At 42.5% G+C, this 990,266-nt stretch overlaps 13 protein-coding genes, 1 long non-coding RNA gene, 5 other non-coding genes and 1 pseudogene across 35 annotated transcripts; 11 read left to right on the plus strand and 9 right to left on the minus strand.

Moving 5' to 3' along the window:
• Positions 1–18,392: 18,392 nt before the first annotated feature.
• Positions 18,393–27,881, minus strand: CEP19 (centrosomal protein 19). 2 transcript variants are annotated; one of them, XM_049776018.1, is made up of 3 exons: positions 27,690–27,881; positions 21,372–21,566; positions 18,393–18,754 (listed from the first exon to the last, which is right to left on the minus strand). In XM_049776018.1, the coding sequence occupies exons 2-3, from the start codon at positions 21,505–21,507 to the stop codon at positions 18,393–18,395; spliced, it is 498 nt and encodes a 165-aa protein (XP_049631975.1). In that variant the 5' UTR covers positions 21,508–21,566; positions 27,690–27,881. The 2 variants fall into 2 exon arrangements, with proteins under 2 accessions (XP_049631975.1, XP_049631976.1); XM_049776019.1 differs by having other exon boundaries at positions 21,372–21,569.
• PIGX (phosphatidylinositol glycan anchor biosynthesis class X) lies at positions 26,338–54,128 on the plus strand. Its single transcript, XM_049775620.1, has 8 exons — positions 26,338–26,388; positions 27,696–27,958; positions 28,043–28,383; positions 31,043–31,106; positions 40,610–40,751; positions 49,494–49,707; positions 51,080–51,180; positions 53,970–54,128. Exons 1-8 carry the CDS (start codon positions 26,338–26,340, stop codon positions 54,111–54,113), a joined length of 1,320 nt encoding a protein of 439 aa, XP_049631577.1. The 3' UTR covers positions 54,114–54,128.
• Positions 54,129–70,839: 16,711 nt separating this feature from the next.
• On the plus strand, positions 70,840–139,629 carry PAK2 (p21 (RAC1) activated kinase 2). The gene is made up of 15 exons (XM_049776032.1): positions 70,840–71,084; positions 104,371–104,575; positions 107,218–107,318; positions 108,427–108,574; positions 110,468–110,499; positions 111,842–111,949; positions 113,717–113,849; positions 118,178–118,241; positions 120,013–120,061; positions 121,119–121,231; positions 122,417–122,534; positions 126,771–126,870; positions 131,930–132,126; positions 137,207–137,344; positions 139,324–139,629. Exons 2-15 carry the CDS (start codon positions 104,389–104,391, stop codon positions 139,408–139,410), a joined length of 1,575 nt encoding a protein of 524 aa, XP_049631989.1. The 5' UTR covers positions 70,840–71,084; positions 104,371–104,388; the 3' UTR covers positions 139,411–139,629.
• On the plus strand, positions 119,241–119,389 carry LOC126012466 (small nucleolar RNA SNORA57). Its single transcript, XR_007496933.1, has one exon. It is a non-coding gene; the product is annotated as a small nucleolar RNA SNORA57 (small nucleolar RNA).
• A 222-nt stretch (positions 139,630–139,851) lies between the features above and the next one.
• Positions 139,852–141,985, plus strand: LOC126012203 (uncharacterized). The gene is made up of 2 exons (XR_007496787.1): positions 139,852–140,610; positions 140,805–141,985. It is a non-coding gene; the product is annotated as an uncharacterized LOC126012203 (long non-coding RNA).
• Positions 141,986–160,877: 18,892 nt separating this feature from the next.
• On the minus strand, positions 160,878–161,934 carry LOC126012163 (E3 ubiquitin-protein ligase RNF113A-like). The gene has a single exon (XM_049775990.1). The coding sequence runs from the start codon at positions 161,932–161,934 to the stop codon at positions 160,924–160,926; it is 1,011 nt and encodes a 336-aa protein (XP_049631947.1). The 3' UTR covers positions 160,878–160,923.
• A 4,374-nt stretch (positions 161,935–166,308) lies between these two features.
• SENP5 (SUMO specific peptidase 5) lies at positions 166,309–208,438 on the plus strand. 4 transcript variants are annotated; one of them, XM_049775948.1, is made up of 11 exons: positions 166,309–166,446; positions 169,746–169,829; positions 180,995–182,520; positions 188,964–189,069; positions 189,187–189,325; positions 189,946–189,993; positions 194,692–194,769; positions 197,359–197,496; positions 204,082–204,165; positions 205,909–205,959; positions 207,109–208,438. In XM_049775948.1, the coding sequence occupies exons 2-11, from the start codon at positions 169,822–169,824 to the stop codon at positions 207,217–207,219; spliced, it is 2,289 nt and encodes a 762-aa protein (XP_049631905.1). In that variant the 5' UTR covers positions 166,309–166,446; positions 169,746–169,821; the 3' UTR covers positions 207,220–208,438. The 4 variants fall into 4 exon arrangements, with proteins under 4 accessions (XP_049631905.1, XP_049631907.1, XP_049631908.1 ...); XM_049775950.1 differs by lacking the exon at positions 189,946–189,993; XM_049775949.1 differs by lacking the exon at positions 169,746–169,829 and having other exon boundaries at positions 166,316–166,446.
• A 4,307-nt stretch (positions 208,439–212,745) lies between these two features.
• On the minus strand, positions 212,746–224,391 carry NCBP2 (nuclear cap binding protein subunit 2). The gene is made up of 4 exons (XM_049776020.1): positions 224,238–224,391; positions 218,256–218,437; positions 214,334–214,472; positions 212,746–213,120 (listed from the first exon to the last, which is right to left on the minus strand). Exons 1-4 carry the CDS (start codon positions 224,313–224,315, stop codon positions 213,049–213,051), a joined length of 471 nt encoding a protein of 156 aa, XP_049631977.1. The 5' UTR covers positions 224,316–224,391; the 3' UTR covers positions 212,746–213,048.
• Positions 224,392–224,993: 602 nt separating this feature from the next.
• NCBP2AS2 (NCBP2 antisense 2 (head to head)) lies at positions 224,994–225,336 on the plus strand. Its single transcript, XM_049776022.1, has one exon. The coding sequence runs from the start codon at positions 225,037–225,039 to the stop codon at positions 225,334–225,336; it is 300 nt and encodes a 99-aa protein (XP_049631979.1). The 5' UTR covers positions 224,994–225,036.
• A 6,185-nt stretch (positions 225,337–231,521) lies between these two features.
• PIGZ (phosphatidylinositol glycan anchor biosynthesis class Z) lies at positions 231,522–249,049 on the minus strand. Its single transcript, XM_049775974.1, has 3 exons — positions 248,940–249,049; positions 242,501–242,683; positions 231,522–233,327 (listed from the first exon to the last, which is right to left on the minus strand). Exons 2-3 carry the CDS (start codon positions 242,616–242,618, stop codon positions 231,784–231,786), a joined length of 1,662 nt encoding a protein of 553 aa, XP_049631931.1. The 5' UTR covers positions 242,619–242,683; positions 248,940–249,049; the 3' UTR covers positions 231,522–231,783.
• LOC126010897 (radixin-like) lies at positions 236,202–237,506 on the plus strand (annotated as a pseudogene).
• A 24,961-nt stretch (positions 249,050–274,010) lies between the features above and the next one.
• On the minus strand, positions 274,011–303,335 carry MELTF (melanotransferrin). Its single transcript, XM_049775621.1, has 18 exons — positions 303,287–303,335; positions 301,891–302,045; positions 301,031–301,130; positions 300,505–300,687; positions 298,323–298,479; positions 296,958–297,025; positions 290,170–290,357; positions 288,925–289,105; positions 288,305–288,456; positions 285,022–285,118; positions 283,548–283,742; positions 282,574–282,733; positions 282,408–282,475; positions 281,190–281,377; positions 275,957–276,271; positions 275,168–275,592; positions 274,349–274,480; positions 274,011–274,248 (listed from the first exon to the last, which is right to left on the minus strand). Exons 1-18 carry the CDS (start codon positions 303,333–303,335, stop codon positions 274,011–274,013), a joined length of 3,051 nt encoding a protein of 1,016 aa, XP_049631578.1.
• Positions 303,336–321,452: 18,117 nt separating this feature from the next.
• On the minus strand, positions 321,453–974,915 carry DLG1 (discs large MAGUK scaffold protein 1). Of its 13 annotated transcripts, none has more exons than XM_049775930.1 (27): positions 533,784–533,835; positions 532,285–532,334; positions 531,329–531,460; positions 512,964–513,130; positions 465,113–465,277; positions 417,178–417,276; positions 405,830–405,883; positions 400,229–400,279; positions 398,604–398,728; positions 394,569–394,738; positions 392,170–392,306; positions 389,293–389,437; positions 387,089–387,209; positions 383,424–383,580; positions 370,381–370,483; positions 365,712–365,826; positions 356,828–357,004; positions 355,147–355,213; positions 349,174–349,207; positions 340,258–340,299; positions 339,123–339,158; positions 336,145–336,195; positions 332,039–332,140; positions 331,599–331,771; positions 328,652–328,761; positions 327,747–327,838; positions 321,453–323,244 (listed from the first exon to the last, which is right to left on the minus strand). In XM_049775930.1, the coding sequence occupies exons 2-27, from the start codon at positions 532,328–532,330 to the stop codon at positions 323,138–323,140; spliced, it is 2,778 nt and encodes a 925-aa protein (XP_049631887.1). In that variant the 5' UTR covers positions 532,331–532,334; positions 533,784–533,835; the 3' UTR covers positions 321,453–323,137. The 13 variants fall into 13 exon arrangements, with proteins under 13 accessions (XP_049631887.1, XP_049631885.1, XP_049631898.1 ...); XM_049775928.1 differs by lacking the exon at positions 533,784–533,835 and adding an exon at positions 532,918–533,010; XM_049775941.1 differs by lacking the exons at positions 349,174–349,207; positions 533,784–533,835 and adding exons at positions 349,907–350,006; positions 532,918–533,010.
• Positions 451,733–451,843, minus strand: LOC126012284 (U6 spliceosomal RNA). Its single transcript, XR_007496803.1, has one exon. It is a non-coding gene; the product is annotated as a U6 spliceosomal RNA (small nuclear RNA).
• Positions 493,203–493,309, minus strand: LOC126012858 (U6 spliceosomal RNA). The gene has a single exon (XR_007497210.1). It is a non-coding gene; the product is annotated as a U6 spliceosomal RNA (small nuclear RNA).
• On the plus strand, positions 645,365–645,497 carry LOC126012556 (small nucleolar RNA SNORA51). The gene has a single exon (XR_007497012.1). It is a non-coding gene; the product is annotated as a small nucleolar RNA SNORA51 (small nucleolar RNA).
• BDH1 (3-hydroxybutyrate dehydrogenase 1) lies at positions 761,971–788,399 on the minus strand. The gene is made up of 7 exons (XM_049775622.1): positions 788,395–788,399; positions 786,762–786,890; positions 778,540–778,618; positions 775,962–776,081; positions 769,327–769,468; positions 764,692–764,844; positions 761,971–763,019 (listed from the first exon to the last, which is right to left on the minus strand). The coding sequence occupies exons 1-7, from the start codon at positions 788,397–788,399 to the stop codon at positions 762,550–762,552; spliced, it is 1,098 nt and encodes a 365-aa protein (XP_049631579.1). The 3' UTR covers positions 761,971–762,549.
• On the plus strand, positions 807,967–808,073 carry LOC126013003 (U6 spliceosomal RNA). Its single transcript, XR_007497341.1, has one exon. It is a non-coding gene; the product is annotated as a U6 spliceosomal RNA (small nuclear RNA).
• Positions 854,467–880,017, plus strand: APOD (apolipoprotein D). The gene is made up of 4 exons (XM_049776015.1): positions 854,467–854,607; positions 873,154–873,275; positions 876,227–876,315; positions 879,579–880,017. The coding sequence occupies exons 1-4, from the start codon at positions 854,485–854,487 to the stop codon at positions 879,812–879,814; spliced, it is 570 nt and encodes a 189-aa protein (XP_049631972.1). The 5' UTR covers positions 854,467–854,484; the 3' UTR covers positions 879,815–880,017.
• PPP1R2 (protein phosphatase 1 regulatory inhibitor subunit 2) lies at positions 915,977–940,203 on the plus strand. Its single transcript, XM_049776011.1, has 6 exons — positions 915,977–916,147; positions 924,205–924,312; positions 930,491–930,568; positions 930,958–931,049; positions 936,963–937,136; positions 939,955–940,203. Exons 1-6 carry the CDS (start codon positions 916,026–916,028, stop codon positions 939,999–940,001), a joined length of 621 nt encoding a protein of 206 aa, XP_049631968.1. The 5' UTR covers positions 915,977–916,025; the 3' UTR covers positions 940,002–940,203.
• Positions 974,916–990,266: the final 15,351 nt, after the last annotated feature.

Raw genomic sequence — 990,266 nt, forward strand, 5'->3', positions numbered from 1 at the left:
CCCAAAAATAAAAAAAAAATGTTGTTGTTGTTGTTGTTGTTGTTGTTTTGGGCCACAGCAGGTGACGCTCAGGGGTTACTCTTGTCTCTGTGCTCAGAAATCACTCCTGGCAGCATCATATTGGATGCTGATGATAGAACTCGGGTTGACCAGGTAGGCAAAGGGTTGACCTAACACAGCCCTACCTGCTGTGCTATTGATCTGGCCCCCAATGGTGAATTTTTTAATCATTGTGTCTTTCCTTTTGATAGCTATTCACTTGGGTACTCTCTCCTTCCCCTCACTGGCATTTAAGATCTTGTAAATAGGTACAATGTGTTCCTCAGACTTCAGAGAAAAGAAAGAGCAGAGATGTTGGATCCCCGCTATTTGTCATCCCCAGTATGCAATCAATCTCTAGGACACTGCAACCAAGTGTGGGCGATCCTCTATGGGCCTCATTGCAACAACAGCAATAACAACTTCTCAGAGCAGCTGGGGGCTATTGAGCATCACTGAATGGCTCATCTTGTCCCTTCCTGATTGATGTCATCATTTCCCCCTGGTAATTTTGGATCCACTCACCCACATCCCTTCCTTTTTTTTTTTGTTTCTTTTTGGGGCCACACCCGTTTGACGCTCAGGAGTTACTCCTGGCTATGTGCTCAGAAATCGCCCCTGGCTTGGGGGGACCGTATGGGACGTCGGGGGAACCTCGGTCCGTCCTATGCTACCGCTTGCAAGGCAGACACCTTACCTCTAGCACCACCTTCCCGGCCCCACATCCCTTCCTTTTTAGTTGCTTTTCTTGGAGGCCTGTTTTGGTGAGTTTATGACCAAACTTGACATCTTTGGAGGGATCTTATTTGTCCAGAGTTGGTTTCTTTACCCCATAAATGCTAAATCTCTATGCTGTTGCAAAATGTTGGGCTTCACTGTTAATGTTTGTGTTTTATTTTGTAGATTTAATCACTGAATCTTTTGGGGGAACTTCCTTCCTGTCTGCATGGCCATGGAGCTAAGATTTAAGAAGTGCCTGAACTCCGGTGCTTGGGAGATTGCTTCCTGTCAGAGGGCAGTTGGTGTTTGAATTGCAGTCAAATCTTCTAGGTTCTCCTATTACTGGGTTTCAGTATTAGATTCTAGATCCTTCTTCCGAGTTGGTGGTGGATGACAGTGATGATCACCTATAATGAGGCAGTACATGTGACCCCTTTTGAGGAACTTTTATCAAATAAGGGAGGGCTGCTGATTGATATGTCCTGTTTTGGGCCATGAATGACTAAAATATTTATCAGATTATTATTATTATTATTATGTCATAAAATTATTATTGTTTTTGAGATATTTTCTTTATCTCAGTCCCATGCTAACCTTGTCTATATACAGGTTATGTTTTTGAACCAATGCTGGCAAAGTTTTTTCACCATCAGTTCCTGAGCTCTGATATGTAGAAAGTTAGGCCCAGAGGGGCCGGAGAGATAGCATGAAGGTAGGGTGTTTGCCTTGCCTGCAGAAGGCTGGTGATTCTAATCCTGGCATCTCATATGGTCCCTGAACCTGTCAGAAGGGATTTCCTATTTTTTTTTCAGGAGGGATTTCTGAGTATAGAGCCAGGAGGAACCCCTGAGCACTGCCGGGTGTGACCCAAAAACCAAAAATCCAAAACTAAATAAGTAAAGTTAGACCCAGATATAGGTGTGGAAAAACATCTACTGTGAGTCCAGGAGGAGAGCACTAGAGAAACAGGAGGTCTAGGAATCAGGCTGATGATTCCTCTTCCTAATTGCTGCTAATTCCTTGAGGTAACCTCAAGCCAGGTATTTCATCCTGGACATGTCCTTCCTCCCCTATAAACTAGGATCCTCCCTAGGTAACTTCTGTCCTCCCTTGATCAATCCTAAGGAGTTTTCTGGTGGACTATGTGGATGAAGTAGAAAGCAATTACTGGGACAGAGAGAGAGCATGGAGGTAGGGCATTTGCCTTGCATGCAGAAGAAGAATGGTGGTTCGAATCCCGGCATCCCAATTGGTCCCCCATGCCTGCCAGGAGCAACTTCTGAGTGTAGAGCCAGGAGTAACCCCTGAGCGCTGCCGGATGTGACCCAAATAAACAAAACAAAATAAAAGCAATTGGACCCGGAGATATAGCACAGCGGTGTTTGCCTTGCAAGCAGCCGATCCAGGACCAAAGGTGGTTGGTTCGAATCCCGGTGTCCCATATGGTCCCCCGTGCCTGCCAGGAGCTATTTCTGAGCAGACAGCCAGAAGTAACCCTTGAGCACCGCCGGGTGTGCCCCCCAAAAAATAAATAAATAAAAGCAATTACAAATCTTTATTAAAAAAAAATTTTGTTTTTAATGGAGGTAGGGTGATCAGATGCCTCACTCTCTATCTGTGGGGATAGCAATGGAGCGACTTGAATTAGACCTACTAGACTAGCTTGCTGATGGCCCAAAGACCCAGCCTTACTTTCTGCAACTTACTCCCAGCAGTCTATTATCGACTTGGGACTTCCAGATGTGTGAAAAGGCAGATGTAGATGGACTTCTTTGTTTGCTTTTGGAGATATTGACATTTTCTGTCTAGTGCATGGATTTTGGACTACTTCTATCAAGGGCCACCCAAGGGGGCCTGGAGAGATAGCACAGCGGTGTTTGCCTTGCAAGCAGCCGATCCAGGACCAAAGGTGGTTGGTTCGAATCCCGGTGTCCCATATGGTCCCCCGTGCCTGCCAGGAGCTATTTCTGAGCAGATAGCCAGGAGTAACCCTTGAGCACTGCCGGGTGTGGCCCAAAAAACAAAAAACAAACAAACAAACAAAAAAAGGGCCACCCAAGGGATGCTGACCAGGTAACCACCCCCATTTATTTGCTTTTGGCTCATGCATGGCAGTGCTCAAGAGCCACTTCTGGAGCCGAAGCTATAGCACAGCAGGTAGGGTCTTGTATGCAGCCAACCAGGGTTTGATCCCCAGCATCTCATATGATCCCTGAGCTTGTCAGGAGGGATTTTTTTTTTTTTTTTGGTTTTTGGGCCACACCCGGTGACACTCAGAGGTTACTCCTGGTTATGTGCTCAGAAATCGCTCCTGGCTTGGGGGACCATATGGGACGCCGGGGGATCGAACCGAGGTCCGTCCCTGGCTAGCGCTAGCAAGGCAGACACCTTACCTCTAGCGCCACCACGCCGGCCCCAATCAGGAGGGATTTCTGAGCACAGAGCCAGGAGTAACCCCTGAGCCATCAGGTGTAGCCCCCAAATAAACAAACAAAAAAGAGCCACTCCTGGCTCTGTCTGCGGGTCATTCCTGGAGGTGCTTGGGGGAACCATATGCAGTACTAGGATCTCCCTCATGCAGTGCTTTACTCCCGTATTATCTTTGTGGTCCCATAAAGCCTCTCTGAAAGGAGCTGGAATTTCCCTTTGCCACCAACCATCCCCCCGCTGAGGCAGGCAAATACTGTAGTTCAAGAAGAAGATTAGAAATTACCAAGAGCGTTGGATGGCTGTGCTAGAGAACTGCCCACGGCTTTCTTGGTTTCAGTCATCAGGAGTTCAAAAAAAATAGCAGCATCACCACCCAGCCCCACATGCTCTAGTCTAGCCTGTCGTCCTCTCCAGTGACTTCCCTCTGATTTTTAGGTCTTCTAGGTCTGTTAACCTGAAAGAGCATTCATACACTTGCTCAGGGTAGAAGGGACTGGTACTTTAAGACTGAATGCACGGCAGTATCTCACTCCCTGCTTCATACCCTTCCGTGTTCTTTAATGAGGGGATGGACACCAAAAACAAGACTTTTATGGATTCAGAAGTATTTACCAATCCCCTAAAGTGTGCCAGGTACTGCTTCATTCTGGAGACACAAAGCTGTTTAACTGTGTAATAGTAGTCACTTCTTATCATTTCCATCTCCCAGATCCTTCTGTTCTAATTACTTTTAATTAATTTCTGTTCTAATTACTTGTTTTGTTTTTGGGTCACACCCAGCGGCTCTCAGGGGTTACTCCTGGCTCTGCGCTCAGAAATCACTCCTGTAGTGCAGGGCCAGTGGCGCAATGGATAACACGTCTGACTAGGGGTCAGAAGAAATCACTCCTGGCAGGCTTGGGGGACCATATGGGGTGCCGAGAATCAAACCGGAAATAGAACCAGGATTGTCCGGGATTGGCCTTGTGCAAGGCAAACACCCTACCACTATGCTATTGCTCTGACCCTACTTCAAGCCTTTTTTAGTGAAGTCAGGGACCTTATAACAAATTGCTAGGCCAGGAGAGGGAGATAGAGCTGGGTTTGGGACCAGGGTAAGGTCAGATGAGGGCCAGGTAAAGGAATAGATATACAAAGTAAAGGGTAAGCAGTCCTGTGGGCCCCTGGGTTCTGAACATTTATCAAGAGAATGCAGCGGTTCCAGATGCCTGACGTTGGTTCACGCCTGCCCCCTGGTGGCCTTCCTTAGAAGTAGGTTGTGTCCCATCCCACGGAGAAAAAACGGGAAACCATAAAACAAAAATCCGGACACGCCTTCCTTGTAATGCTTTCCAGCTTTTTCATTGCGAATTCCCTTGCCTCTTCTATGATTTCCCCCTTCAATTACTATTTGTAGTCCACACACGCCATTGGAATTTCCAGGACTCATCCAATTGTCCAAGAGTAACTTGCTTTCATTTCCAATTTTTCTTCTTCAGCTTGCATGAATTTGTGGAGCAAATCCATGTTTTTGAGTCTTTCTATTAACATGACTTTTGGTGTGTGCCAGGGCTGGAACCCAGACTTTCAGGCATGCAGGGTGTGTGCTCCACAGCTAAACCCCAGCTTAAGTTTTTAGGAGCTGGAACCGGGAAGGTGGCGCTAGAGGTAGGACTGACCGCGGTTCGATCCCCCCCCCCCCCCGGCGTCCCATATGGTCCCCCCAAGCCAGGAGCTATTTCTGAGCGTATAGCCAGGAGTAACCCCTGAGCGTCAAACGGGTGTGGCCCCCCCAAAAAAAAAGTTTTTAGGAGCTACGACTAGGATCAAGTGAAGCCATGGAAAACATTTTTTAAAATCCAGCTGGGGGTTATTTTAAAATCTTTAACTGGGGCCCGGAGAGATAGCACAGTGGTGTTTGCCTTGCAAGCAGCCGATCCAGGACCAGAGGTGGTTGGTTCGAATCCCGGTGTTCCATATGGTCCCCCGTGCCTGCCAGGAGCTATTTCTGAGCAGACAGCCAGGAGTAACCCCTGAGCATCGATGGGTGTGGCCCAAAAACCAAAAAGAAAAAGAAAAAAAAATCTTTAACTGATGGCCCCCAAATAAAAATAAATAAATATAAACTAAATTTTAGGTTCTGTTGAAATTGTCCTATATAAGTTGGAGCCAAAGTAAATTTTTGAGTTGGTGCTTTCAAGGGCAGCTTTAGAGACATGAGTTCTTTTTTTTTTTCTTTTTTTCTATGCACAGTTTGTTTTTCAATTGAGATCATCTTACATTTACAAGTAATATCCAATAGTTAACATCCAATGGATCAATGTGGTAATTGAAAGACATAATACTGAGAGGATTTAGAGTGCAAATTCTGGGATCTGATGACCTTGGTTCAAATCTCAGCGCCCCCTTTAATTACCTGGCTGTCCTTGGCTTTGTTTTTTGTTCGTTTCTTTTAGTCTTGGAGCCACACCAGGCAAAGCTTAGAGCTTACTCTGGCTCTGTACTCAGGAATTACTCCTGGCAGTGCACAAGGTTGGCCACCTGCAAGGCAAATGCCCTATCCACTGTGCTGTCTCTCTGGCCATTACCTGGCTGTCCTTGGGCAAAGTGTTTAACTCCTGTGCCCCCCCCCCCCGCCCGTTTCTTCATCCGTAAAACTAAGGACATTAATAATTTCTATCTCCATAGGGATTTTATTAAATAAGTTAATAGGCCCAAACCACTTAGCACAGGTCTGGCACTTGGTAAGCATTAGCTTGAACTTATTATAGTTCTTCTACTTTTGTGTTGAAAGCTATAACTCTACAACCAGAGAGATGGTTCAAAGGGCTTGCGCAGCATAGTACTGTATGTGGGAGCCCTGGGTCAGGTCCCCACAATACATAGTCCCCCCCAGCATCTCAGGAATGACTCCTGAGCACTGCAGGGTATGGCTCCAAAATCAAAAAATTCTGAAACTCTCCAGAAATTAAACTTAAAAAATTGAAATATTCACTTAAGTTTCCTCTTTACTACTTTCATCAAAATCCTCTCCCCCACCCTTTGTTTTTTGGACCATATGTGTGATTACTCAGGGCATACTCCTGGTTCTGCACTGAGGGATCATTCCTGGCTGTGCTCAGGGTACCAGGGTTCAAACCCATGTCAGCCATATGTAAGGCAAACATCCTACCATTGGTGCTATGACTTCTAACCCATCTCAACCTCTTTTCACAGACAATTGTTTATCTCTTTGTTGCACTGTGATTATTCTTCAGTGATTTCTACTGAAAGTTGGGTACATGCCTCCTATATGTGAGGCCCTGGGTTCAATCCTTTGACCTTCAAAACAGACCTACAACATTAAATGTTCTCATATCTTTTATAAATTATGAAATTTAAATTTACTCATGATTTGGCAACTCACTTAGCCCCCAAACTGGGACCTTCTCCCAAGGCACTACATCTTTCCCCAAGGGTATTACAGCACATTGGCTGGGTGAGTGGCTATCTGGCTGCTTTCCAAGTTTCCAGTATTATTTTCTCTCTTTACACATTCTTTTCTTCTGGTGACCATCTAGCTGAAGGCTGCAGAGCTTCCTCTTTCCTCAGCAGCTCATTTCCTATTGAGCAAAGCTTCTTCCTCAGGTCAGCTCTTGCCACACCCTGCAGAGTGGGGGCTTTTTCCACAGAAAGCAGAAGTGGGAAGATCTTTCCTGAGCCTCCCGGGTAAACAGGCTTTTCCCCCTGTGGCTGATGCCCACACGGCATGGCTCAGGCACCCCAAAGGGATGCCTAAATGGTTTAATAACCTGATACTATCAGATCAACATTGGGCTGAGCACAGGTTCATTGGCAGGTAGGTCAGGTTTGAGCCCCTGAGCACTGCCCACCCCCAGCAGAGAAGTAACGGCTCCCGAATACTACCTAGTGTGATTTCAAAACTAAAAATCAAACAAAAAAACATTTCTGGAGGGTAACTCAGAACACTAAAGTGGATGGGGGCTGAAGAACAGTGGGTAAGGCATTGACTTTGCATATGGAGAACCCTAGTTTGATCCTCAGCATCCCATATGGTCCCTGAGCACTGCTAGGATTGATTCCTGAGTTGCAGAGGCAGGAGTGAGCCCTGAGCACATCCAAGTGTGGCCCCGAAACAAAAAAGAAACTTCAAGTGGCCTTGAATTTGATCCCCAATGTTGTGTGTCTTCATTGCAGTTCTAGCTGGGGCTCCATAATAAATAAACATATAAATGCATTTTTCTCTTCTAGAAGAGAACAGTGAAAAAAAAAAAAAAGATAAGAGAACAGCGCTTAAACAGAATCTGGCCAGAGCAGCATGTGATGAGGCATTCCCTCCACTGACTAAGACATTAAACCTCAATTCCCACAGCACAGAATTACATTAGCTTCTTTGGCAGCTGCTCTTCAGTCTGTTCTTACTGAATCTGCTAGCAATTAAGCCCCCTCTGTCTGTTGCACGTTTATTGCCACTAAGTGAATTTTCTTCCCTACTGTGCCCCTCCTGCAGTTGTTTCTTTTCTTTTCTTTTTTGTTTTTTTTTTTTTGTTTGTTTGTTTTTGGGCCACACCCGTTTGATGCTCAGGGGTTACTCCTGGCTAAGCGCTCAGAAATTGCCCCTGGCTTGGGGGGACCATATGGGACTGCCTGGGGATCGAACTGCGGTCCTTCCTTGACTAGCGCTTGCAAGGCAGACACCTTACCTCTAGCACCACCTCACCGGCCCCTGCAGTTGTTTCTAACAGTGCTAGAATTTTCTTTTTTTTTTTTCTTTTTGGTTTTTGAGCCACATCCAGCAATGCTCAGGGGTTACTCCTGGCTGTCTGCTCAGAAATAGCTCCTGGCAGGCTCGGGGGACCACATGGGACACCGGGATTCGAACCAACCACCTTTGGTCCTGGATTAGCTGCTTGCAAGGCAAATGCTGCTGTGCTATCTCTCCGGGCCCTTTTTTTTTTTTTTTTTTGGTTTTTCGGGCCACACCCTTTTGACGCTCAGGGGTTATTCCTGGCTACGTGCTCAGAAATCGCCCCTGGCTTGTGGGGACCATATGGGACGCTAGGGGATCAAACCGTGGTCCTTTCCTTGGTTAGCACTTGCAAGGCAGACACCTTACCTCTTAATACGATTTTTTTTTTTTTTGGTTTTTCAGTGCTAGAATTTTCATAGTTATCTCCATGTTTCATCTTGTTGGTATTCAAGTCATGTCACTCAAATCTCTTTTTAAATTTTTTTCTTTGCTTGGTTTTGTTTTGTGTTGTTGTAGTTTTTGTTTTTGTCTGTTTTTAGGGCCACATTCAGCAGTGCTCAGAGGATAATCTTGGATCTGTGCATAGGGATCGCTCCCTATGTGCACAGGAACCGTAAGAGATACTGGGGATTGAACCTGGGTTGACTGCATGCAAGGCAGTACCTACCTGCTATACTATCATCACCCCAGGTCCTCTTATTGTTGTATATGAGCCACACCCTTAAGTGTTCAGGGGCTGCTCCCAGCCAGTTGTTCAGGTTATTTTTGGCAGGCAGTGCTTAAGGAACCATATGCCATGTCAGGTCCTAATCAAGCATCCTGCAAGTGAAGCATGCACTCAAGCTGATGAAGCTATCTTTCTCACCTCTACAATTTTGACCCTGTTCGACGCACTATTCTCTACATTAGTGCCATGAATTTTAGCGTTAATACTGTATATACGAAAGACCACTCATAGCTTTTGGGTTTGTTTCTTTGTGGGGCCTATACCTAATAGTGAGCAATTTCTGAGCGCATAGCCAGGAGTAACCCCTGATCATCACCGGGTGTAGCCCCAAAACAAACAAACGATCGAAAACCAACAAGGGGCCAAAGAGATAGCATGGAGGTAGGGCATTTGCCTTGCATGCAGAAGGACGGTGATTCAAATTCCAGTGTCCCATATGGTTCCTCAAGCCTGCCAGAAGCAATTTCTGAGAGTAAAGCCCGGAGTAGGGTGTGACTCAAAAAACAAACAAAAAAAACAACAACAACAAAAATAGAAAATCAGTCTTCCCAAGCCAGGAGTGATTTCTGAGGGCATAGCCAGAAGTAACCCCTGAGCATTACTGGGTGTGACCTAAAAAGAAAAAAAAAAAAATTAGTCAAATCCTACAGCCATTTGTTAGGTAGAAAAGGGCTCAAAGGGGGCTGGAGCAGTGGCATGAGCAGTAGGGCGTTGCAGGCACTAAGCTAGGACTGACCACAGTTCAGTCCCCTATGTCCCATATGGTTCCCCAAGCCAGGAGCGATTTCTGAGCGCAGACCAGGAGTAACTCCTGAGCGTAACCAGGTGTGGCCCAAAAACAAAACAAAACAAAACAAACAAACAAACAAACAAAAAGATGAAAAGAAAATGGTTCGGAGGACTGAGCACATGATATACAGGCAGGAGGCTCAGGTCTGCTGGTCCCAGGAACAACCCATTCAAGAAAAAAGCTGAGAGCAGTCCACCAAGCACCACTAGTTCGTTGTTGTTGTTTTTGCACTACTAATTTTTTTTTTTTTTTTTGGTTTTTGGGTCACACCCGGTGGTGCTTAGGGGTTACTCCTGGCTGTCTGCTCAGAAATAGCTCCTGGCAGGCACGGGGGACCATATGGGACACTGGGATTCGAACCAACCACCTTTGGTCCTGGATCAGCTGCTTGCAAGGCAAACGCCGCTGTGCTATCTCCCCGGGCCCATGCACTACTAATTTTTTAGCCCAATTAACCCCCCCATGGTATTTCTAGAGACTTAATATCTGATCTGTGTTTTCCTTAATTTCTCAAAACTCTTGCTTTAGATTTTATGACTTCATGACTATTTTTTTTCTGATTATATAACTTTGCTATTAATCTGAGTTAAAAAGTTCAGATGCTGGATTTCACTCTTGCTGAGATGGACTTGTTATATTATTAAAAGACACTCTTTCCAGTAGCGTTCATTGCTCAGTACCTCCCATTTGATTAAGTTTCCTCCTAACTTTATTTATGTATTTATTTATTTATTTTGGTTTTGGGGCCACACCTGGCAGTGCTTGAGGGTTCTCGTGGCTCTGAACTCAGAAATCGCTCATGGCAGGGTTGGGGGAACATATGAGATGCTGGGAATCGAACCCAAGTTGTCCCAGGTCAACCACGTGCAAGGCAAAAGCCCTACAGCTCTGCTATCACCCCTGCCTGTTTCCTCCTAACTTTTGAAGACTATATCTAGTACTTGATGTCAAGGTTCATTGTTTTGTTCTGCTTCTGCTCCTATTCTTTTTTTTTGAAGGGGGAGGGGAGGACCCAGAAATGCTAAAGAGTTACTTTGGCTCTACACTCAGGGATTACTCCTGGTAGTGCTTAGGGACCATTTGTGGGCTTTGAGCAAGGCAAGCGCCTTACCTGCTGTACTATCTCTCTTAGGCCCCTGGCCTATCCTTGATGGAGTCCATATTGGATTCAGAAATGGAAAAGACCAATGGAAGAAGCTTCTTCCTCTGTTTCTATTTACAGGGTGCATGAAGAAATGCAAATGAATAAATGGTCTAAATGGGAGTTGTCTTGAACACCCTTGGCCCCAGAATATAGCGAGGAGAAGGAAAAAAAAACCTGAGTGGAAGAGGAGAAACACAAATATGAAAGAATGGGAGCCAGGGGCCAAGCGGTCTCAGGTACATTGGTAGTGTTATAAAAGGACAGAACGAGGGCCCGGAGAGATAGCACAGCGGCGTTTGCCTTGCAAGCAGCCGATCCAGGACCAAAGGTGGTTGGTTTGAATCCTGGTGTCCCATATGGTCTCCCGTGCCTGCCAGGAGCTATTTCTGAGCAAACAGCCAGAAGTAACCCCTGAGCACCGCCAGGTGTGGCACCCCCCAAAAAAAATCAAAATAAAAAAAAAGGACAGAACTAAATATCCAAGCCAAAGGCAACAACAATGGAATCAAGAGACCCAAACTAACAATCTAAACTTAAAATGGGTCTGTTATACTGGCAGTCTAGGAGACAGGGGGTTGGTATGGGATGCCTTTAGGGAGCTTTGGTGGAGAAAGGTGGGCACTGTAGTGGGATTGGCCCTGATCCATTGTATATCTAAATATTAACTATGAAGAACTTTGTGATCACAATGACTTCAATAATTTTTTTGTTTTTGTTTTTGGGTCACACCCAGCAGGGCTCAGGGGTTACTCCTGGCTCTAGGTCTGTCCTGGTTTGGTTGCATATAAGGCAAATGCCCTATTGCTGTGCTATCTCTCCAGCCCCCTTTTCTTTTTTAAAAATATTTATTGAAATTAGGGCCCGGAGAGATAGCACAGCGGCGTTTGCCTTGCAAGCAGCCGATCCAGGACCAAAGGTGGTTGGTTCGAATCCCGGTGTCCCATATGGTCCCCTGTGCCTGCCAGGAGCTATTTCTGAGCAGACAGCCAGGAGTAACCCCTGAGCACCACTGGGTGTGACCCAAAAACAAAAACAAAAAAAAATGAAAACATAATAAAATAAAAATATGTATTTTCAAGAGAAAAATATTTATTGAAATCGGGGTTGGAGAGATAGCATGGAGGTAGGGCATTTGCCTTACATGCAGAAGGACAGTGGTTTGAATCCCTGCATCCCATGTGATCCCCCGAACCTGCCAGGAACGATTTCTGAGCATAGAGCCAGGAGTAACCCCTGAGTGTTGCGGGTATGGGTATGACCCCCCAAAAAAAAATTAAGGGCTAGAGAGATAGCACAGTGGTAGGGTGTTTGCCTTGCACATAGCTGATTCAGGATTAATGATGGTTCGAATTCTGGCATCCCATATGGTCTCACACTTGCCTGGAGCAATTTCTGAAAGAAGAGCCAGAGGTAACCCCTGAGCGCCTCTGGATGTGACCCAAAAACAAACAAACAAAAAACATTGAAAAGAAGAACTCATGAGCCAGGGAGAGAGTACAGGAGATAAGGCACTGTCTCAAATGGAGTCAACACTGCCTTCTCCCCACTACCCAATATGATCACCCAGAACCCTAAGAAGAGAGCCAGAAATAGCCCTTAAACAATGTATAGTTGGGGTCGGGCGGTGGCGCTAGAGGTAAGGTGCCTGCCTTGCCTGCGCTAGCCTAGGACGGACCGTGGTTCGATCCCCTGGCGTCCCATATGAGCGACTTCTGAGCGCATGGCCAGGAGGAACCCCTGAGCGTCACCGGGTGTGGCCCCAAAACCAAAAAAACAACAACAACAACAACAACAACAAAAAACAATATATAGTTCAAACCTCCCATAAAAATAAAATGAAGAAATAAATTATTTTATTTAGAAAAATATCCCAAGAAAGGTTTTAGACGTAGTACACTCAGTTTTTCTGAGTTTCTTTGTACTGTCCTCACCAATGATGAAGAACAAAGACCTGGGCCTGGAGAGATAGCACAGCAGCATTTGCCTTGCAAGCAGCCGATCCAAGACCAAAGGTGGTTGGTTCAAATCCCGGTGTCTCATATGGTCCCCCGTGCCTGCCAGGAGCTATTTCTGAGCAGACAGCCAGGAGTAACCCCTGAGCATCACCGGGTGTGGCCCAAAAAACAAAATAAAAAAAGAAGAAGAAGAAGAACAAAGACCTAAGACTGCTTTGAAATGAGTCCACTGTTTTCTATTGTTCCATGTAGTCATATGATCAGATCCATAGAAGCAGAGGGCACTTTCTTCAACAAATAAGCCAACAGTTTTCCACAAGTCCTTTACATCTTATTGACCAGAATTGTTAACATGCGTATCTCTAAACCAATCATCGACAAATGAACCACTGGAAACTAATTGGGATTTGCTTCTGGATTTGAGACTTATGTGGAAGAGGTTAAACTCACACATATTGGGCATCTGATGGCAATGGAAGGCTTACGTGGTGATGAGGAAAATGGGTCCCTGCCCATATTGCAAACAGGCTAACTTCAAACAGACTAATACCAGAGAGTAAGAGCTGCCAAGGGCAGCTGAGTCTTGGTGACATGACAGAAGCATTGAATGCATTTGGGATGTCCTTGAGATAGTCATTATCTAGCTTAATAACCTTGGTATTCTGGGAACAGATTCTAAATGTGCTCATGTCCTTGAGGTGGCCCAGATCCTGCTTTGCAAAATAACTTGTTTTGGAATTTGTACATTTGTTTTGTTTTGGTTTGGTTTTTGGGTCTCACCCGGCAACGCTCAGGGGTTACTCCTGGTTCTACGCTCAGAAATCGCTCCTGGCAGGCTCAGGGAACCATATGGGATGCCGGGATTCAAACCACCGTCCTTCTGCAGGAAAGGCAAACGCCTTACCTCCATGCTCTCTCTCCGGCCCCGGAATTTGTACATTTGTATTCTCCTGCCAGCTGCCTGCAAATGCCCAACTTCCAACAGATATTCTATAAAAACAGAGCTTTTGCCCCCCCATTTTTTTTCTGGGTCCAGTTGGAGCAGGAGCTCAACTGGGTCCATTAGCCTTCTTCTTCTTCTTCTTCTTCTTCTTCTTCTTCTTCTTCTTCTTCTTCTTCTTCTTCTTCTTCTTCTTCTTCTTCTTCTTCTTCTTCTCCTCCTCCTCCTCCTTCTCCTCCTCCTCCTCCTCCTCTTCTTCTTCTTCTTCTTCTTCTTCTTCCTCCTCCTCTTCCTCCTCCTCCTCCTTCTTCTTCTCCTTCTCCTTCTCCTTTTCTCCTTCTCCTCCTCCTCCTCCTCCTCCTCCTTCTTCTTCTTTTTAATTATTGGTTCACACCCGGCGGTGGTCAGAGGTTACTCTTGGCTCTGTGCTCAGAAATCGCTTCGAGGGCCAGAGAGATAGCACAGTGACAGGGCGTTTGCCTGTCGAACCGAAGATTCGAACAGAAGGTAGTTTGAATCCCAGCATCCCATATGATCCTCCGTGCCTGCCAGGAGCGATTTCTGAGTGCAGAGCCTGGAGTAACCCAAGCGGCAACGAGTGTGGCCCAAAAACCAACCAACCAACCAAACAAACAAACAAACAAAAGAAATCACTTCTGACAGGCTCAAGGAACCATATGGGATGCCAGGAATTGAACCTGGGTCTGCCCCAGGTCTGCAGCATTCAAGGCAAACGCTCACCGCTGTGCCATCTCTTCGGCCTCGAGGTCCACTAGCATTAATATACAAGTGCTTTCCCTCTTCTCAAGCATGCTACTTGGTTTTTCACTGGCTTCAGGTGAAAATTTCTGCAACAGTGGCATTAGGACCATTAACAGTCCATCATTTTGTTGTTTGTTTTTGGACCACACCTGTCTCAAAGTCTTATACCTGAAGTCTTACTCCTGGCTGTGCTTCAGGGATGATATGTGGTGTCAGGGATCAAACCCAGGTTAGCTGTGTGCAAGGTAAGAAACTTACCTGCTCTATTATCTCTCTGTCCCTCTGCTGAACACTTTTAATCTTACTCTTTCCCCTCAACTCTCTTTTCCACCCTAATTACTCATTCACTCCTCTAGCTCCTCCTCTGTTGTATCTTTTTTGTTTTTTATTTTTGGGTCACACCTGGCAGCACTCAGGGGTTACTCCTGGCTCTAGGCTCAGAAATCCACCCCGGCAGGCACAGGGGACCATATGGGATGCCGGGATTCAAACCACTGTCCTTCTGCATGCAAGGCAAACACCTTACCTCCATGCTATCTCTCCGGCCCCTCCTCTGTTGTATCTTATGCAGATGCAGGTGGTTCTGCCTGCGCCACAAAGGAGAAGACTGAAGTCATAAACTTTGATCTGGTACCATAATTGAGCTTCTCATTCTTTTCTCTTGCTCTTCTCTCTTCTTTTTTTTTTTTTTTTGGTTTTTGGGCCACACCCGGTTGACACTCAGGGGTTACTCCTGGCTATGTGCTCAGAAATCGCCCCTGGCTTGGGGGGGACCATATGGGACGCCGGGGGATCGAACCACGGTCCTTCCTTGGCTAGCGCTTGCAAGGCAGACACCTTACCTCCAGCGCCACCTACCCGGCCCCTTCTTTTTTTTTTTTTTTTAATTTTATTTATTGATTGATTGGTTGTTGGGCCACACCCAGTGGTGCTTAGAGGTTACTCCTGACTCTGCACACAGAAATCGCCTGTGGTAGGCTGGGGGACCATATAGAATGCTGGGAATTGAACCGGGTCCCTCCCCGGTCAGTGGCATGCAAGACAAAAACTTTACTGCTGTGCTATCTCTCTGGGCCCAACTCTTCTCTCTTCTTTTGAGCCTCCTCTTTGTTGGCATCCTGGGGAGTTTCCACCAAGTAGATACTCAACAAGAGGATGTTTAGTGATGAATGCATATATTTAGTCCCTTCTCTAAGTTTTTCCAGTTCTTTTTTTTTTTTTTCTTTTTTGGCCACACCCAGTGACGCTCAGGGGTTACTCCTGGCTATGCGCTCAGAAGTTGCTCCTGGCTTGGGGGACCATATGGGACGCCGGGGGATCCAACCTCGGTCCATCCTAGGCTAGCGCGTGCAAGGCAAATACCCTACTGCTGTGCCATTGCTCCGACCCCTCCATTAGCTGTTTTTAATTTTTTATCAAGGTATAACTTTTTGTGTCATTAAATTCACTTCTTTTGTTGTTGTTGTTATTTGGGCCACACTGGTGGCACTCAGGGGTTACTCCTTGGTTCTGCACTCAGAAATCGCTCCTGGCTTGGGGACTATATAGGATGTCAGAATTCGAACCACTGTCCTGAATCGGTTGCGTGTGAGGCAAATGTCCTATCGCTGTGCTATCTCTCTTGCCCCAACACTTTTTAGTTTTGGCGCTCAGAGGTTACTCCTGGCTCTACACTCAGAAATCACTCCTGGCAGGCTCAGGATACTATATGGGATGCCGGGTGTCGAATCCAGGTTGGCCGTGTGCAAGGCAAACACCCTACCTGCTGTGTTATTGCTCTGGCCCAGATTTTTCTATTGTCTGATGATGTTCAATTTTGGGGGTGGGGGATTTGGTTTTTGGGTCACATCCAGCAGCGCTCAGGGGTTACTCCTGACTTTATGCTCAGAAATCGCTCCTGGCAGGCTCGGGGGACCATATGAGATGCCGGGATTCAAACCACCATCCTTCTGTATGCAAGGCAAATGCCCTACCTCCATGCTATCTCTCCTGCCCAATGCTGAATATTTTTTCATGTTTTATCAGTAGTTTGCAGATCTTCATTGTTGAAATGTCTAGGCAAATGTCTTGCTAATTTATTTCTCTTGGGGCCAGTAGTACAGCCATAGGGCATTTGTCTCGCCAACCAGGGAATGACTTGGGTTCGATCCTCAGCATCCCATATGGTCCCAAGAACCTTCCAGGAGTAACCCCTGAGCATCATCGGGTGTGATCCCAAAACCTATATATATATATATATATATAGTAATAAGTTGCTTATATGTTAGTTACAATATGCATGTGTGTGTGCGCATGTGTACTCACTTACAGGCATGTGTATACCAGGACTTCATACATACAAGGCAAGTACTGTACCATTGAGCCCAGTGACAAGTTGGTTGCTTTTCTTAAATTTATGATCTGCTCCCTTTGGTAAATATACATTAAAATCCTGAAGCTATAAAAATAACATCCTAGGGGGCCGATCGGTGCAAGGGGTAAGGCATCTGCCTTGCCCATGCTAGCCTAGGAGGAACCTTGGTTTGATCCCCTGGAGTCCCATATGGTCCCCTAAGCCAGGAGTGTGTGGCCCAAAAACCAAAATAAAAAATACCCTAATACATTTATGGTAACAAGAATGGAGATGGGCAGAAAGAGTAATAAATTTTAGTTTTATTTTAATCAGCATTTATTTTCTTGCACAAAGCATAAGCTTTCTACAAATATTCGCATATTAAGCAAGATGTATCTATATACACATAACCTTGTTTATCAAAGAACCACCTCTTTTAGATCCAGAGTCATGAATAGGCCTAAACTGGCAGGACTTTTTATGGGTAGATTCCCATTTCACACATAAACCTCATATCTATGGAAGAAGTTCAGGGTTTCAAAGTGTCCTTAGCATTTACTATCTGATAACTGAACAGCAGAATTCCCCTGATGTCCATTAAATGACATCCATCTGTAGGGCCTCTGCAGAGGTATACTTCTACTTCAGAGTTCAGTCCATTTGAAACCGTGAAATGTACATAAAGTCCTAAAACATATGGAATAATTCCCTGGCAATCACTGAGTACAATTATATTTTCTTATTGTTTGTCAAATAAAAATTCTAATTCCCAGGCTGGAGAGATAGCACAGAGGGTGGGGCACTTGCCTTGCATGCAGCCTACCCAGGTTTGTTCTCCAACATCTCTTATGGGCCCCTGAGCAGTACCAGGAGTAATTCCTGAGTGCAAATCCAGGAGGAGCCTCTGAATATCTCTGGGGTTACTAAAAAATTAAATATATATATGAATACACACACACACACACACACACACACACACATATATATATATATTTTTTTTTAACTCTCAGGGTCATTGCAATATTATAGCAGGCAAAGAGCTTGCCTTGGATGTAGCCAAACTTTGGGTTTCATCCCCAGTACTACATGTGGTCTTCCTGGCCCACCAGGACCAGGTGGACCCCCAAACAACAAAAAATTCTAGCTCCCTTCTCTTGAGCAGCTTTCTCCCTGCTTCGATATATGAAATTTAACATAAGCTTTTCCACAAATACTATTACTTAAGGGGTAGAGTATCCTTTATCACAGGATAAAGTCTTTTCTAAATATTCTACCCTATAGTCATCTAGATTCTGACCCTCCTTAGTCTTAAGTCATTAAGTCTAATTTTTTGCTGCCTAATACTGTCAATTAGCTTTATTACAAGTTTTTAGTTTATCACTCAGTTAGATTGTAAATTCCTTATAGGCAGATCTTATATTCTGATTTTTCTATATTCCTCATGCATTCACACAATTATTGTCCTAGATAGATCTGATTCTGAAAAGTAATAGTCAAGGCTGAAAATATATCTCAATGGGCTGTAGCACATGCTTTCAAGTAGGAGACCTAGGTTTGATCCCTGGCACCAGTAGGGATCCAAACATAGACAGGAATGACCATTGAGCACTGAGTCAGGAATAGCCCTTGGACATTGGCAGGTGTGACATCAAAACAAACCATCAGAACAAAAGTAATAAGATCAGTGCCATTATGACCAACATAGATATATTAGGGTTCTTCACAGATTTTTTTTTCTAGAGCCATTCTATGTTCTCTGAGTAAATAAGAGTTTTCTATAAGTCCACTGAATTTTCCCCCCAATGAATTTTTGCGTGTCTGGTATCAGGACTCATCTGCTGACTCTGTGTCCCAGCCACAGGACTGCAACTGTTCATCTTGTGGGAACTCAACCTCAATGTCATAAACAAAGTTTGGATCATCTTTCTTCTTCTGATTTTTCTCAAAAAGTTCATCCATGATACTCTTCCGTTTGGCAAGTTCCTTATCATCAAGTTTGTTCATGTCTTCCTCGGGGTCAATGATTGTTTCCTCTTGAATTTGCTGGATCGTTTCTTCCAAACTTTGCCCCCATAAGTAACCTCGTAAAACACTGAATAATTTTCCTAGTTGCCTTAAAGATACTTGTTCCAGGTAACTCTTGTGTCGTGGATTATTTTTCAATTGTTCAGCAGCTCTGCTGCAATCTAGGAGAAAAAGCAAAACTATGTTACCCATACAAAGTATTGATACAGCACATGCTACTCAAAGGCAAACAGCTAAGTGGTTCTGTTGGGTTTCTCTTACAGAACTATTGCTTACAGAGAGATTTTGGACAAGAGGACTGTATTCTGAACCAGAGAGATAGCATGGAGGTAGGGTGTTTGGCTAGCATGCAGAAAGAGGTGGTTCAATTCCCAGCATCCCATATGGTCCCCCAAACTTGCCAGGAGTGATTTCTGAGCGTAGAGCCAGAAGTAATCCCTGAGCACTGCCGGGTGTGACCCCCTCACCCCCCCAAAAAAAAGCAAGAAAGAAAAGAAATAAAAGAGGGATGTATTCTGAATTTCCTTAACACTTTGAAATATGAAACATGGGGCCGGACAGATAGCATGGAGGTAAGGCATTTGCCTTGCATGCAGAAGGTTGGTGGTTCGAATCCCGGCATCCCATATGGTCCCCCTGCCTGCCAGGGGTGATTACTGAGCGTAGAGCCAGGAGTAATCCCTGATTGCTGCCAGGTGTGATCCAAAATCCAAAATATATATATACTACCAGCAATGACAGAAGCCACATCTAGTGGTGCACAGGGACCCAAGCCCTGTGCATAAATCCCTGTACTGTAGATTAAAAATATAAAGTATAGGGGCCACAGTGGTGTCACAAGTGGTAGGGCATTTGCCTTGCGTGCTCTAACCTAGGTCAGACCGTAATTTGATCCCCCTGGCATCCCATACGGTCCCCCAAGCCAGGAGAGATTTCTGAGCAAATAGCCAGGAGTAACCCCTGAGTGTCACTGGTGTGGCCTCAAAACCAACCAACCAACCAACCAACCAACCAAACAAACAAACAAACAAACAAACAAAATTATATATGTAAAGTATAAAGCCCACATGTTGGATGAGTCCTCCCCTGGCAGGGTGCTTCTAATCCCTCAGGCTGGCGGGTCTGATGAAGCAGGGTAATGGTGGAGAAATAATTCACAAGCAGTCAGTTAAAGTTTCATTGGAGTCAGCTTGCTTTTATTCCATGGCCTTTCTCTGCCATATGCTTTTCCTCATATGTGCTTCTCTGCTAAGTTTTGTGTGTGTGTGTGTGTGTGTGTGTGTGTGTGTGTGGTTTTTGGGTCACACCCGGCAGTGCTCAGGGGTTACTCATGGCTCCATGCTCAGAAATTGCTCCTGGCAGGCACGGGGGACCATATGGGACACCGAGATTCAAACCGATGACCTTCTGCATGAAAGGCAAACGCCTTACCTCCATGCTATCTCTCCGGCCCCTCTGCTAAGTTTTCTGCTGCCCCTCTCTATCTGCTTTTTGTTGCTTCTTCTCCTTCTCTCTTCTCTTCCCCTCAGCCAAACTTTTTTCTTCTTTATTTAAAACAGCCCACCCCATCCCAGGTGTGTGGGGGTCTGATAATCCAGGTGGGATTAACATCTCAGAAGAAGAGGTTAGGGAAACAGGAAGTAGGGGGGAAGGGTTACTTTACACTGTATCAGAGATGTTCAACACAGTACTAGGGAAATTATCTGAGGGGAAAAAAAGTGGTAAACAGCTTGAGATATATTAGTACTGGTTCTAGGAAACTATCAAGACTATAAAAATATGGGGCCGGAGAGATAGCATGGAGGTAAAGCGTTTGCCTTTCATGCAGAAGGTCATCGGTTTGAATCCCGGCGTCCCATATGGTCCCCCGTGCCTGCCAGGAGCAATTTCTGAGCATGGAGCCAGGAGTAACCCCTGAGCACTGCCGGGTGTGACCCAAAAACCACACACACAAAAAAAAAAAAAAAAAAAAAAAAAAGACTATAAATAATGGGAGTGGAGAGATAGCATGGAGCACACACACACACACACACACACACACACACACACACACACACACACACTATAAATAAAACACACACTTGCAGGGGTAACCACACACACACACACACACACACACACGAACTATAAATAAAACACACACTTGCAGGGGGAGAGAGGCAGTTAATACTATTGAACAGTGACATCTCATTGAATCCACTCTCATTCTAAAGGGTGAGATTATCAATTTCCTTTTATAGAGGAATTTAAAGCTTAAGGTGAGGAATTCGTTTACTAGGTCACACAGTAATCTGATAGAAGTGAGATCTGGACTGAGATCTAACTCAGAGGCCATGATACTAATAGAGACTCAAACTCTCAAACTGTTCTTTGTGTTTTTGCTTTGGGGCTAGACCCAGAGATGCTCAGGGCGTATCTGGCTCTGCACTCAGGGTTCACTCCTGGCAGCTTGGGGGACTATATTAGATTGAATCCAGGTCAGCCTCATGCAAGGCAAGTCCCCTACCCATTATGCTATTGGTCTGGCCTTCTCTAATTGTTCTCACTAAATGGTTTAGTGACTTCACATACATAGACAATACTTCAGGTAGAGAGATAGCACAGCAGTGGCATTTGCCTTGCAAGCAGCCGATTCAGGACCAAAGGTGGTTGGTTCCAATTCCGGCATCCCATATGGTCCCCTGTGCCTGCCAGGAGTTATTTCTGAGCAGACAGCCAGGAGTAACCCCTGAGCACCCCCCAAAAAAGAATATTTAAATTACATAAAACACGAGGTACCTGAAAACTTGGAAAAATTACGGACTGGCATGATCCGCTGGCGACTTTTCCCCTTGATTTCATTCTCGTAGATTAAGATAATAGCTGGAGGTTGGAATCGAATTCCACATTTTTTGGCAGTGCACATCATTCTCATACAAGTCAGGGTAAATCAGAGGAAATCTGATGAAAATGTGTTAGTCACATAATGACTTCCTGCTTAAGGGAGGAAAAATGAAGAGTTAGATAACCACACTCCTGCTCCTGCTTGCCAGCACATCTGGCTTTATTTTAGTTCTAGAGGTGCATGCTTAGCCTGTCAGGCTTTAATTCAGTTCTAGAGGTGCATGTTCAGCCTATCAAGCTCAGTGTCTTAAGAGCTACCTTAAATTTCAGTCTGTTGGATCCCTGGTTCCTGTGGGGTGGTGGTGGTGGTAGATTTGTTCAAACATGAGCCAGGAAATGCAATTCAGGTTAGACCTCTTAGGGCTCTGTATTCTTTATAAAATTAATGAATAACGTTTAGTATTAGGGACCACACCCAGTGAGCTCAGAGGCTACTCCTAGCTTTCTGCTTCAGGGTTGTTTCCAACAATGCTTGGGGGAAACCATGTATGAGGCTGGAGATCAAACTGAGATTGGTCACATGTCAATCAAGTGCCTTAACCCCTACCATTTCCCTCCAGCCCCTCTATTGTATTTTTATCCAAAAATTAAATATGCTTCAATGAGTCTGCCCAAGAATTAACCTACAGGATATTTTAAATTTACCAATCATTTGAGTATGTACAAGCATTCTCTATGCCAAGTACCAAATCTTTGAAACTTAAATAATATCTCCTAAGCTCACCAGACCAGATTTGCCTCCTTTGTATTTTCCCAATGGTTTTGCTCATGACATAGTTTGTAATCACTTAATCTTTTACCTTCCCTACTTATGAGGACAGGGAATTCATAATTTACCACAATATTATACTACAATCCTAGAACATAGTAGGCATCCTATGCATATTAGTTTAGTTGCATGTGTTAATGCAAGATATAATCCCTTTACATGCTCTGAGAGTTTACAGACTAGAGATCTAATTTTTTCCCCCATTAAGATCGTTTTATTCAATTCCTTTGGAGGAATCCTTCATTTATGTGTAATACTGTCTTTGTGAACATACTGTGGTGGGAAAGAAGAGTGAAAAGGGCAGGAATACAGGAATACAGATGAGGCCCCGCAGTGAAAGGGGAAGGACAGGTGGGGATCAATGCGGGTGCATAAAAAAGTGGATCAAACACTCCTAAAATTCATTTGGAACAATAAACACGCACGAATAGCTAGAGCAACCCTTAGGAAAAAGAATATGAGAGGCATCACTTTCCCCAACTTTAAATTGTATTACAAAGCAATAGTCATTAAAATAGCATGGTATTGGAATAAAGACAGACCCTCAGATCAGTGGAATAGGCTTGAATACTCAGAGAATGTTCCCTAGACATACAATCACCTAATTTTTTGGGGGGTTTTGGGCCACCCGGCAGCACTCAGGGCTGTCTGCTCAGAAATAGCTCCTGGCAGGCACGAGGGACCATATGGGACACCAGGATTTGAACCAACCACCTTTGGTCCTGGATCAGCTGCTTGCAAGGCAAACGCTGCTGTGCTATCTCTCTGGGCCCAATTACCTAATTTTTGACAAAGGAGCAAGAAATGCAAAATAACGCAAGAAAAGCCTCTTCAACAAGTGGTATTGGGACAACTGGTCAGTCACTTGCAAACTCAGACCTCCATCTAACACCATGCACAAGGGCAACTCCAAGGACCGGAGAGATAGCACAGTGGTAAAGCATTTGCCTTAGACGCTGAAGGACCGTGGTTTGAATCCTGGTATCCCATATGGTTCCTGAGCCTGCCAGGAGCGATTTCTGGGAGTAGAGCCAGGAGTAAGACCTGAGCGCTGCCGGGTGAGACCCAAAAACAAAACAAAACAAACAAGCAAACAAACAAACAGAAAAAAAAACAAGGGCCAACTCCAAACGGATTAGAGACCTTGATATCAGACCTGAAACCATATGGTATATAGAACAACTTTAACCAATTTTCTTTCACTAAAGTATTTTTTTTGATAACTCCATTACTCATTGTGTTGTAACAAGCAATATGAAATAAATTGTTTCCTGCCTGTTAAGGGAGCAGTCTTGGAGGGGAGGGTGAGCTGGGGACAATGATAGAGGAAAGGTCATTGTGGTGGTGGGATAACTGTTAGAACACTGAAAGCCTGAAACAACTGTTATGAATAACTTATTAAACCATGATGTTTAAATAAAGTTTCAAAATAAAAAAAATAGGCCATCTAGATGTGTATAAGATACTCTCAGAATACGTGCAAATGTCAAACAATTTAAAGTGAAAATACTATTTCTCTGGCCCTGAATTTCTGTTTTTGTCTCTTTTGCTTTGGGGCCACAGTCAGAGGTGCTTGAGAGCTATTTACCCTGAGCTCTGTTCCTGGGGGTTAGTCCCATTGGTGCTATGTGGTGACAGGATGGAACCTGGGCCTCCTGTATGCAAAGCATATACTCAGACCATTGAGCAGTCTCTCCAGTCCAGAATTTCCACTTTTAAAAATTCCTGTGTAGGGGCTGGAGCAGTGGCACAGGCGTTAAGGCATTTGCCTTGCAGGCGGCTAACCTAGGAGGACTGTGGTTTGATCCCCTGTGGTTCAATCCCCTGACATCCCATATGGTCCCCCAAGCCAGGGGCAATTTCTGAGCACATAGCCAGGAGTAACCCTTGAGTATCACCAGGTGTGCCCCCACCCCCAATTCCTGTGTAATATAAGAGCTTACTAAACCTTCTGCCAACATCTTAATGATTTCACTGAGATACAATAATTTTCAAAAGTTAACTTGTCACTGTACTTCTTTATTTTACATTTTCTTTTCTTTATTTTTCTAGTCTTTTCTTAATAACTTAACTTTCACTTATCTGGAAACAAATGTATTACGGTCAACTATGTGATACATTTTCCTTAAATAAATTAAATAAACAAACAAAACAAAGGTAAGAGACATAAAATGCATAAAATAAGGAGTCAGACAAAATACTGCCCCAAATTATAGCAGATTTACTAAGTGACTGATAATGATTCACAAACAGTGATTATTCAAATGAATCCCTATGTTGAAATAGGACAGAGATTGAAAAGAAGGGCAAGGTATTTGGTTTTATACCTTTCAAGGATTATTTTTGCAAAATGCTTTTTGAAGTTGGGATCGGAGGCAGACCCGGGTTCAACCCCCTAGCATCCCATCTCCCCCCATTCCTCTGCCACCAGGAGTGATTTCTGAATACAAAGCCAGGACTAACCCCTGAATGCTGCTGGGTGTGGCCCCAAAAAACAAACAAATTTTTTTGAAGCCAAGAGGGCAGGAAACCATTCCTATTAATAAATAACGAGGGGCCGGAGAGATAGCATAGCAGTAGGGTGTTTGCCTTGCAAGTGGCCAAGTCAGGACCAACAGTGATTTGAATCCTGGCATCCCATATGGTTCCCTGTGCCTGCCAGGAGCGATTTCTGAGGGCAGAGCCAGGAGTAACCCCTGAGCGCAGCCGGGTGTGGCCCCAAAAAATTAGAAAACAAACAAACTAAAAATAATGAGATAAAAAAACTTGCTAAGGTCACACAGATAATAAATAATATGGTCAAGAACAGAAAACCAGAATTCTGTCTTCTTTACTAGTGAGTAACAGGCTATCATTTTGGCTGTGGCATTTACTATAGATGGTGAACTTAGAAAAGCATTTAACTGTTCTGAAAAAGTCAGTCAAGATTTAGGACATTTGAGACCAGAGCAGTGGTGTAGAGCGGTAAGGCATCTGCCTTGCCGGCGCTAGTCTAGGATGGACTGAGGTTTGATCCCTGTGTCCCATATGGTTCCCCAAGCCAGGAGTAACCCCTGAGCATCACTGGGTGTGGCCCAAAACACCAAAAAAAAAATATATATATATATGCATATACATATGTGTGTATGTGTTTCCTCAGTTAAAGGAAACTCATGCTTTGCATTCTGGTACTCTGAATCTCAAATGTATTCAGAACCCACTGAGAAAGAAGTAGAAACTAAGTCCATAAATGTGAAGGTTGAGGGCCCGGAGAGATAGCACAGTGGCGTTTGCCTTGCAAGCAGCCGATCCAGGACCAAAGGTGGTTGGTTCAAATCCTGGTGTCCCATATGGTCCCCCGTGCCTGCCAAGAGCTATTTCTGAGCAGACAGCCAGGAGTAACTCCTGAGCAACACTGGGTGTGGCCCAAAAACCAAAAAAAAAAAAAAAAAAAGTGAAGGTTGAAACAAAGAACTGGCCATTAGATCACTGAGGGGAACAGCAAGATCCACAAAAAATGATGACTGAGATCATGGACAATTTTGTGATGCACTAATCAATATAAAATAGAAAAAATTTTTTTGTTTTGTTTTTGGGTGACACCCGGCAGCGCTCAGGAGTACTCCTGACTCTGCTCAGAAATCGCTCCTGGCAGGCTCGGGCCATCATATGGGATGCCTGGATTCGAACCACCGACCTTCTGCATGCAAGGCAAACACCCTGACTCCACGCTATCTCTCTGGCCCCAGAAAATTTCTTATTTAAATTTAAAAGAAAAATAGAGACTGGAGCAGTAGCACAGGTGTTTGCCTTGCCAAAACTCCAGCATCTGACAGGAGTGATTTCTAAACTAGGGTTTAGGGCTCCTGCCTTGCAGATGTGTAGCCACAAGTTCAAATCCCTAGTGCCCACATGTGCAGTGCTCCATTCTGGCAAGCTGTGCTCCACATCACCAGGACTGCAAGCAATTTCTGGCCACAGTGGGGCCATGTATAAGTAATGCATAAAAGGATGCGACCTGCCCCGCCCTTCAATTACAATTAAAAAGATGTGTGTTGGCCTAGAGCAGTAGTACAGTGGTAGGTCATTTGCCTTGCACCCGGCCCATCCGGGATGGACCTAGATTCGATCTCCGGCATCCCCTATGGACCCCCAAGTCTGACAGTAGGGATATCTGAGATAAGAGCCTGAGCACCGCCTGGCACAAACAAACAAACAGACAAAAAGATGTGTGAACACTATGACCAGGAAGAGCAATGGCCAGAGAGAAGCAAAACCCAAACTGTGCCTCGACCCTCTGCATGTGTGTGCAATTTAAGCAGCACAAACTCCATCCAGCAAGCTAGATGAGTGTGCACATCACCCCGAACCCCACTTCTCTTTGTCATGACATCATCAACACATGATGAGAAAAGGCTTCTTTGTATTTTAATATTTTATTCTGTTTAAAGTGTTAAATAAGCCTGCGATTTCTCTGCCCCTTTCCCTAGGCATCTGGCTTAGATTTCTTCCATATAATGCTTCATGATTTCTCTATATCTTTTCTTCCTTCCTTCCTTCCTTCCTTCCTTCCTTCCTTCCTTCCTTCCTTCCTTCCTTCCTTCCTTTTATCCATCTATCTTCCTTCCTTCCTTCTTTCTTTCTCCTTTCTTTTCTCTCTCATTCCTTTTCTTTCTCTTTCTTCTCCTTCCTCCTCTCTTCTCTCTCTGTCAGCTTCGTGCAAGGGAAGCACCGTACCCACTGTGCTATCACTCCAGCCCCTCTCTCCATCCTTTTCAACAGCAGGTTTTGGCACTATTTTCTATCTTAGCCGGTAGCTAAGCCGGAGGCTTTCTTCTTTGGGACGTCCTCGGCTCTGCTTGGATCATCCTCGAGGCACCCTAGACCTTGCAGATTCAATGCATCAAGACAGACACCACGTTTACCTCAATCTTCCAAGACTTCAACGCTTTTCTCTCCTAGGGGTCAGGCACAGTCTTTTTTTATTTGTTTTTGTTTTTTTGGGTCACACCCGGCAGTTCTCAGGGGTTACTCCTGGCTCTACGCTCAGAAATCGCTCCTGGTAGGCTCGGGGAACTATATGGGATGCCGGGATTCGAACCACCATCCTTCTGCATGCAAGGCAAACGCCCTACCTTCATGCTATCTCTCCGGCCCCCAAGCACCCAATCCTTGTCCAGAGACATCATTTACAACTATCATTGTCATGGTGGTTCCTTCTCTGCCCTAATTGCACTCTCCCACTTTTATTTTAATGCATTTATTTAGGTTTTTGGGTCATACCCAGCAGCACTCAGGGGTTACTCCTGGCTCTATGCTCAGAAATCGCTCCTGGCAGGCTCGGGGGACCCAATGGGATGCCGGGATTCGAACCACCGTCCTTCTGCGTGCAAGGCAAAACGCCTTACCTCCATGCCATCTCTCCAGCCCCACACGATCCACTCACGCAAGGCCGACGGTCTCACCTTCAGAGAAGTACGAAGGAGACCTTATCCTCGGGAGGCCGAGATCCAAACGGTCATTTCCCTAGCCTAGGCTGTGGAGCACAAGCGGGGCTGAACCTTGAGCGGGGCGGAGCTGGAGCCCGCAGGAAGACAAAGCCAGCCAGCGACCCGCCGCAGAGCGGGGACCAACCGTCGCAAGACGTCTCCAGCTGTCAAAACTTGCCCGCAGTGCTTGAGCCCCACCGGCGCAATCGTGCGCGCATTGAGCGGCTCGAGACGTCCCAGCTTCCGTAGCAGGGGGCGGGGCTTAGCCCAGCCGTTGCCGCAGCAACCGCCCAGCTTGCCGTCAAGACGCATGCGCTGCTCCTGTCTAGCCCCGCCCCTAGTGGTGAGGAGCCAATCAGAGGTCGGATCCGGCGGCTTTCCCGCGACGTCATTCCTTCGCGCGTGCGCCCTGGAGAGGCGTGGCCCAGGAATTTGCACGCCGCTGCTAGTCCGCGGCCTGGGTCTCCAAGTCCTGAGCAGCGTGGTGGCGAGAGCCGGCGCGGCGCCTCCTTCGTGCTTCGATCCCGGCGCTCTCCTTGGGCGCCGCCCGCCGGCGACCTGGCTGCCGGTGCGGTCACTTTCCAGGCGGCAGCCTGGCTGCTCCTGTGGGCGGCCTCGGGGCTTCCCTCGCCCCCGGCCTGGGCGTCCACCCCGTCCCCGACCGACGCAGGTACTGCCGAGGCCCGTGACAGCTCTGCGAGCGCTGGCCTGGAGCCCGTCAGACCCGGGTTGGTGATTCGGAACCCCAAGCGGGCCCCCGCGCCCCCCGGGAGTGACCCCTGAGCGTAGCAGAGCCAGGAGGAAGCCCCGAGCATGGCCGGGTCAGGCCCGGCCGCAGAAACCACAGCCAGGAGGACCCCAAAGTTGGCTCTGGAAGCCCGGGGTAGGATCCCGGCCTGCTTGGGATCCCTCTAGTCGTTCGTTCGTCGCCCTGCTCCTGGACCTGCCCAGAACCGCAGGGCGAAGTGTGGACTTGCAAAAGCAAGAGCCGAGCCCGTGCCCCTTGGCTTCCCCTGACTGCTTTGGGAAGCTGAGTTTCAGGGTATTGAGGGTCCCCAACTCCCACCACCTCGGTGCATGCCATCCTCTGGGCTACGGAGGTTCGAGTCTGCTGGTTCCGAATAGAGAGAGATTGGTTCTGTGTTACCGACACCGTCGTGGTTTGAGCTAGGGGTCACTGCTTTGATTCTTTGTAGCCAGCGTGGGGTGCTAAGTGCTGTGAATCCAGCCATTCCCTTTGGTAGGGCAAGGGAGGTCAGTGCAAGCAGGTGAGTTTATCTGCAATGAGAGAATATTAGGGTTGTATTAAAAAAAAACAATTGAGGCCATAGCGGGCAGTGCTCAGGGTTTACCCCTGACTGCACTCAAGAATTATTCCTGGTAAGCTTGAGGACCATTCGGGATCCCCAGCGAACTTGGGTTAGCCGCATGCAAGGCAAAATGCCCTACCACACTGCCTAGTCTCTGGCGCCTGGAGTAGTTGTATTTTATCAAAGCAGTGCAACTCTTTTGCGAGATAGTACATAAAATTTCCTAATTTATTTTAAGAAAGGATTATAAAATCCTTCATAAAGCAAACTTCATTATTAAGAAAAATGGTTTGGTGATCTCTTTAAAATAATGTTCCAGGGACTGGTGTAATTGTATAATGGATAGGGCGCCTACCTCCCTCTACTTTTGCTCGAGGCAAACCCAGATTTGATAGCCACATCCCATTTGGACCCCTGAGCACCGCCTGGAGTAATCCCTGAGTTTCACCGGGTGTGACACCAAGTCAAAAAAAGTTTTCAACTTTGGACATGTTGTAATTAAAAGATCAGTTTCCAGAGCCAGTTTAGGCCACAATACCGGGTGTGTTTGGTTTTGGGCCTCTTGGAAGTGCTAATGGTTTTACAGTTCCGTGCCCTGGGCTCATTTTAAGAAGAGGTGCTTGAGAACTTGACACAGCCATCAGACCTTCAGCTCCTGCATGCAGCATTTGCAGCTGTCTCATTAGCTTATGAAAAAATCTTGAAAATGGCATTAGATGCATCCAATTTTGAAATTGGTACTTTTGCCTTACGCTTTCTGGTCTATATTTCAATAGAATTGAACTTGGTTTGATTTTTTTTTTTTTGGCTAATTCATAGTAGTAGGTAGTTATAAGCCCTTACTCTACTCTCCTTCATCCCATTAAAATTAAATATGAGGAAGCATTTGGATTTGTGTAAGAGATTCCTAAGATAATTTGGGATATTCTTCAAAGCAAATAAAAATATTTTAAAAAGCTATAAGAGGAGGTATCTTAGATTTTTGACTGTCAAATAAAATAAGATTTTTTTTTTCGGTTTTTGCATCACAGCCAGTGGTTCTGCTCTCAGAAATGGCTGCTCCTGGCAGCCATGGGGGACCATATGGGATGCTGGGATTCAAACCACCGTTCATCCTGGATTGGCTGCGTGCAAGGCAAATGCCCTATTACTGGGCTACCTCTCTAGCCCCAAAGAAATTTTGCTTTTTTAATAGTCACTTGCTTAGTTATATGACTTAGAGTCAGTTTCTCTTTATAAATTAACCCTGGGGTGCACAGTTGAGGCACTTGCCTTGCGCACAGCTGATCTGGTTTCAATCTCTGACATCTCATGATCATGATCCTAAGCCTGCCAGGAGTGATTCTTGAGTGCAGAGCCAGGCTGGTGTGGCCCAAAAAGAAAAAGTAGCCTATGTTGCTTTATGCTGGGTCTTGACTGCAGGGTTTTATATATGCAGTGTGAGATTGGAAACTGCAATTTAACTCCGAAGTCAATTTTCCTTTTTCTGCTTTGATTTTTTTGTTTGTTTTGGATGGAGGAAGCAGAGGTGTGCATCCAGTAATGCTAAGAATATTCCTGGCTTTCTTCTAAGAGACTGAACTGGGTTTAAACAAATGCCTTAACTATTTGTCCAATTAAAGCCAGTGTTCTTAACTATCATACTATAGTAGTGCTACATTTACAGCTCAAATTGCATGTGTTTAAAGTTTTTTTTTTCTTTTTTTTTTTTTGATCTTGGGCCACACCTGGCAGCACTCAGGGGTTACTCCTGGCTCTACGCTCAGAAATCGCCCCTGGCAGGCTCGGGGGATCATATGGGATGCCGGGATTTGAACCACCATCCTTCTGCATGCAAGGCAAATGCTCTACCTACCTCCATGCTATCTCTCCGGCCCCTAAAGTTTTTATTTTATTTTTAGGTTTGTTAGATTTTGCAGGCAAGTAAAATCTATTTGATCATTTCATTACTTAGTTATTTCCTTGACTTTCATTGAGTGCTTATTTTATTGAAAGGAATAAATCTTTTGGTTTTTACAGGCATAGAGGCCACTTGTTCTGAAATTACTGTGAGGCAAGAAGTTTTGAAAGATGGTTTTCATAGGTAAGTTGCCTATTAGTAAGATGACACCCAACTTTTTTTTTTTTTTTTTTTTTTTTTTGGTTTTTGGGCCACACCCAGCATTGCTCAGGGGTTACTCCTGGCTGTCTGCTCAGAAATAGCTCCTGGCAGGCATGGGGGACCATATGGGACAACGGGATTTGAACCAACCACCTTAGGTCCTGGATCGGCTCCTTGCAAGGCAAACACCGCTGTGCTATCTCTCCGGGCCCAAAACCCAACTTTTAAACAAGTTCCCCCAATTTCCTCTTTTCTTTCACCTAGCTCTTTGGTATGTAAAAGTCCACCTGGATCTTACTCCACCCTCCCTCACCCAGTTGAACTGGTACCGAGAATATAGAAAGAGTAGTCTGGCTTTTGCTCAGGCAGAGGTACCTTGAGGAGAGACGCAAATTGACTCCATGACTCTCTTCTGGTTGGTTTGGTTTATTATTCCTTTGCCACTAGCTTACCTGTATCAGAACCATCCACCTGGGGGTGGAAATACACATGTGGGGTGATTTCACAGCGTGTAAGAATTTATTTTACACCTGTTGATATATATATTGGTTTTTGGACCACACCTGGTGAAATCACTCCTGGCTTGGGGGACCATATGGGATGCCAGGGAAATTGAACCACGATCTGTCGTAGGCTAATGCTCACAAGGCAAATGCCTACCTCTTGCGTCACCACTGCAGCCCCACCTGTTGATATTTTTTGGATTTTTTTTGGGGGGGGGTCACACCCGGCAACGCTCAGGGGTTACTCCTGGCTCTATGCTCAGAAATCACTCCTGGCAGGCTCAATGGACCATATGGGATGCCGGGATTCGAACCACCGACCTTCTGATTGCAAGGCAAAATGCCTTATCTCCATGCTATCTCTCCGGCCCCCTTGTTGATATTTTTATATCAAAAAGCTTTATAAGGGCCGGGAGATATAGCACAGCGGTGTTTGCCTTGCAAGGAGCCGATCCAGGACCAAAGGTGGTTGGTTCGAATCCCAGTGTCCCATATGGTCCCCCATGCCTGCCAGGAGCTATTTCTGAGCAGACAGCTAGGAGTAACCCCTGAGCACTGCCGGGTGTGGCCCAAAAACCAAAAAAATAAATAAATAAAAAATAAAAAAAAAAAAGCTTTATAAGCTAAAGCATAAAACCCCAATAGTTGAAAACAAGGTAAATTGAATGTCTTTTGTTTTTGTTTTTGTTTTTTTTTTGGTTTTTGGGCCACATCCAGTGGTGCTCAGGGGTTACTCCTGGCTATCTGCTCTAGGTCCTGGGTCTGCTGTTTGCAAGGCAAACGCCCACTGTGCTCTCTCTCTGCCAACGTCATTTTTTTTTTTTAAAGCTTATCACTGGCAGATTTTTTACTTGTGTTTCAATGTAAAAATCATCCCACGTGCTGTATCTTTAACCCCAGGTGAAGGAGTCTAATGCAGTCACTGCACAAAATAATCCAAACCAGGCTGAGGATGTGTAATCTGGCAATATTCTCTCTCTCATGGAGAGCAAGTTGCCTGCCAGAACAGGTTTTTTTGTTTGTTTGCTTTGTTTTCTTTTTTGAGTACAGAGACCAGCCCCAGGTTGGGGAGTAAGGACAGATAACTCAGGCTATTCTGAGTCAGTCCCATCCCTGTTAAGATGTAAGACAATCTCTGTTTTAGGGTAAAACCAAGTTGTAAGTAGAAGGATACAAAAGTAAAATAAGGTGTAATCTAACAGTTCACAGTTTGAAATAATGGTATAAAATAGCCAGAGAGGAGAAAAACAACAACTGCTTATTATTTGCTATGTGTGTATACCTGTGTGTTGCCAGAATCTATATACACAATAGTAAGTTTAGTTTTCACAGTTTGATAACAGCTTTTGTTGAAAATCTATGTCAATTTGTAGTGAATCAATATGTTAACATTTAGAAGTGTCCTCCTGCATAAATACTATATGTCACCTTCATTTATTTAGGCTTTGTCAGTCTCAGGTTATATATAAATCTTGCACATATTTTGTTAAATTTATTCTCTAAATATCATGGTTTTGAGATGAAGAGAATTATTTTAAAGTTTTTGTTTCTAGTTGTTTGTTACTATTAATAGAAATAATTGATTTTTTTTTGTCTCTTCATACACAGTTTGCTGAAATCACTATTCAATGCTTATGTGTGTATGCGTAATCAGTTCCTTAGGGTATTCTGTGTATTTGAACTTGAATTTGCAAATGAAGAAAATCTGTATGCCTTTTACTTACTTTTCTTGTCTTTTTTTTTTCCTTTCTGTGCTGGTGATCGAACCCAGCCTTCATGCATGCAAGGCAAGTGCTTCTTTATCTGTGTGTGTGTGTGTGTGTGTGTGTGTGTGTGTGTGTGTGTGTGTGTGTGTGTGTGTTTGGGTCACACCCAGCAGCTCCCGGCTCCCCTGGAACTCTTTATCTGTGTGTGTGTGTGTGTGTTTGGGTCACACCCGGCAGTGCTCAGGAGTTATTCCTGGCTCAAGGTGTGTGTGTGTGTGTGTGTGTGTGTGTGTGTGTGTGTGTGTGTGTGTTTGGGTCACACCCAGCAGCTCCCGGCTCCCCTGGAACTCTTTATCTGTGTGTGTGTGTGTGTGTGTTTGGGTCACACCCGGCAGTGCTCAGGAGTTATTCCTGGCTCAAGGCTCAGAAATTGCTCCTGGCAGGGGATCATATGGGACACCAGGGTTCAAACGGATGACCTCCTGCATGAAAGGCAAACGCCTTACCTCCATGCTATCTCTCCAGCCTCTTCTTTATCTTTTTGAACTAGTAAGATACTGTATATACTGATGTATAAGCTGAGTTTTTCTGTCACAAAATTTGTGCCGAAAAAGCCTGAACTCAGCTTATACTCAAGTCATACAGGTTATTTGATTCGGTGCAGGTGCACCCAACTAGATGCACGTAGTCTCCAGTCGTCTTCTGCTGTCTGCTGAAGGGGGTGGTGCTTCAGCTCAGTCCATAAATTGTGGCTGAAGAGGTAGGCGGCTGAACTGATCTGTATGCCACTGAACTACATATATTTTGGGGGGGGGGCCACACCCAGTGATGCTTAGGGGTTACTCCTGGCTATGCACTCAGAAATCACTCCTGGCTTGGGGGACCATATGGGATGCCAGAGGATCGAACCCAGGTTCATTCTAGGTTAGTGCATGCAAGGCAAACACCCTACCACTTGTGCCACCTCTCTGGCCCCAGCCACTGAACTATTTAACCCACAATATTCTGTACTTTATATGAGCCAACAGCAGTGATGATGATATCTATGAACTCAGTGATGATAACAATGTCTATGCTGATACCCTCACATCAGATACAGCTGTTTGGACGGACATTCAGATGATGAGGAAGAGGAATCCAATTTTGAAGGATTTTAACTTTTGTGATTTAGTTTGATTACCTGCTAAGCTATGGTTTTCTGTACTTTATTTAAAATTTTAAAGTTATTGTTGTTACTTTACAGTTTTTCTTTAGCAATAAATATTGAAAAATATTTAACCTACTGAGTCCTCAAGTATTGTAATTGTTTTGGGTATATATTTTTATTTTTGAAATTTACCAATGGCTGCTGCATTTTTCATCTTGGCTTATACTCGAGTTACTAAGTTTTCCCAGTTTTTAGGGTAAAATTAGGGGAGGTTGGCTTTTACTCATGTTGGCTCATACTCAGGTATATACGGTATTTAAAATAATTTTGAACAAAAATGGTGAGATGGGGGCTGGGCGGTGGCGCTAAAGGTAAGGTGCCTGCCTTGCCTGCGCTAACCTTGGACGGACCGCGGTTCGATCCCCCGGTGTCCCAAATGGTCCCCCAAGCCAGGAGCAACTTCTGAGCACATAGCCAGGAGTAACCCCTGAGCGTTACTGGGTGTGGCCCAAAAACCAAAAAAAAAAAAAAAAAAAATGGTGAGATGGAGCTGGGGCAATAGAACAGTGAACAGGGCTTTGCCTTGCACCTGAGCTAGATTCTGTCCTCAGCACCCATATGATCTCCTGAGAGACCCATATGGTCTGCCAGGAGATGCTCTGAACATAGATAGATGTGGCTACCCCAAAATATACAATTTTATTTCAAATTCAAGAGATTGGAGAGATAGTACGGTGGGTACAGCATCTGACCTCGCATGCATTTGACCTGGGTTTGATCCCCAGCATCCCATATTGTGTCCCCCCCCCACCATCACTGGGTGAGGCCCCAAAACAAAACAAAAAACAGTTCAAGGGCCAAAGCAGTGGCACAAGTGGTAGGGTGTTGCCTTGCATGTGCTAACCTAGGATGGACTGCGGTTCAATCCCCCTGGTGTCCCATATGGTTCCTCAAGCCAGGAGAGATTTCTCAGTAGCCAGGAGTAACAACCCCTGAGCATCACCAGATGTGGTCCCAAAACCAAAAAAAAAAAAAAACAAATAAAAATCAAAATCATTATTAGTGAAAATATTCTAAATCTAAAACACATTTTATTAAATTAATTTAGGTGGGATTTGGCTGTGGTAGATCACATATCTTTGCATGGGTAAGGCCCTGATTTGATCTTTTGCAGTGCCAGTTTACCAAACATCAAAACTTTTTTATTTTTATTTTTATTTTCTATAGCCTATAGTTGGGCAAAATAATCTCACAAAAATCTATTTTTTAATACTGTGTATTATAGTAGATAATTAAATATTTTCTAGATAATTATATATCTCATGGTTTATTAAATACCTTAGCAAAACTGAAAAAAATAATGGTTATATGGATTCTAACTATTATAGTGTACAGTTGAGAGCAGTCTGAACTTGAAGAATATTTGAGGCATAATTACTCTCTGGTTGATGGGAATGTTGCTGGGTCATCAAATTCTCTTCTGATGAGGACTGGGAATAGCTGGGTGACTACATAACTTTGTATTTAAGTCTGTTTTCTTCTAAGCAGGCCTACAAATTTTGTTAGACTTCTTTCTATTTTCATTTAGCTCAACATATATTCTAATTTGCTTGATGATATTTTTCTTTGTACACCCCAATTATTTAGACATTCTTTGATTTTAAGACTTTAGTAAAATTTCCAGGAGTCTTATCTTCCATTAATTTTTTATTTGTTTGTTTATTTTGGATTTTTTGGGGGGGTCACACTTGGTGGCGCTCAGGGGTTACTCCTCGCTCTACACTCAGAAATCGCTCTTGGCAGGCTCAGGGGATCATATGGGATGCTGGGATTTGAACCACCGGCCTTCTGCATGCAAGGCAAACATCCTATCTCCATGCTCTGTCTCTGGCCCCTGGCTTGTTTTATTTCTGTTGAAGAATTCAAGTTTGAAGGAAATTATTATTATTTTTTTACCACACCCAGTGATGATGAGAGATCATTTCTGGAAGGGCTTGGGACAATATGGGGTGCAAGGGATTGAAACTGAGTCAAGCTGTGTGCAAGGCAAATGTCCTATATCCTGTTCTACCATTCCACCCAGGAAAGGCTACTTAGTAAGATGGATTTATCATCTTCCTTATTCTTTTTTTTTTTTTTTTTGGTTTTTTTTGGGCCACACCCCTTTGACGCTCAGGGGTTATTCCTGGCTATGCACTCAGAAATCGCCCCTGGCTTGGGGGGACCATATGGGACGCCGGGGGATTGAACCGCGGTCCGTCCTACGCTAGCGCTTGCAAGGCAGACACCTTACCTCTAGCGCCACCTTCCCGGCCCCATCTTCCTTATTCTTATAATAAGATGAAGTTACTTTGTTTTATTTTGTTTTGGGGGCAACACCTTGTGCTCTGAGGCCATACCTGGGTCAACTGTGTTTAGGGCCCACACCAGATGGAACTTGCTGGCCAGGATTTGAACTGTGTATTTTAAGCCTTAGGCTTAAAATCTTAAAATCTGTACTAGTTCTCTGGTTACCCTTTCTCCCCTTTTTAAAAACACTTAACTGTATGAATGTTTTGACAATAGTTGCTTTTATTGGGGGTGGGGACATTGACATCTGGCAGCACTCGGATGTTACTCCTGGCTCTGTGCTCAGAATTGCTCCTTGTAGGCTCGGGATCAAATGTGCCTGGGATTGAGCCCAGGTCTGTCAGGGTCGGTTGTGTGTAAACAAATGCCCTACTGCTTTGCTATTGCTCTGGACTGTCTGACTATATATCGTTTAGAAGCTGCTAATGTATACTTTCTGTTAATGGGCTTTTTATCCTTGTTATTCATCACAGTTTTCTCTTTTTTGGGGGGGCATAGTCACTTTTTTTGTTGTTTTTGTTTCAGGGCTTATTCCTAGCTCTGTGCTTAGGAATCACTCTTTGTGGGCTTAGGGGACCACATAGGGGTGCCAGGGATGAAACTTGGTTTGCTGAGTAAATGCCCTAACTGCTGTACTAGCTCTGGGTCCCTGGTTAGTAACTTTTGATTGGATATACTGAACAATGTGAAGGTTATGGCAATGAACTTTTGTCAGTGTATGGATTTAGTTCTTTTTAAGTGATTAGGTTTTTGTTTTTGTTTTGTATTTTGGTTTTTGGGCCACACCCAGTGACACTTAGAGGTTACTCCTGGCTATGAGCTCAGAAATTGCTCCTGGCTTGGTGGACAATATGGGATGCCTGGGGATCAAACCTTGGTCAGTCCTAGGTCAGCTCATGCAAGGCAAACGCCCTACCACTTGTACCACCACTCCCACCCCTTAAGTGATTGGGTTTTTGTCAAGAATTAACGTACTTGTTTATCATTCTTTTCTTTCTTTCTTTCTTTCTTTCTTTCTTTCTTTCTTTCTTTCTTTCTTTCTTTCTTTCTTTCTTTCTTTCTTTCTTTCTTTCTTTCTTTCTTTTTTCTTTTTTTTTTTTTTTTTTTTGGTTTTGGTTTTGGTTTTGGTTTTTGGGCCACACCCGGTGATGCTCAGGGGTTACTCCTGGCTATGCGCTCAGAAGTCGCTCCTGGCTTGGGGGGCCATATGGGACACCGGGGGATCGAACCGCGGTCCATCCAAGGCTAGCACAGGCAAGGCAGGCACCTTACTTCTAGCGCCACAGCCCGGCCCCCATTCTTTTCTTTTTTTTTTTTTTTTTTTTTTTTTTGGTTTTTGGGCCACACCCGTTTGACGCTCAGGGATTACTCCTGGCTATTCGCTCAGAAATCGCCCTGGCTTGGGGGGACCATATGGGACACCGGGGGATCGAACCGCGGTCCGTCCTACGCTAGCGCTTGCAAGGCAGACACCTTACCTCTAGCGCCACCTTCCTGGCCCCCCCATTCTTTTCTTTCTACCTGATTTTGTATAAGTCTAAAATTAAAATTGCTCTCACTTCAACAAGGCTAATTTGGTTACTGTGGCTCTTTGTTATTGGTCTCTGCTTTGGTTGAAGTGTACCCATTTCCTAAACCTATATAAACTCTTAGATTATTTTCTTCTCTCATTTCCCTGATTGTTTTCTTGCCAATCTTCATGAAATTGTATCTTACTCATGTTTACCTTAATAGCAACAAATGCCTCCAAGTGACCCCAGTCTGACATTTTTCAATTCCCTTAAGCAAAGCCACCTTGCTTTGGCTCTTCTTTCTTATCCTTGGTTCAAATATACCAGACAAAAAGTTAAGACAGTTCTACATTTAGGTGTATAATTTATTTCAGATCAGTTCCTACACAGAGCTAGGCTAGAGGTTCATTTTTTGTTTGTCTTTGGAGTCAGATGTTGTGGTGCTCAGGGGTTCTTCCTGGCTGTGCTCAGATGTGCTGCTTCTCTGTGATTGGGCACCGGGGATTTGGACTAGAGGTGACAGGAGTGTAAGGCAAGTACTTTAACACCTGTATCATCTCTCTAGTCTCCAAAATTCACTTTTTTCTATTTATGATTTTTTAATTCCTTTGGTTGGAAAGATTAACCTTTCCCCCCCCCACACCAAATTATATTGACACCTTAACTGAAAATGTGTATGTGTCCATTCTTAGTTCTGCTTCTTAGATCTTTATTTTCACATTAATAATATATGTCTTGGGGCCGGCGAGGTGGCGCTAGAGGTAAGGTGTCTCCCTTACAAGCGCTAGCCAAGGAAGGACCGCGGTTCGAACCTCCGGCATCCCATATGGTCCCCCCAAGTCAGGGGCAATTTCTGAGTGCTTAGCCAGGAGTAACCCCTGAGCATCAAACAGGTGTGGCCCAAAAAACCAAAAATAAAATATGTGTGTGTGTGTGTGTTTTATGCAGGTATGAAAGATCTAATAGGTGATTCTTTTTTGGGGGGAGGGGGGCCACACCCGGCGGTGCTCAGGGGTTTCTCCTGGCTGTTTGCTCAGAAATAGCTCCTGGCAGGCACGGGGGACCATATGGGACACCGGGATTCGAACCAACCACCTTTGGTCCTGCATCGGCTGCTTGCAAGGCAAATGCCGCTGTGCTATCTCTCCGGGCCCTAATAGGTGATTCTTATTTGTAAATTACTTTATAATGTTTTAAAAAACTGAATTGAAATAGTTTTCCAGGGGCCGGAGCAATAGTGCAGCGGTAGGGCCTTGCACATGACTGACCCAGGATGGGTTCGATTCCTGGCATCCCACAGAGGCAGGAGTGACCCCTAAGCACTGCCAGGTGTGACCCAAAAGCCTAAATAAATAAATGTTTAAAAACAAAAAAAAGAAGGGCCCGGAGAGATAGCACAGCGGTATTTGCCTTGCAAGCAGCCGATCCAGGACCAAAGGTGGTTGGTTCGAATCCCGGTGTCCCATATGGTCCCCTGTGCCTGCCAGGAGCTATTTCTGAGCAGACAGCCAGGAGTAACCTCTGAGCACCGCCGGGTGTGACCCAAAAACAAAAACAAAAACAAAACAAAAAAGAAATATAGTTTTCAACTAATTTGTTTTTCTTTTCTTTCTTTTTTTGTTTGTTGTTTTGGGCCACACCCAGTGGCACTTGGGCTTCTCTTGGCTCTGTGCTCAGAAATCACTCCTGGCAGGCTTGGGGGACTATATGGGATTCCAGGGACTGAACCTAGGTTGGTCACATGTAAGGCAGACCTGCTGTGGCATTGCTCCGGCCCCTGTTTTCTCACTAATTTGAATGAATGTCATGACTATCCCATTTAACAATTGTGTTTGTTTTTGAATTTTGGGTCACACCCGGAAGCACTCAGGGGTTACTCTTGGCTTTATGCTCAGAAATTGCCCCTGGCAGGCATGGGGGACCATATGGGATGATATGGGATGCCGGGATTCGAACCACCATCCTTCTGCATGCAAGGCAAACGCCTTACCTCTATACTATCTCTCCAGCCCCTCCATTTAATAGTTGAAAAAAGAGGTTTAAGGGGCCGTGCCGTGGCGCTAAAGGTAAGGTGCCTTCCTTGCCTGCGCTAGCCTTGGACGGACCGAGGTTCAATCCCCCGGTGTCCCATATGGGCCCCCAAGCCAGGAGCAACTTCTGAGCACATAGCCAGGAGTAACCCCTGAGCGTTACCGGGTGTGGCCCAAAAACCAAAAAAAAAAAAAGAAAAAGAAAAAAGAGGTTTACTTGAAATCTGTTTGTCTTACAGAGACCTTTCAGTAAAAGTGAAGTTTGGAGAAAGCATTGGTACCTTAGAGACCTGCCAAATTTTAATTAAACAGCACATTCCGAAAGGACTTCTTGTGGATCCATATGAGTTGGCTTCATTACAAGAAAAAAACATAACACAGGTACGACAACCAGAGCATTTTTATTTGGAGAAAAATGGTTTTAGGGTTATTTTGTTATGAGGCAAAAATAGCTCACACTGCAGTGATTTTTCTATTTATTTTTTCAAAGCATATAATGTAGCATTTGGATGGGGTGGAAGTCACTCCTGTTGGTCCCTGGGGCCATGTGGTGCCAGGGATTAAACCTTGCTCTTTTGTATGTGAAGCATGTGCTCACACTTTTTTTTTTTTTTTTGGTTTTTGGGTCACACCCAGCAGTGCTCAGGGGTTCCTCCTGGCTCTATGCTCAGAAATCGCTCCTGGCAGGCACGGGGGACCATATGGGATGCCGGGATTCGAACCACAGACTTTCTGCATGAAAGGCAAACGCCTTATATCCATGCTATCTCTCTGGCCCCCTGCTCACACTTTTCAGCTCTCTTTCTGGCTCTAGGTAGGAACTTCTAAGAAGTGAGTGATGACTGTCATCATGGTAGGAATAAGCTAATTAAACTGAGCTTCTTTAGTGGTTTTTGGTAGGATTATTTATAGTATAATAACTAAGAAAATTATATATGCTTTGAGAAATGAGTGATTACTAAAGTAATTCTTTATGGGGGAGGGGGCACTCAGGGGTTGCTCCTGGCAGGCACGGGGGACCATATGGGATGCCGGCATTAGAACCAATCTTTGTCCTGAGTCAGCTGCGTGCAAGGCAAACTCCCTATTGCTGTGTTGTCTCTCTGGCCCCTAAAGTAATTCTTCAATAGTAATTTTGTAAAATTGAAAATACTAGGCACTGGGGCCGGAGACTTAGCATGGAGGTAGAGCGTTTGCCTTGCATGCAATGGTTCGAATCCCAGAATGGGTTCAAATCCCAGAATCCCTTTTGGTCCCTCGAGCCTGCCAGGAGCGATTCCTGACCATAGAACCAGGAGGAACCCCTGAGTGCTGCCAGGTGTGACCCAAAAACCAAAAAAAAAAAGACAAAAAACAGAAAATATTAGGCACTAGCATCAGAATAATTTCGATATGGGAAGAAAATATTTATTTGGTATTGTTTGTTTTTTTTTTTAGCCACACCTGGTGATGCTTAGGGGTTATTCTTGGCTATGTGCTCTTGGGGGACCATATGGGATGCCGAAGGATCAAACTGCAGTCCATCCTAGGTTAGTGTGCGTAAGGCAGACACCATATGTCTCTCTTTTTTTTTTTTTTTTCTATCTTTTTTTAGCCAGTCAAATTGAGCAGTGTGGGGGGGGGGGGGGTGTTATATACCAACTTTTGTGATACTAACGTTAATAAGTTCTGATAAACCACTGCTATCGGACCAGCCACCTTATGTCTCATGCTACACTCAGGCCCCTTGGTTATTTTCCTTTTTTTATTTTTCGTTTTTTGTTTTTGTGTCACACCCAGCAGTGCTCAGGGGTTACTCCTGGCTCTACACTCAGAAATCGCTCCTGTCCGGCACAGGGGACCATATGGGATCCTGGGATTCGAACCACTGTCCTCTATGCAAGGCAAATGCCTTACCTCCATGCTATCTCTCCGGCCCAGTTATCTTCTTTTTTTTTTTTTTTTTTGGTTTTTGGGTCATACCTGGCAGGGCTCAGGGGTTACTCCTGGCTCTATGCTCAGAAATCACTCCTGACAGGCTCAGGGGACCATATGGGATGCTGGGATTCAACCACCGTCCTTCTACATGCAAGGCAAACGTCTACCACCATGCTATCTCTCCAGCCCCAGGATCAATTTCTGAGCACAGAGCTAGGAGTAACCCCTGAATGCAGCCACCGGGTGTGACCCGAAAACAAAACAAACAAACAAACAAAAAAAACTGCTGGCAGAAATGTGGGGAGAAAGTGCTGTAGGCAGCTTCTGTCCTACAGCCATCAGTGAGGTTTTGGTGAATCCACTTTAGGGAGAGTGGGTTGCACGGACGGTGAAATATGAAATATAAAATAATGAAACCACACACAGAGAATGTAGGGTCAACATGTTTTTCTGGCAGGAGTGTGACAAGTTTAATTTTTTGAGTCAGAGGTAAAGAATAATTATAAGGAGTAACCCCTGAGCACCACCGGGTGTGGCTCCAAAACCAAAAAAAAAAAAAAAGAATAATTATAATCACAAAGCATAGTACAACAGTAATAATACCTAGGCTATGGGTGTGACTGTAAAGATTCTAGGTTACAAAGGAAAAGGTTACAACTCAAGGCAACTCTTTGCAAGCTTACTTTAAATGCAAAATTAGGATTAGGAGGGAGTAGAAAATATCTAGGAACTTGATCTTTCCTGGATTGGACTCTATTGTTTTAGAGGTTAAGTAAAGGGAGGAGCCAAATCCCCAAAAATGAGTTTCCCTATTTCTAAAGGAGGGTCAATAGTCAATAGCCAGGATCTACATTCTGGTTACACCCTTGATTACCAGAAAATGCAGCTGCAAGGACATATTTGAAAAAGAGAGAAAAAGTATTGTCTTTGCTTTTAGGACTGGCTATTATCCAGAAAATGGGTTCTCAAATAAACTGGTGCTGGAATTTCTGAGCCAAATTATTTGATAGAGGCCATTATTTTGCCTGATAAATACAAAGGAGAGATAGTCAAATACTGGCTAAAATGTAATGTCAGGCATCTCTTCCTCAACCATCCACGCAGGGGAAAAAGGCATCCACAGCGGGCCTTTTGAGGAACCTCATGAGGGTTAAATTAGTTCTACCTACCAGGAAAATCTGAGGATACATCTGGTAGGCCGAACCCCCCTAAAAGTTTAGGTATGCCCTGGCAAGAAAGGAACTCTCATTCACTACTGATGGGAATGCCATCTAGTCCAGCCTTTATGGAAAATAGTATGGAGATTCTGCAAACAACTGGAAACTGACCTCCCATATAATCCAGCTATACCTATCCTAGGGATATGCCCTAGGCACACAAAAATACAATTCAAAGATGCCTTCTGCATACCTATATTCATTGCAGCACTATTTACAATAGTCAGAATCTGGAAACAACCCAGATGCCCAACTATAGATCAGTGGCTCAAGAAACTGTGGTATAACACACAATGGAATACTTTGCAGCCATCAGGAATAATGAAGTCATGAAATTTTGCTATACATGAATGGACATGGAAACTATTATGCTAAGTGAAATAAGTTAAAGGGATATGTCAACAATGTTATACATTTTCTTTAAATAAATTAAAAAGAGGGGCCTGGAGAGATAGCACAGTGGCGTTTGCCTTACAAGCAGCCGATCCAGGACCAAAAGGTGGTTGGTTCGAATCCCAGTGTCCCATATGGTCCCCCGTGCCTGCCAGGAGCTATTTCTGAGCAGACAGCCAGGAGTAACCCCTGAGCACCACCAGGTGTGGCCCAAAAAAACAAAATAAATAAATAAATAAATAAATAAATAAATAAAAATAATAAGAAAAATAAATAAGTCAGGGGGCGAGAGATAGACACAGATTAGTCTCACTCATCTATGGAATTTAAGAAAAATAAAAGATTGGGCTGGAGCGATAGCACAGAGGCAGGATGTTTGTCTTGCCAGCTGCAGACAGCTGGGTTCAATTCCCGGCATCCCATGTGGTTCCCGGGCCTGCCAGGAGCGATTTCTGAGCACAGAGCCAGGAGTTAACTCCTGAGCGCTGTGGATCTGGCACTAAAAAAAAAAATAAAGAAAAAGAAAAGACATTGTAATAATACCCAGAGACAATAGAGATGAGGTCTGGAAGGACCAACTCACGATATGAAGCTAACCACAAAGAGTGGTATGTGCAGTTAGAGAAATAATTACACTAGCAACTATCATGACAATGGTAGTATGTGAGCGAAATATAATGCTTCTCTTTAATACAGGCAGGGAGGATAGGGAGATGGAGGCATTGGTGGTGGGAAGGTTGCATTGGTGAATGGGGGGGCATTCTTTTTTATAACTGAAACCCAACTACAAACATGTTTGTAAATAAATTTAATAATTAAATAAAGTTATTATGGAAAAAAACTAAAAAAAGAAAAAGTACTCAACTAAAGTAGAAGAATGGATATAATAAAGGTTATGGGGAACAAATATGAAATTAGAAAGTGGAAATGCAAAAGGGGAAAATCATTGCAATGAAATTATTTGAGATGAAACTGATAAAACTTTAGCCAGAACAAGCATTTAAAAATTGTTTTATAAATTTTATTATTCATTAATCTATACATTTTTGTTCGCTGTGGTGCCATACCCGGCGGCACTCAGAAGAACTCTTAGCTCTGTGCTCAGGAATTTCTTGTGGTGCTGAGGGACCATATGGGATGCCAGGATTGAACCTGGGTCTGGCATACAAGGCAAACATCCTTCCTGTTGTACTATCTTTCCAGCCCCTCATAATTTTTATTTTTAAATTGTTTATTTTTCTTCATTGTAAAGGGATACCCAGCATCGCTATGGCATTACTACTGGCTGTGTGCTCAGAATCATTTCAGCAGATTAGGGGGACCATATAGGATGTTAAGGATCGAACCCAGGCCGGCCACGTGCAAGGCATACATCCTAAATAACTGCTATCGCTTCGACCCCAAATTGTTTCAATTAAAAAAAAAGTCCCTCCCCAGGGAACACTCCTGGTGATTATATTGCCAAGCGGTACAGACCAGTTAATTCATTGCTCTAGCCTGCTTTGCCATACCATTCTGATCCTGTGGTGCTAGAGACCATCAGGGAATCATTAGCTGACTCTGGGGATTGAATTTGGGCTCTTCCATGTAGGAGGCACATTTCCTATCTCTTTAAGTTATTTCCTTTGCCAGGAGATTTTGAGATTAAGTTATTCAAAGGTACTTTTAGTATCATGAGGGATGTTTCTCTGGTAAAGGTGGTGCCTTATTCAGTGACTTAGTTATGTCCCGGGTGGTATACTCTTGGTGGTATTTATGGGGGGACCATATAGTACAGGGATCAAACTGGGGCCAGTTAAGACTAAGACCTGATTTGAAAATAATCTTTAGTTTGGGGGCTACACCTTGTCATACAAAGGGATTACTCCTGGGTCTATACTCAGGAATTACTTCTGGCAGTAATCTGGGGACCATAAGGGATGCCAAGAAGCAAACCCAGGTCAGCTACATGCCAAGCAAGTGTCCTACTCTCTACTATTTCTCCAGCTACTGAAATTTTTTGTTAGTTTGTTTTTGTTTTTGGGTCACACCTGGTGGTGCTCAGAGGTTTACTCCTGCCTCTATGCTCAGTCATCACTCCTGGTGGGCTCAGGCAACCACATGAGATGTTGAGTTGGCTGTATACATGGCAAAGCCCTACCTGTTATACTATGGCTCTGGGCCCTGAAATTCTATATTTTTAAAGTGGCCCTGAAAGGCCTGGTGAATATTAATATTATGGCATAATTTCATGGCTTAATTTCTTTAGAAGGGAATGTATTACTCTGAGTCATCTCATTTTATCTACTGTTAAAGGTTATTTCTTTTGGTTTGGTTTGGTTTGGTTTGGTTTTTGGGCCACACCCGGCAGTGCTCAGGGGTTACTCCTGGCTGTCTGCTCAGAAATAGCTCCTGGCAGGCACGTGGGACCATACGGGACACCTGGATTCGAACCAACCACCTTTGATCCTGGATCGGCTGCTTGCAAGGCATTCGCCGCTGTGCTATCTCTCTGGGCCCAGGTTATTTGTTTTTAATAATAGAAACTTGATGTTCTAAGTAAATACCATCAACTGTCCTTCCTTATACTATCAATAATAAATCTGTTCTTTTTTTCCTCTAGGGTCCCTCAAAAGTCAGCAATAAAACCCAGCACCTCACACGTACTTGTCATGTGCTCTGCCCTAAGCTTGGTTGCCTTTAACAGTAGAGAAAATGAGATGACTCAAAGTAATACATTCCCTGCTAGTCATTAAAAAGTTTTCAGGCACCAGCCATATGCTTGACAAATATTTGCAATGGGATAGTGATTTAATTTGATCACTTCAGGTTCCTTCTGACTCATAAGATGATCTAACATTCTATTACTCCATGATTAACACAGAAGGAACATTGTAAAAAAAACTACATTTGGTTTCACTATCAAATAATTAGGATGCGGGGCTGGAGAGATAGCACAGCGGTGTTTGCCTTGCAAGCAGCCCATCTAGGACCAGGACCTAAGGTGGTTGGTTCGAATCCCAGCGTCCCATATGGTCCCCCGTGCCTGCCAGGAGCTGTTTCTGAGCAAATAGCCAGGAGTAACCCCTGAGCACAGCTGGGTGTAGCCCAAAAACAAAACAAAACAAAAAGAAATAATTAGGATTCCTGATGAAATGGAGAGAAGCTAATACAGTACCTCTCCTCTCCTTCCCTCCCCTCTTTCTTCTCTCCCTTCCCCTCTCCCTCCCTTCCTTCCTTGTTTTTGGGCTACATCCAGCTGTGCTTAGTTTTCACTCCTGGCTATGCTCAAGGATCATTCTTTGCTGGGGGGGGGGGGTAGGGGGGCGGGTTTCACACCCCATGGCACTCGGGTTACTCCTGGCTCTGCACTCAGAATTCACTCCTGGCTTGGGGACCATATGGGATGCCGAGGATGAAACCCGAGTTCGTCCTGGGTCAGCCGCATGCAAGACAAACACCCTACCACTGTGCTACCACTCTGGCACCAAGGATCATTCTTGGAAGTGCTCAGAGGACCATATGAGGTTGAACCCAGGTCATCCACATGCAAGGCAAAACCATTACCCATTCAACTATCTCTCCAGCCTCTAATAATATTTTTTTCTTTGAAATACAGCTTTGCGTAGTCTAGAGAGATCATTTATACACACAGATTATATGTATATAATTGTGTGTGTGTGTTAGTCATACACACTGGTGAAGGAAGTGTTCTATTTATGACTGAAAACCAACTACAATCATGCTTGTAATCATAGTGCTTAAGTAAAGATTTTTTATAAAAATAATAAACTCATACATAGAATTCCTCTCTACATGTCTTATTTTTGTGCATGTCTATATACATGTATCTAAGCATAAATGTATATATACAGATATATAATATATGCACATAATTTAGTAATATATTATGTAATTTAGTAATAATAATACACATAATTAGTAATCATGTGTTTGATATTTTTGTTTGTTTGTTTTTGGATCACACCCAGAAGCACTCAGGGGCTACTCCTGGCTCCACGCTCAGAAATCGCTCCTGGCAGGCTCAGGGGACCATATGGGATGCCGGGATTCAAACCACCATCCTTCTGCATGCAAGGCAAATGCCCTATCTCCTTGCTATCTCTCTGGCCCTGCTGTGTTTGATTTTTTGTTTGTTTGTTGTTAAGCCAGAACAGCTGCTCTTGGGAGGGGAACTTGTGGTGCTGGGGTATCAAATCTGGGACTCCAAATATTTGAGCTGTCTCCCTAGTTCCATAGTTCCTAGTTTGCTGTGTGTGTGTGTGTGTGTGTGTGTGTGTGTGTGTGTGTGTGTGTGTGTGGTTTTGGATCACACCCGGCAGTGCTCAGGGGAAACTCCTGGCTCCATGCTCAAAAATTGCTCCTGGCAGGCACAGGGGACCATATGGGATGCTGGGATTTGAACCAATGACCTTCTGCATGAAAGGCAAACGCGTTACCTCCATGCTATCTCTCCAGCCCCCCATATTTGCTTTTTTATGTTTTTTAACGGCAAGAGAGATAGAACAGGGGTAAGACACTTGCCTGGCATACAGCCAACTCAGGTTTAGTCTCTGGCTCCTTTGCCCCTGACTAGGAGTGAAGTGTTAAGCTAGGAGGAAGCCCTGAGTACTGTCGGGTGTACTTTACGGTATCTCTATTTAAATAATTATCAGTTTTCCTGATCTTTGGAGTGCTAACCTTTGCATTGACTTCCTGACCATCATGCTTCGTCTTCCTGTCATTTGACTTGCTCCTCTAAGAACAGGAAGTTACCAAAATGATAGCGGTCCTTTTTTAATTCAATAAATAAAGTGTTAATTAATTTATTTATTTTGGTTTTAGGGTCACACCCAGTAGTGCTCAGGAGTTACTCCTGGCTTTATGCTCAAAAGTCATGCCTGACAGGCTCTGTGGACTACATATGATGCCGGGTATCGAACTTGGCTTGGTCTGAGTTGGCTGTGTGCAAGGAAGGCACAATGCCCTACTCGCTATACTATCACTTTGGTGATATGTTAACCATTTTTGCCATAACTAGTACTATTTTGTCACATCATCTGAATAGACATGGAAATTCTGTAGATAGAATTTTTATTAATATGAGAAAATTTGGCTCCTAGAGGGTAGTTTCCTCTTAGTAAAAACACTTACTTTTAGGGCCTGGAGAGATAGCACAGCGGCATTTGCCTTGCAAGCAGCCGATCCAGGACCAAAGGTGGTTGGTTCGAATCCCGGTGTCCATATGGTCCCCCGTGCCTGCCAGGAACTATTTCTGAGCAAATAGCCAGGAGTAACCCCTGAGCACCGCCGGGTGTGGCCAAAAAAAAAAAAAAAAAAAAACACTTATTTTTAAAGGGCAATAATTTTGTACTTCCTGCTTGAAATTGAGGGTGGAGAGACTGGAGAGTTCAGTGAGCTCTGGCCCATTCTGTCTCAGGACTATTTTGTCCCTGAGCACTGCTGGGAACAACCACTGAGCATGGAACAGCGAATAGCCCCTCAGGACTGCAACTTCTGTGTGTGATCAGAACTAACTAAAGAAAAGACAAAAAGTAATGAAAATATCCTTCATTAATTCCTTTTCTTGGATTAATATTTATTTCCTGTTTGACAGGCAGTGATGACTTCAAAAGATTTTAATATAGAAGCTCCCAGTTATTTATCCAAAGAATCTGAAGTCCTCATTTATGCCAAAGAAGATTCACAGTGCATTGATTGTTTCCAAGCTTTGATACCAGTGCACTACCGCTACCATCGGCCTCATAGTAAGGATGGAGAAACCTTCGTTGTGGTCAATAATCCTGATTTATTGATATATTGTGACCAAGGTAAGGGTTGTTGCAAGTCTTTTCTGAGGTTTGAAAATAAAAAAATTGGACAAGTCAAAAGCTTGTATATATTTTTTTCTGTTCTTTTAACTTTCTGGTTTAAAATAAGCAAAGCTAGAGAAACATTTCACTAGTATATAAACTATTACGATGCAGATATCCTTGTAACTATTGCAAATAGAACGTCAGTTATCCCAACTACAATTTCAGGTGTCCTGTTCCAATCATATCCACCGCCTTTCCTCTAAGAATAATGTACTACCCCAAGGCTGGAGCAGTAGTACAGCAGTTCGAGTGTTTACCTTGTATAATGCTGACCTGGGTTTGATCCTTGGTATTCCATATTGTCCTTTGAGTATAGCCAATAGTGATCTCTGAGTCCAGAACTAGGTGTAAACCCTTAGCACCACTGGGTGTGACTCACCCCCTGAAAAAAAAGAATGATTTACTTTCTTGACTTTTTTTTTTTTCTCGTTTTTGGATCACACCCAGCAGCGCTCAGGGATTACTCCTGGCTCTGTGCTCAGAAATCACTCCTGGCAGGCTCAGGGGACCATATGGGATATCAGGATTCGAACCATTGTCCTTCTGCATGCAAGGCAAACACCCCATCTCCATGCTATCTCTCTGCCCCATTCTTGACTTTTTTGGGAAAGGTCACACCCAGCAGTGCTCAGGACTAGCACAGGGAACCATATGGGTTGCCTGGGAACAAATTCAGGTTGGCTACATGCAAAGCCTTACCCCTGAAGTACTGTTACTCTGGTCCTATATGTTACATTTTAGATGATTACTGTTTTGGGGGGGGAAGCCACATCCGTTGGCACTCGGGTTACTCCTTGCTCGGTGCTCAGAAATCACTCATGGTAGTGCTCAGGGGACCATATACGATGCCAGGGATCAAACCCGGATCAGCATTGTGCAAGATTACCTTTTTTTTTTGTTTGTTTTTGTTTTGTTTTGTTTTGTTTTGTTTTTGGGCCACACCCGGTAACGCTCAGGGGTTACTCCTGGCTATGCGCTCAGAAGTTGCTCCTGGCTTGGGGGACCATATGGGACACCGGGGGATCGAAACAGGTCCGTCCAAGGCTAGTGTAGGCAAGGCTGGCACCTTACCTCTAGCGCCACCGCCCGGCCCCCCAAGATTACCTTTTAAGTGTCCTAATGTCCTGGTGGAATTTGTTAAAGAGAGTCTATCATTTTGTATTGTCTTAGTCACTCACTTTGAATCAACTACTAAAGCAAAGCAGCATGTGACAAATGAGTCCAAGTTATATCAAAATCCTCAAATTCACGTGCACCAATATAAAGACTGATCTGAATTCTAGTCCAGATTCAGGTTTTTTGATGATGTTCTACCTTCTTTTCTCAGAACTTCCAATTTTGAAATGCTGGGGTCAGTCAAAAGTAGCACTTCCTTGTGCTTTGAAGAGTAAGGATATCTGCCTGTGGAACAATATGAAATATAAATCAGTAAGCTAATATTTTATGTTGCTTTGGCATTTCAGGAATTAGCATCTTTTGTTTGTATTTGTTTTGAGGCCACATCCTTTGGCGCTCAGTTATTCCTGTCTCTGTGCTCAGAAATCACTCTTGCCAGGCGTGGGGGACCTTATGGGATGTTAGGAATTGAATAGGCAAATGCCCTACTCCTATGCTGTATAAGAATTAACGTCTGGGTCGGAGAGATAGCATGGAGGTAAGGCGTTTGCCTTTCATGCAGAAGGTCATCGGTTCGAATCCCGGAATCCCATATGGTTTCCTGAGCCTGCCAGGTGCGATTTCTGAGTGTGGAGCCAGGAGTGACCCCTGAGTGTTGCCGGGTGTGACCCAAAAACCAAAAAAAAAAAAAAAAAAAAAAAAAAGAATTAGCATCTTAGGGGCCAGAGAGATGGCACGGAGGTTGGGCATTTGCCTTGTATGCAAAAAGACAGTGGTTTGAATTCTGCCATCCCATATGGTCCCCTGAGTCTGCCAGGAGCGATTACTGAGTTTAAAACCAGTAGTAACCCCTGAGCGCTGCCAGGTGTGACCCAAAAAACCAAACCAAAGCAAAACAAAAAAGTATCTTATATCCCCTACAGTATTCTGCTGTAGAAAGCTATTAATATTTTTTTTAAATATATCTTTGCTACTTATGGCAGTAGTGGGTGTTAATTTTTTTGTTTCGTTTTGTTTTTGGGTCCCACCTGGCAGAGCTCAGAGGTTACTCTTGGCTCTGTACTCAAAAATCACTCTGGGGGCTGGAGAGATAGCATGGCAGTAAGGCATTTGGCTTGCTTGCAGGACAGTGGTTCGAATTCCGCCATTGAGCACTGCAGGTGTGACCCAAAAACCAAAAAGAAAAAAAAAAGAAATCACTCTGTCAGGCTCAGGGGACCATATGGGATGCCAGAGATCAAACCCAGGTATGTCCCGGGTTGTCTGCGTGCAAGGTAAATGCCCTACTGCTGTGCTATCGCTCCTGCCCAGGTCCCCTTTTTTTTGGTTTATTTGGTTTTTTTGTTTCAGGGCCACACCTGGTGACATTCAGGGGTTACTCCTGGCTCTGCTCTCAGAAATCATTCCTGGCAGGCTCAGGGACCATATGGATACTGGAGATTGAACCCAGGTTGGCAGCGTGCAAGGCAAACACCCTACCCGCTGTGCTATCACTCTGCCCCCAGTGATTCCTCATTTGTATAAAGTCAAAGAATCAATTTAGATGCTGCTGGAGATTCAGGGTTATTCTCATAAGCCCATGCCTCCTTGTTCCATTGTGTAAGTAAAGCTAATATACTTTATAAAGGTATGGGACAGTAAAGAAAAACAGTGGCATGTCAGTTTGGTTTGGTTCATCAAGAATATCTTTATTCAGGGGCCGAAGTAGTGGCACAGGCAGTAGGGTGTTTGCCTTGCACGAGCTAACCTAGGATGGACCATGGTTCGATCCCTGACATCCTATATGGTCCCTTAAGCCCTGAACGATTTCTAAGTGCATAGCTAGGAGTAACCCCTGAGCGTCACAAGGTGTAGCCCAAAAAAACAAACCGCTGTAAAACATTTGCCTTACCATATGGGACGCCAGGGATCTAGCCACGGTCCGTCCTAGGTTAGTGCATGCAAGGCAAATGCCCTACCACTTGTGCCACTGCTCTGGCCCCCATTTTTTTTTTAAAGATTTTGTTTTATGAACCATTCCAGGGTGGATGCTGGGGGTAACATGGGGTTCCAATGTACAAAGCATGTGCTGTAGCCCTTTATTCTATCTCCTTCGTCTCTCTCTTTTAAAACAAAAATTCCTGGGGGTTTGCCGAGAATAGTATAGCATGTAAGGCACTTGGTTTTTTGTTTTTTTGTTTTGTTTTGTTTTGTTTTGTTGTTTGTTTTTTGGGCCACACCTGGTGACACTCATGGGTTACTCCTGGCTATGCGCTCAGAAGTCGCTCCTGGCTTGGGGGACCATCTGGGATGCCAGGGGATCGAACCGCGGTCCGTCCAAGGCCTCTAGCGCGCCACCGCCCAGCCACAAGGCACTTGTCTTGTATGTTGCTGACCAAGGCTTAAAACCTTTGCAAGGTAAGGGCCCTAACCTCTGTGTTCTCTCTCTGGCCTTTGAAAAAAAATTAAAAGCTATTTGGGTAAAGAAACAACAAAATGGGCCCGAAGAGATAGCACAGCGGTGTTTGCCTTGCAAGCAGCCAATCCAGGACCAAAGGTGGTTGGTTCGAATCCCAGTGTCCCATATGGTCCCCTGTGCCTGCCAGGAGCTATTTCTGTCTGAACAGACAGCCAGAAGTAACCCCTGAGCACTGCCGGGTGTGGCCCAAAAACCAAAAAAAAAAAAAAAAAAAACCAAGTGCCTTACATGCTATACTATTCTCGGCAACCCCCCAGGAATTTTTGTTTTAAAAGAGGGGTTCGACCCCCAGTGTCCCATATGATCCCCCAAGTCAGGAGTGATTTCTGAGTGTATAACCAGGATAACCCCTGAGCGTCACTGGGGGTAGCCCCCCCAAAAAAAAATACTCTGAAAAAATGTCAGAATTTAATGAGAATTTAATTCTAGGACTTGAGAATATTGTGAGACTTGAGTAATTCTGGGAATTAGATGAAATAGTGAATCCAAAAGAATTATTCTAACAGTTACTCAAACAATACCTTAATCCACATATGATGTTTTATTAACTAAAAGATGTTCAAAGGAAAAAAAGTTGAAGAAATAGTTATCTTGCATGGGATATGCATTTTAAGTTCTTGTTTTTCTGTTCCTCTCTCTCTAGGTCTATAAGAACGTGGCTGTACAGGTTCCAGTAGGCCTGACTGTACATACTTCCTTAGTCTACTCCGTGACTCTGCTTGTTACCATCCTGTGTTCTTCTTTGATCCTTATGGCTGTTTTCAAATATGGAGATTTTTCCCTATAAAATGTTTGCACTTGGGCCCGGAGAGATAGCACAGTGGTGTTTGCCTTGCAAGCAGCCAATCCAGGACCTAAGGTGGTTGGTTTGAATCCCGGTGTCCCATATGATCCCCCGTGCCTGCCAGGAGCTATTTCTGTCTGAGCAGACAGTCAGGAGTAACCCCTGAGCACTGCCGGGTATGGCCCAAAAACCAAAAAAAAAAAAAAAAATGTTTGCACTTAAAATAAGACCTACCCATTAACGACTAGAGAATGATGCAATTATGTCATTTCTTTTGTTATTTTTGGCAAAAATGTGTTTTCTTAGGAAATTCTGGGTCATTCTGAACAGATTTCCAAAATTTAATGCTGGGTAGGCCTTTGATTCCTTAAATGTTAGGGCCAATAGAGGATGTTTAATTCTACTAATGTTTGTTTTGTGAGAAGTGACTTACTATTTTCACTTGGGCTAGGAAAATGAGTTCTTTTTCTGTTAGATCCCATTTAAAAAGTCATAACTAAAAATAATTTAGACAGAGCATCTTGAAGTCACTTTCAGAGTTTCCAAAGCAGTCATTAAAATAGAAAAAAATTAAATTATTAATATTAAAATTGTTTGGGGCCGGGTAGGTGGCGCTGGAGGTAAGGTGTCTGCCTTGCAAGCGCTAGCCAAGGAAGGACCGCGGTTCGATCCCCCGGCGTCCCATATGGTCCCCCCAAGCCAGGGGCGATTTCTGAGCACATAGCCAGGAGTAACCCCTGAGCTTCAAACCAAAAAAAAAAAAAAAAAAAAAAAAAAAAAAAATATTAAAATTGTTATTCCTTGAAGCTTTTTTCCTTTTTTTTTTTTTTTTGCCACACCTTTATTCCTTGCCCAGGCTCAGGAATCACTCCAATGCATTCTCGGCAGACCTGATAGGCTGCCAGGGATTTAACCCGACTTGAACATATACAAGGCAAGTGCCCTGTTGCTCTGGCTCCTGAACATTTCTATTCTTTATATTGTGTAGTACTTATTTTGAACATATTGATTTTGACAGATTGATAAGGAGCTCGATGAAATTGATCACTAGAATTGAATTTTTATTTAGCATTAAATCTGTCAGAAAATTCTGATTGTCATTTTAAAGAATATATTAAGTTGTACATTTATAATCTTTGTATTTTCAGATTGTTGTTTTTGGATTTTTTGGGAGAGCCACACCTGGCTGTGCTCAGGGTGTACTTTTAGCTCTATGCTCAGGGATCATTTCTGGCAGCCTCAGGGATCATATCTAGTGTCAGAGATTCAATCATATATAAGGCAAGCATTGTACCAACTGTACTAGCTCTCTGATCCTAGGTGTTCGCTTTTGCTTTTTGTTTTTATTTTTCATTATTAAAAACAAAAGATCTGGGGCCGGGCAGTGGCGCTAAAGGTAAGGTGCCTGCCTTGCCAGCGCTAGCCTTGGACGGACCGCGGTTCGATCCCCCGGTGTCCCATATGGTCCCCAAAGCCAGGAGCAACTTCTGAGCGCATAGCCAGGAGTAGCCCCTGAGCATTACCGGGTGTGGCCCAAAAATCAAAAAAAAAAAAAAAGATCTTGGTTTAATGTTATACCTCAGGGAAAAGTACAAAAAAGAAATGAAACTGAGTTTCATAGCTAATTAAAAAAAATAAAAGGCAAGTATGCACCTTTTTTTTCACTTAGGGGAAATAAGTTTTAAAATAGAAGACTAGCCAAGGAATGGGCTGGCATTGTTTTAAATAATGTAATGAGACATATGTTTATTATACTGTTGCTTCTTAATTTCCTAAAATATTTTGGTGTTCTTTTGGGAATAAATATTTAAAATAGGATAAATATGGCTTGACTAGTCATAATTCTTTTTTTGTTATTTGTATGTGGACTCATTGGGAATTCACTACCAAATCTTTCCCTTCAGTGTGAGGGCCTGAGGGAGGGAACACAGTGCTGTTCAGGCCTGCTGTGCTTGAGGCTTCTAGGGCTATACCCAGACATGCTTGGGTGCCACCAGGACTGCTGGCAATGATGCCCAGTGGACCCTGTGCTCAGAAATCACTCCTGAGAGGCTCGGGGGACCATATGGGATGCTGGGATTTGAACCACTGTCCTTCTGCATGCAAGGCAAACGCCTTACCTCCATGTGATCTCATGACCCTGAAACATGAAATATTGAAAAGTGCTGGGGCCGGGCGGTGGCGCTAAAGGTAAGGTGCCTGCCTTGCCTGCGCTAGCCTTGGACGGACCGCGGTTTGATCCCCCGGTGTCCCATATGGTCCCCCAAGCCAGGAGCAACTTCTGAGCGCATAGCCAGGAGTAACCCCTGAGCGTTACCGGGTGTGGCCCGAAAACCAAAAAAAAAAAAAAGAAAAGTGCTGTAAAGCCAAAATTTTAGAGATGTTTAAAATGACTAAAATTTCAACCCATTTGACTTTAGCATTTTCCTTTTTCTTTATTTTAGTTCTTGGGCAATATATTACAATGCTATGGAAACCCTGGCATTGAACTCAAGCTTCCCACATGTCCTCCAGCTTGTTGAGCTCTCTTCAGCCCTGTTTAGTATTTTCTTATAAGAAAACATTCTAAGATTTATAAGCATTTCTTACACTCTGGATCAAAAAAGTGGCACTGATAATAGATCTATATATAAGACAAAATTTATTGATGGCATTTTTCAGTATGGTTAAACAGGATGGGCTGCATGATACTTTATTTGGAGTGGAGGCTTCACTGGTGGTGCTTAGGTCTCTATCCTAGTGATGCTCGAGGGACCATAGGCTTTGCCAGTGATTGAGTCAAGGTCAATTATAGGCAAGACAAAACACCTTAACCCCCTTACCATCTCCCTGGCTCCTACATGGTATCTTCTAATTTCAGGTGCACATGTCTTGTGTTTGTGTCTATATACATATAATATACATTGTATTTACATGTGTATATATAAACACATGCCTATGTATTTGCATATTAGAACCAAATTTTGTTACTGTTCAAACAAGTTTTTTTTTGGGGGGGTGGGGAGAACCACACCTGGCAGTGCTCAAGGGTTATTTCTGGCTCTGCACTCAAATTGCTCCTGACAGGCTCAGGGGACCATGTGGGATGCTGGGGATCCAACCTGGGTTAGCCATTTACAAGGTAAATGCCCTCCTATTTGCTATTGCTCCGACCCTTAAACAAGTTTTGTTTTATTTTGGTTTTGGGGTCATACCTGGCAGCACTCGGGTTACTTCTGGCTTTGCACTCAGAATTACTCCTGTACAGAGACTGGCACACATCACAAAGAACAAGATCAGTGCTGGTGGGCATGTGGAGAGAAAGGAACTCTCATTCACTGCTGGTGGGAATGCTGTCTAGAAAAGCCTTTATGGAAAAAAATATGGAGATTCCTTAAAAAACTGGAAATTGAGCTCCCATATGATCCAGCTATACCACTCCTAGGGATATACTCTAGGAACACAAAAGTACAATACCTCACACCTATATTCATTGCAGCGCTATTTACAATAGCCAGACTCTGGAAACAACCAAGATGCCCTTCAACAGATGAATGGCTAAAGAAACTGTGGTACATATACACAATGGAATATTATGCAGCCATGAGGAGAGATGAAGCCATGAAAATTTCCCATACATGGATGTACATGGAATCTATGATGCTGAGTAAAATAAGTCAGATGGAGAGAGACAGAATAGTCTCACTCATCTATAGGGTTTTTTTTTTGTTTTGTTATTTGGTTTTTGGGTCATACCCGGCAGAGCTCAGGGGTTACTCCTGGCTCTATGCTCAGAAATTGCTCCTGGCAGGATTGGGGGATCATATGGAATGCCAGGATTTGAACCACCGTCCTGCATGTAAGGCAAATGCCTTAACTCCATGCTATCTCTCTGGCCCCATAGTTTTTTTTTTGTTTTGTTTTTTGTTTTTGGTTTTTGGGTCACACCCGGCAGTGCTCAGGGGTTACTCCTGGCTGTCTGCTCAGAAATAGCTCCTGGCAGGCACGGGGGACCCTATGGGACACCGGGATTCGAACCAACCACCTTTGGTCCTGGATCGGCTGCTTGCAAGGCAAACACCGCTGTGCTATCTCTCCGGGCCCGCCCCATAGTTTTAAGAAAAATTAAAGACATTATTGTAATAATGCCCAGAGACAATAGAGATGAGGGCTGGAAGGACTGGCTTACAATATAATGCTTGCCACAAAGAACGGTGAGTGCAGTTAGGGAATACACTAACAACTATCATGACAATCGTTTTGTTTTTTTTTTAATCGTTTTATTCTTTTTTTTTATCATGACAATCTTAATGAGTGAGAGAAGTAGAATGTCTCCAACTCTGATACAGGCAGGGGCTGGGAAGGAGGGGGCATTGGTGGTGGGAATGTTGCACTGGTGAAGGGGAGTGTTCTGTTTATGACTGAAACCCAACTACAATCATGCTTATAATCATGGTGCTTAACGATTAAAAAAAGGAGGGGGGGCAGAGAGATAGCATGAAGGTAGGGTATTTGCCTTGCAGAAGGACCATGGTTTGAATTCTGGCATCCCATATGGTCCCCCGAGCCTGCCAGGAGCGATTTCTGAGCGTAAAGCCAGGAGTGACTCCTGAGTGCTGGCGTGTGTGACCCAAAAACCAAAAAAAAAATTAAAAAAAAATTTTTTTTTTTTGGTTTTTGAGTCACACCCGTCAGTGCTCAGGGGTTGCTCCTGGCTCTATGCTCAGAAACCACCCCCAGCAGGCACAGGGGACCATATGGATGCCGGGATTTGAACCAACGACCTTCTGCATGAAAGGCAAATGCCTTACCTCCATGCTATCTCTCCGGTCCCAAATTTAAAAAAATTTAAAAAGTCACTCCTATCAGGCATGGGGGAGCATATGGGATGCCAGGATTCAAACCACTGTCTGGGATGCCAGGATTCACCACTGGTTTGGCTGTGTGCAAGGCAAACCGCCCTACCACTGTCCTATCTCTCTGGCCTCCCTTAAACAAGTTTTTAAGTTAATAATTAGACTTGTAGATAGAGGAGGCCGGAGAGATAGCATGGAGGCAGAGCGTTTGCCTTGCATGCAGAAGGACTGTGGTTCGAATCCTGGCATTCCATGTGGTCCCCGTGCCTGCTAGGGTTGATTTCTGAGCATAAAGCCCATGTAACCCTTGAGTGATGCCAGGTGTGACACAAAAGCCCCCAAAAAAAGTGTAGATAAGGGCCCGGAGAGATAGCACAGTGGCGTTTGCCTTGCAAGCAGCCGATCCAGGACCAAAGGTGGTTGGTTCGAATCCCGGTGTCCCATATGGTGCCCCGTGCCTGCCAGGAGCTATTTCTGAGCAGACAGCCAGGAGTAACCCCTGAGCACTGCCGGGTGTGGCCAAAAAACAAAAAAAAATTGTAGATAGATATGTGATTCAGAATTCATTAATTTATACAGGTAGCCTCTTTAAAAAAATTTTTTTTTACTGGTTTTTAGACCATATTCGGCAGCTCAGGGGCAATATCCTGAACTCAGTACTTAAGGTCACTCTTGGCATTCCAAAGGAATTGTGTCATTCTGGCAAGTGAAGCATGTACTCTAGCTCTTTGAGCTTTCTCTCTGTCCAACCTCACATCTTGTAGTAGTTGCAGATGACGTGTGTATATACATATATACTTAATTTATGATGTATAATATCTAATTAGTTTTTAGTGGTTTTGCAGGAAGTTACATCCATCAGTGCTTAGTGCTTACTCTTGGTTCTGTGCTCAGATATCACTTCTGCTGGTGTACAGAGGAGGAACCATATCAGTGTCAGGGCTAAGATCCAGGAAGGCTAAAGTGCCCTACCCATTCACTATACTATCCCTCTAGCCCACAGATGACATTACATTTGATATAATAGAATGTTTTTATATTGAATTCTTTATATTTTGTTATTTGAAAAATGAACACATGCTTTGGTTTTAAAATCAGCTTTATAATTCTTTGGGTTTTGTTGTCCTTGTTTATGGACAAGAAAATGGTTGCATGTTCAAAAAAGAAAAGGAAAAAGAAAATTACTGTTCTTTTGACTACCATTCTTTTTTGTTTGTTTATTTTTTGGACCACACCCAGCGGCCCTCAGGGGTTGCTCCTGGCATTACTCTCAGTAATCACTCCTGCAGGCTGCGAGACCATAAGGAATGCCAGGTATATCCAGGATCAGCTGCGTGCCCCACCGCCCACCCTCTCTCCTTCCCTCCCTCTCTCCCTCCCTCCCTTCCTTCCTTTCTTCTTTCCTTCCTTCTTTCCTTCCTCCCTCCCTTCCTCCCTCCCTCCCTCACTTCCTTCCTCCCTCCCTCCCTCCTTCCCTCCTTCCTTCCTTCCGTCCTTTCTTCCTCTCTCCTTTTCTCTTTCCTTCTTTTCTTTCTTCTCTTCTCCTTTCTTTTCTTTCTTTCCTCTCTCCTTCCTTCCTTCCCTCCCTCCCTCTCCTTTCTTTTTCTTTTTCTCTCCTTTTCTCTTTCCTTCTTTTCTTCCTTCTCTTCTCCTTTCTTTTTCTTTCTCTTTCTCTTCTTTCTTTCTTTGTTTTTCTTTCTCTTTCTTTTATTCCTTCCTTCCTCCCTCCCTCTTTCCCTCCCTTCCTTCCTTCCTTTCTTCTTCCATTTTTCAAGGAATTTGAGGCCAACCTGATGGTACCTAAGGTTTTTCCATATTGTGCACTAGAGATCACATTTGCTGCCAAATTTGATATATCACTATATAAACTTCAGGTCTTTATTTTGTTTTGTTTTTGTTTTTCTTTGTTTTGGGGCCACACCTGGTGATGCCCAGAGGTTACTCCTGGCTATGTGCTCAGAAATCACTCCTGGCTTGGCGGACCATAATGGAGGCAGGGGGATCGAACTTTGGTCAGTCCTAGGCTAGCTCAAGCAAGGCAGACGCCTTACCCCTTGCACCACCACACTGGCTTCAAACTTCAGATCTTTTATAGTTTCATTTATTTAACAATACAAAGATTACATTTAATAGCTACAAGATATAACATCAATAATTTCTTAGATTCTTTTTTTTTTTTTTTTTTTTGGTTTTTTTTTTTTTGGGTCACACCCGGCAGTGCTCAGGGGTTACTCCTGGCTGTCTGCTCAGAAATAGCTCCTGGCAGGCACGGGGGAACCATATGGGACACCGGGATTCGAACCAACCACCTTTGGTCCTGGATCGGCTGTTTGCAAGGCAAACACCGCTGTGCTATCTCTCCGGGCCCAATTTCTTAGATTCTTAAGAAGTTCGGCTTATGTACCATGGTTAAAAGTAAGCAGTCTTTTTTTTTTTTTTTTTTTTTTTTTTGGTTTTTGGGCCACACTCGTTTGACGCTCAGGGGTTACTCCTGGCTATGCAACTCATAAATTGTCCCTGGCTTGGGGGGACCATATGGGATGCTGGGGGATCGAACCGCTTGCAAGGCAGACACCTTACCTCTAGCACCACCTTCCCAGCCCCAAAAGTAAGCAGTCTTTGTTGCAGAGTAAAATCTAAAAACCTGTAACTTATATAGCATAGAAAAGCATGTCAATGTTATTGATTTATTTCCTATAAATCAGTTCTTCAGCCAATATATTATTTATGACCACTAGAAGATAACTTAAGCAGGCATAGCAAGACTAAAAGGATCATATATCTTTATTATTTCATCCCCAAAACAGTTACCTGAGTAGGACTCTGAAGACTTAGATCTAAACCACAAGTGAAGTTTTTATGATGCTCCATTATTTCAAGACGAGGGTCAGGTTTTGAAAAGTTCCAGAGTCACACAGAGACAAGAGAGGAGAGCTGGAAGGTCCAGCTCAAGACATGAAGTTAACCACAAAGAGTGATGAGTGCAGTTAGAGAAATAACTAAATTGAGAACTATCCTAACAATGTGAATGAATGAGGGAAGTAGAAAGCCTGTCTCAAGTACAGGTGTCGGTGGGGTAGGGAGGAGGGGGATTTGGGGATATTGGTGATGGGAATGTTGCACTGGTGAAGGGGGTTGATTTTACATGACTGAAACCCAACTGCAATAATGTTTGTAATCAAGGTGTTTAAATAAAGATATTAATTTTAAAAAAGTTCCAGAATTTTATAGTAAAAGCATAGGAACATGAGGCCAGCACAGAAGTATGAAATGGTGAAAATTTCACTCTCCTAATAGCATTGGTGTGACCAAGAAGTTCAAACACTGGTTGTCTTACATTTCTCAATTCCCAGCCTCTCAAACTACACTCAACTGCCCCTGTTATCAGCAATTTTCATTATACTTGCATCAGTCACAACTCAAAATTTCTTTTTTTTTTTTTTTGGTTTTTGGGTCACACCCGGCATTGCTCAGGGGTTACTCCTGGCTGTCTGCTCAGAAATAGCTCCTGGCAGGCACGGGGGACCATATGGGACACCGGGATTCGAACCAACCACCTTTGGTCCTGGATCAGCCGCTTGCAAGGCAAAGGCCGCTGTGCTATCTCTCCGGGCCCACAACTCAAAATTTCTGCCTGGTGTGCTGGAACCACAATTTTGACTCCTGTAGTTTTCACATCCCAGATTCTCAAGAGTTTGATCACTATGTGTCAGTAGCATTGAATACAAAGAATATTCTCCAAAAGGAAGATGAGCATGTGAAGAAAAGGAGGCCAACTACATGCTAGACATTTATATTTGTTTACTTATCTTCACAACATCTGCTGACAAGGAACTTCATTACATCTCCACGTTGCTAGGGATTTGAAGTATATAAAATTCAAATCAGCTGGATAAAAGGTCAGTATTGTCTATCCAGCCCTATGCTATGTTCTTTTGTCTGTAAATAAGATAAAAGCCACCTCATCTAAAGGTGGTGCTGGAACAGTGAGAGTTAGAAAACATTGTTTCTTTGTAGGGCTTGTCTTTTCTTTCTGGTTGCTTTATGCTATACTGCAATTTTGCTTAAGGTTTATGTATCCTGGCTGAGATTTGCTCTGATTTGCTCTGGAATCTGAAGATTTTGTCTTTAATAAATTTTGGAAAATTTTTAACGATTGTCATCATTTATTGCTCCTTTGCTTTGTTTCTCTCTGTTGGAATTCTCATCATTGAGCGTAAGGAGATCATCACAGTTTAGTACCATCTCTCAATTTTTTTCTTCACATATCCTTATTTCCAGGCTCTGAGTAATTTGGATAGATCACCTACCAGTTTTCTGATTTTCTCCTTAATGTATCTAAGGTGCAGTTTAATCCCAACTAATTAGCTTTCTTTTACAAAGATGCTTGTTCATTTAAATTAATAAATAAACCCAATGTTTTTTTTTTTTTTTTTTTTGATGTGTAGGTCACACCCAACAGCGCTCAGGGGTTACTCCTGGCTCTATGCTCAGAAATCACCCCTGGCAGGCACGGAGGACCATATGGGATGCCAGGATTCGAACCACTGTCCTTCTGCATGAAAGGCAAACGCCTTACCTCCATGCCATCTCTCCGGTCCCAAACCCAATATCTTTTTTTGTTTGTTTGTTTGTTTTTTGGGCCACACCCGGCGATGCTCAGGGGTTACTCCTGGCTGTCTACTCAGAAATAGCTCCTGGCAGGCACGGGGGACCATATGGGACACCGGGATTCGAACCAACCACCTTAGGTCCTGGATCAGCTGCTTGCAAGGCAAACGCTGCTGTGCTATCTCCGGGTCCAAAACCCAATATCTTATCCCACCTCCTTCCTACTAATTTTTTTTTTTTTTTTTTTTTTTGGTTTTTGGGCCACACCGGTGACGCTCAGGGGTTACTCCTGGCTATACGCGCAGAAGTCGCTCCTGGCTTGGGGGGCCATATGGGATGCTGGGGGATCGAACCGCGTCCGTCCAAGGCTAGCGCAGGCAAGGCAGGCACCTTACCTCTAGCGCCACCGCCCGGCCCCCCTACTAATTTTTAATAATTGTAATGAACTTACTTGGGGGCCACACCTGGATGTGCTCCAGGTTTACTCCTGTCAGGAATCACTTGTGGCAGTACGTGGGTTACCATATGCAGTGCTGGAGATGGAACCAAAGTCTGCCATATGCAAGGTAAGCAGGTACTATCTCTGGCCCCATGAACCTACTTTATATTCTGTGATCAATCATTTTGATAGCTAAAGTTCCAGAGTTCATCTTTTTTTCTTTTTTGGCTTTTGAGTCACACTCAGCAGCTCTCCAGGTTACTCCTGGCTCAGCACTCAGAAGACACTCCTGGTAGGCTTGGGGGACCATATGGGATGCCGGAATTCGAACCTATCTGTCCTGTATTGGCTATGTACAAGGCAAACACCTTACCACTGTGCTATCTCTCGGGCCCTCTTTTTTAAATTTTCTTTTTTTTTTTTTTTTTTTTTTTGGTTTTTGGGTCACACCCGGTGGTGCTAAGGGGTTACTCCTGGCTATCTGCTCAGTAATAGCTCCTGGCAGGCACGGGGGACCATATGGGGCACCGGGATTCGAACCAACTGCCTTTGGTCCTAGATCAGCTGCTTGCAAGGCAAACGCCGCTGTGCTATCTCTCCGGGCCCTTTTAAATTTTCTTAAAAATCATTTATAATTTGGGGCCCGGAGAGATAGCACAGCGGCGTTTGCCTTGCAAGCAGCCGATGCAGAACCAAAGGTGGTTGGTTCGAATCCTGGTGTCCCATATGGTCCCCCGTGCCTGCCAGGAGCTATTTCTGAGCAGACAGCCAGGAGTCACCCCTGAGCAACGCCGGGTGTGGCCCAAAAACCAAAAAAAAAAAAAAATCATTTATAATTTATTGAATCACCATGGATTATTAAGTCACAAAGATATTTGTGATTAAGTTGCAGAAGTACAACATTCCAACACCCATCCCTTCACCAGTGTCTACTACTCTCCACCAGTATCTTCAGTTTTCTTCTTGCCCCCAGCCTGTCTCTGGCAGGTACATTTCCCTTCTTTTATTGTTCTAATGTTCCCTTCTCTAATTTTTCCATCCCCCATCCTCACCCCTGGGCTTCATCTTTGTTGAATGGTTTGCTTTGATTCACTCACAGTGACTTATACAGGTGTATTCTAATTACATTTGGTTACTTATTTATTTTTTGACTTGGGGCCATACCCAGCTATGTTCAGGGCTTACCCTTGGCTCTCTACTCGGGATCACTCTGGGCGGTGCTCACAGGACCACGTGAGATGTTGGGGACTGAACCCAGGTTGGCCCTGTACATGGCAACAACCATGCCACTCATACTTAGTTTGTAATCCTATTCATGGACATCTTTTTACACATTTGTGGAGTGAGGATTTGCCCTAGTATTCACAGACCACTGTATTCTTTTCCTCTTTTGAGATGCTAGGGATTGAAAGCTGGGCCTCACACATGCAAGGCAGGAGCTCTACTGCTGAGCTATATTTCCTTTCTTGAGAGCTTATTTGGGGGTTCTATACCCTCGACCAAAGAACGGTCCGTCTCTATTCGGGGAAGGCCATCCTCTTCGACCAAGCACGCAGCTTCGGGAGAAACGCACATGGAGCGGTGAGGGAGGAAGGGGATACCCGCCTAGCCAGCCAGATCAGCCGAATCAATCCTGGCGATCAATGGGGTGACAGATGTCACAGCCAGATCTCCCTCACATCCTACATCTCCTTTCTTTTAGGACCTTTCCCTTGACTTGAGATTTCTCAGACAGTGCAGGTACTGTGATTTTTGAATGTTCACATTCTATTTTGTTTGTTTTCTTTTCCCTCCCCACACCTGATAGTGCTCAAGGATTATTCCTGGCTCTGCACTCAGGAATCACTCTGGATGGTGCTCAGGGGACCATATGGGATGCCAGGAATTGAACCTGGGTTGGCTACTTGCAAAGCAAGTCCCTTACCTACTCGCTGTACTATTGCTGCAGCATTGAATGTTCACATTCTTGTGTGTGTGTGTGTGTGTGTGTGTGTTTTGGGTCACACTCTACAGTGCTCAGGGGTTACTCCTGGCTCCAGGCTCAGAAATTGCTCCTGGCAGGCACGGGGGACCATATGGGATGCCAGGGTTTGAACCGATGACCTCCTGCATGAAAGGCAAACGCCTTACCTCTATGTTATCTCTCCGGTCCCGAATGTTCACATTCTTAGGTGAAGAAAAAATTGTGGCTATGAATTCTAAGAGGAAAACTATCCCTGTTTATACTAAATGTATGCTAAAATATAAATGTTTTGGAGCCAGTGAAGTGGCGCTGGAGGTAAGGTGTCTGCCTTGCAAGCGGTAGCCAAGGGAGGACCATGGTTTGATCCCCCAGTGTCCCATATGGTCCCCCCAAGCCAGGGGCAATTTCTGAGCGCTTAGCCAGGAGTAACCCCTAAGCATCAAACGGGTGTGGCCTGAAGAACCAAAAATAAATAAATAAATAAAAAAAAATAAATGTTATTATCTCCTGGGCTGGTGTAGAGGATTTCTACCTCCTTCACCCCCACTCTATTTTACAGGAGAATAGCTCTTTAGGTTACCTAATCTTATGTAGAAATACAGTTCCACTTCCTTGTACTGGTCCAAGGATTTGTCTTTGATCTTTTGTCTCCTGTGCAACCAATAGATACATGGAGGTGCCTAAGATGGGTATTACCCACCGCACAATCATGACTTCATCATCCAGTTTACCACTCTGGTTTCCTGTCCTGTCTTTTGAGTTGTGGCACTTGAAAGACAAGCAAATTTACTTCCACTTCTTTCTTAAAAACTTCGTTATATCTTTGACTGAATGCAATACTTAATCCAACATTTTTGTTTCTTTTTGTTTGTTTGTTTGTTTGTTTGGGCCACACACATTTGATGCTCAGGGGTTACTCCTGGCTAAGCGCTCAGAAATCGCCCATGGCTTGGGGGAACCATATGGGACGCCGGAGGATTGAACTGCGGTCCTTCCTTGGCTAGTGCTTGCAAGGCAGACACCTTACCTCTAGTGCCACCTCACCAGCCCCTTATGTGTCTTTTAATAATGGAACCATATCTAATATTGTGCTGTATTACTCCTTAATTTTTTTCTACTGTGGTCTGATATAGTTTTTTTTTTTGTTGTTGTTTTTGGGTCACTCCCGGCAGTGCTCAGGGGTTACTCCTGGCTGTCTGCTCAGAAATAGCTCCTGGCAGGCACAGGGAACCATATGGGACACCGGGATTCGAACCAACCACCTTTGGTCCTGGATCGGCTGCTTGCAAGGCAAACGCCGCTGTGCTATCTCTCCGGGCCCTGATATAGTTTTTTTTATGTTTTTTTTTTGGGGGGGGGGGGTTTGGGTCACACCTGGCAATGCTCAGGGATTACTCCTGGCTCCATGCTCAGAAATTCCTCCTGGCAGGCACGGGGGACCATATGGGACGCTGGGATTCGAATCGATGACCTTCTGCATGAAAGGCAAATGCCTTACCACCATGCTATCTCTCCAGCCCCATGTTTTTTTTTTTTAATCTACTCCTGTAAATAAGCACTGTTTGATTACTAATTTCCATTACTTTCTCCTTAATACCAATCATAATTACTGCAGAATTCGTTCACTTCCCTTCTACTTTTGCATGTCTATATACTCCATTCTGTATACAGTAGTTTAATCAGGAACCGGAGAGATAGCATGGAGGTAGGGTGTTTGCCTTTCATACAGAAGGACAGTAATTCGAATCCCGGCATCCCATATGGTCCCTGAGCCTGTCAGGAGCGATTTCTGAGTGTAGAGCCTGGAGTAACCCCTGAGCGCTGCTGGGTGTGACCCAAAAACAAAAACAAAAATAGTTTAATCCTTTTAGGAGCTAGAGTGATAGTACAGTGAACAGGGTGTTTGCCTTGCACACTCTCCTGATTTCCAGATAGTCTCCTTAGCCCACCAGGAGTGGTCCCTGAACACAGAGCCAGGAGCAACCACTAAGCAATGCTAAGAGTGGCCAAAACAAACAAACAAACAAACAAACAAACAATCTCATTTTAAAAGTATAAATCAGGGCCCTGAGAGATAGCACAGTGGCGTTTGCCTTGCAAGCAGCCGATCCAGGACCAAAGGTGATTGGTTCGAATCTCGATGTCCCATATGGTCCCTCATGCCTGCCAGGAGCTATTTCTGAGCAGATAGCCAGGAGTAACCCCTGAGCAACGCCGGGTGTGGCCCAAAAATAAATAAATAAATAAATAAATAAATAAATAAAAGTATAAATCAGAGAACATTCTTAAAATTCTAAAGTAGTTCTTAGAATAAGTATGAATTCCTTTTTATTATTTTTTCATACTAATAAACTCCATACAATGATGTTAAAAAAATCTTTCATGAGTTAACACTTTCATAGCCATATTATCTGAACAACAATAATAAAATCCTTCATGATACATATCACTCCACCTTTTTGTTTTGTTTTGTTTTTTGGGTCATACTCAGTAGCGCTCAGGGGTTACTTCTGGCTCTATGCTCAGAAATCACTCCTGGGAGGCTTGGAGGACCATATGGGATGCTGGGATTCAAACTGCCGTCCTTCTGCATGCAAGGCAAATGCCTTACCTCCATACTATCTGGCCCGCCACCTTTAAAAAATAAAAAAACATGTGCCAGCTACATAATCCCTGTAAAGTGATCAAAGCAAGCCGTAGGCTTCCTCCTTCTGTTTTCTGCAATGGTTTACCTTGTATACTTCTTGTGAATCTTTGTTTTGTCACTTCCTCATCTCTAGAGGCTGGAGAGGTGGTGTAAAAGGCTGGAGCATAGGACCTTAGAATTGATTCCTATTACTGCATGATGCGACCTCTAAATTTAGACACATTCACAAAGGTCTTATCTGGCTACCCTATCAATTTTCTGCAGTTTTACCTCATACTCATATATGAGGTAAAAATTACTCAAGGAGGGCTGGTGTTTGCCTTTCTTTTTGGACCACACCCGGCAATGCTCAGGGGTTACTCCTGGCTGTCTGCCCAGAAATAGCTCCTGGCAGGCACAGGGGACCATATGGGACACCGGGATTCGAACCAACTACCTTTGGTCCTGGATTGGCTGCTTGCAAGGCAAACACCGCTGTGCTATCTCTCCGGGCCCAGGCGTTTGCCTTTCATGCAGGAGGTCATCGGTTCAAATCCCGGAGTCCCATATGGTCCCCCATACCTGCCAGGAGCAATTTCTGAGCCTGGAGCCAGGAATAACCCCTGAGCACTGCCGGGTGTGACCCAAAAACAAACAAAAAAAATTACTCAAGGTAAATTTAATTACTGCTTTAATATTTGTATACACAGAAAACATTTGCCCTTGCATTCCTTATACCTGAGCAGTTTTTGCTATACATTTAAACACTGATTGATGACTCCTCTATGGATAAATCAGCTCTTAATTTGCAATGAGGTGGGATTATGCAGTAAAACAGCCATAAATATGTAGGCTTGTAGGTGAAAACACATGGCTGGATAAAAAAAAAAACCCTGCTATATATACACAATGGAATCTACTCAGCTATAAGATAATAGAAAATTATGTAATTCGCTTCTATGTGGATGGAACTGGAGGGTATCATGCTAAATGTTAGCCAGGGAGGAGAGATACATATAGAATGCTCTCTCATGTGTATTATAACCCACAGCATGGAAACATCAAAAAGCAAAAGAATCAGGGCCAGAGAGATAAGCACAGTGGTAGAGTGGTTTGCCTTGCACGCAGCCGATCCAGGACTGACAGTAGTTTGAATCCTGGCATCCCATATGGTACCCCAAGCCTGCCAGGAGTAATTTCTGAGCACAGAACCAGGAGTAACCTCTGAGTACTGCCAGGTGTGACCCCAAAACCAATAAAAAAAAGAAAGAAAGAAAATCTAAACAGAATCTAAGCTTTGCTTGTATAGAGCAAAGCATACCAGAGCAGTGAGATTAGAGGAGTGGAATGAAGATGATTGGGTGAAGTGGACAGGAGATTGGAGTGATATGACCACTATAATAGTGGGTCTGGTGTCCGAATGTTATATGCATGAATTCCTGCCATGGATTGAAGTGTAAAATGCAAATCACAGTGACTAATAATAAAAGAAAAAGCAAAATAAAGAGCTCATAGACCAGGTAGGCTACTCAGTGGCTAAGGGGTCTGCTATGTAAGTATCAATCCCCAGTGCTACTGCATGCCCCACTGTCACGACACTGTCACGACAACCCTGCTTTTTCTGCCGAATAGCTCTGCTGTGATCTCTGGCACTACAGCAATTTCCAGCTGCGCCCTCAAAGTGTGTGTGAGCATTGCATTGAAGCTGAATGTGTGATTCTTCAGAACCCAAAATGAAATAAAATGTTTTCTGTCAAAAACAAAACAAAAAAATCCACAATGGATAATGGATGAATCATAAGGGGGAAAAAAAAAAAAAACCCTTCTGGCGCCGGAGAGGCCGGAGAGATAGCATGGAGGTAAGGCTTTTGCCTTGCATGTAGAAGGGCGATGGTTCGAATCCCAGCATCCCATAGGGTCCCTTGTGCATGCCGGGGCTGATTTCTGAGCACAGAGCCAGGAGTACCGGATGCGACCAAAAACCAAAACCAGCCAACCAAACAAAAACCCCTTCTGTGGCTGGCAGCTTCGCCTAACAGCCGCATTCCTCTTTCAGCATCCTGGTTGGGCCGAAAAGACAGACAGACGCGCCGGGAGAGACAAAGCCTCGTTGAGCCGGGAACGCGCGAGGCCCCTTGAAAACTACAACTCCCGGCACGCCCCGCGCGGCGCGGCCCGGCCCCATTGGTGGGCGGGGCCAGGAAGCGCCCGTCGGGGGCGTGTCCCCGCCCGCCCCCGGGGTTTGGCCACGCGCGGCGGCGGCGGTGGTTCCGCTTCCCCTCGGGCCCGGCCGGTCGCCATTGCCGAAGGCTGCTGCCCTGCCTCCCGCCCGACAGCTCGCCCGCCCTCCGTCTCGGGACCCTGGCTGGGGCTCGCCGCGTCGCGTCCGGCGCCGCTTCTCCTCCCGTCGCTGTCCGCGCGCGTCCCCGGAGCCCGAAGCGCTGGGACGGAGGCGCCTGGCCGGGCCGAGCCGAGCGGGACCTTCCCTCTGCCGGGCACGGTGAGTGCAAGCCGGGGCGGACGCTCCTTCCGCCCGCCTCGCCCGTCAAGGCCCGGCCCGGCCCCGCCGCCACCTGCGGCCGCTGCGGGCCGGATCGGGCCGGGCCAGGGCAGGGAAGGGCGGCGGCTCATTGTCCTCCCGCAGGCCCTCGCCTGCCTCGCCTCGCCTCGCCTCGCCCGGGCGCCCAGGCCGCGTCGACGGGCTGCTGCGGGGTCCCCGTCGCCCCCAAAGCCCCGCCGGCCCCGGGCTCCGTGGCTGCAGCCACGCCTCGCCTCGCCTCGCCTCCCTCTTCCGTCCCCCGCGCGCCTCTTCCTCTTCCCACCTCACTCGGCCCCCCGCTTCTCCGCGCCGTCGCCCCACTTTGCCCCGGAGTCCCAGGGGGCTTTGGAGCGCCTCTGCCTTTGCATTTATTTCCCTTTCCTTCGGGGAAGCCTCCGGGGCACCGGACACCTCTTGGGGTGCTCCTCGCCATCCCACTTGGCGCCGCAGCCCGGACGTTGGTTTGTGCTTTAGGTAACTTAGTTGCTGCTGGCCTTCCTTTTCTTCTTTTCTTTTCTTTTCTCTTCTTTTCTTTTCTTTTCTTTTCTTTTCTTTTCTTTTCTTTTCTTCTTTTCACCATGTTTGATTTTTTTTTTTCTTCTCTGGCTTTTGGGTCCCACCCAGCAGCGCTCAATTAGGGGTGCCTCCAGGCTCTACGCTCAGAAATCACTGCCTGGCAGGCTCGGGGGACCACATGGGATGCCGGGATTCGAACCACTGGCCTTCTGCACGCAAGGCAAAACGTGCTGTCTCTCCGGCCTCAGGTTTGGCTTTTTTGGAGAGCCCGCCCGGGCACACCGCACACACTCGCACAGTTCGTTCCGCCAAGACTAGAGACCCTCACCCGGGGAGGGAGGAGATGGCCATCGCCAGTCTGGGGCCTCCAAGGCCTCTGCCCGTCTCTCTGCCCCGGTTCCTGCCCTCACAATGGGTGTGGGTTCTCTAGGCGTGCTTTGCTTCTTCGTAGGAAAAAGAAAAATCAACCAAAGCCCATTGATTAAGATTAATCTCAGCGCCGCTTGCTTTTCTTCTCTCACCCCTCCGTAAAGGTGAATGCGAATGGCTAGTAAGCCCCTTAGGATTCCACCGAGCCGAGTTGTGTTTTGGATCAAAGTTGTTTCTTATGCACGTCACTTTTTTTTCCCCTTTCCTCCACTGTTCTAACTCTTCCGCTCTTGTAAGTCGGCAGGATATTGAAATAGCAAGAATTCGCTTTGGGTGTTGTTGTTTGTTGTTTTGTTTTGTTTTGTTTTGTTTGGGTAGGGCTATCCAAGAGAGAATCAGGTTAAATAAAGTCAGATTGGGGAGGAAGACCGTGTGACTAGTAATTTTTAAAGCAGGTTAGAACTTGTCTGATTTGCCAGAAGCTCAGTGGTATTTGGAAAACACACTTTGTGCTGTGTAGGTAGTCAGTTGTGTGTGTGTGTGTGTGCGCGTCAAGGGGGTGAGTGCGGGGAGAGAGAGAATGAGAATAGATGTGAAAAGCTTTGCTAATGTACTTGAATGTTACCGACATTGACCTCAGGCATCTCTTTTATTTATTTATTTATTTATTTATTTATTTATTTATTTATTTATTTATTTATTTTTGGTTTTTGGGAGACACCCGGCGGTGCTCAGGGGTTACTCCTGGCTGTCTGCTCAGAAATAGCTCCTGGCAGGCACAGGGGTCCATATGGGACACCGGGATTCGAACCAACCACCTTTGGTCCTGTACTGGCTGCTTGCAAGGCGGCTATCTCTCCGGGCCCTCTTTTAATTCTTTTGACTTTTTTTGTTTCAATTTTGACTGTGGTTTAGGGGGCCACACCTGGCAGCGCTCTGGGCTTACTCCTGGCACTTAATTCTGATGGGCACAGGGACCCATATAGGATGCTGGGGATTGAATTTAGTTGGCCAGTGGGCAAGGCAAGTGCCCTACCCATTGTGCTGTCTCTGGTCCTAAATCTCTTGGCAATAATTATCGTGTTCAAAGGACATTGATTTACATTCACATTATAAAAAAAGAAACCTAAAAAAAAATGTGTCTTGTAAGATATGTAGGTCTTTTTTTTTTTTTTTTTTTTTTTTGTTTTTGGGCCACACCTGGCGATGCTCAGGGCTTACTCCTGGCTGTCTGCTCAGAAATAGCTCCTGGCAGGCACGGGGGACCATATGGGACACCCGGATTCGAACCAACCACCTTTGGTCCTGGATCGGCTGCTTGCAAGGCAACGCCCCTGTGCTATCTCTCCGGGCCCAGATATGTAGGTCTTAAATCTGATTCCAGATTCTGGTGAAGGAGGTTGACCTAAGTCCATTTTGTGTTTTTGCTAAATGGTTCATTATTCTCTAAATGAATAAGTACTGAGCGTCAGTATTGTGATCATTTGGTAATACTAGTTATTCTTTATGGGAGATCCTGTTAGTTATCCTGTGGGAATGTGGGAGCCTGATACTTGATCTGATGATGTCAGTCCATGCTGCATTCAGGTGATAAAAGTTCCAAGATGTTCTGCTTCCCTTGGGCCTTGGTTCCTGATTTACCTTTATTCAAAGACTTACTCAGTCTCCTGGACTTTGTGATATTTAGTGCTAACCTTGCAAAACCAGATTCATAAAAACAGTAGGTTTTTAGGTGAGTTACCTACTAAAGGAATGAATGGTGGTTCTTATACTTTCTATTCTTTACAATAGGTGGGTTTCCATATAGACATTGAAAACAGTGATTTATATTTCTTTTCAATTATACTCTTTCAAAGCAATGTAAAACTTGTTAAGACAGCTAAGAAACTTTAAAATTCATGCTATATTTTTTTTGAAGAAAAGAGATCTTGTTTATATAGCTAAAGATAAAGTAGGTTTCTGTTAAATTCTCCCTATCTTCAGTCTGCCAGTGTGAAGTATAATTTTTTTTTTTTAAATATCCGATTGTGCTCTGGGCACTCTGCTCAGGGACCACTCTTGGGTTTTTTTTTTGTTTTTGTTTTTTGTTTTTTTGTTTTTTGGGTCACACCCGGCGGTGCTCAGGGGTTACTCCTGGCTGTCTACTCAGAAATAACTCCTGGCAGGCACGGGGACCATATGGGACACCGGGATTTGAACCAACCACCTTAGGTTCTGGATTGGCTGCTTGCAAGGCAAACGCCACTGTGCTATCTCTCCCAGCCCTTGTTTTTTTTTTTTTTTCTTGGTTTTTGGGTCACACCCGGTAGCGCTCAGGGGTTACTCCTGGCTCTACACTCAGAAATCGCTCCTGGGAGGCACAGGGGACCCTATGGGATGCCGGGATTTGAACCACCATCCTTCTGCATGCAAGGCAAAACGCCTTACCTCCATGCTATCTCAACGACCCTAGGGACCACTCTTGGAGTTGCCCAGGATGGAGCCAAAATTAGCTGTGCACAAGAACAGTGTCCTGAGCCGGAGAGATGGAGCCAGGAGAACAGTGTCCTTTTTTGTTTGGGTTTTTTTTTTGGGGGGGGTCACACCTGGTGTCTCAGGGTTACTCCTGCCTTTTAGAGCAGTTCTTGGAACCATAAAGGTTGCCAGGATTAGAACCTTAGTAAAAGGCAAGCATCTCACAAGACCCCTGTCTTAATCATTGTACTATTTGTCTGGTCTCAATGTTTCTTTTGACTTTACAACTTCTAATTTTGAATAAAACCTGAAAGTGAATCATCCACGTTGAATTTAAGGACTTGGGGTTCTGATCAGTTCTTTTTTGAAAGCCCTTCTAGAGAACTAATTTTATATTAATTAGGGTATAAGTTACTTTCAAATCTGAAAAATTAAGTTACTTACAAATCTTGAATTGTTCCTTGTATTATTCTTGTCCCTGAGAGAACAGAAATAAAAGGAAGTTGCCCTGCTGCCTCATTACCTTCATTAAATGCTGATTGTTTAATTATATGATGAGAGATCAGTTTTTTTGGGGGGGGGCACACCTGTTTGATGCCTAGGGGTTACTCCTGGCTAAGCGCTCAGAAATTGCCCCTGGCTTGGGGGACCATATGGGACGCTGGGGGATAGAACTGTGGTCCTTCCTTGGCTAGCGTTTGCAAGGCAGGCACCCTACCTCTAGCGCCACCTCTCCAGCCCCGAGAGATCAGTTTTACTAGTTCACTTTCAGAAGACTCATTATCTTGTTTTTTTTTTTGGTCCACACCCTGTAAGGCTCAGGAGTTGCTCCTGTCTTGGGGGACTATATGGGACACCGGGGGATCGAACCGAGGTCCGTCCAAGTCTAGCGCAGGCAAGGCAGGCACCTTACCTTTAGCGCCACCACCCGGCCCCTCATTATCTTGTTTTAAGAGTAGTCTGTCTGAACCAGAGCAATAGCACAGCAGGTAGAGCATTTGCCTTGCATGCAGTTGATCTGGGTTTGATTTCTGAACACAGAGCCAGGAGTAACCCCTGAGCGATTCTGGGTGTGGCCCAAAAAAACAATAACAATAAAAGGATAGTCTGCCTTGGTGAATTTTTTCTCATAGAGTGCATTCTGTACCTAGAAACGAATTTATAATACCTGAAACTTGTTTGATATTATAATGCAGTGCTGTTTCAATTAATTTTTTTTTCAAAAGTAATTTAAACATTCTTTCAGAAGTTAAGGGTTTTGTTATCTGTAAGGGCCAGTGTTTAGCATTCCGTGTCTCAAGTGATTGGCAGCTAGAGCCTGGATTTGAATCCTGACTTTTCCACTTGAATACCCTAAGCAAGATAAATGTTTCTTTCTTTGGAAGATTTGATTTTTTTTTAAGTCTATAAATGGGACATTTATAAGGTATAATGCAAATTTTATGTGACTGTTCATAACAAATAAGACAATGCAGGTAAAGAACTTAAACAGATGCAGTATTAAATTGCTTAATAAGCATTAAATCAATACTCCATCTAAATAGGTTTTATATTTAATTGCTTTTACAGAAAATATGATACTCCCAAACATAATCTGAGACTAACTTCTGAAAGAGGTCAGATCAAAGGGCCAAATGTTTGCTGCTAAAACTGTTAAGTGAGAAGTTTTTCAGGTTGGAATGTGGGTCAACAGTAGGGCGCCTTGGGCACAGTCTATGATACTGCAAAAACATTTTTTTTTTCTTCAGGAAAATTAAGTTTCACTAATTAACATTTACCTTGAGGGGCCAGCCAGGTGGCACTAGAGGTAAGGTGTCTGCCTTGCAAGCGCTAGCCAAGGAAGGACCGCGGTTTGATCCCCCAGCGGCCCATATGGTCCCCCCAAGCCAGGGGCAATTTCTGAGCGCTTAGCCAGGAGTAACCCCTGAGCATCAAACAGGTGTGGCCCGAAAAAACCAAAAACCAAAACAAAACAAAACAAAAACATTTACCTTGAGACATATAAACATTTATGCTATTGTTAATCAGAAAAAATTTCACACTGAAGTGTTGGGATTTTTTAATATACCTAAATCATAAAAAACAACCTTTATTCACTTTGCATCGTTTCTTCTCTACCCCTTGCATTATTGTTGTTGTTGGTTTTTTTATATTTGTTTGTTTTCTTTGGGGGGGGGTCACACCCGGCCGCTCTCAGGGGTTATTCCTGGCTTTATGCTCAGAAGTCACTTCTGGCAGGCTCAGGGACCATATGGGATGCCGGGATTTGAACCGCTGACCTTCTGCATGCAAGGCAAATGCTCTACCTCCATGCTATCTCTCCGGCTCCTTTTTTTTGTTGTTGTTGTTGTTTTTTAGGTTTTTGGGTCACACCCGGCGGCGCTCAGGGGTTACTCCTGGCTCTGTGCTCAGAAGTCAATCCTGACAGGCTCGGGGGACCATATGGGATACCGGGATTAGAACCAGGGTCTATCCTGTGTTGGCCGCTTGCAGGGCAAATGCCTTAGTTGCTGTACTATCTCTCCAGCCCCTTGCTTTATTGTTGTTAACAGTATCTGCAGTGATAGGCTGCTTTTAAGCCTGGCTTGATGCTCACACATATTTTAAGCAGTACTCACAGTGACCCTTTAGGCTGCAGGACTCCCACACTGTGCTTCTGCTTTATTGGTTGGGGGAGTGTCTTTTACTCCTTAAATTGCAGTGCTTGCACCAGTGATTGTCTGAGCACTCAGCCTATGAAACATTGGAATGTATAATCCAGTGTCACTCTCAGGCCCCTTCACTGTCCCTGTGAACCTAAACATACTTTCTTAGATCTTAAAAATGTTTTTTTGGACTGGATAGAATGGGTATGGTATTTGCCTTGCACACGGCCTTCCTGGGTTCTATCCTTGGAGTCCCCATATGGTCCCCTGAGCTCTACCAGGAGTAATTTTTGAGTATAAAGCCAGGAGTAAGTCCTGAGAGCCCCTCCAAAAAATGTGTATTTCTCATAGAAAGTTTTTGGGATGGGGGTCTTCGGACCATACCCAGTGATGCTTAGGACTTAACTCCTGGCTGGCTCAGGGGTCCATATGGGATGGGGATTAAACCCGGGTTGGCTGCATACAGGGCAAGTTTCCCAACTATTGGGGGACTGTCTGGAAAGTCCACTGCCCCCAAGGGGGGGAATAGAAATCCCATATTCCCTATCCGGAAAGGATAGGAGATGCTGTTCCAGTTGTAATAGTCCGCAATAAATATTTCACACAAATATAAAGGTTATAAGAGGCAAGAAACTCACATTACAAGCTGTTCACCCACAAGCCAGCAGTCCTCATGTGGAACTGCAAGCCTAGAGGGAAAAAAAGCCCCCTCTCTAGCAATTCTGCCTCCCATTTATTTAGTACCAGGCAAACCCCTCCCCCCAGGAGGAAGGGAAAAGACAGGCAGAGAGAACACAGATAAAAATGGTAAATATATCAAAAGTCTCCACATTTACCTCATAATTCCCCCTTTTTTTTAAGTCTTTAAAAAATAAAAACAAAATGGAAAATATGTAACAGGCCCTGAAAAGACAAGGAAAAAACTAAACAAAAGCAGCAATTTGCAAAGGCGCATCAAAAGGAAAAAATGTACAAAAAAAATTTTAGACATAAAAAAGGGTGTTTTTATCAAAAAACATGTGTCCAGGAACTAACTTTAGGCTCCAGACAAGATTATTTCACAATCCCCAAAGTACCTATAAGGTTCTCCAAAAGTCTTCCTTTGTAGACAAGATGACAAAGTCAGAATTCAGAGATCAGAGATCTGATGGATTATGAAGATCTTATGAAGCCATCAGAGAGTCACATGGTAATCCACAGAGATCCTAGGAGGATACTTAAGGAAGTCCACATTGCAGACAAGAAGAAGTTTTATTTCAGGTCATTACCAGGATGGCACGAAAGCCCATTTTGGGGCACAGTTAATCCTAAAAGCTTTTAAAAAAGCTATTGGTCTACTTATGGCCATTTTGCTGGGCACAATCAACAAGATCCTCATGAACTATTGTTTTTCATAGATAATCTACATCAGGATTTGATTAAGTTACTAGACAAGAAAGATCTTTAAGTGGAAGTGCTAATCACCCTATGGACAACAGTGAAAATTCAAAGCAGTCTGAGCAGAAAACACAAACATTCTCATTAATCTTATTTATGTGCTTTTCCAAAGACATTTCAAAACCTGCCACCAAGAATCTGAAGTTTTTGAGATGTTTATTCATTTGTCTCTACCTGTAACATCTACAGATACATGCACATTACAAGATTATCTTTTTTTTTGTTTTTGTTTTTGGGCCACATCCAGTGATGCTCAGGGGTTACTCCTGGTTATGCACATAGAAATCACTCCTGGCTTGGGGGATCAAACCTCTGTCAGTCCTAGGCTAGCGCCAGCAAGGCAAATGCCTACTGCTTGCGCCACTGCTCAGTCCCTGTGAGATTATCTTAATATTTTTGTTGTTGTTGTTTTTGGGGGGTCCACACCTGGTAGCGCTCAGGGGTAACTCTTGGCTCTAAACTCAGAAATCGCTCCTGGCAGGCTTGGGGGACCATATGGGATGCCGGGATTCGAACCACTGACAAATGCCTTACCTCCATGCTATCTCTCCGGCTCCCTTGAAATGTTTTTCTTTGGATGGCAAGCAAATTAAAGAAACTACAAACCTGGGGCCGGAAAGATAGCATGGAGTTAAGGCTTTTGGCTTGCATATAGAAGGTTGGTGGTTCAAATCACAGCATTCCATATGGTCCCCTGAGCCTGCCTGGAGCGATTTCTGAGTGTAGAGCCAGGAGTCCTGAGCTCTGCCAGGTGTGACCCAAACACCAAAACAAAACAAAACAAAACAAACCTGCAAACTTATGTGGATTTTCCTTTAGAAGGCTTCAGTTTATCAAAGTTCACCCTGAGATAAATGGTGTCCCATATGGTCCCCCCAAGCCAGGGCGCTTAGCCAGGAGTAACCCCTGAGCATCAAACGGGTGTGGCTCAAAAAACAAAAACAAAAAAATTGTACTTCTCAGTACAGGAGTAACGTCTGAGAAGTACAATGTTTTTTTTTTTTTTTTCATTTTGTTTTGGTTTTGGTTTTTGGGTCATACTCGGCAGCACTCGGGTTACTCCTGGCTCTGCACTCAGAAATCGCTCCTGGCAGGCATGGGAGACCATATGGGATACCGGGATTCGAACCACCTTCGGTCCTGGTTTGGTTGCTTGCAAGGGAAACGCCCTACCACTGTGCTATCTCTCAGGCCCCTCAGACACCTTACCTCTAGCGCCACCTCACCGGCCCCCAGAAGTACAATTTTTTGTTTGTTTTTGTTTTTTTTGAGTCACACCTGGCAGTGCTCAGGTGTTACTCCTGGCTCTGTGCTCAGAAATCGCTCCTGTCTTGAGGGAACCATATGGTACGCTGGAATTTGAACCACCATCTTTCTGATACCTCCATGCTATCTCACCAGCCCAGAGAAGTACAATTTATCATTAGTTTCAAACCATTATGGTGAATTTTATTGCGGACTCTCTACATCATATTGTAAAAAATGATGTGCCACTTCAAGACAACTTTAGATTAATTTTGACAATTAGAAGATCACAAAAGTTGGGTCCGGAGAGATAGCACAGCCGCGTTTGCCTGCAAGCAGCCGATCCAGGACCAAAGGTGGTTGGTTCGAATCCCGGTGTCCCATATGGTCCCCTGTGCCTGCCAGGAGCTATTTCTGAGCAGACAGCCAGGAGTAACCCCTGAGCACCACCGGGTGTGACTCAAAAACAAAAAAACAAAAACAAAAAATAAATGCCTCACCTGTTGTGCTATTGTTTTAGGTGGGGGAGGGGCCCTTTTTCTCCTAAATAGTACCCGCCCCACTCCTCACAGTGGCATTCAGGACTGGTGGTTTTGTCCTCAGCATTGTGGTACATCAAAGGCCAATAGGTAGTCAGTAGAGGGCAGGAGCAAGTGGTGCTGGGATCAGACCCTAGGCCATATACAGGTTAAGCATGAACTCTCTCTCTCTCTCTCTCTCTCTCTCTCTCTCTCTCTCTCTCTCTCTCTCTCTCTCTTCCCTCTCTCCTCCCTCTCTCCTGGATTTTTTAAGATTTTGGGGGGGCCTACTTAGCTTAGTACTCAGAGGTCACTCCCTATGGTGCTCAGGACCAAGTTACACAAGTGATTTCCTGCCCTTGAATTGTGGGGGGCCACAACTTGACTCACTTAGGGGTTTCTCCTGGCTCTGTGCTCAGACTTACTTCTGGTAGGCTTGGGGTACCATTATGGGATGCCAGGATTTAAACCTGGGTCGATTGAGTGCAAGGCAAATATGTAGTGCTTTCGCTCTAGCCCCCGACCTTGATTTTTAAAATTAAAACATCTGATTATTATATATTCTGTTCTTTTGTGATAATGGTGGTGGAGCATTGGATGACACCTGCACAGAACTTCTGACTGTATTTAAGGGGGTCAGGAGCATTCCTATTGATACTCAGGGGACTATATGTGTGATGGGAAGATGAGAGCAGGAAGCAAGCAAGGCAAGAAACTTAACTTCTGCACTATCTCTTGGCTGTGAATTTTTTTCTTTTCCTTTATCAATACATTTAGTACCTCATTTTTGTTTTTTTGTTTTTTGTGGTTTTTTTTGTGTGTGTGTTTTTGGGTCATACCCGGCAGCACTCAGGGGTTACTCCTGACTCTACGCTCAGAAATCGCTCCTGGCAGGCTCGGGGGACCATAGGGGATGCCAGGATTCGAACCACCAAACTTCTGCACGAAAGGCAAACACCTTACTTCCATGCTATCTCTTAGGCCCCTCTCATTTGTTTTTTTAAGTAGTTATGATATATAGTGATACATTAATTATTCCTGGTCATGTATTATCTCTAGTTTTGAGCATTTAAAATGGGAGCCTAATTGAAATTTCTTATATAGTGTGAATACACATGTATACAAGTATTTTTTTTGTGGGGGAAGGATTGGGTTACACCTGGTGATGCTCAGGGCATACTTCTTCCTCTGCTCTCAAGAATTACTCCTGGTGGTGCTCTAGGTGCTATGTGGGATGTCAGGGATTAACACTGGGTCATTTGTGTACAGTGCAATCACCCTATCTGCTATACTTATTAATTTATGGACTGTAGGGTAAATGAAGCAGAGTTGTTATCTTTTTTTTTTTGGTTTTTGGGCCACACCCGGCGGTGCTCAGGGGTTACTCCTGGCTGTCTGCTCAGAAATAGCTCCTGGCAGGCACAGGGGACCATATGGGACACCGGGAACCAGCCACCTTTGGTCCTGGATCGGCTGCTTGCAAGGCAAACCCCACTGTGCTGTGCTATCTCTCCGGGCCCAGAGTTGTTATGTTAATGAACACTTGAATAATAAGAGTTGGTATAGGGGCCAGAGAGATAGCATGGAGGTAGGGCGTTTGCCTTGCATGCAGAAGGACTTTGGTTCGAATCCTGGCATCCCATATGGTCCCCCGAGCCTGCCAGGAGTGATTTCTGAGCATAGAGCCAGGAGTAACCCCTGAGCGCTGCTGGGTGTGACCCCCCCCAAAAAAAAAGAGTTGATATAAAATAATTACATAGGTTTTGGGGCTGGAGTGATAGCACAGTGGTAGGACATTTGCCTTGCACACTGGTCAATCGGGAACAGATCCGTGTTCAATTCCCAGCATCCCATGTGGTCTCCCGAGCCTGCCAGGAGCAGATTTCTGAGCACAGAGCCAGGGGTTAACTCCTGAGCGCCTCTGGGTGTGGCCCCAAAATCAACAAAATAAAATAAATTGGGGGGAGGATTTTGGAACATAATCAATAGTCCTTAAGAAAATATATGCAGTGCCAGATGAAACTGGGGCCTGCAATTGTCTTGCAAGTAGAATCATTTTGTATCTTGCCTTTTTACTTAATATTATATCTGGGAGGATATTATTATTATTATTATTATTATTTTTTTTTTTTTGTGTGTGCCACACTCAGCAGTATTCAGGGGTTACTCCAGGCTCTGCACTCAAGGTTCATTCCTGGCGGTGCTCGGGGGAACCATATGGGATGCCAGGGATAGAACCTAGTGCAAGGCAAGCACCCTACCCACTGCCGTTGTTCTGGCTCCTGTATCTGGAGATATTTGTTTTGTTTTGTTGGGGAGTTACACCTGGCAGTGATGAGAGGCTACTCTTCACTTGGTGTTTGGAGGATCACGTGGGATTCACTGAGATGAAACAGGCCTCCTTTATGCAGGTCTTAATCTCTGATTCTTCTTCTTCTTTTTTTTTTGGTTTTTGGGTCACACACAGAGGCTCAGGGGTTCCTCCTGGCTCCACGCTCAGAAATCACTCCTGGCAGGCTCCGGGGACCATATGGGATGCTGGGATTCGAACCAATGACCTTCTGCATGCAAGGCAAACACCTTACCTCCATGCTCTCTCCAGCCCCATTCAAGAGCCTTTCTTTTTAAGTTTTATTATTTCCCAAAAGCTCATTGCCAGGGACTATATCTGTCTTTCAACATTCTCTACTGTCCTCTTAGAATCAGTTCCTTAAAATCTTTAAGTTACATGGCTAAAGGTACATGTTCCATAACTTCTACATGCTGACAGGACATAGATCATAGTTATGTAAGGGTGTGAAACTTATGTTAATAACAGTATTAATAGGACCCATGCAATAGTTAATTGGATGCAACCACCTTTGGGGGGGGCGGAGACACACCCAGCAGTGCTCAGGGATCACTCCTAGCAGGCTCAGGGGTCCACGTAGGCTGCCAGGAATCTGGGTTTGCTGCATGCAAGGCAAGTACCCTACCTACTATTCTGTCTCTCTAGTCCCCAGATGAAATCATCATCCTTAATAAAGTTAGTCAAATTTACTTACTGCTAGGCATAGAAAAATAGATTAATTTGTATTTTTAAGTTATAACAGCTTTGTTAATACATATTACTATTATTTCTGATAAAGTACAAAGAAATAACTGAATTTTCTATTTTCGCTCTCTTTATTTTTGGCCACACCTCAGGGTTTATTCTTGGTAGTGCCTAGGGGACTGTATATATTGTCTGGGGTCAAACTCAGGTTGGGGGCCAGAGCGATAGCACAGCAGTAAGGCGTTTGCCTTGCACACAGCTGTTGGATCCAGGTTTGATCCTCTGCATCCCATATGCTCCCTAGAGTCTGCCAGAATCAATTTCTGTGTGAAGAGCCAGGGTTAACTCCTGAGTACCTCTGGGTGTGGCCCAAATTCCCCTCTCCCCCCCCAACCCCAAATAAACCACTCAGGTTGGGTGCATGCTAGGTGGCAAGTGGTAACAGTTGTACAAGTCTCTCAGGCATAAGAAATAATAAATTTTTAATGCTTACTTTTTTATTACCATATTAGATTTAAACTTTTTTTTTTTTGTTTTTTGTTTTTGGGCCACACCCAGCTGCGCTCAGGGGTTACTCCTGGCTATCTGCTCAGAAATCACTCCTGGCAGGCAGACAGGCAGGCAGGCACGGGGGATCATATGGGATGCCAGGATTCGAACCACCTTTGGTCCTGGGGCGGCCACTTGCAAGGCAAAGGCCCTACCACTGTGCTATCTCTCTGGCCCCTGGATTTAAAGTTTAACAACTTTTGGTTTTGTTTTGTTTTTTTTTTTTTTTTTTTTTTTTTTTTGGTTTTTGGGCCACACCCAGCAGTGCTCAGGGGATAATCCTGGCTGTCTGCTCAGAGAAAGCTCCTGGCAGGCACGGGGGACCATATGGGACACCGGGATTCGAACCAACCACCTTTGGTCCTGGATCGGCTGCTTGCAAGGCAAACACCACTGTGCTATCTCTCCGGGCCCTATTTATTTCTACTTTAATAGAAATAATTGGCGAAAATCTCTGTGATGTGATTGAAATAAGAGAGGTAATACTTATTTTGGAATGTCTTTGGAATTTTTACAATCACTGTATTGGCAGCTGCTAGCTTTAGAGAGAGATTATTATTTTATTTTGATCTGCTTTACAAAAAGCCTCCTGAATTTTATCAGGTGTATTTTTTTTTTAACATTTATTTAGGGTGATAAAGTTTTTCTTTTGACTGCTGATAAGAATATGGGATAATAGGGCCCGGAGAGATAGCACAGCAGCGTTTGCCTTGCAAACGGCCGATCCAGGACCAAAGGTGGTTGGTTCGAATCCCGGTGTCCCATATGGTCCCCCGTGCCTGCCAGGAGCTATTTCTGAGCAGACAGCCAGGAGTAACCCCTGAGCAATGCCGGGTGTGACCCAAAAACCAAAAAAAAAAAAAAAAAAAAAGAATATGGGATAATAAATATATTAATATCTGGGGCTAGAATGGTGGTGCACGCAATAGGCAGTTTGCCTTGCAATAGCTAACTTAGGACGGACTGCAGTTTGATCTATTGGCGTCCCATATGGTCCCCCAAGCCAGGAACGATTTCTAAGCGTTTAGCCAGGAGTAACCCCTGAGCATCTCTGGATGTGGCCCCAAAATCAAATAAAAACAAACCCCCAAAAATTAATATCTAAAGGTACCCTAAGGCATACATTTCAAGTAATCCAAACTGTTCATGGTAATCCACTATACAAAACTTCAAGAATGGAGGATAATTTTATAGAGATTTAGTTTAATAAGTGTATGAAACTTTCATAGTTATTTGACATTTTTATTTTGCTTTCCTTTGGGGGTCATGTCAATCCTCATGACCTAGCCTCTGCATTCAACTATCACTTTTGGCAAGAAGGGCTCAGGAGGCCATATGAGATAGTGGGGATTGAACCTAGGTCGGCTGCATGCAAGACAAATGCCCTTCCTGCTGTACTCTTGCCCCTGCTCCATAGTTAACTTCTCTGTTCAGGCCTTGAGGAATCCTTACTTAGTCATGGGCTACTTTTTTTTTTTTTTTTTTTGGATTTTGGGTCACACCCAGCGATGCTCAGGGGTTACTCCTGGCTGTCTTGCTCAGAAATAGCTCCTGGCAGGCACGGGGGACCATATGGGACACCGGGATTCGAACCAACCACCTTTGGTCCTGTATTGGCTGCTTGCAAGGCAAACACCGCTGTGTTATCTCTCCGGGCCCTACTTTTTATAATTTGTATTTCCCGAGACTTTTTTTTTTTTTTTTTTTGGTTTTCAGGGCCACACCTGGCATTGCTCAGGGGTTACTCCTGGCTGTCTGCTCAGAAATCGCTCCTGGCAGGCACGGGGGACCATATGGGACATCGGGATTCGAACCAACCACCTTTGGTCCTGGATCGGCTGCTTGCAAGGCAAACGCCACTATGCTATTTCTCCGGGCCCCCGAGACTATTTTTATTGCATCTTCAAAGTTTGTTATTGTACAGAAATATATAATTTGTCGGGTTTTATGTCATTAATTTATAGTTTTGTTGTTGTTCATCTTAATTTGAGTTGCTGGACTTTTTTTTTTCTTCTTTCTGGGGGAGTTTTGTGTCACACCTGGTGGTGCTCTGGAATCGGGGTCAATGTGAGTGTGGGACATGTGGGCCCTGCATGTATGGGAGATGGACAGGTTAGTACATGCTCTGCAAACACTTTTAACTCCATACCATCTCTCAAGCCCTTGCTTGATGTTTTTAATACCTGATTTTGTTTGAGGTTTATTCTGTTGATGGTCCCTGAGCCTGCCAAAAGAGAATTCTGAGTGTAGAGCCAGGAGTAACCCCTGAGCTTCACTGGATGTGGCCCAAAAACAAAAGAAGTTACACTTCTGACTGTGGTGCTCCCGGGGTTGCATATCAGATTGGAGTGCTTCACATTTGGCTATAGGATTTACAAAGGTTTGTGCTCTAGTTGTGATATTGGCACACACGCTAACGCAGAGTTATATTCCGTAGTTAAGATACATATTATAAGGTTTTGCTTACTGGGGGATTTTGTAGTGTTTTCACATGTGCTTGCCAAGGGTCATATCCTTGCCAGGGTCACACCCCTTTGTGTACTCAATATCTAATAGTGATGCAGTTGGAAATTGTGTGCAGTGCTGGAAGTCACAAACAGCAGAGCTGCCAGGGTATCTGCCAGCACATGCGGAATTACCAGAGATTTGAATTTGTGACCCTGAACTTGTAAGGTGTCATTCCAAACTATTGGCACCGTTCCTCTAGACTCCCTGCTCTTTTTCAAGGTTTAATTAGGCCCTGTGATGTACAATACTGCTAATAATAAATAGATTTTCAGGCATATAGTGTTCCAATATTGCATTCACCACCAGTGTCAAGGTCCCTCCACTAGTGTTTCAAGATTCCTTCCCATTTCCTCACCCCACCCTCCTGCCAGACTCATTTCTGTAGGCTGGAGACTTAGGGTTGGTACCATTGGCCATTTGATACTCCTTTTTTTGCGGGGTGGGGGGGCGGGGGCGGGGGGGGGGGAGGCCACACCCAGTGACACTCAGGGGTTACTCCTGAGATATCATAGATATCTCACTGTTGTTTTGATTCACATTTCCCTGAGGAAGAGAAATGTCAATATAACTTTTGGCTATGTATATGACTTCTTTGAGGACTTGCTCAGGGGTTACTCTTGGTTCTGCACTCAGGCATCACTCCTGACAGGCTCAGGTGGCCATATGGGATGCCTGAGATCTAACCCAGGTTGGCTGTGTGAAAGGTAAGCACCCTCCCCACTGTACCATTGTTCTGGCCCCTTGTCTCTGGAGGTTTGTTTTTTTTTTTTTTTTTTTTTGGGCCACACCCGGCAGTGCTCAGGGGTTACTCCTGGCTGTCTGCTCAGAAATAGCTCCTGGCAGGCACGGGGGACCATATGGGACACCGGGATTTGAACCAACCACCTTTGGTCCTGGATCGACTGCTTGCAAGGCAAATGCCGCTGTGCTATCTCTCCGGGCCCGGAGGTTTGTTTTTTTATTTCTTTGGTTTTGGTTTCGGTTTTGGGGCCACACCGGCTATGCACTCCTGGCTTGGGGACCATATGGGACGCCAGGGATTGAACCGAGGTCCAAGGTAAATACCCTACTGCTGCGCTATTGTCCGGCCCCTCTGGAGGTTGTTGAAGCATTTTCTAAGTCTTCTAAAGGGCTTTGGTCATTGTGTTAGTTGTTCTAATGTGATTTACAAAACTTCTCCCCAGTTTCTAATGGTTTTTGTTTATTTGTTTGGTTTATGATTTTGGGGCCACTCCAGCAATGTTTAGGATTTATTCTTGGCTTTGTGTTCTGGGATTACCCCTGGTGTGCTTGGGGCCTATATGAAGTACCATGGATCGAACCTGGTTCTGCCATGTGCAAGGCAAACAACCTACCAGCTGTACTCTCCAGCTCTCATTCTGATTTTTTTGTTTGTTTGTTTGCTTTTGGGCCACACCTGGCAGCGCTCAGGTGTGTTGGTTACTCCTGGCTTTGGGCTCAGAAATTGCTCCTGGCAGGCTTGGGGGACCATACGGGGTACCGGGAATCTAACCCAGGTTTGTCCCAGGTCGGCCACGTGCAAGGCAAATACCCTACCTCTATGCCATCTCTGGCCCCATGTTCTGATTTTTTCTTTTAAAGTTTTGTGAGGGCTTTATTAATCCAGGGGATATGGTTGAGTAGCAGAACCATGCCTTGAGTATGAGACCTCAGGTTCATTTCTGGCATAGCAAAAAATTAAAAATGCCCTAGCTTCTCCTTCCCACCTTCCTCTACTATCAGTTTCCTGTATAATGCGTGGTTTTATTACAATAAGTGGACTCTAATATATGTGTTGCTGAAGTGAGACACAATTAGTGGACTCTAATCTAAAGTTTATAGTTTACAGTTAAGCTCACTCTGTGGTGGTATTGTTTGTTTGTTTGTTTTGGGGCCATGCCCGGTAGCACTCGGGTTACTCTGGCCCCCTGTTCGGAACTCGCTCCTGGCAGGCACAGGGGACGTATGGGATGCCGGGATTCAAACCATCATTGTTCCTGGGTGGCTTGCAAGACAAACGCCCTACCGCTGTGCTATCTCTGGCCCTGTGGTGGTGCTTTGATCAATGTATTCACTATTGGCAGTATACAGAGCATTTTCCCAGCCTTTAAAATATCTGTGCCCACCTTCTTCCTAATCTCAGCTCAAAATTTTTATCTGGTGATTTGATGCATTATTGTGTAGTGTATGTTTTATGTTTTATGCTGCTAAAGGTCTTCATTGTGATGATACCTTATCATTTATGATTGTTATATTTAATAAGTTTGAATCTTTCATTTTATTTACCTTAATTTTGTTTGTGCTGTTTTTTTTTTGTTTTTGTTTTTGTTTTTTTTTGGGTTTTGGGCCACACCCGGCATTGCTCAGGGGTTACTCCTGGCTGTCTGCTCAGAAATCGCTCCTGGCAGGCACGGGGGACCATATGGGACACCGGGATTCGAACCAACCACCTTTGGTCCTGGATCGGCTGCAAGGCAAATGCCGCTGTGCTGCTGTGCTATCTCTCCGGGCCCTGTGCTGTTTTTTTGTTTTTGTTTTTGGTTTTTGGGTCACACCTGGCAGTGCCTCAGGGGTTACTCCTGGCTCTATGCTCAGAAATCACCCTTGGCAAGCACAGGGGACCATATGGGATGCTGGGATTTGAACCAACGACCTTCTGCATGAAAGGCAAATGCCTTACCTCCATGCTATCTCTCTGGTCCCTGTGCTGTTTTCTTTATTCAGTAAATTACCATCCAAAATCGTCTCTCCAGGACATTTTGTTTCACTTCTGTCTCTTAAATTACATTTGTAGTTTTTAGTCCAAATGAAAACTTAACACTTAATAGCTTTTTGGGTGAGTTAGTCACACCTGGCCATGCTAAGGGGTTACTTCTGGCTCTGCGCTCAGGGGACCATATTGAACTAGCTGGGTTGGCTACATGCAAGGCACCTACCTTCACCCCCCCTTCCTTTTTTCCCCTAAGTTATCCCTTAAGCCAAGTTATCATTGTTGATGTTCTTTGCCTTTCCATTCCCTACTTAACAGGCAGTTTTTTAATATTTTCTTATCCCTTCCCCTTTCCTTCACTGTTCATGCAATTCTAACGGTTGTGGGAGCGGGGAAGGTCACAAACTTTCAGCTACTGTGCTTACCAGAAAGGACTGTGGCATTTGCACATCTTTATTGCAATTCTGATCGGGTATTTCTGGTACTGTACACTTCTGCAGTGTTTATGAACATTTGACTACAATGTGACTTGAACTTTCTTGTGATGCCTGGTAGCTCTGCTAGCACCAGAGATTGAACTTAATCACTGAACCGTTCCTCCCAGTGGTGGCTAATCTTTTTGAGCCTGCGTACCCAAACTGCCACACAAAACCAAATAATTTCCTAAAAAGTGCCAACACGTCAATTAAACCTTAATCACAAGATTTTAGTATCTAAAAACTCTGCGACGTACGCCACATATCATCCTGCGTGCCAGCTGCAAGGCCTTCTCGTACCACTGCAGGCACGTGTGCCATAGGTTCGCCATTGTGGCCTAGGCCCTCTGAAGGGTTTTTTTGGTGGGGTTTTTTTTTTTTTTAGACTAGTCAAGTGAAACAGGTGGGAGTGGAGAAGGAACAAAGAAATCTGTAACTGGCTGTGATCAATTAGTTTATTTATTTATTTATTTATTTATTTATTTATTTATTTATTTATTTATTTATTTATTTATTTTGGTTTTTGGGCCACACCCGGCGATGCTCAGGGGTTACTCCTGGCTGTCTGCTCAGAAATAGCTCCTGGCAGGCACAGGGGACCATATGGGACACTGGAATTCGAACCAACCACCTTGCAAGGCAAACACCGCTGTGCTATCTCTCCGGGCCCATAGAAGAGTTTTCTGATATTGTTGTCTCAGTCACAGTGAATTAAAAATTCAGACAATACCTAAGTTTTTGGTCTCTACCATCTGACATATTTTAGGCACTAAACTATTTGCAATGAAAAGAAACTATAGGCGTAAGAGTGAGCTTTTTTTTATTTCTCTTTCCTTTCTTGACCCTGCTAGTATTAAAAATAGGTTTCTTGCCCGGAGAGATAGCACAGCGGCGTTTGCCTTGCAAGCAGCCAATCCAGGACCAAAGGTGGTTGGTTCGAATCCCGGTGTCCCATATGGTCCCCCATGCCTGCCAGGAGCTATTTCTGAGCAGACAGCCAGGAGTAACCCCTGAGCACCGCTGGGTGTGGCCCAAAAACCAAAACCAAAACCAAAAAAAAAAAAAAAAGATTTCTTGGGTAGGGCAATAGCTCAAGTGGTAGAGCCGATGCCTGACACGTGAGAGATCCCGAGTTGGATGCTTGACACTGCCTATGACACTGCATATGTCCTCCAATCACTGGCTGTGGCCCTGATAAAAGAGATCTCTGGGAATGGAATTGAAGAAAATGTTTGTGTCCCCCCCCTTAGATATTTTGTTTGTTTGAGATGAGTTTGTGTTATTATTTGTTTTGTTATTTTCACCATACCTGCAAATTCCCTCTGGCTCTACAAGTAGGAATGGATCACGCAGACTATATGAGATGCTGGAGATTAAAACTGCATGCAAAGCAAATGCCTTACCTGCTATTCTATCTCTTTTCTTTTTCTTTTTTTTTTGGGGGGGCACACCCAGTGGTGCTCAGGGGTTACTCATGGCTATCTGGCAGGCACAGGGGACCATATGGGACACCGGGATTCGAACCAACCACCTTTGGTTCTGGATCCGCTGCTTGCAAGGCAAATGCCGCTGTGCTATCTCTCCAGGCCCTATTCTATCTCTTTTAACTACTTTATTCTTTGTTTTTTTGTTTGTTTGTTTGTTTTGTTTTGTTTTTGAGTCTCACTCGGTGTGGCATTCAGGTTATTCCTGGCTCTGTGCTCAGAAATTGTCCCTGGTAAGTACTGGGGACTATATGGGATGCCGGGATTCGAACCATTGTCCTCTGTCCTGTGTTGGTCCGTCCTGTGTTGGTTGCGTGCAAGGCAAACACCTTACCGCTGTACTATCTCTCTGGCCCCCTAACTACTTAATTCTTTATGAGAATAAACAACCATTTGAAACCAAGCCTTCCGCTCCCAGTTTGCCTCTGCAGCTGTCTGCCCTGTTCTGCCCTGTCTTGGCTCCTTGTTTGATAATGAAGTATGCTTGCTATACCAATTACCTTCTGGAGAGGAATACGTTCCATTGTAAAGTGAGATGGATTGAGTAGTTAGAATTGAGATGATTTTCAGGGCTGGAGAGATAGTACAGTGGATGTGGTGTTCTCATTGCCTGTGGCCAAATTGGGTTCACAACCCTATCATCCCCCAGTGCAGAGCCAGGAGTGCCCGCCCTCCAAAAAAGTTTTTAACATGTTTTTATCCTGGTGGTTAAGATGAGAGTTGCTGAGGCCAGAGCGATAGCACAGCGGAAAGGTGTTTGCCTTGCATGCAAACCAACACAGGTCGGACTCCGGTTCGAATCCCAGCAACTCCATATAGTTCCCTGAGACTGTCAGGAGTAACTCCTAAGCACTGCCAGGTGTGAGCCCCTCCCCCCCCAATAAACCCAAATAGATGAAGGTTTGCTGGTTCTGTTTTATCAGCTCTGAAAATCAAGATAAATGTATTCAATTTTCTTTTCTTTTTTTTTTTTTTTGGTTTTTGGTTTTTGGGTCACACCCGGCAGTGCTCAGGGGTTACTCCTGGCTCTACGCTCAGAAATCACCCCTGGCAGGCTCAGGGAACCATATGGGACGCCGGGATTCGAACCACTGACCTTCTGCATGAGAGGCAAACGCCTTACCTCCATGCTATATCTCCGGCCCCTCAATTTTCTTAACTTAAGAGCTAGAACAAGAAAAATAAAATTGAGAGTATATTTTCAGAATTTCCTAAGTTTCTCCTAGGATAAAAGATTTTTTTTTTCTTTTGGTTTTGGTTTTTGGGCCACACCCGGCAGCACTCAGGGGTTACTCCTGGCTATCTGCTCAGAAATAGCTCCTGGCGGGCACGGGGGACTATATGGGACACTGGGATTCGAACCAACCACCTTTGGTCCTGAATCGGCTGCTTGCAAGGCAAACGCCGCTGTGCTATCTCTCCGGGCCCAGGATAAAAGATTTAAAAAATAAACTTGGTATGGGATCAGGTTTAAATAACTCAAAAGGTTAGAAAATGTGCCTTGCATACATCAAGCTCCAGGTGTGATCCTTCTGCCAGAAAGGTTATTCAAGTACTGTTGGAGTGGCCCTAGAGGCCCCCAGCATCACTGGACCTGAGCAGCACTGCATTGCTAAATTAAGTACTAATTAGCTAGCAAAAGCAGGCTGAGTATTGTTGAGAGTGGCCTCTAGGCCACTGAAACAACAAAACAACAAACCCTTGGTTCTGATGTCATCACAGATAAAACTTTCATTCAATGATTTGTTCATTCATAAGCAATTGTAGTTATTCATGAACTAGACACAGTGCTAAGTAAGATAGAATACTTACTGGACTGTATATTTGTGCAGTTTGTAGCCGGGAAGAAAGACATTGGGTGGGGCCAGAGTGGTAGGACAGCCTTGCGGCTGATCCAGGACAGACCTGAGTTCGATCCCCAGTGTCCCATATGGTCCCCCAAGCCAGGAGTGATTCTGAGCACACAGCCAGAAGAAAACCCTGAGCGTCACTAGGCGTGGCCCAAAAGACAGAATAAGAATAAAACAAAACAAAACAAAAAAGACACTGTGTGAAGAGGGAACCATGTGATGTATGTTAAGAATATTCCTGGATGGATTTGTGGAGGTGCCTTAGATTCCTGAGCAGGTGACACCCAGGATTGTGCTTTTATAGTAAGTATTTGACAGATGGAGGTGGTACTAGAAAGTTAGATAACTAACTAATCTTGCTTTGTCCAGCTCAGGCCTTTCCTGGCTTTAGCACTGAAACCCAATGTCTCAGGAAAATGTCTCAGGCACAGAATATTGGTTCCCTAACTGGAAACCTCTGAAAGGGCTTGTGTGGAGGCCTAGAGTAATGGTAGAGAAATGGAAAGAATGCTTAAGGCTTAGGTTGGGTTTTTTTTTTGTTTTTTGTTTTTTTTGGTTTTGTTTTTTTTGGTTTTGGGCCACACCCGGCGGTGCTCAGAGGTTACTCCTGGCTGTCTGCTCAGAAATAGCTCCTGGCAGGCACAGGGGACCATATGGGACACCGGGATTCGAACCAACCACCTTAGGTCCTGGATCACCTGCTTGCTGTGCTATCTCTCTGGCCCCATTAGGTTGTTTTTTGTTAGTTTGTTTTTGTTTTGGGGCCACACCTGCAGTGCTCAGGGATTGTTACTCCTGCATCTTTTTCAGAAATTGTTCCTGGCAGGCTCGAGGGACCATATGGGATGCCAGGAATTTAACCTAGGTCTGTCCGAGGTCAGCCTTGTACAAGGCAAACAGACTACTGCTATGCTATCTCTCCAGCCCTATAAAATTTAGTTGGAAGAGGAAAAGATGCGAACTAATGTGCTGAGTAATTTAGGGGCCTGTTTAATTATTCTACTTAGGCTACATGTAATTAAGGAGACTGAAATGATCAAATTTAATAGTTTTGGAAGTTGCTTCTAGGACTGGAGAAATAATAAAGCAGATTTGGTACTTAACTTGCTCACTCCAGTTTCTATCCCCAGTACCCTATATGGTACCCTGGTGCTGCCAGGAGTGATTCCTGAGCTCTGCCAAGTATGGCTCCAAAAACAAAAACAACAGTTGATCACAGAAGTATGAAAAAATATACTTGGAGGGACTGTATGTGGATTAGGAAATAATAGTCATTAAATCACAGGCTGTAGTTACTGAGAAGTTTTTTTTTTTTTTTTTTTTTTTTGGTTTTTGGGCCACACCCGGCGTTGCTCAGGGGTTACTCCTGGCTATCTGCTCAGAAATAGCTCCTGGCAGGCACGGGGGACTATATGGGACACTGGGATTCGAACCAACCACTTTTGGTCCTGGATCGGCTGCTTGCAAGGCAAATGCCGCTGTGCTATCTCTCCGGGCCCTACTGAGAAGTTTTAACTAAGGTGTTTTGAGAGGCATGGACAGTTTTTGAAATTGGAAGTTTATAATAGAAGTGGGGACACAAAAAAAAAAAAAAAAAAAAGGGGCCGGAGAGGTAGCATGGAGGTAAGGCGTTTGCCTTTCATGCAGGAGGTCATCAGTTCGAATCCCGGCATCCCATATGGTCCCCTGTGCCTGCCAGGAGCAATTTCTGAGCCTGGAGCCAGGAATAACCCCTGAGCACTGCTGGGTGTGACCCAAAAACCACAAAAAAAAAAAAGAAGTGGGGAAACCAGGGCCAGGGAGATAGCATGGAGGTAAGGCATTTGCCTTGTATCAGAAGATTGGTGGTTCAAATCCCAGCATCCCATATGGTCCCCCGAGCCTACCAGGAGTGATTTCTGAGTGTAGAGCCAGGAGTAGCCCCTGAGCACTGCCGGGTGTGACCCCTCCCCCAAGAAAGTGGGGAAGCCTGGGCCAGAGAGATAAGACAGCAGTAGGGCTTTTGCCTTGCACATGGCCTATTCAGGATGGTCAGTGATTCGAATCCCAGCATCCTGTGAGCCTGTCAGGAGCGATATCTCAGCACAGAGCCAGGAGCAACCCCTGAGCACTGCTGGGTGTGACCCAAAAACCAAAAAAAAAAAAAAAAAAAAAGTGTGAAAACCTGAATTAGAAGGTTTTTATAAGTTACTTTCTTCCAATATTGGTTATTTCTTGAAAATGGAAAAATCATGGAGCCACTCAACCAATAGGAAGTCCAGCGAGTTGGGTACTTACCTTACACAACTGACCTAGGTTTGATCCATAGCACTATATGTGGTTCCAAGCTAGGAATTAACCTTGAGCATCATTCGGAATGGCCCCAAACAAAACTGAAAGAAAAAAACACTGATGGCATGGGGGGATAGTATGGTGGGTAAGGTGCTTGTTTTGCATGCAGGTTCAATCCCTGCCACCTCATGGTCCTGCAAGCCCACCAGGAGTAAGTCCTGAGTACTACTGGGTGTAGTCCAAAACAACAAAGGTGAGGAGGGCCCTTTTACTCCCATATTTTTCCTGTTCCAGAAATTCTACAAAGTCAATAATACAGATAATACTTCTTTTTTTACATACGTAACTGTCGATCTTTCTTTGCTATGAGGAACAGTGGCATAGAATATTGGAGGCATGCTGGGGCCGGGCGGTGGCGCTGGAGGTAAGGTGCCTGCCTTACCTGCGCTAGCCTAGGAGACGGACCGCGGTTCGATCCCCCGGCGTCCCATATGGTCCCCCAAGCCAGGAGCGACTTCTGAGCGCATAGCCAGGAGTAACCCCTGAGCGTCACCGGGTGTGGCCCAAAAACCAAAAAAAAAAAAAAAAAAAAAAAAAAAAGAATATTGGAGGCATGCTGAAGTAATAGAGCAATCCTTTTTCTAACATAGAATTATAGCTGTCACCTTCAGAGTATCTCTTGAAAGACTGTATCATTATTCTTTTTTTTTTTTTAATGGTCACAACCAGTAGTGCTCAAGGATCACTCCTGGCTCTACACTCAGAAATCGCTCATGACAGGCTCAGGGGACCATATGGGATGCCAGGATTTGAACCACTGTCCTTCTGCATGCAAGGCAAACGCCTTACCTCCATGTTATCTCTCCGGCCCCTGTATCATTATTCTAATATCAGCCACATACAAGGCAAGAGACTTACCTGCTGTACTATTGCTCTGGCCCTATCTGTGGTATATTATTTAATTATTTTGGTTTTGGAGCTACACCTAGTAGCACTTGAGGGTTACTACTGGCTTTTAGTTTGGAAATTGCTCCTAGCGGGCTTGGGGGACCAAATGGAATGCCAGGGATCAAACCCGGATTGGCTATATAAAAGCAAACACCCACTGTGCTATCGCTATGCCCCCTATGGCATACTATTTACGGTATCTTCTTTAATGGAGGCAAACCCTCTCTGTATCTTTTGCCTCTTCTTCAGCAGCCCTTGGACTGCAACTTTTTTTTTTTTAACTCTTGGCAGATTCTGAGGACCAAATGGGATACTGGGAATTGGACGTGGGTTGGCTGTGTGCAAGTAAATGCCTTACCTACCCATTATGCTATCATTCTGGCCCCTTCACTGCAACTTTTATCTGTGCCTGTGGTTTGTTCTTGTTCCTTAGAGTAAAAAAAAAAAAAAAAAATATATATATATATATATCTATGATAAAATTCACTCTTGGATGTTTATGCCAATACTCTACAGTACTCAGGTACTTAATTACCAATTCTACCTAGAGGTTGCTCTAGATAGTTCTCAGTGGTTCAAACTTTGTTGTTGCTATGCACAGAAAACCTGGCTGCAAGCAAGCCTCACAGCTAAAACAGTGACGACCTCACTCAGGCACGCACTCACGCAAGCCCTTGTCATAACCACCAGCAGCACAGCAACAGGAAGGGGGCAGGGAAAGAAATGAAAACGATAAAGAGAAAAAGAAATTTAGTACCAAGTGGAATCTCACCACGAATCTCTTAATATTTCTAATCAGGATTCTTGAAATTCCAACATAATTATTTTAGTAATATTTGTTTTTTTTTTTTCAGGGATTGACAAGGAGCCCCACATGTGAAAAATGTGCCTTAAGTGTCTATATTCCTCCAACATAATTTTCTTGTTTATGATTCACCTAGTTATAATATTCTGGTTCTGAGCAAACTGTCTTACCTTGTTGCTCACTTGTACTTAAATTATTTCCATAAAATTAAATTATTTGCTCTTGGCCCCATGATAACCTTGCAGTCTAAATAGCTCATAAGCAGTGAGTTATTCATTATTGTATTTACAAGGTCTTGGAGGTCTAAATATGTGGGCTGGTCTTGACTCTGAAGTCTGATGATTTAGTGACTTCAGGACTGTATATATTTTTACATTTTTGAGCTTGAGCAATAGTACAACAGCCAACCTGGATTCCATCCCAGGCACCCCATGTGGTCTCCCAAGCCTACCAGGAGTGATTTTTTTGAATGCAGAACCAGAAGGAAAAAAATTTTTTTTTACTTTTTTTTGGGGGGGGGGCACACCCAGAAGTGCTTAGGGATTACACCTGTCTCTGCTCAGGGACCATTCCTAATGTGCATAAAGGTCCATATATAGGGTGATGGTATCAAACCTGGGTCAGCAGCATGCAAGGCAAGTGTCCTATTCACTATCATTCTCCCCCACCAGATCTGCATTCATTTTGCTTGATTTTGTTTTGTTTTGAGGCACACATGACGGCTCTTGGGGGTTACTCCTGGGTCTACACTCAGAAATCACTCCTGGCAAACTCGTTGGGAACCATATGGGATGCCGGGGATTGAACCTGGGTAGGTCCACATGCAAGGCAAACACCCTACATTCTGGCCCCAAGGTCTTGCAACCTTTTTTATTTTTTTTTTTGGTTTTTGGGCCACATCCGTTTGACTCTCAGGGGTTACTCCTGGCTATGTGCTCAGAAATCGCCCCTGGCTTGGGGGGACCATATGGGACGCCGGGGGATCGAACTGCGGTCGGTCCGTTCCTTGGCGCGCTTGTAAGGCAGACACCTTACCTCTAGCGCCACCTTCCCGGCCCCAGGTCTTGCAATCTTAATGCGATATTTATGCTTTAGGTAGTGAAATGTTGGATAATCATATCAGTGTATTTGTGAATCATTTGTTAGTATCTTTTTTGGGGGAGGGTACACCCGGTGGTGCTCAGGGGTTACTCCTGGCTATCTGCTCAGAAATAGCTCCTGGCATGGGACACCGGGATTCGAACCAACCACTTTAGAACCTGGATTGGCTGCTTGTGAGGCAAACACCGCTGTGCTAACTCTCCGGCCCCAATTTGTTAGTATCTTTATGTTAAGAACATTGTTAGATATCAGACACAGAGAAGTGATGAAAGTGTTTTTGCCAGCGTGAATATTTTATAATCTTGACAAGAGATGAAATGTTAAAAGCAGGGGCCAGGGAGATAGCATGGAGGTAAGGCATTTGCCTTGCATGCAGAAGGACGGTGGTTCGAATCTTGGCATCCCATATGGTCCCCCGAGCCTGCCAGGAGTGACCCCTGAGTGCTGTCCAGGTGTGACCCAAAAACCAAAGAAAAAAGAAAAGAAATGTTAAAAGCAGGTGACTGCAGTTCAGGATTGTATATCATATTGATTGATGGATCACTAAAGAGCAGAAAGGTTATTGTGATGCTGCATTGACAAAGCTTGCTGTACATCGCCCTCTGGGATGTTGGGAAAAGCTGTACTAGGGGAATGTAAGAGAAAACTAAGTGAGGCTGCTGCTACCCCCCTAGAACATAACCTGGTGCCTGGTGAGCAAGCACACAGGAATCAGGAAGCTAGGCTTCTTCCTTGTCTCTCCAGTGCCCTCTACAGATAGTCTTTAGTGGTGCCAACTTGCAAACGAAAACTATTTATAGATCCCAAATTCACTTTCAGAGCAGGCAAAAGGATAGATTTTAGAATTGAGAAGTGGGATAGTGTTAGTAGTTAGTAGTTAGTGTTAGTAGTTAGTAGTGGGATAGTGTTAGAGATGCTCAGAGGAGGAGTTGAAATCATATCATGTCATGACAACAAAGGAAGTAGCATTTGACAGCATTTGTAAAATGAGTACAGCTTTTTTTTTTTTTTTTTTGCCCCCCTTTTTTTTGGTCACACCCAGCAGCAGTTACTCCTGGCTCCACCTCAGAAATCGCCCCCGGCAGAGGGGACGAGGACCATATGGGATGCCAGGATTCGAACCACCGTCCTTCTCCATGCAAGGCAAACGCCTTACCACTGTGCTATCTCTCTGGCCCCCACATGCTGGCTTTTTCTTTTTCTTATTTTTGGTTTTTTGGCCACACCCGGCATTGCTCAGGGGTTACTCCTGGCTGTCTGCTCAGAAATAACTCCTGGCAGGCACGGGGGACCATATGGAACACCGGGATTCGAACAAATCACCTTTGGTCCTGGATCGGCTGCTTGCAAGGCAAACGCCGCTGTGCTCTCTCTCCAGACCCATGCTTGCTTTTTCTAATTGAAATTTTTCTCATTTAAAATCAGTATGCATCTTATAAAAATTAAAATAGATTAAAAAAGTAAGATAAGTATATATTGTCTATATTCTAAAAAGAAAGAAAAAAAAACTCAGCTTTATTGGTCTCTTTGTTCAGGGAATCACTCCTGACTGTGTCTTGAAGTCTGTTTCGAGTAATTTGTATGCCTGTGCCATATTAGTTTTGTTCCATTGGTTGTCTTGATCCATTGGTCTGAGTACCTTTATCTCCCCACATTGTATTTGCTGCTCCTTAGGGGTGATATACCAGTGTTTGGAAGAGCTAGAGTGGCAAGTAGGGGTTTGAGATAGTGAGAATCTATGAGGTAGGGTACTTGTAAGCAAGTTTAAGAGCATCTGGATATCATGACTATGTGTTAAAGGTCATCAGTGCCCAGAAAACACTGGGTTGCTCTTGATCAGAGCTGGGCATGCTTGGGTGGGTTTCACAGAAGTCTGGGCCTCAGTCCTGCCTTGTGACCGAGTGGGCAGGGAGTGTTGGCAAGGAGCTGAATTGGTGTTTTTCTTGACTAAGTTGTCATTCTTTCTCCAATCTGTTAGGTTACACTCTTTATCTTTTATTGAAATTGTCAGGATTCCAACACAATTTCTGTGTTGATCCATTTTTGTGTAGACTTGCTGTGATGGGAAAGGCTAACACAGATATTCCTTAACTGTCCACTTAGCCCTGAATACGAATTCCTCCACTCCCCTGCTTGTTTTGGGGAGATGATTGGGGCCACTATGGATATACCCTGCAATGCTTGGGGAAGCCATGTCCTGTACACACCAATAATTTGCTCCCAAAAAATGTGTATTAGAGGAAACCTCTCATTAGGGTGGGGCTATGAAAAGTTGGTGCTGGGAATCATATTCAGAATTTCACACATGCAGGTCATATGTTCTGTTGCTAAGCTATATCCCAGGGTGATCAGGGGTACTCCCAGTGATTTTCTTTTTTTTTTCCCCAGCCGATTTTCTTTCTTTTTAAACTTGTTTATTGATTGATTGATTGATTGATTGATTGGTCTTTGGGCCCCACCCAGCTATGCTCAGGGGCCATTCCTGGCTCTGCACTCAGAAATCAACCCTGGCAGCCTGGGAGACCATATGAGATGTCAGCAATTGAACCGGGTCCCTTCCGGGTCAGCCGCATCAATACCGTGACATGTCTAAAGTAGTACTTAGAACTAAGAGGAAAAAAGTTTTGGGTTTTTTTTGGGGGGTGAGGGGAATCACACCCGGTGGCGTTCAGAAGTCGCAACTGGCAGGCTTGGGGGACCATATGGGATGCCGGGAATTGAACTGGAGTCTGTCCAGGGTTGGCCACGTACAAGGCAAATGCCCTACCGCTGTGCTACCGCTTTGGTCCTGAAAATTTGTTTATTAGCAAGAAAACACTTTGTGGTTTTTTTTTTTTTTTGGGGGGGGGGGTCACACCTGGCAGCGCTCAGGGGTTACTCCTGACTCTGCTCAGAAATCACTCCTGGCAAGCTCAGGGGACCATATAGGATGCTGGGATTCCAACCATCGACCTGCATGCAAGGCAAACGCCTTACCTCCATGCTATCTCTGGCCCAAGGAAATACTTTTTAGCTATTTTTTAAATTTTTTTCTTTATTTACACTTTTTATAACACCTGGCAGCACTCAGGGGCTACTCCTGGCTCTATGCTCAGAAATCGCTCCTGGCAGGTTCAGGGGACCATATGGGATGCCGGGATTCGAACCATCGACCTTCTGCGTGGAAGGCAAACACCTTACCTCCATGCTATCTCTCCGGTCCCATTTCTTATTATTTTTATTTTAACATATATATATATATATATATATATATATTTTTTTTTTTTTTTTTTTTGGGTTTTTGGGCCACACCCGGTGATGCTCAGGGGTTACTCCTGGCTATGCGCTCAGAAGTCGCTCCTGGCTTGGGGGACCATATGGGATGCCGGGGGATCGAACCTCGGTCCATCCTAGGCTAGCGCAGGCAAGGCAAGCACCTTACCTCTAGCACCACCGCCCGGCCCCTATTTTAACTTTTTTTTTTTTTTTTTTGTTTTTGTTTTTGGTTTTTGGGCCACACCTGGCATTGCTCAGGGGTTACTCCGGCCTGTCTGCTCAGAAATAGCTCCTGGCAGGCATGGGGGACCATATGGGACACTGGGATTCAAACCAACCACCTTTGGTCCTGGATCGGCTGCTTGCAAGGCAAACGCCGCTGTGCTATCTCTCCAGGCCCTGTTTTAACATTTTTAAATTTAGGTTTGGGGGCCACACCCGGCAGCTCTCAGGGGTTACTCCTGGCTCTGGAAATCACTCCTGACAAGCTCGGGGGACCATGCGGGACACTGGGGAATTGAACCCTGGTCCATCTAGGGTCGACTGCTTGCAAGGCAAACGCTCTACCCGCTTTGCTATTGCTCCAGCTCCTACTTTTATTATTTTAGATCTCAGATATTTAAAGGTTTTTTTTGAGGGGTGGGCCACACCTGGTGGCGCTCAGGGGTTACTACTGGCTCTGCACTCAGAAATAGCTCCTGGCAGGCTCAAGGGACCTTATGGGAAGTGGAAAATCAAACTGGGGTTTGTCCAGGGTTGGCTACGTGCAGGGCAAATGCCCTACCACCCACCGTGCTATCGCTCTGGCCCAGATTGTTGGAATTATATGAAATATAAGTAGTGTTGTATTATTAAATGTGTATGGCACTGAAGATCTAAGGTTTATTTTCATATATAGGTAAAATGAAAGCAAAATTGTTCACCAGTTCATATACAAAGGGTTGTAGGTGCTCCACATAGATAAATTTAGTGATTTCTTCTAGTTGGACTCCCCGATCTCAAATCCCACTCCTTTTTTCATTTGTATAATTAGCTTCCCCTGGTCTCCTTCAGTAGACAGTTGAGGAATTGTTTTGTGTTTGAGTTGTGTCACAGTTAAACAATGGGCCTGTTAAAAGAGTACAGTGTGTTTGGGGCATGCTTTTTTGTTCGCCTACTTGTTTTCCACTGAAAAGTAGCAAAATATGTATGAGTAGATTTGGGGGAAAACATTTAAGTATTGGTGGAATCAGAATTTTTTATGTATATTTTCTGGGTAAGATATGTATACTACCATATTCTCATTTGGTCCTTTTTAGACATTTGATAATGTACATTGTCTCTATGCAAAAGAATTAAGCCACTGTATGGATATGGGTTGAGACAAAGAACTTTTATTTTTTGTTTTTTTGGGTCACACCCAGCGGCACTCGGGTTATTCCTGGCTCTGTGCTCAGAAGTATCTCCTGGCAGGCTTGGGGGTCCATATGGGATGCCAGGATTTAAACCAGGGTCCGTTCTGTATTGGCTGCGTGCAAGACAAAAGCCTTCCCGCTGTGCTGTCTCACTCTGGCCCCAAGACAAAGGACTTTTAACTGTATACCTGCTAGGAGAAAAGTGTAAATCTTCACAAATATGTTTGTCTATGACTCATAGAGTTTATTAGTGAAATGCTACATGATATGAGATCTAGGGTGTGGTACTAGAAATAAAATGAATATTGCTAAATACAGAGGTCTCAAACTTGTTTAGCCTATTCCCCCCTTTTGAGAAAAAAAATCTCAGTGTCCATCTGGAAGTGTACCTTTTTAAAGCAAACAAATAGAAAGCACCTCTAGTTGCTTAGGGGTGGAGACTGTATCACCCAGTTTTGGAAACGTCTAAGACATGAACAATCTCTGCTAAATGTGATGGGATATAGTAGTAAATATAGGTGTATAATGGTGGTGATAACATAGTTCTTGTCTGCTAAGCACTTGAAGTTTGGGCTGAGAAGTTTGCTACCTTCAGTAGCAATTACAGATTCACAATTGTTATATATTAACAATGAAAGACATAACATAATAACAATACATTTTTCTAGAAGAGTGTGAGATTAAGAATTATTAGTAACATTGAATTCTGGTTTTATTTCTTTCAGTAGCTATGAAAAGAAATTCTCACACATTATACCACTTTTTAGATCCCACCCCCATTTCTATTATTCCCTTTCTTTTCCTGCTCTGCAAGGGATTGTAACCAGGACCTTATACATATACAGTATATACTTTACCATTGAGCCAATTCCCCACTTCCTATTTCTTTTTTGCACCAGTTTAATTTCATTTAGGCATTCTTCCTACCTAACTATGCTCAGAAAGTTTCTTTTTTCTCTTTGCTTTTTCTCATTCTTCTCTGTATAGGTTGAAAAATACCTTTCATTGTGGCACATAAAAAATGCTAGGGGGCCAAAATTAGTGTAGCAGGTAGGGCACTTACTTTCCTTTCTGGATTGATCGCTGCCATCCCATATGGTTCCTGGTGCACTGCCAGAAGTAGAGCCAGTGATTAAGCTCCTGAATATCACTGGATGCCCCCCTCAAAAAAAGAGAATGTTTTGGGAATACTCCTATCAAGATCAAAAGCTATAAGATATAGAGAGGATTAAATATTTATCCAACTCAATTCTGTGTGTGTGTGTGTGTGTGTGTGTGTGTGTGTGTGTGTGCGCGCTATTTTGTTAACTTCCTTGGGGTCATTACTTACATTTATGTTAAATATATGTGTCTTCTTACTGAAATTTCCAAATTTCACTCTTAATGGATAATGGGTTTTAGAATTCTCAAATGGGAGAATGATTATTGTTTTGTGCTTATCTGTACTACTTTTTGTTTTTTCTTTGGGGCCGTGTTTGGTGGTGCTCAGTTTACTTGTGGCTCTGTTCTCAGGTATCACTCCTGGCAGAGCTTGGGAGACAATAAGGGGTACCAAGGACTAAAGTTGGATCAACTGCGTGCAAGGCAAGCTCTCTATCACTATATTGTCTGTCTAGTCCTTATTTATAATGCCTTTTAATTCTGTTATTTACTCTTCCCTTTTGCCTATCTGTTTTAGGCATACATAATTTGAATCATGTCTGATAACGGAGAATTGGAAGACAAACCTCCAGCGCCTCCTGTGCGAATGAGTAGTACCATTTTTAGCACTGGAGGCAAAGACCCTTTGTCAGCCAATCACAGTTTGAAACCTTTGCCCTCTGTTCCAGAGGAAAAAAAGCCCAGGAATAAAATCATCTCTATATTCTCAGGCACAGAAAAAGGTAAGTAGTTCCTGTGATTTCAAGAGTCTGTTATTACATATAGCTTTGATTGTGACACAATAAGTATTTGTTGTTTATGGTGAAAGTAAAACAGCTAAGAAAAACAATTTCTGGTGATATACAGTCACTATTACAAATATTAGTTCATTTGATAATAAAAGAATCAAACTAAAGTTACTGCTCATCCTGTTTTTTATGTTGAGTGAATTGAATTTGGTTCAGCCACTTTTTTTTTTTGTTTGTTTTTGGATCACACCTGGCAGCACTCAGGGGTTACTCCTGGCTAAGCGCTCAGAAATTGCCCCTGGCTTGGGGGGACCATAAGGGACGCCGGGGATCAAACCGCTGTCCTTCCTTGGCTAGCGCTTGCAAGGCAGATACCTTACCTCTAGTGCCACCTCGCCGGCCCCTTTTATATTTATATTTTTATTTATTTATTTTTTTTGGTTTAACATCTATAACTTTTCGGACATCCTCATATAGTGACAATTTTGCCCACTGGCTTTGTTATTTGATTGTTTGATATTCCCCCTTTGAGATCTGTTTTATAAGCAATACTGGTAGAAAAGTATCTCTGTATAGATTTCATGTTTGAACCAAGTTACGGGGAATGTTGGACTTTATTCGTTGGCCTCCAGATGCACCAACAATATCTTGTGGCATTGCTTCTCTTTTGCATAGGCACATTAAAATGGGAAAATAATACATATGCAAACAAGTTCTTATCTAATAGAGATGGAAACACAAATTTGGTAGTGTAATTAGGCCTTTTACCCTGAACATTGGCATAATGATTTAGCTTAGGCCTCAGAAGAATGGGCATTGACCACACACACTTGAACAATGGATACCATCTATGGAAACAACCACAATTGTCTATAACATTACCAGGATCCAAGCCTCTACCAGGGAAGACCTACCAATGCTTTGGCATTGACTTACTCCAAAGAGTGCTCCCAACACCCAGACGACTCAGCAACAGTCTGCTTGCAGGGCAGATCGCTCCACATTTAATGGTATGCTGAATCTAGAGGATGCTCCACATCAGCCTGACATCAATGAAAGAAATGCACAGAATCCAGAATCTTTAAATATAAGAATCTGATACCAACAATAGCTAAAGTGTGAAAAAGTTTCACTGGGACCACGGAGAATGACTCGGGTTGGACAGACTGGTATGCCTGGAACCCAGAGTCGGTTATCCAATAAACTTCTGGGGTGAGGCCTTTTTGTAATCAGGTCAAGATTTTTTTTTTTCATTTTCCCCATTTTTCTGGACCTATGCAAACATTGGCGATTTACTATATTTTTACTATATTTACTATATTTTTTTATTCTTACCCTTTAAGGAAAAAAATACAATTTACTGAACTTAAAAACAAATAACTGTAGTAGAATGCCTGTCTCGAATGCAGGCAGGGGATGGGAAGGGGGGAGGGGGAATTGTTACACTGGTGAAAGGGGGGTGTTCTGTTTATGATTGTAACCCAACTATGATTATGTTACTTAAGTAAAAAATATATTTAAAAAAATAAATAAATGTCTTCCTTAGACTAGACATCTGTAATCAGACTTATAGAAGAATATAGCATCATCATCAACTTTGTAAGACTGAAACTCAATCATACACAACTTTGTCGTCATGGTATTTAAATGAAAGAAAAAGAATTTAAAAAATAAAGAGAATATAACCTCTTTTCCAACAATATGCTTAACTAAAGGGGATGCTGAACAGATAAAAAATAAGAAACAAGTATTTTAATAGTATGTGAAGTTGTTTTTCTGTCAATTCTGAGAGGTATATAAAATACAAGATTAGGGGCCGAAGAGATAGCATGGAGGTAAGGCGTTTAAGGACAGTGGTTCAAATCCTGGCATCCCATATGGTCCCCCAAGCCTGCCAGGCGCAATTTCTGAGCGTAGAGCCAGGAGTAACCCCTGAGCACTGCCGGGTATGACCCAAAAACCATAACCAAAAAAAAAAAAAAAAAAATTAAAATTAAAAAGTCACCAAAAAAAAAATAAGTACAAGATTATAGGGACCGGAGCGATAGTGCAGTGGTAGGGCGTTTGCCTTGCATGCAGCTGGCCCAGAACAGACCTCAGTTTGATCTCTGGTGTTCCATATGGTCCTCCAAACCAGGAGCAATTTCTGAGTGCATAGCCAGGAGTAATCCTGAGTGTAACTGGGTGTGGCCCAAAAACCAAAAAATATATATATATATTTTAGTTAGTTGGTAAATATTTTGTATACAAGTATACAGTATACAAAATATAAAATTATAAGTCAGGAGATAAAAGAAAAGGTCTTGACTTGAGATTACTCATAATCTAATAGAAAATGATAGACGTGGGCCCGGAGAGATAGCACAGTGGCATTTGCCTTGCAAGCAGCTGATCCAGGACCAAAGGTGGTTGGTTCGAATCCCGGTGTCCCATATGGTCCCCCGTGCCTGCCAGGAGCTATTTTTGAGCAGACAGCCAGGAGTAACCTCTGAGCATCGCCGGGTGTGGCCCAAAAACCAAAAAAAAGGAAAGAAAGAAAAAGAAAATGATAGATATGTGTATTTCAGTAGAGGTAGCAAAATTTATGCCACGCTTATTTAAATAGGTCTTTTTTGTTTTTTAAAAATGACTTCTAGGAAGTAGGAAAAAAGAGAAAGAACGACCAGAAATTTCTCCTCCATCAGATTTTGAGCACACAATCCATGTTGGGTTTGATGCTGTTACTGGAGAATTCACTGTAAGTATATCTCAGTAAGACTCTTGTGTGCCTTTCAAACGTTTCCCCTGCAGTATTGTTTGAAGTAATTTTTCCATCCACTTGTTAACTGATTTCTGAGTTCTATTCTCTTATAAAAGTGTTGTCACTGGATCTATCTTTATTTTTATTTTTATTTTTTTTTGTTGTTTTTTGGGTCACACCTGATGACGCTCAGGGGTCACTCCTGGTTATGTGCTCAGAATCGCCACTGGCTTGGGGGACCATATGGGACACTGGGGAATCTAATGGCGGTTCGTTCTAGGTTAGCACACTGCAAGGCAGACGCCTTAATGCTTGTGCCACCACTCCAGCCCCTGGATCTATCTTTATTCTTTTTTTTCTTCCATTTTGGTTTTTGGGCCACACCTGGCAATGCTCAGGGGTTACTCCTAGCTTTTTTCTCAGGAATCACTCTTTGAGGATATGGGAGACCATATGTGATGCTGGAGATGAAAAACCCTAGGTCTACTGTGTGTGTGCAAGAACTAGTGCTATTGCTCCGGCCTCTAGCTTTATTCTTTAAACCTGATAAAATTATGCAAAACTAGATTTAAAAGTAGATTTTTAGAAAACTGTCTTTTAGGCGGCCGGAGAGATAGATAGCACAGCAGTAGGATATTTGCCTTGCACGTGGCCAACCCCGCAAGGACTCTGATTCCCAGCATCCCATATGATCCCGCGAGGCTGCCAGCTGCCAGGAGTAATTTCTGAGCGCAGAGCAAGGTGTGACCAATGGGTGTGGCCCAAAGCCCCCCACCCCCCAAAAATACCCTGCATTTTAGAATTATGTCAGACTTATTGTCATTTGCTTTATGTATTTTTTATTTATCTCTAAAAAGTTGTTTGGTTTTTTTGTTTATTTGAGTTTTTTGGGGGGGTCACACCTGGCAGTGCTCAGGGGTTACTCCTGGCTCTGTGCTCAGAAATCGCTCCCAGCAGGCATGGGGACCATATGGGATGCCGGGATTCGAACTACCGTTCATCCTGAATCAGCTGTGTGCAAGGCAAATGCCCTACCACTTTGCTATTTCCCCGGCCCCCTAATAAGTTATTTTAAAGAAGCAACTAATTTCTGTATTTTTTTCAGGGTATGCCAGAACAGTGGGCTCGATTATTACAAACTTCCAATATCACCAAACTAGAACAAAAGAAGAATCCTCAGGCTGTGCTAGATGTCTTAAAGTTCTATGACTCCAACACAGTGAAGCAGAAGTATCTGAGCTTTACTCCTCCTGGTAAGAAAGAAATCAGATAATTGCTTTTTGTTTTGTTTTGTTTTTGAGTCACACCTATTGGTGCTCAGGGATTATTTCTGGCTCTGCACTCAGGAATTATTCCTGGTGGACTAAGGGGACCATATAGGATGCCTGGGATCAAATCCAGATCGGCTGCATGCAAGACTAACACCCTACCCCTGGGCTATTATTGCTCCTTCCCTGAAATCAAGCAGTTTTCAAAGAAACTTTAGGGAAAATGTTAAATTATGATTCTTGTATCTACTTTCTTCCCTGTGTATTTGCCTTGTGGAACCTGATTGGGACAGCTCTTTTTTTGTTGTTTGTCTTGTTTTTATTTTTGGACCACATCCGGTGGTGCTTGGGGGTAACTCCTAGCTCTGTATTTGCTAATTACTCTTGATCATGCTCGGGGAACCATATGGGATGCCAGGAATTGAACCTGGGTCAGCTATGTGCAAGCAGATGTTCTATCTATTGCTTCAGCCCCTGATAGGGCTAGCTATTAAGCATAATTAGGAGTCTGGTAATTATGTGAATGTCTTAATTTTATAGGGGCTGGAGTAATAGCACAGCAGTAGGGCATTTGCCTTGCATACAGCTGAACCCAGACCTGGGTTCTATTCCTGGCATCCCATGTGGTCCCCCAAGCCTGCCAGGAGTGAGTGCTGCCAGGTGTGACCCAAAAACCAAAAAGAAAAAGAATTTTGGGACCGGAGAGATAGCATGGAGGTGGTACATTTGCTTTGCATTCAGAAGGACCGTGGTTCAAATCCCAGCATCCCATATGGCCCCCCTGCCTGCCAGGAGTAATCTATGAGCACTGCCGGGTGTGACCCAAAAACTAAAAACCAAAAAAAAAAAAAAAAAAAGAATTTTCCTTTGGAGGCTCAATGGTAGGGCATATATTGCACATGCTCGAATCCTGGTAACGACCATTTTTTTTCTTTGAATGAAGTCTGAATAGTGGTTTGAATACTTCTTTCTTGAAAGAATATTAAATGAACTTAAATTTTACTTGAATAAGTACAGATTTTACAAGTATAGTTTCAATTAACTTTTCAAATAATTAAAGCTTTTTTGAATAATTTGAATATAAAAATTATATACCTAGTTATGTATGTAATTAATGATTTTTTTGGTGTGGTATTGGGATTGAACCCAGTTGGTCACACATGAGGAATGTTCTCTACCAGATCCCCAGCCTGTAATTAAAGTATTTTTAGAATTTATTTAAACTTTTGTTTTGTTTTGTTTTATGAACCTGCCTGATAGTGCTTGGGTGCTCCTATTGAGGAGAGCTCAGACTACAGGGTAGTATCAGGAATTGATCCTGAGGCAGATGTATGCAAAAACATCTCCTTAACCTTTAGGTGATATTTAAATAAATTTATTGAGTTTATTGAGTTCATTTTTTTAAATTGAGAAAGAGAAGAAAGAGAAAAGTGACCACATAGGGTACAGAAGCTCAAACTGAAGTCACCTGCATGCATGCAAGTCAAGGCAAGCACCATACAAATACTATTTATCTGGCCCCTGTTGAGTTGAGTTTAGATTTGAAATTAACTAGCTCAGTTATTTATAAATACCTTTTTTTTTGGGGGGGGGGTCACACCCAGGGGCTCTCAGGGGTTACTCCTGGCTCTGCGCTCAGAAATCGCTTCTGGCAGGCATGGGGGACAATATGGTATGCCAGGATTCGATCCACCATCCGTCCTGGATTGACTACTTGCAAGGCAAAATGCCCTACCGCTGTGCTATCTCTCCAGCCCTGTTTATAAATACTTACTTGAAAACTAATAGTCTTTTTTATTATGCTTTATAATTTTTCATTTCATATGGAGTTGTTTTGTGTTTTGAATTAACAGCATTATCTTTTGCTTTTTTCTTCAGAAAAAGATGGCTTCCCATCTGGTACACCAGCAGTAAGTTTATGTTATTTCTTATTACTCTTGTTCTAATGTAATTACTAAACAGTGTTTGTTTTTCTTTCTATAATTACAGTGGCTGAAGAATTAGTACAGTAAATAGGCCACTTACCTTGTACACAACTGACCAAGATCATTTCCCTGGCACTCTTTATGGTCCCTTGGCCTATCAAGGGTGATCTGTGGCCCAAACACCCCCAAAAGTAAATAAACTGCATGTGTCAGAAAATTTTTTAAAAACTTAATTTGGTGGGAAGGGAGTAGTGTAGCTTTGGGCCACACCTTGCTGTACTCAGGACTAATACTCTTCACTCAGGGATCACTCCTGGCTGGCCCTGAGGTGCTAAGAATTGAATCTGGGTCAGCTACATGGCAAGGCAAGCACCCCAACCACTGTACTTTTGTTCTGTTCCTGAGAAATAAAAGACAATTTCTTGGGGCCAGAGCAATAGCGTGGTGGTAGGGCATTTGCCTGCACGCAGCTGACCCAGGATAGACCTTGGTTCAATTCCTGGTGTCCCATTGGTCCCCCAAGCCAGGAGTGAGAAAACATGTCAAGTAGCTGCCTAGCACACAGGTGACATGCTTCTATATAAATGCTTAAGCTTTCCTTTTTGTGAATCTTAGGCATAACTCAGAACATCTTTGTTCTAGGTCATAACAAGTAATTCTTCACTGTTTTCTAAGGGTACTTATGGGTCCAGGAACATAGCTCAGCATTAGAACACATGCTTTGCATATATATAGACCGTATGTTCGATTCCTGGAACTGCTAGAATAACAATTTTTTTTTTGTGTTTGTTTTTGGGTCACACCCAGCGTTGCTCAGGATTTACTCCTGGCTGTCTGCTCAAAAATAGCTCCTGGCAGGCACGGGGGACCATATGGGACACCCGGATTCGAACCAACCACCTTTGGTCCTGGATCAGCTGCTTGCAAGGCAAACACCGCTGTGCTATCTATCTCTCCGGGCCCTAGAATAACAATTTTTTTAATATTTTAAGCAGTTTATTGATTGATTGATTGATTGATTGGCTTTTGGACCACACCTGGCAATGCTCAGGGGTCACTCCTGGCTTTGTACTTGGGGGAATCATATGGGCTGCCAGGAATCAAACTGGTTCCATCCCAGGTCAGCCACATGCAAGGCAAATGCTGTGCATCTCTCCGGCCCAGAATAACAATATTTTAAAAAATACTTGGATTTACTGTATATGTTTTGTTCATAAATTTTCTATAATAGTTGATTTTTAAATTAGTTTGTGTTAAAAAGAGAGGGAGTCATTTCAGCATATTTTTTGATTTGTCATTCTTACCTTGCTCATGTGATAAATCATAGCTCAACACCAAGGTATCTGAAACATCAGCAGTAGTGACAGAGGAAGATGATGATGATGAAGAGGCTGCTCCACCAGTCATTGCCCCACGACCAGATCATACGAAATCGGTGAGTAGATCTGATAGATCAGGGATCTCAAACTCAATTTACCTGGGGGCCGCAGGTGGCAAAGTCAGGGTGAGGCAGGGCCACATAAGGGATTTCGCTTACTGAATATTCGCAATAAAAAATCGCATTAAACATTTGCATACCCCGAACGGAACTGCTCGGGGTATGCGAGTGTTTAATGTGATTTTTTTCTTACTAATGCGATTTTTATTGCGTTTATTCAGTAAGCGAATAATCGCGAATACTGTGATATTTGAAGGCCACAAAATGTTGTACGGAGGTCCACAAATGGCCCACGGGTCACGAATTTGAGACCCCTGTGATAGATGAATTGGGTTTTGTATATCTGTTCTTTTTTTTTTTTTGGGGGGGGGACCACATCCATTTGATGCTCAGAGGTTACTTCTGGCTAAGCCTCAGAAATTGCCCCTGGCTTGGGGGGACCATATGGGACGCCGGGGGATCGAACCACGGTCTTTCCTTGGCTAGCACTTGCAAGGCAAACACCTTACCTCTAGCGCCACCTCACCGGCCCCATAAATAACCAGATTCTTTTTTTTTTCTTTTGTGGGGGGGGCTGTTTCGGAGCACACCCGTTTGATGCTCAGGGGTTACTCCTGGCTAAGCGCTCAGATATTGCCCCTGTCTTGGGGGGACCATATAGGACGCCGGGGGATTGAACCACAGTCCTTCCTTGGCTAGCGCTTGCAAGGCAGACACCTTACCTCTAGTGCCACCTCGCCGGCCTGTGTATGTTTGTTCTTATGTGTGACTTTACCGCTTCCCTCTTTGTGTGTGTGTGTGTGCCTGTTCTTTGTGACTTTCTTTACCTCTTCCCTCTTGTGTGTGTGTGTGTGTTTTCCGTTTTTCAGGCCACATGCATTTGATGCTCAGGGGTTACTCCTGGCTAAGTGCTCAGAAATTGCCCCTGGCTTGGGGGGACCATATGGGACGCCAAGGGATCGAACCGCGGCCATTCCTTGGCTAGTGCTTGCAAGACAGACACCTTACCTCTAGTGCCACCTCGCCGGCCCCGTGTGTGTTTTGTGTGTCTGTTCTTTTTTTTTTTTTTTGGTGGTTTTTGGGCCACACCCGGCAGTGCTCAGGGGTTACTCCTGGCTTCTGCTCAGAAATAGCTTCTGGCAGGCACGGGGGACCATATGGAACACTGGGATTTGAACCAACCACCTTTGGTCCTGGATTGGCTGCTAGCAAGGCAAATGCCGCTGTGCTATCTCTCCGGGCCCTGTATGTCTGTGACTTTCTTTACCACTATGTGTGTATGTGTTCCTTTTACCACTTCCTTCTCGTGTGTGTGTGTGTGTGTGTGTGCGCACACGCACGTGCAGATCCAGGAATAATCAAGCCTTGAACCTCATTAGATATGGCCTACAAGGAAAACAAAAAATAAGATAGGGGACTATAGAGATACTCCAGAAGATAGATCACTTGCTGTGCACACAACCAATTGAGTTTGATCCCCAACATCTTTTTGTGGCCCAAAAAGAAGAAAAAGCAATCAAAGAATTGAATAATGTGTCAGTAAGATTATGTAAAAATAAATTTTCAGGGGCCAGAGTGATAGCATGATGCATAAAGCATTTGCTGTGCATGCAGCCTACTTGGCTTCATCCCTGGCAAATTTTATGGTTTCCTGAGCCTGTCAAGAGTAATTTTTGAGCATAAAGTCAGAAATAACCCCTAAATGCTGTCGAGACAAAAATAAAAAATTTTCATCGGGTCTCAGTAATGATTGTCTCTCTGCAGATTTATACACGATCTGTAATTGAACCTATTCCTGCAGCAATTGGTGATTCTAATATTGACAGTGGTGCCAAGTCTTCAGACAAACAGAAAAAGAAGACCAAAATGACAGATGAAGAGATTATGGAGAAATTAAGTATGTTTCCTATATTTCCCTTTATTTTTAAGTGGCTAATACTTTTTAAATGTTGACCCAGGGCTGGAGAGATAGCACAGCGTCGGGCATTTGCCTTGCATGCAAATGCCAACCCAGGATGTACCGGGATTTGATTTTTGGCATCCTATATGGTCCCCTGAGTGCCGCCAGGTGTGGCCCTAAAACTAAAAACTTAAAAAAAATTGACCCAGATGGATTTTAATTTGTACCTTATATTTTAGTATAAGATCTAAGAATGAATTGTTTTCTCCTAGGAATTGTGCTTCAGTGAAAAGCCAAAATACATATTATTACATATTATCTGATTATTTTGTGTTGACTTGGGATTGCCACTTTTTCTTGAAGATATTGTTTGAAATGTTATCAAAGAAAATTTATAAATATGTATATATTTATAAAACTTACTATTTTCATATGTGTTGGCATATATATTTACTTTTTTTCTTTTTCCCTATCATCAACTGTTATTGGTTTAGATCAAGCATTGGATAATGCTTGATACAAAGATAACACAGTACTATAGCAATGCTAAATACTGTTCTATAGCATCTAAAGTTATAATAAACTCTGACCTAGAGAGATCAAGGGGATGCTTTAACAATAGTAGGAATTGAAGTTATTTAAATGCCTATATAAAATAGCATTATTTATATATGCTTGATATGCCTTTCTTCTTTTACAAGTAAAAATTTTTTACCTTCCTGTGGAGCTGGAGAGATAGCATGGAGGTGAGGCGTTTGCCTTTCATGCAGAAGGACGGTGGTTCGAATCCCGGCATCCTATGTGGTCCCTTGAGCCAGCCAGGGGCAATTTCTGAGCATAGAGCGAGGAGTAACCTCTGAGCACTGCTAGGTGTGACCAAAAAAACCAAAAATAAAAAGAAAAAAATATTTTAGGAATTTTTTTTGAAATTTAATGTAGTTTTCTATTTTTGACTTGTTTGCAAAGAGAATATATTTTGGTTTTATGTCTGATATCCTAATTTTGCAATTATTTTTTAGTTATAACTTTGAACATCCCTAACATACTTTGCTTGTGGGAGCTACATTAGTTCATATTAGAACAATTTTTATTTTATTAGAAAGTATTGTGTAAAATATAATAAATGTACAAACGGTGTGCTTTTTATTTTTATAAAGAAGCAGTTGGGGGGGGGGCCAGAATGGTGGCACAGGGCATTAGGTGTCTGCCTTGTACGCGCTATCCTAGGATGGACCGAGGTTCAATCCTCTGGCGCCCCATAGGAGCGATTTCTGAGCACATAGCCAGAAGTAACCCTTGAGTGTCACTGGGTGTGGCCCAAAAACAAACAAACTAAAAGAAAAGAAGTAATAAAGGGTGGGGGAAATAAGATTGGTCAGGTGGGGCCGGGCGGTGGCGCTGGAGGTAAGGTGCCTGCCTTGCCTGCGCTAGCCTAGGACCGCGGTTCGATCCCCCGGCGCCCCATATGGTCCCCCAAGAAGCCAGGAGCAACTTCTGAGCGCATAGCCAGGAGTAACCCCTGAGCGTCACAGGGTGTGGCCCAAAAAAACCAAAAAAAACAAAAAAAAAAAAAAAAAAAAAGATTGGTCAGGAACACTTGCCTTGTATAAGTAAAGATGAATTTTGTTTTCAGGATTTTTTTTTTTTTTTTGGGTCACACCCAGCGGTGCTCAGGGGTTACTCCTGGCTGTCTGCTCAGAAATAGCTCCTGGCAGGCACGGGGGACCATATGGGACACCGGGATTCGAACCAACCCCTTAGGTCCTGGATCGGCTGCTTGCAAGGCAAACACCGCTGTGCTATCTCTCCGGGCCCATTTTCAGACTTTTTGAGGGTGGTTTGGGCCTCACCCGGTGGCACTCAGCAGATACTCCTGGCTCTGTGCTCAGAAATCGCTGCTGGCAGGCTCGAGAGACCATATGGGATGCTGAGAATTAACTGGGCCCATCCCAGGTCAGCCATATACAGGCAAGGGCTTTACCGCAGTACTACAGCTCCTGCTCCATATTTTCTGGTGTTATGGGGTTTTGGGTTTTGGTTTTTGGGTCGTACTCTGCAACATTCTGCTTATTCCTGGCTCTTTGATCAGAAATCGCTCCTGGCAGGCTCTGGAAGCCATATGGGATGCCGGGATTTGAATCAGAGTTAGTCTGGGGCCGCGTGCAAGGCAAACACCATACCGCTGTACTATCTTTCTGGCCCTTTCTGTTTTCTGAGGCTTTCCTGCATCTCATCTTGATATTTTGCTGCTGTTATTCTTCAGAGTAAATATATTTTTCATTTCTGTAATTTTTAATGTAGTTTTTGCATTTTGGTTTTCATACTACTGTGCTTTGCTAACTCTGCCATTATTTCTTGGGTCCTGGAACAACCTTTATAATTAAAAATAGTTGCCCAAATATATTAAAAGGTAGACGTTACAGAATTTAAAACTACCGAATTTTCCCGTGTATAAGACGACCTCCCTAATTTTAGACTTCCTCTCTGAGTCTGGCCAATCTGAGCAGGCTTTTTACAGTGTAGATTCGGGTACAGAACACTGTATAATTTGCATGCATAAAAAGCCTGCTTGGATTGGCTGAGTTAGAGAGGCGGTCCGAGCAGCCTTGCAGTGGTTGGTGCAGGATCGAGTTGGAAAATTTGTTTCATGGCAATATCCAGACAATTTTCGTTTAGCGGCATATAAGACAACCCCAATTTTTGGTTGACTTTTTTTTTTTTTTTTTTTGGTTTTTGGGCCACACCCGGCGGTGCTCAGGGGTTACTCCTGGCTGTTTGCTCAGAAACAGCTCCTGGCAGGCACGGGGGACCATATGGGACACTGGGATTCGAACCAACCACCTTTGGTCCTGGATCGGCTGCTTGCAAGGCAAACGCCGCTGTGCTATCTCTCTGGGCCCGACTTTTTTTTTTCATTTCAAAATTTGTCTATACGCCGGAAAATACGGTACTGTTTATTTTTTTGTTTTTTATTTTTTGTAATTTGTTTTTTGGGTGTGGGTTTTTTTTTTTGTTGTTGTTGTTGGTGTTGTTGTTGTTGTTTTGGCCACACCTTGGCAGCACTTGGTTTTGTGCTTAGAAATTGCTCCTGGCAAGCTTGGGGGACCATATAGGATTCTGGGAATTGAACCTGGGTTTATCCCTGATCAGCTATGTGCAAGGCAAATGCCATATATCTGTGCTATTGCTCTGGCCCTAAAACGTTTTGTTTTTGGGTTACATTCGGCGGCGCTCTAGGGTTATTCCTGTCTCTGCGCTCAGAAGTTACTCCTGGCAGGCATGGGGGACCATATGGGATTCTGGGATTCAAACCACTGTCTGTCCTTGATCAGCCTGCGTGCAAGGCAGATGCCCTCCAGCTGTGCTATCTCTCCGGCCCCTAGAATTATTAATTTCTGCCATTATGTTATTTGTGGTAGTGAGCAGTTTCATGACATAATTATGGGATGGTGGCTTTATAGACCACACCCAGCAGTGAGATGTGGTCTAAACACTTTGGCTCTGTTTGTGGGGTTTGCTCACTGTTTGAGATCCATCATGGTAGGGTGCTGGTGATAGAACCTAGTATTCTCCACGCAGAGCAGGACTTCCATTGTTTTGAGCTCTTTCTCACTCTCATTCACTATTTTAAGACTAAGCATCCCCATTACTGTGAATTCTTTTGTTTGTTTTTTTGTTTTTGTGTTTTTGGTTACACCCTACAGCACTCGGGTTACTTCTGGCTCTACGCTCAGAAATCGCTCCTGGCAGGCTCAGGGGACCATATGGGATGCCGGAATTTGAGCCACCGTCCTTCTGCATGCAAGGCAAATGCCCTGTCCCCGTGATATTTCTCCGGCCCCCAGTACTGTGAATTCTATTTTGTCTCAGACAAGCTAATGCAGATCTGATTATGGGTTGGAGTGATAGTATAGTAAGTAGGGCTCTTGTCTTGCTTAAAATATCTTCAGATGGGGGCCGGAGAGATAGCATGGAGGTAAGAAGTTTGTTTGCCTTGCATGCCGAAGGACGGTGGTTCGAATCCCGGCATCCCATATGATCCCCTGAGCCTGCCAGGAGCGATTTCTGAGTACAGAGCTACGAGTAACCCCTGAGCACTGCTGGGTGTGACCAAAAACAAAACAAAACAAAACAAAAAATATCTTCAGACAATTTTTGTTATGGTATTTTAATGTTTTGGTTTTGAAATTGACATGGCTTTTGAGATTATATGAAAAGAATGTTTTAAACTATAGGTGTTTAAAGAAATTATAATTAGTTTATATATATATATTTCATACCTCTTGACTGGGCTTCCAACGTTTTGTTGTTTTTGTTTAAAATAGGAACTATTGTGAGCATTGGTGATCCTAAGAAAAAATATACCAGATACGAAAAAATCGGGCAAGGGTGAGTATGTGTGACTATGTTACTATGATAGTCACTGCATTTAGGTATACAGCATGACATGCTTTTTGCTTGCTAATATTGCACACCTATTGTACCCTTTGAATAGGACCTTTAAATTTCTGCAAATAAATGATAATATTTATTTTTGGATGATAATTTTAAAGTTGGTTTTTGTTGTTGTTTTGGATTTTGGACCACACTCAGTAACACTTGGGTTTCCTGTCTCTGCACTCAGAAATCGCTCCTGGCAGGACTGGTGACCATATGGGATGTCGGGAATCAAACCCAGATTGAGTTTGCAAGGCAGACACCCTACCCTGTGCTATTTCTCCAGCCCCTAATTTTAAAGTTTTAGGTATTTTATGATCTGGGCCAGAGAGTGTTCAGGATATACTTTGCATATGGACATTCAGGTTCTATCCTTGGCCCTGCATGATTCCCTAAGTACTCTCAGGAGTGAGTAGCACCCTCTCCACCTTGGTATTCTTGTGTGTTGTTTTAGCACCACACAGAGGTGCTCAGAGAATCATGCTTCGCTGTGGATGAAACCTATGTCTTTGGGTATTATTATTTTTTTTTTTTTTGGTTTTTTTTGGGTCTCACCTGGCAGTGCTCAGGAGTTACTCCTGGCTCCATGCTCAGAAGTCGCTCCTGGCGAGCACGGGGGACCATATGGGACGCCGGGATTCGAACCGATGACCTTTTGCATGAGAGGCAAACGCCTTACCTCCATGCTATCTCTCCGGCCCCTTTGGGTATTATTTTAATGCTCAACTTGAACTCTTGAGTTTCTGATGTTAACTAATTTCTGAGAAATGTTTTATGACTAGTAAGAGGAGTCTTTTGCAATGCTTATGAAATTTTAATAAAAACGAAATGAATTGTGTACCTCCCAGTCCCTTTAAATACCCATCACCAATCCTCCATCGAAAAATTAAACCACAGACAAATACATAAGATGAAATACACATGCGAGGTTTAAAAATAAGTTCAATATACCCTCCTTTTCTTGGTGGGCATTGGGGGTGTGGTCCCAATGCTCGTAATGTCCGGAGGTAGAGGATAAGGGCTCCGTGCCCCTTGGTGTCATGTCTTCGGTGCTGGCGGTTTGCAACCCACCGGTTCTATTCTCAAGCGCTGGGACATGGGAAAAAACACAATATTCTGTAGTGACAAATTATTTTTTATCTTTCATAGTTAAAATATACAAATATATATTTAGAAATTATGCACATGAACAAGTACAGATCACTTCTGGGAAGAAGGATTTTTTTTTTTTTTTTTGGTTTTTGGGCCACACCCAGCGGTGCTCAGGGGTTACTCCTGGCTGTCTGTTCAGAAATAGCTCCTGGCAGGCATGGGGGACCATATGGGACACCGGGATTTGAACCAACCACCTTTGGTCCTGGATTGGCTGCTTGCAAGGCAAACACAGCTGTGCTATCTCTCCGGGCCCAGAAGGATGTTTTGAAAACAACATTTTTCATTTTTATTACTATTATTTCTTAATCAGTGTCATAGATTATATGCTATTTTCTATATTTTTGTAGGTCTGAAATTTATGACAATTTTCAAACATAAATTTGGCTACTAAATCCTATTTTTTTTCTTGTTTTTTTTTTTTTTCCTGAAAGTTTTACTTTCTTCTTTCAAAATTAAGTTTTCAGTGTTCTTTAATCCTTTTTTTATTAGTTGAAGTCTAAAGTTTTTGGATGTTATAAATTGCCATCATTTAGAAACCATAAGTCTGGTTGTGTATTTTTTGTCCTAGGGCTTCTGGTACAGTTTTCACAGCTACTGATGTGGCACTGGGACAGGAGGCAAGTATTCTTTCTATTTCTGGGTAGTACCGTTGTTGTTAGTAGAAGGCAACTGAAGAAACAAGTTACTACTGCTTGTAATCATGATTTAGTGGAATATATGGAAAGAATCACTGCATTTTATAGTCTTTTCTAAGAGGAAAGAGGGAATTGTGTATTTAGTTTGATAAATATCTAACAATTATTTTTTTAGCTGGGAATAAAAAGAGGATTCTTAAACAACACTGGGATAACCTAGGTTGGTCAGTCAGCATAAAGAGAAATAAAATATCGAGGGCTGGAGTGATAGCACAGTGGGTAGAGCATTTGCCTTGCATACATAGCCAACCCCTGAGAGCCGCGAGGTGTGGCCCAAAAAATAAATGAGAGATAGAGAAGGAAAGGGAGGGAGGGAGAAAAAGAGAGAGAGAAAATATTAAGTTGGGAGTATAGCTTAATGGTAGTACAGTTGAGTTTGTCCTAAGGATTGATGCCACATAAAAATTGAAGAAAAGCAAAGAAAGAAATTATTTATAAAAAGTATTGCAAGGCAATATATAGGCAGTGTTTCTGTTTGTTTTGGGGGGCTTTGGGGTCACACCTGGTGGCACTCAGGTATTACTCTGGCTCTTCACTCAGAAATCGATCCTGGCAGGTTTGGGGGACCATATGGGATGCTGGGAATTGAACCTGGGCCCATCGAGTTGCTAAGTGCAAGACAAACAACCTACCACAGTGCTATTTCTCTGGCCCAGTATAGGTAGTATTGAAGTAAAAATAATTCCATGGATAAGATAACATCTTACATAATATCTACAATGTCCTGCCATAGAATCATTGATTCACTACAAGGTGTTTATAATGTTCTAAGTTAGGGAGCCAGAATGATAATACAGTGGATAAGGTGATTTGTCTTGCATGTGGCCAACCTGAGTTCAACTCCCAGTATCCTACATGATCCTTGAAAATGCCAGGAATAACCTCTGAGCACCACCAGGTGTGACCCTCAACAATCCTAATACTCTACTAAGCTAATTAGGAAACTTGTTTTGACCCTCCTCCCCCCTTTTTTTTGTAGGTTGCTATCAAGCAGATAAATTTACAGAAACAGCCAAAGAAGGAATTGATCATTAATGAGATTCTGGTGATGAAAGAATTAAAGAATCCCAATATAGTTAACTTCTTGGACAGGTAAATGTGAATATTTTCTAGACAAAAAATGAGGCCAGAGAGTGGATAAGATGTTTGGCTTGAAAGCAGTTAACCTGGGGCCAGTGAGGTGGCGCTAGAGGTAAGGTGTCTGCCTTGCAAGCGCTAGCCAAGGAAGGAAAAGAAAGAAAAGTAAATTTGGGCTTGGGGGCTCAGTGGCTCCTTTCAGTTGTGGGGGTGGAGGAGTTCTCCATGCAGTGCGAGGGATTAAACCTGGGGTTCCCACAGACAAAGCATATGCTTCAAACTGCTGTGCTATGTCTTTGACTATTAAAGTAGTATATAATGTCACTATAGTATAATTTAAGGTAAGCCATGAATTTTGGAGTCTATTATTCATATTCTGGTGTGTTCCCTTTTCAACTGTGAGATCTTATGTATAATCAGTCTTGCTTGCTCTTATTCCTTTATCTGTAAAACAAAACAAAAACTACTTACTATGTGCCAGAGCGAAAATACAGTTGGTAGGGTGCTTGCCTTGCATGCAGCCAATCCAGATTTGCTCCCTGGCACCCCATATGGTCTCTGGAGCACTACCAGGAGTGATCCCTAAATGAAAAAAATTTATACCACAAGGGTTATTTTAATTGGAAAAATCATTTTATATACTTAAGTTAAAATTCTGGGGGCTGGGGCCGAGCGGTGGCGCTAGAGGTAAGGTGCCTGCCTTGCCTGTGCTAGCCTTGGACGGACTGCTGTTCGATTCCCCGGTGTCCCATATGGTCCCCCAAGCCAGGAGCAACTTCTGAGCGCATAGCCAGGAGTAACCCCTGAGCTTTACCGGGTGTGGCCCAAAAACCAAAAAAAAAAAAAAATTCTGGGGGCTGAAACAATAGCAGCAGTAGGGCATTTGCCTTGCATATTGCTGACTTGAGATGGACCTGAGTTCAATTCCCAGCAATCCTATGGTCCCCTGAGCCTGTCAGGAGCTATTTCTGAGCACAGAGCCAGGAGTAACCCCCGAGTGCTACCGGATATGCACAAAAACCAAAATAAATAAATAAAATTCTGGGCATCTATAAAATAATTTGAGATAATCTTAATGACCTTTGCTTTTTGTGTTGAATAATAGCAGCTTGCTAGTTCCAATGCCTCGCATTTGAATTCTTTAACACGTGTGTTATATGTTTAGAGAAATAAAAATATGTGTGTGTGACTTTGTTTTAGTTACTTGGTGGGAGATGAATTGTTTGTGGTGATGGAGTACCTTGCCGGAGGGTCACTTACTGATGTTGTAACGGAAACCTGCATGGATGAAGCACAGATTGCTGCTGTGTGCAGAGAGGTGAGTTGGAACCCTTTAATGCATTTTAGTGATATGTGATTCATTAGCAGAAATTTTAAAAAGGCTATTTTTAGGGGTTGGAGAGATAGCATGGAGGTAGGGCGTTTACCTTGCAAACATTGGTTCAAATCCAGGCATCCCATATGGCAGTGATGGCTAATCTTTTTGAGCCTGCGTGCCCAAACTGCCGCACAAAACCAAAGAATTTTCTCAAAAGTGCCAGCATGTCAATTAATAACAAGATTTTAGTATTTAAAAACTGTGCGGCTCATGCCACATATCTTAATTGCGGACCTTCCCGCGTGCCAACTGTAAGGCCTTCGAGTGCTATAGGTTCGCCATTGCAGCCTTATGGTGACCTCAAGCCTGTCAGGAGTCATTTCTGAGCATAGAGCCAGGAGTAACCCCTGACCTCTGCAGGTGTGACCCAAAAAACAAAAAAAAACAGTCTATTTTTATGCACAGGTAATTTTTGTTGCCTGAGATACATTGAATTCTCTACAAGTTACCTTCATACTATTTTCTCCTATGCAAGAGTTTACCTTTTCTTTCATGTATAAAATAGCTCTGGAAAGAAACATGCCCAATTTAACAGGCATATATTAGTGAAATGATCATTATAATTTATCCAGGCAAGATATTTTGTTATTTTATGCCATTAACCATTTAAAGACTATCAGGAAAAGCAGAAAACATCCACCTGTGTTAATATATCTGCTCCTGGTTTCAGTGGTCTCACTGAAGGTAAAGAAACTTTCTTTATATTTATTAGCAGAACTTAGATTTAAGTTTGCCTACCCCAGAATTCTTCCAAATTACCCAAGTCAAGTAAAAATAAGCTTTCATTATCTTTTTTTGTTTGTTTGTTTTTGTTTGTTTTTATTTTGTTTTTGGGCCACACCCAGCGGTGCTCAGGGGTTACTCCTAGCTGTCTGCTCAGAAATAGCTCCTGGCAGGCACGGGGGAACCATATGGGACACCGGGATTCGAACTAACTACCTTAGGTCCTGGATCGGCTGCTTGCAAGGCAAACACCCGCTGTGCTATCTCTCCGGACCCTTTCATTATCTTTTTATGTATTTTTTGTTCTGTTTTGGGCCATACCTTGCTATGCTCAAGGGTCACTCCTGGCAGAGAACTCAGGGCACCCAGTTTGGCTTTTTTTTTTTTTTTTTTTTAAAGGAAAATACATCACATACTTGACACAATTGATAATAATACATTTGTTTCAGGAAGAAAAAGGCAAAGTCCAGTTTGGCTTCTTGCAAAGCAAGCTTCTGAGCCCATGAACTGTTCTTGTAAATTTACCTTGATAATACATAGCTTACCATTTTACCTTTAATAAACAATGTTCTGAATGAGGTTTTTGTTACTAATGATATAAAAAGCTTTGTTACTTTTCTAAATTTTCTTTCTTTCTTTCTTTCTTTCTTTCTTTCTTTCTTTCTTTCTTTCTTTCTTTCTTTCTTTCTTTCTTTCTTTCTTTCTTTCTTTCTTTCTTTCTTTCTTTCTTTCTTTCTTTCTTTCTTTCTTTCTTTCTTTCTTTCTTTCTTCCTTCCTTCCTTCCTTCCTTCCTTCCTTCCTTCCTTCCTTCCTTCCTTCCTTCCTTCCTTCCTTCCTTCCTTCCTTCCTTCCTTCCTTCCTTCCTTCCTTCCTTCCTTCCTTCCTTCCTTCCTTCCTTCCTCCCTCCCTCCCTCCCTCCCTCCCTCCCTCCCTCCCTCCCTCCCTCCCTCCCTCCCTCCCTCCCTCCCTCCCTCCCTCCCTCCCTCCCTCCCTCCCTCCCTCCCTCCTTCCTTCCTTCCTTCCTTCCTTCTTTTCATTCTTTCTTTCTTATAAAAAACTTGATTGATTGCTTGGTTGGTTTCTGGCCTAAACTCAGTGGCGCTCAGTGGTTCCTCCTGGCTCTGCACTCAGAAATTGCCCCTGGGGGCCCGGAGAGATAGCACAGCGGCGTTTGCCTTGCAAGCAGCCAATCCAGGACCAAAGGTGGTTGGTTTGAATCCCGGTGTCCCATATGGTCCCCCGTGCCTGCCAGGAGCTATTTCTGAGCAGACAGCCAGGAGTAACCCCTGAGCACCACCGGGTGTGGCCCAAAAACAAAAAAAAAAAAAAAAAAAAAGAAATTGCCCCTGGCAGGCTGGTACATATGGGATGCAAGGAATCGAACTGGGTCTCTCCCGGGTCAGCCACATTCAAGCAAACGCCCCACTACTGTGCTATCTCTTCGGCCTCATATTTTTCTTTCTTTTTTTTTTTTTTTTGGTCCCATATTTTTCTATATTTTCTATTTATACTCAGTTTAAATTAAGAAATATGTGGCATGCAAATACTTAAAATCTGATACATTTGAGGGGGGCTGGCCACACCCAGTGGCACTTGGGTTACTCTTGGCTCTGTGCTCAGAAATTGCTCTTGGCAGACTTGGAGGTCCATCTGAGATGCCGACTTGCATGGATCGGCTGCATGCAAGGCAAATACCCTATCTACTGTGCTGTTTCACTGGCCCCTAAAATCTGATATTGAGGCCAGAGTGATAGGACAGCAGGTGCTTAGGGAAGCACTCCAGGAGTAATTGCTGAACACATAGCCAGGAGTAACCTGTGAACATTGCTAGATGTGGCCCCAAAAACAAAACAAACAAAAAGAAATAAATTTAGGAGCCGGAGAGATAGCATGGAGGTAAGGTGTTTGCCTTGCATGCAGAAGGACGGTAGTTTGAATCCCGGCATCCCTTACGGTCCCCAGTGCCTGCCGGGGGCGATTTCTGAGCATAGAGCCAGGAGTAACCCTTGAGTGCTGCCGGGTGTGAACCAAAAATCAAAGAAAAAAAGAAAAGAAAGAAATTTAATATTATATTTAAACAAAGGGGGTTGTTTTTGAAACATGGCATGGAAGAAAAGGAATTGCTCTTTTCATTATTGTTTAGGTTGTAGATAGATTTTTGTAAAATCGACTGTAGAGAAATGAAGGAAAATTCTTCCATCATAGCCAGATGGAACCAGACCTCCAAGGTCTTGCCCACATTTTAGTTATTTTTACATTGATTTATAAATTTTCTAGATTCAGGGGCAGGAGAGATAGCATGGAGGTAAGGCATTTGCTTTTCATGCAGGTCATCGGTTCGAATCCTGGTGTCCCAGTTGGTCCCCCATGCCTGCCAGGAGCAATTTCTGAGCATGGAGCCAGGAGTAGCCCCTGAGCACTGCCGGGTGTGACCCAAAACCACACACACACAAAAAAAAAATTCCTAGATTCAAATGGGAATACTCTAGTTTAACTTTACTATTGAAATGATATCTAAAGAGATCTGGGGCCAGAGCCGTGGCACAAGCCACAAGGCATCTGTCTTGTCTGAGCTAGCCTAGAACAGACCACGGTTCAATTGTCCGGCATCCCATATGGTCTCCCAAGCCTGGAGTGATTTCTGAGCTCATAGCCAGGAGTAACCCCTGAGCGTCAGTGGGTGTGGCCCAACCCCTCCACCAAAAAAAAGGAAGATGTATATATTTACCAAGTGCTGCATACCTCTAGGAGTTTAAAAATTGAAAAGGCTGGGGCTGTAGAGATAGTAAAGCTGGTAGGCAGTTGCTTTGCATATGACTGACCCAGGTTTGATTCCCAGTGCCCCAGATGGTCTCCCTAACACCACTAAGAGTGATCTGGGTAGGTTACATCAGGAATAAGCCCTGAACTGAGCACCCCTATATATGGCCCCAAAACCAAAAGAAATGGCCTAGAAATTTATAGACCTACATGTTACTTATAAATTAAAACACTGAAGAATTGACGATAGTCTTAGAATTTTTAGTTATTAATGGCAGAAAAATTAAGACATCAGGGGCCAGACCAGTGGCATAAGCGGGAAGGCTTTGCCTGCGCTAGCCTAGGACAGACTGTGGTTCAATCCCCCACCATCCCATATGGTCTCCCAAGTCAGGAGCGATTTCTGAGCGCATAGCCAGGAGTAACCCCTGAGCGTCACTCGGTGTGGCCCCGAAAACCAAAAAAAAAAAAAACAAAAATTAAGACATTATATAATACTGCTTTGAATAAAGAGTAAAGGGTTCCAGGAATGCAATCTTAATTCTTTAGGAGGTTTTATTTTCCATGATTTTGCACAAAAGTTTTGATGGGTCTTCTATTGAATCCTTGAAGCAGTGCTGAGTACCAGACTGCTGTGAAACCCCTCTTCGGTTTTTTCAAAGACTGTTCATTGATTATTTTTCTTCTGTTCAGTGTTTACAGGCATTGGAGTTTTTGCATGCTAACCAAGTGATCCACAGAGACATCAAAAGTGACAATGTACTTTTGGGAATGGAAGGATCGGTTAAACTTAGTGAGTAATGAACACTTAGTGCTTGCTAGATACTATAATTTTCTGCCTTTTGACAACCTCTTTTTAGAAAGCTCTTGTTGAAAAGCCTCTTCTTTTTGGGGGGTTAGGGTTTGTTTTTTGTCACCTGGCAATTGCTCAGGAGTTATTCCAAGCTTCGTATTTAGCGATCATTTCTGGTGTTGCTTATGACAGAGATCAAAACCTGGATCAGCCACATGCAAGGCTGGCTCTCTACTCTCAATCCAGCTCCCTGAAAAGCCTCTTCTATTAATATTTATAATTGGAATGGTGTTGGGAAGCATGAGGAATAGGACTTGCATTTGGATGGCTAGAGTTGAAGATAGAACCAGCTTCAGAAATCTTTATTTTGGGGGTTGGGGGTTTGGGCCACACCTGATGATGCTCAGGGCTATGTGCTCAGAAATCGCTCCTGGCTTGGGGGACCTTATGGGACGCTGAGAATTGAACCAAGGTCTGTCCTGGGTCAGCCCCATGCAAGGCAAATGCCCTACTACTGTGCTATCACTCCGGCCCCCAGAAATCTTCTTAAGTATTACATGTGAGGTACTGAAACAACCTAGGAATGTTGGTGCTGGTGTCCAAAGGTTAATTTGAATTTACTTACTACAGTCTCATTCTATTCCTCTTTAGACTTGCTAGAACATGGTTTAATTTGGAGGAGGACTTGACTCTGACTTTGGGTATGACCAGAACAAATTGCACATAAGCTACTTTCATCTTATTTTCTATTTTAATCATGAAAAAAATGTCAGTATCCATAACTGTCCTTTGCTCTGTTACTGTTGTCTCTCAGTGCTATCCATAGACTATTGGAGTACTCAGCAAGAACCCCCACTTTGAGGGAGTGGAAAGAGGGGGAGGGAGCAGAATGAGGGGAAAAAAATGTCTACCCCATAGGTTACTGATGGTGGAGGTGGTGGAGGAAAAGAAAACTGGGAACATTGATGAAGGGAAATAAGCATTGTATTACTGAAATTCAATCATGAACAACTTTGCAATTAAAAAAATTTATCAAAAACCCAAATGTATTATGAACAACCTTTTGTTTAAATAATTTAAAAAATAAAAAGAAATCAACACTCATTTATTTTTAGAGAAGCATATAAATTGATCATACTCTTTTTTTGGAAAATACTTTTCCCGGTTACTTCATAGGTATATAATATTAGGAATACTTTACCTACCCATTCCTTAAGTTCTTCAAAATGCGAATAATAGTAGTAGTAAATGTGCCTATCTCAGTCATTCTTTTTTTTGGGGTTGGGGGTCATACCCAGCAGTGCTCAGGGGTTACTCCTGACTCCATTCTCAGAAATTGCTCCTGGCAGGCACCGGGGACCATATGGGACTCCGGGATTTGAACTGATGACCTACTGCGTGAAAGGCAAACACCTTACCTCCATGCTATCTCTCCAGCCCCTATCTCAGTCATTCTTAAGATTATATTAAATATATTATTATTTAAATAATATCTTTAAAAAATAAAATTTGAAAAAATATCCTAAATAGCTCAACGGACTGGAGTGGTTGTATACTTTGCATGTGAGAGCCCAAGATTAAGTCCATGGCACTTGAGTCATTAATGTAAGCAGACTGTCCTAGTTATGTAAAATATTAGTTCTTAGAAATAATTTATATGCAAATATACCGTATTTTCCGGCGTATAAAACGACTTTTGAAACAAAAAAAAGTCAACCGAAAATCGGGGGTCATTTATATGTCGAGTATATCCTGAAAAATGTTTCAATATGCCGCTAAACGAAAATTGTCTGAATATTGCCACAAAACGAATTTTCCAACTTGATCCTGCACCAATCACTGCCAGGCTGCTCGGACTGTCTCTCTAACTTAGCCAATCCAAGCAGGCTTTTTTTTTTTTGGTTTTTGAGTCACACCCGGCGGTGCTCAGGGGTTACTCCTGGCCGTCTGCTCAGAAATAGCTCTTGGCAGGCACGGGGGACCATATGGGACACCGGGATTCGAACCAACCACCTTTGGTCCTGGATCGGCTGCTTGCAAGGCAAACGCCGCTGTGCTATCTCTCCGGGCCCCCAAGCAGGCTTTTGATGCATGCAAATTAGACAATGTTCTGCTGCTCAGATTGGCTAGAGTCAGAAAGAAAGTCCATTACAGTATAACCTTTGAACCTTTGCTTGTTGTGATTGGCTCACTGTGGTTGAGCACAGGAACACATGCAGCACAGGAACGTTCTGTCTGATACTGCGAATATAGGCCTAAACCTATGGGGTTTTTTGTTTGTTTGTTTGTTTTTGGTTTTTCGGGCCACACCCGTTTGATGCTCAGGGGTTAGTTACTCCTGGCTAAGTGCTGAGAAATTGCCCCTGACTTGGGGGGACCATATGGGACGCGAGGGGGGCGTGTCGAACCACAGTCCTGACCCTTGGCTAGCGCTTGCAAGGCAGACACCTTATCTCTAGCGCCACCTCGCAGGCCCCCTAAACCTATGTTTTAATTGCAAAATTAGGGGGTCGTCTTATACGCCCAGTCATCTTATAAGCCGGCAAATACGGTATATGAAAGTTTAAACGTTATTAGTAATTACATACTTAATGCAATAGTTCGAATAGTGGAAGAATGGAATAATTTTTTATTCTAACCGTTATTTTCCACTGAATTTAAACTGAGTGCTAAACTAGGGGTTCTGCCCCTCAATTGTAAGATAAGCTAGTTAAAGCAGAATGGAAAGACTTGCAGGTACAATTGTAGGACATGTTTCATCTTTCTCAAGTCTTGGCCAACCTAGATGCATAGTTATTTCGTTATTTTTCTTCAGAAGTAGTCACTACTAATTGTTCAGTTCACAACTTTTAATTCAAAAGTGTCCATCTGGGGCCGGAGAGATAGCACAGCGGTAAGGCATTTGCCTTGGATGCAGAAGGTCGGTGGTTCAAATCCCGGTACCTCATATGGTCCCCCGAGCCTGCTGGGGGTGATTTCTGAGTGTAGAGCCAGGAGTAACCCCTGAGTACTGCCAGATGTGTCCCCAAATACCAAGGAAAAAAATAGCTTTTGGGGGCCGGGCGGTGGCGCTAGAGGTAAGGTGCCTGTCTTGCCTGCGCTAGCCTTGGATGGACCGCGGTTCAATCCCCCGGTTTCCCATATGGTCCCCCAAGCCAGGAGCGACTTCTGAGCTCACAGCCAGGAGTAACCCCTGAGCATCACCGGGTGTGGCCCAAAAACCAAAAACCAAAAAAAAAAAAAAAAAAAAATAGCTTCTAAAAAAAACACATAAAAACGAAGTGTTCCATCTTTTTCTTATAGATCTTTTTTCAATTTTATTAAAAATATGGGACTTGGGCCTGGAGAGATAGCACAGCGGCGTTTGCCTTGCAAGCAGCCGATCCAGGACCAAAGGTGGTTGGTTCGAATCCTGGTGTCCCATAGGGTCCCCCGTACCTGCCAGGAGCTATTTCTGAGAAGACAGCCAGGAGTAACCCCTGAGCACCGCCGGGTGTGGCCCAAAAACAAAAACAAACAAACAAACAAACAAAAATGGGGCTGGCAAAGTAATACAAAGAGCTAGTGCTCCACGAAGGAAGCCTGAATTCAATCATGGTCACCACATAATTGCCTCAAAACTTACTGGCTATCCAGTTGATTTTATAGTTAACATTTGAAATAGAAGGGGTTAAAGGAGTGGCATTCATAGACAGAAATACACTATGCTTAACATGTTTAGATAAATAATCCTGTTGTCCTCAGCTTACAAATGAGATTCATATATAACTTTTCATTCCCTGGGTGCTGGTAACACAACAGAACCAGGAAGGTATAATTTTCTTGCATTCAGCTGTCCAGTTCAATTTCTGTGCATATGTATATACTCCAAGCCCCACTGGGAGTAATACCTGAGTAGATAGCCAGATGTAAGCCTGGCGCATGTCTGAGTGTGTCTCAAAAGAAAAACCTGAAGAAAACCATACCAGTAATATAAATAGTAGTCCATTAGTACATAATTTATTATGCATATTATACACTATATTCTTATAAGCTAAAATATTAAAAAAAAATTGGGACTGGAGCAGTGGTATAAACAGGCATCTGCCCTGCAAGCACTAGACTGGACTGTGGTTCGATCCCCCGGCATCCCATATGATCCCCCAAGCCAGGAGCAATTTTTTTTTTTTTTTTTTTTTGGTTTTTCAGGCCACACCCATTTGATGCTCAGGGGTTACTCCTGGCTTGGGAGGACCATATGGGACGCCGGGGGGATCAAACCGAGTCAGTATCTTTCCTTGGCTAGCGCTTGCAAGGCAGACACCTTACCTCTAGCGCCACCTCGCTGGCCCCACCACGAGCAATTTCTGAGCATACAGCCAGGAGTAACCCTTGAGTATCACCGGGTGTGGCCCTAACACCCCCCAAAATATATGTATATATAAATCTTAAAATGTTTTGTTTAAATTCACACCTGACCGTGCTCAGTGGTTACTCCTGCCTCTGTGCTCAGGGATCACTTTTGGTGGGCTTAGGGGACTATATGGGATCCTGGGGATCAAAACTGGGTCAGCTGCATGCAAGGCAAATGCCCTACCTATTGTATTATCACCCTTGCCTCCAAGATAAATTTTTTGGGGCCACACCCAGTGATGCTCAGGGCTTACTCCTGGCTTTTTGCTCAGAAATTGCTCCTGGCTTGGGAACCATATGGGACACTGGGAGATTGAACTGCAGTATGTCCTAGGTCAGCTGCATGCAAGACAGATGCCCTATGACTTGCACCACTGCTCTGGCCCCCAAGATAATTTTTAATGCTGTGGTAGGGCATTTGCCTTGCACGTGGCCAACCCAACCCAGGGTGGACTCCGGTTGATTCTAGGCATCCCATATGGTCCCCAAGCCTACCAGGAGTGATTTCTGAGCACAAAGCCAGGAATAACCCCTGAGCACCACCTGGTGTGGACCAAAAACAAAACAAAAATTATTAGGTCTTTATATTTTAAGTAATGAATCATGAAATCTTCATAAAAATCATTTCTGGTCTCTATTAACTAGATATTTTGTGTTTCTTTTATAGCCGACTTTGGTTTCTGTGCCCAAATTACTCCAGAGCAGAGCAAGCGAAGTACCATGGTTGGGACACCATATTGGATGGCGCCAGAGGTGGTTACAAGAAAAGCTTATGGCCCCAAAGTGGACATCTGGTCTCTTGGTATCATGGCTATTGAGATGGTTGAAGGAGAGCCACCGTACCTCAATGAAAATCCCCTGAGGGTAAGGCCAATTAAAATGCATGCTTTATTTGAAGAGAGAAACTCTTTTAGAATGTAATTGAGAATTTGTCTGTGCTGGATACTGGCTGAGAGTTTAGGGTTCAGAGATGACAAAATGTAATCTTTGCTCTCTGAATAATAAAAATTAATTGCTTCAAGGTTTTTAACATAGTTTGTTATATAAGTATAGCATAGATACAAGTAATCTAAGTAATATAATAAGTTAGCTCAAAGAGCTGAAACACATGCTTTGCATTTGCAAAGCCCCAACTTCATTTTGGTGGGGGCAGGGGTTTGGGTCACACCTGGCAATGGTCAAGGGTTCCTCCTGGTTCATCACTCAGGAATCACTCCAGTGGGTGGGGCTAGGAGGACCATATCAGATTTCTGGAATTAAACCTAAGTCAGCCTCATACAAGGCTAGCACCTTACTCTTTGTACTATCTCTCCAGATCCTTCAAAGCCCAAGTTCACTCCTTGACATCACATCCCCCATCATCTTCCTACTCTCCCTCCCTTTTAAATTACCTTTTATGAACTAGAGATTCTGCATATGGCTGACCCTGGTTTTTTTTTTTTTTTTTTTTTGGTTTTTGGGCCACACCCGGTGACGCTCAGGGGTTACTCCTGGCTATGTGCTCAGAAGTCGCTCCTGGCTTGGGGGACCATATGGGACACCGGGGAATTGAACCGTGGTCCGTCCAAGACTAGCGCAGGCAAGGTAGGCACCTTACCTTTAGTGCCACCGCCCGGCCCCTGACCCTGGTTTAATTCCCAGTACCACATGATCCCTAGAGCATGGCTAGGTGCAGTTTGGTGTGGGTAATCCAAACAGGGCTTAAATACTATAGTATTTTTTTTTTTTTTTTGTGATTTTTTGGGTCACACCCGGCAGTGCTCAGGGGTTATTCCTGGCTCCAGGCTCAGAAATTGCTCCTGGCAGGCACGGGGGACCATATGGGGTGCCGGGATTCGAACCGATGACCTCCTGCATGAAAGGCAAACGCCTTACCTCCATACTATCTCTCCGGTCCCCCTACTATAGTATTTTTGGTTCTTTGCATTGAACTACTCTTTGATTACCAGGTCAGGGCAGGACCCATTAATCCAGCAAACTACTATTTTTGTTGCCCTAGAATCACTAGGAGTGGGGCTTCCAGGCCTCCCGAGAGCCGCTTGGGATACCCCCCCAAGTGTTATCGTTTATGGATCAGTATTATTAGTTATTAAAATACAAAGCCATATTCCCAGCAAGATGCCATTTCACATCTACAGAACCACTATTATTTAAAAAAAACAATAGTGTGGGGACAAAGAGAGAGCACAGCAATAGGACATTTGCCTTGCATGCAGCCGATTTAGGATGGATGGTGGTTCGAATCCCGGCATCCCATATGGTCCCCATGCCTGCCAGGAGTAACCCCTAAGCGCCAATGGTTATGACCTTCCCCAAAAATTAGTGTGTTGGTCAGAATATAAAGAAAATTGAGGGGCCGGGCGGTGGCGCTAAAGGTAAGGTGCCTGCCTTGCCTGTGCTAGCCTTGGACGGACCGTGGTTCGATCCCCCGGTGTCCCATATGGTCCCCCAAGCCAGGAGCAACTTCTGAGCACATAGCCAGGAGTAACCCCTGAGCGTTACCGGGTGTGGCCCAAAAACCAAAAAAAAAAAAAAAAAAGAAAATTGAAATCCTCGTTATGACTTCCTTTCAAAGAGCACTATACATAAAAGGGTTAGGGAACAGCTACTTTATCTAAATATTTTTTAGTCCGAAACCTTAAACACTGACTTATTAAGTTGTTTATAATATAGTTGTTTCAGGCATTCAGTGTTTCAACACTACTTCTATCACCTCCCCTCTACTATTTTTCTCACTCATCCCTATAGCCATAGCAAAGTAATTTACTTTATATTGCTTGCTACAACAGTGCAGAAAGTGGAATTATCAAAAATTCAGTAAGAGAAAATTTGAAATTTTGATTTCTGGGGGCCACACCCAGCGATGTGGCTCAGCACTCAGGGGTCATTCCTGATGGGTTTAGGACCATACAGGATGCTGGGGATCAAATCTGTGTCAGCTGTGCAAGGCAAACACCCTACCCGCTGTGCTAATGCTCTGGCCCCTTTGAAAACTTTTTATCTAATAGTGGTGTTATTAAAATCATTGATGAAGGATTTACTGAGCTGTTTGTTGCTAGTTGAGCCTTCTGTGTTATTGTTTTCTCATTAAAATTAGCAGACTTCTATGTAAATTTTCCATCTAATTTGCTGTGCTGTATATTGGGCTGTCAGTACTGTGAAGTTAGGAGGTGTCATGGGACTGCACATGTGATACACGTTCCAGAAGCTGTGGAATTCAGATGATTCAGTGCTTGCAAAGGCGCCAGAGATCTCAGCTTGGAGATTGGGCTTCTTGGGACAATTTAGTGGCAGCATCTTTAGAGATTAGTCATGGAGTTGTGAAGCCAGGCCATTTATATGCAGAACAATGTCCGGTGTGGGTGGGGCTCTAGGCCTTTCAGTAGTGCCAGATCTTGGCCCACCCTATCCCGAGGGGGGGGGGCAGAGGGTGAGTGACTTTATAATGAAGCAGTCTGGCAGTCACTGCTTCATTCATGTGACCAATATATGTTCAGTTGTAAATCATTCAAAGGGCCAGAAAAATAGTACCAGAGTGAAGGTCCTTGCTTTAGCACAGCTCATTTTAACTTAGTCCTTAAAACCATATAAATTCCACCAGGAATATAATCTGAGCCCAGTTGGGTGTGTTCCTCCAAAGTAATAAGTCCTATTGATATCTTTAATATCTTTAATATGATGTAATAAAGATGGTATGTTAACTGTTATCTTCCTCACCAAAATCCATAATTTCTCGCTGTAATGAGAAAAAGAAGAAAAACATTAGAGGGTCATCCAACAGTATAAAACTTGATCTATTCTCTAGAATTCAGGGATCCTCAAACTTTTTAAACAGGGGGCCAGTTCTGGGGCCCGGAGAGATAGCACAGCGGTGTTTGCCTTGCAAGCAGCCGATCCAGGACCAAAGGTGGTTGGTTCGAATCCCGGTGTCCCATATGGTCCCCCGTGCCTGCCAGGAGCTATTTCTGAGCAGACAGCCAGGAGTAACCCCTGAGCAATGCCGGGTGTGGCCCAAAAAAAAAACAGGGGGCCAGTTCACTGTCCCTCAGACCATTGGAGGGTCTGACATAGTAAAAACAAAACTTATGAACAAACTCTTTTTCTCTTTTTTTTTTGGCCACATCCGGCGGTGCTCAGGTGGTCCTGGATCGGCTGCTTGCAAGGCAAACACCGCTGTGCTATCTCTCTGGGCCCATGAACGAACTCTTATGCACACTACATATATCTTATTTTGCAATGAAGAAACAGAACAGATACAAATACGATATATATGGCCCGTGGGCCATAGTTTGAGGACCATGTCTCCAGATCATCAGGGTTATCAAAGGAAATGAATGTATGAAAAATTGTCAGTCAAGAAGATCCTAGGAAAACACTACAACTTAAGTGTAATAGAATGCAGTGATCATCAAACATCTGTCAGTACACTGGTGTGAGTCCAGTGTAGGTGTAGGTGTAGGCAGTTTGAAAACTAGGACCAGAGAGATAAAAGTGCTTGCCTTGGGGTGGGAGTGATAGCACAGCGATAGATAGGGCGTTTGCCTTGCAAGGGGCTGATCCAGGACCAATGTTGGTTTGAATCCTGGCAGGCATATGGTCCGCCCCCCACCCCCCCTCCTGTCTGTGCCTGCCAGGAGCAATTTCTGAGTGTGGAGCCAGGAGTAATCCCTGAGCGCCCCAAGGTGTGGCCCAAAAAACCAAAAACAAAACAAAAAAGTACTTGCCTTGCACACTGATCCTAGTTAAAATCCTACCACACTGGTGGTCCCCCATCCTCCAACCTCCACTAGGAGTAATCCTTGAACATAGACTCAGGAGTAACCCCTGATCACTACAGGGTGTGGCCCCAAAACCAAAACCAGTAGACTTTAAGTTAGGTTTAATTGACCTCTTTGTGACCCAAGCCCATGGGTTTGTTGCCATTCAAAATGTCTATTAAGGAGGAGGTAAAAAAAAAAAGTATTACTGTAGTGTTAAATAATGCTACATATTACCTTGTTTTATTTCTGTGTCTAGACAGATAAGTGGGATAATCTGGTATTTGTTTTTATTTCACTTAATAAATTCCCTCCAGTTTCATCCAAGGTGCAGTAAACTGCAAGATTTTATCTTAGAGCTGAGTGGTATTCTGTTGTATGTTTATTTATACCACAACTTCTTTATTCACTCATCTGTTATTGTTATATACCCTGCCTATTTTGCTTGAGCGCTGCTGGGTGTGACCCCAAAACAAAACAAAACACACAAAAAAATTAAAAAAAATTTTTGTGGAGCCAGTGAAGTGGCACTAAAGGTAAGGTGTGTGCCTTGCAAGTGCTAGACAAGGAGGGACTGCGGTTCAATACCCCTGTATCCCATATGGTCCCCCCAAGCCAGGGGCAATTTCTGAGCACTTAGCCAGGAGTAACCCCTGAGCATCAAACGGGTGTGGCCCGAAATACCAAAAAAAAAATTTTTTTTTTGTATGTTTTTTTGGGAGGGGCTACACCTGGTGATGCTCAGGGGTTACTCCTGGCTATGCACTCAGAAATCTTTACTGACTTGGGCGATCATATGGGATTCCAGGGATTGAACCCAGGTCCATCCTGGGAGAGCTGTGTGCAAGGCAAATGCCCTACCGCTGTGCTATCACTTCGCTCCTTAAAAAATTTTTTATTTTTTTTTTTTTTTGGTTTTTGGGTCACACCCAGCAGTGCTCAGGGGTTAAAAAAATTTTTAAAGGTATTTAAAAGCTTTTGTAATCTTTATGTAATAAGGCACCCATTTGGTCATTAAGATTATTTTGCACAAGCCAGGGAAATAGTACAGGGTTTTGGCCACATGTCTCACTTATATGCTGCCAATTCTGGTTCCATCCCCATCATCAGATTCACACGTTTGCTAAATTACTCACTTGACCTTGTTAAACTACCTTAAATGTATCAAGGATATTTTTCCATTGTAGGCCTTGTACCTGATAGCAACTAACGGAACCCCAGAACTTCAGAACCCAGAGAAGCTATCCCCAATGTTTCGGGACTTCTTAAATCGGTGTTTGGAGATGGATGTGGAGAAGAGGGGTTCTGCCAAAGAATTATTACAGGTGAATTTGGAAATGTTATGATCTTCCAGGAAAAAAAAATCAGCTTTTTTGAAGTAAATGCTCTAAAATTTACATTAATTAATAATGCATCTGGAGCCGGAGAGATAGCATGGAGGTAAGGCGTTTGCCTTTCATGCAGAAGGATGGTGGTTTGAATCCCGGCATCTCATATAGTCCCCCATGCCTGCCAGGGGCAATTTCTGAGCATGGAGCCAGGAGTAACCCCTGAGTGCTGCCAGGTGTGACCCAAAAACCAAATAATAATAATAATAATAATGATGATGCATCACCTACTTCAGATTGGAATTTTATCCACTGGAAGTAAATTACCCACAGCACGATTCGTTTTCACATATTATCAATTCTCAGAAGTTTTCACTGCTATCCCGGAAATCTGGCCACTTCATTAATTCTGTATATAAGAAGCATAATAATATACTTTTGGTTTCAAAAGTGCATGTGCTGATGATTGTTAGATGTTTGAAAGAGCTGAAGCACATGCTTTGCATGAAAGAGCTTCAGGTTTGATCCCTGATACTGCACAGTTCAGAGTACTGTTAGGAGCAACCCCTGAGCACCACCAGGTGTGACTCTTCCCCCAATTCCAAGAGAAACTAGGGTGCAAGTATTAAGTCAGGAATATAGTTCTGTGCTAGATTGTGCCTCACATGTACGAGGCCCTATGTTTGATTCCCCAGCACTTCCTGGGCCAGGGGGCCAGGGAGAGTGAATCATACTGATTATGGGGCGGGGTAACAGGCATTGAAATATGTGTTTAATAAATTATAATCCAGGGCCGAAGAGATAACATGGAGGTAGAGCGTTTGCCTTGAATGCAGGACAGTGGTTCAAATTCTGGCATCTCATATGGTCCCCCAAGCCTGCCAGGAGTGATTTTTGAGCACAGAGCCAGGAGTAACCCCTGAGCACTGCTGGGTGTGATCCAAAAATGAAAAAAAAAAAATTTTTTTTTTTTTTTTTTGGTTTTTGGGTCACACCCGGCAGTGCTCAGGGGTTATTCCTGGCTCCAGGCTCAGAAACTGCCCCTGGCAGGCACAGGGGACCATATGGGATGCCGGGATTCGAACCGATGACCTCCTGCATGAAAGGCAAACGCCTTACCTCCATGCTATCTCTCCGGCCCCGAAAAAAAAAAAATTTATATATATATATATATATATAATAATCCATTAGGTACTGTTGGAGGACTAAATTGAAAAAAGAAACACTTTGTTTCTTTTTTTTTTTTTTTTTTTTTTTTTTGGTTTTTGGTTTTTGGGTCACACCCGGCAGCATTCGGGGTTACTCCTGGCTTCATGCTCAGAAATCGCTTCTGGCAGGCTCGGGGGACCATATGGGATGCCGGGATTCAAACCAATGACCTTCTGCGTAAAAGGCAAACGCCTTACCCTTCATGCTATCTTTCCAGCCCCAACACTTTGTTTCTAAACCAATAACAATAATCTTTTTTTGGCTCCCCCCCCCCACTGTGTTGGTAGTGGGGGGATGCCTGGGGACCCCTATAGAGTCCACCTGGCACCCACCTTCTGGCCACCTGGGCCAGCACCCAGGGAAGGCCTGGAGTTCAGGGGAGAAAGAGGGGGATGTCTGGGGGCCTGCCAAGCCTCCCAGCACCCTTTAAGCTAGGGAGAAGGCCCTTGGCCTGGGACTTCCCCAATCCCCATGCCTGGCCAAGAGCTAGCCTCCAGAACCAAAAAGGTAACCCGAAGCCAGATATCTGCCTGCCCTCCTCTCTGTGCCCCTCCCCCCTAGTGTAGGGAGGGGGGAAGCCTGAGGACCCCTATAGAGTCCACCTGGCACCCACCTTCTGGCCACCTGGGCCAGCACCCAGGGAAGGCCTGGAATCCTGGGGAGGAAGAAGGGGACGCTAGGACCCTGACAAGCCTCCCAGCACCCCCCAAGGTAGGGAGAAGGCCCCAATAACAATAATATTTCTTTATTTTCTTTTTTTCTGGCAGCATCCCTTCCTGAAACTGGCCAAACCATTATCTAGCTTGACACCACTGATAATGGCAGCTAAAGAAGCAATGAAGAGTAACCGTTAACATCATTGATGTGACTTCATTCTCTTTGTTTTTTCCTCTTCATTTTCTAAAGAAGTCTTTTAATATATGAAAGTTACTACTCGTTGGGGGGTGGTGTTTGTAAAGAAATGGTCTGTATAACATTGAAAAAAGCAAACTATTTCCTGAAGACAACCAAGAAAAAATTGTAAAAACAGAGTGTCAACTGTTGTTGAATCCCTTCTTTAGGGTCCAAAGGAATTGTGGTCTGTGATTCACTAGCCGTTGCTCCTTTCAGTAGTCAGCCTATTGGGGCTTTTTATCGTGCTAGAAATTTGCATTTTATTTTGCTGACTTTACTGTAATTGAACCTGTTCATTATCCCATTTGGGGTATTTTCTGTACTTGAATTCCAGATTCAAGTTTTTCAAAGTATTTGATTCATCTGTTACTCTTCTTCATAAACTCCCCTCCACTTTGAGATTTCCCCCTCCCTCCTTAACTCAAGGCAAGCGTGACGAATTATGTAGTTCCTCTTAGTGACAAGGGAGCTTGATAACAGTTTGACTTTTGTGTAGAAGTTAGGTCCAGTTATTGTTACAATATTTCGGTTCAAAATTTGAACTGAAGGAAGGGAAATGTGTGATTTTTACCTTTTTTTTTAACAAATGTGAAAGAGTCAGTTTTAGAAATGTGTGGTTAGTTTGGCATTTGCTACATGTATAGAAAGAAAACTAATTATATTTATAACTAAATCATTGAGATAGAAAAATAATCCCATTGACTATACACCTTTATAGTTTTTTTTCCCCTTTCTGATCATATAGTCTTCAGATTTGGCTTCAGGAACCAAACTATATACTGGTTCCAACTTGGACTTTATGACTGGTTGGTGCCATTACTTTCTCCTCCCTTTTTTCTTATTTTGGAAATAAGTTTCTGTATATGTTGTAATATTAGTTTTTTATTTTTAACCCTTTCTTATCCTATTCTCCAACTGGCTACCCCAGCATGGTAAATAATATAATAACCATTGAATTTTCAGAATTTAAAAGTTAATCTTATTCTTGTTTTTTCCCTTTTTTTCTATTTTCCATTTAAAGGAGAAAAATATTTGAGACTAGCAGAAACAGTGAGAGAATTAAACCTTGGTGAGCTCTAAAATAAGAAAGATTCATCAACGAAAAATGTCAAGTAAAAGAAGCAGCAGCTTCTGATAAGAAAACTGGAGGGTTTTTTTTTGTGGGGGGCGCACAACTGTTTGATGCTCAGGGGTTACTCCTGGCTAAGCACTCAGAAATCGCCCCTGGCTTGAGGGGACCATATGGGACACCGGGGGATTGAACTGTGGTCCGTTCCTTGGCTAGCGCTTGCAAGGCAGACACCTTACCTCTAGCTCCACCTCACCGGCCCCATAAACTGGAGGTTTATTCTAGGTTACAATGTCCCCAGACCCATTACCAGCATTAGTAAAATGAATCTGAGAGAGCTTCTGTTTCTAAGTACTTACTGATCAATTCGTGCATCATTTGAGATGTTTAATTACTTTTTTCAAATAAATGTTTTTTAAAACAAAAAAAAAAGTAAGAAAATTTATATGTGCTTATTGATAGAAATGTCCTTATTTTCATTTTAAAGATGAAGAGGTCTGTGACCAAGTACACTCTTCCTTCCCACAAACACTTTCTCCTCTCTCTTTGTTACTACTATTTGCTCTATGGACAGTATCAACCACCTTAACATGCCAAGAATCTTGTAAAAAGGAAATATGTGCTTTGTTTCTGACCTTTTGTTTCTACCATACTCTCCTAAGGAACTTCACACCTATTTTCTGTCCTGCAGAAGTACAAAGTATGAATAAAAATCATTTTGATGTTTTGGAGTACTAGGGAAACTAAAAGTTTTTGTTTTCTATCATTCCCATCACACCTGTGTTAAGGTAATAGATATAATAGAAGTGACTTTTAGTTAATAATGCAGGGAGATTTTTACACAAATTGGTAAGATAATGAAACCTATATAAGCACTTAATGGTCTGCTTTTAGTTAAATTCTTTCTCTCATTTTCTCTGAATAATATTGACCTTCTACAGCTGTTACTAAATTACTTTACAGAAGCAAGCTGATTTATTTCTGATGGACAGCTACAGTGCCTCTTATGTTCCACATAAGAATATTCTTTGTAAATAGTTGGATGGATTATGATAAAGAAGATGCTACCAGTGAGAAAGCAACTAGATGATAAGACTGATCATCACTCAAAAAGGCACTTCCATCCATGCCAGAAAGACTATTCATTGAATACAGTGCCAATACTCCATTTTTATGCCTGTGACTCAACAGAGGTCTTTCAGTTTATAGAAAAAGTTTGCTATTTGTATTTACGACTTTGATGGTTAAACTGCATGTCCATTGCTGGCAACGGACTTTGTCATTAAAATCTGGCTCCTCGTTTAAGGGAGCTACACTGTGGATTTTAGTCTTTACTTACTTGGTTAAACTAACTTGTTATAGAAATATACTTCAGTTCATTCTGAAATGTGTCATTTTCAACACAGTAACTTAAAAGCAATACAGGCTTGTGATTTCTTAATTAAATTAAAATGTTCAGATCTTAACTGAAAGAAAAATTATATCTAAATCAAGATTCCTGGATCTTTTTTATTGATTGCCTTTTGTCCTCACTTTAAAATGAAAATTTCCTTTTAAATCTAAAAGTTTGCCTTAGTCTTCTTATTTTATTAGAACAATACAGCCCTATTACTTATTTATTATATTTAGACTCTCCAGTAGTCTTTAATTCCTTTTGATGCTCTAAGTAGAGTGATTGTGATTGTGACGACCTCAGAGGTCAAGGCTAACACATTCTTTCTTCAGGTGTTGAATACTAGGCACACAATAACAGTTCTCTTTACTGCAACATAAAATGCTAAGCTGCTTAAAATATATCTAGTTACCATCAGCGCTAAAGGAACCTTTAACGTGTTTTAAAACTACCTGGAGTATTTCTTTGTAGGGTTCACTTAAATATAAGTTTGTCTATACTGTAGTCAAACCTGATAGGGGGAAAAGGATGCTTAAACTGCATTTTTTTTTTTTTTTTTTTTGGTTTTTGGGCCACACCCGGCATTGCTCAGGGGTTACTCCTGGCTGTCTGCTCAGAAATAGCTCCTGGTAGGCACGGGGGACCATATGGGACACCGGGATTCGAACCAACCACCTTTGGTCCTGGATTGGCTGCTTGCAAGGCAAACGCCGCTGTGCTATCTCTCTGGGCCCGCATCTTTTTTATTCTAAAATTTTTTAATGTACTGAGATTATTGCTAAATAACAGAAAATAATTATAGTGGTGGTGGGGAGAGAGTACAGTAGGTAGGGTACTTGCCTTGCACTGGGCTGACCCACCTTTTTTTTTGGTTTTTGGGTCACACCCAGCAGCGCTCGGGTTCCTCCTGGCTCTATGCTCAGAAATCGCTCCTGGCAGGCTCGGAGGATCAGATGGGATGCTGGGATTTGAACACTGTCCTACTTCATGCAAGGCAAGTGCCCTACCTCTATGCTATCTCTACGGTCCCTGACCCACCACATTTGATTCCCAACGTCTCATGTTTCCCAGAGCTGCCAGGATGCTTCCTGAGTGCAGCATCAGAAGTAGCCCCTGAGCACTGGGCTTCTCCCTCCCAACAACACATCATATAATACAGCGAAATTTTCAGATTAAATACTATTTTTATAATAGAATTTCATAGTAATGTAAAAAGCAAATATCTTCTGTTTTTTTGGCTTTGGGCCACACCCAGTGACGCTCAGGGGTTATTCCTGGCTATGCGCTCAGAAGTCGCTCCTGTCTTGGGGGACCATCGAACCGTAGTCCGTCCTAGGCTAACGCTGGCAAGGCAGACACCTTACCTCCAGCACCACCGCGCCGGCCCCAGCAAAGTAGCTTCTTTATACCACTGCTCCCACAAGAGCAATTTTAATTGGGATTTCTGCATTGAATGTGGGTATATCTATGAGAAGAAAGAAAACAGCAAATATGTGTTTATTTGCAGATATTCACGCACACATATAATGCATGTTTTCAAAACCTGAGCATTCACAGATGGCCACTTATGTTGAATCACTGTGGATGATCTCAAAGGACTCAGCCCTAGGCCTGGCCCAAGATAACTGTAGGCTTTCTCAGTCTCTATTTCAGAATATCCAAATGAAGAGAAAGACATTCTATCAAGCACATTTTCTTAGGGAATTGTCATTTGTAATGGAACAACTTTGATAGGAATATGCTGCCCTTTTTTCCCTCTTATTTTGGTAGATAGAAATGAAATTAAGTGAAAATTTACCTTTTGTTGTCTTCAAATTTTATATTGCCTTTTTAATTTAATCCTATTTAATGTTACATCATTGACTTTAACTGCTGTATTTGATGACTGTTCAATAATTTTATTCTTTAAGGGCTAGAAATAAAAAGTTTTAATGTTTATTTTCCCTTTCTTAAACTTTAATTATTTAGGTCAGCTCAGAAAAAGTTAATGTGTCATGGTGTTTTATGCGTGTTCTTGGTTTGGATTTTTTTTTTTTTTTGGGTGTACCCAGCAGCTGTGCTCAGGTGCTATTCTGGACTTCATCCTCAAGGTTACTTATATCAGTACTTAGATATACATGAGATATGCTAGGATCAAACAAGGATCCTACAAGTAAAGAATGCAGTTCAGGGGCCGGAGAGATAGCATGGAGGTAAGGCATTTGCCTTTCATGCAGGAGATCATGGGTTCGAATCCCGGTGTCCCATATGGTCCCCCGTGCCTGCCAGGAGCAATTTCTGAGCCTGGAGCCAGGAATAACCCCTGAGCACTGCCAGGTGTGACCCAAAAACCAAAAAAAAAAAAAAAAGAATGCAGTTCAGTTATTTGAGCCATCTCCTCTGAGTATTAGAAATTTTGGGGATTTTTTTCGTATTCTAGTATTTTAAATACATTACAAAGATCCACATTGTAAAGGTTAACAGAAATTTATGCAGAGTAGACAGCTTTCTCCCTTCTAAATCAGTTTCAGAATAAAATTTTTAGAAATGTCCTGGCTCTTCTGATATATATATATATATATATATATATATATATATATATATTTTTTTTTTTTTTTTGGTTTTTCGGGCCACACCCATTTGATGCTCAGGGGTTACTCCTGGCTAAGCGCTCAGAAATTGCCCCTGGTTGGGGGGGACCATATAGGATGCCGGGGGATCGAACCATGGTCGCTATCTTTCCTTGGCTAGTCCTTACCTCAAGCGCCACCTCGCCGGCCCCTCTTCTGATATTTTAATTTAATATCTTTATTTATTTATTTATTTATTTATTTATTTATTTTTTTTGGGTCACACCCGGCAGTGCTCAGGGGTTATTCCTGGCTCCAGGCTCAGAAATTGCTCCTGGCAGGCACGGGAGGACCATATGGGACGCCGGGATTCGAACCGATGACCTCCTGCATGAGAGGCAAACGCCTTACCTCCATGCTATCTCTCCGGCCCCTAATATCTTTATTTAAACACCTTGATTACAAACATGATTGTGGTTGGGTTTCAGTCATGTAAAGAACACCCCCCTTCACCAGTGCAACATTCCCATCACAAGTGTCCCAAATCTCCCTCCTCCCCATCTTCTGATTTTTTGAATATATATAAACAACTTAGCCTGAAGTTAGTCTTACCTGACTGAAGTAAAATAATTTTATCAGGATGTTTGTATTAAATTTAGCACAAAGATCTTTTAAAAGTACATTTTTTAAAGGCTTCATTTTAGGCATCTAGAGTGAGAGAGAGAGAGAGTGAGTGTGTGTGTGTGTGTGTGTTAGGCATCTAGAGTGAGTGAGTGAGAGAGAGAGAGAAAGAGAGAGAGAGTGTGTGTGTGTGTTTGGCCACACCTGCCAGTATTCAGGTGGTATCAAGAAAGACTTCACTATAAGAAAACAAAATGAAAGACGATAGGCTTAATCTTTTAAGCATGTGCTCAATCTTTACTTATGAAAAATATTCTCTGAGGCTGGATCCAGGATGGACGGTCGTTTGAATCCTGGCATCCCATATGATCCCCTTAACATGGCTGGGTGTGACCCAAAAAACAAAAAAAAATTTTTTTTTCTTAGCTTAGAATGAAAGGCATAGGCAATACCTATTTAAAATGTACTCATTAACAGTATAACATTTTTAGTGCTTTGAATTTATAAGTGCTCAAAACTTTGTCTAAGAATTTTAAAGTGTCTGAATAATCTTTTTTCGGGGGGTTTGGGGCCACACCCGTTTGACACTCAGAGGTTACTCTTGGCTATGCACTCAGAAATCACCCCTGGCTTTGTGGGGGACCATCTGGGATGCCAGGGAATTGAACCTTGGTCCATCCTAGGCTAGAGCTTGCAAGGCAGATGCCTTACCTCTAGCGCCACCTCTCCGGCCCTGCATAATTAATTTCAAAAGCACTATTTGTAGGCATTTAATATATATACTACTTTGTTTATGCTTTTAATTTTAATCAGGGAGTTACTTTTTATACTAAAATTGTTTTATTATTATTATCATCATCATCATCATCATTATTTGCCTTTTTGGAACTATACCTGGCAGTGCTCATGGGTTACTCCTAACTCTGCACTCAGGAATCACTCCTGGCAGGCTTGGGGAACCAGGGGTCAAACTCAGGTTGGCCACATGCAATGCAAAATAACCCTAGCTACTGTACTATCAGTCCGATCGTTTCCAATATTTTAAATTGACTTATATGCTTGCAGTTGTTCTTTCTTTTTTGTTTTTGGGCCACACCTGGTGGTGCTCGGGTTACTCCTTGCTCTGTATTCAGAAATCTCTCCTGGCAGGTTCGGGGGACCATATGGGATGCTGGTAATTGAACCCAGGTCTGGGTTCAGCAGTATGCAAGGGCATACGCCCTAATGCTGTGCTATCACTCCAGCCCTTCCAGTTCTGTAATATTTTAGGGATATTACATTTTTGTTATTGTTTCGGACCACACCCAGTGATGCTCAGGAATTAATCCTGGTGGTGCTTGGAATCGTGATGCCATGGATCTAATCCCTACTTGAAATTCTATCTCTCTGGCCCTCGGGTGTGTAACTTTTTTTTTTTTTTTTTTTTTTTTTGCTTTTTTGAGTCACAGCAGCATTCAGGTTACACCTGGCAGGTTTGGGGGACCATGTAGGATGCCAGGGATTGAGCTTGTGTTGACCATATATGAGGCAAACACTCTACCTACTGTGCTACCTTTGGTTCTTATGTCTATTTTTATATATAGGACTTAACTGAACCTATCACCAAAACTCCAAAAAGTATAAAAATATTTTACGCTGTACTATTTAATAGGCTTTAAAAAAAAAAGGCTTTTTGTCTTTTGAGAAATAAAGCAATAAAGGAAAATGTCTTTTCAGGCCTAATTATCTTTTTTTTTCTCTCTCTTTTTTCTTTTTTTAAACTTTATTTTTTTAATTATGAGAACAAAGATGCAAAGAAAGAGGACAAGGTAAAGTTACAGTGGAAGGACAATCACCCATAAACAGAATTCTGAGAAGTCCCCTTGCTGATATCTTAACTTTGAACTTTCAGCCAAAGAACATAAGATAAATAAAACAGAACCCATGTACTATTACTTTGTCCTTCAACTCCCCAGATTGTAATACATTATATTTCTTAGCAGCACACAAAGCAATCTAAAGACATAAAACTTATGTAACTCCTTAAACACTTAAACATTAAAGGCATAGTATTTTTTTACATTTCCATGCACATGCATATTAGTTTAAGTTAACCTCAAACATTTAAGTGGTTTATTTTTACGTGTTTTTTTTTTTTTTTCGGGCCACACCCATTTGATGCTCAGGAGTTATTCCTGGCTAAGCGCTCAGAAATCGTCCTGGCTTGGGTGGACCATATGGGACGCCTGGGGATCGAACCGTGGTCCTTCCTTGGCTAGTGCTTTCAAGGCAGACACCGTACCTCTAGCACCACCTCGAGGGCCCCTTAAGTGGTTTATTTTTTAAAGGATTAGCGTCAAAGTAGCACAGTAAAAACGGTGTTAGAGTGGCAATTATTGTTTGCATAGGCCCACCAAAATATGGGGGACATGCAAAGGAAAACGGCCTAAATACAAGGAGACCCTACCCCTGAAGTTTCCTGGCATAAGACCAACTCTAGGCTCCAGGCAAGCTAGTTTGTCCAAGACGTCTGTAGTGCCAACACTTATTTTTCACACAGTCTCTGTTGGTATCATGTTTCTTGTATTAAAGATCTTGGAATCTGCATATCCTACATTGAAGTCAGGATGTGGAGTGTCCTCTAGTTTCACCTCAAAAAGGGCAATGCAGAGAGCCCTGTCCTGTAAGCAGGTCGTTCATGTTCTTAAGTCTTCTCAGTGTTAAGGGAAGGCTGTTTTGAGCAGGTCGATGTCAGAGCATCGGTAGGGTCTTCCCTGGTATAGAGGATTGCTTCCAGGTGATGTTATAGACAAACTTGGATGTTTTGTGGATAGCTTTCCTGGTTCAGGGGTGATGAAGAATGACCATTCTTCTGAGTCCTGTGCCATGTCATTATGTCAATGTTCAGGGTGTAAGGTCCCATTGCACTACAAGATTTGTGTATTCCAATCTCTATTAGATAAGATCTTATTTGTATGTATAGTATTTTCCCATTTTAATGTGCCTATGCAAACAGGGAACAATGCCACGTGGCGTTATTGGCGCATATGGGGGCCATAAGAACAAGTCCAGGCCCGGAGAGATAGCGCAGCGGCGTTTGCCTTGCAAGCAGCCGATCCAGGACCAAAGGTGGTTGGTTCGAATCCCGATGTCCCATATGGTCCCCCGTGCCCGCCAGGAGCTATTTCTGAGCAAACAGCCAGGAGTAACCCCCGAGCACTGCCAGGTGTGGCCCAAAAACCAAAAAAAAAAAAAAAAAAAAAGAACAAGTCCAACAATCCCCAAGACATGGTTCAATCATAAGCATTAAACTGGGGGAGTCTTTCACAAAAATTCCTTATTGAACAACTCACAAAGAGAAGAAAAGATAAAAAGTGGGTAGAGTCATCACTGTATAAGAGAATATATAGTAAGACATAGCTGTCAGAGAAAAAACACATAAAATATTCAAAAGACATGCGTGTCCATTTTATGTCTTTTGAAATAGTTGGGGGTTGTTAGATCCAATGCACGGCTTTGGTCTGTGATTAGGATTGTGCAGAACTGAAGTTAAGAGTAATGTGAGTTACTGATGATTGGGGGGTGAGAGAGTTAAGGAGTAAAAATGAGCTTTGTAGGGGTGTGCGAAAGGTCAGAATACAAAATGGACATTCTGCATATGCAAAACATAACTTAAGGATAGGGAATACTCTTAATATATACTGTGCGCCCCTGCGCGGTTTTGAACATGTAGACTGGTAAGAAATTGCCAGTGACAACCTTAGTGCAACCAAGCAAATCTCATCACACCCAAGTTAGGACCCACCATTTCTGGCTGCCTGGGCTGACACCCAGGGAATGCCTCTTTTCAGGCCTAATTATCTTTTTTTTTTTTTTTTTGGGCCACACCCAGCGGTGCTCAGGGGTTACTCCTGGCTGTCTGCTCAGAAATAGCTCCTGGTGGGCACGGGGGACCATATGGGACACCGGGATTCGAACCAACCACCTTTGGTCCTGGATCGGTGGCTTGCAAGGCAAACGCCGCTGTGCTATCTCTCCAGGCCATCAGGCCTAATTATCTTAAGCTTTCAACAATATCCCATTGTTCAAATAATTATGAAGGAATTGTAATAAACAAGGCTAAGTCTCCAGTTTTATGTTTCTCTTCTGCTGAAATTATTCCACAGCTTTTAGCTCTGGACACAGTCAAACTTAGATAGTTCCACAGGTTTTTCTGTTTTTTTTTTTTTTTTTTTGGTATGTGTGTGTGTGTTTGGATTTTGGGCCACACGCAGTGACAATTGGGTTACTCCTGGCTATGCGCTCAGAAATCGCTTCTGGCTTCGGGGGGGTGGGGCATATGGGACGCCAGGGGATCGAACCACAGTTCGTCCTAGGCTAGCGCAGCCAAGGTAGGTGCCACCGTTCCAGCCCCCATTTCTGTATTACTTTAAAGACTTTCTGTTGTGGCAGTTGAGTATTTGAATTTGGTCATACCATCCCTTTCTCCATTTTTCTCTTAAGAGAGGTGACAGTTTTTAAATTAGTATTGTGTATTTACCATATGACTAGAGTGCTGAGTACTGTTCTCTTAAGACTACTAGTTTGGGGGGCTGGAGAGATAGTATGGAGGTAAGGCGTTTGCCTTGCATGCAGAAGGTATGTGGTTCGAATCCTGGCATCCATATGGTTCCCTGAGCCTGCCAGGAGCGATTTCTGAGTGTAGAGCCAGGAGTAACCCCTGAGCGCTGCTGGGTGTGAACAAAAAAAAAAAAAAAAAAAAAAGACTACTAGTTTGGGCCAGAGCGGTGGCGCAACAGTAGGGCGTTTGCCTTGCAAGTGGCTGACCTAAGATGAACCTCAGTTCGATCCCATATGGTCCCCTGAGTGCATAGCCAGGAGTAACCCCTGAGCCTCACCGGGTGTGGCCCAAAAACAACAACAAAAAAATGACTGCTAGTTTATTGACTATGATTATATGTAGTTGTCACCTTTTTTAAATTGTCATTGGCAAATATCCTTCAGCCAGCCAGCATAACCCCTGAGGTTCTGCTCCCCATATTCTACCTTCTCCCTTGCCCTCATATTGCTGACTTAACTTTGTTCTGTCTATGATCTGCCTTTCCTCTGTAACCCCTAAAAACAGTGTTGATGGCTTTTGTTTCCCCTTATTGTGGGGATCCTTCCCTGATTCTTCACCTGTCAGGCCAGCAATTCAATGTGAGAGCCTAAGGATTTGGTTGTTGGGGACTTTGCAGAATTGCACAATAAACCTTAGATTTTCTCAGCTAATCTGGGGGTGGAGTGCTGCATCTGCACTTACTCATTGAAATTTACTTGCTAATGTCACTGTTCAATATTGAATTTTTAAGACCATATTTTTACTTTTTGGTTTGGGGGAACCACATCTGGCTGTGCCCAGTGCTAACTCCTGGCTCTGTATTCAAGAATCACTTCTGGCAGGGCTCGAGGACCATTATAGGGTGCCAGGGATTGAATTCAGGTGGGCAGCATGTAAGGCCAGAGCTCTCCCTGCACTTCGGCTACTCCAAGAAAATTTTAAACCTCAAAAAGACGAACTCGGGGCCGGGTAGGTGGCGCTGGAGGTAAGGTGTCTGCCTTGCAAGCGCTAGCCAAGGAAGGACCGCGGTTCGATCCCCCGGCGTCCCATATGGTCCCCCCAAGCCAGGGGCGATTTCTGAGCACATAGCCAGGAGTAACCCCTGAGCGTCAAACGGGTGTGGCCCAAAAACCAAAAAAAAAAAAAAACAAAAAAACAAAAAAACAAAAAAAAAAAAAAAAAAAAAAAAAAAAAGACGAACTCCCTGTTTGCTCACTAGGGCTTTTTGAGAACTTAGGCAGGGTTAAGGCACTTGCAGGCAGGCAACCCTGGTTCAATCCCAGCATCACATATAGTCCCCCAAGCACTGCCATGGGTCATTCCTAGCATGGAGCTAAGCATAATTTACTGAGCATCACAGGCCAAGGGTAAAACAAAAGGAAAATAGAGAATGTCTGCAGTCTGCTTGTTATATGGGGCTCTATTCCTCATTTTTAAGTGTATGACGAGATGTGTTTGGTGCTCAGGTCAGAATATGATGTACAGTGATGGATTTAATAAGCATTTAGTCAGCATAAATCTATTTCACCTTTTAGTATATAATATGCAAGAATTTTTTGGGCTTGGTTAGAAAAAATCATTGGTGAGGACAAAAGCAAAATCTTGTACCAGAGAGATGGAACAGGAGATAGGCAGTGTCTTGTATAAGTCAGTCCTTTTTGAATCACAATCTCCATATATGGTCCTTTCAGAACTGCCAAGGGTCACTCCTGCGCACAAAGCTAGGAATAGCTCCTGAGCACAGCTGGTCTGGCATAGAAACAAACAAAAATTCATAAGAATGTCATGACTATTTGTTGGTGCTGGCTCTAATTGTGGAAGGCAGTTGTGCTCATCATGACTACCAATGCTTCTTAGCTCTGCTTTTTGTATTAAACCACGTTCACATGAGCCACCTATGTTATGTGCTAGAATACACTTATGTTTTCCCTTTGATTTTGGATTACTCTGACTCTGCACTCAAAAATTACTCCTGGCAGGCTGGGGGATGGGGGACATATGGGATGCTGTGGATCAAATCCGGGTCAGCAGCATGCAAGGCAAATGCCCTACCTGTTGTGCTGTGGCTCCTGCCCCCCATTAGAACACACTTCTAACAGACTTATGGTCTGGTAATTTTTTTTCATCTTGAAATGTTTTTGTCCCCAAGTACATTACTGTTCGAACCCAGGGGCTTTGTTCTCAGAACGGTGCAAGTGGCAGAGGAAAGCCAGCCAACCTTTAAAATCTGATGCAGGTAGATCCCAAGCCCTGTATAACTTTCAGCACCCCCAGGAGTGAGACCTTAGCACAGCCGGGTGAGGTACCCAAATAAAAGGCCGAAGACTCTTGATCTGAGAGACAGCTTTGACAGGCTGCGTGCAGGAGGTTCTGGGTCAATCCCTGACACTGCTTGTTCTCTTGAGAAATACTGGGCATAGTCTCAAAACAGCCTAAAAAGGAACAACAGACTTTTCTTGTCCGGGAATTAAAAGTCAATGTGTGTCTATTATCAAGAAAAAGGTGATTTTTTAGGGGCCAAAGTAATAGCACAATGGTAGGGTGTTTGCCTTGGACTGCCCATCCAGGTTTGATTCCCGGCATCCCAGATGGTCCCAGATGGTCCCGAGCCAGCCAAGAACGATTTCTGAGTATGGAACCAGAAGTAATCCCTGAGCACCGCTGGATGTGGCCCAAAAACAAACTGGTTTTGGTTTCTGAATCATGAACAGCAGTGTTGAGATACGGGCATATGTATTGAAGATTGAACCTGGAGCTCCCATAAAGCATGAACTCCGGTCCTTGAGAAACTTGTACCTCTCCCTGATATTGATTATAACTCCTGCCTGCATGTCTGTCTTTGGCGTTAGGTGCAGAGATTTTAAAAAAATACTGCATTGGGGGCTGAAGCTGTATAGCACAGCGGTAGGGCATTTGCCTTGCACGCAACCAACACTGGACGGACCTCGGTTTGAATACCAGCATTCCTTGAGCCTGCCAGGGTTGACTTCTGAGCGTAGAGCCAGAAGTAACCCGAGTGTCGCCGGGTGTGATCCCACCAAAAAAAAAAAAAAAAAGAAACAAGTGCATTTATGGGCTGGAGTCATAGCACAGCAATATGGCATTTGCCTTGCACACAGCCGACCTAGAATGGACCCAGGTTTAATCCCCAGCATCCCATATGGTTCCCCCACCCCACCCCCACCCCCAGCCTGCCAGGAGCAATTGAGTGTGGAGCTAGAAGTGATCCCTGACGGGGCCGGAGAGATAGCATGGAGGTAAGGTGTTTACCTTTCATGCAGAAGGTCATCAGTTTAATCCCGGCGTCCCATATGGTCCCCTGTGCCTGCCAGGAGCAATTTCTGAGCACGGAGCCAGGAAAAACCTCTGAGCACTGCCGGGTGTGACCCAAAAACCACCATAAAAAATACTGCATTTATGCAAGACAAATTGTTCTTCTGAGGCTAGAAATTTTTGACTCAGTAGATTATTTTATTTTATTTTTTTTGTTTGGTTTTTTTTTGGGTCACACCCGGCGGTGCTCAGGGGTTACTCCTGGCTGTCTGCTCAGAAATAGCTCCTGGCAGGCACGGGGGACCATATGGGACACCGGGATTCGAACCAACCAACCACCTTTGGTCCTGGATCGGCTGCTTGCAAGGCAAACGCCGCTGTGCTATCTCTCTGGGCCCTGATTAATTATTTTGAAAAACACATGGCTATTCAATTTCTGATAGACTTGTTGAAAAAATAACATTACTTGTGTTGTTGCTTTATATTCACTGGTCCTATTTTGTGTTTTATCTGATAAAAACATCTTAGGGCCAGAGAAATAATACAAGGATTTAGTATGGGTTATAAAACTGTATTTTTTTTTGTGGGGGAGGGATTTTGGGGCCACACCCAGTGACATTTAGGGGTTATTCTTGGCTATGCCCTCAGAAATCACTCTTGGCTTGAGGGACCATACAGGATGCTGCAGATCAAACGAGTTCCATCCTGGGTCGGTCACATGCAAGGCAAATGCCCTATCCTTGCACCATCATTGTTAGCTAGTACAGTGCCTTAAGGGAATGACACCAGTTCGATCCTGGGCACTGCATATTGTCCCCAGACATTGCCAGGAGTGGTCCCTGAATATTGCAGAGTATGGCCCAACCCCCACCACCACTACCCTCCCCTGCCCCCAAATTTTACCCTATCTGTGCTCTTTTTTTCATTAGAGTAGCAGTTCCATTAATATCCTTTTTTATTTCTCCAATAGATATTTAGTTATGTATAGCATCATAGCTGCCTTGCCAATATTTTTTTCTTTTTTTTTTTTTTGTTTCTGTTTTTGGGTCACACCCGACAGCGCTCAGGGGTTTACTCCTGGCTCTACACTCAGAAATCACTCCTGGCAGGCATGGGGGACCATATGGGATGCTGAGATTCGAACCACTATCCTTCTGCATGCAAGGCAAACACCTTACCTTCATTTTATCTCTCCGGCCCCTTTTTCTGTTTTGTTTTGGTTTGGTTTTGGTTCTCAGGTCACACCAGGTGCTCAGGGATTACTCTTGGCTCTGTGCTCAAGAATCATTCCTGGTGGGTTGGGGCCATATGGGATGCCAGCTATTGAACCCGGGTAGGCCATGTGCAAAGGAAATGCCTACCCACTATGCTATCACTCCGCCGGGTCCCTCAATTTTTTTTCTTTTAATGAAGTAGTTTGCACTGGCTCCTAACATTAAAAGGCAAATCCCACATTTTCAAATTTATATCATGTGGACCATAAAATTAAGGAATACCTTAATCAAACTATTAAAACTTCAATTAAACAAATTCAGTTAACTAAACTTAAACAATTCAAACTGATTCTGGTTGCTTTGGTGTATTGTTATTAAAATCTTTAAGAAATTTTGTAAGGGCCGGAGAGATAGCATGGAGGTAGAGCATTTTGTCTTTCATGCAGAAGGATGGTGGTTTGAATCCTGGCATCCCATATGGTCCCCCAGCCTGCCACGGGCAACTTCTGAGTGCTGACCCAGGAGGAACCCCTGAGCGCTGCCAGGTGTGACCCAAAAAAAAAAATTTTTTTTTTGTAGTTAAAACTAAGACAACATTAAATGTTTCGTAAACTTAAGGATACTAGCAACTTTGTTGAAAACTGCTTTTCAACAACAACAACAACAACAAAAAAAAAAACGGGACCGGAGAGAGAGCATGGAGGTAAGGTGTTTGCCTTTTATGCAGGACAGTGGTTCGAATCCCGGCATCCCATATGGTCCCCCATGCCTGCCAGGGGCGATTTCTAAGCATAGAACCAGGAGTAACCCCTGGGCGCTGCCGAGTGTGACCCAAAAACCAAAAAAAAAAAAAAAAAAAAAAAACAACAAAAAAGAAAAGAAAAGAAAACTGCCTTTTTTTTTGGCTTTCGGGCCACATCCAGTGGGCTCAGGAGTCGCTCCTGGCTTCCTGGCTTGGGGGACCATATGGGATGCCGGGGGATGAACCGTGGTCCATCTTAGGCTAGCGCTGGCAAGGCAGACACCTTACCTCTAGCGCCACTGCGGCGGCCCCAAGAAAACTGCTTTTCAATAAACTATAAAAACATTAAATATTGGGCCCGGAGAGATAGCACAGCGGCGTTTGCCTTGCAAGCAGCCAATCCAGGACCAAAGGTGGTTGGTTCGAATCCCGGTGTCCCATATGGTTCCCCGTGCCTGCCAGGAGCTATTTCTGAGCAGACAGCCAGGAGTAACCCCTGAGCACTGCCGGGTGTGACCCAAAAACCAAAGAAAAAAAAAAACATTAAATATTGGAATTTTCACTGAAATCATTGTTTTCACATCTTTGTAGTGATGATTGTTTAAGTGCTCAATTTATTTTATTCATTTATAGATCTCTTTTGTAGTGAATTCCAGTACCACTTGTGTCATTCAGAAACATGGCTAAGGGCCTGGAGAGATTGTACAAGTAGGGTGCCTGCTTTTCAAGTGGCTCTTCAGGGTTTAATCCCTGGCATCCCATATAGTCTCTCTAGCATGCTTCAATGATCACTCCTGGTGGGGCATGAGAGAATATATATGGATCAGCCTCATGTAAATTAAGTGCCCTACTTACTATTGTGTAGGTCCCATATGAATTTTTCTTTTTTTTTTTCTTTTCTTTTTGTTTGGCTTTGTTTTTTGGACCACACCCAGTGATGCCCAGGGGTTACTCCTGGCTATGCACTCAGCCTATGGTCAGGCTGGAGAGATAGCAAGGAGGTAGGGCAGTTGCCTTGCATGCAGAAGGGCAGTCGTTTGAATCCCGGCATCTCAGATGGTTCCCCGAGCCTGCCTGGAGTGATTTCTGAGTGTAGAACCAGGAGTAACCCCTGAATGCTGCTGGATATGACCCCAAAACAGAACCAAAAAAAAAAAGGAATTGCTCCTGGCTTGGGGGACCATATGGGACGCCAGGAGATCGAACCACAGTCCATCCTAGGCTAGCGTGCTTACCTTACTGTTTGTGTCACTGCTCCGGCCCCTCTTCTTTTTTAAAATTGTTTTATTTTTATTGCAACCATTGTGATTTACAAAGTCCTTCATAGTTGAGTTTTAGATATAGAATGAGTCAGGGCCAATCCCACCACCAGTGTTAACTTTCTCCACTCATGTTCTGAAAGTGCATCTCCTACCACCCCAGACTGCCAATATAATAGGCCTATTTTAAGTTTGGGTTATAGTTTGTTTTAAAATTTGGGTCTCTATTTTATTGTTGTTGATTTTGCCTTGGATATTTAGTTCTGTCCTTCTATAATACCATCCACACACCTGAGACACTTTGGACATATAGGCCCCCATTTTTCATATTTGTTTCTTGCTCTCTTCTCTCCTTCTAATCGCTATACTCTGGTGCTAAGGCCCATATGAACTTTTTTTATTTGTTGATTGATTTTTGGGCCACATCCGGTGGTGCTCAGGGGTTACTCCTGGCTTTGCACTCAGAAATCACCCCTGGCAGTCTGGGGACAATAGGAATCAAACAGGGTCCCTCCTGGGTCGACCACATTCAAGGCAAACACCCTACTGCTGGGCTATCTCTCCATATGAACTTTTTTTTTGTTTGTTTTTTGGGCTACTCCTGGCTCTACACTCAGAAATCATCCTTGCCAGGCTCGGGGGACCATATGGGATGCTGGGATTCGAACCACTGTCCTTCTGCATGCAAGGCAAACACCCAGCTGCTGCGCCATCTCTCCTGTCCCTCCATATGAACTTTTTTTTTTTTTTTTTTTTTTTGTGGTTTTTTTTTTTTTTTGGGTCACACCCGGCAGTGCTCAGGGGTTACTCCTGGCTCCAGGCTCAGAAATCGCTCCTGGCAGGTACAGGGGACCATATGGGATGCCGGGATTCGAACCGATGACCTCCTGCATGAAAGGCAAATGCCTTACCTCCATGCTATCTCTCCGGCCCCTCCATATGAACTTTTATTTTATTTTATTTTATTTTATTTTTGGGCCACACCCATTTGATGCTCAGGGGTTACTCCTGGCTAAATGCTCAGAAATTGCCCCTGCATGGCAGGCACCTTACCTCTAGCGCCACCTCACTGGCCCCATATGAACTTTTTTTTTTTTTTTTTTGGTTTTTGGGCCACACCCGGCATTGCTCAGGGGTTACTCCTGGCTATCTGCTCAGAAATAGCTCCTGGCAGGCACGGGGGACCATATGGGACACCGGGATTCGAACCAACCACCTTTGGTCCTGGACCGGCTGCTTGCAAGGCAAACACCGCTGTGCTATCTCTCCGGGCCCCCCATATGAACTTTTAATATAGCAAAAATAATGAGGTCGGAGAAATAATAGAACACAGTTGACCTGGGTTCAATCCCTAGCATCCTCTATAGTCCCCAGAGCCCCACCAGGAGTAATTCAAGAGTCAGGAGTAATCTCTGAGTACAGCCAGATGTGACCCAAAACAAAGATAGTGAAGAACTAAATTTTTTGTTGTTCAAGGTGAAAAGGAAGGGACAGGAGCCATAATACAGAGAGGATCAGTGGGTCATTGGCCTTGCTTACAGCTGACTCACATCCTTGCATCGCATTATTCTCTGAGCCTGCCAGGAGTAATTTTATTTTAGTTTTTTAGTATATGTGCTGCCAAAGTCAGCATGGTAATTTTTTTTTAATATATAAAATCTTTATTTAAGCACCATGATTACAAGCATGGTTGTAGTTGGGTTTCAGTCATAAACAAGATACCCCCTTCACCAGTGCAACATTCCCACCACCACCTTTAGAGATTTTTAATTTTTGTGTTTGTTTTTTTGGTCACATCTGGCAGCGCTCAAGGGTTACTCCTGGCTCTAAGCTCAGGAATCACTCCTGGCAGGTTTGGGGGACCATATGGATGCCGGGATTTGAGCCACTGTCCTGCATGCAAGGCAAACAAACACCTTATCTCCAAGCTATCTCTCTGGCCCCAACCTTTGGAGATTTTTAAAAGAAGGGCAAAGGGCAACTAAAGTCTCCTAACTACCCATAACAATATAACAGTGGAACTGAAGGGGGAATGAATAAGTGGAGTTTAGGAAAAAGGGGTGAGGGGAAGATGGATACACAGTTGAAAGGAAAGATGCAGCAGGACCTAGACTAGAAAGAGGAAGCCAGTTTCCTTTTGCCAGCTGCTGTGAGCAGCTACATTCTGTAGTTTTTTTTTAGGTTTTGGACCACATCCAGCATTGCTCAGAGCTTACTCCTGGGCCGGCATTCAGGAAGCACTACTAATGGGGATAGGGAGACCCTATGAAGTGCTGGGGAGTGAACCCAGAGTGGCTGTGTGGAAGGCAAATGCCCTACCCACTGTATTTTCTCTCCATCCCCCTAATCCAGTATTTCAAACGTTCCTGGAAACCCCTGGACTCGTTCTGAGACTTGGAAATTGACACCTTTCCAAGACCATAAATTCTGCCCTAAAATAAGTGGCAAGACCTGGACAGATTGTTATATGTATAATCTGATATAGATAGCTCCCACCGGTTTAAGTGGAAATGGAAGATGTCTTTTTTTTTTTTTTTGGGGGGGGTCATACCTGGCACGCAACTTCAAGTGTTCCACACCGACACCATTCAGCACAGCCAGGCCCGCTCTGCTGCTTGGTACTCGAAGGTGGCTGAAGAAGTCACCTCAGGAAAGGGGTGTATGCCAGGTAAAAAATACAAGTTATGGGCCCGGAGAGATAGCACAGCGGCGTTTGCCTTGCAAGCAGCCGATCCAGGACCAAAGGTGGTTGGTTCGAATCCCGGTGTCCCATATGGTCCCCCGTGCCTGCCAGGAGCTATTTCTGAGCAGACAGCCAGGAGTAACCCCTGAGCACCGCTGGGTGTGGCCCAAAAACCAAAAAAAAAAAAAAAAAAAAAAAAAATACAAGTTATGGGGCCAGAGAGAGAGAGAGAAAGCACAGCTATAGGGCGTTTGCCTTGCATGCAGAAGGACAGTGGTTCGAATCCCAGCATCCCATATGGTCCCTGAGCCTGCCAGGAGCGATTCTGAGCATAGAGCCAGGAGTAACCCCTGAGCGATGCCGGGTGTGATCCAATAAATAAATAAAGTCTAACTAGATATTGTTCTAGGCAAAGCTTGAAACAATAAACTGACATACAGGACAGCCCAAGCCTCAAACCCTGGGCAAAGGGTAGGGCCCAGGAAGCCAAGAATGCCTTGCTCTTGTCATTTATTAAACTAGATATTGCTCCTGGTAAGCCTTGAAACATAGCATAGCATAACTGAGGGAACAATGAGCTGAAATTCAGGTGGGATGGGAGAGATGTTTGAAATTGCTGCATTTTCTCTTAATGATTTATTGAATGATATCTCAAAACATATTCTGAAGTGTACCTTTGTAGTGTTTTTGAACAATTTTATAGTTTCAGTAAGTAATAGTGATTTTATAACTTTATTAGGTAGTGGGTGTGATTCAAATAGGATTATACTAGTAATTTCTGTTTTTCCTTGCTTTTGGGGACTTTTGAGTTGATTCTTAGCTGATATACGCTCTATCATTATAGGCTGCGATTATAAGGTAAAAAGACCAGGCCTGTAGAGCGAACCAGACATTAGAGCACCCACGTCCCCTCCCCTAGCGCTGACTCTCCACAAGACATCTTAGATCACAAGAGGAAGGGACTGAAATGAGAAGGTCCTTGAAAGGGATGACTACATGTGTTTACTATTTAATCAATAACCTAAAGCACACAGATCAGAACCTACCCAAAGACCACCTGAAGGGTCCAACCCATATCTCTGCATTCCATCAGGATGAGTGAGGACTGGGATGGCTAGTGTCAGAGGGTGGCTGGAATAAACAAGGAATCGTGCCTTTTTCTGCTTGAATTATAAGTTATGTGAACCAATAAAATGTTTGAAGTTTTAAACCTTATTATCATATGGATTACTATAAAAGTCCTGGGTTTCTAAGACTCGGGGTCCACTGGTGAACTTGCTGTGTCAAGAGACAGTGTACCCCAGAGCTCTGGAGAAATAAACCTGCTTTGCTTTTGCTTTCTCTGAAGGTATTGTTCGTGGTCCTTATTGAGGTGGTGGGCTTTTCTGAGACCCTGGGCCCGAGGCTGTCTCGGACCTTGGGCCTTCCCAGGCCCTAGGCTTTCCTGATCCCTTATACAAAAGTAACTTTTTTTGGGGGTGAGGGGGATTTGGGCCACACTCAGCAGCGCTCAAGGTTTATTCCTGGCTCTACGCTCAGCAATCGCTCCCAGCAGGCTTGGGGGACCATATGGGGATCAAACCGGGGTCCGTCCCGGGTCAGCCTCTTGCAATACAAACACCCTACCACTATGCTATCCCTCGGGCCCTCTGAGTAACTTCTGGAGTGGCCCTGGGATACAACAGCAATAACAAACCCAAGGGCTGGAGCGACTGCACAGCGGGTAAGACACTTGTAGCCAACCAGGGTTCAATCCCTGACATCCCATATGGTCTCCAGAGCCTACCCGGAGCAAACCCTTAGTGCCGCTGGGTGTGGCGCCCAAACAAAACTTAAAAATCCAGATGCTATCAATTTACCTCCAAGAGATCCCTTGTTTGCCACTTTTCTTTATTTTGTGGTTTTTGGGTCACACCCGGTGGTGCTCAGGGGTTACTCCTGGTTCCATGTTCAGTTGTTGCTCCTGGCAGGCACGGGGGACCATCTGGGGCGCCGGGATTCGATGTTTGTCACTTTCAGGAGCGAGGAATAAGTACACGTTGAGCTCTGCCCAGCCAGGGTTTATTCTGAGAGCCGAGCATTGGCGACAAGTCAAGTCACCAGGGTGGGACCCACATCGGGATCCTCGGGGAGGTCGGGAGCGCCCTGGTCTTGCCCAGAAGCTCGACGCTTCTCCAGTTTGGCCGTCAACTCTCTGGCCGGGTTGAAGACGCCGTTGGTCTGCCGGTCGCACACGTAGCAGCGCGAGGTGGTGCGGTAGTGCTGCAGCGCGCAGCTCTCGCAAAAATAATGCCGGCACTTGGTGACCACGGGGGCCTGGAAGGGCTGGCGACACAGGAGGCACTTGAAGGGGATCCCCTCGTCGTCGTCGCTGCGGACTTCGTAGTTCTCATCCTCGCAGAGGCCGTAGCGGCCCTCGCCCAGCTCCCGCTCCATCTGCCAGCCGGGCTTGTAGTCCGAGCGGTCGTGGAGGAACTTGCAGCTGTCCCCGAAGCCGCAGAAGCCCGTCTCCTGGTAGTCCTTGCAGAGGTCGGGCTGGTAGTCCCAGCGCACGGTGGCGCGGAGGTGCTCCGGGGCGCGGACCGGGCCCTGGCGCGGCCTCGGGAGCGTCTGGTAGTGGCGGAGGCCCTGGTAGACCCGGCCGTCGCCCTGGCCGGGCCGCGCCTCTCGCATCTCCCGGCCGCGCTCGAGGACGGCCCGGGCGTCGCGCTCCGTCTGCGTCTCCGTGTGCAGCTCGTTGGCGGCCGTGGCGCCCATGTCCTCGGGCCCCACCGGCCGGGCCGAGCGGGTGGACTTGTAGACGACGCCCAGGCCCTCGGACTCCCGCGCCTGCTGCTCCTCGCTGCTCAGCTGGCCGCACGACGCCTTCTGCTGGCCAACGCCTCGCGTCGTCTGGATCATCGGGCCGTGCAGGGGCCGCTTCTTCCCGGGCCGCACCACGGTGGTGTGACCTTCGTCGCTGCTGCCGTCGCTGCCCTCGGAGGAGTCGGGCCCAGGAGCCGGGCGCTTCCGGAGGCCGGCGACGCCTTTTCGCCTCGGCTTTATCAGAAGGAAGGGGCAGACTTCATCTGCAGGCTTCCCAGAGGTGGCTTCTTCGGCCATCTTCGAGGTCCAAGCTGCAGAGTGGGCCTGGCCGTGCTGGATGACGTCGGGTGGCGCGTCAAGTTGCACGCACGCACGCATGCACGCGCGCGCCGAATCCCTGGACCAAAGGGCCAGGAGTCATTTCTTTTTTGGGGGATTTGTTTTGGGGGTCACACCCGGCAGAGCTCAGGGGGGCTACTCCTGGCTCTATGCTCAGAAATCGCCCCTGGCAGGCTTCGGGGACCATAGGGGATCCTGGGATTCGAACCACCGTCCTTCTACATGCAAGGCAAACGCACTACCTCGGTGCTATCTCTCCGGCCCTGAATTAATTTTTGTACCTTTTCACTGAGTGAATTATTTCCTGCGGATCTCTACAACTGGAACTGTTCCCCTTGTTCTAATCGGTCAGGGGAATGGGAACTGCCTTTCCTGTCTGGGAGCTCGGTGGGAATCAAACCTCAGCCAGTCTCCTAGAGAATGTGACACTTCAGGCGTTTGCCTTGCATGCAGTAGAACGGTGGTTCGAATCCCGGCATCCCATGTGGTTCCCCCGAGCCTGCCAGGAGCGATTTCTGAGCGTAGAGCCAGGAGGAACCCCTAAGCACTACCGGAGCTACCCAAAAACAAAACAAACAAAAATGGATTCAGGAAATCCAGTGCTCAAGCAAGGAATTCAAACCACAAAAGCTTTTTTTGCTCCTAAGATGGAGTGCAGCTCAGTGGAAGAAGACCAAAGAATGAGCTCCTGCCTTCCTCAGACCTCTGCTTTTATTGACAAGAATCAGTCACAGGCCTGAGCTCTGCTGGGTGTGACCCAAAAACCAAAAAAAAAAAAAAAAAAAAAGAATCAGTCCCACCCTAAGGTGAGAGCAGAATACTAAATAAGGAATAATCCAATTTTTTTTTTTTTTTTGGTTTTTGGGCCACACCCGGTAATGCTCAGGGGTTACTCCTGGCTATGCACTCAGAAGTTGCTCCTGGCTTGGGGGGCCATATGGGACGCCGGGGCAGACACCTTACCTCCTCTGCTGGCCCCGTCAATATTCTATCACCAGGTCACACCCTAGGGTGGAGTACAATGAATGATTAGGGTAGGATCAGTAACCCAACAAACACCCTACCTCCATGCTATCTCTCTGGCCCCAGGAGTAATTTCTAAGTGCAGGATAGGAATTATCTCTGAGTGTCCAGGTGTGACCCCCCCCCCCCAAAGTGTCAAGAAAAATTAGCTAAGGCAGAAGGTACAATTGGTAATTCATAGTCCAAGGAGTTTAGGGAAAAACTTAATTTGACATTATCTCTAGCTTCCAAAGAATGGTGTTGGGGGGGGAGATGACTTTCATAACTGTTGTTAAATGCAATTTAAATGTAATTGCAATTTCTTGGTGCGATTCAATGAGGCAGCCTCCCAGAAAGGACAGAAGGTGGTTTACTTTATCCCGGCTGTACCAGAGTCACCATACACACACACACACACACACACACACACACACACACACACACACACACACACACACACACACACACCACATACCATGCACACACACACACACCATGACGCTACACTGAAAATTGTATACAAGTAATACAGAAATGTGATTGTTTTGTAAATTACAGCACCTCAGACAAAAACAGTTCCCTAAGCCAAATCCAAGTTTCTTTCGTAAAGGTTATATTTTCAGGCCACGTTTTATGTATGAGTCAGGCCTAGATATTTATAGCCATGTAGTACAAGCAATTGGGGGGTGTGTGGCCTCTTTTTAAACCATACTCAGTGGTGCTCAGCTGCTCCTGAAGGGGAGCTCTAGGAGCCGTATGTGGTGTCAGGGATTAAACCAGGTTTTCCACATGCAAGAAAAATGCCCATACTTTATCTTGAACCTGACATTCTTGGAGTATGTAACCAAAATTGTTTTTTGTTTCCCTCTTTTTTTTTTTTTTTTTTGGTTTTTGGTTTTTGGGTCACATCTGGCATTGCTCAGGGGTTACTCCTGGCTGTCTGCTCAGAAATAGCTCCTGGCAGGCACAGGGGACCATATGGGACACCAGGATTCGAACCAACCACCTTTGGTCCTGGATCGGCTGCTTGCAAGGCAAATGCCGCTGTGCTATCTCTCCGGGCTCTGTTTTCCTCTTTTCTAACCCATTTTTATTCGATAAGATCTTTTTCTCTGCATGAAAGACCAAAAGAGACCAATCTTATCAGCATGTCCTATACATATTTAAGGAAGAATAATCCTAGTTCTGCAAAATTTTCCATAATGCATATATATCACTTCCCAAAGCTAGCATAACTGATACCAAAATGGTGTGAAAGGAAAATCTGAGGCAATTCCATCCACAAATGTACAATGTTGACTACTGAACAGTAAATCAGATAAGGGAGAGTATATATTTTAAGTCTGTTATCAAATAGGGTTATGCAGGAAATTACAGGGGGCCGGAACAATAGCACAATGGCCATCCTTGGTTAGATCCCAGGCATCCCATATGATCTGAACCTGCCAGGAGAAATTTCTGAGCATAAATCCAGGAGTAAACCGAGGGTGGCAGGGTGTAGCCCCCTCCAATCGATATTACACAAGTACATTATGACCAGTCTGGGTGGATGAGAGGAAGGTCAGGCTGGGTCTTAGACATGCTTGTACCTGCAAGTTCTAGAGTTTACAAGTACTTAGTGCCTCCTGTGTGAGAAAATGATTATAATGCTAGAAAAAATGATTGCAGGAATGGGCAAGATAATAATACTAGGGTTAAAAGATGTTTGCAAAAAAAAAAAAGATGTTTGCCTTGTATGCCCATGGTTCAATCCCAAGAACTCACATGATTCAACTCCACCCCAGCCCTGCCAGGAGTGATCTCAGCACTAAGACCTGAGCACAACTGATGTATCCCAACTTCACCCTTCCTATAAGTAATAAAATCCTATGAAGGATACATTCAGGAGGTCTCAGATAACTTCCTGTGCATATGCTTTACCATTTACACTTCTCTCTTACCTCTAAATATAATCCTGTATGGCCTGTGATAACAACTTGAGTGGTGGCGCACATGTCTCCCATGGATAAGATGCTCCCTTTATTTTTCTTTTGTTTTTGACCACACCCAGCGGTGCTCAGGAACTACTCCAGGCTCAGCACCCAGGAATCACACCTAATGTGTTCAGAGGACCATACGAGATGCCAGGGATTACGGGTAGGCTGTGTGCAAGGCAAGATCCCTTCCCACTCATCATTCAGGCCTCAAGATGCTTGGGTCTAATCATGTACCCTCCATGAGAGGTGGGACACAGGCAAACCGATTCCAATAAGTCGAGTTAAGACATCTTGGGAAGCGGGGGAGAGTGGGTGCGAGAGAAGAGAGTATTAGGGAGGGCTGAGAGGGAAACTGGGGACGTTGGTGGCGGGAAATGTGCACTGGTGAAGTGTTGGTGGCGGGAAATGTGCACTGGTGAAGTTCGTCGTACATTGTGTGACTGGAAATGAATCATGAACAACTATGTGTGGGGAAAAAAACTTACAAATCTTGGGCCCCGAGCAGTAGATAGCACAACGGTAGGGCACTTGCCTTGCATGTGGCTGACCCAGGACGGACCTCGGTTCGATTTCTGGCGTCCCATATGGTCCCCGGAGCCAGAAGCTATTTCTGAGCGCACAGCCAGTAGTAACCCCTGAGCGTCACCGATGTGGCCCCAAAACCAAAAACCAAAACAAACAGAAAAAGACTTACGAACCTTGTAACCACGGTGTTTAAGTTAAAAAATAAAACGGGAAGGAAAAGATTGGGCGAGGGCTCAAAGGGCGGGAATGCTGACCCTTGGGGCAAAAAGGAGCAGGGATTTCAGGGGACACAGGGCGTGTGATTGCTGGTTCAAAGGGCGGGAATGCTGACCCTTGGGGCAAAAAGGAGCAGGGATTTGAGGGGGACAGGGCGTGTGATTGCTGGCTCAGCCTCAGGCCTTGGGGTCGAGAGACGAGGTCTGGGAGAGGATGGAGCAAAAGCCACCACGTCCAGGGGCCAGAGAGGGGCATGCAACTACGGCGCTAGCCTTGCAGCGACTTCCATCCTCGACATCCCATCTAATCCCGAGTACCGCCGGGCGTGATCCCCTCAAAAGCAAAAGAACGGAACCCCTCGAGTGAGTCCAGCCCGCAGTGTGCACGACACCTCTCGCACTGGGACTGAAGGAGTGCGGTCCGCCAGCATGGACAGCGGGCGAGTGCGGGGCAGACGCACCGCAGCCGGAAGTAGCAGTGGAAAACCACGCCCCTCGGTGGGCGGAGCTCGCGCCGCGCGTGCGCACTGGAGCGGAACCGCAGACGCGGCGGTGACGCAATCAATGAGCGCCGGCGTCGCGGCTGCGGCTTCCTCTCGAGGAAGCGCGGCGGTGGCGGCGGCGAGCAGGCCGATCAGCAGCTCGGCGGTGACGGGCCTGCGGAGGCGGAGGCGGGGCCGGGGTCCGCGCCGCTGCCGTTCTGGGGCTGGAGAGCCGGAGTGGGCGCCGCCGGCCGCGAGCTCGGGACGTAGGTACGCGGGCGTCCGGGGTGGTCCGGCGGCCAACGACTTCCGCGGGTCCGGCCGGACGGCCAGCTCAGCAGCCAGCAGCCCGGCCCGCCCTCCTCCCCCACGCGGCCGGCCCAGCTGGGAGCCGGCAGCCCGGCTCTGGTCCCGCGCTCCTGGCGGCCCGGCGGAGGGCAATCCGGCCCCGCTGCTGTTTGCTCTCGACCTTTGCTTGCACGACGCGCGGCTGCTGCTGCTGCCCCCGGGTCTGCGGGGCAAGGGGACTCCTGTTCCCGTGCTCTTGTCCGCTCCCTCGGTGCCCAGGCTTGTCTCACTCGGTGGAACACAGCCCGCTTGAGGTCCTCCTCCTCCTCGCCCCGCGTTTGGGACCCAGGTTCGAAAGCTCCTGCTCTGGGACCCTGGGACATTCGTTTCTTAATTTGGCATAGCCACGCGTGGCGTGGAGTTTTCTTCCTGCGAAGGGAAGCGAGGGCGGAGGGAGAGTCCAATGGCACGACGAAGGAAGGAAGGATGTTTGCTCATCAGATGTGTTCTCGGGATGGAGAACATCCAGCAGGGAGACAGAGGGTCAGGGAGACAGAGCCTGACTGTCCAGCTGGTTACCCGACCAACTTGAGTCGGGTTTCATTCCCGGCGCCACGTGTGGCCTTCTTAGGCCCAGGAGTCATTCTTTTTTTTTTTTTTTTTTTTTTTTTTTTGGTTTTTGGGCCACACCCGTTTGACGCTCAGGGGTTACTCCTGGCTATGTGCTCAGAAATCGCCCCTGGCTTGGGGGGACCATATGGGACGCCGGGGGATCGAACCGCGGTCCTTCCTTGGCTAGCGCTTGCAAGGCAGACACCTTACCTCCAGCGCCACCTACCCGGCCCCCAGGAGTCATTCTTGAGCGCAGAGCCTGGAGTAAGCCCCTGAGCACACTCTGGTGGGTGGGTGTGTTCCACCCCCACTTCCCCAGCCCCTGGCCTGAAGAATAAAAGTAGGACAGGAGAGATAGTATTGGGGGTCTAGTGCTTTTCTTGTTTGCAGTTCACTCAGGTTCAGTCCCCGGCACCGCACTTACACCCCTGGGTTCCCACCAGGAGTGATTTCTGAGCACTGCTGGGTGTGGTACCATATATATGTGTGTGTGTATGTTGTGTGTATACACGCATATACATGCATATATACATATATGACACTTCCTGATTTTATTTTTTTTACCTTGAATTACCTGGTGTGAAAAACAGTACTAAAGTAGACAGCGGAGTCTAGCGTGATTAGAGTCAAACTGCAAGTCTCTGTTAGAGCCTTACGAAGAACTGTACTCTTTCAGTCAACCCCAGATGTTTCATGCTTAATGATCAGACATCATTAGTATAATAGGGGTGAACCACATCAGTAAAGAATAAATACAGAAACCCTAGTCATTTGAGAGAGCTCCGAGTTAATAGGAGGTAGAGTCTTTATATTGGAGCGAGAACATTTATCTCTCCAAGTATACTACACACTGAGTTAAACATCTGGTTAATTAGTGTCCCTTGAGAACTTGTTTTCAATTTGTCTTTAAATATTTGGTTGCCCTCCCCCGGTCTTGTTGTTAAAAAGTGCACTCAACCAGTTGAACTACATCCAGATCTAAATCTTTTTTTTTTTTTCCCTTTTCTTTCTGGTTCACACTTGGTTTTTGAAAATGGGTCAACCGCATGTAAGACAGGTAGCTTACTCCTGTACTATCACTCTAACCCTAAATCTTCAATTTTGGTTTGTTTTTATGTCATACCCAACAATGCTCAGGATTAACTTCTGGCTCTGCTCAGGGATTAATCCTAGTGGGCTCAGGGGACCATTGGGATGCTGGGGATCGAACCCAGATCATCTGTGTGCAAGGAAAATGCCTTACCTGCTTTACAATTGTTCTGGTCCCAAATCTATAATTTTGGGGGGGGGGCTTTGGGGCCACAGCTGACAATTCTCAAGGATTACGCTGGCTCTGTTCCTGTCAGTGTTCAGGGGACTATATGGGATGCCAAGGATTGAACCTGAGTTGACCATGTGCAAGACAAGCACCCTACTCATTGTACTATTGTTCTGGCCCCCAAATCTACAAACCTTTTCTTTGTTTGTTTGTTTGTTTTTTTCAGCCACACCCAGTGACGCTCAGGGGTTACTCCTGGCTTGGGGACCATATGGGACATTGAGGGATTGAACTGTGATCCATCCTAGGCTAGCGTGCACAAGGCAGACAGATACCTTACATCTTGCGCCATCGCTCCGACCCCTACAAACCTATTTTTGTTTACTCTTTTTTTGGTTTTGGTTTTTGGGCCACACCTGGTGGTGCTCAAAGGTTACACCTGATTCTGCACTCAGAAATAACTCATGGCAATGCTCAGGGGACCATATAGGATGTCAGGAATTGAACCTGGGTTGGCTGTGTGCTAGGCAATGCCCTCACTGTGCAATCTCTCTGGCCCCAAAATCTACAAATCTGATCTTAGCTATTTTATTTTAATTTTGTAGGGACTACACCTACCAGTGCTGGGAGACCATCTGGGACAGGAATTGAATCTAGGGCAATGAACCACATTCCAGTCTTCAGCTATTGGGTTGTTCCTTCATGCCCTCTTACATGAGGATGATTTCGCTTATTTTGTTTTAAATGTTATTTTCTACTATCAACCTTTCATTCTTATTTTTGGGGGGTGGGTAACCCCTTTTCTATTTATTGCCAATAGCTGTTTCTTTACACTCTTTCTTTCGGTTTGTTTGTTTTTCGTTTTTTGTTTTTTTGTTTTTGGGCCATACCCAGCAGCGCTCAGGGGTTACTCCTGGCTCTATGCTCAGAAATCGCCCCTGGCAGGCATGGGGGACCATATGTGATGCCTGGGATTCAAACCACTGTCCTTCTGCATGAAAGGCAAAATGCCTTACCTCCATGCTATCTCTCTGGTCCCACTCTTAATATCTCTAGGAGGGCTGGAGAGTACACAGCAGTAGAGCATTTGCCTGCATGCAGCTGACCCAGGACAAACCTGGGTTTGATTTCCAGCATTTCTTATGGTTCCCCCGAGCCTGCCAGGAACAGTTTCTGAGCATAGAGTGAGAAGTAACCCCTGAGCGCCACCAGGTGTGGCCCAAAAAACAAAATAAAAAATTATCTCTAGGAGAAAACTTTTTCATACTGATGCCTAAATTAACTGTAGCATCACTGTGTTGCAGATTTTACCCAAATATTTATTTCTTAAGGATCATTCAAATTTAAGGATATCCTGTGGTTAATCTGTTGAGCTCACTTTGTTTCCTCTGTATGTGTTTTATCTTTGAAGGAATGTTGGTATTTGGTGAACATGAATTCACAGCTGCATGACCAGGAATATGGGGACAGAAATATAAAGAGAGCCCATGTGGAGGTAATTATTACATGTGCTCTGAGTACATGCTGGAATTATTGATTTTAGGTTGCACTGATTGACCTTTTTAATTGGAGAATTATTAATAATAGTAACTTAGTCTTTTTTTTGGGGGGGGGATTTTGGGTTTCGGGTTACTCTTGGTTCTATGCTCAGATATAGCCCCTGGAGGGGCCGGGCGGTGGCGCTAGAGGTAAGGTGCCTGCCTTGCCTGCGCTAGCCTTGGACAGACAGCGGTTCGATCCCCTGGCGTCCCATATGGTCCCCCAAGCCAGGAGCGACTTCTGAGCGCATAGCCAGGAGTAATCCCTGAGCGTCACCGGGTGTTGCCCAAAAACCAAAAAAAAAAAAAAAAAAACAAAACAAGGGGCTGGAGAGATAGCATGGAGGTAAGGCGTTTGCCTTTCATGCAGGAGGTCATCGGTTCGAATCCCAGCGTCCCATATGGTCCCCCGTGCCTGCCAGGAGCAATTTCTGAGCATGGAGCCAGGAGTAACCCCTGAGCACTGCCGGGTGTGACCCAAAAACCACAAGAAAAAAACAAAACAAAAAAAAAACAACAAACAAACAAAAAAGAAATAGCCCCTGGCAGGCTCAGGGGACATATGGGATGCCGAGATTCCAACCACTGTCCTTCTGCATGCAAGGCAAACATACTACCTCCATGCTATCTCTCCGGCCCCGTAACTTAGTCTTTTGAGCTACTTTGATTTCCCAAGGAAGAATCAAGGAATCTTCAAATCTTGGTGCTTGTAAGCTGGGTGTTAGCATATTCAGCATGTAAACACTCATTAGTGTATATTTAACAATTTCAGTATAATACTCTTGAAAATATGCTGTAGGCATTTGGAAATGTGGGAGAGTGACATTTGGATGGTTTTTATTGAGTATAGAAAGAATATCTACATGATTTAACCAGCTACCTTATTTTTAACCGAAACTGCTGCTCCCAATTCCTAACCTTTTTGAGACTATTCTATCCTTTGGGTTACTTTTCCTCTTGCAAACTTGAAATGACTTTCTTTATTTGGGTGGGGGGAGGGGCATACCCGGCAGCACTCTCTGCACTCAGAAATCAATCCTGGCAGGCTCAGGACCATATGGCATGCCGAGAATCAAACCCTGATCTGTCCTGGGTAGGCTGCATGCAAGGCAAATGCCCTATCTCTGCACTATTGCTCTGGCCAAGCTTTTTTAGATATTTTTTTTTGGTTTTTGGGTCACACCCAGCAGCGCTCAGGGGTTACTCCTGGCTCTATGCTCAGAAATTGCTCCTGGTAGGTTTGGGGGACCATATGCGATGCCGGGGTTCGAACCACCGACCTTTTGCACGCAAGGCAAACACCTTACCTCCAGTTATCTCTTCGGCCCCTTTTTTTAGATCTTTAAGTCAGTTTGCATTTTAACTTCCACAGTATTTTTTTGCTGTTGTCATATTTACCATATGTGTACATTTGCCATTTTTTTATCATCTTAATTTGGGAGAATAGGGAAATAGTATAATGGGTAAGGCTCTTGCCTTGCATGTCGCCAACCCCAATTTGATCCCTGGCACCCCATATGGTCCCCTGAGCCTTACAGGACTGATACCTGAGTATAGAGCCAGGAGCAATCCTGAGGACTGCTGATGTGGCCTAAAAAAAATGTTAAACTTTTGGTTTTAAGACATTTATTTTGTTTTTGGTTGGGGGGTGTAACACTTGGCGGTGTTCAGGAGTTACTCCTGGCTCTGCGCTCAGAAGTCACTTCTGGCAGGCATGGGGGACCTTATAAGATGCTGGGATTCAAACCACTGTCTTGGCTTCACTGTGTGCAAGGCAAATGCCCTAACGCTGTGCTATCGCTCTAGCCCTAGACCACTTTTTGACAGTGCTCAGGGTCTATTCCTGACTCTATGTGCACAGGGACTACTGCTGACTGGACTCAGAAGGAACCCCTGGCACTACTCAGGTGTTCAAGATAAAACCCTATGTAGTGTCTGGGATCAAGCCTTTCCTGCATTACTCATCTCTCTGGTTCCAAGGCAAGGAAATGCCTTAACCCCTGTACTATTACTGATCCCTACATGATTTTAGTCAGCCTCCCTCTTCCCTTCCTCCTCCCTTTCTTCCCTCCTTCCTTCCTTCCCTCCTTCCCTCCCCTCCTTACCTCCCGGTGAGGGATGCCGGGAATCGAATCTGGGTCTATCTTGGGTCGACCACATGCAAGGCAAATATCCTACCGCTGTGCTATCTTTCTGGCCCCATGCTTTTTTGGGGGCCACACCCGGTGATGCTTAGGGTTTATTTCTGGCTATGTGCTTAGAAATCCCTCCTGGTGAGGGGGACCATATGGGACGCTGGGGATTGAACCCAGATTAGTTCTGGGTCAGCCACGTGCAAGGCAAATGCCCTACTGCTGTGCTACCACTCAGGCCCCCCACCCATTTTTTTTTAAATAAAAAAAGGCATTTTGTTTTGTTTTTGTTTTTGGGTCACACCCGGCAGCGTTCAGGGGTTCCTCCTGGCTCTCTGCTCAAAAATTGCTCCTGGCAGGCTCGGGGGACCATATGGGATGCCGGGATTCGAACTACTGTCCTTCTGCATGCAAGGCAAATTACCTACCTCCATACTATCTCTCCGGCCCCTAAAAATAGCTTTTTTTTTTTTTTTTTTTTTTTTTTTTTTTTGGTTTTTGGGCCACACCCTGTGACGCTCAGGGGTTACTCCTGGCTATGCGCTCAGAAGTTGCTCCTGGCTTCTTGGGGGACCATATGGGGCGCCGGGGGATCGAACCGCAGTCCGTCCTAGGCTAGCGCAGGCAAGGCAGGCACCTTACCTCCAGCGCCACCGCCCGGCCCCAAAAATAGCTTTTAAGATCAGGTAGTGTATGTAAATTATATCTTAGAAAAAAAATTTTTTTTGCTTTTTGGGCCACACCCAGCGGCACTCCCGGGTTACTCCTGGCTCTGCTCTCAGAAGAAGGCTCGAGGGAAACTATATGGGCTGCTGAGGATTGAACCCAGGTCTGTCCAGGGTCGGCTGCTGCAAAGCAAACATCCTACTGCTGTGCTATTGCTCTGGCCCTAGAACATTAAAAAAAATTTTTTTTTTGCCCACCCCCTTAAATGTTTTATTTTTAATAAGGTTTTAGGAAGAAATTAAGTAAAATGTGTCAGTACGATCTCCCATCTTTTGAGAGGGCATACCTAGTGGTGTTCAGTGCTTAATCCTTACTCTGTGTTCAAGGATTACTCCTAGCAGACTCAGGGGAAACATATGGGGTACTAGGAATCAAGCCTGGATTAAACCCTAGTCATCTGCTTACAAGGCAAGCTCCTTACCTACTATTATCTGTTTGGCTACTGGAATGTAGGGAGAATTTTGTTGGTTTGTTTTGTGGCCACATGATATTCAGGGGTTATTCATGATTCTGAATTTAGGAATCACACCTGGTAATGCTCGGGACCATATGAGATGCTGGGGATTACACCTGGGTCCCAGGATTGCTTGCAAGTACCTCTACCAGCTGTACTAGTCATCTAGTCTGAAGATTTTTTTGTTTGTGTTGTTTTAGGGCCACTCTCGGTGGTGCTCTGGAGTTACTCCTGGTTTTGCACTCAGAAATCACTCCTTGCAGGCATAGGGGATGTTGGGAATATAACCCGGGTTCTTCCCGGGTCAGCTCTGTGCAAGGCAAACCCCTATCCTTTGCTATCACTCTGACCTCCTTGTCTGAAGATTTTTTTTGGGGGGGGGGCCACACCCTGCGGTGCTCAGGGGTACTCCTGGCTGTCTGCTCAGAAATAGCTCCTGGCAGGCACGGGGGACCATATGGGACCCCGGGATTCGAACCAACCACCTTTGGTCCTGGATCAGCTGCTTGCAAGGCAAACACCGCTGTGCTATCTCTCCGGGCCCGAGATTTTAAAGAATTTAATTCTGTGCTTTCCCCTTTCAATCAGTATTTTGATTGACCCCTAAATAATGTATTTCTGTATGATTTTTTTTCTTCAGGAAGCAACTTAGCTTTTATTGAGCAAAATTTACTTAGATGGGGAGTGCAGAGAAAGAAAGGAAATGTGTGTTTAAGAGAATTGAGCTTCTCAGGAGTAGAAAAAGCAGAGAGATGGTATTCAAAGCCTGTATCATGTTCTTAATAAATCTTACAAGAGGACCTAAGGTACTTGCTTGTACACAGCAAATTCAAGTTTGATAATTGGCACCTCATATGGTGCCTCTGAACCCCACCAGTAAGTACACAGGTAGAAGTAAGCTCTGAGCACTGCTGCATGTGGCCTTAAAACCAAACAAACATATGTATACATATTTAGGGAGAGGCTGGCAATGTGGGGATTTAACTCAGTGGTAGAGAACATACTTCAATATGTTTACGTCCTGGATTTCATCCCCAGCGTCTATGCCCTCCCCCCACATCAAATCAAGATGAAGAAAAATATATAGGATGGTTTGAAAGTCTTTAAGAAATGTATTTCCAGATCTGAACTTTTTTTCTCCTTTTACATATAATAAACACAGTAGTTTGAGATTTAGTATCTAGAGTAGAGAAAGAACATAGTCCCCTGGATTGGAGGGTATCATGTATCATTGACAGTGGATAATCTCCTTTATAAAGAAAATAAGTGGGGGCCGGGCGGTGGCGCTAGAGGTAAGGTGCGTGCCTTGCCTGCGCTAGCCTTGGATGGACCGCGGTTCGATCCCCCGGTGTCCCATATGGTCCCCCTCCCCAGGAGCGACTTCTGAGTGCATAGCCAGGAGTAACCCCTGAGCGTCACCGGGTGTGGCCCAAAAACCAAAAAAAAAAAAAAGAAAAGAAAAGAAGTGGAAAAAAAAAAGAAAAGAAGTGGAAAATTTATATACCAAAGAAGAAACCTCTAGCATTTTCTATGTTTGTTCCCACAATCCTGTCCCCTTTTGTAAATTCTCATTACTCAAAGCAGTCCCTTTCAAGTCTGTAGATTAAATCTTAAATGCTGCTTTTGATTTATTTCTTAGATTAATAATTTAGTTGGATCTAAAATTCTTTTTTTTTTTTTTTTTTGGTTTTTGGGCCACACCCGGCGTTGCTCAGAGGTTACTCCTGGCTGTCTGCTCAGAAATAGCTCCTGGCAGGCACGGGGGACCATATGGGACATCGGGATTCGAACCAACCACCTTTGGTCCTGGATCGGCTGCTTGCAAGGCAAACGCCGCTGTGCTATCTCTCCAGGCCCTGGATCTAAAATTCTTTATTCAAAATACTCCCTCCCCCCCCTCCGGAAATCTTGATGATATTAGAACATTTTCTTGGGTTGGAGGAATAGCAGAGCAATACGGCGTTTGCCTTGCACATGGCCAACCCAGGATGGACCCAGGTTCAATCCCTGGCATCCCATATGTTCCCTCAAGCCTGCCAGGAGCGATTTCTGAGTGCAGAGCCAGGAGTAAACCCTGCATGCCACCTGGTGTGACCCCCCCCCCCCAACAAAAAAGAACATTTTCTTCTAGTTTTCCATCTGGCTATTAAGAATGTACTTTTTTGGGCCAGAGAGATAGCACAGTGGTAAGGCATTTGCCTGGCATGTAGCTGGCATTCCATATAGTCCCTCCTGCCTCCAGGAGTGACTTTTGAGCACAGAGCCAGCACTGAGCGCTCCCGGTGGCCCGAAAATAAAAGAAAAACATGGATTTTTTTTTTTTAAGATTAGAAAGAGACATTTTATTTTACTAAAAAGTAAAGCAGGGCCCACAAAGTACAGGGGGTAAGGAGTTTGCCTTGCACTAAACCAGCCTGTGTTTGGCCTTCTTGAGCCTCCCAGAAGTGATTTCTGGACACAGAGCAAGGAGTAAGTTCTTGGTTTTGACTATTATTTTTCTTAACTATTTCCATGTGTTCCTGAAGTTATGTGTGTGTTTACATATATATGTGTATATAACATTATGATACATATAGCATTTGTTCTTGTTTTTGTATAAGAAAGGGATATTGCAGGTTCACTTCCAAACTATTCAGTAAGTCTAATACAGCAATAGAGAAAATCATGTTAATTTTTGGAGGAAGGAGATGGAGTCACACTTTGTGCTCAGGGGCTATTTCTGGCCTTTTGCTCAGACTTGACTCCTGGTTATGATTAGAGGATTGGTGTGTGGTACCAAGGATTCAAACCAGAGTTGCAGGAGAGAGTGCAAGGCAATCATTTTTTGTGTTTTCACAGCACAGTTTGGCAAGTTTGCAGTAACCTATGTCTAAAGAAAAAAGAGGTATACTTTAATTTAAAGCTACTTCATCAGGGGCCTGGAGAGATAGCACAGAGGCGTTTGCCTTGCAAGCAGCCGATCCAGGACCAAAGGTGGTTGGTTCGAATCCCGGTGTCCCATATGGTCCCCCGTGCCTGCCAGGAGCTATTTCTGAGCAGACAGCCAGGAGTAACCCCTGAGCATCGCCGGGTGTGGCCCAAAAAACAAAAAAAAAAACCAAAACTACTTCATCGGTAAAAAAATGTTAACCATCATTGAGCAAGTAAGTCATTTTTGCTGCTGATAGGTCTATAGAAAATGCAGTATTTTGGGGGTTTTTGGGTCATAGAACTTAATCTGGCTGCACTCACGGAATCACTCCTAGTGGTATTTAGGGGAACTATCTGTGGTACTAGGAATGAACCTGGGTCAACTGTGAGCAAAAGCAAGACCCCTACCTTGTATACTATTGCTTTGGCCCAAATAAAAAGTTTCTTTGAAGTACAAGAGTAAAGTACAATAAAATAAGATAGACCTGTATTCATTTGAGCACAGAACCATAATTTAAGGAGAGCACCTTAGAGCATCTTGCCCTTCATAGTCACTCAGAAAGCTTTGGCTGGTTGTAGGGGCCTGAGCACAAGTGGTTGTGGTTCAGATCTGCCCCCCCCCAAAAAAAAAAGATCTTTGATAGATTGTGCTCTCTATTGAGATTCTGATATTGTGAGCATTTATTAAAATGTTCTTTGTGTCTGGCTATTTGAAACAAAATTACATGCCCTTTCTAAAATATTACTGTAAAAAATTAAAAATAAAAAACATTACTGTATGGAACAACTGTTACTCTTCAGTGGTTTCTAATCTCTTTTCCTTCCCCATTCTTCATTTTACAAATGAGAACACAGAATCTGGGCATCTAATTTAAAAACACTTAGCTGTATGAAAAGTAGAGTGAGAAAATTTTCCTTTTCCTTTTGACACCCTGCCCTATTTATTTTATCAGAAACAGATTTCAAGGCCAGATGGATGGTACAGAGGTTAGGTTAGTAGCCTAGCACCACATGGCCTTCTCCATTTTGTTCTGAGGCACTACATAAGGTGTCTCCCAGTAAGGCTAGGAATGATCCCAGGTAAGCCCTGAGTATAGTCAGTTGTCGTCACCAAACAAAACAATAAAAAAATAAACTGCTTATGAGCAAGTGGTTCTTTGTTTTCAGTTTTGGTTTGGGACCCACATGTGGCTCTGCTCACGGCTCACTCCTGGTGGGTTTGGGGACTGAATGGGTGCTGAGGATCAAACCTGGGTCAACCACTGTGCTATCTCTTTTGTCCTTTTTTTGGTAGTTTTGGGGTTTTTGCCACATAGCATTGCTTAGGACTTACTTTTGGGTCTGTACTCAGTGATCTACTCTTGGCAGTTCTTGGGGAACTAAGCATGATGCCTAGAATTGAACTGGAGTCCATCACATGCAAGGTAAAAAATCACCATAACCCCTTTTCTATATTTCTGACCCTAGGAAATGACACTTGAATCACTTGCCAAATTGTTTGCAAGTACAGTTTTCATGTCTTTGTTCCCCAACTTTCACTGTGGTGGAAATTTTTTTTTTTTTTTTTTTTTTTGTTTTTTGGGCCACACCCTGTGACGCTCAGGGGTTACTCCTGGCTATGCGCTCAGAAGTTGCTCCTGGCTTCTTAGGGGACCATATGGGACACCGGGGGATCGAACCGCGGTCTGTCCTAGGCTAGTGCAGGCAAGGCAGGCACCTTACCTCCAGCGCCACCGCCCGGCCCACTGTGGTGGAAATTTCACCTAGTAAAAAATCAGTAAAAATCTGTAAAATCTGGTTTTTCTGGTAGTCTTCAGTAGAACTTCATTTGTTTTATTTTCAAGTTCGTAACTTAAATTGTTATAAATTCAGATTTCCCTCTCTAATATAATGTAGACTGTGCCTATGAACCCTTTAATAGACCAAAAAAAAAAATGAATTGGAGGAGTAGTTAGTATTAAATTGTATGGAAACATTTCCAGACCTAAATTACTGAAAAACCATACCAAATAACATGAAACAAAATAATGCTAACATATAGGAGTTGTGTGATATATACACTGCCTCTAGTCTTTTTTGGAAAAAGGGGGAGAGGAGGAGAAAGAGATGTCTGCATAGAGGCAGATTGTGGGTGAGGTAAAGAGATAGGAAGAGAAACTGGGACATTGGTGGCTGGAAATGAACAACTGAAGAGATGGATGTTAGAACAGTGTATAACTGAATAACCATCAACAGCTTTTTAACTATCTCAGGAAGATTCAGTTAAAAATAATTTAAATCTTTCCTGGGAAGGAGCTTTGCCTAGATGTGCACACTACCAAAGAACAGGTGCTACAAATGTTGAGCATGTTTTTTTTTTTTGTTTGTTTGTTTTGGGTCACACCCAGCAGCGCTCAAGGGTTACTCCTGGCTCTACGCTCAGAAGTCGCTCAAGGCAGGCTCAGGGGACCATATGGGATGCTGGGATTTGAACCACTTCCTGCATGCAAGGCAAACCGCCTTACCTCCATGCTATCTCTCTGGCTCAAACATGGTTCTAACCCTTTGACTTTTTGTCATAAAAAGCGAAAAACAGAGGCTGAAGCGATAAAACAGTGGTAGGGCATTTTCTTTACACATAGCTGGCCCAGGACAGACATGGGTTCGAGTTCCCTGGTGTCCCATATGGTCCCCCAAGCCAGGAGCAATTTCTGAGCGCATAGCCAGGAGTAACCCCTGAGCGACACTAGATATGGCCCAAATACCCTCCCCCCAAAAAAAGGGCAAAAAACATTTCTTTTGATTAATGAAAATAAATACTAATGTAAGTCTTTTGTAAAAATGTGAAATGGCATAATGCTAATTCCCAAAAAGTGGCAGGGCTGGGCCAGAGTGATGGTGCAAGCGATAGGGCCTCTGCCTTGCAGGCGCTAACCTAGGACAGACTGCAGTTTGATCTCTGGGTGTCCCATATGGTCCCCCAAGCCAGAAGTGATTTCTGAGTACATAGCCAGGAATAACCCCTGAGCGTCACCAGGTATGACCCAAACAAACAAAATGACAGTACTGGGGCCAGAATGATAGCACAGTGGGTAGGGTGTTTGCCTTACATGTGGCTTACCCAGGTTCAATCTCTGGCATTCCAGGAGTAATTTCTGAATACAGAGCCAGGAGCAGTGCCAGTTGTGGCCCCAAAACAAAAAGTGTCAGTACCTTATACCAAAAAAAACGGTAGGAACAATCAGTGCTGGTGGGGATGTAATGAAAAGGAACTCTAATCCACTGCTGGTGGAAATATAATCTGGTTCAACCCCTGTGGAAAATGGTATGGAAAGTTCTAATTAGACTTTAAACTTGGAATTAAACTACCATATAACTGCAATTACATTTTTTTGGTATCTACCTCCAGGATTTAAAAACTTTGATTCGGGGCCAGAGAGATAGCACAGCGGTAGGGCGTTTGCCTTGCACTCATTCAACCCAGGATGGCTGATGGTCTGAATCCTGACATCCCATATGGTTCCCTGAGCTGCCAGGAGTAACTCCTGAGTCCCTCAGGGTGTGACCCAAAAAAAAAAAATTAAAACTTTCATTCAAAAGGATGTTTATACACCATTATTCATTTTTTCACTTAGAAAGGTATGGAACCAATCTAGGTTTCCAACCACAAATGGATTATGATGACATAGTATATATACATATGTGTGTGTGTGTGTGTGTGTGTGTAAGTATGATGGAATACTATATAGTTTAAGGATGATGAAATTTAGAAGTATGCTGAACCTGTTTGAAATGGAAGATATATTGAGCAGAGTAAGCCAGAAGAAGGACAAACACAGAATGATCTTATTTATTGCTGCTGTATAGAATAGCTGGATGGGTAAATGTAATATAAACTCCATACCTTAGGGAGAAGGACAGGAAAGGAAAGAAACGAAGATGGGAAGGAAGAAGATGAGAATGGGAAGAAATGGAGAAATGGGGATTTGGGCTTCAGTTGTATTGGTATTGTGGGAGACTGGTATCTAAATCCAAACCACAGACTCAACAGCACTGAAAATATGAATTTTAAGTTAAAATCATTAAACTTGGCTGGTGAGGTGGCGCTAGAGGTAAGGTGTCTGCTTTGCAAGTGCTAGCCAAGGAAGGACCACGGTTCGATCCCCCGGTGTCCCATATGGTCCCCCCAAGCCAGGGGCAATTTCTGAGCTCTTAGCCAGGAGTAACCCCTGAGCATCAAATGGGTGTGGTCGAATAAACAAAAACAAACAAAAAAAACCCCCCAAAGCAACAAACTTTATAATGTGCTTATCAAGGTGGCAGGCAGGGGTTGGGTGTTGAGGGATAACGGAGTATGGGAACATTGATGATAGAAGTTGATTCTACAGGTGGTGGAATTAGTGTTGAAATATTACATGCCTACATGCCTATAACTCAGCTAGTAATAATTTTGAAGATAATGATTCTTTAGCAAATCAAAAAATTTTTTAGGGCAGAAGCAGTAGTGCAGTGGTATGGCATTTGCCTTGCACACAGCTAATCCAGGAAGGACCTCCGATTCCTGGTGTCCTATATGGTCCCCCAAGCCAGGAGCAATTTCTGAGCAAACAGCCAAGAGTAACTTTTTTTTTTGGGGGGGGGGGCCACACCTGTTTGATGCTCAGGGGTTACTCCTGGCTAAGTGCTCAGAAATCACCCCTGGCTTGGGGGAACCATATGGGACGCCGGGGGATAGAACCGCGGTCCTTCCTTGGCTAGCGCAAGGCAGACACCTTACCTCTAGCATCACCGGGTGTGGCCCCAAAACACCCCCCAAAATATATATATGTATATATATATATTTTTTTTTAAAGTCAGTACATTATATATTGTTATGGCTTATTTTTAGGGTTGAAAGTGACTTTTTTTCTTTACCTTACAGCTGCATCCGAATCTCATTATGCATCAGAACAATGAAAAAACAGAGGAAAACTCTATGGAGAAAAGGAATTCACATAGCCTTTTATGAAAAATGGAATACTGGATTTAGTGGTTTTAAGAAGTTTTACTTTTACCAACACTTGTACATTGTAAAATCCAAGTTGGGACAATCAGTTAGTTGGAGCAGGCAGCTGAAAAATTTCCAGTGCAGAAAGAAGGTCCTTCAACTCCAGAAAACATGGATCCAAGATGAACTCCTTTTTGCTAAGACAAAGTCTAGTGTGGCGGCTCAAAATATTAGTGCTGTGTCCTCTAAACTGAAAAGAAAAGACAGTAAAATCCTCATTTCTTCCCCGAGGACCCTTCTGAAATTCCAGACAAAGAAGTTGCTGGCATCAACAGATAATTCTGACCATGAATGCTGTAGAGAGAAAAATCTCCTGAAGGCAGTTGTAGACTTTCCAGCAAATAGTGTTTTAGGTCAGGCCAATGGTCAGAGATCTAGGACAGAGCTACAAGCTTCTGAGTTTCCCATGAAGTTCATTGGGGAGAATCAAAGTCCAGGTGAGAGTGGCACAATTGTAGTCACCTTGAGCAACCACAAGAAAAAGCGCTTTTGTTATGGCTGTTACCACCACCGGAGTGGGGGACCCCTGATTCCAAAAAAGTTCCAACTTAACCAACATAGAAGAATAAAATTATCTCCTCTTAGGATGTATGATAAATTATCCATGATTAGATTTCGGTACAGGATTCTCAGATCCCAGCACTTCCGAACAAAAGGCAAAGTTTACAAGCTAAAAAAGGCTCAACGAAGCTGGGTGCAGGTCACTGGGGACCATCAAGAGACCCTAAGGCAGACTGGTGAGGGTGGCAGTTGCAGCCCATTCCATTCCCCAGAACCTAAAGACCCTTCTTGTCAACATCAACCAATCTTCCCAGATATGGACAGTAATGCTGTGGTGAAGGGAAAGAATGCTCTCGTGCCTGATGGCCACCCTAAAGGAAACTCTTTCTTGGGAAAGGAGCTTAGTTTAGATAAAACATTCCCTGACCAACAGAATGGCAGTGCCACATACACCTGGGACCAGTCACCCTGTTCCTCTCCGAAGTGGGAATGTACAGAGATGATGCATGACATCCCCTTACCAGAACATCATTCTAGTCACATGTTTATCTCAGAAACTGAAAGAGCAGTTAAAACTCTGGATCAGAAAATTCGGACAGATGTCATCACTGATGACAGAGAACTATCTGTGTCTGAGGCAGATGAGTCTGTGAGAAGTGTAGACGGGCCTTTATCTGAAGAGCCTGTTCAGAATGAGAGCTCCTGCCAGATGGATGAGGACGGATCTCTCAAGCAGAACATTCTTAGTTCTAAGTTGCTGGACCACCCTTACTGTAAAAGCCCACTGGAAGCTCCTTTGTTGAGCAGTGGGATCAAATTAGAAAACCAAGTGGAAGGTGAAAAGATCACTCAGAACCCCTCTCCCGTGGATGATGAACAGCTGTCAAGTTGCCTCTCGGGTATGCACTCTTTCTTTGTTCTCTCCCAAACCACCAGCCCACACTTGCTGTTCTTTAACCTTTCTAGTAGAACCATTCCACATCTGGATTTTCCCTTAAACATTCATTCAGGTATTTTTTGGGGTTTAGATTTTTGGTGTTTGGGCCGTACTAAGTGGCACTCAGGTTACTCCTGGCTCTTTGCTCAGAAATTGCTCCTGGCAGGCACAGGGGACCACATGGGATTCCAGGAATTGAACTCGGGTTCGTCCTGGGTCGGCAAGACAGCACACTACCGCTGTGCTATTGCTCCAGTCCCTCATTCAGTTTTCTGCAGTCTTATGTTACTGTGTTATATAAATATATAAAGGTACTCCTTTATACTTATAGAATTGTTTCTATAAGTTCTTAGTAGTAGAATTGATAGACCACCAGAGAGATAACACGGAGGTAAGGCATTTGCCTTTCATGCAGAAGGACAGTGGTTCGAATCCCAGCATTCCATATGGTCCCCTGTGCCGGCCAGGTGGTCGTGGAAAGGGTCTGCACCTGAAAAGGAAATGGGTGGGAAAAAGGGGACCACCAAGAATTCTGATTATGGCGTCAATTGATTTTTGAAATGCCACGACTTAAATAGTTTTTACACAAAGGGAGGAGGGAACAATGCAAACATTTGTCAAGCATGCATTTGTCATCATGCGGTTCAAAAGGTTTGGCATGTGCCTGTTAATTTAATTTAATACGTTTCCTGAGGAACATCCTATTATCACACCAAATACTCTATAGATCTGAGTTTCCTGAGACAGAAGAGTGTGACCTATGGTTCTTTTGATCTGCGTCAACTCATGGCCAGTTGGCACGTTCAATGTATAGCTCAATTAAAGGACAGGCCTGTTAGAAAATGGCAGTTTGCTACAAGATGGCTGTGCTTATGCCAAGACTGTGAGGGAGAATCTGGCTCCCTACAGTCCCCTGTGCCTGCCGGGGGCGATTTCTGAGCCTAGAGCCAGGAGTAACCCCTGAGCACTGCCGGGTGTGACCCAAAAACCAAAAAATAAATACAAAAGAATTGATAGACCACTCATGAAAAGTTTTTAAAAAAGTTGAACTAGTTCAATACTTATTGAACTTTATCAGTCTTAATGATTGTGTAGTTTCTTGTTTTAATTTGAACAATTAATTTTTGTGGTGGGGGGTATCTGAGTCACACATACCATTGCCTAGGAGTTATTCCATAGCCTATTATGATGTCATTTTGAGCATGTAGTGTTGGGAATTAAACCAGGTTTTGCTGTATGCAAGGCAAGTGCCTTAACTCCTATACAATATCTCTAGCCCTAATATGAGTATTAAAGTTTTGTTTTTTTGGTATTTGAGCACATCTGGCAGTGCTCAGGGGTTCCACCTGGCTCTATGCTCAGAAATCACTCCTGGCAGGCTCGGGGGACCATATGGGATGCCGGGATTTGAACCACTGTCCTTCTGCATGCAAGGCAAATGCACTACCTTCATGCTATCTCTCGGCCCCGAGTATTAAAATTTCAGCATATATATATTTGTTTTGTTTTGTTTTGTTTTTTTTTGGTTTTTGGTTTTTGGGCCACACCCGGTGGTACTCAGGGGTTACTCCTGGCTGTCTGCTCAGAAATAGCTCCTGGCAGGCACGGGGAACCATATAGGACACCGGGATTCGAACCAACCACCTCTGGTCCTAGATCAGCTGCTGGCAAGGCAAACGCCGCTGTGCTATCTCTCCGGGCCCAGTTTAAGCATATTTTTATGTTATAGTTTGTACTGTATTTTTCGGCGTATAAGACAACTTTTGAAACAAAAGTCAACCGAAAATCGGGGGTCGTCTTATATGCCGAGTATATCCCGAAAAATGTTTCAATATGCCTCTAAATGAAAATTGTCTGAATATTGCCACAAAATGAATTTTCCAACTCGATCCTCACCAATCACTGCAAGGCTGCTCAGACCGCCTCTCTTTTTTTTTTTTTTTTTTGGTTTTTGGGCCACACCCTGTGCCGCTCAGGGGTTACTCCTGGCTATGCGCTCAGAAGTTGCTCCTGGCTTCTTGGGGGACCATATGGGACACCAGGGGATCGAACTGCGGTCCGTCCTAGGCTAGCGCAGGCAAGGCAGGCACCTTACCTCCAGCGCCACCGCCCGGCCCTGGACCGCCTCTCTAACTCAGCCAATCCAAGCAGGCTTTTGATGCATGCAAATTAGACAATGTTCTGGACCGGAATCTACACTGTCAAAAGCCTGCTCAGATTGGCCAGAGTTGGGGCCGGGCGGTGGCGCTAAAGGTAAGGTGCCTGCCTTGCCTGCGCTAGCCTTGGACGGACCGCGGTTCAATCCCCCGGTGTCCCATATGGTTCCCCAAGCCAGGGGCAACTTCTGAGAGCATAGCCAGGAGTAACCCCTGAGCGTTACCGGGTGTGGCCCAAAAACCAAAAAAAAAAAAAAAAAAAAAAGATTGGCCAGAGTCAGAGAGGAAGTCTATGACAGTATAACCTTTGAACCTTTGCTTGTTGTGATTGGCTCACTGTGGTACATACAGTTGCAGCACAGGAACGTTTTGTCTGAACAGTGAATATAGGCTTAAACCTATGTTTTAACTGCAAAATTAGGGGGTCGTCTTATACGCCCAGTCTTCTATACGCCGGTAAATACGTTATATATTTTTTCCCCAGAATTCATTTTTTTTTTTTTTTTTGGTTTTGGGTCACACCCGGCGGTGCTCAGGGGTTACTCCTGGCTGTCTGCTCAGAAATAGCTCCTGGCAGGCACGGGGGACCATGTGGGACACCGGGATTCGAACCTTTGGTCCTAGATCAGTGCTTGCAAGGCAAACGCCTCTGTACTATCTCTCCCGGCCCCCCCCCCCAAAATTCTTAATTTATTCATTTCTTGCATTTGAAGTATTCCCATTGACATCTTTGGCCTGTGATTCTTTGCTATAGTCCTTAACCACAACTCAACTGCAGCCAACTACTTTACAGGTTTTTTTCTCTCTGTTAATTTTACAGAGGCCGACCCATTCTCCTATTTTTTTTTTTTTTTTTTGTCATCAACTTTAATCAGGTTGATCTTTCAGGCACCTGAGCCTCCACCTTTGCGCAAACCTGAGGTAGCAGGGAAAGAAATAATTTTCTTTTTTTTATTTGATTTTGGGGCCACTCTTGGCTGTGCTCAGGAATTATTTCTGGCAGTTCTCAAAAGACCATATGGGATGCTGGGAAGCAAATCTGTGTTGCCACGTTCAAGGCAAATGCCCTGCCTACCTTTTTTTTTTTTTTTGCTTTTTGGGCCACACCTGGTGACGCTCAGGGGTCAGTCCTGGCTATGCGCTCAGAAATCGCCCCTGGCTTGGGGGACCATATGGGACTTGGGGGATTGAACCTCGGTCCGTCCTAGGTTAGCACGCGCAAGGCAAACACCCTACCACTTGCGCCACTGCCCACTCTTCTCTCTCCAGCCTTTATGTATTTATTTTGGAGGGGCATACCTGAAATTGCTCAGGGCTGATTCCTGACTATGCTCAGAGATAGATTGTAGGGCTCAGGGGACCATATATGCTATTAGGGATTGAATCTGGGTCAGTCACATGCAAGGCAAGTGCCCTACCCACTGTATTGTTCCTCTTGCTCACCGTTGCTCATTTTTATTCTGCATTATTGATACACTTTTATGAACTTGAACATTATTCTGATTTTAAAGATATTCAATTTAAAGTACAAATGTTTAAAATTTTTCTCATCAAAATAAAAAATTTTAGTACTGACTTTGTATATTTTATTTTTCTTAACAGAAAATTTCTATTGTAAATAGTGAGATTTAAATAATTTAAAGATTTAAGTGTTCACTTATTTGGTGTTTTCATACTTTTTGCTTCATACCTTTAAAAGTTTTGTTATCTTCTCCATTTAAGTTGGTTTAGCTTTTCAGAAGAATGTGAGCGCATGCTTTGCTTTGTACCTGGCACCTTGTACAACTTGAGCTCTGCCATGTGTGGCCCAAAAACAAAATAAAATGTTTGGGGGTCTGGATTTACAGTACAGCGGATAGAGTACTTTTCTTGAATGCTGTCAACTTGGCTCAGTCGCTTACATTTGATATGGTATCTTGAGCCCTGAGCACTGCTGGGTGTGGTCCAAAAACCAAAAAAAAAAAAAATAAAAGTATTTAGAATGTGTCTCCACTATGAACTAAAAATTATACACTTTTCTAAATTATATATAGACAATATTTTTAGGAGTTCTATTTGTGTTTTCCCCTTCTTTGTTGTGCTCTGTGGTGTCCAGGGTTGATAGTGTAGCAGCACACCAAGAGTCACATTAGCAGACACTGGGCTATTTGCTATGTGGACCTGTGCTGGGGATCAAAATAATGGCTTCAAGCATGGTCCAGTATTTTTTGTTTTTAAGAATTACTTCGGGGGAGGGGGGATGATAGCACAACCAAAAATCAAAAATTAAAAAAAGAATTACTTTGGGCCTGGAGCAATAGCATAGCAGTAGAGCATTTACCTTGCATGTCGCTGACCCAGGACAAACCTGGGTTTGATCCCCGGCATCCCATATGGTTCCCTGAGTCTGCCAGGAGTGATTTCTGAGCACAGAGCCAGAGTAACCCCAGAGCACTACTAGGTGTGGCTCCAACACCTTACCTGCTATGCTATTGTTTTGTCCCCAAGATTTAAAAATTTTTTTTTGGGAGGGGGGCCCACACCTGTGATGCTCAGGGGTTATTCCTGGTTCTGCACTCAGAAATCACTCCTGTGTTTGGGACCATATGGGACAAGGGGAGGAGGGGATCGAATCGCGGTTCATCCTAGGTTAACGTGTGCAAGGCAAACGCCCTTCTGCTTGCGTCACCACTCTGGCCCAAGATTTAAAATTTTCTTTTTTGTTTTTTGGGCCACACCCAGTGACACTCAGGGTTATTCCTGGTTCTGTGCTTGGAAATCGCCCCTGGCTTGGGAGACCATATGGGACACGGGGGGATTGGATTGCAGTCCATCCTAGGCTAGTGAGGGCAAGGCAGAGATGCCTTACCGCTTGCGCCACCACTCCAGCTCCAAGATTTTAAATTTTTTTTTTTTTTGGTTTTGGGTCACACCCGGCAACACTCAGGGGTTACTCTTGGCTCTACACTCAGAAATCGCCCCTGGAAGGCATGGGGGACCATATGGGATGCCGGGATTCAAACCACCGTCCTTCTAAATGGAAGGCAGACGCTTTACCTCCAGTTTATTTCTCCGGCCCAAGGTTTTAATTTTTTAACAAAAATTTTTTTTTTTTTTTTGTTTTTGGGCCACACCCGTTGACGCTCAGGGGTTACTCCTGGCTATGCGCTCAGAAGTTGCTCCTGGCTTGGGGGACCATATGGGACGCCGGGGGATCGAACCGCGGTCCGTTCAAGGCTAGCGCAGGCAAGGCAGGCACCTTACCTCTTGCGCCACCGCCCGGCCCCAACAAAATTTTTTTTAATGAGGCTAGAGATACAATGGCTAAAGTGCTTGCCTTGCATGTAGCTGACCTGGAGTTGATCCCCAGCATCCCAGATGGTCACTGAGCACTGCTAGAAGTGATTACTGAGCCAGGAGTAAGCACTGCTGGGTGTGACCCAAACAAAAAAATAAATCTTTGGCCAATTTGATGGTTGTAAAATGGTTCCTTGAGGTGTTGAGGCAGGCTCGAATAATCAGAATGGCTGAGAACTTTTGGGGGGCACACCCCTCGATGCTCAGGGTTTACTCCTTTTTCTGCATAAGAGGGCTGGGATCAAAACTCAGCTGTGTGCATGACAAGCACTTTGCTCACTGTTACTATCTCTTTGACCCCTTTTTTGATTTTTGGGCCACACCCGGCTGCGCTCAGGGGTTACTCCTGGCTCTCTACTTGACGGGCAAGGGGGACCATATGGGATGCCAGAATTCGAACCAATGTTGGTCCTGGGTCGGCCGCTTGCAAGGCAAAAGCCTTACCACTATGCTATCTCTCTGGCCCCTAGATTTTATTCTTTAAGAAACAATTCTTCCTCAAGGTTAAACTACTTATAGAGTTATCACTGAATGATAATCCCACTGTGCATATATACACATCATCTTTGTCTACTCATCTGTCCCATGGTACTTGGGTTGTTTCCAAATCTCATATCCTTGTTTGTTTTGGGGGCACACCTGGTGATGTTCAGGGACCATTCCTGGTGGCCCCAGGGGCTAAAGGGTACCAGGGAGCAAACCCAGGTCATCCGTCTGCAAGGTGAGCACTGTACCCACTGTATAGTCACACTGATCCCATATTTCCAAATCATGTAAATAGCACATCAATGAACATAGGTATGTATGATGTATGAGGTAATAATAGATTGTTATCTGTAGGTTAAGAACTAGTAGAAAGATTTTGCTAAAAATTATTTTTCCATTTTAATTTTTATTTCTTCATTTATTTAAGGATTCCTAGATGAGGTTATGAAGAAGTATGGCAGTCTGGTCCCACTCAGTGAAAAAGATGTACTTGGACGATTAAAAGATGTCTTTAATGAAGACTTTTCAAATAGGTTTGTCTCTAATGCTTAAGATAACCTTTGAATATGAAATTGCTGACCTTTTGATTAAGAAATGTGACAAACTGTAGAAGTCATAATTTGTACCTTTAAGATTTTTTCTTATTTCAGGAAACCATTTATCAATAGGGAAATAACAAACTATCGGGCCAAACATCAAAAATGTAATTTTCGCGTCTTCTACAATAAGCATATGTTGGATATGGATGATCTTGCAACCCTGGATGGTCAGAATTGGCTGAATGACCAGGTTAGTGTATGTTGGAGAGTTTCTGTGTGGGGAAATCTCAGAGAATAACATACAGTAAATTTTTTTTTTTATTTTGTTTTTTGGGGCCACACTTGGCAGTGCTCGGCTTTCTGTGCTCAGAAATCACTCCTGGAAGTCTCTGGGGACCATATGGGATGCCCCTGCCATTGGCCAGTGCAAGGCATACTCCTTACCCAATGTACTATCACTCCAGCCCCTCATATAGTACATTTAATTAATAACCTCTAGTTTGGCCTCAACAGTATTCAGTATTTGATTTTTGTTTTTATTTTGTTTTGGTTTTGGGACCACACCTGGCAGCACTCATGGGTTAATTTTAGTTTTGCGCTTAGGAATCACTCGTTGCAGGCTCAGGGGCCATATTGAACGTGGCAAGGCAAACATTCTTCTCACTGCTATTGCTCTAGCCCCTCTCAGTTTTATTTTGGATCAAGTATTCTTTTTATTCCTTACTAAAGTGGCTCATTCAGTAATTCTGGTATCCAAAAGATTTACTTTTAGCAGTATATGTATGTATGTTACTTATTCTGAGTGGCATGTTCTGAGTTTTATGTATATACAGGAGTGATAAACTTAATTTTTATGTTGACTCTTTATAGGTAATTAATATGTACGGTGAGTTGATAATGGATGCTGTCCCTGACAAAGTAAGTGAAACTTATTTTCTTGTAAAAGAAAAGCTTGGTATTCTATTTTAATGTAATTATTTGATATGCCTTAAATTTTTAGGAAGGGGTACATTTAGTTTTGGAAAGGGAGTAAGTTCCAAAAAAATTTTCTACAGAAGATTGGTTTCTGTATAAGCTAGTGCTTTGCTTAATTTCTCCAAATTGCCTATGTTTATATTATTGTTTTTGGTGTCTTTTGGGGTGGAGGTTCCACACCTGGCAACACTCAGACCTTATTCCTTTCTCTGCACTCAGGAATTACTCCTGTTAGTATTTGGAGGACCATAGGGATGCTGGTGATCGAACCCAGGTTGGCACCTAATCAGTTTGGTCCTCTGTTACTGTCTTTTTTTTTTTTTTTTTTGGCTTTGGGTCACACCCATTAGCACTCGGGTTACTCCTGGCTCAGTGTTCAGTAATTGCTCCTGGCATCGGAGACTGTAATGGATGCCAGGATTCAAAACACCATCCATCCTGGATTGGCCCTACTGCTGTGCTATCACTCAGCCCCTGGGGTAGTTACTTTTTGGTTGTTAGTGGAGATATACTCAAAAGAACCTATTTGCTTTAAGTTTTAAATTTAGTTATTTTTTTTTAAACTTTATTTATTGATTGGTTGGGGCTAGGGGTTACTCCTGACTCTGCACTCAGAAATCTCCCCTGGCAGACTTGGGACCATATGGGATGCTGGGAATGGAATCGGGTCCCTCCTGGTTTGCTGCATGAAAAGCAAATGCCCTATCACTGTTCTGTTTCTCTAGCCCCTAAATTTAAAGTTTTAATCTCTTTTAGAGGGTTGTAAAACAGTTATTTATGTTCACTTTTACTTGGATAAATCTATGCAAGTTCAAATGCAAACTGCCCTACCTTAAACTCTTTTAAGAACTTGGTTATGATGTGGTGCTAGAGGTAAGGTGTCTGCCTTGCAAGTGCTAGCCAAGGAAGGACCACAGTTCGATCCCCCTGGCGTCCCATATGGTCCCCCCAAGCCAGGGGCAATTTCTGAGCGCTTAGCCAGGAATAACCCCTGAGCATCAAATGGGTGTGGCCAAAAACCAAAAAAAAAAAAAAGAACTTGGTTATATGGTGCCAGAGAGATAGCATAGCAGTAGGGCGTTTGCTTTGCATGCAGAAGGACGATGGTTCGAATTCCAGCATCTCATATGGTCCTCCAAGCCTATCAGGAGCGATTTCTGAGTGCAGAGCCAGGAGTAAGCCCTGAGCGCTGCCGAGTGTGACCCAAAAACAAAAACAAACAAAGAACTTGGTTATATATTAAAACTCAGAAAGTTTAAAAATTTTCTTTCTACCATCTGGTTTGTATATTTTGTTATAGCAAAAATGTGAAACAATACAATAAAGCAAATCTTGGTAAATGAAAAAAAATTTTTTCTTTCTCATTCAAATACTTGATAGAAAGCTATTTTAAAACTTTTATAAACTGGGGCCGGAGAGATAGCATGGAGGTAAGGCGTTTGCCTTTCATGCAGAAGGTCATCGGTTCAAATCCCGGCGTCCCATATGGTCCCCCAGGAGCAATTTCTGAGCATGGAGCCAGGAGTAACCCCTGAGCACTGCCGGGTGTGACCCAAAAACCAAAAAAAAAAAACTTTTATAAACTGGTTTTATTTACTTTTTTTTTTTTTTTTTTGGTTTTTGGTTTTTGAGTCACACCCGGCAGTGCTCAGGGGTTACTCCTGACTCCACGCTCAGAAATCGCTCCTGGCAGGCTCGGGGGACCATATGGGACTCCGGGATTCGAACCAATGACCTTCTGCATGAAAGGCCTTACCTCCATGCTATCTCTCCGACACCTATAAACTGTTTTTTTTTGTTTGTTTGTTTGTTTTGGTTTTTCGGTCACACCCAGTAGTGCTCAGGGGTTACTCCTGGCTCTATGCTCAGAAATCACCCCTGGCAGGCTCCGGGGACCATATGGGATGCCGGGATTCGAACCATCATCCTTGTGCATGCAAGACAAACGCCCTTATTTTCATGCTATCTCTCTGGCCCCCTATAAACTGGTTTTATAAGCTTTTTTACTCTTTGCTTTTTTAGGCCACCTCCAGTGGCTTGGGGGGACCATATGGGATGCCAGGGATTGAGTCCAGGTTGGCCACATGCAACGGAAACACCCTACTTGCTGTATTATTGCTCTAGCCCCTTTATAAATTTCTTTGTTTTGTTTTTGGGTCACACCCAGTGATGCTCAATGGGTATGCACTCAGGATTACTACTAGTAGTGGGTAGGAATACCTTAAGGGATGCCAGAACTCGAGTCAGCCACATGCCCTTCCTGCTCTTTTGTTTGTTTGGTATGGTTTTTGGACCACACTTGGCGGTGCTTAGTGGTAACTCCTAGCTCTGTGCTCAGAAATTGCTTCTGGCAGGTTTGGGGGACCATATGGGATGTCGGGAATCAAACCTGGGTCCATCCTGGTTAGGAGTGTGCAAGGCAAATGCCCTCCTGCTGTGCTATCCCTCTGGCCCCCTACCTGTTACTCTTATCACTCCAGCCCCATCTGAACAGAATGTTGCACTGGTGAGAGGAGGTGTTCTGTTTATGACAAACCCAACTACAATCATGCTTGTAATCTTAGTGCTTAAATAAATATTTTTAATATATAAAATAAAACTTTTTATTAATCTTATTAAGCAAGTAAATATAGTGAACCTCAGATTCTAACAGTATTTATGAATATGGGTAAAATGTCTTTTTACTTTACACTTAAAAGCATAAATTATTATATGGTTTTTGCGACAGGGAACCTCCCAAGCAATGCTAAAGGAAGCCCTGAGCCACTCGCAGCAATACTCTGCTTCTGGCCAGTGGTTCAGTTCAGGTGTCTGTAAGTTGCCATGTCTCTTGGGCCCCACAGTGCTGGAGATCACCCTGTTGGTCTGAGTTGGTCTGAGTTGGTCTGAGACCTCCCGGGCTACACCTGGCAGTATTGGTGTGCTATGAGGTTCCTGGGATTGAACCTTTGCATGCACATGCAAAGCATGTGCTTGAGCCCTTTGAACTACCTCTCCATTTTATACCTATTATGTATTTATTTATTTGGTTTGGAGCCACATATGATAGTGCTCAGAGCATACTCGTAATTCTATGCTTAGAAATCACTCCATATGGGGCTGGCGCGGTGGCGCTAGAGGTAAGGTGTCTGCCTTGCCAGCGCTAGCCTAGGATGGATCGCGGTTTGATCCCCCGGCGTTCTATATGGTCCCCCAAGCCAGGAGCGACTTCTGAGCGCATAGCCAGGAGTAACCCCTGAGCGTCACGGGTGTGGCCCAAAAACCAAAAAAAAAAAAAAAAAAAAAAAAAAGAATCACTCCATATGTGGTGCTGGGATTCAAACCAGGGTCAGTTGTAAGACAAGCACTTTAATTAATCTCTGTATTTTCTCTCCAACCAATTTATGCATTTTAAATTAGAACCATAATTTTGATGACCTCATTCTTGCATAGCTTCATTTAACATTGTCGGTTTATTTGGAGACATCTTTAAGGCATATGTTGACATAATTTGGTATAGAATTAGCTGTGGAGTATATAATGTTTTTTCTCTATTATAATCATTATTTTTAAATTTTTTTGTTTTGCTTTTGGGCCACGCCTAGTACCGACTTCCAGATTAGTGCTTGGTGATTGCCCCTAGCATTGCTGGAGACCATGTGGTGCCTTGATTGTACTCAAGCCTCTTGCATTTAAAGCATGTGCTCATCTTGTTGAGTTAGCTCTGTAGTGCTTGCTAAGTTTTTTGCCTTGCCCTATTTGGGGAAACAGGTTGAGCCACTTCTGGCCCAGGGCTTACAATCTGCTCTGTGCTCGGGGATCGACTCCTGGCAGTGGTCAAGTTGCCATATAGTGGGGCCGGAGAGATAGCACAGCAGCATTTGCCTTGCAAGCAGCCGATCCAGGACCTAAGGTGGTTGGTTCGAATCCCGGTGTCCCATAGGGTCCCCCATGCCTGCCAGGAGCTCTTTCTGAGCAGATAGCCAGGAGTAACCCCTGAACGCCGCTGGGTATGGCCCAACCCCTCCCCTCCCCCAAAAAAAGATACCATATAGTAGTGCCAGGGCACTAAGGTCTACCACTATGTTCAAGCAAGCAAGCACTTTAACCCCTGCTATTGTTTCTCCAGCTCCAGCTCTCCAATAGCCCTGCTATTGTTTCTCCAGATCATTATTTGTAAAGAAAAGTTTTGGGATTTTATTTGGGGGGCTTTACCCAGCAGTGCTGATGAGTTACTCTAGCCCTACACTCTACACAGGAATCACCCCAGGTGGGCTCAGAATATGGGGTGCTGGGGATCAAACCTGGGATGCCATGTGCAAGGCAGCTGTGCTATCACTTCAGCCCCTGTTAAAGTTTTTGTTACCTTTTTGTGTACATTCTACTCAAGGATTTTCAATTCCCATTTTTTTTTTTAATGTTAAACCTGACATAGTCTGGGGTTGGAGAGATAGCACAGCGGTAGGGCATTTGCCTTGCATGCAGGATGGTGGTTTGAATCGCAGCATCCACTGTGGTCACCTGAGCCTGCCAGGGGTGATTTCTGAGAGTAGAGCCAGGAGTAGCCCCTGAACGCTGCCAGGTGTGACTCAAACCCCCCCCCCTCCAAAAAAAAAATCTGACACAGTCTAACATGGTACTTGCATTTGGTGTCTCTTACAGGTTCACTTCTTCAACAGCTTTTTTCATAGACAGCTGGTAACCAAAGGATATAATGGAGTGAAAAGATGGACAAAAAAGGTAGTTTGTTTGTTTGTTTTTTTAAATTCAAAATTTAAAATACATGGAAGCCAGGGATTCAACCCAGATCTCCAGCTTGCAAGGCATTGTGCTTCACCACTGAGTCATGTTCTCAGCCTTTGCTCTTTTTGTTTTGTTTTGTTATTTTGGTTTTTGGACCACACCCAGTGGTGCTCAGGGGTTATTCCTGACTCTGCTCTCAGAAATTGCTCCTGGCAAGCTTGAGGGACCACATGGGAGGCTGGGTAGTTAACCCAGGCCTGTCTTGGGTCTGCTGCATACAAGGCAGACGTCCTACTGCTGTGCTATATCACTCTGGCCCCTCTGCAGTTTTTAAAGCAAGGATTTTATGCATTTGAAACTATTTCAAGAAGAATGTTAGATATTGTTGTTGTTATAATGCTTTCTATGTCTTTACCTTGTGTCCTATGACCTTAAATTATCATAGATGGTCATGTCTGTAAGTAGTGACAGTTTCATCTCTTCCTTTCTGATATGTACACCCTTTCCCTCCTGAATTGTATTGACTGGCAAAAACATGGTGTACAGTGTTAAATAGAAGAAATGAGAGGGGTCATATTTGGCATGTTGTCAACCTTAGGAGGAACCATCCTATTTTTTCACTACTATTTCTGATGTCAACTGCACACCTGGGAGGGCTTTCTCCTGCTTCTGCATTAGGATGAATCCTGACTTGGGCAACTGACCATATTGTGTGCTGGGGTTTGAAGCTGGGTTGGCTGCATGCAAGGCATTAGCTTTCAGTTACTTTGTAGATGATCTTAATTGGGTTAAGGAAGTTCTTTGCTGAAAGTTTCTAATTATAAATGGATATTGAGCTTGGTCAAATGTTTTCCTTGCATCTAAGGAATGATCCTAAGTTTTTTATTTTAAATTTTACTTCATTTGTTAAAAATATTATTTTTAATATAATTTATTTAATTAAATTACTGTGAGAAACAGTTACAAAGTTGCTCATTATTGAGTTCTGTTATAGAATGCTCACCACTGCACATTTCCCACCATCAGTTTCTCCATTTTCCCTCCTGCCCTCTATGGCACACATTTAAAAATAATTTTTTTATGAGCCTGGTTGTGGTTAAGGGGGCATCAGGTGATGCTTTGGTGCCATCCAATGCTGGAGATAGAGCATGTTGTAAGCAAGGTATATTAGGTCTTGAACCAGGTTCCCAGCACTGATTTTTTTGGGGGAGGGGATTTTGGGGGACTATATGGGATGCCAGGGGATCGAACCACAGTCTGTCCTGGGTCAGCTGCATGCAAGGCAAACGCCCTACCGTCTCGCTATCACTTTGGCTCTGCCCAGCACTGGTTTTTGTTGTTTTTGTTAGGGGGCCAAAAGTGGCTGTGCTCAGGGCTTACTCTTGACTCTCTCAGAGATCACTCCTGTTGGAGCTCACAGGACCATATGTCTAGGATCAAATCCGGTTGACTAAGCTATATTGCCCTTGCCATTATTTTTCATCTTATTCCTTTAATGGGAGGCAGACTGAAAAAGTCACACTTAATCTTGAATCAGCAAGTCTTAGGGCAGGTAACGTGGTGGTTGGGTTTGGAGCCATACCTGGTGGTGCTCAGGGACTTCTGACACCATTAAGTTCTCAGGTGGCCATTCAGTACCAGGGATTGAATCTAGGACCCCAGCATGCACTCAGCCCTTTGATCTGTCTTCCAGCCCATGATGGGAGGGGTTGTGAGCTCCCAAAGAGTGATTAGAGAGTGTGGGCCACAAGGGCTATTCTGCTGGGAGAACGGGGGGGGGGGGGTCGGGGGGGGGGGCTATGAACATTAAGTTGAAGACCTCAGTGAACTGGGCCAGTCACACCAGAATACATGGTCTTTAACTACCATGTTGACCTCATATGTAGAAAGCAAATAGTTAATGCTCTGTGTGTGTGCATGTGTGATTGCGTGTCTGTGAGCATGCACAGCAGATGAGGGGAAGACAGCTATACCTGGTGCTGCTCAGGGCTGCTTGGTGTTTTGGGGATCACATGGCCATACATGGGGAAAACTGTATCAATGTCAAAGATCAAACCTCTGGCCCAGCATATGTTGTTTTTTAATGGTGTGATTCCTTCTTCACTAAAAGTCTAGTGAAATACATGTACCAGAAAATCAATTAAATTATAAAATAAAGAGCTGTTAAGCCAGAAACTAGCTCAAAGAGCTAATGCATATACTTTGCATGTGTGAGGCTTAGGTTCAGTCCCCAGAACCAATACTAGAGTTCCTTGGAGCAGCCTCCAGCAAAGTAGGCTTTGTACTTCCAGGTAGGTTCCCCATTCCCACCAAATCATGTTGGGCTGTTGGTAAGCACAGATTTAGTAGAAAAAGTAGAGATAGTGTTTCTTGTGTCTTGTTTTACTTAATATGTATTATAGCTTAGTGGCTACAGGCATGAACTATAGGCCAACATTTGGCTTTACATTTTGACCTCATTGCTTGCTTCTGTTAACCACCTTGGGGAAGTCAAAAGGCAGGCAAGTCAGTGTAGATTGCTGTGTGTGATTGGTTTGGATTGCCTGTGGTAAGAGCTGCATTTCTTTGTCTTTTTTTCCCAATTAGGTGGATTTATTTAAAAAGAGTCTACTGTTGATTCCGATTCACCTGGAAGTCCACTGGTCTCTCATTACTGTGACCCTTTCTAACCGAATTATTTCATTTTATGATTCCCAAGGCATTCATTTTAAGTTTTGTGTAGAGGTAAGTTAATATACTGCCTAGATTTTCTTTTGAAGGACCAAATATTTCCTTAGCTTTAGATAGAACAGCATAGGTCAGTATCATAAGTCTGCCATGAAACACTCAAATGCTGCCAAGGAAAGAACTGCGAAGAGCAGCTTTAAGATCTGGAGCACTTGAATATTCTGCCCTATTTGGATATCTACAGTATTTTATCCCCCCAATTTTTCCATTAAAATGGTATTTTGTTCAGTTTTTGGCTTCTGGTTTCAGGGGCACATATCAGTGCTCAGGGGTTACTCCTAGCTCTGCACCCAGGAATTACTCTCAGTATTATTCAGGAGACCAAATGGGATACTGGGGACTGAACTTAGGTTAGCTGTGTCCAAGACAGAAGCCCTACTTTCTGTACTATCTCTCAAGCCCTAGAATTATGTTTTGAATGCAGATAGAAATAATTTTACGGGGCCGGTGAGGTGGCGCTAGAGGTAAAGTGTCTGTCTTGCAAGCGCTAGCCAAGGAAGGACCGCGGTTCGATCCCCCAGCGTCCCATATGGTCCCCCCACGCCAGGGGCAATTTCTGAGCCCTTAGCCAGGAGTAACCCCTGAGCATCAAATGGGTGTGGCCCAAAAAACCAAAAACCAAAAAATAATAATTTTACTTATTTTTTTTAAACTGAATTAAAATTAGCGTATGTATTCAAAATAAATGCTTCTGGAATTACTAGTTATATAACTCAGGAGAACCAACTAGCAAAGTAATAGGTTTCAATTCTAATCTGATAGAAATCAAAACAAGAAAAATCACTCAGATTTTTCCATCTAGTAAATAGTTGGGAAATACAGTGAAGAAAAAAGATTCTTGGGGCCGGAGAGATAGCACAGTGGTGAGGGTGTTTGCCTTACACACAGCAGACCCGGGTTCGATATCTGACATTCCACATGGTCTCTGCAGCACTACCAGGAGGGATTTCTGCGTGTAGAGCCAGAAGTAACCCCTGAGCACTGCCAAAGTATTGCCAGGTATGGGTTCTCCCCCCAAAAAAAGAAGGAAAAAGAGATTTCATTTTCAAAGTCAGCAAAGCAAATTATCCACAAATAAACTTTAGCAAAAAATGCCAAGGTTAATATAGAAACTCTATAGGTTATTTAAAAAAAATATAATTATATGGAAAGATAGGTAGAGCTATACTGGAGAGAGACCAGTTATCCCCACGGTAATAGGTATTAATTTATTTCAGATTTTAAATGAGATCTGATAAGCTTGATTTATTAATATGCATAATCATGTATGATAAAAAATTGGGGGAGGCCAGAATGGTAGTATGAGGGTAGGGCATTTGCCTTGCACATGGCCAACCCGGGTTTAATCCCTAGCATCCATACTGTGCCTTGCTCACTGCCAGGAATAATTCTTGAGGGGCCAGAGAGATAGCACAGCGGTAGGGCATTTGCTTTGCACACAGCGGATCCGGAACGGATCCCAGTTTGATTCCCGGCATCCCATATGATCCCCTAAGCCTGCCAGAAATAATTTCTGAGCGCAGTCAGGCCCCCAAACCAAAAGGGTGTATTTTGGGAAGGTATACCTGGCAATGCTCAGGAGTTATCCCTGGCTTTGTGCTTAGGAATCAGCAAAGAGAGTAAGCATGTAAAGGCATTTGCATTGCTCGCAGCCAACCCAAGTTTGATCTCTAGCATCTGTACTGTCCCTTGCGTACTGCCAGGAATAATTCTTGAGGGACCTGAGAGATAGCACAGTGAGTAGGGAATTTGCCTTGCCAGGAGGCCGACACCGGTTCAATTACTGGTATTTCATATGGTCCTGCAAACCTTCCAGGAGCTATTTCTTTGGTTTGTTTTTTGGTTTTGGGCCACACACAGCAACACTCAGGGGTTACTCCTGACTGTGCACTCAAAAATCGCTCCTGGCTTGGGGGATCATATGGAATGCTGGATCGAACTATGGTACGTCCTAGGTCAGTGTGTGCAAGGCATATACCCTACCACTTGCGTCACTGCTCTGGCCCTGGTTTGTTTGTTTGGCGTCACACCTGGCAGCGCTCAGGGGTTATTCATGGCTCTTCGTTGAGAAATCACCTTTGGCAGGCTCCGGGGACCATATGGGATGCCAGGAATTGAACCCCATCTATCCTTGGTTGGCGGCGTGCAAGGCAAATGCCCTATTTACTGCTGTACTATCTCGCCAGTCCCCAGGAGCTATTTCTAAGCACAATGCAAGGAGTACTTCCTGAATGCCACCATGTGTGGCTCAAAACAAAACGAAAAAAAAAAGTAAGAAAAGGTATTATTGAAAAGACTGATAACTTTGACCAAATCAATTTTTAAAATTTTGGAATGTCTTTTTTTGTTTGTTTGTTTGTTTTGGTTTTGATTTTTGGGCCACATAACCATCAGTCAGGGTTACTCCTTGCATTGCACTTAGATATAGCTCCTGTCAGGCTCATGGGACCATATGGGATGCCAGGAATCAAACCAGGTCCTTCCTAGATCAGCTACATTCAAGGCAAACTCCCTACTGTTGTGCTGTCACTCCAGCCCATAATTTTGGTATGTCCTAAAGCTCAAAAATAATGAACTGGAGCAATATATGGTGGATAGGGAATTCACTTTGCATGTGTCAAACTCAGGTTTGGTCACCTCCTGGCATCCCAAATGGTCTACTGAGTATTGCCAGGAATAATTCCTGAGTACAAAAGCAGGAGTAGTCACTGATAGTTGCTGGATGTGATCAAAAAATTAAAAAGAAATTTATTTTTGTTGTTGTTTTTTGGCTCAGGAGTTACTCCTGGCTCTCCGCTCAGAAATCGCTCCTGCCAGGCTTGGGGGACCACATGGGATGCCGGGATTCGAACCACCATCCTTCTGCATGAAAGGCAAACACCCTTACCTCCATGGTTTCTCTCTGGCCCAAAAAACCGAAAAAAAAAAATTTTTTTTGTTTTTGGTTTTTGGGTCACACCCGGCAGCGCTCAGGGGTTACTCCTGGCTCTGCGCTCAGAAATTGCTCCTGGCAGTCTTGTGGGACCATATGGGATGCTGGGATTTGTACCACTGTCCTAAGGCAAATGCCCTACCGCTGTGCTATCTCTCTGGCCCCAAAAAGGAAAAAAAAATTTTTTTTGATTTTTGGGTCACACCCGGTGGCACTCAGGGATTCCTCCTGGCTCTATGCTCAGAAATCTCTCCTGGCAGGCTCGGGGACCATATGGGATGCCGGGATTTGAACCACCGTCCTTCTGCATGAAAGGCAAATGCCTTACCTCCATGCTATCTCGCTGGCCCCTCAAAAAAAGGAAATTTTTTAAATAAAGAAATGACTTGGGCGCCGGCGAGGTGGTGCTAGAGGTAAGGTGTCTGCTGTGCAAGCGCTAGCCCAGGAAAGATTGCGACTGCGGTTCGATCCCCTGGCATCCCATATGGTCCTCCCAAGCCAGGGGCAATTTCTGAGCACTTAGCCAGGAGTAACCCCTGAGCATCAAATGGGTGTGGCCCGAAAAACCAAAAAAAAAAAAAATTACTTGGAGAAAATGTTTGTGACATGTACAATATAGTCATAACTAAGAATAAATATATAAAGAACTACCAATGGAATTAAAACTTTTAGTAGAAATGGACAAAAGATAAATAATTTTAGGAAAACCTGTTAAACACTTAGAAAGATGCTCAACTGAGATAAATAGAAATTAAAATTAATACTGTATCTGGGATTTGTTTTTGGTTTGGGCCCATACCTGGCAGTACTCAGGGGACTACATGTGATATCAAGGATGGAATCTAGGTTGGATGCATATATCTACCCACTGTAGTCTCTTTGTCGCTGAACTTAATTTTTGTTACTTGTTTTGGGGCCATACCTGCTGACGTTTGGGTTACTCCTGGGTATGCGCTCAGAAATGGCTCCTGGCTTGGGGGACCATATGGTACCCTGGGGATGGGGGATCGAATCAGGGTCCATCCTGGATCGGCCCCGTGCAAAGCAAATGCCTACCACTATGCTATCGATCTGGCCCTGAACTTAGCTTTTTGCCTTTTATATTAGGAATGGTTTAATGCTTTAAGTACTTATGTAGATATCCAGATAGGTATTCTCTTATTCCTAGATTACCGTGTTTTCCGGCGAATAAGACGACCCCCTAATTTTACAGTTAAAACATAGGTTTAGGGCCGGCGAGATAGCATGGAGGTAAGGCATTTGCCTTCCATGCAGAAGGACGGTGGTTCGAATCCCGGAATCCCATATGGTCCCCCATGCCTGCTAGGGGCAATTTCTGAGCATAGAGCCGGAGTAAGCCCTGAGCGCTGCCAAGTGTGACCCAAAAAACAAAACAAAACAAAACAAACATAGGTTTAGGCCTATATTCGCTGTATAAGACAGAACGTTCCTGTGCTACAACTGTATGTACCACAGTGAGCCGATCACAACAAGCAAAGGTTCAAAGGTTATATCATAATAGACTTCCTCTCTGACTCTGGCCAGTCTGAGCAGGTTTTTTACAGTATAGATTGGGTACAGAACATTGTATAATTTGTATGCATAAAAAGCCTGCTTGGATTGGCTGAGTCAGAGAAGCTGTCCGAGCAGCCTTGCAGTGATTGCTGCAGGATCGAGTTGAAAAATTTGTTTCATGGGGTCGGAGAGATAGCACGGAGGTAAGGCGTTTGCCTTTCATGCAGGAGGTCATTGGTTCGAATCCCGGCGTCCCATATAGCCCCCTGTGCCTGCCAGGAGCAATTTCTGAGCCTGGAGCCAGGAAAATTCCAGATATTTTCTTTTAGCGGCATATTGAAACGTTTTTTTCGGGATATACTCGGCGTATAAGATGACCTCTGATTTTCAGTTGACTTTTTTTCGTTTCAAAAGTTGTCTTAAGGGGGCTGGAGAGATAGCACAGCGGCGTTTGCCTTGCAAGCAGCCGATCCAGGACCAAAGGTGGTTGGTTCGAATCCCGGTGTCCCATATGGTCCCCCGTGCCTGCCAGGAGCTATTTCTGAGCAGACAGCCAGGAGTAACCCCTGAGCATCGCCAGGTGTGGCCCAAAAAAAAAAAAAAAAAAAAGTTGTCTTAAACGCTGGAAAATGTGGTATATACATTGTTATAGCCACTTAGGGACAAATATAATTCTAATCCATTCTGAGTGCCTTATAAATTAAAAGGATGCATATCATACTGTAGATTAGTTTTGTTTCTTGGGCTCTGTGGTCTGGTCAAATAGTGCAGCCAGTAAGATGCTTGCCTTGCCTGTGGCTAATCCAGTTTTAATCTTCGGCATCTTGAATGGTCCTGAGTACTGTCAGGACTGATCCCTGAGAGCAGAGCCAGTAACCCCTAAGTATTATTGGGTGTGGCCCCCTGCCCCAATTCTCATATCTGCACACAGGATGGGATATGTATCTATATTCATCACGGAATATTAGTAATAGTGAAAATTAAAAGTTTCAACTTAGATTTACAGGAGAATAGCCAAATATCTACAATATAGTATATTCTTTTCTTTTTCTTTTTTGGGGGGAATGGGGTCACACCTGGCAGTGCTCAGGGGTTACTGGCTCTGAACTCAGAAATCACTCTTGGCAGGCTCAGGAGACTCCTGGCAGACTCAGGAGACCATTTGGATGCTGGGAATCGAATTGGGGTCCATCTGGGTTGGCCATGTGTAATGCAAATGCCCTACCACTGTGCTATTGCTCTGGCCCCAATATAGTATATTCTTAATAAATTGACATATCGAAACATAAAGCCAACTTCCATGCCCTGCCATAGAAAAGCCATCAGCTCAATTGAATTCTAAGAGAGCAAGTTGGCAGAGTGAGACTCTGTTTATAGAAAAAAAAGAACTATATATGCATACAGGTCCAAATGTGTACATAGAAACTTGTTTATGTTCTCTCTCTCTCTCTCTCTCTCTCTCTCTCACACACACACACACACAGAGCTACTTATACATCAACTCTAACTTCATTTTCACCGGGTTAATTTTTTTAATTCTAATTCAACCTTAGAGAAGTAAGAAGCCAAGAGTATGAGAGAAATTTTGCAGCCTCATTGGCAGCATGTTAGTAAGAGATTTCAGAAGTAGACTTCTATAGTTAGTGCCTAGAAAGGATTTAAGTATAACTTTATGGAGCTTGGGGAGACCCCTACCCTTAGAACTATGGAATATATAGTTTGTTTCAAATTGAGGTTACTGTTCGAAAAGGCTAACCACCTCTTACAGTGTAAGCACATACCTAGGTATGGAAGATCTGACAGGGGTCCTCAAACTTTTTAAACAGGGGGCCAGTTCACTGTCCCTCAGACCATTGGAGGGTCTGACTATAGTAAAAACAAAACTTATGAACGAATTCTTATGCACGCTGCATATATCTTATTATGCAATGAAGAAACAAAACAGATACAAATACACTTTGTGGCCCGCGGGCCATAGTTTGAGGACCACCTTCATAATATGAAGTGCCAGGTATAAAACTCTCCCGTGGGATAGGGCCACAGCTTCCTCCTTTGCTTCTGTCTGCTGTGGGCATGTTCCATTTTTCACCAACTGATAGAACACAGCATCTGTGTTGTTGTTTCTTTTTAACCAGAATATAAGAAAGTATTTGCTGACTGAAGCCAGAGAAAAAAATAGACCTGAATTTCTTCAGGGTTGGCAGACTGCTGTAACAAAGGTAAGTATGTAATACAAATGAAACCACTGGCATGTCAAGGGGTTGGAATTACAAGAGGTTGGGTGTCTTTAAGAGCATTTGAAGACCAGTGGCAAAGATGCCAACCGAGCGCAACCTGGAGGCAGTGCAATCAAAAGCTCAGTGTAGCAGACATATAGGAACGCATTTCCAGGTGCTTGTTGGACACAGACACGTTTATTCTTTTTGCTCCAGAACAGCTGCTAGTGATGTGATTACTCTATTGAAAATCTGGGGCAGATGTAGATAGCTTTTTTCATGGCATCTGTCTCTTGCTAGCAGTTATTTTCAGGTGACCCATAGAGATTCAGTGAAGTACCTAATGTGTCTTTGGATTTGTTAAGGGAGGAAATGCTGCCTTTTAGGCATCCAAGGAAGACTTGAGTCCTTGGGTGAAATTAAACTCTGGAAGTAGCACAGTATTTGAGCCATAGACATTAAAAGCTGTATGTGGGGGCCCAGAGAGATAGCACAGAGGCGTTTGCCTTGCAAGCAGCCGATCCAGGACCAAAGGTGGTTGGTTCGAATCCCGGTGTCCCATATGGTCCCCCCGTGCCTGCCAGGAGCTATTTCTGAGCAGACAACCAGGAGTAACCCCTGAGCACCGCCGGGTGTGGCCCAAAAACCAAAAAAAAAAAAAGCTGTATGTGGGGTAGAAAACCCGAGCAAGGCTGTTCTGCCCTAACACCGACCAGTGCCTTACATTCATGGCAGTACTTGATTGCCCTCACAGTTTTTTGCAGATCTAATCTCACTCAGTCCTCCTGACTTAAAAGGTAGGCATATCCACGAGGCATAAGCATCACCTTGATCCCAGTAGCTGAAGCAGCTGTGTGCTCTTTCTCAGAGGACATTAAAAACGTTGATAGGGGGCCGGAGAGGTGGCGCTAGAGGTAAGGTGCCTTCCTTGCCTGCGCTAGCCTAGGACGGACCGTGGTTAGATCCCCCCGGCGTCCCATATGGTCCCCCAAGCCAGGAGCGACTTCTGAGCACATAGCCAGGAGTAACCCGAGTGTCACCGGATGTGGCCCAAAAACCAAAAAGACAAAAAAAAAAAAAAAAAAAAGTTGATAAAAGCTGGTACTTGACCTCAAGTCTGTCTGGATCATTTGCAGAGTCAGAGGCAGGGGTGGGAAACAAGCCCAGAGTAGAAGGAACAAGATTCATTTCTCATTCTTGAACTGAACCAAGTACTAATTGCTAAATTTACGTTTTATATGTTTATGCCAGAATTAAATTTGTACATTTTCTGAATTTACTCAGTCAGAATATCTAGGTCTTAAATTTAGTCTGGATCTTTCATTGATAAACATTCTGCCTCATTTTACAATTTCTTCCAAAGACTATGACAGTTTTGTTATGAAATGAAAAGTGAGACAAAATTGTAATAATAAATGGCATTTAAGTTATTCAGAATCCAAGCTTATTTACTTTAAACCACTTTTTTTATTCCATTGTTGGTAAATAGCAAAAATATCTAAATGGAAGACTTATTTAAAACAGGATTTCAGTGTACCATTTCTGATATTTAGGACAGTATCCTTGAAATTGATAGCATTTTTCGTGCGGCCCCATCCCTCCATATATTTACACTTAAATGTCAGAGGTATACTAGCTATCATGGTTAGTTTTCTTGTCTATTGCTCAGTTTCTCATTAAATACTTTTTTCTTACCTGAAGAATACTTGGTCTTATTTTAATGATCATTTTGTTTTTCCCCCATAGTGTATTCCACAGCAGAAAAATGACAGTGACTGTGGAGTCTTTGTGCTCCAGGTAAAGAAATACTATTTTTTTTTTCAGTATTTGCAATGCGTGAATTAGATTACTGGGTTGAGAGGTTAGATGGGATTCCTGTTATTAGTACTTGGTATTTAGATACAGAGGTACAAGTGAAGTACTTTACTTTCTCTCCATCTTGTTTCAAAAGCAGAATTTCTGGTGTTTGAGATGTTATCATTAGAGCCACTCTCTGGGTGCAAGAATAAATGGCAAACATCCGTGTCTTCTCAGAGCCATACTAGATACTGACAAAACATGCCTGTCATAGGGTCTTGGTATTACAGAATTAGCTATATATTTTTAACCTTTGCCAAATGGTCTTTAACTATAGAGTTAAAATTAACCAACTTTTTCTTGAGGTTAGTGGTTTGATCCATACTCAATGATGTTGAAGATCTATGTGGCCATGCTCTGGAGGTCCATGCAGAGCAGGGGAACTAACCCAGGGCCTGGCACTGTAAAATCTGTGTTCAGCCACTTGAACCACAATTTTAGGCGCCCTAAGTACATTTTTTTGTTTTTGTTTTGGGCCCACACTTGGCATGCTTAGGAGGTTACTCCTGGCTCTGCACTCAGGAATCATTCCTGGCAGGCTCAGGGTGTTAGGGTTAGAACCTGGGTCTACCTATTGGAAGGTAAGAACCCTTCCTGCTGTACTCTCTGGCCCCGTATGTAAATTTTAAATGAGTCACTACAGTCATCTGCTCTTGTTACAAGTTTACTTAGTCATCTGAGAGGTTATTGATAGATTTGTGATACTTTATATTTATGAATAGGTCTGTAATCTATACTTTTAGGAAGACATATTCAGGAATTTGTGAAAATTTTTATGAGATGGGCTCATTCACAGAATGGAGTAAACTAATTCAGGGTCTCATTCAAGGGTATATTAGTTTCTCAACTAGTTTGCATCATGAGTATTGGAGCCGCTTCATGCCTGTACTTCTCAAAGAATTAATCTGGGAAGAGAGCCTTGCCTGAGTAGTTGACCAGAATTAAATGCTTTTAAATGATGTGTTTTACGTTTGTAAACTTGAAAATGCTGCCTGAGACTCCATCTTTAAATTAAGAATTCATCAGGAAAATGTGCCGGGCTTGTACGCAAGCCCACAGGCCACTTAAATGTTTCTGGGACCTTTGCAGTACTGCAAGTGCCTCGCCTTAGAGCAGCCTTTCCAGTTTTCCCAAGAAGACATGCCCCGGGTGCGGAAGAGGATTTACAAGGAGCTGTGTGAGTGCCGGCTCATGGACTGAAGCTCAGCAGGGACTCTAGGAAGTCTGACCAAGTCGGAGCATATGGTTTGTTACTTGAATCTCCACTTATTTTAATTTTTACAGAGATTTCAGATTAGTGGTATTGGGCCACTATTATTACCTCAAATTTACTTTTTACCCATATTCATGACTTTAGCTACCATGTGCTATTTTTTTTTATTGTTCCGTTTGGTTTCATTTTTAATTTTATGATTGTTTCCCCACCCTCCATATTTAATATTTATTATCCAAGCGCATGCATATAGACAGAGCATGCAGTGCAGAGTATTAAAAAAAAAAAGCTTTGTAGATTTGGTGCAGCTTCTGAAACTTAGATGTGAACTATAACAGGTTTAAAATTCAAATTTAGAACTTAAAACATGGGATGTTTTTAATACAATGTAATTTTAAGAACAGATGTTCCCTGGGGCATAAGTGGGCATAAGAGCAAGCCAGTACTGTCTATCCACAGCACCTTTCACTAAATTCCCTCTCCCACTGAGACTTGGGGGGAGCAAATGTGGTTCCTTCCTTTTGAAGGCTGAGAAGGAAGAGGTCACTACCTCCTGTTCATTTATGGCAGACTTGAGAAGACAGTGCCTGCTTCAGAGTTGATTACAGTTTGAGGAAAGACAACTTTCGGGGCCAAGTCTCTTAACATGAGAGATTTCAGCCTTAAGAATGTGGCAGATGCCTAAAACTTTGTATAAAGGCTTTTGCTTAGAATTTCATGGATTTTTCTGGGTTTGTCCTATTAAAAAAAAAGCTTAACATCCTTCAAATTACTAGTGGTCAAATGAAAAATCCAGTCTTTCAAAGAGCATTTTGCAAGTCGTTGCTTGTTCTGCACCCATGTGGAAGAAATTAAGATTTACCAAATATTTTCTATTTCAGTGGTATTTGAGATGTAAACATTTAAAAAAAAGATGTAAACATTTAGAACAAAGACTTCTGGCCTTTTGTTGGGGGGGTGGGAAGAGGGGAAGGTTGGTTAAGATTTGACTCCACTGGAGTATAAGCAGATGTTTTTACTTGCTTTCCCTCATCTGTTTAGTGATCCCAGCAACGAGCGGGGCTTCTCTTGATCTCACACAGTTCTTTTGCACCTCATCCTCTGGAGAAAGGCAAAAGTGGCTCTGTTCTTATACTTAGCTGAGTTAGGATGAAAGTAATGGACCTTGCTGCATCTTTAATAAAGCTTTTTGTGACAATTTGAAAAGGGAAAGGAGGAAAGATGCATGTTAATTAAGCCTGTATAATTTTCTAAACAAGGCAGGTAAAACAAGTATGTAAATAAGAAACTGGGGAACTTGTACAAAAAAAAAATACCAAGTACACAGCAGAAGATACTTGGATTTATGTTCAATGAGGTGTGGAATGTTGGAAGTTTTTTTTAACAAAAATAAAAAAGCTAAAAATGTGCAGTTCAACTTGACCAGAGTGCTGACAGTTGGCAGTTGAGGGTGGAGTCAGAACATGTTTACATGCAGGGTTCCTGCCCCAGACATTCCAGCACCAACTTCAGTGTTTACATTGTAAACAATCCCACCACCACCACGACCACCACCAAAACACACACACACACACTTTCCTAAGTTCCCAAACACACACACACACACCCTCACTCTCCCATCCCACACTTTTCTAAGTGCCCAAACACACACACACCCCATCCACCCACCCCACACTTTCCTAAGTCCCCAAGCTACTACTAGTATGAAACCAGGTCAGTATTTCTTACTCTGTGCTTCAGGTCCTTCATTAGGCTGAGGTGAGAGGCACTTGATGCTGCTACAGGTAGGGGTGTGTCAGCATTAGGAAAGATATTTTAAAGTGGGGAGAATGTCTTCTCGAAATTTTTCAGATATAATTATGCAACATAGATTTTTCAACTCTGTATGAGAGACATTAGCCTAATTTTTTTTTTTTTTGTAGCTATACTAAGTGGCCAGTAATAGGCTATCCATCCAGAATGTTTTATACTTTAGAATTCATATTATACATCCTCACTGACAGAATCAGGCATGAAGAAATGCAGAGAAGTTTTTCTGGCAAGAACCTTCCATTTTCATGCCTAAAGCTTGACTTGCCGTTTCCTGTTGAGAGCTGGTCCTCCATTCAGCACAAAGGCAAGCAGGGGTGTGCTGAGGGGTCTGGGGGTGAGCAGTCCCAGGCCTTTTTCTCTTCCAGGTTAATATAAATAGGGCACCTCAATCAAGGTGTATTGTCCTGCATGGTTGAGTCTAAATGTTGAATATTTTAAGATGTTTTTATCATCCAAGGATTTGGGTCTTGGTGTACAGTGGCTCCCCATTCCTCCCCCTTTATTTAAGCATAGACCTCTATATAGGCCTTTGTCCTGATGTCTGCAGTAACTAATTCCTTACAACATAGACATTTTTCGAAGTACAGTCTGGACCACTGGTGGGAAAGACTGCAATGTTTCCTTATCACTAGCTTGGCACTGAACTAGTAGAGTTGCCCACTGGATGGGCAGACCTTAATGCTTTTGGGGTTGAGTGCAGGCCTTGTACAAACTAAAAGCTGTTTATGATGTGCCTTCAATATGCTGCTCAGTCCTCTCAATCAGCAAACTTAGCAGGCTTCTATCCAGTTATGTCTCCTTTCGTTAAATCTATGGCAATGAATGTAGATATAATTCAACTTTTAGTTCTGAACCTCAAGAAAATCATAGAGAAACTGACTTCAGAAAGGGAAAATGCAGCAGTAGTTGCAAAATAATCCCCAAATCACTAATAAGTTATGACCTTGTATTTTCTATGTATCATTGAACACAAGCAATACTGGTCATCTTAAATTCATAGTTGGAACAAAGATTAAAGATCTAGGGTCCGGAGAGATATAGCATGGAGGTGAAGCAATTGCCTTGCATGTAGAAGGATGGTGGTTTAAATCCCAGCATCCCATATGGTCCCCCAGCCTGTCAGGAGCAATTTCTGAGTGTAGAGCCAGGAATAACCCAAGTGCTGCGGGGTGTGGACCCCCCCCCCCAAAAAAAAAAGATTAAAGATCTAAATGTGATACATCCAGCATTAACTTAAACTGAGCTGCAGCTGCCCACACCCACCCACCCACCCATCCCCTGCATTTGTGCTTCCTGGAGTTAAAAAAGTAACTGAGGGCTCTGGGTTTGTCAGACCCTTCAGGTGAAACTGTTAATAGTGTGAATCAGATATACTGAAACCTGCTCTGCTTAATGTAAGAAAATGAACTAATCAGCAACCAAAAGCACATGTTTTGTCATGTGCTCAGCTCTTGGCCTGTAGATAATTAAGATGACTTAGGAAGCTCCATCAGAAAAATGCTAATTGTATGAGTGTTATAAAAGCAGACCTTGACAAATTGTTCATTTAAATGGTTATCTTTGGTCAGAGAAACTTTATTTAAAGATTGTGATCATGTACAATTAATCAAACCTAGCAAAACTATTTTTTGAAAAATAAACTAAATGCCTTTATAAACGTGTCTTCTCTTGTGTTAAATGATGTTCACTGTTGGACAAATAGCAGTTCTTTCTCATAACATTCTAGTAATGACAAGATTTATTTGTGAACAGAACCATAATAAGCTCTTTTTTTTTTTTGGTTTTTGGGCCACACCTGGTAACGCTCAGGGGTTACTCCTGGCTATGCGCTCAGAAGTTGCTCCTGGCTTGGGGGACCATATGGGGATCGAACAGCGGTCCGTCCAAGGCTAGCGCAGGCAAGGCAGGCACCTTACCTCTAGCGCCACCGCCCGGCCCCAATAAGCTTTACTTTTTTTGTTTTGTTTTGTTTTTGGGCTACACCCAGCATTGCTCAGGGGTTACTCCTGGCTGTCTGCTCAGAAATAGCTCCTGACAGGCACGGGGACACCGGGATTCGAACCAACCACCTTTGGTCCTGGATCGGCTGCTTGCAAGGCAAACGCCGCTGTGCTATCTCTCCGGGCCCAAGCTTTACTTTGTGTGTGTGTGTGTTTAGGTCACACCCGGCAGTGTTCAGGGGTTATTCCTGGCTCCAGGCTCAGAAATTACTCCTGGCAGGCACGGGGGACCATATGGGAAGCCGGGATTCGAACTGATGACCTCCTGCATGAAAGGCAAACACTTTACCTCCATGCTATCTCTCCGGCCCCTTTACTTTTTTTTTTTTTTTTTTTTTTTTTTTTTTGCCCCTTTACTTTTTAATAGTACACCACCCCACATGATTTTCTAGGAAGACAGAAATGCTCTACATCTGTATCCAATACAATAGCCACATGTGGCTATGGAGCATTTGAAACTTGGTTAGTACGATTTAGGAACTGAATGGTTTAGGTACATAGCTATGCGTTGGTGTGGCTATCATATTGGGCAAGTATCACATCAAAGTGATGTGCAAACTATGTACTTTATTATGCCACACAAAATACAAGTATCCCAAAGTTGTAATATCCTTTACAGGTGAGGAAATATTTGGACACGGACAATGGCAAGTTGGTCCAAACTTTATTGATCTTTATTGTACAGAAGATACAATTCAGATAGGAACAAACCACTGGCTGTGGTTTTAAGGCCTGTAGAGATCTGGGTAGTTTTTACAAAGTAATAAAAAAGACAATAATTTGCACTACAGTGTAAAAAAATTTAAGTATATCATTAAATTAAATGCTTGCACTACAGCTACAATTTTAAAAGTTCAAATTAAATTGTTTGAATTCAGTGAGAAAACGTACACTTAGTGTAACAGGAAAGATTTAGCCCCATCTTTCACAAATTTAAGTTAGGACTGTGTTGCTAGATGAAATACTTTGACTTTGGGAGACTGGTAGTTTTAAATGAGCCAAGAGTCCACATGTATTTGAGAGAAGCCACCTTGCCTTACAACTGAAAACTAAGTTCTCTAAATTCCCCTGTTTCTGGAAAGACCATCAAAGCTCTGAAACAAACAAAAGCAAAAACAGTTCAGTATGAAAATTTGGCCAGAATACATTTTTCAAAGAAAATTCTCTCTAGTTATTTTTGTCCATCATTCTCTCAGCCTTTATGCTATTCAAAAATCTCCACTCCCCAAAATCATTCTGAAAGTGAGTAAATACCATGACCCTCACAGTAACCTTCATTTTATAAAGGCATTATTTTAACTTCTATTCCTGATGTCCTTAAGAATATCTGAGGGTCTTCATAAGTCAGAAGACACCTTTTTTTTTGGTGTGTAAAAACTTTCAGTACATTTGTAACTTTTGAAAGTTGTATTTAGTAAATACCTTCAAGTTTGTTGTCTTAATTTTCTAATATATTAAGCATTGGAGTGGGTAGTATATCTGATATTCAAGTTTTTGTACCAGCTCTTTTAAAAGTTCCTTTGACTCCTAAATTTTGCCTGTCGGGCTAGTTCGACACTGAAATCCAATTTCTTTGTTCAACATCTGTTCTGAGTTTGGAACAAAGCTGTGTAGCATAGAAAAACTCCTATTTATTAAACTTTATCTCATGCAAACAAAAGTTCATTTGAGACCCAAATGTAGACCACAAACCTACTTATATTGAAACATGGTAAAACGTTTACATTTTTCCAGTCTTCCAAAAAGAAATGTGTTTTGGCTCTTACAGAATAGATCTATGGCCAAAGATCACAATTTTTGGCCTGTTATAAAGAAAATCTTTCCGATCGTCTAGACATTGCACAGATTCAAATATTTTAACAGTTTTCAGAGTAAGACCAAGAAGAAACTCACAGTCCAACAGAGACATTGATGAAATGCTCGTACAAGGAGCAGGTTTGCAGATTGAGTAATGTACAAAAACATGCCAAACAAGAGAGGCTTTCATGATGGAACTCTCACCACTCATTGGTTTTGGGCCAGTTTTCCATAGCCGCCTCTCCCAGCATCATAGTCTTGCCGATACTCATCTCGTACCTTATGGGGGGAAAATGTAGATTATACTACAGAAAACTGGTGCAACAAATACAGCTAAGTCTTTGCAGATGTCATGATATGAATATTCAAGTTGGATATTTTTCTTTTTTTTTTTTTTTTTGGTTTTTGGGCCACACCCTGTGACGCTCAGGGGTTACTCCTGGCTATGTGCTCAGAAGTCGCTCCTGGCTTGGGGGACCATATGGGACGCCGGGGGATCGAACCGCGGTCCTGTCCAAGGCTAGCGCAGGTAAGGCAGGCACCTTACCTCTTGCGCCACCGCCCGGCCCGGATATTTTTCTTGACCAAATAATATGAAAGCTCAAATGTTTTACAGTATTATCTGATTATCTTATTAAAAAGAGAAAATACAGGGCTGAAGAGATAATACAACCGATAAGGCTCTTGGCTTGCATGCAGCTGACCTGGGCTCAATCCCCAGAATCTCAGTATGGTTTACCAAGCACAACCAGAAGTGATTCCTGAATGCAGAGCCAAGAGTGAACCCATCTGTAACACCCCCTCCCCCCAAAGCAGTTTCATGGATTCAAAAATAGCACATTCCAAAGACTATTTAACTTAAGCTCTTATTTTAAAGCAAAAAATTTAAATTTTTCTGTGCACACTCTTGTTAGGTGGTAATTAAGTAGTCTAGCAGGATAATAGTGTGCATATAAAAATGTATATCCCAAAGTGAGAAAGTAATTCAAAAGCACAAATATGTGATTTCAGACTGACTACCAGCCAAAGTTACAGACAAAAGGCTATTTTCAGTGAGCAATACCTGACAAAAACATTTGGGGGGGGGGGGCCTTTGCCTTGCACATGGCTGACCTAGGTTTGATCCTCAGCATCGCATGTGGTCCTAAATCTCCCAGAGTGATTTCTGAGCACAGAACCAGGAGTAACACTTGAGCACCTCTGAGGGTGGACCAAAAACAAGCAAAAGAAAAAAAAATTGGGGGGAAATGGCACTTTAGAAGAAGATGGGAAGCAGAAAGGAGGTAAAAAAGTGCAAGGCATAGAAACAGGTATGTGGGATTAGGGCAATAAGAAATGGGATATTGGCAGAGGGAAGTAAACACCAGTGAAAAGATGGATGTTGGAACATTATAATAGAATATTTTAAGTGGGGTAAGGGGGTAAAACATTTGTCATTAGGGCTGCTGGATTTCCCGGCTAAATCTGAGCCCAGAGAAGCTTGCTGGCATACCTGGCCCCCAGATCGCCCACGTCCATACTGCCTGCCCTCCTTAAAGCCTGCATCCCAGTCTGTGCGAATGATTCGGTCATCCAGACGAGTTCCATTGATGTACCGCATGGCATTTTCTGCATCTGCTCTTGAGTAGTATCTTAAGTATAAAATTAAGGAATGCTTCATGGCATTTTTCAGGTCTCCTTATGCATTTCTCTGGGGTCACTCCTAGCTTTCATAACCAGCATGGTACTCAGCCTAGTAATGAATCAGCCAAGTGCTTCAGCTTATTTGAATTATTTACCTGGACACTGAAGCTGAGTTTCTTTCATTTGTTTTTATTGGGGGGCATTGGGCTACACCCAGCTCTGCACTCAGAAATCGCTCCTAGCGGGGTACAGAGTTTGCCTTGCATGCAGCTGACCCATATGGTTCCCCCATGCCTGCCAGGAGCGATTTGAGTGCAGCCAGAAGCAGAGCCTGAGCACTGCTGGGTGTGGCCCCAAACCAAATAGAACCAAAAATAAATAAATTAAATAAAATGAAATTTACTCAGCCCAGGGACTGGAGTGGTGGTGCAAGTGGTAAGGCATTTGCCTTGCAAGTGCTAACCTAGGGTAGACTGCGGTTCAATCCCCTAGCGTCCCATATGGTCCCCAAGCCAGGAGTGATTTCTGAGTGCATAGCCAGGTGTAACCTCTGAGCATCACAGCAAAAAAAAAAAAAAAAATTAAAATAAAGTTAAAATCCCATTGTCCAGAAGCTAAAAAAATGTCTAGTATTTGGTATGAATTGAGATTTGGATGGGGGGTGCTTCTGGGCCACACCACTGGCAGCAGCACTCAGGGGTTGGTTACTCCTAGCTCTACACTCAGAAATCACTCCTTGGCTCAGGCGACCACATGGGATGCTGGGGACCGAACCTTGGTCAGCCATATGCAAGGCAAATGTCCTACCCACCGTGCTATTGCTCTGGCCCCAGAAATTTTGCTAAATGACTTAAATGAATATTAGAAGGGCAAAGAGAGACACTGGAAAGGAATGACAGCCTCTCTTTTTTTTTTTGGGAGGGGGGCTACACCCGGCGTTGCTCAGGGGTTACTCCTGGCTGTCTGCTCAGAAATAGCTCCTGGCAGGCACGGGGGACCATATGGGACACCGGGATTCGAACCAACCACCTTTGGTCCTGGATCAGCTGCTTGCAAGGCAAACGCCGGGCCCCCGACAGCTTCTCTTTATTTGCAAATTGATACCATAAGCCATTGAACCTTGACCTGTAAGGTAAATGATAAAATATTCCAGGAGCAGAGAGGAATGTGCTCACCCTGGTTCAATCCCTGCACCTTCTGGTCCCTGATCATACTGCAGTAGCCTCCAGAGCACTGCTGGTTGTAGCCCCAACACTCCTCATTCAGAGTAAGGTCTTCTGTGGGAAGACTAGTAGGGACAAATTTAATCTTGGGGGTCGGGGGGAGACAAAACAATAGGTTTTTATCTGTGATATTAGTAATTCGGCATTTGGGAAATGCACATATTCCAAAGGTGATCTGAAATTTGGGGGCTGGCGAGGTGACGCTAGAGGTAAGGTGTCTGCCTTGCAAGCGCTAGCCAAGGAAGGACCACAGTTTGATCCCGGTGTCCCATATGGTCTCCCCAAGCCAGGGGCAATTTCTGAGCACTTAGCCAGGAGTAACCCCTGAGCATCAAATGGGTGTGGCTCGAAAAACCAAAAAAAAAAAAAAACAAAACAAAAAAGCAACCCTGAAATTTGGCCGGACAAATAGCATGGAGGTAGGGGTGCTTGCCTTGCATGCAGAAGGTCAGTGATTCGAATCCCAGCTTCCCATATGGTCCCCCGAGCCTGCCAGGGGCGATTTCTGAGCGTAGAGCCAGGAGTAACCCTTGAGCGCTGTAGGGTATGACCCTCCCCCCCCCAAAAAAAATCTGAAATTCTGCCAAGTTCCATAAAAATCAGCCTTTTCCCCCTAATTGTAATCAGAAAGTCGGGGATCACCGAAGTTTAAGGCAAACATTTATTAGCAAAATACACTTAATTCAGGGAGGACATAAAAAAATAAATTTAAATACATGTTAGGGACCGGAGTTTAGCACAGTGGTAACGCATTTGCCTTGCATGCAGCTGACCCAGGGTGGACTTGATTTCCATCCCCAGCGTCCTATATGGCTCCCCCAGACTGTCAAGAGCGATTTCTGAGCAGAGCCAGGAGTAACCCCTGAGCACTGCCGAGTATAGCCCCCAAACACAGAAAAATTAGATCAGGCCTGGAAATTTTCTTAGAAATTAAAAATGACTCCTTCCTCACTCCCTATAAAAGGATAAATGGATAAATATTTAATATCTATTTTCCAGGGAGAGAATAAATGATCACAAATGCAATTTTTGTTTTGACTAATTAAAATCAAGCCTTGCACACATACTTAGTTATTCTGTCATTTTAAGAAATCTACATGAGGGGGGGCCGGAGAGATAGCATGGAGATAAGGCATTTGCCTTTCATGCAGAAGGACAGTGGTCGAATCCCGGCATCCCACATGGTCCCCTGTGCCTGCCAGGGGAGATTTCTTTTTGTTTTTGTTTTTGTTTTTGGGTCACACCCAGCAGCTCCTGTCTCCCTGCTCAGAAATCGCTCTTGGCAGGCTCGGGAGACCATATGGGATGCTGGGAATCAAACCAATGACCAGAATTCTGCATGAAAGGCAAACACCTTACCTCCATCCTCCATGCTATCTCTCCGGCCCCTTTATTTTTTTTATTTTTCATTTTTTTGGTTTTTGGGCCACACCCAGTAACGCTCATGGGTTACTCCTGGCTATGTGCTCAGAAGTCGCTCCTGGCTTGGGGAACCATATGGGATGCCAGGGGATCGAACCGCGGTCCATTCTAGGCTAGTGCTGGCAAGGCAGACACCTTACCTCTAGCGCCATCGCGTCAGCCAGGGGCGAGATTTCTGAGTGTAGAGCCAGGAGTAACCCTTGAGCGCTGCTGGGTGTGACCCAAAAACCAAAGAAAAAAAATAAAATCTACATGAGGGGCTGGAACTATCTATAGCACAGTGGTAGGGCACTTTTGCCTTACATGCGGCTGATCCAGGAAGGACCTGGTTTCAATCCCCAGCATCCAGATGGTCTCCCAAGCCAGGAGTGATTTCTGAGCTCAGAGCCAGGAGTAATCCCTGAGTGTCACTACATGTGGCCCAAAAATACAAAGAAATTACAAAAGATGACCCATAATATCTCAAGATGAGAAAGGGGAAGGTGGAGGGGGGAGGAAGAAAGTTCAATCACACATCCACACAGTATTCTGCAAAGCCATTTAAGGGGCTAGTAATTGTCTCTGGACTTAGAATGATTCAGGTCCCCCTCCCCCCCTTTTTCAGGGCTTACTCTAGGCTCTGCACTCAGTACTATGTAGGGTGTGAAGATCAAACCCAGCACATGCAAGGCAAGAGCTCTACCCACTGTATGTCACAGATTTATTTTCATTACACCCAGAAAACTGATTCGTGCTCATTCTCTCATTTTCTCCCCCCACACATATACTTTTTTTGGTTTCCGGGCTACTCCCCAGTGCTCAGGAGCTACACTTGGCTCTGTGCTCAGAAATCATTCCTGGCAAGCTTGGGGGACCATAAGGGATGTCGGGGACTGAACCCAGATCACTGCGTGCAAGGCTAACGCTCTACCCGGTATGCTATAGCTCCAGCCCCAAAAGACTTAATTCTCAGTGCAAAGGATAGATTTCAGAGGGTAAATGCTCCCAGCTTTAACACCCAAGAAAGAGAATACACGCATGGAAATTAAGAGGCACATAAACTAGGTGAGTTTAGGAGTAAGGGTTAGCCAATACCCTCATTCATTTTCAGACAGGTGACCTTCCACTCATCCAGCACTGACATGGAACTCCACAAAGCAAGGATACTCCACAAAGCAGAACCCACATGCAGTCTTCTTCATTTTATCCAAGCCCATAATGATTTTCTTTATGTCACCACTTTTGCTGAAGAGTTCATATATTTGTTCTTCAGTTGTATAAAAGGAAAGGTTTCCAACATATAATGTACAGCTCTTCTTCAGTAATTTTTCCTGTTCTTCATTGTCACCCTAGAATTTAAATAGAGGAAAAAGTCAAACAAAACCACGCAGGAGCCCTGTGCTAAAATAGCATTCCTAAGTACAGGAAAAAAATTATTATTTCTGATTTTCCTTTTTTTTTTTTTTTACTTGTGATAAAGTATTTCAGGAATTTGACAATTTTAAATAACAGTTAATTTTTTCACTGTTAAATATCAGACATCTTGGGGCCGGTGAGGTGGCGCTAGAGGTAAGGTGTCTGCCTTGCAAGCGCTAGCCAAGGAAAGATCGCGACCTCGGTTCGATTCCCCCAGTGTCCCATATGGTCCCCCCAAGCCAGGGGCAATTTCTGAGCGCTTAGCCAGGAGTAATCCCTGAGCATCAAACGGGTGTGCCCCGAAAAACAAAAACAAAAAATAAAAAAAATAAATAAAACAAAAAAAAAAATCAGACATCTTTATATTCTGGACACTAAAACTGGTCATATAAGAGCTATGGAAAAGAGGTTTTCAGACAGCAAAAGATTAATAACTTTGTAAAAGTCCAATTTTTCCGGTATATCTTTCATGGTCCATGATCTTAATGTCAAGTTCAAAAATTGATCTTAAGCAAGATAAGAGGTTTTAAAACTTTTTTGGACCACTAGCCTGATTTTCCTTTTAACCAGACTCAATGTAGCAAAGAATGTGGCATGTTCACCAGATTCCATGATGCCTTTGTGCAAGGTGCAGATCTGCTCTTAGTACAAAGCCCCGTGTAAGGGGGCCGGAGAGAGCATGGAAGTAAGGCGTTTCCTTGCATGCAGAAGGACGGTGGTTCGAATCCTGGCATCCCATGGTTCCCTGAGCCTGCCAGGAGTGATTTCTGAGCGTAGAGCCAGGAGTAACCCCTGAGCATTGCCAAGTGTGACTCAAAAAAAAACAAAAACAAAAAATAACACACAAAAAAATCCCAAAGCCCCATGTAAGCGCTGTCCTAAGGGCAACTCTTCAGCACTGGTCTGTCTTCCCAGTGGCAAGCCTTTCCACGCACAATCCTATCTTCAACAATGGAGCCTTCTACGACCGAACTTAATTTCTCAAACTTAAACCAACATATTAGGATGTGTCCTCTTACTTTCTGTAACGAAATATTTAAGTTTCAGGGGCCGAGGCACAGGGGCACAATGTTAGGGTGTTTGCCTTGCACGCAGTCAATCCAGGATGGACCTGGGTTTGATTCCCGGCATCTCATATGGTCCCCCAAGCCAGCCAATAGTGACTTCTGAGTGCAGAGCCAGGAATAACACCTTAGTGCCGCTGGGTGTGGCCCCAAACCAAACTTAACAAAAAATGGAGTATCAGAGAATTCCCAGTACTACTACTCCCACATGAGAAAGATGAAAGCACCAAATGTCTAGTTTAATGCTTTATATGTATTTGCTGTTGTTTGTTTCTTTGGGATGATGAGATAGTGTGATGCTGGGAATTTAACCAAAGGATAGGCCATAAAAATCATGGACTCCATGGGCCGCAGTGGCGGTTTAAGTGGTAAGGCATCTGCCTTGCCCACGCTAGCCTAGTACAAACCGCTGTTCGATCCTCCAGCATCCATATGGTCCCCCCCCCCCAGCCAAGAGCAATTTCTGAACGCATAGCCAGGAGTAACCCGAGTGTCACCAGGTGTGGGCCCCCCCCCACACAAAATCATGGACTCCAGTCCTTTAAGTCATCTCCCTGATCGACTGCTCATGTATTTTTCTGAGTCTAGTAGAAAATAATCGCTGAAAACAAGAAAATCTCACTTTCCTGACAGACTTCCTAATTTAAAACACAAGGTAACAATACAGACTAGTCTATGGACTAAGAACTCTGGGGCTTTCTCAGAACAAGGGTGGACAGATTCTCTCCATTCTGCCTACGGTCGGTCCAGCAATACCAACCCACACACCCCCAACATCTTCCAGCTGAGAGATGGGCCACTGCCACAACTGAACCTCATCAGCTACCAAGCCAACAAGTCATTCCAGCTCTGCAGTGCCTGCAGCATGCAGCCTCTTGTTATGTGGCCATGTGACACTTCAGATTTCCCATTACTGACAGTGCAGTCAGTAAGAGCACAGCAAATGTGATGTGAAAATTGCAGAGAAGACAATGACTATAGTAACACCATTGTGAGATGTTATCTTATTGATCTATCTTCTGATTATTCTGTTTGCCTTTTTGTTGAACCAAGCAATAAATATAAATTAAGTTTATCTGTGCCTGCTAAAGGAGCAGGCTTGGGTGGTGGGGAAATTGGTAGAGGGAAGGTCACACTGGTAACGGGACTGATGTTGAAACATGCCTAATATTCAACTATCAATAACTTTGTAAACCATGGTACTTTTTTTTTTTTTAGTTTTTGGGCCATACCCGTCAGTGCTCAGAGGTTACACCTGGCTATCTGCTCAGAAATAGCTCCTGGCAGGCACAGGGGACCATAAGGGATGCGAGATTCAAACCAACCACCTTAGGTCCTGGATCGGCTGCTTGTGAGTCAAATGCCGCTGTGCTATCTCTCTAGCCTCAGTTCTTATATTTTTTGTGTGTGTGGTTTTTGGGTCACACCCAGCAGTGCTCAGGGGTTATTCCTGGCTCCAGGCTCAGAAATTGCTCCTGGCAGGCACGGGAAACCATATGGGACGCCGGGATTCAAACCGATGTCCTCCTGCATGAAAGGCAAACACCTTACCTCCATGCTATCTCTTTGGCCCCAGTTCTTAATTTTTTTTAAAACTTTATTTATTGATTGATTCATTGATTGGTCTTTGGGACACACCCAGCAGTGCTCAGAGGCCACTCCTGGCTCTGCACTCAGAAATCACGCTTGGCATGTTGGGGAGCCATATGGAATGCCAGGAATCAAATGGGGTCCCTCCCGGGTCCACTGCAATGCAAGCAAACACCCTACCGCTGTGCTATCTCTCCAGCCCCCTTAATTTTTTTTAAAGTAAAACACAGGCTGTAGCCAAAGACAAGAATACATCTGGGGGGCTGGAGCGATAGAGCAGTGGTTAAGGCTTTTTGCTTTGCATATGGCTGATCCAGGAAGGACCCCAACCTGCCAGGGGTGATTTCTGAGTGCAGAGCCAGGAGTAACCCCTAAGTGTCACTGTCACCAGATCTGGCCCCAAAAACAAACAAAAGAATACAACTCGGGCATCAGAAAACACCTGGCAAACCCTAACAAAGACCATGAGCTGGACTGTCACCCTCCCCACACAGTCCCCCAGCTCTTTAGCTGCTGAAAAGATAACAGCTGTAAATAGGCTGCCAGGGGACTAGGTCTTGGTTCCTGCCAGGGACTAAAGGAGTGAAGTAAATCCATACCCAGATCCCCTGAGCACTTTTCCTCCCTTTTCCTCATTTACTACTGCTGCCCAATTTCCTTCACTCTGGAGAGTCTATAAGCACCACCTGTCTCTGAACGCCCTTGTACGCTTTGCTTAGGGTACTAGGTCTCTCAAAATCTTATTTAATGACAAAAGATCAAGAAAGAAACCTTAAAATTACGAGAAACTGATGGGGGCATGGGAACTGTAGAGATAGCACAGTGGGTAAGGTGCTTACCTTGCATGCAACCGAATCGGATTAAATTCCTGGCATTGCTTATGGTCCCCACACACTTCCAGGAGTCATCTCGAAGCACAGCTTGATGTGTGCCCCCCCCCCCCCAAAAAAAAACCCAAACCTGATGGGTCTTGCTTATTTCATTTTGTATTTTCCCCCACACTTGGCAGTGCTTAGGGCCCACTTCTGGCTTTATGTTCAGGTCATTTCTTTATGTATTTGGGGAACCAGGTGGTGCCAGGGATGTAGCCTGGGGCCCCTACATGTTATGCAAATCTTCTCAGCCCTATCAGTCCATATATCAGTCCTGTGGTTTATACTCCCTTGATAATATTGAGTCAGGCATACCTTTCTTGGATTTTCTGTTTAACTTAGGAGCTGAAACAACATATTGCAGGAAAAAGACTGTCCTTTCTCATACACAAAAACACAAAATAATAATTTGAGGGGGGCGGAGAAATAGCATGGAGGTAGGATGTTTGCCTTGCATGCGGAAGGACGGTGGGTGGTTCGAATCCCGACATCCCATATGATCCCCCGGCCTGCCAGGAGCAATTTCTGAGCGTAGAGCCAGGAGTAACCCTGAACACCACCGGGTGGGTATGACCCAAACACACACACACACCCAAAAAAGGAGAAAATCTGTGGCTTTAAACAACTGCAATAAATTATTAGTGTTTCACCGGGACCTTGAGAATGACTGGAGTTGGATAGACTGGTATGCCTGGAACCCAGAGTCTGTCTTATGCCAATAAACTTCTGGGGTGAGGCTTTTTTGTAATCAGGTCAAGGATTTTCTCAGTTTTTCTGGACCTATGCAAACATTGGCGATTGCCACTATCACACCTTTACTATTTTTTTTTTACTCTTATCCTTTAAGGAAAAAAATACAACTTACTGAACTTATAAACAAATTACTGTAGTAGAATGCCTGTCTCGAATACAGGCAGGGGATGGGAAGGGGGGAGGGGGTAATGTTACACTGGTGAAGGGGGGTGTTCTGGCTATGACTGTAACCCAAATATGATCATGTTACTTAAATAAAAAATATATTTAATAAGAAAAAAATTATTAGTGTGAATTCTACGCAGGGAAACTAGAAAGTGTCGCACTACATCTCAAGAAAGCTACAGATTTCAGACTGCAGAAATGAGTAACACCAAAAGTCTCACCTATTCAGATTCAACTCTGCAGGATGCTTCTAATTCCAACGGGTCCCACCAAACTCTCGACTCCCACCCGACCCCCAACGTGCTCCTCAAGTAAGGAGAAACTAAAAGTCGCCGAAGTGAGAATCATGCCTGATCCGTTGTAAGCATTTATAAAGGGGGCTGGGAAACGTGCCAAGATGAAGGCACTTGGACCTGAAGAGATAGCACAGCGGCGTTTGCCTTGCAAGCAGCCAATCCAGGACCAAAGGTGGTTGGTTCGAATCCCGGTGTCCCATATGGTCCCCCGTGCCTGCCAGGAGCTATTTCTGAGCAGTCAGCCAGGAGTAACCCCTGAGCACCGCCGGGTGTGGCCCAAACACCAAAAAGAAAAAAAAAAAAAAAGATGAAGGCACTAGCCTCGCGTGGAACGGTGCTGTAGCAACCCAGGTTCAGCACCGGCCCTGCCTATGCTCCCCCAAGCACCGCCAGGACCAAGCCCTGAGCCCCTCAGGGTGTGATCTATGCAACGCTAAAACCCCTGCTGATTGAATGACTTCCGAATCATCTTCACTGATGCTTGAACGCCCACAACACAGACTCCAGCGCCCCTCTTGGCTGTCAGTGCTCGGGGACATCTGCGAGGAGGATCAAAGCCGGGCTAGAGGGGCCGGAGAGGGAGCGCTGAGATAGGGCGTTTGCCTGACACGCAGCCCACCCGGGTTCGATCCTCCGTGCCAGCCAGGAGCGATTTCTCAGCGCAGGGCCAGGAGTCGCCCCGAGCGCCGCCGAGTGCGGCCCCGGCCCAAACCCGGGGAGGTGACGTGCGAGGAAGGCAGGTCAGGGCTCTGGCCCCGCGGCAAGCTCTCCGCAGCCTGTTGCCTCCAGGGACCGGGCGTTGGGCGACTGTTCCCAGCTGACTCCGCAGGAGACGTCCAGTCTCCCCAGCGGACCCGGCGGCGGGAGGCGCCGAGCCCCGGGCCGTCTGGCCGCACGATCCAGCAGCGAGGTCGAGCCCGGAGCAGACGGCCCGGCACGGCTCTCCCGCTGCAACAGCCCCGGCCCAGGGAGCTGGAAGGCGGCGCCCCTCACCCGGAAGTGCTGGTCCCGGTACTGGCTGAGCTCCACGTACGAATCGCTGCGCAGCGCCTTCAGGAGGCCGCCGGACATGATGCCGAGCAGGACGCGTCCCGACGCAGCCCACCGGGGGACCAAGGCGGCTCGGCGTGGCGGAACCGGAAGCGCAAGGGCTCGGCGTGGGCGGGACCCCCACTCGCCAATCACAACGCCGCTCTGCGCTTTGCCCCGCCCCCTGTCCCACCCCCGCGCATGCGTACAGTTGGGATCCGGAGTCCCGGGCCGGAAGCAAAGCACGAGCGGCGGGGGAGGCGGGACTCCCAACGCCAATCCCAACGCCGCCCTGAGTTTTGCAACGCCCCTTGGCCCGCTTTCCGCGCATGCGTGAAGAAGCGCAGGGTGGCGGCAGGGGCGGGATTTCAATTCGCCAATCCCAACTCCGCCCTGAACTTTGTTTCGCCCCCCACATCCTGCCCCCTGCGAATGCGTAAAGACAAGGTCCGGCGTCACGGGCCGGAAGCGCATGGGCGCGGGACTCCCACTCGCCAATCCCAACGCCGCCCTGGACTCTGCCCCGTCCTTATTCCGCCCTCTGCGCATGCGTACAAACGGGATCCCGCGTCCCGGGCCAAAAGCAAAGCACGAGCGGCGGGGAGCGGGACTCTCATTAGCCAATCCCAACACCGCCCTGCACTTTGCCCCGCCCCTTGCCCCGCCCCGCGCATGCGTGTAGACGGGGTCCGGCGTCCGGGGCCGGAAGCAGAGCGCGAGCAGGCGTGCGTCGGGTCCCGGGCCGGCGCCGGGCGCTCCGAGGATGGTTCTCCGGCGGCTGCTGTCCGCCCTGCTGCACCACCCGCAGCTGGTGGAGCGTCTGGCCGAGTCGCGGCCCATCCGGCGCGCCGCGCAGCTCACGGCCTTCGCGCTGCTGCAGGCGCAGCTGCACGGCCTGGACGCGGCTCGACGCCTGCGAGCCCTGGCGGCGGGGCCCGCGGGCACCCTGGGGCGCCGCGCCGCCCGCTTCGGCGAGACCGTCGCGCAGGAGCTCCGCCGCGGCCTCCGCGACCGCCCCGCGCCGCCGCCCGGCAGCCAGAAGGGCCCGAGCAGGACGCCCTGACGCGGAGCCGCCGCCCCCAGCACCGCCGCGGGAGGACAGTCGGCGGAGGTCCGGCCGGACTCGGCGAAGAGCCGCCCCGAAGCCACACGGAGCCGGGAGCCGGGCTGCATGCGGAGACCCGGCCGGCCGCCGCCCCGGGAGAGCCAGCCCTCGGCCAAGGCGGCGGCGACCTTGCTCGCGCCCTTGACACCGCTCTGCTCGGACCACAGAGGCCTGGGGACGATGGGGCTGCAATGCAATGCAACGCAATGCAATGGGGCTGCAATGAAGCCACCCGAGTGCTCTGATTAAACTCGAGAGCCGAGGCCAGGGTGCGTGTGCGTGTGCGTGTGCTGATTCATCCTCCCGCCTGGTGCTTTAGGATTCCTGGGACTGCAAGGCCGCAGCAAGTGCGGGGCCTGGGAAGATGGTCCATAGGCCCCTGCGTGCGTGCGAGCGACCCAGTTCTGCGCCAGGACAAGCCCTTAAGCAATTCTGGCCAGGACCCCAAAAGTTAAACAGGAGGGACCCGGAGCGGTGGCTCAGACGTAGGGCATTTATTTGCCTGGCACGCGGTTCGACCCCCGACGCCCCATAGCCAGGAGCGATTTCTGAACACATAGGCTGGAGTGACCCTTGAGTGTCACCGGAGCGGCCACAAAACAAAACAAAATAAAAAATTAAATAGTAAAACATTTCGAGGGCTTACTCTGCTAGAGCATTTGCTACTTTGCACCTGTGGGGTTTCCCATTGCCCCCGTACTTGTGGGAGGAAGCATTGTTGGTTTTTATTATTATTATTATTATTATTTTTTATTTTTGGGCCACACCCGGTGACTCAGGGGTTACTCCTGGCTCTGCACTCAGAAATCGCTCCTGGCTTGGATCGAACTGCTGTCCGTCCTAGGCTAGCGCTGGCAAGGCAGACACCTTGCCTCTAGCGCCACCACACCGGCCCCGCATTGTTGATCGTTTTATTTGAATCCTGCCTTAGTGGTTTGCACACAGTTATTTGAGAGGCCTGCATCCCTAAATCACTGCTCTATAGCATGTGATCCTTTCCCAAGCCCCCCTATCCACTTGTCCCAGGTGGAATTTAGGGCTGCCGCTAGAATGGAACAAGGGCCTTGGATTCGTAGTCTTTGTTTTAGAAGGTCTGGATACAGTTTAAAGACTATGATCCTGGGACCAGAGAGATAGCACAGGGGTAGGGCATTTGCCTTGCACGTGGCAGACCCTGGACTGACCTGGGTTTAATTCCCGTCATCCCACATGGTCCCCCAAGCCTGCCAGGAGCGATTTTTTTTTTTTTTTTTTTGTGGTTTTTGTTCACACCCGGCAGTGCTCAGGGGTTACACCTGGCTCCATGCTCAGAAATTGCTCCTGGCAGGCACGGGGGACCATATGGGATGCCGGGATTCGAACCGATGACCTTCTGCATGAAAGGCAAACACCTTACCTCCATGCTATCTCTCCGGCCCCAGAGCGATTTTTTTGAGCGCAGAGCCAGGAGTGACCCTTGAGGGCCATGGGTGTGGCCCCAAACCCCCCCAAATAAAAGACTATGATCCTACCAGTGAACTCATGTTTATGAAATCCATAAAATATCCTGTTCTTTGAGACTTCTCACTGGATGTCCAATTGTCTCTAATTAGACTACTGGTAACAGTGCAGACCAGAAAGAATTTATGGGAGCAACTTTTAGACTGTTAACCCAAACATTTACATTCCAGCTTTTTTTTTTTTTTTTTTTTTTTTTTTTGAGGGGCCACACTCAGTTGTGCTCAGTGCTTACTCCTGGCTGTATGCTCAGGAATTATTCCTGGCAGTACTCAGGGGTCATGTGGGATGTTTAGGATCTAGAGTCTAAATCAGGTCATCCACATGTAAGGCAAAATGCCTTACTTGCTGTACTCTCTCTTTTTTTTTTGGGGGGGGGTCACACCCGTTTGACGCTCAGGGGTTACTCCTGGCTATGTGCTCAGAAATCGCCCCTGGCTTGGGGGGACCATATGGGACGCCGGGGGATCGAACCTCGGTCCTTTCCTTGGCTAGTGCTTGTAAGGCAGACACCTTACCTCTAGCGCCACCTTCCCGGCCCCACTTGCTGTACTCTCAAGTCCATACACTCAAGCCTTTCTGATGGTCCCAAAAAGGGATCTGAGTGGGGCTAGAGACACTAGCTTAGTTTGGTTTTTGGGTCACAACCAGCCGCGCTCAGAAATCACTCCTGGCTGGCTCAGGGGACCTTATGGAGCCGGGATTCGGGATTCGAGCTACCGTCTGTCCTGGATCAGCTTAGCTTTTTTTTTTTTTTTAGGCCACACCCGGTGGTGCTCAGGGGTTACTCCTGGCTGTCTGCTCAGAAATAGTTCCTGGAAGGCACGGGGCACCATACGGGACACCGGGATTTGAACCAACCACCTTAGGTCCTGGATCGGCTGCTTGCAAGGCAAATGCCGCTGTGCTATTTCTTCAGCCCCCTAGCTTAGCTTTTTAACACTTTCCTAATGGTCACATATCTTATTTGACACTCCACCCACCCTTCTGTTTTGTGACTGAGACGGTCTTTTTTTTTTTTTTTTTTTTTTTGGTTTTTGGGCCACACCCGTTTGACGCTCAGGGGTTACTCCTGGCTATGAGCTCAGAAATCGCCCTTGGCTTGGGGAGACCATCTGGGACGCCGGGGGATCGAACCGCGGTCCGTCCTACGCTAGCGCTTGTAAGGCAGACACCTTACCTCTAGTGCCACCTTCCCAGCCCCGACTGAGACGCTCTTTTTTTTTTTGGTTTTTTGGGCCACACCCTGTGACGCTCAGGGGTTACTCCTGGCTATGCGCTCAGAAGTTGCTCCTGGCTTCTTGGGGGACCATATGGGACGCCGGGGGATCGAACCGCGGTCCGTCCTAGGTTAGCGCAGGCAAGGCAGGAACCTTACCTCCAGCGCCACCGCCCGGCCCCGACTGAGACGCTCTTAATCCTATCTGAAGGCAGAGGGCTCTCCACTGCTCTCCATGTGCTTTCTCCTTTTTTTTTTTTTTTTGTTGTTGTTGTTGTTTTTGGGCCACACCCGGCGGTGCTCAGGGGTTACTCCTGGCTGTCTGCTCAGAAATAGCTCCTGGCAGGCACGGGGGACCATATGGGACACCGGGATTCGAACCAACCACCTTAGGTCCTGGATTGGCTGCTTGCAAGGCAAACACCGCTGTGCTATCTCTCCGGGCCCGTGCTATCTCTCCGGGCCCGTGCTTTCTCCTTTTAACCCACGGTGGGCACCTGGGGATATTTGCTCCTTCCACACTCCTTTGCTTTACTGGCAGGTGTCAACGCTTCATAGTGTTAATTGTGTCCACCACCCACCCTCCATAGAAGCAAACACATTTGGGCCTTTTCAAAAATGCTGGATGCAAAAAGGGAAGCAGTACTGTAAACAATGAAGCTTCTACCAGGGGTCTCAAAATCACGGCCCGCGTTTGAGGCCCTCCATACAACATTTTGTGGCCCTGCCCTAAAGGAATCATTTTTTGTTTTGTTTTAGTTGTTTGGGTCACACCCCCCAATGTTCAAGGCTTACTACTGACTTTGCACTCAAGGATCACCCAGACTTTGCCTCCTGCGGCCCCCAGGTAAATTGAGTTTGAGACCCCTGTAACAAACTGGAATGTTCCGAAGGGGAAACATAAGGGGCAACTTTTTTGTGTGTGGGTATAGGGGGAAGGGGACAGTGCTTTATGGAACCTGGGAATAGAAAGTGGGCCTTCTCTGGAGATAGGCTTGGATACTTATGTCTTCACTGGGAAGACCTTCTCATAGGACCATTGAGGGCTTGCCACCCATCTGTGACTCGTTCATGTCACAAAGTCCTCATCTCCTGCCACAAGTACCAGCATCCTTTGATCCCAATTAATATGGACGTGGACCCATGGCTTTGCCAACAGTTTTCCCGGAAACTTAGGTGGCAGGAGGAGGGAACAGCGACATGGAAACCCCATGGAGTCTTGAGGAGTTTGAGACCCCAGAGTCTAGGTTTGTTTTTGGTTTACACACGGCAGCACTCGGGTTACTCCTGGCTCTACATTCAGAAATCGCTCCTGGTGGGGGACCATATGGGATGCATGCAAGGCGAATGTCCTACCTCCATGCTATCTCTTGGGCCCTGAGAGTCTAGGTTTTTATTTGGTTTTTTGCTTTTTGGGCCACACCCGGTGATGCTCAGGAGTTACTCCTGGCTATGCGCTCAGAAATAGCTGCTGGTAGGGGGACCATATGGGACCACGGGGGATTGAGCTGGTCCATCCTAGGTCAATGCATGCAAGGCAGACAGACACCCTACCGCTTGCGCCACTGCTCTAGACCCCTGAAGCCTAGGTTTTTATGTTAGACAGAAAGGCTGATTCTCATATACCAGCTCTGCTGGCACAGAGAGTAGACAGGCAGGAAAAGAAGCCAGTATAAATCACGATCAAATGGATGGTTCTCATGAGCTCAGTAGCGTTTAATTGACAGACATATCCAATCATGGTGAGCAATTCCATTCATGCTGGCTCAGAAGAGCAGATCCTTAGCCTCCCATTTCAAAATTCAGTGACTTGAAACTGGCCAGGGTGAGAAATATGTCCAACACAGAAATCAGCCAGGGTACTGAATTTGGGCTTTTTCTGCCGCCCAAAGATCAGATTGCTCAATGTTTGCCAGTGCACTCCTGACTCCTTCATAAACATATTATAGTCATGGCACTGTGAATCCAGCAGCGGAGCTACTGGCTGTGCATAGGATCTCTAATATGACCTGAGGTCTGATCATGGAAGGCAGGGTTGGGATATATTCCCCCATCTGCATATTTCGTGCCTGCTCAGGCCTGCCCCCAGCTTCTGGGGTCGCCCTGCCTCTGGCTACCTCTGGTTCTCATCTGAGATGTGTAGGAGGATGTGGGGACAGTGTTAGTGTCACGACACCTCCTATGTCCTCTGAAGTGGGCTGGGGTGCCCTACATGTTCTGGCAGAAACAGCCTGCACTGGGCTTCTCCAACTGGTGAAGAGCAGAGGTTTCAGGGCACATGCTGGTTGAAGCTAGACCCAGCATTGCTCAGAGTTGACACCTGGCTCTGCTCAGGGATCATGCTTGTCAGAGCTCAGGGGACCGTATGTGGTGCCGGGGATCAAATCCAGGTCAGAATTGTGCAAAGGAAACTCCCTGCCAACTATACGATTGCTCTGACCTTTTCTCTGGGCCATGTGTAAGTAGAGAGGTCATTGGTGCCAGGTTATCCTCAGCTGCCAGCAGAGTGCATTGTGCTTTTATTCCACTTGTGACAGGCTGAGGAGGGAAGTCTGAGAGAACAAAGTATAAAAGAATCGAAAAATGTAAAAGTAAGACACAGAAGGGTCCCGCTGCCTCTCCCGGCACAGCGATGGAAAAGAATGCTAAAGAGGGGCCGGAGAGATAGCATGGAGGTAAGGCGTTTGCCTTTCATGCAGAAGGTCATCGGTTCGAATCCCGGCGTCCCATATGGTCCCCTGTGCCTGCCAGGGGCAATTTCTGAGCATGGAGCCAGGAGTAACCCCTGAGCACTGCCGGGTGTGACCCAAAAGCCACAAAAAAAAAAAAAAAAAAGAATGCTAAAGAAAGCTCCAGAACAACTTGATTGGTGATAACACCAGTGACTTGAACTCAGCAGGCACCAAAGTGCAACATGGGGTACACCGCACCCACTCCTGTGTCCATCTAGCCAGGATCCCAGCAGATGCTTCCGCACACATGGAACCTGAGTCTGGGAAGGGATTTTCCTCAAATCACTCAGCTCATGAGTGGCAGAGCAAATGTGTCTCTGCTCAGCTGGCTCTAGCACCACACTCCTAAGTATCTAGAATTCCAGAGTGTGGGCTCGAGGAGCAGGCCAAGTAGCCAGTCCTTCCCGAATGGCGACAGCTGGTACGAACAGAGGTGGGTGCTTTGTTCATAGCAGGCGCTGAATTAAAACCTCACAGTGGGGCCGTAGAGATAGCACAGCGGTGTTTGCCTTGCAAGCAGAAGATCCAGGACCTAAGATGGTTGGTTTGAATCCCGGTGTCCCATATGGTCCCCCCGTGCCTGCCAGGAGTAACCCCTGAGCACCGCTGGGTGTGGCCCAAGAACAAACAAACAAAAAAAAAACCTCACAGTGGCCTAACGGAAAGGAATGGGAGCAGGGACAGACACTGGTGTCGTTGGGCAAATCAAATTGGGGGGATCTTGGTGATTTGTCAGATCTTTGGTCTTTGATAAGGGGAGTTGGGGAGAGATGCCAGCACACCCAGAAATTAGAGTAATTCCTGCAATGCCCAGGAGAAGCAGTGGCCTGTGTTCCCAGGGGGAAGGCCAGGGCTGGGGAGATGGCTCCTGGGTTGGGTCCCCAGCGCTGCGCGATCTGAGCACTGCTGGGACCCTGAGTGCGGTGGGGCATGGCTCCCCCAACCATAGACTGTTAACTAGTAACTGTAATACGAGGAGGCAGAGCAGGTCCCAGCCTTGCTGGAGGTTGCCTTGGAGGAGTAGGAAGGCTGCGTGGCCGGGTCTGTCCTGTACCCGGGATCCACCTTCAGCTCCAAGACGTGGAGGCTCAGCTGCTCCCTCCACGCGCCCGTCAGCAGCGAGGTCAGGGCCGGGGGGTCCTCCAGGCTCAGGTGGGGGAACACCAGGGTCTCGCTCTCGGGGGCGAAGCCGCACCGGGCCACGGCGGGCCTGGTGGTGCCCGGGGTGACGACGAAGAGGCGGCCGGGCCTCCGGGCCCGCTGGCTCAGGACGCGGCACAACGAGGAGCCCGCGGCGCCGCCCAGGTCCAGCACGTCGACGGGCGGGCCGGGGCGCGGGAGGCGCAGCAGGTGGCGCGGCGGCATGTAGGTGTGGGCGAAGAGCAGCGTGAGGCGCGCGGGCGTGCTGCGGGGCGAGGGCGCGTGCACCACCCGCTCCAGGTGCGCCAGGGCCCCGACGAGGCCGCCCTGGTGCAGGCAGCCGAAGAAGAGCGCGGCCAGCAAGTTGCAGAGCGCCAGGGCGCGCGGGCAGGCCGGGCGCGGGCCCAGGGCGCCGCAGAGCAGGACGAGCGGCACCAGGAGCGGGACGAGGAAGCGCGGCTCCTGGTGGCTGAAGGCGGACAGCGCGGCCAGCGGCGACCAGTAGAGCAGCAGCAGCGCCGCGCGGGCGTCGCGGCCCGGGCCCGGGTCCGGGTCGGAGGCGGGGCCCCGCAGCCAGGCCCGCAGCTGCTGGCCCGCCGCCCGCAGGGCCTGCGCGTGCAGCGGCCCGAAGAGCAGGAAGCCGTTGGCCGCCAGGTGCGTGAGGCGCGCGTGCGAGCCGTGCCGCGCCAGGTTGCGCGCGTCCAGGTTGTAGCGCAGGAAGCGCGCGGGCGTGAGCACCGGGCCCGCGAAGTAGCAGCTGTCCGCGGCCACGAAGGCCAAGGCCGTGAGCGCCGCGCCGGGCAGCAGCGCGCGCGCCTCCCGGGCCAGCAGCGCCCCGAGCCCGAGGCCGGGCTTCGGGCCGCGGGCGGCCCAGAGCAGCAGCGGGGCGAGCGCGAAGGCCGGGAAGGTGGGCCGGGCGAAGCAGCCGGCAGCCAGCACGGCCCCGAGCAGCCAGCCGTGCCAGCCGGGCCGGGGCGGGGGCGGCGCGCCGGGCGCCACGAGCACCAGCAGCGCGGCCAGCAGCAGCCCCTCGACGGCGTTGGAGAAGGGCCGCGTGTGGAAGACCAGCGCGGCGGGCGAGCCGGCCAGCAGCACCAGCGCGTGCCAGCGCGCCGCGCCCCACCTCGGCGCCAGGCGGTACACGGCGGCGTCCAGGCCGAACGACAGCGCCGTGAGCAGCAGCCGGGGCGCCACCAGCAGCGCGTAGCCGCTCACCGGCCAGGCCCGCGGCCCCCACGCCGCCCACAAGCGGAGCAGCCCGAAGGCCCAGCCCGACGTGAGCAGCGGCACGAGCACCGTGCGGCAGGAGGTGTTGGGCTGGAACTCCCAGGGCCGGGCGGCCTCCACACCCAGGATGTCCTCTGCGGAGAGACAGAGACGACGGCCGGGTGTTACTCCTGGCTCTGTGCTCAAAAACTGCTCCTAGCAGGCTTGGGGGACCGACTATATGGGATGCCGGGATTCGAACCACTCTCCGTCCTGGGTCTGCTGCATGCAAGGCAAACGCCCTACCGCTGTGCTGTCTCTCCGTCCCCTGCGAGCAATTTCTGAGCAGAGTAACCCTTGAGTGCTGCCTGGTGTGGCAAAAAAAGAAAAGGAAGGAATGAAGGGAGGAAGGAAGGAAGGAAGGAAGGTAGGAAGGAAAAGGAGAAAGGAAAAGGAAGGAAGGAAGGAAGGAAGGAAGGAAGGAAGGAAGGAAGGAAGGAAATTCAGGCTACGGGGCTGGAGAGATAGCATGGAGGTAAGTGTTTGCCTTTCATGCAGAAGGTCATCGGCTCGAATCCCGGGGTCCCATATGGTCCCCCGTGCCTGCCAGGAGCAATTTCTGAGCCTGGAGCCAGGAATAACCCCTGAGCACTGCCAGGTGTGACCCAAAAACCAAAAGAAAGAAAAGAAAAGACAGACGTGGGGCCGAAGAGATAGCATGGAGGTAGGGCATTTGCCTTGTATGCAGAAGGACAGTGGTTCGAATCCCAGCATCCCATTAGTCCCCTGAGCCTGCCAGGAGCGATTTCTGAGTCTAGAGCCAGGAGTAACCCCTGAGCGCTGCCAGGTGTGTGTGATCCAAAAACCAAAAAAAAAAAAAAAAAAAAGAAAGAAAGAAAAAAAGGAAAAGAAAAGAAAAGAAAAGACAGATGGGCTGGAGAGAGCACAGGAGTGGGCATTTGCCTTGCACGCAGCAGACCGAGGACGGAATGTGGTTCGAATCCCGACATTCCATATGGTCCCCTGAGCCTGCCAGGAGTGAATTCTGAGCGTTAAAGCCAGGAGTAACACCTGAGAGATGCCGGGTGTGACCCAAAAAACAAAAAACAAAAGAAACAAATAGAAGTAGATTTTGTTTGTTTCTAGGCCACACCTGGAGGCTCTCAGGGGTTACACCTGGTTCTGTGCTCAGATATCGCTCCTGACAGGTTTGGGGGACCATATGGAATGCTGGGATAGACCTAGGTCCTTCCCAGATTGTCCCCGTACAAGGCAAACACCTTCTGCTGTGCTATGGATCTGGCCCCTTTGGATTTCTTTTTTTCCGTTTGGCTTTGTATTGTTTTTAGTAAGTAACTACTTGTTCTGCTTCCGTAATCTCTTGCAATAATGTTGACAAGACTGAAACCTAAGGGTGCAGGCCCAAAAGATAAAAATGGGGCTATTGGGGCCTGAGAGGTGGCGCTAGAGGTGAGGTGTCTGCCTCACAAGTGCTAGCCAAGGAAGGACCACGGTTTGATCCCCGGGCATCTCATATGCCCCCGCCCAAGCCAGGGGCAATTTCTGAGCGCTTAGCCAGGAGTAACCCCTGAGCATCAAACGGGTGTGATCAAAAAGAAAAAAATTTAAAAAAATGGGGCAATAAAGTTAACTGGCTTCCTGATGGGCAACCACAACCAAGGTGGGTTTTTTGTTTGTTTGTTTTTGGTTTTGGGTCACGGTGTTCAGGGATTACTTCTGGCTTTATGTTCAGAAATCACCCCTGGCAGACACGGGGGATCATATGGAATGCCAGGATTCGAACCACCGTAGGTCCTGGGTTTGCAATGCAAATGCAAATGCCCTACTGCTGTGCTATCTCACTGGCCCCCCAACCAAGTTTTTTTTTTCTTGGTTTTTTTGGGCCACACCCGGTGGTGCTCAGGGGTTACTCCTGGCTGTCTGCTCAGAAATAGCTCCTGGCAGGCACAGGGGACCATATAGGACACCGGGATTCGAACCAACCACCTTAGGTCCTGGATCGGCTGCTTGCAAGGCAAACACCGTTGTGCTATCTCTCCGGGCCCCCAACCAAGTTTTTGATGCAGTAAATACAGTTAACATATGGATGTAAAAAAAAAAAAAAAAAAAACCAACTACCCAATGGTGAAAATCCCCTCAACAGCCAATGAAAGGAGCCTGAGAGCTCAGAAAGGGGTTGTTGCCTAACAAGGGGTGACTCCGTCAAGCTGGTAATAAAATTCCCTTGCTTTTACATTACTGTTTGTCTCCCTGGTCTTTGTGGGATGGATCCTGAATCCGGAAACTAACAATGGGATGTCGGAGAAAGGCAGGTGCCTTACCCACTGTATTATCACTCTGGCCCCATACTGAATTTTGTTGTTTTTGCCCAGACCTGGCAGTGCTCAGGGATTACTTCTGGCAGGCTTGGGGGACCATATGGGATGCCAAGGATCAAACCTGGGTGGGAATGTGCAAGCACACCTTACCCAGCATGCTGTCTCTCAGGGCCTGGATACTGAATTTGGGAGGTGGGGTGGGCCACACCAGGTGGTGCTCAGGGGTTACTCCTGGCTCTGTGCTCGCTCAGAAATAGCTCTTGGTGGAGCGAGGAGGATGGCTGGCAGGGGGAGGCGGGGGCGGGGGCGCGGGCTGGCCAGGAGAGAGCTGTCTCCGGGTGACAGCGGCAGCTGTCCTCTGCGCTCTCTCGCCTTCTCTCTCTCTAGGCCTGCACGCCTCAGTCCCTTCAGCTGGCAGGAGAAGGAGCCGCTGACTCACGAGTTAACAATTTATAAACGTTGAGATTTTTTTTTTTTTTTTTGGTTTTTGGGCCACACCCAGTAATGCTCAGGGGTTACTCCTGGCTATGTGCTCAGAAGTTGCTCCTGGCTTGGGGGACCATATGGGACACCGGGGGATCGAACCGCGGTCCGTCCAAGGCTAGCGCAGGCAAGGCAGGCACCTTACCTTTAGCGCCACCGCCCGGCCCCAAACGTTGAGATTTTTAAAGAAGTTAACAAAAAGCAAAAATGCCAAAACCAATCATTGTAAGAGTGACCACTATGGATGCTGAACTGGAATTTGCCATTCAGCCTCACACAACTGGCAAACAACTTCTTGACCAGGTGGTGAACACAATTGGTTTGCGTGAAGTCTGGTTTTTTGAGCTTCAGTATGTGCACAGCAAAAGTTATTCTACATGGCTAAACTAAACAAAAAGGTAACACAACAAGATGTTAAAAAAGAGAATCCTGGGGCCGGGCGGTGGCGCTGGAGGTAAGGTGCCTGCCTTGCCTGCGCTAGCCTAGGACGGACCGCGGTTCGATCCCCCGGCGTCCCATATGGTCCCCCAAGAAGCCAGGAGCAACTTCTGAGCGCATAGCCAGGAGTAACCCCTGAGCGTCACAGGGTGTGGCCCAAAAACCAAAAAAAAAAAAAAAGAATCCTCTACAGTTCAAATTCAGAGCTAAATTCTTTCCTGAAGATGTTTCTGAAAAATTAATTCAAGAAACAACTCAGAGACTTTTCTTCTTGCAAGTCAAAGAAGCAATCCTAAATGATGACATATATTGCCCACCAGAAACAGCAGTGCTTTTAGCTTCCTATGCTGTCCAAGCCAAGTATGGAGATTATAATAAAGAAATTCATAAACCAGGATGCCTGGCTAATGACAGACTGCTTCCACCATGTGTTTTGGAGCAGCACAAATCAATGAAAGAAGTGGGAAGAAAGAATCCAAAATTGGCACGAAGAACATAGAGGAATTCTAAGGGAAGATTCTATGATGGAATACCTGAAGATTGCACAAGATCTAGAAATGTATGGAGTTAACTATTTTGAAATAAGAAATAAAGAGGGAACTGAAGTATGGCTAGGCGTTGATGCTTTGGGTCTGAATATTTATGAGCATAATGACAAGTTGACTCTAAAAATTGGTTTTCCCTGGAGTGAAATCAGAAATACTCCATTTAATGACAAAAATTTTGTTATAAAGCTGAGACAAGAAGGCACCTGATTTTGTATTTTATGCACCTCATCTAAGAATCAATAAGCGAATTTTGGCTTTATGTATGGGAAACCATGAACTATACTTGCGGAGAAGGAAACCTGATACAATTTAAGTACAGCAAATGAAGGCTCAGGCCAGAGAAGATAAACATCAGAAGCAGTTAGAAAGGGCACAACTAGAAAATGAAAAGAAGAAAAGAGAAATAGCAGAAAAGAAAAAGGAAATAGAACAGGAAAAGGAGGAGCTAATGGAACAACAAAGGCAAATTGAAGAGCAGACAATGAAAGCCCAGAAAACTCTTCACTCTTTATTAAGCCTATTATAATCCTCTCTCAAGCTAATTGCCAGCCAGCTCCCAAAATGAAAAAATAGACTCTCCGCCTGAGAAGAAACCAAAACTCTGTTCCTATCAATCTATTATCAGTGGACTCCTATCTTCCAAACCAGTTTCCAAGACGCCCCCAGTCAAAGACATTTCCTGATATGAGGTGCTGTGAGTTGTTTACAGACCCTAGATGACCAAATCACAGACCAAAGTGGTGTCCAGGAAACAACACCCTCTTCCTCGACTATTTCTAAAACAAAAGGGACAGGTGTATCTCCTTTGTATATCTCAGATGTATTCCCTTAACATCTATAACTCTTTTCTGAATATCCTCTTACATAGTGACAATTTTGCCCACTGGTTTTTATTTTTATCTGATTGTTCTTTTGCTTTATAACCAATGCTGCTAGAAGAGTACCTCTGTATAGAATTCATGTTTGAACTAAGTTATGGGGAATGTTGGATTTGATCCGTCAGCCCCCAGATGCACCAACAATATCTTGTTGCATTGTTTCTCTTTTGCATAGGCACGTTAAAATGGGAAAACAATACATATACAAACAAGTTCTTATCTAATAGAGATGGGAACACAAATTTGGTAATGCAGTTAGGCCTTATACCCTGAACATTGGCATAATGATTTGGCTTAGGTCTCAGAAGAATGGGCATTGCCCATACACCCCTGAACAATGGACACAATCTATGGAAACAACCACAATTGTCTATAACAGGATGCAAGCCTCTACCAGGGAAGACCTACCACTACTCTGGCATTGACTTACTCCAAAGAGTGCTCTCAATACCCAGATGACTCAGCAACAACCTGTTTGCAGGGCAGATCGCTCCACATCTAATGGTGTGCTGAAACTAAAGGATGCTCCACATCAGCCTGACTTCAATGAAAGAAATGCATAGAATCCAGAATCCTTAAATATAGGAACATGATACCAACAACAGCTAAAGTGTGAAAAAGTTTCACCGGGACCAAGGAGAATGACTCGGGTTGGACAGACTGGTATGCCTGGAGCCCAGAGTTTGGTCTTATGCCAATAAACTTCTGGGGTGAGGCCTTCTTGTAATCAGGCCAAGGATTTTTTTCCCATCTCCCCCATATTTTTCTGGGCCTATGCAAACAACATATATGCCACTGTCATACCTTTACTATTGTATTTTTTAATACTTATATAAGAAAAACAGTTTACTGAACTTAAAAACAAATAACTATAGTAGAATGCCTGCCTTGAATACAGGCAGGAGATGAGAAGTGGGAAGGGAGCATTGGGAGGGGGGAATGTTACTTTGGTGAAGGGGGATGCTCCGTTTGTGACTGTAACCCAACTGTAATCATGTTTGTAATCATGGTGCTTAAATAAAATAAAATTTAAAAAAAGAGTCACTGGGCATGGCCCCAAAACAAAAAATACATGAGGGAGATAGAACTTAAAGATTACAGCATCCCTGTCAAGACAATTTCAAGTCAAATCTTCTTGAGGCAAAAGATACCCAATTTGTCCTTTTCTTGATTTATTGAATAATAAAGCTTTCCTAGGCTGTCTTAAAAAAAAAAAAAAAAAAGGGGCCGGAGAGATAGCATGGAGGTAGGGCGTTTGCCTTTCATGCAGGAGGTCATCGGTTCGAATCCCGGCGCCCCATATGGTCCCCTGTGCCTGCCAGGAGCAATTTCTGAGCATGGAGCCAGGAAAAACCCCTGAGCACTGCCAGGTGTGACCCAAAAACCACAAAAAAAAAAAAAAAAGAGGAGCCGGAGAGATAGCATGGAGGTAAGGCATTTGCCTTTCATGCAGAAGGTCATCAGTTCAAGTCCCGGCATCCCATATAGTCCCCCGAGCCTGCCAGGAGCTATTTCTGAGCGTAGAGCCAGGAGTAATCCCTGAGTGATGCCAGGTGTGACCCAAAAACCAAAAAAAAAAAAAAGAAATAGCTTTTGGCAGGCTGGGGGACCATATGGGTGCCAGGGATTAAAACCAGGTTGGTCATGATCGGCTGTGTGCAAGACAAATACCCCACCATTGTGCTATTGCTTCAGCCTCTTGATACTGAATTTTTTTAAAATAAGAACAAAGAACCCAGGGGCCGAAGTGGTGGCACAGATGGTAGGGCATTTGCCTTGCATGCACTAACCTAGAACGAACTGTGGTTTGATCCCCCAGCATCTCATATGGTCCCCCAAACCAGGGGCGACTTTTGAGTGCATAGCCAGTAGTAACCCCTGAATGTCACTGGGTGTGGCCAAAAAAAAATCAAAACAGAACAAAAAAAGAACCCAGGGACAGAAATATAATACAGTAGATAAGATGCTTACCTTGCGGGGCCGGAGAGATAGCATGGAGGTAAGGCATTTGCCTTTCATGCAGGAGGTCATCGGTTCGAATCCCGGCGCCCCATATGGTCCCCTGTGCCTGCCAGGAGCAATTTCTGAGCCTGGAGCCAGGAATAACCCCTGAGCACTGCCAGGTGTGACCCAAAAACCAAAAAAAAAAAAAAAAGATGCTTACCTTGCATGCAGTGAATCTAGGTTCAATCCTGACAACCACTTATGGTATCCTGAACTCAGAAAGTGATCCCTGAGTGTAGTGCCAGGAGTAAGCTCAGCACTGCCTGGTGTGAACAAAAAACCAGAACAAACAACTTTTCCCATTGGTCCACTGGTCCCAATGGACATTGATGAGGGAAGAAGAGGAAACAAGGATGGAGAGAGTTGGGAACAAGTCTCCACTGCCACAAACACCAGTGCTTTCTGGTTCAGTAACTTGAAGCCAGGACTCGAAGCTAGAGGAATACATGTGCTAGAGGAAGAGAAGCACCAGTGCAAAAGCCAGAGTGGTGTGACTTTTCATTTCTGTCTGAGACCCACACCACAGCTGGATAACACTCTGGCTGTCTAGGGGGTGTTGTTTCTCCTTTAACAATCTGGCCTTTTGACATTTTCTGTCAGGAGTGAAAGGTTGAAACAGAAGTTCAATCAATTTTGCTGATTTAGGAATTTGCTTTTGCTTTTAAATGTGCAGGAAAGAAGACAGTCCTTTTCTTTTTTTGTTGTTTGTTTGTTTGTTTGTTTTTGAATCACTCCCAGCAGTGCTCAGGGATTACTCCTGGCTCTATGCTCAGAAATCGCTCCTGGCAGGCTTGAGGGACCATGTGGGATGCCTGGATTTGAACCACTGACCTTCTGCACACAAGGCAAATGCCTTACCACCATGCTATCTCTCTGGCCCCGAAGACAGTCCTTTTCAATCAAATTAAAAAAACAAGTCTGGGCCTGGAGAGATAGCACAGCGGCCTTTGCCTTGCAAGCAGCCGATCCAGAACCAAAGGTGGTTGGTTCAAATCCCGGTGTCCCATATGATCCCCTGTGCCTGCCAGGAGCTATTTCTGAGCAGACAGCCAGGAATAACCCCTGAGCACTGCTGGGTGTGGCCCAAAAACAAACAAAACAAATAAACAAACAAAACAAGTCACCTTGCTTTTAGCCCTTGTCTCCTTAATAGTCCTTTCACTTGCCTCAGTTTCTTTTTTTTTTGGGGGGGCCACACCCCGTAATGCTCAGGGGTTACTCCTGGCTATGTGCTCAGAAGTTGCTCCTGGCTTGGGGGACCATATGGGACACCGGGGGATCGAACCGTGGTCCGTCCAAGGCTAGCGCAGGCAAGGCAGGCACCTTACCTTTAGCGCCACCGCCCGGCCCCTTGCCTCAGTTTCTTTAGCTGGCATTTGTTGAGATGACCTTGTTTGTGTGTATTTCCCAACTGTGTGATACACTGACCAATAGGATAGAAATGTGCAAAAAAGCATGTGGCTTTCAGAACTTGCCCTTAAAGAGGACAGTTAGTCTCCTCACTGCTGCTCAGACACACTTGGCTTTAGACGTAATGAATAGAGCCATTTGAACTATGAGAAGAAACCATCCAGCCACAATGACTGAGAAGCCTCAAGATCACTACAACAACCTGTGGATTGTTTTCTGTACCACTTAGCACATTATGCCTAACAAGGAAGCCTTCCAGGTTTGGGTTGCCTTGAATAATCCTATGGAAGGAAAGTTTTATTAGCAGAGACCACTGGGAAACCCAACTTTAAAATCCCTCTGCTAAGGCTAGAAAGATAGTACAGTGGTAAGGCACTTGCAAAGTGCCTGATCTGGGTTTGATCCCCAGCATCCCATATGATACCCTGAATACCTCGAGGAGTAATTTCTGAATGCAGAGCCAGAAGTAACCCCAGAGCATTGCTGGATGTGACCTCCAAACAGAAAAATAAATAAATAAATAAAATCCCTCTACTAAGAGCTAAGGATTAAGGCACTTGCAACCCAGCTTACCCTAGTTCTTTTCCCAGTACTATATATGGTTCCCCAAGAACCCTGTTGTTGGGTTACACCTTATTTTACCTAAAACAAAGTTTATCTCTGGTTTCTTTGTATCTGTTTATTTACAACTTGGTTTCACCCAAAACAAAAATTGGCTTATAAACCTGTTTGGGTTTACAGCCCTATCCAGCGGTGATCTTTGTACTCAATAAAAATGGTAGTTCTGGTAGAGAGGGAGCTCCACACTAGGTAGAAGATTGCCAGACTACACATGTTTCACCCTCAGCCTGGTCTGGATTGTTTCTTGTGCGACCCTGATTCAGACTCATTCACCTGGGACTGGGAGATACAGCTCGTGGGGTGATTTTACACCTTGCCATGAAATATACCTGAGTGCAGAGTCAGGGGGTAAGCCCTGAACACTACCAAGTGTAACCCATTATGTACTCTCCCCAACAATCCCCTCTGGTAAGAGGGTTCAGATAGCTTCCATTCTGCATGAGTTGTATTGGTGGTTCAAGTTAGAGAATGGAATGGGCGATATCACCTCTCAGCCAGGAGCAGTTCTGACTGCAGAGAGACCTGGGGGTAGCTACTACCTGGCAGTGAACTATTTCTCCTTCCCATTGAGCATTCAGTCTGCTTAACTTCAACCATGGAACCTTACCTGCCATGACCTCAGGGTTCTGGAAGAACTCATCTGGATGAATATAGCCTGTCTGTGGGAGAAGACACCACAGCACTCGAAGCAGGCTGAGGCCACCCCAAAGTGTCCGCATTTCCATCTTTGGATCAAGCTGCTCGTCTCACAAAGACTGGAAAGATTTCCCAGCCACTCTGGTCCTCAAAGCTGCATACATCAAGGGTAATATTTGGTTAGTTATTATAATGCCAATAATAATGTTATATAAAACTTGAAATGAGGGGCCGGAGAGATAGCATGGAGGTGGAGCTTTTGCCTTGCATGCAGAAGGTTGGTGGTTCGAATCCCGACATCCCATATGGTCCCCTGAGCCTTCCAGGGGCGATTTCTGAGTGTAGAGCCAGGAGGAACCCCTGAGCGCTGCCGGGTGTGACTCAAAAACAACAACAAAAACAAAAAAACTTGAAATGAGTCTCTGTGTAATTGAAATGGTACCAGGAATGGCAACTATCTACTAAGTTCCAGCTAAAAGCCAAGAACTTCATGCTTCTCTTCATTCTTTCTAGTCACCATTTTACAAAAGGAATGAGTGAAGCTTCTGGCCACATATGCTGGTTGCTGGAGAATCATAATGTGGCATCTAAATCTGACCTCTGCAGGGAGGAATAGGTTCCTCTCCAGGCCTGCGCTATAAACCTCCATCCTGTTTGGCACTATCCTGGTGGTGTGTTTCTAACATTTCTAAAAACTTGGGAATGAAGCAGGTAGTCAGGGAAAGGCCCTGACAGTGGCAATGAGTTCTTGGACCGTAATAAAACCAAGAGATAGAACGTCCCCCATCACTAGCCCTAAAATTGCCTGGACCTACCCTCTGGGTACAGGAACTAAGGCCTGATAAGATCTTTCTTTACCTGGTGCCACTGCAAACCCAGAGAAAGGCTCACTCTGAGAAGCTCCAGCAGGAGCAAAGGTCAAGAAAGGTCAAAGAAGACCATCAGCTACTTCCAACTCTCCCCCAGGAAACCACCCTAGCAAGGGACTCTTACTTAGGCAGAAGCCCCATATGGGACAGATTGGGAGAAGCCCTATTAAAGCCAACTTGGAACAAAGAAGGTTTGCACATGTGTTGCCTGGTTACATGGTGTCCAAATACATATTTCTCATAACTTCCCTCGAGATGTGGTCTCCCTACTTCCATGCTGGTCTGTGTACTGGGGTGTAACCCTTCCCCTGTCTTCCTTTTTTCCCCCAAACTCTTTCTTTGAGATGTAAAAGCCCAGAGAGTTGCCTTTGTATCTGACTACCTTCTCCCACCCTGGTGAATTTGGTTCTGGAGAATAAAGAAAAGAGTGCTGGCTTGGGGCATGCTTGGCTGAGAGAGGACATGGAAGAGAAAACACATGGCATAAGGCAGCACATGGTGGAGAAAGGCATGAGGCAAAAAGCAGACTAATTCCAATGAAACTTTAACTCACAGGCTTGGTGTATTATTTCTCTGCCACTACCCTGCTTCATCAGACTCATCTGCCTGAGGGATTAGAAACAAGGTGCGGCCCGGAGAGATAGCACAGCCGTGTTTGCCTTGCAAACAGCCAATCCAGGACCAAAGGTGGTTGGTTCGAATCCCGGTGTCCCATATGGTCCCCTGTGCCTGCCAGGAGCTATTTCTGAGCAGACAGCCAGGAGTAACCCCTGAGCACCACCGGGTGTGACCCAAAAAAAACAAAAAGAAAGAAACAAGGTGCTTGGGACAGCCTCACCCACCCATCCTGTGGATTTATTTATATTTTTATTTTACACTGCGGCGCTCTCTCCATTCTGGAGAAGCCATGCTTTGCTTTGAGCATGTTTCTGTCTGCCTGCCTATCTGTGTCCATGCCATCAACAATTATTTCTATATCTCCCTTGAAGGGGTGATTCAGTAGGCCCCTCAGATGAATTTCCTGTTGTGGAGAACTGATAACCCCATGGAATTTCATCAAAAGGCCGACTGTGGAAGCTTCACCCCTGCGTGGTTAGTTTAGGAAATTCTGAAAAGATACTTCTGAAATTCATGTCATGATACTGACATTATATTCTCTTTAAATTATTCGGCTTAAAAATATTTCTCCCTTGTATATTTATAGGCCATTATTTCTCCCTGGCATATTTATAAGCCAAAATATGGCCTCAATCAAATTTTTTGTTTTGTTTTGTTTTGTTTTTGGGCCACACCCGGCGGTGCTCAGGGGTTACTCCTGGCTGTCTGCTCAGAAATAGCTCCTGGCCGGCACGGGGGACCATATGGGACACTGGGATTCGAACCAACCACCTTAGGTCCTGGATCGGCTGCTTGCAAGGCAAACACCGCTGTGCTATCTCTCCGGGCCCCAATCAAATTGTTTTGCCTGGAGAATTTTCAAGTACCAAACAAAACCAAGACGATTTTCTTCTCTCTGTCAGCCCTATTTACATCAAAAAGCCTGGTCAGAAACTGAGCTCTGAGACATGGGAACTTCTTGCCAGATACAAAATTTACATTTCTTTGACCTGGCTCTCTTTTATTCTAAAGCAACTTTCCCTGCTAAATTTGGTAGAACCTGACAGGCAAGTTTGCTTCCACAGATCAGTCAGGCAGTCCCCCCTTTTTGATATGCTAACTTTCTCCCTTCTAACCCAGGACTTCTCAAATAGATCCTTTTCACCTGAGCTGACTAGCCAGGTAGATTCTTAGCCTGCTGCTAATGTTTCTTTTTTTCCTAAAATTTCTGTCCTTTGTCAATGCGGAAATTCCTCTCATACTATGACTGACATTTTACCCTTCAAATATTCCTAGCTTGGAGATTAAATTTGGAACACATTTGCCAGAACATGTTTCCCATACATTCATTGTGTGATCTCATTGTCTTCATATTTTGCATTATGCTGGTACGTGCAATCCCACTTCCCTGAAATCCTCTGGTGCTGTTGGACAGAAGAAACCGGCAGCATATCTGTCTGCTTGTCTGTCTGTCTGTCTCTCTCTCCCTCAGAACTTCCAAATAAAATCTTTTACTTCACTGCTCATCTTCTGACATTCTGTCAGGGAAAGGTAAGGACCAAAAAAAAAAAAAAAAAAAAAAAAAACAAAAAAAAAAAAAACAACCCTAGGACTGGCCTTTTCCTGCATCTACCAAGGCTCACTGTCCTAGTTTTCCCCAGTTGTTCCCAGAGGTGGATAGAAAGAGAAAGTAGAAGTTTTCCTTCTTGAGGCAGCTGCCTCTTTCCTCTCCACTTCATATAAGTCACCTGGAGACCCCCCTGTTATCAATATTTCAAGGGATTGCGTCTCTGGTGCTGGAGCAATAGCACAGCAAGGAAGGCGCTTGCTTGCCTTGCATACAGCAGATTTGGGTTCAATCCCCAGCATCCCATACAGTCCTCTGAGCCCATTTGTGGGCTGAGTGCAGAGCCAAGAGTAACTCCTGAGCACCACCTGGTGTGCCCCCAAAACCAAAAACGGGGCTTTGCATGGTTATCCACTAAACAGTACACTGAGGTGGGAGAGAGAGGTGATTGGACTAAGTGTTTTTACATGGGAGGCCTGGGTTGGATCCCTGGTACTGCCAGGAGTGACCCATGAGCACAGAGCCAGGGGTCACCCCTGGCATTATAGTATGTTAGTCCAAAATCAAGCAAAAGAAAATAATTGCACTAGGGGCTGAAGAGGTGATATAGAAGAACATACTTGCTTGCCTTGCATGGGATGTGGAGAGGCCAAGCACATGTGGTTCCCTGCACACTGCGACCCCTGAGCACAGAGCCAGGAGTAAGCACTGTTGGGGTACGGGGATCAGAGCGGCGGGGTACGAGGATCAGAGCAGTGTCTCGAGCGTTTCAAGGAGAGTCGGAAGCCATGCAAATTTGCAATGGGTTATTTATTTTCTGGTGCCAGTGGCACCAGGGTCAGTGCCCAGAGATGAACCCCAGAGCAAAGACCATTTACTTAAGCAGTGTTTTTATAGAGCACTTTCCCAAAGGGACAGCATATGTCACGGAAGTAGTATTCCGTTTGTTACATATTATTTAGGAATACAGCACAACTCAGTTATGAGAGATATTTAGGAAACAAAGAAACAATCGTTAAAACCAAACAGACCGCCACTAAAAGTTACGCAAAGAAACAATCGTTAAAGCCTAACAGACCACCATTAAAAGTTACACAGAGACAATTGCTGAAGCTTAATAGACCACCACTAAAAGCTACATTTTTATGCTACAGAAAAATATTAAACTTAAGGTTACATTTCTTTACCTTAAAGGCTGGAGGTGGGGGGTGACCGCCTTACTCTTACTCCACCTTACTAAAAGTTTTGCAAGCAAGGATAACAGAAAGCATGAGCAAATTTGGGCGTATACTGCCCTCCTAGAGTAGAGCCAGGTTCTTATCTCTTTCCGCCAATGCTAGCCTGTGGCTCTGAAGGTCATGAAACAGGATGCCTTATAAGCTCAGGGAAACTTCAAACTTAAACTATATGCATTTATAAAAAGCAAAAAAGGTCTTGTCCCTCTCCTAAGTACTGAAGCTATTTCTAGCTCTCACAAGTCTGGAACTCAATAGTCTGTGTCCCTTTTCAGTGCATCTACTGAAATTTGAATACCTAAAGGGAAGTCTAGGTGGGGGAGCTTTTTATGCCTTAGGGTAGGACCTGAGAGTGAATAGAATTATGGAGTCTGACAGAGTCCTCACAAGCTCCCAGTTGCCTCCATTCTGAAGATACACCTAGAAGATGCTGGAGTGGCTACCAGAACAGGATCTTCCCAGGCTCAGGAACAAAGATAGGTTCAGGTACCTATGGGGTGGCATTATGGTGATGGAGCACTCAGGGACTAAAGCCTCAGGTAGTGCCTCTCAGTGGGGATTCTCTGCCCACAGCACAGTGAACAAAAGAGAAAGTCTGACAACAGGGTCATTTGTTACTCTTCCAGACCATGGTATGTCGTCTCACCATTTCTCCTGGGATATTGTGAAGGCTGGACTGACATGACTTCTGTTCTTGAATGTCAGGCATATCACACCAAGGAGGCCAGACAGAGGCAAGAACTTTTTGTTTACTTTTTTGGGTTTTGGAGTCTCCCCTGGTAGTACTCGGGGCATACTCCTGGCTCTGTATTTCAAGATCACTCACTCTTGGCAGTCTGGAGGACCACATGGGGTCATGGAGATTGAACCTGGGCCAGTTGCATGCAAAGCAAATGTCCTGATCGCTGGATTATCCCTCCAGCTTTCAAGGATCCTCTTGTTACCAAAATCTCAGCTTGGCAGACTCATGCTCTCCTACTGAGTGGTGTGGATCATGTGCCAGACCCAGCGACAATCCCCAGCTGTGTTCTCGGGGAGAATAGAAGGGCCACTCTCGCCACTGGCAAGAGAAGGTTGAATCAGAACAGTTTTCTTCAGCAGTAGCCACAGCCACAGTGATTCTGCAAGGCCGGGGCTGGGCGGGGCAGGGGACACAGTGACAAGACGTGTAGCTTCCAACCGAGAGATCTTTCCGGAAGAATCTGAAATCTTGGTTCAAGCACAACTCTTTTCTTGGGTGGGATGCTTATAGCTCTAATCTAAACCAGTTCCTCACCTGGGAAGTCGGATGCTATCAATATCATATTGATAAATGTGTTCGTTTCAGGGTCACATTTGGCAGTGCTCAGGGCTTACTCCTGACTCTGTACTCAAGGAACCACTCCTGGCAGGCTCTGCAAACCATGTGGGGTGAAAAGAATTGGACCTACAATGGCTGTGGGAAAGGCAAGCATTCTGCCTCTGTTGTATTGCTCCTTCCCAAGACCTTCCCCACCAACTTTCTTGTACTTGAAGATTTGTGGTGCAGGCTGTGAAACTTGAGGCCTCACGCGAGAAAAGCAAGTGCCTTACCGAGGAGACCCACCCCTAGCTTTAGCTATATTCCCATTTAATGGAGGTGTGTTGCAAGTCAGCCCTTGATGGGGTTGACTGATGAAGGGATGGAGGATGAGGTCTTTCCTCTCCAGCTCGGAGCACGCATCTGCCACCCTGTTCAGCCGGCGATTCTGAGGTGAAGCGGCGGGTAAACGGCTAGCAGACAGTCAGGCTTGTGAAAATATTAGCTTTATTCGGAGGACTGAAGCCAAAAGCCTCAGCATCAGTTCCAGCCAAAAAGCCCTTCGCCTTCCACAGACCCTTGCTTTTATCCCCCCAGAATCAGGTACCATCCCATGGTGGGAGCAGAATGCCAGGTCACACCCTAGGGTAGGGCACAATCACCGATCAGGGTAGGGTCAGTAACATAATAATCCCATTGAAATGTTTACATACACAACAGAAGTGGAGACTGAGGCTCGGGAAAGTAATAGAAGTAGACCTCTATGGGTGCTTCAGCTTGGACCATACCGACCACCCAGCCCAGAAAGCATCCCCAGGAGCCCCCCTGTCTCCCCCACCAGAAGGCAGACCTGGCCCACTCACCCGCACTGCACGCCGCCTGCAGGGGTGGCCGGAGCCGGGCGGGAGGAGGCCGCACGTCTCCAGCGCGGTCGCCCCGCAGGTCCCCGGAGCTGGGCACCGCAGAGAGTGAGCCGGGCGCGGGGATGCCTTTGGGAGCACTGCGGGCGGGGCGGGGCGCGGGCGGGCGGGGCTCCAGGGCCAAGACCGCGCTGGGCACGGGCGGGAGCTTCTTCCCAGGGGTGCCCCCCAAAACCCCCCGAGCAGCAACCCCCCTCGCGAGCCATGCTGGGCGCCGAGACGCCTTTGCAGCACCCGGGAGGGATTGCAGACGCGCGCGGGCCCCTTGCAGACTGTCTCGGGGCAGGGAGGGCGGCTGGGACCTGGCCGCAGGAGTGACACGCGGGGCCACTCCGGCGCACCTCGCCTCTGCTGCCGGTGGGGTGCGGGTGCCCGGTCCCGGCTGCCTTCCCCGGGGATGGCTAGGCTGATCTGGCGGGCGGTGCCACCATGCCGCACTGCAGCTACATCTGTCACCAAGTCATGCCAGCAGGGAGTGAGGGAGGTTTAGATGCAAGCCATCGTTGATCTATGGCTGGTGAGATTGGGACGGGCGAATGCAACACCAAGCTCAACGCTAGAAAGGGCCAGGCACATGCATGCATGTCTTTTTAGGCGCATTTATTCCTCCGCAGTCTCCTTCCAGGCCTCTGCAGTCAATTCTTGCTCCCCTGTCGCAATCAACTGATTCCTGGCACCGCATTTTTATCTTCCTAGAATCTTACCTATATAGGAGCGGCCCGGATGTGGTCTTCTGTGCCCCGAATCTTTCATGAGTGACTTTCGAAAGTGACTTGTGAGATTGTGCCATCGCACCCCATCCCCTAGCACCGGTGCATGTTCCAGAAGGCGTTTGCCAGCTGAAGGAAGACATTGGTAGGCGGCCTGCAGGAGGCCCAGCTGGGCTGGTGGGGAGTTGTTTCTCAGGATCACAAAGGGAGGACATGAGGGTCCTTGTTTAGGCATCTGGGTTAGTTTCAGTATTAAGATATTGTGAGTAAAATTGCTCTGATATTCTTTTTTTTAAAAAAATTATTTATGGGCCGGAGAGATAGCATGGAGGTAAGGCGTTTGGCTTTCATGCAGGAGGTCATCGGTTCAAATCCTGGCGTCCCATATGGTTCCCCGTGCCTGCCAGGAGCAATTTCTGAGCATGGAGCCAGGAATAACTCCTGAGAACTGCCAGGTGTGGCCCAAAAACCAAAAAAAAAATAAATAAATAAATAAATAATAAATAAATAAAATTATTTATTTTGGTTTTGGGGCCACACCCAACATCATTCAGGGGTTACTCCTGACTCTGTGCCCAGAAACCACTCCTCGAAGGCTCAGGAATGCCCGGAACCAAACCTGGAATCTGTCCTGGGTCTGTTGGGTGCAAGGCAAATGTCCTACCACTGCGCTATCATTCTGGCCCCTCCCTGAATATTCTTATACAAATCTTTGTGTGACTTTCTGTCTTAATTTCTCTTGGGAAAAATTACCTGGGTGGTGGTGTATGTCTTGGTTGTATGCTATTTTGCAGATGGTGTCAGGGATCTAACCCAGAGTTTCATACATGAACAGCATATGTGCTACCACTGCGTTAGACCCCCTGGGTGCTTTTGATTGTATAGCAAACTGTCCCATTGTCTTTCACAGTGGTGGTTCTGCTCATTTACGTCATTACAAAGTCCACTGATTTTGTGATTTGTTATTTCATGTTCCTAATAGCATCTTTCATTTTACTTGTTCATTTTAGGGAGACACCTCCCTGGTGGTTTTTGGGTGCTGAAAGCCACTTTCAGTTATCTAGAAAGGCCTGACAGCACTAATATCTAGGAGATAAATCACAGAAAGAGTCCTGAATCTCTAAGCCCCATGATAGATGTCCCTCATTGTCAGCTCCTTCACCATCTATTCCTCTTATGGTCTTCTGCTCGGTGCATCCAGCCCACCCCCCATCCTAGAGCAGTGGAGCTTCTTGCCTGCTCTTCCTTTTCCTCAGTTCTAACCATGCAGCAGCTTCTCTCAGCTCATGAGGCACAGGTTGGAAGAAAGTCACTATCCTCACAGGAGGGAGTGTGTAGTTTGTTGGTTTGTTTGTTTTGTTTGTTTTTGGGCCACACCCGGCGTTGCTCAGGGGTTACTCCTGGCTGTCTGCTCAGACACGGGGGACCATATGGGACACCGGGATTTGAACCAACCACCTTTGGTCCTGGATCGGCTGCTTGCAAGGCAAACGCCTCTGTGCTATCTCTCCGGGCCCATGTAGTTTGTTTGTTTCTTTTCTTTTTACCTTTTATTTTTTTGTCATCTATCCAGCAGTACTCAAGAATTACTCTTGGTGGTGCTCAGGGGACCATATGGGATGCCAGGAATTGAATTTGGTAATCCTATCCACTGTACTTTCCTTTAGGCCCCTGTTTCTTTTTTCTTTCTTTCTTTTTTTTTTATTTTTTATTTTATTTATTTATTTATTTATTTATTTATTTTGATTTTTGGGCCACACCCGGCGGTGCTCAAGGGTTACTCCTGGCTGTCTGCTCAGAAATAGCTCCTGGCAGGCACGGGGGACCATATGGGACACCGGGATTTGAACCAACTACCTTTGGTCCTGAATCGGCTGCTTGCAAGGCAGACACCTTACCTCTAGTGCCACCTTCCCGGCCCCTCTTTTTTCTTTCTTTCTTTTTTTTGGGGGGTCGGCATATTCCACCATGCTCAGGGCCTCTTCCTAACTTTTTTTTGTTTGTTTGTTTGTTTTTGGTTTTTGGGCCACACCTGGCGGTGCTCAGGGGTTACTCCTGGCTGTCTGCTCAGAAATAGCTCCTGGCAGGCACGGGGGACCATATGGGACACCGGGATTTGAACCAACCACCTTTGGTCCTGGATCGGCTGCTTGCAAGGCAAACGCCGCTGTGCTATCTCTCTGGGCCCATGTAGTTTGTTTGTTTCTTTTCTTTTTACCTTTTATTTTTTTTGTCATCTACCCAGCAGTACTCAAGAATTAGTCTTGGTGGTGCTCAGGGGACCATATGGGATGCCAGGAATTGAATTTGGTAAACCTACCCACTGTACTTTCCTTTTGGCCCCTGTTTCTTTTTTTTTTTTTTGGGGGGGGGGGGAGAGCCATATTCCACCATGCTCAGGGCCTCTTCCTAACTCTTAACCCAAGACTGAACCCTGGCAGTGCTCACAGGACCATATGTGGTGCCCAAGATTTGAAACAGGATTATCTATGTGCAAATGTCTTATCCTTGTACTATTCCCCAAGCACACTACAATACTGTTTTTTTCTTTTATTTGTTTTTGGGCCACTGGGTGGTACTCAGGAATTACTCCTGGCTCTACACGTAGGAATCATTCCTGGGTGAGTACTTGCGGGAATATATATAGGGTGTGGGGTTGGCCTCATGCAAGGTAAATATTTGCACTACTATCTCTTCAGTCAGTATACTATAATTTTAAACAATGTTTCATTATTTTTTTTTGGGGGGGGGGCACACCTGGCAGTGCTCAGGGGACACTGCTGGCTCTGCAGTCAGGAATCACTTCTGGCAGTCCTCAGGACCAGGTGAGATGTTAGGCCTTGAGCTTGGGTGGGCTCCATGTAAGGTAAGCCCTACCTGCTATGCTATTTCTTTGATTCCAGTTAATGATGATTAGTTTAATGGTTTGACTTTGTACCTCTGCTAACGACATCTGTGCCTGCTGGCCCATGGTACTCAGACATTGAGGTTTCTTTGCTTGGATTTCTTTCTTTTTTATTTTCTTCCTTTTTTTAAAATTTATTTAAAGAAATATATCACATAGTTGACACAATTGATTATAATACATTTGTTTCAGGAAGAACAAAGGCAAAGTTACTTTAAAAATTTAAAAAAACTAACGAGATGGAAGAGAAAGAAAAGGTTCAGTAGCAAGTATATTTTTGAAAATCATTGAATCATCAATTAACTCATTAAAGGCCTAGCAGAAGGTTTAATAAGCTTTTTTTATTTTTTTTATTTTTTGGTTTTTTTTTTTTTTTTTTTTTTTTTTTTTGGTTTTTGGGCCACACCCGGTAACGCTCAGGGGTTACTCCTGGCTATGCGCTCAGAAGTCGCTCCTGGCTTGGGGGACCATATGGGACGCCGGGGGATCGAACCGCGGTCCGTCTCCTAGGCTAGCGCAGATAAGGCAGGCACCTTACCTCCAGCGCCACCGCCCGGCCCCTATTTTTTGGTTTTTTGGGCCACACCCATTTGATGCTCAGGGGTTACTCCTGGCTAAGCACTCAGAAATCGCCCCTGGCTTCGGGGGACCATATGGGATGCCGGGAGATCGAACCGTGGTCCTTCCTTGGCTAGCGCTTGCAAGGCACCTTACCTCTAGCACCACCTCTCCGGCCCCAAGCTTTTCTTTTTTTTTTTCTTTCTTTCTTTTTTTTGGTTTTTGGGCCACATCCGGCGGTGCTCAGGGGTTACTCCTGGCTGTCTGCTCAAAAATAGCTCCTGGCAGGCACGGGGGACCATATGGGACACCAGGATTCGAACCAACCACCTTTGGTCCTGGATCGGCTGCTTGCAAGGCAAACGCAGCTGTGCTATCTCTCCGGCCCCGGCCCCAAGATTTTCTTCTTTTTTTTTTTTTTTCTTTTTAAGAATAAGAGTTAAAGAAGTACAGCAAAAACATTGTTAGAGTGGCAATTGTTGTTTGCATAGGCACAGCAAAATATGGAGGACATGGAAAGGAAAAGCCTTGGCTTAAATACAAGGAGACCTTACCCCTGAAGTTTTCTGGTATAAGACCAACTCTAGGCTCAGGCATACTAGGTTGTCCAACCCAAGTCATTGTCTGTAGTGCCAATAACCTCTCCCCCCCTTCCCCATCACTATTGTTGGTGTCAGGTTTCTGTAGTTAAAGATCCTGAAATCTGGAATCTACATCAAAGTCAGGATGATGTGGAGCGTCCTCTAGTTTCACCTCACAATTAGAGGGCAATGTGGATAGCCCTGCCCTGAAAGCAGGTTGTTGTTGTTGTTGTTGTTGTTATGTCTTCTCGGTGTTAAGGGACCTCTCTTTGGAGTAGGTCGATGCTGGGGCAGTGATAGGGTCTTCTGTGGTAGAGGATTGCTCCCAGGTGATGTTATAGACAACTGTGGTTGTTTTATAGATGGCATCCTGGTTTGGGGTTTTTCTGAAGCCTGAGCTAGGTCTTTATGACAATGTTCAGGGTGTAAGGTCCCACTGCATTATAAGATTGTGTGTTCCTATCTCTATTACCTGCCTGGATGTATAGTATTTTCCCATTTTAATGTGCCTATGCAAAAGCGGAACAATGCCTCATGGTGTCATTGGTGCATATGGGGACCACTGGAACAAGTCCAACAATCCCTGTAACTTGGTTCTAACATAAGCTCTAAATATACTGCCTCTTCTACCAGAATTCTTTTTTTTTTTTTTTTTTTTTGGTTTTTGGGCCACACCCGGCGGTGCTCAGGGGTTACTCCTGGCTGTCTGCTCAGAAATAGCTCCTGGCAGGCACGGGGGACCATATGGGACACCGGGATTCGAACCAACCACCTTTGGTCCTGGATCGGCTGCTTGCAAGGCAAACGCCACTGTGCTATCTCTCCGGGCCCGGATATGTTCAATTTTATTTTTCTTTTAAATTTATTTTATTTGGGACCAGAGTGGTGGCGCAGCAGTAGGGCGTTTGCCTTGTATGCAGCCGACCCAGGATGGACTGGGGTTCGATCCCCCCCCCCAAGCCAGGAGCAATTTCTGAGCGCAGAGCCAGGAGTAACCCCTGAGCATTACCAGGTGTGCCCCCCCCCCAAAAAAAAACCAAAAAACTAAATAAATAAATAAATTTTATTTGATGTACCATGATTTACAATGCTTTTCATGAGAGGGCTCATTCACACAATGTTCCAACACGACACTCTACACCAGTGCCCCCACTCCGTGTACTATTTATTACCAGGAACACAGTGGCAGTAGTTATCCAAGTAAAGCGCCTCTGCTCTCCATATTTCCCTTCCGTTCTCCATAGGAGCTTTCCAGAAATATTACCGTTCTCGTCTGCACAGTTCATAAAACAAACCCTATTTGATTTTTCTTATTTTGGGACAGTGGGTGGGGTGCGCAGCTGTGCTTAGGGATCACTCCTGGCTCTGTTTACTCCGGTTTTCTTGCTTTGACCACCAGGTGGCACCACAGCCTTGATTTCAGCGACTGCCTTTGCCTTGGCTTCCTGTGAAGGTGCTGGCCCTCAAAACCATCCTATTACTTGCAGTTCTGCAGTTTGCACGATGCTTGCTCTAAGCTGCTTCCTTTTGACATGATCTCCATCAAGCCACCATCCCTCCCCGCTGAAAACAAAGCTTAGACTGTGTCAGTGACGGGAAAAGCCTGAACCTGCTCAAGTGCATACACTGACTACCTCCAGATAATTTGCTCAGAGAGATTTAGGGCCCGAGTTCCTTCCAGCCTGGGAAGAGATAGTGGAATACAGGCATTTGAGATGAGGACAGAGCCTGAGATGCAGAGAAGCAGTCAGCCAGCCATCCTATAACCATCCATGTCAGAATCCCCTGTTACCTGAATGCAAATTCCTTTGCATTCTAGGAAGTCATCTCTCAAGAAATTCGAAGGACATCTTGGCTCAGTGACTCGACCTCTGATCTCTGCTTCCCTTTCCATCACTCCCTTTCCCTCACAAGGGTGCTATTCTTGGGCCCCCGGCATTGGGCAAGAAATTGAGAAACACTAGAAAGATCTCAGATCATTAACAGAATAGACTAGTGACCCCATTAGGCAGGGGGTGATTCATCTGAAGGCTGCACAACATGACAGGGCCTCAGGGAGGACATGTAGTGTAATCGGGAGGTTGAGCAATGTTCTACAGTTTTATTTGAGAAGGTCCTTTGTACCCCCTATCTGTGCTTCTCCAAGCAAAGGGTCCCCAAAGTTTTCTGTAATAGATGAACTTGGATCTGTTGAAAAAACATTTTATAAGTAGTTTTTTTTTTTCATATTTGTGTGTGTGTGTGTGTATTGGCTTTGGGGCCATACCTAGCATTGCTCAGGGATTCCTGGATGTGCTTAGGGTTCACTCCATGAAAAAAAGAGGAAGAGATTTTTTTCTTTTATTTGTTTTTTTGGGCCATACCCGTTGATGCTCAGGGGTTACTCCTGGCTATGCATTCAGAAATCGCTCCTGGCTTGGAGGAACCATATGGGATGCCTGGGGATCGAACCGTGGTCCGTCCTAGGCTAGCACGGGCAAGGCAGGTGCCTTACCTCTAGTGCCACCACTTCGGTCTCAGAGGAAGAGATTTGAGCCAAATTCTGAGCTGGCTATCTGCTAAGGATCAAATGACCTTGTTACCCACAAGGATTCACACTTATTGAAATGTAAATAAAGTGTAAATATTTTTAAAAATAATAAGTAAAAAATTAAAATGAAAAAAAAAAAAGTGGGGCAGAGCAGTGGTGCAAGAGGTAGGACTTGCACTAACCTAGGACGGACCACAGTTCGATCTCCCCGTCTCCCATATGGTCCCCCAAACCAGGAGGGATTTCTGAGCTCATAGCCAGGAGTAACCCCTGAATGTCACCGGGTGTGGCCCCAAGACAAAACAAAACAAAAATTCATTAATGGGCCCGAGAGATAGCATGGAGGCATTTGCCTTGCATGTAGAAGGATGGTGGTTTGAATTCCGGCATCCCATTTGGTCCCCTGAGCCTGCCAGTAGTGATTTCTAAGCATGAGCCAGGAATAACCCCTGAGAGCTGCCGGCTATGACCCAACACCCCCCCCCCCCCCAATTCATTAAGTGCAAGACAAAGAGAAGACTGAGACTGATTGGCACAAGAGAATGTCGATTAGTTAAAGACACACCCCCATGAAAAAACGTGAACTCTAAGAGGCAATAATACATCAAAAATAGTTGGATGCCTGCAACCTCCCGTGGGGGACCCCCGACCCGCGGGGGTGTGGAAATGAAGGTTGCTAGTTATTCGTGGGTTTGCCCGAGCAGAACCGACCTGTGAAGAAAAACTTGAGAAGTTAGTAAGAGAGGCCCTCAAGACGACACATGCTGTTTAAAAGGGATTTATTGTCGGGGGGGAATCAGCTTTTAAGGGCTGAAATACGTCAGAGGGTGTTACAAGTTTTCCACCAATTACAACTGTGAGCACTCATTAGCATAAGCTGGGGGCAGGTAATCGGGAAGGGCAAAGAGGTAGAGAGCACGTTTTACCTGAAAACATAAGATTCAAACAGAGTTCTATAAATTATACTTAGCAAGTATAAATAAAACATCAGTTGTAATTCTAATAACCTTTTGCTAACACAAAGGCAAGTTGCTCTATATTTTTTTTTTTTTTTTTTTGGTTTTTGGGCCACACTCGTTTGACGCTCAGGGGTTACTCCTGGCAATGTGCTCAGAAATCGCCCCTGGCTTGGGGGGACCATATGGGACGCCAGGGGATCGAACCGCGGTCTGTTCCTTGGCTAGCGCTTGTAAGGCAGACACCTTACCTCTAGCGCCACCTTCCCGGCCCCTGCTCTATATTTTTCTTTCTGGCTGGATGTATTGGGTTGCTTTGAATTATTTTAGTATTTGTCTATTTCCTTTGTTCTCAAGGCATGGGCGCCTTTGGTCATGTGGGTGACAAGATTAGGAATTACTGAGGTGTCCTATGTTCTAGGTTTCATCAGCTAGGCTCCCCACAATTCCCCCTTTTCTGTAATAATAAAAGAAGAAGAGCAAAATGGGTGGAGTTGCCTGTTTTAGGTTACTTTGGTGGGCTTCCAGTTCTGGACATGGCAACAAGAGACCAAATTAAAAGTTTTTGCGCGCAAAATATTAGGAATGCCATGTTTGCACCCAGACACTGGCACCAAGCTATCCCCGTTATGAGCATCTCCACAGCCAGGAGCAGAGCAAGCAGGGGCGTTTAGCCAAATACTCAAAACTCCTTAAAGCTTAGAGGTTTATCCATGGCTTCAAGTCTTTCGGGGTGCGTTTAAGAGAGCCACTGATATTGGACCTATACTGAACATTAGGGCAATCTCAGTAACCAGATTCTTAACAAAACTTGTGAGGCTACGGAATGCCTAGGGGCCAAAGGAAAAGGTAGCAAAAAGCCAATGAAAGGACCAAATTAGGCAGCAGCTTGGACAGCCAGGGTGAGGTAGAAGACCAATTTTATATCAGGACTCATCTTAATCCCTCTATTTCTATCCTCTAGACTTTCTTCCACAAGTCTAATGCAGAAATTCTATTTTAGTTAAAATAATTTTTCTTTTGGTTTTGGGGTCACACCCGGGTTACTCCTGGCTCCATGCTCAGAAATCGCTCCTGGCAGGCACAGGGGACCATATGGGATGCTGGAATTTGAACCAATGATCTTCTGCATGAAAGGCATAAGCCTTACCTCCATGCTATCTCTCCAGCCCCAGTTAAAATAATTTTTTGGCCAAAAAAAAACCATTTTTTTAAAGGGCCAGAGAGATAGCATGGAGGTAGAGCATTTGCCTTGCATGCAGAAGGACGGCGGTTCAAATCCCTGCATCCCATACAGTCCCCAGAGTCTGCCAGGGGTGATTTCTGAGCGTAGAGCCAGGAGTAAGCCCTGAGAAGTGCTGGGTGTGACCCAAAAATCAAAAGAAAATAATAATAATAATAATAATTTTTTGGTAGAGGTGGAAATAATCTAAGACAAACATGTACAAGCGGGCCTGTGTGATAGCACAGCAGTAGGGTGTTTGCCTTGCACATGGCCAACCCAGGACAGAAGGTGGTTTGAATTCCCCCCCACCCCCACCCCCGTGCCTGCCACACCTGGTGACGCTCAGGGGTTACTCCTCGCCATGCTCTCAGAAATTGTTCCTGGGTTGGGGGACCATATGGAACACTGGGGGATTGAACCGTGGTCTGTTCTAGGTTAGTGTGTGCAAAGCAGACGCCCTACCACTCCAGCCCCAGGATCAATTTCTGAGCACAGAGTGAGGAGTAACCACTGAATGCCGCCGATTGTGACCCAACCCCACCCCTCAAAACCATATACAGAAAAACATATATGTATGCTTGCGTGTATATATATATTCTATATGTGTAATGGGTATTAATCAGTCTATTTGGAAGGACACACTCAGAAGTGCTCAGGGCTTACTCCTGACTCTGCTCAGTTGCTGTATTATGGCTGCATCCCAATATTATTCTGTTTTTGGATGTGAGGGTGATCTGGCTGCGACATCTGTCACTCCATTGATCGCCAGGGTTGATTCGGCTGATCTGGCTGGCTAGGCGGGTGTCCCCTTCCTCCCTCACCACTCCATGTGTGTCTCTCCCGAAGCTGCACACTCAGTCGAAGAGGACGGCCTTCCCGGAATAGAGACGGACCGTTCTTTGGTCGAGGGTATACTAGTAGCTTCGCTCCCCTGCTAGAACCTCCAAACAAGCTCTCAAGGTCCAATATTATTCTGTTTTCACAAGGAAGAATATTTTGGGCAGAGAGATAGTTCAATATGGTGGTACATCTGCTTTGCATGTGCAGGAGGCCTGGGTTTAATTCCTATCACTCACTGGACAGTCTTCCAATCACTTCCAGGAGGGCATCCAGAGTACCAGTTGAGGACCTGCCCTTCAGTAGCATCACATATGACTCTGGAACAAACAAAGTCAGAGGAGGAGGGAAGGGCATTTGGATACTGTTACAGGGGAAGTGGAGGGGTGGCCACCAAGGATTTTTGTTCATTTGGTTGGTGCCTTACAATTCAGGCCACCAATGAGCTATCAGTCTAGATGGTGACAGGAGTGCCATGGGCATTGCAGAGGGGGCCTGAACCAAAACCACAAAAAACTCACTTCACAAGCACCTGAAGTTTTGTATGCACATTGTTCATGAACTACTTAAGGACCCATGAGCTCAGAAATAAATTCACTTTTGTGCTGACAGCAACTTTACAATATAGATAAGGTCTGATGGAAAACGCAACTGTGGGGTTCCACTTCTCTAAGGCTCCCCAGATTGTCACAGTCATTGACTCAGAAGGATGGTGCTGTAGTCTGAGGGAGAGTAGACAGGGAATTAGTGCTTAATGGCGACAAAGCTCAGGCAATAGATGATGTCCAGAGCCCAAGAGATAGCACAGCAGTAGGGCATTTACCTTGCATGCAGAAGGACGGTGGTTCAAATCCTGGCATCCCATATGGTCCTCCGTGCCTGCCAGGGTTGACTTCTGAGTGCAGAGCCAGGAGTAATCCCTGAGCGCTGTCTGGTGTTACTCCCCCCCCAAAAAACAACAAAAAATAGATGATGTCCATAGATGCAGAACAATGTGACGACATACTCATTGTTACAGAACTGTCCACTTACAAATAGTTAAGGGGCTGAAGAGATAGATAGGGGTTCAGATGCATGCCTGGCATGTATCAGACCTGCGTTCAGGCTCTGGCACCACATGCTCCCCGAATGACTCAGAGTGCAGAGCTGGAGATTCCCCAAACGTCACAAGAGTATGGCCTTGCAGACCTCTGAGCACTGCCCACACGGCCTGGACAGTTCCTGGCACCATAGAGCCTAAGCAACACCAACCACATCTTCAGAACTAGCCCGGAATTGTAGGTTCAGTAGGTGGAGAATTACCACAAGGGACTGTTATATCACAACCCGCTTTCACCCAAAACAAAGGTGATCCTCAATTTCCTCTTTCTTTCCACCTATCCATTTGATATGTAAAAGTCCACCTGGATCTCTCTGGACCCTCCTCTGCCCAGTTGAATTTGTACAGAGAAAATAAAGAGAGGTTTCTGTTTTGTCTTGGCACACTCAGAGAGACCATGCAGCGAGAAGCCAGCCTGACTCTATGATTCTCTCCTGACTGGCTTGATTTATTAATTCTTTGCGGCTACCTGCTTTGGACCTGTTAACCCAAGTTGGAACTATGGTGCTTGGGGTGATTTCACAAGGGACACCCAGGATTTCTGAGCACAGCTTGGGAAAACCAAAAAATTTAGCAAAAATGAAGGAGTTAAAGGGCTGAGCGAAAGCACAGCAATAGGGCACTTGCCTTGCACTCAGCTGATCCAGGACACATGTTGGTTCGAATCCCGGCATCCCATATTGTCCGCTGAGCCTGCCAGGAGCAATTTCTGAGTGTAGAGCCAGGAATAACCCCTGAACACTGTCGGGTGTGACCCCCCCAAAAATGCAAGAGTTAAAGTTATAATGCCAAACTCATGTATATTTTAGCGTAATAAAATTTTTTATAATAATAATTTTTATTTTGACCAAAGTGGATTACATATTGCTGCAGACATGTTGCGTTGCTAAGCAGAACCTTCGTGGAGTCCAGGAACCTTTCACAGGGAGAGAAGCAGGAGTATGAGTGGATGAATATGAAATATGAAAATGAAATAAATGAGACCACACAAAATGCATTGTATGGGGACCCTCGTCCAAGGGACCCAAGGGATGAGAGACAAATTTACTTTTCAGCTGATGACATTTATAAGCACAAACTCTGGTATGCAAGGTGTCCACAAAAAGCAGGAGAGCAGTACAATGGGAAAACAGGCCTTAAATTTACATATTAAAAGACCGTTCTTCAGGTGAGAAAGAACTCTGCTGGAGGGCAGTGAAACCAGAGCTAGAGATGTTTTTGGCTTAGCAAAAAGCAGGTTTTTCAAGAAACCAGGAGGAGAGAGACAGAGATATTTATGATGTTTATGTAGTAGCCGGAAAATAGATTTTAGGGGGGACAGAAATAATTGTTTACCATCATAGAGCTAGACTCAGAAAAACAAGCTGCTGGCACCAGGTTATACGAACTAGCCAGCAGGGACCTTTTGGAGGGTTTTTGGTACTGACATTTCTTTGTCTGTAGGAAAGCTGAGGCAGGATTTCTATAGTGTCCAAATAAAGAAAAAATGTAATGTTACAGCCATGTTGGAATTACCGCCAATGATCCACGCAAAGAGTCAAATGATTGACTTTGCTAAGTGGGCCTTTTGGCAAATAATTCTTTGGGAGGAAGACACTGCCCCAGGAAGGCAAAAAGCCATGTCTGGTGCGTGCCCCCCTAAGTGGGGGTTAACACATATCTTTCACAGTAATATTTTAGGTACATAGTAACATTGATAGCATAATCAAAATTTTATAAAGTGATGTTTCAATCAATAAAACATCCATGCCAGCTCTTGGAATCTTCTTCCATCTCTATAGATATATAAGGTGAGGGAGGGAAGGGAAGACTCTGGCTTTCAATAGCGTCTTAGGGGGAAGAGTGATAGTATTTTGAGTAAGATGCTTGCTTTGCACGCTGTCAAGACAGGTTCAATTCCTAGCATCCCATGTGGTCCCCTAAATCTTCCAGAAGTAATTCCTGAATGCAGAGTCAATAATAAGCCCTGAGTACCATAAAGTATGACCCACCCAAAAAAAAGAAAAACCCAAAAACATCAAAAGCTTTTTAGTTCCAGATAAAAATGCAAAACAGAAAGTGAGCATAGGCTTCAAAAGTTTGGAGTCATAGAAGTTCCTGGGGTGAGAAGGTTTCTGGTCTTCCTTTGCAGGAGGAAAGACTGGTAATGGGGGTACATTGCACATAGATGCACACAGGTCACTGTGTTTGGGAACCCACTGCTCAGAATGAAGTTCTAGTGCCTTTTTTGGGAGAAGGGCATGCCTGGTGCTTCTCAGAGCTTATTCCTGGCTCTGTGTACAGGGATCACTCCTGGCTGGGTTCGGGAGACCATATATGGTGCTGGTTATTGAACCTAGCTTGACTGCACGTAAGGCAAGCACCGTACCCACTATTCTACAGCTGGTGATTGTAACCAAAAAAAAAAAAAAGTAGAAGAAGAAGAAGAAAGAACCCACCCCCCAGACTCTTCTTGTCAGTGATCAGGATCTTCTAGCCAAGTCAAGTTTGCTCTCTATGGGGGGGACAGAGACCCCTCTACGAGGCCCCCACAGAGCCGATCTAAGGGAAGAGACTGCCTTGGTTGCTTGTTGCTCAATTTAGAGGAGGAAGGACTTGGATCTAACCAGGATGGAGGCTCAGTTGAGCAGCCAATGCGATTCTATTTGCAGAGATGCCCACACCAACTGTCCCAAGCAGCAGGCCAGCACTTGTGTTATCACTGCCTGTTGGGGCCCCCATAGATAGCAGAAAAGATCTAGAGTGCAGGAGATAAGGATGATTATACCTGGACTTTGGCTGGGGTGTCCTGGAAGGGGCAGGTCAGCATTCTTTTCCCCAAAGGCAGCACATTGGACCCCATGGAACGCAGGGCCCCAGGGGCCCAAGCTTAGCAGGCAGTGAGTGCTGACAGCTTCTCATTAGGATGTTTTGGTTGGTTTGGTTTTGGGGCCACTCACTACTGACTGTGCTTAAGAATCACTCTTGGGGGCCCGGAGAGATAGCACAGCGGTGTTTGCCTTGCAAACAGCCGATCCAGGACCAAAGGTGGTTGGTTCGAATCCCGGTGTCCCATATGGTCCCCCGTGCCTGCCAGGAGCTATTTCTGAGCAGACAGCCAGGAGTAACCCCTGAGCAACGCCGGGTGTGGCCCAAAAACCAAAAAAAAAAAAAAAAAGAATCACTCTTGGGAGCTGGGGATTGACCCCCAGGTCAGCCATATTTAAGACAAGCATCCTGCTTGTTCTATCACTCCACACCCCATGAATATTATCCATGTTGAATGGACCATGTGATTGATTTTGAATTACACTGTAGCTAATTTTGGTTCTGTTCAGTTTTATATTTTGGGCCAGCCCCAACAGTACTTGAGGTGAACTGCACAGTTTCAGAGATAGAATTGGGCTTCCTGTATGCAAAACATGTGCTCTGCCCATTGAGCTTTCTCTGAGGTCTTGGCCAAGAAAATTTTTGACCAAATTTTTAGTCATTGCACACTCAAAGACTTTAGAATACTGTCCAATTTTTTGTGACTCCCACCCATAATCAGTTGCAACTCCAAAGTGAGAAGCCAAGCCATCCCTCCCGTGCCTGTCCCATGAAGTGCTTTGTATAGAGGTTGGGGTAGAGAGGGAAAAGAGGGAGAGTAGGGTGCTGCTATGGATCGTGCAATGCTGCCCTCACTTTCCTCCTTTCTAGCCCCTGATGAATGAAGTTGGGTTCTGGGGGCCAGTGTGAACACTAAGAAGAAGGAAAGAAGGTGGAGAACTGGCAGGCAGAAGGGGAGGGGACCCAGTGTCAGCTCAGACCAGCTACACCAGGGGGCACCTTTGGAGCCAACCCCCCAGGGATCCTGAGGCCCTGTGATGGGGGACAGGGAGGATCACAGTCCATCCCAGGGTGTGAAGAATATACTTTTCACTGAACACCAGGTATCCTATATCCATACTGTATATCCTATATATATCCATCCATCCTCTATCCATACCCTATATCCATACTAACCAAAAAGACAGCTGAATCTTAGAAGCTAAATTGCATCCCTCACCCCCACTCCTGTGTTGAAGCCTGAACCCCAGAACCAGGACTCCCATATTTGGGAATGGGCTGCTACAGAGAATTGGTTAAGATGAGGATGTTGGAGTAGGTCCTAGACCCCAAAGCCCAGGATCCTAGTAAAAATGGAGTTTAGACCCAAGGAAGCATCTCCAGGGAAAATGAAAATGAAAGACAAGACTAGAAGTGGCCCAGGAGGGAGGTTTTGGGAGCCTGCAGCTCAGCCTGGCCACCAGGCCCAGAGATAGTCACTCAGGCTCTGGGTGGGATGCGGATGCTATGCAGGGGGCAGCTCAGCAAACTCCATCTTGACCAGGGGACACAGCTTAAAGCAACAGTTACCCTTTATTTCAATCATTTTATTTTGTTTTTGGTTTTTGGGTCACACCCGGCAGCACTCATGGGTCGCTTTGTGCTTAGAAATCACTCCTGGCAGGCACAGGGGTCCATATGGGATGCTGGAATTCGAACCACTGTCCTGGATCGGTTGCATGCAAGGCAAACACCTACCACTGTGCTATCTCTCTGGCCCCTTAAGTCATTTTATTTTATTTTTTTATTTTTTTTGTGGTTTTTGGGTCACACTCGGCAGTGCTCAGGGGTTATTCCTGGCTCCAGGCTCAGAAATTGCTCCTGGCAGGCACGGGGGACCATATGGGACGCCGGGATTCGAACCGATGACCTCCTGCATGAAAGGCAAACGCCTTACCTCCATGCTATCTCTCCGGCCCCGTCATTTTATTTTTTAATTTTGGGGCCACACCCGGGGGCTCAAGGATAGAAACCATATATAGTGTGGGAGATCAGCCACATGCAGGGCAAGTGTTTGAATCTTGTACAATTTCCCTGGCCCCAAAAGTCACCATTTATTTTTAGCTCAATCATGTGTGACTTGCTGGGGACCCAGGCTACTCAGTACTCCCAGATCCACTTGGGAAATGTCCTACTCCTGGTACACAAACGTGCTCCCTCTCATTCTTGTTCTTCCTGCAAGTGCCTTCCCAAGTCCTGGGAGCTCTTTTCTTTCCAGACAGTGGTCTGCACTGAGTGAGCTGAGAACCGCAAAGACAGGGCTTGGCAACTTGGGGGTGTTTCTCCAACTCAGTCTTTTGTTTGTTTGTTTTGAGTCATGCAATCCTCAGGATGCTCCTGACTCTGCATGAAACCACCCTACCCTCTGTACTATCACTCTGTCCCCTCTCTGAGTCAGTTTTTACCCTGCATTGTCAGAGGGTAGAGTCACAAGGACCAGGGTTCTCAGCATGCTCTGTCCCTGATCAGGGGCCCTTCCTTTCCCCATCCCTCCCTCTGCCTCTTCCCTTCAGCTTCCCTTCCTCCAGGAAACAAACTGCCTCAGAGGAATGTGGGTGCTGTCTGTCAAAGGTCAGCTTCTGTCAGAGCTGATAAGGTTGCAAGCAGCACCATCATCTGCTTTGCACTAGCATGAAGATAATAGGGATGATCACTGCTCACTCAAGGCTCCCAGATTTCTGACTCCAGAGATTGGCTGAGACCCCCCCCCCCCCCGCCCCTGTGCCCTGGGAGCTTTGAGCAGGGATGATCCACAGGGCAGGACAGATGCCAGCAGGTTCCATCCACCTCCTGAAAAATCTCAAATGTCAGAGTTCAGCACTCTCCACCCCCTACTCCAAAATCCATTTTAAAAATGTACATTATGAGGTTGGAAAGCTTTTAGAAGATTGGGTGCAGGGCCGGAGAGATAGCATGCCTTTCATGCAGAAGGTCATTGGTTCAAATCCCGGCATCCCATATGGTCCCCTGAGCCTGCCAGGAGAGATTTCTGAGCATAGAGCCAGGAGTAACCCCTGAGCACTGCCGGGTATGACCTAACCCCCCCTCAAAAAAAGGGAAGATTGTGTATGTGCTTTGCCTGGCACGGTGTGGTTCCCCCCAACATACGCAAGAGTGATCCCTAAGTACTAAGGCAGAACTAGGCCTGGAACATTACTATTTGTTTTGTTTTGGGCCAGACCTGACGGTGCTCAGGGGTTACTCCTGGCTATCTGCTCAGAAATAGCTCCTGGCAGGCACGAGGGACCTATAGGACACCGGAATTTGAACCAACCACCTCAGGTCCTGGATCGGCTGCTTGCAAGGCAAATGCCGCTGTGCTATCTTTCTGGCCCCGGAACATTACTGTTTTGACCCCAAAACCAAACAGAGGGGTGAGGTGCTTTCCTTGCATGTAGCCAATCCTGATTCCTTCAATAGTACCAATATGGTCGCCTGAGAACTGTCAGGAATGATCCCTGAACTCAGAACCAGGAGTAAGCCCTGAACATCTTGGGGCATGGTCCCCAAACAAAATCAAACAAACAAACAAATCTAAAAATAAAGAATTTAGAAAGAAAGAAAGGAAGGAAGGAAGGAAGGAAGGAAGGAAGGAAGGAAGGAAGGAAGGAAGGAAGGAAGGAAGGAAGGAAGGAAGGAAGGAAGGAAGGAAGGAAGAAGGATGGGAGGAAGGAGGGAGGGAGGAAAGAAGGAAGGAAGGAAGAAGGAAGGAACAAGAAAGAAAGAAAGAAAGAAAGAAAGAAAGAAAGAAAGAAAGAAAGAAAGAAAGAAAGAGAGAAAGAAAGAAGAAAGAGAAGAAAGAAAGAGAGAAAGAAAGAAAACCTGGAACCAGAGAGACAGTAAAGTGGGTAAGGCACTGGTCTTGCATGCAGTAACAGGGTCCAATCCCCACCACAATAAATGATCCCCTGAACCTATGGATGATTCCTAATTGTAGAGCCAGAAGTAAGCCTGAACATTGCCGGGTGTGGAACCCACACTAAACCAAAAATGTATCTGAAAAAAAGAAAAAAACATCAACTACAAACTCCTTTTAGGCAAGGGTCCATCTGTCCGTATGGTTTCATCTTATGGTGTCTGGTTTACTATTAGAGTGAGTTTGAGCAAGTGATATCAAAATGTATGAAATAATTGAACTACCAGTATTCTTGGCTTGGATGAAAGCAAGACGGTGCTTGGGTTTTCATCTGCAGAGGAACACAGCAAGAATTTTCAGCCATGAAAGGGAAGACAGCTCCACACCTCTGTGTTGCTAATGTGTGTGATTCAGAGCACCTTCCAGCTGCTTTGAGAGGTAAACAGCTTGACTCAAAATGGGTGGCACAACACTGCCATTGTAAGCACAGCCTTTAAGGCAAAGACAGTCAAATGAATGTTGGGATTAAGAAACATGTTTTTGGGGCTAGAGGTATGGTTTAGGGGGTAACGTGTAGCCCCAGAGACCTCAGTGTACTGATCGCTGAGCACTGCTAGGGGCTTTTCTTTGGAAATTTTGGCCACACTTGACAGTGATCAGGGCTTACTTCTGGCTCTATGCTTAGGAATCGCTCTTGGTTGGACTTTGTGAGACCATTTGGGGTACTGGGAATCAACCTGTATTGGCTTCCACACAAGGCAAGTGACTTATCTGCTGTATTATTGCTCTGGCTCCTCACTGATCTCTTACTCATGCATCTTAACCAGCTGACAAGGCAAAGATTTATGGATGAAGAGGCTCTGGATGGAGCAAATGAGTAGTTGAAGGCCCCATGGCTCATGGTAGCGTCACATCTGGCACCGACCTGAGTCCCTTCTGGCCTGGCTCCTTTCACAACCTTGCTCTGCCTCCTCTTTGTGGCCAATTCAGAACTGTTTGGCAGGAGGTGAGAGAAGGTAGCACCAGGACAGCCAAAGATGTGTTTTTGTTTGTTCCTGTTGGCTTCTTTATTTATTCACTCCAAGAAGAAACCGATTCATTATTTAGAATGTTTTTTTTTTTTTTTTTTTTTTTTTTGGTTTTTGGGTCACACCCAGCAGCACTCAAGGGTTACTCCTGGCTCTAAGCTCAGAAATCGCTCCTGGCATGCTCAGGGAACTATATGGGATGCCTGGATTCGAACTACTGTCCTTCTGCATGCAAGGCAAATGCACTACCTTCATGCTATCTCTCCGTCCCCATATTTAGAATGTTTTAAATTCAACAGAGAATTTAAAGAACAAAGTAAAAATTATCCTTAAATTCTATCAACTGGAGACAGTTACTGTAAGTTTGTTAAACAGATTTCCAGACAGCTCCATGCATGTGTGTGTGTGTGTGTGTGTGTGTATTTATGATAATGGAATCATCTGCTGTTTCATAATCTACTCTTTTTACTCAGTAATATGTCATGGAAATCTTTCCTTAGCAGTAAAGATAGCTCTGCCTGCCTGTTCTTTCATAGTCAAAAAGTCTTGCTGTGTTCTTCTGCAGATGAAAACATCTGCACCATCTTGCCTTCATCCAACCCAAGAATGCTTGTAGTTTGATTATTTTCTACATTTTGGTATTTTGTTTTGTTTTGCTTTTTATTGGGGGGGGGCACACCTGATGATACTCAGAGGTTACTCCTGGTTCTGTGCTCAGAAATCGCTCCTGGCTTGGAGGACCATATGGGACACTGGGGATTGAACCGCTGTCCAGCCACATGCAAGGCAAACACCCTATAGCTGTGCCATCACTCCGGCCCCATTTCCTACATTTTGATATCACCAAACTCCAGGGTGAACTTTACTACTCTCTCTGGGCCATATGTCTCCTACTGTCTAAGTGCTCATTTCATCAGGGTGATCTTAGAGAACAGTTTCCACAAGGGCGGAGCAAGTTTCCAGGGACTGGATCCCAAGGAGCCAAGGGTCTATCATCCAGAGTTTCCAAATCTGGTCGGCAGAAACATATTCTCTTCCCTGGGTCAATTCTAGACAAGGGGAACCTCAAATCTGTGAACTATCCAAGTTCAAGTCCAAAGAAATGACGTTCCTGCTAATGCTCTGTAACCTAGTGAAACTTGGCATTGCCCACTGCGAGGCCAGAGGGTCAGACTGAGGCCGGACAAACTGCTGGTGGCTTTGAGAATCCTGCTGGATGGAATCTCGGTGCTCTATGAATTCACATTTCCTGCTTTCCTTCATTAAAATTTGCGGTGCTGGGGGTGGAACTACCCCTGAACTATATTTCTGGCCCAAATATATGTATATACATATATATATATGCCTGTATATATACATGTATATATGTGTGTAGGGTACTTATCTGAGACCCACCCATTTCTGGGAGGGGTCTTGGGAACCGGATAATAGGTGTGACTTTACCTGCAAGACCCGGCCCATTCCTGGGAGGGGTCTTGGAATAGGTAGATAAACCCGGAAGCCAGGGGATTAAGGGTCTTTGCCTTTTGGCCCTGCTGGGCGCTCTGAGGAAGATGGCTGAAAGAGTTTAGACGCAGGGTAGCCTGGAATGGCTGAATGCTTAAAAGGTTATGAGATAGGCCACACACACGTGGTGGCTAGGGCATGAATAAAGCTGATGGTTTCTAATGCCTGCCTGTGAGTGAGTCTTAATTACGCCGATTACCTGGGCCTGGAACCCGTGGCTGCATGGGGGTTGCTGAGCCACGTGGCCTGGGATGGCAGACAGAGAAATCCACCTCCATCCATCGCCATCCAGCCCCATCGTTATTTATTTGACACAACATATGTGTATGTGTATATATACACATTTATATAAAGGGAGGAGGCCTTTCCTCATCATTACAGCAAGTCTCTCTTTCCTCAGTAATCTCCCACTCCTGCAGTATGTCCCAAATTCATAGTCGGTTGAGTGGGGTACAGAGGTTCTATAAAAATAGGTCTTAGGGTTCACAGGAGGCTTCAGGGGGGTGAGCAGGGAGGGAAAGAGGGAGAGGACTAAAGTATCTCAGAGTCCTGGGGGTGAGCCTACAGGGTGAACCTGTTCCCTGAGGCTCCCAGGTGTGTCTATGGAGGTGAGTGTTACATCCCATCTAAGGAAAGCACGTACCAGACGTGGTCTTTTCCTTCCCTGGTGCAGGGCTTTCCTCTTCTAAAAGAATTATTTGCCAAAAGGTCCGCTTAGCGAAGTCAATCATTTGACCCTTTGCGTGGATCATTGGCGATAATTCCAATATGGCTGTAACATTACATCCTTCTCTATTTGGCCACTATAGAAATCCAGCCTTAGCTCTCCTACAGACAAAGAAATGTCAGTACCAAAGCCCGCCAAAAGTCTCCTGCTGAGAGCTCCTTTGTGATCTCTGTTTTCCTCCATCTCCTTAAAGGTATCTGGTTTCTCTTTACCTGTCTCTTCATATGCTAATTCTAGCTCTGATCTCATTGGTTCATCCCCTTTTCTTTTCTCCCTGGCTACGCCCCAAAAATCCGTCTATATAAGGCCCGATTCAAGAAATAAACGCTCTCTCTGGCCTCTCCCTCTTGTTTTCACCATGTAATTCTGTGTGGTTTCATTTATTTCATATTTCATAATTCATATTTCATATTCATCCGCTCGTGCATCCGCTTGATTCCCAGTGGAAAAATAAACCCACTAAGGTTTGCTTCAGGGACTTTTATCTAATTATGATAAAAGTCCGCAGCAGGTGAGCATACCTCTCCTTCCTTGAGGAGCATGTGGACTGGGTGCTCCCGCTCAGGCTGCCCCTCCCACCTTTCCTCACTTGGCTTGGAACCCCCATCACTGATGCCCTGTTCCTCAGGTTTCCTCTCCTGATGACGCAGCCTTCCCACCTCAGGCCTCACTATTGCTGGGGCAGGCACCTGAGCTCATACTGCTTGGTAACTGGGCTCTGCGGGGTAAAGGGGCCTGATCTTCACTGTCAGCCCACCTGGGAGTTTTCCCCAAATGCATATTCTTGAACCTTGCATGGGCCCTGGATAGAGAACAGAGAGTCTGGGGGTGGCACCCTGTGTTTTTAGCCAGTCTGCCCAGTGATTCTGAAGTGCTGAGTCATGACTCCCAGGCAATGTGTAGCAGCTTCTGGATGGTTCTGCCAACCCAAGGTATGGCAGGACTGAGAGTCAACATGGACCCTCTGCTTTGTCACAGAGCAGACAACCTATGAAGACAGAATTCTGAGTCTAAGAATACTGTTGGAGCTGGAAATCATAGCTCCACCATCCACACTCTTCATTTAGATATATAGGAACTAAGAAGGAATCAGGAGAAACTAACTCTCTAGGCCGAATAGCAAACATAAAAAGTGAATTCAAGAACCTGAATCCTGACTGATGGTTTGTTTTTCCAAATTTAAATTTTAAAATAGGGGCCTGAGCAATAGTGCAGCAGTAGGACACGTGCCTTGCACGCAGCCAACCCAGGATGGACTCGGGTTCGATTCCCGGCATCTCATATGGTCCCCCAAGCCTGCCAGGAGCAATTTCTGAGCACAGAGCCAGGAGTAACACAGGAGCACCACTGGGTGTGATCCAAAAACCAAAACCAAAACAAAAAAAAAATTGTATTATTGGGGCTGGAATAGTCTAGTGGGTAAGTAGGTTGTTTTCCTTGCTTGTGACCAATCCAGGTTTGACCCCCTGCACCCCATTTGTTTTGAGTCTTGCTAGAAGCTATTTCTGAATGTAGAGCCAAGAGTTAGACCTGAGCACCATAGAGTGTGGCACAAAACATACAAAAATTGAGAGAGGGGCTGGTGAGGTGGCGCTAGAGGTAAGGTGTCTGCCTTGCAAGTGCTAGCCAAGGAAGGACCATGGTTCGATCCACTGGCGTCCCATATGGTCCCCCCAAGCTAAGGGCAAAACCAGAAGTAACCCCTGAGCATCAAACGGGTGTGGTTCCCCCCCAAAAAAAAAAACAAAAATAAAAATTGAGAGCAGGGGACCAGAGAGATAGCATGGAGGCTTTGCATGCAGAAAGATGATGGTTCAAATTCCGGCATCCCATATGGTCCCTTGAGCCTGCCAGGAGCAGTTGCTGAGCCTAGTAGAGCCAGGAATAACCCCTGAAAGCTGCCGGGTGTGACCCAAAAACCAAAAAAATAATAATAATAATAATGAGAGCAGGAGTGATGCCAGAGCAAACTCCATCTTGTCCCTTTTGAGGGATACTAACAGCAGGTGGACAGATGTATGATCAACAAAGCAAATAGTCCGAAGACAGGTCTGTTGGGGTGACTGTCTGATGACAGTGATTTACCCTCTTTCTCGTTTATCAACACCATCTGGAGCTGATTGGTCCAGTAGGAAATACCGTTATTGGACTAGGTGATTTCTGAACTAGGAAACTGAAACTTAACCGCAAATTCTTAGGGTAACAGCAACAGACAGCTTGAACGTCCTTTCTGCCCCTTTGCCTTGTATGTGGCAGACTCAAGTTCAATTCTTGGCATCCCATGTTGTCCCCGAGAACCCTCAGAAATAATTCCTGAGTACAGAGCCAGGAAGCCCTGAACATAACTGAGTGTGGCCCTGAAGTAAAATTAAAACAAGAAGTCCTTTTTGCCTTTTGTGTTTTTTGAGGGGCCCACAACCGATGGGGTTACTCCTGGCTCTGCACTCAGGAACACTTCTGGCAGGTTTGGGGGACCAAATGGGATGCCAAGGACTGAACCAAGGTCAGCTGTCTGTAAAAAAAAAAAAGCACCCTACCAGCTGCACTCGCTCTGTCCTCTTTTCCTGCCCTTCAATGAGCCTGGCACATGGGATAACCTCACCTCCACTACTCTCTGTCAGGGAGGTAACAATTGAATGCTGCTTGTAGGGGGAGAGGCCAGGTCTCTCATGGTAAGTAACTCTACTGAAGTTCAGGAGACAGGGCTGGGGTGGGGAGAGAGCTAAGTAATAGGGGAAACTGAGTCATGAGTGGCAAGGGGATAATTACCACCTTCTAAGGTGCCCTGTGTCTGGGAAAGGCCAATGGGCCATGGTGACACAGCCCCAAGTAAGGGGCAGGAAGTTTGGAAGAGAGCTCCCCTCCAGCATCATCCCACTACCAGAGAGGGGGTGGTGGACAGAACAGGTGCCCACAGGCAGGTGTCTACACACCCCTGTACCCTGCAGTGTAAGGGCAGGTGCAGGTATTCCTCTGAAGACACAGAAAAGGGCAGGCACTGATATCCGTAGGGGAGTGGGTACCCAAGAAGCTGATTCATGGGGGTCAGTCCAGACTGAAGAAGGGAGCTGGGGCCCCTTCTCCAATGTCACACAGTGAGAGGGTTCTGGGTAGAATCTACCATTGGGGATGGGCAAAGGAATGGGGGGGGGGGCGGCGGCAGCAGCAGCAGCAGGCTGAATACCAAAGACAAGTTGAATCAGAAGCGGAGCCTCAGCAGGTTCGGGTGGGCTGGCTTTATTTCGAAAAAACAAAGGCACCTTGTGGCATTAGTTCTGACATGGTGTCCCCCCCGTGGCTATCTGGGCCTTAGCTCTCAGGCAGCACTGTGCAGGTCACATCACACAGGTGGCCTTTAGGTCCTGTGTCACACTGGCCCAGAGGAGCCACTCACTTCACACTGCATAATTCTCTTTTAAAAATATCAAATAATCCTCAGAGACGGTCAGAGGAGAATTCTCAGCTCCCCTCCCAGTGAAGGAAGCGCCTCCTAGATCCTGGACTCCTGGCAGGGTGACCGGATGCCCCAGATGAGATGGTGGGCCTCTGGCTATGGTGCCACAGTGTGTGACTGAGAGAAGGGAGGGATCCGGCCTTTCGCCCACAGGTGGGGGCGAAGCATTGAGAACCAGGCCTGTCATCCGTGTCCCTAAGTCCCCCGCAGACTGGGCTGCAAATAGCTCAGGCCCACGCGGCTCCCGGGCTGCTGACGGTCGGATTGGGGGTGACTCCTGTTTTTCAATTCTCTTCCTTCTTTACTTTCAGGGAGCACAATCAGAGCAAGAACTGGCACTTCCGGAAACTTCTGTTTTTCTCCTGGCTCCTCAGATAAATAATCACAGAGCAGTCTGTCCAGGCACTGGCTGGTGATTGTCCCAGGGGACAGGCTAGAGGATTTTTGCTCTGGAGTGAGTAGCCTTGGGGCTCAGTCTGTGCAGGATTTGGGAAGGAGACCCCTGGCCCTTATGCAGAGAGAGAGCGAGCTACCTCTTAGTTCCCACCCTGGTCTTGTGGCTCTTGCTGGGCTGGGGCATCCCTGTTTCAGGCCCACAGGCCAAGCCCAGGGCTGAGCCCAGCAGTGTGGCTGGGGGCACTGCTGATGCAGGGACAGTTGAGCGCCTGTGGGTTGGGGGTAGGGCCACAGTAGGGTGGAGATGGGCATGGAGAAAGGTGGGGCCGCAGAGGAAGTGACTCAGGAGTGGGGGTTCCTGTCCTGGTGAATCCCAGGACAGAGCCAGAAATCAGAGCATCTCCTCTGCTTCTGAGGCCGTTGCCCTCTTCACAACATTTAGGTGTTTGGGTGAGATTTTAGAACCCCCAGTCTGACATTTACCACTCCTCCCCCATTTATGACCTCATGTTTATTCTCACTGGGGAGCCCTGGAGGGTTTCATCCTTATGCCCCTTCAGCCCTCTCTGTGCCCCCCACCTCCTTGATCTCCCCAGCCCAGCACAACCTGGGCCAAGGGGTCTGGGCCAAGCCATAGATGACAAGGCCGAGGGCAGCTTCCAGCACCTTCCTCTCCTGGGAGGCCCTGTCTGGTGGGTGCCGGGGGGGACAGAAGGAGTGAGGTGCTGATGGAAGTGGTCAGTGCAGCGACCCTTTTTTGGGGGGATAGGAACTGCAGGGGTCACGGGTGGGTTGCACTGTCTCCCCAGACACCTCTCCAAGGCAGTTGGTGTGGCAGGTCCAACCCCAGCAGAGAGGACTGTGTGGGAAGTGGGGCTCAGCCGGTTTCCTTGGTAACTGGCCTTTTCTGAGCCCCAGCCCTGGAGACTGCATGTGGTAGGAGCCAGCAGCTTTACAGGGAAGTGGCTATGCCAGCCTGTGGGTGGGGCGTGATGGGGCAGCTGCTAGCCCCCGCCTCAGGTAGCAGAGGGACAGGTGGTGCCTGGGAGGCAGAGGCTGGCTTCCAGCAGGGGAGGCTGCTCACACCCAGGCAGTGCGAGGGACACGAACACTCATCCTGGCTCCAGTTTGCAGCAATAACAGGAACGCTGGGGCTGGAGTCAGGGTGTCCGGGCTCAGGTGCTTCTGGCAGGGTTCCTCTCCTTCTTGGGCTTCCCTCTGAGCAGCCTTTGTGGAACCCACGATGGTGAATGACCGCTCTGGCACCGACCTCTGAGGGGGGGCTCCCTTCCAGGGACGTCTCACAGGCAGGGCTGGAGAAGATGGGCTGTGAACACCAGTGGGAACAGCAGGGGCAGGTAGAGTCCTGAGGCAGTGATGGCTGCAGGGTTAAATACGGGCAAGTTAAGGCCCCACTTTCTGTCCCCCCCAATGGAGCAAGTCCCCTCCAGAGTGAGTCTCTGAGTTCCGAATTCACCCCAGCCTCCTTCTTGCTCCCCTAATTATCATTTTTCTCTCCCATACTCCTCTCCATATTCGTTCCTTTCAAAATTTAAGCTCCATGTATATTTATGGAGTTGCTTCGCTCCTCTTAAAGTGACTATTTTTAGCCCTTATTTCACTCTCTGGGTCCATTTGGGTTCTGCAGTCCAATTTCTGCTGTAACCCACACAGCCTCCTGCTGCTTCTGCCTTCTCTTGGCCATAGTAAGATGAGGTTGTGGGGGGAGCTTTGTTCTATGTCACTGAGACCGCTAAGTCCACCAAGGGTTTGGGGGCAGCGAGTACAGAATGACCCCAGGAGCTACCGAGCACTTCTTCTTCCTCTGTGGGGCATGAATTTGAACCCAGCCAGGCCCTACCTGCATTGGAGCACTGCTGAGAGAGCATCCCTTCCAGGGCAGCCATGTAGTCATGGCCCAGCCAGTCCCCGTACGTGGTTTTCTCCACCACAGGCACCACCCGAACTGTGGAGTCCTTGAAGAGCAGATCCCGGCCATGGTAGTCGGAGGAGTCGAACATCCTGAAGCCATTCTGATTGTGGTCGTCTCCAAACATGTCCTGCAAACACCACAGAGAGCTGGATCCCTCTGGCCCCGGGTGCCTTCTGCTGTTCATGACTTTATAGGTGAAGGGAGACTCAGATGCTGAGATTGTAAGTGCAGATCCCAAGAGTTACAACTCACCTGTCTTTGCCATCAAGGGGGATTGGAGGTGAGGGAGGCCTAGAAATAGCACTGAAAGTCTTCCATGGACAGAAGAAGTAGCGCAGGGCTTAGGCACTTGCCTTGCATGCAGCTGACCCTGGTTCAAATCACTGGTGCTACATTTGCTGTGTCCCACCCAGTCCCACCAGGAGTATCCTTGCCAGATATAGGTCCCAAAGACACTAGACGGTCATTCAGAAGCTAACCTACTCAACCAGTGTTTGGAAGTATGAGGTGTTTGAAGTATGAGGATTCCAGAAGCAAGAGTAAGAGAGGAGAATGGATGCAAGGAAGAGGGAATACAGGGAAGAGAAGATGGAGAAGAGAGTGGGTGGGGGGTGGTGAGAGTGGATGCAGGAGAGGAAGACAGCCAGGAATTTCTTGGCTACTCTGCTGCTGCAGGCCTTGATCTGGTGCTACCTTTCCTCTAATGTGCTTTCACTGGTTCTCACTTATTCCTGAATGTATATTCCACAAATCCAGAGGGGTTTTTGGTGAGAGTTTCTCTCTCTCTCTCTCTCTCTCTCTCTCTCTCTCTCTCTCTCTCTCTCTCTCTCTCTCTCTCTTTCTCTCCCCACTCTCTCTCTCCCCACTCTCTCTCCTTTCTCTCTCCTCTCTCTCCCCTCTCTCCCCTCTCTCCTTTCTCTCCATCTCTTCTCTCTCTCTCTCTCTCTTGGTTTTTGGGTCACACCCAGCAGCACTCAGGGGTTAGTTACTCCTGGCTCCGCACTCAGGAGTTACTTCTGACTTGCTCTCAGAAAAATCGCTGCTGGTACTGATTGGGGGATCAGATATGATGCCGAGGATTGAACCCTTATTGGAAGCATGCAAGGCAAATGCCCTACCCATGTTTCGGCCCCTGGTGAGAATTATTTGCTCTGTCTCTAGGGCTAAGAAAAGAGCATGCTCTTTCTGGCACCCTGAGGGTCTGCTAGGAACCCCACTTTCCCATGCTGAGAATCCTCAGAGCAGTTCTCAAAAAAGACAGCCAAAAAAGAGTCACTTCAAAAGACCAGATAAAGGCCTGGGACTATGCCTCTGTGGTAGGAGCTCAGACCTGCCATGGATGAACGTGGGTGTCACCTTTGGACCCCCAAAAGGAAAAACACCCAGGGGCCGGAGCGGTGGCACAGTGGTAGGGCATTTGCCTTGTATGCAGCTGACCTAGGACAGACTGTGGTTTAATCCCCCAGCATCCCATATGGTCCCCCAAGCCAGGAGCGATTTCTGAGTGCATAGCAAGGAGTAATCCCTGAGCATCACCGGGTGTGGCCCCAAAACAAAACAAAACAAAAACAAACAAAAAAGAAAGAAAAAAACCCAGATCAGTTTGGAAAATTATAAATACATTCATAAATAAAAATCATGAGGAGAACATGGACAAATAACCTGTCAATTAAAGAAGGGGTGAAGTGACCATCAATCTTTCTTTTTGGGCCATACCCAGCAGTGCTCAGGGCTTATTCCTGCAGGTGTGGGGGGTCATATGGGGCATTGGAGATCAAACCTGGGTCAGCTGTGTGCAAGGCAAATGCCCTACTTGCTGTACTACTTCTCTGGCCCTACACAGCCATTAGTCTTTTGAGGGGAAAGGGTTCATAAATTCTTTTGAAAGGAAGATGAAAACTGTCGACTTTCTGCCTAGAAAATACATAATCGCAAAGACTTGTTCTCCCACATTGGGGTAAGAACCCAAGAGGAGAGAATTCCAAGGATAAGAGATGATGTGGGAAAGGTTCAGGCATACACAATTTCAAAGCTGACAAACAAGTCCTCAGAGCTAACTGGTTTTATAGTTCTATGGTGCCCTGAGTCTCAGGGGAGAGTAATTTCACACTAAATCAATATGTCAGTGAGGGGACTTCTTAGGAATTAGGGGTCCCAGAGTTAGACACACTGGGTTCAAATTCTAGATGGGAAGGAGCTAGAGAGATAGTACAGGGTGGAAGCACCCTACATGTGCCAGCCCTGGTTTGATCCCAGGTAGACATGAGCCACAGGCCAGCAGAGCCCCCAAACCCCACATCCTTGGGTCTTTGTATTGAACTACCAGTCTGCCTGCTGGGAATCAGCAGGAGTGACACCTACAAACTCCTGAATACTCTTTTGGAGAGCTCCCCAACCAGAAACACAAAGGAAATTCTGAATATGTTTTGAAAGAAGAAAGCCAGCAAGAATGGTGGACAGATGAAATGGGGGGCAGGAGGGGAGGTATGTGTGATAACTCCCAAGGAGATTGAAGGAAGATAGGGCAAGGCAGAAGCATCCAGCTCTGAACTGCTTGAGATGCTTGGTCAAAATACAAATGGCTTTTTATTTGAGCCCAATTCTCTTGCCATATAACTTTTTAATTAGATGCTTCATTTATCTTTGCCAATGTAGTCAAATCACTGAAAACACCTCTGAAATTCATACCCTGGAGAGGTCTACCTATGTTTTTCTCAATGTGTTTTATGCATTTTGGTCTAATCTTTTTCTTTTTTTTTTTTTTTTTGGTTTTGGGTCACACCTGGTGGCGCTCAGGAGTTACTCCTGGCTCTGTGCTTAGAAATCACTCCTGGCAGGCTTGGGGGAACATATGGGCTTGCCAGGAGTAATTTCTGAACACAAGGCCAGGAGTAACCCCTGAATGCTACCGGGTGTGACCCACCCCCACCCCCCCAAAAAAAAGGCAAAAAAAAAAAAAAAAAAAAAAAGAAAGAAGGAAATTTTGCAGTTCCTTGCAACATGGATGGAACTGGAGAGCATTGTGTTAGATCAATGGTCCTCAAACTACGGCCCGCAGGCCACATACTGTATTTATTCCCATTTTGTTTCTTCACTTCTAAACAAGATATATGCAGTGTGCATAGAAATTTGTTCATAATTTTTGTTTTTACTATAATCTGGCCCTCCAAAATCTGAAGGACAGTGAACTGGCCCCCTGTTTAAAAAGTTTGAGGACCCCTGTGTTAGATAAAATAAATCAGAGAGGGTGGGATAAATACCAGATGATCTCACTTATCCCTGGTATAGAGAGAAACAAATAAGGGGATAGACAGTGCTGAATGATGAAAGACCCCCCCTTTTTTTTTTTTTTTTGGTTTTTGGGTCACACCCGGCATTGCTCAGGGGTTACTCCTGGCTGTCTGCTGAGAAATAGCTCCTGGCAGGCACGGGGGACCATATGGGACACCGGGATTCGAACCAACCACCTTAGGTTCTGGATCAGCTGCTTGCAAGGCAAGCACCGCTGTGCTATCTCTCCGGGCCATGATGAAAGACCCTTGACTTTCAATTACAAAACTGAGATCACAGAGCAGTGTCCAGAGAGGTGAATGAAGGAGGAGTGGACTCCAGGTGATACAGGGACAGTGACTGAGGGCCTTGGGCACTTGGGGGAGGCAAAAGTATAGTGACTTTGTATGTCATAACCATGAGCATTAACACTATGTGATCATGTTACTTAAACTCCAATAATAATTTAAAACAAAAGCCCAGACTACAAGTGGCAATGCCAGTAGATTGTTGTCATAGAGGGTTGAACCAAAAGATGGGCCGGAATTCAGCCCAGACTTACAGTAAGGCTGTTTGTCTGCAGAACAAAATTCATGACAGGAAATGGATCAGGTCAAAGGGGTGCAGAGAGAAGCGTGGCCAGGACTGTATCAGGGTCTCTACAGAGATTCTGGGGCTGAGGCTACAAGGAGGATTGAGCAGAAGAGACCAGAAGGAGGGTTGGAGTAAGAGAGAGCAGGCGAGGGGCTTGGAGGCTGGGATTAGGGTTCTAAGAGAGGAATAAGCAGCAGGAGGGAATGGGGTGCTGAGAGAGGATGTGAGGCTAGCGCTGGGACAGCTCTCTTTTCTTTTTGGTTTTTGGGCCACATCCAGTGGTGATTAGGGCTTAATCCTGGCTTTGTGCTGGAGTGGGGGCCAGGAAAAATCATTCTTGGCAGTACTCAGGGATCATGCTTTCCCGGGGACTGAACCCGGATCCCTGATGCCAACCTGAACTCTGAGAGCTCTCTAGCTCCAGGACAGTCTCTGATGGAGAAGTGTCCATTTATACCTCCCACATTTTTTTGTTTGTTTTTGTTTTTAAGCACACGCAGATGTGCTTATAATTTGCTCCTGGCTTTTCTCTCAGGGATCACTCTTGGTGAGATTTGGTGAATCATATGAGTACCTGGGATTGAACCAGGGTCGGCTATGTGCAAGACAAGATCCTTACCCTCTGTATTATCTCTTCTGCTCTCCTAATTAGTTTTCTAAAGAGCGAGAACAGCATGAGACTGAGAACAGTCCTTATGAGAAGAGTAACACTGCAGGGAGGCAGGTCAGTGTCTCCTTTCCTTCCAAATGACCTCAGTTTGTTTTGGGAATCATATCCAGTTGTATTTAGGGCGTAACTTTTTTTTTTTGTCCACACCCAGTGGTGCTCAGGGGTTACTCCTGGCACTGCACTCAGAAATCACTCCTGGCAGTGCTCGGGGAACCATATAGGATATTGGAGATTGAACTGGGTCAACCACATGCAGGCAAATGCCCTACCCTCTGTGCTCTCGCTCCAGCCCCAAGGGCTTGCTCTTGACTCTGCATCAGGGGTTACTCCTGCTTGTGCTTGGGAAGGCCATATGTGATGCTGGGTCAGAGCTGTAGGCAAGGTAACTGCTGTAAGTCCTTTACTACCTCTCTGGCTCACATCCTGAGTTTGGGCTGTGGTCTGCTTCAGGTAGCAGAGACATTCTGGGGACCCTGCTCATTGCTGTCATTCACAGGCTGCTCTGGCTCACCTGGGCCTTGTCCAGCAGGCCGTACACGGTGAAGATGTTGGTGTCTGGCCGGACCATGACAGCATGTGCTGGGATCTGCGCCAGATTGCAGGCTGAGAACTGGAGCACCTCAGCTCGTGCTCCATTGGGACACAGCAGCTCATAGTCTTCTGACCTCAGCTTAGCAGCCCAGGACTCAGAATTGTGGCCTGAGAATCAGAGGGGAGGGGGGGAGGCTTAGCGTGAGGCTGTGCTCCTCTTGAACTCCCAAATCCTTCACTGGCACAAGTGACAGTATCATACTGGCTTGGCCCATCTCCATCCTGGCAGGAACTGCCCAGTGCAGGGAACGGGAAGAGTTTCTGTGGTACAAAGGTACCACCATCCGTCCTGGATTGGCTGCGTGCAAGGCAAACGCTCTATGCACTGTGCTATCTCTCTGGCCCCATTCTCTCTACTTTTCTGTTCCTTCAGGTAGCCTCAGATCAAAACTCAACGTGGGTATGACCACCCCCTTTAACAGGTGAGAATTAAAGGTTCTGAAGACCCCCATTTGGGCCAAAGAGATAGTATATTAGGTAGAGCTCTTACCTTACATTTGGCTAAGCTGACTTAATTCCTAGCATTCTTATGTTCTCTCAACCTCTGCCAAGAGTAATTCCTGAGTCTAGAGCCAGGAGTAAGCTCTGGGCACTGCTTCGTGCAGCCCAAACAAACAAAACCCAAGAAGAACCCTGTAAGCCCTGTCTGCATCAGAGGTTTGAGGCAAGGCAAGTGCCCTCAGCCCCCTAAACTCTCCCATGGCAGACGTGGAGGGGATTTTCCTCCAAACCAGACACAAGTTCATGCCCTTCGTGGATGGCTGAGGCCTGCTGTTCCTTGTGCCCCCAAAAGGCAGAGCCTTGTAGCTCCGTCTTTTCTCTCTGCTTTGCTCTTTCTTTTTTTGTTTTGTTTTTGTTTTTGGATCACACCGGCGTCGCTCAGGGGTTACTCATGGCTCTCTGCTCAGAAATCGCTCCTGGCACGCTTGGGGGAACCATGAGATGCCGGGATTCGAACCACCATCCGACCTGGATTGGCTGCATGTAAGGTAAATGCCCTACCGCTGTGCCATCTCCCCAACCCCATTCTCTCTGCTTTTCTGTTCCCCCAGCAGCACCCAGCACCCTGACCTCACTTCGGGTGTGGCGCAGCTCCCAGAATCTGATCCCGATTGTCCTGGCCCTGCTCACCACATACCATCCGTGTTGTCAAAGACTGTCGTGTGCTTTACAAAGGCCACGTCCCCCGCTTTCTCTGCCAGGCACCTGTGTCACGAGAGGTCAAGGTGAGGTGTGGGGAGTGGCAGATGGGTGTCGGTCCCAGTGCTCCCCACCCCACAGCCCATACCTGCTCTGCCCCATACCTGAAGGCTCCACTGTCACCGTAGTAGCGCTCCTGACTGTTGCCTGCACACTTGTTGCGGCCCTGCTCGTCCCCAACGCAGAGCGAGCAGAGTGAGGAGGGAAAGCTGGCAGTGGGGTTGTTCACGGGCACACAGCTGGCGTCAAAGAACTCGCTCACAGCTTCGGATGGGATGAAGGGAGATGTTGAGAGTAGAAAGGGCAACCCCCAAAAGATCCAGATCCCCAGTAGCACCTCTGCTCTCTGGCTCAGAATCATGAGCTGAGGAGCTCCAGGGCGTTTTGTTGTTGCTGTTCTGTTTGGGGCCACACCTGGCAAGGGTTAGTCTTGGGTTTTATTTTATTTATTTTGTTTTTGGTTTTTGAGCCACACCCGGCGGTGCTCAGGGGTTACTCCTGGCTGTCTGCTCAGAAATAGCTCCTGGCAGGCACGGGGGACCATATGGGACACCGGGATTCGAACCGACCACCTTTGGTCCTGGATCGGCTGCTTGCAAGGCAAACGCCGCTGTGCTATCTCTCCGGGCCCAGTCTTGGGCTTTTTGTTGTTGTTGTTGTTGTTGTTGTTGTTTTCTTTCTGATTTTTGGGCCACACCAGGTGACACTGAGGGGTTACACCTGGCTATGCACTCAGAAATCGCTCCTGACTTGGGGAACAATATGGGATGCTGGGGGATCGAACCACAGTCTGTCTTAGGCTAGCACGGGCAAGGCAAACGCCTTATCGCTTGCACCACCACTCAGGCCCCCAGGGTTTAGTCTTGGCTCTGCATTCAGGAATCACTCCTGGTGGTGCTCGGGGGACCCATATGGGATGCAGGGGATCGAACCCTGCCTGAGTCAGCTCCACGCAAGGCAAATGCCCTCCCTGTGTGCTATGTCTCTGGACCCTGCAAGAACTTCTCCGAAGTTCCCACAGGCCGAGCCTCAGAACTGGCCATCCCGAGGCAGAGCACAGCCCGTGTGGGGTGCTCACCTGTGAGCACATCGCAGTCCCGGGGCCGGAGGAGGCCCTTGTAGGTCAAGGTGCCCACGGGGACGTCCCAGCCCGCGAGGCTGCCCAGGCCCGAGTGGCAGGACCGGCGGCCGCGCAGCTCGTCCAGGCTGAAGGCGTCCGAGCTGTTGCGTCTCACCACGGCCACCGCGAAGTAGGCGCTGCCTCTGTCTTCGGCTGGGGGTGTGTGGAGAGGGAGCCAGTGAGGCCCACCAGGCTCCTGCCACTTCCAGGCCCACCCAGGCATCTCCCTACCCACTTCCGCTCGGCTCTGTTGAATGCTAAGTGAGACCACCAGGTTGTGGTCCTCCATCCAGCAGGGCCTGGGCCATTTTCTGAGCTCCTGGCACACACTCCCGGCCCACCCTTCCTCCTTGGGTCTCACACCCAGTTGACAGTTTTCTCTCCTACTGGGAGGAGGTGGCAGGTAACACATTTTCTCAAAGCCGGAGAATTTTCCCACCCAGGTGCCCAGGTGGAAGGTACCAAGGCTCCAGGTTCCCCCTAAAGGCAGGTCTCCATCCTTCCCTTTAACCCTTCCCTGGAGCCAAGCCGCTAGGATCTTCAGCCGGTTGAAGACCCCTCCCTGGAGCCCTGAATCCTGCCAGTCTTGCCCTGGGCCCTCTATTGGGCCTACTGGGGCTGCCGGGGCTGCAGGCTGAGAATGACTTTGTATTTTTATTTATTTATTTGGGTTTTGGGCCACATCCTATAATGCTCAGGAGTTACTCCTGGCTATGCACTCAGAAATCACTCTGGGCTTGAGGGACCATATGGGATCCCAGGGGATCAAACTGCAGTCTGTTCTACCCTATCACTTGTGCCACCACTCTGCCCCAGGTTTGTATTTTTAAAGGGGTGTTTAAAACAATGGGAGTGGTTTGCAGAGACAAAACAGCAGATAGGACTCCTGGTTGCCTTACATGCAGTTTCTTTTTCCAACACCGCAATGGTCCAGGAGCCCTGCCAGGAGTGATCCCTGAGCACAGAACCAAGAGTGGTCATAAAACAAACTAAAACAAACTAAAAATTGTAGCAGCAGAGATAGTACAAGGGGTAAGGCTCTTGCCTTGCACGCAGCTAACCTTGAATTCAATCCCTGGCACTATGTATGGTCTCCCTTACCCACCAGAATGATTTCAATGTAGAGCTAGGAACAAACCCTGAGCATCTCCGTGTGTGGCTCCCCCAAAAATGAAAAAAGGAAAGGGGAAAAAGAAAGACCCTGCACTGGAGAGTGCAAGGGCCTGCAGACCTCATCAACCCTCCAAGGAAAGTGTGTCAGTGACTGCCAGGCCATCTGAGACCTGATGGTGAGGTCAGCCACGAGGGCCATGCATGGCATGACTGGCAGCCAGTCCCCCACAGACCTGGGTATCTGGGGAGGGTGAAAGGGCGTAGGGACATTTGTAAAGCTTCTTCCAGCTGAGGCCACATGGCCCCAGTCTGCACTCACGGGCATACAGTTCCCCGGCCGCAGGCACCAGGCCGTAAGTCTTGCCAGCTGCATAAATGTCCTCTCCTCTTAGCGTCACCGCGTCGATCTGGCCGGCCTGGAGAGCCACAGAAAGAGCCACGAGGCTGGGCTGAGCCTCATCATGGCCTTGAGTGTTGGGGTCTGAAGGTGCCATCCATGACGGGGGTCTTTGGCCTCCAGCTTGCGTCCCCTGAGCATCCCAGCCTGCCTCATACACCCCTTCCTCTACTTGTAGTGATGGGGTAGGAGGGGTGCTTGGCCCGGGACAGGGGGCGGAGAGCAGTCAACAATCACGCGCCAAGGGGACCCAAGTCCTGCGTGGCTCAACCTGCTCAGATAGAATCCTGGACTCCCTTCTCTCATGTAGGGCATGGGGATCTCTCCATGGACCATCAGCCCCCAGGGGTCTGAGTCCCAGCACTTAGTCCAGGCTATACCAGACCCTGGGCTGGAAGGGTCACCTTAAGCTGGGGTGCAAACAGTGCAACTAGAAGTGTATATGTCCCGCTCAGAGTGCAGGCACCTCAGTCGGGGGCATCACCTATCATGGCAGCAGCAACAAAGGGAGGAAATACAGAAAATACATTAAGTAAAGCAAAAGGAAGCTGGGGCCTCCTGAAAAGAGACCCGGTGGAGCAGAAGCAGCAGCAGCAGTGTGTTGAACCCACTGGGAAGAAAGATGGTCCCCTGGGAAGGCATCACAGTCTGGGCTTTGAAAGGAAGAGGGGTGAGCACAGGCAGCAACTTCTGAGCTACAGCTCTGGGGGCCTCTATTCCTCCAACCCTGGCTCCACCCTAGATACAGTCCTGCTGACTTTGCTTCTCTGTGCCCCTGGGAGATAGAGGGAAGGAAGTAGGGTCTCTTGAGGAGGTGAGAGCCTCGAGCCTCGAGCCTCTGAGTCCTATGTTAGGTTTCTGAGTTTCAACCCCACTTCTTCTCTCTCACCCCCTTCATGCTCCTCTCACCCCATCATGAGCTCAGGTTGCAGCTATAAAAGCCAGAGCCTCCTGCGTGCAAGGCAGGTGCCTGTCAATGGAGTTTCCTTTTGTGCAGAACTGACACCCCCTCTCTGTATGCCCAGTTTCTGATTCCTGGCCACGGAACCAGTTGTCCCACCATGACAGCTGCCCAGAACTCATATAAAGAAACTCTCAGTAGACCTTAGAGCCAGGGGATCCCACAGAGTGAAGCTGGGTGGCTTTGTGCAAGACGTGACACTGTCTTTTCTTTTCTTTTCTTTTTTTTTTTTTTGGTTTTTGGGTCACATCCGGCAGCACTCAGGGGTTACTCCTGGCTCTACACTCAGAGATCACCCCTGGCAGGCTCAGGGGACCATATGGGATGCTGTGATTTGAACCACCGACCTTCTGCATGAAAGGCAAACACCTTACCTCCATGCTATCTCTCCGGCCCTGATTTGTCTTCCTAACCCAGCCCCAATCTTTGCACTGGATAGTGTGTCCCATCCTCACCACATGCTGGGGGAGGCGCAAACGACTGATGTGGGGGAAGGTGTAGCACAGGGTGTGGCACACAGAAGCTGCCCCATCTCTTGGGCTACTCCTCAGCCTGGTTGGGACATACCAGGCCCTCCTGAGGTGCTGTTCTCTAGATCTAGCCTGACAAGGCTCTTGACCACTAGGCCCATGACTTGTTGCTAAGAGGCCTGAGGCGAGCACCTGAGAGATAGGATAGGGGCATACCTTGCACGTGGTTAACCCAGGTTTAATCCCCAGCACCATACAGAGTCCCCCATAACTGCCAGTAATACTTAGCCAACCAAAGATGCAGAGGTCTCTAGGTCAGTGGAGCCGAGGCTACCAGAGCCAACTTGGCAGTGTTGGCATGTGGGTGTGGGTGATGCATCCCCCAACCCCAGGATTGAAACAGGGTTGGTTCCATATAAGGCACAGACTCTAACCTCTGGACTAATCTCCCAGTCCCAGGCCAGTATTTTTTTAATTACAGGTGAGAGAAATGCCAGCAGATGCCAAGCCAATTCATCAGCCATGACAAGCTTAACTAAAGACTAGTATCAGGGCAGGAGAGATAGTACACTGGGTAGGACATTTGCCTTGCATACAGTTAACCTAGGCACTCTATATGGTCCCCTGAACCCCACCAGGAGTGATCCCTGAGCCCAGAGCCAAGAGTATAGCCAGGTATGGCTCGAAAACAAAACAAAACAAAACAAAACAAAACAAAATACTAAAATAATGGGAGGCTTCAGCATGTTGAAGAGTAAGACTAAGCCTCAGTGCAGATTCCCTCTAGACTTACACTGAAAAGAATCACTCTGTGAACTAGATTGTGGTTGGTGTAAAATCCACTACTGGCTGAAGGCTGTTGTCAAAGACACTTCTGACAGTGCACAAGGGAAACTGAGACCTAAAGAGGAAAGGGGTTTGCCCAAGGTCATAGGCTCAGCCAGAGCTGAGCTGGCCCTTTTCATGTTTTTTTTTTTTTTTATTAATTTATTTATTGATTTATTGGTTTTTGGGTCACACCCAGTGGTATTCAAGAATTACTCATGGCTCTTTGCTCAGAAATTGTCCCCGGCAGGCTGGGGGACCATATGGGATGCCGGGTCCTTTGTCCCTGCAAGGTCGGTCAGATGCAAGGCAAACATCCTACTGCTGTGCTATCTCTCCAGCCCTTCCATTTATGTTCTTGCTTCCCACTTGGGACAGGAGGAGATGTTCCTCATTCTGCCTTTTCTCTTTGTGTGGCTGGGGTCCATGGATCTTTTTGTGGGGGGGAGTGTCACACCCGGCAGTGCTCAGGGGTTACTCCTGGCTCTATGCTCAGAAATTGCTCCCTGCAGGCTGGAGGGACCATATTAGATGTCAGGATTTGAACCACTGTCCTTCTACATGCAAGGCAAATGCTCTACCTCCATGCTATCTCTCCAGTCCAGTTCATGGATTTTTTTTTTGGGGGGGCCACACCCGGCGATGCTCAGGGGTTACTCCTGGCTGTCTGCTCAGAAATAGCTCCTGGCAGGCAGGGGGGACCATATGGGACACCGGATTTGAACCAACCACCTTTGGTCCTGGATCGGCTGCTTGCAAGGCAAACGCCACTGTGCTATCTCTCCGGGCCCCAGTTCATGGATATTTTATCTTCTTTCTGGTGGGGTTGCCATGGAGACTTTTGTCCCTGGATCCCTTGGGCCAGGTGGGACCTGGGAGGGCTGTGAGGACTGTCTGGCACTGCCTGCCCTTGCCTGGCCCCCTCTGCCCATGGAGTGTGCGCCCTGACCTGAATCTGCTGCATGCAGTGCTGGGGGGACTCGGCTGACACGCACTGGATCTCCGGCTTGAGCCTCTGCCTGCTGAAGGCCACAGCCATGTCGCCACACTTCTGGATCTCAGGGGTGGACAGCACACACCAACGCAGGTCACGGGGAAGGCCTGTGTAGGGGTGAGCATTTGGTCCCTGCCAAACTGGCCCTGCCTTAGGGGCAGCCAGAATATGGCCTGGGTGAGTGGGGAGGGGTACCCGAGAGGCTGGGGGTGAAGGTCTTGGGACTTGAGGCCAGCTCTGGCACTGTCCATGTCAGGGTCAGGGTTCTTTCACCTGCCCCTCTGCCCTGAGTCCACCAAGGGGCTGGGTGGGGATCTGAGGCCCTTGGAGGTGGTATGATGTCTCACTCCAGCACCCCATTCCCTGGCTCTCTAGATGGAGGGTATCTGAGGAGTTGGTGGGAGACTAGAAGCCCATTGGACTCAGTGCCAGAGGCCAGTGGAGGGAAAGGAACATTACTAATGGACTGAGTTTGGAGCCAAGCAGGTTCCCAGGGGCAGGTTCCCAGGGGAGACCAGTGTTCCCCTGCCAGAGGGTCTTTCTCCAGTCTGCGATCAGGTTGAGGGGGTACTTACGGTAGGGGTCACAGATGAGGCCCTTCATGGCGTGCAGGTACTCGCGGCCCAGCCAGGCCTCATAGGTCTGGGTGGCAATGGGCACCAGCTCCGACGTAGCGTCCTTGAACAGCAGGTTCTTCTCGCCGTAGGCATCGGACTCGAACATCTGGAAACTGCTGCCCTCGTGGCTGAACAGACGCTGGGAGCAAAAGGGGCAGTGAGGGGCTGGGAAGTACAGCTCACGCACCTCCTACCTGTGGCATCTGCCAGCTCTAAGGCTGGAGTATACCCATCTGGGCTCTTAGCACCACCAGGATTGATCCCTGAGTACAGAGTCAGGAGTGACCCCTGAGTCCTGCTAGGTCCCCAATGGAAATAAATAAAAAGAGCCAGGAGAGTGACTGGTGTTTGCAGCCCCCATGGACCCCACTTCATTGTATGCAGCAAATCAGACACAGGATGTGGGCCCCAGGTTGGGGTGGTCCCGAGGATGGCTGTAGGGTCTGGGCAGAGTGGGCAGAGGTAGAAGCAAGGGGAAGACTTAGTCAAGCTGGTGACCTTAGGTCAGAACTGGTTGAGTTGGACAAAACATAACTCACATATTTATTTAATGATCAACGCAGATTGTTATTTCCTCTGTTCGCCTCTTTTTTGTTGTTGTTGTTGCCACATCTGGCAATTTTCAGGGGTTACTCTTTGCTTTGTGCTCAGGAATCACTCCTGATGGTCAGGGGACCATGTGGGATACCAGGAATTGGATTCAGGTCAGGTGAGTGCAAGGCAAGCACCATTTCTACTGTACTACTCTGGCTTTTTGTTTTGTTTTGGTGTTGCTCACAGCTGTCGGTGCTCAGGATTTACTCCTGTGTTTGCAATCAGGAACATTCCTGATGGGGCTCAGGGGACCATACACAGTGTTGGGGATCAAAGTTGGGTCAACATGTGCAAGGCAAGCTCCCTCCCCACTGTACTCCCTTTAGCCCCAGTTGTTGTCATTCCCACCCCCTCACAGGTCCCAGAACTTTCTTGGTGCATATCTGAGACCTCTGTGCCCCCTTGCAGGCCAGCCTGTCCCCCACCCTGAAAGTCTCTTTCATACTGGCCCAGGTGAGCACTACAGAGGCTTGGGTCTCCCTCTAAGGTCTTTCTGCCCAGAACCTCCTGGTGGGGCCAATCCAGTCCTAGGATGCCTCTGTCCCTGTATGGCTCCTTGGGGAGGCTCCAGCACCACCCAGGGAAGCTGCATGTGGGTTCTGCCCTCACCTGGCCTTCATTGAGCAGCTGGAAAATGATGCCTCCATCTGTCTGGGCCCGGACCACCACAGCATGGGCTGGCACTCGAGCCAGGTGGCAGCGCCTCCACTCGGTGACCTCTGCCCGGCTCCCATCCCGGCACAGTAGCTCAAAATCTTGGGACTGCAACTCCTGGTTCCAGGATGGCAGTGTTTTCCCTGCAAGATGGAGCCTGTGATGAGCTCACACTGGCCTGGACTGAGCTGAGGATACTTCAGGGAAGGGCTAGAGAGGGACTTGGAGATCAGTCAGGGGTTCCTGGGCTACAGACCTGTGCTGAGGTAAAGGACAACCTAGACTTATAGCAGGAGGTGAGAACTGAAACTGCACTACTGGAAGGAGGTGAGAATCTAAACTACATCAGGAGAATCTAAACTACATCAGAGTGATGAAGAGCTTGGTGCTTCTCTCTTTGTGACCAGTTGTTTCAATAAACTATTTATAACATTCCTGGTCTCAGAATTGATTTAGTAATTAAACTTTAAGTTCCATTAATAAATCTAATTTGAGGTTTCCCAAAGTAAAACAGTATAGTGAGAATGGTTCATTAAAGAGAAAAGGAAGGGCCCGGAGAGATAGCACAACGGTGTTTGCCTTGCAAGCAGCCGATCCAGGACCAAAGGTGGTTGGTTCGAATCCCGGTGTCCCATATGGTCCCCCGTGCCTGCCAGGAGCTATTTCTGAGCAGAGAACCAGGAGTAACCCCTGAGCACCACCGGGTGTGGCCCAAAAAACCAAAAAAAAAAAAAAAAAAAAAAAAAAAAAGAGAAAAGGAAAAGAGAAGTTCAAGTTGAGAAAACATGCCTGGGACCCAGCCTGTCTCTGACAGACTCTGAATGGAGCACAGGGTGGAACCCTGGTACAAACCAGCACTGGCCAGTATCTATGCAGAACTGAGGTGCAGCAAGAAAAGAGGGATCCTCAGAGATTCACCCATAGCTCCAATCATGGACATCTTGATATTGTTCCTGTCATTTTTTCAAGTCATTTTTTCTGTTCTCCTTTCTAACCATCTACTTAATTTGTATGGACCATATCAATGTGGTCAGAGGTGGGGCGTGCAGGATGTCCAGGGTCATGTTTGGGGAATCCATGCACCAAGACCTCACTAGGCCCGGCATATGCTCTATTATCTCAGTTACCTCTTTGGCTTTAATAACCCTTTGAAGAACATGCAGCAATGTTTAGGGGCTATTCCCAGCTCTGTGTTTAGGGGCAGCTCCTGAGGGACCAGGTAGTGCCAGGATGGAACCCAGGCCTCCTGTCTGCGACATTCAGACCATTGAGCTATCTCCTTGGCTTTATGCAATTTTTTTAATTTGCTAATTTATTATTTCTAGTTTGTCTGTTGGGCCATACCTGGGTTACTCCTGGCTTTGCACTCAGAAACCACTCTGGCAGTGCTCAGGCATGGAACTCTGGGGATTGAATTTAAGGCAAGAGCCCTACCTGCTGTACTAACACTCCAGCCCCATGTTAAGAAATTTCTGTTGGGGCCGGGAAGGTGGTGCTAGAGGTAAGGTGTCTGCCTTGCAAGCGCTAGCCAAGGACGGACCATGGTTCGATCCCCCGGCATCCCATATGGTCCTCCCAAGCCAGGGGCAATTTCTGAGTGTTTAGCCAGGAGTAACCCCTGAGCGTCAAACGGGTGTGGTCCAACTCCCCCCCCCCCAAATTAAAAAAAAAGAAAGAAAATTCTGTTGGGGCCGGGTGTTTGCCTTGCATGCAGAAGGACGGTGATTTGAATTCCAGCATCCCATATGGTCCCCTGAGCCTGTCGGGAGTGATTTCTGAGTGCAGAGTCACTCCAGGAGTAACCCCTGAGTACTGCCGGGTGTGACTGAAAAACCAAAAAAAAAAAAAAAAAATAGAAATTTCTGTTGTCCTTTTTTTTTTTGGTTATTCCTGGCTCTCCACTCAGAAATCACACTTGCCAGACTTAGGGGACCGTATGGAATGCTGGGATCTGCAGCATGCAGGACAAATGCCCTCCCTACTGTGCTCTTTTACTCCGGTTCCTCTTAAGAAATTTTTTTTTTTTTTTTTTTGGTTTTTGGGTCATACCCGGCAGTGCTCAGGGGTTACTCCTGGCTCTCTGCTCAGAAATTGCTCCTGGCAGGCTCGGGGGACCATATGGGACGCCGGGATTTGAACCATGGACCTTCTGTATGAAAGGCAAATGCCCTACCTCCATGCTATCTCTCCAGCCCCCTCTTAAGCAATTTTAATTCCACTAACAACATAAGTGACATCTTAGTACTGACTCCCCCTCTACTAATTATCACTTAAAAATATTTTTGTTCATTACTGAGCTCATTTACATATAAATTCATTTATGTATAAACAGAACTAATTTATATATGTGTATATATATATATATATATATATATATATATATATATATATATATATATATATATATATATATTTGGTTTTTGGGTCACACCCGGCAGCACTCAGGGTTTACTCCTGGCTCTATGCTCAGAAATCGCTCCTGGCAGGCCTGGGGTATAAATATATATATTTATAGATATATTTATAAATATACTTATATCTATAAATCTATATTTATATTTATCTATGTATATTTATATATAAATAGAACTCAGTTATAATAGAAAACAAGATTTATTTAAAAGATTGACTCTCTGTACCAAATGGAACTCTTAGAAGAGTATTGAAGACTCCAACTAAAAGCACAAGTTGTGTTACCTGACAATATTTTTATGACTTTTAAATTTTAATAAACTTAAAATTCCAATGTTTGGAATTAGGGGGTAAAAATTTGTGGAGTAATGAATAGAACAACTTGATTCACTTTAGAGCCATTTAAAAACAAAATAAAAAATCCAAGGAGTAATAGTTTGGGAAACTCCATAAAGGTCATTTTTAATGACTGCACACTCATTTATAGCATGCTCAACAATTACTCAGCGACATTCCCTCCTCACTCCCTAACTTTCTCTATTTTTAAATTGCTGCAAAACCTTTGTATATAGAACTCTGGGGGAATCATTTGGCTTTCCCATGAGACAAATGCAACACTTAGCTAGTCAGACCATTTTCAGAACCTGGAGACAAGGGAAATCGAGGTATATCTCTGCTTTAGACGTTTAGGTTAATTTCACTCTTGCTCACCAATCTTTTCTTGTATAAACAAACTGAAAAATTGCTTCCTTAGATTTTTTTTAGGTTACCATCAAGAATTTAAAAGATGCTTTTTTTTTGGGGGGGGGTCACACCTGGTGGCTCTCAGGAGTAACTCCTGACTGAGCTCAGAAATTGTTCCTGGCAGGCGCGAGGGACCATATAAGATGCTGGTAATCGAACATGCGTCTGTCCTGGGTCAGCTGCATTTAAGACAAATGCCCTACCACTGTGCTACAACTCTGGTCCAAAAGATATGTTTTTAACCCAAATAGACCCCTATTCCTTCTCTACTTTCTAAAATCTTCATGGACTTTATGTCTTAGCACCTGTTTTTCCAAGCCTGCAATGCTCAGTACATAATCCTATAGTTTCATCCTTCCTTCCATTTTTATTTATTAATTTTTGGTCACACCCAGTAATGCTCAATGGTTACTCCTGGTTCTGCACTAAGGATACCAGAGATCAATCAGGGTTGGTTGTTAGCAAGACAAGACCCTATCTGCTGTACTATCTCTCTGGCCTCTTGCTCCTTTCAGATGAGTTTCTTCTCTTTCCCAAGTCTGGCTCACACTACTGCTTTCATGGAATGTCACACTAGATGATAGACTTTCTGACTGAAAGGGCAAATATTTTGGGGGCAGTAGCAACAGTACAGCTGGTAAGAAGCTTGCCTTTCATATGCCATGCATGTGCCCAGCCCATGCTCTGTCCCCAGCATCCCATATGGTCCCCTGAGGGATAATCTATGAGTGATCTCTAGGGATAAAAACAATGATAAATAGGGGCTCCCAAGCTGTTTCCAGGGGGTGCTAAGGGGATATGTGGTGCAGGGACTCAAATGTAAGGCTTTGTGCCCACCAGCATGCATTCTAGACCTTTGAGTTATCTCCTTTCCTTAAGATAATAATTTTGAGACTGGAGCAGTAGCACAGTGGGTTTGCCATGTTTGATCCTCCAGCATCTCATATAATCTCCTCAAGCCTGCCAGGGGTAATTTCTGAGTGCAGAACCAGAAGTAACCCCTGAACACTGCTGGGTGTGAAACCAATCCCCCACTTCATTTTTGTTTTGTGTTAGGTCCACATCTAACCTTGCTCAGAGAACCCAGATAGTACCGGGGATCAAACCCAGATTTCCTGCACTCAAAGCATGTACTCAGTTTACTGAGTTATTTCTTTGGCCCTAAGCTAAAGACTTTTTGTTTGTTTGTTTGTTTGTTTTTTTGTTTTTGGGTCACACCAGGCAGCACTCAGGGGTTACTCCTGGCTCTATGGGATGCTGGGATTCAAACCACCGTCCGTCCTGGATTGGCTGTGTGCATGGCAAACGCCCTACCACTGTGCTATCTCTCAGGTCCCTAAGTTAAAGACTTTTAAAAAAGACAACAATCAGACATTCTGGAACAGACATGAAGACAGCTGGACAGGTAGGACAGGAAGTATAGGCACTTTACCTGTATACGGTGGTGGCAGCTGCGAGTGACCCTGATTAGGTCCTCACCACCACAAGAGTCAGGAGCCACTCCTGAGTACAGAGCCAGGAAGCAGAGAGCACATACCCCTGACCACCACCACTGATGTTAAAGTCTGATGTTAAAGACAAAAGTCTGATGGTGGAGGGGAATAGGCAAGAAAGGGCCTAAGAAAACTTTTGAGGTAAAGTGTCTGTCACCTTGCTATTTTGATTGCTGTTTTATTTTGTCAGTGATATCTAGGATGGAAACAGGGTCTCACACATTCATGGGAAATGCCCTACTGCTGCACCATGTCCCGAGCACCTTGCTCTGGATTGGCGCAGTGGTTCTATAGTAACTGTATGCTTTGGTAAAACTCACAGATCTGTAATTTAGTAAGACCAACTTTTCCTGTTAAACTTCTAATAAAAAAACAATTATTCTCAGACAAATCCAAATGGGAGCATACTACAAAAGAACTGGCATGATTCTCCAAAAATGTCAATATCTGGGTTAGAGAGATAGCATAGAGGTAAGGCCTTGCATGCAGAAGGATGATGGTTTGAATCCCGCAATCCCATATGGTCCCCTGAGCCTGCCAGGAGCGATTCTGAGCATAGAGCCTTGATAGATGCCGGATGTGACCCAAAAACAAAAACAAACAAAACCCCCCCCAAATCCCCCCAAATGTTAATATCATATAAAACAAAAACAAAAAGGGGGAAAACTGAGGCCAGTTAAAGAAAACAAAGAGTTCTAATAATGAAATGTTATGTAGGATCAAGAATTAGGACTTGGGCCTGAAACTTACTACAAAGGTGAGGAGACCGACTAGTGAGTCCGGAATGTAGACTGTAGTAACAGCAGCAGAACATTACTACAGAGTAACTTAATCACTACAGGGCAGAGTGAAATAGTCTATTACTCCACACCCTAAAGTTGCTGACTGCGCTGTGCTTCATGACTAAGTCTGCATTTCCTTGTCCTTAGGACATACATTCCAAGGGGTGCAGGGTATAATGTAAGCAAATGAACCTTCCTCAGGTTCAGAAGAAACAGGTGAACAGCAAGAATGAGGATCCCAATATGGCAAGTATATGAATTTGGTATGCAGGCAGAATCACTGGGGGCATTTTGGATCATACTTGCTAGTGCTAAAAACACTTAATGACCATGGTATTAAGGGACAACCTTAAAATCGACTCTTCTTTACTATGACCCCCATCCTGGGATAAAGGACAAGGAGGGGTGGTGCAGAGAGAGGACAGAACAGCCCCAAACCCAGCTGTTAGTGAAAATAGAACCATACCTCATGCACAAAGAGCAGGACCCACTCCTACCCCTTGGTTCCCCACTACGAGGAGCAGTTTACACTTTTATTCATTTTCTTGCCATTCCCAGGGTGCTCGTGTGACCTGATGGTGCTGGGGATATCACTGGGGGCTCCAGCATGTGATACATGAGTCAGATCCTTCGAGCCCTCTATTTCCTCCCTCCCTCCCTCCCTCCCTGCCTCCCTCCTTCCCTCCCTCCCTCCTTTCCTTCCTTCCTTCCTTCCTTCCTTCCTTCCTTCCTTCCTTCCTTCCTTCCTTCCTTCCTTCCTTCCTTCCTTCCTTCCTTCCTTCCTTCCTTCCTCCCTTCCTTCCTTCCTTCCCTCCTTTCCTTCCTTCCTTCCTTCCTTCCTTCCTTCCTTCCTTCCTTCCTTCCCTCCTTTCCTTCCTTCCTTCCCTCCCTCCTTTCCCTCCCTCCCTCCCTCCTTTCCTTCCTTCCTTCCTCCCTCCTTTCCTTCCTTCCCTCCCTCCTTTCCCTCCCTCCCTCCTTTCCTTCCTTCCTTCCTCCCTCCTTTCCTTCCTTCCCTCCCTCCTTTCCCTCCCTCCCTCCTTTCCTTCCTTCCTTCCTTCCTTCCTTCCTTCCTTCCTTCCTTCCTTCCTTCCTTCCTTCCTTCCTTCCTTCCTCCCTCCTTTCCTTCCTTCCCTCCCTCCTTTCCCTCCCTCCCTCCTTTCCTTCCTTCCTTCCTTCCTTCCTTCCTTCCTTCCTTCCTTGAATGAAGGATTTGTCCCAGGTCAACCACAGACTTAGAAGCAGAGCTGTAGTATAATTTGGGGGGGCAACCTTTCAGGGAGAGCCCTGGACCCCGAGTCACTGTCTCTATTACCGTCTGTGTTCTCCAGCACCGTGCTGTGTTTCACGAAGGCCACGTCCCCTGCCCCTTCTGCCAGGCACCTGTGGAACAGAGAACGCAGTGAGCACCTCTCAAGCCTAGGTCCCTCACTTCCTCCTGAGGCCTGGGGGAATTTGCAGGTTGTGCAGTTTTGTGAACCTGATGCCCCACAGAGCACCAAGAAGCAGCTCCGCATGGGGAAGGGGGGGATCTTCATAGCCTACAGATAGGGTAAGGGGGGGCCTGATTCACCCAGAGCTGTATGAAGGTGACCAGGTTCAGAGCTCTGAGCCAGTACAGGATCCTGAGAGGGGCAACCATTCCTTCATGTCCCATCTCTGCCTCTGCCTGGAGCCAAAGGGCAGCCCAGGTGCCCACAGCCAGCAGCAGGCAGGCTGGGACTGGGAGGGGCAGCCCCAGGAGAGGGGGTCTGGGCAGTGTCTTTGGCTTGAAGGACAGAGGGTCCTATTTACTCAGATCATAGCCTGGAGCTGTAGAGCACAGAAACCTTCCAGCATGCCACTCTGTGCCCAGTTCTGAGTTCCAGGGATAGGGGTGCCTGGAAGCTTCCCTTGTAGCCCCTGCTCACACTTCCATGTGGAAAAGGGGTCAAGCACCATCTACTGTTAGAAACTACCTTTTGGTTTTATGTTTTGGTTTTAGGCCCCATCTGCTCAGGACATACTCCTGACTCTGCTCTCAAGGATCAATTTTAGCAGTGCTGGGGGACAATATGGGATGCCAGAAATCAGACTCAGGTTGGCTGAGTGCAAGATAAGCGCTCTCTCCACTGTACAATCTTGTCCATCCCAGACTGACTTAAAAATCCTAAAAAGCCGAAGAGATAGCACAGCGGTAGGGCGTTTGCCTTGCACGCAGCTGATCCAGGACCAATGATGGGATGATCGAATCCCAACATCCTATATGGTTCGAATCCTGGCATCCCATATGGTCTCCTGTGCCTGCCAGGGGCTATTTCTGAGCCCAGAGCCAGGAGTAACCCCTGAGTGCTGCTACGTGTGACCCAAAAATCAAAACCAAAACAAAAAAAAAGTATCCTAAAAATCTTTTGAATGCTTCAGGATAAGCCTGTCTGATCAGGGCAGAATTAGACCAGCTTTGGGGTCAAGCCCTGCTGAGACATGGAGGGGGTGCTCCTCCACCCCTCTAAACAGTTGAAGTTAATATTGTGGCACAACCAGGCTGACTTCTGTGAGATGTTTTTCCACCCAGCAGAGCACTGGGACTATAAAGAGCTCTTTGACAGACGCAGAGGGTGTGGTTCCCCCTTCCACCCTCCCAGGTGTTTTCCCAGAGCTGTGGTCTCAAGGTCTCCCCGGCTGCCCTCAGCCCTCTCACCGGAAGGCTCCGCTGTAGTCATAGTATCGCTCCAGGGGGCTCTTCTCACACACACCCTCTCCTGCTAAGTTGCCCCTGCACTGGCGACAGAGCGACTCGGAGTAGCTGGTCTCTTTTGCTCCTGGGACGCAGCTGCCCCCGAAATACTCACTAACAGCTGTAAAGAAGAGAACAGTTAGTTCCACACAGCACCCCAGGGGCTCAGTAGCCAGCGTCCCCCACCACACCAGCCAGGCTTCCCCGGAGCAAATGACAACTGATGAGTTGATTGCCTGACTTCTGATTGGGGCCCCAAAGCAGAAAGGGGTTCAGAACGAAACTTCATTATGTCAAAATGTTTTGTGTGGGGCAGAGAGATAGCACAGAGCCTGGAGTCAGCTCTGAGTGTGTTGGAACCCTGAGGAGTGTCGAACACAGAGGAGGGTGAGGACAGAGATGAGGGACACAGAGGGGATGAGGCCTATTAGAGGAGGCGGGACTGGATCTTGAGCCCTACCAACCCTGAGACTCCACATCCCTGTCCTGGAAAATATTTATCCTGTGCCCAAGGCACCCTCAGAACTTTTTGACCCCTGACGCCAAACACATCTCACTCGTCATGGACTGAACTAGCTTTTTTGGGGAGCTCACTTCTTTTTCCCCCCTTCCAAATAGCACGCCCTGTAGTGCTTGGAGACAGCAGAACCTGGGCTGCAATGCAGTAAAGCTGGCAGTGTTTGGACCTAATCAGTGCTCAGCTGTGATCTTCCTGGGGCACAGTTTCTGGCCTACAAGATTTCTTTCTTGCTTAGCTTTCGCATCCTCTCAGGATATTGCATGAATCCCAAGTGAGCAGCTGGAGAGATAGCACAGAGGTAGGGCTTGCCCTGCATACAATCAAGCTGGGTTCAATCCTTGGCATCCTATGTGGTTCTTTGAGCTCTGCCAGGAGTGATCCCTGAGCTCAGAGCCAGGACTCAGTCCTGAGTATCTCTGGATGTGGCCCCAAGAATCTCCCCTAAAAAGTGTCAAATGAGGGGCTGGAGAGATAGCATGGAGGTAAGGCATTTGCCTTGCATGCAGAAGGACGGTGGTTCGAATCTCAGCATCCCATATGGTCCCCCGAGCCTACCAGGAGCCATTTCTGAGCATAGATCCAGAAGAGACCCCTGAGCGCTGCAGGGTGTGACCCCAAAACCGAAAAAAAAAGTGTCAAATGAGAGACACCCCCATAGCTGGCCACTGTCTGAGCATAAAGGTCCCATGTCCTGTGTGTGGGCTGACAGAGGTTTGAGGCATTTTGCGGGCCGAGACCATGCATGTGTCTATGCATTGTCTCTGTGTGTGGGCACTATGTGTGGGCAGCCCCCCCCCCACAGCTATGCCCACTTAAGAGAGCAGCCACAGCTCAAGGTCAGCGTGTGGCCAGGAACAGAGGCCCGTGCTCTTAGCCAGCTTCCTTAGAGTGTTTCTCTCACTCTCCCTTCCCCCTCTCTCATGGGCCACTTCTAGTGGTGCTCAGGGCTTATTCTTGGCTCTGCACTCAGGACTCGTACCTGGTGGGCTCAGGGGACCAAACCTGGGTTGGCCATGAGCAAGTGCCTACTACTGCACTATCATATAGGCCCTGCGTGTTCTGTTCTCAGGAGTAGCCCAACCTGCCACCGCTCACTCCCATTCACCCAGGAAAGCACCACAGGCCAAACAGTCTGTGTCCAGCTCCCATGAACCATCAGCAGCTCCCTGACCAGCTTCTGCTGAACTTGCTGGGTGTGAGTTGGGAGCTTTGAATCTTTTGATTCGGGGCCATACCTAGGTGGTGCTTGGGAGCTATGCTTGGTTCCGTGATCCTGGGACCATGTGATGCCAGAATGAGACCCAGACCACCTGTAGGCCGAGCATGGGCACAACCCTCTGGCCTTTCTCCAGCCCAAGTCAGGAGCTTTGCAGGTAAAGATACATTTTTGGACACTGTGATGTCCACTTCCCTGGGTCTTTTGGCCTCTGGACTCAGCTGGGCCCTGCACCCAATCTAGCAGCGGACAATGAGCAAGTTTAAGGGCCTAGAGGAACCCTCTGCCTGCATCTTAAGTGGGGGTGCACCACGCTGGCCAGTAGTGGGGGCATAAGGTGCTGAGGAAGGTCCCGAGGAGGGTCCTAGGTGGGATGGGTAGGGCAGGAGGAGCCCTGGCCACAGCCTCACCTCTGAGCACATCGCAGCCCATGACGGAGAGGCGGCCGCTCTCCACCAGGTAGCCCACAGGCACGTTCCAGCCCACTGTGCGGTTGAGTCCCGTGTGGCACGACTTGACGCCCTTCAAGGTGCCGATGGTCAGGTTGGAGCCGCGCCTAACCACAGCCACAGCATAATAGGAGGTGCCCACTTCTAGAAGGAAGAGGGGAGAGGTGCTTGAGAGAGAAGGCGTGCCCTCCAGGAAAGCTGTGTGCAGGTGAGTATGCATATGAATATGTGGGTGCATATGAGTACTTGTGTGTGAGCATATGTGTGAGTGAATGCGGGTATATGTGTGAATGTACCCGAGTGTGAAAGTACATATATGTGTGTTTATATGTGGGTGTAGAGAATTTATGTATGAGTGTGTGAATGGGTGTATGAGAATATAATTGTGCATAAATGTGTTTACGTGTGAGTGTATATGTGAGTATGTGTTATGATAGGATAAGAACAGACTCTGGGCTCGGGGCCACACGCGCATCCCCTCCCTCACCTTGATCATAGACTTCGCCCACCACAGGCTTCAGGCCATGCTCTTTGCCAGCCTCATAGATGGCGCCTCCGTCCAGTGTGATGGCGTCGGCTTCCTCATCCTGCTGGGGCAAGAGCGTCAGCTGGGCAGAGCTGCCTAAGGAGTGGTGGGGTGCCTGTTGACCTAAGGTCACACAATGCTACATCTGCCACTGCCAGCCTTGCTGCCTTTCCCCTGCAGGTCTGGGGCACCCCCATCAGTCAGACCCTCAGTGTCAGCTCTCCAAGGACAACAAACCTTGTGTTGTTTTTCTTTTGGAGAGTTTGTGTTTCCCAAGGAGTGCTCAGGCGATCCCCTGGGCGATCCCTCCCGTGATATTCAGACAACTGGCTGTATTGTTTAGATTCAGGCAGTTGATATGACACTGTTCATGGCCAGCAGGGCCACCCTAGTGACACACACACACACACACACACACACACACACACGCACACGCACACGCGCCCCCCCCCCCCCACACACACACAGCCGAATTCCCCAGAACCTCATTCTAGTCTAGAGAATTCCATGGCAGATGGAAAAACCAGCTTGGGATCCCATTGGATCTCTCTGTCAGAGGATTCCTTGGATGGGGCAGCCTCTTCACTCCAACAGGGCCCAGTGGGAGGAAAAGGCAGCCCCACAGACGCCCGCTGACCTGCCAGGGCGTCGGAGGGCTCTGCCCTCCCTGTGCCAGGCTTGGAAGCAAACAAGTGGGCCTTGTGGTTGGCCAAGCAGGATATACTATCACCCAGTGTGGGGACCAAGATCTTCCCCCGTGAATGGGGCCTTTGTGTGCTCCGTCCTGAGTCAGAGCCTTGGGGAGAGAGGGGAGGACTCACCGCGATGAGCTGGACGCAGTGGTCAGCGGAGGCACCTTGCACGCAGAGGAGGGGGGGCTGGAGGCCGGCCCTCTGGAAGGCCTGGCTCATGTCGCTGCATTTCTGCTGCTCAGGGTCTGAGGTGGTGCACCATCGCACCTGCATCCCACCGAGCACTGGGAGTAGGGGTCAGTGAGGGCCGTGCCCAGATGCCCTCAGCCACTAGCAGATGGTTAGCGTCGCCGGCTGGCCGATCCCCACCAGCTCCCATTATTCCCCACAGGCACAAAGCTGGCCTAGACCAGGCAGGGCCCTGTCCCTGCAGAGTCCCTGGGGCCAAGCCAGTCCCTGTGCTGGGCGAGGAAGGGTCTTCTAGGCAGCCGCGTGGCTCCGGGGGGCCCTGAGGTGTGGGGTGCTGGCTTGGAGACCCACGACCTGTGACTGGGCAAGCTTTAGCCCGAGTTTTCAGCCTCCAGGGTGCATCAAGAGGTTCAGAACCTCTCACTCCTGCACCCCGACAGCAGGGGAAATTGGGTGTGGGGGCTTTAGACCCCCTTCGAGTCTGACTAGGAAGGCCTGACCACAGCAAGTGAACCCCCTCTCCTAGCTGGGAGCTTTGGGTCGCTTAGTTGACAGGCCCCAGGGAACCTGTTTTGTCATTTGAGAAAGTCCCTGGGAAAGCTCACACTTTGTGTAGTTTGAAACACAGAATTTGATGGGGACATTGGGCAGTGAGTGGTCGTCTGCGCAGGCACCTTCACCAGGCGCCCAGGGCAGGGGATGTTCAAGGTCCTGGGACCCCCCCCCCATCTCTCTCTGATCCTGCCGAGCCCCCTGAGCTGTCCCTCCTCCTTCCCCAGGGCCTGGGTTCCTGGTTCATCCCCACTCTCTGCCTCTCCCCACTCCAGGCAGGCCCCAGGAAAGCGCAGCTGGAGCTGACCCAGCCTGTACCCAGCTTTATACCCAGCGGGGAAGCACATAAGCCCAGTCCTGTCCCCCAAGTTTTAGGGACGTTCTGTCCCGGTGCATCCCTCCCTCCTCTCTCCCTGCCGCCTGCAGGAAGCCCTCCAGAGTTGTGCCCCTGCCCTGTTCCTCCAGTCTGGCAAACCTCCCTTGGCCCCAACCCTCCAAAACCTCTGCCCACTCTGGCCACCCCCGGCCCACGAAGCCCTCCTCCTCCCAGGCCTGGCCAACTCTGCCCCGCAGCACCTCGCGCTCTGCTTTCTCAGAACTTGCCTCCTCCAAGAAGCCCTCTGGGCATCCCGGGCATCCCCGTTCTCTTCCCCGCCTGTCCCCACTCCCCGAGACGCGATGACCACACTCTTCCCCGCTCTCAGGAGTCGGTACGGGGTGCGTGTGGGAGAGATTCCCCAGACACCCCCCTCCCCTCCCCGTTCCTGCTTCCGCAGCGCCTCACCCGAGCGCAGAGCCAGGAGGAGCCATAGAGTCACGCTGGGGCCCCGCATAGCGCCAAGGGCTGAGAGCTGGCTGTTCGGCGTCGGGTCCGGGCGGGCAGCTTTGGGGTTCTCTCCCTCCGCCCTCCCGCCCTTGAGGGCCGCTCCTTAAGGGAGCCTGGGCGGGTTCTGGGGTGTCCACGCCCCCGGGCCACTGTCCACCTACCCGACACCTGGCTGACCGCCGGGCCTGGGCCTTCCCTCTGGCTCCCCCTGCTGCCCATGCGGGACCCAGGGCCTGGGCCCACAGGGTCAGGTGCCAGTCCTGCAGTCTGGACTGTTCCAGGGCCTACCCGACCCCCTCCATCTCCCTGTCCTTCACTACCCAGCACCCATCATGCCCTCCTCCTATGCTAGAAAACATCCCAAGGGGCCAGAGAGATAGCATGGAGGTAAGACGTTTGCCTTTCATGCAGAAGGTAGGTCATCAGTTCGAATTCCGGCGTCCCATATGGTCCCCTGTGCCTACCAGGAGCAATTTCTGAGCATGGAGCCAGGAGTAACCCCTGAGCACTGCCGGGTATGACCCAAAACACACACACACACACACACACACACACACACACACACACACACACACACACACACACACAAAAGAAAGCACCCCAAACTGGGCGCTGAAAGGAGGCAACATGATATCATGATATACATGATTCTCCTTCAGTAGCAATATAGCAAACCACAATGAGAGAAGAGGGAGAGAAAAGAGGGAGAGTGAGAGGAGAGAGAGAGAAAGAGAGAGGAGAGAGACAGAGAGATGTTTGGGCAAAGTGGGCAGAAAATGTGCACTGGTGAAGACACAGATGTTGAAACTGTTTAACTGAAACGAATCATCAGCTTTGTGTATCTTATGGTGATTCAATAGAAAATTTGATTAAGAAAGAAGAAAGGGGGCCAGAGAGATAGTACAGTGATAGGGCATTTGCCTTGCATACAGCAGAATCAGGTTGGATGATGGTTCGAATACCAGCATCCCATATGGTCCTCCCGTGCCTGCCAGGTGTGATTTCTGAGCGCAGAGCAGGAGTAATCCCTGAGCGCCGCTGTCATTGTGGTCCAATCCCCTCCCCTCCCAAATAAGGCCCTAATCCTGTCTCCAACCAGTCATGGAGGGACAAGCTCAGATTTGGAAAGAAGAGTCAGAATGTGAGCAACCAAGCTGCAAAGATGTTTGGGATGTGTCACTGCGCGCACCTTTCTTTCCTCCAGACCATTTAGCCCCGGACCTGCCCCCAGGGAACCATGGTCTTTCTACTGGGGGAGCTAGTCTAGGGGTCTGAAGAGAGAGAAGTCCCAGAGCTGGGACTAGACCTGGTTTCCCCAGAAACTGGCATAGGGCCCCCTGCTCTGGCAGACAGAAAGAAACTCAAAGAGAGAAGGAAGAAGCAACAGGAAAGAACTAAGGGGGATTAAGGAGGGAGAGAGCAGAGATGGAGACGCAAAGGAGAGCACCATGACCTGGTGCTGTGTCTAGGCCATTAGATCCTTACAGACACATTAAGAAACGCAGATTCTCAGGTCCACCTCAATCTATCCCGCTGACTCACAACCCTGAGGGCTAGGGATAACAATCTGGATTTGGTTCAACCCATCATGATCTCAATTCTTCTATGTCTCTGAACGTAAAACCTTTGAGTAAGAACCCAACAGGCTTCTATTTTGAGGGACACCCAAGAGGGGGTTCACACACACCAATTATGGATGGAGAGCACCTATAGTAGCCAGGGAAACCCTAGAGGACCTCACAATCTTATTCGAGAGGACACTGTTCCCCCAGGGACCAGCTGACACCCAGATGTGTGCGTTGAGACCAGTGAACACAGAATAGGTGTGGAGGAAGAAAGCTTTGGTCTCATTTTCCTGAGGCAGTTGTTCAGGGGACAACCCATTCCTATTGCCTTGACAGCCTCTGGGTGAGACCTGGGGCTTGACGGTCTCTGAAAGGGAGGGTATTTCCCAAGTGGGAGCTATTAGGCTCACTGACATGGAGGCTGGGGAGATGGTTCAGACACTGCCTGGCCTTCAGCTTCGCTGAGAGTGGTTCCCCTGAGCAGGGGAGGATTGAACTGAGCCTCTAGGAGCACAGCGGGTAGGGTGCTTGCCTGACACCTCATATGATCCCCTGAGTACAGCTCAGGGTAAATCCTGAGTGCAGAGCCTGGAGTAAGCCCTGAACATTGCCAAGAGTGACCCCCAAAGTAAAACAAAAATAGTTGAGCTCCAGTGTTTGGGGATGAGATGATAATTTTTTTAAATTTTTATTGTGGTCAAAGTGAATTACAAATCTTTCACAGTAATATTTATGGCACATAGTGACAATTTGGACCATCAGCTTTGTCTGAGCATTTTCAGTGGCCTGACCTGGACTGACTCGACCATGGAAGTCATGCTGGGGGTGATCACCGATTGACCTGCCATTTCCAGTGTGTAGCATGAAGCCAGGAAGACAGCAAGCACATAATCAATCATTGAAACTATTCATCACACATTCATAAAGAAGTGAGCAATGTCCCTTGGCCTAAGAAAGTAAGAGGAGGAGTGTTGTTTTCAGGGCTGGAGGTGAGAGTAGATTTGGTAAGATGGAGCAGAAGGAGCTGTTGGAGGAAAGAGATTGGTGATGGAGAATGCAGATGTGAGGAAGGAGCTCAGGACTGCAGAAAGCCTCATCTTGAAAAGATAAAAGGAAACCCTGCTTTTCCCTGCAGAGATGGAGAGAACAGCTAACGCTGTTCCAGTCCATTAAAACGACGCCTTAGGCACTGGTGAAGGTTGTTATACATTGTATGACTGTAACTCAATCATGAACAACTTTTTTTTTTTAATTTTTTTTTATTTAAACACCTTGATTACATACATGATTGTGTTTGGGTTTCAGTCATAAAAGGAACACCACCCATCACCAGTGCAACATTCCCATCACCCAAGTCCCAAATCTCCCTCCTCCTCCCCCAACCCCCGCCTGTACCCTAAACAGGCTCTACATTTCCCTCATACATTCTCAATATTAGGACAGTTCAAAATGTAGTTATTTCTCTAACTAAACTCATCACTCTTTGTGGTGAGCTTCCTGAGGTGAGCTGGAACTTCCAGCTCTTTTCTCTTTTGTGTCTGAAAATTATTATTACAAGGGTGTCTTTCATTTTTCTTAAAACCCATAGATGAGTGAGACCATTCTGCGTTTTTCTCTCTCTCTCTGACTTATTTCACTCAGCATAATAGATTCCATGTACATCCATGTATAGGAAAATTTCAAATCATGAACAACTTTATCTGTGAATAAAAACTGTATTATGGGGGCCAGAGCAGTGGCGCAAGCAGTAAGTGCCTTACGTGCGCTAGCCTAGGACGGACTGCGGTTCAATCTCCCAGCACCCCATATGGTCCCCCAAGCCAGGAGCAATTTCTGAGCACATAGCCAGGAGTAACCCCCCCAAGAAAAACAAAATAAAAACCTGTTTTATGAACAACCTTGTATCCATGGTATTTATCGTAAATATAAAAAAAATGATGGCTTAGACTCTGGAATGATAGCACAGCAGGTAGGGCATTTGACTTACAGGCAGTTGACTCAGGTTTGATCCCTGACATTCCATACAGTGCCTCGAGTCTGCCAGGAGTACTTTCTGAGTGCAGAGCCAGGAGTTACAACTAAGCACTACCAACCAAGTTTGGCCCCAAACCAAAATCAAACAAAGAAGATGCTTTCCTTTTTTTTGTTTGTTTGTTTGTTTTGGGCCACACCTGGTGATGCTCAGGGGTTGCACCTGGCTATGTGCTCAGAAATCACTCTTAAAAAAAAAATTTTTTTTTAATGAGCCACTTTCAGTTCAGTTGTCTTGTTTTAAGTGCTTCATTCTAGTGGGGTTCCTCAGGAAGAGGGTATTTAAGAATTGCAGGAGACTACTTGTTTTCTAACCTTTTGACCCAAGAAGAGTGTCTGGTTTTCTCCAGGCACATTCTTTTTTTTGTTTTTGTTTTTGTTTTTTTTTTGGTTTTTGGGCCACACCCGGCGGTGCTCAGGGGTTACTCCTGGCTGTCTGCTCAGAAATAGCTCCTGGCAGGCACGGGGGACCATATGGGACACCGGGATTCGAACCAACCACCTTTGGTCCTGGATCGGCTGCTTGCAAGGCAAACGCAGCTGTGCTATCTCTCCGGGCCCTCCAGGCACATTCTTTTAACAACAATGGCCATCACTGGGTCTACAGTCCAGAGGGGTTAATTAACCCTGGGAAGAAAAAAGAAGGAACTCACCCTCCAGAGGGCTGATAAGAAAGCAGCAGTACTGTCTACTAAATCAGTTCCAGGAAGTGAATTGGGCTCATAAACTTGATTTTGTTATATTCCCTTTCACTTAATAAAAGCCTTTCCAACTCCTAAAAAAAAAAAAAAGAGAACCACTGTCCTTCTGGAAGCAAGGCAAACGCCCTACCTCCGGGCTAACTCTCCGGCCCCCATTTCTCTTGTTTTTATATTTTGAATTGTGGGACGTGTTTGGGGCTAAATCAGCACTGCTTAGGGGTTACTCCTGGTTGTGTGTTCTGGATTACTCTTGCAGTGTTAAAGGGACATGATGGGGTGCCAGAAACCAAGAGCTTGCTGCATTTAAGGCAGGTGCTTACTGTATTATTACCACTTCTGAATGTTTTTAAAATGTTTTGAGTCTTGCTGTTTTTAAGACCCAGCGATTAAATTAGTGTAACTATTTTCATGAGCACCAGCAGCGGGCATTATAGCTCTATGAAGCATCACCACTATATAACAGATACGCAAGTGTCTTGATCAGTACGTGACCTCTGGCAAGCATGTACAAGTACTGCAGTGATTGTAAGAATGCCAATCATAATTTGCGTGAATTTCACTGAGGTCACTAGCCACCATACGCACTGTAATGAGTGAAGCTAAGAGAATGCACACCTTGTGTTAAGTATATAAGCACATCACCTTGATATGTGACCATCTCACACAGTAAACACCACAGATCGAAATATGTGAACATCTTACCTATGTATGCAATTACCATCATCAAAACTACATTAACACAATGAACAAAAGGCAAAAAATTAGCTTAAAAACCCTAGCCTTCAGGGATCAGGGAGATAGATCTCAGTGCTTTCTTGTCATGAGTGTTAATTGTAAGATTCAATTCTTAGCACTACATGGTCCCCAAGGACTGGAATGAAATCTAGTGCTACCAAATATGGCCCCAAAACAAAAAACTAACTCAAGCTTGGTGCAGAACATTTAAGTCATTGATGAGGTACCTGCTTTGTATCTTTGTGACCACACATCATCTCTGACATCAAAAAATATTACATGTGATTAGCATGGTTTATTTTTACAAAAAACAAACTGGGTAAAGATAGTATATAAGACTTGTTTTTCATATGGCTGATGCTACTTCAATATTGGGCTGCATATGATTCAGCAAGACCGGCCCAAGGTTTCTTCAGCACCACCATAGACCCCAAAATAATACTCAGACTCATGTTTTACTAAGGAAAGCACATTTTTTTCTTTTTCCTTTTCAGGCCATGCATAGTGGTTCTCTGGAATTATACCTGGCTCTGCAATCAGAGATCAGTGTTGGAAGTGTTTAGGAGACCACTTGGGATGCTGGAGACTCAAATGGGTTGACCCATGTGAGATTATTTACCCTTCTTAATACTATGTTATGGCCTGGAAAGTATTTGACTTAATTAAATTTTTGTCAAAGCAGCATTGCTCAGGAATTCTTTCAGTGGTCAGCAGACCATATAGGATGCTGGAGATTAAACTGAGGCTGACCTGGGTTCACTTTTCTTAATACTATATGTATGGAAATAGAAATGTCCTGAAGAGCATTTAATTTAATTCATTTTTTGTCAAAAGAAGCATTGCTCAGGAATTCTTGCAGTGCTTAGACACCAACCATATTGTATGCCAGATATCAAACTCAAGTTGGCTGCATCCTAGGCAAGGGCCCAACACACTGTGCTCTGGATCCAGGCCCTAAATGCCCTTTTCCTATAACTGGGGTGTTGAAGAGTGAGGTCACATCCACTGCTGCTCAGAAGTTATTTATGGGTCTGTGCTACCTTACAACTCCTGGCAATGCTCGGAAACCGTATTTGGTGCCCAGGATTCACTTTGGAGTCAGCACCTTACGTCCTGTACTATCTCTCTAGTCCCTCCTGTTGTAACTCTTTAGTTTTGGAGAGGTCTTTTATTCCATTAACCTGTGAAAAGTCTGTAGCAATTTTCCCCGGTTTTTGGGTCACACCAATGACACTCAGGGGTTACTCCTGGCTCTGCAATCAGAGATCGCTCCTGGCAGGCTTGGGAGACCATATGGGATGCTGGGATTTGAACCACCATCCTTCTTTTTTTTTTTTTTTTTTTTGGTTTTTGGGTCACACCCGGCGGTGCTCAGGGGTTACTCCTGGCTGTCTGCTCAGAAATAGCTCCTGGCAGGCACGGGGAACCATATGGGACACCGGGATTCGAACCAACCACCTTAGGTCCTAGATCGGCTGCTTGCAAGGCAAGCACCGCTGTGCTATCTCTCCGGGCCCTGAACCACCATACTTCTGTATTGCAAGACAAATGCCTTACCTCCATGCTATTTCTCCAGCCCAAGTCTGTAGCATTTTTAGCATTTTGAAGATATATATTTTTCTCGCCACAACCAGTGTTTCTCAGTGGTTCCATCTAGATTTGTGCTCAGAAATCACTCCTTGCTTGGGAGACCATATGGGATGCCAGGGGATTAAACTGTGGTCTGTCCTAGGCTAGCATGGTCAAAGCAGATGCCTTACCCCTATCATCACCACTCCAGCCCCTGAAGTATATATCTTAAGATTAATCATGTTCTGTTTTATTTTGTTCTGTTAAAAACAATTTCTTTTGCTGGAAAGGTAGCATAGAGATAGGGCAATTGTCCTGTACATGGTTGACCGGTGTTCTACTCCAAGCATCTCAAGGTCTCTCAAGACCATCAGGAGTAATTCCTACTTACAGACCAGGGGAACACCCTGACCACCACTAGGTGTGGCCCCAAAAGATTTTCTTGGTGCTCAAGAGTCACTTTGTTTTTGGAAATGTCTTCCACTGCAGCATATGGCAGCATGTAATATCAGAGACTGAACCCAGGACCCCCCCATATTGGGAACCTTCTTAGGCAGCCCCTGCTTTGAGAACTTTGTAGAACTTCACAGGGTTCTCAGTGTGATCACAGAACTGTCCTGGTGTAAAAGTCCCTTCAGGGAGCCTAAGTGGAGGGCTGCAACTGCTCTGCTATGGCCAAGATGGAGGCCCACAGCCTCTTCTTTTTTGGTCTCATGTTCTTATGAACCATATAAGAAAGCAGGATTGCTAAGGATGGCGTAAATTAAGATTGCTGAGGGTGGCATATGCCCATAAGTTTCAATTTTATGTACAAATGTTAGGTGTGCCTTGTTATGCGATAAATAGTAGAGCTTGTTCTACTAAATTTGCTGTATTTTCCATACAATTTTTTCCTACCCTGTTGTCTAGGTACCATTCTCTCTCTCAGGTTTTACCTGGGGTATCCCTGGGCAGGCATTCTGGCTCCTGAACAGTGACAGGAGCACAAGAGATCTACTAATGAGCCTCCACCCTTCATAGACTCATTGTGAATATTAATTGGAAATTTTGTTCTTGGTATTATGTATATCTCATAGGGAGTAAGTACGGGATAGTCTATAAGCCATCAAAAGTTGTTGGCTCAAACTTTGCAGTTTATGTTAATAAATAAATGAAAAAGAGTGAAAGAAAAAAAAAAAGAATCGCTCTTGGCTTGGGGGACTAGCGTAGGCTAGGCTAGTTCATGCAAGACAGATGCTTTACCACTTGCGCCACTGCTCTGGCCCGAGGACATAGTTTTGAAGCCATTAGTAAATCTCAATTCATTTCATTGTAGCACTTAGTGAGTGGAAACCAGTATAGGAGATCAAGTAGGGAGCAAAATTCAGAGTATTATAAATGATTCTGCCACCAAGTCTTTAAGAAAAACGATTAATTCCCTAGATGCCCCATAAGGATGGATTCAGATGACTTCCAATGAAAACGTGCACAAGGAAGATCAATTGTATGCAAAAAGAGAAAAATTACTGAGTGCATTCAGGAAGAGAAATTACTGTATCAGGAGCCATTAGGGAAAAGGCTGCCTTCCTTGCAAGGCATAAAAAACCCAAACATTTAGATGCTTTAGAAATTTATAATCAATACAAAAAATCAGTTAGCTCTGGTTGTGCTTGGGAGCCCCAGGATTGCAATGTGTGGGAGCCTGGTGGAGCTTGAGGGCCACATCCAGCAGCTCTGGCATAGTGGTAGTGGTGGGGCCCTGGGATGGAATTCAGCACCTCCCAGGAGCTTAGCATGTGCTCTTCCACATGCATTAGTTCCCTCCTTGCTCTTCTAGTTAGGTTTTTCTTTCCTTGCGTTTCTGTATACACATAACTTCACCCACTTGTAAATGAAGTCGCTTGAGCACTTAGAGAAAGCTGGAGACCATTCAAAACCACAGTGGACAGTGGTGGGACATTCGACTTGCATGCAGCGGACCTGGTGGTGGTGGGGGAACACAGTTCGATTCCCGGCATCCCATGTAGTCCCCCAGTCTTCCAGGGCAAATTTCTTCGTGCAGAGCCAGGAGTGACCCGTGGGCACCGCTGGGTATGGCCCAACAACCAATCAATAAATTAATAAATAAATAAAGTAAAAAAAAAAGCCACAGTGGAGAAGACTCCTGAGCTCTCCAGAAGCCTGGAGGAATGCAGAAGTGGTGGAGCTGTGCTAGCTGATCACTGCCATGGGTGCTCACTGGGGTACAAAGAGCACAAGACCAAGACCCTTGGAATTGAACACAAACACACACCAGAATGCTTGAAGCCACACAGGGAGTGCATGCTCAAGGCTAGGGGGGCATCCACTGAGCAAAGCAATAGTTGGAGAGCTTCAGTGGGATGAGGGGTTTCTGGAGAGTCTTGGGAGGGGCAGGGTTTTGTTAATGGACTTGGGATGGAGAAGACACAGCATTGAGCGAGTCAGGTAGGACTTCATGACCCTTGTTCATAAGTCAGACACTCTTGAGGGCTGTCAATAGGTGGTAGGGAGAGGGAGCTGGGCTGTGGTAGAGGAGGTATGACTAGACTCTAGGGTCTAGACAGCTGAGTTAAGGAGTTTGGATTTAGGGCTCATTAGGACCATGAGGGTCATCAAGGAGAGAGACATGATTCAAGCTGCACTTTAGAAAAAGTCATCTGGTGGATGTTTGGATAAGAGGGAGTGAATTATGGCCGAGAGGTGAGTTCATCACAGCCATAATCCAGATTGTGGGCCAAGAATCTGAGTTAAAGTAAGGACAGTTGATAGCATAAAAAACATGACATTATTGGAGCCAGAGAGATAGCATAGAGGCAGGGTGTTTGCTTTACCTGCAGAAGGATGGTGGTTCGAATCCAGGCAATCCATATAGTCCCCCGAGCCTCCCAGGAGCGATTTCTGAGCCTAGAGCCAGAAGTAACCCCTGAGCACTGCCAGGTGTGACCCAAAATCCAATAAATAAATGAATAAAAATATAAAAAAATGGGGCCGGAGAGATAGCATGGAGGTAAGGCGTTTGCCTTTCATGCAGGAGGTCATCGGTTCGAATCCCGGCGCCCCATATGGTCCCCTGTGCCTGCCAGGAGCAATTTCTGAGCCTGGAGCCAGGAATAACCCCTGAGCACTGCCAGGTGTGACCCAAAAACCAAAAAAAAAAAAAAATATATATATATATATATATATATATAAAAATAAAAATAAAAATAACATGATATTACAAATCAGTACTGGTGATGACCACTGGATATTTGAGTGGGAACAATATCAAGAAGCAATGAGTTAACATTTGGATAATCAAGAGCATATTTTGTGAATTGCAATTATTATCAGCTGTGGGTAGAAAAATAGTTAAAAGTCTGGTAGAGTTTTTTCCTAGTAAGGGGAAATGTCAAGTATGCATTAAAGCAGCTCTCAATCAAACACTGACTTTGAGAAAAAGGGATTGATCATAAGACATATTTTAAATACCATTAAGAATTTAGGGGCCCGGAGATATAGCACAGTGGTGTTTGCCTTGCAAGCAGCCGATCCAGGACCTAAGGTGGTTGGTTCGAATCCCGGTGTCTCACATGGTCCCCCGTGCCTGCCAGGAGCTATTTCTGAGCAGACAGCCAGGAGTAACCCCTGAGCACCATCAGGTGTGGGCCAAAAACCAAAAAAAAAAAAAAAAAAAAAAAAAAAAAAAAAAAGAATTTAGATGGTTTTTGATTAAAGGACTCTTTAGATTTAGAAAATCTTTTATTTTTATTTTTTATTTTTTTGAGTCACACTTGGCAGTGCTCAGGGGTTACCCCTGGCTCTGCACTCAGAAATCGCTCCTGGCAGGCTCAGTTCACCATTTGGGATGCTGGGAACCGAACCGGGATCCATCCTGTGTTGGCCGTGTGTAAGGCAAACGCAAACGCTGTATGCGTTTTTTTTTTTTTTTTTTTTTTTTTGGTTTTTGGGCCACACCCGGCGGTGCTCAGGGGTTACTCCTGGCTGTCTGCTCAGAAATAGCTCCTGGCAGGCATGGGGGACCATATGGGACACCGGGATTCGAACCAACCACCTTTGGTCCTGGATCGGCTGCTTGCAAGGCAAACGCCGCTGTGCTATCTCTCCGGGCCCACTGTATGCGTTTTCTAGCTCTGGCCCTAGAAAATCTTTCTGTAAAGATTATTCATTGTGGAACAGACGGGACTCCCAAACACTTCATCTTGTCTTAGCTCACCCATCTGTGAGCAAAATGAATCTAATTTGAGACACCCTAAAGAAAAAAAAAAAAACTTGTTCTAATTTTTTTTTCCCTCAGAAAATTCACCATATCTTGTTTTACATGATTGTTTTCTGCATTGATTTCTGTTTGGGTCACAATAGTGGTGTTCAAGGTTTATTTCTGGCTCAGTGTTCAGAGATTACTCCATCAGGAGTAATCAACCTAGGTTTGGCCACGTGCCAGGCAAGCATCCTGCCTGCTGTATTACTTCTCTGGCTCCTGTACTTGTGGTCTTCCAGGGACCCCGACCAGTGGGTAAAGCTGGGGACCATGTCAGTAATTCGCAGTTCTCGAAGAAGAATCCGGCCTGAAATAGAAGAGGGACTGGGAAATAATGAGACTCGAGACGAAGGGTTCTGATCAGGAGTCCATTTAATAAAGGAAAATATAGACCTTTTATAGACAATGCAAAACAAACAGAGTAGGGGCGAGGCGCAGTAGGAATGGCCATAACTTTCCACGGGAACATCTTGATTTTCCAAGGTTAATAAGATTATCATCAGTCAAGAGAATCACATTATCTTTGAGCAACAAAATACAAAATCTAATCTCTGCTTGGGCCTTTTGACCCCTGTCTTTACAAGGACATCTTGGAGCCTAGTGACTCCCTAGCTCTAGGCTATTTCTATTTCTTTGGGTCCAAGGGCAAAGAAGGCCACATGCAGCTTGTAAGCACTTTGGCTAAGACTTTCAGTGACTCCATTTTGATTAGTGAGAGGGCTTTTTAATTATTCCAAACAGTCTCCAACCTGTACTGACTGACTTCTATATAGTTAAAAAAAAGTTAATCTTCTGGGGCTGGAGAGATAGCATGGAGGTAAGGCGTTTGCCTTTCATGCAAGAGGTCATCAGTTCGAATCCCAGCGTCCCATATGGTCCCCTGTGCCTGCCAGGGGCAATTTCTGAGCCTGGAGCCAGGAATAACCCCTGAGCACTGCCGGGTGTGACCCAAAAACCAAAAAAAAAAAAAAAAAAAAAAAAAAAAAAAAAAAGTTAATCTTCTGTAGTTAAAAATGTTCACATAAGGGCCGGAGAGATAGCATGGAGGTAAGGCATTTGCCTTTCATGCAGGAGGTCATCGGTTCAAATCCCGGCGTCCCATATGGTCCCCCGTGCCTGCCAGGAGCAATTTCTGAGCCTGGAGCCAGGAATAACCCCTGAGCACTGCCGGGTGTGGCCCAAAAACAAACAAACAAAAAAATGTTCACATAAAATTGAGCATTAAAAAGCTGATTAAACACTAGTAATTCCTAAGATTGAGGTGAAAGTCAATTTAAAGGAGAAATGTAATATATATGTATGTATTTAAAATATACATGTGAGAAATAAGGCCCAAATGCACAAACACTGAAAAAGGCTAGAATGTGATATCTGGGGCTGGGCGGTGGCGCTAGAGGTAAGGTGCCTGCCTTGCCTTCGCTAGCCTTGGATGGACCGCGGTTCGATCCCCCGGTGTCCCATATGGTCCCCCAAGCCAGGAGCAACTTCTGAGCGCATAGCCAGGAGTAACCCCTGAGCGTTAAAAAAAAAAAAAAAGAAAAGAAAAGAAAAGAATGTGATATCTACAAGCAAAAATGGTAAGGTGCCAAGTGAATCAAGAAAGGGGGATAGCTTGAAGATTTATTTGGTACATGGCAGTGACTGAGATTACCACGTGAATATATAAATATTTAAGATGCACAGAGATTGGCAGCTAAATAAAACTGCCAGCTAATCATCTGAAAACAAAACAAATTACAATCCTTTGCTCAGCAAGTCAAGTTTTTTTCTTTTTTGGTCTCACCCCTTGGTGCTCAGGAATCACTCCTGGAAGTGCTGGGGCGGGGGGGACTATATGGGGTATTGGGGATTGAATCCAGGTATGCCAGGAGCAAGACAAATGGCCTACCTGCTGTGCTATTGCTGCAGCCTGAAGTCAGATGTTTTTCTTAAAATATTAGGGCTTTGTCCTCAAGAACTCTTCCCTAAATTGTAAAGGCTATGGACAATCTCAAGTTGAATCAATGACCTATTTCATTTGTCTATTAGACTATTTCCTTCTCAATCGCTGTAGTGCTAAACATTTTCCTGAGGACTCCAGCAATGAGAGTCTGCTTAGTCATTGTGACATCTGAATGTTACCTGGAGGAATTTGAAATTGGTCATGTTTGTAGTCTCCTACCATAGGCTCAGATTTATTTTATAAACAGGGTCTTGGGCTCTATTATTCTGTAGTTGTTTGTTTTAGGACTACAGGATCCTGTATCAGTACAAATCCAAGGCTGCTCACAGTAGTGGCAGAAGGTATACGGGAGGACCTGCAGTGACTTCAAAATTAAAGTTTCCCCTGTGGGACCAGAGAGATAGATAAAAGGGTTGAGCATAGACTTTGCATGAATGGTGGGCCTGGGTTTGGTCAATGATCCCAAATTGTCCTCTGGATGGGACTCCAAAGAAGCACAAAAAATATAATGGTGGTGGTGGAACAGGAAATAATCCCAAATTCTTCAATTTGTGAAAGAATCAGTACTTACAAAAATGGAATAACCTTCAGCAATGGGAAACTATTGATGCATGAAGGAACCTAATTGATAGCACAGTGGTAGAGCTTTTTTGCCTTGCACACGGCTTACCTGGGTTTGATCCTCAGCATTCCATATGGTCCTGGAAGCATGCCAGGAGTAATCTGAGTGTTGCAGGGTGTGGTCCCAAAACCCAAGAAACAAAACAAAAAATCAAACTATTGATGCATGCAGAAACAAAAAAAATCCCAGAGGCTGGAGTGATAGCGCGGTAGGATGTTTGCCTTGCACGTGGTCAACATGGGCCCAACTCCCAGCATCTCATATGATCCTGTGAGTCTGCCAGGAGTAAATTCTGAGTGCTGCCGGGTGTGGTCCAAAAAGCGAAAAAACATACAAACAAGAAAGAAACCCCTCTCTAAATACTACATCCATAGGATGGGGTCTCATTTATGGCATTCTGGGAAAGGCATAAGAGACTCTGGGAACAGATGGGTGACTGGAGAAAGTAAGGGTGGGAAAGGTATTGATGATTACATAGGGCAAGTATGAGAAGTTTTAAGGACAGAGAAACCATTTTAATTCGACTTTGGAGATAAGTAAAATATAATTCTACGTATGTATCAAAACTCAAAACTGTATATAGTGGATTTTGCTGGGTGTAAATTAAAGAATGAAAATGAAGACTAATTCTTCTTGGTGAAGTGTGTGGCTTGGTGAAGCAGGGATGTGGCCACCTGGCTCATGTAACTTTTGAGCTTCATGATGATGTTGGCTTGTAAAAATTCAGAGGTATAAGCATTTGTTTCTCTGGGGTGGTGGTGGTGGTGGTAAAGCAGTTGGTGATTCCCAAATGGTGCTGAATGGACTGGTGGTTCTGGGTTTATCTGGGCCACCTCCACATTGTAGGGTTGCACTTAGTGATGCTTGGGAGACCATGTCTGAAATTAGGTGGTTAGGCATGTGCCCTAATGGCGCTATCACCACCAGCCCTGACTCGTGCATTCTTAGGTTAACACATTTCACACAAGTATGTATGTACTTCACTTATCAAAAAGTGGAGAGATTCCAGCCTCTGGCCTCCCAATTAATCACTTTCACAAGTAATAGAAGCTTACTACAAAAATCATAGTGTCAAACTGTTACATTTATGTACTTGATGCTAAAAAATACACCAAGTCACCTGATCACTGACCAATAATTCTGCTCACAGTGCTCAATGCTGTTTATCTGGCTAGGATTTGCTTTGCCATTTGGAGGTAAAATGAAAACAGAACTGGAGTCAGTGGCAGTAAATAGGTCCTGGGAAGCCACAGAAGCAGTCACTAATCTTAGCCAAGTGAATCGAAAGAAAACATATTTCATTCGACTATTCTTTTCAGGCCTTTTCTAGACTTCTAGTAGAGTGTTTTGGAGACATTTTGTGGACTGTTTGGGGTCTAGTACTGGGTACAGATGTGATTCTGATGTTTCTTCCAAGAGCTGTGTTGAGTTAGTTAAGTCAGAGTATTTCTGAGAGAAATGATCCTCTGGAGAGATGAGCAAAATAGCCAATCTTTGCGAATCTGGCAAATTTCTTCTAGGGGATGAAGGTGGATCATAAGCTTCTCCTGTTACCAATCATAAAACATGCTTGGAAGCAAGGAGAAGAACAGACTCTGGGAACCAAGTATCAGAAGCAGTGAGAAGTGTTTTACAGCCCTTAGAATGCAACATGACAGACATTCAAAGCCCATTCAAATATGGCAAAATGAAGGCTTATGTTACTGAACAGTAGTAAATCCAGGTTTATCTTCAAGAGTATGATAGTCCCCTTTATTTTCAATTTTATTGGTCATTAAAATATCTTCACTTTTGAAACAGAAAGATTTCTGCCCAAGGTTACATAACTAGCAAGTGGCACAGCTGGCATTTAAATCAAGCCCTGATTCCAGAGCCTTCAGAGCTAAAGCCAGTGAAAGCTATTAATCAATTCTGAAGGAAGCTAACAGAATCTTCACTACTGGATTAAAAATGCTAAATAATCTAAACTCTGGCTAGAAAAGTGACTTTTTTTTTGGGGCCACACCTGGTAACGCTCAGGGGTTACTCCTGGCTATGCGCTCAGAAGTGGCTCCTGGCTTGGGGACCATATGGGACGCCAGGGGATCGAACCGTGGTCCGTCCAAGGCTAGCGCAGGCAAGGCAGGCACCTTACCTCTAGCGCCACCGCCCGCCCCCCCCCCTTTTTTAAAATATTACTCCGGACAGGTTTAATGACCACATGGGATGCCAGGATTGAACCCAGGTTGGCTGCATGCAAAGCAAATGCCCTATCTACTGTCCTATTGCTCCGACACCTTTGCATCTAATTTTCACATTGAAATACTGCAATGAAAATTTCTATTGCACTCATATATATGTTTTTTTTTTTTTGTAGGGGAGACTCCCAATTGGCCACCAAGGCTATCCCATCTACGCTCAGGGCCACAGGAATACATGCATATAAGGCATACATTCCTTACCTCAGCATTAATTCTGGCCCTGGGTATTATTAAAAAATTATTGAACTATCTAGGGATTGAATGACATATGCTTTTGTTTCACTCAGAGCATGCAAGAAAGGGCAGGGTGAAAAAAAATCATGGTCTAGGGACAGAGTAAAACAGAATCTTCCTTTCACTGATTTGCAGTGAGCTTCTGGTTAAGAAACAAGTACTCTGGGTATGTTTTCACCAAATTTAGAGTAATTCAAAATAAAGATGTTGAGAGATAAAAATATAAAATGTCTTCATTATTATTAGTTACCAAATCAACATGCTGATCTTTTCAATAAGTAGTGTTTTAGCAGGTTATTTGTTAACCAGCATGTATTCTGCTGGAACCATTCTGCAAGTTTGTGTCCACAATTTTTCTCTAGGCAGAGAGAGAAGAGTAGCCAGAAATGTGAAATCACATAAAATGCATTTTAGGGGCCGTAGTGATAGTATAGTGATAGGGCATTTGCCTTGCATGTGGCCAACATAGGACGAACCCTGGTTCAAATCCTGGCATCCCATATGGTCACAAGCCTGCCAGGAGCGACTTCTGAGCAGTCAGGAGTAACTCCTGAGCACCACCAGGTATGACCCAAAAAACAAAAGATTTTTTTCCTTTAAAAAATTGTTTTTTGGTCACACCCAGTGATGCTGAGGGGTTTACTCCTGGCTATTAGCTCAGAAATCACCCCTGGCTTGAGGGACCATATGGGACACCAGGGGGTTAAACCGCGGTCCGTCCTAGGTAGGTTAGCGTGTGCGAGGCAGATGCCCTACTGCTTATGCTGCTCTGGCCCCAAGCATTTTAATTTTTGACTATAATGTCAAGAAGCATGGTAAAAAAAAAAAGCTTTCAAAATTCTATTATTCCATGTGCACCAGAAGAGTGGATTTATTTTTTCCTAATACATATTGCATTTTGGTTCTAAAGATTTTTCTTTGTGCGTCATTGTGACTTGTTTCCTGGATACAGTTATTACTACTGATGCAAATGCTTGCTCCAGGTTTCTCCCTAGACTGTATGATCTGGGAAACAGTTTCTAAGACTTATCTTAAAGGAATACTAAATGTAAGTAACTGAGACATAGAATCTTAGTCAGTCTGCAAAATGAGACTGTAGAGAAAGAGCTCAGGACAGTGAGACTTGGATAAATACAGTGGGGCTAGTAATTCTTCTGTAAAAATTAAATGGTAGACTGGGGGGTGTAGCTTAGTTGTAGGGTGTAAGCTTTACATGTGTGAAGATCTGGTTCAATTGCTGACAAAAATCTCTCTCCCAATTGAATGACAATCGACTTAATTGGCTATTGCATGGTAGTTCTTACTAATGATGACATTCACTTACCCTATACAGCCTAGAAAGCTTTATGAAAGCATTTTTTCACTCCTCAATACCCAGAAAACAATATTTTATAACTTATTGGTATTTTTGAATATGTGATCAGTAAACACTTGAATGTAACTTATGTTTGGATCTTGTATGGTGATTTCTGGGAGACGACCACTATTGTTGTTGTTGTTGCTGTTGTTTTTGGGCCACATCCAGCGTCACTCAGGGGTTACTCCTGGCTCTGTGCTCAGAAATCACTCCTAGCAGGTTCTGGGAACCATATGGAATGCCGGGATTTGAACCTGGGTCTGTCCAAGGTCAGCTGCATGCAAGGCAAACAACCTACCGCTGTGCTATCTCTTCAGTCCACAGTTGCTGTTTTTTAAACTCTGTAGTGCTCAGGGATTACTCCTGGCTCTGTGCTCAGGAACCACATATGCTATTGGCATTGAACTGTTGGCTGCGTGCAAGCTAGCACTTTAGTTAGCCCGGTACTAAGTCTCTTATCCCAGTTTCTAGGGTATTATTGTATCATAAATTTCTTCTTACTATTTGATAACAACATATTTGGTGTAATAGCTAGTCTATATATTTCAACTCCACTCAAAAATCAACAGAAGAGGGCCCGGAGAGATAGCACAGCGGTGTTTGCCTTGCAAACAGCCGACCCAGGACCCAAGGTGGTTGGTTCGAATCCCGGTCCCCCGTGTCTGCCAGGAGCTATTTCTGAGCAGATACCCAGGAGTAAGCCCTGAGCACCACCGGGTGTGGCTACCCCCCCCAAAAAAAATCAACACAAGAAAATTTAATTTTGTAAGCCAGCAACTTGAGTCTAGTTTATAAATTATATCCCCAATTGTTCCAAGAAAATACAAGCTTATCAGAAGCCCTCTTTTAAAATTCAAGACACATTTAAAATATGGTTTCACAATAAAGTTTATTAGCTGTTCTCCTCTTTCTCGTAAGTGGAATGGATAATGTTGATAAATCTTTACAAACTAGTACTCATTTAAGAAAACTGTGAGGAGGTTGTCAAAAACACATATTCAAGAAATGACTCCAGGAAAGCAACAGGAAGCCAAACAATATTAATAATATGAAAGACCAGAGAATTGATTTTTGAAATCATATCTACCTTTCACTAAAGTTTCTTACAATTGTTCACCATAAAGATGTGTGCAACTCTAGTGCAGAGCAGCTCTGAGCAAGGGAAGATCTGCAGACGGAGGGAAAATGCAAATGGCGCGTAGGCCTTTTTCCTAATCGTGAAAGGAGGAGAACCTGAAGAGGCCGAGGACCAACCCACACCCAATGGCAAAAACAACAGTAATGAAAGACAAAAACCAAGCCAAACAAGGAACCAGTTGGAAACCTTTGTAGAAAAGAGGAGAACATGCTTATACTTTTACTTGTAATCTAATTTCCCTAGAAGTTTCTTTCCATAACCACCATACCCCTGTTTTCAGTTCACATGATTAAGGAAGATAAAGTCTAATCAATTTATATTTAATTTAAAAACCAAAGAGTTAAGAGTAGGTGGCAAAAGAAAAATATATTTTAAATATATATATGTTTGTGTGTGCAACTATGTAATGAAAATAATTTCCATAGTTACAGAGTTTAAAGAAAGTTATATATTTATATATTTTATTATAACAAAATAGGCAGTTATTGTGGGTAAAATATTCATTAAAATCTGACCCCTAAGAATACATCGAAAGATTTAAACTATGAATTGGGTTCCTTTTTCTTTGCCATAATGTTTATTATAACATACTAAAACGTCTGTTTTGTCTGTGACATTTTCTCAGCCTTATATGTAAAAGGAGAGCTGCCCTAGCACCTAAACATGGCCTCAATTTGGAAAAAATGGTAATCATTATGCATGAACAATTTTGCAAGACACTAGAAATAGTGTTGCACAAGTAGATTAAAAACATTTAGACATTGTTATTCCTAGCAAATGTCTTGGGGAAAAACAAAAACCTTAAGACAAAAGACTTAAGAATTCTTATGACAAATGAAAATTCCTTATGAAATTATGAAAGTTGAACCAGACATTAATTTTGAAATTAAAAAACATATATTTTCTCATTTGCCTTATGAAATATTGGTTTCAATAGTTGAAGTCAATTGAGAAAGGGACTGAGAGTTAATATGTTGGCCAAACCATGCTACTAAAATTAAGCGTGCACTGTTGCTCAAATTTACTAAATCACTGATGAAAACCACTTTTCTTTAATTTATATTGAAATTTTAAAGAACGTATATAAAGCTTTTCTGAAAACATCTTAGAGTTACTTTCCCTTAAACATTAAGGAATTTTACCATAATTTTCCCATTTCTCCAAATTCGTAATAGCTGGTCAGGCCATTCCATCTTCAGTTTTGAAAAATGGCCACAAACCAAAAGTGACATAAAATAATACAGATGCTGCGACTTGAAGGACACTAGAGGTCAAATCTAAGTGCAGCTACAGACCATGATGATAGGGATGTATTCAACATTAAGGAGGAAGCAGTACTGAAGACAGAAGGCAAGGGCGAAGAAATGTCCCCCCCAAAAAAAGCAGTTTTGGAAGAGAAACGAAGCAACATCAGTCCTCATAACTTTTCTTTCGCTGGAACCCAGATGTAAGGACCAGACTGTTCATCTATGATCTGCTTCACTTGATTGTAAATGTCCTCCAGAGTATCTCCTTGTACAATAGCTGTAATGAGAGAAATAAAATCAGAAACCTCAATTGTTTATCTTACCAAATAATTACTATTAAAATAGAAGCTAAATCTTAGAAATAGCTACTTATCCAGGAAGAGAAACCATGCATTAGTTACTTAGTAAAAACTGCTCATTTAATTAAGTGTCCTATTTGCATAATACAAAAACATGTTTTTTTTGTTTTTTGTTTTTGGCCCACCCATTGACGCTCAGGGGTTACTCCTGGCTATGAGCTCAGAAATCACTCCTGGTTTGGGGGTACCATATGGGATACCCGGAGATTGAACCGGTGTCTGTCCTAGGCTAGTGCTTGCAAGGCAGATGCCTTACCTCTAGTGCCACCGCTCCAGCCCTGCATAATACAAAATTTTTTTTTCTTTTCTTTTTTTTTTTTTTGGTTTTTGGTTTTTGGGCCACACCTGGCAGTGCTCAGGGGCTACTCCTGGCTGTCTGCTCAGAAATAGCTCCTGGCAGGCACGGGGGACCATATGGGACACCGGGATTCGAACCAACCACCTTTGGTTCATGGATCAGCTGATTGCAAGACAAACACCACTGTGCTATCTCTTTGGGCCCAATACAAAATTTTAATAAAAAAAATTAAAAGATTGGGCCTGAGAGATAGCATGGAGGTAGGGTGTTTGCCTTGCATGCAGAAGGATGGATGTTCGAATCCCAGCATTCCATATGGTCCTCTGAGCCTGCCAGGGGCGATTTCTGAGCATAGAGCCAGGAGTAACCCCTGAGCACTGCCAGGTGTGACCCAAAACCCAAAACCCAAAAACAAAAAAAAAAAAAAAAAAAAAAAAAAAAAAAGAGAGAGAGAAAATTTAAAAGATTTGGTGATTGGTGTGTGTGTCAAATTTTTAGTCAAAAAACATTTTGGGGGGTGCTATACCTGGTAGTGCTCAAGGGTTACTCCTGGCTCTGCTCTCAGAAATAGCCCATGCATACTCCGGGAACCATATGGGATGCCAGAACTGAACCTGGTCCATCCCCGGTTGGCAGTGTTCAAGGCAAATGCCCCACTGCTCTGATATCGCTCTGGGTCCCGTCAAAATACATTTTATTTAATTTTTTTGGTTGTTTAACATCCGAATATATATTAATTTTTAACGACACCTGTAAGGATGTGAGACCAAGTGTGAATGCAATATACACGCTGAGCATGAGCAAGGGCCAAGCTGTCCCCTGGAGTACTAGGTGTACCTGGTGGCCCCAGAACACTGCTGGGTGTGATTTCTATAAAATATTGAAGGCGGGGCTGGAATGGTAGCACAAGAGTAGGCATTTGCTTTGGATGCAGCCAACCGAAGATGGACCCAGGTTTGATCCCCGGCATTCCATAGTCTTCTGAGCCTGTCAGGAGTGATTTCTGAGCACAGAGCCAGAAGTAACCCCTGAGCACTATGGGTGTGGTCCCAAACCCCTCAAAAATATTGAAGGCAAATTTATAAATATTTCCCTAACACTCTTAATTTAAAAAAAAAATAAAAGAAAAACACATACTGGAGGATAGTATAGCAGATAGAGTTTAAGCCTTGCAAACAGCCTATCTGGATTTGATTCCCAGCACCCCATATGGTGTCCTGAGTACTGCCAGCACAGAGCCAGGAGTAAGCCCTGAGCAACCCTGGGTGTGGCCCCCAAACCAAACCAAACACCAGAAAAAAGTGAAAAAAAAAAAAGAGGGGGGGAGGGGAACCTAAATTACCATAGGAAGCTAACATGGCTACTAAAAATTTTTATATTTTGGGACAGAATCTAATGGAGAAATAGCTATAGACTGACACACCTGGCTGCACTCAGGGTTGGTCACTCCTGGCAGTACTGTGGAATGAATGAACCAGGGCTGTGTGTGTGTAAGGCAGGCACCCTAACCCCATGGAGATGATCTCTTTGGCCAAAAAAAAGTGGAGAAACAAGTTTTGGGGGCAGGTATATTTAGCAGTACTCGGGGATCACTCATGAGATACTGGCAATTGAACAGGGGTCAGATGCATGTAAGGAAAGCATCCTAACCCATGTATTATATTATCTTTCTGGCACTTAACACAGATTTCTTTAGTAAACCAACAAGTCTCAAGTGACCCAGCTACAATGCAGGTAAATTAAGATGATAACCTAACATTATAGCAGCAACCATTAAAATCAGTATAATGTAGTTTATGATCCCCTGGGCACTGTTAGGGGTGATTCCTGCCTCAGAACCAGGAGTACGCCCTGGGCACCGCAGGTTTTGCACCCCCCAAAATTTTTAATTAAAAATTAATTTAGGAGCCGTAAAGATAGCATGGAGGTAGGGCGTTTGCCTTGCATACAGAAGAACTGGTTCAAATCCCGGCATCCCAAATGGTCCCCCGAGCCTGCCAGGAGCAATATCTGAGCGTAGAGCCAGGAGGAACCCCTGAGCTCTGCCGGCGTGACCCAAAAACCAAAAAAAAAAAAAAAAAAAAAAAAACCTCAAATAGGTCATCCTTTACTAACTTAATAATCAGTGATTATTAAGGAGCGTATCACAGAAAAAGATTTCCATGATTTCAAACGCTATCATAAATATTGTTTCAAATGAGAGTTATTTGCGATGGGAGAGACATGCCTGTAGGAGGGGTTTCTTCTAAAACATCCAGCCCAAGATGTGGAGTGAGCATTCACAGTTTGAGCTAGTGACAGCCTCAATACACTTGAAGACACAATTTATTTGACAAAATATTTTCATTGGTTTTTCTTCTTGGTCACTCCACTAGGCATGAAACAGAATTCCACAGTTCTTCATAGTTTTTTTTTTTTTTTTTGGTTTTTGGGTCACACCTGGTAGCACTCAGGAGTTATTCCTGGCAGGCTTTGGCCCCGGTCCTTCATAGTTATAATTGACAAGTGCATATAATGACTTAAGAGATAATTAAACAGCTTGGGAAGCATATATTCTATGTACTTTGTAAAGATTTAAGGGACTTGTTTGTAAAACAGCTTTCTCACGAGGGAACTGAAAAGCTTCCCTGAAAAAGTAGACCTATCAACTAAGGAACCAAAACCAACATGGGTTGTAATGGTGAAAATCGGCACTAGAAAGTTCCTCCTATGACATATGGAGAAGGTACCATTATTTCTGTGGTATTTTTGTCCCCAAAGCATAACTTAAGTCTAAAAAAAAATAGCAGACACATCCAAATTGACAGAGGAATATTTCATAAAATAACTACAATTCACACTTAAAATCTGTCATGAATAGGGGCTAAAGAGAGAGCACAGTATGCTTGCTTTGCGTGTGGTTGACGGGTTTAATCCCTGGTATGACATATAGTCCCCAGGAGTGATATCTGAACACAAAGCAGGGAGTAAGCCCTGAGCACTACCAGATATGGACCAAACATGGCCCCCCAATAAAAAAAGTCATGAAAAACAAGAAAAACAATGAGGAAGTGCCATTCCAGGTTGAAAGTAGATAACTATAGCAATAAAACATATGGGGAAAACCATTCCTCCTTTTTGTTCCATGGGTTTAGTAAAATAAATAAATATGAAGGAGATCTATAAAACTAAATTATATCTCAATGTCCAATTTACTAATTTTGCCAACAACATTAAGATTATATAATAAAATGCCTGTTTGGGGGATGCACTTAGCAATGTATTCAGGCATAGGAGGGCATCTTTCTGTAACTTAATTTTAAATGTTTCAGGGGCCAGGCGGTGGCGCTAGAGGTAAGGTGCCTGCCTTGCCTGCGCTAGCCTTAGACGGACCACGATTCGATCCCCCGGCATCCCGTATGGTCCCCCAAGCCAGGAGGGACTTCTGAGCACATAGCCAGTTGTAACCTGAGTGTCATCGGGTGTGGCCCAAAAACAAAACAAACAAAAAAGTTTCAGAAAAAACCACTAATGTGCTAAAATGCTAACATTGGAAATATGAGTAGAGTATATAAGAAACGTTGGTTCATTCACATTTTTCTGTAAGTTTGATATAAAAAACACAGCACATGGTTTTACAGTAATACTTAGAGGCATTTAGTGTGGACATCGAATATAGGTTGATCATTATTTAAAATAAATCATAACAAAAACAAATTCAAAGTTATGTAGGAAACCCTAATCAATAATCAAAGAAATCTTACATGTCAAGATTCTCCATAACACTGGTAAGGCTATAGGAATTATTCTAAATGACAGCCACCAGTTCCTAATCCTACTCGTTGGTGTAGAATTTAGAATTTGATGGCAGAATTTAGAATCCATTTTAGGGGCCTGAAGATAGCACTGAGGTAGAGCGTTTGCCTTACACGTGGCCAATCTGGAACAGACCCCGGTTCAATTCCCAGTATGCCATATGGTCCCTGGAGCTTCCCAGGAATGACTTCTGAGTGCAGAGCCAGGAGTAAACCCTGAGCACCACTGGCTGTGACCCAACCCCTTCCCCCAATCCGTTTTAATGGATCAGCATATCTAGTTCCATAGTGAAATTCTATCAAAAGCAAAATTCAATCAAAATCCAACCTGTGAAGTGTTCAGTGAACTCTTGCTCCAGTTTCATGGCTCTTTCAAATGTCTTCCTGGCATGTTCTTCTGTTAGACGCTTATTCATCTCTCTAAGCAAATAAATTCAGATACCAACAATTACATTCTAATCTTTTGAAATAAGGTCAACAATGTCCCAGTATTTCCAAGACCCCTGTCCTAGATCACCCTCCTCACCCTGCTGTGAGCTTCCTATTAAAGACAAGTTCTCAATTTTTGTTGCTTTTGGGCATATGATCCATCCATTAAAATTGGGGGGGGGGACTTGAGGGGGGCACACTTGGCAGTATTCAGGGCTTACTCCTGGCTCTATGTTCATGAATCATTCTGGGCAGGACTTGGGGCACTATTTTGGGTTCCAGGGATCAAACCCAGGATAGCCGCATGCCCTACCCTATGTACCCAGCTTCTCCTGTTTCTTTATATCCCACATAAGAAAGACATCATTTTGTATCTCTTCCTCTCCTTTTTGTTCTGGTTTTTGAGCTCTACCTGGTATTGATACCCAGGGCTTACTCCTGGCTCTGCACTCAGGAATTACTCCTGGTGGTGCTCAGGGGACCATATGGGACATTGGGGATTGAACCAGGGTTGGCCATGTGCAATGCAAGTGAACTAGACAGCTACTTGCCCCCTCCTTTTTACTACTTTAGTGGTTACCTGAGAGCTGTGCTTACCAATTTAGTACTAGCTATGCAATTAAGCTTACAAATATAAACAGATTAATATTGTTAGTTACTTTTAGCTTTGTAACAACCCTATAAGGCAGGTGTATTACTGCTATTTCCATTTTAGAGATACAAATACTGAGATGCAGGAAGTTAATCTAGTAAATGACAAAACCAGATTTTTACATAAACTGTATCTTTCATATTTATGCTTACATGATATTTTCCATGGATTTAGGTTTAATAAAAATGGAGATTGGGTAAAGTTGCGCAATCTGTAATCTCTTTATGGCATTTCCAGACACATCGAGGATACAGTGTTTGCCCTAAAATAGGGAGAATAAAGAAGAAAAACAAGTGAACAAACACTTTCACTTATATCAAAGGCACATTTCCTATGGATTATGATGTTTGGATCGTGTTCATTTTAAGCAAACTTGTCATTTCTGTTAGCAAATTTCAATGGGGAAAGTAAAATAAAGACAATAATGATAACTCAAATGTTACATTTAACAAGGAATGGGAATATAGTTTCCGTACTTCTTTCATAGACAAGTAAACTCTTAAAAATGGCAACCAGTATGAGGTTCCTATCTTTTATTTTGCTATAAGAAAGGCAATAATAATTAAAAATACTAAGTTATCTTCTCACTTTATCATCTTTTCATGAAAAAATTTGATTAATATATATATAGCCTAAAATTAAGGAGAAGCTTTAAAATGATTATTTATAAAACCTCACTATTTACTTGCTTCTCTATCTGATTTCTTATGTCTCTAGGGACTAGGTAAGACACTAGTACAAACTTGAATTAGGCCAAACTAATTCTAGAATTTACAATACATTTTTCTGATGTTCTTAAGTTTATTGTTAGTTGAATTGTACCCTGGTACCCTTATAAACATTGTGATATACCATGTTTTTAATCAGACACTCCTCCTAATGCTCTTGTAATCTAAGGGTTTGCAATGAATCTTTTTTTTTTTTTTTTTTTTGGTTTTTGGGCCACACCCGGTAACGCTCAGGGGTTACTCCTGGCTATGTGCTCAGAAGTTGCTCCTGGCTTGGGGGACCATATGGGACACCAGGGGATAGAACCGCGGTCCGTCCAAGGCTAGCGCAGGCAAGGCAGGCACCTTACCTTTAGCGCCACCGCCTGGCCCCTGCAATGAATCTTAATTTAAATTTGGAAATACTTAAAATGAAAGCTTTATTTTTTTTGCTTTTTGGGCCACACCCAGCGATGCTCAGGGGTTACTCCTGGCCATGAGCTCAGAAATTGCTCCTGGCTTGGGGGACCATATGGGACGCCGGGGGATCGAACCACAGTCTGTCCTAGGTTAGCGCATGCAAGACAAATGCCCTACAGTTTATGCTACCGCTCTGGCCCCATTAAAATGAAAACTTTAACTTGATATAAATACTTGAAAGGTAAAAATAAATAAATATAAATATGAACATTCTATTATCAACACTATTTCATATAATCGTTTAAAAATGAGAAACTGGGGCTGGAGAGATAGCACAGTGGTAGGCATTTGTCTTGTACACTGCTGACCCAAGACTGATGGTGGTTCGATTCCCGGCATCCCATATGATCTCCCGAGCCTGCCTGGGGCCATTTCTGAGTGCAGAGCCAGGAGTAACCCCAGAAAGCAGCCAGTGTGACCCAAAACCCAAAACCCAAAAATAAAAATCCTGTTTTGCACCAGATATTATTTACCTGATTCATTAACTTTAGTGTATACTAATACTCTTGCCTAAAGCCATTATCTGGGTGGCTGTCAAGAGACAGTTCTTGGGGCTGGAGCGATAGCACAACAGTGGGTGCTTGCCTTGCACGAGGCCAATCCAGGATGGACCTTGGTTTGATCCCCAGCATCCCATATGGTCCTCTGAGCCAGGAGTAACCCATGAGCATCACAAGGTATGGCCCAAAAAGCAAAAAACAACAAAAAAAACCCCCAAACAAACCAGTTCTTAATTTCATTATTCTTTCTACATTAATTTATAGACATATTTGATCTATACAGCCTTCCTTCTTCTCATTTAATTATTCATAGACTTATTTTTCATAGACTCAGACTTTTATTCCAGATATGGCTATGGGGGTACCTCATAGGTTGTCTTTTGAATCTTTCTAAAATAATCTCATCATTACTTAAGCACTTCCTTATTTTTCTGGCATTGCAAAATATTTAAGGTTTATTCTGTGCTTTCTCATTACCAGCCTGCATCATTTCCAGAAGTTCTGGGTATTTTCTATTTTGCATCATACCTGACAGTACTCAGGGTTGATCCAGCCTCTGTGCTCAAGGATCAACTCCTAGTGTGCTTGAGGAATATATGTGGTGTGGGGACCAATTCTGGATTGGCCTTGTGCAAGACACACATGAAATGGCCAATCCTAGTGATGCTTAGGAGACCATATGTGGTGTCAGGTGAACCTGGACAGACACATTCAGGGAAAATCCTATATTCTCTTTGGCCCAAGGTTTGCGTACTTTTAAATGGAGAACGAGAAGCCAAGATGTATAGGTACTAGATGTTTTATTGCTTATTGAGGAGCCATTTTTAGACTTTCTTAGTAGGCAGAACAAGAAAGCATATGTAAATGTCTTCACTTATTCTACTTCTACATATAATTTTTATTTTTCTAAGTCACCTAAATTAAATGATTTAAGGGATTCATAGCAGTTAAAATAATGCAGTAACAGTGATTCTATGCATTTTTCAACATATGTTAAACTCAGCATTCTATCATACTTTAACACTATCAAAGGCATTTCTTTTTAGTTTTTAATTTTGGGACACACCCAGCCATGCTCAGGGTTTACTCGTGGCTCTATGCTCAGAAATTGCTCCTGGCAGGCTCGGGGGACCATATGGGATGCCGGGATTTGAACCACCGTCCTTCTGCATGCAAGGCAAACACTTTATCTCCATGCTATCTCTCCGACCCCCATACTCAGGGTTTACTTCTTGTTCTGCATTCAGGAATTACTCCTGGCAGTGCTTGGTTGGGGGACCATGTGTGATGCCAGGGATTGAATCTGGTTGGCTGCATGCAAGGCAATGCCCGACCCACTGTACCATTGCTCTAGCTCCAAGTCAAAGGCATTTCTGTTTAGAATACTATTATGAGATTGCTTCGATGCTTACCTTTTCTGCTACTTCTCGAACAGACTGAACACTTGTTCCATACAGATGGTTGTTATACTGGCCAGCTTCGATGAATTTATGTTCCTGGATATCTTTTTCCATCTGTTCTCTTGAAGTTACAAAATGATAGTCTCTTCCATCTACTTCATAATCTCGTTTTGGTCTAGTTGTATCTTTAATAGAGAAAAAGAATTGAAGGAGTGATAAGTAGTAAAAACATAATGAATCAATTTTCTACTTAATTATAAAGCTCAACATAATAGAGACTAATTTAAATTTGAACAGGGATAATTAATATACAGGAATAATTGAAAATGAAATAAAAACCATTAAAAAAATAAAGACAGGCTGCAGACGCAGCTTCAGAGCACATGCTTTGCATACATGAGGCCCTGGGTTTCACCTTTGACTCCCCAATCTTTTGTTTGTGAGTTACTCACGAGGAACACATGATCCAAATTTGTCAGGAAATTCTGAGATCAAGTCATCATTTATCCTGTCTTTTGTAGGTCCCAATATGATCACTGGTCGAGTATAATTAACTATAAAGATAAACTGTATGTTAAAAGAAATACTCAACAATCATCAATGTACTATTAATGTATTTTATTTGAAAATTACTTTATTTTCATTTAGCTCTTAAGGCTTATTATTTTATTTTTCCATCAATGATGTCTAACTTTTATTTATAATCCTATATTAAGATTTTATTTTATTTATTTTTATTTTTTGGTTTTTGGGTCATACCCGGCAGTGCTCAGGGGTTATTTCTGGCTCTGCACTCAGAAATCGCACCTGGAAGGCTCAGGGGACCATATGGGATGTTGGGATTTGAGCCACTGTCCATCCTGGATTGGCCGTGAGCAAACAGACACCCTATTGCTGTGCCATCTCTCTAGCCCTCTATATTAAGATTTTAAAGTTAAGTAATTCCTGTTGGAAGCCATACTACCCAGTAAGTTAAACCAAGCATTTTAGCAGATGTTCGCACTTAACAGGCATTTCTATATATTTCTGATATCCTCTAATTACAAATTAGAAAATAAGTATGGTATTTTACTGATTTAATTTGAAGTAAAATTAATAAGGAAATAGATCAAAGAAGGACAAACCCCCGCCCAAACAAAACAAAACAAAATAAAAATCTGGGTAGGAAAGTAACATAATTTTAGTAATGATGTAGAAAGATGGTTTCACAGAATGGTAGGAATCATGTTGAAAACAGGAGACCAGTAGTAAGAATCAAAATTAACAATGCAATATAGTTCTGAAATTGTTTGGAAAGATTAGAAAAGGGTGAGTAATGGGAAAGGTAATGATTAGAGATGCTTCCAAGACAAGTAAACACAGTGAGTAGTATGATGAACACTGGAAAAAAAAGTTGCCTAAGAAATAAAACAGTGTAACCTCCATCTAACACCATGCACAAAGGTCAAATCCAAATGGATTAAAGACTTTGAACCAGATCCGAAACCGTAAGGTATATCAACCAACATGTAGGTAAAACACTCCATGACATTGAGACTAAAGGCATATTCGAGGAGGAAACAGCACTGTCTAACTAAACAAGTGGAAGCAGAGATAAATACATGGGACTATATTAAGCTGAGAAACTTCTACACCTCAAAGGTGACTAGGATACAAAAGCCACCCACAGGATGGGAAAAACTATTCACCCAATACTCATTAGATAAGGGGCTAATACCTAAAATATACAAGGTACTGACAAAACTTAACAAGAAAAAAACATCTAACCCCATCAAAAAATGAGGAGAAGCAATGAACAGACATTTTCTCAAAGAAGAAATACAAATGGCCAAAGGCACAAGAAAAAAATGCTCCACATGACTAATTAAAATCAAAATAACAATGCAAATCAAAATAACAATGAAGTACCATTTCATGCAACAGAGACTGGTACACATCACAACAAACAAGAACAATCAGTGCCGGCAGGAATGAGGAGAAAAAGGAACTCTTTATTTATTGCTGGTGGGAATACTGTCTAGTACAGCCTTTATGGAAAACAATATGGAGATTCCTCAAAAGACTGTAAATTGAACTCCATATGATCTAGCTATACCACTCCTAGGGATATACCCTAGGAATACAAAATTACAATACAAAAATACCTTCCTCACACCTATATTCATTGCAGTGCTATTTACAATAGCTAGCCTCTGGAAACAACCAAGATGCCCTTCAACAGATGAATGGCTGAAGAAACTGTGGTACGTACACACAATGGAATATTATTCAGCCTTCAGGAGAGATGAAGTCATGAAATTTTCCTATACATGGAGGGACATAGAATCTATTATGCTGAGTGAAATAAGTCAGAAGGAGAAAGAAAAATGCAGAATAGTCTCACTCATCTATGGGTTTTAAGAAAAATAAAAGACATTTTTGCAGTAATTCTGAGAGACAAAAGAGAGGAGGGCTGGAAGGTCCAGCTCATTACATGAAGCTCACCACAAAGAGTGATGAGTGCAGTTAGAGAAATAACTACACTAACACTATCAGGACAATGGTAGTGAGAGAAGTAGAATGCCTGTCTCGAATACAGGCAGGGGGTGGAGGAAGAGGGAGATAGAGGGCATTGGTGGTGGGAATGTTGCACTGGTGAAGGGGGTTGTTCTTTTTATGACTGAAACCCAAATACAATCTGCTTGTAATTATGATGCTTAAAGACATTATAAAAAGGATATAAAACAGTCTATAAAATAGACTATATTAAATGACTTGATTCTATTAAAGGAGGCATACATAAACAGAACAGCACTGAGAGCCCAGAGATAAAAAGCCACACATATGGGGCTAGAGAGATAGCATGGAGGTAAGGCGTTTGCCTTTCATGCAGAAGGTCATTGGTTCAAATCCTGGCATCCCATATGGTCCCCTGAGCCTGCCAGGAGTGATTTCTGAGCATGGAGCCAGGAGTAAGCTCTGAGCGTTGCTGGGTGTGACCCAAAAACCAAAACCAAAACAAAACAAAACAAACAAACAAAAAAAAGCCACACATATATGGACAAAGAGTCTAGAGAGGGACCTGAAAGGTGGCGCTAGAGGTAAGGTGTCTGCCTTGCAAGTGCTAGCCAAGGAAGGACCGTGGTTCGATCCCCCGGAGTCCCATATAGTCCCCCCAAGTCAGGGGCAATTTCTGAGTGCTTAGTCAGGAGTAACCCCTGAGCATCAAATGGGTGTGCCCCCCCTCAAAAAAAAAAAAAAACCAAAAAGAAAAAAAAAAGAGTCTAGAGAATACAATGGAGGAAGGAAAAGTCTCTTTAATAAATGACATTGGGAAAGTTGGATAACCACATGCAAAACTAGACCACTCTCTAACACTATCAACATTATGGAATACTATCAACACTATCTATTACTATCAACTAGACCACTATCTTATACTGTATACAAAAATTAATTCAAAAGATCCCAAACAGAGACGCAGCAAGGAGAGAGATGAGACCCAGGAAGGGTGCTTGCAGGGCAGCTGATGGCGGCTGCTTAACAAAGCTTAGCTTAGAAGCCATACATGGCGATTAGGGTCTTGTAACAAAGCTGGACTAAAAAAAAAAAAGACCCCAAACATTACAAAACAGATGAAAACAAAAGTGATATATTCCTTGACAACTACTGCCTTAGAAATGCGTTTGTTATCAAGGGAAACAATGAAGCATGTCAAACTAGAAAGCTTCCTCATAGAGAAATAAGTTGCGGTAAAATAGAAAGACAGGACTGATTAGTAGTAAAGTATATGATCTGCACAGAGGAGACCTGAGCTTGATTCCTAATACTCCGGGGGTAGTGAGATGAGGGAGAAGAGATGCTTAATGGGAGAAGAGATTTGTACATTTCAATATCCAAAATACTCAAAAAGTTAAAACCAAAACCAATTAAAATTAAAGTCAATTAGAAGATGAGATAGTACAGGAGTTAAGGGACATAATTTGCAAGTGGATAACTCTGGTTTGAAATCTATCACACGGTCTCTAGAGCACTGCTGGAGTGGCCTGAGTTACCCTAGAAACACAGGGCCTGATGAGAGACATTTATCTTTGGGCATAATATCTTCAGGCCCCATTCCTGAACGGCCAGCCTGGTTGGCTCAAAATCCTGAGAAGGGCCCTTGGACTCCTGAGCACCACTTGGGAAACAGGCATTCTCCTCTTAGAGTCAGGCTCTAAAACGAACACTTCTCTAAAGATATACAGATGTCAAATAGGCACACAAGAAGCTGATCATCTTTTATCATCAAGAAATGAAAATCAAAATAACAATATGGTATTATCTCACTTTATACAAAATGGCCATTATACAAAAAATAAGAGCTAGAGAGGATGTGGAAAGATCCTCCCCCTCCCATATCAAAGGTTACATTTTGTTATAATGTGTACAGTGAATTTCTATTCATAGACACACATTGTGATTATAAAATACAGTAAAATTCTAAGGAAACTTTTTAAGGTATGAATTAAAACTCGTTTCCAAATCAAAAAGCATGTATTTTATGGAGGTTGTAAAACAATCAATAGACTTCACAAACCTTCTTGTTGATTCACTGGTTCATAAGACAAGACATATTCTTCTTGACCACCTATTAGAAAATTGAGAGACATATGAGAAAGTCTACAGAGATAACTAACGCTACTTTGATTTTTCATACACAACATATATTATACTAAGAATTCCCTGGCAAAATTAATTACCTTACTGTTGCTCTGTTTTACAGATGCTCATTTTTATACCTATTCAAAATTTTCATTTGTGGTATAAAGTATATGCCATTCATCTCTTACCTAAGATCAAGTTCTTAACTCTAAGAACTATTACATTTTATGAAGATAAATACATTAGTAAGCAGTTTTTTAAAAATACTGTTATTTTTCACCCTATAAGATGCACCTGACCATAAAACTCATATAGTTTTTAGATGCTCTTCTTCCCTGCACTCAGGCTTCTGCTCCAGGTAGCATTTGCTCCCCAAGATGTGCCTTGGGGGTGGCATGGGAGGGTGTGTCTTATTTATAAAAAATACAGTACATATATATTTGGTGAAATACTGCTATCAAAAATATCCTTTTTTTTTGCTCCTGTAGGCAAAATAATTAATGGAATATATATTTATAGTTATCTTACAACTAAAATTTTAATGCAAAGTTTAAATTACTGTCATGCTTTCTCTAATAAAACTCTAATGACTAGTCTAATAATTCATTTATTTAAGCTGAAAAAAGTTTCAATGTGAGTTTAAAAAAAAATCATAGAAAGGGACCAGAGTGATAGCACAGTGGGTACGGTGTTTGCTTTCCATGCAACCGACCTGGGTTCAATCCTGGCATCCCATATGAGCCTGAGCCTGCAAGGAGCGATTTCTGAGCACAGAGCCAGAAGTAACCCCTTGAACACTGCCAGGTGTGCTGTCCCCAATCTTAGTAAACCTGTATGCTCAACTATGTTTTATAAACCGTATACAGTGATTTTCCTTGCATCAAAAATGAGTCACATTGATAGTAAAGGAGATAAAATATTTTCCTTTGATCTTAAAATACCTATAGCAGGGGTGGCTAACAGGATTTTTACCCTCACTAAAAATGGTAAAATGCAATATGTGTTTAGTATATTTTTGCTAAAATTATATGCTTTTGTGTGAGTGTTTGTCTGTTTTGGCAGACACACACTGCGTGGTGTGGCTCTCTGACTCCCACAGTTTAAAATTTTAGCTCTTTGTGTCGAATTTGTTCACCACCCCTGACCTATAGAAAATAGGATGGAAAGATTAGAGGTTAAGAATAACCTTAATATGAGGGCCGTGAAGGAAAAAAAAAAAAGAATAACCTTAATATAAAATTGAAAAATTAGTTGGATAGGGGCCGGAGAGATAGCATGGAGGTAAGGCATGCCTTGCATGCAGAAGGACGGTGGTTCAAATCCCGGCATTCCATATGGTCCCCCGAGCCTGCCAAGAGCGATTTCTGAGTGTAGAGCCAGAAGTAACCCCTGAGCACTGCCCGGTGTGACCCAGAAACAAACAAACAAAAATATTAGTTGGATAGAGGCTGGAAGGGTGGAAAGGAGCGGTAAGGCGTCTGCCTTAGATGGATGGACTGCGGTTCGATGGTCCCCCAAGTCAGGAGCGATTTCTGAGCAAATAGCCAGGAGTAACCCCTGAGCGTCAATGGGTGTGGCCCAAAAAACCAAACTAAAACAAACAAACAAAAAAACCCCCCAAAAGTTGGCTAGAACAGACAGCCAGCTGTTCTCAGAGCACCACCAAGAGTGATCCTTGAACACAGCTAGTTGAGGCACCAAAACCAAATACACAAAAATAATAACGTTCTTAGTGTAAACATTTGGGCCAAAGAGATAGTCTAGATAAGTCATTTGCCTGGCATGTAGCTGACCCCAGTTTGAATACCACATATGATCACCTGAGTACTACCAGGAGTAACTTCTTATCACTGCTTGGTGTGGCACTAAACCCCCAAAAGAAAAACAAAACTTCCAAACCTTACAAGTGGTATGATTCAATTAAAAAAATTTAAATTTGGACCAAATGAATGGCCATTATGTACTGTAATTATTACACATTATTTGGTAATGTATAATAATGTAATGTAATAGTATAATAATGAAGGAAACTATTCGAAGATTTTTTTTAATGACTGTCAAGATTCTTTTTTATGGGGGGGGGGTTGGGCCACACCCAGAGGCACTTAGGGGTTACTCTTTGGCTCTGCATTCAGATATTGCTCCTGGCAGGCTTGGAAGACCATGTGGGATACTGGGGATTGTGCCTGGGTCAGTTCTTTGTCGACAGTGCAAGGAAAATGCCCTATTGCAGTGCTATTGCGTTGGCCACATGTAAAGATTCTTTAAAACCTCTTCATTGTATTTTTCATTACTTTATATATTATGTAGATCTTTTAAATTCATATTGTTATATTATTTCCTTTAAGAGAGAATTTTGGGGCTGAGTGTTGCTTTCAAAACCAGGTTGAATTTCTGACATAGAAGATTCCTTGAGGCACAACTGGGAGCAATCCCTGAGCAGAGCCAGGAGTACATAGATTGTAAGCACTGCAAGGCTGTGGTTCCAAAACAAAACAAAAAAAACTCCACAAGCAAAACCAAAAAATAAGTACTTTCACATTTATACTATCATAACATACATTATATGTATTTAAGAGCTTTGAAAAAAGTACTACATATAAAGCATGATTCACATAAAAGCAAACATGCAAATTAAATAATCCACACCTATTACTTCATGCAAATGGCGAGACAGTATATACTTTCATCACCTCTTTTCAGTTTAGAAACTCACTCAACTTCTCTATGGAAACTTCTGATTATAAGTTAATAAAGTGCTCAAAATAACAAATCATATCCTCATACCATAAATGAATGAAAATCATGAAGTATTTTGTTAAAAATATGGACAAAAATACAACAATCGAATGAGGATTAAAGTATATATTGTCAACATGGAAAGTATTAAAGACAAATATTAATAGGATGAACCTTTCGAGCAGCCATACTCATCTGTAATCAAGATTACTTTCGTATTAGACAGCAGTAAAAAAGAGTTAGAAAAACAATTTTAATTTTTAATGTGCTACAACTGATAATAGTCATATTTAATTCCCTCCTCCCATTCTCAAATTTATTAAAAAAATTCACGTACTTGAGATAGTTAAAATCCTAACACAAAATGCCAAAAAATATGCCAGTATTACTGTTTTAGCAATTGTATAACATTTTTGTCATCATTTCTCATGATATAGAAGTTGAATAATTTGACTCAGACTAAGGACTCACAGATGCATGTCATGCCCTCTACCACTGAGCTGCATCTTTAGCCCTATAATATTTTAATCTTAATAAAAATAATTACTGGGTCAGGGATATAGCTCAAGTAGCAGGGCACATGCTTTGCATGGGGAGGTCTTGCGAGCTCATAGCTTCCGTGTAAAGGAAATGGCAAATACAAGCATACTGTTCATCTACTAAATATTTACGTCTTATAAAAAAAAAGCAACAACATAGATGTACTATGTAACACTATTGTTAAAAATGGTTTATTAAAATTTGGATATTGGGCCGGGCGGTGGCGCTGGAGGTAAGGTGCCTGCCTTGCCTGCGCTAGCCTAGGACGGACCGCGGTTCGATCCCCCGGCGTCCCATATGGTCCCCCAAGAAGCCAGGAGCAACTTCTGAGGGCATAGCCAGGAGTAACCCCTGAGCGCCACAGGGTGCGGCCCAAAAACCAAAAAAAAAAAAAAAAAACCCCCCCAAAAAATTTGGATATTTTCTTCTGTATACAGCATGACTTTCTTCTTCTTCTTCTTTTTTTTTTTCTGATTTTGGGCTACACCTGGTGGCACTCAGGGGTTACTTCTGGATCTGCACTCGGGGCACCATATGGGATGCTGGGGATTGAACTGGGTCAGGGTTCGGGTCAGCCGCATGCAAGGCAACACCCTACCCACTGTGCTATTGCTCCAGCACCCAGGACTTTATTTTTCAAGTTCAGAGTTTTACCTGACTTAAAAACACGATCTAATATTTGGATTTTGCAACATGTTATTATGAAAAAAAATCCCCAGAGGATACAATACTTGAGATTACAAAACAACAATTAACTTAAAACACTTACGGTAACTACTTTCACTATCGCTGGCATTAGAAGTTACATGCTCTGAAGTTGCAGACAATGAAAGAAAATAAAGGAAAGAATGAATTAAAAAAAAGCAAATTATCAAAAGAAACACAAGGTGACATTATAAAATACTGAGAAATAAACCATACTTAATCATATATAATCCAGGAATTTTAATTCAGAATTCTAATTTTCTTTGAAAAATTACCAAATGAAAAAAACGAACAGCAAGGAGAAACCTGTAGTTAAAAATGATGACTGATTTTGATCCAACAGTTTCTGTACAAAGTCAAAATTATAAACAGCTAGTTGAATATGACAAAGAGTAAAGTTATTCTTAATAGCCCATAGAAACACAGAAGAGGAAAATATAGTGGGTACCACTAAATTCAGTTTATGAAACATAACTAAGGTAAGTTATATCTGAGTAAAAAGAAGAAATGCCTTTTGATTTTATAGTTCAGCTTCTCTTACTCCTGAAATGAAAATCTACATTTTTGTGATCATACACATAAGCAGTTTAGATGTCATAGATTCAAACGGAAAAAGTCAAATGAAAGAGAATTCTAGAAGGTGGAGTTATATTTTAAAATGAGAAATTCTTATTTTACAAAGTTGACAAAGCTGCTTTGCAAAACAAAAATGAATCAATACACCCATTGCTAACTATCTGATCCTCTTCATGCAAATGTGATGCTTCATGTTTTCTCAATAAATTCTGTCTTAAATTGGAGGTAAAGTAATTTTGTTTTTAATCATAAGACGACTTAAAAAGTGGTGCTGGAGAATCAAACCCAGTGTCTTATACATGAAAGGCAAATGCTCTACTGTTGAATTACATAGCCATAGACTAAAATAAAAAATTTTCCAATTGAAAATGGTAAATTTGGGGCTGGAGTGAGAGCACAGTGGTAAGGCATTTGCCTTGCATGCAGCCTACCTGGGACAGACCTGGGTTTGATCCCTGGCATCCCATATGGTCCTCCAAGCCTGCCAGGAGCTATTTCTGAGTGCAGAACCCTGAGCGCTGCTGGGTGAGACCCAAAAACAAAAACAAAAACAAAAAAAAAGAAAGGGGTAAATTTTTTTGTTTTTTTGTTTTTGGGCTACACCCGGCGACGCTCAGGGGTTACTCCTGGCTATGCGCTCAGAAGTCGCTCCTGGCTTGGGGGACCATATGGGACGCCAGGGGATCGAACTGCGGTCGGTCTTAGGCTAGTGCAGGCAAGGCAAGGCAGGCACCGTACCTCTAGCGCCACCGCCCGGCTGAAAGGGGTAAATTTTATCATTATGTTAAAAAATTAAAAGAATTATAAAAGGAAAAAGTGTCTGGGGCTGGAGAGATAGCATGAAGGTAAGGTGTTTGCCTTGCATGCAGAAGGTTGGTGGTTCAAATCCCGGCATCTCATATGGTCTCCTGAGCCTGCCAGGAGCGACTTCTGAACGCTGCTGGGTGTGACCCAAAAACAAAACAAAACAAAACAAAAAAAGAAAAAGGTTTCCAAGGAGAAATACTTCTGCATCATACCACTCACAAGGTCGCCTAATAAGTAGCACTACTGAAAAGTTCAGAAAATGGTAGAATTCAAGGTTTTTTTTTTTTGGTTTTTGGGCCACACCCGGTAATGCTCAGGGGTTACTCCTGGCTATGCGCTCAGAAGTCGCTCCTGGCTTGGGGGACCATATGGGACGCCGGGGGATCGAACCGCGGTCCGTCTCCTAGGCTAGCGCAGGTAAGGCAGGCACCTTACCTCCAGCGCCACCGCCCGGCCCCAGAATTCAAGGTTTTAAATGGAGGCTGGAGCGACAGCACAGCAGGGAGGGTGTCTGCCTTGCAGGTGGCCCACCCGGGTTTGATCTCGGCATTCCATATGGTCTCCTGAACCTGAGCACAGAGCCAGGAGCCAGCCATAAAACCCCTGAGCACTGCTGGGTGTGACCCCAAAACAAACAAAGAAACAAACAAAACAGATTTTAAACAAATTCTTAGATTTCTTTAACAATGGTAATTAAGTTATTCTAACTGCAAAGACAGAAAAACGTTTAATCATGACTATACATTTAGTAATGTAAGACAGAAAAGTGATAAAATACATAAATTTTAAAAGTTGACATTTAAAAATTTCCAATGTTATCCTAGATTATAAAACAGTAACTTCTAATTATATAATCTACAGATCAATAAATCGTGATTTCCCTTACTATTATTTTTAGACATTTGTGCTTGCTCTAAATGATTTTCCACCATATTTTCATTCATACAGTTTTTTTTGGTATTTGTCTTATCTTCCTTTAATTTTCAGAAGCAGGAGTGGTACATTAAATGTTCTTAAGGTTGGGGCTGGAGAGATAACATGGAGGTAGAGCGTTTGCCTTGCATGCATAAGGACAGTGGTTCAAATTGCGGCATCCCATATAGTTCCCTGAGCCTGCCAGAAGCGATTTCTGAGCATAGAGCCAGGAGGAACCCTTAGCGCTGCCGGATGTAACCCCCCTCCAAAAAGAATTCTTAAGGTTAATTAGGACTGCTATTACACTGTGCAACCTCAAATGTGTAAAATATATATATATATATGTATATATATATATAAAAATATACACTTTTCAAAATAGTGACGGGGTGGGAGAGTAAGTAGGAGTAAAAAGAAAATGAGCCATGAGTTGACAATGACAGAATTGGGGCTTTTATTGTACTATTCAACTACTACTGAATAGATATGACATGTTATATAATAAAAAACTGAAGCTACTACAATCTATGTTTTCTGGGGATTTTTGCTACTTATTTTGAGTTCTCTAAGATCACTGTAAATTCTTTTTCTTTTGTTTGTTTTGTTTTGATTTTTGGGTAACAACCGGCAGCGCTCAGGGGTTACTCCTGGCTCTACGCTCAGAAATTGCTCCAGACAGGCATGGGGGACCATAGGGATGCTAGGATTTGAACCACCGCCCTTCTGCATGCAAGACAAACACCCTACCTCCATGCTATCTCTCCAGCCCCTAAATTCTGTAAATTCTTAAATTCTTCTAATTTCCTGAATATAATCATTGCTATCAACCATCATCATTATTATTATGTTATTATCAGCATTACCAGAACTTTGGAACTAATTAGGAAGGTAAGGAAGAGGCAAAGAGGCAAACTAGAAGCTCTTTAAGTTCAGTGATGGAGGGTATTGGGTAAATGGGTTGTGGCAAAGGTGCAGTAACTACATCAAACAACGTTGGGGCTAGTGACATGTTATAGGTGTTATGATGCTTGTTTTGTATATGATTGTGGCAGCTGTAACATGGCTTGGATCCCTTGCACAACATATGGTCCCACATATGGTCCTCTGGGCACCAAACAATAGCACCTGTGCCTCCTAGGGATATATCCTAGGAACACAAAAATACAATACAAAAATACCTATATTCATTGCACCGCTATTTACAATAGCCAGACTCTGAAAACAACCAAGGTGCCCTTCAAGAGATGAATGGCTAAAGAAACTATGGTGCGCGCGCGCACACACACACTGGAATATTATGCAGCCATCAGGAGAGATGAAGTCGTGAAATTTTCCTATACATGGAGGAACATGGAATCTATTATGCTGAGTGAAATAAGTCAGAGGGAGAGAGAGACACACAGAATAGTCTCCCTCATCTACGGGTTTTAAGAAAAATAAAAGACATTTTTGCAGTAATTCTGAGAGACAAAAGAGAGGAGGGCTGGAAGACCCAGCTCACAACATGAAGCTCACCATAGAGTAATGAGTGCAGTTTGAGAAATAACTACATTGAGAACTATCATAACAATATGAATGAATGAGGGAAGTAGAAAGCCTGTCTAGAGTACAGGAGGGGGTGCGGTGGGGAGGAGGGAGATTCGGGACATTGATGATGGGAATGTTGCACTGGTGAAGGGGGGTGTTCTTTACATGACTGAAACCCAACTACGATCATATTTGTAATCAAGGTGTTTAAACAAAGATATTAATAAAAAAAACCCAATAGCACCTGTGCACTCTCCAGTGTGGTCCCAAACTGAACGAACAAAACAACTTATGTATTAATACCACTGTAATCATGCTATTTAATGGCAGTATTTTAAATTGTTATCTTATTGTTTTGTTTAACTCCAGTGGTGCTCAGGGGTTGCTCCTAACACTTCACTCAGAACTCATTCTTTTTTTTTTGTTTTTTTTTTTTGGGCCACACCCGGCGGACCATATGGGACTCCGGGATTCGAACCAACCACCTTAGGTCCTGGATTGGCTGCTTGCGGGCCCAGAAACCATTCTTTTTTTTTTTTTTTTTTTTTTTTGGTTTTTGGGCCACACCCGTTTGACGCTCAGGGGTTACTCCTGGCTATGTGCTCAGAAATTACCCCTGGCTTGGGGGGTCCATATGGGACGCCGGGGGATCGAACCGCGGTCCGTTCCTTGGCTAGTGCTTGTAAGGCAGACACCTTACCTCTAGCGCCACCTTCCCAGCCCCCAGAAATCATTCTTGACAGTGCTGTGAGGACCATATGAAATGCTGGGGCATGGAAATTGGGTTGGCTGTGTGTAAGGCATGTGCCCTATACACAATGTATTATCTATTTGGCACAATGACAGTATTGTTTTTTTGTTAAAGGGTAAAACACTTCACTCTATTAAAAATAAATCTTTTCAAAGTCCTTTGTCAGAGATAGCAAAATATCCATTAAATACAAAGTCTATACTTAGGAGGAAAATCCAAATTAAGCTATCATGGATTATCTCTATTATGAGAATGTGAAATGAAAACAAAATCAAAACAGATATGCCAAACAGAGGGCAAGCAAATGAAATTCTCATAAGGGGTATGAGAAGGAAGGGTAATCTAGTATAATTTTGGAAAATGACCTGGCAACACTAAAAGCTGATTTTTAAAATTATTTATTTTGCCGGTTACTTCCCGTGGTGCTCAGGGCTTACTCCTGGCTCTGTGTTTAGGGATCACTCTGGCAAGCTGTGGTGGGGTGAAGGGTCACAACCATATGGCGGTGCTGCTAGGGATTAAACCTAGGCCAGCATCATGCAAGATAAGTGCCCGAGCCACTATACTATTCCTCAGGTCCTTTTTTGTAATTTCTGAGTAATATAATAAACATTTCCACATAAACTATCATATCTATCGCTGATTCCATCTTTAGGATAAAGTCCTTGAAGAGAATATTATTAGGTTAAATGATTAATTTACCAGAAAGGGTATACCAATTTATACTACAGACAGGAATGTCAAAATGGTTACTTAATGGAATCCTATCTTTTAATTCTCCTTTAAAAAAATTGCCAAAGTAATGGCAAAAAATATAATTTTGTTACTGATTATTAAAGACATTTAAACAACTGCTTATTTATTTAGGTGTATATGTGGGGTGGTCTAAAGTGCTGGGTTTGAGGCAAGACAAACATAACCCATTATCAATTCATCACCTCTTTATTTCTTGAGCACTTTTCTTACATTCTTTATTCAGCTTTCTAATGGAGAGATAGGTTAGTGCTATGATTTCATTAGGAGCTTATAGTGTAAGAATATACATAATACAAATATATTCTTCAAATATAATTTTGTTTGATGTCATAACTATTCACATATCTATAATCAACTTTCTTCTCCCTCCCTCACTCTTTTTCTTCCTTTTTTTTTTTTTTTTTGGTTTTTGGATCACATCCGGCAGTGCTCAGGGGTTACTCCTGGCTCTAAGCTCAGAAATTGCTCCTGGCAGGCTCGGGAGACCATATGGGATGCTGGGATTAGAACCACTGTCCTTCTGCATGCAAGGCAAATGCCCTACCTCCATGCTATCTCTCTGGCCCCTTCTTTCCTTTTATGACCATCATTCTCAACCAATAATGCTACTTCTGGGCCGGGACGCAACTCAGTGACAGAGCATATAATTTGAATATGTGAGGACCTGTGTTAAATCCCTGGCACCACAAAAAAACAAAACACCAAAACAAATGCATAAACAAAAATAACATTTATATTAATTAACACACACACACATGAAAAATAGAGTATGTCTGATTTTTTTGGGTTTGTTTTTTGGGCCACAACTGGCAGTGTTCAGGTGTTACTCCTGGCTCTGCACTCAGAAATTGCTCCTGGCAGGCTTGGGGGACCCATATGGGATTCCAGGAATCGAACCCAGTTGCCACATGTAAGGCAAACGCCCTGCCGCTGTACTATCTCAGACCCAATCATTTTTTTTAAGCCTGATTTTTGACTTAAATGAAACATTAAGATTTAACGTACAAATTGAGAAAGTTACAAGCATTGAATATCTGCAAGTTATGGGTACAAACTATGATGCAACTGTATATTGTTCCATTTGAACCCCTTGAATTGAGAAATGGACTCCCTTTTCAACTCTGTTAAAGTAATCTTGCTCAGTTACCCCTTCTTAAAAAAGTAAAAGTTGGGGCAGAGAGACAGCACAGCAGTAGAGCATTTGCCTTGCACCAGGCCAACCCAGGATCAACGGTGGTTCAAGTCTTGGCATCCCATATGGTTCCCTGAGTCTGCCAGGAGTGATTTCTGACAACCAAGCACTGCCGGGTCTGACCCCAAAACCAACCCCTCCCCCCAAAAGTAAAAGTTGTCTTCTTGAATTATACAAACTGAACAGATCTCTTTTTTTCCCCCACTTTCCCACCCACTCCAACAAACTTTTATTTCTAGCTTTTCATCATAAAGTATGATGGTTTAGTTTTTATAGATTTCCATCATATTCAAATTACTTTTGTGAAGTCAAAATTAAGTTTGGAAAGATTTTCTTTTACTTTATCAACAGTGAAAACCATGATTATTTTTTGATTCTTCTCTTTTAGAATTAGTGTCTATGAAAAAGGTGTCACTTATGTGTTTTTCAATTAAATACCCATTTCTACCCATAGAGTATGTAAAATTACATGCAAGGAGCAAATCTTTCTTGTATTTATTTATTTATTTATTTATTTATTTATTTTTTGGGCCATATCTGGTGATGCTCAGGGGTTACTACTGGCTATTCACTCAGAAATCGCTCCTGGCTTGAGGGACCATATGGGATGCTGCCGGGAATGGAACAGAGGTCCTTCCTGGGTCAGCCGTGTGAAAGGCAAATGCCCTACCAGTACTCTATCACTCTGTCCCCTAATTCAAACATTTACTCATGAAGGCTGAAGTACCAGAGATGAGAAGAGAATTATAGAATGAAGGGCTAGAGAGAAATAGCATAGGCAGGGGATGGCACTTGTCTTACAACTTGCAGATCTGGGTTCTATCCCTGATGACACATATGGTACCCTGAGACCTGCCAGAATTCATCCTGGAGCACAGAGCCAGGAGAAAGTCCTGAGCACTTTAGAGTGTAGCCCCAAAGCACAAACAACAACAAATAAAAATAAGGTGCAGAAGAAGTGGTGCAAGGACAATAAGGTGCAAGGACAGTGGTAGAAGTTATTTTAGTACCTTTGGTGGTAGTGGAGGTGTGATGTTTGTCCATTAAAAGTATGTACTTTGATACCACTATGAAAGGTATCAATAAGACTACTACTAAAAATAAACTTATACATATATTCAGATAATAAAAGCAGAATGGGGAAAATATTTTGATACTTTCTTTGTTGACAAAATATAGGTGGTCAAGACATACACAATAAAAAGAAGGGCCAAGAACTTACAAAGTAAAAGTTATCTTCTTTTTGCTAAACATAAAATTTCAGTATTGTTATCATAAATTAGGAAAAACATTTTAGATTTAGACATTAAAATGAACATATTAATAGAGACCTTTTAAAATTAAGACAACTATATCCTTAAAAAGCAACAAGTAACACAGAAGATTTAAAAATACTTAATAACACAAATGGATATTAGCTAGGAAAAAACCTCTGGTCTAAAAAATTAGTTCTGCAAATCACTATTAGGTAATTATTTGCTAAAATAATAGCAATATTTGGTACTATTTCACATTTTCTTAATTAAAAGTATTCTAAATTTAAAATCTTGTTTGCTAAGATGAATGTTTTGTTCATTTATTTAGTGAATGACTCCTATGTATCAGATTATACAAACTTAAAGATTAAGTACTGCTAGAAAATTAAGAATCAAACCTTCAGAGATGACAGCTTGATTAAAGGAAAAATATAGAATATTTCTTTTTTCTTTTTGGTTTTTGGGCCACACCCGGCGGTGCTCAGGGGTTACTCCTGGCTGTCTGCTCAGAAATAGCTCCTGGCAGGCACGGGGGACCATATGGGACACCGGAATTCGAACCAACCACCTTAGGTCCTGGATCGGCTGCTTGCAAGGCAAACGCCGCTGTGCTATCTCTCCAGGCCCAATATAGAATATTTCTTATAATTCTAATGATTTATAATCTTCTTTAAAAAGATATACACTTCCCTCAAGCACACTATTACAAGAACCTGAGGTCTACACATCTCTAATATTTAAGATCTATCATATCTAGCACTTTCATATTCTAGCAACATCTTCCTAATGTAAAATCAAATTGATTTTGAATTATTCAACAATAAAATGGGGCAGACAAAGGTATGTGAGACATAAAATGTCAAGAAACATTATTTTCTAAATTCTGATAAAGGCAGAAAGTATTACTGTAAAAAACTGAAAAGAAGTGTTGATATTTAAAAACACCATGTGAATGTATTTGCTCTAAGAATTATAAAAATGAAAGTGTAATTGTGAGCACAGTTTTCAAATGTAAAAAACTGAGCATAAGAAAAACAGAAGTTGGTATTATAGAAAAATCCCAAGCATATTATTACCATGAAAAGTCTAAAAGCAGTCTATGATTATATACCTCCTTATGCCAGAATCAAAATGTATTTGAAAAAAGTGGGTTTGTAGACGGAGGTGAAAAAATAACTTGGGAATATTTTGATCACTTACTCAGGCCTTTTGATCCCATGTCGTCAGGGATCTCCTGTAGAGAGTAGTTCCCAGAGAGCAAGCAAAAAAAGATAATCAAAGAAAATAGTTGTCAGTAATGCATTAAATTGGTGCTACAATAAGAGACAGTTCCAAGACCATTACAGGTGTACTTATCTACAGGACATTTTTTTTGGGTTGATTTCCTAAGTCTGAAATAAGCTAGCAACTAAATGTTAAATACTTAACGAATGAAAAGTTCAATCTTAGAGACTAATCAGTCTCTAAGGGAGAAGAGCAAAATTTGAGACAATGTCTACCTATAATAAATAGGACAAAATGATTTTAGATGACCTTTTACCAAAGACTGGCAAGGCAATATCTAAAAAATCAGTAAATAGCTTTTTAAATATTCATGCTGTTCCTTGAAATTTCTCTGCATAAGGTAAATGTTTTTTTTTTATAAGAACTCTTATATAAAATAGTTATTTAAAATATAATTTAATGTTTCCTATTATAATAAAATGCATTACTTTTATTAATTTGTTTATTCTAATTTAAGGCTCCCTAACATGCCAGAAAAATTAAAAAATGATATACAGGTTAATTTATGCCTATTAAGCTGACCCTGACTAAAGTAATTGGTAGGTAACCTGTTGCAGCTCTTGAAACTGTCTCCATGGTAACAACCAACTGCAGGGCAGTAGGTCCCTCTACATTTATCTCCAGTTGACCATTTGATCCACATACTTACGGTCAGCATCACTTGTTTCCTGCTCACTCTGGTCCTTGTTCTTGTAGAAGGGGAATTTTCGGGAAAAGAGGTTCTTTTTACGCTTGTCATTGAATGACTGCTGAAGAAGAGAAGGAGGGGCAAAACAAAGGGATGTCTACTGTCTGTGTGTACAAAGGCCCAGCCTAGTAGCTCTGTGGAAGCTGACTCTCATGACCACAGTGTGCAATTTGTATTTTAATTTTTACTTATTTTAAGTCACATATAAAGTGAATTTCTAATTTTTATGAACTCTTTTAATGTTTTACAACAGAATAGAGCATTAGTTCAATAATAACCTAAAAATAAGGAATAAGTGCTACTTGATAAAAAGGAAATAAATGATTGTAGTCATTATAATAGTATAAACCAGGGTAACATATGTTCAGATCAATCCATGTTTTTCTAGAATATTTCCAGGTGCTCCACAGCAAGTTACTTTAAATGTTATTCTAGCTCAATTTCCTATAGTAGGGATACATCTTAGGTGGGCATAACTAGCCTCACTGCAGTGTGGAATGTGTTCTGTTAGTCTGCTTATGGAAGTGAGAGTTGTAATACTGTTAGCATAACCCCTGAGTGCCGCTGGGTGTGACCCAAAAACCAGAAACTCAAAACTACTAATTTTAATTCTGGAGTGGGACAATATAAAGGATAGAAATTCTGCTATAATTTTCCTGCAAAATGCTATCAGCACTCTGAAGTATATCAAAATTAGGCAGTATTTTTTGAGCATGTCTACATTTTAAGTTGTACCAGTTGACTGAGGAACATTAATAATTTAATTAACTTTTGGGTTTCTGAATCACATTTGGTAGTAGTCAGGGGCTACTTGCTGCTCAGTGTTTGGGTGGGGGTGCTAGCTACTGGCATGGTTAGAAATGTTAACAACCAAAACTGGGGCTTTTGGCATGCAAAAACATGTACTCTAGCCAACTGAGCTAATTTTCTGGTCATAAAGTGACTTTTCCTTTTTGGTGGCGGTGGAGAGGGCACTCAGCTAGAATCACAACTTATTCCTGGCTCTGCACTGAGGAATCATTCCTTGAATTCAGGTGGGCCGCATGCAAGACATGTGCCCTACCCACTGTACTAAATCTCTAGCTTCCTGAAGTGACATTCAAAAACTCAAATTTGGGGCCAGAGCAGTGGTGCAAGCCAAAAACAAACAAACAAACTAACTAACAAAATAAAAGCTCAAATTTTATTATCTGAAAGGATTTATTTAATTAAAAAGCCTCACAAAAACTAGGCTGAAATTTCTTTAATGTTGGACTACAACTCTTATGCTACTTTTGGCTTTGCACTGCTGAGAATGAGGGGGTGGGTCACTCCTGGCAGTGGTAGGGATTGAACCTGGGCCTCCTACATGCAAATATGGAACTAAGTCTGCTGGGGTATCTTTGCTCCTAAGTTTTCTTTTCTTTTCTTTTCTTTTTTTGTTTTGTTTTTGGGTCACACTGGCAGCGCTCAGGGGTAACTATTGGCTCTATGCTCAGAAATAGCTCCTGGCAGGCTCGAAGGACCATATGGGATGCCAGAATTCAAACCACTGTCCTTCATGCAAGGCAAATGCCCTACCTCCATGTTATCTCTCCGGCCCCCTAAGTTTTCATTTTTTTTTTTTTTTGGTTTTTGGGCCACACCCGGCAGTGTTCAGGGGTTACTCCTGGCTGTCTGCTCAGAAATAGCTCCTGGCAGGCACGGGGGACCATATGGGACACCAGGATTCGAACCAACCACCTTTGGTCCTGGATCGGCTGCTTGCAAGGCAAACGCCGCTGTGCTATCTCTCCGGGCCCAAGTTTTCATTTTTAATACTTTTTTTTTGTTTTTGTTTTTGGACAGTGCTTCAGGACAACTCCTGGTTCAGTGTGGCTTGAGAATTGCTGTTCCATGTGGAACTGGGAGTTATAGTCTATGTGATGCCATGGATAAAACCTTGGTCTTCAGGATGCATAACATGTACAAAACTGTCTTCCTGAGTTATTTCTTGAATTATCTCTCTGGCCCCTCATTAAAAATATTTATATCAGTAATTTAAAATTAATAGCTATCTAGTTCATTAGCAGACTACCATGATTTCAACCTTAAAAGTAGGTTATAATAATTTTATGCAGAAGTTAATATTATATCAATAGAAAAATTTGTGAAAAAATCTGCTCATAATTTTCTATAGATAATTAGCATTATTTAATTAATAATCCTTGCTTTATAAAAGGTTTATAAAAGAGAAGAAGAAAATAAACTTTTAATAGAAAAAATATGGTAATCTCATTCAGGAAAGGACTAAACATTTTCATGCATGACAACCACTGGTTTTGAATTTAGTCAAATTTTTCATGATATCTAATATAACTAGTATGCTTTTTAAAATTTTTTTATTTTATTGAAACAATTGTGATCTACAGAGTCCTTCATAGTTGAATTTCAGATATACTGTGAGTCAACTGTATGCTTTTAATAAAGATTATTTACCCTACCTACTGCATATATAGTGGTCAGAGTCAGTTTCACAGAAAACAACCAAAAGAAACATGAGGTTTAAAATGTTTTGATTTTTGATATCTTTGCAGTTAGTCAAAATATATCACGAAGATATCATAATTAGGAGAGAAAAAAATGATTGTTAGTTAAGTATTAATTGTATTACATTTAATACCCTCTAGGTGAAGAATTTATTAAAAGTGAAACCAGCATAAGCAAATAAGAGAATGCACAAACTAAAAATGCATACTATCTCCAACTTTTTCAAATTTAAATTAAAATACTTTGTTAAATTACTTTTTGTTATTAAGCCACATTGTGAGTGATAGAATGAAATTTTACAAATTAATAATATGTATTTAGATATAATTTTCATTATATGTAGTAATCAATATTACTCATGAATGTTAAAGAGGAACTGAAATGTTATGTCTAAAGTGGAAATGAAGTCCACAAACCACCATGTCAGAAAAGGAAAAGAACTCAGGATGGGAAATGGTATTACAGAAAGAAACGCAGTTCTGTATCAATGGCAAGCGTATTTTTACCCCACTCAGGATCATGCATACTTTTGGTGCTGTGTTAGAACACAGTGACTGTATATCAAGTTGGTTACAGTCAACAAACAAGACTAAGATTTCAAGGTCGTTAATTCAGTTAACTTCTTACAGTACAAAAGATAAGTTACAACATGCAACCTCTTTTTCAATATACTGATAGCATATATGTTACTAAATTATTTTTAAAGACATACATAAAACAAGAACAAAAAGCTAGCATATATTCAGGTCTTGAGCATTACTTGAGATTTCCTCCAGTTAAGATTTTTATTTTGATTCAGATCATATTATATAATTTTGTATTTTCTGAAAACTTTAAGTTAATTTTAAAGGAATTTCTAATAGCTTCTAAATTAACTGTATTAATTTTTTGATCAAGAATCATATTTCTAATTCTTAAATTATTATTTCATCTTGTCTTTGGTTTTTGGTCAGACCTAACAGTGCTTAGAGGCCACTCCTGGTGATCACTCTTGGGAACTATGTGGTGCTGGGGATAGAACTGGAGTCAGCTATATGCCAGGTAAGCATCTTTACCTAGTACTACATCTCTCCAGGCCCCCAAATATTTTTTGTTTTTGTTTTTTTGGGTCACAGCCGCTTGATGCTCAGGGGTTACTCCTGGCTAAGCGCTCAGAAATTGCCCCTGGCTTGGGGGGGAAACCATAAGGGACGCCAGGGGATCAAACTGCGGTCCTTCCTTGGCTAGCGCTTGCAAGGCAGACACCTTACCTCTAGTGCCACCTTACCTCTAGAGCCACCTCTCCGGCCCCATCAGGCCCCAATTTTTAAAGTTTTAAGTTCAACTATTTAAGATGAACAAAGAATAGAATGCATTTGTTAAATTAGCTTCTTCTTATTCACTTGAAGTATGATTTTATTTTTGTTTTTGGGTCACACCTGGCACCACTCAGGGGTTGAAGTATGATTAAACTCTGAATAAAATTTTAAGTTAGATAAAAGTTCCAAAACATGGAACATTGCTATGAATAGTATTTTAACATAACATGTACAAGATTTTGTTAGAATATTTCAATGCAGTAATTACACATAGTGTAGGATGAAACCTACAACATTTTGCCATCTATTGACATCCTTTTAGATTCATGTACAACTTTAAGAAAATGACAACAAATATTTAAAACAGAAGTGTTTTTGCTAAATTTTCTAAGTTTGCTAAAATTTTTTTGAAATTTAAAATATTTCCTCTCCTTGTTATTCCTTCCAAATAAAAACCTCATATTCATTCAAACATTTAAAAAGATGAATTCTATTAATCATATTATGAGTAGCGGGATAAAATGAGAAAATTTCCATGAGCTTGCAAACTTTCATAAGCATATTTATTATTCTAAATTTTTTCTCAGAAAAATTTATTTATTATTAATTTATCTATTACATAAACTTGTTTATTAAATTTATTTTTAATTTATTATTATTATTATTTTGGTTTTTGGGTCACACCTGGCAGCGCTCAGGGGTTACTCCTGGCTGGCTCAGGGGACCATATGGGATGCCGGGATTTGAACTATCATTCTTTTGCATGCAAGGCAAACGCCCTACTTCCATGCTATCTCTTTGGCCCCAGAAAATTACTATTAAATTAACTATCAGGAGTGATATGGTAATAAGTTTTCAATTAGATAGCTGACTGAAGGTTGAATAAATTTTATTTATAGAAATAACTTTAGCCAAATGTATATTTTAAAGAATACATTAAAACTATACTTTTGGGGCCCGGAGAGATAGCACAGCGGCGTTTGCCTTGCAAGCAGCCAATCCAGGACCAAAGGTGGTTGGTTCGAATCCCGGTGTCCCATATAGTCCCCCGAGCCTGCCAGGAGCTATTTCTGAGCAGACAGCCAGGAGTAACCCCTGAGCACTGCCAGGTGTGGCCCAAAAACCAAAAAAAACCAAAAAACCAAAACCAAAACAAAACAAAACTATACTTTTGATAATTTGGAAAGGTCTACAAAAATGGGTGCTTTAATAAAGACTTATAGTAGAATCTTATTGTAAAGCACAATACAATAAAGATGTTGATAGTTATTTCTTATGACAAAGCTATTCTTGTATTAAAGATGTAGCTCAAAGAATTATGAGAAGACCGAATAACTTCAATCATTCATTTTTAGAGAAATAAAGGGCTAGAGAGAAAAACTTTCATATACTCACCCCTTTATCTCTTGTTTTGGAATTAAATTTCACTGTTTTTAATCGCGCTCGTTCTTTCTTTTCAACCCTGTCAAGGAATAGAGTGTTATTTTATAAGAATACCAAACACACTTAAGGATCTAACTAGAAATTATTAGAACTGATACACGTATATCAAACATTCTTATATTCAAAAACCTTGAAGCTAGGCTTGCATCCTATAATTAGAATTTCTGAAAATTTTAATACAGGTTCTCATTTTATAAAACAAAACCCACAACAATAATAAAAATAATATAGTATATAATGTAATTTGTGTATACACTCAATTCCATAACTACAATGAAGTTAGAAAAATTACCAAAATTGTTAAGTTGCTAAACAAACTACTTCTAAGTTTCCCAATTTTTAGAAGTAGTTTAGTAGTTTCCCAACTACTTCTAATTGCCCAACTTTTCTGTTTATTTTGTCATTTAAATATTAGGTTGGAACACAAATGCTAAACTTTTTGAGAGAAAGCAATTGGGGTCAAATACTAACAATTGGTGAAAGCAGGTAAAGACGTATAAATGGTTCTCAAACTTTCTTTGTACTTATTTTCTGCAGATATGAAATTATGACAGGGTAACATATATGACAGGGTGATGGATCTGGTTCAAGGGGGTAGAGCCATGGTGGTCTATCCCAACACCAGCCTGGTAAAGTGTGTGAATAAATGATGTAAAAAATAAAAAGGTAAAAAATAGCATATGTGTAAATATAAAAAACAATCCAATATAATACTAGTAACTATGAAAGTACAGTTTGCTAAAGCATTTTTTTTTTTTTTGGTTTTTAGGCCACACCCGGTGATGCTCAGGGTTACTTCTGGCTATGCACTCAGAAATCGCTCCTGGCTTGGGGACCATGTGGGATGCCCGGGGATTGAATCGCGGTCCATCCTAGGTTAGTGCATGCAAGGCAAATGCTCTACTGTTTGCGCCACTGCTCTGGCCCCATCGTTTTTGTTTTTACTATAGTCCGGTCCTCCAATGGTTTGATGGACAGTGAACAGGCCCCTGTCTAAAAAGTTTTAGGACCATTGCATAAATCACTGATAGGAAGAAAGGGAATCTACATGTGGCAAAGAGAAAATCCTAAATTGTTACAATGCTGCTAGACTGATGATGTCGAACAAGACCGTTACTTTCAAAGAGAACCTGCACTTACCAACTTTTGCCACTAGATGGTAAGAATGCTCTAATAACTCAATAAAACAAATGGTTCTAAACAAAGAGGAAAAGCCAGAAAATGCAGTACATCTAAATCTAGGAAGATACTAGATGTTTCTAAATTTTTATCATTTATTTAGAATAATTTTTAAGACAGTATGATACAATTTATGCAATCATAACCCCTAGAAGTTTAGATTTTTAATACCACCTATATGGAAAAATTACTAGGGCTCTAATTCTCACTGGTATAGATAAATGGCACAATGGCAAAAGTTTTAAGCAACTCACAGGAAATTATGAGAATCACCCTCTAGTTATGTTTTTATCATGTTGCATGTTACAATATAAGGTGACTATAATTAAATGACTGTCAAATACAATATGGAAAACCAAGCATAAAATAAACATCTTGGGAAAGAAATTATCATTTTAAAGTTATCCAACTTTAAGTTAAGTTGTAAGACTTTTTAAAACAAAGAAATATTTACCTGCGTTTACTAGGAATCACTCCAACTTCATCACTCTCACCATCTGGCGTAACCTGCCTGGCTTGCCACCATTCATCATCAGAAGCATTAATAACATGAAGAATATCTCCAAATTTGAAGTTCAATCCTTGACTGGGAAGACCACTGTCTTTAGTCTTGTCATAATCAAAAAGGGCTCTAGATTAAGAAGATAAAAAGCCCGTTATGGTTATAATTCCATTATCTACCTTAAATATAAAATTCTGCAAGTTTATAAGTTTGCATATATAAATGTCACAGTACACAAAATAACCTTTCAGTTCCCCTCGTCCCAAGCCGCCATCTCCTGATGACTCTTGTTTTCCTTATCTAAAAATTATGTCAGGTGCGTCTTATAGAGCAAAAAATACGGTATGTTTATACAAGATATTATATCAAATAATTAAAATTATTTTGTTGTATACAGTTTGTTAACTATTTCAATATTATATATGGAATCAGAAAAATGTTTTAGTATAATACAAAGATTACCTATATTAAATTTTAAAATAATAAAAAACTAGATTGCTGCTCTAAATAAAAAATAAGCCTAGAGAGATACTTTTTTCTCTTTATTTTGACTAGATATACTGGTAAAAGAAATGCTTGACATATTTGATTAGCTGTAGAATGTAAGACTAATAATTGAGATTAGTTATGTCAATTAATTATTCCTTCCATTTGTTTGTAAGGTTTTCAGTGTCAATCATAAAGATGATTGACAGATTATTAATAGCTGCCAAATGTTTTAGAAAAAGTACTGTATTGACTTATTATAGAAATTCCAACATATTAAGACCATTAAAAAGTGGATAAAGAAAATATTGAACCCTACTACTAAATTAACATAGAATATTTAAACAAATTATTACATAAAAAATTCTCAAAAGTCAGGCTAGAGATAGTGAAGTGGGTAAGAAGCTTGCCTTGCACACAGCTTACTTGGGTTCAATCTCCTGCACCATATATGATCCCAGAGCACTGCCAAGAATGATTCCTGAGTGCAGAGCCAGGAGTAAGACCTGAACACAGCCAGGAGTTGCTCAATTCCCGAAAAACAAAATAAAATAAAACTCAAGTGTACAAGAAAGAATCTAAACAATTACGTTTATAATGCAATTACATTTTTTTTGCAATTACATTTTTTCTTTTTTTGTTTTTTTTTGGGTCACAACCGGCAGTGCTCAGGGGTTATTCCTGGCTCCAGGCTCAGAAATTGCTCCTGGCAGGCACAGGGGAGCATATGGGGCAACGGGATTCGAACCGATGACCTCCTGCATGAAAGGCAAACGCCTTACCTCCATGCTATCTCTCCAGCCCTGCAATTACATTTTTTCATGGTACCTAACTGTTAAGGGTTTATCACTTGAAATATTCTATAATTTGTCTATAAAAATAACAAAAAACATAGAATATAGAAAATAAAGTACCTTAAGAGGAAGAACAAAAGATATCCAGAAAAGAAAATACTATATCTTAACATTTTAATTTTCATAAGTTATAAAAATATATTGATGGAGAGAGGTCACAATCTTCACTTTCTATATGAGCATCAAATCCTTCTTTTTGAACATATTTTACACACACCCACTCAGACACACACCCACACACACAGAGTAGGCTTGGGATGAAGCTCAGTGGTAGAATACCCATATTTGTGAGGATGGGGCATAATACTTGGAATCATAAAAAAGAAAAAGGAAAAAGGAATTACAGGATACTTGTGATTTTTTTTTTTTCTTCTGTGGGCTAAGCTCCCAGGCAGTGTGTAAGGGCCCAGAAACTTTTGGGAGAAAAGCTTAGAGTCTCTAGGGACACCTGGAGGTGATCAGGGGACCGTGTAGTATCAAGGATAGAACAGGGGCATGTACCTTAACTCATATACTCTCTCCCAACCCCTTATGTATATTCTTTTTTTTTTTTTTGGTTTTTGGGCCACACCCTGTGACGCTCAGGGGTTACTCCTGGCTATGCGCTCAGAAGTTGCTCCTGGCTTCTTGGGGGACCATATGGGACGCCGGGGGATCGAACCGCGGTCCGTCCTAGGCTAGCGCAGGCAAGGCAGGCACCTTACCTCCAGCGCCACCGCCCGGCCCATTATGATGTATATTCTTGACCTTTATCCCTAGCCAAGATAATATACAAAACTTTTTTAAGGAATTTTGACATGCCTCACTTGATCCTCCTTTCCTCAGATTGATAGAAAACTACCATTTTACAGCAATATTTAAAGTAAATTGCTTTATTACTTTGAGTAATAAAGTCATTTTTATTTAAGTGATACTTTCATTAGAATATTTTTATTAGATTTAAAGTAAAATTACTTCCTTGATCTTATTTTTTGTATTTGGGGGGGGGCTGGACTTGATTTCATGTATTGTGTAAGGTTTTTATTATCTTAGAAGCATCATAATGTATGTAGTCTTTTGTAATTTTGATTTGTTATTCAACATTTGAAATAAAATACACTTTTTTGAAGGGGGGGTTTGGGTCACACCCGGCAGTGCTCAGGGTTCCTCCTGGTTCTAGGCTCAGAAATTGCTCCTTCAGGCTCGGGGGACCATATGGGATGCTGAGATTCGAACCAGCCTCCTTTTGCATGCAAGGCAAACGCCCTACTTCCACGCTATCTCTTCAGCCCCATAAAATACATTTAATCAAAGAACCTTGAGATTTTTGGTTAAACTGATTAAATGTTTTTAATCTATCTGTCACCACACCTGACAGTGCTTGGGGCTTATTCCTGGTGCTCCACTCAGAGATTACTACTGACAGACTTGGGAGACTAGAGAGTGATAGGAATCTTTTGCCTTGCATATAGGGGATAGATATATGCAAGGCAAGTGCCTTGCCCATTCTACATAGTACAGATTCTTTTTTTTTTGTTTTGTTTTTGGGTCACATCCAGCAGTGCTCAGGGGTTACTCCTGGCTCTATGCTCAGTAATCACTCCTGGCAGGCTCGCGGGACCATATGGGATGCCGGGATTCGAACCACCATCCTTCTGCATGCAAGGCAAATGCACAACCTTCATGCTATCTCTCCGGCCCCCAGATTCTTTTTATTTTTTTAATTTTTTTTATTTTTTGGGTCACACCCGGTGGCACACAGGGGTTACTCCTGGAGTGGGGACCATATAGGATGCAGGGATTCTAACCACATTCTGTCCTGGATTGGCTGCGTGCAGCCTTACTGCTCTGCTATCTCTCCGGCCCCCATAGTAGTTTCTCTCCATCCACATATTAAAATCAAACACACTAACACCCCACAAAAAACAAATACAAAAGAGAGGGAACAGTAGAAGCTCTAAATAGGTATCTGAATATTGAAATAGATAAATAAATTTACTTCCCATAAAAATCCTAGAAAGGCTCAGGAACTTGTACAATGCTCAGACAGGCAGAGATGAGTTATTGTAGAAAAACAAAAAACAAAAGAACTGGTGGAAACACTGTATGTGGTATGCATGCACGTACAAACCACACACACACTCTCCAGGTTTCTTTTTCTAGTCCACAGAAGATCAGTTTTTATATAAATTGAATTTGAAAAGCTTTGAACTTGGTGAGAAGGAAGGTGGTATTGTACTGACAGCATATGGATGAAAAAATATGCAAACTGAAGACAAATTTTACTGACATGGCTGAAGCTTCAGGCAAGTTATAAAGGATTCTTCTTTAGAGAGATTTAATGAGAACAAATAAATTAATGACATAGTATGGGAGAAGGCACTGAAAGAGTTAATTATCTATGCGTGAGGTTCACTATTTCCTAGGAATAGAAAATATTTAAAGATTGCCCTATATTTAAAAAGCTATAACAAACCAAAATCAACAAAAACAAAAACAAGCTAGAAAAGAATTCCAGAGGAAGCAGGGAATTTAAGAAGTAGAAAACATGAGAGATCATAAGATGGTAATATGCCCATGAAATAAAAACAGACAACAGAAAGGGACCAATCAAATATTAAGAAAGAACTTTGGTGGAGGCAGGAACGATAGCACAGTGGGAGGGCATTTGCCTTGCACGCGGCTGACCTAGGATGGACCTCAGTTCGATCCCTTGCATCCCATATGGTCCCCCAAAGCCAGGGGGTGATTTCTGAGCGCAAAGCCAGGAGTAACCCTTGAGCGTCACCAGGTGTGGCTCAAAAAATGAAACAAAAACAAAAACAAAACAAAACAAAAAGGATTTTTTATAGCTACCTCCACTGTCAACACTATAATCTAAAACACTATTGTAATCATATTACCTAAATTATAATAAAAATTCTTTTTTAGGGCCCGGAGAGATAGCACAGCGGTGTTTGCCTTGCAAGCAGCCGATCCAGGACCAAAGGTGGTTGGTTCGAATCCTGGCGTCCCATATGGTCCCCCGTGCCTGCCAGGAGCTATTTCTGAGCAGACAGCCAGGAGTAACCCCTGAGCACCGCCGGGTGTGACCCAAAAACCAAAAAAAAAAAAAAAAAAAAAAAAAAAAAATTCTTTTTTAAAAAGAGGGTGCAGGGGTCGGTGAGTCTTACAAGGGTCCTCAAACTTTTTAAACAGGGGCCAGTTCACTGTCCCTCAGACCATTGGAGGGTCTGACTATAGTAAAAACAAAACTTATGAACGAATTCTTATGCACACTGCATATATCTTAGTTTGCAATGAAGAAACAAAACAGATACAAATACAATATGTGGCCCGCGCACCATAGTTTGAGGACCACTGAGTCGTTGTCGTAAGGTGTCTGCTCTGCGGTTCGATCCCCCGGCGTCCCATATGGTCCCCCCAAGCCAGGGGCAATTTCTGAGTGCATAGCCAGGAGTAACCCCTGAGCATCAAACGGGTGTGGCCCAAAAACCAAAAAAAATAAAAAGAGGGTGCAGAGATAGTACAAGGATTAAGTACGGCACTGGCATTTCATTTGTAGGACTTCAGTTCAATTGCCAGCTCTGTATATGGTCCTCTAAGGACCACCAGGAGAGATCCCTGAGCATAGCCAGGTGAGCCCACCAAAACAAACCAAACAACCCCCACCCCCCAAATAAAAAAAGACTCTTGGAAACCAGATTATCACACTTTAACTCACATTTCAAAATAAATTTTCAGACATTAAGCATTAAAAAGTATCTCCCTAATATCCCCTTTTCAGATATTACTGTAGAATGTGCTGTGGCAACATAAAAGTAAATGGAGAAAGTAAAAAATGTGAAATCTAGGAAACAGATTCCAACACAGTATAGAGTCAGAGGAACAGGATAATGCTAAAGGCACTTTCCATGTAAGAATAATCAGTAAATCAAGAGGACTAAGAGTGCCAGATTGGAGAAGAGATGGGAAAATGGTACTGATAACCATTTGTGAAACTACTGGAAAACAAAGGATGAAAGCACATGGAGAATTAAATGAAAAAGACAGCTAATTAAGTTCAGAAAAAATGCAAGGTAGCATAAAAAAGGAGACACAGGTAATTATCTTTGTTGAGTAATGAGTAAGGATTATAGTCACACGATACTACTATATTTGACAGACAGGAAGTATCTAGGAATACACAGGAAGTAGAATGAAAAGGTTTGGTATGTCAGAGAATGTTTGTATCCACTATGGCAATTCATCCACATATTCAAAGTTGTTAAAATAAACAGTAGTATATTATAAAACAATAGTAGGGTATTATTTTGAAATTAGGATGTAAAGGCAAGGTGTTTGTTATGAAAATGATGGAAGAGTGTTTAGAGAATGAATCTGAGGATTAAAAACAAGTGACTTTTTCATCATCTTTTGATAATATTTAATTTTTAAAGGTATTACCCCCCCCTCTCTCTGCCCCCCTTCTTTTCTCCTTCCCTCCCTCCCTCCACACACCTGGCTATGCTCAGGGGTTACTCTGGACCTGCACTTAGGATACTGGGGATTGAATCCCCTGGGTAGGTTGTGTGCAAGGCTACACTTTCCTTGCTGTACCATTGCTCTGGCCCTCAAAGTATTACTTTCCTGAAAACATAGAAAATAAACAAAAGGGGCCGGGTAGGTGGCGCTGGAGGTAAGGTGTCTGCCTTGCAAGCGCTAGCCAAGGAAGGACCTCGGTTCGATCCCCCGGCGTCCCATATGGTCCCCCCAAGCCAGGGGCTATTTCTGAGCGCTTAGCCAGGAGTAACCCCTGAGCGTCAAACGGGTGTGGCCCAACAACAACAACAACAACAACAACCAAAAAAAAAAAAAAAAAAAGAAAATAAACAAAAGTAGAGATATTAGATTTACCTAAAACAAAAACAACCTAACAGGTATTGAATTTAAAGCCTTTGCAAGGGTTTAAATAAATTACATATTAAAAGAACATATTTTATTGAAGTGAAAAATATAGATAGGCAAAAAAGGGAAAATAGGTATAGTAAAACAGATGTTTCCATTTTCCTGTATATATCACAAATATACTTAATACATTTTATTATTATTATTTTTTGGGGGGGCACATATGGTGATGCTCAAGGGTTACTACTTTACTACTGGCTCTGGACTCAGGATTGGGGGACCATATGGGATGCCAGGGATCAAATCCAGGTGAGGCACATGCTAGGTGAGTACTCTACTCACTGTACTGTCTCTCTAGCCTGATATTTAATAAAGTTTAGAACAGAAGAATTTAACAATTCTACTAACTGGTAGTAGAGAAAAATCTAATAAATTTGGGATTTCCAAATAACTGGTAGGGTAAAAGGAATAAAAGGGTTAAGAACAGAGTAAGAAGAGGCTGAGATGGCCTGATAGCAAAAGTGCTGTCTCCCAAGTGTGAGTCTCTGAATTAAAAAGTCCTGGTACTGCTGTAGTAGTGAATGAGATCTTGGCAGCTCTGCTACCTGAGATCTCTAGGGCCGAAAACGACTTTCAGCTGCAGAACAGCCACAGGGGTGAGCACCGCAATTACAGGGTGAGATTTTATGAAGCATAAAAGCTAAAAAGATGTGCAAAGTCTATGGCCAGCTAAATCAAGTTATTATCCCTCCCTCAGTTGCAAGCACTACAACTTGGGAACCACACCAAGTGTGCATATGTGACTCTAGTCATTGCAACCGTGACTGAGGGAGAGGAAAGGAAAAAAAATTAACAACAAATGAATCAAATGACAAAAGTGATTTTATTATATACCATAGAATATTCTATTGTATGTTAGAACATAATTAAGTATAGAGCACATTTTTATTGTGTACTGTAGGTATATGAATATATATTTCTTATGAGAATAAATAAAACATATTAGCATTAGGCTTCTCAATAGAAAGAGAGATTAAGTACATATTACAGTAATCAACTGAAGTTAAAATAGCATAGAACTCATAGTGCAATGAGTTGAGTGCATGTGTTGCATGCAGGTGGCCTGGATTTCATCCTTGGTACCACATGGTCTCCCAAGCATGCTCAGGAGCAACCCCTGACTACTAAACTGAGAGTAGACCATGAGCACCACTGGATGTAGCCCCCAAATAAAACAAAATAAATAAAAAAGCATAATAAAGTTGAAACAACATAAAGAAGCATAACAGAACTGTAAAAGTGTTAGAAAAAGTAGACAAATGTAAACAAGATATTTTTACCACTTGCACCACCACTCTCCATCCCCAAATATAAACAAGATTTTATAGAATATAAAAATATTAAGACGAATATGCTAGTTCATATCTACTTAATATTAAATTTATTCTCCCACAATATGTTACAGAAAAATAACATGCATGTCTCCTCCCCAGTGTTTAAAACAGTCATGTTGAATGCTAAAGGGAGAGCTCAAAGGCTGGGAGGGGGCTTTGCATGCAGGAGCTCTAGGGCTTGATCCCTTGCACTGTGAGGGGGACCCCCAGAACCATGGGGATTAACTCTGTCCCTCACAACAGACCTAATAGATTCCAGCATCATCAGATGTGAAACCACTCAACAGAAAAGTGCATGCTAAAATTTTGTGAATCTGTATTTATGGTTGCTATTTGCAATCTAAACTATTATATATATATGTATATATATTGTTATTGTGAATACTGCCATGGTAATTAAATGTTACCCAAATAGATATTTTACTTTCAAAGAACATAAATGTTGAATGAGACACTGTATAAAGCACTTAAACAACTTAAAATATTTTGAACCAAAAGTTACTTTGGTTATCATACTGTTATCATCATGCCATCATTTATTTATTAATAAAATTATAGTCATACTCTAGCTCTTGAAAAACAATCAGAAATCAATCATAAAAAACATTTTCTTAGTTTACAATAATATTTTTCTGTAGTAAAAGTGATAATAAAAAACCTAAAGGATTTTATAATAAGAGAGGCAGCTTAACAAACAGGCTGAGAACATGCAAGACATGCTCTGCTTGCAGAAGGCCTGGGTTCCATTCTTAGCAAGACAAAGTCCCATGAGAGACTTTCAAGCACAGAGAGAAGCCCATCCACCCCAAATTGGTGCATGGAACCTCACTCATGTATGGGCTAGAGAGATAGTACAAGTATTTAGATGTTTGTCTTGCATGAGGCTGATCAGGTTCATTTCTTGGCACTATTTGGCTGCCCTCCATCTTTCCTTATTGCTAAGAAAGAAGCACTGCTAGATGGAATCCTAAACACAGAACCAGAAGTACCTGTTGAGCACTACTACGTGTGGCCCAAACCACCATTCCTCCACAAAACAGGACCATCGAGACATTTCAATAGTGAACACATGCTTTGCACGCAGGAATCCAAAGTTTGACACTTGGCTCTGTGTATGTTTTCCTGAGCAGGAACAACTCTAAAATCTGCATATCACTGTGTATGGCCCCCAAGTAACACAGAAATAGCAAACACAGATAGGTAAGGATCACCAAAATAAGAAGTAAAAAAATTTACCTGACATAAAGGGATCGCTTCTGGCTAGTTCGAAGAGATCCTGATCCTGAACTAATGCTACTATTCATCATCTGCTCCCGTAAGTCATGTATCTTGGCTTCAAAACGACTGTATTCTGATGAAAACAATGAGAATCAAACTTATTTCCAAGTTCAGATCACTCTGAATCAACTATAAGCAAAACAGCTTCTATATAATAGCAATACTAGTCTTATGTAACAACACTGCTAATTGTTTTTTATAAATAATTTTTATTGTGACCAATGTGAATTACAAATCTTTCACAGTAATATTTGAGGTACATAATGACATTGAATCAGAGGTATTCCCACCACCAGTGTTGTCTTCCCTCCACCCCAGTTCCCAGCATGTCCCTTCCTTTGCCCCTGGACTGCTAGTATAAATGGTCCCCTCTGTATATAGCTTGTTGAAGATTGGGTATCAATTCTGTTGTAGTTGACTTTGGGTTTGGTGTTTAAGTCTGATCCTTTTTTATTTCTACTCAAGGTTCTTATGACTGTTTGGTTCCTGTACCATCCAATTCCCCCTAACCCCCTCAATTTATCAGGCAGAACAAGATGATTCAAGTTTATGTGGTTCTGTTTGAAAAAAAGAAAAGAAAAAACAACAAACAAACAAAAAAACCAGGAGGAGTCTGTCCAGAGGTTTAAATATCAATTTAAAAAGGGAAAAAAAAGAAGAAAAACAAAACAAAGAAATAAAAAAAATACAAAACCAAAATCCTACAACAAAAACAAAATAAACAAAACAAAAAAAAGAAACAAAAATCAAACAAAAAACCCAAACCAGCAACTACAAAAGAGCACTACAGCAACAAATACACAACCAAACAATAACCATGAGAACGAAAGGAAAAAAAAAAAAAGAAAAAAAGAAAGGAGAAAAGAAAAGACAAAAATAAGAAAGGCTGATGTGGAAGGTTTTTTTTTTAGTTTTTGTTTTAGTTTTTGTTTTTGCATAGGCACAGTAAATATTGGGGAAATTAGAAATGGAATTCCCTTGGCTTAAAAGATACAGGGTTTCTCTGCCCTTGAAACATACTGTCATGGGAATAACTACAGGTTCCATACATGCTCCTTTTCACACCCCAAGGACTTTTTATGAACACTGTTAATTTTATATTCAAAGTTAAACCGGGGTCCAGAGAAACAGTTCAGCGCATGCTTTCCTTGCATCTGTCAATAGACCTATTTATGAGCCCTGCTAGGAGTGATCGCTGAGTGCATAGTCAGGAGTAAGCCCCGAGAGCAGAGCTGGCTGTGCTCACAAAACAAAAATCAGGATTTAGGGAGCTGGAAGAGTGACGCAAGAGGTAAGGCGTTTGCCTTGTTCTGCGCTAACCTAAGAACGACCACAGTTTGATCCCCGGGTGTCCCATATGGTCCCCCATGCCAGGAGCGATTTCTGAGCACATAGCCAGAGGTAACTCCTGAGTATCACTGGGTGTGGCCCCAAAACTAAACAAATCAGGATTTAAGGTAAGAGAGATAGCTCAACAACCTGAAGCATATACTTTGCATTCAGGAGGCCTGAATTTGATTTCTGACACTACATAGACCCTTGAGCATTTGCTAGGGGTAGCCCTTGAGCCCTGCCAGGTGCTATAAGTGGTATTGGGGATTGAACTGATGTAGGCTGCATGCATGGCACTTACTTCAACCCCTATGGTATCCAGGGGTCTCAAACTCGTGGCTCGCGGGCGGTTTGCGGCCCTCCGTACAACATTTTGTGGCCCTGCCCTAGAGGAATTTTTTTGTTTTGTTTTGTTTTAGTTGATTGGGTCACACCCCCCAATGTTCAAGGCTTACTACTGACTTTGTACTCAAGGATCACCCTGACTTTGCCTCCTGCAGCCTCCAAGTAAATTGAGTTTGAGACCCCTGCGTCCTATACTATCTATGGCCCCAAATATAAATGTGTCTTTTATATATATATACACACACACACATATACATACATGTTTGTGTGCAGAAACAATAAAATAGAAAAATGTCTTAAAATTAACAAAAATTTAATAACAAAGATTAATAATTTTCAAGATACCTGAATTAGAAGCAAAAGTGATCAGAAGGAATAAACATACTACTTATAAATTATAAGAATTTAAAGATAATCACTTTAGACTACTATATGTTTGAAAACTACTAAACCTATTAATAACACAACTTAAGTGTTTCTTCAAAATATAATTATAATCACATAACTTTTTAATCATAAATTATATTACAGATATAATCAGGCTAAAGTCTATATCTCTATAAAAACAGTTTACACAGTAAGAGCAAATAATTTGTTTCTAAGGTCATCCAGTTTAAAAAGATGAAGTAGTATTATTGTTTAGTTGTATCATAGTCATCAAGTTTGCTTTATGATTATAATGAATTGAAGGAAAAATTTTAAGAATCTAAAAACACTGAAAAGTGGGTTTGGTGAGATAGCTTAAAGAACTGAAGTGTTGGGGCTGGAGCAAAGGCACAAGTGGTAGGGCTTTTGCCTAGCATGCTCTGACCTAGAACAGACCTCGGTTCAATCCCCCAGCATCCCATATGATTCCCCAAGCCAGGAGTGATTTTTGAGAGCATAGCCAGGAATAACCCCTGAGTGTCACTGGGTGTGGCCCCAAAACAAAACAAAAAACAAACAAAAAAAAAACTGGAGTGTCTGCTTTGCAGGCTGGAACCTCTGACAGTGCTCAAGGGAACAGATGTAGTGCCAGGGATCAATTCCGGCTCTAACTGCGTCTAAGACCCGCAAATCCTATACATTATCTCTGACTTAGGTTTTTTTCTAAATCTTCTCAATTACATTTTTATCAAAGATGATGGTTTTTGCTCCAGCTGCTCGCTCACTCTGGTTCCAATAGGCTTGCCACAAATAAGGGATAATACTTATCTATCTAAAAAGATTTTTCTTGAGTTCATTTTTCTGTGCACACTCAACATTACAGGCTTTTACTCCTTCAAACTTTCCATGTGGCTCCTGCCAGATTTTAGTGGTTCAAGTAGTTGAACACTTAAGATTCCTGCCCAAATATTTTGTTTTCTTACTTTTGTTCACTATGAGATGGAGTTGTAAAATTGTGTATGATTTATTTCTCCTGTTGTTTTTGTGTTTTCTGGGGGAAGTAAAGGAACAGATATTGACTTAACCATATCATGCTCAATATTCTATTTTCATTATATAGATTATAAAAAAACTATAGTTTCTTGTTCTTTTTTTTTCAGGCACACCTGGCTGTGCTCAGGGGTTACTCTTGGCTCTGAGCTCAGAAATCACTCCTGGCTGGCTTGGAGGACCACATGGGATGCTAGGAATCGGGTCTGTCCCAGGTCACCACGTTATTGCTGGGCTATAGCTCTGGCCCCAGAAAACTATAGTTCTCTATTCATTATAACTTGGCTAACCATATAGCATACATATAGTATAAGAATATGTTGTCCAGAAGATGAAAGCATTGGTAATACCACTTGGGATTAACTTTGTCTTTCCTAAAATCAATAAATTGGCAGACTGACTTTTAAAATTAGTTCCTGTTCATCTAGTCAACTTATATGTGATTTACCCAACATGGGAATGTTATCAAACAGAAAAGACACATATTATAAAATAGCAAGCAATACTCTACTTGTCACTTTGATAAGCTAAAAAAATTAGGTCATAAAAAATTGTTACAAAAACAAATTCTACTCCAAGAAAAGAACAGTAAAATGTCAACAATCGACAAATTATAGAATGATTTACTTGGCTTTCTTTGGACACATCTTTTCCTTCTTTAGTTTGTTGTTTATGAATTCAACAGTATGCTACATATTCTTTTGGGTGTTTGAGACATAAAAATCCCACTGAGGTTTTATTGGAGAAGTGGTTATACTGGTGTACACTAGAGTCTTATACATGTCTAATATGGTATGAGCTCAAATTTTCCATTACCACCTTTTTCCCCTAGGAAAGCTATAAGGACATGTTCATGGTATTTCACCATTTAAAAACACAGTAACTCTCAAGCATATTCTTTGTCTTTATATTAAACAGTGATTTTTTACTCATAAAGGCATGCATACAAAGCATGCTATACAACCATCTTAAACCTTGATATTTATAAATATAAGTTCAAAGGTCAAGAAAAATGGGATGTTTTAATTCTAATTTTCTCTAATTATATATTTTTACTTTCAGTTTTTTTTTTCCCTTGGGCCACACCCGGCGGTGCTCAGGGGTCACTCCTGGCTGTCTGCTTAGAAATAGCTCCTGGCAGGCACGGGAGACCATATGGGACACCGGGATTCGAACCAACCACCTTAGGTCCTGGATCACCTGCTTGCAAGGCAAACACCGCTGTGCTATCTCTCCGGGCCCTTTTAGTTTGTTTTTAAATTATATTTTTGGCTTACTCAGTTGGTAAAATGCATGTTATCTTTAGTAAGAGGACACAATTTAAAAAATGTAAAAATTAATCTAAATAATTGTAAAATATTTAAGATACAAGTTATTGTATTCTATAAAACATTTGATACACAGAGTGAATTAATCCAGACTAAACAAACACTAGATTAACAAATCAGACTAGAAGAAAAAAAAGAAAAGAAGTTGAGTTTTAAGAGGGAGACCTCTAAAAACAGTAGTAAATCATAAACAAGGATTTTATTACCTTCAGGTCGATACTGTGCAACAATTGTGACAGCTTGGCCAGCATTTTTCAAAGCAGCTGCTGCCTGCTCATGGCTGGCAGTTCTGAGGTCAACACTGTTTACCTGTAAATCAAACCAATATTTAAATGTGAAAGGAAATCATCAGAGTAATTAGAAATCATAATAACCTCTTCTTTGAGGAGTCAGAGTAAATTAGTGACCATTACTTTGTCACGAAAATATGTTCTCATTCTGACGCACTAAAAATGTATTCCACAGCAAAACAAAGCTCTTTTTATTCGGTAAAAAACACTGTTCAATGTCACTTGAGCAAACTAAACTACTAATATCTTCAGGTTTGATGCATGAGTCGATCTCTTTAGAAATGCATTCTTAATTTGACATCCTGAAAAATCAACAACTTTAATAATTTTGAACAATTTATTTCACTAGTACGGGGAGGAAACTTTATATTATCTATAGTGCCCTTTCATCTCCTACCATATTTCATTCACTCCTCCTACTCACTTTTGTTCTTTCCTCTTTTCCAAATTAAAACTTCCATTCTTTGTTTAAACAGTAAAGCAATCATTTAAGAGTATTAAGATATTTAAACCAAAGGTTAAATATTAGTTAAAATATTTTACATAGGAAAAGATTAAATTAGCCTGGACAAAGACTATGAAGCTTCTGCACTGCAAAACAACCTATGACTACAGTAAAAAGACCCCTCACAGGAATTGGAGAGATAGCACAGTGGTAGGGCGTTGGCTTTGCATGCGGCAGACCCGGGATGGACCCAGTTTGATTCTTGGCATCCCATGTAGTTCCCTGTGCCTATCAGGAGCGATTTCTGAGTGCAGAACCAAAAGTGGCCCCTGAGCACTGCTGGGTGTGACTCCCAAACCAAAATAAACAAATAAATATATATAAAAAAGACCCTCACAGATTTGGAGAAAACATTTGCCCACCTCATTAAAATATGGGGAGAAGAGAGGAATAGATACTTCCCTAAAACATACATACAGATAGCCAATAGATATATGAAAAAAAAAACACTGCATCATTTATTAGGGAAATGCAAATAAAACACTGCACTGAGATATCACTGAAATTACCTCATATCAGTGTGACTGGCATACATCTAAAAGAATCAGCAAGTGTTGGCATGAATATAGAGGAAAAGGGGGGCCCGGAGAGATAGCGCAGCGCTGTTTGCCTTGCAAGCAGCCGATCCAGGACCAAAGGTGGTTGGTTCGAATCCTGGTGTCCCATATGGTCCCCCGTGCCTGCCAGGAGCTATTTCTGAGCAGACAGCCAGGAGTAACCCGAGCGCCGCTGGGTGTGGCCCAAAAACCAAAAAAAAAAAAAAAAAAAAAAAAAAAAAGAGGAAAAGGATTCCTCATTCACTGTTGCTGGGAATGTCAATCAGCTAAACCATTTTGGAAAACAATATGGGCACTTACCAAAAACCTAAGCACTGAGTTCCATATAGTGCAGCAATTCTACCTTTCTTTTTTTTGCATCAACCCCAGGGACCCCCCCCCCCCCAAGCCCCTCTATTTTGAAAAGAAATCTGTGCTCCTATGTTCACTGAAGCACAGTTTACAATAGCCAAAATATGGAAATAATCTAAGTGTCAAAGAATAGATGACTACATAAAATATAATGACTACTACTCAGTTACAAGAAAAGATGAAGGCGTGAAGTTAGTATCTATTAGTGTCATGTTGAGTGTAGTCAGGAGAATGAAGTCTCGTTTATGTGGGATATAAAGAAACATACTAAGGCGATAACAAATGACAAAGGCAACAGAATTTGGGAACTGCCTCATAGAACTGATCATGGAAGGTGGTTTTGGGGGGTGTGGGTTGGCTGTATGGCAGAGAGGACACCCTGAAAAAGGATGTGATATTGGAACACTGTATGCCTGAAAAATCTATCATCAATAGCATTGTAAACGGAGTTGTCTACAATTAAAAATAATTAGCTTGCATTTCAAGGATGAACGTTGTGTTGTGTGTGTGCGTTTATGTGGTGGGATTGGCCACATGCACGGCATTATTCTCTGTACTTTCTCTCTGCCTTCAAAGAGTATCATTTAAAAACAGTAAATGACTAAGGTGATATTACTTGAATAAAAAGCCTATCTCATTAGGTGACCAACTCCAGGAACAGGAAATTTCTTGTTCTGAAAAGCTGCTAGACCAGACAGTCTCCACCCTCCCCACCTTATGGAATTGGTACCTTTCCATTCTGAGACAACTTTAAAATGGATATTCATGGCAGTATCACACTTGAATGTAATAAAGTTTAAATATTCAGTTTTTTTTCTCTTCCCACTAAGAAGCAGCAAACAATATATTTGGGATCTTCATTGAATATTTTTTGGCAAGGAAGAAGAACCATCATGCAATTTTTATATAAAAGCCTGTTTTTTCGACATCTAATTTAAAACCTGTTAAAATTACATACCAACTTTGGAAAATTTGACTATGAGCCCAGAAATTCTTGGGATCATAAAATTTACATAAGAACACTTTAACCATATAAAGATGTAATGCTTCTTATTATCTATAGGAATATCATTATGTAACTAACTAAAAAATACACATATTCCCTAATAAAAATCAAGACCCCAAACATTAGACAAATGTAGTTATAAGTGATTATCTCCATCTGAATGTAATTAAAAACTCAATACAACTTATAGTTCTATTTTGAGCCTAAAAAAATTCCTCCTGATTGCCAAGGAAAGAAATTAGAGAATATATGCAAAGGAAGATAAACTTTTTTTTTGGGGCCACACCCATTTGATGCTCAGGGGTTACTCCTGGCTAAGCGCTCAGAAATTGCCCCTGGCTTGGGGGGACCATATGGTACGCCGGGGGATCGAACCTGGGTCCTCCCTTGGCTAGCGCTTGCAAGGCAGACACCTTACCTCTAGCGCCACCTCGCCGGCCCCGGAAGATAAACTTTTAAATTATTATAGGAATGAGGATAATTTTAGCACATTATTCCTTAGCATCAAATTCTTGGCTATAGAAAAGATATGATGTCAATCTATAAAAGATTCCAAAAGAACTGTTAAAACTAGAGATTAAGAAAACTTTATGAAATATCACTGAATTTTTTTGTTGGATATTACATCAAAGATATTTTAGGAGAAATCCTAAAGAGACTGACCTGTGCAAAAAGTCTCTGAGTCACTTTTTTGTGTTTTTATGCTAATACTGTCTATAAAAGAGATAATTTACATTATTATAATAAAATTATTATATTCAAAGTTTGAATATTATAATTATAAAATTTATTTTGATAGTGAGCAACATTATTTTATGCTGCATTTCACAATGATACACACTGTCATTATAATATAATTCCAAATATTTTTCACCCCTGAAAGATACTTATGCGGCAACTACTAATCTCTTTTCTTTAGTGTTGGCAATCAAACCTGGGGCCTGACAACATGGCGAAATGTGATCTTTCATTCCCAGCCTGTTGTCTGTTCTGACTCTTGAATTTCTTATTTTGTACATCTTAAATAAATGAGACACTATAAAGTATCTAAACAGACTAAGTTTAGCTATAAGTCTAAAATTAGAATTTGGTTTCCTTCAGTATATTTACAAGTTTCATCTTTTTGGTGTAAACCAGTATTTATTCCACATATTTCTAAGTATTTTGATACCACATAAATAAAACAGTTCCCTTAATTTCTCTTTCAGGTTTTAAGGCTGGTATAAAGAAACAGAACTGAGTCTTTTTTTTTGGTTTTAGGTCACACCCAGCAGTACTCAGGGTTGCACAGTACTTCTGGCAGGCTCAGGGAACTATATGGGATGCTGGGAATCAAAGCGGAGTCTGTCCAGTGTTGGCTGTGTGCAAGGCAAATGCCCTACCGCTGTGATATCGCTTCGGCCCCACAGAACTGAGTCTTATATAGAGATTCACTGTCCTGTAATTTCATCAAAGTTATTTATTAGTCCTGTTTCTGCAGTTGTTGCTCTATTTCCTAATATCAACGAAGTTCTTAATCCTTCTTCATCTGGAGGCTTAATTCCCTTCCCAACCTTCCCCCATTGCTCTGGTCAGAAAATCAAGTATAATAGGGGCTGGAGCAATAGCACGTGGCCAACCCTGGATGGACCCCTGTTCAATTCCTTGCATCCCATATAGTTCCCCAAGTCTACTAGGAGTGATTTCTTTCTTTCTTTCTTTTTTTATTTATGGGCCACACTCAGTGACACTCAGGGTTACTCCTGGCTATGTGCTCAGAAATCGCAGATGCCTTACCCCTTGCGCCACTGCTCTGGCAATGCCAGGAGTGATTTCTGAGTATAGAGCCAGGAGTAACCATTGAGTGCCACTGATGTAACCCCCCCAAAAAGCAAAAACAAAACCAAACCAAAAGAAAATCAAGTACAATCTTATATAAAAGTGGCAGGAATGAAGATGTTTTTTGTATTATCAGTGTTCCAGCATTTAGTACATGGTCAGCATTCATCTTTTCAATGGATAACCCTTTTTCAGGTAGAAGATGTGCTCTTTTTTGGGGGGAGAGGGGGATACTGGTAATGCTCAGGAGTTACTCCTGGCTCTGCACTCAAGAGTCACTCCTAACTCCAGGAGTCATATAAAATGCCAGGAATTTAATCCAGATTGGCCATGTGCAAGGCAAACCTCTTGCTGTACTTTATCTCTCCAGCCCAGAGGATTTGCTCTTCTATTACTAATTTGTTCACTTTTTTTTTAAAGTATTGTTTTTCTCTATGTCTACTGAAATGATCATGTGGTTTATGTCATTTATTAATAAGATGCCCTACTTTGGTTTTCCAAAGCTGAATCAACCTGTAACAATTAAGGAGAATAAATTGATAATCAAAATTTTCCACACTAGAAAAAGCTCACAACCAAATGGCTTCACTAATGCAGTGGACCAAAATTTTAAGTAAGAATTAGCACCAGTCAGGCCCGGAGAGATAGCACAGCGGCGTTTGCCTTGCAAGCAGCCGATCCAGGACCTAAGGTGGTTGGTTCGAACCCCGGTGTCCCATATGGTCCCCCGTGCCTGCCAGGAGGTACTTCTGAGCAGACAGCCAGGAGTAACCCCTGAGCACCGCCGGGTATGGCCCAAAAACAAACAAACAAAAAAAGAATTAGCACCAGTCACTCAATCTCCCTGAAAAATGAGAGAGATGTGATAAAGTATAGCATCTTACTAATAATAAATGACATAAACCACATGATTTCTTTTTCCTTTCCTGAGCATGCAACACATAGCCCTGGTCATCCCAGGTTCCAAAAATTATGCCAGAGCTTTTCAAAAGAGATCTATGGAGATCTCATTCTTCAGTTTCTACTTTTAAGATATTTTGATTGGCAGACCTGGTTTTCAATCTTTTATATTTGCTAACTGGTAAAAATGGGAAAAATATTTTGCTGGCTCCTCAGAAATAAAAAACATAACAGTACCTTGCATATTAGCTTTTATATTTAACATAAAATAAAACTACAAGTTATTACCTTTTTAATAAAAATACCTTTTTCACAAACCAGCAGAAAACTTTTGAATGGTGCTGTTCTATCTATGAACAGTGCTGAAAACAACTGTAGCCAGCTATGCTGTCTGTTCGCCCCATCTGTATTCCAGTGTCTCAAGCAACCATAACCTAGCTGCAATTCTTTTTTTTTTTTTGGGCCACATCGTTTGGTGCTCAGGGGTTACTCCTGGCTAAGTACTCAGAAATTACCCCTGGCTTGGGGAGACCATATGGGACGCCGGGGGATCAAACCGCGGTCCTTCCTTGGCTAGCGCTTGCAAGGCAGACACCTTACCTCTAGCGCCATGTCGCCGGCCCCTAGCTGCAGTTCTTTTACTAGTTACCACCAGAGATTTATGTTCTAGCAGAAGTCTGAATAAAAGTCATATGCAAACAAAGTGTTCAAGAACCCCAAGACAAGTCAAACTATAACAGTTCCCTGAAAAAGAGATGGATGAAAAGTTCTTACTCTATGCTGCTCTACTGTGACTATCGACTTGTTATATTTCTTTCTTTCTTTCTTTCTTTTTTTTTTTTGGCTTTTTTGGGCCACACCTGTTTGATGCTCAGGAGTTACTCCCGGCTAAGCGCTCAGAAATTGCCCCTGGCTTGGGGGACCATATGGGACACCGGGGGATCGAACCGCGGTCCTTCCTTGGCTAGCGCTTGCAAGGCAGACACCTTACCTCTAGCGCCACCTCTCCGGCCCCGACTTGTTATATTTCAATGCAAGAAATGGGGCTTAAGCAAGTTTAAATTCTACCAACTTAATTATTTTGGAGAGAAAAATTATTTTTAACAGGCACTTTAAAAATTACAAGTCTTAGGCTGGAGCGATAGCATGGAGGTTAGGCGTTTGCCTTTCATGCAGAAGGTCATCGGTTTGAATCCTGGTGTCCCATATGGACCCCCGTGCCTGCCAGGAGCAATTTCTGAGCATGGAGCCAAGAGTAACCCCTGAGCAATTCCGGGTATGACCCAAAAACCACACACACACAAAAACTACAAAGTCTTCATTACTTTTCAGAGCTCAAAATATTTATTTTGATAAGTACTGGCCACTTTTCACGCTGCATTTATCAGGAGATTTTGTTGAAGCCTTTTGAGTCACATTTGATCCAAAGAGTTCATGTTTCTAATTTTCAGTCCATAGAAACTATGTTCTCAATTATGTTTGGAATCTTCAATTTATAATACAAAAATGTAATAGACTTTTTTCAACAAAAGTAACTAAGTCAAAGGGAATATTTAAATATTTTACTTAAATATTTAAATAAAAACAAATAATATTTAATATATAACAAACTTAAAAGTCTATTATTGATTTCTTTATTTCCTCTAATAAATTTGTATTCAGAATAATGTGATATATCATTAAAAACATCAATAACAAGGGTGTCTTTAGTGGTTTAAAATTTGCTTTCAGGGGGCCGGGCAGTGGCGCTGGAGGTAAGGTGCCTGCCTTGCCTGCGCTAGCCTAGGACGGACCGCGGTTCGATCCCCCGGCGTCCCATATGGTCCCCCAAGAAGCCAGGAGCAACTTCTGAGCGCATAGCCAGGAGTAACCCCTGAGCGTCACAGGGTGTGGCCCAAAAACCAAAAAAAAAAAAAAAAAAAATTTGCTTTCAGGACTAGCAACATCAGTATCTCATGGAAACTTACTAAAAATACAAATTTGGGGGCCGGCGAGGTGGCGCTAGAGGTAAGGTGTCTGCCTTGCAAGCGCTAGCCAAGGAAGGATCGTGGTTCGATCCACCGGTGTCCCATATGGTCCCCCCAAGCCAGGGGCAATTTCTGAGTGCTTAGCCAGGAGTAACTCCTGAGCATCAAACGGGTGTGGCCCGAATAACCAAAAAACAAAAACCAAAAACCAAAAAACAAAAAAACCCAAAACAAAACACAAATTTGCTCTCTTTGTTGTGTTGGGGTGGGGGTGGGGGAACGGTGAGAATAGGAAGATATCTGGAGTCCCTTCTAGTGGTTGACAGAGTGGCATCAGGAACCTACTCTGGTTCTGGGATATAAGCATGTAGTTACAGGGACTAAACTCAGGGTTTTACACATAAAGCCACGTGCTTTAACACTAGAATCACATTACTCACTCTGAAAATACAATCACTCAGATCCTATACATGCCATACTCCATCAGAAACTTTGGGCTGAGGAACCTTTTAGCAACACCTGGAGGTGATCCATTTAATCCAAAAGTTAAAGACTGAGAATAGTTAAATTTTCCTTAAGTATTTTAAGTTTGTTATAGGGTTTAATTTAAAGCATGAATAGTTTGAATACCTTTTCTTTGACCTTTAAAGTTTTTCTCACCAAGGTATTTTCTTTGAGATGCTTAGTAAACCACCCATTTCTAGGCTGATGCATATTGCCAAGTAAGAGGATGCTATGAGATTTAACGTTTTAAATCTCAAGGTGATGTTAATACTAAACCTTAAAATTTTTGTTTTTTTTTTTTTGTTTTTTTTTTTTGGGGCCACACCCAGTATTGCTCAGGGGTTATTCCTGACTATGCACTCAAAAACTGCTCCTGGCTTGGGGGACCATATGGGATGCCGAGGGATTGAACTGAGGTCTGTCCTGGGCTAGCTGTGTGCAGAGCAAGTGCCCTACCGCTGCGCTACTGCTCCGGCCCCCCAATTTTTTTTGTTTGGTTTTTGGGTTATACCCAGTGACACTCAGGCTTTACTCCTGGCACGTCACTCAGAAATCGCTCCTGACAGGCTCAGGGACCATAAGGGATCCCGGGTATTGAACCCTGGTCTGTCCCGGGTCAACTGTGTGCAAGGCAAATGTGCCCTACTGATGTGCTTTCACTCTGGCCCCTAAACCTTAATTTTTAAGATGATTAACAGAGTTTTCAGATATGAGAAAAACTAGAGAATTTCTGAGTTAACCAGTTTGTATTGGTCCATCTAACACTCTAAACAGTATGTCAGTGACCCACATAAAATGATTCCCACACGAAAAATTTAAAAACATCTATTTTTGCTTTCAATTTTCACACTTAACTCTTAAGTGAACTGAAAATTTATTCTGATACAAGGTGTGAAGTAAGGCTCTAAACTAATTTTATTTCCCTAAATAACTAGCCAATTCATCCAACATTTATCTGAAAAAATTCTTTCCTTCTCACGTTACTCTAATTTACCCTTACTTATAAATCACATATTTTATGAAATTAAATTACCATATAGTTGATCAAATTTGAACAATTCACTTGGAAGGATATTTAATCATACACACCTATAAAATCATAATGCAAATGAGATATATCTTTTCAACCAAACCAGGCATTTTCATTTAGTTTCTTTATAGTCATTCTAATCACTAGCTATCACATTTGATTTCTATAAATCAGTGTTGACTGATATACCATATAACTACAACTATAACATGTAGTTTTATTATGCCTATATTTTATTCATCATAATGGTGAACCTGGGCTTTTGCATACAAAGCATGTACTCAGTCTGAGCTATTATTTCTCTAGCCTATCATATATGGTGCTTTGAGTTTTAGCACTGTTATTTCATTGTTGAGTAGCATCATATTCATATAATATAGCTAAAACTATTTAGCCATTTTACTGTTGATAGACATCTGAGTAACTTCCAGATCCATGGTATTATGAATAAAATTGCTATGAATATTCTTTTTTGGGGGGGGCACACCCAGGGATGCGCAGGGTTACTCCTGGCTCTGCACTCAGAAATCGCTCCTGGCTTGGGGGACCATATGGGACATTGGGGGATTGAACCTCGGTCTGTCCTAGGTCAGCTGTGTGCTAGGCAAATGCCCTACTACTGTGCCACTGCTCTGGCCCCTGCTATGAATATTCTTGCTGAAGTGTTTTTATGACACATTTATTCTTAGGGAAAGTGTGGGTGATGTATGAACCAACCTAAAAGTTTTTGTAATGTCCGTACAATTTTACACAATAACCAGTTCATAGTATGAGAAATGTGAACACTTCACATCCTTATCACCAATGTCTGTTGTCAATTTCTCTATAACAACTTAAATGGGTGGGATATGGTACTTTAGCACGACTTTTATGATTTTTTTTTGGGCTACACCCAGTGATGCTAAGGGGTTACTCCTGACTCTGGGCTCAGAAATCAAACCTGGCAGGCTTGGGGGATCATATGGGATGAACCTGGGTCCATACCAGGTTGGCTGCATGCAAAGCAAATGCCCTACCACTGTGCTATCTCTCTGGCCCTATATATATATTTTAAATTTAGGCATAACTTATATTCAGTGAATTAAAAATTTTCACTTTTCTCAGACACTTACATATATAACATATTTTATTAGTAAGACTTGCCTTCTACCAACAAAGTGATTTGGTCCATAGTCATTTATCAAATCTTTGTCAAATCCAAATGTTTTAAACATTTTACTTTTTGTTTGTTTAGTTCTATGACTCAAGTAAATCTTTTCATTTAAAATAGAAGGTAAGGCGGTGGGGGGTGGAAAAAAAAGAAAATAGAAGATAAGAAACAACATTCTTGAGGAAAAGTTAATAAAAAAGAAAAAAAAAAGCAGTATTTTTTTCTTTTGTCTACTATTCTATTACACAGAAAAAGGTGCCTAACTCCCAATTGTAATGACAAATTCTCCACTTCATTGTCAACAACCTGGCTTCAGTTTTGGCTTCAAAATCTGTGTTTTGAAAGAATTATTAGGTTTATGTATACTAATATTTCACATTTGGCACTGCTTCCCCTGCCCCCTTCTTTTTACAAGTCCTGAACCAGGTTGACAAGATTTGGACATGCAGGGGGTTGGAGAGATGACATGAGGGTAGGGCGTTTGCCTTGCATGCAGAAGGACGGTGTTTCAAATCCTGGAATCCTATATGGTCCCCTGAGCCTTGCAGGAGTGATTTCTGAGCATGAAGCCAGGAGTATCCCCTGAGCACTGCTGGGTGTGACCCAAAAACCAAAAATAAGAAAAAGATATGGACATGCAGATATAGGATATGTGATTCCTGGCAGGCTTGGAAGACCATTTGGGTGTCAGGGAGCAAACCTGGGTTGGATGTGTGCAAAGCATCCAACTGTGCCATTGTTCCAGCGGCCAGCATTTTTAGTTTTTAATTAGCATGTTTATTTTTTTTAAACCAATGAAATAATTCATGAGAAAGGAAGTGAAAAAGAAGACATTTTAGCCATAGTTAAGAAAAAGTTTCACGGGGCCGGGAAGGTGGCGCTAGAGGTAAGGTGTCTGCCTTGCAAGCACTAGCGTAGGACGACCGCGGTTTGATCCCCTGGCGTCCCATATGGTTCCCCCAAGCCAGGGGCGATTTCTGAGCGCATAGCCAGGAGTAACCCCTGAGCGTCAAACGGGTGTGGCCCAAAAACAAAAAAAAAAAAAAAAAAGAAAAAGTTTCACAGGGGCGAGAGTGATTGCACAGTGCGGAGAGCGCTTGCCTTGCATGTGGCTGACCTGAGTACGATCCCCAGAATCCCACTTGTCTGGAGAGTGCTGTTTCCTCCTTGGAAATGCCTTTAGTCTCAATGCCCTGGAGTGTTTTACCTATGTGTTGGTCTATATACTTTATGGTTTAGGGTCTGATTATCAAGGTCTTTAATCCATTTGGATTTGACCTTTGTGCATGGTGTTAGATGGGGGTCTGAGTTTGCTTTTTTGCAAGTGGCTAACCAGTTGTGCCAACACCACTTGTTGAAGACGCTTTCCTTGCTCCATTTTGGATTTCTTGCCCCTTTATCAAAGATTAGTTGATTGTATGCCTGGGGAGGGGAAAGCTCTGGCACCAACTTGCTCCAGGGTAGATTCATATGACAGCTTAATGACGAGGAAGGAGGAAACAGCAACTTGATCTAAGGGCAGGCTGCCCTAACTCACCACCTAACGGTGAGATGAAATCAGAAGACACTCTGTCCTAAGATCTGTGCAAAAAATCAAGATCTCTAATTACAGAGCACTGACTACAACAACCACAACTGAGCAGAGCTTTTCGTGGGACCAGAAAGAAAGACTTTACCCTAGGCTTTGTCCTAGAATCTGTGCAAAAACAAAGAGCTCTAATTACAGAAGACTGACTTTGACAAACACAACTGAACAGAATTTCTCTTGGGACCATAAAGAAAGACCTTGGGATTGGACAACCAACATATAATCAGTCTTATGACAGTATGCTTTTGTTTGTTTGTTTGTTTTTGGAACACAGCTGGTGATACTCAGGGGTTATTCCTGGCTATGTACTCAGAAATCGCTCATGTCTTGGGGGACCATATGGGACGTGGGGGATGGAATTGTGGTCCATCCTAGGTCAGCCATGTGCAAGGCAAATGCCCTACGGCTGCGCTCTGGCCCCGACAGTATACTTTATGTGTGGAAACACTCTGTATTTTAGGCCAAAAAAATTTCCTTTCTAATTTCCCCCATGTTTACTGAGCCTATGAAAAAAAAATCTTGCCATACCTGTCCCCCCATTATTTAACTCTTCTAGATAGGGGCTCCCACCTTTTTCATAGAACCTTAGAACTTGGCTCCTTTTGTTTGGCCTCATATTTCTATATCTTTCTACAGGGGCCAAGTGGTCTTGAGCATTGAGTAAAAAAAAAAAAAAAAAAAAAAAAAAAAAGATCAGATCTAAATACTCAGGCCAAAGTCAACAAAATTAGAATCAAGAGACCCAAACAATAATAAATAAATAATATAAATAACAAACTAAAAACAAAATGGACCTGTTACACTAGTAGTAACAGGGGCTAAGGGTGGAGGTATGGGATGCATGCTGGAAACTATGGTGGAGGGAGGTCAGCACTGGTGGTGGGTATGGCCCTAACTCACTGTCACTACGTGCCTGAAATACAACTGTGAAAGACTTGTAATTCACAATGGTCTCAATAAAATTAAAAAAAAATTAAAGGGACTGGAACAACTGTACAGCACTTGCCTTTCACATGGCTAACCAGGGTTAGATCCCTGCCATCCCATATGGTCCCCAAGCCTGTCAGGATTAATTCCTGGTTAGAGTCAGGAGCACAGCTGGATGTAGTTCCAAAACCAATACCAAAACCAAATCAAACCAAATAATTAAAAAATAATTAAAAATAAATCTATCAGACCATGGAAGCATTTTAGTGCTAGACAAATGTTTTGCATGCATGAGGCTATGGGTTCAAACCCTGACACACCACACATACACACACACAAAACCCCAAAGTATGTCTCTGCAGCCTCTAGTAATTAAAAAATACAATATTAAAATGTCATACACTATAGATCAAAGAGACAACAGAATAACTTACCAAAAATGTATTTGCTTCAAGTATTTTATAAGCACTGACCTCTTATAGAAGTTGACATAGTGAAAATAAAATCTATCATATATCAATATTTGTGCTAACACTAATTTTCAACTGAGTTCTAAGTGACATAAGATGACATTACCCATAACTTCAGAATATAAAACATGACACTTTAAATAAAAGATCATAAGTTAAAATATTAATTTGATTAACATAGCCTACCGATATAATTCGATCTCCTTTTCTAAGTTCACCACTAAGATCGGCAGGTCCTCCAGCCAAGATAAAGGAAATAAATATTCCTTCTCCATCTTCACCTCCTACAATGTTGAAACCAAGGCCTGTTGAGCCACGATGAAGAACAACTTTTCGAGGTTCCCTACAAATAAAACAAAAATTCAGTACTTAAACTTTTCTAAATCTAGGGCCGGAGAGATAGCACAGCAGTGGGGCATCTGCCAAGCTTGCATGGGGCTGAATCGGAGGGACCCGGTTCGATTCCCAGCATCCTATGTGGGCCCCTGAGCCTGCCAGGGGCAATTTCTGAGCACAGAGCCAGGAGTGGTCCTTGAGTGCTGCCAGGTGTGGCTCATAAACCAATTAATCAATAAATAAAGTTAAAAAAAATCTTCTTTAAGTCTAGAACTTGATGTCCTATTGATGAGAATTCCTTAATAATAACTTAAGTACCAAACTATAAAGATAAATGAATTTAAGAGTTTTCAAAAATGGTGGAATAAAGATAATTTCTATGCTAATTAGGTTTTGAAATTAAAAGCCAAAACAAGCTTTAGATAAAAGCTAAAAACCAAGTAAAAAAAGGACAAACAAAAAGTAATCAACAATGTAAGATTTAAAAAAGGTCAACATTACATAATGCAATTGTCATAACAATAAAACATAATTACTAATGGAACATTGATGTTTTATACACTGTATTGTCTATGAAGCAGTCATTGCCCCTACTTCATAATTACTGCAAAAGACAGAGATCCCTCTATCCCCAAAGGGATAAGTCATGACTAACCCAAGCCAGTTACTGAAATTCCTCACTTCTTTGCTAGAATGAGGTCATAACAGGATTGTGATATTGAGAACTGAAAGGAAACTCATTTGTCATCATCTGCCAGTCCTCCAGACCCCACTCGACAAAGTCAGAGCTTAACAGGGATAAAGCTCATTTTATCCCACATACAAAATGTATCTGTTCCCATCTCAACTCAAAATAATGCTCAGAAAAAAAGAATGAATAGTAATCCTATTCTGGTTTTCACATATGACAGTCATAAGGGTCTTCAAGATTAAAGGTAACCCTTGAAGACCATGAACTAGGGTTGCTACATCAGTGCCGGATTACCCATCCCCATATTACACATGAAATGGTACAATGAAATAGTCTCTAACTCTGCTTTTGTTTTCCATTTTAAAAATCCCCTTTTTTTCAAAAACTGGAAATTGAGCTCCCATACAACCCAGCTATACCACTCCTAGGAACATACCCTAGGAACACAAAAATACAATACAAAAATCCCTTCCTTACACCTATATTCATTGCAGCACTATTTACCATAGCAAGACTCTGGAAACAGCCAAGATACCCTTCAACTGATAAATGGCTAAAGAAATTGTGGTACATATACACAATGGAATATTATGCAGCTGTCAGGAGAGATGAAGTAATGAAATTTTCCTATACATGGATGTACATGGAATCTATTATGCTGAGTGAAATAAGTCAGAGAGAGAGAGAAAGATGCAGAATGGTCTCACTCATCTATGGGTTTTAAGAAAAATGAAAGACATTCTTGCAATAATAACTTTCAGACACAAAAGAGAAAAGAGCTGGAAGTTACAGCTCACCTCATGAAGCTCACCACAAACAGGATGAGTTTAGTTAGAGAAATAACTATGTTTCGAACTATCCTAATAATAAGAATGTTCGAGGGAAATAGAAAGCCTGTCTAGAGTACAGGCGGAGGTTGGGTGGGGAGGAGGGAGATTTGGGACATTGGTGATGGGAATGTTGCACTGGTGATGGGTGGTGTTCTTTACATGACTGAAACCCAAACACAATCATGTATGTAATCAAGGTGTTTAAATTAAAAAAAAAAAAAAGAAAAAAAAATCCCCCCCCCCTTTTTTTTTTGGGCCACACCCAGCGGTGCTCAGGGGTTACTCCTGGCTGTCTGCTCAGAAATAGCTCCTGGCAGGCACGGGGGACCATATGGGACACCAGGATTCGAACCAACCACCTTGGGTCCTGGATCGGCTGCTTGCAAGGCAAACACCGCTGTGCTATCTCTCCGGGCCCAAAAATCCCCTTTTTTGAAGACCTCCATTACAATCTCTGCAATCAGAATATATCTTACAACTAATAATGTGTTTCATAGTTGCTGCCAGATACACAGCTGTATGAAATCATTACATACCTCTGGTAAAATCATGACAGTTCAAGATTATAAAATATGTAATATCATTTGAGATAAAAATGAGCTTACTTGGTACATATATTTTAGTTTTTGTAACCTGGAGCTCAAGGGTTACTCCTGGCTATGTACTCAGAAATTATTCCTGGTAGGCTAGGGGACTTACATGGGATGTCAGGGATAGAATCCAGGTCTACCTCTTTTAGGGCAAATGCCCTACCTGCTGCGCTATCACTCCAGCTGTACTTGGTAAATATTTTAACCCCACTCCCAAAGCCATACCTGGTGTGCTTGGTGGTCATGTGAATGCTGGATATTAAACCCCAAGTTTTCTACATGCAATGTATGTTCCCTCCCACTCAAGTCACACCCCTAGCCAGGGTCAGAAAATATTAAAAAACATTCATTTTTAGAGCAACAGGGTTGGTACAGCAGATAGGTACTTCCTTGGATACACTGACCCAGGTTTGATCCTCGGCTCCACATACGCTCATAGCTTACCAGCAGCGACCCCTGAGCATAAAGTCAAAGTAAGACTTGAACAATCCCATCTGCCTCATAATTGCCCCTAAATTTCATCTTACAGATCCTTCCACTTAATATAAATTAATCCTAAATATTTGTGAGCTCAGAATTTAAACTCGTATTATTTTATGTTTTTTATATTTTGATTTTTGGGCCACACCCAGCGTTGATCAGAGGTCATTCCTGGCAGTGCTCAAGAGACCATAGAGGATACCAGAGACTAAACCCAGTCAGTGGCATGCTAGGCAAATGCCCTCCTTACTGTGCTATCACTTTAGTCCCTAAACTGGTATTTGCTAACTACACAGCAATATTTATTATTGCTTAGCATATCAATTCACTGATAGTGTTAATAAAATTATATTTTCTTATGAAAAATAGCTAAACAACCTTTTATATAGAAAATACTACACATAAAAAAAGGAAAAATAAATTCAAAATTCAGAAAAGCAGTTAATTTGGGACAATGTAGGAGAAATAGGAGTAAGATCAGAGGTACAAAACAGATTCTATTATACTGATGTTTTATTATTATAGACTCATGGTTTAGGTTTCCTATTATGCTTAAACACATATAATTAAAATTTACCTTCCTGAAATGCTATAGCATTTCTAGAGGAGAATAAATTCTAATTTTCAAATATCACTGGTGCATGGAAAAATGATCAACATCATTAGTCACTAGGGAAATGTGTCAGAATCACAAGATTTGTCTCAAAAGCCATTCCGTAAAATAAAACAAGTGCTGGTAAGGATGTCCTGACATCTGAAGCCTCAGATAGTGATTATCCAAATGTAAAAGACTTTTAAATAAATATTGCAACATACATGTCTGAAATTTTGTCTGTAAATCTTGCATACAAAACTCAAGAATGGACTCAGAAATACAGCTAATCCTTGATTTTGTATAAACAGGATGAATGCTCAGTTCCTTACCTTGTAATTTCATCATCTCCAAGCATTGCTTTCGAAACAGGTGAGTATCTAGTTGGTGATGCTGGTGTCTGGCCCAAGTAGGAAGATGGACTAACATGGTTATCAACATGCTGAGAAGCAGCTGCAAGAGAAAAGTGAAAACCATTTGAAAATGAGACAGGCCATATAGTAAATATTTATGAATAAATTTAAAGTTAACATATAATTGATATTTACTGATTTATATAATAGAGTTTATAAAATTATTTACTAATCAGGTAAAATTAAGACAAATTCAAGTTTCTACACAAAATATCATGTTCAAGGAGATGGAAAAGTTAGTACTGTGGGTAAGAAGCTTGTTTTCATGCAGTGAACTTGGATTTGATCCCCAGAAGATAGTCCTTTTCTCAGCAATGCCAACAGTGATCCCTGAACACAGAGCCAGGAGTAAGCCCTGAACATGGCTGGGTGTGGGCCAAAATCAAAAAACAAGATTCAAATTTTGTATCTATTCAAATCTTATATTTCTTACAATACCACCTAAGATTTATTGTCCTAGCTAACTATGATTTTGTATTTTCTTTAGTCATAGTCTGTTTTTTAGGGAACAGAGATGGAAGAACTTAAACAGGTTGAAAGATGCAGAATTACGAGGTGAACAGCATGGCAAATATGGAAAAAAAATAATTAGATGAGATGTGAGGCACCAATCAAGTGATAACTGCCAAATGACTTAAAAAGTGAGCACAAATAATTAGACTGTGATAAATGAACTGAGAAATGTAGAATGATTTTAAAAACATTTTTTATTGAAATGGTAATAAATATAGTAATATCAAAAGCATTATTTTGAAAACAGAATCTGAGTTGAAATAGATGAATGGTAATACAATCAGAAAAAAAAAAGAAAAAAATGAGTCAGGTAGTTCAATGATTCATCACTAAAAATTAGTGACCACAGCCAGACTAAAGAGGATGGTACTAGATGACTAAGACAGGATTAGGCTCAAAGTTGTACAGTCTAATGGCCAGGATTTTGGTAAAGCTGGAAGGTAAAAATCTTGAGGAAAAGTTATAAGCTCTATGTACTTCACAACTAAGTTAACCAGTTCCTAGCATAAAACATTTTAAAATATAAATTATTAATTTAAAAGATTATTTATGTAACTATGTAACTTATGATTATGAATGGGAAGTATACAAGACTAATAAGTGCAGTTGTCTAAGAATAAAGAATTACGATAAACTAAACTTCAATTTCAGAATGTTCTATTAATTTGGTAACAGATTTTAAAAAAGTATGGACTATGCCACCTATGACTATAGAGAAAAAGCAAATCACGATTTAACCATATTTTTTTTTGGAATTTTCTATTTAAAAGTATCTTGGGCCAGAGCAATAGCACAGCTGGTAGGGCATTTGCCTAGCAAGCAGCCAAACTTGGGTTTCATTCTAGGCATCCCATATGGTCCCCTGAACCTGCCAGGAGAAATTTCTGAGTGTAGAGCCAGGAGTAACCCTGAGGGCCACTGGGTATGCCTCCCTAATCTTATTATTATTATATATAATTAAGGACAACCCAATACATATAATTTATTTTTGTAGCTCAACATATTTGTAAGCAGCAATCTGCCCATTTTTATATTTGTTTGACCATCTTTCAGGATATCAAACACGGATTTATGGAAAATTTATCATAATGTATGTCTTGAATAGATAATGCAATAAATATAATATTCAAATTGATAAATAGCATATTATTGATTTACATCTCCAATCACAAATAGCATTATATAAAGCCATTATATAAAGTTAGTATGCAAGAGCAATCACTTATTAAGAATTTTAAACAACCAGGTTCTTTTTCTTTGGAAAGTTATGTTTCAGGAGGCATCAGTCCCATAACGAAAGAGAGAGAGAGATGATTCAAAGAGGCAAGCATCTGTTTCACATAGAGAAGGCCTGGACTCGATTGACCCTAGCACCAGATGATCCTCTGAACACTGCTGGGAGCTACCCCAAGTAAAGAGCTGGGAGTAGCCCTACGAGCATCACTGATAGGAATCAATCAAGTCAGCCTGGCAGTGCTGAGGCCACTAGGGCTATATTTGGAGATGCTCCAAAGGCCAAGCAGTGTCAGAGATTGAACACTGGTGCATACACCCTCCCTTAAGCATTCCATCCCCCCAGCCCTAAGGAAAGAAGACATAAGAAGACTTACAGTTCGTGATATCTGGTGGTGCATAGCCATCATTCATATACATACTTGTAGGTTTTGCCACTTTTAAATAAACAAAATCAGAGGTGTTCTTTAAGGCAGTCACTGCTTCTTCATGAGTAACTTCTTCTAAACATACACTATTCACCTAAGAGAAAATTCCAAAAGGCATTTAAGTCATATGTTTTCTGTATTTAGTTAAAAATAGTGCAAAAGATAGGGGAATAGGAAAAACATAGGAGTGAGTTAAGGAGTATTAAAACACATGAAAAGAAAATGTTTGTATTGCCTTTATTTAGAAAGACCTCTGGGTAAATTTTTTTTTATGATTCAAATAGCCATTTATTTGTTATTATCTCATGCAGGTCAACAGCTATCTCACAGCTTTAGGTGTGGTTGGGACCCCTACGTAAAGCCTTTAACCCACAGTGACCAGGATAAAAGTTCCCTCATCCCTCCTCCATCCTCAACAGCCTCCTGTATTTTTTTTTGGGGGGGGGGGGATATTTCATTCTTTTAAGAAAATGAGGCCATATAAAAGTCAGTGTCTTACAACAGGATTTCTAATACAAAGTTTACAGAGATCTATCTCACTTCTGGCTATCTTTGGGAGCTTTCCTCAAACACCCCCCTCCCCCCGCTGCCGCCACCATGGAGATCATGCCTGCTGGAGTTAGGGGGGTCCCTATGGGACTGACCCAGGTTGACAGTGTGCAAGGCAAGAAGGGCTCAACTCTGCATTCTCCCTGGACCCAAGATTTTTTTGGGGGGGTTTTTGGACCTAGTGACGCTCAGGGGTTCCTCCTGGCTATGCACTCAGGAATTGCTCCTGGCTTGGGGAACCATATGTGACGCCATGGGATAGAACCGCAATCTGTCCTAGGTCAACGTGTGCAAGGCAAACTCCCTACTACCTACTACCTGTGTCACTGCTCTGGCCCCTTTAACTATTACTTTTTAAAAAAGATTTTAGTAAATTTATATTTTATAAATTTAGAAAAATACATTTATTTAGTGCATTTAACACACTTAGTACAATACACGTGACTGCTCATCTATGTCAGCAATACTAAATGCTATCAATTTATAAAAAAACTAAAATGATAAATGTTTTACATCAATTATTTTCAAATTTATACTTCCACTGTTAATAGTCTGAGATTTTTTTTTTTTGGTTATGTACAGGCCATTCACCTATCTTCTGTATAACTGACTTTTATAACTAATAAAAACGACTGGTTTTTAGATATTGAACCTGAAAACTTCCTAAATTTGTTTATTAATTTTAATAGTTTCCTTGGGATGATAAAATGTGATCTAAAAATACCAGTATATCTTTTCAATCTGAATCTCTCTCATTTTTTTTTATTGACCTAACTATTCTGTAAAATGCTGAATAGAGCTGTAGTCTGCACCTTCTTTTTTTTTTTTTTTTTGGTTTTTGGGCCACACCCAGTAATGCTCAAGGGTTACTCCTGGCTATGTGCTCAGAAGTTGCTCCTGGCTTGGGGGACCATATGGGACACCGGGGGATCGAACCGCGGTCCGTCCTAGGCTAGCGCAGGCAAGGCAGGCACCTTACCTTTAGCGCCACTGCCCAGCCCCGGTCTGCACCTTCTTAACAAGTTGTTCACTTCATCTATGTGACCTATTCATTCTTTTATAATTCTGCTTTCCTTTTTTTTTTTTTTTTTGGTCAGTCCAGCTAAGATTTGTTAATTTTGTTGATGTAGTCAAAGAACCAAGTTTGCTGAAACCATGGTTTCCTCAGTCCTTGTTTCATTCATTTCTACTTTGAACCTTATTATTTTTCCTTCTTTAAATAAATTTTGGTATTGTCAAGATTAGAATATTTCATAGATGGCAAAATTACTTTAGCTCAAGGCAAAAACAGACTAAATTTTAGTAAAATAACAGTAAGAAAAAATATACCAAAAGATTACAGAAGTCTTAAATGCCCCCCCCCTTTTGTTTTTTGGTTTCAGGGTGACCCTCAGGGGTCACTCCTAGCTATGTGCTCAGAAATTGCTCCTGGCTTGGGGGATCATCGGGGATGCCGGGGAATGAACAGAGGTCAGTCCTGGGTCAGCTCTATGCAAGGCAAGCGCCCTCTGCTGCGCTACCGCTCCAGCGAGGTTTTAAATACTTTTAAAACAATTAAAACTAAACAAAATATTGAGGCATATGCATGAGATTAAACATATAAAAAGTAAGAAGAAAAAGACTGCTTCTGGAAAGAATTAGAGGGGAGGGAGAGAAGAGATACATAAGAAGTAATGGGGGTCAGAAGTAGGTACATTGGTAGTGTTAAGGAAAGATAGAGCTAAATATACAAGCCAACACCCAAAATACTGAAATCATAAGGTCCCAACTTTAAGAACAAAACTTAAGAAGTTTCTTGTCAAAACGGCAAGCTGGTTGATAGACATAGGTTGTCACTGGTGATGGGATTGGTACTGGACACTGTATGTCTAAAACTCAACTATAAACGACTTTGTAAATCTCTGTGCTTTAATAAAACTTAAAAAAAAAAGCTCCTTATGTTGTAGTTCTTGGGTTAGATAATGATTTTTAGCAGTTTTCATTATATGAAAAGTAAAATGATTAAACATTAACTAAAGATAACACTGTATTAGAAACCTCAGAATTATAAGCAAACAATTTTTGACATCTAAATTCCTAATTCAACAAAAGGAGAAAGAAAATTCAAAAGAACAAAAGAATGAAAGGTGGTAAAGGAAAATGACAAATGAAGATACAGCAAAAATCAAGTTTTGACTTATAGGATGAGCACATAACTCATTTAACTATCATTTTTGCTATGTAGAAATTCTAAGATGTCAGAAAAACAAAGGGTATCCAATATTTTTTTCCACTTACAGCTAAAAGTTTATCACCAATCTGAAGTTTACCATCTTTATGTGCTGCACCTCCTTCAATTATTTTGGTTACATAGATGCTATTATCCCCAGGAATATGTTGATTTCCAACACCTCCAGCAATGCTGAACCCAAGACCTGTTTAGAAACACTGGTTTTAGAATCTCACCGATGAATGCGCACTTATGTCCACAAAGAAGTGGCCAAAACTAGGAGACAATAATTTCATCACAGTACTTTTCCTAAGATTCAAAGAAAAAATTTTTTTGGGATTTTGGGCCACACCCAGCAGCAATCAGGGGTTACTCCTGGCAGGCTCGGGGGACCCTATGTGATGCTGGGGGTTGAACCCAGGTTGACAATGTGCATAGCAAATGCACATGTACCCACTGTGCTATGGCTCCAGCCTCAGAAAAGATACTTTATTTTTTTTAATATCTTAAGTTCCTAATTTGTAATCAGAGGTCAATTTTAAATATGGGAACTCAAGAGTTACAAATATTTATTCTTTCCTCATTCTAGGTTATTATTATTATTATTGATTTTGCTTGTTTCTATTTTTGGTAACATCCAAAGTGTGCTCAGGGCTTACTCATGGTGCTGGGTATTGAACTTCTGTCAGCTGAAGGCAGCAAGGTAATCCTTACCTGCTATCCTTTATCTCTGAACCACTAGCTTACTTATTAAGGTCTTTTTGTAAATGCATACTTGCTAGTTTGAGGAGACACTGTAAAAGGTGAAAGATTTATACGATCTGAAGAGAAACCAGAGTTGAGACACTGTAAAATTATGTTTTGCTTTGTTCCTATAATTTTGTGTCCTATTAATACCTTCATCAATTATTAAAAAAATAGAAAAAAATAGCATTGTTGGTGGTAGGCAGAATTAAGGCTTTAGAAATGTGGCTTATTTTGTTCTTTTGACAATATCACTTGTTTATTTAGTTAGGAATTATCAACAGTTTTATTAAAAGAGGCAAAATGTTTGAGGCACAGGGACTTAAGGCATCTTGCAGGTAGAAAATGGGAGTCAAGGTCTTGAAAGGTGGGTTCTGAGACCTAAGTTTCATCTCCCACACATGAGAATGGGTGGCAAAATAAGGCTCCAATGGATCTGGGTGGGAAAGCTCATTCATATCAACAGCCAAGGCAAAAGTTACAGGTAATTTCCACCTTCACCTCCTTTTTAGACCATATTGGCAGTGCTCAGGATTTACTCCTAGAGTGATGCTCAGGGATTGGCAGGGCCCGGGGGGGGGGGGGGGGTGGGTGGGTGGGTGGAACCATACTGGGATCCAGAAATTAAATCTGAATTAGCCATGTGCAAGACAAGTGTTCCATCCACTGTACCATCTGGCCTTACAGGTGATTTTTCAACAGATCCAAGATGAATTAATTTTAAATGAGGAATTTTTTTTTTTTTGGTTTTTGGGCCACACCTGGCAGTGCTCAGGGGTTACTCCTGGGTGTCTGCTCAGAAATAGCTCCTGGCAGGTATGGGGGACCATATGGGACACCGGGATTCGAACCAACCACCTTTGGTCCTGGATAGGCTGCTTGCAAGGCAAACGCCGCTGTGCTATCTCTCCGGGCCCTAAATGAGGAATTTAACAAATCATAAATCCCACAGTTTGCAATCCAGACAAATTAGATATCTATACTTTTTTTTGGGGGGGGGGGAGTCACACCTGGTGGCGCTCAGGGGTTGGTTACTCCTGGCTCTGCACTCAGAAGTTGCTCTTGGCAGGCTTGGGGGACATATAGGATGCCGGGATTTGAACCGCCGCCTGTTCTGGGTCAGCTGTGTGCAAGGCAAATGCCCTATTGCTGTGCTATTTCTCTGGCCCCGAGATCTCTATTTTTAATATTTTTTATAATTTTTATTGTGACCAAAAGTGAATTATGAATCTTTCACAGTAATATTTACATATTATATTTACATTAGCACATAGTGACAAAGAATCAGGGCCATTCCCACCACCAGTGTTGTCTTCCCTCCAACCCTGTTCCCAGCATGCATCCCATGTCTCCCCTTTACCCTCTGGACTGCTCTATATTTTTCAATTTTTTATTTGTTGGGATACTATCTCTTTGATGAAGTAATAAATTAGAATAAATTATTTCTCTTTACTCTCAAGCTCACTGATGTTTTCAAAATTCAGAAGTTATATCTTAATGGTCTTTATCACAGACATAAATGCTAATGATGCTTACTTTCTTCTTCTAACTTAATAATCACAAACTGATTAAAGCACATGACTGCAAAAGATTTAAGTTCTACTTTGAGACAAAAAAGCAGTAAAGAGACATTATAAAAATTCATGCAATTATCAGCCTTATTAATTTTAGTTACATTTAACTCAGATTTCATAGTAAATAATGTATCTTAATTATTTCATACCTTTAGGACCCTTAACGAGCTTTATTTCCATAATTTTTTCTGATACAGGTTTCCGTCTTTTCACATACAAACGAACAATGGATCCTGCTTCTTTCAATGCTTCGACTGCTTTGCTGTGTGTCACATCACGGACATCTACTTCATTTACTCGCAGTATACAGTCATTTACCCTGAGCGGGGAAAATTTAACAAAATTTCAATTTGACTATTTCTTGTCATTTTTACTTTTTAAGGGGGGGGGCACACCCAATGCCGCTCAGGGTTTACTCCTGACTATGCACTCAGAAATCGCTCCTGGCTTGGGGGACCATATGGGTCAACGGGGGATCAAACCGAGGTTTGTCCAGGGTCAGCTGTGTGCAAGGCAAATGCCCTACCGCTGTGCTATCATTCTGGCCTCATTTTGGGGGGGGGGGTCCTCACCCGGCAGTGCTTAGGGGTTATTTCTGGCTCTACACTCAGAAATCGCTCCTGGCAGGCTTGGGGGACCATATGGGATGCTGGGATTTGAACCATCGTCCTTCTGAATGCAAGGCAAACACCCTCCCTCCATGCTATCTCTCTGGCCCTTTGACCCCCATTTTTACTTTTTGGAAAGATTTCCTTGGGGCTCTGGGGCCATGGATCACTAATGGTGATATGCTGGGTAGAGGCCATCAGGGTCACAACAGTACTAGTGGATGGGGTTAGGGGGTATCATATGATGCTGGGTACTGAACTCATGCCTTCAAATATGCATAGCAGGCACCCTAACCCTTTAAGTAATCTCCCTTCATCATTTTCACTTTTAAGGAAAAGAGAATGAACATATCAGAGATAAAGAAGAAACTATTAAATTCCATTCTGTCAAATATCATAAATACAAACATTTCCGAATGTTAGCAAAAGAAATAGTGTAACAATAGATTATTGAAGAAAATTAGTAAGTTACAATTTGCATGTTTATTATATGTAGGCATTGAGATACTTTAAAAAAAGTATCACAAGGGCCTGGAGAGATAGCACAGTGGTGTTTGCCTTGCAAGCAGCCGATCCAGGACCAAAGGTGTTTGGTTCGAATCCCGGTGTCCCATATGGTCCCCCGTGCCTGCCAGGAGCTATTTCTGAGCAGACAGCCAGGAATAACCCCTGAGCAACGCCGGGTGTGGCCCAAAAACCAAAAAAAAAAAAAAAAAAAGTATCACAAATTACATGCCATACATTTTAAGTAGTTTAAATCTTATAAAACTTATATGGTAAGTAAATATTTATATTCCTATTCTACAGATGAAGACACTGAAGTACAAAGAGCTTTAATAATTTTCTCAAGGGAGACTGGAGCGATAGCACAGCAGTAGAGCATTTGCCTCACATGCGGCTAACCCAAGACGGACCCTGGTTCGATTCCTGGCATCCAATATGGTCCCGAGCCTGCCAGGAGCGACTTCTGAGTGCAGAGTCAGGCAGGAGTAATCCCTGAGTGCCACTGGGCATCACCCAAAATCCAAATAAGTAAATAAATGAATAAATACATTTTTTCTCAAGGATACTTTCAGATAAAGCTGGACAAAATTATGATTCTAAAAAAACTGAAATATCTGACCAAATATCAAGTTTTAAAAACAGAGAAGTAACAGAAGTATAGTAAGTAGCAAAAATTCAATTAACTCACTGATTTAGACAAAAGTTATTTTTTGTTTTCTAATCTATAGATTTTCCTGAAATCATTTGAAGTTAAGGGTTATTCCACTAAATTTAAGGGTTTCTGCTAGAAACATAATTTTCCTAACCTTTTCTACATCAGAAATATATATATTTTTTTGTTTTGGTTTTTGGGCCATCCCTGGTGGCGCTCAAGGTTACTCCTGGCTCTGTGCTCAGAAGTCACTCCTGGCAGACTCGGGGGACCATATGGGATGCCAGAAATTGAGTCCGGGTCCATCCTGGGTCGACTGCATGCAAGGCAAAAGCCCTACCACTGTGCTATCACTCCAGACCCCTGAAAAATACATATTATCTTTAAAGTCAAATTTGTTCCTATTTTCATTTTTTTTGGTTTTTGAGCCACACCCGGTGATGTTCAGGGGTTACTCCTGGCTATGCACTCAGAAATCACTACTGGCTCAGGGGACCGTACGGGACACTGGGGATAGAATCCAGGCCTGTCTTAGGTCAGCCATGTTGCAAGGCAAACACCCTATCGCTGTGCTATTGCTCCAGACCCTAATTTGTTCCTAGTTTTGACACTTTCATCTTAGAAGAAGCTTTTCCACTTAGGAAGAATTTCTTAAAACAAATCAAGAAAAATGAAAATAAGAAACAAAACTCTGTCACCTCATACTGAACAGGGAAGAAGTACCCGATAAGCTTCTAAATCTAACTAATGTTTTCTATAAATGAAAGAAACTGCTTTTCCAAAGACATTGATACCTTGAAATTAGTACTGAATTTTCTTCTCTGGAATAAACAAAATTATTTTCACATAAGCAAATAAAAATGTTAGAGAATCATGAAGTAAATATCTATACTTAAATGAATGTTCAAGCTATTAATTTATATATAACAAATTATATTAATATACCATGATTCATATCCGGGAAACTGTAACCATTAGAGACTGAACCACTAATGTAGTATACAGGGCCTTAAAATAGATGTTGTTTTTAAACAACCCACATCATAACCTTTGTCTTAAAACTTCAGACTGTCAGTATATATAAAAAAAAATAGCTAAAAAGGAAATAAGGAAAGTGTTATAGGCTGAAGAGAGTGTGTTAGGGACATGCCTTAAATCCCTGACATCTTATACTGTCCCCATAGCCTGGCCAGCTGTGATTCCTGAGTACAGAGCCAATATTAACTTCTAAACATTGCTGGGTATAGCCCAAACCCACAAACAAACAAAGCCCCAAAGTGTCATAATCTATAGCCTAAAGAAACAACAAAGTGTAGGCTAAGTAGTCTCTGAAATGGAATGTTAAATTTAAACAATACCAATAATAAATTTTTTTTTATCTAGGATAGGGATCTGCAACCTTGAAGACCTAAAGAGTCACTTGGACCCGTTTCTGAAGGGAAGAAAAAAACAAACAAACCTGGGAGCTGCAACCAAAGGGAAGCCCTTGGAACATTTAAAACAAATATAGCCCTGTATACAATGTTTCTTATCTTTATTTTTTCCTCCCCCACCTCCAAATCCCTCCTTTTCTTTTTTTTTTTCTTATCTTAATGCTATATACAGGATCGTGCAGTTAGCTGTGGATCTGAATAAAAAAGAACTTTTTCACTTAACAATGTAAAATATATTTCTGCAAATTAATAGCCAATTAAAATATTTAAGTGATACTGCTCCCCGCCCCCGCTGCTATCAGTGCTGATGTCAGAGCCACAGCAGCTTCAGAAGAGCTAGTTGCAGGTAGCTCTGGAGCCGCAGGTTGCTGACCCTTGACCTAGGACATATGTGAGTTTATTTAAATTTGCAATTATTTACTTTGCAATATGGGAAAGAAACGCACCTATAACATCCTGTATATTATATTTATGTGTATTTTTCCCACACAGAAAAAAGGAAAAATATTTAGTGAATGTACTTGAAAATACAAAGAGAAATCTATGGCGCTTAAAAAATATATTCACATTTGGGGGGAGGGGAAAAATGTTCACATTTGAGCCATTAGTCAAATATATTTAAAACATTAGACTAAAAACAGAATTTCTAAGTAGTTAAATAATACTCACGGTATAATTATCACATTAGTAATTTGTTGCTAGAACATCAGCCTTATATTATTATGAGTGTTTCTTTCTTTCGGGGGGTGGAGAGTGGAGGGACTACACTTGGCTGTGCTCAGGGTTTACTCCTGCTCTGCACTCTTGATGGGTCAGGGGATCGAATCTGGGTTGGCTGCATAAGGGCTGGCAAGTACTCTACTCAAAGTACTGTACCTCCAGTCTCTATTATGACAGTGTTCATTATTTGTACTTAGCCCTTGCTTTAGTCTGGCTCAAGAAAAATATACCAAAGTGACTTCCAAATTACAATAGTGTCAAACGTACCGCAATCTTCCATCTTGGGCAGCTGCTCCTCCTGCAATGATTTTGGTAATGAATATACTTGTGTCATCTCCAATGTGTGGGTTGTCCATGCCTCCTGCAATGCTGAAACCAAGCCCTGAATTTCCCTGAGGAGAGAGGGCAGAAATTTTAAGACTGGGTAAGAATTAGTTTAACTGCTAGGTTCACATTATCATTGACCATGTTCTAACATAGGAAATGTTACACAGCTTTAACAAAGGAAATGCATACAAAAAAGAACATATGTTAAAAATATAAAAATAAACCCTTAAATTAAGAAATCCTCATCTTCATCCTTGTTGTGATGGAATTCAGAGGCATTACACGTGAACAACTAAAGTGCACCATTGAGGACTTTCCGTTTATATTTTTTTTATTATTATTTTTTTGGTTTTGGGCCACACCCAGCAGTGTTCAGGGGTTACTCCTGGCTGTCTGCTCAGAAATAGCTCCTGGCAGGCACGGGGTACCATATGGGACACCGGGATTCGAACCAACCAGCTTTGGTCCTGGATCTGTGCTATCTCTCTGGGCCCAATATACTTTAAAAGTATATGCAAGTTTGGGGCCGGAGCAGTGGCACAAGCGGTAAGGCGTCTGCCTTGCATCAAAAGTAAGCAAATTTAATTCTCTTGGATTTTAGTCTTCAATATACAGTAGGGAAATTTACTTGTGTAATACATTTCATTCCCCTCTAATATTGATTAGACAAGGTAACACAATTAAAACAAGTGAAGTGAATGCAGAGTCCTAAGGACAAAGTATGTTTGAATTGTATCCTTAAATCATTTTTTGATGGGGGAGGTGCCTAACAGTAAATGCTTGATAGATCATATTCAATAGGTTATTATTTTGCTAGTACATAAAACCCATACAATGTATACGGGGTGTCAAACTCGCAGCCCGCGGGCCATTTGTGGCCCTCCGTACAACATTTTGTGGCCCTGCCCTAGAGGAATCTTTTTTTGTTTTGTTTTGTTTTAGTTGTTTGGGTCACACCCCGCAATGTTCAAGGATTACTACTGACTTTGCACTCAAGGATCACCCTAACTTTGCCTCCTGCGGCCCCCAGGTAAATTGAGTTTGAGACCCCTGATGTATACAGTCCCAGATTACTACTTACTTAAAATAATTGTTTTGTATGAAAATAAAGAAAAAAGTTAAATTAAAAGACAAAATATGAGAAATTGTTATTGTCTAGTGAAACTAAGGAAACATAGTAAGTAAGTGCAAGTGATGTCATTGATGAGATCTTGAAGAGAAAAACAAAATTGACATAAAGGATAGCCTTCAGTTAATAAAAGTGAAACTATTGGTTTATTAGTTAAAAAATAAATTTTAGTAAAATAATATGCTAACACCAGGTAAAAAATGATTCATGATAAATGGGAACCCAATATTTTTTCTGTAAATCTAAAATTATTTTTAAAAAGATTAAGAAATGCAAGAGGGTCTCAAAATATAACTAATTATATGATGTATTTATTTAAAAATTAAATATTACATGAGTCTGTTTTTAGAAGAGCTCTTTAGATTCTGCATGAATAATAAAACTAAAGCGTTGAACAGTTTAATGCATAAAAACTGAAGATAATAATTGTCTTTACCCTTTCAAGTGTGATTTCTTCATATTCGTAATCTGCATCCGTGCCGTTAACCTAGTGGGAGAAAAAATTAAACATTGAGTGTATAACATCTGAAACGCCAAGATAACTTTTATATAGCGTATTAACAAAAACTTTTTAACCAAAAAACTTTTTAACCAAACCATATCAGTCCATTTTTAAGAAGGGTGCTCTTGAGTGGCACTCATGGGCCACTCCCAGTGATCCTTGAAGGGTATGACTCTAATGGTTTAGTGCTCCTGCCAGGAGCTACAGTGCTTGGGACTTAATAGGGTTACATATGGCAGTGCTAGAGGCAGAAAAGCTTGTCATGTGATGCCAGGGAAAACCGTGTGCACAGGCGTGAACCTCAGGGGACCAGTCCACAAAAGAACTTATTAACAAGCTAGTGCCCACCAGCCTGCAACCCAACCTTTCTAAAAACAGGCTCTTCTATAAAAGCACTTTTCACTCTTAATAGGAGAACCATAACTGCTTCTTGAGGCTCGGAAGCTAGATATCATAATTCAACACAAACTCAAATCTCAGTATAACATAGTTCACTAGTACACTGCTAGGTGTGGCCCTGGAAGCCTCTGAATGCCACTGAGAACAGCCAGGAGTAACCTCAACACAGAACAAGGAATAACCAAAACCAAAAAAATAAAAAACAGAAACCTAGGGGCCGGTGAGATAGCACAGCGGTGTTAGGTTATTCCTTGTTCTGTGTTGCGGTCACTCCTGGCTGTTCTCAGTGAATTATATGATAGTGGGTTTCCCACATTCAAAGTATTCAGCTTTGTGCTCTCTCCAAGTCCTACACAGATCTGTTTGAAGAACAATCTAATAACAAAGTTCTTCCTTTCTTTAGATGTAGGAGGTCTAGATAAGCTTTGATAAGGAGAGTGGGGCACAAATGATGCTATATTATCTCTAAAGTCACACAATGGATTTATAATATATGCAAGCATCTTAGAGTGCATTTTTTTTTTTTAGAATCCAGTAGCTATAATAACATGAGAAGAGTCACAAGGAGAATCAAGGCCCTTGGCCAAGAGCCCCAGCTGCACTCTTAACCAGCAGTCAGCACCAACTGCCAGTAGAGCCTATTTTAGATTTTTCATCCATTTCAGTGTCTGGGCCAAAAACACATGAAGCAGAAGAACCTTGAATTTAAAGCAAAATCATGAGAAGTAGTAAGTTGTTTTTTAAAAGTTACTAAATTATAGCAATAGGGTAATCAATAATTAGAATAATGAAGTCTATTTTGAAATAAAAATAAAACCATCACTATTATTTTATTTTTAATTCTTTTTAAAATGCATTCACATGCATTTAGAGTACATATGCATTGTACAAGAAGGATATACATATGTATGGCCTGCCCACTTAACTGAAGTTCTTTTTTTATGAGTAAGAATTAAATCCTCGGGGCCCAGAGAGATAGCACAGCTGCGTTTGCCTTGCAATCAGCCGATCCAGGACCAAAGGTGGTTGGTTCGAATCCTGGTGTCCCATATGGTCCCCCGTGCCTGCCAGGAGCTATTTCTGAGCAGACAGCCAGGAGTAACCCCTGAGCACCACCGGGTGTGGCCCAAAAACAAAAAACCAAAAAAACAAAAACAATAAAAAGAATTAAATCCTCATCTATAGATATGCCATTTTTCTTATTCTAAAGGTTGTTTTATTATCTTTTTGTTTTGCTTTTATTTTTAGGTTTGCTAAAGTCTTAAGCAAAGAAATTTAATATTAGCAATTACTCTATTACAGCATATTTTTATATACTGATTCTTTAAGTTGAGTGCTCAATTCACTTATGCTTATTGTTCTTTTCTGCTTTTAAAAATGTATTACAATTCCTTTGCATGAAACTTTGGCTATATTCATTGCTACTGAGTTCTGCTTTCTGAATTTTATCTTGGAAAACATTTGCGAGAGTGAGTGCTTATATAGTTTTTTTTTTTTTTTTTTTGTGGTTTTTGGGTCACACCCGGCAGTGCTCAGGGGTTATTTCTGGCTCCAGGCTCAGAAATTGCTCCTGGCAGGCACGGGGACGATGACCTCCTGCATGAAAGGCAAATGCCTTACCTCCATGCTATCTCTCTGGCCCCAGCTTATATAGTTTTAATGGTGTTAATTGATAGGATTTTGTATTGTAACTGAGGACTTACTTACACATAGTAAATCTTAGATTTTTACCATTATGCACTTCTGAAAGCACTTAGTAAATGTCCTTAGCATGTATTTTAAGGCCAAATCAAGATGTAATGATATTGGGAATATAAGAGAGAATAGAGAGACTTAAAAGAGGCTAAAACTGAAGTTCAGCTAGAAAGATAGCTCAATGAGTTGGAATGCAGGTTTGCATGCAAGAGGTCAATTTTAAAAACTAAAAAGTTAAAAAAAGACTAGGGTGGTGAAATATTTTCTACAATACTATAGTTTTGAACAAAACTATAAAAATGGATCGTTTACTTAGTTTCTTTCTTTGGTTTGTTTTTGGGCTACACTAGCAGTTCAAGGCTCATTATACTTGGCTTTGTTCTCAGGGGACCAAATGTGATAGCAGGGATCAATCTAGCAATACTATGGAGTTTGAATACTCTATGTTTTAAATACTTCCCTAAGGAATGAAAAATGAGTTAAAATTTTTTAGCAAAAGGATATTAGGTTTTCAGGAACTCTTATGGTTATGATAGTTATGAGAAATTGGAGAAAAGCTGCAGTTAAGACATTAATTTGGATAAAAAGCAAAAATTCCAAGTAATTAAAGAAGATGTTGAAAATTTCCTTTTATGTATATTTAAATATGTGACTATATAGTCTTAATATTAGTGGGCAAGCCCCCAAACCATACTAAGAACAACTTCTCTATAACAAACTTGACCAGAAAAACAAAATGCATCAAATTAAGCTATATTCTGTTGATTTTGTTGCTCTAATTAACGGTGGTTCATGTTTTGCTACTTAGTAGGGAAAACTCCCATGACTACTTTTATTTTAAAGTTCATTGGCAACCTTTGAGTGTTTATATTTCTTATGCCATACTATCCAACAGAACTTTCTCCTCTATAATCTGATTTGTCCAATACAGGAGTCATCACTCATATATGGTTATAGCTATGGAGCAATGAATTTTATTTTATTTTTGTCAATTTAAAATTAAATACCAATACATGGCTAGAGGCTACAATTTGGGTAATGGAGCTCTAGATAATTACCAAGTTTAACTCCACCTCTCCGAAAACACATGTACTATATACTCCCTTGCTCTTTAATCTATTTCTCCTCTCCAAATTCCACTTCAAACACAAACTCTATTTCTTATGGGACTATATGTGACATGCCAAATTTATAAGCTTGTTTAGGAAAATTATGATCTCTACATTATTGTCCTACTTAGCTACATGATCAGGTCTCTACTTACTCAAGTGTTCCTAGATGATCAATAAAGTTTTACATTGTTCAGAGAACAGATTATTTTTGGTACGCTAACTGCTTGCTGGGTATTTCACTTGCAAGTGGTTGGGAATATCAGCATTCACTAATTCAAGTATTTGGAATAGGATTCACTATTTAGCTTTTCACTGGTTTGGCTTTATAAAATTCCAATTTAATTATGATACATATATACTAGATTGAAAAAGAGAACAGTAGACAATTAAAGAATAGGACATTTCTTCTGTATATGTACTTACCACATTCACGTACACCCACACATGCACAAACACCCTTATAGACCCAAAGTTTTTGTTTTTGTTGGCCACACCCAAGGGGTACTCATAATTGCCCCTGGCTCTGTAGTAGGGATCCCACCTGGTAAAACTTGGGAAAATCATATGGGGTGTCAGGAACCCAAGTCTACTACATGCAAAGCAAGTGACTATAATATCTCTCCAATCTCCCGAAAGGTTTTAATTTCCTAATCAAACTATATTAATGTATTCAAATAGGACAGAGAAATTATAGTACATAAGAGGTACAAGTCTTATCCACAAGAAGATTAAAAAAAAATCACTAACTCCATTTTATTTAGAATTACCTTTCTAACCATAAAATAGAAAAAAAAAAGTAAATATAGTATAGTGTATGTTTTTGTGACTTTAGATGAGGCAACAGTTTCTTTGATATACCAAAGTTATATCTAAATGAGAAAAAAATGTATATGTAAATATGCTTTATCTTTCAAAGGAAATTAACAATACAATGAAAGCCTATGGAAAGGAGATTTTTTTTTCTTTAATCATGTATCTGACAATATAAATAGGATTTGGGGGTGGCTTTCTGGCTCTGAACCCAGGGATGACTTCTGGTGAGGCTCAGGAAAGACCATCGTGGTACAAGAATCAAACCAGGACCACTGTTTGCAATACAAGCACCCTATCTATTGTACTATTGCTCTGACCCCAGTATGTTGTATATTTTTATATAAAGATATCAAAAGTAACTAGAGTTATCCAAGTCACCTAAGGGCAGCAATATTTCATAGGAAACTCAAACTGCTGATGAAAAGAAAAATATTCAATTAAAAATGGGCAAAGGTTGAGGTATTGGGGAATAGTAGTTATGGGAAAGGTCTAGCATAGTATTGACTGGTTTGATACCTGCTACCTGAGCATTGCCCTCCTAGAGGTTCCCAAGCATTGCTGTATCCTCAGGCATTAGCCTTGAACCACTGAATAGATAAGCTGAGTATCACCAGGAGTGGCCCTGTCTATCCATCTACTGCTTGGCAGGCCCTACCAACCTCAGATAGAGAAATGTCAGCAGACATTTCTCCATAGAAATGTACAAATGATCAATAAGAATAGCACATTAAAGGACGTTCAACATCATTAGTTACTGAGTAAATGCAAATCAGTGTCATAATGATGCCTACAATTCATGCCTATTAGCTTGCCTCTAAATTAAAAAAAGTCAAATTATTGGTTTTTGTTTTGTTTTAGTTTTGGGTCACATCCGACTGCAGTCAGGGATTACGCCTGGCTCTACACTCAGAAATCGCCCCACCGTCAGAGTCCTATATTGGCTGCATGCAAGGCAAACTCCCTACTGATGTGCCCCTACCTCTCCAGCCCCTCAAAATATTGTTGATGAGGAATAGTTAAGACTAGTGAAGGTGTGGAGAAGTTGGAACCTTTCTACAATAGGTGTTGGGGATAAAAAAAATAGTGTAGTTTCTTTGGAAAACAGGTGGTTCTTCAAAACCCTAGACATAGTATCACCATATGCAACAATTGCAACACTGGGACTATATTAAAAGAATCTAAAATAGGAATTCAATTAGACACTCTAATAATTTTAATAACATAAGTACGATCAAAGAAACAGTACAGCAGGTAATGTGCTTGCTTTATATGCAGCCACACCAGGTTTGATCACAGACAGTCTCACCCAAATCTCACCTGGAGTGATCAGATATACCAGGCATAGTCAGATATGGCCCAAAAGCCAAAAAACCGAAAAAGCAAAAAACCAACTACAGCTAAGTGACTGTACTTCAATGGACAAGTACTAGAAGAAATAGTATTTTGATAAAGTCAAATAGGAAAGAAAGACTTCTTTAAATAAATTATTTAAATATTAAAAGAAAATGGAACTTACATAAGTTGGTGTTTCTAAGCTATCTGTGTTGACCAGTACAGGAGGAGGATTTGCCTGAAATAAAGAATTACAAATATTTTAGATTAAATGCAGAAAAATTGACACATATTAATGTTCACAAATGTTAGAAGTTATGAAGGATTTGCTATTTCTTAATTCAAAACTTGACATGTGCATTTCATAAATTTTGTATCTCTTTACAAGACAAAATGGAAAGGCAGCTAAGTCAGATCTGATTTAAAAAAATAATTTCTTTTATATTGGGGGGGCACACCCGTTGACGCTCAGGGATTACTCCTGGCTATGTGCTCAAAAATCGCTCCTTGATTGGGGGACCATTTGGTCCGGCCCCCTAAAATAACTTCTAATACTTCCAAAAAGAAACAAGTCTTTAGTTAGATTTCTAAGAATTTTCAAAATTTACCTATCTCCTCAGCAAAGTCATTTTATTACTCAAGCAATTCATTGTCACCATATTGTCAGTATAGTTATTTCTCTAACTGTACTCACCACTCCTTGTGGTGAGTATCATCTCTTATTGTCTCTGGGCATTATTGCAATAATGTCCTTTATTTTTCTTTTTCTTTTTTTTTTTTTTTTTTGGTTTTTGTTGGTTTTGGGCCACACCCATTTGACGCTCAGGGGTTACTCCTGGCTATGTGCTCAGAAATCGCCCCTGGCTTGGGGGGACCATATGGGACGCCGGGGGATCGAACCGCGACTTCCTTGGCTAGCGCTTGCAAGGCAGGCACCTTACCTCCAGCGCCACCTACCCGGCCCCCCTTTATTTTTCTTAAAACCATAGATGAATGATACTATTCTATGTGTATCTCTCTCCCTCTGACTTATTTCACTCAAAATAATAGGTTCTATGTACATCCATGTATAGGAAAATTTCATGACTTCATTTCTCCTGAAGGCTGTATAATATTCCATTGTGTATATGTACCATCTGTTGAAGGGCAACTGGATTGTTTCCAGAGTCTGGCTATTGTAAATAGTGCTGCAATAAATATAGGTGTGAGGAAGGTATTTTTGAATTGATTTTTGTGTTCCTAGTGTATATCCCTAGGAGTAGTATAACTGGATCATATGAAAGCTCAATTTCCAGATTTTTGAGGAATCTCCATATTGTTTTCCAGAAAGGTTGGACTAGATGGAATTCCCACCATCAGTGAACGAGAGTTCTTTTTTCTCCACATCCCTGCCAGCACTGATTGTTCTTGTTCTTTGTGATGTGTGCCAGTCTCTGTGGCGTGAGATGGAACCTCACAGTTGCTTTGATTTGCATCTCCCTGATGATTAGTGATGTGGAACATTTTTTTCATGTATCTTTTAGCCATTAGTATTTCTTCTTTGAGAAAGTGTCTGTGCATTTCCTCTCTCCACTTTTTGATGGGGTTAGATGTTTTTTTCTTAAGTTCTGTCAGTACGTTGTATATTTTTAATATTAGCACCTTATCTGATGGGTATTGGGTGAATAGTTTCTTCCATTTTGTGGGTGGCTGATGGGTCTGTTTAGATATGCTAGATAATCCTGGTTTAATCATGGAAGATTATAAGAGTCCAATAATTTACCCATTTCTTCCAGGTTCTCATGTTTTGAATGATTGCCCTTTAAATAATTTTTAGGAATTATGTTTATAAATTTTAATATTTGTACTTTTAACCATATAAAATAATATATTTTCTTCCAAGCGAAAGGCATGAAGTTTACAAACAGAGTTAAAATTTTTTTACATAATTTTGGGATCTGACTATCAAAAGATAGTCAGAGGATAGGCCTTGCACATGGCCATCCAAGGTTCAATCCCAAGCACTCCATATGGTCCTCTGAGCCAGCCAGGAATAATTCCTGAGTGCAGATCTAGAAATAACATAAGCATTGCTGGGTGTGGCCCCAAACCAAAAATAAATTTAAAACTTTTTTTTTAAAATTTCTATTTTGATCATATTGGCTTACATATCTTTCACAGTAGTATTTTAGGTAAAATTTTAAAACTTTTAAATATTATTTTCAATATAATATTAGCTCTGGATTTTAAAATGCTTCAAGATAACGGGGTTTCATAGTCAAATAATTATCTAGTACACAACAGAGCCACAAGAAGCACCAGTAAAACATAGTAGGCAATAATATATGTAAATATTAATTCTTTAAGGTGTACTCTTATTCTTGAATATTATACCTGAGCTTTTGTTTTTCATTTTTCTTTCATTTTTTTTCCTTTTTGGGCCACACCCTGTGATGCTCAGAGGTTATCCTGGCTATGCGCTCAGAAATCACTCCTGGCTCAGGGGACCATATGGGATGCTGGGGAGGGCGAAGGAGGGGATCGAAACAAGTTTCATCCTAGGTCAGCTGCATGCAAGGCAAACACCCTACCACTGTACCACTGCTCCGGCACCTATACCTTTGCTTGATTTAATTAAAACCTTGATATTTTACAGTTGGTTAATATACAGGCAATTGATATTTTATGAATACTACTAATTAGTAGCTTCCTAAAGATCTACAGAGATTTCTCAAATAGATACTCTTTTACTTCATCAAAAAAATTAATGGAGCTGGGAATATTGTTGGTAAGGTACCTGTCTTGTATGTGGACAACCGAGGTTTAATCTGTCGCCATATATGGTTCCCCAAGTACTGCCAGGAGTGATCCCTAAGTACAGAGCTAGGTGTAAGCCATGCACAAAACTGGGCATGGTAATAAAAAATTAACTCATTGGCAAAATTTCACCAATAACTGAGCAAAAAGTATAAAGCTTTTTATTTATTTATTTATTTATTTAAATTTTTTTGTTTGTTTTTGGGCCACATTACTCCTATGTGTTCAGAAATTGGTCGTGGCTTGGGTGACCACATGGGATGCCAGGAATCGAACTGAGGTCCGCCCTGGGTCAGAGGCGTGCATGGCAAATGCCCTACTCCTGTGCCATTGCTCCTGCCCCAAAGGTATTAACTTTTTAAAATTATGTAGGAGCTTACATTACTCATGGCCAACCATACAAAGAAAGTTTTTTTTAACCAGTCTAATTTATACTATAATTATTACAATGACAGTTACTCATAAGCACAACAAATTCATCATTTGTACATAAGCTATTTCATTCTAATCATATAAAAAGTTTGATAATATATATAGCATATATATCACATACCAAATATGTTATTAAAGGTGATACTTTAAAAATAATATAAGGTTCTGAATGGGAATCTTCTAGAATGAATAAGAACATACATGAGTTGATGATTACTATAGTCAATGATGATGTTAAAGGGAGTTTGCAGTACTATTTCCTTGACAGCAGAACATTTTTGAAAATGTTCATAATAAAAATGTAGCAAAACACTGACCCACATCAAAATTTACGTTGTAAGAGGCTAAGGATAAAGGTAGTGGTGAGAATTCCTATTAAGATATTGGCATTTACCCATGTTTTTATGTTCAGTCCAGAATAAAGAATATACTCAGACTAGTAAATATATTTTTAATTTTGATTTAAAATAAAATTAACATTTAAATATGTACAATATAAATGTGCATTAAAATTGACATGAGTGAATGATTATGCTTAAAGGGAAACCATGTGAATAAAGGATGTCAAGTTGGGGGGAAAAAAAAACCTAAGAACGTTCACCTGAGAATTAAGAATTTCAACAAAAAACATTAGGATAAAAAACCTCTAGCAATCTGAAAAAGATATAGTAGTACATGATGGCTAAATATATATGTACATATAGGTGAAGATCAAGGGGCATAATTTTATTGCCTCAAATTTACCCATCAAAATAATGGTGACAACATTTAAGATTGTGATAGGAGGTAGTGAATTAATTGAAACACTTTTCTTGGAGGGATAGCTCAGTGGCCAAAGTGTCTGTCTTATAACCATGAGGCTATAAGCTTCACATCTAATGACAAGAACAATTCCAGCATCTCTGCTGTTTGGGATGCCTGCTACTGCCCAACACACCAGTCAATATCATAACAGGAGTCCAATCCTAAAAGTAATGCAACCAGAATATGAATATGTGTAAGCACCACAACCAAAAGTGTGCAACTACAAAGACCATAAACTTATTGTTTAAGTTCCATAAACAGACATGAAAACCTCTGCAAGCACCAAAACCACATTTATGAGAACCAGAACCAACCCCATCATTGCAAAAACAATGGCAATTAAGGAAAGTGGAAAAACATTTATTTGGAATAAAGCATACACTCATACCTACCATCTTCAGATTTTCTAAATTCTTGTATTATACAGAAATATATCTGATAAAGTAGTGCTCCACAGTTCTACAATTTGAAGGTAGAAATGAAAGTGAATGGAGTTATCACAAAACTTAATAGCTTTGGAGTGTGAGATGTACCTTATCAGCAAAGTTAAAGTATGTGATACTTCATATGAAGAGAAGCAGAAAAACTTGGTCACTAAATTACTAAATGAAGTAAAGAGTACTAAAGAAGTGAAGAAGATAGAAGCAAATCTGGCTGGCTTACAAAATAGAATCCATAACCAGAACAATGTTTATTGGTCACTGTTAAAATGCTAATAAAAATGCAAAACCAAAGAATTATATAAAATTAAAAAGTTTCATTAAAAATATTTCTGACGGGGCCGGGCGGTGGCGCTAAAGGTAAGGTGCCTGCCTTGCCTGCGCTAGCCTTGGACGGACCGCGGTTCGATCCCCCGGTGTCCCATATGGTACCCCAAGCCAGGAGCAACTTCTGAGCGCATACCAGGAGTAACCCCTGAGCGTTACTGGGTGTGGCCCAAAAACCAAAAAAAAAAAAAAAATATTTCTGAATTTCCATCTGACAATGGGCTAATTATAAAATTACATGTCAAGAACTCACTAAACAATAATAACAAATAACCTCTCATAAAATGAGAAGAGATGGAGAAGGAAAACTTTACCAAGGCACACATACAGACTGTCAACAGGCACATCAAAGAAATGCTAATTATCACTTATCAGTGATCAAAACAACAGTGAGATGAATGGAAACAGCTTACAGAAAGAAATGCCCCAAACAAGGTGGAGAGGTGGAACAAAAGATGAAACCTTATATACCATTGGAAAGAATGTAATGGTTCAGTCTCTTTGGAAAACACTATAGACTATATAAAATAAATTTAATTAAAAAATTAAAAAAGTAGGTGCTAGAGTGATAGCTCAGTGGGCAGCGGGCTTGCCTTGCATGTGACTTGCATTTGATCCCTGGAATCCATATAGTCCCCTGAGCACCACTGGAAGTGATTCCAGTGCAGAGTTAGGTCCTGAGCAAACAAAAACCCTAAAAAAAAAAAATCTACCTATGATTCTGCAATTCTGCTCTTAGGTAACCATGGGCATAAAACCCACTAAATTAAAAATAATATACGCACACCTATGCTCATTTACTACTATGCTATTTACAATTTGGAAACAATACAACTGCCCAACAACATATGAATAAATAAAATGTGGTATATATACACATGAAATACTACTCAGCCATTTATATAATGTAAAAATCTTGCCTTTTGCTACAATACGAATATAATAAGTGAATGGGATCATGTAAAGCAAAACAAGCACAAAGAAAAAGATAAATATTAGATCATTTCATCCAAATATAGCATATAAAGAGACAAAGTAAAGAAACAGACTAGTCAAACGGAGAAAAGAACTGAGGTTATGATGGTTGCAGTTGTAGTAGTGGTCAGGAAATAGAAGAAAAAGTGGAGAGGGTTCAGTGGGCAGTAGTGGAGATATTAGTACTGATGCTATGTATGGTGGAGAACAATGCACTCCTAAAACATAAACATTTATAGTCTTCTTCTGTTATCTCAAATAAAATTAAATAAATTTATCCAATAAATACACAAAACATGTAATTTAATGACAGAATTAACCCCCTCATTATCAGTAATTATATCTATTTATTTATTTATTTATTTATTTATTTATTTATTTATTTATTTATTTATTTATTTATTTATTTATTTATTTATTTGTCACACCTGGTGGTGCTCAGGAGTTACTCCTGGCTCTGTGCTCAGAAATGGCTCCTGACAGGTTTGGGAGACCATATGGGATGCCAGGATTTGAATCACTGTCTGTCCTACGGTGTAAGGCAAACCACTGTGCAGTCTCTCCGGCCCCATCAGTAATTATTTTAAATAGATCAGGAGCTGGAGCAATAGTATAGTGTTTGTCTTGAAGGCAGCCAACTTGAGTTTGATCCCTAGCATCTCATATAATATGGTTGGTTCCATGAATAATGCCAGGAGTAATTTTTGAGTACAGCGCCAGGAATAACATCTGAGTACCACTGAGTATGGCCCCCAAACAAAACAAAATAGATTAAACTATTTAATCAAAAGATAGAGGTTGACAGAGTGGATAAAAATACATGACCGGGGGAGGGGGGTACTTGATCCTACTTCATGTTATTTATAAGAATCTCATTAGAAATCCAAACAGGCGGGGGTCGGGTGGGGCGAAGGGAGACTTGGGACATTGGTGATGGGAATGTTGCACTGGTGATGGGTGGTGTTCTTTACATGACTGAAACCCAAACACAATCATGTATGTAATTAAGGTGTTTAAATAAATTAAAAAAAAATTAAAAAAAAAAAAAAAAAAGAAATCCAAACAGGGGCCGGGTAGGTGGCGCTGGAGGTAAGGTGTCTGCCTTGCAAGCGCTAGCCAAGGAAGGACCGCGGTTCGATCCCCGGGCGTCCCATATGGTCCCCCCAAGCCAGGGGCGATTTCTGAGCACATAGCCAGGAGTAACCCCTGAGCGTCAAATGGGTGTGGCCCAAAAACCAAAAAAAAAAAAAAAAAAAAGAAATCCAAACAGGCTGTAAAAGGAAGAGAAATAATTACTACATGCAACCAAAGAGGGATAGATAAAATTAGATAAAATAGACTTTAAATCATAAAGGCTGTAACAAAGGATATTACATATTACTATAAGTTCAAAACAGCTAAGAAGATAAAACTATAAACATTTATTCACCTAAAAAATAGCCATTAACATTCAAAAGGAAAAAGATGACAGAACTGAAGGAAGAAGTATATTGTTCAACAATAACAGTTGTGAAATTTCATTGCCTCATGCAAAACATAATGAAAGACAATGCATAAATCATGAAACCTAATAGCAAACAGTGTATTTTCCAGGATAGATTCTATGTGAGGCTACAAATAGTCTTAACAGATTTAGAATGGTATTATACAAACTATCTTTTTTTTTGAACAAAACAGACAAAAACAATACTTGGAGGAATATTGGAAAAATATGCCAGTGATGACCAATGACCAAAAATGAAACTGAAAAGTAAATTAAAAAAAATGAATGAAATAAAAAATATAACATATCAAAATATAAAGGACAGATGAAACAGCACTATGGGAAAATTTACAATTAACTTAAAAAAATAAGAAAACTTGGAGGTGGGGAAAAAAGATCTTGGGATAATGCTGGAAGGATCCTGCTACTTTGGTGGGATATACAGTGTAGTAGTAGCATAAATTTAAAACAAATATAAACATTGGGACTATTTTAAAATAAATCAAATTTTTTTTCTTGGGGCCACACCCTATTCTATTCATGTCTTATTCTTGGTGGGGCTCTGGGTAGTGAAAATGGATCAGCTGTATACAATACAAGCATCTTACCTGCTGAATTATATAGTGAGGCCCCAAAATTGAAAAAAATAGTAAGCAAGTGTTTAAATGTATAACTTCAGTAATTAGAAAAAGAAGAAAAACTTAAAATCAATTTTAAAGAGGAAATAATTATTAGAACAAAGAAAGATAAAATAAATATTAAGACAAATGAGGTACAAAGTTCATTCTTTGAAAAGATCAATAAAAGGCGGGGGTGGGGTGGGGAGGAGGGAGATTTGGGACATTAGTGATGGGAATGTTGCACTGGTGAAGGGGGGTGTTCTTTACATGACTGAAAACCAATCACAATCATGTTTGTAATCAAGGTGTTTAAATAAAGATATTTTAAAAAAAAAAAGAGTAACTGCAAAGCACCACATGGTATGGACCAAAATAAAATGTTCCTTTCAAGGTGGAAGACTGTGGAGGGCAGAAACCTGGGAACACTATGGAAGGGAAGTTGATACTGGTGGTTGATACTGCTGGAATTTTGTATTTCGAAAACCCAACTATGAATACAAACCAACTTTGTACATGGTACTTTAATAAAATAAAACAACAACAACAAAAAAAGAAAAAATCAATAAACAGACAAACTTTTAGTTGGAATGACTTAAAGAGAGAATAATCAGAATTAAAACAGAAACAAAAGTTGAGTTCATTACTTTTAATTCTACAGTGAAAGATAAAAAAAGAATTATTAGAGTATTAGGAGCAAACAACACCAACGAACTGAATAACTTACATAGAATTGACAAACTCTTAGCAAGACTAAGTAATGAAAAAACAAAATCTGCAGTGATTCTCTTTATTTATTTTTACTTTTTGGTTTTGGGGCCATACTCGATGATGCTCAGGAGTTACTCCTGGCCCTGTGCTCAGAAATTATTCCTGGCAGGCTCAGGGACCATATGGGATGCTGAAGATTGAGCCTGGATCCATCCTGGGTTGTCTGCATGCAAGGCAAAAGCCCTACTGCAGTGCTATCACTCCAGTCCCAGTGATTTACTTTTAATGTAGGGCCACAAATGGTATGATGTTAAAATTTGGGGTGGGCATGTAAAGCTTGAGACTGAACTCAAGGCATGTGCTCTATCACTTAAGCTGCATCTCTGGCTTCAAGAAATAAAGTATCTGAATTCACCAATAAGGAAATTTTAAAATCAATACTAGAAAAATCTGACATGGGGCTTGAAGATAGTCAAAGGGTTAATGTGCTTGTTGTGAGTGCTGATATGGCTTTGATCCAGCACCATACATGGCTTCTTGAAGACAGCCAGGAGTAATCCTTGCAGCCCTGAGCAGTGCTGAATGTGGCACAAAAATCAAAACCAAACCAAAATCAAATCAAATCTCCTGACAAAATAAAGTTCTTAAGTGGAAGATTTCACTGACACGCTTCTTCAAATAAATGGTGTTCAAACATTAACACCATTTCTTCTAACATTCCTTTTTTTTCTTCTAAAGTTCTGCCCAAAAATTAAGAGGAAGGAAATCTCTAAAATGAACAAGATTCCAAAATTAAAGATACAACAACAACAAACATGAGCACCAATATCTCGAATAAACAGAGATGTAAAAAATTTCAACAGAGCATTAGGAATCTAAACTAAGTAGCATACTAAAATCCTTTTAAATTATGACCAACTGTGACTTATTTGTGGGATGCATCAACAAAATGAAGGGAGAAAATGACATAACTTAAGTTGATGCACAAAAAACCATGACATTGAGCTAGTAAGATAGTTCAAAGGCCAGAGTGCAGGCTTTGCATGCAGCTTGCTTGGGTTCAAGCCTGTCGCTGGCATTGTTCTGTAAGCAACATAGGCATTAACACCTAATGACAAAAGCTGGGAGTAGTCCCTAAGCAATGCGAGGTATACCCCTCCCCACCTTTACAAAACAGTACTACCATACAAAGCAAATAACAGATTCAATGCAATACCTATCAAATGCCAGTTCTTTATATTATCATTATTATTCTTTATTTGTTTTTGGGCCACACCCAGTGACGCTCAAGTACTCCTGGTTATGCGCTCAGAAACTGCTCCACATGGGGGGACCATATGGGAAGCCAGTGATGGAACATGCAAGGCAAACGCCCTAGTATTGTGCTATTTTTCTGGCTCCTCTTTATAATATTATTGATTTTCCATTTTTAGAAAGGGCAACCAGGTATCAGCAATTAGTTGGTATTCTTTTTCTCCAGAACCTCACCATGGGGACTTGCTTTAGAATTGTATTAATTAAATACAATGTATACATTCAATAAATTATGTAAATTCTATACATCAAAGAGTTAGAGCATGACAAAGCCATGACTCAAAAGTTTTTTCCTGAAACTACCTACTCCTTTTTTGTTGTATCATTTTACCATACTAGCATATGTGGAGAAATGACAATAATTGTTAAGACTTTACATATTCTGGGCCCGGAGAGATAATAGCACAGTGGCGTTTGCCTTGCAATCAGCCGATCCAGGACCTAAGGTGGTTGGTTCGAATCCCGGTGTCCCATATGGTTCCCCGTGCCTGCCAGGAGCTATTTCTGAGCAGACAGCCAGGAGTAACTCCTGAGCACTGCAGGGTGTGGGCCCCCCCCCCAAAAAAAAAGACTTTACATATTCTATAGCTTAGTGTGCCTAATTATTAAAAATCATAATATAAATAAACCCTATGTCATTAAATAAACTATGAATGTGAAACAAAAAAAACCTGTTTACATAGCAAACACCTAAATACATATTTACATTTTACATTAGATGAAAAATAATCATTACTATATTTAATACTACCAGGAATTTGGATATCTGTTGGTAAGGCAGTTAGTGTGTTCATAAATTTATCTTCTTATAACTACTAAAGTTCTAAAATTGGGTTTACAATGTTAGTATAGCAGGTAAGAAGCTTGCCTTGCATGCACTTGACTTGGAGTTTGATCCCATATAGTCCCCCAAGCATCTGAATGCAGGAGTCCAGAATGCAGAGCTGAAGTAACGTTTGAGCACTGCTGGGTGTGACCCCCCAAAACAAAAAGTTCTAAAGTTTAGAAAAGTCCAGATTCTCTGACACTTTAATTAGAGCTTACTTTTATTTGATTTATTACATTCTAATCTTTTAAAAATAATCCTCTTCAACAATTGAAGACTGATAAAAAAACTTTTAATGCTGGCCCATATATTCTAGAATAGTAGAGTATACTAGGATAATACAGGAGAGTGGGTGGTAGGTAGCTTCCGGGCTTTTGGGGGTTGAGGAAGACTTTATTTGCCTCAAGAAGGTAGAGTCCCAGGGAGTTGTTGAGTGATTTCTTTTCTGAAGAGGGAGCAGTAGGTGAAATAAATCTGGGAACCTCTATTTCATATATATCAGCTAATATACTTAACTAATAAACACAAAGTTTGACAAAATGCTAAATAAAATGGTATATCTAGAAAGCAAACGTTCTCAAAAACTTTCAAATCACAAAAGACATAATAACAAATCTATGAGGTTCAACAATAAAATGGCAAACACTATACATATTCTGTATATCATACCCACAATTAATTTCTCCAAATTATAAACTAACATTCAATGAGTAATAAATCTAACATAGTTAAACACAATATCAAAAGAACATAAATGAAACATCAAAAGCAAATGAAATTTTTATGAAGAAATAAAAGAATAAAAACCTGTGGTGTGGTAGGTAAGATGACAGTGCTCTCAGCAGGGACGGGCAGGACAGGGATCACAGGGACAGTGGGAGGAGAGGGAGGTACCGCTTCTGTCAGCTAAAATCATCAACAACAACAACAAAAAATCAGGAAAGAGGCACCCAAAATAACAGGGAAACATTATAGATAGTTTTGTCTTAAAGATAATCATGATTTTCAGAAATAATTGAAAACAGGTAGGACTTATCAACATATGACTTCAATTTAAATAAGAAAATGTTCTCTAGGAATTTAGAAACAATCACACCATTAATAATTCTAATGACAATTAAAATGAGTGCTTACTCTATATGTCCAAACGAAAATAACAAAAACAAGTAATGTTATACTCTTCTAAAAGACAAGAACCTTTCTTTAAAGATTAAAAATATTTGTCATTTTAGAAAATATTTGATGACTTTCCTTCCTGCATTCATAGAATCAAAAATAACTTAAAGAGCACATCTAGTAGACAAATGAAGCTTATAAATCCAGACAAAATATTCAAAGGTTTCCTAACTGAAATGATATCATTTTAGTAATCTGTGCTATTAACCCGAGAAAGATCAGTAATAACTAGTTTATTAACAAACAAAACAAATATCACTACTATGTATAATGTGACATATTCTGTAAAAAAAAATTGCCTGGGCAAGAGAAATGGTAGTGGATAAGGTGCTCACCTTACACATGTTCTAACAAGCTTTAATCCCTAGCACCCCATATGGTCCCCAGAACCTGTTAGGAGTGATTTCTGAGCTCAGTTCTAGGAGTAAGTTCTCAAATAGTCAGGTATGGTCCAGAAACTATACAAGACAAAAACTGGCAACTCTGAAGATATACTTTAAGCAGTTTTAGTATTAAATTTAGTCTGTGTGACTGGGTTACATTATTATTGTTACTACTGTCTTAAGTTTAATCACTAAAAGCACATCTGGCAGTGCTTCAGAGCTGCTCCTGATTCTATAACTTGGATGGCTGCAGAAAGTACAGGGGGCCAATGTTTGCAGGGTATCAAACTGAGTCATCTCATGTAAAACAAGTACTCAGACCACAAACTATCTCAAGAACCCTTGGATTAGATTATTTTTAACAAGATCTAACTGGAACATAGAAAAAAGTGTTTTGTTACAAATACTAACCTCTATAGATTGAACTAATCCATCAATACTTAATGATATACAACAATGACTCCTTATAAATATAAGAAAAATATTAAAAGAAAATAAATGTGGGACCGGAGAGATAGCATGGAGGTAAGGCATTTGCCTTGCATGCAGAGGGCTGGTGGTTTGAATCCCGGCATCCCATGTGATTCCCCGAGCCTGCAAGGAGCGATTTCTGAGCATAGAGCCAGGAGTATCCCCTAAGCGCTGCCAGGTATGACCCCAAAACCAAAACCAAAAAAAAAAAAAAAAAGAAAATAAATTTAAGAATACCAGCAAATTTTTAGGTCCAGAGAGATAGCACAGTGTAGGGCCTTTGTCCTGCATGTGCCAACCAGGGATGAACTTGAGTTCGATTCCCGACATCTCATATGGTCCCCTCAGCCTGCCAGTAGCGATTTCTGAGCTCAGAACCAGTAGTAAGCCCTGAGTACCACCAGGTGTGGCCCAACCTCCCCCCAAAATCTAAAAACAAAAAAAAAATACCAGTAAACTTTAAAAGAGAATTAAATAAAAGCAATCAAAAAAGTGCTAAACATCAAACTCTTCCTTGATGAGGGGTCTGGGATAAAGTTCTTTGTACTGGAGCATATGCTTTGCATGTAGCATCCCCAGGTTCAATTACTGGTATCACACTGGCCCCTGAGCACCAAACTGGGAGTAGCTACTGAACACCTCCAAATATGGATCAAAAGCAAAAAAAAAAATTTAATTAAGGGACCGGAGAGATAGCACAGCGGTGTTTGCCTTGCAAGCAGCTGATCCAGGACCTAAGGTGGTTGGTTCAAATCCCGGTGTCCCATATGGTCCCCCGTGCCTGCCAGGAGCTATTTCTGAGCAGACAGCCAGGAGTAACCCCTGAGCACCGCCGGGTGTGGCCCAAAAACAAAACAAAAACAAAACAAAAAAAATTAATTAAAATTAAATTAGCCAGTGCAGTGGAGCAAGGGATAAGGCGCCTGCCTTGCCTGTGCTAGCCTAGGAAGTACAATAGTTCGATCCCCCAGTATCCCATATGATCCCCATAGCCAGGAGTGATTTCTGAGCGCGTAGCCAGGAGTAACTTCTGAGCATCACAGGTGTGGCCCCAAAACAAAATTAAATTAAAAATATTTTGAAAGGACCTGAGAGATGATTCAAAGGGCTGGAACACATGCAACTGATGTAAGAGTCCCAGCTTTAATTCCTGGCACCATCATGGTTCCCAGAGCACCACTAAGAGTGGCTCTTGAGCAATCACACTAGTAGTATTCACCACAAAATAAATAGAAAATAAACACAGTAATGGCATGCTCTGCCCATCAGATGTGTATGGGCACCAAAATCAAGAAAGCATAGGCCATGGTCAGTGTCTGTACTAGCAACACAATCAAAAGTTGTGTGAAGACTGGGGCCGGCGAAGTGGCGCTAGAGGCAAGGTGTCTGCCTTGCAAGCGCTAGCCAAGGAAGGACCGCGGTTCCATCCCCCGCATCCCATATGGTCCCCCCAAGCCAGGGGCAATTTCTGAATGCTTAGCCAGGAGTAATCCCTGAGCATCAAACGGGTATGCCCCCCCCCAAAAAAAAAAAGTTGTGTGAAGACTGGCAAGCACCACAAGCAACTGAGGGATCATCACAATCAAGGTAATGCCCAGTTATAGCAATAACAGTAGAAAAATGGAAAGGAAAAAGAAATAATAAAAGTTCAGCTCACTGGGTAGGATTAAAAAAAAAAAAACACCGTCAAATTGACATCAAAGTCCTCATAAACAAACAAACAAAAATCCATCAGACCAGATAGCAACAAGTATTGGTAAAGATGTACAGAAACAGAAACCTCCAATCACTATTGTTGGGAATAAAAAAATGATATAGCTCTGAAAATCAGCATGGCTGTCTATCAAAAAACTAACCATATTATTACCATATAATTTCCGCAGGCTATATAGGTATATATTCAAAATATATAAAAAATTAGGTATTTTACCCAACATTCAGTAGTCCATTATTCAAAATAGTAAAAAGGCAGAAGCACTCAAGTATTAAAAATAATTGAGATAAAACGTGGTGTGTGTGTGTACCTACATACAATGGATGTTACTGAACCATAAGGAGGGAGTTCTTATTAAGTGCTATTTAAAATTAACTAGATATAAATTAAGACTATGATTCCCTTTACATGAAATACTTAGGAGAAAGGGAAGTTATTGCTTGTTACAGAGTGGTGACGGAAAAAATTTTTGAAACAATTACGATGGTACACAGCATTGGGAATATAATTAATAGCATTAAATTATATTCTTAAAGTAGTGAATTATTAGTATCTTTATTTTATGTGTGTTTATATGGGTTTGTGTGTATCTGTAAAAAAATTTTTTTTTTTGGTTTTTGGGTCAAACCCAGCAGTGCTCAGGGGTTACTCCTGGCTCTATGCTCAGTAATTGCTCCTGGCAGACCCGGGTGACCACATGGGATGCCGGGATTCGAACCGCTGGGATTCGAACCACCGTCCTTCTGCATGCAACGCAAACGCCCTACTTCCATGCTATCTCTCCGGCCCCCATATCTAAAAATTTAAAGTGGGTCATGGAAGTAGCTTCAGAGGTAAACATTCGCTCTACATGGGTAAGGTTCTAGGTAAATAGGAAAAGAGAAATATATTAAATCATGACAATGCTGCTGAATATATACATTCATAAAACCTTTTCCATAAAAATCTAGTATTTGAAGTAGGGAGCTAGGACAGTGATTAGGGTATGTCTAGAATGGTCTGTCCAGGTTTGCCTCCCAATACCACAAGCATCCCTAAACCTTGTTGGTTGCTTAGCCATCCCTAGAATCACAGAGCCAGAACCCCAGCCTACTTGGCTGAGAATTGCTGGGGTAGAGGACGGGGGGTTTCTGGGTCTCCTGGGCTGCAGGCTCCTGCAGAGTTCGCCCCCCCCCCTTCCCTGCAAAAATTCCTAACATAAACCAGGGACAGAAAAATATCTGAATTGGTTAACTTAGTAATTCTGGAAATCTAAAAATCTAAAAATAAACAATGTAGAATACCAAATATATTTTGAGAATTTTTTTAAAACTTGAGAAATTTAAAATACTTAAATACCCAAAGATGTTGGAATGTTACCTATGTAACATTAAATATTATATAGCAATTAAAATCATGAAATTTTGCTTCTAATACGAAGCAGAAAAGGAAAGATGGCACACATAAAAATAAATGGAAAGAGCAACCACAGAGACTAAGGGTTAGGCAGGCCCACCAACCACAGCCTGAAGCCCTAGCACTGAACTGCTCGCCCACTTAGTTGGCTGAGCATTGCTTGGAAGCCCCTGGTCCCCAAGAACACAGCTTGGGAATACATCTCCCTCCAAAGAAAGAAACAAAGAAATTGAGATGTGGGCCAAATTTGGAAAAGTTCACTTGTTATGATGCCCTATAATGATTACTATTTATGTTAAGAAAAAAAACAAAACAAGTATGATCTCTTATTATTTCATTCTCTAGAAAACAAGATGAATTTAGACCAATTCTTCTAAAAATACTGTCAAATTTAATGATTTTAATAAAACTATTAGGGTTGGAGCAGCGAGGAATCAACTCAACCCATCACTCTACAAATGACATTCAGCTTACAAAAAGTAAACTGAAGCTGGAGATGTGGCTCAAAGTAAATGATCAGAAGCTTTGCGTGTATGTAATTTTGGGTTTGATTCCTGGCTCCAGGAGTAGTCAGTCCTTCTGGTAGCCCCTCAGCACAGGCTGGGGTGACTCTTCTACTGAAGAGCTCTGACCCTGCCAACAGCTAAGGTTTGGTGCCTACAATGAGAACAACAAAAACTAAAGTTGTGGGATTCCTTCCTTCCTTTTTCACTTATTTGCTTTTATTTATTTGTTTAGTTGAACCAAACTCATGGCTTAAGAAATACGTTCTCTATTCCTGAGCTAAATTCCAGGATCTCTTTCTTTTTCATATTTATTCATCTATCTATCTATTTATTTATTTATTTTTATTTAACCAACTTTATTACATACATGATTGTGTTTGGGTTTCAGTCATGTAAAGAACACCACCCATCACCAGTGCAACATTCCCATCACCAATGTCCCAAATCTCCCTCCTCCCCACCCAACCCCCGCCTGTACTCTAGACAGGCTTTTTATTTCCCTCGTACATTCTCATTATTAGGATAGTTCAAAACGTAGTTATTTCTCTAACTAAACTCATCCCTGTTTGCGGTTCTTTTTCATATTCTTAATTTGCAATCTGGGATTTCAAGTAAGTATGGAGATAAATGAAGGCAATAATTGCATAGTGAATGTACTAAATAACACTGAATCATAATACTTACTGATGGTGAAAATGTTAAATTTTATGTCATGCATATTTTACTACAAAGAAAGCGTATTTATAAGTAATGCCTCTAGTTATGGGGGACCCAGTTACCATTTACATAATGCTGTTTAAATATACAATAATTATGTCTATTATATACTAGTTCTGTAGATAGTATAGACATTCTAAATTTCATATTTTGTACATGAAACAAGTAAACATATACTGAAAATCAATTTTTGTTTTTTGTTTTTTTTTGGGCCACACCCGGCAGTGCTCAGGTGTTACTCCTGGTTCTGCACTCAGAAGTCACTCCTGGCAGGGTTAGAGGACCACATGGGACGCCGGGAATCAAATCGGGGTTCATTGGGTTTGGCTGCATGCAAGGCAAATGCCCTCCCTACCTCTGTGCTATTGCTCTGGCCCCTGGAGAATCAATTTTAAGTGAAACTTACATGATATTTCAAAAACATCTCTAAACCAACAAGTTCTGATTCCTGCTTTATGACAAAAAATGGTGAATAGATTATTTTAAAAGAATTGATGCTAGATCAACTGGGCATATTTCATATTAAAATGAAATAATTCCTCATCTCTACCATATATATTCTGGCTCAGGGCCAGAATTAAGCCCTGAGCATCAATCACCAGGTATGCCCCAAACTCACTCCCCCCCACTCAAAAAAGAGCATTCTATTAGAGCAGTGATAGTGATCAGTGACTTATTATATATAATATATATTATATATAGGGAACTAAATAAATCTAAGAAAGGAAAATGGGGAGCAAAGAAAATGGGAGAGAGCAATGGTACTTATTTTTTTTAATTAGAAAGGAAGTTACAAGTAGGGAAGAAAGAAAATGAATATAATTAATTAAAAAATTGTTTTGGAGCGCAGAGTGGGTTCTGGGTCACATCCAACAGTGCTCAAAGATTATTCTTGGCTCTGTACTCAAGGATCAATTCTAGTGATGCTCCAGGAACTAGATGAGGTGTTGAGGATCAAACCTACGTCAGCTGCATACAAGGCAAGTTCCCTACCCACTGTGCTACTATTGCATTGTGACCCAGAACACAGGGTTTTTAATAGAGATAGAACATATCATGGTTTCCAAATAACCATTTTCTAATAAAACTAAAACAAGAATCCTTTATAAAATGGTTGGCCTGATGAGGCATTGTTTCGCTTTTACATAGGCATATTAAAATGGGAAAATACTATACATACAGGCAAGTTCTTATCTAATAGCGATAGAAACACACAAATCTTGTAATGCAGTGGGACCTTACACTCTGAACATTGTCATAATGACCTAGCTCAGGCCTCAGAAGAATGGGCATTGTCCATTCATCCTGAATCAGGATGCCATCTATGAAACAACCAGGGTTGTCTATAACATCACCTGGGAGCAATTCTCTACCACAGAAGATCCTACCGCTGCCCCGCCATCAACCAACTCCAAAGAGAGGTCCCTTACCACCGAGAAGACATAGCAACAACAACAACAACAACAACAACCACAACAACAACAACCTGCTTTCAGGGCAGGGCTAGCACATTGCCTCTAATTGTGAGGTGAAACTAGAGGATGCTCCACATCATCCTGACTTCGATGTAGGATATGCACAGATTCAGGATCTTTAACTACAGAAACCTGACACCAACAACAGCGACTGTTGGGGGGTGTGGGAAAATAAAGGTTAATTGGCACTACAGACAATGACTTGGGTTGGACAACCTAGATACCTGGAACCTAGAAATGGTCTTATGCCAGAAAACTTCAGGGGTAAGGTCTCCTTGTATTTAGGCCAAGGCTTTTCCTTTCCATGTTCCCCATATTTTGCTGTGCCTATGCAAACCACAATTGCCACTCTAACACTGTTTTTGCTGTACTTCTTTAATTCTTATCCTGAAGAAGAAGGAGGAGGAGGAGAAGGAGGGGAGAGGGAGGAGGAGTAGGAGTAGGGGGAAGAGAGCTTATTAAACCTTCTGCTAGGCCTTTAAAAAATATAGTTGGCCTGGGTCGGGAGTGGTGGCGCTGACTTGCACGCATTAGCCTAGGAGAGACTGCGATTAGATACCCACCCCTGGTACAATATGGTCCCCCAAGCCAGGAGTGATTTCTGAGCACATAGCCCCTGAGCATCACTGAATGTGGCCCAACCCCCCTTCCCCCCAAAAAAGGTTGGCCTAGCATTACAGGCTTAGCAAGTATAGTATGAACCTAGATTACCTTCTGATGCCAAAATGTAAGTACAAAAAATAATGGCATGACAAAGTCCATAGAACTCATAGTATACAGGATTTTAAAAATCATATAGAATTTATATAAAGTCATAGTATATAGGAGATCATAGTATGTAGAATTTATATAAAGGGCTCTCATACCCTGGGGACATTTTGAGACTCAAAATAAGTAATAATAACAAGGGCATATAACCACTAAATAGGATTTTTATAGCTTATTCTGATATAGATAATTGAATTAATAGGGCTAGAGAGAGTGCAGTAGGCCCAGGTTCAATCCTGGTACCACATATGGCCCCCTGAGCATTGCCATGGTCCCTGAGCATAGGTATTTGAAGCATTCTCCCTATAATATACAAAGAGAAAACATTTCCTTATCGAACAATATCAATTTAAAAAAAATGAGAAGGAATGATGGGATTACAAAATTATTTGGCAGCCAGTATAGTAGTGAACTCATTTGTGAAACATTACTAGATGTTAAAAGTCTCACTGCTATTAAATACATTTTCCATTTCATTCTAGTGGATGCAAACTTAAATGGAACACAAACATACCAAATAACCACCAGTAACTCTAAAAGTTTATGTCTCCTTAATAGGGTAACAAATAAACTTTACTCTTTTTGTTGTTTATGCGGGGATGGAACATGGGGTCCCAACACATATGAGGAATTCACTTTAGTACTGAGTCACATCTCCAGAATTACCCATTTTAACACAAAATAAGACAAAGTTCTATGCTTATATGAAAGTTCAAGGCCAAGCACATTAATTTCCTTCACCAGGCAATTGTTCTCTAACCCCTCTGTTGTCAATTTTAATATTTTATCTAAATTTCACCCAAACTTTGTTCTGAGACTTTTTAGAAATTTATTAAGTAGGGATCAGAGTCTATTTTTCTTTTAATTCTTTTATTATTCCCTCTTAATGTAAGCCACTCTCGATAGTTCACTGAATAGTTTGACAGTGAACACATGTCCTGGCCTCTTCCTTAGAAAAATAATTATGTTGCTGAGAAAAATCTATACAGAGAGACATCAACACACATCATTTCCTATCACAACTCCATAACAAAACATTACAGAACAAAATAATTCATTTAGCTAATCTGAAACAAAAATAGGAGTTTAAATGGACAAAAATCAAATAACAGTTGAATGATGAGGGACAGCAAAACAGTAAATCAAATACTAATTAAAAAAACAGATATACGAGGATATTTTGAGCATAGGAGTGTTAACATGAAAAAATTCTGGAGAACTATTTAAGACTATACAAAAACTGAAAAATGTCATGACAATGAGGCAGCAATATCTAGTAACTACCACATCTGGGTTATTATAAAACATGAAAAAATAAGCATAAATATTTCAAATCAGAAAAATCCTATACACGCATTTCATTAGATAACAGTGACATCATCCTTTCAGTGCTCCAATTGTATCATTCAATAAAATCAGCTCCAAAGAGTTTTGTTTTTTCATCCAATGGCCATGTGACTAACAACAGTCTCAGTTGTTTCTATCCATAGCAACACCATGGAAGCAATAGCGTCTGAAGCTGCCTTTAGAGACTTGTTGCCATGACAACAGGAGCTATAATATGAACACCACCTCAAAGAACACTGCAGAAAATGGTATATTCCTATAAAATAATCTGACACATTTTATAAATGTCTTTTGAATTCTAGTATAAAAGAACTTTTAATAAAAGTTTAAACTGATTATATTTTAGAGAGCTTCATTAATTTTATTCATAGATTTATATTTTATATTTAAAATTTAAAAATCAGGTATTAGAGAGAAAGTACCAGGGGGATAAGACAGGGTTGCATGCAAACAACCCTGACTCTACCCCTAGCACTACATAGTCTCCTGAGCACTACCAGGAGTTATTCTTAAGTTCAGAACCAAGAATAAGCTTCAAACACTGTGAGGTGGGGCCCAAACTACCATCTTACAGTATCAGACTATGGTATCTTTTCATAAAAGTGGTCCAGTTTCCTTATGTACAGGCATGTGCATAAAGTATATGAAAACCTAAAATTTTACTTCTATTTGTTTAATTATAAGTGGAAAAATGATGAAATATATATAGTCTTACTAAAATTTTTGTTTCAAAGAGTTAAAATGATTTTTATATATGAATATTAATTGTGCCTCACAAAGGAAGAGACAGAAGGTACAATTAAAAAGTTAGACTCTATGAAGAGCACTAACTTCACTGACTATTACCATAATAATGATAGTGAGAGAGAGAAGTAGAATGCCTATCCCAAAGACAGGTAGGGGGTAGGAGAGGAGGGAAATGAGGAAACATTGGTGGTGGGAAAGTTACAATGGTCAAGGGTAGTGTACATTTGATGACTGAAATCCAACTACGAATAGTTCTGTAATCACAGTGATCAAGTAAAGAAATTATTATATAAAAAAAAGTTAGTTTCTAACAGAAAGGAGATCATAGATTTAAAAGAATGACAATAACAGTGAAAATGGACACAATTAGTCAAATCAAATTTAATTTTGAATGTAGAATAGGTCTATCTGGTGAATGCAGGGATGTCAAGAATGAAACAAACCGGGCCGGGAGAGATAGCACAGCGGCGTTTGCCTTGCAAGTAGCCGATCCAGGACCAAAGGTGGTTGGTTCGAATCCCGGTGTCCCATATGGTCCCCCATGCCTGCCAGGAGCTATTTCTGAGCAGACAGCCAGGAGTAACCCCTGAGCACCACCGGGTGTGACCCAAAAACTAAAAAAAAAAAAAAAGAAAGAAAGAAAGAAAAAAAAAAGAATGAAACAAACCATTAAGAATGATGGGACCGGTGAGGTGGTGCTAGAGGTAAGGTGTCTGCCTTGCAAGCGCTAGCCAAGGATCAGGACCGCAGGTTCGATCCCCGGTGTCCCATATGGTTCCCCCAAGCCAGGAGCAATTTCTGAGTGCTTAGCCAGGAGTAACCCCTGAGCATCAAACAGGTGTGGCCCGAAAAACCAAAAAAAAAAAAAAAAAAAAAAAGAATCACACACACACACACAAACCCACTTTCACTCTCTCTTTAGAGTAACAATGGTGTAATGGGCAGGGCAACTGCCTTGTACGTGGTTGACCCAAACAGACCCAAACAGACCGCGGTTCAAATCCCGACCTCCCACATGGTCCCCCAAGCCTGCCAGAAGTGACTTCTGGCTGAAGAACAGGGAGGAACCCCCGAGTGCTGTCCGGTGTGACCCCTAAACAAAAACAAAAACAAAAAAAAAACAAAAAAAAAGGGAAAAAAAGAATGATATCCACAATTGCCTATTAAGGTGGCAGGCAAGGGCAAGGGATTGGGGGGTGTGTGTGTGATGGAGTATGGGAACATTGATGGTCAGAGTTGACACTGGTGGTGGGATTGGTGTTAAAATATTAAATGCTTAGGGCCCGGAGAGATAGCACAGCGGCGTTTGCCTTGCAAGCAGCCGATCCAGGACCAAAGGTGGTTGGTTCGAATCCCAGTGTCCCATATGGTCCCCCGTGCCTGCCAGGAGCTATTTCTGAGCAGACAGCCAGGAGTAACCTCTGAGTAACGCCGGGTGTGGCCCAAACACCAAAAAAAAAAAAAATTAAATGCTTAAAACTCAAATATTAATAACTTTGTAAATCGCAGTTCTGTAATTTAATAAATTATTTTTTAAAAGAATATTGGGGCCGGAGCGATGGTACAGCGATAGGGCATTTGCCTTGCACGTGGCTGACCCAGGGTGGACCTCGGTTCCATCTTCGGTGCCCCCATAAGGTCCCCAAGCCAGAAGTAACCCCTGAGCATCACTGGTGTGGCCCAAAAAACAAAAAAACAAAAAACAAATAATGCCCACAAAGACATTATTTTTTATCATATTGGATCAAGCAAAATAATTTGCAAGACTATTTGAATACATTTTAGATCCTTGATGGCGAACGCAAAGGCCTTGTAGCTGGCATGCGGGAAGGGGTCCACAATTAAGATAAACAGCGCAGCAGGAGGCAAGTGTGCCAGTGTCTACTTTGCAGCTCACCTGGCTATAGGGCTGGACTGGCCACTGGGAGGACCGGACATTGTGTGGCAGTTTGGGCACTCGGGCTCAAAAAGGTTAGCCATCACTGTTCTAGACAATGGTTTGTTTAGGTTTCCCACCCCCACCCCCCACCCCGGTTTTTGGGCCATACCCAGTGGTGCTCAGGAGTTACTCCTGCCTCTGTACATCCTGGCAGGCTTAGGGGACCATACGGGATGCTGAGGATTGAACCTGGGTCCATCCTGGGTTGGCTGCGTGCAAGGTAAATCACTCTGGCCCCTTGAATACATTTTAAAACACTTTTCTTACTAAATTAGCTACCTGGCAGTATAAAATCATACTGCCAGGTAACTAATACTTTAAAATAATATATAATAATAATGTGTTACATGAATGTTAAACTTAAAATACACACAAAGATTCAACAATGTCTAAATAACTTTCTATCATATTTAGGAAAATAAAATGAAGGAACAAATCTTTTATTATCAGTATGTAAGATAATAAGAATTACCCTGTATCATTGTTGGTCAAAAATATTTTTTTGGTATGGTATAGTTAATATATATATCCATGTTTTTCTGATCAAATATCAAAGAAGCTACATGAAAGGGAGGAAGAAGCTAGGGGAAAACTTGTCAGCCGTTTGAATGTTTTTATAAAAATGAGATGAAACAGTAGATTCTGCTTGGGAAACAATGTACCATATTTTCCTGTGTATAAGACGACTTTTTCTTTTAATTATACAACTTTATTTTTTATTATAAATATTTAAGCACCATGATTACAAGCATGTTTGTAGTTGGGTTTCAGACATAAACAGAATCCCCTACGCCCCATCATCAATGCAACGTTCCCACCAAGTTCAGGGCTAGAATGATAGCACAGTGAGTTGGCCATCTGTCTTTAATGTGGTTGACCTAGTTCAATACCCAGCATCCCATCTAGTTCCCTGAGAACTGCTGTGTGTGGCACTAAACCCAAACAAAAAACAAACAAGAAAGTATGTGTCTAGTTTATGAATCTATTTAGAAACAGTATATTTAAAGTTTACATTCCTTTATTATAAAAAGATGATCTTTTATCAGCCTTAGGTCAGTTTGTAATTAGAGAAGGATGTGTCAACAACTATAAAAATTCAGAAGTAGCCTGGAGAGACAGTACAGTGGTGTAAGCCTTGCCTCCAACAAACCCTAGTTTAATCTCAGCGCTTATACCCCAAGTCCTGACAGGATGTGATCCCTAGGCAGAGTCAGGAATAGACCTGAACACCACCAAATTCTTAGTCACTACCCTAATACCTGATGTCTGGTCCAATCCATGATCATCTCTTGTCTATCTTAGAGACATCTCTATCTGATCTCTGCAGTCTAGTCTTAACTCAGTGGAACTCAGGGGTCAAATGACCTGGTTAGAAGCTAAACAAGATCATAAAAACCCTCAATGTCCCTCTCTTCCTATTCTCTGGTGCCTCTATGTGCCTTAGTCTCATGCTAAACTCATGACTTGTTTCATACCAGTTTGTTTACTCTTTCTCAGACCTCTGGTATTGATGTTGTGACAATGCAATGGCAAGCTCCGGCCTCAGCCCATTTGGCCTTGTTCTCTCTTTCCCAGAAATACAGTTCTTGCCTTCTTCTGTTTCGTCAAATGGCACATCTTTAGTGAAGTTATACCAACTAACTTATTTAAAACTGCACCTAATATTCCCTTATTTCTCCATACCCCACTCCCACATTATTTCTCCCCATAGTTCTTAACTCAAATCTCAATATTTGCTTGCTTATTTATAAATTCTTTCCATAACCTCAAAGAGGAAGGGATTTGTGATGGTTTCTTTTTGAAATCTCTGCCTTCAGTGCCTGCAAAACTTCAAAGTATAAACTCAATTGAAGCTAGTTTAAAAAAGGTAAGAAAGAACAAAGAGAAAGTCTTCTGTGAGGAAATGTCTGTTCATTTCTTCTCCCCAGTTTTGGATAGGGTCAGACATTTTTTCTTGCTAAGCTCTATCAGTGCCTTGTATATCTTGGATATTAATCCTTTATCAGATGGGTATTGGGTGAGTAGTTTCTCCTATTCCACGGGAAGTCTTTGTATCCTTGTCCTTTGAGGTACAGAAACTTCTCTCTTTAATGTAGTTCCATTTGTTTATCTTTGTTTCCACTTGCTTGGTCAGTGGTGCTTCATTCTTAAATATGTCTTTAGCTTCAATGTCTTGGAGTGTTGTGCTTACATTTTCCTATGGTTTCAGGTCTGATATCAAAGTCTTTAATTCATTTTAACTTGACTTTTGTGCATGGCATTAATATGAGGTCACTTTTTTGCATGCAGCTGACCAGTTTTCCCAGCACCACTTGTGCCAAAAGACATAAGAAATAATGTTCCACATCATTAATCATCAGGAAGATGCACATGAAAACTACAATGAGTTATCATCTTACACCATAGAGAGTGGCACACATCACAAAGAACAAGAACAACCAGTGCTGGTGTGGATGTAGGGAGAAAGGGACACTCATTCACTGCTGTTGGAAATGCCAACAGGTCCAGCCTTTTAGGAAAACAATATGGATATTTCTTAAAAGACTAGAAAATGAGCTTCCATATGACCCATCCATACCATTCCTATGAATAAGACTCCCAAAACACAATGTGGAAAAGTTCTCTGTGCTCTTATGTTCATTGCAGCATTGTTCACAATAACCAGAATCTGGAAAAAACCCAAATGTCTAAGAACTGATGAGTAGATAAAGAAACAAAGGGGTACACAATAGAATACTATTAGAAAAAAAATGAAGTCCTGAAATTTACTTATACATGGATGGATGTGCAGAGTATTATGCTGAGTGAAATCATTCAGAGGGAGAGGGATAAACAGAATGATCACACTCATTTATGGGATTGAGGCGTGTGTGTGTGTGTGTGTGTGTGTGTGTGTGTGTGTGTGAGAGAGAGAGAGAGAGAGAGAGAGAGAGTGAGAGAGAGAGAGAGAAAAAAGAGAGAAAGAGAAGAGAGAGAAAATATCTAGAGACAATAGAAACAAGGGCCAGGATGACTAGTCAGGGTTGAAAGCTTTCCACAAAAAGTGGGGAATTGCATTTAGGACAGAGAATTGCACTTAGGGACCACCATGACAATGATAGTTGGAAATGAACACTCTGGATAAGAAATGGGTGCTGAAAGGAGATAAAGTGCTGGCTATAATTATTCTCAGTAGCAATATTGTAAACCATAGTGTCTAAAAGGGGGAAGAAAAAAAAGGTGTGTGTGTGTGTGTGTGTGTGTGTGTGTGTGTGTGTGTGTGTGTGTGTGAGAGAGAGAGAGAGAGAGAGAGAGAGAGAGAGAGAGAGAGAGAGAGAGAGAGAGAAAGGGGAGAAAAGTGGGGGAGAGAGGGAAACTGGAGACACTGGTGGCAAAACATGAAACTCAATTATAAATAACTATTTGTGAAAAAGAAAACCAACTGTATTATGAATAACCTTATAACCAGTGTTTAAATAAATTAATTAAAAAAAAGAATGAAGAGTGGCTGGCGAGGTGGCACTAGAGGTAAGGTGTCTGCCTTGCAAGCGCTAGCCAAGGAAGGACCGTGGTTCGATCCCCCGGCATCCCATATGGTCCCCCCAAGCCAGGGGCAATTTCTGAGCCCTTAGCCAGGAGTAATCAAATGGGTATGGCCCGAAAAAAACAAAAAACAAAAAACAAAAAGAAAGTTTAAAAAGAAAAGAATAAAGAGAAAGGAGAAGAAGGGAGGGAGGAAAGTGGGAAGGAAAAATTTGAAATATAGTAATTGAATTTAAAGATATTTAAAGAGAGCATGGGAATGTGGATCAAATTTAGAGCACTTGTGTTGCATGTGGAGCTCTGGGTTCAATCTCAAGGACTGTACCATCTGTAAAATGTTTCCTTCACTCAATTTAATCAGAATATGGCTTAGAGGAACAAATGTAACCATACTGCATATGGTAACCACCTCTGGGCCCTGGTAATATCTATATACAACTTGGCTACTAGGCCTCTCTAGTATAATTATGTATTTGGCCTGTTCAATGTACTCCTCAGTAAGTCCCTAGTTATAGATTCAGGCTTCTATAATATTTCTGAACCTATATTCTATTATCCTCCCACTACTTTAAGCATATTCTACATATGCTTCTGCCTTTCTACTGATATTCTCTATGCCTAGAATGTTCTTGCTCCAGGTATCTATATTAATCACTTCATATACTTGCCAAAATTTTTTCAGAAGTTTGCTCAACTATCACTTTCTGTTTCAGGTGAGGTTCTTCTTATATGTCCCATCCATTCTTTCCCCAGACATATACATTCCTATTGTCTTTCTCTTTAATTTTTGATAAGTATATTATTTAAATTATTTATTATGTGCCTTCTCCAATGTAATAAAAACTCCATGAGAGGAATCCTGTTTTATATGCCCACATATATATTATTATCTAAAATGGTGTTCTATTCTATCGCATAGGTATTTAATAGATATTTACTAAATAGAAACCGTGTAACTGCCAAAAGAGAGGGACTCATCAGTACTCTAAAATGACTCAGGGTACACAGACTGTACCGCCCATTCTTCTTCCCATATTTTTTCTATATATACATAGCAGACATTGCGACAAGCATCTAATTGTATGCTTGGACATCAATTAGAACATATCCAAGATGTCCTGTTGTTTGGTGACCTTAGAACAAAAATTTCAAAATATAAAAAAGATCCCAAATGATGAGTTTCAGATTATTTTACTGAACAATAGCTTAATAGCTATTATATTATATACAGTATAATAACATATACTATATAATATACTTTATATATAATAAAATTATACTTCTTCTAACTTTAACTTGGTGCCCAGTCCCTATGTAGGCACTAGATGCTTCCTGTGGTTATTATTTGCCTTATCTTAGTGTTTCCATTTTTTACTTTCAGACCTCTGGTTGTTTTTAATCAGCCTCCACATAACACCATCTCTGTTAAAATAATTGCTGTGGTTTCTGTTTTCCTGATGGGATCCTCTCAAGAATACCAGTCCTCCGGCTAAAACATAATGCTTTATCATTCTATAATTAGATTGTTTCCTCAAATATGTGTGTTCCTCACTTACAAGACCAGAAAAATGAGGCTCAGAATAATTCAATGGCAAAAAGCATCTGCCTCGGAACCATGTGTGCATAATACCCAGGATGTGTGTGGTGCCACAACTTACAAAAATTTTTGAATGGCACCAGAGCCGGGCCTCTGAGACCTGGCGAACTCTTTATGCGTTCCAGTGATCCCTGCTGAGTACGATAATCAGTTGTACAAACACCCAAGTGCAACTCCAGAGGAGCATGCGTGCAAGCGCTGCAGTCACATGCAACCACATTCACTGCAGCAAATGGAAGAAAAGAAAAAGGCAATTCTGTGGAACTGCTGAGAGTGATGATGGTAAAAATGATGAAGATGGTGACAATGATGGCTATACTCCACTAATGTTGAGTATTAAAGAAAGTGCTTCACATATTTTGTCTCATTTAATTCTTATTAACTGATGTTAATACTTTTTCATTCCTATTTTGGTGAGGAGATTCAGAATTTAGGTAATTTAGCTTACCATAGCTAGTAAATGAATGCTTAAATAGAGATTTAAAACCAGGCCTTCATATCCCCTTAAAAGAGTATGCTTATATCAGCATAATATATCTTTGAAACAGTTCAAAAACAACTTTATCTAGTACTTATTGTTACTAGTATTTTTTCCTGCAAACATAATACATAATATCCCAGAGAAGAAATATACTTTCATCAGTCCTTAGAGATCAAAGGGGTAGCAAACTTTTTCTAAACAGTGTGCTGACCCTAACACTTCATTTTGTTTTTTAATGACCAATAAAGTCAATGAAGAAAACAGAATACGACTTCAAGATACCTGGAAATGTCTTTGCTAATGATCACTGATTTAATTCTCTGGAAACACTTTATAATATAAAATAATTTCTCCAAAATAAAACAACGATGCAAGGAATGTAGCTCAGTGGCAGAGCACTTTGCATGTGTGAGCTCTAGGACCCAGTCCCTACTATTGCCCAATAAAAACCAAAATAACTTTGGGCAGAGGAGATAGCTCAAAGAGCTAGACCATGCAGGGGTCCTCAAACTTTTTAAACAGGGGGCCAGTTCACTGTCCCTCAGACCATTGGAGGCTCTTACTATAGTAAAAACAAAACTTATGGACGAATTCTTATTTTGCAATGAAGAAACAAAACAGATACAAATACAATATGTGGCCCGCGGGCCATAGTTTGAGGATCACTGGACTAGAGCATATTATCTATCACATTCTTTTTGTGCAGGAAGATAGGGGTTTAATCCCCGGCACTACAGGGTATGGACAAGAACCAAAATAAAAATGTGGGGGGATAGCATGGAGGTAAGGCAGGGGTCTCAAACTTGCGGCCTATGGGCCGCAAATGGCCCTCCATACAATGTTTTGTGGCCCTGCCCTAGAGGAATCGTTTTTTGTTTTGTTTTGTTTTAGTTGTTTGGGTCACACCCTCCCAATGTTCAAGGCTTACTACTGACTTTGCACTCAAGAATCCCAGCATGCCATATGGTTCCCCGAGCCTGCCAGGAGCAATTTCTGAGCATAGAGCCAGGAGTAACCCCTGAGCACTGTTGGGTGTGATCCTAAATAAATAAATAAAATAAAAAATGTGGAGGTGAGAAATTCAATAAGACATGAACTAAGGATCAAAATATCAAATATATTTTTAAATTTAATATAACTATTCTTTTTTGGGGGGAGATGAATTTTTTGGACCATACCCAGTGATGCTCAGGGGTTACTCCTGGCTTGGGATGCTGGGGGATCGCAGCCACATGCAAGGCAAACACCCTATCTCTGTGCCATTGCTCTGGCCCACACTGTATTCTTATAACAAAGACTTTAGGCTTCATATTGCTATAGTCTTTGAGTTGATCATTTTGAAAATGATCAAAATTATAAAATCTGTTATTTTTCTTTCATGCCTTCTGCCCTGTCCCCCTTCCTGCTATGATAGTTAGTATACCTGTTAAAATAATTGATTCTAAAGATTAACATGTGACTCCCTCTTATCCCCCAAAGTTGGAGGAAAAGGAGGATAGGGAGAGGGAGAAATAGAGACTTAGCATAATTGTTTTCATTGTTTGTTTGGGGGCCGTACTTGAGGGTGTTCTGGGCTTACTAGTGACACTGTATTCATCAGACCATATGCAGTACCAGGGATCATTCCTTGTTATATTATCTCTTTGGCTCAGATAGCATAGTCTCTTTTTTTTTTTTTGGGGGGGGGGCCACACCCGGTGACATTCAGGGGTTACTCCTGGCTATGTGCTCAGAAATCACTCCTGGCTCGGGGGAACCATAAGGGAAGCTCCGGCCCCAGATAGTATAGTCTTAAGTCATACAAATAAATAAAAATTGTTGGGCTAGAGAGAGAGTAGGTCAGGTGCTTTTCTTGCATATGGCCAACCTGAATTCAATACCCAGCACCTCATATTGTCCTCTGAGCCAGATAAGAATGTTTCCTGAATGAAGAGCTAGGAATAAGCCCTGAGTACCACTATGTGTGGCCAACCCTCCACCCCAGGGATGCCAGAAATTGAACAGGGGTAATAGGCCATGTACAAGGCAAACACCTACCAGCTCTTCTACCACTCCAATCTCAAGATCTTTAGGAGGCTCTAGATGCACTAAACAATGCTTCCTCTTCAGAATTGCATCTTAGATCTCATCTCCCAGTAATTCCCCCACCACTCTCTAGGTCTAATAACTAGATTTTCTGCCTTCCCACCTGAACTTTGTAGGATGTTAAGTTTCATGAAAGCAGAGATCCTACTAAATTATTCAGTCAGAATCATAAGCCAGTATAGACCACAAGATGGGCAGGAAAGGCATTCTGTTCAGGTTATATTCTCTAATACACTTTTAAGAACAGTAATAATTCAGGAACAACAATAAATGGGCAATTTCCATTGCTGCAGTATTGGTATACACTTTCTTATTCCTCTACCTTCTAATATACATCCAAAATAACTTTTTTCTCAATTTATAACCCTTTGATACTTTAGGTGGCCTTACTAAGAATAGTCAGAGTTAAACACAAAACACAAGGCAGGGATCTATTATTAAAATAACAGATTATATTCTCCAGCTGTTATTCTCAGGAAACAAAAATATGTAAAGTAACAAATGGTCTTTTTCCATCACAAGAACACCTTCATGAGCAGACGAAATAGTGTAAAGACCTGGAGCGCAGGCTTTGCATGTGGCAAGTCCAGGTTTGATTCCTAGCACTACTTGGTCCCTCAAATACTGCGGGTGCACCAGGCTAGGAGTAGCCTCTAACCACCTGCAGTGCACACAAAAATACTGTGTTTACATGCCAGAGTGGCTGAGGAAAAGTCATACTTAAAACAAAAACTGCAAATATTATCCAGAAACAGGATCAAGTTGGGCTTTACTAGGAGATTAAAGAATGAGTAGAAAGAGCTTGTGCTTTGGAATAAAAAAAGGCTTTTAAATAAGTATATCTAGAGATAGAAGTAGTTATATGTAGGCTTTTTCCTAAAATGCCAGCTTCCAGATATCATAAACGATTGGTTTACACTTGTAGAAAACAGGTCTTATATCTGTTGATTGATTTGCATATGCCTATAAAATTGTCACATCTGTTGGTTTAAGTTTGTTTAATAAAGTGATAATTGTAGGCTAGTGTTTTCCACTTGGTCTGGTAACACTATTTTTACTTTTATTAAATTCTAAATCTTGACATAAAAATCAGGACTGAAACAGTTATATATACCAGTGCCAAGAATTAGAATGACACAGTAAAAATCCGGGCCAGGCGGTGGCGCTGGAGGTAAGGTGCCTGCCTTACCTGCGCTAGCCTAGGAGACGGACCGCGGTTCGATCCCCCGGCGTCCCATATGGTCCCCCAAGCCAGGAGCGACTTCTGAGCGCATAGCCAGGAGTAACCCCTGAGCGTTACCGGGTGTGGCCCAAAAACCAAAAAAAAAAAAAAAAAAAAAAAAAAGAATAACACAGTAAAAATCCTTAACACATTGATACCAGAGCTGCAGTGAGTATTAATTAAATCATTATCAAGTGTGAGCCACTGGTGGTACATATCGGTGTCAAATGTTAAATGAAATAACTAAGTAAAATATAAAGATAAGAATTTAATTTCTGAGGTCGGAGCAATAGCACAGGCATAGGGCATTTGCCTTGCACGCGGCTGACCCAGGATGGACCTGGGTTTGACCCCTGGCGTCCCATATGAGTGATTTCTGAGTGCACAGCCAGGAGTAACCCCTGAGCATCACCGGTGTGGCCCAAAAAAACAAAACAAAAAAAGAATTTAATTTCTTTATACACACACAATAAGGATAAAAGGAACCTCAAATATATTATTTTAAAATATATTAAGATCTCAGGGCTGGAGAGATATTTCAATGAGCTAAGCTAATGCTTTGCATATAGGAGGCCTAGCTTCAATACCACACACCATATATGGCCCCCGTAAGACTGTCAGGAGCACTGCCAAACAGAAAACTCAGGAGAATTCATGAGGAAAGCCTCTAATATAGCTTGATGATTTTTTCCTCTTTCTCACCAAGGACCCATAAACAATGTGGCTGTCAGGATTGTCTCAGTTCATACAGTATCCAATGGGTTTGAACTCTCAATCTTCTGCTTGCAGTTAAGTGTTTTATGCCATAGACCTATCTTCTGAGTCCCAAGACTGTTAAATCACCGCTCTATATAAAAAAGGCTTGGGAAATTCGAAGTGGCTAAATTATAATAAGAAGCTCCAACTTTCTGGCGGCCATCAGAAGATAAATGCATATTAATTCAACTAATACTTATCAAGTGCATTACCATGATAAGTTTTGAGTGGGGATACAGAAGAAGGAAACAACACTAACAACTAGCATGACAATATAAAGAAGTAGAATGCCTGTTACGAATACAGGCAGGGGTCAGAGAAGAGAGGAACACTGGAGGTGGGAATGTTGCACTGGTGAAGGGGGGTATTCTATTTGTGACTGAAACTGAACTACAAACATGCTTGTAATCATGGTGCTTAAATAAAGGTGATACTTACAGTAAAAAAAAATAAAAAAAGAAGGAAACAAATATCTTGCACCACCAGTTCTCAGGAAACTTATGGCTTAATGCCTGTTTTTACAATATTAGTCAAATGATTGCTGAATGCCGTTATTGTAAGAGATATGAAATGTAATATCATAAAAACATATACTGCTTAAAAAGGGGCATAAATGATGCACCGGTTGATTTCCTACCTAAACCAATAAACATGTGGGCTACTTTCAGACTGTTTATATGTTTTTTCCAAAGGTTAAATTTAAATGGTATTAACAATATAGATAAATGCAGCTGTAAAACTTTTTTCAACTTAGTTGTTCTTAAAAAAGGGCCACCTAACAAAATGCTATACAGAAGTTACAAAGACGAAAGGTTTATAATTCCTATTATAAAGAGCTTATAATGGATTTTTACTTTGGGGTCAGCAGTTAGGGTGCATATAAAGTCTAGTCTGGGTTCAATCTGTTACCACAATGACCCCAGAGAATCATTGGGGGTAGCCTGGGTAAATTCCAACATTGTGCATCCTTGCTCTATTGGCTGACAATTGAGCTGTGGTCATCTACCAAATCTCACAACTCTATTCATCAAACTATATTCAAATATACTATATGTTTTATCAGCTTTTAAGAACTGATTCACATTCACAGCGAAAGGACAGAGCTACCTCACAATCTCTGTGCCCACAAATATAGCCTCCTACTAAGGTACATTTTGCAAAACAGAGCTGTATATTTGTGCAATAACTACAATATCTCATTATTAAAGTAGTTTATATTAGGGCTTTATTTTTGGTACTAGGCAATCTATTAGTTTTATTAAGTTTATAATAATAAGCATCTACTCTCGTAGTAGCATACATAAGTGTTTCTACCTGAGAAAGGCTCTTATATGTTCTACCTATTCAGCCTCTAGAATCACTACCTTAAGACTCTACCAAAGATTATCTTTGGCTTCTGGGCCACAGCTGGCAGTGATCAGGGGTTATTCAAGGCTCTGAATTCAAGAGTCACTCCTGCTGGGCTTGGGGAACTATCTGGGATGCCAGGGATAAAACCCAGGTCAGTGGCATGCAAGCAAGTATCCTACCCACTGTACCATCTCTCTGGATCCTGATATATTTATAAACTATAGCCATAGTCTTAACTTTTCCATAATAATTTACAGTTGAAAGCATATAGTATATAGTTTTTCAGATTAGTTTCTTTCAGTTACAAAATGCGTTTATAATTCTTCCTTGTTCTCCTTTCTATTTAGTGCTGCATTTTTCATATTTATCCATTTAACCTAATGAAAGACATCTTGATTGCCTTCAAGTTTTGACCAATTATGAATGTAGGTGTTATAAACATCAATTTACATGGTTTCTTGTAGATACAGGTTTTCAGTTCATTTGGGTGAAATGAATCTACTAGATAACATAACCAATTACATATTTTAAAAAAGCTTCAACATTGCACATATTTTTTTAATTTAAATGTCAGCTCTATGGTTTCCTAAAATATCCTATTGTATAAATGACTGGGTCTCAAACATTCCTTAAAGTTATTTCTGAGTAATAAAAGGTACATAAAAGTTGCCCATAAAAATTTCCACAATATCTTCATGAGAAAAGGGAGACAATTAATTTATAAATTTATATCATGGTATTAATTTTTCAAATTGAACAGGAAATTAAACTCTGCCATTAATCAGCATCTCACAACCACTGTAATAGTGTTGTAACGTAACTTGATTGCTTGGTTAGTCAATACCCAAAAGCAATTACTGCTACCTATTTTCCTGAAAAGTACCCTGTGATTAGTAAGCATTTTCTGACTTTGGCAGTTTAAGAGAATAATTTACTATTCTTTTTATTAAAGTTTAATAACAGAACATCATTCTGCTGAATATATGCAAGTTCATTCTTTCTGTTTTTGTGCCACACCTAGCAGTGCTTAGGGGTTACTCTCTGTTTTCAGGATCACTGCAGGCTCAGGGAACCAAATGGAATAATGGGCATCAAACCTGGGTAGGCAAGTGCCCCACTCCCTGTACTATGGTTCCGCTCCCCCAAATTCATTCTTTATAGTTGATGGAGATATACATATTTGATTTCATCAAAGTCAGCCCAAGATGGGGTCGGGCAACAAGTAGTCGTATTCAGGGATCATGGTACCATATAGGATACCAGGGATGGAACCCAGGTCAGTTGTATGCAAAGCAAGTGTCCTTTCCACTGTACTATTGCGCTGAACCCCAAAGATGGTATTTTTATATGAATATTTACATATTCTAGTTGGTGGCAATAATCAGAAGATAAATGGTTATAAGTGGGGTACCACAGATCTCAGAAGTTTGTTTTTATGCCTGTTGTCCCACTTTAATTATAAACAAAGGCAAGGCAAAGGCACTTGTTTTTGCATGCGGGTTTCTTTCTGGCACCCCATATAGTTCCCAAGCACCACCAGGAGTGATCCTTGAATTTAAAACCAGGAGTAAACTAGGAATAGTCTGATGTAGCCTTCCTGCCCTCCACACCCAAGTTACATTTTGATCTTCATCAAAATTACTGCCCCATCAGGGTGTACTTCTTCCTATATGAGTACGAAGCTAACATAAGTTATAGAATTATAATATTACATAAAGTGTGATGCATACTTCACAAAGGGTTTAGTAGAGAATTCATGCAAACAAACAGTAACAAATAATCAGGTGGTATTAAGTGCTATAAAAACAATTTCTAAAGGTAAAACAGAGTGGGGCTAGAAAAGAAAATGTGCCTGCTACCTTAAAGAAGAACCCAGGAAGCACTAGCAGCAGTGAGAGTTGCAAACTTAAGCCATAATGCACTCCTTTTGATTCTCAATATCACATAGTTTGGCAAACAACTTCAGGTACAGCCCTGGAGGTCTCCAGCACCACTGCAAGGCCTGAGCAGCAACAAGTCCTTTAAGCCTCTTCACTGAACAGCTGGCCAGTTGGGTAAGAATCTCTGGTGGGCACTTGTACCTGTGAGCATTGCTTGGGAGCTGCCTCTACACCTTCTATACCCTGAAACCTAGAGATACCCTCTGAAAAAGCAATAGATGAGCAGAAATTTGATAAAGAACACAAACTATGATCTAATGTTTTCACAAGATACAGCCTCTGAGGTAAGTACATGGTCCATATATTTATTTGAAATACTAGAGAAAAGTCAGTATAGCCTCAGTAAAGTGAAAGACCATTAAGAAATAAAATTAGAATAGATCATAAAAAGAATTTAAGATGAAAATATAAACATTAGATTTGAAGCCATGAAAAGGTTAAAACAGGTACTGATGAGCTGATTTATACATTGTAAGGTTTAATTGCCTGGTTTAAAAAAAATAAAAAAAGAATAGAGACAGAGACAGGCTAGATGTCTACTGTGATAGCTTAGGCAAAATGAAGCATTTTGAATTTGTAGCTGCAGAAAGGCCAAAAAGAGATTGGATTATAAACATGCTGAAAGTAGTCAACAGATACTAACGTGTGGAATAGAAAAAGGCTCCAAGGGTTTTTATATTCAGTAACTCAGTGAATAAAGATGAAGAAAACAGTAAAATTAGACTAGGTTTTTTATTTTAACGCTCAGATGCTTAATCCAAGGAAAATACCAATACCAAGAGGGAAAATAGATGCATAAGTCTAGTAAATATGATTAGCTCTGGGTTAAATATAAAAATACCCTTGTTATTTAAAGCGTGAGTTTGGAATTAACTGAAATGTGCATATAGAGTGAAAAGCTCAAGAGGTGAATCCTGCGGCACTCTAACCTTTAGCAGTACAAAAAGGGTTGTTACAAAGAAAACTGAGGCCTATAGAAAGGACTGTGCTCAAGAATCAATGGATGAAAAGCTTTAGTTTTAAAACAAAGAGTGAGAACAGGTAACAATCTATACCTACAAAAAAGGATTTCTTTTTTATTTTATTGGCTAATTAAAACTTTTTTTTTTTGGTTTGGGAGCCATAACAAACTTTGTTCAGGGCTCACTCTTGGCAGAGCTCAGAGAACTGTATATGGTGCTGGGGATGAAAACTCAGATGGGCTAATGCAAAGTAATCATGTACTCACAATTCTATATATCTGGCCTTATGTTGGTTGTTTTTTGTTTTGTTTTTGTCTTGGGGTCAAACCCAGTAGTGCTCAAGATTTATTTCTGGCTCTGTGCTCAGAAATCACTCCTGGCAGGCTCAGGGGACCAACTGGGATGCCAAGGATTGAACCCGGGTTGGCTGCATGCAAGGCAAATTCCCCACCCGCTGTGCTATAGTTCTGGCCCCATATGTTGGTTGTTTTAATGAGCAGTATTATAGCAGCTGGGAATAACAAAATGTAGAATGAAATAAATGATGCAATGAAGAGAAGAGATACTTTCAGAAATCCCTGACTAAAAGAAATGAGAGCTAGTATAGCTTTGAAGAATAAACTTTTAGAAACCAGATGGTTCATCTATTTTAGTAACCTAGAATACAGAGGAAGATCATCATATGAGAATAACAGCCAGGAAATAAGTATTCGAAGTTTAATATACAGCTTTGGAGGCAGTGTGGAGGAGGAAGAGTCGCTATTACTCTTGCCAAGGTTGGCTCCTGCCAATGATGTAACAGGCAAGAGAGTTGAATGAATGAAAGGAAGTGGACCAAAAGAATTTCTTAACTAATTTAAGCAAGGAAGAACAGAAGTGAAGAGATAGAAATAAGATCAAAGGCTGAGCAAGACATTTTCAGAAGATAAAAAAATAAATCACAGTAGTTAGCAGTGAAAGTAAACAGAGAAAGAAATTTCTAGTTAAATTATTGGTCAAATTATTTGAATGATTGTTGTGTAGACAATGTTAATGAGATTTCAAGTACTACAGTTAAATGTCATACAAATGAAAGGAAATTCAAGGTACCTAGAGGTAAAGATACCAAAGAACTGAGAGGTCAAGATTCTGGATAGACGACACAAAGATATATAAACATGATACAGAAATAATGGTAAGAAAAAAAGATAGTAAACCAGGTATTCAAATCATTAAGGGCAAGAGTGACAAAGAGATGTAGATGGTTAAGAAAGGAGTAAATAGGGGCCGAAGAGATAGCATGGAGGTAGGGCATTTACTTTGCATGCAGAAGGACGGTAGTTAGAATCCTGGCATCCCATATGGTCCCCTGAGCATGCCAAGGGCAATGTCTGAACATAGAGCCAGGAGTAACCCCTGAGCACTGCTGGGTGTGACTCAAAACCAAAAAATAAAAAAAGGAGTAAACAACATTAGTGATTTTTTTTTTTTTTTTTTTGGATCACACCCGGCAGCGCTCAGGGGTTACTCTTCACTCTATGCTCAGAAATTGCTCCTGGCAGGCTCGGGGGACCACATGGGATGCCAGAATTCAAACCACTGACCTTCTGCATGCAAGACAAACAAACGCCTTATCTCCGTGCTATCTCTCCAGCCCCAACACTAGTGATATTTACCTTTACAGAGGGATGGAATACAATAATCAGTGAATGTCAATAGTAAGGAAAATAATGATTCTACTTGCCTGTCTTGTGGTATCTAAGGAATGGCAGATCAATGCCCCCTTTTGTGTACAGTAGAGAAAATAACAATATTCTCAGGGGAATGTAAGTTTTCAAGAGAGAAAAATGAGCTGAAAAGATAACAGAAGGTAAATTACATGCAGCCAATGAGAGAGAAGAGGAGATAGCTCAGCAGGTAGGGTATTCCTGGCATCAGCTGTGGTCCCCTGAGCCCGGCCAAGAGTGATCCCTTAGCACAGCCCTGTGCACTGGCAGGTGTGGCCCAAAAATAAAAAATAAAAGAGGTGGGAAGGTGATAGAAACTATGATAGATGTTTAGAAGAAATGTAATTCTGCTGATCACAGTGGAAACTGTAAAGAACAGAGTGAAATAGTTTGAAAAAAAAAGAGATAAATGGAAATTTAAAACAAATTAGAGATATATCAGGATAGGAAATGAATGGAAGAAATTTAGAAGGTTTGGAGTTATTTTTGTGGTGATTATGGTTAAAATTATATAGAGTATAAAATTAGCCTTGATGGTGTATCTGGAAAGGCTTACTAAGAGGTGTATATTCGGCCGGAGAGATAGCACAGAGGCGTTTGCCTTGCAAGCAGCCGATCCAGGACCAAAGGTGGTTGGTTCGAATCCCGGTGTCCCATATGGTCCCCCGTGCCTGCCAGGAGCTATTTCTGAGCAGACACCCAGGAGTAACCCCTGAGCACCGCCGGGTGTGGCCCAAAAACCAAAAAAAAAAAAAAAAAAAAAAAAAAAAGAGGTGTATATTCAGTTAAATTTAGATGTTTGGTGAAAACTTGTTAAACAATTTGCAGAAGAGTTTGGGAAAGAGGGACAAACTGGTGGTCTCAACAAGAACTTTGAGAACCCTTTTTAAAATTATGCAAATAAATGTGCTGAGGGCTTTGGTTCTGAATAATAGTTTACAGTTAATTCATTCAGCCAACACTTTACTGAATAAACTAGACTATCCCAAGTGCTATAATTCTTAATTATCTACATTTGCATTTTTTAGCTTGCCAGATAAATGATAGTAAACACATATATCATAACATATAATAGCTGCAAGTTACTTTTCTAAGTAGGTTACATACATTAAATAATTTAATATAGCTAATTTCATGAGGTTGATACTATTATCTTAATATTTTGGGGTAAAATATGCAAAGCATAGTGCTAAACATTAAATCCTTTCTATCTGACAATATCATGCTTAAGAAAACAGTACTCATCTTATAGAAGTTATACAGCTTTCACATGGGCACATGAATAGTGTTTTCCTGTATTTGATTGTTGTTTATGGCCGGAGGGGAATTAACCTTAGGGTCTCACTCATGTAAGGCAAATGCTCTGCTACTGAGCTGGATCCCACTTTCCCCCTTTATTTGAATTTAGGAGAATTTTTTTTTCTCCAAGAAGCAAATTATTTAACTAGATAGATATATATCTATATATTATAGATACCTATAATACTAGATAGGCTAGTATTAAAACTAAATTTAAAGTTTCAATAAAGTTATTTTAAATGAAAACTGTTAAAGTTAAAATGTTTATACTTTAATTCTGACAAGCCAAGCCTAGTAACTCACTTTAAACCTGTTATTTCAATAGTTCAGCTATAGGGAGATCCTACCTGAATATTACAATGATCCACTTACATATCTTCAAGTAATCCAAACCATATCAACGGTAGGTGAACACATTCAGAGTGACCTACCATTTCACTGTTTTGGGATTATATAAAGATTATTATCATAAAAAGTATTACATCACCAAGTAAATTCAACATTTTACCTAGGTCAAATAGCAAAGTTTGGACTAATTAAGATAGCCTCCTTTAATAATGAGCTTGATATTCCAATTTAGAAATGAAAGTAGTATGAAGTCCAAACAAGAATCAGTGTCAAAGTAAAATCTCTAACAAATTCATCTTAAGTCAATATTCTAAAAACAAAAATAACATGTATACTTTTGAGGTACAGCCAATGACAAACCAGCAAGTTTTAAATTGTATGGTTATCATTATGGGGAAAGGCTTTCCTTTCCTTTCCTTATCACTTTGATAAGTGATGAGAAAATCAAGTGCATGGGAAATTTATGTGGTTTGAAGAAAATATGAAGTATGGAGGGGAAAGAAAAGAAGAGTGGAAGAAAAGATAAGTTATTGTGAGAAAATAAAGATGTCAGAGGGAAGAGAATAGATACAATAAATAAATACAGGCATCCAAAAGGTTCGGATTGGGTGCCATAGTTGGAAGGCCATGAACCAACAAGGTTCTAGTTGAGTAAAATAAAAATTAATCAATTTCACAGACATTTATTTAACACTGGCTAGATATTAAATTTACTTCTGCCTAGAAATTGAGGGTCTTATAAGAGCTTAAAACCACAAGGCTTCCTTCCATATTAAAGAAAAAACGTGAGTAATTTTCTACTAAGTTCCAAGTATTAGACTAGAACCCAGCACACACATTTATGAACAGGAATAACTCCAATAGGTAAGCATTTAAACAAATCTGTACACTGGTAAATTTTCTTTTAATTTATATAGGACATTTGGGAGAATATTTAATCAAGTAATAATTTTCAAATTAATAAATCTTGGTTTAATAACAAGTATTCAAACTATAGTACTATGTAACATAATATATGAAATTGGATTTTACTGTCAAACCCAAGAAAAAATATTTTTGACAACAGTGTAATAGGAGAATCTGAAAAACAGTGGAGAAAGAAAAGTGGAGTAAGTGATAGGCTACTTAAAATAAAAGCAATAATAATTGTTTTTCTATTATCATTTACAAAGCAATGGATTATCACACTACTATATTTATACATGCTCAAAAACTATAAAATGTATAATTAATCCCCTTGTTTGTGACAATATACAAATCCTTCTGGGGCTATAAAAATAATGCTGCTTGCTGTAAGTGAGTGGAAGAAGCAAAATATTCTAGCATCAACTAAAATTCAAATATCTAATGTCCTATCTCAGTCACATTTTATGGTATAAAATGAACTGCAGATGTGCTACAAAAAAGACCTTGATAAATAAAATATGCAACCAATAAATTAGAAAAGTATACAGAATGGAAAAATAGCATACTGTATGCTAGAGTCAGAAAAATAAAAGCTAAAACCTTTAATCTAATTTATCTATATTTCTAGAGATATAATATAACGGTAGTAAAAAGTAATAAGAGGTCCAAAAGAGACACCCCCCCAAATAGTCAATTATCAATATATACAAATAATCTGAACCACAGAGGAGAAAAAAAATCTTTTAAATGGTTTTCTAGGGTAAATTACAAATTCAGATATTATTAAAAAATTTATGACTATTTTAGTGCTGTACAATAGCAAGTTTTTGTTCCAACTTGTAAGTAACTATGAGTCAAATTATATAGCTTCATTAATTTGGCATGAAAACTATTTTCCTTGCTTCTGGTTTGCATAATCTTTCTTTTTTGTTTGCATAATCTTAATGAATTATCTCACTGGCTAGGTATATATAAAAAGCAGTGTACATAGTTACATATGCATACTTATGCTTGTACATTTTTAAGTTCTTATTTTTTCTTATTCACAATTTAAAATATTCAATGTAAATTTACAATGAATAACATGCCAACCTTTCTCTTTTGAAATATGTAACAGTCAAAATCAAGTTATGGAGGCAAGTCATGGAGGCAAGTCTCAATCTAATAGTTAAGTCAACTGTTGCCTCTAAATAAGTTTTGATAATAAGAAACCTCAGAGCCCACATAAAAATAAAATATGACTGATTCTTTTTAGTGCCACAATTCTATTTCTCTTGAACATGTAAGCAAAATAAGCTAATTTTTTTTTATGAAACCTGACATTTTCAAATCACAATACTGAAAGACAATTCTAGTAACCAAAATCATGTTTCTGACAGTTAATACTTATTATTCTGCTTCTAATTATTTTAAAGACTATTTTTAAAAGAACCTAAGGTAATTTATATATTTTGCTATTTTAAACAATGATGTCAACAGACAAAAGCATTACTTGTTTTCAATAAGATATTTTTACCCTTTCATTTTTTTCTAAAGTTGCATAAATTGCTATTAAAATATTTTAAAAGATGAACATTTCCTGACTCTCTTTTAATGTCTCCCTCCAATTATTGTTAATTTTACATGTTATTTTTTACAAAATTGGGAGACTTTTTAGTTTGTCCATCTCAAAATAGCTATTAAACATTTAAAGAAATATTCTTATAATCATATAATTGTGTAAATTTACTGCTTTCTAATTAACCCTAGGTAACATATCAATTAAATTTTTGAGTTATAAAAGGACATTTAATGTGGCATTAAGATATGAGAATATATAATAGTCAACTGAATGCAATTTACTATATTTTCAAAACATTAGAAAACAAAGATACTTCTTTACTGATAATCCCCCTAGGTTATCTTTGATACACATAAAGCTAAAAAAAAAAAATAGACATTTTCTTTGGTCAAACACAGCATTTACCAGTTCACAAAAAAGCCTTGTTAATATTTTAACTTATGTATCTGTGATTCTGTATTTTTAGAGAAAGCATTCAACAGAATCTTAAATTGTTTTGTTTGGTATTACATAAGAGCAAAAGGGAAAATATTTTTTGTTTCCCCTTTTGTGCTAAAGACCTGCAGAGAGGGACTGAAAACATACATTTCTATGCATCCAAGATTTCAGGACATAAGACTATATTTTTTACTGGGAAATCTATGCTATTTTCTTTTTGTAAGCCAAACACAAATCAAAATCAATTGAAAATAACTTCAACAAGTGGTATTACCTGGGTGGAGCTGGTGGCTACCGAGATGCAGTCAATAAAGCTGTGTCTTCGAGTGAAAAATGCAACTATCTGCTGCCAGCGTGAAGGTTCTGGCTCAGCCTGCAGTTCATCTGATGAGCCCTTTTTTGCCCAGTGTTTCTGCTTTGGGCCTACTGAGCCATGGCTAGAGCTAGTATTGCCTCCTCGACTGGCACGAGAGTACAGGAGTGTGTTGTTTCCGAAAATGTAATTCATCTCTGCAGCCCTGCAGGTGGTTTCCAAGCAGTCTTACTTCTCTACCAGCTGCTGAGTGGTGAATGATCGGTAAAAACTGCAGCTAGAATTACAGCAGCATCACTTGTAGATCAGGAAAATAAAAACCTGGAGAAATGATGCTCATTTTCTCTGTAATTTCTTCCCATGAAAGATCTCGTATCTTTCCTCTCTGTACCTGTTAGCTGTATGATGGCTGAGTTTATATTTGCAGACAAAAGAGAAGGCATAAGGTGGATTTCTTTCTCATGATTATTTTTTTCACTGCGTCTGCAGGAACCAAAAGCTGTTCTTTTGTTAGCTGATAACTAGACGGACTGAAATCCAGGAAGTGAGGTCGATTAGCAGGTAAAGAAGGATGTTATAAACACTGGACTACCAAGACCCTTTGGGGCTGCCTGATTTAATGCGCTGGGTGGAGAAATACTGGATTAACAAATTTCAAAATCAGAGAATTCTCTTTGCTATTTTATATGTTGTTTAAAGTATTTTTTACTAAAAAAGTCTCATTCACATGCTAATTTCTATATCAGAAATCTTTCATTAAATAGCTCTGGCTTAAGATCCTTAATGTACTTTGTACAATAAATATGGAGAATCTACAAATAGAGGGAAATCTTTATATTGTAGCATGATCATTTGATATAATGCATTGATTTTTAATACTTCGACCTGAGTTGGAGACAGAACCAGATTAATTAGCAAAATAAATTACCAGCATCTCTCTCATGTACTATTAAGATTACAGAATTACAAAATTTTTGTTTTATAACCAGTAAAATGTGTTTTATGTAATAGTCCATAAATAATACTCTAGTTCAAAAAAAATGTTTGACTGGTAAAAAGGCATTTTCTTTTTCTTTTTTTGTTTTAGCAGTTTTTAGTAGTGCTCAGTGTTTACTCCTAGCTCTATGTTCAGGGATCTGTCCTGGTGGGTTCAAGGACCATATGTGGTGCCAGGAATCTAACTTGGGTTGGCGAGTGAAAGGCAAGCACCGTGTTTCAACTTTTTTTATTTTTAATTGAATCACCATGAATTACAGAGTCACAAAGTTAATGATTTAGTTTCAGGTATACAATGTTCCAACACCAATCCCTTCAATCCCTTATTATAAACAAACATTTTCTCACATTTGAATTAAGGTCTATTCTTTTCACCATAATAGTTTGCCTCAGAATAACTTAGCATGGCGGCCAGAGCAGTGGCGCAAGTGGTAAGATGTCTGCCTTGCCCCACTAGCCTAGGATAAACTGCGGTTCGATCCCCCGACGTCCCACATGGCCCCCCCCAAGCCAGGAGCGATTTCTGAGCACATAGCCAGGAGTAACCCCTGAGTGTCACTGGGTGTGGCCCAAACCCCCCCCCCCCCAAAAAAAAGAATAACTTAGCATGTTGATTAAATTGCAAACTGGTATTTCTTTCATTCAGTAAGAAATTTAGGGACAAAAAGGATCTGAGAATATTTTGGTTTGGGCCCATATCCAGTTGTACCAGGGCTGACTTCTAACTCTGTCCTCAGGGATCACTCCTGGTGAGCACGGGGGACCAAATGGGGTGCCAGGAATTGAATCCTGATTGGTTGCATGCAAGGCAAGTGTCCTACCTGCAGTATTATTGCTCCAGCCCTAAAAATTTTCTTTTTAAAAAGCATCCTAAATGACCTAAATGACATTCACATAGAGCATTAATTTATCAATATAGCACTATGGCCATTTTAAAATATATTATTCATACACATTAATGTTTGAATAATTTATATTTTTTTGATAATGCTAGAGAGCAAAACCAGGCAAGCAAACACTCTACCACTGAGTTATATTCCTAGCCAAGTAATCTAATTTTTTTTTGTTTGTTTGGGGGCCACACCCAGCAGTGCTCAGGGATTACTCCTCCTACCTCTGCGTTTAGGAATCACTCATAACAGGTTCAGGGGACAATATGGGATGCTGGGGACTGAATTGGGGTTAACTGCATGCAAGGTAAATGGGCTACCTATTGCTTTGGAATGAAGAAATCTTTTTTATTTTAATATGGAACGCTTCATGAATTTGTGTGTCATCCTTGCACAGGGGCCACGCTAATCTTCTCTGTATCGTTCCAATTTTAGTATTATTATGTGCTGCCGAAGTGAGCACAAATCTTTTTTTTTTTTTTTTGGTTTTTGGTTTTTGGGTCACTCAGGGGTTACTCCTGGCTCTACGTTCAGAAATTGATCCTGGTAGGCTCAGGAACCATATGGGATGACGGAATTTGAACCACCGTCCTTCAGTATGCAAGCATAACGCCCTATCTTCATGCTTTATCTCGGGCCCCAGAAAACTAATTTTTAAGTTGACATAGGAACATCATAAAGGTCCCAACCTAAGCAATAGCTACTTTTTTAGACATGGGTTAACAAAAATTTTACTAATCAATGTGTTTACCTACATCAACTAAATAAAGTCTATTATGAAGTAGTAAACGTGGATTTCAATTTCTAGGTTTACCACATATTTTAATTTTGTGTTTTTTTTAATAAGCTAATTGGGGTCCAAGAGATAGAACAGCAGTAAGACATTTGCCTTGTGCGCGGCTGACCTGGGACCAACCCGGGTTCGATTCCCGGCATCCCATACGGTTCCCCGAGGCTGCCAGGGGCAATTTCTGTACACAAAGCCAGGAGTAACCCGAGTGCTATCGGGTGTGGCCCAAGACCCCTTTTCCCCCCAAAAAGATGCTAATTCATTCTGATTCCATCCCAAGAATCAAATACATATTAAACAAAAGTTGAGTCCTAAGAAACTTCTAGAAGAAAGATGTTTTGTTACACATCCTTGCAGAAAGTATGATGCTTCCTTCTAAGGACTGTAAAGATGTCTTCCAGAAATTCTATGGTTCTAAAATAGACTGGTGCTATCAATTTGAGGAATAGAAAAATTAAAAAAAAAGCACGAAGAGGTACAAGAGAGAATTAAGAATCCTTTCTGAGAAAAAAAATTAAGCCTCCTGAAAAATCAATAAATTTACCAGTTTTACATATGAATGCTATTTAAAGAAATATATAGCTTCCACAAGTGCTACAAATTTTGTATGGTTTTTACCTTGACCCATACTGGATACAAAAATATCCAATGAGGAAGAAATAGTACTAGAACTGAGATATGTATGTTGACTATATGCCCCAGTTCGTCTGAGACCATTTTGTTTAATGTCAGTCTTTAGTGATTGTTAATAACATCTTATTTCACTCCCTAAATTTCCTCAGTTGAGATATAAATTGCATTCTCACACTAAAAAAAGGGGAAAAATAAAAAAGAAAGAAAAATAAGGAAAAGCAAGAAAGGAGGAAAGGCTTTTTTTATTTTAATTACTCAAAATATAAGATCATCTCATCAACATGCCCAATTGTTAATACAGGCATATGAGACCATGTGCCTAATTAAATTACAATAGGTTTAAATGATTACTGGATGAAGGGACCAACTCTTTAGTGAAATCACTGCTTAAAATGCCTTAAAGTACTTTTAAAAAGTCCAGAGAAATGGCACAAGGACTTAAGAGTACTGCCTTGCAAGTTCAAATCCCTGCTGCCCTATATACAGAGCACATCCAGACAACTCTACTGCCTGTGATCTCTGCTGCTGCAAGCAATATCTTGCTATGGCAGTGAATGCCATAAGCACTCAATGAGATAGACAGGTGTGTGTGTGAGAAAGGAATGACTTGGTTAAGCGCCTTGGGAGAGCATGTTAAGCACAACAGCCTGGTAAGATCTCCAGAAAACACTGTAGCTTAAAGTATGTGATCAATACAGTCAGGTGCATGCAGCCCCTATTTACTGCGACAACAGTAAAAGGGAGGAAAGGAACTTAAAAAATGGTAAAATTAGGGACCGGAGAGATACCGCAGTGGTAAGGCAATTTGCCCTGCAAGCTGCTGACCCAGGACCAACGGTGGTCCGAATCCCAGCATCCCATATGGTCCCCTGAACCTGCCAGGAGCGATTTCTGAGCACAGAGCCAGGAGTAACCCCTGAGTACTGCTGGGTGTGACCCCCCCAAAAAAGGTAAAATTAGTTTTCCTAAAATATCCTTTCTTACACAACACATCTGAACAATAAACTCTGTTCTGTTAAAATAATAAAAGTTAACTATAGAAACTAGAATGTCTATATTTAAAATAACAAAATTAGTAAACATGGTCTAAATCAGGTGTCACCAAAGTTAATTGCTTACCAGGCCATAGAGGTAGTACAGGAGTTAAGATTAGTGTCTGGCACACAATAGGTTTAATCCATGACACCAGATATGATAGATATCCTGAGCACTCTCAGGAAAAAAACCTGATCAAGAGTGAGGAATACATTCTAAGCACAGCTATGTATGGCCCTCAACTGAACAAGATTAGTTTTAAAAGAAAAAAAAGTTAGCCCCTTTCTGGAAATTTACCTTCTTTAACAAACAAAGAGTAATCCTTTTAAAGATAACCCCCCCTCCCCAGAATTCCAGTATCCCCCAAGGAGAAGGAGGGTTGGTATCACCTACTATGGAAATACACTGGTCTAATCACACTGACTTGTCATGAACATTTTATTTTTTTAAATTAATATCTTTATTTAAGCACTATGATTACAAACATGTTTGTAGTTGGGTTTCAGTTATAAAAAAAAAAGACACCCCCTTCAATAGTTTCCCTCATTTCCCTCTTCCCCACCCCATCCTGTATTTGAGACAGGCATTCTATTTCTCTCACTCACTACCACTGTCATGATAGTTGTTAATGTAGTTATTTCTCTTACTGAACTCAACATATTATGAGCATTTTAATAAACATGTAGGAACTAGTAGTCTTTCTATACCATTTTTCCCTTTTCACAGGAAAAATCTGTAATATAGTTCCAGTCTAAACAACAAAAGTATGAAAACCAAGTGCATCATTTTTAAATTATTATGTAACCTGATATATTATGATAAATTTATGACTGTGAAAAATGCTTATTTTGCACCATTAAGTGGACAGGCAGTTAAAAATATACACAGAATAGCCCTCAATTATTGATATATCTTTTCCAATGCACAAATAAATCCAGAAGTCCTTGGGTCTAGTAACAAAGAAAAGGAGTGAACACTTTTATTTATTTAGATTTTGTGCCTTAGCTAGCAGAGCTTAAGGGACTATAGTGATTGAACCAGGACTTCTGCAAGCAAAGTATGTGCTCCAGCCCTCTCTGTAGCCATTTTCCTAAGGTTGAAGGATGAGGGTAAAACAACACTCAAATCCTAAAATTCTATAAAAACTACTAATTACAATGCTATTATTGTATATAAATGTTATTATAGACAGTATTATACCCTTTTATCTTTATCATATGGTTTTTTTTTATGTTTGTTTGTTTTTGCTTTTTTTGGACCACACCTGGTGATGTTCAGGGGCCACTCCTGGCTATGCATTCAGAAATCGCCCCTGGCTTGGGGGAACCAGATGGGACACCCAGTCTGTCCTTGGCAGACACCATATGCCCTTTGCCACCGCTCTGGCCCCTATCATATGGAATATTTTTTTTATTGTTTCTGGTCAACCTCAGCTGTGCTCTGAGCCCAAGGATCACTCTCGGTGGGGCTTCGCGGGCCACAGAGATTACCAAAAATTGAACAGGGATTGTGCAAGCCCCACCCACTATTTTATCACCCCAGCTCCTAATCTGGACTATTAATATAAACTATACTAGGGCCAGAGCGGTAATACTGCATGTAGGCCATTTGCTTGAACGTGGTCAACTAGGGTTCAATCTTTGGTATACCATATGGTCCCCCAATCCTTCCAGGCCTAATTTCGGGGTGCAGAGCCAGAAATAGCCCCAGAGTGATTCTGGGCATGACCTCAAAACCAGAAGAGAAAAAAAAAGGTAATACTAAAACAAGACTAAACTGAGATAGACAATGATGTAGATTTGTTACTCCCCTAGAAACAAACCCTGGTGTTACAAAAATTCTTTCTGTATGAGCACCATCTAGTGGTCAAAATCATGCAATCCAAATGTTCACTTCAGTACCCCAGGGTTTCCCAAAGAAGATAAAACTTAACAATATTTAACGTTAAAAAGATATAAAATCAAAGTTCATTTAAAAATACTCACATGTAATCATTGTGTGAAGTGCTCTACTATGATACACTTAGTTCAACAGGCATATATTTACTTTTACTATTGTACTACTCTGATCTCAATAATTTTATATTCTGCTGGTCATTTTATTTGATATTCTCAATACTATATCACTGAGACAAAGAGATACTTTATTTAAAATAATTATGTATTTTCATGCCTTTTTCTATCTTCCCTTTCAAGTCTCTTTAGCTATGTTTACTTTCTACATATCACTTTGGGAATAATATTCCTTATCACTAAAGATATAAGCAAAAATATAATTTGGGACATTGATGGTAGGAATGTTGCACCGCTTAAAAGGGGTGTTCTTTACATGACTGAAACCCAACCACAATCATATTTGTAATCAAGGTGTTTAAATAAAGATATTAATTAAAATAAAGATATAAGCAAAATATGATTGTCATGGTTCTTCAGTTGCCATCAAAACACTCCACACCTAGTAATTCTCTGCCCTTCAATTCACCTAGATTTAAGTCTATTTTGAAAAAGGCTGGGATTTGCTTATTTGCTATGACCATATTACCACTTACTGGAGCTCATTTTCTTATTCTTCTCATTGTATTATAGAACTGGTAAAATTCTAAATTTAGGGGTTGGAACAAGAGCACAGCAGAAGGGTGTTTGCCTTGCACATAGCCGATCCAGGACAGACGGTAGTTTGAATTCCGGCGTCCCATGTGGTCTCCCAAGCCAGGAGCAATTTCTGAGCACATAGCCAGGAGTAATCCCTGAGTGTCATCAGGTATGGCCCCAAAACAAAAACAAAAACTCACCAAATGTAATAATTTTTAGATACCATTAAAGTTTACCCCACTCCTTCCTTTTCTATCACAAATTTCTATCTCAAAACCACTCAACTCTAGTAAAAAGTCTTTTAAAATATTTTAAGATTTTCAAAATCTTAAATCTTACACTCATGCCTGGAGCCTAGAAATGGTCTTATGACAGAAAATTTCAGGGGTAAGGTCTCCTTGTATTTAGGCCAAGGCTTTTCCTTTCCATGTCCCCCATATTTTGCTGTGCCTATGCAAACAACAATTGCCACTCGAACAATGTTTTTGCTGTACTTCTTTAACTCTTACCCTTAAAAAAAAAAGAAAAAAAGCTTATTAAACCTTCTGCTAGGGGCCGGTGAGGTGGCACTAGAGGTAAGGTGTCTGCCTTGCAAGCGCTAGCCAAGGAAGGACCACGATCGATCCCCTGGAGTCCCATATGGTCTCCCCAAGCCAGGGGCAATTTCTGAGCGCTTAGCCAGGAGTAACCCGAGCATCAAATGGGTGTGGCCCGGAAAAAAAAAAAAAACCTTCGCTAGGCCTTTAAAAAAATCTTACACTCACAATTACCTTCAGGCTACAGTAGTCACTGTATTGTTTGAGGATTTCAGTAATGAGAATCAGCACCACAAGAACCATATCATCTCAGAGCACATCAAACTTAGAAGGCCAATCATTAGCACAGGATCCTGATCCTTCACTTGTCCTCCTTTCCTAACAAGCATTCATGTAATTACTATAATATGAACTTCCTTCCATTTTTAAAATGCTCTCCAGTTATTTTCCTATTTATTTTTCTTATTTTTACCTTGTAATTACCTTCCCCACTAAATTGGTTATCTTTTACACACCCTTTAACACCCTGTTCAAATGTCAGGTTTATTTATTCAGAATACTACAAGGAATAATATTATGCTCTCCAGAAAAATTAGAAAGTTATCAGCATAGACATTTAATAAGTATCTGCTAAACAAGTTAAAATGATAAAACTGCTACTCTTAACAGTTGATTTTTAAAATTTCTATTTAACTTTTTACTATAGTTTTTGTAAGAATTGTTAACAATGGGGCCAGGGAAATGGCTCAAGTGTGACAGGTAGTAGGTGTGATTCCTGGCACCACATGAATCCATGAAGATCACCTCTTGGAGTTAACCTCCATATCAACAGGTTTTTTTAAATTTATTTTTAAAAACACAATGTTAATTTTACCCAAAGATTATAGAGAAGGCACCACTATGACAACGATAGATGGAAATGATCACTCTGGGCAAGAACTGAGTGCAGAAAGGAGTGTAGAGTGATAGGCATGATACCCCAATATTGCAAACCACGGTGTGTTTAAAAGAAATAAGGCGGGAAGTGGGTGGATGAGAAATATGCACTGGGGATGGCTGTTGTACACTGTATGACTGAAATTTAATCAAGAACAACTTCATGACTATCTCTCACGGTGATTAAGTTAGAAATTTTATTAATTAAAATAACTAGTTTAAAATTGTGGGCTATAGCTCAAAGGACTGGAACACATACTTGGCATATATTAGACCTTGAGTCTGATGCACAGAACCACATGGCTGCCTGCCTAAGCCTCACTGAATACAGTCCTGGAAGTCCTTAATCAACACTGAATTACCAATGTCAACACTAAGCCAAAAGAACATCACCATTGGGCAGTGGTCCATAGGTCTTCTGAGGAGGCTACCCCCTGCCTCATTTCCCATAGAGTTGTGATTACAATCTACTTAATAAATCACTATTCTCCAAAGATAACTGGGGGAGCAGTGCACATAAGTTGGTGCTCAGTACTTACTCTTGGCTCTGTACTCAGAAATCTCTCCTGACAGTGTTCAGGGACCATTTGTGGTATAGACTGAACCAGTGTCAGTTGTGGGATAGGAGCTTTATCTCCTGTACTATATATCTCTCTAGCAACAGAAGATAATGCACTGTTTCTTCAATTTGATGCCACTCCTGGTTCTACACTCAGGAGCCAGGCCTGACGGTGAGAGAAATAGAACTAGGGCATGGCTGCAGCAGGCAACTGGGCAACAGCCTTTGACCTCTGAACTATCTCTCTGGCCTCCCTTCATTTGAACTTTAAAAATATTAATTCATAATTCATATACTAAATTCTTGAATTCTATGCAAATTACTTATTTCATTCTAAACTATAATACTAATAATGTGGAAAGCACATTTAATTAAAACTGGTTATAGGTATTTTAAATAAAATATACTCCCCTGTAGGAGTTCCTGCCTTTTTCATAGAACCTTGAGACACAGATTACTTTGTTTTACCACATATTTCTGCAATTTTCTATAGAACTAAAAAGAAAGAATAAAAGAAAGGCTGGGGGCCAGGGACCAAGTGGTCTCAGGCACACTGGTGAATAAAAAATAAGGACAGATTAAATATCCAAGCCAACGTCCAAAGCAATAGAATCAAGAGACCTAAACTTTAACAATCTAAACTTAAAAGGGTCTGTTATACTTGCACTCTGAGATTATTGGTGGAAGGAAGTCAACAATGGTGGTGGGAATGCCCTTGATTCACTGTATATCTGAATGGTCACAATGATTTCAATAAAATTAAAAAATATATATTCCACTGTAGAATATACTACTACTTATTCCTAATCTCATCCTTGACTATTCCATGCAAATACTATTCTATGCAAATAGAATTCTATGTAAATACTTCAGTAACCTATTCTTGGCATAGGAGAAGCAGGAAGAAATTTGCAAGTGAGGCAGTTTTAATAATTCTAAAATTACAAATGTTCTAATCTAGATTATAATCTGTTTTAAAAGTATTAAGTGGGCCCGGAGAGATAGCACAGCGGCATTTGCCTTGCAAGCAGCCGATCCAGGACCAAAGGTGGTTGGTTTGAATCCCGGTGTCCCATATGGTCCCCCGTGCCTGCCAGGAGCTATTTCTGAGCAGACAGCCAGGAGGAACCCCTGAGCACCGCCGGGTGTGACCCAAAAACCAAAAAAAAAAAAAAAAAAAGTATTGAGAAATTTAAAACACCCTAGGAACACCTGAACACAATACAAAAATGCCTTTTGCGCACCCATATTCATGCAAACACATGCAAATTCTGGTAGACCCTGGTTTACTGGGAGAGCAGGATTGGTATTGCTTTCTTCTCTACAGCCAGGGTTCTGCATCAGCAGCAGGTGCCACTAGATGGCAGCACGGTCAGTCCAGTCACAGGGCATTGCTGGCTCAGTAAGCAACTGAAAGTGACGAAACTAAGAAATACAAAATACCACTTTTGGCACAATCAAAAAATAATGCCACTCAAGCTAGCCCAAAATAAGACCCACATCCCTACCCCTCACATTACAACAGACATAACAGCACGCAGCAAGCAGCACCTACTCTAATGGAGGAAGACTAAAGCCTAGAAAGGATGGAAGACCCAGGCAGGCATGTGGGACCTCTCTAACCGATAAAGTCCTCAGAGAAACAATAATAAGAGTGTTTAAATTTAAGTTTTACTATTGTATATTCATCAAATGAAGGAGCTTCAAAACATACCAAACTATTACTAACAGGCCTGAAGAAAAACAACAGCAAAATCGTAGTTTGTAGTTTCCATACCATCCCTTCTCATCATCATATAGATCAACAAGACAAAAAAATCCATAATAAAATCAACAATGCTGGGGCCAGAGTGATAGCACAGCAGTGGGGCGTTTGCCTTGCATGCGACCGATCCAGGACGGACCTTGATTTGATCCCTGGTGTCCCATATGGTTCCCAGAGCCAGGAGTGATTTCTGAGCACTTAGTCAGGAGTAATCCCTGAGCATCGCCACGTGTGGCCCAAAAGAGTAAAAGACAAAAAACTATAATGCCATATAGGAAGAGAAGAGCTCAGTTCAATAGATATATGTAAAACTCCTGAATATGCATTCGTCTCTGGTCCATATAGTCTTTCTTCAGAACAGATCACACGCTGGGACACAAAACAATTATCCACAATGTTAGGAAGACAGAATCGTTTTCTGTAAATACCATGCTGTGAAGGTGAGGAAAAAAAAAACAAAGAAAACTGGGTAAACCTGCTGAACCACCAATGAGCCAAAGAAAAAAATAATCAAGAAATTAAGACTCATAGAAACAAACAAAATGCATTATGGGAACCATTAGAAATGATACTAAGAGGGGCCAGAGAGATAGCATAACGGTAGGGCATTTGCTTTGCATGCGGCCGACCCGGAGGGACCCGGTTCGATTACTGGCATCCAATATGGTTCCTAGGCCTGCCAGGGGCAGTTTCTGAGTGCAGAAACCAGTGCTGCTGGTTGTGGCCCAAAACCAACCAACCAATCAAACAATAAATAAATAAATTTTAAAAAAATAAATGATACTAAGAGAAAAAAATACCATATACAAAAGAGGGGAAAGTTAATATCAATACAGGAGTTAATCAAAAACAAGAAAAAGTTACAATAAATAACCTAATCTCACATCTCAAAAAAGTACTAAAAGAATAGCATAGGAAGCCCAAAGAAGGCAGGAAATAATAAAAATTCGAGTGGAAATCTAATTTTTATAGGAATTAAAAAAAATCAATGAAACCAACAGCCATTTAAAAAAAAATTAGTAGAATTGAAAAACTCAGAGCTAGATTCCCACCTCCTCCAAATATAGACCAGTATTGTAAGACTAGACTATAAATAACAATACTATTGTAAATCAAAATTCCTCAATAAAAATTTATTAGGGGAATAAAGAAAGAAAACTGAAAATGAAAGAACAGCCTACAAAGATGAACAGGTTTAGAGGGGCTTTCAAAAAACCAGTTGAATTATCCTAGTACTTCAGATGCTTTAATGCTATCACTTTATCTTGCCAAAATATTTACAAAGAATTTGCATACAATTAAACACAAAAGAATCCTTTTACCAGGGCAACTGCAAAACATCTACAATATATACACAAGTATCAGGGGGATTTTCTTTAGTTTTTGAGCCACACCTGGTGACACCCAGGGGTTACTCCTGGTATGCACTCAGAAATTGCCACTGGGTTGGGGGACTATATGGGATGCCAGGGGATCGAACTGGGGTCTGTTCTAGGTTAGCGTGTGCAAGAGATGCCCTACTGATGAGCCACCGCTCCCGGCCTCAAGAAAATGTTTTATATCTGACAATTAAAAATAGGGCCAGCAAGACAGCATGGAGGTAAGGTGTTTGCCTTCTATGCAGAAGGATGGTGGTTTGAATCCCGGCATCCCATATGGTCCCCCGTGCCTGCCAGGGGCAATTTCTGAGCATGGAGCCAGGAGTGACCCCTGAGCGCTGTTGGGTGTGACCAAAACAAAAACCCAACACAAACAAACAAACAAACAAACAAAATATATATATACATATATATTAATATTGGGGGTTGGAGCAACAAACTTGTGTGCCATGCTCCCACTTTAAGTGTTTTTAACCCGTTGCCCCTTAGAATATCTTGAAGGTGAAGAGAGGATGGTCCCTAGTTGAGAAAACCTGCACTATTCTACATAGTCAACTGTCTTTTTTTTTTTTTTTTTTTTTACAGTCAGTTGTCTTAAATGAGGTCACAGTCTGGGCCTGGAGCAGTGGCACAAGTGGTAAGGCAGCTGCCTTCACATGCTAGCCTAGGATGGACCCGGGTTTGATCCCCCAGCATTCCATATGGTCCCCCCAAGCCAGGAGCAATTTCTAAGCACACAGCCAGGAGTAATCCTGAGCGTCACCAGGTGTGGCAATAAAACAAAAAAAACAAAAACAATAAAGTTCACCACCACCCACTCCACCACCACCACCAAAGAACCACCAAAACAAAAACAAAAACAAAAAAAAAAGAAAGAAAAAGAAAATACAACAACTTGTATTTGGAGGTGGTGGTTAAAATATTGTGTTATAATAATCTTTGACCAAGGTTTCTCCAATGAAATAGCTTTCATTGATGAAGTTGATAATATTCCAGTTTTAAGGTTACATGGCCAGTTGGCTAATTACATTAATCTGGAAATTCATATCACAGATGCATATGGCAAAGAGAAGACCGAAGATACCTGTACCCTTAGGAAGGCCATCTCAGAGCTTAAATCCCTATGATGCCTGAAATATCATTTACTTGCTTAGAATGAGTGTTACATGCAGCAGCTGAGCCTGGGGCCCATCACATTTGAAGCTATATACAATACTGCACACATGCTGGCTCACTGCCTATTTAAATAACAGCTCGGGTCAGAATATCCACTCTTAAAAAAGAAACTTCTCAAGCTCCTACGAAACTCCTACAGAGTTGTTGATGCACAAATTGGCTTTCAAAGTGTGTAAATCAGAAAGTCCAGAAATTAAAACAGAAGAATCATCATACAATTGGAGAAGATTTCAACTAAAATAAGTAAGATTTTTTGCGAGAACACACTTAGGTTGACAAGAACAAGCACAAAAAGCAGGTAAGACTTTCTAAAATGTAAGATTTTAAGATTACGATTTTATGATTGAAAAGAAAAAACTAAACAAAAAAATGTAACAAATAAAGCCATGCCAATCTTATCTGTTTGCGCATCAGGTTGTGAATAGAAAGGGCGTAGTCCATAGGCCTAAAAGCATTTGAGATACACAATTGTTTAGAATGAAACGAGATATTCACTGACTCTAGATTTTCTAAGTGAAATGCAATCAGCAGCCAACTTAAGAAACTAAAGAAGGGGGCCCGGAGAGATAGCACAGCGGTGTTTGCCTTGCAAGCAGCGGATCCAGGACCTAAGGTGGTTGGTTCAAATCCCGGTGTCCCATATGGTCCCCCGTGTCTGCCAGGAGCTATTTCTGAGCAGACAGCCAGGAGTAACCCCTGAGCACCGCTGGGTGTGGCCCAAAAAAACCAAAAAAAAAAAAAAAAAAAAAAAAAAAAAGAAAGAAAGAAAGAAAGAAAAAGAAAAAGAAACTAGAGAAGGAAGTTTGCCACAAAGAACGGTGGGTGCAATTAGAGTAGAGAAGGATCTATCTGCTATGACAATGATAGTTGGAACTGATCACTCTGGACAAGAACTTGGTGCTGAAAGGGGAAAAAGTGACATGCAAGGAACCCTCCATTAACAATAGTGAAAATCACAGGGTCAGAAAGAAAAGGGGGAGAAAAGGGGGAGTGAGAAGAGAAAGGGGAAAGAGGGAGAGAGAAGCAAGTTGCCTCCCCTAGAGGTGGAGGTGGGGAGGGAGTGGGATGTAAATGGGAGACATTGGTGTTGTGTAGGGTGCACTGGTGAAGAGTAGTGTACATTCAATGACTGAAACCCAATTATGAACAGTTGTGTAAGCACAGCGCTTAAATAAAGTGATTACTAGAAATAAATGTCTACCATAGAGGAAGATGGGGGTGTGTGAAGGGGTAGGGAAGGAGGAAAAATGAGGACACAGGTAACAGGAAATGTGCAATGATGAAGAGATGTATGTTGGACATTGGATAACTGAAACTCAATCATGAACTACTTTGTAATTGTATCCCATGATGATTCAATTAAATACTTAATTAAAAAAGAAACTAGAGAAAAAAAGAATATGGTTAGAAAGCAAACTCAGAGGACTGAAGGACCAAAATTCAATCCTGGACACTACACAATCCCAAGCATGACCATAAGTGACCACCAAATTGAATTACTAGCGGTTCTGTGGATCCATTGGTATGGACCAAAAAAACAAAAGAAAAAAGAAAAAAAAGGAGAAAGTCCACCGTCCCTTGTCTCTTTATTTGGTCTCCTCAGGAAAGCTCAGTCAAAATCTATAATTGATATGTGGTCTACCTACACTTATGCATATATGTAAACATAATGTATACACAGAAATGTATCTGTATGTCTAAAAAATGGTTGGGTTGGCAGTACAAGGGGGAGGAATGCAAAGAATAACATTTTAAAAGGAGATTTACTGAATAGACTATTCTTTGGCAAGGTTGATCAAGTGGAAAAAACAACAAAAGAAAAAAAACACAAAAGTACTAGGGATGAAAAAGAGATCACACCTAAATATCACAAGACAGACACAGACACACAACACACACACAAAACCGGGCTATTAAGAAGTTACTATGAAAGAAATATGAATGGCTCCCAAAATTCCAGCAACAAAAATTTAAAAAATGAAATGCAAATAGTACTGTAACCATTAAAAATTTACACCAACAATAGAAAATCATCAAACTTTTTTTCAAAAATCAGATTAGGTTTTACTAATAAAAAATAACAATCATAGGGGCTGGAGTGGTGGCGCAAGCTATAAGGCGTGTCTGCCATGCACGCACTAGCCTAGGACAGACCAATGTTTGATCCCCAGCATCCCATATGGTCCCCCAAGCCAGTAGCGATTTCTGAACACATAGCCAGGAGTAGCTCCTGAACATCACCGGGTGTGGCCAAAAAAAACCACCAAAAACCAAATAATCATATACTACTAACATAGATAATTCATAAAACAAAGAAGAATTACTATCTTACCTTTATTGGTGAAATATGAGAATGAGAAACGTATCCATGGACATTCTCAATTTCTGATAGATTCTTCTCAGAGACATGAACCAATTCTGGACCTATCACTTCATTAGTAATTTGTGGTGAAATGTGTTCTTGAGGAGGTGTGTCTTCATCCTGATACCGGTATTTCTGTAAAATAAGAAAAGCTATTAAAAATGAGGACATGAATGGCAAAATGGAGTAAATTCAAATCATAGTTTTCATGACTAATTTAAAGAACAATACTTAACTATATAGAAACTGCATTTTATGGTTCATAAAGCTTGAGAAAAGATATCCATTTTAAAATTAAGCCAATTATTTTAAATATTAGATTTTACTATTAAGTATGCTATAAAATGAGTTATCCTGTGAAGATGACAACTATAGGAAGCATCTCTTTCACACCTAGATGACAATTATACAAGCAGAATCTGTCTGGTATAACTATCTCAAAATTCTCCTATTCCTGAGAAAGAGGAAACTCTTACAAATACATTAGACAACATGAACTTTAAGAAAATGAGACTAATCATGAATGGTCTAAAAGGAAATGGTCTAAAAGGAAAAAAAGCATATTAAAGCAAATATGAACAAAATGTGTCAAAGAATAAAGGTTCATCTGATAGTATGCATCAACCAGCAATAATCAGATTTAATGATAAAACTACACTTTTTTTTGGTTTTGGGGCCACACCCAGTGATGCTCAGGGGTTACTCAGAAATCGCTACTGGCTTGGGGGACCATATGGGTTGCTGAGGATCAAACCAAGGTCCGTCCTGGGTCAGCTGCATGCAAGGCATGCGCTATCGCTCTGGCTCCTAAAACTACATTTCCAACACGAAGACATACTTACTAAAATTGCAAAATAGCAAAAATAAAATCATAAGGGCCCGGAGAGATAGCACAGTGACATTTGCCTTGTGAGCAGCCGATCCAGGACCAAAGGTGGTTGGTTCGAATCCCGGTGTCCCATATGGTCCCCCGTGCCTGCCAGGAGCTATTTCTGAGCAGACAGCCAGGAGTAACCCCTGAGCACCGCCGGGTGTGACCCAAAAAAAAACCAAAAAAAAAAAAAATAAATAAAATCATAAAAGGACATAAACACTTTATAGTGATATATTTTACTGTATACCCATTAAAATAACTAAACATTTATTTTAAGAAAAGACAAGTATTGGTAAGAACATGAAACAGGACTCTTCACCACTGGTAGAATAATGAATAACTGGAATATAAAAGTTCATAATATCTCTTCATTATCAACAACTTAATACAAATGTTCATCAACATTTATAAAAACCAAATATAAGGTATCCATTAAGTAGAATATACAAACACAATGAAAAGTACTGACACAAGCAACAAATTGAATGACTCTCAAAAGCATTGTGCTGAGTTAAAAGTTAAATGAGGGGCTGGAGAAATAACACGGAGGTAGGATGTTTGTCTTGCATGCAGAAGGATGGTGGTTTGAATCCCGGAATCCCATATAGTCCCCCAAGCCTGCCAGGAGCAATTTCTGAGTGTAGAGCCAGGATTAACCCCTGAGTGCTGCTGGTGTGACCCAAAAACAAACAAACAAAAAACAACAAAAAAACTAAATGAAGTTATTCACATAATTATTTAAATTTATTTTGTCTCTTTTTTTAAAACCACACCCAGTGATGTTGAGGGGCTACTCCTAGCTTTGCTCAGGAATCCTTCCTGGCATATTCAGGGGGCCACATGGGATGCCGGTGACCAAAGACAGGTAGAGCGCGTGCAAGGCAAGCGCCTTACCTGCTGTTCAATTGGTCCAGCCCCTAAATATAAGATTATTTGCAGTGGCAAGATGAATACCTTCCTTTTATCAAGATCATCTTGAGTTCTGATGGGGAGCAGAAGACTCAAAAGGATCTCAAAGAATTTCTTTAGAGCAAGGGAAATACTACATTAATTTAATTGCAGCAGCGGTTTCAGTTTTCTAAATTAAAACTTTATACATACTTTAATATGCATTTTACTTATGTCCCAATAAAATGATTTTTAATGTAAATGTTTTGTCTAACTGTTGGCAAAGATATGCCCAATAGCAGCAATAAGAGAATCAAATTAGGGGCCCAGAGAGATAGCACAGCGGCGTTTGCCTTGCAAGCAGCCGATCCAGGACCAAAGGTGGTTGGTTCGAATCCCGGTGTCCCATATGGTCCCCCGTGCCTGCCAAGAGCTATTTCTGAGCAGGTAGCCAGGAGTAACCCCTGAGCACTGCCGGGTGTAGCCCAAAAAACAAAAAACAACAAAAGAAAGAGAATCAAATTAAACTTAATGGACCAATCTCTGGGGGAAAAAAACCCCAAAACTTCAAATAATTACTTAAAGGAATAAAATAGATAATTTCATATAAAAGTCCACTAATTTAGCTTTAGTAGTCTGACTTTTTCAATAAAATAATCTATAAACTCAATTTATTTATTTTGGGGGGCTACACCCATTTGTGCTCAGGGGTTACTAATTGCACTGTACTCAGGAAACCCTCTGGGGTGCTGGGGTTGGCCACATGTAAAGCAAGCATCTATTCCACTGCACTACTGCAACAGTCCTTAATATCAATGCACTTGAATTAAAATACTGATACAGTTTTATTTGGGTAAGACTGCTTGAGAGAGTAGTAATAACTACATTCATTAAAACAAACAAACGGGGCCAGAGACACTCAAGGGGTTAGAGCACAGCCCAAAGTACACAGTTCCTGTCTCCTGAGCACCAGTGAAAGTAATCTGGAGCAATGACTGAACCAAGAGTAAGGCCAAGAGCACCCCTAGATATGGTTCCAAAACCAAAGGGAAAAAAATTTTCCAAAAACCAAAGTCATGAGAGAAAACTTATTCTATCAACTATAAAAGTAAAAAAAAATGGTCTACACCAACAACAATGCTTAATAATAGTATAATCATAATATATTCAAATGCCTATGGGATTTAACATAATATTTAAATTATTTAAATGATTGGGGAAATTTTGAGTTGTTGGATTAGAATATGTTTACCTATACTTGAGTATAAGGTATAAGTATAAGCTGCGTTTTATGGCACAAAATTTTGTGCTGAAAACCCCGAACTCGGCTTATATTCGGGTCATACAGGTTATTTGATTTGGTGCATGCTGAATCAAATGCACGTAGTCTCCAGTTGTCTTCTGTTGTCTGCTGGAGGAGGTGGTGCTTCAGCTCAGTCCACAAGTTGTGGCTGAGCTGAACTGGATGCCACTGAGCTATTTATTTAACCCACAGTATTCTGCGCTTTGTATGAGACTGACAGCAGTGATGATGATATCTGCATACTCAGTGATGATGACAATGTCTATGCTGATACCCTCACATCAGATACAGCTGAAGCTCTGTTTGGACATACACGTGATGAGGAGGAATCCAGTTTTGAAGGATTTTTTTCTTTGGTTTTGGGGTCATACCTGGCAGTGCTTAGGGGTCACTCCTGGCTCCACACTCAGAAATGCTCCTGGCAGGCACGGGGGTGGGAGGGGGAACCATATGGGATGGCGGGATTTGAACCACTATCCTTCTGCATGAAAGGCAAACACCATACCTCCATGCTATCTCTCTGGCCCCAGTTTTGAAGGATTTTAACCTTTGTGATTTAGCTTGATTATCTGTTAAGCTACAGTTTTCTGTACTTTATTAAAGTTTTAAAGTTATTGTTGCTAGTTTAGTTTTTCTCTAGCAATAAATATTGGAAAACATTTAACCTACTGATTCCTCAGTTATTGTAATTGTTTTGGGTATATATTTATTTATTTATTTTAATTATGACAACAAAGATACAAAGAAAGAGGACAGGGTAAAGTTACAGTGGAAGCACAATCACCCATAAACAGAATTCTCGGTAGTTCCATCAATGATATCGCAGCCTTGAACTTTCAGCCAAAGAACATTAAGAAAAACAAAACTGAACCCATGTACAATACAATTACTTTGTCCCTCAAATCCCCAGTTGTAGTACATACTATTTCTTAGCAACACACAATATAATCTAAAGACATTAGACTTATGTAACTCCTTAAACATTGAGGGCAAAGTACATTTATCTAGTTCCATGCACATGCTTACTAGTTTAAGTTAACCTCAAAAGTTTCAGTGGGTTGTTTTTCTTAAGGATTGAAGTCAAGGGAACATAGTAAAAAACGATATTAAAGTGGCATTTGTTTGCATAGGCCCACCAAAATATAAGGGACATGGAAAGAAAAATTATGGTCTAAATACAAGGAAACCCTACCCCTGAAGTTTCCTGGCACAGGACTGACTCTAGGCTCTAGGCAAACTAGTTTGTCCAATCCAAGTCATCGTCTGTAGTGGCAATACACCTCCATTCCTCACATAGTCTCTGTTATTGGTATCATGCTTCTGTATTAAAGATCCTGGGGTCTGCATATCCCATATTGCAGTCAGGATGGTGCAGAGCATCCTCTCGTTTCACCTCACTTAAGGGGCACTAGAGAGAACCATGTCCTGTAGAGCAGGTCATTGTTGTTGTCAAGTCTTCTCAGTATAAACGGAAGTCTCTTTTTAGGAGGTCGATGTCAGACCCTTGGTAGTGTCTTTCCTGGTAGAGGACTGCTTCCAGCTGTTGCTATAAAAGACCTTGGATTTTTCGTAGATAGCTTGCCTGGTTCTGGCGTGAATGGAGGATGCCCATTCTTCTGAGGCCTGTGCCAGGTCATTATATCAATGTTCAGGGTGTAAGGTACATTGTACTGAGATTTATTAGATAAGAACTTATCTGTATGTATAGTGTTTTCCCATTTTAATGTGTCTATGCAAACTAGGATCAATGCCATGAAGCGTTATCGGCCCATCTGGAGGCAATAGGAACAAGACCAGCAATTTCCATGACATAGTTCAATCATAGGCATTAAACTGAGGGACAGTTCCACCAACAATCCTCACTGAACAGCTTACAAAGAAAAGACAAGATGAAAAGTGGATAGAAACATCATGGTAGAAGAATATAGAGAGAGTTACAGCTGTTAAAGAAAATATACATAAAATATTCAAAAGATATATGTGTTCAATATGTGTTCAATTTATGTCCTTCTAAATAGTTCTGGGATTGTTAGATCCACTGTATGTCTTTGGTCTGAGATTAGAACTGTGTGTTACTGAAGTTAAGAAGGGTAAATCTGGGGTACTGATGGTTGGGATAAGTTTGCAACATGTAGACTGGTATGAAATTGCCAGTGACAGCCTGAGTATAACTGAGCAGCTATCTGCCACCCCCCAGATCAAACTCCACCCCCTAAGCCAATCTCTGGAGCCGGCCTGGGAGTGGGGAAAACCCAGGGTGCCCCATCAGGTCCTCCCAGGAACCCACCTGGAGATCCGGAGGAAAGGGGGAAAGGGGGGTCTGGTGACCCAGGTCCGGGCCCCCCTACCCTAGGCCGGGCCAAGAAACCCCTGGCACATGCGGAGGTCTGCCAGGGGCCAGCCCGTGCCGGCTGAAAATCCTGCTCCAGGAAGGGAGGAAGGCCCTTGGGTATATATTTTTATTTTTGAACTTTACCAGTGGCAGCTGCATTTTCCACCATGGCTTATACTCGAGTCACTAAGTTTTCTCAGTTTTTAGGGTAAAATTAGGGGGGTCATCTCATACTCAAGTATGTACAGTAGTTTAAAAAAGCTAGAAACTGGGCTGGAGGCATAGTACAGTATTTAACGCCTTGCATGTGGCTGACTAGGGTTGGATCCAGGGTTGGGTCCCTAGAGCACAAATTGGTGTAGTCCAAAAACTGAAACAAAAAAACCCGGCAAACATTTAAATATTCTTACAGTATAACAAAAACTTTTTAAGGGGGGGAGACAGAATTGGTAATAAACATAGGGATAAGGAGTTAAGTGCAGGATCTCAGCTACCCCAGCACCATCAGATGGAGGGCCCAAACAGTGTGGTATTCAAGGGTATTCTTGAGCCCTAATCATCTGGCCTAGCTGGCTCTAGTTGGCTGAGCAATGCTTGGAAACAGTTCCTTAAACACACACACACACACACACACGCACGCACGCACGCACACACACACACACGCACGCACACGCACACATGTACACACGCACACACACATGCACAACTCTCTCTTACAGGTAGAAATATAAAAAATTGAGAGAAAATAAACTAATTTGAAGAAAATATAAAACTATAAAATATAAAAAAAGAATTAACTCTTTTAACTCTTAACTGATTTGGTGGTAAGATGGGGAAGTCAGGTTATATTATAAACAGACCAATTTTAAAATGTGTAAAAAATAATTATCAAGACTTTTGTAGGGGCCAGAGATATAGCACAGCGGCAGGGATTGTACATGACCCAACCGGGACGGACCTGGGTTTGGTTCCCGACATCCCATATAGTCCCTCAAACCTGCCAGAAATTTCTGAGCACAGAGCCTGGTGTGGTCCAAAAACAAACAAAAAAGACTCTTATAATGTTTAAAATGAATAAGAGATATAAACTAGGAATTCATTTTGAAAGGATTATAGGGGCTGGATTCAGTGGACTGAAATACTTTGCATTCAGGAGGCCCAGATTCAATCCCTGGTACTAAATGGTGTCCTGAGCACAAAGCTGGGAGTACTGAGCACTGCTGCCCAATATGTGTGTGTGTGTATATATATATATATATATATATATATATATATATATATATATATATATATATATATATATATATATGAATACACACATATTCATATATAATTATGAGCAGTCAATAGAAAATATGAAAATGTCATAAAAAGTACATTTCATATTCAAGCAGACCAATAAATGCATATGTGCCTGACAATTCCCAGTGTTATTAAGGGTGTGGAAAAACAAATTTTAACATGAGTGGAAATATGAATAGCAAAGCCTTTCTTGCTTGCTATGAAAACATGACCTAGAAATTCTTTTTCTTTGAAAATGAAAACACTATACTGGTCATTAATCACAAATGATATTGCTATTTTTACAGAAAACACAAAATATATGTAAATCAGTAATTTGCCAAAAAGAAAATAATCAGAAAAGCTTTGTTATATTTTTAAATTTTAGGTAATCACAGCAGAAATGGGAAAAACATTTAAACATGTGAAAATTAAAAAGTGCACTACTGAAAAACCAGTGGACCAGAGAGAAAATCGAACATTCCTGGAAACAAATTAAAATGATAATATAAATTACCAGAACTTATGGAACACAACTAAGGTAGTATTAAAAGGAAAGGCTATAGCAATGCAAGTGTTCATTATAAAACAAGAAAGGGCCCACATAAATAAATAACCTCAGCACACAGTATTAACAACTAGAAAAGACCAATAAAAGAAACCCAAAGCAAAAAGAAGGCAATAATAAAATGTAAAGCTGAAATAATGAACTGGAATTCAAATTAAAAAATCCCAAAAGTCAATGAAACCAACAGCTGGTTCTGTGAAAAAATAAACAAGATGGACAAACAATAAGACTCACAAAACAAAAAAGAGAACCCTGGTAAACCTCATCAGAAACGAAAGGGGATACAGACATCACAATAGATCTAATAGAGATTCAAAGGTTCATCAGGATTACTTAGATGTAATTATAACTATTCTGGTCATAGTCTTGGTAGGCCTCCATAACTCTGGGGAGAATACTCCCCCCCCCCCAAAAAAAAACAATTACAAAGCAAAGAGATGATTGTTTCCTTATGATAACCTATTAATTTTGTCTTGAATGAATACTTATATAGAAGAATTTTAGTTCAGAAGCAATCTCTATTAACATAGTTTTCAAAAGTTTATATCCACAAATGATAATACTGTTTATTTTAAAATGACTTGAAATTTACCTAGGAAAACTTTTACCTGAAAGCAAAGGAACAAGCAATAATATTAAAAATTCATGTGGTCCATACATTTATAGTACTGGTATAATGCTTGTGCAATTATAAAATATTTATCTATTTTCATTGGTTTAAATGACTTCTATACCTATTATTAACCTAAAATTATGGGATAATTTCCCCGTTTTTCATATTTTCCACTTCTCCCCCAAGAAAGTCTACTTGCCTGCATATTAATATTTTAATTTAAATTCAAAACTTTGGATAAAAATTATATAAACTACATTAATGAGAAATGTAACTACAATTTCCTAATTTATACACAGAACTTCTGTGCAGAAACACTAGAATATAATACAGGGGCTGTGGAGAAAAAGAGCTATGCTTTTCATGTGGTAGGCTAGGGTTGTGGGTGCCAGTTTGTCACCAATACCACATGGACCTTCAAGTACTTCTGGGTATGGCCCAGAAGCAACAGCAAAGAAAGAAAGAGTAAAATACGAATACAAGACTTCAATAGAGGCGATATTTCCGAAGTCTTCTAGCAATCCTATCTGTTTTAAAAGTCAAAGGATTTAAAAATCTTTTTAAATTCTATTCATAAAAATTCAAAGAAACCCATTCTTTTTGCTACCCAAATTAAATTTAAGGTTATTTAAGCACGATAACTAATATATAATACCATATTAGTGTTTTTAATTATCTATAGACAGTGTATGGCCTAAATAACTTTTCCAATTAAAAAAAATTCTTGATTCTACCATTAGAGGGCAACCAAGAACTTCAAGAAGCAGTTTGTGATGCTCAAGATCTAAGTGATGTAAAGTATGAGGGGTGGGTGGTCCAGATTCCATTCACAGAGTGAGTCAATAGTCAGCTACTTTCTTAAAGCCAATTCGATGACAAGGGAAGCATTTTAAAAACAAAATTATATTTCATTTAGTGCTAAAGTTATTTAAGCGTAAATGCATTAATGATGTATCACTGTTAAATTTCAGAAAATTAAAGGTTAAAAGGGAAAGCAACTCGATTTCTGTACCCAGGTATAAAACATATAAAAGGAATTATTTTAAGGATTAAACTTTATAAAATATTTAAAAAATTTTCAAGTTCTTTTCTGTAAATATCCTGCTATACTTATGCTACAACTAAAAGCAGATACTCAAGCAAAAGTGTGGCTCGAGCTATTTAAATCATGTATGTGAATTTTATATAGGCTCACAATTTAATGGCCATATTAATGTTTAATTTGTTAAAAGAATTGCTTCTATTAATAAGCTTTTGGGGCAAGTTATTTTCATGTTATAGTGTGTAACATTTTACAATTTCCCTGAAATACCACTAAATAAGAATAGCATTAAAAATATATAACACAAAGACAGGGGTCCTTAGGCAATAAGACAGCAGTTTTTTCTCTAACAAAGAGGTAGAAAATGATTTAGTATAGATGTTTTGTTAATTACAATTTGGTGGAGACCCTTCACATTGGGAAGTTTGAGTCCTACTAAGAAATGATTTCATTCAAAACACACTTTAGAATAATAATTTCCCCAATATACTTATCAGGAAGCTTTCTACTTTCGACATTAGTATGAACATTTGGCAGAAACTGGATAAAAAGTTAACTTCTTTATACCATTTTATATTTGATATGAAAAATCTATTTTAAAGTTAATTTACTTTATATAGTACTATAACTAATGTTTTGCTTATAGGTTATAGGTATGGTTATTTTTCTTCTTGTTTTCCTTGTCTAAAAGCCTCCCCTACCATACCCCCACAATCTTACCTACTCTTGATTTAGAACCAAAATCACAATGTATGTAGCATTAGCTCAAACATAAAACCTGCCACCAGCAATTTCTTCCATCAAAATGATAGCAGAAGGTATTTATCGTCCTGTACATATCAGTGTTATTTCCAGTATATGTAACTTGATGCAGTTACAAATATAAAAATGAAGTTAATATTTATCTTTAATAGAAAATGGCATTCTATATGCAGTTTTTTATAAAAATCAGGTCCATTTTCATTATATTTTCATACTTACAGTATGAACCAATTCTTAGACAATGAACTGAGAACCTTATGTCATTAAAGACAATCAAACCATATAATCTAAATAATTACATCTGCTGTAATAGTACTGAGTCTAAACTAAACTTTTAAAGGAAGTATCATTCAAACCCACCTTACATCCAAACATTAAGGATACTATGCAACTGGTACAGACTACTTTACAGTGGCATAACATCGGAGAAGCAATCCAAGTTTTTGATGCTACGAGAAATTTTTTCAGACCCTGAACACTTTACAACTGAAATGCCAGAAAATTAATGCAGCATCAGATTCATCACAGAAACTCCACCTGCACAGTATAAGCATTGCTATTTCCTTTCTGAGATTAAAGAAACAACCAGAGCAAAGCCGGCCTCTATCCTACATGCTGGCTGCCTTGGAGTTGGGACAAATGTGGTAGCAGAGGATTCATCAGAGGATTCCACAGGAGGAGGAGCCTGGATGCTTTCTTACAATAACACTAGAAACATTTACGGCTGATTTAAAATATAGTTTAATGGAAAAGAAAAGTATCTAAGTCACTTATATTCTGTGGTTTTGATGTTATTCTAAACCATTCAAACAACAATACCAATCATATGGTAAAATTAAACAGAATAATAATGTAAATAACTCTAGATGGTAGAAAAGTTTAGTCAAGTAAAAAATATTTCTAATACAGAAGAGTAATGTATAATCCAGGGAACTGTTACCAAACTAATTTTCTGAGCATCATACAGAAAGTTGAAAAGCAAAAAGTCATATGATTTCACTAATAAATCACTTATTTTCTTTTTCAAAGATTATTTTGTTTTGACTTTTTAATCAATCTGTTAGTATGAAAAGCATTGTCATCTAATTATATTGAAGGCAACAGATAGACAAATAATGAAAATGTCATCTGTAGAGTATTTAATATTTAAAGTCTTATATATTTATTATTACTGTGCTACCACTAGTACGACTACTTAGATGCCAGGGATCCAATCCCAGATGTCATACATGGAAATTTAATCATGAATTTGCCATAATTAAATGATTAAAAGTACTTAAACTTACAGGCTATTGAGAAACAGTGAAAGAAATACATAGATTTTTGTATATAATTGTCTTTTTTTCCTTCCACTATTATTAAAGACTTTCTAAACACTTTGTGTATCAAAATTAAGAAATGACAGACGGTTGGTGCAATAGTACAGCAAGTAGGGCTTCTGCCTTGCATGTGGTCAACCTGGTTCAATCCCCAGAATCCCTTATGGTCCCCTGACCACTGCTGGGAGTAATTCCTGAGTTCAGAGTAAGAACAACATGGATGGAGAGTGAGTACATTATGACCAGTGAGACTGGTCGTAGAAAGACAGGTTCTGTATTTACATGTGGAATCTAAAAACATAAAATTCATTAAAAAAAGTGCCATGGCAGTTACCAGGGTACAAACAGTTAAAAGTCACACAGGGAGTAAGGGGATAAAATTAATGTTGTTAAAAGTTATAAACTTGTACTTAGTAGTAAGCAGGCCACGGTTAATGTATAGTATAATAAATGAATACAATATTAAACAATATAAGTACTGATATTAGTAAACATATGAAAATGTGTGAAAACAAAATTGTGAAAATTTATTCAATAAAAGAGATAACAATAGAGATGAGGATTAGGATGACCAGTCCATGGTAGGAAGCTTGCCACAAAGAGAGAGAGTAGTTAGAGTAGAGAAGGGTCTACAGGGAAAGGGAAATGCATGGAACCCTTATACTAACAGTAGAGCAAACCACAGAGTCAATAAAGGAGATGGGGGAGAAAAAGGAGAAGAGGAAGTAAAATGTCTGCCCCAGAAGCAGGAAGGGGAGGGTGGGTGGGAGGGAAGAGGGCATCAGGGAGAGTGAGAGGGAAACTGTTGACACTGGTAGTGTGAAATGTGCACTGGTGAAGGTTGTTATACATTTTATATTTTATGACTATAACTCCATCATAAACAACTTTATCTGTGGGGAAAAAACTGTAATATGAATAACCTAGTAACCAGTGTTTAAATAAAACTATTTTTAAGTTTATAACAAAAGTAGAGCTCTCTACTATATTTGAGTTCTGTATTGAAAACTGTACTAGTATCTTTTTGTGTGTGTGTGTGTGTGGTTTTTGTGTCACACCCGGCAGGGGATATTCCTGGCTCCATGCTCAGAAATTGCTCCTGGCAGTCATGGGGGGACCATATGGGACGCCGGATTCGACCTTCTGCATGAAAGGCAAACACCTTACCTCCATGCTAACTCTCTGGCCCCAGCTAGTATCTTTTTTTAAAATAAAGAACTATCACTGGATAGTTCTGGAGCGATAGCACAGAGATAGGGCATTTGCCTTGCATGCAGCCGACTCAGGATGGACCTAGGTTCGATCTCTAGCGTCCCATATGGTCACCCGAGTGAGGAGTGATTTCTGAGTGCATAGCAGGAGTAACCCCTGAGCGTTACTGTGTGGCCCAAAACCAAAAAAACAAACAAACAAACAAACAAAAAAAACAAACAAAAAAAAGAACTAGCACTCCTAAGAATGTCATATCGACATAAGAACTTTTAATTTCACTTATCTGAATTTAATTTTCAGACTTGCTAAAAACAATAGTAATCCTACTAAGAGGCAGCTCTATTTCCAGAACTCTTCCAATTGTTCTATAGATAGTAATTAGTCATTAGGTTCCCCTTACATACAATTAATTATTTCATTCCTTCTCAGTAAGGAGTATTGCCAGTCACAGGGAAGTCTTTCTGGAATTATTACTTAGAATATAGATAGAGGGAAGGAAAATATTCCATTTATTTCATGTCTATATTATACTTAATGCCAATAAGTTTCAGATTATAACTAGCTGATGTAGCATCTAAGTGTCTATGGTTATTGCTCATAAAGAACATCACTGACTATTTGTTTGTTTGTTTTTGGGCCACACCGGGTGACGCTCAGGGGTTACTCCTGGCTATGCGCTCAGAAGTCGCTCCTGGCTTGGGGGACCATATGGGACACTGGGGGATCGAACCGTGGTCCATCCTAGGCTAGTGCAAACAAGGCAGGCACCTTACCTCTAGCGTCACCGCGCCGGCCCCGATCACTGACAATTTAATCTTAGAAATTATTTATTATTATTAAAAAAGCTTCATTTTTCACATTTTTCTTTCTGATTCTGAGCTTGTGCCTTCAATTCTTTCACAATGGTTTTCTGCTTCTCAATAAGGAAAGCACTCTTGATCTTGTCATGGACAGACTTCACAAATAGAGCCACTAAAGGCCCAGCTGACATATCTGTCTCTTAAGAGACAGACAGCCTCTTAAGACACTTTAGGTCTCACAGCACGAACCCCTCAGAGTAGGGTCAGACACATACCACATGCAGATTTCAAAGCGTCCCCAAGCCTTTTCATATGAAGGCAAACCATTATTTTTGCAGGATTTGGGAGAGCTTACTTTTGTTGGAATAGTGTATTGTAGGGAGGGGCTGATAGTACATCAAGCATTGGACCCTTCTGAAGGCCTCTTGACACTGCCAGAAAAGCTCAATCTTAGAAATTCTTAGCAAGAGAAACTCCTAATACATTTTAGAAGAAAATGCAACTACATCAGTTTTAAGAAGATAATAAAAGGCTTATCTGATTCAAATGGGTAATGAAGTTACATAATCACTTTTCCTTAAATCCCCAGGAAAGAAGAATTAACATTGTGGTTATGTTTTTTTTTTTTTTAAATCAACAGAATTATGAGCACACATTTTTACCTACTAATTTATTATCAACATTTCTGGCAAAGAGTAGTCTAGAAAATGTGGACATTTCTGTTACAAACAGAATTTTTTTTTTTTTTTTTTTGGCCTTTTGGCCTTTTGGCCTTTTGGTCTTTTGGGCCACACCTCACCAGTGAGGCTCAGGGGTTACTCCTGGCTATGTGCTCAGGAATCGCTCCTGGCTTGGGGAACCATGGTCCATCCTGGGTTAGTGCATGAAGCAGAATTTTTTTGTTTGTTTTTGGTTTTTGGACCACACCTGGTGACACTCAGGGGTTACTCCCGGCTATGCGCTCAGAAATCGCTCCTGGCTTGGGGGACCATATAGGACGCCTGGGAATTGAACTAAGGTCCGTCCTAGGTTAGCGCATGCAAGGCAAAATGCCCTACTGCTTGGTGACACCGTTCTGGCTTCATAAAGCAGAATTTTTAAAAGTATAATTTTACTACAATTAGTAATACAAAGTGGCAATTTTTACATAAAACGTTAAAAAAATTAAAACTAAAGTTAGATCAAAATGCTTTTTTCTTCATTCTTTTTTTTTTTTTTCTTTTTGGTTTTTGGGTCACACCCGGAGTGCTCAGGGATTACTCCTGGCAGGCTCAGGGGACTATATGGGATGCCTGTATTTGAACCATCGTCCTTCTGCATGCAAGGAAAATGCCTTACCTCCATGCTATCTCTCCAGCCCCTTTTCTTCATTCTAAATCCAACTAACTAACTTGATTTTTTAACTAAAATTTTCATTGCTTTCACAGTTTAAAATAGACAATTAAAAATGAATAAATAAATTAAAACATGAAATTTCAAACAATAGGGCAAATATTTGTGCTGTAAACTATATTCCATGAAATCTCAACATATACAGATAAACTGGAGACCATGACAGTGAAATTAAAGGACTACTGACAAATTAGTGAAAATAATTTTCTTTGTGCATATGACTATCTAAAAAATAACCCTAACACATTTCAACCACTCCAATCTAAACAAATAAAAGAACATGTAAGAGTCTTGCTAATAATAGTACTCATACTTTTTGCTCGTTTTGGGGTCAAACTCAGTGGTATTTTCTGTGTTCAGGGATCAGTCCTGACAGGCTCAAGGGACCATACAGGTTGCTAGGGATCAAACCCAGGTCAGCACCAATCACTACAGCCCCAGTGCTCTTATATTTTCCTAAAAGCTACACTTTAGACCCACCATTCCTGCTTAGACTGTATAACTATATATTAAGGTATTTGGTAAATAGCAGCAAATCACCTTCAGTGATATATGATATTCAAATGTGCAGTTGATCTGTGAAAACCATTTTTGTGCCAAATGGAAATTATCTATTTGGAAGCTATCAAGTATTGAGGTGCTATAAAGACGAAAAGAAACTATGACAAATTCTAACATCCATTCATGATACAGAAACTCAAACAAACTTAAAAAAAAATAAAGGAACTTTCTGAAACTAATACAGATTCTCCCTAACAGAATTACTACACTTAACACCACATTTAATAGTGAAATAAGAGTATTTTCCCCTTAAGATCAAAACCATGCCTATTATAAAATAAAACTGTCTTTACTTGAAAATGTTATGATCTAATGTGGAAAGAACCCTAAGACATACCTAAGTCATTAGAACTAATGCCCAAGTTCAAGAGGATGTAAGATACAAGAACTCAAAAACCTTATTGTTACTCTATTACAGTAAGCATGCTGAAAAGTAAAATTAGGTATATAATTCCATATATAAAATAACAAAAAAATCATCAAATATTTATGAATATATTAACGAAAACACATATATACACTGAAAAATTTAAGATATTAATAAAATATTTAAACAATGATGTTTAAATTCATGGATTAGATTAGTAAAATGTAGACACTTTAACTTTTTTTTTTCTTTTTGGGCCATATCCGGTGACGTTCAGGGGTTACTCCTGGCTGGCTGTGCACTCAGAAATCACTCCTGGGATGCCGGCGATTGAACTCAGGTCCGTCCGGAGTCAACAGGTGCAAGACAAACTCCCTACCGCTGTGCTATCACTCTGGCCTGACACTTTTAAACAACTATTCAAAGTTTTTTTTAAACCAGTTGTAATTTTATACATGCCTCAATAAGCCACACTCTTACAGTGTGCAGTCTTCAGGGGTTTGGACATCAGAAGCAGAGATCTGATAAGCTATTTAATACAACAATATACAAAATTAACTAAAATAAAACATCTTTGAAACCATACCTTAGGTTTGGTTTCAAACCTAAGGGATTCTCCTGAACCAATGAACATTTCTATTCTTAGGGATACTAGATCAAATATTTCCAAATATTGATGAACTGATGAGCTACCCGAATAAAGTTCTCAGATAGAGTATAATACACAGACTGAAACACCTGGATGGTCACATTATGAAAATAATAGCACTCATGAGAATATTGTCAAGATGGCAATAAAGAAAAGATTTCTTGCTTTGCTCTAAGAGAATAGCTAACAATCAGAGAAAAGATACTGAGAGAATGTCACAAATTAGGGAGAGACTGGGGCACCCCTGTACTCAAAGAGCAACCCAGACATAGAAGAAATACAGGGAAGACTCTTTACTGGACAGATGCTATTGTAAAGAAGCACCTGGTGATTAAGTACAAGAACCATTCACAGCAGAGATGTTGGGTCAGGAAGTGCCCTGGAAGAAAGCAAGTGCGAACAATGCGCAGGCAATCCTCTGGATGTCCCCAACCGAAGGAGCTGGATCACTCCATTCAGATCCAGGAACCCCAGCAAGGTGGGAATGGAGGAAATGCTCCAGAATCCTGCTTCTTAATCTATGGGTTGCTATTCCATAGGGGTTCCATGATTTAAAAAACTTTTTAAAATAAATTTCCTTAGAATTTATTATCAGCAAAGTTTGATTGCATGCCTTTTTATTTACTTTTATACTCCAAATCACCTAACAATTTCTGTTAAGAAGAGATTTTTTTGGGGGGCCGGAGAGATAGCACAGCGGTAAGGCACTTGCCTTAGATGCAGAAGGACAGTGGTTTGAATCCCGGCATCCCATATGGTCCCCCAAACCTGCCTGGAGTGATTCTGATCATAGAGCCAGGAGTCACCCCTGAGTGCTGCCAGGTGTGACCCAAAAACAAAAAAAAAAAAAAAAAAAGAAGGGATTTTTTGAGAGGAAAAAAAAAAACAACAAAAGAAGCTTGGTTCTAGATTATATGCTCCTCTTACCCCCTTTCCCCAACTTTGGGTTCGGTACTGATGACATGAAATATGCTAACAGCATAGATAACATAGAGTTAGATCTCAGACATGGGACCCAAGAGTAGGGGAAATATGGGAACCAAACCATAGAAAAGTCCCTTTACCCAGTATATTTACAAAACAGCTGGAGTGCTTTGCTCCCCATCCGGCTCGGACAACTACTAATGCAAGCCTACTACAGAAACCAAATAAAATAAAAATAATATAAAATAAAGCAGCACAGCATATGCTGGAAGATTAAGAGTGGTTTAGAGTTTTAATTTTCTGATTCAGATAGTGGGGGGGGGGGAAGACAGTGAAATATAAAGTTGCAAAGCAGACAGACAAGACAGCCAGAACTCATAATAACTTTAAATTTCAAGAGACTATTATTAAGTGTTAGGATGAAAAAAATTCTCCAGAATCTAATCTTTTTTTTTGGTTTTTGGTTTTTGGGCCACACCCGGCAGTGCTCAGGGGTTCCTCCTGGCTGTCTGCTCAGAAATAGCTCCTGGCAGGCACGGGGGACCATATGGGACACCGGGATTCTAACCAACCACCTTAGGTCCTGGATTGGCTGATTGCAAGGCAAACGCCATTGTGCTATCTCTCTGGGCCCCAGAAGGAGGAGATATCTCCCTACAATATAAAGAGTTGAAAATTACTACAATAAGAAAACTTAAAAAAAAAAAAAAAAGAGGCCAACTGGAGCCGGAGAGATAGCATAGAGTTGAAGTGTTTGCTTTGCATGCGGCTGACCTGGGAGGAACCGGTTTGATTCTCAGCATCCCATGTGGGCCCCTGGCCTGTCATGGGATGATTTCTGAGCCAGGAGGAACTCCTGAGTGCTGCCGGGTGTGGCTCAGAAATCAATCAATCAATTAAAAAAAAATAGACCAAAATTTAGAAAGGCAAGTTAAAATGTTACAAAAGAAAAGCTAGTCAGAGCTCAAAAAAGCTCCTCAAAGAGATGCAACCAAAAGCAATTCAAATGGTGATGCCTGGGAATTTTGCCTTCTTTCTGGAAGCAATTTTTCAAATCTGACACATGATGAAAAACCCAAGAAAATACAGTCATCACAATGAGCTAAAGTAAAGTAGTCAGGACTGGTTTCCAAGGAGGCTAAAGCAGATAAAATGTGCAGATCCAAACATCAGAAAACCAAGCTGAGAAAGCAGTTTAGAAATAGGGAGTACCTTTGCCACTTTGGTCTGAATACTAATGTCAGGGATGAGTCTCCGTAAGGCCAAGCAAAGAAAATCCTAACAAGCTCCAACACTCAGAGTGAGGTGGGAAGTACCCATAAACATACAGCAGAGACCTCAATGAAGACATAAAGCCATCCATACAGATTCCTAGAGAGTCACTGTTGTAAGCCTCAGCAGCTCTATAAAAAAGTTACTTCGGGATCCAACTCTTAAACAATCAAAAAGTAAATCTTTTAGGATGTGGATGTGGCTCAGTGGTTGAGCACCTGGCATGTTAAACCCTGAGGTTTTAGGTTTTTTTTTTTTGTTTTTTGGGTCACACCTGGCAGCACTCAGGGGTTACTTCTGGCTCCATGCTCAGAAATTGCTCCTGGCAGGCTCAGGGGACCATATGGAATGCTGGGATTTGAACCACCATCCTTCTGCATCTAAGGTAAATGCCTTACTGCAGTGCTATCTCTATGGCCCCAAACCCTGAGGTTTTAAACTCTACTACCACATAGGAAAAAAAATACACACATACACACATATCAAAGGGCCAGAAAGACACACACACATATCACACACATACACACACACACACACACACACATCAAAGGGCCAGGAAGACAACTCAAAGGTTGTCCAGCACCGAATACTGTAAACCTAGGGTTGAACCTTGGTACTATGTGGTTCCCCCAACACCCACTGGGAGTGATATTCCCTGAGACAGAGACTAGAGTAGCACTAGACCACCACCAAGTGTGGCCTCCAAGGAACTAACAAAAAAGAAAAAGAAAATGTTAATTAAAAAGCAGAAAACAAACTCATTGCAAGGAAAATCAGTACACAAGAACATGTGTAGATGGTGCAATTAGCAGACTTTGATACTTTTTAAAATTTCATACCTATGTTCAAGAATTTAAAGATAAACATGAATATATTGGCAAAGGAAAGAAATAAAAATCTGCCAAATAGAATTTTAGTAATGAAATATGTGCATCTTAAAATGATACCCAAAAAACCCTAACAAAACTGATCACTTCAAAAAAGGTGGGGCCGGAGCAGGGGCGCTAGAGGTAAGGCAGTTGCCTTGCAAGCGCTAGCCTAGGATCGTGGTTCGATCCCCTGGCGTCCCATATGGTCCCCCCAAGCCAGGAGTGATTTCGGAGCGCATAGCCAGGAGTAACCCCTGACCATCAAATGGGTGTGGTCCAAAAAGAAAAAAAAGGTGATGTCCAAGATCAAAGAGAAATAAGAGAAAAAGAAGCAAAGATAAACTCCAAAAATATTCAGACTCCTTATGATTCAGGATCTATATGGAAAGATGGCAATGAATTCTATTATATTATTAGTTTCAGTAAATGTTAATGGCCTGAATTCACTAATCAAATGGTTCAGAGCATCAGAATGAATCAGTAAAAATATCCTAATCATCTGCTGTTTAGAAGACCCAACTAGAGTTCAATGATAAACAGTTTCAAAGTAAAAGGTTAGAAAACAACCATAAGGCAAGTGGTAACCTGTAAAATTGAACAGCTATACCTATACCAGACCTCAAAATACCTCAAATTAAAACATGTAACAAAGACAGATGAACATTATAATGATTAAGGAATCTCAAGGTGACTTAACAATGTACATGCACACAAGGGGCATCAAAACAGTCCCAACGAGAGAGAAATCAGCAGCAATACTTTAGTAGATAGGATCTTTAACAACCTACTGTCATCACTGGACAGATAAACCAGGCAGAAAACTGTTAAGGAAATAATAATTTTAAGGAGGAATTAAAAGATCTGGGTGATGTAAAAGGCTCTCCAAATCTAGAAAGCTGAATGAATACAGTCTTCTTTAGTGTATCTAGGACATTCTCTAAGATAGTAACATGCTGGAATACAAAGGACTAATAATACAGTCAGTAAGCTAAAACTGCATGATGTGCCTTTTCAGATAAATGATATTGATAATCAACCACAAACAGAAAATTGGGCAGAGGGAATTCAAACCTTCAGAAACTAAGAAAAAAACTGCTGAATAAATTTTAGGTCAATGAAGAAATTGAAAAAGATTTTTTGAAATTCCTGAAAACAAAGGAGAACTAAGGTATTAGTGGTTTTTCTGGGGCCAGAGCAGTGGTGCGGAGAGGTAAGGCACCTGCCTTGCCACGGACTGCAGTTCAATCCCCCAATGTCCCATATGGTCCCCAAGCCAGGAGCAATTTCTGAGCACATAGCCAGGACTAATCCCTGAGCATCACTGGTGTGCCCCCTACCCCCCCAAAAAAGGTACTAGTGGTTTTAAAAACACATGGAACATAGCGAAAGCAGTACTGAGGATTGTTTATAGCAATCAAAAAACAAGAAATGTATCAAATAAGCAAAATATACACACAGATGTCTATCCAAAGAAGATATACCCACATATACATGAATGCTCAAATACCACTTATTATTAGGAAAATTCAAATCAAAATCACAATGAGTTATCTTATACTCATGAGAATGGGCTATGTCAAAAAAAATTTAAAACAAGTATAGATAAGGATGTGGTGCTTATTTGGATAAAAGGTATTTTTTACTAGCCATCTTTTAAAAATTTTATTTTGTTGAAACCATTGTGATCAACAAAATCCTTTCATAGTTGAATTTCAGATATACAGTGAGTCAGGGCCATTTTCACCTTCAGTGTTGCCTTCCTTCCACCAATGAACAGAGTGCATCCTATACAACCACCCTTTGTGCCCTGGCCTGTCAGTAAATTTAAATTTAAGTTTAGATTCTTAAAGTTGAGGTCTCTTGATTCTACTGTTGTTGACTTTGGCTTGGATATTTAGTTCTGTCCTTATTTTTCCCCAAAAAAATGTATCTGAGACTACTTGGCCCATAGCTCCCAGGCCGGAAAAAAAAGGTTGTTTTTTTCTTTGTTTTTTGTTTTTTTGTTTTTGGTTTTTCGGGCCACACCCACTTGATGCTCAGGGGTTACTCCTGGCTAAGCGCTCAGAAATTGCCCCTGGCGTGGGGGGACCATATGGGACGCCAGGGGATCGAACCGCAGTTGCGATCTTTCCTTGGCTAGCGCTTGCATGGCAGAGACACCTTACCTCTAGTGCCACCTCGCCAGCCCCGAAAAAAAAGGTATTTTTAAATAAAAAATTTTAAAGCCAAAAATAATGGAGTAGGGATAAGGCACAAGGTCCTGGGTTCATTCTTCTGCACCACAAAAATAATTAAATAATAAAAGATTTATGGTTCAACAAAAAAGGAGTTGTAAGTTACATCGGGGATGTGGAGAGTGGTATTGTTAATAATTCAAAACACAGACTGAACAATGCTGAAAACATGAGATCTAAGCTGCAACAACATGGAATGTGCCTATAGAGGTGGCAGAAAGGGGTAGTAGAGGAGGGAGGATAGAGAATGAAGGAGTATGGGATCACTTGTGATGGGAATTGATACTAGGGGTGAAAACAGTATAGAATTATATGCCTAAAACTCAATTATCAATAACTTTGTAAGCCAGGGTTCTTTAATTAAATAAAACATTAAAAAAAAAAAGAGTTTCTATATATCTAATGCAATTTCGGTGGAGTACTGGGGTAGGGGGTTGTCACACTGGCAGTACTCAGGGGTTATTCCTGGCTCTGTGCTTAGGGGGACCCAATGGAATCTTGGCTATCAAACCTGTGTCTGATGAAAGCAAGGCAAACACCATACCCACTATACCAGTTGGCAACCTGTGACTCCAGAGCCACATGGGGCTCTTTTGAAGCTTTGCCGGGGCTCCAACATCAGGGCCAATAGCAGAAGGGCGGGGAGCGGTATCAATTAAATATTTTAATTAGCTATTAATTTTCACAAATATATTTTACATTGTTAAGTGAAAAAGTTTTTTCTTTAGATTGACAGCTAATTTCACAATCCTGTATATAGCTTTAAGATAAAAAACAATGTATGCAGTGCTATATTTGTTTTAAATGTCACCATGGTTTTGTGGCTCCCAGGTTTTTTTTCCCTTAGCTTGTGGCTCCCTGTTTCCCCCCCCCCTTCGGAAATGAATCCAAGTGGCTCTTTATGTCTTAAAGGTTGCAGACCCCTACAGTATACCATTGTTCTGGTCAGACACCAATTTTTCAAACTTTACATTATAGAAATTCAACAAAATACTTGTTAAATGAAAAATTATAATTCAGTAATATGACATATATGCATTTATCTGAAGGCATTAGCATCCCTATATTCACAGCAGCATTCTCTACAATAATCAAAACATGAGATCAGTATAAATGCTCAACAACAGATGACTGAATAAAGAAGCTATAGTACATATATTCAAAAGAATACAATGCTGTCATTAAAAAAAGATGAAATCATGTCCTTTGGTACAAAATAAATAGAAATTGATGCCATTATTCTAAATGAAATAAGAATTACTAAAGCAAAAAAATTGGCAAGAACCAACAAAACAAAACTCTTGGACTTAGAAAAAAAAGAAAGAGAAAAGGGAGGAGGGGTGGCAAGTATGAGCAATGGGGTCTTTATAGTGTGGGAAGAGCATTGGAACATTGGCAGCTGGAGTGCTGATAATTACATGCATATGGAGATAGGAAGCTAAGCCCTGAAATTCACTAATAATTTATGCTAATGATAAGTCGGTGGAAAACTAGTTGTAAAACTCAAAATAGAAAAGGTAGGTCTACCAAATTTGTTAAAAACAAAAACAAAAACAAAAAAAATCTCATAAATTCGGAAATAGAGGTAGTTTGCCTGCATGCTGCCGACCCAGGATGGACCGGGATTCAATTTCTGGCATCCCATATGGTCCCCCAAGCCTTCCAGGAGCGATTTCTGAGTGCAAAGCCAGGAGTGCTGCCAGGTGTGGCCCAAAAACTTAAAAAAAAAAAAATTCATAGCTTCAATGACCATAGCAAACCCAAAGCAGAATAAATGCATACATTCATAGCTATATACATATATATATATATATACATGACACATGATCAAATTACTAAAGTAAGTTAAAATGATATGTGATAAGTACAACAGTCAAAATGAAACACAGAAATAGGTGTATGCTCTGTATATGGGAAACCCAGATTGCCCACCCCTAGAACCTCAAACTTTAAGCCAAGAGTAGCCAGATAGACCCTGGTACTAGCACTATCTGGTATGGCCCCAAATCAAGCAAAATTCAAGAGATATAAGCACCAGAAAAACAAGAACAATAACCAAAAGTGTATCCATAGCAAAACCATAGATGACAGAAATGCTAGAATTAGCAGGAAAGAACTTTAAAATAAAAACTTTATGTAAATAACAGAAGAGAGGAAGAAACATGCAAAGTGGATGCAATAAATTTTGGGGAAAAAAATCAGAACCTCTAAAATAAAAAGCAACACAGAGTCAATGACTTGGCTAAAGTGATAGAACACTCATTGAGTACTATCAGAGGAGATCCAATACCCACAAGGCATAGCCAGGTATGGCCTCTATAAAAAAAGTTTCTAAAAGTGCAATGTGCAAATTAATTGTAAATGAATAAAATTAAGTCAAGTTGAATGACAAATCTAAGCAATTATACAAATTTAAAAGTTAAAGAAATGTATTAAATAAAAGTGCTATTGTTCCGCCAAGATCTTTACCAAGTCCACTCCCAAACATGATCAAGACTACTAAGAAATGTAAGCACTGCATTCTTCAACCTATTATCAGGAGTCTCACAGACCTCCAATTAGCTAACCAAAGGTTCATCAGAAAGAAATCTGATTTAGTCAAAAGATAGGCTGCATTTCCTAGGGTGTTTACATAAAAGTGCAGTTATCACTTTATAATGGAACAAAGGATTAGTCAAAGAGTATATGAAGGGTGGAGCTCAGAGTGATAGAATAGCAGTAGGGTGGTTGCCTTGCACGTGGCCGACCTGGGAGGGACCCAGGTTTCATTCCTGGTAGTTCCCTGAGCCTGCCAGGAGAAATTTCTGAGTGCAGAGCCAAGAGTAACCCCTGAGCACTGCCATGTGTGACGCAAAAGCCCCCCTCCCCCCCGCAAAAAAGTGTTGTGAAATGTATCTTTGATACCTCTCCCAATTTAACCTAATAAGAAAAAATCTTTCTATTATGGACTCTCCGAAACGAACTTAAAACCCTACCTCCTAAGTATACACCCGACTAAAATGATAAAAACTTTTATTAATAACAGTTCCAAACTGGAAACAACCCAAATTCCACAACAGCATGAATAAACAAACTGTAGTAAATACTATACATGAATAAATTGTAGTAATACAGAAAAGTACTACAACTGAACTCATATAAGTCATAAGCAACCAAAATATACATGTTATTAAAAGTTCAAAACTAATCTATAGCAATGTGGGTATTGTTTCAGATGGGCAAGCTTTTTCAAAAGATAAGAAAGGACTTTTGGGTGAGTATTAGATATGTTTTAAATCTGTGTGTGGTCAGTGTTCACAGTTTAAAAAAAAGACAAGGTGCATAATTAGACTGGTTCCTTTTACCTAAACAATATCATAACTAAACCTGTATTTTGTCTGTAAATACCCACTAAACTTTCTTCACATAGGATAGGGGGTCAGCAAGCATTTCCTATAAAGGAATAGATAGCATACATTTTCAGTTTTGCAAGTTAGATGGCCTCTATTTCAACTACTCGTTTCTGCTGTTAACGCCAAAGCAACCATGACAATAAACGAATGAGGCTAGATTTGATCCACTGGCTGTCATCTGTTTTACAGAAAAATCCATACTAATGGTCTTTCTCTTTTGTGTCTTCTATACAGTGCCACATTTTATTCCCAGTATGTACTCAGCAAAATCAAGTAAATGGGAATTTAAAAAACAGAAAATAGGGGCCAGGAAGGTGGCGCTAGAGGTAAGGTGTCCGCCTTGCAAGCGCTAGCATAGGATGGACCGCGGTTCGATCCCCCAGCGTCCCATATGGTCCCCCCAAGCCAGGAGCGATTTCTGAGCGCATAGCCAGGAGTAACCCCTGAGCATCAAACGGGTGTGGCTGTGGCCCAAAAACCAAAAACAAAACAAAACTGTTTTCCAAAGTAGACACTATCAGCTTCTGGGGGCAGGGTATCTTTGTTCAGAGAGTAGATTTTTTCACCAGGGTGTTACTCTGGGTTTTTTTGCTCCTGAAACTCTGAAGCAGCAGGCCACATACATCTGTGAACTTCTAATTTAGGCAAAGGTTTTAGTTAATACAATGTAATCTTACATCTCTACTATAACTGTGTGTTTTTTTTTTTTTGTTCTTTTTTTTGTGGTTTTTGGGTCACACCCGGCAGTGCTCAGGGGTTATTCCTGGCTCCAGGCTCAGAAATTGCTCCTGGCAGGCACGGGGGACCATATGGGGCGCCGGGATTCGAACCGATGACCTCCTGCATGAAAGGCAAACGCCTTACCTCCATGCTATCTCTCCGGCCCCCTATAACTGTGTTTAAACTTCAAATATTATTTTTAAGTTACAATTTTTTTAAATCATCTTTACTTGTAGAAGCGTATTTTTAGCTGCTCACAAGTAGCAACCTAAGTTTTAAATCATATAACAAAGAATCAGTTTAGCAAATATTTAAAGAGTTCATCAGGTAATGGGACCCGAGTGGTGGCACAGCAGTAGGGCTTTGCACATGGCTGACCTAGCAAGGATTGAGGTTCGATCCCCCAGTGTCCCATATGGTCCCCCAAACTATGGGGCTATTTCTGAGTGCATAGCCAGGAATAACCTGTGAGTGTCACCATGTGTGACCTCCCCCCACAAAGAAAAGAGTTTATCAGGTAAAATGAGAAGCTTAGACTAAAATTTGTGCCAGGAACCAATTTTTTTCTAAAAGCCGAAATGATGACCATGAGCAAACTTAATGATAGCACTAGGTAATAACTATAATTATAATTATAATAACTAAATTATCAGAATGTCTTTTACATTTACACTTTTTTCTAATCATATATATGTATATACATTAATTTTAGAAAATATCAACTATTTTAATGGCAGTAAAAAAGAAAAACAGTAGAGGGCAGCAATTCTATTCATGATCAAAGTTTAACTTCCAAAAATCTAAAACATCTGGGACCGGAGCCATAGCACAGCAGTAGGGCATTTGCCTTGCACGTGGCCGATCTAGGACGGACCTCGGTTCCATTCCCAGCACCCCATATGGTCCCCCAAACCAGGAGCAATTTCTGACCACATAGCCAGGAGTAACCCCTGAGCATCACAGGGTGTGGCCCAAAAAGCAAAAGAAAAACTACAACTCTTAAAACTCTTAAAACATCTAAAATCTGCACTGGGGGCTCTCTTTATTAAAGGTCTCAAGCCCCTTTCAAAGCTGCCGACTAACATAATTTTAGTACAACTCAGAATAAGTACAAGTGTCCTGATCATATTTGTGAATACTTAATGATTATAACCTAGTATTATATCTGAAGCATTATATCAGAAGCAAACAATTGCTGGACAGTCACCGGAAACAAATATCTATTCCACAGATAATCATTCTCCATATCCATATAAGATAACTACACACTAACAGCAGCATGATAGTTGTTCTAGTCATATACTTTTGGCTACTTGAGGATTGGTGGCCTGCCTGAAAGGGCCAGGTATTAGCATGACTCAACACAAAACAAAAGAGGTAAACAAAGCAGAATAAAATATAGATGAAAGTGTCATTAGTTTCATCCTTTTCAATTTCCCTTTTCCTACTACTTCCAGCTTATCTTCATGATAGACCAGTTTGTACAGTATCTAACCCATTCACAACCCCAGACACTAGTAACTGTGTGCTATAACTGTCACACTGTAACTGTGACAGGAAATTAAAAACAAAACAAACCAAACAAAAAGGTCCTAAGGAAAACAAAGAGTTAAAGACAGCAAAGTTTGCCTGATGGGCTGTTTATCATTTTATTATTTAGTACAAGCTATTAAAAATAAATCTTAACAATTAAATGTGATATGTGTTGACCATTTCTTTCATACACTTGAAAGGTGTATTAGCTCATTATTCAAAAATGAGTTTTTTATGTTTTAGACAAAGAGGACCAGAGTTACACCACAGCAGGTAAAGTATGTGCCTTGCAAACAGCTGACTTTGAGTTGTTCCCTGGAATCCTATATTGCCCCTTGAACCTGCCAGTAGTGATCCCTGAGCACAGAGCTACCAGTACTAAGTACTGTTAGGTGTGGCCTCACAACAAACAAAACAACACACACACACACACAAAAAAAAAAAGAAATCAAAATACAGAAGTAACTTATCTGGGAAACAAGTAATGGGCCAAAGACTGCAGAAGTTTTACCTCATGTGTTTTATCATTGTTTAGATAAAGAACTACACCTTTAGTTATATGACTACTGCAGAATGTGGACACAATTTTATAAAAGGAATTTTAAAAGTGGAAAATCTGACAAAACAAAAAAGCATAAGGGTCAAAGAGATAGCTCAATGGACTCTGATGGTTTGCATGCAGAAGGCCAAGATTCAATTCCCAGCATCACAAGGACCCTTGAGCACCACCAAGTGTATCCCCAAAACAAAACAAAACAAAACAAAACAAAACAAAACAAAAAAAAACCACCAAGAAGCCATAATTATACTTATTTATTTGGAAAGTCCAATTGCAAAAAGAGAGAGAGAAATGGAAAGAGATAGGTGGGAGAGGGGGAAGAGAGGTAATAATTAAAGCTAATTCTATTATTCTAATTGAGTAGATTCCAAATAAGGTAAATGGTAAACTCCAAGTACACACTGGTTAGTTACTAAAAATGAACAGAAAGGTGAATAATGATCCTACTGTTCCACCAAATTCCCTCTTTTTCCAATTCCTATGCCATGAGTTAGCAAAGATTACTAACTGGGAGTACTACTCTTCCTTAACCTATTAAATCAGTGGTCGGCAAGCTGAGGCTCTTTACACTTTATTTTTATTTTTTATTTTTTAAAAATAATGGAACGCTTCATGAATTTGCGTGTCATCCTTGCGCAGGGGCCATGCTAATCTTCTCTGTATCGTTCCAATTTTAGTATATGTGCTGCCGAAGCGAGCACTCTTTACACTTTTTAATGCGGCTCTACTGTGTGCAGGGCGGCCGGGCGGCCTTTCCAGGAGTCAGGACTCTGCTCCTAGCCTGTCAGTGCGCGCCCTGTGTGGCTCTCAAAATAAATTTCAATCAAGGTTTTGGCGAGATTTGGCTCAGTTGAAAAAAAAAAGGTTGCCCACCACTGTATTAAATTCTCAAAACAGCTCTGGAAGATTCAACACCAACAAAGTTGGCATAAATAAGTCAAAAGAAAATAATTTTTAGTTAAATTATAAAGTCATGGAGCAAAGGGCCAGGCAAATTTAGAAAACAGATCAACTGTGTCTTCAATTAAACAAAAAACCCTTTTCTTTTTTTTTTTTTTTTTTTTAATCTTATTGTGATCACTGTGAATTACAAATGTTTCACAGTTGTATTTCAGGCAAACAGTGACAATGAATTAGGGCCATTCCCACCACCAGTGTTGAGCTCGCTTCACCATTGTTCCCAGTGTGCATTCCATATCTCCACTTTTTTTGGTTTTTCGGGCCACACCCATTTCATGCTCAGGGGTTACTCCTGGCTAAGCACTCAGAAATTGCCCCTGGCTTGGGGGGACCATATGGGATGCCGGGGATCGAACCATGGTCACGATCTTTCCTTGGCTAGCGCCTGCAAGGCAGATACCTTATCTCTAGCGCCACCTCGCTGCCCCCCATATCTCCACTTTTAGCCCCCTGGAATACTAGTGTAACAGGTCCATTTTGTGTTTAGCTTTAAACAAAGAACTCTTCAGAGATTAATTTAAAATCTTGTCATGGCTGAGGAAACAAGGTGACTACTGCCTAGTCTCTTGTTGGGATCTGTACTAGTAAATTGGAAAAGTGTATAAAAGATAAATTCAGCAGTATATCTACTGGGAAGAAAACATTTATTAAGGTAGGAGACTTATTTACAGAATGTTCCTAATCCTGAAATACTTTATCTGACTAGTTAGTTGACTTTAAAATTTTAATTAAAAAAAAGGACATGAGACTGCCCCCCCTTTAAGATAAAGCTCAAATGCAGAGACAGTGCAAGTGAAAAGGTACACTTGCTATTAAGACATTAAGAAGCACTTCAAGGGCCCGGAGAGATAGCACAGCGGCGTTTGCCTTGCAAGCAGCCGATCCAGGACCAAAGGTGGTTGGTTCGAATCCCGGTGTCCCATATGGTCCCCCGTGCCTGCCAGGAGCTATTTCTGAGTAGACAGCCAGGAGTAACCCCTGAGCACTGCCAGGTGTGGCCCAAAAACCAAAAAAAAAAGAAGCATTTCAAGTTGGCTCATTGAGAAGCACAAAATAGGAAATGGAGGGGCTGAAGTGATAGTAGGGAGTAGGGCATTGACCTTGCACACATGATTGACCCAGGTTCAATCTTGTATTCATATGATTCTCCGAGCCCACCAGAGCACAGAGCCAGAAATAACCCGAATATTACTGGGTGTGCCACTCACAAAAGAACCAAGAAACAAATCATATAATAGAATTAAATAGTAGCATTTGTCAAGAGTATTTCAATTCAGTGGAACTAAGAGAACAAATGGATAATCAAGTAAAATTGTATTTACTCCATGTTATTCACCAGGATAATCTTCAAAGATTGTAAAATCAAATGCTATATATTAACAAGAGAATATGTATATGCGTAACTCTAGAAGGCAGGAAAGTTCTACTCTGATGCCTAATTCAAACACAAAAGAGAGAAGACGGACAGCAGGGACTAACAGTAAGGAAATAAGTGCAAAAACTGCAACTCGTACATAGACAATGGCTTTAAAAAAAAGAATACCTTTTATTTTATTTTATTTTTTTGGTTTGGCGTTGCTCAGGGGTTACTCCTGGCTGTCTGCTCAGAAAAAGCTCCTGGCAGGCACGGGGGACCATATGGGACACCGGGATTCGAACCAACCACCTTTGGTCCTGGATTGGCTGCTTGCAAGGCAAATACCACTGTGCTATCTCTCTGGGCCTAAAGAGCACCTTTCTATAATAGTGGAAAGTAGAAAAACCCAAACAGCCCAATAGAGAAGATATAACATATAGTAAACCTTTCTTACATATGAGAAAGATGCTAATTAAAACAGCATTTGTATACCATTTCTACTCAACAAATTGGTAAAAAAAAAAAAAAAAGTCTGAAAATGCATTTTGTTGACATCTTTGGAGGGAAATAGTAATTCTCATATTGGTGGTATGAATGGAAGTTCCAAAGATAGCACAGCAGTAAGGCCTTGCATGCAGAGGGACGGTGGTTCGAACCCCAGCATCCCATATGGTCCCCCGAGCCAGCTGGGGGTGATTTCTGACTGTAGAGCCAGGAGTAACACGAGTGCTGCCAGGTGTGACCCCCCAAAAGAACAAAAACAAAAACAATAAAAAAATAAAAAGAAAGTTCCAAAGAAGGTGAATCTGACAACAGCTACCAAAATTACAGGTTCAGTTACCATAAACCTGAGATCTTAAGAGTACATAGATACAGTTGCATAGATATAAATGATACAAATGAAGATGGACTATAGAACTAATTATAAAAGTAAAAGGTTAAAAGCTATAGTATCCAATAAAAATACCTTATTTTGAATTTTATTATGTATAGTTATGATAAGTTAATTATATAACTGATAAATCATGATAAACTAGAGAAATAAGTTGTCTTCAACTTTCTAAGTTATGGCATACCATATTCAGTTTTTTCAAATTAAAATCAACTGCTATCGAACATTTAATTTAAAGATCATTCTTATGATTTAAAGATCATGTTTAATTTAAAGATCATGTTTACTAACTTCATAAAATAAAATGTTGTATTTTTATTAAAAAGAATGAGGAAAAACTTCTGTGTACTAAATGAGCAAACTTTCAAATATTATTAAATATAAAGCACACCACCCGTGTAAAGAGAAGAAGAAATTCAGAAATTCTTAATTCTTATACCTGCCTAAACACTACAAAGATAAAGTTTTCTTTTGAGGGACAGAGGAAAAGAGCTGAAGTGAGATACAGCTATATGAACTGCTTTGACTTTTATGTATATTGTGAGGGTAGGATAACAAATGTAGGTCAAAAATAATCCTTTAAATAATAATAATTGTTTTTTAAATTAATTGAAATTCAAAATTGAGATCCTCTTTTAAACAGGCCACATTTTAAGTGCTAAGTAGTTTCCCAAAGTATGGGTGATTCCTAAACTCCCCACCCAACTTGAGCAATAGAGGTTGGAGAGATGGTAGTACTCCGAGGTGCAATTGGGGGTGCTTTCCATTTTACTTAAAGAAGACAGATTTTCAAGGGCCCACCAAATCATTTACTTTCTGAAAGGGACAATAGGCCAAATAAATTTGGAAACCTCTGTGCTAGTGCGTAGAATAGTCACAAATATATAAAATTTGCATTATTAAGAGTTCTGTTGAGTGCTGAAATTTTGAAACCTAAAATGTGGAGGTAGGGTCTATAAAAAGTTCAGCAAAAAATTTCCATTGTATTAACATATAACCATACTCAAATTAGGATTTTAAATGCATTACAGTAGCCAGGCAGATAGTTCAACCGACTAGAGCACAGGCTTTGCCTGTGGGAATCCTAAATCCAATCCCTAGGGCACAGAATGGTCCCCTGAGCATCCCTGAAAGCACCAAATGAGAATGCACCTTACCCCTACACCCATCCCCAAATAAAGCATAACAGGAAAACAGTCAATTCTTGGCAAAAGTTTGGAATATCAATGTTAAAGGTTCATTTACTCAACACTTTAATAATTAATGAGTGGACACTTGGGCAGGCATCAGAGACACTACATACATTGGTCTTGCTTTTCTACAGCATACTGTCCTGTTAGAGAAACATGCCTTAATAGTCACACAAATTAAGTGATATAATACATCTTGCCACAAAGGAAACTATTGGGAAAACTATTGTTATACAAAAAGATGGACATGACAATTTGAACATCAAGAAAGAGTTTCCTGAGATCATATATAAACTGGAGTGAGAATAGGGAATAGAATTTAAGAGGAAACCAATTTCATAGAGAAAATTGTTCTACATTAAGATTTCAAAAAAGGAAACATAAGAACCTGAGTGAGCAGTTGGGAGGGGGGTGACTACTAACAACAACAACAAAAAAAAAACAAACAAAAAAAACAAAAAACAAAAACCAACAAAAACTTGGTCCGCAATTCCTAAGATACTGGTAAGTTCTTAAATGGAAGAGCCTCCTTGAGCCTCCCACATTAAATTTATGTCAAATACTGCCTAAACACACCTAGAATAGATTCCAAATCTTGGCAAATAAATTAATAAAAAGAACAACTCATATAAACTAGACTTCAGACTCTCCTGGAATGTAAAGTAAAAAGCTTTTTCTCCTAAACTTAATCAAGAACTGAGAATTTTTAACATCCCCTCCCACCAGTCTTTCTTGTGCCACCAAAACATCAGCTAAAGGATGCTAAATGAATATGGATAGAAAACACATAATTTCTCCTTGATTGTAAAGAGCATAATGAAGTATGATTCTGCTGTAAAAACTTCTGGTTAGCACCCAGAACTATGTAACTCTCTCAGAAGCTGGGGACACCTGGGAAATCTCAACAGTAAAGAATATAATGCCCTGTTATTATGCAAAGTTCTTTATTTCTAACAACACTCTCAACTCTTACTTGTAGGCTGGATTAATTTTCCAACAGTGATAACAAGCCCAACAAATCACCCTTAACTTTGGACCCTACCATGAGTTCCACTCCAACTTATACTGATTTACAAAAGAGCTAGAATTTACAAACACAAAAATAATTATCGCTTAGAATAACATTAATGTAGAAAAGCACAAAAATTATATCACAGTTGATTAACCTTTATAAAAATCTGTCTATGTACTAAGAAAAAAATACTTCCACAATATATATATACTCAGTACTTTTCCCCTCTGTAAAATACCTAAAATCAGAACAATGTATTTTTTTAATTCAAAGAGGAAATAATTTTCAATTTCATGAGGCAAAACTATAATTACATGAGTTTAAAACATATTACTTAGAAACAGAATGTAGAGCTATTTATGACTCTCTTAAATTAGTAAATGGCATTAGTACTACTGTAAGTGGAGGCTAAGATCTGGCAGTTTAGTAGCGATGATGATTCAGTTATCACATCTCACAACCTAGTCATTTGCAAACGTTTTAAAATAAGAGTCTTCATTGTGAAGAATCTAGTTATGGGAGAAAAAAAAAACTAATCTTCATTGCTTTAGCTCAACCCACATGCCTGTTCTTAAGAGTATCCATGGTAGCAGTGATGCAACATGCCTACCTAGCTCACAGTGCCTACACAAGTGGGAGAGAAGGGAGGCGGATGATGAAAATGATTTCACTTGGAAAGGTGTTTTAGTATTAACATGATAGAATTACATCAACTACACTGTCAATTTTGAATAAACATGTAGAACCACAAGACTCTCTTTAGATCAGAAAAAAGGAAAAGATCCAGAGGGAGAAAGACACTATAGTGGTTTAGTTGTAAATAAAAAATTTTTAAATTCTGTTCTCCCTATGTTAGTCACTGGTTAAGTAAGTTCAAAGGGTTCTATTTCTAATATTAGAAGTTATTCTAATTTATATCTTCCAAAAAGGAACTACTAATGTTTCAGGTTTCCTAATTTCCAGCCTACATATTTTTCTGTATTTTCTTTAACAATTACATAACAAAAACAACTTTAGAATAATGATTATAAATGATGTTTACTTTGCTTAAAAATTATTGCAAAAGGACTTTACCTAGAAGAGTTGACCATTTAAGTGACCTTGTGCAATACATATAGTAACAGACATGAATAAAGTGGTAAAAGGTAAATTACAGGGAGACCAACCAGACCACTGTGAAAGAAAAGGGGACATATCTATTTTCTAAGCCCCCCTTTCAGCATTCTAGCAATGGTTCAAAAAAACTTAACAAGCAGTGCCAAGAAGGGTAGGAGCAGATAATGGGTATGTCTGTATCCATCAAAAACTGCTACCCTGTGAGTAAGAAACAAGCAAAACTAATTTCTCAGTTTCCTATTCTTTCTCTTGTATTAAGAATTAACTATTAGGAACTACTTCCAAAATTTATAAATTTATTATTAAAAATAATTTTAAAATATCAATTTTATCCATTCATCATGCATATCTTATAGTGAAATAAAGTAAACTATTCCATATTTTAAACACTGACATAAAAAATTTAAATATAAGCCTACCAAATCTTATGCAATTATCCCATGTCCACAACCTGATTCTCAAAAATAAAAATGCCAAAGTTACTAGGTGGTCTACTCTGAGGACAATGAGCAAATCATACTTTAAGCAAGTACTTTATAGAATACTTGTACAAATTTAATCATCGTTCTAAAGGCAGTATAATCAGAAATAACTATTTTCTTTAAAATTAACTGAATGGATGAAAAAGTGCAGAAAATGTTTTCAAAATGAGTTATACTTTCAATGATGGGACAGAAAACAGGGGTGAACCCTGAGAACAACACATTTTGAAGATTTAACTATAAAACCCTTTACAGAGCTCTGCTATTGGGACAAACACTTCCTGTAAATCTCAGAGGGAAAATTCATATTTAATATACTATTTTTAGCAATCTGAAACCATTTAAAATATTACCTATCCCAAGAGATATATACACTAAATATCACACTTACTGAAATATCGATTTTCTGATATAGTAATAATGCTTATGCTTTAAAAGATACATGATAAACAAGAGTCTCACATTCTATCACTCACACAGAGGCATACAAAGCAGCTTACCTTTGTGGTTACAATGCACAGGCAATCCATTACTCTAATAATAAAGTATTTTATACATAAAGCAGTTTATTGAGAACTCTTTTATGCTACCTATAGGAATAAAAAAAACTGACATTGAAAATAAAAGTTGTGAGGTAAAAGCATAGATGAAAAGTTATAGCTGTGAAAAGATCTCCTCAGGATCCATTCTTAGAGGTAGCAATTTTTCTACTATCTGAAGTACAGAAATCAGCTTGTATCACGTGCCCTAGAATCTTCTTTATGTAATCTGTATCTGAAGAACTTGAAATTATCCCACCAAACAGTGTGGAAGATCTCAGGGTTTACTCCATAAGAGTTCACTGCTGCTTCAGATGCTATTTCATTAATCCCTCTCTCCAAGATTTCAGCTTGACAGTGAATCATCTGATGAAAGGCTGCACAAAAGAGGTTCCACCGATACAAATTTAAATCTGCTTCTCTTTGATTGCTAGTTTGGTTTTCAAAAGAAAACTATTAAAAAAAATTACTGGGGAAAAAAATGCAAGCAAACATTTCTTCCACTAAACCTTTACAGCAACTGCAGCCTGCAAAGTAATGACTTTCTCAGGCAGTAATGAATGGAATATTCCATGTGGTATTTTTGAAAAGGGGAGAAGGAAGAACAAAATGCGATCATAAGTATTATTTCTGAAACTTACCTCTTTAGATTTTTACTTTAAAATGACGTTTCTAAAAATGATGTTAGTGCCCTCACTAAGTTCATTTTACCTAATCTCTTTAAAAAGGAATCAGCATCACTATATAACTATGCAACATTTCAAATTCAAGATGTTTCTAACTCAGAAGTACACTAACTTTGTCAAATCATAGTAAGCTCTTAAAATCACTGGCAACAGAGCTACATGGGCTGACGGGAGCAGCACAAGTGGCTCTCAATCTCATGAATTTCTGGCTATGGTCCCTGAAAAACTATAGTAACAAAGTGTTGCCTGCAATTTCTGTCCAGTTTTATCATAGTCTGGACATTAGTATTCTTAAGCCAGGTACACAAATAATCACAATAGTCTATAAAATTTCTGTATTATTTAGGGGCTGGAGTAATAATAGTGTGTAGGTCACTTGCCTTGTATGTGACCAACCCGGGTATGATCCCCAGCATCTCATATGGGCCCCTGAGCACTGCCAGGAATAATTCCTGAGAGCAGAGCAAGAAGTAACCCCTGAACATTAGTGCATGAGGGCTCAAAGCAATAACTAAAAGCATATCAGTATGATTTAAAACTTTAATAACATTTGCACAGAGAGTAGATAATGGGAGAGCCAGAGATAGTACTGGGCATTTGCCTTGGCCTGTAGACCCTGGTTTGACCCACAGCACCATAAGTGATTCTCTTTAGCACTACCAGGACATTCCCTGAGCACAGAGACAGTAGTAAGCCCTGAGCACATGCAGGCATGGCACAAGAGTGAGGGAGAAAAGGAAGGAGTGAAGGACTATGGGAAGAAGAGAAAGGGGGGTTTAATGAGCTAAATAGTTGCCCCAACATGGGAAACAGCTGCTAAAAGAAGAAAAAACATTCAAAAGCAGAAAGCACACAAAAAGGTCTTACTCCATTTCATATTTGTAAGCAACAATGAGATGTATTATGTTATCTTCACTTTATGTGTAATAAAATTAAAAAAGCAAAAATTTAGCAATTTTCTGACTAAATCATATAGCAATAGATGTACCCGAATGGACATGAAAAGATTACGGTAACAGAAAGATGAATACATCTGATTCATTTAAAATACATATAAAATTCTGCATTATATTACGTATTATATATTATTATGGCAATTAATATAATTAATTATAGTAATTAATATTGTTTATTATTGTTAACATTCACACATAATTAACTATATCTTAACATTAGAATATTTGCTTAAAAAATGTGCCTAACATACAGACAATGACTTGGGTTGGACAACCTAATATGCCTGAAGCCTAGAGTTGGTCTTGTGCCAGAAAACTTCAGGGGTAAGGTCTTCTTGTATTTAGTCCCCTATATTTTGCTGGACCTATGCAAACAATTTCCACACTAATAGTCTTTGCTGTGCTCCTTTGACTCATTCTTAATGAATTATTGTATTATGATCAATTGTGTCAACAATACTACAGCTTTTAATGTTAAGGGAGTTGCATAAATTTTTTGGCTTTGGATTGCTTTGTGTAAGAAATATTATAATGTACCACAATCTGGGGGCTCGAGGGACAAAATAAATGTACATGTTTAAATAAATAAATAAATAAATAAATAAATAAATAAAAGAAAAAAAAAGAAAAAAGGGGGAAAATGTGCCTAAGTAAATAAATGTACCTTTGAATTATCTTCATAACCAGAGAATTTTAAAAAATAACAAGAGGAAAAGTGTCAGTTACTTAAAAGAAGATCAGAAGCCTGGTAACAGTACATTGGGAATAATAAAGTAAGATGAAAAACAGAAAAGTACTACTTTTTTTTTTTTAATTGATTGGTTTTTGGGCCACACCCACCAATGGTTAGGGGTTACTCCTGGCTCTGTGTTCAGAAATCACTACTGGCAAGCTTGGGGGGCCGTATGGGATGCCAGGAATCAAAACTGGGCCCACCCTGGGTCGGCAGCAAGCAAGGCAAATGCCTTACCAATGTGCCATCTCTCTGGCCCCATGGGAAACTTCTTCTTTAAGGTTTACCTACAAAAAGTTCCCACTGAGAAGCAAGTTTTTCTACTTGTTTTTCTTTAAACAGATTCCATAGATTAAATAAAAAATTGGCACAAAGAACCAAAAAGTTAGTTATTATGTGGAGAATATAATTCTAAAAAGGAAAAGATAAAAAGAAAAGCTATGTACTATTTAAAAAGTTATATTTACATAATTGAAACTTCTATATTTCTATAAAGATATTTCTATAAAGATAGGAATTTCTGTAATGAGTGCATCTCATTTTAAACAACCTGAAAAATGTGTATTCTAAGTGTATATCAATGCTTTAATACTCAAAATAAATATAGACAGAGATTGACCAGTTAAAATTACCTAAGAGTTTTTGAAAATAAAATATATAAAGTATTCTAATTCAAAATTAATTGTGGATGCCTTCTTGCAGAACATAAAATTACACCCACTGTGGCATACTTAAGATTTAACAGAGACTTTTTATTTTCTCAGTAACTGTATAATATTTTGCCAAGTTTTCTACTAAATTAACAGCTTGGCATAATATGGCAGTTGTTTCATCTTTCTTGCATTTTATTTCATTTTCACTTCCATTTCAAAGTTGTTGAGTTGGGTGTGTGTTCTTCAGTTCTAGCATGAAGAACTCTTATTTTAAATTCTGGGATAATGATCTTAAGACACAAACATAAAGAGTATGTTATAGTGAAAGTAATGTAACAGCATAGTGGCCATCAAAATCACTTGCAGACATCTCGTCAACAATGATGACTCACTGCTGTAAATGCCATGGTTGGTGGACCTGGGCTGCTGCCAAATCAAACCTAGTGTTCATCCAATACACCTATGAATTTTGATCTTCAGATTTTTTAAATTATAAGGTCTTTGCTCTGGGATTATACATTAGTTCATTATTTCCCCATTTTAATTTAAAATTTTTTTAGGGTTTTGGGCCACACCCAGCAGCACTCAGGGGTCATTCCTGACTCTGCACTAAGAAATTACTCCTGTCAGGCTCAGGGAAACATATGGGATGCCAGGGATCGAGAACCAGGTCAGCCACATGCAAGGCAAATTCCCTACCCACTGTGCAATCGCTCCAGCCCCTTCTTAAAATTTTTATAGAACAACTTAAATATAATTAAATGAAGTAAATAAATGTAAGCGAGGTAGTGAGAGAGCCTTAAGACAGGTGTTTGATAAAATAGTATATCCCTATTTATAAAGAATAAAACTTTATCTGCTAAGATAAAGTAGATTCAGTCTCTTAAGAAATCAGGAGGAATAGAAATCTTGAGATCACTACAAAAGGAAGCAGGGAAGGCAGTCAACCACCAATATGTGAGACTGACCTTTTTTTTTTCTTTCTGATTTTTGGGCCACACCTGGCGACGCTCAAGGGTTACTCAGAAATTGGTCCTGGCAGGCTCAGAGACCATATGAAAAGCCAGGGATCCAACCCAGGTCCATCCTGGGTCAGCCATGTGCAAGGCAAATGCCCTACCATTGTGCTATCACTCTGGCCCCAATTGACCAATATTTTTAAGTGGAATTTCAAAATTCTAACAATTCATGAAACTGTACTATAAAAAATTTTCAAGCTATCTTACAAAGTTCACAGTAAAGACTTAAGTGGTAGTTACCTTCAAAGAGATAAAATTACATGATAGAGAGAATATATAAGAAATATACCATAATTTTAATATGAACTGATAGAAAACATTATAGACATATAGCACTGTATCAATTTTAAATAACTGTCAATATGACAATAGTATACTCAATGTTTTTAGAAATGTTCGTATAAAGAAAGGAATTTAACTTTAAAGAAAATATCCTTGTCCTTAGGAGATAACATGCTGAATTACTTGTAGGAGAAAGATCATGTTTAATTTGTTCTCAAATGGGTAAAAAAATATAAAACTACCTATTATACTATACAGAGCAGTATATATATATATATAATATATATATATTAGAAGAATGTAAATTCATGTGTATGTATAGTGCTTGTATGTTTATATCTACAGATATGCATGCATGATGTAGATATGTGCATGTACACTAGCACATGTGACAAAATGAAAGTTTACTGTATTACTCATGTAATTTTTCTGTAGTTACATTTATTAAAATATTTTTTTTAAAGAAAGACAGAAGGGGCCAGAGAGTTCAATGCACTGGTATACAAGTTTTACTGGAGACACAGGTTCAATCCATGCATGACAGCAAATGATCCTCCATGCACCAGTGGGAATGACCTCTGAGCTGAGACAGGAGTAGCCCAGGTGAAACCGTAGGAAATATAAAGGACATGCAGGCAGAACACTTCATGATATTGAAGCTAAACTCATCTTCAACTACTAGTCAAGCAAATGGAAGCAAAGATAAACAAATGGGACTACATTAAACTGAGAAGCTTCTATACTTCAAAGGAAATGGTGATTAGAATACAAAGACTATCCACAGAATGGGAGAAACTATTCACCCAATACCCATCTGATAAAGGATTAATATCCAAGATATACAAGGCACTGGTAGAGCTTAGCAATAAAAAATTTAACCTCATCCAAAAATGGAGAGGAGAAAATGAACAGAAGAAGAAATTTCAAAGAAGAAATTCAGATGGACAAAAGACACATAGAAAAATTCTCCATATCATTAATCAACAGGGAGATGCAAATCAGAATAACAAGATTGTCATCTCACACCAGAGACTAGCACACATCACAACAAACGAAAACAACCAGTGCTGGTGTGGAGACAGGGAAAAGGGCACTGGTGGTGCCTTTCTGCTGGTGGGAATGCCAACAGTTCTAACCTTTCTGGAAAACAGTATGAATATTACTAAAAAAAAAAAAAAATTGGCTTCCATATAACAGAACACCACTCCTAGGAATATACCTTAGGAGCACAAAAACAAAATGTAGAAAAGCCCCTCTGCAGGGGCCAGAACAACAGCACAGCGGTAGTATGTTTGCCTTGCACATGGGCAACACAGATGGATCCTGGTTCCATTCCCAGCATCCCATATGGTCCCCCAGAACCTGTCAGGAGCAATTTCTGAGCACAGAGCCAGGAGTAACCCAAGCGCTGCTGGGTGTGACCCAAAAACGAAAAAAAAAAAAAAAAAAAAGAAGAAAAAAGTAATAAAGAAAAGCCTTCTACATCCCAATATTCACTGCAACACTATCATACTAATCAGAATCTGAAAAGAGATAAGTAGATAAAGATTACTGTGGCACATCTCCACAATGGAATACTAAGCAGCTGTTAGGAAAAATGAAGCCATGGATGATGCCGGATAGAGAGCATGGAGGTAGGGTGTCTGCCTTGCATGCAGAAGGATGGTAGTTCGAATCCCATATGGTCCCCTGAGCCTGCCAGGAACGATTTCTGAGCGTAGAGCCAGGAGGAACCCCTAAGCGCTGCCGGTGTGACCCAAAAACCAAAGAAGAAAAAAAAAATGAGCCATGGAATTTTGCTTATACATGAATGGGTATGAAGAGTATTTTGCTGAGAGTGAAATTAGTCAGAGGGAGAGACAGAGAATGATCACACTCATTTGTTGGATATAATTTAAAAAAAGATAAACTAGAAATAATATCCAGAGACAATAGAGACAGGACCAGGAAGACCAGTCCATGGTATCAGAAGCTTACCAAAAATAGTGGGAGAATGCAGTTAGGACAAAGAAGGGATAACTATGACAATGATAGCTGGAAATGATCACTCTTGCCAAGAATTGAGTGCTGAAAGGAGATAAAGTGATGTGCATGATACCCCTCTTGCAATATTGCAAACCAGTGTCTAAAAGGGGTGGGAAGGAGGTGGAAGGGAAGGTGAGAGAGAGGGAGAAAGAGGGAGAGAAAGTATGTGTGTTTGCCTCATAGGCAGGAGGGAAAATGAGGACATCGGTGTTGGGAAATGTACACTGGTGAAGAGTGTTGTACATTACATGACTGAAAATCATGAACAACTTTGTATCTGTGGGAAAAATACCAACTAACTGTATTATAAACAACTTGTTACCATGATGTTTAAATAAAGTAATTAAAAAAGATTGAAAAGAGGACAAGATTTAAATAAATTCTAAGAAAAATACTAAATGATTTATAGTCATTCAGAATAAATTCATCTCAGCTACAAGATGAGAATAGACCTCAACTGAAACATTTCTTCACTGGGTTTTGTGAGATGAAACAAGGTTCAGAATTAAAAGAAAGAATACAAATAAGAATTTCAGAACAAGAAATCAGGAGTAAGAAATATTCTTTTTTTTTTTTGGTTTTTGGGTCACATCCGGCAGTGCTCAGGGGTTATTCCTGGCTCCAGGCTCAGAAATTGCTCCTGGCAGGCACAGGGGACCATATGGGATGCCAGGATTCGAACTGATGACCTCCTGCATGAAAGGCAAACGCCTTATCTCCATGCTATCCCTCCGGCCCCAGTAAGAAATATTCTGATACAGAAACTGGCGATAGCACAGCAGGTAGGCATTTGCCTTGCATGCAGTTAACCCAAGTTTGATCCCGGCATCCCATATGGTCCTGGAGCCTGCCAGTAATAATTTCTGAGTACAGAGCCAGGAGTAATCTCAGAGCGCTGCTGAGCATGACCCAAAAAATCAAATAAATAAAAATTTGAATATAATCCTTAAGTAGGATTTGTGAAATGCTCACATCATTATAAATATTCTTTTTTTTGGGGGGGCACACCCATTTGATGCTCAGAGGTTACTCCTGGCTATGTGCTCAGAAAGAGCCCCTGGCTTGGGGGAACCATATGGGATGCCGGGGGATCAAACCACTGTCCGAAGTAGGCTAGCGCTTGCAAGGCAGATGCCTTACCTCTAGCACCACTTCTCCGGCCCCCACATCATTATAAATATTCTTATAAAAAAAAGGCAAATAATTATTTTTTAAATATAACAAATAAAATTACTTGAAATTTTTCCTGCTTATCTTTCTGAAAGATATAACCAAACAATTTAGTATAGAATTATGTTTATCTTAATGCATTTAATTTCATATTTCAGAGAAAAATTAAGAAATAAAAGTATGTATTCTAATTTATGATTTACTTTACAATTAAAATAATCTTAAAATAAATGGAAACATTAATTGGAACTTACCTATACCCAGAAGACTGAGTGAGTTATTAGAAATATGAAATAATTTTCAATAGTGAATTGGTTTTCTTTCAGAAAAATGTCAGAGCATCAAGCTAAATGATTAAAATTAAATTGGCTTTATCCAGCTTTTTAATGATTAAGTTTTAAAACTTAAATTACAAAATTCACTACTTACTAAGCTCTCATATAATCCAGTCATACCACTCCTAGGGGATATATGCTCGGAACACAAAAACACAACACAAAAATGTCCTCTGCATGCCTATGTTCATTCCAGCTCTATTTACAATAGCCAGAATCTGGAAACAACCAAGATGCCCAACAACAGACGAGTGGCTAAAGAAACTGTAGTACATATACACAATGGAATACAATGCAGCTGTCAGGGAAAAGGAAGTCATGAAATTTGCCTATACATGGATGGACATGGAAACTATTATGCTGAGTGAAATAAATCAGAGGAAAAGAGATAGACACAATATAGTCTCACTCATCTATGGGTTTTAAGAAAAATAAAAGATCTTATTGTAATAATGCCCAGAGACATAACAGCACCAATAATTTTCATGACAATGGTAGTGATAGAAATAGAATGCCTGTCTTGAAGACATTGCAGGGGGTGAGGAGAGAAATGGGGGGCATTGGCGGTGGGACAGTTGACTGGTAAAGGATGGAAACCCAACTACAAACATGTATGTAACCACTGTGCTTAAAGATATTAATAAACAAAAAAATTAAAAAAAAAAACCCTGTGGTATATCTACACAATGAAATACTAAAATAATTTTGCTATTTCAGAGTAAAATCTGAAAAGAATAATATTTTAACTTAGTTTGTTTAATGTCTAACATTGGAAAGCAATTTTAGAATAAAATGCCCTTTTCCAAAGATCACAAATTTAATTAACTCTCTAGTTCACTATTTGTTTGTAACTCTAAATATGATTTAACAGATCAAGTGCCTAGCAATGAAGATAGTGATAGAAGAATGTCAGGCAACAATTAAGAATGTGATAAATTATACAGACAAATATAGAAAGGGGTCTACACCATAATGAACACAAAAAGTAAAACAAAGTTGCAGAAGCTAAAATAATATATTAGTTTAACATGATTATTCGCAGGGCTGTGTGTGTCTAAGTTATAGCCAGCTCTGTACATAAGGGACCAAATGGGTGCTGGATTTTGAACCAGGGCTGAGAACACAGCTGCATATTAGATGAAGAATCTTTTTTTTTTTTTTTTTGGTTTTTGGGCCACACCGGCGGTGCTCAGGGGTTACTCCTGGCTGTCTGCTCAGAAATAGCTCCTGGCAGGCATGGGGGACCATATGGGACACCGGGATTCGAACCAACCCCATTAGATCCTGGTTCGGCTGCTTGCAAGGCAAACATCGCTGTGCTATCTCTCTGGCCCCTGTCAAGTTTCTTTATTAATTCTTTCTCTTCTTATTTTATTGGGTTTGTTGTATTTTCAATTGTATTGGTAACAAGTCCAACTACAGGGAAAGCTATTAAAGAAGTGTTTGCCTTGAACTCTCACATTCTAAGTATGAATCACAGTGTTTCTACATAAAAGTGTGAATTTGGTAGTTATATCCCCAAACCACAGTTGGCTTAATTTTAATTGGGACTATTTTCTACAATTACTGAAGAAAAAATCTGGCTTATCTCATCTATATTTAAGCAGCCTAGAGATAGAATCCATATTCCTATGACACCCAAATTATTATATAAATGTGACCCTAAAACTACATAACTTGAAAATACAATAAATTCCTATGAAAAATATAAGTATTTCAAAAAGAAAACTATCTTGTAGTCACATATTAGTATCAAAGGATGTTTCTCATGCTTTATTTTAGCAGTTCTTATTTGAAAGACAATAACTGGAATTCTCTGCCATCTATCTCTGCACTTACAGTTCTTAGAAATAATACCTCAAAGAAAAGACAGCCTTGGGTCCAGATCTATAATACAGTAGGTAAGATGTTTGCCTTACACACAGCTCACCTAGGTTCTTTCCTTGGAATTCCATAGAGTCCCAAGTCCACTGGACTCCTGAGAACTCCTGAGAGCAGAGCCAGGAGTAATCTCTGATCACTAATGGGTGTGTTCTCAAAACCAAAAATAACTAATAAAGGAAAAGGTAGTTTTACTAAGAAACTGCCTTAGTAATACCTGGTACCCCTGGCCTTTTGTACACAACTCATCCTCTCAACTCCTCACTTGGGGTTTTCCTGTTTACCATAAAACCAGATACCATATTCCACAGACCCACAAATGCACAACTCTGTGGTGCAAGAGAATTGCTGCCCATTGAACGCTGACTAAAAACAAGATTCTTCTCTTTCCTTGAATGTAAAAATATATTGCAAAATGAACGACAGACATGAAAGGTACTTGGTCAATTGCCAATCCTGATAATAACAGGGAAAATTCAAAAGTAGCAGCACCAACTACAAATATAAACCTATTAGAATGGTAAATTTTAAAAACAGATTGACAGCAATAAGGGTTGGCAAGTAAATAGAACAACTGAAACTTGCACATGATTTTTTCACATGTGATCCCACATTAAGGAACAGTATGAGTATAATACAAATTTAAAGTTTGTTTATTTCCAATCTTAAAAGAAATACTAGGTGAGGACAGAAAAGTGCTGGCAGAAGAAATGAGCCAAATAGAAATGCATATTATTAAACAGACATCAGAATTTAGTTCATACATGTCATGTCATACTTTTTCACAAAACTTTTCACCCAGCTTCAGAGAACTCCTGCTGCCAGCACTTCAGAGTAACTCAAAAGTTGAAACCCAGACATATACTCCAATAACAAACAAGGGTTTTTTTTAAGTAAAAATTATATTTATTGTATTATTTAGAATTCTTTAAGCATGTAACATGTGTTAAATAGTGCTGTCATTTTTTTTATGAAGCTCACTGAATTTTGAATGTGCTCAGTCACTGATTCCATTATATCCAAAAAACCTACAGATTTTATTGTACACTTTTGCACAGTAATGTTGTTGTTGTTGGTTTAGGGGGTCACACCCAGCACTGCTCAGGGGTTACTCCTGGCTGTGTGCTCAGAAATTGCTTCTGGTTTGGGGGACTATATGGGATGCTGAAGATCGAACCCATGTCCGTCCTAGGTCGCCACATGCGAGGCAAATGCCATACTGCTGTGCTACAATTCCAGCCCTGTATTGTAATTTTTTTAAAATGTATATATTTTGCTGTAGAATTTACTAAAATGTAAAAAACTATCTGAAGTAGCACAAGGCCCAAACAGTAAATAACTCAAATATGCACCCGTAACAGAATGAATCACATGGTATATTATACAATAGAAAAAATGCACACAATAAATAGAATTTGTAATTATAAGAAAATATAAGCTAAAGATAATACATACTGTCTGAGTCTGGTATATATGTGTTTTAAGAGACAAAACTGATTTATGGTATTAGCAATCAGAATGTACCTTTGAGAAAAAGTAATGAACAGGAAAGGTATGACGAATAAGTCTGGAACAGTCTTATTTATCAAGCTAATATAGTGCATAAAACATAAAATTCATGGAAAGTATTTATTTTTGTGTTTTTTAAAAGTAGAGTCAGTCATACAACCAACATTATCTAATTTCAGAACCCAACTGCAAACATTCCATTTCCTGACCTGTATATTCACAATACAGTGATTTATCAAGCTATACGTTTGTGCATTTTATGCATATTGTATTCTGTATATACTCAACCTTAGCAAATTGTTTAACCCAGTATCATGATAACTCTGAAAATAAACTGTAATTAACATTTTTAAATCCATTTTAAATAGATTAAGATTAGAATGATAACAATGAAAGGGAAGAAGAATGACCAAGAGAAAGTTGCAAAAGATAGTAATGAGAGAAAATAAAAGACAAAAACACTAAAGTCATAATTCAAAGAGAAATATAAATTGCTGTTAAGAAATCTTAAATCCAAAGAAAGACTTGTCCATATTAGCTGAGCAAGATGAATAAAGCCATTTATTTTCTTAGTTCAGTTTCCTCTTTAAAATAAAGGAAAAGGATAAGAAACCTTTGGTTTTCCTGTTACAAACTCTATAATTTTATTATTTAATATAAAGAAATTGTCTACTTCAGTATCAAAGGACTCTGTCTAAACATTATCCTCCACTATTCCTTGGTTACTGAGTCAACAAAGCTGATTCAATTCTCAAGGAGTTTTCTCTAATAAGAGGGTCTAGGATAAAATTCACACATCTACCTTCAAATGACTAATAAAAGTCAGACAATATCTTCATTCCAAAATTTTACATTATCTACAATATACTACCAGCTACATCACAACAAAAAAAGGGAAAAGTTTATTACTAAAGTTCTGAAAACTCAAATAGTTTTAAACTAAAGAAAACAGATATTTTTTCAATGCTGAACTTAAGATTTACTGATCAGTCTCCAGTAAGTTTTAATAAAGTGATCCTTCATAAAACACAGAAACCTTGAGATAAACACAATAGCTATACTGACTGGGAATGCAAAATTATATTGCTTTTCGGAAAGAATACCAGAGTAAAATCTTTTCAAAATACGTTTTTCTAGCTGATTATGACACAGATGAAATCTCATTACATAAATAACTTTTCTAAGGTCTAAAGCAAATAATTCAGACATTAAACTAGTCACATGTAAAGACTGGACAGAAGATTCTTCACAAACATTTTTATTTAATTTTTTTCACAGTATTTTTTATTGAATGAAAATTGCTTAAAAAGATGTGCAAAGAAAGATGGGAAATGGGTGTTCAAGAGAGCACACAGGCTTCTACAGAGTGGAAATAAACAAGGAACAAAACAGTCAAACAATACAGTTACGTGTTCAAGGGAGAACACAGGCTTAAAGAACAAGCCCAAAGTATTTTTAATGCCTATGACTTATATTTTCAATTAAAAAAATTTAAATCTATTTAAATAAGATTGATAGAACTAATAGCCCCAATAAACGGATCACTGTTTTCTCTTACCTCTACGCTAGGGCTAAGGCTGCTTGGCAGTGTTTGTGAAGTCACAGTAGTGCTTGGAAGGCTAGAAATCTCCCAAGTGTTCACAGGCTGTACTGGTTCAGACTGCTTTGAATGATCTACACATTTTGGATTATCCAGTAAGGTCACTTCATAAAATTCTTGAATATCTAGAAGGAAAGAAAAATTAATTTTTAAAATTAAGCTATCTATTGCTAAAATAATGTAATTTGAAGACAAAAATTATACATTAGTACATCAAGTCCAGGCTTAAAATGTAGACAATAAATATTTACTCATTTATCATTTCATTTAACAATCATGGCTGAAACCTATACAGTAATGTGTAAAATTTTAGGTTATTTTATACTTCAAAATAAGTGTTGCATTTATTTATTTTGCTTTGGGGCCACATCTGGCACTGCTTAGGGCTTAATCCTGGCTTTGCACTGAGAGATCACTCTAGGTGGGACTTTGGTGTGACAGGGATCAAACCTGGGTCAGTTGCATGGAAAGCACCCTAACAATTGTACTATTTCTCCAGCATAATAAGTGCTGAGTTTAAGTGCTCCATCATCAAGTAGCTATGCTTCAGTAAGTTAATTTCTGGTAACTTGTCTTTAACAAGTATGAACTAGTACAGGGACTGAAAGTAATAAATATAAAATTGCTAATGAAACATAAAAGGTTCCTAATAGACTGCTAATACCATCTAACTCTTTTGAACTGGCCGTACAGAAAGCAGTCATTGCTGATACTTTGTATCTTTGTACCATCAGTATTCAAGACGCCAAAAGAAAACCCTCAAATAGTCTTAACTGCACTGCAAGCCAAAGAAAAAACAAAAAAGGTATAAGCAAGAAGCAGAAGCATTGTTATAGACCCCTTAGTTTGAAGATTTATAAATAGGTAAAATTATGGCAAAACTGTAAATTTACAGTAGCACCAAATAATTTAAAAGAGCAAGTGATTGGGCAAGGAGATGATTCAACAGCTAAAGTCATCTACTTTGCAAGCATGAGACTGAATTCAGTCTCTGGTGCTGGACACGTGCAAAGGAGCACTGCCAAACAAGACTCCCAGCACAATGCAGTTGGTGTGAATTGAAAAAGTATTGAGTAAAGTCCTTACAAGGTACCTTGGCAAAAAAGATACTCATGGCAAATAAACATGAAAAGATGTTTCATGTGTCATCAAGAAAATGTACATTAAAACAGCAAGACAGTATTATACAGCTACTAGAATAACTGAAATACTGATCCCCTTGCTGGCAAGAATACAGAATACTAAGAATTCTCATTCCTAGCCAGTGAGAATACAAAATGATACAGCTACTTTGAAAGAGTTTAATAGTTTCCAGGGGCCAAGGACATAGTACAGGAGTTACATGTAAGCAAGGAGTTACTTACATGCCCTCAAGCCCAATTTGATCCCTAGTACAAAATGGCCCATGGATGGAGCTGGAGTGATTGTACAGCAGGTAGGGCGTTTGCCTGACCTCTGGCTTACCAGGGTTTGATCTCCAGCATTCCATATAGTGCCTCAGCACCAACAGGAGTAACCTTCGACCACTCCTGGTGTGGCCCAAAACCAAAAGAAACAACAATAAAACCCAGATGGTCCATTAAGGATGGTTAAGTAGGATCCTAATGGTCTCTGATACCTCAGGGTCCTCACATTAAATAATCTGGCCCAGTAGACCAATAGTAGAGGCTCAGAGCCCTCTTAAAGACCAACTGGGAGGTCACCTACCTCAAAATTAAATTAAAAAATTTTTAGAATGCTCCTATGATATAATTCTTAATTTACAATAATATTAATTTACCCAGATGAGTCACAAGTTTAGGTTCATACAAACATCTAGATAGATGTTCAGAGCAGCATTATTTATGTTTCTTGAAAACAACCAAGTTGTCCCTCAACAAGTGAATAATTTTTAAAAAGCTGTATCTGAAAAACAATGGAATAGTATGGAGAACTTTATTAAGTTATGAGTTATAAAAGACTTGGGAGAGAGCCCAATCTGCTGCAGTGCGTGCCTTACATGCCAGAGTTCTGGGTTCAATCCCCAACAACTGATGGTTCCTTGACCATCATAGATGCAACCTAGCACAGAGCCAGAAGTAGCTACTAAGCACCATACAAGTGTAGCCTAAAAACAAAGAAAATAAACCTCCAAGAATTTGGAGAAAGTTTAAATGCCTACTGCCTAAGTGAGAGAAGGCAAACTGTAAAGACTACATACTACATACCTTCAACTTAGGTGACAGATATTAAAAAAAAAAGTGATTGGAGGATGAATCAGTGGTAAGGTGTTTGCCTTGCATGAGGCTAACCCAGAACGAACCTTGGTTCAATCCCCAGCATCCCATATGGTCCCCAAGCCAGGAGTGATTTCTGAGAGCATAGCCATGAGTAACCTTACTGTTTACAATTCAAAAAATTATATAATTAAACATTTCCAGGAAATCATTAATAAACTGAACCTATACTATATAATCACTTAAAATGATACAAATCTATTCATATGAATTAAACACCCAATAGTATCCAATAAAGGATAAAAAGTTAAATATAAAGGGACTAGAAGGATAGTACAGTGAGTAAGGTGCTTGCCTAGCATACAATGACCCAGGTTTGATCCCCAGAATCCCATATGGTCCTTCTATCACTGAGTGCAGAGCCAAAGTAACCCTTGAGCATCACTGAGTGTGGCCCGAAAATCAAAAACAAAAAATAAAATTTTGTCTTTTTAGTAGGAATAGTCGCTAAAACACAGTCTTTGAAAGATGATATTCAGCTAATGGAACTGGAGCTACTCATAGACTAGGCTAAATCCATGCAAGCTATATACAAGAATGATTGAGACACTTTGTTATGTCAAAAACAAAAGTGTTTTAAAAATGCCTGGAGAATTTTCTCAAAAAGCCTTAAGTACTTACAAGTTTGAGAAGGCTCGCAATAGATAACTGAGATAATCTGAGTACCAATATCATTATAAATGGTAATGAATTACTACAAAAAGGAATAAAGGAAGGAAGACGTCTTAATTACAAAAATAAGATATTAAAAGTAACTTGAAAAATGTACAGCATGGTGCCAGAGTGGTGACTCAAGCTGTTAGGGCATTTGTCTTGCACACAATGACCTAGGACCGACCATGATTCGATCCCCCGGCACCCCATATGGCCCCCCAAGCCATGAGTGATTTCTGAGCACATAGCCAGGAGTAATCTCTTGAGTGTCACTGGGTGAGGCCAAAACAACAACAACAACAACAACAACAAGGCAGAATGATATAGATCAGTGCTGTTTTTATAAAACTTTTCAGTGACCCACTAAAACCCAGGTTTCACCAATGAATAGAAATCTAAACATACAAGGCTGCTGCTTTGCTCCCAGCCTGGTTTCCTGCTTTCCTGTGTGAGGCAACCAGAAAGGCCCCAGAGCAGACATAATCTCTTCAGGGCCCAGCATCGCTTCACAGCCATGCACATTCTCTAACCCATGAACTCAACCACAACACATAGTAAAATCCACACTACGAGCATGTCAAAGAGGAAACAATGCATGGAAATATTATGTATAGAGAAAGAAGATGACAGCTCTGATGACCTCAAAAGTACCAACCACCTAGTTAGTTAGCCTCTCAGATAAGGAGTTTAGAGTAGAAATATGAAGGATGTTCATAGAACTCAGAGAGAGCACAGATTGAGTTGAACAGACCACAAAGATAGAAATCAAAAGACTCTAAACTGAAATAACAGGACTGAAAAACTTGGTACATGAAATAAAAACCTCAAGAGAAAGTCTCTCTAACAGAGTACTAGCAGATGAGGACAGAATCAGCGAGCTAGAAGTGAGATGCAAAAAAACTCCATACAGCAGAAGAGACTGAAAAAGAACCTCAAAGCAAATGATCGGATAATGGAAAAATTACTCAAAGAATGTGAACAGATGAACATAAGAGGTCTTAATAAACTCAACAGAAACAACATATAAATCATTGGAGTCCCAGAGACCCAAGAAGATAATCACCAGGAAGGATCAACAGTCAAGGACATCATTGCAGAGAAACTCCCAGAGCTAAAGACTGCATGCAACCAAATCCTGCATGCCTGAAGAGTACCAGCCAAAAAAAGATCGCACCCAACCCAATACACATCCTAGTCACAATGATGAACCCCACAGATAGGGACAGAATACTGAAAGCAGCAAGATCAAAAAGGGAAATTACATTCAAAGGAGCATCCTTAAGATGTACAGCAGACCTCTCACAAGAAACCCCAAGGCCAGAAGGCAGTGGTGAGATATAGTGACAAAGCTTAACCAAATGAATACTTCGCCTAGAATACTGCACCCAACCAGATTCACTTTCAGGTTTGAAAGAAGTATAGATAGCTTCACAGATAAAAAAAAGCTCAGAAACTTTACAGACTCAAAAACAGTCTTAAAAGAAAAATTGAAGGGGCCAAAGCAAGGAGCAAGCAGTAAGGCATCTTGCTAAACCATAGCAAAACTCACCAAGAAAAGGAGAGAAAGAAACTTAATAAAATGGATTAGAAACGAAAAGGGGGAGATGACTATAGATACTGCAGTCGTTCAAAGGGTAAACAGAGATTACTTTGAGAAACTCTATGCCACAAAACATGAGAATCTGGAAGAAATGGAGAAGTTCTTGGACTCTTAGCATCTTCCACGGTTAAACCAGGATGATCTAGCATATCTAAACAGACTCATCATTAAAATGGTCATCAAAAATCTTCCCAAAAACAAAAGCCCAGGCCCAATTGGATTCACTAACGAATTTTTTTCAAACCATTCAAGAGAAACTACTATTGATCCATTTCAGGCTCTTTCATGAAATTGAAGAATGAGGAACACTCCCAAATAGTTTTTATGAAGCTAATATCATCTTGATACCAAAACCAGACGGAGATACTGCTAAAAAAAGAAAACGACAGACCAATATCCCTGATAAACACAGATGTAAAGATCCTCACAAAATTCTAGCAAATAGGATTCAACATCTCAAGATCATTCCAGTAGGTTTCATTCCAAGTAGGTTTCATTCCAGGAATGTAAGGATGGTTTAACATATGTAAATGAATCAACATAAGACAGCATATCAACAAAAGGAAAAATAAAAACCATATAATCATATCAATAGATGCAGAGAAAGCATTCGATAAGGTCCAAAAACCCTTTCTTTTTTGGGGGGGGGGTCACACCTGACTGCGCTCAGGGGTTACTCCTGGCTCTATGCTCAGAAATCTCTCCTGGCAGATTCAGGGGACCATATGGATGCCAGGATTCGAACCACCATCCTTCTGCATGCAAGTCAAATGCCTTACCTCCATGCTATCTCTCCGCCCCCCCAAAATCCTTTCTTGATAAAGAAGAAACTTCTCATCAAGATGGGAATGGAAGAAACTTATCTCAATATAACTATAGTCAAGGATACCTACCACAATCCAATGCCAAATATTATTCTCAATGAAGATAAATTAAAAGCCTTTCCTCTAAAATCTGGTACAAGACAAGGCTGCCCTCTCTCACCACTCCTATTTAACATAGCACTAGAAGTTCTTGCCATAGCGATTAGGTAAAAAAAAAGATACCAAGGGCATCCAAATAGGAAAGGAAGAAATCAAAAGTTCTCACTGTTTGCAGATGACATGATAATATATTTAGAGAACCCTACAGACTACCAAAAAGCTCTAGAAACAATAGATTCATATAGTAACCTGGAAGGCTACAAAATTAACATGCAAGAATTAATGGCCTTCATATGCACTAATAATGATAGAGAAGAAATGGACATTAAAAAAAAAAACAATCCCTGGGCCGAGCAATAGCACAGTGGTAGAGCATTAGCCTTGTGCACAGAGAACACAGGACAGACGCTGGTTGGATTCCCCGCATCGCATATGGACCCCTCCCACCCCTGAAACTGAGCACAGAGCCAGGAGTAACTGCTGAGCACCTCGGGGTATGACCAACCCCAAAAAATCAAACAAATAAAAACAATTCCATTCATATTAGTGTCACACAAACTTTGGAGTCAAGTTAACTAAAGAGAACTACAAAACACTGCTTCAAAAAATAAAAGAGGGGGCCGGAGTGGTAGCGCTAGAGGTAAGGTGCCTGCCTTGCCTGTGCTAGCCTAGGACGGACCTAGGTTCGATCCCCCGGCATCCCATATGGTCCCCCAAGCCAGGCACGATATCTGAGCTCATAGCCAGGAGTAACCCCTGAGTGTCACCGGGTGTGGCCCAAACCAAAAAAAAAAAAAGAGAGAGAGAAATAAGAGGACAAACAAAAATAGAGACACATACCCTGCTTATAGATTATTAGGATTAATATCATTAAAATGGCAATACTCCCCAAAACATTGTACAGATTTAATGTAATCCCTCTAAAGATAGCCATGACATTCTTCAAAGAAGTGGATCAAACACTCCTAAATTTCATTTGGAACCATAAACACTTGCGAATAGCTAGAGCAACCCTTGGGAAAAGGAATATGGGAGGCATCACTTTCCCCAACTATAAATTGTATTACAAAGCTATAACCATTAAAACGTCATGATACTGGAATAAAGATAGATAGATCAGTGAAATAGACTTGAGTATTCAGAAAATGTGCCCCAGATATACAATTAATTTTAATAAAGGGACAATAAATGCAAAATGAAGCAAGGAAAGCCTCTTCAGCAAGTGGTGTTTGCACAACTGGTCAGCCACTTATAAGAAAGCAAACTCAGACCTCCATCTAACACCATGTACAAAGATCAAATCCAAATGGGTTAAAGACCTGGATATTAGACCCAAAACCATAAGATATAGAACAACACGTAGGTAAAAACATTCCACATCATTAAGACTAAAGGCATTGTTTTGTTTTGTTTTTGCTTTTTGGACATTTTTAAGGAGGAAACAGCATTCTCCAAACAAGAGGAAGCAGCAATAAACAGATGGGACTATATTAAACTGAGAAGCTTCTGAACTTCAAAATAGTGCCTAGGATACAAAATCCAGCCAGGTGGGAGAAACTATTCATCCAATACCCATCAGATAAGGGGCTAATATTGAAAATATACAATATACTGACAGAAAATATACAATATACTGATAGAGCTTAACAAGAAAAAAAATCTAACCCTATCAAAAAATGGAGAGAAGACACTTCCTCAAAGAAGAAATACAAATGGCCAAAAGGCACATGAAAAAATGCTTCACATTACTAATCACCAGGGAGATGCAAATCAAACAACAATGAGGTACCATCTCACACCACAGAGATTGGCACACATCACAAAGAACAAGAACAGTCAGTACTGGCTGGGATGTGGAGAGAAAGGAACTCTCATTCAGTGATTGTGGGAATGCCCTCTAGTCCAGCCTCTCTGGAAAACAATATGGAGATTCCTCAAAAAACTAGAAAATGAGCTCCCACATGATCCTGCTATACCATCCTAGGGATATACCCTAAGAACACAAAAATACAATTCAAAAATCCCTTCCTCACACCTATATTCACTGCAGCGCTATTTACAATAGCCGGACTCTGGAAACAACCAAGATGGACTTCAACAGATGAATGGCTAAAGAAACTATGATACATGTACACAATGGAATATTCTGCAGCTGTCAGGAGAGATGAAGTCATGAAATTTCCTATACATGGATGGACACAGAATCTATTATGTTGAGTGAAATAATTCAGAGGGAGGGAGGGAGACAGACACAGAATATTCTAACTCATCTATGGGTTTTAAGAAAAATAAAATACATTATTGTAATAATGCCCAGAGACAATAGAGATAAGGGCTGGAAGGACCAGCTCACAATATGACGCTCACCACAAAGAGTGGTGAGTGCAGTTAGAGAAATAACTTACACTGACAATGTTACAATGTTAGTAAGTGAGAGACGTAGAATGCCTGTCTCCAATAAAGGTGTGGTAGGGGCATTAGTAATGGGAATATTGCACTGGTGATGGGGGGGTGCTTTTTTTTGGTTTTGTTTTTTGTTTTTGTGACGCTCCTGGCTATGCGCTCAGAAATTGCTCCTGGCTTGGGGAACCGTATGAGATGCTGGGGAATCAAACAGCAGTCCGTCCTAGGTCCGAAGAGTGCAAGGCAAATGCCTTACTGCTGCACTACTGCTCCGGCCCCCAAGTGGGTGGGAGAGTGTTTTTTTTAATGATTGAAAGCGAACTACAATCATGTTTGCAATCAAGGTGCTTGAATAATGATATTTATTTAAAAAATAAAAAATAGGGGCCTAGGCCCCCAGCCATCCCCCTCTTTTTCCCCTGGACTCCAGGCCCTCCCTGGGTGCCAGCTCAGATGGCCAGAAGTGGGTTCAGGTTGATTCTTAGGGGTCCTCAGGCTTCCCCCCTCCCTTTGTACTCCAGGGGGGAGGTGCATGGGGAGGAGGTTGGGCAGATATCTGGCTTCTGGTTTCCTCTTTGATTCTGGAGGCCAGCTCTTGCCAGGTATGGGGTTTGGGGAGGCCCCATGCCAGAGGCCCTCTCCCTAGCCTGGGGAGTACTGGGAGGCTTGGCAGGCCCCCAACCATCCCCCTCTTTCTCCCCTGGACTCCAGGCCTTCCCTGGGCGCTGGTCCAGGTGGACACTATAGGGGTCATCAGGCTTTCCCCCTACCTCCCTACAGTAATGGGAATGCGTTTTTAGAAGAGGGCGGGTCGCTCTAGCACTGGTTTATGTTGGGACAGTCACTGGAAATTTTTTCTCCTTGGTGTCCTATTGATAATATTGTATGCATATAGTTTATATATGCACAATATCCATCTTGTATTGTGACCTTGATACTGCCCTACAAAGCTCATTTCTAATCTTTTACTGCCTCAGTCCCAACCCTTATTTCCCCCCATCTTCCCATGTAGGTGCAGTTCATGACATGAAGCTCACCACAGAGTGATGAGTGCAGTTAGAGAAATAACTACACTGAAAACTATCATAACAATGTGAATGAATGAGGGAAATAGAAAGCCTGTCTTGAGTAAACGTGTGGGTGGGGTGGGGAAATTGGTGGTGGGAATCTTGCACTCATGAAGGGGGTGTTCTTTACATGACTTATCATACAACTACAATCATATTTGTAATCACAGTTTAAATAAAAATAATTTTAAAAAAAAATGGGGGTGTCTGCCTTGCGCGAACCAGCCTAGGACAAACCTAGGTTCAATCCCTCAGCATCCCATATGGTCCCCCAAGCCAGGAGCGATTTCTGAGCACAAAGTCAGGAGTAACCCCTGAGCGTCACTGGGTGTGGCCAAAAAAACAAAAGCTAAATAAATTAAAAAAAAGATCTAGGGCTGGAGCGGTGGCACAGTGGTAGGGTGTTTGCCTTGCATATGGCTGACCTAGGACGGACCACAGTTTCCCCAGCGTCCAATATGTTCCCCCAACCCTGGAGCAATTTTTGAGTTCAGAGCCAGGAGTAACCCCTGAGTGTCACAAGGTGTGGCCCAAAAAGCAAAAAGAAAAAAAAGAAAGAAAGAAAGAAAAAAGAAATCTAGATAGTTTTGCTAAAGGGCAGAAGATTTGCATGATGTTAAAGTCACCGATAATCCTCCCATCAACATACAGATTTTTTGTTTTTGTTGTTGGGCCACATCTAGTGACGGTCAAGCGTCTCTCCTGGCTCTTCACTAAGAAATCACTGCTGGCTTAGGGGACCATATAGGACACCAGGGATAGGACCCAGGTCCATCCTGGGTCAGCACCGTGCAAGGCAAACACCCTAGTGCTGAGCTATCGCTCTGGCCCTCATAGTGATTTTTAAGATAGAAGGAAAAAAACAACAAAAAACTATATATAGTCGGGGCCGGAGCAGTAGTGCAGCAGTAGGGCACTTGCCTTACATGCTGTTGACCCAGGAAAGACCTGGGTTCGATCCCCATATGGTCCCGCAGTCCAGGGGTGATTTCCAAGCCATAGCCAGGAGTAACTTCTGAGCATTACCTGGTGTGGTCCAGAAACAAACAAACAAAAAACTATATATGATCATCAGACATCTCACTTGTGTAGTCAAATTAACTATTACCTAAAAAGAACATAAGACTGTATATATAGAGATCCTTATAAATTATCTACCTAATCTCACCATAAGCAAACATCTGACAAATCCCAAATGATAAATATTCTATCTGAAAAAAAAGTAAAAGCAGAGATTTCTCAAAATACCAGTCATAAGAAGAAAAAGAAAGAAACGGGGCCAGAGCAGTGGCTCAAGTGGTAAGGTGTCTGCCTAGCCTGCGCTAGCCTAGGACAGACCTAGGTTTGATTCCCCTGGTGTCCCATATGGTCCCCCGGGCTAGGATCAATTTCTGGGCGCAGAGTTAGGAATGGCCCTAGTGTCACTGGGTGTGGCCCAAAAAGAAAAGAAAAAAAAGAAAGGCTATGGAAAAAAAAAAGCCAAGGTTACAGAGATATGGCAACTCAATGCAATCCCTAGTCCAAGACTAGAAAGTGGACTGAAGGAAACTCTTATACTATACTGATTAAATCACTTAAATTATGAGGAATATTTTAAATATGTCAACAGCTCCTTGATTACAGGGTTCTGATGACAATTTAATGAAGTAAGTATAATCAAAGCACAGCTTTGTAGTCACAGTAAAAATAAAAGCAGTAATAAAAAAATAAAATTTAATTCAACCCAAACTACCAAATGAAAAATTTTTTCCTCCAATTCTATAACTGTTAAACTATTATTCTGTGGAAAATGTTTTGTCTCTCAGAAAGCTTACAAACGTACACTAGAGTGAACTGTACACACAAAGTTGGGTTAGCAACATTCTAAAATATTACATCACTGAGAATAATAATAAAAATTCTAAGAAATTTTGACATTTTGGAGTGATAGCACAGCGAGTAGGGTGTTTTCCTTGCATGTGGACGAACCAGGTTCAATCCCCAGCATCCCACATCATCCCCCAAGCCTGCCAGGAGTGATTTCTGAGCCAGGAGTAACCCCTGGGCACTGCCAGATATGGCCTAAAATCAAAACAACACATTCTGACATTCCACCATTATAACCAGACATTACAAAAAGATTCCTCTTCTACATATGGAGATTCCATTATTTATAACCCAAGATATTAGCACCAACATTTAGCATGCCTTTATTTCTATTCTTAATCACATTAAATATTAAATTTATGACAAAAAGCAAACAAATGGTTGAAAGTGAGAGGGTAAGGGCTTGGAATTCAGATTAATTACTTCAATTTCTGGCTTTAAACTTTTTTGTTGGTGGTGGGTTTTTTGTTTGTTTTGGGGCCAATCCGGTGGCACTCAGGGGTTACTCCTGGCTCTGCACTCAGAAATGGCTCCTGGCTGGCTTGGGGGACTATGTGGGATGCCAGGAATTGAATCACCAACCGTCAGTGGGTTGGCTGTGTACAAGGCAAATGCCCTACTGCTGCACTATCGCTCTGGCCCCTGGCTTTAAATAGAAGGTCCTTGATAATATTTTTGTGGCTGTTTCTAACCTATAAAATAACATAATGGGTTATATATAGGTGCTTTTACTTATACACTAAAAGTGCTCAATAAATCCTTATTACTTTTTATTCACTTAAAATGATTATACTTTCATGTCCATTAGGAGGGCACTTTCAAAAGAAAATGTTGGGGCCAGAAAGATAGTACAGCAGGTAAGACAGTTACTTGCCTTGCACTCGGTTGACCTCCCCCCAGAAACCCAGTTCAGTCCCCACTACTACCACAAGAAGAGATCCCTGAGCAGATCCAGGAGTAAGTTTTGAGCACAACTGGGTGGGTAGAGGGGGAAAGGAGAGGGAGGGAGAGATATAGAGAAGAAAGAGAAGGAGGAAGAGAGACACAGGAAAAAAATGGTTGATTAAGATGTAGAGAAGTTAGGGATCGGAGCAGTGGCACAGCAGTAGAGCATTCGCCTTGCATGTTACTGACCTAGGACGGACCAAGGTTCAATCCCCTGGCATCCTATGGTCCCCCAAGCCAGGAGCGATTTCTAAGCGCATAGCCAGGAATAACCCGTGTCAGCGGGTGTGGCCAAAAACAAAAAAACAAACAAAAGAAATCTTCATAAGATTTCTTTAAAAAAAAGATGTAGAGAAGTTAAAATCATTGTGCACTGTTAATAGAATTATAAAATGGCATAATCCACTTTAGAAATGAGTATGGTCATTTCTCAAAAATAATTGTCAAATGATCCCACAACTCCACATCTAGATATATATCCAAAGAAAATGAAAGCTGACTTTTGAGATATTTGCACACTTACATTCATAGAACTATTCATTTATTCTATTCACAGAACTATTTATTCATAGAACTATATATTTACAATAATCAGGAAGTAGAAACAAATGCTCATCAATGTTTGAATAATAAATAAAAATATTGGGGCCGGGTAGGTGGCGCTGGAGGTAAGGTGTCTGCCTTGCAAGCGCTAGCCAAGGAAGGACCGCGGTTCGATCCCCCGGCGTCCCATATGGTCCCCCCAAGCCAGGGGCGATTTCTGAGCACATAGCCAGGAGTAACCCCTGAGCATCAAACGGGTGTGGCCCAAAAAACAAAAAAAAATAAATAAATAAATAAATAAATAAATAAATAAAAATATTGTAAAAGCCATAATAGAGTATCATTCACCTTCATTAAAGAAGGAAATCCTAACTTTCTAGAAGATGGATAAACTTTGAGGCTATCATGCTAAGCAAAATAATCCAGTCCCAAAAGTGACTAACAAATTTCATTTATGTAGGTACTCCATCCATAACAAAGAGACAGTTATCAGAAGCTGGAGGAAGAGAAAATATGGATTTATAATTTAATATATACAGTATACTAGTATATTCAGTAAGTTAAGAAGATAAACATTGGGACCGGAGAGATAGCATGGAGGTAAGGTGTTTGCCTTGCATGCAGGAGGATGGTTCAAATCCCAGCATCCCATATGGTCCCCCGAGCCTGCCAGGAGTGTTTTCTGAGAGTAGAGCCAGGAGGAACCCCTGAGTGCTGCCTGGTATGATCCCAAAAGGGGGGGGGAGGGGACCAACAAATTAACTAAAGCTAAAAAATTAACTAACTAAAAAAATTCTCAGAAATGAATAAACAATGTTATTACAAAATACGCCTTCACTTTGAAATACAGACCTATAGATCAAAAAGTGCTTTCAAATAAGCTTCTCATTTACCACGGATAAAATATACGAATCAGGGGCCAGAATGATAGCAGGTAGGGAGTCTGTCTTGCATGCAGTTGACCTAGGTTCAATCTCTGGCATCCCATATGGTCCCCAGAGCACTGGCAGGTATGACCCCTATGCGTACAGCCAGGAGTAACCCCTAAGTACATTGAGTGTGGCCCAAAAAACAAACAAAAAATACAAACCATATGAATCAACTTACTCTAGTCTCAAACAAATCTGATCTTAAATTCCCATTTATACACTACACAAGAAAAGACAATTGATCCCATGGAACCCCAGCGGTTTGGACCAATATAAAATCTCTGAGGACTATACCAATGGTCAGCTTAATCCCAGACAAATCTAAGAATCTAATAAAAATATGAAGGGCCTAAACACCTGGGCTCTAAGTTCAATCAAACTACATCCAACATCCATTTTACTTCACCCACAGAATTTTCAAATTTGAGTACAGAAAGTAAGAAAACATAATCAAAGACACTGTTTTCAAGTTGCTCCCACCTAATCAGTTAAAATTAGGCAGACTTTATCTTCCATGTATATGAATAAATCACCAGATATTTAGAGAATAAATCTAAAACACATCTATATAGCTTATGGATTTTTCACTCTATAAATAACTTTAAATATTCAGCTCAAAGGAAACAAGTTATTCAATAAAACTTAAGAGCTAATAAAAAATACCTTCTGGTTTTCAGAAATTTTTTACATCTTCAAACTATCCTTCAAGGAAACCATCAAGTACCAGATCTATTCGAATAATTTTTACATTTCTATCAAGAAGAGTTACCATTAATTGCCTCATGTGCCACACTGCCAATCAAACAATAAACGTCAATCATAAAATGCATCCCAAATTCCAAGATAGTAAAATGTTTTAAACTGGTCCTTAGAACAGATGTAACAATGTTTAAGTACAATACTGTTCCTCTGAAAAGCTCCAAGGTAACAGAAACTTTAATCAAGTATAGAGCAAAGGCGGGTGGGAGGGGGTATAAGGAGGTGGTAGATCCTCACAAACTATTCTTTATATGCATAAAAAGTTCATTTTCTACTAGTTCTACACATACTTGCAGGCACACACAAATCAATAAAGAATCAATGTCAACTGTTAAGTCCAAAGTAGTAGTGAGGTAATTCTTTAAAGTCTAAGGAAATGATTTATTTCTAAACGCAGAGACTGGAATCTATGCACCAAATGTTTTTCAAACAACGCATCCAGTCAAGACCAATGGTCCATAGGTACTTGTTTTGAGGACAGAGTGCCTCCTACTTAAGGTTAATCCTTGAGTTTTTGGTTTATACTATTATTAACTCAATGGACTGTAATTTAGCTTGAGGTTATTAACAAACTACAATACTACACTGTTTCAAAAACAGGTACAGATGCTAAGCAAAAACAAAGTCTTATTAACCTAAAGACTTTTCAAAGACTGAGAAAAGTACTAAAGATTTTCAAATAAATCCATTTTCAGCAAGCACAAGAACATATTCATTATTAGCAGAGACAACAATTTGTTCAATCATGGTACAAAAATACAGAAAAGCCTCTCATAGGGGTCAGAGAGAGAGCATGGAGGTAAGGCGTTTGCCTTCCATGCAGAAGATCGGTGGTTCGAATCCTGGCATCCCATATGGTCCCCAGAGCCTGCCAGTGGTGATTTCTAAGCAAAGAGCCAGGAATAACTGAGCACTGCCGGGTGTGTCCCAAAAACAAAAAACAAAAACCTCATAAATTTACCCATTTAAAAATGTTAAACATTTTTTTTACTTTTTATAACAAAATCTGATACAGCATCCTGTAAAACATTAAGTAAATCTAAACACCAAAGCAAATTCACAATCAATGAAATTTTACATTACAAAAAATATGCACAACTATAAAGTTAATTTGCAAACCATCAGAATTCAATCGTGTATAAGAATACATTCAAAATATGGGGCCGGAGAGATAGCATGAAGGTAAGGTTTTGCCTTGCATGCAGAAGGTCAGTGGTTCAAATTCCAGCACCCCATATGGTCCCCCGAGCCTGTCAGGATCGATTTCTGAGTGTCCAGCCAGCAGTAACCCCTGAGCGCTGTTGTGTGACCCAAAAACAAAAACAAACAAAAAAAGAATACATTCAAAATAGTCAAGGCAGTATATTTAAAAAAACAAAAACAAAAACAACCTACTGAACCAGAGCAACTGAATAGTAGGTAAAGCATTTGTCTTGCAAATGTCTGACTCTGGTTCACTTCCCTTCACCCTTTGTGGTTGGTCCCCTTTGCTGTGCCAGGAGTGATCCCTGAGTATCTCCAGATGTGAGTCAATAAAACAGAAATGAACAAAACAAGCAAATAAATCTACCCCACATCTGTAAAGAAATCTTAAGTGTAGATTTTCTTTGTTACCTACTTAATAATCACTTAAGCTTAAATCACATACCCACAAAAAGAATAAGTAAACCTATCTCTATATGTTAATGAGAAGATACCAGACATACAATTTTTTCCAAAGTGGCTCCACTAATTAAAGCATTCCAAATTTGTTATTGACTTAGAAAATAAAATAATAGAAAAAATGTCCTTCCATTTTTGCTGCTGCTTCTCCCAGGTCTCCAATATAGTCCATCCATTTGGACCTTAAATATCAGACTTAAGATATTCAAACAGATTTAAGATATTCAAACATAAAATGCCCATCAACTTGCCCAAAAAGCAAATGTCAGTGATTTTTTTAAGATGGTGATAGGCATTTAGCAGGTTCTTATATTTTAACTTGTCCTACTATTTTTAAAGTCAATAATGTTAATTTTAAGTTATATAGATGTATACTTAAAATCACCTTCAATTCTAAAACAAATCTGGATAGTTTCAATTTATCAGTTTTTCTTTTTTGGGGGTGGTTTTGTTTTGTTTTGTTTGGTTTGGTTTTTGTTTTTTTGGGTCACACCTGACAGCGCTCATGGGTTACTCCTGGCTCTTTGCTCAGAAGTCACTGCTGGCAGGCACAGGGGACCATATGGGATGCCAGGATTGGAACCACCGTCTATCCTGGAGCAGCTGCACGCTAGGCAAAAGCCCTACTTCTGTGCTATCTCTCCAGCCCTTCTTTTCTTGTTTTTTGAGTCACACCTGAAGATGCTCAGGGATTACTCCTACCTCTGTGCTCAGGAATCACTCAGAAAGCCATATAGGATGCCAGGGATAGAACCCTGGTCGCTTATGTGCAAGGCAAATGCCCTACACACTAAACTATTTCTCTAGCCCCAATTCATCAGTTTCTTAAAAAGGTAAAATCACTTAAAGATAAACCCACAAGTAACATTTAAAAATTACTTTAGGGGCCGAATGAATGTGAATGAATGAGGGAAGTAAAAAGCCTGTCTCAAATACAGGTGGGGGGGGGAGGAGGGAGATAGGGGACATTGGTGATGGGAATATTGCACTGGTGAATGTGGGTGTTCTTTATATGACTGAAACCCAACTATAATAATATGCATAATCAAGATGTTTAAATAAAGATATTTAAAAATATATTACTCTAGGGGCCGGAGCGGTGGCACAAGTGGTAGGGCATCTGCCTTGCACAAGCTAGCCTAGGACAGATCAAGGTTCCCCAAGCCAGAAGCAATTTCTGAGTGCATAGCAATTTCTGAGCATCACTGGGTGTGGCCAAAAAAACAAAAAATAAAAATATAAACAAATAAAAATAATTATTCCATCAATAGATCTATGTTCTTATCTGCTTGAAGGGAAAAATGTAATACAATGAGTATGTGTCTATATGTGTCTATATCTGGTAGTCCTCAGGGGTTACTCCTGGTTCTGCACTCATAAATGACTCTTGGCAGGCTATGGAGTCATATGGGATACAGGAGATCGAACCCAGGTCACCACATGCAAGACAAACACCACATGTTCTATCACTCCAGCCCATGAAGGCTTTATTTTAACTAATAAAAATTAGAATTGATAGGGATATTTTTTCTGTTTAGTAGTATGGACAATTTTCAAAGCACATGGAAGAGTGTCAGACAGCTCACCTTTTTTAAATTCTACTGCTTGTTTTTGGTTTGGGCCCCCAAACGAAAAGCTTTAAAACCACTGTTATACTACATTCACATTCTGTGGTTACAATAATCTAGAAAAGGTAAAATAATTCCATAATATCCCATTGATGGCAATGTCAGGTATAGAATTCAAGTGACTTAACTTTTTGTTTGGGTCACACTCAGTGGCACTCAGGGTTACTCCTGGCTCTGCAATCAGAAATCGCCCACTGCAGGCTTGGGGGGGGGGGGGGAAACCATATGGGTTGCCAGGAATCAAACTGAGGTCCCTCAAGGTTGGCTGCATGCAAGGCAAACGCCCTGCTGCTGTGCTATCATTCCAGCACCCAAGTGACTTAACCATCTGTCTAGTGCTCTTCAAATAATGCACCACCTCAAATTTAAGTTAAGCTGAAAATAAAATTGTTTTAATTTTATCTTAGAAGTAGGAAAGGTCTGGGGCCAGCGAGGTGGTGCTAGAGGTAAGGTGTCTGCCTTGCAAGCGCTAGTCAAGGAAGGACCACGGTTCGATCCCCCCAAGCCAGAGGCAATTTCTCAGCGCTTACCCAGGAGTAACCCCTGAGTGTCAAACAAGTGTGGCCCAAAAAACCAAAAAAAAAAAAAAAAAAAAAGAAGTAAGAAAGGTCAAGATTATTTCCCAGGTCAAAAAGTCTGACTCCAATAATATCAAGTTAGACAAAGATTATATTAAGGGAATAAATGTATAATCTTAAACAGCAAAAGAGCTCTTCCAATTTCTTTCAGGAACTCCAGAGAACTAGTAATCAATTACAAGCTAATAAGCCTGTTATTACTACCTTTGTGTTCTGAAACATTCTTGCAACTTATCTATTTCTAACAGTTTGTTATAAAATTAAACACTGTTAACAAATGTCACAGAAATAATCATTAAGTTCTCCTGTGCCTAACTTGGGCAAGGGAACTGGACTAAAAATACCAAGAAACACAACTCACTGGATGTTCAAATCACTGAATTCCTCATAAAGACCATGTAAATTACTCTTAAGTTTAAGTACATTACTCTTAAGTTCAGAGGTGCATCAAGACAATAACCATGTTCATAAGTAAAGTTTAAATTCCTACCTATTAAAGCCTGAAAAAGGTTGCTCTGAAATATGTTAATAACCCGTTCTATGGAACTTCTGAGTTGTCTGTCTTCAGTTTGGCTTAGCTTCGAACGATATTCCTCCAAGAGGAGCAATGCTCTCTGAGTATCTAAGAAGAAAAATCATCTGATTACAATTAAAAACTTACTAGAAAGTATTACATACTATACAGCGAATGACTTCAACAAGACATCTGACAGTTCTCCAAAATGTCTAGATTAACACATACTCCTACATTTTTTACTTATGTTCTCTATATTAATACCCCAAAGTTGCAGACAGAAAAGGAGGAATCTGGGTAACTTGTAATAATGTGTACTTGACAGTGTACAATGAAATGCCATTTGATTCAGTTTCAGCTGTTTTAGTTACACAATTTTATTCAGCTGATCTGACACAAAAAACCAAATTACCTACAAGCCGTTATTACAATCCAAAACTTAACTTGGTCCCTGTAATCCTAACCTTACGTTTCAAAGTACTTGCTCTTAAACAGTATCCCACATTTGTTCACAAAAAATAGTGTATAGAAAAAAATGATAAAGTGAAACACCAGAGTTTGTTTTCTTTAAGAAGACATTTCAGAAGCGAGGGAGGGCTGGTGGCCTCTAAGTTACTAAAGAGAGGTAAGAGAATAAAATTTAACATTTAAGGTGTTTCCAACTCTCAAAGACAGGAGGCTTAGGATTCCCTACGTGATCAGGCTGGGGCCGAGTAAGTCTCCTCAAACTCAAAGTTTTTAGAGGAACATTTGCAAAATCAAGCAAAACTAGGAGATGACAAAAGGCAGGCACCGAAAACCCATGGACGGACGGATTCACTCACTCACTCACTCACTCACTCACTCACTCACTCACTCACTCAGTCACTCACTCACTCACTCACTCACTCACTCCACTCACTCTGTCTTTCACACTTGCAAAAAATCCTCACCTTGCTTCCGGACGGGCATGTTTCTCCAGGAAGGGGAAGAGGGCATACACCTTTAAAAAAAAATAAACAAAAGAACTAAACAAACGGGAACAGTAAAAGCAGCTGCATCCCACCGGCATCCCCTACTACATCTAAGACTTTTACACACACACACACACACACACACACACACACACACACAATCTAGCACTTTTCCACACACAATCTAGCACTTTTTTACACACACAATCTAGCACTTTTCCACACACACACAAAATATCTAGCACTTTTCCACATACACACTATCTAGCACTTTTACACACACACACACACACAAAATATCTAGCACTTTTACACACACACACAATATCTAGCACTTTTCACTGGAACAAAATCACACACACACACACACACACACACACACGCACACACAATCTAGCACTTTCCACTGGAACAAACTCCCAGGCCAACGGGAAAGAACTCCCCAGCAAAGTTTCTCCCAAGTCCGAGAGGAGCCAGCCAGAGTCCACCGAGCCCCGTCCACCTCGGAGGTGGGTGAGAGCGCGGGGAGAGCCAGGTCTCTGCCGATTGCGCCTGCCCCCCAGGGTGTCCCCTTCTCCAAGGCACCGAGTGGCCGGGCACGGGGCTGCTCACCTGTCGCTCCGACCCTTGGCCCCTGGGCCGGCGGCGGCGGCGGCGGCACGCCCGGAGAGGACCCGCCGGCCGGGGGGTCCCCTCGGCTCGCTCGCCCGCCCGCCCGCCTCCTCCTCCGCGCTACTCGGGCTGCAGCCGGACGACGGGGAGCCAGCGGCCGCCCTCGCGCCCCGCACGCACACGCACACACCTGCGGCGCCGCGCCACCAAGTTGCGGCGAGCCGCGGGCGCTCGGGGCGGGGGGTGGCCGCAGCCCGACTCGCCTCGCCGCGCCTCGCCTCGCCTCGGGGGACCCGGGGGCCGAACCCCGAAACCCACGTCGGGCCGCGAGGAGGGCGAGAGCGGCGCCCCCGGCGCGGCCGCGCAGCACCCCCCGCGCCTCGCTCCGCAGCCGCCGCCGCCCCGAGCCAGCCCGCTCGCCCGCCCGCCCCACCCCGCGGCGCCCCCGGCCGCGCGCCCCCCAAACTTTCGCCAAGATGGCGGCCCCCGAGCTGGCGGCCGCGCCCCCACGTGACGGCCTCCCGGCGCCGCGGCCAATCGCAAGTGAGGAGGCGGCTCGAGGCGGCCCGGCCCCGGCCCGGCCCCGGCCCCGGCCCCGGCCCGGCTCGGCTCGGCGCGCCCGCCGCTCCCTCCCGCTGCGCGCCGGCCGGCCAGCCGGGCTGCGACCCGCGCCTCCGGGGCCGGGCTCCGTCCGCGAAAGGGGCGCGTTGCCCGCCCGAAGGGGGCCCCCTCTGCTCCGCGGGGTCCCCCCTCGCGGGGCGGCGCGGACAAAGGAGTTGACAGGCTCCACAGGTGGCCCGGCCCCGGCACACCTCGCCCGCCCCGGCCCACCGGCCCCGGGCCCGCGCGCCCGCCCGCGCACTTACTCCACGCGCGCGCCTGCTGCACGCTCCCCGGCGCCCCCGGGGCGGCTCCCCCACCCGGGACGAGCGGGCTCGGGGAGGAGCCGGCGGCGCCTCCCACCGTCGGGGGCGGGGCCTCGGCTCGGGGCGCGGGTGGGGTGGGGTGGGGCGGGGTGCGGTGGGTGGGTGGGTGGGTTCCACGCGCACCCCTTCAAGTTGCTCGGCGCCGCCCCTCCGTGGAAGTTGGCGCGGGGGCCGGCCTCGGGGAGGAGGGAGACGGGCTGAGGTCGGAGGGCGGGCGGGTTCTAGGAGAGAGTTTCTGGCTTCTGAGGGATGAAGTTCACCGAAATCTGTTGCAGGTGGGAAGGACGATGCCTTCCTCCCTTTCCCCTTTCCTTCCTTCTTTTTTCCTTCCTTCCTTTCTCCTTTCCTTCATCCCTTTCTCCTTCCCTCCCTTCTTCCTTCTCTTCCTTTTCCTTCCTTCCTTCTTTCCTTTCTCCCTCTTTCCCTCCTTCCTTCCCTTCTTCCTTCTCTCCTTTCTTCTTTCACTCCTTCCTTCTTTCCTTCCTTTTCCTTCCTTCGTTCCTTCTTTTCTTCTTTCTTTCTTTCTTTCCTTCTTTTCTTCCTTCCTTTTCCTTCCTCCCATCTTCCTTCCCTTCCTCCCTTCTTCCTTCCTTCCTTCTTTTCTTCTTTCTTTCCCCCTTTCCCTCCTTCCTTCCCTTCTTCCTTTCTCCCTCTTTCCCTCCTTCCTTCCCTTCTTCCTTTTCTCTCCTTTCTTCTTTCACTCCTTCCTTCTTTCCTTCCTTCGTTCCTTCTTTTCTCCTTTCTTTCTTTCCTTCTTTCCTTCCTTCCCTTCCTTCCTCCCTTCCTTCCTTCTTTTCTTCTTTCTTTCTTTCTTTCCCTCCTTTTCCTTCCTTCTTTCCTTCCTTCTCTTTCCTTCCTCCCTTTCTTCTCTCCTTTCCATCCCTTCCTTCCTTCCTTCCTTCCTTCCCTCCTTCCTCCCTTCCTTCCTCGGCCCCCTCAGTCCATTCCCACCCACACCTTTTGCCTGACAGGATTCCCCCCCCCCTTCAAGACAATCACTGCTCGCAGGTGACATCCCAGCGCTGCCGGCTCCTTTAAGAACTCACCTGTAGCCACCCCGAGCGAGGGCCCGCCCACTGCTTGTCACCCCAGTCCAAGTTTCGGCTGCACCTCCGGACGCTACTGGAAGGGGAGCCTGGGCGTTTCTCCTCTGTGGGTCGCTGAGCCTCTGGGTCCCGCCAGAGAATCGCACAAAGAGAATCTGAGTAACCGGGATCTCCCTGCTCCGCTCCTAGGTGCTGGGAGCAATTTGCCCAACCAAGGTCATGCAGAGCGAGCGACCAAACTGGAAATGCTGAGACCGTCTCCTTGCAGCCCGGAAGGTTCTTCCCCGTAAACCTGACAGCCCAGGCGGTATCCCAGGGCCAATAAAAGAGAAGTCCGGGAACCTTGTACTATGTAATCACAAGAATGCGAGTATGCCGGCCACCGCGTTTCACTTTGGAGTGCACCCTGGAATCTGGTGTCTTGAGAGCGAACTTCGCTTTCGCTTCACTCTCTGTTGCGAAGAAAGAAACTGCGATCCAGAGATTAGCAACTTGTTCAAGGACTTGGAGGCTACTCAGAGAACGCACCTCAGAATTAGATCTAGCGCCAGTGAACTGGGAAAGCATGACCGTGGCATATTGATCCATACATCTCTGAGCTTGCCTGGACCAGTCCTCTTGGGGACTTGAGCAACAGTTTCCCACACAGAAAAGGAGGTGGGGTGGAAAAGTGATAGCAAGTCCTCAAAAGCAAGAAGTTTAAATTAATTTTAAAATTTAGAATTTTTTTTTTTCAAAAAAAGTAAAGTAGCTTTGGGGGAAGAGAGAGAGCATTGGCATTCATGCCTTTAAGACTTCCTTAAAGAACTATGAATGGAATGATTCTACTTAATTCCATTCGAAGAATGGAATATCCTTAGATATTTTTAAATTTAATCACCGTGTTTACAAAAATTTTTATACTGGGGTTACAGTAGTAGAATGCACACTACCCTTCACCAGTGTGATCTTCCCACCACCAATGTCCCCCGATTTCCTTCCCCCTGCCTATCTCTCAGACAGACATTCTGCCTCTCCTTCACTATGATTGTCACGGTAGTTTTCATTATGGTTAGAACTCTAGCTGTACTCACCGCTCTTTGTGGCAAGCTTCATGTCACGAGCTGGTCCTCCTGGCATTCAGCTCTATTGTCTCTAGATATTATTGCCATACTGTCTTTTACTTTTCTTATAGCTCTCAGATGAGTCAGACTTTTTCTATGTCTATCCCTCGCCCTCTAGCTCATTTCACTCAGCATAATAGTCTCCATGTCCATCCAAGTATAGGCAAATTTTATGACTTTATTTTTCCCAATAGCTGCATAGTATTCCATTGTGTAAATGTACCACAGCTTCTTTAGCCACTCATCTGTTGTCAGGCACCTGGGTTGTTTCCAGATACTGGCTATTGTAAAGATAGTGCAGGGTGCTTATTCTACACTCTGCCTGCTGACCTTGGTTTAGCAACCCATGTGGTCCCCCGAGGCCCGCCATGAATGAACTAGAGCCCTGAGCTCCTCTAGCTGTGGCCCTAAAAGAAACAAAGTTCTGGGAAGAAAGGAAGTTTGGCCTTCCCCCTTGCTATCATTAATTGTTCACTTGACAAATAAGGGGCTAGAAATAAAGTCCAAACCCTTTTTCTCAAGGACCTATACTATTATAATAAAAAAAAATGGATAAAAACTAATGGGACTTTTCCAGGGCCCACCAAGGACTCAAAAACCAAAAATGTTTGAGAATCTTGGTGTCATCCTTGTCCTTCTGAGGATGGGAAGGAGGACTGTCATCCTCGAGTGGTTTGTTGTAGCCTGAAAAATCCAAAAGTAGATGTGAACTAGTATTTTTTTTTTCAGCTATAGAAGCCAATTGGGTCTGTGTTATTTTCAGTAGTCATCCTTTCATTCCATCCTTTTGTATTAATTATCTAGAGCTGCATAGCAAATTCCTGAGCACTTTGTGGTGAAATACCTTAACATTTAGGAGCTTAGTAATTTAAACAGCAATAAAGATTATCATGCAGTTAGTGTGGGTTAGGAATTAACAGAATGGGTCTGGTTTGGGATGTAGAGATTTTATAGTTAAGCTGAGGAAAGCACCGAAAGTGAAGGTATTTGAAGACTGGAAGATACTACAGGGGTAAAGACGTTTGTTTTGCATAGGAGCCAGGAATAAGCCATGAGCACCTCTGGCTGTGGACCAAAATAACAGAATGAAAGTATCTAAAGGTAAAACGTTGTAGCAAGTAGAAAATAAGTCCAAATAGCATTGAAACACAGTATAATAACTACAGTGATATTTTATAAAACAATTTTGTGGTATGACCAATAGTGTTACTTTTCTAATCAGATTATGATACCTAAATGCATCAAAGTAACACATTGTACACCTTAAACTATTACATGCTAAACTTATTCAATAAAGTAATTAAAATTAAAAACAAAAAGTAAAATATGTCTACTTGTGCTGGAACCATCTCTATGGTTTAACTGGGATTAAGGAGGCTCTTCCAACATGACCCTCTCAGTTATGAGTTATTCTTTGTGTCATCAAGAAGATTTTTGCATGGGTCTGCTCAAGGATTTTTAATGCCATGGTGACTGACTTCTAGAGCAAATGATTCAAGAAAGCAAGCATTTTTCACAACCTAATCTCAGAAGTAGCTTTTTTTAATTTTTTCTTTTCACCATAGTTTTTGATTACTTAGGTCAACCCAAAGGGGCATGAATACCAAGTAATACTGAATTCATCTTAGAGGCTGGTTACCACAATATCAAAACACATAAAGCACAATGATATTTAGGTTTTCCAAACAACTAAACCTTTTCTCTAAACCTTCTTCACTTTAAAACAGCAAACAGCTGCCATTGAATATTATTCAATGTAAGACTTGTTTACTTTTCCAACTTCCTCCTTTAAAAAAAATTCTATATATGTATTATGTAGAGTATTGAGGCCCAAGTTAATTTTACTTTCAAATAGCTTTAATAGCTTACGAGTCAGAGGACTGCAGAAAAAGCTCAGACTCTGAACTCTTCTATTGAGATGTCAGAATATTATCTATTCTAAACCTCCCCTTCGCAATCATCCTTTTACTTAAAAAGCCCTTAAAGTTCCATATCTTGGTCTTTGTCCTCTCCCTATCTGGGCTCCCAGTTTATCCTCTGTAAACCAGGTCCTGTGAGATTCTTTTACACCTTTGTTCTAACTCTGGCAAAGTGAAAGTGTGCTCCCTGGTACCATAACAATTAATAAAAGGAAAGAAGTGATATGTCAAAAATTCTTGTGCCAGCTTACTTGTATAAGAAGATGAATAAGTGTTGAGAATGATGGACGTTACAATGCTGGTGATGCCTCCACAAATACCGCAGGAGCATTGCCTGGCAGCATATTTTAAGAAGGCTAGAGAGACAAGCCAGTCTCTGGAAAGAAGAAAGAAACAGAATAATCTAGGATATAAAACCTAACTCCAAGGGAGCAATCGTAGAAAAAGGTTATTTCTTGGAGAAAGTATGGGCTCCTGGGAGCTTAATTTTAATGTTCCAAACCAGCTTATTCTCTGTATCCAGGGAACCAGATTAAAACAAGTGGAAAGTTATAGAACACAGAAAATGTTTTAAATAATTTGCCAGGACTGTACAAAATTCCAAAGAACTGTGTTGTAGTAATAGGAATGTCCCATCAAGTTGGTGCTAAAAAAAAAAAAAAATTCTAACAAGGATTCCTTGTTAAAGGAAGGTAAATACTCAGGACAAAAGGTTGGACTAAGTAACCTCAGAGATCACAACCTTTGAAACTTTCAAGCCTTTGAAACTTCAGTACCTGCTGTGATATTAAGATTACCATTTTGTGGGGGCCGGGCGGTGGCGCTGGAGGTAAGGTGCCTGCCTTGCCTGCGCTAGCCTAGGAAGGACCACGGTTCGATCCCCCGGCTCCCATATGGTCCCCCAAGAAGCCAGGAGCAACTTCTGAGCGCATAGCCAGGAGTAACCCCTGAGCGTCACAAGGTGTGGCCCAAAAACCAAAAAAAAAAAAAAAAAGATTACCATTTTGTCCACACAAAAAAATTCATTCCATCCAGTTTAACTGATAGGGAAACTACCACACTTCCACACAGATCATTTGTGTCAAAATAAAATATATAAGTTGAAGTTCATTCCCCTAAAAAACAAACAAAAAACAGCCAGTTGGGGGCTGGAAAGAGTACAGTAAGTAGATAGGGTGCTTGCCTTGCAGGCAGCCAACCTGGATTTGAGTCTAATATCACATATAGTCTTCCAAGCCCTGCCAGGAGTGATGACCAGAAGTAAAACTTGAGTATCACCAGGTGTGGCCTCCAAAAAACAAACCCAAAACAAAATAGTTGTTCATCTTCATAAAAAATAGATATGAACTCATGCCATGTTCAGAATGATCCGTATCAGACTTCTGTATATGGTGTGGTAGGTTCCTAAGGGAATAAAACTCCCATTTAACCACATTTGAAATGCTATTCCTATATTTGTGCTCAAAGACTAACTTGTCATAAGCCTTACACAATCTATAAAATGAAGTTAGTAGTCATGCTCACCCTATTTGCAAAGGAGAACCCAAAGAAAGAAAAAACTAAACTAGTCTAAGATAGCACTACTAGCTGATAATGGGGCTAGGTGTGTGTATTAATTTTTTTTAATTAGGCTTTTCTCTACTTGACTCCATTTTTTTTTGGTTTTTGGGCCACACCCGGCATTGCTCAGGGGTTACTCCTGGCTGTCTGCTCAGAAATAGCTCCTGGCAGGCACGGGGGACCATATGGGACACCGGGATTCGAACCAACCACCTTTGGTCCTGGATCGGCTGCTTGCAAGGCAAACGCCACTGTGCTATCTCTCCGGGCCCTTGACTCCATTTTTTAAAAAATTTTTGTTTTTGGGTCATACCCGCCAGCACTCAGGGGTTACTCCTGGTTCTCAAAAATCATTCCTGGCAGGCTCAGGGGACCATATGGGATGCTGGGATTCAAACCACCATCCTTCTGTATGCTAGGCAAACACCCTACTCCATGCTATCTCTGTGGCCTTGCTTGACTCCTTTCTAAATTAAAAAATCACCTGTGTAGTGAGGCAGGGAGCAAATTGAATTTTTGAAAGACAGAGGAGATAGAATAAAAAAGACAGACACCAACCAAAAGAGGAAAATAATCTTGATAGAGTCTGACAAAATAAAGCAAAGTAAAATGCTGGCCAGTGGAGAGTATTCTGATGGAAAGAGAAAATGCTCCTCTAATCACAAATAAATAAATAAATAAATAGCCATATCCTAATTATGTTATTGATATATAAGGCGATTTTTTATACTAAAACAGTAAACACATTTAAAATATTCTGTCACTATCATCTTTTCATCACCTTGAACAATAAGTAAAAATTTTCACAGTTGCAGGGAGCATCAGGCAGGAAAGACCCTCAAACTCTAGAGCATTGTCATTTGAAAGATGCGGCAAAATGGTACTGACATTTCAAAATAATCTATTGGCAGAAGAGGAAGTAGGAATTAGTAATCTTTTCTAAAGATATGTTTCTAAATTTGCCTTCTTGCTTTTCAAGAAGTCATATTGACAGACTAACCTCAGGATTCGATATTAAAATATGAGATTATACTCAAATCACCTAACATGTGACAATTTCCTCCCTGCTTTCCAGGCCAGGAGGATTACCATAATCTTTTCAAAGAAGGTTCTGGGTAGGGTCCCTTGGTCAGATTATACTTTGACAGGCAGAGATTTAAAAAAAAGAGAGAAAGGAAGGAAGGAAGGGAGGGAGGGAGGGAGGGAGGGAGGGAGGGAGGGAGGGAGGAAGGAAGGAAGGAAGGAAGGAAGGAAGGAAGGAAGGAAGGAAGGAAGGAAGGAAGGAAGGAAGGAAGGAAGGAAGGAAGGAAGGAAGGAAAGAAGGAAGGAAGGAGAGAAAGAAAGAAAGAAAGAGAGAGAGAAAGAAGAAAGAAAGAGAGAAAGAAGAAAGAAAGAAAGAAAGAAAGAAAGAGAGAGAGAGAGAAGAAAGAAAGAAAGAAAGAAAGAAAGAAAGAAAGAAAGAAAGAAAGAAAGAAAGAAAGAAAGAAAGAGAGAGAAAGAAGAAAGAAAGAGAGAGAGAAAGAAGAAAGAAAGAAAGAAAGAAAGAGAGAGAGAAAGAAGAAAGAAAGAAAGAAAGAAAGAAAGAAAGAAAGAAAGAAAGAAAGAAAGAAAGAAAGAAAGAAAGAAAGAAAGAAAGAAAGAAAGAAAGAAAGAAAGAAAGAAAGAAAGAAAGAAAAAGAAACTTGGAAAGTTAACTGGAACTTGAAGAAATGTGTAGAATTTTAGAAATTCATTTGCTTTCCATTTCTGAGATGTGACTTGGTTAATAGAATTCTGACAAGCAAGAGAAACTGAAAGATTCTTTACAATTAGATGTGGATTGCATTCAGTGACCAATCTCCTTTTGTATGAAAAATTTCTATAGTCTTCCAAAAGATTTCTGTACCAGTCTTTCATTTTTGAGAAATGACACTCACTAGAACTGTAATTTTCCTGTTTCTTCTGTTGTATAACCCCAGATTCCTTTATTATTCCCCTTTATTTTAAACTCACAAGAATGGTTAAGACAAAGAAACACTTCAATCTTACTTTCTGTTTTAAGATCCTTTAAATTAGATTAAATTCTTCCAAAAGATCATTTTTATCACCTAAGATTAACCACCTGCAATTAAAATGTTTTCTTTTATAACTAAATTAAACTATAGTTAAAGAAAATTCCAAAGATACTTTATTAACACACTGAAAAATTCCTTAAGTTTGATGTTACTTCAAATTGCAAATTACCATATGAATAAAGCAGGTGGGAACAATATAACTACAAAACCAAAAAGTGAAAGAGGAAGGCATTATCAATTGTGAACAAAATGAATAATGTAATTTAAGAATAGGAGAGGAGAGATATAGAATAAGATATAGAGAGATATAGATAAAAATAGGGCCGGAGAGATAACATGGAGGTAGGGAGTTTGCCTTCCATGCAGAAGGATGGTGGTTCGAATCCCGGCATCTGGTATGGTCCCCTGAGCCTGCCAGAATCAATTTCTTAGTATAGAGTTAGGAGTAACCCCTGAGCGCTGCTGAGTGTGACCCAAAAACCTGACACCAACAACAGTGACTGTGTGAAAAATAAAAGTGTATTGGCGGGCTGCAGCGGTGGCTCAGGGCCTAAGGCGTGTTGCCTTGCGTGTACTAGCCTGGGACCTCGGTTCGATTCCTTCCTCCCCAATGGCGTCCCATAAGGTTTCCCACCAAGCTAGGAGGAGCCCCTGTGGCCCATAAAACAAACAAATACAAAAAAAAAAAAGTGTATTGGCACTATAGACAATTACTTGGGTTGGACAACCTAGTATGCCTGGAGCCTAGAGTTGATCTTATGCCAGAAAACTTCAGAGGTAAGGTCTCCTTGTATTTAGGCCAAGGCTTTTCCTTTCCATGTCCCCTATATTTAGTTGGGCCTATGTAAACAACCGTCTAACATCGTCTTTGCTGTGCTCCTTTGACTCATCCTTAATGAACTAATGTATTATGATCAACTGTGTCGACAATACTATATCCTTTAATGTTAAAGGAGTTACATAAATTTTGTGGCTTTAGATTGCCTTGTGTACTGCTAAGAAATGTTATAATGTACTACAATATGGGGACTTGAGGGACAAAGTGATTGTGCATGTGTTTTATTTTTCTTAACGTTTTTGGCTGAAAATTCAAAATTAAGGTGTCAGCAAGGGGATTTCTTTTGAGAATTCTGTTTATGGGTGATTGTCTTCCCACTGTAACTTCACCTTGTCCTCTTTCTTTGCATCTTTGTCTTCATAAAATAAAAAAGAAAAAGAATAGGAGAGGAACATATTTAATAAAAAATGCTACCATAGTAATTGAGAAACTGGGATTCAAATGATCAGAATATGACTGTGTCTTTATTTTGGTTTTCTCTCAGAGTCACTCCCAAAATAGAATAAGAAGTAACTTTTTCTTTCATCCTCAATGAAAATAAAAATGCTTCCTAATCCCCAACAAAACAATCGAAGAATCTGTCAAAATCATGTGTGCGCACACACTCCCACGCCTGATATTAATTCTATGTGATAAATATGAGGCTGTTCTATTTATTCTCAACTTTTGTGAATATTTGAGATATTTCTTATTTAATTTTGCATCTAAATGACAGCAAGATACTTGTATTGAAGAACTCTAAAACATTTGAGAACAGAGAAGCTACAGATACTATTGATGATGAGATGCAGCTAATTAATTATGGTGAGGGGAAGAATTGAAAAACAAGAGAATGATTGTATGTCTATGTGTATATATATATATATAACCTCTAGATGACGTTTCCACACAACCAGGCCATTACTTTTCCCATTTCTCAAACACACAAAAATGTTTATTTATTGGATAAAAAGAGGCTTTAGATTTGAGGCACCAGACACAGCTAATATGGTACTGAAATCAAGACTAAAGGAAGATCTACACATTAGATACCAATACTTGTTGGCCAATCCTATTTTTAAATTAGATCCAGGAGCCATATCTGGGCAGATATACACAGAGCAAAAAAAATTGTCTCATCAAAATGATCATTTGATACAAAAGTCAGGTTGAAATACTTACTGTGCCTATCCAAAAAAAAAAAAAGAAGAAAAAAAGGAAGAGGAAGAGGAAGAGGAGGAAGAGGAAGAAGGAGAAGGAGGAGAAGGAGAAAAAGAAGAAAAAGAAGAGGAGGAGGAGAAGAAACAAGAGGAAGAAGGAGGAGGAGAAAAAGGAGGAAGATGAGGAGGAAAGAAGAGAAGACAAAGAAGACAAAGAAGAAAGAAGAGAAGAAGAAGAAGAAGAAGAAGAAGAAGAAGAAGAAGAAGAAGAAGAAGAAGAAGAAGAAGAAAAGAAAAGAAGAAAGAATAAGAAAAGAAGAAAAGAAAAAGGAAGAAGAAAGAAGAAGGAAGAAGAAAGAAGGAGGAGAAGAAGGAGAAGGAGGAGTAGGAGAAGGAGGAGGAGAAGAAGGAGAAGAAGAAGAAGAAGAAGAAGAAGAAGAAGAAGAAGAAGAAGAAGAAGAAGAAGAAGAAGAAGAAGAAGAAGAAGAAGAAGAAGAAGAAGAAGAAGGAGAAGAAGAAGAAGAAGAAGAAGGAAGAAGAAGAAGAAGGAAGAAGAAGAAGGAGGAGGAGGAGGAGGAGGAGGAGGAGGAGGAGGAGGAGGAGGAGGAGGAGGAGGAGGAGGCCTTGCTATACCAGCTCTCCTTCCTTTTTTTTTTCTTTCATTCTCATGGTTATTATTTTGTTGTTTTTTGTTGCTGTTGTGTTTTTTGTAGTTGCTGGGTTTTTTGTTATGTTTTTCTTCTTTTTTCCCTTTCTTCTTTTAGATTTATAAACTCTAGATGGACTCCTTCCAGTTTTTTTTCTTTTTTCTTTTCTTTTTCTTTCAAACAGAACCACATAACTTGAATGAACTTGTTCTGCCTCATAAATGGAGGTGGGGGGAATGGATGGTACCAGGACCAAACAGTCATATGTACACTGAGTAGAAATAAAAAATGATCAGAGTTAAGCATCAAACCCAAAGTCAACGACAACAGAATCGATACCCAATCTACAACAAGCTATACACAGAGTGGGGACCAGTTACACTTGCAGTCTGGGAGTAAAAGTGGAAGATAAGGGATGCATGCTGGAACAGGTGTGAAGGGAGGACAATACTGGTGGTGGGAATGTCCCCTCAGTCCTTGTCACTAGGTACCTTAAATATTACTGTGAAAGATTAGTAATTCACTTTGGTCACAATAAAAATTATTTTTAAAAAGTCAGGTTGAAACATCAGGAAAATTCAAATAAAAAAATCACAGTGGAATATTAACTCACAACTACTAGGATTGCTCTAATTAAAATAACATACTATTTAGACAGTAATTATTATCATGACAAGCACTACCTAGAATGTGAAGCAATCAGAATTCTCAAATCTGATGGGAATGTAGAATAATACAACCCCTTTGGAACACAGGCATTTTCTCTAATAGTTAAACATACAGTTGTCAGATGCCCAACACTTCTACTTTTAGGTATACACCAAGAAGAATAGAAAACCTATGTACATACAAAATGTATACACAAATGTTCATGGTGGCAATAGTCATGATTGCCAAAAGTAGGAGAAAATATCAACTATATGAACTGGTAAGTGGAAAATGAAATGTCAATATATTCATACAATAAATTATTACTCAGCAATAAAATATGATACATTAACACACTGATGTTTCTAATTTTCTGAAATATCCAGAATAGGCAATTTTATGGATAGAAAATAAGATAGTGGTTTTCAGATCTGAACAATATGGGTGGGAATGGGGAAAAAGATTGGGTTTTAGAAGGCTAAGATGAAGTTATTTTTTAATAATAAAAATGTAAATTGATTATAAAAATGTATTCACAATTCCAAATATAGTACAAATCATTGAATTGTACACTTTAAATGAGTGACAAAAGGTGAATATCTCAATAAAACTATTGTTTTGGGAATCAATATGGGAACCAGCATAGACTCTTCAGGAAAGCTGGCAAATTTGTCAGCCCCTACCTTTTGCACAAAAGTTCTTATTAAATCAACTTTCCACAGGAAGAAACAGCCAAGGATCACCAGACATTTAAGGAATGATTTCAGCATGAAATGATAAAAATCAAAACTGGGAAACCTTTAAAAAAATGGGAGTTCAGGATCAATGTAAGAAATATAGGAAAAATTCAAGATGCTACCATTAACATCCTTAAAGAAGATATTGAATCTGTAAAAATAATAATCACTACTCTTAAAGAAGATATTAAATCTCTGAAGTGGAGACTATAAACCAAAAGGAAAGGAAGTATTCCCCCCAAAAGAAAAAGGATATGTGTATGTGTGAGAAACTTTCCATACAAATCAATATAAAGTTTGAAAGATAAAGTCCAAGGGATTTTTGAGAGATAGAGAAAAACAGGAAAATAATATGATATATTTGATCAATGAGGAACATTATGAAATTGATATTCCACCAGAGAAACATATACAAAATTAATAAGTATACAATTAAAAAATACATCAGACTGGTGAGAGTCTACAAATCAAAAAATATTCACTGAACATCAGTAATAATAAATGTAAAAAAACACACCCTTGTTACTTTAGAACACTAAAAATGCAATGTAGATTCTAAACGTTCCCAGAGAGAAAAACAGTCCATGTGCAAAGAATCATCAAAATGGCATCAAAATTCTCAGTAGCATTGGAACTTAGAAGGGGGTGGGACAGAATGTTTGAAACAGTAAACAAAATAACTTTTCCTCAGAATTATACATATAACAGATTACCAATCTGAGTAAAATTAAGAAAACAAATTTTCTGTGTGTGTCTTAAAAAGTGTGTCTCCTATGAATGCTATTTCAGGAAACTTCTATATAGATTTGCTGAGAAAATGAAAGATATAAATCAAGAAAGCAAACATGGGATTCACAAAACAGGCACAAAAAATAATGTCCAGAATCCTGGTTTAATGTCATTTCAATGTGACAGCAGTACAGCAGGACTTTATACTGAGAGGAAACATTAAAGATTAGAAGGCTAGGGTGTCTGAGGAAGATGTGGAATTGGTACACCAGATAATTGTTTTGCTCATATAGAGCAAATTTTGAAAAGTCAAAATTTTGAAAAGTTGTTGGAGGGTGTGGGGAAATATAACAAACCATGGAAAGAAAATTAAACAGAAGACCAGCTATTAATTCTAGGGAAATAAACTGAGAAAAAAATAAACACAATGAACTATTTGGTTTAAAATGTATAATTTTTGTAACAAAAACACAATATAGAAATAAAGTTTATGAAGAGGAAGAAAAGGAAGAAAGAAAAAAGAAAGGACAGAGTTATTATTGTATAATATGAATTTATAAACCGCAAGGTTAAATTATTTAAACCAGGGGTCTCAAACTCGAGGCCCGAGGGCCGTTTGCAGCCCTCCATACAACATTTTGTGGCCCGCGCCCGGCCTTCAAATATTGCAGTATTCGCGATTATTCGCTTATTGAATAATCGCAATAAAAATCGCATTAGTAAGAAAAAAATCGCATTAAACATTCGCATACCCTGAGCAGTTCCGTTCGGGGTATGCAAATGTTTAATGCAATTTTTTGCGATTTTTTTCTTACTAATGCGATTTTTATTGCGAATATTCAGTAAGCGAAATCCCTTATGCGGCCCTGCCTCACCCCGACTTTGCCTCCTGCAGCCCCCAGGTAAATTGAGTTTGAGACCCCTGATTTAAACAAAATGTCAGCTGAATATTTCAATTGCTGAACAAAAATGACAATCTTCTCTAGTATTTCGTAATAGAGAAATGAATTCCAAGAGAAACAAACATAGAACTGAAGATTTTCCTCCAAAGTGCTATGACTTTTATCAACCTTAGCATACAAAAAATGTGATTAAAGATTATTTATAGGTCTGGGAAGACAGCTCAAAGGACTGAAGATCATGCTGGTGGTTTGGTACATTTGCTGACTCCACATGGTACCTGAGCACTGTCAGGAGAAAAACTCCCTCAGCAAGGAACCAGGAGAAATTCCATACTCATAGCCCCAAAACTAAACAAAATAAGGCAAAAAAATATTTTTAATATCTATAAAAAAGAAATGAATTGCTACACATTGATTCTCAAAACACATTGATTCCTTCCACAGAATTTCATTGCTAACTTGATATAAAGTATTCCATACTTTCAGGGGCCAGCATATCATCCAGCCCTCTAAACTTGAGGTAGTTTGAGGGAAAGGTCAAGGACAGGCAGATCAAGAGACAGAATCTCCTCTTTTAAGGGGTTCTCTCTAGGAAGATTTAGACGTGGTTCTACTTTTAGACAATTTAACAGTTACTTTATTAGGGTTTGAGTTGACACCTGGCCCTGAGAGGCAGAGACCACCTCCAATAATGCAAGGTGCAGAAGGGAGTTTAATCTGTTAACCGAGATCTAGCCTCATCCAACTAGGGAGTCTTTGCAAGGACCCCAAGTCAAATCCTCAAGCAGTTTATATAGAAATTACAAGCATTAACAGAACATTAACAGAACAATCATTTCATTGTATAGATGTCTTAATCACTGACTTTTCTGGCTCAACTTTGGTTGTCTAGGGATACTCTGATTCAAACCTTGGTTATCTAGGGATACTCTAATTAGAACCCTGGCTGTCAAGGGTTACTCTGATTCAAACTTTGGTTGTTAAGGGAGCCTTTTCAGATAGAACATTTCAAGCTCACTCAACCCCTACTTCCTTATTCCTGAAGGGCACCAACTTTGGTTTTATTTCTGAGTTAACTCTCTGCCTTCAACTAGTAGTGGAAAGTACACTAACTAGGGTTTGGGCTTGTCTTTCTCTAGAGTTCCTTACCATGGACTTAGATGGAGAATCTTGGTTCTTACAACTTTAAAAAAACTTCCCAACCAGTTAAGGAAGTTCATAAAATTCCTAGAAACAGAAAATCTTTTGGGTGAAAATGTTTCTCCTCCTCTAAATTGTCAACACTCCAAGTAAAACATCATCCAGTATTAAAATACTAGTATCTTATTTTATATTCTCTTTTTTGTTTGTTATTTGTTTTAGCCACACACAGTGGCACTCAGGGTTTATTACTGGCTCTGTGCTCAGAAATCACTTCTGACAGGCTCAGGAACCATATGAAATGCCAGGTATTGAACCTGGGTTGGCAGCATGCAAGGCAAATGCCCTACCCACTGTATTATTGCTCCAGCCCTTAGTTTATATTCTCATAATGTCCTTAAAGAATATAGTTAAATATACAACTAAACAAATTTTTGTGCTAACAAGGATGTTCATTTTCAACACTATTACTCAATATAGTATTAAAAGTCTTAGTAACGGGGGTGTGTGTGGAAAAAAAAGTCTTTAGTGACAGTAATTAGTCAAAAAAAGATACAAAAAAGAAAAGAAAAAATAAAGTTATCATTATTTAAAATGATAGGATATTATAGGCAGAAAACTCTAAGACTACATTAAAAAACAATTAAAAATAGTAAACCAATAAAGTGGCAGGATACAGTACTAATATACAAAAGTCTGTTGCATGCCAATATGCAAACAATGAGCTAGAAAAAAATGAAATCAAGAAAAAATACTCATTTACAATTGCATTTACAAATCTTGATGGCCAGAGTGATAGTACAGTGGGATAAGGCACTTTTGCCTTGCATGCAGCTGACCTGGGTTCGATCTCTGGTATCCCTTATAGTCTCCTGAGCACTGCCAAGAGTGATTCCTGAATGTAGAGCCAGGAGTAATCCCTGAGCATCACTAAATGTGGTCCAAAAAACAATAAATAAAAAAACCCAAATAAATAAAAGAACAGAGAAACTGAAGTATATGACATTAGCTAGACTATTCATAACTATAATTTGCAGCTGTCTTTTCAGCATGTAAATTACAGTGTAAATAGTTAAACTATCTCTGAAAAAAGAGAACTATTACAAGTCCACCTTAACCAATTTCCTCAGGTTTTGTGTCCTTGCTTCTAACCCAGGACTAACCAAATATATATATATAATATAATTATTATATATAATACATACACATATATACTCCTCAAAGCCACCCTATAAAATGCTCTACTTCTAGCAATCCTCCCGCTAGCTCTCCAAATCCTTAATCTTGGATCAGAGAAAAAAATTTTATTTTAATAATAATAATAATAATAATAAAACTTTCCTTACTCTGGCTGCCTTTAAGTCTCTACTAAACATCAGTGATTCCTAATTATAATAAGTTCCAAATAAAGCATCTGTTCACCTTTAGGTGGCCATCATTTATTTTCATAATGATGAGCAAAAGTTTCTGAAGGGAGGAAAAATGATACAAAAATAACTGTTAGTCTTCAATTCAGTAGAATCCTCACATACTAACTTGAACTAACATGTACTTTTTAGCATGAGCCAGGCGCTAATGTAAACTGTATTTTCTAGCATAAACTTATCTAAGAAGGAAACTAAGCCTTAAATTAGAAAATTCAAGGTTGAGGTTATTGTTTATGGTCTGTGGCAGGTTAAACTATTTTCTTCAAATTTCTCAAAGTTACTTCATGGAAAATAAATGAGGAAAAACCTTCCACAAGGAAGGTAATGACAGAAAAAAGTCACCATTACAATGTTATTATGTCAGGGGCCAGAGCGATAGAACAGCAGTATGACGTTTACCTTGCATGCGGCAGATCAGAATGGACCTTGGCTCGATCCCCAGTGTCCCATATGGTCCCCCAAGCCAGGAGTGATTTCTGAGCCCATAGCCAGGAGTAACCCCTGAGCATCACCAGGGTGTGGCCCAAAAAGCAAAATAAAGGGCCCGGAGAGATAGCAGAGCGGCATTTGCCTTGCAAGCAGCCGATCCAGGACCAAAGGTGGTTGGTTCAAATCCCGGTGTCCCATGTGGTCCCCCGTGCCTGCCAGGAGCTATTTCTGAGCAGATAGCCAGGAGTAACCCTTGAGCACCGCCAGGTGTGGCCCAAAAACCAAAAACCAAAAAAAAAAAAAAAAAAAGCAAAATAAAAAGAAAGTTATCATATATAATTAAAAATAGACATTGTAGTACTCCTGATAGTTTGTTTTCAGGGACAAACAGTATTATTGAGCGGTTTCTTCCCCATCCCCAATCGTCTGTAGTTGGTGGTACTGGAGGGCTCCTCTTGAATCTGGCCTTGTGGTTCTTTCTCATGCACAGGAAAACGTTCAGTGCCAAGAATCAAACTAAGGGGTCTTCCTTATATAAAGCATGTGCTTTAGCCTTGTGCTATCTCTGAAGTTTGGCCCTTGAAAAAATACATAAGTAATTACTTCTGGAAGGATGATCCCTCCCACCTCCTGTGCGCACTAATGTTTGATTCATCAATCCAGACCACAGAGTTTTTCATTATTAAAGTTGGCAAACAAAGCATCTGAGAATATTGTGCTCTAGGGAATCATTTTCTGGTAGGTTTTACTGAAGATGACATTTTCATTAGCACTGTTAATTTTCTTGTTTATTTCTTTTGAGAGTTATGATTTAGTAGAAGAATTAAAAGTTAGGTTTACAACAAGGAAGAACATTTAACAAATGAAAGTTGGGAAAAAAAAGAAACAACCAAAGAATTACACCATTCATTTTTTGAATATGACTAGGATGCTTGTAACAGAAAAAAAATTAGTGAGTATTCCCCAAAGTTGTGATGACTTTTAAATGCTACATAATTTTGTGTACTGCCTTTAGGAAAGCAGTGCACCATTGCTTGTCAGAAGGATAATGTTTTTATAATAGCTTTACTGTGAGGCATAAGGCTGTTAAATGAAGCGCCAGAAAAAGAAAAGCAGAAGTTTGGTGAATCATTCTCATTCTATAGTTCAGTGACTCTACATTGAGCCAGAAAGAAATATATCCAGAGGCTTATTTTGAAGAATATGCCAAGGAAATGCTGCTGCAAGAGTATACCGTAATTGGTCTCTAGGCTTCATTATCTCTGTTCATGTTGCTGTCTGTTCACATATGCTTAACAAGTTAATTGTGAACAAATCAGAAGAGAATTAAAAATTTCAACAAAATGCAGGAGTTGGAAGATCTCCGTGGACCAGCCCTTTTTCCAATCAGGAGTGATCTTATGCTGGAAATGCAGTGTAACTGATTGCTGGTTGGTCTTCTGTTTTATTTATTTAGATTTAGGGGCCACGTCCTGACATCCTCAGGGCTTCTTCCTAACATTATGCTCAGGGATCCGTCCTGGAGAAGCTCAGGGAGGCGGGAAGGTTAATGCAGTGTTGCGGATCAAATCAGGGTCAGTCGCATTCAAGGAAAGAGACTTACAGCCTCTACTATTTCTCTGTCTCCATGAATAACACTTGAATATTTTTGGTTTTGGGGGTCACACCTGTTGGTGCTCAGGAATTACTCTTGGCTCTATGCTCAGGGATCACTCCTGGAGGGGCTAGCTGAAAGAATCATACGGGGTGTCTGGGATTGATCCTGGGTCAGTCATTTGCGAGGCAACTATCTAACCCTCTGTACTATCTCCTGGCGCCCCATTTGGTCTTCTTTAACAGAAGCTTTCTATGGGCATGATTTGATCAGATGTTTATATTACTGGATTTCTTTACCCAGGATTAGTTTGGCAGCAGTGGAACTGTAGTCCTCCTCACAAACACATTTTTGGTACCGGGAGCCTGGTACAGAGGCTGATGGATAGAGTCATGGTTATTAATAACCATGGTTTTATGGGTTTCTGGTGAGTGGCAGAGGATGAGATCCTGGATGGAGGACTAGAGGTTGGTCTAGGCACCAGCTCAGTTGTCACTAAAATGTCAGTTTACCTTTAAGTAGAAAATGTGAAAATATTAGTAACAAGACAGTCGAATTCATCCCTTGAATGCATTCAAGTAACATTAATACCACATAGTACCTGAGATCTAGTAAAAGGGTGAGAGGCACTGACCTTGCAGCAACTTTTTTTATCTGCCAATGGATACATGGTAGCATCATATTTGGGTTGTTGAAATAGGGAGATATGGACATGGGATACATACCACTTTAACATCCTGTCTTCAGTTTGGAGTCTATGTATTCAAATGTAGAATTGCTGGAAAATATGGTAATTCTTAATAAACATTAGATTTTCAAATTTCTTTTTCCCCAGATTAATACTTTCCATATTAATAACAAACATTTTTGTTACCCATAAAGAAATTTGTGAAAAACCGGCTATAAGCAGTATTTTGCAGAAGCCAGGTCCCCTGTTTGTGACGTCAGGCTGGGAAAATCTACCAAACTATGCCTGCCTAGTGGGGCCCGACTGTGAAAAACTGTGAGTGCTGCCTGTGTGTGTCTGTCTACTGTCCTCTTGCGTGAACCTCTTGGGAGTGGGCCTAAAAGAGGCTCCAGAAAACTCACTCTCCCAGAGGCCAATTCCAGGGCGGGACTTCATAACATGAAAACCGGCTAGGCTTTGCAGAAGCCGGATCCCCTGTTTGTGATGTCAGGCTAGGAAAATCCATGAAACTACGCCTGCCCAGTGGGGCCCGACTGTGAAAAACTGTGAGTGCTGCCTGTGTGTGTCTGTCTACTGTCCTCTTGCGTGAACCTCTTGGGAGTGGGCCGAAAAGAGGCTCCAGAAAACTCGCTCTCCCAGAAGCTCATTCAAGGGCAGGAATTCCAAGGAACTGCTTCATAACATGAAAATCGGCTATAAGCAGTACTTTGCAGAAGCCAGGTCCCCTGTTTGTGACGTCAGGCTTGGAAAATCTACCAAAATACGCCTGCCCAGCGGGGCCCGACTGTGAAAAATTGTGAGTGCTGCCTGTGTGTGTCTGTCTCCTGTCCTGTCATGTAAAACTCTTGGGAGTGGGCCGAAAAGAGGCTCCAGAAGAGCATGGCCGTGCAGTGAAGCGGAGCGGCCGTGTGCTCTTTCTAAGGAAAGAACACATTCGCAACAAGAAGAAAAAATCACACTAAGAACTGTGCTGGATCACTGAAGCCTAGCATTTCTCTCCGGACTGTCTTCTCTGCTGCGTGCTCAGGCCTAAGATTTGATCCTGTGAGAGACTTCATCCAAGGAAAAATCCCCTCCCTTGGAGGCAAGTCGACCCACCCAGAAAGGGTGGAGCCAGAGGAGTGTGGCTGCGTACATCATTTAGCCAATGAATACCACCACAACACGTAGAAAAAAACCCCAATACAAGTGTGACAATGGGAAAACAACGCAGGCCAGCATCAAACATAGAGAATGAAGATGACAATTATGATGACCAGATAATGACCAACCAACTAATCAACCTCTCAGATAAGGACTTTAGACAAGCAATATGGAAGATGCTCAAAGAACTCAAAGAAACCATGGATCGAGTTGAACAGAACACAAACAAGAACCAAGAAATATAGAGACAGAAATAATAAAACTCCAAACTGAAATAACATGTCAACTAATTGGCCTGAAAAACTCAGTAAACGAAGTGAATGACAAAATGGATTAGCTCTGGGACAGGGTAACAGAAGCTGAGAATAGACTTGGTGCTGTGGAAGATGAGATACATAACAATTCCATACAGCGGGAGAGATTGAAAAAAAACTTAAAGCAAATGAACAGACAATGGAAAAATTAGTCAAAGAATGGGAACAGATGAAAATAGAAGTCTATGATAAGCTCAACAGAAACAACTTAAGAATCATTGGAGTCCCAGAGACCCAGGAAGAAAATTTCCAGGAAGAATCAACGGTCAAGAATATCATTAAAGAGAAATTTCCAGAACTAAAGAATATATGTGATCAAATCCTGCATGCTCGAAGAGTACCAACCAAAAGAGACCCCAGAAAAAATACCCCAAGACACATCCTAGTCACAATGACGAATCCCACAGATAGAGACAGAATTCTGAAAACAGCAAGATCAAAAAGGGAAATTACATTCAAGGGAGCATCCTTGAGATTCACAGCAGACCTGTCACCAGAAACACTCAAGGCCATAAAGCAGTGGTGGGATATTGTTACAAGACTGAATGAAATAAATGCTTCACCTAGAATACTGTACCCAACAAAACTTACTTTCCAGTTTGATGGAAGAATACATGGTTTCACAGACAAAAAACAGCTCAGAAACTTTACAGACTCAAAACCAGTCTTAAGAGAAAAACTGAAAGACCTAATTTAAGACAAGACTAACCAAAAGACACACCAAATTTTGATATAAAGATGGCATTAAATCCCAGGACAATTCTTTCTCTCAATGTCAATGGACTAAATGCACCAGATAAGAGACAAAGAGTGGCTAAATGGATCAAAAAACTCAATCCAACCTTCTGCTGCCTACAAGAAATGCACCTGAATAGTCAGAACAAACATAGACTCAAAATAAAAGGCTGGAGAAAAATTATCCAAGCAAACAACACCCATAAAAAAGCTGGAGTGGCCATACTAATATCAGATAATGCAAACTTTATACTCAGGAAGGTTGTAAGGGACAAAGATGAACATTTTATATTAATCAAGGGGTATGTAGAGCAGAAGAAATCACTCTCCTAAACATATATGCACCGAATGAGGGTCCAGCAAAACATTTAATTCAATTGTTGACAAATCTGAAAAATAATATCAATAACAACACAATAATTGTGGGGGACCTCAACAAGTCAACACTGGATAGGTCAATCAGACTGAAACCCAACAAGAATATACTAGACCTGAAAAGAGAAATGGAAGAAAGAGGCCTAGTGGATATATATAGGACACTCCATCCCCAGAAACCTGGATACACATTCTTCTCCAATGTACATGGGACATTCTCCAGAATAGACTGCATGCTGGCACATAAAACATACCTCCATAACATCAAGAGGATAGAAATATTTCAGGCTACCTTCGCTGACCACAAGGCTCTGAAATTATTTGTGAATTCTAAAGGGACTCAGAAGAAAAACTTTAACACCTGGAAGTTAAACAGCCTCATACTGAATAACCAGTGGGTCCGAGATGAAATCAAGGAGGAAATCAAAAGGTTCCTGGAAACAAATGATAATAAAGACACAAACTATCAGAACTTATGGGACACAGCAAAAGCAGTACTGAGAGGAAAATTTATAGCTTTGCAAGCACACATCAGGAAGGAAGAAGGGGCTTACCTGAGTAGCTTAATGACACAGCTCATAGAACTAGAAAGTGCTCAACAAAAGGACCCAAAAATAGGGAGACAGAAGGAAATAACAAAGTTGAGAGCAGAAATCAATGAAGTGGAAACCCAAAAAACAATCCGAAAGATCAATGAAAGCAGAAATTGGTTCTTTGAAAAAATAAACAGTGATGTTCAGGGGTCACTTCTAACTCTGTACTCAGAAATCACCCCTGGCAGGCTGGGGACCATATGGGATGCCAGGAATTGAACCAGTCCTAATACTAACCCTGACCCTACAAATACCCCAATCTAGCCTAGGCTAAACCTACCATTATCCAAAACTTCAGTAATCTCTATATACTTAACTTTCATTTTTAACTTTAGATACAGAAAATATTACCACCTATCATCGTTAGAAATCTTACCTCCTCCCAATACTAACTCTAATCTATACTAAGACTGACCCTAGATTGTGCTAAAAGATACCAATTAGCCTAAATTTAAATTTTTTCACATTATATATTTGAAAATAAAATTTTTTTTTGGTTTTTGGGTCACATCCAGCAACTCTCAGGGGTTTCTCCTGGCTCTGCACTCAGAAATTGCTCCTGGTAGGCTTGGGGGACCATATGGGATGCTGGAATTCGAACCACTGCCTGTCCTAGGTCAGCTGCATGCCAGGCAAATGCCCTACTACTATGCTATCTCTCTAGCCCATATGTATTTGAACAAGTTATACTTAATATATGACACAGTGTTAGGAGTATGACTAGGGTTAGGTTTTCTACAGGGGTAAGTATGTTCAAAGTTCAAAAAAATGCAAGTTATATATAGGGAGATTGATATGTTTTGTTGGAATATAGGGTGAAGGTTTGTTTTTTGATTAGGGTAGGGGTAGGGTAATGGATAAGGTTTTGTGTCATATATTAAGTATAACTTGTTCAAATACATATGGGCTAGAGAGATAGCATAGTAGTAGGGCATTTGCCTGGCATGCAGCTGACCTAGGACAGGCAGATACCCAAAATTAGAATTGCTGGATCATATGGCAACTCAGTTATAAATTTACTAAGGACTCTCCATTCCATTTTCCATAGGGTTAAATCAGACATCATACCAGCAGTAGATGAGAGATCCTTTTTCAACATTTCTCTGCCTGCAAGTCAATCTTAACTCTAAATCTAAGACTACATAATACTTTAAACTACCAAGTAGACTAAACTTACCAGTCTATAATGTATGTATTCTACACATTAATTTTAAAATCAGAACCTATACAATCCCCTAATTACCTACATGATCTAATTACCTACCATAACTCTTATTAATTCTAATACTAACCCAAACCCTATATTCACCATGACTCTTACCTAGCTTAAACATACCTGATAACATCCATTAATAGCTTTATATTAACTTGCATATTAAATATGAACATGAAAAAAATTACCACACAAACCCTAAAGAAAGCCAAACCCTAACATTAATCTTACACTAACCCGAACTCATCTTAAGATCGACCCTAGTTTATATCTAAAACTATCAGTTAGCTAAAATGAAAAATCAACCTAGTGTTTATGTTCATTTTAAACTTTGAAAACAGCCAGACATCATTTATAGAATCTACACAATCTTAGCCCTACCATTACCCTAAACCTAGTCCTAATAATAACCCTCATCCTTTACCCACCCAGACTCTACCCTAAACATAAATATATTCACACAAAATGTAACAATCACCCTATACTTGACTTGCATTTTTAACTTGGAACATGCAAAAACTTAGCAGCTAACCCTTATAGAAAGCCTAACCCCAATCCCTAATTTTAATCCTAACTGTAACCCTAACTTTTCTAAGAATAGAACTTAGTTTATGCCTACAACTACCAATTAGCCTAAAATTTATGTTCACCCTATTCTTTACATTCATTAATTAGTTTTATTAATTTTATTGAATCACTGAGAGATAAAAAGCTAAACTTTTTTTCATGATTGAGTTTCAGTCATAAATTGTTTGAGCACCCATCCCTTCATCAGTGTCCACTTCCCTCTATCAGTATTCCCAGTTTCCCTCCTGCCCAGAAGATTTCCTCTATGGCAGGCACTTTTCCTTCTTTACTCTTCTAGTCACTATGGTGGGCAATGTTGCTATTGAAGGGGTACCATGTAAATTACTTTACCTCCTTTAAGTGTTCAGTTCTTGTCCAGAGCGAACACTTCCCATTTGTTATAGTGGTATCATTGTTATAGTGGTTCCTTCTCTGATTTATGTTTTCCCACATTTTCTTTGTATATTCTTCTTCTACATAAACTTCTTTATATCCTTCAAATGAGTCTGATCATTCTATGTCTGTCCCTTTCCCTCTGACTCATTTCATTCAGCATGATAATCTCTACAGCCATATATGTATCAGCAAATTTAATTATTTCATTTTTCCTAATGGCTATGTAGTTGTTGCACTGTATAGATATACCATAGCTTCTTTGTCCATTGATCTGTTCTTAGGCACTTGGGATTTTCCAGATTTGGGCTATTGTAAATAGTGCTATGATAAACATAGGAGGGCAGATGCCTTTTCTACATTATTTTGGAGTCATTTAGGGTAATTCTCAGGAGTGGAATTGCTGGGTAGTAAGGAAGCTCAATTTCTACTTTTAAAACAAATGTCCATATTATTTTCCCAAAAGGCTGGAGAAGTTGACATTTTCACCAGCCTTGAATGAGGATTCCTTTCCCAACATCCCTTACTCCCATCCATACCAATACTGGTTGTTTTGCTCTTTGGTGTGAGGTAGTATTTCATTGTCATTTCAATTTGAATTTCCCTGGTGACTAGTGATAGACAACATTTTTTAAATGATAATTTTTATTGTGACCAAAAAGTGAATAACAAATCTTTCACAGTAATATTGAAAGTACATAGTGACAATGAATCAGGGCCATTCCCACCACCAGGGTTGTCCTCCCTCTACCCTTTTTCTCAGCATGTAGACATTTTTTTTTAGCCCTAAAGTTGTTGGTTTTTTTTTTTTTTTTTTTTTTTTTTTTTGGTCTCTCTCCCTTTTCCTCAGCACACTGTAGACAGCATTTTTTTAAACGTACCTTTTGGCCATTTGCATTTCTTCTTTTTAAGGGAGAAAGAAATTGAGCCTGGTCTGCCTAGGACTGTCAGGTATAGCCTGAAATGTTAGCGAAGTTTGCGGAGGGGGTGGGGGCAGAGGAACTGTAGCCAATGGGTACCTACGGTACAGATCCCACTGATCTCTCCTAGTCAGGAGGATGGGCTTCTGACCAGCTGCGGCTGGAGGCTCGGTGCGGGGAGGGGGCGGTTCAACTTTAAAACCTGTCTTGGTTCCATGATTCTCAGTATTACTAAAAAAGTAGGGTCCTCAAAGTAGGGGTTATGAAAGCTTACGGGGGGGTTGTGCCAGAGGGGAGAGGGCTTCTGACTAGCGGTGGCTGGAGGCTCCTGCATTTCTTCTTTGAGAATGTTTCTGTTCATCTCTTCTGCCCATTTTGGGCTTTTTTTTGGGGGGGGGGTCACACCCAGTGGCGCTCAAGAAATCACTCCTGGTAGGGTTGGGGAACATGGGATGTCAGGGATTGAACCCATGTTGGCTGCATGCAAGGCAAATGCCCTACCCACTGTGCTATTGCTCCAGCCCCCTCTTCTGCCCATTTTTGGATAAGGAGGGATATATTTTTCTTGTAAAGTTCTATTGGTGCTTTATGTCTTTTGGAAATTAATATTTTATTGAATAAGTTGTGGGCAAATAATTTCTACCAGTCTGTGAGCTGTTTTGTAATCTGGTTTAAGAACTCGAACATGACCCTAAAACTAACCCTAACCTATATAAAAAGACTGACCTAGTTTATGCCTAAACTGTCAGTTAGCCTATTGAACTATCATCCTATTATTTAATTTTGTTTTTAACTTTAACACTACCAAAACTAACAAATAACCCCTAAATAATCCTTACCCAAATTCTACAGTTCTAACCGTGATTCTATTATTAACCCTAAACTATACTCATTCAGACCCTAGTTTATGCCTAAACCTAGTATTTTAGACAAAATTTAAAAATCACCCTATACTAAAATTGCATTTTCCAGTTTGGCCACAGAGTTACTTAACACTTAACCCCTATATCAAGCCTAACATTTACCTAATCCAAGTGCTAATTTTGACTTCATCCTCTACTTCAACTATCATTAGCATATATTACAAACTATCAATTAACCTACATTTAATAATAGCCCTGTTTTTACATTCAGTTTTAACATTGAACACTTCCAAACCTAACTCATAACCCCAACACAATCCAAACACTAATACTAGTCCTAATACTACTCATAAAGCTAACTTTATTTTAGGTTTGATCTGAACACAAGGTCTAAAGCTATCATCTAGACAAAATTGAACAATTGCTCTATTTTCAACTTGCATTTTTCCTTTGAACACAGCAAAATTTCACACCTAATACCTATACAATATCGATCCCCAACCCTAGTCCTAATCTGTATTCTATCCCCAAACTATACTAAGACTGACCCTATCTTATGTCTAAAACGATCAATTAGCTTAACTTTGTAAGTCAGCCTATTTACTTTCATGTGTAACTTTAAAGAGAGCCAAACCTAAAACATAATCACTAAAACTGAACCTACTCCTAATCCTAACACTAACCTTAAATTTATATGCATCTTTACCCTTGCCTAGGCTTAAGTCTCCCATAGAGCTAACATTTAACAATAACCCTGTACTAAACTTATATTTTTAGCTTTGACCACAGAAAAACATAATGCCTAACTCCAATTCAAAATTTAACCTTAACCCTAGCTCTAGCTCTAATCCTAATTCTAACCCTAATCTATACTAAAAATGACCCTAGTTTATGCCTAAAACGATCAATTAGCCTAAAATTTTTTTGTTTTTGTTTTTGTTTTTGGATCACGCCTGGCTGTGCTCAGGGGTTACTCCTGGCTCTACCTATGCTCAGAAATCGCTCCTGGCAGGCTCAGGGGACCAAATGGGATGCTGGGATTTGAACCACCATCCTTCTGCATGTAAGGCAAACACACTACCTCCCTGCTATCTCTCCAGCCCCAATTAGCCTAAATTTTTTTAAATTTACTTTGTTCTTTACTGTTATTTTTACATTCAACACAGCTAAACTTAATAGCCCCTACAAAATCCAAACACAAGCACTAATGATAAATACTAATCCTAATTCTATACTCTGAAAAAGTCTTGGTCTAAATCTAACTTTTTGACTAAATTTAATAATCACTTTATACTTACATTTTATTTTTTTTTGGGGGGTCACACCCAGCAGCGCTCCTGGCAGGCTCAGGGGACCATATGGGATGTCGGGATTCAAACCACCATCCTTCTGCATGCAAGGCAAACACCTTACCTCCATGCTATCTCTCTAGCCCCATTAACTTCTATTTTTAATTTTAACTACAGAAAAACAATACCTAATCACTGTACAAAGTCTAACACTAACCCTGCCCTAAATCTAATTGTAAACCTAAAACTACCAGTTAGCTTAAATTTAAAAATTGCTCTATTACTTACTTTCATTTAAAAATGTTGATTTATGCTTGCTTGCCCTACCACTGTGCTATCTCTCCAGCCCCACAACTTAATATTCTACCCTATACAAAGCTAAATTGTAACCCTAACCCTAATTCTTACTCTAATTACTGCTAACACTGACACTAGTTTATGACTAAAACTACCAATTCGCCTAAATTTAACAATCACACTATTCTTCACTTGCATTTTTTTTTGTCTTTGTTTTTGGGTCACACCCGGCGGTGTTCAGGGGTTACTCCTGGCTGTCGGCTCAGAAATAGCTCCTGGCAGGCACGGGAGACCATATGGAACACCGGGATTCGAATCAACCACCTTTGGTCCTGGATCGGCTGCTTGCAAGGCAAATGCCGCTGTGCTCTCTCCGGGCCCCTCTTCACTTGAATTTTAAGCATTGAACAGAGCCAAATCTAAAGCATAACCTCTATACAATCCTAATCCTACTACTAACCCTAACTCTTTTTTTTTGGGGGGGGGGTCACACTCAGCTCTGCTTATGGTTTATTTCTGTCTCTGTACTCAGGTATCACTGCAGGGGGACTCAGAGAACCATATTGGGATCTAGGGATCAAATCCAAGTTGGCCACATACAAAGCAAATGCCCTACCCACTGAATGATTTCTCCAACCCCAAAGTAATATATATCCATCATCCCATTAAATTAATTTTACAGTTTCTTTGGCGGGGCATACTCACTGATGCTCACGGAGTATTACTCCTGAAAAGGAATTACCATTGTGATGCTCAGGGGACCATATGGGATGCTAAGGATCAAACCTGGTCTGCCATTGGGTGCAAGGCAAGTGCCCATTATACATCGTTGGTCCCTAACTCAACTTCTATACTTTGAACCTAGCTTAAGCCTAAACCTACAATTTATCCAAAATTTCAAATTTAACTTTGAACCCAGAAAAACTTTGTGTCTAACTCTGATACAAATCCTAACCCTATTACAAATCTCTCTCTCTCTCTTTCTCTCTCTCTCTCTCTCTCTCTCTCTCTCTCTCTCTCTCTCTCTCTCTCTCTCTCTCTCTCTCTCTCTCTCTCTCTCTCTCTCTCTCTCTCTTTCTCTCTCTCTCTCTCTCTACAAATCTTAATTTGGGGGGAGAATTTGGGCCACACCCGATGACGCTCAGGGGTTACTCCTGGCTATGCACTCAGAAGTCACTCCTGGCTTGGGGGACCATATGGCACGCTGGGGGATCGAACCGCGGTTCGTCCTAGGCTAGCGCTGGCAAGGCAGACACCTTACCTCTAGGCCACTGCCCCGGTCCCACAAGTCTTAATCTTAACTCTGATCTCTACTGAAACTGGCTCTAGCTATGCCTAAAAGTACCAATTGGCCTAAATTTAACCGTTTACTTTCATTTTTACATTGTACATAGTCCACCTACCATATAATCTTACACAATCCTAATCCTAACCCTACTCATAATGTTAGCCCTAATTCTATACTCATTGTGATCCTAGATTAAGCCTAAAATGATCATTTATTCAATTTAACAATCACCTTATATTAAACTTGCAATTTTTATTTTGAAGACAGCAACATTTAACTCATAAACCCTATTTAACACCAAACCCTAACCCTAGCTCAAATTCTAATTCTAACTCTAACCCATACTAAAACAGACATTTTGTCTAAAACTTTCAAATAGTCTAAAATTTTCAGCCACCCTATTATTTACTTTCAGTTTAAACTTTGATCACATCCACACCTAAAGTATAACCACTACACAAATCCTGTCTCTCTAATCTTTACCTCAACCTAATCCTAATCCTAACTATATTCTATTACTTAATTTGACCCTATCCTAAACCTATCATTTAGTCAAATTTAACAATCTCTCGGTATTATAATACCTTTCAAACGTTGGCCACAGGAAAAATTAACACCAAAACTTATACAAAGCCTATAGGTAGCCCTAAGACTAAACCTAATTCTAACCCTCACATATTATCCCTCATGTATGGCTAATGGTACTAATAAGGCTAAATTTAAAAATCATCCTTTTATTTTATTTTATTTTATTTTATTTTGGTTTTTGGGCCACACCCAGTGACTCCTGGCTGTACACTCAGAAATCTCTCCTGGCTTGGGGAATTGTGTGGGACGCTGGGGGATGGAAATTCGGTCTGTCCTAGGCAAGTGTGCAAGGCAGATGCCTTACAACTTGTGCCACTGCTCTGGCCCCTCTTTTTATTTTTATTTATTGTTTTTTTTCTGGTCATACCCGACAGTGCTCAAGGGTTACTCCTAGCTCTGCATTCAGAAATCGCTCCTGGCTGGCTCAGGGGACCATATGGGATACCGGGATTCTAACTACCATCCATCCTGGGTTGGCTGCATGGCGTTTGCCCTACTGCTGTGCTATCTCTCCGGCCCCTAACTTGCATTTTGAACATTGAAACACAGAAAAACATACCACATAATTCCTACACAATCCTAATTTTAAAATTAATCTTAATCTTAATTAATTTGAAGTTAATTTTAATCTTTTTGTTTTGTTTTGTTTTTGTTTTTGTTTTTGGGCCACACCCGGCGGTGCTCAGGGGTTACTCCTGGCTATCTGCTCAGAAATAGCTCCTGACAGGCACGAGAGACCATATGGGACACCGGGATTCGAACCAACCACCTTTGGTCCTGGATCGGCTGCTTGCAAGGCAAACACCGCTGTGCTATCTATCCGGGCCCTATCTTAATTAATCTTAATCTAACTAATTCTAGAACTAACAGTAGTTTATGTCTAAAACCATTAATTAACTTAAGTTTTTTGTTTGCCCTATTTTTTCCCTTTCTTTTTTTTGGTTTTTTGTTTGTTTGTTTTTTTGGGGGGCACACCTGGTGACACTCAAGGGTTACTCCTGGTTATGCGCTCAGAAATCACTCCTGGCTTGGGGGACCATGTAGAACATGGGGTATCCAACCGTGGTCCTTCCTAGTCTCGTGCAGATGCCTTATCGCTCCGTGCCACTACTATGGCCCCTCCCTTTCTTTCTTTTTTTTTTTTGCTTTTGTTTGTTTGTTTGTCTGTTTTAGGACCACTCTTGGTGATTCCAAGAGTTATTCCTTGCTTTTCACTCAGGAATCACTCCTGGTGGGCTCAGGGACCCTCATAGAGTGCTAGGAGTCAAACCAGGGTCATGTATTTGCATGCAAATACTCTTGCTACTGTACTATTGCTCTGGACTCTCCTTTCATTCTTTGACTTTGAACACAACTAAACCTAACACATATCCTGCTTACAGTCCTAATAATAAATATCTAGCCATAACCCTAGTTCTAATACTAACCCTAACCTCACCCCCTGACCTTTTCCTAGACCTAAGCTTACAATTTAGCCAGAATTTAATAATCACCCTTTTAAATTGCATTCTTAACATTTTTTCTTTTTCATAAAGGTATTTATTTATTTATTTTAATTTCTATTGTGACTGAAGTGCATTAAACAGAATTATTTACGATACATAGTGACAATGAATAAAAGGCAACTCCACCACCAATGTTGTCCTCCCTTCACTCCTATTCCCAGCATGTCTCCCATATCTCCCTCCTTTATTCCCCCCCCACCCCTCCCCCCCACCCCCGAATACTAGTGTAACTGGTCTCCACTTCACAGCTTGTTGTAGATTGGGTTTCTATTCTGTCATTGACTTTGGGTTTGGTGTTCCAGTCTGGTCATTTTTTATTTTCACTACATGTTCATATGACTGGTCCTGGTATCATCATTTCCCCCCCTCAATTTATGAGGCTGAATGATTCAAGTTATGCTATTCTGTTGGAGATAAAAAGGTTTAGGAAAGGAGAAGAAAATTTTGGTATCAATTACTAAAAAAAAAATCATCAAATAATATCCACAAGAGTGAAAAAGAAGAGGAAAGTTTCCTGACACCACAAAAGAAACCCTGGGATATGGCAATGAGTATGTATGGAGCCAGTGGTTGTTCCCATGACAATATGCTTCAAGAGTAGAGAAACCCTGAATCTCTTAGGCCACGGGAATTTCCTTCCTTCCCCAATACTTACTGTGCCTATGCAAAAAAAAAAAAAAAAAAAAGTGGGGGGAACACCAAACCCTGCCACTCCAGCATTTCTTTTTCTTGTTTTGTTTTGTTTGCTTTTGATATTATTTTCCTTCTCCTTTTTCTTCTACTTTTTTCTTTCTTTTTCACTCTTGTGCATTCTTAACTATAAACACAGAAAATGTTTACACCTTATCTCTGTCCCTACAAAGCATAAATCTAACTGTAGCTTTCATCTGTATTGTAAAGTTTGCCCTATCCTTTAGAGAATCTCTTAATGCTTCTTGGAAAATTGATTTCAAGGCTATGAACTCCTTAAGCTGTTGTCTACCTATGAGATGTATAACATTCCTTTATATCTGAATAATGATAGAACTATATAGAGTATTCTTGGTGAGGTGTTGTACTGAATTTTTGTCCTATCACCCTCCACATTCTTCTGAGTTTCATGCAATAGATCTGCTGCACATCTTATGCATTTTCCCTTTATGTAACTTCCTTTTTAGATCTTGCTGTTTTCAATTTTCTGTCTCTATCTTTGACTTGGAGTTTTTCTAGTTGAGCCTGGATGCTTTGAGTCTCTTGGATCTTGGTGTTTGTAACCCTTAACTCAGGGAAACTCTTATTGATGATTTCTTTAATTGTTCTGTCTGTCAGCACATTTGCCTTCCTGCTCTTCAAGGATTCTGATGATTCTTATATTGTTCCTCTTAAACCCAAAGATTTTTGGGCACACTGTTTATTTCTTTTCAGACTGTTTCCACCTTTTGCTATCTCCTAGTGGTTTCTTCCTTTTCTAGGAGCTCCTTGATCTCTTGTTCAGTTTCTGTTATTCTGCTAACCATAAGTTCTACTGAGTATTTTAGTATCATCTTCCATGTTCTTCATTTATATAATTTCTGATTATAGTAGCTTTATCACTTTGACTTATACTTTCTTGGCACTTTGATGATTACCTGTGTTTTTGTTTCTTTGAATTCATTATGTTACTAAAGGCATTGAGTATTTATTGATATTGTTTATGTATTCAGATCTCACTCGTATTTCTATGGGTTTCCCCGTTGGTTTTCTAGCATTTTTGCTTTATTGGGGGAGTCAATCTTTGTAGTTAGACCCCCCTGGAAGATGCTGAGATTGTTCTCTTTCTTCTCTACCAGTCTTCATGAGGTGACTGGAAGAATAACTGTAAACAATGTGAAATTTGTTAAGTAGAACTGTTGCAAACAGTCACATCGTTCAGGAGTTGAGGTGTGGGTCTGTTTATGGCACACATTAGGTGTGGAGGCTGCTGGGACCTGGCTGGAAAGGAGGAGCTCTGCTTCTCATTCCAGTGGAACTTCAGTGAATGCACACAGCTTTTAAAGGTTTTTTGGTTTTTGTTTTTTTTTTTGCATATAAACATTTGTTACAGCTGGAGAGGAGCTAGTAGTTTAAGGATCTGGTGGTTTTCTTAAATATTTATAACAGAAAAAAATCTTCAAAATAAGTAGCAGGGGCTGGAGAGATAGTACAGAGTCCTGGCACTGCATATGGTCTCCCAAGCACCGCCAGGTGTGATCCCTAAACAGAGTTAAGTGTTTATAAACAAAAATTATTATATAAAAATAAAACTTTTAAACTTTGGGGGGGGGCTTTACAAGTAGAGCTCTGGGAGCACAGTGCTTGGAGGGTCATGTGGTACTAGGGGTTCAACTGGGATTGAGTATATACCTCAATCCCTGACCTCAACAAAAATAAAATTGTATACAGCATAAAACTCTTATTCAGACATTTAAAGTATTAATCTAAATTCTCAGCCACATATCTGATCAAGAGACAAAATTATTAGATTTCACTTTAAACTAATGTAAATCTTAGACACATTATCTAAAAATGTTCCATCATTGAACCTAAGTCTACTATATGCAAAGTATGTACTCCAGCCTATTGAATATTCTTTCTAGTCCTCATGTGTCCTCTTTTTAATTGAAGCTAAACAAAACAAAACAAAAATGTTCCTCCCTAGGTCAACATGAAAAGATCCCTTAAGTCAGATGACTTTTTAGTTTACCAAGAACTCCCACTTATGTTTTCTTGCATATTTCTAATATGTAGTTTTTATGTTTACACACGAAGACAAAAAACACAGAGAAATGATTTGCCTGAGGTCACAGAGCTGTTAATGTCTTCTGGTTCCAAGTTCACTGCTTTTCAAATTATGTATGATTCATTTACCAGTCTTTGAGAACCCAATCAGACAGAATAAGCACAATATAGGCTTTTCCAAGATATTTTTTTTTTTTCAAATTGGAAAGAGGTGGTAACAGTTTGGGGAAAGTAACAGAGCTGTGATGCTTGAAGTGTTTGGTGTTGAGACACGGGTAGAAATACAAATTGTACACTCCTTCCCTTTATAATTCTGTGCTACCTTTTGAGTGCCATCAATAGAACTTGGTGTCAAGCAAGATAAACTCTTGGTCAACTTCCTTAGATTTAAATATTGGTTTCCCAGTACAAGTTACATAAGCTGGCTAAACAAACTTCTCTGTGCTTTCTATTATTTAAACTGTAAAATAGCTCATACCAGTAGCCTCCTCTCTGGACTGTTGTGAAGATTAGATAAGATCATGTTTGCTACCTGATAACTAGCACTTCTTAATAGAATCAGATGACACTGACTGTCATTCAGATAACAACTGTTCCTCTGTTGATGTTGTTTTGTTATTGGGTTATTTCTGTTTGCTATTTAGGGTGCCACGCCTGGCAGTGCTCAGGGGGACATTCTTAGAGCTACTTTGGAACCTGAGGTACCTGGGATTGAACCTGGGTCTCCTTCAGGCAAAGCAAGTGCTCCAGCCCATTGTGCTACCTCCCTAGCCCTATTCCTGTGTAATCCTGGGCAGCGTAGTATGTGAAGGATACTGATATGGAGCCAGGTAAGAGTGAAAATACCCTTCTCAGATGCTGGAGGAAATTAAAAAAGATAACTAAGAGTCTGTCACTGACTTTCAAAAATTTGATTTGCATATAGGATGGTATAGTTTGCTTTGAGTTTTTAAAGAATAAATTGTGAATAGGATTCTTGTATCTGTATATATTTTTAATCGAATTATGGTTTTTATCAAATTTTATACTTTGAGGTTTTCAACACACTTACACTTTAGTCATCTTCCATGACCATCTTACCTGGCAACTAACAGAAGACAGTTAACAGATGAGAAGATTGATAGCATCTTCAATTGTTTTGACCAGAGTAGTATAATCCTGGAAGTCTATGGGATATTTTACACACGATCTCTTATCTCTCCTACTTACAGGCTAGAAGAAGAAAGTGTCAATTCTCAGTCTCAAGAAATCTTGATGCACTACAAGCATAATAGACTTTCAGAATTCTTATCCTGCTTCCATTCCTTTGTAAAATTCTTTAAGTCCTTTTAAAAATCATTTATTTATTATTAAATGGAATAAATTAATAGATTACATTATTTATTATTCCTTTATGGAAGATTTTGAGGTACCACCAAATGATTAGTTTTTCTCAACATGTAAAAATTCTCTGTCCAGGGGTTGGAGTGATAGCACAGCAGTAGGGCATTTGCTTTGCATGCAGACGACCTGGGACAGACCTGAGTTCAATCCCTGGAATCTCATATGGTCCCCCAACCCTGCCAGGAGCAATTTCTGAGCACAGAGCCAGGAGTAACCCTTGAGCACTGCTGGGTGTGATCCAAAATAACAACAACAATTATCTGTCAAGTGGGTTAGGAAGATTTAATAGTGTTTTCTTTTGGTGCTCCAATGCCATTCCCAGCCCTGTGATATGGACCGAAGGTTCTGTGCTCAGGCTCTGAAGTCTTCAGGGATACCAAGGCTACTCTGGTTAGATCTCCAGCAATGCATGGTCCACTGAGAACAACCCCTAAGCACTACAGTCCCCTGAGCACTACTAGCCCCTGAGCACTAATGAGGTGAGGCCTCCAAACCAGAAATAAAGTAAATTAATTAAATTACAGAAGTTTATTTTGTCAGCAAGACCAGGAAATATAGATAGGGCAAAGGAGAATGTCTATTGGAATTATACTGAGAGACTTAAACATAGTAAGAAATGAGTACCCCAATTTTTTTTAAAAGAAGGGGTCAGGGCATTTGCATTGTACATGGCTGACCCGGGATGGACCTAAGTTCTATCCTGGCATTCCATATAGGCCCCCAAGCCAGGAGCGATTTCTGAGCGCATAGCCAGGAATAACCCTTGAGCGTCACCGTGTGTGCCCCAACCTCCAAAAAAGAAGGGGTCAGAACAATAGTAGAGCCCTGACATGGGTTCGATCCTCAACATCCAATATGGTCCCCTGAACCCACCAGGAGTGATTATTGAGTGCAGAGTCAGTAGTAACCTTTGATCATAGCTGGTTATGGCCTTAGTCCCCCAAATAAAAATACTTTAAAGATTAAAAAAGAATATTTTAAAGAAATACTTTACTAAGAAATATAGATGGTAAATAAGCACACGGATAGATGCTCACCATCAATAGCCATTAGGAAAATGAAAGTCAAGAATGAGTGAAAAATCATATCCTATGGTATATTTACAAATATAAAATATATAAAGATAAACTAAATTAAGTGTCAACAAAGTTATAGAGTGAGTGGAACTCCCATACACTTGTGGGAAAAAAACTGGCATAATGAATTTAAAAGAGGTTTAATATTTTCTTTAAAAATTAGGAAGATTGGCTCCTACATAACTAATCATCTCACTCCCAGAAATTTATTTCACAAAAATAAAATCATAAGTCAGTACACAGGCTTTGGTAGCCATGTTCATAATAAATTTATCTGCAATAATACTAGATGGTAAGCCACCCAAATATTCCTAAGAAGAATGGATTAAAATCTGAGATACTATTACTCAGCAATAAAAGGAAACTGACTATTGATATAACATGGATGAATATCAAAATAATATGCTAAATGAGGAATCTAAACACCCCTCCCATCATACAAAAAGGATGATCTCATTTATACAGCATTTGAGAAAAATGCACATTAATCCACCATGACAGAAAGCTCATAACTGGTTGTTTGGAACTGATTAAGGGCATCAGCAGGCTGCAGCTAGAGGCAGAAGGAAGGGATTAATTACCAAAGGCCACGAGTGAACCTTTGTTTGGGGGAATGTCAAAGGGTGAATTTATTAATTTTCTTGTGGCAATGGCTTCAGGCGGTAAAATTTTGTCAAAACATGCAATCATACACTGTCAATTCATACCGTTTATTGTATGCCATTATACCCCAATAAAGCTATTTTTGAAAAGCTAACAGGCAGTTTCTTATAAAACTAAACTATACTTAGCAATCACATAGTTGGACATTTATTTTTCCCAAAATGAAAGTTTGTGTTTACACAAAAGCCTCTACACAAGGCTTCACAGCAGTTTTATTCATATTAATAAGAAACTAGAAACAAAAAAATATGTCCATTAGTGGGAGAATAGCTGAACAAAATCTGGTACATTTACCCATTGGGATAGTACTCAGCAATAAAACAAAATGGATTGTTGACACATGCAACTGTTTGGAAGGACTTAAGAGTATCTTGCTTAGTAATAAAAGGCATTCTGCAAAGGCTACATATTATATGAAAATGTTATGTGTTGTGGTCATTTATAACCATCTGCAAATGATAATTTCTATGGGCTGGAATGGAAGAATTCTGGGGGTGTGGAAAGGGCAGAGTATATGCTTAGCATGTGTGAGTTTTTGAATTTGATTCCTGGAATTGCATGCTTCCACCCCAATCTGGAGCACCACACAGACCTAATACCTCTAAGCATTGCTGGTGTAGATTCTACAAAAATGTTAGGAAAGAGGCTGAGGAGGTAGCTCAAAGGCTGGAACACATGCATACATAGAGAAGGCCTGGGTTCCATCACCAGCACTACATAGTTCCCTAGAAGACTCCCAAGTACCAAGCCAGGAGGAACCCTTGCTCACTGACTGGTATTGTCTAAAACATGTTATATATTAGGAATACTTATTCATATAAATAAACAATTAATATAATTCAAATTTTGGGGGTTGTATGCATTAACATTATTTTGCAGATAATGCATTTCAGCTTTGGTAAGATCTCTGGATTCACTGTAAATAAAATAACCAAGTGGTACTAGTTCTTATCTTTCCCACACAACTCTGAATGTTTTTATACACACTTTGGGTCCTACTTTATTGTTTTGTCAACCCATTTCCTCCTAGATTTACATGACTTTATATATTTCTTTAGTCATTTATACTACAGCACAGCTACTTATGTCTACAAACTTTAAGAATAAAGCTTTAGCAGAAATGTGGACATCTCACTGAACATAAAATTGTGAGGCTACGTTTTCCTTCATGACAGTTCTGGACTTAAACTTCTCATCCATCTTCTTAACCTTTCACATCATTTCCTGAAGCCATTTTATCTTCCTTCTAAAATGCCAACCTAAAAATAAGTAATCACACTGAAAAGGATCCAGATGGAAACAGAAAAACATGGACACACTCATTTAGTATGTGAAACATTTTCTATATTTGTCAGTAGACTTAAGTTTTCAACTCATCTTCATTTCACAGAGGGGTATGAGAGATTAATAGAAATGTAAACAAACTTTATTATGCAAGCCTCCTAACTTTAGGTAAAGACCTAAGAAACTTATTGGGAATAAATATTAGTTAATATTTTTATTTAATCCAAATAAGACAACTGATTGCCATATGCATTCTCAAGAAACATATTTTTGTTTGTTTGTTTGTTTGAGTCACTTGGGGAAAAAGGTTTTTACCAAGCTTGGAATTTGGTAAATTCCTATTTTTTTTAGTTTAAGTATATAAAATCTTTATTATTTGAACAATTAGGACATTATTGACAGATGAATGCTATAGATTATAAGAGAAATTTAAAAATACAGCTAGGGTTCTAAGCAGTGGTACAAGCAGTAGGGCGTTTGCCTTGCATGCGGCTGACCTAGGACAGACCAAGGTTCGATCCCCTGGGGTCCCATATAGTTCCCCAAGCCAGAAGTGATTTCTTTTGTGTGTGTGTGTGTGTGTGTGTGTGTGTGTGTGTGGTTTTTGGGTCACACCCGGCAGTGCTCAGGGGTTATTCCTGGCTCCAGGCTCAGAAATTGCTCCTGGCAGGCACGGGGGACCATATGGGACACCAGGATTTGAACTGATGACCTCCTGCATGAAAGGCAAATGCCTTACCTCCATGCTATCTCTTCGGCCCCACCAGGAGTGATTTCTGAGTGCATAGCCAGGAGTAATCCCTGAGAGTCATCAGGTGTGACCCAAAAACAAACAAACAAACAAAATGCAGCATATCAGAAAATTCAAATTTCTAATGAGAGGTCAAGTTAATAGTGGAGCTCAACACTAATGAGCTGTTATTTTTATGATTCTCTTGTTTTTATTCACTTTTTATAAGAAAGAAGACCATCACACATGCACACAGTCATGTGAGAAGAGTAGAATTGGAGAAGACTTAGCAACATTTCAAAAAAGACTTCTGAGGCAAGAGTGGTAGTACAGCAGTAGGGAGTTTGCCTTGCATGCAGCTAACCCAGGAAGGATGTGGTTTCAATCCATGGCATCCCATATGGTTTCCTGAGCCAAGAGTGATTTCTGAGCGCAGAACCAGGAGTAACCCCTGAGTGCCACTAAGTGTGGTGGGGAAAAAAAAATCAATAAAAGAGACTTCTGATATTGGTACATGTTCATTAAAACACCTACACTTTCCTTATCCATAGTGTTATTCAAGAGCAACTGGTATTCATAATGAGAAATTTGACCCACCCCACAATACTGAATAACAAATGATGAAAAGCTCAGGCTAAAGACTTTACCAGAAAGTTTCTAGAAACAATAGATTTTTATAGTAAAGTGGCAGGCTACAAAATTAACACTCAAAAATCTATGGCATTTTTATATACAAATAATGAAAGAGGAAAAAAAAACATTACAAAAACAACCTCATTCACAATTGTGCCTCAGAAAATCAAGTACCTTGAAGTCAACTTAACTAAAGAGTGAAAGATCTATACAAAGAAAACTATAAAGCACTGCTTCAAAAAATAAAAGAGGACATAAGGAAATGAAAACATATATCCTGCTCATGAATTGGGAGAATTAGCATCCTTAAAACGGCAATATTTCCCAAAGCATTGTACAGATTTAATGCAATTTCTCTAAGAATACCCATGAAATTTTTTAAAGAAGTAGAATAAACACTCTTGAAATTTATTTGGAACAATATATAATCTCAAATAGATAGAGCAATCCTTGGGAGAAAGAAGATAGGAGGCATCACTTTCCCCAACTTTAAATTGTACTATAAATCACTCAGATCAATGAATAGGCTTGAGTGTTCTGAGACTAAACCCCAATCATACAATCAATTAATCTTTGATAGAGGGGAAACAAACACGAGATGGAGCAAGGAAAGCCTCTTCAATAAATGGTGTTGGGAAAACTGGTCAATTAGATGCTAAAGAACAAATTCATATCTTTCTTTACCACCATGCACAAAGGTCGAATCAAAGTGGAGAAAAGATCTTGATATGAGACCTAAAACTATAAGGTACATAGAGGAAAATTCACTCCATGGCATTGAGGCTAAAGGCATCTTCAAGGAGAAATCACCACTGTTCAAACAAGTGGAAGCAGAAATAAACAAATGAAATTACATCAAACTGAGAATCTTCTGCACTTCAAAGGAAATAGTAACTAGGATAGAAAGGCTACTTACAGAATGGGAGAAACTATTCACCCAATACATATCTGATAAAGGACGAAGTCTAAGATATATAAAGTACTGACAGAACTAAACAAGGAGAAAACATAATCCCATCAAAAATTGGGGAGAATAAATGAACATACATTTCCTCAAAGGAGAAATACAGATAGCCAAAAGCACATGGAAAAAATTGCTCTACATCACTAATCATTAGGAAGATACAAATCAAAACAGCAATGAGGTATCATCTCACACCACAGAAAATGGTACACATCACAAAGAACAAGTACAACCAGTGCTGGAGGAGATATGGGGAGAAAGGAACTCTCATTCACTGCTGGTGGGAATGCCATTTAGTTCATACTTTCCAGAAAACAATATAGATATTCCTTAAAAAACTGGACATTGAGCTCCTATATGATTCAGCAACACTACTCCTAGGAATAAACCCTAAAAACACAAAAACACAATACAAAACTACTTCTGCACTCCTATATTTATCATAGCATAATTTACAATACCTAGAATCTGGAAGCAACGCAGATGCCTGACAACAGATGAGTGGCTAATGAAACTGTGGTATATCTACACAATGGAATATATGGAACTATTAGAAAAAATGAAGTAATGAATTTTGCTTATACATGGATGGATATAGAGAATATTATGCTGAGTGAAATGAGTTAGTGAACGAAGGATAAACAGAATAATCTCATTCAACAACCCTCAACAATAGTGTCATTGAAAATAAGAAAAATAGGGTCCGGAGAGATAGCACAGCGGCGTTTGCCTTGCAAGCAGCCGATCTAGGACCAAAGGTGGTTGGTTCGAATCCCGGTGTCCCATATGGTTCCCCGTGCCTGCCAGGAGCTATTTCTGAGCAGACAGCCAGAAGTAACCCCTGAGCACTGCAGGGTGTGGCCCAAAAACCAAAAAAAAAAAAAAAATAAGAAAAATTAAAAAAAAAGAAAATAAGAAAAATAAAAAGACAGTATGGGGATGAGACAATAGAGATGAAAGTCAGAATGATAGATAGCTTACCACAAAGAGTGGAGAGTGTTCATAACAACAATGAGGTACCTACCATCTCATGCCACAAAGACTGGCACATATTACAAAGAACAAGAACAATTAGTGCTGGCAGGGATGTGGAGAGAAAGGAACTTTTATTCACTGCTGGTGGAAATGCCATCTAGTTCTGTCATTCTAGAAAACAATATGGAGATTCCTCAAAAAACTGAGAATTGAGCTTCCATATGATCCAGCTATACCACTCCTAGGAATATATGCTAGAACATAAAAACAATACAAAAACGCCTTCCTCACACCTATTTTCTTTGCAGCACTATTTACAATAGCTAGACTTTGGAAACGACCAAGATGCCCTTCAACTGATAAATAGCTAAAGAAACTATGGTACATATACACAATGGACTATTATGCAGCCATCAGGAGAGATAAATCATGAAACTTTCTTATACATGGATGTACATGAACTCTATTATGCTGAGTGAAAGAAGTTAGAGGGAGAGAGATAGACACAAAATAGTCAACTCATTTATTAAGAAAAATAAAATACATTATTGTAATAATGCCCAGAAACAATAAAAATGAGGATCAGAAGGACTGGTGAATGCAGTTAGAGAAATAACCACACTAACACTATCATGACAATGTTAATGAGTGAGAGAAGTAGAATGCCTGTCTCGAATACAGGCAGGGAGTGGGGGAGAAAAGAGATGGGGGGCATTGGTGGTGGGAATGTTGTGCTGTTGAAGGGGATTGTTCATTTTATGACTGAAACCCAACTACAGTTATGTCTGTAATCATGGTGCTTAAATAAAGATATTATTTAAAAAAGAAAAAGAGTGGAGAGTGTAGTTTGAGTAGAGAAGGTCTAATATGAAAAGGATGTTCCTAGCACTCTTTCATTTGCAGTAGCACAAACCACAATGTCACAAAAGAAAAGGAGGGCAGGAGAGAGAGATAGAGATAGAGTGTGTGTGAAAAAAATGCCTGCAGGTGGGCAGGAGAGGGTCGGTGGGAGGGAAGAGGGCATCAGGGAGGGTGAGAGCATGCTGGGAAATGCCCACTGATGATAGTCGTTATACATTGTATGCCTATAAATCAATCATGAACAACTTTATATCTGAATTAAAAAACTATATTATGAACAATCTTGTAACCATGGTGTTTAAATTAAAAAATATATATTTAAAGAAAAAAAAAAGAAAAGCTCATTACCAGAGTAAGAAAAAGTTAACACCATATTAGAATTCCATTTACAAGAATAAAGAGTTGAAATAAAACATGTTTACTAAGTTGTTATCTTTTAACCAAGTGAACCCTCATTCCCTAGGCACATGTCTTTGTGAGACTGTATCTAAGAGTTAAAATTTTCAAAATTAGTGCTGGCATGATGGTATACCAAGTGCTTGTCTTGTATGCAGCCAACTGGGTTTGATATCCAGCACTTCATATAGTCTCCCAAGTTCTACCAGGAGTGATCCTTGTGCCCAGAGCCAGGAGTAAGCCCTAAGCATCACAAGTATGGTTCCAAAAGAAAAAGACAAAGAAACAAACAAACAAAAAAAACCCCCAAACAACCAAAAAACATTTTAGAATGAAATAAAGGATCAAGCCACAGAAATCTGCAAATTATTCTCCAACAGTTTTTAAAAAAAAGTGCCTTTAAATTGCATGACTTTAGAAAATGATCCAAATATGAGACTTAGGTTTCCTATTCAAAGGTTTAATTTTATATTAATTACTGGTCATGATCTAATTATATTTTAGGTTTTCTAAGATTCATAAGTCTCGGGGCCGGAGAGATAGCATGGGGGTAAAGCGTTTGCCTTTCATGCAGGAGGTCATCGGTTCGAATCCCGACATCCCATATGGTCCCCCGTGCCTGCCAGGAGCAATTTCTGAGCCTGGAGCCAGGAATAACCCCTGAGCACTGCCGGGTGTGACCCAAAAACCACAAAAAAAAAAAAAAGATTCATAAGTCTCAAAGTGTAGGTGCTATAACCAGAAACTCAGTGGGTGATATATGCATCTTCTTGAAGCTGGTGAACTTCAAAATCAAGAGAGCATGCCTTTACATATATTTCAAGTCTAACCACCCTGTTCTCCATAGTCACATGTCAAAATATCACGCTGGAGGTCCTTCCCTGATACTGCCCTGTTTCATGGCTGGATATGGACTCCCTTGCTTTCAAACCCTCTGCATGTAAAAGAACTGACACATTACACCTTGGTTGTCATTCATTCCCGGTTGGCACTTGCTCTTTTTCATATAACATATTCTAAATTTTACTCATCAAGTCAGTGGTTTATCTGTCCACATGATTTTTCTCCTCTAGATTATAAACCTTGAGTTTAACCACTACATCTGCTTTATTTTCTTTGAAATAATCCAGAGGAAAGTACATTGCAAAAGATAAAATCCTAGAAGCCCAAGTGATAGCACCGTGGGTCGGGCATTTGCCTTGCACGCGGCAGACCAAGGACCAACCCTGGCATCTCATATGGTCCCCCAAACATGCCAGGAGAGATTTTTGAGCACAGAGTCAGGAGTAACTCCTGAGTACCACCGGGTATGGTCCAAAGACAAAGACAAGAAGGAAGGAAGGAAGGAAGGAAGGAAGGAAGGAAGGAAGGAAGGAAGGAAGGAAGGAAGGAAGGAAGATAGAAAGAAAGAGAGAAAGAAATTCTTTACAAATCTAGGCTTCTATTTTGTAAAATTAATCATACCCGTAACTGCCTCTTGCTGGTAGGTGCCCAGTCAAAATATGTTGATTGACTAAATGATTGGCCACCTTTAATTATGTCCTTCTTTTTTTGGGGGGTGGCACACCTGGTTGTGCTCAGGGGTCACTCTTGGCTGTCCGCTCAGAAATAGCTCCTAGCAGGCACGGGGGACCATATGGGACACCGGGATTCGAATCAACCACCCTTGGTCCTGGATCGGCTGCTTGCAAGGCAAACGCCGCTGTGCTATCTCTCCGGGCCCTAATTATGTCCTTTTCTTAGTAGAACTGCTCATGGTATCCAGTAGAGAAAAGTCCAGCAAAAGGAAGGTCAATGCTTAAAAAAAGCATTCATTGAAATGGAACCTGGCAGGCTGACCTTCTGGCCTCAGTTCACTGCCGACCAGATACCAGCATCGCCACCTAGTTTTCATTTCACACTTTCATATTCAATTGCACCCCGTGGCATACTGGCAAGCAGTCCAGGAATGTCTTCTCGGGGAATATGAATGTCTGAGTATACCAGAACTGGTGAATGCAGAGGTTGCCCAAACTACCCGCCATTATTTGGATGTGTCCATAGCCAATAAGGGCCCAGCTTTCCTCCCTTGGGAATCAGGACAACGAAAACTCACCAAAGCCACATACTTCATGCTTTCGTTTTCTCCTTAAGCCAAAGGCATAGGACTAAATAAATGAAAAGTTTTCTATTTTAGGGGTCGGAGCGATAGCAGAGCAGTTGGGCTCTTGCACGCGGCCAACCCAGGACGGACCCTGATTCGATTCCCGGCATCCCATATGGTCCCCTGAGCCTGCCAGAGGCGATTTCTGAGTGCAGAGCCAGGAGTAACCCGAGTGCTGCTTTGTGTGACCCAAAAACAAACAAACAAACAAAAAAAAGTTTTCTGTTTTAAAAATGCTTCAAAATGTTGTAAGAGTTTCTATACTGTTTTATCAAACAATTGGAACTGAGATGTTACCTTTGCTGGTGATGGGTGGGGAATGCAACCTCATGCGATAGTATATGAAGAAAGGTCTATACACAAACCACTTAGTATCAAGTATTTCTCATAGTTGAAAATTCAGAAAAGGAAAAAAATGACTCTGCCACGGGTCGCCACAGCTGAGGCTGCTTGTGGTCTCTTTAGCCTGAGGGTGGGGGGAAATAAAATCAAAAAAGGGAAAAAAATATGTCAAGACTCATGTTTCCTACTGAATTGATCAAATTGAGACCCAGCAGGTCCCCTGCTCCCAGCCATGCCTTCCTTCCTTGCTCATTGCTAGTGAAGTCAGGAACATCTCATTTTTTTTTTTTGGACCACACCTTGTGCTCTGGGGTTACTCCTGGCTCAGGGGACCATTTGGGATGCCAAGGGATTGAACCCGCTTCTGTTGGGTCAGCCGTGTGCAAGGCAAACACCCTATCATTGTGCTACCACTTCGGCCCGGAACATCTCAATTTTGGACTGGTTTGTAAGGAGTAATTTAGAACATGTACCAATTACTGTATATTTCCCCTAAGGCTTCACTATTTCACTATAGAGACTGGAAGAACAGGTCCTTGTTCTTAGACAAGTAAATACAGAAACTTCATTTGTTTATTATCTTTAGTCACTATGCATTTGACGTGCTTTATAGCATTGTGAATGACAATTTAACTGTGAATATGTTGGTGTGTGATTTGTTAGCTCTCTGTGCCTGAGATGACATAGTAAATTCTGATAGAGAGAAATCTCATTACAGTTCAAATTTCAGATTCTAAGCTACTCAGATCAGATCTTCTGCTCTTTAAATCCTCTGTCTCTCATGAAAACATTTCGCAAGCTGTTTGATTTTCTTTAATTATCATTTTTAAAACATTTATGTCTTCTTTACTGATTCAAGAAGGGTGCATTGGCAAACCAGAAAAAAAGAAACTCTAAGTCTCCTATCCATAGTTAATTACAATTTATATTAATATTTTGGTTTAATCTTTTTGGCTGATGAGGAAATTAATTTTTAGAGTGCACACACACACACACACACACACACACACACACACACACACACACACACCATGACCAGGGCTGGAGCAAATGTTTTGCATAGTTGTGCTCAGAGTTTACACCCTGACTGTGGTCTCTTATGTAATGCCAGTTGATCCAGGAGTAGTCATGAGCACAGCCAGGTGTAGACCCAAATTTAGGAATAAGAGAGACAAAAACCAAATTCAAAAAAGTCACACAAAAGCTCTAAGGATTTTTTCCTTTTCAACCTTTTCTGGGAGCCCGAACTACAACAATTAAAATTAAAAAAAAAAATGTATACAGTTCATTAACAGTATAAAGCTCAAGATGGGTGATCAATCTTTGGAGGAAAGCGACATTAAAAAAAATAAGTTATGGGCCCGGAGAGATAGCACAGTGGCGTTTGCCTTGCAAGCAGCCGATCCATGACCAAAGGTGGATGGTTCGAATCCCGGTGTCCCATATAGTCCTCCGTGCCTGCCAGGAGCTATTTCTGAGCAGACAGCCAGGAGTGACCCCTGAGCACAGCCGGGTGTGGCCCAAAAACCAAAAAAAAAGTTATTTCAGCCTTAAGTTTCTAACAAAAAAAATATTGTTACTGAATACATTTTACCCACTTTCTGTCTGCTTCTTCAAGAAATCTATCCCAGTACATTTTGGGGTGGTCATACTTGGTCGCTCTTGGCAGTGCTGAAGGTAATAGGCTTGCTTCCCTTTTCTTTACATGTTGTCTCGAAACATATAGGAAGCCTACAAGGGAGCAAAGCTAAACCTGAGGCAGAGAGGATATAGTTAAAGATTGGGGAATAAGAGTGCACCACTGGGGCCGGCGAGGTGGCGCTAGAGGTAAGGTGTCTGCCTTGCAAGCGCTAGCCAAGGAAAGACCGCGGTTCCATCTCCCGGTGTTCCATATGGTCCCCCAAGCCAGGGGCAATTTCTGAGCGCTTAGCCAGGAGTAAGCACTGAGCATCAAAAGGGTGTGGCTCGAAAAACAAAAAAAAAATAAAAAAAAAAGAGTGCACCACTAAAAAAAAGTCATGACCTGTGAAATCAGACTTGAAACCAAACTGTGCTTCTGAGTTAGAGAAAAGAGTATTTTCGATGTGATCTGGGTGTTTCTGTGTCAGCAGTGGAGCTCAGAGAGATAGGCATTGTGAGAGAGTCTACTCTGACAAGTTGTCCAATGACTGATGAGGAACCAATAAGGGAAGTGAAGGAGTGAAGGGTAATGGTGCATTTTTGAGTTGACAGTGTTCCAGGGTGTAAAGAGGATGATAGATGGGTGGGAGGGAGAAGGATGCTAAGGAAGCCGCTGGGAGGCCCTGCTGAGATGTATGTGAGATATGACAGCCTGGAAATCAGTCAATGGCAAGGAGGAAGGATGGGACAGATGGCAGTTCTTTAACGAATAGTGAGGGAGAGGGCAAACTCTAACGTGCTGGATTTCTGGCTTGGGCAGTGAATGGGAAGGTGGTATAAATTTACTAAGCAGGAGTAGAACCTGTAACAGGCCGAGTTTTGAGAAACAGGTTCAAATTGTGGTGATCAAGAGAACTTGAAGATAGATATTTGGAATGAGAGCATGTGTATTCTGGAGTGAGATGGAGACTCAATACAGACATGTTATGACTAAAACCACTGCTCCAGCAGCACTGAAGATGTGCTGAACAGAGGTAATGGGAAAGAACAAGGGCTGGCTCATAGCTGAGAAATTCAAGGGGAAGGATAAAAATGAGGGAAAGAGTGAAATAGTTAGGTCTCATCTTCTAGAGAAGGAGATAGCTTCAAAAAGTCTAGTACTCGCAGATAAGTCACCTAAAATAAAGTTTCAGGGGCCAAAGTGATCGTAAAGTGGATAGAATTCTTGTCATGCATGCAACTGACCTGGATTCAATCCCTGGCTTTCTATATGGTCTGCTGAGGATTTCTGAATGCAGAGCCAGGCGTAACCTCTGAGCACTGCCTGGTATGTCCTTAAAAACAAAACAAAAGAAAAATACAGGTCTATCAGAGATGATACAGAGGACTCAGTTCAACTTGGTTTTTTATAACATAAATGAATATACTATTAATTTTTATATATATCTTATCTTTCTGAAATATGGTAAACGTAGTAAGCTACGGTATAAAAATGCTAATAATGATTGTGAAAGCAGTGGTAGAGAACCACAGGGAATAGAAACAGAAAGTTCTAGGCGGTAATGCATATGAGTTTACAGTTCTAGAAATACAGTTGGGAGATGAGTGTAGCACTGCTTAGGGGGCTATTTCCAGATTAGTGTTTGGGTGTTGCATCAAGAATCAGGTAAGGTCTCCTCGTATTTAGGCCAAGGCTTTTCCTTTCCATTTCTCCCATATTTTGCTGGGCCTATGCAAACAATAACAATTGCCACTCTAACACCATATTTACTGTATTTCTTTAACTCTTATCCTTAAAAAAAAAAAGAGCTAACTAAGCCTTCAGCTAGGGCTTTAATCAGTTCATTGGAATACAATAATTTTCAAAAATATACTTGCTGCTGAACTTTTTCTTCTTTCCTTTCTCTTCCATCTCTTTAGTTTTTCTCTCTATTTTTTTAATAACTTTGCCTTTGTTCTTCCTGAAACAGATGTATTATGATCAATTGTGTCAACTATGTGATGATGTATTTTCTTTTTTTTTTTTTTTGGTTTTTGGTTTTTGGGCCACACCCGGTGATGCTCAGGGGTTACTCCTGACTGTCTGCTCAGAAATAGCTCCTGGCAGGCACGGGGGACCATATGGGACACCGGGATTTGAACCAACCACCTTTGGTCCTGGATCGGCTGCTTGCAATGCAAACACCACTGTGCTATCTCTCTGGGCCCATGATGTATTTTCTTTAAATAAATTTTAAAAAATGAGGCCTTTTGCAGGCCTTCAGCATGCAAAACACGTGCTCCAGCTTCTTGTGCTAGTGGTTGGGAAGTTGTTTTTTAATTTTTTTAACTATATATGTATATATATATACACACACAGTTATTTATAATATTGTTAGTATGAATGCTTTAGGATACAACACTGCAACATTGTGCTTGACATCAGAGATTTGGCATCTTTTCAACTCTATCTTTAGGTTATCTTGCCCTACCTCCACAACCTAGTGAAATCAATTCTATAGGCTGACTCTCAAGATTTATCATAGGCCATTGTTCATTCCATTAAGTGCTTTATTAAACTCCACCTATGAGAGAGATCACTGGTATTTGTTTTCCCTTTGATTTATTTTGCTCAGCATGATGCCCTCCAATTTCACCCAAGCTGCAGTACACTGCAGGAGACAATCTTTTCCCATTGCGGAGTCATATTCCATTGTATATATCCACTACAGTTTCTTCATCCATACACCTGTTTTGGGCACTTGGGATTTTAGGTCTTAGTTATTGTGAATAGTGCTGTAATGACTGTATCAGTGCAAATAATTTTTCAAATTAATGTTTTAGTGGTCTTCGTGTGAATGCCAAGAAGTGTAATTACAAGGTCATGTGGAAGCTCTTTATTAAATTTTGGTGAGGTTTTGGATCATACCCAGTGGTGCTCAAGGATTGCTCTTGGCTTGGCTTGGGGGATCATATGTGGTGATAGGTATCAAACCCAGGTCAGCCACATGCAAGGCAAGTGCCCTAATTACTGTACTATCTTTCATGCCCTCCATTCTAAAGTTTTTGAAAACTCTCTATCCTGTGTTCCATAGAAACTGAACTAGTTCACATTCCCAACAATATGGGAATGGAGGCAGGTTCCATTTCCCCTACATTGGAAGAAATTCCTTAAAAAAAAAAAAACAAAACTTCAAAACTAACTAGTATCTTTTATTTTCAGATTCATTGATAATTTTTAATATAATTTATTTTATTTATCATACTACATTTGTTTCCAGGTAAGTGGGTACAACATTATTAAAAAAAAGAAAAGAGAAGAAAATAAAAAAAAGAAAAGGAAGAGTACATCAACAAGAAAATTTGTGAAAATTCTTCTATCTCACAATGAGGTCATGAAGTCTTTATCAGAATGTTTAGTAAGCTCTTGTGGTAGAATCTTCTTAGGCAATCAGGTATTATGATGTCTGACCTCCACCTCTTGTATTAGTCAGAAACTATATGAAGTTTAAGACTACCTATATCTTGTCTTTAATCAAAGCTCTCATCTCTGATGTACCCAAAGTCTCTTTTATTATGTCCCAGGAACTCAATAAATAGTTGGTCAGAAAATTTGTAGGCTGGGTTTCTCCAAACCTGTATAAATGGTGATAATGAAGGGAGTCATTATCTCTGTCTGAAAACTGTGATCCAACATGGTGAGGGCTAACACAGTTCTGATATATCAGAATGGCATAGCAATTACCTCTGCTCTTCATTCCTCTTTCCCATAGAAGACACATCTGACATTCCAGTCAGACTGTTCCCTCCCTGCATATATATATATATAATATATATACTTATATATATGCTTATATTATATACAATGACATCCGTAGTCAATAAGTTCTTAATTGTCATGCATGTGTCAAAAAGTATGCAATTGTCCAGGTGAGCAAAACTGATTCTGAATGTCTATCTGAGAAAAAAATAAACTAAAAAAAAAAGGTTCACACCATACCCACAGACTAAGCAGCTAAACAAGGGGTTGCTTTTTATTGAGGGGTGTTGATAGAGGAGTAGATGTGGACTGTATCTAGGAGTGCTCAGTGCTTACTTTGGGCTCTGTACTCAGAATTCAGTTTTGCTGGCAGGGCTCAGAGGCCTCTGTTACCTTTATATTCTCCTGCTTCAATATATATATATATATATATATATATATATATATATATATATATATATATATATATATATATATATATATATATATATATATATATATATACAAATAGTATTCATTCTCGATCCTCTGTTCCCTTCTCTTCAGAACTATAATTTAACATGTTTCTTTTTCTACCCCATATGAATGCATCTCTATTTACTCATTTAATCAATAATATTGTCTGAGTTTCTGCTCTGGGTAGGTCGCGCTCCTAAGGGTTTCCAAGATGAAACGTGGATAGTATTCGTTATCCAATCTGCTGGGAGAAGTGCTGTTCTGACTTAATAAAGGAAGAAGAGAAAGATGAGCAAGATAGCAAAAGCTCTGTAGTCATTCAGAAAAGTGAGTGCTGACTTCTAGTGTAAATTTTGAAAATACTTCCTGTGTAACATGATCTTTGAACAGGAACTTGAGGAATGAGAACTACTTGGGCACTTAGGCATGTGGAAATTAGGGAGGGAAGTCTAGGTAGAGATTGGAAGCAAAGGTACAATGTAAAGTGTGTCTCAAGGATGGGTGGATTGCTGTGTAATCCAGATGATAGAAGATGAAAGGTCAGGGGATAATGATAGATTGGAGAGCTCTTTACAGGCCTGAAAATGATGGGTGCCTGATTGCTACCAAACGAACACTCATCTGCTTCTCACTTTCTCACCAACTGTGTGAAAAATAGAACACACTGTTTTTTTTTTCTTTTTCTTTTCGGGTTGCTCGGGGGCCACAGTAGTGGTCTCAGGGTTTACTTTAGGCTCTGCACTCGGGGATAATTTCAGAGAAGGCCTGTGGTGCCAAGAATCGAACCTGGGCCAGCCTCATGCAAAGCAAGTAACTGCTGTACTAACGCTCCATGTACTGTGTCTCCTGGTATTTATTGAGGTCCAAATACAAATGAGCCAAAAATCTGAAACTGTTGTTCACTGCATGCTATCTTTAAATGTCTTGGCCTTTCACCCATAGAGGAGTAAACTTACCCTGGTCACACAGCCAGAGATAATCTATTGAAAATCAATCTTTAGGGACCGAAGTGATACTGCAGTGGTAGGGCATTTGCCTTGCACACAGCTAATCCAGAATGAATCTCGGTTCGATCCCAGTGTCCCATATGGTTCCTCAAGTCAGAAGTGATTTCTGAGTGCATAGCCAGGAGTAACCCCTGAACATCACTAGGTGTGGAAGAGAAAGAAAGGAAAGACAGGAAGGAAGGAAAGACAGGAAGGAAGGAAGGAAGGAAGGAAGGAAGGAAGGAAGGAAGGAAGGAGGAAGGAAGGAAGGAAGGAAAAAGAAAGGAAGAAAAGAAGAAAGAAAGAAAGAAAGAAAGAAAGAAAAAAGAAAAAGAGAAAGAAAGAAAATCAATCTTAAGTTTGCCTGATACAAAAGCAGTCTCAAAGAGTCTTCTGTTTACCTTTTTTCTTTCCCAAGCATTCTTTCTGTGTTTAGGATGTTGTATTACCATTAATTATTGGGAAGTTATGGGGGAACTGAGACTTAATGGCAGAGATATTTTGATTCCCAAGATTCAGGGTTATTGCTAGAAAATGGGTATTTTCTTCCTGATGGTCCTATCAGTGCTTTGGCCATCTTGAATCACCTAAGAAAGAGAAGAGTGGTAGGCATAGAAACCATGGGGCCTGTGAGGTGGCACTAGAGGTAAAGTATCTGCCTTGCAAACGCTAGCCAAGAAGGACTGTGGTTTGATCCCCTGGCGTCCCATATGGTCCCCCCAAGCCAGGGGCAATTTCTGAGCACTTAGCCAGGAGTAACCCCTGAGCATCAAATGGATGTGACCCGAAAAACCAAAAAAAAGAAAAAAAAAAAAAAGAAACCTTATGGGGAAGTGGCTCAGGGGCAGAGTACTTTCCTGTCATGTGTAAGACTCTGGGTTCAATTCCTCACACTCCAAACTCAAAAATTAACCACTGACAAGATAGAGCCGAAGAAAGTCATGACAGCTTAAATATAGAAAGCTCCAAGGTAAATTTTCTTTTGCGCATATTTAGTGAGCTTCAGGGAATTGCATTTTTTGCTGGATTTTAAGTCAAGGTATTGATAAAAATAATATTTTTTTTATGATAGGTACTGAGGAGAGAAGGCTCAGAAGTTCTTATTTCCTCTCCTGGCATAAGACAGACCCAAGATAGTTTAACTTTTGTACTACAAAGCTCCTCTCAGAAGAATGAGGGACCATGTCAGTCTCAGTGAATCCTGGGAAAGTGGTGGGCTTTCAAAAGTGTGTTGATTCATCCACACTTACATAGGATGTAGGTGCAGAATTCACATGATTTGGCATTGCATTGCTCAAAATTGGAAGTCTAGAAAACAGTTTATGTTCTTCAAAGTTTACGTTTTCTAGAAGTTCTATAACTAGAGGATTCAACAATATCATTGAACATAATACACTTACCTATAGTAGGAACACTGTGGCTTAGAACAGGAAACTGACACAGCAGGTTTTTGTTTTTGTTTTTATGGTGGAGCCTGGCAGAGGTCGAAGACCCCTATCCGAAGATCAACTTTCATAAAAGTTCTGTATTATTTTCCACAATTGCTCTCTCTATCCCATGCACTCATATCTGGAGCAGGAGGTGATCAGTCACTCGTGTGCATTTAGATAGGCATCGCCTTCCAATTTGACGAAGGTTAAAAAAATGTGTCCGAATTCAAATCAACAAATGAAAGCAATTTCCTAGACATCTGGTACTTCCTGGCTTGACAATCCCTACATTTTTTCCACAAAAAGTCAAAGCAGAGAGCTGGCTCTCATGCTCCATAGTTTTCATGAAGTTCTCCAAATGCTAAGCAGATTTCCTGTGCTCCAGAAGACCAGAACCTCCTCTCTGGCTAAAACACTGCCCTAGTTTTTGGGAACAGGCCTAGCACCATAGCCCTTTCCTGCCTGCATAGCCAGAAAGGCCCACAGTCTGTTTTTGTCTCTGAAACAAAGGCTTGGAATCCTCTGCTTTCTTCTTTTTCTTAAGCAATGTCCACAATTTACTCTCTTTAACTAGCTAGAGGTCTCAAAGTTAAATATTCCAGAGATAAGGGCTAGTGTGAGAAAAACTAGGTGGATTCAGGTGCTAGCAACTTGATAATTTGGTAGTCTTGTTGTCTTACTCTCTGGCTGGGACTTGGAGTGTATATAGGGCAGATACAGGAAGGAGGCAAAAGCAAGAAAGGGAGCATGCTAGTGGAGGGAAGGGCTCCAGTCCTTCAGTGTCTGCTGAAACCAGAGGTTTGAAGACATCACTGAGGCAGGCAGAATGCTCTATAAGACATTGGATAATACTCTGTGATTGCCATCAGAGATGAGGCATCATCAGAATGACACCTGCTTATCCTATCATGCATAACGAGTTCTGAGCTTCATGGCCAGACACATATTTGGGGGGACGAGAACTCTCAAGTTATGCTTAAGGGATCCAATGGCCATTCCTGCTGGTACTAACTGTGCCCAATGGTTCAATACTTAGACCCAGTAAAGCTATAGGCTTTTCTAACCAAGGCACCAATGTTATTTCAGGGACTATGCAGTGCCAGGGATCGAACTTAAAGTCTTGTGCATGGCAGACATGTGGCCCTTACTTGTTATCTGACCCTTGAACTGTCTCTTTCCACCCCAAGAGGAATGTATTTTTTCTAAATTAAAAAAAAAACTTGTTTTTTCTTAGTTTGGGGTCACATCTAGCATTATTCAGAGCTTACTCTTGGCTCTGTGCTCAGAATACTACATGAGATGTTGGGGTTTGAACTCAGTTTGGCCATGTACAACGCAAGTACTTTACCTGCTATACTATCACTCAGGCCCCAGGAATATTTTTTCTTTTCTGGTTTTATACATACATATATATATATATATTACCAATGTTATTGTTTTATACTTGCAATACTGTTATATCACACCCACCACCAGAGTTCTACGATTCCAAAGTCACTTTCTTCCCCCCAACTCCATCCTCCCCTAGTAACCTCAAAGGCTTAAGAACTTTGTGGAGGATAGGATGAAATTTCAAGCACCTGCTCCGTTGCAGTGTCCTCTCATTTTTGGCAATGAACCAATTTTAGGACTTGAGTAAAGAAAGCCCAGGTGGTGTGGCCCCTGGGATAAGTGTCCTTTTCCACTCTATTGCTGATGAATTCCCTTTTCTAGGACTGACATGACTTTCCCCTGCAGGACAGGCCCAGCACAATGGCAGATTCTCAAAGACTGGAAATGATTTGTACAGGGAAACCAGCCAGCCTTGCTTTTAATCACTCACATACTCACAGGCTCAGGGAATCCTGTCCCCACTTAGCTGGGGGATGGGAAACATGTTGGTTTCTCATGTGGACAGGGTCTCCCTCTGTGGTGAGTTAAACGGGCATCTAGACTCCAGGAAAGATGTTAAGAGTCTCCTTCTCTGAGAGTTCATTGGGAAATCGATATTTTCAGGGACATATCCCACCTCTCCCTAGAGCTGCTGAAGAGCAGACACAACTAGATAAGAACCCATCTTTCCATGCAGCACAGCATTTCCTGCACATTACTCTGGCCTGATTGGAGGAGGACAGGATGGAGCAGGGTCTGGAAAATGAGAAGAATTTGCTTGGGACATTTACGTTGGAAAATAACATGACCCAAAGCTTGGCGCATGAATGACCTGGACTTGGAGTAGAGGAAGAGAGAGGAGGTGGCTGGTAGAATACACTATTTGTTGTGTAGAAGAATGTGATTAATAGTCAGTGTCACAACAAGAAACAGAGATTTACTCTGTTTGGGATAAGTTGAAGGGGTTAATTTTAAAGGTGTAAAAACAGAGGAACCATAAAGATCAGTGCTGTCTACTAGCTTAGTACCCAATATTAGGTTGTCTCCTTTGGGCATAGAAACGATGACCAGAACTGAGTTAGGCAGAGTGGAAGCTTATTTTGTTGTTGTTGTTGTTGTTGTTTTTGGGCCACACCCGGCGGTGCTCAGGGGTTACTCCTGGCTGTCTGCTCAGAAATAGCTCCTGGCAGGCACGGGGGACCATATGGGACACCGGGATTCGAACCAACCACCTTTGGTCCTGGATCGGCTGCTTGCAAGGCAAACGCCACTGTGCTATATCTCCGGGCCCGGAAGCTTAATTTTTATTACTTAATTTTTTCTTGGTGTGTGTGAGTATTGGGAGGAGGTGATCTTGGGCACACCTGGTGATGCTCAGAGGCTATTCTTGGCTCAGTACTTGGGAGTGACTCTGGGTAGTGCTCAGGGGACCATATGTGGTACAAGGAAATAGAATCAGGATTGGACAAGCACATACCTTGCCTCCTGTACTATCACTCTGGCCCTATTTTTTTTCTTTGTACAGTCATGTTAATGATTGGCTTCAGTAGCTGCTATGGAAGAATCAGAAGCTTCAGTAGAGGATATGGCCAGCTCCAGGCAACTTGGCAAGGGTGGACTTACAGTCAAGCTGGTGAATTAAAGCTGCAGGATCCCTAGGAGTAAAATTTCTGTGTCAGGCCTGGGAAGGAAACCTAATAATAGCACGTGTCTGAACTGTGTATGAAAGGAAACTTTATAAAAGTTAGGTATTTTCGGGCCCGGAGAAATTGCACAGCGGCGTTTGCCTTGCAAGCAGCCTATCCAGGACCAAAGGTGGTTGGTTCGAATCCTGGTGTCCCATATGGTCCCCCGTGCCTGCCAGGAGCTATTTCTGAGCAGACAGCCAGGAGTAACCCCTGAGCAATGCCGGGTGTGGCCCAAACCCCCCCCCCAAAAAAAAGTTAGGTATTTTCTACCCTTATTTCCCTCTACTGCACACTTTCTGAATTGGATAGATTTAAGCAGTCATACGTATGTAAGATATGGTTAGGGGAGAGGAGGTTGAGTTGGGAGATATAGTTATATTGCTCACAGTTCCTCGTGTGTATTTTTAAATCACAGCTAGTTATCCTGTTGGAGAATTCGCATCCAGAAATACTCATATCCAGATTCCTAATTCCATGATTTGGAAGCACAGAGAATTCTCATTGTAATATGGCATGTTCTTTGGTATCCTGCACAGAAGCATCTAAGGTGATGGAAAAAACAGAGGTTTGTGATGTTCAGGATTAGAAGCTAGTCTGTGATCCCCATATAAGCTCACAAAATTGAAAGTGGAAGGGTTGGGCTGGAAAGATAACACAGCAGTAGAATGTGTTTGCCTTGTATGTGGCCAACCTGGGAGGGACCCGGTTTGATCCCCCACATTCCAAATGGTCCCCCAGCCTGCCAGGGGAGATTTCTGAGTGCAGAGCCAGGAATGACCCCAGAGCACCACCTGGTGTGGCCCAAAGACCAATCAATCAATCAATAAAGTTTTTTTTGTTTGTTTTTGTTTTTTCGGGCCACACCCGTTTGATGCTCAAGGGTTAGTCCTGGCTAAGCGCTCAGAAATTGCCCCTGGCTTGGGGGGACCATATGGGACTCCGGGGGATCGAACTGCGGTCCTTCCTTGGCTAGCGCTTGCAAGGCAGACACCTTGCCTCTAGCGCCACCTCGCTGGCCCCACAATCAATAGTTTTTTTTTTTTAATTAATAAAGTGGAAGGGCCAGAGAGATAGTACAGTGGATAAGTTGCTTGCCTTGAATGTGGCTGACCTAGATTCAATCGCTAGCCCCAATAGAAATGATTTCTGAGCACAAATCCAGGACTTAGCCCTGAGTCTGCTGAGTGTGGCCCTCAAATGAAAAATAAATAAATGTCTGCAATTCACAGAGTGTTTAAGATGAATTTCTAGGGAAAAAATTAGGAGTACCCTAATTCTTAGATATACATATACATATATACATATATAAAACTGATAGCTTCTAAACTGATTATATTGATATCCTAAACTGAATAACAATTTTAACTTTTCACATAGTCTTACAAACAATAATCTATATACTGAAATGGCCTATATTGTGAATGATAAAAAATTTTCATCAAACACATTAGAAGAAAATTGGATTGTATTTTCAGTCTTTCTATAGAAAGCTATATTTCATTATCATATGTGTTATCATATGAAGAGGCAAGAGTTCGCCACTAAAAACAGAAAAAATGGATAAAATTTTCCAAGCCTTAATTAGCTTTCCAAATCAATTAAGAGATGTATTGTTGGGGCTGGAGAGATAGCATGGAGGTAAAGCATTTGCCTTGCATGCAGAAGGACAGTGGTTAGAATCCCGGCATCCCATATGGTCCCCCAAGCCTGCCAGAAGCTATTTCTGAGTGTAGAACCAGGAGTAACCCCTGAGCGCTGCCGGCTGTGATTCCCCCCCCCCCCAAAAAAAGAGATTTATTGTAATTTTTTGTGGTGTTTTGGGATTGTGAAACTTCTTAAAGTGTGCAATTCTGTGACTGCTTTTCTTTTCTTATTCTAAGTCACCTTTATATATTACATTTTATTCATAAATGTGGAGTAATCAAATGGCAAGCTCTGGTTTCACAAAACCTAGACGCACCCTTGGACCCAGAGAAAGAAACACTTTGATCTCAAACTTCTCCCTCCCTCAAATATCCTTGCCAAGTCCCCCAACAGAAAACCCTACGGCACCTATGACCATACAGGTTAGTGTCTAGTATGGTGAGCATGGAGGGGAAAGTGGAACAAGTGTGGACACCATCACAGTAAGTGACAGTGAACCCCAAGATGTGTACATGTGTACAAAAGCTGGAGTGACTACAAGTAAAAATGACCTAATGAAGCTGCCTTTAATCTGGACTATAAAATAGACCTGGGCTCAGCTGAGGTGGTGGTGGTGCCCTTGAGGCAAAGCACTACCCCTACAAATTAAAGGAAACAGTGGCTCCTTATGTCCATCTGTGTCCTGGACTGTTCTTAACCCAGACAGAGGGAATGAGAAGAATTAAGCTAAAAAGGGGTGCTGCACCATCACCCTGAATCAGAACCCTCGTTTCAGGCTGTCCTGTTTTTTCAGCAGGCTCTCCATCCACCACACTGAGGTCAGTTCCAGGTGTAGCTCTGTGTGGAGAGCCAGTAGCAGCCCTATTTAGAGGGTTAGTCATGCCACCCACCCACAAAAGGTAGAAGGAGCTCATGTTTGAAGGAAGATGCCAAATCCAAATTCTTCTGTGGGTGCCTCTGTGACCTTCCTAAATGAAGTTCTGGCATCTTTCCCTATTTTCCTGAGACCCCAGAAGGTTCCAGAATGACAACTTTTTTTTTTCTACCTCATACCAATGCTCTGCTGCTGCACTCCATCTCCCACACAGCAGTGAGGAGTCCTAACCTGCTAGTTTGAGCCAGTTGGCCTTCCTGTGTTTCTTTCATCCAGCTCTTACCCAACGTATACTCTGCTTGTATGTCCTCAAACAATATCAATAATACACTCATAGTCAAAACCAACCTCATCCAATTCTGACAATTCTTCCTTTACATTACTGCTTAGATCCATTCTGTACTCTTCCATCTCTGGTCCAGACATTGTAAGGCAGGGTAATACCCTTCCAGACTCTACTTTACTACACCTTCAGACAGTGCCAGGGTGAGTCCTAAAACTGATAGAATATTACTCCTCTGCTCATAATCCTTGGGACGCCCATCCACTTTACATATCTGTCTGGCTTGAGGCCGGAGAGATAGCATGAAGGTAGGGCATTTGCCTTGCATGCAGAAGAACAGTGGTTCGAATCCCAGCTTCCCATATGGTCCCCTGAACCTGCTAGGAGTGATTTCTGAGTGTAGAGTCAAGAGTAACTCCTGAGCGCTGCCGGATGTGACCCAAAAACAAAAACAAAAACCCAAATCTGTCTGGCCATCTCTATACTGTAATCAAGCATGTAGGTTGGTTTTTTTTTTTTTTTTTTTTTTTTTTTTTGGTTTTTGGGCCACACCCGGCGGTGCTCAGGGGTTACTCCTGGCTGTCTGCTCAGAAATAGCTCCTGGCAGGCACAGGGGACCATATGGAACACCGGGATTCGAACCAACCACCTTTGGTCTTGGATCGGCTGCTTGCAAGGCAAACGCCACTGTGCTATCTCTCCGGGCCCGTTTTATAGTTATTTTAAACATTTTGTAAATCAAGTATATTACCATTATTTGTTCCAGATAGCATCTCTCACTCACCTCTATTAGAGCTAAAACTCATTTGTGTTTAGGAAGTTCATCCCTACTTACTTTCTCACTTTTTCACCTTGGGTTAGTGAAACCCAAGAGATCCCGGTTTGTCTTGATATCCATATTTTCTTTTGATTTGCACTTTTATACATAAGTTTCACATGAGGGAACTTCCATTCTTAGTGGTCTGGCTAATCTATCCTACTGTCAACATACACGTATATATTAAAATACACACACACACAAACACACACACACACACACCTGCTTTTCTCCCCGGGATGTCTTGCTTCCTTTTTCCCTCTCTTTCTAAGAATGAATCTCTCAGAACTGCCTAAGTTTTTTTTTCCCTGTAATCTGCCTATGGCTGGATCATGTTTTGCTAATGTATTTCATTTGTCAATTTATAATTCTCACTTCCTATCCTAGACAGGAAACCTGCAGGCCTTGGCAATGTGTAATTCTTTTTCTCTCCACAAAAGCAACTGACTGACCAGTGGATATTTATGGTTGGATAAATGGACTCATTTATTCATCAACACATGAAGTTATTTTGCTTATTACTGGTTAAACATATATTTCATAATTTTGTTCTTACTGTAAAACAAACAATACAGATTTTTAGCAGCACGGGCGGGCAGCTGGCAGACCTCCGTATGTGCCAGCGGCCTTTTGGCCTGGCCTAGGGTGGGGGGCCCGGACCCGGGTCACCCGAACCCCCTCTCCCCCTTTCCTCCGGATCTCCAGGTGGGTTCCTGGGAGGAGCTCATGGGGCACCCTGGGTTTTCCCCACTCCCAGGCCGGGTCTGGGGACCGGCCTAGGTTGGGCTTAAATCCCTGTCCTTCGGGCTTGGGAGGGTCTCTCTCCCTTCCTGGAGCTGGATTTTTAGCAGCACGGGCGGGCAGCTGGCAGACCTCTGTATGTGCCAGCGGCCATTTGGCCTGGCCTAGGGTGGGGGGCCCGGACCTGGGTCACCCGAACCCCCTCTCCCCCTTTCCTCCGGATCTCCAGGTGGGTTTCTGGGAGGAGCTCATGGGGCACCCTGGGTTTTCCCCACTCCCAGGCCGGGTCTGGGGACCGGCCTAGGTTGGGCTTAAATCCCTGTCCTTCGGGCTTGGGAGGGTCTCTCTCCCTTCCTGGAGCTGGATTTTTAGCAGCACGGGCGGGCAGCTGGCAGACCTCCGTATGTGCCAGCGGCCTTTTGGCCTGGCCTAGGGTGGGGGGCCCGGACCTGGGTCACCCGAACCCCCTCTCCCCCTTTCCTCCGGATCTCCAGGTGGGTTCCTGGGAGGAGCTCATGGGGCACCCTGGGTTTTCCCCACTCCCAGGCCGGGTCTGGGGACCGGCCTTGGTTGGGCTTAAATCCCTGTCCTTCGGGCTTGGGAGGGTCTCTCTCCCTTCCTGGAGCTGGATTTTTAGCAGCACAGGCGGGCAGCTGGCAGACCTCCGTATGTGCCAGCGGCCTTTTGGCCTGGCCTAGGGTGGGGGGCCCGGAACTGGGTCACCCGAACCCCCTCTCCCCCTTTCCTTCGGATCTCCAGGTGGGTTCCTGGGAGGAGCTCATGGGGCACACTGGGTTTTCCCCACTCCCAGGCCTGGTCTGGGGACCGGCCTAGGTTGGGCTTAAATCCCTGTCCTTCGGGCTTGGGAGGGTCTCTCTCCCTTCCTGGAGCTGGATTTTTAGCAGCACGGGCGGGCAGCTGGCAGACCTCCGTATGTGCCAGCGGCCTTTTGGCCTGGCCTAGGGTGGGGGGCCCGGACCTGGGTCACCCGAACCCCCTCTCCCCCTTTCCTCCGGATCTCCAGGTGGGTTCCTGGGAGGAGCTCATGGGGCACCCTGGGTTTTCCCCACTCCCAGGCCGGGTCTGGGGACCGGCCTTGGTTGGGCTTAAATCCCTGTCCTTCGGGCTTGGGAGGGTCTCTCTCCCTTCCTGGAGCTGGATTTTTAGCAGCACAGGCGGGCAGCTGGCAGACCTCCGTATGTGCCAGCGGCCTTTTGGCCTGGCCTAGGGTGGGGGGCCCGGACCCGGGTCACCCGAACCCCCTCTCCCCCTTTCCTCCGGATCTCCAGGTGGGTTCCTGGGAGGAGCTCATGGGGCACCCTGGGTTTTCCCCACTCCCAGGCCGGGTCTGGGGACCGGCCTAGGTTGGGCTTAAATCCCTGTCCTTCGGGCTTGGGAGGGTCTCTCTCCCTTCCTGGAGCTGGATTTTTAGCAGCACGGGCGGGCAGCTGGCAGACCTCCGTATGTGCCAGCGGCCTTTTGGCCTGGCCTAGGGTGGGGGGCCCGGACCTGGGTCACCCGAACCCCCTCTCCCCCTTTCCTCCGGATCTCCAGGTGGGTTTCTGGGAGGAGCTCATGGGGCACCCTGGGTTTTCCCCACTCCCAGGCCGGGTCTGGGGACCGGCCTAGGTTGGGCTTAAATCCCTGTCCTTCGGGCTTGGGAGGGTCTCTCTCCCTTCCTGGAGCTGGATTTTTAGCAGCACGGGCGGGCAGCTGGCAGACCTCCGTATGTGCCAGCGGCCTTTTGGCCTGGCCTAGGGTGGGGGGCCCGGACCTGGGTCACCGGAACCCCCTCTCCCCCTTTCCTCTGGATCTCCAGGTGGTTTCTGGGAGGAGCTCATGGGGCACCCTGGGTTTTCCCCACTCCCAGGCCGGGTCCGGGGACCGGCCTAGGTTGGGCTTAAATCCCTGTCCTTTGGGCTTGGGAGGGTCTCTCTCCCTTCCTGGAGCTGGATTTTTAACAGCACGGGCGGGCAGCTGGCAGACCTCCGTATGTGCCAGAGTCCTTTTGGCCTGGTCTAGGGTGGGGGGCCCGGACCTGGGTCACCCGAACCCCCTCTCCCCCTTTCCTCCGGATCTCCAGGTGGGTTTCTGGGAGGAGCTCATGGGGCACCCTGGGTTTTCCCCACTCCCAGGCCGGCTCCAGCGGTTGGATCAGGGGGTGGCGTTTGATCTGGGGGGTGGCAGATAATTTCTCAGCTATACTCAGGCTGTCACTGGCAATTTCATACCAGTCTACATTTTGAAACTGCGCGGGGGCTAGCGCCCCCGCGCGATCATATGCTCCTCCCAACCATCAGTACCCCAGATTTACCTTTCTTAACTTCAGTAACACACAGCTTCAATCTCTGACCAAAGACATACAGTAGATCTTACAAATCCCAGAACTATTTAGAAGGACATAAATCGAACACATATTGAACACATATATCTTTTGAATATTTTATGATTATTTTCTTTAACTGCTGTAACTCTCTATATATTCTTCTACCATGACGTTTCTATCCACTTTTCATCTTGTCTTTTCTTTGTAAGCTGTTCAGTAAGGATTGTGGTGGAACTGTCCCTCAGTTTGATGCCTATGATTGAACTATGTCATGGAAATTGCTGGTCTTGTTCCTATTGCCTCCAGATGCACCAATAACGCTTCGTGGCATTGATCCTTGTTTGCATAGACACATTAAAATGGGAAAACACTATACATACAGATTAGTTATTATCTAATAAATCTCATTACAATGTACCTTACACCCTGAATATTGATATAATGACCTGGCATAGGCCCCAGTTGAATGGGCATTCTCCATTCATGCTGGAACCAGGCAAGCTATCTACGAAACATCCAAGGTCTTTTATAGCAACAGTTGGAAGCAGTCCTCTACCAGGAAAGACACTACCAAGGGTGTGACATCGACCTCCTAAAAAGACACTTCCGTTTACACTGAGAAGACGTGACAACAACAATGACCTGCGAAAAGACATGACAACAACGATGACCTGCTCTACAGGACATGGTTCTCTCTATTGCCCCTTAAGTGTGAGGTGAAACGAGAGGATGCTCTGCACCATCCTGACTGCAATATGGGATATGCAGACTCCAGGATCTTTAATACAGAAGAATGATACCAACAACAGAGACTCTGTGAGGAATGGAGGTGTATTGCCACTACAGACTATGACTTGAATTGGACAAACTAGTTTGCCTGGAGCCTAGAGTCAGTCCTGTGCCAGGAAACTTCAGGGGTAGGGTCTCCATGTATTTAGACCATAATTTGTCTTTCCATGTCCCTTATGTTTTGGTGGGCCTATGCAAACAAATGCCACTTTAATATCGTTTTTTACTATGTTCTCTTGACTCCAATCCTTAAGAAAAACAACCCATTAAAACTTTTGAGGTTAACTTCGACTAGTAAGCATGTGCATGGAACTAGATAAATGTACTTTGCCCTCAATGTTTAAAGAGTTACATAAGTCTAATATCTTTAGATTATATGGTGTGCTGCTAAGAAACAATATGTACTACAACTGGGGATTTGAGGGACAAAGTAATTGTATTGTACATGGGTTCAGTTTTGTTTTTCTTAATGTTCTTTGGCTGAAAGTTCAAGGCTGGGATATCATCGATGGAACTACTGAGAATCCTGTTTATGGGTGATTGGGCTTCCACTGTAACTTTACCCTGTCCTCTTTCTTTGCATCTTTGTTGTCATAATTAAAATAATAAAAAAAATAATTAATAAAAAAAAAACAAACAATACAAATCAAACTAGCACCTCAATCTCCATGTATTTGTACAATGTAAGGATATTATTATTTTATAGGAGTTATTTTTACATATGAATATCTGACATAAATTATTCTGACTGGAGCTTACTTATTTTATTTCAAACATATGAAAACACTTTTTTGTCTTTCTACATGTTAAACCCTGCTTTCTAACTGCGTGTCATTTCCACACCATTTACTTAATCATTTTCTTTTCCTCGTGTTCATATTTCTTATAATTATGTTTTGTTATTATAGCAAAGCTATGCTAATCAGTCTTGTACATTACTCTTTGCACATTTGTGCCTTCAAAAATAAAGGTGAAGCTTAATTTCTAAGTCAAAATAAATGCAAATTGCACTAGCTTTAAAGTTGTATTTATTTAAGGAAAAAATAGTGTTATATATTGTCAAATTGACTTCCAAAGAGACTGTATATATATATAGATGTATATATATATATACACTCCATTTCTTACCATGATATGAAATTACAATTATTTAATTTGAGGGTTAGTTAAGATGAGAAAAAGTGATGTATAATTTTAATGACTAGCCCCCATTTATACCAAGTAAATGAGATTAAACTTTATTTGGTGGTTGATGGCAATTTTACTTCCCTAGTCTGTGAAACACACAAATCCTTTGTCTATTGTGGAATTTCAGTTTCTCTCTCCCCTTTCTTTTCGATGGGTAGGCTATCTTTACAGATTCTGAATATTGCTTGTTTTGAGTAGCAAACATATTAGAAATAGCAAATATTAAAGAAATAGAAGCCCAAGGAGAGGAATCCAGAGAAGCTAAATCCACATGAGAGTCAACAGGCATCAGGAGGCAGAGCCGGAGGCTTTATGACCCAGAAGTCATGTCAGCAGCACACAGGTAAAAAACAGAATCCAAAGCAAAGACAAAGAACCAGTGGAGCATTTTGCTCCACCGCCATGCACTCCTTCTATACAAGGAATGCCTGTATGGGCAAAAAATCAATGACCTTCTTATGCATCAATAATGATAAAGAAGAAATGGACATTAAAAATACAATCCCTTTCACATTATTGCTACACAAACTCAAATACCTTGGAGTCAACTTAACTAAAGAGGTGAAGGAAAACTACAAAACACTGTTTCAAGAAATAAAAGAGGACACAAGGAAATAAAGACACATACCCTGTTCATGGATTGAGAATATTAACATCATTAAAATGGCAATACTCCCTAAAACACTGTACAGATTTAATGCAATTCCTCTAAGGAGACCCATGACATTCTTCAAAGAAGTGGATCAAACACTTCTGAAATTCATTTGGAACAATAAACACCCGTAAATAGCTAGAGAAACCCTTAGGAAAAGAATATGAGAGGCATAACCTTCCCCAACTTTAAATTGTACTACAAAGCAATAGTCATTAGAACAGCATGTATTGGAATAGCAGATTCACAGATCAGTAGAATAGATGAGTACTCAGAGAATGTTCCCCCAAACATACAATCAATTAATCTTTGATAAAGGGGCAACAAATGCAAAATGGATCAAGGAAAGCCTCTTCAACAAGCTACGCTGAGAGAACTTGTCAGCCGCATGCAAAAAAGCAAACTCAGGCCTCCATCTAACAATAAGCACAAAGGTCAAATTCAAATGGATTAAAGACCTGAATATCAGACCCGAAAACATAAGAAGAACATGTAGGTGAAACACTCCATGACATTGAGATTAAAGGCATTTTCAAGGAGAAAACATCACTGTCTAAACAAGTGGAAGCAGAGATAAACAAATGGGATTATGTCAAACTGAAAAGCTTCTGCACCTCAAAGGGAATAGTGACTAGGATACAAAGGCCACCCACAGAATGGGAGAAACTATTTACCCAATACTCATCTGATAAAGGGCTAATATCTAAGATATAAAAGGTACTGACAGGGGGCCAGAGAGATAGCACAGTGGTAAGGCTTTTGCTTTGCATGCAGAAGGACAGTGGTTCGAATACCAGTGTCCCATATGGTCCTCCGAGCCTGCTAGGAGCAATTTCTGAGCATGGAGCCAGGAGTAGCCCCTGAGCACTGCCAGGTGTGGCCCCCAACTGAAAAAAAAAAAAAAAGGTACTGACAGAACTTATCAAGAAAAAAAAATCTAACCCCATCAAAAAATGGGGAGAAGAAATGGACAGACACTTCCTCAAAGAAGAAATACAAATGGCCAAAAGATATGAAAAAATGCTCCACATCATTAATCATCAGGGAGATGCAAATCAAAACAACAATGAGGTACCAACTCACACCACAACGACTGGCACACATCACAAAGAACAAGAAAAATCAGTGCTGTCAGGGATGTGGAGAGAAAGGAACTCTCATTCACTGCTGCTGGGAATGGTGTCTATTCCAGGCCTTATGGAAAACAATATGGATATTCCTCAAAAAACTGAAAATTGAGCTCCCATATGATCCAGACATACCACTCCTATGGATATACCCTAAGACCACAAAAACACAATACAATAATGCCCTCTGCACCCCTATGTTCATAGCAGCATTATTTATAATTGTCAGAATCTGGAATCAACCCAGATGCCCAACAACAGATGAGTGGCTAAAGAAACTGTGGTACATATACACAATGGAATACTATGAAGCTTTCAGGATAAATGAAGTCATGAAATTTTCCTATATATGGATGGACATGGAATTTATTATGCTGAGTGAAATAAGTCAGAGGGAGAGAGATAAGCACAGAATAGTCCCACTCATCTGTGGGATTTAAGAAAAATAAAAGACATTATTGTAATAATGCCCAGAGACAATAGAGATGAGGGCTGGAAAGACCGGTCATGATATGAAGCTTACCACAAAGAGTGGTGAGTTTAGTTAGAGAAATAACTACACTAACAGCTATCATGACAATGTTAGGAGAGAAATACAATGCGTGTCTCCAAGACAGGCAGGGGATAAGGGTAGGAGAGAATGGAGGTACAATGGTGGCAGGAAAGTTGCATTGGTGAAGGAGTGTGTGCATTTTATGGCAGAAACGCAATTATGAACATGTTTGAAATCATGGTGCTTAATGTAAAAATTGTTTAAAAAAATAAAAAAAAGAAATTGCAAATATTTCTCGGAGTCTTCACTTGTCTTTTTGTTTTCATGAGGATACTTAGTTTGCTACAAATACTGTGATCCCACTTTGTTCCAAATATATACCTAATTGCTCTCAACATTCTCTATAGAATATTTATGCATTTTCTGATGCCATGGTGAAATTCTTTTATCTACATCAACATGTTCTTGAAATTTCAATTTTTATTAATAATTTTTAAGACATATTTCTTATAAACAGCATTAAGATAGTTGTATTTAAATTCAATTTATAGACTCTGCCTTTTAAAGAGAGGATCCAATCATTCATAGTTCCTGTAACAACTATTTTACTTGATATAGTTCCTTTTGATTCATGTTTTTTATATCCTCCTTTATCTTTATATTTATATTATATTTCTTTTTCTTTTTCTTTTCTTTTCTTTTTTTTTTTTTTTTTTTTTTGGTTTTTGGGCCACACCCGGCATTGCTCAGGGGTGACTCCTGGCTGTCTGCTCAGAAATAGCTCCTGGCAGGCACGGGGGACCATATGGACACCAGGATTCGAACCAACCACCTTTGGTCCTGGATCGGCTGCTTGCAAGGCAAACACCGCTGCGCTATCTCTCCGGGCCCAGTATATTTCTTTTTCTTATGGAGCCACCCCCAGCTGTGATCAGAGCTTACTCCTGGCTCTGTATAAAGGAGTCACTTTTGGTGATAGCAGGGGATCATATGTGGTGCTGTGGATCAAACCAGAGACAGACTTAGCTCCTAGTATCTCTCTAGTTCCATGATTTACTTTAGAGTTCTTATACATTTTTTCCCTTAATTTGCCAACTTGCTAAATTATTATTCCGTTCAATCACGGTTAGAGTAGGAGTTCCCCTGAATTATTTTCAACCCAATAATCTCCTTTCCTTACTATGTGTTAATTGTAAAATTGTATTTCTTTACTATTTTATGCAATTAGATATTATTTTCCCCATTTAGATAATACATTCCCTTACAGTTTACCTCTTATGTCCTTCTACCACCTTTTCTCATTTTCTCCCAGCACCCTAAGAATCTTTGGGCCCTTTTATATAGGGTGCTTTTACTTTACTTTTTTGTTCTTAATTCCCAGGTTTTGTTGAAATTACCTAGTGCTTTTTATCTAGTCTTTATTAGAATTTCTTTGCAGTATTTCACATCTCTTTTAAGATTCCTTATTCAGCATTACTTGTTTCCATATAATTCAGCATGTCTATTTATACTGAATTATATATGTCTATATATAAGCATAGTATTTATAGACACATGCGTACATATATAGTTAAAGAAATAATTACCTATGCATATGTATAAGCATAATAGCTAAGCATGGCTTATTGTGTAACCTTGTTTTCTTTCTTCTCTATAGTAATTTATTTTGTTTTATGTGACTAATAAGTGTAGGATGCTGGACTTAACTCTTGACCTCAGTTTAGAGATATTAATTCACCATATTATTTTGTACTTTTATCTTCTAGGACTCAATTAGACTCATATTTGCCTTCAAAATTGCTTAGATTTTTCTCTCATGATTTTAAAGTTCTTTGTATTTCTCTATGGTTTGTAATCTTTTTTGTACTCTTTTCTAAGCCACTGATTCGAGTTTTATCTCATTTCTATCAAATTATCAGTTTCTTTCTTTTCTTTCTTTTTCTTCCTTCCTTCTTTCTTCCTTTCTCTCTCTTTTTCTTCCTTCCTTCTTCCTTCCTGTCTTTTTCTTTTTCTCTTTCTTCCTTCCTTCCTTCTTTCTTTCTTTCTTTCTTTCTTTTTTTTCTTTCTTTCTTTCTTTTCTTTCTTTCTTTCTTTCTTTCTTTCTTTCTTTCTTTTCTTTCTTTCTTTTCTTTTCTTTCTTTCTTCTTTCTTTCTTCTTTCTTTCTTTCTTTTCTTTCTTTCTTCTTTCTTTCTTTCTCTCTTCTTTCTTTCTTTCTTTCTTTCTTTCTTCTTCTTTCTTTTTCTTCTTTCTTTCTTTCTTTCTTTCTTTCTTTTTTCTTTCTCTTTCTTTCTTTCTTTCTTTCTTTCTTTCTTTTTTCTTTCTTTTCTTTCTTTTCTTTCTTTTCTTTCTTCTTTCTTTTCTTCTTCTTTCCTTCTTTTCTTCTTTCCTTCCTTCCTTCCTTCCTCCCTCGCTCCCTCCCTCCTTCCTTTCTTCCTCCCTCCCTCTCTCCCTCCCTCCCTCCCTCCCTCCCTCCTTCTTTCCTCCCTTCCTCCCTTCCTTCCTCCCTCCCTCCTTCCCTCCCTCCCTCCTTCCTTCCTTCCTTCCTTCCTTCCTTCTTTCATTCTTTCTTTCTTTTTCTTTCTTCTTCTTCTTCTTTCTTTCTTTCTTTCTTTCATTTCTTTCTTTCTTTCTTTCTTTCTTTCTTTTCTTTCTTTCTTCTTTCTTGCTTTCTTGCTTTCTTGCTTTCTTGCTTTCTTTCTTTCTTTCTTTCTTTCTTTCTTTCTTTCTTCTTTCTTTCTTTTCTTCTTTCTTTCTTTCTTTTCTTTCTTTCTTTCTTTCTTTCTTTCTTTCTTTCTTTCTTTCTTTCTTTCTTTCTTTCTTTCTTTCTCTTCTTTCTCTATCTTTTCACTTCAGGATGTTTCATTAGATTCTTTTTGTAGTTGTTGATCTTGTCACCTGCCTTCACTGTTGACTCTCTAGAAATCTCTTGTGATACTTTTGCGCTTCCTCTCTTCAGGGCTGTTGGCCAGCTAGGTGTGTGTTTCCTTCCTTTACCTGGGACAAACATTATTAGGAAAAAGGCCACATTAATGCATGAAGACAGGTAGGCCATTTCCCACTGAGGCAGCAGGAGTCCTAGGTCTCACAGTCCCAAAGGTTCAGTACCCTCAGTTTACCTCTTCAGTTCTTTCTCAGTTTGGGGAAAATGAGGCTGGAAGACTTGAGTGTTCACACATAACCAGTCATGCTTCCTTCAGAATCTTGCCCCCACCTTTCTCGGGGGGAGAAAAGTCCATTCCAGGCCCTTTCCTACCTGTCATCTTTTCGCTCAGAAAAAGCAGGTGAATATGAAATGGTGTGTGTATGTTGTGCATAGTAACCACTACACTGTGGAAACTATGGAGACATACACATTGGTTTCCATAGAATAAATGCACTCAGTTTCACTATCCTAAAGATCTCTGTATTCCTTCCCTGTATTCCATTCCAGTTTAGTTTTTAAAATCTCTTTGTCCATTTTTGTTCCACTATCATGGAGTTTTAATTTCCACAGTTTTCTTTTCTTTTCTTTTTCTTTTTTTTTTAAGTAAAAAAATTGTCCCTCTACCAAGACCTCCTTTTTCTCCTTTCCAATCTTACTTTGGCTCTTTAGATGTTTTTTTTTTTCCCCAATGAACATTAAAATCAACTCATTGTTTCTTAGAATAGTTTTTTTCCCTGACTTTTTGGGAAAGAATAAAACTTAATCTACAGAAAAATAGTAAAGGGAGGCCAGAGCGGTGACACAAGTGGTAGGGCATCTGCTTTGCATGCGATAACCTTGGATGGACTTCAGTTCAATTCCCCAGTGTTCCATTTGGTCCCCCAAGCCAGGAGCAATTTTTGAGTGCATATCCAGGAGTAACCCCTGAGCGTCATCAGGTGTGGCCCAAAAACCAAAAAATAAATTATTAAATGGGCAGATATCACTCCAAGGTTACATCTTCCCATCCAGGAAAAAGAGAGCTATTTATTTAAGACTTTTTTTCATCCTTTGCTATATGTATATATACTTGCATTTTATTTTAAGCTTATTCATATATTTTTTGCTAGCTTTTACTGTTACTATATATAAAAACATTTATTTTTTTGATTTTTGAAATTTTCAATTGCATTCAGAATTAATCAGAATAATCAGCAGTCATTGGGCCATCAATTAAAAACATGCTTTTTCAAAAGTTTTATATTAAATTTAAACACTATGGTTTAACTCCCATAACATTTTTAAGTAGATAATAAAAAATCTGGGTCATTGGAATGAGTAAAAATAATAAAACAAATACTGTGTTTTACAGAGTTCTGATATTTAATGTTCCAACACCAATCCTGCTACATTCTCTCCACCACTGTCCCCTGTTTCCCAGCCTCCCTGAAGCCTACCCCCCCCCGCAAGTATGAATAATTTACTTCATACAGTTTGTTACAACTAAATGGCAATGAAATTAAAAACAAATTTATTAAAAGAAAATTTGTAAAAATCGTCAATTCTTGCAATGGGCAGATTATGTTATCTGAAGGTCTACTAAACTAGTTGAGTGTTCTGTTAGTTTTTGTTGTACTTATGCTCAATGATAACTTCACATCTAATTTGGTGATTTCCTAGTGGGATATCAGTATTAAAACTATGAGCCTTATGCAGCCACTAGGTCTAGGAGTTTGAGGATCTGTGGAGCTGAACCCATAAACTCAAATGGTGACAGTGGTGGTTTGTGGATGTGGCTGCTGGGACTTGTGGAAATACAGAGGCATGGGGAATTGACCCACATTGGCTCAGAGTCCCTGGAAATGACAGTTGAAAAACTGGCATCCCTGGAGTTTTTGGCAGTTAGGAGTCTCTACAGTGATTAGTGGGAAAGTGATGAAAATGGACCATTGGCATGACAATAATAGTGTGGGCTATATGTGCAGTTGCCAGAGTTTCAGCAGAGGAAGGAACTTGCCTCTCCTGAAGGGCCCCAGTACAATCAACTGTAAGGCTGATATATTCATGATATTTTGCTGCTAGTTGCCCTCTTTTGAGAATTAGATAAGTCTATGGTGCTGGCCTGATGGGCAGAAATGGCAGTTGGCTCTTCTTTTCAATTTTAACTTGTGCTCATATATATAAAACACATCTTTTTAACCATCTTAAGAGTAGAGTTCAGTTGTATTAAGTTCTACACCAATCTCAAAAGCTCTTTATTTTGCAAAACTGGAACTCTATATCCATTAAACGAATACGCCTTTCCTCCAGCCCCTGGCAATCACTGTCCTATTGTCTGCCTCAAAATTTGACTGTGCTACTCTTGTAAGTAGACTCCTATAATATTTGTTGTTTCATGACTATATTATTTCATTCAGTAGAATGTTCTCAAGATATTCTAAAGGAAAGTTCAGAATAGATAACGAAGGACTTCTGCTAACATCTCACCAGCTGACTCTTATTTACTCTGGTGCTAGGAAGTTAAATATTGCAGTTTCCTAAGTTTTAAGGCAGAGATGGCAAGAGAAAGAAGGTTGAAGTGGACATTCAGTGCACCAAATAATCTTCCCTTTGACGGATCTAAACTGAAACCAAGGCAAATTTAGAGAGTTGCAGGTGTTTAAAGACCACAACACTTCCATGACATTCATTAACTAGATATAGTGGGTAGTGGTACAAAGGGAAGGAATGTTGAGCTATTTTTCTTAGAAAACTTACTTTGCTCTGTCGTGTAAGATATATTTGTAAGCAGGCCTTTAGATACCTCATCTCTTGTCCCATCTCATGCCTATACCCACAGTCAGGAGTTTTCCCAGTTTCCTGATGCCCTTACTACTCACCAAATGAGATATAGTCTCAGCCCTGAAGATACACAAATGAATAAGATATACACGTAACAGCTCCCCTGGAGCTTGCAGTCTACCAGGAAGGACATGGGAAAGTAAAATTAGAAGTAAGTTTGCATTGATTTTAAAGTCTTTCTGTGACTGCTCATAAAATTAAATCAAATGTCACTTGTTAGGTCAAGACATTGGGAGATAGAACAAACAGCACTTGGGCTGCATACCTGGCATGTGTTTGAGTCCTGGCACCAAGTGGTCCCCAAGCATTGCCTCATACTGCCCTTGAGGCACCCAAATACCAAAAATCTTGTAGACTCTACACCACCTAGCACTGCAGACCCCAATGAGCATCATAGTCTCAACCCTTCTTTGAACCAGGAATCACAGGTGGGGGATTTGAGATATTCTGAGCACCACTTGGGAAGTCCTCTTTCCTTCTGCAAAAGAAGTCCCATTTGCACTCAGATTTCCACCAAAAAACTAGAATGGAACCCTCCTTTCTGAATTTCTGATACATTGTAGATCATGGAAAGACATTTACCCACTGTTAAACAGTCCTTACTTCTTGAGGTCCTATAAGATCTTTCCTCCAACGATTTTAGCTAGAGAATATGACTGATTTATCTCCAAACAAAACAAAACATAGCTGGACTCTTAGAAAGCAGCTGTGGTCTACAGCCATACCACTGTGAACGCACCCGATCTCGTCTGATCTCGGAAGCTAAGCAGGGTACGGCCTGGTTAGTACTTGGATGGGAGAAAGCAGCTGTGGAGCAAAATGAAATGAAATTGATTTTTTTTAAAAAATTATATCTTTATTTTTATTTATTTTATTTTATTTTATTTTTTTTGGGTTTTGGGTCACATCCGGCATCGCTCAGGGGTTACTCCTGGCTCCACGCTCAGAAATCACTCCTGGCAGGCTCGGGGGACCATATGGGATGCCGGGATTCGAACCGATGACCTTCTACATGAAAGGCAAATGCTTTACCTCCATGCTCTCTCTCTGGCCCCCCAAAAATAATATCTTTATTTAAGCACCATGATAACAATATCTGTTGGAGAGGCTTTCCATAGAGGTTTCCATTTCACCTACAAAGTTTTTCAGTCCTGTTAATTCAGTTTGGAGATTCTGATTTCTGTCTTTGTGGTCTGTTCAGCCCAATCTATGCTTTCTTTGAGTTCTGTAAACATCTTCCATATTTCTTCTCTAAACTCCTTATCAGAGAGACTATGTAGGTGATTGGCACTTTTTGGGTCATCAGAGCTGCCATCTTCTTTCTCTATGCATGGTATTGGCCTTCATTGTTTCCCCATTGTCACATATGTAGTGTGTTTTTTTTCTACTTGTTACTTGTGGGATTCATTGGCTAGAATATTGGAATGGAATTGATTTTATGTGATCACAAGGATTTCCAAACTGGCAGAGGGACCCAAATTTGCTTTAAGTGAGTGTTCTCTGGGTAACTGTTGCATCATCAGAGTAAAGAATTTTTCGAAACTCATCAACACCTTTGTTTAAAGCCATAGTGTATTCCTGGAGTCAAACATGTATATCTTGTCCTTATAAAGTCACTGGCAGAAAAGACTTAGTCCAAACTCCTACACAGGTTAAAAATCCTGCTGGAGACCAACTTGGCTTCCGTGGAAACTTCCCTTTGGTCCTCTTTCCTTTGGAGAAGGAACTGTGAAAGAAAGACTGTCCCACAAGATAAGGAAAGACAGACATTCAAGAGAAATAAACATTTTTTTTCATTTCTTCCTACCCTGTGTTTGAGGTGCTCTCAGCCCCAAGAACTCTATGATATCCACAGGCATCCCAATCCCTGCTTACCACTGTGCAGCTACATGTCGGAGAAAATCTCTCTTTCCTTCCACTTTTTTTTTTGTTTTTTTTGGGACACATCCGATTGATTCTCAGGGGTTACTCCTGGCTAAGCGCTCAGAAATTGCCCCTGGCTTGGAGGGACCATATGGGATGCTGGGGGATCGAACCGCGGTCCTTCCTCGGAGTGCTTGCAAGGCAGACACCTTACCTCTAGCGCCACCTCACCGGTCCCCCTCCCACTTTTTAGGTCCTGAGGTCAAGTCAGGTAGGAAAGGAATTCTGCCACAGCAATAAGAATGTTAAATTTATCCCCTCTCAATAAAATAAAAAATAATAGAATTTAAGAAAGCAAAATAATTTTCCATACACATGTTTTAGGGGACAGAGAAGTCAGGGTGGTACTCCAGAGGTATATAGGGGCTACACCTGGCTGTGTGCTCAGGCATGACTCCTGGTGATGCTCAGGAAAGCATATGCAGTAGCACAGATGAAATGGGAATTGGCTGCTTATAAAACAGGAACCTTACTTCTATGCCTACTTCTCTAGCCTACTGTCATTTTCTTGAGCTGATGATATCTGCTTCTTATTTGAAGCCTCGATAAGATGAAGGCAGGAGGGGAATGTTTCTGGAGGCTCTGCAGCCAACACTGTAGGTCTTCGCTTCAAGCCAAATAGGAAGAGCATTGTTTCCAATTCAGGGGCTGCCTGCTGCCTGCAAGCAGACAGGGGAGGTCAGCTGGACCTGATTAATTGCATCCAGATGTTTCTATGTTCAGATCCACCCACATAAAGAACACTGAACACTCCTCTTGACACAAACTATTTCCTTGGTGTGACAATGGGGCCAGCACGTGACTTTGAGTCTGAGCATCCTCATTATTAATGCAGCTCCTCAGCTCGCACAGATTGTACAGCTTTGTGCAAAGTGTTTACCTTTCTGAGCTCAGATCCTTCCTCTGTAAGATGGAAAGGTAACTAACATAGGGGTCTTGGCAGGATGGATTAAGATAACAGAAAAAGTGGCTGGTACTCCCTGGGACCCAAGGGAATGGCCATAGTTATTACACTGCTTCATAGACTCTTCTCAAAGGTTTTCTGTGCTGTGGGCACTGCAGTATGCCACCTCCTGCTTCTCTGTGAATTCCACATCTGCCTCTCAGCCCTGGCTCTTCCTCGCAGAGAAAGCAGAGAAGCCCATGCTTTGTCAGCTGGCATTCTGTTCAGACACTGGGTGCTAATGGTCTTCCCTGATACTTGGAAGACCACAATCAGGGACCCCTGACTCCTGTGAAGGAGCCAGAAGCCTCTTGGGATGAACCTATTTCTAACCACCTGCTTGTCCTTGTTATCTGGGGCAAAGTGTAAGTAAGCCCCACTATCCTGGGAAGCCTGGTTTTCCATACCCAATACTCCCTGCTTTCACTTCCTGACACCAGTCACAAGTACCAAAGAACCAGTTTCCCAGCAAGACTGTCACAGGCCTTGTCCTATTCCTTTACTGGGTTCCATTCTGGGAGGACCCAGGAAGGATCTCAGTTGTGTGAGATCTTGCATCTGGCTCCCTTTATGACAGGAGGGGAGAGAGAGACACGCAGTGAAATCTGATCAAGTAGAAGCAGAGAAACAAAAATTAAAAAGAGAGACCTGGAACGAGGTAAAGTGACAACGATATTTGAGAGGCGGGGGCAGAGCAGAGACACAGAGAGATTGAGAAACAGAAGAATACAGAGAGGCTCAGTGCTAGAAAGAGACACAGAAAATAGAATACCCAGGAGGAGCGTTACACTATGGAGAGATGGGTGAAGAGAAATAGAAAGAGGTTGTAAGAGATGACAAGAGAAAGAACAGGAGGGCAAGGGTCAGAGACACATGGGGATGCTGTGCAATACACACAGGGATGGAGATGCACAGGGACATCAGGCATTCCACACAATAACAGAGACCCATAGATCAAATGGAGGAACTGGAATGAAGTGTCAGCAGGACATTTGGGTGCCCCATGGAGGACATGTACAGTTAGCACCCAGGAATCTGCACTCTGGAGTGGTTTCTGACCTAAGCAGGCAGTAGAGGGTTATGTTCAGATGAGGGTTTGACACACAGGGCTGACTGGGCCTGGTCTGCAATTCAGAGCTGCCAGCTCTTTAATCATGGCTGCAGATCAGACCTGGGAGTCAGGACAGGTACTCCTAACAGCTCACACGGGACCACAATGACCTACAGCCCCAGTGGTATGGAGCCGAAGAGCGGAGGGACAGCAGATATGTGAGTACACTCATGTGTGTGTAGTTGGGAAGCTGCAAGTATGCTCAAACTCTGCAGAAACAGACCTTGTGCCTTCGGACTGTAGGGAGCAGTTAGCTCCTCTCCACAGTGAATCTCTACCTACAAACATGTTACAGATCCACACAGACACATGGGTTTTCTCTGTTATTGGGGGCACTGACTGCTCTGAAGTCTGAAGGGCTTAATCCTTGAAGTCAGCCCCTACAGAATTTCCCTGCATCACGAGACAAAGTTAAGCAGAAAATGCTTTAACTGAGAACCTCTAGCTTGTTTTCTTCCTTTATTCCTTTATGTAAGGCCCAAAGAGAGGCATTGGCTACTTGACAACCTCAGTGGAGACTCTAGGAATATCACCAGTATAATGGCCTTGATGACCAAATCCAACAACTGAAACATCATTTTCCTCCATAAAATTCAAGCATTGGGTACAAAGATGAGTGAAAAGAAACTTGACCCAAGATCTAAGTTGTGGGAGGATAGGAAAAAAAATGATCAACGGAGCAAAATAACTTCTCTGAAGAGAAAAGAGCACTGTTAGGCTGATCCAGTGGCAGCCTGCAGAGAAGCATGCCTCCTTAGCATTTTTTATTATCTTCCTCTGGGCTGCTTTGGTGGGACATTTCTGTTTTCTCTAGATGAGTGAGTTCTGAGAGATGGTGATATGTGTAGCCAATTCTGAAAAGGGAGTGAGCTGTATTTTAAAATGTTAAACCAATCATGTGAAGAGAGTGAGATGTGTATAAAATATATTGAGCCAATTCTGGGGAAGGACTCATAGGGCCAATTCTAGGAATCTAACAGCCAGCTGCATAGACTATCTTATTGAGCCAACTCTGGGAAAGGGTGCCGAAGCTAACTCTAGAAATTGAGCAGCAGAATGGAACAGCTGTGCAGCCTCCAAAGACTCCTGGGCACAACTGATTGTGTTAACAGGGACTGCTGCAGCGTGTTAGAAGTCGAAATTCAGTTAGGCATCTCGCAGGAGGCTAAGATGGTACATGCTAGACCACTCCAAGGAGCTATGATTTGGTCTTATCTCCATTCTTGATCAGTTGAACCCTGGCACACTTCCTAAATATCAAAATTTGGCTTCAACATCAACTTTTCCCCAACATAATTCCCTCCACCTGAAAAGCACCTCCAGGCTTGGTCTTCTAGGCTGTGCCCATAGGAGCTGTTCTCTGCTATTTATCACAACACTTCACATCTTGCTGTGGTTATAAAGCTTCTGAGCAATTCAAAGACCAAGACATATCCCCTTCTTATTAGTGACATGGATCTGAGCTTAGCTTTGCCCTGGGACCCTCCTGTGTGTATGAGGGAAGGAAGATGTGGGAGGGAACAGCTCTTTTACAAGTAGGACCCACAACCACTACAAGGGCTCAAGGCATGGCGCTGGGGTTCCAGGATATCTGTTGGCATTTTCTTTTTGGAAGGAAAAGTGTATATATATATATATATATATATATATATATATATATATATATATGCTGCCCTTTAACCTGGACCTCTAGGTAGTTGCATAATCTTGGGAAAAGCAAAAATCTCACTCTGGGTTAGAGAACTGGGCCCAGGAAATTGACAAATTAATTGCTCTCCTATGTATACATAAGCTTACTGCCCATAGAAGTCATTGAGCTTTTGAAGATTATTCAGTGGTCATTTTACCAAAGCATGAAACCTGTCTGGGTCCCATCACTGAGTGGTAGGCAGTGTTATACCTGAGTCCCAGGCACCCTGGGGCCACTTGGGTAGCTGGCACAGTATATGACTGGCTCAGTGCCCTCATCAGTACTAGCAATCTTTGTTTCCATTGAACTTTAAGGTACAAACTCTTCCACTCATCACTACGTGCATTTTCCCCACTGTCCATAGGAGGGAGGCAGGCCCCCTTTGGGCTGGGAACTGGAGAAATGAAAAAGTTGTTCAAGCAACAAATACCAGATCTATCTTCAACCTGAATTTTCTGAATTTAAAAACCAGGGATTTGTTCTCAAGCTGTTTAGTCTCTGTCAGCCTCCTTTCTCTAGCCTCTATCTCCTAAACAGAAAAGTCCAAAGAACCAGGAGAGCTACTGTCCTTCATTCTGCATAGTGTCAGATATTCCTAGAACCACTCAGGAAATTTCCAACCTAAGGCTTTGCTCTGTAGCACTCTGAATTTCCAGTTTTTTTCCCCAGGTTCTTTCAGGCCACCCAGCCAGAACATGGGCCAAAAATTAGCACTGATGCTTAGTCATCAAATAAACACTGGCCACTGACAACAGGCTGGCAGGAGGTTGCTGGGGACGTGGAACTTTGGTGTTTCTAGTTGGTAATTATTGCTGATTCACAGGAAAACAACTGCTCTGAGGTGTGTGCTCTATTATAGCCCTGTGCTGAAAAATCAGTAAGAATGGTAGGTATCTGCAATTAAACTATTTGGGGTCATTTTTACAATAATTTTATTTCCTCTTGAAAAATGACACTTCTCATTTCTTTTTGGGGTGGGGGGTTTGGGCTACACCTGGTGGCTCTAGGGCAGGGGTGGTAAACACGTGGCTCTTCAGCTGCATGCTGCTCCCAGCCAAAATGAATGCGGCTCTTTGCCTCTTACCATTCTTTTGTATACTGTGACTCTTTGCCAAGTTTGGATTCTGTTCTGCTGCTTCTGAGGAGGAACCTCTGAGGAGAGATCTCCAAGCGTGTAGTCCTGTCTCCCATCCCTTGGAAACAACTGCACTGGCCAGCGAGCAGGGGGGACCCATGTGTCACATGTTGTGTCACATCTGGCCCTTAGTTCTTAGTGTGGAGGACGCAGCACACCCTCACTATTGCTGCAGGATTTTTACCCTCACTCAAAATGGTAAAATGCAATATGTGTGTAATAGATTATTGTTAAAATTATATGCTTTTGTGTGAGTGTTTGTCTGTTTTGGCAGGTCACTGTGTGGTGTGGCTCTCTGACTCTCACAGTTTAAAATTTTGGCTCTTTGTGTCGAACTTGTTCACTACCCCTGCTCTAGGGGGTTAATCCCTGACTCTGCTCTCAGAAATCACTCCTGGCAGGCTCACAAGACCAAATAGGATACCAGGGATCGAACCTGGGTCCATCACAGGTTGGCCATGTGCAAGACAAACGCTCTACCGCTGTGCTATTGCTCCAGCCCATCCCGTTTTTATTTCTATTTAATCGCACACACCAGACATTCCCGTGATTAAAGTTTAGCAGTAGTTGCAGAAATCCATGTTCCTGATTTTAACAAGATTGTGCCTCCAATATTACAGTTGAGATTTATGTTTGCTATTGTTATAAATCATATATGATTGGATTAGGAAACGTCTTCTTTGCCCTGGCTCCAAAATTCTTTTTAACAATGAGAAAAATGAATGTGGCCTTCTCTGGTTCAGATCTAGAGATTAAGAAAAACCTTGAGTCAAGAGTTTGTAGGAAGTAGCCTGCTGGCTGGAGTTTGAGGCTGTGCTGCTCGTTAGCAGCTGGAGGAGATTTGACAGTCTTAAAGGAAGAGACTCAGGGGAACTGAGCTTTGCTAACTGTCACCTGAAGGACTGTGAAATCACTCATTTTTTTGAGTCTGAATCATCTCTTCTGTAAAAGAGGACAACAATTGCCTCCTTGCGGCAGTTTTATGATGTTAAAGTGAGATGGTATATGTGAATGTGGGGGTTGGGGGATCTAGGCCCATCTCAGAAATCTTCACCTCCTGACACATAAACCATAAGTCTCCTCTCCGTGTGTGGTACCAGGATTGACCTCTACAGCCACAGGAATACAGCAGGTGTGATGTCATGACCCCTAACTGATCTCCCACTCCATGGTGGAGTCATTAAAGGGTCTTGAGGCTTCCTGCTCCATCTTTCTCTTTCTGGACCCTCTGTTCCTGGGAAAAACAGTTACCACATTGTGCCTGACCCTGTGGAGAACTTTATGTAGTAAGGAGCACAGCTTGTTGCCAACAGTTGTGAAAGGTATCTTAGATATAGCCAGTCCTCCCCCCCCCCAAGCTGCGACTTGTTTCCAATGATCACACATTCTGTGACATAAAAAATGATTATTGAGGGCCCGGAGAGATAGCACAGCGGTATTTGCCTTGCAAGCAGCCGATCCAGGACCAAAGGTGGTTGGTTCGAATCCCGGTGTCCCATATGGTCCCCCGTGCCTGCCAGGAGCTATTTCTGAGCAGACAGCTAGGAGCAACCCCTGAGCACCGCCCAAAAACAAAAACAAAACAAAACAAAAAAAGGTTATTGATTTAAGCTTCTGAGTTTGGGTGTATTTTATTACACAACTATGGTTACAAGCACCTTGCCTGTAATAAATGCCTCATCAGGAAGATCGGTTTTATCCATATAAATATTAATGAGCATTTGAGTTACTAAAAAAATAATCCAGTGGACCCTCACTTGAAAACCAAAGTTAAAGTAGAGCAAAAATTCTTCCTTTTTCCAAAGGTCTCTCTTGTTTTTCAGATTTTAAATTCTAATCATGTCAGGGATTCTACTCGACACACCTGACCTCAATTATATAAAATGAGTTACACAAAAATGAAATTTTTGTAAATTAGTTCATTTTGTAGGGAAAATAATTTTGCTGAGAGAATGACATTTTTGGTTTCCTCACACATGAGAATTGAGGGGATTGGGATAGTTTTGCCCAGTCCATTATTGCAGCTCCTAGTTATATGTGACTGTTTACATCAATCAGGCTTAAATGAAATTATTATGTTTCCCAGTTGTATTCAACATATGCCAAATATCAATAATCCACATGGTTAGTAGACACAGCATAACACAGAGAACATTTTATTACTCTTCCCATCCTTCCCAATATTATATGAAGCAGCAGAGAATTGACCTAAGTCTTAATTTTTTTTATTGTTTCCATTTTTATGTTACACTTGACATTGCTCAAGAGTTACCCCTGGCTCTGCACTCAGGAATCACTCCTGGAAGGCTTAGAAGACTGCATGGGACACCTAGGTTCAAATCCGGGTCTACAGTTTGCAACCTACCCACTGTATTATCTGTCACTCCAGTCTGATTTTAATTTTTATTTTTATTTTTTTGGTTTTTGGGTCACAACCGGCAGTGCTCAGGGGCCACTCCCGGCTCTACGCTCAGAAATCACTCCGGCAGGCTCAGGGGACCATTTGGGATGCCAGGATTTGAACCAACATCCTTCTGTATGCAAGGCAAATGCCCTACCACTGTGCTATCTCTCTGGCCCCATGATCTTAACTTCTTAAATTAGGTCATGACCCCACAGGGATCATGTAACTTTTTAAAAAAATTGCTTGAAAATAACTAGCTATGATAAATATTTGCTTTGTGTATTTACTTTGTATACCTATATATCCAGAGTTCTGTAAACATTTCTTAGGATAAAAGGGTTGTTTTGAGTAGAACAATAAACAATCTTGGCTTTAGTTGGCTAACGAGGATGGATAGGTAGTTTGTGTAGAGTACTTGGCACACTTCCTAGAACATACTAGATTTTCTTTCTTTATCTCCTCACAGCTCTGAGGCAGGTGCAATTAGGCCTTTGTCTGGACATAAAGAGCCAAGAGAGGCAACATTTTGCCTGAGGAAGAAATTTTTCACCCTCCCTCACATCAAATCATCTTACACTTCTGAATTTTAGTAAGGTTGTTATAGCAAAGATTGGTCTTCTATCTCCAATAACCAGGTGCACAATTCCAAACCATTAGACAGTAGCACCTCAAAAAAAGCACACGCGCCAAACAAAACCCTCAGACTCATTATTGCCTCAGTAAATAATGTGATTCAGGGCCAGAGATGGTCAAGAAGAGTGCTTTGTACATAGCCAGTCCCTATTACATCCCCATCTTGCATTTGATCCCCCGAACACTGCCAGGAGAGTCCTGAGCACAGAGCCAGAAGTTAACCCTGTTAACCCAGTTGGGTGTGGCCCCACCCCCCCCCCAAAAAAAAAAAAAAGAAAAATAATCTGTCTGGTGCCCCTGTTTCATCAATGGGAACTCCACCCTCCAATCCTCCATGGCTCCTTTCTTCTTGCCACGTGGAACCCCTCAGCATAAATCATGTCTACTTGATTTCTCCCCCAAATTGCATTTTATTCCTGTTCCCTTCTCTCATTCTGCTACATCTAATTTCAGGCTTTCTAGAGAGAATTGTTTGGTAATTCCAAGAAAAAAGCAGGTTATGGAGTTAAGAAAGGAGGGCAGGTATCTTGTGGGGCAGAAGTAGGGAATTTGCAACGTCATCAAGCACAGGAGAGTGATTTGGAGAACCAACAGGTCAAAAGGAGGTTTCTTTCTGATATGAAGTCAGCTGAGCCTACAGTACAGAAGTGAGGCAGCAAACATCAGAGACCCTCTCTATCTATTTTCCTGCTATCTGAGGCTCTCTCTGACCCCAAGCCATTATCGTCTATGCCTACTCTTGCATTTGATCATTCAGTCATTCCTTTATCTATGCAGCCAGGCAAGTAACTCTCTTCTTTAGCTTCTACTTGAACTTCTTGTTTGGTGTTGATATATTTAAAGGAATTAGTTAATGTACATTTAAGAGGTGATGACACCCTCACCCCTCCACTTCTGTAATGACAGTTGAACTGGGTCTCACTTTCTGCAACTGACAATGTTTCCTAAAGTATAAAAAGGAGAGTCTGGTAGTTATTGGGGGTCCCAGGGAAAAAGACTGGAGAAGAGCCTGCTGCCCCGCACCCCAAAGGGCTTGGGCCAGAGATAAAGCATTGACGAGATGCTGCCTGCTTTTCTGTCTCTCTGTCTCTGTCTCTCTGTCTCTGTCTCTGTCTCTGTCTCTGTCTCTCTCTCTCTCTCTCTCTCTCTCTCTCTCTCTCTCTCTGTCTCTCTCTCACTCTCTCTCTCTATCTCCTTCCCTTCCTCCCCCCTCTTATCCACCTCCTGCAGACTTCAGGCTGAGGTTAAAAAGATACATTATTTCCCCCTCCCCTTCTTTTTGTTTGTTTGTTTGTTTGTTTGTTTGGGGGCCACACTCAGGGGTTACTCCTGGCTCTGCCCTCAGAAATCACTCCTGGCTCAGGAGATTATATTGGACACCGGGGATCAAACCCAGGTCCATCCTGGGTCAGTCAAGTGCAATGCAAATGCCCTACCTCTATGCTATCACTCTGTCCCTACTTTTTTTTTTTAGGATACATTATTTCTATCGCCCTCCCTGGCCCCCACTGCTTTCTTTCTTTCCCCAGAGGTCCTGGTTGCTACATTTTGGGTTCCTGGGTGGGCACCTCATCCCACCTGGCATCTAGTCCTCCAGCCCTTGCAGCCTCACATTTTGCAGCTTTTGCAGTTCAGGATTCAGTTAAATTAGAGAAGTTCTCTACTCCCTAAAAATTCATATTCATTCGGAGGGTAGGTGGGTAGTTGAGGATGTAGGGACTTCAGTGAAAAGGGCATCACTTCCTTCTGTCTCTATCTTGTCCTCTCAAAAGAGACCCTGACTGCCGTAGCAAGGACTCAAGGGAACAAAGGCAGGGTTTCAAGGCTGGTGTGGCACAGCAGTGCCCAGCCTGATGACTGTTCCTGGAATCCCTGCCAGATACTTACTATGAGATGCCTGGAGTTGCTGGATCAAAGGGATGGGAAGCTATGAAGAGGGGAGTCAGAAACTGAAGCTTCAGCTCAATCTGGTCCCAGTAACTCTCATCAGCCTGTCTCGAGGAAGCCCACCTATGGGGTCAGGCAAAGAAATAGCATCAGGACAAATGATACTTCACATGAATAACAGACAGGGTGTGAGGAGCAGGTTTTAGGGTTTTGGTTTTTTTTTGTTTGTTTGTTTTGTTTTGTTTTTGGGCCACACCCGGTGACACTCAGGGATTACTCCTGGCTATCCACTCAGAAATCACACCTGGCTCAGGGGACGCTGGGAATCGAACCCAGGTCTGTCCTGGGTCAGCCTCGTGCAAGGCAAATTCCCTACTGCTTTGCTATTGCTCCAGCCTTGTGAGGGGCAGTTTTAAGAGTTTTACACAGTTAAGTTCTCAATACAGGGATGGACAAGTAGTTGGTGGATTAAGGAAGAAGAATTTGGTGAAGGGCCGCCATCTTGTATTTTTCTTTTTCTTTTCTTCTCATCTGCAAATTTGCATAACAAGAAGGTAAAGGGTCAAAATTCACAATGGAAGTTATAGGAGTCCAATTGCAGGTGAATAGGCAGAGAAGATGAACACAGGCAGAGCAGACCAGGAGAAGGCGAACACAAGCAAAGCAGACAGGAGATGGTGAACACAAGCAGTGAACACAGGCTTTGAAAAGGGTTGTCTGGGGCCTGGTGTACTCAAAGTCATTTAAAGTGATCAGAGGGTGAGGCTGGGGTGTGTGTTTTGGAGGTGGAGCGATGTCTGAGAAACTTTGGGGGCTCTGAGAAACTTTTACTCCCATACAGTGCTGAAATGTTGAGTGCTGAGATGAACTCAGGGCACTATGATGGTTAGATGCCTGCAGACTGGATTGAGGACAAGACCTGTCACAGAGGTGCTTGGAGCATACATGGGGATTCTTTGTTAGTGTTGTGGATACATTTGAGTAAAGGCTTTTATCCTGCTTCTTTTTTAGCTCTCCTGCCTAATGGAGTGTGAAATGACCCAGGGCCAGTGTGCAGAGCTGCATGGTGGAGAGTCAGGTGAGCCATGCTGGCACCCGGCCCAGAGCATCAGGCTGAAGGATTTTCTGGTTTCCATGAGGTGGCGTGAAGAGTAACTCTGGGAAGCTTTAGCTAGAGCAAGGCTTCTCACATGCACTTTTCACTTGCAACCCTTTTTATCCTGGAATTTTGTATGCAACCCTAGATATATAAAATAGGCAGGCAGGTTACATATTTACTGACAATAAGCCTTGTGCTTTATTTAAAAACAAATTGGGATATAGTAAAGACACAGAGCCAAGTGCCAGATTCCCTATCAGGGTGAGCCCTGTGAAGAGGAAGATGGTTAAGACACATCTTCTGCCCGCAAAGAGTCTTAAATATGCGGGGGAAGCAGAGAGCAACGAGACAGTCTGGAATGAAGCCACTACCACCACATTCAGTGACCCACATGGGATTGCAACCTCCATTTAAGAAGGTAGGACTAGAGAAGCTGTGTGAATATATTCCAATGAAAGCCCCAGTACATAAGATGTTATGTCTGTGGACTAGGAAAGGACACCCATCCTCCCAGTGGACACAGTCCCCAGGGTTTTTGGACTTGATGAAAGGAGGTTGAATTTCAATTCCTACTTTCTTTATCTGAGCAGTAGATAATATGCACCCCAACTCTAGGACTCTGATTCCTAGCCTCCTTTTGTGTCTTCTGAGTGTTAAGAGCACCAAACAGGATGCAGAGAACTGGATTAATGAAAGAGAGTAGTGGTAGGATCAAGAAAAAGACTCAGAAGTCAGACAACTGGAAGACAAAGCCACACTAAGCCAAGTGGTTCATACTAAGCCTGATGCCTCAGCCTTTCTGGACCTTTTGAGCCCTGGGGAGTATGGAAGGATGTAAGGAAAGAAGGGGATCTTCCAGGAATTTGGTCCCAGCTACCTTCTTCCCTCACTTGTCCATTAAATATAGTTATTCCTGGCAGTAAAATACTGGTGTGCTGAATAATTTCTGGTTCATGTATGTGTTAATATATGCCTTTAACGGTCTTTTGTACTTTCATTCTCTCTGAAACTCTGAGCTCTTAGAAAGTGCAGGCACTGTATTATGTGATTAACATCGCTTTGTAAAATGCTTGGCACATGGCCACCTAATGCTTTTAGATGATAGGGATTGTTGGATTACTGGGGCCACCCTAATCAATATTCATACTCTGCCGTAGGGTGTGATCTGGTGATGGGATATTAGATTACTCTCTACTTGGTATTCCTCTCCCACTCTAGGGTGTGACCTGGTTCTTGTCAATAAAAGTAGGGGTCTGAGGAAGGCAAGTTCTTATTCTTCGGGCTTCCTCCACTAAGCTGCTTTCCTTCTTAGGAGCAGAAGGCTTGTGTGGTGGGATTCGTTGTTTGAGTGGTAGATTTCCTGAACCCATTCTTGTACTTTTTTTACTTTGTGGATTATTTTTCGTGTCAGTGTTTGCTTCCAGACCCGCATCTCACAAGATTTTCCATTTGGAGCCTGGGGGCTCTGATTATAAAGGATAATAATAAATTCAAATTCCTTGTCCAGGTCTTCCATTAGCTAGTCTTCCAGTCTGCTTAGCTGCCTGCCTTCTTCAGGCACCACCTTCTTAGCTGAGTTCACCTGCACAGCCCTTGCCCACTTTGCCCCTTTAGAGTTCTACTCCAGCCCTGTCTCTTGAAAGCCTGCTCTAATTCTCTTCTCCATGATCCCTTTCCTAAGTCCAGGTGCAGGAATGACCTTGCATCTCACTCTCCCAAGGACATTTCTTCTCTACTTTAATGGATCTAATTACATTCCAGACTGTCTCATTGCTCTCTGCTTCCCCCGCATATTTAAGACTCTTTGTGGGCAGAAGCTGTGTCTTAACCATCTTCCTCTTCACAGGGTTCACCCTGATAGGGAATCTGGCACTTGGCTCTGTGTCTTTACTATATACCAATCCTGTTTCTAGTCTTGGTTTGCTCATTGCTGCAGAGTTGAAAAGGCTAAGGAGTTTTATAGCTCTTTGGCCTATGAGCTGAGACTATTTAAGGCTCATGGAATGACTAGAAGGAGATGAAGGGAATAGTCCTCACACCCAGAAGAGGCACGGCTCCTTATTCATGGAGCCTGAAAATTCTTGGATTACCAGAATGTTGGGAAATTAATACAGTTCCTCTGATGTCCTATTTCTCTCTTCTTTCTCTTTCTCCTCTTTTTATCTCTGTTGCTCTGTCACTCTGTCTCTGTCTGTCTGCCTCTCTCTCTTTTGCTTGCTCTTGTTCCCTTCTCATGAATGGGAACGACATTCAGTGACTCAGTGAGGAGTTGGCACAAAGATGCAATTTCTATTCTTCGAAGTTGTTGCTAGTGCTTCTCCTGAAGTTGCTCCCATCGAAAAGCAAAGGCAGAGTCCATGACATGCCGCTGTGGTAACTGGGGGTGCCCTACTCACTGAAGTCATCCCTCCCCCCACTCTAGCCAGGGTCAGACTGGACATGTATCCAGGTTTCTGGTCAGAAGAGCTGCCTTTTAAGGCACTGGAGACCCTAAACTGATACTTATTTTTGGCATGAACTATCAAGCATCTTATAAAGCCTGGGTACATGAGCAAACCTTTTAAAAATAGGCCTTTATTATCTTAGTGATTCCTAGTGGTGACTCAGCACACCGTACAGTAGCTCTGACTCACACCGTGTGTAGGCACCAAGGCCTGTGGGTGAGCCTTAGCAGCTTCTCTTCTCTGTCTTCTAGATTCAAGGGGTCATAGCCAAGAAGAAGAGGTACACACTTAGCCCACACACTTAACCTTCCAGCAAAAATGATATAATTCTCATGCTGTAGGCTCCTATGCTTATAAATATGACCAATATGAAGGGCAAGGTAGGAGGGCTTCCCAGGGGGAGAGAGGCAGGAAGAACATGCACATGGCACTCTGGCAAATGTGTGCCTTGGATCTAGAAAAGGAGGAACAGAAGATGGGGAATGCCCCAGTTAAGAGTAGCCTAGCCAAGAGGCTTGGGCTTCAGGCCCATCTGGGTTGCTGACTCACCATATGGCTCATAATCTCCTGTGGAGGGCAGGACTGGCTCCTGGAAGCTCTCAGGCTTACTGGGGTTTGTATAGCTCTAGAAGTGGCCCTGTAGGCTGGCATGCAGCCCTTCTTGGCCATGGATGGAAGAGCAGAATGATAGGGTGGATGGAGAGAGCAGGCACATTTTGCAGAATGCAGTGCAGGGCAAATATAGGGTGGGGGTGGTGGTACCAAGAGAGACAAATCTATGTTCATGCAGGCAGTGTGGACAAGACGCCCAGTTTGAAAAGAAATTGGGTGTGTATTCTGCTTCAGTTTTTATTGCTGAGTCAAAGACATCAATTTTCTTCATAAACTATTCCAGACTTGCTCAGAGGTTTAAGGAGCCTAATAAGTTAAGTACATTAACAGCCTCTCAAAACTCACTTCAGAGCCCTTGTTTCTCGCCTGCTGTCCCTCAGGACCAGCATCTTCACTCGTCCGAAAGCCCCTGTAGCCCTCACTTTTCTCTCTATCTCCTCGAACAACTATAAGAATGGAATAACAGGGCCCAGAGAGATAGCACAGCGGCGTTTGCCTTGCAAGCAGCCAATCCAGGACCAAAGGTGGTTGGTTTGAATCCCAGTGTCCTATATGGTTCCCCGTGCCTGCCAGGAGCTATTTCTGAGCAGACAGCCAGGAGTAACCCCTGAGCAACACCGGGTGTGACCCAAAAACCAAAAAAAAAAAAAAAAAAGAATGGAATAACAGCATGTCCCTTCTGCCGCCTCCCCCAACACTAAGAGGGGCTGAGTGGAGAGCTGGAAAGAGTCTAATCCTGTATTGGGGTGCTATGGAAAACACCAAGTCTTAGCATTAAATGTGCACAGTGGAGAGAATGCTGTTTTGGAATATTTCCAGAGTGAGAATATTTGTCTTCCGTAAGACTTGTGGCTCTTAGGGCTCCCTGCTCAAGGTACAGAAAGTATCTTAGTTGTTGCAGTTGGCCACCCACCTGCCTCTACTCAGCCTTCACTGTCAAATCAGGTTTGTGTGAGGCCACCCCAAGTGATGGCAGTCATGTGCTGAGGAGAGTGGATTTTCAAAAGGCTCCAAGATCAAGAATAGCATCCCTGGAAGATTCCATGAGTGAGAAGGAGAAAGGATAAACCCATTCCACTGATTCCAATAAGTCATGGTGAAATGGTAGGGGCAAGGCAGGGGAAAGACTGACAGGTAACTGTGTCTCCCTGTCACTGCTGGGTTTTCTCTTTCAATGCAGATGTGCCTTGAAAGTCAAAGAAAATACATGATCCTCTTCTTGGAGACTGCTCACACTGCCTTTGGTCTTCTCTCACCAATGGGGGTGTCTGTGGCCACATCATCAAAAGACACACGGTCTTAGTCCTGCAGTTGCTGCCATGTCAATCATTGGCTGGCTTTATAGGATCATTTTATTCTTGAAAGAGCTGAAAACCAAGTTACAAAAAATTATGGTTACACCACTCTCACAGCTGAAAACTGGGCATTTTTGGAAGGGGGTGGGGGTCAAGTCCCTGCCCTGACAAAGCCTCAGCAGCTGCACCTACAACTCATAGTTGCTACAATGCCAATGATCCAACTTTACTGCCTTACTGCTTTACAGAGATAACTAATTGACCTAAATTCCAGGCATACTGTTTTTGGGGTTGAGAATACAGGGGTCTTCTTGGATTGAGGGCAGACAGCTTCCCTTACCCCCTCTACCATATTTTGAATAGTTCTAACAACCACAGACACATCTCACAGACATGTCAGCAATAGATCCTGAAATTCCTAGAGTCTGTGGCTGCATACTCAGCCATACAACACCTCTACAATTTTCATTACTAATACCCCAGTAAGAACAAACCAGCCTATATGTCAAAGTAGCATGGAAGCCACCTAAGGTTAACAAACAAAACACAGAAAGATCACCTAACAACACATGGCTTTGTAAACCTTCAGACAATGACTTAAAGTCTCATTGTCATCAGATATAGCAATTATCACAGATTTTCTTTTGCTGAAGCTTTTTCAATAATTCCACTACCACTTAATTGTAACAAGCAATATAAAGTAAATTATTTCATGCCTGCAAAGGGGGAAATCTTGGGGGTGAGTAGGAAGCTGAGGACAATAGTGGGGGCGAACGTTACGCTGGTGTGTGCTTGGTGTTGGAACATGGAATACCAGAAACAATTGTATTATGAGCAATAGTATAAACCACCGTGTTTAAGGAAAGTCATTAAAAAGAAGACAAACAGCCTCATACAGGGATTGCTACATACAGCACAGCTCCTAGAGGTGAACAAGGAACTTAGCTAAATCTGACTGAGAGCTGGGTGTGATGTGGTGCTGACGCTGCAGCTAGGATCAGACTATCTGGCTCAGGCTACCTGCAAAACCAACCTGACCCTAGACCTGAGGAGCCCAAAGAAAATGCTAGGAGAAATTCAGTCAATAGGGAGACAACAGGAGTCTGGTTAATCACATAACATCACTCATCGACAGGGCAACTACCTATGACCAGTGTCAGCTCTGACTAGCAGTGACTTCTGTTTTTCTCAGCCCAACCTTGCCCCTTCTGGCCTCAGTATGGACACATTTTCCTCCAAGCAGAAATCCTGGTCTCGTCAATGGGACCAGGCACCCCAGGCTGGGGTTAGATTGGGATAGGGATGTCATTCTGGACTTTACACCAAAGTACTAATAGGGCCAGGGAGAAGGGCCTTTAGGAGCAGATCTGTGTTCTGAGGGACTCATGGTTCATTTGAAATCTGTTTCTGCTACTCCTCCTTCAGGAGTGTGGAAGGTGACTGAATCATCACAGAGAGAACAGAAAGGCGGAAGCTTATATGCAAATAAATCACATTAATTACATTCTGACTCTCCCATTGCTGCCCCAGTCCTGCTAGTAGGTTTTGGTCTCATGAACCACAAGTTCCTGACCAATTTCCTTTAGAATACATATTAGGGACTACAGAACACCATTTTAAGCAGCTGCTACCTGACCATCAGCAGCAGCTTTTGGGACCAATCCCACCAGAAGCATCTGCAGAAGCTATGTGATCGGAAGTAAGTTGGCATCACCCAAGAAGGGTGGAGCCAGAGGGGACTGGCTACTCAGCTTCACTCTGCAGCCGTGCACATCTCCTAGTCAATGAACCCTAGCAGAAGATGCAGAAAACATCACCGTATAGGCGTGACAATGGGGAAATAATGCTGGCAAACACCATGCATAGAGAATGAAGATGGCAGCTCTGATGATCCAAAAAGTGTCAACGACCTAGTAATCTCTCAGATAAGGAGTTTAGAGAAGAAATATGGATGATGTTCATAGAAATCAAAGACAGCATAGATCGAGCTGAACAGACTACAAATAAGAATCAAGAGGAAATGAAAACAGAAATCAGAACTCCAAACTGAAATAATAGGACTGGAAAACATGGTAGGCAAAATGAAAGCTTCCTCAACAGAGTAAAAGCAGCTGAGAACCAAATTGGTGAGCTGGAAGATGAGGTGCATAAGAATTTCATACAACAAAAGAGAATGTAAAAGAACCTTAAAACAAATAATCAGACATTGGAAAAAATCCTCAGAGAATGTGAAGAGGTCAAAATAGAAGTCTTCGATAAACTCAACAGAAACAACACAAGAATCATTGGAGTCCCAGGGAGAAAATTCCCAGGAAGAATCAACAATCAAGGAAATTAATAGAGAGAAAATTCCAGAGCTTAAGAGTGCATGCAACCAAATCCTGCATGCCCAAAGAGTACCAGCTGAAAGAGATCTGAAAAAGAGCACCCCAAAATACATCCTAGTCACAATATTGAACCCCACAGATAGGGATAGAATACTGAAAACAAGATCAAAAAGGGAAATTACATTCAAAGGAGCATCTTTAAGACAGCAGACCTGTCAAAAGAAACTCTCAAGGCCAGAAGGCAGTGGTGGGATATAGTGAAAAAACTCAACAAAATGAATACTTCGCCTAGAATACAGCCAGACTCACTTTAAGGTTTGAAGAAAGTATACAAATAACAGACAAATAACAGCTCAGAAACTTTACAGACTCAAAACCAGCCTTAATAGAAAAACTGAAAGGTCTAAGACACACCAAACTTCTACACAAAAATGATATTAAATCTCATAACAATAATCTCTCTCAACGTAAATGGAATAAATACACCAGTTGAGACACAGAATGGCAAAATGGATCAAAAAGATGAATCCAACATTCTACTGCCTAACAAAAAACACATCTGAATAGTCAGAAAAAACATAGACTCAAAATCAAAGGTTGAAGGAAATCATCCAAGAAAAGAACTTCCTTGCAAAAGATGGAGTGGCCATATTAATATCAGATAACACAAACTTATGACTTAGAAAATTTATTAGGGTCGGGGCCGGAGACATAGCATGGAGGTAAGGTGTTTGCCTTTCATGCAGAAGGACAGTGGTTCAAATCCTGGCATCCCATATGGTCTCCTGTGCCTGCCAGGGGCGATTTCTGAGCATGGAGCCAGGAGTAACCCCTGAGCGTTGCCGGGTGTGACCCAAAAACCAAAAAAAAAAAGAAAAAAGAAAAAAAAAGAGCATGTATGGGGCTGGAGAGATAGAACAGTGGTAAGGCATTTGCCTTAAATGTAGAAGGACGGTGGTTCAAATCCCAGCATCCCATATGGTCCCCTGAGCCTGCCAGGAGCGATTTCTGAACATAGAGCCAGGAGTAACCTCTGGGCACTGCTGGGTGTGACCCAAAAACAAAACAAACAAACAAACAAAAAAAAACAAAAAAGAAAAGAAAAGTTATTAGGGACAAAGATGGATATTTAATAATAATCAAGGGTTATGTACATCAGAAAATAATCACATTCCTAAACATATAGGCACCCAATGAGGAACCAACAAAATATTTAATACAGTTGTTGACAAATCTTAAAGAAGACATTGTTAGCAACACAATAATAGTGGGAGACCTCAACACTGCCCTGTCAGCCTTTGATAGGTCAACCAGGCTGAAACCAACAAGAATATACTAGCTCTGAAAAGATAAATGGAAGAAAATGGCCTAGTATATATATACATATATATGGTTTACATATACATATATATGTATGTATATGGCACTCCATCACCAGAAAACTAATACACATTTTTCTTCAATGCACATGGGTCATTCTCCAGGTTAGATTACACGCTGGCCATAAAACATACCTCCATAAAGTTAAGAGGATAGAAATTGTACAGACTACATTCTCAGATCACAAGGCACCGAAATTGGAAGTGAACTACAAAGGAACTCAGAAGAAAAATTTTAACACCTGAAAATTAAGCAACTAACTGCTGAATAACCAGTGAGTCAGAGATGGAATTAAAGAGGAAATCAAAAGATTCCTGAAAACGAATGCAAATTAAGGCACAAATAATCAGAATGTGTGGGACACAGCAAAAGCAGTACTGAGGGAAAAATTTATAGTTTTGCAAGTACATGTCAAGAAGGAAGAAGGGGCCTACATAAATAATTTAATGACACAGATTATAAAATTAGAGAATGATCAACAAAATGAACCAAAAATAGGAAGGCAGAGGAAATAACAAAGCTAAGAGCAGAAACCAATGAAGTGAAAATTCAAAAACAATCCAAAAGATCAATAAAAGCAAACATTGGTTCTTTAAAAATAGAAAACAACATTGATAAACCACTAGCAAAACTCACAAGGAGAGAGAGAGAAACTTAATAAACTGCCTAGAAATGTAAAAGGAGAGATCACTACAGATAATACAGAGATTTAAGAGGTAATCAGAGACTACTTTGAGAAATTATATGCCATAAAACATGAGAACCTGGAAGAAATGGATAAATTCTTGGACTCTTATAATCTTCTATAGTTGAATCAGGATGATCTAGCATATTTAAACAGACCCATCACTATTGAGGAAATTAAATTGGTAATCAAAAGCCTTCCCAAAAATGAAAGCCCAAGCCCAGATAGATTCACTAATGAATTCTTTCAAACCTTTCAAGAGGCACTACTATCAATCCTTTTTGGGCTCTTTCATAAAATTGAAGAAACAGAAACACTTCAAATAGTTTTAATGAGGCTAATATCACCCTGATACCAAAAACAGACAGAGATGCTGCCAAAATAGAAAACTAAAGACCAATATCCCTAATGAACACATATGCAAAGATTCTCAACAAAATCCTGGCAAATAGAATCCAATGCCTCATCAAGATGATCATACACCATGACCAAGTAGGTTTAATTTCAGGAATTCAAGGATGGTTTAATATACATAAAACAATCAATATAATACAACATATCAACTACTGGAAAAATAAAAACCATAAGATCATATCAATAAATGTGGAGAAAGCATTTGACAAGATCCAAGACTCATTCATGATGAAAAATTTTGGTAAGATGAAAATGGAAGGAACTTTTCTCAATATAGTCAGGGCCATCTACCAAAAGCCAATTGCAAATACTATTCTTAATGGAATGATAGAATAAACTAACAGCCTTTCCTCTAAAATCTGGTACAAGACAAAGCTGCCCCTTTTCATTACTCCTATTTAACATAGTACTGGAAGTCCTTGCCATAGCAATTAGCCAAGAAAAAGATATCAAGGGCATCCAGATAGGAAAGGAAGAAGTCAAGCTCTCATTGTTTGCAGATTACATGATACTATATTTAGAAAAACCCAATGACTCTACCAAAAAGCTTCTAGAAACAATAGATTTATGTAGCAAAGTGGCAGGCCACAAAATTAGCACACAAAAATCAATGGCCTTCTTATACACTACTAATGATAGAAAAGAAATAAACATTAAAAAAATCTCCATTCACATTAGTGCCACACAAACTCAAATATCTTGCAGTCAACTTAATCAAAGAGTTGAAGGACCTCTATAAAGAAAACTACAAAACACTACTTCAAGAAATAAAAGAGGACACAAGGAAATGGAGACACATACTCTTGTTCATGGATTGGGAGGATTAATATCATTAAAATGGCAAAGCATTGTACAGATTTAATGCAATTCTTCTAAGGATACCCATGATATTCTTTAAAGAAGTGGATCAAACACTCCTGAAATTCACTTAGAACAATAAATGCCCACAAATAGCTAAAGCAATCCTAAAGAAAAAGAAGACTGGAGGCATCACCTTCCCCAACTATAAATTGTACTGCTAAGCAATTAAAACAGCATAGTATTGGAATAAAGACAGACCCTTAGATTAGTGAAATACTTGAGTATTCAGAAAATGTTACCCAGACATACAATCAATTAATCTTTGATAAAGGGGCAAGAAATGCAAAATGTAGCAAGTCTCTTCAATAAGTGGTGTTGGGACAATGGTCAGCCACATGCAAAAAAGCAAACTCGGACCTCCATCTAACACCATGCACAAGGGTCAAATTCAAATGAATTAAAGATCTGGAAATCAAAACCATAAGATATATAGAAGAGCATGTAGGTTAAACACACCGTGGCATTGAGACTAAAGGCATCTTCAAGGAGGAAACATCACTGTCCAAAAAAGTGGAAGCAGAGATAAACAAATGGGATTTCAGTTAAACTGAGAAGCTTCTGCACTTCAAAGGAAATAGTGACTAGAATACAAAGGTCACCCACAGTTTGGGAGAAACTATTCCCCCAATACCCATCAGATAAGGGGCTAATATCTAAGATATACAAGGTATTGACAGAAGTTAACAAGAAAAAAATCATCTAACCCCATCAAAAAATGGGAGAAGAAATAAACAAATACTTCTTCAAAGAAAAAATACTAATGGCCAAAAGGCACATGAAAATATGTTCCACATCACTAATCACCAGGGAGATGCAAATCAAAACAACAATAAGGTACCATCTCATGCCATAGAGACTGGAACACATCACAAGGAATAAGAACAATCAGTGCTGGCAGAATGTGGGGACAAAGAAACTCTCATTCTCTGCTGGTGAGAATGCTGTCTATTCCAGCCTTTCTGGAAAACAATATGGAGATTCTCCAAAAAGTTAGAAATTGAGTTCCCATATGATCCAGACATACCACTACTAGAGATATACCCTAGGAAAACAAAAACACAATACAAAAATGTCTTCTGCATGCCTATATTCATTACAACACTATTTACAATAGCCAGAATCTGGAAACAACCCAGATGCCCGACAACATATGAGTGGCTAAAGAAACTGTGGTACATATACACAATGGAATACTATGTAGACTTTAGGAAAATTGAGGTCATGAAATTTTCCTATACATGGATGGATATGGAACCTATTATGCTAAGTGAAATAAGTCAGAAGGAGAGAGAAAGACACAGAATAGTCTCACTCATCTATAGGATTTAAGAAAAATAAAAGACAATATGGTAATAATACACAGAGACAATAGATATGAGGGCTGGAAGGTTCAGCCCATGGTATGAAGCTTACCACAAAGAATGGTGAGTTCAGTTAGAGAATGGTGGTGGGAATATTACATTATTGAAGAAGGGGGTGTCCTTTTTATAACTGAAACCCAACTACTAACATGTTTTTAATCATGGTTTTAAATATATTAATAAAAAAGAATGAATATACATAAATTAAGACTAGAAAGATAGTAAAGTATGTAAGGTATTTGCTTTACCCAACAGTCAATGCAGGTTTGATCTCAGGCACCATATATAATCCCCTGCACACTGTTGGGAATAAGCCCCGATCACTGCTGGGTGTGTCATATAAAAAACAAAAACAAAAACAAAAACAAAACAAATGAAAATTTGTGACTTGACTTTAAAGAAGAATGGAAACGGATTAAGTAAAGAAACGAAGAAGTACAATTAGAGAAATTTGTAGCTTTCTAAATGACTATATTAAAAAGAAAAAACGTTCTGTATGTATATATTTTTTTGTTTTTGTTTTTTGGGCCACACCTGACAGCACTAAGGGGTTACCTCTGGCTCTGCACTCAGAGCCAGATTTCTGCACTCAGAAATCGCCCCTGGTGATCACTCAGGGGACCATACAGGATGCCAGGAATCAAACTGAGGTCCGTCCAGTGTTGGCCACATGCAAGACACCTTACCACTGTGCTATCGCTCCAGCCTGGTATATGTATAAACACCAATGATTATATGTTAAATTTAACTTAAGGAGCTCAATGACCCAAATATAATAAAAATTTTGTCATATTCTATGTTAAAAAATACATATTTGGGAGACAGGGAGATAGAACAGGTGTTAAAACACTTGCAAGACATATACTTGACCCCACTTTGATCCCTGGTAATGCAGAAGCATCCCTTGAGCCTCAATGGTTATAGCTCTAGAGGTTTCTAGGTACCATATGTGGCCTCAAGTTCTCAGGCCCTTCCTTACGCATCACAGTGTAGCCAGGTTGACAAAGAGCTAATGAGTGGAAGTGCTCCCTAGATCCCCTGAGCAATCCTTGAGAGCCTCCAGAGGTAAGAGATGAGAATTCTGATTTTTTTTTTCATTCTAATAATTTGACCAGAATTGTTGGCAGAGGGGCCTGCCTGTTCGAAGAGGGCTCCAGAGATGGTCAGCACGGTGCTGCTCTCAAGGCTGCCTAATGAAATAGGCCACTTAAGAGCAAGTTGCTTCTCTCTCAATCTTTATTTCTGCTGAGAGAAGCAGCATCAATGACCCATAAAACTCGAGAGCTTTTTCCCTTCCTATTTGCTGGGATCTATTAATCTTTTTCGATAGCCAGCAGCTAGCCTCTCCGCAAGGCACCTGGTCTTGATTTAATTAATGTGCAAAGCAAAACAACATCAGGCAGGTAAAATATCCGTAATTGGCAATAGTCTCTTAAGATTTTCTTTGTGTGTTCTCCCCTCCTCCTCTTCACAGGCAGTGGGAGGGATGAGAGGAGCCAAAGGCAAACATGGTCTAATTCCATCGTAGTAATTACTCCGGAAAGTCCTCTTAAAAAAAAAATTGCTGGCTGTTTAACTCAGCAATTTGAACTTGCATTTGGGAACATCATCAAACTGTAAATGCTTTGATCTTTTTTATGCTTCTGTACATAAGGCAAAGCAAGTACACCTAATTCCTGTGCTGTCAGAAGCATTAGAAACTCTTGGCACTTGGCCCTGGGCAGGAGGCTTGAGAGGAGCTGCCTTTGCAGGCAGAGGGAACAGCTGGATGCCTTGGAGAGAGCATTGGCGGAGGAGTCAAGAGGCCAGAACCCAGGTCCTTCCTCTCCTACAGCTCTTGAAACACTCAGCAGGATTTGCCCCCGTGACCTCTCATTTCTAGTCTTAAATAGAGAAGGCCACATGATTTCTAATCTTCAAAGTCCTCCCTCAGCCATTTTCTGCCATCTGGGCTCTGCTTCTTCTGTTCCTCTCACATTACAAACCAGTGATGGGACAGGGAAGGCAGGGGTGAAAATAACTAGGCCCAGAAACTTACCTATAGCCTTGATTACTCATGTGTTCATGAAAAACATGTCCAGGTGTGGATTAGGAGAGTCCTTTCAATTATGGCACACTTTGGGGTTTGTTGTTAGTTTAGTTGGTTTGAGTTTGGGGACTCAAAACCCGACGGTGCTGGGGTTGGGGGTGTTATCCTTGGGGGTGGTTCCCTGCAGTGCTCAAGAGGACATGCCTGGGATAGAACATAGACAAGCAGAGCCTGAGCTCAGCTAATTGAGTGATCTCTCTGGCTCCAAAGAACAGCAGAGTTTGGAAGAGATATAGATCCAATGTCACAGAAAAAGGAAAACATAATGAATTGGCTTTTGGGGTGTGGGGTGTGGTTGATAACCTTCGACTTCAGTATTACATTCTTGCCTCTGACATCAAGAAACTCTTGTGTGCTTTAGGAAACCAGCCAAATAAAACCAACACTATTGCTTTTCATGCCATCACATATTCTATAGGAGGAGAAACAGCAGAAGAGGACATAAAGCAGACATCTATTCAATCATTTCTTTACTCAGGCATTTTAGTCAGCAAATGTGAAGCACCTGTAATGCATGGGTCCTGAGGAGGAAGCAGGAACTGGCTGGAGCACAGTCCATAGGTTCTTTGACTTCAGTGCTCACTTTTTTTGTATTTCCAAATTAAGTGATAGCTCTGTAACAAGAGAAAAATCATTCTCAAGGAGACTTGCTTGCTGGCTTGTAATGTACCTGGTTTGTCACATTTTTTAAAATTTGGGCATATGATTTACAATAGTGTTATCATTAATTTTAATGTTTTTGGAATGCAATCTCATTGCTTTACACACCACCAAAAGGTCAGTGTCCCACCACCACTGTCTCTCCATAGGTCTCTTCTTATCCCTGGCCACAAATTCTTTTGAGGGGCTGGGAGTCACACCCAGCTGTGCTTAGGGCTTACTCCTAGATCTGAGCTAGGGATAAACTCCTAACAAGATCAACAGACCATATGGGGTTACTCAGAAATCTAAACTAGGTCAACCACATGCAAGTACCTTACCTACTGTACTATCTCTCTGTCCTCACCATTAGCATTTCAATACTGATTCCACACCCCGAGTTCCAATTAAATCTAGAATTTATGCAAACTCTTCAGACCTTTTGATATATTAGGTGCAGTCAAGCTTCCCAACTCCTGTGTTGGTATATAGTGTTGATATTATCCTTAACTCAAAGGTAATGAAAACCCAAAGAAAAGTATGAGTATGTAGTGAGACGAAGACAACTGTAAGTGAAAGTGTGTGTGTCTATGAGTCTGCTGCTGTGGGTGGGTCTATGGCATTCTTTGGCCATGTGCCCAGAGACTTTGAGTGTTTCCAAGGCTGGCAACCCTAGGGTATTGCTCATTATTATGGAATAACAGGGTAGGTTTATTTTTATAGCATGTATTTACTGCAGAACAGTCCCGCAGAACCTCCTGGGTTTTATGACTCTTCTGCTCTATTATAGATGCAGAACGATGCTGGCTTGGCTCCTCATTCGTATCCCCACAGAGATGCCAACTGGGAACTAGAGCATCAGATTAAGGTCTGATATCAAGCATCTGTGACAGAGCTCAGGAAAGCAGAAACCATGTGTCCATGGGACATTAGAGGATGGAACCACTTTACCTCAAGTAAATATGAAAGAAAGCAAATCTCTTAGTTATCTTAGAATATAGAAGAAAAGAGGACCTTTGATATATAAAACTAAGTTTTATATCGGCTGTCATCTATTTGGCATTTATAGATTCATTTTGCTCTCTGACTACAAAAATTGCTAATTAGATGTCAGACTTAAGAACTTAGATATGGGGCCAGAGAGATGGCATAGCGGTAGGGCATTTGCCTTGCATGTAGAAGGATGGCGGTTCAAATCCCAGCATCCCATATGGTCCCCCGAGCCTGTCAGGAGCGATTTCTGAGCATAGAGCCAGGAGTAACCTCTGAGCGCTGCCAGATGTGACCCAAAAACCAAAAGCCAAAAAAAAAAAAACTTAGATACTTATATAAATAATATAAAATCATTGAGGTCTAACTATTTGGGAGGAAGGACAAACTCTGGCTACAAACCCTGTAACCTGTGCCTGTCTTTTCCTTTGCCATCTTGGCACCCAAACATGGTTCCATTGACCCATGAGATGCCAGAGGAGGTATATACCCCAGTCATCCCCTGTCAAATACCTTCAGTGGCTTCTGTTTGGGACGCCATGCAGCTTCATTTTTACCATTCTCCTCACACATTGGAATGCCCAACTTTGGATTCAAATACATATATATGTATATATACATATATACACATTATATATACATATACACACAAAGACTTCTTCAGTCCTTCTCTTGAAATATATACATGTATATTTGTATATGTACATATACACACGAAGACTTCCTCAGTCCTTCTCTTGAAAATTTTCCCCTTCTTTTTCTGTCTTTTCAGTTCCCAATGGGAATCTGTTCTTCACCTTTCCCACATTTCTGGCAGGATTCACAAATGTTGTGTGTGGTATGTTTATTTGCCTTCCTGGACACTATTTTGCCTGGCTTCCCTCAAGTTTATGCTGTGTCCAACTGCTTGGTGTCCTTCAATTCTATCTGTTTTTATTTTTTCATAGTTGTGGACATTGGCAGGGATGTTATTCAAGTGATAGACCACATAAGGGGTCCTGGGTTTGAGAAGGTCAGAAATGGCTCTTGGGATGTTCCCATAGCAATAGTAGGTTAAAAAATGTTTTTTATTTGCAGAGCACAAGGTCACTCAAATAAAGACTAGCCCCTCCCACATCCTTTACAAACCATAGCCATGTAACCAAGTTCCAGCCAATAAAATGTAAGTGGAAGTAGTAAGAGCTACTTTTTCCTTTCCTTTGGAATGTGAATGTAGAGTCAATCAAATTAAACTGCGCAAATGAGAGATGGAGTGATAGGAGAAAAGTAGTCTGTGCTACCTATGACATCACCGAACAGGACCATTTTATCAGCAGTAAATTTAGTTGAGAAAAACCCTTCTCCATTGTTTAAAGCAGTAACTTATGGTCTCAAACCCAAGTAAGTAAAATGTGTCCTAACTAATATAATGTCTTGTCCCTCTAGACTTCTCCTGTTTAGGTTCTGTTTTTTATCCTCTAATTCTCACCCCATGTGTCTCATCACCCAGCTTTCCCCTCCACACCAGGCCTGCTCTGCTCTCTCAAGATAGCTTTCTTGACATTGATCTGGCAGGTAAGTCTTGGGGGAAAGGGCAGGAGTAATCAAGCTGGCATTTATAGATTCATTCATTACTAATTAGATGTCAGACTTAAGAACTTAGTGCTTCTAAACCCTTATCTTGTACTTTTTCCTTTGAGTTGAGCCTTGTTTCCTGGCAAATAGTCTGTGAACTCCTTTGGGGATTATATTGTACCTTTCTCTCCTTAAAAGATTACTCTAGGGGGCCGAAGAGATAGCACAGCGGTGTTTGCCTTGCAAGGAGCCAATCCAGAACCCAAGGTGGCTGGTTCAAATCCCGGTGTCCCATATGGTCCCCCTGCCAGGAGCTATTTCTGAGCAGATAGCCAGAAGGAACCCCTGAGCACCGCTGGGTGTGGCCCAAAAAAAAAAAAAAGATTACTCTAGGCCGGAGAAATAGCATGAAGGTAAGGTGTTTGCCTTGCATGCAGAAGGATAGTGGTTCGAATCCCAGCATCCCATATGGTCTCCTGAGCCTACCAGGAGCGATTTCTGAGCGTAGAGCCAGGTATAACCCCTGAGCACTGCCGGGTGTGACTCCCCCTTAAAAAATTACTCTAATTTGTCCAGAAATTGTCTTTTATTGATATGAGCAAATTTTCAACAAGGTATCACTACTTCACCTTTTGACTAAGATAGATATTTGCAGCACAGAATGTCCAGAGGATCACAACAAGTATTGGATGATGCAGGCCTCTGTGGGCTTGTGACTAGCTTTTCCCTCTTATTGAAGTTTTCCCAGCTGGAAAAGGCAAGTGAATCAATAAATCAATTCAGCAGATGCTTCTCTACTGGGGTTCTTCCAAGAAATTTTTTTCTCCATAAAAGCAAGAAGAGTGCTATGACATTCAGCTTTACTAGTCCCCTATCATGATAATCTCCTTGAAGTGAATGGTACTCACCCACTATTGACCTTAGCAGTCAAGCAATACACCCAGAGCAGGCTAAATCTAGCTACTGAACTGAAAGGAAAGATCTGATCTGCACAGAAATTTCTGTTTTTCCTGGAAAAGAAATTTTCCCATAAAGGCAAGTGAAGGAATACAGTACAGGGGAATACAGTAGAATCCCTTAATTAAGTAGCCAATAAGAGAACAGATAAATCCTTTGTGCCAGCCTAACCAGGACAAAGGAATGTTCAAGTATGTTTGCTAGAGGTGTTTTCCCCTACAGAATATCAGAACTGAGGAAAATGGGAATAGGTGCCTCACTTTCCTCTCTTGGAAGCCATTGGATGAAAAAGATGGAGCATTTACTCAGAAATGGAAAGATGCTGCCCCAAGAAAGCTGCACTTAAAGCTTACCAAAGCAGGTGGCCCTCAACAAGTCATTCAAGCGTTCTAAGATTCCTATACCACATTCTCTGGTGGAAAGAGTAGATAGTTACTATTAAAGTCCCCATCAACCATAGCAATCTGGAAGTGTGTTTCTTTCTCATGTCATTGCATCGAGTCTTCTGTTGGCTTTTCTTTGCCTATACCTGGCCTGGCCACTTAACTTCCACTGATGTCTTTATCACTCCTCCCCCATTGTCTGCTCCTCCACAGCTGGGCCAGAGAGTCAGGCACATGCTGGGAGTTTCCATAAACACAAATTACCATGAACTCTAATCAGAGAGGGAGTAGAGGACATGGTCAATAAATCAGTTTCCTTCCCTTACTCTCTTCCTCTTCCCTTCCTTTCTTTCTTCCTTCTCCTTTCCTTTCTTCTTCCCCTTCTTTCTCTTTTTCTTCTGTCCCTTCTTTTTTTGTTCTATTGGGTATCAAGCTCAGATCCTCATACTTGTCAGACATGCACCCTGCTATTGCTATACCACTGGCCCTCAGACTTTTTTCTTCTTTCCTTTTCTTCTTTTCCTTTCCTTTTCTTTTCACACCCAGTTGTATTTAGGCCTTACTCCTAGCTCTGTGCTCAAGGATCACTCTTGGCAGTACTCTGGGAGACTTGTGATACTGGAGATCAAACTGGGGCCAGCCACATGCAAGGCAAGTACTAGTTTAATCTCTATACTATTCTCTGTCTCCTAAACTCTCATAAATTTCTTTATTGACTATTTATGGATCTGTGCAGTGGTTTGCCAAGGGCAGAGAGGAAACAGGAAATGGGGAAATAGCATAGTTTCATTCCTACCTGTTAGTGATTTCTTTAAGGCTGAACTATTTTTATTTAATTTTACCTTTCTGGCCAGCTCTAAAGTTCTACCACATGTCTTCATCATGGTATTCACTCATTAACATGTGCCTTCTTTTATTCCCAAATGAATAGCTATAAGCTGCAATTAGCTCCCAAAGGAAAGAGTATAAAAATAGTCAATATTTGGATTCTGCTTACTACTTCAAGCACACTTCCTCAAAAACTATGAGCTGCTGCAACAGCTTGGCCTTATTTAATTAAATTCCAGTTCACCCCTATAGCAGATGGCATAAATGGCTGCAAATATTTGTTCTTTCTCATGAATAGGGGCACCTAACTCCCTTTTGGTTCTCTTTTTTTAATTATTGTTGACCTCAAAAAAAAAAAAAAAAGCAACAACTTATTCCCTGATAAAATGGGTTTATTTGGAAATAACAGTAAGATCATTTGGAAAGTACAATTTCATAGAGCAACCTAGGTACTCTTCCCTAGAACAAAAGACAATACCTTCTGTAGCTTTTAGAAGGACTGTCACTGCATTAAGAAGGACCTCCTTTTTTCCTTCCACTTGGGTGGGCAGACCAATATCATTTCCCAACATAAGATAATGTGGGTCTTGTAGTTTGCTGACTACATGTGTGGGAACCCTTCTATACACCAGACATCATTTAAATAGAAATTCTTTTTTTTTTGTTTGTTTTTTGTTTATGTTTTTGGGTCACACCCAGTGGTGCTCAGAGGTTACTCCTGGCTCTGTGCTCAGAAATTGCTCCTGGTAGGCACGGTGGACCATATGGGATGCTGGGATTTGAACAATCATCCACCCTGGATCGGCTGTGTGCAAGACAAATGCCCTACACTGTGTTATCTCTCCGGCCCCTAAATAGGGATTTTATATACTGATTTTCACAGTGGCAAGAGATTCCCTAACATAATTTTGCTAGTTTAAAAATTTGTAAGTCTGTGGCATTAAGTATTTTCACATTATTGTACAACCATCATCATCTATTTCTGCAATTTTTCATTTTTTCTTAATTAAAAATTTATATGCATTAAGCACTAACTCCATATTTTCTCCTCCTCTGGATGCTGTAAGCCATCAATTTTTTTTACAAAGTAGTTTTTTTTTAATTAAAATCTACATTGAAATATGTTATAGGAGAGAAAGAGAAGAAACATGTTCCAGACAGAATACCGGCAGTAGAAAAACAGAGACAAGCAAGAGAAATTAAGTGTTCAAGGGAAAACATATACTTGAAGAGCAAGTCGTACCATTATATTTTCTTTCTCCGTGAATTGGGCTGCTTAAGATACCTCACCTAAGTAAAAACACAAAATATTTATTCTTTTTTGATTCGGTTATTTTACTTAACATGTCTTCCAAGTTTATCCAGGTTGAAGTACGTGTCAGATTTTCTTTTTGTTGCCGTTATTGTTGTTGTTGTTTTTGAGCCACACCCTGTAATGCTCAGGGGTTACTCCTAGCTATGCACTCAGATATTGCTCCTGGCTTTGAGGACCATATGGGACACGGGGATTGAACTGCGGTCGGGCCTAGGTCAGCCTCGTGCAAGGCAAACACCCTACTGCTGGGGCCGGGCGGTGGCGCAAGAGGTAAGGTGCCTGCCTTGCCTGCGCTAGCCTTGGACGGACCACAGTTCGATCCCCCGGCGTCCCATATGGTCCCCCAAGCCAGGAGCAACTTCTGAGCACATAGCCAGGAGTAACCCCTGAGCGTCACCGGGTGTGGCCCAAAAAAAAAACAAAAAAAAAAACAAACAACAAAAAAAAAAAAACACCCTACTGCTGCACCATTGCTCCGGCCCCAGATTTTATTTCTGTTTTAAGACTGAATAATATTCTGCTATACCTACTTCTGTATTATTAATTTAAACTTAATTATATATTGGACACTTGGGTTGCTTTTACCTTTGGGCTACTTTGAATAATGCAGCTTTGAATATGTACAGATATCATTTCAAATCGTTCTATTCCTTGGGATGCATGTCCAGAACTAATTGCTGGGTTATATCATAGACTTATGCTTAATTTGGAGTGGATTTTTTCTACCATTTTTCACAGTGAATACAACCAAAGGGCAACATTTCAGCAAAACACAATTCCACTTTTTCACAGCCTCTCCAATACTTGTTATTTTGTGCTTTTTGAAAATATTTATCCTAATAAGTGGAAAGTGATAGCTCATTGTAGATTAAGTTGCACATCTCTCATGATTAAGGATATTGATTAACTTTTCATGTGCTTAGTACTCATTTTTTTTTATCTTCCTGGGTAAAATGGCTAGTCATGTTTTCTATTTATTGAATTTGCAGTTGCCATAAGAGTTTACATTTGCCACAAAGCTGTCCTGATTTCTCCAGGACTTAGCATGGTTTTGTATAGGGACACTCTGCCACCAGAACGCTCCTCTCCACATACCCCTGCCCAGGCAATTGAAACAATTGGCCTTGTAAAATAGATCAAAGGAAGGCATTCCAAATAAGAGCAAACAAATCCTAAGTCTAAACAGCAAGGGGCTTTGCAACTTCCTCTCTCTCAAAAATCTGCTGCCACATAAACAAACTCATGCCAGTCTTTGGGTTGATGAGAGGCATGTGGCCTAGCCACCTCATAATTCTTACTAACAGCTTGTTAGCTGCCAGACATGTGAGGGAGGCCATCCTTAACCACTCAACTGCTAGCTGAGTCACCAGCTGATCTCAAATGCACCAGAACCCAAGAGAACTCCTCTAACCTGGCCCACATCTAACAGAACTGCCTAACCAGCCCACAGATCTGTAATTGAAATGGATGACTATTATTTTAAGCTACCAAGTCAGGGATGATTCGGTACTCAGTGAAAATGAGTTCATACAGCTGCAGATAATATATGTTATGTTCATTGTCCCTGAGTGTAAGGTCTTTGCTAAAGAGAGAACTCTCCTGTGTGCTCATATCCCTGTGTTTAGTGAAAAGTCTTACCTATTCTTCATTGCAGTCTGGCCACTCTAGCAGCCAAGAGCATAATATCTCTCTGCCAAAATACAATAAAAATGCCCCTCCCTCCTTCCCCCCCCCCCCCCCCGTCTACCCTTTGGTCCTCCCTTTATACCTGTTTTTCACTGCACGGAGATGGGCTTTCTGCAGACCTCAGCAGCAACTTCCTTAGCTTCTATATTTCTTTTTGTTGTTATTGTTTTTGTTGTTTTGGGGTCACACCCGGCAGCACTCAGGGGTTACTCCTGGCTCTATGCTCAGAAATCACTCCTGGCAGGCTCAGGGGACCATATGTGTTGCCAGGATTCGAACCACCATCCTTCTGCATGCAAGGCAAGCGCTTTCCCTCCATGCTATCTCTCTGGCTCCACTTCTATATTTATTTTTTTTCTTTTCCTATATTTCTTTTATGTCTCTTTTTCAACATAAAAATTCTGACTTACATCAACTGCTCATTCTCCCATTGCCTGAAACCTCTATGACCTTCACTTCTACACAGCTCACTTGGTTCTCCACAAATGTCATGATAGGACCTGATTTCATATCAGAGCCTGATCTGTGAACACACTTCCAGAGAACTCAAGATTAGACAGGGCACACCTCACTCCCTCATACCCTTAGCAGTCTTCTAAAGAAGAACTGCTTGTGCTGGAAGTTTCTGGTTCCTAACCCTTTCAGACTGTTATTGTCTGATGGAAAAAGGCCCTGTCCATGCAAAACATTTTCTTTTCTTCTAATCATCTCTTGAAGAGGTAAGAGGGATTAAGTCACTTGATCATCTCTAGAGAAGGTAAGAGGGTTCCAGACCTTGAGGACTTCTTCACAACTGGCCTTGCTTTGGTGGCAGCCTGATTCTTAGACTCATAGTAATGGGAATTTCTTTCCAAGACTCTTTCTTAGGCCTGGGCCCATCAAGTTAGAACCATAGAAATGTCAGAACACCAAAAATTTCAGAAATCACCTGGTCTAAGCTGCTGTTTGAAAATTGAAATTGAGGCCCAGTCTTGGCCCAAGTTGGAAAATGACATGTCTAAGCCTATTTAGTAAGGCAGTGACAAAGCTGGGTTAGTGCCATGCCCGTGTGTCCTCTGGCACAGTGCCATCTCCACCCTCCATGGCTGCTGATGAATCCAGGAGCTTTCCAACTGGGTATTGGGTACTGGCCATGGTGGCCTTTTAAAAAAAATATGAGTAGAAGGCATGGAAGGAAGCCAAGATTGTTTTGTAGACCAAACTGTTAGGTGACAGAAGCAGTCAGGGATGAAAGACCATGCCACCAAAGTGAAAGATGTTAGAGAGACTCCTGGCTTTTTCTGTATCTGAGAACACTAACAGGACAGATAGGAAACTAAAAAAGAGAAGAATCTCAGCTGTTCACCCAGCCAGTATATGAACATCTACCAGGAGAAAAATGCCATGTCCTCCTACTCTTCTACTTTTATTTAGGAAGCTCTTTTCTTAAGAACTCACACAAGTTTCCAAGGGGAAAACTCACTGCATATTAAATGCATTCCTGTGAATTCCCTTCTGTTGCTTGTGGAGTTTCCACATTGTACAGTCAAAGTGAGGACAAGTGAACAAGCAGTGCTGGCTGGGATGTGGAGAGAAAGGAACTCTTATTCACTGCTGGTGGGAATGCCGTCTGGTCCAACCTTTGTGGAAAGCGATATGGAGATTTCTCCAAAAGCTGGAAATTGAGCTCCCATATGATCCAGTTCTACCACTCCTCGGGATATATCCTAGGAACACAATACAAAAATCCCTTTCTCACATCTATATTCATAGCAGTGTTATTTACAATAGCCAGACTCTGGAAACAGCCTAGATGCCCCTCAATAGATGAATGGTTAAAGAAACTATGATACATATACACAATGGAATATTATGCAGCCATCAGAAGAGATGAAGTCATGAAATTTTCCTATACATGGATGTATATGGACTCTATTATGCTGAGTGAAATAAGTCAGAGCGAGAGAGATAAACACATAATGATCTCATTTATTTATGGGTTTTGAGAAAAATGAAAAACATTTGTGTAATGATTCTCAGAGACAAAATAGATGAGGACTGGAGGGCCCAGCTCCCGACATGAAGCTCACCACAGGGATCGTTTAGTGCAGTCACAGAAATAATTACACTGAGAACTATCATAACAAAATCTGACTGAATGAGGGAAGTAGAAATCCTGTCTAGAGTACAGGCTGTTGTGGGGTGGGGAGGAAGGACACTTGGGATATTGGTCATGGGAATGTTGCACTGGTGAAGGATTTTATATATATGTGTGTGTGTGTGTGTGTGTGTGTGTGTGTGTGTGTGTGTGTGTGTGTGTATGTATATATATAATATCAAAAAAAGAAAAGATAAGGCCTCCCAATTCTTTTTTTAATTATCTTTATTTAAACACTGTGATTACAAATATAATTGTACTTGTATGATTACAGTCATGTAAAGAACACCCCCCTTCACCAGTGCAGGATTCCCATCACCAATTTCCCAGATCTACCTACTCCCCACCCCAGCCACACCTGTACTCAAGAAAGGCTTTCTTTTTCCCTCATTCATTCACATTGTTATGATAGTTTTCAGTGTAGTTATTTCTCTAACTGCACTTATCATTCTATGTGGTGAGCTTCATGTCATTAGCTTCACCTACATGGGAGGATGGGGGGAAGTAAGGGTTGGGACTGAGGCAGTAAAATATTAGAAATGAGCTTTGTAGGGCAGTACAAGGTCCCAATACAAGATGGATATTATGGATATATAGAATATATGCACACAATAATATCAATATGAAAAAAAAAGAGAAACAATTTCCACTGACTGTCCCAATATAAACCAATGCTAGAACAGCCTGCCCTCCTCCCAGAGTGCATTCCCATTAGTGTAGGGAGAGATAGGGGGAAAGCCTGTTGACCCCTATAGAGTCCACCTAGACCGGTGTCCAGGGAAAGACTGAAGTCCAGGGGAGAAAAACCCTATACCTGGCAAGAGCTGGTCTCCAGAATCAAGGACGAAATCGGAAGCCAGATGTCTGCCCGCCCTCCTCCCCATGCACCTCCCCCCTGGAGTACGGAGGGAGGGGGGAACCTGAGGACCACTAAGAGTCCACCTGAACCCACTTCTGGCCATCTGAGCTGGCACCCAGGGAAGGCCTGGAGTCAGGGGGAAAAGACAAGGACGGCTGGGGGCCTGCCAAGCCTCCCAGCACTCCCCAGGCTAGGGAGAAAGGTTCTGGTATGGGGCCTCCCCAAACCTCATACCTGGCAAGAGCTGGTCTCCAGAATCAAAGAGGAAACCGGAAGCCAGATGTCTGCCTGCCCTCCTCCCCATGCACCTCCCCCCTGGAGTATGGAGGGAGGGGGGACCCTGAGGACCACTAAGAGTCCACCTGAACCCACTTCTGGCCATCTGAGCTGGCACCCAGGGAAGGCCTGGAGTCAGGGGAAAAAGACAAGGACGGCTGGGGCCTGTCAAGCCTCCCAGCACTCCTCAGGCTAGGAATAAGGGTCCCAGTAAGCTCAGTTTTTCTGATCTGTTAGTTCAGTGTGAAAATTTCAGTTGACAAAACTTCTTGATGCTTAATTTTGCTCCAGTCAAGTTTATCGATGCTTTTTCTTTTTTTGAGCTCCCTGAACATTTTCCATAATTCTACTCTAAACTTCTTGAGAGGATACTTATTTGTTTCCTAATTTTTAGATTATTAGAGGAGCCATCTTGATTTCTATAAATATGGGGGTGTACTGCAAAATTACTCCATTGGCAAGGCTGTAGATTGCTTCTTAAAATGTACAGAAATGGAATTCAGGGGTTACAAGATAAGCGCAGCCGCGAAGCGAAGCGGAGCGGAGTGGCCGCGTTTCGGGTGTGGGTCCTGAAGAGGCTATAGTCCTTGGATGTAGGCAGGCTCAGCAGAGAAAAGGGAGAGAGCAAGGCCGCTGTGGTTTAAAAGTCTCTGGGTACCCAATCACGGCAGGAATTGGCCCCACTGCGTTGGGTGGGGACATCTTACCGGGATGGATCCTGAAGAGGCTCTAGTCCTTGGATGTAGGCAGGCTCAGCAGAGAAAAGCGGCCTCCCAATTCTTACCACAGACTGTGTTCTTTACATTGACTGTATAGAAAGAGGAGGTACAGTAAATGCACCCCGTATACACCTCAACACAGGCCCTTTGCCTGGTCTGTATTGTGAATTGGGGGACAAAAAAAAAGTGAGGACTCATTCTCCATGTCCTTTGGTCTCTAATATTTCATAAACAGGTTTTTTGTGTGTGTGTGTGTGTGTGTGTGTGTGTGTGTGTGTGTGTGTGTGTGTGTGTCAACAGAGACCTCATGTTTGTTCATTTTATTTTTCAAATTTATTTTGTTTTGGGGTCATATCCAGAAATGCTTCGGGCTTACTTCTGGCTCTATACTTAGGAATCACTCCTGGCAGAGCATGAGGGACCATATGGAATGTCAGGGATCAAACCTGGGTCAACTGTGTGCAAGACACGTGTCCTGCCAGCTGTATTATTGATCTGGGCCCTGGTTGTTCATTTTAATGATAATGACATGTCCATTATATAAATTCCTTCTCATATGCTCCAGGCTGAATATTTATATCATTTCTAATTTATAAGTAATAATGTATATTTTCCTTATTATAAAAGGTACCTTCATACCCAACTCAGCACTTTGGTGACATTTTTCCAAGTCAGATAGGGAAAACTGAGTAGCCAGAAGTCCAGGAAATGAATCAAGAGGAACATCAGAGAGACGATGTCAGGGTAGAGAATGCTGCAGAGCTAGGACAAATGTTTCAGATGGGACAAAAGAATGGAGCTTCACTTTTAATGGCCAATAGTCCCTTGTGGGTAGACCTGGGGTGAAAGTTCAGAGTCAGGGGAGATACCAGTTTATGTATAGTGTTGCTTGAGACCTTTTCTAGTTTTGTGTTTTTTTTTTTTCATTCAAGTTTGTCTCCTTCATGGGCAATTTACTACCTGCAAACCTTCTATTCATGTAGTCCTGAGGTCTCTCTCCTTTGCTTTCACCAGGAAACATCAAAGCCCTGAATCCTAAGTTCCTCTTCTCCCAGCTTCTCCTCACCCCATGGCTCACAAAATAAGCATAGCTAACAGATCCCAAGGAGATCCTAAAAATCCCAGAAGATTTTGCCTTGTTTGGCTTGTATTGGAGCCAGTCAAATTGGCAATAACTGAGCTCCCTAGAAGCTTCCAGGAGAAACTTCTGCCTCAGAAGCAGAAATGTTGGACCAGAGTGAGAACCCCCATATCCAGCTACTTGAGTCCTGATCCCCTCACCACAGGCAACATCTCCTAGGGTGCTGTTGTGCTTCATTTTCAGAGATCTCTTCAGGGACTGCTAGGCCACGTTTAGAGCCTACAGCCAGAAGTCTGCCAGCCACATGGCCTGCTCTGAAGCCTGCAACCTGTGAAAAGTTATTTTTAACATCTCTGGAAGATACTAAATATAGGAAATCCAGTTTGTGGGATGCAGTTTCTCTTTTTATAAGATGCATCTCTGCTGCCCAGTGTTCAGAGGAAACTGTCCTTCAGGAGCAGGGCTATGGGTCCCACCCTAATCTTTTCCTTATGGAAAGCCCAGAGTTAATGGAAGAAGTTAGCGATGGTGATCACTGAGCGACTCTTCCTTTGGGGTAGTCAATAATTTGATCCCTACCATGGACAGAGTTTTTTTGATAAGTATTTTACCTACCTATGCCCTGGATCCCAAGGCTTCTGAATGAATTCTTCCTTGAAAACATGTTGAAGAGGCAGCTTCTGTTCATTTGTTTGCTTTGGTGCCATACACAGTGGTGTATGTGAGAATTACTCCTCTTTTTGGTGGGGGTAGGGCAGAGGGGTTTGTTCTTGGTGGCACTTGAGGAGACCACACAGTGCAGGAGTTAAATCCAGTGCCTCACATACCCAAGACGAATACAATGCTGAGAACCTTAAAACAGCATGTCTTGTTTCCTTTTCTTATTGATGCCAGAAAATGAAGTTTTCTCAAGAGAAGTGACTCAGGTAGAGCATGTATATAAAGCCCTGTGTTTCATCCCTACACACACACACACACACACACACACACACACACACACACACACACACACACACGTATGCTTGCACCATTCCCAGTCTCTTTCCAATCTCCTAGTATTCCAGGCAAACTAAAAGACTGAATAAAACCCATCAAATTCCCCCAGATTGAAGTTCCCAAAAGTTTCAGTCAAGTGGTCTTTACATAAGATAAAATGGCTGATTTCTAAAGAACAGAAGCCTCCTATATAAGTCATATTTAAAGAAGACCTAAAGAAAGCAGGAAGACAATAAACAGACTTCCTGAGCTCCTGACATATATGTAGGGCAAAACAAAGACTTTAGATGTTCTTCCCTGCAAAGCTCCTGTATGAACACATTCCCTTAGTGCAGAGAGGAATAACAATAAGGTGGTTAAGATTCACCTGTCTTGTTGGAGATCAGATTAGGGTGGATACCCCTTGCGGGACACATTAGAATATAAACTTTTCTCAGAAAGAACAAAGTTTCCTCAGAAAGAACGAAGACTTTTCTCTGTTGATCCCTGGCCATAGTGTGGGATCCCACCTGAGTACAGACAAGGATGCTCACGCAGGTTGGGCTAGAAGAGTCCCAGCTATTGGTCCCACCCATGTAATCCAACTTCTACACACAGCTAAAGCAAACATGGCAGATACGCCCCAGCTTTTCACAGTCACCAGGGTAGAAAGAACAACTGTACCGATTCAGAAAAAAATGTCTATTACCATAGGCTGGAAACTTCGACCTTAAAGCTCTGAATACATAATGGGCATGTACATCAAGTAGTTGAGGATGAGAAGAGAGAGAGTAAAAGGAACACAGACACCCAGAGGTCAGAAAACCTGGGTCCATGCTAGCACGACAGCTGTTCACAGACAGAATGAATTCTCTTAGTCTTATAGCTCGTGATGAGGAGCAAACGGAAGTTGACAGCATAACTGGTGCCCTGTGGAGCCTTAGCACCATCAAAGGGCAGAGACTGCATTTGGAAAGCATTGGTCTTCTCCTTGAACTTGGATTTCAAGTTTCGGCAATGAGTCACCTCATTCCCCCCTCACCAGCTTCTCTCTTTAGCAGAAGCCCTGACTTGTCTGAACTTGTAAGCACCTCCAGAGCTGGAGCACCTTCATCTTCACACTGTAGATGACTACCCACAATCTCGTAATTATCACAGCACACACAAAAATGCCTTACAACTGAGGCTTGGGGGACAGTGGGTTTAAAGAGCTGCAGAAGTAGCATAGAAAGATGGCAAGCAGCTGACTTTGACAGAGAGGCCTTTGCAGTTCCCAGGAGCCTGGGCCAAGCAAGCAAGGCTCTGGGTAGGATTTTCTTCTTGGCAGGACTATACTGTTAATATCATTCATTACTGGCTCTGATTAGGTTCCCAGGCTCATTAGGCTCTGTGTGCCTTTGACTGTTTTCATTGGATCAGATTGGATTCCACTTTGCAGAGATTTATCACGACTTTCTACTGTCCAATGCAGGCCAGATAGCATCTTTTGGCTTGACTTCTTCCCAAACTTTCTCCACTGTGCTTGTGTGTGTACTGCTGATGACGCAAGTCTCTGTCAAGCACGCTGCCACGCCAACCCTCTGCTGTCAGCTGAGCTAGTGGCTCTGACCCAAGCAAAACCAGCATAACAAGACTATAACATTAGAACTAAACTTCCTTAGAAAAGTGTGGAGGTTTAGGACTGGAAAGACATTCAAGTCAATCACAAAAACTGAAGCTAAGCCAATTTAAAAAAAAGTATAGGGGCCGAGAGAGAGCATGGAGGTAAGGCATATACCTCGCATGCAGAAGGACAGTGGTTCTAATCCCGGCATCCCATATGGTCCCCTGAGCCTTCCAGGAGCAATTTCTGAGCATAGAACCAGGAGTAATCCTGAGTGCTGCCGGGTGTGACCAAAAACCAAAAATAAAAAAAAGTTTAAAGAGGGATCTTACCCTTTCTGATATTGGCATGTTATAAAACCATTATAATAAAAATAATAAAATACAAATAGAGGTGCTGTAGTGATAGTACAACAGGTAGGACCTCTTTGCCTTCATGTGGCTAACCTGGTTTTGATCCCCAGGATCCCATGGTTCACGGAACACCACCAGTAGTTTCTGAATGCAGAGCCAGGAGTAACCTCTGAACACTGCCAGTTAAAGCCTCCCCCCCCAAAAAAAACAAAACAAAACAAAAACACCAAAAAACCAAAAACCAAATACATCGTTAGATTAGGATAGAGAACTCTGGTAGAGGTCCACATATATGTGGGTATAAACCCACATATAGGCCCACACAGACCACTTAATACAAGATGAAGGTAGAATCAAAAACCAAAATGGGGCAATTGTGGAAAAAGGCATTTGGGAGCCTGGCTTATTCTCTGGAGGAAAAACCAAACTGGTTCCCTATTTAATACTACATACCCCAGAAGACTTTGACTCAAAGAATCAAGTGTTAAAATTATTTACAAATACTAATTCTACACTAAGAAAAAAATTTTTTGTGATTCAGGAAGGCACTTCTAACACAAAAATTTTATTTTATTTTATTTTTATTTTATTTTTATTTTTTTTGGTTTTTGGATCACACCCAGTGATGCTCAGGGGTTACTCCTGGCTATAAGTTCAGAAATCGCTCCTGGCTTGGGGGACCATATGGGATGCTGGGGAATCGAACTGCAGTCTGTGCTAGGTTAGCACATGCAAGCAGACTCCTTACTGCTTATGCCACCACTCCAGACCTAAAACAAAAATTTTAAAGGCCAAAACCATAAGGCAAAATGGTATAAACATGATTGTGTCAAAATAAAATATTCTTTTAAAAAATACTTTTCTTTTTTTCTTTTCTTTATTTTTATTATTTTTTCTTTTTACTTTTTTTATGTAAGCACCATGATTACATACATGATTGTCATTGGGTTTCAGTCATAAAAAGAACACCCCAGTTCACCAGTGCAACTGTCCTACCACCAATGCCCTCCTTCTTCCTCCTTCCACACCCCTTGCCTATATTCAAAACAGGCATTCTACTTCTCTCACTCATTCACATTATCATGATAGTATAGTCATCTCTCTAACTGAACTCACCACTCTATGTGGTGAGCTTCATGTTAAGAGCCAGTCCTTCCAGCCCTCATCTCTATTGTCTCTGGGCATTATTACAATAATGTCTTTTGTTTTTCTTAAAACCTATAGATGAGTGAAACTATTTTGTGCCTATCTCTCTCCCTCTGACTTATAAAAATGAAATATTTTAAATCAATAACTTATTCCACGGGTAAAATTAATTAATGACCAAATAGAATACAATCCCTGCAATTATTGGGTGGGACTTACTTCATGGTGCTCATGGCTTACTTCTGGCTCTGTACTCAAGGATCACTTCTGACAGGGCTCAGGGAACCATATAAGGAACCAGTCGTCATCAACTGTGAACCAGGGAAGCGTTCTATCTGTTGTATTATCTCTCTGACCACACAATACTTAAACTTTTAAATCAATGATGGGCTGCTATGAAGATTATACAGAAAGACTTGAGCATTTCTGAGTGCAATAGAAAAAATTGGGGAAGGACTATAAATGGATATTAGATAGAAGATAGATTTCCAAAAGGCTCCAACTTGGACAGATCTACAAGTGTGGAGGGATACTTTTCCTGGGAAAGATATTCCAGTGGATGTATGGATTGGACATTGCTTGGGCCATGGTACGATGAAGGAAGCAGGATGTGGTAGAAAAAGAATCTGAACTATGATGCAGTTGCTACAAAGTCTGATTTCATGTTTGCAACATGGGGTGTCTCTTCAAAGATGTCCTGAGTACAGGCAAATGAACTAGTATTGCCTCAAGTAGATCTTCCAACTTCAGGTAAGAAAGCTTTCTCTGGCTGCAGGGAGCACTAAGAAGGGTCTCACCTTGAACCTTCAGCAGGCCAGCACTCCTGACATCTGGAATAATTGCCTTGAGTGGCAATCTGAGTTATTGACATGGCAGATAAGAATAGAGACTCAAAAGAATTGGTAACATAAAAAATACAAATGGAAACTGCAGTGAGCTATCATTAGGTTAACATAATAGAGAAGGAAAGAGAATGGCAAGCACTGATGGAGATGTGGGACAAACCACTCTTATTTCTGGGGAGAAGATGGACCTCTGAAAAGTCAGCATCAGCAAACTTTCTGAACCAGCCATCCCTGCACTAAGTACATACCCCTAAGTACATACATAGTTCCATAAGATGTGCACATAAATGTCTCCTGCAGTTGTAGTAGATGGGAATTGGAGGCTACTGGAGTTTCCAGCATTGAGATTTAGACCTTTAATGACTATATACCAATGAGAATAAAGTGGTGGGGTTGAAGCCAGCTATCCAATGTAATAGAGCAATCTGCATGGTTAAAGGTGAGGAAGTGATAATAAAAAAGTAAAGAAATAACAGAACATTTAAATAAATTAAAAACTGTAGGTTTGTACCATTTGCATGAAAACAGGCAAACCCAAAGACATATATAAAACACATAGACCCATAGTCAGTGAGGGAGGGGAATAGAATTGCAGGATAGGGAGTAATCAGGACCTGATGATGCTCATATCCACAAACCCAGGAGCCAGATTCACTCAACCCCTGACTTTTAAGTCAAACTGCAATTGCCACCATTATGGGAGTCCTGGGAAGTCAAACTGAGATTTCCCATCTGATTTACCTGAGATCTCTCCTAAAAGATCACAGACTGAGTCATTGAAAAGTCATCAGCTCTGCCACACAACCCACCTTCAAAAGAGACAGCAACCTCCTCCAAGCTTCAGTATGAAGAGAAGGTTGACCTCTGGTACACGTCATGTCGCTCCCAGGATGAATGGCTGCTTGTCGGTGGGCTGCCCTTTCCTTTTCTAGCCAATCAACTTCCCACCCTGATTTCCATCCAAGTCGTCACCTTAACTGGAATGCAATAAGCTTCTTCTCTAGTGCCACCTTTGGGTCAGGTCTGGTGAATAAATAAAATGCCAGTGCATAGGTGAAGAGCTAGTACCGGGGTTAAAGGGCTTGTCTTTCATACAGCTGACCTCAATTTGGTCCCTGATCCCTCATATGATCTCAAAACATAGCCAATGGTGATCCCTGAGCACAGAGCCAGGAGTAAGCCCTGAGCACCTCCAGGTGTACCCCTCCCCCAATATAAAATAAAGTAAAATGCCAGTGCTTTAGTTGTTTCTTTGCAAATGTCAAATCTCTTCTCCTTGCACTTCTTCTCCCATGTTGGCATCTAAGGGGTCTGGCTGGATTCCAGGATATCTGACCTCTGTTCTTGGTTCAAACATTTTTTTTACAGAATATTAAGCAAAAAGTACTCCCTTCTCATTACCTTCAACTTCCTTAAGTTTGGAGCTTGCAAATTCACTCTAGGTGGAGGCCAGATTGGTTCCCTGCCTCTTTTCCTCTGACTTCAAAGGAACAAAGAATATAGAATTGCTTCTTAAATAAAAGTATCCATAAAAAGTATAAAATTAACCTTTAATGATCCAGTGAAGTCTATTGGTGTTTAAAAGATGAGGCATTAGGAAACAAGTGCAATGGAGAAACACATAAAAGAAAAACCAAACCTTCTCTACTTGCCTAGTCCTCCAAAGAAAGTCACACTTTTTATTATGTTCTAATAATTCCACCACCCATGCACAAACATTTATCTAATTTGCTTTTTTAATGTGAACTGACATTTTAATAGTGAATATAGTATTTTCTAATTTGCTATTTTATCAATTAATATGGAAAGTATCAATGTATCAATAACACAGAAATATGTGTTAGCATTATAAATTTACGTTATTCTTCATCACTGCTGACCTCATAATTTAGTGCATAGGAATTGTATTTTTTTTCTTAAGTGTTCATAAATTCTGGTGAAATTGAAGTGACAGGAATCTTGGGAGAAAGTGCCTATGTCATCCTTGGGTCCCTTAGCACCTCAACATTTCAAACTACTTTGCAAAATTAACTGTGCTGAGGGCTGGAGCAATAGCACAGCAGGTAGAGTCAATCACTGCCATGCATGTGATTGACTTAGGGTCAATCCCAGGCATCTCATATGGTCCCCAGAGCCTACCAGGAGTGATTCCTGAGTACAGAGCCAATTATTATTATTTTTTTTATCATTTTTCTTCTCTCTTTTTAAGGGAGGGAGGAAAAGAAGGAGGGTAGGAAAGAAGGAAGGAGGAAGGGAGGAAAGACAGAAGGAAAGGAGGGAGGGAAAGGAGGAAGGAAGGGAAGCAGGAAGGAAGAAAGAAAGGGAAGGAGAGAAAGGAAGGAGGAAGAAAATAAGGATGAATGGAGGAAGGAAGGAAGGAAGGAAGGAATGGAGAAAGGAGAGAAGAAATGGAGGATAGAAGGAGGGAAGAAAGGAGAGAGAGAGAAGGAAGGGAGGAGAGGACTGTTGGTAGAGGCCTTTTGCTCTGAGCCTGCAGAGCCAGTTTTAACCCTCAGCACACCAGGTCTCTCTCTCTCTCTCTCTCTCTCTCTCTCTCTCTCTCTCTCTCACACACACACACACACACACACACACACACACACACACACACACACACACGTTAACTGTACTTGGTACCCTTCCAGACAAGACAGCACTTCATCCATTCATCCACTCCTTGCAAGTCCCCCTGGAGGAGCAGATCTGACAGTGCACATGGGAAGTCTTTCTGAGAGAAGATGTGACTGAACAGAATTTTGGCAGGGAAAGAACACAAAAAAGCACCTTGGGACGTGAGAACACAGTAGTTTAGGAGGGTTGTGTGTCTGCTAAGTGGGAGGAAGAGGCAGAGATGTAGTCAGGAGCAGATCTGGAGGGGCCTGCTAGGGAATGTAGACCTAATTCTGAGGACATGAGAGAGACACTGAGTAAATTCTAAGCTCAGACATTCTTCAGGCTTCAGAAGATGACTCTTGCAGTAGTGTAGAAAATGAATATAAAGCATATGAGTGCTGTGGGAGGGATCAGATGGGAGAAGATGGGGGGCGCATATGGGGAAAGTAGGAGAGGAAAACAGACATCAATCAACAGTCTGAACAGTAGCTCCCAAGATTCAGTGTCTGGAGGGCTTCATTCAGACTTGGGTGACTGGGTAGGCAGAGATCCCATCCTCTAAGAGACAGAAGAAGGTAAGGAGCAAGGTTAGGGGTGAAGAGAATAAGTTCTTCCTGGTCATGAAGAATTGAGGGACCTTGGGGCATGCATACCAATGCACAAGGAACCTGGCCAAAACAGACTCAGGAATTCCCAGAGACAGAGACATGGGATGAAATGGAGAGTATGTGGATCCCCTGGGAAAGGGAGAGTCCATTTGAGAATCTCAGAAACTTCAATGGAGACTTTCATGGCAACTCAGGGAATTTTCAGGGTAACCTTGGAATTGTTACTCATAAAAAGCAGCCTTCTGTACAAAAGCAATATGACTAATCATGAGAAAAAAACATCAGAGATAGTGCGGCTGAGAGGAGCCTGATCCTAAGATGTTCCTTGGTAACAACACAATGATATAAAGCTTTTTGGCAACTTTGCCTCTTCTCTTCCCCCCACCTCCAAAAATTAGGACTGTCTGGGGTTAGGAAAAGCTAACCCCAAAAGTGGACAAAAGGAACCACTTCTGTCTTCTCTCCCCTCCTTCTCTCACCTAGCTTCCTCTCCCTCTCCCTCAGAAGGTACCTCTTTGCATTCTTTGACTCTGGAATGACCAAAACAGAACCTTAGGAACATTTTTGCATTAGTGAGGCCTCCAGGCCCCTGGTGGGACAGTACCAGCCACGGGACCCTCCTCAACCTCCACTCATCTTCTCCTTTGCTACACGAAAACACATTCCTTATGACATAATTAGCCATGTGTTGTGCATGTGATCTATGTGCTTTGTATGTTCCTCAGCTGCACATTCAGCTATCTTCTTCACATACATACATGAATTTTCTAAGTAATTAATAACATGTATATAGACAGTTAAGTCTGCTGGAAGTCAAACCACACCCATCCTTCCTCTCTTCAGAGCTTGCCCTACAGCGGTGCTGTGAGCTGATTCCCAGCCTTAGCTGCTTCATGCCAACCAAGCCCCATTTCTCAGAAGTGGATCCTATGCCTCTCAGGATGGCAGTGGGAGTGTGGGAAATGAAAGAAAGGCATCCTTGAACCTTGGGGTTTCTGCTGTTTTGAGATTATGCTAGAACATTTGCTCCTCTGACACCACCCCACATTCAACATTAAACTGTGGGTTTTTCAGGGATATCCCCTTAAGTCCACATTGTTGCAACCCCCCCCCCATGGGTGCTTCTAGCCATGGAAGGTGCCATTCTCACTGCCAATTGCAGGTCTCTGAGCCCCATGACAGTCTGAGGGAGCCAAAGTCTGTGTTATACTGTCTCCTGTCTGTGAGAAATACAAATCAATATTTTAAATCTGAATTATTCAGATGATATCCCCCTGAGGTAATGCATAACCTGAGGAACATCTCTGCAGGAGAACAGCGGCAGAAGATTTGTGTGAACAAGACTTAGCTCACAGCTAAGAACTGACACAGAAAGGATAACAGAATTGTTCCCACACAATGTCCTGAGCAGTGCCTGAGGAGCTGGGTTACTTCTACTTAAGAAGCCTGAGCAGTCAGAAAAAGAAAAGAAGCAACTTGTTCTAGTGAAGGCATAGAAGATCCCCAGAGCTCCCCAAATGCTGGTGTCTTCAGGGACTCCTAGATCTTTTGCCCAGAGGATGGCAAGTTAAACTGGGAGAGCAGAACATGATTCTATTTTTGAATAAATTTTAGGAACTCCCCTAAGGAAAGTGAACAGTCATGTACCTCTGCCTCCAACTACATCCTGGGGCAATTAGTCATACCCCCCTCTCATAGCTGGTCAGAATTCATGCCCTTGAGTTAATGTCTGAGTTGCCTTCAGTGCTGGAGAGTGGTGAATGAAATTGGAGGGTGATGGAGGAATCACCAATACCCATCCCAGAGAGCTGGAAGCAACAAAGCATCCAGGCTCTACACTCCCGAAGGAAGTTGACCTGAATGCTGAATCCTCAACTCCACACCACGTGACCTTGAATAAGACAATGATCTCCCTCACCCTGTGTCTGTGACATAAAAATGCTGATAACAATCACCTACTTAGAGGGTTCTTGAGGAGATCAAAGGAAGTAAGATGCAAGCGTAGCTTATTTTAATGTGCTTTGCAGACATTGCATTTCCTACAAATGGAAGGTTGATGGCAACTCTGTTTAGCAAGTCTCCTGGTGCCATTTTTTTTCCCCACCAGCTTGTGTTCATTTGATGTCTCTGTGTCATAGTTAATTAAGGTCTATACCTTAGGTTTGTTTCTTGTTTAGTTCATGGTGTTTTTTTTGAATAGGACTCTCCCCCAGTGGTCCTCTGAAGACCTGATAAGACTATACCCAGTGGTGTTCTGGAGGGCCACATGGTGCTAAATACCCAGAGTGACATAAAAGGCACACACCCATTCCCTTTGAGCTCTCTCACAGCCTTATATATTGTTTTTAATGGTATAATGCCTTTTTACAGCTCATGGACAAAGGTTCAACATAAAATTAACTTTCTTTTTTTTTTTTCCTTTGATTTTTGGGCCACACCCGGCAGTGCTCAGGGGTTACTCCTGGCTGTCTGCCCAGAAATAGCTCCTGGCAGGCACGAGGGACCATATGGGACACCGGGATTCGAACCAACCACCTTTGGTCCTGGATCAGCTGCTTGCAAGGCAAACGCCGCTGTGCTATCTCTCCGGGCCCATAAAATTAACTTTCAGCAGAGAAGACAACCCTGGTAATACTCAGGTGGCCAATGCAATGCCCAGAATCAAAGCTAAGGGCTCAAACATACAATGTACCTGCTGACCACGTAGGCCACATTCCCGGTCCCTAAATATACTTTTTACCTGCACTGAGAAACAAAAATGTGTGCCTCTATATATTGCAATATTCAATTTATTACCAAAATGTGAAACCAGACAGGCACTGTCTCTGCAAAGAGACAATACTATTCCCAAGGTCTATTGGGCAGGGTGTTACTTTGGTTGCTGTAAGAGAGACTACAGTGACAGTGGTGATCAAGACAGACAGCTTTTGTCCCTAGACAGACTTGACACCTCTGGCCTGAAGAGCTATCAGTGGCCCAGGATCTTTCTATGATGGCTGTGCATATTACTGCCCTTTGCTTGATCTAAGAAGTTTCCTGTGGAGTGAGCAGAAGGAGAAAAGAGTCAAAATGACACCTTACCCAGAAGTGTAGACCCCAATCTCCCTCCCTTCCACCATGTGCAAGGCCAGGATGCAGACATACAGCCACAGTCACTATAAGAAGTGGGAATGGGATCACTTCCTAGGAAACCCATACTCTACTAAATGCAGCATGATTATGAGAAAAGGGGAGATAAACATTGAAGGACAATTTATAGTCTCTGCCTAGTTTCTCCCTTCTGTTCATCTAACTCTTTCAGCATTGTGGGAGGTGGGGGCCTCCACAGACTTCCTGGTTACTTCAGATGCTCCCTTTCCCTACCTTGTCTCCTTCCCAACACTGTGCACCTATAAATGTCCATTTTGCTGTCTTTTATCCTAACTAAAATACAAATTCCAAGAACAGGGGCTGTCAGCTACCCTTCCCTAGTGACATCACTGTGCCACACTTGTGTCTACACTGGCTGAGTGACAAGATGCTGTCACCAGGCCTCCAGGACTTTCTGGGATAGAAGTTAGAAATCTGCAACTACCAACCAAACATCTCCATGAGGTTTTTGGGAAAAACAAACAAACAAACAAACAGTATCACTTCTGCTTCTAAAGCCTCAGGGTGGGGCTTCCTAATTTCCTTCGTGAGGCTGCAGAGGAAGACCTCATCCAACTTAATCCCATTAAGGCTCACCAGCAAGATAGGCTGCCCCACCCACAAAGTGTGGTGCCAGAAAAGAGCAGCCACTCTACTACTTCACAGCTGCCCGCACTTTCTAGTCAATGAACTCCACCATTGCATAGATAAAAATCACACTATAAGCAAGACAATGGGAAACAACAAAGGCTAACTCCTTGCATAGAAAATGAAGATGGCAGCTCTGATGACCCTAGAAGAACCAATCACCTAGTTAGCCTCTCAGATAAGGATTTAGAAAAGAAATATGGAGTATCTTCATAGAAATCAAATAAAGCATAGAGCTGAACAGACCACAAAGATAAAAATCAGAAAACTCCAAACTAAAATAACAGGCCTGAAAAACTCAGTAGATGAAATGAAAACCTAAATGGAAAGCATCTCCAACAGAGTAATAGATTAGGACAGAATCAGTGAAATGGAAGGTGAGATGCATAGCAACTCCATACAACAGAAGAGATTGGAAAAGTGCCTTAAAGCAAATGATCAAACAATGGAAAAAAAATACTCAGAGAATGTGAACAATGAAAAGATGAAAATAGAAGTCTTTGATAAACTCAACAGAAACAACATAAAAATCATTGGAGTACCAGAGACCCAGGAAGAAAATCCCCAGGAAGAATCAACAGTCAAGGACATCATTGCAAAGAAAATTTTAGAACTAAATACTGTGTGCAACCAAATTCTGCAGGCTTGAAGAGTGCCATCTAGAAGAAACCTAAAGAAAAACACCCCAAAACGTATTTTAGTCACAATGATGAATCCCACAGATAGGGATAGAATACTGAAAGCAGTAAGATCAGAAAGGGAAATTATACTGGAGAGATTGTGCAGCAGTAGGACGTTTTGCTTGCACGCTGCTGACCCAGGAAAGACCTGGGTTCAATCCCCGGTGTCCCATATAATCCCCCAAGCCAGGAGTGATTTCTGAGCACATAGCCAGGAATAAACCCTGATGATCACTAAGTGTGGCCCAACGCCAAAAAAAAAAAAAAAAAAAAAAAAAAGAGAAAGATTTAAAGCGGAACCTGTCACAAGAAACTGTCAAGGCCAGAAAGCAGTGGTGAGATATAGTGATAAAACTCTACAAAAGAAATGCTTTGCCTAAAATACTGCACCCAGCCAGGCTCACTTTTATGTTTGAAGGAAGTATAAGATAAACAGTAGCTCAGGGACCAGAGTGGTGGCACAAGCAGCAGGGTATCTGCCTTGCATGTGCTAACCTAGGATGAACCGTGGTTTGATTCCCAGGTGTTCCATATGGTCCTCCAAGCCAGGAGTGATTTTTGAGTGCATAGCCAGGAGTAACCCCTGAGCATCACCAGGTGTGGCAAAAATTCCAAACAAACAAACAAAATTAAACAGTACATAAACTTTATAGACTCAAAACCAGCCTTAAAAGAAAAACTTGAAAGGTCTAATTTAAGACAAGACAGACCAATATAACACCAAACTTCTACACTAAGAGGACAGTAAATCCCATTATAGTTATCTCTCTCAATGTCAATGGACGAAAAGCACCAGTTAAGAGACACAGAGTGACAAAATAGAACAAAAAGCTGAATCCAAAATTCTGCTACCAGGTCGTAGAGATAGCATGGAGGTAGGGCATTTGCCTTGCATACAGAAGAATGGTGGTTCAAATCCCGGCATCCCATATGGTCCCCTGAGCCTGCCAGGAGCAATTTCTGAGTGTAGAGCCAGGAGTTACCCTGAGCACTGCCAGATGTGACCCAAAAAACAAACAAACAAAAAGAAAGTATGCTGCCTACAAGAAACACATCTGAGTAGTCAGAACAAACATAGACTCAAAATCAAAGGTTGCAGGGAAATTATTCAAGTAAACAACTTCCTTAAAAAAGCTGGAGTGGCCATATTGGTATCTGATGACATAAACTTTAGACTCAGAAAAGCTATAAGGGACAAATGGATATTGTGTAAAATTCAAGGGATATATACAACAGGAAGAAATCACACTCCTAAATATATACACACTCAATGAGGGACCAGCAAAATATTTAATACAATTGTTGACAAATCTGAAAGAAGACATCAATAGCAACACAATAATAGTGAGAGACCTAACAGTGCCCTGTCAGCCCTTGATAGGTCAACCAGGTTGAAACCTAACAAGAATATACTAGCTCTAAAAGGGAAAATGGAAGAAATTGGCCTAGTAGATATATATAGGGATGTCCACCCTCAGAAAACTGGATACACATTCTTCTTCAATGCACATGGTCATTCTCCAGAATAGAGCATGTGCTGGCCTATAAAACATAACTCCATAAAGTCAAGAGGATAGAAATTGTACAGACTATCTTTTCAGATCACAAGGCACTGAAATTAGAAGTGAACTACAAAGGGACACAGAAGAAAAACATTAACACCTGGAAATTAAATAGCTCACTACTGGACAACCAGTGTGTCAGAGATGAAATCAAAGAGGAAATCAAAACATTCCTGGAAACAAATGACAATGAAGACACAAATTATCAGAATTTATGGAACACAGCAAAAGCTGTGAGGAAAAAATATTGTTTTGCAAGCACACATCAGAAAGGAAGAAAGGTCCTATATAAAAAGCTTAATGACACAAATTATAAAATTAAAAAATGATCAACAACAAAAAAATAGATAGGCAGAAGAAAATAACAAAGCTTAGAGGAGAAACCAATGAAGTGGAAATCAATAAAACAATCAGAAAGATCAGCTAAAGCGAAATTTGGTTCTTTAAAAAAATAAACAAGATTGATAAACCACTAGCAAAACTCAAAAGAAACAAAGAGAGAGAAACTTAATAAACTGGATTAGAAATGAAAATGGGGAGATCACTACAGATACTGTAGAGCTTTAAAAAGTAATCAGAGACTACACTGAAAAAACTCTATGCCACAAAACATGAGAACCTGGAAGAAATGGATGAATTTTTGGACTCTTATAATCTTCTACAGTTGAATCACGATGATCTAGCATATTTAAAAAACAGACCCATCACTATTGAGGAAATTAAAATGGTAATCAAAAGCCTTCCCAAAAAACAAAAGCCTTGGCCCGGATGGATTCACTAAAGAATTCTTTCAAACCTTTCACAAGGAATTACTACTAATCCTTTTCAGGCTCTTTCATGAAATTAAAGAATTTGAAACATTCCCAAATAGTTTTTATGAAGATAACATCACCTTGATACCAAAACCAGACAGAGATGCTGCAAAAAAAAAAAAAAAAAAAAGAAAAAAAAGAAAAGAAAACTACAGACTAACATCCCTGATGAACACAGATGCAAAGATCCTTAACAAAATCCTGACCAATAGGGCCCGGAGAGATAGCACAGCGGTGTTTGCCTTGCAAGCAGCCGATCCAGGACCAAAGGTGGTTGGTTCAAATCCCGGTGTCCCATATGGTCCCCCGTGCCTGCCAGGAGCTATTTCTGAGCAGACAGCCAGGAGTAACCCCTGAGCGCTGCCGGGTGTGACCCAAAAGCAAAAACAAACAAACAAACAAACAAAAAAACCTGACCAATAGGATCCAATCAAGAAGGTCATGCTGGACCAGAGAGATAGCATGGAGGTAAGGCGTTTGCCTTGCATGCAGAAGGTCGGTGGTTTGAATCCTGGCATCCCATATGGTCCCTGAGCCTGCCAGGAGCGATTTCTGAGCATGGAACCAGGAGTGACCTCTGAGCACTGCTGGGTGTGACCCAAAAAAACAAAAAGAATAAAAGAAGGTCATGCACCATGACCAAGTAGATTTTATTCCAGGAATGCAAGAATGGTTTAACATGCAGAAATCAATCAACATAATACACCATATGAGCAAAAATAAAATAAGAAAAAAAGAAAAATAAAAATCATATGAGCATATCAATAGATGCAGAGAAAGCATTCAATAAGGTCCAACATCCATTCTTTTTTTCTTTCTTTTCTTTTTTTTTTTTTTGGTTTTTGGGTCACACCCAGCAGTGCTCAGGGGTTACTCCTGGCTCTGCCCTCAGAAATCAACCCTGGCAGGCACAGGTGATCATACGGATGCCAGGTTTCAAACCAATGACCTTTTGTATGCAAGGCAAACACCCTACCTCCATGCTATCTCTCTGGCCCGCCAACATCCATTCTTTTTTTTTCTTTTTCTTTTTCTTTTTCTTTTGGTTTTTGGGCCATACCCGGCGTTGCTCAGGGGTCACTCCTGGCTGTCTGCTCAGAAATAGCTCCTGGCAGGTATGGGGGACCATATGGGACACTGGGATTCCAACCAACCACCTTTGGTCCTGGATCGGCTACTTGCAAGGCAAATGGCGCTGTACTATCTCTCCGGGCCCAACATCCATTCTTGATTAAAAAAAAAAACTCTCATCAGGATGGGAATGGAAGGAGCCTTTCTCGATATAGTCAAGGTCATCTACCACAAGCCAATGGCAAATACTATTTTTAATGGATATAAACTAAAAGCCTTTCCAGTAAAATCTGGTACAAGACAAGGCTGCCCTCTCTCACCGCTCCTATTCAACATAGTGCTGGAAGTTCTTGTTAGAGCTATTAGACAAGAAAAAGATAGCAAGGGTGTTGGTACAACTGATCAGCTACTTGCAAAAGAGCGAACTCAGACTTCCATCTAACACTATGCACAAAGGTCAAATCCAAATGGATTAAAGACCTTGATATTAGACCCAAAACTATAAGTTATTTAGAACAACACATAAGTAAAACACTCCATGACATTGAGACTAAAGGGATCTTCAAGGAGAAAACAGCACTCTCCAAACAAGTGGAAGCAGAGATAAACAGCTGGGACTACAGTAAGCTGAGAAGCTTCTGCACTTCAAAGGAAATAGTGAATAGGATACAAAAGGGCACCCACAGAATGGGAGAAATTATTCACCCAATATCCATGAGATAAGGGACTAATGTCGAAAATATACAAGGTACTGACAGAACTTAACAAGAAAAACACATTTAACCCCATCAAAAAATGGGGAGAAGAAATGAACAGACACTTCCTCAAAGAAGAAATATAAATAGCTAAAAAGACATATAAAAAATGTTCTACAGCACTAGTCATCAGAAACATGCAAATTAAAACAACTATAAGGTACCATTTCAAGCCAGAGACTGGCACACACACACACACACACACACACACACACACACACACACACACACAAACAAAAACAAGAACAATCAGTGCTGGCGGAGTGTGGGGAGAAAGGAACTCTCATTCACTGCTGGTGGGAATGCATTCTAGTCCAGCCTTTATGGAAAACAATATGGATATTCCTCAAAAGACTGGAAATTGAGCTCTTATATGGTCCAACTATGCCACTTCTAGGGATATACCCTAGGAACACAAAAATACAATTCAAAAATGCCTTCTGCATATCTATATTTATTGCAGCGCTATTTATAATAGCCAGACTGGAGACAACCAAGATGCTCTTCAACAGATGAATGGCTAAGGAAACTCTGGTACATATACACAATGGAATATTATGCAGCAATCAGGAGAGATGAAGTCATAAAAATTTCCTATATATGGAATCTATTATGCTGAGAGAAATAAGTCAGAGGGAGAGAGATAGATACAGAATAGTCTTACTCATCTATGGGTTTTAAGAAAAACAAAAGATATTATTGTAATAATGTCCAGAGACAACAGAGACGAGAGCTGGAAGGACCAGCTCTCAATGTGAAGCTCACAAAGAGTGATGAGTTTAGTTAGAGAGATGGACTACACTATCATGGCAATGTTAATGAGTGAGAGAAGTAAAAAACCCGTCTTGAATACAGGCAGGGAATGGAGAAAGAGGGAGATGAGGGGCATTGGTGGTGGGGATTTGCACTGGTGAAGGGAGATATTCTTTATATGACTGAAACCCAACCACAATCATGTATGTTATATTATGTAATATTAATTAAAGAAATAATATTAAAAATATCTTCTCATATAAAAAAAAATAAAGCCTCAGGTTGGGGTGTGCTGGGACTGCCACTCTAAGCATATAGACCAAAGTTAGCCTCCAGCCTTCTCTTTATACTTGGGCTGGGCCATTAAATGGTATCTGGCCTGCCTCAGTCTTTGAGTGAGTCAACTCACCCTTTGCACACAACCTTTGCTCCTTTTCTCCAAGATTGGAGTTCTGGGAACAAAGAGAGTATTGTCAGAAGAGCTTTCCAACAGAGGGGCCAGAGGCAGGAGAAGTGTCATCAAAACTGGTGTTTCAGCTCTGCCTCTTGAATGCTCCCCAAGAGTAGAAGCAGGTGAGGAGAAACCCCAGGGGAACAGGTCCTGAAGCAGTGGGCCTATGGCCTGCATTGGTAGTGGAAAGAACAAATATCGACCCAGAGCTGAGCCCCAGGAACCTCCCTTTTGTTTCCTGATCTGTTCCCTCTGACTCTTTTAAATGAGACACACTCCTCACATTAGAAATCTTTTCTTAGGGCCAGAGAGATATTACAGAGGCTAAGGCTATGTCTTGCATCTGACTAGGGTTCAAATACCTGACACTACTAGGAATAGCCCCTGAACACTGGAAAGAAAGAAAGAAAGGGAGGAAAGAAGGAAGGAAGAAAGTAGGAAAGAGGGAGGGAAGGAAGGAAGAGAATATGAAAGGAAGGAAGGAGGGAGGAAAGGTAGGAGGGAGAGAGGGAAGGAAGGAAATATGTAAGGAAGGAAGGATGGAAGGAAGGAAAGAAGGAAGGAAATATGAAAGGAAAGAAGGAAATATGGAAGGAAGGAAGGTGCTGCTGAGCATGTATATATCATGAGCATATGTGTGTTGCCAGTCCATGCATACCTGAGCACCTGTTGGTGCATTTTTCCTCTTAATATGTGGACTTTCATACTTTCATACTGTAACACTGGGATGGATACTGGGGGTTCTCTCTCTCTCTCTCTCTCTCTCTCTCTCTCTCTCTCTCTCTCTCCCCCTCTCCTTCCCTCCCTTGTTCTTTCTCACTCCCTTCCCTTTTTCAAAACTTCCAAATAAAAGTTATTTTTAACGAATGAAAAAAATGAGAAAAGAGAGATTGAGAAAGAAAGAAAGAAAGAAAGAAAGAAAGAAAGAAAGAAAGAAAGAAAGAAAGAAAGAAAGAAAGAAAGAAAGAGGAAAAAAGAGAAAAAGAAAAGAAAAGAAAGGAAAAAAAAAGCAAACTCTCTGCCTCGGTTTATTGTTTATTTCTAGGATACTTTTTTGTGAATCCCATGGAACCTGATGGAGTGGAGGGCGCTGCCCTCATCCTGACCTCTATCCCATCAGACACAAGCAGCACACTCCATTTTTCTCTTTGATCCAGACAAGAGGGTGGCCAGGCTGTGCTCCGAGGCCAGCTTCTTTGGAAAATCTCCAGAGCCTAAATCCTGGGGGGTGAGGGAGTTGCTAGGTGCTCAGGTTACATTGATACACAAAAGGGGCCTATTCAAGAGCCAAGTTCGAATTTCCTTGCTTGTATTTTTCCAGAGAATGGGAGCGGGAACAGTCTGATCCTGCCAACAGCCCTAGGGAATTCTGCCCTCAAAGTCTGACATCTAGAGACACTTTTTCTCCTGCCTATGGCACTCGACTGAACTAGGAAAGCAAAGAACTGTAGAGTCATTCCAGTAGCTAGGGTTTTCCCAAGTGAAATGATAATGTCCCTTTAAGACCCAGTAGTTCTCCCTGGAGTTGGCCTTAGGTTAAATGAATTGACTGACCAGACTTTTCTCACTAGGGGCTCAGGGCTGGAAATTACTCCTACTTGCTTCAGCTTGTGTCTGGGAACAAAGAACAGTTAAGAAGGGATTAACTTTTCCCTCTGTTGGTTTCTCCCCTCTTTCTCAGAATAATTACACTTCTAATTCAGGGATTTAAGTTCCTCTTAGAGACCTTGCTTCTTTAGTGATAGCCTGGAGAGCTACAGAAAGTTGACCCAGCTGCTTTTGTCTTTGCTGTTCTAGATGTGGGGAGCAAATGCTTCTTGCAGCCCTAACTAAACTTTGTCCATTTCTCTCCAGAACAAACCCTCTATGGGACTGGCCCTCTATGCATTCCACATAACATTTTATCCATAATATTGCTTTGCTAGTAGCCTTCTCCTCTGGGAAAAGAATATATGGATCAACTTGTACATCTTTTCTGGTTCTCATTAAATTCTGACAGCAAAGGGCGATGGGAAAAACATTGATTCGGGCAGTAGGATTTCAGGTATTCATAGTGCGTCTAGAATATGAACTTGAAAAAGTTACTTCTTGTCCCTGGGCCTTTTCCCTTTTGCAACAGAAGCAATTTCTTCTAGTGCTAACAATTTAGTGGCTGTAGGTAGCACAGACACAGGACTGTGTTGCAGTCCCCACATCCCTAGATCATCATGACTATGCATTCATGAATACTTGCTTTGGGGACCCTGTGACCACAAAACTGAATGAGATCCGCAAGCAGCTGCCTTACAGCCAGTTTCCCCACACTAGACTTTGTTCTTTTTTGAAGTAAAAACAGGTTTTATTTAGAAATTGTGAGAAAGAAAAGGGAGGGAGAAGGAGAGACAGAAAGATAGACAGATAGACAAAGACTCTCAAGAGAGTACAGGCTTCTCCAATGGCAGAGAGAGCTCCAGTACACACCCCAGAGTTAACCTATGAAAATCCACATCTCAAGAGGGGAGAATCTCATGAGGAGAGATGTGGGCAACATGTACTCTGCACCATGAACCCAGGTAACACATGTGTTAATCTTCTTTGTTTTAAGTTGATTTTCACAGGGTTTCCTAACCTGCCCCACATGGGCTTTCTACCTAGGTAAGGTCCTATTGCTAAAGGGTAGTTGATAGTCTTCTTTGATATTTCTATCTTGATTCTGTATCAAAGAAGAACTCGTGGATTCCTGGGCGGATTCAGAAGGGGTGCAGAATCAGAGTGAATCTTTCAGGAACAATGCTGTTTTGTTTTTACTTTATTTCTGCAGTTCCATCTAAAGTGGTCTGAAGTGGATTCAACCAGTGTCTGGGACAAGGGAGGAGATGCACAGGGACAGAGCTCTGTTGTTTTGTTCATTTCTGTTCTGTTTGAGGTCTCTGCAGATGCACTCGGACCACCCCCAGGAACCTATAAATGGGCAATAGTCTCCTATAGGCTCAGTGTGTGGCTTAACAGGCAGGTTAACTGGACTAAAACAAGTGAGATTTATACTCAGCCCCAATATCACCCAGTAGCCATGTGTTGGTGACTTCAGTTTTCCCCAAACCTGGAAAGAAATCTGCTCTCCAAGCTAATGTGAAATATTTGCAAGTGTTCAGGAAACAACTGCTTTATTTTCTAGAGGAGAGAAAAAGGAGTGATAAAGGAGGTAATTAAAAGTAGACAGTTCCTCCAGCAATGAAGATGGAAGGCTTGCAGCTCAAACTTCTTGCAAAAAGGACCATTTGGGGACACATGAATTTGGCAAAGAAATTCAGGAAAGCAGACTTGGCCTCAGCAGGGACACTGTAGACCTGAAGTTAACAGGCAGGATGTCCTTCCTGGAGTATGATAGCACCTGGTAAACAGCACTGCCTTTATGACTGGCCCAGAAGGGTCTGTGTTGGGGAGTGAGGGTTGAGGGTGGGCAGTGTGGTGGGATAAAAGACATCCTTGAAGTGGTTTCTTCAGGTTGGTATGAAATCCTCAAGAAGATTCACAGTCTCTTGGAGTTCCAGTGGCAGGGTGAGGAGGTTGTGTCCTGGATCTAATCTCAAGGGTTCCCCCACGCTGTGTTAAACATTGACTTTCATCTAATTCACTCAATGGAGAGAAAGAAGTCACCCAGGACTTCATTGTTGCTCTCCACACACACACAACCAAAAACAAGTCAAATAGGAAACGGATTGTATAACTTATCTGACCAAATTTGTTTACCTATCTGTGTAGCTGCTTCTAAAATCTCCAAAGAATGGGCTAATCTGAGTGGCCTTAGAATAACCGTTTGTATTTTTCACTAGATAGAGCTTCCTATAGGCTTTATTTGATTTTAAGTGTGACTATCTTAAGTTTCCTACAAATTTCAAATTAACAGTTTTTATGCAAGCAAAAACTATAATCATTCACTTGAGCTGTGTTTAAAACAATGATTTGCATCCATGGCTGTGGATTGGTGTGACTGAGGAAGCTTATAAAAATTCCCATGCCTGAGGCCCACCCCCAGAAAATCTATTTTAATTGATTTGGAGTGGGGCCTTTGGCATTGATTTTTTTTTTAAAGCTCCCCAGATGATTCTAATTGCAGCCAGGATTTCGAATCATTGTTCTGAATGATGCCTGAGAAATGTGCTAATTTAGTAGGGGTGGGGGGAGGGAACAGTAAAAGGAAATCATAGTTTGAATTGGCTGGTTTGTTATGTCAGTGTTCAGCCTAGTATCTGGATAAAAAGCCAAGATGACTGTGCAGTTATATAAGGTTCGAGGAAGGGGTGCGGGGTGTTGTTAAAGTCACTTCTCCAAAAACATTTCATTATTGTATGTATATTTCATGTGTATTTATTTCATCTAGAGTAATAATGTGGGAATATTGAGTAAAAACCACATATTCTGTGACTATAGTTATAATCATTAAGATTCAATAATTATCACTCTACAACCTGAATGGACAGGACATAATACAAAAGGACCCTCCTATTCAAAATAATATGCTCTGGAAATGTGTCTGGTATTACCCATTTGTAATAAGCCAAATGGCACCGATTTATATTGCCTTGAATTTGAAGGCAACACTTTGGTGATTTCTCATGACTAAATTCAAATCACCATCTCCTGCCCCCTGAAAAGAACTTTTCTAGTGTAATGTGTCTGAGGCCAAGTGGGGAAGACAACTGCGAGAGCAGAAGAGAATAGAACAAAGACAATCACTGAATAGGCAAATCTGAGCTCTTTAGTGGGCTGGTACTGAACACCTCTCCACGGGGTTTTGAAAAGCTAGGAATGGTTGGGAGCATTGTTTCCCTTCATGAGAAAGACAGGTCCATTAGTTCTCTGGCTGTTGGAGAGATTTTTTTTTGTTGTTGTTTCTTCCAAACATTTTAAGGGGACAGTTTATTCCAAAAGTTAGAGAACTGCTAAGGGAGATTTGTCCGCTTTATGGGATATCATTGAGCATATGGTGCCTCAGAGGGATGGGGAAGGTCATTAACATACAAGAGCCAAGGGAGGAATGATTAACTCCAGGAAGAAAAGGAGGGTGAGAGCATTCAGGCTGCACAGGAGGACAGCTGCTGAGTTAAGAGACCTAAGCTTGGGAATTAAAGCTCAGCTCTAACCATCTTTTGCTGGGGATTTCAACCAGGGCCAGCCACATACAAAGCAAGCACCTTATTTCCTGTACTATCTCTTACATCCCATCATTTAAAAAAATATCAGATTGAGGGGGTGGGAGTAATAGCACAGTGGCAGGGCTGTGCAAGTGGCCAACACAGGACAAACACTGGTTCGAATCCTGACATCCCATATGGTTCCTTGAGCCTGCCAGGGGCGATTTCTGAGCGCAGAGCCAGGAGTAATCTGTGAGCGCCACTGGGTGGCCCCCTGCAAAATCAGATTGAGTAAAAAGAGGTATTATACTCAGACACCCCACCACCCAAAGACTTTGGTACCCTAGAATATTCCCCTGGCGTGGATCCCACTTAATTCTGGGAGCTTCTGACTGAGTGAAGCAGTCTGGGGATTACCTGAACCCTCTAAAAAGCAAACAACTGACATTCAAGGTCTGACATTTCAAGGTCTGCTATTCCCTTTACAAGTAAATGAAACCTTATAGCCATCTATAATGGCTATAAACCAGTTTCCATATCTGAGCAACACCATGAGTAAGCCCTGAACATCATTGGGTATGACCCCCAATCCCAAGCAACAAGTAAATAGAAACCAGAGAAAGGACTCAGACAAGTGCTTGCCTTTTTCTAATCAACTTCGATAGGTTGGGCATTTGCTTTGCATGCAGCAGATCCAGGACTGATGGATGGTGGTTCAAATCCTAGTATCCCCACAACCCCCATGTCTGCCAGGATTGATTTCTGAATACAGAGCCAGGAATAACCGTTGAGTCCTACTGGGTGTGACTCAAAATAAAACAAAACAAACAAAAGACTTTACAAGTGTCATTTTCCCTTGCATTTGGCTTTTACCCAGCCTCTCAGCTAAGTCTACCATGGCCACAAGAAATGCTCAGTCAAGCCCATAGCTTCATCTGCTCTTCTTCCCTCGGGTCTGTCTTCAATGGGATGATCAAGACTTTAGCTTGGTTTCCTAAAAAAAGGTAAGAGTTGGGGCCAGAGAGATAGCATGGAGGTAAGGCATTTGCCTTGTATGCAGAAGGACCGTGGTTTTAATCCCATATGGTCCCCTGAGGCAGCCAGAAGCAATTTCTGAGCGTAGAGCCAGGAATAACCCGAGTGCTGCTGGGTATGATGCAAAAACAAACAAAAAAAAATCTAAGAGTTAAACTCATTATCAGTAAAAACTGAGCACTCTAAAAATAAGGTAAGAAAGGGGCTGCATCATTGTGCACTGAGGCCAAACAGAGACCAAACCCTGGTGCAATCCTGTTTCTATCTGATGGCTGAAGATTTGGTTTGAACAAAAGTGGAGGTTGAATTCATGCTTCTTTAAGCAAAAATATTGAGGTCTGTTATCTACCATAAATCTCTAATGATAGGTCCTTTGCTTCTGCAATTCCTGACCTGATCCAAACAGGGCAAACCACCTGTCCTCTGTGCTCCTGAAGCTTTGTCCTTTGAGTGTAATTTTAGAGTGTGCTTGACTGGGAAAGGAACTGTCCTGGGTCACTAGAGACCAGTATCTCTTCCTCCTGCTTCCTTGGCAATGGGAGATCCCTGGTTAGTGCCTTTTGAGTGAACCTGTATGTCATGCAGTGCTCCTCCCCACACTAATAACTACTGGAAGGATCAGGAAACAGAGATACAAGGTGATAATGAGGGAGACAGAGAAGACTCAAACATATTATCAAACCTGCTTTTTTTTTTTTTTTCAGATTTGGAGCCACACCCAGAGCTCAGAAATCACTCCAGATTCATGACTCAGGGATCACTCCTGGTGGTTTTGGGGGACCATGTAGTAGGGATTGAAGCAGGCTGCCAGCATGTAAAGCATGTATTTAATTAACCCTTTGGTCCATCTATCAGGGTCTTAGACATCTTGCAACAAGTTAAATGCTCTCCCTCCATATTTTCACTCTCCACATTCTCAAGAAGTAAGTCCAGTGGCTATATCTTGGCTGATGATCCAGAGAATCTAAATCAAACATCAACTGAGACATTTTCTAATTCATAGATTCTTGGGCTATGGGTAGTGATCCCATATGAGATAACTTTAAACATTGTCTTAAAATAAATTTTGCAAAGATTTGCTATCAGTAAATACTTGGTTTATATATCTATTGAAAATATCTATATTTCCTGGAATAAGCAAAATTCCATTAGGTGAAAATTATCTTGAGTAGAAAAAGTTTAAGAAGCAGAATCAGTAAATTCCAGTAAGCAAGTAAATCAGTTTGGTTTGTATATATATTTTATATACCTATATTCCCTGGGATAGTGTAAAATTGACAGATGAAAGGGTTTCTTTACTAGAAAATGTTTAAGAAGCCCTGGCCAACTGCCCATGTAACCTGGTTGTGAGTACCTTTCCTTTTCTGAGCCTCAATCCCCCCCTCTTTTTTTTTTTTGGTTGTTTTGGGGCCACACCTGGCGGCACTCAGGGGTTACTCCTGGCTTTGAGTTCAGAAATTGCTCCTGGCAGGCTCTGGGGACCATATGGGATGCCAGGATTTGAACCACCATTCGTTCTGGGTCTACTGAGTGCAAGGCAAATGCCCTACTGCTGTGCTATCTATCCGGTCTCTCAATTTCCCCTTTTATGATATGAAATGATGTCATATGCTCTTTCAAGATTTTTATGCATCTGCTGTATTGAGCCTTTAAACCCCTAACAACATGGAGAGGATCAGAGGATCCAGCCCAGAATGCACCAGGCCTTTCTGGCTTACTCCAACTGGCCAAAGAAAGGTTCAGTTTAAAAACACCTTGTTACAGATTCTAGACCACAGCTGCAAAAAATAAGAAAGATCTTGTTAAGAAATAACCACAGCTCCCTGGAGCTATGGAAAAACATTGCCTCAGACTAAAATGATATTTCCAGGAGAGGGGAAAAAAAAGTCATCAGCACTATTATGTCTGCTAATACTGTCTGCCTAGGCGGTTCTCACCGAATCCTGCCTACTCAGGCCTTGGCTCTGTGGCACTTCCTCACTCCCTGTTCTCCAACATCCACAGCCAGCCTAATGATAAATACAGGCTCTTCCTCTCCTGGTCCCAAATGGGTCAGGAATCTATGGCAAAGTCATTTTCAAATTCATCTTGGAGGGGCCTGATTTTTTGCATGGAAAAAACTCAAAAAGGCTTTTACTGGAATAGGTCTCAGAGATAATCTTGTAATCCTTATTGAATCCACTATAGATGGAGAAACCAAAGTCCTAGGGAAGGAAATATCACTCTGGGTCATGGAGAGGTTAGAGGGAGGCAACCTGGAACCTGCTTCAGGTTCAGCCTAGAGTCACCATTTTTATCTGGACTGGCCAATAACCTTAGACCTGGGAATCACTGCCCAGACACTTTGAATGGATCAGATTTGTGTTTTCTCTCCCAGGCACAACCATGCACAGACCTCCTTGTTTGCCCTTTTAAAGTCTTCAGTGTCTGGAGCTAAAACTTAGTGTTCAGTGACTCACTGGAAGCCTCTAAGACCTGAAAGAATTGCATGTTTGCAGCAGGTCAGGTCCGAGTTCTAGGCAGGGCTTTGTTGTTTGGGTGGTTCTCAATCAGGCAGGCAGGAAGCCATCATCACCCCAATCTCCCCCTCCACACTCCTTGAGGCAGCTATACCTTCTCTTACATTTTTTTAGTTGTGGGATATCACACCCAACAGTACCTAACTAAGATACATTAGGGTACCCCCCCCACCTGTCATACTGAATTCAGGTTGAGGTTGAAGTGCTAAGGATTAAGCCCTGGGCTTTGCACATGCAAAGCACATGCCTGGCCACATCATGGTCCCTATACCTCCTAATTCTGAGGCTCCAGGTTTGGATCAAGTACAACCTTGCCCAGTCCATACTCTCTGTGCTCATCACTCAAAATATTCTTAAATCAAAATACTATTTTTCTTGGGCCATCACGCACAAGGTCAGCAATTTGTGACTGGGGTGGGGGTGGGGGCCATACCTGAAAGTGTATGACCTTGTGCGTGATGGCCCAAGAAAAGGAAGGCTGCTGGGAGAGGCTTGCTCTGAAGAGAGAAACTCATCAACATCCTAGGGCCAAGAAGTTGATTCTACCAGAGGTCAGACAAGAGCTCCAGAGGCAGCTGAGGGAAGACTTAGTTTAAAAGGAGTCCCATAGAAGACTGTAAGAAACATTTAGATAGAGTAGCTCCACAGCCGGCTACATTGAACAGAAGGGTGTCATTGTACAGAACAGGACATGGTCATCAGGATCTGCAGACCTCCAGGACAAGAGAAGACAGGCTTATTTTTGGAGAGAAGCCACATGCATGTAAACAGACAAAGATGCCATGTGAGGAATCCTCTTTTCACACTTGTCAAGGCCGTGGGAAATTCAGGGCAGTAGAAGTGGGTCTGCTCTTGAGCAAGCCCTAGGGTCAAATAGTTTTCTAGTTGGAAGGTAGAAGGAGCAGCAGAGGTGTGGCTGGTGCAGAACTGGCCCAGAGCACATGGCACAAAACAGATTGTCTGTGTCTGCTTCTCATCTGACTTCTATCCACCCTGGATATCTTCTGCATGCCCTTGTCATGTACTTGTCCAACAGGCCTGGCAGAGACTGCCTTGCTTTGTCCTGATTATTAAGGTGTTGAGAAAAAAAAATCACCTAGCAGAGTGTGTGTGTGTGTGTGTGTGTGTGTGTGTGTGTGTGTGTGTGTGTGTGTAAGGGGAAGGGGTGATAGAAGAGGTGTTGTGGAGAGACATTGAGAGATGGAGGAGGAAAGAGTGAGAGAGTTCAATTAAGTAGATACCCTATAAGCCTCTCTCTCTCTCTCTCCTCCCCCCCCCTTCCCCCACCTGCTTTCAGGGCCTCATATATACAATATTGCACTCTACCACTGAGCTTCATCCCTAGCCCAGGAAAATTTTTTGACTTTTTCCTGGTGAAAATGCATAAATCACAAGAATGTACAACGATTACTTTGTTAGGATTTTGGTTGCTGTTTCCCTCTTGGGCCTACTCTGATGAAATTTGCACATTAGGTTCTCCATGGCCACTGATAAGGGATCCTGCCATCTCACCAGTATTACTCTCCTCCAGGATGGCCTGTGACCAGTTGCTGTTGCTTGCAGACCTCGGAATCCCTCTCGCAGAAACTATAAAAAGATCCCTGGGTAAGGACTTCCAGTTTCCAGGCCAGGGTGATGGAGAAACTATGCCCAGAAGCTTGAAGTTCTGAGAAAGTTGCTGGGTGTGAAGCTGGTTCAGTCTACTCACTGAGACTTGAAGGACCATGGCTCCCTGGTCTGGCAACACTCTAACAATTCTCCCCTGGGTCCTGTGCTCCGGAAGTCAGTCTTTCTGGCATGGGGCTCTGTGTCTTTCCCATGCCCATCCTCTCCCTCCCATCCTGATTCACTTCTTGGCTGCTGGCAAAACTACTCTGCTGGCAGACCCAGCTGGGCTCAGGTTCCATGTCACCATGCCCAGGAAGTCTAGATGCCACCAAAATATAGCCTTTGAGAAGCACTTGGTTTTTTTTTTTCAGTCTATTATCTTCATGCAGGACTTGCCCTCCTGCCTTCCTCTGCCTATTTCTACCAGCCTCTTAAGGGTTCTTTTCTGGAACCCTCTTCTAGATTACCATGAACTCTAGAAGAAAGAATGATATGGGAGAAGGAGCTTGAAAGGCTAAAATGTATATGCATGACAAGCAGAGAGCACTGGGTTTGACCTCTGAATCCAAGTGTAGCTCTGGTGGCCTCCATCACTGCTAGAGAAGCTTTCCTTCTCACTCCCCTGCAAAATAATAACACAAAACTGCAATATGCGTTTAGACTCTATTAAAATGGTGCTGATGCTCTCTTTCCAAAGAGCCCCCAGCAGTGTTGTGTACCAGCCAGGGCTGGTAGCCTGAGACAGCAGAGTCAGAGCCTGGCACACAGAACAAGGCTCTTTCAAAAAGTCAGAGCAACAAGACTGTGAGAAGTCTAATGAATCACCAAAGCCACATCGACCTCTCACTGAACAATGCTGGGTGTCTGTTTTCTCTGCCATGCTCCCTGGCTAGTTCCTGGCACAGACAAGATGCCTCTATTTATTGGCTAAACAATGAGCGTGTGAACGTTTACATTTGTCTTAAACTGACTGAGGTCTGACTGCTCTCCATAGTTTGAAGTCTTAAAGACCAAAGACTAATCAAATACATGTAAGACATATCTAAACAACTGGCTTCACTTTTCTTTCTTTTCTGAATCTTAATAAACTCTACACTGGTGGGTAGAAACAGAGATACAACATTCTGGTGCTTGTTGATAATTGTGAGGGAATGGTGAAATTGTGCAGTGTGTGTGTGTGTGTGTGTGTGTGTGTGTGTGTGTGAACTGAGAACAGAAGAAAAATTACTCACAAATAGATAATCTCAAGACTTTGGGGGTGGGGGGTTTAGGGGCCATCCATGGCAGTGCTCAGGTTTTCTCCTGGCTCTGTGCTCAAAGATCATTCCTGGTGGTATTTGTGGGACCGTTTAGTAGTGGGGATCAAACCAGGATCAGCCGCATCCCGGTCAGGTACCTTAATCCCTGTACCATATCTTTGGACCCACAAATCTCGTGCTTTAAACTATTATTTCTGAAGGGACACTATTCCTTTCTGTTACACCCCCCATCAGTCTTGAAATGTCTGCTCTGAGTTTGTAAGGCCTACAGTTCCCAATCTCCAGCTTTCAACTGAGGCCCCCCTCCTTTCTCAACCCAGGGACCTTCAGGAAAATATCGGGGTTAATGCAGGAGCCTTGGTAGCCTTCAGTTCTGTAAGAAAGAATGTCCTCACAGTTCCCCAGACACCAACTGTTCCACTCAGACATTATAGCACACTGTCTGATTCTGGTCCCACAGCAGAAATGGGGGATACCCTGTCTAAATAAGCCAAAGGGAGAAGTGGTTCAATTTCCATCTTACTTGAGTGCCTCTATGTGTGGGAGAAGAAGGTAGGTCTCTAGAACTAAAGGGTTAGTTTGGGGCGGAGATTGGTCCATGGAAGTCCAGTGGCTCAGAAGGGATCAGGGATGCTTCTGTGTGAGGAAATGTAGGCACATCTGCCGGTCTCACAGGACTGGGATGGTCTTTTATTTCCCAAAGAGGACACAAGCAAGGAGTCTGGGAGGCCAGTGAGAACATTCCTGGGGGCAAACACTGCTATGTTTGGGAACTCGATTCTATAAGTAGTAAGAGGCTCATTCATGGACTCAGAGTTTGCTACATTTGAAAAGTCTCTTTCTCTGCCCCCCACCCCCAATCATATATACACTGTCTCCAAACACTGCCATGGCACTATTTATCTTTCCAAACAAGAATTAGAACTGAAGACCAGATCATCAACTTGGCTTCTCTTCAAGGGGTATCAGGTTGGGAGGTGAACAGCATGCTGAGAAACACATAGAGCCAGGTCTGGCGAATTGTTTTTTTTTTTATGAAGCATTTGACCACACGCATTAGATTAATTGGAAATCCGCAGTCAGTCCTATTATCTGTTTATACCCAAATGAAAAGAGTCAAACTGTAAAGTTTCTGTTTTCCTGACGTTTTAATAGCATGGAATAAAATTGCAACCATGAGAGACAGCAAATGCTTCATTGCTTTGTCCTGGGGACAAGAGAGTAGGAAATAAAAAAATACATCTCATACATTTGTCAGCTCATAGATTTCAGCGAAATGGCCAGGCCAGAGTCCTATTACATGGAAAGAAAGAGACCAGGTTTTAGTTTATTACTAACACAGAGATCAACTTTATGGTTTGGCTGATGTTTCAGTTTCTTTTTTCCTTTAATGAAAGAGAAAGTTCTTTGTGTACAACCTCACTAGATGAGCAGAATAATCTAATTGTTTTTGAGTCACATGGCTCTGCTGAGGACACAGGGAGGGCACTTCTAACCGAAATCCTGTGCTATGAAAAGGATCTAGGGCGCCTGATCAAAGGTGAACTGCCCTTTTACAACCCTCTTTTTAAGGCCCCTCTCTTTGACACTTTTACAGAAGATCAAAGATTTGGATGCAAGAGGTCTCCCCACCCCCAACCTGGTAGGAAGGAAGGGATTACTCAAGGAATTAGAAATCTCAGAGAAGGGGGCTTACCCACCTCCAGGGAGTGCCCAGAATGGGGCCAGAGCATTTTCTGGATGGTGGGGTAGAATCATACAAAGGAGGGATGAGCTCGAAATTTTCCCTCTGTTCCTGTTCAGAGGAGACCCCGCCTTTGTGTGGAGAGAAATTCCCTGACCTTTTATACTGCACGATTTGAGTGAATAGACACAAGGTGATAGAAGCATGTATATTAAATGGCCCAGCAACCTTCCCTTCTCTCTGACCCCTGAACTCTGCCCCTTCCTCCCAGCAATCCTGCCCTGTAATCAGGATTTGGTTTCACAAACAGGGACAGGATACACACAGCCTCCCCAAATTCTGGAAATTTCTTGTTCAAGGGGACAAGCTCCCAAAGTTGGATCTCCTGATTCTGCTCTCTACCTCCCAACTGCCTTAGCACTTATGTAGACTGCACTCCCTCTCCCACCTCCACCACGGAACTTAAACTTGCATTTGTTTCCTTGGAAACTGCTAGGTTTTGTTTTTTTATTCTGTTTGGTTTGATTTGGTTTTTAGGGTCATACCTAGTAGTGCCGAGAGAGTACCCCTGGCTCAGTGCTCAGGATTCATTCCCTGAATTGTTCTGAGGGCCATATGTTCTGTGGAGAACAAACCCTGCTTGCAAAGCCTGCAGTTGCATAGTTGACTTCTCAGTCCATCTCAGAAACTGCAAGGGTGATTCCATAATTAGGGGTTAATGGAAGTGTGTAAGGAGAATTACTTGGAGAGCGATTCCTTCCAGGCATACTTTACAAAATTGTCACTTCTGGGGAAATTTTCAGCTGCCCTGAAAGCCCTCTGCATTCTGGCCTTGCCCTGTCTTATCCTCCAGTCTTTATTCCCTAACAAGAGTCTCTGCACCACCATTTCTCCCTGTGTCTCCTGCTGCTTCCTCTCTACTGTCTGTTTGGAGCACATGTTACTCTCTACTGAAGCCATTTTTTACCCTTTCTATATAAAAAAGAAATATATTCTGATCATACCCCGTGGTACTCAGGGACAAGGTAATTGGGGATCACCTCTTACGGTGCTGTGTGTGTGAGAGGGGAACTGAGTGGTGCTGGAGATCAAACCAGGGGCTCAGCATGCAACACATATGCTCAGCCCTTTGAACCATCTTCCTGCTCCTCTACTGTTGCTTTTAAGTCCATTTCAATCTCCTCCCCCTCTGTACCCTTAAAGTACTATGATTGCTCTAGACCCAGCCAAGTGCAGTGGCAGAGCAGCAATATCAGCTCCATGTCAGAGTCCTTTCATGAAATCCTGCATTTTTAATGTCACTAGTGATTTACATGCGCAGTCTAGTGTGTTCTGACCCAAAGATACTACAGTTCTGGTCCAGGATTACTGGCTGCAGCAGAAGCAGTAACTAGGAATCTGGCATAGAGGCAAACTCTAAACTCCACCCCAGTCCTGCTGACTCACACTCTGATGGGGGTTCCCTAGATTCTGTGCTCTATCAAATCTTCCACAAGATTCTGAGGTATGCTCAAGTTCCAGAAGCCATTCACAATCCTTTTCTAACCCAGCATCAATTTCCTGGACACATAGCCATGGTTTAATGCTCCTTATGCAGTCTTGAAATTCTTGTCTTCATCTTTAATCTGTACGTTTTGCGAGGAAAGCTGACACAGGGACAAAGAAGCTGCACAGAATGTGATCACCATTTCCCCTCCTCTCTCCACTGCAGTCAGTGTTCACAAGGCCTTTGGATGCAGAATTCCAGGAGACCTATGAAGTCTCAGGTAATTGTGCCACACATGGATGGAATAGGGACTGACACACACACACATCTGAGAAGTCTTTTCCCTGAGAATTAGTAACCTAATTCCTACACAGAGAAGGCAACAATACTGAAAGAAATACAAACTGTCCCAAAACTTTATTATTTTTTGTTTTGTTTGTTTTTAGAGGGGCATACCCAACAAGTGCTCACAATTTACTCTTGGCTGTGTGTGTGAGCTCTTGATGGGGCTCAGGGAACCATATGAGATATCAGTGGTTGGGTCAGCCATGTGCAAGGAAAATGCCCTTTCTGCTGAACTACCATGACTCTCCCAAGATCTCCATCTCATAGCTTATGCTTTTGATTCTTATCAGCATTAGCTGAAAATTATGACAAGGAAGGAAAAGAAAAACAAGACATAGTTCCCTTCCTTTCCAGTTATTTCTCTCAAATCAATAAACCTCAGATAACATATGGTAGTAGAATACACATATGTCAACTAGTAAAATTAAAATAGTTGAATTTGTTTTGTTCAACATTTCCATTGTTTTGTTAAGAGCAAAATGCATATTCCTAAATAAAGGACAAGATATAGATAGCACACTTTTGTGATTGTGCAACTTTGCTGATTTTATTTGCAAGTTAAATCTATTGTATTTAAAACTGATCTTATGCAATAGAAGCATGAGAGTGGAAAATTATGTCAGTAAATTTTTCTTTACTTGGAATAATAAAAAAAAATAGACAGAAAAAAATCAGGAGAAAGTCAAGAGGTCTCCAGAAGAAAGGAAAAAGCTATATATGTTGATTCCTTCAACTGTACCTTTTTCCTACTTTCTGAATTTTGCAGTGGGTCCAGCAAATTGGGCTGTGTCTTTGTCCTATCTAGGCCAGTATTCAAACTGGGACACTTCTGAGAATGATGTGGAACATTATTAATAATTATACCTGAGCCACAGATAAAAACTGGGCCCAACCTAAGCAACTTTAGACAGAGGGTCATCCTAAATTGGGAAGTCCACAAGGTAACAAGGAGAACAGAACAAAAGGGGAGACACAGGATTTTCTGTCAACTCAGGAAGTTTTACGAAGTTATATCTGCTATGAAGGCTTTTGTTCTTAAATGAGCACTGCAGGCTAACTCCAGTGGTTTTGACAAATGATGTGGCTGGCTTGGAGTCTATCCTTGTCCCGCTCCTTTGTACATCACAAGGATCTTTCCCATTACTGATAATTGGTTCCACAAGTCTTGAATGTCAACTTTTCTTGTACTTTTGTTCTCCTCTGGTTTTATTTTGTGGGGAGAGAGGTACTCAGGACTTATAATCTATAACTGTGCTCAGGGATTACTCCTGATGGGCCTTGGGAACTATATATGGCTCTGGGAATCAAACCAGGGTTGTTGCATGCAAGATAAGCATCCTACCTGCTGTATTATCTGTCCAGCCTTTCCTATGATATTCTAAAAACATGATACTCTTTCTTCTCCCATCTTTATGAGTGTCCTAAAATCAGAGCCCATCTGCAGAAATGCTATTTTCTTTCTTTTTTTCTTTCTTTCTTTCTTTCTTTCTTTCTTTCTTTCTTTCTTTCTTTCTTTCTTTCTTTCTTTCTTTCTTTCTTTCTTTCTTTCTTTCTTTCTTTCTTTCTTTCTTTCTTTCTTTCTTTCTTTCTTTCTTTCTTTCTTTCTTTCTTTCTTTCTTTCTTTCTTTCTTTCTTTTTCTTTCTTTCTTTGGTTTTTGGATCACACCCAGCGGTGCTCAGGAGTTACTCCTGGCTGTCTGCTCAGAAATAACTCCTGGCAGGCACGGGGGACCATATGGGACACGGGGATTCGAACCAACCACCTTTGATCCCGGATCAGCTGCTTGCAAGGCAAACGCCGCTGTGCTATCCAGGCCTGCTATTTTCTTTTTAACATTTATCTATTTATTCCTTATTAGGACTAACAACAATAATAGGATCTGTATTTTATTTTTAGCTACATTCCCATTCAGAGGTACTTGTGTAATATCATGTCCTTTGAACTTTGGGGTGTATGCTTTCCTCTGTTCTAGAGGTTTGTAGGTACTCATCTGCCTTATGCTAGAAAGAGGGTAGAAAGAAACTATTCCTTTCCAGTTTCAGGGAGAGCTTCACATCACTAACAGTTAGTTCTCTGTTACCCAACCATATCTGGAGTAGCCATACCACGGCCTATTCATTTCAGGAACAACATTTTCAATTGAGACATTTAGAAATTCAGTAAATGTTCTGCTTTTGTTTGTAAGAGAATCATAGTTCTGTCGAATATTTATATTTTTAAAATAACATTGGTTGGGCTGAATAGATAGTACAGTGGGTTCAATCCCTGCCACTCCACATGGTCCCCTAAATCTACCAGAAGGCTGAGCATGAACCAGGAGTAATCTCTGAGCACCACTAGATGTGGCTCCAAATAAAAGAATAAGTAAATAAATAAAATAGTAATAAACAGTTTTTATCATCTTTTGTCTTTGTGCTTGCCTTCCATTTCTTTTCTTCAGGTGATGTATAGGGTACCTCAGTGGTACTCAGGGGGTTGGGTGACAATAATAGTTGGGCAATTAGGCCTGGTAATTTGCTATGTTGACCCTGTGTGTTGGGCATCCAGAGCCATACTCAGCAGTGTTTAGGGGGCCCCCCAGTGTGGTACCCAGCAATGGCATGAAGAGGAGACGAATGGTATGAGGGACTGGACTTGGGGCCTTGCAAATATGTGTGCTATCCTTTTGAATTATTTTCTTCCCTCCCTCCCTCCTTCCCTTCCTTCTTTCTATAGCATTTAATATTTTATTTTCACAGAGTCCAAACACACCTTGAACCTTTCAACCTATGGAATGTAGAGGGCAGGTGATGGGATTTAAATGAGCATGTGTGTGCATGCATGCCCTTAGGAGTGCTCTTGCTTTTTAAACCATGCTTTGTTGGGGCATTTAGTCTTGGTTGCTAAATCAATAAGCTCATCTCTGCATCATCATCATTCAGTGTAAATTTAAGAAAGAGCAAAATTAAAGTATCCGTCACATACTTCTCCAGCTGATTAACAGAACACAATTCCAATTTCAGACCCCCTGCTGCAAAATGTTCCCTTGTATTCCAACTTACTGAGTCAGAGAGATCATTTGGTTGCAATGAACAGAGCTATTCAAGCTGGCTTAAGCAAATTTTATAAAAAAGTAAAAAGAAAAGAAATTTGACTGAAATAGAGGCTCTAGAAGAACCCAAAGGCAGCAAGTGAAGCCAGGCTTCCTTTGGGTTGATGCCAAAAATGGGAAACTGCTGGGTCTTTCTCTCCGAAGCTTTCCTTCCCTGTAAGAGCTATGTAATCCTTGTTTCCTCCTCGTCCCTGTTTGGCTTCTTTTCTTTTTCTCACCTAACTCCTCCCTCCCTTTCCTCCTTGTCCCCATCGTCATTTTTCTCCTCCTCCTCTTCCTTTTCTTCTTCCTCCTCCTCTTCCACCTCTTCCACCTCTATCTTCTCCTTCTTCTCCTCTTCTTCCTCCTCCTCCTCCTCGTTCTCCTTGTCCTCCTCATCCTCATCCTTGTCTTTGTCGTCGTCCTCCTCCTCCCTTTTCACTCACCTCCCTACACCTCTCTCCCCCCAAAAAAAAAGCATTAGAACACTAAATTAAGGCAGTCTCTGGAGTCAGAATGCCTAGATTCAAAAGCTAGCCCCACCATTTATTTACTTAGGACATGGGCAAATTTCTTAAGCTTCTGTTCTTCAGTTTCTCACTTATAGAGAGGGAAGGCAATTATAAAGGCAACAATAGTGGCACTTTATTACATTTATAAAGATAATAATGGTAGTTTCCTTGTAATGATTTTGTGCAATTATGTGAATAATATACATAAAGTTCTTTGAATGATGTCCCACATTTTGCAAGTTTGCCTAGGGACTCCTAGCCTTAATCCACTTCCTAAGAATGTATCTTCTTCCTAGAATCATTTAGCCTAAAACCCTACTGCTCTCCATAATCCAAGACTCACATGTTGTCATTGTAATGCCATTTTCAGCTGTTGGCAATGATGAGAGAGGCTAGGTAGTCAGTTTATGAGCAAAGGGAATATAACCTCTGAAACCATTCCTTAGGCTATCGTTGTCAAATGCTATTCTTCACACACACACACACACACACACACCACACACACACACACACACACACACACACACACACACACACCATCCCCTTGGCTTAACCCTACAAAATCAAGTTCTTCTATACCAACTGGTCAAGCATAAAATGCTAAATAAAAAAGCATCTGTGGATTAAAGAGAAACAAAATGAAGGACTAGAAGTTCTCAAACAATGACTAACCCTTGGATTATAAAACTCAGATTACTAAGAAGTAGACTGGAGGGTGGGGAAGGGAGAATGAAGACTGAACTAGAGGTGACACAAGGAGATTAGTGGAGGGTCTTGAGCACTTTGGTGGTTTGACATAACTTTGTATATCAAATACCATAAACATTAACACAACTGCAACCATTATAAATAAGCTATAATGATAACAAATTTTAAGAAATCAATTAAGCATTTAAAGGCAAATCATATGGCCATTCTTGAGTGTGCTGGGCTCAAGATTAGCTTGTGTTGAACCAGATTGGCTTGTGGAAAGTTAACAGAACTACAATTCTAGTTGTAGAGGTTATAAAAATCAAATCATTTCCTCCTCCATATTCCTGACATCTCACCCTGTAATCTTAGCCAACTCTGACTTTTCCCGTTCCTTTTCTCTTTGTATCTCATTTAAAACCCACCACATTCTTGATATAACCTTCTTGCTCAAATTGTAGCACTGTGCCTCTCAGACACCACTTCCTGTTGGGGGCCAGTTGTGTCTTTAAAATTTCTTACCATCCACAGAAAATTAATTACTTGGGGTCAGAGATTATAACTTTCCATTTGTCATGGCCTCTCCCAGCATAGAAACATTCATGTAGGATCATTTTTTAAAATTCTATTACTTTATTTAAACACCATGGTTCATAAAGTTGTTCATAATCAGTTGTTTCTGGCATTCTATGTTCCAACATCAATCTTACCACCAGTGTAACATTCCCTCCTCCATTGTTCCCAGTTTTCCACCAACTCCCAAGCCTGCCCACTTGGCAAGAACAAAATAATTTACTTATTTTATCATGCTTGTTATAACTAAACAGTAAAAGAATTATCAAAATAAAAACCTTCAGTAAAAGATAATACAACACAAATGGAATTATTAAAACTTAGATCATGGACCCAGAGATCCCACATGCCAGGATTCCTGTTCCTCTCCTATGAGTATGGCTGGGAATCTAGGCAGACAGCTGGCCAATGGCCTCCTGGGCTGACCACTTAGTCCAGGAGACCGAGATCCCCCCCATGCCAAACTGGTCTTCAGGGCCATGTCTGGCAACTGGGCTCTGGGGGTAGAGGGGAGGAGGGAAACTCCAATCCCATGCTTTTTCAAACTAGAGAGGAAGGCTGCAGCTGGACCCAGAAGATCCCAATTGCCAGGAATACTGCTCCTCTTCTATTGGCAGGGCTGGGAATCTGGACAGACAGCTGGCCAAAGGCCTCCAGGACTGACCAGTTAGTCCTGGAGACCGAGAGCCCCCCAAGCCAGCTGGCTTTCAAGGCCAGGCCTGGCATCTGAGCTCTGGGGGGATAGGGAGGAGGCAAACTCCTCTCCCATGCTTTTTCATACTGGAGAGGGAGGCTGCAGCTGGACCCAGAAGATCCCACATGCCAGGATTCCTTCTCCTCTCCTACAGGTATGGCTGGGAATCTGGGCAGACAGCTGGCCAATGGCCTCCTGGGCTGACCACTTAGTCCAGGAGACCGAGATCTCCCCATGCCAAACTGGTCTTCAGGGCCAGGTTTGGCAACTGGGCTCTGGGGGGAGGAAAAATCCTCCCATATTTATACTGGAACCCCTGCAGCAATGTCTTTTCTTACTAATACTCATTTTCATAACCGTGCAGGTGCAAATGTGCCCGCATGACAAATATACTTTTTAAGCGTTACCTAAAAATGTTCTTCATTCTAGACGGTTCCTAGGAAAGGAAACGGAATGCAAAAGATTTGGATGATAGCACTCAAATAGATCTTTAAAGTCATTCTTTATGTGGACATGACTTTCCATAATGACTCCAAGCTGAAATCACAAACAATGTATATATATATATATGTATATATTATATATATGTATATATGTATATATTGTATATAGCTCCTGTCATGTATTGCCTCTCCCCTACCCCTGTGTCTCTTCTATCCCCTCATCTCCCAATCCTGATCCATTATCTTCCCCTAATTTAACCCTCTTTACCCTCAGTTCCTAACTCGGTAGGCACCAAGATTGACCACCTGCCCCAACAGACCACCTTCCAGCTCCTCAGTGAAAGACACCCTCTGGCTTCCTGTTCTCATGCCTCGGCAAAGAACTACAACCAGCACGCCTGCTGACTAATGCTTGATGGCCCCTCTCACCCCAACCAAATCGTGGACTGTTGCACGATACAGGAATCAGCCTCAGCAAAACCCCTAGCTCAAAGACACTATATGGTCTCGTAATGCAGCAAAGCATCTCTCAAACTCAATTCCAAGGCCTGTGAATCAAAAAGTACCTAGGCTTTTACTCCCCACAAGAATATATCAAAAGACCTAATTGGGAGTCTTATATTGCCTATAGAAGCTCAATACCTGTATAACAATACATCTTAAGATGTGTATTCCTAAATATACAGGTAGTCTCCTCTACCACTTGTTTTATTCGAATACCTTTTCTTTTTAACTCAGTTTTATTTATTTGTTTTATTTTAATATATACATTTTTTCTCTATCCTTACCATTTTTGTGCTGCTTGGTACAAAAGCCTTGACTGGGATAAAAGCTCAGAACAAAACCAGACGACAGAGACTGTATGTGCAGCCTGTCATTCTTACCCAGAATAGCACCAGCAACACAGTATGACACCATACGTTTTTGTATGGGCACAGTAAAAAAAAAGGAGAAACCATAGACACAGAAACAAGATCTTATCTTCTAGGGATAAGAACTCACTTTTTATAGCAGAAGGGTGCCTCCCATCCTGAACATGTGTCATGTGGATACAACGCAGTCCCCAGGAGATTGGACAGTGTTAGTCCAATCCCAAACCCCAGATCCCTGACGTAGAAATGATACAGCTCTGGGCAACACCACCAGGAACTAAGCTCCATTGGGAGATTTATAACACTACTCTGACACCAACTTGTGCCAGTTTTGATATGACAACGAGGAAAGGAAAACTTGACCTAAGACCAGGCTGTCCTATCACATCACCTAACACTAAATAGAAATCAGAAGAGATATCGTCCTTTGAACTGTGAAAAATAAGAGCACTAACAACAGAAAACTGACTTTGACAACCGTGACTGAACAGAACCTACCTTGGGACTAATAAGGAAAACCCTACCCTAGGTTGTAGCCCAGGACACATAAACAACAACAACAACAACAACAACAACAACAAGATGTCTTATTGCAGAGGTCCAACTTGGACAACAGAGACTGAGCAGAACCTTTGGATCCATAATATCCTAGGCTTTGGCTTAGGGACTGAACGAAAACAGGGAGCAAGTGTTACAGAAGACTGAACACCACAACAACGATGGATAGGAACCTCTAGAATCTAGAGTCTCTATCCTAGACCCTGACCTTTTACCCGCGCAAATACCAAGATCGCTAGCTACAGTAGCTTGATTTTCTCACACAAAACCGAGAGGAAACTTTCCTGGCATCACTAAAAAGCCTTTGGGATGGGGTAATGAGTATATAGGGAGCCAGGGGTTGATCCCATGATGGTATGCTTCAAGGATGGAGAAACCCTGAATCTCTTAGGCCACGAGAATTCCTTTTCTTCCCCCAATGCTTACTGTGCCTATGCAAAAAAAAAAAAAAAAAAAAAGTGGGGGAACGCCAAACCCTGCCACTCCAGCACCCATACTTTTTCTTGTTTTGTTTTGATTTGTTAGTTTTTTACTTTATTTTCCTTCTCTTTTTTTCTTTCACTTTTCTCTTTCTTTTTTACTGTGGTTATTATTTAGAGATTTATTTTTATTTTTATTTGCCAGGTCCATTTTTTTTTCTTCCATTTTTCTTTTCTTTATTTTTTTCTCAATTCTTTCTTTTTTTTTTTTTTTTTTTTTTGGTAGTTGTCACCAAAATTTTTTCTCCGTTTTTTCTTATCCTTTTTTTTTTTTATCTCCAATGATGGTGGAATGGATGCTCAATCTACAACAAGCTGTAAAGTGGGGACCAGTTGCACTAGCATACTGGGGGGTAGAGGAGGGAGATATGGGATGCATACTGGGAAAAGGGGCGGAGGGAGGACAGAACTGGTGGTGGGAATGCCCCTCATTCATTGTCACTATGTACCATAAATGATGCAATGAAAGATTTGTAATGCACTTTGGTCACAATAAAAATTTAAAAAAAACTTAGATCAATAAGTGTCAGCTTGTAAGTCTTATATCTTTCAATTATGTTACTAAAGTCATTATTTAAAGATTTATTGGGCTGTAGTTTGTGCTATTTGAGTGTTACTATCTAGGCTTTGTGGTCTTCTATGCAACTTTCTATTCAGATTTGTTGTGACCCAACTAGGCCAACACTACTATGAAATTTTGAGGTTTCATATAGCACAAGGCCACACAATCTGGGATCTATAGATCTGGGACAAACTTGTCAGCTTGACAGTTTGGTAAAATTAAATAATTTTTAATTATTTATTATTTAATTATTTATTAAATTTAAATATTTAATTATTATTGGGAGGGTGTCAGGTATTTCTGTGAGCTACTGTGCCTTAAGGCAGAAAGGGGAAATTGTCTGCCCCTATTTTGAGGAGGCCCCATATTTTTAGGCTTAGACCTGATTACCTGGGAAGAGTAAATGGCCATCATTTTATTTTTCTTATGAAGAATTATTTATATATATTCTGCCTAAACTTCTTGTCTTCCTAAGGCAATAATGCTAATCTAGAGATAAAGACTAGATTCAAACATAAATATGAAATTAAATAGAGGGGGCTGCGATAACACAATGGGTAGGGCATTTACGTTGCATGCAGCCGCCCTGGGTTCAATATCCAGCATTCTATGTGGTCCCCTGAGCCCCACCAGAAATGACCCTGAGCACAGAGCAAGAAGTAATAAGCACCATCAGTGTGCCCCCCAAAAAACCAAAACCAAACAAACAAATAAAATAGAGATATTTGGGGAATGATAAAACAGTGCATTTTTATCCTTAGTTTCTTAGATCAAAGCCTGGAAGCCTCAATTTATGATTCTAATTTCTTGCATCTTTAAGAAGAGATCTGTTACCCCACCATAGCCAGGTTAGGAGGGCCACTGCCTTTGGAAGTCAGAGGACATAGTTCAGGAGGAGGAGTGAGACATGTCCCCACTCTTGCTCCAGCTCTAGGGGACATGAGGGGAAGGAAAAGAGAGAAAAATAAGAAAAGAAAATCTCCAGGCCCAACAATATCCTTTATTCTACCCCACCCTCAAGTCTGAAATACAGGAAGGTGGGGGAATTAGAGAGTATAGGGGGAAAGCAAAGCAAAGATTTTCTTTCAAGTCATTCATTTCATAAAGAAATTGGCTTGAGTGCTGCATGACTAACAGAGGTGGTCATATCAAGTGCAAAAAACAACCATATAACATGGCGAGACAGGGAAAGGCCTACTTCTGTGTACCCATCCCTCATTTAAGCCTCCTGTGCTAAGGATAGGCCAGTTAGTTCCCATGTGACTTTTGAACAACAGAGACCTTAGCTATCTAAGCCTGTGGGCCAGAGATGTGGGGGATAGAATAAACTAGCACCAGTAGTTTTAAAGTGGTTTAGATCAGTGGTTTAGTATCAGTAGTTTTAAAGTGGTTTAGATCAGACATGAGAGCCAGCAAGAGATCTATCTATAGTGCCTTGGTTCAATCATAAGATTCCCTATGGAAATCTGAGTTGGTCAGACACCAGACTGGCTATAGGAACCTTGGAGACTCAGAAGTCAGCACAGGGCAGTAAGAGTTCCAAGACCATCATTTTGGGATCAAGCATGGGAAGGGGAAAAAACCAGAATGTCAAAGCATTTAATAGACTGCTCTATACTAGCTAAGCTAATCTTAGTTACCATGATCTTTACTCCTATTATAAAACAAAGATAGGACTCATCAGAAGGATTCAATTAGTCATAGGAAAAAAAACCTACCTTTCCCCCTCACCTCTGAGTAACTGTGTATAGGTTTGCAACTCTGTTACACATATTTAATAAAAAATTTGCTCTTTTGCTAAAGCTGCAGAGAAATATGATACAGAGTTACAGATACTGGTGATAGCTAATTTTAAAAAATTGTTTTTAGGACTCTTTTGAAACTGAATTTGCCAGAGATAGCACAAGAGGTAAGACAACTGCCCTGCAAGTGGCTGCTGTGACCACAACCCTAATTTGAATCCTCTGCACTACACATGGTTCACTAAACCTGCCAGGAGACATTCCAGAACACATACTTCTGATCACGATAAGGTCTGGCTGCAACCTCTCAATATAAAAATAAAAAAACTGTCCTGATGACAAGGAAACTGCAACAACTAGATCTAAAAGCAGATTTCCCTACCTCATCACCTAATGGTAAGATGAAATCAGAAGACTACCAAGTCCTTGATATGTGCAAAAATCAATTCACTAATTATGGAAAACTAACTTTGACAACCTCAATTGGGCAGAACTTTTCCTGGGTTCTATAAGAAAGACCCTAGGGGCTGGAGCAGTGGCGCAGCAGTACAGCACTTGCCTTGCATGTGGCTGACTTTGGATGGACCACAGTTCAATCCCCTGGTGGCCCATATGGTCCCCCAAACCAGGAGAGATTTCTGAGTGCAGAGCCAGGAATAACCCCTAAGCATCACTGAGTATGGTCCAAAAACAAAACAAAAAGAAAAAAGAAAAAGACCCTAGCCTAGGCTTCAGCCTAGGATTTGAACAAAAATCATTATCTCTAATTACAGAGGTCTGACTTTGACAACTACCACTGAACAGAACTTCTGGAACCATAAGGAAAGGCTATATCTTAGGTTTCATTCTAAAATCTGTGCAATAGCCAAGATCACTTATTACAGAAAAATGATTACAACAACCATGATGGAGCAGAACTTCTAGAACCATAAAGACTCTATCCTAGACTGTGTCCTATGACCTGTGCAAATACCAAGATCTCTAATTACAGAGGACTGACTTTGTCAGCCACAACTGAGCAGAATGTTTTCTGGCACCATAAAAAGACTTTGAGGTTAAATAATGAGCATATGCTCTCCATATATATGGAGACTGTAGTTGTCCCCATGACAGTATGCATCAAAGGTGGAGAAACCCTGTATCTCTTAGGCCAGCAGAATTCCCTTTCAAATTCCCCCAATACTTACTGTGCCTATGCCCCTCCCAAAAAAAAAAAAAAGTACAAATCTTCGCCACAACAGACCTTTTGGCTTTTTTTTTTCTTTTTCTTTGTGTTGTTGTTTTGTAGTTGTTTATTGTGGCTGTTGTGTATTTTGTCATTGCTTCTTCATTTTTTTCTCTTTTCCCACTTATTTTCTTCTTTTAAATTGATATTGATAGCTCCTCTTTATTTTTTTTCTTTTTTCCCCTTTTTCTCTTCTTTTAAATTGATATTGATAGCTCCTAGATGGATTCCTCCCAGCTTTTCTTTTTTTCCAACAGAACCACAGAACTTGAATCATCTTGTTCTGCCTCATAAATTAAGGGGTGGGGGAAGAAAGTGGATGGTACCAGGAGCAAACAGTCACATGAACATTGAGTGGAAATAAATAATGATCAGGCCTAAATACCAGACCCAAAGTCAATGACAACAGAATCAAGATCTACAACAAAGGAAACTGATTACACTAGCAGTCCAAGGGGTAAAGGGGGGGTAGTATGAGATGCATACTGAGAACAGGGGCAAAGGGAGGTCAACATTGGTGGTGGGGAATTACCCTAATTCACTGCCACTACGTACCTTAAATATAACTGTGAAAGACTTATAATTAAAAAAAAAAAAAAAGAATAGGGGCCAGTGAGGTGGCGCTAGAGGTAAGGTGTCTGCCTTGCAAGCGCTAGCCAAGGAAGGACTGCGGGGCGTCCCATATGGTCCCCCAAGCCAGGGGCAATTTCTGAGCGCTTAGCTAGGAGTAACCTCTGAGCATCAAACGGGTGGCCAAAAAAAACCCCAAAAAATTTTAAAAAAAGAATAAAAATCTGATATTTTGCAAATGGGTGTGTTTCCACCATCACATCAAGTTTCAAAACAAACTTGGTTTACAGCTCCCTTCCTGTTCAGCCTGTACAAAAACTATAAAAGAATCCTGAGAGATTTGAAGGTAAAAGGACAAATCCCTTTAGCATCTTACCCTCCCAGTGCATTGCACCAAAATGCAATTCCCTTGGAAGAAAGGAAAGGGAGCAAGTTCTGACAAAAGAACAAATTGATACTCCTTTGAAAACTGAATTTGCCAGAGAGACAGCATAGGAGATAAGACAACAGCCCTGCATGTGGCTGCTGGAATAGTAGCTATCTCAGTATCTCAGTTCAGTATCTATACAAGCCCAGCGTTGACCTTTTTCATCCCTTTTCTGCTCACCCTGCATTGTGTATGGCTGTGATCGTCCATCAAACCTTCCATAAAACCTCAAGAAATCTTTTGGGTCCCACTCTACCAGGGAACGCACCATGTGGGGTAGAGGAACAGAACCCAAGTCTCCATTTATTACTATCTGTTTTCTCTAACTGAGTCTGAAAGACCAGATCTCTGCTGTGTATTATCTTGATGTGCCTGAACTATTTCCCCCAGTTTGATGAACAAATGATTCATTAAAAACTCTTGATGAATTTGAGGCAGACTTAATCTCAAACCCTTAGAAATCAATCAATCTTCCTGGGTTTGATTTGGCTGGGGAAAGTTCGAGAAGCATACTTTGCCATCAGAATCAATTCTGAGGAAGTCAGGGAGGATCCTGAGGTAGCTGGGTAATAATGGAGATTCCCGAATAACCCAATTTTCTCCTGTTCAGGAGAAACCTGAAGATCTGGGGTAATTCTCAGGCAAAGTAAGTGACTTCAAAGGACAAGATCTTACTTGATAAAGAACCCTAGCAGTTTAGAAAATGAAGTGTAAGAGGCAGTGAGAGAGCAGAAGGTCTGAAACAATCCATCCTATGAGAGAGATAGAGATGAGAGATGGTTGGGAATTCTTTCAGAGAAAAGAAAGGGTTGAAGAAGAGAGAGGAAGCAGGAAGAAGAGTCCACTTGGAAATGACAAGGCACATAGAAACCTTGAAATCATAGCCATCAAGTGACAGAAGTTCTTCTTCTTCTTCTTCTTTTTTTTTGGTTTTTGGTTTTTGGGTCACACCTGGCAGTACTCAGGGGTTACTCCTGGCTCTATACTCAGAAATCGCTCCTGGCAAGCTCAGGAGACCATATGGGATGCTGGGATTTGAACCACCAACCTTCTGCATGCAAGGCAAACACCTTACTTTCATGCTATCTCCCTGGCCCCTGACAGAAGTTCTTAACTCAAGGCCAGAGCAATAGTACAGTGGGTACTGGCATATGGCTGATGCTGGTTCTATCCCCAGCACTGTATATGATCCCCCAGGCCCATCCAGAAGTGATTGCTAAGCACAGAGCCAGGTAAGCCCTGAGCACTGCTGTTTGTGGCACAAAAACAAAACAAACAGCAAAAGAAATCCTCAACTCTCCAATAACTCCTACCCTAACACACAAAACTTTTTATTTAAACAAGGAAACTGAGGTGTTGAGAGGTCAAAACAGTCTATCAGAGCCTCCCAGACCAATAGGCAGTGGATATAGCAGCAGGGCATGCTGGGAGGAGGTACCCCAGGCACTGAGTCTTGAGTTTGTTTCATACCCTAGACCCTTTAGGAGAGAGTTGGATAGAGGAAATAGACAGAAAGGAACAAAAATGGTATTTTTTTTTTTAAAATAAAGGCAGGTAATTCAGGAAACTCTGCCAGATAATAATAGATCTCATTCATAGATACCTTTTTAGTGAGTGAGATTTAATCCCGTTAAACCTTTGTGAGAAGCTGGCAGCTTCTGAGCCTTTTTTGACTAGGAGAAATTACTGATGAAAGAATGTAATTGGGGCCAAAGCCCTTCCTCCTAATAGCCTAGAGCAGCCTGGAACATCAAGCACAACCTTCTGAGATGCCAGCCAGCTCCCGCTGTCTCCCAAAGAAAACAAAATCTCTTCAACATGACCTTAAGGGCAGGAGCAATGCTTTGCTAATGAAGGATACATTCATTGTGGTTTACTGTTTTAGAGTAGGGGAGAGTTGGCCTTTGGGAGATGGGATTTCTGCAACTACTTGAGCAATCAATCAAAGGAAGCCCTGAGTCTGACAGGAACACTCAGCTCAGGGCTCTGGGGCTTCTCAGTAGCTAGTCTCCCCTCCTCCTGGGCCCTAGCAGGCAGGGCCACGCAGACATCAGTGCTCTTTTCTCCACCACCACCTGCCTCTTCCAGGAGTCTTCAGTAAGAAGGTTGCAGGGAGAGACAGTTCTTTATGATTTTGCAGACTCAGAAAGTCAAAGATTGCTCTGACAAATTTGACTCAAACCAAGTGAGTTGGGTTAAAAGCAGGAGAAAGCCCTATCAGAGGAAGCCCCTTGCAGCACAAAGAAATTGAAAGTCACCCCAATCCAGGATTGGAGTCGGGGGGGGGGGGGTAGGAGAAGGGGAAGAGGCTGCAAATGTCCAGTAACAGGGACAGGTCTTAAAGAAAAGGGTGCCAGGCTAAGTGCAGTGAGTCAGAAAGTAAAAGAAACATCAGATGATCTTGCTTAAAGGCAAAATGTAAAGACACAAAGCAGGAGACTAAGCTATTCCCAGTGGGAACAACCCTGAGACATGATCAATAGAACTGGGAACTGAAGGGTTTAGGGAAGAGTCGAGGAAGGACAGGGATAATGGTGGAGGGGTCTAAAAACATTAGTGGAGTGACTGATGTAGCTCTGCAAAGATAAAACAACTACTTCAGTGGCCAAAGCAATTGTGCTTGCTTGTAGGTAGATTGCTTGCTTTGTATGTGGCCAATCTGGGTTCTATCTCAGTCCCATGTGGTCACCCCATGTGGTTCCCCAAGTACAACAGAAGTGATCCTTGAGCACTGCTGGTATGGCCCCAAACAAAAACAAACAACTACAAAGAAAGAAACTTTAATATTATTGTTAATTATGATACCTAAGAAACAAATAAACAAATCCTCATGGAAGTAAGTGGAAGAAGTAGAATATATGCTATATGACACAAAACCATTTATCTAAGATAAAAATACACCCAGGAATATGCAAATCAATTTTAGGTCTGTCTGCAAAGAGGGAGAATGCTGTGTATGTGGGAGAAAGGAAATAATGCTGTTCAAGAGCAAGACCAAGTAGGTATCAGGAGTGCATACCTGGGCAGCTAAAAGACAAAACCATAGGATTTGGGGTAGTGTTCAATGGGGCCTTGTGAAATCATCCTACACACCATATTTCCAACCTGTGGTGGATGGGTCTGAAAAAGGGCAGCTGTGAGGAATTAATAAACGAAGCCAATCAGGAGAGAATCATGGAGTTGGTTGCTTCTTTCCTTGTGGTCTCTCTGCACATGGTTTGCCAAGCCAAACCAGTGCCTCTCTTTATTCTACCAGCACAAATTCATCCAAAAGGGGAAAGGTTGAGTGAGAAACAAAGGTATGTATCCAGGTAGAATTTTACAAGCCAAAGGGCTTGGTGAAAAGAAAGAGGAAGTTGGGAGAATGCCTTTGTCTTGAGTAAAAGCAGGATGTAAATTAACAGGGTCTCCTTAGGACCAAGACTCAAGAACAAACTCTAGGTTCTTTCTGGACATGGTCCCATCCTATGGGAAGAATCCTGCATGTCTGGTATGTAGCTGGGTGGAGACTGAAGGGCCACTGCGGATCCTCTTCCAGCATCAGTTTGTTAAAAGGGTCCATTAATGGGTCCAAGAAAGCCCACCACCTCAAATAAAGACCATGAACCTTCAGAGAATGCAATCAGCAAAGCAAGGTTTATTGATCCAGAGCTCTGGGGTCCACCATCTCCTGATACCGCAGGTTCGCTGGTGGAATTCCAAGCCTTAGAAAACCAGGGCCTTTATAGTGATTCATATGATAATAAGATTTCAACTTCAAACATTTCATTGCTTCATACAACTCTTATAATTCAAAACATCCAATAATACAAGCTGAAAAAGGCACAATTCCTTAACTATCCCAACCCTCCCCCCCACTTTCTTTCGGTTTTTGGATCACACCTGGCAGCGTTCAGGGATTACTCCTGGCTCTGCACTCAGAAATCGTCCCTGGCAGGCTAAGGGGACCATATGGGATGCCGGGATTTGAACCACCATCCTTCTGCATGTAAGGCAAACATCCTACCTCCATGCTATCTCTTTGGACCCAGCCAAATCCCTTTTTGATGTCAGTCACCCTAGCCCACATTCTGATGGTTTGTAAAGATATGGCCTATACCCTTCAGATGGCCCTTTTGGTCCCTTTCTCTGTGACTTTCTAAGATATCTTGTGTTGGAATGCTCTTTATGGCTATCTTGAGGGTCAGCTAGGGGAGAGGATGTGGCAAACCAAATGTTCTGCCCCTAGGGTCTGGTTCCAGGAATTAACTGCTTCTTCAGGCCTAGTCTTTTTACCTTATAATTGCAGCCTGTAATTAAACTTCTCAAGCAAGCAAAGTACAGAAGCTAAAGCATAATTAATTCTAAGTAAAAATCCATAGCACATTCTGCAACACATCTCAAATAGGGCTCAGGGTCTAGGGAAAGCATAATAAGACTAGGCCCAGGTACATAACTGCCTCTTCAGGCCTAGTCTTTGTACCTTATAATTGCAAGCAAAAACAGAAGTCAAAAGCATGTTAGTCCTAATAAATCACACCTATTATACCTAACTTATCCTAGCTTATTCTTAGCTCTTACAAGTTGCTCTTAGATGCTGTGGTTCATCTAGGGGCCAGAATCCCAGAAGCCTGATGGGCAGTTGGTGCACAGGAGGATTCCTCCCCCCCCCCCAATGATAAAGCAGTTGTAGAAAGAAATGCTGCTATCCACATGTCCAAGATACTGGTGAAACTTTGGATTATCTCAAAAATAAATTTTATGTTGTGGAAAAGGAGGAAGTGGCCTCCACCAAACTCCTTAGGTGCAGACTATTGATTATTTGTGGTCTGAAGCTTAAAGAAGTAGTTACCCGAGCCTATAGTACAGGTGCTAAGTGTCAGGGGCTCAATTTAAATTTGGTTGGGTCTGACTGCAAAACATCAGAGCAGTGCAAAACACTGGGACCATACCAGCTGCTCCAAGGCTAGTAGTCTCTGTGCTGCATGTACACAGTTCTCATACACAGATGCATACACTTAAATAGCCATGTTAGCACAAATTCTACATACATAAATAGACATGTTACCGCAAATCCTTTTTAAAATAAATAAATATATTTATTCAAGCACCTTGATATAAACATGGTTGTAGTTGAATTTCAGTCATAAAAAGAACAGCACACCCCCCTTCACCAATTCAACAGTTCCATCACCAATGTCCCCAATCTCCCTTCTCTCCCCCACCCCCACCTGTATTCAAGACAGGCATTCTACTTCTCTCACTCATTAACATTGTTACCATAGTTGTCAGTGTAGTCATTTATCTAACTGCACTTACCACTCTTTATAGTGAGCTTCATATCATGAGCAGATTCTTCCAGCCCTCATCTCCATTGTCTCTGGGCATTATTAAATAATGTCTTTCATTTTTCTTAAAACCCACAGATGAGTGAGACTGTTCTGTATCTATCTCTCTTCCTCTGACTTATTTCACTCAACATAATAGATTCTGTGTACCTACATGTATAAGAAAATTATCTTCATGTACAGGAAAATTGACTTCATCTCTCCTGATGGCTGCATAATATTTCATTGTGTATATCAGGGGTCTCAAACTCAATTTACCTGGGGGCCACAGGAGGCAAAGTCGGGGTGATCCTTGAGTGCAAAGTCAGTAGTAAGCCTTGAACATTGGGGGATGTGACCCAAATGTGGGGAGCCTAGCTGATGAAACCTGGGACATAGGACACCTCAGTAATTCCTAATCTGGTCACCCACGTGACCAAAGGCCCATGCCTTGAGAACAAAGGAAATAGACAAAAATAAAGTAATTCAGAGCAGCCCAATATATCCAGCCAGAAAGAAAAATATAGAGTTTGCCTTTGTGTTAGCAAACATTATTAAGAACTCTGTTTGAATCTTATGCCTTTTAGTAAAACGTGCTCAGGTCTACCTTTTTGCCCCTCCCTATTACCTGCCCCAGTTTATGCTAATAAATGCTTGTAACTGTGATTGGTGTAAAATTTGTAACACCCCTGACGTGTTTCAGCCCTTAAAAGCTGATCCCCCAACAATAAACTTCCCTTTTTGAACAGCATGCGTTGTCTTGAAGGCTTCTTTTACTAATTTCTCTAGTTCTTCTTTACAGGTCGGTTCTGCTCGAGTGAACCCACTAATAACTAGCAACTTTCATTTCCACACCCCCGCGGGTCGGGGGACTCCCACGAAAGTTGCAGAGTGGCGCCCAACGTGGGGCTCGAGTTACAGAATCTGATCGGGTGGCAGAGTGCGACAAGTCCGGAGCTGAATTACGTCAGGTAAAATAAATTAAAGCAACGTAATTTAGTAGTCTAATGCCTAGGTGAAAAACCGCCACCCCATTACAGTCCCAGAGTAAAGATGGGAACCAGCCCGAGTAAAGGGGCGAAAATTATTATATACAAGAGGAACTAAGAAGTAGGAAGGTTAAAAGTTAAAGAAACTTGTTAAAATTTTTGGATCTGCTCAAAAGCATTATTGTTAACTCAAATCTTAACCCTAAGAGCTTGCAGATTGTGAAAAATGCATGGGAAAACTTAATAATGGCCTCCAGTGCCGGCTCCCAATCTCTCCAAAGGAAACTCAAAGAAATGTGCTCTCTCTCTACCAGCGTTTACCCCTCCCTTCGAGCTGTCGCCTCAGCTACCCGGACGCAGACTCCGCAACAACCTTGCTCTCCCCCACTGCCCTCCTGGCCAGCTGCCGTTTTAGCAATCAGCTAGCAGGGCGGACACCCCTCCCCCCGCTAGCTCTAGCTCGCTGCTGAAGCTCCCACAGCCCCTCCGGCTGAGGATGTCGAGGCAGCAGCCCCAGATCCAAAGCTCCCCAGAGCGCCCCATTCATAAAACCTTTTGGTGTTTTAAAAATTTAAATGTACACACAGGTATTAAAATCTAAGTCTTTTTATATTTCTATTAGAAAATTTATTTTGATTCTTAAGGTATTTAAAAAAATGTTAAAAATAATGTGGTTAACCTTTTTAAATAATATAGTTAATTTTATTGCAGTTAACACCCAGGTGTGCTTCATAATACCCTTAGTTTTAATTTTGTGCTAAAGAAATTGTTCTTTACCTTTGCATTACAACAACTATCCTTTTAAGTGTATTCAAAAGGTCAGCACATTATACAAATCTGTACATTTGTGTCAAAGTAAAGAAATCTAGTATTAATAAAAATATATATATATTTAATTTTATAAGTAATATTATAAAAGCAAATTAACTAGTATCAAATATAATTTTGGTCTTAAGTTCTAGGTGTAAAAATGCATCAAATGTCTTTAACTATATTTTATAATGTCTAAACATTTTGTTAATTTGGTATCTAATATTTTTTACAAATTATTCACTTAAAGTCTTCAAAGTAAAAACAGTTGTTTTTTAAAGTCAGTTTTTTATACCTTTAATAATCATAGTTCATGCTCTCGTGTTTAATCATAAAAATTTTAACACTTTATTACAGCTGTCTTACTATTCTACTGTAAAACCAATTTATAACAAACCTGTTCATTTTCAGCAAATAATATCATACTTCACAGTGGAAACTCCTTCTTCAGTGCTCCCCTAACCATTTCACTTAACAAAATTTTTTTTTAACTGCTAACATTTTACTTCATGTTTTAAACTTCAAATTAAAATTGTTTTAAAAATGTTTTGTGTTAAAGCTAAACCTTAAAATTTATTTTCAGCAAAGTTCCACTCCAGCTACATTAAAAAAAAAAATTTTTTTTTACAAACATGCCGGCTAAATATTTAAAAGCGCTTGTCAATTTTTCTAATGCAAGTTTTCAATAAATCCTCTTGTCTGTTCATGTGTGTGTGTTATGCGTGAAAGTGGCCACAATGTTGTGTTTCATGTTGTTTGTTCTGTCTATTTGTTATTTTTGCATTTCATAATAAATACAATTTTTAAAGTCTTATTCATTTTTGAAATTTCAATTAATTTTTTTATCTGGCTTAGTCTGGTCATCTAACTAACTGTAAAATCCTGCTAAAAAATTCTGTGCTAAGCTAGCTTTGTCCTAACAGCATGGCAGAAAGTGTGGGGAATGGTAAAATCCAAAATTTTTCAATGGCCATCCGGGATAACTTTTCCCTGAAAAATTTCTGAACTTTGCAATCCCCAACTTTCCTGCTATGTGTAATTTAAGGCCTATAAAATATAAATTTGTAGCAAAAAAAATAGCATCTAGCTTTAAAATATAACTAATAAGTTTAAAAGAAATCATTTAAGTTCAGGTTAAAAGTTTTTGAACAATTGGCAATTGTTAATTATAAAATTTTTTGAATGCTGAAGTCTGGCAAAAGTCAGCAGGCATTCTCGTAGCATTCAAAAATAATCATTTTACCTCCTGCCAAGTTGTTTTCTTATAGACCTCCTACAGCTTCCTGCAGTCCTGTCCTCATTCACTTCAAAAAAGCCTGCCACCCCACCTGCTAGCTGCCATTCCTGCGAACCTGTTTCTGACTGACTCCACCTTTCACAATGCTGAATTTGGTACTCTGCCTGGCTGTCCTTAATGCCCACTGCCACCAACCACCCCCTTCGCACCAAGGCTTCATTAATTTGTTTGCTCCACTTAACTCTCCCTTGCAAGACGTTTACAACACCTCTGGTTCCTTCCCTTCCCCTTTTATGGTGCCGAAAACATAGCCAACTCCCCTGGCGATGTCAGCTCAACCTCTCCCATGCCCTGAGCTCTTCAGAACTCTGCCTGCTTCCCCACCCTTCCAGCCCATGCTGTCCTCCGGACCCCCCTCCTCTTCTCAGCTCATCCTTGTCATGATCAACGCCTCCGCCCAGACGCCTTCGGTACCTGCTATTCACCCACCTCACCGGCCTAAATTGCTGCCTTGACCTGCCTTACTTCACCAATGACACCAACCTTCTGCGATGCGGTATGAAGCTTCAACAACGTGGCTTAACTTTAAAACTAGTGGTGGAACTTGAACTTTGCCCCTTGGTACCCAATATGATTCCCCCTATTGAAAATTGTAATCAAATTCTTGTCGTTGATTTCTCCTTTCAGTTCATAATTGCCCCCAATTCAACGTTTTTTGCCTGTTTCACTGGTTTATCTCCCCCATTGTTTTACATTTGTTTCTTTAGTCCTAGGACTACTGTGTTTTGGTTGTTTTAATGCCTAAATTGACTGTTAAATCAAAAATTGCCTTATTACCTCTTAAAAATAACCTTGTCTCTCTCCCGCTGCAGTATAAAAACAAACATTGCCTCCACCCCAGCCTTATTGAAAGGCCTGGGTGTTACTGGTGTAAGCACAAAAATTTATTCATTGGTTCATACTCTAGAATCTGTTAATGCCTTATAACTGTTGTTAAAAATGTTTACAAACTTAGAAAAAGTTTACACTACTTAACTGTTAAATCCCTAGCAGTATTAGAGCAGAAAAACTGCCATGGTTTACATTTGACTTTTTTTTGAGGGAGGGGGAAATTTGTGTCATCCTCAGAGAAAAATGTTGCTTTTTAAAATAAACTTGGCTTAGCTAAAGATAGCATTAAACTTGTGGAAAACAGTCTAGAGAATAGAAATAGACAGAGGAATTAAGATGAGTCCTGATATAAAAATTGGTCCTCTACCTCATCCTGGCTGTCTAAGCTGCTACCTAATTCGGTCCTTTCATTGGCTTTTTGCTAATTTTTCCTTTGGCCCCAAGGCATTCTGTCGCCTCACAAGTTTGTTAAAAATCCGGTTACTGAGATTGCCCTAAGGTTCAGTATAGGTCCAATATCAGTGGCTCTCCTAAATGCACCCCGAAGAACTTGAAGCCTTGGATATACCTCTGAGCTTTAAGGAGTTTTGAGTATCTGGCTAAACGCCCCTGCTTGCTCTGCTCCTGGCTGTGGAGATGCCCATGACGGGGATAGCTTGGTGCCGGTGTCTGGGTGCAAACATGGCATTCCTAATATTTTGCGCGCAAAAACTTTTAATTTGGTCTCTTGTTGCCATGTCCAGTACTGGAAGCCCACCAAACGACCTAAGACAGGCTACTCCACCCACCTTGCTCTTCTTCTTTTATTATTTACAGGAAAGGGGGAACTGTGGGGAGCCTAGCTGATGAAACCTGGGACATAGGACACCTCAGTAATTCCTAATCTGGTCACCCACGTGACCAAAAGGCCCATGCCTTGAGAACAAAGGAAATAGACAAAAATAAAGTAATTCAGAGCAGCCCAATATATCCAGCCAGAAAGAAAAATATAGAGTTTGCCTTTGTGTTAGCAAACATTATTAAGAACTCTGTTTGAATCTTATGCCTTTTAGTAAAACGTGCTCAGGTCTACCTTTTTGCCCCTCCCTATTACCTGCCCCAGTTTATGCTAATAAATGCTTGTAACTGTGATTGGTGTAAAATTTGTAACACCCCTGACGTGTTTCAGCCCTTAAAAGCTGATCCCCCAACAATAAACTTCCCTTTTTGAACAGCATGCATTGTCTTGAAGGCTTCTTTTACTAATTTCTCTAGTTCTTCTTTACAGGTCGGTTCTGCTCGAGTGAACCCACTAATAACTAGCAACTTTCATTTCCACACCCCCGCGGGTCGGGGGACTCCCACGAAAGTTGCACCCAAACAACTAAAACAAAACAAAAAAAGATTCCTCTAGGGCAGGGCCACAAAATGTTGTACAGAGGGCTGTTTGCGGCCCGCAGGCCATGAGTTATGTACCACAGTTTCTTTAGCCATTTATCTGTTGAAGGACATTTTGGTTGTTTCCAGAGTCTGGCTATTGTAAATAGCGCTGCAATAAATATAGATGTGAGGAAGGATGTTTGGACTGTATTTTTGTGTTTCTAGGGTATATCCCTAGGAATGGTATAACTGGATCATATGAGAGCTCAATTTCCAGTTTTTTGAGGAATCTCCATATTGTTTTCCATAAAGGCTGTACTAAAGAGTATTCTCACCAGCAGTGAATGAGAGTTTCTTTTTCTCCACATCCCTGACAGCACTGATTGTTCTTGTTCTTTGTGATGTGTGTCAGTCTCTGTGGCATGTGATGGTACCTCGTTGTTGTTTTGATTTGCATCTCCCTGATGATTAGTGATGTGGAACATTTTTTTCATGTGTCTTTTGGCCATTTGTATTTCTTCTTTGAGGAAGTGTCTGTTCATTTCTTCTCCCCATTTTTTGATAGGGTTAGATTTTTTTCTTGTTAAGTTCTGTTAGTACCTTGTATATTTTGGATATTGGCCCTTTATCTGATGGGTATTGGGTGATAGTGTCTCACATTCTGTGGGTGGCTTTTGTATCCTAGTCACTATTTCTTTTGAAGTACAGAAGCTTCTCAGCTTAATATAGTTTCAGCTGTTTATCTGCTTTCACATGTTTGGACAGTGATATTTCCTCGTTGAAGATGCCTTTAATCTCAATGTCATGAAGTGTTTTACCTACTTGTTCTATATACCTTATAATTTTGAATCTGCTATCCAGGTCTTTAATCCATTTGGATTTGACCTTGTGCATGATATTAGATGGAGATCTGAGTTCACTTTTTTGCAAGTGACTGACCAGTTGTGCCAACACCACTTGTTAAAGAGGCTTTCTTACTCCATTTTGCATTTCTTGCCCCTTTATCAAAGATTAATTGATTGTATGTCTTGAGAACATTCTCTGAATACTCAAGTCTGTTCCACTGATCTGGGGGTCTGTCTTTATTCCAATACCATGCTGTTTTAATTACTATAGCTTTGTAATACAATTTAAAGTTGGGAAAAGTGATGACTGCAATATTCCTTTTCCCAAGGGTTGCTCTAGCTATTCATGGGTGTTTATTGTTCCAAATGAATTTCAGGAGTGTTTGATCCACTTATTTGAAGAACGTCATGGGTATCTTTTTTTTTTTGGTGTTTGGGGCCACACCTGTTTGATGCTCAGGGGTTATTCCTGGCTAAGCGCTCAGAAATTGTCCCTGGCTTGGGGGACCATATGGGACGCTGTGGGATCAAACCGCGGTCATTCATTGGCTAGCGCTTGCAAGGCAGACACCTTACCTCTAGCACCACCTCACCGGCCCCCGTCATGGGTATCTTTAGAGGGATTATATTAAATATGTACAATGCTTTTGAAGTATTGTCATTTTAATGTTTTTAATCCTACTAACAAGGGCAGGTATGTATCTCCATTTCTGTGTGTTCTTGAAGCAGGGTTTTGTAGTTTTCTTTGTATAGGTTCCTCATCTCTTTAGTTAAGTTGACTCCAAGTTATTTGAGTGACACTAATGTGAATAGGTTTTTTTTTTCTAATTTTTTGCTTGTTTTTGAGTCACACTCGGTGGCGCTCAGGAATTAATCCTGGCTCTGTGCTCAGAAACCGCTACTGGCAGGCATAGGGGAATATATGGGTTGCTGGGATTCGACCATCCGTCCTGAATTGGCTGTGTGCCAGGCAAATGCCCTACCGCTGTGCTATCTCTCCACCCCTGAATTTTTTTTTAATGTCTATTTCTTCTCTATCATTATTGGTGTACAGGAAGGCCATTGTTTTTTGTGTGTTAATTTTGTAGCCTGTCACTTTGCTATATGAATCTATTGTTTCTAGAAACTTTTTGGTAGAATCTTTAGGGTTTTCTAAATATTGTTACCACAAGTTCTGCATATAAAAATGTGCATACACTTTTATAGCCATGTTACCATAGTCAGATGTCATGAACCATTCCCTACTCTGGGAGCAGTGTCCATGCTGAGTTTACTTGGGGCACTTTCGGAAAATGTTATTCAGAGGCAGACAAGGGTAACTGGGATGGCCCCAGTGTTCCTTGTACAAAACGACCAAGAATGGCCAAAGAGAGTTGGTGATGGGAAGTTGTGTGGAGAAAGTGAGGTGAGTTTCCTGGTGTGTGAGGCAGCTTCAGAAACAACTATGTAAGACAGATGGGAGATTTCTGAGCAATAGCTCCACATGCCAAAAAACCAAACTTGAATCCCAATGTGCAGATTTGAGACACCAACTCTCACTAGAGCTCCACACAGAGGACAATGAGCAGAAAAAAGCTAGTGGAATTTCAGAGCTGGGGTGGGGGGCGTATTTAAAGGGTATCTGACTGATGATTTGGTGAGTGTTAAAGGTGTTTCACGTTAGGCCACCTGGAACCTGAGTTTCTGGTTTGGCCCACTGTACCACATCATTCTCCTCAAGTGAAAGTGCAGCAACCCTCCCTTTCGCCCACTACAGACCTGCACCTTCTCCATATACACTTCAACCCTACATTTCATTCTTTCCAGAAGGCTCCTGAAATGAAGGGTCAGAAGCTTCTGGGAGTTGATGAGTCAGTGCTCAGAAGTGAGATTCTGGAAAGCTAAGCCATGGTTGACCTGCATCCACTCACATATCCCATCTCTTCTTTTGTATTCCTTCCCAGTCCCTGTAAGCAAGCCTCTCTTTCTGAACATAAAAGAGGGGTCATGACCTTTATTCTTACAATTTGATCAGTTTATTTTCTTGGTAAGAGACTCAGGCTGTGATACAACCTCAGTGAAGTCTCTCTCCACAGGAGAATCAAACTGTCACAATAGGTTTTCTTTCTACCAAAGCAAGAGACAGTTGAGAAATACAATGACCCTGAGAATCCTGTCTCCTTGGGAAACTGAATTATCTTCCCTCTCTTTTCCAGCTCTGGCATCTTTGCATCACTGCTTCTGAAGAAGAGTTTTAATTCTAGAATTTTAATTCTTTTGTCTCTTTGTGTTTGTTAACAAGTCTTGATGAACAAGACATTCAGGCAATTGCTCTCACAGGAATGAGGTCCCTGGACCTCAGGAACCAGGTCTTAGTCCCTTTGTTTCCCTCATGCTCTGCACTGTATGTGCCTAGAAGATACTAAAAAATTTTTTAAGAATAAAATAATGCATATTGATTTCATGGAATGTTTTAGATAGTAAATTGTTCTAGGCTACAGAGCTATAAATTATTTTTAGAATACATTACGTGTCATTTATATATTAGCAAGTAAAGAATACTAAACTTTCTTGCATCCTCCAACAGGAACATAGAATCTTACAAATAATCATCAGAAAATACACTGCCATCCTTTACTGCGTGTCATACTACAGAGAGGGAGGCATATGGGAAATTAAACTTGTCTTCACACACAGAGTACTAAAAGAATTCTATGATTTAGTTTTCTTTGACATTCAGGTATAAAACACACAAGGGACAAAGATCATCTAGTTCATCAAGCATCTAATTTTGCAAATGGAGAAGCCACGTCTCAGAGATGGAACATGTTTTCCCAAGAGTACCCAGCATATGAGGCATATTGTGGGGTCCACAACCTTGATCTCTTGGTCTTTCTTAAAAGAGTTATCTCTATCTTCTAAAAGTAAAAAAAACAGTTCAAATTTACTTTATTCATTTAAATTCTATATAAAATTCAGTATTAACTTTTCTATGAGGATATGTTTATAGAGATCTTTCTATTTAGTAGGTCTTACTTATTGCAGGATATCTGGGAAACACAATTGTCCCTAATTATTTGTAAGATGTGCTGGTGACAATTATAAATTTCAATTTTAGAGTGCTGGTTATATACAGACATTAGCTACTCTACATATATTTCCAAAAGCAATTCTCATAATAGCCTTATGAAACCGATGTTTATGTGAAATTTCTTTTGGTTGCTTCTGACAAAAATCTCAACTCAAATGGAAGAAGAAAGGGAATACCAGTGAAGAACCAGAAGTAAGCTCTGGTTGACTAGCTTACAGCTGGGAGTACTCTGCTTCCTTCCCTGAAGAAAAAAGAAACCAAAAGTAATTTCATATTACTTTTCTAATAATGCTATCTTCTTTTCTAAGGATGCTCTCTTCACATTTTTTTTTAAAACCTGAAATCAAACCCAGGGTCTCATATATGGAAGGCAGATGCTCTACTACTGAGACATATCTCCTCCTTTTGTATACACTGATGTACTTTAAGTGTATGCAGCAATATTTATACTGATGTGAGTATTGTTATCCATTTTAAATGTTTTCAAGGGAAAATGAAACAGTGCTACAGCTTCTAGAAACAAAGCACCCCCATTGTGAGACAGGATGACTAAGCATTCTAAGAAAGATACAAATAAAAATGGCAATAAAAAAACTGTAAGTTCCAAATTAATCAATACAATTCCTTAGAGCGATGCAGACTAGAAAGAAATATGAGAGGGTGTGTATACAAGTTCATTGCTTAAAGAATCTTAAAAGTAGGTATTTGGGAATTAGCCTAAAAATACATGCAAAATCTAGTCAAAGGAAAGATTAAGTCTCTTATAGGAAAAAAAAAAAAAAGACCAGTAAATCTTCTGGCTGGTAAGATTCAGCATGAAAAACTGATAACGCTGATCTGAGATTTAAAAAAATCCTCACACCTTATGGCTACATTAATCCTCTGCTTTAGAAGGAGGGAGGTGTTAATCCTGCATTCCCTTTAGCTGATATGAAGAGTCAGAGGGGATCTCAGATAAACTAGATCTTGTTTTGAGGAGAGAAAGTTGTCTGAGGCAGGCTAGCTGGTTTGAAAACCGTGTCAAACAAGGAACTGAGCATCTTTGATCTGATGGTTAGAGAATTAGGGTCAATTCCACTGACCTGAGCGGATGAGAGTTGTTCTGTGAGGCAACAGGAAGTGGAAGGTATACAAAGAGAATGTTGACTCAAGGTAATAGCTTCCTGGAAGTCAGAACTGTCATTGATATGAATTAAGTAACTTTATAAATTTAACCAAATAGATGGTATTATTATCCCTGGAAAAAGATGAGGTAAAGGTCCAGCAACCAAACAGGACTTGTTTGTAATCACAGAGGAGAAGTGTCTGGGACTGTGGGCCTCCCAGTGCTGTGCCCCTTGGCACAGTTGCTTCTGAGGGCAGCATTGCACTTAACAGGTGTGAACATTCAGCAGTAAACAAGTCACAGGGAAGCTCCCAATTGTCCTAGCCTGACAAACAACTCTGGATACCCTGTGGAGAGAAGTATCAGACCAAGGACAGAGATTCCCTATGGGAAAAACAATGGGTCTGACAAGAAAAAGAGATCTCTCGGAGAGCAGGAGTTTCTGACAGAGACCAGGAATTTCTGACAGGAGAGCAATGGCTTATGGCAGAAGAACAAATTTCTGTCAAAAAATGTTGACCTCTCATAAGATGAGGGTGGATTTCTGACAACAGAGCAAGGATGTTGTGGTGGTGGTTTTTATCAGGACTGTTTGTAAAAAGAAGGGGAGAGATTTCTGAGACGACCAAGGCTTCTGACAAGAAATCAGTGATTGCTGTTAAGAGAGCATGGATTTCTGAGAGGACATTAGCGCTCAATACATAGAAGTGATAGCTGACAAAAGGAGGGTATTGGTTAGGAAAGACAAAAGCCTCAGCAAAGAGCAAAGTGGAAAACCATATTAATGGTTCAAATTCTCTTGGGGAAAAAGCTGTTGGTCTAGGGTGTGGATAGGAGGTTCTTATTCAATAATAAGAACAAGCTGCAAGGGGATAGCTCAAATCAGGCAAGACTCAGGCCTAGAATCTTATTAGGCAGAGAGGTGATAGGGTGAGAAGAAAAGGTTTCTAGGAGGTTGGCTGGGAAATAACATTCCCCTCAGGAGACTTGAAGGAAGTAGTGGAAAGAGAATTCCAGCCCTTCAATTCTCAAGTCCAGAAAAAACAAAGCCTTGCTTTTCATTCAGGAGATTCTAATGAAAACGTTTTCCATTATTAATATTAATTACAGATTCTTGTCAAGGGAAACAAAACTAGGTAAGTGTTTTTTTTTTTTTTTTCTATCATGTATCCTTCTAGTTTTCCAGGAATTGGGTGCTTGCATACATGGGGAGAAGTAGTCTTTGTGGCAGAAAGGAAAATGAATGATGGAGAAGGAGCATGCTTGAAGAGGCTCTGGAGGAAAAGTGGAGATGGCAAAGTCCTGGTGAGAAGAAAAGTGATATCCACACTCACTACCCAAACACTCAGCTGCCCCACAAGGCTCAGAAACCTGGACTGGGAGATTCTCAAGATCCTTTCCCCCCAGTGGTTAGTTAGGCTGACTGAGAGCAGAAGCAGGGCTCTGCTGAAGCTGGGCTGTGACTCAGGGAGGGAAAGCCTCTCTTCTCAGACTGAGCTCTCATTGACCTCAGCTCCAGGCACCACATCCCCCACGTGACTGGATTCCTGTGGGCACCAAGCACTAGGAGAATTCTAATTGTGCAGCTCCACAGAACAGCTGCAGCAGCCCAAGCCATGCGCGCCAGGCTCCCAGGCTCAACTTCCGACAGGATGTGAGGCTCAGCGCAGCTCTTCACACTTAGCCCAGTGGCAGGATGAACTCAGGCCTCCCGCAGGGGCCTCCCCACCCCACTTCTCTCTCTCTCTCTCTCTCTCTCTCTCTCTCTCTCTCTCTCTCTCTCTCTCTCTCTCTCTCTCTCTCTCTCTCTCCTCTCCTCTCCTGTCTCTCCTCTCTGTCTCTCTCTCTCTCTTCCTCTCTCTCTCTTCCTCTCTTCTCTCTCTCCTCTCTCCTCTCCTCTCTCTCTCTCTCTCTCTTCTTCTCTCTCCTCTCTCTCTCTCCCTTCTCCCCTCTCTCTCTCTCTCTCTCTCTCTCTCTCTCTCTCTCTCTCTCTCTCTCTCTCTCTCTCTCAGGATGTGAGGCTCAGCGCAGCTCTTCACACTTAGCCCAGTGGCAGGATGAACTCAGGCCTCCCGCAGGGGCCTCCCCACCCCACTTCTCTCTCTCTCTCTCTCTCTCTCTCTCTCTCTCTCTCTCTCTCTCTCTCTCTCTCTCTCTCTCTCTCAGGATGTGAGGCTCAGCGCAGCTCTTCACACTTAGCCCAGTGGCAGGATGAACTCAGGCCTCCCACAGGGGCCTCCCCACCCCACTTCTCTCTCTCTCTCTCTCTCTCTCTCTCTCTCTCTCTCTCTCTCTCTCTCCCTTTCCTCTCTCTCCCACCTCTCTTTCTCTTCTTTCCCTCTCACTCTCTCTCTCTCTCTCCTCTTCTTCCCTGTTCTCTCTCCCTCCCTCCCTCCTCCCCTCACTCTGTCTCTCTCTCAGTTTCTTTCATCCCTTCACTGTATTCAGAAGACATTTCCTCAACTTGCCCCTGCTTCCATAATCCTCGAGTCACTTTATTGCTGCAAATGCCAATTAGGAAATAGACAAGGCTATGATGAAGTTGAGGATTTAAAAAGGAAAGTTGATTTCTTTTAATAAAAAATTTATCACCTCTGAAGAGTGGCGATTTTTCTCAGGAGGGGCTGCAAAGCTGGTAGCATCTCACTTTTATGAGCTGCTCTAAAGACTCTTTCCAGGGGCAGAGAGCATCTCTTTAGTCTTCCAGAAATCCTCATCCCTTCCTTGCCTGGAGCACTGTTATTCATATCCTATACTGCACACAGAAGAGACAACCAGCAGCTGTTTAGGGGCCCCAAAATAAGTCTCTTTCTGGAGAGATACTTGAAGTCTTCCTAACTGAATGACTGAGCACATTTCATAATTTCTCTAAGCCTTAAATGCCTTCTCCACATACTGGAGTCACCACAGCCTGCTTCTCACTATTGTTGAAGTGATTAAATGAGACAATATGGGCTGAAGCAGTGGTGCAAGCGGTAGGGCCTTTACCTTGCACATGCTAACCTAGGATGGACTGCAGTTCGATCCCCTGGCATCCCATATGGTCCTCCAAGCTGGGAGCGATTTCTGAGCGCAGAGCCAGGAGTAACCTCTGAGCATCACTGGGTGTGCCTCCCCCCCCCAAAAAAAAGAAACAACAAAAAAAAAAAGATACAATATATATTAAAAAGCATCTCTGGGGCTGGAGTGACAGACAGTGGGTAGGGTACTTGCCCTGCATGTGACCAACCTGGGTTTGATCCTCAGTATTTTGTAAGGTTCCCTGAGCAACTGGGAACCAGGAGCAATTCCTTCTTGCAAGGCTGAGTCATTTCTTAGTATCTCTGGGTGTGGACCCTAAAAGCAAATAAAAGCATCTGGTAGGTGCAGAGAAAGCACAAGGATTAAGGCTCTTATCTTCTTTTTTCTTTTTGGTTTTTGGGCCACACCCGGCATTGTTCAGGGGTTACTCCTGGCTGTCTGCTCAGAAATAGCTCCTGGCAGGCACGGGGGACCATATGGGACACCGGGATTCGAACCAACCACCTTTGGTCCTAGATAGGCTGCTTGCAAAGCAAACGCCACTGTGCTATCTCTCCAGGCAAGGCTCTTATCTTATATTCAGCTTATTCCAGTTTGATATCTGCTACTGCATATATTTCCCCAAGCACCACCAAAACTGATCCCTGAATACAGAATCAGGAGTATTGCATTAAATAATTAACGATGGATCTGGATAGAGGTGGATGGAGGGATTTTTTCTCTGCCATCCCAGGCCACGTGGCTCCGCAACCCCCATTCAGCTGGCGGGTCCCAGGTTTAGGTGAACGGCGGAATTAGACTCATCCAGAGACAGGCATCAGGAAGCATCAGCTTTATTCATGCCCTATCCACCACATTCAGTCATTCTTAGCTAGCCCTTGCATCTTAACTCCTTTCAGCCATCTTCCCTTTGACCTCCATGCTGGCCAAAGACCAAAAAGGCAGAGCCTTAATCCCCTGGGTCAAAGGCCTTATCTACCTTTTCCAAGACCCCTCCCAGGAATGGGCGGGGTCTTGCAGGAAAGGTCAAGTTACCTAGGGAGAAAGGAGGGATGAGGCTTCAAGGAGTAAATTCAGAAAACAGTCAGGTATACTCCACCCTAAAGTGTATGACACTGCTATGATGGATATATAATGATGTGGGGTCAAATGATCTAGACCATTCAATTGGTCATTCTACATGGCACATCAGGTAACAGCAAGAACTAAGGGGACGGGTCGGTAATATATACATAAAAGCAGGTCACTCCATGGGCAGGTATTAGGCTGGGAAGAGGGCATAGATGGATGGTGTAGGTAGGCAGACGGCATGGGCCCATGTTGAAAAGAAACTGATTCAGCTTGACAGATGGTGCAGGAAAACCATTTAGCTCTGTGGACAATGGAGTCTATGCACACTAAAAGCCAGCAAAAGGCAAGCGGCCTGTGGCAGAGCTATTGAGAAACAAGCAAGAAGTGCTTGCCCCAGAAACAAAGCAGGCTGTGAGGCAGAGAAGAGAAGTAGTTCTTGGCTTGCTGCTGTACCATACATGGAGTTTTTAGTCCTGAAATTGCAGCCCTGCATACCCCTTATGTAAAGAGCAGTAATGCAAAAACATTGGATATTATTCCAATACACTTATCCTAAGTACCCCAAATTTGGCTTGCATCCTCTGAGAGAGCACTTAATAGGTAAAATATAGTGGGTCCCCTTAGTTCTCACTGAGAAAGTTGTCTCCAGAAGAGAAGAGAGCAGGACTGCTGCACAAACACTACATAATTCATACCCACCATGGGAGTCTTCTGCCTAAACAGCTGGGTAGGACTGATATCTATGGGTGCCTCAATCAGACTCAAGGACACCCTGAGTAGGGCTTTTCTGCACCCAGGCTGTGTCTGTGTCTCTGCTGCACTGACACCCAAGATTACCAATCTGTACTCAGTCCACCCTGCTGAGGAAAAAAGATTGACACCTATAATGTAATCATATATGACTCCCTTTCTCATGGTGAGACCAGGCTCCTTTCCAGCATCCCAGAGGTCCTGGCAAGTAGAGAGCCGAGGCTACTAGAATTGCCTCTCTTCCCACCAGGAGGGGCTCCTAGAGGGGAACTAGCCTGCCTACAGATCGTCAGAAGACCTTCTATTGAGGTTATTAGTAAGGTCGTCTATACAGAACTCTACCCTCCAGGCCAGCGTCCTCAGAGTGGATCTTTCTAAGACTACTGAGACAAGAGAATGACCAGTGCAAACGTGGTATACAATTGACCTAGACAATAGGAGAGAAAACTTGACCTCTTATAGAGAAATGCTCCCTTGTGCAGACTTTTAAAACTGGAGAGTAAAATATCTGTATCATTCTGTCATTCCCTTAAGCAAAAACCTATGTGCTTGTACAAGGTCTAAGAACTTGCTCTCCATGAACATGTCAACATCCCCCCTCTTTTCAATCTTTGATCTGTTTCTGTGTTTGTTCAGGGTTTTTATTTGCAAGCCTGCACACAAAACTCTGGTAGTGTTGTGTGGTTTTGCCAACAGAGTTAATGAGTTATAAAGACTGGGCAGGGAAAGGTGAAAACATTTACATGATAAAAATCACAGCCAGTCAACTCTGGACAGTTTACGATAACCATGGCAACCCCTAGAGATGACCAAATAGGGTTTACACTGGGTGGTGCTTTGACTCTGAGAAATCACCCTCCCCCACACACTCCCCCCCTGCTCCCCCAAACCTCTTTTCTGAAATTCTATGCATATTCTACTCGTTATTAATGGACCCCATTTCTGTATCTCTATAACCTAGAAACACTCACTCTAGAATTTGTCCTCACTCTGTCTTCTCACTTTCAATAAGCTGCCTTTAGGCACTAGAACAATGCGATTCTCTCTAGCTATGCTGGCACTTGGATTCTTAAGTGTATACTTAACTCTAGTAAACCACCTTCTGTGCTTTATTTCTCTGACTCACTCTTGAATTCTTTCCTGTGACAAAGTCAAGAACCTGGACCCCGGGGTAGAATGAATAGCTTCAGCTCTCACCAGGCTTTTCCTACAACACAACAGCTAAAGAGCGAGACAGGTGTGTGTGTGTGTGTGTGTGTGTGTGTGTGTGTGTGTGTGTGTGTGTGTGTGTGTGTGACTCAATTCACTCCAACAGGAAATAGCAAAAAGATAATGTCTAAGTCCCTAGTTATCCTGAAAGGCTGCATGCTCTGAACTGCCCTGACACCCTTCCAGCCTTCACATCTAGGTCACATCTTGGTAAGATTCGACAAAGGCAAATCTCCAAGAGTTATCTGTGTATTTATTCAGACTGTGCTCTCACTGGTACCCAAGGGCATCCCAGTTCACATGGAAAGAAACACATACTTACCAAAACCACAGACAGGACTAACAAACAGAAAGCCCCAGAAGTGTGCTTGCAGAATCAGATTTCCCTCTTCCAAAAACTAGACAAAACCAGCTTTGGGGAAGCAAGAGGAGGCAGTGGGAACAGATAGTAGGAGCAAGACACCCCAGTTCTTGGAGTGGGGGAAGTGCAGGGACAAGAAAGGAGCAGCCAGGAGCACATTCGATGTGGAAACCCCACCCCCTCTGGTAAGATCAGCAACTCCCAATGGTGGCTTTGGGGACCAGTAGAGGGCATAGGGCCAAGGGAAAATTTCATCCCTGAACACAGTGGGGTAGAAATGCCTATACTGGAGCAGTACGTTAGAGTGTTGGAAATGCTCTCCTCTAATGCAGGTCCTTCCAACAGAACGTTTCTTCAGAAAAACCTGCAACCAATTTAGCAAAAATCCTCAACTTATCAGCCACAACGAATTTAATTTTTCAGGTACATGAAATATCTCTTCTTAGGGTGAACTCTTTTTAGGAGGAAGAGATTAACCTAAGAAGTAGAAAATAAAGCAGAAATAGATCACAAAGAGTTAAAAACAAATCGGCTCTTTTTTTCCCCAAAACAACCAAACAGTAACAGCTTCCAGGAACTCAGCTGGAGTCCACCCAGACAAGCACAATCCAGTCTGTCACGCTACACAGCAGGGACAATGGCTGTTCAGAAAGATGCCCCCTGTACACTGAGGTCCTCAAAGGAAGGGTTCAGGTCACTTCCCCGGCAGAAGCTCTCTTTCCTCTGCATTATAGTGAAGTGGAGCCAAACGGTATTTATAACTTAACCACATGCTCCTTGAAATTGTTTTTTCCAAGAATTCTGACAGTCTTTGGAGAAAGATGACACTGATATAATTGATGTGCTGAGCCTTCAAAAATGAGTTGGTTTTGGACACTAATCATGGTGGTATCTTGTAGATGTTGGACAGGAATGGTGCATTCTAGTGGCTCTTAACAGGAAATATTTAGTCAAGTCTAGAGACATGTTGTTTGTGACCCTGAGAAGTATGAGGGAGGGGGAATATTACTAGGATCTTGTACTCAGACACCACGGGTACACCAATGTACACCCCAATGTATAAATGTCCCAACAAAGAACCCCAGAATAGTATTAGGATGAGAAATCCACGTTCCTGGTGGTGCACAAAGAAAATGTGCAAATGAAATGAAGACGAGTTGTTGGGAGTTTAGTTTGTTTTCTTTTTGTTTGGGGTCTGCACCAGAGGTGCTTCGGGTTTACTCAGTTCTACACTCAAGAATCACTCCTGACAAGAATTGGTGGACCATTTGAAGTACCTGGTATAGAACCTGGCTCAGCTGTATACAAAGCAAGACCCTCCTGCGATACTCCTCTTCCTTGCCCTGGCCTAGTTAAGCTATTCAGAGTCACAGGCTCAAGATCAGAAGATGGTCCAATGAGACATCCCTGGGGCTGGTTTGGCCTTATTCAAGCTCTTAGGATGACTGCATGGCCAAAAGTCAGGGTACTGTCATCTTCATACAAACACATGATCTAGATTTTTGACTGCTCTTTGATGGTAACAGGAATCCTCAGCTGAGGAGCTTGAGGAGCTGTACCCCAAGACTTGAGACTGAGTTCCAAGGTAAGGTTACTACAGGTCTTCCTTGGATAGGAACTGAACAGCTGCTGGTGAAACTGCCTCTTCCAGTTTTCAGTCTTCTGAAAAACAGTTCACTCCTTTGGATGCCTGACTATCATCAAGAAAGTCTGACTTCAGCCTGGGGCCAGAGTTCACTTAAAAAGATTGCATTACTTGACTCTAATCCAAATATTACGTTTACAATTCACAGTCAGGAATTCCCTGATCTGTGAACAGAGGAAATTATTTTGAGAAGCCAACTAATCCATGAGTGCCTGGGGGTTAAAACATCAATGTGGTTTGTTCTAGTCCAGCGCCAGGGTTTGTCAGAGTAGTAACAGGATGTGGCAATTAATAAAATGTAAACAACTTAGAGGATAGTCATTATGCATACTACCTCTTGTCAATATATATTTCCTTAGTCAACAAATATTAAAAGTATAAAAGTCTTATCATATGGAAGTGGGACTGGAGCTGAGTTGTTGACAAAGAGGACTTACACAAAGAAAAAGGAGGACTTGAGATACATTGGTTTTGTGGTCACACCTGTGTTCAGGGATCGCTCCTGAACTAACTATATATATATATATATATATACGTAACTATATGTAGTGTTGGAGTTGAACCCAAGTCAGCCAAGTGCATGGCAAGAGACTTACTAAACAAGCTTGAGCTCAAACTCTTCAGCCCTTTTTATATATTTTTTTAGTTTTTGTTTATTTGTTTGAACATCCAACAATGTTCAGAGATCATTCCTGCTCTTTGCTCAGGAATCACTCCTGGCAGACTTCAGTAGTGTCAGAGATTGCACCTGGGTTGGCCACCTGCAAGCCATTTATCCTACCCACTGTACTGTCTTCCCAGCCTCCATCTTTAGTTTTTGAGCAGGCACAAGTCCTCCTGAGTTGTCATCACCCCCTTCCCATGAATCTGCTCACTTATTCTTTCTCCAGGAGCATACTATAGAAAGCATGCTTAACTCTTGCATCTTGGCAATCTCTGAAACATTTCTCATCTACTCTCTCATTAGTTCATTAGCTCAGGGTTTGGGGTTTGATTCAAAGTGAGAACTGCCTTTGGCCAAGCAGGATCCCAGCCTTAGACTCATGACGCAGAATTCTTTCCAATCTTCTTGTACTAAAATCTCTCTGGAGGGGCCCCATCCACGACATACCAAACTCCATTCAGAGTAACAAGCTGGTGAAGAGTGCTAAGAAGCCCTAAGAGTTTTGATGAACACATCATTTCACACAGTTGTAGCCTCGTTTGTTTATGAGAATTACATAAAGGTAAAGAAATGAGAAAGTAATGGGAAAAGGTCCTTATTTATTTGCCAGGGCAACCTATGTTTACCTGGCGGGTTATATTTGGTACAACTTCCTGACATTACCCTTGAGGATTCCAGTGAGCTTGGGCTCCTCAGAATCCTACTTTCTAAATCTGAAATATAAAAATTGTTGAACAAGATCAGATATGTGTTGATTGTTTTATCTTAGGCAATCTATTCATCTAAACCTATGAGTTCTATCAGCTACATCAAAGAAAAGACTGGCTAGTCACAGGAGTCTCAAACTCAGCCTGTGGGCCGTTTGTGGCCTTCTGTACAACATTTTGTGGCCCTGCCCTACAGGAAATTTTTTTGTTTTGTTTTAGTTGATTGGGTCACACCCCCCAATGTTCAAGGCTTACTACTGACTTTGCACTCAAGGATCACCCCGATAATTTACCCCCAGGTAAATTGAGTTTGAGACCCCTGGTAGAATAAAAGAATGTTACCTTGGCTCTAGAGCTGTTCATTTGCACATTCATTTATTTTCAGGCATTCAATCAATAATGATCAAATATAAGGCCCCACACTAAACTCTACAGAGTTTAGAAAATAGTTAAAAGTCTCTTAATATGTTGATGCTGTGTACCACCAGTGACTCACACTTGAATATATTTAATTAACACAAGTTGCTGCACGGTGTCAATGCATTGAACAGAAACTCATTCAACTAAAGAAATAAAAAAAAAATGACAAGAGGGCCTGGAGAGATAGCACAGTGGCATTTGCCTTGCAAGCAGCTGATCCAGGACCAAAGGTGGTTGGTTGGAATCCCGGTGTCCCATATGGTCCCCGTGCCTGCCAGGAGCTATTTCTGAGCAGACAGCCAGGAGTAACCCCTGAGCACCGATGGGTGTGGCCCAAAAACCAAAACAAACAAAAAAAAGACAAGAAACTCATTATCATGGACTTACAATCGATGCTTTAAACCACTTTTGATGAAAAGTTAAGGACTCTTCTATTGGAATGTAAAACATGCAGACTGAAAAAATGTCCACAACGACTCAGAAATTCTCTGAATTATAAAAAGGCATTCAAATTACTATAGTGTCTAGAGAAAACTAGTGATGGAATTCTTTCTTGCAGTACCTTGAAATGAAAATCTAAAAATCTCATCATGAAAATCCAAAAGCCTGTTCCCAGCACAACTCTCTCAAGGGCAGGGGGGAAAAAAGCTGTTAGATTTAATCTAGAATCAGATATTGACTTCTGTCCATTCAGGGAATTTCTTCCTGTCTTAAAAATTTTTTTATATAGTAGAATTCCATTATTCATATAATATCATTTCACTAGATCAAAAAGTAACTACATGTTTATTTGTAAGAGGAAAAGGGGATTGATTTGGCAAATGGAAACCATTGAATTCTAGATGGATAGTTTCACCTTCACTGTTCCATGGGTGATGACAAAATTAGTCAGAAAATTACACAAGTCTGTGACAGGGAAGAGAAAATGACTTGCTGTGTCCATATAGCATGGATAGGTGGATGGAGATGGGGGGGGGGTCAGGGGTGGGGGCTGTAGAAAGCTCAGTTAACACATTTGTTCTGTTTCTGAGCATCACTAGCTGTTTCAGAGTCTGTGACTGTACCCCAGCAGGGCACTGAGGTGGCTGAGATGAGTCTTTTCCACAGGATGCTTGTAGAATATCTAGACTCACTGCATTAGTGACTATGCAGCTCCGGCCCTATGTAATTAGAACCCAAAGCAGTCAGCCTAGAGGTTATGGGAACAACCTGAATGAAAGGGCTCTCACCCTCAGCCTGGATTCTTGGGGGCAAAAGGACTGCCTGAACAGAAGTCTCTAAAGTGATTTCTACCACTGACTTATTTGTTTTTGGTCCACACCCACTGATGCTCAGGGTTGACTCCTGGCTCTGCATTCAGGAATTACTCCTGGGAGTGTTTAGGGAACCATATGAGATGCTGAGGATTGAACCCAGGTGAGCTATGTGCACGGAAAGTATCCTACCCACTGTGCTATCTCTCTGGCCCTCCACCACTGCCATTTTATAGCTGTTTCTAAAGAGAAAAAAATTTTAGAATCACACAATGGGCAGAAAATACTTCAGAGAAAAACCAGAACACAAGTAGACACCATGAGACTGCGCTGCGCCTCTTGATTCAGGCGCCTCAGAAAGGATGAACTAGGTAGGCACTGGAGTTGGCAACATCTTCCTCCCAGGTTTGTTCAGCTTCTTAGGGATCCTCTAGGATCTGCCCACTCTGCCCTCTAGCTATATTAGCTGTTGGGCCAGGGTTCACTTGATAGCTGCACTCCTTTTGGTTATGTTGGATTACAAAACTGAGTAATTGCCATTTAAAGGAGGAACTAATGGTGAACATATTCATCTGTGTTTTTGTTCATTTGGATGGCAATTAATTTGCTCCAAAATTAGCAATAAAAATGACTATGTGATTCAATCAAGTGGAAATGATGGCAGGAAACCCCTCATCTTTTTGACCCAGCTTCCAACGCCAAATTGCTTTTACCCTGCAGCCTTTGGTTGTCTCTGGAGAAGGTTCTTTTCAGGGCGATGGAGTGTTCTAGACCTGGCTATGAGTCCAGCTCTAAGACTAGAAAGAAAAGTCCAATCTGTGTGAGGCTTGCTGTTATGACAGGGCACAGGCAGGCATTGCTGCACAGTCTCTGGGAGGAGTTCTCTGAAAGTGTTGGAAACCAGGGCAGACACACGTTACTCTGATGATGTGAGCAGGAATTCACCAACAGGGCCCTTGGGCAGCATGCAGTTAGCAGATACGTTGTTTCCGCTGTTGTTTAAATCTTTGGCCTTGTTTCCAATGTTGAAAAATCAGGATATTTTACATATATATTTAGATCTCAGATGGCTTAAAAAAAAAAAAAAACGAGGGGCCGGAGAGATAGCATGGAGGTAAGGCGTTTGCCTCTCATGCAGGAGGTCATCGGTTCGAATCCCGGCGTCCCATATATGGTCCTCCCGTGCCTGCCAGGAACAATTTCTGAGCCTGGAGCCAGGAATAACCCCTGAGCACTGCCGGGTGTGACCCAAAAACCACAAAAAAAAAAAAAAAAACGGGATTAGGGTTAGCACTGCTTCTTTATTCCTATTGAAGCTCTTCCATTATTGGGAGGCTCCCAAGCAGTGCTCAGGAGGTCTGGAGTCGTCACAGGTGATTTTTGACCAACTGGGTCAGCAGTTCAACCCCAGGGCCCGAGGAAGTGCTATTTATTGCTTGATAGTCTTGGTTGGGACCACCATGCTGGTGCTGGGGACTTCCAGGGTCACACTAGGGAATGCTCAAGGGCTTCCAAGGCTAAAAAGAGACCATGTGGTGCCTGGAATAGATGTTATAGAACATGCTCTAGAATTTGTAACATTTTCACTCTCAAGGCAGAGTCACAGTCCAAATATAACCCCCACCCCCAAACCAACCTTCTCTCCTCACCCATACTCCAAATTACCAATAGCTTCTTTGGAGGAAGGTTTTCTCCAGACTGCAGGTTGAACTGCTAGTTCCTGAGCGAAGACAGCCAGCAGCAGCAGCAGCAGGCAATTCATCCTGGGCAATTCACTTGGCTGGAAGAGGGACCTTTTTTTGAGACACGAATATCAATATGCAGCTGCTTGGTGAAAACGCTGTCTCTCACAGTCAGAGAAATCTGCTTGCCTTGAGCTAGCCTCCAGTTCCTTGTTAAGAGCTAATTTTAGAGCTAATTTGGGTTCCATTAGTACACGGTTCCGTTGCAAATCTGACATTAACGTTGGCGCTTAAGGAGTAACAAAGGCAGGAAAGCCTTTTACTCTAACTGCAACAATGCACGCACATATGGTGTCATTTTTCAAGGAACAGATTTTTGTCTTTCATGCCATTTTAGAACTGTTTCCCTCTCAAATTACCAGCCCTAATTTAATGCAGAACATGTCTGGATGTCACTGCAGAGATCTAGTTAAGCCGAGAGAGCTGGCAGGTCCCACAATTTTGCAAAAATAATGTTAATTTGCACACTACAATGCCCAATCCAGCCCGTGGTTGGGTTGGGTATAGGAGTTAACACAGCCAGTGTGGTGCTCTTTTGCTTGGGGAGATGAATCTCTGAGCCTCCTCTTAGAGTTGGCACCAAGCAGAATTCCAGTTTGGTGCTAGTGAGAAGGGAGGCAATCAGCGGCATGATCTCTGCCCAAAGGAGCAGGCTGGTCTTCATCCTATGCCCTGAAATAAAACCAGGACGAAGCTCACACAGCCCCAAGGGAGAAGAGTCCTGGGCATTTCTCACTCTATTCCCTGGTTGGCTGACTTCTTTCCTGCCCAAGTGCTTGCACAGAACTGAATGTCCAGTAGGGACGATGGTGGTGAGAACACAAGACCAGCTTGTTCCTTTGAACTCTGTGCACCATGGGCTAACTGTTTCTGTTCCCAGTGCTTCCATCGCCACATACACCAAACACAGGAAACCTGACTGTCCCTGAGATATAAGTAGGATAGCAGGGAAGAGTCATTTGCATTTTATCTAACATGTTTTGTAGAAGCTACATTTTTGTTCTGTTCCGTGAACATCACAACATCCTGTGAGCAGAGGAGACATTCCTGGCTTCTACAGGGGAAATTCTGACTCAGAGAGGCCAGGGAACTTGCCCAAGGTCACAAAGCTGGTAAGAGGAAAAGCTGAGACTCAATTCAGTTGGCCTCAGTTCCAGATCACAACCATCAACCACTGTCAACAGACCGAATGAGAAACTCAGCTTGAGCCTAGAATCCTATTACCAGGGACCCTCTGAGAGGGCAGAGAGCAGTGCCTAAGGGGCCACGGTTCAAAGATTTTCCAGGTGGAACAGTTGCATGATTGCACAGTGATTATGGAGAGTATGTTCTGGCTTGCAGATCAGGCAGGGTCCTGAATGAGTACCCCAGATGGTACTAGGAAAAGCAAGAAAACCGGTTCTTGTTTTGGCTCTGTCTCAAGATGCTATGTGACCTTGAACAAGTCACATGGCTTCTCAGAGGCTCTGTTCTCAAGTTCTGGACATGCTGTTCTCCAGAGGAACTTCCCTTGGGATATTCTGCTTCTGTGACAACAGGTTCAAGGCCAGAGCCAAGGAGCATAGCAGCAGGTGTAAGGCCTCAGCTCAGCAACCAGACTCTATACCCAAGTCTGCATACTGGGAAAAATTAAAATGTTTCAGGATGTTCAAAAGCAAGGTGAATAGAGAAAGCACTGGTTTAATTTCAGGAACTGACTAGGCAAATGCTAAATTGTCATCATCAGAAAATCAAATCCTCCAAGAGGAAGTTAATAAGTGATAAGTAGGGGCCAGAGAGATAGCACAGTGGTAGGGCGTTTGCCTTGCATGTGGCCAGTCCAGGACAAACTGTGGTTCGAATCCTGGAATCCCATATGGTCCTCCGAGCTGCCAGGAGTGATTTCTGAGCACAGAGCCAGGAGTAACTCCTGAGCACCACCAGGTGTGACCTAAAAAAAAAAAAAGTGAGAAGTAGCCACAACAGAGAACAAGAGAGGGAGGGTAGCACTGCAGTCAATTAACAAACCCAGGCCTATTTCTCTTCAACCAAGAGTAATAGGTGTGGGTGTGGGTGGGAGGTGTGGGTATGGGTGTGGGTTGGCACAGACAGGACAGTGGAATCAACTTAGGTTCAATTCCCGGCACCACATGCTCTCCTGAGTATTGCTGGGTGCAGTCCTGGAAACTCTGTCAGGAAAAATGGATCCTATTCACATAAATGAAATATCTGTATTCCTACCATTCCAGAAAACAAAGAACTCCTGTTTGGGTCAGGGAAGCCTCTGAACTTGACAGGCAGGTCTTTTGAACTCAATTCCACTTCAAGTCCTGAGCATTCATTGAAAACATTAGGTTGACTTCCCTCAGTCAGTCACATTTTGTTATGATGGTTCTCAGTGTAATTATTTATGTCACTGCACCCCATCACTCTCTGTGGTGAGCTTCATGTCGTGAGCTGGACTTTCCAGTCTTCTTTTGTCTCTGAGAATCATTACACAAATTTCTTTTATTTTTGTCAAAAACCCATAGATGAGTGAGACCATTCTGTGTCTATCTCTCTCCCTCTGACTTATTTCCCTGAATGAGAGAAGTAGAAAGCCTGTCTAGAGTACAGGCCAGTGTGGGGTGGGGAGGAGGGACACTTGGGACATTGGTGATAGGATTGTTGCACTGGTGAAGGGTTTTTATATATATAATGCTAAACAATAAATGTTGTACCTAAATAAATAAATAAATAAATAAATAACAATAAAACAAGAGATAGAAAAAATAAAGAGGACACAGCCTGAAGCACTCAGGAGCTATTCCTGACATGCACTGGAGGAGTATACCTGGAGATACTTAGGGGAAAATGCAGTGCCAGGGATGAGTCCTCCTGCCTCAAAGCCTGGACACCAGTTCTGAGACTTTCTTCCCATCATTCATCTGTGCTGTGAACAATCACCCAAGTCTGCTTCTCCAATGTTCACTGACAGACCCCATCACTATTGACACAGCTCAAAGCTCTTACCAGCTGTGGCATGTCAGGGAGAACTCTCACCAAGAGTCAGCATCTAGGGCTGCAGAGGCAATGTCGATCTGGAAGGCATTAGGCCAAAGGCCGGTACTGGAGCAGTGAAGCTCTTTCAGGTCAAGTTAATGGGGATCTAGGAAGTGATCCACTGCACAACACCCAACAGTTGGGGCCATTCACAAACCATCCTCCAGATGGGCACCTAGAAAACTCAAAGGCTTTGCCTGGAAGGTGATAGATGAGAGTGCAGATATTGGTGCAAACAGGCTACAGTGACTCTTCATCCATGGTTTATACAACTGACCTGCTTTCTGCCTCTACCTGGTCACGAGCCCTTTCTATATGCTTGTGGGAAGACACATTGGACAGAACCTGAATGAATGAACAATCCAGAACAAGGAAGGGATCCAGGCAAGTCCTTCTAATGCCAGGAGATAAGTGGCTTAACCACTCAAAGAAATAACATTGGCATTGGTACCTTCTCTTTGACATGGAAAAAGGGGAGATGATCCTTTTGAAAACTTCTAGATCTTGTGTGTGTATGTGTGGTGTGTGTGTGTGTGTATTGAGGACACATCTGGTGATGCTCAGGAGCTACTCTATATAAGGTATCTGGGGGACCATGTGATGCAGGATTGATCCTGAGGTTTTCACATACCAAGTCTGTGCTCCAAACCATAGAGTCTTCTCTCTACTGCCTTCTTAGATGCTCAGCACCAATTCTGCTCTAAGGGGGTTTCTGAGGCTTTGTGTACTAGCACTGGACTGTGTGTATATGTGTACGAGTGTATTTTAGAATTATGCAAGGGAGTAATGAAAGGAACATTTTTCCCAAAATAGTTTCCATGTTCATGTACACAGACTTTGGTTTCAAAATGTATACTGGAACTGGAGCGATAGTACATCAGGGTTGGGTTTTTGCCTTCCACATGGCCAACCCAGGTTTGAACCCTAACATAGGGTCTTTCAAGCACCTCCAAGAATAAGACCCCTGAATGCAGAGCCAGAAGTAACCCCTGAGCAACACCAAAACACAAAACAAAAGTATATATACTGGTGACTGGTGATTGGGAGTTGATTTGGTGGTGGTGGTGTTGAAATAGCAAATGCCTAAAAATCAGCTATCTATAACTTTGTAAACAGTGATTCTTGAATTAAATCCAAATTTTAAAGATAAAAAAAAGCATTAGGTTGAACTGAATTAGTTCTCTCAACTTCACAGAGTTTGGTTTATTGGAGCAAAATATGGGAACATAGAAACCAAAATAAGAGTAAATGAATAAATCAACCAAGGACTAGTGTAGGTGGCAGGGGATCTTGAGACAATGGTGGAGGGAAGCTGAACCCTGGTGACGGGTGTAAAGTTGGAACATTGGATGCATGAGATGAAACCCTATTGTGAATGGTATTGTATACTACAGTGCCTCAAATGACTTAAAAAAGTCAAATGGGGGCCCGGAGAGATAGCACAGCGGCGTTTGCCTTGCAAGCAGCCAATCTAGGACCAAAGGTGGTTGGTTCGAATCCCGGTGTCCCATATGGTCCCCCGCGCCTGCCAGGAGCTATTTCTGAGCAGATAGCCAGAAGTAACCCCTGAGCAACGCCGGGTGTGGCCCAAAAAAAAAAAAAAAAAAAAAAAGTCAAATGGGATGAGAGTACTGAGGAAAGTTTCCAGAAAGTGATGAGGAGCAGTTAATTCTATGTCATGGGCATCTGGAGTATTTGCACAGTGAAGTGGCATCTGAACAGGACCTAGAAGATGAGTGGAACTTTTAAGGCTATTAAAAGTTATAAATATTTTGGTTATAGTTTTGAGGTTACATCAGTGATCTCAGGGCCCATACGTGGCTGTGCTCTGGGGGGACCATGTATGGTATCAGGTGCCATTTTTCTCAGCCAGAGCTACCTAACCTCTGTCCCCTTGCTTAACATATACAGATTTTAGATGGTCAGAGATCAAAGCTCTAAACCTATGAAGAAAAAAATATGATGTCATGGGAATAGCTTAGCATTGAAACCTTAGCTCAGCATTGAAAATTACTGGGGTGGGGCTGGAGCAACAGTGCAGTGAGGAAGGTGCTTGCCTTGTATACTGCCGACCTGGCTTTGATCCCTGGGTTCAATTCCATATGGTCTCCTGAGCCTGCCAGTAGTGATTCCTGAACTCAGAACCAGAAGTGGGCTCTGAGCACAGCCAGATATCACAGAGAGAGAGAGAGAGAGAGAGAGAGAAGAGAAGAGAAGAGAAGAGAAGAGAAGAGAAGAGAAGAGAAGAGAAGAGAAGAGAAGAGAAGAGAAGAGAAGAGAAGAAAAGAAAAAAGACTGAGACGGGGAGGAATCTTAAAGGTTGGGGCATATGATATGCATATAGGAGCAACAGATTTGAACCCTGGCACCATATGGTCCTATGTAGCCCCCAAAGAAAACAAAACTTAATTTCTGTGTATCTTCAACTAAATAATATATCTTCTCTTCTTTAGACTTCTTTATCATCTTCTTAGGCAAGGTGGTATATGAATGAGCTTATGAGAGATGAAATGCTGGTTCATAGTATAATATATATACATATATATATATATATATACTGATGTGGGATTCCTTTAAAAGTGACATTCAGGAGTGTTTGATCCATGGGAATCATTGATCATGGGTATCCTTAGAGAAATTGCAGTTAAATCTGTACAATGCTTTGCGGAGTATTGCCATTTTAATGATGTAATCCTCCCAATTTTTTTCAATTTTCTTTTTTTTTTAACTTTATTAATTGATTGATTGGTTATTGGGCCACACCAGCAGCACTCAGGGCTTACTCCTGACTCTGCAGTCAGAAATTGCCCCTGGCAGTCTGGGGACCATATGGGATTCGGGAATTAAACCAAGTCACCCTACTGCTGTGCTATCTCTCCAGCACCCCCCTTTTTTTAAATTTTCACAGAAAATTTATTACATACATAAGCTACAAATACAAAATAAAATAGTTATGAAAGATGCATCTGAAATAAGTTATAAAAGTTCAATAAAAATAAATATATAGGGGCCGGAGAGAAAGCATAGAAATAGGCATTTGCCTTTCGTGTAGAAGGTCAGTGGTTCAAATCCCGGCATCTCATATAGTCCCCTGTGCCTGCCAGGGGTGATTTCTGAGCATAGAGCCAGGAATATATATATATATATGTATATGTATATGTATATATATATATGTATATATATTTTTTGTGTGTGTGTGAGACATATTCAAATGTTTTCATTGATTGGCCTTGTATTGCACATTATCTAAGATAGTATTCCAAGATAGAATCTGAAATTTATTTGGAACAATAAACACTCACAAAAAACTAAAGCAACCCTTAGGAAAAAGAAGATAGGAGGTTTCACTTTTCCCAACTTTATATTGTACTACAAAGCAATAGTCATTAAAACAGTGTGGTACTGGAATAAAGACAGATCCTCAGATTAGTGGAATAGACTTAAGTATTCAGCAAATGTTCTCCAGATATACAATATTTTGTAAAGGGGCAGGAATTGCAAAATGGAGCAAGGAAAGCCTCTTCAACAAGTGGTGCTGGGATAATTGGCCAGCCACATGCAAAAAAGAGAACTTGGGCCTCCATTTAACACCATGCACAAAGGTCAAATCTAAATAGATTAAAGATCTTAATATCAGACCCAGAACTATAAGATATATAGAAGAGGGGCCGGAGAGATAGCATGGAGGTAGGGCATTTGCCTTGCATGCAGAAGGATGGTGGTTTGAATCCCGGTATCCCATATGGTCCCCTGAGCCTGCCAGGAATGATTTCTGAGCATAGAGCCAGAAATAATTTCTAAGCGCTACCGGGTATGACCCAAAAAACAAAAAATAAATAAATAAAAAGATATATAAAAGAACTCATAGGCAAAACATTCCTGACATTAAGACTAAAGGCATTTTCAAAGAGGAAAGAGCACTGTCCAAAAAAGTAGAAGCAGGGATAAACAAATGGGACTATATTAAGCTGCACTTCAAAGGAAATAGTGCCTAGGATACAAAGGCCATCCACAGAATGGGAGAAACTATTCACCCAATATCCATCAGATAAGGGGCTAATATGTAAGATATACAAGGTACTGACAGAACTTTACAAGAAAAAAAAATCTAACCCCATCAAAAAATGGGAAGAAGAAATGAACAGATACTTCCTCAAAGAAAAAATACTAATGGCCAAAAGACACATGAAAAAATGCTCCACATCTTTAATCATCTGGGAGATGCAAATCAAAACAACAATGAGGTACCATCTCATGCCACAGAGACTGGCATACATCACAAAGAACAAGAACAATCAGTGCTGGCAGGGATGTGGAGAGAAAGGAACTCTCCTTCACTGCATCTAGTCCAATCTTCATGGAAAACAATATGGAGATTCCTCAAAAAACTGGAAATTGAGCTCCCAGATGATCCAGCTATACCACTCCTAGGGATAAACCCCAGCAACACAAAAATACAGTTAAAAAATGTCTTCCTCACACCAATATTCATTGCAGTGCTATTTACAATAGCCAGACTCTGGAAACAACCAAGATGCCCTTCAACAGATGAATGACTAAAGAAACTGTGGTACATATACACAATGGAATATTTTGCAGCCATCAGGAGAGATGAAGTCATAAAATTTTCCTATACATGAATGAACATGGAAACTATTATGCTGAGTAAAAATGAGTCACAGGGAGAGAGATAGACACAGAATAGTCTCACTCATCTGTGGAATTTAAGAAAAATAAAAGAAAGTATGGTAATATCCAGAGACAATAGAGATGAGGACTGGAAGGACCGACCCACAATATGAAGCTTACCACAAAGAGTGGTGAGTGTAGTTAGAAAAATAACTCCAGGCCTGGAGAGATAGCACAGTGGCGTTTGCCTTGCAAGCAGCCGATCCAGGACCAAAGGTGGTTGGTTCGAATCCCGGTGTCCCATATGGTCCCCTGTGCCTGCCAGGAGCTATTTCTGAGCAGACAGCCAGGAGTAACCCCTGAGCACTGCCGGGTGTGACCCAAAAACCAAAAAAAAAAAAAAAAAAAAAAAAAAAGAAAAGAAAGAAAGAAAAATAACTCCACTAACAACTACCTTGACAATGGTTGTGAGTGAGTGAGTGAGTGAGAGAGTGAGTGAGTGAGTGAGTGAGTGAGTGAGTGAGTGAGTGAGTGAAATAGAATGCCTGTCTATTTGATGCAGGGAGTGGGAAGGAGTGAGTGGGGGGCATTGGTGGTAGAAATGGGAAAGTTTCACTTGTGAAGGGGGTGTTCTTTTTTATAACTGAAACCCAACTACTCAAACATTCTTGTAATCATGGTATTTAAATAAAGATAAAAAATAAAGATGTCATTAAGAAGAAAGTTATTATTAAAAAACTCAGCTGCTAATATTTACCAGGTATTCTTCACATGTATGTTAAATGAAATATCTATGTCACCTGCCTTCAAACTGCTCACAAAGCCTTTCAGCTATGGGAAGCATAAGTGTAAATGCTTTAAGCTTACTAAAAATAAAGATTTTAAGAATCTTCTGTCTCCAGGAAGAGTTGTAGATGTAATTGCAGATGTATAAAGGTTCATTGAATTATCAACAACCAAGGAAAAATTGAAACCCAAAGCACACTATATTAGATTAACTGAAATTATAACTGAAAGAAACATATTTCTTATTAAATAAAAGAGACTTTTAAGTGAGACAAATATCAAGTGTTCTACTGATATCTATAAATCAGTTTTTAAGATGAAGAATTTGTTATCAACATTGCTTGCTTTTTTCTGGTACTGCTTAGCAGGACAAATTTCATAAACTCATAACCTTTTGTGTTGGCAGAAATAGATCCATCTTCCCTGATGATCTTTACAGGTAGAGTTTGAAATGAACAGATTTCAGCAGGCAGCAGCTTGTATTTTGTCTTTTTCTGTCCAGAACTTCATGAAGTGGTTTCAAACAAACCATGCTCAAACACACATGCTTCTTGGTATTGTCTATCTCTCAAATTAAAGAAAAAGAAAGTGGCCCAGAGAGATAGCACAGAGGTGTTTGCCTTGCAAACAGCCGATTCAGGACCTAAGGTGGTTGGTTCGAATCCCGGTGTCCCATATGGTCCCCCGTGCCTGCCAGGAGCTATTTCTGAGCAGACAGCCAGGAGTAACCCCTGAGCACCGCCGGGTGTGGCCCAAAAACCAAAAGAAAAAAAGAAAAAAAAAGAAAAAAAAAAAAGAAAAAGAAAGACTCCCAAATAAAAAAGAAGAAAACTCTATAAGATATAAATGGGCAATATCCATTTAGTTTAGGAAAAGTACAGGAACAGCTACACAAAAGAGAGGGCTTTATTGACAATGAAATCACTTAAATTAGGATGAATATCCATCAACATGGGCTGGAAGACAGCTTCAAAAAGAGAAAGTAAGAGAACTGGTTTTATGTCCAGCAGAGAGACATCTCAGTATATATGTATCCTAGTATTTTCTCAGGAAACTCATCTATATTCATGAGGGATAATAACAAGTATGCACAATTGAGAACATACATCACAGGTATAAAAGGAGGCAGAGAAACATCATTGGGGGTGTGTATTTTAATACAGTAATGAAAAGCAAGGAGGCTAGAAGTTGAAATGGGCTCTGCTGTGCATACTCCACTGGCTGATACTATCCAGCGTTTGTCACATCCTCCAAATGATAAGACTAAGTCATGTCCTTTTTAGCTTTCTTAATCCCAGAAAGTTCTAAATTTTTGAGAGAAAGAGAAGAAGCAAGGCTGCAAAAAGTATTGATCATAGTGTACAGCTTACTTGCTGCTACAAGAGTCCCACTGACTGGGCAGTTCATGCAACAGAGATCCATGTTCTCCTCTCAGAAAACTAGACATTCACAATTGAGGTGTTCAACAGAATTGGTTCCCATGGAAACCTTCCTCCTTGACTTACAGTGGACTATCTTCTTCTCATGGTCTCTCTGTCCAGATTTCCTTTTCTTATTCCCCTGATGGTTGTCTTAGGGCTCACCCATAGACCTAATTTTACCTTTGTTGAATTTTCAAAAGTTCTTGTTGGGTTTTTTTTTTGTTATGTTTCTTTTTTATGTCTTCTTCCAGCAGAACCACACAACTTGAATCATCTTGTTATGCCTGTTTTTGAGGGGGAAGAAAATCAAAATGAATGATAATAAAAAAATAAAATAAAATGAATGTTACCAGAACCAAACAGTCATATAATCATTGGGTGGAAATAAAAATGATCAGACTTAAACACCAAACCCAAAGTCAACAACAACAGAATTGATACCCCACCTACAACAAGCTATATTCAGAGGGGAACAGTTACGTTAGCACTCTGGGGGGCAAAGGAGGGAAATATGGGACACATGCTGGGGAAAGGGGTGGAGGGAGGACAGTCCTGGTGGTGGGAATGGCCCTATTTCATTGTCACTATGTACCTTAAATATTACTGTGAAAGATTTGTTATTCACTTTTGATCACAATAAAAATTATTAAAATAAAAATGTCTTAACCTGCAAACAGACCTATGATTCAAAGTTATCTCAAGTTAAAACTCCAACATATGAGGTTGTGGTGTGGTATTGAAAGCTCAAATTACAAGAAGATGACAACAAAGAAGCCACAGTATAATGGGTAGGGCATTTGCCTTCCATGTGGCTGCCTGGGGTTTGATCCCCAACACCACATATGGTCCCCTAAGCCTGCCAGGAATGATCCCTGAACACAGAGCTAGGAAAAAGCTCTTAACACAGCTGAATGTAGTCTTCCCCCCACAAAAAAAATTAAAAAATAAGAGGAAGGGGCCAGGCGGTGGCGCTAAAGGTAAGGTGCCTGCCTTGCCTGCGCTAGCCTCGGACGGACCGCGGTTCGATTCTCCCGGCGTCCCATATGGTTCCCCCAAGCCAGGAGCGACTTCTGAGCGCATAGCCAGGAGTAACCCCTGAGCATTACCGGGTGTGGCCCAAAAACCAAAAAAAAAAAAAAATAAGAGGAAACAATATGTGAACATCATATATTGATGTGACAACAACAGAACATCAAGAAGACAAAGATGTTTGGGATCTTCTGTTCAAAGGGCAGAGGATCTGGTCTTCTGGGTTTTGACCTCCTTGGAGACCCAGTGGTCCTGGTAAACTCACACATTGCACAGTGCTGCATATTTTAGTGAAGGTAGCCCCCAGAGGATGGGCTATGGGAGAAGACTTGGGGGCTTATCTTTCAGTGCCAATGTCAGCTGGGCTGGTATCTGAATAGCAGTTGCTGGCACAGTGGGAAGGAATGACAGGAAGGGGGTAAGGGGAGGTGGTGCAGGGAGCCAGACAGTTTCTGCAGGACTCATGTAACTTCTCCCCTGACAATTCTCCCCTCTACCCACCCAGTTTGGCAATCAGAGCACAGATACTGTATCCCTAGAGCTCACCTCCCCTTCTCTCCAAGTCTGATCTGAAGCAGGCAGAAAACCTAAGATGGAATTGTTGGAGACAGAAAATACTGACTAGAAGTAAAAGACTGACCTTGCTGATTGCTAAAGAAACCTTCACAGAACAACAAGTGTATTCAAAGGCAAGAACACCTACCCTGAAGTTGAGATGGGCTGGGCCCTCCAGCCAGAACATTTCCTGATTTCCCTGTAGGAACAGTGCTCCTGCTTTGAGATATGCTCCAAAGGGCCAGTAATTTCTCACATGTGTCCCTCCCTGACAGATGCAAGCTGAAACAGGAGCCGAAGACGGGGTGTGGAGATGGAGGAGTATCTTAGGTTTTAGGGTAATAAACTAGTGTCATCTCGAAACTAAACTGCCAGAACAGCCACTAGAGTTAAGTGCCAGCATGTCCATGGGCTCTTTTCTTGAGTTCCCTTGCTCTGCAGCGGAGAACAGCAGATTTTATAGACAAGAAATCTCGTGAGACAGTGAGGCAGGTCAGGTAACAGGCTTCCCCAAGATGCACCCTATAAGCGTGGCAAGGAATTGGAGAAATAGCACAGTCGGTAAGGAGTTTACCTTGTACATGACTGACCTGAGTTTAATCCCTAGCACCCCATAAGGTCCACTGCCAGGAGTGATCACTGAACACAGAGCCAGGAATAAGCTTTAAGCACAGCTGGGTGTGACCCCAATAAAAACAAATAACAACAAAAACAGCTAGGAAGCTGGCCTTGCCCTGTGTGCAAGGCCACAGGTTAGCAAGTGTTATAAGCCTTACCATCTCACCTGAATTCTGTACCTTTGGCACCTTGAGACCCCTAGAAGGACAGCACACAGATGACCTTAACAACAGAGAAGGAGCCTTGTGTATGTCATGACACAGTTACACTTTGTCTCTGGTGCAAATGTCAGGACCCAGATTCTAGGCTAAGGTGACCTGAGCCAGCTTGGGCTGGATTAGCAATGTCGTGGCCTGACCTGAACTGCTACATGGAGAGGGACTCAATTCCAGTCCTGCAGAGAAAGGAAAAAGAGGATGTGGACAGTCCTCACAGACCTGAAGGAATTGTCAGTGGCCCATGGGGCCTTTCTCTCTTTACTATGCTCTTGCCTCAATCTGGTCTCCTTCCAACCTGGTCTAGCCTGAAGCAGCCACTGCTGCAGGAGACTTAAAGCAGAGAACAGCAACCCTGACTCCATCCCTATGGGTTCTGAGATTTGCCGTTTCTCCCTGTCACATCACATACTTTTTGCATGCTTTTTGATTCCCTTATTGACTCCCCATTTCTGGGAGAGAAGAGAAGAAAGGCCTCCTCTGCTGCAGAAATCTGAAGCCCCCTGGAGCAATGAATTAGCTAAACCCTGTATTGTGCTTTGGAAACTGACTTGGGCCACTCACTGCCTAACCTGGGCATTTCTTTCCAAAGGGTCTGCTGGATATTTGGAAACTTTTTTTTTTTTTTCATTTTCTCAGGGTTTTGGAAAAGAGTACTAATGTGTTTTTAGAAAACTGTGGTTTCTCTTTAGGGGTTTGGTACTTCTGGGAGGTAAGGGGAAATCAGATTAAGCACCAATCCAGTTCATTCAGACAGTTACAGAAACACTGTCAGTCTGAAATCTGGGAACCCCTCTTCACTGGCTCATCCTCACAACAATCGAGTTATTTGGCCTTTTTTCTCTCCCTTTTTTAATTGCAATTCATTTCTTCCCTAAACCCTTTCTAAAAGGCTATTGATTCCCCTCCCCCCCACCCCCCCACTGAAGGGCCATTAATAATGTGGTTTCTCAGAAGTCCCTTTCATGCCTTATCTTTGTCTGGGCTTTCATTTGCTTGCTAAGATCCTTTAGGGACCCACCTCCCCAAAAGCAAGTGAGCTGCTCAAAAACGTGTTTTTAGGGGTCACTTGCCATTCCCGAGCCACACCCCAACCTTGATAAGAGGGTGAGCTGCCTGATAAGGCCCCTTTGCTGCCTGCCCCCTCAGCACCTCAACTCACATGGCTGTGACCACAGAAACCTGCTAAAAATTATGAAGAGCTGAGGCCACTGGCACCCCGAGGAATGTCCCTGAACTGGAGGATTCAGTGTCCCTATGACTCTTTGACCTCTCCAAAGGTCACATGTCCAGCACCAGTCCTCATTGGGGTGACCAACTACCTCTCCTTGAGGCTCAGTAACCATCAGGGTTCTTCCCCTGCCACAACACCTAAGACGCTTCATGTGTGGTGTGTTGCTACTTTCTGTGGATCAGAGGACCCCTATATGCCCTGTGAGCTCCATGCCTGCCATGAAAGATGCCCATCAGTGGAGATGTTCTTTGCTCTCCCCACTTCAGCCTGACAAGAGTGTGGCGGATGCTATGAACATTTCAGTGTTTTCCGGAATAAGATAATTATATTCAATGGTGGCCAGTTCTACTACTGCCTCTCCCTGTCCATCACTCTCTGATCCCTTCATCTCTTCCTTGTAATAGTTATCTTTGGTGAATTTGGAATACTTGAGCCTTTACTGCAGCTTAAGACCCCTAAATTCCCACATCTAAAGCACCTGACAGGCCAGGACTCTCCCTGCTCACTCCAGCAGCAGTACTGTCCCTGCTGAGATGAGCTGTGCCCACAAGAACCTCAAATCCCCCCACCAACATCACTCCATTCTGCAGCTCAGAATTGGCAGAGCCAATTCTAAATCCCATTCTTCCTGGGATTGGCTCAATTTATTTTATAATAATTTACTTCCTTCTCAGGATTGGTTCAGAACATTGTATGTGCAACTTAATCCCTTCCCAGAATTGGCTACACATTTCCACCTCCCAGAATTAATTAATCTGCAGAAAGTAGAAACTTCTGACTTTAAACAGTCCAGAGATAGACAATAAAAGACTCCCTAAAACTGTGCTAAACACCTCTCTCTTCTCACTCTCTCTCACTCTCACCCTCTTGTAATAAACTTGCTCCTTCCTCAACTATCTTGTTTTTCTTTCTTTTTTTCTTTCTTTCTTTTTTTTTTTTTTTTAGTTTTTGGGTCACACCCAGCAGTGCTCAGGGGTTCCTCCTGGCTCTATGCTCAGAAATTGCTTTTGGCAGGCTCGGGGAACCATATAGGATACCGGGATTCGAACCACCATCCTTCTGCATGCAAGGCAAACACCTTATCTGCATGCTATCTCTCCAGCCCCTTATCTTGTTTTTCTAGTAAATCCTTTGACTACCCCATCATTGAAAGGTCATCATTGAGGTCTGGGTTTGAACTCATCTCCCCACTGAGGGAACCCAGGTAACAAACCTGCATGAAGAAGTAGTTCGTGTGTGTGTGTGTGTGTGTGTGTGTGTGTGTGTGTGTGTGTGTGTGTGTGTGTGTGCGCGCGCACACACACACCACCCAGGGACTCATACCTGCAAAAACATGCATTCCATATGGTGCTGCCTTCCCAGTCCAGTCACCGGTGTTCTAGAGGACACTAAGAGGAGGAACCATCAGAACTCAGAGAAAGGACACTCATGATCAGGACTCAAGGGCAGTAGGATCAGGGTAGGGTAAAGCCATCCAGATTTTCAGAGAGAAATGGGAAGTCAACCAGCTCACTGGCCTCCTTTCCCTTCTGCCTTTTGTATCAACCCAAATGTCTTTCTGCCTGGCCCTGCTCTGACATGCTTTTTTTCTTCATTCTTACATTCGCTTCCCAAGGTGTTCAGTCCCAGAAAAAACACCTGCTTCTCTGAAGGAGGTAGCCTGATTTATAAATGAGCCTCCAACAAAGAAAGATGAGCCGGGAGAAGAGGAAAAACAGGTAAACAGGTGGATGTTTCTCTGACATCCCAGGATGTGGCCAATATTTCTTTCTCTTGGATCCTGCTTTGAACCCTGTGCCTGCCAGCACCCTAAGTACCGCTTTCTAGCTGTTCCAGGCTTCTCCCTTCTTTCTTCCTCCTTTCTGTTCCAATCCTATATGTTCTTTAAGACTCATTACAAAGTGCTTGTTCCTCCAGAAAGTCGTCCCAGATCTTCCAACTGGAGGCACATGAGTACTCAGCCCTCAGAACCTCTCTCTTCTTAATCTGCTTACTTCTGATCACAAGTGTCTCCTTGGCAGAACTCAACTATTCTCTTCTAGGAGACGAGAAAGGAGCCTGCATGTTGGTCAGGAAATAATGAGAGGCAGGAGGAAACAGGGGAAGGAGACTATGGATTCAGATTAGTGTCTTCTAAGCCTGGGATATGGCTGGATCCATGGCATGTCTGCTTTGCTTTCTTCTAGGTTGCCACAGAGAATCTTAAATGTGTGACTCTAAGGTGAGGTCAGTCTCCTGCCTTTCTGTGTCCAGAATCCTTAGCTTACTTCTGAGTATGTGTAGACTAAGGTTGCTTGGAAACATGGCAAAAATGGGTCCCAGGCACCTGGAGGAGAGTAAGAAGTCTATGCTGGAGACCGGAACCCTGCAACTATGCTCTCTCCTAGGTCCTTCTACTGACCAAACTTCCTGCTCTTTCACCTGGTCTCCAATGAGTCCCACCTCCACTCTTAAACCTGCAGCAAGCAGATACATTCAGATAATAGGCTTGTACATGAGGGACCCGCAAATAAATGTACCACCTTACTGAAGATAGACCATCTCCTTTCTCCCAGAGTGCTTGAGGAGGAAGGAGATGTGACCTTGCAGGGAGGGCTTTCTCCTGAATGCATCACTGAGGCTCACTGTGACTCCAGATAGTTGATTGACCCGCTGAGTGCCCACTTGGTGCATCCCTCAGAGTTGCTGAATATAGTGTAAGATGCCCAGAGAAATAGGAATTTCAGGTTTGCAAAGGATCGATAGTTAGAGTAAGCATCTCCCATGTAGCATATGGAGCATGCACATTCTGAACTTTATTTGTTGTTTATTCTAAACTTCAATATTTTTTGAGCCACACCTGGCAGTGTTCAGGGCTTACTCTTGACTGCACCCAGGGATCACACCTGGCATGACTTGGGGGAACCAAACGTATGGGTTGCCAGAGGTTGGACCTAGGTCAGTCACATGGAAGGCGAGAGCCCTCTCTACTAAACTTTAGCTCTTGCTCCTCTTCAAATCTAACTGGCTAGCTCTTAATTTTTTTGTTTTGTACAGTACCCTTCTCAAGGCATCTGGTATTCCTTAGAGTCTGATAGCGTCATTCATTGGTGGTACAGTGTTGTGATAGCTACCTTCCTTGGAATCCATCTCTGGCAGTGATGGTGCTCCCTCTGGGTCATGAAGCTCAGATAAAGTAGAAACTTGAGTTTTCCTTTTGTCTCTTTCCTTTAAAATATTTGCAGCTAAGAAAAAAAAATGCCCATCCCCACCCTCTATTTTTTTGGAAGGGGGATTACTTTAAAGGGTTAGGGAGACATCTCTGATAGCTGGGCACATGCTTTGCATGCAGAGGTCACAGACTAATTCCCTGCACCTCATCTTCCCCTGGGCCTTGCTGGGGATGGCCATCTGAATCCAGACCTAGAAGTTGCTCCTGTGCACCACTGGATGTGGCCCCCAGACCAAATATGTCTTCAAAACTGCTCACGATGCAAAGATGTCCTCACTTTCTAGAATGCAGCATTGTCTCACCCACAGAGCACATTGCAAGCAGCAGACCATACTGTGCTTCAGCCAGGAGACTGCAGTCTGGAGAGGTCAGTTATGTCGCTTTGTCCAGTCCCAAGAACGGGCAATGCTCTTCCCTCCCATGCAGCCCCACCTCCTTCTCCAAGTTAATTAGGCAGCCAAGAACCCCTAGAGGAAACTGAAAGCCAGAGCAAGTGCCCTGGAGAGACTGGTGTGGGTCGAGCACACCAGAATGGCATGTTCTAATTGATCTCGGATTGTGCCAATGACTGCCAGCCCCCAGGGCAAGCAGCTGCTATTTCTGAGTCAGCACCCTCGGGTGAAGTTTGGTTGGCCTGGGTTGATCTGCAGGAATTTCTGACTTGTTTCTTTCTCCTGAATCTGCTCAATGCCCCCAGCTTTTTTTGTGTGTGCTAGAAGTGGATCTGTGCAAAGCAAAAGGTTCTTCTGCTTTCTTCATTAGCCCAGCATCTTGGCTCTGGGAGTTCTGGGAATTCTGTCCAGCGCTCCTCCACCCCCACCCCACTCTCTATCCTTGGAAGCCCCAGGAGACCCAACTCTGCTGATGAAGCTGGACACAGCTCTGAAGACACTGCAGGAAGCTCTAAATACCTTGTGAAGGAGCGGGAAAAGTTGTGTGCTGCTTAGGCAGTTTCTTAGCCTTCAAGGCCACCCAGGGTGCATGTGCCTAGCTAGAACCCAAGAGAAAGAAATTTCGCAGGAAAGAAAGATGTTCTCTCCAGTTCTATGTAGGATTTGAGGTTTGGAAAATCTCAAATGTTTCCAGGAGATACGGAGAAGGACTGTGGTCTCTGGAAGCCCTTGCCCTGGATGGAATTTCTGCAATTTTAACAAAGTCTAACAAGCACTTCAATAAATCAATGTTCCCCCTTTCCTTTACCTCTTCATTACTGATAAGCAGTGCCCACATACTGGTGTGCTTTGGACTTCAAATACTGTTTTGCATCAGGGATTCCAAATGGGCAGTGGCCCCTGGAGAGAATCCAGAATGTGGAAGGAATGCCTGTTCCTCCTCCTCCTCCTCCTTTTCCCTATTCTTCTCCTCCTCCCTATTCTTCTCCTCTCTCCTTCTCCTTTTTTTTTTTTGTCCTTCCTTCCTTTTATCGTCATTGTTGATGTTATGCTTGTTGTGATAACTGGGGTTTGCACACATATCTGGTTGGAGCTTGCATAGTTTTTAAGCAGTGATGCATGTGGTAGGGTGGAGGGGGCACATCAGGCTGTGTGCTGGCACAGCCAGCCATAGTGCTCCCCTAGGTCTGTGCTCTTTCAGTTGGAATGCTTACACCCATGCTTGCTGGGGCTAATACTATTAGTTGAGGACACAAGTTGTGGTTGTCGAACCCCACCCCCCAAAAGTGGCTCTGTGAGGGCTGTGGTAGTACTTAGATGTGTCTATCGTTGAAGTGCTTGGGGAGGTCACACCCAGTTTTGTGGTGCTTACACATACCTGGTGGCGGGCAGTTGCCAGTGGGAATGAAGAATGCACATAGCAAAATTATCAGGAGTGCACTCAGTGCAGGCAGAATGCCAGGGATTTGAACTCATGGCTTGATGCTTCCAAGGTATGTCCTCTAAGCCACTGCACTAAGTCAGAAAGGAACAGATTTAGGGCCCGGAGAGATAGCACAGCGGTGTTTGCCTTGCAAGCAGCCGATCCAGGACCTAAGGTGGTTGGTTCAAATCCTGGTGTCCCATATGGTCCCTCGTGCCTGCCAGGAGCTATTTCTGAGCAGCCAGCCAGAAGTAACCCCTGAGCACTGCCGGGTGTGGCCCAAAAACCAAAAACCAAAAAATAAAATAAAATAAAATAAAATAAAATAAAATAAAAAAAAAGAAAGGAACAGATTTTATCTGACAAAAATGTCTCAGTTTAGGGGAGAATCAGATTCAATCCCTGACACTGTGTCAGGAATAACCCTCAAGTATTGAGTTTGGATTAACCCCTCTTCCCCACCAGGTATGATTTCCCACAAGAAAGGCTCAGTTTTGGGGCTGGAGCAATAGGACAGCAGGCAGGGTGCTTGCCTTACATGTGGCCAACCTAGGTTCAGTATCTGGCATCCTACCACTAGGAGAGCAAAGCCAGGTGTAGGGGGAAAAAAAAAGGCAATGGGCAAAGTGAAGTAGTCAACTGAAAAAAATTTTTTTTTAATTTTTTTTGTTTGGTAGTATTAAAAAATAAGCAGTAACAATGATATTACTGACCATGAAGATCATCAAACGTGCACAGGCTGCTGATTGTTCATGTATCACCTCTGCCCCCCAACTCCCCAACCCCCAGTCTTCTTAGTTACAGGGAAACAGAAGTGAAGCCTTGTCAGGAAAACATAGATGCACAGGGAAGGAGGCTTGGCCAAGAAGATATTTTTGTCTGGTTCCCAAAGATACACACACACACACACACACACACACACACACACACACATTTTGCTTAATATGAGAGCTGGAGTTGGGGCTTAAGTTGCTACTGAGATGCTGAGGCCACGACACAAGTTCTGCCCCAGCTGTAGGAAGTCCAGACGTTTCTTTTGAGTGCATTCATTATCAATATTCTGTTGACCACAATGTCACCAGTAACATCCAGGCCCCTTCAGCCTCTAAGTGTCTCTGCCTCTTCACAGCTGGAGATGCTTCTCAGAATATGTAAACTAACTTGTCTTCTCAAGCAAACCACTGAGAGGCTGCTGTAGCACTGTCAGAAAGGTAAATTGAGACTCTTCCAGGCTTGCATGACCACTGTCACCATCCCAGCTTGACAATGTGTTTCCTCCCCAGGAGCTACTGGAGAGAAAAAGACACAGAGCTTACGCAGTGGTTGCACTAACCTGCACAGCACTTGGTCTCTACTCTGTGGGAGGTATTTGGGGCCATCACTGACGTCTCTGGTAGGATCACTGACAGGTCTCTGAAGTCCAAAGCAGCATTGGGACCTGGGAGATAGTACACTGGGTAGAGTGCTTGTCTCGCATGGACCAGTCCAGGTTCCATCTCCAGTATCCCATATGGTGCTCAAGGCCCACCAAGAGTGATCCTTCAGCAGAGCCCAGACACCACTGGCTATAGCCCCCAAACAAAACAAAACAACAAAACCCAAAGCAGCCAAGGCAAGCAATATATCTTTCTCTCAGGATTGCCTTTGTTGGGCTTTACTTATTTTTTCCTTTTGATTTTGGGCCCAGTGATGCTCAGGGTTTATTCCTGGCTCTGCACCCAGGAATCATTATGGTGCTAAGATGAGGTTGGAGGGAGCCTCGAGATGGGATGACAAAGATTGAACCTGGATTTATTGCATCAGTGGCATGCAAGGCCAGAGCCTTACCCACTGTACTATTACTCCAGCCCCAGGTTTTATCTTTCGCTGGGAAGCAACTGTCACTCTGTTGCAGGACAGCTTTCCAAGAGGCAATATCTTAAAATTTCTTCCCAAAATTGCTGTCTGAACACGAAGGCCAGTCATGAAGTGTCCAGCCGCGATCCTGAGAGATGCTCACATAGGCAGGTTGGGCAAGGAAGGTTTAGGGGTTGCCAGACAGAAGCAGATGGAATGAGGTCCTTGGGGACATTGTGTCATTCTGAGGGTGACCCAGACAGATCCAAAAGCAGATGAAACTGCCTGGACAAGAGCAGTTCTTCTCTCATCTGGAGGCTGCGCAAAGCCTCTCTTTTGACATTTTCCTGAGAAGAACCCTTTCTGAATTCAGACTGTGGTTTTCATGGGCTCTAGCCAAGCTTTCTTTTAAAAATAGAACCTGTTACATCGTTATCGAGTTATCCAACTACTCCCAACATCAACAACATCATGATCAAAATATGAGCCAGGTGCTCTGCTGCACCCAGCAATTTCATGAATAAACACACATGAAATTTTCCTCTATTTCAGGAAATTTGCTAAGAAGCCAAACCCAGGACTATGTGGATGGAAATGTAAAGAGGCAGGCAGAGGACACTGTAGTCAGTCATACAATATTCTGAAGGACCTCCTCTTCCCGCTGCTGCACCACAGTTGGCAGACTAATGACACAGGGTGGATTGGAAGGATAAATTCCAACTCTCAAGTCAAAATAACCCAAACTTGTCCTGGCCCTCAGAGACCATATCTTGTTTATTTTTCAATCCTCATTGTTCAGTATTTTGGTATAATTTAATGATAAGAATCATTATTTTAGGAGTAGGAGAAAGCCTCAAAAGTCTGGAGCACAAGGGCCAGAGAGATGGTGCAAGAGGTAAGGTGCCTGCCTTGCAAGCACTAGCTTAGGATGGACCTCAGTTCCACCTCCCCACCCCAAGCCAGGGGCGATTTCTGAGCTCATAGCCAGGAGAAAACCCCTGAGTGTCAAATGGGTGTGTACCAAACCCACCCCCAAAAAAGTCTGAATGGAGCACAGGCTATTGCAGGATGCTGGAGCATCAAATGATCTCCCCAATTCTACAAGAAGTGGCCACTGAACAACACTAGGTGTGGCCCCCAAATCAAGTAACAAAATAAAAGATATATTAGTTTACTATTATATACTTGAAAATAATAGTAATAATTGTGTTATTGCAGGAAGCACTACAAGAAAGTAGGCCTGGCATGACAGAGGGTCAGCTCAACTCACCTTAGAGAAGCCAGAAACCCTTCACACCCTCACCAGTCCCCATCCCAACCCAGGCAGGGCAGAGCAGGGGCATTAATGGGGGAGGGATTAATGACCTGTCATGCTTTGGAATGTGAGGCCTAGAGGTAGCACCTGGGGGTGGGGGTGAGGCTGGGAGAAAGAAGCAATATTTTAAGAAATCCTCTCTTAAAAATAAAACACAAGGGGCCGGAGAGATAGCATGGAGGTAAGGCGTTTGCCTTTCATGCAGAAGGTCATTGGTTCAAATCCCGGCGTCCCATATAGTCCCCTAAGCCTGCCAGGAGCAATTTCTGAGTAACCCTTGAGCGCTGCCGGGTGTGACCAAAAACACAAACAAACAAACAAACAAGCAAAACACACACACACAAAACCCTCCAGTACAGTAGGTAGGGACACTTATCTTGCATGTGGCTGAAATAGGTTCAGTCCTCAGCATCCTATATGGTCCCCCTAGCACCACCAAGGGTAATTCCTGAGTGCAGAGCCAGGAGTAACCCCTGAGCATCATTGAGTGTGCACCCCCACTAAAGGAAAGCATCATTAAAAAAAAAACACCTATTTGCCTTCTCTGTCTGTCTGTCTGTCTGTCTGTCTGTCTGTCTCTCTCTCTCTCTCTTATTTTTGGACCACACCCGGTGATGCTCCTGGCTTTGCTCTCAGAAATTGCTTCTGGCTTGGGGGACCATATGGGATGCCAGGGAATCAAATCGTGTTCCATCCTAGGTTAGCATGTGCAAGGCAGATGTACTACCGCTTGAGCCACCGCTCTGGCCCCAACTTCTCTTCTTTAAAGATGTGCTGGTAAGAATCTGGGAGTCCTGAGTGGAGTAGAGGATTAACTTTTGCCCCCCTCCCATTTTATAGCTTTTAATAGTTTGGAAGATAAAACTGTGGAGTATGGTGATGTGGTGATGGGAATCCCCCCTGATTTTATGTAAATATGTACCTAAAATATTATTGTCAACAATATGTAATCCACTATGATCAAAATAAAAATTATATTAAAAAAAAACCTGTGGAGTAGAGGATCTACTCTGGCCTCCCATTTTACAGATTTTAATAGTTTGGAAGCCATACCACCTCAGGTGAGAGGCATTTGGCCCATTCTCTGGGTTCTATGGTCCATGACCAGACTAAGAGTAAATTACCATAAACTAAAAGCATAAATTACCATAAACTAAAAGTCTTGGAAGAAGCTCTGAACTCACTTTATATGCATTTGTTTTTCTTCCTCGTAAAATAAAAGGAACTATTTCCTCATTTGTCTCCTAAACTTTATGTCTAATTGCCTCCCTTTTCCAGCATCTGATGGTTCTCTCCCCACCTGCACAGAATGGAGTTTTCTAGACAGATATGTGTGAGCCTGAGGCACAGCTGGCAGAGCCTGGTGGGAGAAAAGCAAAGCAGTCCTGGAATGTTCTTGGGTCCTCACCTCTACCACCACCCCACATCCCCCTCCTCTGCCCTCCCAACCCCACCAAGTGACATCTTTCTCACTTGTTTTGGAAGGTGCCCAGACCTCTCCTGGCTTGAGAAGAGGGAAGAGGTGGGGATGGGAGAGATGGCCTCAAGCACAAGGGAAAAGTGATTCTGCACTCAGGAGACAATCTGTTTCCTGACTGTGACAGGATTATTGAAGTCCAAACTCCTGGAAATTCTGCTCCCTATTTCCTGAAGCAGACTGGGTTAGGTGTAAGTTGGAAGTGGGAGGGTCAGGGAGATCATGCTAGCTGGATCTGCCGCAGGAGGGGAGAAATGCTAAGTAAAAAATAGGATGCGCAAGGACTGAGGAGGTGGCTTGGTGATAGAGCTCACAACTCTCATGTGTGAAGCCTGGGTGCAAAGCCCTGCACCTCAACAGTACTTCTCAAATAGAATTGGGGAAGGAAGGTGCTGTTCTAGCCTGTGAAGAATTATGGAAAATATGATATATAAATCTAAATAAAATGTTAAAATAAACTAAAAAATATAAGTATGTACTTTGAGGAAGAACCCAAGTAAGTGGAAGAGTTGGGTTGGAGGTGGGAAGTTTATTATAAGGATTTTTACAGACCTGGAGTAAGCCCCCACTAAAGCCTTTCAAGAAACCTCGGGTATAGGTAGGAAGGATTGCTTTGTGCCGAGTCAGCCAATGAATTGCCCTTGACAACACAAGGTCACAGTCATCATGCCTCAGAGCAGAGTGAGGTCAGCTCCATAAGGTAAGACCCAGAACACGCAGCTATGTGTGCAGTGCTTGGGGGTCACTGGGTCTGCAAAGTCAAGGCAGCGCCCCCCATTGGTCATGAACAGAAAGGTTCTGTGCTTCAGGGGTCCATTCTGTCAGCACACATCTGTGGTAAAGAATCTTTCAGTATCCAGTGAAAACCATCAAGCTTGGGCATTTCAAAGAAGCTATTGCTTAGGAGGCTATGTTTGGAAAATGAATTTATTTTAAGTGAGTTTAAATGAAGTATTAAATAAACATTACATATGGTCCTTGGCTTCGGAAGAAGGAGAAGAAGGTGGAGGCGAAGACAGCTAGAAAGATATTACTGGGCTTAAGGTAGTTACCTTGAATATAATTGAACCCCTATATTTGATTATCTGCCCTACTGGAAGTAGTCCCAGTACAGTACCTGGTCTAGCCAGGTCCCATATCCCCAAACAAAAGAGAAAGGAAAACTGAGGAAAACAAAGCCTGATGGAAACCATGTGCTCAAAGTCTTTCCATATAGAAACATTTCTCATAGGACCTGTAGGATTTTCCGTCATAGCCTACATGCCATGCATGCAATGAATGGAGACACCCTAGGGATCCAAGGCAGGTCCCTGGGTGAGGGTGGGGGTGAGGTTCAGCATCTTTGCTGAACTCTAGCAGATGCCTGAGTGCCGATGCAAATGAGGACAGGCCAGCTGCCACCACAAATGAGGACAGGTCAGCTGCTACCGACAGCCAAGAATTCCAGGTCCAGCTTCAGATCTGTTGAGGGCACTGGTACAAGGGGCCACAGTCATGGATTTCAGCCCCTGTGGAAGCCTCAGAGCTTGCTGCCTGCTTCTGGTCTGCCTGCCTGCTAACCTGTTCCAGATGATTCTGGCTAGATTGCTTGCCCTCAGACAATTGTCAGTGTGTGTGTGTGTGTGTGTGTGTGTGTGTGTGTGTGTGTGTGTGTGAGAGAGAGAGAGAGAGAGAGAGAGAGAGAGAGAGAGAGAGAGAGAGAGAAGAGATGAGAGATGAGAGAAATAAACAGGCAAACAGAAAAGCTCTGAGTTCAAAAGCAGCAGGAAGGACCCCTCTGAATCTGGGAGGAAAGCAGAAGACACACACACACACATACACACACACATACACACACACACACACACACACGCACACACACACACACACACACACACACACACACACACACACACACCAGTGCAATTCCTGCTTTCCTCCTACTCATTTTACTGGGTTAAAATCTGCCAGACCTTCTTTCTTTCAGCATGGAGAGGGAAGCAGCCTTCTACTGCTTCTCTCTGACCACAAGCAATGGGCCCTTTTCTGGCCAGTAAACTGAGTCTATGCAGAACAAGTGTTAATTGTTCCATCAGAATATTTATCACTGTTATTACTATCCTATCCTCACTCTCACAATAGGATGCAAACCAACCTTGCTGAGAAGACCAAACTTAAATTTTGAGTTCTGGATGATTTCTCAAGCAAGGTAAAAAAAAAATTTTTAATTCTTGTTTAGAGGTAGTTGTTTCTTCCAAGATACCAAGAAAATAATTTTTAAAAAGCGAAAAAAAAAAGTCTGGAGAGGTAGTACAGCAGGTAATGTGGCTGTTCTGATTCAATTCCTAGCATCATATATGTCCCCAAATTCTGCCAGGATGACTTTTGAGCATAGAGCCATATGTAAGCTTTGAGCTGAGTATCGTCTAAATGAAACAAAAAGAAATGGGAAGGATGGAGGTCAGTGTGCTTATTTAGGGGATATTTGACCCAAAGAAAAGAAACCAAGTAGCCAGGGAAGGGACCCATGCAGTTTTGTGATCTTCAACTCCATCTGAACCCCACCGCCTGCTTCCTAGGCTCAATAAAGGACATCACATCCCTAAGTAGTGGTGCTTTGGAGAGGTCAAAAAAATGACCTCTATGGTTTGGGGCTAGTAGAACTGCTCATGCCACCTCGAATTAAAATGCCTCTAAAGGCCAAGGTCAGCCCTACAGAACTCAGTGCATAGCCTGGAAAACAAACTAGCTCATATGCTCATATTGACTGTGAAAACATAGTGACTGGGCTACCCAACTCAGGTCCTCCTTTCTATGGCACCAATCAAATAAGAACAGGGGGGTAGAGCACAGAAATGTTACTCCCACCAATTTTTAACACACGAAGAGCAGGCAATGAGGTTCCCCTAATATCCTATGAAGTCACTAACTTCAATCCTTACTTAGATAATCTCACACTGCCACATCCACTTCATGTCATGCTCATCGCCTAGTCCTATTTATTTAACTTCATTAACATGCCTTAAATCTTCCTCCTTTCTCAGATGGCCAGAAGTGGGTTCAGGTGGACTCTTAGTGGTCTTCAGGTTCCCCCCTCCCTCCGTACTCCAGGGGGGAGGTGCATGGGGAAGAGGGCGGGCAGACATCTGGCTTCCGATTTCGTCCTTGATTCTGGAGACCAGCTCTTGCCAGGTATAGGTTTTCCTCCCCTGGACTTCAGTCTTTCCCTGGACACCGGTCTAGGTGGACTCTATAGGGGTCAACAGGCTTTCCCCCTATCTCTCCCTACACTAATGGGAATGCACTCAGGGAGGAGGGAAGGCTGTTCTAGCACTGGTTTATATTGGGACAGTCAGTGAAAATTTTTTCTCTTTTTTTCATATTGATATTATTGTGTGCATATATTCTATATATCCATAATATCCATCTTGTATTGGGACCTTAATACTGCCCTACAAAGCTCATCTCTAATATTTTACTGCCTCAGTCCCAACCCTTACTTCCCCCCCATCCTCCCATGTAGGTGCAGCTCATGACATGAAACTCACCATATAGAGTGATGAGTGCAGTTAGAGAAATAACTACACTGAAAACTATCATAACAATGTGAATGAATGAGGGAAAAAGAAAGCCTGTCTCGAGTACAGGTGTGGGTGGGGTGGGGAGTAGGTAGATCTGGGAAATTGGTGGTGGGAATCCTGCACTGGTGAAGGGGGGTGTTCTTTACATGACTGTAATCATACAAGTACAATTATATTTGTAATCATGGTGTTTAAATAAAGATAATTAAAAAAATTTTCCTCCTGTGTGCCGTTCTGTGGCCACGAAGAAACTATTGGTAGTCCATGGTACTATTATCTCTCACTGTTCACTTCAATATCACTAGCTTGTTCACCGCATCTCAGACCCCAGTTTTTTAATCTGTTGTTACCGTATTTGTTTGATTTGGGATCACATTGGCGGTGCCCCGGGTTGAACCTGGCAGTGCTCAGGCAAGCATGGAGTGCTGCATATTGAACCTGGCCTCCTACATGCTTTGCAAGTGCTTTCTTAGCTTATTGAGTGATTTCTTTGGCCCATACTTAATTATAAAAATAAATAAAACAGCTTTTTGGGGGGGGGCAGAGAGATAGTACAGAGGTTAAGGCACTTGGCTGCATGAAGCCAACCCTAGTCAATCCCTAGCACCACAAATAGTCTCATGAACTCAATCAGAAGTACATCTTGAGCACTCCTGGCTGTGACCCAAACCCCATTTCTCAAAAACAAACAATAAAACAGGTCCCTATTGCTCTTTCATAAAAATGAAATCCATAATTGTGATTCAATGTTGAGCTAGGTTCACTTATCTCTGCCTTCCCAGGTGGGTCAGCCCCTCTGTTTCACTCATAGAAGAAGCACCACTCATTGTGTTGTCTCTGGTTTCTGGGAAAAGGTGTCTTCATTCAGCAGAAATTTGGTCTTCCTGTTCCCTGTTCCTTCCCTTTCTCCCTCTTTTCCTTCTTCCCCTGCACATCCCCTCATCCTCCTTCTGATGCTTGCCCACCTTTCACATCTTTTTTTGTTTTGTTTTTTTTTTTTTGGGTCACACCTGGCAGCACTCAGGGGTTACTCCTGGCTCAACGCTCAGAAATCACTCCTGGTAGGCTCGGGGGACCATATGGGATGCTGGGATTCGAACCACTGTCCTTCTGCATGCAAGGCAAACACCCTACCTCCATGCTATCTTTACGGCCCCTACTTTCACATCTTAACTCAGTGCTTCTCAATTATTTTCTGTCATGCCCTCCTACGAAGAAGAAAACATTTTTTGTGCCATCCCATGTGACTATAAATAGCATCTCTATTAAAAAAAAAACTTTAACCTGTAAAACAAAAATATATAAAATAATTTGAGCTGATTTTTTAGTCAGAGGTGATGTCTGGATGAATGGCTACAATAAGCACGTTTTGCAATGCATAGCTTTTCGAAGTGGGGTTTGAAGCAGGACACAGCAACTCTCAGCTCCAGAGACATACAGAGACATAAACACAGGGCTTAGCTTGTTATGACAGTGTTTGCTGAGGTCAAACACACACACACCCCTTTACGGAGCCTCGCTCGCCCCCCCCTGGGGGGCACGCCCCATTATTTGAGAACCACTGTCTTAACTTAAATGTCACCTTGCTGGAGAAATATCCCAGATCAGATCAAGGTCCCTTACCAAAGAGTTGTCTTTCATAGTATTTCTCACACTTGATAATGAAGTAGAATAAGCTTCTTTCATTAATGCAGGCCTCCTAAACTAGACTCCAATCTGTATGAATATAGAGTGTGTGAACCTAGCCTCCAGCATCCAGCAGTCACTGGCAATATAGTAGCTGCCTATTGGGTTTATTGTTTAGAAGAGAAGGGGAAAAATAAAGTAGAAAATGGTGGAATCCCAGTAAGAGGTTTCTGTTTTGTATTTTTAATTACTTTATTTAAACACTACAATTACAAGGTTTTTCATAATATAGTATTCTTTTCTTTTCACAGATACAAAGTTGTTCACAACCGAGTTTCAGTCATATAATGTACAACTCCCTCAAACAGTGCACAATTCAAATGCTCATCTTTTGGGAGAAAAGGGTGGGTCTGAGATCTGGAATATGGTATTTGCATGTGGGTAGGGTGGGGTAGGCAAACATTCTAGAACAATGAGGCTGGAAGCACTGACTATGGAAAACATCATGAGGGGATAAATAGGGTGGAGCAAAAGGGGTGATTCCTGGAAGGACTTTTCTCACACACAGATGCACACTGGATTTTACATTTGGCTAGCAGAATAGGAAATGGGGTTATTGGTCCTAGTCACAGCAACAATCACCAACCATATTTCTCTGGGTGAAGACTCCTTCAGGCTACTGCATCTACGGTGATAAGAGAATCTGTCATTTTGGGGAACTGCATAGCATCTAAACCCTTCTTTAGTTTTAGGGAATCCCCTCGGCATGAGCCTTTCTGGGAAGCAGCCAGCTGGTTTTCTAAGCCTGGTCCTCTAACATTCCTGCTGAGTTTCCATGCCTCCCAATATCCTTGAATAAATTTGTTTTCTGCTTAAGTCAGCCGGAATGAGTTTACTATTGCTTTCAGCCAAGAACCATTAGTGGTACTGTCTGGGGCCAACAAGGCCATGACATCTGGCTACATTATGGAACCAGGCATGTGGGTGCCAAGCAAGCAGGCATTAGGGCATGGACGGGCTTGCTTTGGCAGTCTAGAAGTCAGGGGCCTCCTAGGAACAGGGAGAGGTTTTGCTTTTGAACCAGTCTTTGAGGAAAGAGCATCTTCTAGTAAGTTCCCACAAATTTGGGGGTGGAAACCACACTGGAGAAATCTTCCTGTTGTTGGGATAGTCTGAGAGGAAGGGTCATCTGTCACCACCCAGGACAGTGAACTGGGAAACACCTTGTTATGTGTTTGATCTGTAGCCTCATGGGAAAGCCATGTTCTGGCCTTCCTGGGCCTTCTCCTTTGAGTGATGTTTTTCCTGACGACACTGCACTCTGGTGAACTGTTCAAGGTATTTTCCGCTTATAGGGCCTTGGGTGTTCACTAGAGAAGGCAGCAAAGGAAGTAAGCAGGGCAGAGTGCGCACGCCACATTTCCAGATCCCTCCACTGGTTGGGAACCAGTACAGGAAGGTCCTTCTCAACTAGTCTCATGGGCTCAGATATGAGGAACCCAGGGAGTCAGGGACCCACATAGATTCTCATGAATTTCTCCTACGCTGCAGCCAATCCACTCAACCTAGGCCTAAATTCTAAGATTTGGGCTTTTAGTAAAATATTCCTGGGACTTTCTAATACAGAGAGCTTGGAAATTGGGATGCTAATTCTTTATGCCATTTACAGAGTCAGGAACTAAGACTCAAACAAGAGATGTCCTCCCGATCAAGGCCCCCAGGGAATCAGCTACTGAGCCAGACACCAAGTCCTGGACCCCAGACCTTCAAGGCCCTTGGCTGGAATAATGCTTGGAAAGAGTTTGTTCATTTATTTACAGTATTGGGGATTGAACAGGGAGTCACACATTCAAGGCTCTACTGCCGAATCACAGCCCCAGCCCTTGGGAAGTTAGCTCCAAGATTCTCATCCCCTCAAGGACCTTTCTTTTGAGACAGTACAAGTGGCAATATTTCATGAGGTGAGCCTGGGAGGAAGGGTGGAGTCTCTTACGGAGACTCTAGACATCTAGAGTCTTAGCTAAATAGGAAATCCTCTGCTCTGTGGTGAGCCCAGAATGTCCTGCCAATCCAAGTCTCTGTTTCATGCCATTTCTGAAAAAAAGGCCGTTTTCTCTCTGCTCTCTCCCCTATATCCCTGTCAGGCCCTGGGTGCGATGTGCTGTTAGATCCCAGTGACTGCCCAGGCAGGCAGGATCGCAGACACGGGGGATGTGACTGGAATACTAATTCTACACCCCCCATCCTGGGTCCCTTGAGGACATGCTGGGCCCATCTTAGAGACAGCAGAGGAAGCTACGAAGCTGCCAGCAATGCTCAGCAGAGATTTTTAGAGCTGTATGGGCTGGCTGCCAGGGAGAGCCCTCTGCCCACACAATGCTCCTGTGTCAGGGAACATGCCTAGAGAGAACCTCTTGCACGACCAGCTGCATGAGTATTGGGGGTCTTTGGGGGAAGGAGCGATGATGCCATTGTATGGGGGGCCTTGCTGTCCCTGGCCTAGTACTACCAGAACCCTCCTCCCGCCTCTTAGTGTCCTAATCCAGAGCACTTCAGAGACTTTGAGGACCCCAGGGGAACAAAGAGATCACACTCCACCCCAGCATGTCAAGGTCCATGCTGGCTGTGAGAACAAGTTCAAGAGGGAGGATTAGCCCAGCCTAAGTGTCTCTTTCCTCCTTTCACATTGCACCTCTCAGAACTATCTCCTGGCTGGCAGGAATCCTGTTTGCCTCAAGTCAGCTTGTTACCAGGATTCTTACCCCTCTCTGCCCAAACTCTGCATATCATCTCCCTCACCTCTTCCTTCGAGCCTAGGTTCTAATCTGTAAAGCGACGGAAACCATTCCTGTCCTCTGTCCCTTCAAGGTGAGCTATATATGAAGAGCACAGAGCAATGTGGAGCTCCGTAATCAGGGCAGTTGCTCAAAGACAAGGCCTTCAGCTTCAGAAGTGCAATTTCAGCTCAGACCCCACGCACCAGGCACTTGGCTTTCTGATGCCTGTCCTGTGTACTCAGAGAGTTGCAGATGTGAATTCAGGGACTTTGTGGTGAGGTCAAAAGGAAACAGAAGCTGGCAATGCTAGAGGCAGGTGGAGGCCATCAAGATTAGAAGTTTAAAATATTGGTGGTAACATATAATCCTTTTTTATACTTTCATATTACTTATTACTGCTTTGGTTTAGTAAATTTATTTATTTATTTATTTTGTTCTGAGGGCCACATCCAGCAGGGCTCAGGCTCTGCACTCCTGGCTCTTCACTCAGAAGTTACTCCTGGCAGGCTCGGAGGACCAAATGGGATGCTGAAGATTGAATCCTGGTTGGCCGCATGCAAGGCAAACTCCCTACCTGCTGTGCTATCGCTCCAGCCCCAATTTAGTTCATTTATTTGGGGGATGGGGAGGCAATACATCACAGCACCCAGGAGCTACTCCCAGTTCAGGGGACATGCAGGGACAAGGATCCAAACTACAGCCCCCAGCATTGGTGGTGGGAATGTTGTAGTGGTGAAGGGAGGGTGTGTGTGTGTTCTTTTCTGTTTGTTTGTTTTGGGGCCAAACCCAGTGACACCTAGGGGTTAGTACTGGCTATGCACTCCTGGCTTGGGGGACCCTATGGGACCCTGAGGGGATCCCTGCACCACTGCTCTGGCCTGTGGGGGAGGGTGTTCTTTTTATGACAAAAACAAAAGAACAAAAATAAGCCCTGCAGCCCCCACATGCAAAGCTTGAGATCCAGCCCTAAGCTTCCTCCATGAGTTTGTGCCTCACTTATTTTACATCAGAGCCTGCCCATGACAAGATCAGCTAGCAAAGCCCTTATCTGACCTGTTACAGACACCTTATGGGTAGAAGTGATGGAATGTGACTGAAGTCACCTGGGAAAGCACATGCTGGTTAAAACAAAGGAGGATTAGGCAACCCCCACTTCAACTGTGGGCTCTTCTCAGCACCCACATGTCCACTCTCAGAGGCATCAGAGAGCACTGGAACTTTCCTTCCCCTCCAGGCCACTAAGTAAGAAAGCTCAGGGAGGGTCAGGGAGAATCCTGTTGGAATGTGGGACCAGAGAAATATTTCAGGGGTTATATAAGGTGCTTGCCTGGCATGGGGGCATGGGGCAAGGTGTTACATAGGGTCACCCTTGAGTATTGCCAGGAGTGAATCCTGAGATCTGCTCAGCGTGGTCCCAGCCTACAGACACCCAAGGCAAGGAGAAAGGGAAAATGTATGGACACAGTTGCAATCAACAAATGTAAGAGGAGACCAGGGATCTCTTTACCTCCTTTTGTGGGGTGGATAGGGCTCCCAAGCAATCTCAGTGATAAGAAACCCTCCCAGAGACTCAGCCAATTGGGCTATGAATCTAGGGCATGATGCTGCAAGGGTCCTGGTGCCAGAGGTCACCTGAGCCACCGGGTAGTGCTCAGGGAATCTCCACATCTGTACCCAGTAAAGTTGGAGGGGCCTATATATTGTCAGATCAAACTGACCCCTCTTTGGTAGGGTGTTTTAGCAGCAGTGATCCTAGCAAACCTCCATGTGGACACAGGTAGATGCCTTCCTGCTGCTGCCTTGAGGAGCACTGACAGCCAAGGCCCACAGAGGACAGATTCCTTGGACTGACTTCCCCAACAAATAGGTCCTGACTAGTGTTTCCAGTGAGGTCACAGGCCATGTTCAGGAGACAGAGACAACTTAGGGTAAAGAGCAAGTGAGTAGTTGAACCAACCTAAGCTGGTGCATGAGTAAGGTGCTATCTATCCAGAAGGTAATGGGGTCCAAGTTCTGTTGCCAGAGGTGTAGGAGACTTAGCTGAGTTTAGTGCATCACTGAGCAGGGCAGTGTGCACCCTTCTGGTTTGGTTTGTGGCCAGCAGCTTCAGGAGACCCTTGAAGTTGTGTAAAGTTGTGGATTTTTGTTGGTGCCAGGAGCCACCGACTTGTGCCTCCTTCTCAGGATCAGCAGTGAACCCCTCAGAGCTGCTGAGTGCATCATGTGGACAAGGAGGACACAGCAAGACAAGTGCTGAAGGGGCACCTGGTCCCAAAACAAAAACCATGAATAGGGGTTGAAATGATAGCACAGTGGGTGGGGCCTTTGATGCACAAGGTTCCCAAGCACCACAGAACATTGGTTGAGGAATAAAAACTATGGTTTCTGCTGCCCAGGTGTCTGCCTGACTTAGAGTCAACTTAGTACCAGATCACTTGGTGTATATCATTCCTCTTCCTTTCAGTCAAACCAGAGTCCCTGGAGAGCCACTTGAGATCAACCAGCTTTATTGCCTAAAGAAAGGCCAGTCCTTGTGTGCAAGTAGTCAAACAGTCTGACTCTGAAGCCAGCCACTTTCTGACTCTCTGGGAAAGCTATTTAAACCTTAACTTCAGTTTAATCATCTAAAAATTGGGATTATGGATCTTGCCTGAGAGGATTGTTGGGAGGATCAAATGAGATAATGCATAGAAAGGGTTTAACCTCAAGCCTGCCTGGAGGAAGAGTTCACTAAAACACTCCTGACCATAATTATCCATAGTAGCTCCTGGCCTCATGTGTATGTGTCTCATCTTCGTCCAACCAGGACCTATATTTGTTAAGGTTTGGTTTGCCTGCAAAGGAATAAGAACCCCAAATAGGAGATATGGAAAAAAGACACAAATTAACATGTTCTCACACAAAATCTGGATGGCTGGACAAGGGTAGAAAACAGTTTCCCAGTATCTCAGACCCAGACACTCTCAGTGTGTGTGTGTGTGTGTGTGTGTGTGTGTGTGTGTGTGTGTGTGTGTGTGTGTGTGTTTGGGGCCACACCGATGGGTGCTCAGGGCTTACTGCTGGCTCTGTGCTCACAGATCATTCCTGGTGGTGCTCAGGTGGCCATAGATGATGCTGGGGAATCAAAATAAAGTCAGAGTGCAAGGCAAATGCCTTAACTCTGAACTTCCTCTCCAGGCCCGAGATACTACCTGTTGTAGTGGAGTGGGTCTATGGCCTTTACTTCATGGTCAAGGTGGCAGAAGCCAAGCCCTATGCAGCAGAATAAAGACAGAAAGTAATGAACAGTTGCTTGTGAACTCCCATGGAGAAGGTTCTGAAAGTGGTTGCATTCAAGTTTCTGTTGAGATCCCATGTGAGTGGTCACATGACCACTCACAGCTGCAAAGAAGCTGGGAAATGTCAATATTGTGGGACAGTGCTAACACTGGACAGAGTGGAGAATGACAGGGGGCTACCATGAGGAGATCCTGTCTCAAGTCCTAAAAATGAGGAGACCAGCTACTGTTCTCCACAGTCACTCCAGGAGCCCATCTGCACCTGAATAAATGGAAATAGAACTGGAATTCAGGCCTCCTGCTGAGCAGAGTGAGGCTTGATCCAGAGAACCACATCTATCACCTGTCAAGGCAGGAGGGACATCAGAGAGCCCGCTGACTGGCCCTCTGTGCAAAGTAGAAGCTGGGAAGGACACAGTAGTACAGCCAGCAAGGAGACTTGATGGTATTCCCACCAGCCTAGGAAGGCCACAACCACATGCCAAAGAAACAGGCAAGTCTGCAATGGTTGACCGTGATTGGCCTACTGTCTTTTGGCCTCTAACATTTTCTTCTCCCCAAAACCTTTGACTAGAATGAAAAGTTCAACTGCACCTCTCTACCCTAGGGTTCCTGAGCCAAGTTAGTGTGAAAGTAGCTACAAAGGGGCAGTGACCCCATCACAGATGCACTGGATGTCCTCCAGGATAGCTGTGCAAGGGCACAGGTGGGGGCGGAACACCTGGTTTTTCAGGCCCCGCTCAATCTATCACTACAGTCACTCTTCCTTTCCTGGCTCTGCCTCATATTCACCTCAGAAGTAGTTTCTCTGGGCTAGACTCCTGACTTGCTGACTCTGCTTTCCTAACCGGCTCCCCAGATTTCCATGCACTGAGTTTGGGATCCAAAGGACTGAATGGATTTTGAGTTTAGCTTGACACAGTGAGTCTGTCAGTGCCATTTCTGTGACAGAGTCTGTCAACTTCTAATCCCAGGGGCTGGGAGTGACCAGGCTCCCCCAAGGGTCTGCTAGTTCTCTTCCTTACACTAAACTGGACCCTTCCATACACACACACACACACACACACACACACACACACACACACACACACACACACCAGGTGCCATCATAGAGCATGCAACTGTTTCTACCTTCAAACTCTTCCATATTTATCCAGGCTTTGCTGAAATCATCCTCCATGAGGGATCACCCAGGATTTGCTCCCCACAACTCCCCTCTCCCTTTTACTGAGAACAGGAGCACTTCCTGCAGTGTACCTGATGCCCCTATGAGAATGAGTTTCTGGAGGGTGGGACTTGTTCTCCATGTCACCAGCATCTGTCAGCAGCTGGCTGACAGAGTGCATTGATCTTCACACCAATCTTCACACTGGTCCTTTGAAGTAGAGGTGGCTAGGAAGTTTGGCCTGGCTCTGACCCAACTGGCTGTAAATATGGAGGGTGACACAGGCTGTGGGAGTGCCCCTCCAGCCCGGCTCACACTCCTCTGGTGACTACTCAGTGATTCCACCACATGTGCCCCTTCCCCAGGGGCAAGGCTCTCTTTGGCCATCTATTCGGCCTCACAGGAGACAACCCATGAAGTTGACAACCTTCCATAGTGGCTATCTCTGCAGTAGGGCCTCCTCTTCCATTTCTGTCCCCGCCTGCCTGACTGAGATGATTGCCTTTGACCTCCAGACCACACACCGGGCACCTCAGGTCTCACATCCTTATGTGTTTCCAGGAATACTTGTTCATTTTTTTCCTTTGAGAAGGCCAGGAGAGCTCCACATGGAGGAAGATGATAGTTTCTAAGAAACATTGGTTACCAGCCACCCTGCTCTTTTGTTCCCCTCAGATCTGGTGCTGCTTGGAGACCTGAGGCTTGTTGGAGAAGAAGACTTATTAGATTCTGTGTAGATAGAAAATGGCTGCCATTATTATCTTATATTATCAACATCCTTTTCCTCTCCCTTCTTCATTCTTCATTTTTGGGCCATATTTGGCTGTACTCAAAGATCATTTCTGGTGGTGCTAGGAAACCATTTAGGGTACAGGAATCCAACTACATGCAAGGCAAATGCCCACATGCTGTTATCTCTATGTCTTGGCCTTATGTTCTTGCCTGGCAGAATAAAACCTTTTGCATCTGCCTCCAATTGGGGTACCTGCCCCCATGAATTAGCTGACCTCCTACTAGAGAAAATAAGCCCAAAACTGTATGTCCAGATGCCTGGTTCCCTGTCATGGCCCAAAGGAGAGATGAAAATAATGGCAGGGAATGCAGAGAGAGAGAGGGAACAGACACTGTGAGGCATGAGTCTCTCCTCAGACTGAACAGCCAGCACAGAGAACTCCTCTGTCACTGTTCCTGTGACCCAGACAGGATCCCTGCAATCACAACAGGCATTCTGCCACCTTCTTCCCTAGGACCTGTCTGTCCTGCTGGCCTGTAGAGACCTCAATAATGTCCTTCATGATGTCCTCAAATATTCACTAATCCCCAGGGGCCTGTTGCCCTTTGCCCAACTTGGTGGAGCATAACCTAGAGTCAGTCTCCTTTGAGTCTAATCCCCCACCTTCCATCACACCTATGACCCAGTCTTGAGCCAGACACCCTTGAGCAAGAGAGAGCAGGCTGAGAACCAGACCCTAGCCAGCAGGGCCCTCGCTGGCTGAGCAAGGAGGGAGTGGGGAACCGTAAGGACTGTTTCAAGTGGCGCCTGCCAAGGCCATGCCAGTTCCTGGTGGGTCAGCAGCATTTAGCAGGACAGAAACCTTGGGACCATCAGGCTCTGTGGGTCATGTCAGGGATTGTCTGCACTGAGGCTGTGAAGAGCGACCCACCCGCTGTTTTACCTCACGGGCTCAATGTGGCTCCTCAGCTGTAACTAAACTCATGTGTAATTTGATAAGTGGGAGCAGGCTCACATTTTATAGGGTAATTAAATCTCTGAGAGCAGCTTAATTCTTCCTGGGGTCTCTGGTCCCTGAGGTAGGTCCCTATTCTCACTCTTTGCCCCTCATTGTGGTCAAGGCCAGGGATCCTTCCTGGCCCCACCCACTCCTTGCTCCAAAGGGCCTCATCAGGGCACAGACTTGGGGATGTTCTACACACACAGTGTTCACAGAGCAGGGAAAGCCCAAGAAAAGCCCTGTGTCCATGTCTTCACAGGACTGCAAAGCTGAGGGCTGGAGGAAGTGGACTTCGGTGCTTTTCAGCCTCGACTGGGCTGATCCCAATCCTGCAAAGGGCCCCTTCGGATAGAACCTAACATGTAAGAAGGGATCTCAGGGAGGAAACCCTGAAGGCTCCTCATTCCCTGATTCTGTGATGTCAGACAAATGGCTCCGTCTGCCTAAATTCAATCTCCTTATCTCATGAGTGATGTGATGGCAGTTCCACTAGCTGCAGTGGAAGCAATAGGTTCAGTAGATAGGGCATCTGTCTTGCACATGGCCAACCTCGGTTCAATCACAGCACCCCATATGGTCCTCCAAGACCACCAAGAGTGATTCCTGATTGCAAAGCCAAGTGAAACCCCTGAGCATCGCTGGATATCGCCCTTTCCCCCCCCCCCCACCTACAAAACAATCAAGAGTCTTCAGCTTCTTAGCTATCATGGAGCCAGGTGAGTCTGAAGAATGAGGGGTGTGATGAACAGTCAGCATTCTGGGTTCTAACCAAGGCATTTAGGGTTATTCTGAGTCAGGGGCCTAGGCTCTTAAACCCGATTTGACTGTTTCCAGAGTCAGAGCCTGGGGCCTCAGAAGCTCAGTTTGAGGTGGGAGACTTTAGTCTGAGTAAATTTTCCCACCAACCAGGGAACTGTCCTGATAGGAAGTTGTGTGTTCCCTTCAAGATCTGGCTAGCTCTCAGAGGCCAAAGTCTTCTCCATTCCCTCTCTGAGGTTCTGGGTTCCAGACAGCTCTCCCAGGCCCAGAAAATGCAGCTGTGAAGCTGCCTTTCCAGACCCCCTTCCTGGATGCCTGTGCGGGCACCTGTTCATTGGCGCCTGTTTGCTTCTTCTCCACCAGAATCCCTGAACTTGCTTGGTTCTTTCTCCTCCCCTGAGGGGTCCCATGACTCTTTTCACTGGTTTCCAGTCCTGAGCTTGAGGATTCCCTGGGCACAGGCTCAGAAAGGCCCATGGTGGCTTGTGAAGGTAAACTATGCTGAGGAGAGACCCCAACCCAGGAGGAGGGGGCAGCTCAGCCCACGTGGCCGCCTGTGAGCTTGTTCCTCAGCATATGCTTACAGATTTTTTTGTTACATAATTGAGGTATTTTTTTCCCTCCTTATTTTAGATCCTGGCACCATCTGCCCTGTTTTTTATGCCTCACTAGCTCAGGCTGGAGGTTAGATCTGGCCTGGCCACTAGCTCTATCTCTCCCTAACAAGCCACTTGGGGTCATGCTTCCTTCTATGTAAAAATGGATTGATAACTGTGTCCTGCCCACCTCTGGGTTATTGCTAGGGAGAACCAGCTGTGTGATGTGCCCAGATGTGCCCACCAGGCATCTGGCAGCCCCAGCAGGAGCCTGCTGAGCTGATGGTATCTCTGCTTCCCACCTCTGTATTTGCACTAAGAACTTCACACCAATTGTAGAACCAGGCTTTATCTGAAAGAGAGGTGCTCAGTTTTCAAAAGGGGGGGGGGGGAAGTAGGCTGGACAGTTAGTATAGCAAAGAGAGTGTACTTGCACATGGCCAGCTGGGTTCAATCTCAGCATCCCACCCCCAACCCAACCAGGAGTGATTCATGAGTACAGTGCCAGGGGCACATTGTGGCACAAAAACAAAATGAGAGGGGAGATGTTAGCTGCCTCCCATAACCCTCAAAATGGATGGCACATGCCATCTGAGGTCAGGATGGGCCAGGCCACTGTCCCCTGCTCACACTGCCTTGTGAAACCTGGTGGCATGTCCATCAGAGCCATGAGCACTGTCAGAAGAAGCTTATACAAAGTTTCTCAGCTCCAGCTCTCACTAAGGAGGACTGAGTGCCAAGAAGGCATCTGACCAGCAGCCCTGTCCCCACTGGGCAAAGTTCTGCTGGTCAGGCTCTGTGGCAAGCCCACGTCCTCCACTGAAGTGCTAGATTGAGCCATTTGTCCAAGGCCAGTTGGGGGCAAAGTGGGAGGACAGGGGAAAGGGCTAACCTCATAGGCACTGGGGTAGGTTGAAGGTCATCATGGATGCTCGAATCCCACAGCAGGGCCCAGTGTGAGTCTGCTAACTAACGAGGCCCTGCGTGCCCAGCTCTGGATAACCCTGTGCAGCTCTGGAGCAAGCCTCATAGCCTCACTGACCTAGCAAAGCCTTGGAGGAAGGATGCTTGGGCGGAGCTGCCCACTGGCACCCCCACGGGCTGTGCCTGCTCTGCCATCTGTTCTCAGCAGGACAAGTGACCAGAAGCCAGCAGCAGCCTCTGGAAGGCCTCTACTCCTGGGAATGGAGGCCTCCCAAACAGGGATCAGCAGCTCTGGGAGGCACTTCAGGAATTCTCAACCAACTAGGTTTGAGAACGTGGCTAGGCCACTTCCAGGATAGCCCCAGAGGTTGTGTGTGGGGGGTGGGGTGGGGGGGGGGAACCATGTGATGCTTAGAATTAAATATCAGAGTAGGGTTTGTGCTAGGCATGTGCCTAAACTGTTGTACTGTTTCCCAGCTTCTTACCCTACATAATCGGGGGACTCTGTGCCAAGACACAGCAGTGAGGTCCAGGTTCCTGGACACTTGACCAGCTTAGTGCCCTTGTCCAGGTGAGACTGAGTCCTTTCCCCATTCTGGATTTCAGTTGCCCTCTGTGAAAGGGGAATGACACCTGCAAACGGGAATCTAGCTTCTCCAGCTTTGGATTTGCTGCTGGCCGTCTGCCTTCCTGGCCAGTTTCTATGTATTCAGGTGCACGGGAAACTCCAAACTTTGCATCCATTTTCGTTTAATAAAATGAATCATGAAAACAAAATCTCCCAAGATGTAAAAACGATATTCTGAGAGGCAAGCTCTATGATATAAAAGGTTCCTTTTAGTTGCATTAGCACAATGGTCATCAAATGTCCCTCTGAAGAACTTCAGTTCTGCTGTTAATTGACCAAGCCTGCAAGTCCTGCAGGCTTCCCTTCCCCCTGCAGATAGGGAGCTGAACTGGGAGCAGTCCTAACTTAAAGCAGAAAACTGTGTTCAAAAGGCAAAAATTTTTGTTTTTGCTCATTAGGGATCCTTTCTTCTTCTCCCGCTGGCTGTAGGCCCCACGTTTCAGCCAGGCAGTTATTAAAAGAGCAGGAACTGTTTCTAAAGGGGCCTTTTGGCTCTCTACCCAGAGGGTACCAGTTCGGCACAAGTTCCGAGAACTAGGGGATCCCGCTGCGGAGGCAGGGCGCCCTCTAGTGGCAGCCGGTGTATGTGTTAGCACCATTTGAGACAGAAAGATCTGGGAAAGTGTATTTATTTGTGTGTGTGTGTGTGTGTGTGTGTGTGTGTGTGTGTGTGTGTGTGTGTGTGTGTTGTGTGTGTGTGTGTTAGCACCAGGTGAAACATGAAGGGGATCTGGACCCTGTCATGGGTGGGGATTATGGAGAAGAATATGTATGTATGTATGTATGTATGTACGTACGTACGTGTTATCACCAGGTGAGAAAGGAACATCTGTGTGTATGTGTGTTAGCACCATGTGAGACAGGAAGATCTGGGGAAGTGTGTGTATGTGTTTGTGTGTGTGTTAGCACCAGGTGAGACATGAAGGGGATCTGGATTTTGCCATGGGTGGGGAGTATGGAGAAGTGTGTGTATGTGTGTGTGTGTGTGTATGTGTGTGTGTGTGTGTGTGAGTGAGAGAGAGAGAGAGACAGAGAGAGAGAGAGAGAGAGAGAGAGAGAGAGAGAGAGAGATGTGAGATGAGCAGAAATCTGGACCTGCCTGGGGTAGGGAGAGAAAGAGACAAAGGAAGGAAGGAGGAGAAAGAAAAGGACAGGGGATCATGTGAAGTGGCAGGCAGGGAGGAGACATGTAGTATTTGGCCTTTCACACAGTGGCCCTGCCAGGATCTGCATCCCCCACCCTCAGCTAAACCCAGCATAGCCACAGACCACAAAAGCCCACCTTATGCCTGTGAGAAATGGAGGAGCTTTACAGGTGGAAATCTCCAGGATAGCCCCAAGTCTTTCATGGACAGTAGCTCTGAATCACTGTGTGTGGGCTGGTGAGAAGCACCGGTGGAGGAAGGGTACAAACAGGCCATGAACAGAGCTAATCAGAGGAGTTTCGGGTAACTGAACAGAAAAGCACAAGCACAACAAATGTGCGTTTCTGTTGAGTTTTTTGCTTTGGTGGCCAACCTAGCAAGGTTCAGGACTTACTCCTGGCTCTGTGCTCAGGATATTACTCCTGAAAGTGCTGGGGATAAAACTAACAAACACCACATGCGAAGCAAGCACCTTACCCCAGACTATCCAGCCCTGAAATGTGCATTGTTTCGACTGTCCTGGCATGAACACGCAACTTGGGCCACTTTGAAGCAGCAAAAAAAATTAAAAAATGTTATTTGCATATCCTCTATGGACTGCAAATTCATGTACTCCAGGCTGCCTTAAGGATCAAACAAGATGAAAAAAATATTTTGAGTTCATACCTGGGCTTAATAACTAAAAAAATTTGGGTTCTAATTTATAATAAGTATTTTTTTTTATAGGAAATCAGTTCCATGACTATGGAGGCACAATGTCTGCTGAACGTCCTGTCCTGGGTCTCTAGAGGTTAAGACAGAAGCTGAACCCCACCTACACCTAGCCCGACCCCAAGTCCCACATCATCCCTTCAACCCCCAAGCTCAGCAGTTCACTGGATATAGATGCGGTCGGACACTGCTCCGGGGAAGTGGGTGACGATCTGCATGCGAAGCCACCAGTAGTAGTCCATGGGGTGGTAGCGGGTGTAGGGGGCGTCGGCGGTCAGGGCGTGGCTGACGGCCTCGACCACGGAGGACGTGTCCGTGGAGCCGCTGCTGCAGTAGGTCTGCATGGTGCGGATCTTCTGCTCGAAGTACTCGCGGCCGTAGTCCTGCCGCACCACCTCGGGCAGTTCGGCCCACATCTGCTGGGCGATGGCCCGGAGGCGCTCGGGGCTGTAGAGGCTTGTGGCCGCGATGAAGTTGCCGGGCTCCACCACGCTGACCTTCACGCCCAGCGGGAGCATCTCGTAGCGCAGGCAGTCGGAGAAGGCCTCCACGCCGAACTTGGTGATGCAGTAGGGTGAGCGCGCCGGGTTGGCCATGCGGCCCAGCATGCTGCTGATGTTGACCACGCGGCCTGCCAAGGGCGACACAAGCCGGCTGGGAGCCACGCCAGAGCACTGGGCGCCCGGGCCTGAGTTTCCCCCCTGCAACCCGGGTTTCCCTGAGTGCCACCCAAGGTCTAGGATCTTGTCATTCTTTTTTGTTTTGTTTTGTTTTTGAGTCCCACCCCCGCAGCGCTCAATTAGGAGTTCCTAATTCTACGCTCAGAAATCGCTCCTGGCAGGCTCAGGGGACCATATGGGATGCCAGGATTAGAACCACCATCCTTCAGCATGCAAGGCAAATGCCCTACTCCATGCAATCTCTCCGGTCCCTTGGCCAGCTAGTTGCAGGCAGAGGCATCAGCACCCTCTACCTCCCTCCCTCCCTCCAGTGGCTGCAGGCAGCTTATGAGAGGAAAGACAGCGGGAGCCATCAAGTCAAGGCATTTGGGCCTTGCCCCCAGCCTGTCTGCACTAAGAGACTCACCAAGTAGTGCGCGGCAGAGTAGGATTCTGCACTGACTCCTGATTAGGACTCTGGGTTCTGCAGGGTGACCTGATCTGTGGGTGCCCCAAGAAGGCCGGGGCCCTGGTAGCCCCAGGATGTGTGAGCAGGCTCCACTCTGGGCCCCAAGCTGGCACCTTTCAGAAATTTCTAAGTTCAAAGTTGCTGGAGAACTGAAATTCTTTGGGTGATCACTGCATTCACCCTGATATCAAGAGAACTTTGGGATGGATTTATGGTTCTTCCTGGTAGTGCTCAGGAGACCATCATATAGGTTCCTGGTAATGAACCTGGAACAGCCACGGGCATGGAAAGTACCCTACCCACTATACTATCTCTCTGGTCCCCTTCCATTTTTTTGAGGGAGGAGCTTAAGAGATGGGGGGCCTTATTAATGGTTCTCGGCCAATATCACCAGTGGTTCAATGCAGGGCCTAAGGATGAAGTATTGCTTGGGCCTGGTAGAGTGGGGGACACTCAGGCCACTGCAGTGATGCTAACGGCTCTCCAGGCTGCAACCAGGGCACCCTATGGTGCTGGGAATCAAAACTACCCAGATATGTGCCAAGTGTCCCTAACTGCCATGTGATCTCCCTGGCTCTTCCCTCTTTGCTCAATTGTGATTTTAGGAGGAACACTCAGAATCAGAGACTTTAGATCATTTGCTGGCCTTTGACCACATAGCCTGTATTAGAGGTGTGTTTATTTTCCAAATATCTAATCTTGATTATTAGTACTTTTTATTCAATGCCACAATTACCTATTTTTGTTTGTTTGGAGGCCATTCCTGGTGGTGTGGGGATCCAAGGGATCCAAGAGGATGGAACCTGCGGTCCCTTGGCATTTTTCCCCTTGCCACAATCATCTCATTGCTGACAGCAGTCTCTTCAGAGAATAAACCAAAACTGACCTCGCCACATCCTAAAGGATGCCTGATGGGCATACACAGTTCTGAGCTCTGAGTGACCACTGCTCTAGATTAGGCTTCCCAGGGGTGACGGTTAAGGTAGAATCTTTAAGTCCTTTGCTGACCTCTCACCTACCCAACTTTCTAGAAATAACACATCCCTCCCCCTGCCTGTCTGGTCCCTGGCCCCTCTGCTTGACTCCCACGTCATGTGCCAAGTATTACTGGCTGGTTGTGGCCACCTGCTAGCATTTGATTCTGTGCATAGATTTGAAGTCTCTTTCCAACTCACCTTTGGCCCTTCGGATGAGGGGTAGAAAGGATTTTGTGGTCCGCACTGTGCCCCAGAGGTTCACTTCTGCCACCTCCTTGTAGGTCTCCATGCTGGTGAATTCTACCTCCCCGAAGGTCGAAATGCCTGCATTGTTCACCAGGCCCCACAGGCCTGGAGAGGAACAGACACATGCTTATCCTAAGGGCTCATGCTCAGACACTCCCCATCACCTCTGTCACCTCCCCAGGCCCCCAGAAGGCTTTGGAATCAGTAAAAATGAGCGGACCACTGCTGGCTGGGACATTTGGTGTTACGCCTGGGACAATTCATTCTCTTTCCTCTGCCCATGTAAGTACTCTTGATCCTTCATGGCCTGGTCCCCCATGTCCCTCCTTGCCTTAGTCCCTTCCAGCACCCCTTATGCCCTGCACGGGGCCTGTCTCTTCATTCCTGCCTTAGTCTCTGCTTACATGTTCCCGCTAGTCAGAAATCAAGGAGCTTCAATAGCCTACAAAGCCATGGCCTCTTTGGAGAGCCAGAGAAGACACTGATGTTCAAGGCCAACAGCAACAACAACAAAAAAGATTTAGCCTAGCCCTGGGCTGGAGTTGGATAACAGGCTTGCTCCCCACACTCTACTGTGTGTGTGTGTGTGTGTGTGTCCTAAAGCAAAAAATTATTTCCTAAAAGTCAGGCTCAGGGATATGTGGTTCTTAAAGATTTTACAGGTGTTTGTGTGTGTGTGTGTGTGTGTCTGTGCGTGTGTGTGTGTATGTGTGTGTGTGTGTGTGTGTGTGTGGCAGGTTCCCTGGGGGTGCATTTTGCATTTAACTTGAGACATGATCCTCCAGCCAAGGAAACAGAGGCTTTGAGGGGGGTGGATAGGCTCAGAGAGACCCCCCCTCAGGACTTTTATGTTTTGGGGTGTGAGATTTCGCTCAGCAGGAATCTCAAGAGAGTTTGCATCCTCTGGCTTTGGTGTGAAAATCCTCCTGCTTGGGTTTCCCCAGGCCAAGATAGCTTCTAGCCAGAGAGAGTCTCAGCCCCAGGGGACAGGCCATCCCTGTGGGAACCCTGGGTCTGCGTCAATCTCCCAGTTCATCATGGAAATGAGTCTGTGTGGATGACAGGGTAATTGGCTTCGAGCTGCCTTCCTTCCGTCTTACTGAATTAAAGCTTCATGAGCTGACCTCTGGGGCCTGCTCCTTCATTATGGAGAATTAGGACATTTATTAGGGGAAAGAAAATTGCTGGTTACCCAAGTGCTCCCACAAGTTTTCACTCCCACAGAAGCTGCCAGCGCCTGGTTTTCTTCGTGACCTCACAGTGACAGGAAGGACTCCAGTCAGCAGGAGAGCACCTCGGACACCCTCCTCCTCCCACTCTCTGGAAATTCTTGGCCTCTTTTTGGGAGAGAAGGAGGCTTCCCTCCCCCTAGCTCATCTCCCTGTCTCTCCCCAATAGTGCTCACAGTAGGTACATGGGTGTCTGTGAGTGCCTGTGAACAAACAGCTCCCTATGTCCTAGAGAGCCTTCTAGGTTCTCCCACTTCACTGTCCCTCAGGCTGCTCTGTAACCAGGCTCTTGCCTACATCAGCTTCACCTTCCTCTCCATTTCTCTGCCCTGCTCTGTTTTCTCACAGGGCTGCAAGCCATCAACACTGTCCCTCACCTCCCAGTCTTCATTCTCTTCCGCCCCACTCCAGGACGTGAGTTTCTGACACCCTCCCTCCACACTGGAGCCTCGACTACTGCAAGACCCAGTATCATCACCAACCCCTGTCATTTTTCTCCCTCTTGACTCCATAGATACAGGAGTCCCCCACCTCCTGTCCTAGACTCCCCACACCACTCAAATCTCAAATATCACTATATGTTTAGGCAGCCTAGTCTTGTGCTTATAGAATTTTCCTAGTTGCGTTTGATTCCCACTGGATCATATGGCATATCACATGACCTAAAAGTGTCTTATTTTTGTTGGGAGGGGGGCACACTCAATGGCACTCAGGTGTTACACCTGGCTCTGCACTCTGAAATTGCTTCTGATGGGGTGGGTAGACCATATGGGATACCTGAGATCAAACCTGGTTTGGCCACGTGCAAGGCAAACACCTCCCTGCTATGCTATAGCTCCAGTCCTAAAAGTGCCTTTTCTTTATATAAAAGGGAATGGGAGAGCAGGGTGTCCCAAGTAGTGCTTAGGAAGAAATGAGGCTATGCCTAGCTATGTTCAGCCCGAACCAGCCCACAGGATTAACTGCATAGAGAGCACCAAGGCCACATCCGGGGATTCTCAGGGTCATGAAGCACTGGGCTTCAAACCTGAATCCAGACCCTATTCTACCTCTGTGTTGGGGGAAGGTACCAGAATTAGGGACACATGCTTCGCACATGGTTTAATTTTCAGCACATCATGGTCCCCCAAGCACTTCTAAATATGGCCCTGATGCCCTCAACCCTCACCAAGAACTGTGGGTCCTAGCACTGAGAGTTGACTGACTATTGCCAGGAGTGGCCCTCAGCTAGCCCTAAGCAATGCTCGGCCCCCCCTTCCTGCCCAGTCTCTGACCCCCATAGAGAACCATTTATGGCTTCCTAGCAGTGTGGCTGAACCAATCCGGGAAGGACACAGTCCCACTCACGGAGGCTTCGGTTGGTCTTGACCCTTTCAGCGGACATGCTGGGCTGGGGTGGGTTTGAATGGAAGTTCCCGCGTGGGTGCAGAGATGTGGACACCGCGGACTGGCCTGAGGGCGCCACCTGGCGTTCAAATCCGCATTGCCCGGTAAATGGAAGGTGCCATTACCAGGAAAACAAAAGCGGTGTGGGCAGGGGCGACTAGAACTGGGCAACTTGTATCTGATAACTTCATCTCCCCCTTCTTATATCCAAACCTAATACTAGTTTCCCCCTCAAATGCAGTGGTTAAGTGAGCTCATGCATGTGGTTTCCCAACTAAAACTCCCCGAAATGAGCCCAGTGGAAAACCAGTGGTAAAAGGTGCTTGGCATGTGGGACCCAAAAGACTGGGGAGTGGTGGGAGGCTCCCTGCCCAGTTAGGCTTAATCCACCAGGCCAGCACCTTGGGGAAAAGCCCAGTCCAGGCTCCTCAACTCAAGCCCTGGCACAGTCCCTTCCTGAGCTGAGGTAACCATGTTTTTAAATCCCCCCAAACCCACAGGTTTGCCTAAGTTTGTGAATGGGAAGGATTTTCCACCAGGGAAGGGGTGAAGTCAGTGGTACCTTTAGACTTGTGTCATGGGCTATGGACAGGGGCCAGCCAGATGCTGCCCACTAACTGTGTGCAAGAATTTTGTGACACTGGAGGCAGGGCAGAGGCCACTGGGCTGACAAGACTATTTCCATTGAGTGGGGCAGCTTTTCTGATGGGCACCCTGGCCACTGTGAGCACTGTCTGCAGAGCAGCCCACACACTTCCACCCAGATCCCTCTGACTGGACCAGCAGAACATGTGGAGAGATACATCAGAGAGGAAGCCAGAAAGTCAGGCTGCCTTTTTAGGTGGATGGCACTGCTCCTCTTCCCACAGGAATGACCCTCCCACTGGGCCCTACGTGGCCTAGGGAAAGGCCCTCATTCTCAAGCAACAGGAACTTTCTGTTCTGCTTGTTTTGGGGCCACATCCAGCAGTGCTCAGGGCTAATGCTAGCTCTGTGTTCAGAAATCATCCTGGTGTGCTCAGGAAAACATATTGGCTGCTGGGGATTGAACTCAGGACAGCCACATGCAAGACAAGCAGCTATACTTACAACCTACTATCTACTCACTCAACTATCTTGTCATAAGTATCAGCAACTTCCTGTAGCACAAGACCCAAACTCCCTGTTCCTTTAGTGTCCAGTCTCCAAACTGACAACAGCTCTTTCCCTTCTCCCACCATAATGGGCTTGTCCCCCCAACTGCAGGACTCATGGCCCAGACATCTGATCTCCAGTCCGACACCGCTATGATGAGCCATGGGCTCATCAGCATCTCCTCATCCTTCATCCATCTTCTCCATGAGGGGATCTAGGGGTCCTGGCCAGCACATTCTGGCCTACTCCTCAAACCTGCACCAGTCTCCACTTGCTCTCCCACCTCAACCCTCCTTTTTCAATGCTCCTCTGTTGATTTACCCTGCACAAAGCTCCCCACCCAACCCCAGAAGGGAGCTCTTGAGCCAAGTCATCTCTTTTGACCTCTCAGGAATAGGTGAATATTCTAGTGTCTGGTACCCCAGGCCTTGAATAAATTCCCACTGCCATCACTACCATCAGATTGGCCCCTTGGCATGGCCCAGGTAACTGTATATGTCCACGGTTGTTTGCTTTCCCCCCAGAGTATCTTTCTGCTCTTGGCATAGTCTGGCCCATTCTTGACCTAGCCCGGGATAGCCCTGCTGCTCCTTCCATAAACTCTGAGGTTCTCAGGGATAGTAACAATGTCTGGGCCACCATCTCCATTTCCCCTCTATTCCCATGCTGCTACAGGAATGGTTGTGTCTAATGTACCCCAATCACCCACTGTGCCAGGGAGGCCTTTGACCACAGAGAAGCATTTACTATGGGAAGCAGAACCACAGCCAATGCAGCATAGAGGTTAGGACAGGGCCCTGAGTGCACCCTCCTGACTGCCCTCAGGAGTCCCCCCTACCTTTCTCAGGATCCTCCAAACCCGCACGAACACTCTCCACTGCCTTCTCCACCTCCTCACTCTCGCAGACGTTGAGCTGGATGGTTCTCAGTCTCTCACTCTTCAAGCTGTCCAGCTCCTGGACGCCATTGTTCCCTTTGTCCTGGGAGGAGATAGAAGCTAGTTACCCCCTCCTTGCACTCCACAACAAGGAGGAGAACAGTATCCCTCAGCACCTTCTAAGCTGGGCACCTGATAGCCACGGTGGGGGCTGGGTCATCTAGAGGTCCCAATGGACCTGTCTCACCAGCTGGTGACTCCACTCGACTGGGTGTTGATCGACTAAGAACCCCTCACACAGGATTGTTTTTCCCAGTAGTAGCTGTCTGTAGTATATGAAAAAGTTTCCATAAGATTATTCTTGGAATTGTTGTATATAAAAATATTTCCTTAGGATTGTTCTGTGACTATTGCCCCACCTAGACCTTCCAGGTGGGAGCGCTGTGGAGTTGGCAATAAATAGCTTGATGGACAGGGGAGAGGGGTCCTTTTGTTTCAAAAGCTGTTTGCAGGCTGCAAGAGGATTCTCTCGCTCTCTCTCTCTCTTTGCCTAATCTTTTACACCCTATCCTTCTTGTCTGTGTGGATTATTATTTGCTGCGGATAAATATTACCAAGGTCTCCCCCCCGAAAGGGGACAAGGGGATGGGAAGTAATTTCTCATTCTGGGGACTGTTCTTGAATTCACAAATACCCAACAAAGATACTTTACAGATACTTTACAGTTGCCTGCTGGGCACCTTCAGGCCCTGGTACCAGGGGGGTACCAGGTCTTCCAGGGAGGGGAAGGTAGGAAAGAGGGCACAGGCCTGCCCTCTTTTCCCCTGCTAAGCAGTTAGCAGGTCCAGGGGGCAGATGCTTTCAGATCTGTAAGCTGGTGATTAGTATATCAGGAGGAAGTCTAATGTTTAAAGTGTTGGCAACTTATTCATTTTAGTTTTTTCTTCCAAGAACACTCTGTGGGCCAAAGTATAACCTGAGGACACAATGTGACACAGCTGACTGACAGTCTCTCACCTCTGTTCTTGGCCAAAGACCCATCCTGAATCAAGGAGAGGCCTGAGCCAGGCCCCACACTGTCATGTGCATCCAGCTGTTGGGGGTCAGAAAATGTCCCTGCCCAGGTCTGCTCAGGCCCAGGGTGAAGAAATAATATTTTGAAAATAATCGTACTCCACTCTGATGCTACACAAAGTCAGGTATCATGGAATGAGAAAAGCATCACTTATTTAACAAGCATAACTCAGGCCTCCATTGTGTCCTAGCTGCTTCCTCAGGTCTGGGGTCACAAGAATAAATAACTCGGTTCCTTTTTCAGCATCACTTATTACTGTTATTATTTTTGAATAATGGTCACTTACTCCCAGCAGTGCTCAACCTGACCCTTCAGGCCTGATGGGTTTCTGTTTGTTTGCTTGTGTTGGGGTCACATCCAGAGGTGCTTGTGGGGCTACTTCTGACTCAGTATCTGAGGTTCTATTCCAGCTCATTCAGGGGAACATGAGGTGCTGGGGCTCAAATGTGGGGCTCTTGCTGGCAGAGCCTGGGCTCTGTGTCCTGCCTGAGCTGCCCCTTAGCCCTAGCTAAGGTTTGATTCTGAAGGGATAAAATGACACATCTCATAGGGCTTCCTCTCTTCATGGGAGCAGCTATGCCCAAAGGCACCTCTTCCTAGAGCAGTGATGGTGAACCTATGGCACACAAAGGCCTTGCAGCTGGCACACGGGAAGGTCTGCAACTAATAATTTATAAAATTTATAAAGAGTTTTTAGATACTAAAATCTTGTTATTAAGGTTTAATTGAAATGCTGGCACTTTGAGGAAATTCTTTGGTTTTGTGTGGCAGTTTGGGCACTCGGGCTCAAAAAGGTTAGCCATCACTGTCCTAGAGCAACTAAGGTTGAAACTGGCTTATCTCCAGGTTATCTCTGATCCCAATAAATGTGCCAGTCTTCAAAGATACTGGGGTACCAACTGTGCCCGATGAGGACTCGGCCAGAAAGGAACATCTGGGAAGCATCAATCCAGAATTTGGCTCTGGGAGGCAGACAGCGGAGGACACAAGCAAATACATATCTGGCTTCCCTGCAGGCCCAGCCTGGCACCCAGGGCCCTGTGGGAGGCACCTGGGGAGGCAGGGCCCTGTCCTTGAACTCCACTTTATCAAGCTGGTTCAGTACCTCTCCACCCTCTACTACTCCTCTCCTTATGCCTCTGACTGTGTGGCAGTCCCCAGACTTAACCCCCTCTCTCCAGCTGGGGGATCCCACACAACCAAACTCCTGGCCTCACTGCTTGGCAGTTCCAAGTTTTCTTTCTAAGGCAATGGAGGCAAGGGCCAGGGTTGGGGTGGTGGTTGCCCATAGCTTCAGGCTCAGTGCTCAGGCCCCCCTGAAGAGACTCCCCTCCAGCTAGACTTTCCAGGAGCATCTTCTCCTCAGTCCTAAAAGGCACCTCAACAAAGTCAAGAACCTCAGAATCCTTTCACAGTCAGTGCCCACCAGGCCCTGATTGTGCTCAGGGGAGAGAGACTTTCTTCCCTCCCAGCCTCACTTCACACACTCACCTCTCTCTTGGCTCTGCCCAGAGCTGTAGCTCTTTCCTCCTGCTGTAGCCATACTTATTGCTTCATTGGCTAGGTGAAGGACAGGAATTGCCTGGCTGCTCCCCAAGAGAGAGACCTGCCACCTTCTCAGGGAGGCCACTCAGCCGCCTTCCTTGCTACTTCTGCCCTCCTTCCTCTTCTGCCTTGTTCTTCTCCCTGGCTCTTGTCACCCCACTGAGCAGCTATATCCTATTTATCTGACTGATTGTCTGCCCAGCAAGGTAAACTCCACAGGACAAGAACTCTCCCCTGAATTGCAGATGCTACATTCCCCTGGGGAAGGTGTTGACTCATGATGTGCTCCACAAACATTTGCTGAAGAAATGAGCAAAGCTAGGAAGAAAATAGGGAGGGAGGGAATATATGGAAATATGAGTATAAACAACTACAAGAAGTACAGGGTGAATGAAGAGATCAGGTGGGGGTACACGTGGGATATGGTCATTTCTGTGTGTGTTGTGTATGTGTGTGCCTGTACCTATGTGTCTGTGTTTCTGTGTGCATCTATATGTACGTCTGCATGTCTCTGTGTGTATTTATGTTGTGCACAGTGTCCGACTGTGTATGTGTATATCTGTACTTGTGTGTCTATGTTTGTATATACAGACACCTTCCCCCACTCAAAAGATCCAGTGGTGTGAAGAGTCAAGATGCAGGAGGGGTAGAGAGCCCAGAAGATCTGCTGAGTGGGCCTGTGGTACTGTGAGCTGAAGCACAGAGGGGACTCCTGGCAGAGTGAGCAGAGTGTGGGCAGAGATGAGTCCCAAATCCATCATGTGACCCCCAATCTCAGAACCTAGCTGCAAGACTATTCTCCCATTTTTTGTTTGCTTGAATCTAGTCCACTGTGAAGTTATTCATTACTATGTTTCAGACACAGAATGCTCAACACTAATCTCCTCACCAGTGTCCCCTGCCTTCTACCAATGCTCCCCATCCCTGTCTGCCTCCCACTTACCAATATGCTTCTAAGAGAGTCACTTTATATACATATAATACATATATATATATATATATACATACTTTTTCACTTTGGTTTTACAGTACTGTTGCTTACACGGTTTCACACATGACACTTTACCACCTTTCAGCACCACCTCCTAAGTCTCCTATTTTCAAACCCACCTTGTCTAGTCTCTGAAGGCATGAGCTGCGTCTAACTTAGGGGGCAAAGGGGGGAGTAAGAACACCTCTCAGACAGACAGACAGACAGACCATAACACCATAGTCCAACATCAGTCCACAGATGACCTTAGCAGGCCATCATCCTGTCCATACTTTCTTAACATTTTCCCCAAGACACCCGCTATGGGGTGGAGGAATCCCCACCAGAGGAGAGGAAGAGTCAAGACCACATGTTCTCTCCCATTTTCTCTGAGTGTTTCCCAGCCCCTGGGAACCCAAAGCCTGACTCACTCTGTAGCACCAAACAACGGGTGGCCTGCACCTGTGTCACCAGATGAGCTGGCACAGTGACCCCGGTGCAGAAGACATGGACACAGAACCTTGATGGATAGAAATACCATGTGGCAGCACATGGTCCTGCAGGGTGAGCTCAACCAAATCCACATTGTGCAGAGAACCCAGTTCTGGGCATGGCACCCCGGTCGCCTCCCCAAACAGGGTGTCAGAAGAGAGCAACTGTGTAGAATGAACGAATTCTAAATTGCATTCCTTTCCATCCAGACGTTTCACAGCTAAAAAGGTCTCCAAAAATGACTCATGAGAGGACATGGAGACATGAGCACACTGAGGGCCTGGGATTTGCTCCAACCACAAACGATGTGCCATGTGTCACGTCCATTAACATCACCACAGGTGAGTAAGCAAAGGGAAAAGACTCTTAGTCTTGAGTAATCCACTTATATAGCATTTGCATCTGTTTTGAGGAGGAATGGCTTTCACATGCTAAAAAATTTCAAGATTAGAGTCCGGAGCAATAGCACAACAGTGGGGCATTTGCCTTGCATGTAGACAATATAGCAAGGACCCCAGTTTGAATCCCAGCATCCCATATAATCCCCTGAGCCTGCCAAGAAGCGATTTCTGAGCGCAGAGCCAGGAGTAACCCCTGAGCGCCACTGGGTGTGTCCCAAAAAGAAAAAAAAATCAAGATTAAAGGATAAGTAACTTCTGATCTGGAAATATGATGTGGCCATGGCAATGTTAATCACTTTATTAGGTATATTTGTTTATATTACTAAAATTTTACACTGACTAGATATTGAAGTTAAATGAAAGCCCTTCCTTGATTCCTATAACTTTCTAAGTAAAGGAAAATAATGTCTCATACAAAGAATAGAACCAGAACCTTGTTCTGAATGCCTTGTCCTAAGAATGCCTTCTTTCTTTTTCTTTTCTTTTTTTCTTTTTTTTGTTTTTTGTTTTTTGTTTTTGGGGTCATACTCGGCGACACCCAGGAACTCCTGGCTTAGCATTCAGAAGTTACTCCTGGCAGGCTCAGGGGACCAGATGGGATGCTGGGATTCGAACCTGGGTCTGTCCTATGTTGACCTTGTGCAAGGCAAATGCCTTATGACTGTGTTATCACTCTGGCCCCGAATTCCTTCTTTTCCTAAGCAGACTGCTTTCCTTTCCTGTCCAAATTGGCAAAAGGTACAGACTATCTCAGAAGAATGACCACACATCCTAGCCTCCTTAGCAGCCAGGGAAGGCCATATGATCACATTCTGGACACAGCTGAGAAGTAAAGGTGTTTCATACTAATATGCAATATCTGGTTCATGACTTTGAAGACAGAGATCTATGTACTATGTACTACAGGGACATTATACTATGCAATCATAGTACAAGAAATGGAAAAACAAACTAGTGCTGGAGCCTAACTCTAATAGCTGGAGTGCATGTCCACCTAGGTCCTATCCCTGACACTGCATGCCCACTCCACCCCAATACATCCTTGTATAACACTCACAGCCCACAATTACTACCTGAGGGGAAGTTTCTGTGAGCCATATGTGTAGCAAGGTTGGAGCAGTACTGCATTGCTGACTTGTTCATTGAACCCTCAGCCCAGTATCACTAGGTCAAGTTATCATCAGGAATGGTTCTTGAACCTCAGAACACTGCTGGGACCCTCCCACCACTGCCCCCATTTTGTTTTAGTTTGGAGTCATACCCAGAAGCACTGAGGAGTTACTTCTGACACTCAGGAATCATTCTGGTTGTGCTTGAGGGACTATTCAGGATGCCGGGGATCAAATCTGGGTCAGCTGCATGCAAGGCAAGTGTCCTAACCGTTGTACTATCCCTCCAGCCATTAATAAAGATCTTTCATATGTAGGATAAAAAAGAAACATCACATGGAGACAACAGAAGGTGTAAATCACTGAACTAGAGATTCTGTCTATAGAACTAAGCTTACATGAGGGGTGGTGGTGGAAGGGGTCCTGGGACACTGGTGGTAGAAGCAGGCACTGTGATGGGTATGGTGCTGGACTCATGTATCCGTGAAAAGTATGATTAAAACGACAGTAAGTCCAAGTACCTCAATAAAAATGGTTAAAAAAGGGGCCGGAGAGATAGCACAGCAGTAGGGCATTTGCCTTGCAAGCAGCCGATCCACGATGGATGGTGGTTCGAATCCTGGCATCTTATATGGTCCCCTGTGCCTGCCAGGAGCGATTTCTGAGCACAGAGCCAGGAGTAATCCCTGAGTGTAGCCGGGTATGACTCAAAAAGCCAAAAAAAAAAAAAAAAAAAAGGTTAAAAAAAAAGAAGAAATGGGGGCCGGAGAGATAGCATGGAGGTAAGGCGTTTGCCTTTCATGCAGGAGGTCATCGGTTCAAATCCCGGCATCCCATATGGTCCCCCGTGCATGCCAGGAGCAATTTCTGAGCCTGGAGCCAGGAATAACCCCTGAGCACGAGCCGCGTGTGACCCCCCCCAAAAAAAAAAACTTAAAAAAAAAAGAAATGAAAGGAAGATTTGTCTAAAGACCAATGGTATCAAAGACCTGCCCATCTCTTACCTTCATCAAACAGCCAGCGAATACCAGGAAGCCCTTGGAGTGCAGATGTTTGGCGAAAGAGAGGCCAAATCCAGAGTCACAACCGGTGACCAAGACAGCCTTGCCGACCACCTGTTCATCCTGTTTTAGGAAAAGGAACCCTTGTTATAAACCCTGTTCTACCTACGGCAAGCAACTGGGCTTGGGTTAGGCTTGGACCTTCTGGTCTGCTTGGGAGTCTGGAGAAGCACCCCAGTATAGAGGAGAAACCTTGAACTCAGTTGGAAGCCTGAGTTATTTTGTTTGTTTGTTTATTAATATCTTTAAGCACCATGGTTACAAACATGCTTGTAGTTGGGTTTCAATCATAAAAAAGTAGACAACCCTTCACCAGTGCAACATGCCCACCACCAATGCCTCATCTCCCTCCTCCTCCAACCCCTGCTTATATTCGAGACAGGCATTCTACTTCTCTCACTACTACCATAGTCATGATAGCTGTTGGTATAGTTATTTCTTTAACTGCAATTCACCAGTCTTTGTGGTAAGCTTCATGTCATGGGCTGGTCCTTCCAAACCTCATCTCTATTGGGCAGTTTTGTTTTTTTTTTTTTGTTTTTTTGGGTCACACCCGGCAGTGCTCAGGGGTTATTCCTGACTCCATGCTCAGAAATTGCTCCTGGCAAGCACGGGGAAACCATATGGGACGCCGGTATTCGAACCAATGACCTTCTGCATGAAAGGCAAACACCTTACCTCCATGCTATCTCTCCGCCCCCCCACCCCTGCAGACTGGGTTTTTAACCATAGTCTCTGTAGTCAACTATCAGTGTAGCTTGAGAAGTTACTTCCCTGGTCTAGACCTCAAGATCCTTATCTACAATCAGCGTCATCATTATCACCTCAAGGCTGAAGCTACTGTTTACTGCAGACTATGTTTTGGAGGGGGTGGCACTCCTGACTGTCCTCAGGAATTACCCCTGGCACTTCCCTCACAAATCAGCCCTGGAGGGACTCAGGGAATGGGGTGTCAGAGATCAAATCTAGGTCAGTCATCTAAATGCAAGGCAAGCATTTTGCCTGCTGTACTATCTCCCCAAGTCCCAGGAGTCCTTTACATATGTAAGCAGCTGTGCTTACCTTATTCTAATTCCATGCTCATGGTAACCCCACTGAGTATGTTTTATGCATATCATGTGTCAAGTGAAGATACAGACTTGTTTTGTTTTGCTTTGGGAATTTGGAGAAGCATACCAGTGTGGAGGGAAAACCTTGAGCTCAGTTGGGAAAGTTCAATTGGGTGTGCTCAGGGCTTACTGCTGGCTTTGTGCTCAAGGATCACTCCTGGCAGGATTCAAGGGGTGTGTGTGTGTGTCACATTTGGTGCTAGATTTCAAACCTGGCTCAGCAACCTGCAAGGCAAGAGGCCTAGACTCTCTGACACACTCTCTCTCTCTCTCTCTCTCTCTCTCTCTCTCTCTCTCTCTCTCTCTCTCTCTCTCTCTCTCTCTCTCTGCTTTTCTTTTCTTTTTCTTTCTTTCTTTTTCTTTCTTTTTTCTTTCTCTCTTTTTTTCCTTTTTTCTTTCTTTCTCTTCCTTTTCTTTCTTTCTTTCTTCTTTCTTTCTCTCTTTTTCTTTCTTTCTCTCCTTTTCTTTCTTTCTCTTTTCTTTTTCTTTCTTTTTCTCTTTTTTTTTCTCTTCCTTTTCCTTCCTTCCTTCCTTCCTTCCTTCCTTCCTTCCTTCCTTCCTTCCTTCCTTCCTTCCTTCCTTCCTTCTTTTCTTTCTTTTCTCCCCACCCCCACCTAGGTGCTTTTAAAACACCTAACACAGTCATAGTATACGAAGAATAAAAAGATTCCAGAGTCTAAACCAGAGCTTCCCAAAGGACATAATTCCGCCTCTCTGGAGGCCACTGAATGATTCTAGGGTGATATAGTCTCCTCTGCAATTGAAGGATACTTTTGTCTGACCTCTTAAAGAAGCTGTATTTCCCAGGGTGGGGGGACGGGACAGGATGCTCAGTAGATGTCTGTTTGTTCCTTCTGACAAGAAGGCAATAGGTCAATTAAGTTGGGGAACTTCTGGTCAAAACTCACCCTGGGGAGCTGAAGCAATAGTACCAGCAGGAAGGGCACTTGCTTTCCATGCAGTTGGCCTGGGTTCAACCTCTAGTAGCCCATAGGCCCCCCAATCTCTGCAATCTGGGAGCAAGCCTTGGATACTGCTGGATGTGTGACCCAAAACAAAACAAAGAAAAATAAAAGAAACCAAAGGCATGAAAAAGGTCTTTCAAGGCCATCTGTGTTCTCCCTCGAACAAGTCTCTCTCTGCCTCTTGGCTTACTTCCCTGCTGAAGCCTGTATTCTTTCAACACATATTCTTCTTTCCTCTCACATCTAAGCAGATTTTGTTCAATGAAAACTATTTTTGCTTCACTAAGTAAACAAATGAATAAATACTTTCAACCTTTGACTTTACTCATTGGAGTGCAGAGAGGTGCTGAAGGAAGTGACAAAGAGGCTTCTTATATTCTGGAAGTTGCTGAGGACCCCAGCAGAAAAGGCTGAGATTGGGCTCTGAGGAAGCCTGCTGGTACTCACCAACTTCTCAGCATCATCAGCAAAGGTCCGGTGGCCAACCGTGAGGACAGAGGTAGTGGCGTGAAGCAGCAGGGAGTGTCTGCAGAGGAAAGGAAATCCTGGCATGGGACTGTGGCCATACTCTGACCTCATTTCAGGGCCCTCCAACTCAAAGACCCTTCAAGAGAGCAGTACTCCCTCCCATACTCTGCCAAAACCCTAAACCCCTAAGAACCAGCAGGTTGGTAGTACATAGGCAGCGATGCTCTGGCCTCTGCTCTGGGCAAGAAAGAACTTCATGAATGCCTCCTACTAGCTCAGCCTGAGACCTGTACCATTTTTTTGCTGTCTCCTGATCTGTTCTGTCAATGGGTTACTAGTAACTGTAGATTGCCAGTTAAGATACAACACAGAGAGATGCCCTGTGTCTTTGGCCCAGTTTTCCCTAATAGTAACATCTTACAAAACTCCTCAAAGATATTACAACCAGGACAAAGATGCAGATGATGGGCAAAAGATGGACTGTTTCAACCCCAAGTTCCTTGCTTGGCCCTTTTCACCCACATGTCAACCGGTCTCCATCTCAACAACTTGTTTATTTTAAGAATATTCAGTAAGGGAATTAGGTAGTATGTAACTTTTTGAGGGTTTTTTCCACAGTGTAATTCTTGGAAAATTCATCCAGGTTCTCCTGTGTCAATACCTGGCAGCTTTGTGCTGCTAAGGAGTTCTCCACAATACAAAAACACTAGGTGAAGTACAGTTGGGTTGTTTCCAATCTGAGATTATTTCAAATATGACTGCTGTGAATATTCCTTTATGGAACTTTATAACAACTATTTTTGTTCTTCTGGGGTAAAAGTTCAGGACAACAATTACTGGGTTATGTGGTAGGGGTAGGTATCATATTTTAAATTAACCTACCCAACTTTTTCAAAGCACTATAAGCTCTTTTATCATAAATCAGTGTTGAATTTTGTATTTTATCTGCATTGCTAGATAACATCATATTGGCTTTCTTCTTTGGCCTAGTAGATTACATTGGTTGTCTTTTAAAGAACAAACCATCTTTGTATCCCCATATCAGTCTCACTTGTTCATGGTCTGTAATTCCATTTATTTATTTATTTATTTATTTATTTATTTATTTATTTATTTATTATTTGCTTTGGGTACATACCCAGCAGTAATTAGGTCTTATTCCTGGTTCTGCTCTCAAGGATTACTCCTGGCAATTTCTAGGGACCATATGCAGCACTGGGGATTGAGCCCAAGTCAGCTGTATGCAAGGCAAGCGCCTTACCTACAGCATTATCACTCCAGTCCTTTAACTCTTGGTCATAGATATTACTTAAATTTATAAGCTAATTTTTTTTAGGTATATGCTATTCTTTTTTGGGGGGGCACACCCGGTGATGCTTAGGGATTACTCCTGGCTATATGCTCAGAAGTGGCTCCTGGCTTGGGGGACCATATGGGATACTGGGGGATCGAACCGCGATCCAGCCTAGGTTAGCACATGCAAGGTAAATGCCCTACAGCTTGAACCACCACTCCGGCCCCAAGGTTATGCTATTCTTACTTTCATATTCCCTGGGGATTTTTTTAAATATAGTTTATATGGGGGCCAGAGCACTAGCACAGCAGGTAGGCATTTGAATTGCTCTTTGCCAACCTGGGTTTGATCCCCAGCATCTGATATATATTTACATATACAAATATATTTATTTATATAAACATATATACAAGTATACTTATAGGAACACACACACACACACACATATATATATATATATATATATATATATATATATATATATATTTCTGAGTGCAGAGCCAGAAGTAACCCATGAATGTCATAGAGTGTGGCTCAAAAGCCAAAATCAGAAATCAACCAACCAATTACAAAACAACTCTAGTTGCTCATAGGAAGGGGGTGAGCCAAATTTTGTGGGACTCAGGGCTTACTCCTAACTTTCTGCTCAACATCACTCTTGGCAGGCTCAGGGGTCATGAACGGGATACCAGGGACAAAACTCATGTCAACCATGTGCAGGGCAAGTACTCTACTAACTATACTATCATTCTGGCCCTGTACAAATAAAAACGTGCCAGTTTTGTTGATATATTACTAACTCAAAATAGAAAGATCTTTAAGAGAGGTATTTTTTGCTTGCTTGATTTGGGTTTGTTTCAGATGTTCCATTTTTGAGGGTGACTCTCAGTTGTGCTTCGGGGAATCAGGTGGTTACAGGGATCAAACCCAGGCCTCCTGCACACAAAGCATATACTCCAGTCTTTAGCATGATCTCTCCCTGGCCCATAGTTTCTTTTGAATTCATAAAAATGTGTTATCCAGGCCAGAGAGTTAGCTCAGTGGACTGAATTTATGCTTTGCATGCAGGAAGTTCTGACGGGATCCCAGGAGCACTGTTGAAGCAACCTCTAAGTGCAAAGCCAGAAATAGCCCTGAAGCTCCATTGAGTGTGACTTCAAAACCAAAACAAAAAATTTTAAGTGCTCTAAGTAAAGCTTGCCTTGCATGCAGCTGACCTGCTCTAAGAGCAGAGTCAGGAATAGGACCTGACCACCACAAGATGTGGGCCAAAACCAAACAAGTATTATTCAAATTATTTTTTAACAAAAAGTTTCTTTCTTTGTTTAGTACTATCTTTATTTAATCACTATAGTTACAAACGTGTTTGTAGTTGAGTTTCAGTCATTAAAAAGCACATCCCTCTTCACCAGAGCAACATTCCCACAATGAATGCCCCCCATCTTCCACCCTCTACCTGTATTCGAGACAGGTATTGTACTTCTCTCACTCACTACCATTGTCTTGATAGTTGTCAGTGTAGTTATTTCTCTAACTGAACTCACCACTCTTTATAGTAAGCTTCATACTGTGGGCTGGTCCTCCCAGCCTTCATCTTTATTGTCTCTGTGTTTTATTACAATAATGGCTTTATTTTTTCTTAAATTCCATAGATGAGTGAGACTATTCTGTGTCTATCTCTCTCCCTCTGACTTATTTCATCCAGTATAATAGATTCCACGTCCATCCATGTATAGGAAAAATTTCATAACTTCATTTTTCCTAACGGCTGCACACTATTCCATTGTGTATATGTATCACAGTTTCTTTAGCCACTCTGTTGTTGGGCATCTGGTTTGTTTCCATATTCTGGCTATTGTATGTATTATTCAAATTTTTAAAGAATACTGGGCCTTGGGCCAAAGAAATAGCTCAAAGGGAGAGTGCATGCTTTGCATACAGGAGGCTGAGGGTACCACAAGGTACCCTGAGCTGAGAATGACCCCTGAATACTAAGCCAGGAATAGCCCCCCAATTCCTAGCATTGTTAGCCTAGGCCCAAGAACAAATAGACCAAAAAAAAATGCTGGGTTCATTAAGCAAAAACAAGGGTACACTAGAACCTTCTGCCAAAGTGGCCGCCTGCCTTCTGCAGAGTCTAGGTTTGAAAGGTCTTATGGGAATAGCCCCAAGAGGCAGACCAGGACAGTGAGCACTCCAGGGCAGGACTTAAAGTTCAGGCTTTACACAAGACAATCAGTTCTACTTCCAACTGCCGGACTTGCTCTGCCAAAGGAGCTAGATTTCCTGTGCTGAGTCCCTCCAGCATCAGTATTTTCAAACCAGCAGAACTTCCACAACAAGAGAAAGAGCTAATTTAAAATCTATTGGCTGCCACAGTTTCTCTAGTCCACCTCCCCATTCCCAAATATAACCAGATTCTGACTCAACCATCTTTGGGTGTATTCTAGCAGGTTCTACAGTGCTGAGGCAGTAGTCAATGGCAAATTCCCGCTTTTCCAGAAAATCTGAGGCTCTACCTGGTCAGCCCCCCCTCCTCGCCCCAGTGGTAGAACCATGACCAGAAGGAGGACACTAACTCTCCACCCCACGCCCTGGGACAGCCTCCTCTGCTCATCTCTCACAATTGAGTGAGGCTGAGTGAAGGAGGCTATTTGGAAGGAGACACAGTGGCACAGCAAGAAATATAGCCCGACAGGACAGTGCCTGCAGCAGGTGAGAAGTGGCATCTGACTGACTGGGAACCACCAGCTATGTGGCACCTGAGCAGTTCTGCGAGCCCAGAAGCTGGTCGGTGCCAAGACAGACAGGAGCCCTTTGCCCTCTGCCAGTGCTGGACTCCCCTCTAAATCTGGCAAGCAGGTGTCACACCTGGGTAAGCTGGCAAGTGTCACTGGGAGGTGGTGTCTTGTCTTGGGGAGGGAGTGTTTTATAAACTGGGAGGTGCCAAAACCTACTAGCAAAGCTGGAAATCTCAGGGTAAGCAGAATCAGTGAGCAGAGGGGGTGGTCATGTGTCAGTGGGGGGCTAGAGGCCATATTAGGGACCACTCCCGGGAATATCACATCTGGACCATGACTCTGTCCAGGGTGACTTCTGGCACCTGTGGTGATGGGGAGCATATTTGGAGCACCACATCTACACCTCTGAGTAGTCAGATAGGCATTATTCTGACACAGGCCCCAGGGGAGATGAGAGATGGTGAATAATGGTCAAATGGAATAAGAGAAGTTAGGGTGAGAGAGGTGGGGGGAGAAGGGAGGGTGGCCCTGAAGCATGAACTTGTCTGGTATGAATGTAGAAGATGAACTCAAGAACAGAAGGTGGCACATCTGGGATAAAAGATACCTGGGGCCAGAGTGACAGTACAGCAGGGAGGGCACTTCATTTGCATGTGACCAACCAGGTTTGATTCCTCTTACTCCACCATGGTCTATGGAGGGACCACCTGGAGGGATTCCTGAATGCAGTGCCAGGCATAATCCCTGAGACCAAGGTGTGGACCCAAACAAAAAGTATCTGCTCATAGTCTTTAGGGCCTGAGGGCAGAGCAGCGGGGAGCAAAAAAAAAAAAAAAAAGTATCTGCAGGGGATAAAGAATAAAGAAAAGCTGTATTTGGGGGCAGAGGGCTTGGATTACACATGGTAATGTTCAGGGCCTTCTCCTGACTCTCTGCTCTGACAGCTCTTGGGAGACCATGTAAAATGCTGGGGATAGAACCTGGAGTCCCATGTGCAAAGGATATGCTCAGCCCACAAAGCTATCTCTCCAGCCCAAAAGACTTTTGAGAGACCTTGTCCATAAACATGTGGCTACTTGAGGCGACATTTACCAACCACCAAAGGGTATGCAGTCCCCTATAAAGAATGTTCACCTGGAGCCAGGGGAATAGTAGAATGGGGAGGGCACTTGCCTTGCAGATAGTTGACCCAGGTTTGATCCCTGGCATCCCACATGATCCTCCTGAGCCCTTCCAGGATGGATCCCTGAGTACAGAAGTAGGAATAACCCCTGAGCACAGCCAAGTATGGCCCAAAAATCAACTAAACAAACAAAAAAGATGTTGTCATGGGAGCCGGTGGGGACTGGGGAATGAGACCTTTCAGTTGACGATCAAGCAAAGACATTAGGGCAGGGTATTATTCCAGCCCAGGTCTCTGTCTCTGTGACCACCCAGAGCTGCCTGACACCTCTGTCCTCCCTTCCATGCACTGACTTAGCTACACCCTGATGACCTCCCTGTCTGCACCCTAGCAGCTGACCCAAATTATTTCTGTTCTCCTTCCAGGACACTCAGGATCTCCAGTGATCAGTCTGCCCTGTGGGGAACCAGAGATTGACTCACTTTCCGCTCATCTGGGAATATTGGGGATTATGTTTTCCTCTATAAAAATATTTACCAGCCACTGGTAAAAAGATTGGTGTTGAAACATCCTATGCCTGAAACCCAATAACGAATAACTCTGTAATTACACAGTGACAAATTAAAAAAAAAATGTTTTAAATTCACCAAGACTAGCCACATTTCAAACAGATAAAATTTTCTAGGAATCATGCCCTGATTAAAAAACAAAAGTGCAACAAGTCACTTTCTTCAAAAGCTCTTCGATAGAGACATACTCTGCACCTGCTCTAATGGCTACTTCTTAGCTAGACCCATGGAAGCGGGTTTAAGTAGTATTGTTAAGAGGTTAAATACATAGTCTAAAAAATTCTTTTATATTTTTACTAGTACACAACACATCCATCAGTTTTCTAGCTGGAAGCACTCTGAATTTAATGGGACACTTAATTTCCCTCATATCACATGGAAAAGAAAAATAAATAGAATTCATGTCCTTACCCTGGCTAGAAAAAAAAAAAAAAAAAAGGGAAATGAGAAAGCAGAGCATGCTGAATCCTGCCTGGAAAAGGCAATTCTAGAAGCTAATATTTGCTTCTTTAATCTGTGTTCAGTGCTTTCTTTGAATCAGCACTTTTCAACCTTTTTACACCTGAGTACCAGAACCTGTGCTAGGATGGCAATTACTAACCACACTGGACTAGGCCCAGTGACTTTAGACCCTTTTGTGCCTACAGACAGACAGGCAGTGATGGGCCTGTGGTTGAAAATCACTTCTAAAAAAACAAACAAATTAAAAAAAAGAAAAGCATTTCTAAATCACAAATGGATCAGTTGTTAAGAGAAACAGAACAAGTAGGGTGTTTGCCTTGCAAGCAGCTAACCCAGATTCAGTCCCCAGCACCCTATATAGTCACTGAGAGAGGTTAAGAGAAATAGAACAGGTAGGGTGTTTGCCTTGCAAGCAGCTAACCCAGATTCAATTCCCAGCACCCTATATAGTCACTGAGCATAGAGCCAGGAGTGATCCCTGAAAACAGATCCAGGAGGAAACCCTGAGACTACTTCATAGAGCCATATAAAACCAAAATTACAGTGGTTTTATGTGCTAAGATTAAAAAAAAAAAGAGTGGTTAATCCAGTTGGACCATGTAATGAGACATATCAGCATCCAGCACCCCCAGATCCAATGCAATGCTGAGGGCAGAACCTTGTTTGGGTGATATTGTTGCTGGATGCACATCGCTGCATTCATATGTTGCTGAATTCAAGGAAACAGCACACTAGTATCAGGGTGGGAGAGGCAGTTTTCTAGTGTCAAGCAAGGTGAGGAACTGCAGAGACTGGAGGACTGTCCCCTATAGGAAGAGACTAAGGAGAGATGCCAATTAAATGTGCTGGGGTGGTGGTGGGGAACCTTGCTTTGCATTCCTGACTACACACAGGTCCATAGTGGTCATTTATCAAAGTCTTAGCTTATTCTTAGCTTGGATTGGGCCTAAACTTTTCCCTCTTGCAACCCCTTTTCATCTATGAAATGCAGCACTACTATGTGCTGCCAGAACACCTGAGGCTCATAACATTAATTCTGTGTTGATGCTTGGTCCTTGCACGACCAGAAACCTTTCATGATGATCCAGTCCTTTAAGACACCTTGTTTTCAACAACACTACACCATTTAGGGTCATGGCCATGGTTTAAGAAAGTAGAACTTGGGGGCCGGGAAGGTGGCGCTAGAGGTGAGGTGTCTGCCTTGCAAGCGCTAGCTAGCGTAGGACAGACCTCGGTTCGATCCCCCAGCATCCCATGTGGTCCCCCCAAGCCAGGAGCAATTTCTGAGCGCATAGCCAGGAGTAACCCCTGAGCATCAAACGGGTGTGGCCCAAAAACCAAATAAAAAAAAAAGTAGAACTTGGTCATTAATTTTTTAATAGGTAATTCAGGCTTTGATGGCTGCACTTTTGGAGGATGTTTGCTATTTCTGTGTAAGTAGAAATTTATTTCAAAAGAGAAGTTTAAAAACAAAGCAGTGATAGGGCTGGAGTGACAGTACAGTCAACAAGACATATGAAATCGAACCAGGTTCAATTCCTGGCATCCTATATGGTCCCCTGAGCACTACCAGGAATGTTTCCTGAATACAGAGCCAGGAGTAACCCCTGAGCTATGGACTGCCCCAAAACCAAACAAACAAACAAACAAACAAACAAAAAAAGTGATGTAAGCTAGTCCTCCAAGTTGTGTGTGTGTGTGTGTGTGTGAGAGAGAGAGAGAGAGAGAGAGTGAGAGAGAGTGAGAGAGAGAGAGAGTGTGTGTGTGTGTCTGTCTGTCTGTCTGTCTGTCTGTCTGTCTGTCTGTCTGTCTATGTCCTGGGTGTTCTGTGTAGTGCCACAGGTTTCTGTGTGTACTAAAGATAATGTGGAGATTCCTTCATATTAAGGGTGGTCTGAGAGGCCTTGCCCTGCAGGCAGCCCTGACCACTGCCTGCAGTAGCACTTGTGTTTTGAGTTTGCTTTGCTCAGAAAGTTTGACCCTCCAGGTCACTCCCAACTTCCAATACTCACCTTGGTTCATTTCCTCTCTCATAGACACACCCAATTCTCCCCAGGAGTTGGTACAGGGGCCTGGTGAGACGGGCAGTCAGCATTGTGGATACTGAGGAAGAATGGTCAGCCTCTTCTCTCCCGCAGGTTCTGAAACACAAAGTGCAGAAAGTCAATGCGAAATGTCTGTGTGGCCGTCGGGGCTTAGGTAGGAGCAGTTGTTTCTCTTGTAAAAGCCAAACCAGCTGCCTGAAACTCTGGTATGGTTTGGTCTGGTCCCCACATCATGCAGTTAGCTCCTGGGCCTCCCTCTCAAACTGCAGCTTTGTGCGATGGAATTGGGTCAGGATGGGATGCAGCCATCTGTGCTTTTCTTTTGGCTGGTGATCTTCTCTGGAAGTCCACTCCTACCCTTACTTGCCACATTCCATTCCCATCAATAAAGAGCTTACAATAATGAGTTTGTGGGAATCCCAGGCCTAGAAGACTCTATGCTCTGCCTGCAGGAGGGAGCACTGTCTGCTGCAGGGAGCATTATCCTCCTTTCCAAACTTTTCCTGCAGAAAGTGCAGTTTTGTGTTTTTGGTTTTTTGGTTTTTTGGGGCCACACCCTTTTGATGAACCGGATAATAGGTGTGACCTTAATTGCAAGACCCGGCCCATTCCTGGGAGGGGTCTTGGAATAGGTAGATAAACCCGGAAGCCAGGGGATTAAGGCTTTTTGCCTTTTGGCCCTGCTGGGCTCTTGAAGGAAGATGACTGAATTATAAGATGCAGGGCTAAGAATGGCCGAATGCTTAAAAGGTTATGAGATAGGCCACACACACGTGGTGGCTAGGGCCTAAATAAAGATGATTCTTCCTGAAGCCTGCCTGTGAGTGAGTGATTTCGCGTTTCACCTGGGCCTGGGACCCGGCCGGCTGGATGGAGTTGCAGAGCCATGTGGCCTGGGGTGGCAGAAAGAAATCCATCGCCATCCACCGCCATCCAGCTCCATCCTTAATTATGTAATGCAAGAGATGCTCAGGGGTTACTCCTGGCTAAGCGCTCAGAAATAGCCCCTGGCTTGGGGGGACCATATGGGACGCCGGGGGATTGAACCGTGGTCCTTCCTTGGCTAGCACTTGCCAGGCAGACACCTTACGTCTAGCGCCACCTCTCCAGCCCCAGAAAGTGCAGTTCTAATGATTGAAACCTTTGAGATCATCCCCAACCACTATACAATACACAGAAGTTTCTGTTCATTTGTTCAGTCATTTTTGGTGGTGCCAGGGATCAACTCAGGGCCTTATACTACGCAAGGTGTGTGCTTTACTGCTAAACCAAATCCTTGATCACTCTGAGGAGCTGAAGATACAGTGAAAGAGTAGAGCACTGCTTGCATGGGTGAGGCCACGGGTTCAATCCTGGCAGAGTGCATGCCCATGAACCTGCACGCGTGCGCGCGCGCACACACACACACACACACACACACACACACACACACACACACACACACCCTGTTATAAGATCACTTTTCAGTCTTGTTACTTTGCATTATCTCCCCTTCTAGATCATAACTTTGGTGAATCCAGAGCAGTATATATGGTTTACCACTCAATCTCCTCTCACCTGTGCTATAAGATAAAGGGGTTCCCAGGAAGTGTGAACTCACCCCATACCACCACTGACTCTTGGAAGGCTCAGACCCATAGGGCTTAGATTCTGGAATGTTGTGTCCCACACTTCATCCAAGAACCCCTGCTGCTATCTCCAGCCCTACATTGATAGACCAATAACCCTCTAAATTGTCCTGCCTTCCCGATTTTTCTGATGCTTATTTTTTGTGGTCTGATTTGGATTATTCTTTGCCTGATTTTAGACTAAATTTGACAAGATTCAGCTAATTAATCTTAATATAATATGCATAAATGATGTGATATAGCTCTTCAAGGAGGCTCAGAAAAAGGCTGATCCCCACTCATGTTGTTTATATTGACACTAGCTTGGGCTGGTGATGGTAGCCCCTTTATTGTGATTGGTTTCCTCTCTCTTTTTTGGGGGGGTTTGGTTTTTGGGTCACACCCAGCAGCACTCAGGGGTTACTCCTGGCTCTATGCTCAGAAATCGTCCCTGGCAGGCACAGGGGACCATTTGGGATGCCAGGATTCAAACCACCATTCTTCTGCATGAAAGGCTTCATGCTATCTCTCCGCCCCGGTTTCCTATCTCTTGAGACCACAAAGCAATCTGTGTGTGCTTCAACAGGAGAGGAAACTGTTTTCACCCTAGTGGTAATTCTGGCATGAGTCAACAGTTTCATTAAGGGTTATAGAACTATAATGGATTGGTAATTCTAGCATTGATTTTGCAATATCCCCTTGAGATGTTTTGTAAATAGCACTTTCCTCAATTAAGACAAAGGAAAGAAAAAGAGCCTTGTTGCTTGAGGACATTATGTTTGAAGGAAGGCATCTTGCAATTAGTACATAGGCATGGGCTCTGTCCCACTGAGGAAGGCGAGCCTGTGGTAGGCCAAGACCCCAGAGAGAAGCACATAAGACTCCAAGGTCAGATAACTGGCAGCCTGCCTCCAACACATTCTCCTTGGCTGTTGTGCTTGGCCAGCCTGGTGTTTTAAGATGTAATATAACCAGGCAGCTAAGTTATTCTTGAATTCAAAAGAAAGTAGAAACTTTCTATTTAACCCATATTACCTTGGTTAACTGTTAATCCACTATAGACGTCTGAGTGAAAAGATCCCTAAATGTACCTTTGGCTACTTCCCTGCTGATGGTTCAGCATCCACTTGTATAAAAGTTTTCACCTTGGGGCTGGAGAGATAGCACAGCGGTTGGGCATTTGCCCTGCATGCCACCAACCCTGGAGGAACCCGGTTCCATTCTCAGCATCCCATATGGTCCTCCAGCCTGCTAGGGGAGATTTCTGAGCACAGGAGTAACCCCTGAACACCATGGAGTGTGGCCCAGAGACCAATCAATCGATTGAACCCGTGGCCTCACCCATGCAAGCAGTGCTCTCTACTCTTTCACTGCATCTTCAGCTCCTCAGAGTGATCCAAGATTTGGCTTAGCAGTAAAGCACACACCTTGCATAGTATAAGGCCCTGAGTTGGATCCCTGGCACCACCAAAAATGACTGAACGAATGAATAGAAACTTCTGTGTATAGTGATAGTACAGCAATGCACTTGCCTTGCATGAAGCTGACATGGGTTCGATCTCAGTATCCCATATGGTTTCCAGAGCACAGCCAGGAATGATCCCTGAGCTCAGAGCCAGAAGTAACCCCTAGCACTGCTGGCTATGGCCCAAAATTCAAAAATAAAAAGTGCAATAATCCAGGGCTGAAATGTGCCAGCACATTCTGCAGGTACAGAAGAAAATTGCCAGTGTGGAGAAAACCACAGATGTGAGTAAAAGTAGACGGTGTCTGAGCATAATATACTATGGTCCACTGACAAATCCACTGATGTGAAAGAAGCAAAGCTATTTTCAAGATCTTGGAAGTATATGTTAAGAAATTAGGATAGGGCCCAGAGAGATAGCACAGCGGCGTTTGCCTTGCAAGCAGCTGATCCAGGACCTAAGGTGGTTGGTTCGAACCCCCATGCCCCATATGGTCCCTCGTGCCTGCCAGGAGCTATTTCTGAGCAGATAGCCAGGAGTAACCCCTGAGCACCACCAGGTGTGGCCCAAAAACCAAAAAAAAGAAATTAGGATAACTTGGGGCCAGAGTGGTGGCTCAAGTGGTAGGGCGTTTGCCTTGCACAGGTTAACCTAGGACAGACCGTGGTTTGATCCCTCGACATCCCATATGGTCCCTGAGGCCAGGAGTGATTTCTGAGTGCATAGCCAAAAGGAAGGAAGACAGGAAGGAAGACAGGAAGGAAGGAAGGAAGGAAGGAAGGAAGGAAGGAAGGAAGGAAGGAAGGAAGGAAGGAAGGAAGGAAGGAAGGAAGGAAGGAAGGAAGGGAAGGAAGGAAGGAAAGGAAGGAAGGAAGGGAAGGAAGGAAAGGAAGGAAGGAAGGAAGGAAGGAAGGAAGGAAGGAAGGAAGGAAGGAAGGGAAGGAAGGAAGGAAGAAACGGAAGGAAGGAAGGAAGAAACGGAAGGAAGAAACGGAAGGAAGAAAAGGAAGGAAGGAAGGAAGGAAGGAAGGAATTAGGATAACTGATAGATGAAGGGACCATTACATTTTCAACTCACGTTCCAAATCAGAATATACATGTTGGGCACCTTAGGCCTCACCTGGCCCCTCAAAATCACATCTCCCACTATCCATTTTCACCTACACAAGAAACAGTTTCATTCACCATTCCTTACAAGACTTGTAAGTACTTTGTAAGTACTTTGTACTTTGCAATCTGTGTACTACTCACCCTGTACCAAATCTGATCAAGTCCTAACTGGTTCAAATAGCATCTCCAACACATCTTTCCTGATCTCTGAAATTAAAAATGAATTGGGGGGAGATAATGGTGGTGGTGGCTGAGGGCCAGAAATAGCTTAACAGGGTGGAGTACATTGCTTTGCATGCAGGAAGCCTAGCTAGATTTCCCAAAGGATGTGGTACCCTAGCACAAAACTAGGAGTGTAACTCTTGAGCAGCTCTCAGTGTAGCCTCAAAACAAACCAAGGGGCTAGAACAATGGCATAGCGGTAGGTTGCTTTCTTGCTTGCAGCCCACCTGGGTTCAATCCTAGGTACCACATATGGCCCTCCAGAAGCAATCTCTAAGTATCCTTGGTTGTGGATCAAAAGCCAAGATGAGACAATCTCTTCACATTTCACTCCTTCCTTCCGTGCCTTTCTAACTGAAGTTACCTAAGTAGGGTAGTAGATATATTGTGGTCCCCTTTTAACCATTAGGACCGCACTCCCTCCAGATAGGGCTCTTGTATTGAATCAATGACTTTTGGGGCTGCCCTAGGGCCAGAGAGATTTCACCCGGGTGAAAGATTTAGGAAGGGGAGGCCTTTGACCCGGGTCAAAGTGCTAGCCTTACATGAAGCCACCTCTCCGAAAGACACGATTCTCTCACTCTGCTGGGGAAGACCCCTGAACCAACAGAGCTGGAAGTAGCTCCAGCAACAGTACTTGGGGGTGTGCCCCCCGCCCCAAACCCAAGTTGAGGAGCAAAGAGCAAACTCTTAGAAACGTGAACTGGGAAACTATAAAGAAAAAACAAAACAAAACAAAACAAAACAAAACAAAAAACAACCATCAACTGCAAAAGTCAGCTACCTGTCTCCTCCTTCAAAGGCCAGGGATAGTATCTGCCCTAGGCAGGTCGTGGCCTCTGCGCTTGGATGAGGACTTTGGCTGTGTCGTGTCATAAAGGATCCTGGCAACGGAAAGTGTCCAGGCAGCTTTGCCTCCAGAATTGCGGGTGGGCGCCTGCAACCCCCTCGCGGGGTGACAGCGACTCTCCCTCAGGTGACTTAACACCGACCTGGCTGACTGGTGGGGTTTGCAAAAGCAAGTTTGCGCCCGAGGCGCGCACGGACCCCGCCACGCCGTGCCACACGCGCGCCCGCCCCTGGCCACGCTGGCGCCTTCTGGCTGCCCACGCCGGAGGCCGGAGCCCCTCGCGGGCCGGGGCGACCCACGGACAGATAGGCACACGGGCCTCGCGCGGGGCCCCGACGCGGCAGTCTCCCCACGGGCCATTCCACGCCCGTGGCAAGGGCTCCAGTATGCCAACCCTCCTGCCTAGGACCCTCGCAGAGGGCGCAGGGGAAAGGGAAGGAAGGCGGGGAAGGAGAGGCCGGATGTATATATTAACAAAAGCCACGTCGAGCTCCCAAAGCGCGCCAGGCCGACCCGACCCGACTCGGGTGCGCACCCGGCGAGGCATCCCGGGCGTGGAACAGGACTGGGCAGGGCAGGTTCGGTCCCCTCTCCCACCCTAACCCAGCCCGGTCTGCAGAACCAGCGCCCCCGTCCGCACCCGCGTTCCGGTGAGCCACGGAAGAGGCAGGACCAAGCCGAGTCGCAGCGAGCCGAGGACCCCTCCTCTTACCGCGAACCCAGCGAGGACGGAGGGTGGGGGCGCCGATGCCTTCGCCTTCGCCTGCTTCTCGGTGGTTCTTGGGTGTCCAAGTAGGAGCGCTGCCACCGTCCTTCCCGACGCCCCTTACGCGCTCTCCCCCGCAGCCTCCGCCTGGGTGCCCAGAGCCACCCCCGAATACCTAGGGTGCGCGCGCCAGGGCTGGCGGGGCGGGCCCGGCGCGGGCCTCTCGCTCGGTTTCCGAATGTACAACCTGGCCTTTCGCGGCCTCTCCTCGCACTCCCTCGTCTTTCAGCCTGCATGGCTTTGTGAAACAAGCGCAGCTTGCCACTTCTGCCACCTCTTCCCCATCATCACCCACTGGCGTTCCAGGGTGAAGAAGCTGTCACCCCAGGACGTGGGATGTGCACCAGGGATGTGCACCAGGCGGCCTCCAGCTCTTGGTTGGTTGGTTGGTTGGTTGGTTGGTTGATTGGTATTTGAATTTGTCTTTCGGGCCGTTAAAATCTAAACATTTACACAGTTGGCTAGAGTTTCAACAACAGACTCTGAGAGACCAGTTGGCCAGACCTGGCTGCCCCTCTGTCTTTTTCCTCCAATCTCCTCCCCAGCCACACAACACAGTCTTGATGGATGTCCACAGAACCCTGGTTGGAATCTTTCCAGATTGGAAAGGAAAAGGCAGGAAGGTGCTTATTAGCCTGATGGGGCTTTCCAGAAATCTGTCATCCATCCCATTAGCTTCTTAGCGGCAGAGGCTGACTTCCTTCTTTATCGCTTGCTCCTGAAATATTTGTTTAAATACTGGGAGAATGGAGGGTCTTCAGAGTGATAGTACAGCGAGAACTTTGCTTTGCGTATGGCTGACCAGTATTCATTTCCTGGCACCTCCTATGGTCTTTAGAGTCCCACCCAGTGATCTCTGCGTGAAGAGGCAGAAGTAAGCCCTGAGCATTGCTATTTGTGGCCCCAAAACAAAAACAAAAACAAAAAAATTTTAAAACTGGAAGGATCAGAGGGATGATGAGTATACACTGTGCCCATTTCACAGACTGCCAATCTCAAGCTAGAAAACTGGTTTTGGAATAGTGTTTTAGAAACACTTGCTCTGTTGGGGGCTCTGGGCAGGACAGCTAGCCATAGGCCCCCTGGGCTGACCACTTAGTCGAGGGGAACAAGATCCCCCCCACACCAGGCGGGTCTTCAGGGCCACACCTGGTTAATCGGGCCCTGGGGGGAGGGGGTGAGAAATTCCTCCCTATGCATATAAAAACTACAGAACCGCGTGGGGGCTCATGCCCCCATGCGTACTTGATGTATTAAGAGTATTCCTTATTCTTATGTATGTTTTGCGTATCCAGAATGTTCATTTTTTATTCTGCCCTTTCACACACCCTTACAAAGCTTTTTTACTCCTTAGCTCTCTAACCCCCCAAAACGTCACTAACCTACATTACTCTTTTTAACTTCAGTATTGTACAATCCTAATCACAGACCAAAGCCATGCATTGTGTGTTACAATCCAAAACTGTTTCAAGATACATAAAATGGACACGTATTTCTTTAGAATATTTTGTGTTTTTTTCTGACAGCTATAATTCTTACTAAATGTTGTCTTATACAGTGACAATTCTTACCACTTTTTATCTTCTCTTTTTGAGCTGTTTAACAAGGAATTTTGGTGAAAGAGTCCCCAGTTTAATGCTTATGATTGAACCATATCATGGGAATCGTTGGAATTGTTCTTATAGCCCCCATATGCGCCAATAACACCACGTGGCATTGCTTCTTTTTTGCATAGGGACATTAAAATGGGAAAATACTATACATACAAATAAGATCCTATCTAATAGAGATTGGAACACACAAATCTTGTAGTGCAAAGGGACCTTACACCCTGAACATTGACATAACGACCTGGCACAGACCTCAGAAGAAAGGGCATTTTCCATTCACCCCTGAATCAGGGAAGCCATCCACGAAACATCCAGGCTGGTCTATAACATAACCTGGAAGCAATCCTCTATCACAGAAGACCCTACACTGCTCAGACATCGACCTGCTCAAAAGAGACTTCCCTTAACACTGAGAAGACTTAACAACAACAACGACCTGCTTACAGGACAGGGCTCCCTGCATTGCCCTTTGATTGTGAGGTGAAACGAGAGGACACTCCACATCCTGACTTCAATGTAGGATATGCAGATTCCAGGATCTTTTATACAGAAACATGATACCAACAACAGAGACTGTGTGAAAAATAAAAGTGTGTTGGCACTACAGACAATGTCTTGGATTGGACGATCTAGCTTGCCTGGAGCCTAAAGTTGGTCTTGTGCCAGGAAACTTCAGGGGTCGGGTCTCTTTGTATTTAGGCCAAGGTTATTTCTTTCCATGTCCCTCATATTTTGGTGGGCCTATGAAAACAACAATTGCCACTCTAACACCATTTTTACGGTGCTCCTTTGACTCTAATCCTTAAAAAGAACCCACTTAAAATTTGAGGTTAACTTAAGCTAATAAGCATGTATATGGAAATGTAAAAACATACTATGCCTGTAATGTTTAAGGAATTATGTAAGTTTTATGGCTTTAGATTGCCTTGTGTGCTGTTAAGAAATATTATAATGTGTTACAATCTGGGGACTTGAGGGACAAAGTAATTGTACATGGATTCTGTCTTATCTTAATGTTCTTTGGCTGAAATTTCAAAGTTAAGATATCAGCAAGGGGACTTCTGAGAATTATGTTATGGGTGATTGTCCTTCCACTGTAACTTTACCGTGTCCTCTTTCTTAGCATCCTTGTTCTCATAATTAAAAATAAAAAAATTAAAAAAAAAGAGAAGAAACACTTGCTCTGGTTTCATAAGTCACTTTGTGTATCATGCCACAGCAATGGCGCATAGCTAATGACCAGGTTTCAATTTGAAGAGTTTTGTTTTGTTAGAAAAGCAGCTAGTTAAAAAATATTTCCATCTTGGAAAACCCTGCAGGGGTCTCAAACTCAATTTACCTGGGGACCGCAGGAGGCAAAGTTGGGGTGAGGCAGGGCCATATAAGGGATTTCACACACACACAAAAAGTCCTCAAACGTCATTATTAACAGTTTTAAGTATTTCTTCTGAACATGAATAGAACATTGAGTGAAGATCATGAACAGTTCTTCTGACCATGGCATCTTTTGCCTATTCCTTGCTGCCAGAGACTTGACAGTGCTTCTTCTCACAAATCTGAACCACATTTGGCTTTAGAGAGGAAGCAGTTGAGACCCTCAGTATGGCTTGAAGATGATCATCATTAAGTCTAGACCTGCACTTTGACTTATTGAAGTTCAATGTGGAGAATAACTTTTCACACAAATATGTGCTCCCAAAAAGGCACATGGTGCGCTTGAACATTCGGAAAAGCTCAGGAAGCTGGGGGGCAATTCTCTCAAAAATTGTCCATGCATGTCTGCTTTTCCTCTAATCTCCCTGAATTTGGCTTTGAGATCAGAGTTGCATTGCAGGTCAATGAGCTCCATTTAAAGCACAAGAGGGGCATCTTGCACATCAAAGGGAAAGGGGTCCACAAAAATTTGGAAAGGGGCTCTGTGCTTTTTGAAGTCTGCAAATCTGTGATCAAATTCCTTCTCTAGCTTAAAAATAACATCAACATATTTCGCACCACTGAATGGTATGCCTGCATCCACAAGTTCCTTGCATGCTGGGAAATGGCAAAGGTTTGTCTGAGAGAGCTGGGATTTCCATAACACAAGTTTTGGGGAGAATGTTCTCATGTTGTCATAGGCAGCACTGATAAGCTGCCCTGGGCCTTGTAATATTTTGTTTAGTACATTCAGCTTATGTGTGATGTCAACAAGAAAAGCTAAGTCCATGAGCCATTTGTGATCATTCAACTCAGAAACAGCATTTTCATCCTTCTCCATGAAGGCTTTCACTTCTCTCAACTCAAAAAATCTTTTCAGTACATTTCCCCTGCTGAGCCAACATACCTCGGTGAAATAGAGCACATCTCCATATTCTGACTCCATTTCCTCTAAAAAAGCACGGAACCTCCTGTGCTTTAAGCCCCAGGATCTGATTTGGTTGATGCATTTCACAACAACAGACATCACATTGTCACACGACTGGCATTTACTGCAAAGGGCCTGCTGATGGATAATGCAGTGAAGAGCAATGGCCTTCTCTACACCCTCCTCTTCAAGTTTTTTTTTAACAAGTGCCACCAGTCCATTTTTCCTCCCTGTCATTGATGGCACTTCATCGGTTATTATTCCAACAAACCTCTTCCATGGCAAACCTGCATTCTCAATGGCATCACACAGATGTTGAAATATCTCATTAACAGTGGTCTGGCCATGCATTGGAATTATTGTGAGCAGCTCCTCTGTCAATTCAAAATTGCAATCAACACCACAGACATAAATTGTGAGCTGTGCAGTGTCTGTTATATCTGTTATATATATCTATATATCTATCTATATATATATATCTGTTATATATATCACACAAGTGATAAATGTCACTTGACATGTCAGAAATGCACTCTGCCACAGTGTTGGCAGAAAGGCCGATTTTGCTGAACTGACCTTTCTTTTCCGGACAGATAATACTTGCAGCCTGTAACATGCTTTTTTTTTTTTTTTTTTTTAACAAACTCTCCTCCTGTGAATGGTTTCCCTGCCTTAGCAATTATCTCACTAACCATGTAACTAGCTTCAACTGATGTAACATTCTCTTTGGTTGCTTTCTTGAAGAAATCTTGTTGCCTCATTAGACATGCTTTAAGACTGGCAACCTGCTTGGCTCTTTCATTTCCTTGATATTTTGCACATTCCTCAGCATGTTTAGTTGAATAATGGCGTTTCAAGGTATATTCCTTGTGCACTGCAACTTTCTCTGAGCAAATAAGACATGTGGAGATGCCCCTGTGCTCAACAAAGAAATACTGCATCTCCCACTTTTCCTGAAATTGTCTGTGCTCGTCATCAATCTTTCTCTTCACTGCAGGCTTTGATGAAGTCATGATGAAGGTATGACAAAATCTAATTCTGTAATAAACTTCTCTCCCTTAGGCCTTCGATAATGCAAGGGACAGCGGGAAGGAGCAGCGGAAATGAAGTCTGTGCTAGGTGCAAAGTATTCGCGATTATTCACTTACTGAATATTCGCAATAAAAAAATTGCATTAGTAAGAAAAAATATCGCAAAAAATGGCATTAAACATTTGCATACCCCGAACGGAACTGCTCAGGGTATGCGAATGTTTAATGCGATATTTTTCTTACTAATGCGATTTTTATTGCGATTCTTGTACTATTTGAAGGCCGCCAAGGGCCAGAAAATATTGTACGGAGGGCCGCAAACAGCCCGAGGGCTGCGAGTTTGAGACCCCTGCCCTAGCTCATGACTATGGGCTGAGAATTAAATATGCATAAAGACTTTAGTTATGGAAGACAGGATGTTAGGATCTCTGGCTTATTTTTCTTCTCAGTCCATCTTCTTTCCATAGCTTCTCAGTGACTACCAATGAAAAGAGGTGTAACAGAGCCCTCTCCTCAGCTGTCAGCTGCACCTGTATCTTTTGCCTGAAGATTTTAGTTTCTGATCTGGGATCCCTGCAGGAACCCCCTGCCCATTCTGAAGCTTTCATAAAGCTGAAAGTAAAAAAGTCCTCAAAGGATGACCTTTGACTAGAGAAAGTAAAGCTGGTAGAAATATACTCTGTTCTTCTCTTCTGCCAGGCACTCCCAAATCTCTGCTGCACAGCTCAATGATAGTTAAACATGCCTTTTTCTTTCCTCTTGCTGTCTGATAATTTCCATTCCTTCACTCCCATTCCCTGAGATTCCTTTCTAAACTATCTATACACAATGCTTCTTCAGGAGGACCATGATTTTAACCCAAAAGGGTATCCAGCCCATCATCCGGGCCTTTCTCAGAAGACATTTCCCAAATATGTTAATAAGGAATAGATTGGCTCCATTTGAGTTTCTGTTTCTTTATTTCCCAGCTGCCCTGTCCTCTCGGGCATCAATAATAGGCTCTCAGAGACCTGCAGGAAGTGTCAGAGTAGATGTCAGAGTAGTGTCAGTTGAAGAGCTGGAACTAAGAATCAAAGACATTTTTACCCCCACCTTAACCCTCTCTTTCCAAGCACTTGGCTACTGACTTGGAAACTGAAAAACTTCAGATCTGGGTTTAAACATGGAAACAGAAATAATGTACAACTAGGTCATACCCAACACACACAGCATGTGCCAAGATTTGGTCCTGTTTCCCACCCCCAAATGCCCTCACAACACTGCTCCTCTGCCCCTATATAAGGTCTCAGCCAGGAGCTTCTGCATCTAACATTTTTCATTTAACCTCCAGGAAGGTGCTATTGGAAGGTAACAGCCCCCAAATAGCCAACTTGCTGTCAGGGAGGGAGGTGAGATATGGAGGAAAACTATAGTTAATCTAAGTGGTAGACATGTTAAGAGTAGTATCCTGAAAGGTTTTCAGTTGAAAACTGAAGCCTTTCAAATGATACCCCTGGCCAGAAAGCTGTCTCAGCTCTTGATTGCTTCCTGGCTCATACTAATAGTCTCTGTCCTTCCTTGATCTCTCTCAGTGCCCCTGGTCTTCTCAGCCCGTAGCTGATGTGTGAATGCCAGGTAAATGAATGGTGCTGTGAGCCAGCCAGTATCTAATCTCCAGAGCCTTTCCAGAAGGCATGGGGAGCAGCAGCACAGTGCATTGAGCTTTGCTAGGGCAGAGGCCAAGAACAACACTATTACAAGCCCCTAAGTTTTTTTTTTTCTGCCGAGGAGGCACACTTAGAGGTGCTCAGGTCTTATTCTTGGCTGTGCACCCAGGGACCACTTGTCTTGGGGGATAATTATGTGGTGCCTGGAATTGAATCAGGTCAGCCACATAGAAGGTAAAGGTCCTACCTTCTGTATGGTCACTCTTCCCCCCCCCCCCCGTTTCTTTTTGTTGCAGTTGTATTTTCTTTATTAAAAGAAAATTGGAGGGTGCTAGTGGTGGACTAAAACCTCATCCCCTCATTCTTCCTAGGTAACTTGACCTTACCTGCAAGACCCGCCCATTTCCTGGGAGGGGTCTTGGAAAGGGTAGATAAGGCTTTGACCAGAGGGGATTAGGCCTTTTTGGTCTTTTGCGAGCATGGAGGTCAAAGGGAAGATGCTTGAAAGGAGTTAAGATGCAGGGCTAGCTAAGAATGGCTGAATGCTTAAAAGGTTATGATATAGGCCACACATGTGGTGGATAGGGCATGAATAAAGTTGATGCTTCCTGATGCCTGTCTCTGGATGAGTCTGATTCCGCCCTTCACCTAAACCTGGGACCCGCCAGCTGAATGGGGATTGCGGAGCCACATGGCCTGGGATGGCAGAGAAAGATCCCTCCATCCATCTACCTCAATCCAGCACCATCGTTAATTATTTAATTCTACAGTGGACTAAAAATCTTAATCTACAGAAGAGTCAATGTGTCAAGTAGCTCATTCCATACTTGACAATTAGGCAAAGTCTATTATTCTATGGGCTGAAGAGATAATGCAGTGGGTAGGGTGCTTGCCTTGCACACTGTCAACTCAAGTTTGATATCCAGTATCCCAGATAGTCCCCTGACCAAAGCCAGGGGTAAGTCCTGAGTACAGATCCATGAGTAAATCCTGAGCACTGCCAGGCATGAGCTGAGAGAAAGAAAAAAAAAAAAGACTATTATTAGAGTCTAGTGTGTTAATAAAAGCCTTAGATCTTCACTGCCAGCAGTACACATCCCGCTCATTGATGAGAGTGGGAGAGACCTCAGCCTATGGGGTGAAAAGACTAAGGACAAGTATGTGGAGCTTGTGGGGAAGGTTGGGGATATGTCCAACACCTGACTTCCCGTTCCCTTTCTAGGTCCTGGTACTGATATATTTAAATGATTGTTTAAACTTCAGTGTTTAGAGGGTGGTCTGGAAATTCAAAGTCTTCTTGAGATTCTTTTGAAGAGGAAATAGTGAGATGAAAATTCATTCTGTACTTACATCTGCATCCTAACTACCACAAGATACAGCAACCTAAAAACCTTCATCCAGTTTACATTCATTCAACCATATTGTAACCTCAGGCACTGGGCTTTGTTGTAGGAATGCAATGAGAACCTAGTAATGGGGCTGGAGGGATAGCACAAGGGGTAGGGTATTTGCCTTGTACGCGCTAACCTAGGACAGACTTCAGTTCGGTTCCATGGCATCCCATATGGTCCTCCGAGCCAGGAACAATTTCTGAGCGCATAGCTAGGAGTAACCCCTGAGTATCACCGGGTGTGGCCCCAAAACCAAAAAAAAAAAAAAAAAAGAAGAGAGACAGAAACAGAGAGATGCGGGGAGGGGAGGGGAGAGGTGGGGGAGAGGAGGGGAGGGGAGGGGAGGGGAGAGGACCTAGTACTGGCTGCCTGCCTTCCCTATACAGCCTAGCAGCTAGTAATAGATCAGTGTGTATAGGACACAGCTGCATTGTTTCACTTTTCAGGCACAATTCTAAAGAGATCCTAACATCATCCCTACTCTCAGCTCAGCAAACTGAAACAAGGGTCAAAAAGGCCAAAAAAACAGCTCACAACTGGGAGTGCTAGAGACATCCCCCTCCTAAGACTACTCATAGCACCAATTGCCCTCCGGTTTTTGCTTTGGAAACAGCAGGATGTAAATTTCCACCTATACTACTTATTTGCAGCACAGAACTTTGTAATAATCACTTGGGCATCATTGCTCAGAGTAAACAAGCTGGAATAACTTGGATATTTGCTGGAATTGTCTTGTAACTTGGATATTTGTTTTAGTGAGAATAATACAGAAGACAAGGCATAAAGCTTTCAATTGAGAAATGTAATTCTTGATTCTAAGTTTACTTTTAAAATAAACTGAAAAATAAACGATGAAACAGGATTTCAATGCTTAAGTCTGACTTCATTGCTGACCTCCAAACTCAATTTTTCCCAACTATTTGACACATTACAATAAACTATTTTAAAAATGGCCCACAAGACCATATGCTTATTTAGGTTATTATCTTTCTAATTTATCCTAAATAATAGATATTATTATACTGTCTTTTTTTTTTGCTGCCAGCCACAGAGCTTAACTATTTCAGGGAGGGTGGTTGATTATATTATAATTCACTTTTCAGGCACAATTCTAAAGAGAGCCCAACATCATCCTTACTCTTCAGCTGAGCAAACTGAAACATAGCTGCTGCTTTATAATATAATCTGCTTGGGTTACCATCATCCATTTCTGGCGGTTCTTTAATCTTTCTCAACTGCTTCACATCTTCACATCAGGCTCTTCCTGAGACTAGAAAAGTTTTCTTCCGCTGACACCTGTGTCTCACCTGTGTAGTCTTCGTGGAAATGGCAGCTGCCAAACACGGCCTCCTCTTCAGGCAACTTCCAAGCCAGTGGCACCTGCAATCCTCTCAGTTCTGTTAATAGGTTGCAATATAAAGTTCTGGAAACCTTCCAGTTATGTGTTTATTTCAGTGTTTGCCTTTGGATGTAGAGGAACAAGTCAAACTAATGGTCAACTACGGTTTTCCACATTCTGGGTAGTTAGGCGTTTGTCATAAAATAGTCGAAGTTCAGCTTTGTAGCTGTTTGTTTTAGGCTTAAACTATCTAAGAGTTTGGCTCTCTGACAACAGAGTCTAGCTGGATCCTTGCTTAGGGAAACATCAAATGATGGCAGACTCTATCTTGAACTCTCCCCGCCATGTTTGTGTGGACATAAATGAAGCCAAAAATCGACCTGCATGGAAGGAAAATACACAGGGAGTAGGGTCCGAGAAAGGCTTCAAGGAGAGCTAGTGGCTTTGGGCAGAATCAGCTGTAGATCGCAGAGAGAAAGAAAGTGGGGACTAGGAGGTGGGGAATCCTGAGAGCTTTTCTCAGGGTCCTCTTGCTTGAAGCCAGCCAATAGGATTAGAGCAACCCCGTTCAGATCGTCCAACGAAGGGGGTAGACCTCCCCTTCTAGGATAATGATGTGACTAGAATGGGATGCACACAGTCCTGTTGTTGAGTGGCTGGTTATTTCTTGAGTAGGCCCTTGAATTTTGTAAGTTAAGCTGGCACGCAAAACCCTAGATGTTTTTAAAAAGTAGTTACTTAATAGTAACTTGAGTGTTGGACCTTCGGTCTTCTGTGTCCAGGCCTTATCTCCTATTGGTTCCCTATAGGCCATTATTTTTCTATGCTGGTCTCTCGCTGGTTCTGTCTCTTGAAGCACACTGCTGTCCCACTGGTCTGTAACTGAATGGTCTGTTTCTGGGGATCCCTGGCTGTCTCTTCAGACCTAGGGTCCTGTACTTTGTCCCTTTGACTTTCCTTTCTTCCTAGGCCACAAGACTAAGAACTGGGGGGTGGGGGAGAACCTGCTGTAATACCATCAGTTCTTGGGGACTAAAGGCAGTACAGCTGCTTTCCTTATGTGGCCAACCTGGGTTTATTCCCTGGCACCAACCTTGAGTGCAGAGCCAGGAGTAAACCGCTGAGCACAGCCAGGAACAAACAAAAAAACATCAGTCCTGGCCACAGGTAAGGGATCAGAGGAAGTTACATGTTCTGTGTTAGCCCTTTCAAACAGTTTTTTGAACTTTTGGGTGACACCTGGCAGTGCTTATGTGTTTCTCCTGGCTCTGTTCCCAGGGATCACTCCTGGCAGACTCCAGAGACTATATAGGATGCCAGGGATAGAACCTGGGTTTCCCACATGCAAGGTCAACACCCTACCTGCTGTACTATCTTTTAGGCACAACCCCCCCACCCCAATGTTTCTTATTTCTACACTTTAACTCTCTGGCTCTCCCTCAGGTTGGCAAGATTTAAAATGACCAATTATAACTAAACTATCTGCCAACCTCCCCTTCCCCTGAACACACACTGTACTAGTACTATAGTAAACATGGCTGCATAGTTTATGTGACTGTTGCTAAGAGACCAGAATCTAAAAGGCAGCATCACAAGGAAAAATCAATATTTTTCTTTTTATGTAGACACAAAAAATGATGACGTTAACTTATTGTGGTAAAATTATTCCATAATATATGTAAGCTAGATCATTGTATGGTATACCTTAAACCTATACAGTACTGAATGCTAATCATATGGCATTAAAATCATAAGGTTCAGAGACCAGAGAGATAGCACAGCGGTAGGGCGTTTGCCTTGCAGGCAGCCTATCCAGGACGAAAGGTGATTCAAATCCCGACATCCCATATGGTCCCCTGTGACTGCCAGGAGCGATTTCTAAGCACAGAGTCAGGAGTAACTCCTGAGCACCACAGGGTGTTGTCCCCCTCAACCCCCCCCAAAATAAAATTATCAGGTTCATTTAAAAAATGAAGGGCCCGGAGAGATAGCACAGCGGTGTTTGCCTTGCAAGCAGCCGATCCAGGACCAAAGGTGGTTGGTTCGAATCCCGGTGTCCCATATGGTCCCCCGTGCCTGCCAGGAGCTATTTCTGAGCAGACAGCCAGGAGTAACCCCTGAGCACCACCGGATGTGGCCCAAAAACAAAAAAAAAAAAATGATTGAAGAACAATTGAGGAAGCAGTACACTCAGACACTGCTGGCAAGAGTGGAATTGCCAAAAAAAAAAAAAATTGTTTGGGAAGAGGTAGCTTTTCCTTGATTCAAATTCCATCCTATTATTGACATTGGGTCAAAATATTATTCAAGGAAAACTGACCTGGCTGGCCCCAAAGCCTCAAACTAAGGCCAATTCATCTTCAGATTACCCTCCACCAAAGCCCATTTCCTTTCTTTGTTTAGGGTTGTTGTAAGTTGTAGTAAACTGGCGTGTGCTTCAGAGAACCCACCCTGGAGGGAATTTTATTGTTTATTCTGGCTAGTCTGCAGCAGCACCACCACCACCACCCCTTTCTCCTCTGTATGGTGCAGACAGGATGATTGCTCTGATGACAAGTCTCCAGTCTTCCCTGTGCTGCCAAGTGCAGCTCTTCCTCCACCTGTCACTATCTTTCCTTAGATTGATCTTTGTGTGTGATAATCACTAATCTACAAAAAAGACTACCTGCTTATTTGAGGCAACATTATTCGTAACTAAAAAAATAAATAAATAAACACAGTTCTCCCTTATCTAAAGTATTTTCTACTTAGGCCATACATGATTCAAAGGGGTGGAACTTGTGCCTTACACCTACATGTCCTCAAATTCAGTACCTGGTACAGTGTGATTTTAAGTCTGACTGAGGTATCCAGGAGGACCACCAACAGTGCAGGGCCACAAGCATCATAGCTCTGAGAGCATTGATAGTAAAGTACAGTCTGCCAATCATAGTCACTTTTCTGGAATTATTTTCTCATTTCCTCCTGTTCTTCCAATCCATCTCTTTCATAGGACTCTTAGAACTAGTGGCTATACTGCCATTGCTGATTAATTGATTGATTGATAGTGGCCACGTGATCCAGGGCAGACAAGGCAGAACCCTTTCTGAAATTTTGGAACTAGAAGTCAGAAAGAAAGTCGGATGTGAAATATGGAGCTGAGGAGGAAGCTGGGGAGTTCTCCAGAAGCCCATTTCCAGCGAACAGCTGCCAAGCAACAAGGAACAGTGAAGCTAAAACCAGGGCCAAACCCCAAAGCAGAGAGAGTCCTGTGGGTCTACTCTTCCTTTGGTCTCCTGACTCTCCCCATTGTCCTCATGGTCAGCCTTCCTTGTCACTCCCACTTCTTCAAGCTGGCATTCATTAACTCAGCCAACCATGACACCTCATTGTGGAACATCCTTTGAAAAGAGAGAAGAAAGACAAAAAAGGCAGAAAAGGAAAAGAAAGAAAAAAAGGAAAGATATCCAGAATATATATAGGTTAAAAAAAAAAGAGAGCACAGCAATTACGGTTATTGCCAAGTATGTGCCTGACCTGGGTTCTATTCCTGGCACCACATGGTCCCTTGAGCATGGCCAAGTGTAACTTTGGGGGGGCCTCCAGAGCACTGCTTGTGTAGCCCTGGGATCCCAGAGCCCTACTGACACCAGGTTCTCAAGCCCATATATCAAAGGAGGGCCCAGACGGCCAAGAATTACCATCAGGGTCCCTGAGCCCTTCTGAGTACCATTGGAATTCCCCCCAAATTATTCCAATCATACTTTTTTGTTTTAGAATACTATTAATAAAAAAAATGCAAGATCTTGTTTGTTTGGGGGCCACATCCATTTCACTCCTGGAGGTTTCCACTGGACCATATAGGATACCAGGGATTGACCCTAAGTTGGCTGCCTGCAAGACATGTTTCTTACACCACTGTACTTTTATTCTTTGCCCCCCTCTACCTCCAATTGCAAACGTTTTTGCATGGAAAAAATGTGACACGTAAGATACTGAACTCCCAAGACTTACTTCTTTTTTTTTTTAAACTCAGAAAATGTTTTAAATGAATATCACAGATTTAAAGTAACTGGTTCACTATACATCTGCCAAAATCTGACTTCTTTACTGAGTAAGCATTATATACTTGAAATATTTTATGTTGTTCCTATCTTTTTTTTATTTCTGTACTATTTTTAATATTTTTATTTTGATCATAGTGGCTTACATATTGTTGACAATAATATTTTAGGTACATATTAACTTAATATCAGGGGGATTCCCATCACCAAATTGTTCTCCCTACACCTCCGTTCGCATCCTACCTCTCATATCTTCCTCCCTCACCCCCTGGGCTGCAAGAATACGTGGCCTCCTCTGTGCCTAACTTGCTACTTAGTGGTCTTACACCTGTTTGGTTTTGGTAGCTCCCTTATTTCCTCCTGTAACTGGGAGGCTGGACTAGATAGATAAAGTTACATGGTCCCAAGACTTATTTCTAAGGGTTTTGTTTGGCAAAGGGGATGAGGAACTTTTATTTCCAAATTAGTAAAGTTTGAGGGGACTAGAATGAGGATGTAGAGGGTTAAACTCAGAGCCTTCTAAATATTTGGTCTAACTCCTGCCACTGAGCTACATCCCAGGCCTCTACATTTTTTAAATGTTTACACTACCAACATAGTGCTGCTTTTATGCTTCAAATTAGCTTTTTTGTTTTGAATAATCATAGCTGTACAAAAAGAGAAGTCTGCACAAGTTAAAAGGAAGTTAGTTTCCATATCCTCTTCATGCAATTTCCCCTATGTCAATATTTCATGTAACCATCATACCTTTGTCAAAACTAAACAACTTGGTACATTTTTGCCAAACTCCCAATTTTCATTTGGATTTCATTTGTATTTTCAATTATGCCATTTTTCTGTCCGAGGATCTAATTAAATGTGGAATGTGGTTATTACATTTTTTTAATCTTGCTTTGATTTTTGGGACCTTGATAGTTTTTTTTAATTGAGTTTATATTGCTTTGCAAGAGTATAAATGTTCACAAGTTCTAGGGGCACAATGTTATCATACCACTCCTATACCAAAGTGCCACTGTTAGTCCTGAAGCAATAAGAGAGGTGCCAAAAGAAAGTGGGAGCCAAGAGTCTGTCTGGTCAACAGTTTCTCCAGCAATTCAGCAAGGACCATCCAGCAAGAGCAGTCTGGGGGGAGAGGGGCAGTGACTGCAGAATCTCCTATATATCCCCCCCAGCCCTGCACTTCAGCCCAGGGCTTTATATTGCCCCCGCTTCCCCCATCTGCCTCTAAAGGCAGTTACAAGGGGCAGGCTTCTGGTAATTGACAGCTTAACCCTTCAAGGGACAGTAGCAGCTTATGGCTGGCCAGGAACCATAAGTGTCTTTATTTCCTTATATCTTCTCCCTTTTCAGTAGAGGAAAAGATGGAGGAGGAGGAGGAGGAATTATAACAGTATTCAAGTATTGTTCTACACTGCCAATTAAGTTTTAGGTTAAATCCTTCAGATCTGAAGGATTTCAGCTGATGACACAACCTATCAGTCAATAGTCCTTAAGTCAGTCCTTAAGCAGGTCCTTAAGTCAGGACCCCAGTCGAAGAAGCCAATTCAAGTAAGTGGCAGACTGGTTGCAAGCAGCAGTTCATTTACTCCCAATACAGGTGTGTGTGTGTGTGTGTGTGTGTGTGTGTGTGTGTGTGTGTGTGTGTGTGTGTGTGTGTTGGGACTCCATTGCCAACTGACCAGAAAAGAAAAGAAAACTTTGTTTAGAGGCAGTAAAAACAGCAACATGTTGTAAGAAACATAAAATAGAAGTACTCACTTTGGCAGCACATATACTAAAATTGGAACGATACAGAGAAGATTAGCATGGCCCTTGTGCAAGGATGACACGCGAATTTGTGAAGGGTTCCTTATTTTTTATTGAATGTTCTAATTATAACCTTTACTTTTATTTAAAAAATTAAATAAGACAGAAAGAAAAGCTATTTAATATCTATAGAAGCAACAAAACAAATAGGATCATAAAATAGCCTATAAAAGGGATAATTTGAAACATCAATGAACTACTTAGAACAAAAACTATTATTTTGAAGGCAAAGGGTTGTTAAAAACCTATACAAGAAAGTTAAAATTTTAATTATCTTCCTTCAAGAAATGAAAAGTCTTATCTTTTAGAAACTGGGAAAAGAGATTGTCTTACTACTTCCTCCTGACATGGGGTGTTATGGGGTTGCCAAGTTTCACTTTTTAATATCTACCTAATAGAGGATAATGAGAATGTCAAAATTGGATTCTTGTTGGGTCAAAAAATAAATACAAAAAATAGAACTACATTCTAATTCCTGTACAGAAGTATAAATGCAGCCACACTGCTTGAAAACAAGAGGGTCCTTCACATGATTTCTTTTTTTTTGGGGGGGGGGTCACACCCGCATTGCTCAGGGGTTACTCCTGGCTGTCTGCTCAGAAATAGCTCCTGGCAGGCACGGGGGACCATATGGGACACCGGGATTCGAACCAACCACCTTTGGTCCTGGATCGGCCGCTTGCAAGGCAAACGCTGCTATGCTATCTCTCCGGGCCCAAATCACGTGATTTCTTAATGTGATGAAAAGGCTAAAGGCCTGAGTCTCAGAGGTGTTGACTTCTGATGAGGCACAATGGAACCCAGAGTTTCTTTTTGGGACTGTCCTCTGTAGAAATATAAGCATAGCCTTATTATTGTTATTATTAGATTGCCTGCTACCCCATCTTTGTCAATTTTCACTTAGATAGGTGAATTAATTGTTTTCTGAGCCTGTACATCTTCTTGAAAGTGTCTCAGTGTGGGGAGGGGGGCGCTGGGTGTGGGGCAAAAAAAAAATAAAGTGTCTTTCAGCAGCTGTATGGGGTTCTTCTTGAGGTTAATTTAAAAGGATTAAAGAAAATAATGTTAAGGATAAAAAATCAAGCGGGGGGGGGGGGGGCGGGCGGTGGCGCAAGAGGTAAGGTGCCTGCCTTACCTGCGCTAGCCTTGGACAGGACCGCGGTTCGATCCCCCGGCGTCCCATATGGTCCCTCAAGCCAGGAGCGACTTCTGAGCACATAGCCAGGAGTAACCCCTGAGCGTCACCGGGTGTGGCCCAAAAACCAAAAAAAAAAAAAAAAATCAAGCGGAGGCACCTATTACCAAAGTGCCACTATCCATCTTCACCAGTGTCCATAAGTTCCTTTATGCTCACCCTACACACACACATCTATTTTGTTGTTGTTGTTTTTGTTTTTTGTTTGTTTGTTTTTTTATTTTGGGCCACACCCAGTGACGCTCAGGGCTTACTCCTGGCTATGCGTTCAGAAATTGCTCCTGGCTTGGGGACTATATGGGATGCGGGGGGATAGAACTGAGGTCTGTCCTAGGTTAGCACTTGCAAGGCAGATACCTCTAGCACCACTGTTCCGGCTCCATCACATATATCTTAATATCATGGATCTATTGTCAGAATCTAAGGGCTCCTTCTCATTTGGCTGTCTCTTCCCTTACTCAGTTTCCTGAATATCCCAAGTATAGGTGAGATCATGAACATTGGTTTTCTGGTTTATTTTTCTTACTATATTTACTACTATTACTACTACTACTACTACTACTACTACTACTCACATTTTAGCAAATACTGGATTTTTTGTTGTTATTTATCCACACCTCAGTCTTCTCAGGGCTGATGCATAGGCTTACAGTTAGGGCTCTCTGCTTAGGGATTATTCTTAACAAGGTTGGAGTAACATACCTAGTTGTTCTCAGAATTTACTCCTGGCTTTCTGCTCAGAAATAATTCCTGATGGGGCTTGGGGGAACATAAGGATCCAGGGATTGAAATCAGGTTGGCTATATGCAAGGCAAGAGCCTTAACTACTATGATGTTTTCCAGTCTTAAAATATATATTAATTGGGGCCAGCGTGGTAGTGCAGCGGTAGGGCATTTGCCTTGCGTGGAGATGACCTAGGACAGATTGCGGTTCCATCCCCCAGTGTCCCATCGCCAAGCTAGGAGCGATTTCTGAGCGCAGAGCCAGGAGTAACCCCTGAGCATCACCGGGTGTGGCCCAAAAACCAAAACCAAACAAACAAAAAAGATGAAAATAGCTCAAAGGACTGAGCACATGATGTACAGGCAGGAGTCTCAGGTTTGCTGGTTCCAGGAACAATCCATTCAAGAAAAGAGCTGAGAGCAGTCCACCAAGCACCACTAGTTTTTTAGCCCAATTAACACCTCCATGGTATTTCTGAAGACTTCCAACATCTGACTTGTGCTTTCCTTAGTTTCTCAAAACTCTTGCTTTAGATTTTATGACTTCATGACTACTTTTTTCTGATTATATAACTTTGCTATTAATCTGAGTTAAAAACAAAATATATGAACAAATTCCTATGCACACTGCATATATCTTATTTTGAAGTGAAAAAACAAAATGGGAACAAATACAATATGTGGCCATGGGCCATAGTTTGAGGACTACTGACTAGATACTGGAGATACAGTAAAATTCCTTTATGGAAATTTTATGGGAAATGCATTCTAGCCCAATACTAAATGCATAATAAGTTACAAAATAAAATTTCAGGGCAGAGAGGTAGTACAATGAGCTGTAGTGCATGCTTTGCATGGAGGAGAATGTACTTAAACCTGGGCACCACATGGTCACTGAGCATCAAGCTAAAGATAACCCCTGAGTGCCTCCTTGGATGACACTCCAAACCAACAAAACCAGACAGATAAAAGCCTGTAGGTCCATGAATCCACTGAGATATGGAAGCAAATGTGGGAGTGGAGTGTGAGCAGGATGTAGTCTCAGGTCAAGAAAATGAGAATTGGAGAGAGAGAGAGAAGCAATCCTAAAGATCAGACTAATCAATCATATGGCTCATGACAGTCCCAGCACGAACTGGCAGGTGAGCTGAGTTTATTTGAAAGAAAGAAGCCTGGCACTTGAGGCGAATTTCATCCTCAGTGCCAAGTACACAGTAGGCACATCACAAATATCTATTAAATAAATCAGAGTCACTGTTGTAAGTCTGCACACTAATTCCTCCAGATAGCACTAAAAAAAAACACCTCACCTAGGCTTTCCCAGATACTGAGAGGATAATCTGCTACAATGCTTTCCCCCAGAATGCCCTCCTGGTTGGGATGCCTGAGGCTGCACTGCTTCACCTTCCTCCCAGATCTTTCCTCTCAGACCTTTCCTCTACTTCCAATAGGGCCACAAGGTCAGAGTTGCTCTGAAAACTAAATGTTTACTGAATTCAGGCCTCTGGCTTCAAGCCTACATGAGAACAGGTAGTGCTGCTCTCTGAGATGATCATGATGGCACAATACAGGGACAACAAGGGGACCCAGGGCCCATTCATGTGGAGAAGACCCTGGACACAGTCATTCACATTTGTGTCCCCCACTTTCAGGCTCTTTGCCCATCTCTCTAGCCCATCTGCTTTCCCAGGTATAGGTAGGACCAGAAGCAAATGTTCAAGACATTATCTGGGCCCTGAGGAACACAGGAGAGCCCTAAAGAATTGTGGGATCTTCTTTTCCTGCTGATCTGGTTGTTACTATTCTGAATGCGCTTGGAGAGACCATCTTGAAGGGAGGTCTTCATTAAAATGGCAAAGCTAGGGAGAAAGTCAATCCAAGAAAGCAGGAGCAGTTCAGTGGGTCCAAACTTCTGCTTTCAGAAGACTGGCATACAGCCACCTAGGAATGACAAGCTTGGAGCTATGAGTTCAAGCTCTGGCACCATCCCACATACCAAATGCAATCCCAGTGGCACTACTATCACTGGGCATCCCCAGCACTAAGACTGACTGTGAAATCCGCTGGGCAGATTTCACCAAGTATGTGGTCCCTGGCAACCACCTCAATCAATCATGCAGCCTCCATCCCCCAGTCATCCTGACAACAGATAGCTTAGGGCAAGGAAGACAAATACATTTTTTTGTTTGTTTTTGTTTTTGTTTTTTTTGTTTTTTTGTTTTTGGAGGGGGAGCATATTCAGTGGTGCTCAGGGATTACTCCTGCTCTGCATTCAAGAATCATTCTTGGTGGGGCTCAGGAAGCCATATAGAGTGCCAAGGGACTAAACCCTGGTCAACTCTGTGCAAGATAAGTACTCTATCTGCTTGTACTCTGCCCCACCCCACCATAAGTGAGTGTGGGGGTGCACCCAGGCAACCTCCAAGAAGCACCACAACCAAGAGGGTATGATCCCCATCTTTGCAGCAGCACTGGCCAGGTGACGGGAAGTTAATCCCAAGAAAATAAGTGTTTGCCTGTATCTGTTTGAATTTATTGTCAGCACTTTTAATAATGAAAATATTTACTCCATAATGAAAATAAAACAAGTGGGAGAGACCGAGTAAAATGTTTCAAGGCATCAGATCTAACTAAGCCGGCCAGCAGTACACCAGGGTCCACCATAAGTCTAGGAGGCACTCTGCCTATCCTATGGGCTTTAGGGAAGTCCCTCATGGTCAGTTATTTTTCCTTCCTTTCTGGCTGACAAGAAACCTGCAGAATCCCAATGGAAATGTTGCACCTTGTCTTCTTTCTAGCCTTCTGGGAAGACCGCCTGTCTAGGGTCTAGACCAGGGGTCTGCAACCTTTCAGACATAAAGAGCCACTTGGACCCGTTTCCGAAGGAAACTGGGAGCCGCAAAACCATTGCAACATTTAAAACAAATATAACACTGCATATATTGTTTCTTACCTTAATGCTATATACGTCACCAGGTACGGCTGCCTCCATTGGCTCCGCTCCTCAGCTCCGCCTCACTGCTATAGATATAGCGGAGAGAAGCGGAGCTGAGATTAAAGCAGTATTTTTTTTTTCTGACATCGGCTCCGGAGCCGCGGCAAGCCTTCAAAAGAGCCGCATGCGGCTCCGGAGCCGCAGGTTGCCGACACCTGGCTAGACTATGTTCACAGCCCCATCATGCCAACTGGCATGCAGCCAACCTTGGCCCTGACCCCACTACCTCTCTCTGATGTGGGCAGTGGATCAGAGAACTTTTCTGTTTTGAGGAAAACACCTCAAAGTCAATCCTAGCAAGGGACTGTCAACACCCCCACCTGAGAGCAGGCCACAGAGATAAAGGGGCTGAGCACAAAGTCCTCACTCTGCGAGGCTGCTTCTCCATCTCTGCTCAGGAGTTTCAGAACCCCAGGGACCAGAGAGTCTTCAACTTTGTGTCTGATTGGCACTATGCAGCTGTCTGTGGAATTGACAGCAGGATCTGTCTATCCCTGCTCTGTCACATCCTATCCCCTTGGCAGATACCCCTGTGTTCTCAAACTCTCCCTTCCCTGGAGGGGGGGGTGACCCATCCTCTACATACCACATCCTGACAACTCCTCAAAGGAGGAATCCTTTTTATTTTTTAAAGGAGCAGTTCATGATGACAGGCTCATTTTAACATTGAAGACTTGAATACGATTCTTTAGAATTGGGGCCAGAGCGGTGGCGTAGCGGTAGGGCCTTTGCCTTGCACTCGGCTGACCTAGGACAGACCACAGTTCGATCTCCTGGTGTCCCATATGGTCCATCAAGCCAGGAGTGATTTCTGAGTGCATAGCCAGGAGTAACCCCTGAGCGTCACCAGGTGTGGCCCCCAAAAAAACAAACAAAAAAAGATACTTTAGTATGGAGTCTCAAATAAAACAAATAGAATCCCAGTCATCCCCCCATCCAGGAAACATTGCTTTGGAGAATCCCTGGGTCTTACAGTGTACATCCATTGCCCCACTCCTAACCTTCCTAGTTCCCTATTTTCGTCTGTGAGCATCACCAGGCATTGCCATCTAATGCTCTTTAATGGAGCCATACAGCAGCCTTGATGACTACTTTCTCCAGCTTTGAAGAGCCACCTTAGAGTTTGCTTTATCTTCTTGGTCCTTGTTCATGCCCTCAATTCATCATCCCGAGAAAATGCCCTACCCGCCAGTCTCACTGCTGCTGAGCAACCAGCCAAGCTAGCTGAAGAAGCCAAGCTATTTGGCCGAGTATCATTTGCTTTGCTACTGCCTCTCACTTCCCTTTCCCTTTGCTCTTACTTTCCTGAAACTAGAGTACTCCCGCAAACTCCCTGAAACTTTTCTCAGGCTCCTAGCAGGAGCCTGGGGTAAGGAGGGAATTCTGACCTGCTCTAAGAAGAGGGGAGTTTTTTTCTGTCCTACAACTGGGAATGGCCATAGTAACTCTATCAGGCTTAAGGAGGAAAATAGAAATCCAAGTTTTTGAGGGGAGGGGTTGTCAGTGGTTTGGGTAAAGTGGGGAAAGAGGGAAGGGTTGTAACCTCAAGAAAACAGTGTTTTTTGTTTTTTGTCAAGGTGTCAGATGCTCTGGATCCTGCAAAGAATATAGTGAATGGTTGGGGAACAGGGGATGGAGGTAAAGGCTGAGGGTTTGGGATGGGCAGGAATACAACATCTCACAGTCTCTGTGTTGGGGGACAGGATCTAGGTCTTCCCACATGAAAAGCAGGAGCTCAGCCACCTGATCCATATCTTGGCACAAGACCATTTGAAAGGCTTTAGAGTTTAGAAAAGCAGCATAGCAAGAAGGAAGCAGGTGTCCATTGATGAGTTGGCGACCACTACACCCACAACATTCCAGAGTCTCCTTCTTCCTTTGACTCATGTCAACCCAAGATTGGTGACATTCTCTGGAGAGAAGCTAGGCTGGGAAAGAAAGGTCCATGTGGGCAATCTCTGAACTGGTTGCTTGGAAGGGATCCTGGTGCTATTGATCAGACAGGGGTCAGCATAATCAAACAGCACGGTGAAACAGCACTAGTCTCTCTTACTGTTGATACTGATTTTCTTTAACTCTGACCAGGAAACAATGTCTTTGGACATTGGAAAGGCTCCAGTGTGCATCGTATTCCACCAGAAAAGACCTGGTAGGGCTCACAGTGGTGGTAGCACAGTGGGTGAGGAATTAGCCTTGCATGTGGCCAACCCAGGTTCAATCCCCAGCACCACATTCCCTGAGCACCACCAGGAATAATCCCTGAGCACAGTCCCAAAAGTGTACCCCCTCACTTTTAGTCCCCTCAAAAGAGATAAAAGAAAAATAAGAGGACCTGAGCACAAGAAGTTCAAACTAAATTTTCACTTATATAAGATGTCCCTGATTTTGGTGTTGGAGTGGTGGCACAAGCTGTAAGCCTTGCCTATGCTAGCGTAGGACTAACCGTGGTTTGATCCCGATATCCCGTATGGTCCCCCAAGCCAGGAGCAATTTCTGAGTGCATAGCCAGGAATAACTGAGCATCATCAGGTGTGCCCCCTAAAAAACAACAACAACAACAACAACAAAAGAGATGTCCCTGATTCTATATCAGGGTCCTCCAAAACCTAAAGGAGGAAGGAAAATAGAAAGCAAGACAGATGAGGAGGCCCAATGATTTCCAATACCCCAGTGCCCTATTCTCCTGCAAAAAGGCACAGGACATGCTAGTGGAAGCTGATTCCCAATGTAGGTGCAGGGGACCCTCCCAGGGAGTTTAAATGAAATGTAGGCATGGACCAGAGAGATAGCATAAAGGTAGGACACTTGCCAGGAGTGATCCCTGAGCACAGAGTTAGGAGTAAGCTCAAAGCAACCCAAAAACAGACAAAAAAATGTAGATGCCTGGGACTCAATCTCTGAGATTAGGATCTGAGGCCTGAGGAGTGGTCTAACAGTCTCAGCATTTGCAAGACCCTTAGCTGAGTCTAAAGGGCTACTCACAGCTGATAACTCCTGCTCACACTGCAGGCTGCAAAAGTGTGCTACCAATTCAAGTGCTACCAGTTCATACCTCCAGCACCAGGCACAGCAATTCAGGCACCTCCACACCCCCAACACGCACACCTAGCTAGAGTCCCCCTGAGTTCTGAACAAAGTGGACCCCTTATCCTGGCAACATGTTTTCCACCCAAGATCACCCCAAGTAGTCTAGAAAGCTCCACTGGGGGAAAAAAAAACGAAGAGGGTAACTTGTGTTCTAGCTAGAATTTTTTTCACTTTCTTTCCATTTCCCTAGAGTGAAGAAATGAATAACCCTCCTGCAACCTTGGTCAACTGGATGGTAATACAAGCTGGTAGCACCCTTAGGCTCACTAGGCTTTGAAAGGTGCCAGCATTATTTTTTTAGCCTCAGGAAACTATTTCTGATGATACACAAATGAAAAAGTGAAATCTCTTTGTAGAAGGGAATTCCTACGCTCAAGAATGCTAAAGGCTTTCTCTTCCTGAAGACTCTATTGCCCTGAAGGGAAGGCTCCTTTTGCCTTTTAGCTTTTCACTGGAAGTCAGCCATAGACATCAGAGGTCAAGGCACATGTTTTATCTTTTAAGCAAAATTGAGCTGAGCCATCTGGTTGGTGTGCTTTGTTAGGGGGCTGCGGTGCAAGGAGACACACTGTTGGTGCTCAGGGCTTGCTGTTGGGCTCTGTATTCTGGGATCACTCCTGGAGAAGCTCAAGGATCATATGAAGTGCTGGGATCAAACTCAGGTCTGCCTGCTTCAGCCTCAAGGTAATCTAATTTTCTTTAATCAGAAATGTGTTTCACTTTACTGTCAAAATTTACTGGGGAAATATGGGTTGTCCATCTCAAAGGATAGGTAGGAACCCCAAAAGTCACTGTTGTCAGGCTGTTCTTCTGAGCCTTAGGACCAGAGACATAGTACAGTGGGCAGGACACTTACCTTGCATGTGGCTGACTGGGTTTGATCCCCAGTTCTGCATACTGTACCCCAAGCCCCATCTACAGCAGCCCCCAACAAAACACCAGGCCAACCCAAAATAAAACAAAACACACCTCACTATTCATCATAGCATTGTTTATACAAAGATTGAGGAATGCTCTTCTCCAGCATTTCTGAAGGGCTTCCATGGGCACATGATTTATTTTTTCTGTTCTCCCAGGAACCAACATATTTTTTGTTTTTTTTTTTTTGGGCCACACCCAGTGTTGCTCAGGGGTTACTCCTGGGTGTCTGCTCAGAAATAGCTCCTGGCAGGCACGGGGGACCATATGGGACACCGGGATTCGAACCAACCACCTTTGGTCCTGGATTGGCTGCTTGCAAGGCAAACGCCACTGTGCCATCTCTCCGGACTCCCAGGAACCAACATTTTTCGCAAAAGCACCTACCTTAGCATGTTTGACCCCCCCCCCCACACACACACACTCTTTGAGATGCTGGATTTTGTCAGAAGAGATAAGGAAGTCATGAGAACAGACTGTTATTCAGCTCTTTTGGGGGGTGAGGCTATACTGGCAGTGTTCAGGAATTACTCCTCCTGAACTCAGGAAGCACTCCTTGTGGTGCTCAGGGGACCATATAGGATGCCAGTGATGGAACTCACATGGGCTGAAGGCAACGCAAGCACCCTACACTTGTACTATTGCTCCAGCCCCTATTCAGTTCCTCTTGACTTTGAAACTCTGCTTGAAAGTCTGGGAAAATAAAATACTAACATTTCTGAGGTCTTTATGTATTTTTCTTGTTGCTGGATTTTTTTTTCTATTGCCAAAATATGCCCTAAACTCCAGTCTCTGGCTACAAAAAGATTGCGCCTTCCTGAACTTTTCACTTTCCCAGCATCCCAGATTTGCTCTGTTCAGAATATCAGCAACCCCGTCCCTCCCTCATCTCCCACTACCCCTTTAAAAAAATATTTATTTATTTGTTTTTTGGAACACATTGTCACTTTTAAAATGAAACTTAAAACATGAAAAACAATATAATTTCTTATTTTCTGAGTGAGATATTTGGTCATATCAATACCTGCATGTGATATTTAAATGCAATGTTCATGGCAAACTCCAGAAAAGCAAATGTAGGTTGTCAATAGTTTTCAGGTCATGCTTTTACTCAAAGCATATCATAGACCTTATATGATATACTAGTTGTGTTTACATTGTACTCAATATATTATACACATAATATATTTTGGGTATATATATATACACATATATATATGATTATTATACAGGGTTGTGACTTAGCACTAGAACACTTGACTTGCATGTGTGAGGTCCTGGGTTTCACCCCTGGCACCATCAAAAGAAAACAAAAAGATCCCTTCATCTCTCAGGGTGGGGAGCATATGAAGCTTTGCTGCATTAATAAAAAAAAAAGGTGTAGATGAGATGTAATGTAGTAAAAGGGAGATTTTTGGATCACTCTTGACTCTGAAGCTTAGGGAGGAGAAGAACAGAGAAAGAAAGAAATCAAGGCGGTAAGGAAGATGATAAAGGGAAGTAAAAGGAGAATAGAGGTTGGGTTTTCGGTTATATTGGTGATGTGGGAGAGTGGTATAGCTATACATGAAAAGCACAGACCCAACAACACTGAAAACGAGAGCTAAGCTGCAACCACAGAACTTTGTAACATGCCTGCCAAGGTGGCAGGGAGGGCTGGGGTGGGGCTAGGGTTTGGGGGGCTGATGGAGTATGAGAGCACTGGTGATGGAAGTTGACACTGGAGGTGGTATTGGTGTTGAGATCTTGTAAAACTAAAACTCAACTATCAATAACTGAATTATTGTTCTTTAAATTTAAAAGCAGTGGCCATTGTCTTAAATCTGCCACAAGGTGGCACCACATCCCTAGGGGACTCCTCAGAAACAAGCATCTGAGAGGAGGAGAGCTGGGATAGAAGTGAAGGGCCCAGGAATAGTCTCATGGGAGGAAAGTTGAAGGGATCAGAAATTCTTAACTTGCAAGAGAAAAAAGTGAAAAGGGGTACATGACCACATCTTTTAAATAGCTCAAGGGGATAGGAAAAGAAGTGTTTGCTGTGCCCACATCAGGCAGCTGGAGAAAAGCTACTCATCCTAAAGTCACAGATGTGGGACTCTGAGACACCCTCCTGCACACGCACGCGCGCGCACACACACACACACACACACACACACACACACACACACACACACACACACACACACACACACACACACACACCCTCCTTCTTCTGCATAAGACTTGCTCCTCTGAGCTCTGGGGAAAGGACTACTGATCAGAGTCAGATCTCTGCTCTATAACCAGATTCCTTCCTACATGGAGATCCTTACAGATTCAAAACAGCATAAGCATGGACATTGCCATTTGGATAGACTGGGCTTGAATGCACTGGGCCAAAGACTGGAGAACTTTATTGAAAACAGATGCAAATTTGTGGCTTCTATAAATACAGTACAGTAATATATATGTTTCTTTCCTTAAACAGTTTTTTTGGTTGGGGGGGCACATCCAGTTGTACTCAGGCTCACTGCTGGCTCTGCACTCAGGGATCACTCCTGAAAGCATTGGGGCACTCTATGGGGAGCTGGGAATTGAATTCAGGTCAACTGTGTTCAAGACAAGAGCTCTATCTGTTTACTTCTCTCTGGCCGTTAGCATTTACTTAATGACATGTTTTTAAAATTTTTCTGACTTTATTGTAAAAAAGCAGTTATAAGATATACAGCAGATAGAGCACTTGGCTTGTGTACGGCTGACCTAGGTTCAGTCTCTGGCATCCCATGTGATTCTCTGTTCATTAAATACAATGTAAAGCATAAAGTCCATGTATTGGGTGAGGCTGCCCCAGGACTGTGCCTGTAGCCCCTTCTGCCGGTGGGTCTGAAGATGCAGGATAATAGGCAAAGAAATAATTCACAGCAGCCAGTTAATATTTCATCGGAGTCAGCTTGCTTTTATTCTAAGGCCTATCCGCCATATGCAGCCTCTGCACCATGTCTGCCTAACTCATGTCTTTCTCTCAGGAGATCTGCATGGTCTCCCTTGCTGCTGCCCCTCCCACTCCCCTAGGCAGCACCTTTTATTCTTTTTTTTTTTTTGGTTATTTCGGGCCACACACATTTGATGCTCAGGAGTTACTTCTGGCTAAGTGCTCAGAAATTGCCCCTGTCTTGGGGGGACCATATGGGATGAGGGGGGATCGAACTGCGGTCCTTCCTTGGCTAGCGCTTGCAAGGCAGACACCTTACCTCTAGCGCCACCTCACCCGCCCCCACCTTTTATTCTTTATTCAAAATAGCTGGTCACATCCCAGGTGTGGGTGGATCTGACCATCTAGGTGGGATTAACATCTCAAAAGGAAGCTAAGGTAAGGGTATTGGGGAAAGGGATAACTTACAGACCCTCAGCACTCAACCAGGCGTAAATCCCTGAACACTAATGGGTGTGGGTTCAAAAGCAAAAACAAACCCCCCAAAATGTACACAAAGTGTGTGTCAATCAACTTTATGTTTTTGATATGGTTTGTGGTAAACAGGAGTCTGTTAGGTTATTAGTAGTTAAATTTAGGGACAAACTATCCTTCAATTTTTGGCTGGGGGGTGCTGGTAGATGTAAACCATAAAGAGAGCAAGGACTGGAAGAAGACAACAGGAGAGCTGGAGCATGTACATGCAAATGTAAAAGGTTGGCCTGGAGCAGGCCCAGGGGCATTAAAAATTTAACAATAAAAGCTCTATTTTGAAATCCCCCAAAATAACAATAATAAATATTATTCTATAATTGTTTATCTGATCTTTAAGGAGTCTCTCTTTTCCTTCTTTTTTTCTTGCAGCCTGTCTCAGAGGTGTCACCAAGACACCCTCATGTTTATAGGTCCTTTTCTGCCTCTTTTTCAGTCTTTTGTTTCGTTTTGGGGTCCACCTAGCAGTGTACTCAGGGTTTACTCCTATTTCTGCACTCAGAGATCACTTCTAGCAGGGCTCAAAGTTCCATATAGGACAGCAGAAACTGAATCCAGGTTAGATACCTACAAGGCAAGTTCCCTATCCACTTTACTACCACTCCAGCCCCTCTTGAGATTTTTCTCCTTCCTTTCTGATCTTCTCTATTTTGGTTTTTGGGCCACACCCGGAGATGCTCAGGGGTTACTCCTGGCTGTGCGCTCAGAAATCTCTCCTGGCTTGGGGAACCATATGGGACGCCGGGGGATCAAACCACGGTCAGTCCTAGGCTAGCGCAGGCAAGGCAGACACCTTACCACTTGAGCCACTGCTCCCGTTCCTATTTTGCTTTCTCATTTTACATCTGCTTCCCCCTCCTTACCATCACCTATATCTCAACTTCTTCTACCTCATTTTTTCCCCAAGAGCATTATTATATGCAAATTTATTGTTTGTGGAAGACTCACATAGAATAAAATCCACTCATTCTGAGGGGATAGTTCCATAGGTCTTGACAATCATATTTATGTCTCCATTCTAGTCTATCCTCAGCACCTGGCAGCCACTGGATCACTGTAACTTTGTCCTTTCTGGAATGTCAGATAAACGCTGTGACGTAGGGGCCAAAGCGGTGGTGCAGCAGTAGGGCTTTTGCCTTGCACAGAGCTGACCTAGGACAAACCTCAGTTCAATCCCCCCAGCGTCCCAATATGGTCCCCAAGGAGTGATTTCTGAATGCATAGCCAGGAGTAACCCCTGAGCGCCACTGGGTGTGGACCAAAAACCAAAAAAAAAAAAAAAAAGGGTGTGATGTTATACATTTGTGCTTGACTTCTTTCATCTAGAATACAGTTTTTGAGAATCTATTTGTATATACGTATGAGTGTATGTTTTAATATGTAGTGACATTTATTTAAAATTAGCCTGCTGGATTGTTTAAATGATCCCAATTTTGTTGGTCACATACAAGGTATCCTTGTCAGGAGCCAGCTGAACACATGCCTCTTGGGTCCCCTAGGTCTAATCAAGGCCATATCAAGGTCTTAGAGCTTCTTCAGAGCCTGTTTATTCTGACCTTATTGGTCTTAGCATTCAGAATGTCTTTAAGGCTGACACAGTGCTCAGAGGGAACTTGATCAAGTTTGTTTCTCCTGGGGGTGCTTCTTAGCTGCAGCTTTTGGGGATTTGGAAAGGTGGTGAAAGAGGTGTGTGTGTGTGTGTGTGTGTGTGTGTGTGTGTGTGTGTGTGTGTGTAGCTGTGGACACCTTTCAGCAGTGCTTTCTGGACCTACAAAGCTTTGCCTTCAAAATTTTCTTGGAAAGATGGTGAAAGAGGGGTGTTTGTGTGTGTGTGTGTGTGTGTGTGTGTGTGTGTGTGTGTGAGGCTGAAGCTTCCTCTTGGTTTTCAATGCCATCTTGGGGAAGTGACAAGATGTGTCTGTTGTGTGTTCTTTTTTTAATATATGTTTTATAAGTTTATAATAAATTTATAAAGGAAAGCAACTAAGTATATTCCAGTATAAAAGTGCTTGGTTAAATAACATTATGAATTTTAAATTACAAGTGTATTTGCAGAAAAGTTCTGTTTAAGGATAAGGCTGATATTTTAATTATACACTCTAAACTGCTGCTATGGGCAATATTAGGTTTCCTGCCGTTGGCTGGCGGAAGTCAGGAAAACAAAAGATAACCTTTCCTCTTTTGTTTTTTAAGGAAGGGGCAGGTGTGACCTCTCCCAAAGGACAAATGCTAATATTACCTGATGGTCAGACCAGTCCACAACTGGGAGGGGTCTGTGGTTGCTAATTAAAGTGGCCTGGAGAGGGGTGAGAGAGACTCAGGAAGAAGGCACAGCATGGAGAGGAGAGACTAGTTAGCTTAGAAGCCATGTGAGAAAAATGCACATGGTGGTTAGGGCCTTGTTTTTTTTTTTTTAATTATCTTTATTTTTTTATTTTTTTTTTTTTGTTTTTGGGCCACACCCGGTAACGCTCAGGGGTTACTCCTGGCTATGTGCTCAGAAGTTGCTCCTGGCTTGGGGGACCATATGGGGCACCGGGGGATTGAACTGCAGTCCGCCCAAGGCTAGCGCAGGCAGGGCAGGCACCTTACCTTTAGCGCCACCGCCCAGCCCCCTTAATTATCTTTATTTAAACACCATGATTACAAATATGATTGTAGTTGTATGATTTCAGTCATGTAAAGAACACCCCCCTTCACCAGTGCAACATTCCCTCCACCAGTGTCCCAAGTCTTCCTCCTTCCCACCCCACCCACACCTGTACTCGAGACAGGCTTTCTACTTCCCTCATTCATTCACATTGTTAGAATAGTTCTCAATATAGTTATTTCTCTAACAGCACTCCTCACTCTTTGTGGTGAGCTTCATGTCATGAGCAGCACCTTCCAGCCCTCATCTCTTTTGTCTCTGAGAATTATTGCAAAAATTATTTAATTTTTCTTAAAACCCATAGATGAGTGAGACTATACTGCATCTATCTCTCTCCCTCTGACTTATTTCACTCAGCATAATAGATTCCTTGTACATCCATATATAGGAAAATTTTATGACTTCATCTCTCCTGACGGCTGCATAGTATTTCATTGTATATATATACCAGTTTCTTTTTTTCCCCATTTTTTCTTTATTTAAACATCTTGATTACATATATGACTGTGATTAGGTTTCGGTCATGTAAAGAACTCCCCCTTCACCAGTGCAACATTCCCACCACCAAAGTCCCAAATCTCCCTCCATCCTACCCCACCCCCACCTGTACTCCAGACAGGCTTTCCAGTTCCCTCATTCATTCACATGATTATGGTAGTTCTCTGTGTAGTTATTACTACAGCTGCACTCACCACTCTTTGTGGTGAGCTTCATGAAGTGAGCTGGTGTTCCAGCCCTCCTCTCATTGTCTCTGAGGATTGTTACAAAAATGACTTTTATTTTTCTTAAAACCCATAGATGAGTGAGACTATTCTGCGTCTCTCTCTCCCTCTGACTTATTTCACTCAGCATGATAAATTCCATGTACATCCATGTATAGGAAAATTTCATGACTTCATCTCTCCTGACGGCTGCATAATATTCCATTGTGTATATGTGCCATAGTTTCTTTAGCCACTCGTCTGTTGAAGGGCATGTTGGTTGTTTCCAGAGTCTGGCTATTGTAAATAGCATTGCAATGAATATAGGTGTGAGGAAGGGATTTTTGTATTGTATTTTTGTGTTCCTCAGGTATATGCCTAGGAGTGGTATAGCTGGATCATATGGGAGCTCAATTTCCAGTTTTTAGAGGAATCTCCATATCGCTTTTTATAAAGGTTGGACTTGATGGCATTCGGTGCTTAGTGTCTTATAATAAAACTTTATGTCTCCTGAAATTTCGTCTGATTGCTGTGAGTCATTTCTTCACCATCATCCTTAGACCTACAGACCCGCCAGCCAGAGGGGCAGCAGGCACCAGGCTGGGCCAAGAAAGGCCTCACCATTCATCCATCCATCCATCCATCCATCCATGCACCATCAGAACTTTATAATTAATCATTAATACAGCATATAAATTTATAAGTTGTTTTTTTTGGTTTTTGGGTCACACCTGGCAGCGCTCAGGGGTTACTCCTGGTTCTACACTCAGAAATCACTCCTGGCAGGCTCAGGGGACCATATAGGATGCCGGGATTTGAACCACCATTCTTCTTCATGCAAGGCAAATGCCCTACCTCCATGCTATCTCTCTGGCCCCTCTAATATAATAAGTTTTAATTGAAATTTATTTAAAAATATGTGAGGGAAGAGAAAAAGAGAGAACTATGTGTTTGGGAGATAAATCAGACTTCTCTAGAGTGGATATAAGAAAGCAAAGAAACAGAGAAACAAGCAAGCATGATACTAGTTCAAAGGAGAACCCTGGCTTGAAGAGCCTACCTAGTCTGTTTCTAGATAAAGCTATAACTTCTCCTTTTGGTTCCTAAATAATACTATTTATTATATGAAGTCATTATAATGTGTAGTATTCATACATGTTCATTTTCACTCCCTGGTGGGTATTTGGGTTATTTCCAACTTGGATCAATAAGAATAAAGCCATAATGGACATTTCAAACAAGACTTTATGTGAACTTGATTTTATTTTTCTTGGACAAAAATCTAGAGGTGGAATTGCAGGTCATACTGTATGTATCTGCTTAATTTGATAAGAAATTGGCACCAAGTAATACATGGGATTAAGGTGTTTCCTTTGTATTTAGCCAGCCCTGGTTCCATCCCAGTACCAGATAGTATCCTGAGCACCATCAGATGTGACCCATTAACAAAAATTAGGAGTAAGTTCCCAGCAGAGCAGGTTGTGGACTCCAAATAGCAAACAAGAAATTGTGAACTAGCTTTCAAAGTGACTGTACTATTTTGTATTTCAACCTTACCTGGTTTTTGTTTGTATTTTCCTAATAACTAATGATATTGAGAGTATTTTATCATGCATTAATTTGTTCATATATCTTCTTTGATGAAGTGTACTTAAATCTGTCAATTTTTTAGAGTTGTTTATCTTCTTATTATTCAATTGCAAGGGCTTTTGTTATTTGAAATACAATATTTGGATTAGATATATTTGCGAATTTATTCCATGCTATTATTTGTCTTCTCATTTTCTTCACAGTGTCTTTTAAAGAGTATTTTTTTTAATTTGATGAAGTCCAATTGATAATTTATCTTTTATGGTTCACGTGTCTTGTGTCCAAAGAAAATTTTACCTAACTCAAATTCACGAAGATAATGGCTTAGGTTTTCTCCTAGAATTTTTAGAGTTTTAATTCTTGTGCTTAGGTCTATGACCCATTTCTGGTGATTTTTTTTTTTAATATTGGCATAAAGTAAAGGTGAAGTTTCTTTTTATTCTCAAACAGATACCTAATTATTCTAAAACTACCTGTTAAAAGAACTGCCTTTTCCCACTAAATTATCTTAGTAACTTAGTTTAACACAACAACAACAAATTAACCCCTGCAAGCATGAATCTTTTTCAGGACTTCATTTGTTCTTGATCTATGAGTCCTACTTTTATGATTATGCCCTCTTTCTTTATTTGTTTATTTTGAGGTCATACCTGATAGTGCTCAAGGCTTATCTCTGGCTCTATGCTCAGAGGTCACTTTCAGAGAGGCTTGGAGGTGGGGGGGGACACACACATAAGCCATGCTGGATATTGAATCCAGATTGGTTGCCAGCAATTATTCCCTATTGATCATCATAGCCTTATAATGCAGAAATCAACTAGCTTGAGTCCACTAGCTTTTTTTCAAAGTTGTTTTTAATTATTCTTGATTATTTGCAATTTCATAAACATTTTTAAATTTTACTTATCAGTTTTCTGGGGGTCACACCTGGTGACACTCAGGGGTCTTTCCTGCCTCTGTACTTAAAATTTACTCCTAGATGTGTTCAGGAAATAATATGGGATGCTGGTGATCTAACCCAGGCCAAGAGCATGTAAGGAAAGCACCCTACCCTCTGTGCTACCACTCCAGCCCTAACTTATCAATTTTAATAGATAATATGTTGAAATTTTGATTGAGATTTTGTTGGACTCATAAATAAGTTTGGGAAAATGAACATCTAAATTATATTGAATCTTTTTATTATTGTTAGTATAATATATTTTCTAGTCTTCTATTTTAAATCATCGTTATATATAGATGATAGATAGATTTATAGGTATATATAGTTATATTATCTTTGGGTAAAATTTTGGTGGAATTTGGAGGAAAATTTTTGTGTGTAGCATATTTTTTACTTCTTAAATACACCATGACAGCCTTTGCATTTTGATTAAAATGTTTTAAATCTCTTATATTTAAGCAAATTTTCAGTAAAAATAGGCCAATGCCATGGAGAAAGAAAGGAATTGCTAAAATGACTCAACATTTTTTTTTTTTTTTTTTTTTTTGGTTTTTGGGTCACACCCAGTAACGCTCAGGGGTTACTCCTGGCTATGTGCTCAGAAGTTGCTCCTGGCTTGGGGGACCATATGGGACACCGGGGGATCGAACCGCGGTCCGTCCAAGGTTAGCGCAGGCAAGGCAGGCACCTTACCTTTAGCGCCACCGCCCGGCCCCCTACTCAACATTTTTGATGCCGCTTTATATATGCTCTTCTATATCTATTAGTTGTGCTTTTCTTTTCTCTAACATCCTGTGTGGTTTTATCTAGCTTTCATTTTTCAGTAGTTTGATTCCAAGGTGCCCCATAAGTGTGCTTTTCTTTATCTCACCTGCCACCTGCTCTGTTTTTATCGTCACTCTGGTTTTTTAGGCCGTTTTTGCTTGATTGTTTTGCTTTATTTTATTTTCTTCTTTTTCTTTGTGGTTGTGGTGACGGCCTTTTACAGAGCTTCCCACAAGTATCATTTGGTTTTTCTGCTTTGTGTCTTGTCCTCACCAATGACAATGAGATGTAACTGGAAGCAGCTCATTCTTTCCTCTGAGGGGAAAGAGGCACAGGCAGGTACCTGCATTGCAGGCTGAAGGTGCCATCAGTGTGGCCTTGGCTACTTAGGCTTGATTTGCTTTTTATTTTGTTATTTAAAAAATTATTAAACAGAAAGATTCTCTCATCACTATATTTGAGGGCTCTCTCCTCAATTAGGGAAATCAGTTCTCTCTTAAACTGCTGCTTATTGATGATATTTCAAAGTCGGTGTTATTCTGCCTTTCTCAGAGGGAGAAGACTTGGTCTCATCAAAGAGTTGATATTGCATCCCCTGGGCTGTGCTTTGAAAGTGACTGTTACTCTTCAAGGAGGGTCAGTCCTGGGCTGTGGAAGAATTTTGACTCAGAAGTATAATTTGGAAAGAACTCTCTAGCCAAATACTCTCTCAGTAACAAGATAAATGTTAAAAAATGACATAAATTTTCTCAGTACTAGAACATTTCTAAATAATACTTTAATATCATGCTCTACTGTCCAGTTTCCCAGCAGACTCACAGTCCTGGGGTCCCAGGAGCAGCAGCAAGCTCCATCACCCCTCTAGAGAGGAGGATTCCTAAGGGATCAAGGGATATAGGAGCTCAATTTCCAGTTTTTTGAGGAATCCCCAAATTGTTTTCCAGAAAGGCTGGACTAGACAGCACTCCCACCAGCAGTGAATCAGAGTTCCTTTCTCTCCACATCCCCACCTAATTGTCTTGTTCTTTGGGATGTGTGCCAGTCTCTGTGGTGTGAGATGGTACCTCATTGTTGTTTTGATTTGCATTTCCCTGATGATTAGTGATGTGGAGCATTTTATCATGTGTCTTTTGGCCATTTGTATTTCTTCTTTGAGGAAGTGTCTGTTTATTGCTTCTCCCCATTTTTTGATGAGGCTATATGTTTTTTTCCTTATTAAGTTCTGTCAGTACCTTGTATATTTTCAATATTATCCCCTTGTCTGATGGTATTGGGTGAATAGTTTCTCCCATTCTGTGGGTGGCTTTCGTATCCTAGGCACCATTTCCTTTGAGGTGCAGAAGCTTCTCAGCCTAATATAGTCCCATCTGTTTATCTGTGCTTTCACTTGTTTGGAGAATTCTGTTTCCTCCTTGAAGATGCCTTTAGTCTCAATGTCATGGACTGTTTTACCTACATTTTGTTCTATATACATTATGGTTTCAGGCCTGATATCAAGGTCTTTAACCTATTTGGATTTGATCTTTGTGCATGGTGTTAGATGGGGGTCTGGGTTCTCTTTTTTGCATATGGCTGACCAGTTGTGCCAACACCACTTGTTGAAGAGGCTTTCCTTGCTCTGTTTTGGATTTATTGCCCCTTTATCAAAGATTAGTTGATTGTATGTCTGAGGAACATTCTCTGAATACTCAAGATCAATTCCACTGATCTGAGGATCTGTCTTTATTCCAATATCATTCTGTTTTGATAACTATTGCTTTGTAATACAGTTTAAAATTGGGGAAAGTAATGCTTCCCATGTTCCTTTTCCCAAGGATTGCTTTAGCTATTCATGGGTGTTCATTGTTCCAAATGAATTTCAGGAGTGTTTGATCTACTTCTTTAAAGAATGTCATGGGTATCTTTAGAGGGATGGCATTAAATTTGTACAATGCTTTGGGGAGTGTTGCCATTTTAATAATATTAATCCTGCCAATCCATGAGCAGGGTATGTGTCTCCATTTCCTGTGTCCTCTCTTATTTCTTGAAGTAGACTTTTTTTTTTTTGGTTTTTGGGCCACACCCGGTAACGCTCAGGGGTTACTCCTGGCTATGCGCTCAGAAGTTGCTCCTGGCTTGGGGGACCATATGGTATGCCGGGGGATCAAACTGTGGTCCATCCAAGGCTAGCGCAGGCAAGGCAGGCACTTTACCTCTTGCGCCACCGCCCGGCCCCTTGAAGTAGACTTTTATAGTTTTCTTTGTATATGTCCTTCACCTCATTAGTTAAGTTGACTCCAAGATATTTGAGTTTGTGGGGCACTAATGTGAATGGTATTGTTTATTTTAATATCCATTTCTTCTTTATTATTATTGATGTATAAGAAGACCATTGACTTTTGTGTGTTAATTTTGTAGCCTGTCACTTTGCTGTATGAATCTATTGTTTCTAGAAGCTTTTTGGTGGAGTCTTTAGGGTTTTCTAAATATAGTATCATTAAAATGGTGATCAAAAGTCTTCCCAAAACAAAAGTCCAGACCCAGATGGGTTCAATAATGAATTCTTTCAAACCTTTTAAGGTTTTTTCATAAAATTGAAGAAACAGGAGCACTTCCAAATAGTTTCTATGAAGCTAACATCACCTTGATATCAAAACCAGACAGAGATGCTGCCAAAAAAGAAATTTACAGACTAATATCCCTGATGAACACAGATGCAAAGATCCTCAACAAAATTCTGGCAAATAAAATTCAATGCTTCAACAAGAAGGTCATTCAGCATGAATAACCAAGTAAGTTTCATTCCAGGAATGCAAGGATGGTTTAACATTCATAAATCAATCAACATAATACACCATATCAACAAAAAGAAAAAGAAAAATCAGATGATCATATCAATAAATGCAGAGAAAGCATTCAATAAGGTCTAATACCTATTCTTGATAAAAACCCTCATCAAGATAGAAATGAAAGGAACTTTTCTCAATATAATCAAGGTCATCTACCACAAGTCAATGGCAAATATTGTTATCAATGGAGATAAACTAAAAGACATTCCCCTAAAATCTGGTACAAGGCTTCCCTCTCTCACCACTTCTATTCAACATAGTACTGGAAGTATTTGCTACAGCGATTAGGCAAGAAAAAGATATCAAGAGCATCCACATAGGTAAGGAAGAAGTCAAGCTCTCATTGTTTGCAGCTCCTGGGTTTTAGGAGGGGTCTGTCTCATAAGAGGATTCCAATCAAAGGCAGGGGCCCTCCTCCATTCACAGCTTTTTAACAAAGGTGAGTATGTGGATGAGAATTTCTTCAGTATAGTAAAATAGGGGAGAGGATACCGAGATGATTGATCCAGCAGGGCAACTACCCAGGTTATCAGGCACCACTCAGGCCATTCTCCTGACATTCCACACTGATGCTTCCCATTCTTTAGGGCCATGTCCTAAATCTCACCCTGTTTGTTTCCTATCAGTATGATCTAGTGCTTTAAGAAGTAAATATATCTGTGTAGTAAATATATTTGTATATATAGACCAAAATATCTGTCTGTTTCTATAATTCAGAGAGAGAGAGAGAGAGGGAGAGAGAGAGAGAGAGAGAGAGAGAGAGCTCTACCACTTCACCCCCACTGATCCAAAACCCCTAGGAATGGCTGTGCCCCAGGAGAGAGCTGGCACAATTTGACAATTAGCCAGTGGTAGTGAAAGAAGTGAAAAACATATTTTCCCCTAAGATTGTTCCTTTTTCCCCCTTTACACATTCCTGATGGGAGTTGTCTGTCTCTTTCTCATGCAATGCAATGTTCCCCCCTCACCTCCCCTCAATTTATCCTAACAGACCAATGAGTTATGTTAACTACCTGCTTGTCTTTTAACTACTGAGCTACAGGTGCTGATACATTTGCTGGCTCCCCATGGTTTTACAGACCCCGCATTAATCGTCTTGAAGACATCTTGGAGACTTGAAGTCTGGGTCCCTGCTCACTTGGAGACTTGAAGTCTGGGTCCCTGCTCACACCTACCCTAAAAATCTCCGGATTCTCCTACATCAAAGCCCATTCCTGTTTCCGCTGTAAAAATAACACAGCCCACCTGAAAACTGTATAAAAACCCCCTGATTTCAGACCTCGGGGTTCGCAACCTCTGCTCTGCTCTGAGCACGTTTCGAACCTCTGATCGATCAGATTAAATTGGAACTTGCTTGCAATTGCTGAGCACGTGCCTTTTTCACTATTCTGCGCTGGGCAACTGAGGGGACGGGTTGCCCGAACTTTTCAGTAGTTACCCACTATTAAGCAGCAAGAGGGAGGGCTGTGCTTCCTCCCACAAGCAGGGTGGGTTGTGCATAGCTCATACAGGCCATGTGAAGCTGATGAATGGGGGCTGAAATGTAGGCCTGTGGGAACTCAAGACAGTGAAACCACACTCTGCTGGTTGGAACCTAACTCACAGTGAAGCACTCTTCGGTCTAAGGCACCTCAGCCTATAGTCTCTGTTGAGACTATGAGAAGGCTACATCTGGGCACAGGCAACCAATGAGACTTTGTGTTTTCCCCACCCAGAGTGCCTCACAGGAACAAGCATGTGGCCTATTTTCTGACTGAGAGGTTTAGATTGAATTAACTTTGGTCAAATCTTTATGTGTATTCACACTTTTTCTACACTTGTTGCTTACATTTTTGTGATTCTTTTTTCTACTTGATCCATGACAGGTGATTTACTTTATGACAAAACTTGTGGTAAAGAATGAACTGTGATGTGGGCACCTGGAGGCATCACTGATTTTCAAGGACACACTTGAGATTTATACTGACTGGAGTCCATGCTGGGAGAAACCTTTATCACAGAAATCTTTTAAATGTCCAGATCAGAAGCTAGGGAAAACTGGGGGTTCACAGCTGCTCTAAGTGACTTTATCCTGGGAATCCAGGCCATCCCTAGAGAATAGGCAGAGCCATCATCCAGTTTGTTTCCCTCAGAATGTGCTCGTCTGGCAGACTTCTCTGCAGGAAAAAGTGTGGGCATGATATTTACACAGACATACATAAGCACATATATACACATACAAGTTATTTATCCCAAAAATGTCTTGTTTATTCTCTCAGGTTCCACCCCGAATTCTATTACTTCACTGACTTTTTTACAGGAGAGAATTTTGATGGTGCCTAGGCTCACTCACTATGAATCCTTCTTAACAAGTGCCCTTTTAGAGTGAATTCCTCACTTTCAGTATCTGAACAAAAGAAACAGATAAGATTGAACATCTGCCATTGTCCCACTGAATCTCTTTTCTCCTCAACTGGAATCTCTCAGAGGGCTGGTTTTTAATCTCTATTTGTACTTCAGAAATGTAATCTGAGGTAGGGGACACTGGAACAATGGTGGAGGGAAGCAGACACTCTGGTGGAGAATGTGGTGCTGGAATAGTTTATACCTGAAGCCCTGTCATTAACCATATTGTAAATGGCAGTGCCTAAAATAAAATAAAGTAAAATAAAACGAATGTAATCTCTTGATTCAGAGAGATGGCTTACATGCTTTGTACAAGAGAATCCTGGGTTCAGTCCTCAATTTCATATGGTTCCCAAAGCACCATCAGCAATGAACCCCTGCTAGCTGAGAATAGCACCTGAGGGGCCGGAGAGATAGCACAGCGGCGTTTGCCTTGCAAGCAGCCGATCCAGGACCAAAGGTGGTTGGTTCGAATCCCGGTGTCCCATATGGTCCCCCGTGCCTGCCAGGAGCTATTTCTGAGCAGACAGCCAGGAGTAACCCCTGAGCACCGCCGCGTGTGGCCCAAAAAACAAACAAAAAAAAAAACAAAACAACAACAACAACAACAAAAGAATAAGAGAATAGCACCTGAGCTGTTGGGTGTGGTTTTAAACTAAATAAATGTGACCTCTATGGAATATTTTCATAATGAATAAGCTCTACTAACAAGAAGTTATTTTTTAATGGGTCCCTATTCTTTCAACTCTAATAGTAAAACAGTTAATTGGATAAAGGGGAGAAATGGGCCACACTAGCAGTGCATGCTCCTGGTAGGTCTCAGGGGATCATATGGGAATTGAATCTTGGTCAGCTACATGCAAGGCAAGTGCCCAAATTCCCATATTATCTCTTCAGTTTCTTTATTTGTCTCATCCAGGTGACTCCTAAATTCTTATTATCCTTCACTCTATACACAGCCCCACTCAATTATTATATCCTGCTTTTTTGTTTCCTTGCTTTTCCTGATCTGACCTCCCTTGTAATGTATAATTCCACAAGGACAGAAATCGTAGATTGTACCTCAGAATACTCTCACACAACATATTACAGCATGTCAATGATATAGAAGAATCATGGCTTTTATTTTGTTGTTTTTTTGTTTTTGTGCCACACCTAACAGCGCTCAGGAATCACTTCTGGCAGGCTCGGGGGACCATATGGGATGTTGGGGATTGAACCCGGGTCAGCTGAGTGTAAGGTAAAGGCCCTACCCACTGTGTATCACTTCAGCCCAGAATCATGTTTATATTGATGGTTAGCTTTATTATTTAGCACACACTTTACTTAATAATTAGCCCTGGCTTACTTTTCAGAGGTTGCTCCAAGCAGTGTTTAGAAGATCAAGTGGTACCAGGGATCAACATCTGACCTAATATATACATAACATACACTGAGTTATCTTACTCACCCTAAAATATTTATTTCGGGGGCTGAAGTGATAATATAGTCGGTAGGGCTGTCTTGCACACAGCCAAGCCAGACTCTATACCCAGCAAGCCATAACATCCATTGTGCCCACCCAGGCAGGAGTGATTTCTGATCTCAGAGCCAGGAGTAACTTTTGGTTATAGCCCCTAAACCTATATATTTTATAAAGTAGTAAGAGATATTTGCAATCTGGTGGTAGGTGTGGTGCAAAAACTTTATATTTATAAAACTTTAATGATACTATAAATTATAATACCTCAGTAAAAAAATAAATTAGAAAAAAGAAATTGGCTTCCCCCCTCACTCTGTACTCCAGAGGGGAGGTGCATGGGGAGTTGGTTGGGCATATATCTGGCTTCCGGTTTCCTCTTTGATTCTAGAGGCCAGCTCTTGCCAGGTATGGTGTTTGAAGAGGCCCCATGTCGGAGGCCCTCTTCCTAGCCTGGAGAGTGCTGGGAGGCTTTGCAGGCCCCTAGCCATCCTTGTCTTTTTCCCCTGACTCTAGGCCTTCCCTGGGTGCCAGCTCAGATGGCCAGAAGTGGGTTCAGGTGGACTTTTAGGGGTCCTCAGGCTTCCCCCCTCCCTCCATACTCCAGGGGGGAGGTGCATGGGGAGGAGTTTGGGCAGATCTCTGGCTTCCAATTTTCTTTGATTCTGGAGGTCAGCTCTTGCCAGGTATGGGGTTTGGGGAGGCCCCATACCGGAGGCCTTCTCCCTAGTTTGGGGAGAGCTGGGAGGCTTGGCAGGCCCCCAGCCGTCCCCCTCTTTTTCCCCTGGACTCCAGCCCCCCCCCCCCCGGGTGCTGGTTCAGATGGCCAGAAGTGTTCAGGTGGATTCTTATGGGTCCTCAGGCTTCCCTCCTCCTTCCGTACTCCAGGGGGGGAGGTGCATGGGAAGGAGGGTGAGCAGATATCTGGCTTCTGGTTTCCCCTTTAATTTTGAAGGTCGTCTCTTCTCAGGTATGGGTTTGGGAGTCCCCATGCTGGAGGCCTTCTTCCTAACCTGGGGAGAGCTGGGACGCTTGGCAGGCCCCCTTCCGTCCCTCTCTTTTCCCCCTAGACTCCAGGCCTTCCCTGGGCGCCAGTCCAGGTGGGTTCTATAGGGGTCATCAGGCTTTCCCCGTACCTCTCCCTACAGTAATGAGAATGCACTTTGGGAGGAAGGCGGGTCGTTCTAGCACTGATTTATGTTGGGACAGTCATTGGAAATTTTTTCTCCTTGGTCTCCTATTGATAGTATTGTATGCATATAGCTTATATATGCATAATATCCATCTTGTATTGTGACCTTGATACTGCCCTTACAAAGCTCATTTCTAATCTTTTACTGCCTCAGTCCCAACCCTTATTTCCCCCCATCTTCCCATGTAGGTGCAGCTCATGACATGAAGCTCACCACATAGAGTGATGAGTGCAGTTAGAGAAATAAGTACACTGAAAACTATCCTGACAATGTGAATGAATGAGGGAAATAGAAAGCCTGTCTTGAGTACAGGTGTGGGTGGTGTGGGGAGGAGGGAGATCTTGGAAATAGGTGGTGGGAATCTTGCACTGGTGAAGAGGGGTGTTCTTTACATGACTGTTATCATACAACTACAATCATTTGTAATCATGGTGTTTAAATAAAGATAATTTTAAAAAACAGAAATTGAATGAAACAGAATAAATGAATGGTCCATCACAGAAAAAGAGAAATTAGAAATGCCATTCATGTAGTCCAAATGGCATCACCATGTCACTACTGCTGATATTATTGAATGAAAGAAGCAATAAATGAATGGTATGACAGTAAGACCAGCATGGCTATGTGGTCTCATTAGAATGAACACTCAGGAGAGATGAGATTTTTATGTGTCATTCAGTGGTGTTTGCCCAATACCTAGAGCTCCTGGCTCATGGAGAAAGTTAGTAACATTTTGTGGAATGAATGAGGAACAGAGCTGGCCTAGAATCAAAGCATCTGTGTAGAGACTTTAGAAGACATGCTGAATAAAAACTTTGGTATAGAGCAGAGTTCCTCAAACTTTTTAAACAGGGGCCCAGTTCAATGTCCCTGTGAAGGGCCAAACTATAGTTTAAAAAAAAGTATGAATAAATTCCTATGCACATATCTTATTTTGAAGTAAATAAGAAAGGGAACAATAAAATATTTAAAATGAACAGAAAAAGATGATTTAACCTGCTGCTGTTGGAGATGTTGCATAGAGAATACAGTTAATGGATTTTTTTTTTTTTTGGTTTTTGGGCCACACCTGGCCATTGCTCAGGGGTGACTCCTGGCCGTCTGCTCAGAAATAGCTCCTGGCAGGCACGGGGGACCATATGGGGCACCGGGATTCGAACCAACCACCTTTGGTCCTGGATCGGCTGCTTGCAAGGCAAACGCCGCTGTGCTATCTCTCCGGGCCCCAAAATATTTTTTTTTTGGTTTTTGGGCCACACCCGGCGGTGCTCAGGGGTTACTTCTGGCTGTCTGCTCAGAAATAGCTCCTGGCAGGCATGGGGGACCACATGGAACACCGGGATTTGAACCAACCACCTTAGGTCCTGGATCGGCTGCTTGCAAGGCAAACGCCGCTGTGCTATCTCTCCGGGCCCCTCAGTTAATGGATTTTTATTTTATAAGACATGCCCAGGAAATTTATTACATGCCTGAACCTGAAGTGATTGTGAGTGACTATATTTAATGTTAACTTGGAAAAGCTAACTCTTTCCAATGTCTTGGTTAAATGAAAAACCAGAGACTGCACCGAGTCTCAAAAAAAAAAAGGAAAAAAAAGAAAATTTAAGACAGACACTTGAAATGGGTGCCATCTTGACCTGCTACTGCTGTTACTGGGAACCACCTTGCCCAGAAGAGATACCTGATGGTATATCAACAGAGGTGAGCTGACCCCACTAAGGAAGAGCAGAGCCAGAGGAGCCTAGCTACTCTTCTCTACTCTGCAGCACGCACATCTCCTAGTCAATGAACCTCAGTACAACACGTAGAAAAAACACCACACTACAAGTGTGACAATGAGGAAATAACACACACCTCCACCATGAATAGAGAATGAAGATCGCAGCTCTAATGACCCAAAAAGTGCCGACCATCTATCTATTTAGCCTCTCAGATAAGGACTTTAAAGAAATATAGAGGATCATCATAGAACTCAACGAAAGCATGGAACAAACTGAATGAACCACAAATAAAAATAAAGAAGATATAAAAATAGAAATGAAAAAACTCCAGACTGAAACTACAGAACTGAAAAACTTGGTAGGTGAAAACCTACTGGAAAGCCTTTTCAACAGAGTAAGAACAACTGAGGACAGGATCAGTGAGCTGGAAGATGAGATGCATAATAATTCATTACCACAGAAGAGATTGGAAAAGAGCCTTAAAACAGATGATCACACAATTGAAAAAAATTCTCAAAGAACGTAAACAGATGAAAATAGAAATCTTTGTAAACTCAACAGAAACAACATAAGAATCATTTGAGTGGGGTCAGAGAGATAGCATGGAGGTAGGGCGTTTGCCTTACATGTAGAAGGACAGTGGTTCAAATCCAGGCACCCCATATGGTCCCCTAGGCTGCCAGGAGTGATTCCTGAGCATAGAGCCAAGAGTAACCCCTGAGCGCTGCTGGGTGTGACCCAAAAAAACAAAACTAAAAAAAAGAATCATTGGAGTCCCGAAGAAAATCCTCATAAAGAATCAATAGACAAGACATCATTGCAGAGAAACTCCCAAGCTGAAGAGTGCATGCAGTCAAATCCTGCATGCCCGAAATGTTCTAGTTAAAAGAGATCTGAAGAAAAGAATCCCAAGACACATCCTCCTCACAATAATGAATCCCATAGATAGAGATAAAATACTGAAAGCAGCAAGATCAAAAAGGGAAATTACATTCAAAGGAGCATCTTTACGAAACCCTCAACGCCAGAAGGCAGTGGTGGGATATAGTGACAAAACTCAACAAAATGGTTGCTTCACCTAGAATACTGCACCCAGCCAGCCAGACTCACATTCAGGTTTTTTTGTTTTGTTTTGTTTTGTTTTGTTTTGTTTTTGTCATTAAGTGGCTTTCACATTCAGGTTTTAAAGATGCAGATAGCTTCATGGATAAACAGCAGCTCAGAAACTTTTTTGGTTTTTGGGTCACACCCGGCATTGCTCAGAGGTTACTCCTGGCTCTATGCTCAGAAATTGTCCCTGGCAGGCACAGGGGACCATATGGGATGCTGGGATTTAAACCACCATCCTTTTGCATGAAAGGCAAACGCCTTACCTCCATGCTATCTCTCCAGCCCGCAGCTCAGACTCTTTAAGACTCAAACCAACCTTAAAAGAAAAACTGGAAGGTCTACTTTAAGATAAGACAGACCAATAGACACACAAAATTCCTACACAAAGATGAAATAAATCCCATGACAATTATCTCTTTCTATCAGTGGACTAAATGCACAAGTTAAGAAACACAAAGTGGCAAAATAGATAAAAAAACTGAATCTAACATTCTGCTGCCTACAAGAAACACACCTGAATAGTCAGGCCAAACATAGACTCAAAATCGAAGGCTGCAGGAAAATGATCCAAGCAAACAACTCACTAAGAAAGCTGGAGTGGCCATATTAATATCAGATGACACAAACTTTAGACTCAGAAAAGAATGGCATTTGTTTACTTATTTTAATTTAATTTATTGTTTTATTATTACTCCTGGTTCTGAACTCAAGGATCATTTCTGGCAAGGCTTGAGAGCCCCCTCTGGTGAACCAAGAATAGAACCCTAGTTGGCTATGTGCAAGACAAGTGCCCTATACACTGTACCACTTCTCATGTCTCTAAACTTCATTAAATATGTGTCTCTTCCTGTCCTAATTATTGACAAGTCAACGCTAGGTAAGTTCTTTTCTGTTTCCATGTCCTAACAGTCTCCACTGTCCCTCCTTGCTTCTGCTCTCTCTTCTCAGAATAACATCCTTTTAGATTCCACTCAAGCCTGCCTGGTTCAGCTCTTCAAAGAACAAGCAAAGGCTAGCAAGCAGCTCTGCCTTCTTTTGTACCATGAAATGAGCAACGAGGGCAATCTTGGGGAAGAAATGAGGCAGAACAAGGATTAGGAAAGGGGCCTCCTCTGTTCTAGAAGTAAGGGGAGGAAAAGACAAGCTCTCTTAGAAAAGCTAGTGACCTGATCATTTAAAACTTGTAGAAAGGCTACCTTCCCATTCCCACCTCAACAACAACACTCAATCGTGTATCTATGGTCATTGCCCCTCTACCCCAAGGAACCAACTCTAAAATTTGATTGAAGAGCAAGTAAACTGACCCCTGGAATCATGAATGTTTCTATTCTCAGGCAATTATTTAGTACAGGAGCAACTGCCCTTTGAGGTCGGTCACTCTGCCAACTTGAATGAGTAGTGAGCAAATTGATGGGGAGAGACCATGCGAACAACACATAGATGAAATTTTTCTGATGTCGAAACAAGCCCTATGAGGACAAGAAACAATTAGAGATAGACTATGTCTCAACTCCCTTATGGAGGGTTACTAGGGTTCATCAGGAAATTTGTTTGGAATTGGCCAAGTTTATAAACCTTATCTTGGAAAGTCTATGCTTCTTAACTTCCTTACAATTCCTTTGTGACCATAAGATATGCCTAATAATCACACAATTGCACAACTGTTATTATTCCCATCAGAGGAGAAGAGTGCAGGAAAATAGAATTTGTATTTTGCATTTCCTTTTCTATATCAATGATTTCATCTGAAATGCTATCAAAGGAAAAACAAACCTTTGACCTTGGATTGCAAAACTGAGATTGTCAAGCAGGAGAAAAAAAGGGGATAGAAAGAAAAAGAGATGAACTAGAAGTGACATAGGAACAGTGGTGGAGGCACTTTGGTGCACTTTCCAGCTGCACCCTCCATAACAGAGTGTTTCCTCCCCCACACTTTCAGAGAAAGGACAATGGGAAAGGATCCGAGTATGCTCAGAAGAGCTGAGACTTTTGGAAGATGACACTGTCAGTGGAATCATTTAAAGATGCAAGCAGTTATGTAAGGGGTCAGGAGGTTACTGGTTCCCAAGATGACTTCCCTGCCTGATTCCAATAGTCCTCTGTCCTGTCTCCTTCCCATTCACAGTAGGAAACAAAAATTTAGATATTCTAGGGTTGGTGCTGTGGCTCTGTAGTAGAACATCTGCTTTGCAGGCATGAGCCTGAGAGTTTTGTTCTTGCCAGCATACCACATGCTAAGTGCAATGGGGATAGAGAGGGGGTTGCCTTGAGTGCTCATGAGAAAGGATGTAATCTCCTTTGCTCCTCCACCAAATGTATGCTTGCACATTGACTTGAGTGTGGGAACACTGGTCACTGCACAGCAAATATATATATATGTGTATATATATATATTTATATAAAATGAATAGGGGCCACATTCCCTTGCTTTGTGCTAGGAGTCCTCAAACTTTTTAAACAGGGGGCCAGTTCACTGTCCCTCAGACCATTGGAGGGTCTGACTATAGTAAAAACAAAACTTATGAACGAATTCTTATGCACACTGCATATATCTTATTTTGCAATGAAGAAACAAAACAGATACAAATACAATATGTGGCCCGCGGGCCATAGTTTGAGGACCACTGCTTGTGCTTTTCACTATCATTGAAGTTCAGGCCCTCCTGTAGATTTGTTATTCAGAATCTTTGAAGTTGGGATCCAAGAATGGGTATGATTTAAAAATTCTCCAGATTATGTAGTTTAAGGTAAAGACTATGGGACAGAGGAAATCTCAATGATTCAAGAGGTTTGCAAAAATAAAGTACAAAGGTAACTCTAGTATCTTATACTACCAATAATTTGGAAATGTTAGTTCTTGTATAAAGCCTGAGAGAGTGAAAGATCAGTGGTCTAGTCTGGAGTCTGAGTATTTAACACAACCCCCTCCCAAATCTGGCAATCAAGAATCTGGAACTGTAAGCCACTATCTCCTCTCCCCCACAGGGAGTGGAGTCCATGCAAACTGTGAATGCAGCGTATTGTGCTTCTCCAATCTACTAACATCCCCTACAGCACTCACAGGCACCTACTTGTAAATGCTAGTTTCAGAAAACTCAAAAGAAGGTTTCCAGGCCAAACAGAATTCTAGACCTAGCACAATACCCCATTTGGCAAAGTACACCACAAATCAATCAATAAAACCTGGCCTGTTTGTCAATAATAAATAATAAACTTATAAATAATAAACAAGATGCTAGTTTTCCTGGAGACTTGGATGAAGACTTAGCCATCAGCCCTTGTATTGATAGCCCTGATATTGATCTGTCTGATCCCTCATTGGAAGTGGCCTCCTCCTGTCTGCAGTCAATCAGGTTTTGTTCAGAGGAGTTTAGCTCCCAGGAGGTATGCTGATGGAAATTCTGTCAGATGAGCAAGATCCCAGCCATCTGCTTCATCATGACAGTTTCTATTTTATTGTGCCTTGGACATCTTCAGAAATTCATTAAAATTGTCTATGAAGGTATAAACGGAGGACACAGGATCACAGAGGCATTCTATCACATTGAAATACAACTCTTTGAACTTCCCAACAGGTTCATATTAGAGATATCTGTAGGCAAACTCCTCACTGAAATCTTAGTAATTTCCCCAAGATCACTCAGCCAGGCAGGAAGCCAGCATTCTCCAGACCTCACTCCCAAACCTGTGCTCTTCCCACAAAATTTATTTATCTTTTTTTTTGGGGGGGGGGGTCACACCCGGTAGCGCTTAGGGGTTACTCCTGGCTCTATGCTCAGAAATCGCTCCTGGCAGGCTTGGAGACCATATGGTATGCCAGGATTCAAACCACTGTCCTTCTGCATGCAAGGCAAAAACCCTACCTCCATGCTATCTCTCCAGCCCCAAATTTATTTATCTTAAAAAGTCAAGAAAAACAAAACAGAAACATTATTCCATGTTGGTCTTTTCTATTATTTGGGGGTCATTCCCAGTTGTGCTCAGGTCTTACCCCTGATTTTGTGCTGAGGGATCACTCCTAGCAGTGCTCAGAGGACAACATCAGATTCTGAAGACTGGACCCTGGTGGGCCACACATCCCCTACCCCCTGCACTATCTCTCTGGCCCCTCCCCATTATTGTCTTACCAACAAATCTATTGTGGCATCTGGCTGTCTCCCCTCTGCCTTCCTAGCCCCTTGCTCCTCTCAGAAGCCACCCTTCCTCCAGAAATCTGGATTCCATCCCCTCTTTTGTACTCAAGGTGGCTAAGAAAGTCTCCATCCCTCTCCTACATCATCAATATTTCTCCTTTACTGAATTGTCCCCACGTTCATTCCCTTACCAGCTTCCTTAACCCAGGTGTTTCTTCACCTACTAAAGAATTTCTCTATGTTCCTTTTATTTTAAAAGATATTTTATTGGCCTGAGAGTCAACCCAAGAGTCTGATCACATGCTTTGCATGCAGTCCCCAGCATAATTAAGAATGACCTCACACAATGAGAAGGAGTCCTCCAACTGTTTGCCCTGTCTCTTCTTCCTGGAATGCTTTTCTCTGGCTCTTTATTATTATTCCTACTCAGCTGAAATGTCATGACTCCAAGAGTAGGTCTTCCAGACCACCAAACAGAAGTAGCACTCAGCTCTTCCCTCTAGTATACTTTATTTCTACTTTCTCTGTGTCTGCTTTCCTGTTAATGTCTGCCTCTCTTTGAAGAGATTGGATCTACTAATCTATCTTTTCTCACAACTATGTCTGCAGAACCAAGTGTCTGAACATGTTAAAGTTTCTTATTCATGGCTGAGAGACTAACTGGACATATGAATGAGCAGCAGAGCTTGGACCAGAATCCATGCCTCCTGACTTCCTTCCTCACATTGTTCCGGCCCCTGTATCATGGTGAACTGAAATTTTCACAAATGTGATTGCCTGATTGCCATTCTGGGCACTTCAGTTTTCCCAGCACTATTCAATGCCTAGCAGGATATAGATACTTGAGACAAAGGAAATAACTTCTATGGGTTGCAAGGAGAGGAAAGAAGCATCTAATAAATCATGAACACACCTAACAATTCCCACCAGTAATGAAAACAGAAACATTATGCTAGTTCTTCAAGCATCTGATAACATATAGTAAACACTACAGACCAAACATTATATACTTTACCAGAGAAAAAAGATAAATCTGACTAAGGATCTGACTGTGTCCAAAAGGTAATGCGGACGAGTAGTCTTTTGGGAGAGGAGGGGCCACACCCGGTGCCACTCAGGGGTTACTCCTAGCTATGTGCTCAGAAATCGCTCCTGGCTTGGGGGACCATATGGGAGGCCACGGGAATCAAACCACGGTCCGTCCTAGGTTAGAGCTAATTAGACAGATGCCTTACCACTTGTGCCACCGCTTCAGCCCTAGGAGTGGGTAGTCAGTCTTACGGTGTTCCCCAATACAGTGTGAATGGTCTAAGGACAAAGGAACATGTGATGCAGAACATGAAGCAGAGAAAGCAGCAAAAAGCAAGAAAGTTCAGGAACATGTCAGAGAGAGAAATATTTGAGCTAAACTCAAAGAGTGAAAACGGGCCTTTGAAAGCACTGAATGGTTTCCCACATAAAAAGTACAATTCAGGGGCCGGAGAGATAGCATGGAGGTAAGGCATTTGCCTTTCATGCAGGAGGTCATCGGTTCGAATCCCGGCGCCCCATATGGTCCCCCGTGCCTGCCAGGAGCAATTTCTGAGCCTGGAGCCAGGAATAACCCCTGAGCACTGCCAGGTGTGACCCAAAAACCACAAAAAATAAAAAAGTACAATTCAGGGACTGGAGAGATAACACAGTAGGTAGGGTATTTGCCTTGCACTTGGCCAACCCAGATTCAATCCCCAGGATCCCTGACACCTCTATGAGTAAGTTTTTGTTTGTTTGTTTGGGTCACACCCAGCAGTGCTCAGGGGTTACTCCTGACTCTGCACTCAGAAATCGCTCATGGCAGGCTTGGGGACCATTTGGGATGCCGGGATTCGAAACACCATTTGTTCTGGGTTGGCTGCTTGCAAGGCAAACACCCTACCACTGTGCTATCTCTCTGGCCCCTCCAGGAGTAATTTTTGAGCATAGAGCAGAGAATTCCCACTCCTCACTTATCCCCTAGTTTACATCTGAGGCTGGCCTGCCAGGAACTGCTTTGAGATGTTGAGATTAACTTTCTCCCTTGTAACTCAGGTCTCTTCCTTCATATCCCCCTAGCCAAGTGAATTGTTATGTATATCAACAAGGCTGCTGTTAATGTATCTGTGTGACTGGCATTTTATCTCATATACCTATCTCAGACATTAAAAAATTTAAAATTTAGAATGCTATTTCTTCACACACATTGTGTGCTCTCATTTTTCTTTATATTTCACCACCTGTTCATCCAGTCTCCTCGAGAGAACTCAAAGAAGTTCTCTAACTCAACCAGATCCCAAGAGCTAATCCGCAACACAGAGCCAGGAGTAACCCCTGAGTATTGTCAGATGTGGCCATCACACAAATAAAAAAGTACAATTTTAAGACAGAGGATGTGGCTCAAGTGGCTCAAGTGAATGTGCCAAGGTCTGGGTTTAATCCTTCTACCCCTCTGGGTACCTTTTAGCTCTTCCAACACCAGCAAGAGCAAGTGTGATGGTCCTGGTGTTCCTAGGTAAATTGAATACCATGCTCACCACCAGGCATGGCCCACCAGTTCTGCCAGGAAGTGGCACTGATGACCAGAGCACTGGGTGTAATCCCTACAGCTAAGAACAAAACAAAGTAAAATTATGTTTCCCCTTTATTTGTAAAAGGGTTTAGGGTTTGGGGGGCCATATGAAACAGCAGAATTGAATTCAGGACTGTACCTGCAGGCATGTGATCTATCATGAGCTCCCTTCATCACCTCCCCTTTATTTTAGATGGCAAGACAAAAATTTCCTTAGAAGGGGCTCGATCCTGTGGTGGTTGACAGGCCCTCTTATTGATGACTAGGTTGGGATAGTTTTCCATTTCCTGTGACCAAGAGTCACCCAAACTATATCTTCTTCCCTGAGAGTTTGAATTCCCTAAAGCCATCATTAGCTGATGGATTGTCCACTCAGGCACTGCTTCCTGCCAACCACAGGCCTCCCCTTGGGGAAATATGCTGCTATGTAGTAGCCAGGTTGTATTGCAGGTGAAATTATAAGGTACCTCTGCGTATATTGACAGAAATATCTCATCACAAGAAAACAAAAAGTGGTTTTTTCTTTTGTTGTTGTTGTTTAGTTTTTGGTTTATGGGTCACACCCACCAGTGTTGAGGGCTTAATCCTTGCTTGGGGCAGAACAGGACAATATTTGGTGTGAAGTATTGAACCTGGGTTGGTTGCATGTAAGGCAAACACCTTATATGTATACTCTCTCTCCAGCCTAAAAAAACAAACAAACAAACAAACAAAAAAAAAAAACAAGAAAGTTGTGAAATAATCTCTGCAAACTGAAGCACTTATATGAGACATATATTAGTATCATTTTTACTGTCTACAATAAATGTATATAATTTTAGAATAAAAATTTAAGGCATTCTTTGACTATAGGTCTGATTTTTTTTATGATTCTCTTTTTGTTTAGTTTAGTTTAGTTTAGTTTAGTTTTGGAGCCATACCTGGAACATCTCAGGACTGTCTTCTGGTTCTGCACCCAGGAATTTCTCCTGCCAGGGATTAAAGGATCATATGTGGTACCAGGGGTTGAACGTAGGTCTGCCACTTGCAAGGCAAGTGTCTAATCCCCTGCTAAGCGATGTTTCCAGTCCCCTGTTCTTGAGAACTTGGATGTGACACTATATTCCACAAACAGGTGAGTTTTGATTCCCCTAAATGATACCATTTGTCAGGAATTATAGAAAAAATATGAATGGAGAACCAGGAAGGAAATAGAATTTTTCTCTTGCTGTGATTTTCTCTTGTTGTGACTCATGTTCAGCTCAACAGCTCTTAATCAATACTGAATAAAATAGGTGGGAATAATAGCACAGCAGGTAGGGCATTTGCTTTGCATGCAGCTGACCAGAGACTGACCAGGGACCGACCCAGAATTGACCCAGGTTTGATCCCTGGCATCCATATGGTCCCCGAGCATCCTAGGAGCGATTTCTGATCACAGAATTAGGAGTAACCCCTGAGCACCGCCGGGTGTGGCCCAAAAAACAAAACCAAAAAAATGCTGAATAAAAATAAAATGCTGGGGCCGGCGCAGTGGCGCTAGAGGTAAGGTGTCTGCCTTGCAAGTACTAGCCTAGGATGGACCGCGGTTCGATCCTCCAGCATCCCATATGGTCCCCCAAGCCAGGAGCGACTTCTGAGCGCATAGTCAGGAGTAACCCCTGAGCGTTAACGGGTGTGGCCCAAAAACCAAAAAATAAAAAAATAAATAAAAAATAAAATAAAAATAAAATGCATAATCGTGTGGCTCTCCAGTGTGCACTCTGGAAACTTTAGCAACAATGTTATATGGAAAACTGTTTATATTAGAGAAAATTGCTGCTTTCTTATGAGGTTGAAAGAGGCTAATTACGCATATCTACAAAGACAGACTCTAAGTTGCAAATGGTTATACAAATAGATGTACTACAGGTACTATAGGTTAGTACTTTTCCAGGCAGAACATTCAACTAGAAATCTCTGGAATATTACCTCTGGTGAGCAGAGGTATAGTGCTTGCTAAAGCCTGTCTTGCATGTCTTGCACATGGTCAACTCTGAGTCGATCACTGGCACAGCATATGGTCCCATGAGTACAGTCAGATCCCTAAGCACAGATCAAAGTAAGTCCAGAGTATTGCCAGATGTGGCCCAAGAAAAGCAATCAAACAAAGGCAAGAATAAAAGATAATAAGTGCAAATCTTAAGATTTGGGCCAGAGAGTTACATAATGAGTAAGGCACTTAATTTACACACAGCCAACACCACTTTGACCCCTTCACTGCATACGGTCCATGAGCACTTCCAGGAGTATTTCAGAGTACAGAGCACAAAGCACTACAGGGTGTGGCCTCATACATAAACTACATATAAAACCGTTATGTATATTCTTATTATATAGATTATATAGATGTGTGTATATATATTAGAAACTTTTGCTTGCAACCTCATTCTTGTAAGGCTTTTGAGCCATCCTCCTGCCCTCAAATTTTTAAGTCTTTACTGAGTGCCTATTTTATGCTCTAGCCACTGGGGGATTTAGTGGTAAGGAAATAAGACATATTCTCTGCACTCAGTGGTGCTTATATCCCAAACATAATCAGCAAGAAAATCTGTACATAAAATATATCATTTCATAAAGATTAAGATATGAAGTAAGTCAAGTTATAATGACAAGAGCACAGTTTCTGAAGCGTTTTGAAAATGATTTAATTCTGGTAATGGTGACTGAGGAGTTTGTCCAAGAGCCATATACTTGATTATAATATTCATGGGTCCCCCTTCCATTGTGGGGCTGCAGAATCATATCTAATGATCCCCATACCTGATAGTGCTAGGGAGCAAACTATGAGCCTCACAGATGCAGAGAAGGTGTTCAACTGCTGAACTTCATCCCTGTCCTCAGGAGAACTATATTTAAAAGATCAAGAAGACCTTTGAAAGGTGACACAAGAGCAGAGACAGGAAGGGAAAGAGCTATGCAGAGTTCTAAGAACAAAGCACTACAGGAGAACAAAGCCGGCACTCAGAGCAGGATCCTGAGGATCTAAAGAGCACCCCAAGGAAAGATTCTCCACATTTGATTTCTTTCTTCTTGTTTTTATTTTATTTTATTTCATTTATTTATTTATTTATTGCTTTTTGGGCCATGCCCAGTGAGGCTCAAGGGTTACTCCTGGCTATGCACTCAGAAATCGCTCCTGGCTTGGGGGACCATATGGGACACTAGGGATCGAACCTAGGTTCATTCTGGATTGGCTGCATGCAAGGCAAATACCCTACTGCTATGCTATTGCTCTGGCCTCCTTCTTGTTTTTATTATACATTCATCTTACTCACAAATTTGGGGATTTTTCTAGGAATATTATACAGTTTATCTAGTCTTTTACAAATGGACTCATCTATATGCCACTAAAATATTCCTCTGCCCATCACATAGATGGACTCCAATTCTTTTGTTTTACTTTTGATTTTGGTTTCTAGATCAGAACTCGCAATGCTCAGGGCTTTAGTCCTGGATCTGTGCTCAGAGCTGACTCTTTCTGAGAATCGGGAGAACATATGAGTTACTGGGATTCGAACCATATGCAAAGCAAGTGCCCTAATCTCTATACTATTTCTCCACCCCTCAGACTTCAATTCTTAAGAACCTATTGCTCATTCCAGGAGAGATGAGGTCCAACCCAAAGTACACCTGGACTAAAATCCTCACTCCATTCTTCAGCAAAACAGGCTGCTAGGCATTGTAACTATAGGGACCATCAATGGTACACCTTTTGCCTGGTCCCCTCTTAGTTCCAACGGCTAAGAATTGACATCTCTGCTGAATGCCCAAACTTAGTACAAAAAAACGGAAGTCTCTCTTTTCTAGTAGGGGCTGGAGTGCAAGAAGTATGTAGCTGGCCCAAGCTCACATGGAAAGCTGACCTGTGTTGATCCAGCAGTCATTCCAAACCAAGGACCACAAGGGATTGAATCTGTTCTCCACTGCAGGAAATGGGGTTGTTGATTTTTCATTTACACAAAAATGAAAAACAAACACCAGATGCTTATAAAACAGGTTGTATCTCATCTTACTGGAACTTTGAAGTATGTTTTGACTGAAAAAATTAAATTTTTGTACATAGCAAAAACACTAGAAAGATAGTTAGAATAAAATACACTTTGTCTCTCATACATACACATACAAACAGTATCTCATTGTTTCTTCTTCAGGGAGCAGCTGTGGAGGAAATTGGGGAAGGGAGATGGACATAATATCCCATCTTTGTGTTTCATACAGAGCTCAGCTTTTTGGCCATTCTTCCTGAGATGTAGGGGGTGTGTCATGCATTAAAATTAAACACCAAGGGCCTGGGGAAGCTTATAAAACAGCTTGGTAGAAGCCAGTCAACCAGACAAGACATCTCCAATTGGATGATTCTGCATGTGAATACTGATTCATCTTGACCAAAAAATTTAGAACAAAGGTATGTACTGTAATTTTCATTTATGATAAGCAATGCTTAAAATAGTGACAGGCTTGACTTTTTTTTTTTTTTTTTTTTTTTTTTTTTGTTTTTTTGGGCCACACCCAGCGATGCTCAGGGGTTACTCCTGGCTGTCTGCTCAGAAATAGCTCCTGGCAGGCACGGGGGACCATATGGGACACCGGGATTCGAACCAACCACCTTTGGTCCTGGACCGGCTGCTTGCAAGGCAAACGCCGCTGTGTTATCTCCCCGGGCCCAGGCTTGACTTTTAATGATTTCTTTTCAGCTAAAAATAATAACATGACTGAATGCTGTGTCATTTCAGCTTCATGGACTTGGTCTCACGGTTCCTCAAACCTCAAGTAGATATTATTAGAGCTATTTTTTCAGCTAGAGAAACTGAGGGTCAACTATCCTAAGCCACAGTTCTACACTACAGTTCCCAACAAATGCTAGCAGTGGGATGACAGGCAGTGGTGACTGAGGTCAGAGTCTGTCTTGCACTGCACATCCCCTAGTCTTCAGATGACGCTGAGAAATTCTCCTCAAACAAATAGTGACCAATGGGAAAACTCTCAGGAGACAGTTACCCGACTGTGTATTATAGTAAGACTAACAGAAAAGCATAGTGAAATCCACTGTGTGGATAGAAAGTGCTTTTAGCAATGGGGCACTAAAATATTTTTTTTGGAAAACTTGTAATTTTTTCCCCAATAGGATCGATAATAGTTTAGTGAGTTTTTAAGACCTGTTCACTTGTGAAAACATATCTTATTTTTTCAGGTGAAATCTAAAAATAGAATCTTTAATCTTCTGCAGCACCTTGAGATGGAGAACTAGGTTCACACTAACAGGCAGGTGTGAGGAGGCTAGGCTCTAAAGAGACCTGGGGCTAACTTCTGACTTCACAACTTATGGGGAAGAGACTTGGAGGAGAACAAACTAGGTGCCAGCACAGCCCCTTCCAGAGAGGATACAGTGGAGACTGACAGTGAGCTGCAGGTGAAGCACCAACACCAGCTGTTGTAGTGGGCAGAGAAGCTCATAGTGTGAGCAGTGACTAGTGAATGGTGAATGTATTGTTACCTTGGTAGGATTATTTTATTTTTTTGTTGTTGGTTTCTGAGGCCAAGCTAAAAGGTGGTATCAGTAGCTATTCCCAGCATAGTGCCCTCGGATTATTCCCAGTGATACTGGGAAAATAGTGTGCTGATGCTCAAACCCAGGCTTCCTAACACAAATAGCACACACTTAACCACTTGAGCAATCTCTCTGTCCCCTTAATATAATTTTTATGTATCTACTTATCTTTTGACATGGGTGCCACACTCAATGTGCTCAGGATTTACGAGCTCTATTCTCAAGGATTACTCCTGGTGGGACTCAGGGGACCATATTAGGTGATGAGATCAAATCCTGGTCACATGCAAGGTAAGTGCCTTAGTATATCATTGGTCCCTTAATATAATATTTTTAAATTAATGTCTCATTAAAATAATATTTAAGCCACTGTTCTTTTGTTTGGAGGACACACCCAGTGGCTTTCTCCTGACTCTATTTAGAGATCACTCTGGTGGGTTTAGGGGACTATATGAGGTACCAAGGATCAAACAGTGGCCAGCTACATGCAAAGCCAGCATTTTATCTGCTGTACTATCTCTAAGTCATAATTTTTTGAGTATATAAACTTGGTGCTGGAGTTATACAGTGGTGATGGTCATGTCTTACATTTTGATCTCCACCACCACATGGTCCCCAGAAAATCACTAGGTACATACCTAGAGGTCCTTGAGCATTGCCTACATGACCCAGGTAACTCCCAGTACTGCAGGGCAGGCATAAGGGAGCACCATACCTTCAGGACTTTGCACTAAATCTTGGGCCTGGTTGGCCAAGAAGTTGCCTGAAGAAAAAATTGAGCAGGGCTAGACCCCCACCCCTCCCACCAAAGTACCATATGTAAAGTTCTCCCCAGCAGGACAGTCTTCTCTATTTTAAAGGATACTAAATATTAAACATTTGATAGGCTATGTTAGAATGTGCTTTACCCCGGTGTTTGTATGTGCTAAGTAAATGAGGCTAGAAGGGGCCTTGCAAGGAAATGATAGATGTTTTCAGCACTTTCCTTCAGAAAAAGTTTTAATTCTAGGAGTAAAACGACTACAAAAAAAGAGGCATCTTTGGGAGAGATGCAATCAAAGAGAATCAGCCTTGCTCTGAAATCCTCCTACAGAGCTAAAGAACGTGTTTCAGCCCACAAGAGAATGTTATATAATAAGACATTTGTCAGAAAAGGGTGTAGAGCCGGCTTTGGACCAGCTGCTACATGGTGAAACAAGATTTGTCAGGTGAGAGTGAGCTACACTTTGTATGTCTTGCCCCAAACCTGTTAAGTAGCCAGGTGGTTGTGAACAAAAGGGTGTATACAAAGACAAGAACAAAAAAATGCAGCCAAGAGGTCAGGAGATAGCACAAGTGCTAGAACACATGCCTAGTCTGTGCCAGGCTTTGACTCTTATCCCAGCACCCATGCCTATCTTCTCCCCCAGTAATTGTCAGACCTGAACTCTTAGGAGTAAGTCCCAAGGTCCCCCATCACTGCTAGGTCCTGATTAACATAAACAAAGTAAAACATAAAGCAACTGAAAAGTGTGGTGCCACGGAAGACACAAGCACACTTTTACATAGAGAAAACTTGGGAAAATGTCCTTTAACCCACTGTAAGGGACAGCAGAGTAGCCTCCATTGCTGAGCTTAAATGTCCCTGCCCTACTGCACAGTGTCTCATGCAGTCTCTGGCCTCCTAATCCCATCTAAATAAACATTCTTATTGGCTTATTATTAGACAGAAAATAAGTGTTAGATCTCTTTCACAAAAGCCGTCAATGGTGACATGGAGAAAGCTTGGCTCAGGAGCACTATAGGGTTGAGCAGCTCAGTAGATGGTCTCAGGTCCTAGTCTTCTGTCTCCTCAGGGCCTCAGCTTCCTGTTCTACACAGCTGGGGGAGAGAGGAGTGATGCAATGGCTTCCAGTTTGGGGCCTGAAGAAAGTGTATGATGAGTAGCCATCCTTTGAGGTTCTATTCAGAACAAAGCATTGAGCTTGGAGTTTACTGAGAAGAAAGAGAGCTCCCTCATTCTAGAAACCTCTATTTAGGGAATGGCATATGTGTAGAAAATCATAACTGATGGTGCTTAGAACCTACTCCTAGCTTTGTGCTCAGAGATCATTTCTGTTGGTGCTCAGAGGACTTTTTGTAGTGTTAAGGATCAAACTGGAGTTGGTCTTGTGCAAAGCAAGTACCTTTGGCCCTGTACTGTCTCTCCTGCCCCTTTAGGTGCCTCTTGAAAATGAGTGGGGATTTATTTGTGGGGTGTGGGCTGGTTTCTGTACCTGCATCATTCTTCCAAAAGTTAAAATGCAGCTATTGTTCACCTGACAGCAGGAAATGAACAGAAAAAGAACCTCTGAATCTAAGACTAGTGGTCTCAGTATGGTCTTGAGTAGGTTCAGCAGTCTCATCCCCAGTCCCTCCAAACCTCACCCGCTCTGCCTCTGATGGAAGCCTTTATTCATTTTATAATAGTTCTTTTGAAAACCAGGCAATGAAACCTCCAAAAGAAAAGCTATTGATTAGTTAAGGTTATTTGGAGGTTTCACAAGTCTTTCTAAAGTGGTTCTAATTATTCTTGCTATGACACATCCTCTTAACTGTTCAGGCTGAGAACATTGTGTCTTCCTTTCTTCGGTCCTCTTCATCACAGGGGAAAGGCAAGTGCTGCAAATAGCTCTCATGCAGCTACAGGCAAGGACTCACAAGAGAACAGACTGAAAGCGAATCTGAAAAAGAAGAGAGAGAACTGGGGGTGGGGGACTGACTTAGAGCAGTCAACAGCTCTGTAGCCTCGTCTCTGCCCCTGCCTCTATCTGCAGCATCACTTCTGCATGCATATGAGTAGGGCTAAATTGTTTATTATGGTTATTTACCTATGACCAGATCCTTCTCGTGGCACATCACCTATGAAAGAGTTCCAATAAAATGTAAAATGTAACCATAAGTTTAGGAAATAACTATTTGTTTCTGCTTCTCAGAATATCAAGAAGAACTTGCATTTCTGTGTGAAATGTTGTCCTCTTTATATCTTTGTTTCTCTACCACAGGAAGCTGAGGGTCCCACTATATTTCAGCAGAGCTGCAGGTGAAAACCACATCAATGAAGTGGCCATAGCATGGGACTAGAGAACTAACTGGTAGAATGGGGGGTGTAGGAAAAAAAACAAGGTCAGAAGGGGCTCAGAGCCAGGCTGAGAAGCATGGCTCCCATTATCTCATTGAACTTACATCAACATTCTTTTCTTTTGTTTGTTTTTTGTTTTTTGCTTTTGGATCACACCCAGCAGTGCTCAGGGGTTACTCCTGGCTCTATGCTCAGAAATCGCTCCTGGCAGGCTCGGGGGACCATATGGGATGCTGGGATTCGAACCACCGTCCTTCTGCTTGCAAGGCAAACACTCTACCTCCATGCTATCTCTCCGGCCCCAAATCAACATTCTTAAGATTGGTATAATTATACAAGACACAGAAGCATCAGCTGAACAGGCTTTAGTGCACCATGCAGCAAGGCACAAATTAAAACTGGCTTAGAACAAGTCTCCTCTTGAGGTTTGCCATCTGACCTTAGGTGGTCAGAGAACCCAATCAGATGGGGAAGGATGAAGTGGGATCAGGAAGGTGTTCTCAAATGCAACTTATAAGACTAAATGTTGGGCTGGAAAGAGAACAGGGGCTAAGTAAAGCCTTAGTATACAAGTAAAACCTTGTATACAACTGACCTGGTTTTATGCTCAATGTCACATATGATTCACCAAGCACTAGGTTTGGCCAAGCACAAATCACTAACTAGGTTTAGCCCAGTATAAAATACCCTAAATGTGAGGGCCAGAGCGATGGCTCAGTGGGAGGGTGTTTGCCTTGCATGCTGCTAACCCAGAATGGACCTGGGTTCTATCTCCCGCATCCCATATGGTCCCCCAAGCCAGGAGCTTTCTGAGCACATTTCTGAGTGCATAGATTGGGTTTTGTTCTCTTTCTTCTCCTCTCTTCTCTTCTCCTCTCTTCTCCTCTCTCCTCCTCTCTTCTCTCCTCTTCTTCTTTTCTCTCTTTCTCTCTTGTTCTCTCTCTTGCTCTCTCTCCCCACCCCCATCCCCTTGGGTTCCTTCAAGCTCCTTTCATATCCTCTAACCTTCCTTCTGATTCCTGTTTTATTCCAGTTCATTCTACCCCTGCGGATACTGAGTAACTCTTGGGTCATGGCCACTGCCATTTGCCTGTCCTTGAATCATGCATGATTCAAGAGCACAAAAGCAGCAAAACAGATCCTGCAGACCCCAGGGTGTGCTCTCAGGGACAAACAGATTGGTGGGTTAGTGGGAGAAAGATCTCAGTGGGCCAACAGCTAGTCATTCATATGGGGCCTCAGGCAAAAGGACCAGCAAGCCCAGAAATGTGCCTCTGGTGACTGCATGTCCAAGGACCTAAGTCCTTGGAATCTCAGAAAGACTCTGTTGCTTTGCTTTCACTCACCTCCAGGTTCATCTACGGCTCCAAGATGGCATTAGCGCTGCTGTTGCTTCTCACACTGGTGGGCCTCTTCCAAGCCTCAGAAGCTCAAGCATTTCACCTGGGGCAATGCCCGATTCCCCCTGTGCAGGAGGATTTTGACATAAATAAGGTAAGCTTCCATGGATTTAGCAGTGTCCCATTTGAATAAGTGTCTACCAGCATGTTTTATCATTCTGTTTTATCACCAGAAGCCCTGGGGCTGGTACTGAGCCTGATTTGGGGTCCTCTAGTCTCTGAGATAAGAATTGGACCACCCGGAGAGATAGCACAGCGGCATTTGCCTTGCAAGCAGCCGATCCAGGACCAAAGGTGGTTGGTTCGAATCCCGGTGTCCCATATGGTCCCTCTTGCCTGCCAGGAGCTATTTCTGAGCAGACAGCCAGGAGTAACCCCTGAGCATCGCTGGGTGTGGCCCAAAAACCAAAAAAAAAAAAAAAAAGAATTGGAGAGCTAAAAATTTAAGGTTACTGATCACAAAAACACTTAACTAACTTTATTAGTTAATTAAGTTAATTAACTTGATTAACTTGAACCTTAACGGTGGGTAAACTGAGGCAGACAACGCCATAGAAGGTGACCTTCAGTGGAACCTGTAAGGAAATGTGTGGAATTCACCTCAGGTTGTCCCACAGGCAAAGCAAAGGCTCTTGGCACTGGCAAGACTGGTCAGCAGAAAAGTTGACTTGGGCTGGATATGGGGAACAGGCAAGTGTTGAGTATCTAGAGAATGTAGGGACATCCATGCAAGGACTTAGATGGGCCTTGAGGATCAGCTGCTGCACTACAAATAAAGAAGCTGTCAGAATGTGAACCTGCAACGTGAGGTTTAAAACCAAGTGTGGCAATGGTTTCAGGGACTACCCTGTCGGGCCAAGTTTTGTCTAAGAGGACAGAACTCTAGGGCTTAGTTGTTACCTGCACCAAAAAAGATGTCATAGTCTTCAGCATCTGCTTCTGACCCAGGGTGTTGAATAGACCTATCTGGTGGGAGAGACAAGAGCAGAAAGAACTAGGCTTTGAAACCTTGGTTTTGTGGATTACCTCACTGCTGACTCATGACCAGTATTTTCCCCTTTTAAGACCTTTTTTGTTTTTTTTATTTTCTTTTTGTTTGTTTGTTTTTTGGGTCACACTTGGCAGCGCTCAGGGATTACTCATGGCTCTACGCTCAGAAATCGCTCCTGGCAGGCTCGGGGGACCATATGGGATGTCGGGATTCAAACCACCATTCTTCTGCATGCAAGGCAAACGCCCTACCTCCGTGCTATCTCTCCAGCCCCTGATTTTTGTTTTTTGACCACACCTAGTGGTGCTCAGGAATGACTACCCACTCTGAACTCCTGGTAGTGTTTGGGGAACCTGATGGGATGTTAGTATTAAGTTGGTCAGTTGCATGCAAGAAAAGCATTCTACCCAACGTACTATGGCTCTAGCCTCAACCTTTCCTTCTTACTAGAGGTTTGACTTTTGTGAGAAGCCCAGTGAAGTTACTCTTAATCATGCATACCTCAGTGAGACTGAAAGTTGGAGATTTTAGGGCATGTATCAATTACAGATGATATTTGGAGACCTCACACAGGGGCAGTGGGCAGAGGTGATACAATAATGTTTATGCTCACTCACTCCATTAATGATTCTGAGCAATGCCTTTGTCCAGGTAATACCCCTGGATTCGCAAGACAAAGAAAGCTTTATCATTTGGGTTGTAAAACTTCAAAATACTTTGAATACATTGACCTTCTTTTATAAGAATTGTCTAAAGAGTGAAGCAAGATATTTACAATAAGAATTTATTCATATTCATATTTATTCGTATTCATATTGCAGAATAAGTGGCATTCAGGGCCAGGGAGATGGCTGAAGTGGAAGTGCATGCTTAGCATACGTGAGGCTCTAAATTTGATCCTAGGTACCATATGGGTCTGACTCATACAGCAGCCCCTGAGCTGCCAGCCTTGAGCACTACGCTGCCAATCCAGGCAATGAACTGGCAGGCCCACACTCATGGGCCATGTCCCCAAATCAACATACAGATTCCTAAAGTGGTTGCCACTTTCACTGGTTTTTAGTGTATTCATAGAGTTTTGAAACCATCACCACAATCAAATCTAGGACATTTCATCACTTCCCAAAGACTTCCCATTAACCTCAGTACTGAAGGGTGGCCCTGTGGCCCCAGCACCACTGTGACCAACCACCTTTGCATGGCCAGATTGAGCTCTAAGTCATCAGGCTCACACAACCAGGCTAAGCACCTCTGGAAGTAGCCCTCTGGAAACTGAACACTATGTAAAGCATGCGCTCTAGCCTATTGAGCAATTTCTCTAACTCTAACTCCCGTTATGTTTGGGTACATGGGTGGGTGTCATGCATATGTGTGTGACACACATGTAAGAGTTTTTGTTTTCAATTTTATTCGGCTTAAACCAAACAGTTATGTCATTATCAGTGGAATTTTCTCTATTTTATTTATTCTAATATAGAAATCCATTTTATTTCTACATATTAATCTATGTTCTTTAATTTTACTGAATTCATTTATAAGTTCTAAATGTTTATATAAGTTTATGGATTCCTTAGGATCTTCTGAATACAAAATCAATGCAAAATGAATACAAAACCTGCAAATACAGTTTTTCTTTTCTTTTCAGGCATCTTTTTAATATGTTCTCTTCATATATGTAAAGAAATTAAGACCCCAAAAGCTGAAAAGGCTACGTACAGAGTAGAGCATATACTTTGCATGTTGTGAGCCCAGGTTCAATCTTCAGCACCACATATGGTAATTCCTTGAGCAATACTGGGGGTGACTCCTGAGTTCAGAGCCAAGAATATCACCTGAGCACTTCCTGTATGCAAGTCACCCAAATGCTGAAAATATTTTTCAGAGAAATCACATAAAAAGATGAGGAAGCATGACATTAAAGAAAGTTTTTACCTCTGAGTTTTTTCTTTCCTGGACCACCATGTTTCCTTGATTTTAATTAGATATCACAAAGGTTATCTTAAAAATAACTACCAGTAATTAATGGTGTTAAATAAAATAGAGCCTTTTCTAAGTATGCCTATGCAACCAGTTGATGTTGTGTGTGTGTGTATGTGTGTGTTTATACGTGTGTGTATGTGTGTGTGAGTGTGTTTAGGACACACCTGGTGTTGCTCAGGGGTTACTCCTGGTTCTGTGTTTAGGGATCACTCCTCATTGACTCAAGTTACCATGTGGGGTGCTAGAGATTTAGCACAGTTGGACACATGCAAGGCAGGTACCCTTCCCACTGTACTATTGCTAATGCCAGTTGATTTTTAACTTTTTGCCTTGATAAATTATAATTAAGCTCATCAAAATGCATATCTTAATTAACAAGTCAAAGTTTTATGTCCTTGCAGGTGATGTTTGAATAGAGCTCAATGGCAGAAATGCATGCTTTGCAAAATGCTCTCAGTTCAAATTATGACCTTTTATTTGGTTTTGTTGAATAATTGTTTTTAAACTTAGAAAATAATTTTATTTAATATGTTTACTAGGTAAATATATCTACATGACTCAAAACTCTAAAGATGCTGGTTGTCCTAAAGATATAATGAAAAGTTATTCTCCCTCAGCTTCAGTTTCCCTCCCTTATAAAACTAGTAAAAAGAGTTTTGTTTTTAACTAAGTGCAGGGTAAAAAGGATACCAAGAACAAAAGAGTTACCTTTCTCTGGGCTGGCTTACTCTATTGTTATCAATGGGAATAGCACCCTGGGTGAGTCAGGAGAGGTAAACACTGCACAAGCTCCAACACAGTACAGACGCTTAAGTCTTGGAAGCTTCTGTGGTGCAGCTCTGAAGCTGTCCTGAGACCCAGTTTATCTACAGACCATGAGAACTGATTTCTATCACCAGGACTTCCACAGAGCTGTGATTCAAAGGCTAAGGCTAGATTATCCTTTTTGCAGGAAATGGAGAAGTGTGTCCCAACTTCTACTTGAATGCATTTTATTTATTTATTTATTGTCACACTTGCAAAAAAGAATTTTAGAAGACAATGAACAAAATGGTTTAATCATGCTGTGGGGGGGGGACATGAAAGAAGAAATTACTATATAAAGTAAAGGAGATTTTGCCCCCATCAAAGATAAAAAGATGTAAGCAGTTCCAGAATAGAGTGCACCAGGTTGTTTTGGGAAGCTGATTATTACAGTTTTTTTTCCCAGCTGCCTTATCTTAGGGCTTTATGTTAATCAGAATTGTGACTAGATTCATCAAAGGAAAGAACTTCAAATACTGGTGGTCTCTTCATTCATAATCTTTATTCCTGCTGAATTGTCTGTTCTAGCCTTTGGGTATGAGCTGTAGTCTAAGTCTCAGTTGGCAAAATCTCAAACATCTTGATCAGGTGATAATTTTTTTTGAGATCATTTTTTTTTTTTTTTGAGGGAGAGGCCAGAGAGAGGCTTTATTTCTTTTTTTTTTTTTTTTTTTTTTGGGTCACACCAGGCAGTGCTCAGGGGTTATTCCTGGCTCCAGGCTCAGAAATTGCTCCTGGCAGGCACGGGGGACCATATGGGACGCCGGGATTCGAACCGATGACCTCCTGCATGAAAGGCAAACGCTTTACCTCCATGCTATCTCTCCGGCCCCTTGAGATCATTTTTTTTTTTTTTTTTTTTGGTTTTTGGGCCACACCCGGTGACGCTCAGGGGTTACTCCTGGCTATGCGCTCAGAAGTCGCTCCTGGCTTGGGGGACCATATGGGACGCCGGGGGATCGAACCGCGGTCCGTCTCCTAGGCTAGCGCAGGTAAGGCAGGCACCTTACCTCGAGCGCCACCGCCCGGCCCCTTGAGATCATTTTTTATCTTCAAGTATATCTTGTTTGTTTGTTTTTCTCCCAGCCTTATTTTATTATTTAAAATTTTTGTATTAAGTAACTTTGAGATACAGAATTAAAAGTTTGCTGAGAGTTGAATCATACTATATTTCAACACCCAACCCTTCACTGCTGTTCATTCCCCACCATCAATTTCTACATTTCTTGGTTTTATAGCTTCCTAAGACTACCCACCATCTGATTGTCTTCTTAATATTTTTTGTGAATCTCTTCAAAAATATTATATACAATGAGTATGAACATGTTTGCAGTAGGCAGAATTATGTTCAGAGCCTAAGCCTTAAAAAACATGAATATGTTACTGGACATGGAAAATGTACCGTATGTAGATGTAATTAAAGTTATGAAACTTGAGATGACAAGAGAATCCTTGATTATCCACGAGTCCAATTTAGCCATTAAGAACTGAGAAGCATTCCTAGCTATGCTAGATCAGAAGTCAAATATGCAGTATGAGAAGAATTTAGACTTGGCTGACTTTGACAATGATGAAAGGGGCCACACACTAAGTGTGTGTGGGTTTTTTTGTTTTTGTTTGTTTTTTTTTGTTTTTCCTACAGTTTTCTTTTCTTTTTTTGTTTGTCTGTTTGGTTTAGAATTAGAGTTAGTGTTAGGATTAATTTCAGTTTAGGGTTAATGTTACTGTGCTACAAGGGTTGGAGTTAAGATGAGACTTAGGAGCCATCAATGCCCCCCCCCCATTTTCCTCCCCCATCCAAACCCCTGCCTGTCTCTCAGACAAGCATTCTGCCTCTCTCCCTCACTATCATTGTCATGGTAGTTGTCATTGTGGTTAGTGTTCTAGCTGCACTCAGCACTTTTTGTGGCAAACTTTATGTCACGAGCTAGTCCTCCCAGAGTTCAGCTCTATTGTATTTAGATATTATTACCGTACTGTCTTTTATTTTTCTTATATCCTACATATGAGTGAGATTATTCTATGTCTATCCCTCTCCTTCTGACTCATTTCACTCATCATAATAGTCTCCATGCCCATCCATGTATAGACAAATTTTATGATTTAATTTTTTCCTAATGACTGTATAGTATTCCATTGTGTAAATGTACCACAATTTTTTTAACCACTCACCTGCTGTTGGGTGCGGGGTCCTGAAGCCCCCCGGAGGGGCCCGGCCAGCGGGGATCGGCTGGGGAGGCTCTGGGACAACCGCACCTTTATTTTGTAGAGCAGAAGTTCAAACACACCTGTAAAAAATCTGAGAGAGGTTAATAGTAACGACCTAAGGCAATGTCTCACTGCTCAAAGGCAACTTTATTTGACTACAGCTCCTTCTTATATAGTGAAGGAGAAGGGGGCAGTACAAAGGTGATGTCAATCACACTTTTGGCGCGAAGGTCCATATAGGGCAAGAATACATATCAGGCTACAAGGAACAAAGAAAGTAAGTCATTCTCTAAATAAGGAAATGGGCAGTGGGCTAGGGGGCTGGATGACCTTCAAGTCATGATGAACGTGCTGTTTCCATGGAAACTTCTAGTGACCTTCTAGCTGCATTCCTAACTGCTTAATTATCAGGAGGTGATGGAAGATGTGCCTGCCTCAGTGATTTTGAACAGACAATGTAACATATACTTATTGATAACAGTTTCGCTGACTTCGGAATGTAGAGTGGCCTTGTTTCTGATAACGGTACCGGGCAGTGTTGCTCTCCTCCGGGCTAGAGTTAATTATATCCTGCAGCTGCACATTCCTTTCTCTTTAGCTCAAAAACTTATAGCAAGACTGCATGTAGCCTTTAGGTGAAAGGCTGGACTATGGCAGAAAGAACAGCAAAATGGCCTCAAACAAGTCACAGTCCCCAACATCTCCCCCTTTCTCTTCTATAAAAAGAAGGAAAGTCGTGAGCGGGTGGAAGAACCGTGTCTTAGGCTACAAGGTTTGACCAGGTTGGACACGGCCAAAGCCGCATTTAAAAGGTGGCTACAAACGCCGTGGGTGTGCGCAGAGATCCGAATTATGCGCTGTAGCCTTTTTGGGCCGTGCCCTAACTGGGACCTTGCTAATCCCGTCGTAGGTGTCTCCACAGCCGAGAGCACACGTGCCGGAGCAAACTCCGTCTATTAGCTATGCGCTCTATCTCCTGGAAACTTAGTGGCTGGAAGGGCGGCTTGTTGACTAAAGCCAAGTTTTCACAGGAGTCACGCGGGGTTAGACGTTGGTAATTAACCTGAATAGAGGTTTTGTTGTTTCATCTACCTGATTCTTAATAAAGGCAGTGATTTTGCGGAAAATCCATGGGCCAAGAGAAAAGAGCAGCATGAGGCTAATGAGTGGGCCCAAAATAGTGGACAAGATAGTGTGAAGCCAAGGGGAAGAGAAAAACCAACCCTGGTACCAACCTTGTTCCTCATCGAAATGTTTTTGGAAGTCTTTTATACCGTCACCAATGTGTTGAACGCTGTTCCTAACTAATCCAGTTTTGTCTTTAAAAATACAACATTGTTCCTTAAGGGCTACACAGACTCCCCCTTCTTTCATAAGGGCAAAATCTAAAGCACGACGATTTTGGAGAACAACATCAGCAAGGGAGCTAACAGTATCGGTGAGAAACTGCAAACTGTTTTTGATTTCATTAATATCTTGTTCTACCGCTTGAGTGAGAATACGAAAATTGGATTGGGAGGAGACAAGAGAGTAGATACCAGTGCCAGCGCCAGTAGCAGCGCCAACAGCAAGGAGAACTGCAAGTGTAACGGAGGTGAAGGGCTCACGACGTTGTCTAGTGAGGGATTGAGAAGAATATGGATAGGGTGAAGTGCCTGGAGAGGGAAAAGTATACTCTGAATGAATGGTGATTTTTGGAAGGAGAATAACGAGAATACAATAATCATGTGAAAGGAGAAAAGAAGAACGAATGATGAAGGGAGTAAGGCCAGAAGCACAGGCAAAATAAGTACCATTGGGAGCTAACAGATAAAGTTCCGAAGAGGAAGAATTAGAGAGGTTAATAGTGTTGTTGCACACATTAAGTAGTTGGCTGGGAAGCAGGGAGTCGTTAGGCTTGAGGCAGAGGCCAGAGCCTACGACTTGTCCGACTGTAATGCCATGTTGAGGTTGAGCGTCCCAACGGAGGTTAGAGGGGTTGGAGGTAGAGGAAAGATTGCCAAAAACTGCAACACCTTCATAGAAGGGAGGACGAGGAGAAAAACAAAGCCAACAGCGTTCATAGGCAGAATCTGTAAGGGCAAGAGCAGAAGCATTCATGAGATTGAGAATAACCTGAGAGGACGGAGAAGGACCGGAAGGCATAGTGAGTTGTCGGAGAGACGGGGGTGCAGAAGGAAGAGGAGAGGGAGGAGAAGGCACGCGAAGTGGAGAACCTGAATTAGGGTGAAGAAAAGTATTAGGACCAATGGCGAGGGGGCGAGAAATTGGCAGTTGTTTAAGTAAACGGAGGGAAAAAAGAAGTCCAGGGTCGGTACCCCGAATGTAAAGTTTGAGTCCCCATTGGACAGCTTGAGTCCAGTGATGCTGACGTCCAGCAGCAGTAAAATTGATGAGGATGGGGTTACACCAACCACCGGTAGCAGAGGATGCATCACAGTTTAGAAAAGGAGGAGTTGGGGGGCGTGAAACGGTGATGAAGTCCCAAGAGGAAGAGGGTTTCCAATAAGCAGTTCCGGTGGTTTCACAGCCCCAGGAGGCGCAAAAGTGTTGGTTATGAGAGCCGCATTTATAATCGCTGGAGCGGGGCCGGTGGTGACCAGGGCAGACGTAGAAGGTGGTGAAGGGGTGGCGTAGGACATCGCGGCGAATAACAGAGTTGCAGCCGCCGTTAGCAGGGGAGTAATAGTCATCGGGGTCAACAGCACGAGGTTGAGGCAGGCGGAAATTGGAGGTGCCCCAGTATAGGCTTGCACCCATGGCTAGGGCACAAAGGTCGACTTGCAAGACCGGCCAAGGGATGGAGGTAGAGAGGATGGAGGTTTGGTTGGCGACATCGCCGGCTTCATTGATGATTTGCCAAATGTAATTGAGGACTCGGTAGCGTTCGTTGTTCTGGGAGTGGCAGACAGAGGGGAGTTGGAGCAGCAACAGCAGCAGGAGGGCATGCATTCTCAACATGAGTGGATGAAACGACTATGTTGGCAGCGATGGGTTCTGGAAGAGAAGGAGGAAGGGGATTCTCAGGGCTGGGGGCCCTGGGCGTGTTATAGTGCTTAACCAGCCGGTCTGGAAGCCAGCGGGTGTTGCCTGTGTCTATGTCATGGACACAAGCATGGCCTTTGCCCCAGATGAGGACGGGGTGTGGCCCTTTCCAGAGTCCAGTGCGAACATCTTTCCAGAGGACTGACTGGAAATCAGAGGCAGTGTTGGGATGCCAATAGCGATCAGCCGCAGAGCGGTTGTGGAGATCGAGCGACAAAAAATTAAGCACAAAGAGTGCATGTGCAAGCAAGAGGCGGTGCCTGCCGTGGCGAGCATACAAGGTTTCACTTTCGCCAGAGAGCTTTATGAGCATGTTTTTTAAAGTTTGATTAGCTCTTTCCACAATGCCTTGACCCTGAGGGTTAAAGGCAATTCCTGTTTTGTGCTGGATGCCAAACTTAGCACAAAAGTTTTGAAATTTTTGGCCAGTGTATCCGGGGCCATTGTCAGTTTTAAGAACTTTGGGCACTGCGAGCGTGGCAAAGCAGTGCAGCATGTGAGCAATAACATCCGCAGAGGACTCCCCAGTATGTAGGGAGGCATAAATGAAGCCACTGAAGGTGTCAACAGTGACATGAATGAATTTAAGCTTGCCAAATGCCGGATAGTGGGTGACATCCATTTGCCAGAGTTCACCAGGCACAAGGCCGCGAGGATTAACTCCAACGTGAGGTTCAGGGAGAAGAGAAAGGCAGGATTTACAAGAGCGGACAATTTCACGAGCTTGATCACGAGTAATAGCGAATTTAAGACGCAAGGTTTGAGCATTAAGGTGATGAAGTTTATGGGCAAGAGAAGCTTGTTGTAGAGGGGTATTTGTAGGGGATGGAGTGGAGGTGGAGAGAAAACAAATAGCTGAAGAGGGGGCACGGGTGGCTTCATCTGCAAGGGCGTTGCCGAGTGTAAGGGGGCCAGGCAAACCTGAGTGTGCACGGATATGCGACACGTAAAAGGAATTGGTTCGTTGTAGAATGAGCTGTTGAATGTGGGAGAAGAGTGTGAAGGCGGGAGTAGAGGGTTTAATAAAAGGTACTGTTTCTAAAAGTGGCAGAGAGGATGCAATATAATGGCTGTCTGTATACAGGTTAAAGGCTTGGGGAACAGAAAGAAAAACTTGATGAACGGCTTCCAATTCCACAAGCTGAGCAGAAGTGTGTGAAGTAGTGAGTGTACTTGTGGAACCATCAACTGAAAAGGAGGCAGTACCATTAGAGCTACCATCTGTAAAGACAAGAGAAGCGGAAGGAATGGGTTGATGTTTAGTGAGTCTTGGGAAGACAACAGGATGTTTGTTAAGGAAATGCAACAGTCTATCAGCTGGCATGTGTGTAGACAGGGTTCCTTGAAAATATGTGAGAAAGAGGAGCCAGGCTTGATCCATGTTTGCTAGCCAAGCTAGCTGATTATGTGTATATGGAAGAATAATTATGTCAGGGTGTTTAGCGAAGAGTTTGAGAGATGCCTCGCATCCCTGATGTAAAAGATGGAGGACAGAGGAAGTGTATGTAGAAAGAACCTTGGAAGGTGAGGAGGGAAGATGAATCCAATAAAGGGGGGCGGATTGCCATAGAACGGCAGTAGGTGTGAAGGCTGTGGAGCATACAATAAGTTGGAGATTAGCAGAAGGGTTATAGTATGTAATGAATTGGTTTTGGATGGCGTGATTGACAGAATCAAGTGCGGCACGAGCTTCTGGAGTGAGAGAGCGTGGGCTGGAGGGGTTGGAATCTCCTTGGAGGATATCAAAAAGGGGTTTGAGATCACCTGTGGTGAGTTTAAGATAAGGGCGGAGCCAATTAATGTCTCCAAGAAGGCGTTGGAAGTCATTAAGTGTTTTAAGGTGGTGTGTGCGAATTTGAACCTTTTGAGTTTTTACCTGAGAGGGCAATAATTCAAATCCAAGAAATAAGTGAGGCGGAGAGGTTTGTATTTTGTCTGCAGAAATTTTAAAGCCCTTTGAGGATAAGAGAGAAATTAATTTTGTAGAGACTGAGTGTATGAGAGATTCATCAGGACAGGCAAGAAGAATATCATCCATGTAGTGAAGAATATAAACTGAAGGATAGGAGTCATGGAAGGGATCAATAAAGGAAGCAACAAATTTTTGGCAGAGTGTAGGGCTATTGGTCATTCCTTGAGGTAAACTTTTCCATTGATAGCGTGGACAGGGGCCAGCATGATTGGGAACTGGGAGAGAGAAGGCAAAACGTTTACAATCCTCTGGGTGAAGGGGGATGGAAAAGAAACAGTCTTTAAGATCAATAATTATTTTAAATGTGTTAGAAGGGATTGCAGACGGCACGGGTAGGCCGGCCTGGGCTGCTCCCATGGGAATCATAGTTTTGTTAATGGCTCTAAGATCATGAAGAAGGCGCCACCTGCCGGATTTTTTGCGAATAACAAAGATGGGTGTATTCCAGGGGGAGGTGGAAGGTTCTATATGTCCAGCCTCAAGCTGTTCTTTTACAAGAGCTGAGGCAGCCTGGAGTTTTTCACTGGATAAAGGCCATTGGTTTATCCAAACAGGAGTGTTAGAGTGCCAGGTGATTTTTTTCTACAGGAGGCATAGGGGTGCTGTGGACTGATACAGTATAAACAGAGCTGAACCCAAGACCTTGACGGCCAGGATTAGGAGAGGGCTGAATGGGCTTAGATATGCCCTGCAAAGATTTCCCGAGGCCTTTAGAGGGTGTGTATCCCTGTTTCATCATTTGAGCAAGAGCAGCAGGGTTTTTGCACTTTACAATATAAACACCCATTTGTTCCATAATATCTCGGCCCCACAAATTAATGGGCAAGTCAGGAACTATGTACGGACGAACAAGCCCGGTGTCCCCGTCTTCGTCCTGCCAGACCAGTTTATTGGCGCTAATTAGGACTTGCTTGACTGTGCCCGCGATTCCAGACACAGAATCCAAAGAGGCTGTGGTGGGCCAGTCTGGAGGCCAGTCAGCAGGAGAAAAGCAGGTGGTGTCTGCACCGGAATCAAGAAGACCCGTGAAGGGCTTGCCTTCAATAGTGATAACAAGGGGGGGGGCTGGGTTGGACTGTGCCGGCTGACTGGGCTCCGAGGCCGGGACAAAACGTTGGAATTGACGGCGCGGGGCCCGGAGCTGGCCCCTGTCGGAGTTTCCCTGAGCCGAAGAACGTTGATTAGGCTGCAGGGGATTGCCATGTATGTCTTTAGCGGAATGGCATTCTGCGACCCAATGGCGGCCGCGGCGGCAGCGTGGACAAAGTGGAGGACGGGGATTGATTGTGCCCGTCTGCATAACTGGGGCTTGGCGTTGAGGGCAGTTGTTGGCAAAATGGCCAGGTTTGCTGCAAGAGTAGCAGATGTGGCCTTTATTTTGCCCTTGAAAAGCAACTATAGCGCCAGCTACTTGGGTGGCAAAAGAATGGGCATTTTTGCAAAGAGAAATCATTTCCTCAAGAGATCGAGATGGCTTAGGGGATTTTAAAATCTGACGGCAGGCGGGATTGGCATTTTCAAAAGCAAGTTGTTTAACGAAAGGATTGGAGGTGTCTGTAATGCCAGTGGTGCGGTCAATAGCTTCAAGAAGGCGAGAAATAAAGGCATGATAGGGTTCATTGTCAGCTTGTTGAATCTTAGCGAGAGGGAGTGTAGGGGTAGAGGAGGAGGGGATAGCCTTCCAAGCTTTGAGGCCGGCTTGGGAGGTGAGATTAAGCAATTGATAAGGGAGAGAACGTTGTGCTTGAATGGTGTCATAAGGCTTAGAGCCAGAAACTTGAAGGAATTCGAGCTCATGACCACGGGTGAGCTCCCTGCAGTTGTTAATAAATTCAGCTTCCCAAAGGACAATACGCTCGGGTTTAAGACAACGGCGAACAATGATGCGCCATTCAATGGGAAAAAGATTACCACCATAGGAGAGACTTTCCAAACAGGAGAGGGTATAGGGGGCTTGAACGCCATAGTCAAGAACAGCCTTGCGAAGCTCCTTAAGGGAGGCCTGATCGAGGTCTTGAATTTCTATATCCTCGCGGAGGACTGAACCAGGGCCATGGTGATAAGAGGGTGCGGGTGAGATAGGGGGAGCTAAGGGTGCATCACCCGCTGCCTCAGGGGCAGAAATGTTTACGTTGTCTGCGGTTTCAGCTTCTCTCGAGGAGGAAGCCGGAGCTTGAGGACGGGAGGGGGTGCCGAGAGCAGCGTCCACGGAACGGGAGAATCGCTGCCTGAGGGATTGAATGCCCCCTGCAGACTGTGAACGGGTGACCATAGGATGAGAGGAGGCAGACGAAGAAGCAGGGGAGGCCTGAGGAGGTTGTGGAGCAACCGGCAGGGCAGGGACGCCCGAGGAAGGATGTAAAATCATGGGGTACGCCTGGGTCCCATAAGGTTTTGCTGCCTGAAGCAGCTCAGCAAGATCTCTCTCGTTAATAGTAAAATAGCGTAAAGGAGTCTCACCCTCCGGAGGTTTGGTATCGCTAGGTGGGGCGTCTTCTTCTTCCACAAATGAACCGTGCTGATTTGAATCGGCCGCCATGGAAATTGTGTCCACTGTGGCTGATTCCTCGGAATCGCGCCGCGCCCTCTCATGGGTGCGGGGATCAGCGGGCGGAGGGAGGGGTAGGTTAGAACGAGGCGGTGGAGGCTGCTGAGGCGGAGGCGGAGGAAGATTTTCGCCATTAGGAAGGAGAACAGGAAAGGTAGCAGCGTTAGCAGGTTTTAGTTCACGAGATTGATGAAACTCATTAGTGAGTTGGGAGATCATGGATGTAATAGTAATAAGGTGAGAATCTAAAGCAGTAGGCTTAGGGGGATCCGTAAAGGCACATTTTGGAGGAGCAGGACAGTCATAAGGAGGAGGAAGAGTTTGTGTGGTTTGTGTGACTAATGAACCATGACAGGCATCAGTTTCTTCTATAGGGGTTGGGGTGTTTTGAGAAATATGTTCTTGAGGTGGAGCAGAGGCACAGACAGAAGCAGAGGAGGGATATAAGCGAGAGGCAGTAGAGAGATCTTTAAGAGCATTTGTTACTTTGGAGACAAAAGTAGAGGCAGGAAAGCCAGTGACGGAGGGAAGACAAGAGGAAGGATTTTGAGGGGTAGAGGGGAGATGAGAAACAGAATTAGAACGAGAGGGAGTTCTGGAACACTCACGGGAGACTTGTTGTACATGAGACTCAACGGCATGGATGATGTCTTTGGCGGCTTTGGCATTTTTTGTTACAATGATGTCTCTTAACAGGCTCCAATATTGGAACATAATTTTCTCCTTTTGTGGATCATCATTATTTACAAAGTAATCACTCATTTCTTGTCCTATCTTGTCCCAAGTGGAAGCAACAATTTCTGGACAGGTTATAACGAACCAAGGACACACATCATGAATAAACATAAGAAAATTACAAATATCTTTTTTGGTAACCTCTATATGTCTGCGTTTCAATTCAGACTGTATATCTGTAATGAATTTAAGCTCAGTACTCAATGCGGCACCCATGGTACGGATCCTATGGGTGAAGCCCCAAAAGCCAATCAGGGGCGGCGGTCAGAACGACTGGAAAAAACTGCAGTTTAATATTTTTTTTTTTTTTTTTTTTTTTTTTTTTGGTTTTTGGGCCACACCCGGTGACGCTCAGGGGTTACTCCTGGCTATGCGCTCAGAAGTCGCTCCTGGCTTGGGGGACCATATGGGACGCCGGGGGATCGAACCGCGGTCCGTCTCCTAGGCTAGCGCAGGTAAGGCTTACCTTACCTCCAGCGCCACCGCCCGGCCCCGCAGTTTAATATTTTTGATCAAGGCTAACTCGTTTCTACGCTTACCCGGATGGGGTTTCCCAGCGATTTATGAAAGAGCTCCGGATTCGCCGGCCAGAGTCGTTCGAGTGTGGTGGTGGTCTTCTGCCCCACGTTGGGCACCAAAATGCGGGGTCCTGAAGCCCCCCGGAGGGGCCCGGCCAGCGGGGATCGGCTGGGGAGGCTCTGGGACAACAGCACCTTTATTTTGTAGAGCAGAAGTTCAACCACACCTGTAAAAAATCTGAGAGAGGTTAATAGTAACGACCTAAGGCAATGTCTCACTTCTCAAAGGCAACTTTATTTGACTACAGCTCCTTCTTATATAGTGAAGGAGAAGGGGGCAGTACAAAGGTGATGTCAATCACACTTTTGGCGCGAAGGTCCATATAGGGCAAGAATACATATCAGGCTACAAGGAACAAAGAAAGTAAGTCATTCTCTAAATAAGGAAATGGGCAGTGGGCTAGGGGGCTGAATGACCTTCAAGTCATGATGAACGTGCTGTTTCCATGGAAACTTCTAGTGACCTTCTAGCTGCATTCCTAACTGCTTAATTATCAGGAGGTGATGGAAGATGTGCCTGCCTCAGTGATTTTGAACAGACAATGTAACATATACTTATTGATAACAGTTTCGCTGACTTCGGAATGTAGAGTGGCCTTGTTTCTGATAACGGTACCGGGCAGTGTTGCTCTCCTCCGGGCTAGAGTTAATTATATCCTGCAGCTGCACATTCCTTTCTCTTTAGCTCAAAAACTTATAGCAAGACTGCATGTAGCCTTTAGGTGAAAGGCTGGACTATGGCAGAAAGAACAGCAAAATGGCCTCAAACAAGTCACAGTCCCCAACAGTTGGGCACTTTGGTTGTTTCCAGATTCTGGCTATTATAATTAGTACTGCAATAAGCATAGAGATACAGAGGGCATTTTTGTATTGTGTTTTTGTGTTCCTAGGGTATATCCCTAGGAGTGGTATAGCTGGATCAATATTCAGTTTTTTGAGAAATATTCATATTGTTTTCCAGAAGGGTTGGACTAGATGTCATTCTCTCCAGTAGTGAATGAGAATTCTTTTCTCCCCACATCCCTACCAGCACTGGTTAATCTAGTTCTTTGTGATGTGTGTCAGTCTTTTTGGCATAAGATAACTCATTGTTGTTTTGATTTGCATCTCCTAGATTAGTATAGATGTGGAGCATTTTTTCATGTGCCCTTTGGCCATCTGCATTTTTTCTTTGAGGAAATGTCTGTTCATTTCTTCTTCCCATTTTTTTTTTTTTTTTTTTTTTTTGGTTTTTGGGCCACACCCGGTAACGCTCAGGGGTTACTCCTGGCTATGCGCTCAGAAGTCGCTCCTGGCTTGGGGGACCATATGGGACGCCGGGGGATCGAACCGCGGTCCGTCTCCTAGGCTAGCGCAGGTAAGGCAGGCACCTTACCTCCAGCGCCACCGCCCGGCCCCTCTTCTTCCCATTTTTTGATGGGGTTAGATTTTTTTCTTGTTAAGTTCTATTTGTACTTTGTATATCTTGTATATTAGCCCCTTATCAGATGAGTTTGGGTGAGTAGCTTCTCTCATTCTGTGTGTGCCTTTGTATCCTAGTCACTGTTTCCTTTGAGGAGAAGCTTCTCAATTTAATCTAGTCCCATTTGTTTATCTCCCATTTGTTTGGACAGTGGAGTTTCCTTCTTGAAGATGCCTTAAGTCTCAATGTCATGGAGTGTTTTGCCTACATTTTCTTCTATATACCTTATAGTTTTAAGTCTAATATCAAAATCCATTTTGATTGGACCTTTGTGCATAGTGTTAAATAGAGGTTTGAGTTTGCTTTTTGAGCATTTTACAACTGTTGATCAACACTGGCTCATGCAAAAGTCTGCAGTCAGTGGTTTAAATTCACCATCAGACCTGTAGTTTTCAACCTCACACATGTGGACTAGCAAAGTTCTACAAAATGGCAAGAGGACAGATTCCAGCATTTCCAGCATTTTCAGGAATGATTTCTAGCATTGTAACTTTGGGATAAGTCCTGGATTCCACCAGGTGTGACCCAACACTCTCCACCCCCTCAATAAATGTAGAGGCTTTGAAAGGAACCCCAACTACAAACAACCAGCACCTTGAGTTTAGCGTAGTGATCCCTGTTTAAATTTCTGACCAACAAAAGCATAAGAAAGTTAAATTGTGTTGTTTGGAATTCATATGATATGTCAGTATAACAATAGAAAAACTGTATTAAAGACCCCCTCCCTTTAACACAAAAAACAGATAGCTAAATACATAGGCTCTTTTGCACCTGGCTCTTTGCCCATCACAAATATCTTGGAGATAATTGCACATCATTCTTAAGAGCAAGTGCATAACGTGTATGGGCATAACATCATTGATTTACCCACTCCTCTCCAAATGCTTATGTGGGCTGCTTCCTGCCTTTTATTATTACAAACAGTGCTGTGATGAATAACCTTATACATACATCATCACTTATTATCAGGAGGATACAGTTCCCAGAAATCAAGTGAATTTTCTGGGGTAGAGTCAACATATTTTTAGCTTTGTTAGATGTTGCCAAATTGTCCTCCATGAAGGTTGCCAATTGGAGCAGTTTCTGCACAGGGCACTCACTATACAGAGCAATGTTTTCCATGCTTTCATGCTTGACTCCACTTGCTCTCAGCCTCAGATGTGCTTTTTCTTTAAAGCTGATATTGGAGACTGGAAAAATAGTTACAGAGGTTAAGTCACTTGCCTTGCATATAGTCTATCCTATTTTAATCCCCAGCATCATAGTTCCCCAAGCATTTCCAGGAATGATTTCTAGCACATAACTTTGGGGTAAGCCCTGGATTCTGCCAGGTGTGACCCAACACTCTCCACCCCCTCAATAAATAAAATTAAATTGACATTGTACATAAGGGAAGCAAAAAGAGGGTTCCTATCCCTTTAAAGGTTAAGATATCAGTTAGAAGAGGCCTCTTATAATTGCCAGTGGGGCCCTGAGGCTGGAGTGTGGGGGAAGATGCTGCCTTGCCAGATTGCTCCTGCAGGATGATTGCTGCCATATTGTTAGAGAAACTGTTGGACTCTCTGCCCCTGTTGCCTTTTGTCACTTCTCCTACTGTTCTTTTTTCTCAGGGAGAGCCCTGGCTGACTCCTTGCCCTGGTCCCAGCCCTGGCCCTCTCTCTCCCTCTCTCGGTCTAGGGGGTTAATTGTAAGGCCCTTGGCCTCCCTACTTTGACTTTCCCTCAGTTAAACCCTGTTTCTAACCCTCTCTTATTGGGGTTTTGTTTGGTCCTGACAAGGTACACTAAAGTTAGAAAGTGAGACTAAATCTTACTCCAGCAGGAGAATGATACAGATCTTTCAAATCCACATCACTCATCCAAAGACTATGATCATTATCCTGTGTGGGGTCACATGAGGAGAAGTTAAACTGCTCTGAAATAACTAGTCCCAGTGAATATTTTCGATTTTCTACACAATTCAAAGATGTCTTGTAGAATCACAAAATGCCTGAGAGGGAAGGCGTCTTATATCTCCAAGCCTAGGACTTTTAAATAGCGTTTAGAGTTTCACACAGATTTTAGCTAAAGGAGATACTGCCAATGTATCTAAATAAAGAACACTTTTGGACTCGAATATGGCATTCACCCAATGCCCACACATCCGATTCACTCAATCTCCTTTGAATCAATCTCTTGCTTGGTCACACTGGGAACAATGCGGCCCATTTTGCCTGGTTTCCCTAGCAAAGGGCTCTGCTCAGAGAGACAACAAAGGGGAAGAGTTTGCAGGTCTCCGGAGAGCCACGAGTTTTGCTCTGCTGTTGTTGTCTCTGCAGTATCTTGGAAGATGGTATGAAATTGAGAAGATTCCCACAAGCTTTGAGAAGGGAAGTTGCATCCAGGCCAACTACTCACTAATGGAAAACGGAAACATCAAAGTGATAAACCAAGAGATGAGGTGAGTGGTATGGTTTCAAAGGCAACATGGGTCCTGGAGCCAGCCCTGTGGAGAACTGTCCTGGGGTGACTGTGTGTCCTTGTCATTGAGTTCAGGGAGGATATAATCATCCCAAGAGGAAAGCATTTGGCAGGTGGGATGGTGGGCTCTAGAAGTTACTCATTCATTTTCATGACACTTGCTGAGCACTTTGTATACCCTGGAGCCTGTGAGAGGCCAAAGGAAACACACTGCATGGCCACATGCAGCCCAAAGAAGGCCATAGGAATTGAGATACAGACCCCAGAGACCTCTCAGAAATTTTGTAGGCACTACAGCTGCAGCCAATATATATATATTGGGCCACACCCAGTGACACTCAGGGATTACTCCTGAATATGCACTCAGAAATCACTCCTGGCCAGGGGATCTGTCCTAGGTTAGCATGTGCAAGGCAAATGCTCTAACACTTGCACCACCTCTCTGGCCCCCATTTCCAATATTTTGTCTCATTCTAAGAGCAAGAGTGAGAAAAGGGCAGCAAACACCTAAGCTCTCATCCTTTGTGGGTATTTAGAGATCTTCTCCACCACAGCCCAACTCACAGGTCTCTCTACCTATATAAGAACAAGATCATGAGGAGAAAGTTTTGTTATTTCAGGAAAATAACAGGTCCCAGTTTTTTCAGGTCCCAGTTCTTTGTAACTTCAGATGAATGGAAAGGCTGAGTGAGCACAGAGCTCTGTGGTGGAGAGCATAATGTGTGTACTGAGGCCCTGGGTTCTATCCTTGGCATGGCAGGCAAAAACTTAAATAAAAAAAAAAAAAAAAGAAAAAATGAAAGAAGGGGCTGGAGAGATGGTACAGGTAAAGAGCTTACCTTGCATGTTGTCAACCTGGATTTGATCCCATCACTATTGAGACTAATTCATAAGCAAAAAACTTTGAAAGAAGGAGGGAAGGGCATAGCTAGAAATCTGAGCAGAATGCTCTTAGTCAGAGATTTTCCAATGTAGAGCAGCTGGTTTAGGACTGGGACATGAATGATTCAGCCTTTGGAACTGGGTTTCCATGGTTCAAATCCTGTTTGTTTTTTTTCACTTCCTAACCAAATGACCTTAGGTTAGTTATGATAATTCTCTAGGTCTTTGTTTCTTCCTCTATAATTACATTTGCTCTGCCCCTTAGGGTGGTATGAGCATTCAGTGAGCAAGCACATAAAAAGCTCTTAGGACAGTGTTTGGTAGATAGGTAGGCATCATTTAATAGCAACTAGCACCTATTCATTAGCCTGCCACAGCCTTGAAAGCCCAAATGCATTTTTCCCATAAATAGTTTGAGAGTTTTGATCAGAGACTGGTGTTTTGAAAATGCCAGTCTGGAATAAAACCTAAAGATTGTGAGGAAAGAGTCTGCTGGAAAGGAACCAATTTTTGCCCAGTGTCTGTGTGCAGATAGAAGCTGGCCTGAGTGGCTTTCTGGCTGAGTTTCAAATGACAGGGCAGGGCAGGCTCTTCAGCACTTCTCATGATATACTCGGAGTCAGTGTCTCTGCTAGTGTTGCTGCATGCTGTCCTGACCTCCACCCTTGCCCGTCCTGTTGCTTGGTGTCTACTTGCAAATATAACCATCATTACTGTCTACAGTCTACTGACATTGTAGTGCATTCCATTGCTCTTTTTGCAATTTGTTGGCCCACTCAGGATTGACCAACAGGCCTGTGTCTGATTCAGAAGAGCAGCACTTTTTTTATTGTTTTTTTTTTTTGTTTTTTTTTTTTTTTGTATTTGTTTTGTTTGGGAGCATACTCCTTTTAACTCTATGCTCAGGGCTCACTCAGCAATTATGGGGTACCACAAATCAAACCCAGGTTATGGAGCCAGAGAAATAATATATTCCCAGAATTAATTCCCAGGAATAAATCCTGAGTGCAGAGCCAGAAGTAACACCTGAGCACGACAGGGTGTGAGGAAAAAGGAAGGAAGGAAGGAAGGAAGGAAGGAAGGAAGGAAGGAAGGAAGGAAGGAAGGAAGGAAGGAAGGAAGGAAGGAAGGAAGGAAGGAAGGAAAACTGCCAATCTGGTACTTCAAGGTGGCACTAATTATAACACATCATTCTTTCTTTATGGAACATGAATAAAATCTGATGCCTTCGAGATTCATGGAAATGACATTGTTTCTTCATTGCCTAAGCTGACCTGGCCTAATGTCCAGATCTTCACACTCAGTCAGAAGCTTGCTGGACTATCAGGGATCTCAGCTCAACTTTTTAATGGGATAGATAATGTCATATACATTACTGATCCCTAAAGAGTGGGAGACTACAAATCTCTAGTTCCATGATTTGCATTAACTTGCACAATCAAGTTTTTCCTTTGGCCCATTGTTCCTCTTTTTTTTTTTTTTTTTTTTTTTTTTTTTTGTATACTCTGCTATGCTCAGGGGTTACTCCTGGCTCTGCACTCAGGAATTACTCCTGGCAGTGCTCAGGGGACCAAATGGAATGTTGAGAATCAAACACAGGTCAGCTGTGTGCAAGTGATACCCTATTCACTGTACTATTGCTCCAGTCCATTGACCCATTTCTGTTTTTAAACAAGTATATTGAATTGTCTTGTTTATTTTTTTTCCCTTCATCTTTTTCCCTCTCTGTGTAGATACTTGGACTAAGAAAAACTCTCACGAGATCATTGTGAACAGTTCCCAAACAATCCCCAAAACACCACTGGCATGCTTGTCCCTAATATAGAATCCAATTCATTGCAGCTGTTGCTTTGATCACTCCAAAGCTTGGTCTCAGAAACAGTTTCAAATGAAAGGGAAGGGAATAAAATGAGAGATGAGTTCGAGCCAGAATCATGATGCTGTTGCCATACTCCTCCATGTCCCAAGTTTAAGTTTTCATAGTTTTTGGCATTTGGTGAGTTCATGGATTTTACCTTAGTAATTTTTTTTCCTAAAAATTTCTTACAGACCTGATGGATCCATGAATCAAATTGAAGGAGAAGCCACACAGAGCAACATTACGGAGGCTGCCAAGCTGGGAGTGAAGTTTTTCTGGTGTAAGTATCTACTTTTTGCAGGACTTCTCAGGGACAGGAAAATGTCAGCTAAAGATAAGAGCCCTGGGCAGAAATAGCCCTTTCATATCCAAGAGTCACCCAGAGTGATTCAGCACATCATTGTTTATTGAACATCTACTACATGAGATGGCTGTCAAAGACACTGAAGCAACCATGATTCTTGCTTCTGAGTGGTACGAGTCTCAGCACAAATAATGATAGACACAAATGATATACCATAAATAACAGTTTGTGTTGCAACAGAGGAAGCACAGCTTGGAATGCAGGGTCTGAGCAGTAGGAGCCCAATCCAGTCTTGTTAGTCAAAGGAAACTGAGATGTGAAAAATGAGTAGTTATTAGCACCATCAGATGTGTAGAACCTTGGAAGGAAGAGACGGCAGGTATGATGGCAAATTAGCATCCTCGTTTGGTCTGCTCTTGGCAAATGTGTGGATTCCCTGGGTGAGATTTAACTTCAGGAATTTGTTCTTTGTGTTCATTCACTGAGAAATGAACACAGACAGTGGAGAAATGAGCAAACATTATTGTTAGAGTTGAGAAAAATACATGTAAAAGAGCAGTTCAGAAAGAATTGCTTGGGAGGCCATTTGGGCACAGACACTAAATTCCCAGAAGCATGAGAAACCCATCTTTCTGCCTAGAGAAGGACAGAGTAAGGTCTTATTTTATAGATTAAGGGAGAATTTCTGCAAGAGGGGGATGCCATTCCTTCCATTTCTAAGATCCCAGAATAACTGACCACTCCACAACCAGCCCTGGGACAGGAAACTGGAAAGCACATGCCCTGTGGCTGGCACAGACTTCACACTACCCCTTTTTCCTTTTTTTTTTTTTTTGTTTGGTTTTTTTTTCCAAATAAGTCCAAGTGCAGAACTGTTTGGTGATGAGGGCAAGGTCATTGGACTCTGTAGAGGCAAATTTGGAACAAGCATTGGTTCCAAGTTTCCTCTGAAGAAGGGGATAGAAAAGAAGTTCTGTTAGGGATTGCCTTACTGCACAACCTTCATGGAGCTTGGAGACAGGAGGAGCTTTAGGCTCGATAAGCAATAGAGGAAGACATTATCTGTGGTTGAAGAGGTCAGATGTGTGCGTTAGGTCTTGCTGGGAGTCTTGGATATCATTGGAAAGGGTGTTCCAGGTGGAGAAAAGCAGGAGAGGTAGGTGGAACAGAGAAGAGGCTGGTGAGGGCCTCCAGGCATATGGTGGGGAGGTGAAAAGCCCCTGAGAGCAGTAGGAAACTGGGTTTCTAATAAAAAGAAGCAGAAGTGATTGTCATTGTAAGGAAGTTTCTGGGTCCATACACACCTGAGAGCTAGGTGCTGGGGAGGATGAACAGAATGTCTGAACAAGCAGGGCATGAGCTGCTATAAGAAAGGGAAGAAGGGGTTTGCTGAAATCATTCCCAACTAAAGAATTCGCAGTCCATCTGGAGCCCATAAAGCAGTTGAAAGGCAAAGAGCAAGTATGATGACTATCTGCTCTCCCAAGTGAGCTGCAGGCTAAAACCCCAGGGGCTGGAAAAGAAAATCTGAAGCTGTGCTCAGCCCAGGCCTGCAGGTTTCATTGTCCACCTGTCTTCTATGAATGTTTGTGTTTTCTGGGTATAAGGAGTTGGAAAGTGGAGGTAGGGATCTGGGGGAAGCAGGTTGTCATCTGGGCTAGCCCTCCTGAATTTCCTCAGCACCAGATGAATCCCACATATGTAGACATGCTCTGACCACTCATATACTGTCTCTTGCCCTTTCTGGGGGGGTCGTTCACAAGGGCTGGGTCCTAGTTAGACTTGGCAAATAGAGTAGATATTTGAGGGGTGGGAGATAGGAATCAAATTCCAAGTTTCACACATGCCAAGCACACACTCTACCACTGAGCAACCTCCAGTCTTGGGAGGGATTGTTCTTGAGTGGAGGAGAGGAGAGGCTCAATCCAGGAAAGTAAGTCAGCAGGACTGCATATGTGTTCAGATCTCTTCTGCAATGGGACCAGTGCACTGTGTCTCTCCTTGGGATCCAGCTTCCATTTCATTTCAACAAACTGGCAAATGAGTTTTTCCTGGCTTGGACATTGGCTGCAGAGGTCAAGTTCCTAAAGAAAGTTCTATATTCCCTGTAAATTCTCTCTCAATCTCTTATCAAAAAATCCTTGAGTCATTTCTCAATACCACACAGATGTCAATCAGTGCTATAATCTACTGCCTTCTGATTTACCCTAAATGTAAACATGGAAGGATTTTTGAAAAGACACCCAAGATGAAACAGAAATAAACCAACATTCACCCCTGCCTCCCACTGCTAGGCAGGTTTGAGAGGAAGTTGGGTGGTACAAGCTCAGAAAGTCTAGGGCTGGGGTCTCAAACTCAATTTACTTGTGGGCCACAGGAGGCAAAGTCGGGGTGATCAGTAGTAAGCCTTGAACATTGGGGGGTGTGACCCAAACAACTAAACAAAACAAAACAAAAAAGATTTCTCTAGGGCAGGGCCACAAAATATTGTATGGAGGACCGTTTGGGGCCTGCGGGCCGCAAATTTGAGACCCCTGGTCTAGGGCCTCTCATCTAAAATTATTTAGGTTATGAAGATGAAGGGGCTGCAAAAAAACAGAACAAAACAAAAAACAAAAACAAAAAACCGTAGCTCCAGCTGATCCAGGTGCTGATTGCAGGAGGTTGGAGAGAGAGGATGCAGCATCTGGAATCAAAGCCAGATCTACCTTGAACTGCATGCTGGACCTTATACTTTTACACTCTTAGATCCACCTACCCAAGTAGGACTTCCATTTTCACTAGCACTAAGTGCAACCTGTCAGTTCAAAGGATTTGATCAAACCCCCAATTGCCATGGATTTTTGAAGGGAAAAAGGAAATAAATTGATATTTCAGAACTTAGCCAAAAATTCAGAATGGTGGTGGTGGGGGGAACCTGTCAGTCCAAGGTGTTTGATCAAACCCCCAGTTGCCATGGATTTTTGAAGGAAAAAAGGACATAGATTGATAGTTCAGAACTGAGCCAGAAACTCAGAATGGTGGTGGTGGTGGGGAGCTTTACAAAAGTTCTATTTATCCCCAGTTTAGAATCTGGGATAGGTGAGGTGGGAGGAGGCTTAGAATTATTCAAAGTTTCCTTATGATTTCCACATGCATGAATCCCCATGGATTCATCCATGGACTAACTCAGACCCCAGAGCCTGGCTTCTGTGGGAAAGGCCCTCTTGATCTCTAATACTACCTCTTTTGGTTCACAGTGATGCCATGGGCTCCATACTGGGTCCTGTCCACCGACTATGAGAACTACGCCCTTGTGTATTCTTGTACCACCATTGTCTGGCTGTTTCATGTGGATTATGTTTGGATCTTGGGAAGAAACCCATACCTCCCTCCAGAAACAATTACGTATCTCAAAGATATCCTGACCGCTAATAACATTGACATTGAAAAAATGACCACCACAGATCAGGCCAACTGCCCTGAGTTCCTGTAGTCATTCACTCCCTCTAATTTCTTACACCCCACAGCACCCTTACACTTCTGCCAATCCCTGGTCCTGGTCCCCTTGGAAAAGCATAGCAAATACAGAAGGAAATGTTGATAGTGAGAGGCAGTGGAAAGGAGTTCGCTCAAACGCTTAGCCACATACTTCATGGTTCCTTATAAGCCTAATAATAAACATGCTGGTCACCTGCAGTTCTCAGAGTGAATTCTGAATTGGATTATTTACCATAAATTGTTTTTGTTTTTGTTTTTTGTTTTTGACCATACCTGGTGATGCTCAGGGGTTAACTCCTGGCTATGCGCTCACAAATTGCTGATTTGGGGGATCATATGGGATGCTGGGGGATTGAACTACAGTCTGTCCTAGGCTAGCTCAGGCAAGGCAGACACCTTACCGCTTGCACCACCACTCTGGCCCGGAATTGGATTATTTACTGTGGAATTTTATTTACTTGTTTATTTGGGGGCCATACCCAGCAATGCTCAGGAGTTACTCCCGACTCTCTCTACTTAGGAACCACTCTTGCCAGTGCTCAGGGGACTAAAGGGGGATGCCAGGGATTAAATCCAAGTAGGCTGCATCTCTCTAACCCCATTATGGTTGGTTTTTATGTTCCAAGATAACATTTGCTGATAGTTAAGCATCATGCTGGAGAAATCCTAGACTCCCAGCAGTCTAAGTGTAAAGCCACACCCATGCTAGGCAATCCAGAACCAGGAATTGGTTCTGGGTGCATCGTGCACCAGCCCTCCTGTAGGCTGATCCCCATTTTGGGGTTTTGAGTCTCTGACTCAGTTTCCTGGAAATAATGTACTTTCCTCGGGAGGTCTTCAGAGTGAGACAGAAGAATGGGCCAGGGGCAGGAAAGATAGCACATGGTAGGGCATTTGCCTTGCAGGCAGAAGGATGGTGGTTCAAGTTCCGGCATCCCATATGATTCCCCGAGCCTGCTGGGGCAATTTCTGAGCATAGAGCCAGGAGTGGCCCCTGAGTGCTGCCGTGTGTGACCCAAAAATAAAAAAGAATAATAAAATAAAATAAAAAAGAATGGGCCATCTTGGGACTGGTGCAGGGAAGAAAAGAAGGGATCAAAAGACAGGGGAGGGGTTCTTCTAACAAAAAAGAAACGAAAGAAAGAAAGAAAGAAAGAAAGAAAGAAAGAAAGAAAGAAAGAAAGAAAGAAAGAAAGGAAGGAAGGAAGGAAGGAAGGAAGAGAAATAAAGGAGAAAGAAAGAAAGAAAGAAAGAAAGAAAGAAAGAAAGAAAGAAAGAAAGAAAGAAAGAAAGAAAGAAAGAAAGAAAGGAAAGAAAGAAAGAAAGAAAGAAAGAAAGAAAGAAAGAAAGAAAGAAAGAAAGAAAGAAAGAAAGAAAGAAAGAAAGAAAGAAAGAAAGAAAGAAAGAAAGAAAGAAAGAAAGAAAGAAAGAAAGAAAGAAAGAAAGAAAGAAAGAAAGAAAGAAAGAAAGAAGAGGAAGAGGGAGGGAGGGAGGAAGGAAGAAAGAAAGAAAGAAAGAGGGAGGGAGGAAGGAAGGAAGGAAGGAAGAAAGAAAGAAAGAAAGAAAGAAAGAAAGAAAGAAAGAAAGAAAGAAAGAAAGAAAGAAAGAAAGAGAGAAAGAGAGAAAGAAAGAAAAAGAAAGAAAGAAGAAAGAAAGAAAGAAAGAAAGAAAGAAAGAAAGAAAGAAAGAAAGAAAGAAAGAAAGAAAGAAAGAAAGAAAGAAAGAAAAGAAAGAAAGAAGAGGAAGAGGGAGGGAGGAAGGAAGGAAGAAAGGAAGAAAGAAAGAGGGAGGGAGGGAGGGAGGAAGGAAGGAAGGAAGGAAGAAAGAAAGAAAGAAAGAAAGAAAGAAAGAAAGAAAGAAAGAAAGAAAGAAAGAAAGAAAGAAAGAAAGAAAGAAAGAAAGAAGAGGAAGAGGGAGGGAGGAAGGAAGGAAGAAAGGAAGAAAGAAAGAGGGAGGGAGGAAGGAAGGAAGAAAGAAAGAAAGAAAGAAAGAAAGAAAGAAAGAAAGAAAGAAAGAAAGAAAGAAAGAAAGAAAGAAAGAAAGAAAGAGAAAAAGAAAGAAGAAAGTCACCTTGTTAGTCTTCCATTCAGCTAATCTATACTGAGATCTGTCTCAGACATGGAAAAATACAGACATCTGAGCCCCCCTGGAGAAGTTCCTTCACAGGGCAGGGGAGTGACAGAGAAAGATGAAGAATGGAAGACCTATAAAGGAAGCAGTGAGCTCTTAAAGCCTCTGTGTTCCCCCACAAACACACACAGATGCATCCACAAGGGATCTCGGCAAGCGCCCTGGCTTTTCAACTCTCAAGAGTCAAGAAATGCCTTCTTTAGTTTTACATCATGAATTTTTATATTACAAAGAATTGTGATTTCTTTCTGCTTGTTTAATATCTGTAATATTTAGGAAAATAGATACAAAATTAAGCCATTTGATCTGATTTCACATTTGAGCCTAAACAAAAGTTATTGATTAAGGTATACAAGGATTAAGATGCTTGCCTAGCATGTGGTTGAACAGGAGTTGATTCCCTGCACCTCTATGGTCCCCTAAGCTATGGCAGGAGTAACCCCGGAGAGCAAAGCCAGGAGTAAGCCCTGAGAACTGCCTGGTGTGACCAAACAAACAAAATAGCTAAATAAAATATTTCCTTGAGTACTTGAGCCTCTTTAATGCTTTATCTTGAAAGGTTATAAAACTTCCAAGGGTAGCAATATGGTTAGTTCCTATTTTATTAAATAAATATGACCTCAGAATACACCTTCCTGTTGGCAATTTCCAAAGACTGAAAAACCAGCAAGCAAAACACACAAACAAAACAATCAAGAGGTGGACACAGAGCAGCAGACCCCTCTGCTGCTCCATCTCTGGCACTATGCATCCATTTTTGAAAATACAGTCAGCCTGAGAGTGATTTCTGACCAATTGCTCTTAGACTTCTTTAAATGACTGTCTGGGGCCATCCGAGTTGATGAAACTGATGACATTTTGCACATTTTATAGTATTCTGCCCACTCCAGAGGCTCAAAATTGTATGTGAATGAATCAATGCATGGGTGGCTAGATGGATGAACATGGTGAATATGTGGTTAGATGGATGGAATTTTCTTGTAAAGGAAACCGTGACACAGATATTAGGATGAGGGAAACTGAGAAAAACTGGGGAGCATCCAGAGGACAACGTGGGGCACCAAGCAGGACAGGAAATAATGGGAGGAAACAGCCAAAATTCCAGAGGGGAGAGATAGAGGGGAAAACTGCAATACACCGCATAATAGGACATCAGGAGCCAGAGATATAGCACAGTGGATACGGTGCTTACTTTGCTTTCAACTCATCCAGTTTTGATCCCCAACACCACATGTACTCTCCTGAGCACAGATCTGCCAAGAGTAAGCCCTGAGCACAGCCAGGTGTGCCTCCCAAAAGCAAAACAAACAAAAACAGAAATGGCAGTATATGACAGACCCCTTCTCTCTATCTTCATCTCTTATAATTACTCACAATTACATGTCATGCCTCACTTTTTTTCTCATTGTTTTGAGAAAAATCCCAATTTTTTCTCAAAATTCCAATTTTTTCCTCCAGAATATTTGAAGTAAATCACAGATCATTTCTATTTTTTATATTTTATTTTATATTTATTTATGAAATATTATATTTATTTTATATTTTTGTATATTTGAAGTAAATCACAAATCACCCAATCACTTCTTTGCCTTATAACTGTTTTGTATAAATCTATAAAAATACTAAAAAATATACTATAAAAATTATTTAAAAAATTGAATTTTATAGTTTATACTACAGACACAAATAGCAGAATCACCTTGTAACTCAAACCTACTTGATGACACTAGAACAGTTGTGCCCAGAGGAACAATGACTTAGAGAACCAGCCTTACAAACATGAATTTAAATCCCTGAAAAGCAGCAAACTGTCGTTTCTGCTATCTACCATCCCCTATGCTACAGGTGACTTCCAATCATATCACAGACAGGTGTGTGTGAGCACCACAAAAAAAGTATGTAGAACTCCTGGTGAGCAAACTGTAACTTGTATGCCTCAGCTAAGGGTGCATGTTTCCCCCAAAACACACACACACACACACACACACACACACACACACACACACACACACACACACACATACACATGCACCACAAGTAAAGGAGCATAACATAAGCCTTGGTAAGCACCACAGCTGAGTGGGCAAGAACTGCCCCAGCTTGTGTGTGACCCTTGGTGAGTGCAACTGGAACTTGTGAGCCCCAGAGTTGGGCATCTCTGTGATCCCAGTAATCACAACCATGTCAACATAATGAAAAAAAGAAAAGGGAGGCAATTCTAATAAATCAAGGTAATTTGGGGGTTTTATTTGGTGTTCTTTGTTTAGGGCCATTCCTAGATCTGCTCAGGGTTTTTACTCCTAGTGTATTCAAAGCTTGCTTTCTGACTCTGCACTCAGAACTCACCCCTGGTGGGCTTGGGATACCATATGGAGTGCTGGGAATCAAACCCAGGCCAGCTCTTGCAAGGCAAGAGTTTAACTGCTGTTATAGCTCTCTGGGCCCCTCAAAGAGCTCCATTTATATCCTGAAAATGTCATAGACAAGCATAATCACCATGAAAAGATCATTTGGTGCAATGATATGTGAGGGAAGACATATGTACAGATATGTTTCACTTGTAGCAGCTCCCACACTAAAAGGAACTAAAGTAAAACTAACAGCAGAGAAAAGGGGTCATAAATTATGAAACAGCCATTGATGTAATGCTGTGCGGTCATTAAAAATGCAGTTATGAAGGTGAGGCAGCCATACAGGGAGGGAGGCATGCCCATCCATCCCCACACCACTTGGAATCCACACGTAGCTTTGCTGCCTGCTGAGCCCAGTCTGGATCAGGAGTTTTGCCTCTATCCTTGCCCAGTGGAACCAGGGTGTACTAGGGACTAGTACAGGAGGCACTAGGATGACTAGGGACAGTTTAGCATCCATAGACTTAACAGAAACCTCTGGTTTTTGTGGCCTATCTGGATGGAAAAGATAACTTAATCTAACCAAATCAAGATTTTTATTTTCCAAATCAATATTTTACTTCAAGAGATTAGGAAAGAGAATGATGCAATTCCAGAACTGATAAGGTCATGTAGCAAGGACTGGTCAGGTCAGGAATTCGTAGTTAATGTCTGGAAGAGAGTAGCAGAAACAGATTCCCAAAATTCACCCGAGAGCCCTGACAAGGCAACTTAAGCAGGTCTGAATTCCAGTTGCAGTATAGGGTCACTGCCTGTGGTTCCTGTTTTGGGCTTCTTAAGATTCACACACACACACACACACACACACACACACACACACACACACACTTTTTTTTATGAAACAATTTAATTTGACTAAGTGAATGCTCCTTGCAACTAAATAATCCTAACACAAAAGAGTTTAGAATATGACACTGGAAAACAATGCAGAGAGGCTGGGGAGATAACACAGTGGATTATGTGTCTGCCTGGCACACAAGTATTCAGTTCAGGTTTGATGCCTGGTACCACATATGATCCCCTGGCACTACCATGAGTGATCTGGGAGTACAAAGCCAGGAATAAGTCCTAAGAACATCAGGGTATATCCCCCCAAAAATACAAAAATAATTCAGAGATCAGAGGCATGGCTCCATGTAGGGCACATGCTTCACAAGTACATAATCCTGGGTTCAATTGTTAAAAGAAAGAAAAGGAAAGAAAAAACAGAAATGCAATATTTTAATTGTATTGTCTTACAATTATATGAAGTGATGACACAAACTCAAAGACTAAGTAAAATCAAGTAGGGTTGAGTTACAAGGTGATTCTGCTATTCGTGTCTGTAGTATAAACTCTAAAATTCAATATTAAACCCTAGACCTTAAGATTTACCTTGTTTTTTTTTTTTTTTTAACAAATCTAGTCCTATGCACCCTCCACCTAAATTCTACTAGCAATGGCCAAGAATCTCCTGAATTTGTCACAGGGGTCCCTGAGTACTTGGATAACCCTTCCCCCTTGTCCTCGCATGCATACACAATTTTGCTCCCAAGAATTACCTTGGTGCTCACTTCAGCAGCCCATATGCCAGTAATTACTTCAAACTTCAAATAATTTCTTTATTGTATTATCATCCTACTGCACTCACACTACATTTGAGATGGTGGTTTTATTTTGAATAGAAAAAGTGTTACTGAAACCATCAACTGCCTACAAGATCCTCTACATACTTCTCAGAGATATGAAGGAAGACATCAAGTAATTATGATGTTTTTGCTTTCACAGTTGTGTTTTTTATTTTATCTTAATTTTTTGATTTTGGGTCATATCTGGCAGTGCTCAGAGATTATTTCAAGAGAAACTGTGGGTTGATTTTATTTTAGGAGAAATGGTGGGTTCGCCACAGTCAAGAAAAGCATTCTTCCAGCTATCCTATCACTCTGCCCCAAATATCGTTATATAAAAAGGTCACCTAAGAACTAAATCGCAATGGCTTTGATCATAGAAATGACTAAAAATTGAAAATTAAGTAAAAATATTAAAATTGTTTATTCATTTATTTGGGTTTGAAACTAATTCTGGCAGTGTTTGGAGGAGCCATGTGGTAAGAGGGATTATGGGTTCTTTCAAGAAAAATATGTACTCCAACTCTTCAAGCTATTTCCCAGTCTGCTAGTTCCTAAAATATCTGCTAAACATTTTTAATATGCGTTAATGATGACCAATTTAATAATAAAATAAGCATTTTTACTAAATGCCAAATATAAGATTGAAACATGCTTTTGCAGTGTTATTAACATTTTCCAGAAGAATGAAATAATGTGAACGATGGAAAGCACATCAGGGTGGGAACCCATACCAGTCCTCACCCTAGACCTTTTGCTCTCCCTGAAAGCCATTTCCCCTGCAAACCTGCCCCACTTCCCTGCAAATTCTCAAATGAGCACAATCTGATAGCTCTTTCTCTCAAGCTAGATATTCAGAGGTAGAAAGAGGCAGTTGCAGTTGGGAGAAGAACACAAGTGGCTTCCATTTCAGTGGTAATTGTATTTGCTTCCCTGAGCTGAATGAATGTGATCAGTGGGTTATATAATGTACTTTGCATGCCCCCACCACAAGCTTCATTGGGAAAAAAAAAAACCAAACACTGACCTGGGACTAGTCTCTGGGTGCCATTATGTACAGTCTCAAAACAATAAAACAACAACTAAAGTACCTTAAAGTTGGGGCCAAACTGATAGAACAGCAAGTGATTGACACCAGGTTAAATCTCTGGCATCCCATATGGTCCCCCAAGCTTGCCAGGAGTGATTCCTGAGCACAGAGCCAGGAGTAACCCCTAAGTATCACTGGGTGTGCCCCACCACCAAAAAATGTTTCACACAGTTGGTGGCTTTTAACAGCAGAAACTTACTCTCTTGCATTGCTGGAGGTCAAAAATTCGAAAGTCGGGGCCAGCGAGGTGGCGCTAGAGGTAAGGTGTCTGCCTTGCAAGCGCTAGCCAAGGAAAGGACCACGGTTCGATCCCCCGGCGTCCCATATGGTTCCCCCCAAGCCAGGGGCAATTTCTGAGGTCATAGCCAGGAGTAACCCCTGAGCATCAAATGGGTGTGGCGAAAAAACAAAAAGAAAAAATTCGAAAGTCAGTGTGTGTGTGTGTGTGTGTGTGTGTGTGTGTGTGTGTGTGTGTGTGTGTGTGTGTGAAGCTTCCCATTGCCTCTCTTGGAAAAGTGATGCTGGTATCATTAGGAGGGAACCTTCTGAATAATTCAGGATAATCTTCCTATATCATGATCCTTTCATTTGCATATATATATTTTCTACAAATTTAGCATTTACAGACTTCAGAACCAGATATTTTTGAGAATAAGGGCAAATGCTTATTATAGTAATGCTTTTTATCTTACTTTTCAAAATGGAAGTACTCAGGGCTTACTCCTTGCTCTGTGCTAGGGGTTGCTCTTGACATAGTGTTCAGAGAACCATATATGATGCCAGAGAATTGATACTTTTTTTTTTTTTTTTTGGTTTTTGGGCCACACCCGGTGGTGCTCAGGGGTTACTCCTGGCTGTCTGCTCAGAAATAGCTCCTGGCAGGCTCGGGGGACCATATGGGACACCAGGATTCGAACCAACCACCTTTGGTCCTGGATCGGCTGCTTGCAAGGCAAACGCCGCTGTGCTATCTCTCCGGGTCCGATGCCAGAGAATTGAACCAAATCAACTACATGCAATGAAAACACCTTAACCCCTGTACTAGTTCTCTGAACCCTGTTTATTCAATTTTTTTAAGTTGAATTATGGGAAAAGCAGACCAAGGTTCATGGTCTTCTGCCTTGAATTACAGCTCTATCTGTGTAAGTACCTTATATTAGAACCAAACTGAACCTCTCATGACAAGAGGGGATTCCAGAAGGCTGGAGAACAGTGTAATAAGAATGACTCAGTGGGGAGATTAGAAGATCAAGAGTCATGCCCGGAGAGATAGCACAGCAGCGTTTGCCTTGCAAGCAGCCAATCCAGGACCAAAGGTGGTTGGTTCGAATCCCGGTGTCCCATATGGTCCCCCGAGCCTGCCAGGAGCTATTTCTGAGCAGACAGCCAGGAGTAACCCCTGAGCACCGCCGGGTGTGGCCCAAAAACCAAAAAAAAAAAAAAATCAAGAGTCATGCTTTAATATGATATAAATTTGTTATGGAAGTCCAAAGCAAAGCAATAATGATACATCATTCACACAGTGAGAATGGCACATATGGAAAATAGTAAAAACAATCCATCTGGTAGGGATGTAGTAAGAAAGGAACTCTTAACCACTGCTGGTGGAAATATTGTCTGATTCAACCCCTGTGGAAAATGATATGAAAAGTGCTCAGTAAATTTAGAATTGAGCTGCCACATGATTCAGCAATTCCACTTTTGGTTATTTAACCCCAGGACTTAAAAGCATTCATTCAAAAGTACATATGCATACTATTATTCATTGCAACACTTAGCTCAATAGCTAAGATATAGAATTAACCTATGTGTTTCACCATGGATAAATGGATGATGAAGTGATATGTTATACAAAGGAATACTATACTGTAAGTTATCTTCGCTGTTAAATCCTTTGTTGGGTATTTGTGAATCCAAGAACAGTCCCCAGAATAAGAAATTACTTCCCATCTCCTTGTCCCCTTTCAGGGGGAGACCTTGGTAATATGTATCCACAGCAAATAATAATCCACACAGACAAGAAGGATAGGGTGTAAAAGATTGGGCAAAGAGAGCAAGAGAATTCTCCTGCAGCCTGCAGCTTTCGCAAAAGGACCCCTCTCCCCTGTCCATCAAGCTATTTATTGCCAACTCCACAGCGCCCCACCTGGAAGGGCTAGGTGGGGCAATAGTCACAGAACAATCCTAAGAAAATACTTTTATATACAACAATTCCAAGAATAATCTTATGGAAACTTTTTCATATACTACACTATACAACTTTAAGAAATGAAATCATGCAATTTGCTACAACTTAGTAAAACTGGAAGATAACATGTTGAGTGAAGAAAGCCAGAAGATGGGGCCGGGAAGGTGGCGCTTGCAAGCGCTAGCCAAGGAAGGACCTCGGTTCGATCCCCCAGTGTCCCATATGGTCCCCGCAAGCCAGGGGTGATTTCTTAGCACATAGTCAGGAGTAACCCCTGAGTGTCAAACGGGTGTGGCCCAAAAACCAAAAAAAAAAAAAAAAAAAAAAAGCCAGAAGAAGAAAAGTATAGGATGATCTCCACACTTGATCTTAGCCAAAAGGCCTAGAAGTGATGGGATGATCTCACTTATCTGTAGAATATAGAGTAAAAAGATGAGTGAATGTAATGTAAAGGGGGATTACTTGGATCACCCTTGACCTCAGAAATTAGGAAGGAAAGCAACAGGGAAAAGAAAGAAATCAAGGTGGGAAGAAAGATAAGTCAGGGAAGTGGTAGAGTGTATAGTTAAAAATCCAAAGCATAGATTCAACAACACTGAAATATGAGGTCTAGACTGTAACCATCCAATTTTATAATGTGTCTGTCACCTGCAGAAGTGGGTGATGGAAGTTGGGGGAGAGAGTAGGAGATGACAGAGTATGGAAATACTAGTGGTGGGAGTTGACACTGGTTGTAGGATTAGTATTGAAATACTATATGCCTCAAATCAACTATCAACAACTTTGTAAATTATGGTCTTAAACAAAGTTCAAAATTTAGTTTAGGTTTCCTGTGGGGCTTGGATGAGAGTTTTGCTCCCTTGTGCGGCTCAGGGGAGACAGGGTTTTCTGTGCGGCTTGGGTGAGAGTTTTGCTCCCTTGTGCGGCTCGGAGGAAACTTGGTTCCCTGTGGGGCTTGGGTGAGAGTTTTGCTCACTTGTGCGGCTCGGGGGAGACAGGGTTTTCTGTGCGGCTTGGGTGAGAGTTTTGCTCCCTTGTGCGGCTTGGGGGAAACTTGGTTCCCTGTGCGGCTTGGGTGAGAGTTTTGCTCCCTTGTGCAGCTCGGGGGAAACTTTGTTTCCTGTGCGGCTTGGGTGAGAGTTCCCTCCCTTGTGCGGCTTGGGGGAGGCTGTGTTTCCTGTGGGGCTTGAATGAGAGTTTTGCTCCCTTGTGCGGCTCGGGGGAGACAGGGTTTTCTGTGCGGCTTGGGTGAGAGTTTTGCTCCCTTGTGCGGCTTGGGGGAAACTTGGTTCCCTGTGGGGCTTGGGTGAGAGTTTTGCTCCCTTGTGCGGCTTGGGGGAGACAGGGTTCCCTGTGCGGCTTGGGTGAGAGTTTTGCTCCCTTGTGCGGCTCGGGGGAGACAGGGTTTTCTGTGCGGCTTGGGTGAGAGTTTTGCTCCCTTGTGCGGCTTGGGGGAAACTTGGTTCCCTGTGCGGCTTGGGTGAGAGTTTTGCTCCCTTGTGCAGCTCGGGGGAAACTTTGTTTCCTGTGCGGCTTGGGTGAGAGTTCCCTCCCTTGTGCGGCTTGGGGGAGGCTGTGTTTCCTGTGGGGCTTGGATGAGAGTTTTGCTCCCTTGTGCGGCTCGGGGGAGACAGGGTTTTCTGTGCGGCTTGGGTGAGAGTTTTGCTCCCTTGTGCGGCTTGGGGGAGACTTTGTTTCCTGTGCGGCTTCCTTGTCGTCAGGACCGACCCCCCCCCCCAGTGAGTCCCTTCCCCCGGGTGGGCGCCTGGAAAGGCAAGTTGAGCAACCGGAATAGTCGGGGGAGATAGGGCCAGCTATCTGGACTCTCAGGTGACCTAGAGCAATCCACCCCCTTGGGCCCTGGAGCGGACCAGGGACTCCCCAAGGGCGAGGGCAGAGCCTGAAAGGTTGGACTGAGGGAACTCCTTCAAGGGAGGCTTGGAGGGGGCGGAACTCCATTGACTCCCAGAGAAAGGAGGGGGGATTGAGAGCTAGGCTCAACAGCGCCAGTAACCATTGTGGCCAGGAGTGGAACTGCACCGCTGACAGAAATAAGGAGCAGAAAAGGGAAAAGACCCACAGCAGGAAGGCTGAACTCTAGGTAGCAAAGGGGAGGAGAAAGGGCTAGGCTCAACAAACTCACCCAACAGGTCCCTCTAGAAACACCTTCAGGAAGGGGACCAAAGCAGGCCAAAATTAGAAGCCACAGCACTCCAAAATACACCATTAAATACAAAGAACAATGCGTAAAGCAAGGAAATCACTAATAACTGGAGACACCATGACAAACCCTATCAAATTTCCAAGTCCACCAAAACGCACAGATCCACGGGAAGAAGACCTAAAAGCTGTCATGAGGAAGGAAATGCAAGAATTAATAAAAGAATTGAAAGAAACCCTAGCAACCGAGTATAAGAAATCCATGGACGAACGAATCAGCCAAATTAAAGAAGAAATGTCAAAGAACATGAGAGATTCCATACAAAAAGAAGTGAAGGACTTAAAAGACAAAGTAACAAGCCTTATGAGCAGAAACACAGAGTTGGAGAAGCACATCGAAGAACTCGAAGGAAAACTACAATCAAAAAAAGATCAAGAAACCAACAAAGAAATAAAAGGCAAAGCACTGGAAGGAAAAATCCAATATCTAATGAACAAAGACAAAAGAAACAATCTAAGAATTGTGGGTATACCAGAAGGGGAGGAAATAGGAAAGGGGGAAGAACAGGTAGTCAGGGAGATAATAACAGAGAACTTCCCCACACTCTGGAAAGACACTTCAGGACAAATCCAGGAAGTCAAGAGAGTCCCTAATAAAATAGACCCTAATAAACCCACACCAAGACACATAATAATCCAAATGGCAAAAAACAAAGAGAAAGAGGAACTCCTGAAAGCAATAAGGGAGAAAAAAAACCTCAAGTACAAAGGAAAGGACATAAGAATCAAACCGGATCTTCCATTTGAAATAATTCAAGCAAGAAGACAGTGGAATGACATATTTACACGACTGAATGAAAGAAATTTCCAACCCAGGGTCCAATACCCAGCAAAACTATCATTCATATGGGAGGGCAGACTAAAAACATTCTCAAACATGAACGAACTTGAACTATTTGTGCAAACTAAGCCGATCCTAAGCGACTTACTCAGAGATGAATTACACAATCCAAACCCCCGATTGTAACAACAACCACTGCACACAATACAACTGCACAACAGTCCTCTCTATCAATAATTTCCCTAAATGTGAACGGACTAAACTCTCCATTTAAAAGACACATAGTAGAGAACTGGGTTAGGAAAAATAAACCGGACTTCTGCTGTCTGCAAGAAACACACCTACAGTTACAGGATAAGCACAGGCTTAGAATAAAAGGATGGAAAGTAATTATTCAGGCCAATGGAAAACAAAAAAGAGCAGGGACAGCCATTCTTATATCAGACCAAATTGTATTCAACCTCAAGAAAGTGATCAGAGACAAAGAGGGACACTACTTACTGATCAGGGGAACATTAGATCAAGAAACACTAACCCTGGTCAATATCTATGCACCTAATGTAGAGTCAGCAAAATATGTGAGGCAACTACTGGCAAACCTGGAGAAACACATGAAGGGAAATGTGATAATAGTAGGGGACCTCAATACTCCACTATCACCACTGGACAGATCCACCAAACAGAAAAATAACAAAGAAATAAGAGCTCTAAATGAAAAATTAGAAGATTTAGGGCTAATAGATTTATATAGAGCCCTCCATCCCCAGAAAGCAGAATACACATTCTTCTCAAACCCACATGGAACCTTCTCCAGAATAGACCATGTATTAGGATACAAAGCCAACCTATATAAGACCACAAAGGTAAGGATCATAAGAAGTACCCTTTCAGATCACTATGCAACAGAGGTTAAAATTGATGTCAAGAAGAAGCAATGGAGAAAAACTAGTACCTGGAGATTAAACATCCTGCTCAACAACAGCTGGATCAAAGAACAACTCAAGGAAGAAATAAAAAGATTCCTTGAGACAAATGACAATGAAGAGACAACATGTCAAAACTTGTGGGATACAGCAAAAGCTGTAATTAGGGGGAAACTCATAGCAATACAGGCCTATGTCAAGAAACAGGAAAATAACAAAACCAACAGTTTAAAAGATCACCTCAAAGAATTGGAACAACAGCAACAGAGAAATCCAACCACAACCAGAAGGCAAGAAATAATAAAAACCAGAGCAGAAATAAACAACATCGAAACCAAGAAAACAATACAAAAAATCAATGAGACCAGGAGTTGGTTTTTCGAAAAAATAAACAAGATAGACAAACCATTGGCAAAACTCACCAAAAAAAAAGAGGGAAAACACCCAAATCAGCAGGATCACAAATGAAAGGGGAGAGATTACAACAGAACCCCAAGAAATACAACATATCATGAGATCATACTATGAACAACTGTACTCAACTAGGCTAGAGAACCCAGTAGAAATCGACAGATTCTTAGACAAACACCCTCTTCCAAGACTGGAAAAGGAAGATCTAGAAAGCCTAAACAGACCAATCACCTCAGAGGAAATTGAAGATGTAATTAAAAAACTCCCTAAGAACAAAAGCCCAGGCCCAGATGGATTTACAGGTGAATTCTATCAAACATTTCAAGAAGACTTACTACCACTTTTCCATAGGCTTTTCCAAACCATAGAAAAAACAGGAATCCTCCCCAACTCTTTTTATGAGGCTAATATCACACTCATTCCCAAAGAAGGCAAAGACACCACCAAAAAAGAAAACTACAGACCAATCTCACTAATGAACATAGATGCAAAGATACTTAACAAAATCTTAGCAAACCGAATTCAACACTTCATCAAAAAGATCATACATCACGACCAAGTGGGATTCATACCAGGAATGCAAGGTTGGTTCAACATACGCAAATCAATCAATTTGATACATCACATCAACAACACGAAAGACAAAAACCACATGATCATATCAATCGATGCAGAGAAGGCATTTGACAAAATCCAACATCCTTTCATGTTAAAGACACTCAGAAAAATAGGGTTAGAAGGAACTTTCCTCAAGATAGTTACAGCTATATATGAAAAGCCAACAGCCAACATTATACTTAATGGCGAGAAACTAGAAGCATTCCCACTAAGGTCAGGAACTAGGCAAGGCTGTCCACTCTCTCCACTCTTATTCAATATAACCTTAGAAGTTCTAGCAATAGCAATCCGACAAGAGAAGGGAATCAAAGGAATTCAAATAGGGAAAGAGGAACACAAGCTATCTCTATTTGCCGACGATATGATGATATACATTAAAAACCCTAAAGAGTCCACAGTAAAACTCCTAGAAACAATCAGCCAATACAGCAAAGTGGCTGGATACAAAGTCAATACACAAAAGACAGTAGCGTTTCTATATACAAACAATGAAGTTGAGGAGAGAGAGATTAAAAATACAATTCCATTTAAGATAGTATCAAAAAATATCAGGTATCTAGGAATCAACCTTACAAGAGAAGTGAAAGACCTATACCAGGAAAACTTCAAAACACTCCAGAAAGAAATTGAAGACGATCTAAAGAAATGGAAGAACATCCCATGCTCATGGATAGGTAGAATTAACATAATCAAAATGACTATCCTACCCAAAATACTATATAGATTTAATGCAATCCCTATCCAAATCCAGACACAATTCTTTAAAGAATTAGAACAATCATTAACAAAATTCATCTGGAACCACAAAAGACCCAGGATAGCCAAACACATACTGAAAAACAAGAAGCTGGGTGGAATCTCCTTACCTAACTTGAAACTATACTATAAAGCCATAGTAATCAAAACAGCATGGTACTGGAACAGAGACAGGACTTCAGACCAGTGGGTCAGGACAGAATTCCCAGACATAAACCACCAGATATACAGCCAACTAATATTTGATAAAAGAGGCAAGAATCTGAAATGGAACAAAGAAAGCCTATTCAACAAATGGTGTTGGCACAACTGGAAAACCACATGTACGAAAGTGAAAATCAACCCATACCTCACTCCTTATACAAAAGTCAACTCAAAATGGATCAAAGACCTTGAAATCAGACCCGAATCTATAAAGTTTATTGAGAATAAAATAGGGAGAACACTCGAAGACCTATATATCAAAAAGGTCTTTGAGAATGGAACACCAATGGCAAGAACCTTAGCAGCAAACATAAACAAATGGGACTACATCAAACTAAAAAGCTTCTGCATGGCGAAAGAAACCTTACTTAATGCAAGAAGACAGTTAACAGAATGGGAAAAAATCTTTTCACTAGACATATCAGATAAAGGGCTGATATCTAGAACTTACAAAGCACTCAGAAAACTGAGCCCCTCAAAACCAAACAAAGCCATAAAAAAATGGGGAGAAGAAATGAATAGACACTTCTCTGAGGATGACAGAAGGATGGCTAACAAACACATGAAAACATGCTCACCTTCACTCATCATCAGAGAGATCCAAATCAAGACAACAATGAGATACCACCTTACACCAGTGAGGATGGCTCACATCAAAAATACTGAGAACAATCTTTGTTGGCGTGGATGCGGTATGAAGGGAACTCTCATCCACTGCTGGTGGGAATGCCCCCTAGTCCAACATCTATGGAGAACAGTCTGGAGAGTACTCAAAGAACTCAGAATTCAGCTCCCTTTTGACCCAGCAATTGCACTCCTAGGTATATACCCCCAAGTTGGAAGAACATTCATTCCAAAATACGTGTGCACCCCACTATTTATCGCAGCACTCAGTATAATAGCCAAATCTTGGAACCAACCGCGATGTCCAACAACAGATGAATGGATCATTAAGATGTGGTATCTATACACAATGGAATATTACATGGCAGTCAGAAATGATACAATCACAGATTTTGCAGCAACGTGGATGGACTTAGATCATGTTATGTTAAACGAAGCAAGTCAGAAGACAAAAGATAAACACAGAATGGTAGCACTATTCTGAAGCACATAGAACATACATCTCAATCACAACTAATACTTAACAATCAAATAACAGGTTCTAACAGGGTAGAAACTCCAACCACTGTAATAGTCAACATATACCTCGGAACAGTGCCCAAAACACATGAAAAAGGAACAACACAAACTCTCGACTACACATTATACCACAAAGAAAACAGCAACACCAGAACAGCAGCATAGAGAGAACAGGTACGTAATTAACCTTCTACAATAATGGCCCATAATAATCCTGTAGAGATCGTATACAGGAACACAGGTAAAGAATACCAAGGCAAACCACTGGCTCCAATGGAAACATCCCATAAAACTACGTATTAATGCCTCTATCTTACTATATTAAAAATAACCTCTCAGCTTTTCTGTCCACAGGCGTTCTTGGATACAAAGGGCGGACAAGCTAAGATGGCAACTCGGGATACCACACGAGATACCATACCCAGTTTGCACTACGAGATGGCCCTGAGAAAACTCTTTAACATACACTTTATCCCTAGGTTTACCTTCTTTTAGGGTTTCAAGCACGTGACCAGTCAGACCACCGAAGCAGTAACAGCAACGTATAGACCCAAACTACATGCTCTATTCACTGAACACATTCAAGCAAACCAGCATTCCCTTGCTATTTTCTCCTCTCTTCTCACCACTTTCTTGGTTATTTTTTTCTTTTCTATTCTTTTCTTTACTTTCTATCCTTTCTCTTCTCCCTTTCTTTCTAATGTACTTTTCTCTTTTCTCCCTCCCTACCCCTTCCATACACCTCACCCTTTCCCCCCTCTGGAAATCCAACTATCCCTCCACCCCTCAATCCCATCCAGACCTCCCTCTATATTAAAACACTTCACCCTCAGTCCTTAATCTATTAGGCAACAAGATCGACCTCCTACCCCACCGAACCAGTACCCAGCACCCAAGAGAAGGGACACCCAGTCAAACCCACACCTCGTCCTGGGCAAGAAAAGACAGCCAACTCCCCTGCGGACTCATGCTGCGAGGCCCTCCCTACCAACTCCCCCTAACATGGACTGTTTTATGAAACCGGACCTAGGTCCAAAAGTATCCCCAATGCAAGAACTCTTCCAAGACCTCCCTGCCGCAAATTTTTACCAACCTGAAGAAGGTCAGGGGGTGTGATAGGAAGATGCCTGGGAACCCACACATCACAAGAAAAACCCAAAAGACAATGGGAAAAACTGTACTTCCAACATAGGCATAAGACCTGTAATACACCACCTCGTTATCTGCTCTCCCCCAAATGTAAGGTAGTCTTTTGCACCACTTTGGTCCTTTAAAAACTTCGCTAACTCATTTTCGTTTTTTTTTTTTTTCTTTTTTTCCTCTTAAATTTATTTATTTATTTTTTTAAATGTTGGTCCTATATATACATTTGTGAGCACATACGTTTTTATTTATTTTATTTTATTTTATTATTATTTTTTTTTTTTATCATTTTTGGGTATGTGACCTGTGTCTGTTATCCCCTCTGTCCACCCCCAACCACACCGACAATACAATGTGGCTCCACCTCCCCCTGCAAAGACACACTAAATAATGGGGAAACCTTACATATAAAAAAAAGAGCTCTTATCTACTAGAGATAGGAACTCATAGTTGTTTACAATACAGGGGTATCTCCTACCTTGAAAATATGTCATGTGGAATCACTTAGACCTCAGATGATTAGATGCCATTCATCCAGCCTTGAACCCTGGATCCCAGACATAGAATCGGCACAGCTCTTCACAACAGCTACAGGAAACAAACTCCATCCGGAACAGCCTTAATACTGTGGGGTCAACAACAAGGGCCAGCTCTAACATGATATCCCGACAAAGAGGAAAATGTGAACAACTTGACCTTAGAGCAGATTAGCCTACCTTACCAGCTAACGACAAGACAAATCCAGAAGACTCGGCACCCTTTGGTAGGTCCAAAAGCCAAGATCGTGACTTACAGATGACTGGCTACTAGAACCATGACCAGACAGTATACATCTTGGGACCAATAAAAAAGCCCTAGTTTAGGGTTTGAACTATGACTTGCACAATAAGCATGATCCCCAGTCCCAAAGGTCTGACAGAGACAACTGCAACAGAATGGGCCTTCTGGAAGCACAAAGAAAGACGCTAACCTAGGTGCCATCCTAGGTTCAGTGCAAAGACCAAGGTCACCAACCACAGAAGATGGAATAAAACGACACTGAGGTAACAGAACCTCTAGAACCACAAAGACTGACCTCACCATAAGTCCTACCTCAGGATCTGTGCAGATACTGAGACCTCTAAACACAGAGCTCTGAGTGTATCACCCTGGACAGAACAGAAGTCTTCCACACACCAAAAAACACCACCGGGAGAATAAATGATCCTGAGCAAAGTCTAGAGCTGATCCCATGACAGTATACTCCAAGGACGGAGAAACCTCATATTTCTTAGGCCATGTGAATTCCTTTTCGAATGACCCCAATATTTACTGTGCCAGGGCAGGAGGGGAAAAAACAAAAATACAAAAAGCACAAAACCTTGGTATTTTATATATAGGTATATATATGTGTGTGTATATATATATATACATATATATCTTTTACCTTCATTTATTATTGTTATTATTATTTTTATTTACCTATCTATTTTGGTCGATTTCTCTGTTTGGGTGTGATTATTGAAATCGTCGTCCCCAATTATACTTATTTTTTTCTATTCTTTTCTTTTCCTTCGTTATGTGCTATGCCATGTTTCTTATTTCAAGACCATGGCGTGTTTTTGGTTTGTTTGTTTGTTTTTGTTTTGTTTTTTGTTTATTTGTTTGTCTGTTTTGCTTTGTTTTTCGGCTGTTTTTTGTGGTGCTTATTGATATAGCTGGAGTCCTCACTGGATAATTGACACTTTTTTTGGTACTGGTGGAGTGTTTCACCTTCTTTCTCTCCTTCATCTCCCAAATCGATGATGAGAGCCTCTAGAAGGATTCCACCCATTTTGGGAGTATTAGACTCTTACCCCAGTTTATTTATCTTCTCCTTTTCAGGCAAAACCACGCAACTTGAACTAGCTAGTCTTGCCTACAGTTAGAAGGGGAGATAAGGGAGGCATCAAGACCAAACAGGTGCAAGACTACTAAGTAGTGGGTTGGATACAGAGGGGACCACATATTCTAGCCGCCCTGGGGGTGAGGGAAGAGGAAATGGGAGGTAGGACAACAACGGAGGGGTAGGGAGGACAATTTGGGGATGGGAATCCCCCCTGATTTTATGTAAATATGTACCTAAAATGTTATTGTCAACAATATGTAAGACCCTATGATCAAAATAAAAATTATATTAAAAAAATTTAGTTTAAAAAAATGATATTAATTTGTTATTATGGAGATAGGGGAATTTTGGATAAGATGAGATCTAGAGCATGACATCGTTAGAATCTGACTCATCATTTATATAATTTTGTGTATCCCTTTTAAGGTTTTAAATTATACTATTTTAAAGAGTGACTTCCCCTCCAAATGTTCATGAGACAAGATGACCAAAATACAAACAAAAATCTTTCAAATTCGAGTGTCCTAGTCATTGAGTTCAAGCAGTAGAATTTAAGCACTGAAGACAGGGCAAGGGAGAAACATTCCAGCCCCATTACGCAAGCAGCAACCAACTCTATTTACTTTTCAGTCAAGTCTCTTTCTTCAGGTCAAGCATTCCATGGACTCTATGAGTCAGCTCTCTGCTCTGTTCCTAGGATGTGACAAAGGAACTAAGGAACTCCCTAAGGAACTCCCTGAATGTCTGGGCAAGACAGGAGGAAAAGAGAGGGGTGGGTGTGTCCTCTCCTTTGGTGTCACAGTTCAGCAGTGACTCAGGAGCTCTTTCATGGCCTGCAGCCTGGTCTGAATAGAACTAATGAGTCCTAGGCTCCTTTCACCTCCCTTCCCAATAAGGGAAGGGTTGGTAATGGCTACTGGAGGATGCTGTGGAAATCTACAAAGTGAGGTGACAACAGTGGTACCCTGGCCATGGACATTTTGTGAAGCAAGTAAAATAGGCACATAGAAAATAGTCTGAAGAGATCATTTCTCACCTGAGAATCACTAGGAATAGCTTCTACACTTGCAGGTGAAATCACCACTTTTCATTTATCAAATTTGCAATTCAGAGGACATCTTTCATGTTCATTTATTTTGAAGCTTTTTTCCAGTTTCTGTTGTCTGAAGGTTTTCTGCACATCATCTTCAAACTCACTAATTCACAGATATTATCCTAATAGTGATTTCTTCCAGTGATTTTTTTATTTAGCTTGCCAAGTTTTTTAGTTCTGACATTTTTATTTGTATTTTTCTCATTTCTGCTCTCATGTCCTCCCTGTGTCTTATTGTTTCTCTGAGCTTATTGAATATCCCAAGCATTTTCACTCTGTACTCGATTTCAAAGAGGATTAGTACAGGGGATTAGTACTGATTGAGTCTTCAGGATTGCTGTCTTCACCTACCAGGTCTGGTGAGGCTTTGCACTGGTTCACCATGATGCCTTTTTATAGTCCCAAGGAGCTTCTTTCCTTTGTCACTGTCAGTCTTTCTCACTGTCCAGGAGGTCTCAGGGGACTTCATGTGAAGCTTCATAAGCTTTGGCCCACTTGGGAGGGCAAGCCTCTTATCTGGGTGGCTGGGCAGGCCAAAAATCCCTTTGCTATGGGAGTCACTCTCTCAGGTATGTCCCACACCTTATACCTGCGCGCACCTTAGATATGCAATGGCTGCAAGACCTGACTGGACACATCTTTCTTTTGCTGGGTTGGGGGCGGGGGGAGTCAATATCACCCAATTTGAGAACACTATGCTAGAATGTAGGCCTTCTGAAGATACGACCCATGCTTTCTTTTTTCCCCCACTCAACCATGGGTTTATTTTTCTGTAACCTACAATGGAAATATATAAATATACAAAACATCTTGATATAGTTTTCTTTAGTAAAACTCTCTAAATATCTTTGTTGTCAAAATAACCTTGCCTACAACCCCTCTACCTCCATTTTTATTTAGGCACCATGATTTACAGTACTATTAATATTAGAGTTTGAGGCTTAAAATGTACCAACTCCATACCCACTATCAGTGTCAACATTCTGTTTCCCTAGCTTTCATCCACCTCCTTGGCAAACTCATTAAACATTTTTATTATAGTTTATTGTAGTTTGGGTCACACACTTACAGTAGCACTGACACTTAATGAATGGACTGTTTTGTTTTTCTCTTTTGGGTCACACTCTGTAGTCCTCTTGTTTTACTTCTAGCTCTGTGTTTAGGGATCCCTCCTGAAGGTCCCTGGGTGATCATGTTCCCACACCACCAAGATGTCCAAGGACCTTGACCAATTTCCTTAGATTACCTTGAGACTACATCGTCTCTCACCACTTCCACCTTTATTGGAATTCCCAATTCTGGCCAAGAGTTTGCTATCATCGATTCCTTCCTCTCCCATGTCTTGTTTCTCTTTATACAGAGATGAGTGAGAACATTAGTATTTGACTTTTCCCTCTGACTTAGAATCTTGTTTTTTTTTTCTTCTTTATACTCTAAAATAGAATAGTCTCTATAGACTCACAATTGTACTCAAAAATTCAGAAAATACTTTAAAGGAAGTGAAAATAAGGCAGAGAAGTTTCCAGGTTATAGGAAGAGTCTCCTAATGAAGGATTCTAGAGAAAAGCAGAAGTTCTTTTCACTTTATACCCTTTAAACAAAGATGGGTGGGTGAATATTTATTATGTTCCAATTATTTGGGCTATTAAAATAAAAGAGAGGATGATGAATTGGTTGCCTTCTGGTATCCACCACCTATTACAACCTGTGAAATAGATATATAATTTTATCAAACAAATATATGAGCAAAGAAATTAATAAATACAGAGGCTAAATATATGTCCTTGGAATAATCAGTCCTGAAATAATAATCAACTGAAAACAGAACCCAAATAAATATGAATAACCAATAATCACATCCCTTAATGTGATTAGCTAAAAATTTTCTGGTTTCCACCTCTTCCTACATTCACCTTTGCCCCCTCCATGTATGTTCACCTTGAAAATAGAGAAAAGAAAGTGACTTGAACAAAACTGCATGGCCACTTATACCTATGACTTAACTTGAAAGCCTAATTACTCTCTGAGAGGATTTTTTTTTAAATCTTTTCCCTCTTCATCCACAAATGAAATGAAATATTTTCCTTTATTTATTTTTTTATTTGGGGGGGGGTCACACATGGCAGCACTCAGGGGTTACTCCTAGATCTACACTCAGAAATTGCTCCTGGCAGGCTCGGGGTACCATATGGGATGCCGGGATTCTAACCACCATCCTTCTGCATGCAAGGCAAATGCCCTACCTTTATGTTATCTCTCTGGCTCCATAAACAAAATATTTTCAAAGGTAAAGTTGTTCATTTCTGTGGAGACCAAAAAAAAAAAAACTTATGGTGCAAAGATAGGGTTAAATTTGGTGGGTCATGAGCCAAAGCTAGGGTGTTTGCTTAGCATGCAGCTGACCCAGATTCAATCCCGAGCACCATGTATGGTCCCCTGAGCACTACCAGGAATGTTTCCTCAGAGCACAGCCAGGAGTAAACTCTAAGCATAACCAGATGGAGCCTCTCCCCACCAAATTTGGTAGCCAATAATCACTATACTGGGGAATAGAGTCAAGGGAGAATTCTCAGTAGGTATCTTCAGTCAGCTGTGGCCTCATTCTGCTTTTGGGCTGTGGGCAAGCACTCCTCTCTGGGTTGCCATATACAGAGGCACTCCCTAATAGATCTTGATTCCAGCAGGTTCTTTTCAGTACCAGGGATATTGTTTCATGTAGTTAAAAGGCTTCTTCACCTTAAAGTTGGGGACTAGGGCTTTCAGGAGATTCCTCTAGCAACTGGGGACTGAACAATAAATAGGAATTACTAATGCGCACGCACACACACACACACACACACACACACACACACACACACACACACATCTGGACCTCCTTGTGATTAGAGATTCAAATCCGCATTACAGATACTTCATCTGTGGGTAGAGAGAGCTTGATTTTTTTTTTGGCATGGATTGGGAGACCAATAACAGTGGTATGCATGACTTACTCCTAGCTCTGAGCTCGAGGACTACTCCTGGCAGTTTGGTACTGGGGATTGAACTGGGGATTGAACTGGTCAGTCTAATACAAGACAATGCTTTAATCTCCATTCTTTCTATCTCCTCTCTCTTTCTCTCTGTATATATATGTATATAAATGTAACCTCCTACATGGTCTCTCTGATGTGCCTGTGTTAGTTAACTATGGCCCTGAAAGACAGGACCTTTGACTTGCCAATTTCTAATTGTAAATTGTTATTAAGATAATTTATGGGGCCCGGAGATAGCACAGCGGCGTTTGCCTTGCAAGCAGCCGATCCAGGACCAAAGGTGGTTGGTTCGAATCCCGGTGTCCCATATGGTCCCCCGTGCCTGCCAGGAGCTATTTCTGAGCAGACGGCCAGGAGTAACCCCTGAGCACCGCCGGGTGTGGCCCAAAACCCAAAACCAAAAAAAAAAAAGATAATTTATGATAGGCATAGAATCTACTCAAAAGTTGTTCCCCTTTTAATAATTTTCTCCTTTTCTCCTTTCTATCTTTTGTCCTTTCTGACATTTTTAAAGCCTGCTAAAAATTATTTTGGCAAAATAGCACTTCATATTTCAAATGAACTCATAATAGATTTACAATAGTATATGCATTATGGCATTGGTAGTTCTTTTGTTGACTATTTTATTTACTATGAGTCAGATTTCCAAACCATTAAATTACATACTGTATTTAGATGATAACTATAAATGCTATAAATGATAAATATTAAGTTGAATTCATATTATGGGTGACTAAAAACAAATTACTTCAGCCATTGGTGGTTGGGCTGCCCCAGTCAATAGCCTTCAGGATCGTCTCATGATCTCATCTTGAGCACAGCAATGCATCCAGCTGCCTGCCACTTGTTCCCCTCATCTCAGGCCCCCTGCATTAAGCTGTACTACCAGCTTCCGTCACAGAAGCTCAAACACCACCTCTTTAAAAGATCATGTCTTCAAGTCTACAGCTTCTGTCAGGAAATCCAGCAACTTCATCAAGAAAGAGCAAAATAAAAATGCCAAAAATTAAGTGGCTAAACAGTAAGCAGTTAAGATACTTGCTTTGCAATGCAGTCAACACAGGTTCCATCCCCAGTAATAAATATCATCTCCTGATATCTGCCAGGCTCCTAAACACAGAGTCAAGAATAATCCCTGTGCACTGCAGAATATGGGTCAATACTCCCCTCACAGAAAAGGATGCTTTCATAGAAGCCAGTATTTTAGGTACACTGCTTTGACTTGAAGCCTGCTCAAGTTGCTTGGTCTAGTAGAAGATATTTTATTTTATTGTGGTGTTGGAAATGACTACAAGGAACAAGCTTTACAACTGTACTCCATCCCTGTCCCTAAAAGAATAATAATTTAAAAAATGGCTAGGGGCTAGAGAAAAAAAATCCAGGGCCTAAGGCACTTACCTTACATGTAGTCAACCCTAGTTCAGTCCCCAGCACTTTATATGATGCACTGAGCATTGCCAGGAGTTATTTCTGACCACAGAACCAGGAATAAACCCTAAACACCACTGGGTATAGTCCTATTCCTCCTTCCCCTGAAACCAAAATCAACCTGGGGTCAGGAGGTTGTAGTCTCCTTTCCAACCTTCCTTCCAACCTCCTAATTCCAAGAGAGTGGGAGGGAGTAATAGAGGAGCAGAGAGGAGGGTCACCAAAACCTGGTCTGGAAAAGACTGGGAAGTTTTCATGCAAGAACAAATCTGAGGGCCCGGAGAGATAGCACAGCGGCGTTTGCCTTGCAAGCAGCCGATCCAGGACCAAAGGTGGTTGGTTCGAATCCCGGTGTCCCATATGGTCCCCCATGCCTGCCAGGAGCTATTTCTGAGCAGACAGCCAGGAGTAACCCCTGAGCACTGCCGGGTGTGACCCAAAAACCAAAAAAAAAAAAAAAGAACAAATCTGAGCATCATTTAGAAGAACAAATGAGAGAAAGTCAGAAATAGAAGGATGAGGAGGAGGCATCTCAGACAGAAGAAAACTTATATGAGAAAACACAAAGGATTTGAGGCTGGGTCCCAACAAGGAACAGGAGATGGGACTGGAGGGCAGCTAGCAACCAAAGACCAATGTCTTTGAAATTCGTAAGAGTTTACTTTCAGTTAGAAGGTCTAGGAGCACAACACAAAGACTGAAATCATCTATGAATTTATTGAATCTCCTCTGGAGGTTACAGCTGTCTCAGAGCCAGAGGTCACCCCTTAGATCCAGCACTCACCACGGATCATACACACTGAGTATCATACATATTGAGATGTTGGGATTAGCTCTTGGCTCACCCAGAAATGTGAGGCAAAGATGGGTCCTCAAACTCAGGGCTTCGGCCCTTCTAGATAGGCATTTAATTAAATGTAAAGTCAACATACTACCTTATGAAATCTGGGTGGGGTAAGATCTGCAAAAAGCAGTTTGAAAGCTGAAGTGCCCCTGGACCCAGATTCTGTGACTGACTCTGAGGTAATCTGAGTTGTGGGAAGCAAGGGGTCAGTAATGCTAAATAAAGCCACTGACTAAGTCACCTTTGCTCTTCCTGGGTAGCCACCAGCAGAATATATGGACACTTCACTTCCCCCAGTGAAGGGCACAGACGACAGTACACTGAATAGAAGAGGAGGACAGAAGGGATGAGTGAACATGAACACAAGTTTCCCAAGAAGTCTATTGTGAACGGAACAGTGAGGGTCTAGGCAGAGGCAGTGGGGGGGGGGGTAGCAAAAGGCAGTTACAGGAGGCTTTAGGAGGCAAAAGCAGGTGAACTTTGGTCTCAATAGACATAAAAATTGGACAAGCAAGTTAAGGTGGTTGTACTGGCCCCAGAAGTCACTAATGAAGAGATGGGTTTTGGAACTTTGCATGACTGAAACTCAATCATGAACGATTTTGTAACTGTGTGTCTCACAGTGATTCCATTTAAAAGCTTATTAATTAAAAAAAATTAAGTTTATCATAAAGGAGTCACTTCTTACCTTCCAAACTATTCCCAATGGATACATCTAGACTTCCCCAAACACAAAAGGGGAAACACTTGGTGCAGAAAACTAACTTAGAATGCCAGTCATTTCCATCTTCTGGTTTGGGGCTAACCCCAGAGCTTTGGTGAGCAAATGCTCTGAGGAACCAACTAAGGATGAACAGCATTTGTGAGGATCAGAATCTGAGGGCCTACAGCCCAGAGGAGTAGAAATACTAGACAGCCAAAGAGGACAGCAGAGAAAGAAACTGTGTCTAGAGAGGTAACTCTGGTGTAAAAGGGTTGGCCCACTCTGCCATCTGAATCCTTTGAAAGATGGTAAGGCTAGAGGAATTGGTTTCTAAAAGCAGCTTTCCCTGGAGGGAAGGGTTTGGCCCTGTTCCAGAACCTGGAGATTAAAAGTGGAATTCAGGACCAGAGAGATTACTCAATAGGTTGAGCACAAGCTTTGAATGAAGTCCTGGGTTTAATCTCTGGAACCATATGGTCCGCCCACCACCTCCAGAGCCAAAAGTAGTCCTTGTGTCCCAGAAGTTGTAGATCCTAAACTGAATAAATTAATCAAAATTTATTTCTTGTTGCCTACCCAAAAACATTTTTTCCAAAATGTTTGTGTCTCTGTGTTCATTTTGGACTCATCACAACAGCTAAGGTCTGGAAATAACCTGAAGATCCAAGAACAGATGAATAAATGAAGATATGGTGGGACATATACCATCAAATGGAATATTACTAAGTTATAAGAACAGAGATCAGGCAGTTTGCTACTACCTGTACAAAACTAGGGGTATCATGTTAAATGAAGTCAGTATAATGAAGAGGGATAGAAAATGACCTCTCTCATACGTGGAATATAAACAAATGCCCCAAAACAACAGAACTGGAGAGTTGCTTCAGAGAACTGAGTTTACCTAGCTGGAGGTGAAAGGTGGTGGCTGGGAGGGGTCCTAGGAACATTGGCCGAGGGAAGTAAGTACTCTGGTGGTGGGTGTGGTGTTGCAACAATGTATGTATAAAACTATCATTAAACAGCATTATAAATCACGCTACTTCAATTAAGAGGGAAGAAAAGTGTTCTGTGTCTACATTAGCAACGGGCTAACATAATGTGCTAAATTCTGACAGAAATTTTTAGCACCGATTTTATTTTATTTTAATGAAAGATATTCTAATCTTTCAAGAAATGCCACCTCACATTTAATAGGTATGCTAATTTGATTAACCAGGAGATTTTCCTCCTACCTGCTCCCTATAAAAGTTCTTTTGTCTAAGCCCCTCTATGAAGATAAAGGAGATGTGAAGCAAAAGCACCTACTGATTTTATGTGCTTTCTCTGACCCTGACTATGTCAGCCCAGTCTTAATTCCTTGGTTCCTGTTTGGAGGGATCTAGGTTCAGTGATGGTTACCCACAAAGATCCCAAGCTACACTGCAGCCATTTTTCATACAGAATCAAACACACTTCTGGAAATTCTTCTAAAATATGGTAAAATATGCCTTGACATACACACTGAATGGTCTCTTTTAAAATGTGAGAACCTTTGGGTGTGCCATGAGGAATCAGGTATCAAACTTGAGTCCTTGTGCATACAAAGGCATGGCCCCCCTGACCACTGAGATATCTCCCTGGATGCTGACTCCACTTTTTTAGTTATAGTGCTTGTCAGGGGTTACACAACAGTTTACTTATTTAGTAATTTTTTTTTGGTTTGGAGGCCATACTCACTATGCTTAGAGGTCACTCCTCATTCTGCACTCAAAATATAACTCCTGGCAGTGTTCAGAGGACTATATATAATGTCAGGGATCAAACCCAGTTGGCCCTGTGTGAGGCAAGCACACTACTCACTCTACTATCTCTGTGACTCCAGTTTACTAATTTACTCACAGACTTCTTATGGACACAGGCTGCATCCACTACATAAAGAGACTTAGACAAAGTTGCTATGTCAGGGAATAAGAAGAGAAATAGACCAGTTCCCAAGTAGCCACCTTGGAGATGAAAGGAGTTGAGAAAATTGCAATACTATGAGAGAAAGGAATGCAAATAGCTCAAATACAAACAGATTTAAATAGAGATAAAGAATAACTCAACCCAAGTGCTGTGGGGAGAGGTAACCTCTGAACTGAGGCCATTCCAGAGCAAGAACTTCCCAGAGATTAGTAAAGGAATTAAAGGGAAGAGAAGGGGTCTGTTCTGGCACTGTGAAAAGGATAGCTTGACTGCTATAAAGAAGACAAATGTGAAAAAAACAGAAATCTGAAGAGTCACATGGTGCTAGATGAAGATGCCCCAAAAGTTTGAACTTTATTTTATGACATGAGTATCACTAAAAACTGAACCCTCTAGAAATAAATAAAGGCACAGGGTGTAGAAAGAGTCTAAATATCACAAACCCAACACTGGCAAAGCAAAATCAAATTTCTAAATTGAGAATCACTGCATAACCCGATATTTTTTTTAGTATGAGGATAGTATGAAGATAAATAGGCAGAAAAGAAAAAGAGAATTGGCCCCAAACCAATCTGGAGATGTTACTACTGCTCAAAAAAAAATGACAATAGGGGCCGGAGAGATAGCATGGAGATAAGGCGTTTGCCTTTCATGCAGAAGGTCATCGGTTTGAATCCCGGCATCCCATACGGTCCCCTGAGCCTGCCAGGACCGATTTCTGAGTGTAGAGCCAGGAGTAACCCCTGAGTGCTGCCGGGTGTGACCCAAAAACCAAAAAAAAAAAAAAAAAATGATAATAACAGTCAAGATCATATATTTGAGTAATTTTAAATTAAGGCAAATGTAAATGAACATAAATATTAGTTATTAGAGTAAAAAGCCTTCCTATGGAAACAATGATAATATGTACATCAAATATATATCTAAACTTTTCTCATAAAGTATTTATATTAACATCAAATATATTCTGAATCTTTATTCTGAGTTCACAGGCTATACAATGGAACTGGAGCTGACAAAATTAATACACTCAAATTTCATGGCATTTCTAACTTATTTGTTACAATAATTTACAAACCAATTGATGTTTATAGAAAATTCATGATCACAAAAACTAAGTGATTTCTGACAGGTACAGCTAAGCTTTGTTGCTTAGGCAAAAAAATAATTCACATTTTTTTGTTTTCCATTCTGGGGAAACTGTTTATTCTACTTTCTTTTTTGGTATACATTTTTTGTGTGTCTGATTTTGCATAAAACCTTCTCTAAATTTCCTCAATTTAAATAGTTTCTAAAGACTAGAAAACCATTTGAAAACTAATGAAGCCTCAATATTTCCAACAGCTGTGTATCTGCTCTGTGGTCTTCTCAGGAATGTATTCTGGCAAGTTGGCAGCAATTGTGGTGAGACTGAATAATCCTTTGGGCAGATGTCTTTGAGAAGACAAGAAAGAGTGAACAGTTCCCTGGTTGTAAATCAAAGCCATTTCTTAAATATTTTTTATTATAACGCATTGATTTACAAAGTTCATAATACAGTTGGTTCAAGCGTTCAATATTCCAACACAGTTCCACCACCACTGTGACCTTCCCTCCACCAGTATCCCCAGTTTCCCACTGACCCCCACAGCCTGCCTCCTTACCAGGTACAAGCAAATTTACTTCATTTTGTTATAAGAAAATGGAAAGTGGAGTTATTTAAAAAATAAAAGATCAACAAGTCAATTTGTGAATATTTTTATATCTCATAATGGTGTTACTAAAATCATTGTCTGAAAATTTACTGAACCAGTACTAGTTGAGCCTTCTGTGTTATTGTTTTCACTCACTGAGCTTGGTGGACTTGTGTGTAACTTTACCATCAAATTTGCTGTGGTTCTGTTAGCCTATCAATGCTGTGAAATTGAGATGTGTCATGAAGCATTCTCCAAGAGCTGTGGAGCTGGGCTAATTTGGTGGCTTGGTGAGGTTCAGTTGTAGAGCTGTTTTTATGCGAAGGATATGGGTGGGTGGGTAGGTGGGGGTGTGACTTCTGGACCTTTCAGCAGAAAGAGGAATCTGCTCTCTTCCACTCTGAGAAGACACCAGAGTCCTCAGCCTGAAGACCAGTGTACCTGAGATGATTCAGTGACTTGGAATTCTCAAAGCATGTTTTAAAGTAGAAATGATCATTGTTCTTGGTTTTTCTCTCTTTTTCATACTTATTTATATTTTGCCACATAATCTTTCCCCTTTCCCCCATAAATTTTGACAGTGTGGTTTGCTAGTCCTGACTGGGGTATAATGACATGGAGGATTACCTGAAAAGGAAAAGAACTATGTGCTTGTCTTGGCAAACAAAGAGCTGCTGCTGACTCCATGGACATAAGACACAACCTTTGGGTATTTTTCCAGAGTTTAGAAATCAGGTACAAATCACTTCTCTGTGCCAAGACCCCTTTCCCTGGCTGATTAAATGGAGCCAGCCATGGAAACTCTTTCTAGTTATGGAATTTTTTCTTTGCAAGAAGCCAGCAGGGTTGGCCTTGTTAACCTCATCCAATGAACAGGGAGCAAATTGGCTCAGCATCAAAAGGGAATCCACAAAAGAATCTCTGGTTCTCCTTCAGAGAGCACTGGTAGCCACAAAGGAGGTGACTATAGTTTTCTCAAGAGCAAAAATAACTCTTACTTAAATGTGTATTTACCGGGTCGGAGAGATAGCATGGAGGTAAGGCGTGTTTGCCTTTCATGCAGAAGGTCATCGGTTCAAATCCCGGTGTCCCATATGGTCCCCCATGCCTGCCAGGAGCAATTTCTGAGCATGGTGCCTGAGTAACCCTTGAGCACTGCCGGGTGTGACTCAAAAACAAAAACAAAAATGTGTATTTACCAAAAAATATATACATGATTTGTTTTGATTTCAAAAGCAATCCACAAAAACTAAAAGCAGAATGGAAGATTCCATTTGCAATCCATCTCTTGGCAGACCCTCAACACACAGGAAATGAAATACAAATAGAGCCAGATTCACTGTTTGGATTGTCTGGTCCAGATAACTTCCTGTAAGAGCAGATCACAGCAGAGACATTGGACACCTCTGCTTAGAGAGCTTTGGAACTCTATGGACCATCCTGAGGAACAAAGTGGCTCAATTTTGCTAAAACAAGAAATGCTTCACTAGTACTCATTGTATTGAAAAAATATTTTATGATTTTTACAAATATTAAGAAAGTTCGGGGCCGGGCAGTGGCGCGAAAGGTAAGGTGCCTGCCTTGCCTGCGCTAGCCTTGGACGGACCGAGGTTCGATTCCCTGGTGTCCCATATGGTCCCCCAAGCCAGGAGCAACTTCTGAGCACATAGCCAGGAGTAACCCCTGAGCGTTACTGGGTGTAGCCCAAAAACCAAAAAAAAAAAAAAGAAAGTTCTCTTTGCATTAAATTTTAGTAGAGTTAAAAAAATTTTAGTAGAGTTATTAGGGAGGGAAAAAGACCAGAGTTTGACCTTTTGTGAGATATTTTCCAATTTCCTTAAGAGAACTCTTAATCACTTCCTGTTTTAATGTTTTTCTATTTCATTGACAGTAGTAAAAACTTTATGTTAGACTGTAGTCAACCTTTTCATTAAAGAGTCTTGAAGCAAGGCAGTGCTTTATTAAGGGCCCAGTCACAATTAAATCTAGAGTGGTGACTGCCAGGCCCAAGCGAACAAAGCAAATTTGCCCAATAATTTAGAACATGAAGGGAAGTTCTGTGGATTTTCCCTGAGAACAGGATTACCCTGGCTGCCCTGAGCGAGAGAGGCAGCACAGGTGTTGGAACCTGTGGTGAAAGAACTCAGGAAGGGAGGTGACCATTGGCTTCCCCTTTCTTTTTTTTTATTTTTGGTTTTTGGACCACACCCAGCGGTGCTCAGGAGTTACTCCTGGCTATCTGCTCAGAAATAGCTCCTGGCAGGCAAGGGGGACAGTATGGGATGCCAGGATTCGAACCAACCACCTTAGGTCTTGGGTCGGCTGCTTGCAAGGCAAGCACCGCTGTGCTATCTCTCTTTTTTTGTGGGGGGGGGCCACACCCGTTTGACACTCAGGGGTTACTCCTGGCTAAGCACTCAGAAATTGCCCCTGGCTTGGGGGGACCATATGGGAAGCCGGGGGATCGAACCGTTCTCGGTCCTTCCTTGGCTAGTGCTTGTAAGGCAGACACCTTACCTCTAGCGCCACCTCTCCGGCCCTGCCCCACCTCTCCGGCCCTGGCTTCCCCTTTCATGGGAACTGTCACTTCAGCAGGAGCTAGGTCGGACTACTGGGGTGTGGCAAACCCAAAGGGCAGCTCCTGGCCCTGGAGCAGGGAAAACACAGGGAACGATGGATCTAGAGTTTAAGGTATGGCTAACATAGCCATAGCAGGGGAGGCTTCAGACTAGAGAGGTCCTGGGGCACTTGGCACTCTGTCAACATTGTCATTACCCTTCTGCCCTTCCTGTTCATGTCTCCTCTAATATCTCCCCTTCACAGATGTGCCTGCCTGTGGAGATTTGGTTTTGTTCTGGCCAGGAACTCAGCTCCTGGGGAGCAGACCATAAACTCAATTCTTAAGTGATACTTAAGGAGCAGAATTCAAAAGACCTAAACTGAGAATTGTCCCTTAGGACACAGAACCTATGGAGAGAGACAGATGAGATCTGGGGCCCAAAAAGGGGAGATTCAGGATGAGAAGGCTGGGTCTGGGGAAGAATAAACAATCCCACTCTTCCCACCACTCAGCCCACCCGCTGCACCAGGGCACAGATGTTGCTGGGAACCAGGTGTCAGCACAATCTAAGGAAGTGCTTTATGAATTAGAATGATCCAAATATGAAATGAACACAGTTGTGAAGGGTGGAGTGGAGGCACGCTTCCAGCGATTTGAAATCATTAGGAAATAGGTGGAATATCACATGGCGAGACTGTGATTCTGCTGAAGGTGGCAGCAGGGGTGGATAGCTTTGCTCTGCTTGTCATGAAAAAGGTGACCAGGTGACCCAGTTGGGAAAGGGTGAAGAGAAAGAGAGCTGGTGCAGAGGAGTTATTCGGGCACTGGGAAAGAAGTGGGAGAGGAGGAAGCATATGTGACTGCCTTAGCCAAATCTCACAGACTGGTTAGCTTTCAATAACAGATCTGAAAGCTAGAAACCCAAAGTTAACAAAGTGTTAACGAAGTGGCTCCTTCTGAGTGTTCTGAGGAGAGTCTATTCCAGACCTCTTCCAGATATCAGTATCCTTAGGAATTCTTTGGCTTCTAGAGGCATCATTAAAATCTTGTTTCCCCATGCTGTGCTTCTCGTAGGGCTGCTAGTCCTATAAAGTTAGTCCCCCACTCATCTTATTAATTATATCTACAATGGCTTTAGCTCCAAATAAGGTTACATACATTCTACAGTTCTAGGTAAGGATTTGGTTTGGGGGTTATACCCCTCAGTGCTCAGGATTTATTCCTGGCTCTGTGCTCAAAGATCACTCCTGGCAGTGCTTAAGGGACCGTATATGGTGCCAGGGATTAAACCCAGGTTTCTAAGTGCCCTACTTGGTGTACTATCTCTCTGGCTTCTACGTGAGGATTTTAACAGTACCTATTTTTAGAGGAACACAATTCAGTCTGCATTAGGCAGCAGTTTGCTGAATCCCTGAGGTCCCTCTTTCCCACCCTGACCCTCCACTTCCCATTTGTACTAGTCTGAGTGCTGGCACTATACAGAGAAGGCTGGGTGGCCCTGGGTGGACACCATTCCCTCTGCTGGCCCTTGTTTGCCTACAGGAACACAGCAGTTTGAAGAGGGACCTCTTAGATCTTCAAGTTCTTGTGTTTTAATTTTTGGTTTTATCCTTTGGTTTCTTCTCACCACCCTTATGGCCCTTTGGATTTCTGGCCTACTCTACCCACTGTTGTATAGTTGTGTACCTTCAGTAAACTTCCTAGAAAACTTTGGAGGAGACCATGAATCTAGGAACCTCTGCACAATACCTTCCATGGGATTTACCAAGATCTTAGAAGAATATGGTAAAATGAAAAAGGGCCAGTCTAAAAGTCAGAAATTTCCAGTCCTAAGTGCACACGCTATGTGTAGGTTGTGTCTAGTCACTGCTTTTTTCTTTAACAATGGAAAACAGTCTATTTTTATGTTCATTATGTTCTCTGATAAGTGAACCCTTTATGATTTCATAATGGAGTCTCTCAGGGTCGGTCCAATGTTAAAATCATCTGACTTTTTAGTGAAAATATAATAACTCTATAACACTATAATGTACCAAGTTGTTCAAACATTCAATGTTCCAAAACCAGTCCAGAGTGACCTTTCCTCAGCTATTGTCTCCACCCACCCCCAAAACAACCAACCAACCTACCTACCTACCTACATACCTACCTACTACCTACCTACCTACCTACCTCTTTAGCAAACACAACTTTATATCATATTGTTTGTCACAGCACAAAGGCAACTGGAATTATTAAAAAAGAGATCAATAGGAGCCAGAGCACAAGCAGTAGGGCATTTGTCTTGCACATGCTAACCTAGGACAGACCGTGGTTCGGTCCCCGGTGCCCCATATGGTCCCCCAAGCTAGGAGCAATTTCTGAGCGCATAGTCAGGCGTATAACCCCTGAGCGTCACTGGGTGTGGCAAAAAAAACCAAAAAATAAACAAGTAAAAAATAAACATCAACTTGTGATCATCATTATTCCTCAAAATGTGCATCATCAAAGTTATCATGTGAGGATTTCGTGGATTGTCTGGTGCTAGTTCAAGAAAACTCATACTTTTGTGATTTAAATGGAATGAAAGAGAAACTTCATTTTTTTTTTTCATTTCTCTGCAAGTCAGTTACCACCTTTAAGTCCCCTTTGAGTCTGTTTTCGGATTCATCTCTGAACTAGAGCCAGAACAAGACGGACCTAAAAGGTGATGAGACCTATGTGCACATCGGCAAGTCAGGATCATTTTGTTTGTTTTTTGGGGTCACACGCGGCAGTGTTTAGGAGTTTTACTCCTGGTTCTAGGCTCAGAAATCGCTCCTGGCAGGCTCGGGGGACCATATGGGATGGCGGGATTCGAACCATCGACTTTCTGCAAGAAAGGCGAACGCCTTACCTCCATGGTATCTCTCCGGCCCCATCAGGATCATTGTATCGAAAAATGCCCTTATCTAGCTCTCTGAGCCGGAAGCTCGAGCGGGGTGGGGGCGGGCCCAGCGAGAGGGCCGGAAAGGGCGGGGCGTGGGCGGGGCCAGACCGTGAGCCTGAGGCGGCCCGGGCGGTCTGCCCGGCCCGCTTACGTTTCGCCCCGCCCCGCTTCTGTTCTCGCCCCGCTCCGCCCCGCTTACGTCACCGCCCCGCCCTCGTTCTCGCCCCGCCCTAAGTATCGCGAGAGGCGGGCCCGCTCGGCTTCAGCGTCGCGTCGGCGTCGGTCCGGCGCGGGGTGCGCTGGTCCGGCTCGGAGGGCGCGCGGCTGAGGCGCCGGCGGCGGGGTGGCGCCGCTTCTCTCTCCGGCGTCGCCGGCTCGTTTGTGTCGCGGCCGGCTCGGCGACGGCAGGCGCGCCCGCCCGCTCTGGGCCCCGAGCGGCCTGCCCGACTGACCCCGCGCCCGCCCTTCTCCGTCCCCGACCGGCCCGACGCCGACCGCGACGCTGAGCCGACCGCCGGAGCGCCGGGCAATGGCGGCCTCGACGGCCTCGCACCGGCCCATCAAGGGGATCCTGAAAAACAAGAGCTCGGCGGCCAGCTCGGTGGCCAGCGCGGCCGAGCAGCCCGGCCGCAGCGTGGACGAAGAGCTCAGGTGAGCGCGCGCGAGCCCGGACCCCCGCCCGGGCCGCCCCGGCCGGGCTCCGGGTTCGTTCCCCGCGCGCCGGCGCCCGCTGCGAGTTTCCCGGCGCGGCACCTGTTCGGCCTCCCCTCGAGGGGCTCGGGGTCCGGGGGCTGCTCTCGGGAGTGGGGGCAGCTGGAGAGGCCCAGCTGAGACACAGAGACAGAGACAGAGAGAGAAGAAAGAGACAGTGAGAATCAGCGAAAGGAAAGAAAGATGAAGGCAGACGTGTCTGTAGTGGAGAGACAGAGAGAGAATGAGAATCAATGAAAGAAAGATGAAGACAGACGTGCCTGTCGTGGAGAGACGGAGACGGAGAGACACAGAGAATTTCCACACTTTAGAGAATCAGTGAAAAAGAGAGAGAACCACTCTTGTGTCTGTGATTCTGCTATCAATCGTGGGGAGATCTGTAAAGATCCAGCTGAGAGAGAGAGAGAACCACACCTGTTAAGCTTTTTTCCTAATAAACTCTGTATCTGTGATTCTCCTATCAGTAATGGGGAGATCTCTAAAGGTCCAGCTAATAGGATTTCCACCCCTTACAGAAACAGTGAAAGGAAAGTAAGATTCAGACAGACATGCCTGTAAAGGGTGGGGAGGTGGGGAGAGAGGAGAGAGAGAACCACTCTATCTGTGATTCTATCAATAGTGGGGAGATCTGTAAAGGTCCAGCTAAGAGAGGGAGACAGACAGACAGAGCCACACCTGTTAAGCAGTTTTTTTTCTTAATAATCTCTATATCTGTGATTCTTCTATCAGTAGTGGGGAGATCTGTAAAGGACCAGCTTAGATGTTAAGCTTTTTTCTTGATAAACTCTATATCTGTGATTCATCTATCAGTAGTGGGGAGACCTCTAAAGGTCCAGCTGAGTGAGAGAGGGGGACTGGGGAGACCCCACTTACTCGTTTTTTCTGGTCGATCTTCCTTGATGGTTCCTTTCTTTCATGTAAACCTCAGGAAAAGCATTGTTGCCTCCTCCTATTCCCCCCCCCCCCCACACACACACTCTCGCTTTGGCTTGTCACCATCTCTACATCCTAAGGCCCATTAATAAGAACTGGTGAAATATTAATCATGGTCCATTTGTATAATGGCATAGTAGATGGGCCTTTAGGAAAGAATGTGATGGGTGCTCATGCCCAGATGCAGTCTGTGTTCAGTGGGGGGGGGGGGGGGAATGCAATACAATATACCATGTGGCATAAGACATTCCCTCAGGCTGTAGTTCACTACAGTTGGATAGAAGCACTAAGTTCTGGAAATAAGACTTAGGGAAAACTACTTACATCTGTAAAATTAGAAAATTAGAAGGAAGATGTTAATGACAGACGGCTTCCAATTTTGGAGCTGTAAAGTTTTAGCATTGCACCTGTTTAAAGGATCCGTTCCGGCATAAGGGATTTGTTACTTGGAGGTGGTTAATGTACAGGGATTCGATCCTATTACCTTGAAAATCTTAAATACCATCACAATTTGAAATTGTGGCCTCTGGAGTGGAGAAGGATCTTATTTTGTCTGGCTGCTGCCCTACTCTTTAGACACTTGATGTCCAACATTGTTCAACACAAAATTTCCAGAATACTGGGGTAAACTGCATCAAGTAAGATTGGGTTGGGTATTGTAGGAGGGGAGGATGCTTGTAAGTCATTGAATTATGAAAAAGTTTTACCAGTCTCAACAGAACATAGCTCTAGCAGGAAGACCAAGATACTTTAAACACAGCAGGAATCTGGAAAGGGCTCTAATAGAGACTTTGTCAATGGTTTTCACTGATCTAGCTCTACTATGCATGTGAACTTTTTGCGTGACTATTATGGGGGAATATTGTTTTTTGTTTTGGTTTGTTTTTGTTTTGTTTTGTTTTGGTTTTTGGCCATAGCTCCTGGCAGGCACGGGGGACCATATGGGACACCGGGATTCAAACCTACTACCTTAAGTCCTGGGTCAGCTGCTTGAAAGTCAAATGCTGCTGTGCTATCTTTCCGGCCCTTAAATGGAGGAATATTCTATTTCCTTCTCTTATAATCTTTGATTTGTTCTTACCTGTGACCCTCTTCTGTGAACTGGCCTTCGTTATTGGGTGTGGCCTTTACCTACCTGGAAATCCTGTGTATCCTGATGTGTCCACATTGGCCTGCTGCCTTCCCTGGAGCTACTACTAGCAAGAGATCCTCATTTCAAAGGGATGTTTGTAAGACTTGTCTTGTTAGCGAATTATAGTCCTGTCTTCAGAAGGCACTACCAAGCCCTAATTAATGATGAGGTTCATTATAATCTGTTTCAGGTAGTAAAAGGAAATGAGCTTTTTCATGACCTGTGTTATAATACTGTAAAGTAAAGCAACTTGTGTTGGTAATATAATTCAGTAGCTGCCCCCTAGTCACTGGTTCACTTTATGTGGTTTTAATGATCTTGTGATAACTTTAGCCCAAAATACTAACCTACAATAAGATATTCAGAGAGTAGAATGATAGTCCATATTACTGTATATTCTTATAATTGTTCTGTGTTTTATTTGGTTTGGGGACCACAGGTGGCAGTGCTTGGGAGCTATTCTACACTCAGTGCTTGGGGGTTTCCAATGCCTGGCACCATTTAAGTGCCAGGAATCCTAAACCAGGCATCCCAGCCCTTTGAGCTCTTTTCCCTACATTGTTTTTAATATCTTGCTGTACCTAATTTGTAAATTAATCTTTATCATAGATGTGTATTTATATAATAGAAAAAACAGTGCTGTCTGGAATTTCAAGACATCTAGTGTGGGTGTCTTGGATTGTATGTGGATAAGGAAAAGCTCATTTATGGCACAGCTCATGCAGACAATATATATTTTTGTTGTTTTTTTTTTTTTGGCCACACCTGTTGACGCTCAGGGGTTACTCCTGGCTATGCACTCAGAAATCTCTGGCTTGGGGGACTATATGGGATCGAACCACAATCCATCCTAGGCTAGCGCACGCAAGGCAGACGCCTTATTGCTTGTTTCACCGCTTCGGCCCCTCATGCAGACAATATTAACAACTTAAATGAGTCTTTAAATAGGAAAAATAATAATTTATTTGGACATACTGAAGTAAACCTTTTGTGATGTTTAATTTATATACAGTGTTTTCTCCTTAACATAAGAAGACCAAATTAAAAAACACTCTCAGTTACAGTGCACTTAAAGTTCAAAAACTTTATCTAACTTTAAATGTTGGAACAGTATGAGACAAAAGAATCTCATGTTAATCTGAAAATGGCCAGGAATTTAATTCAATTCTCAGTACTCTCAGTAGTTACATTTTATAATGTCATTACAAATGTTTAGCAAATACTGAATCATTTCTTCAAGGGGAAATGAATTCCTATAAACTTACGATTTTCATCAACCAAATCAATTCGAAACCTTGTTGGTTGTTTCTGTTTAAAATAGATCTGCAAGGATAAAATGATAACCAGTACAATAGCAAACTATGATACCTCAATAAAAATAAACATGCTTCATTTATTAATACATAGCTTATGAATGTTAAACACATAACTATAGCACAATAAACTCATACCTGACTGAAATTTATAGAACACTGTTTTTTTACATATATGTCACATCACAGCTTTCATGTGCTTTCACATTAAAAACAACACACTTATGAGCTATTTAAATCAGTGATTTTACTAACGAAAATAAACGTTGTGCTAAGTAGGCATTTACAATATAAGACTTAAACAAGATGGTAAAATATCACCTATTTCTTGGAAACCTATTTATTGAGCAACTCATAATTTTTCCTGACTCTGCACATTTCTCAGAGATTGAGAAAGCACCACTAGTATTGATTATGGAGTCACAGATAACTTTTTTGCTAGTAACCAAATTTAGAAAATACCTTTATTGTTGTTCCTATCAAGTTCCTAATGCAGTGAAATTTTTTTTTTCACCTGACACTTCTACCTTATCAGTTGAGAAGAGAATATTTAACATCTCATTCAACATAAAGGGCTTTTACCAAGCTTGAGAGGTAGCTCAGAGGGGTGGAGCACATTGCCCATGCTTAACATGCAGAAGCCCCAGACTGTAGTAACCCCCTAAGCACTTCAGGGTGTGATCCAAAAACAGAGGAAGCAGCAGACTTTGAATGATCTTATTCTGCTGTCCTCTTTTTTGTTTATGCAATTTTTATTATGAAAAATTAGATAGTCTTCCAAGTTTATATATGTAGTACTAATCATATTGCAAGGATCAGTATACACTTAAAATAGGTTAATTTTATGCCATATGTCAAAAGGTCTTAGAATATTTTATTACTAGCATATCATTTTTTGATGTTTCAATGTTTTTTTTAAAGTCTGTGTTCTGATATTCAATAAATGGTTTCTTTAAGATTTTTTGTAGATTAATTCAGTTAAAACTAGGTCAATCTGTATTGAAACATTGTTCAATTAATTAAAACACCACTGTCATCACCTTTGATGATAGAATTCTCAATCTTTCAGCATACTTTAATTATAGTGCTTAAGTCATAAAGTTCTGCTAACACAGATCTAGTGATCATCTGGTTTATCAAAACAAAGATCACAGGGGCCAGAGAGATAGCATGGAGGTGGGGCAGTTGCCTTGCATGCAGAAGGATGGTGGTTCGAATTTTGGCATCCCAAATGGTCCCCCGAGCCTGCCTGCCAGGAGCAATTTCTGAGCATAGAGCCAGGAGTAACCCCTCAGCACTGCCAGGTGTGACCCAAAAAACAAAACAAAAACAAAGATAACATTGATTTTTATCATATAGTGCAATTTAAGATTAAGTATTCTTTCAGAGATATTAAAATGAGCAAATTGTAGATTTGGAATTGTTAAGAATATGATATTTAATTCTATTGAAGCAATAGTTTATAAGGTTAGTGATCAGTCGGGATATAGATGCTTGAGTTTGGGTCTTTTTCATTATTATCTCATGCTTCCTGTGAGTTGGTTACTTATTATATCTATACCTAGTTTAATTATTAAAGGAATTAATACAATGTTGGGGCTGGCGATATGACTCAAGTAATAAAGTACCTGTCAAACTTAGTGGAAGGCACTAAGTTTGATATCCCCAAGTGCTGAATGGCTCCAGGGCCAGGAGTACTGCTGGAGTACAAACAGGAGTGCTGTTTGTCCTCTGGTATAATAAAAAAATAAATAAACGAAAATATTTAACTCAGTACCTCACCTCCCAATGTTTGTTCTTTTCTAGAAGAAATAGATATGGAAATTTTTATATATCTCAATGTGTTATTGAGTCAGTCTAATCATTTATACTATAAATGTTTCATTGTTAACCTTTTTATACCTGTGGATCAACATCTGACCTACATATTAGTTCATAAACCAGCACTATAACTAAGGCGGTAAACCAGTGATTTTCAACCTTGCACACTGGCACTGTTCATAGAATAGAGATTTATGACCACTAATATAAGAGATTTAGGAATGGTAGGCAATTGTTTGTTGGGAGAAAAAAATGTTTTTGAGAATCAGATAGCTCAAAGGGCTGGAGAGCATATTTTGGATCAGAGGAATGTCTACCACCAACACTTTTCCTCCCAAAGTACATGAATTAATTTTGAGGGGTATAATTTCATAAAAGCATGCTTCAGCATTTTCACTTTCTGTCCATGAAAGGATAGAAATCTAGTCAAAAGTTTTTCAAAATCTAGTCCCAAATTTTCTGAAAGTAACTGATGACTAATAGCTTGTGTTGATTAGGCCTTACATTATTTGTTCATTTATGATATGATGTCATATTTCAAAGTCTTGTTTTATCAGGCTGCATAAGCTAAATCTTTATTTAAAGAAAGAATTATTTCTTGAAATATGCAATTAAAGTTTAACAGCCTGAAGCAAAACCCTGCTTCCCACGCCAAGCTAAAACTATCAAATGAGCAAGTCATAGCAATAAAGAGCAGTAATTCTTTGAGATGGCATCATGGGAGTTGTCAAGGTGAAAATGAGAAGTGGTGACTTTGGAACCAGGATTAGATAAACTACAGGGAAAATACCAGTCACCCAAAATGGGAGGTAGAGGGGAGGGAGGATTGAAACCACGTCGGCCATATAGATGTTGGTACCCTTTATTTCTTGACAAGAGAATGACTGAAGTAATGATCCCAGTTTGTGGTGGTAATACAAAAATTCTGGTGTGCTTATTGGGTTTTTGCTCTCCATTGCTGTGGTTTAATTCTGCAAAAACTTTAATATAGCAATGCTTATTTTTTTTTGGGGGGGGGGATCACGCACGGCAGTGCTCGGGTTACTCCTGGCTCTACGCTCAGAAATCGTTCCTGGCAGGCATGCTCGGGGACCACATGGGATGCTGGGGTTCAAACCACCGCCCTTCTGCATGCAAGGCAAATGTCCTACCTCCATGCGCTCTCTCCGGCCCTAATGCTAATTTTCTTACCAGTTATCCTCTGCTGACAGTTTGCTCTACTTCACAACTTTCCCCTAATATTCCCCAAATTCTTTGGACCTCATTTTATGCTCTTATTTAAATCCATGTTTTTGTAAGATAATGTTACACTCTCTGGACCTGAGTCTCTTTTTCTTACTAGTCTGTTGAGGAAGTGAATCTTGGAATGTATAGAACTTTAAATCTATCTTTTTAGACCTGAGGATTGGAGGGGAGGGGGGGGCTCCCCTGCTGGTGCTTAGGACTTGCTACTAGTTGCACTCTAGGATCACTTTTGGCAGACTCAGCGGACCACATAGGGTACAGGGGATTGAGCCTGTATGCAAAGCAAGACAAGTACCCTATCTGCTATATTATTTTTCTCTTAAAAAATATTTCATTGGGGCCCGGAGAGATAGCACAGCGGCGTTTGCCTTGCAAGCAGCTGATCCAGGACCAAAGGTGGTTGGTTCAAATCCCGGTGTCCCATATGGTCCCCTGTGCCTGCCAGGAGCTATTTCTGAGCAGACAGCCAGGAGTAACCCCTGAGCAACACTGGGTGTGGCCCAAAAACCAAAAAAAAGAAAAAGAAAAAGAAAAAATATTTCATTGGCTGGGAGAAAATAAAGTTTTATCCAACTAGAGAAGGGAGAAATGAGAAAAAGAATTTTAAAATTTAAAAAAATTTTATTAGGGGCCGGAGTGGAGCACAGCAGTAGGGTGTTTGCCTTGCACGTGACTGACCCAGGACAGACCTGGGTTTGATCCCCAACATCCTATATAGTCCCCCAAAACCAGGAGCAATTTCTGAGTGTATAGCCAGACTCCGAGCATCACTGGATATGGCCCAAAAAAACAAAAAAAAAATTTTTTTTCATTAAATCTCTTTAGGTTGGGAAATAAAGTAGTAGATTAAGTAAAATATAAATTATTTATAATGTGATTCATAACTTAATTTTATTCTTTTTGTTATATGTAATGGACTTTAAATGTCCAGCAAATTTGACTTCTTTGTTAACTAATAGGAGGGTTCTATTTAAGCAAAATAGTAAGATTTATTTTTTAAAAATTCAATGAATGGTTTCTTTAAGGTTTTTTTTTTTAGATTCATTCAGTTAAAACTGGGTCAGTTTGTATTGAAACATTGTTCAACTAATTAAAATACCACTGTCATCATCGTTAAAATAGATAACTGGACTGGAATGGTGGCACATATGTAGGGTGTTTGCCTTGCACATGGCTAACCTAGGACCAACCACGGTTTGATACCCATATGGTCCCCTAAACCAAGAGCGATTTCTGAGCGCATAGCCAGGAAAACCTTTCAACGTCACAGGGTGTGGCCCAAAAACCAAAAAAAAAAAAAAAAAAAAGACAAACTTTGAGACTAGAATGATTGGTAGACTAAGTAGGGTACTTGTCTTGTACACAGGTGAACAATGCCAGGTGTGACCCAAAGGAAAAAAAAAAAAAAAGAATAATCCCAAGTACTTCTTGGGACGTTGTGACCTCAAAACCCCCAAGAACATAAAAATAATATCAATCAAATTGAATTTGAAATGTGGAGTTTAAATATTTTGAATGTTTAAATGTACATATTTTTATTCTTTTCTTTTAAGTAAAAAATCCCAGAAATGGGATGAAATGAACATTCTGGCAACATATCACCCAGCAGACAAAGACTATGGTTTAATGAAGATAGATGAACCTAGCACACCTTATCATAGGTAATGTATACATCACTCTTTTTTCGATTTTTTTCCATTTTCCATTTGCTATGACCTTTGGATAATAGCCGGTTTGAATTTGTGTTTGGTTTTATATTTGTTATTAGAATATTCGTAACCGAAGTACCTATATTAGTGTTAAAAGTCTTTGGAATTATGGAATTCATTTTATACACTATAATAATGGTCCTAGAAAATGTTGTTGCACTAAATGGTTCTGCCTGCTAATTTTGCTCACAAATGAATGACTCTTGCCTTTCTTAATCTATTTATAAACTGGAAGATGAGGATTGGATTTATTTGCTTCCTAAATATAAATCAGATGTAGAGCTGGAGAGACAGTACAGGATTAAACCACTTGCCTTGTATTTGCCTGACCAATGTTCCATCCCCACCACTGCATATTATCTCCTGAGCATCTCTAGGACTAATCCCTAAGCACAGCCATGTATCACCCAAAGACCTCTTACCTTCCTCTCTCCCCCAAAAATAAGGGGATTCCAGAGACTGCAGAAAAGAATGACTTTACAAAACGCTTTTTTTATTCAGAGATAGAAAGCTGGAGTTCATTCCTGGCAGCATTAGGCCCCAAATCCTATCCACTTTACTGATTGCCTCTTTCTGGTAACATCAGGTAGAGCCCTGGTGATTTCTGATCTCCTTTGGGTGTGGCCCATGTGGCAGGGCAGTGTGGCATGTGAATCTAGCATTGAAACTGGAGAACACTGCCAGATCAGTAAAGCTAGGAGAGAACCCCCTGGGACCTTGTACCACTTGGAAAAGCTGTGCTCACCCCCCAAAAAACAAGTGTCATTATTAATTACTGTTTCATGTCCTAATTTTCATTTTACGTAATGTTATTGTTTATATTGTTACCTTATGATTGTTGACAAGTTTTGAGACTTACAAAATCCTAAGGAAATGTAAAATGATAGTATGTGATAATTAGTAGGAAGCAAAAAAGGATGTGCCAATGAGCATCATGAGAAGATGGAGAATCTAAGACGGCTAATTCAGATCATACCCTAGCTTAGAAATAGAGATTTTGGGCCCGGAGAGATAGCACAGTGGTGTTTGCCTTGCAAGCAGCCGATCCAGGACCAAAGGTGGTTGGTGTCCCATATGGTCCCCCGTGCCTGCCAGGAGCTATTTCTGAGCAGACAGCCAGGAGTAACCCCTGAGCAACACTGGGTGTGGCCCAAAAACCAAAAAAAATAAATAAATAAAAATAGAAATTATTAGTCCTAAAATATTTTGTCTTTGAAGAAGATAGAATTGAAACATTACTGTTTATTTTTAAAGTTCAGAAATTCTGTTTTAAATTATGGAGAAAAGTTTGGAAGGTTTGTTTATATATACCTTGATAATAGTGAAAACAAAAATTGGCATTAAGATAATGACAAGGATAGGAAGAAAGAATGAAATATGGAGATAAAGATACTGAAACTTAAGAGCTAACAACTTTGGGAGAAAATGAATATATATGAGAACTTTGTTTTCTTAGGGCTTGGGGATCTAGTAAAGCACATGTTTTATGTGCATGAGTTTGATGGCCTGAGTTTGATGACCAGCACTACCAAAACAAGAGTTCGTATTCTTATTTTTCTCCTAATTAAAGGTATTTACTTTAAAGCATATCCTAAAGCTGATTGTACAAATTGTTAGTCAGAGATTTCAATAATATTATATATCCTTTACCTATTGGATTGCAGATGGCTATTTCAAAAAAATAAAAATAAATAGGGCCGGAGCGGTGGCACAAATTGTTAAGCCTTGTGTGTGCTAGCCTAGGACAGACTGAGGTTTGATCCCCCAGTGACCATCCCCTAAGCCAGGAGCAATTTCTGAGCACATAGCCAGGAATAATCCCTGAGCTTCACCGGTGTGGCCCAAAAAAACAATAAATAAATGAATGAATGAATGAATGAATGAAAACAATAAATGAATGAATGAATAAATAAATAAATGAATGAATGAATAAAGGTCCTCAAAATTGTAGTAGTCATCATTTTAGACTGTTTAATATATATATTAAATATATACCTAGATTCTGAAACCAGATAAGAAAAAATCACATAAAGACCATAGACCAAAATATCTGACTATAATTGCAAAGATCCTGAACAAGATTTTAGCTAACTGAATTTAGTAAAACTTGAAAAGAATCATACTGTAATCAAGTGGAATTGATTCCAGGAATTCCCTAAGGGATGGTTTAGTATAGGCTTATCAGTAAATATGATATACCAAGGTCTAAAGTGGATATTTAATAGATTAAAAAAATTGAAAAGATTCAGCATCCTTTTGCAATAAAAATAAGATTGCAAGAAAAAGGTTATTAGATGAAATGTACCTAAATGTAGTAAATACTATACATCAGGGGTCTCAAACTCACTTTACTTGGGGGCCGCAGGAGGCAAAGTCAGGGTGATCCTTGAGTGCAAAGTCAGTAGTAAGCCTTGAACATTGGGGGGTGTGACCCAAACAACTAAAACAAAACAAAACAAAAAAAGATTCCTCTAGGGCAGGGCCACAAAATGTACGGAGGGCCGCAAATGGCCCGTAGGCCGTGAGTTTGAGACCCCTTCTATACATGATTAACCCACAGACAATATCGTACTCACTGATGAAATATGAAAGCTTTACCTCTAAGATCAGGAACAGGACAAGGATGTGTCTACTCACCACTTTCAGTATTCAGTATATTGAAAGATAAATATCATGAGTAATCAGGCAAGAAACTGATATGAAAGTAATGCAAATTAGAAGAGAGAAACCTACCACATTTTTCTGATGGTATGATAATGCACATAGAAAATCATGAAGACCAGTAAAAAGCAGTTGGAAATAACATTAAAATACAGTTAGGTGGTCAGTTGCAAAATTGATACTTTAAAAATGTATTTCTATGGGCCCGTAGAGATAGCACAGTGGTGTTTGCCTTGCAAGCAGCCGATCCAGAACCTAAGGTGGTTGGTTCGAATCCCGGTGTCCCATATGGTCCCCCGTGCCTGCCAGGAGCTATTTCTGAGCAGACAGTCAGGAGTAACCCCTGAGCACCACCGGGTGTGACCCAAAAACCAAAAAAAAAAAAATGTATTTCTATATTCAGATTATTAGCTTTAACCGAAATAGGGAAAAAACATTATCACACCAAAAAAAAAAAAAAAAAAAAAAAGATCAAATACATGTGGCTAGATCAATAGAACAGGGTTTAAGATGACCAACCCCAGTTTGATTCTGATACCTCAAGATAGTACCCAAAGCATAGAGCCAAGAGTAATCCCTGAGCACTGCCAGATGCTATCCAACCCATTTCTCCCCTGAAAGAATGAAATACCTTGGAATAAAAACTTTTTGTTTGTTTTTGGGTCACACTCAGCATTGCACAGGGGTTACTCCTGGCTCTGCGCTCAGAAATTTTTTGTGGCTCAGGAGACCATATGGGATGCCAGGGATTGAACCTGCATCCGTCCTGGGTGAGCTCTCATGCAAGGCAAGCGCTCTACCACTGAGCTACCACTCCGGCCCCACCTTGGAATAAATTTAACCAAAAATGTAAGAGGCCTGTATACTTCAAGTGTAAAATATTGTTGAAATAAAAGTTTGTGCTCCTGGATTAGAAAAATTAACCATGGTAAAATAACCATATTGCCAAAAACAGCACATAAATTCAATATAGTATCTATGAAAATCCCAATGACATCACAGAAATAGATTGAAGCATGGCATTTTTGGGGAACTATAAAATGTAAATAAAGAGGAAAACCTTTCCTAAGAAAATGAAAATGGAATTTACTGACTTCAAGATTTACTACAAAGTGATAGTAAAGGAAACAAATTGGTGATGGAATAAAAACACATACAGTTCAATGGAATAAAATCAAGGCCCAGAAATAAAACCATACATGTATAAACAATTAATCTATAACAGAATCATTTATTTACTTTGGAACAAGGAAAGTCTTTTTCATCTCATTGGGGAAATTGGATCACTATATATAACACCAAACAAAAAATAATTTACTGTATGCTGGATTAAAGATTAGGATTAAAGTAGACTCAAAGTACAAACTAAAATAAATAGAAGAAAACAGGAGATACTCATAGATAAACCTTACTATGTATGGGGACAACTTGAATGGCAAGAGAAACAAAAATAAGCGAAATATCAAATTTAAAAGTTTCTACAGTCTAGATAGATAGTACAGCGGGTATAATAGTTGTGCATGTGGCTAACCAGGGTTCGAGCCCTGGCATCCCATAGGCTCCACGAGTCCACCTCGTGATTCCTGAGGATTATTCCATTCACATCACTGAGTATCGCCCAAAAACAAAAAAAAATTTTTTTAAAGGACATGATTGGGCCCCGGCCTTGCACACAGCCAACCTGGATTCATTCTCAGCATCCATTATGGTTCCTGAACACTGCTAAGAGTAATCTCTGAGTGCAGAGTCTAGCATAAGCCCTTCACTCTGGGAGTAGTCCTAAAAAATGTTTTTCATAGAAAAAGTAATGCATCAGGGGCCAGGAAGGTGGCACTAGAGGTAAGGTGTCTGCCTTGCAAGTGCTAGCGTAGGACAGACCTCGGTTCGATCCCTGGTGTCCCATATGGTCCCCCAAGCCAGGGGCGATTTCTGAGCGCATAGCCAGGAGTAACCCCTGAGCGTCAAACGGGTGTGGCCCAAAAACCAAAAAGAAAAAAAAAACAGAAAAATTAATGCATCAAGAGTGATTTTTTTTTTTTTTTTTTTTTGCATAGGGAGTGATTTTAATTTGAGGAGAATTGTTTGGTATTAATTAGAGATACAATTTCCCCAATGAGATGAAAAAGACTTTCCTTGTTCCAAAGTAAATAATTGATTCTGTCATAGATTAGTTGTTTATACATGTACGGTTTTCTTTCTTTTTTTTTTTCGGTTTTTGGGTTTTGGGCCACACCCGGCAACACTCCTGGCTCTACGCTCAGAAATCGCTCCTGGCAGGCTCAGGGGACCATATGGGATGCTGGGATTCTAACCACCATCCTTCTGCATGCAAGGCAAACGCCTTTTCTTCATGCTATCTCTTCGGCCCCACGGTTTTATTTTTCTCTCTCTCTCTCTTTTTTTTTGGGGGGGGGGGGTTGGGGGCCACACCCAGTGACACTCGTTACTCCTGGCCATGCGCTCAAAAATCGTTTCTGGCTAGGGGGACCATATGGGATGCTGGGGGATCAAACCCGAACCACAGTTTGTCCTAGGCTAGCGCAGACAAGGCTTGTACCACTGCTCCGGCCCTGTATGGTTTTATTTCTGGGCCTCAATTTTATTCCATTGAACTATAATGTGTTATATTCTAACACCAAGTTGTTTCCTTTACTATCACTTTGTAGTAAACCTTGAAGTCAGTAAATTCCATTTTTATTTTCTTAGGATATGTTTTCCTCTTTATTTACATTTTGTAGTTTCAAATAAATGCCAAATAAAACTTCCTGGATTTAGGCCTTCAGGATCTAATTGTGTTATTATACTTAACACTGTATAAGATCATTTAGGTTGAAATTTTAAAAGCAAGCAGTTGTGAGGTTTTGTTTTTGGTATGTGCTTTTTTTCTTCCCTACTGATGGATAAAATTTTTATGATTAGGGACCAGGGTGATAGCATAGCTGTTAGAGCATTTGCTTTGTATGTGGCTGACCTAGGTTCAATCCTTGGCATCCCATATGATCTCCTGAGTCTGCCAGGAGTAATTTCTTTTTTTGTTTTGTTTTGTGTCATACCTGGCAGCACTCAGGGGTTACTCCCGGCTCTATGCTCAGAAATCGCTCCTGCAGGTTCGGGGGACCATATGGGATGCCGGGGTTCAAACCACCATCCTTCTGCGTGCAAGGCAAAAGCCCTACCTCCATGCTATCTCTCTGGCTCAGGAGTAATTTCTGAGCACAGAGCCAGAAGTAACCCCTGAGCGCTTCCATATGTGGCCCAAAAGCAAAACAAAACTTTCATGATTGCAGTAGTATTTTCAAGCCATTTAGAAGTGTTAACCTTTAAAATATGTTGAATCCAAAATTAAACTTAAAGGATGATTGCAGAACTATAAGTATATTGATATTTTAAGTTAAGAGGATGTGCCTTTGCTTATTTTTTTGCTTGAAAGATACTAGTTCAGGTGTTAATTATAATGTATTTGTTCTAGTATGGTAGGTGATGATGATGATGTATTGAGTGATTCAGAAGCCAGTGAAACCATAACCCCAGCTCTCTTAGCTAAAAAGTAAGTACTGATAACTGTAAAGTATTTTCACTTATGCTGTTTTTTATTATGCAAATATAAAGATACTTTACTTTTGCAAGTGTCAGTAAATGCATGTTGCTAAGTTTACCTGTATTTTTCATAATAACCTTTTGATTCTTATTTCCAGATATAAACTAAACTAAGATATATCAAATGCTAAGTAAAACAAAAGTTCTTTTCCTTTACCATTCATTTATTTCTGTTACCCTCCATTTATTGTGCTGCATATTTGTTTCTACCCTGATTTCTCACCAAGTGTTAGCTAACATATTTGTGGTACTCAGATGTTTTTATAAACTTAAAAGTTGAATGAAATACTTAATAAAAAATTTCACTGTTGATTTCTTTGTAAATTATTTTTGTAATAGATTAGCTGCTGCCGAAGGCTCAGAGTTAAAGTATCGAGATCAAGACCAGGAAAGTAGTGATGAGGATAGTGACCTCTCACCTGAAGAACAAGGTAGTTTATTTTCTTTACGGCTTTCAGTATTATACTAAAACTTTTGCTAAAGAAAAAATTTTTGAATGATTTTTTTAAGCTGTTTTTCTTTTGGGAAATTAGGGAACCCAATGTTTAGTTGATACTATGTATGTAGGCTTATTATATAATATCTTTTCCCAAGAATTTTTGGGAAGATACTGCTATCTTACAAATAGTTATGTGTTTCTTTATACTTTAGTATCTGATATAGATATAAACCTGTAAATATTTGACTGATAAAGAACTAATATTTTTAGTCATAAGTGTTCATTTTCCTTGTGATTTTTAAGACAATGGTGAAACAAAAGTAGAATGGAAACTGTTTATTGAGCAGAAATGTCTTTGTTTGTTTTTTGGGTCACACCCTGCAGCGTTCAGGAGTTACTCCTGGCTCCAGGCTCAGAAATCGCTCCTGGCAGGCTCGGGGGACCATATGGGATGCCGAGATTCGAACCAATGACCTTCTGCATGAAAGGCAAACGCCTTACCTTCATGCTATCTCTCCGGCCCCAGAGCAGAAATGTCATAGGAAAAGGGGGCCAGAGCAGTTGTGCAAGCGGTAAGGTGTCTGCTTTACGTACGCTAGCCTAGGACAGACCGAGGTTCTATCCCCTGGTGTCCCATATGGTCCCCCAAGCCAGGAGCAATTTCTGAGCACATAGCCAGGAATAACCCCTGAGTGTCACTGAGTGTGGCCCAAAAACCAAAAAAATAAAAAAGAACTGTCATAGAAATTTATCTAAAGAGAACCCTAAGTGGGACTGGAAGGGGCTCTTAGAGCTCACACCCACTTAAACATTGCAAAGGCATTCTGGTTTCTGGGTTTTTTTTGTTGTTATGATGCTCAGGGGTTACTCCTGGCTAAATACTCAGAAATCGCTCCTGGCTTGGGGACCATATGGGATGCCAGGGATCGAACCTCGGTCTGCATCCTAGGTTAGCACGTATAAGGCAAATGCCCTACCAATGTACCACCATTCCAGCCCTTGGTTTCTGTTTTTATAAGAAGCGGTAGAGTCAAAGAAAAGACTTTTCACCTTGTTGCTTTATATACTTTATGAATGTGTGATCTCCTCAAGAAAGAAATTGTTCATATGTGTTTTTAGCTCTTTATTAACTTATTTGGTGGGCTGGTAAATCCATACTAGAATCGAGGATACCCTGCTGCTCTAGTGTCTCCAGGCCACACTGGCAATGGCCTAGAGACAAACAGTGAGACAAGTGCTAGACACACGGCCTAACCCCTAGACTGTTATTACTTGGCCTAGTTTTCAGCTATCTTAAAAAAAAAGAAAAGGCAGCAAATTAATGTATAGGGAAATATATAACATTGAGGGCCCGGAGAGATAGCACAGCGGCGTTTGCTTTGCAAGCAGCCAGTCCAGGACCAAAGGTGGTTGGTTCGAATCCCGGTGTCCCATATGGCCCTCCGTGCCTGCCAGGAGCTATTTCTGAGCAGACAGCCAGGAGTAACCCCTGAGCACCGCCAGGTGTGGCCCAAAAACCAAAAACCAAAAAAAAAAAAAAAAAAAAAAATAACATTGAAAACATAGTTTTAGGGGCTGGAGAGATAGCATGGAGGTAAGGCGTTTGCCTTTCATGCAAGAGGTCATCGGTTCGAATCCCAGCGTCCCATATGGTCCCCCGTGCCTGCCAGGAGCAATTTCTGAGCATGGAGCCAGGAGTAACCCCTGAGCACTGCCGGGTGTGACCCAAAAACCACAAAAAAAAAAAAAAAAAAAAAAAAAGAAAACATAGTTTTAACTTTAAAATATGGGGAGTATCTATATTATAAATAATTCCAAAATTTCAGGCCAGAGTGATAGCACAGTGATAGGGCGTTTGTCTTGCACGTGGCTGCCCAGGATGGACCTGGGTTTGATCCCCAGCATCCCATACGGTCCCTCAAGCCAGGAGCGATTTCTGAGTACATAGCCAGGAGTAACCCCTGAGCATCACTGGGTGTGGCCCAAAAACCAAAAAAGAAAAAGATAAGTTCCAAAATTTCTTTAAGATTTAACTAACCTTTAATTAAGGTTTTGTGTATTTGCTGTCAAGATCATTTTTGTAAACAAAAAAGATTCCTATGTGTGTCTCTGTGGTCGGAATACAACATAATCAAATTGTTTTATATCACACATAATAAGAGACCATTTTTAAGATTTTATTGTGGAAGTATGGGGCCAGAGAGATAGCATGGAGGTAGAGTGTTTGTCTTATATGCAGAAGGATGGTGGTTCAAATCCCGGCATCCCATAAGGTCCCCTTTGCCTGACCAGGGCAATTTCTAAGCCTAGAGCCAGGAGTAACCCCTGAGCACTGCAGGGTGTGACCCAAAAACAAACAAAAAATTTATTGTGGAAGTAGTGGTTTAGCTTTATTCATCTGTATACACATAGATGTATAAACTTAAACTCCTGAAAGTTCACAAAATTGTGAATTGGCTATCAGTTGATAAGAAAAAAGATTCTTTACTATATTTTTACAGGTATACATTTTTGTTAATAGTATGGTATATACTGATAGATTTTAAACATATGATATAGATAAATCCTACAAATATACAATTTAGCAAGAAGAAGAATAGAGAATTAATTGAGGGGGAAAATTTATTGTTTTGTTTTTGGGCCACACCCATCATTCCTCTGGATTTATTCCTGCCAGGGCTCAGGGGTGCCATATGGGATGCTGAGGATCGAATCCAAGCCGGGCCACAGCAAGGCCAGCACCCTACCCATTGTGCTATTGTTCTGGCTCAAATTAAGAAAATGTAAGAGAAAATCTGAATAGTAATAGAGAATTTATTATTATGTATATATTATCAGTCTTGGCTAAGGAAAAAATTTCCCCTTTCGTTGTAATTCCAAGAATTACCCAGCAGGGGGAACCAGTTGATCAGTTAAATTTTAAGTTTTGGGGCCTGAGAGATAGCATGGAGGTAAGGCATTTTGCCTTTCATGCAGAAGGTCATCAGTTCGAATCCCGGCGTCCCATATGGTCCCCCGTGCCTGCCAGGAGCAATTTCTGAGCATGGAGCCAGGAGTAACCCCTGAACACTGCCGGGTGTGACCCAAAAACCACCAAAAAAAAAAAAAATTTTTTTTTAAGTTTCCATTCATTTTATTGTTTGATTTTAAATAATGACTAAAACATCTTTAATTACAGAAATTCATAGGTGAAATCTTGTAACTATTTTCTTGTTAGTTTCATAAGATACATACTAGTCACTTACCTAATTTAATTTTTCTGGCCCCACCCCCAGTTTCTTCATTTCAAAATTGTATGTTGCGGGGTGAGGGGGGATGGAGAGATACAGTGTAAACAGGTAAGGCACTAACTGTGCATGCTTTTGACCCGGGTTTGATGCCTAGCACTACATGGTTCCCCTGTCCCCCCTTCACCAGGAAGGATTCTTGAGCACAGAGCCAAGAATAAGTCTTGAGCACAACTGTGTGTGGCCCCAAAGCAAAAGAAATCCCATTGTTAAATAGGGAAGCTGTAAAATTTAGACCTTGGTAAACATTAAATGAGAAATAATTTCTTAGCACAGTTCTTAGCAAGTTTTTAACTTATTGAAAGTGCTCAATAAATGTTGACTTTAATTGATGCATCTCCATTGCACTATTTTGTATAATAATAAAGTATAGAAGGAATAATTCGGAGATCAGAGGAGCAAATCAAGGAGCTCTGGTGTACATGCTGTGTATATAGGAGGCTCCATAAGATCTACAGCAACCACAGAATCCCCTTCCCACTGACAGGAGCAAAACCAAAGCACGAGTCAAGAGTAGCCCCTAAAGAGCCAGATCATTTATATATATATATATATATATATATATATATATATATATATATAAAAAATAAAAGGATGTATCTATAACACAAAACCCAAAAAACTCTGAATTAAAAAGAAATAATTACCTTATATCTATAATTCATAAGAGAATTATTCAATTTCTGTAAATTTAGACCAATAAAGAATAGAGTGTCAGCTTTTGTGTGAATGTCAAGAAGTACGTTCTCAAAAAAAAAAAAAAGGAAGTAGTAGGTTCTCGGGGCCGGAGAGATAGCATGGAGGTAGGGCATTTGCCTTGCATGCAGAAGGACTGTAATTCCCGGCATCCCATATGGTCCCCCGAGCCTGCAGGAGCGATTTCTGAGCATAGAGCCAGGAGTAACCCCTGAGCACCACCGGGTGTGACCCAAAAACCAGAAAGAAAGGGAAAAAAAGGCAGTTTTTGGGCCCAGAGTGATAGCACAGTGGCAGGGCATTTGCCTTGCACACAGCCGACCCTGGACAGACTTGGGTTCTATCCCGGCACCCTTTATGGTCCCGCAGCCTGCCAAGAGCTATTTCTGTGTGCAGATCCAGGATTAACCCCTAAGGAAATGCTATTTCCTCACAGTGGTTTTAATAACACAACTGTGAGATATAAAAATTTTCACAAATTTTCTGATTTTTTTCATTATTTCAGTTGCCATTTTGTTGTAAAAAGCAATATAAGATAAATTATTTTGTTCCTGCTAAGACTTGGGTGATGGGTGGAACACTGGGGACAGTGCTGGAGTGTCAGTCACACTGGTAATGGAATTGATGCTGGAAAATTGAATGCCAGAACAACTTTGTAAATTATGATGTTTAGATATATTTTAAAATGCTATTAAAAATAATAAGTAATTTTAAATGCCATTATTAAGTATTTGCTATTTGATTTGCTGTTAGCTTTTTCTCTGGAAAAGGAAGTCACTTTTCTTTATAATAGACTACTTAAAATAACTCTGGAAATAAAATTGTGTGTTTTTAATCATGGCAGATGTTAATAATAAATAACAATCTTTTTTTTTTTTTTTTTTTTTTTTTTTTTTTTTTGGTTTTTGGGTCACACCCAGCAGCATCCAGGGGTTACTCCTGGCTCAATGCTCAGAAATCGCTCCTGGCAGGCTCGGGGGACCATATGGGATGCTAGGATTAGAATCACTGTGCTTCTGCATGCAAGGCAACTGCCCTGCCTCCATGTTATCTCTCCAGCCCATAAATAACAATCTTAATAGTATAATTCAAGGTGTTTTGATTATAAAAGTAGAAAGTTTAAAAACACTAAAATGTATCTATATAGGCCTTGACCCAAAATTATTAACCTGAGAATTTATCTCATTTTCCTGTGATTTGGGATTTGGGTATATGTGCATATGTCCAAGCTTGCAGGCTTTGGGTATATATAATATATAGATATATATGTTGTGTGTGTGTGTGTGTGTGTGTGTGTGTGTGTGTATGATGTCATAGCTTGTTTTGTTTTCTATTTAAAATCTTTCTGGATACTTTTTCTGTATCTTTTTTTGTTTGTTTGTTTGTTTGTTTGTTTGGGGACCATACCTGGTACTGCTCAGAACTTACTCTTGGCTCTGTGCTCCAGGATCACTCCTGGTAGGATTTGGGGACCATATGGGATGCCAGGGATTAAACCTGGGTTGTCCAGATGCAAGACAAATATTTGGACTGCCTGCTGAACTATGTCATTAGCCCAATTTTTTTTTTTTGCCCAGCCCAATTTTTTTATATCTTTAATATTTTTATGTTTTCTTCATAATTAAATTGCAGCATTTATGCCTGTCCTCATTAAGATACACTCAAGCCATATAAAACCAATATTGACACAGTAAGAGCCAAATAAATATTTTAGTTTTTGTGGGCCAAATGGTCTCTATTGCAACTACTTAATTCTGCCTTTGAGCTTGTACATTAAGCAATACAAAAAAAAAAAAACAAACAAACCATGAATACAGCTGTATTCCAGTAAGACTGTATTTAACAGTATGATATAGTTTGTATATAGCTTGACAATCTCTAAGCTTCAAAACTGTTTTTTGCCAATCTTTTGTATCTTCTAGAAAAGAAGCGACAGTTTGAAATGAAAAGGAAGCTTCACTACAATGAAGGACTGAATATTAAATTAGCTAGACAGTTAATTTCGAAAGATCTAAATGAGGAGGAAGAGGAAGATGAAGAAATGCCAGAGGAAGTTACATCTGGAGGAACTGTGAACATGGAAGAATCAAGTCAAGGTTGATATTTCAGAAATATGACTGAGACTCTTATATTTCTTTGTGCCTAAATGAAAACCTTATTTTGTTTTGATTTTTTTTTCCATTTGTATGTGTATTGGGAATTGAACCCCAGAGCACCTTGGTTTTTGTATGCCTTTTACTATTATTTTGTTGTTTGGGGTTGGTGGGTGGGTGTGGGTTTTTGGTTTTTGAAGGATAGTTTTGGTTTGGATTTTGGTGCAGGGGGTTTTGTTTCTTATTGTTTGCAGGGTGGGAAGCCCATCTGTTGGTCCTGGAGGGCTACTCCCAGTGGTGCCTAGGAGTGAATCTGAGGCTTCTGCATATGAAATATACTCTTATCCTCTGAACTATTTCCCTGTAATGTCATGGATTGAACCCAGACCCTCACAAAGCAAAGCAAATGTCCTACTAATGAGCCCCTTGATGATTTATTTTGATATATTCACTATGTATTGGCCATAACATTTCATTTGACTCTCTTTCAGTGTCGGTTGTGAACCACTAGAGATTTCTCTCATTTCTTACTGGAAATTTGTACTAGTTGTTTCATTTGCAAAAAATAAAGACATTTCAAGGGGCTGGGGGCCTCCCAACCAGTGTTTAGGGGTCTCGGGGCCACTTCCAGAGATACTAGGTTAACTAGATGGGTTGTATAGTGCTTGAATGACAGTATGGTGTGCTTCTTGGGCCCTACAGTGTCAGGCAAAGTACCAGACCACCTGGGAAGTATTCAAGCTTCAGAGTCACACCTGGAAGTACTTGGTGGTACATCCAGCCATTCTTGGAAGGCTCCCTGAACCATTGAGAGTTTTTGTTGTTTTTGTTTTAAGTTTTTGGGCCACACCCAGTGGCCCGCTGGGCTCAGAAATTTCTCCTGGGGGACTATATGATGTGCCTGGGATTGAACCCGGATTGGCCACATGCCAGGCAAATGCCCTTCCTGCTGTACTATCACTCTAGCCCCGAGATTTTGTTTTAAGCCATAACTTGAAAACGACAAGGGAGATAGCTCAGTTGGCTACGTGTATACTTTGCATGCATAAAGCCTGGATTCAGTCTCTCACACTGCAGAGTCACCCAAACAATTTAAGTGTGACAAAAAAGAAAGAAAAGAAAATTGGTCTTTTATCTGTATCTGCTTTAAATATTAGATTTTACATATTTAGAGCATAAATTTATCTTTTTATTTATAGTAGATTGTTTTATTTATATATGAAGTACTCTTTACGTAGGGAGTGTTTTCTTGTAAGTTAAGTTTCTTGTTTTCTCTCTTACCTGCTTTTCATTCTTTAAACATTTTAGCAGTTTGACAAGGGCATCAGTAGAGGTTCTTGACACTTTGGTTGTGGTAAGGTGAGGTGACTATTATAAATTTATAACCTAAACCATAGTAATTAAAAAATTTTAAGTACTAATGGAGTGGTGTGAACTTTTTAATGGAGAATGCAATAACTTTGTACATCAGGATAAAAATAGTTAATACTGTTACAACCATGTAACTAATAAAAACATTTTACCAGCTTAAGACTGAAGGAGGGAATCAAGGATTAGTCCATGCTTTGCATTCAGGAGGCCAAGGTCTTATCCTTGGTACCATATGGTCCCTCAATACTACATGGAAATTTTTGTGGCTTTTTGTTTTGTTTTGTCTTGTTTTGTTTTGTTTTTTGAGCCACACCCAGCAGCACTCAAGTTAATTTCTCTCTGCACTCAGAAATAACTCCTGGCAGGCTCAGAGGACCATATGGGATGCCAGGGATCGAATCTGGTCAGCGATGTACAAGGCAAATGCTTATCACTCTAACCCAGGGGTCTCAAACTCAATTTACCTGGGGCCGCAGGAGGCAAAGTCAGGGTGATCCTTGAGTGCAAAGTCAGTGGTAAGCCTTGAACATTGGGGGGTGTGACCCAAACAACTAAAACAAACAAAACAAAAAAAGATTCCTCTAGGGCACGGCCACAAAATGTTGTATGGAGGGCTGCAAACAGCGGGCCGTGAGTTTGAGACCCCTGCCTAACCCCAGGTGGAATTTTATTATTGTTCTCTATCTTAATTTTTGCCTTTTCTATCTGCTTTATTATTTTTATTAAAAAAAATGGCATGTGGGGCCGGCGAGGTGGCGTTAGAGGTAAGGTGTCTGCCTTGCAAGCGCTAGCCAAGGAAGGACCACAGTTCGATCCCCCGGCATCCCATATGGTCCCTCCAAGCCAGGGGCAATTTCTGAGCGCTTAGCCAGGAGTAACCCCTGAGCATCAAATGGGTGTGGCCCGAAAAAACAAAAATTAAATACTTAAAAAAAAATGGGGCTGGAGAGATAGCATGGAGGTAAGGTGTTTGCCTTTCATGCAGAAGGTCATCAGTTCGAATCCCGGCATCCCATATGGTCCCCCGTGCCTGCCAGGAGCAATATCTGAGCATGGAGCCAGGAGTAACCCCTGAGCACTGCCGGGTGTGACCCAAAAACCAAAAAAATGACATGTGTATACTCTAAGGAAAACTTTTTTTTTTGAGATTACAAATGTAAATATTGATTATAATTTTGGATTTTTAAATTGTAATAAAATGCTTATATGATTTAGTATAAAATGTTTGGTGTGAAATCTGTCCTGTCACTAAGAAAGACATCTCTTCTGCTCCTTAGACTATTTAGGTGATTATACAAATTCTTTTATGTCAGATTAGCTTACATGAAATCCCTTAATTATGTTAACCTTTAATATTTATTTATTTTTGCATGGCATTAAAAACATGGTTCTAAGATTGGCAAAACACAGTGAGGAATTAGGTTGATTTCTTTTTTATTTCTCTTTGCAGGATCTTCTACAAGTGACGAACTGAAAAACCAATCACAAAGTTCGTAGAAGAAATTTGTTCCACACTGTAATTGTCATATATGGACCCTCTTCTTTTAATATACTGCTTCACTATTAATGACTTATGTACCAAAGTGCATATGTTATTATATATTGCCAAGAATTAAATAACTTTAGAGACCATAGAGAACATGCCTAATTGATGCGTATATTCTTGTGTCTAATACTTTACCACAAAAACGGCATAATGTCATCAGTCCAAAACCATATTACTTTTGTAAGAACACTGGTTAATTTGTATAAGATATTATATAGCTTTTTATGCTTAGAGGATAAAAAATACCTTTTCAGGTGGACGATGTATCTTAATTTATTTTCTTCACTTCTAGAAATGATAGCTCTTTTCAAGTTTTTTTAATCAATGTTGTTAGAACAACAATATATAGGCTGATAAATGTGCAGTCTGAAAAATATTTAACATGATATAGCTTTAACTTGATTTGTTTATTTGAAAAAGAGTATCAGAGTTACTATAGCCTTTTCTACCCTACTACCTTTAACTTTTCTGTTTCTTTGTTTATAAAAAAAAAATTGACCTTTTCTCATCAAAACTTTTCCCACAAATATATATCAGGTTAAATTTGCACTAATGTCTACTCTTAACTTTTTCTATACTCAGTGGACGATATTCAGGTCAGTTTTAAGGTAAAAATAATTTTAACTTAGTTCCAGCATTATGTACCATGCTTTGTCTCCTACTGTTTTTTTTTTCTTAATTTCTTTCAGCACATATGTATACAATCCTTGACCTTTATAAAGGCTCTGAAAGATTGTCATGACTTTAGGAACTCTTTCTTATACATATTTTATCATTTTTTACAACAGTGACTTTTTTTGAGGGGGGGGGTCACATCCAGCAGTGCTCAGGGGTTACTCTGGCTCTATGCTCAGAAATCGCTCCTGGTAGGCTTGGGGGGGCCATATGAGATTGTGGGATTCGGACCACTGTCCTGCATGCAAAGCAAATGCCCTACCTCCATGCTATCTCTTCAGCCCCAACAGTGACATTCTTATGTTGTTTTTGTTGACTTCTATTTTCATCTGTTCACGTGCCTGGAATACTTTTTCCATTGTCTGATCATTTGTTTTAGGCTCTTTTCCAGTCTCTTCTGTTGTATGGAGTTGTTATGAATTTAATCTTCCAGCTCACTAATTCTATCCTCAGCTGCTGTTACCCTGTTGGAGAGGCTTTCCATTGAAGTTTTCTTTTTCATCTACTTGATTTTTTATTTTAGTTTGGAGTTTTCTGATTTCTATCTTCATATCCTTGATTCTTTTTTTTTTTTTTTGGTAGTTTTTTGTTTTTTGGGTCACACCCGGCAGCGCTCAGGGGTTACTCCTGGCTCTATGCTCAGAAATCGCTCCTGGCAGGCTCGGGGGACCATATGGGATGCCGGGATTCAAACCACCATCCTCCTGTATCTAAGGCAAACGCCTTACCGCTGTGCTATCTCTCCGGCCCCATATCCTTGATTCTTATTTGTGGTCTGTTCAAGCTCAATCTATGCTTTCTTTAAGTTCTATGAACATCCTTCATATTTCTTCTCTAAACTCCTTACCTGAGAGGCTAACTAGATGGTTGGCACTTTTTGAGTCATCAGAGCTGCCATCTTCATTCTCTATGCCTGATGTTGGCCTGTGTTGTTTCCCCATCATCACACTTGTTGTGGGGTTATTTTCTACATGTAATGATGGGATTCATTGGCTAGAAGATGTGCGCAGCTGCAAAACAGAGCAGCCACGTTCCTCCCTCTCTCTCTCTCTCTCTCTCTCTCTCTCTCTCTCTCTCTCTCTCTCTCTCTCTCTCTCTCTCTCTCTCTCTCTCTCTCTCACTTCTCCTCCCCTCCCCCTCCCTCCCCTCCCCCCCTCCCCCTCCCTCCCCTCCCCTCCTCTCCCCTATCGGCATTTTCAGATCACCTCCAATCACAGCTTCCCAGATTCTGGGCCGGGTTGGTCTCAAAAGTCACAGCTGATGATCAGGCTGCAGTCCCTTGCAATGGAGTCGGCAGCAATACAACAGTAACATTCTTACTTTAATATCAATGCTATTCTTCTGATCCATGGAGAAATAGATTACCTGCAGCATTACTATGGAAAGGAAAAGCAATTTAGTATCTGTAGAATCTCTATAATTCTGATTTACAGCTTGTGAATTATATTATCATTGCTAGTTTTGTTTTATTTTATTAGACCTCTGAAGACAACCCTTGAAGGTTTTTTAGTTTGGGGTTTATTTTATTTTGCAAAATGAGAGAATTATGTGTAGCCAGTGATATTGTGATAATTTCTGATTGTATAGACAGGGATCATCCTTAGTGCTTTTTTTTTTTTTTTTTTTTTTTTTTTTTTGTGATTTTGGGTCACACCCGGCAGTGCTCAGGGGTTACTCCTGGCTCCATGCTCAGAAATTGCTCCTGGCAGGCACGGGGGACCATATGGGACACCGGGATTCGAACTGATGACCTTCTGCATGAAAGGCAAACACCTTACCTCCATGCTATCTCTCCGGCCCCATCCTTAGTGCTTTTTAATAAAGAACCTAATCCCTGCTTTGAGGGAAAGGGAATATGATAATGTATACTATGATGTATGAACTTTATTCTTCTAACAGTGATATTGGGAATTTTTCCTCCCCTGAAATGAAATGCAGTTCCTGTGTGTCTGATTTAGTGATGGTTTCATTTCTTGACAATTGTCTGTATCTTAATCTTTTGTTAGTACATTATATGAACAAACTTTTAGAATAATTTCTGTAGATTATATATATGAAATGAGTTTTATTGAACAACTTGCCTTCCACTTGCAAGTTAGTGGAAATATCAATATGTCAAATAAATAAAAAGTGGGAGAATCCTTTGCTATTAGAGAAATGTGCTTCTTATTTTGAATGTCTTTTTTTAAATGGGATCCAATCAAAGTATTTATGAAATGCAGTATAGTATTCTAACTAAAACATATTAGCTAGTAATATAATTAATTTCAAGTATTTATCTCTATTTTCTGAATTTAGAATGTTGAGGTATGCTTCTCTGTTCAAATATGTTAAGGAAAATTCAAGCTTGTCAATATTTCATGTATATATATATTTATGCGCACAGACCAGTCTTTGGCTTTCTCATTTTGAGTTTTTAGTTAATATCCACGTACTCCATTTGTAGAAATAGCTGTAATGCAGTAAAGGTATACCTCTAGCAATAATTTATTCTTCTGGTATTTTCTACATACTATTTCTTGAAACTTAAACAATAGGCAGACTCTGATTGCAGGAAGGTAGATGACTATTCAGAGCAGTAAGTATTCAGATGTCACTGAATATAGCTGTTTGCAGAACTGAGAGATTAACTGTAGTAGCATGTACTGATTTGCACTACCAAAACCAAACCCAACTTTTCATTATACCATGAGTTCCTAGTTTGACAATGGTATTAAACTATATAGACAGTTAACTTTTATGATTCAAATTAGGCTTTCCTTTGGAGAAAGTTACCTTTTAGTGTTGAAGTCTAGCCAAGATAGATTTTACTTTGAATGTAATTGTCTGTCACTTCCTCTGTTTAACTCTTGGTGTCATGTTTTCTGTTTTATTTCTTTTTCATTCTGAATTCACTGATGCTCCTTAAAATCTGAGACAGGATGGTACAAATGAATTGTTCAAATAAATTTCCCCCTAGACTTTTATTTTTGTTTACATGCTTCCCTTTAAGTTAGTACATGAAACAGATTGTAATAAAATACAGTACTCTGACAGTTACTTGTATGTGGGTTTTATTTTCTTGCTGTCTAGCTTTCTTTCAGAACTATGTTCCATTGACCCAAGTCATCTGAATGCCAGGAGAGTCTCTTAATTGTGACAGAATAGTTTTTGTAGATTTATAGGAGTTGTCATTCACTGGTAACTCTTACTCCACAATTGTGCTTTGTTTCTAACCCTCAAACCACATAAAGTGCAAATGTTCCGTAAATTTTTCTTTGGTTGGTTTTGAGACCACACCTAGTAGCATTTCCTGATTTGGTGCTTTGGTATCCATTCTTGGTTGTGCTTGGAGCTCCATGCAGAGGTAGCATGAAATCTGGGCCTCCTCTGCATGGAAAACTTGTGCACAAACTATTAAACCATCTTTCAGCCCTTAGAAGTTCCATATTTTCTATATGATGAAAATGTTGTTGGCCTGTTTATACATTTCCATTGTCTCAGACATGGCAGGATTCAGAAACATCTCATTTTCAAGCTCTTAATCATTCTTTTTTAGATGTACAGAATTGTTTAAAAGTAATTTCTTATAAAATAACTTTATTTGGGTTATTGATCCACAATATGTACTTAAGGGATAAAATTTTTCAGATGTTTTAGATTTTGCTTCAAATTTTCTTTTTTTGTTTGTTTGTTTGTTTGTTTGGGCCACACCCGGTGGTGCTCAGGGGTTACTCCTGGCTATCTGCTCAGAAATAGCTCCTGGCAGGCACGGGGGACCATATGGGACACCGGAATTCAAACCAACCACCTTAGGTCCTGGGTCGGCTGCTTGCAAAGTAAACATTGCTGTGCTATCTCTCTGGCCCCTCAAATTGTCTTAATAAGACTAGAGGTATAATTTACAATATAATTAAAGTTTGTTTGTTTGCTTTTGGTTTTTGGTTTTGGGGCCACACCCGGCGGTGCTCAGGGGTTACTCCTGGCTGTCTGCTCAGAAATAGCTCCTGGCAGGCACAGGGGACCATATGGGACACCGGGATTTGAACCAACCACCTTAGGTCCTGGATTGGCTGCTTGCAAGGCAAACACCGCTGTGCTAGCTCTCAAATATAAATATAATGTTAAATTGTAATAAAAATCCAAAGGTTGTGAGACTGCCCCAAACACCATATTTCTAAACTCCATGCAGTCAGGTCTGATGAAGCAGGGTAATGGCAGAGAAATAATACCAAGCCAGTCACAGAAAAATGTGTTGGAGTTGCCCTGCTGGGCTTGGATTCTTCATTTCCACCTTCTTCTGTATTAGGCTGCTGAGGTCTGGGATGGTGGAAAGGCCTTCAGTTCCTGAACCAGAATCTGGGTTAGGGGGGCCCACTTATCTGCCTAGTGGTCCCCTGCTTTCTCTTTGGCTTCTACCTCATCAGTGACCTCTATACGTTTCTCCAGGTTGTGGGGCCGAGGTCCTTGCACAAAGCACCTTTGGTAGAAGAAAAGCCATAGACCTTCCTCTGGGACACTGCTCAGTCTTCAGTCTTCAGTCTCTCCCCTTCACTGCCTGCTTCCCTCCCGCCTGAAGGGGCCTCTGCCATGTTCAGAATAGATGCCATGTGCACCAGTGTTCTAGTGATGGGCTCTGCACTCTCAGTCCAGTTTAAGAAGGCTATGATTAGCCACCAGGGGCTCTAGGCACTCACCACCATTGGGGGCTTCTTGGGTCTCTACGTCCTGTGTCATTCATTGTTCAAGTTCCAGTTGTAAAATATATCCATGAGTGGTGAGAGAGCAGTTCTGGCTGAGGCAGGGTGCAGAGGGAGCACATAGCAGAGAGGCCATGAGGCAAAAAGCAGGCTGACGCCAATGAATATTCTTTCTGACTGGCTTGGTATTATTTCTCTACTGCTACTCTGCTTCATCAGGCCTGTCCACCTATGGTGTTAGAATCACAGCACCTGGGGTGGTCTCACCACTCGTGGGATTTTTATATTACGAAATACTTGATTTTGATTTTCATTTAAGAGAAATCTCAAGGGGGTCAGACATAACACAGATAAAATGCTTGCCTTTGACATCCAGTACCACATGGTCTCAAGCCACCACCAGAAATGGCCTGCATACTACAAGTTATGGCCCAACTTCCTTTCCCCAAAAAAAGTTCTCAAAAAGTCAAATACTCAGTGGTTTAGAATGTAATTTGATTTCCTAAGCAGGGTATTTCAAACTGAGAGAACCAGTATTATAAAGTACCTAGATAATCAAGAAAAGCCTGTACCAGCATTCCTAGGACTAATTCCTAATACATTTCATGGAATCTTCAATCCTGTGTTTTCACTAAAAACACATGCTGTTTGGGGGCTACACCAGGCTTTGCTCAAGGGTTACACTTAGTGCTCGTGGATCCTTTCAGTACCAGGGATAAAATCTGGGCCTCCAGCATATAAAGCATATGCAAAATAGCCTTTTTCCATTTTCCAACCCTGTAAATTAAGCTTAGAGAAGGCCCTAATACTTCATTTTTGTTGTTGTTCCCCTTTGGAGATTTTTCAGTAATCATCCTATTAAAGATCTGGTATGAAGAAACTATTTAAAACTTAATTTAACCTAGCATTTTCAATTATGTCACCATAAACCCCATCGTTTCCTCATACAGCATCTTTGATCTTGGAAGTTAGGAGCCCTGAGGAGCTTGAGGGTTTCTAATGTCTTTAAATTTAGATACAGTTGAGCACAGAGGAAATGGGCAGTAATGATGGGCAATAACTCCACAGTGTTTGTATATGGTATACCATTACCAAACAATACTTTTTGGGTATTATACAAGAAACTATTAAGTATACTCCATAGTTGGTTGATGTGGTTGGTTATAACTGATATAGTTTAGTTAAACTTCCTTCAACGTAATTGCTCTAAGCAATTTTCTAAAATTGCTAAATTTTCTAAAGTTCCTTGTCTTTGCCTTCAGCTCTTTTAACTAACCAGCACTTCACTACTTCCTGGGAAAATAAAAAGAGCAAATACCAAGTGTCTGTTGTCTGACTCACTCAACCTCTGTACCCAGCAAAGTTTTTGTTTTGCGGAGGGGTGGGGGGGGAGAAAGGGGGTGGGTTGGGTGGGGTGTTTGACTCATCATTTTGTATTTTGGGATTTTTTTTATTATTTGAGGAATTATTTGGGAGAGCCAATGTTTGAGAGTAAGTGAGGGTGGATTTGGCAAGTATGTAGTCATGATTTTATATCAACTGCCCAACCTGATTTTTTTTTTAGTAAATCTGCCAAGTGTATCACTGATAGTACCATTTTAGTTCAATTACTAATAGAATTCCTGGAATTAGAAAAGAACTGTAAGTTTTTGTTCTGTTTGATAGTTTTTGGATTGATGACAGTGTTGATTAGAAAGAAGATTGATGCAGGCCAATTTTTAATATCATTTGACCTCACTTTTTAAAGAAAGGTAATTTTCAAACATTTTTCCGTTTTCCTTGAAATATAAAATGTTTCTACCTAAAGAGGCATGACCAATAATAGACCTAATTAATATAAGGTGAAATTTTAGTTATATTCTTGATCATTTACACCAGGGGTCTCAAACTCGCAGTCCACGGACCGTTTGTGGCCCTCTGTACATTTTGTGGCCCTGTCCTAGAGGAATCTTTTTGTTTTGTTTTGATTTAGTTGTTTGGGTCACACCCCACAATGTTCAAGGCTTACTACTGACTTTGCACTCAAGGATCACCCCGACTTTGCCTCCTGCAGCCCCCAGGTAAATTGAGTTTGAGACCCCTGATTTACACTCTACGGTATGTGAAATATCTTACATAAGTAATTAAGAGATTATATAGTTTCTTCTCCTAGGTAAAAGGAATACCTATTAAAAACTAAGTAAACACTTTATTGTCAAATTCCAAGCCTTGCTAATTGAAGATAAAGACAAAAGTCACCCTACCCTGAAATGCTTTCAAACTTAGATGAACAAACAGAGCAGAGGTCATTACTCTGGGTGACATGGTCCAATATATGGACCATTCTGAGGTCTTCCTTGGAGAGAATTGTCTATTTCTAGAAAGATTTTGTAAGTTTTCTCAAAATCCAAAGTAGGATCTCCCTAAGTCACCTACCCACAAAATTGTGACTAATCTAGATAGAGGGATCCTACAGAAATCAGAAACATCCAATGATGTACCTCAAAGTCTAATCAAAAAAGTTGAATTTCGGAAGCAGTTATGTAGGTTTAAGTTAAATCATTTTTAGAGGGCAGTGGGTGGTAGGAGGGAAGATCTGGAATTTGAGACTAGTTCAAAACTCAGGAAAGAAGTATCTTTAGGTATTTTTGTAACATCACAAAGTACAGAATCAGATGCTTAAAAGCATCCCAAGGGGGAAACAATTGGCCAGATTACAAAGTAAATTGAACCAAGAATGGTATTCATTATTCTAAACTGCAAGCATTGTTCTATACTTAGCAATTCGGGAAAGTTATGGTTTGGATGAGAGAACACTGATAAATGTAAAGTTTGTTTTTTAGAACATTTCTCAAACATGTATTAAACACCAATCATGCCTAGAATTTCTGGGGCAATATGCATAAAAAGATAAAGATGGGGAATTGGAGAGATGATATGGCAAGCTACTTACCATGCATGTGACTACGCAGGTGCAACCCTCAGCACAAGTTATCTCACCCCACTTCTTGGGATGATCTCTTACCACAGAGCTTGGAATAAGCCCTGAGCACTGCTATATGTGGCCGCAAAACAAAAATTAAAGATGGATTTTGGGGAAAGGTGTATGCACTTATGACCAAAATCAAATAAGATGAGAGAAGTAAAATAATTCAGGATGGCGGGGCTGGAGAGAGAGCATGGAGGTAAGGCGCTTGTCTTTCATGCAGAAGGATGGTGGTTCGAATCCCGGCATCCCACATGGTACCAGAGCCTGCCAGGAGCGATTCCTTAGCACCGCCGGGTGGGACCCAAAAACCAAAAAATAAAATAATTCAGGATGTCTATAATGTAAGATGTCTCAGATACAAACAAGTCCTCTTTTTTTTTTTTTTTTTTTTAAGTTTTTTGGGTCACACCCAGCAGCGCTCAGGTTTGGGTCTAACTTCTCCAGAGTTGCCTTCCCTGCAGGGAGATAACAAAGGGCTCAGACATGCTTTGCATGTGTGAGCCTTAGGTTTGATCCACAGCACTCTAGGTATGACTTTATACATACAAAATAAATTAGTGAAAGTTATGCCTTTATTATTTTCACTTTTTTTTTTTTTTTTTTTGGTTTTGGGGTCACACCCAGCAGTGCTCGGGCCACTCCTTGCTCTATGTTCAGAAATCGCTCTGGCAGTCTCGGGGGACCATATGGGATGCTGGGATTCAAACCACCATCCTTCTGCATGCAAGCAAACACCCTACCTACATGATATCTCTCTGGCCCCTATTTTCACTCTTGTACCTCCTTTCAGCATCCAATCCATCGAAAGCAACTGCTACCCTCTCATTGTTGTACTGGTCCCTTCCCTGATTTATCCTCCCAACCCCGACTCCCTTCCACCCAATAGCAAACTTCCTACTAAGCACTAAGGACCAGTTCTGCTCTTTATTTCTACGGTCTATGCACAGGAATTGGTTGTTCCCCTAAAATGTTAGTTTCTATCCCTCATTTGAATGAAATCATTCTGTGTCTGTCCCTCTCCCTCTGACTCATTTCACTCAGCATGGTACTTTTCAGATCCATTCATGTATCAGCAAATTGCATGATTTCATCTTTTCTTACGGCTGTGTAGTTTCCATTATGTATATATACCATAGTTGGTTTTTTTTTAATCCACTCCTCTGTTCTTGGGCACTTAGATGGTTTCCAAAGTTTGACTATGGTAAGTAGTGCTGCAACAGTGTGAGAGTGCATAATATGCCTTCTGCATTGTGTTTGGGGCACTTGTGGAAGGAATTTTAAAACTCAGTCTAAAGTTCCTTTTTTCAGTGAATTCAACCCTGTCAGATGATCTGAGTATTCTGCTCTGACTGTCTTTGACAGTGATTCTCTTCTTAGATTCAAAGTTGACAGCCCTGTCTTGAATTAGTGTTTGTATATTTTCAGAATAGCAGGAGTTTAAAAATATTGAGAACCTGGAGAAAGCACAGGTGTTAAGATTCTTGCCTTGCATGCTGCCAACCCTGGTGCTGCATATGGTCCCCTGAACACGGCCAGGAGTGACCCCTGGAGCACACAGTTCAGGGATCATACAGTAGGTTGCCATGCTTGCAGACTTTGCTGTGGTACTTACAGAGTTGCTCTACTTTAGTAGTGGCACTTCTCACAGGCTTGCCGGAACTCATATTCTCATGCTGTGCATGCAGAGATCAGAAATAGAACTCGTCAGTAGAGCTGATCTACCAGAAGTAGACCAGAAATGGGCCTATGCTTGCTCTGTCAGGGACAGCACTGGCCGAACTAGCTTGCACATCACTTTGAGTTGTGATACTCACACATGCCTGGCTGTGGCTGATCTGGAATCCACTTGAGCTGGGGTATTCTGAGAGCAGAGCTACAGGGATTACACTCGGGACTGAACTCAGACCAGACTCAGAAAGCCATCATTTCTCTGGGGCCTTCTGTCTTCACTTTTACAACAAAACCTCTCAAAAAAACTGCCAACACATGCAGTTTCCCTTTTCAGACCTTCAGTTCCATCCTCAATCCCTGCAATAATGCATGCCTGGAAAAAAGGGCAGAGAGAAGTTCTTCTATGCTTTAATACACGGCTAATTTTTGGAGAGCTTTATCATAAGGGAGGGGGCAGAGCTGAGGGATTTTAGGTCATATGTGGTGGTGTTTGGGAGTTATTCCCAGCTCAGTCTTTAGAGACTGTTCCTGGTGTTGCTCAGGTTCGATGCAAAGGTTCAAACTTAGGCCTTTGATTTTTTTTTTGTTTGTTTTTATTTTTGTTTTTGGGTCACACCTGGCAGTGCTCAGGGGTTATTCCTGGCTCCAGGCTCAGAAATTGCTCCTGGCAGGCACAGGGGACCATATGGGGCGCCGGGATTCGAACCGATGACCTCCTGCATGAAAGGCAAACGCCTTACCTCCATGCTATCTCTCCGGCCTCAAACTTAGGCCTTTGATGTACAAAGCATGCCCTCCTGCCACTTGAGCTCCCTACACACCTGCTATAATGCTGTAATACTTCAATTGAGACATGTTTAGGTTGGGGATGTGATTCAGTGACAGGCTCTAGATTTGATCCCCTGTACCACAGGAAAATATAAAATTTTTATTGGGGCAAGAGATGGGGTTGAGCAGTAGAGTGCTTGCCTTGCATGTGTCTGAGGGTGATCCTCGACACTATAAAATACAAAAGTGTTTTTGATTTATTAATCATCAACAATCAGTTTAAAGAGAGATTTCAAAATATCTTAACAAAACTCCTACATGGGGTGGGGGAGAGTACTAAAGTAAGGCACAAGCTTTACGAATGGCCAACTCCTATTTGATCCCCATCACCATATGATCACCCCATTACAGCCCTAAAGGCCCCTAAGCACTATAAGCACCACTCCCAAACACCACCAGGAGGACTAAATCATTCCAGCAGCACAGATCCAAGCAGCTCCCTCTGGGGCTCTTGCATCTTAGCTCAGGTCTCCCAACATGACTGGAGGGGTCCTGGTTCCCCACTTCCAGTAAAAGAAAGACAAACTGCTGCATCTATAGAGCAGCCATGTCCTTATTGTTGTAGTGTTTATTAAGCATCTTATGACATCCTTGCTTGCCCTTGTTTTTGTTTGCCCATGTTTTTTTTTTTTTTTTTTTTTTTTTTTTTGGTTTTTGGCTTTTGGGTCACACCCGGCAGTGCTCAGGCTCTATGCTCAGAAATCGCTCCTGGCAGGCTTGGGGGACCATATGGGATGCTGGGATTCGAACCACTGTCCTTCTGCATGCAAGATAAATGCCCTACCTCCATGCTATCTCTCCAGCCCCATGCTTGCCCTTTTCATGCAATGCCGAATACACGTCATTTTAATAGTGTAGATCTATGAGATCTATATTAATATTTTCCATTATTAGCATTTCATTTGCTTTCCAGAGGTTATTTTTAAACATTTAAATCATCGAACACAGATGGTACAACTAAGAAGTTTATTTTTAGAGTCTGAAGCGTTGATATTCAGTTAGAACCCTCAAATTTATAGTTCTTTATTTACATATCTATGAACAAAAGTTATTGCTTCCAAAATAATCATAAAATTAAAACATCTGATGATTTGAAAAAAAAAAACTAGCTACTGAGAAGAAACATGAAAGTATCACCTGCTATTTGTTATTTAAAATTTTGGCAGGAAAAGCAGCATATTTTAGTATAAAACTAGTATCCCAGTGCCCCCAGCCTTAAAAAATGAAACACAAGAGCTAAACAACTCAGAGCTAATTTTGGAACTCAACAATCAAAGCAAACGATTTTTCAGTTTACATTCTTTTGTTGAAATTGAATGTGTACAAAGCGATCCTAAAATTGCCCTCACAGGGCTGGAGAAGTAGTACAGCAGATAGGGCACTTGCCTTGCACATGGCTGACCCAGGATTGCTCCTCAGCATTCCGAATGTCCCCCCAAGCCTACCAGGAATGATTCCTGAATGCAGAACCCTGCAGGAGTAAGCCCTGAGCATTGCTGGGTGTGGTCCCAAAACTAAACAAAACACGTTTCTCTCACAATGACATCACTGAATATCACAAAGTCATCTGTGATTTCCTATTTGTTCTGCCCTAACATTGTGCATATAGTTACTGAATGCCTTCGATAATATTCTCAACTCAGTGGATTTCAGTACATGCTTTGCATGCAGGAGCCCCCAGATTTGATTCTAGTACTGCATGATCGTTCCCTCGCCCCAGCATCACCTGGAGTAGCCCCTGAGAATTGCTGGGTCTGATCCCCACAAATGGACAAAATCAACAGTTGAATCTATTCTAGATTCTCTGTAAATATATTTCCTGTTCCCTTATTACCCAATCCCCAACTAGCTTCATTCCTCAGCCCCTCCTCTCCTGTCACCTTTGCTAATCTTTATTCATCCTGTTCCTGGATATTAACTTCCTTTAAAAACAAATATCATCCATTAAAATATTTTCCATTCAGAGGTGCTGGTTTCCTCTAGTTAACCTGTGTCCTGGACCTTCTTTCCTAGTTCTCTCAACATACACCCTGGACCGGGGTGAAACCAGACCTGTTTTTTTTTTTTTTTTCCTAATATAATTCTTGCTTTCCAGCCTTTTATTTGGCTAATCAAATCTCCTTCATGTCATTTCTGGCTTTAAGTTCAAGTTCTAGCTCTTTTTTTTTTTTTTTTTTTTTTTTTTTTTTTTTTTTTTTTTTTGGTTTTTGGGTCACACCCGGCAGTACTCAGGGGTTACTCCTGGCTCTATACTCAGAAATCGCTCCTGGCAGGCACGGGGGACCATATGGGACGCTGGGATTTGAACCACGAACCTTCTGCATGAAAGGCAAACGCCTTACCTCCATGCTATCTCTCCGGCCCAAGTTCTAGCTCTTTAAGCCTTTCACACTTGATATTATTTTCTGTATCTCTCATGACACTTCTCTCTCTCTCTCTTGCCATGCTCTGCTCTGTGTTACAATTCTTTGTGTCCCTGTCTTCTCTTGCCCTAAGCCAATCACATCTTACATCCATTTTTTAGTGCACAAGAATGTGCAGGGCATGTTTCCTTGAGTTTTGATGTATTTTATTAGTGAGGCATGAATCTGATTCTCCTGGGGAACAATGGAGTCGTTGGGTTGCTGTGCAAGTGTCTGTAGATAGAGGGATCCAGTTAAAGAAGATTGCCTGAATGCTGTTTCTCCATGATGGAAGAAAACATGGCACTGTGGTGTATTCCCTTCCTCTTCTCTAGACTTGAGTACCCAGGAAGCTTGCTCGGTATTATTAATATGCTGATTTCAACAAAAGGGATTTGGACTTCCCCAGACAAGTTTCTCAGTTGGGCTTGAGTGGGGTGATGTCTTTACACTTGTTCAAAGGAAAGAGGGTTTCGGTGTACCACAGTCCTTCTCTTAGAGGACTGGTGCAAATTTTGGCAGCATGGCTGTCTTTCCAAATGCTGACTAGAGCAACATAGTGATATTTCTATTGCTCAATGGCACGTGGGCCCACAGAGAGAAAAACTCAGCAGATGTGTCCATTTTCACTCAGGGAAAAGGTGTCAGAACACTCTATCATCACCAAAAATAGCTTCATGAATTCTCTGGGTGCCTGGATTTAGAAAGGTTAAAAACAAAAACAAAAACATTTTTACATACTTTTCAAGTGGTGACACATGCTAACCTTTACATAAGGACTCTATTATCAGGATAACTTCTTGCATAACCAAAATGATAAACATTTCTGCCAAGTTTTATAAATTCCCAGGGATTTTCATCTGACATTTTTTAACAAGCTATTTATTGCTATGGGAAGACTTGTTGAACAACATTTTGTTATCCACAGACATCTTAATCCAGCTCTGAAGAGAATTTGGTTTGGGGCCGCTATTAAATTCCCTGAGAACAAATTAAGTAGGAGGTGGGAGAGTAGCTGGCTAGCAGCTGGGTTTTAAGAAACTTTGTTCTTAATCTCAATTACACACTACTCCAATTTCCTTTTTTATGATAAACAGGAACAGTAAGATTTTACTAAATATTGTAAAGTAAGCTTGACATGGCCTAAGTCATTCCTATGTTCTTCCAATACTAGCTTGGGGTCATCTGTGGAGCTGAAAACCTGATTACGAACAATATTGGCAACATGTAGATTTACGTCTATCCCTACCATTGATTTCTAACTAGTATCATTATCCATTGTATTACTTGAGCATTGATTTGTTTTAATCTGCCAGATTCTTAAAGCCTTATATGAAGAGTGTAGAATTGTATGAAAAAATGTAGAAGCCAGGGAAAGATCTCCTTGGGTTGGAGCACATGTTTTACATGTAGGATGCCTGAATTTAATCTCTGGCACTGTTGGTCCCCCGAGCATGGCCAGAGTGACTCAGCATCTTACCAGGAGTAGCTCTGAAGCACTGCTGGGTGTGACTCAAAACTGAAAACAATGACAATGAAGTGTTTTAGAGACAGACTATTAAAGAATCAGAGCACCTTTTATATATGCACTATGAATATCAAGAATCTGTTGTTATTGGGGCCGGTGAGGTGGCACTAGAGGTAAGGTGCCTGCCTTGCAAGCGCTAGGCAAGGAAAGACCACGGTTCGATTCCCCAGTGTCCTATATGGTCCCCCCAAGCCAGGGGCAATTTCTGAGCACATAGCCAGGAGTAACCCCTGAGCATCAAATGGGTGTGACCCCAAAAACAAAAACAAAAAAAAAAAAGAAGAAGAAGAATCTGTTGTTAGAAGTAATAGAAAGCTAATACTTTTGGGTGAATAGTGGGAGGATTAGGCAGGGTAGGGTCCCAATGGTACTTGTTAGATACTAGGGGTTGGACCTAGAGCTCATCATGCAAAGCTTATGCCACAGTCCTTTTAGCTAGCTCTGTCCCCATAGAAACCCAATTCTTAAGTCAATGGGAATTTCTGACTCACAGGGCTGTTTGCACGCATGTGTGTGTTATACTGTTTGTTTGTTTGTTTGTTGGGCCCTGTGATTTACAATATTGTTCCATATGTACACATTCCAACACCACACCCACCACCAGAACAAGTGTTCCATCCACATCATCTCCATCCCCCTCAAGTGCCCTTCCATCCTCACCTTCTGCCATCTCCCCACTGTGGTAAGCTCAGTTCTCTAGACCAGTTGCCCTTGGGCATTTGTGATTTCCTTACTAAGTTTCTGCATATCCTGCATATGTGTCTGTCCCTCTCCTGATTTCTTGCACTTAGCATAATACTCTCCAGATCTATTCATGCAGAAGTAAATCTCATGATTTTTGTTTTTTTCTTAAAGTTGAGTAGTATTCCATTGTGTACAGCATGGCTTCTTTATCCATGTATCTGTTCTTTTTCATTTGTTTTTGAGTCACTTCTGGTGGTGTTCCCGGCATACTCCTGTCTCTGAGCTCTGGGATCACTCCTGGCAGGTTCAGGGAACTAGATGGGTGTCCAGGATCATACACATGTTGACTGTTTGCAAATCATGTACCCTATTGCACTGTACTATTGCTTCAGCCCATCCTCTGTTCTTGGACACAAGTTGTTTACAGATTTTAGCTATGTGAATAGTGCTGCAGTGAAGAAAGAAGTGCAAATGTCTTTTTTGAATAAAGACGGGGTAGATATCAAGAAGTAGATTTATTGGTCATAAGAAAGCTTAAACTGTGCACACCAGTAATACCTGCACTTCTTGACTTTGCTTCTCTCTTCGTTGGCCTCATTTTTCAGCACCCAAGCTACATCAGCCTGAGGGCTAGAGACACCAAAGAAAACCTCTTCATCCTGTGGTTTGGCAACAATCCCAAGGACGACTCTCTTGAGCCTGGTCTTTTCTCAGGACTTTCTCACTATGTATGTTCTGGAGAGGGGACAGAGATGGAGGTGTGAGTGCAGTCGGCTCACCTGGATCTCACCTGTCAGGACTGCTTGGAGAAAAAAAAACAATCACTCAAAGGGAAGATATGTCTTTAAAGGAACAATGAAGGGCTGGAGAGATAGTATGGTAGATAAGGTGCTTACCTTGCATGCAGCTAACTCCTGTTTGGTTCCCTAAGCCCACCAAGATTGATCACCATGCACAAAATCAGAAATAAATCCTGAAAACTACTGGCCCCAAACAAACAATTATAAAGGAATAATGGGTAGATAATGCTCTTTGGATACTACTCAACCCCTTAATATTTAAGCATTTTATCTTTTTGTCTTTTTTTTTCTTTTTTTTGGTTTTTGGGCCACACCCGGCGGTGCTCAGGGGTTACTCCTGGCTGTCTGCTCAGAAATAGCTCCTGGCAGGCACGGGGGACCATATGGGACACCGGGATTCAAACCAACCACCTTTGGTCCTGGATTGGCTGCTTGCAAGGCAAACGCTGCTGTGCTATCTCTCTGGGCCCTAAGCATTTTATCTTAATGTTTGTTGGTATCTTTGCAGTGCTAGGAACTGATTCCAGGTGCTATGCAAATCATTAATATTTATGCTATTTAATTAATTAAGGTACCAGGAATTGAACCCAGGGCCTCACATATTAAAGTCTATTACTTTATTACTGAATCCTATTTCCAACCTTAGATTTAAGCATTTTGTGTCATTCAGATTTTGAAGGGAGGCTAATTTTACTTGTTTTTTTATTTCTTTGTTTTGTTTCGAAGTCACATGAGCTAGTCTGTGTCTACACTCTACTTGGTATTAGCAGTCATTGCCAGTGATACTTGGGAGACCATGTAATGCCAGGAGTTGAACCTGGGCTCTTTCATGCAGACCATCTATTCTAGCCCTTTAAGTTCTCTCTTGAGGGGCTGGAGAGATAGCACGGAGGTAAGGCATTTGCCTTGCATGCAGAATGATGGTGGTTCGAATCCCGGCATCCCATATGGTCCCCCAAGTCTGCCAGGAGCGATTTTTTTTTTTTTGGTTTTTGGGTCACACCTGGCAGTGCTTAGGGGTTACTCCTGGCTCCAGGCTCAGAAATCACTCCTAGCAGGCACCGGGGACCATATGGGATGCCGGGATTTGAACCAATGATCTTCTGCATGAAAGGCAAACGCCTTACCTCCATGCTATCTCTCCGGCCCCAAGAGCGATTTCTGAGCGTAGAGCCAGGACTAACCCCTGAGCGCTGCTGGGTATGGCCCAAAAAACAAAAACAAAAACAAAATGTTCTCTCTTCTTGATCCTCTCTCAAGCATTCTTAAAAAAGTACAGGGTCATAGAAATAGTACAGGAGATAAATTGTCTACATTATATGTGGTAGACACTAGTATGATTCCCAGCACCAAATAAGTTTCACTGAGCACGTCCAGAAGTCACTCCTGAGCACAGGACAGGGAAGCCCTTGAGCACTGATGGATGTGGCCCAAACCATTTCCCAAAAATTAAAAGAAAAAGAGGTTTTAGTGTTTTTGTTTTTGTTTTGCTTTGTTTTGTTTTTGGGCCACATTAGCTGTGCTTAAAGGCTCACTCCTGGCTCTGTGGCCAGGGATCACTCCTGATGTTATTTGGGGAAATATATGCACTTCTGGGGACCTAACTCAGCTTATCCATGGTACTATCTATTTCTCTGGATCCTTGAAATAAAAATAATTTTAAGGGCCGGAGAGATAACACAGTGGTAGGGCATTTATCTTGCAAGCAGCCGACCCAGGACCAATGGGGGTTCGAATCCTGGCATCCCATATGGTCCCCCTCCTCCCCCCATGCCTGCCAGGAGTGATTTCTGAGCACAGAGCCAGGAGTAACCCCTGAGCACCTCCGGGTGTGGCCCAAAAACCAAAAATAAAAATGTTTGTTTAAAGGGACTGAAGCGATAGCACAGCAGGTAGTAGAGCAGGGGTCTCAAACTCAATTTACCCGGGGACCGCAGGAGGCAAAGTCGGGGTGAGAAAGGGCCGCATAAAGGATTTCGCTTACCAAATATTCACAATAAAAAATCGCATTAGTAAGAATAAAAATTGCAAAAAATCGCATTAAACAATTGCATACCCCGAACGGAACTGCTTGAGGTATGCGAATGTTTAATACGATTTTTTTCTTACTAATGCGATTTTTTGTTTTGTTTTGTTTTGTTTTTCTGCCACACCCGTTTGATGCTCAGGGGTTACTCCTGGCTAAGCGCTCAGAAATTGCCCCTGGCTTGGGGGGACCATATGAGACACTGGGGGATCGAACACGCGGTCCTTCCTTGGCTACGCTTGCAAGGCAGACACCTTACCTCTAGCACCACCTCACCGGCCTCTAATGCGTTTTTTATTGCGATTATTCTATAAGCGAATAATCCCGAATACTGCGATATTTGAAGGCCAGCCGCGGGCCACAAAATGTTGTACGGAGGGCCGCAAACGGCCCGCGGGCCAGGAGTTTGAGACCCCTGTAGTAGCGTGTCTTGCATGCGTCCAACCCCGGACTGACCTGGTTTTTATTCCCGGCATCCCATATGGTCCCCTTAGCCAGTCAGGAGCAATTCCTGAGTGCACAGCCAGGCCAGGAGTAAGCCCTGACTACCCCCAGATGTGGCCCATAAACAAACAAAACTTTATAAACCAAATATGGCAATACTGTTACTACTACTGTTTGGCATGAGAGGAAAGTGAGGTACTTATTAATGAGCCCGTCCAAGCAACACAGTGTGTGTCCAAGATTACAGCCTCACTCTCCAGAGCACATGCTCTTATAGATGTGCCATATTGATGCCTAAGTTTCTGGTACATCTCCTCCATCTACCATATGTGTTTCTTTTCCACTTCCTTCTACCCACGAGCATAATAAAATCCAAGCTCTTTGCACTGCCTGCAAGGTTGTTCCTGACCCAGTCCAACTTCTCCACTCTCCCCTGTTCCCCAATGCACTCTATTACTCTTCATTTAGGAATCCTAAGTTTATTTGGCTCAAGATCTCAAAAGATTATGTTCCTATTTTGCCTGGCCTATACAAACAACAATGGCTACTCTCACACCGTTACTATTGTATTTTTTTTTAAAAAACTCTTATCCTTAAAAAAAAAAAAAGGAAGATGAGCTTACTAAACTAAAAATAAGTAACTGTAGTAAAATGCTTGTCTCGAATACAGTCAAGGGATCGGAAGGAGGGAGAGGGGAATTGGTGGCGGGAATGTAGCACTGGTGGAAGGGGGTAGGTTCTATTAATGACTGAAACACAACTACAATCGTGTTTGTATTCATGGTGCTTAAAGAGTTTATACAAAAAGTAAATAAATAAATTTAAAAAAGAACAGCAAAAAAAAAAAAAAAGATTATGTTCTCTTTGCCTGCACTGCCCTTGCCCCATATTATTGTATAAATTGTTTTCTTTTGAATTGAGTTTTTGTCTAAAGTTATCCTCTTCTCATATGACTGCAAAGATAGAACAGGGGTTAAGGCACTTGCCTTTTTTTTTTTTTTTTTTTGGGTTTTTGAGCCACACCCAGTAACGCTCAGGGGTTACTCCTGGCTATGTGCTCAGAAGTTGCTCCTGGCTTGGGGGACCATATGGGACACCGGGGGATCGAACCTCGGTCCGTCCAAGGCTAGCGCAGGCAAGGCAGGCACCTTACCTTCAGCGCCACCGCCCGGCCCCGGCACTTGCCTTTGTAGGCAGCAGACCTGGGTTCCATCCCCAGCATCCCATTTGACCCCAAGCCCTGCCCTGCCAGAAGTAAGAGCCAGGAGAAAGCCCTTAACATAGAGGAGTGTGGCCCCCAAACTGTAATAGTACTAGCAGCAGCAGCAGCAGCAGCAGCAGTAGTAGTAAAGTCATCTCCTACCTAATCATGCTTAAGTCTTATCCTCTTTTGTATTCTTCCCAAAATCTCTCTCTTTTGAAATGATCAGCTTTTTTGTTGTTATTCTGGCTGTCTCTTTTCCAATAGAATGCAAATCCTGAGAGGGTATGATCATGCCTTTCCCAAAACTTAGAACAGAACTAGGCATGCAGAGGAGGTGCAAGAGTCTATGAGGTAACTAACACAGAAAATACCTGCTGGATAGCAAGATGGTCTTAGAAAATTAATATTGCAAATGTATTGACTAATAAGTGTTTGCAACTAAAAACCTCATTTCTGTTAGGTGCCTGTCTGGACTGTGTATTCCACCTCTGAACCACCACGGTCTGCCTAAAGCATCTGATTTTCTCTTTCTGGCCTCCAGAATAGTGACAAATCATTTCTGAAATTACTGTCTCTATCACTCATCACACCAAGAAAACCATAGTGAAGAATGGCTCGAATTTGAGAATTTGCAAGTTAAAGTTAGTAATACTAACTCTTTTTTTTTGGGGGGGGGGGTTTGGGTCACACCCGACAGAGCTCAAGGGTTACTCCTGGCTCCATGCTCAGAAATCGCTCCTGGCAGGCTCAGGGGACCATATGGGATACTGGGATTTGAACCTATGACCTTTTGCATGAAAGGCAAGCGCCTTACCTCCATGCTATCTCTCCGGCCCCAGTAATGCTAATTCTTGCTGCTTCTTTTTTTTTGTTTTTGTTTTTTTGTTTTTTGTTTTTGGGCTCAGGGGTTACTCCTGGCTGTCTGCTCAGAAATAGCTCCTGGCAGGCACGGGGGGGGGGGGGGGGGGAACCATATGGGACACCGGGATTCGAACCAACCATCTTTGGTCCTGGATGGGCTGCTTGCAAGGCAAACGCCGCTGTGCTATCTCTCCGGGCCCAATTCTTGCTGCTTCTTAACATAATTTTCCAATAGCTGAAGTTGAAATTCCATAAACTTCTATTCTTTTTTGTATCTCCTACTCCGTATGTAGTCAGGACAGCTGACCTCAAAAAGAATAACGAACAGCTGAATCTTCTCAGGAAGGAACAATTTAAAACTGGATTAAAAACTCTTAAGTATTCTCAGAATGGGGGAAGGTCATGTGACACCTTAAAATTTTTATAGTAGTGGGCCAAGAGTGATAGCACAATGGGTAGGGCATTTGCCTTGCACACATGGCCACCCAGGTTTGATCCCCAACATCCCATATGGTCCCCAAGCCTGCTGGGAGTGATTTCTGAGTGCAGAGCCAGAAGTAATCCCCTGAGTATCACAGGGTTTGGCCCAAAAAGCAAACCAAAAAAATTTCATAGTAGTGTCAGTTCAGTAGCATCACAGAAAATCTAATGAAAAAGTTATATAGAAGACCACCAAACTCAGTGAGCCTAAACAGTAATATAGAAGGCTCACCATCCACACAGCCTTAGACAATGACTTTAGTAACAACATTGAGAGCTATAAAAATGATTACAAATAAACCCTTAAGGATTTAAGTTCTGATCATTCATTTGCCTTTGTGTTATACAAACAACATGAAGTAAATTTGTTTATGCTTTTAAGAGTGCAGAGTGGAATGATAGGCATGAAATCAGGAACATTGGTGGTGGGAAGGTCATACTAGTGATGGGATTCAGTGTTGGAACATTTAATATCTGAAAAAAATTTCCTGACTGGTCAAGGGAAATGGAGCTAGAGAATGAGAGTGACTCTGGTGGTGGAGGATCTCTCTTCTCTCTTCTCTCTCTCTCTGTCTTTCCTCCTTCTTTCTCTCTCCCCCTCTCTTTTCCTTTGCCCCTCTCCTCTCTCACTCTTTTTTTGTTTTCATTGATTTGTTCACCATCCAGTTCAGCTTATTGGTTTTGGGCCCCATTGGTTTGGGCCTCACCCAGAGATGCTCAGAGATTTTCTACAAAACCCCACAGGGATGTTTCCTCCTGCCTTTGAAGTTCAGGGCACTATCCCCTCCTACCTAAAGCAAGCATGTGCCCACGTCTTATCCCCCAACTCTCTCTCCACTCTCTCCCCTTGGTTCTCTGCTGCTCATAAACTTTTCTCTCCATTTGACAGGTTATTTCATCATTTGTACATTTTCTCCGCTGCCTCTTTGGGGAAGATATGAGGGCAAGGGCTTGGATCACTTTAGGTCCTTCAACTCCTCACAGGGAGCTATAGTGAATGTTCATGGACTGCGTGTGTGGAGTGAGAGAGGGAGGGAAAGAAAAGGAGAGAAAGGGCCCGGAGAGATAGCACAGCGGCGTTTGCCTTGCAAGCAGCCTATCCAGGACCAAAGGTGGTTGGTTCGAATCCCGGTGTCCCATATGGTCCCCCGTGCCTGCCAGGAGCTATTTCTGAGCAGACAGCCAGGAGTAACCCCTGAGCACAGCCCGGTGTGGCCCAAAAACCAAAAAGAAAAAAAAAAGAAAAAAAAATGAAAAGGAGAGAAAATGGTCAGCCCCCAGGGAGATTCATTGAAGGGATGAGGGAAGACATTGCGAAGCTTGGGTGTGATGGGTTCTGGAGTGATTCATTGCAGGGGTGGGAAACAGACATGGAACAAGAGGACTCAGAAACTATTTCTCACTGTTAACTACGGAGGGCAAAGGGACCCACTCTGGATCTTGCCTGCAATTTGTGTCCACATCCTCTTCTGCCTCTAACTAGCTGTGTGGCTCTGGGCTGTTATTCACATCTTTGTCAGATGGGTCTGATAATATTGACCTTTCAGAGACACTATGAGGAAGAAGTGAGTAAGGCATATGCAAATTGTCTACCAGAAGGATCGACTTTGCTGGAAGCAGGAGAAAGTATTGGCAACTGAGAGTCAGCACTGGAGAGATTATGGCACAAAAAGTGGACTTGATCAATGATTATTGCTTTATGTGATGATGATGATGATGATGAAGATGATAGAAACTACACCTTATCATCATCATCAACATTATGATTATATGATGATGGCAACAGCCCAACCTATCCGTGCAAGTGAGGTTGGGAGAGGAGGGAACTACTGTACTGTAAGGCTTGAGAGTCAAGCTTTGCTGGGGGTTAATTTGGGGCTTCTCACATGATAGACACGCACTTTACCATTTGAGTCACATTTCCAGTCCAGATTTATATTTTAAAAGTCTTCAATATGGGTGCCAGAAGGACACTGGAGTAGAGCTTGCTTTGCAATGCTGCTGTTGTTGCTTAGATTCCAGGCACCACATATGGTCCCTTGGAACCACCAGGGGTCACTCTTGAGCACAGAGTCAGGAATATGTACTTGGCTTTTCCAATTGCAGGTTGTGACTCATTCATGGATAAGAGACCAATTCAGGGGGTCAAAAGCCACGTTAAAGAGCAATAACACAATTTTTTCTTTTATTAAGGACTCCCCTTTCTGTGTCTTCTCGCAAGACACAGGATTAAATGATTACTGGCCAAGAAATAAAAACAGCATCATTCCCGCTGCCTCTAGATGCTTGTGAGAACTGATCAAATCACGAGCAACTCTATGAGGAGATACAAGAAGGGAAGTAGCAGAATGGTCTGGAAGAAGCAATCCTTGTGGTACAGATATGTGCTGTTGGGGGTTAGGAATGCCCATCCCCAATAGATTTGAAGTAGCTCTATTTGGGCACCCTTATTTTGAGAGCCAGCTTTCTCTTTTATACACTCTGTGACTAGTTTGCAATTTAGTAATAATAAGTATGTGCGAGTTTCCTGTGAAACAATGTTTACAACAACAACAACAAAAAAAGACGTCAGACCAGAGATAGAGCACAGAGGTTAAGGCACTTGCATTGCACACACCTGACCCCAATTTGATCCCTGGCACCTCATATGGTCCCCTGAGAGCTAGTGGGGCACAGCCAGATGTACAAGCAAAAGGTGGAGGAGAAGGAAGAAGAGAAGGAAGAGGAGAGAGAGGCGGAGGAGAAAAAGAAAGAGGAGTAAGAAGAGGAGAAAGAAAAAGAAAAGAAGGAAGGGAAGAGAAAGAAGGGTGAGGAAGAGAAGGGGAAAGAGAAAGGAGAAGGAGGGAGAGGAGGAGGAAAAAAGGAGAAGTGGAAAAGGAGGAAGGGAAGGGGAAAGAGAGGATCACAGTATCTGGGAGGACTAATTTCATAGCACCCATTTCGATTCCAATTACATAAACACATTTTACCTCACACTCATACGCTATACATCCCATGTATCCTGTATTCAAGGCAATGCCAGGAAGCAATGTGTAACCAGGGATCCTGATTTCACAGGCTGACACACACCTTTTTAGGGGACCTGTTTCCATTCTGGTCCAGCCAGCTAGCCTTAATGCCCTGGGTGAGTCATTTTAAGGATCTTGAAGGCTCTTGTATCTGTGCAATGCTGACTCTGAAGGAAATCCTCCTTCCATCTTGCTGTGACCTTTCTGTGAGTAGAAGGCAAACCCCCAGCTCTCGGAAGGCTTCTTTCTCCCTGCAAGCAGTTGGGAACACAGCTGAGCGGCACCGTTCCAGGCGCTTCCAAGTGAGGGCGTAGGAGGAAGGTTGGGGGCTGGACTGGGGTTCGTCACCATAGCGCCTCCCACCTCTTTGGGCTTCCAAAGCCCAATCTTCAAGCTGCTGCCTCCAGCTCCTGGCCAGCCCCTGCCCACCTCAGTCCCTTTCAGCTGCCAATTATGGGATCAGCAAGAACAGTGGGGGGCTGGCATGTGCATCAGAAGATGGGGCGTCCCTACACATTCCCCAAGTCGTCTCTAGGGAATGTCTTTCCCAGAAGTTTCTGGGCAGGTCCACAGTTCCAGGGCTGGTCCCCGAGAGGGATGTAAGCAGAAATTGAACCCATGCCAGAGAGGCCACGCACACCCCAGTGTCAGCACCATGCACGCCCTGACTTTTCCTTTCGCTCGACCAAATCAGCTAATTCTCTGAGAGAAAGAAGGAAGGAAGCTGGGAGTCAGCTGTGAAGAGCGCGAGTGACTGGGGAATTGGACAATTTCTGTTCTTTGCATTTAGCTATGCTGTGACCAGCCATGTAGAAATCACAGTACACTGAGCAGGCACTGAGGCTCTCTGGACTTGGGGTGAAGTGGTACTTAACTCCTTGTACACCGGGAATTGGATATCTCCTCTTTTACTAAGACTGAATTTGGGCTATTTTTTTTTTTTTTTTTTTTTTACTGATGTTTCCCCTTCTAATCCCAGAGCAGAGCACTCACATCTGGTATTTTGAATGTGATTTGGATTTATACCATTTTAGCAAGTATTTGTTTGGGTGCAAAAGGCCAACATGACAACATTTTAAAAATAAATACTTGTCTCTTGTGGACAAGAGACATTTAAAAAAATATTTTTTTTTGACAGGGGAGGGGATAGCACCATACTAGAGCAGGCTTTGCAGGCAGGCTTCCCGGGGTTCAGTCCCCAGCACCATAGGGTCCTCTGAACATTGAACTGGGAGTAGCCCCCAAATATCTTTAAATATCTTGGGTATTAACCCCCACCTCCCAAAGAAGCTTTTTAAAATCATATTTGTACCATGCAGTAGGACAGGATGTTCAGAAGAACTGAGAAACAGCATAATTCATCCTCCCCCACACCACACACAGCAACATTTTTTTAAAGCAAGAAGAAGCCATCTTGTCATTAGAAGAGATGAAAGATTTGGGGCTCTGGGGCTGGAGCAATAATACAGCTAGTAGGAAGCTTGCCTTGCATGTGTTTGACACTGGTTCATTTGATCCTGGCACTACATATGGTCCCCTGAGCCCACCAGGAGTGATTCCCTGAGTTTAGAGGCAGTTTAGAGGCAGAAGTAAGCTCTGAGAACTTATGGGTGTGGCCCCCCAAAAGAGAGAAGGAATGAAGAAAGAGAGGAACGAAGGAAGGAAGGAAGAGAGGAAGGAAGAAAGAGAGGAAGGAAGGAAGGAAGGAAGGAAGGAAGGAAGGAAGGAAGGAAGGAAGGAAGGAAGGAAGGAAGGAAGGAAGGAAGGAAGGAAGGAAGGTGGCCGGAGAGATAGCACAGCGGCGTTTGCCTTGCAAGCAGCCGAAGCAGGACCAAAAGTGGTTGGTTCGAATCCCGGTGTCCCATATGGTCCCCCGTGCCTGCCAGGAGCTATTTCTGAGCAGATAGCTAGGAGTAACCCCTGAGCACTGCCGGGTGTGGCCCAAAAAAACAAAATAAAAAAAGAAAAAAGAAAAAGAAAAGAAAAGAAAGGAAGAGAAAGGAAGGAGAAAGAGAGAATTAATTAATGAATAAAAAAGAAAGAAAATGATGTTTAATAAATTGATGGAGGTCAGGAACCGCTTAGCTTTTGTAGAAAAAGGAATGGTTGAGTCTCTACTATTGATTAAAAACTATAGAATGTTTTCCATTTTAGCCATGGGATTATTATCTAGGTTTTATGTACCAATATCTATTTTATCATAAAAGAGAAGAGGAGGAAGAAAGAGACACCAGAATTTCTATGCCCTTGGGGCCAGAGCAGTGGCGCTAGCCTAGGACAGACCGTGGTTCGATCCCCCAGGTCCCATATGGTCGCCCAAGCCAGGAGCGATTTTTGAGCGCATAGCCAGGAGTAACCCTTAAGCATCACCGGGTGTGGCCAAAAAAAAAAAGAAAACAAAACAAAAAAATTCTTTGCCCTAATATTTCCCTAACACCGCTGCCAAAAGGGCAGAGGAAAAGGAAATGAGAGGCTCACAAGAAAGCAATGATGTTTCTAGTATTATTTCATTAAGCAAAGAGGCAATGAAGCCCAAGAGGGCAGGAGCAACACATTGGCAGCCATAGGTGGCCCGAGTCCCTCCCTGGAACCACTCTGTACATATTTTGTTTTGTTTTGTTTTGTTTTTGGGTCACATCTGGCAGCAGCGCTCGGGGGATTACTCCTGGCTCTATGATCAGAAATCGCTCCTGCCTGGTTTGGGGGACCATCTGGGATGCTGGAATTCGAACCACAGTCCTTCTGCATGCAAGGCAAATGCCCTACCTCCATACTATCTCTCTGGCCCCCCTCTGTACATATTTAAATCAATCTCAAGTAAATTTCAAATTTAAACCATGGCCATGAAACTATAGATACCTGAAATTTTGAGTTAAATCTTACTTCTGCATTGTGAGCGAGCACTTTCAGAGTCTGAGACCAGGCATTCAGTAGAGATTTGGGCAGGAGAACTGGTTGGTTGACAGGTAATGGGAACTAAAGTTATGCTGGGAAAAATTCCCCTTGGTATTGGGAAAACACATTTGTGTTTCCTGACACTGGTCTGAATTCTTTCCTCAGTTAATTAGAATAACATCAGTGTATTATATTTTTAGCATTGCAAAAAAAAGGGATTAAAAAATAAAACCGTAGGCTCTTGATAGAACTTTATTTCTTCCATAGAAAGAAATTAAATTCTTTCTCAAAATTGAATAATTTTGAATAATTTCTCAAACTTTTGTGGTCATACCTGGCAGTGTTCAGGAGCTATTCCTGACTCTGCTCAGGGGTTATTCCTGGTGTTCCTCAGAGAAACTGGTGGTGACAGGGATCAATCCAAGTTCTCCTGCATGTAAAGCATATTTCTAGATGATTATTGTGGAACATTTGTGTGTAGCTTTTGCGTGTGTGTGCTTTTATCAGGGATTAAATTTAGGGATTCACAAATGTAAAGCATACCCACTACTACTGAGGCTTCTCTTTAACTATTTAATACTTGTTAATTTGAAAAATATGCAGGATATAAAGAATTTAAATAAAAGTAACTAGACAGGTTTGGAGAGAATGTACAGCAGGTAGGCAGCTTGCCTTGCATATGGCCAAACTGGGTTCAATCCCCAGCATCCATTTTGTTCCCCTGAGCACCACCAAAACTCCAACAAAACAAAACAAATAAAACTCTGGATTACCAGAAATAGAGATAACATAAAGAAATAAAGTAAAACAACCTCTCAGTACTAAGCCCCCTTATCCTTCATATTTGTCCTAAGAATAATGTATTACATGGTTTTCTACTACATGGATATATTATAAGTACTTAACCCACTCATTCATCAAAATTTAGGTGTATTCCTTTTATTATCTAGAAAAAAGAACAATACAGCAGGCATGCATGTGTATATAAATTTTGTCTTTTTCTCAAGATATATCCAAAAATTCACCTGTTTAGCCCTTGGAAGTACACAAATTTTATGAGGGAAAAGTTCTCATTTCCTACAGGATCTAGGCGTGAGTGTCTCTCAGTACTGTCTCACCAGAGTTTACTTGATTTTCGCCTTATACATTTCCTGTTTCCTTTCGAAAGTTGTTTATCTTCTTATGCGGCAGAGCTTTCAGAATTAAAGTCCAGCCCACAGTGGTGCTTTAAAGTCCAAGTCCCTCAGTGTGAAGAGGGCGGCAGGACCTGCAGTGTGGCACCTCCCTGTGCAGGAAGGAAAGACCTGTCTCACCGGAGCTGTCACTTGTCTAATATTGCAGAGGAATTGAGCATCAACTCGCTGTGGCAGGACAGGAACACAGCAACAAGCCAAGACCACAGATCCTGCTCACAGGACTTCACATTCTTCTGAGTTTGCTTCTCCATCTTTATTTACCATCTGAGATAAGACAAAAATCTATTTTGTAATTTGCATGGGTTATATTTCTGAATTCAGTCATCTTCTCTTCAGTTGTTTACTTCCGCTTTTTATTTATTCATTTGGTTTTGGGATCACGGCTGACAGTGCTCAGTGTGAACTCCTGGCTCTGCGCTCAGGGATTACTTTTGGCAGTGCTCAGAGGATCATATGGGATGTTGGGGATTGAACCTGGGTTGGCCATGTGCAAGGCAAGTGCTCTACCCACTCTATTATGTCTTTCACCACAATTTCTTTTCTTTTCTTTTTTTTTTTTTTTTTTTTGGTTTTTGGGCCACACCCGGTGACGCTCAGGGGTTACTCCTGGCTATGCGCTCAGAAGTCGCTCCTGGCTTGGGGGACCATATGGGACGCCGGGGGATCGAACCGCGGTCCGTCTCCTAGGCTAGCGCAGGTAGGGCAGGCACCTTACCTCGAGCGCCACCGCCCGGCCCCACAATTTCTTTTCAATATGACTTTGAAATATTACTATTTTGGGTCAGAGAGCCAGGAATAGCTGAAGGGAACTGCCAGTGTGCACCAAAATTAAATTAATATGACCCGGGATCAAACACATGTAAAACTCTATACCGCGTTACTTCCTGTTCCACTAACTAGACCATTTGTGGGCAGATGGAGCAGGCAAAGTGTCCCAAACAGCACTTGGGGCTGAGGTGATACCCAGTGATCCTTAGACCAGCCCATATGATGCTCAGGCACAATAGTGCTGGGGTCCCACTGAGCCACACCTAGGGTCTCATGGACCAATCATGAGGACTATCTTGACAGTGTTTAAGGGCCATATCAACCTAGAGACCAACCTTGGGGCTGCCACATGCTATCTCCCCAGCCATAGTAAGACATTTCTTGATCTTTTTTTTTCTTTTTTGGTTTTTGGGTCACACCCAGCAGTGCTCAGGAATTACTCCTGGCTCTATGCTCAGAAATTGCTCCTGGCAGGCTCGGGGGACCATATGAGATGCCGGAATTCAAACCACTGTCCTTCTGCATGCAAGGCAAACACCTTACCTCCATGCTATCTCTCCAGCCCCTCCTTTTTCTTTAAGATTCACCTATTCCCATTCATTCTACACTATTAAAAGAGACATCAGCACATGCTCTCTGTGTGTTCAGGCACTGGGTGAGTGTGAGAAGGGGGGCTCCCTTGCGTCTGGGTTTCCAGAAGAGAAAAGAGATAGAGAGTAGAGCACAGAACTTCATGATCCTGTATAATCTCACATGTGCTCTGAGTACTCATGTTGAGCTCCTAGTTTCTTACCTGTACAATTAGAGACTAGTGAAGACTGTTTCTAGGTTCATCTAGTTTAGACAAACTATAAAGTTAAGGAGTTCTTTCTTTATTGAGGGTCCAAAGGGGCATCCCCATTGGGGATTCTTAGCCCAATGGATTGATAGCCTCCTAAGATGTTGGAACCATTGGACCAACCTGGAAGTACTGGGGACCTCCAAAGCAAGTCATGTACCACAACCACTGCTCATATGGACTTATAGATTAAGGAAGACATTGGCAAAGGGCAAGAAATACAGTTCAAAGGACCATTCTAGGCCTCAAGTTTAACTCCCATCACTATCCAGATCCACTGAATGTGGTCCTGGTGATCATTGATACCACTGGGCCCTATCAGTATAGGCAGGCATCAGCACTGAACTTCAGGCCTGCACAGCCAGGCCAGGGATTGCAGGTGGTAGGCCTCTGTTCAGCTTGGAGACTATACCCCCCCCACAGCCCCTGACAAAAAAGAATATGGAAGCAAGCTTAATATATGCCTTTAATACACTCACTAACATATCAGAACTATGCTAGGTACTGAGCACACCAAATAGGACATTTATTTTGGGGTTACATCAAATAATATCTTAAAACCAATTGTTTTTGAAGTTAAGTCTCATAGGAGAATACAAAAATATAAACCAGCATAAAGTATTCACTGGGGCCAAAGAAATAATACAGCAGAAAAGGGTGCATGCTTTGATGTGGCTGACTTGAGTCCCATCTTTGACACTTCATAATTTTCCCCCAAGCCCTGTCAGGAGTGATCACTGAGGACAGAGCTAGGAGTAAGCTTTTTTTTTTTTTTTTGGTTTTTGGTTTTTGGTTTTTGGGTCACACCTGGCATCGCTCAGGAATTACTCTTGGCTCTGTGCTCAGAAATTGCTCCTGGAAGGCTCGGGGGACCATATGGGATGCCGGGATTCGAACTGATGACCTTCTACATGAAAGGCAAATGCCTTATGTCCATGCTATCTCTGCAGCCCCAGGAGTAAGCTTTTAACACAACTGGGTAGAATCCCAAAACAGAGACCAGGGACAATGGGATATATTATTTTCAATTTTATTGTTACTATCATTACTCTATCAATTACTGTAACGTGGCTTTTGGATCACACCTGGTGATTCTCAGAGGCTACACCAAGCCTTTACATGCTCTCAGGGTCACTCCAAGTGTTACTCAGGGGATCATATAGTACTGAGGATCAAACTCAGGGTTCATGCATGCAACAGATGTACACTTATGCATAGGGGTTCTTATCTCTGACTCCTTAAATATTATTTTTATGGTCCCAGGGACCAATTACAATTGATAACTTTTCTTAAAGGAAGTAGTACTATACAATTTTTCAAATAACTGTGCTAAAAGTACTTCTGTTTCTCAAAAAAGCACCATTTAAAAAGAAGAGCACGCACAACTAGGAAACCCATTTATAACACAAAACTTTCTTTTTACCTTATTTGGTTTTTAGTTTTGGAGCCATATTCGGTGATGCTCAGGGGCTACTCCTTGCTCTGCACTCAAAAATTACTACTGGTAGTGCTCTGGGAAGCATATGGGATGCTGGAGATCAAACCTGTGTCAGCTAGCACATGAAAGGCAAGTACCCTACACACTGTACATTGCTCCAGCTCCCAAGAGAAATTTATCCAGAGGAATTAAATCCTTATAAATATAGCCCTTATATTTATGCCTGTAGCATAGTGCCAGAGATCATGATGTGACCTCTGGCTTGCAAGGCAGGTACGTTGCCACTGAGGCCTCCCCAGTCCTGGATATGTACACTTTACTTTTCATATAAAGGCACCACAACCAGCAGTGCTGTGGGCAGGGATGGAGTTATCCCTGAGATGAAGCCCTGTCATTGTATTGTTCAGGGGCCACTGCTATTTGAGGAGACCATTTGATGTTAGTGATCAAATTCGGGGTCTCACGCAAGTTAGATATATGTTAGATATATCCTAACACCACTGGAACTATCTTAGTCCATGAATATAGAGTCTGTACATCAAATTTTAAAAGGCAAAAGATTTATACGATCTGAAGAGAAACCAGAGTATATGTACATCAAATTTTAAAAAGATACAAACCTAAACAATATGTTGTTTAGGTATCCAAGAAATGTAGAAGAAAATACACAATACTCAAGACAGTATTACTGAAAGGAAGGGCAAGGGGAGATAGTTAGGGATCCAACTGTGTTGTCAATGTTCTACTGCATAAGCTAAGTGGTGAGGATAAGGCATTGGTCACATTCTTCTTCTTTGAAGAGGATAATACCTGGTGATGCTCAGGACTTTCGCCTTTGCGCTCTGCCCTCAGGGATCAGAGCTTGGTAGTGCTACGTGGTGCCAAGGATCAAACTTGGAACAGCCAGATATAAGATGAAAACCTTACCCGCTGTACAATTTCTCCAGTCCATTACATTATTACTTATGCTGTGCATAGCTCACATACACGCATAAATGTATATATGCACACACACATACATGTATGCTTTCACGCATTTAGGGTGTCAAATAGGGGGCAAGTTCTTTCTTGTATGAAATGAGAAGTATGTGAAGACACCCACATCCAGAGGGATGTTTTCTTTCTGCTTTTGTTCTGTTTTGGTCTTTGAGCAACACCTGGCAGAGCTCAGGACACAGTCCCGGCAGTGATCCAGAGCAACCGTAAAGTGCCAGTCTGATGAGTCATCTCTTTGGTATCAGAAGTGAGCTTTTTTCCTTTTTATTTTGTTTGTTGGTTTATTTTGGTTTTGGGCCACACCCAGCAGCACTCAGGGGTTACTCCTGGTTTTGAACTCAGAAATCACTGCTGGCAGGCTCAGGGAACCATAAGAGATTCTGGGATCGGGACCGGTGAGGTGGTGCTAGAGGTAAGGTGTCTGCCTTGCAAGCGCTAGCCAAGGAAGGACCGTGGTTCGATCCCCCAGCATCCCATATGGTCCCCCCAAGCCAGGGGCGATTTCTGAGTGCTTAGCCAGGAATAACCCCTGAGCATCAAATGGGTGTGGCTCAGAAAACTTAAAAAAAAAAAAGAGATAGAGATTCTGGGATCAAACCCAGGCCAGCTGCATGCAAGACAAATGCCCTACTCACTGCTCTATCACTTTGGCCATAAGAATCAAGCTTTCTTAAAGATGGTGACATTGAAGTGAATTTTGTTGAGTTTTATTTTCAGTGGGTGTTGAAAGATGCATAGCAATGATCCTGATCATCTGAGGGAGGGAATTCTGTGTGTAAGCCAATAGCACAGACAACAAAATGAATGTTGCCATTCTGTATGGCCATTGTTAGGAACCAAATTTTGTCTCTTCCCTGCATCAATCTATGTTTTAAACCCAATACTCCAGTAATGTGTCTACATTTGGGCATTTGCTTTTTAGGGAGAAAAATATGGTGAAATGAGGGGAGAGACCTAAGTCTGATATGACTGAAGTCCCTGTAGGAGAGGAAGTGAGGGCATACAGAGCAAAGCAAGTGAAGAGGCATGAAGAAGCTATCAATAACCAGAGACAGGCCCCAAGAGGAACCACAACTTCCAGCACCTTGATCTTGAGCTTCCAGCCTCCAAAAGCATGAAAAACTACATCTCAAGAAGTCACCCAGATGGTGGTCTGTTGTTAAGAATCCTAGCAGGCTCATTTCCGGTCAGCCTCACCATCTTCACTTTAGTCTGCTTATTAGTAAAGCTAATCCAGGCACATTCTTCTCTACCTTAAAATACTGTCACATGGGGGTCAGAGAGATAGCATGGAGGTAAGGCATTTGCCTCGCATGCAGAAGGTTGGTGGTTCAAATCCCAGCATCCCATATGGTCCCCTGAGCCTGCCAGGAGCGATTTCTGAGCATAGAGCCAAGAGGAACCCCTGAGCACTGCCAAGTGTGAACCAAAAACAAAACAAAACAAAAAATACTGTCACATCTCCCACTGCTTTCTTGTTCTGGTATGTAGGTGATGTTTCCAGCTTGCCTCAGTGGCCCCACCATTCCCTTTGTACCTCCACTTCCCAAAAACCAGTCACCTGGACCACTTCAGTCATTGCCTTTAACAGAAACCAAAAGCAGCACTGCTTATTGTTTAAGCATTTGTGATGTGCAGAAAAGAACTTCTGCAAATCTCAGGTGCTTGCATTGTTCAGCTTTCCATCATAAAATGCCACAAAGAGGGTGGTGTAAAAGCAGAAACAGGTTTTAAATGCTTTTAAATGTTTTAAATGTGTAAAAGCAGAAAAAGGTGGTGTAAAAGCACAATGATAGACTCTGGCAGTCCAAAATGAAGGCACCAGCAAGGTTGGTGTCTGGTGAGTGTTCTTCAGGACTGTGGCAGCTGACTTCTCTGTCTTTACATGGCCTTCCATCCACACTTGGCATGAGGAAGGAGAAAAGAAGACAAGCAAGTGCTTTGGTGGTCTTATTAGGTCACAGTCCTCTCTAACTGGGGATCTACATTCATCCCTTCATTCAACTTACAGGCTCCATCTCTAAATACAGACACACTGTAGGTCAGAGCTTTGATTATTTATTTTAACTGAATCATTCATTTTTCATTCACCTTCATAATTGTTGCTTATGCATTGATGTTGTTATTGAGATGATCAGCAGATACACACACATCCAGCTGTGGCACTTGCACATTTTTCTGGTGGTCTTCCCGGGGCTAGTGGAGTCACATACCAAGTTGTAGTGCTCACTTGATGTTGCTCTCTGAGGTTTGTGCTCCTTTAGTTGATGTACTAACACATATATTCTCTACGGTTTGCACTCCTACTTGAATCACATACTTATGGCTGGGGGTTGTTATGGTGCTCGAAAGTTCTTGTCAGAGGTTTCACTTCTTGACCATAGAACTCAAATTTTCTTTTTGTTATGGTGCCCCCACCCAGGGCTCTACTAAAACTCTGGGGTTTTGAACTCATGACCATCGTCTTGCAAAGCAGTCTTCCTAACTCCCTGCCCCAAATACATACAAAATGAGAGGACCATTAACATTTAGTTTTTATCTTGTTTTTTTTTTGGGGGGGGTCCACACCCGGCAACACTCATGGGTTACTACTCCTGGCTCTATGCTCAGAAATCGCCCCTGGCAGGCACAGGGGACCATACTGGATGCCAGGATTCAAACTACCGTCCTTCTGCATGAAAGGCAAACCCATGCTATCTTTCCAGCCCCAATATTTAGTTTTTAACTGGTATGTGAAAGTTTTATTCATAAAAGTCCTAATGGGTGCTGTTTGGAGAGATAGTACAGGGGTCAGTCACTTTGCTCTGTATGCAGCTGAGATGGGTTCATCCCTAGTACCACATATGGTCTCCTAAGCACTATTGGGAGTGACCTCTGAGCAAAGATTCAGGAATAAACACTGAGCACCACCAGATGTGGTCTCAAATGTCTCTCTAGCCCCAAAAAAAATCAAACTGGAAGTGACCCAAATATACATCTACATGGAAAAAGATAAGAGAATCATGGCTTATCTATACAAGGCAATATAACTCCTCGACAACAAAAAGGGGGTGAGAGTTGGGGCCAGAGCAGTGGCTCAGGGCATAAGGCACCTGCCTTGCTCAAGCTAGTCTGTGATGGACAGTGGTTCTATCCCCCGGTGTCCCATATGGTCCCCCAAGCCAGGAGCAATTTCTGAGCATATAGCCAGGAGTGGCCCTTAAGCGTCACCGGGTGTGGCCCGAAAAAAAAAATGGGGGGTGGGCAGACTGCTGATGGATTTTTCAAATGTTATGGTAAATAAAAAAGCTAGGGTTGTTGGGGGCCGGAGAGATAGCATGGAGGTAAGGCATTTGCCTTTCATGCAGAAGGTCATCGGTTCGAATCCCGGCGTCCCATATGGTCTCCCGTGCCTGCCAGGAGCAATTTCTGAGCATGGAGCCAGGAATAACCCCTGAGCACTGCCGGGTGTGACCCAAAAAAAAAAAAAAAAAAAAAAAAGCTAGGGTTAGGGCCCAGAGAGATAGCACAGCGGCGTTTGCCTTGCAAGCATCAGATCCAGGACTAAAGATGGTTGGTTCGAATCCGGGTGTCCCATATGGTCCCACATGCCTGCCAGGAGCTATTTCTGAGCAGACAGCCAGGAGTAACCCCTGAGCACTGCCGGGTGTGGCCCAAAAACCAAAACAAACAAAAAAAGCTAGGGTCAAAGATATAGTACAAGGTTTAAAGCACTTGCCATGGGCCAGAGCTATAGTACAGCAGGTAAGGGCACTTGCCTTGCATGCGGCCGACCCAGGCTCAACCCCAAGCATCCAATATGGTCCCCTAAGCACTGCCAGGAGTAATTTCTGAGTGCAGAGCCTGAGTGCCACTGGGTGAAGCCCCCAAACAAAACAAACAAGCAAACAAACAAAAACTAAAGCACTTACCTTGCATGTGACTAACTCTGGTTTGACCCATAGCACTGCATGGTCCCCCACTAGATGTGATCGCTGAGCACAGAGCTGGGAATGATTCCTGAGGACTGCTGAAATATGTACCAAAAGTTAACACGATAAACAAATTCCAAAAAATCCAGGCCCAAAAGAGTACATACTCTATGATTCCATTTATGAGACATTCTAGATATTTCAAACTGAACTATAGGAATCAGAAACACAAGTGATTGGATAACATGGGAAGTGGGGGAGGAGTCCCTACAAGGGGACCTTTTCTGGACATGTTCAGTTGATTGTGGCAGTAAGTACTCCACGTGCATATGTTTACCCAAAGACCCCAACCACAGATGAGTCCGATTTATGGTTTCTTTTTATTTCTGCTTTGTTTTATTTGCCAGCTCCTCCTCTTCGCTGTGGTTGTGGATGTTGCTTGTGATGGCCATGACCACACACTCACCCTGCTGGGAGACTGCTGAGCTCTGGTTGCTCACTGCGGTGGCACAATAGGTGGCAAACTCAGCCTATTTCAATCTCCAGAAACACCTTAGTTGAGACATCTATAAAAGCTGCTGGGCCCTGGACTACCTGGAGGATGGAAACCTAAGAGATGGGGTTCTTTGAGAGTCAGCAATGCTGGCAGCCCAGAACTGATTCACAGAGAAACTCTTCCTCTGCCAGCAATGAGGACCTTTCCTGCATTCCACCCATGCTGGGTGCTGACATTACAGCCCTTTGGATGGACTCAGACAACATTATGGCTCTCATTACACCTCCTGGGTCTGCTACCTTGAGTCTCGCTCCTCAACCCCAGAGACCAAGATGCAATACTTAAAAGGGACCCTCATTCACTGCTGGTGGGAATGTTACTAGTCCCGGCTTTTTGGAAAACAATATGGATATTCCACAAAAAGCTAGAAATTAAGCTTTCGGGGATGGCGAGGTGGCGCTAGAGGTAGCGCTAGCCAAGGGAGGACCATGGTTCGATCCCCCCATGTCCCATATGGTCCCCCCAAGCCAGGGGCAATTTCTGAGTGCTTAGCCAGGAGTAACCCCTGAGCATCAAATGGCTGTGGCCCGAAGAAAAAAAAAAAAGAAATTGAGCTCTCCTATGACCCAACAATACTGCTCCCTGGGAATATACCTCACAGCCTCAAAAACACAATGCAGAAAAGCCCCCTCTACATTCCTATGTTCATCGCAGCACTAATCACAATAGCCAGAATCTAGAAACAACCCAAGTGCCTGAGAATAAATGAGTGGATAAAGACACTAGGATACATCTACTCAACGGAGTAAATTCTACACAGTCATCCAGAAAAAGTAAGTCATAAAATTTGGTTATATATGGATAGACATGGAGAATATCATGCTGAATGAAATGAGTTAGAGGGAAAGATATAGACATAGAATGGCCACACTCATTTGTAGGATATTAAAAACTAACAAAGACATAGTATTGGACTGGAGCAATATCTGAGCAGTAGGGCATTTGTCTTGGATGTGGCTGACCCAGGACAGACCTGGGTTTGATCCCCAGCATCCCATATGGGGTCCCTCGAGTCTGCCAGGAGCAATTTCTGAGTGCAGAGCCAGGAATAACCCCTAAAGTGGCACCAAGTGTGGCCCGAAAACCAAAACCACAACAAACATACTATTAGAATAATACCTAAAGACAATCAAATTGAGGGCCAAGAGTTCATGAGGGCCATGGTTCATAGCAAGAAGCTTGCCACAAAAGAAGTGGTGGTGGGGGTGGGGGAAAATTGTAGTTATGCCAGAGAAGGAGCTATTATGACAATGATAGTGGGAATTGACCACTTTGGGCAAGAACTAGATGCTGAAAGGAGGTAAAATGATATGCATGGCGCCCTTTCAGTAACAATATTGCATAGTACCTAAAAGAAAAAAAGAAAAATATCTGTCACTGAGGCAGGCTAGAAGTGGATGGGAGGGAAAATGGGAACATTGGTAGTGGGAAGTATACACTGGTGGAGCGATGATTGCTTGAACATTGTATTACTGAAACTCAGTCATGAACAACTATGTGATCTTGCATCTCATGCTGATTCAATTAAAAACAAACAACAAACAAACAAAAATAAAATGAAACCCTTGAGTGCTACTACTGTGGCCTCAGAAAGGATCCTGCACCTTAGTTACTTCTAGGACTGAGGCCCTGCTCTAGAATGAGCTTCTTCTCCAGCCGAAGCGTGTGTTTAGGGATGAGGAGAAGAAATGGGAAAGAGGCCGGGCGGTGGCGCTAGAGGTAAGGTGCCTGCCTTGCCTGCGCTAGCCTTGGATGGAGAGCGGTTCGATCCCCCGGTTTCCCATATGGTCCCCCAGGCCAGGAGCGACTTCTGTGAGCATAGCCAGGAGTAACCCCTGAGCGTCACCGGGTGTGGCCCAAAAACCAAAAAAAAAAAAAAAGAAAAAGAAATGGGAAAGAGCCATTGTCCAGTTTGGATAGTGTTCAGTGGACTCTACTGTGTAAAGAAGTGTCCTCAGACACTGAGGGCCTTCATGGACAGAGTGGTAACCTTTGTGCTACCAATTGGGTTTGTCCTAGCACTCTACCCTACCACAATGTAGGTGACTGCAGCTGTAGAACCAATGGTTCTGAGGGCTGCAAGTTCAAGACCAACCACTAAGCAGGTTTACCTTCTCTTGAGGTCTTGTTAATATTGGCCTATACCTGCTGTTTTCTCATCCCTTCTCATCTCCTCTTGTCTCTCTGCTCACATCCTGGGTCTCCTTCCTTTTTTATTAGGACCCTGGGAAGATAGGGGGAGAGTTCTGCCCTTCTTAGTTAATTTACCCTCAATGACTATCCCTGAAATCTCAGGAAACAGGGCCATACTATGAAGACCTGGGAGCAGAGCTTGGGCATATACCTTTTGAAGGCATACAAATTAGTCAATAATATGTTAGGAACAGCTAGGAGTCTGTGGAATAATTCAAGTAAGGGGTAGTGAAAGCCTAGTCCCAGGCAGCAATTCTGAAGTTTGGAAGGCAGGCACAGATGAAACAGACCTAGAGCCAGAGAGAATTGGCAGGAAGTGCAAATCTGTCTGTGAGAAAGGAAGACTTCCAGGAAAGCTCTCAGAGTTAGACCACAGGCAAATCAATATGTTGGGAAGCAAATACATAAAAATGTTGGTGTCTGGAATCAATAGGGATTGTGGCTGGGCAAAGAGCAAGTTTTCAGACTAAGTACTCAAAGCAAGACCCTGGGAAGAGGTGGATGATCCGAAGAATTCACAACAAAGATACAGACCCAATAACAAGGCCCAGATTTGGCCTTTGGCCTAAATTCACTTTTTAGTTTAGTTTAGTTTTGGTTTTGGGGCCACATTTGGCAATGCTTAAGGGATCACTTGTAGTGCTCCGAGGATCCTGGTAAGTTCTGGGAATCAAAGCTGGGAAGGCTACATGCAAGGCAATCTCTCTACTTGCTGCACTATCTCTCTGGCCCCTAAATTTACTCCTTTGATTTGGAAGGTATTAAGAAAAGGTTATAGGGTCCAGACAGTGTTTCTGATAGAGTGAGATTTTTGAGTTCAACCCCCAGAACTGTTCCCATATCTCTAGGATAATGCCCAGCACTTCAACAGCAGCAGCAGCAACAACAACAACAACCAGTTTAGGGAGGGGAATATAGTTCAGGGGCATAGCACTTGCCTTGCATGTATGAAATGCTGGGTTTAATTCATACAGAAATCACCTGCTCCATAAGTACAGTCCCCGCATTGGATCCCGTGTTACCCCTCCCCAAAGGCAATAGGAGTTAAGAAATTTTGGAAGGAAGGTAGAGAGGAAGGAAAGAAGGAAGGAAGGAAGGAAGGAAGGAAGGAAGGAAGGAAGGAAGGAAGGAAGGAAGGAAGGGAGGGAGGGAGGGAGGGAGGGAGGGAAGAAGGGAGGGAGGAAGGAAGGAAGGAAGGAAAGAAGGGAGAGAGGGAGGGAGGAAGGAAGGGAGGCAAAAAGGAAGGGAAGGAGGGAACGAGGAAGGTGAGATGGAGGGAGAAAGGAAGGGAGGGAGGAAAGAAGGAAAAGAAGGGAGGAAGAAAGGGAATAAGGAAGGGAGGGAGGAAGGAAGGGAGGGAAGGAGAGAGGGAAGGAAGAAGGGAGGGAGAAAGCAAGGGAGGAGAGGAAGGAGGAAGGAAGCACAGGAGGGAGGAAGGAAGGAAGGGAGAGAGACAGGGAGGGAAGGAGGGAGGAAGGGGGAAGGAAGCAAGGGAGGGAGGCAGGAAGGGAGGGAGGGAGGGAGGAAGCAAGGGAGGGAAGGAGAAATAAAAGGAAGGGAAGAAGAAAAGGACAGAAGGGAGGAAGGGAGGGAAGAAGGAAGAACTAAAGGGAGGGAGGAAGGAGGGAAAGATGGAAAGGAGGAAGGGAAGGAAGGAGACAGGAAGGGAGAGAGGGATAAAACAGAGGGAGGGTTTGGAGAGATAGCACAGCGGCGTTTGCCTTGCAAGCAGCCGATCCAGGACCTAAGGTGGCTGGTTTGAATCCCGGTGTCCCATATGGTCCCCCATGCCTGCCAGGAGCTATTTCTGAGCAGACAGCCAGGAGTAACCCCTGAGCACCGCTGGGTGTGGCCCCAAAACCAAAAACAAACAAACAAAAAAAAAACAGAGGAAGGAAGGAAAGAAAGCGAGAAAATAAGGAAGGATGAAGGAAGGAGGTAAAGAAGTAAAAGGGGATAACAAAGTCATTGTCAGAAGAGCAGGAGAGGGAGATGGGGAGCACTGGAAGAGTTGAATGGACCTCTGAGACAGGCAGATAAGAATTCTGGCAGGAAGATGGGAAAATGAAAATGTGGACAAGGAGGAGATGTCCCAGAGCAGGAGTCTTACTGTCTTGTCATAAAAATTCAAATTATTGAGAAATCATAAACGCTGGGTCACAACTTGGGTAGCAATGTTGGGAAACAGCCAGTGTGCCAGGGCATTGGCCATAAGCAATATAAAGACAGGAGAAAATGCAAATGATGTGGAGTCTTGGATCACCAAATGCTCTGCAAGCCTTCATCTCTTGCCTGCCTAGTCCACTTTAAAGGACAATTGGAATGCATTACACTGCATGCTTATGTTGTTTTCCAAGGGTTCCTATCTAAGATATAAATGGTCTCTAGTGGAGAGAGGAACATGAAGGCACTGCTTGGGGTGATCCAGAAGCAGTGAGTGTGATTGCCAGGGAAAGAGCTGGGGAAATGTTGGTGGGGGCTATAGTGCTAGGAAGGTGAAGGTATAAAAAAGACAGATGGTTACCAATAATGTATAAGATTAAAACAGCCCCGAGGAGCTAGAGAGGTAGTACAGCATTAGGGCATTTGCCTTGCACACAGCTGATTCTAACAGAGGTGGTTCGAATCCTGGCATCCCTTATGGTCTCCCGTGCTTGCCAGGAGTGACTTCTGAGCACAGAGCCAGGAGTAACTCCTGAGCACCTCTAGGTGTGACCCAATAAACAACAAACAAACAAAAAAAAAACCACCAACAACAATAAAAACCCCAGTCCTGAGTAGGGTTAGAAAGATGCAGGAGACCAAGGTATCTCTGGTGCCAAATGGGTCCCAGAGAACCACTGGGAATAATTGTGAGCACAGAGCCAGGACTAGCCTGTGAGCACCGCTGAGCTGGTCCAGAAAACCAAAACAAAACAAACGAAAACATTCTGGGTTGGGGTTTAGGATATAAAGGTTTTTTGGTTCTTGTTTGTTTGTTTGTTTGTTTGTTTTTGGGTCGCACTCAGTAGCACTCAGTGGTGACTCCTGGCTCTGTGCTCAGAAACTGCTTCTGCAGGCTTGGGAGACCATAAGGGATGCTAGGAATCTAACTCAGGTTCACCCTGGGTTAGCCTTGTGCAAGGCGAACACCTACTGTTGTGCTATCTCTCTAGCCCGAGGATAAGAAGTTTTAAAGTGAGGTGATAGTGGTGACGGAAAAAAAAAATTCAGGGTCAAGCTTGTGTATCGGAATGTTCTGGGTGAGACAAGTTTAAGGTAGAAATTATTTTTTGTTTGTTTGTTTTGTTTTTGGGCCACACCCGGCAGTGCTCAGGGGTTACTCCTGGCTGTCTGCTCAGAAATAGCTCCTGGCAGGCACGGGGGACCATATGGGACACCGGGATTTGAACCAACCACCTTAGGTCCTGGATCGGCTGCTTGCAAGGCAAACACCGCTGTGCTATCTCTCTGGGCCCAGTAGAAATGATTTTTAAGGAGTTTCTGATGTGATGTAGTTTGAATGGTGCCTACCCAGTCTGAATTAATCAAGTAACCTGAATTAAGAAGAACTTTAGGGTCCGGAGAGATAGCACAACAGCATTTGCCTTGCAAGCAGCCGATCCAGAACCTAAGGTGATTGGTTCAAATCCTGGCATCCTACATAGTCCCCCGTGCCTGCCAGGAGCTATTTCTGAGCAGATAGCCAGGAGTAACCCCTGAGCACCGCTGGGTGTGGCCCAAAAACAAAAAACCAAAAAAAAAAAAAAAAAGAACTTTAGTCTCTTCTAACAAGCATCTGACTATAAGATCTCTTCAACTATCTTCCCTAAAGATCTCTGGATAGCAACTATGTGAGTTGAAAAACTTAAAATTACTTAGGACATTTGGTTACTGAGTCCCAATGTAGATAGCACCATCATTCCTTGCTCCTTCCACCTGCTTTTCAAATTTCAGTTTTGGGTGTGGAGACATAGCATAGGGATTAAGGAATTTGCCTCATAAGCAGCTGACCCAGTTCAATCCCTAACACCCCCACAAATGGTCTCCAGAACAAAAGGAGTGATTCCTGAGCACAGAGTCAAGAGTGAGCCTTGAGCCTACATCACGTCCCTCCCAAATGATAAAATTCTAGCTGGGAGCCTGGGATAGTAGCAAGGTTAGAACACATGTTAGCATATGCCAGCTTGTGTTCCATTTCTAGCACCACATGATTCTCTATGCATCCTTGGGAGGAAACATGGAGGCTCCAAAGTACCCGCAGGGTGGCCCAGGTATTTCTGACACTGCTGGACATGGCAACATTGCATTCTCGGGCCTTTGCACTGAATTGCTAGTGAAATCTGGGGAGAACCATTGATAGGGCTTGGACCTCTTGATAACCACTTGAGAGATTTCCCTGACCTACCTAAAAGACTATTCTTCCCAGGGATTTCTAGTACTTTTAGATAAAAGTTCCTTAACTTGGCAGACAAGGCCCTTTATCTGGTCACTGTTTACTTCTGTGCTTTGGTCACATAGTTCCCCATGACTAAAGGTCTTAGAAAGAACTTTCTCACCATCCCTTGGACCTTGTTTTCAAGATTTTATATCTCCAGACTTAGGAGAACTCAATTTTCTATTCCCTGGAAGAAGTAACTCTCTCAGAGTATGGGGATGCTCTGTGCATATATTTTCCTGGCTCAGAACACACCACGTGCCTGCCTGCTCCTCTGTCTTTTGCATCTAGAAGAGAAAATGTCATCTGTAAACACAGAGTGTGCCTACCAGGCACAATGACCAAAGGACGTGCTCATTGGATATTGTTAATGAAAGAGAGAAAGATTGAGTGAATGTTGAAATCCCTTAAACTGCTGGGTGGAGAAGTATGAGTCAGAGGTCAAAGTACTGGATGAACATGACTGATTACTATCTGTGTTTTGTAGGGCCTGTATGTAGACACTCTCTTCTAGGGAAGTCTAGTCATTCTCTAGTCACTACCTACTTTAACCTGTGGGTCACAGCCCTATACTTATTTAACTAAAGGGGGGGTTCATGAAAAATTTGTTTGTATATAAATGTATGGTGTATTATTGGCAAATCTTTAAAGTGTACATTATGAGGTAGGGAGTGAGGGAGTTGCTAGAAATGGCCTTTGGGAAGCAATAAAACCTAGGCTTGATTTAGACCAAAAATAAAATGGTGACTTTGTTCTTATCCCCTAAGCAGTGCTTGCCAATAGTAGGGTGCTTGCCAATCTAACTATGATCCCTGGTACCTGACATGGTCCTCACTCCTTTAAGGAGTGAGGCTCGAGTTCAGTTATTGAACACAGCTAGATGTGATCCCCCAAAACAAACAAACAAAATACAACAAAGAAAAAAATATGAAGTTCTTTTTCCTTTGTAGTACACTAGTAACAGACTTGAATCTGTGCAGAGAAACTACCTCCCACTCCCCGCAACCACCACCTCAAGCTAGGGAAGATTGAAGAAAAAACCCATAAAACCAATTGCAAAAGTAAGAAGTGCATTAGTCTGTGCTTGCCTGCATTCCATTATGAAATGCATACTTCCTATCTTTTAATTTAGGAGTTCCCTGTGGTCTCTCTCTCTCTCATATATCCTAAGTAAAAGTATTTGAAGTTCCACTTCTAGGGATATACCCTAAGAACACAAAAACATAATACAAAAGTGCCCTCTGCACACCTATGTTCATTGCAGCTCTATCATTGTCAGATATCTGACAACAGATGAGTGGCTAAAGAAACTGTGGTACATATACACAATGGAATACTATGCAGCTGTCAGAAAAATGAAGTCATGAAATTTTCCTATGCATGAATGGACATGGAAACTATTATGCTGTGTGAAATGAGTCAGAGGGAGACAGACACAGAATAGTCTCACTCATCTGTGGCATTTCAGAAATACAAAAGATAGTATATCCAGAGACAATAGAGATGAGGGATGGAAGGATCAGCCTATGGTATGAAAATTACTACAGAGTAGTGAGTGCAGTTAGAGAAATAACTACACTAATAACTACCATGACAATCATAGTGAGTGAGAGAAATAGAATGCCTGTCTTGAAGACAGGCAGTGGGTTGGGGAGGAGGGAAATGGAGGACATCGGGGGTAGGAAGGTTACACTGGTGGAGAGGGGGTGTACTCTTTATGACTAAAACCAAACAAAAACATGTTTGTAGTCATGGTGCTTAAATAAAAGATATTATAAAAATAAGAAAAGAAAAAACCCCAAACTATTTGAAGTCATTTCTGTTCTCGCTGGAAATTCGTGTGTGTGTGTGTGTGTGTGTGTGTGTGTGTGTGTGTGTGTGTGTGTGTGCCACACCTGGCAGTGCTCAGGGTTTACTCCTGGCTCTGCACTCAGAAATCACTCCTGGCAAGCTCAGGGGATTAAACCCAGTGCAGCTGCATGCAAGGCAAACAACCTACCTGCTGTTCTATCACTCTGGCCCTTCTTTGGAAATTCTTTCTGCAGCATAAAGACAAGAGCCTGAATCTGGGTTGAGATTGGGACTGATTTTACTGATCTGAGCTCCCCTGATATACGACCACAGATAGCAATGCTTTTATATGCCCTGGGTCTCATAAAAATTTCTCTCGGGGCCGGAGAGATGGCACAGCGGTGGGGAATTTGCCTTGCATGTAGAGGATGGTGGTTCGAATCCCGGCATCCCATATGGTCCCCTGAGTCTGCTGGGGGCGATTTCTGAGTGTAGAGCCAGGAATAACCCCTGAGTGCTGCCAGGTGTGACCCAAAAACCAAAAAAAAAAAATTATTCAGAAAATAGGACTAAAGTTTCTTGCCTTGCAGGTGTCAGACCTTTGTTCAATTCCAGGCACCATATTTGGTCTTCTGAGCCACCAGGAGTGACCTCTGAGGTCAGGTCAAGGAGTAAGCCTTAAACACTGCTAGGTGTGGCTCCAAAACCAAACCAAGCCTAAACAGAACTAATTTCTTGGGTAAAGGGGTCTTATCTTGAAAAGTTAAAAAGCATTGTTCCAGTCAGCTGTCTTAAAGCCCCCATCCTCATCCTTGACCTGCAGAAATGTTTAAGCTGAGTGACCCCACTTTGCATGGGCTGGTCCAGTATGGGACCCCTGGGACCTGCCTTAGAAAGGTAGACTAGGATCTTCTGATTTTCTTCTGGGATCTGGGAATTGGGAAAGAGACTCAAGTGATAAGTTGCAGAAGTACAGGCTAAGAGGCTGCATCAAGATTTGTCAAGACAGTACTGGGATAAGGTGCTTGTCTTGTACAAGGTAGGCCCTGGTTCTATGTCTGCCACTATGTATAGTCCTCTAAGCACTGCCAGGAGTGATCCCTGAGCTCAGAGAGAAAAAGTAAAGAGTAAATAAGCCCTGAGAACCACTAGACGTGGCCCCCAAGACCTAAATCAGGGGTCTCAAACTCAATTTACCTGGGGACCGCAGGAGGCAAAGTCGGGGTGAGGCAGGGCCACATAAGGGATTTCACCAAAAAAAAAAAAAGAAAGTCCTCAAACGTCATTATTAACAGTTTTAATTATTTCTTCTGAACATGAATAGAACATTGAGTGAAGATCATGAACAGTTCTTCTGATCATGGCATCTTTTGCCTATTCCATGCTGCCAGAGACTTGACAGCACTTCTTCTCACAAATCTGAACCACATTTGGCTTTAGAGAGGAAGCAGTTGAGATCCTCAGAATGGCTTGAAGATGATCATCATTAAGTCTAGACCTGTACTTTGACTTATTGAAGTTCAATGTGGAGAATAACTTTTCACACAAATATGTGCTCCCAAAAAAGGCACATGGTGCGCTTGAACATTCGGGAAAGCTCAGGGAAGCTGGGGGGCAATTCTCTCAAAAATTGTCCATGCATGTCTGCTTTTCCACTAATCTCCCTGAACTTGGCTTTGAGATCATAGTTGCATTGCAGGTCAATGAGCTCCATTTGAAGCACAGGAGGGGCATCTTGCACATCAAAGGGAAAAGGGTCCACAAAAATTTGGAAAGTGGCTCTGTACTTTTTGAAGTCTGCAAATCTGTGATCAAATTCTTTCTCTAGCTTAAAAATAGCATCAACATATTTCTCACCACTGAATGGTATGCCTGCATCCACAAGTTCCTTGCATTCTGGGAAATGGCAAAGGTTTGTCTGAGAGAGCTGGGATTTCCATAACACAAGTTTTGTGGAGAATGTTCTCACGTTGTCATAGGCAGCACTGAGAAGCTGCCCCGGGTCTTGTAACATCTTGTTTAGTACATTCAGCTTATGTGTGATGTCAACAAGAAAAGCTAAGTCCATGAGCCATTTGTGATCACTCAACTCAGAAACAGCATTCCCACCCTTCTCCATGAAGGCTTTCACTTCTCTCAACTCAAAAAATCTTTTCAGGACATTTCCCCTGCTGAGCCAACATACCTCGGTGAAATAGAGCACATCTCCATATTCTGACTCCATTTTCTCTAAAAAAGCACGGAACCTCCTGTGCTTTAAGCCCCAGGATCTGATTTGGTTGATGCATTTCACAACAACAGACATCACATTGTCACACGTCAGGCATTTACTGCAAAGGACCTGCTGATGGATAATGCAGTGAAGAGCAGTGGCCTTCTCTACACCCTCCTATTCAAGTTTTTTTTTTGAACAAGTGCCACCAGTCTATTTTTCCTCCCTATCATCAATGACGCTCCATTGGTTATTATTCCAATAAACCTCTTCCATGGCAAACTTGCATTCTCAATGGCATCACACAGATGTTGAAATATCTCATTAGCAGTGGTCTGGCCATGCATTGGAATTATTGTGAACAGCTCCTCTGTCAATTCAAAGTTGCAATCAACACCATGGACATAAATTGTGAGCTGTGCAGTGTCTGTTATATCTGTGCCCTTGTCAAGAGAAACTGAGTATGCATCAAAACATTTGGCTTTCTCACACAGTTGATGATAAATGTCACTTGACATGTCAGAAATGCGCTCTGCCACAGTGTTGGCAGAAAGGCTGATTTTTCTAAACTGACCTTTCTTTTCCGGACAGATAATACTTGCAGCCTGTAACATGCATTTTTTTTTTTAACAAACTCTCCTTCTGTGAATGGTTTCCCTGCCTTAGCAATCATCTCACTAACCATGTAACTAGCTTCAACTGATGCAACATTCTCTTTGGTTGCTTTCTTGAAGAAATCTTGTTGCCTCATTAGACATGCTTTAAGACTGGCAACCCGCTTGGCTCTCTCATTTCCTTGATATTTTGCACATTCCTCAGCATGTTTAGTTGAATAATGGTGTTTCAAGTTGTATTCCTTGTGCACTGCCACTTTCTCTGAGCAAATGACATGTGGGGATGCCCCTGTGCTCAACAAAGAAATACTGCATCTCCCACTTTTCCTGAAATTGTCTGTGCTCGTCATCAATCTTTCTCTTCACTGCAGGCTTTGATGAAGTCATGATGAAGGTATGACAAAATCTAATTCTGTAATAAACTTCTTTCCCTTCTCTCCCTTAGCCCTCTGATAATGCAAGGGACAGCGGGCAGGAGCAGTGGAAATGACGTCTGCGCTAGGCGCAAAGTATTCGCGATTATTCGCTTACTGAATATTAGCAATAAAAAAATCGCATTAGTAAGAAAAAAATCGCAAAAAATCGCATTAAACATTTGCATACCCCGAACGAAACTGCTCGGGGTATGCGAATGTTTAATACGATTTTTTTCTTACTAATGCGATTTTTATTGCGATTATTCGGTAAGCGAATAATCGCTAATCCTGCGATATTTGAAGGCCGGCCGCGAGCCACAAAATGTTGTACAGAGGGCTGCAAACAGCCCGCGGGCTGCGAGTTTGAGACCCCTGACCTAAATTAAAAATAATGTACTGTCAGGGATCAGAGAGATAGCACAGTGGTAGGGCATTTGCCTTGCATGCGGCTGACCTGGGAGGGACCTGGTTCAATTCCCAGCATCCCGTATGGTCCCCTAGCCTGCCAGGGATGATTTTTGAGTGCAGAGCCAGGAGTAATCCCTGAGCACCTCTGGATGTGGCCCAAAAACCAATCAATCAATAAATTAAAAAAAAAAAAGTACTGTCAAGTGGTCCAGAGATAATAGAGTAAATAAATCACTTGTTTTGCATGCAACAGATCCTTTTTCTGTTCCCAGCACATGGTCTCCTGAGCACAAAGCCAGGGTTAACCTCTGACCATTGGATATAGCACCCCCCAAAAAATACAAAACAAACCCAAGAATTGCCAGAAAATGCATAGTAGACGTTGTAGAGACTTTGAAACTGATTTTTATAACCTGCATCATGTTTTCTAATATTTTGGTTGGTTTGTTTGTACCTCACCAGTGGTGCTCAGAGGCCACTCCCAACTAGGTAATTGCTCCTGGCAATGCTGAGGCTAAGATCTGGGCTTCCCACATTCAAAGTATGTCTTCCTGTGCTTTAAGTCCTTTGTCCCAATATTTTGGGTTTTGAGCCACCTCCAACTGTACTCAGGGCTTACTTCTGGCTCTGTTCTCAGGGGTCACTCCTGGTAGGCTGGTGGATCATATGGGATTGGACCTGGGTTAGTCTTGTATAAGGCAAATGCTTTACCTAATGTACTATCAGTTAATTTCCTCTTCCAATATTTTCTAATAGTTTGAAAAGGTTGTCAATGTTTGAAATTGGGAGATTTTAAATTAAAATCTGGCTAATTGGTTAATCCCATATAAACTAATAGCCCTAGGCATCAGGAAGATAACGCAAAGGACCCAAGTGGTGCTTTAACAGATTGAGACCTAGGTTCAAGTCTCTAACCTCACACCACCAGGAACGACCTCAAGGGTGGAGCCAGGAATAGATGCTGAGCACTGCCAGTTGGGGCTCCCAAACTCAAACCAAAAAATAGAGTAGGTTTCCTGAAATCGGTGGCATTGAGTTGCATTTTAAAGAGGTGAAAGGATAAGCTTTACAGGCAGCCTGAACCACAATAGAAGAGGAAGAATTTGAAAGAGGAGATGGCCAGTATTGTTAGAGGCTGGGATCATGGGGCCTGTGCTTGGCTTGAGTCATCAGTCAAGTTATTTTTATATTTTGGGAATGTGCTTTTCATTATTATGAGATAATAGTAACATTGTATTACTTCACTGTTCGCACACATTCAAACCCACTTTTAACATATCTCAATTTAGGTCATATAATATAACTGTCA

This window comes from Suncus etruscus, chromosome 6, assembly GCF_024139225.1.
Source record: "Suncus etruscus isolate mSunEtr1 chromosome 6, mSunEtr1.pri.cur, whole genome shotgun sequence".
Classification (NCBI taxonomy): domain Eukaryota; kingdom Metazoa; phylum Chordata; class Mammalia; order Eulipotyphla; family Soricidae; genus Suncus; species Suncus etruscus.

Bases quoted from the DNA above. Each gene is read 5' to 3' on its own strand.
- PIGX (XM_049775620.1), top strand. From the start codon at position 26,338: ATGGACCTAGATTCGATCTCCGGCATCCCCTATGGACCCCCAAGTCTG. The intron at 27,959-28,042 runs GTAGCAGGGGGC...GCTCCTGTCTAG, and splicing joins CTCGAGACGTCCCAGCTTCC to CCCCGCCCCTAGTGGTGAGG. The intron at 51,181-53,969 runs GTAAGCTAATAT...CTCTCTCTCTAG, and splicing joins ACAATATGAAATATAAATCA to GTCTATAAGAACGTGGCTGT.
- SENP5 (XM_049775948.1), top strand. The intron at 189,994-194,691 runs GTAAGTGAAACT...TGTCTCTTACAG, and splicing joins TGGATGCTGTCCCTGACAAA to GTTCACTTCTTCAACAGCTT. The intron at 205,960-207,108 runs GTAAAGAAATAC...GGACCTTTGCAG, and splicing joins GTGGAGTCTTTGTGCTCCAG to TACTGCAAGTGCCTCGCCTT.
- MELTF (XM_049775621.1), bottom strand. From the start codon at position 303,335: ATGCGGGGCCCCAGCGTGACTCTATGGCTCCTCCTGGCTCTGCGCTCG. The intron at 301,131-301,890 runs GTGAGTCCTCCC...TTGCCCCAGCAG, and splicing joins ACTGCGTCCAGCTCATCGCG to GATGAGGAAGCCGACGCCAT. The intron at 288,457-288,924 runs GTAAGTACCCCC...ACCCCTACACAG, and splicing joins CCTCATCTGTGACCCCTACC to GCCTTCCCCGTGACCTGCGT.
- APOD (XM_049776015.1), top strand. From the start codon at position 854,485: ATGGCATTAGCGCTGCTGTTGCTTCTCACACTGGTGGGCCTCTTCCAA. The intron at 873,276-876,226 runs GTGAGTGGTATG...AATTTCTTACAG, and splicing joins GTGATAAACCAAGAGATGAG to ACCTGATGGATCCATGAATC. The intron at 876,316-879,578 runs GTAAGTATCTAC...TTTGGTTCACAG, and splicing joins GGGAGTGAAGTTTTTCTGGT to TGATGCCATGGGCTCCATAC.
- BDH1 (XM_049775622.1), bottom strand. The intron at 776,082-778,539 runs GTGAGTACCAGC...TTCCTAAAACAG, and splicing joins CTGATGATGCTGAGAAGTTG to GATGAACAGGTGGTCGGCAA. The intron at 763,020-764,691 runs GTGAGTTGGAAA...CGCCCTTGGCAG, and splicing joins CCTCATCCGAAGGGCCAAAG to GCCGCGTGGTCAACATCAGC.
- DLG1 (XM_049775941.1), bottom strand. From the start codon at position 532,330: ATGCCCTCTTCCCCTTCCTGGAGAAACATGCCCGTCCGGAAGCAAG. The intron at 331,772-332,038 runs GTGAGTAACTCA...TCTCTATTAAAG, and splicing joins ATTTGGATCATGTGTTCCTC to ATACAACTAGACCAAAACGA. The intron at 328,762-331,598 runs GTAAGCATCGAA...TCCCTATTTTAG, and splicing joins TTCGAGAAGTAGCAGAAAAG to GGCAAACACTGTATCCTCGA.
- NCBP2 (XM_049776020.1), bottom strand. From the start codon at position 224,315: ATGTCCGGCGGCCTCCTGAAGGCGCTGCGCAGCGATTCGTACGTGGAG. The intron at 218,438-224,237 runs GTGAGGGGCGCC...TTTAAATTCTAG, and splicing joins ACCGGGACCAGCACTTCCGG to GGTGACAATGAAGAACAGGA. The intron at 213,121-214,333 runs GTATGCCAGCAA...TCCCCCCATAAG, and splicing joins GTGGGCGATCTGGGGGCCAG to GTACGAGATGAGTATCGGCA.
- PAK2 (XM_049776032.1), top strand. From the start codon at position 104,389: ATGTCTGATAACGGAGAATTGGAAGACAAACCTCCAGCGCCTCCTGTG. The intron at 110,500-111,841 runs GTAAGTTTATGT...GATAAATCATAG, and splicing joins TCCCATCTGGTACACCAGCA to CTCAACACCAAGGTATCTGA. The intron at 122,535-126,770 runs GTGAGTTGGAAC...TCTTCTGTTCAG, and splicing joins TTGCTGCTGTGTGCAGAGAG to TGTTTACAGGCATTGGAGTT.
- CEP19 (XM_049776018.1), bottom strand. From the start codon at position 21,507: ATGAGAATGATGTGCACTGCCAAAAAATGTGGAATTCGATTCCAACCT. The intron at 18,755-21,371 runs GTACCTCGTGTT...TTTTTCTCCTAG, and splicing joins TAATTTTTCCAAGTTTTCAG to ATTGCAGCAGAGCTGCTGAA.
- LOC126012163 (XM_049775990.1), bottom strand. From the start codon at position 161,934: ATGGCCGAAGAAGCCACCTCTGGGAAGCCTGCAGATGAAGTCTGCCCC.
- PIGZ (XM_049775974.1), bottom strand. From the start codon at position 242,618: ATGGAAATGCGGACACTTTGGGGTGGCCTCAGCCTGCTTCGAGTGCTG. The intron at 233,328-242,500 runs GTAAGGTTCCAT...GTCTCTCCGCAG, and splicing joins GAACCCTGAGGTCATGGCAG to AGGACATCCTGGGTGTGGAG.
- PPP1R2 (XM_049776011.1), top strand. From the start codon at position 916,026: ATGGCGGCCTCGACGGCCTCGCACCGGCCCATCAAGGGGATCCTGAAA. The intron at 924,313-930,490 runs GTAATGTATACA...TATTTGTTCTAG, and splicing joins CCTAGCACACCTTATCATAG to TATGGTAGGTGATGATGATG. The intron at 931,050-936,962 runs GTAGTTTATTTT...TGTATCTTCTAG, and splicing joins CCTCTCACCTGAAGAACAAG to AAAAGAAGCGACAGTTTGAA.
- NCBP2AS2 (XM_049776022.1), top strand. From the start codon at position 225,037: ATGGTTCTCCGGCGGCTGCTGTCCGCCCTGCTGCACCACCCGCAGCTG.